This window comes from Trachypithecus francoisi, unplaced genomic scaffold (genome assembly GCF_009764315.1).
Source record: "Trachypithecus francoisi isolate TF-2019V2 unplaced genomic scaffold, Tfra_2.0 Lachesis_group20, whole genome shotgun sequence".
NCBI classification, from domain to species: domain Eukaryota; kingdom Metazoa; phylum Chordata; class Mammalia; order Primates; family Cercopithecidae; genus Trachypithecus; species Trachypithecus francoisi.
The window spans coordinates 1,864,873-3,018,305 of record NW_022681466.1 but is presented as its reverse complement, the minus strand read 5'-3'; the positions used below and the strand labels follow the sequence as shown (position 1 = coordinate 3,018,305).

Below are 1,153,433 nucleotides of genomic sequence, written 5' to 3'. Positions count from 1 at the left end.
CATAATCACCCAAAGTCCTCTTAAAGAGAAATGCATTGAGAACCTGTCAAATAATCCTATCCTTTATAACCGTCCGCCTGCTTCAAGCTAACCCTCTTGATGTTTCCATGCTTAGAAATAGTAATCAAGAAAGCAACAATGTTGCCTATCCCCCTAAATCATTGAAAACCTAATAGGACTATGCCTAGGCACATAAGGTATTACAGAACTAGCCTTTCACAAATGTTATCATGAAAAGTATCCCAGAATTGTGGAAGACTCTTCCGTTTTTATAACCACTGTGCTTTTCTCACATTTTTATGAAGAGTTTTTCTTTGTTCTCTTTTTATTGCACATTTACTAATAAGTCTCTAAGTTCCCAAGTAATGAAATAACAGATTTGTCACTAACTAAAAAAATGTATTCTATCACATCCCGCCGGAAAGCTCAGTATCATTCTTTCTGGTTAGCAGGCCATAGTGAACAGATAAGCCAGAGAACATTAGAAAAATATGGTCATAACCTACTATGTACTTTTCCAAGTCTACACTAGACCATGTGACCTAAAGATAAATATTACAACACCATGGAAAAAAATGCATGGATAGATTTAAGAATAAGGTAAGGTGATTGCATTGTAGAGTAAGTCATTCATTTTGGTTAGTTTGGTCAACAAATGTTTTACAGAGGAGGACAAACCTGAACTGCTTTTGAAAGGTTATTAAATGTGTTAGGTGGATGAAAAAGTTGAGGAGGAAATTTGCAGGTGTAAAGAAGTGAGACTATGAGGATGTGACATTCCATGGTAAAAGTTGGGAACTGAAAGTATTCTACAATAGCTGAAACTCAGGGCACATGGTAAAGAGTTACTTAAGTTAGATTATTATATGGTTTGGCTGTTTCCCCATCCAAATCTCATCTTGAATTGTAGCTCCCATAATTCCCACATGTCATGGGAGGGACCTGGTGGCAGGTAATTGAATCACGGGGGTAGGTTTTTCCCATGCTGTTCTCGTGATAGTGAATAAGTCTCACAAGATCTGATGGTTTTGTAAAGGGGAGTTCCCCTGCACACTGTCTCTTGCCTGCCGCCATGTAAGATGTGCCTTTGCTCCTCCTCTGCCTTCTTCCATGATTGTGAGGCCTCTCTAGCCATGTACAACTGTGAGTCCATTAAACCTCTTTTTCTTTATAAATTACCCAGTCTCCCATATTTCTTCTTAGCAGTATGAAAATGGACTAATACATATGAACATGGGTGTGGGGAATTATAATAGAATAAAGAGACCATGAAGAACATTGGTAACCATCTCAATGCAGTTTGACATTATCCTGTAGATATTAAAGGAGCCACCACAGGGTTTTCTCTAGAGCCATAATATAATAATATTCCAGTGAAATAACACTGTGAAGACCAAGGCATGGAACCACAAGCTCCACATATTTCAATCATCTAAGAATGAGATGACTAGTCTCTGGGTTAGGGAAGTAACCTGGTAATGGAGAAGAACAAAGTGGCATAAGATAAAAATGGAAGTTAAAATAGAGTTTTGAGGCAGATGAAGTATGAGATTTGGAGAGATTAATTCTTTTTCTGGTTTCCATTCCTACAATCTTCTAATAGTTTGTTGTCAGAACAATCATCTTGTTTCCACACCCTTTTTTGGATGAAGCTAACACTTTTTGGAATGTCCTGATGTCATTATCTTGACATGTTAAAATGCCAAATGGATTTCAAAGGCTTGTCCAATGACATTGCTTCCATGACATTTACCTGAACCTTTTGGAATTGCTCTCTCCCTTTGATATACTAGAGATATTCCTTGTATTTGTCTGTTTGTTTTTTGAGATGGAGCCTCGCTCTGTCACCAGGCTGGAGTGCAGTGGCGTGATCTCGGCTCACTGCAACCTCTGCCTCTTGGGTTCAAGCAGTTCTCCTGCCTCAGTCTCCCTAGTAGCTGGGACTACAGGCGTGCACCACCATGCCCAGGTAATTTTTGTATTTTTAGTAGAGATGGGGTTTCACCATGTTGGCCAAGATGGTCTCAATCTCTTGACCTCGTGATTGCTCGCCTTGGCCTCCTAAAGTGCTGGGATTACAGGCGTGAGCCACCATGCCTATTCCTGGTATCTTTATGGCAATGTTTATCACATTCTATTTTGTTTTCCAGGTGTTTCCTGCCCCTGTAAAGAATATGTTCTGCTACTGTCTGTTCTGGCTAAACTATGCCAGAAAGCCAGGATGAAATGAGACCTTATCATCTTTTTTAATGAGTCTTTCACATCCTTGAGTAGAATAAATTGTAATAGAAAATACTTAGGGATTTTATTAATTGAATGAATGCATTCCTGGTAGAATTTACCAACTAGAAAGTTTTAATCAAACAATTCAAAATGTCTGGTTAAAGATAGAAACATAACTTGCTTTATAAAGTAAGATGCACATACTACAACTGTTTATTAGCTTTAATTACAGAGGCCTCAATAGTCACATTAAAAAATAACTGCAATGATGAAAAGAATAACTTCCTCAAAAATTTTCTTTTTATTTATTTTACTATTTTAGCTGTTTTCTACTATTTTAGATTCCAAAGTAAGTACAAAGAAGCAGAGGAAAGAGAAGCCACTTGGCCCATGCTCAAATGTCAAGTTGTCTCAAATGCAAATGAGCATGAACAGAGCCCCTCCTGGCCCCTTGGGAAGCGGGTGGTAGGCTTTGCACCTCCTACACCATCACACAACCCAGTATGTACCCCCAGACCTGGAGCATAACAGAAACGGTGCCAACCTTAATAGAAATTGTACTGTGAGTTAGTCAGTATGAAAAAGAAAATAGAATTTTCTTTACGGGTTGCCATTCTGGACCCTGAAGCACTTTGTATAATGAAAAGAAAACTGAAAAAATAAAAATAAAAAAGGAACAAAGCTGAAAAAACAACAACAAAATACTACTTAATAAATGGTATTGGGAATAAATACTAGGTAGCTTCCAGGCTGAAAACTAGATCACACCAGGCCTCTTAGCCAGAAAGATACCCCAAAATCAAAATTTGAATGTAAGTAGATATGTATCAGTATAGAAAAGAAAACATGGAATCATTTTATATCAATTATTTTTGAGTGGGAAGTCTTTCCTAATATATAAATTTCATAAAATTTAAAATATGAAAAGGTCAACAATTTGATTACATAGAAGTTATAACAACTTCTTATAAAAATACCATAAATAAAGTCCAATGTCAAGTTGAAAATGGGGAAAATATGTTTGTAAAACATGTCAGAGACAAAGGCTTAATTTCTGTAATATAGTCATACTTCCTGTGAATATGTAAAATCTATAAGAAATGTGAAATCAATAAGAAAAGATATTTGCATTTTCTTTTATGTGCATTATCTCTTAATATCCTTTGCCCATTTTCCTGGATTATTTTTCTAATTATTTATCGTACAGCTATGTCTGATATGAGCTTTGGTACATCATTTACGATAGCAAAGAACTGAAAATAATTAAAATATCTATAAATGGGACTGGCTAAATAAATTGTGACACATTCATATAGTAAAATAACTAAAATAAGACTGTAAGAAAATAATTGGGAAAGCTAAATTTTATTGATAACCATGATATATTGTTAAGTGAAGAAAAGTTGCAAAAATGTGTGTGTTTGTGTGTGTGTGTATAGTATGTGCTACATTTGTGTAGAGAAATACCTAGTCATATTTTCATCCAAATGCTTATCTCTGAAAAAGCACAGAATAAAATAGTAACGACTGTTGCTATTGGGCAAAGAAACTGTTGCCACAGGGACTTTTCAGGAAGAAGAGGTTTGGGTGAGGGGACCCATAATCAAACACCTTAGCAATTTTGCAGCTACACATATGAATATGCACCTTAAGTGAAATAGATTAGACCATCAATAACTTTCTATCCAGTTAGGCCAGATTTTACCAACAAAGTTTGTCAAACAGTTACAACATATCCTGTTACTTCAGGAATAAAATTTGATTTTGGAATGAAATCGGATATTTAGAATTAAACATCAGAGAATCTAGAGTGAATTAGAAAGCTGTAATAATTTGGTTTTAATTGAATAGCAAAATATTAAACATATTCAGTAGTCAGGATGTGGTCGAGTAAGTCAAGGGTGAATTCCAGAGTACGTGATTATTGAGGCCATTTTGACTCTAAATAACATGTTATTTATTACAGTACCTGTATATTTTCCATCAAAATGAATGATAACAGAGCTTGGTGATGAAAAAAAGCAATATAAAAGCAATGAGATTGTCCCAGCGGCTTGTTAGAAAAGGTGTCTTATCCAATAATAAACCCAACCAAGGGATAATTTCAAAAGTTTAATCAGATTTACTTTTTATTACTCTGAATAGAGATTTTTTTCAAAGTCATAGTGTTTATCAAGGCCTGATTCTTGGAACCAGTGAAAGAACACAATCAAAGAGGAAGAAATTGGAGAAAGGAACCAATTCTTTCATTTCACAAATATTTATTGAGTGTTTATTCTTTCCAGCCACTGACCTGTGTTCCAGGATTAAATACACACAGAGACCTTGCCTTCATAAAGCTTACAAAAATAATGAATACAGAAGGTAATTTCAGGTACTCTAAGTGCTGTAGTAAAAAAGTGCAGCGAGGTAATTGGGAATGTTGGTGGGAATGGTGGCTACCTTAACAGGATGATTAAGCAAAGGCTCCCTGAGAAAGTAGTATTAGAGCTTAGGCTTGATGTGTTGAGAGAATCAGTTATGTGAAGATCTAGGAAGAATGTTCCAGGCAGAATGCACAGTAAGTTCAAAAGATCTGACGCAAAGAATGGCCATAATCAAAAAATCAAAAAACTAGTAGATGTTGGTGGGGATGTGGTGAGCAGGGAACACTTCTACACTGCTGGTGGGAATGTAAAGTAGTACAGCCAGTATGGAAAACAGTGTGGAGATTCCTTAAAGAACCAAAAGTAGAACTACCATTTGGTCCAGCAGTCCCACTACTGGGTATCTACCCAGAGGAAAAGAAGTCATTGTAGGAAAAAGATACTTGCACATGCATGTTTATAGCAGCACAATTCACAATTGCAAAAATATAGAACCAGCCCAAATCAATGAGCGGATAAACTGTGGGGTGTGTGTGTGTGTATATATTTAGTATTCTATGGTGTGTGTATATATATACATACATGGTATATATATGTGGTTGGTATATATATATGTGGTGTGCATGTGTATATATGGTGTGTGTACATATATACCATGTATATATACCATATATATCATATATACACCATATATGTGTACCATGTATCCATGTATATATATACACACACTATAGAATACTCTATATATACACACACACATACCATGGAATACTATTCAGCCATAAAAAGGCATGAAATGACATTTGTAGCAACCTGAATGGAATTGGAGACCATTATTCTAAGTGAATTAACTCAGGAATGAAAAATCAAACATCGTATGTTCTCACTCATAAGTGGGAGCTAAGCTATGAGGATTCAAAGGCATAAAAATAATACAATGGACTTTGGGGACACGGGGGAAAGGGTGGGAGGAAATTGAGGGATAAAAGACTACAAATTGGGTACAATGTATATTGTTTAGGTGATGGGCTCACCAAAATCTCACAAATCACCAGGAAAGAATGTGCTCGTGTGACCAAACACCACCTGTTCCTCAAAAACCTATGGAAATTAAAAAAAAAAAAAAAAAAAAGAAGATCTGATGCAAGAGTAAACACACCGGTAAGTTCGAGGAACCAGAAGGCGGTCATGCCTGCTGCAGAGTAAGGCAGGATAGACTTGAAGAGAAATGAGGTTGATTGTATATGACTTTTGAGGTCAGGGTAGGGAATTTGGATTTTGTTTTAAATAGTATGGAAGCTTTTGGAGGGTCTTGAACAAGGAAGTGACCTGATATGGTTCTTGTTCTTAAAATCTAATTTTGGCTCTTTGTAGGGAAAGAATTGTAGGTAAGAGTGAAGGCAAAATATAAGTTGGAGTCTTGTGGTAACACAAGAATCTTGAGAATTCTATTGCTGGATGTGATTAGCTGAGTTGGGCTATATTTTGAAGTTTAGAAAATATGTTTCATTAATGGATTTGATATGAGATAAGAAAATAAGAGAGGAATCAACGGTAATGTGCAGACTTTTTACTTGATTAAATTGAGTGGACCATGATCTGCACTATTAATAGGAATGACTGGGGAAAGGGCAGATGTAAAGGGGGAAAAAAGCACACGTTTTGGTCAGGTTAAAGTAAGAAGCTTCCTGGATGCCTCTCACACATTCACGTATTGGTGTTAATTGCACAGAGGGCAGACAATACAGACCTGGGAATGTGAATATAGAAGTCATAAATATACATAGGGAATTTAAGCCACAGGACTGTGTAAAATCACCTAGTGAGGAAAGACATAGAGAAAATAACTGTCGACAAAATTTATGTTGAGAAAGAGAAGGGAACTAAAGAAGAACATTGATGAAACAGAAAATCAGGTGTCATAGAAGTCAAAGGAAAGACTATTCAACTGTATACCAAACCTTTCAGAAGTTGAGTAAAATGAGACAAAGTTGGCCACTAGATTTGGCAACATGAGGCTTATTCTTGACCACAGTAAGAGCTATTTTAGTAGAGTGGTATTGATAACATTTAATTGCAGTTGATTGAGGAAAGTAATAAAGGTGATGGGGTGGAGACAACACAAATATACAAGTTAATGAGTTTACCTCTAAAAGGGAGCAGAGAAATAGGGCTGAGGCTTGAGAAAAGACACCAAATATGACATCCTAAGTCCACTGTGAAAATGTCTTGCAAATTATAGAGTAATTAGAAAATTATATATTTTTAATATACCTTCTTATAGGATGTCTATATAGGTGTGTGTTTGTGAATATGGATATTTCAGTTCATATAGCCTAGGAAGAATAAGAAAGTGCATTTGAAATTCACTGTGATGGGATGACTTTGAGGGGATGTGGCCTGAAGTTCCTACGCCCTTGGAGATTGCTGCTCTAAATTTGGGATGTCTAGCCCCTCTACATGCCCCGTCTGTTTTCTGGGACTTAGAAAACCAGTCATGAACACAGTTGTTCCTTTGTATATTTTGACTTCTTCCCTGACCCCAATTATTTCTTTTCTTTTTGAGACAGAGTCTTGCTCTGTCACCCTGGCTGGAGTGCAGTGGCCTGATCTCAGCTCACCATAACCTCCCATCTCCTGGGATCAAGCGATTCTCGTGCCTCAGCCTCCTGAAGAGCTGGAATTACAGACGTGCAGTCACTATGCCTGGCTAATTTTTGCACTTTAGTAGAGACAGGGTTTCACCATGTTGGCCGGCTGGTTTCGAACTCCTGGCCTCATGTGATCCGCCTGCCTCAGCCTCCCAAAGTGCTGGGATTACAGGCATGAGCCACCACGCTCACCTCCCTGACCCCAATTATAAGACGAGTTATTTTTGATTTTTGTTCCAGTTAAAATAGCTCAGTCTTGGGTAAAAATAGTTTGGGCAAAGGGGTGGGAATGCACCCTGGGAGAAAACCAACTGGTGCATAGAAGGTAAAACTTTTGAATGGTGGTCGTAAAGACGCAGCAGAGTTTAGAGAAAAGATTTTTATCCTATGAATACATATGAAAAATTCAGAAGCAGGGATGTAGGTGAAGAAATCTCTATGAAATGTGTGACTTCTTGGTTACATTTTCCTTATAATATGTCTATAAAATAGGGGAAAATTGACACTAAAGTTGTAGTTTCTATTTATTGCAACCATTTATTAAAGTTGATCATGTCTCTTGTGATTTGTATCACTGCAGCAGTAGGATAGCGAAGAAAGCTCTGGGGCAGTGAACAGGGTCATAGTCTTCTCTTCCTTCCTCTTCCACTGATGCTCAGATCAAGTGAGAATAGTCAACAGAAAGGCCAGTGGTCAGGAGTGAATTTGCATAGTGTGGGGGAGAAAAGTGTGAAAAGAAACATGCTTTGTTGAGGAGCACATACTGTAAGAATGACAGAAGACTGCTTCTGAGATGACCTATCCCTTTTTTTCCCAAAGAGAATCAAGAGAAAGTGGCAATTTCCAAGTGAAATGAAAACTGACATTGAGATTAATTATCAAGACCTCTTATCAGATCAGTGATTAGCATGAGTTAATGAGCAGCAAGGCCAAATGACCTTTGTTCTCTTTGGTGGCATGTTGACTTAGATTTGGGCTCAAGGGCTCTCTGGCTCATCAAACATTTACCATTTACCAGAACAATAGCCATATATGTTCAAAGTCCATAGTGTTGCCTGCACTCAAATTGAACGTGCAAGTAGATGAGCTTTATCCTACTTCCCATTCACAATTGCCAGGGTTTACTTCTAAAGATCTTCCACTTCAGGAAGGACAGCAGAAAACCTACGCTGGGTTCTTCACAGGCAACACTGGAGCACACATTGCACTGTCTTCCTTTTCTTGGTTAAACAAGACCTCTGTTGACACTTGAATTAATCATGATTTTCTCCAGTTGAAAATGTGAGAATCAGACCATTAAGCAGTAGATGGGTGCTGTATTTGCCCAGTACCCTGTGACATGTTCACTATGAAAGGCTAGCACACAACACCTGAAATTCATAACTCCAGAAGCGAGCTTGGATGGACTTCTTGTTTGTGGGATTGTCTGACCACTAAATGATTGATGAGAGGCCTTAGTGGATGAGAGTATTGATTCACTGAAATGTGTAAAATGCACATTTCCTTTTTTTTTTCAATATAAAATGCCAATATATGGTCAGTGTATTTAAGAGGCTGGTAATATGAGTCTTTGTTAGTGTTTCTCTGTGTTTTATTTCCCTTTGCTTTCCTGGAACAACTAACTCTAATGAAACCTGACATCTTAGTGCTACAATGTGTTGACCCTCCTTCTTATTGTGAGTTGAAAATGTGTTAAATCATCTGTCTTAAAGTGTTTAGGGTGTCTTAGGTTTCTCAGAGGTGACCATGGCCCCCAGATTATTTGTTTTCTTATTGAAACTTAGAGCAACCAGATGTGAATGAAGGTGAGCACGATTGGATTCGATACCCGATAGCCAATTTTCGTTGTAGACATTGTGATGCACATCCCAGATCTTGTCTTCACAACTTTCAGAACCAATTTATTTCCCAGCTGGAGTTGACTGCTGATGGATCATGACTGAATTCCCTCTGAGGAATGCTCTCTGAAGATAACTGCCTCGCCCAAGGTCATACCCCAAGGGGAGCCCACATCCAAGAAAACATCAATAGGGAAGAATAAAGACCTGGCTATTCTGGCAGAACTGGGGACAATTCTGAAGGGTCTTCCTGTCCTAGAGTCTTTGAGATAGGCTGATGCCTTTGTTACAGTGCTTGCTGTTCAGCATTTCCTTCTCTTCCTGCTCCTCTCATTCCTTCAAAGATATCCCAAGAACTCCCCAATAAACTTAGTGCATGCACATCTCCACCTCGGAGTCTGGTTCCTGAACAATAGAAGCCAAGTCAATGTTAAAATAGTTAGAAGATGATCAAGCTATTTCTGAAGCCATCTGTCAGAAGTATGGAATATAATTCTAACTGAGAAGCACAACTTTAACAGATCATGGTACGAGTTTCACCTGCCTCCTATTGTAAAGACAGTGGGATGGACAACTTTCTATAAACATCTCTTAAAAACCATGAAAGTTGGAAAGAAGGTGAGAGGAACTAAGATGCTATCAGGATTTCATGAACTTACTCAGATGCAAGTTCTATCATTTGGCACCAACATTTGCTTTTGATAGTTGATAGTAGCAGGATGATGACCCAGGGCAGTGTTTCTCAAACAAGGGACACTTGCTAAAAATTCGGAATCCCAGACCCTCCTTAGGGGTCAGAATCCCTAGGGGAGAGGGTCTGCTGATCTGTATTTAAAATTCATTCTAGGAGGTTCTTATAAACAGGGAAGATTGGAAAAATTAAGACAAAAAGTCTATCCAAGGCAGCTATTGAGAGAAACTTTTTATAGAAATGAAAACAACAAAATCCCTGCATAGAGCCATCTTTTGTTACGAGTCGCCTTAGTCAGTCTCGGAGGCCCAAACAACTACTTCTCCCATATTGGTTACCAAGAAAACCGCACTAATGAAAACAGTCAACAAATTAGATGTGCAGTCTTTCAAAGCACCATTTGTTCATGATGGAAATGAAAGCACCCTGGTGATAGAGCAATAGAATCCCTTTGGATTCTGGAAAAGCAGATTACTTTGTACCTTCCCTTTGTGTCCAGGATTTGGGATAGATACTGATAAAGTAACCTGAGGCTTGGAATCTGAAGATAGGCTTGGAATCTGAAGATAGGCATGGCAAGGTCCTCAGTGTTTCCTGAGGATCCTGTATTTCTTCCAGATGACTGGTATTCTTCCTTACTTTGTTCCCTGTGTTACAAAAGGCGTAGTCAAATACTGGTTAATGTACTATTCACATAGCCACATGCTAAGCTAATTCACTGCTACAGAACACTGTGGTATTTTTATTTGCAACCCATCAGAATAAATTATTTGGATGTTATTTCAATAGTGTTAGGTCAGAAATATCTATTTCCCCATTCCTTTAAACTATAACAATTTTTTTTTTGATTTAACAAGTTGTTTTTCGTTAAAAGCATGAAAATAGACCTTCATGGAATTCCTGTTGGGTTTGCTAGGAAGTTAGCAATTTTAAGCTCAAAAATTAGATTTAGCTACTCCATGTTTCATGAGAATATTGGGACTATCAGCATTTCACCACTTTTAAATGGTGATAACCAAGAAGTCTGCAGAAAATAAGCTTTATTACATCTATGGTAATGAGGCTTGCTGTTCAGAGTCTCCAATAATTCCTTTGGGTGTCCCAAGGAGTCAGAGCCAACACAGGCAAAAGTATGTCTTTTTGACAGTCTAAAGACTTTGCAGACATTGATTTCCTATCCTTTTGACACTCGTATGGGGTTGATGTTTCCTTCATAAATGTACTTGGTTTCCCTCAGGGTCGTTCAGTGGGTTTCTCTGACAAATTTACAGTTCTGGATGGATTTGTGATCACATGATAAAATCTTTGACAAGTTTCTTTTTTTTTTCCCCCTCTTCTTTATGACTTGAAACCATTCTTTGCTAGTTAAAAAGTTTCAGTCCACTTACAAAGGCTTTATGACCAATTAAAGAATTCTCTACCGAAAAACAATTCAAAAGGTATACTACTTATTTTGCATAGGAAAAAACACACGCTGCTCACGTTGTTGCTGAGAACTTCAGATATATACAAAGGACAATTTCACTTAGTATTTGAATATTTGGGCCACTTCAAATAAACGTGTTTTTCCCCTTTGTAAGAGGAGGTCTTTATTTTTTATTTCGTTTTATTATTTATTTATTTTGTAGAGAAAGGTTCTCATCCTGTTGCCCAGGCTAGAGAGCAGTGGCACCATCATAACTCGCTGCGGCCTCAACCCCATGGACTCAAGCGATCCTCTCACCTCAGCCTCCTAGGTAACTGGAACTATAGACATGCACCACCACACCTGACTAATATTTAAATATTTTGTAGTGATGGGATCTCAGTATTTTGCCCAGGTTGGTCTCAAACTCCTGGGCTCAAGCTATCCTCTCATCTTGGCCTCTCAAAGTATTGGGATAACAGGCAAGAGCCACCCTGACTGGCTTGTTTTTATACCTGGGTAAAAATACTTGTTTCACTATAGACTACAGCAACAGACATACCTAAATATAGACATACATGCACATATATCAGCATGAACAATAAGATGACTGAATCAAATTTTGCAATGTATTTCAACCAATACTTACTATCAGCAGATCTTTGGCAGTAGAAAAGAGGGAGACATCATATGACATGATGTTTTCAACATTTCATAACTTCTATTTGAGAAGCCAATAATCTTAGTATTTTAGTTTTAAGGATTCTAACATGACATCGAAATAACTGGTTGAAATGCAACTTTTATTTCCTTTTTGCACTACCAAAACCAAGCAACAACAACAACTAAAACAAAATGTTTAGGTTATTCCCTCTTTTGGATGAATTTTAATGACCTTGTGACTTTATTGAAAGTAGCAGAGATGAGGTAGGTCAAGTTGAAAGAAGTTCCAACTTTTGGAATTTGATTTGGTGACCAATGGGACCCAGTGGAACAAAACTTTCGTGAGGGCAAGACCTTATTTGTGCTAAATGGTGGGAATGCAGTAATTCACAAAACAGCATAAGCATTTAATCAATATTTATTCAATAAAGAAATAATGGAAAATTTAAAAATGAGGTAGATAGGTTTATCTGAAGTTCCTAGATTGAGATTTCAAATGGGTCATGATTTTCCAAGTCTATGCTGTCTAATATGGTAGCCACTAGCTGTATGTGGCTATTGGATTTAAACTAATTTGAATTAAAGTTTATTTATTCACGAGGCACATTTCAAATATTCAATAGCCACAGCCACTAGTGACTATCCTACTGGATAGTGTAGAGATAGAACATTTGCACTATTGCAGAATATTCTATTGGACAGCACTACTCTAAACAGATAAGAAAATGTTAAGTAAAGGAGCAGGAATGGGAGCAGCTGCCCACTATTACAGTTTCACATTTCCAACTGCTTTCCTACACGTCATACTGACTCTGCAGACTTTACATGTTTTAAATCCAAACTCAACCAAAATCTCTCTCAAATCCCTAATTTTGTAATTAGCACCACCATTCTACCAGAAACCAAGGCTCAAAACATACTTGCTGTCCTGTTTATCTTTGTAAAGCTAGATTAAAACCCTTTAGATGTTTTCCCTACACTATCTGTTGGATGGATTCTTTCCTTCCCATTTCTGCTGTATGAACGACTTGGATACTTTGGAACATACTTAATATTTGTAATAAGAGATGACATTTTGACCTAAGAGCAAGTACTCTGATTCCAGTGGGGAAAAAGATAGGCAAAAAAGACAAATTTGTAATCAACCCCATCCTTGTTTGATTTAGCTTGTAAATATTACTGTACATAGCTTTCCATCCATCTTTTGTACAGCTTTATTGAAGAAATAAACTACATGTATTTAATTTGTACATTTTATTCAGTTCCGACACCTGTGAAACCATCAACAATCAAAATATTCAAAGTTTGTATTACTCCTAAACTTACCTTGTGCGGTTTTTTTTTTGTTTTGTTTTTGTTTTTTTGAGATGGAGTTTCACTCGTTGCCCAGACTGGAGTGCAATGGCACGATCTCATCTCACTGCAACCTCCGCCTCCCAGGTTCAAGCGATTCTCCTGCCTCACCCTCCCTAGTAGCTGGGATTACAGGCATGTGCCACCATGCCCAGCTAATATTGTATTTTTAGTAGCGATGGGGTTTCTCCATGTTGGTCAGGCTGGTCTCGAACTCTCGACCTCAGGTGATCCACCCTGCTCAGCCTCCCAAAGTGCTGGGATTACAGGAGTGAGCCACTGCGCCCAGCCCAACCTTGTGATTTTTATACTCATTTCCAATGCAACCACCTATCTACCCACTCATTCCTATCCCCCACTCTCTTTCTGTCACCATAGATGAGTTTGCATTTGTAGAGTTTATACAAATGTTTATATAAAGGGGGAAAATGACACTACTTTATCTTTTTTGGACATGTGCCATTGTTCTAATGTTGTTTAGATAATGTGATCAATACCTTGCAATTTGGTTAAAAAAAAGATGGATATAGGCTGGGCATGGTGACTCATGCCTGTAATTCCAGCATTTTGGGAGGCCTAGGCAAGCAGATCACCTGAGGTCAGGAGTTCGAGACCAGCCTGGCCAACGTGGTGAAACCCCTTCTGTACTGAAAATTCAAAAATCAGCCGGGCACGGTGGTGGGTGCCTGTGATTCCAGCTACTCGGGAGGCTGAAGCAGGAGAATCGCTTGAAACCAAGAGGTGGTGGTTGCAGTGAGCCGAGATCTTGCCACTGCACTCCAGTCTGGGCAACAGAGTGAGACTCTGCCTCAAAAAAAAATTACGGATAGATGTAATTATTCAATGCCCCAACTATAGGATTTGCATAACACTTGAGATATATTACAATATATTTTCCCTCAAATGATAAAATTTCTACATGCTGGGAGATGTTTTTGTATCAAGCCTGTAAGATCAAGAAAAGTCACAAAAATAATAAAGCGTATTGAAGAATATCAAAACCAATAAGACAAATCCTTTCACATTTTTAGTATGCTAATAATCGACAGAGATGTCCAATAGTTAAGCCCATTCATGTATATTATCCTTTGCATTACTATACTTTAATGAAAGCTAAATGTTTCCTTTAAAGATGACATAGAATCAAAAGTTGCAGGGACTTCCTCATTATTAACAAAAATTCATGTTATGTTCAGATGGAAATTCCATGAAGTCAAGGAGAGCCAGGAGAACCTCAGAAAAGAGCTTATCTTCTTTCTTGAGATATTCATTGGCATTTTGGTGTTTTGAGTGAACCAGAGTATTCAGTGAGAGAGCATCATTCACTTTTAATGCATAGCTGATTAATAAGGGGTGCGTATCTAGGCAATTTTAGGTATCTTTGACCCTTGCTCTTGATTGAGACCCTGGCATTGTTTGAACAGTGGGGGACTGTTCACTAAAGGCACTCAGGTGTCTCAGCACCTTAGAATTTCCTGCCAGAAAGCAAGAAAAGCCTTTCTAAATTAGAGCCATTGACACCTGATGTTAAGCTCACTGGGGACCTCTCAGTGTTTAATTTGTGTAAGAATTGCAGGAAGAACTTGTTTTAAAATTGCAGATTCCAGCCAGGCCTGGTGGCTCATGCCTGTCAACGCCACATTTTGGGAGCTCGAGGTGGGCGGATCACTTGAACTCAGGAGTTTGAGACCAGCCTGGGCAAACCCTATCTCTACAAAAAATAATAATAAAAAAGTTTGCTGGGCATGGTGGCACATATCTGTAGTCCCAGCTACTCAGGAGGCTGAGGTGGGAGGATTGCTTGAGCCCCAGGACGTAGAGGCTGCAGTAGGCCATGATCACACTACTGCACTCCAGCCTGGGCCATAGAGACCCTTGTCGTGGTCAATGACTGTCTGGGGCTGGCACGCAAATAGTAAAGGAATTTGCCAAGACAGTAGTGAGTTTAGAAAAGCAGATTTATTTAGAGGAAAGGGGGAGATACATTGCAAGGAAGCAATGGGCAAGACAGCAGAAAGAAGGCTGTCTGCCAAGAGGCAGGGGCTGGAGGGGAATTTTATAAGGTTGTACTGCTTAGGCTGAATGCTTGTAGACAGAATGCTTGGGTGCAGGTGAGTCATTTGCAGTTGATCCCATTTCTTGGAACATTTGTTCCCCTCTACCCCTGTTTCTGTCCCTGCCAGCTAAGTCCATTTTTCAGTTTTCTTTTAACTCCTTAGGACTCCACAACCCTATCTAAAAAAAAAATAAAATAAAATACAGATTCCGGGGTTTAAGCCCTACACATTCTGTTTCTATAGGCCCAGAAAGGAACTGTTGCATCTATATATTTAGTAAGTGCCATACATAAATATGAAAAATGTGCTGTGTTACAAAGATTACACTTGGGAAAGAGAATGGGACGAGCTTAGAATGGAATGATCCCAGAATGTATGTTGGGTGAAAGCTCCTTGAGGAAGGCCTGTGTGTGTGTGTGTGTATGTGTGTGTGTATTTGTGTGCTCAAACATGTCTTTTGTTTGAGAGTTGATATGTGTAGGAAAAGGTGGTGGGCAAGGAATCCTTTGACCTCCAGATATATAGGAAGATGTAGAGAAATTTCTCTGGGGCTCTTCTGGAACTTTGTTTTCTGAATATTTTCTTCTTGGATAGGGAAAAAGAGAAGGCTTACGTAATACTCATGCTCCAAACCCAGTGCTCAAATGGGAAAGTTAGATTGACTTAATAAAAAGAGAGATTTACAAAAGCTGGGGGAAATATACGAAATGTGTGAGTGAGGGCAATTTTGAAATCGGTGTCCCTGGATATGTCCTTAAAATAAAGAAGAGACCCTTCTACCTAGAATGGTTTGGATTAAGGATCCCTGGTGCTATGGAGAGGGGAGGGGGGAATTCAAATATCTTCAGAGATCCTTTCAGCTTTGTCTCCATGACTCTGCAAGAACTATTAGTCTTTGCAGCAGTTAACCATTAGTCGATTTTTTTCCTACGTATTCACCCCAATACTGTCTCCACCATGAAAGTCACTTTTCTCACCGCTAAATGTGTTTAGAAGCTGTTTGGTTTTCACTTCTTCAAAGCAATTTTTAGAACCTTTTTATTCCTTGATTAGTATTCAGTAATGTATAAAAGCTTCGTTATTTGAAATTCTGGTACACCAACTCAAAAAATTACAAGAAAGGGTAGTGTGTATGTGTGTGTGTGTGTGTTTTCACAGGGACTTTAACAGAGTTGATTCATTCTAATTACTTCAATGATATGGACTTTTATTTAGTTCTCTTTTTCTTTTTAAATTTTGTTTTCTATGTGACTGTTTTGGTAAAATTATGTGACTCGTATATGTGGTAGCCTTTGGTTCTTATATGGCAACTTCTAATTACTAAAAGATTAAACAGTTACTTATTACTTCCATATTTCCACTATACCTTATTATACTTTGTGCACAAAGCTTTTAAGGGTGGGAGAAAAACTATGGAATGTTTAGTTTTTCTAGATACTTTTACTTTTTTTTTGGTTTGTAATACAGAATATCATAGTGTTTAACAGTTCAGTCTTTAGAGTATGACACACTTGTTTATAAATCTCAACCCTGACAAACATGCTTATGAAAAGAAACCATGCCACTAGCTAAATGAACTTGGCAACAGTTTAAACTGTCTGTACCCTGATTATCTCACCGCCAAAATGGGAAAAATAATAATACATTCTTCCTGGGGTTGTTATGAGGATTGGATGCATCGTAACAAAGAATGCTGCGTATAGTAAACAGGGTAAAAGTAAAGTGTAGACTATTAATATTATTAGTAACTATATCACCTAGCATTTTTTAGGACAATCATTAACTATTGTTACATTAAGTTTAGTAAAAAATACATCTTTGCAGTTATAATAATTTTATGTGACTATAGTAATTTATTCAGAGCTGTGATAGTTCTTTAACTTTGTGACAAAGTTTTTGTGTATATTTGTCATTCTATTTACTTAGGGAACATATGAAAAATAATTCCTGTTGTTACACAATCTGGAATGTATGAGGTAAAGTCGCCTGTATGAGAAGCAGCTCTATCACAAGTCTAGGCCTTAAATTTACAACTTCTGGCCGTTGTCTCATTAGTATTTAAGACGAAACCAATGATCTCTTCATTTTACAATGTCTCTATTTGCAATACAGAATCTGAGGAAGTAAGTCTCAAGGAAAAATATTGATTCCCCTTTAGCAAACCTGTTGAAATACACTGTTGTAGGCCTTGTTATTTTTTTAAGTGTCTGGATTTTCTTTATGAATTCATTAAAACATATTTTAGCAGCTCCGGTGGCCCAATATCTCATTCCAACATAAACTTACCACTGGAAAGCACATACCATTTGGCTCACCTTTTCATTTCATGGCTAAATAATAATGACAAATTACAGGTGCTAAAGTGATGTTAGATTCCTTAGCATAAAAAGTGATTCGAAGTTCCTGGTATTAATCTTCTGTCCAGAGCTTCTTTATATACATGGCATCTCTCTTCTGATTGGCACTTAATGTCTTATATGCTGGAATTCCATTTCAGCAACCTGAAAATGACACTACATTTCATAATTGGTAGTAACTTTGGCTCATCATTATATCTTAGTTTTAACTCCACTATAAGATATATATATAAAATATATAGTTGTAATATAATATATAGTTGTAATACATATACTATATATAACTATATATATTACTATATATAACTATATATATTACTATATATAACTATATATATTACTATATATAACTATATATAGTTGGGTTTCAAGTGATGTACATTGTGGAGCAAGCTCAACTGTCATTAAGCGAGGATGTCTTTCCTAATTTGTATTTATCTAGATATCTTGATTCTCCCTAAAGTGGATTTTCCCATATCTCATTGTCTGTCATTCAAAGTATGCAAAAAATAGCTGTATGAAACATTCCTGCAGTTTTCATAGAAATTCATTATATTATCCTTATATATTACGACTCTGAGAAAGATGCTTAATTAAGTTCATATAGCTTTCTTGTAGGTTTTCTTTGGGAGTTCCGTGTTTGTGATCATGTCATCAGTGAAGAGTGTGTTGTTGCTTTTTTTCCAATCTGTGTGCTATTTTTTCCCCTGTCTTATTGCATTGGGCAGGAATTGGAATACAATGTTGAATAGAGGTACTTAAAATGGACATATTTGCATTGTTTCTGATTTTAGGTAGAAAGCTGTCAGTCTTTTACCAGTAAGTTTGATATCAACTAAAGATTTTCTGTAGGTGCCCTCATAAAATTGAGAAATATACTATTTATTCCTAATGTACTGAGAGTGTTTATCACAAATGAGTGTTTAATTTTGTCAAATTTATTTTGTGTATCTATTGAGTTGATCATAGGTTTTTTTTCCCCTTTTATTTTACTGACATGGTGAATCATATCCATTGATTTTTGAAAATTCAACCAATTTTACATTGTTGGGATAATAATACCATTTGATGGTGGTATATCATCAAGTTTAAATATTTTTTAATTTAATTTGCTAAAATTTTATTTGGAACTTTTGTTTCTATATTCATGAGTAATATTGATCTACAAATCTTTCTTGCAATGTCTTTTATGGTTTTGCTGACAGTGCAAAATCTGCAAAAAGTGTTGAAGAATGTTGCTTTCTCATTTTTATCCTAAAAAAATGTGCATAGGATTACTTTATTCCTAAATGAAGCAAGAAACAATAACAGTTCTATCCTTTATAGAATTCACCCTAAAGCCATTATGAGTCTAGAATCCTTTTTTGGGGAAGATATGTAATTACAGATTCAGTTTCTTTTATAGACAGAAGATTATTTACATTGTCTGTTTCTTCTTTTGTCAGTTTTGGCCAATTTAATTTTTCAAAGTACTTGTCTGTTACATCTAAGTATTCATATTCGTTAGTATAATTATTATAATTTTTAATTATCTTTTACTGTCTAAAATATATGTAGTGTACTGATGTTCCTTCTCTTATTCCTGATTTTGTTAATATTTAGTGATCAGCTAAGGCATATGTTTATCAGTTTTATTCATGCTTAAAAATTACCTTGCTATGCTTTCATCGAATTTTCTTTCTGATTATTATTTCTGCAATTTATATTTTGTTCTCTTGGGTTTTTTTTTCTTCTTTTTAGATTCTTAAGGTGATGTATGTATCACGAATTTTGGACCTTTCTTCTTTTATAATAGATGCACTTAAAACTACATGTTTCATTCTAAGCATTTCTTTCGCTGTATCTCACGGATATGTATGTTGTGTTTTCATGTTGATTTAATCAGAAATATTTACTATAGCCAGTGATTTTTCTTCATTCATGAGTTACTTAGAAACATGTTCTTTAATTCCTAAATATTTGAATATTTTGCCAAAATATTTCTTTCTTTCTTTTTTTTTTTTTTTTTTTTGAGACGGAGTCTTGCTGTATTGCCCAGGCTGGAGTGCAGTGGTGCCATCTCGGCTCACTGCAAGCTCTGCCTCCCGGGTTCATGCCATTCTCCTGCCTCAGCCTCCCAAGTAGCTGGGACTACAGGCGCCCGCCACCACACCTGGCTAATATTTTTTGTATTTTTAGTGGAGACAGGGTTGCACTGTGTTAGGCAGGATGATCTCGAACTCCTGACCTTGTGATCCGCTCGCCTCGGCCACCCAAAGTGCTGGGATTACAGGTATGAGCCAACACACCCGGCCTTGCAGAAATATTTTTATTTTTCCTAATTTAATTCCAGTTGTAGTTGGGAAATATGCTTTGTTTGATTATAATCTTTGTTTAAACTATTGAGACTTATTTTAGAGCCAAACATATGGTTTATCTTGGTGACTGGTTCGTGTGGACTTGTAGAGTTTATACTCTGTGGATTTGAAATTTATTTCTCTGTAGATATTAATGAAATTTATTGATAATGTTGTTAACCAACTGAATTTCCATCTATTTATCTACCAATTAATGGGAACATTGAAATCTTTGTAACTATAAACTTACCTTTTTCCCCCTTTGCTCCATCAGTTTTGCTTCAGGTGTTTTCATAGTTGAAAGTAAAACCACTGAAAACGCTTTTAGGTGTTTTGTAGTTCTTATAGAAGCTCTAATAGAACATCATCTACAGGAACCCACTGCTTCTAGAATTAGGAAAATGTCTTCCAAATTGGGTGTGTTTGTGAAGGAGTGGGTTCAGAATATGGAAGTAAACAAATCTGTGGAAGAGTCAGGCAAGAAGCAGTCACCCTGAAGGTTTACCTCTACTTTGCAGAAACTACTGGTGTAGAAGAAAGAATGAAGGTCTTAGAATGATGCTGTGTTATGGACAGGGAGGTCTTCAGTAAAATGGACTAGGGGGATCAACAGAAGACATTGACTGCAGGCCCAGACACTGGAGTGATTGAAGAAGGAATATTGGGGCAAAAGACTCATTCTGGATATTGGATCAGTACAATGAGAAAAAGTTGAGAAAAATAAATCACAGATGCCCAGGGCTATTTACTGATAATCCCAGATATCAGGTCAAACTGAGAACTGACTCATGTGGGTAGCAGATGTGATATAATGAAAAGAGCACTCATCTTTGACTGAGGCAATCTTAAGTTCAAATTCCGCTTCTGTGATTGAAAACGTCACACACATATCTTGTGCCTTGTGATCTTAGAATATAAAGTGTGCCTGTTTCCTCATTTTGTAAGTTGAGATAATGTCTATTTCACAGGGTTGTTGGATGTAAGATGTAATAAAATTTAATATACAGAATAATCAGTCTAGTACATAGTAGGTTTTCTATAAGCGTTAGATTTCTTCCTTCCTCCATAAAGCCAGATTGAGGATGAGTATAGAGAAGGAGATGATATGGCTCTGAAGCATTTATGCTGCATTGAGATAAAGAGTTAATAACTGTGTTATTTTTCTCTCAAGAACCTCTAATGCCCAAGAGCTAGAGATCTTGTCCAAAACATTGATCTCTGTTGAAGAAATGCACTCTCTCTGTAGGGAGAGGGTAGCATCATTTTCAGGTGAATACCACCTACTGTGCATGATGGCTTTCTGCCCCATTTGTGACTTATTGAGGAGCACATCTAGAGGCCAATGATTACTGACAGTTTTGCTGTATGTGTTCCTTTGCTTATGACACCACTTTTTGGGGAGTGTGGGATACTCCTAGATCCTCAGAGTGACTTCATGGTTGCTTTTTGTTTTCCTAATTCCTTACTTCCCCCATTTTAGTAGAAATTCTTATTACCTAGGCAAAGTCATAAAAACTCTGTTTATAACCATTGCTTACCATATATCCTGCATTATCTTATAATGCTCTAATTATCAACCTCATGAATGCCATTGCATGCATCCAATACCCATGCTTTGGGTTTATTGCGTTGCAATTCTATGTTCTTGGTCTCCTTATTCATCCTCCTTTGTGGCCCCCATTTCACAACCGTCTGCTTTCTACCAATCAAGAATGACAGCACATTACTTGTAGCCCTGCTTCAACCACCTCCCCTGTCCCAGAACAACTGTGGTTAAATCATCTTTATTTCACGATTTTACTGGCTGCCAAAGATGAAAGCAATCACAACTGATAAATCCTGAAGTGCTTCCATTAACCAATCAGGGGTTGTCACTGCTGTCAACTCTGCCCTGAGAGAGGCCATTTTTGGTAGCTTAGAATTTTTGTGTATATGTCCACTGGGGATAGATATGTTTAGCCAGTTAAAAGGGTTTTCAACTCTGCAGTTAGTTACAGAAACTAGTTCTAGGAGCTTAAAAAACATTCCTTTCTTGTGCCTTTCAAAATAGAAAGCAGGTTTGGTAATTTTCTTGTTGCTCCTTGGTTGTTTTAGAAGGTGATTACACTTACACATCTTAAGCAGAGTGAAGAAGAAACAAGATTTAAATTTTCACACTTGGAGATAATCAAGGAAACCAGGAGAGAATCTGTAGCCACCTGAATGCAGCAAGAAACAATAACGATTGGCAGGGCAGCAATGAGTGACACATGTTGCTGAGTGATTCTCCACCGCTCAATGGCACCAAGTTTGACATTTAAATTGCAGGCAGCCCTGGGTCCATTCCAGGAGCTGGCTGTGGTTGAGTGCAGTTCTGATCACTTGCTTGAGGGGTGCAGTGGGGGTAAAGAGAGAGAGAGAAAAAAAAGAAAAATCAAATTGTTCTCGGAAATCATGTTTAATGTAGAAATCTGGTTAATATTAAAATGCAATCTGCAGTTTTCAAGTACTCTATTCCTCAAGGAAAATATTTCCTGTTCAAGGGGCAGGAGCAGTAAGCTCTCCCTTATTACATCACTTCCTATGTCAGGCCCAACTAGCGTTCAAAATGTATTACCGTATTGATAATGCTAATTTCAAAATGATGCCTTTTTTCCCCCCTTTGGTTAAAGGGTCTGGGCAAAATTCCAATCATATGGATCAATTTAGCCTTAGATGGCGCTGCCCAAACTGCTATTTCATGCACTATATAGAATATAGTTCTACCACATGCTCAGGAATAGTAGTCCATGTCTCCTTTCTACCCATAGCGTAACATTATGTTTCCAAAAGTTTCCCAAGAGAGCACCTACCTCTTGGGTTTTAGAAAAGGGAATGTCATATCTTTGGGAGGGAGGGATACCACATAATTCTCTACACACATGCAGCCTCCAATTTTTGAATTACTAGGGAGTTAGAAATTGATTTCTGGAACTCAACTTTGTGCCATGTTCAAATCAGCCTGGTATTTTCCCTGTGGGCTTGACTTGCTTTCACTGCAACTGCTCTCATCACCAGGAGGACATGTGGATATAACCACTGATATTTATCCCTCTTTTATCCATTTTTTTTTTCTGCAATGCCTTAAAACACTAAAGCTGATGAGTTATTGGAATGAAGTCTTTTCAAATATCTGTCACTCACATAGTTAATAAGCATTCTTACCTTTTTATATCTAAAAGAAAAAAGAAATTAAAAAAAGCCACTAACAAAAGATCAGTGTGAAAGCACCCAATGTTTCAGACCAGAAGAAGGTGGTTTTATTTTTCTTGAGACTCTCCATTCTTTTGGAGTCTCTGCTGGGTATAGCTGATCATACTCACGGTGGGGCAAGAAGTGCTTGATAGATGCCAAGAGAGAAAGCTTACCTCCATTAAGGTACTACTAATTTATCCTTTTTTGTTCTTGAGAATTTCCCCTGAATAGAAAATCTTCTATTTATGTTTACTACATTTTCCCATTAATACAAAGGTACAAAACAAACATTTTCTGATGCTAATAATATGTTTAGAGTCTATGCTTTGCAATAATGGTGGCTGCTACTCAAATGTAATTTAATAATGAGGCTTTATTCAAACCCATTTTCTTTATTTGTTAAATCCTTCATAATGCCCAAAATTTATAATGCAGTTTTGTTGTAATTACACTGAATAACTTGAAATTATAGAATTAGTTACATGCAGCTTCATTTACAGTTGCCCATTAATTCAAACCTGCTAGCTGACACCAGAGATAGCTTGTTGCACGATGCCACAGGAATAATATATTTAGGTTTACTGGGCTATGTTTTTTTTCTATGCTAGCCAATTAGGGAAAATTTAGCTCTTTAGCTAAAGAGGCTTATACTGGTCATTGAGGGCCAACTTGTGCTTATTTGACGTAATGACTACTTTGTTGTCTCAATGTTATGGGCTCCTTACAGTATTGTGGTAGATTAATTGATATAATAGCTACTCCAATATCTCAGTAGTTTAACACAGTAAAGCCTTATTTCTGAATTATGTAACAATCGCATGAAGTTCTGAAGAGTTCTCTGTTCCCCAAAGTAATTCAGGGATCCAGGAACCTTTATCTAGTAGTTCCATTTTTCTTTTTCTTTTTTTTTTTTTTAAAGATTGCAACTGAATCCTCTGCAGTGATTGAAAAAGAAAGGGAGAGATCGAATATGGCAAAGGCATACTTGTTCCTAGTTGCTGTTTCCTGAAGGTGACACATGCTGCTTCTATTTATAGTCTGTTACTGAGTAGTGTTCATACAGAACTGATCAGATGGAAGAGAAGGGATGGAATGTATCCTAGAAACATACGTATGCTGGTAGAAGTTTAACAACTGGGTTTCTAGAGGGGAAAAAAAATCTCTGATTCATGGGATTTGCCATTTTCCCCAGTGTAAATAACTCCCACCATGGTCAAGTTCAAGCTTGTGATGATGTCTTGGAAAAGTAAGACTATTAAATTAGGGCACCAGTGAGAAATCTCTTGAAAAAAGACCAGATAAAAATGGGATATTACTAAATGTGGATGGAATTGGGAAGAGATGTGCACAGCCTGCTGTCACAAGTGAGCAAGGTGCAGATTGAGCACACCACTGCCTAGGACTATGCCAAGGAAGAAGAGGTGAAGCTGAACATTGGTGAGCATGGCCATTTCCATCCACTTACTCAGTGGAAGACATTGTGTAAGATGGGATGAGATGGACACAAGCACGAACCAATGCTGATTGCATTTAAGGAGCTCACTGTACTTGGGAAGACTAGCATAATTATAAAAATAGCTAATATCTAATGCATGGTCACGATTTTCCAGGCACCTTCTCAAGAGATCTGTAACTTAACAACTGTATAATGTAGGTATTCTTTTTATTCTTATTTTATAATATAATGGAGACCCCAAGAGACTTAGTAATTTGCTTGAGGTAAAGCATAATTGATTCTGATTAGGAATCTGTAGTAAGCCTTGTGTAGAAAGAGGTATAAGAGCGAGTCTGTGAAGAAGATTTTAATTGGAGAGTGAAAGAGAGAAGGTGTATGATCGTGTTTGGGTGCTTGGTGTTGGGGGAGGAATTATAAGCTAAGGGAGCAGGACAGTGAATGTAAGTGAGGTGTGAAAATCTATGAGTAACAAAGCTATTCATTTTTGTTGACAACATAACCCTGCTTCTGGGAGAAATTTATCTTGAAAAAATAATTTTAACAAGACTTAAAATCATTTCGTTTTTATACACGAGATATTATAATATTTAAACATATCAGCTCAGCTGGAAAGAAAGCACAGGACCAATAAGAAAAATAGTTTTAAAAATTCTAGGCCCTCTGAATGCTGGTGATAATTATGATGATGAAGATGATGATGATCATTGCTATGGGCCTCATCTAAGCAGAAAAGAACAAGCATGCTTTCACCATGTTGACTAGTTTAACTAACTCATTGTTGAATTGTACTAAGTTAACAAGATAACATTATCTGACTATTTGGAAACATGAAATATTTGTGATAATTGCAAAATCAGAATATTAAATGACAGGTGAATTGTGTACACACATTCAACAGGAGAGGACAGCATCATGCTACAAAAGGAAATAGTAAATTTTGAGGTATGGGATTGTATTTAATATTTTTCTAAACTATTAATATTAGATATAGGGCATATATTCAATTAGAAAGATTGATGATACAGTGTTAGATTTGCAGACTCAATCAATGTGATTGGGGTAATGGGTGAAAGGAGATTAGACAGAGTGAATAAGTATGTAGTACAGTGGAAAAAGCCCCGAGTTTTGTTAACTAAGCAGATTTTAGTTCACACTACAAAGGGTGAAAAGCTATCACTCATTTTTTTTGAAGAGGAGAATAATGTGATATGAACCTTAGAAACAGTGTGATGATGTCTTGGAAGAACAAGACTATTAAATTAAGAGATCAGTGAGAAAGCTCTTAAAGACCAGATAATAAAAGAAGATACAGTTAGAGTAGCATTGGTAGGGCTTAAAGGAGAGATAATGGGTAAATTCTAGAAATGGACAACACTTGGAAGACCTGACTGATTTGGGCGGATCCCAAGGTCAGAAGTTCAAGACCATCCTGGCTAACATGGTGAAACCCCATCTCTAGGAACAGTATAAAAATTAGCCAGACGTGGTGGCAGGCACCTGTAGTCCCAGCTACTTGGGAGGCTGAGGCAGGAGAATCGCTTGAACCTGGGAGGTGGAGGTTGCAGTGAGCTGAGATTGTGCCACTGCATTCCAGCCTGGGCAACAGGGTGAGACTCCTTCTCAAAACAACAACAACAACGAAACAGATTTGAAGGTATAGAGGATACAAAGAAGTTGCAGGAAACTGATGAGTTAAATTTTAGGGCATATTGAGTCAATATGTCGGCAGGCTCTGTGTTTAGAAGCATGTTGTGGAACTGGACACTTAGATCCAAGCTGTAGAGAAACATCACAGTGGGATGAAGATTTGGGGATCATCAGATGAGAGCAGAGTGATAAAGAGTGAGAGAGAAAGTGATGGGCCAGACAGATGCTAGAGAGGAAGGAGAGCAGAGGCCTAAGAGGGGGGACTCAGCAGGGATTGAAGGAAGGGGGTTAAGACAGGAAGCAGAAGGTGTAGACGTGACAGCTGTTTTAATTTTTTTTTTTTTTTTGAGACGGAGTCTCGCTCTGTCGCCGGGACTGGAGTGCAGTGGCCAGATCTCAGCTCACTGCAAGCTCCGCCTCCCGGGTTTACGCCATTCTCCTGCCTCAGCCTCCCGAGTAGCTGGGACTACAGGCGCCCGCCACCTCGCCCGGCTAGTTTTTGTATTTTTTTTTTTAGTAGAGACGGTTTCACCGTATTAGCCAGGATGGTCTCGATCTCCTGACCTCGTGATCCGCCCGTCTTGGCCTCCCAAAGTGCTGGGATTACAGGCTTGAGCCACCGCGCCCGGCCTAATTTTCTTAAATATAGAGAAGACTTTAATATATTGTGGGTTAAGGAAAAGAAGCCAGAGAGATAGGAAAATTGAACATATAAAAAGACAAAAAGTGATTCATTTGGCAAGGTCCATGTCAGAGGAGGCTACAAAGGATGGGAATCAAGAATTGTGGAAAAAGGCTGGGTGCAGTGGCTCATGCCTGTAATTCCAGCACTCTGGGAGGCCGAGGCTGGTGGATTACCAGAGGTCAGGAGTTTGAGAAGACCCTGGCCAACATGTTGAAGCCCCGTCTCTACTAAAAATACAACAACAAAAAAATTAGCTGGGAGTGGTGGCACGTGCCTGTGATACCAGCTACTTGGGAGGCTGAGGCAGGAGAATCGCTTGAACCCAGGAGGTGAAGGTTGTAGTGAGTGGAGATTGTGCCACTGCACTCTAGCCTGGGTGACAGAGCGAGAATCTGTCTCAAAAAAAAAAAAAAAAAGAATTGTGGGAAAAATTCAAATTGTAAAGGAGTGGGGTCCACATTTGTCTTAAGACAGGAGAAAATGAGAAAAACATGGGAAAGACATTTGGGAGAGGTATAGAGGGGAATTGAGAGATATTTGTTATTTTCTCTGTCTTGTGAGGGGAGGCAGATTGGAGATATCAAGTAGCTGGTGTCTGCCAAGGGGCTGGAGATGACAATAGAAGAAAAAAGCTGTTAGAGAGAAAATGCCCAAAATCCTTTTACATGATGATTTTATACAGAGGCAATGCTGTTGGAAGAGAATACAACAGGGGAAAATAAAGGAAAGAGGTGACAAAGGAAGGTGAAAACAACAGAACAAGCGGAGGCAAAGAAAAGGAAGAGATATCTATGGAGAGAAGTGGTAGAGAACCATCAGTACCTATTTCCAGTATTTTTTTACCCATGTTCCAACTTTTGATTATATGTTGCTCTTTATCCCTTAATCCAAAATCTGCCTCATCCGTGTAAGACACTATTGTGTTAAGATGCATAGGTAGTGAATACAGACAACTTTAACACATATTTACCTAGTTTGTATAGCAACTTGTGATTAACCTACTCTGACAGAGCCTGGGAATACTGAAAATATGTCAGGCTATTCTAAATCTATTGAGATAATAACTGGCATCAATTTTATCTGTCCCCAACAAAGGTTTGTTAAAAGCCAGACAATATTCTAGAGCAGAATTTAGCAAATTATGACCTGTGTGCCAAATTCAACTTGCTGCTTGTTAAAAATTTATCAGAGCACAATCATGCTTCTTATTTTTATAAATAAAGTTTTGTCAGAACATAACCATGCTCGTTCATTTACATATCTATGGCTACTTCTGTAGTTGAGTAACCACAACAATACCACATCATCTGTAAACGGTATCATATGGCCTGTAAGGCCTAAAATATTTTTAAGCTGTCCTATACAGAAAAAGATTGCTGAATCCTGTGGAATAAGGTGTGCATCAGTAAACAAAGCAACTACTTACATACTCATGGAATTTCCCCAGTGGGACATTCATTTTCAAATGATGATAGAAAATTTTACATCTGTGTTCTGAGCGATTGCAAATAAAATGTCATACGTTGAAAGGCAGTATCAACCTAATTCCAAACCATCAGGATTGGATGCAGTGGCTGGGTGCAGTGGTTCATGCCTGTAATCCCAGCACTCTGGGAGGCTGAGGCTGGTGGATTACCTGAGGTCAGGTAATCTTCAAAAGATTACCTGGTCAGACTCTTCAAAAGAAACTCTATTTGAAGAGTCAAGACTTACCAACTCCATAGTACTGACAACTATGTTGTTTTCATGTCCTTAGACAGCATCCTTTCTCCCTTGTAAAATTGAAACTGATGAAAGGGTTTTTGGTAGCATGTACCTTTCCAGTGCTGCTAGAGAGAAGATGATAGGATACAAGGTGTTCTTGGTCAGTTCACAAATTCTCAAGAAGTTTCCAAGTGGGTAGATGTGCACTGTTGATTTTTAAATTATACCTTAGCAGAAAGAATGTCAAATAACAGAATTATGGCAACCTCTTGGAAAAGAGGTTGCTAGCTGCCTCATTTCATTAAATGCTGAGAGACAGAGAGGGAGGGAGGGAGGGAGGGAGAGAGAGAGAGAGAGCGAGCGAGCGAGCGAGCGTGCCAGAGAGAGAGAGAAAGGAAAAAATAAAATTCTTTCTCAGAATATTAGGTGCTTCATGGTTTTAATGAAGAACCTGATCTTCTGTTTGAGGCTTAAAAAAAGAAAAACTAGGCGAGACGGTTTTAACCTTGTATTCCTTCGGAATTACACACAAACTTTGCCTGACTTAGACATGTCTAGCCCCAAAGCAGAAGATGATTATTATGTTCTAATACTTGAATTATTGTCTCTATCTATCAAAATCATGTAACTAATTAGCCGCTGAAGCAAGAATCAGTGGATGACATCCCAGTTTGAGGCAAAATAGTGATAAATGTCTGCATCACAGGATCATAGTCATTATATTTTTCTGCTGTAACTGATTCTCTTTATATTCTAACTTCAAAATCAATCACTAAAAAAACTTGTTATTTGTTAACATAATAATAAAAAAAATCATTAGTGACCATCTGCCAAATTGGGTCACAATATTTTCATGTTGTATTTAACTTCTGTATTTACAGTCAAGCAGGATGAGCTTTGGAATGAAAAGGACCCGGCAGAATTTGCAACGAAGGTTATGATGCCAAAGATGGGGCGAATATTTTAGATATATCCTGAGCTGTTTTGAATGAATCCACACTTTGGAGCCCGGCTGATTTACTTCCTGTAGTATATTGACAGCACTGGCAAGTAAACACGTTAACAAACAGATGTCTGGTATCTGTGAATAAGCATAGAGAATAAGAAGGATGCCTGAAGTCTGAATATGGATAAAGGTTCCAAAGCTCAATGTGGATTCTTCAAGCCATAGAAATGCTTGCATTCAAAAGAAAGCCTCTAGGACTAGGTATAAACAAAATGACTTTTAAGCTCCCAGAAGCATTAAGGAACAGTAACAACCAGCATGGCTTCACTAAGCATGAGCAATGTCACACTAAACACATTTTCTTTTTGGCAACTTCCTAGACCTTTGTAACAGGACAATATGACAGACTTAAATGTAATGGCTCTTCATCATGACATTTAATATAATGACATATAACATAGATGATGTTCCAGTTAAAAAGTACTGAAGTTATATGTATCCATATTCATGCAGATACCCAATTAAAATACAAAGTATAAGTTACTAGGTAGCTTTGTATTTCAGTTAAATACTATGTGCATTGAGAATTCAGCTCATAGCTTTTCTTTTCCTCTTCATTCTTTCACATGTGTAAATGTGTATGTTCCTTGCCTTTCTGTACTTTACATAAATGGTAGCTTTTATAAAGCTTTCTGCTAATGGAAAGCCAGGAAAAACTTTGTAAGTTTCTTGACTTATAATACGTAATAAGGAGCTCACAACCAGAGCTTAGCCTTTTTCTTATGGAAACAAACAATAGGGGAAGTTGAAAATGTGATTATACTTTATATTTTATCAATTAATATAATTTATATTATTTTATTTATAATTTCTGAATCTATTGGTGTCAAGAAGGATGAGAAAATGGAAGGATTTAGAGTTAAAAAATCTTAATAACCTTCACAAGATTCTAAGTTTAAGATGCATACTTATGTTAGGTCTACATAGTAATGCTACCTCTGTATAATATAACACATGGACTGCTTATACTAATACTAGACAGTATCCACTTTAGAGATGCAATTTAAGACATCAATGATAGTCTTATAGCAAACAGTCTGAGGTTGTAGGATGGACTATAAAGTGAACTTTATGTACTATTATCTAAACACAGAAGGTTTCATTGTCTGATGGAGAGATTATAGGACTACACAACAACATAACTATTTTCTAAAATTATTTTATCATCTATAAACTTGCACAATTTTTGTTTGTCTGCCATGACTTGTCTTTTCTACACAGCGAGGATGACAATAATTCTATTTTGTATAGATTCGGTTAACATAAAAAATTAGCTAAAGAAATCTGCTGCAAGAAAGAAAGGCATTGTAGAAAAAAAAACACGTTTGTTAAATTACTGGGATATATCATGAAATCTAAGCAACTTCATAATCAGTCTAGAATGTACTTATATTCTTTCTGTTATTACTGCACATGCATTAATTTTATTCAACATAAAACAAATGGGGGAAGACAACTAGATTTTCTTTCCAGATGGTATGAAAACAGCAAGGTCAGACTTGAAGAAAGGCTGTCCCTTTTTACAGAGAACTTAAAATTTATCACCTCTCATTTAGGTTATAAAACTTGTTTTTCATATTTTTCCCTGGATTCTTTGGCTTATGATACATGGGGAGCAAAATGTATGGCTAGAAACTGGTCAGCCCTTTCTCATCTCCTAAGCATTGATGCTTGCCTCTTCCCCTCCTTTTCTCCTAGATTTTTATTGATTTCCTTCTTTTTGGTTTCAGATTAACATGGCAATATGCTGGAATACCAAAATTTACTGGCAGAAGTGGAGAGCAAGCAGCTCATTTTTCAAAGACTTTACAGTCTGTTCTCTGCCTTCACCAACTCCGAGAGTTAGTTCTCATACGACTTCTCAATATTTTCATAATTAGCTGCCCAGAATTTTCATAATTTGTAAACACAGTAAAATGGCTGTCAGACACTTAGTATGGTAAAAGTGGAGGGGGAAGAAAGACCAGCTTCCTTAAACCATTTACATTTGACTTGGGGAGAAAGCTGGGCCTGTGCCCATAGCAGTTAAATGATCAGGCACACGACTCAAAGTGATTTTTCTTGAGGTGTCACTGCCACATACAACCACCATGTGTTCTTTCTTGGCTCAAGCTGGCGTCGCTGATCTTCCAGAACTCCGAAGGCTGTACCCCAGTCCCAGTTTTACATCCACTTTTCTCTGCCAAGGTGAAGGCGGCAAAAACCACACATATTTTTCTTTCTCCCTCAGCAGAGCTGATTGCCTCCCAATGAAGCGTCTTCCACATCAGCGAGCGTTGGTATTTCACCTGGCACAATGGCCAGGATGGATATGGCACAGAGGGGAGGGCACAATGGAAAACAAGTCTTCACCGTAACTCAAGTTGAAGCTGCCAGACGGCTGTACCTTCCCATATTCTGAGGCCAAGCTGCTAGCTGACGCACTGAAATTTCGAGCAAGAAAATGTTGGGGAAAGCTAAGAGTAAGAGTAAAGAAAAATGGAAAAAAAATTATGGAGGGTCAAAAGTATGTTTTTAACTAAGTAAGAAAAAAGCAAGATAGGAGGAATTCTGCGGATAGGCAGAATATAAGATTTATTGATGTTTTTTCAAAATGTAGTTTCAACTCGTTCCACACAAACACCCATACCTACCTACAGTTTAATTTAGATTAGTTATGGTTTCCAACACATTTACTGTTTTGCACTTAGTTTTATTTCTTACATCCTGCTTCTTTTCTCTGAATGATTTTATTTTGCTGAAGAGCCAAATTTAATGACTTTAAAAAAATCTTTGCAGGTATTTATATCTGAACATGTCTTCATTTTTGCCTCCATTCTTGATGACACAATAGTTCTTTTGTTAGGCATATATCTTTTCATTTTTAATATTTTTTCTTCATTGTTCTAATCTTATTGTTTACTATGATACATCTAGCTGAGGTATGTGTTTGTTCTCTTCTTTAGCTACTGTACACATCTAGTCTGAGAATCTGAGGGTTTGTTCGTTTATTTTTCTGATTCTTTTTATTGTTGCTATAAAACTTTCTTCTCTGCTATTCTGTCTCCTCTTTGCTTCTAGGACTTCTCATTTCATTCTCCACATTGTTTAACTTATTTCATATTTTTAATCATCTCTTTATGCTCTCGGTATTACTTCCTAGTTCACTAATAATTTTTTAGACTTGATCAAGACTAAACTTTATCCTGTGTATTTGCTTTTATTTCACCATAGTTCTTTTTATGATTTTGAATTTTTCTGTTTTTATATTTGTGTGTTTTTATTCATATCTGCCTGCTTTTACTTAAAAAAAAAACTCTTCTTTTTTATGAATGTTTTTCACTACTTTCTATGGCTACAGATTCTAAATATAATTTAAAGGAACTTCAGGCTACTCTATTATTTGCCTTCTTGTACAGTGCGAATTCTCTTGATCACGGTTTGTTGATTATCTTTCTTAGTGTGCTTTGAAATTTTAGATTGCAGACATAGTTTAGTTAGTGGATGTTTTTGTTTCTGTCTCTGGATCTTCTCTTTTGAGCCAATAGTTCTGAGAATGACTCCCGCTGCCCACTCAAGGTGGCTCTATTATGTGATATGGGGCCAATGCTGACAGTCGCTGAGTCAGCAGATGATTTGACCCAGATCCTTGTGTATTTCTATGCTTGTCTCTGCTCCTGCTCAAGTCCCCGGGTAGTTTTCTATGAGCTGCAGTCCCAGGAAACAAGCCAGCCCTTTTCCTTGGATGGCAGTGCCATAGAAGCCACTGGCTTTTTTTTTTTTTTTTTTTGGTTTTAAGGAGCAGAGAGTTTAATAGGCAAGAAGGGGCAAGAAGGAAGGGAGAAGGAAGCTCTCCTGTACAGAGACAGATGGAAGGAGGCTCCAAAGCTGAGAGAGGGAAGTCAGAAGCCACTGGCTTTGCATGTTATATCTGGCATCAGTTTTTCCACTTGATAAGAGACCGATATGTCTCTATTAAGCTGTCAATTAAGTCTTGTGTTGAAATCAAACTTCAACACAATAGTGTTATTTTTATTCCCGGAGCTCAGTGGTACTAGTTATTTATTCTCTACTTTCTGTAATGTGTTTCTGTTCTATTTCAAGTTCATAGACGTGTTCATCTAGAAAATAAACAACCCTGTGCTGTTTTGTTTTCCTTTAATATTGTTATCAATCATCGCTGCATGTTTGAAACAGTGCTAGGAAACATGGTCTCTGTGTCATGAGGACTGGAAGTCAGAGCCCATCTTTTTCTTTGTCGTTGTCGTAAACATCTGCCTTGGATTGAGCAATGAAGTCATCCATCTCTTGGTGCAGTTTCAGTTATGTAGTGGGATCAGAAACTGAACTATGACCTTCTTCTTTGACTTTCGCACAGTGATACTGCTCTTTGCCTACAACATTTTGGTTATATGTCAACTGTAGCACTTGCCTGACTGTAATATAAGTTTCTGTGTCTTTGATTGTTTTCTCCATTAGACTCAGCAATTTGAGGCCAGAAGTGTATGTCCCTAGTACCTGGCAGGGCAATCTTGATGAAGTCAGTAAATTAACAAATGGATGAAGAATTAATAAATAAAGGGATAGGAGAGTGAAGGAATGAGATCCTTATCTCATTTTCCTCACTAGTCTTTCTCTATTTTTTTATTTATCTCTGTGTCACCCTTTCCATGATCCAGAGTATTCTAGAGCCTTCTCATTATTCCTCTATGTTTATATGCTAAAAACAGGAGACTAGAATTGGTCATCTGTGCATATTTTTCTCAAATTAATTTATTTGATATTTGCCTTTTCAATTCCCATTCTATATCTTAAATTCTGGGTCTACTTCACTTAAATAATACTGTGTCACTGCATCACATTTATCAAGTTAAACAGCTCTTGCACTTGGATTCTGAATATCTGCCAAGGGTACTATTCTTTTCTCAGCCATGCTCAAAGTATCGGAGCCATCTCAGACACTGAGTCCTATTACATTGTCCTTGCTAATGCTTTTCACAATTACCTATTAAACTAACACAAAACTAAACAATGCTGCTGCTGATAATTAATAATAATAATAATAATAGTCAACAATACATTAACACTAATAATAGGTAAACTTCTGTTAAATGGATCTGTCAAACTTCTTCCATCAAACTTCTTCCTGTGGATCAGGTGATATTTTAAGTGCTTTGTACTTTTTAAAACTCATTTAATCCTCAGAACAGGAGGTGTCATTACTGATAGTACTATTAAGATTCTCATTTTGTAGATGAGTGAAATGAAGCACAGTAGAACCATAGCTTAGTCTTGATTATATCATTTTTACTGCAAGAGGTTTTTAATTGCTCTCACCTGTAATTCTGGAATAGTCTATCCATACAGGAATCCTGGACTTGTTAGGTCAGTGATTTGCGTGGAAACCCTTTAGGTGTAAGGTACCTCTCCATTTCTGGGCTGGAAAAGGTAAATCAACAATTTTTTTTTCAGTTTTGTTTTCAAATTTACGAAATAGCCAACATTCTCCAAAAGAATGAGATCTGGTATATGTTTGTGTAGGTGGAGAAGTTTTGAGGTTTGTCTTGCTCTTAGAAGTTATATCCAGTTTTGTTGACAATATTAGGGTCACACAGGCTTTCTTTAAATTTTGTCCCATTATAATTTCATGCTAAAACAGTGGGTTATTAGGCCCAAGAACTGAGAGATGGCATTTGTTTTGGCCTCCAGTGTAGGCGTTTTGCTGAGTCAAGGTAAAGGTCTGTCAACAAATTAGGTGTTCTTTTTCTTAACACAATCTTTAATTCCCCCTACAGAGAAGGACCCCAAAGTCCTCTTGCATAAAGGATAACATCTATAATAGCTTGAAAGATGGTTGCTTCTCTACATCACCAACAGGTTAGCAGTCCCCCAGAATTTAAAAAACAAAACAAAACTGGGAAGTCAAGAGTTCTCCAGAAGATTTCTGAGACAGTAAGACATAGCATATTAAGTATAGAATTCAGGCCTGGTGTAGTGGCTCATGCCTGTAATCCCAACACTTTGGGAGACCAAGGTAGGAGGATCACTGGAGGCCAAGTGTTTGAGATCAGCCTGAGTGACATAGTGAGATGATGCTATCTTTGTAGAAAAAAAAATTAGCCGGGCATGGTGGTGCATGCCTATATTCACAGCTACTCAGGAGGATGAGGAAGGAGAATCCCTTGAGCCCGGGAGTTTGAGGCCAGCATGTGCTGTGATCACGCCACGCCACTCTAGCCTGGGTGATAGAGTGAGACCTTGTCTCTCTCTCTCTAAAAAAAAAAAAAAAAAAAAGGAAGGAAGAAAGAAAATATATGGAGGTGAGCATAGGCCGTTAGAGCATGATATCTGATTGGCAGGACCAAACGAGACACTATCAACCCCTTCCCAGCCAGAAGATGGATGGTTAATACCTGGGTCTTTTTGAGGGTGAGAAAGATTATTCATCTGGTTGTCTTCTAAATTCAGTGTTTTCTGTCTATATATTATATAGTCTGGCTCTGTGTCCCCACCCAAATCTCACCTTGAATTGTAATTGTAATTATATTATGGGGGTAGTTTCCTCCATACTTTTCTGGTGATGGTGCGTGAGTCTCACGAGGTCTGATGATTTTAAAAGTGGAAGTTTTTCCTTGGCTCGCATTCATTCTCTTTTCTGCTGCCTTGTGAAGAAGGTGACTATTTCCCCTTCTGCCATAATGTTAAGTTTCTGGAGGCCTCCCCAGCCATGCAGAACTGTGAGTCAATTAATCCTCTTTCCTTTGTAATTACCCAGTCTGAGGTAGTATCCTTTTTTTTTCTTTTCTTTTTATTGGACAGAGTCTTACTCTGTTGCCCAGGCTGGAGTGCAGTGGCACACTTTCAGCTCACCTCAACCTCTGCCTCCTGGTTCAACTGATTCTCATGCCTCAGCCTCCCCAAAGTTAGCCTTAGCCTCCCAAAAATTAGCCAGGCATGGTGGTGCATGCCTGTAAGGATTATACCACCATGCCTGGCTAATTTAATCCTTACGGGCATTCACCACCATGCCTGGCTAATGTTTATATTTTTAGTAGAGACAGAGTTTCACCATGTTGGCCAGGCTGGTCTCAACCTCCTGGCTTCATGTGATCCATCTGCTTCAGCCTCCCAAAAATGCTGAGATTACAGGTGTGAGCCACTGCACCCAGCCTCTCAGGTAGTTTTCTTTATAGCAGTGTGAGAATGGACTAATACAATACATAATGGACTAATGCAATATATATTCACTCTGTGTTCCAATACCCATTGACCTATAGAGACCCTAGTCTCTCGGTGTGTAGATGAGAATGTCACTCCTCTGAGCCATGTCATAAAGGAAGCTTAGGACCCACGGGAGACACTACAGCTCTTAATAAAACCTGGCCACTGAGAAATTAGAATCCAGAGGATCAATCCGGGGAACAAGCCTCATATCAGTTGACAAAGATTTCAGCCAGACAAAACTGGCAATAGCTCAGCTCCATCCCTCATAGCCAAGGTGATCTAAAGAAGGTGCTGGTGTCCTTAACAATTTGTCATCCTTAACAGATTCTTACCCATGGCCTGGGTCAAACTTTAGCATGCATCAGCATTATCTACCCGGAGGGCTTGTGGAAGCACAGATTGCTGGGACTCATTTTCTGTTTCTGATTCGGTAGATCTGCAGTGGGCTGACAATATGTATTTCTAACAAATTTCCAAATGCTGCAGATGTCGCTGATCTGAAGGCCCCATTTTGAACACTTGATCTAGGCTACAAATAAGTGTACTTGCATTGTAGGAACTCAAGAAATCTACAACTTCTACCCTATGTGCTTTATCTCTCTTCTTTTTTTTCCCCCTCAGATAACTTTTTTTTTTTTAAACTGATGTTGTCTTACATCTTAAATTTTCCTTCCTTCCGGTCTGTTATTATTATTTTTTTACTTTTTATTTTAGAGTGAGACAGGGTCTTACTCTGTTGTCCAGGCTGGAGTGCAGTGGCAAAATCACAACTCACTGCAACTTCCACCTCCTGGGTTAGAGGGATTTTCCTATCTCAGCCTCCCAAGTAGTTGGGACCACAGGCACATGACACCACATCTGGCTAATTTTTTGTATTTTTGGTAGAGATGGGGTTTCGCCATATTGTCCAGGCTGGTCTTGAACTCCTGGCTTCAAGTGATCCACTTGCCTCAGACATTCAAAGTGCTGGGATTATAGGCGTGAGCCACCGTGCCTGACGCTGGGCTGTTATTTTTAATGCAAGTTTAGTTACCTGATCTTACTCAATATTATCCTCCACATCCAAGCCATAGTGTTTTTATCTAAAAATGCAAATTCAATCATTTCCCTAACTAAAACCTTTCAGGCATGTTCCATGTGCTTAGAATGTATTATAAGGGAAGCCTCCTACCCATCTCTTCAGCTTTCTACTTTGCTTTATCAGCTAGAATGCTCTCATTCACAAGTAATAAAAGTAACTAAATGCATAACACGGCATCCCAACACTCAGTGTGGCTTAAAACAATTTATTATTTAACATTTATTATTGCTCATGAGTCCATGGGTCATCTGGGCAAATCTTCTGGTCATGACTGGACTCACACGTATGTCTGTGGTCAGCTGGTGATTGGGTTGGCAGCTCTGCTGATTTTGGCTTGGCGCTCTCTCATGTTTGGGTGTCAGCTAACCGTAGATGAGTCTAGGATGGCCTCAGCTGAGACAGTTCGGCTCTCTTCCATATGATCTGTCATTATCTACAGGCTGGCCCAGGCTGATAGTCATGACAGTGGCAGGATTCCAGTAGAGGGAACAGAGACACTCAAGGTCTCTTGTGGTCTAGGCTCAGAACCAGCACACCATTAGTTTTGTCATGTTCTATTGGATAAAGCAATTTTTGTAGTTAGAGTGGGCAGACCCTACAAAGCTGCAAGGCAAAGAGTTTGGATCCAGAAACATAATAAATTGGGACCATCAAAGCAATCAACCTGCCATAGTAAACAATATAAAATTTGCTTAAACCCTTCGTGGATTAATTATCTCACATGCTAGGAAGCCAAGATGAAGTGTGGGCTACAGAGTTGTTTGACTAAATGACTCAACAATGTCATCAAGAACATAGGCACTTTCCAAGTTTCCTCTCAGCTATTCTGCTATTGGCTCATCCTTGCGCTGGCTCATTTCAAGGTCTCAAATAGTTATCAGCAATAATTGAACAAATACACTTTAGTGTTCGTATTCAGTAAATTGTTTTATCCGAGAGCTTAGAGAACGCCTCTTCTGTGTTGCATTGGTTCAAATTGGCTTATGCCTCCCCATTTCCAAACCAATCACTTGCTTTGAAATGCAAGTAAGAGACTTCCATACCAAATGTGGCTTAAACAACTGGAGGCCATTCATATCTCACATACAAAGATTAGAGTTGTGACAGTTCTGGGATCAGTTCATCAGGTTAATAATGACATAAGAAAATCCATTTTTTTTGTTACCCTGAGGGTTGATATTCTCCCCACGTCATGCTGCAACTCTAAGTATTATGTCCTTGCTCAACACCCAAATTCTGGAAGAAAGAATATGGGGAAGAGAGTTAGCCTCATGCTTTCTCTCTTTATAATAAGTAGATAATTCTACCTCAAAGGTCCCAAAGCAGATTTCTCTTTATGTCTAATTGGTTGCATTTCTACTCCTGGCCTCAAGGGAAGCTGGAAAAATGAGCATCTGTATCTGTTTTCTCGCTCATGAGAGACAAACTATTTCAGCATGAATGAAAAAACTAAAAGTGGCTATTGTGTGTGCCAAACATTTTGTCACACAAATTTCAGCACACCAAAATACTATCTCTTTAAATAAAGGTCCACACAACACGAATTACTTGGTGTTCATTTACTTGAATTCCTAGGCAACTGAGGGTGTGGACATTTCTCATGCTATTATCAGAGAACAAAGAGGTATTTCTGAAAAGCAGAAAGAGATGGATACGTTCAGGTATTAGTGGTAGATTAAGACATAGATTTTCTTTGGAAAAAGTTTTCAGGTTAACGTTTTTATTCATTGTCTGTGACTGAGTCACAGGTAAATGAGACTAAAACACTTATCCTCTGTGAAGTTAAGTGTCCACTGTGAAGTTAGCCTTAGTTACCATCCTCTTGCAGGTAACCCTTTCATGTGTAGAACTGGTGTGTAGAAGCAACTAATACTCTGTTATATGTGCATCGCACACCAGCCACCCCGTTTCAGTTTGGTAGGATGTGTCCTGTATCTTTGTTCTATCTTTTCTTCTGTCATTCATCACATATCATTGCACTGATTGATGTACAACCCTCTTCTCAGGCTGCCTGTCACTTAGTAAGAATCATAATAAATTCTTTTTAAGTTCTACAAATGACTTGAATGAATGTGTTATCCTTTCCAAGTTTTCCATTGCATCTAAGCAAGCTTGTACTCAACTCAAAGGACCAGATGGTTAAAGGAACAATTTAGTGACACAGAAGTCATCAGATCATTGTCATATAAGAAATATGAAAAATGACACAATAGAGTTTTGGGCAAAGACTTTCTCATGTTACAGAGATTTCCAATTACATAGTGGTTTTAGCCACAGATAGATTCATCAATTCCGAAACAGAACTCTCACTTTCTCCTGGTTGGTGCCTTTAAAAAATGTCGCTAAGGGAAAACATTGAAAACTATTTGTCTAAGAGCATGTTACCAGACACTCTATCTTGCTTATTTTCCCCTAATGGAATATAAATGGTGGGTTATGAATCACCCATCACCATTCACCATCCTAAGCTCAACTATCAAATGCTGGCCTGGAGGAATGAGAGGCATGTGGTGCAGAAAAAGAGGGTATGTCAGAGAAGCCCAGAAACAAAGGGTACCTGAAGGTCAGTCAATGTTTTTTCCTTGTTAGTTAAGCCAGAGCTTCCTCTTTGAGGGGGCTGTGATTTCAGCCTCTTCAGTTGGGAGCTTAGTTGAACAACAGGAATGATTAGTTCATTTCCCAGGCGGAGTTTATTGTTGCAGGAATGGTTTTAATATACACGGGGTTTTGGCTTTGGTTTTTACTTTCAAACTCCAGCAAGTCTTGAGTTGTTTATTGAATCTATGTTGAGAAACAGAACACAGAGATGAAGCTAATAATTGGCAAGAGTTCCAGTCCTGTGTCATTATGGTCATTAATTAGGGTAAGGGTAACGCAGGGAAAGGTTACTGATTTGAAGCCCTTGTGTCCGGATCTTTTTTTCAAGGAGGAGTTATAATGAAGAGTTCAATTTCTTTTTTGTTCATAAACATAGATTGCATTAGAAAACAGAAATGATGTAGACTTAATAGATTTTTTTTTTTTTTTTCTGAGACTGTCTCATTCTTTCATCCAGGCTGGAGTACATTGGCTCAATCTTGGCTCACTGCAAACTCCACCTCCTAGGTTCAAGTGATTCTCCAGTCTCAGCCTCCTGAGTATCTGGGATTTCAGGCATGTGCCACCACACCCAACTGGTTTTTGTATTTTTAAAAGAGATGGTGTTTCACCATGTTGGCCAGGCTGGTCTCAGAGTTCTGACTTCAAGCCATCCACCCGCTTTGGCCTCCCAAAGTGCTGAAATAATAGGTGTGAGCCACTGCGACCCACCTGATATTTTGTTTCACTGGCAGATTTGCCAAATGAGAATAAATGGAGCTTTTTCTTCGTTATTCAACCCCAAACCTCATTGTATCAATCAGTGGAATACTTAGGATAAGAGCATCTTTATTGAAAATTCACAGCAAAATAATTACTAGGCTGCGTATTCCACTCATCTTCTTCGGAAACCAGAGGCTGATGTCATATCTTCCATGGAGCATGGGTCTATTGTATTGGAGAAGGAACAGTTTCCCAGTGCCACGTAGAAGGGCTTGATTCCTTCATAGAATGGGAGAGGGTTCTGGCACTTTGACCACCTTAGGAGCCCTGCATCTTAGAAATTTAGATCGACATTGATGCATTTTTCTTGTTCCCTTTTATATATTTTTTAAACTTATGGAAAATTTCAAAGTTTCCCAGTTCTGATTTGTAATAAGTATGAACATAATGTTAGCTCAGAAATGTTGTCTGATTATTTCTTATTTTCCCTCTAGATGTGTCTGTGGTAATAGGGTGGGATGGTGAATGGGGACAACATAGTTTTTTTTCTTTTTTCTTTTTTTTGTTATACTTTAAGTTCTAGGGTACATATGCACAATGTGTAGCTTTGTTACATATGTATACATGTGCCATTGCAGACTATCACAAGGACAGAACACCAAACACTGCATGTTCTCACTCATAGGTGGGAATTGAACAATAAGCATAGTTTTCTAATCCGATGGCTTGTCCTGGATGAGCAAACATATATTTCTTTTCAGCTTAGTTACTTTTGAAGTGAAATAGTAAAATGGAAGGGAGCTATAGTAGATACTGAAATGTAAAGTAATATAGCATGGACACGAAATAATACAAAATTAAAGTTCTGAAGATCTCTTTTGTTCGTGAGATGACTTCCATGCTTTATGTTTCTTGCAACATATTCAGGTACGCTGTTTTTTTCACTTTGTGTCCAGATGAAAGCAGGGCCTGTAGCACAAATTCTCTCATTCTCCCTTAGAGTCCTTATAAGCAATGGCCTTCATGTTACCCTTTGTAAGACATTTACATGGAAACCTCAGGAGATTTTTTAATTGAAAATCCTAGTGCATGGCAGGGTGTGGTGGTGTTGTCTAAGATGCTATAATGACAATGGTGTGTGTGGGTGTAATAGATGGCAAGATCCCACAGGGCATCTATCTTCAGCCACTTGAAGTGCCAAGATTGCTAACCACACCCTATCTTGGTTTGGAAACTCTTCACAGAACAGGATACTCCCAGACCAAAGCGTAAATGAATCCCCTTCTCTGAATAGAAAAAGTGTACATAGAACCAAGTCCACTCCCATTTCTAGTGTCTGGTCTATTGGGATACAGACGGAAAATTCACACTTTGGTGTGAAGCTTGTTTTTGTTATAGGTGGGATTGGTTAGAGATTAGCATACAAAGAGAGCCGAGGCCTATGTCTGGCAGGGCGTCTGATAAGGCTCTTCATTTTGCAGGATTGCCTGGGAATTACTTCCTTATTTATGTTAGCATTATTGCATCTTTCATCTACATTTTAGATACCATTTTCCAATTTTTGTCATTAAATAATATATATATTTTATATATGCTTTATCTCATTGAGCATTTTAAAAATGTAATTTAAAGTTCGGGAATACATGTGTAGGATGTGCAGATTTGTTGCATAGGTAAAATGTGTGCCATAGTGGTTTGCTGCACCTGTAAACGCATCACTTAGGTATTAAGCCCAGCGTGCATTAGCTATTTATCCTGGTGCTCTCCCTCCCCTCACTTCCCCAGCAAGCCCCAATGTGTGTTATTCCCCTACGTGTGTCCATGTGTTCTCATTGTTCAGCTCCTGCTTATAAGTGAGAACATGCAGTGTTTGATTTTCTGTTCCGGTGTTAGTTTGCTGAGGATAACGGCTTCCAGCTTCATCCATGTCTCTACAAAGGACATGATCTCGTTCCTGTTTATGGCTGCATAGTATTCCGTGGCATATATGTACCACATTTTCTTTATCCAGTCTATCGTTTGATGGACATTTGGGTTGATTCTATGTCTTTGCTAGTGGGAATAGTGCTGCAGTTAACATACATGTGCATGTATCTTTATAACAGAATGATTTATATTCCTTTGGGTATATACCCAGTAATGGGATTGCTGGGTCAAATCGTCTTTCTGGCTCTACGTCTTTAGGAATTTCCACATTGTCTTCCACAATGGTTGAACTAATTTACATTACCACCAACAGTGTAAAAGCATTTCTGTTTCTCCACATCCTCACTAGCATCTGTTGTTTCTTGACTTTTTAATAATCTCCTTTCTGATTGGTGTGAAATGGTATCTCATTGTGGTTTTGATTTGCATTTCTCTAATAATCAGTGATGTTGAGTTTTCTTCATGTGTTTGTTGGCTGCATAAATGTCTTCTTTTGAGAAGTATCTGTTCATGTCCTTTGTTCACTTTTTAATGGGGTTGTTTCTTTTTTTTTCTTGTAAATTTGTTTAAATTCCTTATAGATTCTGGATATTAGACCTTGTCAGATGGTTAGATTGAAAAAAATTTTCTCCCATTCTGTAGGTTGTCTGTTTATTCTGATGATAGTTTATTTTGCTGTGCAGAAGTTCTTTAGTTAGATCCCATTTGTCAATTTTTGCTTTTGTTGGAATTGCTTTTGGTGTTTTATTCATGAAGTCTTTGCCCATGCTTATGTCTTGTATGGTATTGCTTGGATTTTATTCTAGGGTTTTGGTTGTTTTGTATTTCACATTTAACTATTTAATCTATATTGAGTTAATTTTTGTATAAGGTGCAAGGAAGGGGTCCAGTTTCAGTTTTCTGCATATGGCTAGCCAGTTCTCCCAGCACCATTAATTAAATAGGGAATCCTTTCCCCATTACTTGTGTTTGTCAGGTTTGTCAAAGGTCAGATGGTTATAGATGTGTGGTCTTATTTCTGAGATCTCTATTCTGTACCATTGGTCTATGTGTTTGTTTTCGTACCAGTACCATGCTGTTTAGTTTACTGTAAACTTGTAATACAGTTTGAACTCAACTAGCCTGATGCTTCCAGCTTTGTTCTTTTTTAATTGAAAATCCTAGTGCATGGCAGGGTGTGGTGGTGTTGTCTAAGATGCTATAATGACAATGGTGTGTGTGGGTGTAATAGATGGCAAGATCCCACAGGGCATCTATCTTCAGCCACTTGAAGTGCCAAGATTGCTAACCACACCCTATCTTGGTTTGGAAACTCTTCACAGAACAGGATACTCCCAGACCAAAGCGTAAATGAATCCCCTCTCTGAATAGAAAAAGTGTACATAGAACCAAGTCCACTCCCATTTCTAGTGTCTGGTCTATTGGGATACAGACGGAAAATTCACACTTTGGTGTGAAGCTTGTTTTTGTTATAGGTGGGATTGGTTATGATTGTCTTGGATATAAGGACTCTTTTTTGGTTCCATATGAATTTTAAAGTAGTTTTTTCTAATTATATGAAGAATGTCAATGCTCATTTAATGGGAATACCATTTAATCTATAAATTACTTTGGACAGTATGGCCATTTTCACAATATTGATTCTTCCTATCCAAGAGCATGGAATGTTTTTCTATTTGTTTGTAATTTCTCTAGTTTCCTTGAGCAGTAGTTTGTAGTTCTCCTTAAAGAGGTTCCTCACTTCCCTTGTTAGCTGTATTCCTAGGTATTTTATTCTATTTGTAGCAATTATGAATGGGAGTTCATTCATGATTTGGCTCTCTGCTTGTCTGTTGTTGTTGTATAGGAATGCTTGTGATTTTTGCACAATGATTTTGTATCCTGAGACTTTGCTGAAGTTGCTTATCAGCTTAAGAAGCTTTTGGGCTGAGACGATCGGGTTTTCTAGATATAGGATCATGTCATCTGCAAACAGACAGCTTGACTTCCTCCCTTCCTAGTCAAATACTCTTTATTTCTTTCTCTTGTCCGATTGCCCTGGCCAGAACTTCCAATACTAGGTTGAAGTGAAGTGGTGAGAGAGGGCATTCTTGTTTTGTGCCGATTTTCAAGGGGAATGCTTCCAGCCTTTGCCCATTCAGTCTGATACTGGCTACAGGTTTGTCATAAGTGGCTTTTATTATTTTAAGGTATGTTCCATTAATATCCAGTTTATTGAGTTTTTAACATGAAGGATGTTGAATTTTATCAAAGGTCTTTTCTTTGTCTATTGAGATAATCATGTGATTTTCGTTTTTAGTTCTGTTTATGTGATGAATTATATTTATTGATTTATGGATTTTGAACCAGCCTTGTATCCTGGGGTTGAAACCAACTTGATCATGGTGGATAAGAGTTTTCATGTGCTGCTGGATTCAGTTTGCCAGTATTTTATTGAGAATTTTTGCATTGATGTTCATCAGGAATATTGGCCTGAAGTTTTGTTTTTTTTGTATCTCTGCCAGATTTTGATATCAGGATGATACTGGCCTTATAAAATGAGTTAGAAATACGTCCCTCCTTTTAAATTGTTTGGAATAGTTTCGGAAGAAATGGTAACAGCTCCTCTTTGTACCTCTGGTAGAATTCTGCCATAAATTTTTCTGGTTGTGAGCTTTTTTGGTTGATAGAGTACTTATTACTGCCTCCATTTTAAAACTTGTTATTAGTCTGCTCAGGGATTCAGCTTCTTCTGGTTCAATCTTGGGAGGGTGTATGTGTCCAGGAATTTATCTATTTGTTCTAGATTTTCTAGTTTATTTGCATAGATGTGTTCATAGCATTCTCTGATGGTTGTCTGTATTTCTGGGGGGTCAGTGGTAATATCCCCTTTATCATTTATTATTGGTCTATTTGATTCTTCTCTCTTTTCTTCATTAATCTAGCTAGTGGTCTATCAATTTTATTAATTTTTTCAAAAAAACAGCTCCTGGATTCATTGATTTTTTTCAAGTGTTTTTGTGTCTCTATCTCCTTCAGTCCTGCTCTGATTATGGTTATTTCTTGTCTTCTGTTAGCTTTGGGGTTTCTTTGCTCTTGGTTCTCTAGTTATTTTGTTAATAGCTATGATTTTAGCATGTCCGTTTGAGACCTTTCTAGCTTTTCTACGTGGGCATTTAGTGCCATAAATTTCCCTCTTAGCACTACTTCAGCTGTGTCCCAGAGATTCTGGTATGCTATCTTTTTGTTTTCATTGGTTTCAAATAACTTCTTGATTTTTGCCTTAATTTTATTATTTACCCAAGAGTCATTCAGAAGTGGTTGTTAATTTCCATGTAGTTGTGTGGTTTTGAGCAAGTTTCTTAATCTTGAGTTCAACTTTGATTGTGCTGTGATCTGAGACACTGTTACGATTTCAGTTCTTCTGCATTTGCTAAGGTGTGTTTTACTTCCAATTATGTGATCAATTTTAGAGTAAGTGCTATATGACACCAAAAAGAGTGTATATTCTGCTTTTGAGTGAAGAGTTCTGTACATACCTATCAGGTCCACTTGATTCAGAGCGGCATTGAAGTCCTGAATATCCTTGTTAATTTTCTGTCTCAATGATCTATCTAATATTGACTATGGGGTGTTAATGTCTCCTACCATTATTGTATGGGAGTGTAAGTCTCTTTATAGGTCTCTAAGAACTTGTTTCATGAATCTAGTAGCTCCTGTATTGAATGCGTATATATTTAGGATAGTTAGCTCCTCTTGTTGAATTGATTCCTTTACCATTAGGTAATGTCCTTCTTCACCTTTTTTGATCTTCATTGGTTAAAGTCTGTTTTGTCAGAAACTAGGATTGCAACCCCTGCTTTTTTCTGCTTTCCATTTGCCTGGTAAATTTTACTTCATCCCTTTGTATTGAGCCTACATGTGTCTTTGCACATGAGATGGGTCTCTTGAATACAGCACACTGATGGGTCTTGACTCTATCCAGTTTGCCATTCTGTGTCTTTTAATTGGGGGCAGTTAGCCTATTTACAATTAAGGTTAATATTGTTATGTGTGAATTTGATCCTGTCATCATGACCCTACTTAGTTATTTCACAGACTTGATGTAGTTGCTTCATAGTGTCATTGGTCTTTGTACTTCAGTGTGTTTTCGTCATGGCTGATGACAGTTTTTCCTTTTCATGTTTAGAGTTTCCTTCAGGAACTCTTGCAAGTCGGGCCTGGTGGTGACAAATTTCCTCAGCATTTGCTTGTCTGAAAAGGATTTTATTTCTTCTTTGCTTATGAAGCTTAGTTTGGCCAGATATACAATTCTGGGTTGGAAATTCTTTTCTTTAGGAATATTGAATATTGGCCTCCAATCTCTTCTGGTTTATAAGGTTTCCGCCGAGAGGTCAGCTCTTAGTATGATAGCCTTCCATTCGTGGGTGATCTGACCTTTCTCTCTGACTGCCCTTAATGTTTTTTCATTTAATTTGACCTTGGAGAATCTAATGATTATATGTCTTGGGTTGATCTTCTCATGGAGTATCTTACTGGGGTTCTCTGGATTTCCTGAATTTGAATGTTGGCCTCTCTTGTTATGTTGGGGAAGTTCTCCTGGATGATATCTTGAAGTATGTTTTCTAACTTGGTTCTGTTCTCTGTGTCTCTTTCAAGTACCTCAACCTGAAGGTTTGATCTTTTTACATAATCCCGTAGTTCTCAGAGGTTTTGTTTGTTGCTTTTTATTCTTCTTTTCTCTAATCTTATCTGCCTGTCTTATTTCAGCAAGATAGTCTTCAAGTGCTGAAATTATTTCCTCTACTTGGTCTATTCGGTTATTGATACTTGTGAAGTTTTGTGTTGTGTTTCTTAGCTCCATCAGGGCATTTCTGTTCCTCTCTAAACTGTTAATCCTGGTTGACAACTCCTGTAATGTTTTATCATGGTTCTTAACTTCTTTGCATTAGGTTAGAGCATGCTCCTTTAGCTCAGCGAAGTTTATTATGACCTTCAAAGCCCACTTTTGCCAATTCATCCATCTCAGCTTCTGCCTAGTTCTGTGCCCTTGTTGGAGAGGTGTTGTGATTTTTTGGAGGAGAAAAAGTGCTCTGGCTTTTTGAGTTTTCAGTGTTTTTTCATTGATTCTCATCTTCACGAGTTTATCTAGCTTTGATCTTTGAGGCTGCTGACCTTTGGATGGGTTTTTTTTGTGGGGACCTTTTTTGTTGATGCTGTCAAGACAGAGAGAGATTAGTTGGCATAGATGAAAATCTCCAGGAAAATAAGCAATTACCTTCCAGAAGCTAGAGTGACCAAATTGACTCCCTCTCATCCTCCCTTTTCCCTTATTCCCTTAATTAGAAGCCTAGAGTTCAAATCTGGATCTTCATTGATGCTTCTTTTAATTTTACATTAGTTTTATCTGTGCAGAGTATTTCTTTGAAGGAGTCATGACATTCAAAGTTAGTAAACTAAAATCAAGATTACCAGGGTTTCTAGTCTAATGATAGTGTAGCAAGATTGTTCCAGAGCTGGGTTTCTTTGGAAAACTTGATTGGCCAATTAAATTATAGAGATGATGATATTATTATTGAGAAAATAGTATTGTGGGGGGGGGTTGATTTTCTGCTTATACTTTTGTCTTGTTGCAGAAGATAGCTGTTCTGCTCTCCAAGGTATTTCTTCTCAACTTTTTCAGCAGATTGTTTCAATATGTATCTACACATCTCTAATTTATGTTTGATAATATCACTATTTTAAAAAGTTTTTGCTTTAAAAATTATTTCTTAAACTACTACTATAGAAGGTGGAGATTTGTCTTTTCCTTACTCCTTGTCTACAGGAATCTTATCACCTCTTCTTTAGAAGGGAGTAATTTTATCATTGTTATTAGATCAATATTCTTTTCTATATAGTATTATAATTATGAAAACCTTAGTCATGGCTGAGTCCTATAGTATACTATAATCATTTTTCCTTTAAAATTTTTTGTTGTTGATAATTGCTTTATTCATTTTTTGCCTTCTTTGTACTGATTATTAATTCAAGCTGAATCTTTGCTTCAGCTCTGTCTATGTTTCTCACTATGATTATAGACATTTGATAACCTATCAATGTTGCCTTCTGACCTGGTCTTCTGAAACATTCTAACATACTCTAGTCAAGGTTGATTGCTCTCTACCTTAGTTGCACAGCTGCTGCCCTGGGATTTCTCTTAACCATCATCTTGATTTCCTTCATCTTTCCAAGTTGGTTTCCTATTTCTCAGAACCCATGTCTTAATTTTTTCTGCATGAATGCTGTGATAGTATGTATGGGGGAGTAAAGTTTTGACACCTTGTACATCTAAAGATGTCTTGACTGTGCTTTCACAATGAATTGGGAATTTAGCAGGATGTATAATTTTTACATTGGGAATACTTTTTTTCTAACAATGTTGAAGACATTTCTCTACAGTCTTCTGGTATCTACAAGTATTATTGAAAAAATTATCATCATAGATTTCAGAACCTTTCTATAAAATCCATTTTTTTCTACAAAATGATGGAATCTTTTGTTAGTTGCAAGAGTAGATATTTTGCAATGTTGTGTCTCAGAATAGATGCACTTTCATCTGCTGTCCTGTGGACTCTCTGGATATTTTAAAACTATAAAACCTATCTCCTTTTATTTTGGGATGTTGTTTTGAAATTTTCATGTGATTATTTCCTATCTATGATTCCTACTATTTTATTTGTTTTCTATTTCTGATCTCCTCAACTTTATCTATTCTCCATACTTTATATTGAATTTTTCAAAAACTTCTGCTCTTGTATTTTTAATTTCAGAAAACATTTTTTAATTCAACAAAGATACCTTTCCTCTAGCATTCACTTTTTTTTGCATAAATACACTTCTTATCTCTCTGAAAATATTAAATTCTCTTAGTTTAGTCACCTATTTGCTTTGTTTTTATTCACCTTTTTTTTTGCTTGCATATTTTGTCTCTATTTTCAATACCATATTTTTTTCCTTCCAATGCCTGAGACTTGTTTACTGTGATCTTCCTGTATAATAGATCAGATGAAGTTATTTCCTTGTACAAGCCCAAAGACAGTTCTTTAAGTCTTAATTCTTGGTGTAGTCAGATTTCCTGGAAGACAGACTTACAATTTTTTATATGAAGGGTGAACTCCTGGCTTCCAAAGTTCTAGAATCTAAGTGGGTGAAAAAAGTTGGGAAGTACCTCTTTATCAAGGGGCCTTATCTCTCAGTGTGGAGACTTTTATGCTTTGCTCTTTTAGAACATAAATCTCAAGTCTTTTGCTGGGATGGGGGATGGAAGCTTGCTTTGCTGCACATACAGATGTTACTACCCCTCACCAAGGTAATCCTGCAGTGGGGTCGGGGGAGTTCTACTTTTGTCTTAAATAGATTTTCAACTCATCTTTTTTCCCCACCTTTACTTTTAATACCAGAAGTAACTGGCATTGCCAATTTCTAAATTTTTGAAGACATTGTATGGTACATAAAACACCATTTTGACCTCTTGCTCTATCATTTTAGGATTCAGCTCTCTCTGGTATACCAGATCAATGACCACACATTCACATTCATCTGTTTTTCAACTTAAAAGTCTGAACTCTGGTCTTTTCATCTTTTTTTTTTCTTGTGTGTGTATATTTTGGTAATTAAAGAATTTCCTTTATTGCCATTTTATTGATTTGTTTCCAAGAAATAGTAGCACAAAATTGCAGGATACTAATGTTAATATTTATAACTACCTCTAGTGTTAGTTCAAGTCCTCTAGGAAGCAGTTGTCATGATAGAACTAGATGTGCAAGGGATATACTGGGGGAAATGCCTGTAAAGGATAAAGAGGGGAGAGAACAGGAATAGGAGGGAAGAATCTTCAGAAGTGATTCAGTTCTTATGCTTGTGGAAGGAGAGAGAGAAGGAAGGAGATTTGAGTAGGAAGAGCCTCAGGCTACAACATAGCTCTGAAAAAGGCTTGGCCAGCCAGATTGATGGGTAGTCCCAACACAAAGATTATCCATTGTAAGTGTTGCACATTAGGCAGAAATAATGTTCTATCCTCCTAATTGACCAAGGGTAGCTCAGGGAAAGAATGGCCTCGATGTGAATGTTGCAGTAGATCCCAAAGATGCGGCAGATAGAGACTGTCCACAAACTCTCTTTATAGCAGAGTCTCCCTTGAAGTAATATCAAGGTCGTGCGTCTGCACGACCACTACATCTCTACAAAAACATCAACTAAGTATCAACTTTATGCAGAAGAAGTATGAGTTACTGTATTAGTCAATTTGGCTGCTATAATAAAATACCAGAGACTGGATGGCTTATACAAAACAGAAATTTATTTCTTACTGTTCTGGAGGCTAGATGTCTGAGATCAGGGTTGTATGGACAACATCGTTTGGTTCTGGCAAGGGCCCTCTTCCAGGTTTCAGACTGTCGACTTCTGGTTGTTTACACTTAATGAAAAGAGAGTGTGCTGGCTTTCTGGCTTCTTCTTACAAGGGCATGAATTCCACTCTTATTACCTAATTACCTCGCAAAGATCCTACCTTCAAATACCATCACGTTGGGGATTAAATGTCAATTTATGAGTTTTAGGGGGACACAGACATTGAGTCTACAACAGTTACTATTTAATATTTTTGCATAAAAGCAATGCATTATCTTTTCATGAAAAACATACAATGCAGATTAGAAGAATGACATGGAGCACTAGAATTTTCCATGCAAGCTGTTATTGAGCTCTCATTTAATTCCATAACAAAATAGAACATCACTAGCCCATTGGAAAAATCCTGACATTAATAACTCAAAAATACATTATGATTATGTTTTCTTGCTCCTTCTCCTTTGCCAACATTATTTGCTACCTGAACTATCTGCAATAACCTGCCAACAGGTCTTTTTAATTCTTATTCTGCCCAATGACCTTTCATTTACCATCTAGCAGTATGCACTTTTAAAAGTAGAATCAAATCTTGTCGTTTCTTCTAAACATACCCTGCTGCTTTCAAACTGCTCTTTACATGGCCTGCAAACCTCCACATGAGCTGGTAAGTTTCTCTACTACAATTCCAGCCTTTCTGCCTCCTGAGCCTTGTGTTTCTTTGGTCTGGAATACCCTTTCCTTGCTCTTCCCACTGCCATCTCCTTCTCATTCTCTATATTTCAAATACTGTACAAGTTGCATGCATTTGATTTGGGCTGCTTGTAACCCAGGGCAAAACCAAGACCCTGAGTTTTATGAGTGGCCCAGGAAGTTCCTATTACCAATACTCAGATGTCCATCAACAGCTGCCTAACGTGGACAAAGCTGGTGTTTTCTCTCTTGGAAAGGCTGAGAGAAAAAAGAAAAATTAGAGAAGCTCTCCTGTCTTAGGTTCTTTCTGTCAACAGGCTAGTCAAATATCTCCTTTGTAAATGCAGATTTTCATGCAAACTGGTAGAGTGCTAAATATGAGAAGACATTGACATTTGGAGGAATGCCTGAATAAAATGAATTGTTTACATACAGTGTTACTGTATGTTTAATTTTTTATTATAGCTAAGTATGTATCTAGACTGCTTTCAGGCCAGTAACCCGTAATATAGTTCCTTGGGTACAGCAGGTTCTCAATAAATTATCTTGAATGGAACATGTAAACACCAGAAGCACAGGATTTCCATGTAGATAACTATATTTCAATTTTGTGGTACCCAGCCTGTCACAAGTAGTGAGTACAATTTATTTGCATATCCTGTTTTAAAAGTTGAGTACTCATGAATATTTGAGGAATGCTGGCTTGGTGGAAAGTGAAGTGATAGACACAGAAAGTTTATTACTCCCTGCTTCATTCAGTCTTTCCTGTTTTAAAATTAATGTTCTTACCTACAAAAATGGGGAGGGTGAGAGAAAAGCAGTCCTAAAGAGAGGAAAACAAGGAAATTTCCAGTAAATCAGTTACTCCCTTTTCCTATGTTTTTATTTATTTTTTATTTTTATTTTTATTTTTTGGGATGGAGTCTCGCAGTGTTGCCCAGGCTGGAGGCAGGAGGCAACCTCTGCCTCCTGGGTTTACGCCATTCTCCTGCCTCAGTCTCCTGAGTAGCTGGGACTACAGGCGTCTGCCACCCCGCCTAGCTAATTTTTGTAATTTTAGTAGAGATGGTGTTTCACCGTGTTAGCCAGGATGGCCTCGATCTCCTGACCTTGTGATCCGCCTGCCTTGGCCTCCCAAAGTGCTGGGATTACAGGTGTGAGCCACCATGCCCAGCCATTTCTTTGTCATTTTTAAAAAGAGAACAAATAGGAAGATACTTTGTTCCCTATCTTGTACTATATATCATTGATATGGTTTGGCTCTGTGTGCCCACCCAAATCTCATGTTGGAATGTGATTCTGAGTGTTGGAGGTGGGGCCTGGTGGGAGGTGATTGGCTTATGGGGGTGGTTTCTAATGGTTTAGCAGCATCTCCCTGGTGCTGCTTCATTATAAAGTTCTCACAAGATCTGGTTGTTTAAAAGTGTGTAGCATTTTCCCCTTTGCGCGCGCGCTCTCTCTCCTGCTCTGCCATGGTAAGACACGCTCGCTTTCCCTTCACCTTCTGCCATGATTGTAAGTTTCCTGAGGCCTCCCAGCCATACTTCTTATACAGCCTGTGGAATTGTGAGTCAATTAAACCTCTTTTCTTCATAAATTACTCAGGCTCAGGTAGTTCTTTATAGCATTGTGAAAACAAACTAATAGAATCATAGTGAACAAAATATTACATAAATTATGTAATATTAATACTGTGTTGATTGTCTATACAAAGGATTGGCAAATTTCCTGTACAGGGCCAAGTAGTTAAAATTTTAATCTTTGTAGATCATATGGTTGCTGTTGCATCTTCTCCATGTCCTCTTCCTCCTCTTCCTTTTGTTTTTTTTTTTAATAACTCTCTAATATGTAAAGACATCATTAGCTCATGGCTGGGCAGTGATCAGATTTGTCCTGCAGGTGATCCTTGATCCAATAGATCCAATGGATACAATGATCCAACTCAAATTACAGAAGTCAAAATCAGACAGAAGCTGTCATCTGAAATTTTTACAAATGTAGTGTAAAATATTAAACTAAATTTCTGGGAGACTTTATTATTTTAATTATATACAAGGAAAAATTAGAACATGCATTTGCATATGAGCAGAAAAAATAAAACCAGAAATATACAGCAATTCAGATGTAAAAAGCATTTCCTATTTTTGTTGTGCCTTCTCAGTTAGAGTTATAGAAACTGCACTTTTAAATGTATGGCTAGAATTTCTAAATTTCCAGTGAGATTACAGGTGAGAGAAAAATATAATGTTCCACATTATGATGGGAAAGAAGGTTGGGTTGTCCCCCACAGTACGTGGGGAATGTGATTAATGGATTAACTTTCTGCTAATCTGGGTACCATCAGGCTGTGCATACAAATAGCAAAGCCAGTATTCACAAGGGTGTTGCCAGTGGCATGATGATAGATCTGATCTCTAAAATAAAATAAAATAAAAAGTATTTGCTGCTGGGCATGGTGGTTCACACCAGTAATCCCAGTACTTTGGAAGGCCAAGGGGGGTGGATCACTTGAGCCCAGGAGTTCAAGACCAGTCTGGGCAACATGGTGAAACCCCATCTCTATAAAAAAAAAATACAAAAATTAGCTAGATGTGGTGGTGTGTGCCTGTAATTCCAGCTACTCAGGAGGCTGAGGTGGGAGGATCACCTGAGCCCAGGAGGTCAAGACTGCAGTGAGCCATGATGGCACCACTGCATCCAGCCTGAGTGACAGAGTGAGATCTTATCTCAAAAAAAAAAAAATAGTCTTTGCTGATTTTTTATGGTGTAAATACTCAAACTGTGGTCCATTTCAAGCTATTAGTGGTTTAATAATCAGATAGCAAAATTCTTGACTATGTAATAATCAGCTGTAGGAGCTTGTTCTGGGACAATGCTTGTTTTCTATCATCCACTTAAGAAAGAATTTTCCAGGTCTCAGATTGCTTTCTTTGAAAGCTATTTCTTATGATGTCACATTGACTCATGTTCCGTATTTTTAAAGAAACAACACGTAAAACTCCGAGCATTGTTACATTATACAAAAAAGTATTCTATTTCAATGGTAGACTACAGCCCATTGGCTGAATCTGGCACATAGCCTGCTTTAGTACAGTCCATCAGCTAAGAGGATTTTTCACATTTTTAAAGGTTTGTAAAAGAAAGAAGAAGAGGAGGAAGGAGAATATTAAACAGCAACCATATGTGGCCAGCAAAGCCTAAACTATCTGGCCCCTTACAAAAAAAAGCCTGTGTGATCCAGTTCTGCTTTATCATCACCAGAATTTAAAAATAAGATATATTTCAGTCTGCTATAAAAGACATACAGTGTTAAGTAGAAATCCAAAGACAATATTATTTTCTGAAACCAAGGTAAGAGAGGTAGAAACATGAGTGTAATTAACAGTGATGGATGCTCATTGCTTCACTGTAGTAACCTCTTTACTATCTATATGTATCCCATAACATCATGTTGCACACCTTAAATATACACAGTAGAATTTATTTTTAAGAAAGACGTTAACAAAAATAGAGCAGTATAAATACTCAAGTTAGATTGTGTGTTTTTGCGTAAAGATGCTTGCCATTTTCATCCCTAAGAATACAAAGTTAAAATTCTTGCCAGTCTTTGGAATGGCAAAGGCGTGGAGCAACTGCGAGTCTAATTCACAGTTATTTCTTATCACATTAGCATACCCTTAGTATGTGACCCAACAAGTCTATTCCTAGCTACTTCACCAAGAGAAATGAAAACATGAACACAAAATGACTTGTGTAAGAATGTTAACACAGTGTAATTTATGACAGCCCCAAACTGGAAACAACTCATATGTACACGAGAATGACAGTGAGGAAACAAATTGTGGTATATTTAATGGAATACTACTCAGCAATAAAAAGGCCCACTCGCTATTACATGCAACAGTATAGATGAATTTCAAAAGCATACACTGAGCAAAGAAGCCCAATTCAAAAGATCATATACTGTATAATTCCATTTTCAGTAAGAAGACCGAATAGTAAGTATTTTCAGCTTTTCAGGCCATATTGTCTTCGTTTCAACTGCTTAACTGTGTCATTGTAGCTCAAAAACAGCCACAGTCAATATATAAGGAAGGAGTGTGACTGTAACAATCAAACCTTATTTGTGAACATTGAGATTTTTAATTTCATAAGCATTTTATCTAACATAAAATATTCTTTTTGAAACATCATTTAAACATGTAAACATATTTTTATCTTTAGACCTTTACCAAAAAAAGTTGTCGGTCCTAATTTGCAGGTGCTATGTTGTAGATGACACTATACTAATGTAAATGTCATAAAGCAGATAAATAGTTGCCTGACGCAAAGGACGGGGTGGGGTTGATTGCAAAGAGGCACAAGGGTAATCTTGGGAGGGTGATAGAAATGTTTGCTATCTTGATTGTAGTGGTGGATATTTAAGAGTATATATTTGTTGCAACTCACCAACTGCATTTAAAATGAGGCATTTTATTACATGTAAATTATTCCTCAATAAAGTAATAAAGTTAATTTTTCAAAAAAAAGGAAAAGGAAGAAACTGCAAATAGAAGTAGATGTATTTATTTCACTCTTGTTTTCCCCCCAAAACTTTCACTAGCTTGAATGCTATTTCACAAGACAGCAAGCCTATGTTAGGAGGTAACAGAATTTTCTCTGGTGACTAAAGATCAGGGGTTTTTTTTGTTTGTTTTGGTTTTTATTTTTTGGCAACAGGAATAGGGAGACTTGAAAGAAAAGAAAAGCATTAACTGATTATTGAGCTCATTTATTTATTTATTTATTTGTTTATTTATTTATTTTGAGATAGAGTCTCGCTCCTCACCCAGGCTGGAGTGCAGTGGCGCGATTTTGGCTCACTGCAAGCTCCGCCTCCCAGGTTCATGCCATTCTCCTGCCTCAGCCTCCTGAGTAGCTGGGACCACAGGTGTGCGCCACCACACCCGGCTAATTTTTTTGTATTTTTATAGAGACGGGGTTTCACTGTGTTAGCCAGGATGGTCTCCACCTCCTGACCTCGTGATCCCCCCACCTCGGTCTCCCACAGTGCTGGGATTACAGGCTTGAACCACTGCGCCCGGCCGATTATTGAGCTCTTAACTGGTTAGTTGAATCTATAGTATTACGGTCCTATACCAGTATCACAGCTACTATTCCAGTAAGATACACCACATTTAGGATCTTTTAAAGATTAACTTGATTCAGAGCTGCTGATTTTATTATCATTAATATATACTGTACAATCATGGAAATATGCTTAAACATAAAGGAAGCAAAAACAATTTTAAACATATTGACATAAATGATAAGGTTATATAATAATGTCAATAATCAAGCTTAATATCAATTTAATGCAGTATTATACAACATGCTTTACCTGTGTTGTCTAATTCAGTCCTCAAAACATCCTTCTGAGGTTTGATCTCTTTATTGTCTTCATTTTTACATGGGAAAAGTGAGGCTTGTTGAGGTTTACCAGCATGCTTGGACCTGCATAGATGAAAGCCAGCATATCTAACCCTGGAACCTTAGCTTGATAAGACAGAAACAGGATTTTCTTTTCCAGAAGACTTTATTAGAATAACAACAAAAACAATAACAATAAAAGACTAGATATTCTGACTCTAAATCCTCTGGGGATTTTCAAGTATGCGAATATAAGTGTCTTAATTTTCTAAGTCCCATTCCTTAGTATTGCTTTACTTAGTATTTACGTTGCTTATAAGTGTGCAAAAAATATTTGTGAAATGAAAGAATTATTTAGGAATTGTTCCCAGAATGTTTTGGCTTTAATGCCTTATCTAGTGTTTTTTCTCACCATTTAAAACTTCTTTTTTGTTAAGGTGAAATTCACACACACAACATAAAATTAACAATTTTAAAGTGTACAATCCAGTGGCATTTAGTACATTCACACCATTTTGCAACCATCACCTCTATCTAATTCTCTTCCCCTAATTTTTAGAATAAGTATAGACTTTGGAGTCTATATGTTATTTTTGTGTCTTCAAACCCAGGACAAAAATATATATTCAGCTAGAAATGTTTTTGATCACAACTGCTGCCTTATCTTTAGCAGTGTAAAACCACTTTAGATGTTTGAGGTTTCTGGGTCTGGGTACCACCAACATACTCTCCTAGCTGTCGAATGAAGAACACATTGGCAAGTCAAGACAATCTTTTTCAAGATCAGGCATTCTCTGGTTATGCAAGCTGCATTGCTGATACTGGTCCAGTTGCTTTTGCACTCCTGGAGTATGTCATTCCTCTTTGATCACTCACAGTATTTGCTGACTTGATGGGAAATGAGCAAGAGTGTTACAGTCAACCAAAGTATGTCCGGGACTAGGTTACAATTCTTAGAGTTCTCTTCACTGTCCTTAAATAGAAATAGGGACACGGTGATTTGAAAGTGGTTGCATACTTTCAGACGGTTTGGAAGTTGGAAACTGTAGACACCTGGGCTGTTATATTACTCATGGGCTTGTTTTATGACCAGGATTGATGCCAGATGAATGGTGCTTGGGCAGGCTGCAGTGCTGACTCCCAGGTGAGAGTTTATAATGCCATTCTGATAAGGAGAGAGCCATTGGGCAAATTACTACTGGGCTCTGAAAGTTCACCAGAGATTGCTATCAACAGCAGACATCTGTTTACTTTCTTAACTTTGCGTATGAAATTCCCAGATGTGTATGCGTCAAAAATAAGGGGAAAAAATGAGCTACATTTTCTTTTATCAGTTGTCTATGTCATTCTACTTCTTCATAATTTTTTTTTTAACTAGAGTAAGAGTCATCTGTTTGTATTAAACTGCTTTCTCATGATATTTTGGGGAACCTACTGAGAGGGAAAGGAAAAGAAAAATAAGAAAGAAAAAAAAGAAGCAATCTTTCGGATAATCAATCATCAATCAGTCTTCCTCCCAGACCATGCACCTGTTCCTTTCAAGTTCATTTCAGAAGTGAATGAGAAAATGATTTTATTGTATTGTGACCTTCTGTCTAAATTTCCCTTTATGAAGCAGTTGCAGTAGATAATGAGGCTCCAAGAACTGCAAGCACTATAAATACAGTTAAACAGACATATCTGGGAACAATGGTTATTTTTGTGATAGAATAAAATTTCTATGTTTAAATAACACCCCATGAAAACTAATTAATCTTTAAAGTGTTAAAAATGTCCTGAAAAGTATATTGCCTGGTTGCAATACATAAGAAGAAGGCATTCAAATCTGATGTCTGCTAAACTCTGTGATTACTTTTTATTTTTCTGATGTCACTGTTCAGGCTTTTAAAACCAGATATACAATTCAAACAAACTACATAAGCAGATGAATGGTCCAATTTCATTTTTATGGTGTGACTCAGCAGCTGTACTCCATTTAAGGCAGGTTGGATATAATAATAATTCACTCTAATTAACTACTCCTTTCTGATAATGGGTCCTCTTGGCATGATCCCCTGAAGAAAGCTTTGAAGTTGGTTCAAGTTACCAGCAGGAATCATGATAACACATTTTTATGATTCTTAGAAGCTTTTGTCCCAGAGATCTCCAGATAGTTCTCTTTCCATGATTCATATACTTATTGCTGCCTTACGACATATTTCCTGGAAAACTTTTATTCTCAGATGTTTTCCCTATTTGCCTAATGTTTTCTTCTGCTACCCAGAGAGCATCATTCTATGAAATGACACTATAATGAATATAATACATGAACCGCACATACAGAAAAATATCACAAACTATGATGGAAATGACTTTTTCATATTACACCATTTTTGGAATATGTGACTTTCTGAGTTTATATAAATGATCAAGAAACATATATACATCAATGGAGAAAATATCATTTTATGGGCCTACCATTTTTGCCTACTGCTTCAACTACAAGTCTAAATAAAAGGAATTCAGAGAAATGTTTCTCAAAAAAGAAAAATACTGAAGATCAAAATAGTTGTAAGATGGTACAGTGTTCTCCACAGACTTGACCTTAAGCATTCTAGTGGAGTGTCATTTATTTTCCCAAGGATTTGATTGTCATGTCATACTGCTCTTCAGCAATGCCACCCAACGTCAGTTCTGTTAAAGTCCTAAATAGATGCATTCTAAACGACAGCTCAAATAATATTTAATTGTTATTCTCTTGTGTTGTAATTCTATGCCACTGAGGCGGTGGAAGAGTGGTAGCTGTTATCACCAAGTATAGCATTTCATAAAATCTTTGAGCAGACAGAAATAACTTCCTTCAAAAGTATACAGGGATACTTTGATGTAGAACATATTGGTTCTTGCCCTCTGGAAGTCACTCATCACAGGAAAGACAGTTAATGACTTTCCCCAGATACGCATTTCTTCCTGTTTCTGTCATTCTTTAAATACTTGTCTTTTGCCACCAGCTTTTAGTCATTCATTACTGTGCAGATTTGAATGGCTGCAAATTCCAGAGGGAGTAAAATTGAATAATATCTGAACTCATATGGCCAAATATACAGTCAGGGTTTACAAAGTACCCCAGTACCCAGGGTCCTATTTGCTTAAATTGTTTAGGCACCACTTGGAAAGGAACTCACCCAAGAAAAGAGTCCATAGACACAGCATATGGACAGGAGTGGAGTAGGCAGAGTTAGTGGATGTGTATGTATTTTGGTATTGGGAGAAGAGAAGAAATTATCAACTTAACTGAGGCATAAGTTAAATATGTATAAGTTAAATACACTGCACCCATTTTAGCATATACTTTGAGAAGTTTTGAAAATATAAGTCTGTAACCACCTCCACAACTTAAATATAGCACATTTATCAGCCCCAAAATTCTGTCCCTTTGTAGTCAATTTCAATTCCTCAGCCTCTGGCCACAGGCAACCACTGATTAGATTTGAATTTTTTGGAGTTTCATGTAGTTAGAATCTTAGAGTTTATATTCTCTTGTGTGAAGCCAATGTTGTTGTGATTCATCTATGTTGTTGCATAAAAGTAGTATATTCTTTTCATTGCTTATCATAATTTCATTTCATGGACATACCACAATTTCTTTATCCAGTCACCTGTGGATGGACATTTGGGTTTTCTCTCATTTGGGCTATGGCAAATGAAGGTGCTATGAACATTCACAAACATTCAGGTACAACTCTTTTTGTAGATATATGTTTGCATTTATTTTGGTCAAATATCTAGGAGTACCGTGTCTGATGGTAAGTGTATGATTATCTTGTTAGAGTAACTGACAAGCTGTTTTCCTGAGTAGTTGTAATATTTTACGTGCTTACCAGCAGTGTGGAACAGTTGTCCCACATACTTGCTGACTCTTGGGACAGAGAAGCTGTTTAATTTTAGCCATTTTAGTGGCGTTGTAACAATATCTATTTGTAGTCCTAATTTTCATTACCTTGATGAATAAAGATGCTGAGCTTATTTTAATGTCCTTATGGTTATTTATACATCTTCTTTTGTGAAGTGTTGGAACAAAACATTTTTATGTAGGGTTATTTGATCTATTACTGATTTTTAAGTGTTCTTCATATTCTAGAAATAATTCCTACGCCAGATATATTTATTGCCAATATTTTCTTTCAGTGTGTTTGCTATTTCATTCTCTTATCAGTCTCTTCCTCCCAAAGGGCAAATATTGTCTCTATTTTTACGATGAAGTGTAATTTGCCCATTTCTCTTCTATTAGTTGTATTCTTTGTGACTTATCTAAGAAATCTTAACCTATTCCAAGTTTGTAAGGATTTCTCTTGTTTTCTTTTGAAAGTTTCATATATTTTTTTTGGAAGTATACATTTATGATGCATTTCAAGTTAATATTTTAATAGTGGAAGGGAAGAGTCAAGGCTCACTGCTCCATGTGTATAAAAACTTACCCCACACCATTGTACAAAAGACTATCCATTTCTCTATTGGATTGTCTTGGTAGCTTTGTCAAAGTTAACATATATACATACCCACATATATGTGTGGGTATATTTCTGACTCCCCGATACGGTTTGGCACTGTGTCCCCACCCAAATCTCATCTCGAATCGTAATTCCCTTAATCCCCATGTTTCAAGGGCGGGACCTGATGGGAGGTGATTAGATAATGGGGGATGTTTTCCCCATACTGTTCTCATGATAGTGAGTGAGTTCTTACAACAGCTTCTTCTTCCGCCTTCACCCATTTGCTCTCTTTTGCCTGCCACCATGTAAGATGTGCCTTTCCACCATGATTGTAAGTTCCCTGAGGCCTCCCCTGCCATATGGAACTGTGAGTCAATTCACCTCTTTCCTTTATAAATGACCCAGTCTCAGATATGTCTTTATAGCAGTGTGAGAACAGACTAATGTACTTGCCATTCTGTTCCACTAATATATATTTCTATTTTTATGATAATAGCACACTTAAGAGTAAGTCATAATATCAGGTATTACTCTCTTTGAAATTTTTTTCCTTGCTATTCTAGGTTATTTGTATACCCATATGTATTTTCAAGTTAGGTTTTCAATTTAAAAAAATATATAGGCTGCCATTAACTTGGTTGAGGTTGCATTAATTTTATAAATACAATTATAGAAATGTTAACAATATTGGATCTTTTAATCCATGGACATGCTGTAACTCTTCATTTTATTTAGGCATCAGCATTGTTTTGTGATTTCTTTGTGCAATGTTTTGTAGTTTTTAGTGTACAGGTCATGCTCACGTGTTGTTAAATTTATACTTAAACATTTAATTGCAATTGTAATGGTATTTTTAAAATTTTAATTTCTAATGCTTCATTGGTTGCATATAAAAAACAATTTATATTTGCATACATTTTATAAACTTACCTAGTGCGTTTTATCTTATTTTGTAGATTGGAATTTTTAGATAGATGATCATGTCCTCTTTCAAAAAGGGATGTCTAACTTTTCATCCCAATATGTATGCCTTTTACTTTTATTATTTTGTTATTGAACTGAAAAGGATCTGTAGCACAATGCTGAATAGAAATGAAAAGAGTAGATACTATTATCTTGTTCCTAGTCTCAGAAGGAATCATCACCTCTTTTACTATTAAATATAATGTTAGTATTATGTTAGCTTGCTTTTTCATCAAAACCCTTAAGTGACTAGGGAAAATTCCTTCTATTCCTAATTTCTGAAAACATGAATCATGAATAGCTATCAAACTGATTCAAAGGCTAAAGTCACTTGATATCTGAGGACCAGACTCGACTCACATGTCTGGTGGTTGATGCTGGCTCTCAACCAAAAGATATGTGGGTAGCTTTTTCATATCATCTCATAGTTACACATTGGAATCACCTTTTCTAACTAGAGTTGGAAGTTAAGCAGTGTAATTCTACTACATTCTATTAATTAAAAGCAAGTCCTACAATCACTCAGATTCAAAAAAAAAAAAAGCATTTCTTTATGGAGTGTGACAAGGCTTCAAAAGAGCGTATGTCATAAAAGATATTAATGAAACTATATTTGGAACATACAATTGGCCAAAACCAATAAAGCCATCTGGGACTGGAATTTTCTAAGAAGATTTTTACTTACAAATTCAATATCTTTCATTGGCATTAATCACTCAGATTTTCTATCTCTTCGTCAGTCGGTTTTGGTAATTTGTGATTTTCCAGGTATTTTTTAGTTTTATCTGAGTGGTTGAATTTATTATCATGAAGTCGTTTAAAATATTCCCTTATTATTTTACTGTCTATGGCATCTCTAGTGATGTCCCCTCTTTTATTCCTCATCTTGGTAATTTGATAACTTGTTTATTCTCTCTGTTACTCTCTGTCTCTCTCTCTTTCTCATTCTTTCTCCCCATCTCCCTCCCTGTTTTTCTCCTTTTCCTTCCTCCTCTTTGTCTCTAGAGCTTTAAGTCTACCAGTTTACTGCTCTGTAACAAGAATAAAATTTTAGGTTTTATTTATTTTTTTCTATTCTTTGTTCATTTTCTATTTCACTGACTTGCACATTTTTCCTTACTATTTTTTCATTTCTATGTATGTGAAGTTTAATGTGTTCTCTTTAATGTAGATTATTTTTCATAGTGGAGGGTTAGATCATTGATTTTAGATCTTTTCTTTTTTTTTTTTTTTTTTTTTTTTTTTTTTTTTTTGAGGCGGAGTCTCGCTCTGTCGCCCGGACTGGAGTGCAGTGGCCAGATCTCAGCTCACTGCAAGCTCCGCCTCCTGGGTTTCCGCCATTCTCCTGCCTCAGCCTCCCAAGTAGCTGGGACTACAGGCGCCCGCCACCTCGCCCGGCTAGTTTTTTTTTGTATTTTTAGTAGAGATGGGGTTTCACCGTATTAGCCAGGATGGTCTCGATCTCCTGACCTCGTGATCCGCCCGTCTCGGCCTCCCAAAGTGCTGGGATTACAGGCTTGAGCCACCGCGCCCGGCCTGATTTTAGATCTTTTCTAATATAAAACCTTAATGCTATAAAATTTTCTCTAAGCCCTTTTAGCTCTATTCCACAAATTTTGATGTGTATTTTAAAATTTCTTCTCAGTGAAGCATATTTTATAACTTTGCTTTTGATTTATTATTTTATTCATGTTATTCAAAAAGATGCTGCTTAATTTTCTCTTAAGTTTTTGAATATAATTATCATTTCCTTAATAGCTGTTCAAAAGTCCTGCTGATTCCATTTTTGATCTTCTCTACATGAGTCATTTTCTATTAACTTATTTTTCTCTTGATTATGGGCAACATTATCTTCCTGGTCGTTATGATTGCTTTTTGTTTGTTTGTTTACTTTTGCCCTGATGTTTGTTGTATGTCTTTAAAGTGTGTTAATGTTGAGTAGTTAGTGGAGCCTGTTCCATCTGAAGTTTGTTTTTAAGCTTTGTCATGATGGGTAAAGAGTACTATTTATTCTAAGGCAAATTTTGAGTCACTACGAAGGTGTGACTTTCCTGTGATCACCATCTAATGTCCAGGTATTCCATGAGGACTTGACTGCATTCTGGTGAATAATAACTAGGGCATTTTCCAGCCCTGTGTGAACTCTGCTAATTGTTTAGCATATATTTCCCTGGCATTCTGCTTTATGTAACTTGTATTTCCCTGGTACACTGTCTTGCATGGTTTCATAGCATACATGTATGTGCAATTTTGTATTAATAACAGATTCAAATGGACCATATTATGATTTCTGAGAGTTCTTGCTCTATACACCTTTGTCTTAGTCAACTTGGGCTATATAACAAAATACTATAAACAGAAATTTCTCACAGCTCTGAAGGTTGGGAAGTCCAAGGTCAAGGTGCCTTGAGTTGTAGCCTTCTTACTGTGTCTTTACGTGATAAAGAGAGATAGCTCTATCTTCCCCTTCTTATAAGGACACCAATCCCAACATGGAGACCCCACCTTCATGACCTCTTCTAACTCTGGTTACCTCCCAAATGCTCCACTTCCAACATTACACTGGGGTTAAGGCTTCAACATATGAATTTTGAGGGGACACAATTCCATTTGTAAAAACCTCCTTCCTTTTTAATACTCCACCCTGAAAATTACAGCCACCTGAGTCTGGCTGAACCTCAATCTTTACTTAGTGAAACCACCATGCTATGTTTGGGATGGTCCTTGTGATAGGTATATAAACCACTTCCAGTCAGTTCTGGAAGAAATTATGAGACTCACCTCATATATGTCCCCTCTCTTGGGAATCACAGTACTGTGCTACCAGTTTTTCAATGTCTAAAAACTGTTCCCTTGTGTATTGTATTCAGTTTTCTAGCTATTGAAGGCAGTAGGTATCTTAGTTCCGGCTGCTATAACAAACTACCATAGCCTGGGTGTCTTATAAACAACATAAATTTATTCATCATATTTCGGGGGGCTGAAAGGCTGAGATCAGGGTGCCAATGTAGTGAAGGCCCTCTTCTGGATTGCAAACCCTTGGCTTCTCATTGTATCAACATGTAGTAGAAAAAAGGTAAGAAACTTCTCTGGGTTCTCTTTTCATAAGGGCAGTATTCACCTTCATGAGGGCTCCAACCTAATTACTGAGTTACCTCTCCAAGGCTCTACTTCCTAATACCATCATGTTGGGGGTTAGCATTTCAAAATTTAATTTGTGGGGGGCAGAGAAGGGGAACAGACATTCAGTTCGTAATAGGGAATTAAATCTAGTTCTATTTTCTCTATCAGGAGAGTTTTGAATATAGCAGAGTTGCTCAGTCTCCATGCCGTTGACATTGATCTCTAGATATCCCTTATCCCTCTGGGACTTATCTTAAATATCTGCAGAACAGAGAGTAAGACAACAACAACGAGAGCAGGATTGTTAAAATCTCTGTAAGACATGGAGAACTAGAGTTGGTTCTGCTTTGTTTCCTAGGTAGCAGGGTGGAGCACAAGTTGGCATGGAAATTATTTTGCCTACCTTAGCATTGGTGCATGGAACTGAAGAACAATTCCTGGAATGTGGGAGGAGATTTCAGTAGCCAGGCTAGCTTTTATCTGCATGGCAACTTGGGGGTCAGAACCTAGGAGGTCAGAAGCAAAACCAAACCAAAAAAAACCAAAACAAACAATAAAGCAAAACAAACAAAAAAGCCAACTTACTATTCAATAGTCTGGGTAGAAGGTATCAGAAGCAAACCTGTACCAGTACAGAAACTTAAACTCTAGGCATACTTAGAGCTATTCAAGGTCAGGAAAACGATCTTTATTTTATACATGTAGACCTTGTCTGTTAAAGTAGTAGGGAAAAAGGCAGAATCACTTACTCTAATGGCACCCACAGATCTGTGTGATTAATAATCGCAAATAGAAGTGGAAAGAATTCTTCAGGATGACCTTAAAGATTAGTTTTTGAACCCTATGTGATACATAGTCTAGGAGTTCTGAACTAGTACAGAGCTCTTTGGGAAAAACAAAATGCCACTTTTTCAGAAGTTCTATAGGTGGTGTTTTAAACAGAGATACTGTTAACGTTTACACCTCTAGGCTGTGTCTTTGGGGGAATATACAAGACCTATTTGATTCAAAAGTATCTCCAGATACTTTCTTTTCTTTTCCTTTTTTTTTTTTTTTTTTCTTTTTTCTTTTTTTGAGACAGGGTTTCACTCTGATACCCAGCCTGGAATATAGTGGCTCTACCACGGTTCACAGCAGCCTCAACCTCCTGGGCTCAAGTGGTCCTCCCAGCTCAGCCTCCTGAGTAGAAGGGACTACAATCGTGAACCACCAGGCCCAGCTAATTTTTGTATTTTTTGGAGAGATAGAGTTTCCCGATGTTGCCCAGGCTGGTCTTAAACTTCTGAGCTCAAGCAATCCTCCCACCTTGGCCTCCCAAAGTGCTGAGATTACATGCATGAGCCACCACAGTTGGACTTACCAGGTACTTTCTGAAAGGGTTAGAATATGTGGCAGGATCCTAGATGTGTCTATTGTTAAGACCGTTTTGAGAGAATGAGTTTTTAAAATTTCACTATGTATTAGTTTTCTACTGTTGCCGTAACAAATTATCATGACCTTAATGTCTTAAAAACAATTCAAATATATTATCTTAGATTTCTGGAAGTCATAAGTCCTAAAATCAAGGTGTCAGCAGGACTGTAGTTCTTCTGGAGGTTCTAGGGGAAATTTCATTTCTTTGCCTTGTCCAATTTCCAGAAGCCCCCTGCATTCCTTGGCTTGTGGCTTGTTTTCTTACATTACCTTGACCTCTACTTACATCCTCACATCTCCTGCTTTGACTCTCACCCTCCTGCCTTTCCTTTATAAGGACCCTTGTGATCAAAGATAATCTCTCCATATCAAGGTCCCTGATTTCACATCTGCAAAGACTTTCTTTGTTTCTTTTATGTATGTATGTATGTATGTATGTATGTTTTGAGACAAAGTCTCACCCTGTAGCCCACGCTGGAGTTCAGTGGCACAATCTCAGCTCCCTGCCACCTCTGCCTCCCGGGTTCAAGTGATTCACCTGCCTCAGCCTTCCAAGTAGCTGGGATTACAGGTGTGTGCCACCACACCTGGCTAATTTTTGTATTTTTAGTAGAGATAGGGTTTCACCATGTTGGTCAACGTGGTCTCAAACTCCTGGCTTCAGGTGATCTGCCCACCTCTGTCTCCCAAAGTGCTGGGATTATAGGCACGAGTCATTGTGCCCAGTTGCAGATACATCCTTTGATATGTAAGGTAATGTATTCACAGGTTCTGGGGATTGGGACATGCACATATTTGGGGAGCACTTTTTTTTTTTTTTGGCCTACCACACAGGCTGGCGTCTTTTCACAGGATTCTTCACATGCTTTTCCTATTTGAGGAAAGTTATCAACTGAAAGTTTGTATCACATAAAATTCACATGTTGAAATCCTACTCTCACTGTGATGGTATTAGGAGGAAGGGTCTTTGGGAGGTAATTAGGTCATAAGGGTGGAGTCTTCATGAATGGAATTAGTGCCCCAATAAGAGATACTCCAAAGACCCCTCTTGTCCTCTTTCCTCTGTGTGATGACACAATGAGAAGACGGCCATCTGCAACTTGGAAGAGGACACTCAGCAGAAGCTGACCGTGCTGGCACCTTGATCTTAGACTTTCAGCCTCCAGAACTGTGAGAAATTAATTTCTGTTGCTTATAAGAAATACATTTCTGTTGCTGTGGTGTTCTGTGATAGCATCCTGCACTCACTAAGACATGAAATTGGCATTTGAAGGATGCCTTTCTTTGGATGATCAAAAGTCATCTGTTGGCTCAGGCCTGTAATCCCAGCACTTTGGGATGCTGAGGCAGGAGGATCACCTGAGGTCAGGAGTTCGAGACCAGCCTGAACAACATAGCAAAACCCTGTCTCTACTAAAAATACAAAAATTAGTCGGGCATGGTGGCAGGCACGTGCAATCCCAGCTACTCAGGAAGCTGAGGCAGAAGAATCGCTTGAACCCGGGAGGTGGAGGTTGCAGTGAGCCCAGATCACACCTCTGCACTCTCTAGCCTGGGTGACAGAGCTAGACTCTGTCAAAAAAAAAAAAAAAAAAAAAAAAAAAAGAAGAAGTCATCTGTGGTCCTTAAGTGGCATAACAAGAGATGTCACTCTGGGCTTCACTTTTCTAAGATGTTGTTAGTGCTTACAAGCTATATCCTAGGCAGCCTGGAGAATACCTCTTTGGCTGCTAAAACCATCCACATCATGCATCATGCTCTTGTATGTATCCCAACATAAACTATGAGACTGTGGGCCCATAATGTATAATGAGAACACTCAAAACAATACAACGGTCTCCTCAAATACCTAGGGAAGAATTTATCACTGCCTTTCTTGATGCTTACCAATTACATAAAGAGCCTGTGGTTAAAGGGTGAAAAATCTTATATTTTCCTGTGTTTTTGGCCTAGATCATGGGGTGTGTTAGGCGCCTGGTTTTAATGATTATTTTAATGGCATTTTAAGCCACAGGCTTAGATTGCTCCTCTCTCTTGCCAGTTCTTGCTTGTCTTTTATGTCCTACAAGCCCTGTTCTTCAAACCCCACTGGGCAGAGACAGAGCTTTCTCCTGTGAGGTGTGCAGTGCCAAGCAAATCACTGGCCCTCTGTAAATAATAATACTGTTTGGGGCTGTGACAGGAGATGGAAACTGGACATTTTCTGACCCTCAGTTCCAGCGTGTTCTCAGAGCACATTCATTTTGGCATATACTTTGGAAACTGAAAGCTCTCTGAGGGAGTATCAATCACTTTTATGGTGATGTCAGTAACTATATGTATGCGGTCACGTGTATGCACTTTGATTACAACATCCATAACTTCATTTAAAAAATTGCTGAAGGCCTACTATGTGTAAATCATGTTGTTGAGCATAGTGGGGTAAAAGATGATGAAAGTTGCCATAGGTCTGTGGCATGTGTATGTATCATGCATGTGAACAGACATGAACACATATATAAGTGAAATGCATGTACACATGTGTATATAGTAGCTTTTTAAATTAGGTTGATAATTTGATTCTTTTTATTTGAAAGAATACTTTGGAAACCAAACTTAATTTCAACTCAAGAAGTTTCTTTTTACCATTGGCAATACTTATTGAAATAAATGGATGACTTAGGGGCCCTCAAAGGATCCTTAAAGCCACTTGTCTCTCAATTTTTGTTTTACTTTTGACTCTGATGATATCAACATGACTTAATGGTATTTAAGTTCCAGAATCTTTGGCACTGCCAGTGTTTGTTCATCACAGATTTGAGGAATTAGAGAGGATATGGGATAAATTTCTATTCTCTTGTGTATGTGTGCATGCGTGTGTATAGAGAGTGTCCTATTCAGAAGCTTCTGAGCAACAAGGATGTTCTACGTGGTGATGGCAGGTGTGAGTATAGGAGTGACTTTTTTTGGGAGGGGCACGGAGAGCAAGTTTATTTGGTGAATGCTGGTGGTAAATATCATCCAAGAAAGACAACATGGGAAAGGCACTGTGATAAGAGAACCTAGGGAGCCTTCAGGATAGATAGAAAATCTCACCAGGGGGAGACATGGGCTATGGGAGACTGGGAAGGTCCTCAGCCATTCAGCACCGTAAGGATGAGCTGCCCCATGGGCCTGTCACCCCGACAGGATGTGCCTCACAAATGCTTCATTGTCGATACAACCATTGCTGCCCTCATTCCCTGCCACCAGCACCTCTACCTCTTCCTCTGTTATCTTCTCACCCAGTGTGACAAGAACAAGCCAGAATTCAACACCCATGACGGTGCCATTTCCTTCCTTGTCAAATACCTGAAGTCCTTGTATATAATCTTCACAGGTGCCCTGGTCCTTGTTCTTGGCCACCGTCTGCAGTATGGGCGGAAGGTGCTCAAAGTCTAGCACCTTCACGTTCATCTCATTACTCTTGGGATTCCCCAGAACCTTGAGCACCTCAGTGTTGGTGGGTTCTGACCCAGTGCCCTCATCACATCCCCATATTTGTTGTACAGGATCTTGCCATCACCTGTTCGGTCAAACAGCTGGAAGGCCTCCTTGAACTCTGCAGTCTGGTCCTCGGTGAAGTCACACATCATGACTGCTCAGCTCTGTGGGACTTTTCCCTGCAGTAATGGCCAGGAGTGGCTTTTTATAAAGGATATAAACTGACATCTGCTTTTCTACCCTGCCCCAGGCTTTCTTGGTTAGTAGCAAAGGGTGACTTGAGACGTAAGAGGTGAGCTCTGGCTACGTCTGAAGACTCCTAGCCCATAGTTAACTAAATCTCACTTATTTGGGAATAAAGACTATTCAAAAGTTTGAAGAATCCTTCTCTCTTTCCTCTCCACCCCTCCCTGGGGAATGAACCCTGAACCACACTCCTACTCTTACACTAAAATCCCCTTATTAATCCATTTAAAAATTTCTTCATGAGACCTTATTCATTTTCAATGGCTTTGATGTTGCTATAACAATGGATTCAGAAATTGTTTTGGTTAAGGAAATTCGACTCTCTGGAAAGCCCCATTCCTTCCTACCCCCTTTGAAACATGCTTATAATGATTGTGACAATGTATTATGGCAATTAAAAAAGATATATAATTCCCTGTCAAACTTTTTTAAGCTCCTCCTATTTTTAACAATGTGTTGTGGATATTGCTTTCATGTTTTGTCCCTACAGTAGGCATCTGCCCAATGAAGAACACCATAAAAGTATTTTTAAATGATATTTTTATTTATTATTAAAACATTTTTAAGGAGACAAAAAACTTTCTTATACATTTATCACTTCATATTATAACTACTTTTCTTTTTAAATTCCTGTTCATTCTTTTGAATATCTGTGATAGTTGCAAAGATTTAAGAATGGATAACTGAACTTAGCAGACGTATGACAACTTTCTTTGTCATCTGTATTAGCCTGTTTTCATGGTGCTGATAAAGATATACCCAAGACTGGGAAATATACAAAAGAAAGAGGTTTAATTGGACTCACAGTTCCACGTGGCTGGGGAAGCCTCACAATTATGGTGGAAGGTAAGGAGGAGCTAATCCTGTCTTACATGGATGGCAGCAGGCAAAGAAAGAATGAGAGAGATGCACAAGTGGAAACCCCTGATAAAGCCATCAGATCTCATGAGACTTATTCACTACCATGAGAATGATATGGGGGAAACAGCCCCCATGATTCAAACTATCTCCCATCAGGTCCCTCCCACAACATGTGGGAATTATGAGAGTACAATTCAAGATGAGATTCGGGTGGAGACACAGCCAGATCATGTTGTTCCACCCCTGACTCCACCCAAATCTTATGTCCTCACGTTTCAAAACCAATTTTGCCTTCCCAACAGTCCCCCAAAGTCTTAACTCATTTCGGCATTAACCCAAAAGTCCACAATGCAAAGTCTCATCTGAGTCAAGGCACATTCCTTCCACCTATGAGCCTGTAGAATCAAAAGCAAGCTAGTTACTTCATAGATACAGTGGGGGTACAGGTATTGAGTAAATACAGCCATTCCAAATGGGAGAAATTGACCAAAACGAAGGGCTTACCGGGCCCATGCAAGTCCAAAATCCAGCGGGGAAGTCAAATTTTAAAGCTCCAAAATGATCTTCTTTGACTCCAGGTCTCATACCCAGGTCATGCTGATGGAAGAGGCGGGTTTCCATGATCTTGGGCAGCTCCGTTATTGTGGCTTTGCAGGGTACAGCCTCCCTTTCAGCTGCTTTCATGGGCTGGCATTGAGTGCCTGTGGCTTTTCCAGGCAAACAGTGCAAGCTGCCAGTGGATCTACCATTTTGGGGTCTGGAGGACTGTGACCCTCTTCTCAGCTCCACTAGGCAGTGCCCCAGTAGAGACTCTGTGTGGGGACTCAAACCCAAATTTCCCTTCTGCACTGCCCTAGCAGAGGTTCTGCATGAGCACCCTGCCCCTACAGCAAACTTCTGCCTGGGCATCCAGACGTTTCCATATATCTTCTGAAATCTAGGAAAAAGTTCCCAAACCCCAATTCCTGACTTCTGTGCACTCACAGGCTCAATACCATGTGGAAGCTGCCAAGGTTTGGAGCTTGAACGCTCTGAAGCTACAGTCTGAGCTGTACATTGGCCTTTTCCAGCCATAGCTGGAGCAGCTTGGATGTGCGGCACCAAGTCTCTAGGCTGCACATAGCATGGAAACCCTGGGCCCACCCATGAAACCGTTTATTCCTAGGCCTCCGGGCCTGTGATGGGAGCTGTGAAGCCCTCTGACATGCCCTGGAGATATTTTCCTCATTGTCTTGGGGATTAACATTTGGCCCCTCATTACTTATGCAAATTTCTGCAGCTGGCTTGAATTTCTCCTCAGAAAATGAGTTTTTATTTTCTATCACGTTGTCAGGCTGCAAATTTTCCAAACTTTTATGCTCTGTTTCTCTTTTAAAACTGAATGCTTTTAACAGCACCCAGGTCACCTCTTGAATGCCTTGCTTCTTAGAAATTTCTTCTACCAGGTACAGTAAATCATCTCTCTCAAGTTCAAAGTTCCACAAATCTCTAGGGCAGGGACAAAATGCTGCCAGTCTCTGCTAAAACATACCAAGAGTCACCTATGCTCCATTTCCCAACGAGTTCCTCATTTCCATCTGAGACCACCTCAGCCTAGACCTTATTGTCCATATCTCTTTAGACTTTTGTCAAAGCCATTCAACAAGTCTCTAGGAAATTCTAAACTTTCCCACATTTTCCTGTCTTTGTCTGAGCCCTCCAAACTGTTCCAACCTCTGCTGGTTACCCAGTTCCAAAGTCACTTCCACATTTTCGGGTATCTTTTCAGCAACATTCCACTCCTGGTACCAATTTACTATATTAGTCCGTTTTCACACTACTAATAAAAACATACCTGAGACCAGGCAATTTGCAAAAGAAAGAGGTTTACTTGGACTTAACAGTTCCACATGGCTGAGGAAGCCTCACAATCATGGCAGAAAGTAAGAAGGAGCAAGTCCCATCTTACATGGATGGCAGCAGGCAAGGAGAGAGTGAGAGAGATGCAAAAGTGGAAACCCCGATAAAACCATCAGATCTCATGAGACTTATTCACTACCAAGAAAACAGTATGGGAGAAACCGCTCCCATGATTCAAATTATCTCCCACTGGGTCCCTCCCACGACATGTGGGAATTATGGAAGTACAATTCAAGATGAGATTTGGGTGGGGACACAGCCAAACCATATCATCATCATTATTTCTTTTTTCTCTATATCATCTAAGGGGAGCTTCAGACAGGAATTATCATTTAATTAGTTGGGTTTTTGTCTACATTATTCTTGCTTCTCCATTCACATTTGGTTAAATGCGTTTATCATTAGTGCATCTCCTTTTTCTCCTTCTCCTTATTCTTTTTCTCCTTTATCTCCTCCTCTTTCTTCTTCCTCTTCTTCTACTTCTTACTCTTCATAAGTAAGACACTGCCAAGTATTTCCATGAATTATCTTTTGTACCCTTTATCACAGCTCTATTATAGAAGTACTGTCCTATTTTAGAGATGAAAAAATGGAAGCTCTAGAAAGGCAAGATACTTTCTGAAGACCAAAAGCTAGAAGTGGTTAAAACAGGTCAATTTTTTTGCCAGCCCCTGAATTCCTGTTCTATTCTATTCATTCACTCATTCATCATTTTAATTATTCTTTCATTTAGCAAATACACATTTAATACCTAATTATCTTTCAAGTACTATACTGGGTGCTTAGTTAGGTATAAGAAATAAGATGTAATATCTATGCTCAAAGAGGTTTGTATGGGGTGTGTGTGGTGTTTGTGTGTTTGTTGTGGGATGCCAAATGAGCAAATAATTCCACTATTGTATTTCCAATGTGGTTGATATAGTAGAGATAGTTACAAAGTGTCACTTAAGTACTAACGAAGAGTCACTCTGGAGAACCAAGTAAGGATTCACAAGGAGGTAACATTTGATCTGTATTTTGAAGGATAAATTTACATTCACAAATGGAAAAGACAGGAAGAACTTTCAAAGTTATAGAAGATTATCTTTTCTTTTAGGAATAAAAAGAAGTTCAGGTTAGCAGGAACACAGGGATTATAATTATAGGGATTATAATTCCCTATAATCATGGAATTATAGGGATTATAATTCCCTATAATCATGGAATTATAGGGAAATGATTGTAGAAGGTGTTAGGGATAGGATGGGAAAGACAGCATTCAGTTCAGGAAACAATGGAGAGTTAAAGGGGAGGTTTAAGGTCTCCTGAGTTTTTTTTTTTTAAAGAAAGATGTGAATGACATATTTTATAATGGCAACTGTATTTATTCATACATTTAGCCAACAACTATTTATGATGCATTTATTGTTGGCAGACATTTTGGAAAACAATAGATGAACAAATTATAAACAGGAATCAGATATTCAGGAAATACACTCTTGTGGGAAAAATAATACATACTAAAAAGTCTAGAAAATAACATTGTAAGATGATCTGATCTAAATTTTATGAACATGCTGCTGAGACAGGGGACAATGGAAGATATGTATGACAATGAAGAGGAAGAGAAAACAGTGAGCCACCAAGATACTACCTTCCATCACATTAAAAATTACTTTCCTCTAAGAACAAAACTAAACATAAAATTAGTGATTATGAAAGACATGTTTGTATCTCAGTGAAGAAGAATCATGCTTAGAAAAGGTTTATCCAGACTCTGATGATAAATATGACCTATATTCTTTATGCTATAATGACTTGAGGTTCCTGGATGGAATTGACCCAATGAAACTTTCCCTTGAGACAATCAAAGTCTCTTTTAAAAAGACTAGTAAAGATTTATGTCATACATTTCCAGTCCATAGACAATACTCAAAGGCCAACAGGAATCCCATAAATGACGAAGAGAAAGATAAGATGTTGTTAGCCTGAGCTGAGCCTTCTGCTCATGATTGGTGTACTTCACTTGCAAAAGCCTCATAAATGTGGTCCTGCTGGTGCAGTCTTTAAACATAAATATCACAAAGTCTCTTGCTGGGTTTTTGGTGGGGAGCCGGGCTGTCTATTATAATATTCTTAGTCTCTGGGTCCAGTCCTTGACATCAGCTTCCTTAAAAAATAACTCAGTTTTACCGCTTAACTAAAGGTTCTTTACATAGCCTCAAAATACACTGATGCTGCACTTATTTATGCAGAAAAGTTGTTCCCAAACTGGGAACCTTTGATTTTCTGTCATCAAAAAGCCCAGTGTTGGTACAATGATTATAAAAGGCTTCTTAGATCATGTGTGAACAAATAAGTATATGAAGAAAGTAGTAGTGGCCGGGCGCGGTGGCTCAACCCTGTAATCCCAGCACTTTGGGAGGCCGAGACGGGCGGATCACGAGGTCAGGAGATCGAGACCATCCTGGCTAACATGGTGAAACCCCGTCTCTACTAAAAACTACAAAAAACTAGCCAGGCAAGGTGGCAGCGCCTGTAGTCCCAGCTACTCGGGAGGCTGAGGCAGGAGAATGGCGTGAACCTGGGAGGCGGAGCTTGCAGTGAGCTGAGATCCGGCCACAGCACTCCAGCCTGGTGACAGAGCAAGACTCCGTCTCAAAAAAAAAAAAAAAAAAAAAGTAGTAGTAAAGACTTACCTTTTGTTTTTCTATTTTTTTTTTTTTATAAGAGAGAGTTCAATTATGGATAAGTCATAGAAACACTAAACCTTTTCTCTTCACCTCTGCTTCTATTTTTAGAAGGGAGATTTTTAAACTTCCAGAAGATGATGAGGAAATGATGTGTGTATAAGCTGCTATGTCTTTAATGATTAAAGTATTTTGAAAGTTAGGTGAAAAGGCAGTCTCCATGGATGGTTATGTCTGCTTGGGAACAAATAGGTAAAGTTAATCATCTCAAGAGACTTCCAGCACAATGTAAGCACTAGACTTTACTCTTCCTAGTCTTTTTTGTACGTGGGACTTGGTGTCAGACTACACTTAGGTTATAAACAAGAGGGCAATGTTTCTTGCCAACTGGCTTGTTACCCCATGCTTTCCAAATGTTCCATTTTGAACATTATTAAATAATTAAATAATATTAAAAATATTAAATAAATATTGAATAATGTTCCATTTTGAACATTATTAAATGTATTTTTGAGAATAATGGTCATGGAAATGTTACCCATTTAGAATGGAACAGAATAACCTAGAAAGAAAAAGAATGGAAATGTCTCTAAGAAGTAACAGTATATTTTTTCTTACTTCTAAAGAATGGGATCTCACCAATTTTAAAAGAACAAAAAGATATATCCACTAATATAATATATTCTGGATTTCATTTTGAATCTCAATGAAAGCATGTCGATCCAAGTTTCCTTGCAATGTAGTGCTAAATTTATTCACTATTCTAAGAGATGGTGGTGGCACACTACTCTAAACTATGGAAACCATAAGCCTCTACTCTAATATAATTCAATGGTCTCTATTATATACTTAGTAGATAATCAGGGTAATGGAGTGACCCTTAAAATCAGAGGGCTTGGCTGAGTGGCCTTATGCAGTCCGTATTTTCTGTCTACCTCTGTTTCTAATTCTTCAGTCTGAGCATCATAATTTCTGACTTCTCTTGCCATGCAAGCACGCTCTGAAGAACTGAACTGATTTCTCAAATGCACATGCAACGGTGACTATGTGATAAGCTAACATAAGTTATCAGGGTTTTTGTAGCCACTGACAAATGCCAGGAGGATATATTAGACAACTCTCTCAATTACCCAGCTGTCCTCTCATGCCCACATCAGAATAAAAAGAAATATTTTTTGCATGGAAATATTGTTTCCATATTTGTATGGAAGCAGCCAAATCGTATGGTCCTCTGAGTGTTTCATAAAGAAATAATAAAAGACAAGGCAGCCAGTTCACTGCAGGGGACTCCTGAGGGTGGAAGAAGAATTTCAAAAAATTACACACACACACACACACACTTTGAACCATGATTCAGTGAAGAAACTGAAGGTAACACCTTGTAGGTTTATAAAGAATAGAAAAGAAAGCCCAAGGGTTTCAGTATGTACGCAAAAGGATAGGCCAGGGCAATTCTCGTAAGTGTGTTGAGCTTGACTACACAGTTTAAATAATTATCTGAAACAATTAGGTAAATATCAAACGAAAAGCTCAACACATTTTTGCTGCCATCTAGATATTGAAAGAGCCATAATGTCTCTCCCTGTGAACAAAGTGATTATTTTCCTATCTCTATAGGCTTTGCTGCACTCTGTTTTCTGACGTAATTAAACTCTTTTACAGTCTTTGTTAGCTGATTGTAGGCAAGGAGTTTCAGAAAATTTCAACTTGTCACTTCTTAAAGCACTGTTTCTGTTCATATATGATCCATCAGTAGGGGATTAAGAATATGCCAGTAGTTAATATTAGTGATAGGAACTTGAAACAATATTATGTTGGACTTTTCTCATTATATTTTTCTTGTGGTTGTTCATTGTTTATGAATTATAATTCTACAAAGGCAGAAATTAAGTCCTTATTTTCTTTGCCCTAACATAGTCATGGCTCAAAACTGATAAGTTCAGGAATGATTCTAAGTATAAAAAATTAATGAATTAACGTCATCGAGGCCTTTAAAGCTTTGAAAATATCACAAGGGAATTTACTGAATATAAGATGTTGTTCCAAAGAATGCACAGTATAACAGTAGGAAGCTGAAAGTGAAATATTTTAAAAATATGAGAAAGAAAACATCAAGAGTATAGATCAGGAAGAGGTTTGTTGATTGATTGAAAAAGAAGGAAGAAGAAAAGTTCAAGCAAAAGAGTAAATACAATATAATTGGATATCATCCAGGCTTCTATTTCCTGAATTGCTTTAGGAGATACTTGTGTGGTATGTGATATTCGTACCCATCTTCTTTTCTGTCTGTTCTGTCTAAAACGATTTCCATGTACAGTAATTATATTTTGGGATGAGGACAATAGTGAAGGATATGATTTAGACAATTTTCATGAAGTGGAATGAGGTCATTAAATCTGCTCACATTTATTATAGCTTTTTTTTTCTTTCTCAGCATATGATAGGGATTGCACAGCCTTGCCCCTCTTGAATTTAAGCCATGAAATGGGAGTGAATGTTATGTTACACTTCTGCTGAAGTCTTCTTTTTTTTTAAATTTCAACTTTTAGTTTAGATTCAGAGGGTACATGTGCAAGTTTTTTTATATGGATACATGGCATGACACTGACGTCTGGGGTATAATTAAACCCATCACCCGGCCGGGCGCGGTGGCTGACGCCTGTAATCCCAGCACTTTGGGAGGCTGAGACGGGTGGATCACGAGGTCAGGAGATCGAGACCATCCTGGCTAACACGGTGAAACCCCGTCTCTACTAAAAATACAAAAAACTAGCCGGGCGAGGTGGCGGCGCCTGTAGTCCCAGCTACTTGGGAGGCTGAGGCAGGAGAATGGCGTGAACCCGGGAGGCGGAGCTTGCAGTGAGCTAAGATCTGGCCACTGCACTCCAGCCTGGGTGACAGAGCGAGACTCCGTCTCAAAAAAAAAAAAAAAAAAAAAAAACCCATCACCCAGATAGTGAGCATAATACCCAATAGGTAGTTTTTCCACCCTTGTTCTCCTCTCTCCCTCCCCCTTCTTGTAGTCCCCAATGTCTACTCTTCCTAACTTTATATCCATGTGTACCCAGTGGTTAGCCCCTACTTATAAGTAAGAATATTCAGTATTTGGTTTTCTGTTTCTGTGTTAATTCACTTAGGATCATGGCCTCCAGCGGCATTCATGTTGCTGCAAAGGACATGGTTTTGTTCTTTTTTTATGACTGTGTAGTATTCCACGGTATATGGGTACCACATTTTCATTATTTAATCTACCATTGATGGACACCTAGGCTGTTTTCATGTCTTTGCTATTGGGAATGGAGCTGCCATGAGCAAACATGTTCCACAGTTCCTCCCTCTGTCTGGGTAATCTTAGAAGCACAAGTTGAGATGGAGCATTCTTTAATCTACATTTCTGTTTGACTGTAATGTGTAAATCCTCCTGACAGTCATTTTCTTATGTAATATGTAGGATGAGTAAAAAATACATTTTCATTGTATAAAAAAAAATTTTCATCTACTGATTGTTGGAACTGTTCTTGATGATTGAAGAATAATCTGCCTTGTTCTGACTGATACAGGGCATTACATAGGTGATTTCCTGAAGACCTCTGCCCCTGCTAACATGTAAGAGGTTGGTTTGCCTATTTATTTCTGGGATGATTCCAAATTCCCCGGTGGTTCTGATCCGGGGATCAGAAGAAAATATACAATTTACATACCAGCTGAGAAACTCAGGAAAATCATAGAAATCTTTTCATTAATCGAGGAAGAAAGAACATAGGCAGTTCCTCTGAATAGCACACTCTTGCTTTCTTTGTAGTTTCATTGATCTATTGATTTTATGTAATTTGTCCTCCTCCTTGAGTTAGTTTAGGAGGTTCCATAGAGTAACCCTACTCCGGAGCCATCCTTCTGGATCACATTTAAAATAAGAGTGGAGGAAGTGTTTGGATTCAGAGAAACTCAGTTATCTTCAGTATCTTTGACCTCCAGACTGCAACGTGACACACATGTAGTGCTGTCAACAGCAGAAACAATGAGCTCCTTAGCTTATATTGGTACGTTTTCAGCTACTGCCTTCTTTATTTCAGCAACGCCAATATGCAGATTATCCTCTGATAATCTGTCCGTGTATGAAAAACATGTTCAATCTCTGGGAGCTTCTCACATTCTTAGATATTTTCCAAAATAGTTCTTTTCTTTTCTTTTTACTTTGTTTGTTGAACATATCTTTACCAAGGTAATTTTATTCTTTCTCTTAGAAAGCAGAAAATGGTATATGAACAGCTGGGGTTGGGGGTGGGGAGAACGAAAAGCAGAGCATGTTTTTATCTGATGTCATATTGCTTATGAACAAACACAATACCAAGCCTTAATTCCTATAATTGACCGTGGAAAAATGATTAATATTTGTAATATTGTGAGTGGGTAGGAAAAAGAGTGTAAAACACACTATATAAATCATGGAACCAATTAAATACGTGTTGGGGTTGGAGGGAGGGTAAATTCACTAAGAAAAGGTGTTTTCATTATTTTTTCTTTCGTCTCTTTTCAGAATGACACAGTAGGAGTAGATAAGATTGAATCTCTTTATTTTTTGTTTATATTATTAAAATTGCTGGTGCTGAAGTTTCTTTCAGGTTACTTCTCGTTAACTTTTTGAGGGAACACATATTTTTCATGAGTGATAGGCAAAATAACAATTTGTTCACGATGTTGTACACTTCTCAGTGAGATAATATAACAGAAACACCTAACGTGCTTCCTAAATAAAAAATACGTCACTCCTGTATTTCTCAAACTATTAAAAATTGGCTCAGCATTTTTGGGTACCTTCTACAGCGACACATAGAGCTTGAGAGTGTGTGAGAAAATAGCAGAAATCACAACTCCTGCCATAGAAGAACTCATAGTTTCATATAGAAAATTGGGATTCTGCGTCATGAAGGTTAATAAGCTCAACATAGGTTTGATGTTTAGTTTTCTTAGTAAGGTAAGAGAAATCCAAACCTCCAGCTCTACATTTGATAAAGATTTGATAAAGGTGGAACTAGTAATGCCTTTTCTATCTACCTTACATATGCTGTGTAGACAATAAATTATTGTATAACTAAAAATCTCTCTCTCTCTCTCTCTCTCTCTCTCTCTCTCTCTCTCTCTCTATATATATATATATATATATATATATTGTTTTGTTTTTGTTTTTGTTTTTGGAGACTGAATTTTGCTCTTGTCTCCCAGGCTAGAGTGCAGTGGTGCAATCTCGGCTCGCTGCAACCGCGACCTCCGCCTCCGAGGTTAAGCAATTCCCTTGCCTCAGCCTCCGAAGTAGCAGAATTACAGGCGCCTGCCACCACGCCTGGCTAGTTTTTGTATTTTTACTAGAAGTGATGTTTTGCCATATTGGCCAGGCTGGTCTCGAACTCCTGACCTCAGGTGATCCCCACGTTGACCTCTAAAAGTGTCAGGATTACAGGCGTGGGCCACTGTGCCCAGCCTAACAATGTCTTTATATTTTTTAACACATTTAAGATTAATGTGTGGATGATGAGAAATATGTATGACAAAAGAGGAATGTATAGAAACAGTACAGTAAATTCAAAAGCTACCAGAGTGATTCAGAAACCAGGAGCTAAAATGCAATTTTAGGGCTATGTAGCAGGAAGGGAAAGAAACAGACAAATGTTTGAGACACAGTAATTATTCTGTAATTCTGAAGCCTGAACAGAGAAGTTAAAAAGAGAACTAAAATACTGAGTCTAAATGACTACAGGGACTGTCCTGTTATTTACAGTGACCTGATTCAGAAGGAGGTAATTCTGAAGTGGTGTTAGAGACAAAAAGTTGAATGTTAGTCATGTTGGGTTTAGGTGATGGAAACCTGGCCAGGTCGAATATGTTTGTAATGCAGTTGACAACACTGAACAGGAGCTCCGGAGAGAAGCCCCCATGAAATCTTGATTTACAATAATCAATGAGGTTTGTGAGAAAGAAGCCCCCCAATAATAAAATGTCTATAGTTTTAGCATGCAACAGATTTATTAAAGATACATTAGAGACATTAAAAACTGTAAAGAGGCCAGGCGTGGTGGCTCACGCCTGTAATCCCAGCACTTTGGGAGGTCGAGGCGGGTGGATCACAAGGTCAGGAGATCGAGACCATCCTGGAGAACAGGGTGAAACCCCTTCTTTACTAAAAAAAAATACAAAAAATTAGCCAGGCACCGTGACGGGCGCCTATAGACCCAGCTACTGGCAGAGGCAGGAGAATGGCATGAACTCGGGAGGCGGAGCTTGCAGTGAGTGGAGATCTCGCCACTGCCCTCCGGCCTGGGCGACAGCGAGGCTCCGTCTCAAAAAAAAGAAAAACAAACTATAAAGAAATACAGTGAACCAGATGATGGCCACATAATTGAAAGCTTGGAACGAATGGATAATTTTTAGAAAAAAAGCAAAAGTTACACAGCTGGACTCATAAAACATAGCCATGTTTAGATTAACATTAGGAGATTATATTAGCAAAAAAAAAAAAAAAAAAAAAGTATTCAGTATCACCACCCTTCCCTCCAAATGGAACTGAGGCCAGATAGTTTTGCAGGCAGTTTTTACTACATTTTAAAGGATCTGTAACTTATATACCTTTTCCATGGACAATAGAAACAAAAGAAAGCCATATATTTAACAACTGTACAACAAAAGGAAACCTGTGAATTGCACTTCAAGAACATAACAAGGATCTCTGTTAGCAGTTCTTCTGCTCAATATTGAATTAATGGTTCAAAACAAAGTAATACATGTAAAAAAAAGTGATGTAAAGATTATTATGCTTGTCATTATCATTTGATATGATTGTCTCCTAGAAAAATTTCATATACTCCACAAAGTGTTGGAATTTATAAAAATTCAGGAAGATTGCCAGGAGAACACGTAACATACAGAAATCATTAGCATTTCTGTATAGCTGCAATAAACATTGAGAAAACAGATACATAATGTAGAAATATATCTAACAAAATAAGTGCTAAATGAATGGCAAAGTATACCATGTTCATGGATGGAAAGATTCAATACTGTTAAAACATACGGCTTTTCTCCAAATTAGCTAATACATTAATTTTAAGTACAATTAAAATCCAGGTACAGTTTATCATAAAACTTGACAAGCAGTTCCTAGAATTCATATGAAACAACAAAGAGCCAAAAGTAGAGGGATGATTCTGAAAAAAATAGTGGAAGTGGAAGCACACAACAGATATCAAGACAATCTGCCACTACAGTAATTAGGCCTGTTTGATATCTGGACAAGAGTGAAAACAAGTAAGTCAGTGAAATAGAATGGGGGTCCAGAGAAAGATCTGTACATGTATGGCAACTTTATGTGTTACAAAGGTAGTTTAAAATTAGTTGAGAAAAAGATAAATGAGTAAGTGGTATTAGATTCTTTGGTTGTTAATCTGAAAAAATATAGTTAACACAATACTATAATTATAGGTAGATTAAACATTTGTGTGTGTAAAACATAATTTTTAAAAAATCAGAAGAGTATGATCTCAAGTTAGGGAAGGATTTCTTAAGGAAAAAAACACAAACCATAATTGAAAAATATAAGTGTGGCTATTTTAAACATAAAACATAATTTCAAGGAAAACATACCATTAATAAATTAAAAAAATCTATACAATTAGAAGCTATAAATAGCAATGCATTTAGACCCAGAATTTAAAAATAACTACAAGTCCATTAGAAAATGAATAACAACCCAAAAGAAAAGTGAACATGTGAACAAGATATTCACTAAAAGAAAACCTGAAAGTTTTATAAGCTTAATTTTACTAGTAACCAGAGAATTCCAAAATAAAAATAAAAGAAAATTTCTTTTCATATGGTGACTCATGCCTGTAATCCCAGCACTTTGGGAGGCCGAGGCAGGTGGATCACCTAAGGTCAGAAGTTTGAGACTAGCCTGGCCAACATAGTGAAACCATGTCTCTAATCAAAATACAAAAATTAGCTGGGTGTGGTGGTGGGTGCCTGTAATCCCAGCTATTTGGGAGGCTAAGGCAGGAGAATTCCTTGAACCTTGGAGGCAGAGGTTGCAGTGAGCTGAGATCGCGCCATTGCACTCCAGCATGGCTGACAAGAGAGAAACTTCATTAAAAAAAAAAAAAAAAAAAGAGTTCATTCGAATAGTAAAAAGCACAGAACAAAACCTTCTAAATCTCAATAAGGAGGATACTGAACAAATTGTGTAACATTTATAAGACGTCATAGAACGTACAGTGAATGAACTAGAGAGCTACACATATCAACATGGGTTAATCCAAAAACTCATTACAAGGAGTTTTTCAAAAAGCAAAAGGATGGATACATTTCTTTTGGCATCAAAACACAAACAATTTTTTATGTATTTGTCTTCTGGGCTGCTGTCGCAAACTACTACAAATTTAGTGCCTTAAAACAACATAAATTAATCATTTTATTTGTGTAAGTCAGAGGTTGAATTCTTAACCTTAATCTGCTGAATTCCTTTTTTCATGTAAGATAACAAATTAACAGTTTCTAAGGAAGGGAATGTGAACATTTTGGGGGGTTATTTTGCTCTGTATCACACTTTATGTGTTTAATGGACAAATATCTATTGTAGTAAAATTACAGAAACATGCATGCGGATAATTGGTACACAATTTAGAATATTGGTTAACTCTAGATTGAGAAATTAGAGAAAAATTGGATTGAGAAGAAATTCAGGGAAAGATTATTGTTCCTCCATTATTTGCTATTTAAAAAGATGGATTTGAAACTAACTCTAAAAATTCTAGGGTTTCATCAAGTTAAGTGAAGGAGAGGGTAAGAGGAAATAACACTGTATTGTTTTATGATAACATTTATATTTATCAGTATCTTTGAATTTTCATAATAAAATTATTGAAAAGGAAAGAAAGAAAATGGAAGAAAAATTTGTGTGAAGAATCAGCAAAATATTGAATCAGTGAAGTGGATATTGTGATAATTGAAAACGGGTAAAACTAGAATGTTTAGGCCAGACACTTAAACCTCAGTAAAGTAATAGAGGACGTTTTTGGCTGTGAGTGATGAAGAGATGATGATATTAGGGACTTAAAAGAATATGGAAATCAAAGCAATCATCATGAGTGTGTTAAGGAGCAAAATGTTGGGTTAATAAACAGATCCACCAGAGTAGATGGTCAACTACAAGAAAAAGTATCAGGCATTTAAAAACACACAGTTAAGTTTAGAACGGTCACTACAAAGAATGTGATTGAAGACGGTTGGAGGGATAGACAAGAGGAAGTACAGACAAGGATCAACCGAGTGAGGATCACCCACATTGACAGTATACTCCACAGTGTTTTTCTACTTTTCTTAACACTTTTTGGAAGTCTACTATTTTAAAGAGTAGGGGGGAAATGGATTATTTTGGTGGGAATTTGCATGAGAGACAAAGGGATAATGGCTTCTAGAATTACAAGAAAAGCCTCAAATTAGATAACTATGGATTTCAAAATAAGGAAATAGGTAATTTTTTAAAAGGCAGATCTGAAGATGAGAAAAACTAGAATTCAAAAATTAGATGGGCCAGGATGAGCAGATTACAAAGTTACATAATTATACCAGATGTGGAAGAACAGGCTAGTTAAAGGATGATTGCATGAAAATCTGAAAAACTTCAAATTTGTGACCTAACATGAACTTAACATAAATTTTGATGAAATAGACTTGAAAGTTTAGTGAGGTGAATGATAGTGTCCAGGCATCAGCAAAGCATGGTGGGCATGCTAACCTGTGAATGACTGTTCGCACATCTCTCAGTTTCCTAAGACTTACTAAGACTGTATATCTCTCCATCACAAGTCATATGGTTTGGCTCTGTGTTGCCACTCAAATCTCACCTTGAATTGTAATAATCCCCACGGTTCCTGCAAGAAATCACATGGGAGGTAATTGAATTATGTGGGTGGGTGTTTCCTGTGCTGTTCTCGTGATAGTGAATAAGTCTCATGAGATCTGATGGTTTTATAAAGGGGAGTTCCCCTGCATACACTCTCTTGCCTGCCACTGTGTAAGATGTGACTTTGCTCTTCAGTCACCTTCCGCCATGGTTGTGAGGCCTCTCTAGCCATGTGGAACTGTGAGTCAATTAAACCTTTTTCCTTTATAAATTATCCAGTCTTGGATATATCTTAATTAGCAGCAGGAGAACAGACTAACATAACACCCTTTTGGTGCTATTGTCTTTTTGCTTTACCCTGTCCTCATCATGGTTTATTCTGATGATGTACCTCTTATAACCTGTATAGCAAAGCCTTTTTCAAGGAAGAAGGTAATAAAAAATAGTGTTTAGAATTTAAATCAAACTTTTTAGAATTTTACCCATGCTTTTGAAGTGATTTGTAGGATATCACACAGAGGTAGAAACTGGACTAGAATGAAGGTCTAGCCTAGGGTCCTTCTCTAGGACACCCCATTGTCTTTTAAAAAATAAATCAGGTAACAATTGAGTGAAAAGAGGGCTGGAAAGGTAGCTGGGAAGACACTGAGACTGCATTTCATTGGGCTTTTTCATCCTTGGATAAAGCTAGGAATCTCAATGTGATCAGTTTTATATTGTGTTTAGAATGGATATTTCTACACATGGCCAGCAAATGAAGGTACATTTCCTGTTGGTGCTAGAGGGCATTATGGGTGAGAATGACACTATTAACGGATGGTTTATGGCTTCAGAGAAATATTTGGACATCCTGTTTGCTTGATCAGCAGTTAAACTCCAGGTTGCTGTTTTGACCTTGGTTCACCCAGAAGATTATTTCTATAAACTTGAAAACTGAAACCAAGTAAGAACACATACACAAAAGAAGTCCAAAGGAAGAAAGTAAAATCTTTTGTTTATCTCTAGGGCGTGAATGTCTGCCAAAGACTATACTACTGTTCCCTCTCTGGAAACAAGGTGATTTGCATTTCTCCTGGGTTTTAGCTCCTGATTAACTATGTAAATAACTTTATTCAACAATGCCTTATTTTCCCTTTGGTTTTTGACCTTTAGAGCCTGTTACTAGTGCTTTTGGGAATTACTAAAGAATATTAAATAATGGAAGTTCAGAAAATATGTGAAGGTTTAATATGACATTTAGAAAAATGTCATATTAAAATATAAGCAGCTTAAAATAAACATAGTTTTATTAACAATTATGTTTCTAAACTGCTGATAATAATTATCTTACTGCATGATAAATGATATTATGAAAATCTTTGGAGCCTAACTCCCTGCAGCTAACAGCACATAAATATGAATGATAAGAGTTATTAGCAATATATCTCGTCAGATTCGTGTGTTGCAGTTAGATTGGGCTCCAGATCCCCTGCCTGAGGATCTCTAAGACCGATAGGAACCACCACTCTTTGTAGAGAGCTTTATAGCTTATAGAGCCCTTGAACATGCTCTCCTTTTTGTTCGTTTGTTATGCTTTGTTTCTCCAAATACCACTGTTAGTATAAATATTATCCTTGATACTACTCTAATGAGGAAAATAAGGTTAGAAATTTCCCCACAGTAGTTCAAAGCTGGTAAGTGCAGATCTGATCTTGAATCCAATGTTTGGACTACATGTTTAGTGCTTTTCCTTATTAAATCAATGCAGAAGAGTTGATAACCAGTAGTAATTTTATTCCCTGCACTGTTTTTTACCTGGCTTAGCCAAAGCTCTATTTTTCATTCAACAACTGTACCATGCTTCATACATGGAATTGCATGGACATAATAAACCAGGAATTTGCTACTTGCAGCAAAGGCATTAAAATTTTTAGAGATATTCATGGAAGGTTCTAAAAAAGGAAGAAAGCTTCGATTTTTATGTAATTATTCAATTCTAAGAAAGAGCCAAAGAATAGTTTTAGAAGATTACTAGAAACGTAACATTGATTAACATCTGCCAAAAGTTTTCTTTCATGTCAAACAAACCAAACCAAGACAGAATAATAAAAAATAATGTAATAATAAAGCAATAAAACAAAAGTATTAACACACAAGACAAAATAATAACAAATAATGTAATAATGAAGCAAAAAAACAACAGTATTAACACACAAGACAAAATAACTTAAAAAATGGAATAATAAAGCAATAAAACAGTATTAACACACAAGGCAAAATAAAAAAATTAATAATGAAGCAAAAAAAAAAAAAAACCAGTATTAACACACAAGAAAAAGTAATAAAAGGTAATGTAATAATGAAGCAAGAAAAACCCCCAACAGTATTAGCTATCAGAATCGGCCCACCAAAAAAGAAAATAATAAGGTAGCAAAGAGGCTCCTGAGCTTTAGGGTCCCTAGATTCCTTTTACTCCAGCAAAGCTTGGCTAAAATAACACAAATCCTATGGCTTACTAATTTTTCGGACCAATATTTGGGTATAATTTGTGTGCTTTATAGGCCTGGAAAACCCACAAGAGGCCACACATTGCTGACGTAACTGTCTTTGAATTTAACAAAGCCCATTACCGTGTCAGTGAGGAGGAAGGGTGGAAACTCAAGGGGCTACGTTTTCTAGGCACCCAGAGGGGCTTTTCACTGCAGCTACTGAAATAATAAACTCCCTTGATTTTTGGCGCTGACCAGAGTAGTTTTAACAGTTCACTTCTAATCGCAGATAATTATTTTTTTATTATGTCATTTTAGATGCTGTTATTACACATACAGCAAATGTTGCTATGTTACTGAAAACCGTAAACTGCACGTATGATATCAGTCTTAACAAAAATGAAACTGTCTGTAGACTTGGGTTTAAGGGTGAGGGTGTGCGTGTGTGTGTTTATGTTTCAATCTACCAACCGTTCATTTCCAGAATAGACTTTATGATGTCTGGAATTTGAGCTGAACTTTCTGTCCTCTCTCATTTCAATTAAAAGAAATTAAGAGCTTGCCCATTATCTTTCCAGTAAATTTTCGTGGAAATTCTGGAGTAGGGAAATTTCCAGCAACCACATTTCATTTACTTCTCAGAAATAGAGATTAAGTTTCTATAGTCTGAACAGGAAGTAAATACATGTTTCTTTCTTAGAAAAGGCAACTGCTTTTAATTAAAAAGAACAAAAAACAAAGAGAAGCATGCGACAAACTACACTTGGTGACTGCTGGAAGATTTTTATCCTGATAAATGATAATAAGCTTAGTATAACTTCAAGGGGAAAAAAATGAACCATTAGACCAAAAAAAAAAAAAAAAATAGAATTATGCTCTTGCTTAATTAGGATTTGCCATTTAATTTTTTACTTTAATTTTATTTATTGATTTATTTAGAGACAGAATCTTGCTCTGTTGCCCAAGCTGGAGTGCAGTGGTGCCATCTCGGCTCACTGCAACCCCTGCCTCCTGGGTTCAAGCAATTCTTGTTTCTCAGCCTCCTGAGTAGCTGGGATCACAGGTGCACACACACCATGCCTGATTGATTTTTGTATTTTTAGTAGAAACCGGATTTTGCCGTGATGAACAGGCTGATTTCAAATTCCTGTGCTTAACAAATCTTCTGTCCACCTCAGCCTCCCAACATGCTGAGATTTCAGGCATGAAACACTGTGCCTGGCCAATTTTTATCTTGAAATATTTTAATGTCACAGAAAAGATTCAAGAAAAAATTGTATATACATTTTTACTGAAATCCACCAATTGTTAACATTTTACCACAGGTACTTTATCATCCATTCATCTATCTAATTTTTACTTTTTAACCACTTGAGAGTAAGTTACAGAAATCTTGGCCCTTTACTTCTAAATTCCTAAATGTATATTTCCGAGAGTAAGGACTTTCACTTACATAGTTACAGAACAATGGCCAAAATAAGGATTTTTTTTTTTTTTTACCATTGATATTGTTATCTACAAAGCTTATTTACAATCCATCAGTTGTCCCAGTAACATCCTTGTAGTCATTTTTCCTACTTCTTGATCTAATTCAATATTACACATTGCATCTAGTTTCCATTAGACCAAACCTTTGTGACATATGCACATACATGCACACTTCGTTCTTCCATAACATCATGTCATTGTGGCACTAGTATTCACCAAATAAGATCTTGGGGTTCTTCCTATATCCATCTCCCTTTTGTTCTTGGATATACAATAAAATAATAGTAACAGCAAACAAAGGAAGTAAACAAAAGATCTCGAGAAATTTATATAATTATGTCTTTTTACAGTCCTCTTTAAAGGATGACGTTTAAGTATGGGGGATGTTGAATGAAAGGTGTAAAAGGTTATGAATCGTCTTCCCCTAACTCATGATGCGTCTGTAGGTTACACTCTGCAAAAACTTGCACAGGAAGGCACTCGGTGCACAGAATACTTCCAGCACAACAGGAGAACACCTCACCTGGCTGACAGGAGGTCTGTGAGCTATGGGAAGAACCCGACCTTTACCTGAAGGCTTGAAGCCAAAAAGGAAATAGCAAGACATTGAACAAGAGGAAAGGTGAAGTCAGTAGCCAAAGAAATTGTCAAAATAAGCCTCAAACCAAAGGAACTAGATTATTGAAACAAAGGCATAAGCATGTACTGATATGTAGAGGAAGTCACCATAGAGTGTGATTTGTGAGGAAAAAAAGAAACAAAAGTAAAGAACAGGTTCATCTTTAATTTTGTAAACACCCATTGCTGGATATATATAATTAAATTGTGGCAGTGGAGTTATGAGTAATAAGTGAATTTTATGCTCTTATCTTCTTAAAGTTTTACAATAAATATTTCCTTTTACTATTGAAAATCGTTTCATATATACAGAGACAACTAGCTAGCTAGAGACATAGCTATATATTCAAATAAGAACAAAAATCAGTTATCAATTGAGTGATAGAAGCTGGGTCTGAGACAACAGTCCTGTGAATGGCAAAAGCTCAGAAGAGCAAACTAGTTCAGGCTGATTCCTGGGGAGACTCCCAGGGGGACTGGGGTTTTTGAGCTCTTCAACGGACTTGGAAGGAACCGCTGGAGATGCTGTTCATCATATTAGAGAAGTCACTTACATGAACCCCATTTACGTAGTTGTATATGTGTAAATGAGTAACTTGGTTCCTTCATAGTTCCTAATAACTACTTAGGATGTCCATATGTTATTTTTCATACCTTATAGTAGATTTGGGGTCTGGGGGATGGTAAAGATGATAATCTAAAAGTGTTTGCTAGTGTTACTCCACAACACCAAAAATCTCACCTAAATCACACTATCTACATGTAGTGTTCAACTACACAAGTCTTCCTTTTGGATGTATTAGGACACTCCAAACTTATATGTCTGGCTCCGATCTGGGTCTCAGGGAATTTATGGTGTTTTTCTTTGCTGAGTAAAATGTCAATGTTATATGTTTCATCATTGATGGAATCACCATTTTCAGAAGCACAAAATCACAGTGGTAGAAAATGAGCCGCTAAGGGAATTTAAATGTTTGTTTTTTTTTTTTTTTTTTTTGAGACAGAGTCTCGCTCAGTCACCCAGGCTGGAGTGCAGTGACCGGATCTCAGCTCACTGCAAGCTCCGCCTCCCGGGTTTACGCCATTCTCCTGCCTCAGCCTCCCGAGTAGCTGGGACTATAGGCGCCCGCCACCTCGCCCGGCTAATTTTTTGTATTTTTTAGTAGAGACGGGGTTTCACCGTGTTCACCAGGATGGTCTCGATCTCCTGACCTCGTGATCCGCCCGTCTCGGCCTCCCAAAGTGCTGGGATTACAGGCTTGAGCCACCGCGCCTGGCCTGTTTTTTATTTTTTAGCTGGAGTCAGGCTGTGTCCTTAGCTACATTCCTGCCAACACCATCTGCCAAACTACAATGAAATTGCACACATTCCTATGGAGAGTTTCTAGGTGCTTACCCATCTTTGGAAAGTGGGTATACACGTCTCAAATCATTTCTTTCTGAAAGCCAGGTACTGCAGGATATGGGTCTCTTGGTGGCTTTGTTTCTACGTTTGAATTTGAAGTTCTTGGACAACATATTGGTTGAGCATGTTTACAGATGATATTTCGAGGCGACTGTTGATGCATAAATAAAACTTAGAAGTTTATAAGGAGCAACCAACAAATTTGGGGGTGAGATTCTTGTATTCTCTATTTGCTCTCTGCTCTCCACCAAGCCCTTTGCTGATGTGAAGGAAATAAAGCATTGTACACAGAAGACAAGCAATGAAGAGAAGGGAGATTTCTACATTCTGTCCCCAAAGTCCCCCAGACTTGGTGATTGACTGATCCTGCAGTTGTCCTCCTGTGGATCTCATTAGGCTTCTTGTTGGCTGATTGAGGAAGAGAGTCCTAGTTTCAGGATTACTCAGAAGACTCTGAAAAGACTAGCACAAAAATGGGCTGGGAGTAGGTGAGTGGAGGCCACATCCTTACAAGACCTTACAGGATAGTTTGGCTGGAATATGGAAATTTAGGATGCTTCATTTACAGTCAGAAGATCCTAGCAATATAAAATTTCTTCTTATTTCTTATAGCTTCTAGGTCTTGAATATCTAGTATATGCCAGACACAATTCTTTTAACAACCTCTGAAATGTAGTCGTATTCTTGCTTTACATATAAAGAAACTGATGCTCAAATTTAAGTGGCTTGCTCAAAATTATGTAGCTAGTAGACGACAGACACATGCGTTAAAGCCATGTCACTCTGACCACAAATTCCATGTTCTTTTGGGTCAATGAATTGCTATTTTATTCACTACTGATTGTCTTTCATGCTTGCTTGCTCAAAATGAATTTAATATTCTCCATTAATCAAATGATGCCAGCAGTTTACCTGAATGAAAAAGAAGGTAATCTTTGACATCTCTGACTTTCTGTTAAAAATCTCTTCTTCCAGTTTTTGCGACACCATCCTCAAATATTCCAACCCTCTGGCACATCCCATTCTTTTGTGCCATCTTGCTTTCTGAGGCAGATGGAATAAATGCCTGATTTCTCTAATTTCTCTTATTTTTCTTCCTAATCAATGTATCTGCTTTTCCTGTCTCATTCATATACACTGATAATTTAATTTGTGCTGAGGTAAGAATGAGATTATAGAATGTGTTATAGCCCTCACTCCACGCACACAAGATCTGTGTATAAGTGAAGGTTTCCATAGAGATAAAAATCTTAATTCTATGGGATGATTCTCATGGTGGGGATGTGAACCCCGATAGCAGATTGTGGGCATGTTATGGAGTGGCTGTATGTTTCTCTGCTCTGAGTTCATAACACATAATTGTCAGGGTTGACAGAGAGTCAGTCGGTGCATTTCTGATGAATTTCAAGTTAGCTCATTAAAATTTTTTTAAGAAGCTATTAGATACTATTGGAGCCCCAGGACCATTTCCCAAAAAGGGCTCAAAGAAAGCCCCAAGGATGCCCCAAATGGGCTCAAAAGTACGCAAAAATGCCCCAAAAGAGCATTTTCTTGCTCTATCTGCATCAGAAAGTAACATTCTACATATAAATGGAACATGAGCCTCCTAAAGGGACTGAGATTGTGAAGTCTTAAAGCTCGGATGAATATGAGCCTGGTCAAATGTGTTGTCCTCTCTCTCCTCTGCTATGTTGCCAGCTGGTAGGGTTAGTTCAGTTTTACTGTTTAAAGCTTCCTTTTGGGATAATAAATATTTCTAAAATATTGTATCGCTTTAGAGCTCACACTGTGGCAATGTAAATCCATTCCCACCTCTATTATATAGTATGTGATTTTTAGCCCTACAAAAATTCCATTGTGATATTACAGGCCTTATATTGGCTAATAATAGACTATGGTGGTGGTCTGGTGGAAACAACTATGGGTGGGATTTGGAGGACAGAAATGGTCATCTCTTGGGCTGCAGAATTCATGGAAGAGATGGAAGCTGTTGTTCGGTTTCCCCTGGCTGGGGATGCCCATTTTGCTTCATGTATTCTAAGGGGCCACAGACCAAGAGCACAGTTCTTCATTTTTATCTCAGCAGATAATTTGTGTAAGGTAGCACCTCTTGGGAAGGGAAAATCAGGGTAGAGAAAAAGGCCAGAAGCTTATTCATAAAAAAGGCCTGAGAAGGTTGGAAGTTTTTAGGACAAGGCCAAGAAACTCAGAAATCATAGCCTTCAACTTCATGATAATTAAGAATTTACTACCCTTGCATGCATGTGTGTCCTAATAAGCAGTAATGTGCCTGTCTGCAATAATCATTTTATAAATATTTAATGCAGCTTTCTGAAAGCTGCATTACCTGATTTTAAGTGTTACATTTTCTTTGTAAGTGCATATTTTAATTATGTCCGTAAAACATTGATTAATTAAAATTTGCTGCTGTTTTGTGACTTGGGAGCCAGACAGGTTTGTACTAAGGAGCAGTGTCTGAGGTATGCTGTTTTAAGGCAGAGAAACAAACTGGGAGACAGTCAACTAAAGGAATATTGAATTTTCATGAGACTACATGTTTTTGGAATTGAGCATGGCTCATCAGTACAGCTCAGTTGAACTATGTCTGCAATCCTGACCTATCAGAGTGGAGTTACCCTCATTTTAGGAATATAAAAATTTAGGAACAAATCTGAAATATTTAACGTATTGATGATGAAAACTGTATTTTAAAAGTGTTATGGAATGAGTGGATTCCCCCTCAAATTTATTTGTTGGCGCTCTGACCCCCATGTGATAAATTTGGAGGTAGGGCTTTTAGGAGGCAATTAAGATTAAATGAAATAATAAGAGTGGGGCCCTAATCCTATAGAATTGATGTCCTTATAAGAAGAGAACTCTCTATCTCTCTCCCCCATGTGAGATATAATGAGAAGGTAGCTGTCAGCAACCCAAGGAAAGAGCCCTCACCAGACATTGACCCTGCTAGTACCTTCATTTTGGACTTCCCATTCTCCAGAACTGTGAAAAAATAAATGTCTGTTTTTTTAAGTCACCCAGTTTATGGTATTTTGTCATGGCAGCCTGAGCTTATTAAAATAAAGTTACTCAAAGGGGAGGAGCAAAGGTTATTAGAAATAAGACAAAGCTATCTAATTGTAGCAGGGCATCGTGCTAGGGCCTAGGCAATAATAGAATAATGTTAGATTGGAGGAACTAGGACTTGGGAACAAGTTAAATCAGAGTTTGGAAGTTTGTGCAAATGCCAGAAGACAAGAGAATAAATGAAGGGAGGTGAGCTGACAAAGAGGTATGTGGACCTAGTTCTAGAGACACAGGAAGGATTCAAGGATGTAAAGATGATAGAATCACCAAGTAAAGCCTGATAAGTTATAATCCATGAGCCTTTTTAAATCTGTGTTACTCTTACTGTGGGTATGAATGCCCTTAAACCATAGATGCACAGTGTACACAGAAGTTAGCGGATTGTAAAAGGTTTTGGCTCTGACAGAGACAGCCACAGAGATGCTAATGTGGAAATACTTAATGTAGATGATGGGTTGATAGATGCAGCAAATCACCATTGCACACGTATACCTATGTAACAAACCTGCACATTCTGCACATGTACTGCAGAACTTAAAGTATATATAAAAAAAAAAGTCCAAAAAATTGAGGAATGACTCAACGAATGTACAGTGATACATGATATTAAGAATCAGATTGTAAGAATCATATTGATATTTGTTAGGTGATGAAGTATAATCTAAGAAATATCTATAGGATATGAATGTGTCAAGTATAATCAAAATTATTTTTTAAAATGTACACACATACACAAATGATGAAAACACAAAACCCCTAATGAATAAAATAAGTCATTTCTGAATGTTGAGGTTATTCTAATTTTACGTCTTGTGCTTTTAGTGATATTTTTTTCCAGAAAAAATACATCTTACTTTGAAACCACAATTTAAAACTTACTCTATTTTGTAGAAAAGTTGCTAAGGGTGAAGAATGAGTTGGTTGAAGGGCTACCACAGAAAACATGGTCACTTTTGCTACAACTTCCTTAGATTCTTTGGCTCTTTGAGTTCCTAGGTTTACATAATGTTGCAATGGAGGGAGAGGCTAAACAGAAGATTTTAACCATTCCCTATCCCCTCCACACACACAGAAAATTGGGTAATGTGACCCCCTGTGTTTCATTCACTCCTGACTATGCACGAGTAGCACCCAACTGCTTTTTTCCATATTCAAACAAGACAGAGTGAAAAACAGGACAAGGCACTGAAAGCAATCTAACCCCATCGGGCAGCCACAAACATCACCTCTCGTATCCATATTTCTCACAGCACTGATGATATCATGTCATTATTATATCAATCTCAGGAAGGTCCAATTACTTACAAATCTTTAAGAGAGGAGATGGCTTGAGTGCCTTTTGCCTTGTAGCTGTTGTTCTTTGTGTGAGATATAAGATTGTTGGGGTGCGAATGAAGTGGAAGCCTGTGTTAGGAGCTGTTGTGGGGCTGGGCAGAGGGGGGACTGAGTATATCAGAATCTGAAAAATAATTGGCACCAATATGGGATCAAAATGGGTATGCTGTATCCATTGAATGTAGCAACTGACATAAAAATCCTAAAATAAATACCACTGCCTACAATTGGTAAATATATGAAAAGTGGCTTTTATCCTATTCCGTCAATCTCAGTTCTCTAACACAACCTTAGCTCATTTTGAAGGCACTTTTGCTGCATTCTTTGTGTCCAGATAATAGCCTTCCGCCATGAGTTAGTGTAGGCATGCAGTATTCGTCTGTCATATGTAAACGCTGACACTGTCACCAAACCAAGAGCAACATGTCTTATGAGACTTTGTAAACTTGAAATAATGACAGTTGTCAACTCTCACAGGGCTGAGAAACTTAACCTTCTAAGATATAAATCTGAAAAGTTACTGTTTTGCCGATGTGTGATGGAGGCTCATGCTGATCACAGTTTATGAAACAAAATAATAACTTCTTCCTCTTTTAAGCCACAATGAGATGCAGGAAAGTTTTAGTGCTTTTCTTTACCATTTCATGATGGATCCAATTTGAAAGGAATGGAGTCAAACGTGGGGAAACATATGATGCCCTTGTGGAAATGCTGGAAGTAATGACTCAGGAACAAACCAGGTGTGAATGAAACCCACATCTCAGTCTTGGGAAAACTCGTTTTTTTTTACTACCTTGTATTTCTAGGGAGGAACCGAATTGGTTCAAGTGAAACACTAATGGGTTCAGCCCTCAAGTAGCTTGAAAACATAGAATTTCAATGTTGGAGTTCATAATAGGGTTAAGCAAATAATGAGAAGAGACATGTTTCAGTGATGGTCCATGATATTAAGAGACTAAAGTGGCTTTGTTGGTTCCTTTAAAAATTTCCTACAACATGATCGTGGCAGCTAAAGAGCAGATTTTTTTTTTTTAACTCCAATAGATAAATGAGTATTTATCAGGGACTGACATTATCCAAGTCATCTGGATTTAACCTCCAAGTCCTCTGGTACTCTGAAAAATACTCTTAAAGAATGTTTTTCTGTTTCTTTGCTTAACCCTTTTCACCTGCCAAGTGTCCCCTGGAAATTTGAAGACTTGTGCCACAACTCAGTATGTCGAGTTCCACTTCTTTCAATGATGGGTGATCTGGGGCTACTCTTGCTATGGTCAGAAGCAGACTTTTAGCAATGAAGCAATCCATCAAGTGTATAGTTTCTTTTCAAAGTGCATAGAAGATTGAAAAGCAGTTTCAAATCTTGCATATTTGGAACTCATATATGTATCACCTATTAACATGTAGAGGCATTGAAATTGTAATTTAAAATAAGAGTATGTAATGCTGATGAAAATACCTCTTTACTATTGCCTGAAGCTTAGTGTTTGTAACTTATGATCCTGAGGCCAAGATATCCAGGTGAGTGCCTCAATTGAAATATGCTTCACTCACAACCTGGAGCAGGTCCTGTCTTGGATCTGTAGTTCTGTTGAGCTAATCCATGTAGATTGAACTCTTAGATGGTTCAATGGAGTACACAATTGAGACATTGTGCAAACAGTGGAAGATCCGAAAGCACAGAAATCACTTGATCCTCTTCATCAGGGAAGTCAGCCTAGATTTTAAATGTTTTGAAGAGCGTGGGAGGATCATGGCAATCCCACTATTACCTTCTACTCTATATTATGCGACACATGTCAAAACCCTCAGTCTCAGGATCACTCTGGTCTTGTTCTTTTGAAGGAAAGGAAAATAGAAGAGATTTGAATTAAATGATCTCTACCAGACCTTGCAGTTAAAAATTTCTATCTAGTTAACAAGTACTATTAGTGATGAATCACTCTGAATACATTTTGGATTAGGATTTACCCAGAGCATTCTGTTTATTCTGTAAACTTGCATTTGTCTGCTTAAGTCAAGGTCTGCACATCACCAGAAGAATTAGGGTTCCATTTTGGATGTTTTATTAAGCATAACATTAATTGAATCAAATTGAACATGTTCGTCTGTTTAAGAGGGACAATGCTTTTTCTGGACAAATACAGTGGAAATACAAATACTGCTTTGGACTAGAAGGTGAGGGTCTCTGTAATCACGAGTCTTGTGTTAAAAGATATACTTCCCCCATAGCATATTGCATACACAGACACCCATAAGTTCCTAAGAGGAGTGTACCCTAGAAAATAATTGAAACTTTGTAGATGAATATTTTCATAATTATTACATGTAACATGGAAAGGGGGGTTGGATATGTATATGGAAGTGACAAAAATGGAGGTATGTCTTCTTTTAAAGTATTTTGTATTATGGTTCAATTAAAATGAAAATAACAAGAGGAAACCTGACTGTCAAATTTTGAAACAGTTACAGTGAAAAAAATCCATGCATACCAAAAATATAAGAGTACAAGATTTACTTTGCTAAATCATCTTTTTTTCTCTCTTGAATGGTTTCAGGTTTTTTTTTTTTTTAAATATAGTACAGGGACTATATATACAGTAACACCAAGCATTTAACAGCTGTATTTTCCCCCTTTTGCTATCGTAATTATGGTCTCATTAAGATTCCAATAAAAAGGCAAGAAAAACCTTTCTTTAAAAGGAAAACAGAAGTGCTCACAGTGTCTCTCTACCAACATGCTATGCTTTTAAAATATTTGCATTTGAAATTCCTCACTGCAAATATTCTCAAACCAAAGGTAAATATAACACTTAGATTACTCCCAGAAGAACATTCCTTCTGCTGTTAATACCCTGAATTCAAATCTTTTTGCAAGTCTGTATAATTTTACTCTATGTACTTTATCCTGCAGTTTGGCAAGCTGTTAAGTGTTAGGAAACTAGATGCATCAAAAATGAATAGAAAGTGGCATCTCTTGCCTGGGTGAACACTTTTTTGTTTTTGCTTTCCATTTCATAAAACAGCCCATTTACAATAGCAGATTCATGGGGATAGAGTCTTCAGACAAGAATAAAGAGAGGTCTTCTCAAAAGAAAACATCAAGCAAAGATCAATAGATCATTACACTAAGTTATGAAAAAAAGAAGTATTCAACTCTCTTCTATCTTATTTTATATGGTGTCTTCTCTCTTTTGACACATACCACCTTCTCTTCATGGCAATATCCAGTGTTGAGTTATGCCTCAGTGTTTTCAATCTTCCCGCTATGCAATCAGCAGCTCCTCACACTGTGCTATATTTAGAAGCCGTTGTTTCTGATATGGGTTGGCTCTGTGTCCCCACCCAAATCTCATCTTGAACTGGAATCCCACGAGTCGAGGGAGGGACCTGGTGGGAGGTGATTGGATCATGGGGGCAGTTTCCCCCATACTGTTCTCATGATAATGAAGGAGTTCTCACGAGATCTGGTGGTTTAAAAGTGGCAGTTTCCCCTTCACTCTCTCTCTGTCTCTCTTTCCTGCTGCCTTGTGAAGAAGGTACTTGCTTCTCCTTCACCTTCCATGATTGCAAGTTTCCTGTGACCTCCTCAACCATGTGGAACTGTGAGTCTATTAAACTTCTTTCCTTTATAAATTACCCAGTCTCAGGTAGTATCTTTATAGCAGTGTGAAAACAGACTAAGACACTTTCTAATCACAGATTGTTTATGTGTTGACCCGTTATCTGGACTTCTATGTTTCTGTAGGGTTAATACATGAAATTAATCCAAACTAAGGTATTACAGATGTTATTTCAAAACTAGTTTGTGATACCTCCACCAAGAATGTAAAACTAAGGTAATTTAAGGCCTCATTATAGACAGGATACTAAAAAATGTAGAACCTCCATTCTATACTTTCTTAGTGGCTTGATGTGATCCCTATGAACAAGTCCACCCTTGAGGCCTAACCACAGCAAAAAGTTGGATATAAAAAAGGATGTAGCCACAGTGAGGACGTGGCTTGTATTTTCCAGAGAGGTTTCCGCTGCAACAACTGGGAGCAAGACCAAGATGGTGGAAAATTTGAGAGCAAATCAAAGTGAAGAAGTACAGTCAATAAAGCAGATAATTGAGAAAAGTTGCCTCAGAGGACTAGGAGAGAGATAGAGAAGGGGGAAGTTTTTGCTTTGTTTTTTCAATGATGAATTATGTTTTTGAGTTGAATTGTCAAAGAGAAGGGATTGGTAGAGACAGAGAAATGGAAGAGTATAATTAAGGAGAAATAACTGAGTGAGTTTCCAGACCAGGAAAGAGACAAGGGTCAGAATCCACTGAAGAAAGTGGAACAATTTGGTGTGATTTTGTTCTTTGATTCCATGTTTATAGTGCATCAGTATTTTATCTTTGAATATTATATACATTTATTATACACACACATTTGTACAACATATTCCCTGTTGATTTGTTCAGTTCTAATGTTTCTGGTTAGGTGTGAATATTAGTAAAATAATATTTTCATTATTAAAAGTAGGATAGCAGGAGAACACCCCTCCCACAGAGGATGGAAGATATGAGGCAAGGATGGATATGAAGATCAAATGGGTCAGAATGCAGATGTTAAGGAGCTTTTACCTAAGAGACTTCATTTTGTATTTTTTTCTGAAACAAATATCAGTTCATTCATCCTCCAGGAGGAAGAAGTATGATACAGAGAGGGAGGTGGGATAAGAAATTTTCAGAGACTGGTAATGTCTGAACTGATCACTCTTGGGCATGAGAGAGAATGATTTTCCTGGAATATATTCCCATAAGTGGGATTACTGAGTTAAATATACTATTTTTTATGCTTTTTTATAAGCATTGCCAATTTTTCCTTCCAGAAAAGTTTTGCCATTTGTACGGCATCCAACATGAGAATGAGATGGGGTTACCTGAGCCAGCCCCGCCTGGTTTGGCCCCTGTCTTTCTCTACAACTTCCTTTCTTGCAGTTGTTACTCACTGACTCTCCCCCGAGCACGCAGGCCTGCGTAATTCCTCCAACTTTCACCGTCGTTCCTGTCTCATAGCTTAGTTCTTACTTCTCTCGACGAGATGACCAAAGGTCATCCCCTTAGAGGGACATTCCTTGAAGTATCCCACATAACTCTGCCCTACTCCTCAGCCAGGTCACTCTCTAACCCCTTCCTTTGCTTGATTTTCTTTATAGTACTTATCTTTATATGAATTATACTATTTATTTTTAACTTTTTATTTGTTTTGTTTCATCTAGTACGATATATGTTTGAGAAAGATGGAAACTTGGTAATAGTAAACACTGTCTTTTGAACTACCTGAAAAGTACTTGGCAAAAGGTAGACACTGGGCAGTTTTTGGATAATGAATGAATAGAAAATAATTACTTTTCATTTAACCACATTCTGACCAACATTAGATATTCTCATTTAAAATAGTATTGCTACACAGATACTTCAAAATTTTGAACACCATTTGGGAAGACATTTGGGAAACACAGATGTATTAGAAAGAATACTGTCCTGGGGTCAACCACTTTAGTCCTCATTTTTCATCAGTAATTTTTAGGCAAGCCTTTTAACTTTTCTGTGCCCATTACTTTTCTTTTTCCTTTTTCTTTTTTAGACTCAGAGGGTACATTTGATTGTTTGCTCCATGGGTATTACATGCATCACAGTGGGGACTGGGTTTCTAGTGTACCTATCACCCAAATATTGAACATTGTACCCAATAGATAATTTTTCAACCCTCACTTCCCTCTCAACCTCCCCACTTTTGGAGTCTCCGGAAACTATTATCTCTACCTTTATGTCTCTACGTACCCATGGTTTAGCTCCCACTTATAAGTGAGGACATACAGAATTTGATTTGCTGCTTATGAGTTAGTTAACTTAGTGGCATTACTATTATTTATTATTCAATTCATAGTTTAAACGTATTCGGGTTTTTACTTAAACAAGTTATTTGAAGAGGAGCTCTCCAGATCCCTAACATATATGGAAAGTCAGTATTTTACTAATACCATTAATATAATCATATAAAAATTACCGTTATATTGAAAGAGAAGGGGAGAAACTAAAATTGTTTTTAAAAATTATCAGTGAAAAATTTTAAAACTAAAAAGAAAATAAAATGCTATTGCTAATTTCATGAGACATTTGTAATCTCTTTTATAGACTGTATCCTGTTCTTTTCTCATTTACCTATTGTGATCTTGGTAATTTTCTCACTGATTTCTGTGAACTCTCTATATGATAAAGATATTATTCATGACTAACATTTGTTGCGCATTTACTGTAGTTTAATATATTACCATTAATTTTGCTTACATATGAACAAATTTCAGGAGTTAAATCTATGCATATATGTTTTTATTTATTCCATGGTGTTTGATTTAGCAATAAATTTTATTACCTTAGATTTGATCAGTTTTTGCTTTAATTTTTTTCTAGTGTTAAATATTATATTTTTTAATGGCTGACTTTTAATCTTCTTTGAATTTACTTTGATATACGGCATGGAACAGGTATCAAACTAGGTATTTCCCCAAAATAATCAGACCAGTTTCCCCCAAATTTTCATTGAACTGTTTTCTTACTTTCTGATTTTTGCTAGTGTGACTTTGTTTTTATGGATTTCATACCATAGATTAGCATTTTATCTATGAGTATCATATACATTCATTGTATACATACATATGTGTAATCTGTTCTTTGTTGATTTGTTCAATCTAATCTTACTGACTAGCTTTAAATATTAGCACAATTCTATTTTAACTGTTGAAGTATTATAGATGTTTATTTCACATATTTTTAATACATTATTTGAAAACCAACAATTATGCAACTTTTAATATGGCTATTTTTGTTATTCAGAAACTTTGTGTGTCTCATTACATAATAAGTACATTTTAGTTTCAGAATTATAATTATCTACATAAAATTATCACAGGAGACATACCCTTAAGAGTATTCTAGAAACTTCAGAGTTTTTTATTTTCTGTACTGTTACGAATAAAAGATTTTATCCATTCTACTTAATGGTTTTGATAAAGATTTATATAAACTATCCATCTGAGTCACTGAATACTTTAATTCTAATATATTTTCGACAGAACATTTTGGAATTTTAATAAAACCAACTTATTTAAAATAATGATAAAATTCTTTTCTTCTTCTTCATAATATATAAGGCTTGAATTTACATTTCAAGTCTTATTTCATTGTCTGGAACTTCCAAAATAAAGTTAAATGTTACCAGTTGGCTCTTACCTGCATTAGGCATAGTGTTAATTATTGGCTTGTAAGAGTATTTCTTTATCATGTTAAATAGTACCTTGCCACTTTTGTATTGAAGAAGAACAGGTACTTAATCTGATAAAATACCTGGTCATATTTTATTTGGATAATGATGGGGTTTGTGGTAGTTTGTATTTGTCCAATTAATGAGATGTACCATATTGATAAGTTTTATAATATTAAACAATTCTTTCTTTCCTTGGCTATGTTTTTCACTCTTGAACTGGTTATTTTGGCATGATGTCTAAACAAACTGACGATAAACGCAGACGCTCAGTGGTAGGAATTTATGGCAGTGTTGATTCCTTTGACTGCCCGAAGCTGTATGTATATTCAAAGGTAGACAAAAAGCAGAGGTTAAGCAACCAGCTGGTAAATTTGATCAACACTGACAAATAATCTTGGCCATTCAGCTCCAACATCCAGTATTTTTTAAGAGTATGTTTTGGCATAAATTCTTTAGCTAATGACTTTAACTTCCCTTGTGCTGATATACCCATAAGAAACTTGAAAGGAATTCATTCCTTATTCACCACTTTGTTTAGTGGAAGTGAGGTTTGGTATCTTTAAAGGGATAGAAATCTCTAAAATTGCCATGTTACATAAGACATAACCTGCTAGGTAATGGACCATTGATCTACCTGAAAGGATGATTGTAGAGCATTCTATATATGACTAGGGTTCCAAGCAATGTTATAAAGGGAATAATAACTATTATTTCTTTATAATTTTGGAGTATTGGGATGAATTAAATTTAATTAATTAATATTAAATAAATGTTTCTTTCTTTCTTTTTTTTTTTTTTTTCGGGCATGGAGTTTCGTTCTTGTTACCAAGGCTGGAGTGCAATGGCACGATCTTGGCTCACTGCAACCTCTGTCTCCTGGGTTCAAGCGATTCTCCTGCCTCAGCCTCTGGAGTAAGTGGGGTTACAGGTGCCAGCCACAATTTCTGGCCAATTTTTGTATTTTTAGTAGAGATAGGGTTTCGCCATGTTGGCCAGGTTGGTCTTGAACACCTGACCTCACGTGATCCGCCTCCCTCAGCCTCCCAAAGTGCTGCGATTACAGGCATGAGCCACCACACCTGGCCTAAATAAATATTTCTAAAAAGAAAATAAAAATCACCTATAATTCTCAAAGTTAATAACTACTCTTTACATACTTGTTTTTCTTTCCATCTGTTGAGATCATAGTGTGTATAACGTTCTAGTACTTTATGCTTCTTGCTTAACATTTTAGTAGAAATAATAATTGTCCCATGTTTTAAAAATATTTAATTTAACATTTTATGGTAAAGATGGTCCATAATTTGTTTACTTACAGTGGGTGTTAGATACTTAGAGGCTAATAGTATTTTAAATTACCAATAAGCTATGGAGATCACCTTTATACATAAATTGTTGCCCAGTTTGACCATTTCCCTTTGATAGATTGCTAGACATAATAATACAGTTTTAAAGATGATAAACTACCTTAGAAGATGGAAAGAATTAACCCTTAGAGAAACATATACCTTAAGCAAACCATCTGCCCACTCTAAGGCTTCTAGTGTCACTGTTTTATAACCCTATGGTATGTTGCATTAAAGGCAACTGACATGAATACATATTAATAAATTTGCATGCATTTTAACTATATGTATGAGTTAAATAGAGAATGTACATTAGTGAAACGAAAATACGTAGAATATCATCACCATTTTAGGGAGTAATTTTAAATTTTTATTAAGGAGTTATCAATGAGGGTTTGAGCACAAAATTCTCCTCACTTCTTATACATGTTCACACATATACATGTATATGCACACAAACATGCAGACACATGGTAATTACGATACCCTTAGCAAAGCCAAGCCAGACTGTAACTTGAATCTTTGGTTAACTTTCCTAATTTTTCAATATTGGAGCCATTTTCATACATGTATGAAGAACCACAGTTTTTTGTGCTATCCTGGACCCAGATCTTTGTGAAGTCATGTGGTGGTGCCTTAATATTTTTGTCATATATCAGCTTTCTTGCTTGTTCTAACAGTTTATTATAGAGGAGGAAAATAAAAACTTACAAGGAAAGAAAGTTCTCACTGCTCTGAAAGCTGCATTTATGACATTTAACAAGGAGACTGATGAACATTTTTAAATGCTATCAAATTTAAAATTTAAAATGTGGACAGGGTCTGCATCCAACAACAAATAACAAAATTTCATGGACAAACCCTCCTGCCCCACTCAGTGAGAATGAATAGAAAAGCCAGAAATAAAATATCTTACATTCAAAGCAGCAAGGAAAGCAACTGACAGCTGACATCTCAAAAGAAACAAAAGGCATAAACCTATAGAATAGGAAAAAGTGCAGAGAAAAAACTCGCTGTCAACTCTGAATTCTGTATCTAGTTAGAAATACTCTTCAGCATTGAAGATAAAATAATGACACTATTAGGGAAGCAAAAAATGAGGGAATTTTTCTGCAGCAGTCTCACATAAAGTCCCCTTTGCTATAATATACATGAAAATGAGTCATTGCTCTAGATCTATGAAAATAAATTATAGAATATTATGAATAATTTTAAGCTAAAAATTTGAAAATTTACAATAGTAAAACCCCTAGAAAAATGCAACTTACCAGTACTGACATGAGAAGAAACAAAGAAGGAAATAGTCCTTTATGCATTTACAAAAATGAAATCTAGAATTTAAAAAGTCCCACACAAAAAAAATTACAAGTCAGTATTGAATGGCAATTCTACCAAATATTTAAAGAAAAAAATATAATGGAAAAGTAAATATAACAGAAAAACTGATAATTTCCCAATTCTTTTTATGAGGTCAGTATAAGTTTCATACTAAAACATGTCAAGAAAATTACACATTAACCTCCCTTATAAATATATATGCAAGACATTCTAAGAAAAATATTAGCAAATCAATTTTGAAATGTTTCAAAAGACAACATGTTATAACTAAGATGGATTTATTACAGAAATAGAATATTAATTTAATATTTGAAAACCAAACCTATCAAAGTAATCACCCCATTAACAAAAGTAGAAAAATCATGTGATCATTTCACTTGATGTACTCACTTGATACAATTCTATATTCAGTCATAATAATAATTTCTAAAAAATCTTTTAATAACCATAAATAGAAAATAACATCCTTAATATGATAAATGTTACCTAAAATATATCTATAGCAAATGTATTATTTATTATTGAAATATTGAAGTTTTGGGATTGGGAAGGAGACACTATCTCCATTTCTGAAAACATTTTATGCTAAACGTTTTAGCAACTGTCATAGGTCAAAAGTGACAAAAATGTGTAAGAATTGTAAAGGAAGAAATAAAATTGTCAAAACTAATAGACAGTATCATTATAAATACAGAAAATATTTACAATCAATAATTAAATTTAGCAAGGCCATTGTATACAATGTCAGCATAAAACTTTAATTGCATATGCATATATCAACAACAAAGCAAACATTTAAATTTTAAAAGTAGTATCTAAAGTAGTGCTTAAAAACTCATCAAATAGGATTAAGTCTAATGAAATTGAGGAAAGATTATTACACAAAATCCATAAAACACTGAGAACAATTAAAGAAAATCTATTTTTCCATTTGAAACTATATTTCTAGTCAAAATAGTTTTTATTCACAGATATTCTTTTTTTTAATATTTAACTTTTAAGGTCAAGGGAACATGCTCAGGTTTGTTACATAAGTAAACTGGTGTCATGAGGGTTTATTGTGCAGATTATTTCATCACCCAGGTAAGTCCAGTACCCATTAGTTATTTTTCCTTTCCTGATCCACTCCCTCCTCCCACCCTCTACCCTCCAATAGGTCCCAGTGTATGTTGCAACCCTCTATATCCATGTCTTCTCATCATTTAACTCCTGTTTCTAAGTGAGGACATGTGGTATTTGGTGAGAATAAAGTTAAAGAAAATCTAAACACATTAAAGACAATGTGTTCATAATGAAAAGATGTCAGCTTTCCTCAAATGATTGGTAGATTTAATATAATCCCATCAAAAATCCAGTTGGAACTGATAGGACGATTCTAAAATGTATATAAAAGTGAATAAGCTCAAGAAAGACTCTAAAAATCTTGTAACAGTATGGAGCTAGAGATGATGCACTATTGTGCATAAAAACAATCGAAAACTGCAGGATTAAAAGAGTGTGGAATTGATGGAAAGATGAGCCAATTGAGCAGAATAGGAAGTGAGGAGCAGGCCCATACATATGGAGATACTTGATTTGGGGCAAGGTAGCACTGCAGAACAATAGTGATGTTTGGTCAACGGATAATGCATATGGAACTGAAAAAAATACATATCACACCTGTTAAAAGGAATACCTTAGATGAATTAACAGAGCTTAACTGGATAAAGAATGATTTTCAATCAGGCAGCCCCTGAACCAGAATGAGTTCATAGACACTCCACCACAGCCACGTGGTGGAAGAAGACGTTTGGACAGAAAAAGGAAAGCAATGTACAGAATATGGGAAGTGAGATATGGAAACAGCCAGATTGGTTACAGTTTTGTGTTTGCCTTATTTGAACATGGTTTGAGCAGTGGGCTACCTTCGGTTGGCAGACATTCAGTGATTTGGCACAAGAGTGGGTTACAGTCTGTTTACATACCCAGTTAGGTTATAGTTCACGGTGAACTATAGACCAAACTTAAAATACATAAGGAGACAGTTTTAGGCTATGCTTAATTTAACATACCCCACTTTGATTACTGATAAAATAAAACATAGAAAACTATATTATAAGTATGTGGTTGACGGAGATTTCTTTTTTTTTTTTTTGTTTTTGAGACGGAGTCTCGCTCTGTCACCCGGGCTGGAGTGCAGTGGCCGGATCTCAGCTCACTGCAAGCTCCGCCTCCCGGGTTTACGCCATTCTCCTGCCTCAGCCTCCCGAGTAGCTGGGACTACAGGAGCCCACCACCTCGCCGGGCTAGTTTTTTGTATTTTTTAGTAGAGACGGGGTTTCACCGTGTTAGCCAGGATGGTCTCGATCTCCTGACCTCGTGATCCACCCGTCTCGGCCTCCCAAAGTGCTGGGATTACAGGAGATTTCTTTTATAAGAAACAAAAGACTATAAACCATAAATTAAAACACTGATACACTGATAATATTAAAATTAGGAACTTCTATTCATCAAAAATATTTTAGTAAGCCACAGATTGAGAGAAAATATTTGCAAGACAGAAAACATACAAAATATTTGGTTTCATAATGTATAAATAATTTTTAAAAGTCAATGGGAAAAAGATAACACAATATAAACATAGGCAAGATACTTAAGTAGGCATTTCATAAAAGGAGATATCCCAATAGTCAATGAACATATGAATAAGTGTTCAATCTCATTGTTCATCAAAGAAATGCAATCCCTTTGGAAAACTGTCAGTATCTACTGAAATTGAACATGTGTATGCCATATGACTCAATTCCAGGCTTAGGTATATAACCAGCGAAATGCTTACACATGTATAGCAAAGACATGCACAGGAATGTTGATAGCAGCACTATTCATAATGGTTCCAAATTGGAAGCAATCTAAATGTCCATCAGCAGGTGAATGGATAAATACTTGGTGGTATATTCACACAGTGGAATACTACATACTATGTAAGCATTAACAAACTACTTCTAGACAAAAGCTGGTGGATCTCACAAATACAATGTTGAAAGAAAGAAACCAGATAGAAAAAGTATGGACTACATGATCCCATGCAAGCAATGTTTAACAGTAGACAAAACTAACAAATGGGTGGAATTCAGGAAGCTTATCTTATTGGGGAATGGGGGCAAAATAGGGACTTCCAGAGGGCTGGCAATAATCTAATTTATCACTTATAGATATGTTCATTATGTGAGCATTCATCACAGTGTATACTTGCAGTCAGTGCACTCATTAATTATACTTCAACTAAAAATATTTTAATACATTTAGAAACTCTGTCCTAAGTCCTTTGGAGACTACAAAAATATTAGTAGCACACATCTTAGCCTTCAAGGAATTTACAGAGCAGTGAGAGAGAGAAGCAAACATTTGATTAATTATACTCAAGGTCCAAGCTTTGAAGTGAAAGAATAGAAGGAAATACATAATAAAGTCAAAGAGGAGAAAATTAATTCCAAAAAGAAGCTCAGCTTAAGTTTCATGGAAGCAACAGATTTTGAGCTGCATTCAGAAAGACAGGTGGGCTTTTTATAGGTAACAGCAAGAAAATAAGCATTTCTTTTAAAGGAAACAGTATGAATAAATAATAAAGGCACAGACATCCTGAGCATATTTGAGAATGTCAGGTTGTCTATTATCCTCTCAAGATAGGATTCATATTAGCTAGAAAGAGAAAACTAGAAGGTAGTTTGGGGGAGAGTCCATAAAGTGCTGGATGTGACCCTAAGATAATGTACCAGCAACTTTCCAAACAATGAGAAAAATGTGAGCTCTGAGACACAAACCAACTTCAGAAGCCACTGGACTTTCACCCAGGCAAAAATGAAAAATCTTCTGGGTAATGGTTCAGCCTGTGGATTCCAGGACAAGTTTTAACCTGATTCTATTTCTTACTAGCTTTATGGCTTTTTGTGAGTTATTTATCCTCAGTTTCCACCTTTAGAATATCATAAGAGTAAGAGGTGAGCCTTATAGGATTGACAAATTAATGGGAACACTTAGAATCTTAACTGGCACAAGACAAGTACTTAACAAAGTTTAGCTAATGTTGTAATTCTAATTCAGTGATTATTATTACAATTACTGATATTTTCAAAGAAATAATCACTAAGACCCAGCTAGGTTACCAGTTGGAATCTTGGGAAATATATTCCAAACATAGCTTTGGGAGCAATCAGAGAACTTTGATTGGGCGTTGAAATACATACTAGATTTTTGCAAGCAAGTTGTACCTGGGGCATGACTTATGATATTTTTTAACATTTAAAACCACAAATAATATTGTTGAAGTTTAGAAGCAATTTTCTGTTAATATCTAAGTTGCATATTCAAGATTCAACATTAGATTGAGAATTTTTTTCTCAAAATCTTTGAATGACTATATCTTGACTTGGGGACAGCAGAGTACAGAATATTTGGAAGCAGTCTTTTGTTTCTGAGATTTGTGTGATGTTAGGTTGGATTAGAGGTAGTGAAAATGTTATCATCCAACCAGGTTTTTCTTGTCTGCCACCAAGAAAAAGCCAATACACTGAGATAGCAGACGTTGCAGCAGAGAGTTTAGTAATTGCAGAGTGGCCAAGAAAGGAGCATAGGAGATACTTCTCAAATCTACTTCCCTGATAATTTGGAGACTAGGGATTTTGAGGGTGGTTAGGTGGGAAGGAGACTAAGGAATGCGTTCTACTGATTGGTTCGAGTAGGGATGAAGTCATAGGGCTGCCAAAACTGTCTTTGTGCACTGAGTCAGTTCCTGGGTTCGGATCACTGGTCCAAGTGGTATCAGTTGATCCATCAGAAAGCAAAATCTGAAAAATATCTCAAAGACAAGTCTTAGGTTTCACTATAGTGATGTAATCAATGGGGGCAATTAGGGAAGTTACAAATCTTGTGATCAGAGCTACATGATTCCTAAGCAGTAAGCAATTATAGAAAGCAAGCCAGGAAACAATGACTGCTTACTGTTCATCTATGCCTATTTCTTAGCAGAATTCAGGCCCCCATCAAAATTTTAACCTTGTGGCTTTTCGTTAGCTTTACATTGGTGGTTTGGTCCCCAGACAGGGAGGGAGTTAGTTTTGAAAAGAGACTATTATTATCCTTGCTTTAAAATTAAACTATAAACTAAATTCATCAGTTAAATGATAAACTAAATTCTTCCCATAATTAGCTTAGCCTATGCACAAAAGTGAGCAAAGACAGTTAGTTTGTGAGGTTAGAAGCAAAATGGAGTCAGGTATGTTAGATTTCTCACAGTTACAATTTTTTAAAGGCAGTGTCAAAAAGACCAGAGTACTATCAACTGCTGAAAAAAAAAAAAAGCAAAGTGATCATAAATATGTTTATCTACTGAGAAAAGAAATTTTATCTGAGAAAAGGAAGTTCTTTCAATTATCAGGTACAGACAGACATTAAAATGAGACAGCAATCATGTCCTACTCTTCCTTTTAAGTTTCATCTCTTGAAATTGTTTGCTCTTGCCACAGTAACTATAAATTAACCTGATAATTTGACACCCCAGTCACTGTAACACATACTCTATGGCTTAACAAGTATAGCCAATCCCTAATCAATGTTATTTCTGCAAACCTATGAGAATTCCTGACAAACAACTTTGTATCAGCCCACTCCCTGTCCACCTCTTTTGCCTTTACAAATTCACTTGTTACTGCTGCTAATCGGAGTATATATTCAGGGCAATTTCAATCTATGCTCCAGGGTAGCACTCCTCAGGCTGGGCCCAAACAAACTCTCTACTTATGTTAATTTTGCCTCAGCTTCTTCCTTTTAGGTTGACACTACCAATATCTGCTCAGATCCTTGCAACTGGCTGTGTCTCCAAATAACTAGTTGTATTTGTCTGCGTAGACTGTTGTAACAAATTATCACCAACTGGGTCATGTAAACAATGTAAATTTGTTTCTCACAGTTCCAGAGGCTGGGAAGTCCAACGTCAAGTTGCCAGCAAGATAGGTTTTATTATGAGGCCTCTTCTCTTAGCTTGTAGCCAGCTGCCATCTTGCTGTGTGTTCAGAATTTCTCTGAATAAGTAGAAAAGTTGATGATTGGAGGAAGAAGAGAAATAGTGGAACAGTAGAAACAATAGAGGCACAATTTCAGAAAGGATTATTAACCAATTCTCTGATCCTTTATTCTTCCTACCCTTCTTAACAATGGAAACTGGTCAAAGACTTGTTGAGATTTTAGTGAAACTGACAAATATTTTTCTTTATCTCTCTTTCTCTTTCTTTCCTTTCCTTTCCTATATTTTCTTCTTTCTTTCTTCTCTCTCTTCTCTTTCCCCTCCCTCCCTCCCTCCTCCCTCCCTCCTCCTTCCTTCCTTCCTTCCTTCCTTCCTTCCTTCCTTCCTTCCTTCCTTCCTTTTCTTAGTTCATATAGTGATATGGTGGAAAATTTCAATGTAATATTATGGCACTAAAGTAGAATACACAAAATCTTTTTAATCTAGAATTTTTTTAATTTAGAAATTTTTTGTAAGTCAAGAAATTTGGACCAAAGTCATCAGAACAAAATACTTGGATTTGTATGTGTTTTTCAAACATGCAATTGATGTAATGGTAATTTACAGGAAAAAAATAATTCATTGTGCCTTCACTGTCAAGACTCATGTTTTCATCTAGAACATGTTATATTAAAGTGACATTATCATTTTTATTTACATATCAAATTATCCATGAGAAAGAGAAATATGTATTTCAGAGGCTCATGGAATTAAGACTTGAAGAAACTTTTGATTTCTGCTGTGGTACTTTTCTTTAAGAGACAATTCCTCCAAATAAGATATGTGTGATACTTTTACAAAGTGTGGTGTGTTTCTTTGAGCAATAACAGTTTCTGTAAAAGCAGTTTATGTGGTAGAGAAACATTTAGGGAAATAAAATTTAGTCATATTTATTAAGAGGAAAATATTTAGTAGGTGAAAGTTGCTTGCAGACCTTCCAAAATAATCTTTTTAAATAAACATACTTTTGCACACAATGAGTCTCTAGATGGGGCTGTTCAGTGTCTCTGTGGTGGTGCACATACCAAAGGGCTCACAGTCAGAATTTCCTGGGGAAATTATAAACAACAACAATAAAACTCAAAAACATATTCCTTAGGTCCCACCCTCAGGGACTTCATTGGTATTGGTGGTAGCATAGGGGCTTAGATTTTTAGCTTCCCAGGTGATCCTAATGGGTAGACAGGGTCTGGAGCCACTGTACTAATCCAGGAGATAAGTGCCTGTCTCAGGGATGGTAGGTCTGAGAGAGTTACCACAACTTTTCCAAAGTGCCCAACACAGCACCAGAGCTCCTGGGGTTGTGGTCACTTCCATTCTCATTAGATCTGGCCACTTGTAGCTTGTGCTTAGTGATTGGTGCCATCTTGCATTGAGGGAGTCAGGTGAGGGTGAAGAAGGAATGAGCTATTTGAATTAGCCACTCCTTCTGTTTTTCTCTCTTTCATAATGCTGAGAGGTTGGAGGTCTTAGCTATGTCTCTACCTTTTTTTTTTTTTTTTTTTTTTTTTTGAGACAGAGTCTCCCTCTGTCACCTAGGCTGGAGTGCAATGGCACTATCTCAGCTCACTGCAACCTTGGCCGCCAGGGTTCAGGTGATTCTCGTGCCTCAGCCTCCCAAATAGCTGGGATTACAGGCATGCGCCATCACACCCAGCTAATTTTTGTATTTTTTTAGTAGAGATGGGGTTTCAGTATGTTGGCCAGACTGGTCTCAAACTCCTGACCTCAAGTGATCTGCCCGCCTCGGACTCCCAAAATGCTGGGATAACAGGCATGAGCCACCGCGCCCGGCCTCCCCTTTAACTGCAGCCTATTTCCTTCAGGAACGATGGCTTGCTAAAATGCATTAGCTAGAGGGACTGTAGGCACAGTGACAGGTTTGTAGAAAAGTTTCAGAGCCATTGGGTTAGTTATGGGTAATAGAAAATATGAATACTGTCTCAGAAGACAGAAGGTGTCTCTTCACACAGAGGGCTGACATAAGACCTTGGCATCTGCCCCAGGTCCCAAGCTTATAGGGTTGCCTTGCTCTCACAGGATGTGCTTGGATTCTCTTCTGTGCTGCGTGTGACCACCTGTTGGCCTTATTCTTATAAAACTAGTAAAGCCTTCATGGAAACAAACAACAGGGTTCTAAAAAGCAAGAGACCCGGATTAAGAACCCAAGCTCAGAAGTCCTGGTGTTAGCAAAAGCTCTTTCTGACCCTGATAGGATTCCTCATTTGGGGAGGGTTGTCATGGTTTTCCAAAGAGTTTCAGTGTAAAACCCTCCACATGTTTAATTTCATTTTTCAGACAGCTGAGATTTAGTGTTAAGCGAGGGACAATTGGTGTGGCCAAGTCCACAGATAACAAAGCCGAATTGCCCTAGGAAGTCTGCGGCATGATCTGGTTCTTTAGGTGTATAAATCTGACTTTAATTGATTTATAAGGCCTTATTGTCAGCCTTTATTCAGCACAAAGGTCCACTGATGTTCTCCTGTAATTTTCTGCTGTGGAAGGTTGGCCCAACTCAAATACTTTCCATAGAAATATAATTATGTCTTGCAAATAGTTTTCAAAAATCATCCAAAGATTCCACTTGTCTTGCAAAATTTGCAAGGAATAAAATCACATTTATTAATGTCACTGCCACCTGTTTTTTCTCAGTTACTTTCAAATCCTGCCATCCTCACTCCACTCTCACCATGCCGCTCTGCCAAAATTACACCCAAAAAATCTGCCTGCAGAAATGATGTTTTTAGAGAGCTTGATTAACCTAAGTAATAACAACCACAACAACAAACTCTGAGGGAGTAGAAAGAAGGAAATGTTTAATTCATTTAATTTGGTCTGTCTCTTCATTTCCATTAAGTCAATCTTGATTTTTTTTTAGTAGTTGATATTTTGACATGGCTTACCTGCACTGCTTATTTAGGAAAAAGTGGTTACTAAAATTGATACAGATTTTTAAAATATCTCATATCATTGAAAAACTTAAAGTTTACAACAACTAAAATTTTGAGGTATTTGGGGTTTTTGTAGTTTGGGAGCAGGGTAGGGGTTTTATATTATGGATTTCCTGCAAGACTCAGGGGTCTGCAGCAGAGATGGCCAAAAGCCCTATGCATTGTACCTGAAGCCTCTTGTCTAACAAAAATCCTGCAGAAACTGGGTTTTAGATTTAACCCTACTAAAATTAAGTGTGTGGTATTAGGCAACGAACTTCACCTTTTGGAACACAGTTCCTTTTTTAGTGAGGTAAAGTAAAAATACCTATTCCACATAATTGTTGCTTTCTAACAGTTAACTCATTCATCTCCAAAGAACCTTATGAGATAGTTTAGATTTTATAAACTCCGTTTTACAGATGAGGAAACTGGAGTGCAAGGAGATGAAATAAAATTAAATGACCCAACATTATGTGGCAGAGCCAGGATTTAAATCTAAGGTTTCGGTTCTAGAGACCTCAGTACACTTGTAAACAACGTTAGACAATGTTTTTAATATACAGCCAGACTCACACTCATCTCGGTTTACCTCAAGGCTTTATTACCTATTTGTTCCTCTTGTTACACACACACACACACACGAACACACATACATCTCTGATGATAAAAAAATATATATATTGGCTTCAAAGTATATTTGTTTTAAGCTATGTAAATAAGAAAAGTATGTCCTGGCAACTTGTCTTTTCTTTTATATTGCAAATTTAAAAACAAATTAAAGAAATCTAACCAACTATTTAGCTTCCCACTGGTGGGCAGGTTCTGGCTGGCTAGAAGCTTTCTCAACGACTGTGTTTCCCTTCAAGGTGGGTTGGATAGCATGCAGAAGAATCTGAGAGATTTTTCAGCTGGGGTGGTGGTGGTGGTAGCAGGGCAACCACACATTCTTAAAGTGTTGCAAATAAACTTCTGCCTCCTGAGTCATGGGACATACACGGAGGTCCTGACGGACTTCTTTCCTTTGCCACCCTGGGCTGCACACTGCTGTGTGTGGGACTAGTTCTATGTAGACATCTCCATTTCTTGTGTTATCTCTAAGACCTTTAGAGACTGACACATCTCCAAGAATGTACCAAATGGATCTAGACCAGTGATTCTTAACCAAGGATGACTCCCTCCCCTCTCACAGATGTTTAGCCATGTTTGGAGACACTTTTGGTTGTCACAACTGAAGGTTGTGCTGTTAACCATCGTATAATACACTGGACAACTCTTCACAACAAAGGATTATTTAACCCCAAATGTCAACAGTGCCATGATTGAGGATAATGGCAATATTGATCAAGAATACCTACAATTCATTTTTTGAAAGATACTTATTGGGAAAGGACTACTGAATTACCATAAAGACCCCTACAAACATCTCTTAAAATTCACATCTGGGAAATGCAAATAAAAACCACAATGTGATACTACTGCATACATAGCAAAAGTGATAAAATGAAAAGGAAGGGAAATAGTAAGACTTAGCAACCTATGCAGTCAACCAAAATTTCTTTTTCTTTGTTTTTTTTTTTTTGTTTGTTTGTTTTGTTTTCTTTTTGAGATGGGGTTTTGCTCTTGTTCCCCAGACTGGAGTGCAGTGGCGCAATCTTGGCTCACTGCAACCTCCGCCTCCCGGGTTCAAGCAATTTTCTGGTTTCAGCCCCCCAAGTAGTTGGGATTATAGGCATCTGCCACCATGCCTGGGTAATTTTGTATTTTTAGTAGAGATGGGGTTTCACCATGTTGGTCATGCTGGTCTTGAACTCCTGACCTCAGGTGATCCACCTGCATTGACCTCCCAAAATGCTGGGATTACGGGCATGAGCCACCATGCCCAGCCCAACCAGACTTTCATATAAGATGGTAGGATAGTAAGTTGATGAAGCCACTTTGAAAATAATTTAGCAGTTTGTTAGTCAGCTTTGTGTTGCCATAAAGCAATACCTGAGGCTGGGTAATTTACAAAGAAAAGAGGTTTATTTGGCTCATGGTTCTGCATGCTGTATAAATAGCATGGCCCTAGCATCTCCTCAACTTCTGGTGAGGCCTCAGGAAGCTTTGACTCGGGGCAGAAGGTGAAGGGGGAGCAGATGTGTTCCATGGCAAGAAAGGGAGCAAGAGTGAGAGGAGGAGGGTGCCAGACTCTTAAACAACTAGCTCTCATGTAAACTAATAGAGTGAGAACTCACTCATTATTGCAGAGAGGGCACTAAGCCATTCATAACCCAAATACCTTTCAGGAGGTCCCACCTCCAACACTAGGGATCACATTTCAACATGAGATTTTGCGGGGGGACAAACATCCAAACTATATGGGGCAGCGTCTAATAAACCTGAATGTATGCATACCTGTGACCCAGGCATTCTACTCCCAAGTTTATACTCGTCAGAAAGATGCACCACATATTCACTCAAAGCATGCATTAGAATGCAACACTAATTGAAGTTGCCAAGAACTGGAAACAACCTAAATGCCATGTCAGTTGCAGAATGGTTAAATATCACATTGTGGTATATTCACAGAATTCCACACTATAGAGCAATAAGGGAAAAATATCTACAACGCCACACAGTAATATGAATGAATCACACAAAAGCAATGTTCAGTGAAAGAAGGCAGACACAAAAAGATACAGTTTATGATTCTATTCATATAAAGTCCTAACTAGGCACAGCTAACCTATGCTATTAGAAGTCAGCATAGAGAGCATCCTTGGTTGGGCAGTCATGACTGGAAGGAGGCATAAGGAGCACATCTGGAAAGTTGGGAATGTTCAGTTTCTTGGTCCTCTGGTTACACAGGTGTGTTCACTTTGACGTTCATAGCACTGTATACTTTTGATATGTTCACTTTTTTCTGTATGTGTATTATTATTCAATAAAAAATTTTAAATGCACAGCTGGTGTAAAGTAAGACTGGATGTTTCTATTAGATTTTTCCCTCATATTTTAATGTCAGTTTGTCCAATGGCACCTTAAGAAAAGCCCAAAGAATTTAGCACTGAGGAAAGCAAAGGAGGGCGGGAGCTTCATCCTCAGGTGGCAGAGTAAAGCAACAGGCAGGCTGGGGTGCAGAGAGGAGAATTTGCTTGGGAGGAGGCCCCTGAACAAATGAACAATAAATGTCAGGGGCTTAAGAAAGACACACTGGTCAGCCCTGAGTCAAGAGGACTAAGGTGACTGGTGTCTACAGCAGCTTCATGGGGTAGGAGGAAGGATGTTTTAGGCAGCGATTGTCAATGGAACTCTAGTCATGCCATGGTTGGCCTTAGATCTTGTTTCTCTGTGTGTGTGTGTGTGTGTGTCTTTCTCTCTCTCTGGCCAGATAATGCTTTGGATCAAGAATCAATTCTTGTTTGCTTTGTTTTGTTAATATCTAGAAGAGAAGTGGGTGCTGAGTGTCTTCTGGTAGTTTTTTTGTTTGTTTGTTTTGTGCAGCTAGCTGTGTGATGCTGGGAAACTCCTGTACCTTCTCTCTGCTCCAATTTTCTTATTTGTAAAAAGAGAATTCATGTAATATTGTAAAAGATAAAGCACTCTATGTATGATATAATTATACTTATTAGCATTAAGTTCTACTACTACTACTACTACTAACAGCAACTGATTTAATGTGAAATCATGGAATTCCAAACAAAACTTTCCAAAGTTTCCCCTTTACACTGCTCCACTGTAAAACTATTTCTTTCCAGTTCTTTATGCCCAATTCCCTTCATGAACCCCCACTATGGGAGAGCTTCATGGGGAGTTGTTAAGCAATGGGTAGTTCTGGAGGGAGGCACCTTGCTTGGAAGCCAAGAGGTCACATAGCGTCCAGTTTGTAACATCAGTGTTAGTACTGGCCGCTGGATAGAGGTTGTCATTTTAGCCCAAGAGAAAGGTCTCGCTGTTGAAGGCTAGCGTAGGCAAATAACATATTTTAAATGTTGTACAGCATATGGAAATTTCTATGACTGCAAACATTTGGCTTGGTTCTGTGCCTGTTCAACATATTGCACATTTCTAAATTAAGTGTCTTTTAAATGGAATACAGTTAGGATTCATGTCCCCTTTTCCCTGTGGGTGGAGGGCTCGAGATAGCTGTTTCACACTCGCTTTTCCACAGACACATGCATGGATCCAAATCCCAAACTTCAATTTTGTATGCGAAGCCCAGAGGTGAGCTTCTGAATTGGGGTGGTGGGACTTGGGCTGTTTGTCTAATAGTATTTTGGGCTTGTCAAATTCTGCCCCTTCCAGAACCAGAAGGGAGGCAGAGGACTGCAGTCCACAGTTTTTTTCCCCACTCTGCCAATTCTCATTTTGTAAATTTATGAGACTAATCTTCTGGTGGAAAGAACTGAGGATGGGCCAATCATTTTGACATTTCACTGGTGTCTTTATATAAAGGAGCTCCTCCTTAGAGTAAGAAAAAAATGTTAACTTTAATCTAATTTTCTGAACTGTTTATCATTCTTATTTTCTGATTATTAAAAAGTAATGTTTGTTTGGAAAACATGAGAGTTAAAAAGAATAAATCAGAAGATAAAATATTTCCCATAAGGTAATGGATACATGGGAGGTCTTTAGTCTGTCTGCTTTTGGGACATGGTGGAAAATTTTCATTATAAAAATAACCTATACATTTACTATCCAGACTTGATCACTATTAATGCTTTGATGCGATTCCATCAAATCTTTTCTGTATCAGTGTTTAATTTCTTAAAATAACAATGCTGGTACATCTCTCAGCTACTTGTTTCAACTACCTGATAAAACTTGGCAATATTTGAATTGAGCCTTCTGTGGCTTATAAAAAAGAGAATAATCTCAACTTTTCCTGGAGTAGGCTTGAAATCCCAAAATGAAAATAGATGAAAAATGCCTAGAATAATAAAGTATTCCAGTGTTGTAACTATCCTTAAACACCTAGCCCATTGCCTAGTATTCAACAGGAAGTGGAACATAGTATCTGAGCAAAGGTCAGATGTGGCATGGTGTCATTACATCCTTCGACCTCATATATTTGAAGTCGTAGAGTGAATCCACATCCGTCTGAGTTGAGAGGTAGGTTTGCTTCTCTGTCTCAGTAGCTTTTGAACCTGAGTTTACATCACGGTGGTTACCCAGTGATCCTCCCACTGCCCCTTCCATGAATGGAAGACTGAGTGGTTCTCAAGAAGGACCATGTTTCTATCAGGCTGTGTGCATTCCCTGATAGGCCAAGATGCCATCCAGGTCCCAGATCTGCACCACTGAAAAAAATGACAAAGAAAACACGTTAGGCCGGGCGCGGTGGCTCAAGCCTGTAATCCCAGCACTTTGGGAGGCCGAGACGGGCGGATCACGAGGTCAGGAGATCGAGACCATCCTGGCTAACACGGTGAAACCCCGTCTCTATTAAAAATACAAAAAACTAGCCGGGCGAGGTGGCGGGCGCCTGTAGTCCCAGCTACTCCGGAGGCTGAGGCAGGAGAATGGCGTAAACCCGGGAGTCGGAGCTTGCAGTGAGCTGAGATCCGGCCACTGCACTCCAGCCGGGCGAAAGAGCAAGACTCCGTCTCAAAAAAAAAAAAAAAAAAGAAAACACGTTAATCTGGGTTGCTAATGGTACCGCGAGAGGATAACAAAATCCAGTACCTTCCTGTACCTTCTCTCTTGCTCCAATTTTCTTATTTGTAGAAAGAAGACTCATCAAATATTGTAAAGGATAAAGTGCTCTATGTATGATATAATTATACTTATTAACATTAAGTTCTACTACTACTAACAGCAACGGAAAACTGATGGAATGTGAAATCATGGAATCCCAAGCAAAATCTCAAAGTTTCCCCTTTACAGTTCTCCACTGTAAAACTCTTTCTTTCTAGTTCTTTATGACCCATTCTCTTTATGAACCCCCGCTATGGGAGGGCTTTGTGGAGAGTTATTCATCAATGGGTAGTTCTGGAGGGAGATACCTTGCTCCCTCCAGAAAACATTGTCTTATCAGGGCCCTTACTCAAAGACAAGGAAACTGCTGAAGATGAGGAATGGCCCTTTTAGTTGTTAAATATTCTCATAGCATCTTTGACGGTACAGAGCAATGGTATTATTGCTTAATGGGTTAAACAGCAAGGCCACTATATCGGCTGCCTCACTAATAAAGAGACTTGAGACTATTAATAAATACACTTAGGACTTGGAAAATCCCATTTGATCATGAGTGTCACATGGCATACCTCTTCCACAGTTCATTCATGCAATAAGAACATATCTGTCTTGTTCGACATCAAGGTGATGGCAGCTAAAGGAATAAATGGTATTTTGGTTATTAAAGGAATAATGACGTAGGCCTAGGACAGTGTAAAAGAGAAAACTGTCATCTTTGGCATTCCTGCCTTCCTTCAAAGAACACAGGTAGCCGCCCATGTGGTTCTCTTCTCTACCTTCTTCCCATTCAGGCTTCCCCTCACTGAGAAAACTCTTTTATCACTGCCCCATCATCTCAGTTTACTCACAGATCAGCGGGAGGAAGTATGAAGGAGTTATTAAGTTGCCACCCATTTTCCTGCTCTGATAGACTGGGTAAAAAATTCAAGTTCTGCCAGTTTCGAGGTGACCTTAGGTAAGTCACTGGAGCTCATTTTTCTCATCTGTAAGGTGAGGTTAATAGTATAACCTATACCATGGTATCGTTGTAAGGAATGAATTGGCCAATACATATACGGTACTCAAAAATGTCTGGCATGTAGAAAATAATCAGATGGTTATCTCTTAGTAAATTTTCCATTTCCTTAGGAAGGAATCCTTCTTAGGGTTCAGAGCTATGGACTGGGCATTGGTCAGCAGCATCTTACAACGGCTTTATCATACAAACCAGGCATCTCAACCACTTACCCAAATTCTTCAGTTCTATACTAAATGCACCCTCACCAAATCACAAGATATCAAAACTCGGTCAAGCACAGTGGCTCACACCTGTCATCCCAGCACCTTGGGAGGCAGAGGTGGGAGGATAGCTTGAGGCCAGGAGTTTAAGACAAGATATCAAAACTGAAAGGAATCAAGTTAATATTAATATTTTCATTGTTTTCTTTACTTGTGTTCAGGTTTGTTCTTTAGGCATTGAGCTCCTTATCCCAAAAAAATAACTGATGCTAGTATTTTGAGACATCAAAGCAAGCCATTGAAAGACATTTGCCTCGCTAGAGTCCTTACTTAAAAGCAAAGGAACTACTGAAGATGTGGAAATACCCTTTGGGTTGATAAATAAACCAATCCATTTAGAAATTAATTTAGAAATGGGCAATATGTTGAACAGGCACAGAATGAAACCAAATGTTCGCAGTAATAGAATTTTCCATATCTCATACAACATTTAAAATATATTATTTTGCCTACACCAGCCTTTGAGGACTTCTTGAAACATACTCTAGAGGCAGCAATTTCTACTTTTGAATCAGTTAGAAGGAAACAGGACCGACACAATGCAGAGGTGAAGCTCACTTTACTTTAGGCCTTTCAAATTCACAATTTAGAGCATGAATTATTCCTGCAGTCTAAGTTCTAGACATCTAGAGGAAATTCAGAGGTCATAAATATTTATATATATTTGGCCAATACTATGCAGTACTGTATATATGCATATATGCAGTATATATATGATATATATGTATATCGTATATATATTCAATGCTATTCAAATGAAAAAATACCTAACACACACATATACACACACAGTCATACACAGATAAGCTCAACATGTGTGGGTGTCAGTTGTGAATTCAGGTAATTTCTTTCCTGGGAGGAAACAATTCCTGGTTTGTCTGTATGCAACGCCATCTGATGCTTCTCTCCTTGATAGATCCACGGAATGTGGAAAAAATAGCGTTAAGTCTCTGATTCCCTGATTGACTGAGGACAATAATGGAGGAAAACTAATAACCATTTTCCCTTATTTAGAACATAAGCACAGGCATGTGGTGAAAAGATCATCCAATCCTTTCCCTTTCCAGGAAAGTCATAGGGAGATGTGAAAGAGTTGGCACACTCATTGCTATAGAAAAATTTGCCAGGGAGCAGTATATTGATCAAAGTTTTGAGGAGGAGAGGTGCTCAAATATTTACCCAGAGCACTTCACTGAAAGGTGCCCACGGGTTCTTGGAGGTGGCCGCCGGCAGGACTTGGCACCAGCCACATTTCCTCTATTCTAAGGGACCATTCATTCCCGCCTGGTGCTTCCCCATGCCTGCTTTCCTCTCCCTTTCCAGGGCCCCTTAAGATGTTTTATGAACTGTGTGCATGGATATTTTTGTGCCTACAGCAAAAATGTTGTTTTCCTAGAATCACGAATTAGAACAGATACTTCAGGAACCCAGGATCTCAGCCTCAGGGATGCAGCTGCCCAGACCCTGTGCTGGGAAGAGACCAAATGTGATATACAGCATCACATCTGGAGACAGATGCTTCTTTGTGATGGACAGCACCATTCTGTCTTTTTTCATCTAGGCTTTTTCTTTTTGAATATTTTTTCTCATACATATGTATACATGTTAGTGCACATATAAGCACAGGCATGCCATTTTTGCCCCTAATGCTCAGTATGAAATTAGTCAACAACTGTCTTTTTACTTCTGTTTCCTACTCTCACTAGAAAGGTATAATTTCATGAAAACGGATAAATCGGTGCTGTCCTAGTTATACCATAGCATATAATTTGTTACCAAAGCATATATTTTGTATGCTGGGATGGGTCCATTTTTTAAAAGTGTTACAATTGGTACATAAACCAAGCTGATGAGCCCAAGTCTCAAACCTATAGCGATGTTTTCACCACTAAAACCACCAGGTTAATTTGCTCTGATTTTAGAAAAAATCTTCACTACTTCTGTTTTTCTAAGAATTAAAAATAATTTTTAAAATCTTTAGACGTAAATAGGTTTCACTGGTTTCTGCTGCTAATTTACAGTAGGTGAATCCAAACTGATTTAGTTTTACAACTGTAGGCAACTTAAGTTTTGTTGTTTTGAGGGTTCTGTTGTGCAATCGTTTTTTTCATTCATTTATAACTAGATTTTCCTGTATGAGTGGCCTTGTTTGTAGTATGAAGTATATGACATGTTCATGTATTATTTATTCTTCTTTAGGTATATTCTATATTATGTACACAGAGTTATATATATATATATTATTATATATTATTATTATTATTATATATATATTTTTTGAGACGGAGTCTCACTCTGTTATCCAGGCTGGAGTGCAGTGGTATGACCTCGGCTCACTGCAGCCTCCAGCTCCCAGGTTCAAGCAATTCTCCTGCCTCAGCCTCCCTAGTAGCTGGAACTACAGGTGCACACCACCACACCCAGCTAATTTTTGTATTTTTAGCAGAGACTGGTTTCACCATGTTAGCCAGGATGGTCTTGCTCTCCTGACCTTGTGATCTGCCCACCTCAGCCTCCCAAAGCACTGGGATTACAGGCGTGAGTCACCGCATCCAGTCATATATATATATATATATATATATATATATATATAAATATCTTTAAATGCATGTGGCATACAATATCACATAGTTGTATATTGGCATATTTCCTGATTGACTTGAATAGAGTTGTTTATAAAATACGTTTGTTTCTACCTAAACAGTTGAACATCTCAGTGTGTAAAATATATTCTTTCTGGTTACAACTGAATTTTTAAAATTCATTTCAAATCAGCAGAAATTGAGGTAATTACTTTAAAATTATATAATGTAGGTCTCATTCCGTTCTCAGCAAATGTATATGCCCACCCCTGTTGAGGTCCTTATTTGTTTCATATCAAATCTCTTATCACACAACAGGGACAAAAAGCCTTCTAGCATTAGAAAAATGTTTTAAAATCCTCCCTCTTTTTATGAAGCAGACATTTTATCAAAGAAAGTCTTTCATAGACACTTATAACCTTTCTGATTAAATAGAGAAAAGGATGAGGAAATCCTGAGTCTTGCTCACCCTCCTTCCTCCTCCCACCAAGAAAGCCTAGAAATGGCCTTTAGAGGCCACCTGAATTTTGTGGACTGTGGTTTGTGAATTGGGTAAGATATATTTATATTAAAGAAAGGTATTGTTTATCTGAAATGCAAATTCAATTGATGTTCTGTGTTTTAATTTGCTGAATCTGGCTACCTTACTTGCAAACCACTCTTTCATTGAACGAAACTCTCAGTTATACATACAAGGAGATTTTCACATAGAAGTATGGGTAAATATCTTGGACAAGTGACAGCTTCTCTAATTTCAGTTCCCGTACTACTGAAATGGGTTTAATAATCAAGGCCCTATCTCGCTAGCTATTTTAAGAAAGAACTAGGCATTAGCCTAAAAGTTCAATATGCGTAAAGTTATCATGGTGGTTGTTTAACGTCTATTAGAAAACACTAAACTAGTAATAGCATATCAAAGTTCTCCCTAAGCTCCATTGTAGTCCAAAGTGAATGCTTTAGTAAATATTTTTAAAAGATTGAATTTAATTTCTCCACAAATTTCATAAATGAAGGAATACATACATGTATAATAAATGGATAAGCCATATATATATTTCAAAATATGCCATAGGCTAATGAAAGACAGAAAGTAGCTGGGAATTCATGGCAAAGCTATATCAAGAGAGATTTTAGTTGTTTGTTTTTAATGAATATTTGATTTGGGGTTGATAATTCTTTATTAGTTCACATCTTATTGTAACACCTTCAGGATTCCCAAAAGGAGACCATGACAAGGAACACCCTATGTGTGGTGCCATCGCTGATATGAAAGTAGATTCTAAGGCAGAAACTTAAAAGCGGCTTAGCTTTAATGTCACACTTAGGCCCAGAAGGTGCTACTGTTAAGATTAAGGTATAAAGAAGAGAACAAGGGCAAAAGTGGGGTAGAGAACACTATCTTAAGGAACAAAGATTAAAGAACACTTAGAATGGACAAGACAGGTCTCTCACCACCCACAACCCCAGAAGCAATTTCCTTCCTGATAACCCAGTGGCAAATGTAAGAGAACTGAGGCTTCTAGGTTCTACTGAATTAAGGAAGGAAAGACTTAATTCTATTGAGTTTCGAGAGTTTACTCAATAATGCAAACAAAAATAAACCAGTGTCAGTTTGTGTGGTTCAGCAACGCCTAGAATGGCGAGGGGGCCAGTAGTCCCTTGTCACTATTAATTAAGTACATCCTCTAACAACCCCAACTCAAGGCTGTTAATCTTCACACCTTCCTTTGGGGCCCCTGGACAGCTGCTTTGGAAGTCTTAATAAATCTCTGACCAATTTGGGCCATGATCAAATAGCAAAAACAACAGCCAGACATGTAATAAGATATTCTGTGAAGAATGCATGTTCAGTATTATTAGACCAGCTCTGCTGTTAGGTAGGTGATATCATCATTCACATAAAGCTGGTAAAACGGCAACTGGCATTCTGGCATGAAAGGAGAAGTCAAATATTACCTAGACAGAATAACTTGACCTGGTTAGACCATAAAGTTATCACTAAAATCAGGGCAGGAAAAGCCACTGTCTTCCCATGATTCCAACTTAACTTGGATCACCTTTTTAAAAAAGCTCTGATTTAGTGCCAAGTTTAGTAATTCTATGTTGATCCATATTTACTTCCAGTGGGAGAAATGTCATCTCAATAAAGTCAGGGTTTCTCTAACAAGCTTTGCCCTTGAATTATAGTAAACCGTGGATGGGCTTCCGTATTGCCAAGATGATGAGGAATACTGGGGGTTGTCGTTAATCCATGCTGGCATCTGTGCAGATCAAGGTCATTTTAGTTAGTCCTCTGTTGATCACCCACTCAAGTCACTGCTGAGTATCAACCTCCAGGTCGTGAGTCCCCTTCAGTTGTGGTGTCTTTTCCTACTCTTCTGCTCCTCATGGGCGTAAGAAATTCATTCAAGCCATACCTGGTATGAAGGTTAATTTTATATGTCAACTTGAGCCCATCGTGGTGTCCATATATTTGATCAAGTATCATTTCAGGTGTTTCTCTGAGGGTGTTTTTGAGATGAAATTAGCATTTGATTTGGTGGACTTTCAGTAAAACAGGTTGACCTTCGTAATCTGAGGGGGACTCATTCAATCAGCTGAAGGCCTAAATAGAGCAAAAACTGGCCTCCCACAAGCAAGAGGGAATTCTGCCAGCAGACAGCTTTAGGACTTGAAGTGAAACCTCAGCTCTGCTCTGGGCCTGTAGCATGCAGTTGTTCCTTATATCTATGCCAGCTGCCATATTTGGGTTATGCCAGCTGCCATAATCACATGAACCAATCTCTTTTAGAAAATCTCTTTCTATATGTATACACATCCCATTGGTTCTGTTCCTCTGGAGAATCCTAAGACAGCTGGCTAAGAGAAACTCCAAGGGCTAAGAGCTAAGACCTTCTCTTTTCCCACTTCTTGTGCTCTTGGACTCAGAGGCTCCTTCACCAAATCAGGTTGTTTAAGACCCTAGATGTCAAGGCACATTCGTGCTAGTGTTTTTTTTCATCACTGCTGGTAGGGTATGGATTGATAAGGCATGTTGAAGAATAACTTGCTGGCATTTGTTAAAACTGAAAATATCTTGAGCCCAAGACATGTTTACATCCTAAGGAGAGAACTGAAGTGCAAAAAATCAAAAGGGATCATTCACTGAAGACAGGTCACATCATTGAAGCGGAAGTAGCAGTTTTGGTTTCCAGGTAACACACTTACATACAAGGGGATGAAAAACCTCCTTTCATTTTTACATAAAGCAAGGTGTGGCTATAGAGAGCAGTGGACTACACCAGTCCCTCAGGAGCTGCAATACACTACTTACAGCGGAAGTGCAGCAGCAGTCCACAGGAAAGGCAGCAGCACGTGACAGAGAGAAGGGCCCCACTACGGACCAGCATCAGATCCTTCACCCGCATCATCGGATCAGGAACAGGCATGGGGAAAGGATGATCGTGATGGATGCCGTCTGATTTCTGAAGATCAAACTCCTAGAAGTAGTTGAGAAAATGCCACAGGGACAATGTAGGAGATAAAGGTAGAAATCAGGAAAAAATGGATCTGTGTTGTGAAAATGACCCATTTCAAGCCTAAGGCTGCTGTATCCTTGGGAAGCACCAAGCACCCTGGGAAGCATGAATCACCAAAACATGAAGAAAATAAAAACATTCAAATGTAAGCTGGCCTCCTCTCTTGTCCCTAGACTCCTGCATAATGGGCAGACCCTAACTGATATGTTTCTTTCGGACTGGTGTTCCTTGCACTCTGGGGAAATACCGCAATGTTTTAGAAAACAGTAAAGGATTAGAAGATATATTTACCAGGACACTTTAATTCTTCAAAGAGGAAAATGAGGCTTCTAACCTCTGTGAGCACTTGTATTCAAAGAATCCAAGTTTCTATTACCTAGCAGGTTAGTAACAGCATTATGACTAGCCAAGAAGGAAGATGCAAACCACAAGCACAAACACTTTTTCTTTATTTTATTATTTTGCTGACATGTTTTTCCTCCCTGCCAGGAAGCACAGTGACTCCTCTGTAGCAGTAACACGTTTGCTGATTTCTTCCCGGGCAATGAAAACTGAAAACTGAAGACATTTATTCCCATTTTATAACAAAAGAAAAGTCCATTGGAGTCTTAGAATGAATCAAGTGAACCAAGCCTTCACATTGACTCTAGTGACTATTCGATTATGCTGCATCCTTTTCTGTTACGAAATACTCCACGGATGCCCACAACTTATCTAGCATCCATGCCACTCAATATTTGACTTTTCACTTCCTCCCACTAAAAGGGTGGTGGAGTGTATTTCTACATTCCTTGAGGGTGGATCCAGTCATGTTCCTTGCATCGGCAGATAGAAAGAGGTGACGTGACAGGGAACCTCATCCAAGTGGAGCCTTAAATTACCTTGCCTGTTTCTATTCAGTCTCTTCCAGCTCTTCCAATACCCAGGGAAGAACTGCCTTGGCTGCCACTTGCTTCAAGGGCAGAAGATTCACTGCAGCTGAGCACAGCTTTCATCAACTGACCCTAAATAATCCATAGCTGTACAAGGCATCAAAACTTAATCTTATTTTAAGCCACTGGGCTGGTAATTTGTTTCATGGCAATAGCAAAGCAATGTATTCTTAAATGAATTATTATTTATATAGACAAAGTAAACAAGGTACATCATTGCAGAGAATATAGTGTCTCCAAATATTATTAAAATAGATTGTGTGTAAAAACAGTCAATCAGAAAAAAATATATCTATAAATGTGATATTTTGAGAGGGGAGAGAAAAGTGTCAAAACTATTCTCTGGCTTTTAGCCTTCGTCTTTAAAATTTTTTAACAACTTTATTGTGATACAATTTTAATGCAATAAATTCACCTGTTTTATCTGCACCATTTAATAAATTTTAGTATATTAACATATAACCATTACCCCAATCTAATTTTAGAACATATTCAACATCCTAAAAAGAAACCTTATGCCTGTTTATAGACACTCTCTGTCCCTACCCTAGGCAACTACAAATCTGCTTTCTGTCTCTAGCCATTTGCTACTTTGGATATTTCATATAAACAGAATCATAAAATATACATTCTTCTGTGTCTAGTGTTCATCTTTTTATAGGGGTAGAAAATGAAATCCCAACAATATACAGCTATTTGATTTTTTGAAATTTAGCAAACGCTATTTAGGATTATGCATGGAAATTGTCATTTCCAAAAGAAGATGAACTCATGGTTGTTAGAAAAATTTAGCATGGATGAGGGCTCTGTTGCCTTATTTATAACCCACTGAGTGATCTATCACACAAGCAATATAAAACATCAATATATACAAACACGCAATGTATAGAGTTATTCTGAGACGCAGCTCATGTTTGCTAAATAATCTTTATATGAAGGGCCAATTTGTGGCTCCTGTGTGATGGAGAAAACATGGCCTTTAGAATAAAAAATAATCTAAAAACACAAAAATGATGTTTGTACAAAAACACCCTGGTAGTTTCTTCCAAACTCATTCTGAATTTAGCCTTTGCGTCTCATATAGCTTTTATTTGGAGAAGAGGTGCATGGTGTTTGCAATTATGAATACATGGGAAAACCTGTGGAAAAAGTTTCTAGACAAGAATTCAATCAACAAATACAGATGGAATTAAATAACTTCACCTTAATTTAAAAGATGCCATTTGAATCATTTGAAACAATGAGCCGTCTCTGGTCTTATGTCATGTCAATCTGACCTGATTACCAAATACTCAGACAACACATGACAAGCTTACAGCCTTAAAAGTCTGACTGCCCTAAAATAAGTACCCACTTTTCTAGAGAATCCCAAAATATCTTCACAAATATAATTTGTAAGGTTCAGGAAACTTACAAGGTACAACATGTTTTCTAAGAAACACCTAAGCATTTAAATAGTTTCTGCAAATATACCTCAATCAGATAAAACATTAAACTCAGGAGAAAGAAAGAGATTCAAGAGTCACAACAGAAAAATTCGTTATACCATGATAACTTTCATAAATGCATGTGGAAATAGAAGCCTGTATGAAATTAAATGAGAAAAGAATAACTTGTAAAGTTCAGCTAGCGTATTCGAACTCTACTCATTAAATAGCCCTGTTTAATAGTAGCTAAGAGTGGCTCCAGATGGTGTCAAGTATCAAAGGTCCTGGTCCATATGACCCCTGTGATGACAGACCAAGAACTTTGCCTTCATTGCTTTGCATTAGTTAAACATGCTGATGAAAGATGCACCTGGGGCTCTTTGGTCCATCTGCCCCATTATTTCATCTCTGAGTTCCCTGGTTCAAACTCAGGGGGTCTATCTCTGACCAGTGCTCACTTCGGATACCTCAATACTGTATTAATGGAAGTACATGTACCAGCATGTTAACATAATATTTAATATGTAAAGGAATCATTGGCAGAGATTATACATTTATATTTGCAGTAGAATGGTGAGCAAAATAAATTTTTCCTTGCTACAACACATATGGTTCCACTTTCATGGTTCTGTCGGTCTCCCAGGTTAATGACGTCTCACCATATGCCCAAGAGCAAAGAGTGATGGAACTGACATGCTGCTCAAACGGACTGAAACAAGCTGCATCGTGTGTCCTCCGCCATAAAATGCCATTCAAGTGACCCCATAAGCTGACATCTGCCCACATGTTGTACACATTTGGGGCTGAGTTGTCCATTTGTTCCTTTCTGATCTAAATGTAAATATTATACATAAAAACATTTACAAGTACAATTCTCTTTCTTTTTTAGAGGCCAAGGAAAGGCCAGGTTGGCTGGGTACCAGTTGCCGCCTTACTTTTGAGATTGACTTTGTGATTCTTTCAATGTGTCTTGGTAAATTACATGCTTTACTTCAAACCAATTAAGTCCCTGTAATTGACATGAAAACTAGTATGCATTTTTTTTTCTCTCAAGATATAAAACAACTTTTTGAAAACATAATGTAATCCCTGCAAGTTAATAGGGCATTCAATCAGTAATTTTAAATACTGGTTGAGCTCTGTTTTTATTTTATTAAGTCTCTGTACCTTGATAGCTAGTGCTATAGCGCAGGCTACCTGGAATATGATGAAGATAGAGAGGAGTGCAGAGATGTGCAGTTTCTTAAAGTTGGTTACAAAAAAAAATCTGTAGAGCTGATGTCGCTGATGTTCTTTTTATCTTTATTCAAAAGTATATTTCTTCATTGATGACAAGCAAGAGAGTTTTACCAAAAATTCAGTTCAAACACTGCTGCTCATTAGGATATTTTATTTTATGTTTACAAGAAAAATTCCACAGCTGACATTCACAATTTTTGTACTAAACTTAATTTGCATTTATTAGCATCTTTATATGTTAACCTTATTGACACCATATGTTCAAAGAGGAAAATATGATGTTAACTGACACAAAACGAAGATACTGAACAAAAACTGAGAATTCACAAGAAAGATGTGAGTTCCTCCTCCCTTTTAGCAGCTCATGAAACCACTGTGGCTTTTCTGGGGGGAAATGATGCTATGACAAATCCACTCACTGTTTCTCCATGGAAAAAAATATTCATACAACTTCAGAGGAAGATAGCCTGATTGTAATGCTATGCTCTGAGTGCATTCCAATGGATGGATTGATTTGGAATCCACATTCTGTGATAGCTAGTTCAAGTGTAGTCTCTGGTTGTTCACATACAAACCAGTTTAAATAGTCATGGAAGTGATCAGTCAATTCAGCTGAAATTGCTTTACTGTTGAGTGGATAGCTAAACATTGATTAACAAGTAATAAAAGCAACAGAAAACAACAGTTGACTGTTGTTGTGATTGTTTTCCCCCGAGGCATGGTTAGCGAACTCTATGACTTTCTATAGTAATTGGAATAAAATGCAGTCTTTTCCATAACTTAAAAAGTCCTATATAATCTGGGTCCTGACGACTCCTCTGACCCCACTTCTTTCACAGTTCCCCGTGCTCTTTTCTGTAGAGCTGCATCAATTTCCTAAACAAAACCCATTCTAACTCTGGGGTTTGCACACTCTCTGCCTTCTTCCTGGAATGCTCTGCTCTCATACATTTTCAGAGCTTGCTCCCTCGCTCTGTTTGGTCCTCAGTTCAGGTGTCACCTTCTCAAATAGGCGTTCCTCCTCAGCTGCCTGTCCACAACAGCACCCTGATCACCCACTACTCTTTGTGTCCCAAATTTGTTATGTCTTAAACTGTTTTTCATGGAACTTATTATTTTCTGACATTTATTACATCTTGATTTGCATATTTTATTTTCTTTGTTCCCCCACTAAGAAGAAGGCAAAAGGAAGGAGTCATGTTTCGTTCATGATATTATTTGTATTGTATTACATTTGTGGTAGATTTACTTCAGTTTTAACAGCTGGGCTTTTGTACATGTGTTATTTACTTCATGATATGGTTTGACTATATCCCCACCCAAATCTCGTCTTGAATTGAATTATAACTCCCATAGTTCCCAAGTGTTGTAGGAGGAACCCAGTGGGAGGTGCTGGAAGTATGGGTACAGGTCTTTCCTGTGCTTTCTCATGATAGTGAGTCTCATGGGATCTGATGGTTTTAAAAATGGGAGTTTTCGTGCACAAGCTCTCTTCTCTTGTCTGCCTCCATGTGAGATGTGCCTTTCACCTTCTGCCATGATTGTGAGGCCTCCCCAGCCGCGTGGAACTGTAAGTCCAATAAGCCTCATTCTTTTCTAAAGTGTCCAGTCTTGGGTATGTCTTTATCAGTAGTGTGAAAATGAACTAATACACTTTAATAAACAGTATTCATTTGGTATGAGCTAGAATATTCTGTTGCACAAAAGTACCACCTTCTAAAGCATGGCCAATATATGCTCTTTGCATATATTAATATTATACTTTATTTCACTAAATGCATAAGAGATTTAGCTTATACAGCACTGTTATTAGGATATTGCATTTAAAAAACTGTAGTTCATTTCTATTTTTCTTTCTTTTTTTTAGACAGGGTCTCACTCTGTTGCCCAGGCTGGGGTGCAGTGGTGTGATCACAGCTTACTGCAGCCTCAACCTCTCAGGCTCAGGTGATCCTTCCACCTCAGCTTCCCAAGTATCTGGAACCACAGTCACACCATCATGTCCAGCTAGTGGTTTTTTTTTTTTTTTTTTTTGTAGAGATGGAGTTTTGTCATGTTGCCCAGATTGGTTTGAAACTCCTGGGCTCAAGTGGCCTGCCCACCTCAGCCTCCCAACATGCTAGGATTTCAGTGAGCCACTGTGCCTGGTTATAGTTCATTTCTTAATCTGCAAAATGCTTATCAAACATCCAGTGTATGCCATTCATTATACTAGTACTTCAATGCATCTTCAAATGAACTCCTAGAATAGAAACTATTATTACCTGAATTTTACAGAGGAAAAAAAAACAATAAAATGGGAACTGGGATTTGAACCCAAGTCATGGGTACCAGAATCCACACTCTTAACTTCCATACTGTGTGCTTCTTCCTATAATTCAAACTAGGACATGAGAAAAGTGGGAACAAATGGAGGTTACAAAACTGAGAAACGTTTGGATAATGAAGAGCACTGTAAGTCATTCTCCATCTTAGAGTATATCCTAAGAGGAGTGGGCTAGTGGCTTTACTTAGGAAACAGTCATTTTAAAAAAGGCATTGTGGCTACGTTTTGAGAAAATTAGATTAATATAGTAATCTGGGTTACAGATTATTTGAAATTTGACTAAATGAATACTAGCAGAGACTGAGAATATTCAGAAGCTTTTTAGACATAAAATGGCCAGAATTTTGCGAGAAGATATCACGATAATACCTAGGTTCCAGGCTTGGGTGAGTAGATGGAAGAGCACTAGTGTCCAATGGAATGTTCTTTAATGAGAGAAATGCTGTCATTCTGTATTGCTGAATATGGTGCTACTATCCACAGGTTACTACTGAGCACTCAAAATGTGGCTAGTGAGATTGAGAAATGGAATTTTAAATTCTACTTATTTTTAATTGATTTAAACCTTAATAGGCACATGTGGCTGGTGGTTACCATATTGAACATCTTAAGACTAAAGATACTGATGAAGACACATAACTAGTATGTTAGAGTTACTTCATGAAGGAGGTAGAAGGATCAGAGACTGTGTTGAGAAACTGATGCATAGGAATCGTTGTAACCTGTCCAGCATTTGTTCCCCTCCTCTTTTTAACTATCTTAGCCTTTATTTTGGTATCTACACCTCCCTTACACAGCCTGTACATGGTAGGTAGCTTGAATTCTATTCCTGGATCCAGGGCTTTAGATATGTGTCTTAGACCTCTGCTAATCAATGCATAGTAGTCCAACCATGATACATTCCTAGTTCTGAGGTAGAAATGTGACCCAGTTTGCACTGGTAACAATGAAGGCGGCCTTTTCTGGAGTGGTTTGGGAAAGGGCTTTCCACTCTCCTCCCTGGTATCATGGCACACTGTGTGAATCCCAGAGAAAGATGGGATTCGACACCCAGAAGATGCTTCTGTGGAAAGCAGGGAGCAGACAGGGAAAGAAACTCAGTCCGAGGAGACCGTATCAAGTCACTGAATCAATCCAACCGTAAGCCCATCATATTTATGGGCTTTCCTATTTCATAAACCAATAAATCCCTTTATAGTTTAAACCAGCTTGAGTCACCTTTTCTTGCCTGTAATATACAGAGGTTTAGTCCATAGAAAGGATCTGTCTGAATTTACAATTTCAGAGATGCAAAAATTCAGGGAGTTGTGGGTCAATGGAGATAAAAAGACCAAGCATTTGAGAAGCCAGAACGTAAAAGGGATTGTCCTTGCCATTCATGATGATGGTAGGATTTGGGGTACAGTAGAAGCCATGAATTAGGTAACAAATATTTAGAAAAGGAAGGTATTGGCTGGGATATCAGTGAGATAGTAATGAAATGATGGCAGTTGTTGCTGAATGGCATCTAGCTTTTCTGTCTTCCTTTTTTTTTCTTCCTTTCTGCTGTGCTTGTTTTCAAAAGTTATTTAAGATGGCTTAAAAAATATACACAGCCTAGCAATATAAAAAAGTGGAAAGAATAATTTTGAAATGGAATATAAAGCTTGGAAGATAAGATGAAGCCAGGGGTAAGGTCAGGACACAAAATACATTCTAGACCATCCAGTGCATGTGCCAGAGCTAGCTACAAATTTAGCTCTTAGTTTTCTATTCACTTATGATTTCATCTCTCTATTTTCTCTCTGTATATAAAGATTTCACAAGATCAGGTAGCTAGATCAGTTGAGCTCTTCTTTAATTACTAGTTCCTATTATGTGCCCAAGGTCACAGAAGTAGTGCAAAAGTTTGATTTTGGAGACAAGGCTTCAAATTTTCAGCCCTGAAGGCTTCCCACTAGACCACATTGCGTCTTGAACACAGAAAATATTTGTGCTAGACATCCTTTTTCCTGGACTGCAGGGTCACAGGAAAACCAAAGCACTAGTGGAGTATTTTTGTTCGTGACTCTGTACCCTGGTGACTGAGGATGGAAAGGAGTCTGACAGACAGACCAGTCCCCTGAAGGACTCTGTCTGGACAGCCTGACCTAGGAGAGGAAGCATTCCTGCCCAGCAGCTGAGCTCCAGGGAGGCCCGGGCTAAGGCAGCAAATGTTCTACACATCAGGATTAAGGTGGTTTGGCAGAGGCACACAAGGGGAACTGCAACTCGCCAACCCCTGCCAGACCTGGCCACTGTGTGCCCTTGGTGGTTGAAAGATAAACATTGTCTGCATCCTGTCGATGAGCGATCTCTTTGCCCACTGCCTCAGTTCACCTCCCTGCCCCTCCTCAACCTGTCTCAAACTCTAAAACTCTTGTGAAGTCCAATACCCATTTTGTCCAAGAATTCAATATTTAAGTGAGAAAAATATCTCCCTGCAGACTTCCTATTATGTCAAAAATCATAAGCCACCACTTTCCTTCTCATCTATTCATGGACATGCTCTTCCATATGTGAAAGAAAGGAAAGCATCATTGTCAATTCTGAGTTCCCAAGGCGTGTCTGAGATTGTTTTGACGTAGATAAAGAACAAACGTAAGTGCTGCCCTGTTTTCTTCCGGTCACATGAGTCTTCTTTAGGAATTTTTGGGTGGAAAAATGACAGGGATTGAGAGTAGTGACATCCTCCCACATTTTCAGCATATTCTAAAACATCAGTGGGTGATATGGTTTGGCTGTGTCCCCACCCAATCTCATCTTGAATTGTAATCTTCATAATCCCCACATGTTGATGAAAGGACCTAGTAGGAGGTGATTGGATCATGGGGGCAGTTTTCGCCATGTTGTTCTAATGATAGTGAGTGAGCCTCATGAGATCTAATGGTTTTATAAGCATCTGGCATTTCCCCTGCAGTCACTCCTTCCTGCTGCCTTGTGAAGAAGTTGCCTGTTTCACCTTCTGCCATGATTGTAAGTTTCCCAAGGCCTCCTCAGCCATGCCGAACTGTGAGTTAATTAAACCTCCTTTCTTTCCCAGTCTCAGACAGTTCTTTATAGCAGCATCTGAATACAGTGGGATTCCAATCTGTTCAGTGAAAGGTGAAGACTTATCCTGCAGATGGAGGCAAATGTGCTCCTACCACAAACTTTCATGTGACATTTTGAGGAGGAGTCATGAGTCCCTTGAGAAACTCATGCATACATCACCAAAAGGACCATGGACTCTGAACGAAGAATTTCAGTTCTATGTGGCTATTTTGGGTAGCTTGGGCAGTATCAACTAGAAGGTTCTAAGAATGAACTGTTTTTGTGTGTGTGTTTTTTGATTTTTAAATCCAAAACAAAAACAAAAACAAAATAACACTCATCTCTGAACTGTCCAGACCCTGGGTCTATGTCCTGGTGTTATCACTTACAAGCTGAGAGACTTTGGGCCTATCACTTTGCATCAGTTTCCTTGGTGTAAATGGAATAATGGGATACTAATATCTTCACTGCCCATCTTAAAGAATGTGAGGAGCAAATGAGAAATATATAAAATTTTCTGTATAATCTGGAAAGACCAAAATCTGAATAACAGGAGGCAAAATCTGAGTTAATTAATGTGTGAAGTTTATTCATGGCATTCATTTCTTTTTCTTTCCCCTCCCCTCCCCTCCCCTCCCCTCCCCTTCCCTTCCCTTCCCTTCTTTTTCTTTTTTGAGATGGAGTCTCGTTTTATCACTCAGGCTGGAGTGCAATGGCACGATCTCGGCTCACTGCAACCTCCGCCTCCTGGGTTCAAGCAATTCTCCTGCCCCAGCCTCCCAAGTAGCTGGGATTACAGGTGCCCACCACCACGTCCAGCTAATTTTTGTATTTTTAGAAGATATGGGGTTTCACCATATTGGTCGGGTTGGTCTGAAACTCTTGACCTCAGGTGATCTGCCTGCCTCGGCCTCCCAAAGTACTGGGATTACAGGCGTGAGCCTCTGTGCCCAGCCCATGGCATGCGTTTCTTACACTTGCCGCATCCCGTCTTCCTCGAGTTCAGGACCAAATGCTGGTCTCCTGTTTCCTTCTAGCCAGGTCAGCTTCCTGTGCCTGTGCCAAGCTTTGGATCCTCCTTGCCAGTTTCTTCCATCTTTATTGTAGGTGTCCTGAATCTGTTACTATGAAATTGCACTAACAAGAGGCCTTTTGAAGCTCAAAATCATGAAAGGTTTGTTAATGGTGAGATGATGAGGTTAAACATTAACAACTGATTATTTATAAAGGACAAATGTTGGTGTTAGGTGTAGCAATTGAAAATCTTCTATCCCCTCCCTCCTGACCTATGCAAACAAATACACACAATGAAATAAAATGGATCTTCTTGAACTAGGTAAGGCAGCAGATACTTTTTTATTCCTGCTTCAAGTTACTGCTCATAAGTATAGACCTGGTTCACAAACACAAAGCTACCGTCTCCATCACACAGGGACCTTTTATTAAAGACCATTGTTTTATGACTTCCTACAACAACAAAATGCTCCTCCCTCTGTCTTTAAAATGGGTGTTACTCGATGCATTTTTAAAGTAAAATCATAAATGATAGTCATTATTATTATTAAATAGGAATGGCAATGATTTACATGCATGTCTTGAACATAGAGCCCTTCATAACCATTATTCTGCACATCACCATGTTAGATGTGGTAGGGTACAGTGGTAGACCTGATGTGCTTTCGCTCAGTGAAGAGGAGCCAACCCAACCCAAGGAAGAGGCTCCATCCACTTTTGTTGGAGCTGAGGAGTTGTGAACCCCCACAAACCAAGGCCCTTACATTACCAAGGTGAAAACTGCTTCTATTGGGAGTGATTTTTGTGATCCACAAAGCAAGCATGGAAGTGATCAGAGGAATTCTGCGATTTCACATCTAGACAGAATGTGTCCAAGGAAACCATTGCCCTCCTCCAATTAATTTGGGTATGCTTGGCAAATTTCTTCTCCCCTCCCCTCCCTCCCTCCCTCCTCCCTCCCTCCCCCTCCCTCCCTCCCTCCCTCCCTCCCTCCCTCCCTTCCTTCCTTCCTCCTTCCTTCCTTCCTTCCTTCCTTCCTTCCTTCCTTCCCCATCACTGTAAGGACATAAGAAGTTTGTTTTTCTCTGTGACAAAAATCCATAACCTTTAGGGCATTATTTAATGAGTAGGTCTAGTCTATTTTTAGATCCCAACTAACACTCTGTGGCTCAGTTCTTATTTGTATCCTAGGTGAGGAACTAAAGTGCCCATGAAAGGAAAGATATTAAAATGGGCCCGCATTAGGTATACTTAACAATTTGATCTTGCTTGAGAACTCAGCAGCCCTCCCTGATCTGTGTCCTTGAGCACCTACAGACCTCAGCTCTGTTGCAGCAAATGGAGACATGAGGGCAAAGATGTTGCTTTATCAATGTCATCATGGGTTGTGCCTTGCCACTTGTACAGACATTCACTCCTATTCCTCACTGCAGAAAGTGTACTAAATCTTTAACAGCCTGAACTGAAGAATCCAAGGTTTGAGAGCAGAACATTATCACTTTTTTTTCCTCATGCAATAGTAAGGAGAAAAAATATTTTGTGTTGTAAAAGTGGAGAAATCTGAGGATCTCCATTTAAGTGTTTTCCTCTTTTCCTTTGGAGCCCCCATCTCTTCCTCCATGGGCAGCAGTAATGCCACAATGATGGGGCCAAAAATATTTAAAAACATTTTAAAGTTACCACTGAAAGGAGAAAACGGTACATTTACATTCATCTTTCTCCACTTAATGGCATTACCAGAGATGCCTCGTCCCGCTTGAGCCATAAATTGAGACATCACTCAACAGTTGTCCTGGCAAATTTCCCCCAAAAAGGCCACTTATGAAGTGACTAATCACATTGGAGCCTAATTTACTGAACATTTAAGGCCATTCAGGTGGGGGGATTAGAAGACTGTGAACCTGGGGTATGATCCATTATGTCCCCAGACTGAGAACTCATCCTTGCATCCTCTCCAAGGAGACGGGGCCATTTTTCCTCTCCCATCAAACTACAGAAATCACTGCCTAGTTGGGCAAAGCTACCATAGTACTAGCTTTCGGCTAAAACATGTAAAAGCCCTGGTCTTTCTGGTCTGGAATGGACATTAACTTCTCCCTGGGCAGGTTTAGAAAACGCGAAGGTATATTCAAGGTCAGAGAGGAAATGAAGATTATAAGTGTAATGTAATAGTCATTTTCCCCGAATTTGGATAACCTACTGACTTAAATCAGAGAGACCTTAGTTCTAAACTCTACACGAAGCCTCCTCATGTTTCAGAGCTCACCTCCCTCTGCGTACTTTCTGCTGCTGGAAAGGAGCTTCGTTATAGGGAAAGCTATTAACATTCGTGTTCCTCTGGAAGTTTATGGCATAAAGTAATGGGCCTGACCCTCTTTGGAAGAGCGGAGCAGATGGCTGACTGCCTTTCTGGCGAGGTGTGGATGTCACCTCCATCTTCTCATGTATCAAGTAGTAATGCAAGGCTGGCAATCTACTATACATTTGCTATCCTCTTCCACGTGCCAACTTGTTCTCTTTTCTGGTGCTGTTTCTGGTCACATGGCAGCTATGCAGTAACCCAGATCTAATTTTAGAGAGGTAGGTATGCTTATTCAATGTTTATGCACATAGCCGCTTTTTATCCATTGCAAAACTCTTTGCAATACCAATCTTGAACCGGAAAATATCCACTAACCACTCTAGACTTAAAGTGATATAAAATAAGAGAAACTTGAAGGGAACATCACCTAATAGTCATGATTTTCACTTGATATGTACTTGAGATTGAACTTACTGGAGCACTAGAAAATTAATATCACAAGGTGACTCAGCAAATCTATGGCACCATCTCTTTAGTAACGGACTGCTCTTTAATTTCTTGCCCCTGGATATTCAGTTTGAGTTGAGGAAGAGTGCAGCATGTTCTGTGAGTGAATTCCAGTTACAGAGAAGGGAGAAAAGAAGTGGGGGGCAAAGGGGAGGGAACAGCTAATGAGCCAGAGCATCTATGAGTATAAAGTCACGTACTTGAATGTTCTGCTGCCAGGAAGAATTAAAAAATACAGATGCTTTTATGCAGAAGTGACCACATTATGCAAGACAACATAACAAAACTCCTGTGCTCGTATTAAAAGGTTCTTTGAATGTGAAGTTCCTTCAAAATGACTAATGCCAAACAAAGGAAATTCTTAACTGTTTCTAAGGAATTCAATTGGTAGTCAGAGCATCATGGCCCCTGCTTGCCTCCCTCGATTAAAATTCTCAATCCAGTTTTTTTAAAGACATTTCCAAAAACCAAGAAAACTCATCACAAAGTTTTCAACCCTATATGAAATTCAAAAAGAGGACTGTAGTAATGATAAAAGTTAAAGTTTGTATTAAATCCCTGAATATGGGATAGAATCAGACAAACGCATATAGGAGTTAATAGTTGTATTTGTGATGAGCAGTAGGGAGAAAGGAGCATTTAACTCTATCTTAAGCCATTTTATTTTATTCAGCAAAAACAGTTGTGAAGTATGGGATCATGAATAAATTCCCATGAAGCTTAGAATCTAAAAGAAAAGCACAGATGTCCGCCAGAAACTATAAGGTTGACAAAAGAATATTTCTACTGTGAAAGCACAGAAAGGAGAGTGCTTAGAGGATCAATTGTTGACATTTTACTTTGAGCCATGTCCATACATTCAACACAAAACTGATTTATCAAATGTCAGCAAATAAAATGCTTGTTGACTGACTCTATTGAAGGCACTTCTAACAGTCATGCAACTGGTCACTAGGCTGTTCAGATCAGAGCATGGGCTCTTCTTGTTGCTCTGGTTTAAATCTGGGCTTTGCCACTTACTAATTTTATGACCACAGACTATTGATTTTAGGTCTTTCTTCTTCAGTTTTCTCAGCCCTAAAACAGGGATGACAACAGTACCAATCCACAAGGTTGTTCTGATGATTAAGTCAGTTTGTAGATGCAAATTGCTTGGAACAAACAAGTGTTCAGTGTATTAGATATCATCATCAATATTAGCACGTCAACATATGTATAATCAATCATTTTTGCTTTGAATATACAAAAGAACAGCAACAAGAACCAAAACCAACATAAAACTCTGTTGAGATTCTAATGGTTGATTCTGAATATTGTCCACTCTGAGTAAGGTCTTGTGAATACATAAAGATAAAATATGAGTGTTCTGCTTAGTGATAATGAATACAAACAAAATGATGTATGAGCCCCAGGAAGTCAAGAACACATCAATGTTAGATTTGCTCTTGTGTAAAGGATAGACCAGCAGCTGCATTAGGAAAAAGATCTCTTCTCTCCCTTCCATCTTTCTTCCTACGTGTCTCCTCTCTTTGTTCTACTCCCTGCCCCTTCTTTTGTTCTCCTTATCCTCTCAGTGAGGGATTTCAGGACATGCATCCAAGAAGTTATAGTAAGCTTCTATACAGCTTTTTTTTTTTTTTCAAACAAACAAAAAAAATACCATGCAGATTGATAAAAGCTAAGTACAATGTTGATACAGTTTGGATGTTTGTCCCTTTCAAATCTCATGTTGAAATGAAATCCCCAGTGTTGGAGATGGGGCCTAGTGGGAGGTGTTTTGCTCATGGATGCAGAGCTCTCATGAATGACCTGGTGCTGTCCTCACAATTGTCAATGAATTATTGCGAGATCTGGGTGTTTAAATGTATGGCACCTTTCCCTCTTCTCTCTTGCCCCTGCTGTCACCATGTAATGTGCCTGCTCCCCCATCACCTTCCGCCATGATTGTAAGGTTCCTGAAGACTTCACCAGAAGGAGATGCTGGAACCATACTGGTACAGCCTGCAGAATCACGAGTCAATTAAATCTCTTTTCTTTATAAATTACCCATCCTCAGGTACTTCTTTATAGAGATACACAAATGGCCTAACACAGAAAATGTTCGTCTAGGGTGATCATGACAATGGGAGTAGGGTGAAGACAGAGCAGAATTTGTAGTAGAGGTGATGTTTGGACTAAGTCTTAAAAATGAGGACGGATTGAGTCTTTGATGAAAATGGTGCAGAAAAGAGAATTTAAATAGACAACCACCATTGTCAAGTAAGTTGATATCTATTCAAACATCAAACTCTGTTCATGTGTGATAATGCAGCTTCATCTTATCACTCTTGACAAGTAGATAAAGACTTCAATCATTCTAGATAACTAAGATTGAAGAGATGACACAGTGTCAATCTCAAATTTTATTTCAAAGAGGAATAATATGAGAAAATACTCCTTGGGAATGTCAAGGCAAACAGGAATGCGACATATTCCTCTGTTTCCTCTGCCATCAATTCTCAACTTCATCTTTGTGTTTTATCTACATAAAGACTTTTCTTTCATAAAGGGTAATGGTCTCAATTGGAGATTTATAAGCTGGAAAGAGTTAGGTTCCCTCCAAAGCAGACACGAGGAGTTGAAGTATTGAGGGCGGATTGAGTTTAAGTGCTTTTAGTGTTTATTTGAGTAAAATAGGTCCACTTTTCGTGCGTTTACCTAATGGCATTTCAGAGAAGGAGTAGAAAGTTTATAGCAGAGAGAAATCTTACTTATTGAGGGATTTGTGTGACAGGCAGTCACTGAGTCAGACAAAATAAATTAACAAAAATTTAATTAGCTTGTATCGTTCTTGTCAAAACTGACAACTAAAACATGGAGAAAAGATCATGTTTTCTCCAGAGAATGTTTTAATTTTTTTCTTCATCTGAAGAAAAACTTTGCTTCTACAACTATTTATAGAATTTACATGAACTGCTGTTTCCTACATTTCAGGAAGGTCCAAGGGTTAAGTCTCAAATGATCAGGGGACTTTCTTCCCACTCCCCACCCAGGATCTATAGAACTGCTTGTCTACCTCTATATATTTTTAGCTGTCCAGTCTGCTATCTGACCCAGTCTCTCTTTTATGGAGTTTCTGAATAAGAACAGAAGGACTCTCGCCTAAGTCAAGCTGTATTTGCCAAGTCAGTAGTTATCACAACTTTCGCTTTCTTGCTGGTACAGTGGGTCCACCAGATGGTGTAGGCAAAATGATTCCAAGCAAGTCATTACAATCTACCAGCCACTTGACCTGGGGGGCTTTCCCAACCCTTGGGGTCACCCAGGGAAATTGCTGCCTTCCCTGCCCTGTCCCCTATCTCAGGACTGCTACAGTATGAGGAGACCTTAGGGGCGTCTATAGGAACTGGAACTGTGAACGTCCATAGGTGCTGATAGCATCACTGCTTGCCTTATGAAGACCCTCTTTAAAAGCTATGCCTCTCTCACAGACTGAATTTCAGAGACCAAGTTTCTACCTCCAGGAGAACGATCCCAGCAGCAGTAGCAGTGGCATCACAGTCACCCCCAGAAACTGCCCAGCTGCTTCATTGTCTCCACCTGTACCCCTACAGGGAATAGGTTGTGTGTAGCCCAACACCACCGCCCCCTCTGCTCTCCCAGAGATCCTATCTCGACTTCTCCACCAGTCCTTACGTAAAGCACCCTCTTCCCCTCTCTTTGGGGTTCTTTGTTTCCAACAGAGGAATTGATGTAGCTTGGTGAATGGCAGTAGACCTAATTGCAGCAGGGGCAGTTATTTCTTTGCCAAAAGTAATGAGGACATCCTAGATCCTTCAGTGGGATTTAAAAATTGCATTTTCCTCTAAGAAAATTACACATGATAGTTCTTACACCTTTAAGTTATTTATTTATCTTTTGAGGCAGGGTCCCACTTTGTCACCCAGGCTGTAGTGCAGCAGTGCAATCTCAACCCACCACAGCCTTGACCTCCTGGGCTCAGACGATCTTCCAGCGTCAGCCTCAAGAATAGCTGGGACTGTAGGCATGCACCCTCACATCTGGCTAATTTTGTTCTATTTTGTATAGAAACTTGGTTTTGCCATGTTGCCAAGGCTGGTCTCAAACTCCTGGCCTCAAGGGATCCACCCACCTCATCCTCCCAAAGTGCTGGGGTTACAGGCATGAGCCACCACTCCCCAGCATTCTTACACTTTTAATCTTACCATATTAGCAAACATTTGTAACTAGTCTGGAAGTTATTCTTTGAAACAATACATGGATACCTTAAAAGGTTTATTCCCATAGAGACAAACCCATGTTGAGTAAAGCATGCTAAAATAGTTCTCCAGACTCCTAAGTACAGGATGCAGGTGAGGGTGGCTATTTGGCTTAAGAAAAATCACAATAGTAATGATTATCATTTGCTAAGTGCTTGCAGAGTATTAGGCATTTGCTAAGTGTTTTACATACAGCAACCTTTGAAGTTGATTTCTATTATTTTTATTTCACAGCTGTTTCATAGGAACAGGAGCTTAGAGGTATTAAATAGCTTGCCCCCCAAAAACACAGTTAGAAAGTGGTAGAAGTTGAATACTTCTACCTCCTATCCTACCTCCCTCCCAGCTCCTGTTTGAGTTGATGGCATATAATTTCATTTTCATCTAGAGGTGAGACACTTAGAAAGAACCTCATTGGTTAGATTCCCCCATCCTCTACAGGATAAAAATATCACACTCTTTATAATCACTCTATAATCAATGATTCTCTACTGGAGGTGAGACTGTACCCCCATCTCAGTGGTCATCTGGCAATGTCTGGAGGCATTTTTGGTTATTATAAATGTAGCAACAGTGCAACTGGCATCTACCAGATAGAGGCCATATCTGCTGTTAAACATTCTGCAATGCACGGAGCAGCTCCCACAACAAAGAATCATCTGGTACAAATGTCGGCAGTGATGAGATTTTGAAACCTTGGTATAAGTGAAAGTCATACATGGTATTTAAGGCATATTACCTAGAAAACAATTCAGGTTTAAAGTGAATTATTTATTATGCTACTTAGTATACTAGATCCATCATGAATATAAAGCTTATTTTATGTGTGTGTGTGTTTTAAATTCTGTGTATAGCTTGATCCCAACATATCCATTAGTTAGTTTTGCTTTCCTTTTTTTTTTTTTTTTTTTTTTTTTTTGAGACGGAGTCTCGCTCTGCCGCCCAGGCTGGAGTGCAGTGGCCGGGTCTCAGCTCACTGCAAGCTCCGCCTCCTGGGTTCACGCCATTCTCCTGCCTCAGCCTCCCAAGCAGCTGGGACTACAGGCGCCCGCCATGTCGCCCGGCTAGTTTTTTGTATTTTTTAGTAGAGACGGGGTTTCACCGTGTTAGCCAGGATGGTCTCGATCTCCTGACCTCGTGATCCGCCCGTCTCGGCCTCCCAAAGTGCTGGGATTACAGGCTTGAGCCACCGCGCCCGGCCTAGTTTTGCTTTCCAAGAGATACCGTTAACTCTTCGGGGAAGGACCCCGACATTCTATTTGTTTGTGCTCACCATAAGTTTAACAGAATCTTGATCAATAATCAGTAGTTCTGATTAGAAACAAAACTTATTTGTAAGCAGAGGTGAAGCAGCCATGTCATGTGAAATGTCAAGGGGATTTTGAAAACTGTGCCTTTGGCAAACACCCTTGAGCCATAACAAAACATCTGATATGGTTTGGCTGTGTTCCCACTCAAATCTCATTTTGAATTGTAGCTCCCATAATTCCCATGTGTTGTGGGAGGGACCTGAGGGGAGATAATTGAATCATGGGGAGGGTTTCCCCTTATACCGTTCTCGTGGTAGTGAATAAATCTCACAAGATCTGACAGTTTTATAAAGGACATCCCTTTTTGCTTGGTTCTCAGTCTGTCTTGTCTGCCACCATTTAAGATGTGCCTTTCACCTTCCATCGTGACTGTGGAAGTGCAAGTCAATTAAACCTCTTTTTCTTTTTCAGTCTCAGGTATGTCTTGATCAGCAGCATGAGAACGGGCTAATACAGCATCTTACTTACCTAGGTGATGGTAGGCTATAAGGTGGGAAGGGGATAATGTTTTAACAGAATGTCCTAGAGACATCAAAAGTGTTACATACTTCTTAAGGAAGAAATGATCAATTTATACACAGGAGTAATCATCTTCAGCCTAGCAATGCACCTAGAATATGTCATTTCTCTGGCAAAAATGATATATGCTGTCTTTTACTTTCTCTTCTTTCACTGCTTTTTTCTTCTTTCTTCCCTTTATGGAGTAATAGTGAGCACACGTTTACTTAGCAATTAGGACTCCATGGCAAAACTTTCAAAGCTGTGCTGGGCAGAGAGTCAAAACCTACATTTGGGGATGAGGTTTTAGGGCCCACAATGAAAAGCGGTCTGTATAGTTTTCCCCTCTCCCTCACTGGGTGGCTTTAATGCCATTTCTAGAAACAAAAGGATGACTATGAGGGATTAGCTGGAGGAACAGGACTGGGAGAATTTTGCTTCTGGATTTTATTAGAATTTCCATTATTTTTGATCACTCAGCATTCCATTATTTAGAGACACCCCCACCTTGGGTGGTGATTGTATGGAAAACAGTAGCAAATGCCAAATAAACTCAAAACCCTGAGTGTATTTCTAGATGGTGATGGCTGCTTCCAGGATTTTTTTTATTCCATTTTAATCTTCCTTTTCACCTTGGACAAGAGAAGAAAGTGGGTCCTTATATTTTTGTTTTTCTTTGTCAATGGCTTGACTCCCTTACTGACTCGTGTGTTTTATCTGCTGTGTAGATTAGCTGCAGTTGATGTTTAATACAAAATTGTTTTTGTTTATTGAAAAAATCTGACTTTATCATTCAAAAGTAATGTGTTCTTGAAATGCAAACTAAGTCTGAAGTAGGCCTATATGGTCAACCTCTAGACAACATTTCAAAGTGAGTTAAATTTCATTTGGTATTCGTTTTTCATGACTGCTACTTTATTCCAGAGGTCTTTGTTGCCAGCAAGATCTGGAGCTACAAAACAATCATTGAGTTCACATTCCTAATTAATGTGAAGAAATGGCAGTCTAGACTTATCTAAAGATACAGAAGCTAGCAGTAGGACTGAGACTCGATTTCCAGTTCAGAGCTATTGAAGTAGAAAGGTGATGACTAGCTCTTAGGGATGCACTTAAAAATACTCATTTATTAGTTACAAAGTTCTTCTAAGTCTAAGAAACTGTGACTCTAAGAAATGACTTCTGCCCCTTTCTCCTCTGCAAGGTTTATGCATCCTGATTGGTCAGCTCTTAGCTACTGTCATGCAGAAAAACAACAGTTCATAGAAATCCATTTTTTTAAAATCATATGTGCCTGAGCACATCTACTTCATTCACCTACTGCTAACTCCATTTGTATTTTGCAAGAAGAAATAGGGGTAAAGCAATGAACAAAACGGGCAGAAATCCTGGACTTGAGGAGGCTTAGATTTTTAGCTCATTTAAAAAAAGATAAATCCTTAACGCCATCAAATCTGGAGCCCACATGATAGCCTCTATAGTGGGGTAAATTTTAGGCATAGACAGAAAATACAGATTTTTAGGATTGGTATATTAGCTTCCCAGGACCACTAACAGGCACAAACTGGGTGATTTTACCACTAGCTTTGGAACTCCAGGGGCTACCTGGTCCACCCCAGGAGCAGAACAGAGAAGGGGTAACACCATATGGACCTGTTAAGCCGTTATGGAGTGCTATTCCTGAGCCTGAAGAGGTATCAACTATCAAATATATATATATATATATATATATATATGTATATCATTATGTATATATATATATATATCTGCAAACCATTATATGAGTTCTAACACCAAATAGAAAAGGCTTGGTTTTCATTATACCAATCAGAGTAATCAATCTGTGGCAGGTTAACTTTTCATCTCCTGGAGAACTTTCAAAAAGAAGATAAGCAGTATTCATCCCTGGTAGTTCAACTTTCTGAAGGCAAGAACTGAAGTAGACACTCATTAAAAAGAGGGAGGAATAAGGGTGTTTAATTGTATCTGCAATATTCTCTCTTTTTGTAAAGATTGAAAAAATGAATACAGATGAAATGTGACCAAGCTGTCGGCAGTACATGAGCATATGTTGTCATCCACTACATTTTTCTGTATGCTTAAAATAAGTATCAATATAAAAAATAATGGCTGGGAATGGTGGCTCACACCTGTAATCCCAGCACTTTGGGAGGTCGAGGCAGGTGGATCATGAGGTCAGAAGTTCGAGACCAACCTGGCCAGTATGTTGAAACCCATCTCTACTAAAAATACAAAAAATTAGCTGGGCATGGTGACGCACACCTGTAATCCCAGCTACTCGGGAGGCTGAGACAGGAGAATTTTTCAAACCTGGGTGGTGGAGGTTGCAGTGAGCCGAGATTGCACCATTGCACTCTTGCCTGGGGGACAGAGCAAGACTCTGTCTCAAAAGAGAAAAAGTAAATAAATAAATAACGCAACAAAAATAAAATACAGCAAGACTGGGAGCTAAGGAATTAAGCACTTGTGAATGTGACCTATTCTTAGGAATTTAGGCTGTAAGGGAGATGACTAAAGAAGTCTGAGTAGAAAGGACTCAGAATCAGTCAATATTTTCTTTTTTCTTCCCCTCTCCCCCGCCCAGCTTGATTGAGGTATAATTGACAAATAAAAAGTGAGCATATTTACTATGTGAAACATGGTGTTTTGATACATGTATGCATTGTAAAATGATTAACACAACCCTGTTATTGAACCTATCCATCACCTCGTATAGTTTGTGCATAGAATATTTAAGACCTACTGTCTTAACAAATTTCAAATATATAATAGAGTATTGTTAACTTTATTCACCATACTGTATATTAGATCACCAGAACTTGTTTATCTCATAACTGAAAGTTTATACCCTTTGACCAACATCTCATGACTCCTTCCAATTCCTGGCAACGACCATTCAAATTCTACTGCCTGTTTCCCTGAGTTCAACTTTTGCAGATTCCACATGTAAGTCATACAATGTTTGTCTTTCTCTGGCTAATATATTTCCCTTAACATAATGTCTTTGAGGTTTATCCTTGTTGTTGTGCATTGTAGTGTTTCCTTCTTTTTAAAGGCTGAATAATATTTCAAATCTCTGTATAGCTATCTACAGCTATGTATAGATACATATGCCACAATTTAGTCATGTGTTTGCTATTGCAAATAATGTTGTAATGAATGTGGAGCATAGATATCTATTTAGGCTATCAACTTCATTTCCTTCAGATATATATCCAGAAGTGAGATTGCTAAATTATATGGTAGTTCTGTTTTTAATCTTTGGAGGAACCTCCATGCTTTTTTTTTTTCCAAATAGATCTAATTTGGAAAATTAGATCTAAATGGAGAACTAATCATGATCACAACTTTTGAAGAAGAAACCAAGTAAAAATAAAAGCTTAAAAACACAAGATATAGAGAGGAACCAGCATTACAAGAAGGTTCCCAGCATTACAAGAGAGGATAGATCAAACATTTAAAGGAAGAAATTCCCCTGGAAGTGAGGGATGAAACTCCCTATTTGTGTGGGTGAGAATAAAGTAGGAAAGTGACAATAATTTGTATCGATCACATCACATACCCCAAATTTGTTTTTGCTACTTTTACCTCTAAAACCTCTTCATTCAGCCAGGAGCAGTGGGTCATACCTGTAATCTGAGCACTTTGGGAGGCTGAGCTGGGCAGATCGCTTGAGGTCAGGAGTTCGAGACCAGCCTGGTCAACATGGAGAAACCTTGTCTCTACTAAAAATACAAAAATTTGCTGGGCAAGGTGGCACGTGCCTGTAGTCCCAGCCACTTGAGAGGCTGAGGCAGGAGAATCGCTTGAACCCAGGAGGCGGGGGTTGTGGTGATCCGAGATTATGCCCCTGCACTCCAGCCTGGGCAACAGAGTTGAGACTCTGTCTCAAAAAAAATTAATAAAAATATAAATATAAATAAATAAGTACAGAAAAGCTCTTCATAGTAGCATGTGTGTGTAAGTGTGTATGTGAGTGGGTATGTGTGCCCCTGCATTGTTTGGTTCTACATATAATAGCTGACTCCTGTCTAATTGAAGTTTGGATATAAAATGAGGAGATATGACTAGAGAGTATTGGTATTGTTAAATCAAGTTTAGCCTGAATCTGCCTCCTTACATATTTTAAGGTTTGCCCTAAAGGTTTTTCTGTACGTCGTTAACGTAACAAGTGGAGGTGTAAAAAGACCGTAGCCTATGCTTGTGCCCGTCACCAAGTTTTGGCCAATCAACTGTAGCCAACTGTTCGAATCATGTTCAAATAAGGCAAACGCCGAGCTGTAACCAGTCTGGCTGTTTCTGTACTTCACTTCCATATTGTGTACCTTACTTTCTTTCTTTGTTCATAAATCTTCTTCCGCCGCGTGGCTGTGCTGGAGTCCCTGAGCCTGCTCTGGCTCAGAAGGCTGCCTGATTTGCGAATCATTCATTGCTTAATTAAACTTCTTTAAAGTTAATTCAGCTGAAGTTTTCCTTTTATTAGTATATTTTAAAGAACAAATTCGGAGGCTTCTTTTTTTATCTTTTTAAAGATCTTGAAATCACACAAAATAAAAATATGTGACATACCATATATATTACACATTAGGATAAAAGACAAGAAATGTTTCTATTGAGGTTAATGAGGGAAGGGAGAGCAGTACAAAAAGGGAGGGAGTTTGTGTGCACATTGCCATCAACACAGTAATTCATATTACACTGGTTTTCAAGGACAAGTTCAGGAGTCTTGTTCAAAAGCTGCCAGCTACCAAATACTTGGGAGGATATGTGGTCTCAGTCTAGCTGGGTTGAGACAGTTTTTGTACCTTTAGCTTGACATATTTAGTCAAACACTGAGCGTAAAGACCATGTAAAGACTGTAGTTATCTTGAGGATGTGAGAGAGAGAGAGAGAGAGAGAGAGAGAAATTGATTGATTTTCAGGTGGTTGTGGTACAAAGGCAGCTGATAGCCAGCAAAGAAACCACAGATAATGGTTGAGAACATTGGAAATGGGTTTGTTTCCTATTGTCAGGGTGAAAAGTACCAAGGATCCTGGAAAGGTGACCACGTCCAATATCTTGTCTGATATGTAAACTTCTTTGTAATGTTCTTGGTTTAGGCTCCTGCGTTTTTAAGGAGGAGATGGAGGGAATATGTTAGAGAAATGAACGCATGCTTGAAGGTCACTGAGAAATGGACACGTATTTCTTTAATGCTTCAAATTTGATTATAAGGAAATAGATTTTTTTCTATTTTATTTCAAATTTTCTTTGCTACTGAGAATATATTTTATTGATCTATATTTTTATGTCAATATCTTATTTAAAGTAAACCAAATGGCTGGGCTTCAAACATTTTGAAGAATCTGCAGGAAGCCCAAAATTAGTAGGTCACACTGTGTCACATAAACTAGTTGTTTTATCAGGTATTTGAGTTGGAAAATAAAGGAGGAGGAGAAGGGAGAAATTTGTGAGTATAATACACCCACCTCCTACACAATGTGGAAGCCACACATCACACTGTGGAACTCAGTGGAATTCTAATCTCTCTGATAAGTTCTTTATAAATCCTGAGATGCACCAAGGTCTCTTTAATAACAAAAGTATCTCAAAATGCCCCCCAAACCATGTATCTGGATATGTTTCTCAGCTGCTTCTAGTAATTGGTGCAACATAGTTGCCAGTGAGAATCCCAGACTTCTCAAGGCTATTTCTGCAGGAACATAAAGTCCACACAATTCAGAAGTAACTGACCTCAAGAGATTCCAGAACTTGCAGGCAGATGTTGCATTCAAGTGTCTTAACAGTTTCAAATAACTCAAAAGAATAGTTTATTATGTTTACCCAGATATTTGTAAATTCTTGCTGTATTTCCTTCATTGCTGATGTCCCAAACTTCCCCTCTGAGATTTCCAGCTGCTTTTTTGTAGCTTTTCCTCTCAGGGAGTGTAAATGCCAGATACAGTTTGTCCTCATGCTATCTTTTAAGGTGTTTTCCTTAAAAGAACAGGGATCCAAACAAATCAGATTTACTTCACTTGATAAAAATGCCATCTACTGATTATCTCTATCATTATTTTTATTTTTTTCATTCAAATCTCATTTGTTTTTAGATTAAAATAAAGGGAGGCATCATTCTATCTCCAGGAACTATACCCCTGCTTAGCATTTAATAATATTTGATAAATAGATAAGTGCATATAGAATATATAAAATGGTCTTAATTTTTGGTTACAATAAGTAATTAACCCACAATTTATGCTTTTTTTGGCCCCAATCACTTATTTATGGTAATAGTGTCTTTAGTGACTAGACATGTAGAAGAGAATCTTTATCCTACCATTTACTCCTGAGATGGCTCAATTGCTAGATATTAAAAAACAAGCTTTAGGATCCAGTAAACAAGTCAAAGAAAAATTGATTAGTGTTTTTGATAATTGGACAAAGTTTTAGCAACAGTTTTCTTTCTTTGTCCATAAAATAATTCCATTAAAACATGATTATAACATTTACTTAATATTTTACCACGTATATAAAAATTGAGAAAATAATTAAATATTGTGTTGAATATTTGAATAGTTTTATATCATTGGAGTTAACAATTCAAATGTGGCTCTCAAAGTTCTGAATAAAATAAGGATCTGAGAAAGAAACACATTTTTAAACTTAATTGTAGAACTGGCTTATATTTATTTTCAACTGTGTAAGTTTCTCCATGAAGATGAAAACAAAATATTGGCTTTAATTTTCATTGCAAATGGTTACTAGAATGTTATGAGCATTTCAAATTTCAAATTTCACATTTATTTTCCTTTGATTTAAATGATTGATGGCCAGTTGTATATGTCCACTTCAATTTATATGATATGTTATTCAGTATTACAATAGTCTCCAGTTATTCAATCAAACCATAATTTAGCTGTTGCTGTGAAGGTATTTTGTAGATGTAACTGAAGTCCATAATCAGCTGCCTTAAAGTAAGGGAGATTGTTTTAGATTAATCTAGGTAGACCCGATTAAACCAGTTGAATGGTCTTAACTGCAGAGCTGAGATTTCCCAGGAGAATAAGAAAGTTTCCCCATGGACTGAAGCTTCTGTTTTCACCTGACAGCTCCAGCCTGTCCTTCTTTGCTGGCCTGCTCTGCAGATTTCAGATTTGTCTAGCTAGTCTATAATTGTGTAAGCCAATTCTTTGCAATAAGTCCCTTGTTATATACTTCCTACTTGTTCTATTTCTCTAATGAATCCCTGATTGATAACACCCAAAGCTCATAAAGATGTCTTATTGTACCTTCTTGTTAATTTTTAATTAACAATGAGTCTTTTCTTTTAACTCTACATTTTTCTACTCCCAATAGTCAAAGACACACAAGACTTAATTTCTTAAAGGCACTTAGATTAAAAGGAATCCTAGAGTTTATTCTGTAGTAATGTGAATAATTGGTACCTAAAGTATTTATAGTGCAGCCTTGGGTTTTTATCTACTATAACAAGTATATTAGTTATCTATTTCTATATAGCTTATCATTCGAAAACTTAGTCACTTAAAACAACACACGTTTATTATCCCATGGCTCTTACATGTCAGGAATCCAGGCACAAAGTAAATGGGTTCTGTGCTTCAGGGTCTGTCATGGGTTGTAATCCAGTTGTCAGCTGGAATTATGGTCTCATCTCAAGGCTAAACTCAAAAAGAATCCACTTCTGAGGTCACAGTTTGTTGATTCAGTTATTTGTGGGTTGTTGGATTAAAGGCCTTCGGCTTTTTTTGACAGGGTTCTCATTTCTATGCCACGTGGATGTCTCAAACCTGGAAGCTTGTTTCATCAAAGGCAGTGAGAGAGAGAGAGAGAGACAGAGAGAGAGAGAGCCTACATGCTTTTGTAACATCCTATCCTTTTTGCCATATTCTCCTATCCTTTTTGCCATGTTCTCCTATCCTTTTTGCCATATTCTCATTAGGTGCAAGTTACTAGGTCCCTCCCACACTAAAAACGAAAGGAATAGAAAGATTGTGAATATTAGGAGGTGTGGATTATTTGGAACTATCTCAGAAGACTGCTCACTACACTGAGATTTCTAAAAATAAGGCAGCATTCAAATACTTCATATTGTAGGAAGCCCCAAGGTGTGCACGGATGGGAAATAGAGGCCAGCCTCTGAGTGAAAGAATATAGCACTGCCCAGAGGACAAACTTTCAAATTTCCCCCAAGGCTTACATCTTCAGCTTTGATAATAGAAACAAAGACCTTAGGGTGTGACACTGCCCAAGTTTCTCAGCCCCCTCTACATTCCTCTGTCATTCTTAAAGACACGACAATAAAACATGACCCAACATCTGTGGTTGAAGCCAGAGCCAAAAATTTAAATGACCGAACCCACACTAGGCAAGCACTTTAGCAGAGTAAAATAATAGATGAGAGAAGGAAGATCAAGGAGTTGAAAATTTGGATAAATACACAGTAACTCTGACTAATTAATAAAGCCGAGTGGTGTGTGTTGGCTATAGGAAAAGTGTCAGGGTGATGAAGAGGAAGCAAACCAGATGGAGTCTAGATATATTTGCCGCAGGCTCATGTATGTTGCCAAAGCACTGTTTCAAAAGGTGCCAACATCAGAGAATTCCTCAGGGGAAATTCTTGTGCTGGGAAGAAGTCTGTCTTATTGTTTGTGAAAAACGCCTTCATATTTCAGGTCACAACACAGCAGTTCTGATGAAACTGGTTTGCAGAATGTAAGCCTTGTCAACCCACTTCCTTCTTGGAATTATAGAGTCTCAAAGTTACAAGGAAATCTAAATATCATGTGGTTCAACCTCTAAGACAATGCAAGATTCTTTCTACCATGTTAATTAAAGGTCATCTACAACTTTTTTTTTTTTTTATTACACTTTAAGTTCTAGGGTACATGTGCATAACGTGCAGATTTGTTACATATGTATACTTGTGCCATGTTGGTGTGCTGCACCCATCAACTCGTCAGCACCCATTAATTCATCATTTATATCATGTATAACTCCCCAATGCAATCCCTCCCCCCTCCCCGCTCCCCATGATAGGCCCTAGTGTGTGATGTTCCCCTTCCCGAGTGCAAGTGATCTCATTGTTCAGTTCCCACCTATGAGTGAGAACATGTGGTGTTTGGTTTCTCTTCTTGTGATAGTTTGCTAAGAATGATGGTTTCCAGCTGCATCCATGTCCCTACAAAGGACTCAAACTCATCCTTTTTTATGGCTGCATAGTATTCCATGGTGTATATGTGCCACATTTTCTTAATCCAGTCTGTCACAGATGGACATTTGGGTTGATTCCAAGTCTTTGCTATTGTGAATAGTGCCGCAATAAACATACGTGTGCATGTGTCTTTGTAGTAGAATAATTTATAATCCTTTGGGTACATACCCAGTAGTGGGATGGCTGGGTCATATGGTACCTCTAGTTCTAGATCCTTGAGGAATTGCCATACTGTTTTCCATAATGGTTGAACTAGTTTACAATCCCACCAACAGTGTAAAAGTGTTCCTATTTCTCCACATCCTCTCCAACACCTGTTGTTTCCTGATTTTTTAATGATTGCCATTCTAACTGGTGTGAGATGGTATCTCATTGTGGTTTTGATTTGCATTTCTCTGATGGTGAGTGATGATGAGCATTTTTTCATGTGTCTGTTGGCTGTATGAATGTCTTCTTTTGAGAAATGTCTGTTCATATCCTTTGCCCACTTTTTGATGGGGTTGTTTGTTTTTTTCTTGTATATTTGTTTGAGTTCTTTGTAGATTCTGGATATTAGCCCTTTGTCAGATGAGTAGATTGCAAACATTTTCTCCCATTCTGTAGGTTGCCTGTTCACTCTGATGGTAGTTTCTTTTGCTGTGCAGAAGCTCCTTAGTTTAATGAGATCCCATTTGTCAATTTTGGCTTTTGCTGCCGTTGCTTTTGGTGTTTTAGACATGAAGTCCTGGCCCATGCCTATGTCCTGAATGGTACTACCTAGATTTTCTTCTAGGGATTTTATGGTATTAGGTCCAACATTTAAGTCTCTAATCCATCTTGAATTAATTTTCGTATAAGGAGTAAGGAAGGGATCCAGTTTCAGCTTTCTACTTATGGCTAGCCAATTTTCCCAGCACCGTTTATTAAATAGGGAATCCTTTCCCCATTTCTTGTTTCTCTCAGGTTTGTCAAAGATCAGATGGCTGTAGATGTGTGGTATTATTTCTGAGGACTCTGTTCTGTTCCATTGGTCTATATCTCTGTTTTGGTACCAGTACCATGCTGTTTTGGTTACTGTAGCCTTGTAGTCTAGTTTGAAGTCAGGTAGCGTGACGCCTCCAGCTTTGTCCTTTTGACTTAGGATTGTCTTGGCAATGCGGGCTCTTTTTTGGTTCCATATGAACTTTAAAGCCGTTTTTTCCAATTCTGTGAAGAACTCATTGGTAGCTTGATGGGGATGGCATTGAATCTATAAATAACCTTGGGCAGTATGGCCATTTTCACGATATTGATTCTTCCTATCCATGAGCATGGTATGTTCTTCCATTTGTTTGTGTCCTCTTTGATTTCACTGAGCAGTGATTTGTAGTTCTCCTTGAAGAGGTCCTTGACATCACTTGTAAGTTGGATTCCTAGGTATTTGATTCTCTTTGAAGCAATTGTGAATGGAAGTTCATTCCTGATTTGGCTCTCTGCTTGTGTGTTACTGGTGTATAAGAATGCTTGTGATTTTTGCACATTAATTTTGTATCCTGAGACTTTGCTGAAGTTGCTTATCAGCTTAAGGAGATTTTGGGCTGAGACGATGGGGTTTTCTAAATATACAATCATGTCATCTGCAAACAGGGACAATTTGACTTCTTCTTTTCCTAACTGAATACCCTTGATTTCTTTCTCTTGCCTGATTGCCCTAGCCAGAACTTCCAACACTATGTTGAATAGGAGTGGTGAGAGAGGGCCTCCCTGTCTTGTGCCAGTTTTCAAAGGGAATTTTTCCAGTTTTTGCCCATTCAGTATGATATTAGCTGTGGGTTTGTCATAAATAGCTCTTATTATTTTGAGGTACGTTCCATCAATACCGAATTTATTGAGCGTTTTTAGCATGAAGGGCTGTTGAATTTTGTCAAAAGCCTTTTCTGCATCTATTGAGATAATCATGTGGTTCTTGTCTTTGATTCTGTTTATATGCTGGATTACGTTTATTGATTTGCGAATGTTGAACCAGCCTTGCATCCCAGGGATGAAGCCCACTTGATCATGGTGGATAAGTTTCTTGATGTGCTGCTGAATCCGGTTTGCCAGTATTTTATTGAGGATTTTTGCATCGATGTTCATCAGTGATATTGGTCTAAAATTCTCTTTTTTTGTTGTGTCTCTGCCAGGCTTTGGTATCAGGATGATGTTGGCCTCATAAAATGAGTTAGGGAGGATTCCCTTTTTTTCTGTTGATTGGAATAGTTTCAGAAGGAATGGTACCAGCTCCTCCTTGCACCTCTGGTAGAATTCAGCTGTGAATCCATCTGGTCCTGGATTTTTTTTGGTGGGTAGGCTATTAATTGTTGCCTCAATTTCAGAGCCTGCTATTGGTCTATTCAGGGATTCAACTTCTTCCTGGTTTAGTCTTGGGAAAGTGTAAGTGTCCAGGAAATTATCCATTTCTTCTAGATTTTCTAGTTGATTTGCGTAGAGGTGTTTATAGTATTCTCTGATGGTAGTTTGTATTTCTGTAGGGTCGGTGGTGATATCCCCTTTATCATTTTTTATTGCGTCTATTTGATTCCTCTCTCTTTTCTTCTTTATTAGTCTTGCTAGCAGTCTGTCAATTTTGTTGATCTTTTCAAAAAACCAACTCCTGGATTCATTGATTTTTTGGAGGGTTTTTTGTGTCTCTATCTCCTTCAGTTCTGCTCTGATCTTAGTTATTTCTTGCCTTCTGCTAGCTTTTGAATGTGTTTGCTCTTACCTCTCTAGTTCTTTTAATTGTGATATTAGAGTGTCAATTTTAGATCTCTCCTGCTTTCTCTTGTGGGCATTTAGTGCTATAAATTTCCCTCTACACACTGCTTTAAATGTGTCCCAGAGATTCTGGTATGTTGTATCTTTGTTCTCATTGGTTTCAAAGAACATCTTTATTTCTGCTTTCATTTCGTTATGTACCCAGTAGTCATTCAGGAGCAGGTTGTTCAGTTTCCATGTAGTTGAGTGGTTTTGATTGAGTTTCTTAGTCCTGAGTTCTAGTTTGATTGCACTGTGGTCTGAGAGACAGTTTGTTATAATTTCTGTTCTTGTACATTTGCTGAGGAGTGCTTTACTTCCAATTATGTGGTCAATTTTGGAATAAGTGTGATGTGGTGCTGAGAAGAATGTATATTCTGTTGATTTGGGGTGGAGAGTTCTATAGATGTCTATTAGGTCCACTTGGTGCAGAGATGAGTTCAATTCCTGGATATCCTTGTTAACTTTCTGTCTCGTTGATCTGTCTAATGTTGACAGTGGCGTATTGAAGTCTCCCATTATTATTGTATGGGAGTCTAAGTCTCTTTGTAAGTCTCTAAGGACTTGCTTTATGAATCTGGGTGCTCCTGTATTGGGTGCATATATATTTAGGAGAGTTAGCTCTTCCTGTTGAATTGATCCCTTTACCATTATGTAATGGCCTTCTTTGTCTCTTTTGATCTTTGATGGTTTAAAGTCTGTTTTATCAGAGACTAGGATTGCAACCCCTGCTTTTTTTTGTTCTCCATTTGCTTGGTAGATCTTCCTCCATCCCTTTATTTTGAGCCTATGTATGTCTCTGCATGTGAGATGGGTCTCCTGAATACAGCAGACTGATGGGTCTTGACTCTTTATCCAGTTTGCCAGTCTGTGTCTTTTAATTGGAGCATTTAGTCCATTTACATTTAAGGTTAATATTGTTATGTGTGAACTTGATCCTGCCATTATGATATTAACTGGTTATTTTGCTCATTAGTTGATGCAGTTTCTTCCTAGCCTCGATGGTCTTTACATTTTGGCATGTTTTTGCAATGGCTGGTACCGGTTGTTCCTTTCCATGTTTAGGGCTTCCTTCAGGGTCTCTTGTAAGGCAGGCCTGGTGGTGACAAAATCTCTCAGCATTTGCTTATCTGTAAAGGATTTTATTTCTCCTTCACTTATGAAACTTAGTTTGGCTGGATATGAAATTCTGGGTTTAAAATTCTTTTCTTTAAGAATGTTGAATATTGGTCCCCACTGTCTTCTGGCTTGTAGAGTTTCTGCCGAGAGATCTGCTGTTAGTCTGATGGGCTTCCCTTTTCTGGTAACCCGACCTTTCTCTCTGGCTGCCCTTAAGATTTTTTCCTTGATTTCAACTTTGGTGAATCTGGCAATTATGTGTCTTGGAGTTGCTCTTCTGGAGGAGTATCTTTGTGGCGTTCTCTGTATTTCCTGAATTTGAATGTTGGCCTGCCTACTAGATTGGGGAAGTTCTCCTGGATGATATCCTGAAGAGTGTTTTCCAACTTGGTTCCATTTTCCCCCTCACTTTCAGGCACCCCAATCAGATGTAGATTTGGTTTTTTTACATAATCCCATACTTCTTGCAGGCTTTGTTCATTTCTTTTTCTTCTTTTTTCTTTTGGTTTCTCTTCTCGCTTCATTTCATTCATTTGATCCTCAATCGCTGATACTCTTTCTTCCAGTTGATCGAGTCGGTTACTGAAGCTTGTGCATTTGTCACGTATTTCTCGTTTCATGGTTTTCATCTCTGTCATTTCGTTTATGACCTTCTCTGCATTAATTATTCTAGCTGTCAATTCTTCCACTCTTTTTTCAAGATTTTTAGTTTCTTTGTGCTGGGTACGTAATTCCTCCTTTAGCTCTGAGAAGTTTGATAGACTGAAGCCTTCTTCTCTCATCTCGTCAAAGTCATTCTCTGACCAGCTTCGATCCGTTGCTGGCGATGGGCCACGCTCCTTTGCAGGGGGAGATGAGCTCTTATTTTTTGAATTTCCAGCTCTTCTGCCCTGCTTTTTCCCCATCTTTGTGGTTTTATCTGTCTCTGGTCTTTGATGATGGTGACGTACTGATGGGGTTTTGGTATAGGTGTCCTTCCTGTTTGATAGTTTTCCTTCTGACAGTCAGGACCCTCAGCTATAGTTCTGTTGGAGATTGCTTGAGGTCCACTCCAGACCCTGTTTGCCTGGGTCTCAGCAGCTGAGGTTGCAGAAGATAGAATATTGCTGAACAGCGAGTGCACCTGTCTGATTCTTACTTTGGAAGCTTCCTCTCAGGGGTGTACTCCACCCTGTGAGGTGTGGGGTGTCAGACTGCCCCTAGTGGGGGATGTCTCCCAGTTAGGCTACTCAGGGGTCAGGGACCCACTTGAGCAGGCAGTCTGTCCGTTCTCAGATCTCAACCTCTGTGTTGGGAGATCCACTGCTCTCTTCAAAGCTGTCAGACAGAGTCGTTCGCAGCTGCACAGGCCTCTGCTGCTTCCCCTGTTGTTTTTTAGCTGTGCCTTGTCCCCAGAGGTGGAGTCTACAGAGACAGGCAGGTTTCCTTGAGCTGCTGTGAGCTCCACCCAGTTCGAGCTTCCCAGCAGCTTTGTTTACCTACTTAAGCCTCAGCAATGGCGGGCGCCCCTCCCCCAGCCTTGCTGCTGCCTTGTGGTTAGATCGCTGCAGACTGCTGTGTTAGCAATGAGGGAGGTTCCGTGGGCGTGGGACCCTCCCGGCCAGGTGAGGGATATATTCTCCTGGTGTGCTCGTTTGCTTAAAGCGCAGTATTGGGGTGGGAGTTACCCGATTTTCCAGGTGTTGTGTGTCTCAGTTCCTCTGGCTAGGAAAAGGGATTCCCTTCCCCCTTGCGCTTCCCAGGTGAGGCGATTCCTCACCCTGCTTCAGCTCTCGCTGGTCAGGCTGCAGCAGCTGACCAGCACCGATTGTCCGGCACTCCCTAGTGAGATGACCCCAGTACCTCAGTTGAAAATGCAGAAATCACTGGTCTTCTGTGTCGCTCGCGCTGGGAGTTGGAGACTGGAGCTGTTCCTATTCGGCCATCTTGCTCCGCCCCATCTACAGCTTTTTGAGGCCCATAGTGATGGGGATGTCCCTGAGTCATGAGGTCATCTTTTCAATATCAGATCTGTCTAGTTGATGCAATGTTCATTTCATAATGAATTGAAATCAGCCTCTATGTCAGTTCTATTACTTGGTTCTACCTGGTTCTCAGAGGCAACATATAACCAGACTATCCCTTACTTGATGTCATTGATAATCAAATGCCAAAAATAATTTTTATAAAACTTTCAATGTCCCTTTACAACCTGCATGTCTCGCATGATACATTGCATTTTTCCAATGATTATTTATGTGAAATAACTTCCCAAAACTCTCCTTTCTCTCCATATGATGTTCTTTTTAATAAGCTCTAATTTGTTATGGTTTATCTTAAAATAGAAGCACCCGATTTAGAGACATCACTCTTAGCAAATAACTCTTCTTATGAACTGTGAACAATAATAGATGCTTGAACTTTGGCAGTAAATATTATATTATTTGTTCACTTAGATTTCTGAATGATGGAAATTTCTTCTAAACCTTTAAAAATTTTTAAAACAAGGCTGAATTAAGATAATACATTATATATGTTAATTTCTACTATGTGCTGGACTCTCTCCTTGTACTTCATATGTATATCTCCCTTTATGCTTCTTCAAACTCTAGTAAGTAGTTATAATTTGTATCCAACAGATGAGAAAACTGAGGCTCAGAGACTTTAAATAGCTTGCTCAAATGGATACAACTGTTAAACAATAGACCTTGTACTTCCATCTGTCGAATCCAAGCCATGTGCTTTTCTAACAATAAACACAGCCAGGCAACACTCACACTCATAATTTAGAGTCTTAAGGGATCTTAAGGGATTTCAGAAATGATCTGCTCAAACCCTAGTCATCTTATAGATAAAGGGATTTACATTCTTTTTTTTTTTTTTTTTTTTTTTGAGACGGAGTCTTGCTCTGTCGCCTGGGCTGGAGTGCAGTGGCTGGATCTCAGCTCACTGCAAGCTCCGCCTCCCGGGTTCACGCCATTCTCCTGCCTCAGCCTCCGGAGTAGCTGGGACTACAGGCGCCGCCACCTCGCCTGGCTAGTTTTTTGTATTTTTAGTAGAGACGGGGTTTCACCGTGTTAGCCAGGATGGTCTCGATCTCCTGACCTCGTGATCCGCCCGTCTCGGCCTCCCAAAGTGCTAGGATTACAGGCTTGAGCCACCACGCCCGGCCTGGGATTTACATTCTATCTCAAGGCCTAACTTGTCTAATTGGACCTAACTTAATGACAAGGCAAGGGCTGGAAACCAGCTTCTTCCCACAGTGCACTTTCTATCATATTATAATTGTGTAATTGATTAAAATAAAAATATACTTTGCATTTCTCTCTATGTAACTTTCTTTTTTAGGTTTTGGTTCATCATTCTAAGTTACTGGACTTTGTTAAATATCTTAGGGTCAGTTATGGTATTAAATGTCCCTTCTAGATTTGTCTCATCAGCAAATTAAGTAATTATGGCAAACATATAAACATCTATGTATGTATGTATATATGTCTGTATACATGTATGTGTATATATGCATATGCATGTGTGTGCATGTATTTATATGTATTTGCATATATGTGTATGTGTACGCATACACATAATACATTTATTTAGTTAGTCCAAATTAATAATACAGCTGTTGAAAAGACGGAACCAGGAGCAGAGACCCAGGAGAGATTATTAGAAAATTCCTTACGGAAGAATATAAAGTTCTTAATCAGTACTCTTAAGAAATAACGTTTCAATTAGGTTTAACTGCATTTACCCATTAACCAGCTCCAGCAGCCTTTTCTATGAGGCTATCTAAAAAAACAATGGCTAAGACTTTGCCAGAGCCAGTACAGATTATGTAACCTTTGTTTCTTCAGACCACACCAGCTTAGAGATACGGATTGGGTTGCATTTACATAGAAATCATGTATGCCCTCCTACATACTATGCGACCTGTGGTTCTCTACAAAGCCCTATTCAAATCTCCAGCAAATTCTCTTTAATTCTTTCCAGGAATCTGTAGGGGTGACCTCATTGACTTTGGAGGATGAATGATCTTAGCTACTTCAAGTTAGATCACCCTGGGAGGTCCTCCAGTGGCCCAGTCCCTTTGAGGTGTGTGCAGCCCAGGCGTCTGGGACTTGCTAAGCCTCATCACAGCCCAACCTGTATACATGGCCCCATAACTATGGACCCTTCTCCACTTTTTCCTGAAGTTGGTTCAAGGTTGAAAAGCCACCTCTGGGGAACTGTCTACCGAGAGTGCTGAAGCTTCTGCTCAATCAGCCTCTCCAATGCAACAATGTAATCATTGCTTGATACCACCATGCAGCTCAAGGTACTGCTGATGAGCTGGCTGTATACACACACTAAAATTCAACGGTAATCTCTGAGTCTTCCAGTGTGCAACCAGCAAATCACTTGGTCCTCAAGTAAGAAGACTGCACGTTCACCCCCACAGTACTCCACACACAGGTTTCATGATAGCACTGAATTGAGTTTCTTGCATTACTCAAAGACTTTATAAAAAGAGCTCTTTCAAACTACCTCCCAGACTCTCTATAAAAGCACTCAAAGTTCCATATGTAGTAGTGTAACCAGTTAATAAACACTATTTGGAGTTAAAAATTGGCATTCCCATTCATAAGACCTCAATTGTGGATTAAAATCTTCTGTTAAATCAAAGTCTTTGCCAAAGGGTGCCCATGAGCAGAGCTTTCTTTGCCAATGTGCACGCCTAGACAAGTCTGAGTTAGAGCGATGGCCATGGCTTGGGATAAGGTGAAGAGTCTGCAGAATTTACTTTTAAGGTTGTGATGGAGTGTTTTAAGACTTGAACCTGGTATTTTTTACAACTTAATTGATGGAAAGAAAAAAGAAACAATGCTATTTCTTTTCTTCTAATGTTACTTATTTATTTATTTATTTTACTTTTTTTTTTCTATCAGTGGCTTAAATAATTGATACTGGAATTTCAAAGCTTATCCTTCAGTATGGAGAGATCTTTGGGGAGGCTTTTTTTTTTTTTTTTTTTTGAGATAGGGCATCTCACTCTGTTGCCCAGGCTGGAGTATGAGAGGGTTTTTAATCACTCAGATGTGTACATACACAAGCATCTACTCACTAAATCACTGGAGTGATGAAAACATACTTCTTATTGTGATGTTAATTATTTCATTTAACAATGGAAAATAGAGCTTTCATTGGAACAATTTACATATAAATAATTTTTAGGGACCCTCAACGACTTTTTGAAAGGCCTTGGAGATGCTTAGGGTTACATAGGATGGACCCTCAAATCTGTATCCTTTACTTATTAAAGGCATCCAGGAAGGCAGAGAATTTGGTGAGAGTTAAGCTATATTTACTATTTTCAAGATACTACCCAAATAGCAAATCAGTTTAGTCTGGCATTGCAATGACAGAATTGGCTCTCTGTCCCAACTTTCTCTTATACTGGCTGATTTCACCATTAACCACATTTCATGCATTTATAATTAATGTCACATCTACATTCAGAAAAGGTGTGAACGATGTGCAATTTAAAACAGGTATACAATGGAATCCTAACATTAAAAAGCCAATTACTGAAAAGTAATGGAAAACATGGTCATCCCGCAAATAAAGAAATTATTGCTCCTGAGCTGAAATTTTATTACCTTGTCGGATAAAACAAAACCGAAGCATTAAATACCACGTACTAGTTGCCTATCCTATAGCCCTCCAGAAGAGAGACACTGCTTTGTAGCACTAAACCAATGAAGAACATAGGAATCACTACATGGTACAGAAAAACAACGTGTGCAGATGTATACACACAAACATATATGTCAGTAAAAATAATATAACAAGACAATTTTGTACAATCTAAAGCAATGTAGAATAGCAATTAGTTTATTTTTTAATTTTTTTATTTTAAGCAAAGGCTTATGAATTTAGAATATAAAATTAGACATATTCTTAAATTAGGTTTCTAGAAGGAGTTCTAAACCGAGTTTTCTGAACCCCACTCCAGATATACTGAATCAATGCTTTGGGGGCAGAGGATTCAGGAATGAGGTCTACGAAGAGTCTCCAGATGATTCTGACACATCTCTTGAATAAGTAGGCAGTTGGTACCATAGCTTTAGCTTATCACTCTCTTGTTTCAACCCTAAATTTTGACCAGATATGGACAGATAATGACCAAAGACTGCAATCAGGAGACTGAGGGCATATTTAATAATGTTTTGTAAACTTTCCCTACTACACATTCTTCCAATAGTTACCCAATCTATATTGACTAATACATACATTAAATATCTCATTAAGAAGACATTGAAAATAATGTAAATATCAAAGGGACTGAAGCATATTTTGCCTTCTTCCAACCACTACCACCAAAAAACCAAAAATTTTAAAATGCCTTTTATTCAAAGCTTAAGTGTCCTTTCTACCCTCTTCTCTCATTTGAGCAGGCAGGTTCCAATTCTTTAGGAAAGGCAATAGATGCTAAATGTTAGGCTGCTAGCTGGCCTTATGCTCATCAGATCTTTGGTTGATTCATGGTGATTCCTTGAACCAGTTTTAGATTATGGGTATTATGACTTTTTTGCCTCCCCAAAGCTTCCACATTCATCATTCTGAGTGCAACCCAGGTGTCAGCAAGATCAGACAATGTTTGTGGCTTCAGCAAAGGTTAAAGAGAGGCAAAGACTCATAATGGCAATGATGCCAAAGAATGAATCAATAGTCAAATTTAACCCAAGTTCTAGCTTGTTAATACAGTGTATTCAGCTGTACTTTATTCTCCAAGTGATTGTACAGAGTAAGCTCATTGGTCCGAGTGCCCAATACTGCTGCACTGCAGTCCAATTCTAAAATGCATTAATTCAGAAGATAAGTTTTGCTCTTCCAGAAGTCAAGAGGGATTTTTAATTATTTTTGCACCTCTGAATCGCCCAGAATACAAGTAAAATAGGTCCACCAGAGTGCCTTCCAGGCACACTGAAGACTCTGTAATCAGGATACCATTCTATTAGTAGCCCCACCATCAAATTTTAAGATGAGATGCTGGTTCCAAAATAAAGACCAATATTATCTTGCCTTTGGATGATTTAGCTATGAATCACTCTAGTATCTGGGAAGACCTGACTTTGATAAACAGAACTTTATCATATGAATATTTGTCTCTGTGGCTTACAACAGGAAGAGCAACATGTTTCTGATTCCGTTCAATCTAATGTGCCAAACGTTAATTCAGAATTCAGTAAAGTCTGATTTCTATCTAAAGAGGAACTTAGAAAGAACTTTTTTTGTACAGATACTTAAATTAGGAAAACCCTTTGTATATCAGAAACTGGATTCTAAGTTTGGGTACAATAACTAAATCATTAAAAATATCATCCATTCATCAAGTAATACTTATTGAAGATCTGCTGTCACACAGACATAATGCTAGGGACTAAGGATGCTAGAGTGAACAAAAGAAATATAGCCCTGTCTCTACTATAGATTTAATCTAGTAAATGAGACACATATAAGAAACAAGATTAGTAAAATATTTATGAAAATGTTATAAAAAGAGGATGTTAAGATGCTAGGTTAAGATTCCATCAGAGGGGCATCTGAATCAGGCTTGAAAACATATAGAAGATTTAGGTTGAACCCCAGAGTTTTGAGTTGGGGTTACCTTGGTAAGATAGAAGTTGAGAAGGAGGTAGGGAAGATAGAAAGGATGAAGAAGTGGAAAGAGTATTTTCAAATGCTAGAAGGCAAGAGAAATCTGAACACAGAAGAACCTGAAGGAATTAATGCCTGATTGTATTTGGAGGTGAGGGTAAAAGGATATTCACTGATACTGCTGAGTTTCTATCCTGGATAAAAGGTTTGGTACTAAAGTCAGGTCTGATTTTAAACAAATTGAATTTGACATCCCAGTGGAAATGTGTGATTATTCCTTGGTTATATGGACCTTAATCTTGAGAGAAAATAAAGGTTAAAGCTAACGTATAGAAATGGGATTTATAAGCACTGAGGTGATATTTGAAGCATGTTTTTTCATGACACTATGTAGAACAAGAAGAGAAAAAAGCTTAAGAGAAAACTCAGATTAATTTAACATGTAAAAAAATCAGAGGGGCAAAAGGAGCTATAAGAATTTTCTGCTTGCCAGAACTTGAGATTTCTCAACATAAAATGACCTTTTGTGATATGACTAAGGTTATTCAAAATTATTCACAACAGCACAACGTATTTCTCTTCCATTGCCTTTTCATTTAGATTTCCATCTTTCCCTATCTCTTTTTCTCTTCTCTTCTGTTTCTTCACATTCACACTATCTCATTTTGACTTCCTTTCTACTTTTTCCCTCCTTTCTCTTTCCATAGTCTTTTCCTGTATGTTTAGTATTTGTCTCATAACATTAAGATGAAGTTTAAATAGAGCTTGAAATAAACAACTGTGCAGTGTGTCATGTTGTATGGAAATGATTAAAGTAATAGGGTTCAATCATACGCCTCCTTCTATCTCTGGTTTTACAAATTTGTAGCTATTACTTGGAATCTGTTTTCTACTAATGAAGAAATCATAGCTAAAGGGATGAATTAATTAGATTAAATGGAACTAACCATTTTAGTCCTTTTCCAAAGCAAGTTTATTGATGAGATGTCATTTCCAAATTTGTCTGTATTCTGTTTTCTCTTTGTTTTCTTTAGATTTACTCCACATTTTTCTTGATATTTCCCTGTGTGTTAGGAAGTTCACTTTTATGGATTACACAATTCAAGCTCCCATGCCCCTTGCTTCCAGCTAGATTGATCAATTGGAGGCACTGAAAAAATGGGGGAGTAGAGTACAAGTGAGATAGTCACTTCCCCATCTTCCCATCTGCTGGTCACATGTTTGCAATGGCTGTATTTCCAACCTCAGGACATGGTTCCTTTTGCAGCATTTTCTCTCTAGAGCCACAAGCCTCTTTATTTGTGATGTATATATGACCTATTCTCCTTCACATTTACTAGTGGTAGTGGCTCTTTGATCTAACTAGCTATGAGGTGCTTATTATCCCTTTTTGGTTTTCATGAATGCATTATTAATAGTGTCTTCCTTAAACTCTTCTCAGTTACCTCATTTAAACATTCTGTTTGCTTCAGGTACACTAATGAACAGAATCTGTATCAGACTATAGGGTCTTTAGGGGCAAAAATCAGACCGTATATATCTTACCTTTATTTTCCCAGTGCATTAAAAAGGGTTCATAGAAGGTATTTTAAAAGTCATAATGGAAGAATGAATATAGGAATGAATGCTACTTTCCAGGTGAGTTTAGTAAAAATTACATTGAGAAAGAGGCAAAACAGCTTATTAAATAGACCTTGAAATTGTGTGACCTGATTCTAATCTTGACACTACAGACAGAAGAATACAAAGTGTTGGTTATTTCTCCTCTTAAAGAAAATTCAAATAAAACACCACAGATTGCAATAGCACAAAATCTACATATTGAAGTACATATAGAAAAATTAGGTGGAAATGTGTGGCAACTCACGAGGTTACAGTCAAAGGAATGTAAACCACAGGACTCCTTCCTTGAGAAGTCAACTCCCTGGTTTGAGATTAGCTCCTGCGGTTTGGCTGGTTACATGGTAGATGTTTAGCAAGCAATAACAGACATTTCCCTTTCTTCCCCAGGCAATACGGTGCCCAAACCAAAAAAAGCATTGTTCTAGCTACAAAACAAAATAAAACACAACAAAATGCCACAAGCCCACGATGAAGCATGTTGATGCAGTATTTTCCAGTGAGAATTTTAAGGATTAAGCAGGGGCATGGCCAGAATGGTGTTTCCTTTACATGACCTTCTTATTGTACACAAAGGTAAAATGTCAACACACAATGAACTAGTTTACTATAGGAGCTGCGTACATTAGAATAGACTTCTGTGCAGTAGAGGAGATGGAAAGGAGAGCTGTACTGAGGTGCCAAATGAACTAACCTTTTCCATTTGTGTTGTGAGAAAAGCCAGCGAGAGTGCTAAGATCACTCCTGCCTTACTACGTCTAAAGGGAATAGAGAATATACCTGCAAAATATTTCTGTCTTGCTTTGTTTGTCCTTTTACACAAATGATCCCATGGTTTCAGGCTTGTTACCACTACTACTGCCATCACCCAAGTCACTACCAGTGTCACCATCAACATCAACAAATGCCTTCGTGACCACCACTGCAATCAGGAATAATAGTAATGATAAGGCCCCTGGCTATGTTCCATTCATGTTGCTCCATGAAGAAATAGGAATTATAATGGTGACTTCCTTCCTCATATTTCAATCTGTGTATATCAGAACTTTAATCTTTGTATATCAGAAATGTTTAAATACAGGCCACAATGCTCGACTCTCACACTATGTACGAGATGTGCAAGCATTGTGTTCATGATCAGTCATGAACGCTAACTAGTAGCCGTCTATTCTCCTCTAACGCATTGCATGATTTTAAGCTACTTAGGAATCAGGTAAGAAAATAATTACTAAGGCAGCATTTCATCAGTATAAGCAAAAGTCCAGTAATTCAGAAGTGGAATAAAGCATTGCTTCACACACACACACACACACACACACACACACACACCAGGAATCTTAATAACTTTGTAATTCAATCTGCTTCTTTCTTTGAGATTTTATTGAGATATAATTTATATAAAATGAAATTCACCCCCTTCAAGTGTATAACTCTTCCAGTATTATTAATCTACCATCATGAAAACAGTGCCAAAATCTGGTTTTAGAATATTTATTTCCATCCCAACATTTCCCTTATGCCTTTTTTGCAGTCAGTCTCTGCCACCAGCACTAGCCCTGACTAATCACTGATTTCTGTCACCATTGTTATTGCCACGTTTAAATTTTATCTAAACAGAACTACACATTAGACAGCCTTTTCTGTCCAGTTTCTTTTATTTAGCAAAACCCTTTGAGTTCCATCTATAGTGTTGCTTGTATCAGTAGTTTGTTTCTTGTTACTGAATTCTATTCCATTGTATGAATATATGACATCTTGTGTATTCATTCACCAGTTGGTGAATCTTTGCAATCCTTCCAGTTTTGAGCTATTACTATAAATAATGCTTCGATGACCATTACAGACAAAACTTTGTATGAACATAAATGTTCCTTTCTATTGTGTAAGATACCTGAAAGTAAAATCGCTGGATTACATGGTATGCTTTTTATATATATGTATATTTTGAGACAGAGTTTCACCCTTGTTGCCCAGGCTGGAGTGCAGTGGTGCGATCTTGGCTCACTGCAACCTCTACCTCCCAGGTTCAAGTGATTCTCCCGACTCAGCCTCCCAACTAGCTGGAATTACAGGCCCCTGCCACCACGCTCGGCTAATTTTGTATATTTTTAGTAGAGACAGGGTTTCATCATGTTGGCCAGGCTGGTCTTCAACTCTTGTCTTCAGGTGATCCACCCACCTTGGCCTCCCAAAGTGCTGGCATTATAGGTGTGGGCCACCACGGCTAGCCAATATGCTTAAAAACACCAAAAGTTTACAAAATTTCTGTACTGTTTTGCATTTTTCCTAGCAATGGATGAGTGTCTCATTTGAATGGAGTCTTTAAATAATTGACGTTTAATATAATTATTGATATGTTTGAAATTAGGTCTGCCATTTTGCTATTTGTTTTCTGTTTTTGTCAGTTGTTTTACCTCTGTTTCTCCCTTTACTACTTTTTATGTTAAACAGAATTTTTTAGTGTACCATTTTAATTCATCTGTTAAATTTTTACCTATATTGCTTCATGTTGTTATTTTAGTGGTCGCTTTATGGTATGCAGTATGTATCTTTGACTAATGTCAACATGTTTCAAGTTGACACTGAAGTATTTCCAGAACACATAAGAAATCTGCACTGAAATAACACACCCAACCCATGTTTATACTATTGTTTTCATATATCACACCTATAAATTTGAGAAACAAAATAATAGTGTGTTTTAATTTTTCCTTTAAATATTCATATATCTTTTAGAGGAATTAGGAGAAGCAAAAATTGTTGTATATATAAACAGCATAGCATATATATAGATCAATATTGTGTGTGTATATAGATCAATATTTTGTATTCACACACATGTTTACCATTTCTTGTGGATGCAGAATATAATTAGAATTGCTTCATTTCAGTCTGAAGGATTTTCTTTAGTATATGTTGTAGCACAGAGCAACTAGAAACACATTAAATTTTTATTTGGATGTGACTTTATTTTACCTTCATTTCTGATGAGTTGTTTTGTTAGATATGAAATTATTGGTCAGCATTTTTGTTGGATTTTTGGTTTTTTGTCTTTCCACTCTTATAGCAATGTTTTCAGTAATCTATCATTCCTGATGAAAGATCATCCACATAGAATATGTTGGTTTTTTTCTTGCTACTCTCAAAATCTTTCTCTTTTCTTCTAACTTTCATTATAATGCGTCTACTCATAGTTCTTTTGTGTGTTCCTCGTTGGGTTTGTGAAACTTCTTATACATACATGAAGGATAATACATTTTCACCAAATTTGGAAAGATTTTAGTCATTATTTCTTTAACAACTCTTCTTCCCTCTTTCTTCTTCTCTCCTCCTGGCACCCCCACTTAAACATATGTTGTGACACTTGACATTGACCCCACAGATATCTAAGTCTTGTATAGTTTTCTTCAAGTTTTTTGTCTTTCTTTTTCAGACTTGAGCTTTTTTCTTGGTCTATTTTTTCTCATTCACAGATTCTTTCTTCTGCCATCTCAAATACACTGGTTAGCCTATCTAGTTCCTTTTCAACTTCAGTTATTGTACTTTTGAGTTCTAGAATTTCCATTTTTTAAAAAATAATTCTTTCTTTTCTATTGATAATCCCTACTTGTTTACTCATACTTTGGATATTATCTTTTAATTATTTGGATATATTTATAATAGCTGCTTTGAAATCTTTACTAAATACAATATCTGGACTATTAAGCACAAATTTTGATTGATTCTCTTTTTTCCCTTGGTCTAGTAATTTTTGCTTTAAGAGAAGACATTAGGCTAGGCATGGTGGTTCATGCTTGTAATCCCAGCACTTTGGGAGTCTGAAGTGGATGGATCTCTTGAGGCCAGGGGTTTGAGACCAGCCTGGCCAACATGAAGAAACCCCATCTCTACTAAATATAGAAAAATTAGCTGGGCATGGTGGTGCATGCTCATAATCTTAGCTGCTCTGAAGGCTGAGGCATAAGGATTGCTTAAACCTGAGAGGCAGAAGTTGCAGTGAGCCGAGATTGTGCCATTGCACTCCAGTCTGGGTGACAGAGTGAGACCCTGTCTCAATAGATAAATAAATATATAAATAAATAAATAAATAAATAAATAAATAAAAATAAAAGTGGATACTGTAGATAAGGCATTGAAATGACTCTGGATTCTGTTTTTTTTCCTGAGAGGTGTGTTTTTATGTTTTAGTCAGTGATAGACATGTAACTACAAACTGGAAAACTCAGTCTTCCTTGTGGTGTGCAACGACTGAAGTCAATGCTAGTTTTTTGGTTTTGTCTTTTTAAGTGCTTTGTTCTCTAGGAGTCTCCCTGTGTCTGTATACTTCAGTGGTCAGCCAGTATTTTGTGCAGAAGCTATACTCAAACTCCTCCAGCCACTAACGCTTCGCTTTCTGCCACCCAAGCTGCACTGGGGAGTTGAGGAACATCTTCAAAAGTGGAAGAAGTTTACAAGGCTTCTCAGGCTTTTGAGGTTGCCAGGTTCTCTGGTGTCTCCATGTACATATGTAGTTTGCATATGCATATGAATTATATCGGCCTTTCTATGGTTCTCTTGCTTCCAAAATCTCCTCATCAAATTTCTTTTTTCCCAACTTTTATTTTAGGTACAGGGGATACATGGGCAAGTTTGATACATGGGTATATTGTAGCCAGATAGTGAGCATCGTACCCAATAGGTAGTTTTTCAACCCACATCTCTCTGTCTTCCTTCTCCCTCTAATAGTTTGCAGTGTCTGCTTTCCTGTGTTTATGTCCATGTGTGCTCAATGCTTAAGTCCCAATTATAAGTGAGAATATGTAGTATTTGCTTTTCTGTTCCTGTGTTAATTTGCTTAGAATTGTTGCCTCCACCTCCATCCATATTGCTGCGAAAGACATGATCTCATTCTTTGTGTAGCTGTGTAGTATTCCATGATGTAATCACAGTTTCTTTAGCCAGTCTACCATTGATGGTCACCTAGGTTGAATCCGTGTCTTTGCTATTGTGAACAGTGTTCCAATGAACATTTGAGTACATGTGTCTTTTTGGTAGAACAATTTGTTTTCTTTTGGATATATACCCAGAATGGGATTGCTGAGTTAAATAGTAGCTCTGATTTAAGTTATCTGAGAAATTTGCAAACTGCTTTTCACAGTGAAAGACTTTTACAGGCTGAACTAATTTACATTCCCACCGACAGTGTATAAGCATTCCCTTTCCTCTGCAGCCTCATCAGCATCTGTTGTTCTTTTGACTTTTTAGTAATAGCCATTCTGACTGGTATGAGATGGTATCTGATTGTGGTTTTGATCTGCATTTCTCTGATGATTAGTGGTGATGAGCATTTTTTCATGATTGTTGGCCATGTGCACGCTTTCTTTAAAGAGGTGTCCATGTCCTTTGCCCATTTTTTAATGTGGTTGTTTGTTTTTTCCTTGCTCTGACACCTACCCAAAACCAACTTTACCACCTCTGGCCAGTGAAATTTTCATAGAAATACCCTAAGCAAGAAGCTCACAAGTTTATTGTGCTGTGACCTTCCTTCCTTCCTTCTTCCCTTTCTTCCCTCCCTTTCTTGCTCTCTCTCTCTCTTTCTCCCTTTTTTCTTTTCCTTCCTTCCTTTCCTTCTTTCTTTCTTTTTTTTTCATTCTCTTGCTATTTTCTTTTTTCTTCCTTCCTTTCTTTTTTCTACAATACAATAGCAGTTTTCATGTCCTTTGGGTGTTTTCCAGTGTCCTGATATAGTTAATTATTAATAATTTTTTCCAATCTTCTATTGGTTTTCTGCAAAAGGAGGTTGAATGACCTCGTGCAGCTATTAGTAAATGGAGAACCAGCCATTTTGCAATTTTTTGTATGCAACATACTCCATTATCTGTGTTCTTTAGCTGACATCTCTATGACTCAGATACACTACAACAGGAAATACTCACAAATGGACGCAAGTCCAGTGAGTCTTTGATGCTCACATGGTTCTATGGACTAAATTGCCCCCCCCCCCCAATTCATATGTTCAATCCCTGATTGAATGGGACTGTATTTGGACACAAGGCTTTTAGAGGATAATGAAGTTTAAATGTGAGAATAAGGGCAGAATCTTAATCCAATAGGATTCATGTCCTTATGGAAAGAGGCAAAGAGATATTTTTCTCTGTGTCTCTGTTGCACTGCACTGAAAAAAAGCCATGTGAGCACATAGCAAGAAGGTAGCCACCTGCAAGCCAGGAAGAGAGAGCCCTCCATAGAACCTGACTGTGCAGGCAGCGTCATCTCAGACTTCCAGCTTTCAGAATTGTGAAAAAGTAAGTTTCTGTTGTTTAAGCCTATGGTGTGTTATTAATTGCCTGAGCTGACTAATACACATGACATTCTCTTTCAGCTAATTATTGCAGCCCCGTGAGGTTTTAGAAGTTTTCCTCTTCTTTTTAAAAAAAATCTGTTTTCATTAATAAAAATACTTAGATTTGGTGGCCGGGCGCAGTGGCTCGTGTCTGTAATCCCAGCACTTTGGGAGGCCAAGGCGGGTGGATCATGAGGTCAGGGATTTGAGACCAGCCTGGCCAACATAGTGAAACCCCGTCTCTACTAAAAATACAAAAATTAGCCGGGTGTGGTGGTGTGTGCCTGTAATCCCAGTTATTCAGGAGGCTGACGCAAGAGAATTGCTTGAACCTGGGAGGCAGAGGTTGCAGTGAGCTTAGACTGTGCCATTGCACTCCAGCTTGGGCGACAGAGCAAGACTCTGTCTCAAAACAAACAAACAAACACACAAACAAACTTACATTTGGGGAAATAAAGTTAAATAATCATCTAAATACTAATAATTTATCATAGAAGTTAGAGCCCCTGAATTCAGCTGACTTAATGAAACAACTTTATTTCTAGCAAAAATAGACAGACTACTAGCATCTTTTGTACCTACCAAGTCTTAGATCATCTATTATACATCTGGCAATTCCTCTTTCTCTGAGTATCATATATGGCACACTGATCCTGCGTGCTTCCCTGGCAGCAATCTGCCAGGACTGAAGAAATGCTGCCCATTCAAGTGGCCATGCCCTCACACCCATCACCCGCATCACATCGTGCACCCCGCTTACAGCTGATCAGCTTCACTCATTGATATAAAGTATTTCTGGATTGTACTTGCTACCACAGCAAAGCAACTTTTATTTGTGTCCCCAACCTGAACATAGGTCCATCTCAGCTTAAAAATATGAATTTCCACAGGTGTCTTTGTGCATTTTTTTTCTTCTAGTGACAGTTGAAGGGATTGAATTAAGGTGTTAACAATTACATTTATTATACTTATTCCAATTCTTCTCTTCAATATTATACTTTAAGTTCTAGGGTACATGTGCACAACACTATATATACATATATAACAATATACATTGTGCCATGTTGGTTTGCTGCACCCATTAACTTGTCATTTACATTAGGTATATCTCCTTATGCTATCACTCCCCCATCCGCCCACCCCACGACGGGCCCTGAGTGTGATGTTCCCCGCCCTGTGTCCAAGTGTTCTCATGGTTCAATTCCCACCTATGAGTGAGAATATGCATTGTTTGGTTTTCTGTCCTTGCGATAGTTTGCTCAGAATGATGGTTTCCAGCTTCATCCATGTCCCTACAAAGGACATGAACGCATCCTTTTTTATTCAAATTCTTTAGAGAGCTGAAGACTTTGGCTCTCAGTGCCATCCATTTACAACCAAACTTTAAATCTAGAAAAAAGGCAAATGTGGCCAACACAGAGAAGTTAAAAGAATTCCTCCTATTTATAAAGCTTTCTGCTGTCATTTTCACTATAATTTATTTCTCTCTGTGCCTTTTCACTTTAGACCTCCATTACCTGAGATCCATTTAATGATCTCTCTAATTTGGATAAACTTTCCACTATTATTGGAATGATTTTCATGTCCAGTGTTTTTCTCCATCACTGGCACTATGCAATGTGTAACACCAGGATAATCAAGGCACTGACATATCTGTAAGATAAATCAATAATATCCATTTGCAGATCAGTTCTGTTTCATTTCCTGAAGCATTTCATCTTAAAAAGCCTTGGAGCTGAGATTTTTCTCTCTGATGTAGACGATGCTATCTTGTTATTTTCTGCAAATAATACTTAGTACAACTGAAAACCAGCTGAACATCTATATGTCCTCTAATTCTGCCCTGGAGCATCCAAAACCAGAAGATTAACGTATCAGGATAATAATCTCCTGGGTCTTTTTGTCGACGCTGTATTCTCCTTACTTTCCCACAGGATAAGTCTGTTGGTATCTTCACCTCTGAGTTCTTAAGCATGAGTCAAACCTGTGGTGAAATAGTCCCATTGTTACTGTAACTGTAGGCATTGGAGGGAAAGCCTATCTTCAGGGGTTATTTCCAGGTAACAGCTTACTAAGAAGAACTGTCAATTATATATACATGGCTGTATAGTGCCTGACACATGGAAGTCAATAAGTAATTATTCAAACATTTACTGCATAAGTAGACTTTTTATTCACATTCTTGTTTACAACGCTAACAAATTTAAAAAGACTTGAATTGCTAATATTTGGATATTTTTACGATTTTTTAGAGTAAAGACTTTTGTAATTATTAAAAGAACATATCAAATCTGTATGCATTGACCTGTGAAGGTATCTATAATTTACTAGTAAGGGAAAAGTCCAAGGTAAGAAAAAACATGCCCAGTGGTTGGATTTTATTTTAATAAAATAGATTTTTTTTTTTTTTTTTTGAGGCGGAGTCTTGCTCTGTCGCCTGGGCTGGAGTGCAGTGGCTGGATCTCAGCTCACTGCAAGCTCCGCCTCCCGGGTTTACGCCATTCTCCTGCCTCAGCCTCCCAAGTAGGTGGGACTACAGGTGCCTGCCACCTCGCCTGGCTAGTTTTTGTGTTTTTTTTTTTTTGTTGTTGTTGTTGAGACGGAGTTTCGCTCTGTCGCCCAGGCTGGAGTGCAGTGGCCGGATCTCAGCTCACTGCAAGCTCCGCCTCCCGGGTTTACGCCATTCTCCTGCCTCAGCCTCCCGAGTAGCTGGGACTACAAGGCGCCCGCCACCTCGCCCGGCTAGTTTTCTGTATTTTTTAGTAGAGACGGGGTTTCACCGTGTTAGCCAGGGTGGTCCCGATCTCCTGACCTCGTGATCCGCCCGTCTCGGCCTCCCAAAGTGCTGGGATTACAGGCTTGAGCCACCGCACCCGGACTTGTTTTTTTTTTTTTTTTTTTTGAAGAGTATCTTAAACTTGGCCAGGCACAGTTGCTCATGCCTATAATCTTAGCACTTTGGGAGGCAGGCCTCCCAAAGTGCTGGGATTACAGGCTTAAAAAAGAATATCTTAAACTCAGTACATTATGATACATTTATTCAATGAAATGATACTTAAATATAAGACCTTATGATTTATCTGCATGTTAATTTATCATGAAGTGCTTCCTTAGTTCTGTTTTTCCCAGTGCTTTTTATTGTCTCTTACACTGATCTGTCTTTTGACCCCTAAGTATAAATAATTTCCAGAATTCTGCTCTTGAATCTTTTTTAATCTCTATTTCTTTGGTGGACTCCTCTACACGTATAACTTTAACTCTCCCCTGTAAACAGTAGAAAGGGGCAAGCTGTGAGTAGTTGAAAAGGAAATGAAGGCTTTCTACTACAAATAGAATTTTGACTGGGAAGATAGGGAGATGACCATTCCAAGCAGAAAGGAAAGAATAAGAAAATGAATAGTTACAAGAAGGAGCAGGACAATTTGGAGAACAGGTATCATCCTTATGTATGGGCCTTGAGACATGAAAGAAGGTTAACACTGTTCTGCAAGGATTGGAAAACTTAGGTTTATAGACAATTGAAACTCATAGGAGGGTTTTCCAAATGGGAAACAATATGAGTGAGTTCACTTAAAGAAGAGATTCCTATGACAGCATGATCAGGGAAGCTTTGACTGAAGAGACTCAAAAACTGAAAGGAGTTAAAGGAATGGAATGATACAGGTTGGAAGTAGGGAGGTGTTAGGTGGGGTGTAACACCAGGTATGGGAAAAGTTGATGCTCTAGCTCAGCAGTTGGCAAAAGTACAGACCCTTGGACCAAATTTACCTGTTGTCTGTTTTTGTAAATATGGTTTTATTGGAACACTGTGATATTCATTTGTTTACATATTGTCTACGGCTACTTCTATGCTACAATAGCTGAGTTGAGTGCTGGGACAGACACTGTACTGTTCATCAAGCCTAAAGCATTTACTACCTGGAACTTTAGTAAAACATAGAGGATGGGAACAAAGGTGAGCCAGAAATAAACAGGAAGTCTCAGTGCTGTTTGATTGGAAGGTCAGTGGCATCAGAGGACATCATGAAGCTGGAAAGAGTAAGCAGACATTTGGATCTGTGGTTCAAAGTTCCCAGAAAATAGTGGAGATTTTTAAAACCTACATTTATACACCTACATGTATAAGCAATGATGTCGAAACAAGGTCAAACTATGGACCTTTTCTGCATGGTCTAAATGTCCTCAAGGCTTTCCTGATCATCTTCCATGCTCTACTGACAATTTTTAAACTCGGCGCCTGGACAAGTTTGAGAAACGTTGGTTCTCCAGTTTAGGATAACTTAATACCGGAGCCAAGCCTTGAATCTGATGCAATTACTTTGAGCCACCTGAACAAATGGACAGTGAATCTTTGTTCCCTGAAGACATCTCTTCTGAAGAGATTTCAGATCACATTATCAATGTCAAAACAGATTATGGCAATTTATTGTCTTAATACATGAAGGTGTTCGTGAAAACTGTCAATCTCCCAGCCTTGTTCTCAGAAGTTTTAATCAGAGAGCAATATTTTCAGTCCAGTGATTTGTATTATTACCTCCACGTTCATGCTGGAGATCATATCAACATTACAGAGGAAAATTTAATTCCTTGTTTTGGCCATTTCAGCTTTAATAATGTCTAATAAAAGTCATACCTCACTAAGGTGAAATTATATTTTCTCAGTGAGTTGTTAGTTTTGTTTTAAATATATATAAACCTAAGTGATGTGGCAATCGTCGTGATGAAGATAGGAGTTGTATAGGAGAAAATTAAATGGGCATATATGTAATGTGTCCCTTCTAAGGTCCTCTTTAATTTTTGTCACCTGAATATTCAAAAATAGTTGTTTCTATAGGAAATTATTAATATTGGCGTATCATGTTCTCTACAGCTCTATCTAGATGTCTGCTTTCACCTCAAATGCAAACATGTCATTTTTTGGAACATTAATCAGGCACTACAAGAAAAAAAAAACAGATTATTTTGTTGTGGTAGCATTTGAAGAGAAAAAAGAAAATAAATACAAGGAAGAAAAATAATAAGGAGATTTAATCTCCTCCCAAGTAGATTCCCTTTCTAGGGTTCTTTCTGAGCCAGTATGTAAGTCTTGTTTCTTAGCTCTTGGGAAAGAAGAGAACAGATTCAGAAAACCTAAAACTGTAATTTTGGGGATGATTTGATGACTTTCTGAATTTCCATGCGTAGCCTTCTCTTATTAGGAACATATTCTTGTATATTTGAGCATTACTTAAACTATCAAAAAAAAAAAAAAAAAAAAAAAGAGCTCTATCGAACAGGGAAACCATCCCTGACAGGATAATGTGAAATTAAATAAACAGCGTCTAATGAGATCTGTTGTTGCCTGCTCTTTGGTCATGCTTGGGCACGCAGTCTGAAGGCTCGTGTTTCTAAGTGCTATCATAAATCTTTCAGCCTATTTTGCTTCTGAAAATTCTAACTAATATGTTTCTTCTACTGTTGAAGTCTACATCTTCATTTAAAACTCATTTAAATTTCCAGTGTTGAAGTCTTCATTAAATCTTATCTTTGAAAAGATAAGAAAGTTTGCATTGCAACAGATCATTTGTAAAAAGATAAAATCCATTTGCTTAAAAGTGAGACAGTGTTAAGAATGCCATTCTGCCAGAGGAATTAATACTTCAATCTGGTGGGTGCATCCTTCTCTTTCCATTGCTTTTTATGAACATCGTTTTCATCCATGTTACCCTCAGGAATCTCTGTTTCTTGCATTCAGCTCTGTGTTGGGTAAAGGAAAGAATTTCAACACCTGCCTGAGAGTCTAAGTCCATCTGCTTTGATTACAAATTGTTAGTGAAGATGTTATTTTCCAGGTAGCTATTTCTGTAATACGAGAGAAGGGCTCTTATGTAGCAAAAACATAAATGATAATAGCCTGCCTCTATGAATATATCCAATTAACTCTTGCCTCTCTACATATCTATCTCGTACATGTTTTATCATAGCGTTGCGCATTTTGGTTTGCTTCTCTAGGGAGATGTAGGTTATATAAGAAAAACATAGATTAGGGTTTAATAGAGCTGAGGCTGATTCCTGGCTTTGATATTTATTAGATGGATGATACTGATCTTTAGTACTGTAGGAACTTCAAACTCATTCTATCCAAATCTTAACACAGATCTGTTTTTCCTTAGGATCTGTTTCTTCTTTCTTATATTTTATCTCCATTTATGAAGCTGCCAGCCACTCTGATTCAAGTCACAAACCTGAAAATCATGATAGGTTTTTCCTTTCTCCCTCCGCTATGATTTTTCAGCAGTTAAAACTTGCCAGTTTTTCCAGTTGCTGTGTTTCTCTGCAGTGTCCACCTTAGTTTAGACCCTCCTTCAAGGCCCTGTATACTGCCAGGCCTTGAAGGAGGGTCTAAACTAAGGTGGAAGCCTGAAGATCAGACCTATACTGATCTATACTTATAGACCTAGACTGAAGAGCAAGTATCATACAGCTAATAAATATCAAAGCCAGGAATCAGCCTCTGTTCTACTAAACTCTAATCTATGTTCTTATATAACCTACATCTCCCTAGAGAAGCAAATCAAAACGTGCAATGTTATTATAAAACAGACTTATTATAAACAGATCTGTGTTCTCACCGGCTGTTCGATCTGACTCCAGTTTCACCATCAATCCATCCTTCATGACATTACTCTTTGCTCTTGTGACCTCTCTAAAACACCAGGTGACCATGCTGTGTTCTTACATAAACTACTCCATGCCTCTTTGCTGCACACAGAATAAATGGCAAGTTCTCAGCATGGTCCTCGTGTGTCTTTCTAGTATGTGGCTCTGTCTAGCCCTCAGCCCTGCACCAGAGACTCCAGTCACACTCATGTTTCCTGAATGGACTGAGAACTCTCATGCTTACAGGCTTTTTCACACTGCTTCCTCTACTGTGAACAACTCTCCCCTGCAACTTCTTGTGGGAAATAAACAACAAGTGGCCAGGTGTGATCTTTATACCTGTAATCCCAGCACTTTGGAAGGCCAAGGTGGGTGGATCATCTAAGGTCAGGACTTTGAGACCAGCCTGGCCGACGTGGTGAAACTGTGTCTGTATTCAAAAAAAAAAAAATTAGCCAGGCTTGGTGGCATGTGCCTGCAACCCCAACTACTCGGGAAGCTGAGGCAGGAGAATTGCTTGAACCTGGGAGATGGAGGTTGCACTGCCCTCTAGCCTGGGTGACAGAGTGAGACTCCCTTTCAAGAAATAAAATAAAAATAAATAAATAAATAAACAACAAGCACACAAACTAAAATGAACCAAACAACAACAGTAACAAAAACCTTAAATAGTCAGATTTAGCACTGAGTTTTTAGGAAGTGTTACAGATCCTCTCTCCAAAGATGCATGCATGCAACTAGTAAATACTTATCAAGAAAAGTAACTGTCTCCAACTTTTCCCTGAAATCCTTGTCTTGGGCTTAAAGTAGCCATTTTTTTTTTTTTTTTTTTTTTTTTTAAATTTATCTTTGCCCCTGTCTTCTTGTTGCCTAACTTCACTTCTTACTTATTGTTTAGTCCTGAATTTCTCTTATGCACTGCTTCTATCTCAGGTTCTGTTGCAATAAAGTCTGTAATTCAGCTACTATCATTTTAGTTCTGAAAGCAGTCATGTCAATAAACACCATAAATCATTCTACTGTAAAGATACATACACGTGTATGTTTATTGCAATACTATTCACAATAGCAAAGACTTGGAACCAACCCAAATGTCCATCAGTGATAGACTGGATAAAAAAAATGTGGTACATATACACCATGGAATACTATGCAGCCATAAAAAAGATGAGTTCATGTCCTTTGCAGGAACATGGATGAAGCTGGAAACCATCATTCTTAGCAAACTATCACAAGAACAGAAAACCAAACACCGCATGCTCTCACTCATAAATGGGAGTTGAACAATGAGAACACATGGACACAGGGAGGGGAACATCACACACCAGGGCCTGTTGTGGGGTGGGGGGCTAGGGGAGGGATAGCATTAGGAGAAATAACTAACATAGGTGATGGGTTGATGGGTGCAGCAAACCACCACGGCATGTGTATACCTTTGTAGCAAACCTGCACGTTCTGCACCTGTGCCCCAGAACTTAAAGTATGTTTAAAAAACATTTTTAAGTCTTTTAAGTATAGTTTATATCTGTATTTGCCCCATATTTTCATATAGGTGATAATATAATAATATTTAACTTAAATGTCATTGGCTCTGCACTGTAAAAGCACACCCTACCACTTAATTATCTTTTACTGGGGAAAATATGCATTGTACACTTGTTTTGTATAAACATTTTGCAAAACTAATTCCTTTTTATGCACGACAGTATTTGTTTTATGAGGTTTAAATACCGCAGGGTAATTTCTGTATCCTTTCTCATTCAAGCTATGAACATAACACTTACAATCATATGCTACCTCTGTGAGAAAGATGCTACCGATTTACAAGGTACATATGCTTTGAGTCGTTTATACATGGGTGAAGGTGAGTTGTACTAACAATGTATGTTGCTCATATGATGTAATGACAATCCAGTATGTATTCGTGGAGAAGAAATAGAGTGATAGAGTGTGATTATTGAACAGAATGAATCAAATTACTTTGAAAAGGATGCAGTTAGGCTCTTACTCCAAGTAAAACCTAATCCTTGGCCATTATTTTCTGAAACATTACCAAGACATTCTTGGTATATTGCGGTATAATATCGCTTCATTTGTCTTTGATCATTTTCGACCCTAGATAGACAGGGGTAAGATGACACTCACCATAGTACAGAAAGAAAGATGTTAAAATAAGAAAAAAGAACAACAGAGACCGTTGCCTCTTAGACAAGAGTGGGTAACATCTTAGGGGCTGCTACTTACCTCTTACCTCTCCTATTAACTTGATGTGTTTCATAAACTGTGTCAGAGCAGAAATTATTTGACAGTGCAACTATAAGCAACTATTCTAGCAGGCTCTTGAAAACATGGTGCTGCACAATGCTATTTTATGGAGTCAATATTGCCAGACAGATCATGTAAGCCATCACTGCCTACAGATTTCCAGGACATACTGAATTATCTGCATGGAATTGACATAGAACAGTGAGGCACAAATCTAGGAACAGAAACCTCGCTGTCTGTATTAAGTCAACAACTTAATGTTGTCTCTCCCTGGCCTTGCTATACTCTAGAGTGAGATATAATTTAGTACACTGGAAGTTGTGTTGTGACGTAGCAACAAACTACTTGTAAATAAATCTCCACTGTACCTAGGTGTATTAATTAATTTTTTACCTTGAGATTCATGAATGCCACGTTATCTCTAGAATAACAAGACCATGGGTTTATTGTTATTATCACCATCATCATTTAAAATAGCAAGGGCTAGACTATTCGCAGGGCACTACATATTATGCACTGAGTTAAATAATATATAGTTATTACTGGGTTCTCAAATATAATTATAATATGGTTGTCACCAAGTCTCCTGCAACGACACATGTGATAAGAATTCCTTTTGGGCTTGTCAGAGTCACATGTGTGTTGAAGCTTTTCTATTCTTTCCTAGATAAAAGGATGAAACCTATCATTTTGGAAGATGACTGGTCCCCTGGAGAGTCATCCCATCAGTTAAAATGTGTTTTCCTAATTTTCCTAATCTTTGTTACCACCTTGTGTTTCTTTGCACTTTGCTGGTTTATGCATATAAAAGAGCCCAGGGTTCTGAGCTATGTTAAGGAGTGAAACCCATGTCTGTCTGCTTTTAAGGGAAGAGTTCTCTCCCTCCATGGCTTCTGCCCTTTGCCCAGCCTGTGAGGCATTCCATCTGCCTATGTCTGTGAGGAGGCACACAGCCTCTGGGGCTGAACCAGTGAGGTCAAATAATGTTCTCACCATTTAGTGTAATTAACTCCAACCACCCATCTGTTGCAAGCCCCAGTGCAGCCAACACAAGCAAGAGTAGGCCAAGAAGAAATTTCTCCTCATTATTAAGCCTAAATCTAAGCACTTGTCTGTCTGTAAAAACAGAGCGAAGGGAGGAAAACGAAACCAGTGCACGGGGTCTGAGGTTTCAATAAATGTCAGGGAGCGTCAAGTCTGTTTGGATTACAAATTATTGCTGGCTGACAGTCTTACTATTTTACAGCTAGAGATTGCTGTCATGGGGGGGATGTGGTGGGAGGAACCTCTCACATCACAGCCAGAGGGGAACAGAAGTTACCAAATACTATAACAATCATAAAACATTACAAGAGGGACTTCAGCATTTGCTAAGTTCGGTCTTTCCTTAACGAACATTTCAAGAAACAACAGCCTACAACACTCAGCTCTTCCCACAGGGTTTGATGAAGTGCTGGATTTGCCGAAGATTGAGAGCTCATTTCTCCGGTTTACCCATTCTAAGCTCCACTTCGTCCCTTTCTTCTGCTGAGCCACTTTAAACATCTGAGAGTGATAAAGAGGCCTAAATGTTTCAAGGTGAATTAATACCTCACTACATATCCTGGAGAAATACACACCAATAATTTGAGCGGCGGTTAAGACTGTTTTTCAGATGGATTAAATGAGTGGGCAATTACTGATTAAAATAAACCTAATGCCTGAGCATTCCAGCCCTGTCCATGGCTGAACCCAGGTCAGCCGCTTTCTATTGGTAGAAAGACTTTTCGCATTATAAAAAGTGCACATGCTTCTTGGTGCTTTTGCTGAAGCTAATTAACATTTTTCATTCATTTTTTTTTTCCTGGCAAATGCTTATTGAGAGTCTATTATATGCCAAGTATTGTGTTAGGTGCACTGAAAACCAAGAAAATGATGGTCTTCATTCTTCTTGAACTTAGAGTGCGGTTCTTTTCACCAAAGCTGTTCTGGTTTTAAATCATTGAAAAATCCCTCAAGTAATCTTAACACCAAAAAGGGGAAATTGTTCTAAGGTACAGGAGTAGCTATAAATCCAAAAGAAAGAAAAACAGGAGGACCTCACAAAAGCCTGAAAGTTAGTACCAAGAAATAATTAAAAACAAGATTACTTTCTTCGAAGCTCTCCTTGCACTGTCTCTTCTTTCTGTGTCTCTTATAGCTCGGGTTTATTCTTCTCCTCCTCAGCTTTCTAGGATTTCTAGCTTTCTTTTCTTGAGCATGCGTAGAATTAAATAGAATCTTCTCAGGCAAGCTCTCCATTTCAGTGCCCCAGTTGAGCTTCCCATTTCAATGACCAACTCTTTTAAATCCCAACTCAATTTATGGAGGAGAAAAGTGGATTGTTTCTATTTGAATCAGGTGTACGCTCTTAGCACGTAATACTGATTATAGGATTTAAGGTCTGAAATATGTGTCTTAACTCCAAGAAAATGATGTAAACTGAGTTTATTACTATAGCTGATTAATCTAATTCCTGTATCAATACATATTGTCCTTTAAAATACAAAAAGAATAAATTTACAGCTAAAGAATGTTATAAACTGTGTTGTGAAATGTTAAGAAAGAGTCAGCATTTGAAAAAAACTGTAAGAAGGAAAAATACAATTATGCTTTCTGTCCGATTGCCACCTGCATTGTGAGGCAATCGCCTGACAAGAGCATGACTATTTTCTTTTCTTTTTCTTTTTTCTTTTCTTTTTTGAGATGGAGTCTCACTCTGTCATCCAGCCTGGAGAACAGTGGCATGACTTTGGCTCAATGCAACCTCCAGCTCCCAGGTTCAAGCAATTCTCCTGCCTCAGCCTCCTGAGTAGCTGGGACTACAGGCGCCCGCCACCACACCCAGCTACTTTTTGTATTTTTAAGTAGAGACTGGGTTTCACCACGTTGGTCAGGCTTGTCTCTAACTCCTGACTTCAGGTGATCCACCCTCCTCAGCCGTCCAAAGAGCTGGGATTACAGGCATGAGCCGCTGCGCCAGGCCCTCTTTTCTATAATCGATTTAATTTCTCTTAAGGACCTAGGTAATACGCCAGAAACCCAAAATCACCTGCTGAAGCCTGACAACCCAATTCACAGGTGACTTTGAAAGAGAGTAGGGATGTGGATTTCTGCCCGTAAAGTTATCAGTGTTATGTCTATCTGTCCGTATTTTCTGGGAAGGTCATTGACCTAAAGTTCAGATCTACACCATTTCCTGGGCAACGGCCAACAGTATGACCTGACGACAAGCCCCAGACTACATAAGTTTGGGTTCCCCAGAAGTAGAAACTAACTCAAATATTTGAATAAAATTATTTTATTTGGAGAGTGAAAGAAAACATCCATGGGGGAGTACGGAAGCAAGACAAGGAAGGGAAAGCAGCCAAGAAAGAGTGTGCTGCCAAAAGCCAGTAACAAGTGCGGGTACACAGAGATTCATCCTATGGGGAAAACTCCAGGAATCAGAGATTCAGATCAAATTAATAAAACCACATGACTTAGAGTCACTCCCCAAGGAGGGTGAGGTCACCGAGGGAAATCATAGACAAACTCCAGTCACTTATATTAAGAGCTGCTTCTAGGGATTTTTAATTCTCTGCTTCAGTTTGTCATGCTGGCAGCAAAGCAATCTCTAGAGCAAGAAAAACCCTCAAAGAAGTACAGGTGCCCGCAGCTGCAATGAAGTGGTAAGGAAGGTGAGATGTCGATGGAGCACTAAAGTCATCCACTAAAATCCACCTGCTCAGATCTCTGCATGCCCTGTGTTCATTTCATTCTATCCTGTATTGATTTTTCAAGGTGGTGGACAGACTGTTTATTAAATGATTAAATAACACACAACAGGAGGGATAGTGAGAGAAACCATCATCTGCTTCGGTTGATTTCAAGGCAGCCATCAATATTCCTTTTCTTCTCTCCTTTCTACCCATTCTAGACATTCCTCATCCTTGTCCATTTCTGCTGATCTAGGATGTCTGCCAAGTAGAAGGCTCTGACCTTCATCACGGGAGATTGAAAGGTCTGAATCTTTGTTTGCTTTGCCCTTGTCGAGCTGTAACTGCTACAATTGCACATTCTTGCAATTGCAAGAATGCGACACAATCGTTCTGTCTACAGTATGGCCAGGCATGGAATCAGCAAGATACATTGAGTGTCCTGAGTTCTATATATGCTCCTGGTTCCATTTTATAATGTTATTTCTTAATGATAATCAAAGTCAATTACTCCTACCAGTTAGGTGGCAAAATGTGCTTTGGGTGCAAGAAAAAGCCCAAAGCCCATGAAGAGAGGAAAAGCAGGATTTGGCAGTTTGACGTTGACAGCATTCGCTGAAATAATAAGGACACAGGAATGTGAGTGAGCAGGACATTGACCGGTATCTGCTATGCAGGCATAGAGAAACATGTCATGATATTTTGCCAAATGAACAAGTAATGGATCTTAAAGATTGATGACAAGAGTTTTGTGGAAAGATGTGTAGATCGGCTTCTTCACAATTACCCAAAATTTAAAATTATTTTTTCCCATATGAATATTCTTTAGACGATCCCAATAAAGGGGATCTGGCTTAAACATAATGACCTATTTATGGTACTACAGAAAAAGAACTGAAGGAGTAGCTTTGTTGACTGGGGTGATTGACTAGCTGTCAAGGGAAAACATGGATGGAAGAAATGTGGATGGAACTCAAGTCTCCCATGAGGAGTCCCTGAATTCCTGATGGGGGCCACAGAGCCTCAGAGTTGAGAGCACTGGCTCGGGCTTTTCACATCCGAGCCTCACAACATCTAAGTGAGGACAAGGTAGATCATGCAGCTGTTGTGATGGACCCAACACTCCTCGCCTTTAAACCAAGAGAAGTGTGTATGTCAGTATGTCACAGTTCATGAAGGTTTTCAGGTTGTTTAATTACAATACACATTCTCTTTTCTGGAAGAGCAGTCCCTTTTCTTCATTCTACTTCCACTTCTAACCTATCAAAATGCTACTCAACCTTCCAATTCCTAATTAAATTTTGTTCCTCCAAGAAACATTCTACACTCCCTTATTCCCTTTTAAGAAGAGATGACTCTCTTCGCTTAACTTTGTTAAATGGTATTTAATAACGTAACACATACTCACTTTTTATATGTTTTATATAGTCACTTATTTTTATGTGTGTATTACATATTCACTTCTTTAATGGTTGATTTTTCATATACCCTCACTGTAAATTACTTGAGGGTAGAAATGTGCCTTAGACATCATCTTATCAGTCCCATAAAATAATGCACTTAATGAATGCCAAATGTTTGTTGTGTGAATATGACTTTAATAACAATCTTACATAATTCTTGCCTAAAGAACCCTTACATTAAGTCTGGAGTTGATCATTTTTATTCCACAATAGGCTTATGAATCTTACACTAATCATTGTGGAAGGCACAAAGAGCCATGTGTGTGTATGTGTGCGTGTGTGTGTAAAAACACATTGACATCTCATGCCTGTAATCTCAGCACTTTGGGAGGCCGAGGTGGGCAGATCATGAGGTCAGGAGATTGATACCATCCTGGCTAACACAATGAAACCCTGTCTCTACTAAAAATACAAAAAATTAGTCGGGTGTGGTGGAAGGTGCCTATAGTCCCAGCTACTTGGGAGGCTGAGGCAGGAGAATGGCGTGAACCTGGGAGCTGGAGCTTGCAGTGAGCCGAGCTCATGCCACTGCACTCCAGCCTGAGAGACAGAGTGAGACTCTGTCTCAAAAAAAAAAACAAAAAAAAAAACTTGACACTTTATTCAGAGCAATGTTTATATCTGTCTGTTAAAATGAGTGAATTTTTCCATCTCAACTCTTTCATTTGCCAACAGCACTGTCAGAAATTATGGCCACCCATATGACTCATTTCTTAAATCAATATAGTTAGTTTTTGTGCCCACCAGAATTGAGAAATGGCAAACACCAATTTCCTTTTCTTGTTTGTCATGGTACCACTATTCATTCTAGAATGCTGTGCATGTGTGTGTTTTAGTAATGACTCTGTTTTTTCCAGAGAAGTAAGTAAGGTAGTGAAGGCATTTTTTAATTTATCAAGATATGACAGTTAGTACAATAAACTAATTTTCCCAACAATAATACTAGAAAATTAAAATAATAAGAACATTTGGGGATGTATGTATTCATTATCTCATGTATATAATATTTATTTTTAGGGTTCATGAAAATAACAATGCTCAAATTCCAACACTGGCCTTGCCATCATGCAACTGACATCTGGGGGTAGAAATAACCAAATGATCACACAAAGGCGGTATTATGGTGGTCAGAAGCTGTGTCAGACTTACATGGTGTGCTATGATGGGATAAAGCAGGGATCTGGATCCTGGTCAGTCAGATTGTAAAGGATTCTCTGGAAAGAAAGAGTTAGCAGAGGTTGAAGCCGTGTATTTCCCCAAGTGCAATCTCTGGGGCAGCCTCAGCATCACCTGGGACTTGTCATTTGTGAATTCTTAGATCCCATCCCAGACTTACTGAATGACACTGCCTGGGGACTAGGGCTCAGGAATCTGTGCTCTACTAAGCCTCCCAGATGATAATGATGTCTGTGAAAGTTTAGGTAGGAGTTTTTAGGTGATACACCTAGAACACAGCAAATGAGGAGGATGTTGGCAGGAGAGAAGGCTAGGGAGGCAGGTTATATACACAGCATTGTAAAGTGAGTCAGGAATTGGGGTCAACAAAGCCACTAAATATTTTAAAGCAAATGAAATGAAGTAGGTACAGGAGCAGTGATGACTTGACATGAGACTTACCTTTATTTCAAAAGATCATTCTGAGCCGAGTGTGGGGTCTCCTGCCTGTAATCCTCGCACTTTGGGAGGCTGGAGTAGGGGGATCGCTTGAGTTCAGGAGTTTGAAAACAGCTTGAACAACATAGTGAGACCTCATCTCTAAAAAAAATTAGTGGGATGTGGTGGCATGTGCCTGGAGTCCCAGCTACTTGGGAGGTGGGAGGATCACCTGAGCCCAAGAAGTCGAGGCTGCAGTGGGTCGAACTTGTGCCACTGCACTTCAGCCTGGGCTAAGGAGCAAAATCCTGTCTCAAAACAAACAAACAAACAAACAAACAAAAAAAGAAAACAAACAAACAAAAAACATTCTATCTAAAGTATGGACAAGGGGGTTGAAGAGGCAGAAAAGATTGAAATGGGACCTGCTGAGGGTGTCTAGTTGTCCAGGTGAGAAATACTGGTGACTATGCCTAGGAGCAATATAGAAGAAAGTAATGGATTGAAGAGTCATTTAGGGAATAAAATCCAAAAGATTTGATAATTTGGCATTGTGAGAGCATAGCACCTTTAATTATTATAATGTGGCCTGTATCTTCAAATTTATTTTTGAATTTATAGAATTATTTATTTATTTATTTATTTATTTTTAGACAGAATCTTGCCCTGTCATCCAGGCTGGAGTGCAGTGACATGATCTTGGCTCACTGCAACCTCCACTTTCCAGGTTCAAGGAATTCTCCTGCCTCAGCCTCCCGAGTAGCTTGGACTACAGGTGTGCACCACCACACCTGGCTAATTTATGTGTTTTTAGTAGAGATGGGGTTTTGTCCTGTTGGCCAGGCTGGTCTCGAACTCCTGACCTCAAGTGATTCACCCGCCTCAGCCTCCCAAAGTGCTGGCATTATGATGTGAGCCACCACACCCAGCCAGAATATTAACAAGAAGATATGGCTGTCAGGACATTAGTAAATATTGCCCACCAGTCAGGGATAACGACAGTGACAAGAAAGACAATAAGTAGGTTGTCATTGTGACCATTTCTTAACCCCATCAGCAGGTAGGGCTTTTCCCTTAAGATTGAAGGTCATATATTTGCTCAAGAGCTACTCCCAAAATCCAAGACACTAATTTATTTATTTCGTTGGCACCTTCGTGTGCAGCACTCTTGCACAGAAGTGAGATCCTCTAAAGAATGTGACGAACATTCATTTGAAGCTTGCATTGAACCCTCCGAGTATGCTCCTGAGATAAATTTCACAGAACACGACCTTAAATCCAGCTGGTGTCTCTGTAAATCCAAACATCCTGCTACTGAAAAACAAAAACAGAAACGAAAGCCAAAAGACAAAACTTTGTGGAGTGTTTGTTCTAGTCATGGTAGATCAGTTTCCTGAATGCCTACTATATGTAAACCATTAGTAGAGGTGGAAGATGTCATGGTAACTTGGCATGGTTCCTGCCTTCCCGTGGCTTACAGTTTGGTTAAATGATAGTCATGTAAATTGATGAGTACAATAAAAAGCTATGGGGGCTTCTGATTTATCTGTACTGACATTGATTCTCCCTGGAGTTAGGAATTAGTGCTCATGAAGAAGATACTATTATGCTGACTGTTGCAATATGAGTATTTGACAAATGAAGGCAGTGTAGGACATGATTTAAAGACACGAGTTGGGGTTAGCATGGCAAACATTTCTGCAAGACCCAAGCAAAGGTAGTAATGTGAGACATGCTAATTTTTTTTTGTTTTGCATGTGATTTAAATATCTTATTGACGCTCCTCTGGCCTTTATATTTCAGAGCTTGTTTTGTCTCCACAATCACATCAGTTTCGTTTGACAGCTATCATTAGCAATATAGATGGTGATCATTTCTGCTCTATAACGTGTTGGATGATTCCCTTTGCTTTAGCCCAAAAAATACACAAGGAGCACAAGAAAATCAACTCAGTGCACACGTACCATGATCTTGTTGCAGACTCTCTTGCGGTAAAAGGACATGTGGGTTTTATATATTCCTAAACAGCATTTTCTTTGAAAATGCATCCAGGTCTGTTATTCTATTCTGTAGTGTGTCAAATTTTTTGGAATAGAAAACTCGAATGTTCCCCTACCTCTATAGAATGTTCTTTGCTTTATAAACTACCAAAGGAAAAAAAACAAGACAAGGAAGGTGTATGTTGGAATAGAAATAGGTCTGTATGTCTTAACATGCACATAGAGTGGTAAATTTTAAAAGCTATAAGTAACAATTTCATACCAATAATGTCTCAAGAAGGCCTCTCTATTTTCCCCTATGGCAAAGAAAGACAGCCAAGATTCCCTTGTTCAATATCTTGAAATGGGCTCCATTTTGAGCTCATGGTATGTAACTCTAATGCCTGTGGAATATTGCTTAACTTGCCAAGCAATCAGGCATACCAAGTTGATTGCACAGCGTGGAGCATACCTTTCTGGAGGCCTTATCTTGGGAGAGTGACAATTCAGAGTCTGTCTCTGATTCCCTCTTTTTCTTGTAAACTTCTGTTATATCTGAATTTCCTGAAGGTATAAATCCCTTATGTTTCCTGACCTAGAATAGTATTGCATAGACTTTTTACATATTGGAGGAAATTTAAAAAAAATAGTAGAAGCAAATCACTCTGATCCCAGTTTATTTGTGGAACTTCAATAAGAAAGAAGAGAGACAAAGAAAGCGAAACAAGAGAGAAAAGCAGGAGAGAAATGAACATTTATTGAGCAAATACTATGTCATGCACAGTGAAAAGCACCTTACATAAGTCATATCTTTGTATGTATTTATAACTTCTTTATGGAGTTTCTGTCAGTTTTCTAGATGAGTAAGCTCAGAAAAGCTAGACAAGTTAGTCAGTAGAAAGTTAGAATTCAACAATGATTTAAATGCTTTCCTTACTCTGCCACCTCACATCTAAGCATAATCATACCAGCATTCTGATCTGTTTCAAGCACTATATTGTACCAGCAGAAAAGTATTTAACCACTGGGCACGGTAGCTCATTCTTATAATCCCAGCATTTTGGGAGATCAAGATGGATGGGTTGTTTGAGCCCAGGAGTTCAAGATCAGCCTGGGTAATATAGTGAGACCCCGTCTCTACAAAAAATAAAAAATAAAAATAAAAATTAGCTGGGCATGGTGGCATGTATCTGTAGTCCCAGTTTCTTGGGAGTCTGAGGCAGGAGGATTGCTTGAACCTGGGAGGTCGAGACTGCAGTGAGCTATGATTGCTCCAGTGCACTCCAGCCTGGGTGACAGAGTGAGACTGCAAAAAAAAAGGTACAATTAAAAAATAAAAGTATTCAACCGAAATACAAATAACAAGACAAATCAATTGGCATAAAGAAGAAAAGTAGTTTGCTGGTGGACTGAATTCATCACTCCTTAACCAGTGGCTATTGCATTACATACACACATTCGAGGATTGGCAAGACATACCAGAGTTATCTTCTTGGTGCTGACTTCTAGCCTTTCCTCTTTTAGTATCTCTTCCATGGCTGTTCCAGTGCCAAAGTCAATCAGTCAAATTTCTGAAGGATGCCAAGACTTTTCATTCATTCAGCAGCCTTTCAACAGTCTTTATTGATTTTTTTTAGTCAGAGTCCTGGAAGGAAAGAGAACTCATTGCAGATGGTACAAATGAAGAGATTTTAACGAAGGGTCTACTTAATGATATGTAGATAGGGTTACAAGTATAAATCTAGAGAGGATGCAGTGCTTAGAGATTAGGAGCAGCAGGAAGCCATTACACCTCCAGGGTGGAAGGAATTAAAGGAAGAATTGCTTTATTTGAGCCAAGTTAGAGCTGCAACTCCAGAGGAACAAGATACCTGGCAGGAATTGTGGAGGAATGCAGCTACTGCTAGAGATGAATGGAAGCAATGATGCGACAGAGAGGAAATACCACAGCCTCTCTTTCCTCCCTCCCTACATTCACTTCACAGTACCTCCCATTGGCTGAAAGCACCCAGAAGCCATCTGACAAGGGATCCAGTCCAAAGGAGTCTACCTCCCGGGGCACAGAGCAAAGCAGAAGAAGAGTAGAAGATGAATCTGTGGCTGGGTAATCCCAGCACTTTCAGAGGCTGAAGCAGGAGGACCACTTGAGGTCAGGAGTTAGAGGTCAGCCTGGGCAATATAGCAGGACTTCTTCTCTACAATAATAAATAAATAAATAAATAAATAAAATAAATTAGATAGCATGGTGCACACACCTATAGTCCCAGCTACTTGGGAAGCTGAGGCGGTAGGATTGCTTGAGCCCAGGAGTTCGAGGTTGCAGTGAGCTGTTATCATGCCACTGCACTCTAGCCTGAGTGACAGAGTGAGTATTTGTCTTAAAAAAAAAAATGCATCGGGGGAGTTAGGGATAACGAATAACTTGCCCAAGTGCTAACCAGATTCCTGGACCTAATTTAGGCAACGAACAGTGAACACAGAATAGAGCCATGAATACAGTAGATTCAAATTTTGCACCCACAGAGCTTACTTTCTATTGCAAAATAGAGGCAAAACAAAACAGGGATGGAGAATGAGATGTGGGATGTTCCATAGTGATACAAGCTAAGGAAAAATGAAGGAGGCAGGAAAGGGAACTTCAAAATCTATGGAGGGTAGAACTTTAGACAGGGTGACTAGAGGTGTCTCACTTCACTAAAAAGGATTCCCTGAGATGGTGATGTTGCCAGAAAGACCTGATGAAGTGGAGGAAATGCACCATGCAGGCAGTGGGAAGAGGGAGCATGGAGTCCAAAGAAAGCCCAGGCCCAGCATGGTGAGGTGTGGGTAGAGGGGACTGAATGAGGAGTCATGGGCGACAAAGCCAGGAAAATACTCACTCCATAGCATTTGCATCACTCTTATCTAATTGGCATATTCTTTCAACTGGAGAAACTACTACTGCAAACACATGTTCACAAAAGCCTTATATAATGAGATTTTCTACACACACATACACACACACACATATACAGATATACATGCACAAATATATTCAATCCTTAAATAAACAAGGCTTACTCATTATCTATCTATCTATCTGTTTTTATAGTCTGCTATGGAATATAAAATATATCACTCTTATACTTCCATCACATGGCTTCTGGTTTATGTTTTGTCTCTGACCAGATTCTGTACACAGGGATGAAAGACTGACAGCAGAATAAAAAAGAAGCTGAAAGAGTCAAAATGATTCACCCATTACCATCTAGTATGGGTCAGTTTGCTGTGCTAGGCCAATTAATGGACCACCTTCCTGTTTACTGCTTAGTCATTTTGGAATGTGATGTCTGTTCCTTTTACAATCAATTTTTGCTAGTGTAATGAGGGCATGTGATACAGAGTATGGCAACTGATGTATCTGATATTCTTTAAAATTCTCTTTTGAAGGGATTGTGGCTGTTACTGCTTCCCAGAGGAAGCTATGACATCAGAAAGAAATTGATTTCATTTATCTTACACCCTGGACCCTGTAGTTTTTCCTGAACCCCTAAAATATATTTTGTCTGCATGGAATAGCCACCATCACCTTTCACCTATACCATCACCTTTACCTACATATTACACACGCACACACACACTACACATCTATATGTTTACATACATACATGTGTATGTATATCTCTGTATGCATATATATATTTTTTCTTCCATTTATAAATAAATGTCCTTCCCAATACTTTTTCCCTAAGATACTCTTGTTCAGCCATCAAGATTTCACAGTCCAGATATTCCTTTCTCTGTGACAGTTTTCTAGATAAATCTAGGCAGTCTCACCCAGGCTGTTCATCATGACCCCATGCCACTCAGTTCAGACCTGTGTTAAAGAACTATTGATGTTGGCTTGTGGTTTCTCTCTTCACAGGCCAATGATCCCAACTAGACTGTGAGCTCCATATGGCGAAAGACACAGTACACTCGTTTAGGTCCCTGTCTTTACAAAGGGTATGATTCATTTCTGTTGCTTAGAGTGGATTATAAAGGTAGGTAGGTAGGTAGGTAGGTAGGTAGGCAGGTCGGTAGGTCGGTAGGTCGGTAGGTCGGTGGGTCGGTAGGTCAGTCGATAGATAGACAGATAGATAGATAGATAGATAATGAGTAAAGCTTATTTACTTAAGGATTGAATGTATTTGTGCATGTTTACCTGTGTGTGTGTGTGTGTGTGTGTGTGTGTGTCTGCATCTGTAGAAAAATCTCATTATATAAGGCTTTTGTGAACATGAGTTTGCAGTATTGGTATCCCCTACTGAGAGAATATGCCAATTAGATCATAGATGGTGGTGTAAAACTGACTGTAGATTTCAATTTGCTAAAATACTCAAATAACTTACATCTTAAACATAGATACTTTGTTGTTGACTATAACACAGTCACAGAATACTCAGCTTCCCTCTAATCTAATGACCTTGCTGGACTTGTCATCTGGGAGGTCTTTGTGATTTTATCTTATCTGTATTTGAGCATCATAAAGATGAGTAGCTAAAGGGTGGTTAATAAACCCCAGCTGGGCATTTTCAAGGTGAATAAACACACCATTTTTTTTCTACTGTTTTTTCATGTGGAAATGATGAATAAAAGTCACAATTCTTATTTTCATTATAAGTGGAAAAGTAGAAAAAATATCAACTTATGATACTTGAGGCTATTAGAAAGTGTTTTAGAGACACCCTGAAAGTTTCAAATGATTATAACTCCAGTCAAATTTTATGACTGCTTGTAGATTTTCACGATCAAAGAAAAAGCAAACAGAGAATACTTTTTAGGCTGAAAGATATTCAGGACTTTACAATTGTTTTCTTGACCCTCCTTCTATTCTTAGAATGATTAATAGTTTCACAATGTAAAAGCACCCACATTTGGGATTAAGTAACTCAATGAATTTAATTCCTGAATCCATTCTTCATCCACCCAGGCATGTTGCATAATATATTATCTCAGTGATTAAAAATACAATGACCTAGATACAAGAGAAAGTCTTCAAAAATGTTCAGCTACCCATTATATTACATTCCATAAGTTTTAACTCAATGTTTCTTATTTTACTAAAAAGCATAGTAGTACAAGTAATGAAATTTGAAAAGAGGTATAGATTAAGTTTTAGTACTATTGATACTAATATGCTGATTTTAATGATTGTATGTGGTATTACAATAGAATGTTCCTGATTATAGGAAATGCATACCATGTACAAAAGGGGCAATATGTTTATAACTTATTTTCAAATGATTCAGAAAAAATAATATATGTACATATTTATGGGGATATAGGCATTCATATGTATGAATATGTATACAATATATGTATGTGTAAATATGCATATACACATATAAATGTGTTCATAAATATATACATACATGTGCATATATAAGCACACCTGTATATATGCATGTATGAGGCATATGCATATGACATACATATATATAAACATAGGCATATATATGGTATGCATATACAGGTAGTCTAACAGATTATATGTTTATGTACATATGCATGCGTATTATCCCCATTGCTATATCATTAAAACACATTTTGCATTTTTTATGTTTTACATAAGACACAATTGTTATGTCTATTTTGTAAATGTTAAATAAAAAGTTTCACATTTGTGGAATATGAATAACACACAAAAACTCTTTTAAATCTTTTTAAAATTGACAAATATAGTGCATATTGTGTATACCATGATGTTTTGACATATGTGTACGTTGTGGAATGACTATATGAAGCCCATTCACGTAACCACTACTCACATACTTCAGATTTACTTTGTGGTGAGCACACTTAAAATCTACTCTCTTAGCAATTTTAAAGTATACAATACATTGCTATTAATTATAGTCACCATGTTGTACAATAGGTCTCTTAAACTTATCCCTCTGGTCTAACTGAGATTTTGTATCCTTTGACAACCATCTTCCCAGTCCTTCCCACCACCAGCCTCCCAGCCCCTCATAACCACCATTCTATCCTCCTCTGCTTCTGTGAGTTCATGACATTTTTAGTTTTCATATATAAGTTAGATCATGTGGTATCTGTCTTTCTGTGCCTGGCTTTTTTCACTTAACAAAATGCCCTCTGGGCTCATCCATGTTGTCATAAATGACAGGAATTCTTTTTTTTAAGGCTGATTAGTAGTCCACTATGTATATAGCACATTTTCTTTTACACATTCATCTATTGACAGTCATTTAGGTTGGTTCCATATCTTGACCATTGTAAATAATGCTATAACGAACATGGCAATGCAGGTAACTCTCTGACTAAAATGATTTCGTTTTTTAAGTATAGCCAGTAGTGGATTGCTGAATCATATGGTAGCTCTATTTTTAATTTACTGAGAAATCTCCATACTGTTTTCCATAATGGCTGCACTAATTTACATTACCAGCTACAGTGTGCAAGGGTTCTCTTTTCTCCACAGCCTCGCTAACACTTCTTGCTATTTGTCTTTTTCTTAATAGCATGTGTCAGGTGCTATTAAGCTTCTTGCTATTTGTCTTTTTCTTAATAGCACGTGTCAGGTGCATTCTAACACGTGTCAGGAGATATCTCATAGTAGTTTTAATTTGCCTTTCCCTAATGATTCGTGATGTTGAGTATTTTTTTTCATATGCCTGTTGGTTATTTATCTTCTTTTGAAAAATGTCTGTTTAGGTTCTTCATCCAGTTTTTAATTGGGTTGTTTTCTTGAGTTGCTCGAGTTCCTGTGTATATTTTGAACATAAACTTCTTATCAGATGTACAGTTTGCAACTATTTTCTTCCCTTCAATAGGTTGTCTGTTAATTCTGTTGATTGTCCCTTTGGCTGTGCAGAAGCTTTTTAGTTTTGTGTAATTCCATTGTCTGTTTGTGCTTTTGTTGCCTGTGCTTTGGGGGTCCTATCCAAAAACCCATTGCCTAGCCCAGTATCATGAAGCTTCCCCCCTGTTTTCATCTAGTAGTTTTATAGTTTCAGATCTTACATCTAAAGCTTTAATCCATTTTGAGTTTTGTGTGTGGTGTGAGATGAAAACCTAATTTTATTCTTCTGCATGTAGATACCCAATTTCCCAGCACCATTTATTGAAGAGACTCTTCTTTTTCTCATTATGTGTTTTTGGCATCTTCTACCTTTCGTTATTGTGAATAGTACCACTATAAACATTGGTGTACAAGTATTTTTTTGAGAGCCAGCATTCAATTCTTTAGTGTGTATTCCTAGCAGTAAAATTTCTGGGTCTTAGGAAAATGTTAGCTTTTTGAAGAACTGGCAACCTTTTTCCATTCACATTTGATGTTAGGAGCAGGATTCATAAAGTCATAATGCAGATGCAATCTCTGAATTTCAGCAGTTGATTTGTACACTCACATGCATCTTACAAACACCTTGAGCAGGACCTGGGGGGAGTAGACAGAGCTCAGTGAAATCTGTGCCATGCCTTCAAGGAATTCTTATTGCAGTATCAAGAGATTTCAGGCGAAAGGAGAGATCACTTAAGAAAAGTAGAGGCCAGGCACGGCATGGTGGCTCATGCCTGTAATCCTTGCACTTTGTGAGGCCAAGGTAGGTGGACCACTTGAGCTCAGGAGTTGGGGACCAGCCTGGGCAACATGGCAAAACCCCGTGTCTACCAAAAATACAAAATATAGGTTGGGCGTGGTGGCATGCACCTATGGTCCCATCTACTTGGGAGGTTGAAGTGGGAGGATTGCTTGAGTCCAGTAGGTGGAGGTTGTAATGAGCTGAAATCACACCACTCCATTCCGGTCTTGATGACACAGTGAGACCCTGTCTCAAAATAAATAAATAGTTAGTTAATAAAAAGAAAGGTAAAGATAAGGGAATATGGAATTATGTCACTGTTTTTAAAGGACATGATATAGATGAATAAATAAAATTAAGGATCAGAGGTAAAGTATAAGAGTTCTACACATAATCTATGATTCAAAAATATGCTCTACATATTTAAGCAAAGGGCTTCTGGTCTTTATCTCAGTCTTTTTTTTCTGGTTGCTCTACTTCTTTCCAATTTCTAACCTTATGAATGTCTCAGGGTCCATCTCTGAGCCCTGTCTTTATCTACTCACACTCCCTAGAAGTCATTAAATTTCATGACTTTAAATGTGTTGCATACACGGGCAATTCTCTGTTTTTTAATCTCCAACAGGACCTCTTCTCTAAACTCCAGAATTATCTGCCTGCATATAAGACTCTTCCATAGGGTATCCAATTGACACCTAAAATGTAGTATGTCTGATACTGAACACCTAACTTTCCCTCCCAAACCTAGTCCTATCTCTTTCTTCATTACCTTAATAGGTTCACAGTCACCTATCAGAGTTTAGACCAAATATTCTGCCTTTTTCTCAAAGTCCATATTTAATTTGTTAACAAATCTCATTGGCTCTGTCTTCAAAATGTATTTATATTCTACCACATCTCGCTATCTAAACTGACCCCTCCTTTGTTTCAAGCCATCATCATCTCTCACCCAAAATACTGCAATAGCCTCCTAATAGGTCACTCTACTTAGTTATTTTTCTAGGTTTCTGGTCATATATAGTTTTATCAGTGAGGTCTTCCCAAATAACGCTATGTAAAGTAGCACTCCAGCAATCCCTAATTCCATTTCTCACTTTGTTTTCTTCTATAGAACTTTACACCATGAAATAAATTGTATATGGTACTTATTTATATATTTCATCTTCCCCTAAGTTAGAGTGTGAGCTGCAAAAGAGCAGCGACTTTTGTCTGATTTTCATTTTTATTTTTTAACTGGGTGTGTATAGAGGCTAAAATAGTGTTTAGGACATAGTAAAGGCTTATTTTAGGTATTTTTGTATGAACAAATGAATGACAATATATTTGGAATACTTGTACAATCTTCCTTGTGATGAACAATACTTACCTAAGAAATCAGTTATATTACGTCTATTTAAAAATAGTTTAGAGCCTAAAGATACTCGAAAGCCAGGAGACACTTATATATGAAACATTTTCAGAGTAAATATATACTTCCCTAAGAGGTTTGGATTAAAAGGTGCTGACTCAAGTTGATCTGTGGCCTTCAGCACTGAAAGTATAAACCCACTTCTAATCCTCTAGTGAAATATTTCTGGACTTAGTAGCTGCAGATCATGGTTGTAGCTGTGTTTCTGGAATACACCAATGATGTGATCACTGGGCAAGTTGCTTAATCCACTTTGAGCTTAAGCTGTAAATTGGTGATGACAATAATAACAAGGACCTCACAGGATCACAGTGAAGATCAGTCGAGATTATGGTCTTGTTTTATAAAATTCTAAACATTCTTCAGATATAAGGATAAGGTTAAGGACTATGTTTTCAAACAGAGAAAACATATACAAAGTAATAAGCTCAATGCTACATTTGTCTAACCACAGCATATTTCTTTACTATGGAATATATTTAAACTTAGATGGAAGGAATTGTTCTAGCCTGCTTGACAGAATATTTTAAGCCCTGTTAAAATAGGTTGATAATGTATGGTTTTACAAACGTTATTTCTAGGCTGCATAAATGGGCTTGGCTTTCTCAGCTACACGTTAGATCGAGCCTACTCCCCTCCTCCTCACTCATTTGGGATGGATTCTCACTCTTGCCCAGGCTGGAGTACAGTGGAGTGATCTTGGCTCACTGCAACCTCTGTCTCCCAGGTTCAAGGGATTCTCCTGCCTCAGTCTCCTAAATATCTGGATTACAGGCATGCACCATCACGCCCAGCTGATTTTTTTTTTTTTTTTTTGTATTCTTAATGGAGATGGGGTTTCACCATGGTGGCCAGGCTGGTCTTGAACTCCTGACCACAAATGATCCGCCCACCTCAGCCTCCCAAAATGCTGGAATTACAGGCATGAGCCACTGTGCCTGGCCATCTTCCATCATTTTTAAACATTAGTCTGGGAAATGCCCAGCAGGTACCTAAAGTACACACATATAGGACAAAGTGAGTTTTAAGGATGTTGATCGTGATCTAGGTCTCAAATCTGCCTTGGGACTTTGGTTCACTAAAATGGCCATCCCAATTGATCAAGTAAACTTTATTTCCTTCTTCATTATCATAGTCATCACTTACCCAATACTGACTATCATCTTCATGCCAATAACTCAACTCAGAATTTCATATATTATTTTTTATTCTTTATAAAATCTTCATGAGGTCAGTACAGGTGGACCCTGACTTAAGAGTTTTGGACTTGACAATGGTGTGAATGCAATTTGCATCCAGTAGAAACTATACTTTCAGTACCCTACAAACATTCTGTTTTTCACTTTCAGTACAGTATTGAATACATCACATGAGATATTCAACACTTTATTATAAAGTAGGCTTTGTTTTACATGAGGTTGCCCAACTATAGGCTAATTTAAATGTTCTAAGCACATTTAAGCTAGGCTAGGCTAAGCTATGGTGTTTGGTAGTTTAGGCATATTAAATGCACTCTCGACTTGAAATATTTTCAACTTAGATTTATCAGGACAGAACCTCATTGTAAGTTGAAGAGCATCTGTATTATCAACCTCATTTTATGATGTAATACATTAAAACTCAAGGGGGTAAAATAATTTTTAAGAAGAGGTGGCAGAACTAGACTTTAGATTCAAATCTAACTTCAACACTCATGATTTTGTGACCATGTAAGCCTCTTTTATGATACCCACATTTCTTCATTTTGTAGTCACAAGTAGATATGTAGTTCCATAAAGGCAGGTGGGTGGAAGGAGAGAGAAAGAAAAGAATAACAATACAAAGAAATGAACACAACACAAAGATGAGGTCTTGGAAGAGAAGCCATTTCTTCCATTTTTATCACAATACTTTTTCGGGACTAGACCTCCTCTCACCTAGACTTGACCTAATTTCTTTAAGACTTAGACACATGAGTATGGTCATTTTCCCTGGCCTCCTGTGGGTGCAGTTTGGTTGCAGTATTACTTACAAGTCCTCGTTCCTATTGACTCTAGACTGTCTAACAAATATATAATCTAAAAACAAAAAGCCTAAATATTCAATAAATAGATTTGATGGATATACCCTTCCTTGTATTGCTTTCAGACTCTTAGTAAAACCCTAGTGGGCTGTTTGCTCCTTTTACATGTACAGTTCAGCACTCAATTAAAAGAATGTGAAGCCTGTATATATCATGGCCCAGCTTCTAGCTCGCCTCTGGCCTTGCTGGTTCTTATTAATGATTCATTTCTTTTGACAGGAGCAGCAACATTTCAGGACTTCTTGGGTGGAAGAAAGTTGGCAGAGAGAACGTCCACAGTGAGTAGTTAAACATTATATGAATTAATACCCCCCATCAATAGTTTAATGGATGAAATGCATTGATTGCTTTGAGAATTATGCTGAGGTCTACAGTAATAGGCAGAAATGTCTGATTTGACATCTTTTTTTTTTTTTAAATATGTCTGCAACGTAAACTACTACCAATTACACAACAACCCCACCAAAGTGGTGCGGAGTGGTCCCACTACAGTAGTAACATGTTATAAAAGCTCAAGTTTCAGTACAATTAGCTTCTGGCTGCAGTTTATTACCCCATTTGAGATTTAAAACATTTTTTTTTCCATTGCATTCCAACAATGCTTATGTGTCTGGGGCTAACACTTTAAAACAATAATGGAATGGCAAATATCTGTCTGGCTGGAGTTTGCCCGAGAAGAATAGTGTATTAGAGTTTTTTTAATTTTTTAATTCAAGCAAGGTAGAGGGGACAAAACAAAAACAACCTCTTTAGTTACTCAAAGTACCAAGGCTATAATGTTGTACTAAGAAAAAAAAATGCCTTTCTTTGGCATTTTGTAGAAAATTTAAGAAACACTTTGGGGCATACAATCATCTCTGTGTTTGAAAAAGCAGTTCAGTTCATTGTTTAGACCCATGCACCTACTTAATGACCGTTCGCAAGATGTCTGATCTGAGATAGATGATGAATCTCTCCTTGGATTGCCTAGTACTAGACAAAATTGGTAGTCAGGTTTGAGTTTTTAAATTTTTTTGTGGTGATGATGATGACTGTCGAATTTATTGAGAGTCTGTTCTGTGGGCATGTACGATGCTAAAGTTTATGTGCATTATCTTACTGAATTCTCCTAAAACCTGTTGAGTTAGGTACTATTATTTTCCACACTTTATAGATGAGGAAATTGAGGCTTAGAAAGCCTAAGGAATTGAATGGTTGCACAGCTAACAGTAGTGGGTCTTGACTGATGCTTTGGGAATCTACTTATGAGGCTTGAAACACTGTGCAGTGCTCCATGATGATGATGATGATGATGATGATGATGATGATGATGATGAATGGAAAACCCGTGGAATCTTCTTGCTAATATCCTGGATGTTTTGTTAAATAACTCTCTCTTTCCTCCAGAAATCTAAGTCATTTTCTTACATGTCTCAGATGTCTGTTCCCTTCATTTTAATTTCCATTTGAGTCTTTATTTTAATCCTAACCTATCATTTAGTCCTCCTATCCCTCAGACTGTGTAACCTCATACTTCCTCGTGGTTATTAGGAAACTGAGCAGGGCGGGGTGAAGCAGGGAGGTGAAGGTGAATTCTTTCTCAATAAGTGTTCATTGAGACAGTTTACTTAGCAGTCCTCACTTTTAGTGAAGGATGGAGTTCTAGAGATGGAGGCATTGGTGAGACTGGAATCCAAGAGTTTACTTCCCTAGAGTCAATACACAATATTGGTTCTTTGATGCCTTTCTCAGCTCAAGATTTTTAAACTTCTTCCAACATTAGATATTATCAAGTCTAGAGAGCAACCCACACCAGTGTGATGTTTCTCTACCTGAGGCTGCAGTGAAACATAAATTTTGGCATTAGAATGCACTGACATCACTAAAATCACCTTTTTTAAATCCCTTGGAATAAAAAAGATACTTGCTGTGTATTAAAATATTAATATACAGCCTGGGTGCGGTGGCTCATGCCTATAATCTCAGCACTTGGGAAGCCAAGGCGGGAAGATCACGAGGTCAGGAGATCAAGACCACCTGCTAACATGGTGAAACTCTGTCTCTACTAAAAATACGAAAAAAGAAAAAAATTAGCCAGGCATGGTGGCACGCACCTGTAGTCCCAGCTACTCAGGAGGCTAAGACAGGAGAATCGCTTGAACCCAGGAGGCGGAGGTTGCAGTGAGCAAAGACCATACCAGTGCACTCCAGCCTGGGCGACAGAGCAAGACTCTCTCTCAAAAAGAAAAAGGATTATAAATCATGCTGCTGTAAAGACACATGCACACCTATGTTTATTGCGGCACTATTCACAATAGCAAAGACTTGGAATCAACCCAAATGTCCATCTGTGACAGACTGGATTAAGAAAATGTGGCACATATACACCATGGAATACTATGCAGCCATAAAAAAGGACGAGTTTGCGTCCTTTGTAGGGACATGGATGCAGCTGGAAACCATCATTCTTAGCAAACTATCGCAAGAACAGAAAACCAAACACCGCATGTTCTCACTCATAGGTGGGAACTGAACCATGAGATCACTTGCACTCGGGAAGGGGAACATCACACACTGGGGCCTATCATGGGGAGCGGGGAGTGGGGAGAGATTGCATTGGGAGTTATACCTGATATAAATGATGAATTGATGGGTGCTGATGAGTTGATGGGTGCAGCACACCAACATGGCACAAGTATACATATGTAACAAACCTGCACGTTATGCACATGTACCCTAGAACTTAAAGTATAATAAAAAAAGAAAAGAAAAGTATACACACACACACACACACACACACACACACAAATGGCAAAGACAACCTATGCAAAAATCAATCTGGCAGAACCAAGATGTGTCAGCATATAGTGCTTTTGCCACAGGAAAGGGTACGTCTCTCTTTCTTTGTCTCTTATTCTTCTGAGGCTCCTGGCATGTTGGCTTCCCACTCTGGGATGGCTTGAAAAGCAACTTTTCATTTTTCTTCATTTGGGTAGTCATGTCCCGCAGCTAAGGTCATCTTTGGTTCTGTTACTGCAGAGGGAACCCCTTTGCTATATGGGTTTATCACTTCGGATGAGCTGCAATTGTGTCTTCAGCCTGAAATGTCATTCCTCATCTCTTGAGCTTGGAACATGCCTACTTCAGGAGATGTATCCAATGTCACCTCTTCCCTGTAGCTTTCCCTTCTCCCTTCTCTTACCTCAGGTGGAGTTGCTTTCTCACTTGTGCCCCCTAACACTTCATACATCATACTGAACTACAAATACTTCCTCTATGAGACTGTACTCACCTCATGGGACACTCCGGCTTATTCATTTCTTTTCTTTATTCACAGCACACAGTAAAATGTAATGTACATATTGGGTTTATGATCAGTGTTTCTTATCCCGCAATGAGGTTTTATGTCCCTGACTGTGCGCTCTATCCATCTAAAATCCTTACATTTTATAGTATCTATTATATCTACAGAAAGGTAGATATTGACCCAGGAGCCATGATGATTGATTACCTGTCATTGTTCTGCAACTACCTGGGCTTCAATTTTATCATCTGTAAAATCAGAGAAGTGAACTGAATTTCTTCTCTTTTCATATATTCATTAATAATTCAAGATATATTTGCCAAGTATCTGTTTTTTCCCCAAACATTGGACTAGGTAACTTCTTCAGCATGAAACATCACACAGTTTAGTTAAAATACAAAAAAGTTTGCATTTGTGCAGAAAATACAGTTCCTATAACAATGCTCTCTTTATTAGCTGTGCTACTAAAATCACAAGTTGACTCAGTTTCAAATATAACTGGAATTAAGATAACAATATTTAGTTTCTAAATCCCATGCATCCTTCAGACCATACAATTTGTATCAACTAATCCTGAAAAATCAGTTCCTTCAGTGATCACAGGTTAAGATTTCTGCGATCCATGCTGGCATTTGTTTTACCTTCTTAAATCAGTCGGGATACTGATTTAATGTGCATTTTGTAAATTTAAGCAGAAGTAAAAGTCTTTGAACTAAAGGAAATCTATGTCTTTGTTCAACAGATATTTATTAAGTATGTAATATGCCCCTAACATTGTGATATTTGCCCAAGATACAAAAATCAAAATGGGCCTTTTTCAATGAGGGGTTTATAAATTTACAAGGGAAACATGGATGTCAACATACCAGTATTGGAAGGACTCTGATGGAAGAATATTTAAGTACAGTAATAGCTGGCCAGAAGATATGTGCTCTTCTTAGTGTGGGGCTAGGTGAGCATAGGATGTTTGTCAGAAAAATACCAAATAATTAAATTAAAAAATGAAAACCATTAAGGGCTTTCCTGAGTTCCAGTCTTGGTTTTACCCATCAGTAGGTGGCACTTGAGGTGAGTCTCAAAAACACCAGTGTGTGTCACCAGAAAGACAAAACTGGGAGGAGGGAGATGATCCCAAGAAAAGCAAGTAGGATGAGCACTATCAGAAGAATATGTATCTACACAACTACAAATGCTTCATCATGGCTAGAAAGAGACAACCTTAGTCTCAGGGAGACCTGTGGCTGGAGAGTAGACATGGGCAGGAATACCTAGCCTCTTGGCTAAGATGCAAAAATAGCAACTTTACTCTGAATGTAGAGAGAAATCCGGGAGGGTCTTATGCAGTAGAGCAAGATGAGCATGTTTCAGAAATGATGGACAACTTTATGTGTGACCAGAAATATTTGCTAAATCTTGAAATCTAAACTTTAAACTCAGAAATGCTTGTGTTCTCTTCTATAGGCATTTTTGCAAAGTGATTATTTTTTCAGTGAATGGAATTACAAAATCACACATGATTATAGTATAAGAATGAAAAATGGGATGAGCTCTTTCATTATATCAAAATCTGCTTTCCACATCTAGGATTAGGCCCATATTAGATTACTTTTTTTTTTTTTTTTTTTTTTTTGAGACATAGGCTCATTCTGTTGCTCAGGCTGTAGTGCAGGGGCACCATCTTGGCTCACTGCAACTTCTGCCTCCTGAGTTAAAGTGATTCTCCTGCCTCAGCCTCCCAAGTAACTGGGATTACAGGTGCGTCCCACAATGTCCAGCTAAAATTTTTTTGTATTTTTAGTAGAGATGGGGTATCACTATGTTGGCCAGACTGGTCTCGAACTCCAGACCTCGAGTGATCCACCCGCCTGGGCCTCCCAAAGTGCTGGGATTACAGGCATGAGCCACAGTGCCCAGCCATCTACTTTTTACCTGTAGAAGAAAGTGATCCAGTGGTCAGAGATCACCTCTCAGTGAAGGTCCAAGCACATCCTTGGGTTTTTGCTCCTCAGGCTTCCATTTATGATCTTGAAACAAAGAAGAAAATAAAGAATCAAACCATGAAGACTGAGATGGCTTTAGTAAGAAAAATGCATCGAGTGCTGATTTCTGAAATGCAAAACCACAGCTCTCAATCAAACACCTATAGTTATTTGATTAGCCATGATTCAGGGGTTATTGATATATCAATAGTAAATAGGAAACACCTTAATTGAGAGTCATTCGGAACAAATACTCTTTGACTCTACTGATCTTTTATTTATGAGAAGTTGTAGCAGGCAAACAGTTGGAAAACTTTTGAATCATTCTTCAAGAGCAGAGAAAGAAAGAAAGAAAATGTCATCACTGGGGCAATGCAATAACTTCCTAACTATCTGAAATAGTTCCGTGTTCTAGTCTATCCTTGCCATGTTACCTACAGAGCTTATCAATCTGAAGTCACACAAAAGCCAGGCATGGTGGCTCACACCTATCATCCCAGCACTTTGGGAGGCCAAGGCAGGTGGATTGCTTGAGCCCAGGAGTTCCAGACCAGTGTGAACTACATAGAAAAACTCTGTCTCTACAAAAAGTACAAATATTAGACAGATGTGGTGGTATGCACCTGTAGTCCAGCTACTCAGGAGGCTGAGGTGGGAGGATTGCTTGAAGGCTCCAGTGAGCCAGTGCACTCAAGCCTGAGCAATACAGCAAGACTCTGTCTCAAAAAAAAAAGAAAAAAGAAAAAAAATTGAAGTTACACAAATCCCATTTTTAATCTTGGCTGTGCAAATTTCTCATGGAATGAGCCTCTGTTTTGCCATCTATAAAACTGAGATAACAATGCCTATTTTAGGAGAGGGGGAGATATTGTAAGGATTAAATGGACATCCTTAGGTATGGGATCTTGTGCTGTCTAGGTCTGCAACACAGTTAGAGTGAGGCAATGGCACACTGTGGTTAGTGTTTAACTTTTCAACTAAGCTTATTATTTATGGTTCTAAGCTAATTGACCACAATAAGATAGATCCAGGCACAAAAACAATTTTGTTTCTATAAAGCTGAATTGTAATTAAACCTCCACTTGTTGAACATGGAACACTATGAATGTAAATCTTCTCAGAACATCCTGAAGCTCTAATGTTTAAGATTTATACATCATTGCTTGGGGACAATTTGATGGCTTCCAAAGAGGAAAGCTTTTCAGAGGTAGAAGAAAGCACTCCTAACAAAAGTGATCACCTCAGTAGCTGTCAAGGTAAACTGGCTTTGGTTTTGATGGATTACAATGAATATCCCTTGCCCTTTACAAAACAATATGTAATTGTTATTAAGAAACCAACAGGATTAAAAAAAATGGGATGATAATCCACTTGAAACTGGGAAAATCAGTAAGACAAGATTTTGAAAACAGATGACCAGTAATTCTAATTTTTATTACTAGGTCTAGAGTGGTGAACCTGATAAATCATGAACTAGTGCAACAGCTCTGAGTACCTGGACAGATAGCCTCCAGAAGATCCCAGAGAGCAGCAAATGTTAGAGTATCTGGATCCTTCAGTATCTTGTCTTAAGCTATTAACACCAGCAGGGAGCAGAAGCAGAAACACATCATATTAAAGCAGTGTTTCTCAAACATTTTGGTCCCGAAGCCCCCTTACTCTCTAAAAAACCACTGTGACCCAAGGGCTTTTTGTTTATTGGGGTGCTGTCTAGTAAAATATGTATTACATTAGAAATTAAAAGTGAGTTTGTTACATATGTATACTTGTGCCATGTTGGTGTGCTACACCCATCAACTTGTCAGCACCCATCAACTCGTTATGCACATGTACCCTAGAACTTAAAGTATAATAATAATAATAATAAATATGATAACTAAAAAAAAGAAAATATGAAAGCACATTTTTATGTTTATTTTTGACTATCATAAAATCTTCAAATGCAGATATAAGATGTCATCTATTGCCAATTATTGCTTTTTGCTCATTTGTGCATCAATATTAGTTTATGGAATTCTGTTTTTTTGCCAAAAAACAAAAAGGAATTAAAAGTGAGTACTTTAAAAAAATTATTAATACACTTACAACAGAAAGAATAAATATTTACATGTAAGACTAATATATTTTCATGAAAATGACTATTTTTTTTAAAGAGAGAGAGAAAGATGGCATTGTTTTCCACTTTAATGTCTGGTTTAAAAGAAGAAAACTGAATGCTCATGTCTGCTTCTGAAATTTGTCTGTGTCTACAGTTTGTTTCAGTTGAATTATAGAAGGAAAATATGGATGTATAAATATGTGCATTTGTAAAGGGGAGAATAATTTAATAACTCTGTCAGATGATTCTGGATAGTTCTTCTTTGATGTTATACCAAAACTTCCTCAAAGTTAGTATCTTTAAAGTTTAGTTGTGATGTATCAATAGGCTTTTTGTACTCTGGTACATTAAAAATCTATCAGATGAGTCTTTTAGTCTTGCATGATTTTGTAACATCCTGCATCAGTTATTTGAAGAATAATAGTTCACGAAGTCATGTGTATCTTCTGAACATGGACAGGTTTCATTATATTACACAATCACCTCTGTTACTCTTAGCACCAATCATGCCAAAAAAAAAAGTCTTGAAATATTCGGAAACTATGCGCATGGTGACTGAAACAAGGTTTTCAAAATGCTCATATTTGCTTGACAGCTTATATTTCATCATGGACAACAAGTGCTACCAGTTGTTTTCCTTAAAGTGACAGGTTTACTTCATTCATTTTTGAAAAATTGTCTGCCAGATACCCAACTCTGAATAATCATAATTTGTTAGCTTTTCTTTCAAGTAAAAATGATGTTTATATTTAAAAAGTGATTAGTTAAGCTGACAACTCAGAGAATTGTACAGCTGTAATTTTCCCTCTCTGTAGGTAGTCAAAGTACTTTTTTTTTTTTTTTTTTTTTTTGAGACGGAGTCTTGCTCTGTCGCCGGGGCTGGGGTGCAGTGGCCCGATCTCAGCTCACTGCAAGCTCCGCCTCCCGGGTTCCCGCCATTCTCCCGCCTCAGCCTCCCGAGTAGCTGGGACTACAGGCGCCCGCCACCTCGCCCGGCTAGTTTTTTGTAATTTTTTGTAGAGACGGGGTTTCACCGTGTTAGCCAGGATGGTCTCGATCTCAGTCAAAGTACTTTATAAGTGCCTCCCATTTTATCACATAGATTATTTCAAAAGATATGTATGCCAAATCCAGATTTAATAAAATTAATGATTGTTATTACTTCCTTAAAGATTTAAATGAAATTGGCTATCTTTAATGCCACTGACTTGATTCACACTTAAGATGCCAGTATTGTTTTTGTGCCATCAATACAAATGTTAACACAGGGGAAAGGCAAATGCTGTTGGTGTTATCATAAAGAATCATAAAGAATCATTTTGATTTCTCAGACAACTCAAAGTGGCTTAGGCACCATGGACCCCAATTTCAGAACGGCTGTTTTAATTTGCAAAGCCTTTTCACAAAACTGCATTATTTGTTCTTTACATCTGGCCATTTTAACTATGAGGATGGAGCACTAAGGGATATTTCAACACTTAGTGTATGTTAGGAACTTAAAAGTCTTTGTGCTATGAATGGTGTGAACTAGACATACCTAAAATCCAAGTCCTCTGGTGTATGGTCCTGTGTTCCCTCTATTAAGGATTTAATATTTTCTAGATATCAAAGATTTAGTTTTTTCTAGATTTGGATGAACATAGGGAACCAACAGCAATGTTAAGGAGGAGCATCTAACCCTCTAATCTCCGCACTCTGCCACAACTCAACCAATTTGTATGGCAGGGAGTGATATTAATTCCCTTGACTTGTTACACTACAAAACTTTCTGGGGGTGATTTCAATTCAATTGGATTCAATCTACGTAGACTATGTTCTCAGGAATAACCATTTCTTTACTGGAATCTGGCCCAGTCACCTTCCTGTGTGAGCTCAGGCAACTGTCCTGAGAAAGGAGCTCTTTTAACTTTAAGTGAAGAAATGTAACTCATCAAAGAAAACAGGGGTGAAACAACCAACCAGGAGGCAGATCTCTTAGTTCCCAGGAGATGGCTGTTCACATAAAAATAATGCTTGCCAAGCCCGTGGCTGCTTCTGGAGTCCAAGGGCCACAAAATAAATGATCTACTGCTACTTCAACTCAATCAGGACTGTAGAAAATTCAGACTGTGGCAGGGTGGATTAGCGTATCCTTCTTCTATAACACGTGGAAAACTTAAGTTTCCAGAGAGGTGCTTTTGGCACCTTGAAGGAGAGGCAAATTAACTCAGGGGAAAGCTGATAGTGACTAACAATTCCTACAAAAGACTGTATTTAGAAGCAGATCTGGTGAAACCATACTGGTCAGTCAAGAGAGGGACTGGCCCAATGACCTAATTACCACTCAGTGGGAAAACTGAAACCAGCCCTGGAAAATTGTGTCAATAGTATGACCTTTAATGGGCACCATTTTTAAAAGTACCCATGGTGAACCTAAAAATTTTCCCTTTCCTTTTGAGTAACCACATGACTGAGAGCCAGTTTCATTTTGAAAAATAATAATAATAATAAAGTTCTTCAAATTTCAGGAGAATCTCACCAAAAATTCTGGTCTTAAAGGTTAATTAAGTAATTAATGAAATGAGTGATTGTGCTCCTCCTCCTGACCCATAGCTTGGGCCCAGAGGCTGATGAACTTCTCATTAGTTAATTTAATACCAGGTCAGTGAATCCATCCATATTTTCAGGTCAGAGCTTTCTTAGAAGTGATTATTTTTTTCTTTTTGGTATGCTGTGCATCTAAATGCTCTAACAATTGCTGCTGCTCTTGATAGACGCCTTTAAATTTCTTCTTAGCTGCAAAAACATGCTACTGAAAAAGAGTGAGAAATTGCCAAATGGTCTTGCCTCAATTTTAGTGTGTCTCTGTGGTCATAGCTCCAGAGCCACAAAGGGAAATTCATCTAATTAAAGGAGATGTAAATCTGGAAAGCACATGGATTGGCAATGAAAATTAATTAATCCATTTGTTCATTCAATTAACAGTTGTATAATAAATGCCTACTACATCTTACCTACTGTGAGAATAAACTAACAAACAAAATGAGAGATGGCTTCAGCTCTCCAGGAATTTGGGGGCTAGAGTCACTCGATAAATGCTTGTTAATTTGATTTGACTAATTTGCTATATTCCCGGGATGAAGCCTTTGGTAGAAAAGTACAGCTGTCAGGACAAGTGTTCTAAGAAGAGTTTTGATTACTAGTATAATGGCCCAAACCCAGTCATTTAGCTATACATGGAGTAATTGAATATGAAATGTTGCTGAGAAATAAATTATTCAACTGAAATTTCAACTTGGAGTCTTCAAACAGTTTGCTTAGCTTCCCTTCATCTTTTGTTCAAAGCCCTTGTGGAGGCACAGCTTTCATCAAGACTTAAGCTTTCATTCACACAGAGAATGTATAACGTTCTTGCCTCCCTCTCTCCCATGGCTGATTAGAAGATACTAGAGCTTCTCAGACATCCTTACACTCCCTTCCAGCTGCTTGTGTAAAGCCGTATCCTACAGCTGTTCACATTGTTTTCCCTTTCAATTCCACACCATCATTCTGATATATTTCTCTTTCACCGACTATCTTCTTCTCCCACAAGCCCCAGAATCCCTTTTGTTGAAGATATGTTTGTCTGGCCATGAAGGCAATGTGCTTGATTTCAGAGTATATAGTTTGAAGTATAAAGATTCTTTCAGAGTTTTTATCACAGTTCTTATTGTTGTGGTCTGTTTTCACAAGCCAGTGTGGCCTTCTAATTCCTCAGCTATCTGCCTGCAATTGCAACAAACTTTGCTGTTCATCTTTGTGAATTGCAGAGGCCTGGCTAGAGATTCAATTTATACTCCCATCTGCTTACTAGCAGACTGCTGAAAATTTCGCAACACAGCAGATAATTTCTATGAAATTAAGTACCTCTAGGTCTGACTTTTAAATATTTAGTGTCTAAATTTCAAAAGCATTTTAATTGTACCACAACTGTTTTATTCTCCTTCACCGTCTAAAATGACTTACATGTGCTAGATTTTGCCTAGTTGTCTCTCCTGATCAAAGCGAAAAGAAGCTACTTCTTAAATCATATTTTTTTAGGGACTAAGGGAGGGGAGACCTCTTGTAGGTTACACAAATTCTCATGATGGTAGCTCAGAGGTTACTGAAACTCAGTTCCCCTATTGCCCCTTTCCCTTGTAGAAAAGTGAAAATAGTTTCATTGTTCATAAAAACTCTGGGTAATAGTTCTGTTGCCTTTGGGGGAGGCTCACCTGGGCCTGAGGCCATAACATGAGAAGGCAATTCTCAAACTATATCTATATGAGTCAAGACTAATATTACTTGATCAAAAACACTTTTCTCTTCATGTATTACTTGTTCATTTTTACCCCAGATAATCGTTTAACGAGGAATAATAGTAATACAGACAAGAGATCTTTCCTTCTCCCCACACTAGTGAAAGTTACGGTTTCAAGTTTCTTTTAAACATCAAGAACATGTAGCATCAAAAATAATTCTGAGTGGTCAGTGAGATTGAAAAAAAAAAACAGTCTTACTCAGTAGACCTTACATTCCAGCAAAAGGATGTTGACAATAAATATGTAATCAAGTAAATATTAAAAAAATGTCAAATGACAGTTTTTAGGAGAAAATAAAACAAGATAATAGAGTTGAAAGTAAGCAACGAGGCATTTTGATCTTGGTTAGTGAAAATGTTAGCTAGAAAGAGAAGGTGAAGAAATTTCCTTTGAGCAGTACCATCTGACCTAGGAGAGCATTAGATGATGATGAGTGGGCACTAGATGGAGAAAATTTGAAGACAGAAGCTTTCTGGGAAGAAGGATGGTGAACACAAAGTCTTGAAGATGGAAGATAAGTAGCAAGAAAGATGAAATGGTTGAAGAATAGTGAAAACAGTGGAAAGCTTTTAGAAAAAGAGGTGGAAGAATGCAGACCTTCTAGATCATAGAATGGATTTGGGATTTTTCTGGTAATTGCAAAGGAAAACCATTGGTTCTTGAAGCACATATGAAATCCTGTGAAATTTCTTTCTATGCAGTCTTCCAGGTTTTGCTTGTAAATTATCTTTTCTAATTAACTTTCAGAAGTAACTCCAGCTCAGTAATATATCTGCTAGGTATGCTGTTTCTTCTTGGTTCTCAGTGTCTAGCTTAGGTTCTAGGAAGCTGCTGGGCAAGTCTAGGATCCCAACCTACATTCCACTGACTCCATTTTTAATTTTACATAAACTAATTTCAAGTAGCCAAAATGTTTAGCAAGCATACAAGCTTGCCATAGCAGGTACCGTGAGCCTACCTTTTTGTTTCCCATTTCCATTAGCACGAAAAAGAAAAGCTTAGTGAATATTTCTCCTTTCAGAAAGTTGCAGATGAAGTCTAGTAATATCTGACTGTTGCAAAGTTAGTGGTATGTTCTCCTTAAAGTAAATCATGAGGAAGGGAGTTAGAGCACTGCCTCCACCTCGTCCTCTTTCTTTAATTTTTGTTTATGGTAATGAGATTACATCCTATCTCTGAATATCAGTGGCACATGGATTTGATGAAACATTGCTTTATTCACTGTCATGGACATTGCATTTCCTATCTAGAATTCTTTAAGTGGGAAATTATGCTGTTGTTAGTTAGGTTCTCCTGTTTACCATAATTACTGAACATTTATTGAGCACTGAATTCTATGCAGAACACTGTGCTGGGCATTGGGCCAGAAAAGAACATGAGATCACATTCATCTGCAATAGCATTACATTTATAAAATGTAGTTGCGATGTCAAGAATGTAAGAACATGCGCTTCTCGAGAAGAGAAACCAAAAGAAAAAAGAAGAAAAAGAAATGAACAAAGCCTGCAAGAAGTATGGGATTATGTAAAAAGACCAAATCTACGTCTGATTGGGGTGCCTGAAAGTGAGGGGCAAAATGGAACCAAGTTGGAAAACACTCTTCAGGATATCATCCAGGAGAACTTCCCCAACCTAGTAGGGCAGGCCAACATTCAAATTCAGGAAATACAGAGAACGCCACAAAGATACTCCTCCAGAAGAGCAACTCCAAGACACATAATTGCCAGATTCACCAAAGTTGAAATCAAGGAAAAAATCTTAAGGACAGCCAGAGAGAAAGGTCGGGTTACCAGAAAAGGGAAGCCCATCAGATTAACAGCAGATCTCTCGGCAGAAACTCTACAAGCCAGAAGAGAGTGGGGGCCAATATTCAATGTTCTTAAAGAAAAGAATTTTAAACCCAGAATTTCATATCCAGCCAAACTAAGTTTCATAAGTGAAGGAGAAATAAAATCCTTTACAGATAAGCAAATGCTGAGAGATTTTGTCACCACCAGGCCTGCCTTACAAGAGACCCTGAAGGAAGCCCTAAACATGGAAAGGAACAACGGTACCAGCCATTGCAAAAACATGCCAAAATGTAAAGACCATCGAGGCTAGGAAGAAACTGCATCAACTAATGAGCAAAATAACCAGTTAATATCATAATGGCAGGATCAAGTTCACACATAACAATATTAACCTAAATGTAAGTGGACTAAATGCTCCAATTAAAAGACACAGACTGGCAAACTGGATAAAGAATCAAGACCCATCAGTCTGCTGTATTCAGGAGACCCATCTCACATGCAGAGACATACATAGGCTCAAAATAAAGGGATGGAGGAAGATCTACCAAGCAAATGGAGAACAAAAAAAAGCAGGGGTTGCAATCCTAGTCTCTGATAAAGCAGACTTTAAACCATCAAAGATCAAAAGAGACAAAGAAGGCCATTACATAATGGTAAAGGGATCAATTCAACAGGAAGAGCTAACTCTCCTAAATATATATGCACCCAATACAGGAGCACCCAGATTCATAAAGCAAGTCCTTAGAGACTTACAAAGAGACTTAGACTCCCATACAATAATAATGGGAGACTTCAACACTCCACTGTCAACATTAGACAGATCAACGAGACAGAAAGTTCACAAGGATATCCAGGAATTGAACTCATCTCTGCACCAAGCGGACCTAATAGACATCTATAGAACTCTCCACCCCAAATCAACAGAATATACATTCTTCTCAGCACCACATCGCACTTATTCCAAAATTGACCACATAATTGGAAGTAAAGCACTCCTCAGCAAATGTAAAGGAACATAAATTATAACAAACTGTCTCTCAGACCACAGTGCAATCAAACTAGAACTCAGGACTAAGAAACTCAATCAAAACCGCTCAACTACATGAAAACTGAATAACCTGCTCCTGAATGACTACTGGGTACATAACGAAATGAAAGCAGAAATAAAGATGTTCTTTGAAACCAATGAGAACAAAGATACAACATACCAGAATCTCTGGGACACATTTAAAGCAGTGTGTAGAGGGAAATTTATAGCACTAAATGCCCACAAGAGAAAGCAGGAAAGATCTAAAATTGACACTCTAACATCACAATTAAAAGAACTAGAGAGGCAAGAGCAAACACATTCAAAAGCTAGCAGAAGGCAAGAAATAACTAAGATCAGAGCAGAACTGAAGGAGATAGAGACACAAAAAACCCTCCAAAAAATCAATGAATCCAGGAGTTGGTTTTTTGAAAAGATCAACAAAATTGACAGACCGCTAGCAAGACTAATAAAGAAGAAAAGAGAGAGGAATCAAATAGACGCAATAAAAAATGATAAAGAAGATATCACCACCGACCCCACAGAAATACAAACTACCATCAGAGAATACTATAAACACCTCTACGCAAATCAACTAGAAAATCTAGAAGAAATGGATAATTTCCCGGACACTTACACTCTCCCAAGACTAAACCAGGGAGAAGTTGAATCCCTGAATAGACCAACAGCAGGCTCTGAAATTGAGGCAACAATTAATAGCCTACCAACCAAAAAAAGTCCAGGACCAGATGGATTCACAGCTGAATTCTATCAGAGGTACAAGGAGGAGCTGGTACCATTCCTTCTGAAACTATTCCAATCAATAGAAAAAGGGGGAATCCTCCCTAACTCTTTTTATGAGGCCAACATCATCCTGATACCAAAGCCTGGCAGAGACACAACAAAAAAAGAGAATTTTAGACCAATATCCCTGATGAACATCGATGCAAAAATCCTCAATAAAATACTGGCAAACCGGATTCAGCAGCACATCCAGAAGCTTATCCACCATGATCAAGTGGGCTTCATCCCTGGGATGCAAGGCTGGTTCAACATTCGCAAATCAATAAACGTAATCCAGCATATAAACAGAACCAAAGACAAGAACCACATGATTATCTCAATAGATGCAGAAAAGGCTTTGGACAAAATTCAACAGCCCTTCATGCTAAAAACGCTCAATAAATTCGGTATTGATGGAACATACCTCAAAATAATAAGAGCTATTTATGACAAACCCACAGCTAATATCATACTGAATGGGCAAAAACTGGAAAAATTCCCTTTGAAAACTGGCACAAGACAGGGAGGCCCTCTCTCACCACTCCTATTCAACATAGTGTTGGAAGTTCTGGCTTGGGCAATCAGGCAAGAGAAAGAAATCAAGGGTATTCAGTTAGGAAAAGAAGAAGTCAAGTTGTCCCTGTTTGCAGATGACATGACTGTATATTTAGAAAACCCCATCGTCTCAGCCCGAAATCTCCTTAAGCTGATAAGCAACTTCAGCAAAGTCTCAGGATACAAAATTAATGTGCAAAAATCACAAGCATTCTTATACACCAGTAACACACAAGCAGAGAGCCAAATCAGGAATGAACTTCCATTCACAATTGCTTCAAAGAGAATCAAATACCTAGGAATCCAATTTACAAGGGATGTCAAGGACCTCTTCAAGGAGAACTACAAATCACTGCTCAGTGAAATCAAAGAGGACACAAACAAATGGAAGAACATACCATGCTCATGGATAGGAAGAATCAATATCGTGAAAATGGCCATACTGCCCAAGGTTATTTATAGATTCAATGCCATCCCCATCAAGCTACCAATGAGTTTCTTCACAGAATTGGAAAAAACTGCTTTAACGTTCATATGGAACCAAAAAGAGCCCGCATTGCCAAGACAATCCTAAGTCAAAAGGACAAAGCTGGAGGCGTCACGCTACCTGACTTCAAACTAGACTACAAGGCTACAGTAACCAAAACAGCATGGTACTGGTACCAAAACAGAGATATAGACCAATGGAACAGAACAGAGTCCTCAGAAATAATACCACACATCTACAGCCATCTGATCTTTGACAAACCTGAGAAAAACAAGAAATGGGGAAAGGATTCCCTATTTAATAAATGGTGCTGGGAAAATTGGCTAGCCATAAGTAGAAAGCTGAAACTGGATCCTTTCCTTACTCCTTATATGAAGATTAATTTAAGATGGATTAGAGACTTAAATGTTAGACCTAATACCATAAAAACCCTAGAAGAAAATCTAGGTAGTACCACTGAGGACGTAGGCATGGGCAAGGACTTCATGTCTAAAACACCAAAAGCAACGGCAGCAAAAGCCAAAATTGACAAATGGGATCTCATTAAGCTAAAGAGCTTCTGCACAGCAAAAGAAACTACCATCAGAGTGAACAGGCAACCTACAGAATGGGAGAAAATTTTTGCAATCTACTCATCTGACAAAGGGCTAATATCCAGAATCTACAAAGAACTCAAACAAATATACAACAAAAAAACAAACAACCCCATCAAAAAGTGGGCAAAGGATATGAACAGACATTTCTCTAAAGAAGACATTCATACAGCCAACAGACACATGAAAAAATGCTCATCATCACTGGCCATCAGAGAAATGCAAATCAAAACCACAATGAGATACCATCTCACACCAGTTAGAATGGCAATCATTAAAAAGTCAGGAAACAACAGGTGTTGGAGAGGATATGGAGAAACAGGAACACTTTTACACTGTTGGTGGGATTGTAAACTAGGTTAACCATTGTGGAAAACAGTATGGCGATTCCTCAAGGATCTAGAACTAGAGGTACCATATGACCCAGCCATCCCACTACTGGGTATATACCCAAAGGATTATAAATTATTCTACTACAAAGACACATGCACACGTATGTTTATTGCGGCACTATTCACAATAGCAAAGACTTGGAATCAACCCAAATGTCCATCTGTGACAGACTGGATTAAGAAAATGTGGCACATATACACCATGGAATACTATGCAGCCATAAAAAAGGATGAGTTTGCGTCCTTTGTAGGGACATGGATGCAGCTGGAAACCATCATTCTTAGCAAACTATCACCAGAACTGAAAACTACACACCACATGTTCTCACTCATAGGTGGGAACTGAACAATGAGATCACTTGCACTTGGGAAGGGGAACATCACACACCGGGGCCTATCATGGGGAGTGGGAAGGGGGGAGGGATTGCATTGGGGTTATACCTGACATAAATAATGAATTGATGGGTACTGACGAGTTGATGGATGCAGCACACCAACACGGCACAAGTATACATATGTAACAAACCTGCATGTTATGCACATGTACCCTAGAACTTAAAGTATAATAATAAAAAAAAAGATAAAAAAGAACATGTGCTTCTCTTCCCTCAGCTTTCAATTCATTTACCTGTTAATGAGCAAGTGGGTACAAAATGACCAGGCATCTTCTTAGCTTTCTTCCACTATCCTCTCTACCAAGCTCCATTTCCCTACAAGCCAACTCTCAGAAGTCACGAATTACCAAAATAGCACTTTTGTTTGGTTTTTGTTGTTTTAGTATCACCTGAATTCTCCCTCTGTACTCTAAAATTTGCTTTGATAAGAGGTTGGCAGCCCATCCTTTGGTACCATGAGGTCCACCATCAAAACCAGTGTTTAGAATTTGTAGTTCACGTTTGTTACTAAATGTGATAAGCTCTTCAACACAAGACTTCTCAAAAATGTGTTGAATTTACTTTAAGGTTTTTCCACTATATATCTGCCGTTATCTAGTATTTTCTTTATCAATTCGATTCTAATATCCCATATTTAAAAAATTCAATGCCATTTATATTTACCGCTGTAATTTTGAAATGATAGAGCCCATATAGTTTCTTAAATGCAATTTTAAACCCTATCATGAAAGATTAAGAAAAAACAAACAAAACTCCTATTTTGTATTATACTGAACCAGTGGTTCTGAGCCTCAAGTGATTTTTGCCCCTGAGGAGATATTTTGCAACCAGAGACATTGTTGGTTACCACAGCTTGGGGTGGGAGTAAGAGACACCATTGGCAATGAGTGAGTAGAGACTGGTCTGGCTGCTAAGCATCTGAAAGTACAAGGGCAACCTTTACAACATAGAATTATTTGTCTCGGAATGTTGTTAGTGCCCAGGTTGAGAAACCCTGCATTAAACTCATCCCTAGTAATCTCACAGTCAATTTGGTTTTTACTTATTGATAGTTACAAGGCTTTAGTATAGAATATATGTGTATATTTGTCATTGTGCTGAAATACTGAAGTTTTATGAAGCGATTTGTTAAACATTTGATAAAGATTTTAAATATAATACTCTTTTGTGCTTATGCCACTTCAAGTATTCCTGGTTGTTTCCAATATAATTTTGCTAGACTATAAAAATCATGTGTTTACTTCAAGACTGCTGAAGACTGCTAAAAAAATTCATTGCCAAGTTAATAAAGCAGGCTAGTCTAAACATGTTTTGAAGATTTAAAGAAGCTATTGATGTTCTAATGAAAACTAATCACATTCCCATATTCACTGTATATACAAGATTGCCACATTTCCATGGATCATTTTGCATGAGAAAGACACTTTCATTGTTGAGAATAAAGAACCAAATCAAATAGCAAGATCTACAGGATGAACTGCAAAACTTTATAATATCTAAGTTTAAATACTTTTCTAGTTTTATTTGTCATTTGAAGACAAAACAGAACAAACAAACTAACAAGAAATTATTACAACTTTGGTCTGTCTTGGGCTCATTTGTAATTGCTATCATGAGAAAAGAAGGAGGGTAAGAAAAACATGACCAGCTTTAAAGTATTTTACCAGGTATTGTTAATTAGATTGTTTTATATTGCTCTTTTCAGTAAGTAAATAAATTTTGGGCATTAAATACCAGAAAGGATTAAACAGCATAATGTTTATTACATGAATGAGTTTGAGGGTTGGCTTTTCAGAAAGGTTGAGTTACTTTAAAGGGAAAGTTTTTCTTTATATGTAGCCCAATAATAACCAAGGAGACCAGGAGACCAAGAGACCTCTGACCGGGGTGCAAACTTCTTTTTTTTGTTTTGTTTTGTTTTGAGATGGAGTCTCACTCTTGTCACCCAGGCTAGAGTACAATGGAGCTATCTCAGCTCACTGCAACCTCCGCCTCCTGGGTTCCAGCAATTATCCCGCCTCAGCCTCCCGAGTAGCTGGGATTATAGGTGCCCGCCACTATGCCCAGCTAATTTTTTTTTTTCTGTATTTTTAGTAGAGATGGGATTTCACCATATTGGCCAGGCTGGTCTCGAACTCCTGACCTCAAGTGAGTCACCTGCCTCGGCCTCCCAAAGATCTAGGATTACAGGTGTGAGCCACCGTGCCCGGCCATGATTTTGTTGATAATTTCTACCTTGTAGCACATTATGACTTATATCCTACAAGCACCTATTCTGGTCACCATTTTCTCAGACTGTCTAGGTCACCAGAAATAGAGCATAATGATACAGAAACGGTGGCATTCATGACTCAGTATTTACAACAAGCCATTTTCCCTGAGGCTGGTGCCAACCTCCTATGTGGATCTATTTTCCCAATAATTCTCCTTTCCTCAATGTATTGTTTGTGCTTGCTGGACTGGTTTGAAGTGTGAAGGTTAATATCCTGTATGTGTATGTAGAAAGACGTCCACACCACTACCTAGAGGTTGTTAATCATTACAATTGTTATTTTAACATTGAGACTATACTCTATCTCAGAAACTTGAACCTGCACGTGGGAAGCAGGCAACTACTGTTTCAGGACTGGACTATGTGACATTGTATTTCATGCAGTCAGGCCTGTTTCATGTCTGTGATGAAGCTATATGATCAGCTCTTTTAACTCTGCTGTGCAGTCAGTTTCTTCACACACAACATAGGTTTGTGTTACAAATCTTTAACAAATTGGTTACCTGAATTGATTAAGTTCACCTCTAGTCATAAGATGTGTGCATGTTGCCAGCAGAAACAATAGCTTGATCCTGTTTCCTCAATAATTAATGCCAAAAAGTATTTTTAGAAGTCTTGCTATATTTCCAGCTAATCGGGGGGTTGGGGCAGGAGATTCGCTTGAACCTGGGAGGCTGGGGTTGCAGTGAGCCAAGATTGTGCCACTGTACTCCAGCCTGGGCGACACAGCAAGACTGTGTCTGGGAAAAAAAAAAAGAAAAAAGAAAAAAAAAGTTGGTATTAATTTTCTTAGAGTTTTTCTTTTTTTATTTCAGTAATTTTCATCCAAAGAGGTACATACGTATTTTCAGCAAAATGTTATCTCAAATCAATGCCTTACTCTTTTGATACCAAAAGTTATTTCAACATAAATAAATTATTTCACTAAGTTTAACCAACTACCCTGAAGGCAGGAGTGTTGAAGTTGATTAGCAGCTCTCAGTGCTTGGTCAAATATTCTTTGCACATATGATATGTGCATATTCTTTTCAAAACTAATTTATTTTATTTTTAATTTTACTTTAAGTTCTAGGCTACATGTGCAGATCGTGCAGGTTTGTTACATAGGTATATATGTACCATGGTGGTTTGCTGCACCTATCAACTCGTCATCTAGGTTTTAAGCCCAACATACATTAGGTATTTGTCCTAATGCTCTCCTCCCCTTGCCCTCCACCCCCTGAAAGACCCCAGTGTGTGATATTCCCCTTCCTGTGTCCATGTGTTCTCATTGTTCAACTCACACTTATAAGTGAGAACATGCAGTGTTTGATTTTCTGTTCCTGTATTAGTTTGCTGAGAATGATGGCTTATTTCCACTCTGTTTCTGGGAGAAGAGACGTCTTCCCTCCTTCCTTCAGCCCCAATTCTTTAATCCCCTTTAATACTGACTGTTTCCTTGAACCTCATATACAGTCAAGCACCTAGTAGGAAATAATCAGTGTTGAATTTTTATATTCTATTCCAAGGAGAGGAATAAATTAAATAAACTAACTGACTAAATGAATAGAAGAAAGGGAGAGTTTGCTTGCTGACAAAGGTGACATCTTGGTTAAATTATTTTCAGTAGAATTATTAAATGCTTTCCTTAGTAAAATATAATTGCATAACTAAAAAAGTCATTGCCAATTTATAGATAGAGATAAAATCTGGGTAAATGATAATCGATCTTCTACTATAAAAATGTAAGCAGAAAATAATATCTGATATGACATCTCAAGCCCAGAGTACAGAGCTATGTCGCCTTTCCTAATGCCTTTCATGTCTGGAGTCACTCAGAGCCAAGACAGCTTCTCTGAGATACCGACTTGCTGACATATACCTGCAGATCACGCATTAGTAATGGAGGTGGTTAAAATATTTGTAACTGAAAAATTGAAAATTCATTATGTAATACTAAAACAGTATTTCTGAATTTTCCTGAAAGTTTACCACTCATGGTAAGGAAAATTCTAGATGTATGAAAAAAGGAAAGTGCTGGAAGAGAAATTCACCCTGTATCAGTGTGTGTGTGTGTGTTGGGGGGTGGGTGTGTGTGTTCTGCATTTGGGGTATTCTTCAACCACCTCCTTCTATGATACTTCTATCTCAAATTTAACCATAATTGGGCTTATTAACAAAATAATGTGGTAAAATACTTGCATTTTTTTCTTTTTGGTATTGTTTAAGAAAAAGGCACTCTCCAATACATAATAGTAAGGAGTGTTTGATGAATTGTATTAAATGCCACTGAAGATTCAGAGTTTTCCAATAGCAATGGGGTTTGTGGGCATTATACCTGTGGATAGGGTCTTCAGGGAGGCACCATGTAGTATATGGAAAGAGTAATAATAAGCCATCAGTGCTCTTAGAATACATGATCCCTAAAGGGAAGCATAACATTATAATGGTATCACTGAGCTGTGATAGGAGAAAGAAGAATGGAGCAGCTACCCTTTTATTTATTTATTTATTTATTTTATTATTATTATTATTTTTTTTTTTTTTTTTTTGAGATGAGTCTCATTCTGTCACCAGGCTGGAGTGCAGTGGTGTGATCTCGGCTCACTGCAACTTCTGCCTCCTGGGTTCAAGTGATTCTACTGCCTCAGCATCCAGAGTAGCTGGGATTACAGGTGCATGCCACCACGCCCAACTCATTTTTGTATTTTTAGTAGAGAAGAGGTTTCACCGTATTGTCCAGGATAGTCTCAATCTCTTGACCTTGTGATCTGCCCGCCTCAACTTCCCAAAGTGCTGGAGTTACAGGCGTGAGCCACCGCGCCCAGCCTGGTGCAGCCACTTTTTATTGGGAGCACACAGTGTCACAAGCGTTTCAGGTGAGTGCTCAGACCACAGGAAAATTTTCTGTCTCTTGCTTGGGGCCAAGGATATTGTCTGGAAGCTGGATGTCATATACTGCTCTTTCAAATGCTAGCTCTTAAAGTGCAATGACTTATTTGTTGTCTACTTTGCAATATGTATCATAAAACCTGTCTCAGAAGGAGAACTTCGATAGAGAGTGGACAAAAAGAAAGACTGGAGGTAATTGGGCATTAAAAAAGATGGTCAGCCCATTTTGTTCTGTAGCTTACAAAAATACACAAGAACAAACATGAACAGTAGACTCATATTAACCGGAATTCTCAAGTCCTTTATAGGATGGAGGTCTCAAGAGCACATTTTATCATTTACTTAAAAACAATATGAGTTTGGCAAAGCAAACTCAGATGTAAAATTTAAGAATGAGTTTTTCTGGAGCATAAAATTACAATTTTTTTTTGCTGGTAAAAGGATAAAATAAATGTCTATTCCAGCTAATTATTCTCCAACTTGTGATTTTTGTTGTTGTTGTTTGGCATGTAATAAATCCAACTCATTTTATTGTAATGGGCTATAAAACAGTCCCTATATAATACTATAAATCCTGCAAAGATTTGAGCATCTGCACATTTTGTTTTGGCAATATTCACTTAAACTCAAAACTTCTGTAGGCAGTGACCAAAAAATAAATAAATTGGAAAAATGAAAACCATTCAGTTCAACGCCAGTTTTCCCTTGGGATTTAAGCAGTTTTTAATGTGTGGATTTCCAGGTGACGATGAAAACTATAAGGACTTTGGGAAATGGAATAACATATTCCTTAGGCTAGAAAATTATTTCTAGGAAGACTGGAACAGTGAAATTAACTGCTAAACAGGTGATGGCATTATGACACCAATCCATCAGAATAATGTTTTGCCAAATTCTTTCCCGTGCCCTATTTGATCAGATCAGACTGGCAGGGCCCTGTAGAGTGAGCAAGCCCTCCCAGTGTGCCCAGGAAGACAGTTTTTCTGGAAGCAAAATGTCTTAGAAGAACACCTGCTTTTCCCACCCAGAGTCTCTGTTAACTAAGATATGCAAAATGCACTCATGACTTTTAAGATACTAAAATTCCTCTCCTATCTAGAACTAGTTATTTTGGTGTAATATAGTCCAGAAAGAGTTTCTTTGCCTTCCAGATATTCATACCTTGGTCCAAAAGACTCTCTACTCATCTCAGCTCAAGTTAATTTTTTTTTTTATTATACTTTAAGTTCTAGGGTACATGTGCATAACATGCAGGTTTGTTACATATGTATACTTGTGCCATGTTGGTGTGCTGCACCCATCAACTCGTCAGCACCCATCAACTCGTCATTTACATCAGGTATAACGCCCAGTGCAATCCCTCCCCACTCCCTCCTCCCCATGATAGGCCCCGATGTGTGATGTTCCCCTTCCCGAGTGCAAGTGATCTCATTGTTCAGTTCCCACCTATGAGTGAGAACATGCGGTGTTTGGTTTTCTGTTCTTGCAATAGTTTGCTGAGAATGATGGTTTCCAGCTGCATCCATGTTCCTACAAAGGACGCAAACTCATCCTTTTTTATGGCTGCATAGTATTCCATGGTGTATATGTGCCACATTTTCTTAATCCAGTCTGTCACAGATGGACATTTGAGTTGATTCCAAGTCTTTGCTATTGTGAATAGTGCTGCAATAAACATATGTGTGCATGTATCTTTATAGCAGCATGATTCATAATCCTTTGGGTATGTACCCAGTAATGGAATGGCTGGGTCATATGGTACTTCTAGTTCTAGATCCTTGAGGAATCGCCATACTGTTTTCCATGACGGTTGAACTAGTTTACAATCCCACCAACAGTGTAAAAGTGTTCCTGTTTCTCCACATCCTTTCCAGCACCTGTTGTTTCCTGACTTTTTAATGATTGCCATTCTAACTGGTGTGAGATGGCATCTCATTGTGGTTTTAATTTGCATTTCTCTGATGGCGAGTGATGATGAGCATTTTTTCATGTGTCTGTTGGCTGTATGAATGTCTTCTTTTGAGAAATGTCTGTTCATATCCTTTGCCCACTTTTTGATGGGGTTGTTTGTTTTTTTCTTGTAAATTTGTTTGAGTTCTTTGTAGATTCTGGATATTAGCCCTTTGTCAGATGAGTAGATTGCAAAAATTTTCTCCCATTCTGTAGGTTGCCTGTTCACTCTGATGGTAGTTTCTTTTGCTGTGCAGAAGCTCTTTAGTTTAATGAGATCCCATTTGTCAATTTTGGCTTTTGTTGCCATTGCTTTTGGTGTTTTAGACATGAAGTCCTTGCCCATGCCTATGTCCTGAATGGTATTACCTAGGTTTTCTTCTAGAAATACAAACCAAGTTAATGTTTTAACCAGGATATTTGAAAGTACCCTTCATAAGTCACTTTCTGGCTTACGCTTAAGTGGAACAATGTTGTGTGTTATCTAGCGATTCCAACTGACAAAGGGGCTTTTGATGCGATGGATGAAGTGGATAGTCTCACACCTTTCAAAGCCTCTCCTTACTTTGATATAGCAGTACTCTTGGGAAGGGGCAGAGACTGGCAAAGATAATCCCCAGGATAATCACTTTTATTTGAGGTGTAGCATACAATGTTTATTATGTAAGCATATTACATTTGCTTGAAACAAAACCTACTGTCAAGAACCTGGACAACCCCCAGCTCCATGCATCTCACCTGGAAGGGCACACTTGGGGAGGTTACGGAAAGCAAAGTGCAACGTGCTGTTCCTAAGTCAGCTCACTGTTGAGGTATCCGTGCAATCCGGGGTTACAGCATGATCCACTGTGTACCAATTATGCCATTAGTATGCTTCATTTACTATATACACACATCAGAACCGGAGTTTTTCTCAAGGGCAAAATCCAAATCAGGCCGCCAAAGCCACAAATCACGTATGCCTTGCACTAAACACCCACAGAAAAGCAGGGCAGCATACATACATGTGCTTTTGGATATTTATTTATACTGCAAAAGCTAAAACAATGGTGTGGATTGAAAATAGAAGGAGACCAAGGCAGCAAACAAGATCCTACATAGTCATCATTTGGGAAGTAAAATTGGACAGACACAATTAGAAACCAGACATGCAGTCTCACCCATTCACCTAGGAATAGTTAACAAAACTTGAAAGGAATTGGGATTATGTCCTCATGATGTTAGCTTTGAGTTGGAGGTCTTTTTTTCTGGACTATTTTACTCTCTATCTATCTATTATTATTATTATTATTATTATTATTATTTTGACAGAGTCTCCCTCTCACCCAGGTTGGAGTGCAGTGGCACAATTTTGGCTCACTGCAACCTTCATCGCTCACGTCCAACTGATTCTCCTCCCTCAGCCTCCCGAGTAATTGGCATTACATGCATGTGCATCACACCCAGCTAATTTTTCTATATTTTCAGTAGAGACATGGTTTCACCCTGTTGGCGGGGCTGGTCTTGAACTCCTGACCTCAAGTCATCCGCCTGCCTCGGCCTTCCAAAGTGCTGGGATTACAAGTGTGATCCGCACCTGGCCTAACTCTCTTCTTTTTATCAGAGCACCAGTGCCTTTGAATACTCTATCTTACAGTTTTACTCATAAGTCATCAAGTTCTTCAGTTGTGTTAGATTTTAAATGATTGCAATCATAAAGTTATGATGATATCCTGAAGTTATGTTCCTCACACAGATGAAAACCTGCAAGAAAAGGAAAGAGTTTGCTAAAGTGGAGTTTCAAGCGTCAGCTAGTAGGTGAGGCAAGATTTATTTGGTCATGGGGATCTCCAGCACCTGAAAGCAAATCCCTGAGTCAATGTCTAACATGTCAACTTCACATTCTGAGGGTAAAGGTGCTTCATTTGAGGAAGACATGTGGAAGTTCTTCAAAGAGTTTCTCTTTTGTTAATTCAGATGTCCCTTGTTTTCTATTGAGTGAAGAAGGTGACAATGGGTGTGGAGTACAGTTATTTTTAAGATAATTGACAGTGTCTCTAAGATAAATTTAGTTCTGTAAAAGGAAGGTAGATTGTAAGAGGACACATGTAGGATATCGAATCTCTTTTATGCTTCCAATCTTTATTGCCTTATTTGATCACGCTTTTATGAGTGGGTACTCTGGATTCAAATAACATAATTGCCAAGATACAAAATACATTTGGCTTAAAACATTTTAAAATGGCACAAACAGATTGGTACTGGTGTTACTGAAATGTAAGAAGCTCTACAATTTCCCAGTTCTAAGTCATTGACTGACACAATTCAAATTGACTAAGTGAAATTTGTGTGTGTGTGTGTGTTTTCCTACCAGCAACCACTCTGACTTGTGTCTCAAATCATTCCTTATGTGTATTACATATATATGTCTACAGTCAATAAATGACACCTAAATTATTAGAATAGTTAGTATCAGATATGACTAGATAGAATTATGTGATATGCCTCTTTGTAACAAAGCTGTGATTTATTAAAGATTATAGAGTATTGTAACACAAAACTGTGTGCCCTTCTTAAGAATAGCTGGTATTTATTGAGTGCTTACTATATGATAGGCATTGTTCTGAGTGCTTCATATGGATGGTCTCATTTCACCCTTAAAGCAACCACATGCCAGATGTGCAAATATTATCTCCTATTTTATAAATAAGAAAACTAAGGCTGGCCGGGCGCGGTGGCTCAAGCCTGTAATCCCAGCTTTGGAAGGCTGAGATGGGCGGATCACGAGGTCAGGAGATCGAGACCATCCTGGCTAACATGGTGAAACCCTGTTTCTACTAAAAAATTCAAAAAAAAAATAAATAAATAAAACCTAGCCAGGCGAGGTGGCGGGCGCCCATAGTCCCAGCTACTCGGGAGGTTGAGGCAGGAGAATGGCGTGAACCCGGGAGGCAGAACTTGCAGTGAGCCGAGATCGCGCCACTGCACTCCAGCCTGGGCAACAGAGCGAGACTCCGTCTCAAAAAAAAAAAAAAAGAAAAAAGAAAACTAAGGCTTAGAGAGGACATTTCCTCAATTTGGTGTTATATCAGTTTTAGTAAGTATAAATATTCAGCGAGAAACATCTGTCTTTCTAATTGATGTCTGAGTAAAAAGATTAAAGATGCAATTTTAATCTATTTATAAAATGGTAGTATAAAAATTTAATTTATTTCAGCAGATTAGTACACTATTCAAATTTTAAAGTTATAGTTACTAAATAGGGATTTTTTTTAACATTCTTTTTTAGTAGGAAATGAGACAAAACACTGTTCTTATAAATAAAATATCAGATATTTAAATTACTGTTCTGGTTAACCTAGAAATATAGAGGTCAACTTTTAATAATTGAGGAATGGAGCTCAATTTAATGTTTATTGTCTAACTGGAAAATTGTGCAAACAGAAGAAGACGTACACGTAGTAGGCACTTTACAAGTATCAGGTTATAGGGCTAATCGGCTGAAAATTGGGTCCAAATTATTTGCAATTACATTTTGAGCCACTTGGGTCTGGCTGTTACTTTGAACAGGTTAACTTTCCAACAGTACACATGCCCCTGGTCTCTAGCTGAGAACGTAAGAGGAAGAGGGTTATTGCACCCTCTAGGGGTAGCTTGTAGAAAAACCTACCAAAGTGCAACTACCCCAAACAAAAAAATAATGCTCAATCCTAACCCAGCAGATAGGAAAGGAGGGAATGTATGAGCATTGAGAGAAGCCACAGAGTCCTCCTGCCTCTGATGTGTACCTCCACTGGCTCACCCTTGGAACTGTTTCATCATATGTCTTACAGGGACTCTAACTCTATCAAATCCAAAATTAATTTATTATTTAAAGGAAAAGTTTATAGCACACTATTAATTTTTAACTACATGCTGTTTCTCTAGCCTTTCCTTTCCAAAATAGCTGTTTATGGTGGCTGAATTTCTACCTTGGTTGGCAGGATTCATACAGTGAACTCCCTTGATCTGCTTCTGAATACTACGCAATGTCTGCAGCAGCTCCTCAAGTTAATATCACATGCTTCCCTATAAAGAGCTTGACTTACTGAGCATCAGGCTATCTTTTGAAGATAAACCAATTTTTAGGGAGAGAGAAAAGATAGGATAAACTGATGATTGCATCAACATCAATCAACAAAGAGTTATGAGTTGCTGAAAGTGAAGCATAGAGCCAAGTACTGAGAATAAAAACATGTATTTAGGCAAAAACCACAATTACTTTTGCACCCACCTACTATAAGGGAGTTAATACTTACGGCACAGGGTACATGTCAGGCTGTACACTAAGGAAATTCTATTTAGTGCCTTACGTAGTTACTCATTATACCACCTAAGAGGTCGTTTTATTATTTCCATTTTTTAGAGGACATGAAAGCAATTCTGAAAAGACAAACATATTCAGAATCACACAGTCAGTAAATAGAGAAAACATCTTTTTCTCTACTATTTTTCATCTATTTCTCTACTACAAAATCGTTGGTCTTTCTAACTTTTTCTTATACTCTTACTAACTACCGTAACCTCTGTCTTCCAAGAAGGTATAACATAATTTGTAACAGTTGGAGAGAACAAAATCGTATGAAAGAGAAGAGCATTAGTTGATAGCATCACTTAATTAAAGTACAACAAATTTGTGAAAGGATAAACTAGAGCAGGAAGTGGGAGCTCACTGTGTGCTGGGGTGGGTGGGAGGGTCAGGGAAGGTTTCAAGGAAAAGAAAATTTGAATTAACCTTTATGATGGCTGAAAAAATTAAATAGAATAGAGGAAGTAAAGAGATTTCAGAAGAATGAGGACATGAAATAACATGAGCTGTCCGAGCATGGTGGCTCATGGCTATAATCCCAGCACTTTAGGAGGCCAAGGTGGGTGGATCAACTGAGGTCAAGAGTTCGAGACCAGCCCAGCCAGTATTGCAAAACTCTGTCTCCACTAAAAATACAAAAATTAGCCGGGCGTGGTGGTGCACACCTGTAGTCCCAGCTACTCAGTACGCTGAGACACCAGAATCTCAAGCCCAGGAGGCAGAGGTTGCAGTGAGCTGAGATCATGCCACTGCACTCCACCTCTGAGCTACAGAGTAAGAGTCTGTCTTAAAAAAACAAAAAACAAAAAAAAGAAAGAAAGAAAGAACGAACATGATCTAAATAACATGATCTAATCATTAATTATTTTAATGTAACATAATAGATTGATTAATCAGATTGTTGTTCTACCTCTATGCTGTAAAGTAATTTGAAATCTGATTAGAGGGAAAGGGTCAGATGAGACGAAGCAACAAGGAAAGAATTTTGCAGCTTAAGTAACGTTGAAAGACAGCAGCCCAGACAAGGTGCTACAATTTAAAAATTCTGACTAGTTAAATAAAATCATGGGCATTCTGGTGAAATGGAAAAAATTAAGTGTTGGAAGAAAGAGTAACTGAAGCACAAAAATATTTTTGAGTGGGCTTCAGTCAAATTTGGCCCATTACCTGATTTTCCTTAGGAATATGTTTTCTTGAATGTATAATTTAACATTCATTCTCACAATAATTTTTTGCCTCTCTGGAATGACACAACACTTCTAAATTAGGGAAGAACATTTGACAAGGTGCTAGAGGCATGGTGTGTTATGATGACATACAGAACAGGAGGGAGACCCCAGAGTAGTTATGCGCATTAATGGAAGATGTTACACTGGGCTGGTTTAGATCCTGTCAAGGCCAGCGCACACATGTGCTTGGTTTAAAGGGAGCTATAGATGTAGCTCAAAGTTGACCTCTTTCCAATGAGAAAAAATAGAAAAGGTCACTTGAACCTTCTTGCCAAATTGTAGCTGTCCATGCATGCATTAAAAATGATATTGTCAGTTGCTGGAGGCAAACTGTATATGATAGGCTTGGAAAAATAAGTCTAAGAATGGTGCATCATGTACAGCAATATAATCTTTCAAATTTTTTCATGTTTAGAAAATAGGGGTTTGGGTGTGGTGGCACATGCCAGTAATCCCAGCACTTTGGGAGGCCAAGGCGGGTGGATCACGAGGTCAGGAGTTCGAGACCAGCCTGAGCAACGTGGTGAAACCCTGTCTCTACTAGGTGGCACATGCCTGTAATCCCAGCTACACAGGAGGCTGAGACGGGAGAACTGGTTGAACCCGGGAGGTGGAGGTTGCAGTGAGCCTAGATAGTGTCACTGCACTCCAGCCTGAGGGCCAGAGCTAGACTTCATCTCAAAAAAAAAAAAAAAAAAGCAAGCAAGCAATAGGGGGAAAATGGGCTTGATTTAATATCTCTGTAAGTAGACAAGCAAACCCCTTCACTCTAGCTAAGCATTTTTGTTGTTGTTGTTATGCTTAAAGTTCTAGGGTACATGTGTACAACATGCAGATTTGTTACATATGTATACATGTGCCATGTTGGTGTGCTGCACCCATTAACTCGTCATTTACATTAGGTATATCTCCTAATGCTATCCCTTCCGCCTCCCTCCACCCCACGACAGGCCCCGGTGTGTAATGTTCCCTACCCTGTGTCCAAGTGTTCTCATTGTTCAGTTTCCACCTATGAGTGAGAACATGCAGTGTTTGGTTTTCTATCCTTGCGATAGTTTGCTCAGAATGATGGTTTCCAGCTCCATCCATAGCATTTTCTAGTTTCCTTTTAGGAAGAAGAAACCATTCTTTCCACCCACATGACATTAAAGGTAACATAGAGATGGGGCTAATTCTGCAGCATTGTCTAGGGTAGGGACACAATTCTCCAGAGAAGTTGCTTTGACCTTGGAATTTACATATGTATATGTATCTGAAAACTTATATAATTAAATTGTCTCTCTCCATTCTTCTAAACTTAATTTTTCTCCATTCCCAGTCTTGGGGCCTTGAGTCTTTTGGATAAGGTGCTGAATTCTCTCCTTTGTGTTGACCATATTGACATGGCCTCAGAGGAAAGTCAAATTTCGGGCTGCGTACATATGTAAGAATTCACTTTCAACATCTTGATGTGAGCCAGAGGTCTGCCTTACAGTAACAAAGACAAATGCAGAAGGAAATTCAGGCTGACAAATACCAGTCCCACCTGTGTTGCTTAATAAGCAAGACTGCGGCCCGGCCAGCAATCCTCCAGTAACTGTCATTTCTCTGTATCCAATCAGTTGCCTGGGAATTATCCCAATAAAAAGAATACAGTGTGTCATTTATCAGGCAGCCAATTAAAGGGCCTCTACAGCACTAGGATAGCTAGAAGCTAATTCTCACACAGGAGACAAAATGGGCCAAGCCAGTATGGGCCTTAAGGGAATTTAAGAAAGTGAGCTGTGGCTGATTCATAAGGGGACCAGATCTACAAAATATGAGAAGGGGTTGGTAATGTGTCAATATGTTTCCTCTACAAGAATTTCTTGAGAACACCAGAGTGTGAAAAGGAAGCAAACTAATTTGGCTGATCTTACCAAAATGGGACAGTTAGCTTTTGTAGCTATGAGACAATTATTTCATAGAGCATTTCCACTGATTTCTAAGGCCTCATTAGCATTAGAAGCCTTGAAAATATAAAATTACACATAAGTAAATAAATCAAAACGAAGTAAAGACAAAAATTCTGTAAGTTTATTGGGCAATTTGACCTGCTTATTAACTGAGGTAGTCAGCAGAATGAGCAGAGCTGACAAGAACCTTCATTAGCCTCATTTTTGGAAGATAAAAACAATTCTATGTTCTGAAAACACATGACACATATTTCCACCTTCATAATCAGCTTATTGATGAAAGTGGTATAGAATCTTTTTAATCCAAAGCTATTAAACACTTTGTAGTCCCACTGCAATCAGTTAGCTAATCCAAATATGAATTCAGTACCTACAAGTGTCAGAAAATATATATGTAAATATATTTCATGGGTTCTAGGATGTACTTAAGTTTTACATTTTAACATCTGTAAAAATGGAATAAGTCTAACAGTTCACATGGTTCTGAAACATTGTTCAATACATTAATTGTTGCCCTTTAAAAACAGTTTTAGTCCTAAATTAATTAATGATATGTTTTAACAAATCAATGACATCTGAGATTGAATGAAGTTTAGAAATGGGTTTTAAGCAAATTGAGTGAAAAATCTTATCCACCCACCAAAAAAAAAAACAAAACAAAACAAAAAAAACACCCCCACAAAATCTACCTGTATAAAGTGCATTCCCAGAGTAGTCATTCAATATGTGGATATAAATACCGTGCAAATTGAATACACTGAGGCTGGAGAACCAAACAGTGAAGAAACGTAGCCGTGGGCACAAGGAATCAGCAGAACCTTCTCAAAAGAGTTGAATTTTAAAATGGTTAAAAAAGAAAAATGAATCTGTGGAGCTCTGAATTGGTTTTCATGTGATAGTCCTTGAAAGCCAATATAAATAAGAATCAACTTAAAGTGAGTTATTCATTTGCTGGTTATTTTACTCAAACTAGTCTTAACACTGAGTTAAATTTAGTTAAAATCCTTGAGGCTCATCTAAGCTGTCACATGGTATCCGTTGCCTGAGAATTATTTCAAAATAGAAAACAGCCAAATGTTTTAGGAGGTACTTGGTTTAAACATTCAAAACAACTTTACTCCTTGAAATAATTTTTTTTATAAAACAAAATAGTCCAATTAAATCAACATTTTTAGTGGCTACTGTAAGATTTTGCCTTTCAAATATGTCTTACTAGTTAGTGTTCAGTTGAATCATCATGTGCTGGGTGAACACTTACTACATACACTGGAGTTTATTGGATACAAGCTGAGATTTTGACATTTCAGTTCAAGTTCCAAATACAGTGTTTACTAGCTGTGTGACCTCAGAAACTTGATGAACCTCTCTGAGATCTAGTTTCTGTTTCTTTAAAATGGAGATAATAACACTTACCGCATCAGGTTTAGTTTCAAGAAATTAAGATGCTGTTGTGAAGTGTCTAGAAAAGTGCCTGCTACACAATACACTTTCAATAAATGGAAGTTCTAGTAATACTTTTTATTACATCAAACACTTTACTAGAAGACAGCGCTAACAACTCTAATTCAGTTAAAGAAGTGGTTTCTCATTTCTCCTGCCCAGAACATATTAACGCCCAAGCCTTCTTACTCTGTCCTATGACAATGTCTCACGTGACCTGGCAAACCACAGATGGGTTCCAATTTTATTAGCTGTACAGGAAATTTCTGATTGATTTAACCTCCAAAAGACAATACCGTGGAATCAACATGTAACAAATGTCAACTCTTGTTATTGCTGGAACAGGCAAACCCTCCAGATCTCTGTTCTACTCCTGGCTATACTATGCGTCAATGTGGATTTTTTCCTTCCTTTCTTTCTTTTCACTTTCCCATAGCACCTCACTGCACCCAGTTCCCTTTGAGTGATGTTGGGAACAATTTCAGTTTTAGTTCTTCCTGAAAGCAGGTTATTTTGAAACATAAAGAGATAAACACTACCTACCTGCTCTGTTTTGGGTGGCCCAGAGCCAGAAATGATGCAACTGGTATGACACTTCATCAACAGGTTTTTTTGTTTTTAATTTTTTAAAGGATTTTTTCTATTTGCATACTATAGTAATTAGAGATTGTTTTTCCCCCAGAAGCAATTTGTCTAAAATTCTTAAAAGACAGTATGACAGAAAAAGTGAAAACTCTTACCATTTAAAATTATTATATGGTAGAGAACAAGGCAATGTGGTATCAAAACATACTGTGTTTAGAGTTGGGAGTCTTGGTTGCTAGCCTTGGATTTATTGATGAAACCCTGAGCTAATCATCGTATCTCCCCAAGCTTCAAATTCATCTTCAAAAAGATCCCCTCGGGTACATTTTAGTTTTTATTTTCTGTGATTTTACGTCACGTTGAGAAATGGAGATGATGAATGGGAACTTAAGTTAAGAATCTTCTTCAGCAAGGTTATCAACGAGAAGTCAAGCAAACCAAGACATGTATTATTGTTATTTCCCTATAAAGATACTGCTTCTGACTTTGGTAAATAAGATATGTGTTTCAACCTTTTCCATTAGTAGAAATAGACCACCTGGTAAGTACCTGGCTGGAGTTACGGCTGGAAATCGTTTCCTCTCTCACAAGCAAAGTTGTTCTTTTCAGCATGAAACAGAAAACTTGGCCACGTTAATGCTGAATGCCAACTGATTGACCCAAACATTGAGTGAAGAAGGCAAATATAATAAAAAGGAAACAGAAAATGATTGCTTTTAAATACGATTATACAATAATGATAATTAAACACATACACACATAAAACCCTCACCTTTTTTTTGGTTTTGTTTTGTGTTTATAGATTAGCTTTCATTCTTTGGTTATGCCATAGATGTTTATTGAGGGTTGGGGAATAGTTTCAGAAAGGAACTGGAAGAAATTCTAATGGTTAAGACAAAGAGAGCTGTTCTCAAAGAGTTTATGCTCAAGTAGGGGAAACAGGTGTCATGCATAAATAACTAGGGTACCAGGAGAAGAAGAAATTACAAAATGAGATGAAAAAGCTATGTTCATATTGGGACGGGAATTCAAGGAAGGGGACATTACAGAAGTGGTTTTGGAAAAAGCTCCATGGAGAAGGTGCCATTTACAAAGGTTCTTGAAGGATGGGAGAATTTGGACATTAAAAAATGGGGTGGACCAGGGCCGGGTGCAGTAGCTCACAGTCAGACCTGTAATCCCAGCACTTTGGGAGGCCGAGGCAGACGGATCATGACGTCAGGAGTTCGAGACCATCCTGGCCAACATGGTGAAACCCTGTCTCTACTAAAATACAAAAAAATTAGCTGGGCGTGGTGGTGCATGCCTGTAGTCTCAGCTACTCAGGAGGCTGAGGCAGGAGAATCGTTTGAACTTGGGAGGTGGAGGCTGCAGTGAGCCGAGATTGCACCAGTGCACTCCAGCTTGGCAACAGAGCAAGACTCTGTTTCAAAAAAAAAAATGAAGTGGAGTAAACAGTCCATACATTGAGCTTCCATTGAGTTATATGTGTATAAGCAAACCATAAGGCCATGAACGAAGAACCCTGGTAAGGATTGGAGCTGAGAAATTTTAAAGAAGCAGAGTGGGGGAAAAGATTGAAGGATATGTAATTGTTGGACCATTAAGAGGTGGGATGACAGGACAGAGACTTAAACTGGGTTAGGCAATGGGAAATTAAACCTAGGTCAAGCAGACACTTTACAGGTTACTAGCTTGGGTGGCTTCATCTTGCTTGCACTTAGGTCTGAGGTCAAATGCTATCTCCTCAGTGAGACCTTCTCTGGCCACTTGATCTAAAACAGCCACTTACACTCCTCAGTTAGTCTCTTTCCTGTATTACATTGCTCTGTTTCATTCTATTAATAACATATATTACTATCTGGGATTGTCTTGCCTATATGTTAATGTATTTATTTTCTGCAAGCAAGCACCTTCTAGAATGTGAGTTCTAAGAGCAGATGGGCATCATCTACCTTCACCACTTCTGTTATCCAAGACTTGGTATATAGTAGGTGGTCCACAGATCATTGTCAAATAGATGAATGAATGAACTTCAACATGTTTCATGAACATCCTCATCTTATAGGTATCCTCAGCCTGAGATACACACTGTGTGTGTGTGTGTGTGTGTGTGTGTGTGTGTGTTTGCAGTATCTGGTAAAGGGAAAAAATACTTTTAATAAAACTCAGCTACTGCCAGCCTGAATAAGTGGCATCCCCCACTACTGAGAGGATCTCTATATTTACAGCAATGTTTCTTCCAAATGTTGTTGGTGTGTGTGTGTGTGTGTGTGTGTTTTCTTTCCAAGTACAACTAAAACTTCTCGTGTGTTCCAAAACCACATGGAAGAGGAACGTTAAATCTGGGGGTGGGCATGTCTGTGTAATTTCCTTCATTTCTATAAAGTTTTGGTGACTTTATTCTCCCCTAGGCAACAGATTAGCTTAACAATTGCAAACCAGCTTCAGAGGTTTTCCCCTAAGAAAAAAAAAATAAATGATAGCATGTTTGAACAGGTAGGACTTGGTGAAAGTATCTTTGTTTTACATCTTAAAATGTTCACCCAGCATCTATCTATCCACTTTCATTTGGAACTATACAAATCATACATAGAGATAGATAGATAGATAGATAGATAGATAGATAGACAGACAGACAGACAGATAGATAGATTAAACCTCTTTTTTTCAAATTAACACAGAAGCCAGAACCAGAGGACATGGTGCTCCTTTCTGTTCTAATCTCTACCTAGATTGGTGTGAGCGTGTGTGTATGTGTGTTGTGTGTTTTAATACAGATTCCCAAAGGAAGGAGAAAAAAGAAGTGTAATATAAATAAGCAAACAACCAATTGACTTAGCAAATCCTTATTTGGCTGGCCTCTGGTTTTTGAGAACCCCTTTCCTTGTTTTGATTTGAAATGATGCCACCAAAACATATTACAGAAACACTGCGCTTTGCAAAACAGAACAAGCCAAATGAGCCTCCCCAAGTATAAACAGAACTCTTGTTTGGATGAACTGTTTTTGAAAATCCAAATTAAACCAATGGTGGCCTTTTAAAGTACATGCGTGTTTCCCTTAAGTGCTAAAACTGTATTACATTCCTGCAATTATTTTATTCCAAACGTCCCAGTTACGATGTGGTTTTTAAGTTGTCTCGCATAGAAATGATTTTTATACATTCAGGGAACATGATTTTAGAGACACCAGTGATAACAGAAGGTATTTAGGTATTATGTGTTTCACCATTACCAGGGAAAAAATTGGGGCAACACACAGCTTGGCAGAAATCAGTTGGGTGCCACTGTGTGAGTAAAGATGGACAAGTTCCTAGCATCTGTTTGCCAGTAATTAGTCAAGTCTATGTTTTTCCACCCTGAGTACACTTTACCTAAGTGCCTGTATCACGCCTTCCATCACAAATTGTGATGTTCTACTCTTTGCAAATCATTATTAATGATGGCGACATATTTTGAGGTCAGATTCACTGGCCTGAACATTACTTTGTCATTAACCTCTGAGAAGGTAAAGCTATGATTAACAAGGCCAGGCATGAACATTTTCAAAACATCCAATCTGTCTATTCTGGATAGATGCAAAAGGATGATACAGTGTGTTCTTTCCAGCATTTTATCAAATCAGGTTGCGCGTAGAGTCAAAGCAATAGGAAGTTAGTCTATTTTACAGAAGTTCACTGGTACGTCTTATATCTGTTTGTTTACTCCAGACTTGGAAAAAACTTCATTTGCCTTCCACATGTGAGATTGACCCCTAAAATGAAGGGGTGAGCAGGAAACTATCACTTGTCTTCCTTCATGAGCAATGACCCCCACCCTTGTACCCCATCTTCCTTGCCCATACAAGGGCAAAGGTCTTGGCGTAGCTTCCTTAAGCAGACCTTGATGTGTGGAGACCTGCAGAGATGACCAGCGGAGGTTAGATGGTTTTTCTCTGAGGTAAACTTAGTTCCATGCCTCCTGTCTCTCATCCATCAGAAGCTACTTTAATGTTGAGCAGAGTGGTCAGAGCAGAGAGAAACCTAATTTCTGGCTGTCTTGTAGATGACTACTAATGATTGTGCCTAGTTCATGAGTCCCTTTTGTCTTTTAAGGAGAATAGGATATGAAAAGAAATATGAGATGGGACTAAAAGGTAAATAAATCTTGTTATTTTAATAAACATGAGAAGGTATACTACCTCATGGGCATTCTTACCTTTGACTTTGTCCCTTTCAAAGTTTATACAATTTTTCATAAGCCTTTGGACCTCCTTTTTTCAGAATGGCTCTTAGAGCCTGAAGCACATTCCTTAAATGTTTAAATATTTGAGGGCAGATTTGACTTGGCAGCAGTCAATTACCTTTTACAGTTGGGGAATCCCATTTGGATCCCAAAAGGAGTTGCAACTATAAAGTAATGAGACTAATATTTTTATGTGGGTGATGCAGTGTTTCTAAAAGCCCAAGAGTTTTGAAGGTAGATATGAATGTCTATGGTTTATTCAACCAACATCACTGACCTAACACCGAGCTTCCTGACTCTGAGAGCCAAATACGCATCAGAAAGGGACATGCTAGCTATGTTTGGCTATGCAAAGCCTTAGTTATGGTTAGGGATGGGATTCAGCACCCGTTGTGGTGTAGTATCTTCCTGCTATTTCTTTTTTTTTTTAATTATACTTTAAGTTCTAGGGTACATGTGCATAACGTGCAGGTTTGTTACATATGTATACTTGTGCCATGTTGGTGTGCTGCACCCATCAACTCGTCAGCACCCATCAATTAATCATTTATATAAGGTATAAATCCCAATGCAACCCCTCCCCACTTCCCCCTCCCCATGATAGGCCCCGGTGTGTGATGTTCCCCTTCCCGAGTCCAAGTGATCTCATTGTTCAGTTCCCACCTATGAGTGAGAACATGTGGTGTTTGGTTTTCTGTTCTTGTGATAGTTTGCTAAGAATGATGGTTTCCAACTGCATCTATGTCCCTACAAAGGACGCAAACTCATCCTTTTTTATGGCTGCATAGTATTCCATGGTGTATATGTGCCACATTTTCCTAATCCAGTCTGTCACAGATGGACATTTGGGTTGATTCTCAGCAAAGTCTCAGGATACAAAATTAATGTGCAAAAATCACAAGCATTCTTATACACCAGTAACACACAAGCAGAGAGCCAAATCAGGAATGAACTTCCATTCACAATTGCTTCAAAGAGAATCAAATACCTAGGAATCCAACTTACAAGGGATGTCAAGGACCTCTTCAAGGAGAACTACAAACCACTGCTCAGTGAAATCAAAGAGGACACAAACAAATGGAAGAATATACCATGCTCATGGATAGGAAGAATCAATATCGTGAAAATGGCCATACTGCCCAAGGTTATTTATAGATTCAATGCCATCCCCATCAAGCTACCAATGAGTTTCTTCACAGAATTGGAAAAAACTGCTTTAACGTTCATATGGAACCAAAAAAGAGCCCGCATTGCCAAGACAATCCTAAGTCAAAAGGACAAAGCTGGAGGCGTCACGCTACCTGACTTCAAACTAGACTACAAGGCTACAGTAACCAAAACAGCATGGTACTGGTACCAAAACAGAGATATAGACCAATGGAACAGAACAGAGTCCTCAGAAATAATACCACACATCTACAGCCATCTGATCTTTGACAAACCTGAGAGAAACAAGAAATGGGGAAAGGATTCCCTATTTAATAAATGGTGCTGGGAAAATTGGCTAGCCATAAGTAGAAAGCTGAAACTGGATCCCTTCCTTACTCCTTATACGAAGATTAATTCAAGATGGATTAGAGACTTAAATGTTAGACCTAATACCATAAAAACCCTAGAAGAAAACCTAGGTAGTACCATTCAGGACATAGGCATGGGCAAGGACTTCATGTCTAAAACACCAAAAGCAATGGCAACAAAAGCCAGAATTGACAAATGGGATCTCATTAAACTAAAGAGCTTCTGCACAGCAAAAGAAACTACCATCAGAGTGAACAGGCAACCTACAGAATGGGAGAAAATTTTTGCAATCTACTCATCTGACAAAGGGCTAATATCCAGAATCTACAAAGAACTCAAACAAATATACAAGAAAAAAACAACCCCATCAAAAAGTGGGCAAAGGATATGAATAGACATTTCTCAAAAAAGACATTCATACAGCCAACAGACACATGAAAAAATGCTCATCATCACTGGCCATCAGAGAAATGCAAATCAAAACCACAATGAGATACCGTCTCACACCAGTTAGAATGGCAATCATTAAAAAGTCAGGAAACAACAGGTGTTGGAGAGGATGTGGAGAAATAGGAACACTTTTACACTGTTGGTGGGATTGTAAACTAGTTCAACCATTATGGAAAACAGTATGGCAATTCCTCAAGGATCTAGAACTAGAGTACCATATGACCCAGCCATCCCACTACTGGATATATACCCAAAGGATTATAAATCATGCTGCTATAAAGACACATGCACACGTATGTTTATTGCGGCACTATTCACAATAGCAAAGACTTTGAATCTTCCTGCTATTTTTAAAACTTGTCTATATAGTCCGTTTTCACGCTGCAGATAAAGACATACCTGAGACTGGGTCGTTTATAAAGAAAAAGAAATTTAATGGACTCACAGTTCCACATGGCTGGAGAGGCCTCACAATGAAAGGCATATCTTACATAGTAGCACACAAGAGAGAATGACAGCCAAGTGAAAGGGAAAACCTCCTGTAAAATCATCGGATCTCGTGAGACGTACTCACTCCCCCGAGAACAGTATTGGGGAAACTGCTCCCATGATTCAATGATCTCCCACCGGTCCCTCTCACAACACATGGGAATTATGGGAGCTACAATTCAAGATGAGATTGGGATGGAGACTCAGCCAAATCCTATCAGTGTCTATGGGGATAATGACAGGCACGTGGAAAGGAAAACAGAAAATAGAGATGAGAACAAAAAGAAATTGGAGAAAAATAAGACAGAGTTTTGTTAATTTGGTGATGGAAAATGGTGGATAACAGGATCAGAAATAATCTTTTGAGCTTCCCTCAGTAGCATTGCTCCCAAGAAATCCCTTCTGAGATTTGGGGACTGGTTTCTGTGATGGTTAATTTTATGTGTCAACTTGACTGGTCTATAAGGTGCCCAGGTAACTGATCAAACATTATTCTGAGTCTTTCTGTGAAGGTGTTTTTGGACAAGTTTAACAATTAAATTGATAGACTGAGTAAGGCCAATTGTCCTCCCTAAGGTAGGTGGGTCTCATCCAATCAGTGGAAGACCTGAATAGAACAAAAAAGTGGAGCTTTCCCTAAAGAAGAGAGAATTCCTCCTACCTGACTGCCTTCAAGCTGGGTCATTAGTTTTTTCTTGCCTTGGGATTCCAGTTGAAATAATGGCTCTTCCTCAGTCTTGAGCCTTCTGGCCTTTGATCTGGAACTACACCATCAGTTCTCCTGAGTCTCCAGTCTGCTGCCTACAGATCTTAGGACTTGTCAGCTCCTGTAATCACATGAGCAAATTCCCTATAATGAATCTATATATATATATACACATGTATGTAGGTATACATATATATAATACATACACACACACAAACTTCCTTCTGGCTCTGTTTCTCTGGAGAACCCTGACTAATACAGTTTGGGTACTCAACAGTGATCTTGTAGTCTGCGGTTTTGCTGACCTTGCCCTTCATAAATCTTCATCACCATGTTAATGAATCTTGACAGATGAGAAACTCTAAGCCAGAAGGGGGGGTGAGGGGAAGCCAAACACCAGGACTGGCAATAGCTTATTGTGGCTGCATGTCTGTGCCCAAGGATCCCGGGATTAGCACAATCAGCAGGTGGCTGGGGACGGACATCTGAACCGGAAGAATCCTCTCCTTCCTCACTCTCACCCCCTGCACCTCTATTCTGTTGGGGATCATTACAGATTTTTAAACTCTAACTGTGGAAACGAATGCAGCTGCTCTTTGTAATTGTTTGTGAAACTGAGTTAAAGGGAGGTTGTTGTGGCACTGCAGGTGCAATCATTAGATGCATCTATGCTGTGTAATTAACCTCATTTCCATGTGAATGTCCATGGTGTATGCGCTGCTTACAGAACTCACGCCATGATCATTATACTTACAGTCAATCCAATTAGACAAAGGTTCCCACACTTAGAGAAAGATGAGGACAAACTGCAAGGGTAGGCCTCTCTCAAGAAGGTCTCTAGTTAAATGTCTCAAAATAAACAACTGTGGCCTAATTAATTGTATGACAGGCCAAAGGAATACACCAAGGAGCTACTTATGTGCCTGGAGCCCCATCCTAGGAAGCTGCTTAATAGAATTTCCTTTTGTTCACACTTGCAGTGGCTGAGAGATGTGCACAAATGGGGGATGGTCTGGTGGCTATACTTCATCCTCTCTCTCCGGTTGCCCAATGAGATATCCAATGGCTTTATTTTGATGATTTTTTTAAATCCTTTTTTTATGTTCTCAGAACAATTAGGGGGAAAAAAAATCCGTCCATGCTTCTCAGAGAAAGTTACTCGGTCAAGCTAGCAGAGTTTTCCGTAATATTTTAGCAGAGCTACAGCCAGAGGGCGCCATTGAAGGATAGTCTTTTTCCTGGATATCTCAGATTTATTCACTTCCTCTTCCTCTGAAGATCTTTAATGCAGCTGGTTGAACCCCTAATTTCAAACATTTTGTCATAACCTGTACGCTATGTATGTCTGTCCTTTCTCTTTAAGTGATAGTTAGTTCCTTGAAGGTAGAGCTCATACCTTAGAATTCTATTGTGTCCCCCAAAATGCCTTGCACCAAACCAGTAACCCCGGGAGCTCAATAAATGCTTGGAGGATCCACTGATTAAATGATAAGGACCAGTATTTGTCAACTATTCAAAGGAATTGACATAAGTTTTTAATATCACAGAACACATCAGAGACTGTTTGAACCTCAAAAGAGTCAGGCTAAAAATAAAGGAAGTCAGGAAAAAGAGCAAAAAGATAACAGAGTAAACCACAGTCCTTGAAAGAATGAAAGATTATGAGGTTTTTTTTTGTGTATGTGTGTGTGCTGCATATCTGACTAAGGTCAGAAGAGCGAGACCATCCTGGCTAATATGGTGCAACCCTGTCTCTACTAATAAAAAATACAAAAAAAAAAAAAAAAAAAAGCCATGTGTGGTGGCACATGCCTGTAGTCCCAGCTACTCAGAAGGTTGAGGCAGGAGAATCACTTGAACCCATGATGCAGAGGTTGCAGTGAGCCGAGATCACGCCACTGCACTCCAGCCCGGGTGACAAAGTGAGACTCCGTCTCAAAAAAAAAAAAAAAACACTGACTTGTCTAGTCTATAGCATCTATAGCATCCCAGGCTGAAAATCCAAATGCATTCTTCCCTCACCCATTCCACGATCATTTATATGCCAAGTGCTGTGCTAATGGTTGTAAATGTGTTCAAAGTCTAATGAGGAAGGCAGACATGTAAAAAAGTAAATAGGTATTTATAGTATCTGGTAAATGCTATAATTGCAATGGAAACAAAATTGGCACAAAACCAGCCTGGAAGACTTGTATACTCTGTGTGTGTGTGTGTGTGTGTGTGTGTGTGTATTCTAGATATATATATAACATCGCTATATAAAAATGTGTGTGTGTATATATATATGCACAACTTAAGTAAGCACAATTGCCTAGAAATGAGGGTTTACCCTATTGAGAGGAGATGATTCTAAGTAGAATTCTGGTGGTCCAGAGCATTAAAAAATATGTAAAAAACATTTCTGAGATATCTGAAACAAATATGGCAGAAAGGTTAATGTTTATAAAATCTTGGTAGTGAGTAAAATATGATTATTGAATTATTTTCTAGATAATTAAAATATTACATAAGTAGAAATAAATAAACAAATGATAGAAAACAGAGAAAAAGCAACCAAAGAAGGTTTGCGTCAGTCTAGTATTATTTTTTAAAAAAACCTAAAATCAGATCAGCCACGTTTACCCATCTAATATGACAACTGTCAGTTTCCGGCTGACTAAAAGTCTGTAACCTGCCGTTGAACCCTCCCAGTCATTCTGTCTGTGGGAATATTTTTCTGTAAGACAAGCCAGGGCAAGTGTACAGTGATCCCTGTAGAAGAGTTAAGGACTGACTGTAACTTGGGAAAGTTTGAACACTCAATCCGGTCCCTAGTAGATAAGAGCATCATGGCCTATGGTGGCTATTCTTTGTTTCTCTTTCCCTATTCATTGGTCATTATTCTCCTCTCTACTTCATGCCCTAGAAGACAGCCCTTAAAAAAATTTCAACAACTGGATTCCCTTTTCCTCTGGAAAAATATTTTAGGTCAGAAACTCAAGTATCTAATTAAATTTGATAATTCTTGTCAGAGGAAAATTTCACCATCAAGCCTCTAAGATATTCCGCAGCAATACCCATAACTTGGGACTTGAGCCATAGAGAGTGTGAGGTCCAATTACTGAAAGTACTAATTACCTTCATAAAATAAGTGAGGGCTAAGGGATGGCGGTGGCTGAGGGTGGATATAATTTAGTTTCTTTCCATTGGCCCACATAAGACCTAACCTGGGAAAACATCACCTAGGCATCAGGTCTCAGTTGGTCCTAATCGTTCTTTCCTGATCTGTAATTGCTAATTCACTTAAGTAAAAAAAAAAAAAAAAATTCAGTCTCACAGGTGCCAACCTAAGTAAGCCATTGCTTTAGTTGGAGTGGCTAAAAAAATACAATTACATTACATTCAGGAACATTCCACTTTCTTGAAAGAATGTAATTAACATTTGGAAAATGATTTGCTGCTGGATAATCTGAGTCTGGTAGTTCTATAAGAAAACAAAAAAAGGATAATAAGTCGTGTAAGTTTTTAAAGCACAGAAGTGGATCACGTAGAAACCAGGTCTTGATGCCAAAAGTAAAATCAGTGTTAACGGTAACTTTTGCTTCTTGTCATGAAAATATTCTAATGCTTCTTATTGGGATAGGTTGTGAGTACGTTGTGCCTATTCGTCCACCTGATCCAAAGAAACAGCCACTGTTCCAGGGAACAGATTTTCTCAAACAACTTACTGGTGCTCCTTTTGGTGTTTTTATGGTGAAAGGTATTGTGTATCCTTTAGCAAATATTGGTAAAGGTCTGTGTTTTATAACTTTCATCCATTCATAAAATAATTTGGTTTGGAGTAAGATTTAGCAGTAACATACAGTTTCTGGATAATAAAGCCATTTTGGAATTGGCATTCATTGGGAGGAAGCCAATTATTTTAAAATAATGTTTAAACAAGTTTGCTGGCCTTATTTTTAGACTAATATGTTTATGTATGTGTTAAAACTCTGCATCTCCCATTATTATATAAATTGGGTATAAATTATGCACACTCAAATCCTTAAAGGCATTTACCTAGAGAAAAAGAGAGACTTCATTTGAGAAATGGTCGTGTGGACATATAACCACAAGTATGTTGTTTCATTGCTGGTTAATCCATGTGTAAGTTTGTCTAGTCTATGCCTAGACTACCTATTTGTATTTATAGGTAAGAAGCATATACTATTTAAAAACAAGCAAACTTAAAATCAACTTCATAAGTAGTAGGAAAAGCGATAAATTTCTAATTTCTTGTAATTACTTTACTATGTGCAGCCAGACAGTGAAAGCCAGCCTTCCATGGCAAATTCAAGGTGTGGTTGAGGTAGGAATAATTGACTCTTTTGAAGCGCATTTCCTCCTTGTCAAATCTGACACAAATGTTCAAAGCACATGAATGAATTTCTTCATAAAGTATATTTATAGCATTATTTACACAGGGACTTATATAGTGGAGGAACAGGGACAAGAAAACAAAGATAGAAACCTCTATCACCTTTATTCTGCATTGCAGACCAGACACTTACGTCTTCCTATATGTGTTTTTATACATGTGCCATTATTGGGTAAGGTGTGAATACTCACATTGAGTCATTGGACTAAAAGTTGATATCAATAATAACTGAAAAGATAACACATCATCAGACAGTGTCCAATGATCAGACTCATCTAGATATTTACTGCCATGAAGACAGGCCTCAGGAGTCTTGCCCAGATGCTGCTTGTACTTAAGACGGGGTTATGTTCCAATAAGCCCATCGTAAGTTGAAAACATCATAAGCCAAAAATACATCTAATACACCTAACCTACCAAACACCATAGCTCAGCCTAGCTTATCTTAAACCTTCTCAGAATTAGCCTGAAGTTGGGCAAAATAACTAACATAAAGTCTATTTTAGAGTTAAGAGTTGAATATCTCATGTAATCTATTGAATATGATACTGAAAGTGAAAAACAGAACTATTGAAAAGTCGAAAAATCAAAAGTTGAACTCTCATAAATTGGGCACCATCTTCTGTATTTATCTTGAAATTTCTAAGAAGGACTTCAGCAAAATAATGTGAAAGTGTTTTGAATAAAAATGGTGTTTCGATGGTATTTCAAATTTATTTTTCCTGAGGCATGTTGAAGCTAATTCCAGTCAACTTGTGATTTCATTTGCAAGTACTTTAGTATCGTGTGCATCCTGTTCTGGGAGTTTAGTATCATGGCAAGATGCTCGGTATGTAACTGTAATGTACTATTACAGAGAATGGTTTTTAATGCTTAGGGAACATTTGATATTCCAACATGGAAGTTGGAAGAATCTGCTGTTTAGCTACCATCAGGAGAGTCAGGTTTATTTTAAGAGGAAGACTAAACTTTGTAAAGTAAAAAAAAAGGAAAAAGGAAAAAAGGAAAACCTACCTGCATGGGTCGTCAATGACATTTATTATTACATAGACTTGTCAAATGAGAAACACAAATCTAGTATTTTCATATATGTGAACTCCTACTGCTGATTTTGGCTCTACCTTTTTCATTCCTGAGAAGCATGGTGAAGACTATCCCCGGAATTTTTAAATGAAATAATCACAATAGCCAATTGCCTTGTGTTGAAATATATCCAACAAATTATTAATAATTCAGTTGAAATTTCTGAGCACTTTTGATGCAGAAAACTGTACTAAAATCTAAAGTAGAAAAATAAGCCAAATGCTGTTCCTGATGCAAATAATTCATAATATAGTGGTTGTCAGAAGCATATATGGAAATTATTTTTACAATGTAGGCTTAGCTGAGTCATATTACTTATACAGAAACAAGGTGGTAACACACAAGATAGGATTATTGACTCTTCCTGGGAAGGGGAGTCCAGGAACATCTTCCCGGAGAGATGTCACAGTTGATTTCAAATACACAATGCAGAACCTTTCATGTGGTATGGTAATGGAGACTAACTGTTTATTGAATTTTTTTTTTCTGGAGTCATGAAATATATAAGTTACATGTTATAACCAAGTCTATATGCAAGATTTGTCCAGTTCAAAAATTTTAAAAAATTTAAATTATATTTTAGAATTGTTAACGGGTACATAGTAGGTGTATATATTTATGGGGTACATGAAATGTTTTGATACAGGCATGCAATGTGAAATAAGCATTTTTTTTTTTTTTTTTTTTTTTTTTTTGAGACGGAGTCTTGCTCTGTCGCCTGGGCTGGAGTGCAGTGGCCGGATCTCAGCTCACTGCAAGCTCCGCCTCCCGGGTTCACGCCATTCTCCTGCCTCAGCCTCCAGAGTAGCTGGGACTACAGGCGTCCGCCACCTCGCCCGGCTAGTTTTTTGTATTTTTAGTAGAGACGGGGTTTCACCGTGTTAGCCAGGATGGTCTCGATCTCCTGACCTTGTGATCCGCCCGTCTCGGCCTCCCAAAGTGCTGGGATTACAGGCTTGAGCTACCGCGCCCAGCCGAAATAAGCATATTTTAGGATCAATACCTTTGCAAATGGTTCAGTAGAGTTTTCTTAGCATACGTGATTTTAAATAAGGATACAATCAGACATTATTGTTAAAATTGTATAGAGTTTGGGGTAACCAGTCTGGTAGACTAAAAGAAATTTTAGACAGTGTTTTATAAGTACAACCAGAGAAAGTATGACTATTTTGTCAATGAAATATTATCTGTTGATTAATTTGGAAACTCTAGGCCTGGGAGATTATGTATTCTCATTTTGGTATCCAAGACGCATCCGGATAAGCTTGTTTTTCTGTGCATCAGTTGTGCAGCAACACTCTTAGTTATTACATCTCCACAAGAAAGAGCCACAGCTGAACCTCATCATAACCTGTGTTTTGTGTGTCGATTCTTGCATTAGCAACATGACATTTTTTTTTTTGGTGAGGTTTTACCTGCAATGTTAACAAGGTCAATGCGTGTCAAAAGCAGTTATTTTCATTTAAGATTTATTTCCCTATGGATAGTCTTAAGATGTTCAAGTTACTAATGAGGGCATTGAAGTTAAAGCTTAACTACATTTTAAGGAAAAACATAACTACTGGGAGGATAGCCATGATACATATTTTAGTCACATCAACTCTGTTGTAGGAAGGCAGGAGGCAGAACTGTAGGAGTGTATGTGTGTGTGTGAAGGAAGGTACACACAAATGCGTATGTATTAGTGAACACAGAAGCAACGACTGATACTTCACTTTAATCTGTTTGTCTTTGTTCACGTAGAGAGTTGTTGGTTTTGTCTTCTTCTAACCCTAACTTTATTTTGTATAGAGTTATAATTTTACTCTATTTTATTCTGCCTGCTAAGGTTTAATGGTTTAAATCAAACCTGAGCAGACAGATTAAAACAGACAAAACTTATCTGTTTATCTCACTAGACCATACAATCCCCGGGGGACAAAAAAGTCATTTTGTGATATTTATATCTCTTAATATACCCCTTCCTAACTTCACTCTGTGTCCTTTGCACTCTCTTGACGTGAATATTATAAACACTCAAACCATAAACATTGCAAGTAGTGCTTCCCAAACTTTCCATGCACATAAATTGCCAGGCGATCTTAGTAATATGTGGATTTGGATTCCATAGTTCTGCAGTGGGGCCTGTTTCTAACAAGGTCTCAGGTCACATTGATGTGACACGTTCTGTGGATTGACTTTTGAGTAGTGAACCATCTGCCCAACCCTGGGCTCCCCACTTTTAACTAATTTCTAGCACAAAACTGAAATCGTTTCTGAAAAAAAAAGTGTGGTCATTGTTTGGGATAAGGTATGGATTTATTAAGCTTGAGTGTCAATATGACTTAAAATTGATTACACCGGGATTTACATATTAGTATTGTTCCCTTCAAAACAATTATCGATTATTTATTCCAGTGTGAAAACTCTACTTTCGGAATTGTCTGCAAAGACTCAAAGATCAGTACTCACTCGTTCATTTGCTTATATTATGATTCAACAAATATTTACTATGTGTCAAAAAAGTCCTAAGTACCATGCTAGGTATTTAGAGACACACTGATGAATAAGGAAAAGTTGCCCGTAAGTACTCAAGGAGCTCAAAGAAGGAGCAAACAGTAAACAAATAATTATGTTTCAACATAATAAATAAAGATGTGTGTGCCTCAAGGCTATGTTTCCTTAAACCAAATAAAGGCCATTTGAATTTAAAATTGGTGTTGAGTCTGGTAATTCTGACTGAAAATAATTGTGGCTATCAAGCAATGAAACTTTTTTTTGAAAGTCTTATAACTTGGTTCCCAAGTCTAACTCTAGCACACTTAGAGTTGTGCTAGAAATGGCATTGTTTGGAGTACATATATAGTCTCCAAAAATAATTTCTTTGAAGAAATCTGTCTGTGAGTGGCAGCAGGATTGTGGCAGAATAAACTTCATTACTTCTTATTTAAGCATATTTATTTCACAAGCTATGGGTTTGATACCTGTGTGTGTCTGTATACACACGTGCACACACACACACATGAATGAATGAATACCCTATACCAAATTTAATAATATTTAATAGTTCACTCAGTACATTATTGGTTTATAAAAATAAAAGACTAAACTTCATGAATTCTTAACCTATACCTCATACGTTGCTTAAAGGTGGGTAACCATATATTTTATTATCCAAACTAAGACCCTTGGAGAGTGAAAGACAGCACTATTAACAGTTACATCAGGCACAAATGGGGACTATTCTGGGGAAACCAGAATGTAAGATCCTCTGAAAGAAAAGCCCAAAAATACTAAATAAAAACATTCTCTGGTTTGGGTTTGGAGCACCTGCATTTAATAATTTGTTCTTTAATTTGGTAATAATTTTTCAGACTGTGGATACTGCTACCATCTGACTTAAAGGAGATATTTTGAAGGAAAATCCTATAGTTTTGAGAAGCTGGAATACGCCTCTTAAGGATATATCTTTATATATATTTGGTGGTTTAAACAACATATCTGGGAGACTCATTTGATCAGTGGGTTTTTAAAATAGTAATTTGTGAACTGTTTTATGAATGCTGGGCATTATTTTATAATTTACAGCTGCTTTGGCCAGACGTTCTTGAAAAGGGCTGGGGTACAGCTCTTTCGTTAAATCTTGAAAAAATTATATTAAAATACATTGAAAGAAAGGAAAAAGGAATAACTCACTTGAGCTTAATAGATTATTTCTATGCGTATAGAAAGAAAGAAAAAATAATGTCGGGGCCATCTTCCCGAGATACTGAATATACAATAGAAAGAATCCTGTATTTTCCATTGAAGTGGATATTTAATTTTTAAATGACAAGTTGTTTTTCTTTTGGCTCTAATTGCCCTTACCTTTCACAACCTTATATATGATACTCATTTTTCATAAAATTGAATTTCTTTACATATTTGAATTGCCTGTTTGTCTTTTTCTGCTATGATGGGACTATAACACTTTGACAGGTTATTCCTCATTTTTTGAAAAAGTAGCACCCTTACATAGTTACTCTGTTTGAAATAAATTACATTAAATAAAAGGTTAACTAAAAATCACAATACATCATTAACATCAAAAAGACTATTGATTGAATTTCATCTTTTATTTCTAGTTGAAATTTTTCAGTTCCATCTTTTCTGATATTATAATTTTTTAAATACTCAGATTTGGGGGTTTGTCTTAGCCTTTTTTATCTTTCATCTGTTCTTTGGAAATACAGTTTTCTTTAACAAATCCAGATGGTCAATTCCTGTTGCCTTATTTACCTAAAATAGTTCTTTGCTTCCAATTGTTCTCATCTTCAAAACTCTTCACATTTGATTTTTTTAACAGTGGAATTGTATGCAGTATATAACACATTTGTATTTGAAACACAAAATACAGTCATCCAGACTCTCTCCGTAGTATGTAATTATCGTATAGATTGTTCAGAACCTGTATTTCATAGACTGTAGTTTTTTTTTTTTTTTTTTTTTTTTTTTGAGACGGAGTCTCGCTCTGTCACCCAGGCCGGAGTGCAGTGGCCGGATCTCAGCTCACTGCAAGCTCCGCCTCCCAGGTTTACGCCAGTCTCCTGCCTCAGTCTCCCGAGTAGCTGGGACTACAGGCGCCCGCCACCTCGTCCGGCTAGTTTTTTTGTATTTTTTAGTAGAGACGGGGTTTCACCGTGTTCACCAGGATGGTCTCGATCTCCTGACCTCGTGATCCGCCCGTCTCGGCCTCCCAAAGTGCTGGGATTACAGGCTTGAGCCACCGCGCCTGGCCAGACTGTAGTTTTAAAATCAGTTGAACATTTAAAAAAACCTCGAAATGTGTGATTAAAGTCATTTTTTTTAAATTGAGGAAACAGAAAAAGTAACATCCTCGTGTGGCCTATATCTTCAACCCTCAGTTTTGTAGGATTGGAATAGGAAGGGATTTGTAATCAGTAGACTACATTATTTTTTTCATGTAACTAGGAGTATTATAAATCCTCTCAAATATTAACTTTGCTTTGTCTGACCCTTTGGTTTATTTTCAGTATCAGATTTTGATTTAAATTGTTATAGAGCAGTAGATTTTCACAATTTTTCTGCTGGTCTGGCCTTTGTTGAGAGTCTTACACATCATATAAGAATGTGACAGAATGTATTTATGAATAAGGGCATTAGGTATTTGAACTAGAAATACTTTTTTTTACATAAAAAATTATGTTTTAATTTTTAAAATTTTACTTTAAGTTCCAGGATACATGTGTAGAATGTGCAGGTTTCTTACATAGGGATACATGTGCCATGGTGGTTTGCTGCACCTATCAACCCGTCATCTAGGTTTTAAGTCGTGCATGCATTAACTATTTGTCCTAATGCTCTCCTTCCCCTGGCTGCCCACCTCCTGACAGGCCCCAGTGTGTGATATTCCCCTCCCTGTGTCCATGTGTTCTCATTGTTCAACTCCCACTTACGAGTGAGAACATGCAGTGTTTGCTTTTCTGTTCCTGTGTTAATTTGCTGAGAATGATGACTTCCAGCTTAATCCACGTGCCTGCAAAGGACACGATCTCATTTTTTTTATGGCTGCATAGTATTCCATGGTGTATATGTACCACATTTTTTTTATCCCGTCCATTATTGATGGGCATTCTGCACAGCAAAAGAAACTATCATCAAAGTGAACAGGCAACCTACAGAATGGGAGAAAAGTTTTGCAATCTACCCATCTGACCAAGGTCTAATATCCAGAATTTACAAGGAAAAATTTTTAAATGACTATTTTCAATGCAAAGACAGAGGGACAACTCTCAGTATTTTGTTCTTGTTGAGATATGCCTGGAAACCCCTGGGAGAAAAGATACCATGTCAGAGTATAAAAGTTAAACTTATTTATGTTTATTTATTATGTCAACTAAATCATCCAAAGTCAATGCTCAGTGATCCCTCATGGTCTATCCTTGAAAGGTGACTAGTTTTATGTGATTTGACCATTTACCTTGGAAGATGATTTTTTTGGTTAACTAGAACACTATTTTGAAATAGATAGTCTCTTCTGAAACCTCCGAATGTAGCCAGTTTAACAGACATCATGTTTTTCTGGATGCTGCAGAGATCAACAACAACAACAACCACAAAATTACTTGACTGTCATAGGGCAAAATCCTAAAGAAAGCAAGAATTTTTTTTGTCACCTCTCTTTTTCTGACATCGGTTTTCCAAAATCATACCGCTGTCAGATAGCCCAGTACCCTTGGGAAAACATTATTCACAATTTCCTGATCACTGAAACTATTTTTATCTCTTCTTTCTACTTTCAAATACTCATTTCCCCAGTCTTCTTTCCTCAGAGGACTATCCCTGAGTTCAGCCATGTGCTAAATAAGTTTTTCAGTTTTATGTTCTTGGTCAAAATCACTCATAATGCATCATACAGTTTGAAAATATAACCTATTTTTTCTTCCTAGGCTTCCCCGAGTTTTACAGTGATGTTTAGAAGACCACCTTGCAAAACTCTTTATAGTATTTGAATATGAATGAGTAATGTTAATTTTATTGTCATTTTATTATGATCATTTTACTCCTATCTCTGGTCTCTAAATATGTGAATAATCTCTTCCCTCACCATTAATGAAACAATCAAAATAGCCTAAATTTACAAATCCATTCAGTTAGATAACAGAGATACCAAATTGCATAAGCATTTATCTATGTTGCCAAAAAAAAACCTGGATTACTTCTTCAGTCTGTAAAACTCATGTTAGTAAAGGTACATTTGACATATCTGTCGCATGCTATCTTTTATCCAAGGGACTTTATAAACACAGATCTTTATTTTCCCTCCCTCTCTCTCTCTCTCCCTCTCTCCCTTCTTTCTCCCTCTCTCTCTCCCTCCCTCCCTCTCTCCCTCTCTTCCTCTCTCCCTCTCTCCCTCTCTCCCTTCTTTCTCTCTCTCTCTCTTTCTCTCTCTTTCTTTCTTTCCCTTTCTTCCTTTTTCTTTCTTTCTTTCCAGATCACACTCTGTCGCCCAGGTTAGAGTGCAGCGGTATGATTCTGGCTCACTACAGCCTCCACCTCCTGGGCTGAAGCGAACTTTCCATCTTAGCCTCTCAAATAGCTGAGACCACAGGTCTGTGCCACCACGCACAGCTGATTTTTTTTGTATGTTTTTGTAGAGACATGGTTTCACCATGTCATCCGAGCAGATCTCTAACTCCTGGGCTCAAATGATTCGTCCGCCTTGGCCTCCCAAAGTGCTGGGTTTACAGTTGTGAGCCATGACTCCTGGCCACAGATTACCTTCTATGAAGGTAACTTTATTCATTTTACTGATGGATTAGATATGTCTTTATAATAAATTAATTTCTAAAGATTAAATGACATAAACAGGAAATTCATGTGTTTAATGAGAATTATGGAGCCATTGTTTAATTAAGTACTTATTATTTATTACACACTGTGATAGGTGCTTTCTATAGACAGTCTCTTTTGCATCAACTCTAAGCTGTATATATAAAGATAATCATCTTACAAGGAAGAAAACCAAGAAAAAGAGGCCAGGAACACACCATTCATAAATAGAAGTGAATTTCAGGTCCTGAGCTGTCCAGATCCAAATGTCAGAGTTAGCCCATCTGGGTCATTTTTAGAGTACTTAAAAAATATATGTATTTTGTTATATATAATATTACATATAATAGATACATATGTTTATACTGTAAAAAAATAAAAATTATATTCATATAGTATATTAAATGTATTTATAATATATAACATATATAAGAATATATGTAATATCGATATTATATTATATATAATAATATATAATATATGTAATATATGTAGTATTTATATTATATATAATAGATATACATACACACATATACATACACACACATATATATAATTTTCTCTTTATATATTAGGCAAATATTATGCAAAATGAGACTGCCTCTGATTTTATTCTCTTATTTTACCTTTATTTTTCTGCTTTACTCATATCTTATTCTTTTGTTCCTCATCCTCTGTTTCTTTTCTCTATCCCTGTGGCTGACAGTTGCTGACTGCCTGACGTGGCAACCGTATGGCCTGCTGAGCTTCCTATGTATACTTATAGCCGGCAGATTCACCAAATTCACTCTGCATTAGCCACATCTCATTCTCATTCCAGGTATTTTCTTCAAGGCATAAAATAAGAGGGTGCAAATGTATTGTATTCACAAATCTTCACTCTAGCTGAGTGTTCCCTGAGACTTAACTGATTTAACAGTGACTCTGATTTAAGTACACACATACACACACAAGCACTCGCCCATGCACATGCACACACACACCGTGGTCGGGAAACTGGTCTGAATCTTAAACTTGAATTCCCTTTGGGGCTTCTCCATTTGCCCATGGAAAGGGGAATAAAAGGAGAGGCGGGAGGATATCGATAGGGTGGAACACTGTTTAAACACTAACAGTCTTTTATATCCACTATTGATGATCAAATAGAGTAGAGCTGAGCTAGTGCAACTGAGTTTTGATTTCGGAGACAGAAAATGCCCCAGACGACTGAAAGGGAGAAATGGCACCAGAAATTCTTCTTGCCTCAGATGGTATCATGGATACTTCAAGTCATTCTTAATTTTTAATGGGCATGTCAATCACCTGAGGACTTATTAAAATGCAGATATGGCTACAGTAGGTCTGGAGTGGTACCTGAGAATCTGCATTTCTAACAAGCTCCCAGGAGGTGTGGAAGCTGTGGAGCAGCTGAACTAACCCCATGTCCCCACAAATTTATTTTAAGTCTCCCCCTCTCACCTCATGTGTCTTTAGTTTACCCTACAGCCAATAGCAATGTGCTAGTGTTTGGAGATCCAAGGATGACAACACATCATCATGGCCATCAGGTACTTAAACTGTGAAGCTTTGCGTGTATACCGAAGTAATTCCAGCTAAGTTCTATCTGTCGATCTGGAAGGATGGACTTTTGTTGTTTTGTATTTTGTTGTTGTTGTTTTTTCTGCATGTCTCCTCAAATAGAGAAAGAACCACAGAGGGAAAAACAAACAACAAACAATCAAACAAAAAACATCAATTCAGTGGCATTGTAGCCTGAATATTTAGCCTATGCTTGTTCCATAACGATGATCTATTCTCTCCATTTTTTTTTTTTTAATTATACTTTAAGTTCTAGGGTACATGTGCGTAACGTTTATATCATGTATAACTCCCCAATGCAATCCCTCCCTCCTCCCCCCTCCCCCTGATAGGCCCCAGTGTGTGATGTTCCCCTTCCCGAGTCCAAGTGATCTCATTGTTCAGTTCCCACCTATGAGTGAGAACATGCGGTGTTTGGTTTTCTCTTCTTGTGATAGTTTGCTAAGAATGATGGTTTCCAGCTGCATCCATGTCCCTACAAAGGACGCAAACTCATCCTTTTTGATGCTGCTTGCTTTCTGGATTCTATTGCTCTCCTTCCTGGCCCAATTAGATGCCAACATTCTCTCTAAACAAGGATATATGACTTGAAAATTATTCACAATTAACCTAACAAGAATATTTAAAGGAAAAAAAGAGTTGTCATGGTGACCACATGCATCAACAGATATTATTAATTAACAACCTTTTGCAAGGAAACAGAGACTTGGCTTTGGGGTTACGGATACAATGCACCAGTAGCTGTATCTGAGCAAATGATAAAGTACCTGTGATTGTTAATTTTCTGTGTCTATTTGGCTAGACTGTGGTGCCTAGTTGTTTACTCAGACATTGGTTCAGATGTTTCTGTGAAGGTGTCATGCAGATGTGATTAACATTTGCCATCAGTTGACTCAGTAAAGAACATGACCCTTGATAATGTGGCAGAGTCTCATCTAATCATGTGAAGGTTTCAGAGCAAAACTGAGAAATCCTGGAGAAAGCGTTTTGCTTCAAGACTATACCAGAAATCTTGCCTGACTTTCCAGTCTGCCGGCTGCCCTGTGGATTTCAGACTCAAGGCTGCAACATCAAAACTTATCTTAGTTTCTAGCCTGCCAACCTACACTACAGATTTTTGACTTTTCAGTCCCTGCAATTGTGCGAGTCGTTTCTTTAGAAATAAATCTCTTTATATATACAGATACACACACAGAGACACACATGCAAATATATACTGCATACATACTAGTTCTGTTTCTCTAGAGAAGCCTGATTGACATGTTGCTCATCCCTCTTTAACCTCTTAAACTTTTTCTCTCTCCATTCTAATGTGTGAATTGCTTTCCTTAAAATAAGTTGATTGATATAATAACACTGTTTGCTAAGAAATATATGTTAGCATTGTTCTGAAAGTATGATATATTCTGCATGGTTGATGACTGATAGCAAAAAACCTGGAGAAGTCTAAGTCCTTAGGGTATATATATTCAGTAATTTTGGGGAAAAGATGCATGCATAAGAAAAAGTAAAATAATATAAGGAATTAGATAATTAAGTGTTAAAGTGTATAGCCAAGTGTATATTATTGACTATAAGTGCTGTAACTGTTTAATTAGGGAAATTTTGTGGCACAATAGGTAGAAAGATCGACTTGAGCCATAAAAGGAATGGCGATTGTAGGGTTTAGGGCATTTAAAACTCAGGTAATGGTGTGAGTCAACAAATAGAAGCAAAAAGGAGATGATACTGATATAAAGAAAATCCACTCTTATCAGATAAACACACCCTTTCTTTCTTCAGGCAATATACACCCGGATCTCAAGTGTTTGTTACCTGTACAGAGATACTCCTCCATGACTTGGCAGAAAAGAATATTTCATGACAGTTGGGTCTTTTAAGAGAGAGTGTGATTTTAACATTTCACACAAAGGTCAAAATTCAGCAGGTTTTTTACATGGTAACCCAGCACAGAATGATGTGATGGAAATTAACACCTTAAAATATATGCGCGTGCGCGCGCGCGCGTGTGTGTGTGTGTGTGTATGTGTATATATATATATCTCTCACAGCCCCAATTGGACTTTTTAAAACCTCTGCTTCCTGCGACTTATGACTAAGTGTGGGTAATTAAGCCAAGATCACTTTTTCCACTCCACCCATACTTCGTAAAAACCTGTTGTAATTTTTCCTTGATTTATTTGCTCTTTTGTATTTTTCTTTTGCAATTTGCTACAACTAATGATTTCAAATGAAAGACTTTCATATCAGTAGGTGACCCAATGATTTACTGATCCTTTTAACACTGTGAAAAGAGAAGTCCATTACATGCTGGGGGGTGAAAAAGAGAGGGAAGGGGAACTCCTAACAGTGGTGTTCTATATTTATAGCTTTGGGCTTTGGCTCCATATGAGGCTATGGAGGTGTCGGGGGGATGGGTGGAAGGGGGTAAATGATACTCATTTGTAAGTATCAGCAATATTAACCAAGAAAAACAAAAAATTGATTTGTGGAATCCATTAAGATATAATTATGAATAATAACTTGAGAGTTGGCAGGGTGGGACTTTAAAAGGTATATGAGTTTTCAAATGCATTATATTTTGCAATTTCAAAAGCATGTGTTCCAAATGGTAAATGTATGCCCAAATCTGGTCCATGAAATAAAACATTCAAACTAGAAACCTTATTTACTTTGGCTTAGTCTTGGTCTTTCCCTTTTATCTAGAAATGAGTCAATCAATTAGCATTTTCAGGGAGTCTACTATGGGCCCAAGAGGGTGATGAAGAATATGGAAGAAGCAAGGATTATATACATGTTAAAACAAACAAAAACTTTGGGACTTAGTCCAATTGACTGAGTCCCAATTCAGTCAATGCTTCTCTTTCCAATTGCTTCCCCAAATATCTCCTAACTCAAAAACGACTTCTTACCTAGGGTTGCCAGATTCAGCAAATACAAATACAGGACACCTGTATTTATCTGGCAACTAAACCATCCGTGTATTTTTTTGTGATCAACACTTTCCATGGCCCTCTGCTTTAGAAAAGACTGCTATAAAAATATGAGAAAACACCCTGATACCTTTTAAGAATAAAGATAATGTCTGCTTATTATTATAAACACAATACAGGCTTGGAGCTAAAGCGGAGCTTATTCAATACTTTTAATGGTAAAGGTCAAAAGCATGGAGAACACTTACTCTCTTACCTTCCATTTTATTCTTCCCTTTGGCCTTGTTTTTTTATATTAACAGAGATCTTTGCTTTAATACTAATGAGAAGAAAGAGAGATTGTAGGCACAGTCCTGGCATAGCCTTTTGGGGAGCAGTGAAGCTTCTCCTAAGCAAAGCCATTCCCTGGCACATACCACCATGTTGCCTATACAGAAGTCAGCATTTTGGAAGATTAATTGTTATCCAATAGTAAAGAAAGTACCAGGGTCTCTTCCCCTGTGTCTAATTTTTTATGGCAAATAACCCTCAGCTCAACTCACTGGCACTCAGGCCCATGTATGGTTACAATCCCAGACTGTGGCAAAGGCAACTGCTATTTTTTTTTTTTAACAGAAAAGCCCAGAGCACTTATAATATTGGTATTTTAGAGCAATGAGTTAGTGTTCATCCAAAATTTCAGATTTTTGTACTCCTGTAAAGGAAAATCATATTTTTAGGAATCAAAATGTAAGTTCTATTATCTCACAACTTTCATGTCTTTCTCTCCTGCACCTGTATGTGTGTGTGTCGTGTTTGTGTGTGTGTGTGTGTGTGTGTGTGTGTCCCCTCCATTTCTACTTCTGAAAGTTCTGGCCAGCTAGGACCTGCTTAGAGAGTGAAAACATTCACTTGGGTATCACTACCACAGCTGTGGGAAACCCCTGCTGCCAACCCAATATCAAAGTCAGGGCAGTCTAGAGTTTCGCTGAGGTTTGCAAAGCTTTTGGTACATGTAAACCAAAATATGATTTCAGATGGAAATCATGTAATGTGTGGTCATTTGTACCCCCAAAACATGTAAAGCCTGGCAACATGGTTGATGTTTCACTTTCCATTGGATTTGGAGGGGTTCGTAGAGAATGAATTGCAGGTGTGGTGATGATGGGGACCTCAGGTAAGTTGCATTCCCCAGCTGGGGCTTACCAAGCCTTTCTAGTCAAAATAATTTTTGTCATCTGCTTTCTAAGAGCATGGCCATCTGTCATGTAGGTTTTTCCCCATAGGAGAAATCCTCATCTCCCAGAATTTTTCACTTTTTATCTCTTGAATAGCACAGAATTGGCTTTGAGGAATGGCAACTTCCAAGAGACTCTCATGCTGACTTAGCAATACCCAAGTTTTTTTTTTTTTTGGCATGATGTTTGTAGCTACATTGAAAATGTGGAGGAAGAAGAACTGGCCAAAGCTATGCTGGAGAAAACAAAACAAGAAAAAACACAAACAAACAAAAAAGTCAATGTTCCATTTCTGAGAATTGGATAGACCACCTCTATCATCACTCAATAATCAGAGTTGATTCAACATTCTTGAACAGTGATAATAAGGCAATTGTCTTAAGTACTAATGAGCATTTGAATCTAAAGACCTCATCTAGAAATGAGCTTAGGAAATGTTCTCAGTTGCTTAATGGCCACTCAATTCTACGCAACACCCATTAAGTGATGTCAAGGCTCCAAAGAAAAGACTTAATATGAAGCTCATAAATGCCTTCTGGGTTTCTAGACCAGATGAATAGTTGAAGGCACTTGCACCAATCAGGACCACTCCTTCTTCATGACATCTGAGTGTGAAGGTTGTGAACAGTCCACTGTACATTTACGTACCATTTCTTTTTCTTAGTTAGAAATTTTTTTCCATGTAGACTGGGCTGACATCCTTTTATACTCTACTTAAAAAGAAAATGAAATTTCCTAAATATGTATTTTGTTGCTCTGAAACACACCATTTAAGTATTTGCAAAAGCACCTGGAGTGTAATGTCATAGAGGTAGGGGATCTTGATTTCAAATGTCCCAAATCACAGGGTTGAAAACCTTTGTTATAGACTACTTAGGTTAATTTGGGGCGTCGTCCCAGATTATTTTCTGTGTCAGAGGTTTGAGAAATACAAAGACTAAGGGGACTGTTATTGTAAGAGGTGATGGTTTGTGATGGGATCCCAGGCCTGGGTGTGGTTAGAAAACCTTTATTATAGACTACTTAGGTTAATTTGGGGCGTTGTCCCAGATTATTTTCTATGTCAGAGGCTTGAGAAATACAAAGACTAAGGGGACTGTTATTGTAAGAGGTGGTGGTTTGTGATGGGATCCCAGGTCTGGGTGTGGTTTTTCAAGTAGTACCTCCAGACAGCAGCAAGGTGCCAGGCTGGAACTAACATGAGGAGACTGGCAAGGTAGTATAAACAAAGTAGAATACTTCACTGTTTGTGTTTTCAGTGCCTCTTGGCTGCTTTCCTTCTCGCAGTCCCTTCCTTCATAACACACCAGATTCCTGATGGACTCACCAGGAAGACCCTTTAACTTTTCCTGACAGGGACAAGAACCTTATTAGTGAACAGGAAAATAAAGACATTCCTAGAGAAAGAGCAAATGCCTCTTGTGTGGCTGCTATGTTGCGGCCTCTGCCCTAGGTAATTTACATATATAAGTTCATGCAATTTTCCAAAAACATGAGAGGCAGGCATTCAGAAAAGTTAATTAACTGGCTCAAATCAAGGTCACATCGTGGCTGATGGCATTGGGTTTCAAATTTGACTGTGTTTACCAAAATAATTTACCCCTTTACAAAATAATACCAAACTGGATTAACATGGTGTTTCACAAATTCTCATTTAAAGATACTTCACACAAATTTTTCGTGATCCCTAATTCATCGCCTCATTATCCTACCTTTTTTTAAAAGAAATAATTTTGAAGTTGCCAGAGAGGAAAGAAGCAAAGGACTTTCATGAAGTCTTAAGTCCTGAAAATAAAATACTATTGGGTGTTGGGGGAGCATAGATAAAAGTTCTAAAGTTCATATTGGTGATAAGTCCTAACTGAGGATGGAGATAAAAATGATAAAGACCAATTTTGGAATGATCACTATACGTTAGGCATCATCCTATGTTCTCTACATACTTTGACTCATTTAATTTTCACAACAACCCCATGAGGTATCTACTGTTAATTAATTACTTAAGAGAAGTCAGTTCATTTGTCCATGGGAATGTGTGCACATGTGTCTATTTGAAACCACATTTTCACCCTTCACAACTAAGTGCTGAATTGTGCTCTTTACATGTGAGTAATAATGTAGTGTTGCTTAATTTAGCAATGGCTTATGATTTCAGAGACATCTGTATGACCACTTGATCATTTCTGGGTAGTGAGACACTACTATCAAAATCAGCAGAGACTATCATGTACCTTGGCCTTAATGGATGCCAGGCCTTAACTCAGAAAATAGTTGTGGAAGGAAAATGAGTGGTTGGACTTAGAACAAAATGAATCATTCTGGCTTAAACTTTGGCCTGTCCTTTTATTAAATAACATATAATAAATAGAATAATAAATATATAGGTAGTGAGTGCAGGCTGGGCATATGTTCAATTTGTTTTGCTTTTTAATTTCTGTTTTTTAAGACAGAGTTTCACTCTTGTCGCCCAAGCTGGCGTGCAATGGTGTGATCCTGGCTCACTGCAACCTCCGCCTCCCAGGTTCCAGCAATTCTCCTGCCTCAGCCTCCCGAGTAGCCAGGATTACAGGCGTGTGCCACCATGCCAGGCTAATTTTTGTATTTTTAGTAGAGACAAGGTTTCACCATATTTGCCACGCTGGTCTTGAACTCCTGACCTCAGGTGATCGCCCACCTTGGCCTCCCAAAGTGCTGAGATTACTGGCATGAGCCACCGTGCCTGGTCTGCTTTTTAATTTTTATAGGCTGATGTCTCCTTTTACTTGTGAGACAGAGAGGAAGACATTGGAGAAAAAGTGGTCATATACAATTGGGGACACAGGAATGAGTCAATAAAATGTTGGGCAAAATGCTTATTGACAGAATTTTGGTACTTCTTTATATGGAGGAATTAAGAGAACAAAAACAATAAACTCAAAGTATAGAATTTCTAACTAAGAATTGGAAGGCAGAAGAGAATGGAATTTTTCAAGCATCTTCTATGTTATGTGTACTTTAAATATATGCTTGGTCATCTTGTCAATACCTTTACCAGGCTGATATTGTTTAACTCATTTTATAGTCGCAGACATTGAGGATCAAGTTTAAGTAAGCTGTCTAATGTTACATTGCCAGTAAGTGAGAGATATTTCAGATTCAAAAGCATGATCTTCCCGGTTGTAAAACCCGTGATCAGTTTAGCACTCCAGTTATGTTTCAGCAAACATTTTAAAGCATATCTTACATGTAAAACATTACATGTAAAGCATGTCTTTACATGTGTGTAAAGTGCTGCTTTTTGGAGGAAATTGCCTATCACCAGAAAAAAAATTTTAAGTGAGATTGTCGTTCTGTTTGGAAGATTTGAGTACTCATTTGTTGAGTTTGGGGGGTATAAAAAATGGCTTCTGGAGAGAACTTTTAGATCTCCAGGGTTTTGCTTCTGATTAGGAATCTAGTGCTGAGGCTTGACATCACAGTGGCTTAAACAACAGAAGCTTCTTTTTCTCTCTAAAAGAAGCAGTCTAGCAGTAGGTAGACTAGAGATCACATTGTATGGGAGAAGCATCAGAAGCATGGTTTCTCCTGTTTTATCTTTCCGCTCTTTCATCTTTATAGCATAAGGCTTCCTTAGGCTCATTTCACACCTCACACTCCAAGGGAATTGTGGGAGTTCTAGCCATTGGGTCATCCCTCTAGGCAGCAAATAGAAGAAAGTTTGAGAAGGTGGCTATCTTTCCCCCCTTCAGGAGTCTTTCTCAAAAATCCCACATACAAATTTCAAATTACATCTTACCAGCCACTCTTAGCAGTAAGAAAGTTTGCAAATAAAGTCTTCTGGCTGGGTATATTGCCACATGGATTAAATTTGGGGTTCTATTACTTAGAAAGAATGGGATAATGGATATTGGATAAGCTACTTGAAGTATTAACCACAATTAGCTAATCAGGTACTCACTCCCAGTGGCAGGACTTCCAATATAAATTCATTAAAATAACATCCTCATTGCTGTGTGTGGTCTGGGATCATTAACAAATAATTGGATCAGCTGCCCACTCAAGGGAGAAGCCATGGAAGGTAAGGAGAGTGTGTGTTTGAGAGCCGAGCAGTCTGAGGACTGTCGCCATGGATGGGGAAAAGAAGGAATGACTCACAAGTCTTAACAGAGCTTAGTCATTGCCCTTGTGGATCTGTGTAAACCATGTACAAGCCAACCAGGAGACAGACAGCTACGTGAAGCTACATTCTTTACTGGCTTCAAATCGGAGACAGGAGTCCCCACCCAGGCATCGTTTTAGTGCTTGTATAAATTAATGGGATTTAAAAATATTATTTTCTTATGAGCAAACACCTACGTGATCCTAGGACTAGAAGAAACCCAGGGCGATTTTCTAGTAGAAGCAAAAGCTACAGCTATCCACTCCCAGGTAGCTTTTCAAAGTAGGTGTTCAGTCAGTCACCTTCCAGTGTTTGGACTTATTAAACGATTTAAGAGTTTTATCCACCTACCCTTGAGTTAGTTTTAACAACCCCAGAGATTTTTCTGTCTCTCTCTTCCCCGACTCCTACTTCCTTCCAGGGTTTGTGACAGTCTAGCTAGAGGCAGAGGCGTGGCTTGGATTTTCATCCCGCTGCCTCCCTTCCAATCAGCCATGTCATGGTGGAATTTTTATTGGTCATAAATTTTTTTACTGGCTAGATTAATGTGATTGAAAGCATCACACCCAGTAAATAGCGTCTGCTATTTGCTTTAGCAATACCTATGGAAAAGGGCAACTTGGGACCCCGGCACCGTGGAGCTGGTGAAACCATTGGCTGTGCACAGTGCGTTGGAGGCCCCGTTGACTGATGACCAGAAGTTGCTCTTAGAGGGAGGTCTGCCCAGCAAGAGGCTCCATTGGTGCATGCCACTGCCATGTGTAGCCATGATTCACTTCACTGACTATCAAAGCTTTCTACAACTTTGCTTGCTGACTTTTGACCAGAGGTTCCCTTTCAACACGAGGAAAATCTGCCGAGAGAGAGAGAGAGAGAGAGAGGAGAGAGAGAGAGAGAGAGAGAGAGAAAGATAAAGAACATTACGGGGAAATAAATGGCAGCCCTGTTTCTGGCGGTCTCGGTTTTATGGCCCGAGGAGCCTCACTTGGAGGCTGCCCTGGGGTGCTGCCCAGTGAATGTGTATTGTGGCATTTTATGAAGCATGGTTTATATCAGCATGGATTATTATAACAACAACAAGGGGGATATTTAATAAAACCTTGTTTGATGGCAAAGGCTCCCATACAAAACACTTCTCCTAGGCCAAAGAAATGAGTGCAGTGTTTATAGAAGCACTACCCTCAGAAATCTACGTTCACAGAAAACCGTTTTCTGAGACAGGTTTTGAAAGAAGGTGTGGAATCTGCAAGCCTATGGTCCCCATCTGTTTTCTCCCCTCTGACCCTTGGTTGTTTGACTACATGGTCATGACCCTACGTTGAATGGGGTAGATGGTCTGTGAAGATGTTCATGCAGCTTCATCTTCATGCCTCCCAGCAGTGCCTAAAGCCCGCCTGCTCCTTCCTGCCTGGAAGAAATGCCAGAATTTCACTTATTAAAAAAAAAAAAAAAAAAAAAAAAAAAAAACTTATAAAATAGAAACACAAACAGAGAATGAGCCAGATTGCTGAGGGGGATCAAGGAATGAAATACAGACTCAGAAGTTGCATGGAGTCAGAAACCCCAAAAGTTTCCCAAAACCCAACCTGGAACATTTATCTTCCTGACTTTCTTTAGTCTCAGGCCAGTTTTTAACCATTAGATGACTTACAATTATAATGTTGGCAATGCTTAGGTTAGAGGTGGCTGCAGGGAATTCTCTTTTTAAATTCAGTTGCTTGGGTAGGTGGTGTTGGCAAGACTGTCTTGTCTTTTGGTGCCAACTCCGAAGTACCAGAATGCCATTCCTGAGCTGGAGTTCTACGAATCAGTTTGAAGATGCAAACTGGGAAGACAAAGGGAGCCTGAAGAGGGGCTGACGTGGAAAGACTAAAAGAGTGGCGAAGAGAGGAGAGAAAACAGAGGATTCATGAAAGATACAAGAACAAGGAACGGAAAGTTGTTTGCAAAACAGAATGAGGGGCAGAAGGAAATGACAGGAAAATAAGGAGCTAGTCTCTGGAAAATACATCTAAAAACAGAAGACATCTTTTATTTGAAATTATGAAGTTGATTTCATAAGACTTTCTAATAGTTTTGAAATATCTGGCTCGTGTTTACTCCTAGTTCCCTCCTCTTCCATTGTCATGAACCAAATCGTACCTAGCCCAGGTACTTCGAGAGCTCTCAGCTTGTGTTTGTGAACGGGAAGCGCTACACAACAGCAATGAGCATTTCTGGTGTATTGATAGAGGGGAAAAGGCCTTGGTGAACCACAGAAATAGCCTTTTACATGAAACACCATCCAGATCACTACCAGCCAGTGGCTCTAATCTCAGCTGAATGTGCAGTGTTTATTTTTCCAAGAATGGGGCCTTCTATGACTCACAGTACTCAGATGCTACTTACTAATGGGGCCTTGTACAAGTCAAGAATGTGACACATGGCGAGACACGCAGCTTAACAATCACAAACAACAGCACAGTTAATGGGGGGTGAAGCTTCGGTGACATGTGTCACACCAAAGAGCCGACTCGTCATGTTCCCTGAGGCCACAGATGAAGGGTCTCTGGATTGTGTAATAATGATAAAATATTGCCATCTGTTGGCATCCTGTGTAAGCAGGCTCTGACATACATAACATTGATGTTTTTCCAGACTGCCTCTCACATTTCTCCAGGGAGAGGATGTGTGAAAAGCATGGGGGGAAAAGAGCAGAACATGCAGCCTGACCTTATAGGAAGAGAAAAATAACAACATTCTGAAAGTTCAAACTGGGAAGAGAACAGACTACATTGCGTTGGTCCAACCCCTTACCTCTAGTCATGGGAGTAGCTAAACCAACCAAAGGTTGCTGACACTCAACTAATCAGATTACAAGAGTTTGCTTCAGGTATGCTGTCAAATGATCTTAGGGGTATGTATTCCTCCTCATGATGAATTCAGAGAGGTTTTGATCCAGGAGGACCATTATTTATTGTCTGAGTTAAAGGCAGGGATGTTGGGCTATAAAAATCACACATGGTATGGACAAAGCGGCAAACTGTAATAATCTCAAATATCCCCTACTGTACTTATTCATCCTGTCTAATAAATATCCAGAATTCCAGATAAATGTAATAAAATTGCTTTTAGTTTTTTCCTTTGCTAAACTTGTAAAATAGGGATTAAAAGGAAACTGAAAAGCAGTGTGATAATTATGTGATGTGTCAGAAGCCTGAGGAGGCAATTATCAGACCTGACAACATAGAACTTGGGTTACCATATCTATTCAGGGACTGCACAATGCAGTGGATTACAACTGAAATCCCTACATAAAGCTGGGACCCTGGGAGGACAGCAACCTCAGAAGAAGGTGGTGGTGGGGGAACAATTTCCAACACAAAGAATCTTGTTTATATTTGCCAGGGCTCTGGCTGAAAAAAAAAAAAAAAAAAAATGTTGTGATGAAACCACATCAGAAATTGAAAGGATTTTACAAATTCAAAGTTAACATTTATACTATTTTCATATTTCAAGAACTCCAAACAACAGAAAATTTACAGTAAAACTATCAGGGCCAGTGGCCACTGGGATGATATCACTGTGGTGTGTCTCAGAAGTGAGCCCCAAATTGTTCTAGAACAATTTTCCTACAAAGCAACCCCACCAGAAGTCTCAATAAAAAGAGAAAGAAATAAGACAGAAAAAAACAAGAAAGAGGGTTTTAATTTGCATGACAAGTTAATGGGTGCAGCAAACCAATATGGCACATGTATACCTATGTAACAAACCTGCACGTTGTGCACATGTGCCCTAGAACTTAAAGTATAATAAGAAAAAAAGAGGGGGGTAAAAATCTAAGTCCTACTAAAGAATTCTAATGTCTGATGAAACACATTAGGAAAAAAAAGTCCTCCATGAGCCATGTTAAAAAAAAAAAAAGCCTCAGAATTTTCCAGAATCGGATATGTGTTCCTCAGATTCAAAAACCACATCTTCAAAAATGTAACTGAAAATTAATATACATTGGGATACATTGTAGTGAATACAAAACATAAAAGACAAATATAAGTTTTCAAAGCAAAGGGAATGAAAAAAACTATGTCGGCATGAATTATCAAAAGCCACACAACCCAAAGGCAGATGTCAAAAGTACAGATTCATTTAATCTCTCCAGATTTCAGCTGCCTCTTATAGAAACACATTACATTGCTTTCCAGTTGTTCACAAGAAATGTAAAACTGTAATAATGTGTGTGTATATATATATATATATATAAAATACATAAAATCTCAATAACTTGATTCCCTAAATTCCATTTATTTTTTTATTCATGTTTAGTCACTGTGCTATAATAGTTGTCACCATTTTAAATCTCATTCACTACAAAAAGATAAGTAGGAATATGTAAATCCCCACTTAAGTAACAATGAAACAGTTTATACCAAAAGTGAGTGTCAACAACGTATAAATAATAATTCATGGCCATAAAGTATGGTTTTTGTAGTAAGACACAAAAGTAGAAATAATTTTCCTTTGTTTTCTCTGGAAATCCTATTATTGGGCAGATTATATTAACCTAGAAATTCACTTCCTAGAAAAACCAGTTCATTTCACACTATGCTTCCTTTCTTTCCCCTGTTGATCTATGGAGGATCTGAAAACCAGAAATGTAAAGGTGAATCATCAATGACCAATGGAAATAATTTTTTAAATGTCCTTTTAGAATTAGCACATATTGATGTCATTGCACAAGGCCAAAACTTACGTGTACCATGTGACTTATCCTTCAATACGTGGTTCATTATCCTATAGAAAATTTTTACTCCTAAAGATGTGCGTACATTCATCTGGGGCTATAGACTAAAAGATATATTTTATCCATAACTGTATTTTTTCTCTCATAGAACTGTAAAAAAAAAAAAAAAAAAAAAAAACTATGCTTGGCTTCCCTTCCATGTTGAAGAACTATCTCAATCATTCTCTCTTCTTTTGTACTCAATGCATTTATACAGCCTAGATTAGGGGTGGGGGTGGGTAGGATATCATTGTAAATGCATTAGATTCTGGTGAAAAGACAGCCTCAGAGAAGCTACAGTATTCCTAATCTAGTCAGATAATTTGGTGGTTGAGCTCTGATCCAGGTTCTAACTTGAATTTTTTCCCTTAGAGCTTTCTCTTTCCATCAAATAATCATCCCAGTCTTCCTTTCTCTCTTCTGAAATAGCAGAGTAAAATGTGGACTTTACAAACTTAGTGTATCCAAGATTATTTAATTTGGGTATTTTGAGCATGTCACTAATAAAATATAATTTCAAGTTTGATTCATGCATGGGTTGGTTCAATGTGCTCTGCCTCATGGCTAAAGATTGTATCCCCAAAACATCCAGTTAAAAAAATCATGATAATATCAAAGAAAACGGGACAGTTGGATTAGGTATCGAATCTGAGATGTCTTTACATAGCTGACTCTTCTCAACTGTCTAATCTGGACCATTTAATATTATGAAAGCATATCTCATTACTTATGGCCACAGTTCTCTATCTCCATGAAACAAACAAAAAGTTTAGATGGCACAGTTGTGCTGAATTAAGACTAAAATTTCTCACGTGAGCTGTCCTACACAGCAACTGCTTTGTTATAGCTAAGCACATATCTTTCAGTAAAATCAGGAACATACTGGAAATTAAAAGCTGTAAATATCATTTGGCCATTTTGCCCTGTGTTGCAATCAAGAGTTGTTTGGCTTTGTGGTTTTAATTCTGAAATATATTCAGATTTTAGTTTAATGAATGGTTGTGTTTTCAGAATAGCGTCTCCACAACCCATTGTGCCTCAAATGCATATCAATTCATCACTGGCACACCTAGGATCTTTAACATTTAGTGGATTAAAGAAAATGGCAAGTGTTACAGTGTGCCAATAATGTTATAATCAGGGCACATGCCCGCTATCACCTCCGTAAATGGAGGCAGCACTCAAAATGTTTGTTCTGCTACAATTAATCATATGCTTTTCAAATGTCAACATAATTTTCATGGTCTGGTAAAAAGTAGTGTTCATAATAGAGAAAAATAATAGTGTTACCATTAAAAATTGATCTGTCACTGTTCATTTTAAAATAGTTGGTTCTGCCTGAATAAACTGTATGGAATTTTAAAAGTTTCCATCCAATGTATCCCCACATGCCTGCTTGGAAAGAGTACCTGGCTTTCTGCATTCAGACCAAGTGTTGCTATTCTGCAGTGCTATACTTGAATGAAAACATGATGAAGGAAATAGAGTAATTTGATTCTTTCTGAAAGTCAGATCTCAATGTCTGAGTATCTTACACATAGTAGGCTCTCTGACAAGATGTGCCATTTGTTGATATTTAAAGTGTCAGCAACTCTCGATGAAAAATGACAGAAAGCTCCTAAGCTTTCCAGAAATAAGAATCCTGATACAGGGACAATTGCTCTTCTATTCCAGAATACTTTATAAGAGTGGGATGGGAACTCCCCACATGTTCAGGTGCCTTTATTGTAAGCTTTGAGCCAGTTATTTGTTTTATTAAAATAAATACTTTGAAAATTTCTAAAAAAAAAAAAAAAAAAAAAGAATGCTTTCTTTCTTGGTTAAAATGTAAATAATCCAAGGCTAAGCTAGTTTTGTCATAGTAACTTCAAGTTATAATATTGCATGGACTTTGAGATTCATTTAACAAGAAACCAATAATTTGTGATTATTATGATCACATTTCTTTTAGGACTTTTGCAGTTCTACATTGTTAACTAATTAAAGTTAGTATCTACATGAACCCAAAAAGATAGGTCTATACAATCTATTTTACTTTTTACTAAAGACATTGTTACACTATTCAATAGTAGGAACATACTTTTTCCAAATTATGAAAGTTATAAAATCAAAGTTAATAATTTCAAAAGTTAACTTATCTAAATCCATCGCTTATAATAACATTGCAGAAAGTTGCTCATTTTATTTTGTTTTATACTATATAGACTGTTATCTCAAAAGTCTGAATGCCTAAGACTTCAGCAAATCTTCAAACCACCCTGAGCAAAATCACCTGGAAGAGTTAGAAACGGATTCCTGGGCCCCACTCCACACCCAAAGATTCAGCTCCTCCAGGGATGAGCCAGAAATCTGTATTTTAAAATCTCTCCAAAATGATTCTGATGATTAGCTCTGTGTAAGTTATATCATATTGATCAGATCAATTTTTTTGCCAAAATCCTTAACACAGAAGGTTTTGGGATATGAATTATACTTGTATCCCAAATACTGAAAGCTGTCCATCCAATGGGGCTGATCAGTATTATTTATTTAAGTTAAAAATTTATGTGCTTCTCTGACCCAGCAATACTACTTATGAGAATTTATCTTATATGTTTACCCAAATATATACATATTTTAATTACAAATAACCAGAACCCACCCAAAGATACATCTGTTGGGAACTGGCTGAATAAAAGATTGTAACACACATACTCTGGGGCTATAAAAATGAATAAAGAAACGGGATGTACATTCTGTTGTATATATCCAAGATATATTGTTAGATGAGAAACAGAAACATGCAATGTGGAATATATGTTATCATTTGTGTAAGAGAGCCAGGAAATAAAAAGGTGTCTTTGTATTAGCTTCTCCTTGTCTAAAAAGAAGTATAAGGATACACTAGAAACTAATAAATATGGCTTCCTATGGGGTGAGAATGTTGAAGATTTTGGAAAGGTGGATACGGCATGAGTGAGACATTTTGTGTACATATTATTATTTTTAAGTCACAAAATGTGTCTACAACATAATTTTTAAAATATATAAAAATGCAAAATAAAGTTATTTTCATGTTTTATCTTATACTTATAAATTACATGTTTTCTAATCTTGAGGTAATGAGAATGTATAAGTCTAATTTGTTCTTGACAATGCATTCATACAATAAAATAAAATAATGCTAATAAGAGATCCTTCAAGAAGGACATAAAATAAGCCCAATATGTTAGGAGAAGATGTCAAGCCAGGTGGTATAACAGCCTGCCATCAGTCTTGGTGTAAAAGCTAAGTGCTCTCTAAATGTACTGGAATGACTTATTTTATTCACCAGGGTGTATTCTTTGATACTTCCTTGCCAGAAGACTCTTCATCTCAAATCCAATAGTGTGAGGGAGAATATGACAGCCTCAGAACAACTAAGGCATCTTTCTAATGCAAATCTGTCTGAAACCCCAGATTCTGGGGAAATTCTGGAGGTGGGTGGATAACAATTACCAGCTTTGACACACAGCCAGAACACCTGGGAAGGCACACCCAGATCGTCCTTCATTAGTTTCTTTTTATTTGAGGCATATCTTAAGGGTACGTGTGTATGCATACATACACTTGTGTGTCTGTGTGTGTATGTAATAGTGCTATGAAAATCTGGTTAATATCTGGGGTGAGAGCTATTCTTCCGTGGAGTTTTGATACAAGCAAGATAGTCTAGACTTTCATACTAAGATATTTCTTAAATATGACTCCACTCTTACCTAACAAGCCAAAAGAATATTTCTGAGTGTTAGGCATATGGGGATTTCCAGTTACCCACTGGACCTTCATGAAGAACACCATGCTGAAGCTTGTAGAAGGGGAAGGCAAGTGTCCTAAGGCTTCCACCTATGCTAATTTTCCCAAAATACCACCTGCACCTCCAGTAAGCATGGCTCTCTTGCCGTAGGGTTTGGATTCTTTTCCCAAAATAAAAGACACCCAACCCTTCATAGAATTTTTAGTCATTTCATTCCTAACGAGATGATTCATCAGTATAAAATTAGGCAAACATATAGAAAAAAATACTGTTGCAAATATACAGATGCTCATATGTGTTTTTGAGAACCATCCTGGTCATGAACCACTTTTGAATGGCATTGTTACATGCCCTTCTCTTTGTCTGCAGAGCTTGTAGCAGCTGCCAACTTTATAATTCTGGGTTCCTGGAGGAATAGCTGAAATCTAGAAGTAGGGTTATGGGTGAATGTGTGGTACTCTCACCTGGCCCCAGAACTGAATTTCAATCGATGTGATAAAAGTCAAGAATTTGCACAACAGTCATCTCAACTGAAAATCCAATGCAATGATTTGTCCTGACTGGCCTCTGGACGATCTAACATAGAGTCTCGTTAAAGTTCTGTTTACTCAGATTTGAAGTCCTTTCTTACCTAATTCCTTGGAGTTTCGATGTTCATATCATAGCAACACACAGGAAAGCAATTTATATCTAATTATTTTATCCATGTATAATGTATATTATGCCATACAATATTAATCATTTTAACAATAATAACAACAGTAACAAAAACAATCAACCTCAAAGGATGTCATCCTGGAAAAAGCCTTTAGTGCATTTAGTCCAAATTTATTTTTTCTTAGAAGAGGAGACTGCCGTCCAAAAGATGGTGAAACTTGCTGGATTCACTTGTCTAGTTAATGACCGAGAAGTGGTGTCTAGATCACAGGCCTCCTAATTCTAAGTTTAGAGTTATTTCTTCCATCTCATGTCCTTTTCATCACCATTGAGAAACATTCTAATTCCAGGAATTTTTTAAAGTATGTATGTATTTGCACGGAAATTTGAAAATTTCATTTAATCTCTCAGTGATCTTGTTTTATAAGTTGTATGCTTCATGAGTTTTCTTACAATATGCACTCATTTATTAGCACTTACAAAAATACCTTTGAAAATATGTTGGCATTACACCACTCTGTAGCTGTCTGGAAATTTCTTGAAAACAGAAAATACACATTAGGAAGGAAAATGTGAAAGTATAATTGTTCTGGACTCCTAAGCCAAGATTAAGGGTTGTTTTGTTTTGTTTTTGTTTTATGCTATCCCTACTGGTGCCTTCTGTTTCTTCTAACTACTGGCTCTTGATACTCTAGAAACTAAGTCACACATTCTCCTGGGTAATGTTCCTAGGGAGAAATAAGAGCTCTAGAGAAATCTTGTCCCATTGCTTATTCAGTCCAACTCATTTCTAGTTTGATTTTAACTGGGCATATGGTAGGCATTAAAAACTTGTTGAAATGTTCTTCTTTTGTTAGCATGCTCTAAATCAGAGGGACTCCAACCACTAACCTTCTCAGACATGTCCCTCGTTATGGATTATACACAGAAGACAAGTCTGACAATTATTTTCAGCATGTCTCATTTTGGAGATTTTAAAAGACACGAATAGTAAGTTTATTTGCTCTTATTTTTATTTTTGAAAAGAGGGCTTTTCTTTTTTTCAAATTTTATGTGAGTCCCAAACGTATCCAGGCAGGTTTTAAGGAGCTGGATTCCCTTGGTGAATCAGTATGTATTAGATTATTTGAGTCCTCTCATAGTCTGCTTAGGTGGACAACCATTCCGTGTCAAACATAGTCACAGATCTTCTTTTTCTAAAATCAAAGGTATAGAATATTATATGAATGTGAAAGAATGCAGCCTCTGTGTTTAATAAATGTTCAGCAACTTTCCATGCTATGAAACTTTTTTTTTTTTTTGGATGAGTCTTGTTCTTTCACCCAAGCTGGAGTGCAGTGGCACGATCTCAGCTCACTGCAACCTCCACCTACAGGGTCCAAGCGGTTCTCCTGCCTCAGCCTCCCAAGTAGCTGGAACTACAGGCACCTGCCAGCATACCCAGCTAATTTTTGTATTTTCTGCAGAGACAGGGTTTCACAATGTTGGCCAGGCTGGTCTCAAACTCTTGACCTCAACTGATCTGCCTGCCTCGGCTTCCCAAGGTGCTTAGATTACAAGCGTGAGCCCCTGCTCCTGGCCCATGCCACCAAATGATTGAAAACTTCACATTTTTCCTATGCCTGCATCTTCTCATGACTGTGCAGTGTAGCAGTGGAGGAGTGGAGAGGGGTGCAGAGCTCTGAGTGAGTCAGCATGTCTAGGTTCCAATATCTACTCTGTTGTCAATTCACTGGACAATTTTCTGAGCAATGTGTCTCTCAGCATGAATTGATTGAATGAATAAGGATTTCCTTGAACTTCAGCTCCTTTGTCTATAAAAGAACAGAAGATACAAGTGAGTGAAATTCAGCCATTCTGCACAGGGAATAGAGATATCTTAGACGCACCTAGGATGAATATAAGCAGTTTTTTTTTTTTTTTTTTTTGATGCATTCATGAATGGGATGCTTCACTGGCTGACTTTTACTGAGATGAGAGCAACTCCACTCATACTGCGTGTAAATATTGGATTTCTACATAGGATTCCTGCTGACTTATGGTTTTTCTGACAAAGAATTTGGAAATCACTGTGCTTTATGAATTTTAGAGTTTCTCCCAGTTCTAAGATCCTGTGGCTGTGCTAATTATGATGGCAGTTGAAATTAACAATCATTTTATGCATAAGTGCTTTTATTTAAATATGTGATTCAAAAGATCTTCTGTAGGCTACTGTGATGATATTTAACTTCTTCAAAGAGGAATTATATTCATCTCCTTATTTTAATGTTTAACATTTCTACTTCATAGATGAGTCAGACACAAAAGGGAACATATGGTCTTGGTTATTCAAGACCATAGAGTGAGTCGCATGCATCCCAACATTAGGATCAAATGTTCTGATTTCTGATCAAGTTTTGATTCCACTATCTTACCTGGAAATTGAAAAATATGCATGAGTTCAATCTGTTGTTGTGTGAGGGTTGAAGTATTTTTATAACCCTTGTGGAATTCTGAGATGGGAAAAGTTGCTATGGGTCATCTAGTTTAGCTCTGTAACCCATTCAGGAAGTCCCACTACATGTTATTACATGTAGTAATAGTAACTGTTATTAATTAGTAGTAACAGTAACTGTTATTAATTGTTATTAACAGTTCTTCCACATGCATGCCACTTTACTCCAAGATGATCAAAAATATTTCTGGCTCAACAATATAAGAATAGCAAAATAATCCATGGTAAGATTTTGTTCATCAATACTTGACTTAGAAGGATAAAAATTCAATAAAACCTGGCCACATATGGAAATACAACAGCTACATTTTGTGAAATCTCTCAAGGATTTATCAATGAAGTTAAAATACTTGACACATTTGTAGTCAGCTGATTGGCTCAGCTCTTCATGTTTCAACAAGTCTTTCACAGACACGTCAAGAGACATTCTCTTACCATTACATATTAAATCTATTTTCAAAGATCACACCATTGGAAAAGGATGTAAAATTAGGGCGAGTTGAATAGTAACAAAGAAGTACTTACCTAGCTCTGTTTGTCTTAACTATTCCTCCTAATGCTTTTAGGAAATGCCCAGGGAGTATCTCAGGTGAACTAACCATAAGTTTTCCCCACTACTTGTCATGATGTTTCTTCTGTTGCACTTATTTCTCTCTCTGACTCCATCAGTGATGTGTTTGTTACTCTGTACCCTAATTTCCAGTAATGCTGCCACCCAACACTACCCAACAGATATGTCTTCTTATGATTTTCTACTTCAAACATTATCTCTGCTTTAGCTGCCATGAATATTCTGTGATTTAACACAGGGCACATTCACTTAACCGTCAGTTAATCTTTGTTCCATATTAAAGCTACAATACAATGAGGCTTTGATTTTTCGATGTCTTACAGGTATTTTAGCAAACTAGTATTTTCATTTTTTACTACCACTTTATTGAAAATTACTCTTACCCTACATAAATCCATAAAGACCATATGTGAAATTGATCTTTCCCTTTGACTCTGAAATTGACCTTGAAACAAATTTAATGGCCCTAGTTCTCTTTTCTGGAATGTTTTTTCACAAGATTCTTCAGTATCTCTTTGGATTAAGTCTATTCCACATCCCCTACAGAGGTGGTCAAAGTGCAAGGTAAATGTCACATTTTGTTTCTCAAGCCAAGACTCCCAACTACATAAAAAGATTGCATATTTTTTATAAGATTTCCACTGTAAATTTCCACATAAACCCACTAAATATTTTGTCCCCATCTGTAATAACTCCAAGCTGTTTATAGAAGCACAATAATATGCACAGTTACTCATATTTAGAACTATTGAAAGAATGGCTGTAGAAGTAGCACATGACTGTTGTTCCCCAAGGAAAGAACTTAAGATACAACTCTTGCCCAGTTTAATCTTGGTGCCAAGGCACCCAGAGACTGTGTCTTTGAAATATCCCTGCCCTAGTAGTTAAAATAAATTGAGAGGTCTGCCTATTCCAGGAATGGTCCCTAAAATGGCCATTTTTTTTTTTCTTCATGTCCAGTGATTATTTTTTCACAAAGTTGCTTTTAAAAACTGCCTTTTTGCTAACGAAATGCATAATCTATCCAAAAACAAGGCTGTGGCTTAGCAGGTTGTTTTACTCAGCTTTCCAACTGAAAGTAAACAGGATGCTGTGCTTAATTTTCCCTATTTTTCTTCATTTACAGTCATGCCATACTGTCTCCTCCCTCATAGCCCAAGGCTAATTTAGATGGAGCCACATCGATGTGGTAACACCAGGAAAAACTATTCCTCCTCCTTATGTTTAACTCAGAATCCAAAAGAGGAAAGAGTTAAAATAAAGAAACATACTTTCATATACTGGATATTTACCTACTGGATAATATATAGATGATACCAAGAATGGATTTCAGGAAAGTACTTAAGCAGAGAAGAATGTAAGTTATAGAAAAATTCCAATGTGAAAAATCCAGAGTAACTATAAGAAACATGTAAAACACAGATTAAGTCTGAATGCCATTTGATTATTGGTAGTTCAGATTCACAAGAATGAACAACTAGCACAGTCATGAGCTAAATTTCTGTTTGCAGATTTATTACAAAAATTAAGGAATTTCTGACTTGATTGTGATTACTGGTATAGGAATATCTTTGCTGTACCTGATTCTTGGATACTGTTTATGTTAGCAGAAATGCATATTGATAGGATACCAGTGCTTTGCAATAACAAAATCATCGTTTATTTTTAAAGTCTTACAAGTAAGTGGATCAGCAAAAGTATAATTCAATATCCTTTCTTAGTTATATCTCTTAATCAAGTGTGATTTCTATTTGTTTTTAAGATTTCACATGCATATCAACTTCACTGTTGGAGAAAAATTATAAGGACTACTTCTTAAATGGTGCAGTGGGAAAGTGAATCATTGTATTGATATTTCTAGCCCTGAGTATATTTTATAATTCTTATTTGATATGTCTTCTACCTAATATTTAATACAAAACATAAAAAAATCAAGATAACAATATCGATGGAAGGCATGAATTAAACTGTCCAGTGAGGTGTCATAGAGTTGCACATCCTGGTACTGACCACTTTGGAATATGACAACATGAACGCTATCAGCCTCAACTTTAAACTCACCTGCTTATTTTACCTTCAAGGAGTGTCTATAAACCTGTCCCTGGTGTCTTGAAATTTTTTGTAAGGATTGTTGAATGGAGTTGCTCACAAAAACAAAGAGGATTCAGAAATTTTAAATACCTGTCTTAAGAAAAGCCTCTTTGTGTACTAAGACCAAATATTCTATAAAAAAATAAGATTGTCTATGTAGACAGTTGGGCTGTGTACAAGTCCAGCCACATCCAAATGCATTTCTGAAGACCAGAACTTATATGAAGCCTCATTTCACATGTCATTAAGAACATCTGTCAGCAGAAAGAATCATTTCACTTTAAAAGTTTTATGTCCTGAGGGTTACCCAGTGCATTAAGCCCTGGGTGAAAATCGAGTAAGCCGATGATTTGAACCCATTCAAATGAAAAAGAAAAAAAATAAAAAAGCAAAACACGTTGATTTTTTCAACGAGGGATCAAGCTCTGAGCTTTGAGATGGAGTCCCTATCCTAACCTTTTGCACAATACTCCTGTGTGATTGACTAAATCCAGAAAAGCGTCCAGTTTCTTAATGCTTCAGGTATCCAAGCTTGGGTAGATTAACTTTCCATTCATGAAATGTTTCATTCAGGTATTCAGGTATATTGAAGGAAAAATAAATGAAAAGTTAATATGTATTTGCATCAAGTCATTTTACCATCAATAATCTGGACTTGCTGGAAAATTAGAAAGATAAACTGTGAAGTTGTTTATATTCATTGCAAAAATATGTCCTCCATATTTAGCAGCCCTGTTCACATAGTAAAACGAATGTATACCTTTCTGTTTCTTTCACCATAAACAGTACTGAAATCTACTCATCAGGTTTAGATACACAACAGTTAGTTTAACTTAAATATTACCCTTATTTCAGTTGCATCTTTTTAACCTGTGGATACAGAGAGAAATGTGTCCTCTGTGTGTGTGTGTGTGTGTGTATGTGTGTGTTTAATTGCTACCTGCAAGGACCCATTTTCTCTTACAGCTTTTCACATTATTTCCTAATCAGGTTGCTTTTTTGTGCAGTATGTTTCTTGGCTGAACTTTCAACTAGAAGAGAGGCTTCATTCTTATTATTATTCATCTTTACATTAATGTTTTCAAGTAAGTAAATCTTGTAAACATTTATTGCTGTTGCTATTGTTATTCTTTCTCATCAGGGCAAAAATAAAACTTTGAGTTTTGAGGAAAAGGAAGAATGTTGAAGTCCATTAACAAGTATTTAGTTAGCCCTTACCATGTGTAGAAATCTGAATGAAAGGCCGGGCGCGGTGGCTCAAGCCTGTAATCCCAGCACTTTGGGAGGCCAAGACGGGCGGATCACGAGGTCAGGAGATCGAGACCATCCTGGCTAATACGGTGAAACCCCATCTCTACTAAAAACTACAAAAAAAAAAAAAAAAAAACTAGCCGGGCGACGAGGCGGGCGCCTGTAGTCCCAGCTACTTGGGAGGCTGAGGCAGGAGAATGGTGTAAACCCAGGAGGCGGAGCTTGCAGTGAGCTGAGGTCCGGCCACTGCACTCCAGCCTGGGCGACAGAGCCAGACTCCGTCTCAAAAAAAAAAAAAAAAAAAAGAAATCTGAATGAAAACTTCTACGTGGATATGAGAAAAATGGAGAATGCAAGGATCTTCTTAGAGAACAGGAGCCCATTAGAAAATCTAATGAGATTAGAATAAATGTAATATAAAATGATTCTGATCATCCCTTGTTGCATCATTCCAATTGCTTCAATTTAGTTGATTTCACCAGTGCTTGGTTGGGTTGTTGCAAAGCTTTGCTTCAGTGTGCCAGTGTACCATGTTGTTATATATTTGTCCATGAAAGTGCCCAGGAAATGAGTTTGCATTCACAACATTTTGGTGTTGCACAGAATTGCCATCGTAAAAGCCCTGATACCCACTGCTAAGGCAGAAACCTACCCTTGAACTCAAGGCTAACACTTGACTGACTAGAATACGGTGTTAAATTGATGTGAGCAGAGACTTTGCTTCACCAGTGCATACTTGGCTCTTAAAATTTAGTACAGCATATGTCTCCAAAATATTCATAGGCCTTTAAGTTTTAAAGATGAAAGCAAGAACTCAATGATTAGAGACCATTAAATCAAAAGAAAAATAAAGCATTTATATGGAAGACAACAGTTTATTTAAAATGTAAGGTATTTTGTATTCACCTAAAAGAATAAGGAAGCATTACACAACTTCACCCTTTTGCATTTAAGGATGACTGTAACCAGAAGTTCATTCATGTCACCCTCTTACATCAGATGGAAAACAATCATTAGCTAAATTAGTACTCATTTTTCAGTAATTCTCTATTTAATTTTGTTTTCCAAAAGGCTATTGAGCATTATACTAATGAATAGACTTCCAAAAGTGCTCAGTTCAAATGAAATATAAACATTATTGGGATCTCTCAATTTGAATTCAATGAAATGGAAATACTGAAAATCATATTATCTGAGAGTCAGATATGAAATTATCCCCTAAGTCACTAATCTCTTGGTTACAACCTTCTGGCCTTAGGCTTTTTCTGTCTCAGCCAGAATGTAAGAGACAAATCGTTGCTGCATTTGATTCACTAGATTAATCTAGGAATAGCAGCTGACTTCCCTCAAATCCATCATAAAGCACTGGCAAACAATAGTGTATTTCTCAGGTAGTGATTGATGCCAACTCCCTGCCCTTTATTTCTCTTAAGGGTAGTGAAAGCTTTTAGGTTTTAGGTTTTGAATTGCCCATGAAAAGGGCATTGGAAATGTAAACACAAACGGTTTTTGCAGAAGCCCAGTTGGTCCAGGAAGCCTTTAATTTGCTGACACTAGCCTACTGGGGGCTGAACCTGCAGAAAGTAGATATTATCCTTTAAAATGTCATGGGGCAGACTGGCTGACAGTTTTTTGTCAGTCAATCCAATCACCTAAATCACTTCTTTGTATCTGATCCTGGGGGGAAAAAAAAAAAAATAGCAGTAAGGGAATTACAGAGGATGTGGTTATCGTGAGATAATCAACCCCCTGGGGAGATCAGACACACCTGTGTTACCCTAGCTTTTGCCTGGGAGAATGATTAAGGCAGAAAAATTGCACTCTATTTCCTTTACCCCATCACACCTTAATACAGCATTAACCACCAGCCTATAAATACATCTCCTGATAAAATCAGCACACATTGCGCACAGGACTACTGTCCACAAGGAGACGTGGCAAATCACACAGGAAGCTGTAGACAGTTACTATTTCTTCAGCAAGGATTCACAGATAAAAAGTGATTGCAAAAGCAGTGTCTGCTGAGAATGAAGGCCATAGCTGGGTCCTCTGGGATTTACCCTACAAGTTGCACCTGCCCCAACTGGGACAGGTCACCTTAGGGACAGAATCTTCCTCTTCTCAATCCCTGGGTTAGTGCATATAAAATCATTCTGCATAACAGGAAAGACAGGAATTCTCTTTATTTCCTTTGGTTTCAAACCTGCTTTGCCTAGGAGCCTTCGGTCAGGAACAACTTTTCTGCCAGGTGAAATGGAGTGTTTACAGACATGGGAAAAAAATTTAAAACAAGAAATTTTTATATCCCTTCTCTACACTAAATGCATTTCATTGCCCCAGACTTCTCAGGCTATATGCCAGAAATCTCACATATGAAGGGAAACTAGTTAAAACAAAGCCAATCCCGCCCATCTTGATTTCAATGTGGAAAAAATCTTTCCACGTGGGTTAGTTGTAAAATAGAAGTTAAAGAGCCACACCAAGTGAACCTTATGTGTGCAGAGGATTTGGGGGATTCCCACTCATTCCCTTATTACTATGGAGAAGCCAGCATTCTACATATCTGCTTTCGTTGCCAAAGTGAGTTTGCCACTGAGTTGGTCTGTGCTTTACATGCAATAACTGATCCTTGGATGTATGCTTAAGTCTGAAATAGATTTCCACAAAATTGCAAAACAGTTAATGCAATAGAACATAAGGAAATGTGTATCCTTGCATGGATTATGTAATTTCGTGATGATTTTTAAATCATTTTGATATCCAGCCTGACTGAAGATAGAGGTTAAAATGCACATAAGTTGCAGGTGGATTTTAAAATGCAAATATCTTCTGGGAGATGAGTGAGAGAGTCTTAGAAGATGATTCCTGAGGAGTTAAGTCAAAAGACATTTGGGAGAGGATTCCTGGTGGGATAAGAGTAAATTGTTCTTTCAGTTAATGCACTAATTTTCCCCTCAAAATGGTGTGTGAGTCCTGTGATTTCCCCCATATCATCTCCAGCAATAAGTATTACTAGACCTTTTATTTTATTTTTTAGTCTAAGAAGTGTGAAGTGATATCTTATGCTATTTTGTGTCTTTCTAATTATTAGAGTGTGTAAGCCTTTTCTCTTATACTTATTGACCATTCAGCTTTCTTCTTTTGTAAATTACTTATAATATTTTGCCTATTCTTTATTGAATTGCTTGACTTTATTGAGTTTTTTTCAATATTAATAGGCAAATTATCCCAGTAACCTTCATTCAATAACTCACCCTTACTAATTTGTAATCACTAATTTGTAAGGCCACTTTTGCTATATGTTTCATTATATTTATGGATCTGTCCTGGACTCTCAAAACTGTCCCTTCAATGAATTTGTTTGTGTGTATGTAAATTCTTTTGTGAGAGAGTGTGTGTGTGTCTTCACAGAAGAGGCAATTGTTGTTTTTGTTGTTGTGAACACTTATCGCAGGAAGCATTGCCAATACCCAAAGGTGAAGATACCCTCCCCACATGTGTGTTTGTGTGTGGCTTTTGTTGTTGTTGTTGTTGTTGTTTCTTTTCTCTTAATATTTTTGTTGCCACTCACACACAAATGTCACTTTTGAAAGAACAACTATATACTGTGTATTATTATTGTTATTATTGAATATTTTATCTGTACGTTCTATTTGTTCACATCAAGGAACTTCTCTTTGGTTCACACCAGGGTGTTGCCACCAATTTCACATTTTTAAAAAGCTACTACACTTGTATTCCTAGTATAAATCCTATTAAGTGTTTATATATTAATGTGGATTAAGTTTGGTAATTTTTTTAGATCTTCACATTATTTCATAAAAGATAACAATTTATACTTTTAATTTATTTTATTATCCTCATCTGGTTGATATGGAGCTGTACAGGATCATAATGAATCAGTAACTTTTATCTCTTTTGTTCTCTGAAACTGATTTTGAGAGATGATTGTAGCATGATATTGTGTGTATTACTATTTAGATCATCTCAAAGTCATCTGAGCTGTGGAGGATGTTTTACTGAGGGAAGGAGAAGACATTTTTGATAACTGATTAAATTTCACTAATTTTTTTATATTTGTAGGTGTTCCATTTCTTCTCAAGTCAATTTTGGGAAGTCAGATTTTTTTTTCTTAGAAAGGATATGTTTAAGCTAAGATTCAAAATTTCCAGCCAATGCTATGGGCATACTTTCTCATTTTTTTCCAAATTCTCCAGCGGTACTTTGTTCTTTTTTTATACTTACTTTGTTTATATTTTTGCCTTCTATGTTTTTCTAATCAATCTTTATCATAGTTTATTTATCTAGTCAAATGCTCAGCTTTTTGTTTTCTTGATCCTCATGGTTAAGGACTGTAAATTCAAACCAAGCTAACACATTGAAGTCATTTAGAATAATGCCTTGCATAGATTAAGTATGTAATGATTAGAGCTACTATTACTGTTATTATCATTTCTATTTATATTACCAAATTCTTGAATGACACTTTTGTTTTGGGATTTCTTCCTTTTAATTTTATTTAGATATATGTTATTCTTATTTTTTACTTCTTGAGTTTGATGCTTACTTTGTTATTTTTATTCTTCACTCAGTATTAATGTAAGCATTTATATATGTGAATTCTCTTAACTGAATCTTGCAAAATTTCTAATAGCTATTGTTTAAATTTCATTAGTATTCATTTCATTTCATTACTACTTAGGCTTTTCTATGATCTTGAATTTAATTTTTACCTTTAGTTAACACATTTTAGAGATTAAATGTTTTCTCATTTTGTTTTTTCCCTTAATTCTGTTACCATATCATCTTTTACTTTGATGAGAAAGCGTTTTCTGTTGTACTGTCCTATTCCTGTCTTCTTGGAGCTTATTAAAGGTTTATTATGGCTTCTTATATGTCAATTGTGAATGTCACATGGACCCTTGTAAAGACTTACTTTCTTTTTTCTGAATTGAAAGTAAAATACACACAAACACGCACACACACGCACGCACGAACTAGTAGGTCTCCCTTATTCATTTCTTTTAATATTTTTAATTTTAAAAGTTATTTTTGATTTGCCTTTTTGTCAGGGATGTGAAAGATAAATTTAACTCTACTACTATTGGATTTTTGTCTACTTTTTAAATTTCCTATTGTTTTTGCCTTCAGAAATGTGTCATTCTTTTTGTGCACAGATAATTGCATCTATTAGATGTTCATTGTCACAATTTTCATGTTGCCTATATTGCCTTTTTTTTTTTTTTTTTTTTTTTGAGACGGGGTCTTGCTCTGAGAGTGCAGTGGTGCGATCTTGGCTCACTGCAGCCTCCTCCTCCAAGGTTCGAGCAATTCTCGTGCCTCAGCCTCCCGAGTAGCTGGGATTGCAGGTGCCTGCAACTGCGCCTGGCTAATTTTTGTATTTTTAGTAGAGATGAGGCTTCACCATCTTGGCCAGGCTGGTGTCGAACTTCTGACCTCGTGATATACCCGCCTTGACCTCCCAGAGTACTGGGATTACAGGTGTGAGCCACCGCACCCAGCCTATATTGCCTTTTTAAATGCTATCTTTCTGAATTCAACTATTTTATATTAAAGTTAAAATTCTTGTTTCCTTTAATTATTCATTTGTTTACTGTTCCTTGGTCTACTTTTTTTTTTTTTTTTTTTTTTTTTTTGAGACGGAGTCTCGCTGTGTCGCCCAGGCTGGAGTGCAGTGGCGCGATCTCGGCTCACTGCAAGCTCCGCCTCCCGGGTTCCCGCCATTCTCCCGCCTCAGCCTCTGAGTAGCTGGGACTACAGGCGCCCGCCACCGCGCCCGGCTAGTTTTTTGTATTTTTAGTAGAGACGGGGTTTCACCGTGTTAGCCAGGAGGGTCTCGATCTCCTGACCTCGTGATCCGCCCGCCTCGGCCTCCCAAAGTGCTGGGATTACAGGCTTGGTCTACATTTTTATTTTCAGCTACCACCTGCCTACTCGCCCTCTCCTGCCTGTCCTCCACCTCTGTCAATCACTGTTTTGCTGCCACTGTTCCATGGTATAGGAGTAGAGTCTGTATATAGTTCTATAGTACAGAGTTTAGTCTAGTCTGGGAGGTGCTTTTTTACTTTCTTTGCTACATTTTTATACATTATATATACATATTTTATACATTATCTATAAATATATATTTGCCATTACTGGTAATTTCTAAGAGTATTAGCCATAATTCATGTTATGCTTTATATTTTTTGCGCTGCTGCTTCTTTTGTTTCTTCCTTTTACAATATGGTCTCTTTTTCCTAGCTCTGTTGTGTGCTCTGTACACTCTGATTGTGCAAGTTTTACTTGCTATTTTTCATTCTATTTGGTTGGTGTGAAAGTAATGGTAAAAACCACAATTACTTTTGCACAACCTATAGTAGTTTCTTTGCAACCAATATTACTTTGCAATATTACTTTCAATCTCATCTTCTAGAGAGTAGCTATTGACTTAGCAACTAAGAAATTATGATTACCTTTATACTTTATTTTTCCATCCTCTGCTTTATTACCAGAACTTGATTGATTTAATTGTTTTAATAGTTTCATTAGTGTTTGCATTTATACTTATAATTTTTTATGTTATTTTTCCTTAACTACTTTTTTCAAAGTTATGCTTTTAAGAAATTCTTAAGGATTACTCTTACATTTTAGTCTGCATATACAATATTATATTTTTCCCATAAAGACAAGTTTTGTAATCCATATCCTGTCACCAAAAACGATTTTAGCTACCTCCCTTAGACCCTAGGCTTTATGCAGGGACTCCTTAATATGAGGGAGGGGAGCTACATTCTCAATTATACTTTTCTCGGTGTTAGAATTTTAGTTCTTGAATTTATCAACTTTGATGCATTGCATTGTTTTAAATTTATATTCTTTTCTGGACCAGAAGATTTATCTTTCTAACAATGATTTATCATTCTTCTGTTTTGTTTTGTTGCTGTATTTCACAAAGCTTTTATGCATGGTCAGTATGTGTGTATGTGGAGTGCTTTCTTCGTATTCTCTTCTTGTTCTCTTGTCCCTTCTCTTGTGTGTGTGCTTCCAAATGAACTCTGGGGGTAAACAAAAAGCCCTGATTTGTAGCATTTGCTCATTTCCATAGTGTAAATACTCCCATTGTGATCAATTTCAAGCTATGGACATGACATCAACACACTCTCAAAATTCCTGAAAATGTAACAGTCAGCTTTTGCAAGTGCAAGTCACAGTGAACTAGCTTCAACACACCACAGTTAAATTACTGTATCTTTAAAGTTTTGGAAACTCTGATATTGTAATTCAGTGGAACTCTAATAAGATTCGGGAATGTATAGTTTTATATGCATTCTCGTCATTCCGATTTAGGAGACTGTGAACCATGGTATTCTTTGTGAAGTGATATTAGCAAGAAGGTGGGTTGAAAGAGACATTAGTTAACACTAATGAGAAGCACTATTTTCACTTGTTATGGACTGGCACTTTGATTCCTCTTTAAACATCTTCCTTAAAAACCACTAGTTTTATTATCTTAATGAATAACACTACCATCTCTGAGTCGTGTTACTAAAAATGTTGTGTCATCCTTGATTCCTCTGCAACTCCTTTTATTACGAATTCTATACAACGTATGTCCAATTAATCTGCTTCTCTCCATTTCCATTGCAATCGCTCTAATCAAACCATCATTAATGTTTGCCCATATCTGTGCTGTCCAGTACTGTAGCTAGCCATGTGTAGCTGCTGAGCACTTGAAAGATGGCTAGTTTGTATTGTATTATAGGGGCGAATACATACTACATTTCAAAAATTTGGTACCCAAGAAAGAATGTAACATGTATCATTAGTACTTTCATGTATTGATTGTATGTTGAAGTGATAATATTTTGGGTGTTTTGATTTAAATAAAATATATTAATAAAATTAATTTCACCCCTTGTTTTTTACTTTCTAAATTTTGCTATTAAAAATTGAAATTTGCATATATGGATTGCATGATATATTATACTGACCTAAGAAAATTGAAACTAAACCTTTGTAGTAGCTTTCTAAACGGTCTCTTTGGCATCCACTTTTGTCTCTTCCCTCACCACTAGCACTTACCATCTAGTCCCTAAATTACATAAAATATTTTGGCTGGGCGCGGTGGCTCAAGCCTGTAATCCCAGCACTTTGGGAGGCCGAGACGGGCGGATCACGAGGTCAGGAGATCGAGACCATCCTGGCTAACATGGTGAAACCCCGTCTCTACTAAAAAAAAAAATACAAAAAACTAGCCGGGCGACGTGGCGGGCGCCTGTAGTCCCAGCTGCTTGGGAGGCTGAGGCAGGAGAATGGCGTAAACCCAGGAGGCGGAGCTTGCAGTGAGCTGAGAGCCGGCCACTGCACTCCAGCCTGGGCGGCAGAGCAAGACTCCGTCTCAAAAAAAAAAAAAAAAAATCACATAAAATATTTTAAAATTGTGAATCATTTAATGCCACTTCCCTGCTCCAATATATGTCTATTTCATTTAAAATAAAACATAATCTTCTCATCATGGCATACCAATTTATTTAAGATCTAGCCTCTGACTAGCCTTCTGTCTGCATTGCATGGTACATTGCCTGTCTGTTTTCTTTCAGTTCTCATCAATATCACCCCTGCCTCATGTCTTTGCATTTGCGGATTCCTCTATTGAAATACATTCCCTCAGAGCTTATAGGACTCACTCTTCATCATGTTCAACTCAAACATTACTGCTTCTCTTTTTTAGAGTGGGCGTCACTGTGTTATTTTAACTTGCCTTACCATCTTCATAGGAGGCTTAACTAGGATAAAAACATTACCCCTTGGACATATATAGGTTTATTGTAATGAAACTCAGCATTCTGAGCTGCACTGTAAGAATACCAATCATAACAGGAAGTGAAGTTCTTGGTTGGTTGCTTTACATGTGCAGACAAGGGTGATAGTTTTTTTTAATGTGAGAGATTCTCTCTCTCTCTCTCTCTCTCTCTCTCTCTCACACACACACACACACCATGTGACATGCAAGCTCCAGCTTTACCTCCTGTCATGAATCATGAATAAAACCTCCCTGAGGCCTCCCCAGAAGGCAACCAGATGCAGGTGCTATGCTTCCTGTACAGCCTGCAGAACCATGAACGAATTAAACCTCTTTTCTTTAGAAATTACCCAGTCTCATATATTTCTTTATAGCAATACAAGAAGAGCCAAATACAATGACATATATCAATTGACCATTACACGAAACTGGTAATACTACTGCCCTACTTCATTTCAAAAGACAAACACATTGCCCTTGCTTACAGCCTCAAGTCCAAAGGAAATTAGGCTGTAATTAAGAAGAAATCACTGCCAGCATGGTGGCTCATGCCTGTAATTCCTGCACTTTGGGAGGCTGAAGCAGGCAGATATCTTGAGCCTAGAAGTTCGAGACCAACCTAAGCAACATGGCGAAACCCTCATATCTACAAAAATTAGCTAGGTGTGGTGGTGCATCCCTGTAGTCCCAACTACTCAGGAGGCTGAGGTGGGAGGATCATCTGAGTATGGGAGGTCGAGGTTGCAGTGAGCTGTGATGATGTACCACTACACTCCAGCCTGGGTGACAGGGTGAAACTCTGTCTCAAAAAAAAAAAAAAAAAAAAAAAAATCAGACAGTTGTGTCAGAGAGAAAAGTGGCAAGTAAGCTCTGTATCGTCTTTCTCACTGCTGTAAACCTGCAACATAAGTATTATCCTAGATTAATTTTGTTAACTAGACACCAGGAGCTAAACTTGACCCATATATACAACATTTGTAGCCCATTTTTGTGAAGCATATGACTTGCAGAAATGTATATAAGACATATATGTACACTTTAATTATAAAAAAGCAAAATAAACACTTGCCATCCATTGTGCAGCTTATCTTAAACTAAAACTCCCTGTGTGACTCTCCCAGATTCCATCCCCTTCTGTGATAGAATAATGACCCCTCAATGATGTCTGTATTCTAATCCCCAGAACCTCTGAATAGGTTACCTCAGGTGTCAATAGGGACTTTGCAGCTGTGGTTAAGGTAAGAACTTTGAGATGGGGAGATTAAGTTGGATTAACCAAGTGGGATCAAAGTAATCATAAAGATCCTCATATGAGGGTACGGGAGGAATCAGAGTCAGAAAAGAAAGATATGATGAGGAAACCAAAGGTTGGCATCATGAGCCATAAACCGAAAAATGCAGAAGGCCTCTAGAAGCTAGAAGAAAAAAGGAAACAGTTTCTTTCATAATGCCTCCAGAAGAAAGACAGCCCTGCCAGTATCTTGATTTTATCCTTTGAATTCTAGAAGTATAAGAGAATACATTCATGTTGTTTGAAGTCACTAAGTTTGTGGTAATTTATTTAATAGCAGTCATAGGAACCTAATGCACCCTCCATCCTCTGGAAATAACCACTATCCTGACTTTTCGGATAGTCATTCATTTGCTTGCTTATTTGATTTTAAATTCGTACACGTATGCATGTATCTCTAAACAATTTACTGTTCAGTTTGTATACCTGAGTAGCAAGCACAATCCTAGCTGTGTAAGGACAGGGTAATGTTGCTACAAGTTATATGAGATGTCCACAGAGAAAATAAACTGAGCAGTAGCTCTGGTTTCAGTTCCCTGAGAGTTTACAAAATCTCTTTCTGGGTAAATCAGCGGGCAAGTTCATGAGTAAGGCTTGAGTAACCCAAGACTCACCAAGCTGGTACGCCTGGTGCAGCTACAGTATGAGCTTCGTACTAAATATCTGGCAGAAATCTTTTCACTGGGTTAATATGTTCCAGTGTCTACACTTACAAAGGCTTATAGGTTCCACTTATAAGTCACACTTTGAAGTTTTTTTTTTTTTCCTGTATAGTTTCCCTTCCACCTCTCTTTATTCATTTTGACGCCTATCTTCTATGTTAGAGTCTTTTTAAAAAATTATCTGTTGATTTGGGACTTTCTGCTCCATGAAGACTAACCCACCAATTAGAGTCATGCTGTTGGAATTGCGCTTAGGTTTACTGTAGAATAATTTGGGGAGCCATTGGTTTGGGATCGATCCTAAGATAATACTAGTCAGATTTTCAGGAAAACAGTTTCCCAATTTCCTGTCTAAAGATTAATGGTCAGGTCACCTGTCTGTTTGGAGCCACATGGGGAAAGAAGGCTGGGGTGCAGGGTGATTCCTTTTAAGATTCAGGATGCATATGGCTGCTTAATCCCGTTTTCATTCTTTACAGTATTCACGTTCTCATCCTTGTCTGCCATCCCACAATCCACAATCCACAATCCTACTAGCCACAAGACAAATCTATAATATCAAATGTGTAGGGAAGAGCAGTTGCTCAGAATGTGTTACAGTGGACATGTGGGGATCTCTCAATATGTCTCCATCAGCTTCTCAGCCCTTCTGGTGTTAGCCACCCTGCCTTCTCCCCGAGTTGCAGAGACATGAGATACCACAGACTGAGCTTTTTGAAAATCTGTCTTCATTCCAAGCTTGGGATTTTGCTTTCTTGGGTCAGCTAAATCCATTACCACTGGGCCATGCCCTTACCAGCTTCCAAAACATTTCCACTATTGTCCTTCACCAATTTTCTACATCCTCAAGGCTCACATATTTAAAAAAATGCATTATTGTAACTTTAGTGTGATTTTTGAAAAAAAAATAAAGAAATGTGTCTATTTAATCTCCCTTACAAGTATATAGGTATGTGTGTATAATGGAGTCAGCTTTGTTGATATGTAAAATAAATAAGGATATAATGAGAATATTGTAGATCAAAATCCAGATTTGTGGCTTCTCGTAACAGATCGGAAGACTTGCCAACATGAAGCCCGTGATAATAGTTAGTTCTGTTCAGTTGCCAACTGCCTCCTTTAATATGAGCATGAACTTTTTTTTTTTTTTTGGATAGGTATTTTACTTATTTATTTATTTTATTTTACTTTAAGTTTTGGGATACATATGCAGAACATGAAGGTTTTTTAAAAAGGTATAAATGTGCCATGGTGGTTTGCTGCAATCACCAACCCCTCATCTAGGTTTTAAGCCCCACATACATTAGGTATTTGTCCTAATGCTCTCCCTCCCCTTGCCCCCAACCCAACAAGCCCCAGTGTGTGAAGTCCCCCTCCCTGTGTCCATGTGTTCTCATCATTCAACTCCCACTTATGAGTGAGAACAGTGCATGAACTTTTTTTTTTTTTTTTTTGAGATGGAGTTTTACCTTTGTTGCCCAGACTAGGGTGCAATGATGCAATCTTGGCTTCTTGCAACCTCCACCTCTCAGGTTCAAGTGATTCTTCTGCCTCAGCCTCCTGAGCAGCTGGGATTACAGGTGCCCACCACCACGCCTGGCTAATTTTTTGTACTTTTAGTAGAGACATGGTTTCACTATGTTGGCCAGCCTGATCTCAAACTCCTGACCTCAGGTGATCTGCCTGCCTTGATCTCCCACAGTGCTGGGATTACAGGCATGAGCCACTGCACTGGCTGAGCATAGACTTTTTAAACAGTCTCCACCACTCCTTGTTGTCTTACAGTGAGAGCATTTCATTATTTTCCAGTACTTTCTTGACATTTGCAGTGTGAGCAATAACCTTTCATAAATCATGCAAACACACACTATTTCTTAACTTTTATGTCATGAGGAGGATATCCAAATGTGGATATTTTTTGTTCATTTCTCACTTTGTAATATTCTTATTTCCACTTCTCATGACACTTACTACACGTTACCTTGTTTTAAAAACAGTATTATGTCATATTTCTCCTAGTAAGCTAAAAGATCAATAATGGCAGAGCTTATGTTTTGTTAGTATGTTCCCAGAACATACAACTTAGTAGGTACTAAAACATGAACATTGAATGAGTTCATGTATACATAAAATCAATGAGTGTGTTTAATACTCTAGACAAGAGTTCCCTAAAAGATGTTCTTTGGAAGGTAAGTTGTATATAATGTTAATAGTTTTATGTGAAAAAATGGTTCCATGACTGTTACAAATTGGGAAATGTTTAAATGAGCAAAACTAAATGCTTTCTTTACTGCAGAATTGTTTAAGTGTTCATTAATTGACCGATAATATTTTTACATGTCTTCTATTTGATGGTCATTATGCTAGTTGCTTCAATGATAATAATATTTACACTGATTCTGCTATTGTGGACCCTAAAATCTAGCAACATGCCAACAAAAGAGAGGATCAGTGGACTGTTTTCCCTCAAATTTATTTGAACAATAAACTTCTTTTTGGGGAGCATCTTATGGCACTAGTATTTCATGGTACACCCTTTGGGAAACCCGGCTCTAGCCATAAAAATAACTATTTTGATTCAGAAACTAGTTGGGAATTTTTATGTGCAATTAGTTCCAGACCCTGTAGTAAATGGGGACTAATAGATTATAAATAGTACCAGATAGGGTACTCCAAACCCAACTCCATTTAAGAAAAAGTGGTGGAAAAACTACCTCTCCATGGAGATATAAATCAACTCCAAGGGCAACTAATGACTTTGCTTACCATTCGACTTTCCAAGCCAACCTCAGAAGGTAAAACGTATTATAATCAATACAGAATATTGCCCAATAAGGACCCGGACACTTAATGGTGTCAGGCCGCAAGTGGCACACATTTGAAGCTCGTCATGATGATGAAGAATGGTGCCATGCCTTCCCAGTGAGTAGCATATTATAGCAAGACTCATCATGACAGATGTTTTTCACATACCAACCGACCTAAATTACCCAATCCCAAATACCTCAAACTCACAGAGTATATTTTGGAAGAAGGCCAGATTCTATTAATTAACTTTTATCTCTCTCTTGCTCTTTTTTTTTTTTTAACCTTCTCACATACACTTGCTTTTTTGTAATGCAATAAAATTTTCAGTAAACCTCAGGAATCTAATGTTTATTTTAATTAGCAATAAGCTTTTGAACAGGGATACAGACGGAGGTATATTATAGTAGCATATTGGACTCTGTCTCCAAAAGATAAATGCTAAAAACTGTCATCCATGACTTTTATTTGTTTATTTATTTATTTTTATTGTTTTTATACTTTATCCTTATTTTTTATAAATTACAGTCTCAACTTGAGGTTAAAACTGTAGATGCAGGATACTCTGAAAGTTATAGATCCTATTGGTAATTCAACTTAAATATATATATTTTTATTATACTTTAAGTTCTAGAATACATGTGCACAACATGCAGGTTTATTACATATGTATACATGAGCCATGTTGGTGTGCTGCACCCATTAACTCATCATTTACATTAGGTATATCTCCTAATGCTATCACTCCCCCATACCCCCTCCCCACAACAGACCTGGTGTGTGATGTTCCCCTTCCTGTGTCCAAGTGATCTCATTGTTCAATTCCCACCTATGAGTGAGAACATGCGGTATTTGGTTTTCTGTTCTTGCAATAGTTTGCTGAGAATGATGGTTTCCAGCTGCATCCATGTCCCTACAAAGGACACGAACTCATCCTTTTTTACGGCTGCATAGTATTCCATGGTATATATGTGCCATATTTTCTTAATCCAGTCTGTCACTGATGGACATTTAGGTTGATTCCAAGTCTTTGCTATTGTGAATAGTGCCGCAATAAACATATGTTAAATTGAGTAATATTCCTCCCTAAATGTTTGATTATGACCCAAAAGCATGTCAGGGAATCTTCTGATACCTCTACTAAGACTAATAATTTCTAGTACAGTGAGGAAGCGAAAGCAGACACAAAGTGGTAAGTACATCGTTCCTTCCCTAGAGGGACTTGCCTTTTAACTTAAGACAGAGCACAGACACAGCTAAATAATTAACCATAGCAAGTCATAGTCATAAGTTGACATGATAGGGAAAAGAGCAATACAGAAATAGGTTGCTTTGCTTTGCTTTAATTGTTTACTGTGGTATATTCAATTTAGAAAATAGAAAGAATCATTTTTAAAATGGGAACCAAAGAGCTGAGAATAAAAAGAACCCAATAGTTATTGGAGGGATTATAGAAAAAAATAGTGACAGCATTAATAATTAATGGACGTTTACTGAGAGCCTACTATGTGTCAAATAGCTCATCTTCACAGTCTGCTAATCTTGGCAATGGTCCAAAAGTAGTTGTTTTACTTACCATTTTATTAAAGGGCAAAGCTAGACTCCCAAGCTAGTATTTACATAATGTTGCTCAATACCTACTTGCATGGAGAACTTGAATTAAAGCTCAGCTCAGTCTAACCCCAAAAGTCACAGGTCTTTCTACCATGCCAATTCCCTCCTAAGAAATACCCATATTTGAAGCTTTGCCTGTCAAGTTTAAGTGGCACTTTGTTGAAACCCCCAAACCGAGCTGCAAATGTTTTCCACTGAGAGAGCAAGACCGTCTCTTAGTTGATATCTCTAGGTTAGAAAATATATCTGAAAATCATTAGTAAGGTGCTAACATTGGCATGGGAGAACAAAATGTTCCTTGGGACAAAGAAGAAGCTTTAAAAAATATCGAAACATTTGATCATAGTTAGAACATCTCGGTCTCTAAGGAGGATGACTGCCAACCTCTACCCCAGAATTAGGGTTGGATTGCCAAGAAGCCAGCATCTTATTATGACAATGTTATTTTCCTGCATAGCTGTGTGGGCCTCACAGGATCCCATCACCACGTGACAAGTTGCCCGCAGAGACTTGTCTGGGAATCAGTTGCTGGGGGCTCCCAACTGGCCTGGACAGGCTGAACCAGAGAAGCAGATATAGAAGCAATTAAGACACACATACACTCATGCACATGCGCTCTAGCGCATGCAAACACACACACACACACACACACACACACCCCATTGCTACCACCAACCCACTCAAACACCTGTAGCTTCATTTGCAATTAATAAATTAATTAAAATGTTCTCATGGGAAAATGCCTTAGTGAAACCATAGGTTTATTGTAATGAAACTCAGCATCCTGAGCTGCACTGTAAGAATACCAATCATAGCGGGAAGTGAAGTTCTTGGTTGGTTGCTTTACATGTGCAGACAAGGGTGATAGGTTTTTTGAATGTTTTTCCCCTCCCTCTTTGCACTCTTAGTGTTTTGTTTGTTTGTTTTAATTAGAGACTATGGTCTTGCTTTCTGCCCAGGCCGGAGTGCATTATTACAGTCATAGTTCACTGTGGCCTCAAACTCCTGGGCTCAAGAGATCCTCCCACCTCGGCTTCCCAAGCAACTGTGACTGCAGGTGCACACCACCACACCCAGCCAGTTTTGTATTTTTTGTAAAGAGAGAGTCTGACTATGTTGCCCAAGCTAGTCTCAAACTCCTGGGCTCAAGTGATCCTCCCACCTTGGCCTCCCAAAATACTGGGATTACAGAATTGAACCCCACCTGCACCAGCTCCAGTTTGGTTGACTAATATCTGTTGAGAATATGACCCAAACTTAAAGGAGAGGGAAAGTGAGAGAGAGTCTAATAGCAAAAGTTGTATTATTGACATCAGTCCCCATATTATAGCTAGTTTGTTCTTGAAATCAAAGCTAAAGCTAAAGTACACACTAAAAGGCGGGAGTTTCAAGGAATTAAAAATAATACAATAACAAGTATTGGAAACTTTTAATGATGTACATAATTATACTTTTTCATGTAAATTATTATCTGCACAAGCCACCATGATGGAGTCAGAGGGTGGGAAATGGATATAAATATATTTATCTTTAACACCCCTTGGATTAACTGATGTTATTACCAACATATAGTCATACATATTAATCATGATGTATACAATCTTTTAATAAAGATATGATTCAAGACCCCCTTTCCATGTCTCATTGGTGCTACCAGATGTAGTTACTTAATAACCTGAATGTTAGTTCATGTCTCATTGTTTCATTCATTTCTCCATTCATTCACTTATCTACTCATTAATTTATTCATAAATATCCAATTCCTTTCAATTGTCCATAGTCCTAATTAAGGAGTCTCCAACAGGGTTTTCAACCTCTACACCACTGATATTTTAAATGCGATTATTCTTTCTTGTGGTCCAGGGAGAGGGGCCTGTCCTATGCATTGTAGGATGTTTATCAGCATCCCTGGCTATCACTCACTAGATGCCAGTATCATAACCCTGCCCCTCCCTGGTAGTGACACCAAAAAATATGTGTCTAGACATTGTCAAATCACCTTCAGTTGAGAACTACCAGCATTGAAGGCTTTACATGTCTTTCTAAATTCTTGAAGTGTCATGACTCTGTTCTTTCTCCACTATTCTCTAAACCCTGACTCTATCTCTAGAAAAGTAAGTCTTCTATGGCCGGGTGTGGTGGCTCATGCCTGTAACCCCAGCACTTTGGGAGGCCGAGGCAGGTGGATCATGAGGTCAGGAGTTCGAGATCAGCCTGACTAACATGGTGAAATCCTGTCACTACCAAAAATACAAAAATTACCCAGGCGTGGTGAGGCACACCTGTAATCCCAGGCACTGAGGAGCCTAAGGCAGGAGAATTGTTGGAACCCGAGAGGCAGAGGTTGTAGTAAGCCAAGATGGCATCACTGCACTCCAACCTGGGTGACAGAGCAAGACTCCATTTCAAAAAAAAAAGAGAAGAAAAGAAAAGAAAAGCAAGCCTTCTAAGTCTGTGCTCTTCTCATCGCATGTGGAATTAGTCCCCCACTGAGACAATTGACCATTGTTCCTTACAATGGCTGAGGCACAAGTTTCAAACCCATCGTATAACAGCATCAGGGTATGAATTTAGGAAATCTTTTTTATTTATTTATTTATTTTGAGATAGAGTCTCATTCTGTTGCCCAGGCTGGAGTGTGATGGCACAATCTCGGCTCACTGCAAGCTCCGCCTCCTGGGTTCACACCATTCTCCTGTCTAAGCCTCCCAAGTAGCTGGGACTACAGGCGCCTGCCACCACACCCAGCTAATTTTTGTATTTTTAGTAGAGATGGGGTTTCACCATGTTAGCTAGGATGGTCCCAATCTCCTGATCTCGTGATCCACCCACCTCGGCCTCCCAAAGTGCGATGAATCAGCGCTGACTTGCCCTGCATTTCTCAATCCAGCAGGTGCCTGGTGGAGCCACTGCGTCAGGATGCGGTTTGCTGTGTGGTCTCTGCAGTCAGGCCTCCCATCTATTACATTTGACTCAAATGGAGCCCGGATGGGACTCAAGGTCTTAATATTTGAGTCTCTTTACTGTACTGGAAAAATAGGTTCCACAAATAGGGCTGTGAACTCTTTCACTGGGCAATGCTTTCTTTTTCTTAGGGAGTCCAAAATGCCTCAAATCGAAGTGGAGACGTTATCAGCCAAAGATATCCTTAATGTGCCTCTGATATACAGTTTTTTTTGAAATCATAAGTGGTTTTCGTGGAAGTGTAACTTTATTTGAGTAAACAACTGAAAAGTTGGAACCACACAGCATGAAAGGATATTTATTACGAAGGACAACAAAAACCCAAAACCTGTCATCTGATCTCAGAACAGCATTTTGCCCCTTGCGGTAGCAACAATGAATGCTTTGTTGGAAAATGGGTCATTGGTCTCTCTTGATATGACCCTCAAAGATGCCCTCTGAACATATCTAATATTTTGTGTTGTACTATTTGTAGGCTTATAAATTTGTTCACTTAATTTTTCCTATACATCTTCTATTGGCTCTGCTCACGACTTTTACCATTTCTTATTTGCTTCACTGTAACTTATTTTTATTGTCTTACATACTAAGAAATAAAGACTAGAGTGTAAGGAGGGGAAAGTGGAGAAGTATAAGAGTATAAGAATTAATATTATTGCTCTCCAGCTCATGGGAGAAGAGTTAAATGCTTTAGAAACATTATCTCATTTAAATTCAATAATACTTTGGGAAGGGAGATACTATATCAAAATTTTAAGAAAAAGAGGAAACGGAGATCTAAGGAAATTGACTAACTTAGCAAAAAAAAAAAAAAAAAAAAAGAAGTTTTGAGTGATGGAGCTAAGTTTCAAAGTTAACTGATAAAACCCTAATGCTTTGTACCCTGCCATGTTACCTATTAGAAGTGTCTCTGACACATCCTCTCCAATCTTCTTTGCAAGCACATCCCATCAAACCAGATATTGAGGGATTCATATAGGATTTCCAGCTCTCCTGGCAGAGTCTCAGTGAGTCTCTTTCTTTTCTTTTTTCTTTCTTTCCCTCCCTCCCTCCCTTCCTCCGTCTCTCCCTTCCTCCCTCCCTCCCTCTCTCTCTTTCTCTTTCTTTTTTTTTAAATAGGTATTTGCTCTGTTACCCAAGCTAGAGTGCAATAGCCATAGTCCACTGCAGCCTCCACCACCCTGGCTCCAGCAATCCTCCTGCATCAGCCTTCCAAGTAGCTGGGACCCCAAGTGCAGGTCACCACACCCAGCTAATTTTTGTTTTTTTTTTTTTTTTTTTTTTTTTTTGGTAGAGATGGGGTCTCACTATGTTGCTCAGGCTGGTCTCAAACTCTTGGGCTCAAGCGATCCTCCTGCCTTGACCTCTCTCTCAAGCCATTGGGATTACAGGTGGGAACCACTGCCCTTGGCCCTCTCTCTGATTTCTGAGATGAGTCAAGGCCATTTTCCATGCTTGCTTCAAGTCTTGTTCTTGATGTAGACAGGACTTGGGAATGATTTGACAACATTTCCCTTTACTCTTCCAGCCCACTGAGCAACAGCTACACCAGAAGTAGCAGCAAATGGGAGCTTAGATTGCTCAAGGCTTATTAAAGAGCAGGCCTGTGCGAGTGCTATGCCTGCATTTTCCAAACTCACAGTAACCCTATGAGCTCAGTGATCCTCATTATGCAAATTAGGAAGCTGAGGACTAGACAGGAGACTAGCGGGTTTAAGTTACTTGCCTGAGACTGCACAGCAGAGCTACAAGTCAAATCCAAGCTGGTCCCTGACAGCTACACTACCTGGAGAATTGACTCAACATGCTGACGGGGTTGTGCTGCAGATGTATTTTTTCCTTCAACCTGCCTCGGCACTGGATTTAATTTTCAGAAAATCCGAGCACCTGGGCCAAGAAAACAGCCTGAACTCACCACCACTGTTGTTTACTCAAGTCTCATTAAGTGCTGGGGGCAATGATGTGCTGGAGGCAGATCTCCTCAGTTCAGATAAGAGAATGGTTAGAGGGAGAAAGAAGCTGCCAATTCTCCAGGAGAGCCCCAACTTTGGCAGGTGCATCCCTTGGTGTTTATGTGAATTTAGAGGGCCAGGTTTTAATTTGACACTATCTTCAGGAGATCTAATTAGCAAGTCATGGGGTTTCCGTCTGCTGATCCTCCCAGATAGTAGATGTGTATACCATCAACACAAATAAGAAGACAGCAGTAAAGAAACCTTGGGAGGGGACATAAAGGTCCCGGGGCAAGAGTGCTGATTCAACCCAGATGAGTCAGGTGTGCCAGCAGAGGACACACAGACCTGAACTTCCTTCTTCTGCACACGGTCTGGAGACCCAAGACTCAGATCCAGAAAAGAAAACAAATAATATTTGGATATAATTGGTATCATTGGTGCCAGTGGTCAGTTATACTAGAGATCTTGGGGGGGTTGAAATAAAGTATTTTTCTTCAACAGTAACTGCTGATACAAATGTTATTACTCTGCAGTTATCCCATAATGGTTTCGAATATGGCATCTATATTAAAAAGTATGTCAAGTTAGGACAATATAGCATGTTTTATGTCAGGTGGGCCTACATTGGAAACTTAGCTGCCCACCTTCTAGATATGTATATGACTTAAGTCCTGTGAATCTCAATTTCCTCCTCAAAAAATGTGGGATTGAAAGGTGTATTTCTCATTGAAGAGTTATCGTTGTTAAATAACACCTTGTAAGCCAAGCATTTAGCACATAGGAAATATTCATTGACTGCCATATATTATTCATTAAACATTGACTAAGCAACTGCTAATTATAAAAACAGCAGCTATTATTTGCTGTGTATGCATTCCATATCAGACAATATATACACATTATTTTATTCTTCATGTAATTCTTGCGAGATATAGTTGAATAAATGGCTATATTTAAGTCCCTTTTTTCTTTTAAACAGCAGAATCTCAGAGCATTTTAACTTCTAACATTCTAAGGAGAATGTAGGATCTAAGAGGAATTCACATAAATATATCTAAGTAAGACTATTTTATTGACAAAATCATCATTGTCAATCACCACTGACAAAGAACAACAACAAGAACAACAAGAACAAAAACTGAGCTGAATTGGTGGCACATGCCTGTATTCCCAGCTACTTGGGAGGCTGAAGTGGGAAGACCGCTTGAGCCCCAGAGGTCAAGGCTACAGTGAGCCATGATCACGCTGCTGCATCCAGCTTGGGTGACAGATGAGAAGACCCTGTCTGAAACAAAACAAATAAAACAAAAACAAAACTCTCCTTAAATGTCCATCTTTGCAAGGCTTCTCCTATTATAGGCTACTCTATTAATTATGTATTTTGCAATACAATTAGTAGTTTGAAAACATACATTAGCTTTACCTAAATCAATCAATACTAGCTTTTTAGATGTAGAGATAAAAATTACTTGAGCAAATAAGTTTGTTTTTTGTTTTGCTTTTTTTTTTTTTTTTTGGTGAAAATGATGTCCTTGTAAACTAGGCCTTTAGGGATCCCTTTGAAAAATAAGCTTGGTTTGGCTATCACAAATGGACAGCTACCAGACAAACTGAACCAAAACAACCATGTTTGTAGAATCCAAATGGGCATATGTGACCTAATATTTAACTTCCCACAACAACATCCTTCATCAATGGATAAAGGCCAGAGACAGAAATAATTAAAAGAGGTGGAGATTGGCTGGACGCAGTGGCTCACCCCTATAAACCAGCACTTTTGGGAGGCGGGTGGAACACCTGAGGTCAGGAGTTCCAGACCAACCTGTCCAACCTGGCAAAACCCCATCTCTACCAAAAATGCAAAAATTAGCTGGACTTGGTGGCAGGCACCTGTAGTCCCAGCTACTTGGGAGGCTGAGGCAGGAGAATTGCTTGAACCCAGGAGGCAGAGGTTGTAGTGAGCCAAGATTGTGCCACTGTACTCCAGCCTGGGCGACAGAGTGAGCGTCCGTCTCAACAAAAGAAAAAAAAAAAAAAAGACAAAGATTATGTATTGTGCCAAAAAAGGTGATAAATGACTCAAAACATATTTCCCCGAAAAACTCCTCTTGTTGAAGGTTTTGAAAGAAAATGGTTTTCTGAGATATAAGTGGACAATAAATTATTTCTAACGTAATCTTAATATAATGTGGGGTTATAACTATGTTACTAAAATATGTTAAAAGAAGTTGTCGTTGTCTTTAAAAGCTTATTTTTTACATGTAGGCAAATAATAACTTTTTATGTTTTAGAAAATTCATGGTATTATACATTGCTGAAAGCAAGATACTATGCTGGTTGTCACTGTGAAATGAACATTCATCAGATATCAGTGCTTACTTAGAGGAATTTCCCACGTGGCAGGGAAAATAGAACATAGTTTTACAAATCTATTACATATAATAGGAAGTTACAAAACCATAAGAGAAGCTATAAGTAAACTATTTTAGGAATTTACTGAGAGAGATTTCAAAATAAACCACAAGTATGACCTTTAATAGGCTTCTGGGTTTTTTTGTTTGTTTGTTTTGCTTTGCTTTTGTCTGTTTGGTTGGTTGTTTGAGATTTGAGGTTTAGTGAGGTGAGTAAGTAGGGGTGACTTGAAACATATTCAGGAAATATTGACTCTGTCACAGATGTCCATTGAATTAGATGCAGGTTTAAATGCATAGCATAGCCTTCCTAGATCCCCCAAATCAAGGTACAGTGACCTTTTCTCATTCCGGGGGATTCAAATTCTCCTTATGTGCCTTAACTGTTCTTGGATAATGTAAAAAAACATTTATACATCAAAGAAATGGAGATATCAAACTCCAAGCTAGGGAATAAAGTTGAAAGGCAGTTTTAAAGAGGATACGATACTTAGGCCAATGACAAAATCGTTTTACGTAACTGTGTACTAGATAACTGATTCGTATAATGTCCGTACATCTATTTGGTATTTTCGTATCCTAAAAATTGGTGGACAAGTAATAGATTACAGCCTATGGCTCTATAAATAATCCCATGCTCTGTATCTGTGGAAAAGCCTACCTGGTCCGTCTGAACACTCTCAGTGACTTAGAAAATGTTGATTACTAAAGCTTCAACTTGTTTTGGTCCACTGTGGTGATAAACTTATGTTACCCTTAAACTGAATGAAGTTGTATTTCTTTATGAATCCTGCTTGTGTATTTATATACTTCCTTCTGAAGCATTGCAGAATAAATGGCCGTTTGCATGGTCATCATTTAAGCATATTATCTAAAAAACCATTAGAAAACGGGGAAATTGGGTTAGATTTTTCATGTTATTTCACCTCTAAAGTTTTATAAAAGACCGTAAAAACTATCACTTGTGGCTCTAGGTAAGAGAATTGGCACTAAAATAATTAAATCTTGCTTGGAAAACAACAAAGAGACAATTAGCACTGTTAAGTAAGCTCTTTGTAATATTTATTGCAGTAATGATGGCCTTGCACACACACACACACACACACACACACACATGAACTAGTACACAATTCTAAGCCCAAGACTACACAGTGAGCAAAAAAGTTAATTGTAGGCATTACTTGATGCCTAGCTTGAATTTTTTCACTAACCAGCTAACTATTTGGAGTATCAGAACACTGTCTGGAGTACTAATGGCTATATCAAGCTTCTTTGTTTTTCGCCTATAGCTAACCTCAGCTAGAGTTTCATTTCTCTCTCTTGGCTGTGAACTCTCTAATGAATCAAAGCTAGAATGGATTTGCAATTTTCTTTTTTTTTTTTTAAGTATTATTATTTTCATTGGATGCAAAGAGATGTATTTTCTTTTCTTTCAAGAAAATAGATGACATCTGGCCATTTTCTCCCTGTTGAAAAAGCATTTTGCCACAGCTGAGCCATGATCCCACAGTTGTTAAACAGCAGGGATTATCAGGCAGGACAGTATTAAGTGGTATTTAACAGCGAGACCAAAGTTCTCTGTCAAATGCCTGACTTAGGACTCCTTGATTGTTAGCATCCCGGCTCTGAGACCTTTTGCACGGAACCATTTTTCATTCTGACAACAAACTACTGTGGCTATCCCAGGTTGCTTTACTGGAGCTGACAGCCAAGTATTTCTGTGGCAGAAATATTGCCACAGAGTAGAGAGATCAGGGGTGGAAGGGAGACATTTTTATCCCCTTTCACTCCAAGTGCAATGACATTCCAAGCAGTAGGTGTCCCAAGTCAATGACTTGTTAATCTATTCAGTATGATCCCCTGTCTAGTCAAAACAATAGGGGGATGGGGGCAGGGGAGTGTGGACTATCGGCTTCACAATGCAATTGTCTAAAGTGCGTATTACTTTCTCCATCTCTTCTAGGCACATTCTCATTGACATAGGCAGGGGAGGGTGACCACTGAAACTGTCAATTTAAGTACCATTCTCTAAAAGGTTTTTTATTGGGGGGTAAGGGGGAGAGGGAGAAGTGTTTGACAGGTTCCTAAAGTTCAAGGGCAACCGTTTTATGGTCCTAGTAAGACATCGTTTATGGAACTTATGATATGATGGGTGCAAAGGCAGGAAATAAAAGAAAGAACCTAATGAAAGTTTAATCTTCTGGGGAATTTGTTCCCCTCAGAGGCATAAATTGAGTGACCTAAAACTAAATTTCCCTGTCACAGGCTGGCATCGAGTTTATGCACATTTTACAGCTATCCTAGAAAGGAATATATATTTTAAAATAACTATTTCTATTACTAAGTGATTGCCTGCAATTGCTGATGGAGCCTTAGGAGCGCTCACGGTAGATTTATTGGAGAGGTTACTGCTCTTCTGTACAACAAACATAATGGAGGAGTTATATAAGTGTAGTTCCCTGCACAGTTGTCTGGTCCTGATTGTAGCTGTATATATCTATATCTGATTGGCTGAAAAGCTAAAAAAAAAAAAAAAAATCTTTGAGAACTGTCACATCAGGCTGCCCTATCTGGGATCTGGAGTGCTAAATCCGTATCTAACACTGGATGGTGGATGAGACATCATTCACAATCTCTATTACACATGAGGCATAATTCAGACTGGAGGTCATGTGACCAAGCCTGAACTGACTTTTCCAGGTCTCTAGGAATGAAAAGGAGGAGGAAGCAGAGAATATGACTAAGACATGAAGAAGAACCATGTTGGGTAAGAATACGCTATGGTCACCATCTAATGTTCCCAACCAAGGCCGCACATGATGGAGGAAATCTATGTTCATGTGAGGAAGTCCTGGTTTGTTCAGTCTTTTTCTTTTTCTTTTTCTTTTTCTGAGATGGAGTCTCTGTTACCCAGGCTGGAGTGCAGTGGCGTGATCTTGGTTCACTGCAAACACCGCCTCCCGGGTTCAAGCAATTCTCCTACCTCAGCCTCCTGAGTAGCTGGGATTACAGGCGCCCACCACCACACCTGGCTAATTTTTGTATTTTTAGTAGAGACGAGGTTTTGCCATGTTGGCCAGGCTGGTCTCAAACTCCTGACCTCGTCATCTGCCTGCCTCGCCCTACCAAAATGCTGGGATTACAGGCGTGAGCCACCACGCGTGGCCTGTTCAGTCTTTATATAGTGATCTCCATTAAGCCCAGCACACCTGGTCCTTAATCAAAGACAACTTTGGGAAACCTCACATGTCATGAACAGACCCTTTCAAATTCATTAGATCACTTCGGTAATAACTTATGAACACAATGTCTTATACATATACTTTGGTTGGCACAATAAGCATTATATCTGAGATATATAACATATCTGTAGGATGAACATTAATGTTGTGTAATAGAAGCAAACACTCATCTCTGATATATGTAATGGAAATGAAAATAACATGCACATTTAATTGCTGAAAGACTAAGAGCTGCTTTCAAGGTCACACTAGTTGTGCTCACATCAAGATCAAATGGAAAGGGTGTTCTGTATTTAGGGTTTGTTTGTTTTTTTTTCATGTGTTAGGGATTAGTTACACTGCAATGAAGGAAACACTAGAGAAAATGTCTACCAGAATGTTGTGAGTGCTTCTTAAAAAGTAGGCTTTATTCTTTAGAGTAGTTTTAGGTTCATATCAAAATTAAGCAGAAGACACAGAGATTTCCCACCTACCCCCACCCCCAACACATGCACAGCCTCCCCCATTACCAAAATCCTCCTCCACCAGATAGTACATCTGGTACAACTGATAAGCCTACATTGACACATCATTATCACTCAGTCCAGAGTTTACATTAGGACTCATTATTGATGATGTACATTCTATGGGTTTTGACAAATTTATAAAGACATGTATCCACATTATAGTACCTGACAGAGTAGTGTCACCACCATAAAAATCTCTTGTGCTCCACATATTCAACCCTCCCTTTTAAAAACTCAATTTAGGAGCTAGTAGGATGGTAATAAAATATAAGAGAAAAAGTATTTGTGACATTAGCTTCATGATTGAGAACAATAAAAAGGTTATTAAGTAATCCCATGAATGATCTATCACTAGAAGGAAGACTGCAGACCCTGGATTCAAATCCTTGGTTTCCTACTTATTAATAACTTTACCCATTTCTTCTGTTATATAGAATAAGAATAATTACAACCCATTCATTGTAAAGCATTTCAAGCAGTAAATGTGATTATGCCTTTCGGGGATATTGGCAAACAGTAACTGTTAAATACATGTAAGCTCTAACTATAATAGGCACTAACTATTACCTTAGTGATAGCAAAATTAGCAACAGTTAGTTCAGTGTCAAAATCAAGGGAATTACGTTAACACAGGGGAAAAGGACACAACATCTATAATTCATTTTATTTCTACAATACATGCTAAATATTTACTTAAATTGCAAAACTTCTAGCTCATTGTGGAATTGAGCAAGTGTCTTCACTTATTTTTCTTTGCTAATTAAATTAAACATTGTCTCGTCTTCTTGGCATTTGAGGCCCTCTGAATTACAGCTTCTAAACTGGATTATCAGCTTCTCTCACACTTCACTATGTATGCAGAGATGTACTAAATATTCATTTTGGCCAAGTGCCCGTGCTCTAGCCCTACAACCAATATTTGGCCAAATCCAAAATAGAAGCTGAAGTCAAAGAGCACAGCCATAGAAATGACTTTTGAGAAGTGAAGACATACATAAAAATGTACCCAAAAAATCTCATTAATATCATATTTTATCATTAAAAATTATAGTTGTCAAATGCATGTGGGCTACATTATACTGTAGAAAAATTATCTCTCATATTTGCTCCTAGATTTTTTATTTTAAAAATATTTTATATTTTATATATTAAAATGTTATATATTAAAATATATATTTTATATATCACACACACACAGACACACACATATATATAAGTTGGAGTGCAGTGGCTAGATCATAGTTTACTGCAGCCTCAACCTCCTGGGCTCAAGCAATCCTCCCACCTCAGCTTCCTGAGTAGCTGGGATTACAGGTATGAGCCACTGTGTTCAACCTGTTTTTTTTGTTTAATCTACATGTTGGTAATTCTGAACGTATTTTCACGTTCAAATGGTACATTTAAAATCTTGGTCATTTCTTGATAACAGAGAGTGTAATACAAGTCTCTGTTATCAAAAAAATTACCAACATTTTAAATGTGTCTTGAAGGAACTTTGTTCTTCAGGTTTATTACTTATATAAACATCAAAACCCCTTTATCTTCAGTTACTGGCAATCTAAAAGCAATCATTTCTTTTTTTAAAATGTAATTTAATTTAATTTTAACTTCTGGGGTACATGTGCAGGATGTGCAGGTTTGTTACATAGTTAAACATGTGCCATGGTGGTTTGCTGCACCTATCAACCCGTCACCTACATATTAAGCCCCACATGAATTAGCTATTTATGCTGATGGTCTCCATTCCCTCACTCCCCACAATAGACCCCAGTGTGTGTTGTTCCCCTCTCTGTGTCTATGTGTTCTCATTGTTCAGCTCCCACTTATAAGTGAGAACATGTGGTGTTTGGTTTTTTGTTCCTGCATTAGTTTGCTGAGGATAATGGCTTCCGGCTCCATCCATGTCCCTTTAAAGGACATGATCTCATTCCTTTTTATGGCTGCATAGTATTCCATGGTGTATGCGTACCACATTTTCTTTATCCAATCTGATTGATGCGCATTTGGGTTGATTCCATATCTTTACTATTGTGAATAGTACTACAGTGAACATACACATGCGTGTATCTTTATAACAGAATGATTTACATTCCTTTGAATATATACCAAGTAATGGGATTGCTGGGTCAAATGGTAAGCAACCATTTCAATATTTTTTTCACTTAAAAATTGAACCTCTGGCTGGGAGTGGTGGTTCATGCCTGTAATCATAGCACTTTGGGAGGTATGTGGATCATGAGGTCAGGAGTTCCAGACCAGCCTGGCCAATATGGTGAAACCCCACCTCTACTAAAAATACAAAAATTAGCTGGGTGTGGTGGTGCATGCCTGTAATCCCAGCTACTTGGGAGGCTGAGGCAGAAGAATCATTTGAACCCAGGAGGCAGAGGTTGCAGTGAGACGAGATTGTGCCACTGCACTCCGTACTCCATCCTGGGCAACAGAGGGAGACTCCATCTAAAAAATAATAATAATAATAATCTCTGAAGATTTAAAGCTGTATTGAATTGTCTTCTTAAATTATTACTGTAAATCTGTGCTTTTGAAGTTTGAGTAGTTGAAGCAAAATATGTCTAGGTGTCTAGGTATATAATTTTTCTCTAGCACTTTCTTTTTTAACATTCTTTAAATTCTCAACTATTAATATATCTAGATGAAAGAGGATTATCAATATTATTGTAATTTACTTTTTGTTTTGGGGGTTTTGTTTTACTTTTTCTTTCTTTTTTATATTTCATTTTGAAGTTTAGCTTTTCCTGGCATTAAATTTTTAGTGACAAATTGATATCTCTTTTTAGTTCTTATAAGATTTCAAATAATTTTAAATATAACTTAACTTTTTTTTGTTTTTTACATGTTTACGGCCTAAATTTAGTTAATTCACTGTAAATTCATTGCATATTAAAGGAAATTTTATCTGATGTTATGAATGTTAGGATATCAAGCAATTCTAAGTACCTTAGAATTACAATATGATAGAATTCCTATTGTTTTATTTTCTATAATTATTTGATGTATAAAATAGTTGATAACACCATAAGAAAATGATGTTTTACTAAATTTTCTAGTTACGCCTTTTCTTCATATTTGTATTAAATATCAATTTATTATATATATGTTAGTTTTTAACTGGCTGAAGATTTTTAACTGCTTTTGGACATTACATTAATAACTATCACCATAATTAATTAATGTATGATTTATTCATAATAAGTATACATTATACTTTACTTGGTAATTGCATTTCAATATGCACAACATTTAAGATGTTCACTTCCAATTACATCCAGAATGAATTTTGTATTTCAGTGGTTTTCAACCAGGGATGATTTTTTTTTTTACCCCAGAGGGCATTTAGCCATGTTTGAAGACATTTTGGTTGTCGCAATAGGTGGGAGGGGTGCTACTAACATCTAATGAATAGGCGTAAGGGATAGTGAAAAACATCTTAAAATGCACAGCTCAGCCTCTACACAAATGGCAATAGTGTCAAGGTTGAGAAAGAAAATACTGGAATATTACCAACAAATCTGAGTTGTGTAACTTGTTCCTATCACTGACATCAGTGTGATGATTGAATAGAATGTTCGTCTATATTATCCCGTGATCACTGATCAGGCAAGAGTTTGTGAACATCAAAAGAACACTGGAGTAGGCACATGGCATTTTGGGCTTACAAAGCCTATGACCAAAATTGGGTGCATTCTAAACATTATATATTTCCTATGCTTCTACCATGCTGAACTCCTTGTCTTTGCTGACATATACTTTCTGCTATGCTGCATCCTCTACATTGTACGAGTCAGTTCTCCATCTGGAATTTTTCTACCTCTGCAAACCTTCATAGAGACATTTCATCAAACTGCAAGACCATCTTCAATATCTTCTTCCTTAATAATTTTCTTTATATCCAAAAGGTAAATTATTGTTTTCACGTTTAAACTCTCACCTCTTTCTTTGTATGCCTTTATGGTGACTACCTCTACCACCTTGATGCATAGCCACTATATTAATACTAAACTGCTATGCTCTTTTGGCAAAGAAATCTAACACTACAAATTGTTGAAATTTTCTGCAGACCATCACATTGATGAACATTTTTGCATGCAGGATCTCCATGTGTTCCATACTTGTCTAATCCCAAGAATAAGCTTTCTAGGCCTTCCTCTTGAAAATGCTAATTTGGAATGACAAGACTTCATTGCTAAGGTGTCATTATTGTTCATGATGAGGCAGGTTTAGGGAGCATGACTTACAACTCCGAGAGGAAGTTTCTATCATTATCCTTATTTCCAGGCATTTGGAAACAGCACCTTAGGAAGACAGAATAACTTGTGCATAGGCACACATCAATCAACTGGCATTGCTGAGATTAGACCTACAGAGCTTCACTCCAGATCTTATGTTCTTTTTTTTTATTCTTTTTTTTTATTGAGATGGAGTCTTCTCTGTTGGCCAGGCTGGAGTGCAGTGGTGTGATCTCGGCTCACTGCAGCCTCCACCTCCCGGGTTCAAGTGATTCTCCTGCCTCAGCCTCTCAAGTAGCTGAGACCACAGGTGCCCACCACCACACCCAGCTAATTTTTGTATTTTTAGTAGAGATGGGATTTCACCATGTTGGTCAGGCTGGTCTCGAACTCCTGACCTCGTGATCTGCCCGCCTCGGACTCTCAAAGTGCTGGGATTACAGGTGTGAGCCACCTTACCCGACCTGTTTTCTTTTTTCTTTTTTTTTTTTTTTTTAGACAGAGTCTTGCTCTTGTCTCCCAGGTTGAAGCGCAATGGCACAATCTTGGCTCACTGCAACCTCTGTCCCCTGGGTGCAAGTGATTCTCCTGCCTCAGCCTTTTGAGTAGCTGGGATTACAGGCACCCGCCACCATGCCTGGCTAACTTTTGTATTTTCAGTAGAGATGGGGTTTTGCCATGTTGGTGAACTGATCTCGAACTCCTGATCTCGTGATCCACCCACCTCGGTCCCCTAATGTGCTGGGATTACAGGCGTGAGCCACTGCACCCAGCCTGTGTTCTTAACTTATTGGGTTATACTCATGTTTTTGTCTTAGCTGTATAATATTGTATAATGCCCTGTCCGTTACTGGTATCCAGTAAATATCTTTTAGATTGAATTTTGTGTAATGGGATCTAGAAGTCACTCAACAGCTCATGGAAACATGATAACAGGATGGAAGGAAAACAAGAACTGCACCAGCATCAAAAGAAAAACTACACTTATAATGTATGCTATACAAATAACAACAGGTCCAAATTTTACTTGAAAATTTTCCATTGAGAGTATACACCATGGTGGGAACTTACATAAAATTCTGTGAATTGACTTAGATTGTCAACTCTTCATGGCCCAGGATCATATCTTTCTGTAATCATCACCAGTGTACTAGAATTAATATTAACAAAGCAAATGTCAACACTGTGATGTTTATTGTCCTCAGGGACTGAAAATATAGCTCTATGAACAAACACAATAAATAATGTGTGAGGCTTCTATACTGTTAACACCGACACTCACCCACACACACTGGCACATTTACACATTTCTGAAAAATATCTTCAAAACAATAGGGTAAATATAAAACTGCTTCATTGAAAATGTTTCATAAGAATTAAAAGGACATAGAATTTTGTGAAATGTATTATTTTTACTTAAGCGCTTTTTTTCTATTTCTACCCCCCCAGTCTATTACTTTATAAACCAGTTGATACATAAGTAGTTTCTTGGGCGATGATATATTACTTATACATTTACTTTGTAGTAAACATGTATGTGTATGTGTATGTGTGTGATTGTGTATCTAACTACATTGTTGGAGTGATTCCTACAATTTGGAACTGCCGAGGCCAAGTGTATGCAAAAATCTGCATTTTCGAGTAAACTCCCTATGACTAGAGTAAGTTTCCCCAGTACTTGAGAATTTTTCATTTCCTAAACCTGTACAAACATCAGATATCATTATTTGTAAGGATCGATGATGTAATTTATAATGAAATTATTTTCTCAGCTATTAATGTTAAGTATATCATCATCATATAGCCTTATAACTCGTTTGTGCTATTCCATTTTTCTCTGTTCCTTTTATTTTCACTTACCTTGTAATGTTAGTCTCTTTGTGCTGATTTCCGAAGAGTTCATTTATGATTAAAGATGTTAACATTTTGTCTAAAATTGCAAAAAACAAAACAAAACAATAGTCTAGGTAAACATCCATAATCTTGTTGTTATTATTTTTTTCCAAATGTGAGCTTCTAAGCTCCCTTTTGGGAAACTGAGACTGGTTCTCCAGAAAAACAATGCTGTCAATCTGGTGCTGAGTTCTCCTGCTTGTCCATGCCACTCAGGTATGCCACTGCCTAGCTGGGCTATAGGAGGTTAGGAGTTCTATGTACTTTCCCATTTTATGGGAGGATACATTTCAAGTCTTACCAGAAGTGAACTGTATAAGGCAGTCACCATTGTCTTAATCTCTAAAAGAGGATTCCCCACTCTTCTTCTCGCTACCACTTCACCCAACTTTCACTGGCTCATTTGCTCATATAGTTCCCCAACTAGGGCTGCCTATCCTAGACTCATCTCAAACGATGTCCCCTTCCACAGTGTTCAGTGGCTTCTAATGCTCCTGGTTCAATTAGGCTGTTTTACCTGTAACGACACACTCGTTCAAGTTACCTCCAATAATGGAGATTTACCGTAAGTATACGTAGGCATGAAAACACAGGAAAACACAAAAAGCCAGTGATCTCAGCATGGCCCCAAGAAGACACAGGTGTGAGAGATCCATAGTCTCAGGAAGTTCCAGAGACTTCAGTAACATGATTTTGTGGAGCTTCTTGATTGTTTTTTTCCACTACTCTGTGGCATTTCACTCTTCTCTTTTCACACTCAACCAATTTATTCTTTCCTTTATTGCATCCCTCTCTTTTCTACCTACGAGTTTCTGTGCATCCATAGTTTATGCTCCATCTCTACAACAGCTTAAAATTGGTTCCATCCCTAGAGTGAGAAAGATGGGACTCTTCCTGGAGCAGAACACTTTAGAAAACCTCTTCTGGCCTTTCTCTGACCACACCATTCTCCATGAAGCAAGGCATCTGCAGAGTAAAGCAAACATGCTCACCCAGGGTTCGCACTCTGCCATCCCTAGACCACATTCTGAATAACAAGGGTCCCTGGAAGTCCCTCTTCTGATGACCCAGAACCTTCTTCCAGGCCTTCCAGGGAACTACTCAAGGGGCAGCTGTTTGTGAAAATATAGTTAGAGTTTGGCTATGTGAGCTGAGATTTCCATGTGCACAAGTACAAGGTCTCCTTAGTCATATGGGAAAGAGACAGGACAGGAAGAGAAGAGGCAGTTTGTCTCAAGTGAGGAGCAATGTCTACTTTTCCCCACGTAGCATCACTGTGGTAGGAAAGGGCAAGGATTCTTAGAATCTTACATTTTAACCTGGCCTTCCAGGGCTTTGCAAGATATATTTGTCAAATTTGGAAGGTAGATCATATTTTATTACACAGCTTATTGGCTTGATATATAATTTTTCAATATTTAGGTATATGATATTTTAGCTTCTGTTTTTATTCTTACCCCAGACCTGACAAAAATTGGAGGGAATATTACGAACGGGGTTGGGGTGGAGGGGACTTGTTTATAATTTCCCTAAGACCTAGGAACAGAATTTTCCAGTTAATGTTACTGTGATAGCCATTTTATTAGCTAGCCTTGTGATTCTCAACTGATGATAGCACTTCTTCCCACCCAGAAATATTTCAAAATTTGTGAGTGGTTTTGATTGTCGAGATGAGTGGAGAAGGGAACATGGTCTATGGTGGAAAACAGATACCATCTGTCCCATAATGTATGAGATCGTTGCACACAATGAAGTGTTATCTTGTCCCAAATGTCAATAATATGGTAATATAGAAATACTGGGCTAACCAGCAGATCAGCAGATAAGCTGCTGCCAAATATCCATTATCCATTTCTCATCCAATCAAGTGTGACTCCATAGAGATTTCAAAACACTAGTGTTTAGGCTCACCCTTCCTTGGGGGATAATGTATAGGGCTGATATGTGTGATATGTACAATACAGAAAATTGGTACCACGATTAGAGTGCTGCTACAAATGTGGAAGTGACTTTGGAACTGGGTAACAGGCAGAGGTTAGAACAGTTTGGAGGGCTCAAAAGAAGACAGGAAGTTTGGAACTTCTTAGAGACTGGTTGAATGGTTTTGACTAAAATGCTGATAGTGATATGGACAATGAAGTCCAGGCTGAGGTGGTCTCAGATGGAGATGAGAAACTTGTTGGGAGATGGAGTGAGGTCACTCTTGCTATGTTTTAGCAAAGACACTGGAGGCTTTTTTTTGCCTTGCCCTAGAGATCTGTGGAACTTTGAGCTTGAGAGAGATGACTTAGGGCATTTGGCAGAAGACATTTCTAAATAGCAAAGCATTCGAGAGGTAACAGAGCATAAAAGATTAGAACATTTGCAATGCAATGATGCAGTAGAAAAGAAAAACCTATTTTTCTGGGGAAAAATTCAAGCTTGCTGCAGAAATTTGTATAGGTAACAAGGAGCCAAATGCTAATCACCAAGAGGATGTGGAAAATGTCTCCAGGGCAGGTTAGAGACCTTCACAGCAGCCCCTCCCATCACAGGCCCAGAGGCCTAGTAGGGATAAATGGTTTCCCCAGCTAGGTCCAGGGTCCCCTTGCTGTGTGCAGACTCAGGACTTGGTGTCCTGTGTCCCAGCTTCTCCAGCCATGGCTAAAAGGGGCCAAGGTACATCTCACGCCATTGCTTCAAGAGTGCAAACCCCAAGCCTTGGCAGTTTCCACGTGGTGTTGAGCCTGTGGGTACACAGAAGTTAAGAATTTGAGGTCTGGAAACCTCCATCTAGATTTCAGAGGATGTATGAAAATGCCTGGATGTCCACACAGGAGTGTGCTGGAGGGGCAGAACTCTAATGGAGAACCTCTGCTAGGGCAGTGCAGAAGGGAAATGTGAGGTTGGAGCCCCCACACAGGGTCCCCACTTGGGCACTGTTTAGTGGAGCTGTGAGAAGAGGGCCACTATCTCCAGACCCCAGAATGGTAGATCCACCAACAGCTTGCACCATGTGCCTGGAAAAGCCACAGATACTCAACATCAGTCCATGAAAGCAGCCAACATTGAGGGGTGGTGGTTGGAGAGTGACTATAGTCTGCAAAGCCACAGAGATGGAGCTGCCCAAGGTCATGGAAGCCCACCCTTTGCATTAGCATGTCCTGGATGTGAGCCATGGAGTCAAAGGAGATTATGTCAGTGCTTTAATATTTAATGACTGCCTCACTGGATTTTGGGCTTGCACCGGGCTGTAGCTACTTTGTTTTGGCCAATGTCTCTGTTTTGGAACAGGAGCATTTATCCAATGCCTGTGTCCCCATTCTTATCTTGGAAATAACTAACTTGCTTTTGATATTGCAGGCTCTTAGGCAGAAGGAACATGCCTTGTCTCAGATGAGACTTTGGACTTGGACTTTTGAGTTAATGCTGGAATGAGTTTAGACTTCAGGGGACTGTTGGGAAGGCATGATTGTGTTTTAAAATGTGAGGACATTAGATTTGGGAGGGTCCAGGGTGGAATCATATGGTTTGGCTGTGTCACCACCCAAATCTCATCTTGTAGTTTCCATAATCCCCATATGTGGCAGGAGGGACCTAGTGGGAAGTGACTGGATCATGGGAGTGGTTTCCCTGAAGCTGTTCTCATGATAGTGAGTGAGTTCTCATGAGATACGATGGTTTTATAAATACCTGGCATTTCCCCTGCTTGCACTCATTCTCTCTCCTGCCACCCTGTGAAGAGGTGCCGTCCACCATGATTGTAAGTTTCCTGAGGCCTCCCTAGCCATGCAGAACTGTGAGTCAATTAAACCTCTTTTCTTCATAAATTACTTAGTCTCTGACATTTTTTCATAGTGGCATGAGAATGGACTAATACAGGGTAGTTTTCCAAGGAAGGGTCTGTAAATATTTAAGACATATTAGCATAACCACAAGGCTGTCTCTAAATTTAGGCATCAGTCACATTAGGCAGCCTAATCAAGGTTTTCATGTATCTGCTTTCCTGTTTGTAATCTGCAATACTATGATGTCAATTATGTATTGTCTTAGTATCTTAAGGGCACCTAGTTAATGTGTGAAGCACTCTAATCTGCAATGTAAGTCCTAGGAGCTATTAACATGTGAAAAGTACTTATATGAGCGCCCTTTCTGTAGATGGCTTTAAAAAGGCTTCAACTATATAACTAACCTACATAAACATTAGAGGGTTCACTAAGTAGCGTAAAGGATATTACAAAGAAACATTTCATGGGTGAAATGAGTACTGATGACCAAGGGTGTGGACTGGCACTGCTTTTGCTTAAAGAGGGACTATGATTCTTGCAAGTCAAGTGGATCCTGTGGCCCATCACTTAATAAGGAATTTTTCAATCATATTAGAAGGTTGGATGAATTCTTTTACAGAAATACTGTTACCATCTTCCTCAGAGGAACCCTAAAATACTGCACATGTAATAATGCCTAAAGAAAAGAGAATGGGAATACCACAGAGTTTACAAGAACAGGTTGGATGGCAGCATGAGCTCACTTGCTAACAATCAATGATTGGGATGTGTGGAAAAATTTGGTCTGATTACTTTTAAGGTAACAGACCACCTGACCTTAAAGTGCTGGAAGAAGTATCCTATAAGACCCATCGACTCTCAGCCTAGGAATCAACTGACTTCTGCCACAAAGACCAGGAGAAAATTGGTTTATGTTGGTATAAGTTTCTATACTGGTATGAGTTTTTACTGGTAGATGGTAAACTTTTGGATGGCATTAATAGCTTCTTATGTATTTTATTCATTCAGATAACGTTCTTTGAGTATCTACCATGTGCCAGGCATTGTGCTTACTTTTCCCCATTCATTATCTCCTTTAATCCTAAAAGTAATAGAAGTGGATAGTCTTTCTATCTTTTACAGATGAGGAAAATGAGGTTGTGAAGTACAACTAATTTGCCTAAAGCCATACAGTGACAAAGGTAGAATTCAGGAATAAGAATCCATTCATTAGTCTCTTAAAGAACAAAACAAAAATGATGCTTATAACACAGTCTAGTACTGTGTACTTTATATCTAGTTTGCAGATATAGTTGGTGTTTAGTAGTGCCCTAATAAAATTTATTTTATGAATATTGATTTCACATCTGATTCTACAGAAAGACTTGAATGCTTAGTGGGTTCTCAGGGATCACAACAATTCTGCTGCCTCTGTACTTTGGAGGTTGGGGATTTTCATCAGCTGGATAAACATCCAGTCTCGTGTTTTGGGATGTGTTTTTTTTTGTTTGTTTGTTTGTTTGTTTGTTTATTTTGAGACAGGTTCCTGCTACACTGCCCAGGCTGGTTTCAAACTCCTGGGCTCAAACAATCTACCCACCTCATCCTCCCAAAGTGCTGGGATTACAGGCATGAGCCACTGTGCCCAGACCAGTCTAGTAGTGGTTTATAAGCTCAGTGTGGAGGCAGCAGTGTCTTAGAGTCATTCAGAAAAGGGCAAAGGAGAGGTCAGTTGGGCAATGTTCTATGACTACTGCCCCATTACCATTTCAACTTGAATATCTTCACTTAGCTTCTGAAACAATGCAAATGTATACAAGACTCTATTTGGGAGAGGAAATTTGGAGGGTTTGGCATGGTGGCTCACACCTGTAATCCCAGTACTTTGGGAGGCCTAGGTGGGTGGATCACGAGGTCAGGAGATTGAGACTATCCTGGCTAACACAGTGAAACCCTGTCTCTACTACAAATACAGAAAATTAGCTGGGCATGATGGAGGGCGCCTGTAGTCCCAGCTACTCAGGAGGCTGAAGCAGGAGAATCGCTTGAACCTGGAAGGCAGAGGTTTCAGTGAGCTGAGATCAAGCCACTGCACTCCAGCCTGGGCAACAGAGCGAGACTCCGTCTCAAAAAAAAAAAAAAATTGGAAAGCATTAAATCAGATAATTGATAATTTTACCTTTGATCAGAACAATTTGGCGCTGAGTAAGAATTCACTGTCACAAAGATAGTTATCTATTTTGACTGAGTTCAAGACAGAGACAGAGAAAGATAACATTAATTTATTTCACAGATAAAATCCATTTATTATACACATATTTTGCATCTTCACTCAAGAGATCTTTAGAACACCTGCTGGGGCACAAATTTATGCTGCAAGCTGACATAACCCAGTGAAGGAAAGATATAAAAGAAGAAAATAATGACATAAAACTCTCAAGGGCCAAAGGAGAGACTCGTAAGTAGTAGTAGAGATTGGCCGGAAAGTCAACTTATTCAGGAAGTGATTAGCACAGATACTATCATTTTCTTGGGGAAAGCCATACATCTGGCCAGCCAGGGGTCTATAAATCAGCAGTGCAACCAGAGTTGGGAATTCCATTAGCTATTGATTTCAAGGAGGTCAGTATTTTAAGAAATGTAGCTGAAATACACTTGAAAAACAATCCTCTCTGAAGTGTGTGTGTGTGCACATGGAGTCGTGTGTTAAGTAAACGAGCACTGCTACAATCCTGTCACAGCACATGTGGCAGAGAAATCACTCGAGTTGGCTGCTTTTGTCACTAATAGCTGAGCACTTGGTTTTACCTGTGACAAGACTCTTTTGACAGACCTTCTTTTGAACTGATTTCAACTGTTCCACCTCTGCCTGTCAGATAAGTCAGACTGAAAACTTTCATACCCTTCAGGGTGGGGGATCCCTAAATTAAAGAAATATGGGTGTTTTTGCCATTTCCATCCTCCCCACCCACCCCAGGGAAGGTGCTTTATCCACTACCCAGAAAAGACTGAAGCTTCCTGTCTGCTCCACCCCTGTTGATATGTGTATCCAAACTCTGCAGAGGTTTTCAGACTTCTAATTTGTTTAACAGCCTGATTCTAAAATTAAAAATATTTGGATATATCCTAACAGGCTAAAATAGAACCTATCTTTTATTTCCTCTTTTTGAAGAATCTCAATATATTACAGGAGACACAATTTATAATATGGGCTATTTTGGTAATTTGTCAGGTATTGAAATGAGTTCCGTTTGGCTTGGCTTGACTCTGTAAAAATAAGTGGTAATAGCATCTGTAGATTCAAAATGGGGCCTCTTTCTTTGAAATGCCCTTGGCACAGATAAGCTGTTTAGGACACCAAAGTTCAGAGTGAAGTTGACAGAAACCAAAGAGTAGTGAAGCAGTGAAGAAAGGAGTTTGAACAGGAGGAAGAAGAAAGAGGAGACACCAAAAATCCAGTAAGAAATACATATAATTTCCTTGAAAGTTTCTCAAATATTAAAAGGTACTAGTAAAATTCTGCTGGGCAAGTTCTTTACATTGATGTTTGCTAATTGCCCTATTGAAAAAGATTTATTCTCTGAACATTTTGATGTGTCTAATGGTCATTTTATAAGAGCTTATGTCTTGAAATTCAGATAATTAGGAAATTCTTCCAAACAGAAAGCAAGAGTCTGACATGTGGATTTGGATGGAAGTTATTTTGGATTCCAGAAAGTGTTTTCTAGGTCAGAGCTGGCTTGTTTCAGTTAATTTATAAATAGATCATAATATTGAGAAAATGTTCCATTTGACTGTGTCCTCATAGCTTCAGAACTCCCATTTGAAAATTAAAGAATCGTAACGTGATGATTTCACAAACTGATTCTAGTTCTTTAACTACTCCCAAGCTTCCATTTAATGTTTTGATTTCATGTATAGTAGTTCTTAGTCAGCTATTGAAATGCATATATGTATCAAAGCTTATTTGTATATATTGAGTTTAGTGTGTATATTGAAATCAAACAGACCCTTGAGACACACGCACACACGCACACATACATCCCACACACGTGTAAGAACCATGCTTAGAAGGGTTTCAAAGGGGTGTGGATCTCTTATTGGACTGATTTTAATGAGGTACAGATAAACATCTTTAGGTTACATTCCATCCCACTGGATGACTATTAAAGAAATTTGCTATAATTATGATTTTTATGATCTCCAAATATAAAATTCCTGAATAAAAATGATCACTGCCCCTACTGTATTTAGTTCACCTAAATACTTCCCTTTGCCCACTCACATTAGGAGCCCTGGATTGAATTACAAGCCACATGAGCTGACTGATTTGTCTGCATTTATTATTACCTATTACATAAACTGACTACCCTATTTGGGAACAGTCTTTTCTTTCCGAAGAAGAAAATAACTTGATAGAAACTTAGAATCTGGATTCTAAGTTCAGTACTGCTTTGCTTTGACCTCTAATTTATCTGGAAATGTAACCCTGTGTACCTTGCCGATGTAGCGGCCATATTAGGGAAGCCCAATGTGAAATTTTATTTTAAATGGAACATAGTAGTGAAGCTCACATGCACCTAAGCCTGAAGATATGAACTTCAATTTTGGATCCACATCTTATAGCTGTGAACTTGCCAAAATATATGAGTGCATAAATGTTATTAGATATTATTACTTTTAGTATTTTAAGTTACATTTTAGTGTTTTTATATTTCTATTTTTAGGAGACCCTAAACTAATCAGGTACCCAAACTCTTGATTTTAGGATATGTCTATGTGGAAAAAGTAAAGAAATAAACAATTGTCTAGATAACTAGATTAATATAAATTATAGATCTGGGTAATTCAAATCAAAAATCTCAAATAGTCATTTTTTTATTAGCTTATGGAATTTGGAGAAGGGGTTGAATAATCAATGAAGAAACACTTATTGATTGCCAGTCACAAAGACCACACTCTTTATCTACTGGAAGAGATATTGGTAATGGTCAAAACCTAGTAATTGCTTCACTCTCTCAGAGAGAGTCTCTTTGTGAATGCCAGAGAACCAAGCAAGAGTGGCCTCAACTTCTCCACCAATATCTTTCTTCAAACTGAGTGAAAAAGAAAAGCCTTCTAGAACAAAGGACTTGATGCACCACCACCAGACCTGAATTCTTGGTGTCCTTTTTGGTCAGTTCAGCCCAGAAGTGGAAACCACCACAGTAACTGGAGAAATGAGTTTTTCAAACTCTCAGCTGAAAGAAAATCAAGAAGGATAATTCTTGACTCACCATGTGGATCACACTGGGATCCCCATGACTTGTGTGTTTAGGGGAGACATTCAGTATCTAAGGCTTTTCCCTAATCAAAACCCATTCCTGAAACTGACAATGAGAAATAGTAAGTGTTCCATAAATGGTGTGATGATCCAGATATTGGACATCTGGAGGCAAGTTAGACTACTTGTTTTCTGAACAAGGAATATACTCACATTTTGCAGCATTTTGAAAGCATTATTTAACACACAATCTAAGCACAGATGGAACCACTGATACTTCTGGCAGGTAACATACATGTAGAAAATATATTTCTTTGCAACTCCCTTGATTTTTATCGTTGATGCTTAGTGAGCACCTTCTTTAAGGAAAACCTCAGCATACCATTGAGACACTTAAAACTCAGTCTTTGATTGAAAAAAATCTCTTTCTTTTTTCCCGTCTGTTTCTTGAAGGATCCAGAAGTATTTCCAGATAAGACCATCCATATAGCAGCTATAAACCATCTGCAGCACAGTCAGCTTTTAAAAGTGACATGCAGTCATATTCCATAGCTATTACCAGAGTACCCCAACCTCTTTCTCAACATCTCAAACTGTTTTTTCTTTTTTCTTTTTTTCCCCACTAGGCAGCCACATGCTTGGAAAATTCCCAGCATCAGTTGTGTCGGAGTTAAAAATCACCTAACACCCACATAAAGATTTTTTTTTTCTCTTTTATGAATTGGGCCCTAAATCTTTACCTTGATTTAGTGAGAAAATAAAATTGGGCAACAGTCAATGTCTCATTTGTATATATTTGTATGAATTCTGTAACCTGGAGGATATCTCCAATCCGAGGAAATGTAACCATTAACCCATAGCTAAACAGTTTCCAAAAAAGCCTTTTCAAGGAATAGCTTTTAAATGCCCAAGGAGCTCAATCGAACGGCAAAGATATTTGAAATATACACAAACATACAAGTCTTTTAGATAAACACATTTTCAGGGAGCTTTTGATGAAAGTGATAAGTTACATTCTCTACAACTACACACACTGTATTTTATTACCCTTCAGTAGACACTTATCAGCTATGAATGTTGGGTGGTTTAGGCTAGGAATCAACCCTGAGGGAAACAGTGGGAGGACTCTGAGACTCACAGTTCTATAGATCAACATAAACCTGAGACTCAATTTTATTTTCATTTATTAAAAAGGTCTGTGGTCCGCTTCTGCTATTTCAAATCCATTAGCTTCCTGCCCCCTTTAAGAAAAAAAGGAAGGCAACTGCAGATTTTATGGACTGATTGCTGATGGCTATGCTACTGCTGTATTGGTTTTGAGTGGAGAGTCCATTATAGATACATTATCCATAAACCATGTTTCCAGTGGAACCTGTAACTTCCAATCTGACTGGGGAATGAGTGGAGCTGGCTTGGTCAAAAAGAGGTTGGGGAAAGGGTCAGGTCTCCTGGAAGCTAACACCGGGTAGGCACCGGTATAAATTACAAACTTTCTTTCTACTTCCACATAATTATGTCTCAAATGTGCAGCGGTTGGATTTTGTTAACCAGCCACCAGATGAACTTGGAAATCATATCGGCAGTAGATTAGATTGAGAGTTTTCAACCTTTTCTCCTGCCATGTATGTTCAAACAATATATTTGTCTGCCTTTGAAACCCCCCTTCTTCTCACCACACATATTCAGCAGCTGACTGTGCCTATATGTTCTTTCCTAGTCTCCTGTATACTGTGTTTAAACCTTTGTCAACAAAGATGCAAAAACATTTTTAATGGCAATAAAATGAATAAAAATATGGTTTCATATTTTCCCTTTCTTACTCTAAATCTTTTCTTTCCTCCCCAAAAAGTTAAATATCCCCAATGTGATTGCTTGCTTTTCCTATTCAATAACTACTCTCTTTGTGAAAGGAGACAGAAAAGTAATTGGAATAATTAGAACAATACAATTGGCATTCATGTAACAGGAGACCTTCTCTGAGGACTGGTCTCATTTATCTTTGGATTCCAGTTTCCTTCATACTTCACTCTTGGCTCATAGTAGATGACCAATAAATTTGTTAAACTTGGCTAAATTATTTTAAGTGCAATTAATGACATAAAACTAGCCTAATCCATTCTTAAAATGGAAAGATATTTCCTTTCCATTATTAACACAAAGACTATGTTCACTCAGGCAAAGCACAGAGAAGAATTTACTTCTTTTTTAAGATGATTTTAATTCATGTCATCCTTCCCAGTTCTCCACTTACACATTTTCCTCTCCTCAGCCTAAAGCTTCTACTTTGATCTGGGGGTGTGCATCCATGGAACAAACAAAGAATCACAAGATGGGTCCAAAATCTGTTCTTTTGTCTACGTAGCGCAATCCTGATTTAACGGCATGTTTCATCCATTCATCAATTATTCCTGTCCACCTGTCATTTCGGACAATTATTTTCATAATTTTGCTTTCTAGTGGATGAAGACCTGGGTTTAGAGTCTTTTCTTCTATTAACTGTGCTTCTACCTTTGACAAAACACTTGACCTTCCCCCGCTTGCTTTCCTAATCTGCCAATTGCTTTGGAGGTTTTCTATGCATGTCAAATTATATAACATGTTTCCCTAAATCAGATGTTATTTTTAAAACTCTGCGTAGCTGCATTACAATCAGGATCACTCTCTGGGAGTTGCAACTACTTACATGTTTAGTGCTAAAAAGACTTGGAAGAGCATCACACTCCTCTCCACCCCTTTGCACCCCGCCCTGCTGGGAGACTCTACGGTCAGCTTTCCTCATCACAGAGCTGTCAGTCATCAGCCACAGTTGCCCCACCAGAAGCACAGGGTACACTTTGGCAGGTCTGTGAACAGAAGCTGTTAACAAAGATCTGCTGACCCCGTGCTCTTCAAAGATGTTTTAAATTCCATCCTTTGATGCCCTTTGCCCTTTGACAGGATGACATCAGCCCCTCCTCTAAAGTCACTGGGCTGTAATAGAGCAAATGACAGTGGAATTGTTCTACCTTGATGCGGATATGTTTTGAGCTCATGATTTTAAAATTTAGAGGTTACATGAAAACATCAATCTCCTTCCCCACACTGAATTCCCAAAATGTGCTATGTTCCCTGGTCATCTTTTTGACTTATCAAAAAAAAAAAAAAAAAAAAATTCCAATATGGGTTTTCCTGGCATAATCTCTCACAAACTAGTGAAGGTTCAAACAAGAGGGATTCGCTGTAGGAAGTAGTATCTTTTATCTACAACCCACAACTATAATACATAGTAAGTAGCATTAAGAAAACTAGCAAAGAATTTCCAAAATGGGAGGGCCCAGAAACGTTACTGTCTGTCGTCACGTTACCCCTCAATAAGACCACAAAACCAGGCAGTAAAAACTGGGAGCCTGTGGTTCTCTCCTAACCCAGAGACATGAGAAAGCAGATGGAGCTGTTATGTTTTCTTTCTGCTTTTAAGGGAACTCCTCATGAAGTCAGCCTTTCCCCGCTCAGCCCTGGTTCTGACTACTACGCAGTGGCAGTGGTTATCCCTTCCTCTCTAGGTATCGTGTGCTTTGTCACGAACACCATACCCTTAGCTGTGGTTAAATCCTCCTTGCCAATCCCCTTGTGCTCTCCTAAAAGACGAGTCATTTCAGGGTGGGGAATGTGTGCGTGTGAGAGAGAGAGAAAAAGAGTCTTTTCCCATCAGCCAATGCACAGGATGGTCCCATTTAAGCACACATTTCTCATGATAATTTCAGTTTCCAAGACTGTATTTAGCATCACCCATCATCTCTTATTATCTCATTTTAGGGGAGCAGTTCTTGGGAAAATAAAGTGGCAAAGAAGGGTGTTACGTTATCACCATCATTGGAAATAGCATTTGCGAGATCTTAGAATTTCACATTTGGTGCAGGGAGGCTTCTTGCTAGTGGTGGTGTGTCATTAGCTCAGAGTTCATACCGTACCGTGCGAACAAAATCAAAGCCGGCAAAAAATTATAGAGTTGGAAATGACCTTAGACACTTTCTTCCAACCCCTTCATTGTACAGGTAAAGGAATTGTATCTCAGTGAGTTTTAAGGACTTGCTGAAGTCCACCCAGCTGATTAATAGCAGAAAGCAAACAAAACTAGACCTCTTGATTCTCATCTGTTAAGAGCTTCTTCTAATGTACAACCTCAATAATTCTCAGCAAATTGTCTTCAAGGGGATGAGTGATGCCCAGGCTAGTTAACATAATAAGCATTATCTATATTCTGCAGCAGTGTTGGCTTCCTGATGTTTTATAAGCCTAATATAAAAACAAACTTGAATTGTATGTAGATTAATCTTACTGAAGTGAGAAACAGCCTAGATGCGTCTTCAGTGGTAAGAGGACGGCAACTCGGAAATGGAAATTTAACCCACAGACTGGAGAATCTCAGCGCTTTAATTCACAAAGTGGTTCTACTAATTTTTCCATTACTTCTTCTTGTTTGTTTATTGGTTTTCACTGAGGAAACATGGACACGTGTTCTTTGTAGAAAGGGGGAAAATGTGTTATGCAGGAGATTAAAACACAAATATGAAGCCAATGAAAGACCCAGACATGCTAGTTCAGCCTCCCTTTCAGTTCCCTGGCAACTCTGCTGCCATCCCAATTGCTTCGCACATAATTAGCCTTGATATTGGGAGCCCACGTTTGTAGATCCCACTTACCACATTTCCTGTATATTACTAAACATTTCAAACCAAGACAGAGAGAAAGCAGGAGAAAGTGATTTCTACTGGCAAAAAGGCTCACTTTTTTTTTTCTGTCTTGTAAAACAAAAGAGGAAAAATAATGTTAAATTACTCCAATGACGACTTCTTTTCTTGAACTTCCCCTACTCCTTTCTCATCCTATTTTAAGTAAAACCTGATGATGCGAAATACTGCTTGGCTTGTGACTCTGCAGTCCATCAGCTTGCATGGAAATGTTTTCTTATTTTTATTTTTTAAAAAATGGCTACATATTAAAAGTGAACCAGTCTTTGCCAGCTTTGGATAAAAGGCTATTTATTTTCAACCAATTTGATAGCTGCAGTTTTCAGTAATTGAATTTTCTGTGGTCAGAAAAGCAGTAATCTTAGAAACCAAATAAATATTTTTTAATAAAATGGAACACTGAGAAACCCTATAATAATGTCAAAAATGTAGCCACTTATGGATGAATAAATATTTTAAGAAATTTACATTTCACCCAAAGCTTTATGCTTCTAGCTTCCCTGGAGATTTTGAAGAGCGTAACATTTTGCTTTGGGAATGCAACAATGTGAGGCTGAGATGAAATATACATGCCCCATAGAAACCTTTCTGGTTGTTAGGGTCTCACGAGCTGGTTGCCTTATCAATGGCTCTAACAAATAGTCTACACCAAGGTTTCTCTGTCTCAGCACAACTGACATTTTGGCCCAGATACTTCTTTGTGGTGGGGGTTGTCCAGTGCACTGCAGAATGTTTAGCAGCATCTCTGACCTTTACCCACTAGTTATTAATAGGACCATTCATCCACCCAGTTGTGACAACCAAAAATGTATTTAGACATTGCCAAATGTGCCCTGTTCTGACATGTTGTGTTGGTTAAATGTATGTGTCAACTTGATTGGACTAAGGGATGCCCAGATTGCTGGCAAAACATTATTCTCGGTGTGGCTAGGAGAGTGTTTCCAGGAGAGATTAGCATTTGAACTGGAGGAACAGGTAGAAATTTTCCTTCACCAATGTGGGAAGGCATCATTCAATCTGTTGAAGGCCCACTTAAGTAGAACAAGAAGATAGGTCTTCGGACTCCAAGACTGACATCAGCAGCTCCCACATTCATCCCTGGTTTTTGGGGTCTTTAGTTATGGTTTCGGATGCTCCAGAAAATGGGTTTTATATCTCAAAAACTCCTGTAACTAGGGGTTATATCATCAGCTCCTCTGGTTCTGAGGCCTTTGGCTCAGAATGAATTATGCCAGCAGCTTTCTTGGTTTTCCAGTTTGCAGGCAGACAGTATATTGTGAGACTTTTTGGTTTTCATCATCATGTGAGCCAATTCCCACAGATCTCCTGCTATATATCTAGGTATATCCTGTGGGTTCTGTTTCTATGGAGAACCCCAATACAGGTGCGAAATCACCCCTCGTTGAGAACCATTAGTCTAGGGAAGAGATTAACTAAGTTTGATACAGATTTGCATAGATTTTATTAATGTCCAGAATGTTAGTTTCCTTCATCAGTTTCCCATTGAATGACTTGTGTTATTTTGAGTGTAAACAAAAGTCCTTCTTAAGAAGTTCTTCTTATGAAGAACTGTGCAGAAAAACGCAATTTAAATAGATTATAAGCATGATTTGGTTGGGGAAATAAAAATCTAAGTAACAGAGATAGTTAGATTTGTCCTAGGCCCATTCCGGGATTTTTTTCTTCTTTAATCCTCAATTGCCAGATTTCTGCATGGATACATAAATGTGTGTTAATTTTGACTACTTAATGTCTTTTTTTCATATACTATACATGTTTCACCTCAAAGATTTTGACACACTTTTCTATGTGGTCCAAATTGCTTGATGTCAATGAATGAAAAAGAATCAATAGGTATCAGGGTGTTCACATTTCAGCATACAAAAATTTCAGCTACTAGTAGCTAGTAGAAGATACTAGTTAGTTATACTGCTACTAGCTACTAGTAGTACTACCAGCACTACTAGTACTACTAGGTAGTACTTCTAGCTACTACTAGAAGCTAGTAGAAACTACTAATGGATACAATATTAATTTGGGGACCATGTCATAGAAATAGAAGATTGTCATGTTAAAGGCACCCCTTCTCCCCAAGTAGAGAACAATGATTTAACTTAGCAGTTAATCATAAAGATACCAAACACAGAATAACTGGAAAGCATGAATTCAAAAACCGATATATTTGTGTTTATATCAATGTATTTGTAAGGCAATTCCATCTATACCCATTTTACAGATTGGACAGCTGAGACTTAGAATGCCTAGGAAAATGTCTCTTAGATTAAAAAAAAAATTTGGTGACAAAGAACTTGTGGGCCAGACACAGTGGCTCATGCCTCTAATCCCAGCACTTTGGGAGGCCGAGGCAGGGGGATCACCTGAGGTCAGGAGTTTGAGACTAGCCTGACCAACATGATGAAACCCTGTCTCTACTAAAAAAAAATACAAAAATTATCCAGGAGTGGTGGCATGCACCTGTAATCCCAGCTGCTTGGGAAGCTGAGGCAGGAGAATCACTTGAATCCCAGAGATGGAGGTTGTGGAGCCAAGATTGGGCCACTGCACTTCACCCTGGGCGACAGAGTGAGACTCTGTCTCAAAAAAAGAGAAAGAAAAACAAAAGAAAAAAATAACTTATGCCTCTTATTTGCATTATGGGATTGGCTTCTAAAGTAAGGGAAACTAGTCCTTACGTTGTCAAGTTCTAGGAGATTCCTATTAACAGTTATCTTTTGTCCTTGGTAACATTCCAACAACTAGCAATTACAAGTCATTAGACAGGTGGTGAAGTACGTCACAGTTAAGAGTTTAGGCTTTGGAGTCAAATTCTTGGTTCCAAATTCTTCTTCTAATCACTTACGAGTGGTGGCATCGTGGCACATTTTCCTTAAATCCTCATTGACTTGGTTTCCATGTGTGTAAATCGACGCTAGTCATCAAACCCATCGCATATGCTGGTTGAAAATTTCAAGTATTTCATTCACATGGAAAGTGCTTTAAAAACAAAGAGGCGATTTATTTTTACACAAACTCTTAGGAAATACTTGCTTTACTTATTTCACTCTACCAGCTTTAAAGTAAGGATTGCACCTTTAGGAAACTTACTGTGTCGCTGTACATGTAGAAATATGCTAGTCTAGTTCAGGCTGTTTCATGTAGTGTAACCTTGCTTTTTTTGGAAGCATTCAAGCTCTAACCTTGGCTTCACCATAACCTCTGTGACAGACTTTAGGCAATTAGTGACTTTAGACAACTATCTTTATTGCTCTTCTGTGTTTTTAACCTATAAAGTAGGAGTGATTATAACAGATATGTTAAAATTTCTCTGTGCCTTATAATGTATTGAATAACCAGTGGTAGTCAACGTCTTCATGTAAACTGAATAATTTCTTACAATCTTTTGTTATGAAATAAAGAAACTAAAGAAATTTTGACATCAGTTTTCTACATCTGCCAGTTGCTAATCAGGTGTTTTTCTAAACTACAGGCCAGATTTTTTGTAAATGGTTCCCTGAAAAGCTTGTTGGGAAGAAGGAAAGATTATTATGGAGTTAAGAATGGAATAGACGGTCAGAGAAGTTGGTAAAACACAACTTGTTTACCCTGTTTGCAAAATGCCAAAATAATACTCTATATTCATTCAGGTTCATACTGTGATTGAAATTTCACATGAGCAGAGGACAAAGGCTAGCATAGAAAGTTATTAGCTTTGGTTCATAAAGAAAGTTAAAAACTCCCCCCAAAATACATCGAAAGACTGAGAGTCCCCTAGAAACGACTGGGCAACGTTTCTAATGCTGTGAAGTCAGGCCATAGCATTGCTTAGCTACTTTCCAATGTAGTAGAAATGATGCCGATAAGATAACATAGAGATTTAAAAAATAAAAATAAAAAGGCCCAGCATAGGCCAGGATGTGGATTATATCACAGTTATGGTTTTCAACTACGTTTAACAATAAGGTTATTGTCCCTGACTACACACTTGGCTAGATCTATAGGTTAACTGTGACAATGGCTCACCTTGGTGAGTGTTTTTCATCTTTAATGGCATTTACCATGCAATATGCATTTAAAATGCACTGAATACATAAGCATATCATAGACCTAATTTCACAAGTCACAATTTTAAAAGTATAGATTTTTTTCCCCCATCATGGTTACTTCATTGGTGTTTTTCTGGAACTTTCCTGGAGGCAGTGGGCACAGTTTCAGAGTAACTGCTAATGTATACATTTGGTGAGGGGAAGGGGAAGGGAAGGAATAGTCACATTTTTATTAGTGGATCCAGACCTATCCATTGGCCTGGAAATTTCTTTTATCCTTCTGCATACACATTTGTTTTTACTGATTCAATTCATTATTCAATTAAATTAGTCCCAGTTTAATAATAACGACCTCCCTCTAGCCTGTGCCTTTAATGTTAGTGAAAACTAAAACCCAGGTGGTTTTCAACATGACACTTGCTGGAAATCAGTTATGAAATTACCTGTTTATTAATGATGTGTCAGGAGACTGACATGCTAACGGCAGGCACCGGCTGGAGTTGTGCTAATACAGAAATAACAAGACCATATTATGTGCAATATGTATTCTATACAACTATAACTTTCATTCTCTGGGGACACCCTTGAAATCCAGATGTTTTATCTCAAGATTTTAATCCCAGAGAGTGAAGATTTTAAAGCGAAGTCAAGCACACTCGACGTCGCCGTTTGGCCACACTTTCTCACTGGGGAACCCATGTGAGCAAACATTTAGTACCAGATGTGCAAAGGATTAGTGTCGTATCAGTTAATTAGACAGACAGGGAAAAAAGTCACTTCGCAATCACAAAAATGGATTTAAGGCATGACCTTAAAACACATGTTAAAGTCTGGTCCATTGATGAGCGACAATATAAGTTTTCAAGATTTGGTAGTTGTGGAGCAAAATAAGGGCTGACCTAAACTGGGCAAGAAAAGGGTAATTTTTATTTAAAATAAAAAATTTTTACAGGAAGGTTTTACATTTTTATCATGAAAAGGTCTAGCCACAAGACTATAAATAATATACTGCATAGATTCATATAAGCCACTTTTTTTTTTTTGAGCAGACAAAAATGTACCATAAAGTTGATATTAGTAACAGGTAAAATAAACCAACAACCCTGGCAACTTGGGTGGGGAGAGAGTTTTTTTCTTTCTTTCTTTTTTCCCTTAGAATTTTTTGTAAACTAGCACACAGAGCAGATGGAGTGAAGGAATAGCAATGATCTGATGATTCTATATTACTGCAAATAAACCCAACTATGTAACAAGCCACTGAGTAATTTGTACAAAACATACAATATATCTCAATAGCTGCATTTGCATGGACTAACCTGTTGTGCCGTATTTTCCTGTCACCTTAATATAAATATGTTATCTTTCGGAGTCATTGCTCATTCTGGAGGCCAGTCCAACTGGAGAGTGTGTATGTAGCAGCCAGCAACTTTGGAATCTGAATGTGGAAAGTAACCTGAAGCCACAAACGTCTTTAAGTCAAATAACTTCTGGACGCTAAGTATCAGTGCACTAATACAAAATGGCAAGAGAATTAAGAACACATCAGCATGCTTTTACAAAAGGGAGGAAAAATATTACATTTTTTACTCACTTGGACTTCAAATTGCACTCTGGAAATGTCCTTGCACTTAAGAAATCTTCTCCATAGCACAGAATAGACGGCTGAATTCGGAACCGGGAGAGGTGTGGGGGCTGTGGATTTGGCTGGTGTAGATAATCTGTCCAGGTAACTAATGAAGCTTGTTAGCTTTTGTGCTAAGAAAATCAGGCAATGGAGTTACCCATTGCTGATTACCTGGAATTCAATTTCTTAGGAGGTAATGTAGTGGTGAAGGAAGCTTTGGATTTCAGTGCTAATAACACCACCTCTGTCTTCCCTTACCTTCTAGTATGCTTTTGATATCTTCCTTCGGTGCTTCTAAAAAATCTGTGTTTCCTAGGTCAGAGGCATTATCACATTGTACTGTTTACTGATTTCCCCCTCTAAATTGAAGTTTAGTCTTGATTTCTGATGTTTCTGCCTTTGAGCCAAGTGTCGGGCCATTGCTTAATACTGTAGTATGTATTAATTATTGCACATGCTACAAGTTTGTAGTTTACAATTTATTTTCTTGTGCATTTTCTCATATTTACAGCAACCTTTTGAGATAGGTGTAATGTATATTAACAATCCTTATTTTACAGACGGTCATTGAGGCTCAGAGAAGTGATGCCATTTGCTTACCACCGTATGCAGAAAGGAAGAGCAGAAGGATTTGACTGAAACAAAATTGACATCAGGCCTTGTGTTCTTTCCACTGCACTACCTCAGCAAACGACTTGGTGAATAGGAAACAAAAAATCTTAGCTATCAGAGACAGTAGGAGAATGTTAGCTGGTTAGGTGCCACCATAAAAGCAAAACCATAACCTTAGAATTTAAATGTCTAGTTTTGGAAACAATAGGTCCTCTTTTTATAAGAAAATGTTTTGATTTTTAAAGCCAGCTTCTCGTCTCAAAAATACTTTTTCAATTCAGGCCTAATGTAATGGGAACCTCAGGATTGATAAATCCTCAAATAAAGAAAAAAAAATCAAGTTTTCAAAGAGGCAGTAGTGATTTGGAATCTTCGTTGGAGCCTAAGGGATGTATAAAATCTACATGGTTATTTACATACATTTTAAATAATTTCTATCACAAATATAGCCTTGCTCTTTCCCAAATCTTTATTTAATAAGGATTATAATAAAATTAAGTTTATCTTCTCTGCCTTGCTTTTGGTGCCAAGCAACCAAAGTCAGCAATTCATTTTTTAAAAATTCCTTTCCAATAGAAGTCCCAGAAGAAAAATAACATATGACTGTGTGATGCTTATATTCATGGTGATTCAAAAGCAGCAACTCTCAAGTGGAAACAAAATTTAGATAATTATGAGCAGTCTCCAGTTACTCTTTCAGTAAAGGCAAGTGATGTCTTCTGGTGTCCCCTAATTTATAGGAATTTAAAAGCCCACAGAATAAAAGGAAGTGTCCTGGGGTGCTGTCTTCTCTCCGAGTTAATTTCCAAAGGGAGATTCTGCCCCTCCCATACCAGATTTCCAAATCCAAAGGCTGGAAGAGATTATAAAGGTAATTTAGTTCAAGGAGCTCTTAGTGAGCTAGTTCATCTTAGAACCAGTGTGAGGATGATTTCAGGCAAAAGCCGTAAATGAATTCAATGTCCAGTATTCAGCGTCCCATCTAATGGGAGAAGACTTCCTGAATACAGTATCTTCCTTTATTAAATGATTTTCTGTATTTATGGGATGCATGTACCCTTGTGTCTTCTCTATCTTAGATGCCTGAGTAGAACATGATTCAATTAAGCTAATAAAAGAAAAAAACTGGGCCGGGCGCGGTGGCTCAAGCCTGTAATCCCAGCACTTTGGGAGGCCGAGACGGGCGGATCACGAGGTCAGGAGATCGAGACCATCCTGGCTAACACGGTGAAACCCCGTCTCTACTAAAAAAATACAAAAAAACTAGCCCGGCGAGGTGGCGGGCGCCTGTAGTCCCAGCTACTCGGGAGGCTGAGGCAGGAGAATAGCATGAACCCGGGAGGCGGAGCTGGCAGCGAGCTGAGATCTGGCCACTGCACTCCAGCCTGGGCGACAGAGCGAGACTCCGTCTCAAAAAAAAAAAAAGAAAAAAACTGAAAACAACAAACAACATCCCTAAGACTTACTTCTAATTTTTCCACTCTGTCCTTTCCAATATGTCCTGTTGATTTTGAGGAAAAAAAATATCCTAGCTAATATTCATGGCTCTTTTACCATTTGCTTTGATCTGAGCTAAGACCGTTCCAGGCAATATCTACTCTTGAAATTTCTTTCAAACCTGTCTTCTCTTCATCCTGCATTCCAATCCTTAGTGTCCTCTGCCTCGGGACAATTATACTAATTTTGGAATGGGTCATTGTTCTGCCCAAAATCTTTTTTCTAATATATATAAAATATTTATATATCCATGACTGTGTATTTACATTTAACTATTATATTTAAATCAACATATAAATATAAATAGCATAAATTTTTAAATAGCCTGCAGAAGTACAAATTGTTAGCTGTTTCTCAGCATTCTAAAGAATAAATTCCAAAATACTCATTAGGCCATTCAGCACCCCACAATCCACAGCCAGCCTGATCTTCTAGTCTCACTTTCTCTTCTAACACTAACACAAACCTTGCAGGTAATGGTCTGGCAACAAGCAGATGGATCACTTTTTCAACACCATTTTGCATACTTTAAAAAATTATTTTCTTTCATCTAGAACATTTTTTATGCCCTCTTTTCTATGTGTCCAAATCCTTACTTCACTTCCAAGTATGTTTTAAGTATCACCTTTCTCTCTTTTATATTTTCATAGCACTTATGCTTTTATTAAAAGCATTAATCAGATATTGTTACATCTTTTGTGGGGCCCAATGCAAAATGAAAAATGCAAGGCCCTTGTTCAAAAACTGTTAAGAATTTCAAGGTGGTGGCATCAGAGCATGAAACCAAGTATGAGCATGTGGTCCTATCTGGCTGCATAGGTCAGTTGCCCAGAAGATGACCCTGGCAAAAAAATAAAAATAAAAATAGAGAGAACACTTCTGTTTTAACTAACAGAACATCTAACATGGATTGGGTTAAGAGTATTTGTTAGTGAAATTGAACAGTCCAAAATTAGGACTGGATCCAGACACAATTGAGTACAGAATCCTGTCCCAGGCTCTAAGCTTTGTTGCCCTCACAATGGAGCAGGTTGTCCTGTGCTGTTCCCATGATAGTGAATAAGTCTCATGAGATTTGACGGTTTCATGAAGGGGTGTTTCCCTGCATTTCTCTCTTGCCTGCCACCATGTAAGACATGACTTTGCTCATCATTCGCCTTCATCCATGATTGTGAGGCCTCCCCCAGCCACGTGGAACTGTGAGTCCGTTAAACCTGGCTTTCTTTAAAAATTACCCAGTCTTAGGTATTTCTTTATTAGTAGTGTAGAAACAGACTAATACACTCCCTCCCTGTGATACAAAATAGCTACATTAACTGCAGACCTCACAGTCATTTTCACATTGCTCTCTTTTCTATTAATTAACTCATAGATGTGTTTATTTTGATTAGAATGAATTCGCCCCAGAGTGTTTTTTGTTGATTGTTCTACTGAGTATTTGTTTCGCTCACATTTTGGAATATTATTTATCAGCTCATCTTGAATGAACATTTTTTCTTTCTCTCTTATTTTTACATTTTCTGCCCTATTGGTTGTACTTTTCTTTCTTCCTGTATTTCAAGATTCCTAGATTAGTGCCAGGACTTGTACTGTCATCTTCCACCAGTTTATCAATTAGGCTAAGTTTAATGATTTGACTGATAAGTTATAGTATTTCAGTGGCTTAATGCAACAGAAATTCAGCTCTGCTTCCAGCAATAGTCTAATGTAAGTGTGTATCATCAGAAGACAGCCTTCCATACAGGAAATCAGGGCCTCACAATCCTTTCACCTTGTAAATGGTTGCCATCTCTCAGGGTCTCAGAATCTTCTGATGGCAGATGGGAAACAAAGGGAGGAGAAGCACAGCAAGATCCTAATCACCCTGTATTGCAAGGGAGACACATCGCTTTGGTTGACGTTGCATTGGCAAGAACCGGTCTCCTGGCCCCACGAGGATTCAAGAAGAATTGGGAAGTGTATCTTACTAGCTAAGCATCTACTTTTCAGGAATAGTTTCTTTCTTTTTCTTTTTCTTTTTTTCTTTTCTGTTTTTTTCTTTTTTTTTTCCTGAGAGGGAGTCTTGCTCTGTCACCCAGGCTGGAGTTCAGTGGCACAATCATGGCTCACTGAAACCTCCGCCTCCTGGGTTCAAGTGATTCTCCTGCCTCAACCTCCTAAGTAGCTGAGATTACAAGTGCCCGCCACCACACCCAGGTACTTTTTGCATTTTTAGTATAGGTGGGGGTTTCACCATGGTGGTCAGGCTGGTTTTGAATTCCTGACCTCAAATGATCCACCTGCCTTTGCCTCCCAAAATGCTGGGGCGTGAAACAGCCTCGGGAACAGTTTCTTTCCACTTTTTTAAGTCATAGAATTTTAAAGGCTCTTCGACACTGGTAGTAACAACTGCTCTTTCTGCCTTTTATTCAGGGCCAGGGGAGCTTTCACTGATCCCAGATTTCATGCAGTGAGCCTGGCTCCTTACCGTTTACTTCTCTCAGGGGACTGTTGATCTTTGACTTTACAAGATGCAAACTCTAGACCTTTTTCTCTTGAATCTGAACTCCAGTTTAAGTGCATGCTGTGTTCTTACTGATGAGAATTAGGTCTTAACCCTTGTCATTGAAGTCAGGAGAATAAGATTCATTAATTAGCTCAGAGCAATCATGGCCCATCCCTGAAGCTGAAACCAAGATCAATTTCATCCAAACCAGATGGTTTGAGGGTTGAAGGGGTAATGAGGATGATTTTCCCAAGAAACACTGGGGTGAAACAAATGGATGCTGAGCCTCAAAAACAAGCTGATCACTCTTATCATTTGCCTAGGTCTATCTGAATTATCTCTGATTGTTTATGTTCCTCATAAGCTTTCACTATTTAGAAACCATGTCCTGTTCATATTTGGATCCTATAACACCTGGCATTGAGAACTGTAACATAGTAAGTATTCAGTGAAATATTTGTCCAGCTGAATTACAACCATTAAAAAGAGATGATGGAGGCCAGGCACGGTGGCTCACGCCTGTAATCCCAGCACTTTGGAAGGCTGAGGTGGGAGGATCAGAGGTCGGGAGTTTGAGACCATCCTGGCCAACATGGTGAAACCTTGTCTCTACTAAAAATACAAAAATTAGTTGGGTGTGTTGGCACATGCCTGTAATCCCAGCTACCTGGGAGGCTGAGGCAGGACAATGGCTTGAACCTGGGAGGCAGAGGTTGCGGTGAGCTGAGATCATGCCACTACACTCCAGCCTGGTGACGGAGTGAGACGCCATCTCAACGACAACAACAACAAAAAGAGATGATGGAAGTGGGCAGGCTCTACTGCACGTCAGTGTCCATTAGTGCACATAATGCAGTTATGTGTCTTATCTTTTTTACTTTGGAGTGTAAATGATTATTTTCCTCTGTTTTCCCATCCAGGATCATTCTAGGAACATTTTTCCATCTTGAACTTCTCATGTAAGGAACTAAACTCACAATAAAGATTGCCTAACCAAAGGAACTTCTAAGCATGCCTTCATTAGGAAAGACCACACTAGGAGTGGTGGTATTCAGCTGAATAAAGTGGGAAGAAATAAGAGGAGCAGAATTCCTGCCAAAATAGCTATTCATTGTGCAGTGAAGATGGCGTTGGCACTGTGACAGCCTATCAAAAATGTTGTGAGTCCAACCAGAAAATATTTGATTTGGGTTCTGGAGACTCAAACGCCACTGATTAGGATTTGCTCATTGGTGTTTTATCCATCCTCATTGCTATTGAAAACAGTTTGCAATTCATTTGAGGATCCTTTACATATGGCCTGAAGTATATGTGGCATTTAATTGAAAAACCACCAAATAAAGGCTTTTGGGCCATGTAAAGGGACCACATGGTTGCCAACTCTGAGCTATACGCCTTCATGGTTTTACCCTAAGTGAATTTTGATTTATGGAGATTCCTGTTATTGAAAAAATCATTCTTGCCACATTCCCAAAGTAGGCACATCCCGCCTCTGCTGGCTCCATCGGGGGGAGATAAGAGCAGGGATTTCTGGCTCTAATATTTTCTCCATTAACTTACTAATTTAGGAGACAAAACTCACTTCTAAAATTTTATCTCTTATCTGCCAGGAAGAGCAGGAGCTGAGGTAGAAGAGTTTCCTCCCTTGTTTAAAGGAAATCATTGAAGAAGGGAAAGAAGGAAGGAAAGATAGAAGGACGGAAGAAAGGAAGGAAGGAAAGAATTCCTTGATTCTCTGAAATTTATTTACGTTATCAAGTCACATAATGGGGGGAAATATCTGAACAGTACATTTAAAGAATTATCTAAAGGTGTAACTTCGTATCTAAGCACCTGTATTAGAAGGCTCCCCCATTCATCATCCCATCCTGAAACCCATCAAAAATTTTTAGAAAGAAAGAAAAAGACATCTTTCTTCTAAAAGCAAATGTGTTCTACGCTACTGGGTTAAAGATCCCAAGAGACCCCCTTGACTCCATCGATAGGAGCACTTCTGTCACTTAAGCCCCTGAGACAGATGGTAAACATTGGTAGTGCATGTACAAAGGATGACAAAAGACAGTTCCCCATCTCCCCCTCCAAGTGTAGGACTTCAATTTCTTCTTATGGACAAAAACTGTCTGTATCACAGTAAGGAGAGGGAGGAGGGTTGGGGGAGGAGGCTGGAAAAAACTAGCAAAGGGAAAAAAAATTGGAGAGCCAGCCTGGCACCAAAAATATAATTTAGTGTGCAGGTATTTGATTTGATAGAAAACCTGCATTGATTTAAAAAAATAGGTTCTTGACAAGGTCGTAATTCATTGAGAGAGGCCAAGCCTGCAGCTTAAGTTTGACATCCCCCCTCCAACCTAAACCATAACTGGTTTTAGGTGATCCCCTGTGAGGGTAGCGTGTTGCAGCTGGCAAAAAAATAAACACCCCAGAGCCCTGTACTAACAGAATTTTTTTTTCCTTTTTCTTTTCTTTTTTTTTTTTTTTTTTGATTTATGCCACAAGCTAAGGAAAACAGTTACATATTTGTGAGTCCCGGTTTTGTTTGGCCTTTGCAAGCTTGCAAGCACTGGTGTCCTGCTGAGGGAGGGAGACACTGCAAAGGCTATAGCAGGCAGGAATACAGTGGATAGCTCACTGGACAAGGCAGTGAGTAGGGAAGTGAAGGGGGCAGATGGATGATGATAAAGGGAGACATGGTAGCTAAAAGGTTTGATCGGCCAGGCTCCTTTTCCTTTCTTCTCTGCCTCAAAGCCACTTGAATCTTAGGTGAAAGGCAGATTCCTTCAGAGACAGAAACTTGTAAATGATTAGCCCATCCTTATTTTCCCCAAGCAGGATCATTCTTTTCCTAGAGTTTGGTCAATCGGGAGTTTCCCTCCTTTTTTGATTTCCTGCATGGCATGGTCAACTCAAGCTTGGCAAATGCAAATGGGAACAAGTAAGGAGGGCTTACTTTCCTTCATTGCTTTCCTTCTTCGTTGTCTGAGTGGTACAAACTGTGCCAAGTAAAGGCCATGTCATATGAGTGTTCTTCTCAGGCTGATAAATGGCTCACTTGGTCCTCATTTTGCAGAGCAGGGAGTTTAGAAACTGGTATGGTCTGGTTCTGTGATCCACCCAAATCTCACCCTTGAACTGTAGTAATCCCCACATGTTGTGGGAGGGACCTGATAGGATAGAATTGAATCCTGGGGGTGGGTTTTTCCTGTGCTATTCCCACAATAGTAAATAAGTCTCATGAAATCTGATGGTTTTTTAAGGGGTTTCCCCTTTCACTTGGCTCTCATTTTCTCTTGCCTGCCACCATGTAAGACATGCCTTTCACCTTCCACTGTGATTGTGAGGCCTCCCTAGCCATGTGGAATTGTGAATCCGTTAAACATCTCTTTCTTTATAAATTACTCAGGCTTGGATATATCTCTATTAGCAGCATGAAAACGGACTAATACAGAAGCCCAGCAAGGTTAATTAGCTCAGGGTCCCAAGCTGGAGGACCTGAGGACCAGGTCTAAGGGTTAGGTCCTGGTTTGTCCATCTAGTTGACTTTACACTTGAACACATGCCCATCCCACTCCCATTTAAAGAATTAAAGAAACAATTGTTAAATGGAATGAGGTACCCTGGGCTGGATCCTGGGACAGAATGAGGACGTATGTGGAAAAGTGGCAAAATTCAAATAAGGACAGCTTTTTAATCAATAGTAGTATATCAGTGTTGGGTTTTTTAGTACGGACAATTATCAGGAGAATGTAAGATGATAACTACAGAGGAAACTGTGCAAGGGGTACACAAGATAACTCTGTATTATATATTCAATTATTTTTATAAATCTAAAATTATTTTTTAAATATTTGCTTTTTAAAAAAAATAATTACCAAAAAACAAGGCATTTTAGCACTTTTGTTCAAGTTTATATTAGAACACATCCTCCAGATGGACTCCGTGAGGATCATGCAATTTGCTACTTACTCCCAGCAACTGAAATGATCTTTCTTCTCTCAAACAAAAACTGGGAGGTCCAAACAAAAGGATTTTAACACCCCTAAAGAGATCTTCTAGGGGGTGAAGATCTTTCAGGGAGTGGAGGGATACAGGTGGGTGCTCGCTTTATCATTTTATCTTTAGAGAAGAAAATTTACATTTTGTATATGTATCCACATTTACAGATGGGGAAATTAAGAGGCTGAGTGCATATCTTTATTTCTCTTAGGCATAGAAGATTAGTAATGACTAGCCTTGAGTGAATCCTATCTTAACCCCAGTGTTTCTTGAAAAAAACATAAATAAGATCTTTCCCCAGGAGCATGTAGCACAGCTTTTGAGAGTTGACTGCAGTCATGGCTTACCACCCACGTACTTGCCAAAACCTCTAAATTACTTACATTATTACATCATCCTTCTTTGTGTATGTGCTTGTCGCATTGCATAAATATACCCTCTCTAGCTGGCTTCTTTAATCTTTTCTATCCGCAGCATATATCACTAAAAAATGACTTCACAGGAGACAAATTATTCCATAATAATGTGCAGAATCATTTGAATCACATTTGGTCTCCATGACAATATGAAAATATAAATGTCTGCTGCATAGAAATGAATAGAAAACTGTGTTATGGCGGTGTGAAAAAACATGAAGTTAATTCAATACTTCAACCAGATTTTTTTTTTTTACCACTTTGTTCCCATAAGTACATGATGCAACCTTACAGCCTTTTAAAGTACACACATAGACAGGAAAACGGATATTTTTTCCATCCTATTTGTCTCCTTTTCAGACACAACCACTGATTCACCAGTCTCTGGACAGGCAGCAGCAGCAGCAGGGGCGCCTGTGAACCTGAGTATAATAAAATTCTAGTATAACAGTGTGTTGAATGTTTACTTTGGCGATGCTGCCCTCTCAAATCCCCCTTTCAACTAATATTTTAAAATGTGGAAAGACATTAAAATGGAGATAAATTCAAGGCTCTTTCTGAAAGTGAGCGTCTCTTATGCTGAGAATTCTGAACTCTGTCCTGTCTGCTCCATTCAAGTTCTCTTCATTTTCATAATTAGCATGGCATGAAAGTTCAAGCTACCACCTGCCTTTTGGCAACTATCAATTTAACTCTGAAGTAAAAGAGAAAATGGGGGTCAAATACCCTTTTATAACCACTCTTTTTTCGTTGCTGACATTTAAAATTGGTCCTATCGAAAAAACAATGGAATTAACTGGAATTTATCACTGGTCCTTCGTAAAGCGTAATATAATTAAGAGTTTAGGTTCTGGAATCAAGAAGCGATTCAGTGGAATCCCTAGCCAGCACATTACCGGAGCAAATCGATTGCTCCAGTTTCTCCTCTTTCTCTCAGTTTCTTTATGTGTAAAATAGGTCTAGTAGTAGTAGTAATTCAATAGCAGAATTAAATTAGATAATTCATATAAAGCACCTGCCGCAGAGCTCCATAGGCAATATAGGTGCAAATGAGTTTACTGGAAGATGATTACTAATGCTATTGAGATTTGTCCCTTTTTATTCCCTTAAGTCATACCTACCAATCAGTGGAGAATAAAAAAGTGCCTGCTCTCATGGAGTTTTTATTCTAGTGCTGGATGGAGATGGACCAATAAAAAACAAATCCATATATAATTTTTTCAGTTGGTAAGTGCTATAAAGAAAAAATAAACAGAGATAGGGACTACAGGGTAGGAAATGCTGTTTTAGGTAGCATTGCCAGGGAAGAACTTTTTGAGGAGGTGACAGTTGAGTAGAAACCTGGTCAAAGTAAAGGACATCGAGCCAGGTGGATATCTTGCAGGATTATTCTAAGCAGAAGGAACAGAGCATCAAAGCCCATGGTTAGTAGCATGGTTGGTAGGTTTGTGGAACATCAAAGGGTCCTCTGTGGCTGGAGTAGATTAAAAGTTGGGAGAGCTGGAGGCGGAGATAAAGTCAGAGAGTGGCACGTGTAGACCTGGCAAACCCTGGGAATGACTTTGGGCCATATTGAGAATGAAATGGAAGAAGCTATCTGAACGCTTTGAGTAATAAGATCCAAATTACATGAATTTAAATCTAAGGAGGGAGATGACTGGGGTGGGCAGAAGCAGGAAGAACAATGGTAGGACTTTGGCTTCATTCTGGAAGAGAGCTAATCATGGCTGGGTCTAGGGATCAGTAGACGAGTCAGCAAGGAGTGATGTTATTTGGCATTTTCTTTTTTGGGGGAGGAAACAACAGGTTTTGGTTTTGAATCGGATGCTTACTCCCTCTACCTTTCTGAGTTACTTCCTTTTAAGTCCATGTTCAACCTCAGTCAATGAATAATTTGACATTTCTCTGGAACCTGTAGTAGAAAGCACAGCTATGCCCCTTCCAGAATATTGCCCTTACTAGTAGAGGGTAGCAAGGTGTTAGAAATCAGTAAGTGCCAAGGCTGAGTGTCTCCTTTGCCTTTTAGTAACTAAGTGACCTTGGTGAATTAGATGGCAGTAATCATACCAGGTGATATGGTTTGGATGTGTCCCCACCCAAATCTCATCTTGAATTGTGGCTCCCATAATTCCCAAATGTTATAGGAGCAACCCAGTGGGAGATAATTGAATCATGGGGTTGGTTTCTCCCATTCTGTTCTTGTGGTAGTAAGTCTTAAGAGACCTAATGGTTTTATAAGGGGAAACTCCTTTTGCTTGGTTCTCATTCTCTCTTGCTGCTGCCATGTAAGACCTGGCTTTCACCTTCCACCATGATTGTGAGGCCTCCCCAGCCACATGGAACTGTGAGTCCATTAAACCTCTTTTTCTTTATAAATTACTCAGTCTCTGGTATGTGTTTCTCAGCAGCGTGAAAATGGAATAATATACCAGGCAACATCTATTCCACAAAGCATTCATAAGACACTCTGCTAAGCCTGTTATTTCTAATTAACTTGTATTACTATTCCCACAGAGCTTGATGAGGTAGGTACCAAATACATTATCTCCACTTTACAGATGTAGAAACTGAGGTACAGCGAAGTTCTGTGACTGGCCTAATGTTCTACAGATAGTAAGTGGCAGAGTATGATTTGTATGTCACTGTCTGGCACCAGTCTCCACAATCTTAGGAGTATGTTTTACCACCTCTAATCCCATGTGTTTCCCTGAAAAAAGATATAAGGATGGAATGAGGCAATGTATGTAATGGGTTTATTTAATATCGATACTATTGCAGATATCCAATAGAAGTTTGTTCCATTTTCCCTCCCTTCTTTAAAGTACAGTAATCATGTGACCTGTTTCCTTAGTAATAGGTTCTAGGCCAGGCGTGGTGGCTCAAGCCTGTAATCTCAGCACTTTGGGAGGCTGAGAAGGGCGGATCACGAGGTCAGGAGATCGAGACCATCCTGGCTAACACGGTGAAACCCCGTCTCTACTAAAAAATACAAAAAACTATCCGGGCGAGGTGGCGGGCGCCTGTAGTCCCAGCTACTCCGGAGGCTGAGGCAGGAGAATGGCGTGAACCCGGGAGGCGGAGCTTGCAGTGAGCCGAGATCGCGCCACTGCACTCCAGCCTAGGCGACAGAGCGAGACTCCGTCTCAAAAAAAAAGAAATAGGTTCTAAATTTTGGTGGGTCAAGAAGTAGTTTTGACAACTAAGATATGGTCAGAATTCCAAGAGTTGGCATTCCATTTCTCTTTCCTACTAGGGTGATGAGTGCACATTTCTAAGGGTGACTTTCCAGAGATCTGGCAATGACTGAAATGTCAGGAGGTAGATAGGACCCTGAAGTTGCCACCTAGAAGCAGCAATCCCTCACCATAAGAGTCTCAGAGAAGGCACTTTTTAAAATCAAATGTATAACTAATATAAATACACCAAAGAAAAATGGAAATAGTTGTTTATATAAGGGTGATAGAAGAAAAGACCTGGAAAAAAATCTTAAAAGTTGTCCTTGAATTCGGAAAAAGAAAGTAGTGTTACCGTCCTTCCCATAGGTAACCTTCCCTAAAGGAAAGAAGATCTGAATATTTGCAGGAAGTGAGTCCTAAAGGGGATTCATCCCTCTACCCCTGCTTGCTCTTTTCTATAGCACAATTTCCATATTGAAAGAGGACTTCTCCTCATTTCTGTCACTCTGTTGAGAGATCCATCATTGCTGCTTTCCCAAAAAACATAAATACCCAGGTGAGCACTCTAATTCTTTCCATTTTCCTTGAATAAAATATTACCCTTTTTTATTTTGGATTTGAATCTGTTTATTTTTTCTCAAGTGTCTTTCATCATCTGTGAAGGACTCCAAATGCTTCTTGTTCCATTAAACAAAAAAAATTAAATATGGCCCTATCACCCCCTCATCAATCCTTCCTTCTACGTATTCTCATTTGTACAAGAGTTATCTGTCTTCTTGCTAGTATGGCCTCCCCCTACACACAGAGGATGTGAGTTAACAAGGAAAAAGTAATAGTAAAATGAAAGAATAGCTCTTGTTGTGGTTCTTACTTTAAAAAATACAAAAAAACAAAAAACAACCAAGCAACTAAATAAACAAAAACATCTTATCCTTCTTTCTTCATTCCAACACAGCCTCATTGAGCTGCTAGAGTCTTCTATCACTTGACGTTTCTCATCAAGATTACAGGTTTAAAAAAATTTAAACATGAGAGAATAAGATTTACTATTATTAGAAAAATTGAATAGACTACCTTATTAGGTTATGGAGATAAGTTAAGAAAGAAACAGTGAGGTCTTATGAAAGCAGAGCAAAATGAAATTCTGGTGGAAAGCCAGAGGTAATCTGGAGGCTCTTCAGGGAGAGGGATACATTAAAATGCTGGTCATGTTCAGAATTAGTGCCCAGGAAATGTTATCTACTGTTATTTAGCAAGAATTTCCATTTGTCATAGAACATAATTTATAGTTGGTATGTCTTCTAGAGAACTCAATAAACTCAATACATTTAATTAATTTTTCACACTGTAGGTATTGAATGAATATGAGAGTCTACTAAGACTGGACTTGGATGTCCTAGTTTTAGCTGGGTTACATAATTCTTTTTTTAAAGTACTATTTTTTTCCTTTTCTTAGGCATTGTTTTTTTCTTTTTTTAGCCTAGAAGCATCTTATTTTGCTTGTTTACTGTCTGTGCAATTGTTTGTGAAGAAATGGCATTGAAGGACCAAACATGATGATTTAGAAGCAAGATTCTGATTCCCTACTTGGTTGTCTGTTTTTGGTCATTCATGTATCTATACATTAACAGATATTTACTGGCTATTCAAAATGATAAACACATATTTTTTAGCCTAATGGAGTTGACTGTCTAGTAGGGGCTGGGGTAAGGATAATAAACACTTAAATACATAAATAGATGCTTAGTGTACTAATACTATGAAGGTAAGAGTGTGCAGGCACAGTAGGTGTGAAAATTAGGGAAGAATATTCATAGTCTGACTAGGCAGTGCCCCTCCAAGGAGTTGACATTTAAACTTAGAACTAAAAGATGGAAAAATACCAACTGTGCCTAGAGTGAAGAATAGATATATAAGACAAGCACTGAGTCATGAAAAATATATGGCAAATTTTGGAAACTGGAAAGAGAAGAGTGTGACTGGGGCAGAGTAAGCAATGGCAGATCTTTCTGCAAAGATTCAGGAAATAAATAGAGCAGATTAGGTAAGATGGTATATACTAGACAATACACATCATTTGTTTTCCGAAGTGGGACACTTTCGAGAGTGATGGCAAGTGTCAGGACGAACACAAGTTGGCACTATCTCAAGCAAACTAGGAAGTATGACCTTAAAGTATCTTGGATTTTGTTTGAACTGTAATGGGAAATCATGGCTGGATTTTCCATTACTTTCCAAAGGTTATGCTATATATACCCAACCCAAATGTCCATCAGTGATAGACTGGATTGAGGAAATATGGCACATACACACCATGGAATATACTATGCAGCCATAAAAAAGGATTAGTTCATGTCCTTTGTAGGATGAAGCTGGAAACCATCATTCTCAGCAAACTATCGCAAGGACAAAAAACCAAACACCGCATGTTCTTCCTCATAGGTGGGAGTTGAACAATGAGAACACTTGGACACAGGAAGCGGAACATCACACACCGGGGCCTGTCGTGGGCTGGGAGAAGTGGGGAGGGATAGCATTAGGAGATACAACTACTGTAAATGACAAGTTAATGAATGCAGCACACCAACATGCCACATGTATACATATGTAACAAACCTGCACGTTGTGCACATATACCCTAGAACTTAAAGTATAATAAAAAAAATTTTAAAAAAAGAGTGGATGGATAATTTCCGGTGTGTTTTGACAACAGAATACTACCCAGCAATGAGAATGAACAAACTGTAACTACTTGCAAAAATATGAATAAGACTAGTCACAAAAATACTTAATGTTTATAAAGTATAAAGATAAACACAAAAATCATCTGTGCTGCTTCGGGTCTGGAAAAGTGGCTACTTTTAGAGAGAACTACAGCTAGGGTCCTATTAAAATTCTACCTTTTTATCCAGATGTTAGTTGTATGGGTGTATGTGTGAAAATCTTTAGTTGTACACTTATTATGTATGTCCTTTTCTGTATACAGTATTTGCTATAATTAAAAGAAGCAATATGTGCTTCCTACCGTATGGAGAATATAGTAAAAGAGGTTAAGAGTAGAGAGTGTCTCAATTTTTACCCACTTATTATAATTTATTTCTGAGATACACAAGAAACATTTTATTCTGTAACAGGGTTTGTTCACCACAGCACTATTGACATGTGTGCTGGATAATCTGTTGTTGTTGGTGGTGGTGGCGGTTGTGGTGGTGGCAGTAAGTAGGATGTTTAGTAGCATCGCTGGCCTCTGCCCACTAGGTATCAGTGGCATTTCCTGTCCCCAGTCTCAACAACCAAATATGTCTTCTAACATTGCCATATGTCCCCAGAGGGATAAAATTACTCCCATTTGAGAACCACTGAACTGCAGTAATAACAATTTCTGACATTTATTGAGTGCTTACTATGTGCCAGTTTCTCTTCCAAGGGTGTTGCATTTATTCACACATTTGATTTACCAACATCCCTAAGAACTGTGCCTCATTTTCTTTGTTTCCCAGAGGAGGAAACTGAAGTCCAAATATTTTAAGCATATTTTGCAAGATCCTGTAACTAGTTAGTAGATGACAAAGCCAGGATTTATACCCAAACAGACAATTGTATGTTCTTAGCCACGGCATTTTCCTGTCTTTTGCCTCTTCACCTAACACGTGCCCAATGCTATATAGGTCATGCTCAGATTAGAGGGATATGCCAAGACCTTCTGATTTCCATAGTGATGTGTTTTCAAATCTGTTCATTCTTTGAAGTTATACAAAGTTAGGATTCATATTTTTAAAAAGTACTGTGAGAATCAAGCTTCAAAACCAACTATTAGTGTGACTCATGGGTTACAGCTTAATAAAACTTCAAGAGCTCACGGAGACCAATGTGATTATGGGACAAATTATTCCAGTTATTTAAACAGAGGGGAAATATACTTATGTTTTACAGTTGCCTTGAGTTATATATAAAACCAGCTTCTGGACCTTTAACTACAGACAAAGGTAGAACCACTATGAGAGCCTCATGAATAAAGCAGTGCCATCCACGTCGGAAAAGGCACTTCTATAGCCTCCAGATTTGATGAAAAGTCCTCCCTTTGAAGCATAATCTGTCTCAGATTTGTGCTTAAGGGTTTTCTTGTTTTCTGTTGCTAAGTAAATATTATCTGGAGTGCATGATATCGTTTGGATATGTGTTCCCACCCAAATTTCGTGTTGAATTGTAATCCCCGATGTCGGAGGTGGGGCCTGGCAGGAGGTGACTGGATCATGGGCGTGGATTTCTCATGGATGATTTAGCATCATCCCTTTTTGTACTGTCCTTGCAATAGTGAGTGAGTTTTCTTGCGATCTCGTTGTTTAACAGTGTGTGGCACCTCCCCGCTTCCTCTCTCACTTGCTCTTGCTCTGGCTGTGTGACTGTGTCTGCTCTGTCTTCACCTTCCATCAGGATTGTAAGTTTCCTGAGGCCTCCCCAGAAGCTCAGAAGATGCCAGCCTCATGTTTCCTGTAACAGCCTGTGGAACCATGAGCCAATTAAAACTCTTTTCTTCATACATTACCCAGTGTCAGGTATTTCTTTACAGAAATGCAACAATTGACTAACACAGTGCAAGAGAAACAAATATTAAAAACTCTGCATTAAATAAGCAGTATAAATAGAATAATCATGAACAAATATCACTGAATTCTGCTCTCACATTTGTTACAAACTTACTTTTTATGAGAAAGGTGGTTATATATTTCACTTACCATGCCTCGGTTGTCCTGTGTATTCCTGAGAGCTGCAATGCTGCCTCTATTATTGTTTTCTTCCTGTGTGATGGTCTTCTCTATGCAGACAAATTATGTTTGAAATGTTGGTAAGTTAGTTGCTTAGAACTGAAAGGCATACTAAAATAGAAATTTTACTATAAATTGTCTTTAGATTCCCTGACCAGCCACTAAATGCCTCAAAGAAAAAAAAAAAAGAAAAAAATAGAGGAGAAAGAATAAGCATGTCATAAGTTATTGACATTATTTGTTCTAGTAAGACTGCATGTGTAAATGTGCAAATATACATGTACAGTTACATATGTGTGTGAATATATTACACACATCTACACACTACATATATTCTTATTGAAACCAGATCCTGTAATTTAAAATTATGGATGCATGTGAAAAATACCATTTTAAAGCTTTGTTTTTTGTGGTATTTATTGTTGGTAGCATTTTTGGTTTTTCTCCTGGCTGAGGAAGTTGAAATTTACCGTTGAGGAAATACGCATCACTGTTTTTGGAAAAGACACTTTAAGGACTTTTTAAAATATCTCACGGTAAAGAAATATTCTTATTCAGAAGGGAAAGATTGAAAGCAATATGGAGTTAAATTTTTCTCGTAATTATATAAAGTTTGTCTTGCTTGGAGGTGAACATAAACCTCTGCCAAATCTTTCATTTTAAGAATTTGTAATTTTTTCAGTAGGAATTAAGGAAATGGAAATTAGTTTCCTATAAGAAGAGACAAGCTCAAAGATACCTTTTCACTGAGGTGAGCACTTTGGGGGTGAATAGATCAGGAGAGAAGCTGTCAAAGTGTGGACGCCAGATCAACATCATCAAAATCACTTAAGAACTTGTTAGAATTGTGGAATCTCAGGCCTTATTCAAAGAATCACCATTTTCACAAAATGTCCAAAGAGATGTATGCACAGTGACATTTAGAAGGAACCAGCACAAAGGATTTTCTGTGTGGTAGAGATTGGCCTATGGAATTCAACAACAGTCATATCTAGGATCCATTCTCTTTAAGGTTTACCTTTTGTCTTTGATTTGTGCTGCTGAAACAGAATACCACAGACTGAGTAATTTATAAAAGATGGAGACTTATTTCTCACAGTTCTGGAGGCTGTGAACTTCAAAGTCCCAGTGTCTGCATCTAGCAAGGAACCCCTTTTCATATCTTCCCATGATGGAAGATGAAACAGGTATGTGAGAGAGAGCAACAGGAGGGTGTTGAACTCACTCTTTTATGAGGAACCCACTCCTGCAATAAAGGCATAGTCCGTTCATGAGGGCACAGTCTTCATGACCTAATCATCTCTTAAAGGACCCATCTCTCAATACTGTTGCATTGGGGATTAAGTTTCCAACACATGAGCTTTGTAGGATGCATTTAAACCACAGTATTCTTCCCCTGCCTCTCCAAATTTGTGTTTTTCTCACATTCAGAATACATTAATTCCATCCTAATAGCTCCAAAATGTTAACTTGTTTCAGTACCGACTCAAAATTCTGAAGTCCAGAGTCTCATCTAAATCAGACACAGAGGAGACTCAAGGCACAATGTATCCTGAGATAAATTCCTCTCCAGCTGTGAGCCTGTAAGATTAATACGTTACATGCTTTTAAAATATGATGATGAGAGAGGCATAGGATACACATTTCTATTCTTTTTTTTTTTTTTTTTTTTTTTGAGATGGAGTCTCACGGTCGCCCTGGTTGGAGTGCAGTGTTGTGATCTTGCAAGCTCCACCTCCCAGGTTCAAGTGATTCTCCTGCCTCAGTCTCCCAAGTAGATGGGACTACAGGCACCCACCACCATGCCTGGCTAATTTTTTTTGTATTTTTAGTAGAAACGGGGTTTCACCATGTTAGGTAGAATGGTCTCAATCTCCTGACCTTGTGATCCACCCGCCTCAGCCTCCCAACGTGCTGGGATTACAGGTGTGAGTCACTGCCCCCGGCCGACATTTCTATTCTTAAAAGGAGAAATACTCAACAAGAAAGCGATGAATTGTCCCAAGTAAGTCCAAAAATCAACAGAGAAAATAATGTTAAGTCTTAAGGCTGGAGAATCTTCCCCTTTGACTCTATGCTTTGTGTGCTGGGCACACTGGGGTGGCAGCTGTACCCCCAAGGTCTCAATCAGCCCCTCCCCTATGATTTTGATGTGTTCGGTCCATGGAACAGCTCTCAAAGGTTGGAGTCTCATACTTGCAGCCTTCCCAGGTTGGAGTTGCACACTGTTGGTCCTCCTTCTGGGGTCTCAGGAGCCGCCCCATTCCTATGGCTCTCCCAGGCTTTGTCCTAGTGGAGGTTCTTTGTGGTGGCCCTGTTCCTGCAACAAGTCTCTGCCTGAATCACTGGGCTGTCCCGTACATGCTTTTGAAGTTTAGTCTGAGGTTGCCATGGCCCCACAGCTTGTGCACTCCTCATGCCTGCAAAGCCAGCACCATGTGGATGCTGATGACATCGATGTCACCAAGGCTTATCACTTTCACCCTCCAGAGTTGTGGCAGGAGCCACATCTGGGCCTGTTTGAGCAACAGCTGGGGCAGCTGAGGAGTACTGTGCTGGAATGTGGGGAGCAGAGTCACAAACAAGCCCTGGACAAGAGAATGCTGAGGTCCATGGGCACCTCTCTGACACCTTGCCCTCAGGGTCTTAGCTTGCCTTGAAGATCTCTGAAATTCCTTTATGTTTATTTATTTATAGTATTTATGAATAGAGCCTGGCTTCATTCTACCCTTATTAATCCCTTTAGTAAGGTATCACTTAGCAACACCCTTAATATTCTCTCCTGAGCACACTTCTTTAGTTTTTTCATGGCCAAGTTGAGAGTTTCCAAATATTTCTATTTTGTATTCCTTTTAATTATAAATTCTATCTCTAAATCATTTCTGTTTTATCTCTTTTTACTGTAAGTGCTCAGAAGACACCATATTGTACCTTGAATGCTTTACTGCTTAGATATTTCTTATGCCAGATATCCTAATTTATTGCACTTAAATTCTGCTTCGAGAAAGTCCTAGGACTTGAACACAGTTCCACCAAGTTATTTTCAAGTGTATAACAAGACTGGCTTTTACCCCACTTTCCAATATCTTGTTCCTCATTTCCATCTGAGGCCTCATCAGAATGGCCTTTACCATCTATATTTCTGCCAGTATTTGATCATGACCACTTAAGTAATCTCTAAGAAGATTTGGGCTCGCGCTCTCTCTCTCTCTCTCTCTCTCTCTCTCTCCCCCCCCCCCCTCCCTCTCCCTCTCCCTCTCCCTCTCTCTCCCTTTCCTTCTGAGACCTCGCCAGAATTTTCCTTAATACTCTACTTATGGTAATACAGAGCTTTTCAACTTTTTTTTTTTTTTTTTTTTTTTTTGAGACGGAGTACAGTGGCCGGATCTCAGCTCACTGCAAGCTCCGCCTCCCGGGTTTACGCCATTCTCCTGCCTCAGCCTCCCGAGTAGCTGGGACTACAGGCGCCCGCCACCTCACCCGGCTAGTGTTTTGTATTTTTTAGTAGAGATGGGGTTTCACCGTGTTAGCCAGGATGGTCTCGATCTCCTGACCTTGTGATCCGCCCGTCTCGGCCTCCCAAAGTGCTGGGATTACAGGCTTGAGCCACCGGCGCCCGGCCGCTTTTCAACTTCTTACAGCTTCTACCCATTAGCTAATTAGTTCCAAAACTATTTCCACATTTCTAGGAATTTGTTATAGCAAGAGCCCCACTTCTTGATGTCAATTATTTGTATTGGTCTGTTTCATGCTGCTATAACAGAACACCAAAGAATGGCAATTTATAAAGAATTGAAATGTATTTCTTATAGTTATTGAGGCTAGGAAGTCCAAGGCTGAGGAGCCCACATCTGGAGACACCTTCTTGCTGTGTCATTCCATGGCAGAAGGTGGAAGGGCAAGAAAGCTTGTGAGAGAGAAAGGGCGGTGGGGTGGGGGGAGAGAGAGAGAGAGAGAGAGGAAGCAGCCTGAACTCATCCTTTTATCAGGAACCTACTCCTGTGATAACTAACCCACTCCTGCCATAATCCACTCATGAGGGCTGAGCCCTAATTACCTCTTAAAGCTTCCACCTCTCCACATTGTTGCATTGAGGATGCATTTTTCCAACATATAAGCTTTGGGGAACATATTCAAACCACAGCACCTTGTTTGTAAATTTTCTGTGTTCTGTTATTTTTCAGATCTTCATCTCCCTGAGGAATTAAGAGGAAGGCCTCACCCATACTTGAAAAATAACTGCTTCTAGTGAGCCTTGTTAGTTCCTATCCACACATTTTCATTTCTTAACAAGTCTAAGATTCACCTTTGTTCACACCCTCTCAACACAGCCAGCACCTTTTGGGTAATCATAAACCTACCTTGGCTGAAGTGGTGTGTCCTTTTTGGTTAAACCGATGAGGATATATTATTACTTGGCCTTGGCCATTGGTTCAAGGTTGGGTATGTAACTTAAGCCAACCAGTCAGGGCGAGTCTTGGTACTGTTCTTTTGAATGCTGGATCAGACACATTCTTTTTCCTGTTTAACAAGAATGAAGAAACACATTTCTCTATTTAAATTAGAAGATTTTCATGACCATGGGGTCTGGAAGTGGAAATGGAGGGGAGTCAGACTTAGGATGAAGCCAATGTCTGGAAGGCAGAGTAAGGCCATAGAAAAAAGTATGTACTTGGTGATATTTTCTAACTATCAGTTCACGAAGGCTGAAGCCCTCCCTATAGATAAACTTTCTGTTATGGAAGTCAATAAATCCCCTTTGTTATGTAAGCTAGTTTGAGATAAGTTTTCTTTCACCCACAGCATGAGGAGTCTTAGAGATACAATTGTATAGAAAGAGTGGCATTAGCATGATTGAACATCTATGCTTGAAATACTAAGAAACAACTTAAAAAGTACGAACTAGCTGCCTGACTTCAGGGAACTGGCTGGCTAACTCCAGGAGGCTGACAGATTGGTTTGTGTAATGCATATGCATTTCTTAGAAAGACTATTAAGACTATTTTGGAAGGGCAATTTGTAAAAGGCTAACTTCCTGCATTTGAACAGAAAGAAAACCCGAAATTCAGCCAACCAACCTTCCTTCCTTCCTTCCTTCCTTCCTTCCTTCCTTCTTCCTGTTTTCTTTCCTTACTTTTTTTAATCACTAAAAGGATCTGTTGTCTTCAAAGGCTAGAGATAGCTGAAAAAGTTAGCTCATGTAATATGAGTGTTACCTTGACTATGGAGTATTTGGTACATGTAAGGGAATGAATAATATTTAAGTTCATCTCATTCCCCTGATCCCTGTACCCCATTACAAACTCAACAACTCTGAAAAAAAAAAAAAAAAAGGTGTTAGTGAGAATAACTACAGTTTCTACTGCTGCAGTTGTTCCCAAGGCAGTAACTGCTACTCACGGTCTCTTTCCTCCACTACTCTTTCTAGGCTTCCTTCCTCTTCTCTAGCATGTTGGATGATCTGGGTTCTCGCCTGGTAGGGTAACCTAGCTCCTCATCCTGGAGGCCTCTCAGTAACTGAGGTTTTGTGTTTTGTTTAAAGGTAGTTCACTACTTAAACAGTTGAAAACTGGTTATGGGGATACCAAGAAGTATCCCAGTGGCACATATATTCTTCGCTGGCCCTATTGTGCAGCAATGGTTTACTTCCCCATGAGTATGAATTTCTGTACCTGCTGGCTTACTCTCATGAAGATTCCAAAATTTTAGCTTTAATTTTAGCAGAATTCTTACTTTGTTCCCTGCCAGCGGCATCCCCCACTCTGAACTCCAGGACTTCTAGATCATAGAGCCTGAAGTCGCAGGGACAGAAAACACAACACATTCTCCCAATGCATCACTGGTCATGAGTATGAATGAGGACAGTCCTACTTCTTCCCCTGATTCTCAAACTTACATGTGCTACCTATTGGGAACATAGCAGCACCACATATGAACCGTTGGTTTAAGATATATGATGTATACTTCAATCTAAAGGGTAGTTCCCCATCTTCACAGTGTGTCACCTCCAAGTCTGTGCCTGGGCTAAAATTTCGACAGGCTATTCTTTCAAACTAGCAGCTTCTAGATGGTGTGGTATATGGCAGGACCAGTGAATCCCATGGTCATGTGCTCATTGCCATGTTTTATTTGTTGTAAAGCAGGTCTCTTGTCTGATGTGATGTCATGTAGGAATCCATGCTGGTAGATCAGATACTCTATGAGACCTGGAAGAGTGGCGACGGCTGAAGTACTGTGTGCAGAAAATGCAAATTCATAACCACAATATGAGTCAACCCAAACCAAGATGAAATATTGTCCATTCCAAGATGTTACCAAATGGCTGGCTGACATTTGACAGGAAGTGAACTCTAGTAGGGAGTGTGGGCCATAGTCCTAGTCTGTAGTGCTCACAGGTCAGCCCTCCACCAGTAGTAGGCTTGGTGAGAAAAAAATCCTTGCTGTTGAGCCTATGCATAGACTCCATCTAGGACACCACAGATGCTCTGTACACAAGTCCATTGCTTAACGCTGGGATGTCCAAGGGCAGAGGCTAGCTGATATCTACTGGCCGTGTCATTCTGTCAACTCAGTTACTTTTTCCACAGTGGTCTTTGTGCCTCGTCCGACATCCATGTAAAAATGCAAAGATTCTCCCTCTTTGTGTTCATTACCGTTAGATCATCCACATACCTCCTTGCCAGCACTCTGGACTTCAATCTTCCAAACTTTCCAGGTTCTTATCCAACCACCCAAGCCATTTATGACTGCCTTGCCCATGAGACTATGTGTATTCTTATTTCAGGCCTTTTTTTTTTTTTTTTTTTTTTTGAGATAGAGTTTCACTCTTGCCCTGGCTGGAGTGCTGTGGCACAATCTCAGTTCACTGCCAACTGCACTTCCCGCTTCAAGCGATTCTCCTGCCTCAGCTTCCTGAGTAGCTGGGATTACAGGTACCTTCCACCATGCCTGGCTAATTTTTATATTTTTAGTAGAGACGGAGTTTCACCATGTTGGCCAGGCTGGTCTCGAACTCCTGACTGCAAGTGATCCCCGCACTTTGGCCTCCCACAGTACTGGGATTACAGGTGTGAGCCACTGCACCCGGCCATTTCTGGCCATTCTAAAATTCACACAAAGTGAATAACCGAGTGCCCCATTCAAAATTCTGCCCATGGGAAAAGTTTTCCCTTCACCAGTATCCTTCAGGGTCACCTCTAAGTGAGACTATAGTCCATTTTTTTTATTGACATTGACGTACTTAGCCAACTCTTCTGTTATTTGTGTCTGCTGATTTTTTTTTTTTTTTTTTTTTTTTTTTTTTTGAGACGGAGTCTCACTCTGTCGCCAGGGCTGGAGTGCAGTGGCCGGATCTCAGCTCACTGCAAGCTCCGCCTCCCGGGTTCACGCCATTCTCCTGCCTCAGCCTCCCGAGTAGCTGGGACTACAGGCGCCCGCCACCTCGCCCGGCTAGTTTTTTGTATTTTTTTTTTTAGTAGAGACGGGGTTTCACAGTGTTAGCCAGGATGGGTCTGCTGATTTTACTTAAAGAGATTTGCCTTTATATGAGCTTGGTGATATTGATTCTGAGATCTTTGGTAGAATTTCATCTGTGTGGCCTAATTGGATATGCCTAAATTGGGTATGTTTCCTCCAGAGATTAGTTGATTTTGCCGGTATTAGAAAGTCTCCGCTGAACTGCAGTCTCAGCTCATCATCAGAGTTCCAGCTTCAACTTTCTGCTCTCTGTTACCAGAAAAGGGGTCCCAGTAAAGACCCATAAAGAGGGTTCTTGGATTACATGCAAGAAATAATTCAAGGCCAGTCCATAGAGCAAAGTGAAAGCAAGTTCATTAAGAAAGTAAAGGAATAAAGAGAATGGTCCATAGACAGAGCCGCCCCAAGGGGTACTGGTTGCCCATTTTTATGGTTATTTCTTGATCATATGCTAAACAAGGGGTGGAGTATTTATACCTCCCCTGTTTAGACGATATAGGGTAACTTCTGGATGTTGCCTTGGCATTTGTAAACTGTCATGGTGCTGGTAGGAGTGTAGCAGTGAGGATGACCAGAGGTCACTCTCGTGGTTATCTTAGTTTTGGTGGGTTTTGGCTAGCTTCTTTACTGGAACCTGTTTTATCAGCAAGGTGTTTATGATCTGTATCTTATGCTAACTTCCAGTTGTTTCTTGTGACTTAGAATGCCTTAACTTACTGGGAATGCAGCCCAGCAGGCTTAGCCTTATTTCACCCAGAACCTATTCAAGATGGAGTCGCTCTGATTCAAATGCCTCCGAAAACTCTGTAGCTGGTTCAAGCTCAGTGTTCTAATGGCAGTATGAAGCTTGACTTTTGCCTCCAGGGTTACTCCTCTCACCTTCTGTTCTAGATCTAGTGTACACTTTTTGTGAAACTATCAATGTCTCCAAAAGTGAGTCTTATCTAGAGTTTAGGTGTTCTGCAGTGAAAAGATCTACAGAGGGCCGGGCGCGGTGGCTCAAGCCTGTAATCCCAGCATTTTGGGAGGCCGAGACGGGCGGATCACGAGGTCAGGAGATCAAGACCATCCTGGCTAACATGGTGAAACCCCGTCTCTACTAAAAAATACAAAAAACTAGCCGGGCGAGGTGGCGGGCGCCTGTAGTCCCAGCTACTCGGGAGGCTGAGGCAGGAGAATGGCGTAAACCCAGGAGGCGGAGCTTGCAGTGAGCTGAGATCCGGCCACTGCACTCCAGCCTGGGCGGCAGAGCGAGACTCCGTCTCAAAAAAAAAAAAAAAAAAAAAAGAAAAAAAAAGAAAAGATCTACAGAGAACTTCAATTAGCATAACTGCAAAAGGAGTACATTTAAATTTCTAGAGGATAGCCTGGCATGGTGGCTCACACCTGTAATCCCAGCACTTTGGGAAGCCAAGGCAAGCAGATCACCTGAGGTCGGGAGTTCGAGACCAGCCTGACCAACAGGGAGACGCCCTGTCTCTACTAAAAACACAAAATTAGCCAGGCATAGTGGCACATGCCTGTAATCCCAGCTACTCAGGAGGCTGAGGCAGGAGAAATGCTTAAACTTGAAAGGCGGAGGTTGCAGTGAGCCAAGATCACACCATTGCCCTCCAGCCTGGGCAACAAGAGTGAAACTCCGTCTCAAAATAAAAAAAATTCTAGAGGATAATTTTGATTATCACTGAAATAAGGTGTATTTCTAAAAGAACAGCCATCACTAGAGATTTAAGACTAAAAGAAGTCAATGTTTTCTCTGCCATAGTGTAACAGTAGTTCATTTTGTATGCTTTGCATACATTTTCTCATTTAGTCCTCACAAGACTCTTATAAGAGAGGACTTGTGCAGTCTTGTGCAGTCTTCTTATAAGAAGCTGCATTGCTATTTTTTTTAGTAGAGACGGGGTTTCACCATGTTGGCCAGGCTGTTCTCGAACTTCTGACCTCAGGTGATTCACCTGCCTCGGCCTCCCAAAGTTCTGAGATTATAGGCATGAGCCACTGTGCCTGGCCATTTCAGGCCCCTTTAAAATTCACACAAAGTGAATGACCAAGTGCCCCAGTCAAAACTCTGTCCATTACAAGGGCTTTCGCTTCACCACAGTCCTTTAGGGCAACCTCTAAGTGAGGTTATAGCCCATTTTTTACTTTTGTTGAACTGCTGATTCTAGATGAGGAACTGGAAACACAAAGAAATCATGTAGTTGGTCAAATGCCACATGACTAACAAATGGTGGACCTGGGCTTTAAACTTAGGTATCCTGACTTCAGAGTTCAGGCCATCCCTCTCTTCCTCCAACACATACACATGCCGGCTTTCACAGTACTTGGATATGAAGAAAAATGGCATTGGAAAAGACAAGGCCAGAGTCGTCTTAACTGAAGGTGGTATTATTTTATACCATGCATTTAGAACAACTAAATATTTGAACTGCTATAAAAGTTCACTCTGATCATTGATTCATCCATTGCTCCTAGCAATTCCCCAGACCCTCCATTTTAGTATTTCAATTCTTAGGTAAATTTAAACTACATTGAGTGTTAGTTAAGTTACTAAAATCCTAAATGCACTAAATGTGTCCAGTTTCTATCTCCTCTTGTATTCTTACAGCCCTAACTTACCTTTTAATCTGCATTTTAAAATTTAAAGACTGTCCCGACCCGCGGGATGAACAACGCAGACCTGGAGGAGGGGGTGGGAATGGAAAGAGACAAGAGACACAAGAAATGGAGACAAGACAGTGCTCTGATCAAGTCTCGTTTAATGGTGGAAAAGCAACGCCTTATATAGGCTGACAATAGGGGGAAGGGCTAGGAGCAGGCGGGGAATGAAAGACGTCACCGGGCGCATGCTCGGTAGGCTTAGTCTCTCCCGGGCGCGGGAGGTAATTTACCCGCCGGCGGGAAAAGTTCGCGCGCGCGGGAAGGTTTGATGATGAAGAACCAGGAAGTGCGCCATCTTGTCTCCGCAATGTGGAGCTTAAGCAACAGAGGCCACAGCAATATCCGGGCTACACGGCTCCGGACAGGTCCCCCTTTTTTATTATATTATTAAACGACTAGAAGATATTCCCTCGGGAACTGCGCCTGTCTTAGGTTGGAGTGACACATCTCTTCACTGGTACCCGTCATGGGATTAGGCAGTAGCTATGACGGCCCTCCTGTCTTAGGTTAGTGAGGGATGACACTCTCTTACCCGTCATTGGCTGTCCAGTTCAGCGCACAAGGAAGGTGGTTTATAGCAAGTGTAAGTATGGACCACCGTGATCTTCTTGTTCAAGGCGATGATAATGGACCTGTATGGGTTTGGCTTGGATTGCCTCGATTTGTTGCTTAATGAATGTCATGAGCTTATTGAAGATTATAGGTCCTAAAGAAAGTAACAGCAATAAACAAAGCAAAGGCCTAACAAGGGTAAAATATAGGGGAGGAGTCCATGGAAACCAGTCCAAAATGGGTTTTCAATCATTTCTTTCCGTCGTTTTTCCAAATCTTCTTGCAGTCGTTTGATTTTGTCTCTGACGATCCCGGACTTGTTGGCGTAAAAACAACACCTTCCTGTAGAGCTAAGCAGATACCTCCCTGTTCTGCAGTTAGTAAATCTAGGCCTCTTCTATTTTGAAGCACTACTTCTGCCAGAGAGTCTACCTGATCTTGTAGATCTTGTATAGTACTTGAAATGGCCTGTACATCTGAGATCAATTGGCGAGATAATTTGGTGTATTGAGTAACAGAAACCCCTAGGCTAGTAGCCCCAGTCGTTACGGCAGTAGTTATGCCTAATCCTACAAGTAAAGGGATAAATTGTATTGCTCTTTTGGGTCTTCCTAAAAAGTGATCTATGGCTGGAATAGGTATAGGTTCATCTCCAGGAATAATGTCTATATCTGGCAGAAGGGTGGCTAGGACACAAAGTCCCGTCCAGTTTGTGGGCAAGTATGTGTATGCTTTATTATTGCCACATACAAAAACTGAACTATTTGGGGCACACAGGGAATGGGAAGCATTAGAGACAATAGAGCAATTAGTAAATTCAACTATGCCTACATCAATATCATATGAGTCATTACGAAACGGGGAATAGATGCAAGAGGAGTTAGCAAACTCGAAGGGCTGCACTAAAAGGGGGGAATGATGGGGCAGGAAGGATTGGATGTGGAATATGGTCATTACTGGGTATGGCAAGAGGAACAGGATTTCCTGATGGTAAACATAGCCAGCAATCATTGGCTAGATCAGAGTTGGAATTATTGAGTAGACTATGTGTAACGGTGAGGAGGTCAAAAGTCTGTGCATCAATTTTTTCTTTACCACGGGCTTTGGGCAAGGCCAAAGGGTGGTAGTGGAGTTCTGGGAACCTGTCCGGAGCCGTGTAGCCCGGATATTGCTGTGGCCTCTGTTGCTTAAGCTCCACATTGCGGAGACAAGATGGCGCACTTCCTGGTTCTTCATCATCAAACCTTCCCGCGCGCGCGAACTTTTCCCGCCGGCGGGTAAATTACCTCCCGCGCCCGGGAGAGACTAAGCCTACCGAGCATGCGCCCGGTGACGTCTTTCATTCCCCGCCTGCTCCTAGCCCTTCCCCTATTGTCAGCCTATATAAGGCGTTGCTTTTCCACCATTAAACGAGACTTGATCAGAGCACTGTCTTGTCTCCATTTCTTGTGTCTCTTGTCTCTTTCCATTCCCACCCCCTCCTCCAGGGTCTGCGTTGTTCATCCCGCGGGTCGGGACACGTGGCGCCCAACGCCGGGCTTGGATACGAGGGAATTGCGTGAGGAAGAGGGCGCATAGGACGGCCGGCAGCTAAAGTAAAGAGAAATCCCTTCAACCGCCGCGGGAGCCTGCTGCGTCGGAATTAAGGGTAAGTTCCGCGCCCGAAATGGGACAAGAATTAAGCCAGCATCAAATCTACGTAGGACAATTAAAAGAGGCTTTAAAGACACGGGGAGTAAAGGTTAAAAGTGGTGACTTATTTAAGTTTTTTGATTTTGTGAAATATACTTGTCCTTGGTTTCCTCAGGAGGGGACCATTGATGTAAAAAGATGGCGTAGAGTAGGAGACGCCTTTCAAGATTATTATAATACCTTTGGCCCCACGTTGGGCGCCACGTGTCCCGACCCGCGGGATGAACAACGCAGACCTGGAGGAGGGGGTGGAATGGAAAGAGACAAGAGACACAAGAAATGGAGACAAGACAGTGCTCTGATCAAGTCTCGTTTAATGGTGGAAAAGCAACGCCTTATATAGGCTGACAATAGGGGGAAGGGCTAGGAGCAGGCGGGGAATGAAAGACGTCACCGGGCGCATGCTCGGTAGGCTTAGTCTCTCCGGGCGCGGGAGGTAATTTACCCGCCGGCGGAAAAGTTCGCGCGCGCGGGAAGGTTTGATGATGAAGAACCAGGAAGTGCGCCATCTTGTCTCCGCAATGTGGAGCTTAAGCAACAGAGGCCACAGCAATATCCGGGCTACACGGCTCCGGACAAAAGACAGCTGCAAAGAAAAGAAATAAGAAAAAGCATGAGGTGAGAAGAACAATTAATTTAACAAAAAAATGTTTTGGATATGAATACTGCAATACCCAGGATAATGATCATGATAGAATACTATATCCAAAGGAATAATTTTGGATAGTATCCACTCCAAAGAAATAGCACATACAGCTTTGTTGCCTTGCTCTGAAATAATCAGGAAAGCAGTGCTGGGGAATATTCTATTTTCTCTTTACTATGTTGGTATATCATCAGTTTTGTACCCTGTGCCAAAAAAATGTTTTTGGCAATGTTTCACCCTCAATCTATGCCAAAAAAAATCACTGCTGGTGGATAATAATAAAAGAAGGTAGTTGACAGTATAAAGCTCAATATGAAAGAAAAGTTAGGCTGGGTGTGGTGGCTCATGCCTGTAAGCCTAACACTTTGGTAGGCCAATGCAGGCAGATCACTTGAGGCCAAGGGTTCGAGACCATCCTGGCCAACATGATGTGAACCACCCCCACAACACCGTCCCACACTGTCTTTACTGAAAATACAAAAATTAGCCAGGTGTGTTGACGTGCACCTGTTATTTCATTTACTCAGTAGGTTGAGGCATGAGAATTGCTTGAACCCGGGAGGCAGAGATTGCAGTGAGCCGAAACTGTGCCACTATACTCCAGCCTGGGTGACAGTGAGACTTTGTCGAAACGAAAGAGAGAAAGGAGAGAGAGAGAGAGAAGAGAGAGAGAGAAGAGAGAGAGAGAGAGAGGGAGAGAGAAAGAAAGGAAGGAAGGAAGGAAGGAAGGAAGGAAGGAAGGAAGGGAGGAAAGGAAAGGGGGAAGGAAAGAAGGAAAGAAGGAAAGAAGGAAAGAAAAAGAAAGAAGAAAGAAAGAGAAAGAGACAGAGAAAACAAGGAAGGAAGGTAGGAAGGTAGGAAGGAAGGAAGGTAGGAAGGAAGAAAGGTAGGAAGGTAGGAAGGAAGTAAAGAAAAGAAAAGAGAAAAGAGAAAAGGAAAGAAAGAAAAGAGAGAGAAGTTAATAAGAAGCAAAATATATTTTGTATACTTGGCTAAAAGAGCAGAATGTCAAGCCACCGGAAATCTGTAGTGATTTTGGTAATGTCTGTGGTCTGAAGTAAAATTGCTCATGAAGTTTCTACTAAAGGCACAGCTTTCCACCTTCAGCCACAAGAGGATCTGTGCATTGTTTGTATCTCTTCTGTGGGACACTTTTCCTGACACTTTCGATTCCTCGACTGGTATTTGTATTCCACACTGTAAGCTTTCAACATGGTTTTATAGAACCACTGGACAGCTGGGGGCCAGGTGGGTGGAACAACTCAGACAATTGTTAAACCACCATGACTTAACAGCAAAAGAAAGCAAAATGTCTACAAAAGTAACCAGACCTAGACACATGGTAAATACTTTCCAGCAATATGTAAAAAAAAAAAAAAAAGAAAAGAAAAGAAAAAGAAAAAAGAAAGAAAGGAAGGAAGGAAGGAAGGAAGGAAGGAAGGAAGGAAGGAAGGGAGGAAAGGAAAGGGGGAAGGAAAGAAGGAAAGAAGGAAGAAAAAGAAAGAAGAAAGAAGGAAAGAAAAAGAAAGAAGAAAGAAAGAGAAAGAGACAGAGAAAACAAGGAAGGAAGGTAGGAAGGAAGGAAGGAAGGTAGGAAGGAAGAAAGGTAGGAAGGTAGGAAGGAAGTAAAGAAAAGAAAAGAGAAAAGAGAAAAGGAAAGAAAGAAAAGAGAGAGAAGTTAATAAGAAGCAAAATATATTTTGTATACTTGGCTAAAAGAGCAGAATGTCAAGCCACCGGAAATCTGTAGTGATTTTGGTAATGTCTGTGGTCTGAAGTAAAATTGCTCATGAAGTTTCTACTAAAGGCACAGCTTTCCACCTTCAGCCACAAGAGGATCTGTGCATTGTTTGTATCTCTTCTGTGGGACACTTTTCCTGACACTTTCGATTCCTCGACTGGTATTTGTATTCCACACTGTAAGCTTTCAACATGGTTTTATAGAACCACTGGACAGCTGGGGGCCAGGTGGGTGGAACAACTCAGACATTGTTAAACCACCATGACTTAACAGCAAAAGAAAGCAAAATGTCTACAAAAGTAACCAGACCTAGACACATGGTAAATACTTTCCAGCAATATGTAAAAAAAAAAAAAAAAAAAGAAAAAGAAAAAGAAAAAAGAAAGAAAGGAAGGAAAAAAATGAAAGAAAAACTTTTCCAGAAATCAGTAATTTAAGATGACACTACTGCTTTCATGAAGCTTAACTTAGCTTTGAGTTGGAAAGCTGTTGCAATGCGCAAAATGATGGAAAAATAAATATGTTTGAAAATCTCAGCAAGAGTAATTTTAAGCCTTCTCTTGAAATTGTGTGAACTTGGAAGAACACAGAAATACATAGATCTAGAAAACGAAATGAAAGCAGTTATAGAACTGTGCCCTAATTGTCCATGCTGAATAGCACTCATGCACACACACACACACACACGCACATCACTCAGTCACATAAATGGAATAAGCTAAGTATATACAGTGGGGGAAATATATGAACTACTTAACTATGTTTTAGCAATTAAAGGTGTAATACAAAAAACCTTCACGGGGAATTTGATATTTGACTTGTGGTCCTTTAAGCAAAAGTATTTTAAATTTTCTTTCCATTTTCTTTTTTTTTTTTTTAATGTACAGAGAACTGGCTATAAAGGTAGTAGGGTTTTTTGGTCATTGTCTTCTTAAACCACAACGAGCATGACTGAACAAAGAATAAACTTCAAAGTCTTGCTGTTTGGTAGGAAGTGCTTTTGAACAAAAATTATAAACTTTTGTCAATGAAACCTTTGTGAGAAATGATAAGTGCCTTTCTCCCACCTTTTGTCAACGTCATTAAAACTAAAGGAACTTTCTTTACCATACAAAAGAATACCTGCAGTCAGAAGAGTCTTGTCCTAACAAACCTTCCCTTTGCCCCAAGCATTGTCCTGGCACCGAGTTGGGAAGTGATTTTGTAATATATCACAAATAAAGAAACATAGCCATTTACTCCCCCTACCCCATCTTTCCTTTTCTTTTTCTTTTATTTATTTATTTGTTTTTTTTAAATCTGTACAGTCCTGTCCTTTAACAGATCTCCAGGAAATTTCTAAAGCAAGGTATTGTAGCAAATGCGTGACAGTTGGAAAATGAAAATAAGTTTACATAAGACAATTACATTTCTCCAGGGCAGTTCACTGTTTTGTCAGCTGTTTTTCACAGAAGCAGAAAAGGAATCTATCTTCTGGAATTAGGGGTAAAAAGCATCTGCCACCCCTTTCTCCACCTTTTAGATGCCAGTTGGAATACCCACTGAACAAATCAGATTGGTCAGAAAAAGACCAGACTGGTAGCAGAAACATTCTATTTTGTGGTAGACTGTAGTGCTATTTATGTTGCCTCCAAAGTCAGCCTCTCTAGGGCTATATTTGAGGGCTTGAAGAAATAGTTCAGACCAGAGAGGTTTGGCATTAGTCGCCTCATGAAAATATAGACGGATAAGTGTAAGAAAGTTTGGTTAGGTAGCTATCCACTTCAACTAAAATCTTAACTTGATAAATATCTGTAATGAGGGCAAATCATTAATTTGAACTTGAAGCCTGCATAATTATCATTTCTGCTTCATTTCCCCTTATGATAGTTCACCCCTGAACTATTTTTCCTGCAATTACAGGTTGTTTTTGACTCCACTGATGGAAACGAGGTTCTACATTTCACCCTTGACTTGTCAAAACAAAGTCGATGGTATTTTGCAGATTATCAGTAATTTTTTACCTAGGTTTTTAGCCATATATTAGGCAAAGAGTGGCCACAGAACACAAGTCCTATTTTTTGTGCCTTGGTATAAAGGCAGTTTTTAATGCAGGAAATGGGAAGGAGGGCTACTCAGGCCGAAGTGGGCACAGTGACTTATGTTTGGAGTAACTGAAAAACGAGAAGGTAACTTACAAGGTGCAACTTGACAATTGACCACCCTAGTGGGGTGAGTTCTTGTACATATGGGACCATCCCCTTTCCCCTCACACCTACTCAGTTTTAGATAGGCATGAGACACCTATAGCAAAGAAGACCACAGTGAGCTCTTTATGGAAGAATTAGTCCCAGCCCAGATCATTTTGTCTGCTTAAGTTATAGCTACACGGTTTTAATCTTCCGAATGGTGATGACATTGCCACGAAAGGAGACTTTTAAAAAAACCATAATTGCTTTGTTTTTCATTGTTTTTCATCATACTTGCTGCTTTCAAGTTTTATTGAGGGCATTTCACCAAATAAGAACAAAAAGAAGTTGTGGAAATTAATATATTAACCAATAGCAGCTTAATGAATTAGTGTAGCACTGAGTAAGAAATAACTCCAGCTTTGTACACAACAAAATCCAACACTTGTTTACCATGCTAGCTTTGAAAGAATACCAACGATAAGAGAACACTTGGCAAAAATAAGCTTTCCCCCTCTATTTTATAGATATTTATTCCAGGAAAAAGTTCTTGTTGGTGGGGTGTGTGTGTGTGTGTCTGTGTCTGTGTCTGTGTGTGTGTCTGTGTGGCTGTGTGTGTGTGTTTTGAAATAGGCTCTTGCTTTGTCACCCAGGATGGAGTGCAGTAGTACAATCACTGCTCACTGCAGCCTCGACCTACTGGGCTCGAGCAATCCTCCTGCCTCACCCTCTTGAGTAGCTGGGGCTACAGGTAGGCACCACCATGCCTGGCTAATTTATGCATATTTTTTAGAGATAGGAGTCTCTCTATGTTGCCCAGGCTGGTGTTGAACCCCTGAGCTCAAGCAATCCTCCCGCCTTGGTCTCCCAAAGTGCTGGGATTACAGGAACAAGTCACCACACCCAGCCCAGGAGAAAGTTTTAACTTGCAAAATACCTAGGTCTACTTAGAGCAGCCTTAAACTACTTTATTTCAGTAAGTAAAAGTGTCTGAAGAAAGATGTAACCTGGTAACATGAGCTCATCTTCCTCCAGTTGAAAGAATTAAGATGTTCCAAATTCTTAATTCTATTATTAGACTATATGTAGTCCAGGGAGGAGATTTATGGTGCCTGATTTTCTTAATCTCCCATGTTTAGTGAAATACTTAAAAACGCCAAGGCATTTAATCATCGTATATTGACTTAAGCCTCAGAGTGTTCTTCTAAGAGGGCTTTAGTTCAAAAAATCTACCTTAAGCACAGGTCTAGACTGAGTAACATGTTTGGCTGAGAGAATCAAGTTCATGGGTGTCAATCCCTAACTCTGACATTCAAAAGCTTACTTCCTCTCTCCACCCAAAACTTTTCCAAACTGCACTTAGCAAGCAATAGGTACCGGCAAGAGGCATGTTTTCACCTATCAGGATTTTCGAAATTCAATTTAATTGGACCCCACCAAAATCTTTTAATCTAATACTTTATTATTAGATGGCTTTTTTTTTTTTTTTTGAGGCGGAGTCTCGCTCTGTCGCCCGGACTGGAGTGCAGTGGCCGGATCTCAGCTCACTGCAAGCTCCGCCTCCCGGGTTCCCGCCATTCTCCTGCCTCAGCCTCCCGAGTAGCTGGGACTACAGGCGCCCGCCACCTCGCCCGGCTAGTTTTTTGTATTTTTAGTAGAGACGGGGTTTCACCGTGTTACCCAGGATGGTCTCGATCTCCTGACCTCGTGATCTGCCCGTCTCGGCCTCCCAAAGTGCTGGGATTACAGGCTGAGCCACCGTAGATGGCTTTTAATAATGAAATATAAATACTTTGAAAATACTTCCAAAGCTGAAGTAAATTGTTCCTGTAGGAATCTGTCTCGTTTTTGTAAATTACTTGTTAATGATCATTGGAAAAAATTTTAACAAGAGTGGAAATATTGATGGCTTGTATATTTTGTCCGTTCCTAAATCATTCCTTCTCTAAATTATTTACCTGAGACACTCCACTATTGTTTGTTTGCTTCATATTAGTGGTTAAGCTTATGATTTTTGATACCTATGATTTAAATATTATTGGTGATTAAGGCTCCAAGCGAATATGTATGCTTTTCCTGAGTCTAAAGTTCAGAAGTCCTTATTTCCTTAGAGTAACATGTTCATAAGAGTTTAGCCATTACCTAAAATAATCCTCTTATTTTATATGTGAAGAAATAGGTATCCAGAAATAGTAAAGGCTTCCTCAAGGTCAGATATTGGAGAGTGATTCAGTAACAAGAAATGCATCTTTCCTTTCTGCTACCCAGCCAGAAAGATCAGCATGAAAAGGAAGACATTTGCATAGCAGGAGATCAAATTCAGCCTTCCCTGTCTAGAAAGGGCAGTTGGAATGACTAAAGATCAGATGTGTTTTCAGCCTGTTTTGGCATCTGTCCTCTCCAAAATCTATACAACTGAGTACACACTGGGTTTTGCATAGCTGGCTCCTGTTTTCTTGCTAATTTTTTCATCTGTATGCAGACATAATGTAAGAGACCTAATTTCAAATGAAGGCTGACAACAGGCTCCTGGATTCAAACCCGACTTCCGATCAGGTCTATCATTTTCAGAAATAGACAGTAATGTTTTTGCTTGCTCCATTTCCATGTTTACTAGGACACAACATTGTTCCACTTGGTTGCATCAGAAAATATGGGAAGAGTTCTAAAATTGACCCTCCCACATGATCACAGAACTCTGCTCTATCACCAGGGAGTTTACCAGCAAAACAAGCTCAAATAAAGTCTGGGAGGCCACTAGCAACTGCAGAAAAGTGAACCAATTTCCAAATTGAGATGGGAAGGTTTTGATTATGTTTCAATGAATGTATATATGAATATATATGAATACATTAACTGCAATATCATAATTTTTTTTTTTTTTTTTGTATTCCCATGGAAAGTATTGGTTTCAGAAATGCTTGGTGTAAGCAGAAGCATCGCTCACTTCACCTAGTACCATTGAGACACTTGGCAGGGAGGTGGGATTTGTCTTGGCACCCTCCCTCCTCTTTTGGTGCCTCTCCTTCCCCTTCCCAGGCATTTCATTCCTCACCCCATCAGGTTTTAATCTTGCTCTCATTTTTCAACTACTTCCCTTTAGGTGTTTGTGATCATGGCTTAAAGCGTTCTGACTCCCACAGGAATTCATATAGAGGTTTTAGAATTTTAATATGGGGCTTAGAAACCTAAAAAGCCATCACAAAATAAATTGTTTGATGACTCCAGGACCAAGCAATGGGAGGAAATCTATGGGTAGGCAGTCATTAAGCATTTCTGGGTGCCCCCCAGGTCACAGAGATCTGGGCTGTCTGTTAATAAGTTTGGCCCTGGCTTCATATGATGACCTCTAGAATATCTAGGGGCTAGGGGAGCTGTGGATAAGTCTCCTCCAAAAGAATGGATAGGGCGTGGACCAAAAGAGCAGAAATGTACTAAGTTTTGCTTTTTAAAAAATTAATACATACTATTTTACATATCTATGGGGGTACATACAAGTATTTGTTACATGCATAGAGTGTGTTATGATCAAGTCAGGGTATTTGGGGTATCCATCACCGTGTTTATCATTTTTCTTTTTTTCTTTTTTTTTTGAGACAGGGTCTCACTCTGTCAGTGTGATCTTGGCTCACTGCAACCTCCACCTCCTGGCTCAGGCTATCTTCCCACCTCAGCCTCCTGAGTACCTGAAACTACAGGACTGTGCTACTATGGCCCACTAATTTTTGCAATTTTTGTAGAGATGGGATTTTACCATGTTGCCCAGGCTGGTCTCCAACTCCTAAACTCAAGCAGTCCGCCTGCCTGGGCCTCCCAAAGTGCTGGGATTACAGACATAAACCACTGTGCCAGGCCTATTTATCATTTCTATGTGTTGGGACCATTTCAAGTGCTCTCTTTAGCTACTTTATAACACACAAAACATTGTTGCTAACTACAGTCATCCTACTCTGCTGTGGAACATTTGAACTTACACCTCCTATCTAACTGTATGTTTGTAGCCAGTAACCAACCTCTCTTCATCCTCCCTCCCCCCACACACCTTTCCCAGCCTCTGGTATCTATCATTCTTTTCTCTACTTCCACGAGATTGAACAACTTGAATCATTGTTCTCTTGGGAGAAACCTTGGACTGTTAATACATGAAAAAATATAATAGTCGTATCTTTTCCTGCCATAAACTGAAAGAGAAGATTGGAAGTTTGAGATAGCCTCATAAAACAAAAAAACAAAAAAAACACTATAATACATATTCTTTCTCTTGCTCACTCAAAATCTTATTGTACTGTACCATGGGTAACAGAAACTGTGCAAAGCAAATCCGAAGATAAAAGGGAGACCTACTGAACCTCAGTTTCTGGAATTAATCGTATTTTGGAACAAGATGGGTGAATTAGACTTGAAAATTACAAGCTTTTAAAAAATGTATTCTTAATGCTAATTACTGTTTTAAACCTTCCCGAGTTGCTTGCTGCAAAGGCTCATAGGATACATAACATTTTAATCTGGCATGGGAGTTACGGTTCCTCCATTTTTTTTTTCTTATTTTCTAATACTTTGGAAGTAATTTTTTTACATTCCTGAAGTTACATCCCAGTAGTTAGATGAGAAAGCATTTCATGAAGTAACTTGGTTCCACTGAGTTTTAAGTTCTCATCATTTCTCATCATACACTTGGTCTGAAAAGGGGGACAGTTTTGCATTTGAGCAATGGAGGCAATGGTAAAATAATACCCTCTGGTTTGTACAAATGTCGGATGCAAAACCCTGGAAATCTGTGGTGCTTTACTGTATCTGGCCTTAAACTCTACTTGTCATGGAAAGCTCTAATAAGAAATAGAACTCATTTTAAGAATGGGCCATGACCTGAATAATCAAAAGAAACTAACTGGATGTCTTAAATTCTTCAAAAAGGAGATTCTCTCCTTTAACTTTTAATGATCTCACCCTCTTTCCTTCTATTTTATTGCTATAAGTCTCTTGATTTATTAAAAATCCGTGAATGCTTTTAGATGTTATGTAAATAGTAGTTGCAGAAAAGTCATTTCTAACAGAAGAGACATTATTCACTTTCTCAGGGGAAAAATAACAGCCTCTCATTAAACCATGGCATCAAATCTAGACTGTCAATGGGATTATTCAAAACTATACAGTGTTTCTGGTGACTCTTATTTCTATTATTACTGCAACTATTTTTCATTCACATATGAACTGCAATAGTGAAATACTAGTATAATTCTCCATGACAAAAAAAAAAAAAAAAAAAGTCTTGGTGACAACAGTTTTAATGGTATGAGCCTTGTATCAAGGTTCAGTCTTATGAGTAACCAGGTAAGACAGACCTAATTGCCACCTGTCAGATGAGGACATATAGTCCATTAAAATGCCAAAAGAGGTCTTTTTAAACTTTCTAAACTTGGATTCTTATGCTGATATTGGTAAAATATGAAAAAAAAGTCCTTGTAAATAAGTATTTCAGCCTAGGAACATGAATGATCCAAAAGAAAGATATTGATACCTTTTTTTTAAAACCACTACAGTGAAATTCTTAACAGGTTTCTTTGTTTTTTTTTTTTTAAGGTTTATCTGATCAAAGAATTGTGTGAACTTTCCTTCTGATAGGAGTGTTTTCCTTCCTTTCACATTTAAATTTATGTTTGGAGTTTCTTATGCGTCTCACAGTAGAATATATTCAAGATAAAGTAAAAATGAAAACACTTAAAAACGGTGTGAAATCTGTAGTTTCATGTATTCTGAGAATTACACTATCATTATATTTATCTGACAGGGTATTTGATAGCCAAATATCTTTTTTTTTCTTTTTTGAGACAGGATCTTGCTCTGTCACCCAGGCTGGAGTGCAGTGGTACAATCAGAGTTCACTGCAGCCTCAACCTTCCAGTCTTAAGTGATCCTCCTGCTTCAACCAGCTGAGCAGCTGGGACTACAGTTGTGTGCCTCCTCACCCGACTAATATATTTTTAAAAATTTGGTAAAGATGAGGTCTCACTTTGTTTCCCAAGCTGACTTCAAACTCCAGGACTTGAATGATCCTCCCATCTCAGCCTCAAAAAGTGCTGGGATTATAGGCCTGAGCCACCACTCCTGGCCTCAGCTAAATATCTGAAATTCCTTTATGGAGCAGTTGATGTGCCTAGTTTGAGGCTGTGTATGGGATCATTCAGATAGAATCACCTCCTGATACCCACCATATGCATTCAGTTGATATAATTAGAAGTATGCCTATTCCCTCTTCTCATTCTCTATTTCCTGTCTGGGGTGAAGCTTTTGTCCTGAAAGCTTACTTAATTCTTGCTCATCTTTTCTCCCTAGAACTATTCGGGGTGTGTGTGTGTGTGTGTGTGTGTGTGTGTGTGTGTGTATTTCCAAAAAAAGTACCTGGGCTTCTTGCTTCTGGCTAGAGAGTTACCTCCCAGAACCATGATCCTGAATATCACAGAGCTAAATACAAATAGTACTATTAGCCCTAGCGGGAAGACATGTGTGTGAACAATCACTAATAATTGCAGCACTCCTGGTCACAGGACTTGGGTATAACCTCAAAAGTTTTCTTTGACACCACCATGTATCAGACTTGGGATACGGGAGCAGTTTCCATCCTGGTTTACAGACCCCTGATTGCTGTGTCCCATAGTCAGATTCTTGCTCCTGTCATTGCAAATCCAACATGACACCTGTTTGTCACCTCTATGACTTTTGATTGCAGGTCACTGTTTCAGGGAGCAATCTGTCAATATTTACCGGTTCCCAGACCTTCTTATTCCAAATTTACTTTCCTTTCCATATAAAACACCGCTGAGGGCTTTTGTCTACATTAGGCAGAAGTCCCTTCCAGTACACATTGCTTAGATAGTTAATTGATCGCTACTTAAGTATTTTCAGAAATTCAAGTCTACTATCTTGTTGAGTACACGTATTCTTAGCAAGCTACCCAATCATATTGTGAAGGTTAGTTAAGCAAAAGCATGGTTTGGTAGTCACTCAGGTCCCCAGAAACCACCTGAAACTTTGTATAGGACAAAATGTTATTCCCAAGCCTTACTGGTGGACAGGGGTTGCTGGCATGAACACTAACTCTTTAGCATTGCTCATTCCTGGGCCCAGCTGAGTGAAGCACGAGATAGTGGATAATGATGCTGTCATGCATTGAATATTGCTCTATTAGTCTTATGAGGTGCTAACATCCAGGCTATATTTGAAATAGTGATTCTTTTTTTTGAGTCTGAATTTGTTCAATACGCTTTTCTTAGTATTATGTCCTGTTGAAATAATTTTAAACCTAGGCTTCATTCTTTATTATTTATGACTTCATTATATGCTAACGACCATAAAACATCATGGCTAGTGACACTGACTCTGATGCCAGACTACCTTTGCTCACAGTCCAGATCAAAACTTCCTAGCTGTGTGACCTTGGGCAAGTTACTTAACCTCTCTGTCTCCCAGTTCCCTCTTCAATTGTTACAGTAATAGAGTTTTGTGGTTATTAAACATACTCATGCAAATAAGATGCAAAGAATATATTTAATGCTAACACATGGAGGAATTCTTATTATTAGGTATTTATCCCACAATTTAACTTATACATGAAGTTTAATGTGACTTCTCTGAAAGTTAAGTTTATTCTTAATGTGGGAAAATGATAATAATGTCCCACAGCATAAGGTTTGCATTGCTTATTAAATGTAGACCCCTATACTTGGATATTTTTAGTTGACAATCTTTAGATTTTTAAGTAATTCAAAGATAAATTTACCTATTAATATTACCCAGTATAAAATCTTAAATCAGTACCCATCTTATTTGTAGTTCTAACCTGAAAGACTGTTGAATATTTCGTTGAATAAAATTATATGTATTTCACCTGATCTGTACTTTTTATTTTACTGAAGTACGAAATGAAGTTTCTTTCGATGATTTATTCTTTAGGGCCCTTGTTAACTTCTAGTGGTGATCATACTTTTTCTGTCTGTAAACCCTGTGATTACCTGTTTCTGAATTTTACAAAGGACAGACATTCTGATTCTATTATGCATTTGTCAGACGTCATCGAATCTCTTCTGACAAGTGAAAATAGATCTGACTTACCGCTCCTGTTCTTCATGATTACAAACATTTCTGATAACTGTCTTGAAATGGATCACGTCTTTGTATATTACAGAGCATCTTGTTCCATATATTTTGGAAGTCACCTAGGCAAATAGTTATTTTATTTCTATTTTCTACCTTGGATAAGGGCTTCAATGTCTCCTGTAGGCCAAATGGCCTCCTCTTGAGAATTGCTGACATATGTTGTGCTTGTATAGGCATAAACATTTTCTGGAAAAATATACAAAAAACTGTAAGTTATTTCTTCTGTAAAATGGGGAAAGGATATCAACAACTTTTATGCTGGCTGAAGGTTTTACCTAGTGTGTATATTATTTTAATGTACTCATGAATACATTCAAAATATGTGCGTATGTGTATAGACACACACACACACACACACACACACACACACACACATGCTCTCTCAAGTCATTCTGGGCATTAAGTACCCAGAAATTAGTAAGTTTTTCTAGTTGTCCTTGATTATAATTCCTTCCTCATACTTTTTTCCTAATTCTCTTTTTCTTTCTCAGTCTTTTGAAAAAAAAAAAAAAATCAATGCTACCACATTGATTTCTTTCCTTCCCCTGTCCTTGCCATTATTATGACTGGTTACTGCAGGATAAAGATTTCTCTCTTTGTCTGGAACTCTATTGCCTGCCCCTTCCCTCTGTCTCTCTCTGCCGCCAATTATTACTCATTAGTCAGACTGTAAATCTGGGATCATGCCCACATTTTCACAAAACTTTTAAAATGTACCTTTCTAATCTATAGTGCTCGTTCAAATTTGCAGTGCTTCTTGAAGCTCGAGACCTCCTGGAGTTCAACTAAAATGCCATTAAGTTGGACATAGTGGAGCTTTCAGCGGGTGACAGTCAGTAAAATAGCAGCTTCTACTGAAAACAGAACCTGGCAGCTGGGGAATCCCAGAGTAGCAATCCTCATGTCTAAAAATGGTTCTGATATTCCATTTAAAGCATGTATATTTTTATTTAGAAAATATTTATTTAGCTGTCAGAAACACTTCAAGTAATCACTACTCTTTAAAAGGGCTGGAGTCTGGTTACACCCTCAGACATCATCAGAGCTCTCTGGTTTTTCAAAGCTGAGTATAATGAGCTATAGTTGAAGAACCCTTTATAGTTTCCCATGTGGAATTTTCTTGTCACCTACTGTATACACAACAGGAATCTCTAAATCCTTTGCATCTTCTAAGGTTCTATTCTTGATTTGTCGGCACCCCCTTATCTTTCACAGTAAACAGAGACACGCCTTCAACAAGGAAAAGCAGAGAAGATCAAGGGAACTCAGTGACTCAGTTTAATCTCCTTATGTACCCAGACTGAAAGATTTCAGCAACTACCCAGTCAGACATCTCTTAATGGAGGAAATTAGAAAGCCCCGATAAGATAAGGAGGAGGAGGTAGTAACTGATTAGCTGCAAGGATCTCAGGCAGGGACTGACCATGAGAAAAATCAATGGACATTTTGTTTGGTTCTGTTTCTAAAGCAAGTGGCAACCAAGAGAGCATTTGGAATCAAAGCTAAATCAATAGTCTAGGGAAAAAAATCTAGGTCAGGGGGATTCCTAATTGACCAAGCAAACTCAAACCATGACCTAGCTAATCTTTCATTTTATTCTCTGCCTTCTTTCCTGCTCTCTTAACTTTTGACTTCATCTTATAAATTATGTCTTCCAGATATCTGCATCGAATGGGTCTACCTGGAATTACGACACCCACACCCACACATGTGTGCATACACACGGTAACACATGGTAATGTAGATTACTAGGTCCAAAAATACACACACATCTATTTATTTTCCCATCACTTTGGCTCTTGTTTTTCTATTTGAGGATTCATTTTACTTAATGGTTTTTCAGGGGTTGCTAATTGGTGCTTGTGTTGCAAGCACGGAATCCTATTCCGTTATGCTCTCCTGATAGTCACCATTCCTTATCGAGTCTCTTCACCCTCTCCTATAAATCCTCTGTTCTTCCAATAAGTGCATTCACACGTTTACTTTTACCACAATCAGTGCGGGGTTCTACAGTCATACTACGTAATTAAAACATTCACAATCTACTGAAATTTATGAAGAATATTGGACACATAATAATAAAGATGAAAATCCCAGGAGTGCATGGTCACTAGATCACTCAATGATCCTTATCCATAAACTGTGACACTATATCCCCTCAGATTCATCGACTACCTCAAATAACAACATTTCTGAAATCCTTACAACTAGATTGCAATAAGAAAAAAGGGATGATGTTTCTCATTTACATCTTATTATGAGATATGGAAATAAAACATACATGTGACTCTCATGAAAAATGAATTGTAAGGTCTAGGTCTGGGCAGGACTTAGTTTAAAACTTATCTACCCCTCTTTTTTAAAGATCAATCAGATCATTATTTTTCATGTGGGCATGAATTTGCTGAATAATTTTAGCATAATTATTTTGTAATTCTCAGGAAAAAGTTGAACTTAAATAACTCAGTGGAGAAATTTATATTATTTACATTTGCCATTGCATTGCTGAAGGCCTGCTAATATATCACATATTTTGGTGCAATGAACCAGTGTATGTAAAAGCTTCTAAGGAAGAAGCTCTCTAGACATTTGCAAAACTTATTTTCTCTCTGAGACTCTGATCATGCTCAGCTAGAGCTGATTTTAAGTTGATTGATATGAAAAGATGCTCTCTAGCTCCATTCTGAGGTCTCCTCAGAGAACAGTTGAGAAGGTCTGTACTTCTCAGAGTAGGACTAGCTTCTTACAAAGCTTGGAAAACATTTATTTTATGTTTCAGAGAACTACTAAGTTGAATGAAGCTGTTGGTAAAGAAACTGGTCATCTAAACAGTTTAGGTGGTTTATTCCATCTCTATTGGCTACTTTGAAGTATTATATAACCTCTTGGTGATCTGGAAAAGTGATAGAAAGAGAAATGTTGGCTAGCCAATGTTAATTTTTGTTCAAAACAGTGAGTCATATAAACTGGGATTTCCTCTTTGGGCTGTTTATTCTTGGCATATTGTCTGAGTCTCAATAATTTGATGCAATAATTCTTACTTAGAACGTGGAAAATGCCTTCCTGGGTTTCACGGAGACCTCCATTTGTCTTGATGTTTCCTGTTGGAGGGTCTGCATTGGATGCATTTGGAGGAATAAGTAATCTCATTAATGGCTACCTGGTGAGGCTGCTTGGTTTTCTTTTTCTCCCCTTTTTACCACCTCTCCATGACATGTATCAACACATTGGCTCATCTGCTGTTATTCTAAGAAACAGTTTCTCATCTGTGTTTTCTCATACACTGACCATCCAATTCAGAAGAAGTTCAGAGGTGACCTTCAACTAGAAAAGGCATGAGAGAGGAGGGAAAGAGGAGATGCTGTTAAAGGCTACAAAGTTTTAGTGGTTAGACAGGAGGAAGAAGTTTTAGTGATCTATTGCTCAGCATGGTAACCATAGTTAGTAATAATCTATTGTACATGTCAACATTGCTAAAAGAGCAGATTTTAGATGTTATCGCCACAAAAAGCAATAAGAGAGGTCATGGATATCTTAATTTGCTTGATTTTAGATATAATAAAACTTCACATTTTACCCCATAAATATATACAATTGTAATTTGTCAATTTTAAAGAAGAAAAAGCGGCTGGGCATGGTGGCTCAGGCCTGTAATCCCAGCACTTTGGGAGGCCGAGGCAGATGGATCACAAGTTCAGGAGTTTGAGACCAGCCTGGCCAATATGGTGAAACCCCGTCTCCACTAAAAATACAAAAATCAACCTGGCACGGTGAAAGGTGCCTATAGTCCCGGCTGCTCAGGAGGCTGAGGCAGGAGAATCGCTTGAACCCAGGAGGCGGAGGTTGCAGTGAGCTGAGATCACACCACTGCACTCCATTCTGCTTGACAAAGTGAGACTCCATCTCAAAAAAAAAAAAAAGCTCAGTTGCTCACACAACAGGGCCTATAATAATCTCTCATGTAAAGAACAATTCATCATTTCCTTTCCTGCAAGGAACACATGAGATACATGTAAACTATCATGTAAACTATTTTCCTGTGTTTATCCTTTTGTGATTTCAAGGGTGTCCTTGGGTCTTCAGGACTATAATATGCTATATCATCATGCCATCTGCTTATAAGATGAAACTATTTACAAAGTAAGTAACCAATAGGCATCTGGACTGCATATCTCATCTCTGGACAACCCTGTTCCAATAAACCTGGGCAGTTACACAGCATCATGGTTGATAAGATATGGTACAGGTTATGCAGTCAAGCAGACCTTAACTCAAGTCCAGGTTTTGCAACTCACTAATGTATCAATTTGGGCACCTCTCCTGCAACTCATCTGTGAATCTGTTATGAGAATTGAAAGCAATATAAGGCACCTAAGCAAAGGACCTGGCACAGCGAAAGTGGACCACACAGATTTTCAATTACTGTTGTACAGTTAAAAGTCAGTTTGTTGCTGTGGAAGACAGTATGGTGGTTCCTAAAAAGAAAAAAATTAAACATAGAATTACTATATGATCCAGACATTCCACTGCTAAACATATACCCAAAAGAATTGAAGGCAGAGAGTCAAATAGATACTGGGACATCCATGTTTATAGCAGTATTATTCACAATAGTCAAAAGCTGAAATCAACCTAAATGTCTATTGACAATGAACAAATAAACAAAATATGGCTTATACATACAATGGAATTTTATTCAGACTTAAAAAAGGAATAGAATTCTGACACATGCTACACCATGAATGAACCTTGATGTCACTATGCGAAGTTAAATAAGCCAGAGACGAAAGGACAAATGCTGTATGATTCCACTGACATGAGGCGCCTAGAGTAGTCAAATTCATAGAGACATAAAGTAAAATGTTGGTTATCAGGGGCTGAGGGGATGGGGAATGGGGAGCTAGTATTTAATGAGTAGAGTTACTGTTTGAGGTGATGATAAAGTCTGGAGATGCATAGGGGTGCTGATTGCATGTTGTGAATATATTTAATGCCACTGAACTTTATATATAACTGGTTAAAATGATACATTTCATGTTGGACACATTTCTCACAATAAAACTATTTTTTTTCCTTAAAAATCACTTTGTTAGTCATTTGTAGTCAAAAAAGCTTGTTCTTCCAGCTTATAGAGGTCCTCACATATCTCATACTTGTCATGATGATGACCATGATGATGTTATGGATTCTTAGTTCCTTTTAATTTCTATTTTGTAGAACTGTAGAAATATAAAGTTGAGGCAGAGGGGAGGAAGTGTATTAGTCTGTGTGATATTGTGGAATGCATATTTGGTCTTCATTTCCATTTCCTAGCATACAAGTCCTAAAATCCTTGGAATCTCCAAAGTGCTGCCTTTTGTGTGTCTTTGGTCTGATAGGTTCAGAATGGGGCTGGTCACCTGAAAGACCAAAGCAGGATCAGAGCATTGGGACTTTCAGCCCCAACCACAACCCAACCTCCAGAGAAGGGAGAGGGTCTGAAGGTCAAGATGATCACCAGTGGCCAATGGTATAATGAATCATGCCTATGTAATGAAGCCTTCGTAGAAATCTAAGAGGACAGGGTTGGGAAGGCTTCTGGAGAGCTGAATAGGTGGAGGCTGACAGGAAGGTAAAGAAGAATTTATGCACGTGCTGGGGGAGTGGCATACCCCAATCCCAACAGGACAGGAGCTCCTGTACTTGGGATGCTTCCCAGACCTTGCCCCATGTATATCTCTTCATCTGGCTGTTGATTCGTGTCTTTTTTTTTTTTTTTTTTTAGACAGAGTCTCGCGCTGTTGCCCAGGTTGGAGTACAATAGTGTGATCTCGGCTCACTGCAACCTCCACCTCCTGGGTTCTAGTGATTCTCCTGCCTCACCCTTCCGAGTAGCTGGGATTACAGGCCCATGCCGCCATGCCCGGCTATTTTTTTTTTTTTTTTTTTTGTATTTTAGTAGAGACGGGGTTTAATCATGTTGCCCAGGCTGGTATGGAACTCCTGAACTCAGGCAATCCACCCGCCTCGGCCTCCCAAAGTGCTAGCATTACAGGCGTGAGCCACCACACCCAGCCCCATGCGTGTCCTTTAAAATATCCTTCATAATAAACCTGTAAACATGTTAACCTGAGTTCTATGAGCCGCCCTGGCAAATTAATCAACCCAAAGAAGGGTTTGTGGGAACCCCGGTGAAGCCAGTCAGTCAGAAGTTCCAGAGGCCCAGACTTGTGACTGGGCAAGAGGAGGAAAGTGGTCCGGTGAGACTGTGCCCTCATCTTGTGGGATCTGATGCTGTCTTCAGGAAGATGATGTTGGAGCTGAATTGGAAGACACCCAGCTGGTGTCTGCTGCTTGGTGTTCAGGGAAAATCCCCCACACCTTTGATCATAAAAGTGTTCTTCTGTGTCGATCATCGTTGTGGTGGTGAAGCAGTGTTATTGTCTGGAGTAAATACCTGAGGTTCATTGTTTCACGCCAAGGGGATTGAGGATGCCTACACACACAAGAAGTGAGTTTAGGAGCAGAGGTTTAATAGGCAACAGAAAGGGAAAGGAGAACAGCTTTCTCTCTTGCCAGAGAGAGGGGCACCAGAATGAGACTTCCGGCCTGCCAGCAGAGGGCTTTGAGGTTTAGTCAGGTTTGAGGAGGTGGTGTCTGATTTACACAGGGCCCAAAGATTGGCTGGACCAGGTGTGACGTGTATAACCCAAAGGGCAGCTGGCTGCCTCACCCTAATCCTCTTATTAGGCAAGCCAGCCTTCCACTTGGCCGGTGCCATGTTGTCTGCTCCCTACTTTACATGTGGTCGGAAAGGAAAAGGGAAGATGGAGCCACCATTTTGAACATGCCTGGTCTCAGGTAGCCTTATCCTATTGGCACAACTGCCAGCATTCAGTCATGCAAGCTTCCGGCTTGCTTGTGTCTGTCTGCGACTCGATTTTACAGGCTGCTCTTTGTTAGAAAAGAAAATGATTTGGGTAATGCTCTTCATTAAAAGGAAAACCTAACGGAGGACTTCCTTACCTTCACTATCTGCCTAAGTAATTTCTTTTTAACCCCTGTGTCAGTGGTGTGAGAGCAGAGGAAACACACAGTTGGAAAGAGGTTTCCTGAAACAGTCAGCTTAGGCTTCCATAACCAAATACCACAGACAGAATGGACTTAAACAACAAGAATTTATTTTCTCACAGTTTTGGAGGCTGGGTGTCCAAGATCAAGGTGGCAGCAGAGGTGGTTTCCTTTGATTGCCACAGGGAATTATCTGTTCCAAGCCTCTTTCCTTAACCTGCAGATGGCCACACTGTTGCTACCTTTTACAACATGATCGTTTCTTCATGCACACACATCTGGTGTCTCCCCATGTGTCCCACTGTCCTCTTCTTATAAAGACACCAATTCAGATTGGATTAAGAAACGCCCTAATGGCCTTATTTTAATTTAATAATTTTTATTTTTGCCAGGAATTAAACTGTTTATTTGTACAATTCAGATTTTATGAGAACAGCATAGAGACGCCCAGACACATAGATGTATTATAAATAAAATATGTATACGTAAAATGAGCCAGCCCTTTCTTCTTCCTGCCCCATCTCTTCTTGTCTATCCCCAACCCCAATCTAAAACAAGTTGGGCTCCTAGTTGCAGTCCCCTGAGTGCTAAAACAAAATTTCCTGTCTCCAAATACAGTCATATTTTGACATACTAGGAGTTAGGACTTCAACCTCCTGTAGGAATTTTAGGAGAAACCTACTTTAGATCATAACAAGGGGGTGGTAATAAGAATATATGTTTTGTATAATTTGTATTTAAAAAATCAATTTAAGCCAGGTGCATTGGCTCATGCCTGTAATTCCAGCACTTTGGGAGGCCAAGATGGGCAGATCACTGAGGCCAGGAGTTCGAGATAAGACTCGCCAACATGGTGAAACGCTATCTCTACTAAAAATACAAAATTTATCTGGGCATGGTGGTGCATGCCTGTAATCCCAGCCACTCGGGAGGCTGAGGCAGGAGAATCGCTTGAACCTGGGAGGTGGAGGTTGCAGTGAGCTGAAATCGCACCACTGCACTCCAGCCTGGATGACAGAGCAAGACTGCATCTCAAAAATAAATACATAAACAAAAAGTCAATTCAGTTCTTTACAGTGACTTTTATTTTTCAACAAGAATTACTGAGAGTCTACTGTATCCCAGGCATTTTTCTAGGTTCTGGAACCACAGTGATGAACAAGGCAATTATTTAGCAAGAGAGAAACATACAGTCTACCAACGAATAAAAATATACAATTCTATGTAGTGATACATGGTATGAAAACAATTAACAAAAGGCCATGGTACTCGTGGTAGAATGGGGGGAGAGTGACAATTAGATAATGAAATCTAGGAAGAGCTCTCTGAAAAAGTGATGTTTTAGTAGTCATAAAAGAAATGAGGTGGCAGATTTGCCCATATCTAAAAGAAGATTACAGAGTCAAAGAACAGCAAGAGGGAAGTCTCCGAGGAAAGATAAGCTTGACATGCTCAAGGGACGGAAAGAAAGTCAGTGTGAGTGGACCAGTCTGCAAAGAGAAAACTGGTTGGAGATGAGGAGTTAACAGGGGCCAGATCATGTCGAATCTTGAAGGCTATGAGGTAGATTTGCAGTTTATTTGTGGTTTATTCTAAATACAATGTAAGGTATTAGGGGGAATTACAGAGGAGGGACATAATCTGATTTAAATTTTTAATAGATGACATAACTAGACTTTTGAACAAGTATGACTGGTAACAAAATCTACTGTCTTTGTATGTTATTCTCACTCTATTTTATTTTTACTTGTTATTGTTAGATAAGGTCTCACTCTGTCACCCAGGCTGGAGTGCAGTGGCACAATCAGGGCTCAATGCAGCCTCAATCTCCTGGGCTTAAGTGAGTCTCCTGCCTTAGCCTCCCGTATAGCTGGGAACATAGGCATGGGCCACCACACTTGGCTAATTATTTTTTGTTTTATTTTCTATAGAGACAAAGTCTCATTTTGTTGCCCAGGCTGATCTTGAACTCCTGGACTCGAGCAATCCTCCTGTCTCAGCCTCCCAAAGTGTTGATATTCCAGATGTGAGCCACTGCACCAAGCCAATTCCCACCATCTCTTTAAAGCCTAGTCAATGGGAATAGTTTTACCCTCATCCTGGAGGAAAACTCTGGCAGGCCACAGCTTTCCTGCTCACTGGTAATAGACGGTTCTATAATTACCTTAAATTGCAAACAGAGTTTCACTTCAGGAAAGCGTACAGCCCTGTGTAATAATCCAAATCCCGATTTTCACTCAGTGTTCATTTCTACTCTGTCTCCCAGTGCTGGCACCATATGGGAAGCTGAATTGGAAAAGGGGCAAAATTGACTTATCTCCCCTAACCTGCCACCTTCACATAGCTGTGGCAGGTGGATGAGACTTGGTTGGGTAGCTTCGAGTTCTTTGGGTCTTATACAGGGACTTTTTCTCATGAGATACTGTTGTGTTTCCTGTATTTCCTATGATAGAGATGTTTACACTTCTATTCTTGGTAATCTTTGGACATTCTTGCCAGGCTCCTGGGCATCTTGGAAGTCCATATCTGGGTTCTTTCTGCTGAAGGTTTCTTTTTTCCCTGGAGACTCTATTGGACAAGAGGCAAAGACACAAACTCTCTTTCTCTTGGACTCTTGCTTAGAATGAGTGAGGGAGATGCAAAATCCTTGCAGCAAGGTGTTCAGGTTTTCTTTTGAAAAACTACACGTGAGGATTTGTCTCACACTCGCTTTGGTACCTGATGTTAATGTCTCAGCAAAATGGAGACAGAGAGTCTATTTCTTACATATGTCATGTGACTCCAGCCGCTGTGTGAAGACTGTTCAGTATAGGAACAAGAGTGGAAGGAGAAAGACAGGTGGACAGCATTAGCAGTTTGGATGAGACACAGTGACTGCTTGGAAGGAGACGGTGATGAATAGAAATATTTGGGATGTCTTGAGGATAGAGCTGTAAAAACATATATCGACTTGTCTATTGAGAATGGTCAGTGAGAAAGAGAAATGAAAGCTGACTTTGAACTGTTTGACTTAAGTCAGCAAACAGAAAAAATAAATATCATTTTCTGAGAAGCATGAAACTGCGGAATATAGCATCTAGGGTGTGGAAGAGGGTGTGTGATAAAAAGATTTATGAATCAATTGTTCTTGTGTATTTTAAGTTTTAGAGCTGGATTTATGAGTTTAGAGTTCAGGGAAGGTTCAGGACTAGAGCTATAAATTTTGAACTCATCAGCAGATAGATGATTTTTAAATCCATAGGATTGAATGAGATTACTTAGGGAAAAAAGTGTATTTAGCAAAGAGGAGAGATTCTATGGCTGAGTCCTTTGGACTCTGATGTTTAGAGTTGGATAAGACACACTGTAGTGAGGGTCATAGAAGGAGAAGATATGTTCATTGTGTTCAGAGAGATGAATAAAGTTATAAGTGAGAGTGGCATATGGAACCGCCAAAGTCCAGTAAAGAGAAGCCAGGTGATTCATTTTTGGATTTGGCAAGGGGTTGTTGGTGATCTTCATAAGAGTGGTTTCACGGCAGTGTAAAAGCAAATGTGATGGGTGTGGCCTAAAGACAGAGAGAGAAAACAGAACAATGTGTGTTGAGTCAATTGCACATTTTATCATTTTTTTCTTTATTTTTATCCATGCTCCTGATAAAAAATGTTAAATAAGGAAGGTTAAAAAACCAAAACAAAACAAAACAAAAAAAACAAGAAAAAGAACTGTATGGTCTGTTATCTTCCCTCCTAGGTGACAAGAAATAAAGTTTCATTATATTATCAATACTTTTTGCCTTTGTGGTGAAAACAACCAAATGCTAAGAAAGAATTCTGGCAAAATTACTTCGAGTCCTTGCTACAGCAGGACTTCTCTTGTTTTGTGTTTCTTCTCTTAAAACATTAATTAATAGCTCTGTACATCTGCGAGAATGATAAAAATCTGAAGTACTGACAGTACCAAATGCTAGTGAGGATTTGGAGCAATGGAAGCTCTCATTTGTTTCTGCTGGGAATGCAAAATGGTACCACTACTTTGGAAGACAGTTTGGCAGTTTCCTGCAAGACTAAATATACTCTTGTCCTATGAACTGACAGCTGCACTCCTTGGTATTAAGGCAGGTAAGTTGGAAACTTATATCCATATAAAAACCTATGCTCTGATGTTCATAGCAGCTTTATTCATAATTGCCAAAACTTAAAAGCAACTAAGGTGTCTCTCGGTAGGAAGGTGGATAAATCAACTGTGGTACATCGAGCCAATGGAATATTATTCAATGCTGAAAATAAATGAAGTAGCAAGTCATGAAAAGACATGGAAACATTTAAGTACATATTATTAAATGAAAGAATCTAAGGTGAAAGGATACATATTATATGATTCCAACCAGATGACATTCTGGAAAAGGCAAAACTATACAGGCAGTAAAAGATGAGTTGTTGCAAGGGCTGAGAAGACATAGCCGGGTAAACAGGTGGAGCGTGGAAGATGTTGAGGGCAGTGAGGACTATGCTGGTTTGTAATATAATGGTACAATAATGGTGGATACATGTCATTATATGTTTTTCCATATCCAGAGAATGTCTAAATAACACAAAGTGAATTATAATGTAAACTGTGGAATTTGGGGGTTAATAATGCATCAGTGTATTATTAGTACATCTACTCATCAAATGTACCACTCTGATGGAGGTTGTTGATAATAGGGTAGGCTGTGCCTACATGGGGATAAGGGGCAAATGGAAACTCTCTATGCTTACCTTCAATTTTGCTGCGGACCTAAAACTGCTCTAAAAAATGACTATTAAAAATAATTAGTAGTAGGAGCAAATACTCAGATTACTGAAATATAAGCATTCATTCTGGGCTTGCTCAATTTTAGGAGTAAATGACTATATACTGTTCCAGCAGTTTCATTAAAATGGCTCATGTCTTTTTACTTAAATTAGTGATTTAGGCATACATTAATCCTTAGTGCAGAAAACCTCTTTCCTTTTTAAACAAATTTCTCCATCATCCCACACTGACAGATAATCAGAATTAAGTCACAATTATTTTGAGTTGAAATGTTTGCAGTTATTATAAATGATAATGATGCAGAATCTTTTGAAATATAGAAAGTAACTTTAAGTCATAAAACATTAAAAAGAAGACATGATTGTCACTGTAAAATATACCAAACTGGGCAACAATTTGCAAAATCAGAAAAGTGAAATCAGTTTTAGAGTGGTGAGATTTCTTTTTCTTTCTCTGTTCCAAAACAATTTTAATTGTTTTTTTTTTTTTTTGAGTCAGAATCTCGCTCTGCCCCCCAGGCTGGAGTGCAGTGGCGCGATCTCGGCTCACTGCAAGCTCCGCCTCCCGGGTTCACGCCATTCTCCTGCCTCAGCCTCCCGAGTAGCTGGGACTACAGGTGCCCGCCACCTCGCCCGGCTGTGTTTTGTATTTTTAATAGAGTCGGGGTTTCACTGTGTTAGCCGTTTTTATATGATTCTCAGTGCAGCAGACCTCACATGGCATACTTGTTCTTCCTGATATCATTTCTTCTGAGACAATCTGTTTACTAATTGATTTTACTTATTTCTGCGGAACACAGAAGCCATGGCGTACATTTTGTGTTCAGTGACTCAAGAAATGGCTTAATCTGCCAGGCTCGGTGGCTCATGCCTGTAATCCCAGCACTTTGGGAGGTCAAGACTGGTGGATCACGAGGTCAGGAGATCGAGACCATCCTGGCTAACATGGTGAAACTCCGTCTCTACTAAAAATACAAAAACAATTAGCCGCACGTAGTGGCAGGCGCCTGTAGTCCCAGCTACTAGGGAGGCTGAGGCAGGAGAATGGCGTGAACTCGACAGGCGGAGCTTGCAGTGAGCCAAGATCGTGCCACTGCACTCCAGCCTGGGCGACTGAGCGAGACTCTGTCTCAAAAAAAAAAAAAAAAGAAAAGAAAAGAAATGGCTTAATCACTGCATTCACATATTTGGAGTCCATTGCAGGGCTTCCTTTTTCTCTGAGTAAAGACAGGGTGTATATACATATATATTTATATGTCTAATATAAAGATTATTATATATATGCTGAAGTATACTCTATTTTCAGATAGAAAGAGCCATATATGTATATATATAGAGAGAGCATGTGCCATGTATATATATATATGTGTGTGTGTGTGTGGTGTGTGTGTGTGTGTGTGTGTATGGGGGGAGAGAGAGAGAGAAAGATCAATATCTATACAGATATCTGTATATTTCCAAAGTGCGTTGGAGAAATTCACTCTTAAAGGGTGTCTTTGTTTGTGCTGCTATAACAAAATGCCATATACTGGGTAATTTTAAGACAATTAAAATGTATTTCTCAGAGTGCTAGACACTGGGTGGTCCGAGATCAAGGAACTGGCATTTGGTCTCTGGTAAGGGCTCTCTTGCTGTGTTTCACTGGAGAGAATGACGGAGAGCAAGAGGATCAAACCATGTGTGAAGCCTTCCTTCTAAAGGCCTTAATCTTATTTACCAGGGCACTTCCCTTATGACCAGTCACCACCCAAAGACCACACTTCTTGAGACATTTACATTACGGATTAAGTTTCAGCATGAATATTGGAGGGGACACCATCATTCAAACCACAACAAAGGGAGTTAGGGATTATGCGGATGATACCTTCCATTCTTGTTGTGTTATCCGGACTCCTCTAGTACTTATCCATGGCTTCTAGAATTATTTGCTTCTGCTCCCTTCATTTTCTGTGCTCCATCTCTGCGAACAGGCTTTGCTTCCTTCAAACACATCATATGTTTTTTTCCTAAAAGCCTAAATGCTCTTCCTGCTGCCTGAAAGACTCCCTGGCTAGTCATTGCCTTGGCCAACACGTATTCAGTGTTCAATCTCCAGGTGAAAACCAACTTCTTAAGTAAGTTTTCCAAGACCCTATTGTAGTCAATTATCTGTCCTTTTTAATATCCACTTTTAGATTTAAACTCTGTGCAAGCTGGTTTGTGTATTGTTGCATTCCAAGGGCCTTGCACAATGCCTGTCATATAGTAGGTGTTCAATAATATTTATTGAACCAATAGTCAGCGTCAAGCACTCAGAAATACTGCCTAGAGAGGTCACAGCAAGAAAATTGACAGGCCCACCATTGTTTCCCGTTATCTATGCTCAGGATCTTTGCAGCTATACTCAATCACACATGCATTGGAAATTAATTTTCTTAGCACTTACTGTTTGAAATCAAGATCTAAACATATACACTACCTAAGTTCTACTTTTGAAAAGTCATTTTCCAGGTAGAATTTTCTTCACAAATTGACCATTGCTGAGTCTAATAAAAATAATTTATCTATTTTGGAGTTCAGCTTATAAAAGTTTCTGAAATCCAACAGATTTCAGCCATTTCTCGAATACTACAGATGTCTTGCTTTAAAAAAAATTACAACACCATATGTGCCCTGTTCCCCTGAGTATGTTTCAGGGAAGTTTTAGCAGTTAAAGTAGGTTTTTTCTTTCTTTTGAAACCTAGCATGTGGATTTAGTGCTTATTAAAGTGAGAGACTGAGCATGGTGGCTTGATTTAGGATTTGAAAAGGAAGCTGCACTAAAAGCTTCCCTTCAGATCTCTGCCAAGAGCCCTTCCCTGAACAATTCTCATGCTGAAAATTGTTGATATATCCCTTGGATACATTGTTGTCCATCTTTTTGCCATGTGGTCACGGAGGCATATGGAAGCTCAGACCGTCATTATTCCTTTCAAGAAGGCTGTGTTCAAATGCTATGCCAAATAAGAGCCTATTGAAAAGATGGATATGTTTACTATTTGAATCATTCATTCTCTCTTTCCATGACACAAACCTTCTGAAACTACCAAATGCAAGCCTTTAATTTTTAAAAATCCAAATTGTGTGGCAGAGTACACCCAACTATTAAAAACATAAACCCAGTAGCCACAGACATGTCGTTGTGCAAACAAACCTGTGTGTGAAGTCTGACACTGCCTGGCTGCTCCATGTGACTAAGACAATATCCCCCTGAAAATGACCTCAATTAGTCCCTGTTGAGGAAAACATTACTCTAATTGTTTTTCATGACATCAGAATTTATTAGCTAGAGATGAAACATTTTCCCAAACAGTTTAAAAAATATATTCAGAGAGAATGCTAAAAATAATGATGATATTTGATCTTCTGGTACTGTTGGACAAAAATATCCAAGGATGCAATACCAAAACAAGACTCAGGAGAGGACAGACTCTGTGGCTGCAGTGAGGCCCTCGTTCATGGGATGCTTATAGTCCCTGTGTTTGCATGGCTATGAAGGAGGGCTAAAAGGTTTCGCCAAGGACCTAGCACTAGAATTATGACATGCCATCATTCCAAACCAGGTGTTGGCAAACCACGTGCCCACAGGCGAAATCTGGCCCACTGCCAGCGTTTATAAATAAAGTTTTATTAGAACACCACCGCACTACATTGACGAGGTAGGCATTGTCAGTGGCTGCTTTTGCACTACAATGGTTGTTGAGTAGATGAGAGAGAGACTGCTTGGCCTCACAAACCTGAAAATATTTGTTCATGTGCCCCTTTATGGGAACAGTTCATTGACCCTGTTTCTAGACTAAGAATGGCCCTTCTTTCAAATTATGTTCTTGGTTCACTGAGTTCTATTCTCCTTGTTATGAGGTAAAAAGTGGTAGCTCACATGAGGTGGAGTGAAGAAGCTCATTCAAATGTATTAAAGAGGAAAGAGTGGATATGGAGATGGTGGTAGCCACTATAAATGCTGCCAAAAATTGCTACATGGATTATTTTTGACATATATAGGGATCAACAACGAGGCTAAGATAGTTGGTATATACAGTATGGATTGTGGGTAAAAAGAGACATGGTTAAAAAAATGGGTTAGTGAGTCAAGAACATCTGCTGCCCATCCATCCTTATCTGACTCTCCTTCTTTTACCCCATACCATGGCTGTTCACCACCCAATCGAGATTCATCTCTATTACCATGGTAACAAGTTGGGGACACTGCTTTTTAAAGTTATTCTGATTCCCTGGTACATGTAATACAGGCATTTTACCTTTTATAACTTCACCACTTAAGGACTGCCCAAGATTTTAACAGCCTAGGATTCCTTCCTATCTTTTTATGCATGTATGTATGTATTTACCTAAACAGAGTAGTATATTTATGAGTCGAGTTTTACTACATTAGTATATGTTGGACATTCAACAGCTTTAAAATTAATCTCCTATATCATTTATATTCACAAAATGTAGATGGTTTTGCAGGGAAAATTTTAGATAGTAGGGACACTCATTTTTGTGTATATAACCCCAAAACATACTTACCAATGTTTTCAGTATTTTTAATAGGTAGATCAAAGTCTAATTATATGAGACTAATATAAAATGATCAAAGATGGTGAAGAATGAGAGTGCCATTTACTAATCACAGGTAAACTATTTAGCCTTCCTTATTCTCAGCTCCCCTACTTAACTCAGCGTTGTATACCAATAGCAATTTGCTATTCCCTATATGCAAAATATTTGCTGTACACAAATAAATGAGACAATTGATGTAGCATGCTTGGAATAAAGTGAAAGATGTTAACATACTATTATTAGCTGTATTTTATTATAATTATCAGGTCACTTTCACAACTCTAAAGTTCAGCCATATGACAAAAAAGAACCTTAGGATATTTGCCACGTAATTGTGCGTCAGTCTAAATGGAACATTTCCCACCAAAAGTGAAAATAGCTCAGTCTGGCATTTCTCTGGGTTGGGAAGGAAAAAAACAATCATTTGTCAAAGACACTATTTTATGAGGATTTAACTGGGCACAAATTGAATTTGTGGCTTGGCCAGGGAAAGAAATATTTGCAAAACATCTCGAAGATGACAGCGATATCCACATAGACACTGGTAGCAGTTTAAAAATGATAACATTATGCTGCCACATATTTCTGAGAAAATAGTAAGTATTTAAGGGACAGTTTTCCTATTCAATACATTTCTCCTTCACTGAAAATTCTTGAGTCTTTCAGAAGCATGTTACTCTTTCTCAGTGCCATGTCGGAAATTCTTTCTCTACAAAATTAAATGGTATTCAATAGCAGAACTCTGATTTTTTTTTCTGTTTCCAGTTTGAGGCTTGAATGAGCCTCTCAAATACTTCATTCCAATGTCATATCAAGTTTGTCTTTAAAGAGATCTTCCTTGTCGAAAACAGTATACTTAGTAAAGTTCAATAATTAAAATGCAAGTGTATTTTCTTCAACTTATTTCATAAATTATGAGTGTATGAGAAAAAATATAGACTGGAAAAAATATTTCTTGCTATTTCTACTATTAGTGAGATGTGCACAACTGAGGCCAAAATTGAACAAAACCTTGTAATTATTCTAGTCAAGTTCAAATGAAGGTTGCTCAGGGGGAGTGCCATCTAAGTGGATCTTAATTTACCGGAACTGGTTTCCTCAGGCCTTTTGTTCTCATGATATTTAGTGTGTGATCTATTCACAGTGATTGGACAATACAAGATTTTGAAATAATCCATCACACACAGGTGTGCCAAGATGTATTTGAAATGCATAGAACACTTCCTAGAAAAAACAAAAGGTGTTTTGTACAGATGACATCTGACCACATATCAACTTTGATATGCATCCAAGTAGATCCAACAACATTGCCTACTTTCTCCTAAACCTTTGGAGATGAATATTCTTCCTTTTTTAAAGAAGCATAAATAAAAGTGTTTTCCTCATCTTAACAATACCTGCTACAATATGGGTGGACCTCAAACACATTACGCTAAATAAAAAAAAAAAAAAGGCAGATGCAAAAAGCCGCATACAACCCAAGTTTATTTATACAAAATATCCGGAATAGGCAAATCTGTAGAGACACAAAATAGGTTAGTGTTTGCCTGAAGCTGGGGGTAGGAGCAAAAATTGACCAGAAAGGGTTATGAGGAATCATTTTTGTGTGGGCAGGGGGAGAACAATGAAAATGTCCTAAAATTGGACTGTTGTGATGGTTGTGTAATATTCTACGTTTACTAAAAATAAATTGTACTTGGTTTAGGAAAAGGACTTGATATTTACGAAGTACTTACCTGAGCCAGGAACAATACTAAGCACTTTATCTCTTTAATTAAATACCCCAAACAACTATCTTCAACAGGCTCTTTTATCCCTACAAGAAAATGGAGCTCAGAGAGCCATTGTGCCCGTGGTCTCACAGAAAACTGAGAGGCAGAGACAGTATTTCAACTTGGATGTACCTGTGTCCAACGTTGTAGTTTGCATTGAAGACTCAGTTCTATGGTATAGGAAAAAGCAGGTAGCAAACTGGTTTCAGATTTCAGTTTAATATATATTGATTGGCTACTCTATGTTTAGCATTTTAGTACCTTTAGGAGAGAGAAGGTTTAAAAGAAATACATGATGGCTTCTGCCCTCAATGAGTTAGCACTTTGGAAGAATAGAAAACAATTAAAAAGTTCCACAAGACCAGTAAGTGCTGCCAGAGATCAGCGGATAATGGTCATTGTCAGTGGCAGGGGCAGTTAGTAAAGAAGTGACATTTGTAAAGGAGATGCCTAATTTCTGGCACATAAATACAGACTAAAGCTGCCCCATGGAGGAACAGAACCAAATCAAAGCCAGGTCAAAGCCAAATTGAAGGTGGCAGCAAAGTGTGTTGGCACAAGTGAAACCAAAACAGATTTATTAGATAGAATATCTGGTGGTGACTGCGTTGGAAGGAGGGACTGGAGAAATAAAGATCAAGCAGGAATGTATTTCTGAAAAGAGGTAGCAGGGTATTTGACTCCATGAGAACAAACAGTGAAATCATGGATATTTTTCCAATATAGGAAAGGCAAGCTAAATATTTATTGTTTTATATTAATTCATTCCATTTCGTTTTTTTCATACCCTGCCAGAGAGTCCCCTAATTGATAGGAAAACTGAGTCTTAGGAATTATTGTGATTTGCCCAATATCACACACAGCTGAGGCTGAAGACTTTGCCTCTTAGCTCCAAATCTAGGGCACTTTATAGCTAGTGTTGTAAAATCAAAGGGCTCTAGGAGTCAGGCTGGCATTGTAAATGAGAGAAGCTTATTAGATAAAGGGGCAAAAAAAAGTAGTGTAAACATGATGAGACATGGCAACTGATATTTTACCTTATTTTCCAGGAGTAATAGGGAATAGTGGAGACTCTGGTGAGTGCCTCATTTTAAAGGAAAATTGCTAGCAGTTTCCAAAAGGAGAAGCTTTAGATTTTTAATTGTGAAAGCCAAAAAATGTAGGAGTCATTCTTGACTTCTCACTTTTTCTCTCACTCTAAAGCCAAATCCTGGACACTCTCTCTTCAAAAATATAACCAAACTGTGATCGGTTTCTTACAGTACTTTCACTACCTCCAACACATCATCATGTCTTTCACTTAAAATATTGCCATGTCCTCCCAGCTATGCTCCCTAATCTTACTCTTGATTATCAAGAGCTTCTCAGACTTTATTTTGCAGCTTTATCAAAAGGCACCATTAAAAAAGTGAAAATGCCAGCCATAGAATGGGAGGAAATATGTTTCTCCCATAAAATAAAATTATTTATTTTAATGGAACATTTCACAAATTTGCATGTCATCCTTGCACATGAGCCATACTAATCTGTAAGTTAATACTGTATTGTTTCTTTTCTTTTTTTTTTTTAATTATTTCAATAGGTTTTTAGGGAACAGGTAGTATTTGGTTACATAAATAAGTTTCTTATTGGTGATTTCTGAAATTCTGGTGCACCCATCACCAGAAGAGTGTACAGTGTACCCAATTTGTAGTCTTTTAATTCCACCCTTTCCCCCGAGTCCTCAAAATCCAATGTATCGTTCCTATGCCTTTGCATCCTCATAGCCTAGCTCCCACATATGAGTGAGGACATAGGGCTTGATTTTCCATTCCTGAGTTAGTTCACTTAGAGTAACAGTCTCCAATTCCATCTAGGTTGCTGCGAATGACATTATTTCTTTCCTTTTTACGGCTGAGTAGTATTTTATGGCATATACATACACACACACACACACACACACACACAACACATTTTCTTTTTTTTATTATTATACTTTAAGATCTAGGGTACATGTGCACAACGTGCAGGTTTGTTACATAGGTATACATGTAACATATTGGTTTGCTGCACCCATCAACTCGTCGTTTACATTAGGTATTTCTCCTGATGCTATCCCTCCTGCAGCCACCAATAGGCCCCAGTGTGTGATGTTCCCCTCCCTGCGTCTGTGCATTCTCTTTGTTAAACTCCCACTTATGAGTGAGAAAGCAATATACCACATTTTCTTTATTTCATTGTTTGATGGGCATTTGGGCTGGTTCCATATTTTTGCAATTGCACATTGTACTGCTATAAACATGTATGTGCAAGTATCCTTTTTGTATAATGACTTCTTTTCCTCTGGGTAGATACCTAGTTGTGGGATGGCTGAATCAAATGGTAGATCTACTTTTAGATCTTTAAGGACTCTCCATACTGTCTTCCATAGTGGTTGTACTAGTTTATGTTCCCACCAACAGTGTAAAAGTATTCCCTTTTCATGATATCCATGCCAACATCTATTATTTTTTAATTTGTTTATTATGGCTATTCTTGCAGAAGTGAGGTGGTATCGCACTGTGGTTTTGATTTGCGTTTCCCTGATCATTAGTGATGTTGAGCATTTTTCCATATGCTTGTTGGCCATTTGTATATCTTCTTTTGGGAATTGTCTATTCATGTCCTTAGCCCATTTTTTGATGGTGTTGTTTTGTCTTGCTGATTTGTTTGAGTTCTTTGTAGCTTTTGGATATTAGTCCTTTGTCTGATATATAGACTGTGAAAATTTTTTCCCTCTCTGTAGGTTGTCTGTTAATTCTGCTGATTATTTCTTTTGTTGTGCAGAAGCTTTTTTAATTAAGTCCCATCCATTTATCTTTTTGTTGCATTTGCTTTTAGGTTCTTGTTTATGAAGTCTTTGCCTAAGCCAATGTCTAAAAGGTTTTTCTGATGTCATCTTCTAGATTATTTGTGGTTTCAGGTCTTAGACTCAAGTCTTTGATCCATCTTGAGATGATTTTTTATAAGGTGAGAGATAAGAATCCAGTTTCATTCTTCTACATGTGGCTCACCAATTATCCCAGCACTATTTGTTGAATAGGGTGTCCATTCCCTGCTTCTTTTTCATTTGCTTTGTCAAAGATTAGTTGCCTGTAAGTATTTGGCTTTATTTCTGGGTTCTCTCTTCTGTTTCATTGGTCTATGTGCCTATTTTTATACCATACTCTTTTTGGTGACTATGGTCTTATAGTATAGTATGACGTTGGGTAATGTGATGCCTCCAGATTTGTTCTTTATAATTAGTCTTGGCTATGTGGGCTCTTTTTGGTTCCATATGAATATTACGATTGTTTTTTCTAGTTGTGTGAAGAATGATGGTAGTATTTTGATGGGAATTGTATTGAATTTGTATATTGCTTTTGGCAGGGTGGTCATTTTTACAATATTGATTCTAGCTATCCATGAGCATGGGATGTATTTCCATTTGTTTGTGTCATCTATGATTTCTTTCAGGCGTGTTTTGTAGTTTTCCTTGTAGAGGTCTTTCATGTCCTTAGTTAGGTATATTTCCAAGTATTTTATTTTATTTTATTTGCAGCTATTGTGAAAGGGGCTGAATTTTTTTTTTTTTTTTTTTGAGACGGAGTCTCGCTCTGTCGCCCAGGCTGGAGTGCAGTGGCCGGATCTCAGCTCACTGCAAGCTCCGCCTCCGGGTTTACGCCATTCTCTCGCCTCAGCCTCCCGAGTAGCTGGGACTACAGGCGCCCGCCATCTCGCCCGGCTAATTTTTTGTATATTTTAGTAGAGACGGGGTTTCACCGTGTTAGCCAGGATGGTCTCGATCTCCTGACCTCGTGATCCGCCCGTCTCGGCCTCCCAAAGTGCTGGGATTACAGGCTTGAGCCACCGCGCCCGGCCGGGGCTGAATTCTTAATTTGATTCTCAGCTTGGTCACTGTTGATGTATAGCAGAGCTACTGATTTGTGTGCATTAATTTTGTATCTGGAAACTTTGCTGAATTTATTACCAGCTTTAGGAGCTTTATGGATAAGTCTTTAGGATTTTCTGGTATTCAGTTGTATCATCAGCAATCAGAGACAGTTTGACTTCCTCTTTACCAATTTGGATGCCCTTTATTTCTTCCTTTTGTCTGATTGCTCTGGTTAGGACTTCCAGTACTATGTTGAGTAGAGTGGTGAAATGGGCTTCCTTGTCTTGTTCTAGTTCTCAGAGGGTATGCTTTCAACTTTTCCCCATTCAGGATAATGTTGGCTGTGGGTTTGTCATGGATGGCTTTTATTACCTTAATAAATGCTGATTTCACTGAGGGTTTTAATCATAAAGAGATGTTGGATTTTGTCAAATGCTTTTTCTGCATCTATTGAGATGATCATGTGATTTTTTTTGTTTTTAATTCTGTTTATGTGCTCTATCACATTTATTGACTGTATCCCTGCATCCTTGATATGAAACCCACTTGATCATAGTGGATTATCTTTTTGATATGCTATTGGATTTGGTTTGCTAGTATTTTGTTGAGGATTTTTGCATCTATGTTCATCAGGGATATTGGTCTGTCATTTCCTTTTGGTTGCTGTTGTCATGTCTTGCCCTGGTTGTGATATTAGGCTGATACTGGCTTCATAGAATGATTTAAGGGGGAATTCCCTCTTTCTCCATCTTTTGGAATAGTGTCAGTAGGATTGGTCCCAATTCTTCTTTAAATGTCTGATATAATTCAGCTGCGAATCTGTCTGGTCCTGGACTTTCTTTTTGTTGACCTTTTTTTTTTTTTGAGATGGAATTTCGCTTTTGTTGCCCAGGCTGGAGTGCAATGATGTCATCTCGGCTCACTGCAACCTCTGCCTCCTGGGTTCAAGCAATTCTTCTGCCTCAGCCTCCTGGGTAGCTAGGATTACTGGTGCCCACCACCACGTCCAACTAATTTTTTGTATTTTTAGTAGAGACAGAGTTTCACCATGTCGGCTGGGCTGGTCTCAAACTCCTGACTTTAGGTGATCCACCTGCCTCAGCTTCCCAACATGCTGGGATTACAGGTGTGAGCCACCATGCCTGGACTTGTTGGCAGTTTTCAAATTACCATTTCAATCTCACTGCTTGTTATTGGTCTGTTCAGAGATTCTATATCTTTCTGGTTTAATCTAGGAGGGTTGTATATTTCCAGGAATCTATCCATCTCCTCTAGGTTTTCTAGTTTATGCACATAAAGGTGTTCATAGTAGCCTTGAATAATCTTTTGTATTTCTGTGGTATCGGTTATAATATCTCCCATTTCGTTTGATTGAGCTTATTTGGATCTTTTCTCTTGGTTAATCTCACTAATGATCTATCAATTTTATTTATCTTTTCAAAGAACCAGCTTTTTGTTTCATTTATCTTTTGTCATTATTTGTTTGTTTGTTTGTTTCAATTTCATTTAGTTTTGGTCTGATCTTTGTTATTTCTTTTCTTCTGCTGAGTTTGGGTTTGGATTGTTCTTGTTTCTTCAGTTCCGTGAGGTGTGACCTTAGATTGTGTATTTGTGCTCTTTCCAACTTTTTGATGTAGGCATTTAACGTTATGAACTTTCATCTTAGCACTGCTTTTGCTGTATCCCAGAAGTTTTGATAGATTGTGTCACTATTATTGTTCAGTTCAAAGAATTTTTAAATTTCTATCGTGCCTTCATTGTTGACCCAATGATCATTCAGGAGCAGGTTATTTAATTTCCATGTATTTGCATGGTTTTGAGGGTTCCTTTTGGAGTTGATTTCCAATTGTATTCCACAGTAGCCTAAGAGAGTACTTGATATAATTTTGATTTTCTTAAATCTACTGCAACTCGTTTTATGACCTATCGTATGGTCTATTTTGGAGACTCTTCAATGTGCTAATGTAACAGAATGTACATTCCACAGTTGTTGGGTAGAATGTTCTGTAAATGTCTGTTAAGTCCATTTGTTGTAGGGGACAGTTGAAGTCCATTGTTTCTTTGTTGACTTTCTGTTTTGATTACCTGTCCAGTGCTATCACTGGAGTATTAAAGTCCCCCACTAATATTGTGTTGTTGTCTATCTCATTTCCTAGGCTTAGTAGTAATTTTGTATAAATTTGGGAGCTCCAGTGTTGGTGAATAGACATTTAGAATTGTGATATTTTCCTGTTGAACTAGTCTTTTTATCACTATACAGTGTCCCTCTTTGTCTTTTTAAATAGCTATTGCTTTCCAGTTTGTTTTGTCTGATAGAGAATAGCTACTCCTGCTCACTTTTGGTGTCTGTTCACATGGAATATCTTTTTCCACCTCTTCATCTTAAGTTTATGTGTGTCCTTATGTGTTAGATGAGTCTCCTGAAGACAGCAGCAACTTGGTTGGTGGATTCTTCTCCAACCAATGAATTTCTCAGATGCTCTTTGAGCTTCTTGTATTTGGATGTCTAAATTTCTAGCAAGGCCAGGGAAGTTTTCTTCAATTATTCCCTTAAATATGTTTCCCAAATATGTTTTCTACCATTTTATATCTTTTAAGTGGAATATTTAGGCCATTTAAATTCAATGTTAGTATTGGGATGCAAAAGAGTACTATTCTATTCATTGTGTTATTTGTTGCCTGAATATCTTATTTTTAAATTGTGTTATTGTTATATAGGTACTGTGAGTTTTTACTTTAAGGTTCTATTTTGCTGCATGTTGAGGATTTGTTTCAAGATTTAGAGCTCCTTTTATCAGTTCTTGTAGTGCTAGTTGGTAGTAGCAAATTCTCTCAGCATTTGTTTGTCTGGAAAAGACTCTATCCTTCCTTCATTTAAGAAGCTTAGCATTGCTGGATACAAAATTCTTGGCTGATCATTGTTTTGCTGAAGGAGGTTAAAGGTAAGACCCCAATCTCTTCTGGGTTGTAGGGTTTCTGCTGAGAAATCTACTGTTAGTATGATAGGTTTTCCCTTATAGGTTAATTTATGCTTTTGATTCACAGCTCTTAAGATTCTTTCCTTCATCTTGACTTTAGATAATTTGATGACTATATGCTGAGGTGATGATCTTTTGCAATGAATTTCTCAGGTGTTCTTTGAGCTTCTTGTATTTGGATGTCTAGCTCTCCAGCAAGGCTGGGGAAGTTTTTCTCAATTATTCCCTCAAATATGTTTTCCAAACATTTAGATTTCTCTGCTTTCTCAGAAACACCAATTACTCTTAGGTTTGGACATTTAACATAGTCCCAAACTTCTTGAAGTCTTTGTTCACTTTTTTTAAATTCTTTTTTCTTTGTCTTTGTCAAATTGGGTTAATTTGAAAGCCTTGTCTTTGAGCACTGAGGTTCTTTCTTCTGCTTGTTCGATTCTATTGTTGAGACTTTCCAGCGCATTTTACATTTCCTTTAGTATGTCCTTGATTTCCAGAAGTTGTGGTTGTTTTTTATTTATACTACCTATTTCACTGAAACATTTTCCTTTCATATTCTATATCATGTTTTTGGTTTCTTTAAGTTACACTTCATCTTTCTCCAGTGCCTCCTTGATTAGCTTACTAATTGACTTTCTGAATTCTTTTTCTGGCAATCCAGAGATTTCTTCTTAGTTTGGATCCATTGCTGGTGACCTGGTATGATCTTTTGGGGGTGTGGAAGAACCTTGTTTTGTCATATTACCAGAATTGTTTTTCTGGTTCCTTCTCATTTGGGTAGACTATGTTAGAAGGAAGATCTGGGATTTAAGGGCTGCTGTTCAGATTCTTTTATCCTATGGGATGCTCCTTTGATGTGGTGTTCTCCCCCTCCCTGTAGGAATGTGGCTTCTTGAGAGCAGAACTGTAGTAATTGTTTTTGTTCTTCTGGGTCTCGCCACCCATTGGAGCTACCAGGCTCCGTGCTGGTACTGGGGAGTGTCTGCAAAGAGTCTTGTTATGTGATCCATCTTCAGGTCTTTCAGCCATGGATACCAGCACCTCCTCTGGTGGAGGTAGCGGGTGAGTGACGTGGACTCTGTGAGGGTCCTTGGTTGTGTTTCTGTTTAGTATGCTGGTTTTCCGTTGGTTGATCTCCAGCCAGAAGGTGGCGCTTTCAAGAATGCGTCAGCTGTCGACCTACAGGTAGGATGCAAACTTGCCCTATGGCCACGTGGTTAAGTATTCAGGTTTCTTAGGTGGTGGGCAGGGCCATAGAACTCCTTCGTCTTCAGCTATGGGGCGGAGGTGGGGGGAGGTGGATAAAGGTGGAAGAGAAAGACCACCAGGTATGGGCAGACATAAGCATGTCTGAGCTCAGCCTCTCCTTGGGCAGAGCTTGCTGTGGCTGCTGTAGGGGATGGGTTCTCAGTCCAGTGGAGTTGTATTCCCGGGGGGATTATGGCTGCCTCTGCTGAGTCATACAGGTTTCCAGGGAAGCGGGGAAAAACCAGCAGTCACATGCCTCACCCCACTCCCATGCAGCCCTCAGTCCTAAAGGCTGGTCTCACTCCCACCATGCCCCTGCAACAGCACCGAGTCTGTTTCCAGGCAGCCAGTGACCAGGGCTGAGAACTTGCCCCAGATCACAAGCCTACTGTTTGTGAAAGCAGGCAGACTCAGTTTTTCGGTATCTCAGGGAGCCAGCAGCGATGATCCAGTTCTTCAAAGGGTCTGTGGATTGTCTTGGCTTTCCTCATTTTTCCTCTGGCAGTTCTTGGAGCAAAAGTTCACAATGTGAGTCTCCACACATTGCTCTGTCTATCTGAGCAGGAGCTGCAAGCTAGTTCTGCCTGCTATCCACGATCTTCTTCTCTGTATCATTTCAATTTTAGTATATGTGCTGCTGAAGCAAGCATGAAGAAATATTTTTATTATATGAATTCAAAGAAGAAATAGCCAGAATTTATAGATTTAAAAAGCCCCATTACTCAATAATAGTAGAAGATAAACAACCCAATTAAAAATATAGACTGGGCTTGGTGGCTTATGCCTGTAATCCCAGCACTTTGGGAGGCCAAGGCGGGTAGATCACTTGAAGTCAGGAGTTTGAGACCAGCATGGCCAACGTGGAGAAACCCGTCTCTACTAAAAATACAAAAATTAGTCTGGCGTGGTGGTGTGTACCTGTAGTGCCAGCTACTCAGGAGGCTGAGGCAGGAGAATCGCTTGAATCTGGGAGGCAGAGGTTGCTGTGAGCCGAGACTGTGCCACTGCACTCCAGCCTGGGCGACTGAGTGAGACCCTGTCTCAAAAACAACAACAACAACAAAAAACATATATATATATATACACACACACACACACGTATAAGCAAAGGGTTGAACAAATACTTCACACTTAAGACATCTGACAGCCCAAAGCTTATCAAAAGCATTATTAAGAACATGCAAATTAAAACCACACTGAGCTACCACTGCACACCCATCAACATGATAATTTATAACTCAGGAAAAATATTTGCATATGTATTTTCTATTGTTGTGTAACTAATATGACAAAGTATGCACCTGAAAACAATACATTTATTATCTCATCACTTCTGTGTGGCAGGAGTTTGAACATAGTTTAGCTGGCTTTTCTGCTTTCTGATCTCTTACAATGCTAGAGTCAATATTTCAGCCAGGGCTGGAATGTTCTCTGAAAGCTGACATGGAAGAGACCTGCCTCTAAGCTCACATGGTATTTGGCAGAATTGAGTGTCTCTAGGCATGCTGGGTTATAGGCTTCAGTCAAACTTAATTCCTTGCATGTTGACCTCTCCAGCACAGCAGCTTGCTTCATGAAGTATGCAGGCCAACAGGAAAATAGAGCCTACTATCAAGATGTAAGTTATAACTTTGTGTCACCTAAACATGGCGGTAGTGACATCTCATCCCTTTTTCCCACCATTGATTAGAAACAAGTCATAGGTCTCACTGGCACTCAAGGGAAGGGGATTGATTGACCAAGGGTATGAATACAAGGAGGCGAGGATTGTTAGGAATCATCTTAGGAACTGCCTACAGCCACATGGTTTGACAGAGGACTCATATCTAGAATAGTAATGAACTTCTCCATTCCATATAGCTCAATTAACATATAGAAAACAGACTGAGAAGGGATTTCTCAAAGACGATATCTCATAGTCAATAAGCATATGAAGAAGTGTTCTACATCATTAGTCATTAAGGAAATTCAAATGAAAACCACAAAGAGGTTCTACTACACACCCACCATAATGGCTAAATTTAAGCGACTGACAATACTGACTATTGTCAAAGAAGTCGAGTGACTAGATCTCTCCTTGTAGCTCGTGGGAAAGTACAATGACCCAACCACATTGGAAAACACTTCGGCAATTTCTGATAAAGTTAAACACACACCTACCCGTGACCCAGCGGTTCCACTCATAGGTATTTCTTCTCTGAGAGAAATGAATACTGTACTTGTGTTCACACACACACACACACACACACACACACTTGAGTTATTATAACTACAAACTAGAAAATGCCAAATGTCCATCAATAGGAGAATAGGACTTAAAAAGTGGTATATTTATACGAAACACTACACAGCAATTTTTCAGAAGGATGGGCTACTGATAAATACAACAAGAATGAATTTCAAAAACAGTATGCTGAGCAAAAGAAGCCAGAAACAAAATTCAGAGCAAGATATTTTATATATGGTGATGGAAGTCAGAAAAGTTGTTATTTCTGGGAGGGTTTGAGAGAGGGTTTTCGATTCAGAAGGAGCACGTGGAAATTTTCCGGGTGTGATGGAAATAAGTGTTCTCTATAGTCATCTGGGTGGTAGTTGTACAGCTGTATGCATAGGGAAATAGTCACTTAAGAGTTGTACATTTTCCTGTAAGTATATTTTAGCTCAAAGATTAAAACAGATTGGGAAACATACTTTGACGTGCTTTCAAATCACCTGGAGATCTGGTTAAAACGCACATTCTGATGCAGTAGACCTGGAATGGGCTTGAGATTTTGCATTGAGATGCCAGGTGATACGGATGCTTCTGGTATTGCTGGCTCAGTATGCAGCAAGGTCCTGAAATCTATCTCTCACTGTTTACAGTTGCTGCATAGCAAACAACCCAAACTCAGTGGTGTGAAATAATTATTGTATTATGCTAAAGATTTTGTGGGTCAGCGAATTGAACAGGGCACAACAGGGATGATCTATCTTTTCTCTTTGAGGTACCATAGTATCTAAAGCCTAGGCTGGGAAGAGTCAAATGCTGGCACCTGAAGGCTGGGGCTGGGATCACTTGAATGTGTCTTCTTCACTCACCCGGCTGGCACCTGGGCTGGGAGCATGTGAGTGTTAGAACAACTCCCGGGGATGACCACAGGGGGCCTTTCTATGGCCTTAGCTCTTATTTGAAGGCTCGGGGATCTAAACATGAATGCTCTGAAAAAACTTTTAAAGAAAGAGAGAGAGAAGAGAGAGATAAAAGAAAGGGAGGAAGGATGAAAGGAAGGAAAGGAAGGAAGGGAGGAAGAAAGGAAGGAAGGAGGAAAAAGAAAGAAAGAAAAAGAAGGGAAGAATGAAAGGAAGGAAGAAAAGAGAGGAAAGATAGAGAAAGTGAAGAAAGGAGGAAAGGAGAGAAAGAAGAAAGGAAAGAGAGAAAAGAAAAAGACAAGGAAGGACAGAAGGATGGAAAGAAGGAAAGAAGAAGAGAGAGAAAGAAGAAGAGAAGGAAGGAAGGAAAGAGGAAGAGAAGGAAGGAAGGAAAGAGGAAGAGAAGAAGGGGAGAAAAGGAAGGAAGGAAGGAGGGAGGGAGGGGAAGGGAGGGGAAGGGGAAGAGGAAGGGGAAGGGGAAGGGGGTTGCATTGCCTCTTCTGACCTAGCCTTGACAGTCACAGAAAGTCACAATTTTCCCTAGACTTGAGTGAGAGGACACAGATTTTACTTTCCAATGAGAGACATGTCAGGGACACATTGTCGAAAAATACGTGGGATGAGAAACATTTTTATGGCCCTACTTGGAAAATACAATTTTCCACCTCCACAGAGCCTTAACACAAGTCTGATTAAGTTATGTATCTTCTCAAAATCCCGGACTGCCTTCCTATTTCACTCAATAAATCCCCAAACCTTTCCCAAAGCCTGTAAAGATCCAGATGATTGGCCTGGGGCTGCTTCTGTGTCTTTTGCCTGTTCTGATGTCACTCATCAGAGTATTTCCTAAGTACTCAGTGTAAAATAGATGCTCTGTCACTCTGTCATCAGTGCCTCGTGTGTTTTTCCTTTTGTTATTTGTGTGTTTATTGTTTCCCCACTTAGAAGGTAAGTTTCAGGAGAACAGCAGCTTTTTTTCTTGCTTCTTGTTGTATTAGAATGAAGAACCATGCCTGGAATACAATAAGTACTCAATACATTTGTCCAATGAGTGAATGAATGGTGCTATTTTTTGGTATAGCAATCTTAGTTACTTATCTGTTGACTTCTACTTACGATAAATGAGATTAAGATTTCTGCTTCTCCATCCTCCCAACAGACACTTTTCTTCTCTCCCATTCTCTTCATGTATTTGTATAACAATTTATTATTATTGTTATCACATGCTTCTGATGTGTTATTTTCAACTTGAAGGTAGATCAGAATTGACTGCAATGCTTGCTAATTTTCAAAACTGCTGGACTCTACCCAGAGAGTTTTTGATTCAGTAGTTCTGGGGTGAGCCTGAGAATTTTCATTTTAATGAGTTCCCAGGTGATGATGCTGATGACAACCGTTTGTAATGTTAATATAAACACTCAAACCTAATGTAAATACTGACATTGAGACTGAGCTTTTGGCATTTTTGTTTTTGTTGTTTTTGTTCCCTGATTTTCATATTGATTTGTTTTGTTTTGGCCTCTGAGTTTCATCTTGGAAGCTTTCTTCAGAAGACGCTTGGTGATTCCTGGGTGTACATTTATATTAAGGACTGAGGCGCTGGATAACATCTAGAAAAGTGTGTGTGTTTGGTGTTTTTCTGTATAGTGATTGGATGTCATCTTGGATTAAGTTCTCCTAAAGCAAGTGCTAAGAGAGAATTATTATGAAAGTGATCTATTAAGCAAACACCCTTGTGTCATTGTTAAGAGTGGGATTAGCATGGCAGACAAGAGGAAGAAGGCAAGGAAGAGTAAGATTCCAGGCAAAATCCCAACTCCAGTCCAATGCTACAGGGGAACTCTGGGGTAGGATATATGAGCTAGGCTCTCACACACTCTTCAGTCAATCACTGGTTAAGTGTCACCTGAGGAAAAGGATAAGACATCTTTACTTCTGTCTTCGGCATACAGGACAAAGAGGCTCCAGTAGCAAAAGTGCCCTTCAGATAGAGTCCCAGGTGCCAGCTCTTAGAAGCAAAAGCACACAAAGGCTTGGGGACAGGTTCCCTGTTATGATAAAGGGAATCTGAAAGAACTGCAGGTGGCGGGGTTGGTAGAGGGGCACCAACAATGTTGGCTGCAGAGGTGCTGGGGTGTTTTCTTTGGGGAGTTCTATAGGAATTTTGTCTGGGTAACAGTGGGGCTACTGGACAGGGGCACATGTTTTGCAGGTCACACTGCAGACTTCCCTTTAGTCCCACTGTCCTCTATTGTGTCCATAGTCCTAGAGTCTAGAGACTCACTGGTTCAATTTTTCCACCAAATAAATCTTTTATCTCCTGCTGGTATTGCCTGGGTTTAGTGGTTTAAGTCAGAATTCAGCAGTTCAATAACTCAGTGGTTTTGAGGAGATAATAGGAAAACCTCGTCAACTCCGGAGGATATTGAGGGGATGAGAAAAAAACACAACAACTGTTATAGTGAGAGCCCTGGCGTAGATCATCTTTGACTCACGCAGCATGGCTAAAGGCACATGTGTTTAGTGAAACAAGCTTAACAGAAGCTGAGGCTCGAAAGAGGAAATCCTAATCCATGGCTTCATCCAGTTGTGACATGAACCCAGACCTGAACTTTTCCAGACATAGTCACCCTATTTTTTTTTAACCTGAAAATCTATTTCAGGGCCTCAAAAGGTCAACTTTTAGGTGCTAATCATATTTAGAGATTCTACTGTGGTATATGAAGAATAAATCAGGAACTTAATCAATGATAGATATATTATTAGTCTGGCCATGTTAAGGATTGAAAACATGACTATTTCCTACACAGGAAGGTTATTACTCAGATTCTTCTATGAGATGTAGAGCTCTGATTGACTTTGAAGGTTTATTTTCTTAACTTGACATTATTGACTTCTTATATGAAAAAAACCACTTATCCCAATATCTGGAAATTCTACTAGTTGATATTATTATTCCTTAAAATCATTAACATAATTTGTTCATTTAACCAAAGGATCTAATGGGCTTGAATTTGAACAAAAGATATGTATTAGACAGAGAAATCAACATTATTGATATAGCAGTTTGCCATATTGAAAAGTATGAAGATTTGAATCAAAGTTACCAGCTGTAAAATTTGGGCAATTGTGTACAAAATAGAAATAATACCTAGCTTACAATACAGCTGAATGAGACAATATCTGTAAAGCATGACGTACATATAGTGCATAGCATGTTGTAGGTTTTTAACAAGTTTCAGTTCCCTTGTCTCCATTCGCCCCAAATCTATCAGGAGCACTAATCTCTAACCATCTCCATGCTCTGATACAAAGTTCCCAGTGAAAAGCATTATACAAATTATTTGGTAACAGCTCTTTTAGAATTCATCTAGCAAGTTTTCTAGTCTGTACCCAAAAGCCTCAATTAAAAAAGGAACAAAGTATTTAATTACCTCATAGTTCTATAAGACATTATGTATCATTAAATATTATATAATATTCATAGCTGTTTTTATCCTTTTGTGTGATCCCAGCAATTGGGGTAAGTATAGCACAGTCAATACAACTACAATAACACTTAACAGGGTTTAAATAATAACTTCGACATTTTAGGAAATAGTTACTAAAATGAGATAATTTTTCTTTGAAAAATTAGACCGCATTTAATAATGAGGATGTGATCATCCTATTTTGGGGGGAATTTATGAAACAAAATGATGAAATTGCCCTTTTCTGGTTATGTTTGTTGTTTTATGTTGCCTTTCCTCTCTAATAACCTCCATGCTCTACAGCACTGGGAAAGCTAGAGAGAACCAGGCAGCCAGGAGGACGGAACCAACGTCCCACTCTTAGAAATCATCCTCCACATCTGTGAGGACTCAAAGTAAAAGAAAAATGAAAAGTCCAGGATCAACAGCAAGTCGTCACTCAGCAATCTTAGGGAGTTTTCACAGCATGGGAGGGAAGGAAGGGATAGTAGCCAAAATAGCCAATGAGTGATGATGAAGAACAAAGGGAGGGTTAAGGGATTACCGACCTCAAATAGAGAGTTGGTTGAATGAAGACAGGGCACAATTCAGAGGTTAAGGTGTCTGAGAGTAGAACTGCTAGTTGTCTCATGCAGTACTACTTTTTTAAAAATAATATTTTATCTTGATAAAAAAAAGTATGAAAGGTTTTATTGCAAGTTATAAAACAATGCAATAAAAAAAATACAGAACACAACCATCATTGCCACCCCCTATTTTATTTTGTATACTTCTTGCCCTTGTATTTTCTATCAGAGTTCTGGCGGGAAACAGAAGACCTGCTTACGTTAGGAAAAACAAAAATGAAAACATGAGATGGTTTGCTTTCAAAGGAACTCATTGCAAAGGTGGAGCTGAATGTAAGGGATCCAGAAGTGGAAGAGCTGTCACCCAAAGAGATAAGGCGAAGGTTATATGAAGCTAGAAGGAGAGAAAGTCATGTGGAACAGGATGCTTTGTGGGAGCATTAAGCCCTCCAACTTTCAGAGACACAGCCAGTGTAAGACCCTCTCTCACGGGGATAGAATCAGCATTATAAATACCTTGACCTCTCATTTATCTTCCTCCAGTTTTCTATGGGGCCTCTGCGTTGATGGAACCCAGCAGTAAGCCAGAGGACTTGGAAATCTATTAAGGTTATCCTGTGAGTTTCAGGGAGTCTCCAAGACTACCTTTCATTCAAAAACATTGCTGAAAGCAGTCACAGAATGCAGCAAAACTGTAATACGCATGGTTATGGTTTATTACACTAAAGGATGCAGGTCAAAATTAGCAAAGGGAAGAGACACAGAGGCACATGGAACAAAGTTGAGAAGGGGCCTGGGGTTGAGCTTCTAGGTGTCCTCTCCCAGTGGAGTCATGTAGATGGCATTAACTACTTCTAGCAATGATGTGTTACGCTATACAGATAAATTGCCTATGAAGAAAGCCCATTTGAGCTTTGGTGTCCAGAGTTTATATTAAAAGTTGGCCACTGTTATATAGATGACTGCTTTGTGGTTGAACTCAGTTGCTAGTGCCTCCAGACATTGAGCTGTTACTGTAGCCTACCCTATAACACCATTACCATAAACACTCTGGTGTGTCCCTATCACCCCCAGGTAAACGAAGACATTCTTATCAGGGAGGACATTCCAAGTGCTTAGAGATGACCTCCCAAGAGTTAGGAGGAAAGGAATAAATCTTTCTTTGCGCAGAGTTAAATCTTTACTTCACGCACTGACAGAATTCAGTAAGAATGGCTCCCTACCTAAGTTATGGGGCCCAGTGCAAATAAAAAATTACAGCACCTATTCAGAAATTATTACAATTTCAGGAAGGTGACAAAAGAGTGTTAAACCAAGAGTGAGGGCCTTCTGAACATGGGGACATGTGAACAACTGCACAGTTTATGTGCTCAAGGAACCAACCTTGCAGGTCAGCATCTGCTATGGTTTGGATATGTTTTGTTTGGCCCTGCCAAGTCTCATGTTGAAATGTTATCCCCAGTGTCAGAGGTGGGAGCCTGGTGGGAGGTGTATGGCAAATGGAAGCAGATCCCTCATGAATGGCTTGGTGCCATTCTCATGGGAATGAGTAAGTTTTCACTCTTAGTTCCTGCAAGAACTGGTTGTTGAAAAGAGCCGGGCACCTTCTCTCTCTCTCTCTCTCTCTCTCTCTCTCTCCCCCCCCCTCCCCCTCTCTCCCTCTCTTCCTCTCTCTTCCTCTCTTCCTCTCTGTCACCGTGTGATCTGTGCACATGCCTGCTCCCATTCACTTCTGCCATGAGTGGAAGCAGCTTCAGGGCCTCCCCAGAAGCACCATGATTCTTGCACAGACTGCAGAACTGTGAGAAACATACATCTCTTTTCTTTATAAATTACTCAGTTTCCAGTATTCCTTTATAGCAACACAAATAAACTAAGAGAACCTCCATCAGACAAAGACCAGTGAGGATAAGGATGGAAAATTTACATAGGGAGTAGGACAAACGGAAGCTATCTTACTCACCTAAGTGATGCACACACATGGTTTTTGAAATGTTTCCACTATGAAACTTTAAACATATACAAAATATAACAATAGACTTGGTGTGGTGGCTCACGCCTGTAATCCTAGCACTTTGGGAGGCTGAGGCAGGAGGATCACGAGCCCAGGAGTTGGAGGTCATCCTGGACAACGTAGTGAGACCTTTTCTCTACAAAAAAATTTAAAAAATTGTCAAGGCATAGTGGTGCACGCTTGTAGTCCCAGCTACTTGGGAGGCTGAGACGGGAGGATTGCATGAGCCTAGGAATTTGACACTGTAGTGAGCTATCATCATGCCACTTTACTCCAGCCTGGATGACAGAGTAAGACTTTGCTAAAAAAAAAAAAAAAGACTTAAAAAATAGAACAATAGTATACCCAATGTACCCATCATTGAGTTTATAAATTATCAACTCATAGCCAGTCTTTTATTCATCTGTACTTCTACCTACTTGTTCACCTCATATTTCCAAACAAATCTCAGACTCTATATTGTTTTAATCTATAAATGCATGTCTCCAATGTATCTTGTTAAAAGATAACCATTTCAAAAAACATGAACAGTTGTGTTCTGAAACTGAGAAAACAATAAAAATATATGTAGTTTTTAACATAACCATAGATTTTGAGTATTTTTCATGAATTTGAAAACCATCTAAAACCTCATACTTAGGGACTGCTTACTATTTCATTGATTTATTTGTTTGCATTTAAGCCACTTCCTTTAAAACCGTATTTTAAATAATGCTAGGATAACGTCTTTTGATTACATCTAAGGTTACTTCCTTAGCATAGATACCTTGAATGGGAAATTGACTCAAGGGATATTGATACATATTTTAAAATTGCTTTCTGGAGACCTAAAGTTGTTTTTCAATTTAAGAAAAAATTTGGGTTAGTCTCTTTGTGGTTCAATTTATTTGCTAATTGGGCATATCTGCACGCATTTATTTGGTGCTAAGTGCTATAGGGGATTGCACAGGGTGAAGGAATAAGCCCCTGCTTTTGAAACATTTATAATCTATTAAAGTAGACAAACTACATCTACAAATAGCAGTATAGTAAGCAAATATTCTATGAACCTCCAGGAAGAAATAGAAAAATATTCTAGGAATTTCGAGCGATTAAAAAACATTCCAGTTAGAAATATTAACATGGTTGTTGCAAGGATCAAACATACACTATATATCAAAGCAAGCTGACAAAATGAAAATATATTCACATGTGTTAGATCTATTTGGTAAACAGCTACCTGAGTTTAGAATCCTTATCATTTTTATTATCATTATTTTAACTTTCGTCTGTTCAATTACTGGAAAAAAAGTAAAATACTCAAAGGAGCTTGCTGTTTTGCTTCCAAAGGGCAAGCCAGGGACCCAGATAAAAACCATATATGTTCAAGAAACAATAGAAATGGCATAAGGCTATGTGATATGGTTTGGCACTGTGTCCCCGCACAAATCTCAACTCAAATTGTAATCCCAATGTGTCGAGGGAGGGACCTGGTGAGAGGTGGTTAGATTACGGGTGGGCAGTTTCCCCTATGCTGTTCTCATGATAGTGAGTTCTCACAAGATCTGATGGTTTAAAAGTCACACTTACCCCTTCACTCCCTGTCTCCTGCCACTATGTAAGACATGTCTTGTTTTCCTTCACCTTCTGCCATGATTGTAAGTTTCCTGAGGCCTCCCCAGCCATGCAGAACTGTGAGTCAGTCAAACCTCTTTTCTTACTAAATTACCCAGTCTCAGGTAGTATCTTTATAGCAGTGTGCAAATGGACTAATACGCTGTGTCTGTTTGACTGCTCTTATCTACAAATTCAGTCCCAGAAGTTAAACAAACATAAGCAAGCCATTTTCTGTCACGATGACATTATGTGTGTGTTTAACTGAATCACTTCTAACAGTTGTTTGGGCATTTTTACCACCTTTTCAATTGCATGCAAATTGACACTTACGGAAAAATACAGGATAACAGTGATACAAGGCAGGTGAGTTCCCAAATTGGAGCTTAGCTCAGGAGGGTTCTTGGCTTTATCCAGGAAACAATCCAAGGGCAAGTTGGTGGGTGTTAGACAGCAGCTTTGATAGAAGCAGCAGAGCACAGCAGCAGTAGAGGTCCTGCTCCTTGTGGAGCAGGGCTACCCCATAGACAGGGCACCCAGAGTAGCAGCTCAGAGGCAGTACTGTAGTCGTATTTGCACCCACTTTTAATTATGTGCAAATTAAGTAGCAGGTTATCCAGAAATTTCTAAAAAGCAAGTGGTAATTTCTGGGTGTTGCCATGGAAAGGTGTGGCAATTCCTAGGCGTTGCCATGGCAATGGTAAACTGTCATGGTGCTGATGGGCATGTCCTAGGGAGAGGTGCTTTCAGTGCTTCTTCCCTGTTTCAGCCAGCCTTCAATCTTGTCTTGTGTCAAGTCTCACCTCATACCTCAACAGGTTAAGAATAAATTAAAAAGTTCAGCTAGTAAAGTCTTAGGTGCATTTCTGCTCACAGAGAAAAGTTCCAATACATATGACGACTGATGATGTGAAATCTGTCTCATGTCTGATAACATTTCCTGAAGAAAATGTGATTCCCCAGGAATCTTTTAAGAGACCTCAATCACATCCTTTTCCTTACACGTTCTTAAAAGATAATAATCAAATACTTCCCATAGCTAGAGAAAACAGACACAGCTCACAAGATATCATGGAGTTTAACAGTTGTTAATAAATAGTGATGGAGATAAATAATTAAACTTTTTCTTAAAGAAAATGGACAGATCCCTAAAAAGACTGAATTTATTCATTGGGAGGCAATTTTGTATGCCACTGAATGTGGGAAAGGAAACCCTCCAACTGAATCGATCTACCAGTCTCTGGCTTATTGTTTTGTCTTATCCATATTTCTTTTTGTAAAGGAAAAATTCTCTTGATTTTTATATAGTTTTATTAAGATATAATTCATATGCTATATAATCCATCCATTCAAAGCACACAAGTCAATAATTTTTAGTGTATTTGTAGAGCTGTGCAGCCATCCATATTACTTTTATGACCATTATTATCTCCACCTACAGGTTAATGATGTTACTGTTGCCTCCAGGTTTTTTAAAAAAAATGCTTCTTCTAATAAATCAAAAATTATCAGGCAATGTAATACATAGGATTCCCTGGCATGGTGAAAAAGAGGTCACTGGACAGCAGAGCATTTTGACAAAACCATCTTGATATCCTTCAATTTAGTTGTTGTATTGCACTCATTATTGTTAGAGTAGCATTTTATTTTAAAGGATAACATTGCAACATCAAATTTTAACTATTAACCTCTCACAATGACCTGACAAGGGGCCCATTGTAACACTATGATAGCAATCTGTTTACAATAATTTTATTTTTCTGAAATAAACAAAAAAGGCAGCCAAAGCTCTATAGCCTCACTTTCTTGAGGAGCCAACAGCTACGATGAAGCTATTTGTTACTTATATTTGTTTTATTTTGTAATGGAACTTTAATAGAATATGTGAGATAATCTTTGTTACCAGACTTTGCAAGAGTTTATATTTGTAGGATTGTGTTTATTTGTTTCTGGGTTTTTTTTGTTGTTGTTGTTGTTATCTTACTTGCATGAGAGCTTGTATGCTTGTGAGGCTGTATGAGTCCATATGTGTTTTTAAAGAAGTCATTTTAAGAGACTTGGGAAGTGACAGAAGGTTAGTTAATAGAATGAGTCCAGTCAGCATGGAGAAAAGGTGAAAATAGTTTTGGTCTTGACCAGGAATAACAGCTACAATTTAAAAAAATGCAACACTTGAATTTTATCCCCTTGAGAAAGGTATTTTAATCCTTAAACAACATTTTCCTCACATATTAAAAAACAGATCTCCATTTTAAAATATTATCTCTGATTTAACTAAAGTAGAGCATCTTAATGTTTTGATATAAGTATCCAAATTAGTCCTAGGATAATTCTGAAAAATTTTCAAATACATTAATTCTTTATAAATTGCTAATACTTTGATGGTTTATAAATTAAAGTAGATTCACTTCTTAAACTAAACTTGATGGATCCATTATAAAGTTTCCTGTTGCATGACATATATATACACATGCACATATACATACATAATTTATAATATATGTAATTAAAACTCAATTTTATTTTAAAATTTAAAACAAATTTTAAAAAGATATATATATATGTGTGTGTGTGTGTATATATATTTTCCCCCAGTTTTTCTGAAAAAGAGCCTATATGTTTATCTATAAATAACCTAAGTGGAGTTGGAGCATGTGCCAGAATCTCTAAATTCAATATGATGCTTACCAGCATGGTAAACCTGCTTTTATAAAATGGTGCAGGCTTCTTTTTGTTTGTTTGTTTGTTTTGAGACAGAGTCTCGTTTTGTCGCCCAGACTGGAGTGCAGTGGCCGGATTTCAGCTCACTGCAAGCTCCGCCTCCCGGGTTTACACCATTCTCCTGCCTCAGCCTCCTGAGTAGCTGGGACTACAGGTGCCCGCCACCTTGCCCAGCTAGTTTTTTGTATTTTTTACTAGAGATGGGGTTTCACCGTGTTAGCCAGGATGGTCTCGATCTCCTGACCTCGTGATCCGCCCGTCTCGGCCTCCCAAAGTGCTGGGATTACAGGCTTGAGCCACTGCGCCCAGCCAGTGCAGGCTTCTTAAATTCAACACTTCCCGTATTCTGCAAAATGATGTGTTTCTCTTTATTACATATAGCAAATGCATCCCAAATCGGAAGATGTGACTTCAAAGTTTGGATGTTAAAATTAACATTGCACAAGTTGGCCTTATTTGATTTTTTTGCCTCCTCCTTGAAACTACTTCCATGCCAGATCTTTCCTCCTCCCTCACTGTAGTAGATTAATTGCATTAGTGGTTGTAATCCACTGATCCTCTTTGTTTCTGTGTCCTTGTCCAGTTCTGGTCTGGGGCCGGCCGGGTGACTTGCTTTGGTCAATGAGATGATTGGAGTCACATCAAGGCAAGCAGAAGCATGAAATGATGTGAACACGTTTCCTCTGGTGTGCTTGCACTTCCCCCATTGACATAAAAAAAAGTGTTCCAAGCTAGAGGATGAGAGATCTATATGATAGAGCCAGCTTGCCACAGCTGAGGCCATCACAAATCAATCAATAGTCATCTGATCCCCAGAAATGTGAAAGCTCAGTCAAAAATCAGCAGAGGCACCTAGATAACCAAACCAGTCTTGTGAGCAGCAAACACTTATTGCTGTATCCTTCTGAGGTTTTGTGGATGCTAGCGATTGAGCGGTATCATGGCACTAGAACAATACTGACATACTAACCTAAGGCACTCTTTCAAGAAATTGATTGTATTTGCAACTTACACAACTTGGCCAATACTTACCTTTGTGCAATCTGAAACTTTAGAGAAAAGGTCTTTACCTCTCAGATCCTCAATTTCCTCATCTATAAAATAAAATCACTGAACCACATCAGCTTCATGGTTACTTGTACATCTGTATTATTTGATTGATTGATTTTAAAGGTGATGACTTATTTTAAATGTACCTTTAGATGCCTTATGCAAAAGTAAATTTATAGTTCTATATTGCTGGCACATTCCTGAGCTATTTGGGGTATTTTTTTCCACTAAAACTTACTTACATAGAGCCCCCCCACCCCAATGCCCATTGTACACTCTCACCACTATAGACAGAGAGGCAGTATTGGTGGTTAATCTTGCTTCCTCTAGAGTAAAACATCCTTTCTTCATTGCCCAGCTTAGAGCTGTGTAAACCTGGGCAAGTCCCATCAGGTCTCACTGTCTTCATCAGGTAATGCTGGTACTTACCTCAGTGGTTTGCTTTAAAAAAGTGAATGAGCTCATCTGTTTTATTTAATACATGCATTAAGAATTTATAATGGTGCCTGGAACACCTAATATAATTACAATTTAGCTATTGGAATAGTGATCCTTCCAATTCCCCTGGCTTAAAGATTTTGCTTAGGAACTAAAATAGTTTCTTGTCTGAGTAGGAAGTGTGCATTTTTCATAGGACCACATTTACAGGAGCATGATCAAGATTGGAGGCCTGTTTCACCAGGAGTGATACTGTGAGGCATAAATAAATCACACACTATTATTACCCACACTGAGAGCTGCCATAGCAGATTTTAAAAGAGCCACTGTCAAATCTCTCCTATGTCAGAAGGAGGCAGTCTGACATAGTTCAAAGAACAAAGAAAACCAGAAGTTGAAAGATCTAGGTTTTATTTCTAGTTACACATTTACTTCTGTTCAGTTAGATATTGCTACTTACACCCCTTACTGATCTGCAATGGACTCTGATGTGTCTGGACAAGTCACTTAATCTCATTCAATTGCTATTTTATCATCTATAAAAATGAAAATAAGCTGTTGTAAAAGTCCCATTGAGATATTGATAATATGCTTCTCCAGTCTGCCAGCCCTGTGTTTCTTAAACCCAGTGGCCTTGGAAGTATTAGAGACCATTGTAAAAATACAGCTTCCACCAGAGTCGAATTTAGTCTATCTACATTGTAGAGGTAAGTAAACCTGCATTTTTAACAAGATAATTAGAATGTGGTTTATGGACCACACTTTGAGACTCACTTTGCTGCTTCCCTTTTTTGCTATGTGGAAACATGAATGACATCTGCCATTCCTTGTCTGACATGGTAATGTGCCAATCCAAAAAGATGATGACTGAGAAGGCACTTTGAGTACAGCAAAACCCTAGAAACATTCATTACTCTTCTTGTTAAATAAATGCTAAATGCCCCCAAGCTCCCCACGTCATGCAGAATGCTGACTCCATACTTAAGCAATAGGGCTTTAAACGGATGTCTCTAAGCAGAGTTTGTGAGCTGATGAATGGATTCTTATACTGATCTCAGGAGGGTACATGGAAATGAGACTAAAGGTGGCACCAGGCTCTATAAAAGAAAACACTTTTCCTACTGGGTTTGTGTTTGGCCTCCTCTGCATGCCCCATCTCTTTGGATGCTCACAACCACCATGTTATATAAGAACAGTGTCTTGTCCGTGTTTGATTCCAATCTGCTTTCAAATACCTGGGTGCTTTGTATTTCCTTCTGGGAAGGGAAAAATCAAACTAATCAGGAAGCTACTGCTTCGGAGCCTAGGATACTTTCAGAGATTTCTAGGGTGCTACAGGGTTTCAACCTGACGAACACGGGTCAATTTTAATCGCATAGGTTGGGATGAAGCTTGTATGGATAAAATAACACCATACAAATGGTAACGCTAACCCTTCATATAGCTGAGTTGTGGATAATGAAGGCAAGTGAGACACCTGAGGTTCTTGGAGGAGGATGCTTCTAGCCTCTTAATGTTTTTTCCTTTATCTCTGTTTTCTTCTCTTCACCGTTCTTGTTCTCTGTAATTCTCATTTGTGTCGTCAACTTTGTCTTCATGTGGTTACTCTTTCTTTGTTTTCAGCTCTCCTATTATTTCCTTTCTTCTTAGCATTTATTTTTTCTCCAGTAGACCTGCCTCACTCTTCTGTCCATCTCTCACATCCCCTCCGTTCTCCTGCTCACTCCCTCCCCCACCAACTCTCAGAACTCCACACTGATTTTACAACTCCCCTGACAGGTCTGAAGTTTATTGAAGGGTGAGGGAGGGCACGTCCAGCCTCAGGTTGGGGGAGGGGGTGGTGGTTTCCTCCGTGGGGTTCCTCAGTCATCGCGAAAAGGGCAGACAGCTTTCTGGCTCCCGTCTGTCGAATCCCAATCAGAGGTCCGTGTGCTGCTGTGGGTGTCTAAAAGCCACCTTTGGGCATAAAGGATAATAAAAACCTTCAGTCAGACATTCGAGGCAGTGTTCCAAACTGCTAGCTGCCAACTCCCCAGTTAAGAGAGGTCTGGCTCCAAGCCTCTCAAATTAACCCCTTTCCCTCCAGATCTCCACGGAGAGATTTCTGCTGTGATGCCTAGCACTGAAGGAGGGAAAAAAGTGAAAAGTGTGTCGATGAAAGAGAACTTCAGGCAGAATCCAAATTTCAGTGTTGCAACATTTTACTCCGTTTGGACAACGTGTGCTTCACTAAATAAGATGTTGTGAAAGGAGGGTGGTCAACGTGTTTGAAAGAAAAACATTGAAGGGTGGGACGCAGCTTTGCCTGGCTTTTTAACAGCCATGAGCTGCTTGATATTTTTGGCTTGGATATATATATGTATGAGTGTGTGTGTGTGTGTGTGTGTGTGTGTGTGCGCGCGCGTGCACGCGCGCGTGGTTTTTTTCTTTTTAAAAATATGAGGTATTAGGCTCTCTCCCAAAGCATATTCAAGTGAGGCTGCCTCTAAGCCGCATACCTCTATTAGGGAAACTTGTCTTGCAAAAAAGAAAAAATAAATAAATAAAAAGGAAGGAAGGAAGGAAAGGGACTCCCTCCCTCTGACACACTCACCTACATCTTGGTGGCATTGTGGCTTATTGCCCTCTGTCTACCTCTCTATCTAGAAAGTAGGCTATCTACTTAGGCTACTTTCTAGCTCTATCTGCTTTGGAATGCTTATGCCTGGGCCAGTGGATTCACTCCACAGCAGAAACCTTAAACATTAAATTTTAAACCTTAAACATGGATAAGGTCGTCCTTATCCATGAGTTCTGCGTCCCTGGATTCAAGCAACCACGGGTCAAAACTAATTTTAAAAATTGCGCCTCTACTGAACACGTCCAGACATTTTTTTTCTTGTCATTATTCCCTAAACAATACAGTATAACAACTATTTATATAAAATTTACATGGTATTAGGTATTGCAGGTAATCTGGAGATGACTTAAAATATACAGGAGGGTGTGCATAGGTAATATGCAAATATTACTCCATTTTGTATCTAGAGTCACCATGAATTTTAGTATCTATGGGAGGTCCTGGAACCAATCCTTCATCCATACCAAGGGGTGGCTTTATATGGTTAAAAAAAATCTCAGGTCAAAAGAGATAGAATGTGAGACAGAAAGACAGACATATAAGACTCAGAATTCACATAATGTTCCACTGGTGTTGCCATCTGCCTAATGGCCTGAGTTTGAATCTTAGCTCTGCAAGATGTTGGTTCTGCTATTTGATTTCCATTTCTTCACTGGTTAAATGAGGATAATAGAATAGTAGAAACGACCTCACAGGATTGTAACAAAGACTAAATGAGATAAAATGGGAAAATGTTCACCAAGTATCTGATGCAAATTAGTTCTCATAAACAAGTTATTAAATGCCATTTATTATTACTATTATTATTATTATCATGATTAGCACAGTAACTGTTCTCAGGTTCCTCAGAGGCCTATTGCTAGAGAATGGAGGAACAATTTCACTCCTAGACCGTTCCAGGTTGTAGTTTGATAAGCATCCTCTAGCTTAGAAGAAACATTTTAAAGTCCAGTCAATTGCCCACCATCCCTACAGTATTTTGACAGATTCTCTCTAGGTACCAATGTTCAATGAAGAAATTAACTAGTCTTTAAAATTGTTTCTGCTTTCAGGGAATCAATATTCAGGGTGATTACAGAGGAAGCTCTCAATGGAGATTTTGGTACACTTTGAAACAAATTCTTGTCCCAGGTTAAATTTAGACAATCACTACCCATTAATGATCACATAAGGTAGGTTTTAGCTATCAAGAGAAGCACACCTTTGCACAAAAATATGTTTTGATCACCATTCAAGAGAAGATATAGGACTCAGGAATTTAAGTTGAAGATAGGGTAATTTTAAAAGACACCTGTCTATATTGGAATAAATTATTTTAACACAGAATCATCAGAACTACTTTTGCAGCAATATCTTAAAAATTGCCTAAAGAATGGGAATATTCAAGATTTATCTCCTTATAAATCCTTAGCTAATTAAAAATTAATTTTAATTTTAATCTAGTTTGTGACCATTGTACTCGTACTCCCAAATGTCCAAGACCTTTAACCTTTAAACCACAACTGGATTTCCCTCTTTGATGCTGAGGCAATGTCCTTGGGTCTCTTAACTATCCTTTGCCTTCTCAATGCCATCTGTTTTCATAAGAAAGATGATGATTTTACAAAAACATCCACATTTAGGTGTTACCCATCTTAGTTTTCCATGTGTACATTAGCAGGAGTTTTCATAACATCTTATCTTAGACAATGAATTTTAAAAGTGGGAGCGTCTAATATCAAATTGAGAAAGAAATAGATATTTGTTTCAGAGACTTCTAGTTGGTAACACAGAATATTTAACTGGGAATCTTGTGGCTTCTCTTTAAGACTACATTCACCATCCTGCTGTGATGCTTGGTAAATCCAGATGACTAGGTTTTCATCAATGAAGTGTAGCAGAATTCCTTCCCCCAGATGGAATTGTCTCCTCTTTCTTGATGCCTGGAATGTGGATACAGGGGCTGCATCTCTAGCATACAACTTGGGGTTCAGCGACATGCTGAATGTGTTTATATCAACTATCTATTATAGCATAACAAACCTCTCCAAACTTATTCATGTAAAATCGATCTATTTTATGATGTGTGCGGATTCTGGGGGTCAGGAATTCAAATAGAGCACAGTGGGATGGCTTGTCTTTGACCTATAAGCTTTATAACGGCTGGGATTTAAACTGTGAAGTCTTGAATGACTGAGCACTGGAATTACTTGGAGCATTCTTTAATTAAAAGTCCAGTTCACTAAGATGATTTCGAGGCTGGGCTCAGTGAGGACAGTCAACCAGAACATCTACGCATGGGCTGTCCGTGTGCTGAGGCGTCTCACAATGCTACAGATTCTGAGAATAGGTACTTCAAGAAAACCAGGCAAAGCTACACGGCCTTTAGTGACCTAACTTCGGAAGTCACACAGCATTCTGTCTGCTCCACTCTACTTCTTACATGCAAATCACCAAGGCCAGCTCAGATTCAAGAGGACAGATGACTTTTCCCCACCTCTTTATTAGAAATGACCAAAGTTGTATGCAGAAGAGCATGTGGTGTGGGAATCACCTGTGGTAGTCATCACTGGAAACTTCAATGTGCCACCAGGGTGGAACAAAATGACAGGAATGTGGGCCTCCGATAACACTGCAGAGTCGCCACAACTGCTCTAAACTGCCGACTTGCAGTGTGTGTGTGTGTGTGTGGTGTGTGTGTGTGTAACATAAAGACATTGAGAGAGACTTTTATCCTATTTAAACTGTTGTTATTTTTATTTTATGTAATATGTAGGCAAACCAAATGCTAACTAATACAGTGGTCAGCGACCTCAGATTTGACCACATCAATAATCCATGCATGTACAGCACCGGCTCAAGCATCAACTACCAAGGAAATTAATGTAAATTAGCAGGCAAAATTCAACACCAAATCCATTGCAGTCATTAGACTAATAGCCTTTGCTTTTGCTCCACTGATTCCATTTTTTAAAAAATTTCAGATATTTATCTTAGTGGAGAGCAGTAACTTCTCTGCTGAAATGACTTGGTGGTATTTCCCATCCAGGGGTGTTGCTGATGGTGTACCAGCACGTTCTGATCCCATTTTTGGAGCTGGAACAATCTAAACTTGTATAGAGAAAGTCTTCATGGGTTTTTGTTGGCATCGGAGAAGTCTAATTACACACACCCAAATACACAGGAGAGAAATGGAAGGCTTTTCCCCATTGACTTGGAAAAGTTGGTGGTTTTGACCTGCAGTGCTTGAATGAGAGATCCAGGCTAATTATGGGATTTTATGTTTAAACAGTTATTTTTCTACAGAACACTCATAGCACATTTGTAAGTTTAATTTTCTTTTGGATCTGTGCTTTTCATGGACTGTCTGCACAGAATTTTTTCAATTTAAGAAGGCACATCAGCTCTTATTCATCATGGATGGCCTTATGAATGATATGTTTGTGTTCTTAGGTAAAATAAAAAAGATTGTCTGGAATTATTTCAAAAATTATTTTGTAGTTGATTATATCTGTTTTATTCTGTGCCCCTGAAGATAACCAACTTCTTTGTTTGAATCACTTCTACTATTACACCTTCCTTTATAGTTTCATGAGGTCTGGCACCTACTTTATTTTATTAAGTGATATTTTTCTAGCATTTTGCACGGTAAATATAGCTGATACTTAATATAAATAATAAATAATGAGGTCTTGTTATTATTGTTACTGGTCTTCCTTTTTAAACTCAGAGCAGATCTAGTTTACTCTTTTGTTATAGTGAATTTATATAAATTATTTCAGTGTTTTAGCAAAGAGATAAATATCATTGACACACTCTACCTATCAGATCTAGAATAATTCTGACATATTTGGTATTCTGATATATTTTTAATTGATTATTAGACCTGAGGAAGAAGCATCAGAGAATCTCCAACTTCTATTAATATAGGGAATGGAAATTTTAAATATCTTTCCAAACTAGGGTGTGCTATTTTTTTCTAAGTCACAAAGGGGCTCACTCTGCAAGTGGCTGGATTATTGTCCCTGAAATCAACATGGAAACGGGGGGGGGGGAAAAAAACAGAAAAAACTGACAATATGCAGTATGCAATCTCACTTCATCCCTCCTCTCTTCTTGTCTTCTTTTCTCTTCCTTCCCATAACTCCCTTTGCTTACTTTATTTAACCTTTCTTCCTTATATTCTTTTACTTCCCTTCTAGAATTAAGAAAAAGCTTTTATTTTCTTCTTTTTAAAAACATAGCACAAAAGACATTTTCAGAGTAATGAGTGAAGACCATTCAGAAATGTATTGACTAAAAAGTGAAAGTTCTTCCCCACCATGCTCCATTTCCCAATCCCACTCCTCTCTTAGGGGTAACCACTTTTAAGAGCTGGTTGTGCACTTTTCTAGATATCTCCTTTTGCATTTACATAAATATATGTTAGGTGGGAATGGTTTTCGGAAAGGGAAATCAGGAGGGAATTATGGGGATATTCATTGTAAAGAAGGAGGCAGCATCAAGTTGAATTAGTGTAGGTAAGATCAACAAGATTTTTTAAAAGACAGAATTAAAACAAGAGTAGAAAACATCCAGGGAATAGTTTGCATTCTTTTAACTACATACGCTAGGACAGACAAAAGCAAGCAAGGGATTTGACCAAATAGGGTAAAATGCTTGAGAAAACCACCATCTGCATAATCCATTCCCCTTTGATCTAACTTTGAATCTTTCAGTTTACAGTAATCGCATTCTAGTTAGATAAACCACATACAAATGCAGCGAACAGTAACTGGATGAGGGCACAGTCACAGACTCTGGTTATCACATTCCTTTCTTTCTTTCCTCTCATCCTTCTCACAGAAATTTCAACCAGTAAAATTTTGTATTATTAGGGGACGGGGAATCCTACCCCACTCTCCACAGGAAATCCTATTATGTGATAATCCTCCCACTTCTTGCATATTCCTGAGCAGGTTAAAAGGAATTCATGGTCAAAATCAGGAAGAGATCACCAGAGGAGTGTCTGCATTAGAGGACTCCCTTTGCTCATGAACCACAGTGTTCAAATAAAAAATTGTCTGCTCCCATTTTCATAAAATTTAAAATTGGTTACCTCAGAGACCTAGATGGTTTAGAAACATCATTGTTCTAATTCCATGTATTTTGGTAATTTGTGGCAGGAGTCATCAGCTAAAATGAGTAAGGGCATCTCATTCTACTGAAAATGGTCAATTATGTTTTGTTAATGGAAAAATACACCTACACTTTTGTTCACAGACACAAGCTTATGCAGATAAGTAACAGATAACCCGGATCACAATTTCTTTGTCTTCATGAGGTAATGTGTTAGTTTTAATATACCACAACCATGACCTTAATTGTAAATGAAGATAAATATTTATATCTATATGTACATAAATGAGTAGATAAGTATATTTATATAAATAGAGATATAGATAGAGGTAGATGAATTAGATAGAGATAGGTATACAGAGAGATGATTAGATATATGATGGATAAATAGATAGGTAATATAAATGGTCTGTCTACTGGAGAAAGAAATTTTTAAATATACTTCTTCCACACTTGGGATTTTTCCTTTTGATTTTTTAATCTCTCAACATAAATTTTCATCTACAAACTGTTAAAGAAAGGTCCCCATTTTATAGCTTGATACCATGATATCAGCCAGGATATATTTTTAGAAACCTTTATTGAAAAGGTGATTGGGGTCCGGGCACGATGGTCACGCCTGTAATCCCAGCACTTTGGGAGGCCGAGGCAGGCGGATCACGAGGTCAGGAGATCGAGACCATCCTGGCGAACACGGTGAAACCCGTCTCTACTAAAAAATACAAAAAATTAGCCAGGCATGGTTGCAGGTGCCTGTAGCCCCGGCTACTGGGGAGGCTGAGGCAGGAGAATGGCGCGAACCTGAGAGGGGAAGGTTGCAGTGAGCCGAGATCGAGGAGCCACTGCACTCCAGCCTGGGCAACAGAGCGAGGCTCTGTCTTAAAAAAAAAAAAAGAAAGAAAAAAATGTGATTGGGGAAATTATCATTAATCTCCCATAAATGTGCCAGGCACTATGCCTGTATGTGTCGTATGTGCTGTCTATCTGATCCACTTACTATTGGGTGGAAATTATTAATATTCTCTTACCAGAGAGTAAATTTTTATTCTGTGAATTAAATTAACTTGCCCAAGGTCATGGGCTAACAAGTGATAGAACAGGATTTGAAATCAGGACTTTGTGTCACCAATGTTCGTGCCTTTTTTCACACCATGCTTTGAAAGACTCTTAACACAGAATCAAACAAAACAGAATACAATACATCTGAGTGTCCAAAATGCATGATAACTGTGAACCAAAAGCTATGAGATAACCTCAAACTGGGAGGAATCGCCACATTCAAGACAACTTACAATCTGAATTGCATCTCGTTAATTTAAAACACAAACATGATCAAGGATGTCATATGAATATATAAGGAATAACAATGAGATAAATATATTCTGGACGAGGAAATGAGGACACACAAATGGTCAAATGCTGGTTTACACCTACTTTGGATTCCCTCAGCCTAACGTACCTCCTGGGCCCTCATGTCCTCACAAAGTAATAGGCATTCATTATTGTATTTTGAAGGCCAGAGATGATGGAAGGGCACGTCTGGATCTGAGTGGTACATTGTCCCAGTGACACCCATGTGCCACTTTTGATTATCTCAGTCTCATGTGTCTAAGGAATTGTTTTGAAGCACAGATTTCATCCAGAAGATAACAAGCAAGGGCCAGTGCTGGCCTCTATCACTTTATGAAGCGGTGGCTCGCTTGATAATGGACCATCTTGAGTTTGATTCTCATCGGTTCCTGCTTCACTTCTTGCTGCTTTCACTCCACCATCCTAGATTACACCTCCTTAACAAGCATTCAGCTCTTAATATTTGCCTCAGGCTCGATTTTCTGTGGAACCAGGGCCAAGTAGAAGACTCCCTAGAAGAGAGGTTTCCTGATCTATACATTCATAGAATATGAAACAAACTCGTGCAAATTATAGTCGTAAGTGGTCATTTTATAAAGGAGAACATTGAAAAAGTTAAGGCTTTAACATCTTGCGCAAAGTCAAAGGACTTGAACTCCAAATCTCCTTGTTTCCAATTCTAACATATTTATGCCATGTCTGACTGTGTTGCATCAGAATCACTTGGTGGTTTAACTTAATGTAATTTAATTTCCTGTACCTGAATATTACCCCAGGAATCTTGAAACAAAATGGAGTGGGTGGGGGGCCTTAGTCTTTGTTTTTATCAAGAACTCATGTTGATCCCAATAAATAATAATCTTCAGAGACAGTAGTCCAATGAGAAATATATCAAAAGCAAAACAAATAATATAAAGCAATTTTATGAATGAAAATCCCATGTAAAAATATATTTCATTTTGTTGGGTCCCCACTCATGTAAACACTCACAATTTCTCATTACATGTGGCTTATAGAGAAGGGTAGCATTTTCAGTGTAATATAACTCTAGGTTCTTAACTGAATGTGATGCATTATGCTGATGTTCTTTTAAAATGGAAAAAAGTATCTCATGCCAGTTAGAATGGTGATCATTTAAAAAGTCAGGGAACAACAGACGCTGGAGAGGATGTGGAGAAATAGGAATGCTTTTACACTGTTGGTGGGAGTGTAAATTAATTCATTGTGGAAGACAGTGTGGTGATTCCTCAAGGACCTAGAACCAGAAATACCATTTGACCCAGCAATGCCATTACTGGGTATGTACCCAAAGGATTACAAATCATTCTACTATAAAGACAAAAGCACACGTATGTTTATTGCAGCACTCTTCACAATAGCAAAGATTTGGAATCAACCCAAATGCCCATCAGTGATAGACTACTGAATAAGGAAAATGTGGCACATAGACATCGTGGAATACTATGCAGCCATAAAAAGGATGAATTTATGTCCTTTGCAGGGACATGGATGAAGCTGGAAACCATCATTCTCAGCAAACCATCACAAGAACAGAAAACCAAACACTGCATGTTCTCACTCATAAATGGGAGTTGAACAATGAGAACACATGGATACAGGGAGGGGAATATCACACACTGGGACCTGTTGGCAGGTGGGGGCTAGGGGAGGGATAGCATTAGGAGAAATACCTAATGTAGATGATGTGTTGATGGGTGCAGCAACCACAATGGCACATGTATACCCATGTAACAAACCTGCATGATCTGCACATGTACCCCAGAACTTAAAGTATAATCAAAAAAGAAACTGGAAAAAGCAGAACAATTGCACTCAGAAAGCACAGAGTACTTCATAAACTACTGCCAACCTTCATTAAGAATATTCTTTTTTAAAAGATATTGAAATATTGGTATGAAGGATAGTAAGTAAGAATAAATATTTCAGCGGGAGACTACCAGGGATTTAATTATTTATAATCTTGGAGTAGCGTGGTAATAATCCTAGAGTATCAAGAGCAAAGCCAAACTTACATCTATACTATGAATATTTAAGGCTAACAAAGTTGATTTTGATGACCTACTTCTATAGTAGGGACTAGTTATATTGTAATGAACTGTGAAGGTCTGAGATCTTTTTCCTACTCACAAGCTTGTAAGTAGCTTACAAACTACATGCTGGTTGAAAGCATCCAACTCTTGAGTCAGAGATGAAAGATAGTTCATTACTTACAGCAATAATAGTAGCCATAGTACCAGCATTTTTGCACAGGCTCTCTGAGCTCTGATTCCCATACGGCATAATAAAAGAGGGCCAGATAACACCTACACCCAGTGGATCCTTTTGCAGGGGAAGAATTCTGAGCTTAGGGACTCTGAATCTTTTCTAATGAGCAGTAAGCATGTCTGCCTTTTACTTTAGTGGGAGACATTGTCTTTATTATACCAGGTATTACCCATGCCTACCTATTGCTCCAGAGAGAGACATCTTACACTTCAAGGTTGTTTTTTGTACAGACATCCTTGAAAAGATAGTCCAGAACAAAGGGCAGTTAGTGACTCTGCTTGCAAGACATGAAAGAATGTGAGAGACCTATGGGGAATTGTCTCTCAACACACATCCTCTTTGATAACAATATAGTTGCTTTATCATTCCATAAGATGATTCTTTCATCATGCAAATAAGTATTCAAAAGAATACCTTTCAAGACGTGCCACAGTTCTTGCAAGCCCCAGAATGCACTTTAGAAAGTTGCCACTCTTCTAAAGATGGTACTTTGATGGGAGAAAAGGAAGACTTCATTGTTTCCATAGTTATTTTGTTAAGGGTCCATTTTTTTCCTTTCTTCATCTCTCCATAAAATAATGGAAAAAAAGCTGCAATTCTGATACCCTGGACAGTAAAGAGCTTAGCAGACAAAAGCAGTGAAGAATCACAGTGAAGCTGAGTTGTGAAATCAGACAAAACGGCTCAAATTTAATCTCTGATTCTTACGTGGTGTGAGTTACTGAGCTTGTTAATACTCAGGTTCATCAACTTTATTACAAAGGATGACAATACCTACTTTATAGGATTATATGGATAATGTATGGACAATGTTGATTGAAATGCATCACATCTGATGCTTACAGTCAGTAATATTCATGGAAGCATGGAAAGAATTTCATTTCTTCATGGATTGGATTGGAAGTGGCCTCACCAGCGTGTCTTGCATAATACAGATAAAAAAACAGAAATACGGAAAGTTTGAAGGGATTGTGTGATATTGCACTGGGGTAAAAGTCTTTGCCACTGCTTGGGTCTGCTTAGACCACACATATACCTTATTTAGTTTTTCCATGATAAATTATTTTTATAACAAGGACTGTTGTGTGACTTCAATCCATACCTACTATTCATACCAATGTGGGAGAGCAACTCAGGGGAACCAGTGGGGAACGTGTGAGCACAAGCCAGCACAACAGGATGCTAAATCAATCAAAGAGTTAATGGTAGTCAGTTCTAATTAACCAGATTCTAAAGACCTTCTTTAAAAAAAAATATTCAAGTGTAACAGCTTGAAGTTGAAGACTCAAAGCTCTTGAGATATAGGTGCCTCAAGATAAGCTTTGTTTTTACTTGTGTTAAAAATTAAAAGAGAGAGAATTCAATTTTCCCCAAACAGTTGTCATTTTATTTTCTCTACTTTTACCCTTTTACTCTTCACCACCAATATATATGCTCTTAAATGACATTGTGTTTCTTTTTTCTTACGTAATGCTGCAGCTGATTGAGTCTGCGGGCATCTGCAATTCCCGTTCAGGAGGTTTTGTTGCTACTCCCTCACATTAATGTGTTCGTAGGTATGGGTTTGTATCTTTATGTGCCTATCATGGTTTTAGTAGTAGTAGGAAGAAGGGTATGTGTATGTGTGTTGCAACTGTCCACCTCCTGCTAGTTGAGACTTTAGTTACGTAGAGTAGGAGGATTTTTGGCACACTTTCCTCTAAAGAAAACACAGTCTGATTTGAAGAGTGCCTACCTCTTACAAGGCCTCGATTGTGTGAGAATGCCAAAAAAGAAACAAATGCAGTTTAATTGCGTCGGATGCTTAGTGACTAGTTCACAAATCTTTTATTTGTTTTTAGAAGTGCTGCAGTGGCACTAAAATTTGTGTGTGTTCAGGGAGATGCAGACGTAACTTACAGTAGGACTTAGAAGCCAGCATAATTACCTGGGCTCCTGTCAACCTAATAAACTAATAGAGGGCTTAAATAAAATCAGGAAGGGGCAAGGATTTAAGAAACCTAAAGAATGAGACTAGACATTGAGTCCTGTTAAATTTTCTTTATGTATGTATTTGAGAGGCCAGTGGTCCCATGGAATATGAATTATACATTTCAAACTTGAAAATATTTAAACTCTATGTAGGAGTTTAAATATTTGTTTAAGGTTTTGGAGCCAACGTACCACTCTTACATTTAAGTTCAAGGTTTTGGAACCAACGTACCACTCTACGTTTTATTTCAGTCATGTAGGAGGCTCAAGGACATCTCTTCTGCATAAAAAGAAAAGGCTAGAGTTTTCTTACCATGCATAAATGCTGAGAAGAAACGTCTCCTTAGTAGAATGTCCCTGTCCACTTACAGATAACTGTGGGCACACGTGTCATTTGTTTTATTGTCTATAACCCAGGGAAACCTTGGAAAACCCTAAGAAAATTTAATAGCTGTGAATAGCTACCGAAAAGGGTCTTTTAATAATGCAAATAATTTACTTAGTGAGTATATTCACTAAACTAGGAAGCTTAGAACACATTTCCTATCTGATAAAATCAGCCTTTTATACTTGAGATTTTATTTAAAAATTTTAGGATAATACATTTAGAAATATTTAGTGTTGGAACCATGATTCCTGAACTACAGACTGCAAGGAAGGCCTTTGAGAAATGTTTATATTCCAGTAGGAGAAAAGAATGGATCAATTACCAACTATGTAAATGTACGCATGTGTGTAAGCGAATCTAAACATAAACTTCTGATTGTTCTTCTGACTTGCACTTTCCATGTAACTAATAACCAAATTTAGTAAATATGAGTCATTTGTTCTACACAGAATATAATGAGTCTATTTAGAATGAGATTCTTAAAGTCATTTGTATAACTGAGATTGTGACTGTGGTATATTTTTGTCTTTCTCCACTTCCCTTTTTAATAATAGCATCATTGATCCAATCGTTCATTTATTCAATAACATTTAAGTGCTTAGTATATTCCAGGAAATATGCTCTGTGTTGGAAATAAAAATAAGACCAGGATGTAGTCCTTTCCTCAAAAATGTCAATGATTAACAGGAGACTCTGATGTATAAATAAATTAATTAAAACACAATGCTAAAAATGATATAAATAAGTAAATGTTCAATGTTTAACGGAAATTCAGAGACAAGATTTCACTCAACCATGATGGAAATGGGAACTGTTACAATGGAGATGACATTTGGGTTGGATCTTGAGTTACCAGGGCAAGTTTGCCAAAGGAAGAGTGGAGAAAAATGTGTTAGACATATAAAATAGGCAAAGTTCGCTATAAACTCACTTCATTATAAAATGCTCCAGACAGAACCACGTAAGTTGGATTTAAACAACTCCTATTATATAGTTCTGTGGTATAATTTTAGACAGCGGTTTCCTATTTGACGCCTCCCTTCTTTGGCACAGTATACTCTTGAAGCCTACATATTTCTGATTCTGTTGTCCGGCCTGGAGAATTTTGTGTGTGTGTGAAGTTCCTTGAAGATGCATGACCATGCCTTATTTGCTTTGCGTCTCTCATACCCACTACCATACCACCATTATAGCGGGTGATAAGAAATAATATGTCCAGTAAAGACATAAAGGAATCATTGCTATAGCTCTCAAAATCCCACACAGGAGAGGTCTAGGAATGAAAAATGGATTAGAAGTGTGGTTAGGGGAGTTGTCATAGAGCTTTCTGCTTAGCAATCATGCTGATTTTACATAGGCTGTGGCTTTAGGGGACAGGAACTGGTGGAAATCAAATACCCTTCTGTAGCCACACTTTGGCCTTGCCATTGGGATAAGCAAAAGATTTGAGTTAATAAACAGGCATGACTTCCTTTTTATTTTTAAAATATAGAATCTAGAAGTAGAGTCTGTCAAAGCATAAGAGAAATGAGAAGTAATGAAAAGGTTTTCATCAATGCCCAATGAATGAGTGGAAAGCTAAATGCAAAATGGCAAATTGTGAATACTGTCTGGTATCATTTGCTACAAAGCTATCTGAAGCCCTTTGATTAATTCCTTCATTCTATGACTGTGCATGAGACAAATCAAATGTTCTTGTCACCAAGCAGGGCAGAGAGAGGCTGAAACATCTAGCCAATTTAGCCAAACTAAAGTACACTTGAAGTCTAGATTTTGGACAAAGTTGTAAGTGAAAATATCCAGGATAAAAATCATATATAGAAAAGAAGTTTTTCATCTGAATTTCATGTAACATCATAGATCACTAAAGCAAAAGGAATTTTAAAATCTAATTTGCTTTTCACAAGGGATTGGGAAACCTGGCAGGATTTTGGGTTCTTCGAGTGTCTTGAGTTATTTCTTAAATATTTTGGGTTCAATAAAATCCAAAATGCATTTTGCCCTGAGCACTTTTCCCCTTAATTTTGAAACCCATGTGTAATCTAAAGGAAATGTAATCCATATGTTTCTGATTCATTTACACTTAACTCATCAAAATATTTTTCTAGGAGCTATTTGATGTTGAAGAAGCATTTTGAGACTTTTTAATAAGCTTTTTAACTGCTCCCCTACCTTAAAACAGAAGGCCATGTTTTGCCAAGGTGAAATAAGCCCCAATACCAAAATATTTGGGTTCAGTTCCAAACTTTCTGAACCACAGAACTTAGGATAGATTCTCAACATATCCAGTTTTTTCTTCTATCCCATTTTCTGGGGCTGGTTGAGCATGTAAAATTCAGCAGCATTGCTTAAGAGGAAAATGGGACTCCTGTGACTTTACCACAGAATGAAGAGGAAGGATTAAAAGAGTGAGCTAACAAAGTTGTGATGTTAATACAAAAACAAAAACAAAAAAAAGATAAAGGTTAGCTTTCATTGGCCATTGCTTCAGTTATAGGGGTACATGCAGGATTGAGGCAAGCAACCTGTTTCAGTTAGGATCATAGTGAAGATTGCCTAGCTGCCATATTTTTGTTGTCATTGTTTTGGAAGCCAAGTGGAAAATTATCAATGACTTTTTCAAGCGTTCCCCAATATAAACTAAATTTCCGAATGGACTGATCTTTGCCATACACGGGTCCTGTTCTCCAAATTCTCCATCACCATTCTTAGTTGCAATGCTTGTAAATCCGGAGTTTTATAGTTTCACATGCAAAGCTCACCATAATTCTTGCCCGAGGCACTCTCTGTGTTAATGTCCACTGGTCTCCAACGCAACCGTGACTTCAAAACAATCAGACCATGTGCCATTCCTTCAGCAAATGTTAAGTTTTGCTGCATTTGCTCATGACATGTTCACTGTCTTCATTTCCACTGTATACGTATATAGAAGCTTCCTCGGATCACCACAGGCAGAAGCGTTACTTCTTTTGACTTCATTGTTCCTGATCACAGTTTCTCAACTGTGACATGATTGAGCAATTGGTTGCCTCTAGAGGATGGAGGCATTTGATAACGTTGTATGATACGGATTCATTTACATCTGAAGGAGAAAAATATGGGAATGACTTTTCTCACCTCCTGTTCTCTTCTCAGTATCCATTCTTTCTCATGTGTTACTCTCCCAAGGTGAAATTTCCACAGTCTCTAGACACCTTATTTACATCTGCATATAACATATTTGCAGTTGTTTAATACCTCTATATCGCCCCCCTTTTCAGCTTTATTAAGATATAATTGGCAAATTAAAATTGTGTATATTTATAGTATACAATGTGATGTTCTGAGATATATATATGCATATACACATGCATAGATATTTAATCAGAAATGATTAACATATTTATCCCTTCATATGCCTATCTTTTTAGGATAAGAACATTAGAACGTTTAAGATCTCTCTGAACAATTTTTAAGCATATAATGCATTATTTTAAGTATAAGGAATGACACCAGTATCAACAACCACAAGACCACATACATCTGTTCTCCAATAAAACAAACTGAGGCTCCTTGGAGAAATGACTCTTTCTAAGGTGGAGACAAAAAATAAGCCTAAAGCATCTCATCATATCAGAAAACAAGAACTGCTTTCACAGAATGGAAAATAGAGATAAACGCCAGCCAAAGAGCTCCCCATGTCCAAAGCTGGAACAAATTGGGCAACAAAATGAATAACATCATATTGGATTATAACCCAAAGTATGAAATATTCATGATTCCACATTGATATAAATACATGATTGAATAAATAAATAAGTGAGGGAGAATAGACCTTTCTCCCTTGCAGGAGAATTCTAAATAAATCATGTAGATACTCTGCCCTCAAAAAAGTGGAGCATCACACTCCAATTTTTTAATGTGGGCTGAGCATAATGACTTCATACCAAAGAGGGCGAAGGGGAATAACTTTATAGTAAGAAAAATCGAAAGACTCTACAATTAAAACCAGCCGCGCTAATTCCTGTTAACAATGTGTACCCTTAATGTAGTGTAGTGAAAATGATAATTTATCCCTGTGATTGTCCCTCCCCAAACCCAAAACCCCAGTCTTGTCATGAGGCAAACGTCAGAAGGATATTCCACAGAATACCAGGCCGGTATCAAACTGTCAAGGTCATCAAAAATGAGGAAAGTCCAAGACATTGTTACAACCAAGAGGAGCCTAGAGAGTTAGGATGACTAAACGTAATGCGGTGCTATAGGTGGGATCCTAGAAAAGAAAGGAAAAAACCTAAGACAATCAGAATAAAATGTGGAGTTAAGTTAATAATAGTATAACAACATTGGTTCCTTAGTTTTGATCAATGTTCCATGCTAAGGTGAGATGGTAACATTTGCAGAAACCTGGTACGGGGGTCTATGGGAGTTCTCTATGCTGTCTCAGCAACTTTTCTCTAAATCTAAAAGCTGTTACAAAATAAAATTTTAAGGCCGGGCGCGGTGGCTCAAGCCTGTAATCCCAGCCCTTTGGGAGGCCGAGACGGGCGGATCACGAGGTCAGGAGATCGAGACCATCCTGGCTAACATGGTGAAACCCCGTCTCTACTAAAAAATACAAAAAATTAGCCTGGCGAGGTGGCGGGTGCCTGTAGTCCCAGCTACTCGGGAGGCTGAGGCAGGGGAATGGCGTAAACCCGGGAGGCGGAGCTTGCAGTGAGCTGAGATCCGGCCACTGCACTCCAGTCCGGGCGACAGAGCAAGACTCCGCCTCAAAAACAAATAAATAAATAAATAAATAAATAAAATAAAATTAGAATTTATTTTTGAGAGTGAGCAAGCAAGTGAGCGAGTGAAAGACACTGAGAAAGACTGGGTAGTGAAGCACTGAGGTAGGAGGAAAACCAAGAGAAGTAGGTACGATCAGGGAAGAGAGTATTTGGGGATGAGAAAATGATCAAACCTGTCAGGTTCTGTCAAGAGATTTGTTAAGATGAGAAATGATGATTGCCCCCTGGGTTTATCTGAGAAGGGCTTATTTGTCAGGATGATTTCAATTAAAAAAGACAATCATTTACTTTCAACTCTTTTCGAGCAACAAGAGCATTTGAGTGGAGTGTTCAAGAAGTTATTCAGGTCCAAAGGAAGATCTGTAAAATGCAGGGCAACTCAAGGACTGGACATGGAAACTCACCTGGCTTCCTGCTCCCCACATCAGTGTCTGCAGGGCAGGGAATGAGGCCACAGGCTGCTATGGAGTCATATCCTCTGAATCACTCAGGATGAAGCAGGGACTGGTTCAATCACTGTAGCCAGCGTTTCATAAGTAGTTCACATTGGGTCATCTTTTCATTTGTACATTCAGGGGACCAAGGGTCTGTTAAGGAAATCTGGAATAAAGTGTTTAGGGTAATAGTAATGAGAAAAAAATAATCATCACAGGCAGTTATAATCCAATACTGTGTTGCTCATTTCGTTGCCCAATTTGTTCCAGGTTTTGCCACAGGTAGCTCTTTGGCTGGCTCCTATCTTCGCTTCTTAAAAAGCACTTTCTTACTTTGTGATATGACAAAATGCTTTAGGCTCATCTATATTCCCTGTCTCAGCCCTAGAAACAGTCATTTCTCCAAACCCTACTACCTTTGATTGGAGAAAAGATTTAGAAACTAAGATCTGTGTGGTGTGTGTGGTTGTTGATACTGGTGCTATTGCCTCCAGATGCTCTCAGCTAACAGAACAAGGAGATATATGTGTGTATCCTAAGCTATGTACATATATATATACACACACACATGCATATATATATATATATATTTGTATCCATGCATCTGTATCTATATTAAGCTCAAATTAGTTCATACCAAAGTTTCCAACTTGAATCCATTTTTACATGGGTTATTCTATTCATCTCCCTTTGCTTGTCTGTAACCTCCCACTGCAACTGTGAATAACCTGGTTCTCACCATCCATCACTCATTTCTTAATTGTTCGATTTCAGTATACTTGCTTAACAGTTTCAGAATTGCTTCCATGTATTCTTGTGGGAAACAACTTTATCAACTAGAGTACAATACTTATGTACAGTTCCCTTTGCTTTTATTCTTATGGATTCCATTCATTTCTAGATTATTAGACTAGCACCTTTTCCTCAAATCCTTCAGTGAAGTTTTTCCATGTGCTTTTTATTTATTCATGTATTTATTTGATTTTTTATATATTTTTTAAATTTTACTTTAAGTCCAGGGATAGAAGTGCAGAATGTGTAGGTTTGTTACAGAGGTATATACGTGCCATGGTGGTTTGCTGCACTATCAACCTGTCATCTAGGTTTTAAGCCCTGCATGCATTAGCTTTTGTCCTAATGGTCTCTCTCCTCTTGCCCCCCACCTCCTGACTGGTCCTGGTGTGGTATGTATTGTTCTTCTCCCTGGGTTCATGATATATACTTTTTAATGCAGTTTTTTTTTTTTTTTTTGTAACAATCTGCATTTCATCCTGGGATCCATGACCTCTTAAACCCATTTCCAACAACAACAACAAAAAACTGCCAGTGCAGCATTTTGGAGGCAAAGGGGAAATGGGTTAAGTTACTCCTTTTTTTCAATTTACGCACACTAAGGTTGGCTTTTTCTATAATAGAATTCTAAGAGATTTGAAAATTCAGTTGTCATGAATTTACCATTACAGAATTATACAGAATAGTGTCACCATCCTAAGGAACCCCCTGTGCTTAACTTGTCTCATATTCTTTGCCGGATTCTTCTCTTCTATACTCTAAATGTTGAAATGGCCCTAGGCTCATTCCTTGAAGCCCTTCTCTACCTTGTCAATACTCACCTCTTTGGTGACCTAATTTAGACTCAGATCTTAAAATGCTATCTGTATTTTGATGACTACAAATTTTATACATCCAACCCCAATCTTTTCCATGTCTCCTCAAATTCAGTCTTGCATGCCTAATGGGCATTTAAGACTTTGCAGACCTGAAATGAAATTCTTCATATCCACACTCTCATTCCAGGTACCAAATCCATAAGACAATCATTTCTCTTCTTTAATGCCTCAGTAGTCTTCTAATTTGTTTCTGGCATTCACATTTCTCTTCTAAAAACTTTTCTATATAGCAGCCAGTGTTATCTTTATGAAAACATAAATCAATTCCTGTCTTAAATATTCAAGCCATCCAATAGCTTTCATTACACTTAGAACAGAATAAAATACCAAATACTTACCATAACCTTCAGGACTCTGTGATTTGGCCTTTGGTTTCCTCTTCCAGCTCATCTCCCATGACTCCTCTCTTCCCTCAGTATGTCCATGTTAACAGTGTTTACTTTGCTGGTTTTCAAACATACTGAGCATATTCTCATTCTCACTTCAAAACACGTATGCACCTGTTATTCCCTCTCTTTGAACACTCCTTTCCCTAAGTTTTCACATGCCTTTTGCTCTCTCTTTATTAGTTATCAGCACAAATGCACCCTCTTCAATGAGGCTTTTCCTGTAAAAAAAAAAAAAAAAAGTGTGTGTGTGTGTGTGTAGAAAGAGAGAAGAGTGAGGAGAGAGAGAGAGAGAGGCAGAGCCAGAGAGAGACAGTGAGAGTTTACTTACCTGAGTCCTGCATTAGAAGTAAATATTTCAAAGGCAGAGACTTTGTCTCCCTTGTGTCCCAATATGGTTTGGCTGTATCCCCACCCAAATATCATCTTGAATTGTAACTCCCATAATCCTTACGTGTCATGGGAGGGTCCCAGTGGGAGGTAATTGAACCATGGGGGCTGGTTTTTCCCATGCTGTTCTCGTGATAGCAAATAAGTCTCATGAGATCTGATAGTTTTATAAAGGGCAGTTCCCCTGCACACACTGTCTTGCTTGCCACCATGTAAGATGTGCCTTTTCCCTTCCTTCACCTTCCACCATGATCATGAGGTCTCCCCAGCCATGTGAAACTGTGAGCCCATTAAGCCTTCTTTATAAATTACCCTGTGTTTATTAGCAGCATGAGAATGGACTAATACATCCACTGTTGAATTCCCTGCCCTTAGAAACTCAAAGAAAGTTTTTTAACAGTTTAAAAATTGGTTGACATTGATAATTCTTGAGTCAAGTCTAAACTTCTATGCTGCTTCTGAAGACATTGATCAGTAAATTTCACCTGGCTTCCTATGTTTTTTCTTAGTTCTAACATACCTCTTCTTTCATAATCAAGATTTCTTCATACTATCTCCCACTATCTCATTTCTTTGCTCAACAAGAAAAAGGAACTCTCTATCTCTCTCTCCCTCTCTGTTAAGCCCAGATCTATTCTTATATCAGGAATCAGTCCATTCTTCCTTCAGAAATCAGTTTCAGCTTCACAAACCAAGGGCTTTGCTGTTTGGTTAAAGCTGATCCATTGCTTCCCTGTTCTGAATCCTCATAGTAACACAAGTTTGAAGCAATACTCCAACTGTTTGCTTTTATTTTATTTTAACATCTCTTTCTGGTTTTATGGGCATAATTTTTATCTCTCTGACTAAACTATAATATTCTTAACCACAAAGAGAGCTTATAAAAATATTTTTAAATCTCCCATGGTGACTGCCGTGCTTCTGGGCATACAGCAAATGATCAAGAAATACCTTTTGGTTTTAATTCAATTAGCATACAGAGAAAACAATTTAGAAAATAAAATGTAATTCATATCAAATGTTCACGAGCTTCTTAAATAAATTTGTAGCAAAAACTGGTCCAAAGATTAACCCTTTTTACTTCAAAGTTTTCTTTCAACTCAAAGCATAAACAATTTCTGAAGATAGTTATGGGGTATGGTCTTTAAAGATCACGGCACACTGATTATCCTCAGCCTAAGCAACTAAAATGACAATCACATTCAATACTGTCCTGACTACCAACTGTATTCCAGCCATTGTGTTAAGTAGTTTTAAATATATTGTTTCATTTAATCCATGCATCCAATAGATATAATTTTCATTTTTCTTTTAAATAAGAAAATTGAGGATAAGGTAGGACAAGTAAGCTAGCCAAAGGCACACACTGAGGTATAATGGCATTGGAATCATAATTTAGGTTAATCTGATTCCAAAATCTACACTCTTTACCGTTGAGTTCGTTTCCATTTTGTAGCATTGATGATCAAAGGAAAGTAGAAAGTACTCCCTAACTCTTACACACAATTTGATTGAAAGTTGTTGAGTGAAAAATGAAAACAAGTTGAACTCAAGGGTTCTCCCATAAGAATTTCTCATCACTCACTTCGCACAAATACAGCCCTGACATCTTTTATTTTACTTATCTCTTGCTGTTTTGAGATGGAGTTTTCACTCTTATTGCCCAGGCTGGAGTGCAGTGGTATGATCTGGGCTCACCGCAACCTCTGTCTCCCAGGTTCAAGCAGTTCTCCTGCCTCAGCCTCCTGAGCAGCTGGGACTACAGGCACGTGCCACCACACCTGGCTAATTTTTTGTATTTTTAGTAGAGATGGGGTTTCTCCATGTTGGTCAGGCTGGTCTCGATCTCCCAACCTCAGGTGATTTGCCTGCCTCGGCCTCCCAAAGTGCTGAGATTACAGGCATGAGGCACTGCGCCCGCCATTCTCTTGCTATTTTTTAAAAAGGCTTTGATCTACCGTGTATTGATTCTATTTTTTCCTCCATATTCTCACTGCTTCTATTATCACATTCTCAGATTTCTCTTTTTCTTGCCTATGTTATTGGAGTATCCTACTAACTTCCCTGGCCACCTTCAATATCTGTCTACTCAATATACCAACATACCCTATAAAGAATAATCACATAAAAGATACTTTTCAGTAGCACATTTCATTGTTAAAAAAATCTTCAGTGACTTCCACTGATGACTGTTGATAAAACATAATCTGATATTTTCAGATTTCTTTAGGTTTCTGAATTTGTCATCTTTGACTAGAATATTACTGGGATACGTTTATTAGGGTAGTATTCATATTTGATTACTTTTCATTGTGTGGTTCCCCAGAGAAGTTAGTACACTGCCTGCGCTAGCAAATGCTCAGGAAATACCAAATGGACAAGTGTAACACTGAAAATTTAGGATGATTTTTTTCCGACTTAAATAGTACTACCTCCTGTTAAGTAAACTGCAACTCTTCAATTTAGTGATAATATAAACCTGTGGTCCAGTTAGAAAAGAAAGTATGCTAGTCTTAATTTCTGTTTATCTAGAAGGAATCTATTGAGATTCTTGAAAATTCTTCAACTTAATTGCTGATACTTCAGAAAACGGTGAAAATAACACATATAATATTCAATTATTTCATTCATGTTCTTCATACCCTCTCACTCTCTACTTGTGGTCTTCCCACAGTGATAACTACCAGATCTAACTAAGGAGGAAAAATTAACCCTGGAAAGGAAGTTTATTTGATCTTTTTGAAATTCCCAATTTTAAATGTCATTCAAAGGAAAACATATACATTTAAGGGTTTGACATTTCACACAAGAAGATAATTTCACTGACATGTTTATTCATGTAGAGAATGAGGATATTTAATGATGGAACACAGTTCTACTACGATTAGAAGCATTTGGTATTCCATTTAGCCCCAAATAAATTTCAAATTTGAAACACTTCATTTAGCAGGATATTAATCCCTTAAGACTGGAAAGGAGAGCTAGTGTGAGCAAAACTTTACAGAATGGATCAAGTTAAAAACACACATGCACCCATATACACACACGTCTGCAATGCATATGGGAATAGAGACAGCTATGAATGGTTGCAGAAGTCGTCCCCAGCTCTGTGCTTATAAGTTTATCAGTATTGTGGCTACTTATCCACTTGCCTCAAATATAGCAGGACACATTACAGTGAATAATTATTTAATCAAATAATTGCTTTATGCCTCCAACACCACTCCTTTAAAAATCATGCTGGAAAAAAAGGACCAGCAAATATGTAAATTGGAACTGATTAGGAGATTAAGTTTCACTAAAAAAAAAAAATTTAAAAATTGGAATAAAAACAGCCTGCAAATCCCTCTAAGCCAAACCTTGTCTCTGAATTACAACACCAGCGCCTGTCGGCTGTGATAATTTCACTTCATTAAGTTCCAGATATAAATAGAGAGCCTTTTTTTTTCCCCATGCACCACTTTAAATAAGCATGGACTGAAAACACAGGGGTTATTGATCAACTCAGCTGTTTGTTATTGGTCTTTGGTCTTGCTTCATTGTTGCATTAGAAACTCAAACACCTATTTGGTGAAGCCAGGGACAATTCACCTCTGGAACCGTTTTAAAGCTATTGTTTCCATTGCCAAAAAATATTAAAAGAATAAAACTCATCAAGTATGCTACATACTGAAATGCAAAACAGACATGCATGTGCTTTGCATGTGAAGAATGCTGAGATGAGAAATTAAAAAGAGAACTTGATTAAGTACCAGGGTTTCAGGCACTAATATCAGTTCGACTAGCTTATGCAATGAGACCATGTAAAATATCTTATTTTTCTGGGATGTTTCTTTTCTCTGAATCAAAGATTTGCATACTATAGATTTTTCAGGTAATGTATAAACCAAGTTTTTCGAACTAACTCTATTTTTTCTTCCCTCAAAACTTTCAAAGAATGATTTTTTTTTACATGAAATTCCACATGGGATACCACTAATTACAATCTTAAAAATAAAACCTTGGGGAAAAAGGCAAACAAATTCAGAGAACAACAAAAGGTATTTTTTTTAATAGTTTAAGGCTGGGGTTGGCACACTTTTTCTGTAAAGAAAGCAAAATCAAGAATATTATGTTGGTACTTCTATAACCTTTTCGAATGTGACCCTTTGTAAAATGTAAAAGCTATTCGTAGGTTACAAGCCTTATAAAAACAGGTAGTATGCTGAATTTGGCCTGTGGGCTATAGTTTGTCCATCCTGGCTTAAGGTATACAAATATATTGTGCTTTATCATTTTATATATTTATCTCTGGGTTCAAATCTGGTCACTAATTGAGTATGAACATTTAATAGGTTTCAACTTTAACCATTTATCTAAGAAAACTCAGGTTTGAAAACATTTTAAGTCATGAAGGAAAATTACTTTGCAAGGTCTTCACCTAAAGTCAATGGGCATTTGTCCATATAATAAAATAACTTGGCATCATTTGGCACCAACAAATATGATTGGCCAGCTGAGGTTGGCAGCAACCTGAGAGTGAATAACAGAAGGAGGCTGTAGATCAACTCCTAGTAGAAAAGTCTGAGTCTTGGGGTGGAGGTTTGAAAGGTGTTGTTCAGGGCCTGACACAGCTTGTACTTGACTCAAGTCAGTTGGTTCTATAGATCTCTTATTTTATGAGCATCAGTTTAGAAAACAGTTTCAAGGTGTCAACACCCAAAGACAAGATATTTCAGGGAATTATTAGGAAGGATCCATGACTTAATCAGCTCAGGTTTGTATTGGCCAAAGTGGTTATTATGCCCTAGAATTTTATGAATTCAATGAAAATCAACTATAATGCTACTTGTCTTTATATTATATTCCTATAATCACTAATGTTTGGTTAGTTAAGATGGGGGAAAAAACTCTTGGGCAGATTTTTATCCTGATTACGTCTAAACGTTATTAGACAAATGACAATAAAGAATTAACCTTACTCTAAATTACTAACATTCAAAAGATCTTAGAGAAAGTTGCATCAATATTTGAAAACCTAGCTCCCATAAAGCAGCTGCAGAATATATACTTTGAGTGTCTAAAAGAAGAATGACGCTACCAAAGAAACAGGTAGTTCAGAGTTATGGTTCCCTGATTCTGAACCAAGGACCCTGAGGGAGCTATGACAATAACAGCAAGACTTCTGATAATTTATATGTGTTCAAAGCACTGCTCATAGACTAATTGTATGGTACACATTTGCCTGACCATTAACACACACACACACACACACACAGACACACACACACTCTCTCGCACACAAACACACACATTCTTGCTGATGTAATTGTTAGGATGCCATTGATGCCAAATAATTGTCTAATTATAAAAATAATTTGTATTGAGTGCCTACCCTATACCAGGCACTGTTGAACATGTTTTATAGGCACTATGTCATTTAATTATCACAGTATCCTAAGAGGTAAATACTATTTCCAAGGTTTGAGGACAAAGAACAGTCAAGGAGAATAAAGAATGGGATGTGTATCAATGTTCACATGGAATTTCCCACAAAGGAGAAAGTCCTTTTAATGGGCAAGAGAATGTTGGTCTTTTTGGTGGGTTATGTGCATTGCAGAAGGAGTTTAAAAGCTATGGCTCAGCTGGGCGTGGTGGCTCACACCTGTAATCCCAGCACTTTGGGAGGCCAAGGCAGGGGGATCACGAGGTCAGGAGATCGAGACCATCCTGGCTAACACGGTGAAACCCCATCTCTACTAAAAATACAGAAAAAAAAAAAAATTAGCTGGGTGTGGTGGCAGGCACCTGTAGTCCCAGCTACTTGGGAGGCTGAGGCAAGAGAATGGCATGAACCCGGGAAGCGGAACTTGCAGTGAGTGGGGATCGCACCACTGCACTCCAGCCTGGGCAACAGGCAAGACTCTGTCTCAAAAAAAAAAAAAAAAAAAAAGCTGTGGCTCATTTGACTGTAAGAAACTTCCTTCAGCTTTGTAAGCCAGTCTGTAAGTAGCTTACTAATATGGCTTGCCCATGACAGCAGAATGCCTTGTATTCTCTTCTCTGTGAAAATTTCTGTGCCACAGCGATACAACACACACACACAAAATTTTTTATTGGCTTATATATCTTATGTTTTTGAATCTTTTTCCCAGAGGTTAATAATTTCGTTTCTACTGATGGGTTTACATTTTGGATTTGGAAAAATAGTTAATTAGATTTTGGAATTTATTCACTAACTCATGAGCCCCTGGCATCCTCTAGGTCAGTACTGACTGTTAACAATAATGCAGGCCACTCATTTTATGAGGCCAACATCATCCTGATACCAAAGCCTGGCAGAGACACAACAAAAAAAGAGAATTTTAGACCAATATCACTGATGAACATCGATGCAAAAATCCTCCATAAAATACTGGCAAACCGGATTCAGCAGCACATCAAAAAGCTTATCCACCATGATCAAGTGGGCTTCATCCCTGGGATGCAAGGCTGGTTCAACATTCGCAAATCAATAAACGTAATCCAGCATATAAACAGAACCAAAGACAAGAACCACATGATTATCTCAATAGATGCAGAAAAGGCTTTGGACAAAATTCAACAGCCCTTCATGCTAAAAACGCTCAATAAATTTGGTATTGATGGAACGTACCTCAAAATAATAAGAGCTATTTATGACAAACCCACAGCCAATATCATACTGAATGGGCAAAAACTGGAAAAATTCCCTTTGAAAACTGGCACAAGACAGGGATGCCCTCTCTCACCACTCCTATTCAACATAGTGTTGGAAGTTCTGGCTAGGGCAATCAGGCAAGAGAAAGAAATCAAGGGTATTCGTTAGGAAAAGAAGAAGTTAAATTGTCCCTGTTTGCAGATGACATGATTGTATATTTAGAAAACCCCATCGTCTCAGCCCAAAATCTCCTTAAGCTGATAAGCAACTTCAGCAAAGTCTCAGGATACAAAATTAATGTGCAAAAATCACAAGCATTTTTATACACCAGTAACAGACAAGCAGAGAGCCAAATCAGGAATGAACTTCCATTCACAATTGCTTCAAAGAGAATCAAATACCAAGGAATCCAACTTACAAGGGATGTCAAGGACCTCTTCAAGGAGAACTACAAACCACTGCTCAGTGAAATCAAAGAGGACACAAACAAATGGAAGAACATACCATGCTCATGGATAGGAAGAATCAATATCGTGAAAATGGCCATACTGCCCAAGGTTATTTATAGATTCAATGCCATCCCCATCAAGCTACCAATGAGTTTCTTCACAGAATTGGAAAAAACGGCTTTAAAGTTCATATGGAACCAAAAAAGAGCCCGCATTGCCAAGACAATCCTAAGTCAAAAGGACAAAGCTGGAGGCGTCACGCTACCTGACTTCAAACTATACTACAAGGCTACAATAACCAAAACAGCATGGTACTGGTACCAAAACAGAGATATAGACCAATGGAACAAAACAGAGTCCTCAGAAATAATACCACACATCTACAGCCATCTGATCTTTGACAAACCTGAGAGAAACAAGAAATGGGGAAAGGATTCCCTATTTAATAAATGGTGCTGGGAAAATTGGCTAGCCATAAGTAGAAAGCTGAAACTGGATCCTTTCCTTACTCCTTATACAAAGATCAATTCAAGATGGATTAGAGACTTAAATGTTGGACCTAATACCATAAAAACCCTAGAAGAAAATCGAGGTAGTACCATTCAGGACATAGGCATGGGCCAGGACTTCATGTCTAAAACACCAAAAGCAACGGCAGCAAAAGCCAAAATTGACACATGGGATCTCATTAAACTAAAGAGCTTCTGCACAGCAAAAGAAACTACCATCAGAGTGGACAGGCAACCTACAGAATGGGAGAAAATTTTTGCAATCTACTCATCTGACAAAGGGCTAATATCCAGAATCTACAAAGAACTCAAACAAATATACAAGAAAAAAACAAACAACCCCATCAAAAAGTGGGCAAAGGATATGAACAGACATTTCTCAAAAGAAGACATTCATATAGCCAACAGACACATGAAAAAATGCTCATCATCACTGGCCATCAGAGAAATGCAAATCAAAACCACAATGAGATACCGTCTCACACCAGTTAGAATGGCAATCATTAAAAAACCAGGAAACAACAGGTGTTGGAGAGGATATGGAGAAATAGGAACACTTTTACACTGTTGGTGGGATTGTAAACTAGTTCAACCATTATGGAAAACAGTATGGCAATTCCTCAAGGATCTAGAACTAGATGTACCATATGACCCAGCCATCCCACTACTGGGTATATACCCAAAGGATTATAAATTATTCTACTACAAAGACACATGCACACGTATGTTTATTGCGGCACTATTCACAATAGCAAAGACTTGGAATCAACCCAAATGTCCATCAGTGACAGACTGGATTAAGAAAATGTGGCACATATACACCATGGAATACTATGCAGCCATAAAAAAGGATGAGTTTGCATCCTTTGTAGGGACATGGATGCAGCTGGAAACCATCATTCTTAGCAAACTATCACAAGAAGAGAAAACCAAACACCGCATGTTCTCACTCATAGGTGGGAACTGAACCACGAGATCACTTGGACTCGGGAAGGGGAACATCACACACTGGGGCCTATCATGGGGAGGGGGGAGAGGGGAGGGATTGCACTGGGGAGTTATACCTGATATAAATGATGAATTGATGGGTGCTGACGAGTTGATGGGTGTAGCACACCAACATGGCACAAGTATACATATGTAACAAACCTGCACGTTATGCACATGTACCCTAGAACTTAAAGTATAATGAAGAAAAGAAAGAAAAAAAAAAAATGCAGGCCACATGTGATTTCAAATGTTCTAACCAGCCATATTCAAGAATAGAAAAACACGAGTGCAATTCGTTTCAAAACTATGCTTTATTTTATCCCAAATATCATCATTTCAAAATACAATTAATATAAATATTAGTGAGATATTTTACTTTTTTGTGCTGAGTCTTCAAAATATGGTGTGTATTTTACAGTTACAGCACATCTCAATTCAGGTGTTAAATTTCCTTGAAAATACTTGGTCTGTATTTTCATTCCATAAAATGTACTATTGAAAAACACATTCACATACCCAAGCTGTTTTCTCATAACTGAATCAAGTATTAGACATGATATTAAGATTAAATAAAATTTAAAATTCAGTTTATTCATCGTATTGAATGTATTTGAAGTGCTCTATAGCCAGCTAGGGCCAGTGACTACCAAACTGGACACTGCAGCTCTAGATAACCATTTTTATATTTTTTATTCTTTCTTTATTGATTGACACAGTCTCGCTGTGTCACCCAGGCTGGAGTGCAGTGGCATGATCTTGGCTCACTGCAACCTCCACCTTCTGGGTTCAAGCAATTCTCTTGCCTCAGCCTCCCAAGAAGCTGGGACCACAGGTGCCTTCCACCACATCAGGCTAATTTGTTTTTGTATTTTTAGTAGAGATGGGTTTTCACTATGTTGGCCAGGCTGGTCTTGGACTCCTGACTTCGTGATTCGCCCGCCTCGGCCTCCTACAGTACTAGGATTAAAGGCGTGAGCCACCGTGCCCAGCATAGATAACCATTTTAAAACACTGGCTTTGGATCAGAATCACCTGGAAAGCTTGTTGAACATACACTTAGTAAGTAGGAATGAAGAAAGAGCTGACATGAGTTAAGCACTTCTATGCTGGGGACTATTCTAAATGTTTTAGCTTTATTGATTATTAGTATCATCATTTTACAGATAAGAAAAATGAGGCACCAAAGGGTTATGTAATTTGCTCAAGGAGACATCACTAAGAAGTGACAGAGGCCTTTCAAAGCCTGTGGTCTTACTCTACTACATACGATCTCATGCTGTTCTACATGCAGTCTAGAGGTTCTCGTAACTCACAGAAGCACTGATTCACTGTGTCTTGAGTGACACCCTGATATTTGTATTTTCTATATGACCCACAGCTGATTATAGTCTACATTGCCATTCTATGTGACACCACTGTCAGCATTCTTAAAAACTGAGTAAGGGGTAATAAATATCAACTTAATTTAAATATGCCATCCTTCAAAAACTTTTTTTTTTTTAATTATACTTTAAGTTCTGGGTTATACGTGCAGAACATGCAGTTTTGTTACATAGGTATACATGTGTTATGGTGGTTTGCAGCACCCATCAACCCGTCTTTTGTTGAGGATCTAAGCATGGTCGTTCAAAATAAAAATCATTTGTACCTGGTTATATATTTGGAGAAATAATAATGCAGACTCAAGATCTGGTCTTTATTGTTGTATTTGATGAAGTTTCTGATAATTCTCAAAAAGGTTAAATCCTAAAGCAGTTTTAATAACTAATTTCATACTTTTAAGAATCCAGTGCTTCCTGACTATTCTGCAGAAACCATTTAGAAGAAATTGTTACTGAGTTATGCATTGAGAGGATAAGATGAAACAATAAACAATAATTTTTTTAAAAAAAAGGAATTTAAAATGCAGTTTGCCGAGGTGGGTGGATCACGAGGTCAAGAGTTTGAGATCAGCCTGGCCAACATGGTGCAACCCCATCTCGACTAAAAATACAAAAAGTTAGTTGGGTGTGGTGGCAGGTGCCTGTAATCCCAGCTACTCAAGAGGCTGAGAGAGGAGAATCCCTTGAACCCAGGAGGTGGAGGTTGCATTGAGCCAAGACTGTGCCACTACACTCCAGCCTGGGTAATAGAGTGAGATTCTGTCTCAAAAAAAAAAAAAAAAAAAAAAAAAAAATTCTCAATGTGCTGGCCCTGAAAAACTGCTAGATTTGCTTGAAATTGAGGTCTGTGAATTAAGAACACAACTTTCATTTATTCAGCAACAATTGGAAAGTGCATGTGTTTCCATGGAGACAAGTAAGCCATTTCCTTTCCCACATTAGAAGCACAGGCCTTTCTACCAAGTCTGATTTCCGTCCCTTCACCCACGAGTTTGGTAAGGTTGGGAAGTTTGATCCTAGGATCTGGCATGGCTCCAGGCAGAACAATAAAAAAAGACATAAATCCTGGGGAAAAGAGGTTAACACCGGTGGGAGGTGTGAAGGTGGAGAGTTGAAATATGGCTACCACTGCACATCTGCAGAGTACAGAGCATGCTGAAGTAGAAAGAGCACATCTTAAAGAAAATGTGTGTACAACCAATGGCATTCATAGCACACATGTCAACATGTGTGCTGCTACTAAGGGAACATTCTGGGTGTCCCAGTGGCATTCTGGGAATATTGTAGATAATTCCCCATCCTCAATTTTATTATTTCAAGGTGTTATTTACTCAGTTACTCATTAATTGTTTTGTTTATTCCTTTAGCAACCATTTACTAAGGGCATGCTAAGTGCGAGCAATCATGTTAGATTATAGGGTAGAGTAGGAGTGTGAAGAAGATCCAAAATTGTGTGCGACACGAACCTTACTATGAAGTAGAAAGGCAAAATAAGGCATGCCCAGAGAGAACTATCATATGAGATAGATATTTATAAATGCTAGAAGATTTCAGGTAAAATGCTCTGAAAGTGGGTATGGGTTCATATTTTGTTTTGAAATTGATTACAAATAAATCACATGGATAGAAACATTTATTCTATGTTTATTCCATCCCCCCAAAAAACAGTGATTGACTTGTAAAATTAATTGGCACCCAAAGTGGAATTGCCAAGATTGAGTTTCCAGGATACTGAAAATGTGAATTGGGATGATTAACTAGCATTGGGATCATTTGCACTAATTAGCACCCCCAGAATTGGAACCACCAACTGCAGACTCCAGCTTCTTACGCTGCCATGCCAATATATGAACAACCTGTTAGGCACCTGTTTAGGGTTACCATGATTGACTATGCCAGCACAAGGGAAAGGAAGTGGAAAATAGGTTAGATTTTTAGACAAAGATGTATGTGTGTATTATATATATATATATATATATTTGTATTTTTTCCAGATACATTGTTTCTTGAATTAGTTAGAATTTAAAGAATCAACAACCAATTTATTTATTTATTTATTTTTTGAGATGGAGTTTTTCTCTTGTCACCCAGGCTGGAGTGCAATGGCACGCTCTCCTGTCACTGCAACCTCTGCCTCCTGGATTCAAGTGATTCTCCAGCCTCACCCTCCCAAGTAGCCGGGATTACAGGTACCCGCCACCATGCCCAGCTAATTTTTCTTTCTTTCTTTTTTTTTTTTTTTTTGTATTTTTAGTAGAGACTGGGTTTCACCATGTTAGCCAGGCTGGTCTCAAATCCCTGACCTCAGGTGATCCACCCACCTTGGCCTCCCAAAGTGCTGGAATTTCAGGCATGAGCCACTGCACCCAGCCAACAACTGATTTTTAAATGATTACTTCATTTAAGATAGGTTCCTTCAGGTTTCTAGTGTCCCTAGTCCCAGATTTCATCCAATAACATTAAAATCTAAGAAGATAAGCAGTGTCTTTTTTCTTTTCTTTTCTTTTTCTTTTTTCCTTTTTCCCATTCCTTTCCTTTCCCTCCTCTCTTTTGTTCTTTCAGGACTCTTGCTAGTGAGAGGACTTGGAACTTTTGAATAAAGGACTAATGTGAATTAATCCACTAATGGGGAGGAGGATTGCATTTAGTTCTTAATTATAGCATCAAATATTCTAAATCTCCAGATTTAGAAACTTCCAGAATTATTGATAAAAGATAAATTTTATCTGCACCATCACTTATGTTTTCCAACTGAATCAGAGTTACTGCTCAGGGTTAGTGTAGGCCACTTATATTGCACATATGAACCAAGAGATGTTCAAAGCCGCTTAGGGAGCCTTTCGAAAGGGTTATCAAATAGAGCAAAGTTCCTGTACTCACAGCTCTTTGCTTATCTTTTTAGCATACTCATTTTCTAATTTGTTGCTTGTGTGGTGTGTCAGAGATTGAGACTAGGGCTAGTTCATTTTGAGATGTGATCCTAAGATACCTGAAGGAGAGGCAGGGACGAATAAAGGGGAAAGAGAGAAAACTGATTCCTACTGGACCAACTGGAGCTTGATCTCTTGAGGTGGCCCTCCGGGCAGCTGCATAGAATGGGATCAAAACCTAAGCGACAGAAGAGAGGAATGTCTCTGTTGGTTCCCTTCTCCCATTTGTTGAGTTGCCATACGGGGTGTTCACTTGCATATCCTGGTTTTCTGCCTGTGTCACCATGGCTGAGCACATTGCTCAGACATCTCACAGTGCTCAGAGGAGAAATCCTAGAGAAGAAAATGAAGCTTAGTTGATGCAGGTACGAGGACATCTGCAAATAAACTGGCTCCATAAGGCTGGAGTAAAACAGTAGCGAGAGGGCATGAAGCCAAGCATAAGAGGTACTTCAACACCCACAGCTATCTCCATTGGCACAATAAAGATTTTCCAAGGGCCAGGGCAAGTCTCATTCATCTCTGTGTATTTTTCACAATCCTTGCCCAGTGTTTTGCATGTAGGAAGTGTTCAAAATACATTCATTCAATTGAATTGAATTGTTCCTCTGACATTTTGGGGAAATGCTGGGTTTGTTCCTCACTGTGTCTGGTTATGCCTACATGTTATTTTAACATATTTGTCCACACTCATTAATGTATTCATCCATCTGAAACTTACTGAATCTATGGGAAAGGAACAGTTGTTTGCAGATGTCGTGGTACCTGCATCAACTAACCTTGGAACACATTGGGAACACAAAACAATAAGAAAGGGTCTTTATTCTCAAAATTACGTAATTCAGAAAGGCACATACTTAAACAAGTCTTAACCAAAAATAATTAACTAAACTGATACGTGCTACTGAGCATATGAAAACTTGTGTGGGGTTAATGAACAATTGTACATATCAGGTGTCGTTAAGACTGAGCCCTGAAAGCTCAGTAGAGGTTGCTCTAGTTCCGATGCGGATTCAGCATCTGATTCCATATAAAATCATAAACCAGCTCCCTTCTCTCGATTTTATGGGACAAAAATGAAGCTTAGTTTCTAGGAAAGAAATGTAGACCCTGGGATGCCTTTGTGAATATGTATTACTGCTGCAGGATACATTTCTGTAGATTTTTTTTTCAAAGTATGACAGGATTCACTCATGAGATATTAAATGATGTTTCTTTTTGTTGTAGCAGATTTGAAAGGATAAAAAATGTACTATTTTTCCTTTTCCCCATGGGTCTGAATGCTAAGTCTTTATATCCTTGTTTGAATATCTTGACTGACTGCTGGGGATTTTAACAGTTGCTTGTTTCCAATAACAGAAGTGAGCAGGCAACTGGAATACATCCTCAGGCTCAGGACTCTCTTTGGAGCCGAGGATAACTGACTTGGATCCATCTGGGTTGGTCACTGAGAGAGCAGGCACAAGGCTGGTGCTGGAGGTGACTTAGCCCAGGTTGTAGACCCCAAAATGGGGAGGAACAGGATGGCCAGTTATGTAAGTGGCAGAGACATATCTACTGCACTCCTGCTATGCAGCATCTCAAAAAGTGCGAGGATTTCTAATAAAGTTGCCTGTCAAAGCTGGGGTCCCTGAAGACCAAGTACAGTCCACTTTGGATTTCCTTTCTCAAAGATTCCCATGATGGACCCAGATGCTGGTCCTTTGCCGTAGTTTTTCTGCACTATGGATCACTCCAAGACTTTTGTACTACCCTAGGGAGGTAACAGGGCTCCTCTATGGTGACCAATCCCATTTACTCTCTATCCTGTTAAGAGAAGTTTGAAGGAGAGATAATGTCATGTGGAAAAATCAGAAAGGGCTATTTCTGCCACTTGAGGGCTGTAGAGCAAATTCAAGGCTTCTACATTAGAATTGAACCATGAAGTCCATTTTGTTTTTGGCTTTGTTAATCAAAGTTGTGCTTTTCTTCATCATTTTACAGCCAACCCTTGAACAACACTAGTTTGAATTGAACAGGTCAACTTATCCGGGTATTTTTTTTTCCAGTGAATACAGTCGGTCCTCCCTATCCATGGGTTCTGCCTCTGCAACCAACATGGGTGGAAAAATACAGTATTCACTGGATACAAAACCCACAGATATGACTTTTGGTAGAACCAACTGTAGAACTTGAGTATGCAGGGTCCTGGAAACAATTTCCTGAGGATACTGAGGGAGACTGTATTAAGATACGGATTATTTACCATGCATTCTCCTAAAGCAACAGTAATTAGAAGCACCTGGTCATGTTGATTACTCCAGTAAGCAGAGGAAAATAACCAACTCCTCTTCCTAACATCTATTTGCTACTTTCTGTGTGTGGGAAGTCAGAAGGGAAAGAGTCTTACTGTGGACATCATTATCATTTCGTCTTCGTTGTGCCTAGTACGATTCCTTGCATGTAGCACCATTCAAGAGCTGTTTATTAAATGTGGAACGAATCAGTTTATGGAACTAATTGACACTGACAAAAGGAAACATGTTTCATTATCTTTGAGGAAAGAAAACACCAACTTCCCCTGACCATAACTCACAGTCACGTCCTACTTTCCTTCTTCCTGCCTCATGCAAGGTCTATCTTCAGAAAATTAAAGCCTGAATGTGGGTACGTACCCTTTATTTCTAGGAAGAAATAGGTGGAAAAGGTAAAAGGAAAGGAGAAAAAAGAGAAAGAAGAAGAAAATAGACTGAACCAGGAGTGGAGATAGCTTCTGGGAGCTGGCTTTTTCTATCCCAAATGGACTAATAACAACAGGAGCAGTAGCTTCTTTGAACCCTTACTGAGCCAGAATTTGTGTTAAAATCTTTATATTATTAACTCACTAAGCCCTGACAGTAACCCTTTGAGGTGTGTAATATTATTATCCCCATTTGCAGATAAAAACACTGAGCCACAGAGAAGTTGAACACCTCATTCATGACTACACCATTAGAAAGATTTCATACTGGGATCCGTGAAATTAAATATGGCACCATTGTCCATGCTCATAACACCACATTATGCTGTCTCTCTGCAAAGCAGCACTGTCATTCAGTTCATCAGATGCATAGTTTGTGCTGGTCACATTACCTATGCCTATTCTATTTAGTCATACCTATTTTATTTAGTCATCATAACAATGCCTTGAAATAGTTTTATTGTTCCTATTTCAATGATGAGGACGTTGAGGTTCAGAAAAAGGATGTGCGTTCTCTATGATTTTCCCCTCCTGTAAATGGTACATTGGAATTCAAACCAGGCTGTCTTACGTCCAAACCCCTGTTCTTTCTCGGTGCCCCAGTACTTCTTTATGAAAGTACAGCAAAATGCCTTCTAATCTATATCTAACTTGATGGGAAGAACTCAAGATCCCCACTACGGCAGTTCAGCTTGCAGTGTTTTAGCTCAAAGTGAGGAAATCTTCAGGAATTTTCTTTCTGACTGCCTTTCGGTTCTAGATTTCTCAGAAGTAGACTTATCTCCCTCATTGTCTACCATACATCAACAACCACAGTTATCTTGAGTTCATGTAGTCATTCAACTTATTTCCAATATGGGGGGTTAAAATGAATCACTGATAACTTTTATACGCAAGCATTTATATTATGGTCATCTGTTAGAAAAACAAGACAAAATTCTTCTTTAGCCCAAGACTGATTCAGAAGATAGGACTACTGAGTAAAATATTCAGATTTTTAAAAATTTAAGTATTAAACATGTAACTCTACATTCACACATTTACAGATTACCATTGTACTTTAAATGTTCTTCTTAAAAGCAAATGTGATAAATGGTTTAGTTATTATTCCACTTTAGAAATAGGCATCTACAGAAATCACATTTTAATATATTCCAGATTAGACTGCATGCTATATTTGTAATAAGGACTTGTTTCCAACATTAGTTGGCAGATCACGCATATGAACAATTATCCAAATAGCTATTAGGATATGATTGCACTCATTTCCAGGCAAAGCAAGGTTGCCAGAACGAAGCCTGGCTGCTGGTTGGATTTTGGTTTGACTTTTGGAGAAAGCCACAAGAATTTGTCAGTCATCTTGGCTGTAAGGGAGTCTCCCTGTCTTGAGGCTAGTCTCCTTCCTACTTGAAAATGAGGCAAATGTGTTTCTCTTTTGTTTTATTTTTACAGTTTTATATGATCTAAGAAAAAACGAAGGAGAGGAAAGAGAGGAAAAGAGAGGAGGGCTAGTCTTGCACAGGAAAGTAAAATGAAACATCAAGACAGCAAAGAAGTGAAAAGCTTAAAATTCATGGTGTTCTAGGGAAGTGTGGGTACAGTGAACACACCTCCATAGCTATGCATAGAGCGTTTTGTGGATATGCTCCATAGTTATATCTCTGCAGAGAGGTCCACGCTTAGTGGAATTTGTGGAATGGATGCCAAGAAAGAAATGGTGTTTATAGAAATGGAGAATCAAACTTTTTCCTGTTGCCCATTCATTATGCTTGTGCATAGTTTGGCACTTGGGGACCCTGCTAGTTAATCTGGTCCAACACTTTAACCTAAGAACAGTGACTCCCTTAGACGAGGTGAAGAAAAGCTCCCTTTGTGCTAAGGTCTAGGGCTGGTGGAAAGATTATTTAGAAAGCCCATGTGCTGCAAAGGAGTGGGGTGATCCCTCCCACAGCTGCATGATGATGGAGGTTTATGACAGGTCTCAGATTCCACTCATCAACCACTAAAACCACTGTCCCTGCCCCAGCTGGAAAGGTCACTGTTCTTCAGACTTGGGGATAGGGAAGGGCTAAAAGGACAGAGCAAAAAATTTTTTTCTTTTGATTTAAATTTATTGAAGTCCATTTTGCTGATGACCTCTCCAGTGTACTTCTGATAGTTGGAGTCTGGAAAAGCATGTTATCTGAAAGAATCATCTTTAATGAAAAGGAAATACCATACACTCAGAGAGGGGTTTTTTTTTCCTAACGTAAATGAAATAAGGTCATTTTGCTTTGCATAGAATCTAAGGATCTTCAGTAGTCTTCTAGTTGAGACTCTTGCTTCCAGAGATGATTATCAAAGTTAAAATATGTAACATGGTTGATCAATCATAAATTGTGTATTCCATTTGCTATGATTTCTACTAATGCCCTACCTGTCCAGACATTGGAATTTAGTGTGTCAACAGAAGAAAGTCAAACGATCCTCCCAGACCATTCAATAAATGTCAGATGAAAATAACTATAAACTTATATTCTAACTGTATATTTTCGTCTAACATTGAATGCTTACCATATGGTCAAGTACTAACTTTTACAAACAAATGATCCACTTTAGTGCTCACAGTGATACATTTTGGAAAGCAAGATGATCATCTCCCTTATATAGATAGGGAAATAGGGTATCAGAGAGGTTCAATAGCTTGCCTAAGTGCATAAGGAGATTATGGATGATCTGGAAGCAGACTTAGGCAAAAAACACCTAGTTCAGAGTTATATGGGCTTCTCATAGTTTAATAATGTGGAATGATGTGCACTTTGAGGAAAATTGAATATACATTATTCTCTAAGAATCTCAAAGTAATTAGTTTGGATATACATCATAGAAAGCAGCACCATGACTAAATGGAGACTCTCTGGCTTGAAAATTGAAACACCCAATTTTGTTACTCTACTGTAGATGTTGTACCATCTTCCCTCATGACCAGAACATAAGAACATAGGTAAGGATTCCAGAGTGGTTTGAAAAATAGTAATCGCCTCAAAAGGCTTTGTTCGTTTTATGAAGAGGCAGCTAAGGCCAGAGGTTTTCTCTTTTGTTTCCCTGGAAGAATAGGATGAGAGATGTCGAGAGAACAAAATGATTAGAGGAAAATATTAACTTCAAGTTAAAAAAAAAGTCATGTGGTAGATATTCTCCGACTGAAACTATATTGAATTTTTTTCTTTCTTTTACATCTCTTGCTTTCCAAACACCATAAAGTTCCCAGCATTTATATTTTCTTACAAAAATATAAAACCATCTAATAAAATCTTTATAAATAAAGTACTTTGAAGAAAAAGTCGTATAAAATTAGCAAAATTTGGTTTTCATGACAAGCTTATCTTAACAAAAAGAAAATCTTACCCCAAAGCTCCTTTGTGGCAATACAAGTTTAAGACAGAAGACATAATAAATCCCTGAGCCCTAACTCTTTTATAGGATTACATCAAATGTTACCAATCATTACATTTCTCTGGAATCTTTTTATTTTTTTCCCTCAAAATTTTCAACCTTGGCCTGGCATTATCTACATTTTCATTGTCAACTAGAGGAAAGGCATTGTGTTCTGCCTGCGTGATCCCACATTCTTCACTGACATTTGAAAAATCTCATAGTCATAGGAAGCTTATGTGACTCTCAAGGTCAAAGATATGATCAGCTATAAAGAGAATACATCCTCCTGTTTTATATAATTCTTATTAAAATCTGCAATTGCCTGGGGTATAATGATATTCAGCCTGTACTTTCCTTTATTCTTTGTAACTACTGCTGAAATTAAACTTGGAAAATAGAGGGAAAAGATTGATATTGTCAGTCGTTGGGGTTTGCTTTTGACATTCCTCAAATGATGGGATGTATACGGTTATGCAGAAAACAGATTGATTTTTCACAATTTTCCCACAGAGGTAATGGGGAACAGACTGGAGGAAATTCCAAGGTTTCATTGGGGGAACTATTTGCAACACAACTGAAGAAGAAAACAAACCATCTTTTTGTGCAATTTTCCTTTCAATCTCTTTTAAGTAAGAAATTTGCTACCCAATTTGTTTTTATTCCTGTGAGTTTCAGGAATTTGGGAAAATGTTCAGTGTTGTAGAAAGGTTGCAGAAAGCCTACCAGTTGGGTGAATCACAGATAATAATAGTTAAAACAATAGTGATGGAGATGGAATTTGCATAATGATTTTCTTCTAAAGATTGAAGATTTATGTTTTAGAATTTCCTTCCCCCTGCCACAATTTCTCTCTTCTCTGCCTCCCTACATCTCAGCAGAGGCTAATGAATAATATCAATATATTACTGATACTGAAATAGATCCAGAGATATTGGGGTGTATGCCTCATATCACACTGTTGCTGGTGACAATGCGAGAATCCCTTCTATTTCAACTTACACAGGCTTTTATTGGTACTAAAGAATGGAATGCACCCGTTAATTCAATTTCCTATTTCTTTGAAATATCCCCTTCAACTCAGTTGGTTTAGAGCATGGTGCTAATGCAGCCAAGGTTACTGGCTTGGCCTCTAAATGGTATCTTTAACTTTGCATTTACGAAGGCTCATTTTTTTTCTAACTCTAGACAACCAACTTGCCCAATTTCTTTTGCGATCTGGATATAGATTGCTCATAGAAAATCAATTTTCACCACTGAAAAAACAAATTCAAAGAAACAATGTCGCTAAGACAATCGGCCAAAATTAATGAGTCGGCTTCCTTTTTTAAATTAATAAACGTCCTCCTTTTCCCCACTGAGTAGCTCTGTCTGTATCTCTTATTTCTAATACAGCAAGAGAATTGTACCTCATTGCCCCAGATCTCTGGGGTTAAGCCTAGCAGCACCAAGAAATCTCAAGAAAGAGGTAGCTGTAAAGGTACTGTGTAAATGTAGTTCTGGGCTACCCACAATTTCTAGTTTCAGACTGGTGGTCCTCACCATAAGCCATGTAAAGACTGGGAGCTGAGGATTCCAAAGAATATGAACAACAGAACCTGCTTCATGTGTAGACATCACCCCATTACAAATTATGAGTCTCATCTTGAATGCACACTTCCCATTTCAGCATCCTGTCTCTCCAAGTGCGTTGCCTTTTCCCAAGACATGATTGGCCTTTCCACAAGACTGGTACTCCCAGGTATGCTGTCCCATACTCTGAACCAGAAACATACGTGAAAGAAGGTTGGAGTCACAATGACCTATTTACAATGAGCTTGTGCTTAAGTGTACATAGAGAAAGTAGTGTGAATACATTATTGAGAAATCATTGGTCAGTCTATGAGACATCTAGAGAAGGGAGTTAGAAGATGATACTCTGAGTCATATAGACTAATTAGAAAGTGGCCTCCTTTTAAAAAATCTGCTAATTCCTCCACCAACTAATTGTGGAGGTATTGTTGCACTCGTCTCCCCTTAGAACTTCCTGCTTCTGCTTTGGACATACCCTTCTCTTCGTCTTGGCAAAACCTACTTGGATAGCATTTTATCATGGAGCTATACTCAGCCAGCTTTCGTCTTGGCAACTCATTGAAATGCTCAGCTAGCAACTGCGTTTTCCTCCTAAGTGATGCCATTTATGTTGAACTTTCTAGAGAAAACAAAAGATTTTTTAAAAACAATTTATCAATGGATAGAAATTTAGAGTCTCAGCAAACTATCACAAGGACAGAAAACGAAACACTGCATGTTCTCACTCATAGGTGAGAGTTGAACAATGAGAACACAGGGACACAGGGAGAGGAACATCACACACCAGGGCCTGTCGGGAGGTGGGGGACTGGAAAAGGGATAGCATTAGGAGAAATACCTAATATAAATGACGAGTTGATGGACGCAGCAAACCAACATGGCACACATATACCTATATAACAAACCTGCACATTGTGCACATGTACCCCAGAACTTAAAGTATAATAAAACGTAAATTTAAAAAAAGAACTCAGATTAGAAAATATATAGAATATATGTTGAAGGTGGAAGAATCTTTTTGGGGAGGACTTTTTTTTTTTTTTTTTTTTTGAGATAGAGTCTTGCTCTGTCACCAGACTGGAGCACAGTGGCCTGATCTTGGCTCACTACAACTTCTGCCTCCTAAGTTCAAGAGATTCTCGTGCCTCAGCCTCCTGAGTAGCTGCGACTACAGGTACACGCCACCACACCCAGCTAATTTTTGTGGGTTTCACCATGTTAGCTAGGATGGTCTCGATCTCTTGATCTCGTGATCCACCCACCTTGGCCTCCCAAAGTGCTGGGATTACAAGTTTGAGTCACTGCGCCCGGCCAGGAAGGTTGTTAAATTCAGATTACACCAGGTGAAATCAATGTTGTCTCCCACGATTATTCATAAAGCAAGTTCTGTTCACAAACATGCTTGAATTAAATAACTTGTTTTAAGGTTGAGCACTTTTGAGGGAAAAGTAACTGTTGGCTCTGAGGTCCCGAGGTAGACTGCTCTTCACAATATTTGAAGATAGTTTCTGAAGGGGTTTAGATTCAGACCCCCTTCTTCTGCTTAGAAAACTTCCCCAAAATCTTATTCGTGGAGCAGACATGGATTGTCTAGTTTTTCTATTGCTTTGCTGGCAAGTCAGCCAAGTGAGTACATTATTTCATAGTAAAATAAACTTTCCCTTTTTTGTTCCATGGGAAATTACTCAGTGTATAGTACAGACGTGTCACCCTCACATTTCTCTGAGATTTGCTTCCCTTTATAATTGTGGATCCTGCCGTGTTTAACAGTGATCAAAAGTTACAGAAGCCTGGTTTTTATTTCTCTTCTTTTGTTACTTCCTAATCTCCAATTTCATTTATTTCCCTTCTCCCCTTCCCGTCTGACCAAAGCCCACTAACAATAGCGACTTAGAGTTTTACTCACATAGATGCGCCATGAATGGGTTTGCTGGATGAGATACTTACTCTGTTTTATTGGATTTAGTTTTTCATGAAAAATAGAAATGATCATTTATCCAGTTGTAGAAACACACACCCTTTTTTTTGTAGCCTTCAGGAAAACCAAACCACCATTTTGGTATTTTCCCATTTTGAAGGCATGTCAAACTTGCAAGTGACCAGTGTCACAGAAAATTAATTCTAGCAAATCTCTACCCTTGTACTTCACAGTTGCATAGACAGAAAGAAAAAGAGAAACCGAGTTCTTAAAAAACTACCTTGGATGTTTCTTGTAGGTGCTCCGTCATTATTTGCTGTTTTTAATTCTTGTGGTGGTTGAATAAAATGTTTTGCTTTAGATATTTGATTAATATTTCTCCTTTAGCAAACTGCTTTATGCTTAAGATTGTAGATAGATGATGCCATTGACTGTCTCTTTTTTTCCCCCCCGGATGAGCCTCACTCTTGTCCAGTGTGGAGTGCAGTGATGTGATCTGGGCTCACTGCAACCTCTGCCTCCTGGGTTCAAGTGATTCTCCTGCTTCAGCCTCCTGAGTAGCTGGGTTTACAGATGCCCACTATCATGCTCGGCTAATTTTTGTATTTTTAGTAGAGACGGGGTTTCACCATGTTGGCCAGGCTGGTCTTGAATGCCTGACCTCAGGTGATCCGCCCATCTTAGTCTTCCAAAGTGCTGGGATTACAGGCGTGAGCCACTGCGCCTGGCCAACTGTCCCATTTTTAAAGCATGTGATGGTCATATAAAAGAGCAAGTCGATGGTTTGTTAAAAATATTGATAGGTGCACGAAACCACCATGGCACATGTATACCTATGTAACAAACCTGCATGTTCTGCATATGTATCCCAGAACTAAAGTTAAATATATATATACTATATATATTTTATTTATTTATTTATTTATTTATTTTTTTTTTTTTTTTTGAGACGGAGTCTCGCGCTGTCACCCAGGCTGGAGTGCTGTGGCCGGATCTCAGCTCACTGCAAGCTCCGCCTCCCGGGTTCACGCCATTCTCCTGCCTCAGCCTCCCGAGTAGCTGGGACTACAGGCGCCGCCACCTCGCCCGCTAGTTTTTTGTAGTTTTTAGTAGAGACAGGGTTTCACCGTGTTAGTCAGGATGGTCTCGATCTCCTGACCTCGTGATCCGCCCGTCTCGGCCTCCCAAAGTGCTAGGATTACAGGCTTGAGCCACCGCGCCCGGCCTATATATATTTTATATAAATATATTTTTATATATTTGTACATATTTATATATATATATATTTGTATATATACATAAACCTGTTTGGAAAAAGATGAGCCCAGAAATGTTATTAGATCATCCTCAACACCAGGAGTTTTCAAACTTCCTTCATTTCTTATAAGCTGTGGAACCCCTGCCCTTAGGAAGGCAAATACAGCCCAAGTTCCCATCCCAGAACTTTGCTAGCTGTATCTTACTAAATGACTAAGTATCTCTTGTTGCCACTTGGAAAATGGAGAGGATGACAGCAATGCCTATAACACAGGAGTTATATATATATATACACATTTACCCATTAAAAATAATATTAAAACAAACAAAAGCCAAAGCAACAGGTTACTACAGGTTACTAATACCCGGGTGCCCAGCTGGTTTAGATAGCTACAGGCATACACTAATTGAATCGAGTTTTGGGGTCAATGTCCCCACGAAACAGTTAAATTGAATCTATTCTACTAACACAGTAAATGAGCATTACCCTGAAAACCCATCATGCTTATACCTGTTATTAATCATTAGAAGTAGTAGTCAGTTTAACTAAATGCTGCCAACCATGCCCCTCTATGCCAAATCCAAAAGTAATTCCAACTATGTAGCCTAATGATGATGAATGCAAAGTATCACTGTTGCATACGAAATAAGCATATCGTCAACTAGGTTTCACAGTTTGAATACCTGTTGTATGAAATTTCCAGTTGCATCAATGTTTCATTGCAAACACGTGAAAGAGTGGTTCAAAGACAGTGTCTTTCATGTATAACTGGTAGATTTAATTGCATTGATTCACAGATATGAAAGCCCCTTTCTGTATGCTGAATATATGTGCTTAATTAATGCTAAAGAGAGATAACAATCCAACACAGTGCTTATGGAGCATGCTGGACTTTCTAATTAATGTACTAGGACACTCAACAAATTTAAAAACACAGGGCTGGGAACGGTGGTGGCTCACGACTGTAATCCCAGCACTTTGGGAGGCCGAGGCGGGTGGATGACGATGTCAGCAGTTCAAGACCAGCCTGACCAACATGGCGAAAACCCGTCTCTACTAAAAATACAAAAAATTAGCTGGGTGTGGTGGCGGGTAGCTGTAATCCCAGTGACTTGGGAGGCTGAGGCAGGAGAATCACTTGAAACTGGAAGGCGGAGGTTGCAGTGAGCCAAAGTTGTGCCACTGCACTCTAGGCTGGGAAATAAGAGCAAAATTTCATCTCAAAAAAAAAAAAGAAAGTTAAAAACATACAAATGATCTACCACTGGAGGCAAACTTATGAAAAGAAATGTATAAATGTATTGTGGAAGAATGGCTGCATTGGGCCTCCCTCTGTGAAGATTGAGTAATTGGAAAAATATGACAGAACTATACCACAGCAAGAGACAAATCTGTTTGGAAAAAGATGAGCCCAGAAAAGTTACTAGATTGTCCTCAACACCAGGAGTTTTCAAACTTCCTTCATTTCTTACAAGCTGTGGAACCCCTGCCCTTAGGAAGGCAAATACAACCCAAGTTCCCATCCCAGCTCTTTGCTAGCTGTATCTTACTAAATGACTAAGTATCTCTTGTTGCCATTTGTAAAATGAAGAGGATGACAGCAATGCCTATGACACAGGGGTTCTGTGCTATCCAAAGAGATAACATACTTGAATTACTTAGTACGGTGTCATGCACACAGGTGCTCAAGAAATATAAATAACTAGAATTAAAAATAGAACTACACGTGATTCAGGAATCCCACTACCCAGTGTATATTCAAAAGAAATGAAGTCAGTATGTAGAAGAGATATCTGAACCCTCATATTTGTTACAGCAGTATTCACAATAGCCAAGATATGGAATCAATGTGTGTCCATCAACAGATGAATGGGTTTTAAAAAATGTGGTATATACACACAATGGAGTACTATTCAGCCATAAACATGAAGGAAATTCTGTCATTTGTAATAACATGGGTGAACCTGGAGAACATTATGTTAAGTGAAGTAAGCCAGGCACAGAAGAGCCAACACCATGTGATCTCACTCATATGTGGAATCTAAAATAGTTGATGTTATAGAAGGAAAGGGTAGAATGTAAGTGACCAGAGACTGGGGTAGTTGAGAGCGGTGGTTGAGGAAATGTTTGCGAAAAAAATAGGAAATTACAAAATTACGCAGAAAAAAATAAGTTCAAGAGATCTATTGTACAGCATGGTAACTACAGCTAGTGGCAATCAATAGTATTCTTGAAAAATACTAAGAGAACGAATGTTTTGTGTTCTCACTACAAAAGTGGTGACTATCTGAAGTAATATATATATGTTAACTAGTTAGGTTTACCCATTTCACAATGTATGTATACTTCAAAACATCATGTTGTACATGACAAATACATATTTTTTTCTGTCAATAAATAAATATTTGTTAAAGGATTGGGAATAAACAACAATTGTGGATTGTGAACATGACAACAATCCATAAGATTCAGCTAGAATTTATTAAATAATGGTACATTCTCTGTCTTATCTGTAGATAAGATAATAATGTACCATTATTTACCTGAAGAGGCAACATTATTGCCTTCAAAAAAAAAAAAAAAAACCAAGAATACTAAATGTCAAAAGATTATTTATGAAGCTTATCACTGCCTGGCAAGTTTCCATATAGTAGCTAATGAAGACATGAGTAAGTAATTCATTATCCTGCTTGTTAAGTGTGAAATGTTTACCATTTTAATTTGGTTAGTTCTTCCCTTGGTCCAGTGGCTCCGCAAATTAATGAGTTCTGCCACCAGTTGTAACTTGTGTCCACTAATTGAATGAAGGTAAATCATTCATTAAGGTATGAGAAAAAAACAGATGATGAGTTGATATGGCATCCCTTACTGGCTTCAGAAGCTGAATGTTGGCAGTTAATAGAGGAAATTTAAAAAGTGTATAAGATCAACTTTTAGAATGTTCAATTAATTAAAATAATATATTGTAAAGCTCAACATCATTCTTGGCACAGACTGAACACCTAACAAATAGATATCATCACCATCGATATCATCTCTATGGCTATCATTATTCAACTGCACCCCACCAGGAGTTCCAAAATCCAGGAATTCCAAGTTACGTCTATTTTAAAAAACGAATGAAGCCTATTTATATGACACTCACACAAATAGACAAACCATTTCACGACTAGTGTGGCTAAAATCTATTTTAGACAAAATAAACACTGATTTCACGTAGAATTTCAAGTTTTGATAAGATTTAAAAAACGTTTTCTAAGACACCAGTGAACTTCATTATATTTCATTATCTTTCTGAATTTCCACACTGCCTATTTTATAATGAATAAAGTGAGAGGTTGGGGTGGCTTTCCTGAAACAGGATGGAAGAGGTATAGAAAAATGAGGAAATTAATCCAGGTTTGTCAGGTCTGAGGTGTGGTTCGACTCCTGTTCCTCCTGTCTCTGATACTTTGGGGGGATTTCTGAAGAGCCAGAGACGATGGTGTAGTGAGGATCTGAAGAGATAGATGATTGATTGATTGATTGATTGATTGATTGATTGATAGATACATACATACATACATACATACATAGATACATAGGTGAACAGATAGACTGACAATAGGTAGACCAAAAGATAGAGATAAGTAGATAGAAAGATATAGACTTAGATACATTTACAGAATATCTGCAGTATCCATTTTATTTTCCTATTGTAGCTCCAGCTAATGCATGAGACTAGCCTTGACAGGTAGACAAATGAGATAAAACTATCTTAGCACACCAGAAAAGAAAGTTGCTGCTACATTTTGCAATCAGGTGACCCCGAAATATCTCAAAGACCGAGGACCCAGAGAAGAGCGTGATGTTCTCATTCTTACAGCACCTTACATGAAGTTCTTAGTTGGATATGCTTTAAACTAAAACAGGAGTGATGTTCGTGGTTATCTGTATTCACTGTGCACTGAAAGCTGTTAAACAAACTGGGTGAGCTTTCTTGGCTTGAGGTTGGTGTCATTTCTCCAAGTCCAAGCTTTATTTCCAGAGGCTCGTGGTTTTGAATCCCGGTCTGGAGTTGGCATTCCAATTTACCCTCGGCCTGCCACAGCTAGATTGAATTTGCTGTTTCTGGACTCAAGTGCTGAACAAGATCCTGGTGCCTCAGGTAGGGGATGTCTGACTAGAGAGGAAGAAAACTCTGTCTGCAGTCGGCTTTGTTCAGAGCATGGAATCACCCGTTAATATGCGGTGGAACTACAGTGCAGGCATTGAACTCTTGTATGTGACATATTAATGCACGAGTGTTTAATTTCTTCTATGGAAAAGTAAAGTGTATTTCCTTCCATAAGTTTGTCCAAATAGAGCAGATATAAAGTACGAATGGTAAGGTCATAGAATTAGCCCTCCTACATTTCTGACACCTTGGCAATTTACATTGCTCATGGTTTCCAGTAGATTCCTGAAAACACCTTAGTCAATTTTACATAAATGGTGACAGAATAATGATAAATGTAAATTAGGAACAGCATTACAGTCCTTCTAAGGGTAAACATTTAAAAGCTAACTAGTGTATAACAGAGATTTATAAACAATCTGCTCTCAGTGGATTATAAAATATACCATGGGGGAAATAGTGTAGTGAGTGCAGACTGACATATCTCTGCCCCAAATCATTTGCAAAATTAGATTTGAAATCTTTTGGTTCCTCCTTTCTTTGCTGTCTGCCATAACAATGCCTTCATCCCCCGTTTTGCCCAGTCTAACTCAATGAAACTCTACAAGAGTTTCTTGAACTTCTCTCCATGCCCAAACGTTTGTAACATGGGTAGTTACTACAAATCTCGCCACTAGTGTTCAATGTTTTTAGTTCGATTTTATCCAAGATAAGATTCAACTATGCCTCTCCCCATCCTCTCTGCCCACCCTGATGAACTTTGCATAAAGTTGTTTCATGTATTTTGTAGTGTGAATATGAGATATGGAAGCAGGTTTTTGATGGTGTGGAGTAGAGGAGAAGGGTCAGAATGGAAGGAGGGAGTTGAGGGTGGGGAGCAAAGGAGCACACAGTGCCATTTTGCTTATGGCCAGTCATTTTGGGGCTCCATTTGGGAATAAAAAGGACTTAAATTTTCCTCCTAATTGATAGGGACTACTTATTACTTATATCCCTAGCTAATCCTAAACATTACTGATTTAAAAGACAGATAATCATCTCTCCTGTAGTTAATCCAGTTTGTACATTTTCACTGGCTGTAATTGAAATAGAAAAATACTACGTAGGAAGACTATTCATTTGTTCAATATTCTAAATTTTTGTTTTTGTCAGAACTGACTGGGAAGGATTAGAGAAGAGCCATTTAATTAGGCAGAGTTACATTAGTTTGTGTTTAATGTAAAACATCAAACAATCTTTATTTTATCCTTAGAAGAATTTGGTCATTGACTGATAAGGGAAAGTGAAAAATCAAGCATCTGGGGAAAAAATATTTCACAGTCAATACCAATAAATACATTATAATTAGTTTCTCCTTCAGTTTTTAGGAAGTACTAGGGATGTACAAGGGATGCTAAGATTCATGTAATGTGAATACAGTGGGGGAACATTTTTCTTATAATTTATTATTAAATTCACCCGTAGTATAGTTGGCCTCACTCTACAGAAATTGTAGTCATATACATTATAGAAAAGCAAAAGGCAGATAAAATGATTACCTAACCCAAGTTTTATTACCCAGTGGTTCCCATTACTCTCCATTTCTTTATCTATACTTTCTATCTCAGAAATTTTCCCATTCCAGAGTTTTAAACTCTTATTTCTGCATGGAAGACTCTTGGATAAAGTTTATTTCCAACTTCTCTTGAACTTCAGACCTATATTTGCAGCGATGCTCTAGACATTTCAATAAAAAATGTCTTTTGTTTTTCAGCTCATGCTAACCACAAGTCAGCATTTTTGTCCATCATCTAATTGGTAGATTAGACTCAGTTATCAGCACATGTATTTCCTGGGTGAAAAATATCTTAAATTGACAGCATTATGTTATCATTTGAATAGAATTGGTAATTCATTGTAGATTTTTGATACCAGCATTCTGTCAAAATGGACTCATTTATAGGTTTTATTTCAATTCTCACATTTATTCAGCTGACAAATTTTGTTATCTCTTCCAAAAGAAGTAATTTACTTGATTTTTGTCTTCATTACAGCATCAAAACTTCTTATCTAAAGTAGCTTCCAATGTGAACTGCTTTTGTTTCTATTCTTTGGGACATTCAGTTAGCATTTTGTTATGTACCATTTTTATGATGTCTTTTAAACTTAAAAATATAACTTAGAGTTCTATTATCTTAAAATGTGATATCCCTCCACTTTGATTTTAGGAGCTTTTGTGAATTTCGATCAAGCTGAAGACATAGTGTAGCTCAAATGCGTCCTTTCATCTTGAAATCACTGATTTCAGTGAAATTACTTGCTGATTTAGTGTTAATTGAACCAAATGAGGGTTTATTTATTCTTGTTGATATGCTTAACATATTTAGTTGACATTTAAGAACAAATAGGATGCTGAGAAAGAGCCATCTTGAACAATTTGACTAAGAACGAGGTGAAGATGCCAGTCTAATAAAATATGGTGTAAAAAAAAAAAAAAAAAAAGCCATGCTTAGCTACAGACACATGAAATTTCTCTTTCGTCTTCAAGTGACTGTTAGACAGCATGAGATAAACTGAAATTACTTTTGAACATTTTACTCAATATTTTTCTAAGAAATTCATTAACCTGATGTAGTACAGATCTCATTCTGCTTTAGCAGAAATATCTGTGAGATGCTCACATATTACCCTCCACTTCTGTTTTCCATTCACTTCTGTTCTCTGTTCACCTCTGTACCATCTACCTCTGTACCATTTCATTCTGTTCCCCAAAGAAATCAGCTCACTCAGATAGATACTGTCCCATTAATAGCACTGAAAAGAATCTAACAGGAAAAATAGAAAAGAAATCAATTTTTGAAGTTCCTTTTAACCCTACTGTTTTGAGCATTGGTTCTCAAGTTTGCCTAGGATACAAAGATTCATATGTTAATATGTGTTTAAAAATGATTCATTAATGTACCAAAAACAAATATTATTGTAATGGAAGTTTTAATAAAAGTGGAAAAATTGAATGTCTCTCAGAAGGCACAGTTAAATACTGCAGGATTTTCTCCAGAAAGATGCAGCTGTACCCTGCTGTGAATCATAGCTGTGTGAGGCTTATCTGCAGAAAAGCAGAGCCCGTGGTTTTGGTTATTTTAATACACATGTTACCCCCACCTACAATACTTGTTTAAGACTCATAATTCCCACCTTGCCCTACAATTATGTTGTGCAGACTATTCTAAAACAGGAGGCACTGTCATTAAAATATGCACTATGCTTTGGTTCTGCTGAAAATACTAAATGCTTGTGGCAATCTTAGTGACCACATGCTGAGGCTAGTTACAGAAATTCTCATTCTAGGTGACTGTGCTGGCAAATATACTCTCATGAAACACAAGCACAATTTGGAGTTCCATGTATTATCCAAGCAAGGACATCCCATAGGCTCCTCAATGACTAACTTAAAAGTGTGAGATGCCATCTGCTGGAAATTGATAATACGGACTATGATATTCTGCAATAATACTTAGGTTTTGTCTATCAGCCAGACTGAACATTGATGACCTTTGTATTTATCTTCTCCTTCCCCTACTTTAGAAGAATTATGTATACATAGGGTTATTGAACTACTTAGGAAAACTCCCGTTATCTCTTTCTTCTAAACAATCTTCCACTCTAGAATATCAATTTAATGTAATGTTAGTTTTTAGGTTGGGAGAGGCTGACAGAAGAAAGAGTAAATATAAGCCATACCCAGTCTATACTCAATGATAAAATACATCTTGATTTCAGAAGTGTTAAAATAGGAAAATTTTTACCTTCGCATTTCAGAAAATTAGATACTACAATAGTGACGTTCAACTTACATTAATCATGAGCATAACTGATACATTCAGCATTACATCATGTAATGTACATCAAATGTAAACACGCTGAATGTTTGCAATTTGGTCAGTTAAATAGGGATAATATATGCTGGTGTTTGAGAATGTCTTGCTTATACAGCATTTACCACTGTGATGTAGATATTTAGAGAATTTACAAGTGATCAGACATTATAGTCATCATAGGTCTTGAAATGAGTTAGCCATTTCAAGAACGTTCTGTAGCATTAGAATATAGACTGACAAATTCCACATGTGCTTGACAACATAGTAGGTGGTTAATAAATACTGACTGACACATGGGCTCAAAATTAGTTCTGAGCTGATGGGCCTATTGAGCTTACGGGTTGTTGTTGACCGTTTGGGAGTCTGATATTTGTATTGTTTTAGTTCATTTCTTTATTTGAACAAATACATTGATGCTTTGGGGTGTGTTTTGAAATGATGGTATACCTCATTTTGCTTTTTTGATAATTAAAATTATCAGAAATTTCTTTATTTCTTAAAATGTACCAAATTAAAGATAACCTTCCCATGTAGGTTATCTTATTGATCAAAGTACACAGATGGTGCAACATCCAATCGATGGTTAGGTAAGTTCTCATGATTTACCTGAAAACTATAGAGTGAATGTCATTTAGCTCATGTAAAATAATTCTATTCAAATGATAACATAACTTAATGCTGTAATTTTAAGATATTTTTCACCCAGGAAATACATGTACTGATAACTGAGTCTCATCCAACATATGATAATTGGGTCTGTTTTGAGATCTATTTTTAAAAATTTCTATTGACTCTATTTGCAGGCAAATTTGTGAACCAATGCTCAAAACAGTAGGTCTAAAAAGAACTTAAGAAATGGATTTTTTTTTTTTTTTTGTTTTTCACCTTAAAGAATGCTTTTCAGTGTTCTTGTTAGACTAGTCTTTATCTCAGTGGGCTCATTTCTTGGTAAAACAGAAAGAAATGGTACATAAGTGAATAGAAAACAGAGATGAATGAAATATAGAGGTGAATGGTAAAGAGACGGGAAGGATAGTTTGCAAGCATGTTGCAGATATTTTTGCTGAAACAGAATGAAATCTATGTTAGCTTGGGTTATTGAATTTCTTAGAAAAAGATGAGCAAGGACGGGTGCAGTGGCTCACACCTATAATCCTAGCACTTTGGGAGGCCAAGGCAGGAGAATCACCTGAGGTCAGGAGCTCGAGACCAGCCTGACCAACATGGAGAAACCCCATGTCTACTGAAAATACAAAATTAGCCGGGTGTGGTGGCACATGCCTGTGATCCCAGCTACTTGGGAAGCTGAGGCAAGAGAATCACTTGAACCTGGGAGGCGGAGGTTGCAGTGAGCCGAGATCGTGCCATTGCACTCCAGCCTGGGCAACAAGAGCAAAAAAACTCCATCTAAAAGAAAAAGAAAAAGATGAGCAAAATGGTCAAAAGTAATTGCAGTTTATCTCTTCTGTATTATAAAACCTCAAGTCCCCCAAAAGCTGCTTGATTCTAGGTATAAATCACTATATTAAATTGTAGAAATGTACGTGTGTGTGAGTATACACATACTCCTCTTTCTCTATTGCTATATGTGTGTATATGCATATATAATATATGTAATTATATATTCCATTTACCTTTATTCATTTTATAAATTTAATTTTTTAAAAAATTTTCTGGGTACACATTTATTCATTTTTAATATGAGTCACTAGATCTACTTTTCACGTTATACTTGATTTTAGTCTCCTGTATATCACAATAATACATTTAGCACTTTTTTCCTTCTTTCTTTGAGACAGAGTCTCACTCTGTAGCCCAGGCTGGAGTGCACTGGCACGATCTTGGCTCACTGCCACTTCCACCTCCCAGATTCAAGCAATTCTCCTGCTTCAGCCTCTCAAATAGCTGGGATTACAGGTGCCCACCACCACGCCTGGCTAATTTTTCTGTTTTTAGTAGAGACAGGGTTTCACCATATTGGCCAGACTGGTCTCGAACCCCTGACAGCAGATGATCCATCCACCTCGGTCTCCCAAAGTACTGGGGTTGCACGCATGAGCTATCGCCCTGCCCAGCACTTTTTTCAAGACTATTTTTAGAGCAGTTTTAGATTCACCTCAAAAGAAAGAGGAAAGTACAGAGATCTCCCATGTGCTCCCTGCCCCCTAATGTCAACATCTCGCACCAGCATTGTACATTTGTAGAATATTGAAAGTTTAATATTAACTGTAGTAGATTGTTACAATTTATTTGTTATTCTTTCTCATTTTCTTCAAACTAGTAGAAGTGCTAGCTGCTTAAAGTAAATCAGTCTGAGACAAGGAGGCTCTTTAACAGAAGGCACAGAAGAGGAAGCAAAAAATGTTTTTACTATTCCTTCCATTTGCTAGATAACTCAACATCAAACCTTATTCCGTTTTTCAGAAACTGATTCCATAATCTAAATGGCTGGATGAAGGCATGCCTGTGTTCATTGAGGAAGCCATGCTTATATGCAGTTAAATGATTCTCTCACCATTGTGATATAAAGTAGCACTTAATATTCCTTTATAACATTCCCTTATTGCTGTTGGAGTTTGATAAATGGTAGCACTTAGAAATTTGTCTTTCTTGTTTTTCTGTTCTAGTAACCTTAACCGTCTTGGGTCTCAAAGCTAATTCTTCTAGGATGTTTTTCTTCACCTTTATGATAGCTATAAGAGGATGCCAGATTTTTATGTTCCTTAGCCTCCCTGGGTTGTTTCTGTTCCTCAGAAAGGCCTTGATTTGCTACCTTTACCATGTGTGGATGTCCATAGAGAAAAATCATGTGTCTTTATTACATCCCACTGGAAGCTGCCTGAGATTCTATCTCTTACTCTTCACCCAGAGACCGTCTGTCCTGCATGAGCTCACAGGTCTCTTTATTAAGATAACATAAGAGGTGGCACTGACAGTTTTTCTCTTCCCTGTGAGCATGGGTGAAATCAAGACTAAAGACTGACAGCTCTTCTCACTGCTTGTGGTTCAACTTGAAACCACAAGGTTCAGAAGCACATGGTTTCCATTCAGTGTCTTTCTCCAGCTAACGCGAACCATTTGTTCAAGCAACTTTGGTGTCTGTTTGAGAATAAGAGATCTGCCTCGATACTCCCCAGACAGTCAAATAAATTCTCTTGGCTTCAAGACAAATTCAGAAAATTCTGCCCAACAATGGCATGTGGTTCCGTTTTTTCATTTATTTTTGCAACATGTGAAGGAACGACCAATAGCGTCCTTGAAAAATCTGAAAATGCCAATCACAAAAGTGGCAAATTAGAGAACCGTTTATTATGGCAAGTTACTATATTACATTTAGAGAAAATGAGAATAAAGTAATATGTCAAACAGGAAATAGAATTAGAGGCCCTCCAGAAGCAGAATACCTGTGACTGGTATTTTTCCCCCTACTTTTAATTCTCCCATTTAGTTGCATTGAGGGTAAATACTATTCATCGTTTTTTAGGGGCAAGAGGAAATCTGAGAAAACAGTATGTTATTATATATTCACTTCCAAGATGTGTCTCATTAATCTTTTACTGTCATTCTGCTCTTTGAAACAATCTATTTGCTTAATTCAAGGCTTTGTTCTGATAAGCCCAAAACCATGGTCGTTACATTTTTTCCTTGAAACTATTGGGAACGGTAGAAAAGGTGATGGCGTTATAGTTGTATTAAGATGTGAACATTTACTTCCAAGATATTTTACATTCTTTTTCCCTATTGTAGATTTAAAAGTTGACATTTGTAATTAGCTTTTTTGTTGTTGCTAAGCATCATTTTAATCTTTTGACACTAAAAATAGCATGAGAAAATACCCAGGAATCAGTAATGATAGCCAAATGTTTGTATCCAAATATGAGAATTTGGAATCGTTATTCAAAGAGAAACACTCGCGCCACTAAAATATCAACCCGGCAATCTAGATTTTAATCCCAACCACCACTCAATGTAGCTATAGTATGCTATACTTTCACGTTTAGTGTTTAATTCAACTCAGCAAGTGTCTAATAGGTTCTGGTGGGAGACACAAAGGAAGTTGCTGTCTTAGTCCATTTTGTACTGCTATAACAGAATACCACAGACTGGGTAATTTATAAAGACTAGAAACGTATTTGGCTCGTGATTGTTTTCCTACAGGCTGGGAAAACCAAGAGCATGGTGCCAGCTAAGGTCATCCCATGGCGAAGGGCAGAAAGTGAAAGCCAGCATGAGACAGAGGGAGCAGGAGAGAGAGAAAAGAAGGAATGGGGGGGACAAACTTTTTCTTTTATTAGGAGCTCACTCCTGCAATAACTAACCTAGTTCAGAAATGATGGCATTAATCCACTCATGACAGCAGAGTTCTCATGGCCTAATCATTTCTTAAAGGATCCGCCTCCTAATACTGTTACATTGGCAATTAAATTTTAACATGATTTTTGGAGGGGACATTCAAACCATAGAAATATCTTACTCTCTAAAGGCAGCAAATAGCATAAGTATGTAAACAATGATCTATGTTGGAAACATTCTAAGTGTTTCCATTACAAACGTAATGGAAAACTTGAAACACTTTGTCTTCACAGAAGAGGGGACATTTGAGCTGAGACTTGGATGTAAAAGTTCTGGTGAGATAGTAATGGCAAACTTTTTTTTTTTTTTTAAGAATTTATAAAAATGAAGGATGTGTGACTTTCCTAAGACCACATAGGTCATTTGAAAACCTGGGCCAAGATTAATGATAATTAGTGCTATCTGTGTCTTTACTTTCCCCGCAATACTGATACAGTATTAACAAAGCCTGCATCACACTCATACTCCAGAAGCTAGACAGGCATTTGATTTAGAAGGTAAGGCATAGGAGAAATCAATTTAAATTTGGATCAATGTTAACATTAGAGATGTTTAAGAGAAATTATGTCTTTATAGTTATGATTCAGTAAATATTCAACGGCAAATGATTTTCCTTCTTTTCCTTTACTTTTTATTGTGATAAGAACACTCAACATGAGACCTACAGTCTTTATAGATTTTTAAATCTACAATACAGCATTATTAATACTGTATTATAACAATACAGTATTGTAATAACAATACAGTATTGTTATCTATATGCACAATCTGTTGTACAGCAGATCTTTAAAAAAAAAAAAAGCAATTGACAGGCCTGGCATGGTGACTCACGCCTATAGTCCCAATACTTTGGGAGGCCGAGGCAGGTGGATCACCTGAGGTCAGGAGTTCAGAACCAGCCTGGCCAACATGGTGAAACCCCATCTCTACTAAAAATACAAAAATTAGCTGGGCATGGTGGCAGGCACCTGTAATCCCAGCTACTTGGGAGGCTGAGGCAGGAGAGTCACTTGAACCTGGGAGGCAGATGTTGCAGTGAGCCCAGATTGTGCCACGGCACTACAGCCTGGGCGACAAGAGCGAAACTCCATCTCAAGATTAATTAATTAAATAAAAATTAAAAAACAATTGAAAAAATTGCATGATGTTTTAAATTATGTGTACATTGTGGAATGGCTCAGTTGAGCTAATTAACATGCATTACCTCATATTCTTACCATTTTTTGTGGTGAAAACAGCTAAAATCTGCTCTCAGTGATTTTCAAAATACAATGCATTGTTATTAACTATAGTCACCATGTTGTACAACAGACCTCTTAAAATTATTCCTTCTATCTAACTGAAGTGTATTTTTTGATATAGCAGATCATTAGAATTTATTCATCTTACATGACTGTTATATTCATCTTGCATGATTATATATCCCTTGATTAACATTTCTCCATTTCCCTCTGCCCCCAATCTCTGGCAACCACAACTGTCTTCTTTGTTTCAATGAATTTGACTATTTTTGATACCTCTTGTAAGTGGAATCCTGCAGTATTAGTGTTTTCATGACCAGTTTGTTTGACTTAGCGTAATACCCCCAAGCTTCATATTGTTGCCTGTATTAGTCTATTCCCATGCTGCTAAAAAGAACATATTTGAGACTAGGTAATTTGTAAAGAAGTTTAATTGACTCACAGTTTAGCATGGCTGGGAGGCCTCAGGAAACTTACAATCATGGCAGAAGCAGAAGCAAACATCCTTCACATGGCAGCAGGAAGAGGTGCAGAGCGAAGTAGGGGGAAAGCCCCTTATAAAACCATCAAATCTTGTGAGAACTCATTCACTATCACGAGAACAGTATGGAGGTCACTGCCCCCATGATTCAATTACCTCCCACTGGATCTTTCCTGCAACACATGGAGATTACGAGAACTATAGTTCAAGATGAGATCTGGGTGGCAACACAGCCAAACACATCATGCCTTTACAGGATTTTCTTGTTTTTTTTTTTTTTTATTGTTGTTGTTTTAGGCTGAATAATTGCATTGAATGTATTTTCCACATTTTTAAAAAGCCATGAGCATTCAGGCAGTTTCCATAGCTTGGCTATTGTGATAGTGCTGTAATGAACATATGACATTTTAATTATGTGTGCCTGTGTGTGTGTGTGTCTGTGTGTATATATAATGAGAGAGAGAGAGAGTCATGTGTTGATTAATGAGAAACATTCTAAGAAATTTATTGTTAGGTGATTTCATCATTGCATGACCATCATAGAGTGCACTTATTAAACCTAGGTGGTACAGTATGCTGCTTACCAAGGCTATATGGTATAGTCTATTGCTTCTGGACTACAAACCTGTATAGCATGTTATTGTATTGAATACTGTAGGCAACTGTAACACAATGGCAAATAAATATATGTATATCCAAACATAGAAAAGATGGCATTATAGATTTAAATATGACATAAAAGACTTAAAGAATTACTTACTTACCGTGACTAGAGCTTGCCAGACTGAACGTTACTCTGAGGAAGTCAGTGAGTGAGTGGTGAGTGAATATGAAGGCGCAGGACATTACGGTATACTACTGTAGCCTTTATAAACATGGTACACTTAGGCTACACAAAAAGTTGATGGCTACAACGTCACTAAGGGATTGGAATTTTTTAGTTCTATTATAATCTTATGAAACCACCATCGTCTATATGGTCCATCATTGACCAAAACATCATTATTCTGCATATAACTGTATATGTGTGGTGTGGGTGTGTAATTTTCTAAATTTACTAGGCAACTATTATAATATAATTATTATAATTGCTTCACATATACTATGTCATTTAAAGTTCCATTGCAGCTCTATGTGGATTATTTTTCCCATTTTACAGAGGGGAATTTAAGGCCCTGAGCTGCTAAGTAACTTGTTCAAGAACATGCATCAAATAATAGCAAAGCCAGCAGTTGTACTTAGACAGTCTGATGCCTTAACTTCTTCACAACAGCTTGCATTATTTTCCTTATCTATGCGTTAACCAACATATGCCGTGATTAGGGATGGCTGTTAAGCTCGAAAAAAGGAGAAGATGTGAAGAGTGAGATTTGAATCATATAAGTAAATCTCTATAAATTTGACTTTTTGAGGTAAACTGCATTTCCTGAGGTATAATTGATGTTGGACAAGTATTCCTTACTTCTCAGGAACAATACAGCATTTTGTGTCCACGCTCTTTGTGATATAATGTAAATTCATGGTGGTAAATTGGAGCTTCTATATTAGTCAGTCACAACAATTTAGTGACTGAGCTTATAAACCCAATATAGGGTAAGTAATATGCATATAGAGGCTTGTCATTAAGAAAACATTCTTCTATTAGTTGATCTTTGAAGTGTCATGTCTTAAATATATCCATATATCAAAGGGCACAATATACTAAACCAGTTTAAGTTAAAAAAGAAAAAACAAACTTTTCTGCTATGTGTCTCTATCTCCTAGTTAGGAGTAAGTGACCATAAAATCCCCGAAAGTGTGAAACCACAATATATTTCCCTGTTCTATCATTAAAAGCTATTTGCAACATAAGTGGGAATCAGAAGCAGAGGGCTTGGGGGAGGGAGAGTAGCTTTAAGATTATATATAAGGAATTATTTCCCAGCAAGGATTGGTTCTGGGAATTTTGGTTCCTTGTTCTTCAACTGTTATGGGAATCTTGAAGAGACTTCTAATGTTACAACCTCTTAAATTTCTATATAGTACTGTATCATTTATATTAGCAAAATTGAGTTCATAACATCAGAGGCTGATGTCACAAAGTTAATGAAGTGAGTCTGAGACATTGGGAGATGGATATACTGTAGGTACAGTATCAGGAAAACTAACTTGGCAACCTCATAACTAAATGGAAGTACAGATTTAGCTTTTATGTCTGTTGTTTAAGCCCGTTGGCCAGGCATCAAGACTAGCATTGGGCTGAGCTGTTCACCAGAGTTTCCAAAGTGTACTGAGTCAGTCTGCTGTAAATGTAAAATCTTCAAGAGTAGAAGCTTGGAAGTGCAAAACTTTTAGACTGTGCAATGAATTAAGATGGCTAAACTGGGTCTCATTTTAATGAGAAAAAAAGGCAAATAGAGAAACACCTAATTGGGAATAATTTTGTGTGTGTGAAATATGAAGAGGATATGGTGACACGGGGTGTGTTTATGTACACGGCACAGTTTGGAGAAAGAAAAGCTTGTTGAATTCAAAGTTCGGTTTATTTTTGACACAGCTGCTTTGCAATCAGTCATTAATCTAGCGTTTTGCTTAATTATGGTAGAAATGTTTTTAAAGAGATTTAAAATGTAAGCAGAGTCATTAAAAGGTTAGGATGGTAATGGATTTGAATTAAAGGAAGCACTTTTACCTCTTTCAGCAACAACATATATAATCTATGATACGGAAACATACTAGCAAATAAGGGCCAACACCTGAGAACAGTAATTTGCATTAGCCTATACTGCCTAGGATTTTGTTATAAGTATGAAAATGTTTTAAAATACAATTTTAAGCTCAGCTAAAACAATAATTTGAAGACTCATTAAGGAATACTTAATGAATTAAGTATAGATTTCAGTAGCGATTTTACACTGGATACCTCTTATTTATATGAGTATATTTAAGTCATAAAGTAAAGTTGGTATTTTAACTCGTGAAATTACACATAGCCTCACAGGTATCAAGAGACTTAGTGGGTTGGGATTTTATGTTTGGAAGATAATGATATCCATAGTCTAAACTGAAACAATCCACTGGAGAAGAAGAAAGGGGAACGCGTTGCTTGGTGAGAAGTCATACAAAGCCTTCTGGAAATCCACAAGCTGAAGACCGAAGACGGTTGTACAATGGAGAACAATTGAAGGAGGTTCAAAGCAGGGAAAGGGCATTGCAATCAATGTAAGATGGTGATAGAATTTATTTTATAACAATTCATATGATATCTCACATGAAATACACTCTCCTCTGTGTAGACATTGTTCTAAGCACTCTACCTCGTTAACTCATTTAATTTCCTCCAATACCCTAGGGATAAGTATTTATCTCTGTTTAAGAGATGAGCTGACTGAAGAATAGAAGGAATAAGTACTCAGCTAAGTAACAGATGTGAGAACTGAAATCAAGGCACACTACATTACAGATGGAAGACTTCAAGTGCCCAACATCTGGTAAATGTCTAGTTTCGCTGAAACCAAAATATCTTATATAGTCATGATTTTCCTTGTAGATTTTATTTTGCTTAAAATGAAGGACTCACGGGTGGAAGCCTGAGATGTACTTAATTTTTGTCAGCAAGACACACAAATGATGGGAACCTGAAGGAGAGAAGAACAAAACAAAACACAAATGCTATCCACAGCCAAAATAATAAAGAAAAGCATCAATGTAGATATCCAGATAAGACTCCTAGACTTGTTAAAGTGGATAAAACATAAACATTAAAATGCACAGAGGTTCCCATGAACATTTCTGAAAAGCAGTTCAGCTCAGAAGTTGATAAGTTCTTACAAAACACTATATATACCTTTCAGAAGAAAAGCAAAGAGTAAGAGTAAGAAATTCTCTCCAACTAGCTAGAGTCTCTAATAAACCCCCAAATGAAACATCGTGGCCAGGGAAGTTATCATATAATTTATAGTACACCTAGACAAAAATTGAGTCAACCTTTCTTAAGAGGAGGTGTTTGTCAGTTTTCCTTTTTTTTTTTTTTTTTTTTTTTTTTGAGATGGAGTCTCGCTCTGTCGCTCAGGCTGGAGTACAATGGCCGGATCTCAGCTCACTGCAAGCTCGGCCTCCCGGGTTCCCGCCATTCTCCTGCCTCAGCCTCCCAAGTAGCTGGGACAACAGGCGCCCGCCACCTCGCCAGGCTAGTTTTTTGTATTTTTTAGTAGAGATGGGATTTCACCGTGTTAGCCAGGATTGTCTCGGTATCCTGACCTCGTGATCCGCCCGTCTTGGCCTCCCAAAGTGCTGGGATTACAGGCTTGAGCCACCAAGCCCGACCCAGTTTTACATTTTTTAAAGTAGCAAAGTCTTAACTGTGGTAGTAACATGAATTGCCATTAACCCAAGTATTTACAAATATTTACAGAGGATGTATTAAGTTGAAGCTTAACCAAAGAATATTCTGGAATGGCAACAATGTAAGTTTTACTACATAGTTATTTAGACAGACATTAACAATATACTTTGTTTATTGAGATTCTCATATCAGTTCTTTCTGTGAAGCTGGAAATGCTATTTAATCTGCATGGGAAGGTAAATAATCATTTCTCTTCTGGTCTCGTCTACATTCTCCTTTCAGGTTCCCTTTCCTCATCCCCTACCCTTCTCTTACTCCTTACTATTACTCCTGGACCATTTTCTTTTTGATTCAAGGCCTCTGTTATAATTGCAAAATGTTTTTTTTTGTTGTTAATTTTTGAGATGGAGTCTTGCTCTGTCACCCAGGCTGGAGTACAGTGGTGGGAACTTGGCTCACTGCAACCTCTGCCTCCTGAGTTTAAGAGATTCTCCTGCCTCAGCCTCCCAAGTAGCGGGGACTACAGGTGCATCCCACCACGCCTGGCTAATTGTATTTTTAGTAGAGGTGGGGTTCCACCATGTTGACCAGGTTGGTCTCTAACTCCTGACCTCAGGTGATCCACCAGCCTTGGCCTCCCGAAGTGCTGGGATTACAGGCATGAGCCACCGCACCCGGCAAAAAATATTCTTAAAGTTTGCTTGTACACATTCTCAAAGTCTGTTCTTTTAAGTACTCTGCATTTATTAACAGTTTCCCAAGGCAGACTTTCTTGCTAGCTGGCTTTTTGACTCATTATCTGGGAAAGTGCATAAAGTTGTGGATCTACCTTTTTCTTCTCTGTGTCTGGAGCATTCGATCTTATGTCTGTTTTTGATGTTTGGTCTGCTATGGTAATGCCTCAGAATTAAGTTCCCTTTTGTTTGGAGAATTATTTCTTGCTTGGAGAATAAACTGAAAAAAAAAAAAAAATCACCCTGAAAAAAAAAATCCCTCATGAAGTCGATCCGTGACCCTTTCAGTGTAACAGTGCTGAATACTTCTCTCTACTGATGTGTACAATTTTGGAACAGAAAACTTTGAATTTTTTAATGTTAAAATAGTTTTGCTCTCTTTAGAAGAAAGCTTGCTGTAACCTATTGCTGATGATGAGGGAATGAAACAGATTCTTTCATAATGTACTGACAGGCTGTCAATTGCAGGAAAAAAATCCTTTTGGAAAGCCATTTGGCAACATTTGTAAAGACTCTAAAGATGTCCACCTTTCTTGACCCTTTAATGTCACTTCTGGGAATTTACCCTAAGGAAATAATATTAAATACAGAAAAGCTTCATTTAACAAATCAGAGTAATGTTATTTAACATGGCATCCTCACTGAGAAAGAAAACATCATAAGCATTCAATAATGTGAGAATGGTTGAATATAATGTACAATCACAATGAAATATTCTTCTGCTATTACTATTATGATTTAAAAATGTACATTAACACAAAATAGAATTTTGGTATAAAGTTTGGGAGAAGCTAATTACAAATTATATATTTAGTATGATCATCAGTATGTAAAATACACATAGAAAGAAGAGCTACTGTGACATGTGTCATAAATTTAGATGGCTGCTTTTGGGTAATGGAATAAGGGTGATTTCTTGTATTTTATGTTTAGCACCATGTCAATAGCAAGTATATTCCATTTAAATAGGGAGTAAAATAAGCAAGTTCAAGTTTTTAAAAAAGTCTTTCTGAGTAAGACTTTTAAGGCTAACTCCCAAATGGATTTTTTTGTGTGTGTTTTGTTTTTTGTTTTGTTTTCGTGGGGAGAAAGCAAATTGACTAAAAGGATTTTTGAACAGTGGTGATTAGAAAGCAGTAGCTCCATGGGGCAGCTTTATAAAGACTGAGTTGACCTACAGGACTTTGGGGAGAGATGACCTTGAACACCCCAGACAACATTAAACTCCAGGTTACAGCTGACTGGAATCCTGAGGTTTTATTGGCCAAGAGCCAGTCTGCAGCCTGCTCTAACCACCCTAGTATTTTATAACATTGTAAAGACTGTATTGTTTGAAACATTTCAAAATTTTACACACAACCTGGCAGTCATCCAAAGCCATTTCCAATGGGCCAAAACTATCAGCAGCCACCCACCTCCTTGGCCATGGCTGCCTGATTAATGATGTTCCACCAACAGGGTCCTCCATTAGGACATCTATGCTAGGAAGCCCCAGGACAAATATGCTCTTTGAGACTTGTAAATTGTCTATACATTTTGCAGCTGATTTTTTTTTTAAACATAGATGGAACGTTAGAAAGTAGAGGTCTGTTGCGGTATAGCTTGGATTGGCTGAATGCAGCATGCTTTAATTAAATAAAAAAGCAAAGGATGCTCTTTGTCACAGACACTGTTCTTGCTTCAGGATATTTGTTACGGCATATAGCCTTTCTAAGCTACTCAAGTTCCACCTCCTCACCCCTTCCCTTTTTTTTTTTTTTTCCATTCCTCCCTTATCCAGACTTATGGTTTATTTACCTTGTGGGCTAAGAACTGAAGTTTTAAAGAAGCAAACATAATATTAAATATTCTTCATAGATAACTTTCATTTTTGAATGAATAATTTACACATTACTAAGTGTGTGTTAATCCTTTACATCAGAATCTGATTTAGGCAAGTATGTGCCAGTTCTGTTCTAAGTATTTTACGTACTTTAACTCAGGTAATTTTTGCAACAAACCTAGTTTGTTGCAAATAACCTAGTAGTTATTACTGTTATCCTCATTTTTACAGATAAAAAAATGCAGGTGAAGAATGTTACCCAAAGTTATTCCCGTGGTTTATAATCGGTAGAACTAGAAAATGAGCCAGAGTGCAGAGAACATTTATGTGATTAATCGCGACTCTGTTATGCAGCCACTTGTAACTCTCAGTCTCAAATTTTCAAAAGCCTCAAATTTTTCTGACAACCTTCATCGATAGCTGGAATTTTTATGTTCAATATATACTCAATAGGCCTTTACTACTGCATTAAGATAGAAAGTCTAAGATAGAAATCACTCATTGAGAAATTTTCCCCAAATTGTAGTTTAGAGGAGAGAATCTGTCTTCAGACTCTGATACTAGTTTTCTAATCTCTCTGGGGACACAATCGCTTTGTTTGCTTGTTTGTTTTCCTGACTTCGAATATATCTTGTCTTAGTTTCTCAAGTTAGTTTTAGTCTAAATGCTACAGAAACTATCAGCAACACATTTATCACTATCATTCATTACATGCAACTTTGTTTCACTTCTGACAATGTTATTTATTAGGCTGACCTTGTAAAAATGAAGGAGAGCGCTGACTCATTCCCACAGGCTATCTGGAGGGTGGGAAGTAAAATAAGATTTTACCAATGTCCACTAAGACATTCCAGTTTCAATCATCTCCATCAGTGACTTTCTTTCAATTATGTACAGCTTGACTGTGCATTCTTTTAAGACAAATTACAGTGTATGACCAAAAAAAAAAAAAAAAGAGCCACAAGGTTCACAAGGAAGGTGACCTACCACCGTAAAAGGTCCCATATGAGCCCTTTATTTTAACTGATATGCAATTGATATGCAAAAATTCACTTTTTTATTTGTAAAATAGTTAACATAATTCCTGTGGAGACATTGTTTTAAAGGTTAGAAATCATACTTACAGAGTACTTAATGCAGTGTCTGGATAAAAGGTAGTATTTGTGTGTGCAAGTTAGTTTCCTTTATCATCAGCCCTATGAAGATGAGGATACAATGGTATCTCAAGACGTACCAGGTATCCTAAGTGAATACACAGCATTGAGTATGGAACGTGAGTGTTATACTGTCATTAATAATTAAATGAACAACAGTAGAAGTAGGAATAATATACACTCTAGTACCATTGTGTCTGGAATTGGTGGGTTCTTAGTCTCCCTGACTTAAAGAATGAAACTGTGGACCCTCGCGGTGAGTTTTACAGTTTTGTTTTTTTTTTTTTTTTTTTTTTTTAGACGGAGTCTCGCTCTGTCGCCCGGGCTGGAGTGCAGTGGCGCGATCTCGGCTCACTGCAAGCTCCACCTCCCGGGTTTACGCCATTCTCCTGCCTCAGCCTCCTGAGTAGCTGGGACTACAGGCGCCCGCCATCTCGCCCTGCTAGTTTTTTGTATTTTTTAGTAGAGACGGGGTTTTACCGTGTTAGCCAGGATGGTCTCGATCTCCTGATCTCGTGATCCACCCGTCTCGGCCTCCCACAGTGCTGGGATTACAGGCTTGAGCCACCGCGCCCGGCCTACAGTTCTTAAAGATCGTGTGTCCAGAGTTTGTTCCTTCAGACTTTCCGATGTGTCTGGAACTTCTTCCTTTTGGTGGGTTCGTGGTCTCGCTGAGAGGAGTGAAGCTGCAGACCTTCCCCGGTGACTGTTACAACTCATAAAGGCAGCGTGGACCGAAACAGCGAGCAGCAGCAAGATTTATTGCAAAGAGCAAAAGCACGGCAAAGTCAAAGAGAACCACACAAGATTATCCCCTTACACAAGGTTGTCCCCGCTGCCCTGGCTGGTTCCGGCAGCCTGCTTTTATTCCTTTATCTGACCCCACCCACATCCTGCTGATTGGTCCATTTTACAGAGAACTGATTGGTCTATTTTACAGAGAGCTGATTGGTCCGTTTTGACAGAGTGCTGATTGGTGCATTTACAATCCTTGAGCTAGACACAGAGTATTAGATGGAAAAGTTCTCCAAGTCCCCACTAAGTTAGCCAGACACAGAGTTAGCTAGATACAGAGTACCAATTGGTGTATTTACAAACCTTGAGCTAGACACAGAGTACTGATTGGTGTATTTACAAACCTTGAGCTAGACACAGAGTGCTGATTGGTGGATTTACGATCCTCTAGCTAGACATAAAAGTTCTCCAAGTCCCCACCAGATTAGCTAGATAGAGAGTGCTGATAGGTGCACATACAATCCTCTGGCTAGATATAAAAGTTCTCCAAGTCTCCAAGGGGCTCAGGAGCCCAGCTGGCTTCACCGAGCGGATTCTGCACCAGGGCTGCAGGCAGAGCTGCCTGCCAGTCCCGAACCACACCTGCACTCCTCAGCCTTTGGGCTGTGGATGAGACTGGGCACCCCGGAGCAGGGGGCGGCACCCGTGGGAGAGGCTCAGGCTGCATGGGAGCCCACCTCAGGCGGGGGAGCTCACACACAGCAGGCTGCAGGTCCCGAGCCCTGCCCCGCGGGGAGGCAGCTAGGGCCATGGAGAATTTGAGTGTAGCCCGGCCCGGCACTGCTGGGGAACCCTGCGCAAAATCTGCAGCTGCTGGCCCAGGTGCTAAGCCCCTCGCTGGCGGCTCAGTGTGCGGGGCCGCCACCCCTACACCCGCCGGAACTGACACTGGCCGGTGAACACAGCCTTAGTTCCCGCCCGCACCTCTCCCTCCACACCTCCCCACAAGTAGAGGGAAGGGGCTCTGGCCTCAGCCAGCCCAGAGAGGGGCTCCCACGGTGCCATGGCGGGCTGACGGCCTCCTCAAGCACCACCAGAGTGGACTCTGAGGCCGAGGAGGCGCTGAGAGTGAGGGCTGCTGGCACATTGTCACCTCTTACCATTACTTTGAAAAGCTCAGATTTCACAGACCTGAGGGAAACCATGGTACAGCTTGAAAAAACAATTGTGTTACTTCACTTCTTTTTTTTATTTTATGTTTTGTTTTTTTTTTTTTTTTTTTTGAGAAGGAGTCTCGCTTTGTCGCCCAGGCTGGAGTGCAGTGGCCTGATCTCAGTTCACTGCAAGCTCCGCCTCCCGGGTTTACGCCCTTCTCCTGCCTCAGCCTCCCGAGTAGCTCGGACTACAGGCGCCCGCCACCTCGCCGGGCTAGTTTTTGGTATTTTTTGTAGAGACGGGGTTTCACCAGGTTAGCCAGGATGATCTCGATCTCCTGACCTCGTGATCCGCCCGTCTCGACCTCCCGCCCGTCTCAAGATTACAGTCTTGAGCCACCACGCCCGGCCAGGATACTTCTTTTAGAAGGCATTTTGTATTCTGTTTTCCCCTACACTCTTATGCAAGTAAACCATGTTGCTGATGGAGGTGAAATAAAGATTAAGGCCTATAGTCAGAATTTTATTACTGAAGGCTTATACACACTGAAATATAGTAGAGTCTTTTAAGATACTCTGAGTATGAAAGGGATTATCCCAACATCCTTCAAATGTTGATGTGGTACCAGATCTACAGAAACAGGCCAGAATTAATGTTACAAGTGCAGGCATAAGATAGTAACTCTAAACCTCTATTAACAATCCCTCATATTGTTTCAGGGCTACCATTACAGGCCAGTTAAGAAACCAAGCTTCAATTTTGGTGGCTGGTGTGATTTGTAAGTTGTTCTTCCATAGTGATTATTTTGTCAGGTTAAACCTTAGTGCTCTGAAATTTCTGTGCCATCAAGCTTGAATGCGTTTTGATGTGTTTGCTTGTGCTAGATCAGGGATCACCACTCACTACATGAAAATCTTTTTGTTATAGATGGAGCTTGAGCAAGAAGCTTACCCATTTGGTTGGATAAAGAACACTTTGAACATTTGCTTATTACAGCTGTCTCAAAACATGAGGGTGGGAGTTAAGCCCACAATTTTGTTTTAAATTAAGTGCTCCTAAAAACCGTGAGACTAATAGCACCAGCTAAAGCCAGTTATTTTTCTGGCAAGCAATATGTGAGTTTCCCCTCATTGCTAAGCCAGTAAAATTCAGCATTACTGTGGCAATTTTCCTACTGTTCCAGTTACTGAACTGTGTCTATACAGTACCAAAATAGCTAGATGAAAGGTAAAAACTTCAGTTAGTCATTGGGGTGTTGCCAAATAGTAGAACATGCTGTATTAGAAGTTATCAAGATACTTCATTATATTTTCCTCCTGTTACTACTTATCCTGGCATTATGTAAATGCCAATTTAAACCTCAATCCTAAGGACATTTCAGGAACCCATAACATTCAGGGTGAAACAATAGAAAGAACATCAGTTGTCTGTTCAAAAAGAGTAATATCAGTGCAGACCTTTGTTTTATTCCTTTTGTTTTAAACTAAAATTATTTTCTGTTTTGAGTTTGTCAAAAAAATGTATTTTAGATTTTAATTTCTACCTCACACTTTCTTTAAGCAGCCTACCATATAATTATTTATCCATTTTAAGATAGTCAGCTTTCAAAGGATGGAATATGTCCATCAATAATAACAAATGTGTTGAATATTTACTATATTTCAAGCACTATGCTAGATGGCTAGACATATCACAAAATGAGATAATAGTTCCTACTTTCTAGGGATATAGTCCATTGGAGAAAGTGTACTTATACATATGAATAATAGATGAATTTTAAAAACATAATCATATTTTCTAAAATAATAAACAATAATTGCTATTAAATATACCGACAACCTCATGGAATGTGGCAGAAACTCAAAAGACTTTGCGAAGATGTGAGACTGAAGTTGGATTTTATAGGAAACAGGGGACCTTCCAGCCAAAGGGAAGAGTAAGGTGAGGTTGTAGAATGACCATTAATCTTAGTCTGCCAGTTTAGTATTGATAGTCCTGTGGTCCAGGAAACCTTTCAATCCTAGGCAAACTAGGAGTGTTGATCACCCTACTAGGTAGTGAGTAACATGACAAGTTCAAGAAATAATGAACAGGTTAAATTGGAAGACTTTTGTTAGGTGGAAATGGAAGAATAAATTGGAAAGAAGTGGTTCAGGCCATATGTCAAGGACTTTGGCTCTCATATTGAGGCATTTGAAGCTCATTCTACATTCTACAGAGAAAATTGCAAATGATTTTTTATAAGGGTTTCTGAAATCCATGAATAATACTTATTGAGAAGCCAGCTAAATTATAGTATGTTAATGTATTTAATTAATGCATTTATTTCACAAATATTAACTGAGCACCTATTATATACTATTAATTGTTGTAGACATTTGAATGCAGGAGTAAGAAAAAATTTTTGTTTTCATGGTGCATACACTTATGCGGTGGCAATACAACTAACACATGATTATATTAATGCTACCTCAGTATAATATAGCAGAAAAATGAAGTAAGATGAAAAGATAGGAAGTGATGGTCAACAAGGTACTTTAGAATGCATCAAAAAATACCTCTTTGGTAAGGTAGCATTTGAGTAGGGGCTGAATGCAATAGAGGGATGCATATGTGGATAATCACAAGTGTGTTTCAGTTAGAAGGAAGATATGCACAAAGGTCTAAAGATGGGAATATGCTATATGTGTTTGAAAAACACCAAGAGGGGACTGTGTCAACAGAAAAACAAGTGAGGGGAAGAGTGGTAAGCCATTTGGTACTTGTGGTATCCAAATGATTGAGGTCTATAGGCTTTGAGAACTTTAGTTTGATTTTCAGTGAGACGGGGCAGTGAGCAGATTGGAGGCTATTTCATTGTTAGCAATGTGCTGGAAGACGACTCTAGAATAGAAGGTAAGGGAGAATAATATGTTTTAAAGAGAATGTTAGTACAATATATTTGCAAGAAGGAATTAATTTATAAAACAATGAAATAAGACTGTGCTTCCAATGAGAAAACATATTACACTCTCCAATGGTCCACCCATTGGGGGGATGAAAAATTACTTTATTAAAATGAAGAAGCCAAAATGGTTGCCTATTTTGTTAATACCTTAGTAAAATCTTTCCAGTCAGATAAGCTACAAAAATCCATGAACAACAAATTCTTATATGTTTAAAAAGTTAAGCTGAAAATATTAAATTTATTTTGAATCACTAGGTGATTTTTATTTAATATATCATAGTGATAGCCAGTCCATATTGCAGATTTTGTGTGTTTGATTTTTATCTGGGGAGATTTTCAATTAGAACATGAAATAAAATTTTAAAAAGCATAGCTGCATACTGCTACCCCATATCCCATTCCATAAGTATTTTAACATTTAAAGACAATGTAAATATTTACTGCTTATTTTCATATGAGTTCCACAATGTGTTTGAAAAAAATTTTAATTTATATACACAAATTCATCTTGCTTCATCTTTTCATATATATTTATCTACACGATCACAATTCTGCTTGATTCATGCTTTTGCAATACCATCCTTTTCCCTTCATTTGTGGGACCAGTTTATTACATTTTAGACTCACATGGCAGTGCAATTTTAAGGTTACAAATTTAATCATCCATAACTCAAGAAAGTGAAACATAGGATCTGCATAACAGCATTACTTTCTCAACATGTTTTTATTTTTTGTTTTGTTTTTTGTTTCTTGAGACAGCGTCTTGCTCCTGTAGCCCAGACTGGAGTGCAATGGTGTGATCTCAGCTCACTGCAACCTCCACCCACTGCAACCTCCACCTCCCGTGTTCAAGCGATTCTCCTGCCTCAGCCTCCTGAGTAGCTGGGATTACAGGAGTGTGCCACCAAGCCTAGCTAATTTTTGTATTTTTCAGTAGAGACAGGGTTTCACCATGTGGGCCAGGCTGGTCTCGAACTCCTGACCTCTGGTGATCCGCCCACCTAGACCTCCCAAAGTGCTGGGATTTCAGGTGTGAGTCATCACGCTTGGCCTCCCAACATGTTTCATGCCTCATAATAAAGTGTACATTTAGAACACTGCCCAGCAGTCCAAGAATTATACCTAATCAGTGTTGGGTGAGTTAATGCTACTAGCAAGATCTGACCTTTCATATTGTTTGATTTGTTTTTGTTTGCTTTGAATTACATTTTATTTTGAGATAACTGTTGATTCATATACATTTGTAAGAAATAATACAAAGAGATCTCACCTATGCTTTCCCCAGTTTCTCACTGAGGTAATAGTTTGCAAAACCATAGAACCTTGTCACAGGCAGAATATTGATGCTGATACAGTATCAGTAATGATACAGTCAAGATACAGAGCATTTCCATCAATGCAAGCGTCTGTCATGTGACCCTTTTATAACCATTCCCATTTCCCTCCCAGTTTCTCTCCTCCTTCACTCTGGCATCCACAAATTGTTTTCTATTTCTATAATTTAGTTATTTCTAAATGTTACAGAAACATCATTAAAGTACAGTATACAACCTTTGAGATTTTTTTCCACCAAGCATAATTCTCTGGAGATTCTATATTCTTGTATGTATTTATGGTTTGTTCCTGTTTATTTTTGTGTGGCATTCCACAGTATCAATATTCTAGTTTGTTTGACCATTCACCTGGTGAATGCCATCAGACTTGTTTTCAGTTTGGGGCTATTAAGAATAAAACTACTATAAAAATGTACACACAGATCTTTGTGCAAAGTGAGTTTTTATTTCTCTGAGATAGATGCCCAGAAGTACAATTGTTGGGTCTTATGACAGTTGCATGTTTAGTTTTGTGAGAAACTGCCAATCTGTGTTTTAGAGTGGCTGTATCATTTTGCATTCCCACTGGCATGACTGAGAATCTCACATTCTCAGTCATTTGTTGCGCCACATTCTCACTAGCATTTGGCATTGTCAGATTTTTGCATTTTCGCCATTTTAATAGTTGTATAGGTGCATTTCATTATTTTAATTTGCAAATCCTTTCCTAATGAGATGTGACATTGAACAAAATTTAATGTGCTTATTTGCCATCTGTATGTTTTCCTTGGTGAAATTTCATGTGTTTTGCCTAGATATTTCTTAAACAGTTGAAGTTTTGTTTTAATTCTTAATTTTTTTAACTGAGTAAAAATTGTATCTATTTATGATGTACAGCACAATACATGTATGTATACATACATGTATACATTATGGATGGCTGAATAAAGCTTTTGACATATTCGTTACCTCACATACTTTTTTTGTGTGTGTATGGTAAGAACACCTAAAGTCTACCTCTAAGCAATTTTCAAAAATGTTTGTAATACATTATTATTAACTGTAGTCACCATCATGTATAATAGATCTCTTGAGATTATTCCTCCTGGGTAATTGAAATTTTGTGTTCTTTGATCAGCATCTCTCCAATCTCCCATCAGCCTCTGTCAACTACTATTTTACTCCCTGTTTCTATGAGTTCGACATTTTTCTGTTCTGCACATAAGCGAGATCATGAGGTATTTGTCTTTCTGTGCCTGGATTATTTTACTTAACATAGTATCTTCCAGGTTCAAACATGTTGTCAAATGACAGAATTTGTTTTAAACACTGAATAATATTCCATTGTGAATATATACCACCATTTCTTTATCTAGTAGTCCATTGATGGACACTTATTTTGAGTCCATATCGGGCCTATTGTGAATAATGCTGCAATGAGCAAGGGAATAAAGGTATATCTATGGCACACTAATTTTATTTACTTTGATGCATATGCAGTAGTGAGATTGCTGGATTATCTGATAGTCGTATTTTTAACTTTTTCAGGAACTACCATATTGTTTTCCATAATAGCTGCACTAATTTACCTTCCCACCAATAGTATACAAGGGTTCCCTTTTCTCTACATCCTCACCAATATCTGTCATCTTTTGCCTTTTTGGTAATAGCCTTTCTAACTGGTGTGAGGTGATGTCTCATTGCGGTTTTAATCTACATTTCCTTAATGACTAATGATGTTGAGCATTTTAGCTGTTCTTTATATATTCTAGATTCTAGTCCTTTGTCTGACATGGTTTACGAATATTTCCTCCTAGTCTATCATTTGTCTTTTCACCTTTTACAGTGTCTTATGGAACAAAAGTTTTTCATTTTGACAAAATACAATTTATCAATTTTTTTCTTGTAGGGATAATGCTTTTCATGTCAACTCTAAGAACTCTTTGTCTAGTATGATCCATAGATTTTCTTCTGTTTTGTTTTTAAAGTTTTATACCTTTATATTTTATATTTAAATTCATTGCCCATTTTGAGTTAATTTTTGTATAAGGTATGTCACTTAGGTTAAGGCTAATTTTTCTGTGTCCATCTATGAATTTCTTTCTTTCTCTCTTTCTCTTTCTTTTTTTTTTTTTCCTTAGTGGTTTTTTTTTTTTTTAATTTAAGTTCTAGGGTACATGTGCATAACGTGAAGGTTTGTTACATATGTATACTTGTGCCATGTTGGTGTGCTGCACCCATCAACTCGTCAGCACCCATCAACTCGTCATTTACATCAGGTATAACTCCCAATGCAATCCCTCCCCCTTCCCCCTCCCCGTGATAGGCCCCAGTGTGTGATGTTCCCCTTCCCGAGTCCAAGTGATCTCATGGTTCAGTTCCTATGAGTGAGAACATGCGGTGTTTGGTTTTCTCTTCTTGTGATAGTTTGCTAAGAATGATGGTTTCCAGCTGCATCCATGTCCCTACAAAGGACTCAAACTCATCCTTTTTTATGGCTGCATAGTATTCCATGGTGTATATGTGCCACATTTTCTTAATCCAGTCTGTCACTGATGGACATTTGGGTTGATTCCAAGTCTTTGCTATTGTGAATAGTGCCGCAGTGAACATACGTGTGTATGTGTCTTTATAGCAGCATGATTTATAATCCTTTGGGTATGTACCCAGTAGTGGAATGGCTGGGTCATATGGTACATCTAGTTCTAGATCCTTGAGGAATTGCCATACTGTTTTCCATAATGGTTGAACTAGTTTACAATCCCACCAATAGTGTAAAAGTGTTTCTGTTTCTCCACATCCTCTCCAGCACCTGTTGTTTCCTGACTTTTTAATGATTGCCATTCTAACTGGTGTGAGATGGTATCTCATTGTGGTTTTGATTTGCATTTCTCTGATGGCCAGTGACGATGAGCATTTTTTCATGTGTCTGTTGGCTGTATGAATGTCTTCTTTTGAGAAATGTCTGTTCATGTCCTTTGCCCACTTTTTGATGGGGTTGTTTGTTTTTTTCTTGTAAATTTGTTTGAGTTCTTTGTAGGTTCTGGATATCAGCCCTCTGTCAGATGAGTAGATTGCAAACATTTTCTCCCATTCTGTAGGTTGCCTGTTCACTCTGATGGTAGTTTCTTTTGCTGTGCAGAAGCTCTTTAGTTTAATGAGATCCCATTTGACAATTTTTGCTTTTGCTGCCATTGCTTTTGGTGTTTTAGACATGAAGTCCTTGCCCATGCCTATATCCTGAATGGTACTACCTAGGTTTTCTTCTAGGGTTTTTATGGTATTAGGTCCAACATTTAAGTCTCTAATCCATCTTGAATTAATTTTCGTATAAGGAGTAAGGAAAGGATCCAGTTTCAGCTTTCTACTTATGGCTAGCCAATTTTCCCAGCACCATTTATTAAATAGGGAATCCTTTCCCCATTTCTTGTTTCTCTCAGGTTTGTCAAAGATCAGATGGCTGTAGATGTGTGGTATTATTTCTGAGGACTCTGTTCTGTTCCATTGGTCTATATCTCTGTTTTGGTACCAGTACCATGCTGTTTTGGTTACTGTAGCCTTGTAGTATAGTTTGAAGTCAGGTAGCGTGATGCCTCCAGCTTTGTTCTTTTGATTTAGGATTGTCTTGGCAATGCGGGCTCTTTTTTGGTTCCATATGAACTTTAAAGCCGTTTTTTCCAATTCTGTGAAGAAACTCGTTGGTAGCTTGATGGGGATGGCATTGAATCTTTAAATAACCTTGGGCAGTATGGCCATTTTCACGATATTGATTCTTCCTATCCATGAGCATGGTATGTTCTTCCATTTGTTTGTGTCCTGTTTTATTTCACTGAGCAGTGGTTTGTAGTTCTCCTTGAAGAGGTCCTTGACATCCCTTGTAAGTTGGATTCCTAGGTATTTGATTCTCTTTGAAGCAATTGTGAATGGAAGTTCATTCCTGATTTGGCTCTCTGTTTGTCTGTTACTGGTGTATAAGAATGCTTGTGATTTTTGCACATTAATTTTGTATCCTGAGACTTTGCTGAAGTTGCTTATCAGCTTAAGGAGATTTTGGGCTGAGACGATGGGGTTTTCTAAATATACAATCATGTCATCTGCAAACAGGGACAATTTGACTTTTTCTTTTCCTAACTGAATACCCTTTATTTCTTTCTCTTGCCTGCCAGTTCAAGTGAGGAGTATAAATCCTATCTTCTTTAAATTGTTTTATCCTGTTTGGTTATAATCATCCTAGATATTTCCTCTTTCTATATTTAGAACTACGTGAGACAATGTTATAAATTTTACTTCCACAAAGATAGTTTATATATCACAGAAAGAAAAGGAAAGTGTGTTGTATTTACCCATTTTCTTATTGTGTTGTATCTTTTTTACTCATGTCCTAATATTCTTACTTTTATTTTTGTTGTTGTTGTTTTGCTTGAAGAACTCTCTTGACCCATTATTTTAGAGTAGGTACTGGTGACAAGTTCTCTTCATCTTTTTTTGTCTGAGAATGTGTAGATTTCCCCTTCATTCCCAGAGGATATTTTTTTCTGGGCATAAGACTCTGGGTTAACAGCACTTTACTTTAAGCACTTTAGAAATGGTATGCTACTTCCTTCTGGCCTCCTTGGTTTCTGATGAGAAATCCACCATCCTTTCACATTTTTTCTTCTATGGGTAAGAGAAAATTTATCTCTTATTGCTTTTATGATTTTTTTCTGCACCTTTGGTTTTCAGAAGTTTAATTATATCTATACTGGATCTTGTTTTCTGATCCACTTTGAAATTCTCCATCTTATAATTGATGCATTTAAACCATAGATATTCAAAGTGATTGCTAATATAGTTGGATTGACAGCTACCATGTTTGTTACTGTTTTCTAATTGTTGCCCTTCTTTGTTCCCGTTTATGTCTTTTACTCTTTTTCTGCATTTCGTGGTTTGAACTGAACATTTTAATATGACTCCGTTTTCCCTCTTTCCTTAGCATGTCAGTTATTCTTTTTTTTCTTTTCACCTTTTTTAGTGGGTGCCCTAAAGTTTGCAATATACATTTACAACTACTGCTGCATGTATAGTGTGACTATCTTATAATAACAAAAAATTGTAGTTACCCCCCTTATCCCTTGTATCATTGATGTCATTCATATAAATATATGTTTATGAATAGATAAATAGATCTATACATATATTCACAGATACATAAGCATCTGTAATTGAATATATTATTGCTGTTATTATTTTGAACAAAGTATTATTTGCTAGATCAATTAAGAATAAGAAAAATCATTTTTATTTACTTATTTTTTCTTTGATGTTCTTATTTTCTTTGTATAGATCTGTTTCTAGCCAACATAATCTTCTTTCTCTGAAGAACTTCTTGTAAAATTTCTTGCAAAGCAGGTCTACTGGAAACAAATTCTCTCCATTTTTGTTCATCTCAGAAAGACTTTCCTTCTCCTTCACTTAAAAAAATAATTCTATAGAGTACCTAATTCTAAGTTGGTAGTTTCTTTCTCTCAACACTTGAACTATCTAACTCCACTCTCTCTGTACTTGTATGGTTAGTGAGGAAAGGCTGGGTATAATTCCTATCTTGTCCCTCTCTCACTGGGAGGGGCAGGAGTGCCTTGCTATTGCTTTATACATGACCTCCACTGATACCACAGGGTAGAGGATAGACCAATTTTTGCCAGGCAATGATGGAAATCTTGAGTCTTTATTAGGCCTTCTTTTGACCTCCCCAGTGGGAAGTGGGAAGAGAACCTTTCATTACTATTTTTTCAGAGTAGAAGTCCAGGCTCTCCATGTCTTCTCCCCTGACATCAAGAGGAAGGCAAGACTTATGACTGCCTGATGGAGATGAAACTCTTGGTTTCCTACTCAACGTTCTTTGATGTCACCCCAGAAAAAGATCTGGGCTACGTAATTACATCCAGGTTGAAGTTTAGGCTTCCCACCTGTCTTTGCTTGTGAGACTAGGGACAGAGGCATATTATTTTCTGTGGGTTTTTGCTGGAATGTGATAGCTATTGTTGAATTTTTTTTTTTTCCCCCTGGGTAGGTTGCCCCTTTCCTGGACTTTTGGCTAGAGAGAGTGGGCTTTTATTTTGGCCTCTTTTGCCTGTACTCATTGGCATTTCTGGATTGCTAGCTTCTTCAGCCCCAAGTCTGGGACATATGAGACACAGAGAAAAGCAAGGGAACTCACTTCTTTCTGGTTTCTTGGGTCCTAAGTTTCATAGCCAGTTGGCCTTTTTCTCTCTACCTTTCGGACTCTTCTCATGCTTGCATTTTATATATATATATAATATATATATATAATATATAATATATATATATATTAGAACATATTTAGAACATATTTTCTGGTCTCAAATTTAACAATATCTATATAATAACACAATTCAATATTTTTGTTCGTGTATCTCTGGATCCAAAGGGACAAAAGGGATTTCCACTTCTGAGATGGAGTGAATGTACCTTTTCTTTTTCCTTCTAAGCTCAATGAAAAATCCTGCCATATATATATATATATATGGCAGGATTTTATATATATATATATATATTATATATGGCAGGATTATATATATATATATATATATATATGGCAGGATTATATATATATATATAATATATATATATATATGGCAGGATTATATATATATATATATATATATATATATGGCAGGAATATATATATATATATATATGGCAGGAAAAGCCCACTCTCTCTAGCCAAAAGTCCAGGAAAGGGGCAACCTACCCAGGGGGAAAAAATATATATATGGCAGGATTTTTCATTGAGCTTAGAAGGAAAAAGAAAAGGTACATTCACTCCATCTCAGAAGTGGAAATCCCTTTTGTCCCTTTGGATCCAGAGATACACGAACAAAAATACTGAATTGTGTTATTATATAGATATTGTTAAATTTGAGACCAGAAAATATGTTCTAACCTCACATCTCCAAATTTTACATCCTCAAATTCTCAAACCCTGACACCGATCCCAAATTTTTGTACCACAGATACAAATATCTGAGAGACATATTTACCTGGTTGACCCATCACCACCTGAAAGGCATCACGGTTAAATAGGATAAACATCTAAAACTGAGCTGAGTATTTCCTTTCTATCTTCAGATCACAGTGATTTATTTTCTTGATATTTCATTTTCTGTTCTTAGGGCCACTCTTCTACCACACACCCAGGCTCAAAAGTCAGATCTGCTCTTGGTCATGCCTCTTCCACTCACCTCCAGTCTACTTCTATTATATGATCAAATCTCAGTCATACCTCCCTTGAATTTCTCCTTACACTTATGCATGGATTTATATTTGTAGTGCCATCACATTAGTTAAGATTCTTTGTCATCTAAATATTTATGTCACTATCAGGTACCTGTTCTGATTCACTTTACAACATATTAGCCTTTGTAAGTCAAATAGTCAGTGTCCTCCTTATCTCCAAATGTTTGTTTTGATCTTTTCAGGATCATTAAAAAAAAATCTTCTGCAAAGAGAAGAGTTTCTCTGAAACTAGTAGCTATAGGAGAGCACCAGTGTCGACCATAATTCTGAAAGACACAGTCCCAAATGCCATAATTCCAAATGTTGCGATTACAAAAGATTAAAATCTCTAATGTCTAAATTCCCTAATATCTAAAATCTCAAGAATCACAATCTCAAATTGTTAAAATCTCAAATATCAAAATCCTGAAAGCCAAATGATAAGAAAGGGATTATTGAGGTTGTAACTGTATGTAGGAGTGTGACTTCATATTGGTTGCGTCATAGTAGGCAGAACTGTTGCTTTCATATTGTCCTTTTTTGCATTTGGTGGAAAATTCAGATGAGTAAATTGTTCACAATGGCAATGACAATAACATCAGCTTAAAATGTGTCATTTGTCTACACTGACATTCCTTTCAGTTGATCAAAATCCAGGAGCTTTTAATGAATTAAAGCCACATTTGCCTGAAGAAGTCAGCAAAGTCACTGACTGGTTAGAAAATAATTATGTCCACAATAGGATAAAAAGGTGTTAACACAATTTTTGCTGTTTGATTATTTGTACTGTTTCTGCCAAATTTGTGGTCTCTATATGAGTACGTGCGAAATGGATTTCTGCATACCCCAAACTACATAGAACTATGACACAGAAGACAGGAAAATTTAATAGGGAATTATCATGTGGGTATATATTGAATCATAGAAGAATTTCATAAAGAATAGCATCATGTAGAAAATGAATGTGAATATATTCTCCTAGGAAAGCCATGCCCTAAAAGATAAAAAGCAGCTCTTCATTGCAATGCAAGACTTACTAATCATAGTTAATGATTATCAAGGCTGGCCAGCTCTTAGGGACTACCTTCATGAAATTGTTCATAATCTATCCCTGTGATGTGAGTTTACATATGTCAAATTTTATTTTTAGCTATTTTTAGTATTTTTCTTTTTTTCCTTTTATCCCTGCTATTTTAAATCATTGGCATTATTTTGTATAACTTTTATGCTATGTATTTCATCTTTACACCATTTCCAGTACTGGAGATATATGTTTTGTAAAGACTCTTGAGAGTTCTAAATCATTCATTTTTTTTTTTTTTTTTTTTTTTGGCAAATTTGACTTCATAAAAGTGCAGTATGAGAACACTGATTTTGTGTGTAAGCATTGTGCATGTATGCAAAAGCATTGCCATGTGCTAGATAAATGAAGAGATGTGCTTTTTGTACATCTGCATTTGTGAAAAATAAAATTTCTTGAGATCTTGGTTCTTTGGGCACCTGCATATGCCATGATGACCTATCATTTTTAAACTGATCTTGTCAAGAGACTTAGGATGTCTATCATGGTATCTCGGATGATCACAATTATAAAGCTGGGGGCACATAACTAACAACCATAGTGCTATGCATTTATACGTTTTGCTCTGAGTTAATATATAAGACAAAAGAAAATAATTTGCAGTTTTTCTTGACATTTTTTTTCTTTGTTTCCTGTCATTTCTGTCTCTTTAGTACCTTTGAAGTGATAATACTCAACCCAAAAGATTTACAAATATGTTAAACTACATGAAAGGATATTTATCAAATGAATAAAATGCCCTCCCCTTTCCCAAATGCCCATCAATGATAGACTTTATCCCAAATGGATAAAGAAAATGTGGCACATATACACCATGGAATACTATGCAGCCATAAAAAAGAATGAGTTCATGTCCTTTGCAGGGACTTGGATGAAGCTGGAAACCATCATTCTCAGCAAACTAATACAGGAACAGAAAACCAAACACCAAATGTTCTCACTCGTAAGTGGGAGTTGGACAGTGAGAACACATGGACACAGGGAGGGGAACATCACACACCGGGGTCTGTCAGGGAATGGGGGCAAGAGGGGGGATAGCATTAGGAGAAATACCTTATGTAGATAATGGGTTGATGGGTGCAGCAAACAACCATGACACGTGTATACCTGTGTAACAAACCTGCACGTTCTGCACATGTACCCCAGAACTTAAAGTATGACACAAAAAAATAAATCTCCTAATAGAAATGAGGAAGGCAAAATATAAAAATATCTCTTCTTTCATCAGCGAAAAGGGCAAGTATATTTCTGTCCCTCTAAGGCATGAATGGAGCATGAAGTCTGAGATGATATAATCAGTGACAAAGAACATCATCATCCAACTTGCTGGGTTCCAAGTTGTCTCTAGGCAACCACAATATAGCCACATTAATGTATCAATCCAAATATGTAATTTTAGAAGAGCACATAACCTTTAAAGAGAGTAGCAGACAAGGTTTTTGCTCAGCAGTGACTCATCTTAGTAGATGACTTTTTTTTGGATTCAACCAAGGAACTCTGAGTAAGTTTGCTTTGCCACGTCCCAAAGAAACCAGGAGTAATTCTCATTCAGCCTTTGCTGTGAACAGACACTATCGGGTCACCTAAGAAATAGCAATTTGTGGGTTCCTGCTTTATGCAATGATGATCTTGGCTTGCGCAACCCAAATAGAATGTGCCCCAACTCATGAAGTCAAGGCAATGTGGTAAACAGAACCTGTGCCAGCAGGACATCATTTCAGCACCCCCTGGCATATAAAGCATGTTTGGGCAGGGGCATACACATCATAAACTCTATTCTGGTATGGACAACCTGGGAACTCAGTGATGACTATGTCATGGAACCATTAGCTTCATAGAGACAGCCTCTGACGTTACTTTAAGTTAACCACTTACTAAACTCCTGAAAAGTCTCTGGGACAAATTATTTTAAGACATGAGCAATGTTTAAAATCATCTAGAAACAAAGTAGATGCAAGGTTTTAGATGAAGGGGCTAAATAAAGCATTTTTATGATATTGTCATTGTGGCAATGATGGTTGGCTTCTAATACAAGGTCTCCTCCACAGTCCTGTCCACTTCCATAAAATCACTGAACTACGTAAAAATATCCAGAATTCCCTTGCAGGTGTTGACATACTCTTGCAATATTTGGTACCCTGCTACTGAATATTGCTTTGTAACAATTAGACTTTTTTGACCTTATGGTTTTCCCTTAAGGCCCAGATGAAGTATCTTAAAAGTTTCAGAGAAAATGTGAGCTTCTTGCCTCAAGCATGTCCACAGAATATATTTCTATTGAGCACACTCCATTGTGGCTTCTAACAATATAACTAAATGACCAAAACCTGAGCTGTCACACACACACACACATATGTGACACACACACACACAATGTGTGTATGTGTGTGTGTCTGTAACCCTAACACTTTAATCAATGAGCATTTGACCTATCACATTATAAACTTGTTTGCCGTAGTAATAATTTAATGCCTACATTTTGTAGAAAACGTTTCAATTAATATTGAGTGCTTAAGGGCAGGCCCAATGAATGACCTTTAAATGTGTTGTACTTAGTACCATGCCAGACACATAAAAATGCTCAATAAATGCTTGTTTAAATTGGTTTGACACTGTGCTAGGCCCCTAGGAAAACCAGGTGGTTGCAAATTGCTAAGCACCTTAGTTCACAAGATGTAGTTGTACTTGGGGTTTTCTAATACTGGCATAGATTGGATTTAGTTACTAGATACCTTCAGCTCTTTCAGAGTCTGTTTTGCATGATTTCTTGATTTCTTCAGAAAGTTCACAGCCTCAGATAATTTGGCTAAAGGGTAGTATATTTAGGGGACATTAACTTGTTAAAAATCAACCAAATGGCATGGTCTTTCAAACACCGTTGTTTTGAAAAATATTGAGAAATGTGAAGTCAAGCGCAAGTGAAGAGAGAATAGTAGTTTCGCAGAACAATTCATCATTTTTACCCCTACCTTTAGCCCAAAGTCATTGGGCAGACATCTCTATCCAGTCATTCCTATGCGTTGCACATTCTCCTTGCAGTCTAAGAGCTGTTTTTTGAGCCCCCCCAAAAAAGTGGATTGTGGATCTAATGTGTTCACATAGTTACATGCAAGAAATATGAACTTGGACACTCAGACTTTGTACCTTGGTTCTTTTTATGCTTTGATTCTCAGCTTTCTGTCTTTAGAGCAGCTTTTTAAAGATGATATTACATCTCTAGGGCCTAATTCATACTAACATTAGCTCGTGATGGATAAAACAAATGTGAGATCTTATAATAAATAAATAGCACCATTTCATATGAACCAGAACACTAAGAGACCTAAATACAGAATACAATATGCTCAGAAACATGGGACCATAACTGCAGACTTAAAAGATGTGCCACAGTGAGTTCAGGAATATGATTTAGCAAATGCTCCAGACTGAAAGGCATTTAAAATAGAGAACTTTTCTCGCTAAAGCAATTTCTAATTGGTGATTTAGATTTCGAAAGAACACATATGAATTTGTGGGGTCCCATACTGGATCCCACAAAGTAAGTCTGCTAATTAGGTGAAAATATTTTTGCCATACTGACAAACATATGTATTCATGTTTTTATATACAGTAGTAGTAGCTGGTACCTGTGTTTTATTACAGTCTTTAATGGCATTCTACTTCAGAATAAGTAAAATAATGTTGAGATTATGAGATACTTAAATTTTTAACCACTATCATTCACATTTACAAAATGTATTAAAACCTCATTCATCCACAGGATCACAGGGAATGAAAGGAAAATAATAAACTTTCTAAATAGCTGAAGAATATTCTTTTGGTGAATTTTATTTAGATTTCAGGGTACTTTGAATTGAAACCCTAAAATGTACAAAATCCTTTTCTGTCTTCTTAAGATGTGTTCTGGATCACATATATGTGCCTTCATCTTCAGGTGAAGTATCTTTGTAATATTTAGGCCAGTGAGGAAAGAAAGAAAATTCAGTTACCTTGTGTTACAACACAGCATGCTGGTTTCATGTGGGTTTATTATTATTTTATTCATTTAAAGCACACTATCTTGTGTAAAATTGATTTTAATACAAATAGTGCCTACCTTACTGGTTGATGTGAGAGTAAAATAAAAATAGCAACATGCAGTGAACCTGGTATATGCTTAATAAATATTAGCTAATTTAACTGCATATTTGTCACAGGCAGGGTTCCCTGGGAAGTGTCCTAAAGATGGGGTTTAGTGTGCAGCATGGTTTATATATATAAATATATATATGTAGTCTAAAAATATATATACACACATATATATCCTTTAAATATTCACATATGAATATATGAATATATATGAATATATATATATATATATATATATTTTTTTTTTTTTTAGACAGAGTCTTGCTCTGTCACCCAGGCTGGAGTGCAGTGGTGCATCATCTTGGCTCACTGCAACCTCCACCTCCTGGGCTCAAGTGATTCTCCTGCCTTAGCCTGCCAGGTAGCTGGGATTACAGGCGTGTGCCATGCCCAGCTAATTTTTGTATTATTAGTAGAGATGGGGATTCGCCATGTTGGTCGGTCTGGTCTTGAACTCCTGACCTCAAGTGATCCTCAAGTGGTCTCCCAAAAAAGTGCTGGCATTAAAGGCATGGGCCACCACACCTGGCCCAATAACATTTTTAAAAATCCAAATTAATGCAAAAAAATTCCAAGATGAAAAAATATCCAAATTTTAAATACAGACAGACTTTTTGTGTGATGAATCTGTAATGGCAATAGTCATTTCCAAACCACCAGGTATTGAGTCCCCAATGGGAAGGTATATGACAGTTGACAGTGGTGTGCAAATAAATTGAGCAAGGCGGGACTCTATTTACAGTCTTAAGATTTGGGTTCATGTTGTCTATCTTTTTCACTTAGTTTAAAATATGAGAGGCTATTTTGGTAAGTGTATATGGGGGCAGACATTTTTCCTTTTGCTTTAGGCTCCAATGTGGCTACACAGGGTATTGCTGAGAGTCTGAGCCTATGCCAGCAGCATTCTAGCTTCTGAGGCAACACGTTCGTCATTGGAACAAGATCTGGGAAGCCCATTAGCATGTCCTCTACAACTTCCTATAATCTGAAAGATTGACAATATTCAACAGTAAAGTTTTGATGTATAATAAATAATAAATATAATTGTTTCTAGATTTCAAAATTTATCCCATTTAAAAGAGTGACCAAACTTGTTTATCATTTAGCAGTGTCATTTTTTAATATATTTGATATGGCTTGATGTTAGCTTTAGGTGATAAATTAGTTTCGCTTTTAAAAAAGTTGATTGAAGGCCGGGCGCGGTGGCTCAAGCCTGTAATCCCATCACTTTGGGAGGCCGAGACGGGTGGATCACGAGGTCAGGAGATCGAGACCATCCTGGCTAACACGGTGAAACCCCGTCTCCACTAAAAAATACAAAAAACTAGCCAGGCGTGGTGGCGGGCGCCTGTAGTCCCAGCCACTAGGGAGGCTGAGGCGGGAGAATGGCGTGAACCCGGGAGGCGGAGCTTGCAGTGAGCTGAGATCCGGCCACTGCACTCCAGCCTGGGCGACAGAGCGAGACTCCGTCTCAAAAAAACAAACAAAAAAAAAGTTGATTGAATGTATGTTAATCACTTAGTGGTCTCTCAGAATTTCAGTTTTCTGCTTTGTAAAATGAAGAAACTATACTAGGTAATTTTTGAAGTCTTACTCTACAACTTTCAGTTTTAACCATTTTGTTACTTTTTTTTTTTGGACAAGTCTCGCTCTGTTGCCCAGTCTAGAGTGCAATGGTGTGAACATGGGTCATTGCAGCTTCAACTCTTGGGCTCAAGTAATCTTTTCATCTCAGACTGCAGAGTACCTGGGGCTACAGGCACCTACCACCATGCCCGGTTAATATTTTGTTTTATTTTTTGTAGAGACGGGGTCTTGCCGTCTTGCTCAGGATGGTCTTTAACTTCAGGGCTCAAGTGATCCTCCCAGCTCAACCTTGCTACTTACATTTTTGGGGGTATGCAAAGGTCATCCTTCATGAACAGGAATTCTTTTCTGTCATTGTGAACCCAGAGAAGAATTCATAACTGAACTTCATAGAATTGTTTACTACCCAAAATGTCCCCAAACCCTCACACATTATGAATTACTGATGTTTATTTTAGTTCTCTTATGATAGGGTCATCAGGATATCAGCTGTTATTAACTGGTAGAATAATTACTCCTAACTCTAATGATCTTCCCCACTAATCTACCTTATTTTCTTCCAAACTTCTTGAGATTGGTTAATCAGCTTCTTATAATTGCCTAAAGATGTGTTCACTAAAGAGGTGAGAGACTCCGGGAGGGGAAAAAGATTCAAATGAGTTCTGAAACAGTAACTTACTAATATCCTCCCAGAAATATACAGAGTGGAGCAACAAATTAAAGCCCCTAAGAAGAGAAATTAACTGGCTAACAGACCTTTAAAATTTTGTTTAGTCTTTCATTTTGTGTGTGTTTTCTTCAAGTGGATTCTTTGCTAAATGAACATCTATTATCATACACATCGAGAGAATCCAGTATAAAATGAAAATATATAACATTTGAGGGAGGGACTTGGAGGCTCTAATTTGAGTGAAGTATATGAAATCCATTGTGCAAAGAGTCATCTTTACTCCATATTTATTGGATTTGCTTAGGATCATTGAGATGACCTGAGAATTAGCCTCCAGTTTGGTAAAATACACAGGACTCAACTGTCAATTTTATTATAAAAAGCTAAAGTATGAAAATCGGATTAGCAACAATTGGTGACTAATGCCTCTTGCATTACTTGTGTAATCTGTGCTTGTCAGAATTGAATGCCCATCAACAAGAATTGCTGTTTTTAATTTCACTTGTCTCAAAATATCATCCTATAACTATGAATGTGTTGACTCCATTTCTTCCTATTCCCTAATCTGAAGAAGAGGAAAACATGGTTAATTTCACGAGTGGTTTTAGAAGGAAGTGCAAGAGTTGATTGATGAGCAATATTGAGTTTGTTTGTAGGAGAACTTGTCCTACTCATTACCATGCCTGTCTGAGTAGAATGCTTTGCGGAGAGACAGGCAAGCAACAGACACACACACACATACACACACCTATATACGCTCACTTGCATACACACACGTATACAAGGAAAGTGTCACAGGGTAATGTCCACCAAGAAAATCATATTGGGAGCCCACTGTTGTGACTTCATAGTCACATCATATTCTATTGTATGACTGTTCAAAACATGATGTATGGAGTGTGTTTTTTAGCCTTGGGCAATTCACCTTTTCTTTAACTACTCATGTCACATTTGTGCTGTTGCCAATGCTTCTCAGACCTTCCAGATGAGGTAAGAAAATAATTATAATAGATAAAAATGTTTCTGTTTTATAAAAATAATTTATTGTGGGGAAAGTTACAAAATTAAATATATATGTATTTCTTTATCAGTCAAGTACTCATTTCATAGACCAAAGCACTTGGGTAGACATACACGAATGGGGTTATACTTGAACATAGTAATTTTTTTTTCTGTAAGGGAACACTTTAAGCACTGTGGTTTTAAAAAACTAAAGCCTGAGCTAAAAATACCCTACTATATTAATAGGAGTCTATTGACTATACTTAGGAATTCACTGATGTCAAAATAGTTCCCCAAAATGCCACAGTGTGTTGCAAGAGAAAATAATAATTAGAACTCAATGAGCAACATAAGTCCTACATTTAACTGGAAATATATATTATTTATAAATTGGAAAATCTATGTGCAATATATGTTATTTAACATTGGACTCTTTTTAAAAAATAACCAATTCATTTGTTTACTTATTTGTTTTCTGGAAGCATAAAATCAGAATATATATCTCACGTAGCTTGTTTTATCCAAAATGGCCTTTCAATAAAAATATTAAAGTCCTGGCATGATAATTAGTTCAAATTAGTATCATAGTAAGTGAAAATAGGCAAATTTACTCAATTACTACAGACTGATCTTTAATTATTCTGATTACTTCTTGTTACCATCTGAAGTACCCTATTCATTGAAGCAAATTTTACTAAGTTGAAATCATTTAAATCTCATTCATATACATTTAATTTATGCCTGATTCTGAATCAGTTCCTTCCTACTACCCCCAACCCCACCAAAAAAAAAAAAGTTATTAAATAGGGTCATTTTACTTACTTGCTTTTTTATCATTTGGGCAGTAAAATTAAGATAGCAGTTGTACTTTGAACTACTAAAGCCCTTGTCAATAGACTCAATACACATCACAGATATGTGTAGTGTCCTGGACTCACAGTTTTGGAATCTATCAAACAGATGGGATTCCAGTCTGAGTGTTCCTGTCATTTTATGCCAGGGCCCTCAATGATTCTCATCCAATCTGGGTTATCTGAAATGATTTATAATAAAACTGACTATATACATGTAGGCAGAGTTTGGAGACACCATCAAGAGAAATTGCAGTTCCATGGAGCTAGCTGATGTAATAGTTAGAAGTCATTTCTGTAACCAAGAGAAAAATGTTTTATAAAGAGATTCTTCAGATAACATCAGTGGCTATCTGAGTAACTAGCAAGGAGGGAGCTGGTGGGATAAATATTTAAACCCCACTTTCTTCCGTCCTTCAAATCTCTTGTCAAGGTCTCCCATTGGTTGAACCCACTGAAAGCCAGAGGTCGAGGGGACCACTGTTACAATCCTTACAGGTCAGCTTTTCCGGGCACAGAATAGGGGGCCAGGGGCAAAGAGAGAAAGAATATCTGGGAGTGGAGGGAAGCAAAAGCTATCTAGCATATATAATTGTATTTCACTGAATTGTATTAGAAGCTCATCCAGAGATGGGCTGAAATTCTTTTGGAAATACAGAGACTACTCCTTTTGAATCCAGTTTTCACTGAATCACTTTGTACACGTAGTGGGAATGTGGATAATGATGGAAGAGAGAGAGAGAAAATACTCTAGTGGAGGCTTTGTAGCACTTAGAGAGTTTTGAAAAAGTTTCTAATAAATATCATTATTTATTGGAAATGAAATACAAAATTTTACTCTACCAACCAAGAAACATCATCTTTATAAAGTATTTTTACCCAGTAGAGAATGTGCTCTTGACTGCAGCTCCAATAAAGAACTGGCTCAGCTTTCTCTCACCCAGATGTCCTTGAATCACCTTCATCTCTCAGACTAAAAGTTTATTTATGTAAAAGTAGATAATACAGAAATCACCTTCATTTCTTCAGAAACTTTTTGGGGAGTAAGTGAGACAATGAATAAGGCAGCAAGTAATATCCTGCAAATGCTATCCAATTTAATCAAAGTTGGTAGACTAGTGAGTGATTCTTACTAGAAAAATACAAAGAAAAAAACCTTTCTTCCTCAAACCATGGAAGGAAGGTTTGCTCCCATGAATCTTTTTACTTGGTTTGAATTTTTCAAGAAAGACCAACATATAAGCTAAAAACAAGAAAGGTGAAGACAGGCCCTCCTGCCATTACACAGTTTCCAAATTCCCAATTGTAAAATATGATAATAAGTTATTAATCAATCTTTGTTTACCTTAATCAAATAGCTATTCTCTGTGGGGTTTGTTCATACCGTACAGGAAAAATCCTTCAGAACCTCACACATGAAGGTTGCAAGTGCAAATAATGGCCAATATTTGTGGAGTTTTCGTCTTGGCCAGTTAAAAATTTCTCTGGCTTTAAAGAGCGTGAAGTCTTTACAGAAGGTGTCAACAGTGATTTATTATAAGCTGAGTTAATTCTCTCTCAATTTAAAAACCTTGTATACGACATAATCACTTTCTTTCCCCAACATAATCACTTTCTTCCCACCCCGCCACCCCCCCTCCCAACACACACAGAGGGAGCTGCTTATTCTATGATTCTCAAGATAGCTTCATCCAGACACTGGCCATAGTGAAATGTCAACTGTTTTCTTTGGAAATTTTTTTGTTGTGGAGGATGGGACATGGAGTATAATTAGCAAGTATGGTGCTCACCCAAGAAAGCTTCAATATGAGAAAAACTAGGTGTGTGTATGTGTGTGTGTGCATGTGTGTGTGTGTGCTGTGAATGTATTAATATGTTAATAACTCTCTGTGTACCTGTATGAAACAGGAGAGCTTAGCAGCAGCAGAGCAGTGAGAGGCCATACATAAACTCAGCTTTCTGGGATGCTTAGCACTAGTTCGACCTTGACTTTATCGGGTTTTTTGTGTTCTTGCTTCTTCTGGGCTCATAAACTGAATGGAGGGAATCCAAAGAAGGGTCAGAGATGAGCTCAGATAACTTCAAAATTGGAAAGTGAGACCCAAAAAGCAGTATTTAGGGTAGTAACAAAAGTGAGAGAAGAAAGACCTAGCTGGAGGTCATGACATCTTGAACCGCATGAACTTCCTAGACACCAGTGATCTTGTCTCCTCCAGTTCTTCTAGAGATAATTAAATAGAAGTTGAGCATTTAAGACACAGTTGTTATGGCTTAGTTGTTGGTATTGGGGGCAATGAGTACTCCTAAACTTCTTAGGATGGTGATCCTTGTACTACAAAAACTTAATGATTATGCTCTGGACCATTTTAATCTGTAACAAGACAAAAATGACGATTTATCCCAGTCTTCATTCTGCACCACTTAAGTTGCTCAGAATATAACCTGCTTCAACCCAGATATCTATAGGATTCTATATTTATTTAAGGATATCTATGTTTAGAAATAAAAGATATGTTCTCCTCTACATTTCTATAACATTCATTCAATACCAGGCAGTTTTTTCTCTTTCCTTCTGAAAACTTTCTGATTTATATGGACACTAGTTTTTTTCTCAGCATCACCTGACTACTTCACCGCAGAAGGAAATATCAATATGAGAAAAATAACACTTCTGGTATGATAAAGAAAAAACCATTACAAATACTTAAGGCATTTTCAACAACAAAAAAGAAAACCATTGAAGGCTTAGCAAATGATAGAACAAGCGTATCTCTGTCACAAGCCAGTAGTGTTACTGTATATATTGGAATGTTTAAGCAGGGACATGTTTTAAGAGTGCGTTTGAAGCAGGGTTTCTCACTCTCAACACTATTGACTATTTGGGCTGGGTTATTCCATGTTGTTGGGGGAGGGTGTCCTTTGAACTGTGGGATGTTTAGCAGCAGTCTTGACCTCTAATCAGTAGATGATAATAGCCGACCCTCACCCCAGCTACACTCCATGCCTTCAGCTCCCTCTCTAGGTTATGACAACCACAGATGTTTCCGGACATGGCCAAATGCCCTTCATGAGGCAAAACAGCCCTCATTTGAGAACTGATGATCTAAGCAGACAACATTAACTACCCTTATTTTGTGACTAAAATAAAATAGAAAATTTGGCACCCTAGGTCACAATGATATATATATATATTTTTTTTTTTTTGCCTTGAAACCCTTGCATCAGCAGTTGTAATTATTAGTAGTATTTGGTAGGAACAATGAAAAGCCCCCAAGAATCTGGATGTGAGGGAACTAAGAATTTTTTCCTTAGAGAGTTAAACCCTAATATGAATGCACAGATATGCAGAGTCATATAGCTGTTTAATTTCCATCATTCCAGGCAGAAAATCCTTAGCAATTCTCCATTAAATGAGAGCCTGAAAGAAGTTTCTAAATTCAGAAAATTGACTTAAACTATTCCTAGTACATGTTGTTATTGGATATCTATAGAAGTGTCTTGTGTAATAAAACCTATTGGGAGGATCTTTTAAACTTCTTCCCCACTATGCCAATTTCAGGCTGGCAACAAGATTTGCAAAGAAAATTGACTTTAAACAACATACACAAATGCCTTTTCTGCATCTATTGAGGCCATTGTGTGGTTTTGTTTTTTAGTTTTGTTTATGTGATGAATCACATTTATTAATCTGTGTATGTTGAACCAACCTTGCATTCCAGGGATAAAGCCTACTTGGTCATGGTGGATTAGCTTTTTTATGTGCTGCTGGATTAAGTTTGATGGTATTTTGTTGGGAATTTTTTGTATTTATGTTCTTCAAGAATATTGGCCTGAATTTTAATTTTCTTTTTGTTGTTGTTGTGTCTTTGCCATGTTTTGGTGTCAGGATGATGCTGCCCTCGTGTAATTAGTTAGGGAGGAGTCCCTTCTCAATTTGTTGAAATAGTTTCAGTAGGAATGGTACCAGCTCTTCTTCATACATGTGGCAGAATTCAGCTGTGAATCCCTCTGGTCCTGGGCTTTTTTTGGTTGGCAGGTTTTTTTTATTACTGATTCAATTTTGAAGCTTGTTATTGGCCTTTTTAGAGATGGTTCAGTCTTGGGAGATTCTATATGTCCAGTAATTTATCTTTTTCTTCTGGGTTTTTAAACTTTGTGTGCAGAGAGGTGTTCATAATAGTTTCCAATGGTTTTTGTTTTGTTTTGTTTTGTTTTGTTTTCCTGTGGGATCAGTGGTAACGTCTCCTTGTGATTTCTGATTCAGTTTATTTGGATATTTTCTCTTTTTTGCTTTATTCGTCCAGCTAACTACCTATCTTATTTTCAAAAAATCAACTCCTGGATATACTGATTTTTTTTATAGTTTTTCATTGTCTCAATTTACTTTAGCTTTGATTTCGATTATTTCTTGTCTTCTGCTAGTTTTGGGGTTGGTTTGCTCTTGTTTCTCTAGTTCCTCTAGTTCCAGTGTTAGATTGTTAATTTGAGATCTTTCTAACTTTTTGATTTGGACATTTAGTGCTATAAAAGTCCCTCTTATCACTGCTTTGTCTGTATCCCAGAGATTCTGATATTTTTTATCTTTGTTTTCAATGATTTCAAAGAATTTCTTGCTTTATGTCCTAATTTACTTGCCCAATAGTCATTCAGGAGCAGGTTGTTTAACTTCCATGTCATTATACGGATTTGAGTGATTTTCTTAGTATTGATTTCTATTTTTATTGTACTGTGGCCTGGTAGGAATGTAAGTTAGTTCAGCCATTGTGGAAAGCAGTGGTAGTTCCTCAAAGAACTTAAAACAGAATTACCATTCAACCCAGCAGTCCCATTATTGGGTACATACCCAGAGAGGAATGTAAATCATTCTACCATAAAGAGACATGCATGTGTGTGTTCATCACAGCATTATTCGCAATAGGAAAGACACCGAATCAACCTAAATACCCATCAACAGTAGACTGGATAAAGAAAATGTGATGCATATACACCACGGAATACTATGCAGCCATAAAAAAGAATGAGATCATGTTCTTTGCAGCAACATGAATGGAGCTTGAGGCCATAATCTAAAGCAAACTAACACTGGAACAGAAGACCGAATACCACATGTTCTCACTTATAAGTGGGAGCAAAACAACAAAAACACATGGACACAGAGGGGACCAACAGCCATGAGGGCCTACTCGAGGGTGGAGGGTGGGAGAAGAGAGAGGATCAAAAACTACCTATAGAGTACTATGCTTATCACCTGTGTAATCTTTACACCAAACACACAGTTTACCTGTATAACAAACCTGCGTATGTACCCACAAACAGAAAATAAAAGATATTTAAAAAAAATATACAATGTTGAAGCTTAGCATAAACCTGCCTAAACAGGTATATTTTGCCATCTTAATTCCACATCTGATTTCCTTTCATTCTCAGCTTAAATGTCTGCTCTATTAGAAACTGTTTCATCAATAAATTGAAACTTGCTCCTTTCCATGTATTCATCATCTCTAGGAGTGATTCTTTTACTCCAATTCCCTTAATTATGTAATTATGTATCCCAGTGTTGCCACTCATCATTTATTTTCACAGCCTTATTGAGCCATAACCATCATTTCTAATACTGCTTCTACCAGTTTTAAAGTTGATCTCTTACCATGTCTTACCTTTTGATAAATTGTCTCCATTTCCTAATGGCTTGGGTCTGGGAAGTCCAAGTATTCCCCTAGAAATTAGCAACAGTAAATTTTAATCCTAGATTTCCAAAGTAGGGGCAGTCTTTACCACAATGGTGGAATTCAGGGATTAAAACAGAACAAATGGCATTGGATGTTTCTTTTTTCCAAAATAATAAATGTATGATCCAAAATGCATGCAACATTTTTCTCCAAATACATTATATAACTAAACAGAGACCAAAGCCTAACCATTGTGTTCAATAAAAAAAAAATTGCTGTATGTGTGCTCCTGGCATTGCTTCACCAGAAAGAACCATGGCTGAATAAGACAATGTGGACGCTCCTCCTCCTCCTCTGACTTTGCAGCCAGAGACTTCCTACTCATATTTTGTAGTTGCAGAACTTTTCTGTTTAAATCAAAATTAGTTTTGTTACAAATAAGAGAAAGCACTCATTATATCTTAGGCTGAAAAAGAAATGTGGAAACATGCAAGGGTATTTCATATAACCCAAAGACAGGAAGCACCAGAACTGGAAGAAGCCTTCCAAATGGTAGATGCTCCTTCCTTATGCCCAGTTGGGGCTCTGTGCAGGATATTTTCCTTTGGTACTCCAGGTCTACTCTCTCTTCTTCTTTTCACAGCTGTCTGCCCCTGGAGCATAATCTATATGAACGCCGTCACATGGCTTTTGTGTCCTCTGGGTTCGGGTTAGATTCAGCCAGTGGAGAGGCTTGGCAGATTAGTGATGAAGAGGAGAGTGAGAGTGGAGTATTTGGCACCCTTCTGTGGGTTCCTGTCCGTTGATTACTTCCCTTAATCACAGACCTACTTCCCTGACCCACATGTAGTTTCCTATGATGAATTATTAGAATCTTGCATTTCTCATTACAGCTAGCTACTACTCCTTCCACTTATCCTGCTAATTAAGCCCTCCTTAAATTAGCTTTATTTGCCTAGTATGGCATCTGTTTCCTTCTTGGACCCTAATTGATATACTGATAGAAACTCTTCTCTTCATCTCTATCTCTGTGACTACTGACTCTCTCTAACTCTCTCTAACTCTCTCTTTCTCTCTCTCTCTCTCTCTCTGTCTCTGTCTCTGTCTCTCTCTCCCTTTTTCTCATTACCTATCTCCATCACGCTTCTCTATTCTTGTAGATGGGGGAGAAAGAATATCACTTTAACTCCTTTATATCTTCCCGGTTCTTGTGCCAACAGGACTCAACTGTAATAGTGAGTTAAAAAAAAAAACTCACTATTAACATTTAAAAAATTAAAAACATTAAAAAAAAGATTTTTGAAGTATAGCCCATTCCCTTTTTCTAAACTTAAAATGTATTCTCTCATTAATCCCAACAATAAACCACTAATTGTATTATCATGTAAATTCACAGGTGACAGCATTGAGGCATAGAGAAATTGAATAACTTAATTATTCAATAATTAAGTCACATAATGCACATAATGAGAGGAAGAACCTGAATTCTAACCTAGGCAGACATATTTCAGAATATACATTCTTAACTACCATTTTTGGCATTTTGATATTTAACTTGGGCCATCTTGGGTTAAATGGTCAATATTTATTACTCAACTTGACAATGATGGGTTGATGAGTGGGCAAGATACCATGATTTACTTTCCAATGAGTTGGGCCTTTGGGATAAAACTTCCCGAATGGGGTACTAGGCAAAACAATAAAACTGACTAGGCCTGGCACGGTGGCTCACGCCTGTAATCCCAGCACTTTGGGAGTCCGAGGCGGGCAGATCACAAGGTCAGGAGATCGAGACTATCCTGGCTAACACAGTGAAACCCTGTCTCTAATAAAAAAAACTGACTAAAATATTTCTTATATTTCACTAGCCTGGTTATGTCATCCATATGTTTTCATATCCCTTGAAAAAGTTCCCAAAGAAAATGTGTATTCTATATCATTGTTTTTAGTGCCTAGTATGGTGCTTCATATGCAGTAGATGGCCAATAAATATTTGTTGAATGATTAAATAAGTATAAATACAAATATATGCATAATGGTATCTCTCGTATACACATGTCTTTAACCATTTTCTCCCTCTGGTGATGATGGATATATTATGAAAGTTGTATCACAGAATGTAAGGATATTTTATTAATTTCTCCATGTTGGGTAAAATCCAAAGTTCAGTAAAGAAGAAGATGATGTGCAGTTAGGGATTATGGCATTGCCACCCTAAGATTCTTATTTGGGATCAAATCTGGAAGTCATAATAAATGCAAGACTGTACAATTATCAACAAGGTAAGATTTTTCAAAAGTGTTGAAACTGTACAGACTTGCTCTCTCATCTTCCAAGAAAAGATGCTTATATCAACTTAAAATGAGATGAAAATGCCCCATATTAACCTGTATTATAATGAGGACAATACTAACATTTTAGCCACCAGTAATTAACCAAAGATATTGGGGAGGCGCTAGAAATGGGTGCCCATAGTGATGGGAGTAAAAATTGGTGGTGGTGGAGATTATTGTACCATTTAAAAGGCAGGTCCTCTGCACTCCAGGGACCCTGGCTAGAGTAGTGGCCCATGCCAAGTTTTTTAAGTAAAGAAGGCCACATGGTAGTTGAGTGAAATTTGATGTTTTGCTTAGTTGTCTCAGACATGTTTACTTTAGTAAAGGGTTATGGAAAGCTTGAATCAATAAACACTTTCTTTTCAGTCAGCAGACTTGCCATGGACATCAGTAGTCATGCTTAAAATGAAACTGGTATTTCTCCATGAATGGAGCCCTTCCTTGTGTCCGTGGAGAAAATGGAATACCATAGATGCTAAGGATCCAGCTAGAGACTTTGATACTTTTCATTTGATTCCACGTAAGATCTTGAGAAGCTGGTAAATGAGAACACAAAGAATAGGGTTGTTTTCTGGTCTTTACAGTCATTTTCAATAAGAAATAATAACTATATTGTATAAATATTTTATTATTTGTATCCACTAACTTGTTCATGGTATCAAAACAAATGATGATAACTTCTGTAATCTTATAGCCCTAGCTCAAAAAATGGATTTTAGGTCTTTTGTTCTAGTTTTACTTTAATCTTTCCATATAGAAAGCCTTTATAAGTGAACAAATTTAATTCTCCATGATAGCATTGTCTTGCCACGTCTCTAGTAAAAATAATGCAAAAATAGATAAACAAACCAGGAATTGGGAGCCGTAAAATTAGCCATAAAAATAAAAAAAAAAAACAAGATGAAAGAATAAATGTTTTCTGCAAATGCAACTATTAGACAATGAAGATAAATTTGTGAAATGAAATATATTTTTCAAATTTTTCACTTTCATGCTTTCCCAGATCTACCTAATTGATCATGCTGATGGAGTGAAAAATTCATTTATGTAACCTTAATTCTGAATGTCATGTATAAACACATGACAAGCTTGGAATACTCTTGTCTTTTGTGGGCATGACTGGCTGCTGTAATGTATATGCATAACAAAGCCACTGAACAGGAAAGCTGAAAACAGTATGATTTTATGGTGTTTGCAGTTTGTTTTTAAAGAACTTTACTTCTTATTATACCTTTGACATCTAGTCACCGTTATCAGCCTGAGAGCTTGGTTTTCGGCAGACAAAAGCTTTCAGACATCTTCTTGGACCTAGTTCAACTTGACTATAATAAGATGTTTATTTAATTTCTTCCCCTGTTTTGCTTATTGTGTACCCACAACACACAGGTGCAGATTAAGTGCTATAGTTTTCCTCCTTGTTCTTGAAATGGAAGAAAATTATGAGGAAGTACTTAGTTAATTGGAGAAGGCCCAAAAGCTGGCAGGAAAGCAAGACCATGACACCCAGATTATCATTGCTGGTGAAACCAGCCTTGGTGGAATCATCTCATTGGTGCTCCCGAGTTAGACGGCAAAGGCAGTGAAGGCAGAAGAGCCTGGTTATGGACCAGGGATGAATTGGAGGCGTCTGATTCAGGATTTGCAGAAAATCCAACAGCTCTGTTCTATCAATATGAGGAAGAGACCAAGGTGTTGCTGAAGGAAATATCCTAGCCACTTGGAATGATGCTATCAGAAGAAGTAAAAAAAAATCATCCTATACTGCACATTTGAAGTAGGATTTTAAGTATAGTAAAAGTGAATAAGTTGAGAATACATTTACAATTTAGTTTTGTAAGCAAATGGTGTTCTCATGATAATTTTTGTGGTTCTTTTAATATTTAATTTTACTTTGTACATTTATTTTTTCTTAGTATTGGTGACAAATTGTCATAAACAATCAACGTTTTAGTCTGGTCTTTCTTTTTAGTCTTTCCACTGTCTTTTTCTCCATGTCACTTTATGAACAGTGGCTGCAGGTTTGAGAGGCTTGGAAAGTTGGTGATAATAACCTGGCTGAGGGGCTATATATAAAAATAATCCTGGAAAGATGAATGTGCAAAGATGTTTATGACAACCTGATAGTGAAAAATTGGAAATGTTTTAAAATTGAATTGCTGGAGATATGTCAAATAAATCATGGTACAGTTAAATAGAGCAACACTCTGCAGCTATTTAAAACAGTGAGGTAGAGCAACATGCATTGATATGGGAATACACTTAAATCATATTTTAATTTAGCATAGGTTTGAGTATTTTTGAAAAAAAAAATAACCAAAGTGTTTATAGTACCACAACTCCTGGTGGTAAAATTATGAATGACTACAAAACTGGCCACAAATTCTTCCAATGTGTATCCTTCTTTTTTTTTTTTTTTTTTTTTTTGAGACGGAGTCTCGCTCTGCCGCCCAGGCTGGAGTGCAGTGGCCGGGTCTCAGCTCACTGCAAGCTCCGCCTCCTGGGTTTACGCCATTCTCCTGCCTCAGCCTCCCAAGCAGCTGGGACTACAGGCGCCCGCCATGTCGCCCGGCTAGTTTTTTGTATTTTTTTTTTTAGTAGAGACGGGGTTTCACCATGTTAGCCAGGATGGTCTCGATCTCCTGACCTCGTGATCCGCCCGTCTCGGCCTCCCAAAGTGCTGGGATTACAGGCTTGAGCCACCGCGCCCGGCCCCAATGTGTATCCTTCTATCAGATATTGGAATCTATTTCTCTACTCCTTGAATCTGGGTTGCCCATGTGAATGACTTTTCCAATAGACTGTTGGCATCAGAAACACAATCAGAGGCTTGCAAAGGGCTTGTACATTGGAACTTGCCTTCTTGTTTCTCCTGGAAACCCTGCTACTGCCACCATGAGAACGAAGCTGGACAAGACTAATGGATAATGAGACACTTATGGACCAGCCACCTCTAAACTGTCCCCAGAAATGGAGTCACCTAGCTTCATAGCAGTAGAAAAATCTCTCAGGTGATTCCAGCCTAAATTTCTGACCTACGGAAAAGCAAGCTAAATAAATAGTTGCTTTATTTTTTAAGCAATAATTTAAAAATAATTTTTAAAATTATTTTAAGCCATAAAATTTTGGGATGGTGTGTTATGTAGCAAAACTAATGAAATGCCTATATGTGTGCATGTATGTGTGAGTGTTTATGTGCATACATATGTTTCTGAAAGGATATAAACCAAAATGTTAGGAGTATTTTTGCATTATCCTAGGTAGTGAAATTATGGGTAAATTTTACTCTTCTCTATCTGGGCTTTCTTCCCCCCTTCCGTCAATAATCAGAGTTTACCCAGGAGATTGAAAACAAACAAATTTTTTTTTAAAAAAGAAAAAACCGGCCGGGCGCAGTGGCTCAAGCCTGTAATCCCAGCACTTTGGGAGGCGGAGACGGGTGGATCACGAGGTCAGGAAATCGAGACCATCTTGGCTAACACGGTGAAACCCCGTCTCTACTAAAAAATACAAAAAACTAGCCAGGCAAGGTGGCGGGCGCCTGTAGTCCCAGCTACTCGGGAGGCTGAGGCAGGAGAATGGCGTAAACCCAGGAGGCGGAGCTTGCAGTGAGCTGAGATCCGCCGCTGCACTCCAGCCTGGGCGACAGAGCGAGACTCCATCTCAAAAAAAAAAAAAAAAAAAAAAAAAAAGGAAAAAACCTAAAATCGGAACAATTGCCTTAGGAAAAGGAAGAACCAATTGATGAACATTTTTTTTTTTAAGTATTTCCAAAATGCTTTTTCTAGATAGTCTCATTAAATGCTGGCAGATGTTATTGTTTAAAGCATAGTAATGCCAATTAAGTTTCTCTCTATGTCTAGGTCTCTTTGTCTCTTTATCTTCTTTATAACAATGAGAAAAATAAAAAATTAAGATGCCTAACACAAATGACATTTTATAAGTGTCAATGCTCATATTTCTCATGCTTTGATTTTGAGCAATCATTTATTAAACATAAAACAAAAGTGAGAAAGGGTGCAAAAGAAAAACAATTTGATGCCTGATGGGCTTGATATCAGAATGATAACATAGGTGACTGGAGAAGATACTGGAACGTGAGGTGATATGGTTTAAATCTGTGTCCCCACCCAAATCTCATGTTCAATTGTAATCCCCTATGTTAGAGGTGGGGCCTGGTAGAAAGTGATTGTGTCATGGAGGTGGACCCTTCATGAATGGTTTCGCACCATCCCCTCAGTGCTGTTCTTATGATGGTGAGTGAGTGAGTTTTCAGGAGATCTGGTTGTTTGAAAGTGTGAGGCATCCCCACCCCCGTCTCCCCACCCCCCCCCAAAACGTCTTCCTCCTTCCCCGGCCATGTAAGACACCTGCTTTCCCTTCACCTTCTGCCATGTTTGTAAGTTTCCTGGGGGACCCCCCAGAAGCAGAAACCACTATGCTTCCTGTACAGCCTGCAGAAACATTAGCCAATTAATCCTGTTTTCTTTCTAAATTACCCAGTCTCAGGTATTTCTTTCTATTTAGCAGCGTGAGAATAGACGAATACACTAGCCAATGACTTAAGAGGTGAAAGAAATTTTCAGAAGCAGAAGGGACACTTGCCAGATAAGAACTGGGTAGACTTCTTTTGCACTGGGCCTTGAAAATGGATGTAAAGCTTATTACACTCATCACATTTTTTAAGGATGAGAGAGAATAAAGAAACCACAACAGAAACTCCAAGTGGCCTACCAGTGAACCACAAATATCTTCTGAGTGAATAAGTATTCACTTTTATACTTTACATAATCAGACTGTGTTTTTTAAATTCCCTGAAGATTTGCTATCTCGTTCTTCTTGCTAGCTTGATTTGTATCTTGAATGTCCGATTGCTACTTTATAGGCTGGATTATCAGCTCGTTGAGGAATAGTCCCTTCCCAAGGTAATTGTGAACAGATTTCTTCGCTTCTGTCTGAATCCTGTTTTTGTATTATCCATGAGGCTTAATCTTCAATTCATATAGAATATGTAGACTGTTTATTTCAGAGTTTAGGAATGCACACTTACCAGGTGCAGGAGGCTGAGTCAATTGCAAAAAGATTGAGCCTAACAGAGAACATCCAATAATTATTGTGTGGATAAGAGCTGAGAGCAAATCTAGCCTGTGGGGTAGGTTTTTCCAATCCTATTCTTAAATCTCACAGTTAACATTTCTACTTCTTATTTTGGTTATTAGGCCAGTATTTGGGGGTTGGAGCATAGGTTCATTGAGCCAACTACCGTATGCTGTTCTGCTGGGAACATCTTGAAGATTTCATTGCATATACCTCTTATGTCACAGTGTTTGTTTTTCAAACAATTTGACATTTTAAGCCTTCAGCAGCCTGGAAAGTTTGCCTTCCAGATGCAATTTCTCTGAACGCCAATTTCCATGTGGTCAATTTCTGCCCCCCTCTCAAACTGTGGGACAAATCCAGATTCCTAGCTGACCACACTGACTGTCTCTGAAATGCAATTGCCTATCAGGGTTTCACCCAGGGACCGCCAAATACAGTTTTCTACAAACTCACCTAGCCAGGCTGGTGGCGTCTGAAGGCTCAGCCAACAGTGAAACCTCACTTATTTTCTTACTGGTACCAAGTCTTTTTATTCCTCCTAAATGTCATATAGGATCTTTCTTCTTATGCTGGCACATCAGTCTTTTACTTCTTAGTTTATTTCTTTCGAACACGAAAATACTAACTTACTACGAGAAATATCTCCCATGCTGTAGACATTAGGTTTCTGGAATCATATACTTCATGTTATTGTTGTTGTTGTCATTTTCTCATGATTTTCAAAGACATTCTGTTTCTTATACTACTTGCTAATAAGGGAAATTTAATTTAGAACTAGGTGAACAACGAAGTCAAATTTCCTCAGACGCAAAATGGTGATAACACAGTACCTGCTGAAAATATACAGGGAAAGAAAGTAGATTATTGGTTGCTTGGATCTGGAAGTGAGACTATACCTTGATTATAAAGGGCACGCATGATCTTAACCAGGGTGATGAAAATGTTCTGAAACTATATTATGGTGATGGTTGTACATAGTACAGTAAATTTGCTAAAATCATTAAGTTGTACATTTAAAATGGGTAAATGTTTAGGTATATACATTATACCTTAATAAAATCATTTAATAAAGGGAAAGTTGTACCTGCATAAGATACTTTTGATAATTAATCAAAATTGTCTATGGGAAATATCTTCTAGGCTTTAACAAGTACCCCATAATCTTAACCAAAATCATTACTATGTTAATAGTAATAAAAGTCCTAAAAGTACTAATAGTCCATAAAAGTCAACTCATTTTCAAGTTTCCTTTTGCTCTTTGGAAATTATACTTCACACACGCATGCTCACACTTACACATACCTTGACCTGTAGATGTGATTCATTTAGGTGCTCCTGGAGTTTAAGTTGTGCTCAGCTGTCATCTCTGTTACCTGCTTACAGTCTAGTACCAAAAGTCTATTATAATAACTATAATATCACACAGTCTAGCACCAAAAGTCTATTATAATAAATATAATAAAATATAAAATAAATATAATATAATATAATATAACATAATATAATAAAAAGGCTTCAATTTCTTCCTTGTAAACGGTGATAGTTAATATTGTATCAACTGGATTGGACTGAAGGATGCAAAGTATTGTTCCTGGTATGTTTGTGAGGGTGTTGTCAAAAAAGATTAACATTTGAGTCAGTGAACTGGGAAAGGCAGACCCACCCTCATCAATCAGTGTGGGCGCTATCTAATCAGCTGCCAGTGCTGCGAGGATACAAGCAGACAGAGGAGCGTGGAAGGACTAGACTGGCTTAGTCTTCCGGCCTCCATCTTTATCCCATGCTGGATGCTTCCTGCCCTTGAATATTTGACTCTTAAGTTCTTCAACTTGGTCCAAGGGACTCTTGGACCTTCAACCACAGACTGAAGTGTGCATTGTCAGCTTCCCTACTTTTGAGATTTTGGGACTCAGGCTGGCTTCCTTGGCCCTCAGCTTGCAGACAACCTATTGTGGGACCTCATCTTGTGATCGTTGGAGTCAATACTCCTTAATAAGCTCCCCTTTAAATATGCATCTGTCCTATTAGTTCTGTCCCTCTAGAGAACTCTAATACATAAACCAAATCTTATTTCTTCGAGAATTGTGCATGATTTTTGCTAGACTCAATCACCATTTTACCAACATACTGCCAAAAGATGAGTGGCCTCTCCAGGTTATTTTTCTCACACTCAAAGCTTCAAAGATTTTCATAGCTTTAAACTCCACAAATGCAAAACTGGATTTCTCTCCGTTTCATCTATCCCAATGTTTATTAATATTATTTTTCTCCAGAGACCTCAGAATTATCTTTGACTTTTTTCTTGCTCCTGACTTACAGAAAGTCCCACAAACCCATTAAGTTTGCTCTTGAATAACTCTCTGTCTCCCTTTTCACTCCTTCCCCAATCTGTTTTTTTAACATCTTATGTAAAGATTATATTAAGAAGAAAACACTAATTTCATTGCTTTACCAATTTTGTCTATGATATCCTGATTCCACTGCCAGATTAATGCTTCTAAATGACAGATTTTTGTCATCTTTCTTCTTCTCATAAAACTTACTTATTTAGTACTGTACTCAATCTACATTTATTAAAAAATGTTAAATCTAAAAACAAAGTCTGAAAGTCCTCTCTTTCTCTCTCTCTCTCTGTGTGTGTGTGTGTGTGTGTGTGTGTGTGTATGCAAGTATACAATATTTCATCCCTCCCTCAAAATTCAGAGCTCATCGTAGTGAGGTAGAGAACCCAAGAAGTCTGTGATAAAGAAATGCTTTACATGCAGTTTCATGCAGTTTGTTACGGTGTTTTGAATACAGAATAAAAACACCTTCAGAATTTTCCTCTGCAGGACTTTATAGTGAAATATTAGACTAAAAAATATTATCTAGGCCGGGCACGGTGGCTCATGCCTGAAATCTCAGCACTTTGGGAGGCCGAGGTGGGCGGATTACTTGAGGTCAGGAGTTCAAGACCAGCCTGGCCAACATGGTGAAACCCCGTCTCTACTAAAAATATAAAAATTATCCAGATCTGGTGGTAGGTGCCTGTAATCCCAGCTACTTGGGAAGTTGAGGCAAGAGAATCACTTGAACTCAGGAGGTAGAGGTTGCAGTGAGCAGACATCATGCCATTGCACTGTAGCCTGGGCAACAGAGTGAGACTCCATCTCACACCCCCACACAAATTATCTAAATAAGAGACTCTATAGGTCAGGAAAATGATTACTTTGACTTTTCTCTATCCCAAAGTGGAAGAATTTTGGTTCACCTCATTCGGATTTGCCCCTGTCCCTAACAGGTTTGATTCTTTCACCTTTATTCATTTTAGGTGCATATTTTTTGGAAGTTTTACTTCCTTCTCATCTTTTGTGTCCTTGAATCATTTCAGAACATTTCCCTGAGGAGGTGGCTATGATGTTAGAACTTACAAGACTTCAGTGGACGTAAGGTAAGTATTTTTTCAAATGATTGTTCAAAAAAGATTTTTCAAAATGATTGTTCAAAAACGAGCCCAGGTAATCATGCCGGAGTGTGGTAATACAAATACAGAAAATTTGATTTTTCCACCAGAGATCCACTCACTTTTTCTAGGTTGGCTACAAATAACTTAAATTTTAATTAAGTTAAAATGTAAGTGTCTGCTCTACACCCATTCATATTATGAAGGTAGCATCAATTGTGTACATACGTGCAGCCAAGGCCAGGTATTGGCCAGATCACTGATGGAATAAAATGATGTCTCACACTGAAAGCAAGACGTCATTACTACTTAATCTTTCTAGGAAAACAGTGTCACACAAAAACATTTGAATCTATAATTGGCATCTTTAAAGATGCTTGCCATCTGGACCTCACTCGGTTTAATTAGTCATTGCAGGGTGGCGGTTCTCTTGTAAAAACCTTGCACTCCATTAACCTTGACTTTTCACACATTGACATTTCAAGCCCCTTCTTTGCTTTCATATGGCGGAGTGGACACGTTTCCATTTCATAAGAGTCCACCTCAGGGTTCATGAGCCAGACGCTTGTTATTTGGCAAGGCCACTCAGCCCAAGTCTATAAATTGTGGCAGCCAGGAAAGGTTGCAGGCAGCTAAAAATGGCAAGAGAGCAGGAGTCATGGGATTCACCCCACCCTTCCTTTAGAGATTTCCAAATAGCATGGTGAGCAAGGATTGAGAAGGGTAGCCGAGGGAAATAACACATAGAAATGAACCTGAATAAAACCTAAGAGTGATTCATGCACTAAGGCAATTTTACTCAGCTGTGGACAGCTACTCCAAGATGGATCATTTAGAAATTTCTGTAGCTGAGACATTTTAGACTATTATACTATTTATTTATTTACCAATTAACTGAAGTAATGTTAAACTTGGGAATAAGGAAATAAGGTTTCCTATATTTCAGGTCGGTCTGTCACATTCAATATTGTCCTTATCATTTTCGATTCCCTTTGGTGATTGATTATTTTCTGCAGGCAGATGTCAGGACAATAACCATGGTTGTTCAGTAGAATCTCTGTACCTGTTTTACACAGTGTTTTTGTTTGTTTGTTTTAGTTGGAAGCTATGTAGTGGAAATGGCCATAAGATATGGTAAGAATGATGTCAAGGTAGTTACAGAAAGATCAACAGTCTTGCCTTTTGCGGTCCAAGGAGAATCTCTATTTGCAGATTGTAAGGATTCTCTTGGATCTTATTGAAACAAAAAATGTTTTATCTTATACTTACCTTCTAACACTTTATTTCTAACATTATTTCTATGTTTTATTACTACATTTATCATCATGCCTAGTTATTAAAGCAAGTTACGTCTTCTTATAGGACACTGAATCATTTCTTTCTACTTTTCCTTAATTGTTTTATTCCTTTAATAACCATTTATTGTGCTGCACTTGTTACAATAATCAAAGATCAGGAAATTTAAGTTTGAAATTTTAACTCTAGTCACTGAATCCTGTATATGGAGTAACATCAATGGAGACAGTTGCCAGTTAGCAATAGTATGGTAGAAATTATATTTACTAAAGTATGCACAGGATACCTTTTTTGCAGTAGTTCTCCAGTGTGCATGGTTAAACCTATCAGTATCCCTAAAACATAGCTATCATGCTGGGCATAGATGCAGCTCTAGCAATAACATATTAACTAACCAGTTTATTAATTGGCTTTAGCTGTGCTAGCCAGTTGTGATATTTTAGAACTGAAAAACTAAATATACAATGGGCCTCCTCAAATAGGCTCCATGCATTATTTAAATCAAGAGGCTAACTACTGCCATGCACTAATGCAATATGATCACTAAGGCAACATGTTCCGTCTTTATTTTGTGGACATAATGGCCATGCTTGAGTACATTATGAGGTACAAGTACCTGAGGGAGGGTCACCAAGCAGCTAGGGAGAAGCATGTGAGCATTAGGTGGTTTGGAGTATGGACTTCAGTAAAATTGCAATCAAACCCTAAGATTGTTAGAAGGTATTGACACCAAAACCTCTTTACAATTCCTTACAGAATCTGTATATTTTTATAGCAGTGAGCTATGAAGGCACTTTTCTTTCAATTTTATACCAGTTATCCGTTGTCCCAATAATACTACATAGCAAATCATATCAAATCTGTGTGGCAAAAGACGATACGAATTTTCAAAATTGTATGTCTTGGAGTTGGTGGTTTATTTGGGCTGGACTCGCTTGGCTGGATCCCTGGTCTCAGATGGGACTGCTTACATATCTGGCAGTTAAATGACTGTCAGCCAGGGCTAAGATAGCTACTGGGCCTGTTTGCTCAATCTCTTGCAGGATAGCCAGGCGTGTTTTTATGGCAAAGGTAGAGAAAGTAGAAGTGCACATGACCTCTTGTGGCCTGGGCTCAGAACTAGTAAACCATCACTTCTATAGCATTCTATTGACTGAAACTTGTCACAGATTCAGAGTTAGCAAATAGAATCTATCGATGTCACCTACTTAAAGAAAGAAATTGCAAAGTTACATGGCAAAGGGTGTGGGAACAACATGGAGTAAAGAATTGTGGCTGATAAAATAATTACATGTGTTTATTCTTTATCAGAAATACCTTTATCAGAAAATCTTCATTTTCTCCAACTGTAATGTATTAGAATGTTATGCTACAGGTAGGCTTATAAGATGTCAAAAATATAGAATTAGAAAAGTTATTAAAGAAGTATCTATAGAGTTGACATACAATTCTGCTTGTGGAAAGGGGGAATAATGCCTTTTCTTAACTCAATATAATAAATTCTGTGCCACTTCTGGTAGAATATCAATCAATTTTGGGGATGCCTGGTATCATTTCTAAGAAGAATTGGGAACGTATGCTATGTTAGAACCGCGTTCTGGCAGAAGGCTTCTTCTAACCTTGTTGTCCTTTGCTCATTCTCTATTTTTTTCAACATCCTACATTGTTTTACTTAAAGCAAAGTCCTGGTAGTACAAGTAGAGAAACGATCAACCAGTCAGTGGGAAACTGGGCTAGCTTTTTCTATCAGCCAGGAAATATTTTCAGTGATATAGCTGCAATTTAAAAACTTGAACATGATGCATGAGTTAATGATATTCTAAGGCTTTTATACCAAAGACACCACACCCGCTGGAGAAAATACATTTCAAATAAGTGGAGTCTATTGATTATAAACAAATGAACCATTATCTAAGAACTTATCTCACTTAAGTAAGGGCAAATGTTTCCTCAGTGTAATTTGCAAACGCCTTTTTATGAAATATTTTATAAAACAATGAGATTAAAGTAAATTACCTTCACAAGGAGATAAGTAATTGTCCCTGTTTGCCCAGGGCTGAGGGTTTTCAGAAACATGGGACTTTCAGGGCTAAAACTTGAAATGTTTGGGGCAAGCTGATCGTCAGTCACCCTATATTGACAGTATGACTTTAGGAAGAATAGTTCATAATCTCATATTTTGCATGAGTCAAACAAGTTTGATTAAACTGGGTATTACAGATATCTATATATCTTTTGCAAATATAGTAATTTTATTTCATTGTATATGGACAATTCTAAATTATTCTACTTTACTTTGTTATCCAAGGTACAAAGTGCAATAGAGCATCTTTTACTTTTAGGAATATTGACTAAAGGAATAGAAATAAATATTTTTGTAGATAAATAACAGAAATAAGATGTCATTATCTTTAGTAATTAAAAAACTCAATCCAACCCATCTATTTTTGTTTTATTAGATGTCAGATAGGGAAGTTGTGCTGAATAATTTCTAAAATGCTTTTTGCTATGATGTTCTATAACTCTAAGCTTATATTAAAATGTGTTGTCTATTGGGGGAAAGGTACTTAAGAATTCAGACTCACTTTTAAAGAGTTAAACAGCACTACAAAATGTTGCTATTTTAACAGAACATTTTAACCCAACTAAGTGTACTAACTACTGTTATTGTTTGTTTTCTTTCTAGTCTAGAGATTTTTTTTTTCATTTTAATCTGCCAGGAGGGACCTTCAGGATTTGAGCCTTAACATTGTTCCTAAGACTTGAATTTATTTTTTAATTAGGGTTAAAATAAAAATAAATGTTCACTTTCTAGAGCTATGCAAGTTTGGGGGAAAAAAGAAACTTCCTCATCTGAAAAGATTTAATGGTAATCTATGCTGTAAAAGAGCATTTTGAAAAATATAAAACAAAGAGCTTTCAAAGTGGTCAAAGACTAATGTAAAGTGATATATTTCAGACCGGAGAGATGGTGTAACTTACTCCTGTCACTGCTGCCTGTTTATTGTGTTTGTCTGGTTGGCCTGGCAACCAGCTCATGCCATTTCACTCATTTTATAACGTTCCTGTAAATGTTAGGTAGGCCTGGATTTATTATACACTGTCAACACCTAAAATGGAACCCACTGCTTAACGTAGTTTATTTGGCTGGATGCCCCTGCCTCCTTGAAAAAAAATCGTGTGTGTGCCTGCGTGCGTGTGTGTGTGTTAAAAAAAAAAAAAAAATCTGTAGTTCCTCCAAAAGAAATGTAGCCCAGGCAAAATTGAAGTTGGGTGGCATGGGCTGTGTCAAATGAGCCCAGGAGCCGTTGTGTTGTTGGCTGGGAACATCTGACTCACAATATTTGTGTCTTGGGTTTACAGGGACAGAGGACCAAAGCCATGTTTATTGCTGAATTTATCATCCCCAAAGAAACCAGATGGCAATCACTGTTGTCCAGAAAGGCCTCTGAGCCATTGGAGGGTGAATCATAAGACTGTTAGAAGTTGGACAGATTTCTTTTTTTCTTATTAACATGCTAGTTTCTTCTACTTTATGACAAGGCAATTTTGATGGAGGCTCAAGAGATACAGTTCTGGAAAGGCTGCATTTTGGATAGCCTTAATTAACTTTACATAAACTATTGAGATGATAGCTGGAGCATTAAGGCAGAACCGATAGGAAGCATCAATCTGGTTTAGAAATATTAAAGTGAAATGTGGTCCTCAAGCCAAAACCAGTGACGGCCGACTCAGCCCAGCAATAATGAAAATCACAGACAGGTACCTCTGTTGCTTTGCTCTTGGTCAATCACACATTGAATTAGTGTCCTGTTCATTTATTACCCTGCAGGCAGAAGGGGTTGGCTGTTAGCTAGAGTGGACATTTGCTGATAACTCTGTTCAGTACAAGTGAACAAGTCATTGAATTTTATAATCCTTTTGGCTACCTAGGATCAATATGGTCATTCAGTCTATTCCCGTCACTGTACATTTTAAACAGGATGATTGTGTGTCTAAGTCAAATTGAAAGTTTGATGGAAACTGTCACACCCTGTTATTAGGCTTTGCTTGAAGTAATAGTTTTCCAATTTCCTTCCTGGTTGTGCATCTAATCTTTAAACATCAGAACAAATGAAAAAGATTCTAAGGAGAAAAATTACCACAAGCATTCAGGCAATTTGAAACCAAAGCTGTTCCAGGTAATTGTTTATTTTTATTAGTCGAATAATTATTCTGACATTACTCAATTAGTTTGAGATTATAAATCATCTTTTAGAGAATAGCTTAAAGCTGATTATATCAATTGATTAAACTGCATTTTACTCCCATCCCCACATCCAGCTTACATGTTTTATGAATTAAATAGTGAAGGCAAGTTTTTCCTATAAAAGAACATTTTTCCCTCTAATCTTCCAATCTCCAAACCTAATGAACGTGGCATAAACTTTCTGAAGAAAAATTGAAAAATTTGTTGTTTAGAGCTCAAAAGAGTATGTGTGCCCTTTGACTGAAGACAAATAGACTTCAGGGAATTATCTTAAAGAAAAATAATAATGCCCGTATGTCTCATATGTGTGATATATGTATGTATATATTTGTAATATATGAACCTATTTTATTCTACATGTCAAGTGGGTTTTTCAAAGTATTAATTACCTTAAACATATATAGAGAGATTTCTCTTTTTAGTTATTCGTATGATGTGTGATACTAAGTTTTTACTGTAAGTCTTTTAAATTATTGGGATATACCTTGCTTGTTCCTGGTCATTGGTTATTGACATGAGAACATAAATCTTTGGCATTTGTTTTTACTAATGTATCCCTTAACCCAGAATGGTAGCTCACAGTACGTGCTCAATGAGCATTTGTTGAATGTGTGAATATTAAGTAAATTTCTAAGAAATGCCCATTCATGAATGGATAAAATATCATCTTGTATAAAGTGAATTTTCATACAGGTCATACTTCAATCACATACATTTCCATTGTAAAATTCAAAAGTTTCATTTTGCTTTATTTGCCTTTGCAGGGCAAATTTATTAGTGGCCTTGCAGCTGTTTGTTTGTTTGTTTGATTGGTTGTTTGTTTTTGAGACTGAGTCTTGCTCTGTCGCCATGGTGGAGTGCAGTGACGTGATCTTGGCTCACTGCAACCTTTGCCTCCTGGGTTCAAGCGATTCTTAGGCCTCAGCCTCCTGAGTAGCTGGGATTACATTCACACACCACCACCACACCCAGCTAATTTTTTTTTTTGTATTTTTAGTAGAGACGGAGTTTCACCATGTTGGCCAGGATGGTCTTGATCTCCTGACCTTGAGATCCACCCGCCTCAGCCTCCCAAAGTGCTGGGATTACAGGCGTGAGCCACCGCGACCTGCCTTGGCAGTTTCTTTCAAATGCTTGGCCCACCCTCACCTTTAGTCTCAATGCATTGTTCCCCGTCTGACTGGGATACTGTACTTCTGGATAGTCACATAATTAACCCACTTCCTTCATTTCTGCATCTTGTCAAGGAAGCCTCCCTTGACCACACTATTTGAAATTGTAAGTTCTCCCACCCAAACCTCCAGACCTTTTTTACCATCCTCTGATTTTTCCATACAATATATCGCTTTCAAGGGCTTTATTTAATGGACTTACTAGTTGATTGTTTGCTCTGTATCTGATTTTATTTTACTTTTATATTGCCCACATTGAGAACAGTATGTGGTATATCATAGATGCTTAATAAATATTTACTAAACAAATAAGTTTTGGAAAATATACTATAAGCATTGACTGGTACTGTAAAGTATAAGAAAAATGAAAAAGGTCTGTCAACAGAAAACTAATTTAAATATTGGTTCTAATAGTAACGTGACTTTGGACAAATTATTTAAACATTCTCAACCTCGTTTCTCTAATGTCCACAATACAAATAACAATCTTCACTGCATAGAATTATTGTAAGCATGAAGTAAGGTAAATGGATGCCAACTATCCAGTATAATGTCTTGTGCAGAGAAGACACACAATACATACAAATTAATTTTTACTCAACATGTAATAACATTACATTTAATTCCTTTAAAAATGCCATACATGGGGCTGGGCGCGGTGGCTCACTCCTGTAATCCCAGCACTTTGGGAGGCTGAGACAGGTGGATTGCCTGAGCTCAGGAGTTCACAACCAGCCTGGGCAACACAGTAAAACCCCAAATCTTCTAAAATACAAAACAAAACCAAAAAGCTGGGCATGGTGGTGTGCGTCTCTAGTCCCAGCTACTCAGGAGGCTGAGGCAGGAGAATCGCTTGAACCTGGGAGGTGGAGGTTGCAGTGAGCAGAGGTCATACTACTGCACTCCAGCCTGGGCGACAGAGCGAGACTCCATCAAAAAGAAATAATAATAATAAGTCATACTTGGAAGAAAAGCATAGCATGTAGATTAAATAAAAGTTATAAATGGGAATGTACAGTATTCACATAAGACATTTTCATACATGAATATGAGAGAAGTCCCCTACATATCCTGAGAGATCCATGGAATATGACTGATCCCATCGCACATCATTCTTTCAAGTATTTGAGGCTAACTGGCTTGTTTCCTCAACCTTAAACAATCCTGTTACTTCGAATATATTATCCATGTAATTTTCCCTTTAAGTTATTCACCATTCTGGACAAACATTACCTGTTTTATATCCTTCTAAATATCATGGACACCAGGCATCATTTGAATTATCTTGCATGTGCAAAAATTTAAAATCAAACAATCTAGCAAAGTTATAACTCCTTCCTCTTTCCTGCTGGAGATGTAATTTACCCTAAGAACAACAATATTACTGATTCTTTCTGAAGGCTCCTACGATGGCATTGAAAATACGTTCACTTTAAGAAAGAATCTCAGAAGGCTGAGACAGGAGATTCGCTTGAACCTGGGAGGCAGTGAGCCGAGATCATGCCACTGCACTCCAGCCTGGGAGACAGCGATATTCTGTCCCAAAAAACAAACAAACAAAAAAGAATCTCATTACATCCTATCTTATCTGCTGGCCCATTTCATTATGGTTCTTCGTAATTTCTTCAATACACATGATAAAGAAATTTCTGCAGCGCTGCATTCATGATCATCTACGTGATGAGATCAAATCTTAATTCTTGGTGACAAACAGTAAATATATGGGTAGTTTGTTTAGGCTTTATTTTGAAATGACTAAATAGCCTGCGAAAACAAAGTTTAACAGGCTCATAAAAGTATGCCGTCTACATAACTAATGTGGACTTTTTTTATGTTGCCTATTACAGACTCTAAACAGTAACAGTGGAGTCTATCTTTTATTCCACACTGTTGTAAAATGTTCTGGCTGTGACAACATACATACTAAACACACTTTGCAAAGATGTTGCATTTATTTTTGTATTTAAATGAAAGCAATACACTTAAAAATGTAAGATACGGATAAACTTACATGTGAAATGTACTCGAAATAAAATAGGAGTTCTACTTTCATAAAGACATCGCTACTGTATAGGGGAACATTCTTGCACCAAAATTTGCATGTTTCCATTTGCTCTTTAATCAGTCTATACACCGAAAATCTGACAGCACAGTGGCAGGGCCGTGTCAAGGGAGTCGTGACTGCTCCTTTTAAATGACCTCACAATTTGCTCACTGGTTTTGGGTAATTGGAACAATTTGCTTGGAGAAACCTGTGAGGAATCAGATGTTAATTGACTCTGTCTTTCTTAATCAGCCCCTCGAAAAACAGGCCTCATTTTCCTGACCGTTTCTTAAGCTGTGTGCTGGCGTCCTGTGATACAGTCAAAAGAAAACACACAGGCAGTTGCCTTGGTATCAACTGGCCAAATCTGATTATGACTCTAACTCTGAATGGAGAGATTCCAGGCATTAGCAGAGGGATTTTTAAAAAATACTCATAAATGTGAAATGATACTAAAAAAGTGATTCTATGATTTACTTACAAGGCAGTAAAAAGGTAAGACACATTTAAAATCAGGGTTCAAGACATATTCCGATTCCATTACTGTGATCTGGAACCATTCAAATATAATATTCAGCTCAAGTTATTTGAAAGACCCTTCTGTTTGAGTCTTTTAGATCATGCCGTGTATCAGAATTAAGCATGTTTGATATACTTTGTCACTTGACAATAGCTTCCAAATTTCTGCTTTCCCTTTTTGTCCTGCCCCTCTCAAAGCCCAACAAATAGAGTTAAAGACGTTCTACATTGTCTAGAATCTAGTAGGTAGATCGCTTCTTTTAGGCCAATCCTACAGTTAATATTCTTCATTTTTTCCAAACCTATAATGCTACAAACCCAAGAGGTTTGGTGAAAGATGAAGACAGGTGGACAGGGGAAAATATAGAGTAGTTTAAATAATACTGTTTTTTATTCTAAAATAAGTAGATTATTTTGCATATATCAGCCAGTATCCTTTACATAATTTATTTCATGTAATTTTCATCTTTCTCATGTGAGACTGTTACTACTTTATCTTTCCCATGTAAATCCCACTTCGGCTACTCAGTAGATCCAAGTCTCAGGGCAGCTGCCTTAGTCTCTCTGTGTCTCAGGTACTTTTAATTCGTATTATACAGTTAGGTGAATTTACAGATTTCAAGATGTTAAACTACCTTTGCATTACTAGATTAAATCTAGTTTGATGATAGTGTAATCTCTGTTATGCAACATCAGATCCAGATGGCTAGTATGTTCTTTGAATTTTTGCATCCAAGTTCATGAATAAATAAATTTTTCCTTTCTTTTCTCCTTCTTTTGCTCTTCTTATATGGCTTTAACATGGAGATTATATGGGATTGATGGAGTGAGTTGAGATTTAGGCTATTCTTTGGAAGAGTTGAGTAAGTTTGATATAATCTTGTACTTGAAATTTTGAGAAAATTTACAAAACACTGTTTTCTTGGTATTTCCTTTGTGAGAATATTTTAATATGTACCAATTTTAAAGTCTAATTATAAGGCTTTTCCAGATAGTCTCCTTAAGTACTAATGTTTACAAAATTATCCATTTTATCTAATTCTCAAATTTATTGAAAAAGAGTTGCTGGTTGCATCTTCTTTTTAAAATTTCCATTGTATTTATATTTATGCATTATTTCCATTTATAATTATTATTTTTAATTGATCTTGAAGATATACAACAATGTGACAGCCTTGTAAGGACCTGATATCCTCCAATTTACATGCGATCAATTTCCTGTGTTTTATTACCGTCCTTTAAAAGTTACTTATTTTTATAAATGGTAGCATTAGTATTATTGCCTCAAACCAGATACTGTTTGTTTAAATGTAATACCTGTTCACCATTAAAAAAAAAAAAATTGTTTTTACATCTTGAATTTTCTCCTAGAAATATTTTTCTTCTCCTTGAAGTATATTTTTAATTTAGTCTATTAGTGGAAAATTTGTTTTCTTATCTGCAGATATTATTATTTCATCCTTGTTTCTTAAAGATGGATTAACTTAGTAGAGTATTCCAGTCTGATGGGTACTTTCCCAATCAGTTTATTTTGAAGATTCCACTGATTTCTGACCTTTATGGCTGCTTTTAAGAAATCCGCTGTTGGGCTAATTCTTTTACTTTCGTCAGTGAAATGTATTCTCTCTTTGCCAATTGTGCTACAAATTTACGATTGTAAAGTTTTTTTAATTTAGGGAAGCTCATCTATAATTAAGCACAGATTTTACTTTCCTTCTCCATTGATTAGTAAGAAATATGTCATTGTTGAATAACAACAAAGAAACAAACCCCTGTGAAAAAATAATAATTACATGCCTTGTTTAATTTTATATAACTAGATATTAAATATGTATTTATTATAGTGTATATATACACGCATACATATATGTATCTGAACTATTTTTACTATATTTATTTAAAAAAATAAATAGTGGAAATCATAAATAGCTTTAAAATATCTGGTGCTGTGGTAGATGTACTTATTTGGGGGTTTCTGTAGTTTAATATTATGCCCAGAAGAATTTTTAAAAAATTGTCACCCTCATGTAGTGCTGTATGAACAGGCTATTAAAACACTTCTGAGCCACAGCCAAGTTTTGTACTACAGGATTGGGATACTCTGAATAAGTATTTGTGAGCTGGGTGCTGAACTCAATCAAACCTCACTGCTTGCTATGGTTGTCCATGACATTCCTCTGCTGTTTATCCAGCATAGTAACTAGCTGTAGAATTAAGTAAAGAAGGGCATGGAAACTTTGGAGGGAGTTCAAAGAAACAAAATGATGATTAAAGGCTTAGAAAATCAGACCTCTGAGAAAAGCTAAAATGAGCTGGGTTTATACAGCCTGAAGGATGAGTAATTGAAGAGACATTTAATAGTAGTTCTCAAATTGATCAGGAAACTTAATTAATCATGATGGTGACTGACAGTCCCCTGTCCCATGAAGCACAGTCAGGGAATATAGCTTGTGAGTTCAGCACGGGGATATCATTTAACCATAATTAATTGTCTAATGATTTAACATGTTAATTAAATTCAGGGCTAGCTCAGAGACCCCCTTTCTGTAGTTTTATGTGAGCCACCATCCCTCATTCCCAAACAGAATAAACTAGGTTTCTCTCGTACTTTGTGTATCACCATTATAGCAATAGCTGCAGTTCTACAAATACCCCATGAACAATTTAGTGTGGCACATCCTAGAATTTATTTCCTTATCATAAGTGCCTTGCAACCAGAAGATACTTAACAGACTGTTGCTACACTGAGTTGAATGGATTTGGAATTAATCTACGAGTGTTATAACTACTGCACCCCACATGTCATGGGAGACTGATCTACCGTTTGAAGCTGGAGCTTTACAAAGTCTTCATAAAAGAGTTGGCAATTGGTGGGAAGGGAAATTAGTAAGACCACTAAGAAAAACAGTATGGAGATTCCTTAAAGAATTAAAATTAAAACTACCATTCGATCCAGAAATCCCACTACTGGGTATCTACCCAAAGGAAAAGAAGGCATTATATAAAAAAGACCCATGTACACGCATATTCATAGCAGCACAATTCACAATTGCAAAGATATGGAACCCACCTATGTGCCCATGAACCAAGTAGATAAAGAAAATATGGTATATACACACCATGGAATGCTACTCAGCCATCAACAAGAATGAAATAATGTCTTTTGCAGCAACTTGGGTGGAGCTGAGGGTCATTATTCTAAGTGAAGTAACTCAGGAATGAAAAACTAAATATTGTATGTTCTCACTTATAAGTAGGAGCTAAGCTATAAGAATGCAAAGGAATAAGAATGACATATTCCACCTCTGGGACTCAGGGGAAGGGAGAAGGTTGGGAGGGGAATGAGGAATAAAAGATGACATATTGGGTACAGTGTACATTGCTTGCCTAACAGGTGCACTAAATTCTCAGAAATCACCACTCAATAACTTACCCACGTAAACAAAACCACCTGTACCCCCAAAACTATTGAAATGTTTTAAAAAGAGTTGGCATTAAATTGATTCTAAAAAGGATGAAATATGATATTTTCTTAAAATTAATGAATAAAAATTGTTGGACTGGGCACAGTGGCTCATGCCTATAATCTCAGCTCTTGGGAAGCTGATGCGGGCAGATCATCTGAGGTCAGGAGTTTCAGGCCAGCCTGACCAACATGATGAAACCCTGTCTCTACTAAAAACACAAAAAATTAGCCAGGCATGGTGGTGGGCCCCTGTAATCCCAGCTACTCAGGAGGCTGAGGCAGGAGAATCACTTGAACCCTGGAGGCAGAGGTTGCAGTGAGCCAAGATTGCGCCACTGCATGATCCACTCCAGCCTGGGTGAGAGAGTGAGAGTTCATTCAAAAAAAAAGTTAATGGAGGGACAGTAAGAGTGGTCAGAGAGAACAGACTGAAAAGTGGACAGGCCTTCCCGGGGATGACCATGTCCATGGAGGAGTAGTGGAATATGAGACTGGACAGCAGGACATGATTATGAAGAAACAGTTCAGGCTAAGAAGTTCAAATACGATGATTCTCATGAATGTTTCCCCAAGTATGTATGTTATGTAAAATAGTCAATCTGAGAAATGTTAATAATGTTTACATAAATTAAATAAAACAGGTTTTTGTGTTCAACTAATTTGAGACATGGGTGTGTTAAGTAAAATGAACCAGATTTTTCTATTGTGAGATTTCTTCAAGTCATGGTTATGCTAATGAGCATTGTGAATTTCTTAAAGAGGTTAGGACAGGCAGTCATTTCAAAATGTGTTTAATCACATGACCCTTTTGTTGTTGAACTCACCACCAGCTTGTTTCACATGGATAAACGCAAGGCAGAGACACTGAAGATAAATAATAATAATCAAAGTGATGCTTAAAGAAAGTTGATCTACTGGTGGAATGCAGGGCCACTTGGATGGAAAAAGAGTCCAGTTACAAGGATCCTGCAACTGAACATGCATGAAAGGATAATGTGTTTGAATTAGGGTCTTGCAAAGGACAAGCAAGATAGGCTTGGATGGGAAAGAGATATAAAAGGATTGAACAGAGTTAACAAGTGACTGGGTTAAGCTGTAGGAAGCCAAGAGAATGAAAAATAACTTCAAAATTTTGAGCCTGGGTGGCCAGAAGAATGGTGGTACCATTGACAGAAAGAGGGAATCTAGCCAGCGAATACATTTAGTTATGTGTTTGAGGTGATAGCAGGGAATTAACGACAACATTTCACAGACTTACAGGATCATAAAAGACCTCACAAGGCTTCCAGTTCATTTTCCTGTAGGCTAGAAAGCCTTCGGTTAACTTACCTGAAATGGTCACGGACCTTTTATACGTTATTCTCTGAAAAAACAGAGATTGTAAAAATACTGCCTTGGGTAAGTTTTGTCATGTCCTCTAAACTAATACGATTTTCTGCAGTTACTCAAGGCCTTCTGTTTGTTACTTATGGTAATTTCTGCTTTATTCAGGATGAAGAGTTAGTTGTTACTTTTCACATATGAACTTTGGATTGAAACTGGAGGCAGTTATAATTTTTCTCTCTTCTCCCTCTTTCTGGAATCATGGAATTTCTCAGTCCTTTCATAAGTTGTCATTGATAGTTGTAGTGATTAAAAACTGAGTCATACAGAGATCATATTTATCAATAACATAGTAAATACGCTAATAAATGGCAATCTGTTGGAAACCAACACTGAGAATGTAAGTGCTCCTCTTAGTTGAGGAAATTCACACCATTTCATTAAGAGTTTTACAAAAATATATGCCATACCTTTGTCAATGGTGATCTAGAGACTAAAGGTTTCTAGACAGAATAATAACAGTTATCTTTCTCATAAAGTATAGTAATCACAGACATCTAATATACTTAATGATGAGATCTTCTAGACTCACATACATAATATGTGAAATAATTATATAATCAATTCATTTTTTAAAAATATTCTAAGTGTTATTGAACACTAACCACGTGAAATAACAATGATAATAGGATTAAGTAAATTAGATGGTTAAATATTTTATACCTGCCTACAAGGTTTGCTGTTTTAAAGTACGACTTTGAATCATATGTGTCCCCAAATTGACTAGAAAGTTTATTGAAACTGGCCAAATTGAAATCAAACACTTAGCCTCACCAAAGATAACACATAAAGAAAATGCCACAGATAGGACTTAATTCCCTATTTGAATATTCAGTCAGTATTTAAGATTTTGAAATAAATTACCATTGTAAAATTGTATATAGTTTGGAGTTGTTTGAAGAAATTATCTTTTTTTTTTTTTTAACAAAAGGAGGGGACTATCTTAGTAGTTTCCATGATTTCAGGGATAGGATTCATAGCCATCTTGGACCTACACCAAAGGGCACGTCTTGCACTTTGAATCTTTTCTGGTCCTCTCTCTTTTCTTTCCTTTCTATTGCAGAAATGCTGGATCTGCCAAAGGTAACTCAGTTTTATCCGGAACTAGAACCAGTAAAAGAGAGCATTGTTGGATGCAGCTGGAGGAATGCTATCTGATATGTCTGTAGGCACATTAAGCCTTAGAAACCTAAGAAAGCATCATGCTTCAACTTTCCACCTTGTCTCAATAATGGGTGACCCACGTGTTTAACTGGACTTTTTACCTGGTTTCTGGCTTTTATTGCCTTCCACCTTTGGCCTGAGACCTATTCCTGAAACCCCACCTCATCATTCAAGGTTCTGAAACTCTTGATTGATGCCCATCATACTCTTTTCTACCAAGGCAATCTGTGTCCTCTGTCCTTTTTATCAACTCATAGGGATTGTCTTGGTTTAAAACTTTCATATACCAAACTCAAAAAATCAGGTCAGTAACACAACAGGGTGTCTATAGTTAATAATAATTTATTCTATATTTTTAAATAACTAAAAGAATGGATGTGGGATGTTCCTAACACAAAGAAATAATAAATACTTGAGGTGATGGATACTCTAATTTCTCTGATTTGATTATGGCATGTACCCTATAAATATAGAACAATTAGTTATCCATTATAATAAAAAATTTTTAAAAGAGGAAATTCACCCTTCCAAAAGTTGGTCCCTTCCAAAGGGCACTGTGGTGAAGCCTACCATATCCACTCAGATGGACTATGTTCCTTAATTCAATTATCCTGTTGTTAAAGACCCACCATGAGGCTATTAAATATGAAATTCAGCCAAGTTCAATATCAAGTAATTTGTATCACTCCTGTAATCCCAGTACTTTGGGAGGCCAAGGTGGGAGGATCACCTGAGGTCAGGAGTTTGAGACCAGCCTGATCAACATGGTGAAAGCCCATCTCTGCTAAAAATACAACAATTAGCAGTGCGTGATGGCATGTGCCTGTAGTCCCAGCTACTTGGGAGACTGAGACAGGAAAATTGCTTGAACCTGGGAGGTGGAGGTTGTAATGAGCCAAGATGGCGCCACTGCACTCCAGCCTGGGCAGCAGGACGAGGCTCCGTCTAAAGAAAAAAAAAAAAAAAAAAAAACCTGGAAGAGAAAAACTCGTATTCCCAAAACAAAGAAGTGATAAATATGTAATGCAATGGGTACCCCAATTACTTGATTTGATCATTACAATTTGTATGCTGGTATCAAAATATCACATGTACTGTATAAACACATGCAACTATTATGTATTCATAAAAATTTTTAAAATATGTAAAAATTGAGGTTGTTGGGTCTAATGTATATTCTAGATCTTTCCTCATCATAGGAAAAGAGAACACTGGAAGGCTGAATTACATTATAATCTTCAAGAGTTGTACTTCTGTTTTAAGAAATAATATGCCTTAGTGGCAACAAAACATTAGAAAAAAAATATCCTTATACTCTGGCTCTCTGTGGTGTCCAGATTTATAACTTTAGTTCCAAGATTTTGATTTTCTAATCTGGCATTCTTTTATAGTACAAATATCACACAAAGACATTCTGGAGCATGGCAGAAAAGTGAGCGAAGCCAGAAAAACAACACTTCAAAAGGTCTGTGGAGGTAAATGATAGAGAAAACTGAAGTTACAGAGTGCATGTGATTACCAAGAGAGTATTTGGCATTGTGCCATTCTGGAGGCAGAGTGAGAAATGGACCCAGGCAGGTCTGCCCTGCAAAGTCTTGGTGGGACACCTTAACTCTGGGTCCAGATGACAGAGCAGTTCCTTTGAAAGTTAACTGGAAGAAAACCATGCCCTCTTTTCCTTGCAGAAAGATTTTTAGCTCAGCTGTTCTCTACAGTATAAAAATCACCATGTACCGTATGTGCTTACGGGCACACACACACACACTGCGAAGCACACCATGCTATTACACTTAAATCCCCTCTGATGAAACCAGTCCAGTGACACAGAAAATGCTACTAAATTAACTCAATTGAAGAGCAAAACCCATTAAGAACTCAACAGACATAAAATGATGCATTTTTTTCATCACCTTGCTCCATATCACCTCTGTCTCTCCTCATTTTTTTCTCTATGTCTGTAGTTTAAATGAGAATCTTTCTTTCTTTACATAAGGAAGGGGCAAAATAAAAAGTTTTAGGAAGAAGTCAGTTTGTTGGCAGAAACCAACCAACAAGACTTCTGTAATACCAGGACCAGCCTTTGCATAAGCTCTTTCTTGTTCCCAGAAACATGAAAAAGAACAGAAACCTCTGACAGAGTCCAGTCCTGGGTGAATAAATGAAGCCCTTTTCCCAGAAGGTTAGCATAAAGGGTGGCAAGAAGGGAAGAGGAAAGGTTTGCTACTGTGAGAATGTTAGGTTGGGCGATATTTTAAGACTTTGGAAAGTGTGAAGAAAGACTGTTTTTTCCATTTCTTCTCCTTCTCTCTCCTACTCTGTTATTTCTCCTTTCCATTGCTTCAGGTTTGCGGGAACAATATAAACATTTAAAGATACAGATGCTGCAGTCTTGAAAGTTAGTGCTGGGCAGATTTTACGAAATTTATCTAGGGAAAAAAAAGACAAAGATCACCTCACAGACAAAGTTGGACCTGAATATCTGTGGTGAATTTTAATAGAAGTTTCTGATTAATTCGTCTGTGTCACCATATTTGAATTTTTAAGTGTTGACAATGTTCTTCAGTTTTAACTTTCACTAATGGGTAAATTGCAGACAGTAATATGTTACTGGAAAATAGTATGGAAAATTAAGTCTTTTTTTTTTTCAAATTAAATCCTGTTTCTCCATTAGCTCACTTTATTATTTATGAGATGGTTTATCTTTTATGTCTTTTATCATTATTTATCCCTACTTGTCATTGACCACTAACAATCCAAGAGTAAATCATTATATCTCTTTCTACCCACTCCATCCCAAGTTGACCTGTAAGAAAATTCTTATATATACTAAAAGCATACAATATATACTAAAAGCAAACAGACAAAAACTTGGAATCTAGCAGAGAATATTTGGCCAGAAGAGTCATTTTGTGGTGATAAAAGATTCTTTACTTGCTCACAGTTGAGACTTTAATATACTCTCAATTGAATATTTTAACTTTTTTAAAACATATCTTCCTGAAGGTTTTATAATTAAATCTGATGATGAATATATCATTGAACTTAATTCTTTGCCCTTTTTTTTTCCTTTTTTTTTTTATTATACTTTAAGTTCTAGGGTACATGTGCATAACGTGCAGGTTTGTTACATATGTATACTTGTGCCATGTTGGTGTGCTGCACCCATCAACTCGTCAGCACCCATCAAGTCATCATTTATATCATGTATAACTCCCCAATGCAATTCCTCCCCCCTCCCCCCTCCCCATGATAGGCCCCAGTGTGTGATATTCCCCTTCCCGAGTCCAAATTTCCTCATTGTTCAGTTCCCACCTATGAGTGAGAACATGCGGTGTTTGGTTTTCTCTTCTTGTGATAATTCTTTGCCCTTTAACTCCAAGATCAAAGTAATAGGAAGAAAAGGTATTCTAAAGCACTTAAAGGAATTGTATTGATTATTTTTAAACATTGTATTCTCTTTTGTTGTATTTGCTCTTCCAATTTAAACCTCACTGTTACAGTTTGTTTTACATCATGATTTTAAAATTATTATTATTATTAATGTCTGAGGAACTGCTTAGCAGATCTGTAACTGAGACTTGCTTTTAGTAGACACGTGTCCTCGTGGCCTTATTTTGGTATTCATAAATATTACAGCCAGACTTTTAATAGACATTCTAAACGAAAATAGAACTCAACTGCTAAAATTTAATTTTCTGTGTAAAATAAAAGAAGTAGCAAGAGACTAAAACATTGGCTGGGGCTTGGGGTTCATTTGGGGAGCTCCCATAGGCTATATATCACCATGTGTGGCTTTCATTTTCTTAGTGCAAATTGATTTAATGTGCAACATTATTAGATTAATCAAGTCCCTTTGGAAGAAACGATCTCGTCAAAGAGATTTTGTTTTAACTCTGTTCCTCTGCTCCACTCTGACCTTGGCAGTAGTTTTTGATCATTAAGAGAAGAATGGGAAAATAGCTAGGGCTGTAGCCATCAATGTCCCCTATTCTTAGTAAGGAAACAAGTCTCTATCCACCTTTACCCATAAAAAGTTGAAGATTTCCCTGAAAAGCCATATGCTTCATGAGTTCTAGGAATGATTCATTGCTCCCTTTTGTTTTCTAAATTGGATTTCTTTTCTATGTATTCTGTAATAATACACTTGAAAATCTTGCTCATTCTTGCACTCATTAATTTCAACAATCAGTTCCTCTTCAAGTTTAGATACCGAAAAACATCTGTTTATCCAGACAAATTTTTATTTTTACTTTTATAACAGGTGAATAAATCTATATAACCCATCACTCCCTGTTTACATTGAGAGAGAGTAAACCAAGGGCAAATTCTATTTTCATTTCTTGCCAACTATCCCTACAATGTAGTACCTACAAATGCAGCCTTTGGAGCCAGACTTCCTAGGTTCAAAACCCAGCTTCTCCAGTAACTAGCTAAGAGCTCTTAGGCAATTTAGTAAACCCTTCTGTGCCTCAGTTTCCTTGTTTACAAAAGGGGAGTAATATGGCAACTTCATTCGATGGTACGAGGATTAAATAAGTTAATGTATGTACAATACTCAAATGAGCACCCAACAAATGGTAAGACTATTATTATTGTAGAACTTCATTTCATTAACTTTTCATCTTTTTTAATGTTATTTACACATATCTTAATACTATAGGTTGCCTTAAACTTATCTTGAATGGAGATTTGATTGCCTGAATTGATAGAAAATCATAAAGAAAAAAATGAAATAAAAATCACCTATAATCCTACTACGTAGAAATAGGTTTTTAGCTTTTTGTATATATATATTTCTCTTTATCAAATATTTTATTGTAGAATTTAAATTATATTATATATCTTGATTTTTTTCACTTACAGTATATCAACACTTTGCTTTAGTCATTAAATATTCTTCAAAAATATGTTTTTATGGTCTTCAAATTTCTTCATATAAATGTACCATGAATATGTTTAACAAGAAGATATTCACGATAAGTGAATTAATAACAAAAACAAAGTTGCAATTTCCAGTGAGAACATTATGTGGCATAATATTTGTATAAACTGAGTCAAATGAACACTTCTTCAGTATCAGGTTTCCTTTTTTATAATGCTCTACGTGGTTGTGAAAACAAAAATAAGTGCTATCAACTGCCTCTGACTCTCCAAATCATCAGGTTCTCAAGGTTCTGGTCACATATTTTTTCTCCACTCCTGATAGAATTTTATACTGAGCAAACCTTGCTCATAAGAACGGGTACTTGTATGTCCAAAGACAGCACAATGCTGAATTGCTTAAGGCTGAGTTTTCTCTCTGCCATTTAGAGTTTCCAAGAAAATGAAAATTATCATCACTGTAGCTGGCCTGTCTTTTATCTTTCAAAATATAGACTAGCAGTCTTGAAAGTGGTGTTCGTCTCTTCTGCCTATACTGCATTGACCAGAATGCAGTTACAAAGAGACAGGGCTTAGCTGTTGGCCCAAGAGATAACAGAAGTGATGTGATATGCATTTAGCAGAGTCTCTGCGGCAAGAATGAGGCATTTTCTATGCACATGATGTACAATGTAGTCTATTTCCAGGAAGTGGAATTATATCTTTTAAATTTCATTCTCCATTTGAGGAGCAAAAACAGGAACGAGAGAGAAATAAGAACGGGGATATTTCTATGGTGAATTATTTTGTATTTGACGTTTCTGTGGGCTGGCTTTGGTTTCTTTCTTTACATATTTATCTGTTTGGAATTCCGATTTATTTTTAAATTTTACTTCCTGAAAAAGAGTTTTAGGTCACTTTCTCAGAAACAAGATACTAGTGCCTTTTCTGTATGATCCCAAACTTGTAGATTTCCTGGAATTTATATTGAAAATCCTCTACGTTTAGTGTTAGATGAAATACAGGTTGGTCTTATCCAAGCAAATGATTTATCAACTTATTGATGAAGTAAGTATAGAAGCACATTTATTCTTTAAAGGAAATGAAGGAAAGATAATTTCTGAGAATATAATAAATTAAAAGTTGTTCACTCATCAAAGGACATTTATTTAGATGATACTTCTTTATTCTAAAGTTAAGTAAATTAAATAAAGAATTCAGAATAACCTTAAGGTTTATAATTATTAATAGTTTATATGAGAACTCTGCTTCTTACTTTAAAAGGCAATTGTTTCTTGCAGATTGTAGAAGGGATAAAGAAGTCTGTATATAGAATCTATTTTTCTTTATTTTCCTTTTTCCTGGATGATATAGCGTGTAATTCATGATCTAAGGAACAAGTGAAAAGTCTAGCTGTCTGTTTTCTGGTCTCTCGGGTTAAAATCAAGGTCTCTAACTTTGCTTTCATGAAGGGTGGTGTTATGTTTTCTGAGGTGAGGCAGGGGAAGAAGTGGTAGATGGTTAATATTTCAAAAAGGTAGCAATTACCTGATAACAGAAAGCGGCGTGGACTGTGTCTTGTAACCGCTCATTTCAGAGGTGCCAAATCTGCTGCGGACATCATTGTCATTATAGCTTCAGTTGGCTGAGGTCACCTTGGTTCATGTGTTTTATACATTGGTAGCCTTCTCCTTATTACTTGCCAAACAAACCTTTTTATTTTTGCACACGTTTATGTTGATTTTGTGGTTTCTGAAATTGGATTCTGGCTCCTGGAGGCCCAAGTTTCCACAGCAACTGGAGGCCTTATCTGCTACTGGTTTTTGGCAGGCAGACAACCAGGTCTTTCAGTTTACTTTGGAATTTTTTTTTTTTTAACTTTTTCTTCTTCTCTCTTATTTTTCCTACACCCTGTCATTTAAGCATCACATAATTAATTGCGTACATCCTGTGCCACATGCAATTGCCACAGCTTTGAAGTCCCAATAGATCATTTTATAGAGCAGTGGGTGTCATTTTAAAGAAAAAAGAAAAAGAAAAGAAAAGCAAAGGCCTGGCGCCAGGACATGGCTGTGTGGATTTGAACATATCCTTCTCCAGGTATGATAAAGAAACCCGTGCACCTTCTGTTTGTTTTTCTGCATTTCCTTTCCAAACTGGCCTTTTCAATATATAGGAAAGACCTCAGGATTGAGTTTGTTATTTTTCTCTCTGGAGCTAATTCCTTTTCCAAAACCAGCACGAACTGCCTCATTTGGTGCTGAGGTGAGGTTTGCTTTTTTTCTTTCAAATTTGGAAAAAAAAAAAAAATGAAAAAAGGTCTGATTTAGCATCATGTCATTTAGTGGCTGCTAGTGACCCAACAGGAACGGAAAAAACAACAGCCCAACAAGAAAAAAAGCGCCAAACCCCTTATTTAGACACCATTAAAGTTTAACAACAATAAATGACCTCATCATCTTCATCTTCTTAATGTTTTAAAAAATATATGTACAATTATTTTTTCAGTGAAAAGAATAAATTAACACAAACTTTCAGCATCTTTTTGGAAAAGATATACTCTTTGGAAGGCAGAAAATGTATAGGTTTTGAAAAAAACATAGATTTTTTTGTTGGAAGTTTAATTAGCCTTTACTTTACAGATAGAAAAATGTATGGATATATTTTATTGGCAGTTTTGGTGTCTTCTTAAGGGAAAATCACCCTAACAATGCTGCCAGATTCTTTTATTGGTAGACATAAACATTTAATATAACTAGAATGTAATATTCAGTATGTCTACATTTTTGGTTTTGTATCTTCTTTTTTATATTAGCATTTAAAGAATCTTTTCCTCTGTGTAGATTCTGGATTATTAGCCCTTCGTCAGATAGAGAGATTGCAAAAATTTTCTCCCATTCTGTAGGTTGCCTATTCACTCTGATGGTAGTTTCTTTAGCTGTGCAGAAGCTCTTTAGTTTAATTAGATCCCATTTGTTGATTTTGGCTTTCGTTGCCATTGCTTTTGGTGTTTTAGTCATGAAATCTTTGCCCATGCCTATGTCTTGAATGATATTGCCTAGGTTTTCTTCTAGAGTTTTTGTGGTTTTAGGTCTTACATTTTCTATTTCATGGAATAGAAAATTCCATGCTCATAGCATGAGATGCTCACCCTGTATGCTCATAGCATGGGATACTTACCCCCTGTGATCATGGCATAGGATGCTCACCCTCTACGCTCACAGTATGAGATGCTCTCCCCATATGCTCATGGCATGGGATGCTCACCCTGTATTCTCATACCACGGGATGCTCACCCTCTATGCTCATAGCACGGGATCCTCTCTGCATATTCTCATACTGTGGGGTGCTCACCCTCTATGCTTATAGCATGAGATGCTCTCCCCATATGCTCATAGCATGAGATGCTCACCCCATATGCTCATAGCATGGAATGCTCTCCCCGTATGCTCATGGCATGGGATGCTCTCCCCGTATTCTCATAGCATGGCATGCTCACCCTCTATGCTCATAACTTGGGATGCTCACCCCGTATTCTCATAGCATGGGATGCTGTCTCCATATTCTCATAGCATGGGATGCTCTCCCCATGTGCTCATAGCATGGGATGCTCACCTTGTATGCTCATGGCATGTGATGTTCTCCCCGTATGCTCATAGCATGGGATGCTATGCTCTCCCAGTATGCTCATAGCATGGGATGATCTCCCTGCATGCTCATAGTCTATGGTGATTCCATGGGCAGACTCCCTCGCTCCCTTTTTTGAAATTTTGTAAAGACGTTCCTTATCCAAACTTATTTGGCCACTGTCTCATTTCCTCAGGGAATTGCTTCTTTTGTCCAGAGAAAATATAATGAACAGATTATTACTTAACAGTTGACCTTTGGCAAGTTATTAAAATTCTCAGAGCCTCAGTCTTCTTTCTATAAATGGAAAGAAATAACAGATCATACTTCAGAGGGCTCTTAGGAATATTGATTATCTTAATGCTCATAAAGTGTGTAGAGTATTGCCTAGAACATTGTTTGTGATAGTTAAATATTCAGAGGAATACTGATGAAGTTATTGTTAAGAGTTAAATACTTATATTCCCTTAATATACCTCAGACGTCATTACAAATACACTACCTTCCATCTATTGCTGATAACAACCCTAGAGACTAGTATGTTCTATTATTTAATTAGCTATTATTATAATTATATATCAAATTTCTAAAAATCATTTTAATCTAGATAACTGCTTAGTGTTAGAATTCAGTCCTTATGACAAAGCCCAATAGACATAAACATTATAAACACATAACACAAATATCCCATCACCCAATGGATACCTACCAATTTCTAGTTACAGTATAGCATATATCAACTATGTATCCGTCAATTGAAGAGACCCCAGAAAAATGAGGATGCATAAAATAACAATAATCGCTTGCCATCAGATTATCTGTTTTCTAGAGACAGAAAATTATGGAAGAGAAAAGGAGGGTCAGGGAATTATAAAGACAATGGTAACATGGCTTAATAAGTGTTAGAACATAATAGTTGCAGGAAATTATGAGCAATTGGAATCTTTCTGGATCAGGGAAAACTTAAAGGAGAATGGGATACCTAAGCAGAAACCAGAAATGCAAATAAAATTTACCTGGGTCAGAATTGGGGAAGATATTTCAGGTAAAGGAACTAGGATTTCTAAAGCCGCCAATCCCAGATATAAGGGAGTGAAAGAACACTTTGGTTAGTTCAAAAGGCCTAGAACAGAGAGAATAGGAAGGGACTGGCAGTCAGTGAGGCAGCGAGCTGTGTAATGAAGGTTCATTTATCCCAAGCTATAGGGACCCATTTAATCTGTTAAATGAGAGGAAATCATGATCAAGTTTGTATTTTGGAGACTAATCAACGTTGGATGTTTTGAAAGAAGAAAGTTCTAGAGGCATGGAAACAGGCATAAAGGAAAATAATCCAAGAGAGACAAAATAAAGGTAAGAGTCAACTAGGAAAGAGGCTGTGGAGAAAGAGGAGAGAAATGTATAAATGTTAAGAACTATTTGGGAAGTATCATGGTGCTCATTAGAGTTGAGAGAGCAAAGAATCTGATGGTTTAGAGTCTTCATTGAGTCATGCTTATTCTATTGACATTAGGGATGATTTTCAGAATCATATTAGATAATCCATACTAATATCGATTTTATTAAACCAAATATCACCATAAAATATAAAGTAAGAAGCTAGAGAACTATCTATAAAGTAGCACTTCCACTTTATTAATGAGAGAAAAGTAGGAATTCCATTTTGTTAAGAGCTGGGAAGATAATTTGACATTCCATAGTAAGAGGCGTTTTTGATGTGAAAATATGGAAACAACTGTTTTATTCCATTTTCACACTGGTAATTTATAAAAGAAAGAGGTTTAGTTGACTCCCGGTTCCACATGGCTGGGAAGGCCTCAGGAAACTTACAATCATGGTTGAGGGGAAAGTGGGCACCTTTTCACAAGGCGGCAGGAGAGAGAAGAGAAAAGCCCAGGGGAAACTGCTATTTACAAAACCATCAGATCTTATGAGACTCACTCACTGTCATGAGAACATCATAGGGGAAATCACCCCCATGATCCAATCACCTCCCATCATGTCCCTCCCTCAACACCTGGGGATTACAATTCCAGATGAGATTTGGGTGGGGACACAAAGCCAAACCATATCAATAACCTTCCTCAAGCAAATATAGATGTTTGATTTTTAACCAATGTGCAAAACAGTTAACTGCTTTTTACCCTTGTCTTTATTAAATCACTCAGAAGAGGGAAGATCAGGGATGGTGTCAAGTTTTAACATCATGTTTGATACCATAATTTATAAGAGGTTAATGGATTCAAATTTGGGTTATCAAATAATTTTCTATTCAAAATAGGACACTTTGAAGTGGGAATGCATGCTATTAATAGTAACACTAGGGCAATAGATACAGACACAGTAATATATATGATCGTCCTGGTGGGTGTTTTTCATAGTATATAAAGTAAGATAACATTTTTGAGTTGTTCAATATCCATGACGGTTAATTGTATATGTGAACCTGACTAGACCACAGGGTGCCCAGATAGTCTATTAAACATTATTCTGTGTGTGTTTGTGAGGGTATTTCTGGATGAGATTAACATTTGAACTGGCAGACTGAATAAAGCAGATTGTTCTCCAGAGTGTGAGTGTGGCCTCATGCAATCTGCAGAAGACCTGAAAAGCATGAAAGGCTGAGTCAGAAAAAATTCTCTCTCTCTGTCTGGGACTTAAGACTTCTCTTGACTTTGGGCTCAGACTTGCTTTGGAACTGACCTCATTGGCTTTCTTACTTCCTAGGCCTTTGAACTGGGACTGGAACTATCCTATTGGCTCTCCTGGGTCTGGATTTCTCAGTCGCCAGAATCACATGAGTAACTTCTTATAATAAATATCTTTCTATTCATTGTATTGGTTTTGTCTCTCTGAACAACACTGATCAATTCAACATCCTCCCTGGCACCTAATAAGTACTCTCTAAATATTATATGAATCAAAATAGCTGCCACAAAGTATTTGCACCTCTGTTAGATATAATCTTAAGAGTGGAATTACTGGGTTACAGAATAGATGAATGTTTGACACTAAAAGAGGCTGGCAAAAAGTTTTCTGAAATAATCGTAGCATTTTAAATTCTCAGTAGCACTGCTGAGAGTTCTATTTTCTCCATATCCTTGCCATACTTGGCTTTATCTGTCTTATCAATTTTAACGGGTGTATAGTTATGTCTCAGTGTGGTTTTAATTTGCATTTCACTGGTGATGACCACTTTCATATGCTAATTGGTTAGTCCAATAACTTTTATATTACAGTTATCGGCTTTGGAATGAAATAGATTGAAGTAAAATCTCTGCCTTTAACTTTCTCATTTATAAAACAGAAATAGTGCTTGTGTTTATCTCATAGTTTTCTTGTTAGAGTAATTTAGTAAATGTAAAATGTCTAGGACCTAACCCATGGGAACCAGGCAAAATATACTAGCTGTGATTATTATTATTAAACCAAGAACCATGGATAAAATATATTGAACCGGTAGAAATACCATTAAACAAGAACCCTATGGATATAGTTTCTGGAACAGATACTAGTGCCTTGCATTTGTTCTGATTTCTAGAAATAGAGAATAAAACCATGAGCTCTGAAGACATCAGGCAAATACCTCTGGTTTGCTTTTCCAGACTGCTACTTCCTGACTTTTTAACTTTGAGCAAAGTACTTAACCAAATTACTTAACTCTAGTTTCTTTCTATATAAAATGTGAAAAAAGATAGACTCTAGCCCATGAGGTTGTGAGAATTAAATGAGGTCATCCATATAAATCACTTGAAAAAGAGCTTATTTTTGGTAATTTTAGCAAGCATTTTTTATATGCTTACTAAATACATACTAAGCCCCGTGTTAAGAGTCAGGAACATGGTGTTGACCACGGTGGAATCAAATTTATACAGTCGATTACTTCTTAATTTCTCTCTGCCTCTCACTCTCCACCTCCAATCCTATTAGCTACACCTCTAAAATATATACCAAATCCAGCAATTTCCCTCCGTCTTCACTGCTTCATCTTGATCTCAACCATCATTTTATTTCACCAAATGACTAGAGTATCTCAACCATCATTTTTCACTAAATGACTAGAATAACCTGAAAATTTTCCTGTTTTTTTTCCATTTGGGGACCTCAACAGTTCATCCACCTACTTAAAATTCTCCAATGTCTTTCTTTTGCCCTTGGATTAAAAACTCAAACTCTTCACCTTGGCTCAAAAAGACCTCTGGGATCTAGTTCCTTGACTCCTTTTTTCACTTAATCTTATTCTATTTTCTTTTTCTGAAATCATCTTCTTCTACTCTCTTTTATACAAATCATCTTATTCTTTTATCTCCTTTTTAAATCATCTTGTTCTATTCTTTCCTTTTTTGATAATCATATTGGCTTTATTTTGTTCCTCTAATACACTAAACACATTCCAGACTTGGGGATTTCACACTTTCTATTTCCTCTGAATCCTCTTTGAAATTCACACTTGGCTGACCCTTTCACATTAATCATGTCTCAGAAGAGAAACATTGCCTTCTTAGGAAGGGCTTCCACGAATATCTCATGTAAGGTAGTACTCCTCAATCCCTTGCCTCTCCCTTACCTGCTAAAGTTATGGAAAGAGCATAGCTAACACATCTTGGGGTGTGATCTCTTCTCATTTCTGTTACTTTGGCAAAAGCCATTCATATCAAGGAGTAAGTACATGTCAATTACTTGTATTAACCAGATACATTGGTGATTGATTGGGTTGTTTGTGTGTGTGTGTGTGTGTGTGTGTGTGTGTATTACACTTCTACATTTATGGACTTTCCCACCACTAAGTAAGGTCAGTATTACAAGGTATATCAGTGGGATTCGATTTTATTAACTTTGGCATATGGATGGTTAGCATGTGGTCATATGTTTCTCACAAAATGTAACTTATAATCTGAGCATTATAACTAAACATCACACATCCTTGCAATAATTTCTTCCCAGTAACAGTCCATATCCCGTTTCTTTCTCAGAGGGTCTGCTTTCATTTCTGTTTCCACCCAAGTTTCACTTGTCTCTAGCAACACCTCTTTAAAAAAAAAAAAAAAACAACCTGGAAATATGGGGTGTTATCCTGAGGCTGAAATATTCCATATTTTTTCTTTCATGAAACACTGATTGGCAACAATCTGTGATTGTCTCTCTTTTCCAACCTAGCCTTGAGCCAGGATCAAAATCTTCATGAATAATTCACAAATAATTAAATTCTTTAGGTTTTGTTCTTAGTCACAGGAGCGAAGTAATTTTGGTCTCCTTATGGATTGGATTATCCATAAAGGTTATGATTTAAGCAGTCTCTTTTCAAATGTGATTCCTTTGAGTGTGTGGACTGATAGGACTCTGGGCAGAACAGGGTCTTGTTTTCTCTGTAAATAAAAACCTATGAAATTTCAACAAGTCAGCCCTTTTATGCCACACGGAGAGATTGATGACAAACCACGTTATATTTCACCTTAATACAACAAGTCCAAAATCACAAATGCACTTTCTTAAAACACTGATTTACTTTTTATTCAGAGCTTATGAGATGTTAGATGAGAGTCAGTTATCTCCTGAATGAGTTCAACCTTCACGAAGGACAATTATTTTGGTCTAAATTATTGTTTCTTAAAATCTTCCAATAGAACATTTTCAAAATAAACTTCACTAATTTACATTAAGTAAAGCAAAAGTAACATAGACAGTCAATTATCTATCTGTGTATACACCACTACTCACACATATTAATATTAATACAAACATTTGCATTGTGCCTCTTCAGAATCACACATAAAGAAAAACAAAAGCAAAGACAAAGAGTTTAAAATATAAGGGCAGACAAGCAGATAATTACATTACAAAGACAGTATTATTAGCAAATTCATAATATCAGGTTTGAAAAGGATCTATGTTTCTTTTTCTATAGTAGCGTATTAGTTTGTTCTCACACTGCTGTGAGGAAATACCCGACTGGATAATTTTTAAAGGAAAGAGATTTAGTTGACTCATGGTTCTGCAGGGCTGAGGAGACCTCAGGAAACTTACAATCATGGCAGAAAGCAAAGGTGAAGCAGGCACCTTCTTTACAGGGTGGCAGGACAAAGTGAGTACAAGCAGGGGAAATACACATGCCTATAAAACCATCAGATCTCGTGAGACTCACTCACTATCATGAGAACAGCATGGGTGAAACTATTCCCATGATCAAATTACATCCACCTGGTCTCACCCTTGACACATGGGGATTATGGAGGCTACAATTTGAGGTGGGATTTGGGTGGGGAAACAAAGCCAAACCACACCAAGTAGTGTTTTAATTTGTGTTGTCAGACTTAAACAGCTGCCAGTAATGTGTCCTGCTTTAATCAATCACTCATGACCTTATAAAAATGACCTACACTTTTATCAAGTCACTAAGCCTGTACCAAACCTATGTATTCACAGACTCTACCAGTACTTTTACCAATTGACATCTATAATCAAAGTAAACTTTTGAAACTGCTCTCTAGGATAGTTTTATCTTTTCTATGTTTTTGAAATTAAATTATTAATCTTGGAATATTAGTGTATCATGGTTCTGGATAAAATATTTCTGTGAAGAGTTATCTTTACAGTGAATGTAGGCTTTAAGGTACTTCCACACAAAATATGTCCCTCATTGTCCTGCCAAAGTTCTCCAAGTTTCTACTTGTACCATCCTTTTGTGTTCAAGTATCATGTCAAATGATAACAGAAGAGTTCTATTGATGTCCTCGCATGAATGCATTTATCAGATTAGTTAAATCTGAGGAAAGAAGAACACTGAAGAAATTTAATATAGGGTGGAGATGCTCTGATTACAAAGAAAGTGATTCTGCAACTAGAAAATCCACAGGGCCAGGGTTTAGACACAGATGCTGATGTATATGCTATAGACATAGACATATGTGTAGACATAAATGCAGACATTAATGTATGTAAGAGAAGGACTGTGTGTGTGTGTGAGAGAGAGAGAGAGAGACAGAGAGAGACAAAGAGAGTGTGTACATAGGTGTGAGTGTGTGCATTTGTGTGTGCCGGGTGGTGGTAAGAAAATGGCAGAAATTAACGATAGCAATTTCCGCCTAGCAAGGAGACCGAAAAGAATCTACAAAATTAAAAAAATATATCAACATACTTTGCTCTCCTGCCCAGTCTGTAGATGGAGTTCGGCTTTCTTTAGAAACAAACAAATCATAGAATTATTATTGTGATTCCGGGTTGTAACTACGTTGATGGGATTAAAAACATTTTCCTGTGGTCTATCACATTTCTTGATTTCATTCTACATGAATACTTTCTAGAATGTCTTCTGCATTTTTTTAAATGAACTCTAAATTTAATGTAAACGTTTGCCTCGTATTTTCTTAAAATGTACTCTAACATTTTCTATTTGTTGAGAAAAATAATGTTCCACAGAAAACTAAAGGTAAATAAATGTCCAAGAAAATATATTCTATTTCCCATAAAGCTGTTCTTCTCTTATGTGCCCAGGGAATATTAGTAGTGGGGTCACAAAGTTTGGAGCCTCACTGACTGGATTTGAATCCAGGATTCGTCATTTGCTAGTAATGTTAATGTTGGACAAGTGATATTATTTCCACATGCCTCAGTTTTCTTATGTGCTTTAGGGATATAATGGCAATATCTAATTCATAGGAACTGTTTTTATGATAAACTGAGTTAATATTTGTAAATGGCTTGCCATAGTTCCTCCCATACAATGAGGGCTACTTCAGTGTTTGTTAAATAAATCTTAGCATGTTCTAGGCCCTCTGAGCAAGAAAATAGAAATCTGATAATTCTTTCTGGATTTTTCATTCTAAATTATCTACCATATCGAATGCAAGTAGCTGTCACACTTTTCCTTCTCCATTTCACTTCCATTGCTTTAGATCAGGCTTCATTATTTCTCATGTATAGTATTAAAATCATCTTTTTCTTATCTCTTTTTCTTTTCTTTTTTTTTTTGACAGAGTCTCATTCTGTCACCCCAGCTGGAGCTCAGTGGTGCAACTTTGGCTCACTGCAACCTCGGCTCACTGCAACCTCCTACTCCCAGGTTCAAGCCATTCTCCTGCCTCAGCATCCCAAGTAGCTGGGATTACAGGCAAGTGCCACCATGCCTGGCTAATGTTTTTATTTTTAGTAGAGACAGGGTTTTACCATGTTGGCCAGGCTGGCCTCGAACTCCTCACCTCAAGTGATCCACCCTCCCTGGCCTCCAAAATCATCTAATAGGGCTCTCTGTCTCCAACCTCACCCACCTCAATTGTTAGTAGTCCTGCCACCAGCATGCTTTTTCCATAGAGAGACATCTAACCATATAAAGTTGATTCCGTCTTGGCCAATAGCATATCCCTGACTTCTGGCACAGGGCAAGGTATGTGTTAGTAAGCATGCAACACATACTTGCTACACTTACCAAAAGATAAGCTATTTTCTAAGTGATTTATATGGATGATTTCATTTAATTCTCACAATCTCATAGTCTAGATTCTATCATCTTCCACATTTTATATAGAAGAAAAGTAAAGTGATTTGGTTAAGTATTTGCTCAATGTTAAACAGTCAGGAAAGCAAATCAGAGGTGGTTTGCTTCTGACTTCTTCAGAGCTCACACTTTTATTTTCTATTTTTGGAAATAAGAAAAATGCAAGCCATTAGCATATTATTCATTTGACAATGTCTGAAGCCACTTTTGGTTTCCATAGCTTAGTGGGTGCCACTGGGTAGAAGCCAAGGATGCTGCTAAACATCTTTCATGCACGGGACATTTCTAATGGCAAAGAATTATTGGACCCCAAGTGTCAGTGGTTCTTAGGTTGAGAAACCTTCGTCTGTTAAAGTGAATCTCTCAGACACCAATAAACAGTCTCTAAGAAGTCATGTTATGAATGCCATCTCATTATCTGCCATTCAGTGTTTTTCCTGACTCACTTATTTTTTATTTGTGATATGTTGTGAACATCAAGTAACCAACTAAATGTCTAATATCTAGAAAAATCATATTTGGGCTGGGCGTGGTGGCTCACACCTGTAATCACAGCACTTTGGGAGACAGAGGAGAGTGGATCATGAGGTCAGGAGTTCGAGACCAGCCTGGCCAAGATGGTGAAACCCTATCTCTACTAAAACTACAAAAAAATTGGCTGGGCATGGTTGCAGGCACCTGTAATCCCAGCTACTCGGGAGGCTAAGGCAGGAGAATCACTTGAACCTGGGAAGTGGATGTTGCAGTGAGCCAAGGTCGCACCACTGTACTCCAGCCTGGGCGACAGAGCGAGACTCTGTCTCAAGAAAGAAGAAAAAACAGAAAAATTATATTTGACTATTCATGACTTTCAGAAACAAGTCAACTTTTGAATACATTCTCAGAATTCTTTTGTCCAGTGTTCTGATGAATTAAGGAATGGGTTAATATTGTGCCAACCCCAAGTGTATTTCAATCCCCCAAACTGTATTTGTTTTCTTCCTGAAATTGCTTTGCGACTAACATTCTCAGATATTGGAGCCCAAAGTTGTAAACTGAGCATGCTGTTTTTTTAAGTGCATGTAATTGAACATTTTTCAAAAATTGAAATCCTTGATTGCCCAGAGAAGTCTAATCTAGGACCCCACCTGAAGACTGTCTTGTTATTATAGAAGAGCCTTGTAGGAAAGGTAGTGAGATGGAGTTTTTACTCAAACATTCTGTGGAATACTAATGTGAGTCAAAGGAAGGAAAGATCTGCGTTGTGCTTCTTTTTTCTTTCCCCCGAAAAGAAGGGAGACCAAAAGCAATAAAGCAGATGGCATTTCCTATAGGTAGCCTTAAATCATTCAACACAGAGGTCTTCAGGGAGCTACCCGGTTCCTCTTTCCCTTCCAGAATGAGCTTTTTGGTTAAATATTCCTCATCCAATGCTCAGTGTCTTCACCTGGCTCTCCAAGGGTTTTCATACAGGCTTGTCCTGGCATGACAGCATCCCCACTTTGTCAGAAATGGGTCTCGACCCATGCATCACCTTCAAAGACTCTTTCAATGGCTCCCCAGTGGCGGAGGCTGAGGGCTCTGTTTTGCTTGTGATAATGTGCTAATCTCCAAGACCCAACATAAATTCTCTTCTTGCATTGTCATTTGTCAAAGTTGCAATAAGGGGGAAAAAAGGAGTGGGAAGGGAGAGGGAGGAAAGTCATGACAGAAAGAAAACTTAGCCTTAGTTTTGTTTTCCCTCGTGCAGAACTTTCCTCTCCAGTCTTCTTAATCTGTAAAACATCTGATGGTGCAAAGAGGGCACAGAAAACACAAATAAATAAATAATCCTCCATGATTCTTCCTTATGGTTTTGTGTTGGGTCAACATTTTAGACAGTTAGTTAAACATAAGCAGGAATGAAGATAATTTACACAGAAGTCCCAAAATGAATGCTTGAAGCTTTGTGAACTTGCATTCTCCACTCAGCATTTCCTCCAATACTATCAAGCTGAGAGTCACATGGTTGTGTGAGGATACTCCATAAGCAACAGTTCAACAAATCTGATATCACACATATGCCTCTAAGGACTGGTGCTTTCCTTACGATTTGCCTTTTACAAGTTATCCTGGGTTTGCTACTACAAAAATATTTAGGACAATGATGCTAAACAAGGTAGGGTTTTCTCTCATTGGTGTTAAAACTGGAAGAAAAAAAAAAGAACAAATGTGAGATTTTCATGTTGTTGTTGAACAGTTTTATTAAGGCATATTTTATACACCATAAAGTTTAGAAATTTTAAATTTCCGGCCGGGTTCAATGGCTCATACCTGTAATCCCAGCACTTTGGGAGGTCAATGTGGGTGGATCATGAGGTCAGGAGATCAAGACCATCCTGGCTAACATGGTGAAACCGTGTCTCCACTAAAAATACAAAAAAAAAAAAAATAGCCGGGTGTGGTGGCAGGCGCCTGTAGTCCCAGCTACTCGGGAGGCTGAGGCAGGAGAACAACATGAACCTGGGAGATGGAGCTTGCAGTGAGCCGAGATCGTGCCACTGCACTCCAGCCTGGGTGGCACAGCAAGACTCCGTCTCAAAAAGAAAAGAAAAAGAAAAAAAAAAAAAAGAAATTTTAAGTCTCCAGTTCAATGATTTTAGTAAATCTGTAAAATTTTACAAGCATCACTACAGTCTAACTGTACAACATGTCCATCATCCGCATGAGATCCTTGGTGTCCATTTGCACCCACTCCTCTGTTCCACTGCCCTTCCCAGGCAACCACTAACTTACTGTCTCTATAGACAGTAAGTTATAGGTCCACATTTTCTGAATATTTCATAGAAATGGAATCATGCCCTAAATACTCTTTTGTGTCTAGCTTCTTTCACTTAGCATAATGATTTTAAGGCTCATCTATGTTGTTGCATGTATGAAGTAAATAAATGAAGTAAAAAAACACTTCATTCCTTTTCAAATTAACAAATAGTATTTTATCATAATACCTACTATGCTTAGCCATTCATCAGTGGGATAAAGTTGTTTTGCAAAACATATGCAATGGCAGCGTGACAACATGATATTAAATCAGAGAGCTTGTTTAAAGAAAAATAGGTTTAAGCTGCTGAGGCAGAAATTGTTCACTGTAGAAGCCAGCAATCCCTCACCTCAGTTCTTGGCCTGTGGGTGGAGGTTTCTCTGAATATACATTTCCAAGAAACCCAAAATACTTATAGTTTAGTTAGTGCACAGTGAAAACTAAGGACGCTCACAGTCCTAACTCATGGTTGTTGGCACCAAATAGCAGTGATACGACCAAAGTCTGTTTGGCAAATTTTACATGGCAAATGTTCTCTTACTGCCTGTTCAACACTCTTCTGGGAGTTCTAAGAGTATTACATAAATAGAAGAAAGGGATTCCAATCAAATTTGGAGCCAACTAAATAGAACTCAGGAAGTTCTATGCTTAAGACATCATTTTTAGTACACTTAGAAACCAGACAGTTTGTCATTTATTCTAACAACAAATATTATTGTGGTATAAACAGCTTGCTCTAGATTCCCAACGCAGAACTTCTGATGGCATAAAGTGATTATTACAGGGTTGATATTTTTGTTATTAATATTACATTAATATTTATAATAATGAGATACAGGCATCACTGAAAGACAATATACCTTCTCAACTGTACTAGGGTAAGAACCTCTCTTCCCTGGGGTAGTGAGTCTGTGACCACAGGAAGCTGCTTCTGGAAAGATGATTCTATTTCTGTTCCTATATTCATAGAGACAACAGACTAAAAATTAGATTTTTTTAAATTCTTAATCCATGGAGAAGTCCTTTAATGTCCAAACAACATCAGATGTTTTAGTACAGAGAAAAGGATCAAACCCAATTTCATTACATACTGAAAAGGCCAAGAATAGAAATAACCCTGATATCATGGCCCTTGAAATCAATTCTGCTTCTAAGTCTCTGACACTTCTACTATTAATAGCATGTACATTAATTTTCTCTTATGGAAACATTGAGAATTCATGCCTTAATATCTAGAAGTTGCCACTGCAAAGACAGATGTGCCAGGATTATCTGTTTCGTTGCCCAGGCTGAGTGTAGTGATGTGATCTTGGCTCCCTGCAACCTCTGCCTCCCAGGTTCAAGTGATTCTCATCCCTCAGTCTCCAGAGTAGCTGGGATTACAGGCCTGCACCACCATGCCTGGCTAATTTTTGTATTTTTAGTAGAAGCAGGATTTCACCATGTTGGCCAGGCTGATCTCAAACTCCTTGCCTCCAGTGATCTGCCTGCCTTGGCCTCCCAATGTTTTGGGATTACAGGCGTGAGCCACTGTGCCTGGTCATGCCAGGATTATCTTTCACACTGTCTGATACGGAGGTTTATAAAGAGTGGAAAAGTAAAATAAATATTTTCTGTATAATTTAGTCTCTATTCGCTCTTTTAATCCTCACTAGTGTTGCATAATTTTTTTACATAATTTTTTTTGTTGGCCAAATATTTATTCCAGTCTGGTTTAAAAACAACCTTTTTAATCACTGATTGGTTTCAGGCCATTGAGTACACTGTACACCATTGAGTGTACACTGTATGTGTACAGTACACTCAGTGGTGTACAGTGTACCTTTTTTGCTAAGAAAGCATGGGAACCTGCTATTTGCATCTCTTCCTATGTCTTCTACTTAACCATTTTTTTATGCATCATATTACCACGTTGGAAACCCAGTTAGTGAAACACAGTTGAGTTTATACCATTAAATGGATGGTTTTGTAGCTCCTGTTGGCAATGCCGGAGCTTCCAATAAGGATCAAAAGGCAGCATAAAACTTCGAAGTCAGTTAAAGCAGGCAGTCAACGTCTCTCTAGCAGGAACCTTTGTTACATTTTGTCATTCGATATATGGCTGTTATGCACATAAATGTGATATTTAATGTTGGTTAGTTCCTCTCTATTGAGGAAACACAGTTCTATTTTCTAATTCTTAACAACCACGGATGCTTTATCATCAGAGCTGAGCTGAGCACATGGTATCTTAAATCATGGTGTGAAATCGAGCCTCAGCCCTGATGGCTTGCCATGCGTCAGCTTGGCCAGCACAACTCTTCGCCTTTGGCTCATTTTTCAGGGGCCAACGTGCCAATAAGATTTTTACCTCAGGTAATGATTCAAAAGAAAAGCCTAATCATGTTAATGGGATGGGCGACATCTTAGGGGGGAAAATAACAAAATTAAAGTTGATTTTAACGTGCAATGAAAAACAAGCCATGGGGTGTTTCCATGTGAAATCTTGGATGTCATACAACGGATGAAGGGAAAACAACCAAAAGCCAGGGAGGAAAAAGGGAGGAGGGAAGAAGGAAAGTGCTTGAGTCATTCTCGGCCAAGTCTGCTTCTAACTAAAGGTTCATGGAATGGGTTTAGAATTTCATAATGCCGGAACAATCAGCTATACTTGGTGTCAGGGGCTTGAGAAGAAAACCCTTAGAAAGAATCCTTCCTTTTTATTCCTTAGCCTATCTTAAAGGTCAAGTAATCATATCAACAATATTTGAAAAAATAAAGTCACTTCCCTATTATTTTTTTCTGTTGTAATAAATAAATCATTTACTTCGTGGCAAAGAACCTAGAGAGAGAGACAGGACTCCAGTGTTCAGGTCTGCAATGTGATTTTTGTGGTCATTAGAAATGTAACTTTTCTTTAAAAAGGGGGAAAAATGGAAAGAAATAGAAACAGAGAGAGGGAAGAGGAGAAAGGAGAGAAGAGAGTAACAAAGAAAGAGGGTGAGAGAGAAAAGAGAAAGGTAAGAGAATAAATAGACTGGGAAGAAGGAGAACGTGAGGAAGAAAAAGAATAAATAACGTGGAAAAAGAAGCCACCAATCCTGTATCTAGATTTATTAGTTTTCTCTTTCATTTTGATTGCTATAGGGGAAAGTGTGCAAAATTATTTTTCTCTCCTTGGTGTCGAGTACAGAACAAGGTGTCTTCTGTCAAATGACTGATTAGTGAAATGCAGAAGAAAAGAATGCAGAGACAAAATAGAGCGTTTGTTGAACTAATTTTACAATCAATAAATGAATATTTTAGGTTCTTTGGGATCCAACCAATTCAACTTCAGAAAATGGAAGACCTTAGGTTTTAATTCAATTACACTACAAGAAAAATCTCTCTTTGGTGATTTTATTTTACATTTTATTTCTAATTTTAGGATACGATTTTCTGTTGATGAATTGGCATGTCTTACAATGTTTGCTATGGAAAACACTTGGTGGAAATGCAAGGAGATTTGCCTGTTCTTACCATGCCTCCCATAAACTATTCATGGAGGAAAGCTTCTGCTGAATTAACTTCATAATTCATAAACTCCACAACACAGCTGGTAGCCTATGCTTGCTGACAGGCCTCAACTTTTTATCACCCAGAATTCTACATATGTGTTCTTTGGGTCCCCTTTCTCTGGTTCTCATTTTGACCTTTCCCCTAAGTGAGTTTCAATTTTAATTTCCTTAATTCCAACCTGGTTCCATGCAATTAATCGCATTCATAATAAGAGTTCTCTAAATGGACCCCTTAAGTTTGTATCATTGCTATGAGAAAGTGTGCTTTGTTCTTTACCTATGAACTGTGTTCGCTTTGTGTGCAGAGATATAGAAAAAAAAAATCCAGCTACTTCTTTAGAAATCAGCTGTCATCTGTGATAAACCATTGAGAAGCCTTTTATTTTGGCAGACTGAAACAATCATGAATCTACAATGGCTATCCTTTCCTTGCTTTTGGTCTTTCTTGGTATGATTTGCATGGAGACCTTTTGCCTTAGTAGCCCATCTGTTCTTACTGCTTATTCCCCACTGAAGTCAAGCTTAATGAAGAATGGCTCTCCATAGGTTCATAAGTTTGATTTGCATAGCCATTCAGAGTTTGAATATCCATCAGAATTCCTCTGGCCTGGAAATCAGGTTAGAAGTATCAGAAGACTGTGTTCTCATTTCTCATGGGAGAGTTCTCCAAGTCTCTTTCTTTCTCTCTCTCTCTCTCTCTCTCCAGCCCAACTAGAAATAAATTACAAGAAATGTCTCTGATTTCTCCTTTATTTCTTTCATTGGAGTTATCACTCTTGGATGAGACTTGTTGAAACATTTAACTTGATTAACCTGATTATAAATGTGTTAGAGCTTATTAAGTGCTGTCAAATACAGTCAAATATTGACTTTGAGTACCATTTGAGGTCAGTTTTATTCTACTTATTTTGGCCTTACTTTTTTTGGGAAATGCAAACAAAATTAATTTACTTTATCAAAGAAGTCCCTTATGTCTACATAACCAATTATCCTAGAAAAAACCATCAGAAAGGCAAGTCATGATTTTGCTAGGTATTCAAAACCTTGGATAGTGTTCTTCTCTAGCTCTCTTCCTGAAAAATTAAACCAAAAGTATTGTAGAAATTTTGAGGACTGATTTATGAGTTTATAGACACAGAGGCTATGATTTTCCAGAAAAGTCCTTGTCAGATATTATTTGGAACTGCAATAGGTCATTTGAGTTATTTTTTGTTGGTTTGTTTTAGCTTTCTCTTACACTAACTTGAGACTACGGAACTGATTGATGGTATTTAAGAAAAACTAAACAATTCTTAGTTTTTTGTATTAGTGATTAACTTTTTTCCACATGTAATTATAAGACTTAAAGAACCAATAGGAAGTTTATTGTGATTCATCAGGAGTGAAAATTCAGCTTTGCTGTGTTAAAGATTAGCAATTATTTTTAAAAGTAATCATTACATCAATGTATATGTTTTGATTAATAATAATGCTAGGCCAGGTGCTATGGCTTACGCTTGTAATTCCAGCCCTTTGGGAGGTCAAGGTGGGAGAACTGCTTGAGGCCAAGTGATTGAGATGAGCCTGGACAACATCGCAAGACCCCAACTCTACAAAAAATAAAAATAAAAATACCAGCCAGGTGCAATGCTGCATGCTTGTAGTCCTAGCTACTCAGGAGGTTGACATGGGAAGAAGACGAGCCCAGGAGTTGAAGGTTACAGTGAACTATGATTGCCCCACTGCACTCCAGCCTGGCCAACAGAGTAAGACCCTGTCTGAAATAATAATAATAATGCTAAAAGTTAGTTCTGATATTATGATTATATTTAATAAAATTAAGAGTCAGAAAATGATTGAAGTAAATTGTATGAGAATTTTATTATTGTTATTTTTGAGACCGATTTTCGCTCTAGTCACCCAGGTTGGAATGCAGTGGTGTGATCTTGGCTGACTGCAGCCTCCGCCTTCCGGTTCAAGCGATTCTCCCGCCTCAGCCTCTTGAGTAGCTTGGATTATAGGCGCCCGCCACCACACCCAGCTAATTTTTGTATTTTTAAGAGAGACAGGGTTTCACTGTGTTGGCCAGGCTGTTCTTGAACTTGACCTCAGGTGATCCACCCACCTCAACCTCCCAAAGTGCTGGGATTACAGGGGTGAGCCACCGCACCCGGCCAAAAATAGTATTTTAAGTATAAAGAAATAATTCCATTTTCCTGAGCAGATGAACAACAACAAAAACCTGAAAACAAAACAAACACAAAACAAAAAATTTTGTTTTCCAAAACCCCTTCTCACCTTAGTTTCTGTCTTGCCCCTCAAGCCAAATAACGTCACTACAAAATGGTTTTCAAATAAGTTTTTCTTCACGTACTAAAATAGAGACCTGTCCTTTGTCCTTGATTTATGACTCATTTTGAAGGAAGAGTGCCCTAGGATAGCTTGCTTGTTAGAGGTCTAGATGAAAGAAAGTAAATAAGTACACTGAAAATTGCCCTGAGGATATCCTTGTCTGGTTTCAGACAAAAGCACGTATTCTATGTATTTTCTTAAGAGTAATTTACTTAAACAAATTATATAAATGTACTGTATTACATGTTTACATAGTAAATTAAATAATAATACTCAAATTCCCAGATAAGATGTTAATTGCAGCCTCTAAAATATAATGTAAAATAATTATTTTCTCTAATAATTATTATCAAATTATATGGTGCATAATCTATCTCATATAACAGGAAAAGTAAAACTTAAGTATTGCTAAACAACCACCAAAAAGTATCATATCCAAATAGCCCTTATAACTTTGTAACGTAGGAGCAGTTTCATTCTGTTAGAAGATGGTAGTATTTTAAACTGACATAAACGCAAATAATGTTAGGAATTTTGTTTTTTTTAATTTTGTAATCATCTATAAGAAAACTCTTAACGTTTGTTACAGCCCATTAAAAATGTCTTACATTTATAGTCATTAAATGGTTAAATAACACTAATAATACAAAATAAGTAAGCCATAAGGAGCTGAATTTTGGTTTAAAACACCAACTTGAAATAAGAAGATATTTGTAAAAACCAGGGATGTGGCTGGGCGCGGTGGCTCAAGTCTGTAATCCCAGCACTTTGGGAGGCCGAGACGGGCAGATCACAAGGTCAGGAGATCGAGACCATCCTGGCTAACACGGTGAAACCCCGTCTCTACTAAAAAACGTACAAAAAATTAGCTGGGCGTGGTGGCGGGTGCCTGTAGTCCCAGCTACTTGGGAGGCTGAGGCAGGAGAATGGCGTAAACCCGGGAGGCGGAGCTTGCAATGAGCTGAGATCGCGCCACTGCACTCCAGCCCCGGCGACAGAGTGAGACTCCATCTCAAAAAAAAAAAAAAAAAAAAAAACCGGGATGTCCAGTCTTCCCTAGGCCACGTTAGAAGGAGAATTGTTTTGGGCCACACATAAAATATACTAACACTAGCAATAGCTGATGAGAAAAAAGAAAAGAAAAAAGTCACAAAAAAAATCTCATAATGTTTTAAGAAAGTTTACAAATTTGTGTTGTATCACATTCAAAGCTGTCCTGCGTCACATGCTGCCCACGGACTATGAGTTGGACATGCTTTGTATAAACCTAGATACTGGCGACTAATGTTTGTACTGGGTTCTGAAATAATATATCTTAAGCAACTTTGTGGCTGAAGTCCATTAGTTTTGTTGTTGTTGTTGTTGTTGTTGTTTTTTGAGGTGGAGTCTCGCTCTTGTTGCCCAGGCTGGAGTGCAGTTGCACGATCTCGGCTCACCACAACCTCCACCTCCTGGGTTCAAGCAATCCTCCTGCCTCAGCCTCCTGAGTAGCTGGGATGACAGGCATGCACCACCACACCTGGCTAATTTTGTATTTTTAGTAGAGATGGGGTTTCTCCATGTTGGTCAGGCTGGTCTCGAACTCCCAACCTCAGGTGATCTGCCTGCCTCAGCCTCCCAAAGTGCTGGGATTACAGGCGTGAGCCACTGCGCCCGGCCTAGTATTTCTTTGGATGTAATAGTATCGCTTTCCCCGACCTTAAAAGAGACAGCTTAATGTTCCGACGTGGCAATATTTCCTCAATTAAAAGCTTAATTTAATGAAGTCCCCTTAAAAATTAGTTAATTTATAAGGCATATCAGCCTGTGTGTTGATACTTATCATCTAGAGCTACAACTCATATCTAAGACAGCTAATATTATTTTTTTCAAAACTCACTGTTTAATCAATGGATTTCACTCTACATAATAAGTAAAGCATATAATGTGTCAATGTGAAAAAATTTTCCTCTGTCTATGTTGTACATCTCTTTAGCTTTATAAGCACGTGCTACATTCGAACATTTATATGGCCAGCACTGCAGAAGCAAATTAACTGGAAATGTCTAATCGCCTTCTGTCCTGCATAAAATCTGTGAGCTCATTAGGTGTGGGAGATAACTGAGCAACCACACCACATATGGGAAGAAAGGAGCATACACATGCTTTCCACATTCTGACAGTGTGCTGATGAACTGGGAACGGGCCCTAGGAAAAGAGTGAAGACAGAAAAATAGTTCCCCATGGAAGAAGTTAAGAATTTCTCTAATAACAGAATGAGTGAGCAAATCAAGAGAACCACAGCTCTGCTACTGTTTAAGAGACTGTAGATAACAATGTAAACATTTCAGGGAAAGAACTATTTATTTCCTCTGTTATCTTACTGGGTAAAAGTTGTAGTTTGGTGCAGTTAACAGGAGTCCTTTCAAACAGCTGATTTTTTTTTCTTGCATTCTATTCTCTTAATCAGTGAAAGGAATTTACTATATTTTTCTCAGTGAATAAGCTGAATTTAAAAAATGTTAAATAATTCCTGATAAGACCCTTAGAAAATTACAATTCAGGGAAAATGAACTATCTCCTTTCCTGGGAGTATTTTTTTGAGAAGACACTGACAAGCAAATATGAATGTTACTTATTCGAAGGAAGAAAAGGAGCTTTTATCTTTGAGTTATGGATCCCAGGTTTACCTTTGAATTTTATCGAAACTAATAAGCCATAGTGTGCCTAAAACAGACATCATTTTGGTTAATGAATAGTTCCTGAATCTGGGAATTAGTGGACCTTGATTAGAATCCCATTCAACCGCTAACAAGTTAAAAGGCTTTAGATGAGTTACTTACTCTGTTTAAGCATCATTTTAATAACATGAAGAAGAAAACAAATCTCAGAGATGAAGTGTGAGTAATATAAAATAGGAAAGAGAAAGCTATTTTGAAAGGTTAAAATGCTTATATCTATAATCTATGTGCAGAGCATTACAGGTCTCTAAACCTGTAATACTTAGAAATCTAAGACAGTAATCCATAAATGTGTTTATTTTCATCTTTACATATGACAAAGCTTTTCCTCATTTGGGTGAATTTCACTACCATATAATGCAAGGTACCTAAACTTCATGCCATAAATACATGGTATATTGCACAGGAAATTTTACTTTCATTTTTAACTGAAGAATATTAAAATAAAATCCATATACTTATTAGACAGATTCGTAAACCCCAGGATTTCAATATATCTGTTGGCCTAATAGTCAAAATAAGAAAAAAAGCTTGTAATCTATTTATCCCACTGGCCCTATCTAGCCCACTCAATGATTATAGCAGATGTGAATTAAATATAGATATATTTGCAATTAGAGTGAAAGACAACACTGACCATATATGAACACAGACCTGCCAGCTTCGTAAATGTTAATGCCATAATAGTCTCGATTCTGCAGTCACCATTGCTGGAATAACATTCGTTTGCTGTCAGCACTCCCATGTTAAAACAAATTAGCTAGATGATTAATGAATATCAAAATCAACATGTGGATTCTCTGTGCTGAAGTCTTACTCAGTGTGAAATCCACTGGTTTCCAACTTAGTGAGATAATTTCTGGATCAAAATAATGCCCCTATGAGCCTTGGAAGCATGTGGAAAAATGCTTCCAATCAACCATGGAATTGCATGGAATTGCAGGGTAGAGTATACCCCTTTCTTCTAAACAGAGGTGAGCGTTTTGTTGTTGTTCCTGTAATGTTTTTTGGACAAAACAGAAAGGGGTTAGTTCATCAAAAAATAAGCAGATTCAATACAGAGTAAAAAGAAAAAAGTCTGAAGAACAAAAAACTGTAATCTTATAAAATGTTTTTCAAACAAATCATACTATGGGTTTTATGAAGAGCTAAAGGCCAAAGTTCATGGATGCCCCATTACCCCACTTACACTTGCCAAAAAGTCAAGCCTTTTCTTTTTTTCTTTTCTTTTCTTTTTTTTTTTTTTTGAGACAGCGTTTTGCTCTTGTTGCCCAGGCTGGAGTGCAATGGCGTGATCTCAGCTCACTGCAACCTTCGCCTCCCGGGTTCAAGCAACTCTCCTGCCTCAGCCTCCCAAATAGCTGAGATTACAGGTGCATGACACCATACCCAGCTAATTTTGTATTTTTAGTAGAGACAGGATTTCTCCATGTTGTCCAGGCAGGTCTCAAACTCCCGACCTCAGGTGATCCGCCCACCTCAGTCTCCCAAAGTGCTAGGATTACCCATGTGAGCCACCGCGCGCGGCCAAAGCTGAGCCTTTTCAATGTTCTTCTTTGAAACCAATCAGAATCCAGAGGTATAATATAAAAAGGCAAATAAAATTATCTTTGAGATAAGTTTCATAAGCCTATATTATTCACATTTATTAAATAGACATACACACATATATGTATGTGTGCATATACAAAGTTTTATACATATCAAACAATAGTGTATACATAATTATAAAATTATATATAACAATAAAATTATATATAATTATATAAAATTTTGTTTCATATGTATAAACTTTGTATATGTACATATACATATATAACCATGTATATAACTTGTTATATATTATTACATAAACATCTAATAAACATTGTTTTATATATCTGTGTACAGATGCACACACAAAATTGGTTAAGGTTATCCATCAGATTTCTCTACTGTGATTACTGTATTTCCTTTTACAACAAGTAAGTATATTGTGGAAAATAATTTGAGACTATGCAAATATCCTATTTCTCATACTTTTATCTATTATTTTTAACATCTATTAATGATTCTTGCTTGTAACAATTGTTATGTGTGTGCACACTAATGCTGATTTTATATTTCCAATGTTCCTTCTATGTTTATTAATTGGAGTTCAATGGAAATTAAGAGCTTTTCTTTTTCCCTTGGTTATTTATATATTCAATTATTTCTATTAGTTTGAACTTACCAACATTTATTGCATGGGTTATAATCCATCACTATGTATTTTGTTGTTCGTAATGCCCCACATTTGACCATTGGGGGCACCCTCCAGATGGCTCCTGTGTCATTGGACATGACCACTAAAATTCTTTGAAAACCTCTCGGCCGGGCACGGTGGCTCAAGCCTGTAATCCCAGCACTTTGGGAGGCCGAGACGGGCGGATCACGAGGTCAGGAGATCGAGACCATCCTGGCTAACACGGTGAAACCCCGTCTCTACTAAAAACACAAAAAACACTAGCCGGGCGAGATGGCGGGCGCCTGTAGTCCCAGCTACTCGGGAGGCTGAGGCAGGAGAATGGCGTAAACCCGGGAGGCGGAGCTTGCAGTGAGCTGAGACCCGGCCACTGCACTCCAGTCCGGGCAACAGAGCGAGACTCCGCCTCAAAAAAAAAAAAAAAAAAAAAAAAAAAGAAAACCTCTCTATTTACAGCTGAACAAGACATTCCAGGTTCATCTTATACTTTCCCTACCGTACTCCCTGCTCCAAGGAGTCTTGGTCCATTTTACTTGAAAATGATATTTAAAAGTAAAGACTTGGACTTTAGATATTTAAAACCCAAGACCTGGGATTTTGACGTACTCCTTGGTCCTGGGATATGATTGTTTTGAGGCCTTTTTAGTTGGTGGAGCTAGGAAATATGTGTATGTACATGCATGTTTATCTATCTGTCTAGATTTTTAAAATAAATTCATATACCTCTGATTTCAGTCCAACACCACAAGGCTTATTCTTGCCTTCCCAACTTTCCTTACTTATAACTTATTTCTCCAACAGTATGAAACCTGGCTCCCATGTTCCACAACAAACTTACCTACTTATCTGAATCCTACAATACATATAAAATAACTTTACTGTTACTAACTTGTTTACTAACTAGTGTAGAAGATTTGCACAAACTTCTTTTGTCTTTAGCCTTACAGTTCAGGTACTACTTACTGAAGTTAGTTCTGTTCTTCCCACCCCATTCATTGTGGTTATATAATTCATTAGTAATACAGTTATAGGTTCATGTGTTACTGTTTGTATTCCATTTGGGATTCTTCCAAAAAACTATGGTTGATTTTATTTGTTGATTCATTGGGTATGTGTATGCCCAAAAGGCATACTCGGGGGTCGGAGTAAGATGGCCAAATAGGAACAGCTCCAGTCTCCAACTCCCAGCATGAGAGACACAGAAGACCGGTGATTTCTGCATTTTCAACTGAGAATCCACCTCTGGGGACAGGGCACAGCTAAACAACAACAACAACAAAAAAGCAGCAGAAACCTGTGCAGACGCAAACAACTCTGTCTGACAGCTTTGAAGAGAGCAGTGGATCTCCCAACATGGAGGTTGAGATCTGAGAACGGAGAGACTGCCTGCTCAAGTGGGTCCCTGACCCTGAGTAGCCTAACTGGGAGACATCCCCCACTAGGGGCAGTCTGACACCCCACACCTCACAGGGTGGAGTACACTCCTGAGAGGAAGCTTCCAAAGTAAGAATCAGACAGGTACACTCGCTGTTCAGCAATATTCTATCTTCTGCAACCTCTGCTGCTGATACCCAGGCAAACAGGGTCTGGAGTGGACCTCAAGCAATCTCCAACAGACCTACAGCTGAGGGTCCTGACTATTAGAAGGAAAACTATCAAACAGGAAGAACACCTATACCAAAACCCCATCAGTATGTCACCATCATCAAAGACCAGAGGCAGATAAAACCACAAAGATGGGGAAAAAGCAGGGCAGAAAAGCTGGAAATTCAAAAAATAAGAGCGCATCTCCCCCTGCAAAGGAGTGCAGCTCATCGCCAGCAACGGATCAAAGCTAGTCAAAGAATGACTCTGACGAGATGAGAGAAGAAGGCTTCAGTCCATCAAACTTCTCAGAGCTAAAGGAGGAATTACGTACCCAGCGCAAAGAAACTTGAAAAAATCTTGAAAAAAGAGGGGAAGAATTGATAGCTAGACTAATTAATGCAGAGAAGGTCATAAACGAAATGACAGAGATGAAAACCATGACACGAGAAATACGTGACAAATGCACAAGCTTCGGTAACCGACTCGATCAACTGGAAGAAAGAGTATCAGCGATTGAGGATCAAATGAATGAAATGAAGCAAGAAGAGAAACCAAAACAAAAAGAAGAAAAAAAGTGAACAAAGCCTGCAAGAAGTATGGGATTATGTAAAAAGACCAAATCTACATCTGATTGGGGTGCCTGAAAGTGAGGGGGAAAATGGAACCAAGTTGGAAAACAATCTTCAGGATATCATCCAGGAGAACTTCCCCAACCTAGTAGGGCAGGCCAACATTCAAATTCAGGAAATGCAGAGAACACCACAAAGATACTCCTCGAGAAGAGCAACTCCAAGACACATAATTGCCAGATTCACCAAAGTTGAAATGAAGGAAAAAATCTTAAGGGCAGCCAGAGAGAAAGGTCGGGTTACCCACAAAGGGAAGTCCATCAGACTAACAGCAGATCTCTCGGCAGAAACTCTACAAGCCAGAAGAGAGTGGGGGCCAATATTCAACATTCTTAAGGAAAAGAATTTTAAACCCAGAATTTCATATCCAGCCAAACTAAGTTTCATAAGTGAAGGAGAAATAAAATCCTTTACAGATAAGCAAATGCTTATAGATTTTGTCACCACCAGGCCTGCCTTACAAGAGACCCTGAAGGAAGCACTAAACATGGAAAGGAACAACTGGTACCAGCCATTGCAAAAACATGCCAAAATGTAAAGACCATCGAGGCTAGGAAGAAACTGCATCAACTAACAAGCAAAATAACCAGTTATTATCATAATGGCAGGATCAAGTTCACACATAACAATATTAACCTTAAATGTAAATGGACTAAATGCTCCAATTAAAAGACACAGACTGGCAAACTGGATAAAGAGTCAAGACCCAGTCTGCTGTATTCAGGAGACCCATCTCACATGCAGAGACATACATAGGCTCAAAATAAAGGGATGGAGGAAGATCTACCAAGCAAATGGGGAGCAAAAAAAGCAGGGGTTGCAATCCTAGTCTCTGATAAAACAGACTTTAAACCATCAAAGATCAAAAGAGGCAAAGAAGGCCATTACATAATGGTAAAGGGATCAATCAACAGGAAGAGCTAACTCTCCTAAATATATATGCACCCAATACAGGAGCACCCAGATTCATAAAGCAAGTCCTTAGAGACTTACAAAGAGACTTAGACTCCCATACAATAATAATGGGAGACTTCAACACTCCACTGTCAACATTAGACAGATCAACGAGACAGAAAGTTAACAAGGATATCCAGAATTGAACTCATCTCTGCACCAAGCGGACCTAATAGACATCTATAGAACTCTCCACCCCAAGTCAACAGAATATACATTCTTCTCAGCACCACATCGCACTTATTCCAAATTGACCACATAATTGGAAGTAAGCACTCCTTAGCAAATGTAAAAGGACAGAAATTATAACAAACTGTCTCTCAGACCACAGTGCAATCAACTAGAACTCAGGACTAAGAAACTCAATCAAAACTGCTCAACTACATGGAAACTGAAAAACCTGCTCCTGAATGACTACTGGGTACATAACGAAATGAAGGCAGAAATAAAGATGTTCTTTGAAACCAATGAGAACAAAGATACAACATACCAGTATCTCTGGGACACATTTAAAGCAGTGTGTAGAGGGAAATTTATAGCACTAAATGCCCACAAGAGAAAGCTGGAAAGATCTAAAATTGACACGCTAACATCACAATTAAAAGAACTGGAGAAGCAAGAGCAAACACATTCAAAAGCTAGCAGAAGGCAAGAAATAACTAAGATCAGAGAAGAACTGAAGGAGATAGAGTCACAAAAAACCCTCCCAAAAATCAATGAATCCAGGAGTTGGTTTTTTGAAAAAATCAACAAAATTGACAGACCGCTAGCAAGACTAATAAAGAAGAAGAGAGAAGAATCAAATAGACGCAATAAAAAATGATAAGGGGATATCACTACGGACCCCACAGAAGTACAAACTACCATCAGAGAATACTATAAACACCTCTACGCAAATCAACTAGAAAATCTAGAAGAAATGGATAATTCCTGGACACTTACACTCTCCCAAGACTAAACCAGGAAGAAGTTGAATCCCTGAATAGACCAATAGCAGGCTCTGAATTGAGGCAATAATTAATAGCCTACCAACCAAAAGAAGTCCACGACCAGATGGATTCACAGCTGAATTCTACCAGAGGTACAAAGAGGAGCTGGTACCATTCCTTCTGAAACTATTCCAATCAATAGAAAAAGAGGGAATCCTCCCTAACTCATTTTATGAGGCCAACATCATCCTGATACCAAAGCCTGGCAGAGACACAACAACAAAAAAAGAGAATTTAGACCAATATCCCTGATGAACATCGATGCAAAAATCCTCAATAAAATACTGGCAAACCGGATTCAGCAGCACATCAAAAAGCTTATCCACCATGATCAAGTGGGCTTCATCCCTGGGATGCAAGGCTGGTTCAACATTCGCAAATCAATAAACGTAATCCAGCATATAAACAGAACCAAAGACAAGAACCACATGATTATTTCAATAGATGCAGAAAAGGCTTTTGACAAAATTCAACAGCCCTTCATGCTAAAAACGCTCAATAAATTCGGTATTGATGGAACATACCTCAAATAATAAAAGCTATTTATGACAAACCCACAGCCAATATCATACTGAATGGGCAAAAACTGAAAAATTCCCTTTGAAAACTGGCACAAGACAGGGATGCCCTCTCGCACCACTCCTATTCAACATAGTCTTGGAAGTTCTGGCTAGGGCAATCAGGCAAGAGAAAGAAATAAAGGTTATCCAGTTAGGAAAAGAAGAAGTCAAATTGTCCCTGTTTGCAAATGACATGATTGTATATTTAGAAAACCCCATTGTCTCAGCCCAAAATCTCCTTAAGCTGATAAGCAACTTCAGCAAATTCTCAGGATACAAAATTAATGTGCAAAAATTACAAGCATTCTTGTACACCAGTAACAGACAAACAGAGAGCCAAATCAGGAATGAACGTCCATTCACAATTGCTTCAAAGAGAATCAAATACCTAGGAATCCAACTTACAAGGGATGTAAAGGACCTCTTCAAGGAGAACTACAAACCACTGCTCAGTGAAATCAAAGAGGACACAAACAAATGGAAGAACATACCATGCTCATGGATAGGAAGAATCAATATCGTGAAAATGGCCATACTGCCCAAGGTTATTTATAGATTCAGTGCCATCCCCATCAAGCTATCAATGAGTTTCTTCACAGAATTGGAAAATATTGCTTTAAAGTTCATATGGAACCAAAAAAGAGCCCGCATTGCCAAGCCAATCCTAAGTCAAAAGAACAAAGCTGGAGGCATCAAGCTACCTGACTTCAAACTATACTACAAGGCTACAGTAACCAAAACAGCATGGTACTGGTACCAAAACAGAGATATAGACCAATGGAACAGAACAGAGTCCTCAGAAATAATACCACACATCTACAGCCATCTGATCATTGACAAACCTGAGAGAAACAAGAAATGGGGAAAGGATTCCCTATTTAATAAATGGTGCTGGGAAAATTGGCTAGCCATAAGTAGAAAGCTGAAACTGGATCCTTTCCTTACTCCTTATACGAAAATTAATTCAAGATGGATTAGAGACTTAAATGTTAGACCTAATACCATAAAAACCCTAGAAGAAAACCTAGGTAGTACCATTCAGGACATAGGCATGGGCAAGGACTTCATGTCTAAAACACCAAAAGCAATGGCAGCAAAAGCCAAAATGACCAATGGGATCTCATTAAACTAAAGAGCTTCTGCACAGCAAAAGAAACTACCATCAGAGTGAACAGGCAACCTACAGAATAGGAGAAAATTTTTGCAATCTACTCATCTGACAAAGGGCTAATATCCAGAACCTACAAAGAACTCAAACAAATATACAAGAAAAAAACAAACAACCCCATCAAAAAGTCGGCAAAGGATATGAACAGACATTTCTCAAAAGAAGACATTCATACAGCCAACAGACACATGAAAAAATGCTCATCATCACTGGCCATCAGAGAAATGCAAATCAAAACCACAATGAGATACCGTCTCACACCAGTTAGAACGGCAATCATTAAAAAATCAGGAAACAACAGGTGTTGGAGAGGATGTGGAGAAATAGGAACACTTTTACACTGTTGGTGGGATTGTAAACTAGTTCAACCATTATGGAAAACAGTATGGCAATTCCTCAAGGATGTAGAACTAGATGTACCATATGACCCAGCCATCCCACTACTGGGTATATACCCAAAGGATTATAAATCGTGCTGCTATAAAGACACATGCACACATATGTTTATTGCGGCACTATTCACAATAGCAAAGACTTGGAATCAACCCAAATGTCCATCAGTGACAGACTGGATTAAGAAAATGTGTAACATATACACCATGGAATATTATGCAGCCATAAAAAAGGATGAGTTTGCGTCCTTTGTAGGGACATGGATGCAGCTGGAAACCATCATTCTTAGCAAACTATCACAAGAACAGAAAACCAAACACCGCATGTTCTCACTCATAGGTGGGAACTGAACAATGAGATCACTTGGACTCGGGAAGGGGAACGTCATACATCGGGGCCTGTCATGGGGAGGGGGGAGGGGGGAGGGGTTGCATTGGGAGTTATACCTGATATAAATGATGAGTTGATGGGTGCTGATGAGTTGATGGGTGCAGCACACCAACATGGCACAAGTATACATATGTAACAAACCTGCACGTTATGCACATGTACCCTAGAACTTAAAGTATAATTTTTTTAAAAAAGGCATACTCAGAGAAATGTCACTTTTTTGTTATCTCTAATGCCCTCTCCCTAGACCCCAATCTTTCCATGATGTTTAAACTCACCCTCTTTAGGTGATCACATAAGAATGTTAAAATAGTGATTAAAACACTCAAGAAATTAAATGACAAAATGGTGAATATCAGCACAGACTGGAAGTTCTACCCAGAGGAGAAGTCATTATTCAAAAAAGATACTTGCACACACATGTTTATAGCAGCACAATTCACAAATGCAAAGTCATGGAACCAACCCAAATGCCCATCAATCAATGAGTGGATAAAGAAACTGTGATATATATAATCACAGTTTATACATATATATATGATGTACATATATATATATATATGATGGAATACTACTCAGTCATAAAGAGGAGTGAATTAACAGCATTTGCAATGACCTGGATGAGATTGGGGACTATTATTCTAAGTGAAGTAACTCAGAAATGGAAAACCAAACATTATGTGTTCTCACTGATATGTGAGAGCTAAGCTATGAGGATGCAAAGGCATAAGAATGATACAATAGACTTTGGGGACTTGGGGAGAAGAGTGGGAGGGGGTGAGGGAAAAAAGACAACAAATATGATGCAGTATATACTGCTCAGGTGATAGGTGCACCAGGATGTCACAAATCTGCACTCAAGAACTTACTCATGTAAACAAATACCACCTGTACCCCAATAACTTAAGGAAAAATTAAATTAAAAAAGAAGAATTAAATGGGATTATCAAACCAAAAGACAGAAAAACTGAAATTAAGAATTCAAAGGCTGAAGGGTTTTCACTACCGATCAGGTTGTTGAAATTGTGTTACATCATTGTTTCTGCCCAAACAATGATGTTAGATATACTAAAAATTCCTCTTATTTAATGATATTGCAGGTCTGTAGACACAATGAGGTCTAAATGATTGATGTTGCAGATCAGGGCAAGGTCTTTCCGGCTGAGGAATGCCCAGCAGTCGTTTTCACGTGAAGGAGTAGTTGTCCTGTCTGATGGCATGCGTGTGCCCTGCAAAAGCCCCTTGAAGGAAGACCTGGTGGTGCAGCGGAATGCCATCAGATGACAGATTTGTGCTATTAATCCCTTCAGGGGTTGCTTCAGCTGCAGAAAGCCAACTCGCCCAAAGGCATGCTTTTCTTGGGGTGGTCCATATCCAATGACTGAGGCAACTTGGCCCAATGCAGGAAAATTGTGACTGGCCGTTTTATTCTAGGACTCTTTGTGGGGTTGGTTGAGACTATTGGGTCTACATTGTACGCTGACTTCCCTTTCTGCCTAAATCTGCTGTTCCCCTCTCCCTTCCATGGATGTTGGTTTCTAATAAACATTCTATCCATTAGACTCTGTCTCAGAGGTTGTTGCCTGGGGAACTTCACCTGGGGCAGTTAATGCCAGGAGTGTCCAAGAAAGTGAATATTTAAGTCGGGTTTTGGAGCTCAATTGTCTTCCTCCCAGCTGGCAGTGAGGTCCCTATCCTTGGTGATAAGTGGCACATAGCTTGTGGCACAAGGTGACAGTCCAACTGTGAAAACTTTCACTAGTGATGAATGCTGATGGTACAGACGGAAGGGAAAGTCCTAGCTGATGAAACGCATCAGCCAGCCTTTGAAAGGTCCAGAGAAATATTAACTAAAAAGACAATCATTGGGAGGCTGAGGTGGGCAGATCACCTGAGATCAGGAGTTCGAGACCAGTCTGGCCAACATGGCAAAACTCCATATCAACTAAAAATACAAAAAAAAAAAAAAAAAAAAAAAAAAGCCAGGCATAGTAGAGGGCACCTGTTATCCCAGCTACTTGGGAGGCTGAGACAGGAGAATCACTTGGACCTTGGAGGTGGAGGTTGCAATGAGCTGAGATCATGCCACTATACTCCAGCCTGGGCGATAAAAGTGAAACTCCTTCTCAAAAAATAAATAAATAAATAATAAAATAAAAAAATAAAAAGACAGGGAGATTATATGCCTGTTGCTAAATTTTAGAAAAAGATAAGGAAAGACTAAAAGCAGTTAACTGGCAATTGAAAGACCAGTGTAAACATCAGGGTATTTTTTTGTAGAAAGCAAGGAAGCTCTGCAAGGTAGCCTGCAGTGAAAATGCAGAGAAAGCTGAAGATGGGGGCCAGGACTTAATCATCAGAGGAGCAGAGCGCCTGAGGTTAAACTTCCAGCCATATAGGCTTGCAATGCCAAGGTCAGAAGAACGAGACACTGGCACATGGGATGAGATATCTATGTTGAAAACCCTGAACCCTGAAAACCTTAAATATGTACACTTCCCTGAAAGTTCTGGGCCTTCAGAAGGGGCCCATCCTTCCCCATCAAGAACCTCTTCCCCATCAAGATCCCCTTCCCTATCAAGATCCTCTTCTCTATCAAGATCCCCTTCCCTTGTAGACAATCCAAAGGCCTCTCCCTTGTGAGGCAGGGATGTGGCTCAGGATCCGACCCCTCCCTCCTCCCTTGCTATTAGGCCTATCACTAGGGAGAGGTCACAGGATGTCTTAGGCTGAAAATCCAGACAATACAGGGCCTGAAAATGGAGGAAAAGGCCTATACCACAAAGGATTGCCATTCCCAGAGAGTGCATTCTGGCAGGAGCCAGGGGCGCAATGTGTGGGGCTGGATTCTGAGTGTGTGTGCTTGACAAGGGGAGCTCTGAGCATAAGACTGGATAAGGGAGAGTTTATAATTTATTTGCACTCTTCCAAGATACAGAATTTACTACCCTGCAAGAAGCATGGACAAAATGATGGCCTGCACCGCCTCGCTTTCCTCTGCTAACTGAGGGAAAATGCCAGAACCACTGTAGCAGACAGTGGAGGAAGGGCTAAAGAACTCAGGGTGCAGGGCTTGCTGGAGTGGCTATATCATGTAAGGATGAGAAACTCAACAGATAATCATGTTGGATGTAAGATATGGAAGTTCTACTCTTTAATGAGGTCATCAGGAATGCACTGCATCACTAAGGAGCTCAGCAGTGTCCCTTCTCTGCAGACTAGGGCTGGTGGGAAGCCATTATAGAAGGAGGCACGGCTAGCATTGGGGATGATAAGGCTCTAGAAAGATAGCTGCCAGGTCAGAAGCCTGGTGCATGGTACCATAATGAGAGGTAAGGTTGGAGGAGCTGTTCCCGACTGTATATGAAGAAGCAGATTTTAGCAGCTCAAGAGTAGACTCCAGTGAACCTGGAGGTGTGACGTCCAGATTCCTTTTCTAAGAAGCACTGTTGCTCCAGTTGTTGGGAGTGCTGTTAACCCTCTAGAAGTTCCTTCAGCTACAGAGTCACCTTGCCTTTCCCAAAGCAGTCACATTTTATGACTGACTGAGGCAGGAGTATAAAGGTCTGGGCGTTTGTGCGCAATGAAGGAAAAATGTAACAGGCATTTCAGTTTCAGAGCTCTCTGTGTGGCTTGCTGAGGCAGTTGGGCCTATATTGCAGCTCGACTTCTCCTTCTGCCCAGTCCTGCATTCCATCCTCCTGTACTAGGTTGAATGGTCCCTATCCCCCAATCCCCCCAAAAATGTAAGCTCACTTCCTAATCCCTAGAACCTGTGAATGTCAATTTGTTTGGACAAAGGGTCTTTACAAATGTGACAAAGTTAAGAATTTGAGGTGAAATGATCCTGGATTATCTGAGTGGGTCCTAAATCAAATGATATGTTCTTATGAAAGACACACATGGGAGAGACATACAGGGAAAAGAGAGGAGGAGCAGGCCATGTGAAGGCAGAGACTGAAGCAGCAGCCACAGGCCAAGGAATGGTGGCAGCCAGCAGAAGCTGAAAGTGGCAAGGCACAGAGTGTTCCCCAGAGCCTTTGGAGGGAGAGCAGACCTTCCCACACCTTGATTTCTGACTTCTGGCCTCCAGATCCATAAGACAATAAATGTCTGGGGTTTTTTGTTGTTTTTGTTTGTTTGTTTGTTTGTTTTGAGTCAGAGTTTCACTCTTGTTGCCCAGGCTGGAGTGCAGTGGCACCATCTCAACTCACTGCAACCTCCGCCTCCCAGGTTCAAGCAATTCTCCTGCCCTAGCCTCTGAGTAGCTGGGATTACAGGCATGCACCACCACACCTGGCTAATTTTGTATTTTTAGTAGAAATGGGGTTTCTCCATGTTGGTCAGGCTGGTCTCAAACTCCTGACCTCATGTGATCTGCCTGCCTCAGCCTCCCAAAGTGCTGAGATGACAGGCGTGAGCCACCACACCTGGCCCAAATGTTTGTTGTCTTAAGCCACCTGGTTTGCCGTACTTTGCTGCGGCAGTCCCAGGACACTAACACACCTTCCTCCACAGGTATGACCCCAAGGGCACGTTCAATGAACATACCACATACTGGGCTCCATCTTAGAACCTGCTTCCCAAGAACTCGACCTGTGGCATGGGTGAAGCAGTGGCCTGCCACAGTCAAAGAGATTTTTCCACAATGAGAAGACACTTGTTGAAGGTTTACCCTGGGTTGGAATGATAAGACAGAATCTGGAAGTACCAGGGTAGGTAGAATAGTAGCCCCTCAAGGATATGCAGGTTCAAATGCATTAAACTCTTGAATATGTGAGGTTCCCTGGCAAAGGGGAATTTAGGTTGTTGATGGAATTAAGACAACTCATCTGCTGACCTTAAAATGCAGAGATTATTCTAGTTAATCCAATGTAATAACACAGGTCCTTAAAGGTCGAAGAGAGAATTAGACAGCACTAGGGAGATGGCAGTGTGGGGACTCATATTGACATTGTCAGCTCTGAGGAGTAAGGTAGGGGCCATCAGCTAAGGAATACAGCTCTAGAAGTTGGAAAAAGCAAGGAAATGGATTTTCCCTCAGGGTCTCCAGAAACAAGTGCACCTTGCTGACATCTTGATCCCAGTCCAGTAAAATCTTCATCAGGCTTCTGATCTTCCAAAGTCCAAGATAATGAATCAGTGTTGTATGAAGCCATGAAATTTAGGATAACTTGCTACAGCAGCCAGAGGAACTGACTCTGTAAAGCCAGCCCCAAATGTAAGGCTAGACCCTCCAGATTCAATAATTCTTTCCTACTTTTTCTGAGTTAGTGGTGATTAGAGCTATCTCTTTGTCTCACTGTGCCTGTGTCATGGACTGGAGAGGTCAGACATCACCTCCAAAACACTTGAAACTAAAAGATAATTCAAGTTAATTAAATCAGAACCCCAAATACTACCCAGATGACATCCTGAGGAGATCAAAGAGATGAATCCCTGGAGAAACTGGAAAGGAGAAATATATCTTACAGTCTTTAGTAGATTGGTGCAACATTTGCAGAGCCCTGATGGAGGAATAGGCCTGACCTCACTCTCAAGAGAACCAGTTCTGAGCTAGAACTAACCAAAGCGGCTACTGATCCCCTACCCAGCTTAACTCCTAGTGAGATAGAAGAGATCACCCCTTCATTTTAGCTGTTTGACAAAAAACAGATGTACCATTTTGGGGAAAAATGTTATTTGATTTAGTCTCTTCTCTTTTGTCCATAATATATATCATAATATATAAAAAGGATAAGACATATGAAGAAACAGGAAAATGTTATCCATAATTTCGTTTTAAAAAGCATCCATAGAAGCAGACCTACAGATGCAGATGACATAGATTTTGAAATTAGAGACATGACCTTTAATAATCTCTTTTCTTAACTTAGAGAGATATTTAGGAAATAATCTCTTATTTATTTGAAGCTTGTAATTCCCTTGGTTTTTTTTCACCTATCAGATTGACAGAAAGTCCAAAATCTTGACAAGATTGGCAAGATGGTAAGGCAACAGGCATTTTTCATACATTGCTGGTTCAAATATAAAATGCTGTTATCCCATGAAAGAGAATTTGGCAATACTGAGCTAAACTACTAATGCATGTATTTTTTTTTTTTTCACCTATGGATTTCACATTTAAGAACATACCCTGAAGACACATGTTTAACAATGAGAAAAAGTATATGAAAAAGTTATTCATTGCAGTATTGTCATTGTAAAGTATTGTAAACTACCTAAAGTGTAGAATGAAGAAGACTGCTTTTACTAGCTAAGTCTGAGATAATTTAAGCATTAAGGTAGATAAGAAAAATAATAGTTGGTTGAATAAACTATGGTTCATGCATACTATGGGGTACTATTAACTGGTTTAAAAAATGAGAAACATCTCTAAGAACTGAAAGGGAGATGTTTCCAGAATTTATTTTAAAGTGAAAAATGAAAAATAACATCTTTAGTATGCTACCTTTTGTGAAAGAACAGAAAAAAAGAAAATGTATACATATCTATATAATTTTGTCAAAAGAAACAGAAGACTGATAATACAAAAATGAATGAAACTGGTTACTAATTAGGGAAGGAGATGAGAGGGTAGGGTTGCAGGGGAGGGGAGGAAATGATGTTTCTCTGAATACATCTTTCTATACAATTTTGACTTTTAATTGTATGCTTATGCTTTAACATATCCAATAAAATGAAATTACAGGGATGGGGCAAAAACCCCAAACTAAAGGCAAACAGTAACAAATGAACTTAATGGCTTTCAGTGAGTAAAGTAACTTCCCTGAAGAAGTTAAAAATTCTTTTTATTGTGGTAAAATATACATAACAAAACACATCATTGTAACAATTTTAAATCTGTATCTATTCAAAGATTCTCTTTTTTAAGAGACAGGGTCAAGGTGGCTGGCAAGATGGTCAAATAGGAACAGTTTCAGTCTGCAGCTCCCAGTGAGATCACCATAGAAGGCAGGTGATTTCTGCATTTCTAACTGAGGTACCTGGCTCATCTCACTGGGACTGGTCAGACAGTGGGTGCCGCCCATGGAGGGCGAGCCAAAGCAAGGTGGGGTGTCGCCTCACCCGGGAAGTGCAAGGGGTCAGGGAACTCCCTTCCCTACCCAAGATAAGCCATGAGGGACTGTCATGAGGAATGGTGCATTCCGGCCCAGATACTAAACTTTTCCCACAGTCTTTGCAACCCGCAGACTAGGAGATTCCCTTGGGCGCCTACACCACCAGGGCCTTGGGTTTCAAGCACAAAACTGGGCAGCCATTTGGGCAGACACTGAGCTAGCTGCAGGAGTTTTGTTTTTTTTGTTTTTTGTTTTTTTTTCATACCCCAGTGGCACCTGGAATGCCAGGGAGACAGAACCGTTCACTCCCCTGGAAAGGGGGCTTAAGCCAGGGAGCCAAGTGGTCTAGCTCAATGGACACCACCCCCACAGAGCCCAGCAAGCTAAGATTCACTGCCTTGAAATTCTCACTGTCAGCACAGCAGTCTGAAGTCGATCTGGGGCACTCAAGCTTGGTGGCAGGAGGGGCATTCACCATTTCTGAGGCTTTAGTAGGCGGTTTTCCTCTCACAGCGTAAACAAAGCCACTGGGAAGTTTGGACTGGGCAGAAGCCACCACAGCACCATAAAGGCCCCATAACCAGATTGCCTCTCTAGATTCCTCCTCTCTGGGCAGGGCATCTCTGAAAGAAAGGCAGCAGCCCCAGTCAGGGGCTTATAGATAAAATTCCCTTCTCCCTGGGACAGAGCACCTGGGGGAAGGGGTGACTATGGGCACAGCTTCAGCAGACTTAAACATTCCTGCCTGCCGGCTCTGAAGAGAGCAAAGGATCTCCCCGCACAGTGCTTGAGCTCTGCTAAGGGACAGACTGCCTCCTCAAGCGGGGCCCTGACCCGCATGCCTCCTGACTGGGAGATACCCCCCCAGCAGAGGTCAACAGACACCTCATACAGGAAAGCTCCAGCTGGCATGTGGTGGGTGCCTCTCTGGGACAAAGTTTCCAGAGGAACAGGCAGCAATCTTTGCTGTTCTGCAGCCTCTGATGGTGATACCCAGGCAAACAGGGTCTGAAGTGGACCTCTGGCAAACTCCAGCAGATCTGCAGCAGAGGGGCCTGACTGTTAGAAAGAAAACTAACAGAAAGGAATAGCATCAACATCAAGAAAAAGGACGTCCACACAAAAACCCCATCCGAAGGTCACCAGCATCAAAGACCAAAGGTAGATAAATCCCATGAAGATGAGGAGTCTGGGAATTCTAAACAAGCCTGGGCAACAAGGCAAAATCCTGTCTCTACAAAAAAATACAAAACTTAGCCAGGCATGGTGGTGTGCACCTGTAGTCCCAGCTACTTGAGAGGCTGAGGCAGAAGGATTGCTTGAGCCTACAAGGTCGAGGTTATAGTGAGTGGAGATTGTGCCACTGCACTCCAGCCTAGGTGACAGCAAGATCCTGTCTCAAAAAAAAAAAAACAAAAAAGTGACACATACATACAAATGTTAAACTCATTCACACTTACTAACAATGCATGCCATATTGAATGTGTACTTTAGCTGTATCAATGTTATAATATTATGTAACATTACTACGCCTTGTTAAATATCTCCTATTGCTTGTTCTAACAAATTATTTTACACCCAGTATTTTCACTCAATTTAGTCTAAAAAGTGGAGGTAAAACATAATTTCACTTCTTTTAGGCTTGTGTTTATCTGTTATAAAAACCTGGTAAATTAATAGGTAAGAAGCAAACATAGTAAATCATTTTTTTAATTCCTGGATTTGCTTTCCATCTATTTTTATTTTTATTTTTATTTTAGGCTGGACTGCAGTGGCACCATCTTGGCTCACTGCAACCTCCGCCTCCTAGGTTCAAGCAATTCTCCTGCCTCTGCCTCCCAAATAGCTGGGATTACAGGTGTTCACCACCAAGCCCAGCTAATTTTTGTGTTTTTAGTAGAGACTGGGTTTCACCATGTTATTTTTTTTTTTTTTAAATCGGTGCATACTCATTGTAGTAGATAAAACCATTTCATTGCAATATTGCCTTCTTAAATATTGCCCCTGGTAACTACACCCTGGTGCCTATTAGGTGGCAATGATGTTTGGGCTAAAATCTCAATGGTGTCACGAGTGAAATCAAATAAGAAAGACGTGTATTTTCTCTGCTAATGAAATACCCTAAATACTTAGACCCTTTTCATCACAATGTCTCCATTAATAGACAGAAAATATGCATATGTCCGGCTGTTCCTTTACACTTTCTTCTTTATTGTATTTTACTTTTTAAACATCTATCTTTTACTACTTCCTAGATCACATACCTGAATGGAATCAGAGTGAAATTCAACCACAAGTCACTGGCATCTGTAATCAAAATATACCTCTAGAGGTTTCTTGTTTGTTTTTCTATCTGTACACATGTGGTCTAGAGACTTGTGGTATTTAAAAGCATATATGGGTAAAATACCCAGCTCAATAATTTTTGCAAAAGCATCTCTTTATTCCAGAAAATACATTCAACTCTATACATGAGGCAATCTATTGGCATAAATGTTTTGCTTCATCCGTAAACACGTATTGCAAATAAAGAAACACATATTTAAAAAAACATAAAATTCATCCACAATGGTGGACATCCTAGATCGGGCATGATGTTAAGAATCAGTTTTTGTTATTAACTAAATTATGTGAATTCTGAGTCCTCTCTCACTGTCAGAACCCTCGAGTATTAAAGAAAAACAGAAATGTACTTTTTAATGAGGACAACCAGCATTTCCGCAATCATAGCACAGTATAATAGTTTGAATGATAATGCCAGCATATCTCTATCCTAGGGAGAATATAAGATGTAAGCCACTTATTTAAAATACGATAGTGTAATATGATCAACTCCAATATATCTTTTTTGCTAAGGGAAAATAAAGTTCCTGTTAATCTTCTTTCAAGGCATAAAGAATGAAGAGAAAAATAGTCTCCCTAACCACGTTAAATTTTTAAATCATATTTAGTAGGTTCTACTGTATTTGAAATGCCATATTCTCCCTTCCCACACTTCACTTGAAGTTAGGACATAGATTTACAATTTTCAGTGTTTATTAAACTAATACTGGTCAAAGTTAAACATGCTCTTTGTAAAATATAAGTCCCTGGTTCCTTCTGAGTGATTATATAAAGAACTGTTTGGCCTTTGAAGACATTAGCTTCTGTTGTAGCAAAGGTTTTACTTCTCAAGGCCACTAAAATATGGATTGACTGTTCAGTGGATCTTAAGCCAAATTAGTTTTAATTTCTGTTTTATCTTAAAGTGTTCACATCTAGGTTGTTGTATAGGAGCATCCCTTGATAACCCTCCCACCACACACACACACACACACAACCCCACACACACCAGACCTACTATACCTAAGAGGTAGCCACAATCCAATGCTTTTCCTTCCACATTTGGTGTTCAGCTAGGTCCCTGAGACTTTCCTGATTTCCACTACACACCTTCCTTACTTCAGCTTGTTTCTGATTTGGAGACACCACAAAATCTGGGAGAACCTTGTTTATGTATAGGATTTAGTACTATTTTGCTAGCGTTATTTTCCCATCAACCAAGAGATGTTCACTTTGACACATGCCACCCTCCCAATTTAAAGTCCGTAAAATGTTGTTACTGTTGAAATTTGTTTCCTTTAAAATAGTATTTTACTGTAATTTAGGCAAACAACAAATATGCATCCTCCCAAGAGTAACACACCAAAGTTATGCACAGAAGAAAACATGATATTCTCCTCAGACTCTCTGTTCGTTTCACACCCTCTTTTCCTATAGTCTTATGCTACCTGGGCCTTAATTTACACATTTGTCCTTAGGGACTGGTGCTTGAGACTGCCTTTTAATACTTTTTATCTTAATTAATCACATTTTTAAATCAAGAACACCTAAAGTTGCCAAAGAGAAAAGAGAATTTAAAAGGTTATGAGGTCTGCAAAGGCATTAACTAACTTCAGACCTTAGGAGACATAAGATATTTACAGAATATTGCCAAATTCCAATAGAGAAAGTGTTTTTGTTGAAGCGTCTGATCATATAGAAAGGAATGTGTGGGGATTTCAACATTAGCTATAAGTTAAATGAGCAATTAGAATAGTGTTTATCTCCGTTACCCGACTTCGTTAATTCCGGCACAGTACTTTGGCTCTGTGGTTAGGATTTGTGTCTTACCAAAATATAGAGCAGGACTAGATAAACTACAAAACTTTTTTTAACACTAAGACTCTATACTACTATAATTTATTTTCAGCATGGGTGTATATACGACTATACATGCTGCTTACCCAAATGACTAATGACATAGTAAATGCTGATATAATCTGGTTCATTGCCTGGATTTGGAAGTATGATTGGTCTATCACAATATATTAGATATCTAGATTGTACAGTTTATGTGGACATACTCATATAGCTTAGTTTTATTTTAAAGCAGATGTTAGTCAATTCTCAATACTATTGGGAGTAAATGTCTCATCCTAAAGAAGAAGCTGAATTAAATGACAAAGCAGCTTTCTTGATTAGTACTATTCCCACATGACACCTAAGCAACCTCCCCCACTCTATTTGTTTGCACTGGATCCGTCTCTACTAAAGTCAGAAATGCCTGAAACTGTGTGCTTGCTCTTGAATGGTCAGTATTTTTTTTAGGAAAATCTTTTTTCCCATGTATTGTATTTCACTCAGTGACTTGCATGCAATGAGTGTGTTTTGAATGAGAAACTTTCTCAGAATAACTACCATGTTTTTAAATTTCATTAAGTATCATTATTTTAATGTTGAGATAGAAACCCGAGTTTTGAAATATTAGGAACCTACATTAAGGCCATGCAGCCATAGAATGGTTGAGCCAGAATTTGACCTTAAACCTGAGTTTCCTTTGTCTCACTACACTACCTTTAGACACACAGAGGCTGACAGCCTTCTTTGCTCACCAGGTAGAGACTAACAATCAGGTTCTTCAGTCGAACTTACCAGACTAACTCCACTTGGGAGACACCACACACACACACACACACACACACACACACACACACACACACCAAGCAACTTTGTTTATCTTTCAACCCATCTAGAAACACCATATTATAAGTAAAAGAGAGTTATCAAAAGTTACTAAAGATGTGTCTTGCCATAAATCTCTTTGAAATCAAATGTGTTTTTATTGAATTCTGTTTGTGCGCGTTGAACAACATTAGAGCCATTCTTCAAAGCAGTTCGCTTTTTTGGTGTTGGAAAAGTATGTTTTAAAGAAGAAACATTTGGAAGCTTGTATTAAAGCAAAGCAGAGCAAGGCTGGAAATTGAGGGGAAGCAGGTTGCGATGTTGAGGTAGAAAGGTATCCCATATAAGCTCATTTATTTTTTATTTGTTTGAATATTTGTTTATCGCAGAATCTGGAATAATGGGGCTTTGAGGTCGTATGCTAAGGAAATAGAAGGAAATTGGAGTGCATTGTGTCAGGGGCACACATTGCCACCCTCACCAGGAAAGGAAAGAGAATCTGAGAAACCTCAGGACAATTAAACTTTGATTTCCACATCCTTACTGACAATGTGCTACTTACCTGCTATGGGAGTTAAGGCTCTTGTCATATCACTCCTCCTACAGAAAGGGAATGGACCAGATGTCTGCAATTTAATAAGTTTACATAGCTAACTACTTGGTTATTGATGGCTGGTTGGTGCTGTGTCGTTTTGAATAATGAAAAAGCTTGCATTATAAATTCAGGTAAGAAAGAAAGTTTGGATGCATAAGGTAGTAAAAAGAGGTTGAACTTTTTTTTTTTTTGGCATTTATTGAGTTAATTGTGTTTTTTTTCCCCTTAACATACCCTGAATAGTTATATAATATAAAAAGCTCTTTTTCATATCCCTCAGTGTGTGTTGGGACTCCACATATAGAATACCCCCACCCCCCGCAAAAAAAAATTTAGTCGGTGCCAAAATCTACATTTTCATTTGGCGAACTAGTTAAATCTATTCATAATCTGGTGCCTGAATCAAATTTCAGAGCCGACTAGACTGCCTTGGCTCCTGGTTTCTGTTGCTCGACCTGTCTCCGACTGAATTTAGCTATGATGTTACATCTTTAGCTGTAGAAAATTTCTAATAAGGGTGGCCTGTTTTCCTTTGCCACTGAAGGGTTCATACACAAGATTCAGCATTTCCGAGCAGGGGCCCAGTTGGAGCCACCATGAAGCATTCTTTGGAAAGAAACTCCTTGTTTCTTTAACTCTCCCCCCCCACCCTTTTTTTTCCCTCTAAATGTTCACTTTAATGGCTCTAACACTACATAAAACTTATATACTATATAGTGAACAAATTGTGTAGAGAGTGTTGTCAGGAATTATGGGAGAAGGCATGAGGATCCAAGGAATTAGTTGTGAAATTGTGCAGGATTTTTCTGTTTATAACACAGGAAGTGCAGGTGAAGACCAATCAGGAGCGAGTTGGGGTGTCCTGTTATCCAGAACGAGAGTAACTTTTTTTCTCCGGAAAGATTCAGATGGAGAAGGAAAGAGAAGAAAGTAGAGAAGAGGGAGAAGATTGGAACATCAGTTGCCAGAATACAATGCGTTTGGAGACTTAGTTAAAATGAGAAAATAATGAATGGATTGTTGAACATTAGGAGGGTGACTGTAGATCTCAGTTTACTGCAGACAGTCCAAATATAGTATTGTTATCCTGTCTGGTTTATATATTGGAGATAGATCACGTGATCGCCCTACACATTGGTCCTCTAGGAAGTCCATGATAAGTAACTATGTTCATGCATTTTTTATTTGATCATAAGAAATATTGGCAAGTTTTGTTTTTTTTTTTTTCCTCAAAGCAATGGGAAGCTTTGTTATTCCAGGCGAATATCAAACAGAATGTCACATCACTATTTGTTTAAATACTATTGTGGAATTCTGTTACCATCATGTTAGATATAGTTATTAGAAATCAGAAGTCGGCAAGAGAATAAATGTTTTGGTCTTTGTCAGAGTTACTGAACTTGGCCAAAGCAGCTAGCAAAAGCAGCCACAGATAATATGTTAACAAATGGGCATAGCTATGTTGCAATAAAACTGTATTTATGGCAGCGCAGTTGCTCATGCCCATAATTTCAGCACTTTGGGAGGCCAAGGTGGGAGGATTACTTGAGCCCAGGAGTTTGAGACCAGCCTAAGTAACATAGTATGATCTTGTCACTACACAATTAAAAAAAAATTCAGCTGAGCATGGTGGCACAAACGTGTAGTCCCCTCTACTTGGAATGCTGAGGTGGGATGATCACTTGAGCCCAGGGGGTCGAGGCTGCAGTGAGCTATCATTGTGCCACTGCACTTCAGCCTAGGTGATGGAGTGAGATCCTCTCTCTCAAAAAACAAAACAAAACAAAATTTTATTTACAAAAAAGATCAGCCGGGTGCAGTGGCTTACGCCTATTATCCCAGCACTTTGGGAGGCCGAGGCTGGTGGATTACCTGAGGTCGAGAGTTTGAGACCAGCCTGACCAACATGGAGAAACCCATCTCTACTAAAAATACAAAATTAGCCAGGCGTGGTGGCGCATGCCTGTAATCCCAGCTACTCAGGAAGCTGAGGCAGCAAAGTCTCTTGAACCTGGGAGGCGGAGGTTGCAGTGAGCCGAGATCGCACCATTGCACACCAGCCTGGGCAATAAGAGCAAAACTCCATATCAAAAAAAAAAAAAAAAAAAAAAAAAAAGATTTCAGGCCATATTTGGCTTGTGGACTATACATTGCTGACCCTTGATTTAGAAGAACATTTAAGGTCATGAGAATAGGTTAAGGATATACTGATAACTGCAAAAGCAGACTGCAATACAACATGAACTATGTCCTTAGTATGTTTATATGAAAAAAACTAAATAACCCACAGCAGCCTAATATATTAGAAGAGATTGCCCAGGGTTGTGAAATCACTAGTGATTTAGCTATGCCTGTGTGTACCCACATAACTTTCTCAGCTTTCTGGGTGTTTAGCACTGATAGATTTTTACCCTTATACTAAGGATATGAGGAGTGAGCAGAGTAAGGAAAATTACCCCAGGTCATGTTGTCACTGTTGTGTGTTGATTATCTCTACAGCATGTTGTTATACCTAAATGCATAAAAATCAAGGCTCCCAGGTAGAGGGATTCGGGCTCCATCATTAGCCATCTGGGGCCCTGATACTGTAATTTAACTGCTTCTTGTCTCTCTGTCTTCTTCAGTCTTAAGAGGATAATAAAAACAATTTGTTCATGGAGTGTTCATAAAGATTGGGTTGCTCTATGTAAAGTTTCTAGAGTAGTTTCCGACACATATTCAATAAATACAATTACTTTTATAACCTGTACTGGATAAGAGTATCTCATATTCCTTTCACCGAAGGTTTTAGTGGACTCCTGCGTACATTTTGTAAATATTTGGATTTCCCCAAATGATGGCTAATAAAGAGATACCAGCCATGTATTTGTTATTTGTTGATAATATTAGTATTTCAGATTCCCATAAAGTTGGCCTGGTGATAACACTGAAAGAAAAAAAAAAATCAACAGAGACAGAGTAATTGTCTATTGTTTATATAATGACATAAATCTTAAATAGCTAAACTTTGAAGGAAGACATCCATGGAATACTAAATAATACACTCTTAGTATGATTTTAGTTTTAGTGCATACCATGGCTAACTTTTTGTGTTAAAATGAATTGGGCCAAGAGGTGCCCAGATTAAACATCTCCAGGTGTGTCTATGAGGATATTTTCAGATGAGATCAGCTTCTGAATCAGTAGATCCAGTCAAGTAAGATTGCTCTCTTCAATGAAAGTGGACTTCATCCAATCCACTGGGGATCTGAACAGAACAAAAGGCAGAGAAAGGAGGAAGACACTTTGCTTTTTTGTTTGTTCGTTTTTTGTTTGTTTGTTTTCTGCCTTACTGCTTGAGCTAGAACAGCTCATCTCACCTTCATCTGCCCTCAGACTGGGATTCGTACCATGAGCTCCTGCCTTTGGACTTCAGTTGAATTACACCACCAGCTTTCCTAGGTTTCTGGCTTGCAGATGGCAGATTGTGGAACTTCTCTGCTTCCATCATCATGGGAACCAATTCTTCATAATAATCTCTCTCTCTTTCTCTCTCTCTCTGTCTCTTTCTGTCTGTCTGTCTGTCTGTCTCTCTCTGTCTCTCCTCTCCCCTCATTGGTTCTGCTTCTCTGGAGAACTCTGATTAATATAGCACACTTATTTAAAATATTTTCTAAATGCTATTTTATAGCAAACCTATCACCTTCCTAAGGATTGTAGCCTATGTGAGACTTTTTCACTCTGTTTCCATATCTGCAATACCTGGTATCTTACCCTATAAAAAGTTGGAAAGAAGCACAGTTTTTTCCCTGATATAACCACAAATATGTACCAGTAAACCTACGAAGAAATTGCTTTCATATTTTGAGTGATGATTTTTTTTTCCTTCTTACAATTTCTCTACGAATATCGTCAGAGAAAATATGTTAGTACCACAAAAAGTAGAAATAGTAACCATTTTCTACTATATGCAGCAAACAAGAGTGTGACATAGAATACTGGGAGTGAAATAAGTGATAGAAAAGTGAACAGTGGTTAAGAAAAGCAGATTCTCATTACCCAAGGTTAGAATCTCTGCAGTGAGGGTAACCCTTATAGAAGATATTTTTAAACTTTTCTGTTTCAGTATTTTTTTAAAAAAGTCATTGTGTATTTTTCTTGCTCATTTTTTATGGCAAAGCTTTTTTTAGCCTTCTCATGGCATTTCTCACATTTACTCTTTTTTTGTTACAAATTTTTTTTCTTTATAAAATGCCACAACATTGGACTGAATCCTCTGGTCAACCCAAACCCTAAGGGTTATAGTAAAAGGTCATCAATGATTTTTCCTGCCAATAAAATTAAAGTCAATTTTCTATAAATTAGGTATCCTTCCTGCCTTTTCTATTCTCAGTCACATTCCTACTTTCCACATAATTGTCATTTTCTTCCTCTTTAACATCCTCGTTGGAAATATTTTGGGGTTTCTCTTTTTCTAAAATCATCACTGTGATAATAAATATCAGTTTCTTATATTAGATGAAGAGAGCAAGGGTTTGTGTCTGTCTCGCTCATAATTGTTTCTGCTATGCCCATTGTCTAGCACATGGCACGTTATAGATGCTTGATATAGTTTGGATGCTAATCTCATGTTGAAATGTAACCTTCGATGTTGGAGGTGAGCCTAGTGGGAGGTGTTTGGGTCATGGGGATGGATGTTTTATGAATGACTTGGGGCCATCCCCATGGTAATGAGTGAGTTCTTGCTCTAGTAGTTCATTTGAGAGCTGGTTGTTTAAAGGAGCCTGGTACCTCCTTCTCTCTCTTGCTCCCCCTCTCACCATGTGACACACCTGCTCCCCCTTCACCTTCTGCCATGATTGTAAGCTTCCTGAGGCCTCACCAGAAGCCAAGTACATGCCAGCACCATGCTTCTTGCACAGCCTGCATAACTGTGAGCTGAATAAGCCTTTTTTTATTTATGAATTACCCAGCCTCCAGTATTCCCTTATCTGCAAAACAGGCTCATACAGTGCTCAATAAGTATTTATGAAATAGGCTACCCTGACAACCTTTAAAAACTCATTTATTCTGACTTAATAATCATTAGGAAATATTATTTAGGGCAGTAGTGTTGTTGAAACATCCCGGAATGGCCATCAATTACTGTAAGTTTCTCAATTAATTTGACAGTAAGAATTTTATGATGAAAAGCACACAAGCAAACCATAAAAACACATTAAAAAAGAAAAAAAAGAAGCTGACTACACTGTTTTCTAACTAAATGTGGTAGTCTCTTCCCAAGTTTTTTTTGTTTTGTTTTGTTTTAATGAAAAGAATGGCTGGGATACTAGTATAACTATAAAGATGACTGATATTGGGGGTTTACATAATGTTTTCACCTGTCCATTTCTGACTGACAGAAAGAAACATCAAATAAATAATCCACATGTAATGAAACAGAGATACATTATTTTTCTTAAATGTCGTTTTCCAAACTTCTGGTTGTTTCACTGGGATCCTAGGGAAATCCAACAGTTCTAGTAAAATGTGGGCTGAGGAAAAGGAGAGAAGAATATGCATTTATAGTTAGGGCTGCTTTTTAAGTACATCTTCTGTTCCCATTTTAGAAAACGTAATGAAGGGCAGTGGGCCAGGGAATGACACCACATTTTACTATCTCCATGTCCCTCATGGTGCAGGTCCAACATCGCCATTTGACACAGCATTACTTGATTTATTTAATTCTTTTCTGTGTTTAGCACCCTGCCCGTTGTTTGCTATTATTCAAATAGTATTATAGCTATTCATGTAAAAGCCTGTCTCCTCTACCAGAACATCAGCTCTATGAGGGCAGGGATGGTCACTTTCATTTTCTATTCCGGGTACTTAGCAAATTACAACATAAATCTCCTTTGAATAAATTCAGCTGTGTAAATCACATGCAAAATAGGATTTCCACATATTGACGTGATCTGTGAAAGTGTCAGTTTAAACACCTACAGCTATCCTCTCCTATGGCGAGACAAATCCGTGCTCCTTATAGAAGTAGTTGGCACACTGTGTTTTGACATGGTACCCCGTGTCCACGTGAACCTCATCTAGGTTTTAAGGTTTGTGTGTCAGCAGGTGGACCCCTATCACATCCCACACACTACCTCCTGACTTTGTTTCATGGCCAATGTGGTTACAGTGGTCCCAGGAGCAGTCTCACCTGGCTCTCACATCTTGCTCTCCAGGGACCTACTCGGTTTTCTACCAATAGGCCATCTACCTAAATGCCATCTTGGAAATGTGTGTTTACAGAGTTTGGACATAAATTCCTTTGTTGTTTGATGCAGTTCCCAAAGACTCTGGGACTTCTGAGGCCATTTTTCTCACCTGGAGATGTCAACCATTCTACCCCATGAGCAAAGTTGTCTTTGCTGTTTGATTCATGCAGTTGATACAACACAGCCCCAATCTAGAAGACAAGAAAGGCCCATAGTCCAAACTCAATTTTTACTAATTTAAGCACATTTAACCTGGGGAGAAAGCCAAGAGGCTGGATTGGTTGGGGTCATTTATTCTGCCAAGTTTGGGTGGGTTTGCACTAGCTGAGTGTTCAGTGCCAACCCTGATCAGTATGAACTGGCACAGTAAATTAAGCTACCACACCTTTAATGAATTTAATTCCCTTATTTTGACAGAGTTCCCATTTCCAGTGATTCACTTTACATTTTAGACACTTCTCCTATAGGTGTTTGCCAAAGGCCGTTACTGACAGCCAAATACTGAATTAGTTAGAAATTAGAATGAAAAACCATCAAAATCATCATTGCATGTTCTGTAAGCCAGTTTTGAACCTTAGCTATTCGGGGTCGGAAGCACTTAGGGTAAGTTTTGAATACTTGCCCCAGGTCTTTTCCATTTTTCAAGATTCCATTGCATTTTGTAAGATTCAGGATCCAGGGCTTTGGTGAGGGATTGTGAAGAGTATCAGATCAGCACAGACTCAGCACACTAGGCATTTACCAACTACTAAATACCATCATCAAGAGTTTGACTCTACTGAAAGAGAATCAAACAGAGAGTAGTTATTTGGAGAAAGCAGGTTTGCCAGAATTAAAAGGAGGTACATTTATTCTCAGCCATTTGTCTATAATTACAAAATATTTTCATTTTTGAGGATTAATGGGAGTTGAGGAAATTATCTAAGTTTCTCATTGAGTTTATGCAAGAGGGATAGTGATAAGTAATATGATTTCTGTGTATCAGCAGTGCTAAATGTTTTAAAAGCAAGGCGTACACTAACCCTTACAATTTAGTCAAGGTCAAATGCTATTAAGTGTTAGAACTGGGACTGAAGTTTATATTTATCTGGTTCTAAAACCCATGCCCTTAAATGCTACTCCAGAAATCATCACACATTTCATGGTATGGGCCAGTTAGTAAGTCTTTTAGGATTTGTGGGCCTGGTGTTCTGTGGAAAACACACAGTTCTGCAGGTACAGCACATGGCAGCAGCCATAGCTGATTTGTGAGTAAATGAATGTGGTTGTCCAATAAAACTTTATTGGCAAGCACAGGTGTTAAGCCAGAATAGTCTCATGGATCACAGTTTGCTGATCCCTGTTCCATTCTATACTCTAAACTTGATGTTTCTCAAAATGTTTCCTCTTCTTTCAACAATTTCTGGAGTACTAGATCATAGAATATTACATTTCATCAGAGACTCTCTTTTCTCTCCTTTCATTCGTTCATCAAATATTTATTAATTACTGATTAAAAAATATATGTAAATCAATCCCTAAAATTTTCCCTCACTCTCTCATTTTGTGTTTTTTTTTAATTGATTATTTTATCCATCCTTTCTTTCTTGAGAGTAGATCAGACTTTCTGTTATCTGCCCAATGCTGCCAAAATTTCAGATTATCAAAAAACTTCTCTCCTTCTTTCTAATAAAAAAGACAAAAACAAAAAACAGAAAACTCACTTTGAGTTTAAGACATTAGATGACCTTCTTTTGATAAAAAGCAGCCAGTCACCTTCCCTTAGATTTCTTCTCAGGTTGTGTATAATCAGCAGTTTGGGAATCTGTAATGGATTTTCCAGGAGGCAACTCTGATGAAAATGTCAACGTTCTAAACAAAGACAGTTGTCAGAATGTTCTTTCAGAAATCCAGGTTATTCACTGTTTTTGTCATGTTGAGCTTTCAGCTCTTCAATAGTAAGGGGGCATTGCCACCTGGTGGAAAAAAATATTGAGGGGGTTAGATGGTCACCTGGCGAAAACATGGATAAGCACACTCAACATGGAGAATTTTATCCTGGAAACGTCATTTCAGTGTCGAATGATAGGAAAACTGACCTCTTCCATGTTCAGAGCCTAAAACAATTAAATGAAAGAAAACACAGTTAACAATTGCGTTTAAATGGATACAGGTAATCTTTTTCCAGAATAAAATGACTTGAAAGGTTGTATGTTATTTCTAGTTATGAAAACTCCCCTGGAGCCATTTCTTCCTCATTTATAGAATTTTCCACTCTTTTTCTGTAATTTTCAATTACTTCCTTTACATGGGTTTTTTTTATTCCTATTCTCAGTAATGCTCAAGTCATATATATATATTTATCGTCTTAACTTGAACCTAAATTGTCTTTGAGCTACTTTTTAAACTTTTATTGTTTAGTGACCTATATCCACTGCCTCTAAGTTGTATCTGCTTACCTGCTGTCAAGCACTCTAAAATCTCTCCTTTATTTCTCATTATCTTCCTAAATCTGCTCTCCAAAGTGTTAAATTTGATTTACTCACGTGGCTCTCTTCAATCTTTATGCTCATTGACCTCTTCATGACCTCAACGTCATCCTCAAAATTCCTCCTTGGTTTCCAACTGTGTGGTTTCCTAGTTGGACTCTTTCTGCTCACATCGTTCCTTCTGTATTCATTGAATATGATCACTTTCTCTCCTTGCCTGGCTTCTTATCTGTGAGTCCTAAAGCTAAAGATGTTACTATCAGATGTGTCTTGTTCATAGTCTCACTTTCTGAATGTATTCATTGATTCTCATGGCTTCCAATGAGCATCAGATTACACAAATATCTGCTTTCCTAGGCCTGTCCCCAGACTAACTTTTCTGCCATTCCTCTTTTTTCAGAGGTATCCTAAATTCAACAAGCCCTCCCATCAGCTGAAACCCCATCTTACCCAAACTGGGGGGAATATATTTCTTATATAATATTGCTATTTCCCAATTCCTTCATTTAAATAAAGTCACACTTTTCCTACTATTTAATGTTAGAAATCTTAGAGCAATTAAAAAATAGCTTGTGCTTTACTGTTTATATTTATGGGTTCTCTTTGCTTTTTAAATTTTTAATTTTTGTGGGTACATAGTAGGTCTACCTGTTTATGGGGTACATGAGATGTTTTGATACAGGCATGAAATGTGAAATAAGCACATTATGGACAATAGGGTATCCATCCCTTTAAGCATTTATCCTTTGAGTTATAAACAATCTAGTTACACTCAAGATTTTTTAAATGTAGAATTAAGTTATTATTGACTATAGTCACTGTGTCGTGCTATCAAATAGTAGGTCTCTCTGCTTCTTTAGGAGTTTTTATCTTAAGTGTAAACTTCATGAGTAGAAAAGCCTTCCCTCTTTTATTCACCATTGTCCCCTAGCACCCAGCACAGGGCTTGGAATATTATACATTGTTAACAAATATTTGTAGACAAATAAGTGGACACACGTCCTCTAACCTTTCTCTTTTCTATTGCCACTGCCAGCTTCTGTGTCCTGATTCTTTTTGCTTCATCCCAGGATACAGGAACACTCTTTTAGACTGTAGCCCTCTGCTTTGAGCCACATAGGCAGCTCATTAAATACTCAGTTTCTGAGGCCCCATTTCCAGATATGATGATTCACTAGGACTGGAATCTGGATATTAAGCAAGCACAATACTGAATTCATAGTCCTGGATTTTCTCATTCTCTTCTGTCCTGTTTTGTTCTTATAAACTTCTATGCAAACAGTAGCATTCTATTATAGTCAATTTAGACACACATTTTCCTCTTTGGCTTTCATTCTTATTGGTCTTCATTTCTCAAACAACCTGGATGCTTCTCAGGATCAGAATTAGATCTGTTTTCAGATTCCCAGATTTATTTCCTAGCTCCTTAATCTCTTAAGTCATATCTATACTCTGTGGTTTCTGTGAGGATCGAATGAGATAATTTTTTTAACGAAATTGACTTGTAAATGCAAACAGTCACTATGCTTGTCAATTAGGCTGTTGTTTAGGTATTTTGTAACTACAACAATAGCTACCATGTACCTGCAAGATTATAAATTCAGTGGAATAATTCGCTTTCATTCCAGAACTCTCTGATGTAGCATATCCTTTATACCTTTTCTAAAACATTAATTAGTGCTTCTTGGAGCATCACATGTGGTCCAATACCTGAGTATGGAATTTTGTTTGTTGCCTCTAAAAGAATAAATGTGCAGACAAGACTTTGGATAAATAAAGCTGATGAAAGCTAATGTAGGTTTGTTTTTTACAAAACTAATTCCCTATTCATTAGAAGAATGATTGCTGTGTTGAGAAATAGAGCGTTCCTCCCTGTATGAAGTAAGCGTCTTAGAAAGGACATGGATGTTGCACACTAATGTCTTAGATTATGAAGTAGTAAATTCATGGAGATCACATGGCTTTTTCACCACTGTATTCTCTAAGTCTGGCTTATAGAAGAAGCTTGATAAGATAAACATCTATTAGTTGAGAAATCCAGTCTTCAATTACAAAATCTTAATCATATAACAATGTTTCGATGTCTTGCTTTTCATCCTGATTCTTTTCCAGGGCTATCTATCCTCTATTTTTTTCTTAATCACATAATCCTATTGCCAGGTAACAATTTACAGTTGCAAAGTGGAAAGCTAATTATAATGAGCTTAAGCTGGCCACATAACCTTGTTTGGAGGCTTCATTTTATTCTAAACCCTCCAGTGGCTGGAGGTTGCCATGTGACTAAATTTTTACTAATGGAATGTGTTCCAAGTAACTAGAGCTGTGGTCAGCACAAATTGGTGTTCAAATATTGGTTGAATGAATACAGAAACAAGTAGAATGAAAAAAAAAAAAAGTGAAGTGTGCAACTTCTGCCTCTCGAGGCTGTCTTGTTGAGACTTTGATCCAGCTTTGAACATGCAGATGATCACAGGGCAGAGATTTGCAAACTTTTTCTGTAAAAGGTCAAATAGTAAATATTTTAGAGGCGATAAGGTCACTGAGGTGCTCAACTCTGCTGTTGCAGCATCAAAGGAGTCACAGACAATACAGGAACAACTAGGTGTGGCAGTGCTCCAATAAAACTTTATATACAGAAACAGACAGCAGGCTGAATTTGAGCTTTGGGTTTCAGTTTGCCGACACCTGCTCAAGGGGAGAGTGGGGGAATAAAAGATGGAAAAAAGTGGAGTACAGGACAAACCTTATGCAGTCAAGCCATCCCATCAACCTGAACTGCTCAACTCGGAGCAGTGATGTGGAGGAGAAAAAAATATCTTTCTTCTTTAAGTCATTGTATATTGATTTTTTTTGTTATAGCAAAGCTAATTAACCAGTGCATACAGGATACATTAAAATGAAGGGCTAGCTAAATTCATTGTTTATTATGTTTTATAATTATTATTCTGACTATTATTATTTTAAGCCCATAATACCCCTGGGATAAATTGTCTATGATTAAACACTAAAAGTAGCCATTGCAGGGGTAGGGACACTCAAACCCTATATTGTAATATTTGATTAACTCACTTTAATTATTATCACATTCCAATGAATGGGACATTTTAATTCTATTTTGGCAGATGAGACATCAAAGGATGAGATAGTTTCAATATCTTATCTAAGATCATAGAAAGAACCAGAATGTCTTGAGACTAGGATGTTAGCTCAATCCTATCTGATTCCAAAGCCTTTGCTTAACATGAGCTCTACTGTCAGGGTAGCTTTGCTACTATTTTGTTTGGATACATGCATTTCTTAATATTTTCAGGCCTACTGCAGACTTGAAGGGAAATCTGAGTACCTGGTGTTCTTTATGTTCGCTAAACACAAAGTATCTGTAATAATATATAAGCAACCCTTTATTTGCTGTTCATGTCATTTGCACCAGCCTGCTAAAGTGTTCACAAAAAGAGATGGGAAATTGTGAGTGGTGTCTCTGTCCCTGCACTGTCCAGAATGATGGCCCTTGGCCATATGTGGCTATTCAAATCAACTGAAATTATTTTTAAAAACTCAGTTTTGCTCCAAAATTTCAGCTCCTCAGTTGCACTAGTGACATTTAATGTGCTCACTAGCCATCTGTGATGAGTGGACACCACTTTGTACAATGCAGATTGTAGGATGTTGCCTCATTAAAGAACATTCCACTGGACAGCACGGCTTTCTCTTCTTTCACTAGATTTGGCTCTTTTGGTTTCTACGTAAATTTAGGGTCTCAGTACTTGACCTTTGGGGTACCCAGATGGCTATTCCATTGGTAGCATCCAGAAGAAGCTGCCCCTGCCTCCAGTTGCCTTGATTTAGTTCCCCCATGGCCCCTTCCCTTTTTCCTTTTGTGCTCCTCATCCTCATGGCCCTGCCATGTATGTGCTAGAGTTGTCATTCCTTCAGCACTAATTACTTCCCAGCAGGATGGAGCCAGGGTCATCAGTGGTATAAAAGCAGAAAGAAGAAGGAAAAAGAGTCAAGACAATGTGTGGAATCTGCCCTCAGAGTGTGGAATCTGCAAACCAACTGAATGTTCACACTGTCCATATGAACAATCATCTTAAGTTATTATGCTCAGTGAATGTTTGCGTCTCTTTACTATCCCTGCTAGGACCCAGAAGGAAGGGAAAATGTGGAAAACATCCAGTTACCTCAATCTTTCATATTATATGCTTGTATATATGGTTGTCTTCATGTGTGTGTGTGTGTATGTACATGTGTTTTCCTGCCCTATAGAGAATAGGAAAGCCCAGCTTAACAGCAAATACTCATCAGCTACACCTGGTCACCCACATAGTGCTTAATTAGTTACAGTATAGAAAACAAAAAGTGTGGCTTTATGCAATGTTTTTGTTAAGGTTGAGCTCACTTTTATTATGGAAACACAACCTCCAGAGTTTATTAAAGTAAAGCTTATGAGAAAACCAATACTTGTTTGAACAGGCTGAGCAACTGTGATACCCCGGTAGCATCTATCATTGTGAACTGAACTTGATTCTCTGCTCTTGGTTGCTAACAGTGTGAAGAATCCTAAAGGCAATTTGAAATGCTTGGCTCATGTCTAAGATGCAGGGCTCCTCCTTCCAGTGATGTTTCATTAATGAGCCCAGTGGGTTAACCCAGATCAATACATAGGTCCCTACTATCCACCTCTCATCTTCAGGAATAGGCGTTCCAAAGACAAAGACTCATACAGAGATTAGAATTTGTACAGTTGCTTGTCACTGGATTTGTGAGCAGAAAAACACGTTTTGGGAAATCTAGCCCCATATTAGAAATCTTGGGGCCTTTAAAGTCTTCATCACACGGGCAGGGATTTGGAAAAGTCTGCAGCCTCTTATTTATATCAAGAACTGGTCCAAGGTGTGCTTTGTGATTTGAATGTTTAATGAAATAATTGTTATTTGCCTTCCGGGGTGAGAATTTACTTTCTTTGACTCTCCTTTGGAGTTCTTCGGTTTAAGATAAGCTCAAATATTGACAGAACTGGAACTGAGATTAAGGACATGTAAAATACATTTGTGCTATACCAAAGGAAGAAGAGGAAAAACCAAAGCACCTCTCCCACAGTAAATAAGGGCAGCAAAGATCCTTAACAAAATACTGCTGAATTTTACTCGTGTATATGATGAAATGGATTAAGTTTACAGAGGTCTGTAGAACAGTATGGATTCTTCACCTTGACACCCCCAAGAACAAACCACTGTATTAGCAGAACTCCCTTTGTATTCATTTTGACCGTTTTCTTTTTGGTGTGTATCATAATCTGATGCATAATGAAAACCAGCTGTTGTCCCTTGGAGAAAAAGAGGAAAGGCTCAGTCAAATATTCTAAAAGCAGAGTAGGCAGAGAGTCCACAGCCTAGGATGTCACTTATTAAGTCACTTAAAGAAAGTTGGAATTTGATGAGATGGAGGAGAGAAAAAAGTGAATATATTGATACCCTTGTTATCAGAGAATAAATTATCCATGTACACTGTATATTATTTAAGTCTTCTGATTTTTCTCAGTCAAGTGTTGCATGCCTTGTTAGCCGATTTTCAGATTTATTACAGTCTGCCAAAAATAAATCTCATTTGTGATAGAAGCAGGATTCAGGATTCAAATGATGACTAATTATTGACAGGGGTAAATAGAGAATTATATGTTTCCAGTTAATATAAATTAATATGTTTAATGTAAGGGAAGGACAGAGAAAAGGGGAGTTCCTATTTCCTCTCACAAAATATTTACTATTCAGGTCCTCACCAGTTGGTTCTACCAGTCAAATATTTACCATCAAAGTCCTGGAGCAAGGTGAGGCATGTGGCCATTCATAGTGCTATGGGCTAAGCTGGCCAGACTGAAGTCAGATCCCCTAAATTTTAGTCTTTGACATTCTGACTCTCTGTGTTCGTGGAAAAATAGATCACTGAAAAATTTTCTGTCCACCAATGAGTTATTAAGCGGAAATTAAATGTTTTATAAAGGCTCTTGAAAAACTATGCATATATATTTGAGGCCTTCAAAAGTCTATGATAAAAGTATGATGGAATTGTTCATTTGGAATTCTTCTTTCATTTACTTATTAATATCACATTGACATTGCAAAACCTATCTATTCAGTGTCTTCAATACAGCAAAAATGGATAATGCAGCTTTAAACATTGTTCATTTTTAGAATATTTTTACCATTCTCAGTATAAAGGTCACATTCATTTTAGAGTTTAAGGTACACTTTCTCCAACAAGCAAATTGTATAATATACTCTATAAGTTCATGTGGAATCCTAAACCTCCCCCTTAATTCCTTCTAATGGATAGAAGTGGGAGGGGAATGGGAAGAGTAGGAATGTGTAAGATAGCATGGGATGAGCTGGGCGTGGCAGCTACGCCTGTAATCTCAGCACTTTGGGAGGCCGAGGTGGATGGATCGCTTGAGGTCAGGAGTTCATGACCAGCCTGGCCAGCATGGTGAAACCCCATCTTTACTAAAAATGAAAAAAAAAAAAAAAATAGCTGGGTGCAGTGGTACGCACCTGTAGTCCCAGCTACTTGGGAGGCTGAGGCAGGAGAATTGCTTGAACCCTAGAGGTGGAGGTTGCAGTGAGCCAAGATCATGTTACTGCACTCCAGCCTGAGCAACAGAGGGAGATTCCATCTCAAAAAAAAAAAGTTAGCATGGGATGACAATATTAAAAGTGCAGAAAGAGATTCTTCTCTGGCCTTGTACTATTTTCATCCATTTCATTCTACCTCCATTTTCATAATCAATTCACATCTAATTTTTTCACATCTATTGTCTTTCTTTCTATAACTGTCCAAAGTAAGCAAATGTATACTGTTTGTTGCAACAGGATTGACATGTCAGAAATGACTCAGCTTTCAACACTTCCTAAAGATTTGTGACCTGAGTCAACTTCCTAATAAAACTGACCAAAACATCTAACTAGAATCCATCTATTCCTCTGAGGAGTATAAACAAAGCCTTTTTGGAAAGAATATATCAGTTCTGTTACTTCTGTTGGGTAAATGAGAGATTTTTTTTTGTTTTTTGTTTTTTTTCCAGAGCATTTCTCTTCCGTTTTAATGTTTTCAACTGCAGCAATGCGCTAAACAGAGAAAATCCATTCTCAGGACTTTCTGGGATTTGGGTCAAATGTCCCTTGGTTGTGATTCTAATCTTAAGGTTCTTTAAACAAAAGAGCTTTGTCTCAAAACATGGATCAGTTATTTCCTAAATTGGGTGAATAGCTTACCTTAGCTAAGACAGGAAGCCACTTTATTAATGGCATTCAGGACAAATCCACAACATTAAAACATTTGATATTGCACATAAATACAAATGGGAAATAAATCTGGCTGAGAACAAGGAAAATGCCTATGTCCAATCTCTATTAAATTCCTTAAAGTTAGGAAAACTGTTTTTCCTGATGCTCCAGATTTTTATAATGTTCTTTGACTTTTTTTAATTCCTTGCATTGTTTTTATTAAAAACCTGTGTCTTAAATACTCCATGCTCTACTTACTTTTCATTGTGCAATAGCTGTTTGGAGGAATTGTTTTTTTAAAAAAATTCAACAAAAGACATGAATAAAATCATGAAAATATACCTTAGCAATATTTTATAAATTTTGGTTGCTCATACTTCTTGTTACAACGTTGACTTATTTCCACTGGGGATATTGGGCTGGAGAGACTTCAAATATCTCCTTGTTTCAGGAACACTGGGAAGGACTGAAAAATAAACAACATTCCCTCAAAGTTAATCTGCACATTTATCTCTAAGCATTTTCCCATATTCATAGCTTGCTCAGACAAGGAAGCCCAAAATAATATTTTTTTTTAAAAAAACAAGAATTCAGTGAAGAGCAGTCCTCTGGTCTTCCGACCAATGGTGATTCCAATATGGTGCACTGTAGTAATTCCCAAAGTGTGTTTGCAGATCACCTTGTTTGACTTTCTATGCTCTTGTGCACCTTGGAACTCCTGAATCTTCAAGAAAAAGTGGCTAGAGATTCAGTAATTTTACAGGCTCTTCATGTTATTGTCATGCATGCTAAATTTTGAGAACCATTGAACTACATAAAACCATACCAAAACACAATTGCAAGCTAAAAGCATAAAATAAAGCTTAAAGCATAAAATAAGAAAATAATAAACATGACTATTTCAAAGTTAAAAAAGTTGCGTAACCACAGATATCATAAGCAAAGTTAAACCATAATACACAGGCAATAAGAGATTAGTATTCAGTATAAAGACCAACAAGTCAATGAGAAAAATGGCAAATAACTCAGGAGAAAAATTAAGCAAAATATTTGAAAAAGCTTTTCAAAAACTAAATCCAAGTATTTAAAGAATGGGAAAAGATGTTCAGTTTCATTGGTAACTGGGGAAATACAAATCAAATTAAAGTGAAATGCCATTTGTGAAACTGCAAAAATTAGGAAGTGTGCTATTATCACTTGTGATCAGAGAGATAGATAAACAGGAATTTTCGTAAAACTCTTAAGGATATTTTAGAACATTTGCTGGAAAGTTTGTGGTAATAAGTAGCAAAACTAAAAATGTGCATGTCTTATAACCTTGAAAGTCCATTTCTAGGTATATAATTTATTTAAAAATAACAACAAAAAACAAAACTCTGAGCCACGTGCAAAATGATGCATGCCTGAAAATATTCATGATAGCTCTGCTTGCAATTGCCCTAAGTCACAAATGACCTAAAAGTTCATTAAAAGGAACAAGGTAAATTAAATATGGGATTTTAATGTGACAGAATAATGAATAACAACACTCAAAAGAAATGAGCTAGAGCCGTATGTGTCAGGATGGATCATTTTTAAGAACTAAATTGACATCCTAGGCAACATGGTGAAACCCCATCTCTATGAAAAATTTAAAAATTAGCCGGGTGTGGTGTCGTGTGCCTGTAGTCCCAGCTACTGGCAGACTGAAGTGGGAGGATCACTTGAGCCAAAGAGGTCGAGGCTGCAGTTTGCCAAGATTGTGCCAATGCACTCCAGCCTGGGCAACAGAACCAGACCCTGTGTCAAAACAAAACAAAACAAAACACTAAATCGAGTGAAAAAAACAAGCTAAGAAGAAATGAATATTTTCTTATTTATGTAAAAGTTAAAGCACAACATTTGTGGGTACATGCACCCATGCAGACCTGAATAAAGGCACCAAAATGTTAGTCATTTCCATGGAGACAGTAAGGTTGTACATCAAATTCACCATAGCAGTTGCTTCTGGAGAGGGAATGAGAAATGAGACATAGGAGGGTACTTTAATTTTGAAATACTATCAATAATGAAGTAATACTATCATGCATTTATTTGCCAATTACATTATATATAATATTCCATTTAATTTCATAACAAGTCTATGGGGTAATAATATTAACATCCTTTTTTACTTTTTTCAAATGTTTTATTTTTGTATAAGTACACACACAAACACATTTTAAATCTAAAGCTGATTTGGAATACAGCTTTAAATTTTTTATTATTTATGTATATTTCTCTATTTTTGTTTTTATTTTTAACGTATATAAGATTGCCTTACAATGCCGATGCATTTCTTCTATTAAAAACACTACCATCACCTAGGTTTTCTCCTCTGCTTCACCTCATGTACACTATTTCTTACTTACCTTCTCACTCCTACCCCCATTCTCACAAAAAAAAATATTTTTATTCTAGGGAAAGTTCATTTTCATACGTCACATGCCAATTATCTAATGGAACTTAACTCTTTCTAATCTGATTTGGCAATACAGACAAAAATTAAATTCTTTTAATGTTTTAAAAGATACCCAAGGCAATACTATACTATTCCTCTGCAAATCTCCAAAGTTAATAGACACTAATATGCATCTCTACTCTGTGTCTGCTTTTTAGCAGGTCTCTTAAAAAGAAAATACAATAAATTAGGCTTAATTTCCTAAGCCATGTTATCAGGAGTTACCACTTTTCACTTAGGAGGAATTCCTACATCATATTCGCAAAATAATTTATCTGTTTAAATAGATAAACCCTATGTCAGGCTTAGTTGGATTCTATTGGGAATAGGATGATTCAGTTCACACTGCACGACTGGAAAGATCATCACATAAAACATGGTTGGTTAGTTATCATATTGAGTAAGATTTGAGGTTGCATGACTGGCAAGAAAACTCCATTCCTTCTGAACTTTTGAAAGAGAGTCATAGGGCTGCAACTATCTACATTGAACATGTTTCTGAAATACTGATTGGATTGTAGATAGGCTCAAGAAAAAATAAGAATTTGAAGTAATTTTTTAAAAATGTGCCTTTTTGTTGTTGTTTGTTTATTTTTGTTTTTGAGACAGAATTTTGCTCTTGTTGCCCAGGCTGGAGTGCAATGGCACCATCTTGGCCCGCTGCAACCTCTGCCTCTGGAGTTGAAGCGATTCTCCTGCCTCAGCCTCCTGAGTAGCTGGGATTACAAGTGCACACCACCACACCCAGCTAATTTTTCATTTTTAGTAGAGACAGGGTTTCACCAAAAATAATTTCAACCTTTAGATTCAGGGGTACCTATGCAGGTTTGTTACATGAATATATTGTGTGATTCTGCAGTTTAGGATGCAAATGATCCCTCACCCAGGTACTGAGCATAGTATCCCATAACTAGTTTTTCAACCCTTGCTCCCTTCCTTCCCTCTTTGAGTAGTTCTCGGTGTCTACTGTTACCATCTTTATGTCCATAAGTATCCCATGTTTAACTCCCACTTATAATTGAGAATGTACAGTATTTGTTTTTCCACTCCTGCATTACTTTGCTTAAGATAATGACCTCGAACCGCATCCATGTTGCTGCAAAGGAAATGATTTTGTTCTTTTTTATGGTTTGTAGTTTTACATGATGTATATGTACCACACTTTTTTACCCAACTAACTATTGATGGGAGCTTAGGTTGATTCCACATTTTTGCTATTGTAAATAGTGCTGTGACAAACATTCAAATACATGTGTCTTTTTGGTAGAACACTTTCTTTTCTTTTGGATATATACCCAATAATGGAGTTGCTGGATCAAATGGTAGTTCTAAGTTCTTTGAGAAATCTCCAAAATGCTTTCTACAGTGGCTGAACTAATTTACATTCCCACCAACTGTGTATAAGCATTCCTTTTTCTCCATACCTTGCCAATATCTGTTGTTTTTTGACTTTTTATTAATAGCCATTCTGACTGGTATAAGATAACATCTCATTGTGGTTTTGATTTGCATTCTTCTGATCATTAATGACGTTCAGCATTTTTCGTATGTTTTTGGCCATTTGTATGTCTTCTTTTGAGAAGTGTCCATTCATGTCTTTTGCCCACTTTTAAAGGAGTTATTTGCTTTTTGCTTCTTGAATTGTTTACGTTTCTTACAAATTCTGGATATTAGCTCTTTATTGGATGCATAGTTTGTGAATATATTCTCCCATTCTGTAGGTTGTCTGTTTGCTCTTTTGCTAGTTTCTTTTGCTGTGCAGAAGATCTTTAGTTTAATTAGGTCCCACTTGTCAGTTTTTGTTCTTGTTGCCATTGGTTTTGAGGACTTGGTCATAAATTTTTTCCAAGATATCCAGAATGGTGTCTCCTAGGTTTTCTTCTAGGATTCTTGTAGTTTGTGATCTTACATTTAAATATTTCATTCATTTTGAGTTAATTTTTGCATATGGTAAATAGTATGGGTCCAGTTTCATTCTTCTGCACATGGCTAGCCAGCTATCCCAGCAACATTTATTGAATACGGTGTTCTTTTCCCATTGCTTAAAAAATAACCTCCTTTCAATATAGACAAGTATTTTATGCTATATGATAAACTGATTTTGACCTAATTTTTCCCAAACTTCAAAAAGACAATTTTAGTAAATTTCCAAGCAGTGGTGCATAATTACCCTCTCTAATAATAGGAAACAGAAAAGATACGGATGTATCAAGGCTTGCAGCTCCCCATCACTTTGGATTACAGTCAATGCTGGTCTAAGTAAAGAAAGGCAACTGCTTTCTCCAATGCAGAGAAAACCCAGCCAGCTTTTAGTTACCATTTACTGAAATCAGGCATTATGATATACACACACCTGTGCATACACACAAATATTTGTGCATGTATGTATATGTGTATACATACATACCTGTATGCCTGAATATATGTGTATGTGTGTATTCATATTATTTTAATCCTCCCCAGGTATGCTTTTTATCTCTCTTTTTACAGATGAAGAACATGAGGCTCAAAAGTTTGAGTTCACAGATATCACAAAGCTTAGTAAGCAACAAATGAAGAGTTGAAACTGGGTCTGTCTGACTCCATAGCCTATTTTATCCTGTACATTAGATACAGTCATGCATTGTATCACTATCTAAAACATAAAAATGCATGCAAGCCTATGGTCAAGAGAATAAGCAAGAATTGTGAGACAGATTGAGAGAGAGATTTTTAACCTAAACCCCTTATTGAGTATTTCTGCCATGAAAGAAGTAAGTTAATACCTTTTTCAGAAAAATATTGTAAACAGGGCTCTACACATCACTGATTCAATAAAAGCCAAGCTCCGTAATGAATCTGGCCTAGGTTCTTTCTTTCTGCCTCTTCTGAGAGCTCCATTTACTCTTTCAAAACTTTGTTCCAACAGATGAATGCTGATTTTTTATTTCAATTTTTCTCCCATTCAAAATGTCTTTGTTCTTCTTTCAATCTTGTAACCCATTCTTAGAATAAAAATCCTTCCATAAGACAAGAAGACATCAAGACTTCCTCACCTTCACATAATATCTAGTATTTGTATATGTCTTGAGGGCTAATGAAATGCTCTCCAAGAAAGCTCTATTTCTCAACTTACAGAGCCTACTCCGTAACGGCCATTCATCCTTCTTATTCTTTCCTATTAGTTGTTCTTTGCTTTTGAATCTGATCACTGAATCCTATTATGGAAATTACTGACCACTTTGAATGTCTTAATCCCTGAAGGCTGCTCAACCCCTCCCAACATTCAACAGGAAGGAGAAGTGCACAAAGGAAGAAATCCGAGAGCCTCTATATTTCTTCGACTCTCTTTGGAGTACTACAGATGTATCACTTTGCAAGCAAAAATCAAATGTCCCGGGTCCCTATATTAGCTTTGCTAGAGGAGTAGGTGCAGTCCATTCTGTACACCCACATCATATTCTAGCTAATAACAATCCAAATTTGTGTAGTGTTGAAAGAATAATTGGTTTTTCCACGGTGCTGTTTTCCAAATACTTTTTGTTTCTAATGTGAAAAAATACTTATGCAGAGAAGTACCCATAGCTTTGCTGATTTCTCTGCAAACATGAAGCAATTCTTTTAAGGAGGCACTGCCGTACTGTTGCTGTGGATTCAAAACTCAGGTCAGGTGTGTTAAGTTTAACATACTGCCTGAAAGCTGCAGCAGACTGTTGCAGAGTTGATGAAAGATGGTCCAAGTTCCCATAAGAGGCAAATGCACATGGAGAATTAAGTTGCACACAAAATGCAACTGAAGTTGCCTCCATTCACGGGACTCATCAAACCTGTGTGATCCCTATTCTTCATGTATTTATTTTTAACTCTGTGGGGCAGGATTGGCAACATAATTATACTACTTTAAAAATAGAGCTTTTTTAAAAGATACCTGTGGATCAGAACTACAAAACCAACTCTCCATCTCTTCCATGGTTTGGATGATCCCTCTTTATGCTATCTCAATTGCTCTTAGTGTGCCTGCTCCATCTTAGTCTTAATACACCATAGCTGATTGTCTCTATTCCTTCTATCCAACTCCCAGAAAAAAGTTAACCTTACTGTTGTTCTAGCTACTCAGCCTTACCCCACTTTGTCAGTTCTCTGTGCACTTGGGCTATCTCCTGAGCTTTCCTAGGGCCAGATGCCTGTCTTCCCAGTATGACCAGTAGCCAGTCCTGTGCAATTTTTTTTAATCATTATACTTTTAGTTCTGGGGTACATGTGCAGAACATGCAGGTTTGTTACATAGGTATACACATGCCATGGTGGTTTGCTGCACCCATCAAATCAACCCGTCATCTACATTAGGTATTTCTCCTAACACTACCCCTCTCCTACCCCCACCCCCCGACAGGCCCCAGTGTGTGATGTTCGCCTCCCTGTGTCCATGTGTTCTCATTGTTCAACTCCCGAATTGCAGCGCTGTTCACAATAGCAAAGACTTGGAACCAACCCAAATGCCCAGCAATTTTTTAAAATGCAAATTTAAAAGTAAAAGGCCAGTTCCCATGTGTATAAAACATGAAAATATAAAAAAAAAAGAGTTGAATAATGATATAAATGGTTTATGTGCCTGATCACATTCTCTTTTCACCTCTCCCACTTTTTTTACTCCCACTGAATGTGTTCTTAACAATGATTGAAATGTCTAATCGTTCAACTTTTCTTTCCTCTAGGCCTTCTGGCCCTCCTGAGTCTCATGTGGCTGTTCCCAGCTGTGATCCAGTGACAAGTATTTCAAACATGCTATCATATCACCAGAAGTCTTCATTTATTTCATCTCTCCCTCCTTTGATTATCTCATTTCAGTTTACTGACAAAATGAAATCCATCCATTATGAAATATTTTTACATATCTCCTCTCCATCTCAGAATTTGTTTCTTAAACCAACTAGTCTTTTCTAGTTCTTATTTTTTAGTTTATGTTTCTTATTTTAAATATACATATACCTTAATATTTTTTAAAACCAACTTTTAGCTTGGCTGTAATCTCTTTTTTCCTATTGACTACAAGTTATACTCTGTTCGATTACCTCCTATTAGTTTCTACATAACTTTTCACTTCTGCTTTATAATTAATATCTTACAGACTTCTTCTACTAAGTGTATACACATATTCTAATCTAACTAATTCCTCACATCTATTAGAGTTTAAAAAACCCTTCCTGGCCGGGTGCAGTGTCTCACTCCTGTAATCCCAGCACTCTGAGAGGCCGAGGCGGGCAGATCATAAGGTCAAGAGATCGAGATCATCCTGACAAACATGGTGAAACCCGACCTCTACTAAAAACACAAAAATTAGCTGGGTGTGGTGGTAGGCACCTGTAGTCTCAGCTACTCAGGAGGCTGAGGCAGGAGAATCAGTTGAACCCGGGAGGCGGAAGTTGCAGTGAGCTGAGATTGCACCACTGCACTCCAGTCTGGGAGTCTGAGCAACAGAGCGAGACTCAGTCTCAAAAAAAAAAAAAAAAAAAAAGAACAAACAAATAAAAGAAAGTCACATTTCTTTCTTAGCCATTCAGTCGAAGTCATCTATTATCTGCCTCTGACATAAGTTCTCAGAATCCTGTCCCATTAGATCTTACCATATGAGTGCATTTTTGCTATGCTGGAAACTTTGTAATGCTGAACACAATATTCACTTTCTCACTCTGGAAATATGCCGATCTTTCAGCTGGGAAGTCCTTCACCTCCATTTATAAAATTCTCCCCAAGTTTCAATACTCAGATTGATAGCCAGTTCCATTTTTATACTACAGTCATGCACTGAATAATGATGTCTTAGGCAACGATGGGCTGCCTATGTGACAGTGGTACTATAAAATTATACTGTATTTTTACTGTACCTTTTCTTTAGATATGCTAATACTTAAGTTTGTAGCTTAGGAGCAATAGGCTACAACATACAGCCTAGGTGTGTAGTAGGCTGTACCATCTAGATTTGTGTAAGTACATTCTATGATGTTTGCAAAATCATGAAATCACCTAACAATGCATTTCTTAGAATATATGTATATCAGCATCATTGAGGAATGCATGACTATGGTTCTATCTTCAGTGCTAACAAAAATAACCAGGAAACTGAGGACAGCTCAATCATTTTCTCACAATTAGGAAAAATATGGTAGGAATATCAATAAGCCTCAGACCTATTAGGATTTGGAGATAGGTCTATATCAGCAAGATGTTTGAGCGCAGAAATGACAGGCATTTTCATTTTGTGACTAAGGCATTACCTATGTGAAAACCATTTTTCCCCTATGTCAAGTTTTATGAAAGATAGATTTCTTCATCTTCATCTTCCTTCATCTTCAAAAAGATGAAGCTCATTTTTGCTAGTAGACTTCCTGATTCCTCAGGCACTTGATAAAGCCTTTCGTCTCTTTGATTTCAATCAGCTTTCAGTTCTAAGATACTGATATTGTCTTTGTTTCTCTCTACCCACCCAGGTTTTACAGAATTCTGGAAATTAGCCTAAATTGTTAGTAATGTTATAGTCTTCGCACTGCAGTCTCAAAAACTTGACCCCATTGACTGGGTTAATGATATGGTTTGAATGTTTGTCCCCCTCAAATCTCATGTTTCCCCATTGTAATCCCCATTGTTGGAGGCAGGGCCTGGAGCGAGGTGTTTGGGTCATGGGGGCAGATCCCTCATGAATGCCTTGGTGCCCACCTCGTGATCAGGTGTGAGTTCCCACTCTGAGTTTATAGGAGATCTAGTTGTGTAAAAGAGTGTGGCACCTGCCCCAACTCTCTCCTTCTTGCCATATGATACGCCGGATTTCCCTTTGCCTTCCACCATGATTGAAAGCTTCCTAAAGCCTCACCAGAAACAGATGCCTGAATCTTCAGGCTTCATATACAGACTGCAGAGCCATGAGCCAAAATAAACCTTTTTTCTTTAAAAAGTACCCAATCTCAGGTATTCCTTTATGGCAATGCAAGCAGACTAACACAGTTGAATTGTCTCCCAAAATTCACATCCACATGGAACCTCAAATGTGATCTTACTTGGAAATAGGGCCTTGCTGATGTAATTAGTTAAGATGAAGTAATACTAGGCCCTAAATCAGTGGCTGGTATTCTCATAAGAAGGCCATATGAAACGAAGAGAGACCCAGGGAAGAATGTCCTGTGAAGATGGAGGCAGAGATTGGAGTTATGTGTTTATAAAGCCAAGTAACACCAGGGATTGATGTTAACCACCAAAATCTAGGAAAGAGATGTGGTACAGATTCTCTCTGCAGCCACCTTAGTGCTGAACTTCTAGCCTTTGGAACTATATGGAAATAATTTTTTGTTTTTTAATTTAAGCCACCCACTTTGCAGTATTTTGTTACAGCAGCCCTAGAGTACTAATACATCTAATTAATCCATGGCATCAAAGACTTGACACCTAGATTAAATCAGAACACATCTTCTGCAATCTTGTTTGAGTTGTGTGTGTGCGTGTGTGTTTTAAATTCCTGACACATGCCAGAAGGTTGCAGCCTTAAACCTTTGGTAACAGACTGAGGAAAATTCTCTGAGAGCCTGTTTCCTATCCAGCTTCTCTATCTCACTGCAGAGTTCTTATTTCCTATGTCAGAATGACCCTCAAACCATTCCAGGAGAATATTTATCTGAAGCTTTTATGAAATTCAATTTGGGCATCAAAAGCCATCTCTTTTATTGTCAAACCTCTTGATCAAAACACATTTTTCTGCCTGTTGTAACTTCGCAGTGCCCTCTGCCTCCATTATATCATGTTCTGCCTTAAGCTGGAGCTAGTAGCCCAAAAATTTTGCATGTGCCTTCCTGCACCCCCAATAAAAAAGCCTGATTAAACTCTTAAAGGCAAACACCAGCTTTCATTCATATTTGTCTACAACACAATGCCTTCACTAATAAAGTCATTCAATACCCATGTATTTGCAGCCCACATTATAACAGGAACATTTAAAAGTACTTAATAGGTGTTTGGTCAACATGCCTTGGATCAAAATGAATGATATCTAAAGCTTTCCTTTTCTTCATTTTAGCCTGTTGAAAAGTGAGCCTAGACTCACTGTGCTTTAGTTTAGCTACCCTTCTGGTTAAATTATTTGATATCAGATACCACTGACATCCCTCCCTTTTCTTTGAAACAGGAAACAACGCCAAGAATATGTTAATCTAAACCCATGATGCTTCTACATCTCAAAGAACAGAGAGAAACGGAAACTGGAGAGAGGCCAGAAGTGACCAACTCTATTCCCTCATCTCTGTGTTATACTCCCTTTGTCTAATCCGCCCTACCCTATCAGGTGGTTTAAGAATTTTATCCTTTCTCCAGACTAGAAGAGGAAGTGGGGGCCGAAATTAGGTGTATACAAATTGTTGGAAAGCCTTTCTGTGGGTTTGGAGGGCTGAAGTAGAGTATCATTTTTATAAAGCAGCCCAAGCCTTTAATTTGAGCAGGAAGGTTCACACTCATTCTCTGGCATGAGTCCTATCAGGAGGATCACTGAAGCCAAGGCTGTAGAAATAAATAATTAATCTCTCCACACAAGGAGGCTAGTAAACAATATTCAATATGTGAATACTGAGTTCTGCCAAGAGGAAGAAGCATATAAACCAGGCAACTGCTGAACGCATTGCCAAAAGGGAGACTTCCGTATCATTCACTTAAAACCTTCAAAAACTAAATCAGATCCAAGAACAGTCAAACTCCTGCAGAATGACAGTGGTGGAGAAAGTGACCTCCCAGCATTGCAGACTTACATCAGTTGTTCTGATGTTCTGTTATATCAGATTCCTTCCAGAATCTTCTAAATATATCAGACAGTCAGACACAACCCCAGACTCTAATAAAAAACCCTGATGCTGGCCTATAAATCTGCGATTTAGTAAACTTTCTCCATGATTCTGGTGCATGTCCAACATAGAAGAACCACTTGGTACTTCTATGTGACTCGTATTTCTTCCACTATTTGCTAAATGTTGACCTTAGACTAATATTTTAAATCCATGTCCAAGGGTTTCTTTAAGTGGAGATAGTATTACCTTATCATCAATCTATTGTGAGAATTAGATAAAAGGGTGCATACAAAGGACCAAGCAGTGTAGATGCCACACTGTAAGTGCTTAATACGTGTCTCAGCTTATTATTCTGCAAGAGAAGCTAACTGCCTGATAGATCATGTAGATACCAAGTGCCCCTCATGGCACTCTAATCAAAAAACTCTGTTGTTAATTCCTATTGTAAACCTCAATTGCTGCATCAGCCAGCTCTTGAAAGGGATAAACATGATATTATTATTCATATTACTTTTATTTTCTAAATGCTCTTAGAGTGTTTGATCCCCAGGAAGCTATCATCATTAATGATTTCATGAGTGTACTGAGAGTAATGTTTAGGTGTAAAGGAAGTGAAAAGTAAATATGAATGCTTCTTTGCTCTTCAAAGATGAAGGTTCTGAGATCAAAGAGCCTGAGTGATGTGACCACATCCCAAAAGATGGTGCCAAATGCCGCCCTACTGATAAGGCTGCTGAGGGGACCGTGCACCTGTGTTCTTCTCTTAATACTTATTCTGGGTTTCTGTTGACAAGGAACATTTTGAAGTTTCTAAGAATTATTTAATAACCCTAATAGTCATTGTTTCTTTAGTGACTCAAGTCTACACCTGTAATGCTTAGGGGTTTTTTTTTTTTTTTTCTTTTTTAAATCAGGGAACATAATTTTTTTCTTGTAGTCTCCTAAATAACAGATTGTATAATAAAAAAGGAGAAACTTTCTCAACAAGGAAGCTATCTGGACTGCTCTGCTGAACTCTAAGCCACCTCTGCTACTAAAATGATAGTAGCACCTGTTGGGGTCTCTGGAGCAGGGAAACCCAAGCTGTCACAGATCTTGTATTCAGTAACCAAAGGGGATTCTACAACTTTTGTTTTTCTGGCTAGGTGACTTCAGCCCATCAAAGACAAAGCTAAAATAAAATAATCTGAAAGATCACTCTCTCTATTCCTATTTTACAAATAACTTTTATTTTTATGGCAACTTTAGGTTCAAAGCATAATTGAGCAGAAAGTACAGAGAGTTCCCATATATCCCCTGCTCCTACACAGCACAGTCTCCCCCACTATCATTATCACACACCAGAGTGCTACCTTTGTTGCAATTGATGAGCCTACATTGACACATCATCATTAACCCAAAGTTCACGGTTTACATTAGGATTCACTCTTGGTATTGTACGTTCTATGGATTTTCACAAATGCATAATGGCATTTATTTACTATTGTAAATACATTGTTATCTACAATCTAGACACCACTGTCGTGTCACATAGAATAGTTTCACAGCCTTAAACATTCACTGTACCCTGCCCATCCTTTCCTTTTCTCCCCATTAACCTCTGGCAACCACTGATTTTACTGACACCACACTTCGTCTTTTCCAGAATGTAATATAGCTAAAAACATTCAGGATGTGGCCTTTTTGGATTGGCTTCTAGCACTTAGCAGTTATGCATTTAAGGTTCTTTCATGCCTTTTCATAGCTTGATAGCTCATTTCTTTTTGGTACTGAATAATACCTCCATTGTCTGGATGTATCATAGTTTATCCATTCACCTACTACTCTATTCAGTTTTTCTTTCTTTTTCTTCTTCTCCTTTTTTGTTTTGTTTTGTTTTTCTTTTGTAGAAACAGGTTGCCTAATAATGTCAAATGCTGCTCTACTGATAAGACTGCTGAGATCTAGATTGTAGATAACGGTGTATCTACAATAGCATATAAATGTCATCATGCGTTTGTCAAAATCCATAGAATGTACACCACCAGGAGTGAACTCCAATGTAAAAATGTATCACTCTGTTGCCCAGGCTGGAATGCAGTGGCACAACCTTGGCCCCCTGCAACCTCAAACTCCTTGCTCAACTGATCCTCCCACCTCAGCCTCCTGAATAGCTGGAACTACAGGAGCCCCCAGGCCCAGCTAATTGTGTTTTAATTTTTTGTAAAGACAGGGTCTCACCATGTTGCCCAAGCTAGTCTCAAACTCCTGGGCTTAAGCAGTTCTCCTGCCACCGCCTCCCAAAGTGCTTGGGTTACAGGTGTGAACCACCATGCCTGGTCCTCTATTCAGTTTTAATGCTTAAAATTCTCTTCCCTTTTTCCTCCACCTCTAGGTTTACTAAATTTTGCTTTGCCTTATGTGGTAACTGTGAGAGTGCATGAGTTGAAGCTCTTGTGACAGGGAGCATTACTGATTGACAACTATCTTGATCCAACCCTGTGTTTGCATGGAGGTGATGTTGCTGTGAGCTGCCTTCAGCCAATGACTGTGCACAGAAGGGGCAAAGAGACTCATTCCTACCAATAGTAGGGCTCTACAGAGGGTGACTTTTGTGTGAGAACTTCCCAGTGGCTTGGCCAAAACTTCCTTGCAACTGAACTGCGGTAGAGACCCTTCTTGCCCAATTCTTCTTCTATTCTTGTCTCCTTCCACAGATGTCAGACCTGTTTTGAAATTGGAAAGCTCACCGTACATTCATCTGCTTCCTTCTACTATAAAGCTCTTGTACATCTAATCTTATCTTGCTTTATGCTTCCCAGGGCACCTGAACTCACCTAAGTACAATAATGTGGTCTGTCTATACAAAAGAACAAGTACTTTTCAACATCATAGATTCCATAGACTAGTGTTTCAGCAACTTTATTGTATACATTAGTTCCTAGGAGTCCTGTTAAAATACAGAATCTGATTCAATCAGGATGAGGAAAGGCCAGAGATCCCAACAAGCTCCAAAGTGATGTTGATGTTGCTTTTCCTTGCACCACACTTCGAATAACAGGGTCCTAGAAATGTAAAGTTCCTGCATTATAAATGATTCCTTTTGCTCCAGATACTTCAGTTTAAAAGCAATATCCTTAAAGTGTTAGTTTCAAGCACATCTTTTTAATAAACAAGGGAAGGGGAGATATCTAATTGAAGTTATCATCTTGAACACTTTCACACATAATCGAAAACTTTTGCCTAGACAAATTTACTGGGCTTAAGGTAACATACTGTATTTCAAAATATATGGAATAAGTCCTTACCGTAAATAGACACATGTCCTTGGAAAATTTCATCACAGTAGGGATTAAAACAATTTTTCTATCTCCCTTAACACACACACACACACATACATCCACACACACACACACACACACACACACACTAAACCTCCCTTTCTTCCTTTTTTTAAATTATACTTTAAGTTCTGGGATACATATGCAGAACATGCAGGTTTGTTACATAGGTATACACATGTCATGGTGGCTTGCTGCACCCATCAACCTGTCATCTACATTAGGTATTTCTCCTAATGCTATACTTTCCCTAGCCCCCCACCCACTGACAGGCCCCGGTGTGTGATGTTCCCCTCCCTATGTCCATGTGTCTCATTGTTCAACTCCCACTAGGGGTGAGAACATGCTGTGTTTGGTTTTCTGTTCCTGTGTTAGTTTGCTGAGGATGATGGTTTCCAGCTTCATCCATGTCCCTGCAAAGGACATGAACTCATCTGTTTTTATGGCTTCATAGTTTTTCATGGTATATATGTACCACATTTTCTTTATCCAGTCTATAATTGATGGGCATTTGGGTTGGTTTCAAGTCTTTGCTATTATGAACAGTGCTGCAATAAACATACATGTGCATGTGTCTTTATAGTAGAATGATTTATAATCCTTTAGGTATGTACCCAGTAATGGGATTGCTGAATCAAATGGTATCTCTGGATCCTTGAGGAATCACCACAGGGTCTTCCACAATGGTTGAACTAATTTAGACTCCCACTAACAGTGTAAAAGCTTTCCTATTTCTCCACATCCTCTCCAGCATCTATCATTTCCTGACTTTTTGATGATCACCCTTCTAACTGGTGTGAGATGGGATCTCATTGTGGTTTTGCATTTCTCTAATGACCAGTGATGATGAGTTTTTTCCATTTATTTGTTGGCCACATAAATATCTTCTTTTGAGAGGTGTCTGTTCGTATCCTTTGCCCACTTTCTGATGGGTTTGTTTGCTTTTTTCTTGTAAATTTGTTTAAATTCTTTGTAGATTCTGTATACTAGCCCTTTGTCAGATAGATAGATTGCAAAATTTTTCTCCCATCCTGTAGGTTGCCTGTTCACTCTGATGATAGTTTATTTTGCTGTGCAGAAGCTCTTTAGTTTAATTAGATCAATTTTGGCTTTTGTTGCCATTGCTTTTGGAGTTTTAGTCATGAAGTCTTTGCCCATGCCTATGTCTTGAATGGTATTGCCTAGGTTTTCTTCTAGGGTTTTTATGGTTTTAGGTCTTATGTTTAAGTCTTTAATCCATCTTAAGTTAATTTTTGTATAAGGTTTAAGGAAGGGGTCCAGTTTCAGTTTTCTGCGTATGGGTAGCCAGTTTTCCCAACACCATTTATTAAGTAGGGAATCCTTTCCCCATTGCTTGTTTTTGTCAGGTTTGTCAAAGATCAGATGGTTGTAGATGGGTGGTGTTATTTCTAAGGCCTCTGTTCTGTTCCATTGGTCTATATATCTGTTTTGGTACCAGTACCATGCTGTTTTGGTTACTGCAGCCTTGTAGTATAGTTTGAAGTCAGGTAACGTGATGCCTCCAGCTTTGTTCTTTCTGTTTAGGATTGTCTTGGCTATAAGGCTCTTTATTGGTTCCATATGAAATTTAAAGTAGTTTTTTCTAATTTTGTGAAGAAAGTCAATGGTAGCTTGATGAGGATAGCACTGAATCTATAAATTACTTTGGGCAGTATGGCCATTTTCACTATATTGATTCACCCTATCCATGAGCATCGAATGCTTTTCCATTGGTTTGTGTCCTCTCCTATTTCCTTGAGCAGTGGTTTGTAGTTCTCCTTTCTTCCTTTTCTGTGGTCTTTGTATCAGCTTGTTGGAAATGAGACTGTGGAAAGCAATGTCATTTAGAAATAATTAATACATTTGCTCATAATTTCTAAATCCTCACATTAGCTGCGAGAGGGTGGAGCATTTTGTTTCCTATAAGAGCTTTCACAAAGCAACTCATTGCTGTCCTTTGATGAGGGTGTATTTTACAGGCCTTATCTTATAACTATTACCAGGTCTAAATAGTCCAGATTCTAGATTTAAATAGATTTTAAGAAATAGTTGAACTACGCAATATTTTTTCATAAAACTTTTTACATCTTCCTAGTAATTATGAGTGTTTTATTTTCACTGTTTTATGTTTCTATGCTATCAGTGTGGTTACAGTTTGGTTCTATGGTAAATATATAGAAATCCAAATTAACAGAAGGTTCATATGTTTTTCTTTGAATATCATCATTCATGCCACAAACACTATGCCAGAATTTCACCATCACATATATGTTCACATGGCCTATATAACTTTCCTTTTACCATGAATTATTTTATCAGGAAAAAAGTCTCATTTGCTGATCATGTGTAGGGAGATATGTCAACATTTATTAATTTAATTAAGAAATACATGATATTTAAAGATAGCTTTATTTGAAAAAAATCCATAAAATTATATTAAAATATGATATTTTCTCAAAGGAAAATGAATAAAAAGTATTCATCACCAGATGTCTCTAGAAAGTATTTAGTAGTAATAGCAGTACTATCCAATAAATATATAATGTAGCCCACATGTATAACTTTAAATGTCCTTAGAGCCAAATATTTTTCAAAAGTAAAAAAGGAACAAGCAATGTTAACTTTAATAATGTGTTATTTAACCCAACATATAAAAATGTTATCATTTAAACCTGTAATCAATATAAAAATTACTCATCAGTTATTTTACATTCTTATTTCTTATACTACATCTTCAAAGTTGGCTGTGTATCTCAGACTTACAGGATGTCTCATTGTGAATCAGTCACATTTTCAGTGTGTTATTTAACCCAATATATAAAAATATTATCTTTTAAAAATGTAATCAACATAAAAATCACTCATCAGCTATTTTACATTCTTATATTTTTTAATTACATCTTCAAAATCAGCTGTGTATCTGATACTTGCAGGATGTCACATTTTGAGTGCTCAGAAACCACACTTGATTAGTGGCTACTGTATTCAGCAGTGGAAATCTAACAAATGAGATAAGGAAAAGTAAGAAAGCCAGAGGAAAAAAAAAAGCCAAAAATGAGTTAGATCATGATAAAAATTACAGCAATGATAGCAAGACTGTATATGTGTGTGTGTGTGTGTGTGTGTGTGAATATATGGATATAGGACATTTGTGACTATTTTTAAGGCTAGAAGAATAAGAAGGCAAAGAGAACACACTCAACGATATCACAACATTATGCTATAAAATTCAATTATGCTTACATTGGATAAAATATTTTCTATGATTTATTCTTTTTGGAAATAATTTTTCTTCCCTGCCATCATGAACATGGGTTTGTAGATCTAATTGGAAGTGCAATTTAGAACATAACAGCAAGTATTTTTTGAGCATGCACTTTGGGCTTAGCACTAGGTTCGAGTTGTGGGAATTTCCAAAACATCAACATATTTCCTATCCAGTAAGTGTGATGTATTGGAAGGAGTCAGAAAGGGCTAGATTTGAATCCTTATGATCAAATTGCTCCCTTCTCTGAACTTAATTTATTTCCATAAAATTGGTGTAATAATACTTATCTCACAGTGTATGGTATTTATTAAATGAGTACAATGCCTATCTCACAAAATTTACCTTACAGAAACAAGCTGCTTTTTATCTCCATGACTCTATTTGGTAGTAGATTATCATCTACTTTGTGCCAGAAAGATAATGTCTCAAGTACGTCTCAAGCAAGTCAAGACAGCCTTTAATGAAAAGCTTAAATGTGTAAGGTATAATAACAGATCCATAGAAGGTTAGAGAATAAGAATTGAAGACTATCCAAAGGGAAGGGCATTTGAATTTTTTTCATCATCACAAAAATTTAAGGAAGAAAATTGGGGGAAGAAAAGATGAGGTGAAGAAAATTCTAGAGAAGACGATCAAGGCAATAGCTACGCAAGTAGTGGGCATGGTAGGGTAACCAACTAGGATATTTTGCTTAGAACAGAGGAGGTCCCCAGCGTGCAGGACTTTCAGTGCTAAAACCCAGACAGTCATTAGGAAATTGGGATGTTTGGTCACCCTAGCACAAGCTAAAAAGAAGTTCAGTGGGTGCATTGGTAAAGAGAAGGAAGAAGCTCAGCTTGATGGTCGCAGGATTTTCATATTATGAGACAAATAGAAAATAGAGCTAAATGGTAAGATGGGGCAAGGTTTTGATGGGTCTTGAAATACACATAGGGCAATGTGAAAAACACTAGGGTGTATTGGCCAAACAGATTTAACAATTGTGAAAGAAAAAACTGGTCTATGTATCAAGAGAATTGAGTCTTAGTTCTGGTTTTGCCACCAACTGTGATTCCCCCTCAACTTTTACATCTGGGGACTCAATTTTTTTTCACCTGTAAATAAGGAAGTTGGAGCATATGACCACCATAGCCTTGTGTGGTTGGGATCAACTGTGATTCTACTGATGGGAACAAAGATCTAATATTCAGAATCTGTAAGGAACTTGAACAAATTTATGAGCAAAAAACCAAAACCCTATTGAACAGTAGGCAAAGGACATGAACAGACATTTTTCAAAAGAAGACACACATGACCAACAAGTATATAAAACAATTCTTAACATTGCTAGTCATTAGAGAAAAGCAAATTGAAACCACAATGAGAAACTATCTCTCACTAGTCAGAATGGCTATTATTAAAAAGCCAAAAAACAACAGAGGCTGGTGAGGTTGCAAAGAAAACGGAATGCTTATATACTGCAGGTGGGAATGGAAATTACTTCAGCCATTGTGGAAAACAGCTTGGCAATTTCTCAAAGAACTAAAACAGAATTACTATGCTACCTAGCAATCCCATTATTGGGTATGTACCCAAAGGAATATATATCATTCTACCTTAAAGGTACATGCACACACGTATGCTTATCACAGCAGTATTCACAATAGCAAAGACGTGGAGTCAACTCAAATGCCCATCAATGGTAGATTGTGTTAAAAACTATGGTACATATACACCATGGAATACTATGCAGCCATAAAAAATAACAAGATAATGTCCTTTGCAGGAACATAGGTAAAACTGGAGGTCATTATCCTAAGCAAACTAACACAGGAATGGACAATGAAATACTGAATGTTCTCAACTTATAAGTGAGAGTTAAACTTTGAAACATATGGACACAAAGAAGGGAACCATGGCCACTAGGGCCTCCTTGAGGGTGGAGGGTGGGAGGAGGGTGAGGATTGAAAAAGTACATATCCTGTACTATGCTTATGACCTGGGTGACAAAGTAATCTGTACCCCAAACCCCTGTACCATGCAATTTACCTATATAGCAAACCTGCACAGGTACCCCTGAATCTAAAATAAATGTTTTAAAAAGCATCATATTATATACCATAAATATATAGAATTTTTGACAATCGAAAAATAAATAAATAATTTATAAAACAAATAGAAGAAATTAAAATAAAATGAAATAGTTACTTCTAGAACAACAACACAAGGAGTCATTGAAGACTTCGACCATATTGGCGGTCCAAGAAGAAAAGCTGTATATTTAGGTGAGAACACTAGAGTATCATTGGTTTCCCTATCATCTTGGAAGCTTTTTCATACATTTCTCCAGCACCATCACTTGAAAGTCTCCTAGCAATACAGATTGATAACATGTACTCCCATTACTTCCATGAATAGCAGTAGAAAACCGTAGGCAGTGGGTTCCTGAATTCTCTAGGGAAAAGTGTCCAAAATCCAGTTGAACTGAAGTTACTTGTTTATTACTTTCAGAATATTAAGGATATTAAGATATAATTATTTCCAAGAATTCAGAAGAAAGATGGCAGAGAAGAATACATCCATGAGCACTTTCCTTGAAAACACACTTTTATGAGTTACTGCCTCACTAACAGAACCATCGTGCTAGAATTTTGTGCCACTTTCAAAAGGCAGTTTTGACTTCAGAAACTGGAAAGAGAAAGAATGATCAAGGCAGGGGAAATGAGGATGACAACTAGAGATAGACTCTCTCGAGCTAAATAACTCAATTTTTATCTCATCTGAGTTCACTTCCTTGATTTCTATAAATAAAATAGATTATAAGACGTTCAGCTACTATCTCTTAAGAAGCTTATCAGTTGACTTCCTAGATCTCATTGGCAGAAATACTACTCTAAATTTAGCATTTACAAACATTAATTTAGCCAATAAACATTTAGTGCTAGAACTTAATTTCTTGCCAGAATAAATGTATCATTATAAAGTGTCATGGTAAAAAGAGAAAATAATAATAATGCTTTGGAAAGTTCATCAATGAGAGTACTCATGCAAAAGAGTGATTGCTCCTGCTCTCCACGTTTAAGGGAAAAAGAAGAAACATCTTAATTACACTAATGGCTTAATTTTTTTTTTCATGTAATTACAAGTTTAAAGTTTTTCTTTGCTGCTAATTTTGTATGAAACATATTTGTGCTAAATATTGCCTTACCATATACCTAGAGATGTTTATTTACACAGATGCAGGATATTTTAATTCAGGGGGAGGGGGTCATTGAAACCAGAACCCAAAGCCAACTGCTCTTCAATTCCAGTGGTAATTTGTGGCTTTTCTTAGATTTAGTGGATACAAAGGAGCCTTAGACTCTGTTGATCATAACCGATACTGCACTGCTATTTTATATGAAATTGAAAACAATAGAGTTCTTACTCTCATGACCCATTAAGTATTTTAGCTCACTTTAACTGGGTAGAGCAATGGTGGCGAGGAAGAGGTGGAGGGAATCTGGGTGGTATCACACAAGTGAAACCAAATTTCCAGGGACGGGAACTACTTGTCCAGTTTCTTTATCTTAGCTAAGTAAACAAACTTGGGTCTGCGTATAAAATAAAATAAGGTAGTAATAAAATAAATTAGGCAATGAACCAAGTTTAGAATTCATTTTCTTCTTGTTTTATTTCCATGTGAACATCTATGCAGAAATATTTACGTGAAAAAAATTCCGTTGTATATGTAACATATATTCAATGAAGTATATGTAAGTTTCTGCAAAGAGCGACATCCATTACAGATGCTGTTCATGTCACAGATCATTTAAAAAGGATATATTGATCAAGAATAAGGGAATGGGCTCAGAAATGTAAACTTTCAGAATATTTGAAAGTATCATTTGAATGATATCCTAGCGATGAGATCTTTCTTTTTTTTTTTTTTTTTTTTTAAAGCCACAACAGTGTTAATACAAAATAAGGCAGGGAAGAGAAAGCCCCAGAAGAGGTGGGACAAACAAAAAGCACAAAGTAAGAAAGTCTGTTAAAGTCTAAATAAATCAGTCAGTCGATGACATTTAAATGGATTAAGGGCTCCCAGTGAAGAGCAAAACCTGTCAAGATGGTTTATGAGATAAAATCTGTACGTTGTGTATAGGAGCCACATCCAAAACACAAACCCACACAAAGGTTAACAGCATGCCTGGTGCTCTTGACCAAGCACCTGAGTGGGGAGCGGTGACTCCTGGTTCTTGCACCCTGCAGGTCAGCCTCCCTTCCATCAGGACCCCTGCCAGTGGCCAGGAAATAATAGTGGCATGAGGAGCCCTTTGGTTCGTATTTTGAAGCAGAACCTTCACATGTTCCTGCCTGCTGGGGAACTCTGACTGGCTGACTGGGAAGGTCGCACCTAGGTCAGCCAGGACCCATTCGGCTCACCCAGGATGGAATGAGCAGCCTGGAGCCTTCTCTACCCCAACCCCAAACCCTGGAGCTCCTCTGAATTCAAAAAGTTCCTTCAGTTTCTCCCATCAAAGTGACCACATCTCCTCTTCCAAATCACACTGTACAGTTCTTAGAGGAGATGGGCACAGTACCAAAGACCTCAGCTGCATCTAGATTTTTTCCACTAGATCATTGATGCTAGAAGGCATTTCAGTGACCGTGGACAGGTCCTGGAGACCGACACCTAGGCACCTGCTGCTGCAGGAGGAACACAGCTGCAGACCATGGAACTTCTTACCACTAATTACTTAGAATCCACATTCTTAAAACAAGTTTAAACTTCCATGATCCAGCTGCGTCCGGACCACTTAGACCAGGCTCAGTCCTGAATACCCTCATCTGTCTCAGCAGGCAAAGGCCGGGAGGGGGCATCTGTGCCCAGGGTGAAGATGTGCCGAGTGCTGGTGGCACTGGTGAGGGCTCGCACTCTCTTTCCAGCTCTGCTGGTTGAAGACTGCCTGTGACAGTCACTTACAGCCACCATGCTCATTTGTTCATTTGTGCCTGTCAACTAGGGTTTGTGTGGTGGCTGTTTCTGAAGCCAGCAAAGCAAAACCACCTTAATGTGCCACATGGAAGTGTAAGGTGGCCCCCCTCCCATTGAGCCAACAGCCCAGTGACCCCTGCTTAGAAGGGAAAGGATAATGGGAGGATAGGGAGGCAGGACGGGACTGGGCCAGCTGCAGCAGGGGTGGCCACGAGTCCTCTCCTCACAGTCAGTCAGGGCAGGCGCGGTTTCGCTTCGCGATGAGATCTTTCATACATTATCTTCATTCTCCTCCACAACTAGCTGAGTGTTCTGTGAAAATACGAAAGAAATAAACAGAAAAATCTCAAAACAGTGTCAGTTTATATTCTGACTGAAAAGGAACAAGGTAAAAAAGGCCAAGAAAGTAAGTCTTAGGTGAACATATGTGGGGAAAGAAAATTCCCTCTAATTGTAATGACATCTTAATCAAGGACTTGGTTTGATCATTAATATTACATTTTCAATTTAAATTGAGAAATTTTAATTGAAAATTTTAACTATGGAGCACAATTTTCTATGAAATGTTGTCTGAAAGAGCAGTGGCAAGTTTAATTTCATACAAAAGTCTTAAATGTCTATGAATGTTCAGCCGTTTTCTATAGAATCCCTAATAGAGACTTGGGAACTTCTGTGCCTTCTTTCAGATGAGGATTCAGACAGTATGAATATGACAATGTTTTATCAGATTTTGTTTTCAGGCTGATGTAACTGGTATCATATTTTAACTTCCTTTAAAGAAATCATATGTTTTACTCCATGGCTGAAGTATTCAGAAGCTGCATGGCTAATTTTTTGGCTGAAAGAATCACACTCGATTGCATTTATTTTCATCCAATGTACAGAAAACATTTCTTGCCACAGTTCTGTCACTAGCTTTCCCCACTTAGCTAAGAAGGAAAAATAACATATTGTTATAACTGGCATATAGTTGTAGCTTTTTTAGAACTCCAAATATTAATTAGACTTGACTAAAACACAGGAGTTCCTGAAGTGAAAATTTTGTTGGAGTTAAGGCAATAAAAAGTTTAAAGAGTTAATAAACATTAAGATTTAAAATAGCCCAGGAAAAAATTTCTAAAATGCTATAAAATATTTAAAATTATATGTTTAAAACCTATTGCTTAAAATCAGCATGTTGAAGAGTTATCTGCACCCCATTTTCATCATAGCGCTGTTCACGATAGCCAAGATATAGAACCAACCTAAATATCTATCAATAGACAAATGAATAAAGAAAATGTGGTGTATATACATAATGGAATACTATTCAGCCATCAAATTAATGAAATCCTGTCATTCATGGCAACATGGATGAGCATGGAGAACATTATGTAAATGAAATAAGTCAGGCAGAGAAAGACAAATACTGAATGTTCTCACTCATACATGGTAGCTTAAAAAAAGTTATGTTCATAAAATTAGGAAGTAGAATTGTGATTATTACAGGCTGGAAAAAAGAGGGGTGTTGGGGTGTTGTGGGGGTGGAGGGGATATAGAAAGGATGGTTAACAGATACAAAATTACCACTAGACAGGAGAAATAAATTCTAGTGTTCTATAGTGCTATAGAATCACTCTAGTTAACAACAATTTATTGTATCATCTCAAACAGCTAGAAGAGAATTCTGAATGTTCTCAACACAAAGAAAGGATAAATGTTTTAGGTGATAGATACGCTAACCAGTCTTTACACATTGTATACATATATCAAAATATCACTCTGTACCTCCTAAATACGTACAATTATTATGTGTCAATTTAAAAATTAAAGATCCCAGCAACCAAAAAGAGTTAAGTAGTATGATATCACCATGGTAACCAGTGAGCATGAAAAAAAACCTACCTACTTCAACTGTATCCTTTACACATAACTACAGAATGGAGAGTAATCATATTGAGAAAAAAATGGATAAATGATATTTCATATAATTATACAACTGCTTGGGCCAAAGGCAGTATACTACTTGATAATGAAAAATGACATGTATAAAATATTTAAATGTTGGGTATAAAACTCTCTCTAAAATAGAAAATAAAGTCTGATTGTACATTGATAATATTCAGCAACATATAAATGAGCCTGTAATTACATGTTTGTTTCTAAAAGTTCCTCTTAACTGCGTATCAATATTACTGTGTTAGACCCTTTACACTGACAACCGAACACATAATTACTGTGCTGGAAAGGGAAGTCCTAAAATTACTCTTCCATTAACTGATGCCCTAAAGTGATCAAGGGTAGGGATAGACATACAGAATTACTAAAACACATCAAGAGTAATAGCAAAGACATTTAGTGGTAAAATGCAAACTATTCTCTTTAAAATCAGGTAGAGAAAGGAAGTCCATCACAAACACATTTGTTTAATATTTTTAGTATAGTACAAGTACAAGCAGGAAAAATGCAAGGTATACAAATTAGAAAAAGACTACAGAACAATCTTTCACACACATATGTCCAAAAATATAGATGAGAAAATTTACTAGGAGTAATTGAGCTTAGCAGGTTTGCAAGATTTAAGATTCATGTGCAAAACCTAATTGCATTTCTAGCCACTAGAAACAAAGAATGAGAGAGTTATGAAAAACTTACCCTATTTACCTAAAAACCTGTAATTATTCCATCAAAAGACACAGAAAACCTTTAATACTAAATTATAAAACTTTATTGAAAAAAGCTAACTAAAAGGAGAGTGAGGAAAACTTAATATTGTAAAGATTTCAAGTTCCCCCGGATATATATGAGATATTTTCAATCAAAATCTCAACAAGTTTCTTCATAAAATTTGACAATCTGACTCAATGGCATTAAAAAAAATAAAGAGTAACAATAATAACATAATAGGAAAAGGAATAAATGTTTGTCTTGCAAGACATACATTTATTATAAAGCTACATTATTTAAGTGTAAAATTTTTTTACACTACCTTATTTATGTGTAAAGGATACAGTTGAAGTAGGTGGGGCTTTTTTTCATGCTCACGCGTAGCCATGGTGATGTCATACTACTTAACTTTTTGTGGTTGCTCGGATCCTTAATTGTTTTTGAATGACATATAATAATTGTACATATTTAGGAGGTACCGAGTAATATTCTGATATATGTATATAATGTGTAATGATTGATTAGCATATCTATCACCTAAACATTTATCCTTTCTTTGTGTTGAGAACATTCAGAATTCTCTTCTAATTGTTTGAAATGATACAATAAATTATTGTCAACTAGAGTCTTATTAAGTAGGGTTTCAGGAGATGGTTGGTTTATGTCTGCTTTATCCTGTCTCAGAGCGCATAGCCTTTTGCAGTTCTATATTGATGGGGGAAGTTCTATTTGACTTTTTACCTTCCGCAGGCTTTGGGCTTTGACTTCTGACTCAATTCTCACTTCTGACCCTTCTCAATTTGACTTCTGACCCTTCCCTGCCCCCTTGTGGTTGCCAGAGCTAGAGGCCAAGTTTGCCAACATAGGTAAATGCCATCAGCACTGCATTCCAGTGCTTTGTTGATAATTATCTTAGTTCTATCCTCCCTGTGAATTTTGGCACAGTCACTCCTTGATATCTTGACAGCACGGCAATGTGCTGACATATTGTATTAGTCTGTTTTCACGCTGCTAATAAAGACATACCCAAGACTGGGTAATTTATAAAGGAAAGAGGTTTAACTGACTCACAGCTCCACATGGCCGGGGATGGGGGGTGCTCACAATCATGGTGGAAGATAAATGAGGAGCAAAGTCATGTCTTACATGGCAGCAGGCAAGAGGGCATGTGTAGAGGAACTGCCCTTTTATAAAACTATCAGATCTCCTCAGACTTATGCACTATCGTGAGAACAGCACGGGGGAAAAACTCACCCCCATGATTCAACTACCTCCCACCAAGTCCCTCCCACGACATGTGGGGATTGTTACAATTCAAGGTGAGGACACAGAGCCAAACTATATAACGTATGTTTCAGCAATGGAGCAACTAGAGTGAAGAAACAAACCAACTTTATATGGAATCATGATATTTGACAAAGATGACCCGGCCAATGACTGGGAGAAGGAGGAATTAGTCAATAGACAGCACTGAGCAATTGGCTTCCCATATGAAAAATAATGAAATGGTATTTCTATTCTATGCCATATGTAAAATGTTGTAGTAGAAAGATTAAAGATTTAAATGTGGACTTCCATTTCTAGTATTAATAGGCTATGTTGTTGAGACCAAATTACTCCCTGAAAGCAACTAATGACGCAGAAAAACTATTTTAGTTGTCCTTGAAAACAGAACAGCAATGATAAGATAATAAGGAGTAACACTGCCAAAATTAATGGAGAAGCAGGAGCCAAGACAGCTAAGCAAAGCACCAGGACACAGGAACCACTTGTGTCTGATGGCTACTGCATACATTGGCAAACTTAGTCTCTAACTTTGGCAACCACCAGGGGGCAGGGAAAGGATATTAACTGGGTTCGATGTCAAAGCCCAGTAGCCTTCCCACTGCCCCAAGTAGGAAGTCAAATAGGGAAATTTCTCACATCAATATGGAACCTCCCAGGCTTAGTGTGGGTAGCACTAAACAGATGTAAGCCAACCCTTTTCCAACCCCCAGGGAACTGAATAGATCACCTTAGTCAGGAAGAGTGGGGGTGGTTGTTATTGAAAGGAAAAAAAAAAAATCCTGCAAAAATGTTGCCATGGGTTGACTCTCACAGAACTTTGCAATCCAGCTTCTAGATACCAAGGTGGAGAAGGGACTTTACGCTGTGAATTTAGCCTGAAGCTATCTGGGGCTAGAATGTTGCCAGGTGCAGAGCCTGTGCAAATGCAAATCCTTACCCATGTGGTATCTGAGTTCAAATTTTAAAAAAGATTCTTCTCCCATGAGACATTACTTGCATCTACCCAAAAATTAATGTGACAAGTACAAGAATTTAAGGCATCTGTAAAGTGCTTGGTAGCCCATTTAGATGTGCTACCTGGATGCAGTGCACAGCCTGGACAACTTTATACTGCATCCCTAAAGTGAAATCTCTTCCTATTTCTCAGGAATGCCCACATGTTGTGTTTAAAGGACGAAATAAGGTGCTATTTTGAAATTTAAATATAACAATAATTGCGACTAGGTATAAAAACTAAATGTTTCACTTAAAAGTCAAAGACAATCAGGCCAGATTATAAAAATAAATTATGTATTGTTTTCAAGGCATATACTTTGAGTATAAGAACATATAAAGATTTAAAATAAAGGGGGGAAATATGTAAATAAATAACAAAAAAATAGAAATAGACTAAATTGTTTTTATATTAGTAACATTTTTTGTGTTAAAGAGAGTCACTTTACAATGACGATACAAGCTTCAATTTGCCAGGAAAAAAAAATGTAACTAGTTTAAATGATTATGGCTTAAATGACATAGATTTAAGATACAGTAAAACCAAATTAAACATAGATAGCAGTGAAATAGGCATGTCCATAATTGTAGCGGAAAGTTATAGCTTATCTCTTGAGGTAATTGCTATATCATGAAAGCAACGATATCGCTGGCCGCGGTGGCTCAAGCCTGTAATCCCAGCACTTTAGGAGGCCGAGACGGGCGGATCACGAGGTCAGGAGATCGAGACCATCCTGGCTAACACGGTGAAACCCCGTCTCTACTAAAAACTACAAAAAACTAGCCGGGCGAGGTGGCGGGCGCCTGTAGTCCCAGCTACTGGGGAGGCTGAGGCAGGAGAATGGCGTAAACCCGGGAGGCGGAGCTTGCAGTGAGCTGAGATCCGGCCACTGCACTCCAGCCTGGGTGACAGAGCAGAGCGAGACTCCGTCTCAAAAAAAAAGAAAAGAAAAAAGAAAACAACGATATCAGAAAAAACAGGGTAGGTATAACCGATACATAGATATCGGATGGATGGATGGATAGATAGATAGATAGATAGATAGATAGATAGATAGATAACCAGTAAGCAAATCTCACTTGACAAACACACGTAGAATATTGCCATGAACAACTGAAGAATGCATACTATTTTCGAGTACCCAAGAAACAATTGTAAACATTGGCTAAAATATATCACCTCAGAGTTGGTAGGACCGTATTAAAATAACTTCTGTTCATCAAATGACACCATTAAAATAGGGAGCAGTAACTTGCAAAGTGAGAAAATATATTTGTAATACAGAAATTGACAATTGACAAAGGATTTGCATACAGAATATATTTTTTAAAACTATGAATCAATCAGAAAAAGAGAGACGATTGAACAGAAAATGGGTCAAAAGACTTGAATTGACAGCTCACTAAGGAAACTATCAAAATGACCAGTAAACATATGAAAAGATGTTCATTAGGGAAACATGAACCCAAACCACAGGAGCTGAGACTAGCCACCTGAAAGAATAGCTGAAATGAAAAAAATAGAAAGTACCAAGTGTATAGACAAGAATGTGGAGGAAACTGTATTCTCATAGACAATTGATGGGGGTGTAAATTTGTACAACTATTTTGGAAAATGGTTGGGTTTAGCTGATGAAACTGAATGCACACATGTACCACTTCCCTCAAATTTCAGATATTGTTACTCAACAGAAGTGCATACATAAATTTTTAAAAGATATATATTAAAATATTCTTAGCAGCACTATTCTCAATAACCAAAGATTGGAAACTATCAAAATGCAGTTTAATAAACAAATAAATTGTTGTAAATAAGTAAATTCATAAAATGAAATATTTTTATGCGATTAGAATAAGCAATTAGCAATCACTGCACATAACAATATAATGAATTTGAAAACCATAATGAAAGAACTGCAAGAAGACTCAAAACAGTCCATTGGTGTAATTTATTTATAGAAAGCTCAGAAATAGGCAAAACAAAAATAGCCTGTTAAAATACAGGTTATCTTTGTAGGATAGTGGCTGAAAGAAACACAGGTGATTCTAGAATTTATAATGTTCTAGTTTTCATTTGAGTGGTGGTCTCCTGGGTGTACTTAGTTTGAGAAAACACATCAAGCTTTAAACTTGTATTTATTTTTCTGAATGTATATTTTAATATAATACATTTTAAATGCACTATTATTTATAATTGCATCAAAAGTTGGAAGTACTAAGGAATAAATCTAACAAAAGTGTAAAATATCTCTAAGAAAAAAACATAGAATTACTGAGAAATTTAAATAAATAAATAAATGGGACGACAGACAATGTTCATAGAGTGAAACCTTAATATTGTAAAGATTTCAACTCCTCAGTCTGATCTGTAGATTTAATTCAATCCCAATAAAAATCCTAATGATTTTCCCATTGGTAGGCCTTTACAAGTAGATTCTAGAATTCACATAAAAGTACAACAAATGATTAAAAAAAAAAAACTCTAATAAAGAATCAAGTTAGATAACTTTTCTTCCTGTTATCAAGCCTTATTTTGAAGCTATAGTGATTAAGACAATGCAGAATTTGCACAGACAGATATCTGGATAAATGCAAAAATTTGTGATAACTCAGAAATAGACCATATTGTGTACACTCATTGTATGACAGTGGTGGTACTGCTAGTTAGGTTAAAAAGTACACATTTTAAAACATTTTGCATTTTAATTTATCTTAATTAAATATTATTTTATTTTTATTTTTAATTATTGATTCTAGACTTTCCGAAATGTTGCAATATTAGTACTTTTCTAAATAGCGTTCACCCAGATTATCCACACTGAACAAAATAAAGACACAAAAGGATGTGCAGAATAGGACTCTTTTCATATAAAGTCCAAAGACAGATAAAATTAAACTCAATTTCTGAAAGGTAAATGGATAAAACAACAGAGGAAAAAAGAGAAAATGATTTTCATCAAATTCAGGATAGCGGTTACCTCAAAGAGGCTGATTATCATGAAATCAGTATAGCAGTCACCTCAAACAGTTGATGCTATCACAGAAGAGGTACGGGGTGTGGGTGATTTTTTTTTTCTTCGAGTGCAGGTCATATTTTATTTCTTTAATTAGATGATGTGGCTTACTTTACTGCACATATATGTTCAATTCATTTTTTTCATGTAAAACACATTTTACCATAAAATTTTTAAAAACATTTAAACCAGAAAGAGTGGAACTTGAAAAGAAAGGTAACTTTAGTTTTATCAATTCTTTAACGATTTAGTTTTATCTATTACTTTAACAAGTAATTCTTTAATACTGGTAAATTATACTTTATTAAAAATTTCTTTAGCGAATACCATTCTTAAGATTTTACAGCAACCCTTCTGGCCTGAAGTTCTGTAAAGACAGCTATTTCCCGATGGTGATACAGTACCCCGTTGTCATGTTATTTATTCAGAGTTTAATAAACAATTATTTGTTGCTTGGCTAAATAAGTGTCAAAAAATACATAATGCAGTTTTTGGCCTGGAGAAATTTACAAATAAACACAATATTGATTATTAATTCATTAATAAGAAATTAACTAAAGGTAGGACCTAAAGTACAACCACTAAATCTTCACCAGGCCACTCACCAACCTGCTGACTTTTGTACCCAAATACTTTACCCTGTTGACAATGGAGGGGAATTATTTACGCTCCTATCTAAAGTCTAGCCCCTCTAACCTGCGCCGCAAGAGCATTACTCAGCAATTATTTCTTTGGCTACTATATTATCATTTTTTCTTTCAATTAGAGTCATGCTCATCATAAATAAAAAATTTTGTTATTTCTTGCATCCTAAAACAAAAGCCCTATCTATATATCAAAACTCCAGGAAAATATTCATTGTGTTTAATTCTTACCATTTCACGTCTTTTAAAACTCACTTCAACCAGGCTTTTGCACTCAGTCCTTTATAAGAACTTCTCTTATAAAGGTCCACAGGGACTCAATGTTGCTAATATCCATGATTAATGATTAGTCCTCATCTTATTTATCTGTCACCATGCATTTGACCCAGTTGATCACACCTTCATCCTGGAAACACTTGCTTTGTTTGGCTTCCATGATGTCACTCTACCTTGTTTCTTACCTACTTTATTGCCTTCTTATTCTCAGTTTCCTTTGCTACATCTTTTTATCCCCTTCAATGAAGAGATGTCGTTTGTCTGGGGTAATACCTGAGGTTCGTTGTCCCACCGCCGTGTAAGTTTAGTAGGCGAAAGAAGAAGAGCTCTCTGTGCAGAGAGGGGTCCCAGAGAAAACGGGTTGCTGCTTCTGCAGTGAAATGCAGAAGGTTTTATAGGGCACAAAGGATTGGTCGGACCAGGTGTGCTATTTGCATAGCCCATGAAGAAGCTGGCTGCCCCGCCCTAATCTTTTATGATGCAGATAGGTTCTCTTCCTGGCCGGCTCATGTTGCCTACCTCTTTACTGTACACGTGGCGACAAAGAAAAGGAACTAAGCAGCCTCCATGTTAAACATATCTGGCTTCCAGGTAACGCTTTTCTGTTGGCACAGCTGCCGGCATTTCCCCCAAGCACGCTTCCGGCTTCCTTATCTATGTTTGCAGCTCAATTTTTCAGGATGCTCTTTGTTAAAAAAGAAATGATTTGGCCGGGCACGGTGGCTCACGCCTGTAATCCCAGCCTTTTGGGAGGCCGAGGTGGGAGGATTGCCTGAGCTCAGGCGTTCGCGACCAGCCTGGGCAACATGGTGAAACCCCGTCTCTACTGAAAATACAAAATTTAGCCGGGTGTGACTGCAGGCACCTGTAGTCCCAGCTACTCGGGAGGCTGAGGCAGGAGAATTGCTTGAACCCGGGAGGCAGAGGTTGCAGTGAGCCGAGATCAGGCCACTGCACTCCAGCCTGCGCGACAGAGCGAGACTCTGTCTCAAAAACAAAAAAAAAAAAAAAAAAAAAGAAAGAGAAATGATTTGGGGGCTACTTTTTGTTAAAAGGGAAATTCCACCGAGGACTCTCTTACCCTCACTATCTACCTAAATAATATCTTTTTAGCTCCTGTATCATCAATTTCTAAACATTGGATGGGTGTGTCCCAGAATTCATGTTTTGTTTTTTTTTCTACCTACTTACACTCAATGCCTTGGTGATTTCATCCAGTAGCATGGTTTTAAATCACACCTATGTGCTAAGGATGAGCACATTTTTACATTTTCAGCCTAGGATGCTTCACTGAGTCCCAGACCTCTGTTTGGATGTCTAATAAACAGAATTACTGAGACTTCTCCAGTAGTGTCCTACCATCTCACCATCTCAGCCAAAGCAAAACTATATCCTTCAAATACCTTCATGTCTTTCTTAATCCCTCCCTTTCTCTCACACCCCATATCGAATTTGTCAGTATACGCTGTCAACATTTTCTACTCTCTCTAAATAGTACCTATATAATATTTTCTTGGATTATTTCAGTCGACTCTACCTCCAAATTTCTCTCCTTGCTTCTTCTCGTTCTCCCGTAGAGTCTGATCTCAATACTGCAACTGGTAGGATGTTTCTAAAACAGATTACGCCCCTTCTCGTCTCAAAACCCTCAAAATGATGTCACACCTCACTCAGATTAAAAGCCAGTCTTTTGTTTGTTGGTTGGTTTTGCTTTTGTTTTGTTTTGTTTTGGTTTTAAACTTTTATTTTCAGTTCAGGAGTACAAGCGCAGGTTTGTTACGTAGGTCAACTTGTGTCATGAGGGTTTGTTGTACAGAAGCCTAGTAACCCTTAGTTATTTTACCTGATCTTCTTCTTCCTCCCACCCTCCACTCTCCGAAAGGCCCCAGTGTGTGTCACTCTCCTCAGTGTGTCTATGTGTTCTCATCATTTAGCTCCCACTTATAAGTGAGAACATGTGGTATTTGGTTTTATACTTCGGCGTTAGTTTGCTAAGGATAATGAAAAGTCGGTCTTAAACAGTCTATTAAGCATCTATGATCTCGTCTCTGAAGTCTTTTCCCACTTGCTCGCTTTAGTAGAGCCCAAGCAGACATATAACTCTTTGCTGCTTGGAGCATGGACATGACGCCTCCTTAACACCTTTGCACTTCCTCCTCCCTGGCCTGAAAGATTTTTCTCCCAGATTTCTGTGTGGTTCATTCTCTTGTCTCTCTTGTTTAAATATCAGCTTCTCAGTGAAGCAACCTATTGTAAAATTGCAAGTCTCCACTCCCAGTACTCACAATCTTCCATATCCTGATCTATTGTATCACTGAACACTGACCAAGATATAACACACAGTATCATTTACTTATTCACTGTTTGTCTTTCCACCCTTAAATGTATCTGTTATTTTCGCTGATGTTTTCCCAGCTCCTAGAAGAATGTCCAACATGTAGAAGACGCTTAAGATGTAGTTATTTAATGAATTAATTGTATTGCTTTATATAAACTGTAAGTCCTTTAAAAGTTTGGAGATGGAAGAGACAAGTATTAGGCAGAGGAGTTAGAGTTTTGAATGTATACAATTCCTGCTTGCATTTTACATGCCACATGTGGTTGAAATCAAGCAGAAAGAAAAACACCCACATTGGATGGATGAGATGAAAAATAGGCAGAGTTTAGAAGAAACCATCTTCCTTCAGAATAAGATTTATGGTTTCTAGGCAGACCCTCATCACCATTTTGGGGTATAAAATAAGAACTTTTTTTTGACTAAGATTCCAATTCTCCATCAAACTTTTCTTGAAGAATACTTTTCCTTCCTAAGGTCCTCTTGCCATGATAAATCAAAGACTATGAACAGATTAGCTGTGGCTGAGAAACCTAGTTGTCTACCCATATCCGGGACTTTTTTCTTCTACAATAATAACACCTTACCGTTTGACTAGGCACATGGCCCCCTTAAGCAGTAACTATAGCTACATTCTCCCTGGAAACTAGGTGCAATGATGAAGTTCTGGCCAATGGAATATAAGGAAAATTGTGTGTGAGACTCCTAGGACACACCATTAAGGGGTGGGGGCATTCCCTTCTGCTCACTTTTTCAGCGTCATGCTGCCTGGAAATGCAAAGTGGTAGCTGGAGCTTAAGGAGCCATCCTGGACCACAAGGTATTAGTCAATTACGAAAAATGGCAGAGCAACACAATGGAAAATGCTAGGGTCTTGAATAATTGAGAAGCTGCCAAACCAGCCTCAGGCTTTACTTTTGTTTGAGCAAGAAATAAACCTCTGCGTTTAGGCCACTGGTAATTGGGTTCTCTGACATTTGCTGTTATCACTAAAATTGCTATCTGCTTATCGCTAAAATAGAAGGTAGTAACATTATTACTAAAATCTCCAGTTATCCTAAAAATGAAATTCCTTCTCTCGGATGTCATATAATAATATAAAGTCACCAGTAAAACCCAGTTACTAGCAAAGCTGAAAGAACTCTGAACTTGGAGTCCGGGTGGGCTTGGAAACCTCCCACTGTTCCAGCATTAACCCTTAAGTTGATAGATTTTAGAGAGATTGGGGTGGTCCTATGGGCATGACTAGACTGGCTGGGCCAGGCAAGGAGTTTTCAGGGAACTTGGAGAAGGAGCTTTTTGTCAACCAGTCTGGAAAGTTTCAATATCTTAGCAACTCGAATGTCTGCGAAAGTGAGGATCATCTCACTGTCAACTTCCTCTTTTTCTTATAATAATACCACGCAAGTGAAGTGGGAATTCATCTCCTTTGACTTTTATTTATGTGATTTCTGTAGAAGTAATTGCACTCTAGGAACAGGGTGGAATACATGACACTAGGTAAAATCAGTCAGAAAACTCAATTGCTGAATTGACCTCAAGGTCAGTAAATTAAAAAACCAGTAAATATAAAACACTTATTATCACTGCTAAAGAAGCACAATCTATGGCCATTTATATTCAATGTTTTAGTGATATAAGCTTGGGACTGCAGGAGTCATAAGTGGAGCTTGAGAATGAAGCCAATACAGCAGAAAGAATGCCATTCAGTGCTGAGATGCTGAGTGCCACTGACAGCTTCTGAATCCTGAATTCAGCCATATCTGAAACCAGGCACTATCTACGGACTTTTAAATATTCAAGATAATAATTTCTCTCTTTCCTCTTAATCTAGGTTGGGTTGATTTTTTGCAATTTGTAACTGAACCATTCCTACCTGGTGCAAGAATTTTAACCTTCAGATGCATCAGAAAAGAGCATTCTAGATACAGAATAGAATGGGCACAGATGCAGAAATGTGGACCTTATTTTTGTAAAACAAAATAATCTTGTAGATAACTGGTAGTAGTTTGAAGAACAAATTAAGACAGGAAAAATTACAGACAACAAGATAAATAAAAATACTACTGAAATATTTCAGTTGAGTTGATGATGAGGTTCTGAATTAGATAAATGGAAAGTAGAGTCTCCATAAAGGTGAAATAGATGATGGGAACAAGTTTACATTATTAAGGGCATGAAATTTTTATTGGAGCTGGTGTTTAAGCCCAGTGATTTCAGTTTCCCATCTCTCTGCTTTGACTGTTCCACAACAACATCCTCTAACGTAGAGAAATATCTGCCACAGAAGGATATGCTACCTAAATTGTGTGGCCCAATGAAAAATGAACATGTAGGCCTTTTTTATAAAAATGTAAATTTCAACGTGGCAAGAGCAGAACATTAAATAAATCATGGGGCCCTTCTAAGTGCAAGACCCTGTGGATGACACAGGTTGCCTAACCATGATGTGGACCTTGTCCAGAAATGGAATGGATATTGGCAGTTTTTCTTCAGTAAATCTTCTGATACATAAATAAAACTTGTTTTGAAAAATATCCTAAAAGTGTTTCATCGGCATAATAGAGCTGCCTTTCGCTAGTTCAATTATGAGAAAGGAGAAAGGTTGTTTTTTGAAAAACAAAAACAAAACTTGCTTATGAGAAAAGATACAATAATTCTTTATTTTACTCTACCTATGCATTGCAACTGACCACCCTGTATTCAGTCATAAAACCCCTCATATTTAGCTCCTTAAGCTGTCTACACCCAAATCTCCCATTTGGGTTATGCACTAGCATGTTCAAGAATTGAAATTTGGATATTTCTAAAGGTAATTTTAAATAGCTTTAAAATACATATTCACATTACCTATTTCAGAAAAAGAAAACAAGTTTCATATTTAAACATGAGGAGTTTTCATTTAGCTCTTTTTTAATAATATTTTTGGAAATTCTTTGTTAAAGACTAGAAATATTGAAGCTTGTAGAAAGTTTTTATATCTAGAAGGACTAATAAAAGGATTTTAGATACATTTTACCAAAATACACAAATGTCAGCTCCTTTTTCTATACAATTCCATTTCTATGAAAACTATTTGAAAATTATTTCTCTTTTATAAAAGATGAAACTCAATGTTTTATTGCCTAGGCCCATTCCTGTGTTCATTCTGGAGAGTTACAAATGGAGGTTGTGGAATCAGAATGTCTAGGTTCAAATCAACAACTTTGTCACTTACAAATGGAACTGGGTATTCCAATCAATGTTAACTTCCTTATTTTGGGGAAAGGAATAATGATAGAAGTAACCTCTTCAGGGATTTGTGATGGTTATATGGGTGAATAGATAGAGAGCAGTGAAAACAGTGCATTGGAGACCGAAAGCACTGAATACATGCAAAGATTATTATTCTTTGATCCATTCAACAAATAGTGAGTCTAGACTATATTCCATGAACTTGGTTAGTGAAGGGGCACCAGTGTAAACAAGACAGACGTAGCTCCTTCTCAAGTAGAGTGCACAATAGATCTCACAAGGAAGATAATCGAACAGTTATAATACTGTGTGGTAAACTCTTTGAAGGAAGGAGAGTATCATGCTACGAAGCACTCAGCAGAAACACTGAAATCATCTGAGATGGTTATGTTGCCTTGGAAAAGCATGTTAGAAGATTATTCTTTTGAGAAGAATATGCAGCTGAATTTAAATTAATAGTCAGATAAAGGACAGAAATAAAAATATCAAGGCAAAGAAGACTCGCAAATGACATGAAGGAGAGAATAGCACAATCAAAGAACTGGGAGATATTTAATAGTGCATTGCTTATTCTGGGCAGTGGTAATCTAGTGAACTATAGAGATAAGCAAAAGCCACATCGTAACAGCGTGCTACGGGGTTTTATTTCTATCCTAAGGAAGATGTGCAGATGTATCACACACCAAGAATTGGTCACTAAGTCGGTCTGCTACAAAAGCACTTCATACTGCTATGTAGAGAAGAGATGAGAGGGAAATGGAAAGGGGACATTTAAAGTTTAATAGAATAATTTAAAATGTGCTAAATAATTAAAAGATGAAAAAGACAAAGAGAAGAAAATGAGAAAGAAAAAGTGAAGACTGACCAAGAGGGTTCAACCTCTAAGAAGAGTTCAAGAATAAGGGACAAATAAGAGAAGGGAACACAGAATTAAAGACCATGAGTTTCTAGATTAAATGACATCACCTTGTATTCAGCAGACTAATTTAAAGAAAAACAGACCCACATCCATTTGCCTTGTGATAAAATATCAGGACGCTAAAAATTAAAAAAAAAAACTATAAGGTTTTAAAGAAAACATAAGTCACATCCAAAAGGAATTATGAGTGAGATTACTGGAAGTTAGAATACAGTATAAATATGTCTTCAAAATTCTAAAAATAAAATTCAAAACTTATAATCCTAGCCAAGCCATCAGGAGTGTAATAGTAGAACTGAGATATGTTCAGACCTGTCAACTCTCAAAAAAAATTACCAGCCGGGCTTCTTTTTCTAGGAAGCATCTGGTGTCACACTCCCAGGCACTAATTTATAGAGGAGGAATATGTAGGAATTTATGCAATATGGAAGATGTGAAGAGAGCTCCCAGAATGATGGTGAAGAGAAGACTTAGTAAGATGGCTGGTGTAGCAGGCCTAATTAATAACCTATGCAAGTTAAGGCAGAAGAAAAGAGAAAATACACACACACACATGTGCACACACACACACATGCACCCAAGCTCAGAGATTATATTGGAATATTCTGAGAGAATATTTATAGTTATTCTCGGAAAAATCTTTGAAGCTGAATAAGAGTTACATAGAACAAAAGACAAAGAAAAACAAAACATGGACAGTTATCGTCAAGAGAGTATAAACATGTGCAGAACAGGAAGAGGCGTCTCACGCTTGTAATCCCAGCCCTTTGGGAGGTTGAAGCAGGAAGATCTCTTGAGCCCAGGAATCTGAGACCAATCTGGGAAACATAGGGAAATTCTGTATCTCCAGATCATTTAAAAATTAGCTGGGTGTGGTGGTGTATATCTGTGGTCTCAGCTACTCAGGAGGTTGAGGTGGGAGGATCAGTTGGGCCCAGGAGATTGAGGCTGCAGTGAGCCATGTTCACGCCACTACACTCCAGCCTATGTGACAGAATAAGACCCTGTCTCAAAAAAAAAAAAAAAAAAAAAAAAACAGAACAAAGTGTAATCTTAAAGTACTGGGTAGCTTGGCTATCAGCAAATTATGCCTACTTATAAAAAGGTGGGTACTGACTATTCATTTAACCAACAATCTTGGGAACAGGAGGGAAGGAGAGAAAAGACATGCCTGTTGAGGAATGAGTGCCAGAGTTCATTCCTTGTCAGCTCTAGAAGAAAGTGGAAATATAATGCATAAAGTTAAAAAAAGATAGCTATATAAGCGTTTTCTTTAGAAATATAAAGATCAATACCATTAGAAACAGCTAGAGTGGCTGCATTTGTTGAGTAGGAATTAAAGGTGAGGACAAGTGGGGCAAGAAACAGCTGTTTTTCATTATAGTCTTTTAGTACTATTCAACTTTTAAAAACTTTTTATTGTGAATTATAACATACACACAGAAAGCTGCATAAAACACATTTGGACAGTTTAACTATATAATAAATGTCTGTGCAACCGCCACCCAGGTCAAAAAGTAGAACGTTGCCAGCCTCTGAAAGTACCCTCAACCCCCAAACCATCTACTGTCTCTGAGCAAAACCTCCTCCCAACCTTTAAAGCTGATACTAATTTGATTTCTGTAATAATAATTTTTGCATTTATTTATATTTTTATCACTTACGTATGCATCCCTCAATGATATAGGTTAGCTTTTTGTGGTTTTGACTTTGAATTTTTGAGTGTGTATACAGTTTACTTAAATAAAATTAAAAATTTTTAATGCAATATTTTTCTCCTATGGGTACGAGAAGCACCTCCACTATAAAGAATTATTGAGTACACTGGCTTTCCCACATTGATATTTTCATATGAAAAAATGTATTATTACTCATTTCTCCCAGACGCTTGTAAATGTACCTTTACCTTGGAACTGTAAGAAATGACCACAGATCTACACAAGGAGTATTTATATTTCCATAGCATTAATGACCAAGACATGTTTTTAATATTGTATATGTAAAGCTGTGCTAAAATACAGTTTTAACAATAATTTCAATGAGCCATACATCATTAAAAGGAAAAGAAAATTCTATGACTTGAAGAAATAATAATGACGAAGACAGGTCACTTAATAAAAAAAAAAAAAAAAGAATAGCCTGGTATTTTAAAACAGTGGTTTCCTCCTAGAGCAAATATTGGAGTTGACTTTGTCCATTTTAAAGCAGTTCCCATAAATGTCATCCTCTTCACCATAGAAAGTAAATTAGAATGTCGGATATGGAGAAGTGGTAATAAGCATAGATATTCTAACAAACAAATAATAGATAATATCCACAACAATATCAACAGACTTTTCAGGCCATCTTATTCCAATGTATTCATTCCTCATCTTAGTACACTATCCCAGAGCAGAAGTGTGTTATTGATTTAGGTGGGGGAAAAAACACACTCCCAACATCTTGCTCTACCCCGGCTCCTTTTCCTATCTTTTTCTGACTTCCTGAATGCCTCAACTGTGTAAACTGAAAGTTTCTCATTTCAGACTTGGTGGAATCTGCTCACTCCATTTCCAGCTCCACTCCCTATTACCTGCATTGGGCTTCAATGGCTTAGTATTATAAGGTGAACCACTTCATTGCTACCACTTCTCCACCTAGCCCAAATGTGTTCATTGGAACGTATTCTGGACTGTGGAACAAAATGTAACAGGACATAGTCCTGCCATTAGTGGAGGCCAGCGATGTAGAGAAAGAGCCAGCTGGGCTGCGTCGAGGGTGAGTCCTCTTACTGTGGCTAGGGAGGAGCTTTGTCTCGCGGTCAGAGCACAGGCTGGGAGCCATGACTCATGGAGCCAGTTTCTGACTCCCCTCTGACTCACTTCATGACGTTGAACAAGTCCCTCTATCTTTCTGGGTCTCACCGGCCGCATTTTGTCTACTTCTTCTGGTCTCCCTGAGATTGCAGACATTTGTATTTCTTAATGTATTTAAACCCTCCAGGAGAGCCATTTCTGAAGAGATATTGGTTCTGAGACTCAAGGGAGTTATTTGAGTCAGGGTGTGGAAATAAGAGATACTAAGTGACTACTAACCTGTGTGTGTTTGCTAGTTTTTCTTTATTTTTTCTATTTGAGGTCTACCTAATTTACTTCCACCGGTCAGTGCTACTTAAGGCTACTTGGGAACTTTTACGTAACACACATTTTTGATTAAGTTGTGCCTGCAGGCTGGCCGGATACCTCCGTGACCATCTCATTGCCTATCAAATAAGGATCAAGCTGAGATTCAAGGCCTTCCACACTTAGATCCTAATCCACTTTCCCTGTTTTATATCCTCTACTCTTTTATGTGTATTTTATAACCTAGATGAGCTGATCTCTTAGCTATTTTTTCAAATAAATAATATGCCCTGAAAGCAAAGACTTTGTTTTATTTGACTTCATAGTCTGGGATTCAACACAATACCTTGTGGATTGCCATTGGTTAATAGATGTCGAGTAAATGAGGAAACGAATGCACAAGTGAATAAATGGATGGATTCAGTTTCCTCCACCCAAAATGTCTTTAAAATATAAATACTACCTGTGTTTTATGGCCCATCTCAAATGACACATCCTCCACAAAGCCTTCCTTGACTCTCCCGTGGGAAATGGCTTTCCCTCCTTTTTTACACCACTTTTTTACATCTGCTCTGATGACATAATGCCATATATCGAATTTACTTTTGTATATCATAGCACCCATACCAGAGTCCCTTGAAGGGAAATAACAAAATGTTTTTAATGCTGTGCTTTCACCAGTAGCATTTTAATAATTATAGTCATATACTGCGTAATGGTATTGTGGTCAACCACAGATTGTATATATGACAGTGTTTCCATAAGAGAATAATTAAACTGAAAAATCCCTTTTGCCTAGTGACACTGCAGCCATCCTAAGATCCTAGTGTCAATGCATTGTTCATGTATTTGTCGTGATGCTGGTGTAAACAGACCCACTGTGCTGCCAGTCGTGTAAAAGTATAGCACATACAGTTATATGCAATACATCATACTTGATAATGACAATAAGTGACTGTTGTATTAGTCTGTTCTCACGCTGCTAATAAAGACATATGGGAGACTGGCTAATTTATATAGGAAAGAGGTTTAATGGACTCACAGTTCCACATGGCTGGGGAGGCCTCACAATCATGGTGGAAGGCAAAGAGGAGTGAAGTCACGGCTTAACATGGTGGCAGGCAAGAGCACGTGTCCAGGGAAACTCCCCTTTATAAAACCATCAGATCTCATGAGATTTATTCACTATCATGAGAACAGCATGGGAAAGATCCGCCCCCATGATTCAATTACCTTTCACTGGGTCCCTTCCATGACACGTGGGGATTATGGAAACTACAATTCAAGATGAGATTTGTTGGGGGACGGGGGACAGAGCCAAACCATAGCAACTATGTTACTGATTTATGTATTTACTATACTATACTTTCTATTGTTATTACAAGGTATACTCCTTCTACTTATAAACAAATAATATTAACTGTAAAATAGCCTCAGGTAGGTTCTTCTGGATGTATTTCAGAAGAAGGCATTGTTATCATAGATGGCAGCTCCTTGTGTGCTGTTGCCCCTGAAGACCTTCTAGAGGTACAAGATCCAGAGGTAGAAGACAGCGATTATCCTGACCCTTTGTAGGACTAGGTTGATGTGTATGTTTGTGTCTTAGTTTTCAGTTTAAAAAGTTAAAAAATTAAATGGAAAAAAGTTTATAGAATAAGGATATAAAGAAAGAAAATATTTTGGATCACTGTGCAGTATATTTGTGTTTTAAACTAAGGGTTTACAAAAGGGTCAAAAAGTTTTTTAAAAATTTACAAGTTTATAAAGCAAAAAGTTACAGCAAGCTAAAGTTAATTTATTATTGAAGAAAGAAGTTTTTATATAAATTTAGTACAGCCTAAGTGTATAGCACTTATGAAGTCTACAGTAGTGCACAGAAATGCCCTAGGCCTTCAAATTCACTTACCATTCACTCACCAACTCACCCAAGGCAACCTCCAGCCCTGCAAGCTCCATTCATGACAAATACCTTATACAAGTGTACTATTTCTTTATCTCTTTTACCATATTTTTACTGTACCTGTTCTATGTTTAGATATACCAATATGTATCATCGTGTTACAATTACCTGTACTATTCAGTAGAGTAACATGCTGTACAGATTTGTAGCCCAGGAGCCATAAGCTGTACTATATAGCCTAGATGTGTAGTGGGCTGTACCATGTAGATTTATGTAAACACTGATGTTCACACCATAACAAAATTGCCTAACAACACATTTCTCATAACATTTCTCTGTTGTTAGGCAACATATGACTGTATTCTTTGAATCAAGCGTGTGTGTGTGTGTGTGAACACTTACACTTTGAAAGTCCTATACCCCACCCCTTGCTTTTTTGCAATTATTCTTCATCTCTTGATATCAGTTATAATTTGGGAACTCCGAGATGTAAAGTCAAGGGTTTCCACTCTGTCAAAGAAGGAAATAGGCCCAGAGCTCTAGCCTTTAGACATGAGATTTCTCTGGATCCAAAGTTTTGGGATGAAGAAATTTAATTTAAAGGTATTGCTAAAAACACAATGCACTTTTGGCTTCTTATACTGACTGGTGTTTGTTTTCTTGGAAGTCATTAAGAAATTTATGCTTTTTCACTGGTTTTCATTCTTTTGATATATCCATTTGCTATATTTTAGGGCCTAAATTGTCCTAACTAAATTAGTTGTAAAAATCATAGACTCAAAAGAGGCCTTAGAGATTATATACTCCGATCCTTTCATATAACAGAGGAGGGAATTGAGATTCTGGGATAGAATTGACTTGCTCCAAACAATGTAAAGTGAATGAGAAAAACTCAGCTAACGATCTCATTCTTCTGGACAAGAAAGCAAAACAAACCACAAGACTCGTCAGCTGCTTTCTTCCTCCTGATGTGGCCTTGATCTTTGATGTTTTCTTTTCTATTTTCTTAATTTGAGGGATTAAAAATTAGTCTTTTGGTTTTAGCAGTGCTCCTGTGGGGATGTAAAGCCTATGGTCCTAGCGCCTCTCCTATCCATTAGAAAAACACTGTCAGATGGAGTCAGTGAGCACATTCCAGCTCTAGTTGAAAAGTTGGGCAATAAATGAGAAAAGCAACAGTGTGAGTTTTGACTTTCTTGGAAGGCTCATGGTATCTCGGGCCAGATTTGCATCCTTCGTAACTCCACAAGGGAACTCCCAGAAGACATGTATTTTCTTTCCTTGACAAATGTCTCAAATTAAAGAGCAACAAAGGAAAATGGCTGAAGCACCAAGGGTGTGATATTTTAAGAGATTTAATTCGGTCTTTGGCTCTTCTGAGCTAAATAGGTCACAGTTCTCTATTGGGAGAACATTTGCCGATCAATTTGTATAACAGTAGGGCTCCAAGGGCGCTGCTAACGGGGTCATCTATTTATTTGAGGTTTGGTGATGAAATAGATGGATTTTCTCCCCACCCTAATTCATTTTTTTAAAAATGTTTCCACTGTCTTTTATTGTTCCCCATGGTAGATGATCCTCTTAAGGGAAGCTCAGTGGAGAAGGTCAAACTCCTAGCATTGATGTATGTTCACATTAATCATGTCCCGGAAAGATAAAGAATATTGTAGGCAATTCATAGAGCAGAGTGAAGACAATTAAGTGGATCAAATGGCATGCTTATTAGCCCTCAAGTCTATGACATTGGATAAGAGCTTTTTTTTTCTCTCCAAAATAAGGTGCATTAATATTCTTACTCACTACTATAATATACTCTTATTTGAATAGAAGTTACTACATCTAAAATGCTAAAATTCTTTAGAGGCACTGTTTCCACAGACTCTTTTTGTCTACATAAGCAAGAATAGTGATACATTTCATTTAAGCTTACATTATATTTTCATTGCTACTTTTCTGCAAGTGCTGAAACGATGCTGAATCTGAATGCAAACATGTTGTTTTGAATACAAATTCTAATAATTTTAGAAAGGAGTTGAGAGGACTAGTGCAGGGATTTAAAATCTGATGAATGATAATGTGACTGATCTGATATCAAGGGTGACAAGTGAAGTATTTAAAAACGATAAAAGGGTGTCCTTTGCTTCAGGATTTTTTTTTAACTACCAAGGGACTTTACTCATTTGCCTTGATTGATTCAGCATATATAATGAGGGTCCGCTACCTTCTTTGTGCTTTTTTGGTTCAGTGTTTATTTCTAATTCCCAAGTCCATATCATTCTAGTTAAGAGAGGCTCATTAAAATAAGACTATTATTGATCTTTTCATTTTCAGTATTTCTTCTTATAATAAGTACCACTGGTTCAGCTCTCTGCCTCTCACGTATTTACCCACCTTCCAAAATGCCAAAAGTGATGCCAATTAATCAATACACAAAAATAATCATGGCAAATCTTTATAGCATTACATGGCAGACATGAGTAAAAATAATTTTCCAGCATGAACCCCAAAATTCTTAGTTCTATAACCCCATTCTATTGTGAACCTCTTCCTATGATTGGCAAAAATGAAGCCAAGTAATTTGGTGCAAATAATGGAACGTGGGCAGGTCAAAAGTTTGCCCCAAAGCAAAGAAATAATGAGGGAAAGTGCTAGGATTTGAACCCAGACCTTTGATCTCCACAATCTGTTCTCCTAACCATACACCCTGCTGCCTCTCATGAAGAATCAACTTGTTGGTGATAATAGAGTTCAGATACTTCATTACAATTTCCTAAGTATATTAGAAATAATCACTGGATTATTATAAGAAATTTGAAAGATTACATTAGTAACAACAGGATAGTATACTGAACAGAATAGACCCAAAGTATTTCTAAAATTTATTTTTGATAACACTTTTTCACATTTTGGTTGAAAGATGCTTTCTCAAGCTGGAAAAATGCCTAATCATGGACAATTTATAAGCTAGAAAAGGAAAGTCCAATATTACTAACGAGATATAACGTGATACACATGCATAGGATATAGCGACAATATTCCGTAATAACTCTTCATGTGTTATTGTTTTCTCAAGGCAATCATGTATATATCTTTTAATAATTACAAGTCCAATTATTGTTGTTTTCTCAAAAGTAGTCATGTCTATAATGCATGCTTTCTAAGAATCTAGACCATTCTACTTTTAGCAAGAGGGGAATGGAAGAAACAGTAGTTTGGAACATATCCTATGCTATCTTCTATAAAGTGAAAGCTTCAAATATTCTACTATTTTACATGATAATAAATCAATCCAGATTGAGACCAGTATTTGTTATATTTGGAATTAATAATAATAAAACTAAACATTACCTTCTGTAATATTCAGAGTGGAATTTAATGGAAACAAAATGATCCTGTGAAGTTTGATTTTTCTACTTTGTACATTGTCATATTTTTGGAATGGAGATCCCTGTAAGATTACATTACTTGAAAAGTTGAAATAACTGCGTTCAAGTGTAAATCAGACTATTTTTCCTGGAGCCAATATCACCTCTGTGGCCTAGTCTTACCTCTGCAGCCTTTTAAAAAATGCACTCAGGCACAGTCTGCTTAAATTAAAGAAAGTAAAAGGAATATTTTCCTTCTGCCTAAATTTGAAAACAGGCTCACTCACTTGCAGTAAGAAAGAAGGGACATTTACACATTAGTAATGTCCTTCAAAATAGCAGGCAATTGTCAACGTAAAGAAGAAAACTGGAAAAGAAAGTGAGGGGAAGTTGTTTTTACATCAACCGCATTCTTCAGTTTAAACCAAAATACAGTAGAGTTTTTAACCAATGAACAGCTATCTTTCTTCACAATATACGTTACCAATTAAAGAATAAATGTGTTTCTCCGTTTCGGTATTTCATGGGAGTCTTTTAAAAACCAAACATGCATCACTGCCATTGAAGGAAGCCCTAACTCCCTCTGGTGTTCAGCAGTCCCCATGGAACAGAAGGCATTTATTTTGTAATTTACTGAGACACTGCACTCTGCAAAACGGGACCAAAAGACAGATCTCAAGCTGCAGTCACTGCTGAGCTGAAACAACATACCTGAGCTATATTTGGAAATTTCTGTGTAGACAAAACAACGTGCTCTTGGAGGGGAGGGTGTAATGAGGAGTGCAGGAGACATTATCTGGTTTCACAGTCTATCGTGATCAGATCAACCGAATAATTGCCCATTATTTTCTTTGTAGCATAGAGCCCAAGGCTGATGTATTTACTTTCAAAGTGAAATGAAGAATTGAGGATAAGTCAGCTCCCTAACGACTTGGTTCCTCTTCCATCTCCATTCCAACATTTTTTTAACTTCCCAAATTGCAGTAACCTTAATGAGAGAGCTAGGCCTGAGCACAAAATTGAATTTCTTGACTTCATTTGTGATATAATTAGGAGTGGCTCTGTACTCTTTAAGCAAGGCATTACAACGACATACAGCCAATGTGTGTGTGTGTGGTGTGTGTGTGTGTAGGGATGTGAGTATTTGCATTCTGTGTGCACAAGCATCCATGGCAAGGTGGTGGTGGAAGTCAACATCTTAGAATGGGAAACTCTAACAGCCGGAATGATAGCAGCAATAACTTTGGTGTGAAACAAATCATTTTAATGTGTGTCATGTCAGATAAATGTGGTAAATTTTAGATTTTATTTAAAGTAATTTCTGGGACTTCCATCCTGACCATTGCTCAAATGTACTGTTTTTGTTCAGCCCCCCAACTTCCAAAATTCTAGAACAGGTCCCAACTTCAGTAACTTTCACAAAGGGGGCCATCTCCAACCTGGTTTATAGCGTCTTTTATAGCTTCCCCATGCAGTCCGTCTTCCACAATGCCACCTGAGTGTTCTCCTCAAACAGAACTCTGGTCAGGTCTTTCTCCTGCTTGAAAACCCTACAGGGGCATCCTGTCATCCACAGGAAATTCCCAAGGTTCTGTGACCTGGTCTCTACTCACTTTCCCACCTTCACTTTGCTCACTACTTTATGAGGACAAATCACTGGTAAATCGCCCAGATATATACCCTGGTCTGTTCCCTTTTTCATTCCATGTAATGTTTGCCCTCCTCTTCAAGTTCTCTGTAATCCAACACCCTATCAGCACCTCCATTCTTAGCCTTTCCATTGAAACTGAGCTCGTTCTCCAACTCCCGTAGAGAATGTTTTCAGATTCTGGAGCTGTCACTCATCTGTGCTTCCACAGGGCACTATCTGTATTTATCACAGCATCAAACATATTAGATTGAAGTCAACAAATATATATGCCCTGTGTATATATGTATATATAACATATATATACCATGTTTATATTCATATATGTGTATAAACATATATGTTGATTGAAATAAAACATATACAGTATGTGTCTGTACCTATATATTTTATATATGTATATACACTTATATGTAACGTGTAACATATATACAGTACACCATGTTTATATACATATATGTGTAAATGTATTTGTACATATAAATATATACACATATATCTTATGTATATACATATACATATCATTCATATATATATAACATACACACACACACATGTAGCTTATATTTCTGGGAACTTTCCCTGGGACCAGTGGTATATCAAAGGCATGCCATAAATTTTGTAAAGAAATTTCTGTACCACTGACAGCTTCACTAACTCTTTGACACTTGCTGGATAATTCTTCAGCTTAATGAGCCCTCTATGTCAGATGTCCCTGCAGGGACCACTTAACGTTTACTTTTGCTCTAGGCTAAAAACAGTATGTTTGAAGAAAAACAATAACATGACTTTCTCCTTGAAATTTTTATTTGGTTAAATTTTGTAGTTTCCAGACTGTTTTGAATGACTGAAACAGCCACTAAATAAGTGTACATTTTTGTATAAAATTGGGGGTGATTATAACAGATTCTACAGTCACAAGGAACTAGATATGTCAGGCTAAAAGTAGAATAGAAGCTAAGATTCACAGCAGGAAGAACAATTATCAAATTCATGAGTCAGTTCAACTACAGTTGAAATACATGTCTCTTAAGACTATCTTTTCTAGAAAGAAATTGTTATGATTCTGATTCTAATTGACTCTTGAAGGATGATCATTTATTATTTTAAGTAAGACCTTATGCCTTGAAGGTAGTTTAGGATATAAAAATGCTGACTTAGTCTAGTTCCCTGCTGTGAACGGCAAAATTAGTGAAATTCAAACATGAAGTCACCATTTTATCCTAAACACAATAACTTAGATGAAAGCAAAGAGATAAAATTAATCTTGGCAGCATAATAAGAAATAAAACCTTGTTAATGGATTGACTTCCTTTCTCCAGCTGCTGACGTGAACTTCAATAGAGCCTACAATCATATATGTGCATCTTATCTGGAACTTTAGTAGTGAGGTTTATTCAATAAATATTTACTGAATATCTGCTAGACTTTCTTTTAGGTTTTTAGGACATAGATGTGGAAGATGAAAATTAGGACTTCGAGGATTTCATATTAGTGGGAAAGGAAAATGGTGAACTCAATAATTAAAATGCAGTGATATCAATGATAACTTTACAAAATGTAGTATGAAAAAGCAGAATAGAAAAATCAAATTCAGCATAAGAGTACCAGGAAGGTGCTCTGGAAAAGATCCTTGTGCATTTGAATCTAGTTAACTTGTAGAAATGAGTCATGCAGAGAATATGAGAAGAGGTTCCAGAAAGAGACAATGCAAGCCCCAAATGTTGAGAAACCCTTTAGAATATGGCACATTCAAGAAATGTCAGTCATGCAGAGAATATGAAAAGAGGTTCCAGGAAGGGACAAAGTAAGACCAAAATGTTGAGAGACCCCCTTAAAATATGACACATTCAAGAAACGCCAACTCTATAGCTAGAATATTGATGTTTTGTAAGATAAGAGGAGGAGAGGAAGTCATAGAAATAGGCAGATGTTAAATGATAGATGCAATGTTACACCGAGTAGTTTTGACATGATTGTGTCTAGGGAACAACAGAAGTATTGCAAGTGGTAAAAATAACAGGATCATATTTATATTTCATAACAGTAGTTTGGTGTGATAATCGAATTTACATTAGCAAAAAGAGACAATTGCATTATTCTGGAGAAGAAATAATGAGGACAATAAAATATTAATATAGAGAAGGGACTAGATACGAGAGTCATCTAAAAATAGATACACACAGTACTTCTGTGTGTTTGTGGTGTGTGTGTGTGTGTGTTTGCTTGTGTGTGTGTGTAGGGATGTGAGTATTTGCATTGTATGTTCACAGGCATGCATGGTAGGGTGGTGGTGGAAGTCAACATCTTGGAATGAGAAATTCCAACCGTCTGAATGATAACAGCAATGTGTTGGGCATGAAACAAATCATGTTACTGTATTTCATGTCAGATAAATATGGTAAAATTTAGATTTTATTTAAAGTAATTCCTCAGATATCCATCTCAAACATTCCTCAAATGTGTGTGTTTCTCTTCATCCCAATTTCCAACATTCTAGAACAGGTCCCAACATCAGTAACTTCCACAAATGGGACCATCTCCAACCTGGTGTATGGCTTCTTATATAGCTTCCCCCATGCAGTCCATCTTCCACAATGCCATCTGAGTGTTCTCAAACAAAACTCTGGCCATGTCTTTCTTCTGCTTGAAAACCCTACAGGGGCATCCTGGCATCCACAGGAAAAACCCAAGACTCTGTGGCCTGAAAGCCTGATGGTATATGAAGTGGTGATAATGAAGAAGAAATTATCCCAGATTTCTGGCTTAGGAGATTTTCCATATGATAATGCCATTTCCACAAGATTAGGTGTAAAAGGAATCAGATTTAAAGAGGCAGGAGAAGTAAGAGTGACGGAATTGTAGACATTTTGAGGTTTGGTTACTTTGGGGACTTTCAGTTGACCATGTTGATAAAAAGAATAGATACAGTAGCTTAAAGTTTGAGGCAAGAGTGTGGGCATATCAGTACTAGTTGAAGTCATGGATGTGGGAATCACTCCAGAAAGACATGTAGAATAAAACGTTCTGCTTTAACCATGTGAGACAATGGAGAAAAAGTACAAAATTGTCACCTTCGGCAAAGGGCTTGTATTGGTCTGTTCTTACACTGTAAAGATACTACCCAAGACTGGGTAATTTATAAAGGAAAGAGGTTTAATTGGCTCACAGTTCCACATGGCTGGGGAGGCCTCAGGAAACTTAACAATCATGATGAAAGGCAGAGAGGAAGCAAGGCACCTTCTTCACATGGCAGCAGGAGTGAGAAGAGTACAAGCACAGAAAGCTGCCACTTTTAAAACCATCAGATTTCATGAGACTCACTCACTATCATGAGAACAGCATGGGGAAACCACTCCCCATAATCCAATCACCTTCCATCAGATTCCTCCCTTTATACATGGGAATGACAATTCATGATGAGATTTGGGTAGGGACAAAAAGTCTAACCATATCAGGGCTCAAGTGCCAAAGGAAAAACATCATTGACTTAAACAAATAAGTCATTGTTAAATTGAAAATAGTATTTTAACACACTTGTTGTGGATGAACCCAAGATTAAGAGGTTGTATTAGTCCATTCTCATGTTGCTAATAAAGACATACCTGAGACTGGGTAATTTATAAAAGAAAGAGGTTTAACGGACTCACAGTTCTACATGGCTGGGGAGGCCTCAGAATCATGGCGGAAGGTGAAGAAAGAGCAAAGGCACGTCTTACATGGAGGCAGGCCAAGAGAGCATGTGCAGAGAAACTCCCCTTTATAAAACCATCAGATCTTGTGAGACTTACTGACTATCACGAAAACAGCATGGGAAAAACCTGCCCCCATCATTCAATTACCTCCCACTGGGTCCCTCCCATGACACCTGAGTATTATTACAATTCAAGGTGAGATTTGGGTGGGGACACAGAGTAAACCATATCAGAGGTTGAGAAGAAAATTGGAGGTGACAAATTGGCAATGAGTGAGGACAGTCTGTCAGGATGCTTTGATATGAAGAGAATGAGATTAGAAGGTCCACAAGTTTTGATGCTTTGTAATGACATGATTACATGGCAGCAGGATGAGCCTGCAGAAAGACAAAGGATCTATAGACCAGGTCTTGAAGGGACATCATACTTGAAAAGGAGGAGAACTTTACTTTTATCTGATGTAAAGTGTAAAGTGGAGATTCCAATATATTTTAGTTAGAGGTGGATATAATTTGAGGTTGTTCTCATCAGCTGTCTTCTACTTCTTCAGCAAAGTAGGAAGACAAATCATTTGCTAATGTAAGGGTAAATAGTGAGACAAGTGAACTGAAAGAGATGTGGATTATCTGGGGAAATAAATTGCTGAGCAAAGTAGATTGGCTAGTAGCACAACTGAAGCTTCAACCTCCCACCTTATTGTTCAGCCCTCCTCTTGAACGTCCTCCTTTCCCTATTTCTCCCCTTGTGCTTTGTTCCTCCTAGAGGCAAAAAAAAAAAAAAAAAAAAAAAACAAATAGCAAAAAATAAATAACTCCTTCCATTTCCTCATGTAGAACAAATTAGCCTTTCCAAGATGTTGGACCATGGCCAGCACATGCAGTGACCTGCCTAGAGATTTGAAATACATGAAATTATGTCTTTTCCTACTAAGTTCTTAAGCACTTCTTTGGTTCATTTGGATATTGATGAAGGTAAAAGTTATAAATATTTTTTCCAGTTAAATTTATATAAGTAGTCCTTTTAAATAAGATGTTAATCCCTTCCTGATGCTATCATTATTATCTTCTCTTTTATTTTATACAAAAATCCATGGAAACATTATCTAAAATTTATATATGTGAAATACACTTTTAGTTTCAATTCTTAGAAACCATTAAATGGAAATATTTTTACATTGATTTATCATGTCTTAACAGATGAGCAAAGTGAGTTTCAATATCTAAAGCCAATTCCCATTCTGATTTTATTTCTGAACTGATTTATTTTATTATTTATTTATTTTATTTTATTTGGTTAGCGACAAGAGTCTCTCTCTGTCGTCCAGGCTGGAGTGAGTACAGTGGCACGACCATGGCTCACTGCAGCCTGGAACTCCTGGGCACAAATAATCCTCCCACCTCAGCCTCTCAAGTAGCTGGAACTACAGGTACCTGCCACCACACCTGGCTAATTTTATATTTTTTAAAGTAGAGACAAGATGCTGCAACATTGCCCCAGCTGGTCTTGAACTCCTGAACTCAAGCTAGGCTCCTGTGTCAGTCTCCTGAAGTGCTGAGATTTCAAGTATAAGCACTGCACATGACCTAATTTTTTTTTTACTTTATAGATTTTTCTTAAATATATTCTAATTCTGAAAATACAGTGAATTTGTTATTATAATATATCATACTATGTATGTCTACAGTATTTGTATCATAATAAATTTTATTTAGATATTATGGACAATGAAACTAAACCATAAAAGATTGCCTGCAGCCAGGAAGGTGAAGGAGGTGATAAATTGGGGAAAGAGGAGTAGAAGCAATACAGAGACTTTGACTTCAAAACAAAAGGTTTTTATCTTGAAACACATTTAACCTTAAGAACCTGTTCACATTACAAGCCTACTACTAATAATACCTTTTTTTTTTTTTTTTTTTTGACATGGAGTCTTGCTCTGTTGCCCAAGCTGGAGTACAGTGGCACGATCTCAGCTCACTGCAACCTCTGCCTCCCGGATTCAAGCAATTCTCCTGCCTCAGCCTCCCAAGTAGCTAGGATTACAGGTGTGTGCCACCACACCCAGCTAATTTTTTTTTTTTTTTTGTATTTTTAGTTGAGACAGGTTTCACCATGTTAGCCAGGATGATCTCAATCTCCTGACCTCGTGATCCACCCGCCTCGGCCTCCCAAAGTGCTGAAATTACAGGCATGAGCCATTGTGCCCAGGCTGTGAATACCTTTTAAAGTAGATCATTTTGTTTATCTGTGATTTAAGTTTATCTTTCAACGTGTCACTCAGAGCAGGTTATAACTTTATGACAAACTGAAAGTCTATCGTGACTATTTATTTTACTCCTTTTCAAGTGCAAGGCCACCTCAAATATTAAGGCAAAAATAATGTGAAGCTAGACAACACTGTTAATATTGGCTCTTCTTCTTTTGAACTCCTGAGTCAGCTTTTATCAGGATCTCAGGATGGAAATGAAATTCCAAACTCTTCCTTCCTTTTTTCCTCAACTTCCCAAAAGAGAGAAAAAAAATACTCAGACGCCTTTGGTGAATCACTTGCCAGCTCTACCTAGCAAATGTAACTATAGTGTAACATTAACTTTTTTCCTCCGTAAATTACCCTTAAAGTCTGCATACATTTGGTTGGCCATTTACATCCAAGAAACACCTTCTGTAGAACGGTTTGTTTCAGCAAAGCTGCCAAGCTGGAGAAACAGGGGTATTATTCAAAGGCTTCAGGCCTCATGCGCTGTCCTTTCACTACACTAACAGGAAAAAGCACAGCCTTGAAGAGGCAGATAAACAAATTCAGAAGATCCAGAGACAGAGTTCACTGACCACATAGAAGCACTAAAACTTTCAGGAACCAAAAGTATAAGCCAATGAGAAAGTATTGGGAAATAATGGTTAAGGGAATTGGAGATGTATCAAAGCCAATGCATTTTTTTTTTTTTTTCTGTGTTTCACCATCGACATAAGAATTACGAAACCTGGCCTTCAATTATGCCTCTAAATATTTATGTGGCCCTAGCTACGTGGCTTCTTTGTGTTCCATTTTCCTTATTGCTAAAGTGAAGAAATTGTATAAAATGACTTCTAGTTTTTCTTCAATGTTTATTATTTAGAAGACATACATTCTTAAATATAAGGTCAAGCTTATGTTTAAATATGAGTGAAAATGTTTCTAGTGATACATATAAAAGCTACACGCTAAATATTATTTGGGAAGTTTTTTGTTTTTTTTTTTTTTGAGACGGAGTCTCGCTCTGTCACCCAGGCTGGAGTGCAGTGGCCGGATCTCAGCTCACTGCAAGCTCCGCCTCCCGGGTTTACGTCATTCTCCTGCCTCAGCCTCCCGAGTAGCTGGGACTACAGGCGCCCGCCTCGTCGCCCGGCTAGTTTTTTTTGTATTCTTTAGTAGAGACGGCGTTTCACCGTATTAGCCAGGATGGTCTCGATCTCCTGACTTTGTGATCCGCCCGTCTCGGCCTCCCAAAGTGCTGGGATTACAGGCTTGAGCCACCGCGCCCGGCCTATTTGAGAAGTTTCTAAGGATACCTCAGTAGTGTGCATTGGAGGAAGAAAACACCATTTTAAGAAAGTAAAAAAAAAAAATAAATAACAAGGAAGTGCTTCTGATTTTAAGTTAAGCATAAAGAAGGTAAGACTTCATTTAATAAATAAAAAGGAAAACTGTTCAGATTCTTTACTCAGCGTTCTTTTCACTTTATTACTTTCATTACATTTTACTAGTTATAACCTGATTTATAGTTCTACTCAGCTGTTTATTAATACAAGGACTCAGCATTCCTCAGGGACTAGACATATCTTTTGAACCGTTACAATACATCTGACACCCAAATCATCCCACTGGCTGGATAAAATGTAAATTCTAAAATTATACATGGACCACAGCCTGGAGATTTTCAAATTCTTTATCCACAGGTTACCTTTAGTTCTAGATTCTTCCTCCTAGAGGATAGTAAATGCCATTATCAATACTAAATTGTGATTACATTTTCTTCCCATGACACATTAATACTGGTATTATAGTCAATAGGCAATGAATCTAGTACATTGGCATAAATGAGCTTATAGTTTCTATTTTATTTTATTTATTTTATTTTGAGATAAGATCTTGCTCGGTTGCCCAGGCTAGAGTACAGTGGCATAATCATGACTCACTGCAGCCTCAACCTCCCAGGCTCAAGCAATCCTCCCTCTTCAGCCTCCTAAGTAGCTAGGATAACACTCATGCACCACCATGCCTGGCTAATTAAAAAAATTTTTTTTGGCCGGGCGCGGTGGCTCACGCCTGTAATCCCAGCACTTTGGGAGGCCGAGGCGGGCGGATCACAAGGTCAGGAGTTCGAGACCACGGTGAAACCCCGTCTCTACTAAAAATACAAAAAAATTAGCCGGGCACGGTGGCGGGCGCCTGTAGTCCCAGCTACTCAGGAGGCTGAGGCAGGAGAATGGTGTGAACCTGGGAAGCGGAGCTTGCAGTGAGCCGAGATCGCGCCATTGCACTCCAGCCTGGGTGACAGAGCGAAACTCCGTCTCAAAAAAAAAAAAAAATTTTTTTTTTGTAGAGATGGGGTCTCCCTATGTTACCCAAGCTGGTCTCAAACTCCTAGACTCAAAGGATCTTTCTGCCTTGGTCTTCCAAAATGCTGGAATTACAGGCGTAAGCCATGCACCTGGCATAATAGTTTCTTTGTAGAAAACCTACGAAAATCATAAGCTGGTTTCTTACTTAAAACACAGACCTTAAAGAATCAATCAGGTTATATAATTTAAATTTTCTTATTTAATAATAAATGTTCATGAAACAATTCAAAATTTGTTTAGCATGCATAAGAAAACCCAAATTATTCTTCCCATATCCACAGTTAGGAAGTAGAGGCATAAGTAGCCTAAGTATACTGAAAGATCCATTTGTTTTTCTCCTACATAGATGAATAATTGAGATTCTTGGATTCCTCTTTCAACTGTATGATACTTAGTTGGAGATCACATTTCATGGTGTTTCTGCGGAGGCTGTTTCTCTGTGTTTGTGTTTATGTAGATCAGTCTACAGAGGGTATGGATTGTCTTCAACTGCAGGTGATGTGAGTAAAAATGGTCATGATGCCTTCACACCCCATCTACATCATAGAATGAGATTTCCAGCAAGATCTCTGAGTAAATTTCACCCATGATGCCTTGGATGTGGAGTTTTGCAATTGGTCTCATCATTTCTTCCCTTCCAATAACTGCTATATTCCATTTCCATCAGTCTATTCTTCCCATACTGAACAATATGAAAGTTTCTGATGACCTGTCACCTACCCCTAAACAAATAACACCTGTGTGGCCCTCCGAACTCCACTGCCTGTCATCCCAATTGAACATGCAGTCTTGGAGTCGCTTAGAAAAAGTGTTTAGAGGGCAGGGCACAGTAGTTTACGCCTGTAATCTCAGCACTTTGGGAGGCCGAGGCAGGTGAAGCACTTGAGATCAGGAGTTTGAGACCAGCCTGGGCAACATGGTGAAACCCTGTCTCTACTGAAAAAAAAATAAAATAAAATAACTGGTCATGGTGGTGCACACCTGTACTCCCAGCTACTCAGGAGGATGAGGTGAGACGATGGCTTGAACCCAGGAGGCAGAGGTTGCAATGAGGCCAGATCACTCCACTGCACTCCAGCCTGTGTGACAGAACTAGATCTGTCTCAAAAGAAAAAAAGAAAAAATATTTAGAGAAGAGAAAGGGAAAAGGAAAAAAAGCATCAAAGGGATGAAATATAAGGAAGTTTCTCATTCCTCATAGTCTGTTGGCTTTTCCTTACATGTTTGTATAGCAGTGGCTGTGATTAGTCCCTTAAAGCCATAAGTCCATATTCACCGGCATTCCTTCCTGAGCTTTAGGCTAAAATACTGAAAATTGAAACTCCCCATCAATGGGTGGTGTTTGGATTAAATTAGATAAGAAAGATACTGGACAAATTATTCACTGAATCTCTTTCAACATGTATATAAATTCACTATTCTTCACTGTTTTGATTATGTCAGATAATGAAATGGACTTTCAGAGGTTTCTTATCCCACATATTGATGTGTTCTTGCTTTAGCCACAATAAAGAAAGTCCTGAGGCTTGGAAAAGCATGTGGCCCATAAGCAATATTTTCCTTTCTGGAACATGTGACTGTCCTTGGTTCTTGTTTCTTCCCAGAGTCTTTAAGCCTAAAATGAAGAACTCAATCTTGGAGTGAATGATCAGAGCTGTTTTTTAATACCTAATTAAATTAGCACTTGAACACTTAATTGGTTAATTAATATTATTTTAGTAACATGCATTTTATGAGAATTACTTCCGAGAATTATGCTCAATCCCATGTGAAACAATTCTTTAGTTATTAGATCAGTAGATTAGAATGTGAATCTCAAGCTACCTTGATCAGCAAATCACAAAGACGTTTTTTTCCACTACAAAATCATTATGTGTCCTTCACAATCCAGCTTGTGCAAAAATTCTGCAACTATTACTGAATTCTTTTCTTTTTCTTTCCTAAGGGCTGAATATATACCTCTCCAAACAGAATATCTCATGCTGTATTATAACTATTTAATATCTGTCTCCTTCATAGAGCCTATGTAATTCCTTGAAGATAAAATATCGTATCAATCTTGGCATATTCGGAACCTAGTCACATGTCTAGCACTTGGAATTTTTGTCTGAAAAAAAAATATTGGCATACCTCAGATTCCTTTGGGTTTTTCTATACTACATGGTCATTATCATCATCTTCTTCATCAACATCATCAGCTTGATAGTTAAATAAATTTCAGTAATATTTATTAAGCTTTTGTGGTTTGTTATGAGCTTTCTTTAGTGCTTAACTTAGTGTTATTCTGATTCGGGCCTTTTCCATTCTCTTCTTCATCAGACTCTGTGCCCTGGGATTTTGACTTTTGCTGAAGGCATCAACCACACTCCCTTTGTTGGTTGGATTCTTTTGGCTTTAGCCAATGGCAGTCACCAAAAAGGGTCTAAGGGTAGAGACAATACGAGAAAATGTTTTTTCTCCTTCTTCTTCCTGTGTAGGCACCAAGTCTCTCACAGGAGCTTTGTACCTTCATGACTTAACACCCCCACTAGAGTGGTCCCTTTGCATGGTTCCAGTGTCCAGGTCTTCCCTCTGATAGTTGCCTCTGACCCTATTTGATCTCTGTGTCCCTTGGGGCATAATAGCTTTCCATCATTGCTGAGTCTCTCCACACTTTCCTGTCCCTTCTCCCACTTTCCTCACTTTATGTATTTCTTTAAAGGGTCTCCATTTTAAAGTGTGTTGGAAACTATAAACTCTGTTTCCTGACAAGAATCTGATGGATTAAAACTAAATAATAATAAACAAATAAACATGCTGCAAAATATTTATAACAAATTAAAATTGCATAAAATACAAACTATAGGTATATGTGCTATATGTGTGTATTTATTTATGTAACCTTATCAGGAAGATGCTGTTAGATTGAGCATTTTATGGCGAAGAAAATTGATACATAGGAATGTTAAGTAATTTCCATAAAGATGCACAAGTCTATCCTTGGCAAAGTCAGTGGCCAGTATGCTAACCTATGTATATATATTTTTTGACTCCAAGGATTCTCAGTCCCTATCTACTCCCCTATGATAAAGCCCTCTGTTCATTACTGTTATTATTCATACTTTTTAACTACTTTACATTCTGAGTTCTGTCCCCTACCCATTAGCATATGAATCTCCAGGCCAAAAAGAAAAAAGTCATGCTTTTCCAAGACCTTCCACTTCCTGGGCTTAGTAAATTGGACTATCATGAATTACATATTAAGTTGTCTGTTATCAATGGCAATGAACTATTGATGGTTTAAAAAAAAAAAAAAAAAAAGTTTGGTAAGTTTAATTTGCCTCTATGCTAGCCAAGCAGGTCTCACTATAAAGTTGGAGTATTTTTTTTTTCAGCTGCTTTTTCTTGCTCAGTGCACTTGGGTTTGGCATTTATTTTTCCTCTCAGTGGGAACACTCAGAGCTGTGGGTGGCCTCTCTTGAAACCTCCTGTTTAAAATGAAGTTGAGGAGGAAACATGGTGCTTTCTCAACAGAAAAGAGAACATCTGTTCTCTTCCATAGAGAATAAAAATATAATGAGAATGGACCCAGGGAGAGTTCATTTGTCCCCGCCACCTCCCCAACTCACCAAGTCCATTTTTCCCCCAAATCTAATGGTCCCAAAGCAGACAAGGAGGCAGATTATCTACCTTAAATCATATGCTCTTCCTGCCAGGTGGAGATACTCCGACATGGCATCATCAATTATTGGTCAGTGAAATTGTGTTTCTTTACTGTTTGGGATTTCCAAAGGAAATAAAGAACAATTTTATTTAGTTATTTGTCTTTCCACCTATCCTCCCTTCTCTGAGAAGGAAGGTTCCCTCTTCTGTCCAAATTTAATTCTGCTGGCTATGTTTTGCATCACCTCTCCTCAAACCTCTCTTTAATATTTCTCTCCGATCTCGTCATAAGAGCCACCAACATTTTCTTCTTCTAAACATAAAAATACTCTAAATATACCACTAAAATGGAAATATATATATATATATGTCCATAAGTACTCCCATGACACAGTATTTCTCTTCTACAGCAAAGTGTTTTGAATGATGATTATTTACTTCTTCTCTGCAATGACTTAACTCCCGATTCACTTATACCCGACCATCAGCCTGACTCTGGAACCTCCATGCCGCGGCTCTCACAAAATTCTGGAGGGTGCTTTTTGACAAAATATCTAGTGGATGCTTTTCCGTTCTATTGTAACATGACTTTTCTACATGACTTGCCACTCTGAACTTTCTGCTTCTCAAAACTCTATCCTACCTTGAATTCTTTTTTTTTTTTTTTTTTTTTTTTGGCAGAGTCTCACTCTGTCACCCAGACTGGAGTACAGTGGCACAATCTCGGCTGACTGCAACCTCTGCCTCCAGGGCTCAAGCGATTCTCCTGCTTCAGCCTCCCTAGTAGCTGGGATTATAGGCACATGCCACTGCGCCCAGCTAATTTTTGTATTTTTAGTAGAGACGGGGTTTCACCATGTTGCCCAGGATGGTCTTGAACTCCTGACCTCGTAATCTGCCTGCCTTGGCCTCCCAAAGTGCTGGGATTACAGGCATGAGCCACCACACCTGGCCTCTTCTCTTGAATTCTATGACAGCATTGCTTATGGTCATTTTTAAAACCTCTGTGGTCATTCTTAGTCTTTTCCATGAACAGTTCTTCACACTTGTGTGTTAAATGATAATAATCCTCAGTGTTCTCTTGAGCACAGTTAAGTTTCTTGCACTACAGAGTTTTGTGCTCAACAAATTTCTTAACACTTGAGAAGCAGCACAAATTAATACATTAGGACCAATTAGCGCATTAAACATGTTCAAAGCTCATCGCAGCCTGTTTTCCAGAGCAAATTTGCACTGCTTCTCCCACCTTCCTTTCTCAAAAAATGATACAAACCTGTTTCAGCTACACAGAATAGAAACCTGAGGGTCATGCTGAATTCTCCTTTTCCCTTGCCTCCTTATCTAAATTAGCCTTAGCTGATGATGATGTCTATTAAATGTTCTAACATCCATCCCTTGTTATGCCTCTCATGTGTTTCTGCTTTAGTTTCAATTCAAGCTTCCCTTGAATACGTCAAGAGACTTTGCTTTTCCTTTTGGCTTCACTTATGCACTTCTACTCTGTCTTCCAGGTTGTAATTAATGTGGTCTTTCCAAAATTCGCCTACACTGTTGGCATAAACTTGGAATGCATTGAAATAGAGTTCATCATAGTATTTGATCTTTTGCTTCAGCTAACAATGTCACCTTCCACCATGTAGCTTAATAATTCCATGTGTCAAACTACCTGTAGATGGCCTTAAACTACCAAACTACCTTGAAGATGTTTAAGATCTTTTAAGAAATGGTAGAAATGGCTAGAGCTGTAATTGGACCTGAAGTGGGGCAAATCATGAACTCTAAGCCAACTGTATTTAAGATTTGGTTACTGTTAATCATTTTTATCAGGCACATGTAGCACCATCTAATTAAAATTGACAATTAACAAATATATATATTGAAGTAGGGATATTAAATATTTTCAGCCAAAAAAATGTGTTGGCTGAAATAGTACAGCCTACCTATTTAAAAAAAATATGTATATATAGCCATCTCAAGTTACTTCTAAATTCAGGAGAAAGATGTCAATAAATATAGCTAAGTTTACATTCACCAGGTACGTTAATTGTGCAGTGTAGCTTTATTCTCTGTTTTTGCACAGAGTGTAACTGAACCCTGGGTAGCTAGTTGTCAGGTATTTATTGAACACCTGAAAACTTAAATGCTCTCTAGATACCTTGCTCCTTAACTTCCTCTCTGGTGCGAGAAATACTTCCAGGTTGACAAGTAGGTGAAGGTTAAAGGCTGAGCAGAAATATCCCTTTAGGCAGAGAGGAAGTGAATGAGCTAGTCTTCCTTGAAATTCTGGAATAATTAGTGTTTTGTAGTCAGGATAACATATATGGCCAGGAATAGATTAGAGGTCATCTCCTCAGAAGATCTTTATTGCAATCTATCTCCTTTATTAACACCAGCTGCAATTTACTAAATAGCACTTCTATGGACGTCATATACAAATTACTTATTTTCTAAAGACCTCATAAAGAGGAACAATTATTCCTATTTTATCCGTGAATCTCACCTAAGTTAGTTGGTAGAGCAGCTTACAGTTACTTAAGCTAAATCCATTGCTAAAACAAGGTGGAAAGAGTGGATCACCACAAGGAAACATTTCTCTCATCACTTAGGGAGAGGGCTTTGGAGTACAACCTACAGGAAAAGACTAAGTTAAATTTTAGAAGAAATTGATTAGTATAGGGGAATAGAAATAGTATAAGGGAAAAAACGATTCTTAGGTGTTTTTCATTTGATTTTTTAAAAATCACTTACCTCGCATCTAAGTAAGACAAAGATAAATAAAACATAGTCCCTGTTTTTTGCTTGTTTGTTTGTTTTGTTTTGTTTTTAATAACAACTCTCTTCTGGACACAAAACAAACCAAGAACTCCAAAAGAAAAAAAAAAAGGAAAAGATAGTAATGGAATACTGGAGTTCAAAACGGAGTAGATATCATCTGTAGTTGGAGAAATTAGTAAAGTTTCATGGAGAATGTGGAATTTGAAAAACATAATGAAGAATGGGCAAAAAGTTGGAGAGAGATAGAGAAAAACAGACTTCCCAATTACAGGAAAAAAATCTTCTATATGAGAATGATAATGAAGTCAGATCTTGGCAAGTAGGGTTTACAGATCTGGGGTTGGAGGGGAAGGTGGTTTGGGCTTTGAAGCGCTTGACTCAAAAATTTTTATTCACCTTTCAACTGCCTGAGATGACTGGGTCCACAACTGCCTTATGGCATGGGCATCTCCAGCTTAGACCAGTACAAGCATGAGACATGGTCCCTTAGCCCTGTTATTTCCATTTGCAGCAGTCTGCTCTGCAGCTTCCTATTTCACCTGTGGGGTTGATCTGATGCCAGAAGAGCTCAGGGACTCGTGACTTTATATCACACCGAGGCCTCATGGTTGAGTCCTCATTCCAGAAGGGTGGTGGGCAAGCAAATCGTCCTCCTGAAGGCACCATATTTCCTTTGTGGATCTGCATAAAAGTAGACTGCCAGCATGATGCAAAGCACTGTTTTATGCTTTCATATTAGACAGAGGCTGAGTTCAGAGCTCTGGGTCAACCGTCCACCATCAATCCTTAGTCTTGAGTCGTACGTATAAGCCTAGATATCCACTCTCCTCTCCTCTCAGTGTTCTGACGGCAGTAGGACCTCCAATCTATAGCACCCAAGATCAGCAGGGGTGGTAACAAGCATTCTTTATTCTGTGTGTCCCCTGTCACTGGCACCCAGGGTAGGCATGCCTACCTCCATGCATGCCTTATACCATGTGTTAGCATTCAATAAGTGGGCAGCCCCCTCTAAGCACCTAATTAGAAAAGACCCAATTAAATTCATCAGGGTGGCAAGTGGGGTTTACAGGTCTGGGGTTGGAGGGGAAGATGGTTTGTGCTTTGGAATGCTTGCCTTAAAATGTTTAATTCCCCTTTCAACAGCCTGAGAGGACTGGGTCCAGAGCTATCTTATGGCATGGGCATCTCAAACTTAGGCCAGGACTCACGTGGGACCTGGTCCCTGGGCCCTGTTATTTCTGTTTGCAGCTGTCTCCTCTGCCACTTCCTACTTCACCTGTGGGGTTGACCTGATGTCCAAAGAGCCGTCAGGGAAGAACGTGACATGGAACTAGAATTGCCAACTCACCTTGTTCTTACATTAATGGAACAATATCAGTTATAGATATAAGAAATTCCAGTTGAGGAAGCCGAACAGTGCTCATAAAAGATACGGTCACTGAAAATAGGTGTCGGTCTATGTGCCAATCAGCACCTAGAGTCTTGCCCATAGTAATGAGGTGTCAGTGACACTAAGTAGAAGTAAGGATATAGGGTCTAGGAATAAGAGACAATGAGAGATGGAGAGTTCTAGATAAAGGATTCCGTTTCTGGAGGTGGTGAATTCTAGAGCTGCAACATAGAACTAAGCGTGGAACCAAGCCAGGGACACAGCCAGGAAGAAAGACAAGAGTAGAGCTTTCAAAGTTAGAGCCAGAATGGCAACTTGGGTGATTTGATGGTGATTCCTGGCTTATTTGATTATACCTCCTTTAACTTCTAGAGCCTAAAGTCAAAAATTGTTCTAGATGAAAAGATAGGGCTGACTTTACACACAAAGGATGAGTAAGGAAAAAGAAATTTCCTCTACTGTGAAGAGAAGACAGATAAAAAAACAAAATAATGCCTGAGAGAACACATTTAAGTCACCAAAAGTAATTTCAGGAGTCATGTCTGCGTATCACCACACATTTGAGAGTACGCTTATTTAATGCTTAGAGAGGAAGGATGAGTCACATTATAGAACTTTTATATATAGTACTTCCAAGATGTGAATTTGATAGGCAATGGAGAGATTTTTCTTTATAGGAAGAATTAAAAATCACCAGTGACCCCCTTTTGATTCATCTTAGTGTTGGGGTAGATTGGGACAAGAAGAATTGGATATAAAGATTAAATCAAAACTTTTATGTCCAATTGATTTTGACAAATTTTCCAAAATAATTCAAAGGAAAAATGAGAGTTGTCTCTACAAATTGTAACTGAATGAACAATTAGATATTGACAAGAAAATAAAATTACCTTTTGCTTTCTCATTATATACAGTAAGTTAGATGCAGATCATGCTTCAAAGTAAAACGTTGAAACTATAAAGTTTATAAAAGAGAATGTAAGAGAAGTCTATATTATTGAAGTAGGTAAATATTTCTTAGATACAACCTAGAAAGCATTAAGCAATAAAAATTTGATAAATTCGACTTAATCAAAATTAAAAGCATCTGCTTATCAAAAGACACTGTAAAAAAAAGTGAACGGGTTAGCCACAGATGGGAGAAAATATCAGCCACACATACATATGACAAAGGACTTGTATTATTGTATTTGGAATATAAACATGATTCTAATAATGCAACAAAACCACCTGCTTTTTAACAGTAGATGAAGCACTTGAACAGACATTTCAAAAAGGAAAAAATACGAATTCCAATAAGCATAGGTACAAGTGCTTAACTTTATTAGTTACCAAAGAAATGCAAGGTAAAGCCACTAAAGGTATCACTACATGTCCATCTGAATGGCTTAGATAAAAAGTCATACAACACCAAATGTTAGGGAGAATGAGAAGCAACCATAACTTTTTAGTGTTGCTATAAGACTATAAAATGCCACAACCACCATGGAAATCTCTGTGACAGTTTCTCATGAAGTTATACACATCTAGTCTATGGCCCAGCAATTCCATTTATAGGTAATTTACCCACAATAACAGAAAAAATGTCTAACAAAAACTTGTGCAGGAATACTCATAGGAGTTTTTATTTCTATTAGACAAAAACTGAAGACAGTGCAAATGTCCATCAAGAAAATGTTTAAACATGTTGCAGGAGTCTCATAATTAAATAGCACATGGCAATGAAAAAGAAATGGATGTCTAAAATATGCAGTAATATGGATAAATCACACAGACATGATGCTGAGTTAAAGAAGCTTAATACAAATGAGCATATACTGCATGATTTAATTTATATGAAATTCTAGAATAGGCAAAATTAATTTATGGCAAAAGAAATCATAAAAGCTTTTCCCTTTAGAAAGCCAGTATGTGGGATTGGAGGCTAGAGATGATGGGGAAAGAGGTTTCACGAAGATAGCAGTGATGTTCTATTTTCTTAACTGGGATGTGGGTCACATGGGTGTATCATTTTGTCAAAGCTCATTAAGATCTGTATATTTATTTCAGTGCATGTAAATTAAATCTCAATACAACATTCAGGCCAGGCATGGTGGCTCATGCCTATAATCCCATCACTTTGGGAAGCTGAGGCGGGAGGATCGCTTGAGGTCAGGAGTTCAACACCAGCCTGACCCACATGGTAAAGCCCTATCTCTACTAAAAATACAAAATGCCAGGTGTGGTGATGCATGCTTGTAATCCTAGCTACTTGGGAGGCTGAGGTGGGAGAATCGCTTGAACCCGGGAGGTGGAGATTGCAGTGAGCCAAGATCCAGCACTTGCACTACACCCTGGGCAACAGTGCGAGACTGTTTCAAAGAAAAAAAAAAATTCAAAGAGAGCCTATTTAAATTTAAAAATGTAGCAAATTAGAGTAAGATGATTATAAAGCATTTTTCATAAGTTCTATATATTTATATCTATGAACCTTTCACAAATTTCTATTATTATTCATAACACCTACTTTCAACACTTCTTACAACTGATAAAAACACCTCAGGGACATGACAATTGAGAAAAAGCAATTCTTGATAATGTAAGCTTTAAATATCCTCACTGTCTCTCTTCTTTCAATCTTTTCTCCCTTCCAGCTTGATGAGAGGTCTGAACAAAAATCAGTCACCTGCCTTAATTCATCTCTTGGAATGTAAAGATAAATCATAGCCCATACAAAAATAAATAAATCTCAACTCTGTACGGGGCTTTCTATGTTTGTGGCAAGGATTAAATCCTACAGTGTACTCTACTGTTCCCAACCACTTGGCCTAGGCTAAAAATTACTCCAGACTTTTAACACTGTCTTCTCAGGTTGTGAAAAATTGCCACATTTACCAAGCCATTTCATGGACATTTGCTGTGCAGATTTGATGAATAGGGACAGTTCTCTGAATAACTGATACCCATATTTTTATAGCAATCGAATAACTTTAAAAGGAGAGTGTTCCAGAGGAAATATACACACACACACACACATATACGCACATACACAAACACATGCATATACATACATACAAAACAAACAGCAACAACAAAATTCTAAACCCAGAGTTTATGTAAATTGCTCTGAATTATGCAAGTACTAAGGGGAAGTCTTAGATTTAAAAATAACTGTGCTTGAATATAAAACTAATTACCATTCTTAGAGTTACTTTGTTATATTGAATAAATTGAAACAATAAAAATGCATTCATTCACTCAACAAACACTTGTTGAGTGCTTACTGTGTGTTATGAGTACTGTGTTCAGAGTTAAGACAAAAACTAATAATCATGATCCTTGCTTTTGAGGAGCTCCCAGTCTAGTGTGGAGGTAGATGAATAAATATTCAATGTGTTATACTAGAGGCATAAATAAGGTGAAGTGGTGAAAAGACTAATCAATACTCAAGAGATGAACATGCACTTTCTCTAGAAAGATGCTTTTCTTTCTCATTTTTTCAGGGTTATTTTCCACGAGGTGGGAATGTTTTCGATTAACAGGGAAGAACTGCACAGTTGTGTGTTGTTTTAGTGGCTGGAGTATGACATAAAGTGACAACCTTAAGTTCAAAGTGTCTGGCTGTTTACGGGAATCCCACCTCCAGAGAACTGGCATTTGAGTGTGAGATTACTCATCTGTATTAACTCTCTGGATAAACACTTTCTTGTTAAGTGTAACACAGGCTTTACATTTCCTGACAAAAATTGTTCTCAAATTTAAACAGAGTATCTGAACCAGGGTTTATTTTGTAAGACGTATTTAGAAAGAGACAAGTAGCTTCAACACAACCTTTTCTGCTGCCATTCAGGGTTTTGGGGCAAAGCTACAGCCCAGAGGCTTGATCCTGAATCCTCAAACAGAAGAGATCTTACCAGATTCCACCTGTTTTCCATGGTGTTACTGCATTGATGTTTCTGCAACTCCAATGAGCTTAGTTATCTCTGGGTTGACTTGATTTTTCACTTTATTATTGATTCTGAATGCCAGGTCAGGCTTTCCTCTGATTTCGATTTATTTGCAGTTGTAGAGTTTTCTGGAGTAAGAGAATGAGTGCCCAAGGAAGACGTGACTGTAAGAATAAATCTGGGGCACAACAGGGAGAAATGTTAACAAAAATCTAAACTATAATACGCTCAACAGAAGATGGAAGAATTATTTTAGAGGATTACCACATCTAACCACCTGCTTCATCCCATTGCAACTGGCACAAGAGAACTGGCATTTATTCAAATATTTGTTTGCCATATCTCTTTAAGAGTTTAAGGCATATATTTTCTTGTTTTGGTAGATTCACCTATCCATTTGTTAACAGTTGAATCTCTAAGGTACTATGTTGGGTGCTTTTAGAACTATAACCATTGTAAATGTATGTATTTTTCAATATCCCGGCAGCAGAAATTTCTGATGAGATTATAAACAAACAAACAAAAACTTCCTTCAAAAGAAATAAGTACTTACCTACACAGTCATTTTAAGATTGAGCAAACTTCTGTTGTTGAAAACCAGAAGAGGAAAAAAGACACATTTTCATTCCCTTAGACAAGCGAATGATCTTGGGAAAGATTGTCCGTTTTATACTATTGGTGTAATAAGAGAGTTAAATTGTCATTTAAACAATGAGTTTCTTCTAAGAAGTGTGAATATTATTAAATGGCAGAACTTTCGCATCTATAGGGATAAAGAGGAACACATGGTTAATTGCAGCAACACTATCTTCTTGCCAGGCTGGTGTGTTGGCTCTACACAGTTGGCCCTGGGTAAGAAAATGAAATTATGAGTTCCAAAGGGACAAAGCACCGCAGTGGGCTTTTGCTTTCCTTGGGCTTGAAATTGACGATGGGTCCAATCTTATGTAGATCTTGCAGAGGAGAGAGGACCCAGCCTCAAACATGCAGGTTTTCAGAAGAAAACAGGGCCTTGTCTGAGTGTCAAGAGCCATCATGGATTTGTGTTCCTCATGAAACTTTTTACCATGAGATCTTGTATGGAACTCTCCATTTCAGGGTTCAACTTCATGGTACAAATATCTAATTAAAACCAAACCAATCCAACAAACAAGAAATGGAAAAAAAACTTACAACTGCCTTTTGACTCACACCTTGTTTTGGAATATATGTTCTAAGCAAGAACGTCACCCTTTAATGAAGAAGAGAGTTTAGGGAGAGAGATATAGAGATATAGATATCAAGATATAGAGAAGGCCCATGAGTTCTTTTGCCAAACGTCTTAAAGTTGTCAAACCAGCTAAGATTGTCTCTGGAGCAAGAAGTGATCCTTGTGACTCGTGGGACCCCTGAAGTCCTTTTTCTCCATGGGCTGCTCAGACAGCAGACACAGCTCCTACATGAGGACCCTGAGAAGGGAGGAGCGTTTGCTCATAAGCCATGCTCAGGTGGGGGCCCCAATAACAGACATTGCATAGAAGACTGACCACCATGACTGGCCAGTCTTTCAGGACATTTATTACTTTGTGTACTTTCCATGTGATTATTCGTCTTTACCCAGAAACTTAAAAGCCAGCAATGACTAAAAGGTGGCACAGGACTCCACTATTTCAAAATCTATGAACCAGGTTGTTCCAAACATTTCATCAACTTCACTTTTCTTCTCTTGTGTTTCTAGCAGTTAGCAATGGCAAAATCGTGGAAAAGACAAGGCTTACCTCTAATGTGCCCGATTTGCTTGTACTGAGAAACTCGTATTCCTTCTCTTTAGCCTCTCTACTATGTACCCTAATTCTGGATTTCCAGTTGAGCTCACCCTTCCTAAAAAAGCTCAGTGTTTTTGACTTTTCCAAGGTCCCTGCTGCTTACCTCTGAAACCTTAACTCTGAATATTCCATTTCTGTTGATTCTTCTAAACTTCTCTCTGCTGATGATCTGCTAGCTCATACCTTTAATTTGTGAGAGGATTTTTGTTTCCAGTTTTAGGTAGTAATATCTTTTTTAAAGTAAGATTTCTTAGGGAAAAACATAATAACCACACAGTTGCTTAGATAGCTAAAGAACAGACTGGTTAAATCTCAGAGCAGAAGGGAGTTTGAGCAGCAAGTGAAACAGTGAGTCCTTACATGGCATTCAACAATACGAATAAATGGCTAGCCACTAAAACTACACTCTCTCACTCTCATAGTAACTCTCTAAAGTTCAATGATTTCTATTCACTTTTACTTATGCACTCATACATTTAAACCTGGAGAATACAATGCTCCTATATTGTATAATGTTTTGCGATGAACATGATTATTTGTGTAATTTAGTGTAAATAATACTTTTTTCAACAATACAATGTGCAGAATTGTATTATTTACATAATCATAAATATGTGTGCATTAAATTATTTTTTTCAGTTTAGTTTATTTAAGCACAAATAGAAAACAAGTGTTCTTATTGGTAGTATCCTTGTCACACAAAACAAATGCACTCAATTTTTTTTCCTAGAGATCCAGGAAATACCTAATTGTATCTACTCAGTCGTCCACTTTTGGACCCTGTTATTTATCAGCACATTGTAGGTATGTGAGAAAAAAATCAGAAGATCTGAACCCACAGGAGATTGTTGCTTTGCTGACCTCCAAAATACTTAACCTATGCCTCTTTATAGATGAGTTAAGATACAATAGTTAATATTATTTCATGACAGTTACCAAGCCAAGTTGATAGTATGTCTTCCTGCTTGTCCATGAAAGAGGAGATTGTAATTGTACATAGGTCTCCAGAATACAACTGCTCCCACATGTTAGCTAGCACTGAGCACCTGTGACTGATATTTGTGTAGAGGATGGGCTTAGAAAATGGGCCTCAGACTCAGCATTTGTGGCCCCTCTCTAATCAACTTTGCCTTTCCCTGACATATATCTAGGTGGCTTCAACATGCCTGGAAATGAGAAGCTAGAGGATGAGACAGACAAGGTCCCTGATCTTATGCATCCTATAATCTATTCAGGAGAGAGAACAATAAATAAGGACGAAAATTTTTAAATGACTAAAGAAAGAATAAAAAGGAAAGATTTTAGATGACGATAGGTACTTTGTAGCGAGGCACAGAATAGTCAGGATTGTCACAGAAAGGCAACAATATCGACTGTGGATTTGAGGGCCAGCAGAGGCTATTGGGATACAGGGATACATAAGCAGACCCCTGGTTGGCTATGTGGAGTCCTGGACTATCAGTTGTAAGGCTATTTCAGATAGTGGGAGAGGCCAGTGCTGGGTCCATTAGAGGAGATCAGAGTTCAAGAGTGTAAGGAACAAAAAGCCAATATGGAAAGGATGGCGGGGTAGGGACTTGTCATATGAAAGAGACCAGATTACAGATAACTTTCAAAATCAATGTAAGAAATTCAGATTTCATTCTAAGTGGTATGGGAAGGTATCAGTGAGTGCTTAAGGGATGGAAGAAGAAGAGATCATCTTCAGATATAATTGAGTCAGTTAACAAAAGCAAACAAAGAGAAAAGATGAATTATTATAGAAAAAATTCTTACCCTCTTTTCACTTAATGACTGACTATATGACAGAGTGGCCTATTTTAGACCAATCTTCCCCCACTGGTATGCACCCTATGGTGTGGACTCCTTAATTTTATAGTCCATAATTAACTACTTTTTCTTGTCATTGTTATTTTGGCAGCTTCATTGAGGTATACCTGGTATATGGAAAACCATACATATTTAACGTATACAATTTGATTACTTTGGACATGGATACACCGTGAAACCACCACCAAAATCAGGGTGAACATCTGTCACCTCCAAAAGTTTCCTTGTGCCCCTTTGTGATTTTGTTGCTCTGTGTGTGTGTGTGTTTGTGTGTTAAGAAGACCTCACCTGAGATTCCTCCCTTTAACAAACATTTTTTACATGCGCAATATGGTACTGTTAACTTTGGCACCATGTTGCACAGCAGATTTCTAGAATTTACTCATCTTGCATAATTGAATCTTTATACCCATTGAACAATAACTCCCACAATCAACTGGCTTTTAATGGCTTAGTTAAATCACACCTATTGAAGTTATCTATTAAAAATGCCACTCCTGAAAATAAATAGATAATATATTATAGATAGACAGGCAAACAGATGAACTAATGAATCATCCCTGGTTACTTATCGTTATAAAATTTAAATACCTAAGGGCATGACATAAAGATGAATAATGTGAGTTGCCATTTCAGTGAATGGCTCACTTTGTATCTGTTGCTGTGACAATGGTCATAAGAAAATCATAAATGAAAAAATTTAAAGACACATTTAAAGCAGAAACTGAAAGATATGTTGACGATTTCCTCTAGTTTTTTTAAAATTCAACTCTCTATGGGATCTAAAAAATTAGTTTACACCCATTAGGAATACTGTTGTTATTCTAACCTCCCCAAAACACGATATTGGTAAAACATTAAAGCTACAATATTTTCTTTATCTAAATATTATTATGATTAGTAATAATTATCGTTTACACTCATTCAGAAAACCAATTTGATTCTGAGCATGCCTAACTTACATTCCTTTATGCTGTATGTTTCTTCTTTGCCATCAGAAGGAAGGATTGGATCATTTGCTCTCTAAATTTGGATATGAAAAATAATTTGAAAGAAAATATTTTTAAAACTCCGGGGAAACTAGTTTATATCGATAATCATAGATATTTTCCCTGAGTTTGAAATGAAGCAGTGCAGATCTAAGTGTATACATGAAAATCCAAGAATTATTGCTAAGAAAACCTATTATTTCTCTCTCCTTCTGTAGCAATTGGCTAAAAGTAAATATTTGTTTGTTCAGTAATTTATTTAAAATCCACTAAAAAAAGGAACTTGGTTTTTGGAGCAAATTTTTGGTTTATTAAACAAACTTCCATCTGGCCACAAAGTTCTTTGTACCTACTTAAGTACATTTTCTTGAAAGGATGAAAAATATGTTTTGTTTTTAGATATCCTTCCATCTAGGTAAAATTTAATGCAGTCTAAATTCTAAATTGTGAAATTTTTAATGTGGAAAAGGTACTTACATTTTTGTCACAGATGCCACTGCATTAAGTTTTTGGTAAAAACTTTGAGGACACTTTTGTGGTTCCAATGAGGATCAAAGATGCCAGTCTGTCAATCACTCTGCCAATCAAATCTCACGTTTATGCCTGAGAATACAGATCTCTCCACTTCTGATCTCCATGGAGATCCTTAAACCAGTCAGAGAAAATGCTTTTGTCTTAATACTAAAATACTGAAGATTTATGGACTGATAGGCTTAATCCTCCAGAGAGGAGAGAGAGCGCCTCAATCCATCTGAATTATTTAAAACCATGAGTATCTCATGCACATGACAATTGGTTTGAAAAATTTAAATCACAATAGAATGTGTTTGCCTGTAAAGAGATGAATTCAACCACAGATATTTGAGTTGCCTGGGAACAAAAGTCCAGAAAACCCGGGACCCTCCATGGAGAAAAGCTTTACCTGGCACTTTTTAAAAACAGTGCTTCACAAGCTTTCAGGTCCATCTGATGTACTTGAAAATCTAGTTAAGTTATAGATTCTTATTTAGTAAGTTTGGGTTGAGACCTGAGATTTTTGTGTTTTTCAAAAGCTCTCAGGAGATGTTGCTGCTGCTGGTCCATGGATCACACTTTAAACAGCAAGTTTTCAGAATAGCAAATGCACTTCAGCATTGAGGATTTAGGGTAACACTGATCCTCAATAAAAAATAGACATCTTCATCTCTTATGGTAGATTTATTCTTAGTCAGGTAACAAACTTCCACATAGGCATGGTGGCTCACCCACTTTGCTGCGTGGCTCACCCAGCAAAAGTGCTGTAATCCCAGCACTTTTGCAGGCCGAGGCTGGAGGATGGCTTCAGCTCAGCAGTTCAAGACCAGCCTGGGCAATATTGTAAGACCCTATTTGTACAAAAGATTTACAAAGTTAGCTGGATGTGGCGACTTGAGCTTGTAGTCCAAGCTACTCAGGGGGTTAAGGTGGGAGAATCCCTTGAGCCCAGGGGATCGAGGAGGCAATGAGCCATGGACCCACCACTGCACTCCAGTCTGGGTGACAGAGTGAGACCCTGTCTCAAAAACAAAAACAAACGCAACCCCTGGGACGCTCAAGTTACCCATGTAACAAGCCTGCACAGGTACCCCTTGAACCTAAAAAGAAATGTTGGAGGGAACAAAACAAAAATCTTTCCCACGACAGCTCCCACTCAGACTGTAAGAAGCAGGCTAGAGAAAACCACACCTTTATTTCCTAGACTCAGCATCTTGTCACAGTGACCCCATCTGCTAGCTCAGACTCTCTTCTTATGTGTTCCAAGAATCTGGTTTAGAAAGTCATGGCAGGTTCATGAACTATCAACTTACCTATGCACAAGAGTGGAAAAACCAGAGCGGGGCCAGTGTTTCTTCATGGGTCTGGGTACAAAAAGATACCTAATCAGTTAAACGCTAGATGCCTTAAGTTACATTTTTTTCTCAGTTGTAACCAAACTCCATACTTACACGAACAACAACATTTTAATAAGGCAAACTATCACACCAGCCCATCCTTCCAAGGCAATACAGATCTCTCTGTAGAACCTCAACCTGCCCATGAAACTGTGTGCCAGAACTTTGGTTTCACAAAAGTGGAAACGTTTATCAGATTGCCAGGAGAAGATGGGGATTAGGGGTGTGGGGGAGAAGAATGTGGAAATTTCCATAATCAAATCCCGAAGAAGAAAACTAAGGAGGGCCCATTCTCACTCAAATGCTACTCTCCCACTCAGTCCCCTCTCACAAGGGTTTACAAAGGGCCCTCTTTAATTTGTTGTGTATTTAACTCCCAGGCATGAATTCCTATTACAAGAGCCAGCCAAGTATACATCAATGGTTTCTTCTCTATAAATGCACCAAATTGTTAGAATTCTATCATAATTTTTTGTCTCTTCCCCATTTTGCCATAATACTCCCCATCTCATCCACATCTCCTTCCCAAAATCAAGTGATCTCTAAGTCAATGCTTTCAGTCCTGTTTCCCAGAATACCAGTATCCTCAACCGAGCTACTGCTCAGCATTCTCTTCCCATGCTATGTAATGGCTACAAATGGGCTTGTCAGGGTGTCTGTCTCTTGCTGACCTGCTTCCATAGAAATCTGATGGAACTCTGTTGGATGGTCGTGGGGGGAGCAGAAAGACTGATTAAGCCATTGCTTGCATTGATTTAGTAGCCAGCAGCTTGGACTGATGCTTTATCAACTCTTAAATTCAAACCCTGGCTGGAAACTGAGTTATTCATCAAGAAGGATTAGAAAATGCAAAAGGTCTATAAATTTCACAGACTGATTCTTGTTATCTCCAGAGATTTTCCTGTCACTTAAAAATGAGGTCTGGGGTACAATTTGCATCTAAAATGGCCTTGGAAAGAGGCAAAAGGCCAGCACTTCAAACTAATGAATCCTTAGGTTACAGAGAACTGTTCCCAGCCAAATAAAGCAAACCACATTTCTACCAAATTCCAATCGGACCCGACTAGAATCAATGACAAGCTTGCTAGTGGACTTGAGCTTCTTTCTTCCAGGAGGATTGCTATTATTTTTTTTTCACACAATTCACATTCATATTTAAGTAAAAGGAAAAGTAGTGTATTGGAAACAGAAAAACAGAATGTCATTATCAAGAAAACATGGTTTTCTTTTCTTTTCTTTTCTTTTCTTTTTGAGATGGAGTCTCACTCTGTGGCCCAGGCTGGAGTGCAGTGGCACGATCTCGGCTCACTGCAAGCTCCACCTCCCAGGTTCACGCCATTCTCCTGCCTTAGCCTCCTGAGGAGCTGGGACTACAGGCGCCCGCCACCACGCCTGGCTAATTTTTTGTATTTTTAGTAGAGACAGGGTTTCACCGTGTTAGCCAGGATGGTCTCGATCTCCTGACCTCGTGATCTGCCTGTCTCGGCCTCTCAAAGTGCTGGGATTACAGGCCTGAGGCACCATGCCTGGCTGAAAACATGGGTTTTAATGTCAGCTAGGCCACCAAATAGCTCTGTGATGGTAAAGGAGTCATTCCTTCTCTCTGGGCTTTCATTTCGCTATCTATAAAATTAAATCTCCAGGGTTCATTCTGTATGGGCTGCATTTCACTATTTATAAAACTAAATATCCAAGGTTTATTCTGCACTGTTATTGAGCAAGGTCCTTTCCTTACTGTTACAAGGCAGTAACAGTGATTTTACAGAACAAGTAATGGCTAGTGATTTTTCTAATAAATTAGAATGTTCACTCTCCTTCCTACAGGGTAGGATGATAAATATTCTATGTTTTTAATCTCTTAAAAATATATTCTTCTCATTCCCACCACAGATTATGTGATGGTTGTCACGAGTTCACTGCAATTACTGCTTGTGCGTAATGCATCCACTGTGTGTGTGTATACATGGATGTATACATTTCCCAGATGAAGTTCTCTAGGTTGTATTTTTAAGAGAAAACACATGTTCTATTATTTTAAATTATTATTTGGATAAAATTCTATTAGATTCATGCAAAATGTGGGCCTGAATTCTGTATAGCCCAAATGAATACTTCTTTTGCTTAAAGATTCTGATAAGGATGCATTTACGGATAAGAAATATTGTTGCCTAGAGAGATTTTCAATATTTGAACAGATAAAATAAATAACTAAAGCAAATGCTGCATGTGGAATAACCTAATAACATCACAGGGTACAAATCTTACATACACAGCTTCAAGGAATAGAGGGTTGCTCTTTAAATGAACGTCTTATGAGTTATAACATTTGGATTGATTCCATTGACTTAATTTTTATCCCAATTCATGCTTTGTAGGGAAACTTATACTGATATCCAATCTCATCCTATGAAAGCCCAAAGCACTATAGAAAATGTACACATAATGGAGATTGTCACGTGAGGTCATTTGTAGGGCAAGTTATGTCACTGGGCATTTTCCAGTTGCAAAGAAGGGACACATTCAGGATAGAACATGAGTTTTTTAAAAGAGTCAAGAAAGATCAAAGAAGCTTAGTAATATTTTTTGCAACTAAATAGTGATTTGAGACACATTATTGTCTTAATTAATCTGTTCCTACCCAGTACCCCACTCATCATAAAAACCAATGTGCAGAGCAGTGCCCCTTTTTAGACACAGCATGTCAGAGATCTTAAGTCAAAGTAACATATAGTCATTTTTCATTTTTCCAAAGACACCAATTTTGACCTTTTTTTGTCTGACCTGACTCAAATTATCTGCCCCTCTCAACTTTCCTACTAAAAGGACCTGTTTTTGTACGTGATAAATATGACTTATAATCTTACTGAGTGATTGTCATTACTAATTCGCTTTTACAATCTATGTATTTGCTTGTAGAGTGCCATGTTGTTACAGTATTTGCTAAAATCTAGAGTTTTGATACATAGTGTCAGCAAACAACACTATGTCTGAGTAACCAATGGTCAGAGTGTTTGTTGTTGCTGTTTTGGAGAGACACAGATCTTGCTTTGTTGCCCAGGCTGGTCTGGAACTCCTGGCTTGAAGTGATCCTCCCACCTGGGCCTACTAAAGTGTTGGAATTATAGGCATGAACCAACACACCCAGCCAGAGCTTTGCTGAATTCTTATGGCTTGAGTTCACAAGTGGTTCGATTACTCCAACCATGTGTTAAAGATGCTCATTCTCTATCTAGTAAGAAACTTGCAGTAACTATTCTTGCAAAGAAGCAATGTTCCCCTTGTTTTATATTTTGTATACAATGCAGGACTTTCAAATTTTTAAAATAAATATCTAACAATGTCTGGCTCAATAAACTCAGTAAATTTGCCATCCCAATCTACTACATCTACTCTTAACATTAAAATGTTGTATGAAGAGGGTAAACAATCTTTGAATGCAAATAATTATTGAATTATTAAGTTAGACTGAAGCTGTTTGTGTAGAGTAGGCTTGACCTTTTAGTGCTCAAGGTAATGGTCTAATGCATCTTATTTTAGAACCATTTCTCGTATATAGTATGTTTAAAGGTCAGAAAAGGTTAATCTGAGAATGTAGACTGTAGTATTCGGACAAGACTAAAGAAAATTTCAGAGTTGTTTTGGACTGCCGTAGTAACATTCCTGAAACATTTTCATTTTTACTGGAAGACAGAGTAATTCTGGTGATGAAAGTACAGTGCAGATAAGAAGGTAGAGTTAATATCTCACAGTGTTTCCTTAAATTCCAAAATGGAAACATCCACTTGGTCCACCTACCTTCCTGTTATTCTAATATGTTATTCTAAGATAAGACAGTGGTTTGAGGATTGAAAATGTAAAATTCTGCAATTCTTCTTATGGCATTTAGTTTATAATAGTTCCTTTGGAAATAAAGGCTTTCCAGATCTGTAAAATGAAAAATTTGTTTTTACATATTCCAATCTATATTTTATGGCATTTAGTTTATAATAGTTCCTTTGGAAATAAAGGCTTTCCAGATCTGTAAAATGAAAAATTTGTTTTTACATATTCCAATCTATATTTTAAAAACCACAGATGTCCAAAACTCATCTCAGACCCATAATTTTCACCCCTCTAATAGTACCCTAATAGTACTCATCACATGCATTGAAATTTCACGTAGTCTGTGTTTTCTTCAATTTTGGAGAGTTAGCAAGCCTCTTTTCCATGGGTCCCTAACACAATGCACACATTTCTATGGGTTTTTTTTTTTTACTGCATTTCATCATCAGTATTTGTTTTGTGTTCGTGATTTCAACTAGAAGCACATTAATTGGGGTAGGACTCTTTCAGCAAAGATATGCCTATGTATTCATTCAAGGATTTTCTAGACTTCCTTCATCTTCGTTCTGGGAAATATAGGTACTTCAATTATTATCAACAGAGTGTTATCATACCTGTCACATTGTAGCCATTTACCAAGGATTTCTTAAATGAATAAAGGAGAAAAATATATGCATTCCTCACTTGACATAAGTGCTTTGTGGACAGCTGTTGCTCCAGCATGTTCAGTAGAAGGCCTGGGACATGATAGATTATTTTGAATATTTCTTGAATAATGTTGAATAAATGAAGAACAAATTAATAAAGAAACTTTCAAGTCATAAGCCCTATTTTTATCCTGGAAGAATTAGCCTTTCCTGATTTTCATTCTCTTTCTCCTTTTTCTTTTTCATTACCCTTGTTGTCTGGATCGTTTGTGTTGGCTTCATGCTCAGTATCAGCCTCATATTTATCAGCAAACATTCACTGAAGGGTTACCATTTTGTTCAATTAGAGTTTTTCAAATCAAACGTATTGATGTCATTGTCCCTGCTCTACTTTGATATGAAAAGGAAGTGTCTGGTTACCATTGTAAATTCCATTGGGCATTTGATCGCTAACACATAACCCTGAACGTTTTCTCTCTATTTCTCTGCTCTAAAGCAGATCATTAAATTGCTCTCAGGCAGAAAGAACAGGACCAGAACAGCAGGGCACTTTTGTAACAAGACCTTGTAAATTGAAAGCCCTAGATACCTTTCCCACTGTGAGAACCCGCTGAGACTGGTTCCTTTTAACATTGCATTAATAGGCCCTTCAGACCCACTTAATTAAAGACAGTATATCTAGGCAGACTTTCATCGCTTAGAAGGATCATGTGCATGGCAACTCTTAAAAACCAGCACTTATCTTCAAGGTCATTTTATTCTATTGAAACGTACGTCAGTCACATATTTTTGTTAGTTTCCATGTCTTCTGAAAAACATAGTTTCTGTCTTACGTATAGGACCATGGAACTAGAATGGGCTGTATTAAGAAATCAATCATGCCCTTGAATTTATACATGTTTTTCCATAACAAAGTCAGATGTGAGGACCTTCTAGCTGTGATTAACCAAGTCCATTTGTTAAATCCCTGCTGGTTAAAGGAAAGGCTTATAATTGCAAATATCATGGCCATACAGTTACAAACTGGGAGCCTGCTGGGAAATGCAGACCTTCATGTAGAGGTGTCATTAAAACCTCCAAGTCAGTCAAGGTAGTTAATCACTCAATTAGACTCTCATTATCATCTGCCCCGCATCAAAAAGACTTCCCGCAGTCAAGGAGGGGTTGTAACCAGTCACTTTGACAGGTGATCCCCTCCTCAAATACAATGGCTACAATAGCCCTTGGAGGAGTTATCAGCATGATGTGGCCTGTATCTAAGCTGAAACAGACGCCCATGGGAGTTTGGGCAGCCCTAACTGAGGAGATCAAAGGCAGGGAAACAGCTGATCCCAGACTGGCTGGTGTCAGCCTGGTGTTTCCTCTGTCAAAGGCAGATGGAGAATCAACTTATTGATTGCTGGCCTTGGTGTTCATCCTGGAATTAAAGGTCTGGCCTGGGGGAATATTCATGAGGAATGTTTCACTTTGGAGGCCATGGTAGCACAGATATTAACAATCGCAAGCCTTTGCTTTGGGTGAAAGAAAAAAAAAAAACCTGCTCGAGAGAATTGGGGATAAAATAGACATTTTCCCACCACACTGTGGCAGGCAAAGAAGAGAAAAAAAATAGCTATCGGTATAGCCCAGATCTACTGAAATACGTTGAAATACGTTCCAAATACAGAGTTGGTCTTTTGGGATGGAATCATTTACTGGGGAGCACAATAACTAATTGACGATTCCATGGGGCAATCAACATAATAAATGGAATGTTGTTGAATATGTAACCAATGATATTCTCCAAAATATTTAAGCCATGCTGAAATAGGGGTGTGTATATTGTCCTGACGTAATATTTCAACCTTTTTCCTAAAGGGTCAAATATGCCAAAGTTAATTACTTAATGCAAGGAAAGTCTCCAAGGGAAAAGTACAGATGGATTTCAGGATATTCCAAATAGAATTTGTCAAATTGGTCTTCACTTGTTACTAATTTTAGTAAGTCAAGTAAAAACTATCTTCTACTGCTACTCTCTTGAAGATAGATTATCTTAAGGTTCACAGTACATTAGAGTAGAAAGGTGTGATCTTTCCCTTGCCATCACAAGGGTCATGGCCACACTTTTGTAACAAAAGACAGGTTAACAAGAGAGAAACAACACATTTTTTAATCAAGGTTTTATCTGACGGGAGAAACTTCAGAAATGAAGACTCAAAGAACCAAGGGGAAAACAATCCATGTATTTTTATTTTTTAAGTATTGATAATACTTTAGTGTTTAGAATGGCTATTTTCCCTAAATCCTTTTTTTTTTTTTTTTTTTTTTTTTGAGACGGAGTCTCGCTCTGTCGCCCAGGCTGGAGTGCAGTGGCCGGATCTCAGCTCACTGCAAGTTCCGCCTCCCGGGTTTATGCCATTCTCCTGCCTCAGCCTCCCGAGTAGCTGGGACTACAGGCGCCCGCCACCTCACCCGGCTAGTTTTTTGTATTTTTTTTTTAGTACAGACGGGGTTTCACCGTATTAGCCAGGATGGTCTCGATCTCCCGACCTCGTGATCCACCCATCTCGGCCTCCCAAAGTGCTGGGATTACAGGCTTGAGCCACTGCGCCCGGCCCTAAATTCCTTTTTTTAAATTATACTTCAAGTTCTGGGACACATGTGCTTGAATGTGCAGGTTTATTACTGAAGTATACATGTGCCATGGTGATTTGCTGCACCTATCAACCCATCATCCAGGTTTTAAGCCCCACATGCATTAGGTATTTGTCCTAATGCTCTCCCTCCCCTTTCCCCCAACCCCCTGATAGGCCCCAGTGTGTGATGTTCCCTTCCCTGTGTCCATGTGTTCTCATTGTTTACCTCCCACTTATGAGTGAGAACATGCGGTGTTTGGTTTTCTGTTCCTGTGTTAGTTTGCTGAGGATAATGGTTTCCAGCTTCATCCATGTCCCTGCAGAGGACATGAACTCATCCTTTTTTATGGCTACGTAGTATTCCATGGTGTATATGTGCCACATTTTCTTTATCCAGTCTATCATTAATGGGCATTTGGGTTGGTTCCAAGTCTTTGCTCTTGTAAATAGTGCTGCAGTAAATGTACGTGTGCATATATCTTTATAGTAGAATGATTTATAATCCTTTGGGTATATACCCAGTAATGGGATTGCTGGATCAAATGGTATCTTTATGTTTACGTTTGATGCAAAATGGAGAGTCATGTGGAATTGTGATTGGACAAAAATGGAATGATCTAACAGAAATAGACTGAGAGAGAAAAGCAAGCAAGCCCTGTCTGTTCAGATTCCTTATGGCCTTTCTATGTGACCTTCCTTCTCCCAGGTGTAGGGCAGAACCCCTTCTTCAATGATGGTTTCATGACGTACCTTCAGACAAGATAGGTGAGAGAATTTCTTATGGACAACCCTTACAGTGAAAGGCAGCAGAAGGTTAGAGTAATATTTCTAGGTTTTACGGCTGGCTCTGGGGGATAGGGGTTCTGGTTTCTCTGACCTGCCTTGGGGAAGAGGAGTTCTAGGTTTTTGGGCTGGCTTGAGGAAGGGAGGGAAGCAGGAGAAAGAAGGGCAAGAGAAGGTCAGAACCAGATTTTGCTTCTGAGGCCCTTCCAATGTCCTTCAGTTCAAAGTTCTCATCATACCAAAGGCGCCATGCTTTGGGGTATCATTTATTGATCCCTAACTGTACTTATTTATCCATTCAAAAAATGAGTTCTCTGCATGTGCTAAACCCCTGTAGTAATTAAATCACATTATTTCACCATTAATGAAGTTTATAATTTAACTTTTTAAAGATATGCTTATGGAAACAGTTTCTCTGCTTCTTAATGTGAGTCTTTTTCCCATAGAATTTAACTCCATCATGGATTATCTTGATAAACAGGCTCAGTTAGTTGCATTTTACCTTCTCTGCCCGTCTTTAAGATACTGCTTTTTTTCCAAATATTCCTTTAACACTTTCAATTATTTATGCTAAAAAAAGGTTTTTAAGAACATCTGTCAAATCAAGCACTCAAGGGATTCTTTTAGATGTGTGTTTTGTTTTGCAAAATAAAGCCTACCATCAACAAATTTGGGAAATGCTAATTTGTTTTTAATAAACTTTCAATTTTGAAATCTTTAGAGTTACAAAAAGAAAAAAAAAAAAAAAAACGAAAGCTAGCACAGAGTGCCCTTATACCTCACATGCTGTTTCCTCTCTTATTAACATCTCACATTAGTATGGTAAATTTGTCACCGTTAATGAACCAACACTTATAGATTACTATTAACTAAAGTACATCGTTTATTCAGATTTTTCTCACTTCTTACTAAAGTTATTCTTTTGGTACTAGGATTCCATTAAATACATCATACCACATTTAGTTATTATGACTCCTAAGGACCGTCTTGTCTGTGGCAGGTTTTTGGATCTTTTTTGTTTTTGATTACCTTGATAGTTTTGAGTATTACAGACGGTAATTTTGCGGAATGCTGCTTAATTGGTATTTGTTGGAAAGTTTTGTTTGTTTATTTAAATTATTAGACTGGGGTTATGAGTTTTTGGCAGAAAGACAGAGGTAAAGTGTCACTTATATTTCACCATCTCAAGGGTGCATTCTATCAACGTAACTTATCTCTCTGGATGTTAGTTTTGATTACCTGAGTGAGATAGTGTTTATCAGATTTCTCCACCATAAAGTTATTATTTTTTCACCTGTCTGTACTGTTGTCTTTACAGCGAAGTTAATATAGGCACCCTAAACATAAGAAGTGAAGAGTTATGCCCCACTTCCCTGAGGGCAGCATATCTACATAAATTGTTTGAAATCCTTCTGTGTGGGAGATTTGTCTGTTCTCCAGCATTTATTTATGTATAAAATACTTAATTGATATCAGTATGCACTCATGGGTTTTTCTTTTATACTTTATGATACAATCCAACACTATCAACTAGCATGTAGGATTTATAAAAACGTTCCTTCTGCCTTTGGTTTCATGGATTCAACTCATTTCCAAAATTAATTAATGAAGTCAACATTTTTATCCTCCACCTTCTTGAGTAAGGTTGTTTCATACATTTGTAATATAGTCAGGTTGCATTCTGGGATCCTGCAGCTTCCTAAAATAATTTCTTTAAGGATCATTATTTGTGCTGAAAAGGTCTGTGGATTTTCACAAATGTTTAGTGTGCTATGTCCACAATCACAATATTATACAGAATTGTTTCACGACCTTTAAAGTTCGAGTCTCAAAACTGAAGAACTTGGAGTCCAATGTTTGAAGGCAGAAAGCATCCAGCACAGGACAAAGATATATATATATGTATATATGTGTGTGTGTGTGGTGTGTGTGTGTGTAGAGAGAGAGGTCTGTCCTATTAGTGCTGTTCCTCTAGAGAATCTTGACTAATACACAAATAAATTATGTACTTTTCGGTTTTCTTATAATCTCACAGACATGTTATCTTTATTTCTGATAAATAATTGATTTTGAGAGTTACTAAAATTACTTTTTTTCTCTTTGAGGGTGGCAATTTTATTACTTTTCTCTAACAGCTAGTCAGTTAGCTTTCCATTTGTTTATTTTTAAATGACAGATAAAATTGTTTGCATTTATCATGTATAACATTGTTCTGAAGTATATGCATAAATACTTTAAAATTACTTTTATATATCCAGTATCCCATAGCTTCTTTTTATGTGGTAAAATTAATTTTTAATTGATTTAATGTTTTTGCATAATAACATAGGATTTGCATTTAAAGTACAAAGATAAAAACGAAAAATAAAATACGCAAGTCCTGTAATTGAGGAACTTACATTCTTGTTGCAGAGAAAAAATATTTTCAGGTATTGATCAAATAATAGTTTATAATTGTGTTAAATAATTGATAAAGACTGGAAAATGCTTCAGGAATTTTGAAATGTTGTTTAACCAAATAATTCTCTCTTTGAAACGTTCAGACAAAAAGGCAAAGCAGAACCACGTTGGCTATAAAGGGTGGAAAATCGGGGACCTGCAAATTTGCCTTTACCTTCCTTTTTACCTCATTTCCCTTCCACCAACTATGGCCCAAAAGGAGGTTTTAAGGTATATGTAAGTATTTGAGGAGCTAATTCCCAAATCCCTGTCATCTATAGGTATTTGGGGAAGAGGAGATCCATGCAGACTAAAATGTGTTGGAAAGGCTCTATCAGAGTAGTTGAAATTTGTATTTTTACCTTAAGGTTTGAGTAGTATTTGGGTAGATGAGCAGATGAATCCAGAAGTGCTTAGGAGTGAAACTGACAGTATTAGCAAAAGCAGGAAACATGACTTTAGCAAAATATAGTACAAATAGAAGACAATGCAAGATGCCTGGCTGAAGAAGTTTCATGTAGCTATTACTGTGAATGTTGAATTGGAATTAAATTCTGGAGATATTCAAATGTAGTCAGTTTAAAATGGAAGAAATTCTTAAATTATCAAATACAATCTATATTTTAGATTGGATGATCTAGTAGTGATTTGCAGTAGTCATTAAAAATATGAGAGACTGGATATGGTGGCTCATGCCTGTAATACCAGCACTTTGGGAGGCCAAGACAGGAGGATTGCTTGAGCCCAGGAGTTAGACACCCGCCTGAGGAATATAGTGAGACCCCATTTCTACAAAATATTTTTTTAAAAATTAGCTGGGCATGGTGGCAGACACCTACAGTTCTAGCTACATGGGAGGCTGAGGTGGGAGGACTGCTTGAGCCTGGGGAGATCAAGGCTGCAGTAAGCTGTGATCATGCCACTGCACTCTGGCCAGGGCAACAGAGCAAGACTCTGTCTTAAAAAAGACAAAAAAAGAAAAGAAATATAAAAGACTAGATCCCCAAACCCCCTGAGAAGAATGGTTTGTGGATTTCTGTTGAGTTCCTGTCCAGCATTTCTTTCTTAGGGTTTTAACTGTCCAGTATGCCATGTAATCCTGGGATCACTTCAATTTTGTGTCCTTTTCCTGAGGCCTGAATGACCCCCAAAACCAATGTATTAAGAAGCCCTATTCCTCTACTCAGAATAATTTTATTTAAGTTATGGACACATGCCCCATGCTGTTCTCCCCTGGCAATACTCTGACATTAGAGACAACAATCTCTTACTTGTAATAGTGCTGAAAGAATGGGAAGACAAGCTATTGGCCAGCCATGATGAAGAAACTTGGCCAGACGCAGTGACTCATGCCTGTAATCCCAGCACTTCAGGAGGCTCAGGTGGGTGAATCACCTGAGGTCAGGAGTTTGATACCAGCCTCGCCAACATGGTAGAACCCTGTCTCTACTGAAAACACAACCACCACAAAAAATTAGGTGGGCGTGGTGGCGGGCACCTGTAATCTGAGCTACTCGGGAGGCTGAGGCAGAAGAATTGCTTGAACTCGGGAGGCAGAGGTTGCAGTGAGCTAAGATCGCACCATTTCACTCTAGCCTTGGCAACAAGAGTGGAACTCCGTCTCAAGAAAAGAAAAAAGAAACTGTAGTGAGAAGGAATGAGGTTAATAGCCGAGATTAGCCCACAGGTGAAAAGAATAAAGAGAGAAAGAAAACCTTGATGAAATAGTTTGGGTGTTGAGACCCAGCTGAGCCTGAAGTTATTCCATATCAATACTTTTTTTAAAAGCCGGTTTTAATTTTTATTTCTTTAACTAGTCTAAATTGGGTTATGCCACCTTAAATTGGTTTTCTGGGTTTAGGCTGGTAACTGCAATAACAACCTAATAGTTATTTACTCAGCACCAACTCTGACAGCTACTGTAGTAGAAACTGTCAAATAATTTATTCTAAACTTATAATTTTATTTAAACTTTATAACACCCATCATAAAAACTAAATAAGATGTAATGTGTTTTTCTTCATTTATAAAAGAGGACAATAAAATCAGGAGAGCTTGAACAACTCCTCCAAAGTTGCACAACTAGTACCTGGAAATTCAGGGACATGAACCCATATCTGTGTGTAACCAAATTCTGAGTTTTTGAGAGTATGCAGTTTTGCCTCTGGGAAGCAGAAATGAAAGTTGATCTAGGAGACTTTGTCAAGAACAGTGAATAAATGGTGAGCTACAGTGACTGTTGAAATATGAAGAGTAAAAAAAAAAAAGGTTTAGGAATCAAAGAAAATGACATTTACATCAAAGATATTTAGAACACTGAAAATCGAGTTGGATTTTGGAGAACAGGATAGGATCAATTCAGTTTGAAGTACATGGAGTTTCAAGCAATGGTAGAACATTTAAGTGGACGTGGGCATCAGAAAGTAGAGACACAGGAGTGAAGTTCAAATGAACGGGAGAACTAAAGAAGAGCAGACTAATAACCCTGATGTGGGAAAAGCAAACTTGTAATTCCCTGATCCCTTCTTATTGCTAGAGCTGGTGAGAAGGGTGTCTCTGGCCTTCTGTGAGAACCTGGGACAGCCGGTAGCTATTTCTCCAGCTGAATTCAGAATGCCACTCTGCAACTGAAGATAATGAGGCAACACATAAACAGAGTTGATGGATGGAAGAGGAAGATGGTTGTTCAGAAATGCTCGATTAAAAAGAATCCCAGTCCTGTGTTGCAATGTTTATTAAAATGCTGTGGAAACCATTTTAATGCCCAAACCAGCTGAGAAGTCCAGGCAAATTTTAAGTAGCTGAACTCAATGAATAATTATAAGAGTCTTAGGCCTTTCTTCCCTTCCTTTATCCATGCTGGCAAAGTGCTCCAGGGCCACCTTATTCTACAGGTATTTTTTTCCATAAGAAACAAGCGAGGTTTCTTAGCATAATAATTTTAAGAGAAATATTTAGTAACTGGAAATTCAGTTTTTTTAAACTCTTAAAACTCTTATTTTAATATTTACATATTTCTTGTCAAGGTTTTCTAATTTAAGAGCTTAGAATGGAAATTAATAAATGCTAATATTCATCAAATGAATCCATTCACTGGTTCATTTATTCATTCATTCTTTTCTTAACCTTGCATATTTGCATGCTTTATGTAAAGATTTGATTAAAATGTCTAATAATTTATGAAAAATTGTTAATTAACATGGTATATGTTAATATTTAAAGAAAATATAATTAACACATTTTGTTTTCCAATAAGTGAAATAAACAAGTATTTGCTCATAGCACATTCTTACCTCAATTGAAATTGAATCCACTACAATTGTTGAAAGCAATGAAATTATCAACATGTAGGAAAAATGTCTTTACTCCCATAGCCCCAATTCATTACAATTAAAATAAAGGACATTAATAATAGATTCTCAAAATCCAAGATTATCTCCTTTATAGTATTTCAATCCATTTATGTATGCTTCATGCATTACAATCACTAACTTTTTTTTTGCTTTTTTTTTCTTTTTGGTGCGGAAAGATATATCTGTTGTAACTGAATGCAAGGAACTGTAAAGGATATGAATCTGTGAAAAGTCCTTCCCACCCCAGCCATAAAATACTAATTTTTGGTTATGATAAAAAAAGTAAACACTATAAACTCTGTTTTAGTGACATTTAAATAGATCTTAACTGAGTTATTTATTTAAAATATATACAAATGGCATTTCAACTATTCTACAGAAATCAATTCCAGTCACTCATTCACTTTTTCAATTTATAGCTGCCCCTGATTGCTTGGTCTTCTCTCTTTAGTCCTTTTGCAAATGGCTTATTTTGAAAATGGCTTGTTTTGAAAACATCTTCAGTAACTGTTTAATGTACTTCTCTATCCATCTATTCAAAACAAAAGAAAATAGAACAATACCTTGCAAAGTTGGGAAACTTAATAACATTAGCAAACTACCTATCATATACCCTAGAATCTATCATGCAATTGTTAAATATTATCTTTAATAATTATTATTATTGTTAATAACAAGTAATCATACGAATTGAATAAAATGTCTGCACAGTGTCTGTGTATTTATTTGGTCCTGGAATGTAGGAGTCAACATAAGAATCTGGGAGGAATCACTGGAATCGTGTCTGAAAGTATATACAGCAAGGCATAGTGGTTGAGAGCAAAGGTTTCAGATTTCAGCTGCCCTGGTCTAAATGCTGTTTCTTCTGTTTACTGAGCTGGGTAACAGTGGGCAGGCTGATCTTTCTGTACACCATTTTCTTCATCTGTAAAATGGGTGATAATAATACCATCTCTTAAGGACTCTTAGAGGATTAAAGTACTTAATATATGTAAAATCCTTGGAAGAATAGCTGGCAGAGAATGAGTGCTACATCACCATTTTTGAGTACTTTTATATTAATGTGGCATTCTGAAAGTATCAAGTCATCTTCCTAATCATCATTATTTGCTGTTGGCTTATGACATCAGAATATGTAAACCTTTTACCTTTAAAACTCCAGTGGAGTTTGCCACTAGCCATTATTTTTCTTTTCTCTCACTAATGGTAAGAAATACATGCTGAACGCGGTGGCCGTGGGACTGCAGAAGGAGCACGGAGCTTGTTTTAAGCCAGGACTCCCTGCTGGAGTACATAGGAGAGGCCCAGACGGGGGCAGCTGTCGAGGCAGTGATGTATGACAAATGACTTGCTGCTGCAATGGATCATCAGAGGCTGGCTACGCTGGTGACATGTCACAGTCATACATCATCAGAGCAGTGCCTGGCAGGAGCAGCAGCCTGAAAACCACCCTGCCCCATAAATTTTAATACAGCCAAATAAAAAAGCTGTACTTTTCTTTTCTTCTAAATTAAAGATTGACACTCAGGAAAGGAGGGACAGAGGACTCTTTCATATGACCAAGTTGCTTTCCAAGACCCCAGAGGCACTGAGGTCCTCTATTAATATGCACTGTCATCAATGCTCTACAATAAATGAAAACAAAACAAAACAAAACCAAAACCCCAGGTACCTTAGCTTGACTCAACCAGACTGGACCCAGTGTATGACTTCCTGGCACAGTCTGCCCTGTGAGGTAGAGACATCCTATATTAATCTATGGAAAATTGTTAGAAGCAGTGGGTTGCTTTGTTACCAATCAGTCGATCAGAGTGCATTAAAGTTTGCTATCATCTGTAAGGCATGCTGAGCAGTTTAGATCTCAATGGAGGTGGATATAGCTAGTCTACTGAGAAGCTTTGATACGTTTTTACCAAAATGGCAATTTCCTTACTAGGTTTTGTGATACAACCGTGAATAAAGCATTCTAGCAGTTTGCTTTTCAGTTGGGTTTAAGAGGAGATACTAAAAATGAACACAAAATGAGTAAGATATGAATTCCAACTATTGATAAAAAATAAAAATAGGGTGATAAAGAAATAAAAAATGGGGTGATGAGATAGAGATCAGGTGTCCGCTTTAACTAAAGTGGTCAGGAAAGGCATCCCTAAAAAGATTAGTTGTGATTTGAGACCTCAATGATAAGAAGCAAGCAGCCAAGGAAATTTCAGATAATAAAATGCCCCGGGCACAGGAATGGCAAATGCAAAGTCCTGAGACAATAATGGATGTGCCAAATTTAAGTCAGAAGGGAAACACTTTAGCATATGCATAACAAACATGGGAAGAATGAGATAGTAGAGGACAGATGGGTAGACAAGTTTCAGTTCATTGAGTTCCTTGTAAGCCATACTGAGAAGTTTGGATAATCTGATTGTAAACAACTAGAAGGATTTTGTTGTTGTTGTTTTGTTTTTTTGAGACAGAGTCTCACTCTGTCACCCAGACTGGAGTGCAATGGCACTATCTAGGCTCACTGCAACCTCCACCTCCCAGGTTCAAGCGATTCTCCTGCCTCAGCCTCCTGAGTAGCTGAGACTACAGGCGCATGCCACCGTGTCCAGCTAATTTTTGTATTTTTAGTAGAGATGGGGTTTCACTGTGTTGGTCAGGATGATCTCGATCCCTTGACCTCGTGATCCGCCCACCTCGCCCTCACAAAGTGCTGGGATTACAGGCGTGAGCCACCGCGCCCAACCAATTAGAAGGTTTTAAGCAGAGTAAGGATGTGAGAACACGCCCAATTTGGAGAGAAAAAAAATATTCTTGTTGCTATGTGAAGAGAATGTTGAGGTGGGTAGCATTGGAGGCAGGGGAAGCAAGACCAAAGGTGGAGAGACTAGTTAGAAAGCTTAACTAGCGTAACTGGATAAGTCAGAATAATCCAGGTAACAGATGACTGACCTTGTGCTGCAATTTTAGCAGTATGATGACAGAAAGTGTTTGGATTTACAACATATTTTGGAGGCAGAGCCGATGTGACTCATTCATGGAGTAGATGTTTTGCATGATGAAGGGAACAGAACCAGGGAAATGTCTTTAGATTCTACTTCTACATGACACAGTGGTGGTAATATTGTTTACCAAAATGTCTTAAAAACTTTGGAAGAAACTTCTGAGTGAAAATGAATATGTTGCTTTTTGATGGCATTTGGTTGAGATGGAAATTCAGTATCCTAGCGGAATTCTCAAGTAGGCAGTCGGTTAGAGGACTTTTGAGCTCAGGGGACAGGTCTGGAGTTCAAAATTGAGATTCTTTATCCTGAGATTTAGGTAAAGCTATAAAAGAGAGGAAGCCTTGAGGAGGGAGCTCTGGGATATTCTAATATGTTGAGGTTTGGTAAGGGAGAAGGGGCGAATAAAAGAGAGGAAGAAAGGGTGATAAGAAAAGGTAGAAAATCAAGTAAGGTGAGTGTTGGTGTTGAAGAAAACCCAGAGAGCAAAGAGTTTCAGGAAGGAGGGACTGGTCATCTGCTGCTGGGCCACTGACTCTAAAAGGTGGTTTAGAATGAACAGGGAGAATGAACATCATCTTCCAAAGGATGAATTTTGTCAGTAACATTATTATGAGAAGTGTTTACAGTGTGAGGGTAATGAAAGTCCAGTTGGAAAATCTGAGCACAGAAGAGAAGTTGAAGAAGTAGGAATCAGACTAGAGAAAACTCTTGGATAGCCATTTCTAGCAAATGGAATGGAGAAATGGAATAGTAACTGAAGGTAGATGATGGAGTTTATGAAATCTCTTTTAAAGGTGAGTGATATTAAGGCATATTTGAGTACTAATGGTAATGAACCATTAGAAGGTGAGACAGAAGTCAAAGGAGGGAGTTCTAGGAGTGAGGTCCTAACAAGGTATGAAAGAATGGATCCAGAGTGTACATGCTCTTAGATAACAGCAGAGAAAGTTCACAGATTTTAAAGAGAGAGATGCCCCAACATGTGATACAGATGCAGGTAGTTTGGTGGATGTGGCTATAATCAGATAAAGCACTGGATTGGATCTATTTTATTAAATATGAATCAAATTTTCAGCTGAGAATGAGAAAAATTTCAGGAAAGAGACAGTGGAGAAATGTCATCTTTGAGAAGGGCAATTAATTAGATTAAAATGCTAAAATTGTCTGGAAATGTGGGAGGTTTCTCTGGGATTTGTGGTCATGAATTTGTTGTGTGTGTTACTTCAAAGAGCATTCAGATTTTCAGATCCAGGTATTGCGTAAGTGATTGGGTTAATTAGGAATAGATATTGCCAACATTTGACTGAAGCACAGAGGAGCATAGGAATTCAGAGGATATGCAAGGGACTGGTTATAGTACTAGACTATGGAGGATGGTTGATAAAGAAGGAAAGTGAAGACTCAGGTCAAAGGGATTTTATGCATAGAGAAAACATAATGCTTTTGATGGCTTAGAGGCATGGGTGGATCAGTCCATTTCTGGAGTGAGAGAAGCAGAATAAGTGAACTGCCTAGTAGTTGATGAATGGTCAAAGCAGCAGGGTTTGAAATTAAGATTTTAGAATTTGTGTAGTTACTGATGATGAAAAGTCTTGAGTGTAACCATGTGAGTCAATGACCGTTTTAGTGAAATGAGAGATGAAACATTGTAGAATCTAAAGAAGTGAAAGAATTGGTGGGCTGTTGGTGGTACATCTAGATGGATATCAGAGTTGCCAAGAATGATAGTAAACGAAGAGGTGAAAGGAAGACAGTAATTCAGATGCAAAAGATCCACCTGCCAGGTCCTCCTGAATTCAGCGCTCCTTACACCCAGGGCCCAGAAGATTCCACAGGGCTATCTGTTCCACCCCACACTTGGAGAAAGGACCAAAAGGTGCTTCAAAGAAGGGAAATTAGGAGCTGGGGCTCAAGCAGTTCCCTATCTAGGGTATCATAGATGGCACTTCTAAATCATTCTAAAATGTGGAGAGCCTGAGGTCAGGGCTGGGATTATGGGTGCCCACCACTATGCTCGGCTAATTTTTTTTTTTGTATTTTTAGTAGAGATGAGGGTTTCACCATGTTGGCCAGGCTGGTCTTGAACTCCTGACCTTGGGTGATCTGCCTGCTTCGGCCTCCCAAAGTACTGGGATTACAGGTGTGAGCCACTGCGTCTGGCCGACATTTTAATTTTTTTCTTATGAGAGGGATCACAGTAGGTAAACATCTTTCCTTTCCCGTAAAACACTGGCTTAATTCCTAAAGCATCATTTGCAGATTAATTTATTTCATAGATTTTTGAGCCCAATTTGTTTTCGATTGGCAGTATTTCTTTAGGAGAGATCGAGCAGAGAAAGAAAAAGAAACACACGTTTGGGTGAGTAACACAATTAAACACACTGGATCCTTTGATAGGTGAGGAGTAGGATTTGTTCAGAGCCAAATCCCCCTAGAATTTTGAAAACAAAAAGAGAAACGGTCAGGCATTCGAACCTTTTAACTTTAGAGTTGTAATTAATTTAGGACCATTAGCATTATATGCGGAAACAACAAACCCCCCACAGCATCTCAATTCTTCAGTGGAAGCATATCCAAAATAAATACTGCCCCTTGATCCTGTACCATAAAATACATTTCTAAGAAATCCTTGGCACCTTTTCCCTGAATTTCCAACATGGTCTGCTGAAGAAACTCTTCAATGAAACCACACAGGTACTGCTTCAGGAAAAACAACGACCAAAAAAAAATACATGAAAGTACAGCCCCAGAGTGCATTTTCCAGCCAATTATGAGGATGTATTAATTTTTTATATTACCCAAAAGATGTTTGTGATAGCATCCATAGCAAAGGGATTTCTCCCAGAATTTGTAAGTATTTTTCTAATGATACCGCATCCTGATCTCTATTCTTTCTGTCTTTGTGTGTCTCTCCTTACGTTTCTCTCTGTTGCTCTCTACTTCCCTTTCTCTGTCTGTCTCTCCTCCTGTTCAATCAGTGTCTACAGAATTTGGCAACAAGATATTTCTGCAAACCAAGCAACAGATTCACCCACATTTCAGGATTTTAGAGCATTTATCTTAGGGCTGGATTATGATGTCATTTAAGCAAATTATTTAACAACACTGACTCCATTGTTTTTCTTTTAATTTTCTGCAGAGATATGAGTTAGGAAAACATTATTTATGGTAGAAGGAATTATGCAGATACATGGTTAAAAAAAGCATATATTAAGCATATAGATATGTTCCTTTATTTAAACAAAAATGTAAGATGTTTTGATATTGTAATATGGATATGGACATGGAGAATCTGGATATTTGTTAATGATTCGTGGCTCATCGCTCTTACAGCCCTTTCTATACTGTTGGGGGATTTTAAGCCTTAGAAAACAGAATCTCTCTCCCTGACCATCTCCCACTCTCTTTTCACCTGTTTTTTTTTTTCCTCCCCGTGGCAGGAATCTTCCCTTACCTTTTTCTGTCTTGGAGCTGACCATAAAGAAATAATCTGACCCACCCTGTCGGATTGTGGGTCATAAGACCCCCATTTCAGAAGGGGTCCTGCCCATACGCTAGAGGAAAGAACACCGCACGGAGGCCAAGAATTGGAACAGACAGAACTTGCTGGGTTTCCCCACTCAGTCTGTTAGTGTAAGACCATGCTCTTTCTGTCCAATCACATTTCCACACGGTGGTCAATCCTGCCTATCCAATAAAGTCTCCATAAAAGGCCCAAGAGAGCAGGATTTGGGAGCCATGATTGCGCCACTGCACTCCAGCCTGGGCGATAGAGTGAGGTTCCATCTCAATAAAAAAAAAAAAAGAAAAAGAAAATTAAAATGTCAAAGTCGTCTCTATTATGCAAAGTATCTTCACTCATAGAAGGGAAGGAAGGAGTGTCTTGCCTTCTTTATGACTAACCGTGGCACTCTGTATACTCTATGTCCTAAGGACACTGACAGTCATATACCAGACCTCACCTGATATTTTACACAGTCAACTCTCAGCTATTTGCACTAATGGGTAGGGGGAAAAAAGGGGGTAGAGGCACAGGGGAGGGACACCACAGTTAACTCTGTACAGAGAATACTTTTCAAATGGTTCCATTTTATTTTTGGAGTTTTTATTTTAATATGATGGTAGTAATGTGATATGTGGATTTTTTTTTTCAGTTTTTAAAATAATCTAACAATTCATTTAATGAAGTTTATTTATTTATTTATTATTTTCTTTTCTTTTTTTTTTGAGACAGAATCTCTGTCGCCCGAGGAGTGCAGTGCCACTGTCTCGGCTCACTGCAACCTCCATCTTCCAGGTTGAAGCGATTCTCCTGCCTCAGCCTCCTGAGTAGCTGGGACTACAGGCGCGTGCCACCACACCCAGCTAACTTTTTGTGTTTTTAGTAAAGATGGGTCTCACCACGTTAGCCAGGATGGTCTCGATCTCCTGATCTCATGATTCACCCGCCTCAGCCTTCCAAAGTGCTGGGATTATAGGCGTGAACCACCGCGCCCAGCCATGTAACGAAGTTTAATGAAGAAAAGTCACCTTTCTCATTTTGCCTTTACGCTTAGCTCTTCTCTTATTTCTGTAAAAGAAATTATTTATATATCACTTCTGAGAGTGATTATTCCAAACCACCAACCTGAAGAGAAAAGCAGTCTTTTGCAAATGTTGCTGTTTTACACTTTCCCTAGGGCCAGAGATACTTATTTTGGCCTGCGAAAATTTTTCTACTCGCTTGTCTAACCTTAAGTAAATATCCCGTTTGTTTCCACAAACTGCATAATTAGCAGAACCAATGAAACTATTACTATGAATTTAAAAGCAAAATGTCCATGGATAATCTTTTAATTCCAATAATCTGCTCCCAGGTCATTAAGAATTCCTTTATAATTCTTAATTCAGAAGCGGGTCATGCACTTTGTACACACCAGTCTTCAAAACGAAAGCCATAGCACTGTTGGCAAAGGCTAGGGAATGTCTAGAAAAATAAGGAAAGAGATCTAGGAGTTTCCATGTGAGGAGAGATAAATGATCAGCTATATTTCGTCTAGAAAGCAGGAAGACTATGGAGAAGTAATTGATTATTAACTCGAGAGTTGTATGATTAAGTGGTGACTTTTCTCTGTCTTTGGACAGTTATTATATATACTCTAATTTTTCATTCTCCTAGAAAAGACTGCCTCATAGAGTAAAATTGTGGACTGTTTATCTCTGTAACCCTAGGACCTAGCCCAGTGCAATATACCTCTCATAATTATTGGGGATTTGAATAAAACTAAATGAATTAAATATTTATTGGGCTATATGATGACTCCAGGCATACTCTTAAAACTTGAGATTTGCCAATTGACAGGAGAGTGGTGAAAAAAACTCAGAAAATATACTTATATTTATATTTCTCTGCAATTTTATGCTTAATTTAATGATAATAATTATGATTTATTGTATATTTTATCCTACATTCAGCCCATTGCATACTTTATCCCTCAAATCCTTATAAATTAAAGGGAAAAAGATAAGACAAGAGAACATTTATATACATTTAATATGTTAGAAAACTGAAGCTCAGAGAAGTTATGGAAGGCATGCAGTTTCACATAGCTGGGATTTAAATCCAGCTCCGTCAGTTTCCAAAGGCTGGACACTTTCCTTCATATTGTATCATGTTTACATCGATTCTCTTAATTACTTGTCTAAGGATGCTTAGAAGTCTTCTTCATCCCACTATGTTCGTTTGAAATCGTTTTGGGGGTGAAGCTTTGGTTCTGGTTATCTTTGGTAAACAGAATTACAATTTTGATAGTTCCATTAGGTTGGTGCATACATAAGTGCAATTTTTGCCATACTTTTCATCACTGTTCCTATAATTTTAATGTTCTATCTTGTAAATTTTGCAATTTAAATGTGGTAAACTGGCAGGTCACAATGCATATTAAGTAAATGGCAGTTTATCAACAGAGGAGGGTTCTTTAGTTCCCGTAGCAGAAAACAAGTTCTCCTCCAGTCCAAGAATTTCAAATGTTAATCCCACCGTAGGACATGGAGATACTCATCAGTTGTACCCTGTCTTGTGTCTAGGAGCCTTCAAAAACTTTAATTTCCAAAGGACATTCCTCACCTTTGTTAATGTTTCTCCTACAACAAGATTTCGTTTGTAGTGTCTCTTCACGCTGTTGCTTGGGAGCCCATGAGCATCCCACTGTAATGAGAACAAATACAGTTAAGATTGTTTCCCCACTTTAGAAATTGAAAAATGCAGACCCAGGGAGTGTGAGTGGCTTCTCCATTCCTTAAGGAACTGTATGTAGGAATACTATTCCTAGAGATCTTCTAAGCCCTAGTCACAAAAAATTGGAGGAGGATAGATATTTCTTTCCATGTTTTGATGCTTTGTAGGGGATTATAGCCTAAATGATCCATGTTGCTTAAAAATAAATCAACACCAGCATATTGAAAACAAGAGGAGCTGCTCGTGGGGATAAAATGGACAGAATCTTTCTAGAGGACAATTGTGTACTATTCATCAAAAGCCTTACAAATAGTCGCTTGGTCCTGCAATTCACAATCTAGGTTATACATTTTTAGAAATAACAGGAATAGGCCTGGCACGGTGACTCGTGCCTGTAATCCCAGCACTTTGGGAGGCCGAGGCAGGCAGATCACAAGGTCAGGAGAGCGAGACCATCCTGGCCAACATGGTGAAACCCCGTCTCTATTAAAAATATAAAAATTAGCTAGGCGTGGTGGCGTGTGTCTGTAATCCCAGCTACTTGAGAGGCTGAGGCAGGAGAATCACTTGAACCAGGGAGTTGGAGGTTGCAGTGAGCTGAGATCGCGCCACTGCACTCCAGACTGGCGAAAGAGTTAAGACTCCATTTCAAACAAAAAAAGAAAAAAGAGAGAAAGAAATAACAGGAATAATATATACAAGCCTGTCCAGAAAAGCTACAAATCATGCTAAACGAAAATTTGAAATATCAGAAGTATACCTAGTTAACTAAATAATACTCATACCAAAATCCATGTTATAGAGAAAAATATTTTTATGTATGAGAAAATGCTCACAGTATAGAATTAACTTGAAAAGTTTTTTTTGTTGTTGTTTGTTTGTTTTTGAGACAGAATCTCACTCTTTCACCCAGGCTGGAGTGCAGTTGCACAATCTCGGCTCACTGCAACCTCCCAGGTTCAAGGGATTCTCGTGCCTCAACCTCCAAGTAGTTGGGATTACAGGTGTGCACCACCACACCCAGCTAATGTTTATATTTTTTGGTAGAGAAGGTGTTTTGTCATGTTGGCTCAGCTGGTGTGGAACTCCCGAACTCAGGTGATCTGCCCACCTTGGTCTCCCAAAGTGTGGGATTACAACCATGAGCCATAGTGTGCAGCTTCCCCCACTTTTTTTTTTTTTTAACCATTCACAGCAATATTTTAAATTTGGAAATGCACATTTGAAAGCAGCAATACAGAAGCATTCGTGAAAAATACATAATCTCTGAAACTTATGAAAACATTTCTGCTACCAACACATTCTAAATACAAAACTGACTACCATATTTGTTACTTATGTGTAGCGAGAGAAGTTCATTTTTAAAACAGATAAAATTGAGTCTTTACGTGTGAATGGAATGAATAACAATCCTCTTTTTAAAAAATTTCTTAGTCATTTGTAAGCACTAAGCATGCAACAGCTTTAAACAGGAGAGTCTGCAAAGGAACCAGGGTTGTCTAAGGGCATCCAGGTAGGCCAGAGCTGGGGGTACCTTTGGGTCATCATGTCAGGAGCAGAGGCACCTATCTTGTGGATCCTGCTGCCATGGTTCTGACGTCTACCATGCCCAGGTCCATGGCATCCTCCCCTGCCACCACTGTCCTGGGTGGCCAAGGTCTCCAGAATGAATCTCCAGCTGAGACATTATATCAGAACATTATATCATTTGCTGGCTTCTGGAAATGATGATCTATAACCAAATCTTCAGCATGAGCCTTTTCACTCTTTGATTTATGAAGAACCAACTTCTTCCACTGCCCGTCACACCTGCACGTCATTTTCGGGCATGAAATTCTACGTTTGCCCAGTCCTTATGTTGGACAGCCTTCCACTCACTCCAAGTCATCCCTTTTGGAGCCTCTGCCTTTACCTCCTCAGCTTCATTCTCCTCCTTTTCAGTGTCTGCCACCGCGTGTTCTTCACCTTCAGGAGTTTCCTTAGTTATACTTGATTGATGCAAGTCACTGCAATGATAAGATAATTGTTTCTGAATGTAAATGTTGGGGACTCTGTTAATCCATCTTTGACAGTTCCCCAGTTGTGACATCTGCCTCCTACATGACTGTCCTGGTGCTTCAGGCCAGCTGTGTCACTTGCGCTGCTCTTATATCAAACTTATGAGTGCCAGAAGAATGAAATCCATGTTCCTGGCCACTCCACTCCCACTGCTCCCTAGACCTCTTCCAAGACCCCCATGGCCTCCAACAGGAAAGCCAGTAATCAGTCTATCAATGGGAGGTCACAAATCAGCCTATCAACTAAAGCTTCTCCTCCTTCCTTTTCTTCAAGTGACTTTTCAAATCTTCACTCAGGAGGTGATCACCTTTCTGGTCTTTTCTGAATTATTTTTCCATCCCTCTGAAGTTGTTGATCAGGCCTTCTTCTCAGGCATCTTACTCCCTCTCTCTTAAGTGCCAGAGCAGCTGCATCTCTTCTTTCTTCTCAATCATGACAATTCTTGTCAATCATGCCAATGGTAGGGGGCAGTGGGTTCTTGTTGTCTTTTGGGGCTCTTCTTATCTTTTTGAGACAGGGTCTTGCTCTGACGCTCAGGCTGGAGCGCAGTGGCATGGTAATAGCTCACCACAGCCTCAACCTCCTGGACTCAAGGATCCTTCCACCTCAGCTTCCCAAGTAGCTGGGACCACAGGTGTGCATCATCATGCTTGGGTAACTTTTTAAATTTTTGTAGAGAGGGGATCTCTCTTTGCTGCCCAGTCTAGTCTTGAACTCCTGGACTCAAGCAATCCTCCCACCTCGCCCTCTTAAATCATTGGGATTATAGGCTTGCACCACCATGGAAAGGCTTTTCTGTGACATTTTAGGCAGCTATGTCCCTGATGCCTTGGAGTTGGTCTCAGCTGTGGCCTGAGCTGTGCTCTTGGCCCCAGGGCCTCCAACACCGGCCCCCAACAGCTTCTTTCTTCTTGTTCTTTGCTGCCTTCAGCACCTTGAGGAGGTCCAATTCCTGGTCAAGTAACTGGTCCAATTGGTGGGTGACCACGCAGCCAAAGCTTTCCTGTAAGGTCCTAGCCATGATGGGGGCTCTGTGGCATGTTCCTACGGCTATTGTAATAGGCAGCCCTGAAAGCCATTTAAAACAGATGATAGAGTATGATCCATTTTTAAGGACTAGGGAGTATGTGAACGTGATCATGAGACTCATATGCATATGAATATTTCCTACGGCTTTTAGCACTAATTTTTGAAAATGCTATTTTAGGTAATCTTCTCTCAAAGTATATTTAAATCATCTAATTACCTTTTAATCAGAAAAACATTGATAAATGCTCTATTGGGTCTGATTATAGCATTTAGTGACTTTCCTTGTAGAAATGAGAATTAGGTTGAGCAGCAGAAAAGCAGACATAGGAATTACAATGGCATATCTTAGATGTGGGAGTCAGCACTGACGTCAGCACAGATAGTTGGCAATGTTCCAAAACTTGGTGGCCATCTGAATAGTAAACTAGAACTTCCCTCCTTTAGTGCCCTGGCAGCTTCTGTGATTGTCCTCTTTTCTTTTTTCCTCCCCTAAATTCTCAACATTTAGGATTGTGCTTTTAGCAGCATTCCTTCTTATGGCCCTCCCTGTCTTCTTCTTCTTTTTTCTTTTTTTTCCTTTTTCTTTCTTTTTTGAGATGGAATTTTGCTCTTGTCACCCAGGCTGGAGTGCAATGGTGCGATCTTGGCTCACCGCAATCTCAGTCTCCTGGATTCAAGCGATTATCCTGCCCCTGCCTCCTGAGTAGCTGGGATTACAGGCATGTGCCACCACACCTGGCTAATTTTGTTTTTTCAGTAGAGATGGGGTTTCTCCGTGTTGGTCAGGCTGGTCTCGAACTCCCAACCTCAGGTGATCCACCCGCCTTGGCCTCCCAAAGTTCTGGGATTACAGACGTAAGCCACCGCTCCCAGCCGGCTCTCCCTTTCAAGCTCAACATGCACCCTGATGTAGTTCAGATTATCTACTGGACCGCTTGTCCAGCTAAGGCCAAAGACATGGCTGGCCACTGCCACAGCTGTAAGCCTTTCCTGCATTGGAAGAGCCAAAGAGTATAAAAAATCCTATTTGTGAAACTGTGTAAAGTTAGAGAAAGCCTTTATTCACCTGGGTGGTTTTGGATCCCACTCACACGAGGTCACATAGTGCCTTGTCATTACTGTACTACCTCAACTTGAATATTGTAATTTCATGTTCTCTATTCTAGAGCTATGAAGCACAAGAATTACACCACAGCTTCCTATTATCTGTAGTGAGCAAATTGTGTGGGTGGAAAACAGATGGAGTCAGAAAAATAACTTATGGTTTTTTTCCATATGTTCATGTTTTACTTTTTATTAATAAGTGTTCTTGTCTTAAGTCAGCCAGAAAGTACAGCTTGTACTAGGATAATAAAAGCCCAATAGCATCCCAATCATATACACATTATGTTCATGGAACTTGGTCCCTAGTGTTTTTAGGGTGACGAAAAATCCACATATATACACATCAACAGCCCATAATGCAGCTCACACTACAAAAATCCTGCTGTCTGGTAGTGTTTCCCATATTTTCATGTCTTTGTAAGATGCAGAAAGAAAACTAAATAAATAGATAGATAAGAAGATGCCTTCCATGCCACTACATTTAGCCATTCATGACTGTGTCCTCAGGCTTTTCCCGCCATGGGAGGGTCCAGAAAATACAGTAAATAAATAAGCAGAGGGAAATGCCTTCCCATGCCACAACTGCTACTCAACTTACACACTGCAGTGGAAGACTCAATTTCACATCTATCATTATTTTAACTGGCAATTGCTTAGACAGTTTTCCAGTTCTTATGAAAGAACTCAAATTATTTATGATGCTGACTCCCCACAATAGTTAATTTCTTCAAATAGCCCTATGGAAGAATGGAACACAATTTTAGTTTGTGAAGGAGAAAAAAAAAAAAAGAAGTGAGCAGGAAAGACTTCTATTAAATTTATAAAATTGATAAATAAACTGTAGAATCTTGGGATCCTGGTTATGCTTTTCCTCCTAAGTACATTTAGGACACAGACAGATTCAAATGAATAATATTGTTGCCAGAATTCACATATCTTTCCTTTCACTGAAGATGTTAGCAGTAATTCACCTTTACTGATTGACATGACTATGTTAAAGTCAAAGAGAAAGGAATAAAGATTATTCGTGTTCCATGTGGATGAAATTCTTCCATTTTTTTTCCTAAGAAGGATAAAGAAAACAGGTCTTCTCAGAAACTGAGGCCTTCTGCAAACTGTTATCACAATGGTATATGATGTGAAAGCACCACTTTCAAATAGTTTGTTGCTTTTGTAGTGGTAGTAATGACAAACTAAAAACGTTAGAAAAGATATTTTCTCATATTCTGCTCTGCAGCAATTAGCTCAATTAAGCCATAGTGTTGTTTGGCTTATGCTAGCCACATAAATATGCCTGAAACTGCAATTAACCACACGTTCCTGTCTTGTCCATCCTTTTCTTTCCTGCTCTATTTGAAAACTTATACTCTGGTTTAGTTTTTCTTTTCTTTTTTCTTTCTTTTTCTTTTTTTTTTTTTTGAGGCGGAGTCTCGTTCTGTCGCCCAGGCTGGAGTGCAGTGGCGCGATCTCGGCTCACTGCAAGCTCTGCCTCCCAGGTTTATGCCATTCTCCTGCCTCAGCCTCCCGAGTAGCTGGGACTACAGGTGCCCGTCACCACGCCCGGCTAATTTTTTTGTATTTTTTTAGTAGAGATGAGGTTTCACCATGTTAGCCAGGATGGTCTCGATCTCCTGACCTCGTGATCCATCCACCTCGGCCTCCTAAAGTGCTGGGATTACAGGCTTGAGCCACCACGCCCGGCCTGGTTTAGTTTTTCTTGTTGCTCTGTTCAGCAACGGATTTTACCCCTCACTTCACAAAATGTGGAGAACTTTCAGATTTATGCAATGCTATATTGTATTTGGTGGTTGATTTATTTTTTTCTCCTGTTATACTCTGGCTTCCAAAATTTTCAGGCAAAAATCTGTGTGCATCCAAAACTGTGGATACGTAACTCATATTTAAATGAGATTTAAAAAAAAATAGCCTTCACCTTAAACCATTAGTTTTTGTAACAATGGGAACAAGTCAAAGGAAGCTATTTATCTACTTCAAGGTAATATTGAAGTTTCACTAAATTTCTTTCCTTGTCTTCATTTCTCTTTGAACCACGCCAATAAGTATTTAAGATCAACAAGACTCCATTCAGAAGATCTGAAGGCATTTTACTTTTACAATGCAAAACATAATTTTTTTTTTTTTTTTGGAGACAAAGTCTCACTCTGTTGTCCAGGCTTGAGTGCAGTGGCGTGATCTCAGCTCACTGCAACCTCTGCCTCCTGGGGTCAAGCGATTCTCCTGCCTCAGCCTCCAGAGTAGCTGGGATTACAGGTGTGTGTCACCACTCGGGCTAATTTTGTGTTTTTTTTTAGTAGAAAAGGGGTTTCACTCTGTTGGCCAGGCTGGTCTCGAACTCCCGTGCTGGGATTACAGGCTTGAGCCACCACACTTGACCTCGAACTCAAAATTTTAATATGTGATGAGAGAAAGTGGCCTGATCTAAACATGTTTCATGGCTGTTTTTCTTTGTTTGATGGCTTTTGCTCAGCTGGTTTTATAGGCAGTAGTTGTAGGTAGTGGGCATATATGTCAAACATGTAATAGCATATTTAAAGCTAATACTAACAGAGTGTTTGCAAAATTAATTATCTAACTTTTCCCACCCCCATACACTTCCTCATTCATTCTTATCTTCCCAAGAGTTTTGTTTTAGGATCATGGACACAGATAGGAAGAGTCCATTTCTAAGGGTTTTAACTATCTTTACTCACTATAGTATACCCTAGAGGTAGCCTATATAGAGACTCAGTTTTTCCATACATTGGTTTTCAGACTTGAAGTACTAGAGAGAATGCCATTGCAATGTATATATAAAATGCTTATTCCGTAGAGCATCCCCAGTACATCAACAGAAGAAGACTGCTATAACATGATTACGTGTAACAATCACAGTTTACCTGTGTGCCTGTGGTAGCTTTCTTCTTCTCTGTTCTCCCTGACTTCAGCCTCTTCCCATTCCCATGTTGTCCCACATGCTTCTGCCGGAACAAACCTCCTGGTGTCCTGGAGAATCCGATTTGAGCCTTAACTATGTCCGAGCATGTCATTTAAACTGGTGGACAGTTGGGACAAAAAATTTATCTCTAAGTGCGCTTAGGAAGCCTTTTAGAAGAAACTCATATTGAGGGAAATGGAGAATTGAAAAGTAAAGCTTGATCAAATAGTAAAACCTGAATTGTCAGAGAGATGATTCTGAGTTCAGCCAAGAGCCTACAGTTGTTCTACTGGACTTAATGCCTTCATCCAGAAGAGAGCTGTGGAGTTAAAGTTGGAAGAAATATTTTCCTGTAAAAAGCCTGTATACTCGAAGGGCAAAATAACCGTCACTTTGGTATCTGACAAACTGTGGATAACACAAAAGGATTAGGGTTACTTGCCCTCATTTCTCTGCCATTCACAGCAGACTTTGGACCCAAAATATATTTCAGTGTATAGATGGAAACATCTGTAGAGAATAAAGAATACTCTGCAGGAATTTTTCTGGACAGAAGTGCTGTCAGAGATAAGAAGGAGACACTAGTGCCCCGTAGACACTACCTGCGCTGACATTCAGTGAGGCACAGTTTCTATTTAAAAAAAAATATTATGGCTTAACAGTAGGTGAAGGTATTTATGGGGCACATGAGATAATTTGATATAGGAATACAATGCATAATAATCACATGAGGGTAAATGGGGTATCCATCTTTGTGTTACAAACATTCCAATTATACTTGCTTAGTTATTTTTAAATCTATAATAAATTATTATTGACTGTAATCACCGTGCTGTGCTATCAAATACTAGATCTTCTTTATTCTGTCTAACTCTATTTGTGTACCCATTAACTGTTCCCGTTCCCCCCACCTTATAACCCTTCCCAGCCTCTGCTAAACATCATTCTATTCTCTGTCTCCATGAGTTCAGTGGTTTTAATGTTTAGCTCCTATCAATGAGAACATGTGAAGGTTGGCTTTCTTTGCCTGGCTTATTTCACTTAACATAATGTCCTCCAGTTCCATCCATGTTGTTGCAAATGACAGGATCTCATTCTTTTTATGGCTGAATAGTACTCCATTGTGTATATGTACCACATTTTCTTTGTCCATTCATCTGTCAATGGACTCTTAGATTGCTTCCACGTTTTAGCTATTGTGAACAGTGCTGCAATAAACATGGGAGTAATGCACCTGATCTTGCTAGCTCAGCAGGGTCAGGTCTGGCTAGTACTTGGATGGGAGTGAGGGACAGTTTCTAGAAGGAAACTATAGTATCTGCCTGACACCCACCAAGATACTGAGATAGTCTCAGCAAGGCATCCCTGGGTCCCTCCCTGTGGAGGTGGCAATACACAAGAAGCACTTCCTGGTGAATGACCAGAGTTACTAGTGAGCACGTGTGATGATAAACTCCCCAAGACTCTGAAAAAATATGTGAGGAATATGGAGCTCAAGTATTAGGTGAGTGTATTAGTCCATTCTCACACTGCTATAAATAAATACCTAAGACTGGGTAATTTATAAAGAAAATAGCTTACTTGGCTTACAATTCTGTGGGCTACACAGGAAGCATGGCTGGGGAGGCCTCAGGAAACTTACAATCATGTCCAAAGGTCAAGGGGAAGCAGGCACGTCTTCACATGCCCAGAGCAGGAGGAAGAGAAAGCGGGGGTGTTACACACTTTAAAAAACCAGATCTTGTGAGACCTCTATCATGAGAACAGCACTAGGGGGATGGTGCTAAATCATTAGAAACTGCCCCAACTAGCCAATCACCTCCCACCAGGCCCTACCTCCAACAGTGGAGATTATAATTTGACAAGAGATTTAGGTGGGGTCGCAGATCTAGACTGTATCATTGAGTGTAAAGAAAAGGAAATAAGAAAATTTGCATTTAAAAAATTATAAAATGTTTAAATCTTATGGAAAAGCATACCCAATACCCACATAAAAGAGATGCTAAATTTTGGCATATTTGCTTCATGTTCCAATTTTACTGTTTTAGTGTTTATTTTTAAATAAATAAACACTAGAGATATATCTCTTTTCCCTTCTGCTTCCCTGTAGGTAATTACCATCAGGGAGTTGACATATGTGAATCCATAAAGAATATTTAATTATTTTATTTTAAAATTTTGATAATAGTTTACCATACACACTTTTATAACTGTTTTTATATTCACGTTACAAAACATACCTGACCTATTTCTTTCACTTAAAATGTTATACAGTATATCATCATTAGAATTCAAGACACTTAAATGTGTGCTATTGCTGTTGATTTGAGCAAACTCACCCATGCAGATCTATGGTACACTTACCATGCTCAAAATATTCCCAAAACTTCTACTATTGTATATGTATAGAGCCCAAACTTTCAGCCTGGCATTTGGATTTGCTCATAATGCCACCTGCAAGTTTTTATCCATTGTTCCTCTCTTCCCCTGTGGATAGTAGACCAGACCAATGCCACTCAAATGGCCATTCCATGAACTTTTCTTCTGCTGTTTTTTTCTATTTGTATTTTATTTTATTTTGAGACAGAGTCTTGCTCTGTCACCCAGGCTGGAGTGCAGTGGCACAATCATAACTCACTGTAGCCTTGAACTTCCAGGCTCAAGAAATCCTCCTGCCTCAGCCTTCCAAGTAGCTGGGACTATAGACTTGCATCACTGAGCCTGGTTAATTAATTAATTAATTAATTAAAAAAATTTTTTTATTTATTTGTTTATTTACTGGAGATGGAATCTTGCTCTGTCACCTAGGCTGGAGTGCAATGGCACGATCTCGGCTCACTGCAACCTCTGCCTCCCTGGTTCAAGCAATTCTCTGCCTCAGCCTCCTGAATAGCTGGGATTACAGGTGCCTGCCACCATGCCTGGCTAATTTTTGTATTTTTAGTAGAGACGGGGTTTCATCATCTTGGCCAGCCTGGTCTTGAACTCCTGACCTTGTGATCCACCTGCCTCAGCCTCCCAAAGTGCTGGGATTACAGGCGTGAGCCACCGCACCTGGCCAGCTAATTTTCTTTTAACAGAGATAAGGTCTTGCTATGCTGCAAGGCTGTGTTTTTTCTAAAATCCTTCTTTCTGTTGGGGATACCTACTTCTACTCCCCACCCCAAACCAACACCAGTATCCATTTGGTGAATCACAATTCAATACTTGAAGCCCAGATTTTCACATTTTTTTCCCAGTCCCCAGTTGGATTTTATGTTTCTCTCCTCTGTATTTTCATATTGTATCTTTATTAGAAATGTGTTATGCCTGGCCTTATACTTCAGTTATGACACCTGTGAGCCTTCTGAGATTCTAATCTCTGGGTCATCCTTAGATCATTTTACAAAATAAGCATTAAATACATGCTTAATTAAACTGAAAGGGGGCTGTACCCCCAATCTGAAAGTAGCCTTTGTGTTCCTTAAAACTCAGAAGCTGATGACTGAATTATTCATGACATCAGCCATCCTCTCTAAAATAAAGTTGTACAACAATGCCAAGGAAGCCAGCTGAAAAGAGATTTAGTTAAAAACATCACAGGACATTGTTGATGGTAAGAGACAACAAGCTGGAGAGAGCCCATTTTCTATTCCTGAATGAAACTGGTACACACTGGTGTGTGTGTATGCATGCACACACGCACGTTATGATATTCCTTGCTTGGTCAAACACTTCAGTGCGATTATGAGTAATTCACATGGTAACATATGATTTTGCCCTAGATAGAGGTGCTTGAGTCAGAGTCAAACCTTTTTGGAGGAGGGGAAATCTTGGATTGAGAGCGTTACTGACACAGGCACCCATCCTTGTCTCTGCTCCAGATTACAGGAATCTCTGGTAAGAGCCAAAGCCTGTTATACCATTAGAAAGAAAATCACTCGGCTCCCCCAGTCTTTTGCGTCCAATTTATGTCCAATTTGCAGACTTTCAACATTGCAACCTCACAGTTCATAAAATCAAACTCAGCCTGGGCTAAGTCTCCAGGTAATGGATTTAGGATCACGGGAGGTGTTACCTGCAGTTCATGATGGGTAACTTTCTTGTTAACTAAAGTCCCTTTAGCTAAATGAGTTCCAGGTTTTAGTCTCCCCTCTCTTTTTTTTGGCAGGGATTTTTGGGATGGGGGTGGGGCAGGCGTAGAATTTTATTAGGCTGCGCGTGGAGAGCTTTTCATTGAAAAGGCAACAGGAAAAAAAATTGGGATAAGCCAGTCTTTGTATAAACGGAAGGTGGTGAAAGGAAGGCTGTGTGTAGGGGCTAGGGGATCAACCCTCCGGCTCCACTTGGCTACATAGGGACTCCGGGAGACAGCCTGGTGCTCAGAGCGGAGCCTGGGTATTTCCGCAGGTAACTGCAGCTCTGCAGGAAGGGCCCAGGGAGAGAGAAACCGCAGATGCAAGGGGGCTGGGGGGACTTGGTGGGGACACTAGCATCTCTTGTCCACTCTCTCTGTCCCTGTTCTTAGCATCAAATTCACTTTCCTCTGCTTGCCTTCGGGGAGTTCTAATCATTAGCCAATTGTTGAAAGCAGGTCAATTTAATATTCTAGGTGGGTGTCTAAGCATGTGTCTGAATACACATCACACACATAAACATATGTATGTGCACACACTAACGATTTAAGGATCTGTTCCAGAAGCCTAAAGGGAAATATCCCTTCCAAGATTAATGGTTCTTCAACTGTCAGTTTCAGTAGTTGGGTTAATTTGATGTCTATGTTTTTAAAACACTCATTTATGGAGTCACTCCATTTAAAAGGCTAATGAAATGCTATTTAATTTGGGCCTTCTGTCATCCCTTAAGCCAAGATCAGCTACTTCTATATTTTGCTTATTTTAAAAATCATTTCCCTTATAAAAATCACATTGCTGCTTGTATTTCATCTCTTCCCTATGCGTACACATCTCTTAAACTGGTCACATAGCTTCCTGTTCTATATACCTGGTTTTTTCCCCCTACAACCTTCCTGTTGTAGTTGTGTTTTTTGTTTGTTTGTTTGTTTGGGTTTTTTTTTTTTCTGAAGCTATCAAGCGATCATTTTTTCTGAAGCTTCTTGTTATCTTTTCTGATCTCTTATTATATTATCCTTTTAGATAGAGCTCAGACCACTATGTTGGAGAAAGAATGAGTATTTTTACTTAATTTAGTGGTCAGATAATTTATTTATGCTTACACAACTATAGTTCCTCATCTTGGAATTTTCAGAAATGGAGTTAAGTGGTTAGTTCCACCATTGGCCTTTGGTTGGATCTATGGAAACGGCTCCATTGTTACCCACAGTTGTTTGTAAATCATAGATTTTCCTATCATAGAGGGATTGTAGTCATATAGGGCAGAGTTGATATTTTATTCATTGTTTATTTCAAGACTAACAAATGATGGCCTATTATGGCATTATGGTTTTATGGTGTTGCTTCCTGTACTAGAGTTTTATATATATATATATATATATATACACACACACATACACATTCCACACATAAACATGTATGTATACACACACACACACATTCCACACATAAACATATGTATGTATACTCACTAATGATGTAAGGATTCTTAGTCTGTGCACATATATATGTTTAAGGATCTGATATACACACACATATATATCACAATCTTTTTTTTTTAATGGGGAGAGGTTCTTAATGATACTATTCTTGTCTCATGTCTCCTGTCAAAGTTTAATGCAAAAAAAAAAAACCTAACTATTTTTCTATTAATAGTTCAAAATGTCTGCTTAAGCGCATTTAACTTTCTCAATGTTGTAGTAACATTTATCACACAAGTTTGAGAAAGGGCTTTGAGATAATACCCTAGAACATCTTGGAAATATGTGTAACAAAGATTCGGGCACCTCAATTAATCAACATGAATTGAGTCACCTGAGAAAATCATTCAACAAACCAACCACAGAATGACCTTGATGATTGGTTGGAATCTTCTCGTGCTGGTGTTTTGCTTCTCTCTTTTGTGTGGGTGCATGCGAGGGCAGGTCTCTTGCTCTACATTTGGTAGCTGTTCTTTGCTCTCCCTGGCTCATGGCAGGTTCCGTAGGGACTAAGATAGACCTATTAGCTCAATGCCTTGGGTCTGGAAAATAAGCAAGTTTTGTTTCAAAAAGCTACCACCATGGAAGGCCTCAATTTCAATGTCCCAATCTGTAAATTTGATGAAAAGAGAAGCTGAAGAACTTATTGGAAAATTTAAGTCGCCTCTTAGCTATGTGCCCTTTGAAAATTAAACTGCTCACTCAGAACTTGGACTCCAGACTCCTGTTTTTTGGTTTGTGTCAGGCATCTGGAGGGAAGCTTTGAGCCAAATGTGGTGTCCTGGGTGGGAAAGGTGGTTAACCTGAACCCCAAACACCTTTCCCTGCCACATGCTCCTGGGTGTCTTACAGTTTGCCTTTTAAAACCGAGCGTCAGAGAATGTCTACAAGATGAGGTTAGGACAATTATATGGTGGCAGTAGTATCCTATTTTTAAAAAAAGATGGAGAGCCTCTAGGTGTTCAGGGTTTGGCAAACAAACTTAACAAAATATTTTAGATTTGGAAATGCGGAGGACACTCTGTCCCAAGGGTACTTGACTTTTATTTCTGTTAACAAATTTTAACATGAACTTAAAAATTATTGCTTTTAATTCACCAAAGCTATATTTGTTCAGAAATATATTAGAAAAATAAATATTAGAAAAGAGGAAGCAAGATTCTCTGTAGTTGGAGTTAACATGATTATCTTTTTTTTTTTTTTTTTGAGACGGAGTCTCGCTTTGTCGCCCAGGCTGGAGTGCAGTGGCCGGATCTTAGCTCACTGCAAGCTCCGCCTCCCGGGTTCACGCCATTCTCCTGCCTCATCCTCTTGAGTAGCTGGGACTACAGGCGCCCGCCACCTCGCCCGGCTAGTTTTTTGTATTTTTTAGTAGAGACGGGGTTTCACCGTGTTAGCCAGGATGGTCTCGAGCTCCTGACCTTGTGATCTGCCCGCCTCGGCCTCCCAAAGTGCTGGGATTACAGGCTTGAGCCACCGCGCCCGGCCTAACATGATTATCTTAAAATAAAAGAAGCAAGAGAATCATGGAGACATAACTGGAAGTAACAAGTATAAGTAGTTGATGGCTAGCTATAACAACAATATAGAGACATTAATTGTTTTCCTAAAAATCAAGGTTAACCCTGAATTGAATTTGGGATTAGTCATTCACTAGCTGAAGAAATATTCTCAGCCTTTTGGTGTCTATTTCTTCATCTATAAATTGAAGTTAATAATATTTCCCATGTCAAACAATTGTGAAAAGCAATTGAAATCACAAACATAAACCATTCAACAATGCACCTCCATGGACGTGCCTACTAAACATAAACTGTTAGTTTTAAGTATTTAAAAAATAAAATTAAAATTTTCCTATTCAAAACTGCCAATCAAATATTTTTAGAAAAAGCTTTAAAAGATTTATGGGGAAAAAAGGGTGGCACTAATTAAAAAAAAAAACAAAACTATTTTTTACTACAGGATATGAGGTTTACTTCTACTAATGAAATGATATACTATGTTTCTAGATTGTGAGACTCAATATTGTAATGATGTCCATGTATACATGTATATACCAGCCATTGATTGAGTGCTTAGTGTCTACTATGTGTCAGCCACTGTATGATGATTTTATATGTGTTTGTGTGTGTATATGTGTGTGTGTATCTCACTTACTATGCATATCAACTTGAAGAAGGAATTATTTTTCTTATTTCATAAAAGAGGCTATTAGGGCTTAAAGAAGAAAAAGAAACATGACTCCTTACAGCTGGTAATTGGAGAAGTGTGAAATTGGATACAAGTTTATCATTTATTTCTAACCTGAAAGATTAATAGAACTTTGAAATTGCCAAAGTGGTTCAAAGTTAACTGGGAAAAATAAATTGGTGAAAGTAGCCTAGGGTTGTTTGAAAACAGTAACCTAAGTAAAATGGTCTTACCAGATACTAAAATATATAATAAAACCGTGAAAGGGTATCTAACGGGTATAGAATAGAAGAAACAAATAGAAGTGAGAATAAATGATGATTTATTCCTTAGCTAGGTTGTATTCTAAAATCAGAGGCTAAGATAAAGTCTTGAATCCAGATGTCTTCTGGCATGTAGGGAATTATTCCAAAGAGTAAGAGCAGGGAACTTGGAAGATGGGAACAAGAAAAGAGGAAAATCCAATCTTAGGATGTCTTATCTAACTGATAACTCAATGGACAATGGGGGTTTAGTCTCACTAATGATACTCTAAGGAGCCATGTAGCATACATCTTCTGCATTGAGGGATAGAAGAGTGGTGTATTTATTTATGCAAAGTCTCCTGTATGACATTGGTCTGGGATTGCCTTTGATTGAAGGTATTAATTCACTTGCACTTCTAGATTTGTCCTTGTGTCATAGGGGCTGAGTGGTTTCACCAAAAATCCTACAATTGTGCCAGAAAAAGAGCTGGGCTGAAAGGGAGAGATTTCTGTTTTCAGCCAAGACAAGTTGCCATTCCTATCACAGCTGGCTGACTTTTCAGCTCAGAAGATGAGCTGAAAAGATGTTATGTGGCAAGAGTGGTATTTGATAAAGTTATATGGTAGTAGTAAAAGCAGTATTTCAAATTCTGAAAAACTTTGTGTTTTATTTGAATATAAAGTTAGAAATTTGGTTAGAAGAGGAATAAAAAATAATTGAAGTCACATAAAGTTAACTTGCACGTGAAATAATTTAAATGGTTGAAAGTAAAAATACAAAAGGATTATAAGAAATACTGGTGTATAGTTTTTTGTTTGCTCATCTGATTGTTTTAGTTTTAGCTTTAAAATAATCCTTAGGTATAACTAAAATGTATTTAAATAGTGAATCCAAAACAATTTTTTCTATTTTATTTATTTTTTAGAATTATTCTTTAAGTTCTAGGGTACATGTGCGTAATGTGCAGGTTTGTTACATATGTATACTTGTGCCATGTTGGTGTGCTGCACCCATCAACTCGTCAGCACCCATCAACTCATCATTTACATCAGGTATAACTCCCAATGCCATCCCTCCCCCCTCCCCCCTCCCCATAATAGGCCCCAGTGTGTGATGTTCCCCTTCCCGAGTCCAAGTGATCTCATGGTTCAGTTCCCACCTGTGAGTGAGAACATGCAGTGTTTGGTTTTCTGTTCTTGTGATAGTTTGCTGAGAATGATGGTTTCCAGCTGCATCCATGTCCCTACAAAGGACACGAACTCATCCTTTTTTATGGCTGCATAGTATTCCATGGTGTGTATGTGCCACATTTTCTTAATCCAGTCTGTCACTGATGGACATTTGGGTTGATTCCAAGTCTTTGCTATTGTGAATAGTGCCGCAGTAAACATACATGTGCATGGGTCTTTATAGCAGCATGATTTATAATCCTTTGGGTATATACCCAGTAATGGGATGGCTGGGTCAAATGGTATTTCTAGTTCTAGATCCTTGAGGAATCACCACACTGTCTTCCACAATGGTTGAACTAGTTTACAGTTCCACCAATAGTGTAAAAGTGTTCCTGTTTCTCCACATCCTCTCCAGCACCTGTTGTTTCCTGACTTTTTAATGATCACCATTCTAACTGGTATGAGATAGTATCTCATTGTGGTTTTGATTTGCATTTCTCTGATGGCCAGTGATGAGCATTTTTTCATGTGTCTGCTGGCTGCATAAATGTCTTCTTTTGAGAAGTGTCTGTTCATATGCTTCACCCACTTTTTGATGGGGTTGTTTGCTTTTTTCTTGTAAATTTGTTTGAGTTCTTTGTAGGTTCTGGATATTAGCCCTTTGTCAGATGAGTAGATTGCAAAAATTTTCTCCCATTTTGTAAGTTGACTGTTCACTCTGACGGTAGTTTCTTTTGCTGTGCAGAAGCTCTTTAGTTTAATTAGATCCCATTTGTCAATTTTGGCTTTTGATAACATTGCTTTTGGTGTTTTAGACATGAAGTTCTTGCCCATGCCTATGTCCTGAATGGTATTGCCTAGGTTTTCTTCTAGAGTTTTATGGTTTTAGGTCTAACATTTAAGTCTTTAATCCATCTTGAATTAATTTTTGTATAAGGTGTAAGGAAGGGATACAGTTTCAGCTTTCTACATATGGCTAGCCAGTTTTCCTAGCACCATTTATTAAATAGGGAACACTTTCCCCATTTCTTGTTTTTGTCAGGTTTGTCAAAGATCAGATGGTTGTAGATGTGTGGTATTATTTTTGAGGGCTCTGAATCCAAAACAATTTTTACTCTTCAAAAGTTGCTTTCTTTTTCCAACTGAATAGTCTCATTAAGTTAAATAAACATATCTAAATTTTGACTATTTTGTTGCCAAGTGCTCACATAAACTCTCTGTACCAATATACTATCTGTAATATTGTATGTACAAGTAAGTACTTAGTATCTAAAGAGCATATGATCCAAGAGCAGCCTAGACTACTCTCAAATATATATCTTAAATCTAGAATAATTTTTTAAAAAAATCAAAGTCAAGTTTATATTTACAACGTATTAGATTTCTAAATCTATAAGTAAAATATTGTTGCATTTTAAAAGTTCACCCCCTCAGTTTCACCACTATTTGTATTTTTTTTAAATACAGTCATTTGAGACATTTTTTTTCTGACAAAGATGGAGAAACTGTGATTTAGTTGTAAAGCCTACATATGCAAAAACAAATTCTAAAAAGTGGAGAGCTTAGACAATGAATCAGTTATCACCATCACCTCTAATTCCCATATCTAATTATGTGCCACCCGAAGCCCTTTGGTCGATGTTATAAACATATTTGATTAGTTCACCATTTAGCTTTTATAATTTGATGCAATTTATGTTTAGAAGGTGGCTTGATTAGTATAGGTGTAGCATAGATAAACTGGTGATTAAGCACTTTATCATTGAACTATTTACAATATTCTCAACTTAGCAATGAATTTGAAATTTTCTAATTCAGACCTTCAAACTCTTGTCCTTCAACCTCTTGTCCTCCACTACAATCTCATTTTTACAATCAATATAAATTAGAAAAATAAATTCTAGCTTTAAATCTTCTCAAAGACACTTTAAGTTGCAGGCCAAGATCCAAACAAAAGCAATTTTATACTGTATAATTTGGCAGAAGAATGCTATATAAAGAAATGGCCCTACCGATGGGCCAAACACTGAGAAATTCCCTAAATAGCATATGTATGGCAGCTTTTTAAAAATTTTCTTCATGTCTTTCTTCATTCAGCTATGTTCTGTAGCCATGTTTTTCTGAAATGTATTTTATGCTAAATGGGACTGAAGGCCTTTACTTGTGCTCTGTCACTGACTTGCTTTTAATCAACTTGGAGGATGATCAAATAGAAGTGAAGAGTAACCTATCCCAAAACAACTGAAAAATTAGGTGAGAAGAAATGTTGGCCACAAATTGGTGATCCAGGGCAACATAAATCCAAATATACTCGCTTTTTGAATTTTTCAGGTTTCAGACAAAAAGAAAACATGATTTTGGACACAATTTATGATGCTTTTCTTCATGGACCACAAAGGGGGATCTCCTTAGGAAATCATCAACAGCTAGAATTTGTTCTGGCTTGTTTTTCTTTTTCCTTCCACCTTGTCACGGTCTTATAATTTTTTTTTTTTTTTTTTTTTTTTTTTTTTTTTTTTTTTTTTTTTTGCTTGCTACTATGCAAAGACTTGAATGTGCAGTGCTGTCATACTTTCCAGTGAGCTTCAAAGAAACAAAGCAGAATGAAGCTTGTTGTAAACTTTTATTTCCATCTTCTGCTTTATGTAACCTTAGTTTAGTAGCTCCAGTAAAATGTAACCACATTCACCGACACTTAATTTGGGCTAAATGATGAAAGAAAGCCAATAATAGCTTAGAAACAAACAAATTCTGAAAATGCATGTCTGCCTCTATATCAGATGTTGTCAGGTCACAAATTATTGAAATTATAACACATGCTGTATAATATGTAAACACACTATGGTGGTGGTATAACTTCAATGCTCCTTAAATATAATGGACGTATGTGTTTTATTTGTATTAGCATTTATTTATCAACCAACAACTACATGGTTGACAAGTCACTTCAGAATACCCTATATTTGTTTAGTGTTTTACAGCATATAAAATGATTTATAGCAGTTGTTTTATCTGATCCTAATAATTGTCCATGATATGTCATGTTCAAAGCCTGGTAGTGTTAGAGCTATAAATTGATCTTAGCTCCTGTGATTCCTGATCCATAGCATTTCTGGACTATTCAGGTACCAGATATGTTTATGATATATGTAATATACATTGTTGAACTTTACCTATTTAATTGCATGTAGTTGATAACTATTTATTTAAAATAAGAGCCTGGAATTTTAGCAAATTAATGAAATAACTAGCAAGTGCCAAGGACCTACTATACACCAGGATGTGTTATTTCTGTTCCCATTATGTTTTGCTGTGTGACAAACCTTCTACAAACTTAGTGATTTAAAGTGATAACTATTCTATTTATGTACTCATGATTCTGCTATTTGGTCACTATTTTGCAAACATAACTTGTTTGCTTCAATGAGATCAGCTGGAATGGCTTAAGGATATGCTTTAAAAACGGCTTCAACTTTCAACAGTAGGTTGATCCTGACTGTTCCCTGGGACTCAACTGTGTCTGTGGCCCAGTAGCTTTGGTTCATACTTAGGTCTGTCTTGCTTGGTTCTTCTCCCTTAAATCTCTCTGTGTGGCTAGCTTGGGTTTCCTTACAGGATTGGGTTATCAGGAAAGTTGACTTCCAAAATGCCAGAAGAGAAGCTTCTTAAAGCTTAGGCTCCAAACTGGCACAGGGTCACTGCTGCTGCCTTCCCTTGGCTAATGTGATTCAAAGACACCTCCAAATTCAAGGGGAAAGGGCAATACCAGAGTGTGGATAACAGGAGTTGTGTTTTACTTGGGAATATCAACGTATCATATAGAAACTTGTATACAAATGTTCATAGCGGTTTTATCTATAACACACCCAAACTGGAAACTATCCAGATATCCTTCAATGGATGGATTATTATTACTATTGAATATTGTTCAACAATGAAAAGAAATGAGTGCAACACTTTGGATTAACCTTAAGGAAATGAGACTGGTGAAAAAAGTCAATCTCAAAAGGATATATACTGCATAATTCCATTTATATAACATTGTGAAATAACATTTCATAGATATGAAGAACAAATCAGTTGTTTCCTGGGGCTAGCGGATTAAGAATGGAGAGAAGTAGGCATGTCTATACAGGGGTAATGGGAAGAAACCTTGTGATGTTGGCATAGTGGAATATCTTGATTGTGGTAGTGGTTATAGAAGCAACATGCATGATAAAATTGCAAGGAGTTACACTTAGACTCAAGTGCATAAATAATAAAACAAGAATAAGTTCTGTGGATTGTACCATTGTCAATTTCCTAGCTGTTAAATTGTATTCTAGTTAGGCAAGATGTAGACATTGGGGGAGGCTGCGTGAAGGGTGCATAAAACTTCCTTGTACATTTCTGTGACTTCATGAAAATCTTGGTTTTAAATTAAAAGCATATTGGAAGAAGAAAAAGAGGAGGAGGAAGAAGAAAGAAGAAGGAGAAGAACGAGAAGGAGAAGGAGAAAGGAGGAGGAGGAGGAGGAGAAGAGGAAGAAAGAAGAAGAAGAAGAAGAAGAAGAAAGGAGGAGGAGAAGTAACAGAAGGAAGAAGAAGAAGAGGAGGAAGAGAAGGAGAAGGAAAATAAGGAGAAGGAGGAGAAGTAGATAAAGAAGAGAAGGAAAAGGAAGAAGAGGAATAGGAGGAGGAGGAGAAGGAAGAAGACAAAGAAGAAAAGAGGAAGAAAGAATAGGAAGAAAAGAAAAAAAGAGGAGAAGGAGAGAAGAAGATTAAGAGGGAAGACGGAAGAAGGAAGGGAGGAAGAAGAATATCTTTGAGGATAAAAAGAGGAAGGGGATGTGCAGTCAAAGGGCCTTGGCTCAACTCTGAGTACATTTTGTAACGTGTACTTAGAATTTTTGTTTTAATTCAGGTATGGAGAGGTCAACAGATCAGGAGACAGTTGCCATTAAAAATATAGTTTGATTCTCATAGTTCTCACAAGAAGGGACACTCCATACCATGTGCAGCCATTTGGGGAAGCCCCAGGGTCAGTCAGGAGGCAGAAGGAGTAGGGTGAAAGCATGGGCCCGAGCCTTTATTGTGATTTCCATAGGAAGGAAAGCTGAGGCAGGGGAAGCAGCTGAGCAGGCTTAGGATTGGATAGTTAAATAATTTTGGCAGGCCATGGGCTATGGGAGTGGTCACTAGTTATCCAGTACCTGCCTCTGGGGTAATTTATGTCGGAGGGAATGTTGACTTGGTCTGTGAAAGTTTGATAAAGGAGTTGGTTAAATTATAGACTCAACTGGTTTGTATGTATATCAAAGTTGTGCACACAAGCAAGTTGTTTGATATCTCTAGTCTAGCTAGCCCTCTAAGGTGCAGTCCCACCCTGGGTCTGCAAGACTCCAGCATGTCAAAGCAAAGTATTTAAAAAAAAAAAAAAAAAAAAAAAAAAAAACATGATTCATACAGCATGTTACTTTCTAGTGATCAAACCTCCAGATTGTTTTTGACTCTTAAGGCCTCAGTTTATCCCCTTTATAATTTGCATAGTAATTGCACCTATCTCATAAAGTTGTCAAAAGGACTAAATAGGAGATAAGTCACATAAAGCATTTACAACAGTGCCCAGCATTCATTAAGCATTCAAATATGCCAATATTATGCAGTCTTGGATTATTGGTAAAACAACATCTGGTACAATGGTAAGTGAGTTTGGAGGTTTCAATAAATCCTTGCTCGAATGATAGTTTATGTGACTTTTAACACCATGTATAGACTTCCGTTCTCACGAAGCAAAACTCTTTTACTCGATCTCATTTCTATTTGAATGCTACTTATGCTAAACTTCAGGATAAGCTCCAGAAGACAATACATTTTGGTAGTGAAGAAAATCTGAGTACTATTGTAGGTTATAATGTGCATATAAAGCAATTGTTCCAAGATGGCAACTGATTTGGAAATTACCAACATAAAGTGCAATAAAAATACATATTCCAACTGTAACCATTAATGTCCTACAGTTTCTTTCATGGAAAACACTAACCCTAATCTATGCTATATTTTGAGGAAATAGCTGATTTTCAGGTGCAGTAAACTCAGGCTACAAAAAAAAACCTGGCTATAGTCAAACATTTAGCTCATTTTCTTTGCATGAAAATAAATCACACTTTGTCAGCTAGAGAAGGTTAAAAGTCAGTTGGTAAATGGATGGCTTCACCACTGATCTGTGGAACTTCACAGGGACATCCAGCTAACTATAACACCCCTCACCACTTCATAAATTTAAAACAATCCATAAATAACAACTTACTCCAAATTAGATGGAAGAATGACGTTTCAGGAGGTGTGGAGATGAGAAAGATGGGGAGTTCTGTAAAATATGAGAGAGGTCCCATGAGAGATCTCATTAAGTATTGCTTAATTTCAGTCCATGTGACAAGTTGGACACAGGCCTGATAAAAGCCAAAGACTATAAATTGTCTAAGAAAATTAAGATACAAGTGATCCACTTAAGTAATAGTCCAAAGTCAGGTAACTTTATTATAGTACTATATTTTCTGCAATATGGTATGCAATTAATTCTTCCTTAGATAAACACACTGATTAAAATTTCATTAATGCCGACATTTCACAATAAACCTGGATCCAGTGAACCCCTTTCTTGTTGCTTACTTAAGTCCTTATAATTAATTCTAGATTTATGTCATTTACTGGTCAATGTTACAGTCACCTTACTAACTATTTAAGCAATTTGAAAGCTGTCGGAGCTCACAGGAGCCACTGAAGCAGTAGGTGAGAGCCCACAGTTTTAATCTGATCCTTATTTTGAGAAGTTTTATTTTCCCATGCTGTGGCATTTTCTTTTAGCCAAGTAATTAAATGTTATTGTCTTCATTTTATGTACCATAGTAATTCCAAGACTGGATTTCCGTTGGACAGATGTGGCAGCACAGTTTTGTCCAATATACTGCCTAGCAACATTTTTCTCCTTTTTAATTGTTTTCTCAGTTTCATCCCCCAAAGTTATTTTGCCATAATTGATAAATCTAAACTGTGATATTATACAAAGGTCCTAAGAATTATTCACATAATTTGCTTACCCTAATTTGTGTTGTTAGTTTCTTCTTTCAACAGGCATTTGTTGAGTTCCCTGAAAAGATTTCAGGGCCACACGTAGAAGAGGCTTCCAAAATATCTTCCAGAATTCTTAAAGACCTTATATAATTTCCCATCAACCAGGTAATGGGAGATGAGCAGCCAAATTCAAAACCTTACTCCACACCTGACCCTTGTGATGAGGTGGAGTTCTCTTCCAACACTTTTTTGAACATGCAGAACTTTCACCAAATTTAAACATTTGTTTATGTACATAACAGTTTTAAGAACAGCCTTTTAGTAGGACCAAAACAGAACAAAATTTAAAAAAAAAATAGTCAGGTAATTTACATTTTTATCTCACATAGGTAGTGTGTTATTATGAATGAGGTGTTCCCAGAATCAGGTGTCCAGCATGTCCTCACTCTTTAAAACAAGTTGTGGGAGAAAACTATTCAGACTTTAAAAACCAGGGATTTGTATGACATCCAGGATTATAGAATCTTGTAATTAGACAAGGTTCTCTAAGAACACTGTATTAGTCTGTTCTCACGCTGCTAATAAAGACATACCTGAGACTGGGTAATTTACAAGGAAAGAGGTTTGATTGACTCACATTTCAGCATGGCTGGGGAGGCCTCAGGAAACTTACGAACGTGGCAGAAGGGGAAGCAAACACGTCCTTCTTCATATGGCAGCAACAAGGAGAACTGCCAAGAAAAAGGAGGAAGAGCCCCTTATAAAATCATCAGATCTTGTGATAACTCACTCACTATCTTGAGAACAGCATGAGGGTAACCACCCCCATGATTCAATTACCTCCCACCGGGTCCGTCCCATGACACATGGGAATTATGGGAACAACAATTCAAGATGAGACTTGGGTAGGGACACAGCCAAACCATATCAAACATTAAGAAGATAGAAATGACTACTTTCATTTTCAGTTCGTTAGCTTGGACATCAAAGCCTTCCACTATCTGTCGAGAACTAATTTGAACAAAATAAACATTTTTCTCTAGCCAGATCCACAGTTCCCCCACATGCTATGACCTGCATAATTTGTTTGTTTTGCTCCCTGGTCTCAATTATTTTCCCAATTATTCCTTCATTAACCAAAATTTTTATATGTTAGAGACTTAATACAAATCTTTATCATTCTTTTTTCTCTTCTACTTTTTTTAGTTCAAAGCTTTCCTTGATACTCTTCTTCATAGAAGTCTCTTACTAATAGTAGTCATAATAACAATAAAACACTTGATTGTGTGTGACTAAATATGCCTTCTGGTTTTCTTGTACCGATTGGCTTTCAACTACCAGGAGATTGAAACTCATTTTGAAATAAGAACCGGCCGGGTGCAGTGGCTCAAGCCTGTAATCCCAGCACTTTGGGAGGCCGAGATGGGCGGATCACGAGGTCAGGAGATCGAGACCATCCTGGCTAACACGGTGAAACCCCGTCTCTACTTAAAAAAATACAAAAAACTAGCCGGGCGAGGTGGTGGGCACCTGTAGTCCCAGCTACTCGGGAGGCTGAGGCAGGAGAATGGCGTAAACCCGGGAGGCGGAGCTTGCAGTGAGCTGAGATCCGGCCACTGCACTCCAGCCCGGGAGACAGAGCGAGACTCCGTCTCAAAAAAAAAAAAAAAGAAATAAGAACCGTGTCTCATATTGTGATACTTTTTCCCTCAGAATCGTACCAAATACTAGATACAAAGTAGCTTATAAATATGTACTATTGATGTATGCACCCATCTCATTGCCTTTTCCCAGTACAGAACATCCCTTATAGCAGTGCTAAAAGTCAGTTTTAAAAATAAATGTAAATATACTGTAAGAGAATTACACAAACTTTTTTTTTTTATTATACTTTAAGTTCTAGGGTACATGTGCATAATGTGCAGATTTGTTACATATGTATACTTCTGCCATGTTGGTGTGCTGCACCCATCAACTCGTCAGCACCCATCAGCTCGTCATTTACATCAGGTATAACTCCCAATGCCATCCCTCCCCCCTCCCCCCTCCCCATAATAGGCCCCAGTGTGTGATGTTCCCCTTCCCGAGTCCAAGTGATCTCATGGTTCAGTTCCCACCTGTGAGTGAGAACATGCGGTGTTTGGTTTTCTGTTCTTGCGATAGTTTGCTGAGAATGATGGTTTCCAGCTGCATCCATGTCCCTACAAAGGACACAAACTCATCCTTTTTTATGGCTGCATAGTATTCCATGGTGTATATGTGCCACATTTTCTTAATCCAGTCTGTCACTGATGGACATTTGGGTTGATTCCAAGTCTTTGCTATTGTGAATAGTGCCGCAGTAAACATACATGTGCATGGGTCTTTATAGCAGCATGATTTATAATCCTTTGGGTATATACCCAGTAATGGGATGGCTGGGTCATATGGTACTTCTAGTTCTAGATCCTTGAGGAATTGCCATACTGTTTTCCATAATGGTTGAACTAGTTTACAATCCCACCAACAGTGTAAAAGTGTTCCTATTTCTCCATATCCTCTCCAGCACCTGTTGTTTCCTGACTTTTTAATGATTGCCATTCTAACTGGTGTGAGATGGTATCTCATTGTGGTTTTGATTTGCATTTCTCTGATGGCCAGTGATGATGAGCATTTTTTCATGTGTCTGTTGGCTGTATGAATGTCTTCTTTTGAGAAATGTCTGTTCATATCCTTTGCCCACTTTTTGATGGGGTTGTTTGTTTTTTTCTTGTAAATTTGTTTGAGTTCTTTGTAGGTTCTGGATATTAGCCCTTTGTCAGATGAGTAGATTGCAAAAATTTTCTCCTATTCTGTAGGTTGCCTGTTCACTCTGATGGTAGTTTCTTTTGCTGTGCAGAAGCTCTTTAATTAGATCCCATTTGTCAATTTTGGCTTTTGTTGCTGTTGCTTTTGGTGTTTTAGACATGAAGTCCTTGCCCATGCCTATGTCCTGAATGGTATTACCTAGGTTTTCTTCTAGGGTTTTTATGGTATTAGGTCTAACATTTAAGTCTCTAATCCATCTTGAATTAATTTTCGTATAAGGAGTAAGGAAGGGATCCAGTTTCAGCTTTCTACTTATGGCTAGCCAATTTTCCCAGCACCATTTATTAAATAGGGAATCCTTTCCCCATTTCTTGTTTCTCTCAGGTTTGTCAAAGATCAGATGGCTGTAGATGTGTGGTATTATTTCTGGAGACTCTGTTCTGTTCCATTGGTCTATATCTTTGTTTTGGTACCAGTACCATGCTGTTTTGGTTACTGTAGCCTTGTAGTATAGCTTGAAGTCAGGTAGTGTGATGCCTCCAGCTTTGTTCTTTTGACTTAGGATTGTCTTGGCAATGCGGGCTCTTTTATGGTTCTATATGAACTTTAAAGCAGTTTTTTCCAATTCTGTGAAGAAACTCATTGGTAGCTTGATGGGGATGGCATTGAATCTATAAATTACCTTGGGCAGTATGGCCATTTTCATGATATTGATTCTTCCTATCCATGAGCATGGTATGTTCTTCCATTTGTTTGTGTCCTCTTTTATTTCACTGAGCAGTGGTTTGTAGTTCTCCTTGAAGAGGTCCTTTGCATCCCTACACAAACTTTTTTTAAAAAAGATATGCATTTAGCAACATTTACGAATGTTTCCTAGGCATTTGAGAAAACAAAACCAACGGCCAGGTGCAGTGACTCATGCCTTTAATCCCAGCACTTTGGGAGGCTGAGACAGTCAGATCACAAGGTCAGGAGATCGAGACTATCCTGGCTAATACAGTGAAACCGTGTGTCTACTAAAAATACAAAAAAATTAGCCAGGCGTGATGGCGGGTGTCTGTAGTCCCAGTTACTCAGGAGGCTGAGGCAGGAGAATCGCTTGAACCTGGGAGGCAGAGGTTGCAGTGAGCTAAGATCATGCCACTGCACTCCAGCCTGGGCGACAGAGTGAGACTCTGTTTCAAAAAAAAAAGAAAACAAAACAAAAACAAAAGAAAAAGAAAAAAGAAAAAGCCAAAACCAAGAAATATTTGTTTACAGAATCATGGAAAAATCTTGCATCTGTTGTAATATCATCAACAAACTGCATCCACCTTACTTGTCTAGGTTTTCCATTATTCTCCACATCTCGAAATCATTCAATGTTTGAGGACAAATATTTGATGAAGAATATAATCGTTCTGAAATTTCTTAGTTAGATCTGGGGTCAAATCCTAGAGCCTTGCTATTTAAAAGATGTGCCACCTTGATGGTGCCATCTTTGTTAAAGGGCACTCTCAGTGTACCTTAATTGGAGACCATATTGCCTCCCACAGGGAGTAGTGGTGAAGTCTAAATGGAAACAAGGATTTACTTTTCTTCTCCAAGCTTTACCCTTGTATTATGGTACTTTTTGAAGTAGAGAACTTAGGGAGAAACATGAGCACACAAACAACAATGTCTTTTCAACTCATTCATTCCATTCTTAATGCAAAACTTTCATTTCTTTCTCACAGAGCTGTTTTTGTTTTCTTTTGTTTCGTTTTGAGAGGGAGTCTCACTGTGTCACCCAGGCTGGTGTACAGTGGCCCAATCTCAGCCCACTGCAACCTCCGCCTCCCGGGTTCAAGCAATTCGCCAGCCTCCCGAGTAGCTGGGATTACAGGCACACGCCACGACGCCTGGCTAATTTTTGTATTTTTAGTAGAGACGGCGTTTCACCATATTGGCCAGACTGATCATGAACTTCTGATCTCAAGTGATCCTCCTGCCTTGGCCTCCCAAAGTGTTGGGATTACAGGGGTGAGCCACTGAACCTGGCCAGAGTTGTATTTTTATCTTCCTTTCATCTCCTGCGATAGACAGTCTCAGACATATGTGCTTATTTCTTTCTGTCTCCAAATCTTATCTCAAAGATTTTTTTTCTCCTCAATTTCTGCCTCTCAGCACCCATTCCATTCCATCTTTGAGGTTAAGATCATTCTTCCATGATTATTAGGTCTTCTTAAAGTGTTTCCTTTCTCTGAAGAATTTCACTGTCCCTCAGGCTGAGGTTATATGTGTCAGAGGCATTTGAACCAAAGTAACTTCATCTTGAATAGGGGCTGGGTATAATGAGGCTAAGGTCTTAGTCATGAATTCTTTGCCTAGGCCAATGTCCAGAAGCATTTTTCCTAGGTTATCTTCTATAATGTTTATGGCGTCGGGTCTTATACTTAAGTCTTTGACCCATCTTGAGTTGATTTTTTTAAATAAGATGAGAGATAGGGATCCAGTTTCATTCTGCTACATGTGGCTATCCAGTTTCCCCAGCACTGTGTATTAAATAGGGTATCCGTTCCTCAATTTATGTTTTGTATGCTTTTTTGAAGATCCGTTGCTTCTAAATATTTGACTTTATTTCTGGGTTCTTTATTCTGTTTCATTGGTCTATGTGTCTAGTTTTATATCAGTATCATGCTGTTTTGGTAACTGTAGCCTTATAATATAATTTGAAGTCTGGTAATGTGATGCCTCTAGATTTGTTCATTTTTAGAAGTAAATAATGTCTTTTGCAGCAACATGGAGAGAGCTGGAGGTCATTATTCTAAGACATGCAAGAATGAAAAAACAAATACCACATATTCTTACTTATAAGTGGGAGCAAATCTATGGCTATGCAAAGGCATATAGAGTGATGTAATGGGCTTTGGGTCTTCAGGGTAGACGGTCATGAGGGATAAAAAACTGCATGTTGGGTATAATGTACGCTCTGGTGATGGGTGCACTAAAATCTGAGACTTTATCACTATACAATTCATCCATGTAATAAAAAACCACTTGTACTCCAAAAGCTATTGAAATAAAGATAAATATTAATTTTTAAAAATGAGGCTGAAACTACTGGGCAGTGTTCCCAGGAGTTTAGGCATTCTTAATCACAGGATAAGATAGGAGGTCAACAGGCTTGTCTCACAGGATACGGATCACAAAGACCTTGCTGATAAAACAGGGTGTGAGAAAGAAGCCAGCCAAAACCCACCAGAACCAAGATGGCAACAAAAACAACCTCTGGTTGTCCTTGCTACTCATTCTACTCTAATTATAATATATTTGCATGCTAAAAGATACTCCTGCCAGCATCATGACAGTTTACAAATGCCATGGCAATGTCCAGAAGTTACTGTATATAGTCTGAAAAGGGGAGGAGTCCTCAGCTCCTGGAACCCCATACCCTTTTCTCAGAAAACTCATGAATAATCCACCCCTTGTTTAGCGTATAATGAAGAAATAACCGCATTAGACTCAGTCATGCAGCTCATGCCACTGCTCTGTCTGTGGAGTAGCCATCCTTTTATTTCTTTACTTTCTTAATAAACTTGCTTTCACTTGACTCTATAGACTTGGCCCAAATTCTTGCTTGCTTGAGATTCGAGAACCTTTTTTGGGGTCTGGATCAGGACCCTTTTCTGGTAACACACGTTCTATAATAGTTAGAGATGCTCTTTTGTGTATGTTTGACTACTCATTCCACAAGCATATCACTGAACCTTAAAAAAATAAGTGCTTCTGGGGTGAGACTCAGAGGTTTTTATTTTTGTTCTCTTTCTTAAAAAAATGTGTAGTCTTCCAATGTACATAAATTATGTAGGCTAGGAATTCATGATGCAACCAGAGGGAAGTATTTTGTATTCATTATTTATTCTTATCTCACTTTGTTCTAAAAAGGTTTTTAGGTGGCTTCCAAGAGAGTGTATCTGAACCTATAGTACAATAAATTATTTTACAATGAATAGCTTTGCATTGTACACTTACACAATGCCATTATATCATGTTCGTTCTCTTTAACCTCATGACATCCTATGTGTTAAGAGGCTATATGTCATAGGTTAGAAAAAATTGATTTTGCTCTAAAGTAATAAGTTTTCTTTCCTGTACTCCCTCCCCAGTATGCCTCTCATTACTTAGGAAGAACATTTTGCTGTTTCTCTAAGCCAGTATTTTAATCGAAACATCTTCGAGACACTGATCTCCAGTTTAATGAATACACAGAATCTGATTATTTGGGGAGACAAGCAGATTGATGGTGGAGTTGTGGTCACAAAAGGGTAGTGTATCTTAGATGCTTGTCTGCAGTACTCCCCATGTATTCCGTTTTGAATTTCATGTGGATTGAAGGGAGATGATATTTTTAATAGCGAAAACAAATAGAAAATGAAATTCTATAAAGAATGGTCAACTGGTTTACATTTGAACTGGTGTTTCTTTTCAGACTGCTCTGGGATTAAAACAGGTTGATCCACCCTATCATTATGTACAACAGCCAATAACTTCAGAGTTCTCGAAAATAGTGATAATATAAAAATGTATCTACCCAAAATGGAAACTTAGGATTTATTAAGCGGCTTAACTTTGTTGGCATTGATAAATGAGCCTTTCTAAAAAAAGATTTTTTTTTTTTTTTAAACTTGGTTCCTAAGTGAGCCAGCTGCAGATGGCTTTGGGGGTTTTTGCAGTGTCATTATGAGAAACCGTCTGTCTAGCTTTCTTTCAAAATCTCCCAAGCTCTGCCCAGGTGTTGAGATTTAAGGATGTGCCATTCCTTACATCAGCTGCACAGGATGGACTCTCACCCACACTGTCAGCACCTTGTGAACAAGAGAAGGCCCTCTTTGTATACTTCCTCAAGGCACTTCAGTTGGCTATCTCATTCTGTTTCAAATTAACATCAGTGGTAATTTCCGCTGGTTATGCTGTGTAAAAGGAACTCAATATCCTTCAACTGTTCTTTGCTTGCAGGGCACCATGGGAGGCTGTTAAGATATGCAAATTGTGTTGTCTCAATGTACTCTCATGGATACTTTTTTTCTCCTTCTTCTTAGCAAACCGAAAGGAAATGTTAGAGTTTGGCTCTTAATCCTGGAGGGAAAAAGAACAGTGACTGCAGGTTCTCCCTGTGAATCTTCTCTCAGGGACAGATCATTCCATAATGTCGAATGTTGCATTTGGGGAAAGTGCTTTTACATCTTGTGGGAACACATAAAAAAAAATAATAATAAAATTACTAAAGACATCTTTAGACATATTGTGAAATTGTTACTATTGTTTACATATATGCCTATTATTTTGCTAGAAAATGACAATTTTCCAGAACATGAATTTTGCAAATATGATCTTGTAGGGGATAAAAAAAAATCTTTTTCTTACCTATTACAAGGTTTATGGTTGAGACTTCTGCAACGAAAGACAGTTTAAAAAAAGAAAAGCATACACATTTATTTAATAGATAAATGTTATTTTTTAATGATGTGGGAAACTTCATAAGGAAATGAAGATCCCCCCAAATAGATAAACTTGTATAAATATTTTTATGCTTAGGTTTGATGAAGAGTGAAATATGATTGGAGGAGAAAATGACATGATCTAATGGTAATAAACTGGGGGTGGTAGGGAGAGATTTAGTAAGGCCTTTTTATTCAGATTCTTCTCTGTATCTCTGTGTCTTAAGAGATAAATTTCTTTCATCCAGGTATAGAGAGAGTACCCCTGGAATGGGGCTCTTATGACCTGCTTCAGGAGAGAACGGCAAGGGGAAGGTGAAATGGGCTTCCTGTTTCTGTTGTTTTCTCAACTGTCAAGGTGCCATATTTTGGAGTAGCAGGTCCTAAGCCCCATCAATCTTCAAGTAGTTTTAAATCACTGTGGTGAACAATCAAGACTTAACCCTCTGAACTTAATAGTTAAAAATACAATAGGGGTCAAGATTGGCCCAAGTTCAAGGTTTTCATTCTATTGATTATGTGATCTAAGTTACTTAAAATCTCAAAGTTTCAGTTTTCTTATCTCTATACTCAAGAAATTTGATACCTAGTTAGTGATGTTATTATAAGTCTAACATAAGGTAATGTTTCTGTCCCAAGGCCATCATGCATTTGAAGAAGGCTTTTATTGTTGTTACATAATTGCTTTGGGAAAAATAGTTGAATATTCCACATTCTTAGCAGGATTTGATAATATTTAATGACATATTTCTGCATCATGGATCTGATCAATTGCATCTGAATTAATTCCATTAACCTGTCATATATTATCAATAGATTAACTTTTTATATAGTATTTAAGTAAGCACAATAATTACGTGTGTGCTATAGTGATGTTACAGATGTTACAGTAGGTAGCTAGTCAGACATGAGTAGAGCGGGAGAGGGCTCCTACACCACACACATACCAGGAATGTCAGGTGACATCAGGTGATGGTCAGGTGGTTGTTAACTATCTCTCTAAAATACTAATTGGTTGCAGCCAGTTCCAGGGAAAAGCAGTCTCCCAATAGATAGAAAAATCAAAACTGGTGATCAGTAGCTTTCAGGTAAGATCTCAGGAGTTGGGCCAGTGGGCTCAAGCATGAGATTAAGAGGCAAAATGGTGAAGTTTAACTGGTATATGACCTTCTAGGGACGTTCGACCAGTAAGGGAAGAATGCCTTAAGTGAGCATGCGTACAACTCCGGAAAACATACTGTGCCTGCTCCCCTCCCAGGTGCTGGCAGGCCACTGCACATGCAGACAGCCCACACCAAGGGAAGAATCAGGGGAAAATGGACACAGGACCCCTGGAGTATGCAAACGTGGAAAACCCAAAGTCAAATGTCAAATGGTGCACTTGATCTCTCAAGTCACCCATGTGGCCCTCTTCCAAGGGTATTTTACTTCTTTTCATTCCTGCTCTAAAGCTTTTTAATAAATTTTCACTCCTGTTCTAAAACTTGCCTCACTCTCTCCTCTGCCTTATGCCCCTCAGGTGAATTCTTTATTCTGAGGAGGCAAGAGTTGACGTTGCTACAAACCTGTATGGATTTGCCACTGGTAACAGTGATAATGGGAAAAAAATGATACAGATACTATTAAATGGCTTTATTATAAAGGTCCATTTCTAACATGAATACTGCATAATAGATTACTAGGATATACTGTGACTGAGCATTTCTCACAATGGCCCTCATGTGTGTCCCACAACAACCCTCCCTGACCCATCTTGCACTTGGCCTTAGCCTCTAGCTCTTCTTCCTTGCCCCTCTTGATAAAATCTAAATTGCTCCCACACTAGATACTAATGCACAGGAATAATTTCTCCCTCTTCTAAGAAACATCCTTGACCAACTATTCTAGAAACTAGTTGCTGAAAGAAACCACCTGCTGAAGCCCAATAAAGGATTCCTGATAAGGTTTGGCTCTGCATCCCTACCCAAATCTTATCTTGTAGCTCCCATAATTTCCATGTATTGTGGGAGGAACCTGGTGGGAGATGATTGAGTCATGGAGGCAGATCTTTTCTGTGCTGTTCTCATGATAGTGAATAAGTCTCATGACATCTAATGGCTTTAAAATGGGAGTTTACCTGCACAAGCTCTCTCTACACCTGCCACCATCCATGTAAGATGTGACTTGTTCCTCCTTGCCATCTGCCATGATTGTGAGGCCTCTGCAGTCATGTGGAACTGTGAGTCCAATTAAACCTCTTTCGTTTGTAAATTGCCGAAGTTCAGGTATGTCTTTATCAGCAGCATGAAAATGGACTATTACAGTAAATTGGTACCAGGAGTGGGGTGCTGCTGAAAAGATACCTGAAAATGTGGAAGTGACTTTGGAACTGGGTAATAGGCAGAAGTTGGAACCATTTGGAGGGCTCAGAAAAAGACAGGAAAATGTGGGAAAGTTTGGAACTTCCTAGAGACCTGTTGAATAGCTTTGACCAAAAGCCTGATAGCAATATGGACAATAAAGCACAGGCTGAGGTGGTCTCAGATGAAGATGAGGAACTTGTTGGGAACTGGAGCAAAGGTGGCTCCTGCTATGTTTTAGCAAAGAGACTGGCAGCATTTTGCCCCTGCCCTAGAGATTTGTGGAATTCTGAACTTGAGAGAGATGATTTAGGGTGTCTGGAGGAAGAAATTTCTAAGCAGAAAAGCATTCAAGAGGTGAGTTGGGTGCTGTTAAAGCCATTCATTGTGATAAGAGAAGCAGAGCATAAAAGTCTGGAGAATTTGCAACCTGACCAATGCAATAGAAAAGAAAAAACCTGTCTTCTGAGGAGAATTCAAGTTGGCTGCAGAAATTTGCATAAGTAATGAAGAGCTGAATGTTAATACCCAAGACAATGGGGAAAATGTCTCTAGGGCATGTCAGTGGTCTTCACAGCAGCCCCTCCTCTCACAGGCCGGGAGGCTAAGGGAAAAATGGTTTTGTGGGCCAGGCCCAGGGTCCCCATGCTGTGTGAAGCCTAGGGACTTGGTGCTCTGTGTTCTAGCCACTCTAGTTGTGGCTGAAAGGGGCCAATGTAGAGTTTGGGCCATGGCTGCAAAAGGTGCAAGCCTCAAACTTTGGCAGCTTCCATGTGATGTTGAGCCTGCAGGTGAACAGAAGTCAAGAATTGAGGTTTGGGAACCTCTGCCTAGATTTCAGAGGATGTATGAAAATGCCTAGATGCCCAAGCACATGTTTGCTGCAGGGGTGGGTTTCCCTTGGAGAAGCTCTGCTAGAGCAGTGCAGAAGGGGAATGTGGGGTCAGAGTCCCCACCCAGAGTCTCTACTCGAGCCCTGCCTAGTGGAGCTGTGAGAAGAGAGTCACCATTCTCTAGAGCCCAGAATGATAGATCCACCAACAGTTTGCACCATGTGCCTGGAAAAGCCTGACACTCAATGCCAGCTGATGAAAGCAGCCAGGAGGGGGGCTATATGCTGCGAAGGCACAGGGGCAGAGCTGCAAGGCCATGGGAGCATACTTGCATCAGCATGATCTTGATGTGAGACATGGAGTCAAAGGAGACCATTTGGAGCTTTAAGATTTGACTGCCCTACTGGATTTTGGACTTGCATGGGACCTGTAGCCCCTTTGTTTTGGCCAATGTCTCCCATTTGCAATGACTGTATTTACTAAACGCCTGTAACCCCCATTGTATCTAGGAAGTAACTAGCTTGCTTTTGATTTTACAGGCTTATAGGCAGAAGAGATTTGCCTTGTCTCAGATGACACTTGGACTGTGGACTTTTGAGTTAATGCTGAAATGAGTTAAGACTTTGGGGAACTGTTGAGAAGGTGTGATTTGTTTTGAAATGTGAAGCCATGAGGTTTGAGAGGGGCCGGGGCAGAATGATATGGTTTGGCTCTGTGTCCCCACCCAAATCTCATCTTGTAGTTCCCATGTGGGAGGAACCTGGTGGGAGATGATTGAGTCATGGAGGCAGGTCTTTCCTGTGCTGTTCTCATGATAGTGAATAAGTCTCATGACATCTAACGGCTTTAAAATGGGAGTTTGTCTGCACAAGCTCTCCCTTTACCTGCCACTATCCATGTAAGATGTGACTTGCTCCTCCTTGCCTTCTGCCATGATTGTGAGGCCTCTGCGGCCACATGGAAGTGTGAGTCCAATTAAATCCCTTTCAGGCCGGGCTCAGTGGCTCACGCCTGTAATCCCAGCACTTTGGGAGGCCGAGGCGGGTGGATCACAAGGTCAGGAGATCGAGACCATCCTGGCTAACATGGTGAAACCCCATCTCTACTAAAAATACAAAAAAAAAATTAGCCAGGCATGGTGGCGGGCGCCTGTAGTCCCAGCTACTCAGGAGGCTGAGGCAGGAGAATGGCGTGAACCCGGGAGGTGAAGCTTGCAGTGAGCTGAGATGCGCCACTGTACTCCAGCCTGGGCAACAAGCGAGACTCCTTCTCAAGAAAAAAACAAAAACAAAAACAAACAAAAAACAATTAAACCCCTTTCTTTTGTAACTTGCCCAGTCTCAGGCATGTCTTTGTCAGCAGTGTGAAAACGGACTATTACAATTCCAATCTTTTTGTCCAAGTTAGAATGCCCCTTTGCATTTTTCCCAGGCCTTGCGTTTTGAAATACAGGCTATGCTAATGGTGCTTTTGTTGGTTTTCTTCACAGTAGTCAGTAGGTTTTCTTTTTACTTTTCTTTGGTTTTTTTTTTTTTTTTTTTTTTTTTGAGATGGAGTCTTGTTCTGTCTCCCAGGCTGGAGTGCAATGGCATGAGCTCAGCTTACTGCAAACTCTGCCTCCTGGGTTCAAGCAATCCTTCCACCTCAGCCTCCTGAATAGTTGGGATTACAGGCACTTGTCATCATGCCTGGCTAATTTTTGTATTTTTGTAGAGACTGGGACTCACCATGTTGACCAGGCTGGTCTTGAACTCCTGACCTCAGATGATCCACTCGCCTCAGCCTCCCAAAGTGCTGAGAATGCAGGTGTGAGCCACCATGCCTGGCTGTTTTTTTTTTTTTTATAAGTTTGCAAAATACCCTATACAAGAAGGGGAATATCTTATACTTTATCATCTACCATTGTTTTTGAGAGTAATCATCTGCAAGAACAATAACAAATTATAATTAGTGATTTTTTTAAAAAGCAAACTATTTCAGGCAAATATTTATAAATCAGATTGATTTTAGACTTTGGGAGATGACAACTTTACAATTAATTTTTAGAAATCCCTTTAGCAAAATCTCTCAGTTCATTACATGTTTTCCTTGAAAGTAAAATATTTAACCAGTGACACCATTTTTGGATAAAATAAGGTCTGATGTGGAAACAAAATGGGTAAACCAAAGCAACCTAACCTTAATCCTTGGGGATCAGTTTAGGAGAGACTTGGAGATGTTACAAGTCAAAGAAGCTGCAGTCCAGAGCCATCCACTATGGCAGATCATCCAAATGCAGCCAGCCTCCTAATTTTTGTACAGCGTATAAGTTAAGAATGGCTTTTACATTTCTAAACAGTTGGAAGAAACATGAAAAGAAAAAAAATTGTATTTTGTGACATGTGAGTATTATATGAAATTCAAAATTCAGTATCCACAAATAAGTTTAATTGGAACACAGCTGCATCTATTTGTTTATGTAGAGTGACTGCTTTTGCCCTACAATAGCAGAACTCAGTAGTTTTAAAAAGACCATATGGCTCATAAAGCAGAACATATTTACTGTTTGGTCATTTACAGAAAAAAAGAATTGGCTGACTCCAACTACAGACCAATGGAACTTATATATAGCGCCATTCCAGTACTATTTACAAAATTAGTTTTTATTTGTTAGTTTGGTTTGATGATGTAAGAAAGTTCTTGTATTATAGAGTTCAGAAAATAAAAGGAGCATGGGAAAGAATATGCAGTATAATGTTGATATGTAAAATCAAAAATGAGTAAATTACTTACAAAATACACTTGAATGTTAATAGTACCTGACTTAAGATTGAAATTACACACATTCTCCCTCTCTCACAGGCTTTTCTTCTAATACTTATAAACTAGAAAATCAGAGGAAAGGTGATGAAAACATTTTAAAATGCAACTGATTTGTATGACAATCTGTTGAATTCTTTCTACACTTTGGTTCTGGTATTTTGAACAAGAAATGTGCATTTAATAACTATCTTCTGCTAATTAATGCTCTAAAGACCACATCCAATTAACTCTCTCTAAAAACTTATGTAACATGTGTTTTTGTCAAAATAACTCTTCACTTATTAGAATGATTTAATAAAAATCAAATTATAGTCTAGTTCTAGTATATGTTTATATCTCATGAGTAAAGTGAATGCTGAGATGTTACTGTTATTTTGCTTACCTGGGAAAAGCAATGCTAATGAATTAGTTACAAAATGTAAATCCGGATGTGGAAGGTAGTTTACTGCAGTTAAAGAATACATTTTAAGATCATGTGATTTATTTGTGACTGTTTCTTTATGTATGAAGAAAATCCATTTATATAAATATCAATTTTATGGTAAGAATTTTTCATTTTTAATGTTTTTTAAATGGAAAAGGAAAAACAAATGCCTAAATCTTTGCTATAATTCAAGTAAACTCAGAATGGTATAGTTCCAGCAGATGTTTACCTATATAGAAATAAAATACAGAGATATATATGCAGATTAATAAAGATGTGCACATACGTGCATATGTTCAAGGCCAGGTAACTCCACAGATTTATGTATGATGAATTGAAGTTGAAAGAATTCATGTGCCTTATAGATTTGTTTTTCTGATCAAGAGTTGCATTGTCAGTAATTTTGTAAATGGCTATCCAGAGACAACATTTATTACTGGTTACGCTGATGTATTAGGCTATTTTGGTCATTCTTCATTTATAAAGCATTTGTTTGCCTTCATTTTCTTGTGGCAGACTGAGCCAAATAGAAACAGGCTTTGAAATCATTATAAAGCAAAGTATTTTTCCAAGAAAAAATCAGAACTTTAGAAAGCCAAGTAAGAAATGAATGAGTCTAAGAAAAGCTGGTCCTTCTTCCAGAAAAATCTATCAATTATTGTTCTTTTACATCCTCTTTACGATATTGCTGTTTGTTATTGTTGTGTTTATTTGTTTGTTTGTTTGTTGCAATTCAAGAACCCAGTGTCCCGGTTGACAGGAAAATATGCCAAAAAAAAAATGCAATAAATCGTTGTTTGAATGCTCACTCACTGCAGATAACTCAAAAAAAGGTAAACTGTATGAATGAGAGTATCAAATCACATTAGGTCATGCACCTATGTTTTAAGGGAAATCATTAGCTTGTAAAAATAACACACTAAAAGGTTAATTTTGTTTTTCCTTCATCTTATTAGACTAGAGATAAAGCAGGATATGCAGGGGAGAAAAAGTCGTCTTTTCCTCACTCATTACAAAGTTCACGGCTGAGACCCCATAACAAAAGACAGGCTGACGAGAAAAAAATCACACAAATTTATTTCATAGAAATTTTATTTCACGTGGGAGGCTTCAGAAATGAAGACTCAAAGACACAAGGAAAAACTGTACTTTTATGGACAGTTATGCAGAAGTATGATTGGAGGATAAAAGGGTATATGCTAATGAAAACAAACTTTGGGGAGCTTAGCAAGGCCTGATTATTCCCATCCTTCTTGGCATCCCTGTGTGACATTTCTTCCATGGAAGTAGAGATCGGGACATCGAACACATGAGGGTCTTTAGAGTATGACAGTAGGTAGCTTGTCAGACATAAGCAGGATAGAAAAGGCCCCCTCCCCACCAGGAATGTCAGGCGACCCTCAGGTGATGGTCAGGCTATTGTTAAGTTGTCTCTCTAGAATAATAGTTGGTCGCAGCCAGCACCAGGAAAAGGCAATCTCCAAATAGACAGAAACAACTGAAACTGATGGTCAACATCTTCCTGAAAAGATTTCAGGAGTTGGGCAAGTGAGCTCAAGTATATGCACTAAGAGGCAAAATTGCAGAGCTTAACTGGCATATGACCTTCCTCTAAGAGCACGTGACTGGTAAGAGAAAAATGCCTCAAGTGAGCAGGTGCACAATTTCAGTAAATACACTGTGCCTGTGGGCCCTCCCAAGTGCTAGCAGACCACTGTACATGTGGACAGCCCACCCCAAGGGAAGAATTGGGGGAGAAGTAATACAACCCTGGAAGCTTGCCAGCATATAAGACCCCAAGGCAAAGGTCAAACCATGCACTTGGTCCTTCAAGTTGCCCACTTGCCCTCATCTACTTTACTGATTTCATTCCTGCTCTGAACTTTTTAATAAACTTTCACTCTTATTCTAAAACTTGCCTTGGTCTCTCACTCTGCCTTATGCCCCTTGGTCAAATTCTTTCCTCTGAGGAGGCAAGAGCTGAGGTTGCTGCAGACCTGTACAGACTCACTGCTGGTAATGACAGGAGAAGGAAGATGGCCAGATGGACACCTTCCTAGGTTTTTTGGCTGCTTCGGGGAGAAAGGTGGAGGTTAAGTGAGAGTGGCCTTCCTGCTTCTGCTGTTTTCTCAAATACCAAGGTGCCATATTTTGGGGTAGCTTTTCCCACACCTCATCAGATACATGTGACCATATTCATTTTCTGTTTGGAGGACATTCTTTTTCTCTGAACTTGAATAACAACCTCAGAATTTCCAACAATCAACCCAATCAGCCACTACTATCAGTTGAACTCAGCCTGAGAGATGGAAGAGATCCTTGAATTGGAGATGAGCTCCTTAGAGGCCAGGCTTGTGTTGCAACCATCCTTCTATCTGCTGAAGGGGTATTACTAACAATAAGATCTAACACGCAGTGCTTACTATGTATGTACCAGGCACTTTTCAAGGAGCTGTCATTTATAACTTGTTTATGCCTCAACAAAAACCAAATGGGACTGGGAACTATAATGCCTATTTCACAAATGAAATCACAGGCTCCACAAGGAGTGGTAATATGCTCAAGGCATGGCAGTGAAGTGAGACAATGATAATTCAAACCAGAGTAGCTTGGCTCCAGTGCCTGGGGCCACCCACTGCATCACACAGCCTCTCCTGAACATGGTAGCTGTGTCTTAATCATTGAAGGATTCAGCCAACTTTCCTTCCTTCCTTCCTTCCTCACTCCCTCCCCTTCCTTCCTCACTCCCTCCCCTTCCTTTCCTCCCTCCCTCCCCTTCCTTTCCTCCCTCCCTCCGTTCCATTCCTCCCTCCTTCCTTCCTTCCCTCCTTCCTTCCTTCCTTGCTCCCTCCCTCCACCTTCTTCCCTCTTTCTACCTTCTCTTCCTTCCTTTCTTCTTCTCTCCATCTTCTTCCTTCCTTCCATCCCCATCCCTCCTTTTTTTCTTCCTTCCTCTCTCCTTTACTTCCTTTCCTCCTTCCTCTTCCCTTCTTTCCTTCCTTCCTTCCTCCCTCCCTCCTCCTTCCTTCCTTCCTTCTCCCTCCCTCCCTCTCCTTCCTTCCTTCCTCACTCCCTCCCTCCCTCCCTCCCTCCTTCCCTTTTTACCTTCCTTCTTCCCTCCCTCTCTCCCTCCCTTCTTTTCTTCCTTCCTTACTCCCTGATATGGTTTGGCTGTATCTCCACCCAAATCTCACCCTGAATTGTAATAATCTCCATGTGTCAAGGGCAGGGCCAGGTGGAGATAATTAAATCATGGGGGCAGTTTCCCCCATGCTGTTCTTGTGGTAGTCAATAAGTCTCATGAGATCTGATGGTTCTGTAAATAAGAGTTCCCCTGCACAAGCTCCCTTGTCAGCCACTATGTAAGACATGCCTTTGTTCCTCCTTTGCCTTCCACCATGATTGTGAGGCCTCCCCAGCCATGTGGAACTGTGAATCCATTACACCTCTTTTCCTTTATAAATTACCAAGTCTAGGGTATGTCTTTATTAGCAGTAGAAAGAATTAATACCCTCCCACTCTCCACCCTTCCTTCCTTCCTTCCTTCCTTCCTTCCTTCCTTCCTTCCTTCTTTCTTTTCTTCCTTCCTTTCTTGCTTCCCTCATTCCCTCCTTCCTTTTCTCTTTTAATGGAAGAAGGGCATGTTTAAGACAAAGTGCCCAGGATCATAAAAATTATAATGTAGCCCTGGTTGCTGATGGGAGAAAATAACTATTAATCTACCTCCTTTCAGCTTCTCCTAACAAGTCATGTGAGTACCTGAATCTAGCAGGAAAAGCAACCTTTTTGGTCATATTAATAACTGAATCTAAAAAAACCCAGCTTTTTTGGTAAAATAATCTCCTTTATTTAACGCTAAAGATGATTGAAAAACTTTTCATGTTTCTCTGGTTTCTTATTCTGGGAGCAACCCAGAAATTGTGTTTTCTATGAATAGTTATGCTATTAAATAAATGAGAATAACAGATACTAATAGCAACATATGTAACAATGAGTGTTGCAAAATATAACTCTGATTTTGTTCAGGGAAAAAAGTTATTATTTCTTTTCAGCCTTTCATGTGGTTATTTTAAGTAGCTTTTATTGTTAGTAACTTAATTGTTAAAATAAGAACAGTTTTGATTACTTGCAATATAATGTTAAATTCACTGAAATTTAGTGCAAAAATAATGACAACTGCAAAAGATGTAGCTACTAAATCTTGACCTACTAAATCTTTAGCCTTCCAGAAATTCTCATGCATAACATCATTAAGAGTAAGGGCTTTGGAATTTGACAAACTAGAACCTCTATATTTGTGACATCCATTAGCGTAGCCACAAGACACATAGGCTGTTTAAATTTAAATTCGATTAATGAAGACCAAATAAGGTTAGAAATTCAGGTATGCAGTCACACCAGCCACATTTTAAGTGCTCAATACTCACGTCATAGATAGTGGCTTCCATGAGAAAGAGTGGATACAGAACATTTCCATCATCACTGCAAGTCCTATTGGAGTAATATCAGAGGTGAACACACATTTTCTGTGAAGAGCCAGAGAGTAAACATTTTAGGTTTTGTGAGCCATATGGTCTTTCTTTTGAACTACTTAACTCTGCCATTGTAACTTGAAAGCAACCATAGACAAATGTGTAAACAAATTGGGTGTGGCTTTACAAAAATTGGCAGTGACCTGTATTTGGCTCCAAGATGTAGGGTGTCTAAACCACATCATGCAAGCAGGGCACTAAGCACTATATTCGACACACAGTAGACATTCTATACTAATCTTTTTATTGTAAGTTTTAAAAAATAAGACAATAACTATAAAGTCAGAAATAAACTAAAAGTCCAAGTTTTTGTAAATCCAATTGAGTGTGTTCCAGAAACATATCAGTAATTAATTAGACATAATACTCCAATAAACAAGCAAGCAAACAAACCCTGAAATGTATTTATTGGCAAAAAAAAATGTATTTACTAATCCCTCTGTATATTTTAACAATAGTATGTAGGTTATGCATGCAGTTCGCTGAAAAGAGGACAGGAACACACATATTTATTGTTGCACATTTTGATGTACTGACAAATATGTTTTAATGTCATTTTCTGGTTTATGTTTTTTAATTTTTTCTACATATAATCTCTGTTACTTTTATAATCAGATGAAAGAATTAACCAAATAAAAGTAACTGGAGTTTTGGTCTTCTTGCAACTTGTTCCTAATATCAGTAAGGGAACTGCACTGAGTGAGCTCTGTTCTCACTGGAGCATAACATTGTCTAGTTCTATTTAGTCTGTTTCTATATACATATTTTATAAACATCATTGGTATGAGACAAAATAATAATAGTGTGAAGGTGGCCAACCATGAAAATCTTGAATAATTTAGGGATACAGTTTAACGGACTGCTGGATTGTTTATGACGTCAAGATAATCATTTGGAACTTAAAGGAAAACTTCACAGATAAAAATCTCTCTTTTTCTCATTAATATTACCTTCTTTCCATAAATCCAAAGAAAGAGAAATATTTTCCCTATATAGACCATGTTCCATCTTTATCAATAATGGGTAAGCACATTTTATACTGGGGCTTATGCTATGCAAAACCTATGAAACAAAGTTCATGTTCCCTGATAATTTATTATTTGAGAAAATGTCTAGAACATGTTAGTAGGTATAAAAATAGATTCATCCACTATTTGGATTGGGGTTATAAAACAAAACATGCAGGTATGAAATTGCATTTTTTAATTTACATGACAGAGTTTTATTTTTATAAAAACAGATATAAACATATTATGTATGTATACGTGCACACCCATGCACATGCTAAAGATACACAGGAAACATTTAAATGTGTATTAAGTAAATGCACAAATAGTGAATTTGAAATGTACCTAAAAGATAAATAATTCGGTACAAATATTTAGTACACCAGGAAATACAGCATAATCAGAAGTTCTGGAAATACAGAAATCAAACAACATCTGTTTTTTGTTTTCTTTTCTGTTTTTGGAGCTACAGCATGACAAGAAAGATTTAACAATTTTTTTCTACTGAAAATATATGATTTTGTTAATTTTGGTACCCCAATTCCTATAGTTTGAATTGTCAAGAAATTTATCACAAAGACAAGTATTTAAATAAGCGAAATGTCAATATTTTTATAGTCAAAATTCTTAAGTTAGTGTGTATAATTTTTATACTAAAAAAATTCTGTTAGAGTACAGGTCAGGGTGTATAAGAAAGGGAAACCTGTTTCCCTTTTCGGTTGAGAAAACTTCATTTGGGTAATGGTGTGATTTTCCATCTGTGGCGGTTATGCAGGCATTAGCCAAGGAGCCTTATAGGAAAAGACGAGATGTTAAGTTTCACCTCAAGATACATTTACAAGTCCTGTTTGGCAGCATTTTCTCTGAGAACAAGCTATGCTATATATTTCAGAGAAATTGAAACCATATGTTGACACCTAAAAATTTTGAGAAATACCACTGGAGTTTGCAAGAAAACATACAAATATAATCAAATCGTTGTAGAATATGTCTTCTTGGACTAACTATAATACTTTACTTGTTTTTTGAGAAGCTGTGTTAGTGATGTCTTAATGCTATTAGCTGTAAAACACAGTGATCTAGTTGCAACTGACTGTTTGAGTTAATATTAAACCCTTCATCTTATATTTCCAAATTGAAATGAAAAGATTTAATAGTACCTGCTTCAATTTTAGTAATAATTATGTTTCCTTGCTGATACTTGGCATATAAGGCTTTCCTGTCAAAAGACTGGGGTCTTGGAACAAGATTTAGGCCAAAATGAAGCCTCAGTAAGAAAACACTGTTTGGGGCATATGTAGGCTGACAGCTGTTTGATGAACTACTCTACAGCCATTCTGCTTTCTCCAGTACTGAGGTCAATCACTTTTGTCCACAAATATTGAGAAACAACACAGCCAAGGCACTGAATTAAATCTTAAAGGTGGACAGACACCTTTAAGGACAGACACGCGACCCAAGTCGCCTGTCACAATTAAATCTTAATTTAAAGTGAGGTATAGGACAATTCTTCTGCAGCTCCAGGAACCTACCTACTCAGAGATACATATAATAATCAAACATTGTAGAGTATTTCTCCCTTGAATAAAAACACCAATGGCATCCTTGCCATGGTAGGATTTTAGAATTCTATCCACATGGAAAGCATACAAGAGAACCATGGTTATGACTTTTTCTGCATCAATTTGAATTGGAAACTGTGGGACGGGGCCCCAGGAAGGGATGGCCGTTAGCTAGCTGGCTGTGCTCTCAGCTGGCTATCATCGTGCCTACCAGGGATCCCCCTTCTTCGTCTTCACCATTAAGTCCGGTCATCTTCAGTCTCTTTGCTACCAGCGTCACAGCTGAGTGCCCTCAGTTTGCTACACTTCTATGTGAATCTTTTCATTAGTGTTAGTTTAATGGACGATTTGAAATTAAAAATAAGGCAATTTTAAATGCGATTTTCAGAAGTTTCTCTTGCACACATTTACTTTAAATTTTACTTTAGGAACAACCTATTTCTACCTGCAAATCTGGGCCACGTTGCCAATTTTCTGATCTTTGGAAGGTCCTTTAATTATCTAGGGTTCTTCCATGTCTTTTAGTTTTGTGTGTGTGTGTGTGTGTGTGTGTGTGTGTGTTTCTTTGTTGTTGTTGGTAGTGGTGGTGGTGGGGTATGTATGTGGCACAAACTAAATATTTCTATTTCAATTCTTTGGAATGAGAGAACTCCCCCATCTCAACCCTGACTCCCACACCACCACCTAAAGGGCAGTAAAATGTCTTAGTTTCTTCAGTGCAAAGTCATGAAGGGATTGCATTTCATGAAATTTTGTATACTTCTTTTCAATATGCTCATGAGAGAGAAGAGTACTCTCACCATATGGGAGTACACACACATGCACACATAAAGTTTGGACTAATAGTAACTACCTACATTTATTTGAGTAGCTACTATGTACCAGAGAAGTAACTGGGCATCAAATATATCTTATTGAAACCTAACTAAGATCCATGAAAGATGTAATCCTCCTTTGATAGATGAGAACACTGAAAATTAAAAATTTAACTAAATTGCTCACATGTCCAAAGTTAGAAGATGAGGCAGATCTATTTAAACGTGTAACTGACAATGAAGACTACACTGTTAATTGTACTATGTATTACCCAGTTTTTACTTCTCGTAGTCCACAATGGCCTTGTAGATGTAAAAGGCAGTTTTAATACCATAAATAGATAAATTCCACAAAAGTACCAAATGATTTAAGGTGCAGTAGCATAATTTGCAAGAAAGGAAATAAACAAATGCAGATTCCAAATTGCCTTATTGTAAGCGTTCTTTATGCAAAGGATTTCTTGAACTTCTCAAATCTGTGGAACAGAATTATGAAAAATATTTGAGTATATAGGTGCACACTTTTTCTGGGGAGATGATCAATAGCTTTATCAGATTATCTATGTGATTTATGGTGTATGTATATATGTATACATCTTAAAGATCTAGATGGTGCACAGAAATACTCAAACTTTTATCCTAAAGCATTACAGTTCCACTCTCTCTAGAAGTAGGAAGATTCTTCATTCTTAAAGTAACTGCTTCTTCTCCTTCTCTGTGTATATAGACTCCAAATGCTCTTCTGATCCCGCATAATGAAATTTCAAGTCATCTGCTATGTCCTTGGAGGTTTGATATTGGATCTAGCTTTACAAATGTGAAGGAAACCATTTAAGCTAGATCTGTTTTCTTTATTCCTTTTGAGCTTCTTATTTTATAGTATTGAAACAATATTTAATCATTGCCTTTACCCCTCTTAGAGACTTGGAAACTCTGGGCCTCCAGAACCTGACAGTTATTCTTGATCTTTTTGTGTCTGACAATTTTGGTTGCCTTAATAGCACATTCATTAATCACTTGTTTAGTTTCTTTCAATCTTGGGATAAACTCAACTTTCACAGCTACTATTCTAATTTGGCACATGTTCTTGGCTTCTCTACCAGTCTTGAGAAGTTGGGATGACCATCTCTCATTGCAATTTGTGTGCATAAGTTCCCTCTGTCTGTCAGAAGCTAACTCCCTACCCAACTTTTGGAGCTGCCCACTAAGTTAATTTCTCTATAACAAAAACCAATAGCTTCTCAATTAGTTGCAACTCAGAAATTCCTGAAATATCCTAAGACCAGTAATCAAGGTGGCAGTTAACCAATAACGTTTACCTAATTATCCCTAACTCCCTAATTTGTCCAAAGTGATATTTTTACAGGATTGTGGTATTATACTTTTGAAACCCAAATAATTTAATTGTCATTTTAGTAGCAGATTAAATTTCCACCAAATATCAAACCATTCAAGACTCACCGATAAATCAATGCATTTGTCTTGTACTCTGATTTGCCCTACCAACTCATAAGCATGGTATCTTATATTATTGATTCTTGATTAAAAACAACATCAACAAAACTTTATCCAAAGTAAAATTGCATATCACTCTTTTTTTTTCAAACACAGTAAGGTATTTATTTTCCCAATAAATATTGGGTAAATGATTTACCACTCTTTTGTTTAAATTATTAGTAAAATGGGGTCAGTATTGGATTGTTTTGAAAATAATGCTCCCAGCCGGGTGCAGTGGCTCAAGTCTGTAATCCCAGCACTTTGGGAGGCTGAGACAGGTGGATAACCAGAGGTCAGGAGTTTGAGACAAGCCTGGCCAACATGGTGAAAACCCATCTCTACCAAAAATACAAAAATTAGCCAGGCGTGGTGGCGCATGCCTGTAATCCCAGCTACTCAGAAGGCTGAGTCAGGAGAATCGCTTGAACCCGGGAGGTAGAGGTTGCAGTGAGCTGAGATCACGCCACTGCACTCCAGCCTGGGCAACAAGAGCAAAACTCCATCTCAAAAATAATAAAAAAGGAAAGGAAAGTAAAGGAAGAAGACGGGAGGGGAGAGGAGGGAAGGAAAGGAAGCTTCCTAAGGTCAGACATGCATTTGAATTCATGACCCTCCTCTAACAAGTTGAGCAAGGTTAGATAGTTACCCAATTTTTGATGTTCATTTTCCTAATCTACAAAATAAGAATAAAAGTGATAATCCATATCCCAGAGAATTGTTGTGTCTTTAAAATGAGAAAACATAGGCAACACACTTACCATCCTACTTATCATATCATAATGAATTTAGCACATTTTATTTCGTATTACTGTAATTGCTTTTTGCTAAACAAAAGTGGAAACTAAGAACCACAGAAATAGACAAATATCCAAAATCTGTCATACCTAAATAATTTTATTTTATTTTTTTGAGACAGAGTCTCCCTCTGTCACCCAGGCTAGAGTGCAGTGGCACAATCTCAGTTCACTGCAAGCTTTGCCTCCCGCATTCACACCATTCTCCTGCTTCATCCTCCCAAGTAGCTGGGACTACAGGTGCCCACCACCACGCCTGGCTAATTTTTTTGTATTTTTAGCCGAGATGGGGTTTTGCCATGTTAGCTAGGATGGTCTCAATCTCCTGACCTCGTGATCTGCCCGTCTCCGCCTCCCAAAGTGCTGGGATTACAAGTGTGAATGTACCTAAATAATTTAATTTGGACAACAAGAAAACAAACCAAACCAAAATAAAAACTAAGCATTGACCTGGATAATCCAGCAATAATAACTGAAAGGGTTAATAAGTAAAAAGTTAAAATATTATATGTAGATTTTTCTTTCTATAAATAAATACATACATATGCCATGTATCTATAAATATATATGTAGTTCTATCTATATATCCATATAGATCTATAAATACATACATGTATTTCTTCTTTGAGCAATTCAGGTTCTCAATTCTTTGAATTATTTGAGTTATTGTCACTCCAACTTACTCCTAGGTTAAAATCCTTAACCAAACTCCTGGACTTAAAAACATAAAAGAAAATTATAGAGCTGAATATTGAGGTTGCTGAGACTAGAGCATCATTTTCCAGCTCAAACAAAAAAAAAAAAAATGAAAGAATGGATGACATAAGAATTTATCCCCTGCTTGATGCTTGATGCTTGTAGATTCCATTTTCATCTCCCGTGTAAGCAGATAATATATTTGAGATTATGGTATTTTCAATTGCAATGACATAGATTAACCCATTGCCTAACTTCTTCTAAGGAAGTTAAATAATTCAGGGTCAGATCCTAAACTTAATATCTGAAGTTAATAATTACTATGCTCTAGAATTTGCAAGCTCTAGGTCCTGTTATCTTATGATTCCTTTTCTGAGTGGAAGTAGTATCCATATTCAGTAAAGTGAGCTACTGTGCAGTGCCTTTGAAGAAGCTCATAAAACAGTGGGTTTAATTTGTCTGGGAAATAGAGACGAAAATGTGGTGCAGGTCCCTGATGGAAAATGTGGCTCCATTATGCCGTGTTCCCACCAACTATCTTGGAAAATGGGCAATATTAACATAGCTCTCTGGAGTAGGGCCAGAAAGAAACAGTGGATGTTCTCTTGTAAAAACCCTGAAAGCAGCAAGCAATCCATAAACAGTATGCAGACTGAGTCTGAAAATGGACCATTTTACGTTCCCTAATGGAAGGATAGCTTATTTGTTCATGGATTTATAGCAACAATGTGATGTCATCAAGTGATTTACGGCAAGAAACACAGCAAGTGTCAATATACACTGGGGGGTGGAAACATCCTATTCCCACCAAGAAGCTGGTCCCCGTAGGAGGTTGTCTTTGCCTTAGGGTGGGGCGGATGTAGGAAAACCCAGGTTGTTCGTGTTACTGGAAATGGGACGAAGGAGTGAGAGATTTACCGGAGCCATCCATCTTAGGAAAGGACTTGAGGAACATAAAATTAGTCTATTTAGGACATAAAAAGGACAATTACAAACCAGATCATCACTCTAATTCTTAACTCATCCAATGAGCAATGTTTAATGCTCCACGGGAAGGTGGACAGGATACCTACAAAATCCAGGCACACATGTAGCAAATATTCAACGGGAATATTTTCCCATTGAAAAATTGAAAAAATTTCAATGGGAATGGGATACTGGCAGTATGAAATGGTAGTTATGAAGCATGGCTTTATTTTATTTTTAAATTTGTGTACAGTAAAATTTACTATTTTTTTTTTTTTTTTTTTTGAGACGGAGTCTTGCTCTGCCACCCAGGCTGGAGTGCAGTGGCCGGATCTCAGCTCACTGCAAGCTCCGCCTCCCGGGTTTACGCCATTCTCCTGCCTCAGCCTCCCGAGTAGCTGGGACTACAGGCGCCCGCCTCGTCGCCCGGCTAGTTTTTTGTATTTTTAAGTAGAGACAGGGTTTCACCGTATTAGCCAGGATGGTCTCGATCTCCTGACCTCGTGATCCGCCCGTCTCGGCCTCCCAAAGTGCTGGGATTACAGGCTTGAGCCACCGCGCCCGGCCAAATTTACTATTTTTGATAGTTACACAAATTTGACAAAATTTGAAAATTATGTAACTGTCACCACAAACTAAACACATTTCCATGATCTCAAAACTTCTCTAACCTAGTCCCTTTGCAGTTAATCCCTCTCCTCACCCTCAAACCCTTGCAGCCACTGATTGATTCTCTGTTACTTCAGTTTTGCTGTTTCCAGAATGCCATTTAAATATAATCATATAGTGCATTGACCTCTAAGACTACATACTGTATGCATTTGAAATTCATCCATGTCATTACATGCATCAATAGTTCATGTTTTTCATTACTGAGTAATATTCCACTGTATGGATGCACTATGTTCTTGTATCCATTCCCAGTCTGAAGGACATGTGAGTTGTTTCCAGTTCGCGGTGATTTTAGTCCAGCTACTAACACCATTCATTATCCAGGTTTTAGTATGATGATAAAATTTCATTTCTCTTGAATAAATACTTAGGAACAGTGCCAATTCATGTGGTAAGTATATAATTATTTTATAAGCAACAGTCAAACTTTTTTTTTAAGTTGCTGTATGATTTTGCAACCCACCAGCAATGCAGCCAAGTCCCAATTCCTCTGCATCCTCACACACTTGGTATTGCCAGGCGTTCGTGTTGGTTTATTTTTGTTTCTTGCGATTCTGATGTGTATGTAGTAGTATCTCATTGTGGCTTAATTTGCATTTGCTAATGACTAATTCTGTTAGTCATCTTTTCAGGTGCTTATTTGCAATCCAGTACCTTCTTTGAAGTGATTGTTTAAAGCTTTTCCTCACTTTTTAATTGGATTGTCTTCTTTTATTATTGAATTTATGTATATTCTCTATGATGGCTCTATGTGTATCCTAAACACAAAGACCTGAAGGATTTATGATTTACAAATATTTTCTACCAGTCAGTGGCTTGTGCTTTTTTTTCACTTTTAGTTTTATTCAGATAATAGACATTTTAAATTTTGATACCCATTTTACCATTTTTTTTTTCCATTTAATAGAATATGCTTTTGGTATACTATAAGAAATACTTTGCCTGGCCAAAGTTCACAAAGGATTTTTTCCTGTATTTTCTTCAGAAAGTTGTATACTTTTAGGGTTACATTTGGGTCAATGAACCGTTATGTTTTAATTTTTGTTTAAGGGTGAAGTGTGGGCTAATGGTTTCCCAATAGCATTTGCTTATATTGTTGTTATAACGAACAATTACGAGTTAATTTTTGTTTAAGGGTGAGGTGTGGGCTAAGGTTCATTTTAGTACATTTGATGTCCCTACAGCATTTGTTATCATTCCAACATCACTTGTTAAACGTACTATACTTTATGGATTGAACTGGATTTACAATTTTGTCAAAACAATACATTTGTACTTGTTTTTTTGTCAATTTTGTTCTGTTTCATTAATCCATATATCTATTTTTCAAAAATGTGACATTGCTTTGTTTAATGTACCATTATAGAAAGCACTGAAATAAGATTCTATGAGTCTTCCAACTTTGATCTTTTTCAAAATTGCTTTGGCTTTTCTATTTTCTTAACTTTTCATAGAAATTTGAGAATAAGACTAACTAAAATCTACAAAAATAATGTTGAAATTTTGAATCTATATATAACAGAATATGTTATTTGGAGGAGGGTTGATTTTTTAAACAATCATACATCCTCTAATTTAAAAAATATGGTATATATTTCCATTCCACTTAAATATATTTAAGAATATGGTATATATTTCCATTTATTTGGGTCTTTGATGTCTTTCATTGTCTTAGAATTTTCAGCATACTGTCTCGTACATATTGGTTAGATGTATGTTACCCAAGTCATTTTTTTAAATTGTTATTGTAAAAGGTACCTTTAAAAAATTTTCAATTTTGAAATGTTTCTTGCCAGTATATAGAAATATGATTGATTTTTGTACACTTACTGCAACTTTGCGGCACTGCAAAGGCTACTTATTATTTTGACAAGTATCTACAGAATCTTTGGGACTTTTTTGTGTAAACCATATTAGTTGCAAATAGTTTTATTTCTTCATTTCCTATATATGTGTATATATACATTTTTTTTTTTTTTGAGACAATCTCACTCTGTCTTCCAGGCTGGAGTGCGACGGCACAGTCTCGACTCACTGCAACCTCCACCTCCCAGGTTCAAGCAATTCTTGTGCCTCAGCCTCCTGAGTAGCTGGGATTACAGACATGTGCCACCATGCCTGGCTGATTTTTGCATTTTTAGTAGAGATGGTATTTCACCATGTTGCCCAGGCTGGTCTTGAACTCCTGAGCTCAGGCAGTCTGGCCACCTCAGCCCCCCAAAGTGCTGGGATTATAGGCATGAGCCACCGTGCCCAGCCTATATTTCTTTTATTTCATTTTCTTGTGTTATTTCATTGGCTAGGACTTCCAATACAATGATGACTAGGAGTAGAAAGGGGGCACATGCTTTCCTTGTTCCTGATGTTAGAAGGAATACGCACATGCTTTCATAATTAAATACAATGTTAGCTTATTTTTTAAAATTCCTATGTATGCCCTGTATCATGTTTAGGAAGTCCTCTAATATCCCTAGCCTGCTAAGAGTTCTTATGCTAAGTAAATCTTAAGCCCTGTCAAATGCTATTTCTATTTTTCACATCTGTTGAGATGAGTGTTTTTTTCTTTTATTCTGCTAATACGGTGAATTACACTGATTTTTAAAGGTTGAACCATCCTTGGATTCCTGCAGTCTCACTTGATAGCATGCATATATTATATACATTATATGTTTTCTAAATGTTGAATTCAATTTGGGACATTTTATTCAGGATTATTCCATCTAGGTTCATAAGTGATACTGGTGTATGGGTTTTTGCCTTTTAATCCTTTTGTCTAGTTTTGGCATCAAAGTAATGGTAGCCTCATAAAATGAGCTGGGAACTGCTCCCACCTATCCCATTTACTAGAAGATATTGTGTAGTATTTTGAGTTATTTCTTCCTTAAATGTTTGGTAGAATTTGCTAGTGAAACCATTTAGGATGTGGAGGTTTTTTGTTTTTGTTTTTGAAGGATTTTAACAATGGATTTAATTTATTTAATAACTATAATATTATTCTTTGGATAATTTGTTTTTAAATGAGTTTCAGTAGCTAATGTTTTCTTCAAGGATTGATTGTTTTATAAGAAGATTGCAGTTTCCTTTGGATGGTAGGACACAACACAATGACACTAGGCATGTTAGATGAAAGGTATAGCTCTTTGTTACTTACAGCTCCAAATGACAGAAGGCTGCCAGGCAGGGCCACAGGAGGAATTGCTCCCAGGGGCAGGGTAACAGTGAACTGGAGCAGTAGGGTTCAGCTTCGTATGGTACATAGGGCCAAGTTAGCTAGGTTTCCTGGGCTTCCTGTGGGTTGGATAATTTGAATTATTTCATAGGCTCCAGAGCATAGAGAGTGTTCCTAGTTGTTTGTTACCTGGGCCTGGAGTAATAAAAAACAGGTGCACAGTAACCAAAAGTGTTAGTGCCCAATAAGGGAAATGGTTAGAGTGTGGATTTAATCAGCTACTCAAGAGGGGAAATTAACTGTCCCCTAGCCAGGGCCTCAACGTGGGTCAAGTCAGTATTTTTTCAATAACGATTTTACATTGGTCCATTTCATCTGTCAAATTTATATGTTAAAAATCTATTTTTATTTTTAAATTAATTTTTTTAAGAGACAGGGATTTTCTGTATCACCCAGGTTGGAGTGCAATGGTGCCATTATAGCTCACTATGGCCTCTACTCCTGGGCTCAAGTGATCCTCCTGCCTCAGCCTGCCAAGTGAGGACTGTAGGTGCATGCCACCATGCCTGGCTAATTTTTAAAATATTTTGTGAAGACAGTGTCTTTCTATGTTGCCCAGTCTGGCCACAAACTCCTAGCCTCAACGAATCCTTCCTTCTCAGCCTCCCAAAGTGCTGGGATTACAGGTATGAGCCACTGTGCCCAGCTGAGTTGTAAAATGTACAAACATTAAGTCATCTGTGGTATACTCTTATTATCCCTTCAGTGTCTTTTTGAGTTACAAGACTATAGTGCAATCCCATCTTTTATTCTTGATATTTAAATTTGTGTTTCTTCTCTTCTACTTTCTTACCACTCTGGCAAGAATTTTATTAATCTTTTCAAAAATTTAGCTTTTCATTTTATTAATTTTCTCTCTTGCTTTTCTGTCTTAAAATTTAAAAGAAATTATTATTACATTCTTCTGCTTGTGTTTTTTCCAATTTGCTCTTCTCTTTTCTGATTTCTGAGGATGGCAACTTAGATTTTTTAACATTTTTAACATTTTTCTTATTCATGAAGAAGTGGGGGTCAGCTTAGTATGGCACATGGGGCCAGGTTAGCTAGGTTTCCAGGGCTTCTGTGGATTGGATAATTTGAATTATTTCATAGGCTCCAGAGCATAGAGGGTGTTCCTAGTTGTTTGTTATCTGGTCCTGGAGTAATAAAACACAGGTATCATTGATTTTCTTTTAAAACAATTATATTCTAGGTACGTTTGAAAAAAATATTCAGTTTCTACCACATAAAGAGTGAGGCCACATATCAATAATGCTTTATTGAACAGATACCTAGTTATGAGAGGAAGAATGGAAGAGCCCAATTGCAAAAATCAAGGAGAGCACCAAACCAAAAATGGAGTCACATGTGTCAACACTACAGCATCCTAGGGCCTTTCTGGAGGTCTATAGCCCACCCTGAGGAAGAAGGTGTGGCTTTGGACCCACTGGACAGAGTTGATCTGAGATTCCCACATAAGCCAAATATCTGGAAAGAATTTAATCCTTAGGAAATGAAAACAAGCAAAACTCATCCACCAATGCAAATTGGAACAGTAAAAACTTGTCTGGTCCTGAGTTAGGAAAAAGTATTCCATGAGAAATTAAAATTATACCAGTTAATACATTTATGATCCTTTCCCTAAAAAACAGAGCCTATTAATAAAAAAATTTGGTCAACATATATCATTACATAATTACAACTTAAAACAACAATGAAATACCACTATGCACCTACTAGAATAAATGAAATCCAGAAAACTGACAATACTAAAAGTTGCAATAATGTAGAGCATCCGAATGCTCATTGTTGACTGGTGGGAATGCAAAATGGTACAGCCACTTTAACAAAAAGTTTTGACAGTGTCTCAGTCAATTTTTGTGTTGCTATAAAGAAATACCTGAGGCTGGGTAATTTATTAAAAAAAAGACATTCATTTGGCTCACAGTTTTGCAGCCTGTACCAAAAGCATGGTGCCAGCATCTGCTTTTAAGCATCTGGAAGCTTCCATTCATGGCAGAAGGCAAAGGGTAGCTGGTGTTTAGAGACCACATGGTGAGAGAAAAATCAAGAGAGAGAGAGGAGGTGGTGCAAGGCTCTTTTCAACAACCAGTTCTCACAGTGACTGAGAGTGAGAATTCACTCCTGTGCAAATGAAGAATGGCACCAAGCCATTCATGAGGGATCTGCACCCTTCCCAACTCAACACCACACGCCAAGCCCTTCTTTAACACTGGGGATCAAATTTCAACATGAAACATAGTGGGGCCAAGCAAACCATATCTAAACCATAGCAGACAGTTTGAATCCAAAGCTCAATACACTCTTACCTTATGATTCAGCAGTCAGGCTCCTTGGTAGTTACACAAATTAGTTGAAAACATATGTTCACACAAAAACCTGCATATAGATATTTATAGCAGCTTTATTTATAATTATTGCTAACTGGAAACAACCAGGATGAATAAATAAACTGGGGTACATCCACACAATGGAATACTATTCATCAATAAAAAGAAATGAGCTATCAAGCCACCAAGACACATGGAGAAATCTTAAATACGTATTGCTAAATGAAAGAAGTCAGTCTGAGAAGGCTACATAATATACAATTTCAACTCTAGATGTTTCTTGCCTTATGATAGAGTTATATCTCAATAAACCCATCAAAAGTTGAAAATGTTAAGTCAAAAATGCAACTCTTTTTTCTTTTTCTTTTGTTTGAGACAGAGTTTCACTCTGTCACCCAGGCTGCAGTGCCGTGGTGCAATCCTGGCTCACTGCAACCTCCGCCTTCCAGGTTCAAGCAATTCCTGTCACAGCCTCCTGAGTAGCTGGGATTATAGGCACCTGCCACCACACCCAACTAATTTTTGTATTTTTAGTAGAGTTGGGGTTTTATCATTTTGGCCAGGCTGGTCTTGAACTCCTGACCTGAAGTGATCTGCCCATCTTGGCCTCCCAAAGTGCTGGGATTACAGGCGTGAGCCACTGCCCCTGGCCCCACAATGCATTTCATACATCTAACCTACCAAACATCATAGCTTAGTCTAGTCTACCTTAAACAGTCTCAGAATACTTAAATTAGCCTACAATTGGGCAAAATTATCTACCCCAAAGCCTATTTTATAATCAAGTGTTGAATATCTCATGTAATTTATTGAATACACCACACAGTGCAGTATTGGTTGCTTACCCTCATGATTGCATGGCTACCTGGTTGCTGCGGCTCACTGCTGCTGCCCTGCATCACGAGAGAATTATACCATATATCGCTAGCCTGAGAAAAGAACAAAATTCAAATTCTGAAGTATAGTTTCTACTGAATGTGTATCACTTTTGCGTTATTGTAAAGCTGAAAAATGGTAAGTAGACCCATCGTAAGTCAGGAACTGTCTATGTATGACATTTTGGATAGATTAATAAATCTAAAATTAGATTTTGAAAACTAGACACGTGTCTAATTTATTCGGGGTCCAAATAAGAAATTTTTAATAGCATAAATAGAAAACAACTCATTCATTAAGTAATCAATAGATAAATTGTAGTGTACTTACAATGTGGGAAACCATCAATCACCAAAATTGATAAATTAACTAGATCAGGTTTAGTCTTTGAGACTTTTTGGTCATGATGTGAGTTGAAAAAAAAAGACGTCATTTGAGGATATTATGTAGATACTTATACAACAAGAGAAAAAGCAAATTTCCACAAATTTGGGGTTAGTAAAATTCAAAATATAATCATAACAATTGAAAGATTTTTGTTTTTTAGTTTTTTTTGTTTATTTGTTTATAACACAGGTCTACTAATGAAAATAAGAGTTCCTTTTGGGGGATACAATTTTATTAAGTTGGGGTTCAAAGTTAGCATTTCTTATCATCAAATTGTTTGTAAACGTTAAAATGTAAAAATACTTTCTGGGCCTGAAATCTGTACAAAAACTAATGGTGGGTTAAATTTTGACCTGTGGACCACTGTTTGCCAATCTCTGAACCAGATCAATATGTATCAGCATGATATTGAGCGTAAACACATCTTGTCAAAGGAAGCATACATATTGGTGCCATTCATGCAAATTATTTAAAAATCAAAACATAACCATTATTACTTATGGATATGAATACGTAGTAAAGTATAATAACATGGACAGGAAGGACAGATACTAGCTTCAGAATTAGGGCTGAATGCGATTTCTCAGGTTAAACTAATAACTCTAACATTTCTATACCAGAATCCTTTTCTGGGTTTCAGATATTCACTTCAAATGCTGCCTGCTGAGTATACCAACTGGGGTTGGCCACAGGAATTTTGAAAGGAATATGTACAAAAATAAATGAATCATTTACCTCTTCCACCGCTTCCTGCCAAATTTTTCTTATTCCATTTTGCTTATCTTAATAAATACTGCCGATGCCTTCTGAATTTTTGTAATCTGTTTTTTCCTCCCCAAATATTACTGTTATTAATATTTCCTAAATTCAGGTCCTCTTCCTCACCATTCTCTCTCTTGCTGTCTCTTTCTCTCTCTCTTTCTCCTCTCTCCTCTGCCTTCCCTCCTCCATTACTAATACCAAAGAGGCCTCATAATTTTTCTCTATGAAATAAAGTTTTCAAAACTCAAATGTGATCCTATCATGCTATTTCTCAAGCTCTCTGATATCTCCTTCTCCCAAATAGGATAACACACAAATTCCTTGCTGGTCTTAAAAGGCTTTGTAAATTGGTTTTCTTAACTTTTAAAAATAAGATTTCTAACTTTTAATTATTAACTTTTAACACCCCCTCTACACACCCATCCAAACCTCCGACAATTTACATCCCACAGTTGTAGTCTCAAAATTCTTATGATGACAAACCCCTATCAATCATACATTTTTAAATTATTCCTCAATACAATTTCATTTATTCAAAATATAAGCCTATCTGTATATTTATTTATAAGTACATTAATAAATACACTCAAAATAAAAATTTTAAATATAAGCTGAATAAAATATACATATTTTAAAGGCTTATACCTTTAGTATTAACAGCACACACACATACACACACACATACACCCTCTTTTTGTTCTGATCAATGCATTAATATTAGCTAGAATACAAATAATGTAATTTTATATATTTTATATTGTTATCTTAAATCAACACACAACAGTAATACATGTTTATAGGGTACCTAATGATATTTTGATACATAGAATATATCGTGATCAGATAGGGTAGTTAGTATATACATTATCTCAAATATTTATGATTTCTTTGTGTTGGGAACATTTGATATCCTCCTTCTGGCTAACAAACAGTGTTTTTAACGGGACCAAGGTGATGGTGTCTGCTGCCACTTCTAACAAATTATTTGCATTTGTGCACATATCCTCTTTCTCTATCCTGCTAATAAGAAAAGGACTCAGTGCTCCAGACTCAGTGCTCCTATTCAAGTGCAACTCCTTCTGTTCCCATCCCTTCTCCCCTTATCAAGTCATACCGCAAGGAATTGTCCTTTCTCTAGAATGATTCCCCCTCCATTTCTGCTGAATTATTTCCATAAGCATATACACATTCTGTAATATCTGCTCTCCAATAACCAAAACAAAAATATCCCTTGACTCCTGTGTAGACCAATATCTCTACTTTTCTTTACTGAGAAGACTCCTCCAAGGAGTTTTCTGTACATGCTCTCTTTAGTCCCTCCTCTAGCTTGACCACTGCTCCACTGAAGTTGCACTTGCCAAGGTCACCAATGAACCTCATGTTTCTAAATCCATTGACCAATTCTTAGTCCACATGGTATTGACCACCCAGCAGCCCTTGACGTGGTTGGCCATTTTCTCCTCATTGACATGTTTTCTTCACCGGACTTCCTGGAAAACCATTCTCTCAGTTCCTTTCAAACTCACTTTCTGATGCCTTGTCTACTTTGCTGTTTCTGTCTCTTCTCTCAGACCTCTCTAAATGACAAAATATATCAACACCCAATAAGAAATCAAATCTGCACTTTTGTCCTAGTTGATCTCATTCATGCTCATGACTTTCCACCTGAATGTCAATGTACACAGTTACATCTGAAGCCTGGTCCTCTCCACTGGACTCTAGATTATTCTAGAAAAAGGCTGACTCACTTCTTCCACGTCTATGTCTGTCAGGCATCTCATAGTTAACAGCTCCAGACAAAATTCCATATTTCTGACCTTCATGACTTCTTCCTCATTTGTTGCCCTATCTGTAATTAGCAACTTTAATCTTCCATTTGTTCACTCTAAGAGCCACAGAGAGATCCTTGACTTCTTTTTATTTCATAAACCATATCCTATCCATTTATAAATCTTTTTAACTGTACCTTCAAAAAACCTTATGTGTGTTATGTGTCACTGTGGCTAGATTATGGTGTCCAGATGTTTGCTCAAACACCAGGATAGATGTTGCTGTGATAGTACCTTTGTAAAGATGTGATATTTAAATCAGCAGACTTTGAGTAAAGTAGATTGCCCTCCCCAGTGTGAGTGGGTTTCATCCAGTCAGTTGAAGGCCTCAAGAAAAAAGACTGAGGACCACCATAAAGAAGGAATTCTGCCTCCATACGGTATTCAGACTTGAGAATGCACCATCAACTTTTGCAAGACAGTCTATCTGTGGATCCTTTGTAGGAATCATCTTGAGCCATATGTCTATGTGTCTGAAATCTGAACAATGTCCTTTACCATCACTGCTGTTACTCTAGTCCAACTCACCATCACCTCACATGTATTAATGCGATAGCTTGCTATTAGTCTCTCTGCTGTCCCCACAGTATATGTTGATCACACAATACTCAGAGTCATTCACTTTTACAAAGTAAATCAGATTACGTATCTCCTCTGCTCGAAATTCTCTAATCCCTATCACCCCCACCAACATGCAATGGCTTACAAGTTTTTACACGACCTTACTTCACTCTCCTTTGTATCAAGTATCAATCTCTTCCCAGCAGGCTCAACTCCAGCCACACTGACCTCCTTGCATCTCCTTGAAAATATCAAGAACGTTTGTTTCTTAGTCTTCCCTCTGCTTGGAATGCTCTCCTCTGTACTATCTGCATGGATAGTTCCCTCATTTCCTTCGGGTCTCTGCTCTCAAAGCTTCTATTGATAACACACCTTCCTACCCATTGCATTTCCTATTCTCTTTACTCTGCACATCACTGCAACTACCCTGATGTATGCACATTTGTGTATGCCAATTAAATTTTATTTTTCAAGCAAAAATGACAAATGAGATCTAATTAAACTAAACAGCTTCTGCACAGCAAAAGAAAGTATCAACAGAGTAAACAGACAACCTACAGAATGGGAAAAAATTTTGCAAACTATGCATCTGACAAAGGTCAGAATTTCTAAGGAACTTAAACAAATGTACAGGAACAAACAACCCTATTAAAAAGCAGGCAAAGGACATGAACAGACCCTTTTCAAAAGAAGACATACATGTGGCCAACAAGCATATGAAAAAAAGCTTGTCCAGGTGTGTTGCCTCACGCCTCTTATCCCAGCGCTTTGGGAGGCTGAGGTGGGCAGATCACCTGAGGTCAGGAGTTTGAAACCAGCCTGGTCAACATAGCGAAACCCCGTTTCTACTAAAAGTACAAAAATTAAGCGGGTGTGGTGGTGGGTGCCTATAATCTCAGCTGCTCAGTAGGATGAGGCAGGAGAATCACTTGAACCTGGGAGGCGGAGGTTGCAGTGAGCCAAGACTGCACCACTGTACTCCAGAATGGGCAACAAGAGTGAGACTCCATCTCAGAAAAAAAAAAAAAAAGCTTAACATCACTGATTATTAGAGAAATGCAAATCAAAACCATAATGAGATACCATCTAACACCAATCAGAATGACTATTAAAAAATCAAAAAATAACATGCTGGTGAGGTTATGGAGAAAAAGGAATGCTTTTACACTGCTGGTGGGAGTGTAAATTAGTTCAACCATTGTGGAAGACAGTGTCATGATTCCTCAAAGACCTAAAGTCAGAAGCACCATTCAACCCAGCAATCTCATTACTGGGTATATACTCAAAGGAATCTAAATCGTTCTATTATAAAGACACATGGACACACATATTCACTGCAGCAGTATTCACAGTAACAAAGACATGGAATCAACCTCAATGTCCATTTGATGATAGACTGGATAAAGAAAATGTGGCACATATACACCACAGAATACTATGCAGCCATAGAAAAGAATGAGATCATGTTTTCTGCAGGGACATGGATGAGCTAGAGGCCATTATCCTTAGCAAACTAAGGCAGGAACAGAAAACCAGATAGCACATGTTCTCACTTTTCATTTGGAGCTAAATGACACAACACATGGACGTATAGAGGGGAATAACACACTTGGGCCTATCAGAGGGTGGAGGGTAGGAGGAGAGAGAGGATCAGGAAAAATAACTAATGAGTAAGTACTAGGCTTAGTGCCTGGGTGATGAAATAGTAAGTACAACAAACCTCCATAACATGTTTACCTGTAACAAACCTGCACATCCTGCACATGTACCCCTGAACTTAAAAGTAAAAATAAGTAAATTAATTATTTTCTTCCTTAAAGGTGGGGTCTCACTATGTTGCCCAGGCTGGCCTTGAACTCCTGCGCTCAAGCAATTCTCCCACTTCAGCCAATGATTTATTTGCTTCTTGTTTATCTACCACCACCAGAACATAACCTCCACGATCCAGGAACTAATCTATTTTGTTTGATGTATCCTCAGAACCTAGAATGACATACCAACTTATAGAAGAAGCTTGACAGACTATTTTCTTTTTTTACAAATGCATGAGGAGCAAATGAACACATGACTGCATAGATTAGTCCTGATTAGCTTCTTAAGGTTTTTGACATGTAATATGCCTGTGATGGTTATTTTTATGTGTCAACGTGGCTAGACTATGGTGTCCAGATGTTTGGCCAAACACCAGGGTAGATGTTGCTGCGAGAGTGCATTTTATACATGTGATTCATATTTAAATTAACTAGTAGACTTTGAGTGAAATTGAATACTCTCCCTAGTGTGAGTGGGTTTCATCCAATCAGTTGAAAGCCTTAAGAAGCAAGACTGAGGAGCCCCAGAAAGAAGGAATTCTGCCTCTAGACTGTCTTTGAACATGACAAAGCAGGCTCAACTTTTCCCTGGGTCTCCAGTCTGCCCTGTGGATTTCAGACTTGCCAGGCTCCACCATCATGTGAGCCAATTTCTTAAAATCTCTGTCTTTATGTAAGTGATTTGTATGGATGTGTGTGTGTTCGTGCGTGTAACCTACTTGTTCTGTTTCTCTGAGAACCCTAATCAATACAATGCTTGAAGAAAACTTTGTGCTCAGAGTAAAGGCAGTTTGGGCTCTCTCCTTCCTCTTTTGCTGATGCCTATATTCACTAGTAAATATAATAATAGTAGAGGTGATAGCAACTGACCATAGCACGTACTATGTACTGTTGTAAGATGTACTGTTCTAAGGAGCTAACGTATGCTAGCCCATCTGTATTAGTCTGTTCTCACACTGCTAATAAGGACATACCCAGGACTGGGTAATTTATAAAGGAAAGAGATTTAATGGACTCACAGTTCCACATGGCTAGGAAGCCCTCACAATCACGGTGGAAAACAAAGGGGAAGCAAGACACGTCTTACACGGCTGCAGGCAAGAGAGCTTGTGTAGGGGAACTCCCATTTATAAAACTATCAGATCTCATGAAACGTATTCACTACGACAATAAAAGCATGGGGGAATATGCCCCTATGGTTCAATTATCTCCACCTGGCCCTGCCCTGACACGTGGGGATTATTATAATTCAAGGTGAGAATTGGGTGGGGACACAGATAAATCATATCACCATCTAATCTCCACCACAATCCTTGAGAAATATGCCAATGTCTGATTTTTAGACAGGAGGAAACAGAAACTCAGAGATGCGCACTGTTCAAGCATTCCAGCACCACAGTTCATAAGTGGCAAAGGCACGATTCTAGGCAAGACAGTCTATCTGTAGCTTCCTTGGAGGAATAATCTTAAGCCATGTGTCCATTTTATGATGGTTGCATTAGTTAAAAGCAGACAATATAATCTGTAGCTCTGCTGACACAAGCATATTTAATGACAATGCTTTAAGGTTATTTGAAAGACAGTGGATGATAACACTTTTGCACGCAGGAGCCTACGTTCTTTCTTTCCTTAGGACACCATTCAGACTGCATATGATGTGTAACTGACATGTACACATGTTAACCTATAAATTATAACCACAAATGACAGGTAACTTGGGAAGACACTCATATTCATCTCTATATTAAGTATCAGCAAGTTCATTGACTCATTTATAAATAAAATAAAAACATGAATACATACTCTGTTTCTTCCTGCACTGCAACTGATTGTCCTGCTTACCACTGTACTCTACTTGGGAGATACTTGCGTAGACACACTGCTCCTTTTGTTCTCAGATGTGCCAAGTACTGTCTTACCTCCACACCACTCCCCCATAAGCTTTCCCTCCAATAACCTTCCTTTCCTTCTTAACATTACACACCAGTCTGGAAAAATAAAACAAAATGTGAAAATTATAACTCAGTATGTGAGGATTCAGTTCAACAGACCGATTCTAAACAGTTAGCTAAATGTGAAACAGTTTCATGCCATAAAGCGACACTACTGTGGTCTTTTTCTAGATAAACAGTGGTCAGATAATTCCTGCACCTCTCTAGCAGATGCAAATAAATTGGTATAGCTCAAAAGGAAATTCACAGTCTGCTAGGGAAAGCAGATCTTCACATGTTGCAACATCTGTTTGTTTTTCTCTACACTCCTCTTGCAAAAATATATAACCTTTATATCAGAATTAGATTTGAGTCTGGGAATAGATATAATTTTCTTCTAAAGCTTTGTTGAGTTTTATCAGAAAATAGTAGTCAAACTGGATTATTCTGCACCATATAGTTCATCCTCCCCCAAATAGAATAAAACAGAATAAAATAAAACTGGATGACATTGTGAACATTTTAATAAATTTGCTTAAATTACTTTGTAGATCATTTTAAAGGTTATTTCAAAATAAGTGTTACTTCAAGAGACCAGCATAGTTTTTAGTAGTTTTGGCATTGCATTGATGATTAGTTTTAATATTATTTAAATTGTCAAATTAAATTCACTAAACACTGTCTAGTGTAGATGCCTCCCAACAAGAATTTTGTAGAACGCACTAATTGAAATGTATTATCTTCTCCACAGAATCAAATGCTACACAGAATATATGAACAAGAGAGATATATGACAGAATTAAAGCAGTCATATATATTTCTTTATACAATCACAGCTCCACTTGACACCTATTGCCCTTAACCACTTTTTAGAACTGTGTGACTCCAGTGGACTCACATTTTTCCACACCTTTATCTACTCCACAACAGGTGTGAGGGAAAGAGTAGACGACAAGTGTGTACCTTACACCAAACTCATTTTTGGATGTCAAATTTGAGAAGGGGAAAGAGTGTAGAAATGGAGTTTATTCATTAAATTGAAACCACCTTTCGTCTTCCAATTAGAAATACCTTTTACTGTCAATCTCTTCACAGAATTACCTGCTACTACTGCATGTATAGGTTGTAGTTCAAAGAGAAACAACATAGAATAAAATATTAAGCCAACAATAGCACTAACTGAATAGAAATTTTATTTTATTTTTTTGTAAGAAAATACCTACAGGATGCTCAAAGGAGATATCGAAATGTTAATAGGCTTCCCATTTTTCCTGCCCTTAAAGATAAACAGAATCTACCCATGAATCAGATATTCTCATTTTGTTCTCATATTTCACATATGAAAAGTATGTATATATGTATACATACTTTTACTGATATATGTATAGTAATATATATAACATATATCTTGTATACGTGCTTATATATAATACATATTATATACATAACTGATATATAAGCATAACTCAAACAAGTTTAAGTATTTAAGGTTTATAATTGAAGAAATAAACTTTTCCTTTTTTTACCTGTACTATACATGTATATATTTTTAACGTATTTGTACTTTTATTTTTATGTTGTAAATAGTATTGTTTTCTTAACTTGAATTATTTATTTATTTAATTTTTTTCATAAGTTATTGGGGTGCAGGTGGTATTTGGTTACATGAGTAAGTTCTTTAGTGGTGATTTGTGAGATTTTGATGCACCTATCACCCGTGCAGTGTATACTGCACCATATTTGTAGTCTTCTGTTCCTTGCCCTCCTCCCACTCTTCCCCCCAAGTCCCCAAAGTCCATTGCATCATTCTTATGGCTTTGCATCCTCATAGCTTAGCTCTCACATATCAGTGAGAACATACGATGTTTGGTTTTCCATTCCTGAGTTATTTCACTTATAATAGTCTCCAATCTTATCCAGGTCACTGCAAATGCTGTTAATTCATTCCTTTTATGGCTGTGTAGTATTCCATTGTGTGTGTGTGTGTGTGTGTGTGTGTGTGTATCTGTATATATATCTATATATATATCTCACAGTTTCTTTATCCACTCATTGATTAATGGGCATGTGGGCTGGTTCTGGGATATTGCAGTTGTGAATTGTGCTGCTACAAACGTGTGTGCAAGTATCTTTTTCTAATAATGACCTCTTTTCCTCTGGGTAGATACCCAGTAATGGGATTGCTCGATCAAATGGTAGTTCTACTTTTAGTCCTTGAAGGAATCTCCACACTGTTTCCCATAGCGGCTATACTAGTTTACATTCCCACAAACAGTGTAGAAGCGTTCCCTGTTCACTGCATCCACGCCAACATCTACTGTCTTTTGGTTTTGTCGTTGTTGTTGTTGTTTATGGTCATTCTTGCAGGAATGAGGTGATATTGCATTGTGTTTTTGATTTGGATTTCTCTGATCATTAGTGGTGTTGAGCATTTTTTCATATGTTTGTTGTCCATTTGCATTTTTGAGAATTGTCTATTCATGTCCTCAGCCCACTTTTTGATGGGATTGTTGGCTTTTTTCTTACTGATTTGTTTGAATTCGTCATAGATTCTGGATATGAGTCCTTTGTTGCATGTATAGATTGTGAAGATTTTCTCCCACTCTGTGGGTTGTTTGTTTAGTCTGCTGACTGTTCCTTTTGCCATGCAAAAGCTTTTTAGTTTAATTAGGTCCCAGCAATTTATCTTTGTTTTTACTGCATTTGCTTTTGGGTTCTTGGTCATGAAATCCTTCCCTAAGCCAATGTCTAGAAGGGTTTTTCCAATGTTTTCTTCCAGAATTTGTATAGTTTCAGGTCTTAGGTTTAAGTCCTTAATCCATTTTGAGTTGATTTTTGTATAAGGTGAGAGATAAGAATGCGGTTTCATTCTTCTACATGGGTGATGCTGGCTTCATAGAATGAATTAGGGAGGGTTCCTTCTTTCTCTATCTTGTGGAATAGTGTCAAAATGATTGCTAACAATTCTTCTTTGAATGGCTGCTAGAATTTTGCTGTGAATCCATCTGGTCCTGGACATTTTTTTGGTTGGTAATTTTTAAATTAGCATTTCAATCTTGCTGCTTGTTATTGGTCTGTTCAGGGTATCTAATATTTCCTGATTTAAGCTAGGAGGGTTGTATTTTTCCAGGAATTTATCCATCTCTTCTAGAGTTTCTAGTTTATATGCATAAAAGTGTTCACAGTAGCCTGGAATGATCTTTTGTATTTCAGTTGTAATATCTCTGTTTCATTTCTTAGTGAGGTTATTTGGATTTTCTGTCTTCATTTCTTCGTTAATCTTACCAATGGTCTATTGATTTCATTTATCTTTTCAAAGAACCAGCTTTTTGTTTCATTTATCTTTTTTTTTGTTTGTTTGTTTGTTTGTTTCAATTTCATTTAGTTCTGCTCTAATCTTGGTTATTTCCTTTCTTCTGCTGGGTTTGGGTTTGGTTTGTTCTTGCTTCTCTAGTTCCTTGAGGTGTGACCTTAGAGTGTCAGTTTGTGCTCTTTCAATCTTTTTGATGTAGGTATTTAGGGCTATGAACTTTCCTCTTAGCACCGCTTTTGCTGTATCCCAGAGGTTTTGATATGTTGTGTCATTATTGTCATTGAGTTCAGAGAATTTTTTAATTTCCATCTTGATTTTGTTTTTGACCCAATGCTCATTTGGGAGCAGGTTATTTAATTTCCATGTATTTGCATGATTTTGAAGGTTCCTTTTGGAGTTGATTTCCAGCTTTATTCCACTGTGGTCTGAGAGAATGCTTGATATAATTTCAATTTTCTTAAAATTATTGAGGCTCATTTTGTGGACTATCCTATGGTCTATCTTGGAGAAAGTTCCATGTCTTGTTGAATAGAATGTGTATTCTGCGGTTGTTGGATCAAATGTTCTGTATATATCTGTTAAGTTCATTTGTTCCAAGGTATAGTTTCAATCCATTGTTTCTTTGTTGACTTTCTGTCTTGATGACCTGTTTAGTGCTGTCAGTGGAGTACTGAAGTCTCCCACTATTATTGTGTTGCTGCTGTCTATCTCATTTCTTAGGTCTATTAGCAATTATTTTATAAACATGAGAGCTCCAGTGTTAGGTGCATATATGTTTAGGATTGTGATATTTTCCTGTTGGACAAGGTCTTTTAGCATTATATAATGTCCCTCTTTGTCTCTTTTAACTGCTGTTGCTTTAAAGTTTGTTTTGTCTGATATAAGAATAGCTACTCCTGTTCACTTTTGGTGTCCATTTGCGTGAGATTCATTTTTTCTACCACTTTAAGTTTATGTGAGTCCTTATGTGCTAGGTGAGTCTACTGAAGGCAGCAAATGGTTGGTGAGTTCTTATCCATTCTGTGGTTCTGTACATTTCAAGTGGAGCATTTAGGCCATTTACATTCAATGTTAGTATTGAAATGTGAGGTACTGTTGCATTCATCATGCTCTTTGTTTCCTGTGTACTTTTGTTTATTTGGTTTTTTGTTTTTGCCTTTTAACTTGTGTTTTTGTTTTACATGTCCTGTGTGATTTATGCTTTAAAGAGGTTCTGTTTTGATGTGTTTCCAGGATTTGTTTAAAGACTTAGAACTGCTTTTAGCAGTTCTTATAGTGGTGGCTTGGTAATGGTGAATTCTCTCAGCATTTGTTTGTCTGAAAAAGACTGTATCTTTCCTTCATATCTGATGCTTAGTTTTGCTGGATACAAAATTCTTGGCTGATAATTGTCTTGTTTGAGGAGGCAGAAGATAGGGCCCCAATCCCTTCTAGCTTATAGGGTTTCCACTGAGAAATCTGCTGTTAATCTGATAGGTTTTCCTTTATAGCTTACCTGGTGCTTCTGCTTCACAGTTCTTAAGATTCTTTCCTTCATCTTAATTTGGATAACCTGATGACAATGTGCCTAGGTGAAGATTTTTTTGTGATGAATTTCCAGGATGTTCTTTTTCCTTCTTGTATTTGGATATCTAGGTCTCTAGCAAGGCCAGGAAAGTTTTTCTCCATATTTCCCCCAAATATGTTTTCCAAGCTTTTAGAATTCTCTTCTTCCTCAAGAACACTGATTATTCTTAGGTTTGGTTGTTTAACATAATCCCAGACTTCTTGGAGGCTTTGTTCATATTTTTGTGTTATTTTTTCTTTGTCTTTGTTGGATTGGGTTAATTCCAAGACCTTGTTTTTTTATATTACCAGGGTTGGTTTTCTGGTTCCTTCTCATTTGGGTAGGCTCTGTCAGAGGGAAGGTTTAGAGCTGGAGGCTCTTGTTCAGATTCTTTTGTCCCACAGGGGTATCCCCTTGATGTAGTACTCTCCCCCTTTTCCTATGGATGTGGCTTCCTACAAGCAGAACTGCAGTGATTATTGTCTCTCTTCTGGGTCTCGCTACCCAGCAAGTCTACCTGGCCCTAGGCTGGTACCAGGGGTTGTCTGCACAGAGTTCTGCGATGTGAACCATCTATGAGTCTCTCAGCTGTGGACACCAGTGCCTGTTCCAGTGGGGGTGGCTGGGGCTTGGGGATGGGGGTGGGGGGGATGGTGCACAATGGACTCTGTGCGGGTTCTTAGTTTTGGTGGTTTAATGCACTATCTTTGTGCTGGTTGGCCTCCTGCCAGGAGGTGGCGCTTTCCAGAAGGCATCAGCTGTGGTAGCATGAGGAGGAACCGGCAGTGGGTGGGGACCTAGAGCTCCCAAGATTATATGTCCTTTGTCTTCTGCTACCAGGGTGGGTAGGGAAGGACCATCAGGTGGGGGCAGGGCTAGGTGTGTCTGAGCTCAGTTTCTTCCTGGGCACATCATGCTGTGGCTCCTGTGAGGGCTAGGGGTGAGGTTCCCAGGTTACTCGAGTTGTGTACCTAGGAGGATTATGGCTGCGGCTGCTGAGTCATGCAGGTTGTCAGGGAAGTGGGGAAAGTCTGCAGTCACAGGCTTCGCCCAGCTTCCATGCAAACTGAAGGGTCCCCCACACACAGCAGCCCCCCAGACTGTTTCCAGGCGGATAGCGATACAGCCTTGAAAACCTTCCCCAGACTATCCATCTCCCAGGTGCAAAAGAAAAAGGCTTAGTTCTTCCCCCGCCTGTGGAGTCTGCACACCGGATTTGCGTACTCCTAAATCCTCTTCTGGCCAGGAGGCTTCTCACCGGGTTCAAACTGTTACAGAGTTCAGCTAGGGATTTCCTTCTCCCTGTGTAGTTTCACCCCCTGCTCCTCTCCTGCTGGATCCCTGTGGTGCCAGGCAGGAATGGCCTGCGAGGTGACCCTGTCAGTTCCCAGGGTCTTTCTGCTGCTTCCTCTACCCATTGTATTTCATTCGGCTCTCCAGATTGACTCGGCTCCAGGTAAAGTCAGAAACTACTCCTGCAAACAGACCTTCAGCTTCTGCGATGGGGGTGTGTGTTGGGAGAGGAAGGTTTCCCTTTCCCACTTCCGCAGTTGGGGCACTCACAGTTACGGGGTGAATCTCCCGGCTCCTGCAGGAGCACTCTGCTCCCTTCAGAGGGTCTGCGGGTCCTCTTGGGATTGCTGGTTTGTTCTTGCAGTTGATCTGGAACTAAAATTCACAGTACAAGCCCCCTGCCCACTGCTCTGCCCAGAGCTACAATCTAGTCCTGCCTCCTGCCCACCATGATACCCTGCCAGGTCCTCTATACTATATATTTAATCTAAGTTACAAAGACACTAAATGGAGGCAAATGTCTCCAAAAGCCAATATTGTGCAAATTAATAACTAGAAAATATAGTTTTTAAATTTTGTTTGTGTTTATCATGGGATAGTTTTTGCTGGAAGCTTGTGGTGTGGAAGTTCTTACCTCTTGTTTCACTCTAAAATTTGCTGATTTTAGATTTGGATTTCCTTATGCACAAGATCTTAAAATGTTTATTGACTTATTTATGTTTAAGAATTATATATATCATTTTTGCAATATCAGAAATCTGTGTACTTGTGTTATAAAGAAGCTTTAGGGCACACCATACTTCAGATAGAAGCGCTTCTCTATATGGTACCGAAAAGATGGGTACAAAATTAACATCGCAAATGTGTCATAGGAATGCTTGAGTATTTCTAAGCTTAAATATCATGAAGATTTGAAATGATTATTCTTAAATTTGAACGTTTGACACAATCAACACTTTAAATCATTACATATCAACTATGCATTTGAATTCTTTTCCCTCAGTGTCCAAAGCAAAGTACGTAGACATATTTCATTTAGTCTTCAAGTGAGTGCAGGACTCTATGTAAAACCCATAGAAGACTCAAGAAGTACAATGATCAAAAAGATAAAGAGCAGGATTTGAGAGAAAAACAAGAGGGTCTTAATTATTCAGAGAGAAGAAAGACAAAGACAAAAAGAGGAATGAACTATTTTGTTGTTTGCAGTTTCAAAAAAAGGTGATATCTCTATACTGTCTCCATGGGAATGTTAGGTTTGTTACTAGGGAAGATTATGTATGTGTTTGTATGTGTTGATATATGAATGTGTTTGTGTCTGTGGGGCTTGAAGAGTGCAGTCTTTCTTCTGTTGATCATAGAATCCTCCTTGAAATTATGGATATGGACCAATTTACCATTAAAACTTTTCTCTGACCCTTATGGTAAAGAGAAAAGTGTGACATGGAAGGTGCTGTAAAATGTCCTTTGACAGAAGCCTGAGTGAAACATTCAGAACTAGGCTGGCAGGGTAGACTGAAGCTGTCTTCCTGGCCTGGCTCTACTGCTAGAATTTTAAGAGAAAGGCAGTATCCTCATCAGCACCAAGAAAAAGTGAAAATCATATAACATTGTCGTGTTCTGTTTTGTCATTTAATGTAAAATAAAACACCTAAAATTAGAAACCCCTATTTTCCTATGCAGCAATCGTTTATTTGTAGAAAGAAACCTTGACTCTGTTCTAATACATCTGGAAAACTGTAAATCAGGGTGAATGATTGAAACCGTGGCATGGTTGATCCTGCTTCCACAGTGGTGCTCAGTCATCACTGTTCTGGAAAACAATGTGTTCGGCTTTTGATTGTTTTAGGTCTTTTACTTTTATTTCCTGAGAAATAGATGTATTGATATTGAAGCTGGCTAGTTGAATGATCTGTTTCTGGGCCAAAGGAAATGCAAAAGATTAAGTGCTGAAAGGTAGCTGTTGGGAAATTCAGAAAGTGAATTTTGCTTTTCTGTCAGTTGGCTGATACCAAGCTCACTTGATAATAAGAGCTCTTTAGAGGAACATAAATGTCAGTTTTGCGTCAGCTTGTAACCTGAGGAAAAGTGTGAAAGGGTAGCGCAGCCCTTCCCTCAATTTAAACTTTGTAAAGGGGCTTTTGACTGACTCCCCTTGGTCTGTGGTTTCTGGATCTAGTATTCCAGCCCATTGAATGTTTTTTTGTGGGTGTTCAGACCAAAAGAGACTTATCTGTAGACTCACACCCCCACCCTGTGGTTCTGGCCAACCAATGACGCTAGGTCAGAATGAGTCTCTTAATGGTAACATTTAGCCTATTTCAACACACTTCTCTTAAAGCAGCACGTTCAGCTTGTACTTGAACAGGGGCTTTATTACTTAACTTAAATTTTTTTAAGAAAAATAATATTTCTAAATCTGATAACTCATCTAAATTATTCTGGAATTATGGAAAAGTAGAAATAAGTAGTCCTACTTTAAACAACAAAGTTTCATTCATGGGCATCAAATATTAAAACATTTGTTCAAATGAGAACTAATTTACATTTAATTTTGAATTCTTAACTTTTATGTTTTTACTGAGGATACTGATCAAAATAATAAAGATAGAAATTAAAGCTAGTATACTAAAGATATAGTAAACTAAGGTAGTTAAAGGAGGGAAAATAATCTAATTTGTAGAATAATATTGTAAACCTTAAATTCAGTTTTGGTTGATAATTTTGAATCTTCTTTTAGAATCATTTGTTAATTCCAAATATCTTAGCCTATGACTACATTTTAAATTATTGGGCTTCAAATTAAAATGTGTGGCAGTTTAATGTTCTATTATCTTTCATTTAGAAGGAAGTCCTTTGAGAAGCTAACAAATTACACTGTAATTAAATTTTTAGAGCTAATGAATTAATCCCCTTAGCCACCATTTGCTTAGTTTACCTATTGAACTCGGTTATATCACTTTTATTGAGGGAACTAGGAATTTCTCCTCCATTGTTCTGGCTCATATCTGTAAGTAAAGAACCTTATTTTTTCTGATGAAGTCTTAACATTCCCAAAATGATTTCCTATTCCATAAATCTCCCACAGCTCCAAGCCATCAATCACTAAGACCCTTGTCTTATGATAACCACAAGCAAGGTAATATTAATAAAACTGATATTGTAGGGAACAGACTAGAAAGAAAGGCTGATGTGTTCAATAAGAATCTATTATACTCTATACCACAATAGCAACCTTTGTTTTTGTTTGAATTATATTTTAAATCCTTGTGAATACAGGCAAAAGCAAATCCTAAATAAGTAGTAACACATAGTGTTCAATTTCTGCTCCTTTTTCTTTTCTTTCCTTCTGTTACCTTTTGGTCATTTCACTCCTCATTACCACCTTTGATTGAACCTCAACTTATGGAAAGGGGCGGAGAGTGAAGTTCACTAGGCTCTCCTGCTCCTGCTAGTGTAGCCCAGGAAGGAAAAAGTGAAGGGCAGGAAGGTGTAGCAGGGTGACAAGAAGGTTTCAGAGCCTATAGATAGGCAGTATACCTTTGAATGCTTTCTTCCCAATGTGCCTTGATAACGAAGAAATAGGTTATGCTCAGATAAGCACATGCACATAACACCTTTATTTTGAGGGGTAAGTAAAAAGCTTTCATTGTTTATTTGTTACTAATTAATGGTTCATGGGAGAAGTGATCTAGCATTGCCATGGTTTGAATGTGTCCTCTCCAAAATTCAGGTGTTGCCAACTTGAATATTAAGAGGTGGGGCTTTTAAGAGATGATTGGGCCATGAGGGGTCCTCCCTGGTAAATGGGATTAAGATACTTATCAAAAAGGCTTCACCCACCATTTAGTCAGCTTGCCCTTCTGCTCATTCACCACATGAGGACACAGTGCCTCTTCCCTGCAGAGAATGCAGAATCAAAGCAATGCAGCATCAAGGTGCCATCTTGGAAGCAGAGAGCAGCTCTCCTTGTACAACTGGACCTGCTAGAAGTTTGCCCTTGGACTTTCCAGCCCATAGAACTGTGATACATACATTTCTGTTATTTATAAATTACCCAGCCTGTGGCATTTGGTTATGACAGCAAAAGAGGGAGCGAGGCCAGCACCTATAGCATGCCTATATAGAATTCCCATATTTATCATCAAATTTGCATAGGCTTCCCTGTTCCATATCCATGATACTCCCTATTATTCTATGATAAGGAGATTGCCATCATTCCCTAGAGTTCACTTCCCTGGTTACAAACCTTAATATTTAGGTCATCCTTGACACTTCTCTTCCTTTCTCTCCCCTTCTCTCCCCTTGCCCATTCTCTACTATACTGAATCCATAATCAAGACCTACTGGTTTCTACCTTCTAATATCTCTTATAGATATCTACTTCTTCTCCAATCCCTTTCCTTAGGCTAAGCGGGAATCTATCTACCGCGGGACCAACACATCTCCTAGGTCCATTTTACCATCTGGATTGTCAAATCTATGAAAATAAAGACCAAAGTTGTTTTTGATTCCTCTCTGAATCCCCGGAAATTTCCACAGGACCTGGCATGTAGAAAGGGGAAAAAGGTGTCAGTATGCATTGCCAATAATTTTTTTCAAGTAACTAGAGAAGATGATTATAACTTTAACTTTTAAATTTCTTTACCTACTAACAACACACACACACACACATACACACACACACACACACACACATTTTTCTACAGACAAACCATGTGGCATGTAGCTAAGAACTGCTGTAGACAGGTCTTGAGATCACAATCAACATACATTTCTTTAGATCTAATAGAAAATGTCCTTTCCCTCTCACAAGCTTTGCATAAAACTATTAAAGAGCCCTGAAATGACCTGAAACAGGAAGCTTTGGTTCTAGCTACCTGTTTGTAGACTGTATAGTGGATAGTTAATGCCCAGCCCAGTGCCTTAGGATGGTTAATGCCAGTGGAATCTGATAGTATGTTTACCATTTACTAGGTATGCAATCGTAGACAAATCACTTTATCTCTCTGAGATTTGGTTATTTCTATTATAACATTAGAATAAAAATACATAACTACCAAGGTTTTGTGAGGGTTCAAGACGATATTAATGAAGTGCCCACCACAGTGCCAAGTACATAGAGATGACTAATAAATTTTAGTTGGACGTTTCAAATGACAGTCTCTTTAAGTTACAAAATGACTTGTGTTCATCTTTCTGGCAAAAAGAGGTGTTGTGATTATGGGACATTTTTATGCTTCCAAAGGCCATTCACAACTATTCAAGAATCTGCTTAAATATAATGGAGAAATTGTCAGGACAGCTATTATTTCTCTCAATTTTTCTAAAAATAAAGAACTAGAGACCCAAAGAATTGCATGAATTTCACAAGGTCATAGAGTGAGTTAGTAACTAAACTTGGAAATGGGCTTAGCCTTTGGGATTTATTATCTGTTTTTGTCCCCGGTCCCCCAGTAACAAGAGTTTAATTCATTCCAAAGATGCTTGAACTGTGGGTATAAATGTTTCAATGTACCAAGGCTTTCTGGAACTGTCAATGTTAAGCATATTTTAAGATACAATAAATATTCTGCAATTTCACTACCTGCTTAGCCTAGCCTTTCTATTTAAAGCTATATTTGGTCCCACATTCATTTACTCATTAAAAGTTATAGAAACAAAACTATGTATGAGGCACCATGAAGAGATGCAAAGGTGTCCCGCTGTCAAGTGCCCTGCCCTCATTGATTCCTTATAGTCTAAGAACAAATCTGCTAAAATGACCAGCAGCCAACTGAGGGAAAAGACCACCATTAGAGGTTTTCCTTCCAGTAGAATCATCAACCCCCTGGAGACGGGAGATCAGCCTAAAGACACTAAAGACACAGCAATCTACCTTTCAGCAATTACTCAACCCTATTCCAGCAAATCACCAAATGGAGAGAATCTTTTATAAAAGAAAGAAGGAAAAGAAAGGCTAGATAGAAATGAGATCCAGAAAATATTTCTGGGTGGTAGCATGCTGAAGTCCAGATGGAAATTTAGCATTAATTTGGCTAACACTATTTCAGTCACAGCACATTTTCAACTATTTATTTTTGTACTGAGCCTCTCCTAGTAAGGTGGGTATCAAATGGAAATTTTTTTTCTAAGGTGGCATTTCAAATAATAACAATAATAATAAAATCCTGGATCAGGAACACTTTTTCCATTAGATGCACAAGGAAGCAAAGCAGGAAGCTTGAATGGTCCTATATTTTTTGGCTAATTGAATCTGTTCGTGTAAATGACATCTCTCCATTTCTTCCTTTAAAACGTTTGTTTTAAATGATTGGCTCCAACTTGGAGATGCTTGTTTCTTTAGTGTTGATACCCAAAAATGAATGCAGTCCTCTAATTTATACCATGGGGGAAAGGAGAGCTGGAGTATGAGAGGTGGATTTTATCCGAGCCATGGTTACATATAGAAAATTGATTTTCCAACCATACCAAATGATAAAGTCCATCTTTGATATATTCCTGTCTCACTGCTTTCCAGGTCTTAAGGCATCTGATCTCAGGTCAACTCCCCTTGGAGTGTAATTTAGAATACAGTCCCTTCCCTTTAGAGGTTTCATGCCACAGGGCATGGGTATGTTTTCTTTGGCTAGGACAGACCTTATGAAAGAAATTATTCTGCTGCCTAACTGACAGAGTTGGGCATGGGGTACAGAGGAATGGAGCCTCTCCCAGTGGCCCTTTGCCTGGAATTTGTCCTAAAAGCATGAAACTAAGCAGGATTTGTAGCAGACAGATGTGGATAATATATGCACTACCTTTCTATTCTGGTGTCTGTTTGCATGAGAATGATAAACTGCAGGACTTTAAATGTGGCCCTAGGTAATGGTGAAGTTGTGAACTCTTGGAGAGACCTGGTCCCGGATTTGATTGGAAAATCTATTATGGATGGATCTTCTGGCCAAAAAACAAACAAACAAAAACCCTCCAAAAAACAGGCAACAAAAAACTCCCACAGTGCCAGGTCTGCTGGAGCAAGCTTTCTGAAGATAATAAACTAAAGATTTTTAGTAGTCCATGTAAAGTACGTATGTTATAAGCAGACAGCAGTCAAATTTGGTGGCTGGTCGATACCGCTTGCTCTAAAACTACCTAAAAACTGGGGCTACCCAGCAGGTCAATGGTGTTTATTCAAAAACCTTTTATTACCTGGGCCAACATCTTAACCTAGAATTATTGATTGGTCCAAGAGTTTGTTTCTTTGGTTCTTTTTCGTTTGTTTGTTTTGGATGAGTTTCCAGGAACAATTACAGTGAAACTATTGTTGTGTAGTGAAAAGAATCCCTTCTTGGGTCATATGAGTTCTAGTCTGCCTCTGCCATTTTAATTGTAAGCAAATTGTTATCTTACATATAAAGTGAGAGAGATTATTTACATGACTTCCAGCTTACCTTTTTTTTCACTCCAAAACATTATAGCATCAGTGCCACCAGACTTATCACAGTGAGTCAAATGTAAAAGTTAAGTGTCTAACATCAGCAATTTGTACCTCCATTGCCTGAAGTCTAGTGGTTTGTGGGAAATATATATTATTGATTATATTATAAGACATTCATTAATTTTTTTGAAATTTAAATTGGAGGTAAACCCTGGGAATTGGGATGACCTTTTTCTTGCTCTCTCACTAGCACATTTCTTCTAAACCAAGAACTGAACTTCCCATTTGTACACGGCAGCCAGCTTAGGTCTCAGCTTAGAGCAGGAATTGGCAAATAAATCATGACCCTCTGGCCACATATAGCCTGCAACCACCTGTTTTTGTAAGACCGAAAGCTAAGAATGGTCTCCTCCATATATATTTTTCTCTATATTTTTAAATAGGTGAAAAAATATCAAAACAAGAATAATATTGTACAACACGAAAAATACATGAAATTCAGATCTCGGTGTCCTTGAATAAGGTTTTATTGGAGCACAGCCACACTCATTTGTTTACTACTATCTTTGGATGCTTTCATACCACCACAACAGAATTGAGTAGCAGCATCAGAGACAGTGCAGCTTGCAAAGCTGAACATTTTTACTGTCTATCTTATTATTAAAATATTGCCAACCTCTGGCATGGAAGGAGAGTATGAACTGTCAGAAATACATTAGGCAAGAGAGAAAAGAGAAATAATTACTAAGAAGAAAAATGTAAAAGAGGAAAACAATAATGATTACTAAATTGTAATTTCAATAACATTAGCCATATTTGTTTATGTATAATACTACTACCATTTTGAAAATATAGCACATAGACTATTTTATTAGTCCTAGGCCAAAAGAAAGTTATGAAGGAGTAAGATAAGTAAGATATTCTCTATTTTACTGAAAGATAGCAAGGCCCAGAAAAGTTCAATGTGAGCCACACAACTAGTTAGCCCTCAGAGTCAAGACTTTAATTCAGGGCCCTAAAGATTTATTCCAGTAGGCCTGACATATACAACATACAACAGAAGAGGACTGGGGTGAAAGGGAATGGTCATTCTGGGAACACTGAATTAAAGCCTTACTAAAAGACTGAGTTGTCACTCTTCCTACAGAATACACTTAAAACCTCAGGTTGACCATGTCATCCCATATGTTGATTCTATTAAAGGTAACACACACACACACACACACACACACACACACAAATATATGTGTAAAACATTTATGTGATTCTAAAAGATTTACCATTATCCAAAAAATCGTCGACATATAAACCATTTAGTTTAGATAACACTCTGTTTTCAATACCTACACAAATAGTCATTTGGGCTATATTTTTATATTCTGTGTAGTATGAAACAAAAAGGACAATAATGTTCAGATCTCAAGATTTATATCTTCGAACAAATGACCAAATACCAAATTAAAAATTAAAAACTAACTAAATAAGTTCTAGATCTAGCAAACGACAGTAACGCCAAAAACTGTCATTTCTGATCCCTACGTCTTGTGAGAAAGTAGCCAATAAATGCAGCCGTGGTCTCTCCCACCTCAGCAATCACCATCAACCCCAAATCCAGAGCAGCTGATACGATTTAGTGGCACAGGAAGAGACAAACATGTGGGAAAGCAAACCCTGAAAGTCAATTGGATTATAAAGTGGAGACTTTTGTGATAAAGGGGACTTAGTTTTACAGCTTAGTTGAGCACGAGTGGGGAGAAAAAAGAAAGAAGAAAAATCACTCTGGGTCTCTTTGCTTAAGTTATTTTGCAGATTTATTGAAACATGCACGTGGTAGAAAATGACTTCCAGAAGTTAGAATTTTAGCTAAGCCATACTGTGGTGGCTGGCTCTCCTGTGCAAACACAGCCTCATGCTCTGAGCTCTGAGGTAATGTGAGGTAACTGTTTACACTCAGGAGCGCTTGACAATGTTAATTGCAGGATGCCTCTGGCCCAAGCTGGCATGGTACTCCTGGAGCCTCCACTCTGATTAGAAATTTGTGAAATATAACACGTCTTGCCAGGTACAGTCACGTTTGGGTCAAGCCATTTTTACCAAGTAAAAAGAAGTGGGAAAATATAGTGGAAATACACACGTGTGCGTGGGCGCACACACGCACACAAACACACAGAGGAGGTCATAGTAGCCAATGCCGAGTCTACACAAGCCCAGTTGATTAGGTATTTTAACTGATCATGACATTCAAAATGATCAAGCCATTCTTAATGGGAGATGTAGCATTTGGTTGGTTGCTCCTGGCTCTCCATTCTTTCCTGTGGTTAGTGTTTGCTACGGAACATGGAGCCTTGCTTATTGATAATTGGGGACACTTTATTAAATGCCAATGTACTGGCGAGGTGAAGCTGCTCCACTAATTTCTTGGCCTCCTAATTTATAGCCAAAAAGTCAGCAAACAGATCTGAGCTATGCCTACAGGAATCCAAAACAACCGGTGAATATTGTTTGATCCACTTCATGAGTTTGATCGAATTCACAGGTGGCTTAATGCATCTGGGTAGAAATAGCCACAAGCTTAATTCATAGTAAAACAAAACATGATCAATTTAAGTAACCCATTGAGAAAAATACACAGTCAAGCACTTTGTTTGCTGGAAGGTCATGCTAAAGGGAAATCGCTGTTTACAGAATTTCACGCAGCCCTTTTTGGCTCTGTGTGATGCTGGAAATAAGGTCTTCCTCCCCTGGAATGTCTTAGCATTTCATTTAATACTAGTATGTGGGTTAGATACTATCCATGTGTAAGAATTTGGTGCTATTTTTCATTCCCTATTAATTTATAATTTTCTTGAAGTAAGGAATGATGATGCATTTTTGTATTACGTACGGCACAATGTCATCCACGGACTAGTTCCTCTACAAATATGTGATAAAAACAAGTTAAAATAATTAATGATGGATACACAAGTCTCTTATGTTTCTTGGGGCTCTTCTATTGCCAGCAATTCATTCAACTATGCTCACAGTAGAGATATCCTTTGTTATAAGCATGGTCCTTGTCATTTCGGGTATACAAATATAAATGGGACACACTGTCTGCAGATAATTTAGGGGAAAGCTATTATGAGAAGAAACGTTTTTAACAGAATATAGAATAGGGTATATCTTATTAGAGAGGTCCAAACAAAGAAGAGGATTCAAAGAAGAGGTTTTGTCATTTAACTTGTTGATTAATTGCCTCTTCATCTACTAAATATTTATTTTAGTCAATCATGAAAAACATCAATACATGATAATATTTGTTATCACCTATATAGTGTTTTGTGCTGTAAGCTACTTTTAATACATTACAGGTATTAATTCACTAAATCCTCACAACAAATTGGTGAGGTATATATTACTATCATCTCTATTAGACAGATGAAAAAACCTGGGGAACAGAGAGATGTTAAATAACTTGGGCAGTATCACACAGCACCTAATTAGTGGAGCTGGAATTTGATCCCAGGCACTCTGGCTCAAGGGTTTTGTCCTATTAACCAAAATACCAGTGTTGACTTAACCCTTGCTCTTTGGGAGTTTATGATCTAGAACAGGGGATGTAAATATTTCCCATAAAGGGCCAACTAGGAAATATTTTTGGTTTTTTTGGCCAGAGGGTCTCTGTTACCACTCCTAACTCTGCTGTTAAAGTAGGACAGCCTCTCTAGATAGTGTGGAACCAAATGGGCATAGCTGTGTTCTAATAAAACTTTATGTCTAAAAGCAACCAGCTGGTTGAATGGCACCAGCAGGTTGTAGTTTCCTGACCCTATCTAGAAGGAAAGAAGTCTATAAGCAAGCAAACACAGAAGGATTTTACTAGTTGCAATAGGTGTGAGGTTGGGCATGGTCTGAGATAAGGAACAATGGGTCTAGTGACCATGAGAGAAGAGAGAAACTAGGCAGATAGAGTGTTCAGATGAGGTCTCTCAGAAGCAGTGGCCTTTAAATAGGGTTTAATGGTGAGCGCTCCAAGCAAGCAAAAAGGAGCCAAAGAAACACCATTCTGGATGGAGGGAATAATAAGATAAAGGCCACAGAGAAGTTAGAAAAATATTGGTGAGGCATGTTCTAAGAGTAAATTGTGTGAACACAAAAGAGAGTGGTGATGTCTTCCAAAAGGGCCAAGCAAGGTCACAGAAGGCCTTGTATACTGTAGTGAGGATGGATATTCCTAAGGTCTCTGGGAAGACACTGAGGACTCCAAGTCGGGCTCAAAAACAAGGCAAATTGTACATGTTTTTAAAGGGATAAAGTAGACTTTGGACTTAGCCTAGGGGCCTAGATAGAGTTTTAATTTAGCTTATAATTTATATGTATAGCTTATACATATAAATACATTAGCTTATAATTTATATATTTATATAATGTATAGAAAAGCTAAGGCAGGATATAATACTTTCCAAAAATTGAAACATAAAATTATACCTGTTGGTGTACTACACTAAACTCTAAAATTTATCGTGTATAATTCTATTTAACTCACCAACAAGAGGATTGCTAGATGTCAGGTGATGTGCTAAACATTAATGCAAAAATATACATATCTTGAAAAAGAGCTCTGTGTATACTAGAGTTAAATAAGGGCATAGCCAATACAACGTTCATTACTCCCTAAAGGAGTTCAAATCCCAGTTGTGCAGCCTTAGCACATTACTTAAATGCTCTATGCCTCAGACAGAACAGGATGGTAATAAAATATGTGATTTAGAAAGTGAGGATGAGGAAAAAAGATGATACAGACAATATGAAGTTCCTAGACTAAAAAATAAATGTTAGCTACTTTCATGAGGAGACAATATTTCATAATTATCCTTAAGAAAATATTAGGCATGCACTCTATCTACTAATAAGTACACACACACATATAATTTAATAAAACTAAATACAGAGAGCAATTCATTGTTTGCTAAGTGACAAAACACATTCTAAAGATGTTTTAAGCTACAGGATTTCAAAGACGGGAGAAACCAAAGAAAGCTTCTACAGTGAGGATGTTTTGAGCCCCTGCCTCCTCTGCGACCAATGACTGTAAATAGCACTAAGGGGGCCAATGTAGTTTGAGTTTTAAATTTATATTTTGGGCACTATTTGGAACTCAGCTTCTTTCAGACATATCCTAAACTCACCAAGATTTTTTAGGCCAAGAAAGGGAATACGTAACCTAGGATTTGTACATTTGACCATATGCTGGCAGAGCCCATCATAACAGTGTTTAGTATTAGAAAGTAAGGTAATAGAAGACAAGTCATGCCTATGCTACCCAAACCAACGTCAACTATAATTATAACAAAAGAGTCTTAGAATATAAATGTAATATCACATACAATTTTAGGAAGTAAGATATGGGGAAAACGCTTAATATTTAGTAATGGATGGTAAATTCTGTAGCAAAATTAGGTTTCTCATAAAATGCTGTATCAACATTTCATCTTGTACATAAAATTGTAATACCAAACTAGAATGATGTTGCAAACACACCTATATAGATCATTAGAAGAGTAATTTTCTCTCTTGAGAGCTTCATAGCATAGAATAATCTGAAGAACCATAGCATATAGATATATTGAAATAAATTGCAAGAATGCCAAAAAATGAGACCTCAGTGGTATAAAATGAAATAAGAGCGATCAAGTTAAAATTCATTTTGTTTTTAATGTGTACTTTGAGAATGGCACAGATTACAAAATAGAAACTTGAGAGTAATTTTTGTGGAGTATGTGTTTTGAATCCCATGTAATAAATACATAAAGAAAATTGCTGTGAGTTGTGAAAATTATTTTCTTCATTTCAACCAGGAGCTTTGTTCTTTACAATGATAATATGGTGTTAAAAGTTTGATTGCAAAATGGCTGTGCTCTGGGGGCAGCTTCTGTGCTGCTTTTGTGGTTTCTGTTGATACAAATTTGATATTTTACAAATGCAGAATATGAACTATATTCCTAACATGTGTTTCATACACTTATAATACACCAAAATGTAAAACAGCATATGCTTGGGACATTTCTTGGCTGTGTGCTTAATGCACTAGATCTGGAACCCGTTAAATGTTATTATAGAAATAATTGAAACATTTCGCACAGTTTCATGCAGAGAATTTTGCATGTTAAGCTCCTACTCCTTTCTTCAGTTATAGAAGACTTTACATGACTGATACACAAATGTTTCCATTAGAATCAGGAACACAGATATGGTGTTTCTTGTTATGAACCAGTGTTAGGTAAACTTTGGCGGTATTTCAGACTTAATTTTGCCAACAACCACCTATCACTGAATAGATTCATGAAGAGAGGTTTTTCTACAAATGAATTATATTGAAAGTAAAGAGAGACACGATTTCTACTTTCACAATTTAAAAATGGCATCCTTTATTCCTCTTAAATTCGTTTTTCTCCTTCTATTCTTTGCTGAATGTTCTTTGTTTATTCTGGTGTCACATCAGTATTTTCTCGGTGATAAGTTGTAATATTTAATCATTCAGATATAACTCCTGCTTTCCTTTGTTAGGCGGAGTGTCATCAGTTTTTAGTATGATTTCTGGCTTCAATTTAAACAAATTGAAAATTTGTATTTCCTACGGTGAATTCAGAAATGAATGGCCTGATAGAAGGTCTGAAGTGATTCAGTAATAGCTTTAAATTATTATTCATTATTATTACTTTTTGGAGACAGGGTCTCACTCTGTCACCCAGGCTGTAATGTAGTGGCATGATCATGGCTCACCGGAGCTTCAACCTCCCCAGGCTCAGCTGATTCTCCCCACTCACTCCCTCAGCCTCTGGAGTAGCTGGGACTACAGGTGCACGCCAGCATGCCCGGCTAAATTTTATATATTTTTGAAGAGACAGTTTCACCACATTACCCAGGCTGGTCTTGAACTTCTGGGCTCAAGCAACCTGCCTCAGCTTCCCAAAATGCTGGGTTTACAGGCTTGAGCCACCGCACCCTGCCCAATATTAATTTTTTATTTCTGAGAACTGAATGCCACTATTATTTCCAGATCATTTAGAAACCACATAAAATGATCTAGTTTTTCTCACGACAAACAGCACCATTTATTTTACTGAAAACCAGTTGTTACCACTAAAGTACGGCATGAGCCTATATGTACATTTCATTGATAGCAGGCCTCTCCACGTCAGTGGTTCTCCAAAGTGGGGTCCCTAGACCACCATCAATATCATCACTTGGGAACTTCTTAGAAATGCAAACTGACAGGCTCCCCTGGAGACCTACTGAAACGGAAACTGGGGATGAGGCTTGGTAGTCTTTGCCTTAACAGGCTCTCCAGATGATCCAGAAGCATGTTCAAGTTTGAAAAGCACTGCTCTAGAAGGATGGATCCATTTCAACATGCACCGAGATGATGAGTTTCAACATCCTGCTAGAATCCTCTGTCCAATTACAGGGCCTATGACAGGTTGGAGGGAAAACATTTATGTTAAAGTCAAATAGATCTACTAGGATAAAATAGACAAAAGATAACCAATCTCAGATTCTGGGAGAAATATTCTTCTTGCTTTCCCTCGCCCTTGTCTGCGTACCATATTTCCTCTGCCAACATACACTTCCATAAGCACGTGCACGTGCACACACACACACACACACACACACACACAGATTTATCTACCCCTAAAAAAAAAGATAACTTGTCCATCCCCCGCTTTCATTTAAGTAAAGATTTTCCATAAGACAAGTATCTCAAGAAACAGAAATTTCATTTTCCAGCCAATGTGTGAATATTATCTGGGCCTCACAAAATGTTAGAGAGATTTACAAAAGGTGAGGATCTACTTATGACTTTTTTTTTTTTTAAACCATGTTTAAGACCTAAAAGTAGGAATAATGAATTTCCTCAAACTTAAAATTGGCCAAATAATTAATTTGTATATTTAATGTATAGTGGAACTTATGGATTAAAATGATTTGTTTTTATTATTAGGGAGTCTGTAGAATAAGCCATCGCATGAACTCACCTAGAGTTGTCCATATGCCTATCTGACAGTTGTTAAAGGCAGTATCATCCCGTGCCACATGTGGTTAAGAAAGGTGATTCTGAATCTGAGTTTCACCACTTTTTAGTTTTGTGAACGACAGCAAATAACATAGACTGCTTGATTTTCTCTTGTCTCCATTGAAACATGGAAATAATAAGAAAATCTACTTTATAGCATTGGTAGACAAAAATAAACAAGATAGTGTTTACAATGCCTGGCACATTTAATAAACATTAGCTATCACTAAGCTGAATTTTCACTGACCATCTCTCTTGAGATCACATCCTCATTCTTATTTTATTTCCTTGATTAATGTGTCAAAACATTACTTTGGAAACAGCATAAAGTTTCCTTTCCACTGAATTTTCAATAAATTATGAGCTTTCACTGTAATGATATGCATTTACCTTAATTCCTCCCTTTGAAAAAACTCCCTTAACGTTTATATTAATGAGTCTTTTCAGTAGTTATGAGTCTGGACTAGGCTCTTCCAAAGAAGTTTCCTCATAAATTAGCATTAATTGATGTCCAGTTTTTTGGAAAATGTTAGCACACATTATTTATGGCACGTTCTGTTCGTGTGGCGCCTCTTAATGTGAAAAAAAAAAAGTTTTCAAAGGAGGTTCAAATGCTGTTTCCTTTGCTTGCAAAACGGTGAAAGCCACAGGCTTTTCGTATTTGGCAAGCTTTCAGCAATATTTCTAGTTGAAGAGCATGTAAGTGATCTGAAGTCAAGGGCGAATTTGGGATCACTCTCAATGTCGTGGTTTTTTCCACATCCATTTTAAGCCTGCATGAGCTGTGGATGCTGTACCCAAGTGACAAAGACACATCCCTCCAATATTAATAAGAACGCCTTGTATCCAAAATGAAGCAACATTTCAGAAAGGTTGGCATCACTTCTACCAATCCTCGGGTATGAGAAAAACACATCAGCACACAAATATATATTTCGTTTTATTCCTCGTGGTATATCCGTACATGTGTGTAAATGGACCATTTGTACGTTTCTAAGCATCTTAATAGGCTAGAAGAGGGAAGAAAGCAAGAATCCATAAAAATAAAGTTGTAGTTTGATTTCATTCTGTAGAAAAAGTTATGTAATACCATAAGCAGAAATCTTCCTAAAAGTTGGAGGCTTTTTCTCAATGTTAAACATCATAGATGAATGGGTATTGACTAAACGCTGGCACAGGTGTTCCAGAAAGCTGATCCTTAAAGATACATGCAGTGGGTCATTAAGATCTAGCACATAATGAATTCTCAATAATTTGTGTTTGTTATTTTCATTTTTCCCAGTCTTATGTGCTTGGTGATTTTTGTTTTGTGCCATTTTCAATTCTGTGTATTTGCTGATTTTTGGTAACAAAGACTTAAGAAGGCTCTTGCTTACAGATAAATTCATTTTTCATTATAAGAAAATATAGAACTAGTCACTTATCCTAATACAATCAACCACATAAATGTCAATCTGTATTGGATTTTCTTGGGAGAAAACTAAGTTCAGCTGAAAGTATTTCCATAAAAATGTTGATGGATGTGATAAACATAGAATGTTATTTGCATCAAATATAAACCCTGATCAAATGAAAAAGATAGGTCAAAAGACTTTTTTTATTTTTTATTTTAATTAATTAATTTATTTTTGAGACAGAGTCTCGCTCTGTCACCCAGGCTGAAGTGCAGTGGTGCAATCTCAGGTCACTGCAACCTCTGCCTCCCGGGTTCAAGCAATTCTCCTGCCCCAGCCTCCGGAGTAGCTGGGACTACTTGGGAGGCCAAGGCAGGCGGATCATGAGGTCAGGAGTTCGAGACCAGCCTGGCTAATATGGTGAAACCCCGTCTCTACTAAAAATACAAAAGACTATTATTTTTAAAGTAAGTTCCACTGTAAGCCCAATCTTTGAATAATAAATGAGCCTACAAATAATTTTTTTCCTCTAAATAATTTGTATTTTTATTAAGGAGATGACATATACACAGGAAATAAGAGAAAGCTAGAAATGCTGTAGAAAAGACTACATGATTTGCTGCTTTGTTCTATACATAACTATAGAAATTCCAAAGAGATATAAATATTTTTGGCAGTCTACTATTTTTCAGGATTTGAGTCAGAAGAGGGGCTGGTCCCAAAAATACATGACCCTTCCCAGAGTGGGTGCTACCAAAAAGATTATCTCAAAGTCAAGGAGGAAAGATAAACCATATTAACAGTCAGTCAATTACACGAACATAGAAAAAGGAAACAATTTCTGATGTGAAAATAAAGCAATTGTTTAGAAGCTTAGATAAGCCAAACCACCAAAGTGTGGATGGGCTTGAGATAAAAAGCCAATATGAGCCTGGCATGGTGGCTCACGCCAGTAATCCCAGCCCTTTGGGAGGCTGAGGTGAGAGGATTACCTGAGGCCAGGAGTTTGAGACCAGCCTGGCCAACATAGCGAAACCCCGACTCTACTAAAAATACAAAAATTATCCGGGTGTGGTGGCATGCACCTGTAATCCTAGCTACTTGGGAGGCTGAGGCAGGAGAATTACTTGAACCTGGGAGGTGGAGGTTGCAGTGAGCCGAGAACACACCATTGTACTCCAGCCTGGGTGACAGAGCAAGACTCTGTCTGGAAAAAAAAAGAAAAAAGGAAAAGCCAATATGAGAAAAACAGAGGCTGGACTGAGGAACAGACATGGTGAGCTGCAACGTGGAATAGGTCTACCACAGTCTTCCCAGAGCTTAAACAGTCATGTTGAGCCTTGCTGAGAGGATACAGCATTTCTGACATGTTTGTGGAAAAAAAGACTGTTTACAGGTCAGATTTTGTCAGTATCAAAGACTATCGAGGGTAAAAATGGAAAAGTTGCAGGCATAAAGATTTAGATTTGGATAGTGGTTCTGTCTCTGTTTACTATTTTGCAACGGACTGGGAAGCCATGCAGAGTTCTGGACCTTCTATATTCTCATCTATGAGACAGGATGAGTGACACAAACTTTTTGAAATTCTTCTGAGGGTTGGCAGTGATGTATAGTTACCACAAGATCCAACACAAAATATGTGTGTTTTTTTCACATTTTCAAAACCTATTTTTTTTTTTTTTTTTAAAAAGCGGATTTGTTTTATTTTAGATTCAGAGGGTACATGTGCATGTTTCTTACATGGGGATATTGCATACTGGTGGGGATTGGGCTTCTAATGTACCCATTATTCAAATATTGAACACTGCATCCAATAGGTAATAAAAATGTTCTTAGTAAACGATGGTTATTTTTATTATTGTTGTTATTATTATTGGCTCAACTTTCTATCCAGTCTTTAAGTCCTCATGATAACATAAACATCATTTTACATTCTAAGCAGTGCTTGAATAACAAATGTAAAATTTTTTTCTTTTACTCGTAGAAGCCCCCATTCCATCTATTAGAAAAATTTTCTGTTAAATTACAATGTACTTATTCAGGTGACAAATTTTCTGCATTAGTTTAATGATTGGTAAGAAATAAATCTATGGCTGGGCACAGTGACTCATGCCTGTCATTTCAGTACTTTGGGAGGCCGAGGCAGGAGGATCACTTAAGCTCAAGAGTTCAAGGCCAGCCTGGGCTATATAGCGAGACCTTATCTCTACTAAAAAATAAAATAATAATAATTAGCTGGGCATGGTGGTGCACACCTGTAGTCCCAGCTACTCAGCAGGCTGAGGCAGGAGGATTGCTTGAGCCCAAGAGATGGATGCTGCAGTGAGCTATGATCATGCCACTGCACTCTAACCTTGGTGACAGTGAGGCCCTGTCTCAAAACAAACAAACAATAAACAAAAAACAGAAAGAAATAAACCTAAAATCTCTTTTTTGTAGTAGCATGTCCATACTCTGATTATACGTTTATGTCTTTGCTTCTGTTTGGCTCTCTCAGCTACATATCACTGTCATCTCATATGCAGGGAACTAAGTGGTTGCGCGCGCGCTCTCTCTCTCTCTCTGAGAGTTTATTCTTCTATCTGATAGAAGTAGTTTTGAAACAAAGTCTTGGTGTGACTTAACCAACTCAGAATAGATATAAGCAATTACTTTTCTTACCTCTGAATAATATTCTTCTAGTAAAAGATAGCCTAAATCACATTAGCTTTCAGGTGGCCATATTACGGTATTGATGAAGGCATAGTGTCATCGTAAACCTCTTTCTAGGGGCTAATACATCAATGAATCAATTCTTCTACCACCTAAGATACAGCAATCTAGGAGCTAATCCATCCATCAATCAATTCTTCTATTCATTTGAGAATGGTAAGTTTTGCTTTCCACATATTTCCAGGGTGAAAAGGCACTTTATTGAATCTACATAGATTTAAGAAACAGAGATTCCCTCTCCTACTAGGTTGATATAGTCCCAGATTCCCTGACAGTTGATATGTGAGCTGAGTAGTTACATTATTTTGTTTGTTTTTCATTTGGTTCTACCGAGCAGATCTTATTTGCATCATCTAAGCATCCTCCTGAATCTAGAGAACAAAAAATTCACTACTTAATAAGAGAATGTAGAGACAGGCAGACTTAACGTGTTGTTTACATACTTTTGCTTTTAATTTGTTTTCTCCATGTTCCTCTTGCTTTTTATTTTCAGGTTCTATTTTCCCTTTAACCTTTATACCTAGCCAGGTAAGAAACATTTAGTAATTTCAAATTTCAGTAAACTGCATTTCAACAGTAAATAAGCGAAAGTGACCACATTCGTGTCATGTTCTAATAAATATTAGGGTCTGACGTAGATTGGGGTTTTTCCTGACTGCTTTGGGAAGTATTGACGTTCCAGCAATCAGTCTTTGCTAAATTTTTAAACTGATTTTCTAGATGTTCTGCACTCGACATTGAACATGAGAGTCATTGTATTCTCTATTAAATGACACGGTTAAAGCTTGAAGCAGAAATTTTTGACTGTAATCAGGCATAAAGGAAATAGGAAAATTTATACCAATGAATTGTATTCTTCTTCATTATCAAAACAGGTAAAGAATGTTGATAAAACATGCACACCTGATTACTCACAATTTACTCTTCCTATGCTTAAAGATAGATTTTCTGTTAAAATAGAAAGATACAGATCTCTCCTGAAGAGCTTCAGAAAACTTTCATATTAAAAAGACATTCATCTGCTAATGATGAAATATTTTTCTTGCTGTGATTGGTCTATAGAACAATTGCTAAAAGCAATTAGAAGTAAAACATACAAGTAAAAACCAATAGTTATTGTCATCAAGGAGAAAGTATCTATCCTATATATAGTTCAAGGTAATCGTAAGTATTCAATTCATGACACTAACATTTTCAGGACCCAAACTTCTGATCCTTTTAAGAGATTTATTTCCCATGCCCTTTAATAGTCCCATTGCCTGGAATCAAGTTCAACCCACAATGTCTAATCTAACAAAAATGTTAATGTAAAAGAAAAACGAACATTTTCCAAAGTGCTCATAGAAGACAGACTGCAACAATATTTCACTTATATTTATGATTACTTAGAAGTCTGTGCTCTCTTAACAGCCTGCTTCTAAACTTCTGAAAATAGTTTCCTCTGGATTTGATAATTTTCGAAAAATAACTAAACAGTGAAACAGACGAAATTCTGAAAATGAATTAGGTAAAATTCCTCAAGTGTGGGGTTAATTAGAGAAGAAGTCACTCTGGGAATCTGAATCATAAGCTATTTCCAAAGTATGACTTTTTATTACTTTTAGGAATATAATAGGAACAAGCAGCTGAGAGTGTTACCAAGTAGGAACACTGCCAGACGTGCTTAGATAAGGAGATAAAAAGTAGTTGTAAATAAAATGGTGTACTAGCTACATATAGGTACATTTATTTTTAATAATTCTTGAAAAGTTTTAAAATACGAATCAAATATTTTATTCCGTAACATGTTTATTTGTATGATGACACACAATTCAATTCAATCAATTTTCACCTTATTTTCAAGAGAGTGAAAAACAAGTAAGTTTTCACCAAAAATACATCTTTTTTTTTTTTTTTTTTTTAGATGGAGTTTCGCTTTGCCGCCCAGGCTGAGTGCAGTGGTGCGGTCTTGGCTCACTGCAACCTCTGCCTCCCTGGTTCAAGCAGTTATCCTGCCTCCACCTCCAAGTAGCTGGCACTACAGGCATGTGCCACTACGATTGGCTATTTTTTGTTTGTTTAGTTTTTTTTGTATTTTTAGTAGAGACAGGGTATCACCATATAGCCAGGCTAGTCTCTATCTCCTGACCTCAGGTGATCCGCCCTCCTCGGCCTCCCAAAGTGTTGGGATTACAGGCATGAGTCACCACTCCCGGCCCCCAAAATACATTTTTATTCGGAAAAGCAAACTTACCAATAGCAAGATGTGCTGAACATACACGTTTTATTGAAGGGTGAGCAAATGTGAGTAACCTAGGTCTCACTGAAAGAGTTAAAAGCATGAAAAGAAGCATTTAATTGACTTTTGAACTGTGGTCATGTAAGCTGTGATTTAACATAAAATTACTGCCATGTTTCCTGGTGTATCTTCTCCCATTCAGCCTCTTAAATAGAACTCTTTCTTCAGCATTTTGACTTACGTGTGATATTCTGTTGACCAATGTTTCTGAGAGTTGTGGTTAAACTCATAGTCTCTGGAAATTCTAGTAGCACTTTGCACAATCCTGGGTAATGTATTTTCTCTGTTTCCTCATCTGTTAAGTACTAACTCATTTAATCCTCACAACTACGAGAATTTTTTCTCATAGAAAATATTTTCATAGAAAAGAATTCTCAAATTTTCTTAAAGTTGTGAGGATTAAATGAGTTAATACTTCAAAATTCTTAGAACAATGTGTGCCACATATTAAGTCCTAATTATCATTTGCCAGAAGGCAAATAACCTAGAACAAGTACCCTCGTAGTTTTCCATTTATCCAGTGCTCACTATCTGCAAAGTTCTGTGCTCTGCAAATACTTGTATGAGAGATGCAGAGTTTTATACAAACATTTTTATAATTTAAGGTGGGTTTTAATTTAGAAGAGGTGAAATCCTTTCTGCAAATATCTATAAAAAATGACTATGGGCTTTGTGTTTGAACCTGACAGTCAAAGATTATTTAATGCAAGACAAGTTTAAGATCATGGAATTTAGTGGGCAAATCACACATATTCTTTGAGCACGTTCCCACTGTCAGGCACTGAGCTGGTTGGTGGAGGATAAGGTAAAGGTGAAATTTTCTCATCTCAAGTTACACTTAGTAAAGCACACAGACCTATAAGCAAATAATTCTACCACAGTGATAAACTAGCATTAAGATATGCATGAGGAAGAATTGAGTGAATTATTTTGGCAGGGAGGAAATCATTCAGACAAGGATCAGGAGATGAAGAGAGCTGACCATGTCTCCAGGAACAAATCCAAGGCAGTGATGGGCATGCTAGATTGGTGACTCTTGCCTACCGTGACCGGGAGGCATGGAAGTCAGTGTGGTACACTTTGTACACTTTGCACCTGTCAGTAGTCGAACATGGCAGACAGAAAATGAAGGGGTACAGAAGACATGCCTGTAAGCAGACATCTCTGTTCAGAATGATTGTTTGTAATTCATATTTCAAATTACAGTAGATATGAGAAAATTATTGAGAAAGACTGATGGAATAATTATACCTGTAAGGCCAGAAGTAAATACAGAAGGATTCACCATTACTGCACACACACTAGGCACTATCATTTGAATCTGCCTTCTCTGATCTTACTCAAATTCAGGTCTTGCTGCTTCCTCAAAGATCTTGCTTAAAAATAGGAATCCTTACAAATAAAAGTCTTCAAATATTATTCTGTTTTCTGAAGGAAGAGGTCTATGTGATTTTCTTTCAAACCACTTTATTTTTGGCAAGATTTAGAGAAAAGCTCTCCTTTAAAAAATATAAGTTTTCCTTCCTAGAGGCACAATACTCAGACATGAGGAAATATCAGTCAAGAAGACAAAATAAACATGTAATTCATAAGTGCTTTAAGCCAACTAGAATATACTAAATATTGTAGTAAGTCTGAGTTCTCGTGTGCCTGTGTGTAAGAGAGACAGGAAGGAGGAGTGAGGGAGAGAGGGAGAGAAAAAAAAAGGGTGAGAAAGAAAGAGACAAAGAAGAAAAGGAAGAAAAAGAGGGAAGGAGAAAAGGAAGGAAGGAAGGAGAATGCAAGCAAGAAAGAAAGATAGAGAAAAAGGAGAGAGAGAGAAAGAAGAAAGAAAAAAGAAAAGAAAGAAAAAGAAGAAAGAAAAGAGAAAGAAAAAAGAAAGAAAAAGAAGAAAGAAAAAAGAAAGAAAGAAAGAAAGAAAGAAAGAAAGAAAGAAAGAAAGAAAGAAAGAAAGAAGAGAGAAAGAAAAGAGAGAAAATCTACTGAAAGATTTTGGTCTGTGAAGTGGATTATTGGAAATGGTTAGTCCCATTCTCTCCCAGACCATAGCAGGACAGTGTTAGTCAGCCAACAAATCCCTCAGTGGGTTGAGGGTTGGCAGATGATCACTGCTTTAGATTTTGCTCTGTGGTCTGACTCAAATCAAACCTATGTTAGCATGCATGTGTCTAGCCATAATGGAATCTACCATTAGTGCTGGTTCCACCCATAGCAAATGGTATTCAAACATTATCCTCAAATGGAAGACCTGAGATGAGATGGGAAATTGAATAAACTACAAACCCTTCCTTATTCCAGGCAATTCTAAGTTCAACATGACCATTCCCATTAAAATCAGCCTTATTTGTAAGGTAACTAAGTGCTCAGAAATGTCTTTGGGGATACTTGGTATAATGCAGGTAACCAAACTAAACCAAACAAAAACCAAAACCTCTAAAAAGCTATGCCAACAAAACCACAACCTGAATTCATTTATCTCTTTAGAAAGTAGTTCGCTTTCCTCAGAGAAAGGAATTTATTCTAGGGCACAGAATGTATCTTGAATCTGAGCAGACAGTTCTGCCTGGCCGTAAGAGGGATGGAGATTAATGCCAGTGAACTCTGATACATCCCACAGTTAAGAGATCATGCCCTACAGAGATGGGCTGATGATACAATTTCTGTTTTATGAAGAACCCCACTTCATAAAAACAATAGCATGCAGGCAAGCTTAGTGGAAAGAGAACAGATTTTGGAATTGATGAGGCACAGGTTTATTTTTCAGCTCTGTTGTCAGAGCAGTCACCTAATCACATAGACATATTTTATTTTTTTAGAGACAGTGTCTTATTCTGTTGCCCAGAAAGGAGTGCAGTGTTGATATCATAGCTCACTGTAATCTCGAACTCCCAGACTCAAGTGATCCTCCCAGCCCAGGAGTAGCTGAGGTTACAGGTGTGTGCCACCATGTCTGGCTAATTTTTCTATTGTTTCTAGAGATGGGGTCCCACCATGTCACCCAGGCTAGTCTTGAAATCCTAGGCTGAAGCAATCTTCCTGCCTTGGCCTCCCAAAGTGCTAAGATTACAGGTGTGAGTCACCGCATCCTACCCACAAAGACAGATTTCAAAGACAAAACTTACATTAAGTGCCTATTAGAGTACTTGGCACATGGCAAACCCCAAATGCCAGTCATTTTTATACAAATCTAAAAAAAGATACAACATCAAAAATAATGATCCTACATAAACACTATGTAGGAACTGATGCAGCGTAAAGAGAATGGGACTAATATAAAAGGCAAATTTCAATGAATTTCAGGAAATTAGCAAAGGCAAACTCAGAGGCAATAGGCAAAAATGTAAGGACCACCCATTCCCCACTCCTCTGCTTTCCCTAAGAATCTGCAGAATTATTGAGAGGAGATTTGCCCCTGCATGGAAAATGGCTTTCCCCCTAGTTTTATTTAAATGGAAAACAAGGATGACCTCCAAGGACCCGCAGTTAGGTCAGTAAAGTGCTGAGGATGCCTCTGGCACATACTGCTGAATAGGTAAATATGGAGGTTCCTAGCACGTGGTTGGCCACTAATTAGTTGTAATTAGTTATATGACTTTATGTATGTGATGAGGATTTAATTTCTGGAAGCTTCACTTTCCTTATCTGTAAAATGAGGAGAATGAGCAATGTTATCTAAATTCTGATTGTCTTCTGAGAAACAGTAACGTAAGTTTTGTCTTATCGAGGATCAGAAAGTTAATGATGAAGCAAAAACTCACAGAGGTGAACAGGAGCCTGTAGATAGCAGAGTTGAAAATTATGCAGCTCCCAGTCAATTCCAGCACGATGCTAACCCTTGTAATATAGCGAAGTGCTGTTTTCCATTCGTCTATATATCCTTAGGCAATACTTGCTTATTTTAAAAAGCCCATTTTATCTTATACATTCTGTGTGCACATACAAGTACATATCATATTATGTGACCCAGAGGCCTATCTGAATGTATAGAACTTGTTCAGTCGGCAGGAAGAAAAAAATAATAAAAATATTCCCATTTGCTTTGTTTAAAAGATGTAGACATTTTTCTTTTATTTATTTGTTTTAATTCAAGAGAAAACCAGAAAATGTAGCCAGACAGTAGCTGTGTCTTTTGGCAGTAGAAATAATCTAATAAAAGCATCACATTTCAAAGGGGGAGGGGGAGGCCCATCTCAGACATTAGTAATGTCATTCTAACCCCAAATATATTTCATTCTGGGTTTATATTTTTTGGACTCACACAGCTTATGATGATTTTATCCAAAGTTCATGCCACCAGAGTTGGAATTTTTAACACAAACATTTAGACCAGGCAGTGATTGGCAGTTCTGACTGTTAATACCCCGTAGTAGGTCTTCTACCGTGGTGAGAAGTTAAGATTTATTTTGACAAGCTTTCTCTTGGTTTTGTAGCTAGAAGCTTTATAATGGGGTTACCCCATGACTATATATTGGGCATAGGTTATTAGAATTCATAGCAAAATGGTAGACAGCCTTTTCCCATACAACCAGAGCCCGCAGATACTGGAACTTGATATTAATGAAGTTAAATCCAGTTATTACCTTCTTTAATGGGTAGAATCTGGACACTGGATTTGAATTAGAACCAGACAATAAGTGGCCATGAATGTCAGCATCTCAATTTAGGAAGTCTCCTGATTAAAAACAACAACCACAAAAACCGACTTTTTCCTAAGCTCGTTGTCAATTCCTCATCTCCAAAAGAATCATTTGGTAGCTTTTTCACATGTACAAAAAAATTTACATAGAGTTGAATTAAGGCTGCTGAGATTTCTTCAAAAATTGCTAAGTTAGGGCCGGGCATGGTGGCTCATGCCTGTAATCCCAGCATTTTGGGAGGCCGAGGCAGGCGGATCACCTGAGGTCAGGAGTTCAAGACCAGTCTGACCAATATGGTGAAACCCTGTCTCTTAACAAAAATTAGCCGGGCTTAGTGGCACACACCTGTAGTCCCAGCTACTTGTGAGGCTGAGACAGGAGAATCGCTTGAACCTGGGAGGTGGACATTGCAGTGAGCCATGATCACACTGCTGCATTCCAGCCTGGGTGACAGACTGCATCTCAAAGAAAAAAAAAAAATTGCTAAGTGAGGGTAATGTTTCTCAAAGTGAGAGTTTGAAGAGGCTTCATTAGGAGAATAATGGAGATTATATAACAGATTGTTATATATGGCAGGATGAAGAAAAGGGACCATATTGTGATTCTTATAATAAGATTACTCATTTTTTTAACATATCGGGCTCTAGTCTTTAACAGTGTCTCCATGAAAAACACAGTAAAGCTCAGAATATACATGCATTTTAATATTTAATTTAATATTTAATATATTATGTATTTAATACATATTTAATATATATTTAATGTACAGATATTTAACTTAGGGATGACTTTATTGTCATTAGGCAAAAATCAATCTTTACTTCTTAGACATCCATCAAGACTGTGCTGATGACCCTTTGTGGTGTCCAGGGTCTTCTGAGGGATCAGCTAAGTCCGATAGAAGTGCTTGTGAGTGAAGGCTCCTGGGCTGGTCCAAACACTGTGCCTAAATGATGATAAAATGAAGTGTCATTGGTGTTAATTCTATAATTATTGAGTGTTTATTACACAATAGATTGGCATGCTATGCTTCATGAGACTAAGCATGTACTTTTTAAAAAAGGAATTATAAGAGAGATCTCAATGTGTTTAGACAAGGTAATCTTTATAGTTTCAAATAATCCTGAGATGTAGGATTCTGAAGTCTTAATCAAGGAGATTCAATAAAATATAACTTTTATCTGCTTATCAGTAATCAGAATTGAATTGATTTCTTATTGATACAGGAAAAATCAAACAAGAATAATAGTCATTCAACAATTCTTTAAAAAATATGTATCTGTGATGATTAATATTAGGTTTTATCTTGATTGGATTGAAGAATGCCTAGATAGCTGGTAAAGTATTATTTCTGAATGTGTCCGTAAGGGTGTTGCCATTGATATGTGTGTTAGTAGACTGGGAGAGGAAGATCCACCCTCAGTGTGGGTGACCACCATCCCATTGGCTGCCAGCACAGCTAGAACAAAGCAGGCAGAAGAAGGTAGGATAGCTTTGCTTGCTGAGTCTTCTGATTTCCTTCTTTCTCCCATGCTGGGTGCTTCCTTCCATTCCTCCTGCCCTTGGACACCAGAATCCAGGTTCTTTGACCTTTGGACTCTGGGACTTGCATCAGTGGCTTGCTGGGGGCTCTCCACCCTTCAGTCACAGGCTGAAGGCTACACTGTCAGCTTTCCTGACTTGAGGCTTTCAGACTCAGACTGTGCCACTACCAGCTTTCTTCCCCAGCTTGCAGATGGTCTATCATGGGACTTCACCTTGTAATTGTGTGGTGAGCCAATTATCCCTAATAAACATGTATTCAGGAGATAATATATATGCAGTGACCAGAGCTGTACTTTGGGCCCTTTGAGCCAGGGCTGGAGCTGGAGCTGGAGCAGCTAGGATGCAAGGAGCAGTGTCCTGGGGCTGTGCACAGCAGTGGGCCCTGGGCCTGGCCCAAGAAACCATTCTTCCCTCCTAGGCCTCCAGGCCTGTGATGAGTGGGGCTGCTGGGAAGATCTCTGAATTGCCTAAGAGTTCTGTCCCTCTGGAGACCCCTGACTAATATAGCATTGGTCATCTGTTTATGTGCAGACTCTGCCGACTGCTGGGAAAATGTCAACAAATACAGTAGACAATGCCTCTTCCTTTGTGAAATTTATATTCACTTGATGTTTGGTTTGAGGAAACCAAACATCAAGTCAGCAACAAATAAGACAACCACAGATTGTGTAAAACTATAAATGACACAAATAAAATAATTCAATAGAGACCAAATGAGTAAGGCCAGCTAAAGATAAAATAAGAGACAACTTTTCAAAGGAGGGTAAAAACGAGCTACCTATAAGATCTTGGACTTTAGCATTCAGAGTTCAAAGAAATGAAGCAACAAGTGAGGATTCACTTGGAATGAAAATATTTGATCTGTTTGGTCAAGAAAGCAGTGAGAACAGAGACAGAGATTGCTGGGGGAGGAGTGAGGAAATGGAGTGCTACAGATTAGAAAGGCAAGCTGGAGACAGGCCATTCAAACTTTTTAGGCCAATGTAAGACCTTTTTTTTTTTTAATAGTACAATAAAACCTTTGAACATCTTCAAACAGAAAAATGAAATGGTCTGAGTCTCAGTTTTAAAGGTTACTGTGGATGCATTATTTAGAATGGGCCAAAGACAACAAAAATGGAAAACAAGGAGATTCATAAGAGAGCCCCATCTCTATCTGTGTTTAAATGATGGTGGCTTAGACTACAGTGCTACTAGTGCACTAGTAAAGAAAAAAAATGCAGATTTAGTACATATCAAAGAGACAGAATTAAAAGGATTTTCATTAGATGTAAGGGTAAAATTGTGAATTAAATGAATGCTAGTTGCTTAGCTTCATAACACAGAAGTTGACTGCTTGCTCACCTGAAGTCTAATCAGCAGTTGTATTAGTCTGTTCTTGCATTCCTATAAAGAAATACCTGAGACTGTATAATTTATAAAGAAAAGAGGTTCAATTGAATCATGGCTCTTCAGGCTCTACAGGAGGCATCGTGGCTTCTGCTTCTGGGGAGGCCTCAGGAAAATTCAAATCATGGTGGAAGGCAAAGGAGGAGTAAGGATCTCACATGGCAGGAGCAAGAGCAAGAGAGAGAGGGGAGGTGCCACACACGTTTAAACAACAAGATCGCCTGAGAACTCACTCACTATCATAAGAACAGCACCAAAGGGATGGTGCTAAACCATTTATGAGAATCCAGCCCTATGATCCAATCACCTCCCACAAGGCCTCTCCTCCAACATGGGGACTACCATTCAACATGAGATTTGGGAGGTGAAAAATACCCAAACTCTATTATTCCACCCCCACCCCTCCCAAATCTCATGTCTTTCTCACATTTCAAAATAGAATCATGCCTTCCCAATAGTCCCCCAAAGTTTCAACTCCTCCTAGCATTAACTCAAAAGTCCAGAGTCCAAAGTGTCATATGAGATAAGGCAAGTCCCTTCTACCTACAAGCCTATAAAATATAAAACAAGTTAGTTACGTCCAAGGATGCAAGGAGTTAAGTATTGGGTAATTATTTTCACTCCCAAAGGGAGAAATTGGCCAAAAGAAAGACGCTACAGGCCCCAGCCAAGTTCAAAATCCAGCGGGGCAGTCATTAAATCTTAAAGCTCCAAAATAATCTTCTTTAACTTCACATCCCATGTCCAGGGCACACTGGTGTGAGGGGTGGTCTCCCAAGGCCTTGAGCAGCTCTTTCCCTGTGGCTTTGCAGGGTTTGGCTCCCAGAGCTGCTCTCATGGAATGGAGTTGAGTGTCTGTTGATTTTCTAGGCACAGGGTGCAAACTATCAGTGGATCTACATTCTTTATGCTGGAGGACAGTGGCCCTCTTCTCAGCTCCACTACACAGTGCCCTAGTACGGACTCTCTGTGGGGTCTCTGACCCCAATTTTTCCTTCTGTAATACCCTAGTAAAGGCTTTCCATAAGGTCTCCTCACCTATAGCAGGTTTCTGCTTAGACACTCAGGCTTTTCTATATGCTGTGAAATCTAGATGGAGACTCTGAATCCTTAGCTCTTGCACTGTGTGCACCCACAGGCTTAACACCATGTGGAAGCCACCAAGGCTTATGGCTTGCATCCTCTGAAGCACTGGCCTGAGCAATACTTTGGCCCCTTTGAGCCAGGGCTGAAGCTGGAGCTGGAGCAGCTGGGATGCAAGGAACAGTGTCCTGAGGCTGTGCAGAGCAGCAGCGGGGCCCTGGGCCTGGTGCAGAAAGCCATTCTTCCCTCCTAGGCCTCCAGGCTGTGATGAGAGGGGTTGCTGGGAAGATCTCTGAATTGCCTTCAAGGTCCTTTCCCTATTGTTTTGACTATCAGCACTTGGCTCCTTTTTGGATTATGCAAATTTCTCTAGCAAGTAGTTTCTCAGTAGCTTGCTTGAATTCCTTTCTCAAAAAAGCTTTTACTTTCTCTGCCACATGGCCAGGCTACAAATTTTCTAAACTTTTATGCTCTGCTCCCCTTTGGAATATAAGCTCCAACTTCAAGTCATCACTCCTTTGATCTTGCATCTGAGCGTAGGTTTTTAGAAGCAGCCAGGCAACATCTTGAACACTGCAGCTTAGAAATTTGTCCTACCAGCTACCCTAGGTCATCACTCTCAAGTTCAAAACATCACAGATCCCTAGGACATGGACATAATGCAGCCAATTTCTTTGCTAATGAATAACAAAAGTGACATTTGCTCCAGTTCCCAATAAGTTCCTCATTTTCATCTGTGACCTTGTCAGCCCAGACTTCACTGTCACTTGATTTTGGTCACAACCATGTAACTAGTCTCCAAGAAGTTCTAAACATTCCCCCATCTTCCTGTCTTCTCCTGAGCCCTCCATACTCTTCCGAACTCTGCCTGTTACCCAATTCCAAAGTTGTTTCCACATTTTCAGGTGTCTTTATAGCAATGCCCCACTCCTTGGTACCAATTTTCTGTATTAGTTTGTTCTCACATTGCTATAAAGAAATACTTGAGACTGGGTAATTTATGAAGAAAAGTACTTTAACTGGCTCTTGATTCTGCAGGCTGTACAGGAAGCATAGTGGCTCTGGCTTCTGAGGGAGGACTCAGGAAGCTTCCAATCATGGTGCAAGGCAAAGGGAGAATAAGTATCTCACACTGCAGGTGCAGGAGCAGGAGCAGGAGCAAGGGCAAGAGAGAGAAGGTAGGTGCCACACACTTTTAAACCACCAGATCTCCTGAGAACTCACTCAGTCATGAGAGCAGCACCAAGGGGATGGTGCTTAAACCATTCATGATAATCCACCCCCATCATCCAACCACCTCCCACCAACATTAGGGATTACAATTCAGCATAAGATTTGGGTGGGGAAACATCTAAACTACATCAGCAGTGGAGAGGAGTAGGGTTCTAGTTGAGTGGTAGCTTTTTTCCCAGTCATTCATGAGAGAGGGTCTATTATTTTCAAAACATGCTTTACAAAGTTATTTTGTGCATCAGTAGTCAACACCCAGCTGTAAGGTAGAGAAAGAGAACATAAAGAGTGCACACCCCCTTTATAAAAACTTCACCCAAAGTGTTTTGGCCTATATCACTTTTGCTTCCATATCTTTGGTAGAACTAGTCACTTGACCCTACCAAGATGCAAAGAGAGATGAAGAAAGTAGTTTTTGCCTGAACAGTTGTTCTACATAACAACTCTGCACCAGACTACAGAGCCATCTCTGCCACAACAACTGAAGAAACACCCATCACCATCTTCAGAATCATGTATGTGCCTGATTTTAAAAATCACGTTGCAAGTTTTTGATTTAAATTCAGTTTTGCCTGTAAATTTAAGCTGTATAATTTTCAGATTAGAGAAGGCATTTGTGTTAAAGAAGCAAACTCTGAACATTTACTTAGAGAGTGTTCTACGTAGGACTTCAGAATAATAATGTTCAATGCTGAGAATGTTAAGCTGTGCTGTTCTGAGACATAATCCTAAACAAACTAACTTACTCATTTTCTATTGTAATTTCTTACATTGAAATAAATTGTATAAGTCCTAAGCCATCATACTTATTCAATGAGATATTTTTCACCATTTAAGTTGGCAAACTAGACTTCACATTATGCACCAAAATACAAGTATTATTTTTCCAGGATATCGCAATGCTTGATATCATTTGTCTACCATTCCCTCTGTCCATTTCCCACTTAGATGACTTGAAAATTAACAGTGTAATTTCATCTGATTATAATCAGCTAGCCATTGACTAAAAAGTTCTCCTTGGCTATTACATTCAGTATTTCACTTGTACATTGTTGAATATGTGACTAGCAAATAAGCAATAAAAATTGCACTTCTCAAAAGCTAACTAAAGATTTATTCCTTACATCACTAACTTCAAGAGAGATATTATTCTCTAAACTAATTTTCTTCTTGTCCTAGGCTTGAAGTTTCATGTATATCAAGATTACTATAATAAGGCTTTCATTGCAGAAAAACTGAAACATATCTAGTAGTTTTTTATTACTGTCTTTGTCAGACACACTAGATTTTTCTACCAAATCCCAAAGCATTCAAATTTATGCAAATTATTCATTTCCCAAAGAGGAGTTTTGACCTTATTAAGTATTGTTTTCATCTAAAGCTATGATGTAGTCCCAGGGTGTTCTATCAGACTAGTAAGAAGTTTAGAGTTTCTACTTTACTCATTGAAAAGAAACACATATATTTATTCAGTTTTTCAAACCAGCGTGGATTAAAGCTGTGTCACTGATAAGGTTTCGCTGTGTCCCCACCCAAATCTCATCTTGAATTGTAGCTTCCATAATCCCCATGTGTTGTGGGAGGGACCTGGTGGGAGGTAATTGAATCATGGGGGTAGTTTTTCCCATGCTGTTCTCATCATAGTAGATAAGTCTCACGAGATCTGATGGCTTTCTAAAGGGCAGTTCCCCGGCACACGTTCTCTTGCCTGTGCCATGCAAGACATGTCTTTGCTCTTCCTTCTCCTTCCACCAGGATTGTGAGGACTCTCCAGCCATGTGGAACTGTGAGTGCATTAAACCTCTTTTTCTTTATAAATCTCCCAATCTGGAAGATTTCTTCATAGCAGTATGAAAATGACTAATACAGTTATATTTTAAAAAACATTTTTATAACACATAGAAAAAATGTATACACAAATAAGATAAGTTGTGCAAAGTACTTAGCAGAGTTATTGGCACTTAGTGCTCAATCAAATACATCAGTCTTTTATAATAAAAATTATTTGTGTTATTAATCATCATAATAGTCAAATAATGAAAACAGGTATTTGCAATATTACATTTCTTATTGCCTTTATTAAAATGAATAATGAAAAGCTCCATGTTTTAGGTAGACACATCTCCATGGTCACTTGGCTTATGGAAATGATATCACTTTTACATTACACAAAAATGAAATTCAATTAGCCAACTCATCCATATTTCCATAGAGGTAGAATCTTATTTTTATCCTATTGTCCCAAGCCCTTTGTAGATTTAGGTTGAACTTGCATAATACTGACATTAACAATTAAGTGGCTGAGTCTACTAGTAACTAAGTAAACAGAACAATCAACTAGGTACAAAGTTGAAGTATACATAATTTATGAACAATAATCCCAGTGCTTTGGTTTTATATAATTATTGAATCAACATCTATTTATTGAGCATCTGCTGTGCAGGAACTGCTAGAGTATGTGCTTGTGAACAATGGTGAAAAACACAGACCCCATCTAAGATTTCAGGGTCCTAAATAACTTTGTTTTCAAGATGATATTGAAGAAAAAGTCCCTGAAAACTAGGATCAAATATAAGTAAGTCTTAGAGGCAACTACTTCTCCCTCTGTGTCTTTCTGGAGAACAGTAAGTAAAATGTCCCAATTGTGAAGGCTTCATTTTCTGGCTATTGTGTGAGAGTGCTATATTTAGCAAATAAAAATACAGGACATCCAGTTAAATTTGAATTTCAGACGAACAACATTTTTTTGTGGTATATTGCATGTGATATTTGTATTTTATGTGGCAAACCTTTGTGGGGAGGAAAATCCTTTCCAAGCCAGCATGTTGCAACAGTAAACACTATGATGTTTTCCCAAGTTACAATTTAGAAAGAACATTTATATCAATTGTTTTAATGGACGATTTCAAATCTTTACTGGCTAGAATTTTTTTAGCATTAAAATATAAATGTGTTATGAGAGTAGATTTTTTAAGAAATACAATTTTTTAGATGATGAACTTGCTATTATAGCACCCATAGGCATGTTTGTAATAAACTTTCAAGGCATATAAATGATCTAATTTGTGAAAATATGTTTTTGATCTGTTGGGATTTGTTTCAAATATGGCCATTACCTCAATGTAACTGATTGACCACCCAAACCTCATTCATTTCACAGCATGAAATGAAGTGATGATGTTCCCTGGAAAATACAGCATATACTTGAGACAGATTCATGAGCTAGCTATAGATGCCGATCCCCAGAGAGAAATCCATTGCTGGCTTCTGCTCAAAACATGTAGGAATCTGTTTCACATCCTTCAGGGGTGTCCAATCTTTTGGCTTCCCTGGGCCACATGGGAAGAAGAATTGTCTTGGGCCACACATGAAATACACTAACAATAGCTGCTGATGAGCGAAATATATATATATGTATGTATGTGTGTATATATATATGTGTGTGTGTATATATATATGTATGTGTGTGTGTATATATATATGTGTGTGTATATATATATATGTATGTGTGTATATATAGCAAAAAAAATCTCATAATGTTTTAAGAAAGTTTACAAATTTATGTTGGGCTACCCTGGACCCCATGCATCCTGAGGGCTATGGGTTGGACAAGCTTGCTCTACATTATCTGATTGGAATCTTGATGCTTCAGGTGGAATATGTACATAAAGATGACCCCTTTTCCTCCCAATCTACTTTGAAATAATTTTAAGGACATACGAACGTAATAGCTACTATCAATTGCATGTCTACAATGTAGTTAGGGAAGTTAACTAAGCGGAAAAGAACATATAAAGGCATGTAAAACCTCTCATTGTTAATTGTAGCTGCAGATTACCCGATGGAAGGCTTATACCTGACTTCTCAATACCTTTTTTCTAACCTATTCTATTGAAATAGTAAAATAAAACAACAACATAACTTCTAAAAATATTTCAAATAAAAATGTCTTAATTTATTCTATTTTAAAGACAATTTCTCAAAACCTTTAAAATTAAGGTATAGTACATGTAACATAAAATTTACCATGTTAACTTTTTTTTTTTTTTTTTTTTTTGAGATAGAGTCTCCCTCTGTCACCAGGCTGGAGTGCAGTTGCACAATCTTGGCTTCCTGCAACCTCCACTTCTTAAGTTCAAAAGGTTCTCCTGCCTCAGCCTCCTGAGTAGCTGGGACTACAGGTGTGCACCACCACACCTGGCTAATTTTTGTATTTTTAGCAGAGATTGGGTTTCATCATGTTGGCCAGGATGGTCTCAATCTCTTGACCTCATGATCCACCCACCTTAGCCTTCCAAAGTGTTGGGAGTACAATTGTGACTGATGGCACCTGGCTCATGTTAACCATTTTTAAGTGCACATTGGCCTTAAGTACATTCACACTGTTGGGCTACTACGACCACCCTTCATCCACAGGACACTTTCATCCTGCAAAACTGAAACTCTGTGCCTGTTATAGGACAATTCCCTCTTACCTCCTCGTGCTGGCAACCACCATTCTACTTTCTGTCCCTATGAATTTGACTATTTTAAGTACCTAATTTAAGTGGAGTCTGTCCTTTTGCAACTGGCTTTTTTCACTTAGCATAGACCCCTAAAGGTTCATCCATGTTCTAGTTTGTGTCAGAATTAACTTCTTTTTGAAGGCTGAATAATACTCCATTGTATGTATATACCACATTTTGTTTATCCATCCATCTGTTCTGGATACTGAGTACTTGCTTTCAATTCTTTTGGGCATACACCCAGAAGTGGAATTGCTGGATTATATTGGTAATTTCATTATTAATATTTGAAGAACCACCATTCTGGTTTTTATAGTAGCTTCACCGTTTTACATTCCCACCAACAGTCATAAGATTTCTGATATTTCTGCATCCTCTCCAACACTTATTATTTTGTGTTTTATTTTATAGTAGACATCCTAATGGGTGTGAGATGATATCCCATTGTGGTTCTGATTTGCATTTCCTTAGTGATTAGTGATGTTGATCATCTTTTCATGTGCACATTGGCCATTTGTATGTCTTCTTTGGAGAAGTGTTTATGCAAATCCTTTGTCCATTTATTAATTCAGTTATTTGCTGTTGTTGATTTGTAGGGGTTCTTTATATGTTCTGAATATTAATCCCTTATCAGATATATCATCTGTAAATAGTTTTCCCATTCTTTTTTTTTTACTGAGATGGAGTCTCTGTTGCCCAGGCTGGAGTGCAGTAGCGCAATCTCGGCTCACTGCAAGCTCCGCCTCCTGGGTTCATGCCATTCTCCTGCTTCAGCCTCCCAAGTAGCTGGGACTACAGACACCCGTCACCACGCCCGGCTAATTTTTTGTATATTTAGTAGACATGGGATTTCTCTTTTTAGCCAGGATGGTCTCGATCTCCTGACTTCGTGATCCACCCACCTCAGCTTCCCAAAGTGCTGGGATTACAGGCATGAGCCACTGCGCCTGGCCAATAGTTTTCCCATTCTATGTGTTGCCTTTCAATTCTGTTGATTGTATCCTTTAATGCACAGAAGTTTAAAATTTTTATGTAGTCCAGTTCATCTGTTTCCTTCTGTTGTCCATGCTTTTGCTGTCATATCCAAGATATCATTACTAAATCCAATGTATGAAGCTTTTCCCTTTTGTTTCTTCCACAAGTTTTATGCTTTTCAATCTTACATTTAAGTTATGAATTTATTTTGAATTAATTTTTCTATGTAGTATAAAGTCAAAATTTTTAAATCATGAATTTGAATTGACATTTAAAATCATTTAGTTCACAGATGGATTGGATTTAAACATTATTTAGCTTAATACATGAAGTAACAACTAAATTCCTTCTAAAACAATCTTAGAATATTCTTTCGACTCTGGCTATGTCCTACTTTTTCTTCAAAATTCAATTTAAGTATTACCTATTCTGTAAGTATTCCAGGACATCTTCCTCTCCAACAAATACTCATCTCAAGAGGAAATGCCCAAACGCCTCTGAGCTCTTCTAAATTTCCAATCATAATTGTACTGTGTTTTTTAGGCAATTTTATTTTTTAGAGCAGTTTTAGGTTAACAGCAAGATTGAGAGGAGGAAGGTACAGAGATTTCTCATATACCACTGTCCCCTACATGCACGGCTTATATTATCCCCATTATCAACATTCTTCACCAGAGTGGTACATTGGTTACAAATGATGAGCCTAAATTGGCATACCATAATCACTCAAAGTCCACTGTTTAAATTAGGATTCACTATTGGTGTTGTACATTCTATGGATTTGGAAAAATGTATGATAACATGTATCTACCGTTATATTATTGTGCAAGTATTTTCACTGCCCCCCAAATCCTCCTGCTTCACCTGTTCATTACCACCCCCCAACCTCTGGAAACCACTATTCTTTTCACTGTCTCCATAGTTTCTTCTTTTCCAGAATGTCATATAGTCTGAATTATCCAGTATGTAACCTTTTAAGACTTGCTTCCTTCATGTAATAATACATATTTAAGGTTCCTCTATGTCCTTATGGTTTGATAACTCATGTCTTTTTAGTGCTGAATAATATTTAATTGTCCACAGCTTATTTATCTACTTACTTACCGAAGGATATTTTGGTTGCATACACGTTTTGGAAATTAGGAATAAGGCTGCTATAAACACACATGCACAAGTTTTTGTGTGACCATACGTTTTCAACTCCTTTGAGTAAATACCAACAAGCACACTTGTTGGATCATATAGTAAGAGTATGTTTAGTTTTGTAAGAAAGTGCCAAACTGGCAGGGCACAGTAGCTCATGCCTATAATCACAGCACTTTGGAAAGCTGAGGCAAGAGGATTATTTGAACCCAGGAGTTCAAGACTAGCATGGGCAACATAGTGAAATGCCATCTATACTAAAAATAAAAATAAAAATAAAAAAAATAGCCTGCTGTGGTGACATATGCCTGTAGTTACAACTGCTTGGGAGGCCGAGCTGGGAGGATAGCTTGAGCCGAGGAAGTCGAGGCTACAGTGAGCCATAATTATGCCACTGCACTCCAGCCTAGGCAATAGAGTGAGAGCCTGTCTTAAAGAAAGAAGGAAGGAAGGAAGGAAGGAAGGAAGGAAGGAGGGAGGGAGGGAGGGAGGGAAGGAAGGTAAGAAGGAAAGAAGGAAGGAAGGAAGGAAGGAAAGAAGGAAAGAAGGAAGGAAGGAAGGAAGGAAGGAAGGAAGGAAGGAAAGAAGGAACTGTCAAAGTGTTTGCCAAAATGGCTACACAATTTTCATTCCCACCAGCAGTGAATGAGAGCCCCTGGTGCTCCACATGCTCATAAGTATTTAGTGCTGTCAGTGTTAACCATGTTAATAGGTATACAGTGGTATCAAATTGTTGTTTTAATTTTCATTTTCTAATGACATGATGTAGAGCACCTTTTCATATGCTTTTTGGCATCTGTGTAGCTTCTTTGGTGAAATATCTGTTAAAATTTTTGACGAAGTTTTTCATCGGTTTCTTATTGTTGGGTTTTTAGAGTTATTTGTCTACCTTTGTCAGACACGTCTTTTGAAATATTTTCTCCCAGTTTGTGGCTTGTCTTCTCATTCTCTTGACATTATCTTTTGCAAAGGAGGAGTTTTTAATTTTAATGGGGTGCCTCTTATCAATTATTTCTTTCATGGATTCTGCCTTTGGTGTCACATCTAAAATGTCATCGCCATAGCCAAGGTCATCTAGGTTTTCACCTAAGTTATCTTCCAGGAGTTTTATAGTGTTGCATTTTACATTTAGGCCCATGATATGTTTGAGTTAATTTGTGTAAACCGAACAAGATCTGTGTCTAAATTCATTTTTTTAAATGTAGATTTCATATACTATACCTTGAATCCTCTTTGCCTTCCTAAAAATATTAAACCTTTAGGCAAAGATTATATCTTACTTATCTTTATATTCCCCAGTTCAATTCCAGAGGTCACAACCCCCAAAAAATGCATGATGGTGACCTTCTAGCTGCCATACTTATAAAGTGTAAAATTCAATTTTTGACTCAGTTAAATTATTTAAAAAATTTCTTCTCTTTAGTTAACATAGTATTCCTCATTCTCTCTTAGATACCTACACAGATCATATAAAGTTCATCTTCTTTGTAAGACCTTTCCAATTATTTTAACACAACTGTTTTGGTCTTTCCCAGTGTCAGATCTTCAATTCCAAAACAAATGTCTTCAGATACTTTCCAGGCTCTTAATCAACCCTGTAATTCTCTTATGGATTTGTATGTTCAGAGCTGGGGGGAGTAACAAGTTATTTTCCTTGGAATTTTTAACGTTAAAAATACAGAAACAAACATAAAATTCTGAAAAATTCACACAAACTATTTGAAGTCACATATTTAGAAAATTACTTCTGAACCAGGAGAACGAGAATCCATATACAAAAGATGCATCTGCAATTATTTGAATGTTTTAAATGAACCCAACTAATATTTCATAGTTTGTAAATTTTTATTTTAGATATGTGTAGAGCAAAAATCATAACTTTGTCCATATCTCTCAGGTCACTATCACCGTATGTAGGTATGCTACCTTCTTTGAAAATGTACTTTAGTTTTCCCAAGAAATTAGCTCATTTTCATGATAGAAATTGATAAAATATTTGAAACCACCAATGTGGAGTCTCTCTATCCTTCTGTTAATTGCCTAAACCTAATGTATCATAATATCATTCTCCACTTTTCATTTTATCTCTTTTCATAGTCTTACCATGTAACCTTAACATGTATATGTTTGTTTTTCTGTGCTTATTGTGAACAAAATGCCTAAGTAGTTAAAGAATTCCAGTTGAACTAAATTCAGCACTCATCTATTTACAGTTGTTTTTGTTTGCTTTTTAAAATCTTACTGTGTTGGGAGGAAAAAAATACCAACAAGCTCTAAGTTTGCAGTCACAAATGTAGACTTCATCTCAAATTCATGTATGGGTGACATTTGCATGTTGATTTCTTTGCCGCCCTAATGGTTAAATTTCAAAGCACATCTTTCCTTTTATCTTCAGCTGAATGAGACATCAAAATAAGGGCCAGATAAAGGCGGAAGTCCTTTGTCTGAAACTGCCCAGGCCTGGCCAGCTGTGATGAAAACTGTCTGATGTTTCACAGGCTTCTTGTCTGGCCTCAAGCTGGTATTTGCTTCTTTTATTTTGGAGGTTTTAAAGGAATATTGCATTCTAGCACACAGTGTCATCATGGACAATGGAAGGCCTGTTCATGGTGGTATCTGAATATATACACATCAGATTAAATTATTTATTAGATAATAAGCCACTGGTTACACAGGGGATATGTGCCATCTTTTATTATAATCATGGTCATTTCTAAGGTCAAACTAATGTTTGGTTGTATCACAATATCACAGCCTAATGAGAGTGTCTCCTTTACTGATAAATCTAACCTTCATGTTTAATTTTCTAATGTAGGTAATGAGATCAAGTGTTTTGGTTTAGTGTGTTTATTTTTAAATATAAAATCAATTAGTAGTAGCATCTGCAAACAGTATACTATTTGATGATAAGAAAGAAAGGTAGACTAACTGGAGTATGCTAAATTATATTTGGTCAATTTTTAATAAGAAATAATAGTGATTTGCTCTAAGCAGCAAGTAAATTAAGGCAGCTCCCTTAAAAAAAAAATCAAATAAGCCAGTGGTTGGCCATTAAAGTCATAAAGTATTTTCTTTGTTTTTTTTTTTTTTTAACTTCATGTAAATATCTTCTTAATTTGGGGGATAGAATAGATATGCACAGGAGTAAAAGTGTGCTACAGTTATCTGAACTTGTAGCATTATTTATATTATAGTTCAACCTTTTTTTAAGAGAAAAAAGCAATAAGTAGTTCAGAATATTTTGCTTTCTAAAACAGCATAAGGGCAAGTATATATAATACATTATAAATTATCTTGAGTCCAAAATCGTTAAGATAACTTGACAATTGCACATACTGGATCCTTAACTATGTTTTTGGACCTCGCTGCTTGGTGCTCTATTGATGAAATAAGGCTGACTCACTTCCTCAGGCCACACTCTCGTGTTTTTCTCATGCTGAGAAGTCCAGTCTACTTAGTGAGACCTCAAGACCTGGCACTCTGCCTCCAGTCCAACTTCCTGTTCCTTCCAGCCTGTCTAGTCACATACACATCACACACATGTCACGCGGGACTGTCATTTCTTTGCAGAACCTACCCTGTGCTCTTCCACCTCAGCACCTTTGCTCAAAATGTCTTCAGAGATGGAATACTCATCAGCCCCATTTTGTCTGTTACAATCCTGGCTATTCTTTGTATCCAACTCCATTGCCTGGTCCTTCACGAAGTTTGCCACAACCCTGCTTTCTTCTTCTTTATTTTATCATAGACTTGTTTGTGGTTCTTTCATATTATCATAGAATTGTTTGTGGTTCTTTCATAGCAATAATTCACCAACATGGTGAAACCCTGTCCCTACTTAAAAATACAAACATTAGCCAGGCGTGGTGGCGGACGCCTGTAATCCCAGCTCCTCAGGAGGCTGAGGCAGGAGAATCACTTGAACCCGGGAGGCGGAGGTTGTAGTGAGCCGAGATTGCGCCATTGCACTCCAGCCTGGGCAACAAGAGTGAAACTCTGTCAAAAGAAAGAAAGAAAGAGAGAGGAAGGAAGGGAGGGAGGGAGGGAGGGTGAGAGGGAGGGAGGAAGGAAGGAAGGAAATAATGGCATTCGCAGGAACCTGGATGGAGTTGGAGACCATTATTCTAAGTGAAGTAACTCAGGAATGAAAAACCAAACACAGTATGTTCTCTAATTGCTTTTTAATAATAGTCTACTAGGGCTCACTTACACATTTTTCAGGATAACCATAAAAAAGGTTTGTTCTATGGGGCATATTTTGCATATATTTCACAGCAGAATCACTGCAAGCTTCATCCAGTGTCCCTAAAAATACTTTTTACCTACCTTCGCTGAACACTATTCTTTGGTGCATAAACTGAAGTTTATACCATAACGTATGCTTTCAATCAATTAAATATATTTTAATATAGACTCTTCAGATTGAAGGAACATGAAAACAACCTAGGATAATCATCCACCTCCTTCTTCCCAAGTCTTATAAAATGGTTGTCCAACCCATGCTTAAAATACTGGTGCTCACTATATTTAAGGAACAATCTCTTGACCACATGATGTGAAGTTTTGCCTGTTATTCACTGGAAATGGCCTGGCAGAATTGGATTCCTGTCCATTTTTCTACACATAAGATACTGGAATAATCTCCATCGCCATACCAAATGGAGGATGTCTGGGGGAGTGGGATTATTTTTTTTCTTTGAGACAGATCTCGGCTCACTGCAACCTCTACCTCCCGGGTTCAAGTGATTCTCCTGCCTCAGCTTCCCGAGTAGCTAGGATTACAGGCGCCCACTACAACGACCACGCCTGGCTAATTTTTGTATTTTTAAGTAGAGACAGGTTTTCACCACGTCAGTCAGGCTGGTCTTAAACTCTGACCTCAAGTGAGCCACCTGCCTCAGCTTCCCAAAGTGCTGGGATTACAGGTGTGAACCACTGCACCCAGCCTATTTAGTTTCTTTTTATGACTGAGTAGTATTCCATGGTGTGTATGTATATATCATATTTTTTAAATTCACTTGCTGGCTGATGGGCATTTGGGCTGGTTCCATGTTTTTGCAATTGTGAATTGTGCTGCTATAAACATATGTGTGCAAGTGTCTTTTTCATATAATGACTTCTTTTCCTCTGGCTGGATGCCCAGTAGTGTAATTGCTGGATCAAATGGTAAATCTACTTTTAATTCTTTAAGAAATCTTCATATTGCTTTCTATAGTGGTTGTACTGGTTTACAGTTCCACCAGCAGTAAAAAAGCCTTCCCTTTTTACCACATCCATGCCAACATCTATTATTTTTTAATTTTTTTTTGATTATGGCCATTCTTGCCGGAGTAACGTGGTATCTCATTGTAGTTTTGATTTGCATTTTCCTGATAATTAGTGACGTTGAACATTTTTATAAAAGTGGGAACTAACCAATGAAGATGCAAAGGCATTAAGAATGATACAGTGACTCGGGGGAAGGGTGGGAGGGGGTGCGGGATAAAAGACTACACATTGGGTACAGTGTTCACTGCTCAGGTGATGGGTGCACCAAAATCTCAGAAATCTACACTGAAGAACTTATCCATGTAACCAAACACCACCTGTATCCCAAAAACTATTGAAATAAAAAAGAAAAGAAAAGAAAGCACCTAGCACAGTGCCTATCATGTAAGATACCCCCCTTCCAAAAAAAAAAGCAAACAGGCCGGTGTGGTGGCTCATGCCTATAATCCAAGGACTTTGGGAGGCCGAGGTAGGTGGACCATGAGGTCAGGAGATCGAGACCTATTTTAGTAGATATACCATCTCTACTAAAAATACAAAAAATTAGCTGGGCGTGGTGGCGTGCACCTGTAGTCCCAGCTACTCTGGAGGCTGAGGCAGGAGAATCACTTGAACCCAAGAGGCAGAGCTTGCAGTGAGCCAAGATCACGCCACTGCACTCCAGCCTGGGTAACAGAGAGAGACTCTGTTTCAAAAACAAACAAAAAAAAACAGAGAAATTAATTAAAGTTTGAATTTCAGTCTATGAATTATATCTTTTATTTTCTAGTATTGATTTTTGCTAATTAGAATGAGTCCTTATTAAATAAAACAGTTCTCCCAAGGAATACTGTAAATCTTTACCGTGCCTTTTAATCTTTCTCAACAAATAAATTGTATTTCTTTATGGTATTGTTTTTATTTTTACTTGCTAATATTTTTCATAGCAAATGCTTATGGAAATGGGAAGTTAATAAAACAGATGACAGTGAAAGCAAAGGCTATTAGAAAAGCATCTTGATAGTACCTTATTTTGTTTCACTCATTATTAAGAACATAGAATTTTTAAAATTAGGAATATTAAAGAATATTCAATCAAATATCACATTTTAATAAAACATAATTTCTTAGGCTATGTGTTCTACAGAAAAAGAAATGATGAGAGTATAAATTTTATTTTATTATGGACCTTGATTAAAGTCAGAAGTATATTTATATCTGATTAGTTAATATAGTATCTGTCAAGTCCTTGAAACATATTTCTTTAAATAGTAGCTATCTGCTTAGAATTGTATCAATAGTATCCCTTCATAAGTATATTTTATTTCTCCCAAGTCTTCAAATAGTCGATGACACATCATATAAATTTGACTTAAGATCTTGCCTTGCTTTCTTCTCTCCCTCAGCAGAGAATACTGTACATGGCTATGTACATTTTCAAAAAATGGAAGAGATAGAGGTATCGAGGAGGAGGGGCTGCAGGTAAATATTCAAACCCCCAAAATTTAAAGAACTATGACTTGAAAAATTAAATGTGTTTCTAGCTATTAGTAACACCTAAGGGTTACAAGGATATCATAAGCATTGTTTGAAACTAAAATGTGTGCACTTGCTAATTTTTTATGCATCTGCTATATACTGAGTTTACCTAATTTTCCAGCAGCCAATATAGTATGTAACCTACCCATTTCATAAAACTTTTGCTGCATAGTAAATCATCCCCAAATTTAGTGTATTATAGCAACAGCACTTTATAATTTTTCATTATTCCATTTGTTGACACTCTTTTGTTGGCATCCTTCAGGTTGCTCATGATGCTGAGGTCATCTGACAGCTATGCTGGCACTCCACTGTCCAAGATGGTCTTAATCAGCTGTCTGGTTGTACGTGCTACCATTGTGGGTCTCTGGTTGTTCTCTATGTGACCTCTCATCTTCTAATAGACTGAACTGGGATTCTTCACAGCCTTGTGATGTCAGGGTTCCATCAGCTAAATTCTGGACTCTAGAACTCATTACTTTACTTCTACCACATTTATTTATTAAAACAAGTCACCAGACCAGTTTAGACTCAAGGAGTTGGTAAAATAGACTCTACCTCATGATAGGAAAAGGGGTAACGGGTATAAAAAAGTGAGTTATGGTTTACTGAGGATCATTATGATGATTATCTACAGCAGTGCCATCTCTGGCCTCAATGAGTCATACTCTCTCACATGTAAAATGCACTCACTCCTGCTTCTCAAGACCCTTTCAAATATCATCTAATCAACACCAGATTCAGGCTCTGAGTCTGGGATCTCATCAACTAAATAAGGTCCAGATGTGGATTACACGCCCCACACACTCCACCTACAACAATGAGATGGAGACAAGTAACTGCAATAGACAATCCCATTCTGAAAACAGAACCAGGAGGTGCATAGTAAACACTGGTTGATATGGTTGATAACAATTCTCCTTTTCCGAAGTCAGGGAATAGTCTTTGATTAAAGTTGAATTATTCTCCCTGGAATCAATTCTCTAATCTATTATTCTTCTTTATTCTTGGCTCTGTCCTCTCAGCCTGTTTCCTTTATAGAAAGTTGACCGCCCAGAAGCCTCTTCTCATTTTGAACGACCATTTAGTCTAAAACAATATGGCATGCTTAAACTTTGTGGGTTTCCTATGTATGAAATTATGTACCACTCCATTACATAAAACCATGCCAAATTCATCCTATAGCATGCCATTTTAAATTTGGGAGTTGTTGGGAAATAGCCTTGAAACAGAAGCTCCTTTTTCTACCTGAGAGGTTCTAGTGAGCCCCACCTTAAACTTTTCTGAGATTTTCACAAGTGGTATTATGGACATACCCTTGAGCCAATCTTTTCTTAGGCATTTCTTAATTGACAGTATTTTACTGGCTGGAGGGAATACCCTGGGATGTCTATATTTCTTCTAAATTATGCATATAAACCAAAATTATTTTTTAGAGCATTTTTTTTTAATGTCAAAGGAACCAACTGACACTTCATTTAGACTGAAATTCTCCTTGGTAAGATTTCAAGTTCATTAGGTTATTTTCTATCTTTTGCTAATTAATGTAAGATAAAATTATGTTAATTGTTCTGCTGGTGTAGGACACAGGTTGCCTTTTCTGCAGCCTAAGATAACAATTTTCTCAGTGCTTTTCTTGCCCCAGTAGCAGTCTTCCTGCTTCTCTTCCACTCTCCACTTGCCACCTGAGCTAAAAGATAATGCCAAACATTTTAGGTTTTTTAAAGGGAGAAACCCACTGTCAGGTATTAATTTCTGTTTCAGTTACCTTTTGCTGCATAAGAGATCACCTCAAAACTGAGTAACTTAAAACAATACTAATATTTTATTTCTCATGATTCCACTTTAGCAATGTGGGAAGTTCTTCTGCTGGTTCTTCCTGAGATCACTCATGTGGCTTAAGTCTTTTGATGACTACACTCAAGCTGGAGGTTCTGAGATGGTATCAATCAAAGTTTTTGCTACTTCATTTGGCTATGAGCTGGGGCTCCTTGGTTTTTCCATAGTTAACCTTCCATTCTCTATTAGGCTTGGATTAAATTTCACCTTATGGTGGTTTCAGGGTTTTAAGACAGTAAGGGACAAACCTGCAAAATCTGTTGAGATTCCCACAAGACTTCTGCCACATTATAATGGGTAAAGCAAGTCACAAAGCCAGTGCAGGGGATGATAAAATACAACTCAGATACTATGTCACATTACAAAGGTTCTGGGTACATAAAGATGGGATTCCTTAAAGGTCACGACTATAACAATCTGTCACTCTACCTTTCTCCTTCAAAGCACCTCTGAAAGTGTATGAAATTGTGAATACTTTTTTAAAAGACTGCATTTCTAGAGCAGTTTTAGGTTGAGAACAAAACTGAGAAGATGATACAGAGACTCCCCTGCCCTCAAACATGCATACCCTCCCCCATTATTAATATCCATCACCAAAGTGGAACATTGGTTACAGTTGGTGAACCTACAATGACACATCATAATTACCCAAAGTCCATGGTTTACATTAGGGAAAATTTTTTGTGTTGTACATTCTACGAATTTGAATAAATGTATAATGACAAGTATCCATCATTATGGTACCATGCAAAGTATTTTCCCTGCCCTAAAAATCCTTTGTGCTTTGCCTATTTATCACCTCCTCCATCCTAAGCCCTGGCAAACACTGATCTTTTTACTCTCTTCATAGCCTTGTCTTCTTCAGAATGTCATATAGTCCGAATTATCCTGAACGTAGGCTTCTTCCACACAGTAATATGCATTTAAGTTTCCTCCATGTTTATTCATGGATTGATAACTAATTTCTTTATAGCATTGAATTATAATAATATACCATTGCCTGAGTGTACCACAGTTTATTTATCCATTAAGGACCTCTTGGTTGCTTCCAGGTTTTTGGCAATTATAAATGAAGTTGTTGTAAATATTCACGTGCAAATTTTCTTGTGGACATACGGTTACAATAATGTATATGCCAAGGTTATTGGGTAAATACCAAGAGGTGTAATTGCTGGATTATTGGGTAAGTATGTTTGTTTAATTTTCTTAAGAAACTGCCAAACTCTATTCCAAAGTGCCTGCGCCATTTCGCATTGCCATCAGCAATGAATAAGAGTTCCTCTTGCTCCACATCCTTCCCTGCATTTTATATTGTCAGTACTGTAGGTTTGGGGCAATCTAATGGATGTGTAATGGTGTCTTTTTGTTGTTTTAATTTGCATTTTCTTGATGGCATGTGATGTAGAACATCTTTTCATATGCTTTTTTTTTTTTTTTTTTGCCATCTGTATAAAATGAGAGGTGTCTCATTTTCTTGGTGAGGTGTCTGTTAAAACCTTTGGCCCAGTTTTTAATTAATTGAGTCATTTGTTTTTTATTGTTGAGTTGGTAAGAATTCTTTGTATATTTTGAATAGCAGTCCTTCATCAGATGTGTCTTTTGTAGATATTTTTTCCCAGTCTGTGGATTGTCTTCTCCTTCCCTTGACAATTGCCTTTTGCAGAGGAGGAGGTTTTAATTTTAATGAAGTCAAGCTTATCAATTATTTCTTTCATGGGTTGTGTTTTTTGTGTTGTATCTAAAAAGTCATCACCCTATCTAAGGTCATCTAGGCTTTTTCCTATGCTAACCTCTAGGAGTTTTATAGTGTATTTTACATTTACATCTATGATCCATTTTTAGTTTTTTTTTTTTTTTTTTTTTTTTTTTTGAGACAGGTTCCACCTGTCACCCGGGCTGGGGGCTGGAGTGCAGTGGCTTGATCCTGGCTTACTGCAACTTCCACCTCCTGAGCTCAAGCCATCCTCCCACCAATACCTCCCAAGTAGCTGGGACTACGGGTGCACACCATTACTATGCCTGGCTAATTTCTGTATTTTTTGTAGATACGGAATTTTGACATGTTGCCCAGGGTGGTCTCAAACTCCTGAGCTCCAGCAATCTACCTGCCTCACCTCCCAAAGTGCTAAGATTACAGGCGTAAGCCACCACCCCTGGCTTAGTTAACTTTTTGAAGTATTACTTTTTAAAATTAACTGTGATATTCTAGACCAGTGATACAACTGGCCCTGAATTAATTTTGAAAATGAAAATAATTTCCTGATTGATTGACTTCAACATATCATTCACATATGTAGGATTATAGAGTTTTAGGACAGTGAAGGTAATAAGGTGATATCTAGTACAAATGCACTTCTTATTCTTGAATCCTTTCCATCACTTCACTGTGACTCTGTTTGCTCAAATCTATAGGTGTTAACACTCTGCTGCTCTACCAAATTTTCATCTGAGCCCATCTACTACTATAATTCCTCTTGTTCCTCCCCTTCTTCCTCCTCCTACTATGAAACAGCAACCTTTCCTCGTTGCCTTTTATGTGCCAGTTTCTTTTCATGCATTAGCTTTATTCAACAACTTCATAAAATATATATTATGTTTAAACCCAAAGATATGAGATTTAGAAACATTAAGAAGTAGGCTATAAATGTGGGCTTATCTAAACTCAGTCTGAGTTCGCTCCACTTTCCCTAGAGAATATTATAAAAGTCTCTTGGATTATAAAGGAAGAGTATGAGGAAAGCAGTTGACCAGAAAAAATAAATATTTACTAAGCACCTGCAAATGTCAGACAGCGAGATATAGTACTTCAGTATAATGTCCATTTTTGGTCTCAGTTTTCCAACTCACTCATTACCTACTTTTGCCTCCTCCATATGTCAAAATTATAAACTCTTCCTTATGATGCACACATAGTTTTCAATTAATGTTTATTTCTCATCCTTAACCCAGAAAACTCAGCGTTGAATATCTGTATACTGTTTTTTCTCTTCATCATTTTCCCCCTTTCCCCCCACCCCACTGATTATATAAGTGCAGCATGAGGCATTAAGATTTAGGAATTTATGGATATGACATTATATTTGTAATAGTTCTGACCTCTGGGCCTTAGGTTTGTTGTTGTTATTGGTGGTGCGGTTTTAAATCAGTATAGTTAGGTCTGGATCATCTTTTAGTAAAACTTCCAGGAAAGACGCCTTCAGGATCTGGGTTGCTACTTGTGGGACGAGCACTGGCAGCTTCTGCTTGAGTAGGAAAGGAAAAGTGAACAGGTGATCAATGCGGAGGCCGGGGACAAGTCAGCGAACATAAATAACAAAGGAGGAAAGAAGAAGGAATGTAAACTGTCAAGGGGGCATTATTTCTTTTCTTTTTTTGGTCCCTCTTCTCTTTTCTGTTAAAGAAAAGAAAAAATCTTTCCGGCAGCTTTGTAGCACCATCTCAATCTCTTTGCATCTGTTGTTATGCTCACTCAGATTCAGGAAAGTCACACATATCATTTTTCAAAAGGCACAGAAAAGAAAATACTGCGAACTGACAACCCTTTTAGGAAATCCACTTCGGACTTGGAATTTAAGACAAAGTGAAGTGGAGACTTACACAATCCTCCAGTGGATTTTGATTTGAATACTAAGGCTCTTCAACACTGCATTTTCTCTGTAGTTAATCTGGATTTTGATTTGAATACTAAGGCTCTTCAACACTGCACTGCATTTTCTCTGTAATTTGCGTGCATGCGTGTGCGTGCATGTGCACATACACACACACACAGAGAGGAGGAATGGCTCCAAGATCTCTCTATTTAACACTTTGGACCATTGCAGAGACTATTCAGGCAAAGAATACTGGGAAATAACGTGAATTTCATTTTCATCTCCATCTTCATCTAGTGGTTCCTGCTGTGCACATCTTTATCTGATAAGAAGAACAGTCCAGCACCCTGGAAGAAACAGAGTTAGGATCTTCACAGCAGAAACCACCGTATGGAAATTAAAATGAAAGTGGAATTCACATTATTTCCTAATTAGTACTGGAAGCCTGATGTTTCTAGGGAAGTGCGTCTGTTCTCCATTTTACTCTCCATGTGTAAACAACATTTGACATTTTAAAAAACTGAAGAGGAAAGATCTACTTTTGAAATTTTCTCATGAAAATCTACCTTTTCTTCTTGCCCTTCCTAAAAAGAAAGTAACTATATAAAGGAGATACGATAGTAGAAGTTAGAAAAGCCAAAAATCCTTTGCATATTATAATATTTCTATATTTTTGCTAAATTTGGTTTCAGTAAATGAAAACATGGTCATTCTATCCTATTGAGTTGTCTCGAAGAATGAGCAGGTGACCCTCTGAGGCATGCAAAATGGAAACATATTCTACAATGGGAAAAAGAAAACAATATGGACACAGGTATCCTATGGGCTCCCAGGAAGTAACCTGTAGCACAGTCAATTTTCTCTATTTCTGTCTCTGAGGCCTTATATACTCTCTTCTCTGCTTCATTTTGTACACTGGTTTTATTTATCTCCTCAAAAGAGCCTTCCCTCCTCTTAAATGCTGATTGGAGCCTTTGGAAGTTAATTTTAAATTCTCATAAATGAGATTCTGATGGGTCCAACTTGAGCCAGCTTTCTACTCTTGGTCCCCATAGCTGTGGTTATGGGGGAATAGGGCCACATGACCTGATGCCCCTTCAGTGGGAAGGCAGATGGTCAGATGAAGAACTTTGGGCAGATATTTTTCTAAAGGTAAAATAGAGTAGGAAAAAACTATAATTGATGGAGGAAATAACGGATATTTCTGGTGCATTTCATCTTTTTCTAGCTACGCGTTTCATTATCATAGCTTTTGCTGAGTAATAAACAGCTCCAAAACTCATAGCATAAAACTACAATTGTTTATTTTTCCTGTGTCCATGGGTCAGCCAGGGCAGTTTTGCTGTTCTAGGCCAGGCTTGGTCGATCTTGCCTGGACTCATTCATGAAGCTGCTGCTAGTTGGCCAGTTGACTGGGGACTTGCAGGTCTAGGATACCCTCACAGTGGATCCACTCATTTTCTACTCATGTGGCCCCTCATTCTTCAGCAGACTACCTGAGCTTACACTCATGGCAGAAAGCCCAGAAAGCGAGAGTAAAACAAAGCACAGCCTCTTGAGGCCTAGTTTCAGAACTGGCGTGATAATGTTTCAGAGCATTTCATCGGCCAAAGCGTATCTCCAGGCCAGCTCTAATTCGAGCATTTCATTGGTCAAAACATATCCCCAGGCCAACTCTAATTTGAGCATTTCATTGGTCAAACCCATCTCCAGGCCAGCTGTAATTCCAGCTTGGAGAAATAGATTCCACTTCTTCATGGGAGGGGCTGCAAAATGACATCGCAAAGGGTGTTGTGGCTAGAGGGAGGTCATTAATTTGTGTCACCAATGCAATAATCTATTAACACTTGCATCTTTATTTACCTCATCCATTTATCATTAAACCCCAAGCTATTATCTCTTTTTATTTTTCTCTTCTTCTTTCAGAGGGGCCATGTCTTCTCAGATTCTCTCCAGGAAGCTAAAAGTTTTCCAGTTATTTTTCTTTTTTATAATAAATCTTTTTAAGATACATACACCTGCTAATATCTTCAGGATGATGTTTCTTTTATTTTATCCCACAATGTTTACACTTTGTCTTTTTTTATTACTTCTTTAAATATACTTTTTTTGTTCGTTTATAATATTGGTTAAGATTAGAGTATGTATGTATGTATGTATGTATGTATTTGTTTATTTTGAGACAGTTTCTCACCGTTGCCCAGGCTGGAGTGTAGTGGCATAATCTCCGCTCACTGCAACCTCTGCCTCCCAGGTTCAGGCAATTATCTTATTTCGGTCTCATTGAGCAGCCAGGATTACAGGCGCCCAGCACCACGCCCAGCTCATTTTTTGTACTTTTCTTTTTTTTTTGACAGAGTCTCGCTCTGTCGCCCAGGCTGGAGTGCAGTGGCACGATCTCGGCTCACTGCAAGCTCCGCCTCCCGGGTTCACGCCATTCTCCTGCCTCAGCCTCCCAAGTAGCTGGGACTACAGGCGCCCGCCACCGTGCCAGGCTAATTTTTTGTACTTTTAGTAGAGACGGGGTTTCACCGTGTTGAGCAGGCTGGTCTCAAACTCCTGACCTCGTGATTCGCCTGCCTCGGCCTCCCAAAGTGCCGGGATAACGGCCATGCGCCACTGATCCAGGCAAAGAGTAGAGTTGAATTAGCATTAAACTGCCTGTGTTCAAATCATACCTTCACCACTTACTACCTGTGTCACTTTCAGCAAATTACTTTGACTTAAATTCTCTTTGTCTCAGTCTCCTCATCAGTAAGATGGAAATAATAACCGCCTCATCATGTTTTATGAAGGTGAAACGATGATTGACTATAAGCACTAAAAATAGTACCTGTCACATAGTAATTTTCAGTAACTGTTATTATGATTATTGTCATTATTTTATCAATCTTTAAATGAACAAGAATGTTTCAGACTCAGTACTTTGATTGAGTGGATTGGCCTTTGACTTGCCTTTTTTTTTTTTTTTTTTTTTTTAGTGAGCAAACTTCTCAGATCTGCAGAGCTGAAGAACTAGATCGGGGGTCTAAACTCCAGGGCCACAGACTGGTACCAGTCTGTTTTAGGAACCAGGCTGCACAGCAGGAGGTGAGTGGTGGGAAGGTGAGAGGTGGCGAAGCTTCATCTGTATTTACAGCCCTCCCTGTCGCTCACATTACTGCCTGAGCTCTGCCTCCTGTTAGATCAGCAGCCACATTAGAGTCTCATAGGAGCGCAAACCCTATTGTGAACTGCACATGTGAGGAATCTAGGTTGTGCGTTTCTTATGAGAATCTAACGCCTGATGATCTGTCACTGCCTCCCATCACCCACAGATGGGACCATCTACTTGTAAGAAAACAAGCTCAGGGCTCCCACTGATTCTACATTATGGTGAGTTGTATAATTATTTCATTCTGTAGTACAATGTAACAATTATAGAAGTAAAGTGCATAACAAATGTAATGCACTGGAATCATCGCGAAACCATCCGCCCATCCCCGGTTCGTGCAGAAATTGTCTCCCATGAAATTGGTCCCTGGTGCCAAACAGGCTGGGGACTGCCGAGCTAGATACTGTGCAGAGATCCCAGCATCTTTTTATGATCAATTCCCATTCACCTTGGGCTGTCTCTTCTTGGGAGTTTTGTTACTGGGTCTACACTGTCAAGGCTGCAGCATTTCACCTCGAATGCAGGTCTCTCTTGCCCTGGTTCTCTTTTATGCAGATTGCTTTGGGATTTTCAGATACTAGAATATATAGGATGAAGGCATCAAAGAGGAGCAAGGGGGAAGAGCATCACCTACAGAGATCCTTGATCAGAAGCAGGTCCTGCTTCTCTGCCAGGGGAATGTGGATCAGGTTTGGTGGCCTTCTATCATCTCTCATTCTGTCAAGGTTGTTCTATGTCACAAGATGGCATGCATACAGGGCACCAATTGGTTAATACACTCAGCCCTGTCTGACTTCCAATTATTGAAAATTCCTTCCAGATTCAGGCCTTGGGTTGTCTGTCAATCTTAGTTTATGGGGTCATAAATTTACATCTTTTCTGCCCTTACATAGTTCTTTTAGTGAGAGTTCGGGAGAGGCTTTGTCCAAGGCTTCCAGACAGAGGCCATTTTTAAACCAGAAACTTTGTTCACCTAATTGTCAAGTTTATTTGGCTCTTGTTTTTATTCAACCTAAAAATTTGGATGTGAACATTACCCAGGAATAACTCCTTCTTAAGTAAATATAGTATGTTATTGAATAAGAAGCACATAGAATTTTGAACTAAGAATTCTAAGGTTTCCGGAAAACAGGTTCCCCTCTCATGGAGTTTTCTTTTAGGGGTAAGTGACTTGTGACCCCCTAATGAAAACAAACTCTAAGATGTCAGTGGTGATAGTTGGGTATTATTTTTGTTTAAGAATTTTAAATATTGTAGGTATAAGACTCTTGTAGCACAAGTAATATTAAATATTTGCACGTCTCTGAATTATGGTTTTTACCCCCCTTTTTTCAGGGGGAGTTGGGGTTTGATTCAAACAAGAGGTAAAGAAATGTATCTTTCTGGTTGAAAAGAAAAATTCTAAAATGGATATTTTTAACTTGTGCAGTTTTTAGTTTCTAAATCTGTCACTAATACGGGAATCATTTTTGTGTGTGGCTGGCTGTTATTTATGAGAAAGTTGTATTTTATGAAATGTTGATTTTTCGAAATGTTATTTGACAGATTTCTTTGGAATACTGTTTATGCTGACTCTGTACTTATTAAACTACACAGGAAGAGGTAACTTTATAGAAAGAAATACATCTGCAAAAAATGTTCATAAGTTGCTTAGCCCTTAAAGAAATTAGAGCCAAAGTTAATTCTAACATTTGCATTTAAATGAACAATGCAGTATAGATTCTTGCCTATTAAGAAATCTATTTGGTGGTCCTGGCTACCAGTATTTCCTTGTTGCAAACTGATAAACCTGAAAAAATAGATTTATTGAGAGATATATATTTGTTAATTCTGACTCTTAGAAACCTGCTCATTTTCATGTAGACAAACAAATAAGGATGGAATGAGTCCAACCAAATTCAGAGAGCTTTTTAGTCATATTTATCAAATCAACTACATATAAAATTGACTAAAAACAATACCATTACCACCAATGAAACCACGACCACCATCAATGAAAAGTAACCCGATGGTAAAATAAATTTTAACTCTTTATGACTTGGTTCAACATTATAAAAACTCCCTGACGCAGGCAGCTTAATAGAACTCTATCTATCTCTGCAACATAATTGGACAGGATCTAAGAGTTTTGTTTTCTTAAAGGCTATACTTGCGTACATTTACTGGTAATGAAAATGATTAAAGTAGTTTTGGAGTTTGGAAAAGCCCACTTATTTATTTATTCATCCCATGAATATTTTTCTGGGTGAGAACTATGCTCCCTAGACTGTACTCTGGGAGCATCTTCAGTCAGTTCTCTATTACCTGGGGTTAATTTGCTACTATTATTTCTCGCTTCAACAGAAAAATTGTTAATCCATCTTTATGTACATTCAAAGTTTCTGTTCTTCTCAGATAGAATTGTCTTTGTCTCTCTCTCCTTTATAATAATTATTTAAAGTTTGTCTCATACGAAATTTCACTCTCATTAATTACCTTTACTACATTGCTACATAAATTATTTATTATTGCTTAGTGTTATCACATTTTCCAGGAATTGTCCTAATTTCCACGAATTACAGCATAGTTTTGAAAGTTTATTTTAGATTATATTTTGCCATGGAAAACTTTTTTGACAGTATTCATATTTTCTGTAAAAAATGCATTTACATAGTTTGGAAACCATATGTGTATTTCTGGGAACAATAAGGGAGATAGATATCTGAGATTGGAATGTGTTGGGAAATCTATACCGTGTACTCACATAATTATGGGGTTTGGTCAAAGAGACCGACTGGCCAAAAAGCTTTTAAACCTTCATATTATTTGTGTTGGTTACTGTTTGGAATCTGGTGAGAGAGGCTACAACTCCTGGAAGAACTAATTTTCAATGTGGAGTTTATCTTAGAACAAAAAGTACATTTTTATGGGTAATTCTTGAGCTGTAGAAATGTTTCAAACTCTTGCCCTTCCTATTTTTACTCATCTAATCAAATAGTTTTTGGGCACTTACCATGTTCTATGTAATTTGCTGGGTACTGGAGATTTGATGATGGAGAAAATGGAGAAAACAGATATCCCTTCCCTAAAGAAGGCACTAACTTACCACGTGTCATTAAAATTCTTTGGTCTTGAATTTCTTTGTAGAAAAAATGGAAGAAAAAAAAATCTCTGAATTCCATACTTATCATGAAATTATGTCTAAAAGTAGGTAGTTTTAGAATAATTTATTGGAAGTGAGAAAGACAAGTTGTAGAAGATAATGTTTGGAACTTAACGATTTCCATCAGAAATAACACATATGTTAAAAAGTATATATAATTCTAACAGACTTAAAAGAGTACCATAAATCTAAAAAAAAACCCACAACATATAAATAATATATCAGAAATTCAATAAAACAGAAAAATGCTACATCAAATATCACTTGGATAATAGACAAGATCAACCATAGATTGTTTCTGAGTCTCTTTTTTATTTCTAGCAATAGCAATCCCTCTCCATTCTGTTGACACTTGTAAGGATTACCTGAAAGCAAACAGACAGATAAAGTTTGTGGCTAGCTTTCTCCGCTCTTTCTTTTCGTCCCTCGTTTGATTTTTTAATTCTATCCCAAACATGTAATTTTTCAAATACTATATTTTAATCATTGTTATTTAAATGGTCATTTTGAAACTAATATCTCTTAAACAATTTTAATGCCTTTCTTACCTTTGTTCATATTCTTATCTAAACTCCAGAAACCATTAGCTATATTAGCTATATGATAGAAGACAACACCACCTTTATGGAGAAAATGATTTCAAGGTCTTAGCTCAACCAAATGCTGTCTACATATAGAATTTCTGACCAGCATTTTAATCAACAGATAATTATATTAACATATATGATCAGATGCATATACATTTCATCACAAAAATAAGAAATGCAACTTAACCTGATACATGATATTTTTACATATACACATGCATACACACATACAACAAAAACTTGCTGTGACTGACTCCTTTCTTGGGGCTTTGGGGTCTGTCACTTACATTGCTATGACTAAACCTTTAAATCAAGGTGGGGTGTCATTTTGGTGGTCAATGGCTGTGTGAAACTAAGTTTCTATACCTTAACAAATGGAGGCAATATATAATAACACAATGGAACAATGATTTTGTCCCATTTTTCTCAAAAAATAAAATGGTCTCATTTGGAAAGGATGAAAAAGAAAATGTAATTTAAAATTACATGGACCATGATATTCTACATGCATTGTGCTACAGAAAAGCAATACTACTTAGATGAATTAATATGATTTTCTTTGAGTCTCTCACTTTTTTTCATTTGTGTTTGTGGGATTTGGATGGCTGTCCCTGATATAAATTAGCTTTTTGTCTCCATTCCTCTAGGACATTTCACTTTCTTTACAACCAAACTTGAAGCAAGTAGGATAAAGTATATGTCATACAATATGCAATGACTTAACTGATTAGTGAGGTGATCTTTCCTAGTCCTGTGCCAATATATATTCAGAATAATAAATCCTATGTAACATCATGCATCACAAGCTTTATTTTGGTTTTCTGTGGTAAAACCAAGCATTTATACAGTAGAAAGATGGTTGAGAGAGTGTTTTTCTGTTACCATATTTTATCATCAACCTTTTCATCTCTATTAGAGTTGATAATATGGGATTCATATTTAACTGGGATATATAGATTATCAGTTCATCTATGTTGCTCAGACTGGTCTCAAACAAGAAATCCATCTGCCTCAACCTCCCAAAGGGCTGAGATTAGGGGCATGAACCACCACACCTGGCCAAAATTAATGATTTTAATCTTCTTTCTGTCAAGCACAAATCGAAGTTGTTAATTATAAGTCAAATTGGCCAATTTAAATCAATCTTTCCCTTCCTTCCCTCCTTCCTTCCCTCCTCCTTCCCTCTTTCTTTCTTTCCATTTTCTACTCTCTAGAATAAAAATAATCACGGACTAGGCAAGAGGTCAAGAAGGAAGATAAGGGCTTAGATGTTTAGGAAACTATATTTTAAGACCTTTCAATTAGTTAAAAATTGATTATCTTTCTACTTTTCTAGTGAATACTAAATTTCTCATAAATGCAAGACCTCTTAAAATATAAACAACAAAATCAAAGATAAAAATCTGTAGGGCTTAGCTCTAATTTTCTAAAAATTAATTTTTATTATTTTTCATCTTACAAATATGTGCTCTGCTAGATGCTTTAGATTTTAATATAATTTTGTAATTTCCCATATACTCGGTTCCAAATAGTTCCAATGTATAGGTCTGTGTAGCTAATTGCCTTTCTTGATTCCCTTTCAGATTTTCAAACAGTGTTTACAATTAATCATATTTTTCTTGTTACTTGTTTGTTCCACTTTTTTGCTTTTAATGTCCCTTCCTTAGATGTCTTAGCCAAGAAGTGTATCACATTGACACCAACTTAACTCATGACTGCAGGCTGGCTTTCCAATCCATTAGTGCCCTCCACAAGTCAAGTGTTGGACTGCAGGAAATGAAGAAGTAGAGCTTTGGTTTACATATGTTGACGTGAACAGCTCAGTTGCACCCGTTATGAGAGTAACTACTCAGCTCATGATGAGTGAATAGGTCATCCAACAAGAAACAGAAAACACAGAAATGGACCTTCTTTGGGAGCAGGGTAGCAAGGTGCTGACAGCTTAATGAATGACTTGTCTGTTATGACAGTAGGACCCCTAGCAATGCCAAGAGCAAATATTTGAAAGAATATGCAATGCAGGAAATGTATGTATGTTCTATATATAGGACCCATAGATTGCCTGTATCACTAACAGATGGGCAGCATTTGAGAAATCTTATTTTATAATGTGCAACATCACTCCTGTCAGATACACTTTGAGATTTGCGGATTAATGGGGCATGGCACTCAGAGTAAAATGGGAATTCCATTGTATGTACTGAGGGACTGGGGGTTTTAGGGATAGATGAGCTCAACAGAGAATACTGTCCGTATTTTTTACAGGTATAACTCTGATTTCATTTATAATTTAATAATAAACAGCTGCAGACACCATGTCAGATGAAATAGGTAAGTAGATAATTTTGTGATGTGTCTTTGGATAACATTAAATAGTGAAACCATGGCTAAAGGAGCCAAGTGATTCGATGGATGAGGAGTTCACTTTTTCTTTCTAAACCAAGAAATCCACCAACATCAATTTTGAAGGGCAATAAAATTAGTTAGCTTGCAAAAAATGATATTATTTATAAATGGACTCACTTTGGAGCTAAGACTCAGATAATTTTAATTAAATCAACTGAAATAGGTGACTGAGAGATGGTTCTTTTAATTTACTTTTATTTTGAGACAGAATTTCCCTTTGTTGCCCAGGCTGGAGTACAGTGGCGAGATCTCGGCTTACTGCAACGTCCGCTTCCTGGGTTCAAGTGATTCTCCTATCTCAGCCTCCCCAGTAGCTGGAACTATAGGTGCGTGCCCCTAAATTTTTTGTATTTTTAGTAGAGGCAGGGTTTCACTGTGTTTGCCAGGATGGTCTCGATCTCCTCACCTCGTAATCTGCCTGCCTTGGCCTCCCAAAGTGCCGGGATTAACAGCAGTGAGCCACTGCGTCTGGCTGAGAGATGGTTCTTGAATAGATCCTGACACTCACTCTTATTCAATCTGGTATGGGCTCTTGTAAATACATGTGTTAACCATAGTAAATAAGCATGGAGACAAAATTAGGCCCACCATCTATTAGAGATTAATGACCATTTTGGAGTCTTGTGGTTAACAAACGTATGGAGACTAGAATCTGACATATTTCTTATTACAGACGTCAAGAAGAAGATGGGTAACCGGTAAATACTTGAAACCCCCAGTTATTCATCGAAATTTCATGAGTGCTAACTCATTAGCCAGATCCTATCATAGACAAGCCTCTCTCTCTCCTCATCACTGTGTTCATCCCCACTCATTATTCATTAGTTTTAATGGCAGGTGGCTCAGTACCAGGTGCTTTGCTGCATGTCCTAGTGAACAGCATATTGCCTTCAGAAATGCTCTGTGTCAAAATTCTTTTCCTTTAGAAAAAATATATGGATTACTGTTCTTAGCTTTCCATTCATTCTCTAGCAACTCTGTTAACATCATGGACTTCTCAGAGCATGGCTGAGGAGGCATTTCTTCCAGCCACACAACAATTCCACAGAAATAAAGAAGGGCTCAAGCTAGTAAGATCTCACGTGAAGCTGGTACAATATGAGTTTGTCACAGATGTTAGGTCGCTTTCTCTGTGCAGTCAGGTCTCAACATCTGGTGCAAACTACTTGGCAGAGGCAACAGAATGATATCTGGCTTTCAAATCATCAGGGCACAATCATTTGGCCTTACGAAGTGATCTAATTAGATAAGAGATCTCAACACTATTGAAACATGGTTACTATGATGTTTGCAGTACAATGTTTGCAATACAATAGGTCTTTACAGTTCAGGCTAAATGGCCTCACTTCACCTACAGGGTTATCTTTTAGTTGTTTTTTCGACATATGCCTTAAGTAAACTATCACAAAACTGACCACATAAATAAGCATAAAATAAATTTTATGTAAAAATTTTGTTCTTCCTTTCTCACTGTGAGCCTTAACTCTCTACAGGAAATAGCTCTGCCACAGCATTATCTCAGAGCCCCGCAATGGAGCCATCCCTGACTCTTCACATTGTCCCTGTGGGTTTACCTGGTCAGTCCCTGGGCATTGTCAATTATTTATGAATAGTGCCTCTCATTTCTATTCTCTCTGGTTTCATTCCAGGTCAGGTCTTCATAATCAGGGGCTTAATCAACATTACATATGGTATATTTATTTAAACATTCTTGAAGACTCTTGCTAGAGAGCATCATGGTACAAGTCTCTTATTTGCAATTCAGCTGAATGAAGACTTAAGCCATATGTCTAGATAGATAAACACTATGGCAAGTGAGAGTCTGAGATGATAGGGCTCTCCCATGATGAAAGGGTTTGTTGGCTCTCAAAAGATGTCAGCAGCACAGAGCTGGAAATAGAGGTGTCATGTTAGAGACAGTGGTTCTCCCACAGTGTCCCCTGTAATAATAGTTGTAAATTATTCTCTTATTTTTGCCTCCCTTGGGTTGAGCCTGAAAAAATTATAAATCTATGAACACAGTCAAATGACAGGCAATAGATTTTGCAACACTTATGGGAGGGAAAGAGCTAATTTTCTTAATTTAAAAAACTCATACAAGTCACTGAAATGAAATCATCCAGTAGAAATATGGCCAAGGCACAGGAACAGATGGCTCCCATGGATTTAAAGATAAATTGAACTCAAAGAGGAACATGTCCCAAATCAAAATTAAAACGATAAATTTTTATTTTCTTATAAATTAGTAAGGATCAGAAAGTGTAGTGTTAGAAGGTGTAGAACTATACTCACGTGTTGCAGAGAGTATAAACCTTTAGGAGGTACAATTTGTCAAAAGTTATAAAAATTTCAATAGACATATTTTGGTAAAGAATTCCACTTGGCTATAGATTAGATGTGCATGGTAATATATGTACGAGAATGTATATGTATTATTGCTTATGAGTTTAAGAAACAACCTGAACATCCAGCATTAGGGGATTTATCAATAAATAATGGTAACACCATTGAATGAAATAGTATGCAGTTACAGCTGTCCAAAAGAATAAGGAGGCTCTGTACATACCAAGACAAACTGACTTCCACGATAAGGTAAAAAATGCAAAATAGAGAATAGTGTGTATAAGATTCACGTTGCATTAAAAAGGAAAGTTATTACCGATTTTAGCATATGCCCATATTAGCCAATGGATGTTTACACAAAAACTTGGTAATAGTGTGACTACATCTTGGGTGCAGAAGCAAGGGGCCAGAAGTCATTGGCAGAAAGAATATATAATTTTCACTGAATACTTATTTGTTGTCTTTAAAATTTTCACTTTTGCATGTATTCATGTAACCTTTCAAAAATTGAAAGATACATGTACGATGCATATTTTTAAAATTTTGTATATTAATATAGTGCATATTTATTATAAATTTATATGATAATATGCAATTATTAAAATACATATAAAATAAAACACTCTCTCTCAGCCTTTCCCATGGTGTCATTTGAAGGTATCACAAAGTGTCTGATTCATGCTGGAAATAACGTGATACAGGGAAGAGAATCAGAAGCATGTGGAAATACCTTTCAGCTACAGTAGCTCTTAAGAGAACAGAATTCAATCGGCAGGACAAAGACCAGAAATTCAGTCACATGGTGGTGGAGATGACAAGCAGTAACCTGATAAAGTTACAAATGTGATGGCTTCATTTAAGCATTCTCAGAAACCGTAGTTGGAGAAAAATTTGTGAAAGTCTTTTCATGTTTTGCAGTTAAGCTAGATGAAGACTGAAATCATTGTTCACAATGAATGCTTGTATGCCCCGTTTTGTAAACATCACTGGAAATAAATAAGTACTCTCCTAAAAGCAGGAGGTGTGGGCATGCTAAAATGAGGCTGGCTCAACAGAGGCCAACCAAAAATTTGGAGGGAATGGGGCTGGTGTGTTCCAGACAACAAGTCACATGTCACCCAGTTTATCTAAGTGTATGGTGCCCTCTGAGTTTGTGCCCCCTTATGTATGTTAAATTCTGTCTAATGATGCAGTCATATTGTTTTTCAGAATTCAAAATATCTTTATGTTTCTGTAAGGGTCTGTGCTTGACACAGGTCCTTGCCTGTTGAAATGACCATTTTAAAATTCCCTTTTCTACAGTGCTCAGTACTAAGAAAAATTTGGAGAAACTGTACTGGCATACAATTTATCTACGTACAATTCACCTAAAGTTTAGGAAGAAAGGAATCCGATCAAAAAGAGTTGCCATCAGATCCTAATGACCAATAACTGGGCAATTTCCTATTCTCTCAAATCTGGTTGGTAGGAAATTTATATCTAAGAGCAAATTAGTCTCTAACTGGTAGAAACTTAAGTTATAGGAAATGATGTATCTTCTTGGTAAGAGGGGAATTTCTGCACTTGCTGTATTCTGCTGCTTGCCTCTAAAAATCATGATGGTAAAGAGATAGACGTTTTGATTCTCACTTGTTTTTATTTTTTGCTATTGATTTTGATTTCTTCCTTCCTTCTTCCCTCCAGCTCTTTTGCTATTAAGAAAGAGGATTTAACCACAGATCTATTTATCCTGTTCTGTTAGTTTTCTACTTTGACCCAGTGAGCATTATCATCTTGCTTCATTATAAAAAGGGAACAAGAGAACTTTGAAAAAAGAAGGGCCAACCTCCCATAAATACCACTGTTTTTCATGAAGGCTGTGTCCACTGGATGGCTAGCAAGAGTCAATTGAGCAAGTTTCTCTGTAATGAGAACATAGATGTCTAACTATCCCAGCTGCTTGGGAGGCGGAGGTTGCAGTGAGCTGAGATTGGGCCACTGCACTCCAGACGGGGCAACAGAGTGCAACTCCATCTCAAAAACAAAAAACACAAAAAAACTTCGTGTAATGTTTTAGGACGCACTTTCCTGACCTTAGACTTAAAAGTATCATTGCAGAAAGCAAATCATTTTCCTCTCTTTTCAGAATTCTGCTCCAATTCCTAGTCTCAAAATTAGTTTATACCAAACGCAGATGACAATTTGAATCTCCACAGCATCTGGGAATTCAGCCGAACAACTTCCATGGCTACCGATTTGAGTCATGAGCCGGACGCACTCTGCTTTTGGTTATTTCTGCTCTCCTTTAGCTGTTTACTTATTCTCATGTGCATAATCCCTTCCAGCAGGCTCCATTTCTATCCCACTCACCCTGGCTGCTGCACCTTCTAACCATTACACTGCACCCTTAGAAACCTCATTCCATCATCTACAATTGCCCTGCATCTTCAAAATTCTAAAGAAAGAGTGCCCTACTTTTTACATTTCCCATTTATTTATTTATTTCCATAGAGAAAAGATCTCACTTTGTTGACCAGGCTTGTCTTGTACTCCTAGCCCCAAGTGATCCTCTTACTTTGACCTCCCCAAGTGCTGGGATTACAGGCACGAGCCACTATGCCCAGTTTCCACTCCTTAACTTACATAATAGTAGCAACATCTCTTCTCTTTTATTGTCCTTTTTTGTGAAGGCTACTCATTCTTTCAGGCCTCACACGCCATGGGACTGAGAAACACTATGGCAAATGTCCTAGCCCTCACTACCTTCTTCAGCCCATCTGCTATTGGCTTTCCCTCCTGTCCTCCGCACCAACTCCTCCAAACTTCCACCACCTTCCTTGAGAAAACTCCACCCCTTTCTCTCACCAGGTATCCTGCCCTTTGCTCAGTCACCTCTTCAGCTTCCTGCCCGACTAATCACCAGAATGAATTGCTCTGTGCCCCTCCTCCTCCCTCTTGGAAGAAGTCAGTTCCTTTCTGCAAAATTAGGCTGATCCATCCACATTTGCTTTCCGTTCCATTCCTTTCTGAATCAGAAAAAAACTCAGAAACTGGGTTTCTTTAGTAGAGTGTCTCATTCCTGCATGCTTTCTCTCCTTCCTTAGCCTTTTGGCCTCTATTAGCTTAAAAACAAAAACAAAACACCAAAATAATGAAACCAAGTTCTTGCCTCTACCTCTTTACGATTTCAGTCCCTGATTGAGCTAAAAATCTAGCATTGTCACTGGATTCTTGTGCTTCTTTATCCACATCATTATTTTTCCAGTTCTATAAACCAGTGCTTTTTAAAGTTCAAAGGGCTTTTGATGTAGTTGGAGATTTTGCTGGAAAGCAGATCCTGATTTGCTTGGTCTGAAGTGTGGCCGTGTTTCTGCATTGCTAAGACGTTCCCAAGCACTGCAGCCACTACTACTCTGCATATCACCCTTGCGGTGGGGATAAAAGAAAGATAGATGCCTCCAAAATACATCATAAGATGTTGAGAGCAATTTTCAAAAGAATAACACACATATATTTTTCATAAGTTATATCCAATTACATTGAGAGAATGTTTTAATCCTAATACGGATAAAGCAATCACCATAATTTTCCTGACAACTTACTAGGTGCTATGGCATTTCATTTATCTAGATGAACAAAGTGGGCTTTAAAGAGGTTAAACAGTGGATCAAACTAACAAAAAATAAACATGGTTTGCATAACTATTTGTTATAGTAATAAGAATCCATGTCTTAAAATATTTTAAATTTATACTCCAGCTCCCCTTTTATTTGTTACCTTCCTCCCCTATTTCCCTTGAATAATGTAACTTGGTTTTAGAAATTAACTCTTTTGTTTTTAAAGAGAACAAATTATTTTCAGTTTCTCTAAAAAATAGAAAGACAGTAAACAAAGATTTTAACTAGACAAGATGCTAATAAATTAAAATATAATCACATTCTGAGGTCAGATTGATGAGGTTGGAATTATGACTTTACCTCCTAATGTGTGATCAAATTACTTAACTTCTCTGTGCCTCAATTTTCGCATAAAATGTAAAGCAGTGATAAAACCTTCTCATAGACTGTGAGGAAATGAAGTTAAACCTCTAAAACACTTATAAAATTAACACATGGCAAGTGATTAATGCATGTGTGCAGTTATTATTATAAAATTAACACATGGCAAGTGATTAATGCATGTGTGCAGTTATTATTATTACTATTATTATTATTATTAAGGCATTTTAAAAACTCTGCTCCTGGGATGGTGTCTGCGATTACCCTACTGGGACAGAAAAGTAAGATTTAGCCAAATGATCCATCATCTGGGTTTGTTAGTTTTGTCTGCAGACTGAGTCTGAATAAATCCCTTGGTACTTGAAATTCTACAGACCAATTTCTCCCCCCTCTCTAATCCTCTCCAAGAAGATAGAGCAGTTAATGAATTAGCTTGATCTATCTCCTAAGCTGTACTGTCATCAGCAAATTACCCCAAAGAATATTATAAATGGATGTTACAAATTAGAAATCATGTCCTTAAATTACTTCCTTCCTCCCTCTATTCTCTTATTTCAAAACCTTGCAAATCTACTACCAATCAACTTTGCTCCGTTGGACAAAATGTAATCAGGCATTTCTTATTTAGAATTGTGCATGAAAAGCTCTGTAGTAGGATTTGTAGATTTGTTTGCTAAGATTATCCAATGATTTCAACTGTAACAATTATTTTTTTTTTAAAAGAAACACCTGATTATACTGCCATCAGAGGATTATCATAGGATTAGAATCACTGATACTTTGGATCTCTGTGATTCTTACTGATTTCACTTATGATTTGCCTGAGTTGATATAATTGGCAGATTCACATTTCTTTTTCTACTTAACTGCTAAAGGGGATTCATATATGCCCCAAATCATTTTTTATACTTACAAAGATATAAAGGTCATAGTGTCTATTAGCAAAGATGGAAGATGATTTCCTTATACTGACAGATATGAAACAAGATTGCATTTTCTTTTGACAAATTTTAAAACTTATAAAACTGGGGTTGCCCTTGAAATTAATGAAATAAAAGACTTCACTTTTTTCTATTAAGTGAGCCTCAGGAAGTTACATGTCTTGCCTAATATCACAGAGGGGCAGTTAGGGCAGAAACAGTAGATCAATGTTTGTTTTATATGGTTACATTGCTTCTGAATGAACGCCAACATTTAATTTGACTTCATTTTAGCTATCATTCACAATTTGGGATAAAATCAACATAGCAAAGAAATACATAATTACTGCTGTCATTTAATTTTGATGAAAATGTGGTTTGCATTATTGTTTTGTCAGGGGGCATTTTGTTTACAGCTTTCTTAATTCACTTAGGACTGCCTATACAAATGTCTGCACAAGAAATATTTACACACAGCTATTGCTGCCGTGCTATGGCCTATGTTTGTTCAGATTCCAAATGTTTTCATCTGTGTAAGTTTCCTTTGGATGAAACTGTGGAAAATGGAGGCTAAGTCTATTAAAGATGGCAGAACACATTCACAGGCAGCTACTGTCTTCCAGAAGTCCCAGTATAATAATTAAAGGGAATAGAGGAGAAAACAAAAAAAACCCCATAAGAATAAAGAGAATGGGTCAGCAGACAATAGAGATAGAATGTCAGGGCACAAAAGTAAGATAGAGTAGTGATAAATGACTTAGCAAGATAAAAAAAGCTGAATTTTAGTTTGCTACTGGGAAAAGCTATGAAGTAATCTCATGTTCATTGCAGAACTTCTCCTCAAATCTGAAACTGGAAACAAAAAAATTCTGGAGAAGAGGGTAAAGGAAATATTATCACAGGGGAATTGGTCGACCGTTTGAAAAGGAAGAAATAGTTTGTTAACCAGATCCTCTTGCTAGTACGCACAGCCTAGAGATTGTGGAGCCAGTATTTCAGCTGAATATTAGAGATGCATTCACTGGAGAGAGTAAACCAAATGGCCTCTAGCCTAGGAAACAACAGGAAAAGCTAATAGTTAGCAATGAGAGCATCTTGTGGAAAACAGGCATTAATTACATGTTTGTGACATGAATGTTTAGATTCCCAGATTTCTACTCTACTTCCAGAATTCTGGCAACATCAGTCAGATTCAGCTACATAGCAAATGACCCAAAATGTAGTTGGTTAGAACAGTCATCGTATTTTACTTATGAGTCTGTGGGTCAGCTGGGCAGTTCTTTCGAGAAAACATGTAGAATGTATGCAAGACAAATGTGGTGTTATTTTAAATTTTCAGAAAGCAAAGATGTCTTCTGTGAATTAAAAATATGGTTAGTGAAAACTTCAATAGACAACAAAATTGAAGAAAGCAACCAGAACATAGAAAATACAAGTGCTGAATAATAGAAGAATGAAGTAAATAACGTTATAACAATAATCTATAGTTCCAGATGCTAGATAGTGGGAATTTCAGAATGAAAAATAATGAAACAGAGAATGTTAGCATTTCGATGAAGACATAGACTGAGGCCAGTAAACCTTTTCTGTAAAGGACCAGATACTAAATATATTAGGGTTTATGAGACATATTTCATCTGTTGTATATTCTTTGTTTAGTGGTTTGCTTGTCTTTACAATCCTTTAAAAAGGTAAAACTGTTTTTAGATTACCGGCTATAAACAAATACGTTACCGACTAGATTTGGCCCTGATTGGGCAGTAATTTGACAACTGCTGGTATAGAGAATTACACAAGCTTTTCTCCTGCCAAACAACAACAACAACAACAACAACAACACTATAAACTACAGGTGTCTTCTCTCTGTACATGCACAGAAATGAGAAGGAACTAAATATCACTGGAAACTCTCTTCCAGGATAAGCAAAGATCAAAAGCTGCTCACCCACGTGAAGCCATTGTCCAAGAACTGGGTAAATACTGCTAGACTACTGGGCCTGACAAAGGCAAAGGATGTCTGCTAGATCAAGGAGAGAACAATAGATATTTCAACAGCCATGCAGACTGCCATGACCTGCTAGAACTTTGGAAGCCTTGAAATCAAAGCCACTTCTCTTTACCCACTAAATCTCAGCCATGGAACTTTTGTGCATTATGGTGTATATGGAGAGCAAGCCTAGAGTCGGACTGGAAAGATGTACAGATATTTCCATCTTATCCTGTAAGACCATGAGAAACAGATTTTTAAAAAACAGTGAAAAGATGCTGCCTGACATTGACTGAGACGTTGCAGTCTCAGTCAGACATTGCTACTACTGGCAAGGCATTAAATAACTAGCACTAGTATATTAAAGAAAATAGAGAAAAAATATATACAAAATGAAGGAAAGGATGGCTGGAAATGTCCAATAGAGAAAAGAAATTCATTTATAAAAAAGATCAAGTGAAAACTCTAGAACTGAAAAATAAAATCCTTAAATGAAACATTACAGAATAAACTTAACAGACAACATATAGCATAAGAAGGACCAGTGAACTTAAAAATGGGTAAGTAGAAAATGATCAAAGGTGAAAACAGGGAGAAAATGTATTCAGAATAAAAAATAAACAAAAAACAAAAATACCAGAACCAAGTGGGAGAGACATATAGGATAATAATAAACAGTATAACACGCATATAATTGAAGATCCAGAGGGAGCAGACAGAAAAAGAAGAGACAGCTATTTTTTAATGTTATTTTATGTGTATAGATGTATGGGATACAAGTATAATTCTGTGGCATGGATATATTGTATCTTGGTGAAGTCAGAGCTATTAGTGTATCCATCACTGGTTAAATTGGCTTTGGTAAAGAATTTCCCAACACTCTTTAAACTCTTCATCCCAAAGATCCAAGAAGCTCAATGAATTCTGAACATAGCACAAAACAACATCTAGGCACGTCATTGTGAAATGTCTGAAAAACAATCTTAAAAGAAGGAGAAAACAAGCACATTGCATTCAAGGATCAAGCCATAAAGTGGACTATTTTGCTCTATAAAGGACACTAGGAAAGCAAAAAGATAATGGAATAACAACTTTAAGTGGCCGAAAGAATACAAAAAGCAAAACATCCTACAACTCTAGAAAAAAAATTCCTCAAAAATGGTGATAAAATGAGGCTATCTGAAGACATTTCGAAATGGAAAGAGAAACAGTATGCCAGACAAGATTCTACATTATTTTAAGGAAGCTATTCATTAGAAGTTCTAAATGTACAGTTTTAAAAGAATATTTGTTTTAAAAAACAGTTTTAAAAGAAGAAGAAATTCAAGGAATAGTGAATCTAATATAGTGTGATAAAATAACATCTTTAAAAAAGGAAGTAGAAACAAATCTGAATGGTTGATTTAGAAGTAGCCACTTTTGTGATGTTAAATGCTTATTCTTGTGAAAAACTGTATATTTTACTCATTGTACTAAATCAACATGGTGAAACCCCATCTCTACTAAAAATACAAAAATTAGCCAGGCGTGGTGGTGGGCACCTATAATCCCAGCTACTCGGGAGGCTAAGACAGGAGAATCACTTGAACCAAGGAGTTAGTGGTTGCAGTGAGCCAGGATCATGCCACTGCACTCCAGCCTGGCGACAGAAAGTCCTCATTAGATTGTGAACCTCCTTGAACACTCATTTTCCTATTTACATACTAAATGGAGACAAGCGAGCAAGTATTTTGACCATTTTGTATTCAAATTGACCTTATTCAAGTTTGGAATATCAAACTCAGATATCCCAAAATATCTGAGTTACTTAGGTACACTTGTATTCTAAGGTTAGAATTAGCCAGCTAATTGCCTCTTCATCATAACAGAGCAAGCCAAACTCCAGCCTCAATCTTGACATAGTGTTTCTTGGCAGTCCCTTTCCAATCCATCACTGGCTGCGTGGACTTCTTTAAGACACCTAAGTATTTTCCATTCTTTAGAATCTGTACTTGGACTCCTTACATGAAAGAATGTCCAAAGGAAGACAATTGTATTTCTGAACTCCAGAAGTAGTTCAGGAGAACCATTGCTAAAGTCAGTTCTTATTCTACCATGATGGTTTTTTCAGTATAGGAGACACTGGTTTGGTATCCAGAAGATGGTAAACAATACTTGATCTTTCTCAGTTTAGAGAAGTATTGTCAATTCACAACCACTCATAAAAGTTATACGTAACATGAGTTCTATGTAATGGGCTGTTCATCTCCAATGAGCGCTTGTACTTAGATGTACTTAGATGTACTGGCCTAGCTTTTGCTATGGTTTATATGAATTCTTATAAGAAATCAAAGGACTGGAGGTCATTTCCTTCTTGTAGCTTATGAAAGAACAGTTGGTTTTGCAGGAGATAAACCCAACATCTCTATACCTCTACTCACTCCTCTTCATGTTCTCGTCAAACCCCAACCTCATGTGATGACATAGACATCATCTACCAAAGATGCCCACACCTGCTCTCCAGTAGACAAAAACCATGCTCTATCTGGGCAGTCCTCGGCTACAAGCTTGTCTTATCTTCACACACCACCATCCTGACCCTGTGAGACAAGGACTATCAACAGTGCTGGGCACTGGTAAAGCCAGCATTCCCCTCTTGACTGATAACAGGGAGATGCATGAATTGGTCTTTTCAGCCAATCTCATGGTGTCCAGCCAGAGCTTATCTTCAGTTTTAAGGAAGGAAAAGCTGAAGTTGGCTAAAAGCTTTTCTTTATTCTCTCTTGCCTTGATATTCTATAAGTCACCAGGGGAGCTAAATATTGCAAAATCCTGTCATGAAAGAGCAGGCTGATAAACTGAAAAATAAAAACAGATGTGGAGCAAAGAAGGCTTATGGACATTTGTTTCTTGCTTTAGACTGATTCAAGTGCTGGGAATCTTTATTCCTACTCCCACTAAGAAAAAATCTAATATTTCCTCTGCTTCTGACTATCACAATCCTTGGATAATTCACATCTTTGGATAATCACCTCCCCCACATTGAAGTCAAAATAAGGTGATGGGAAAATACAAAATAAAAATAATAAGTGACATTTATTGCATGTGTATGTGCCAAACACTCTGCAGACAATATTTCATTTAAACAGGGAGAAAGCTCATATTCTAAGGCCTGATGGCCTGGAGTCAAATTCTAGCATTAGTGCTTACTAGCTGAGTAACCTGGAGCAAGTTACTCGAGTTGTTTTTGTCTCAGTTTCCTTACCTGTGCAAGGAGAATAACAATACTTTTACCACCCTTTTAAGGGTCTTGAATGGATTAAAAGAGTTAATATTTAAAATATTAAATATTAAATATTAATAATTTATATTTAATATTAATATTATAAATAATGTTATAATATTAATATTTATAATATTAAATATTAAAAATTGCTAAAAACAGTATCTGCCTATTGTAAACTCTCCATATGAATAGACTGTTCATCTTATTATATGCAATGAAATAGGTAGTGTTATCAATCCTCATATTTTGTATGAAGAACTAAATCTCAGCGAGGTTAGGTCACATGGGAATTATTATGCATTACTGGAATCACAGCCCTCATCTGTTGGATTCCACAGCCCCAAATACTTAACCATGATGCCATACAGAACTTTCAAGGCAAAGTCAAAATGGAGATGCCAACCTATGAACACCACTGTGATTTCTACATGTTGGGCAAATATATAATTCAGCCCCTAGTCTTGATATTTTACCTTCACAGATTTGAATATGAATTCTACAGATTTCCCCTCAGATTTCTATTTGCTACATGAAGGCATAACTGCTATTAGGACCCTAGGATCTGAGGAATCAAAATGATGTCAGGGCCAGGTCTGGTGGCTTACACCTGTAATCTCAGCACACTGGGAAGCCGAGGTGGGTGGATCGCCTGAGTCAGGAGTTCGAGACCAACCTGGCCAACATAATGAAACCCCCGTCTCTACTAAAACTACAAAAGCTAGCCAGGCATGGTGGCATACACCTGTAATCTCAGCTACTTGGAAGGCTAAGGCAGGAGAATTGTTGAAACCAGGGGTGTAGAGCTTGCAGTGAGCTGAGATCCCACCACTGTACTCCAGCCTGGGAGACAGAGCGAGACACCATCTGAAAAAAAAAAATGCCATCAGTTTTGCAAAGGCACTAATATCTAAGTACCCTAAGAATGGAGCATTGATCTCATCCCATGGAAGGACCAACTAGAAAAGGTGGATACTACATCATTATCACCCTGCTTCTCCTGAGATTTATCATATTGAATTTTATTGGCTACAAGTTACAGAAGACCCAACTCATAACAATGTATTGATAATAAAGTGTTCACTATCTCACATGTCAAGAATTTGTAAGAGCAGATGTTTCCAGAGTTCGGGTGATTCAGTAACACAAGGATGTTATTTTCATACTTTCCCCTCATCACATGTAGCTTATTTCCTCTTATCTCCAGCCTTGTCTTCATATGTGGCATGACGGCTATAACATCAGCTTGATTTTTTTTTTTTTTTAAACAGGGCCTTGCTCTATTTCTCAGACTGGAGTACAGTGACGTGATCACAGCTCACTCCAACCTTGAATTCCTGGGCTCAAGCCATCCTCCCGCCTCAGCCTCCCAAGCAGTTAGGATTACAGGCATGCACAACCACACTCAGCTAATTTTTAAAATTTTTGTAGATACAAGGGTCTCATTCTGTTGCCCAGGCTGGTCTTGAACTCCTGAGTTCAAGTGATCCTCCTGCCTCAGTCTCCCAAAGTGCTGAGATTACAGGTGTGAGCCATTGCACCCAGCCTGAGCTCAATTTTTAACTGAGCTCATGATCCCCCCTTAAAACCAGCTTAGATGTAGGACTAATTTCTTACCACTGCTATATGAAAGTGGAATGTGCACTTTTCAGAAGGGTCTTTTCTTTCTACTTTCCTCCTTACTGCTTTTTCTACCCTTGAGGGATGGCAGAATAGAAATCAGGAAACAGCCCACATTCATCATGACAGGATCTACTATGTCAACACTAAATTGCTTATTATTATATGAAAGAAAGTGACATTTTAATCTCATTTAAGCAACGGCTACTTGGATTCTCTTCCATTTGAATCTCAGTCAATATTCCACTGATAGTATCTCTGCTCGTTTCCCCAATAATCCACAGTCAGTATTGCAATTAGAATAATGACTTAAGGCCGGGTGTGGTGGCTCATGCCTGTAATTCCAGCACTTTGGGAGGCCGAGGCAGACGGATCACAAGGTCAGGAGTTTGAGACCAGCCTGGCCAATATGGTAAAACCCCATCTCTATTAAAAATACAAAAAAAATTTAGCCGGGCATGGTGGCACACGCCTGTAATCCCAGCTACTCAGGAGGCTGAGGCAGGAGAATTGCCTGGACCCGGGAGGGGGAGGTTGTGGTGAGCCAAGATCACGCCACTGCACTCCAGCCTGGGCAACAGAGGAAGACTCCATTTCAAAAAAAAAAAAAAGGCTTAAGTAGAAATCAATTAATTCCACTGTTCAATGGCTGCCACCATTTTGACTGCACTTAGAATCCATAATCTGTCCCCTGCTTACTTTCTATACATGTCCTACCAACCCCTTGACTGTTACTGCATCTTGTCAATCCTGACCTTCTTTCTGTTCTCCAGGAAAGAAAGCAAAAAGAAAAGGGAAGAAAAGGGAACGGGAGGAGAGGGGAGGAGAGGGGAGGAGAGGGGAAGAGAGGGGAAGGGAGGGGAAGGGAGGGGAAGGGAGGGGAAGGGAGGGGAAGAGAGGGGAGGGGAGGAAGGGGAGGGGAGGGGAAGAGAAGGGAAGGGAGGGGAAGAGAAGGGAGGGAGGGGAAGAGAAGGGAAGGGAGGGGAAGGGAGGGGAAGGGAGGGGAAGGGAGGGGAATGGAGGGGAAGAGAGGGGAATGGAGGGGAAGGGAAGGGAAGGGAAGGGAAGGGAAGGGAGAAGAGAAGAGAAAAAAGAAAAGAAAAAAAAGAAAAGAAAAGCAATATCATCCCCACTCTAGGAGTTTATGCTTCTTATTCTTTCCCTCCGTCCTGTTTTCCCAAAAAGCTTTATATAATCATCTTCCTAATTCAGAACTGACCTCAGTCACCGGCTTCTCAATGAGATCTTTCTTATTTCTTGACCACCCTTTCTCAATCACCCCTCATCATTACTCATAACACTGCTTTATTGCCTCACGGCTCTTAACTGTACCTGAAAGTTTCTTTTCTAGTTATTTGTTATATTATATGTCTTCAACCATTAGAGTGTAAGCTCCAGGAAAACTAGGAGCTCATATACCTAGACATATCTGTCTTGTAAAAGCACAGCTCGAAGAAGTTTATATTTTGTCTAGCTCTTAGTTTAATTTTCTGGATTTATTTTCATGCCATTTCATAAGCATTCAGATTGCTGGAGGGTGTCTGTTAGCTGGAGTCTTATTACATAAATGATTTTGTGTTCCACCTCTATATGTGATGAAGATTTCAAATAGACCATTCTTAAGTTACTCTCGTAATAAAAAACTAAGAGAATTTTTAAATAAAACCATAAAGCAACTTAGAAGGACTGGGGGGGATAAGGAGATAATTGGGAGAATAAACATCCAAAATGATGTCTAATTTGGTTGAAAATAACCAGGATCTACTGCATGACGCTGGGAAAAGATTACTGAAGCTCTTGACTCCTGGCCTGATTTGCAGTCTGACCTTAGGACGTCTGTTACAATTCTCTTAAGTTGGATGGACACTTCCTAATAAATGCATTGAGAATCTTTAGATACAACAATTTCAAGTCAAGCTTGGAAGCCTTTTCTCTATGTTTTTAGTTCTCTTTAAAAATTAAAAACAGCTCTGCCTGCACTTGTCCTGTTTCAGTATAGAAATATTCCCAGCAAGTGCTTGCATGAAACAAAATAATCATTTGGAACATGACAATTGAAAAAATGAACTGTGTCTTTTAGCTGCTTGATGACAATCCAATTGTACTGATTTTAAAAAATTAACTTTCTTATTAAATCAGTTTAAAACAATGCATTTTTAAAATGTACTCTTTCCTTATAGATTTCGCATCTTTTTTTTTTTTTTTTTTTTCTTTTGGTCCATGTACTATGGACTTGGCAAGATGGAGCTATAGTTTCTGTATTTGGATGATGAACAGATAAAGAGGTGTTCCATATAGAAAGCAATGTTTGTTTTTGGAAATGTTACATACTTGCATTCAGTCTCATAATTATATAGATGTTTTCTGCCAGCTTTCTAATGTTTCAAGCCTATTTTTACTTATTATTTTTCTCTAAGCAGACTTAACCTTAGAAACTGAATAATGACATCCTTCCTAGAAGAAAAAAAGTTTCCTCAAATTACTTCAGAGGACTTCCGTTGATGTTTTATTTTCAATAAACCTTGAGGCAAATAGCCACTTTTGAACTTTGCACTTTGCCCTCTGAGTTTCACAACCTGGAGAAAGATCAATACCAGAGTCAAAAGTGTCAGCAAAAATGAAAATGATATGCACAAATTGTTATTTATACAAGTCCCCTGATTTTGTTTACTGAGTTTAATATAAACTATGCCTTTTGATTAAAAGCAAATGTTCAAGTTCTCTGTAGGGACCTGCTGTTCTAGATGATTATATCTTGTAAAGAAAACTGCAAAGGGCAAGAATTAACATAGAAAAGCAGATGGCTAGCAGGAATTCCTTTGGTATTAAATATACTAAATCACAGAAGATAATGACTGAGCCATGCGGCTATGTGTGGCAGAAAAGGGGAGAGAATAATTACAACAGACATAATGCTCTATTTCTTAAGGCCTTCTGACATATATATTATTCAAAACTGTTGGCATAGTGTGCCAAAATTAATACAAATTATCATCTTTTTGCATTAGCTACTTTAAGTCTTGAAATTCACCACAAAATAAGACAATCAAATACGCACACAAATATGTTATCTTTAGTGCTGTTGACACTTTAGTTCTTAGAGAAATAATAAAATAAAAAGAAAAAAAGAAAAAAGTTAAATGATGTTTTTCATTTTCCATAGAATGTAATGAATCAGCTTAAAATATTTTATGGGATATTTCATTAACTGAGAAAACTATCATTGTATGCAGATACGTGAGAAAACCAAGTTACTAAAACTGCATATCCGAGGTGATTCATCATTTGTAAAATCTTCAAATTTTATATAGATTTAAAATATACAAATAAGCCTGGAAGAAAAGATACAAAATTAATGAGCTTTTTCTGGAGTTGGGCTTATATTTCTTATTTTCCTTATTATACATTTTTATTTTTTAAATGTTTCATCAAAATGTAAGCACTATTTTTGCAATTAAGAGGTAATTATTAAAATGGGTGCTATGCTGTTGATATTTATTTTTAGGCACAAAAAGGAAATGCTATTGAACTTATTAAGATTTTACATCTTTTATAGAATCTGACGAGGCAAATGACAATGAATTCCCTACTCTTTTGCTACTTTTTGGGGTTTCCCACTACTAAGATAGCAAACCTTAACTACTTAAAACAAAAGTATTAATAAACGTCTATGATAGATTGTCGTTTTTAAAAAGATTTAGCTTAAATGTTTTTGAATGATACATAATATACATTTATTTTTGGCTTTAGATAGTGATAGGAATTTTAGGAGTTTATCATTCTTGTCCTCAAGGAGTTTATAATCTTGCTGGGGAAAACAGACCTGCTATATGAAGTATTTACAGAATAATTAATGAACAATTTGTGTGGTCCTAACCAATTGTGCGGTGAGGTTCCTGAGTTTATTCCTCTTCTCATAGGAAGTTAATATATAAGATAATGGCAGATATTTTGTGGAATTAATTAAGAAGAACAAATATAGTAAAGCCACAATCAAATTTATTGATGTTGTGTTTAGTGTAGCTCAAATTAATTTCTCTAAAATATGAGAAGTGAAATATGTGCATCTTCTATTTAATTTTAGCTCTCAGGGAATACAAATAAAAATATCCTGATTCTATCATTCAACAAATGATTAAGATATTTCAATGTAGATAAAATGTTAAATCAAATAAGGATTATAGCTCAGATGAGAGCCCTTTCAAACAACCTATTGTTGAATGTTTGGTGACTTGTATCCATCAGAGGAATGCTGTGGCCCATGAGTGTCTGTCCTTTGTAAGTGAATCTTCTGTATCATGCCCTCAAGTCTTATGGTGATATATTACCTCTGTAGGAGTTCTAACTTAAAAACAAAATGACGCAAACAAACAAAAACACCAAATCATTTATCAACAGGGAGACAAAATTAAAATTAGTGGCGGGAAAAAAGGCTCAATATCTGTAAGTAATTAAATATCACATTCGTTCTTTGGAATTTAGCAGCCAAGAGATCATGTTTCACTCCATTAATTTGTTCTTTTACTGCTCACTGTAGGAAACAAAGAATGAAAACCAATTTCCAGATTTCCATCTTAATTAATCCATAATAGCCTGACCAGTAAAATAATCTTCCATTATCAAATTTCAGCCAAAGATGGCAACTTTTCCTGGTAAGGGTGCCAAGAAGAAATATTTCAAAATAAAACAATAAACAATACAATGTAACTTGCACCTGGAATTGAAAAAAAAAAAACAACTATGGATTGACCAGCTGTGTAGAGTATAGCAAAGAATAATTGCCTTATAACAATTTTATCATAAGATATCCTCCATGTTACTCTGCATAGGATTTCAAAGGGAATGATAGTACTTATATTTAGCACCCATTATAAATTAAATAGGTGTCTTAATCTTTGCTTAGTTGTCACATTTTACTCTGATTTTACATATATATGTATATATATGGAGATATATATGTATATATGGAGGTTTTATGTATATACTTTACATATATATTTATATATTTTACATACATATATGGAGATTTTACATATATACACACACATATATACACATATATACGTGTGTGTGTGTGTGTGTGTATATGTGGTGATCTGGCTGCCCAATATCTTAATAACAAGAAACAACAAAAAACTTAGTTTAATGCTTCTGTTTTTACACACACATTATATACACACATTATATATGTGTATATGTACATATATACACACATATGTGTGTGTATACACATATATATGTGTGTGTGTATACATATATGGTGATTTGGCTGCCCAATATCTTAATAACAAGAAACAACAAAAAGCTTAGTTTAATGCTTCTGTTTTTACACACACACATATATACATATATATACACATATATATGTGTGTGTGGGTGTATATATGGTGATTTGGCTACCCAGTATCTTAATAACAAGAAACAACAAAAACCTGTTTAATGCTTCTGTTTTCCTACGTATAAACAATGTGTGATTATAAACATGCACGGAAGGCAATAATGCCCCTTTAACATGACCTTTAATTTACCTTTGCTTATACAGAAGTCATTTCCTACACCAAACAATAAGTCAGCTGCAATACTGAATGTACAGCTGAAAATTCATTTCATTTATTTTAAATGAAATGGGCAACTGGGGATTCCCAAGAGTGATATTAATGGGTCACTTAAACATTAGGTGGCCTGGCTGCTTAGAAAAAGCGTTTCAGCATGGCTTCTTTTGTGAATGCCTCATTTTTATAAACCATAATCTATTGTTCCTTTCCTTCAAGAAACTGGACAAAAATATCTATCATAGCTTAAAGAGATTTTCATATTTTATGTGCTTTTGTTTACCGTTTGTCCAGGGTCACCATGAGTCTTAGAGTAAGAGAACAAAACAGAATGCCGGAAATAAACCTTATGCAAAGAAGCTCAAAGGAAGGGCCCTGGAGTGCATACTGCACGGTACCGGTGAGCACTTCATTTTCCAGTATTGCTTTGCCTCTTACTAGTAAAGAAAGTTGCTTATAAAATAAACCACACACACTGACGGAACTCACAATTGGAACATTTAAATGATTATTTGCTTCTCTTCCTACCAGCTTGTAAAACATTATTTTCTTATTCTTCCTTAAATGGCCTGTGCTAATTACATACCATGACCCTTGCCCTCCAAGTGCCTTCATTTATGGCAGTGCATTCCTTTTCAGGGCAACACATTGGCCTGGTTTATAGGATGCTGCTACCAGGCCTTCCCTCCTGACTTCTACTTCCCTAGGTCGTAAGTCTAATTCACCACATACAACCCAGCAAAATAATCCACTTTTTCAGCAGAGGTAGATAACTCAATTGCATCCTGAGAAATAAGACAAAATAATATGACTAATCATATGTGACTAAAATAATGCAGAATAATGCATCCCTCTTTGGAATATCAACCATATCAATATAGAAATACTTTGGTGATTTGTTTCTTTCCTAAAAGAGAGAAAATAAAAATAAAAATTCAGCCTAGGAATTTATAATTGAATTACCATTGTGGAGCCATTTCTACAGGGATTATAGAAATAACATTTGAGTTGACTTCTTAAACAGTCTGCAGATTGGAAGTTTATAAACTGTTTTGAAACTTACAATCTCAGTTTTGCGTGATTCTAAACTGGCAATGACATCAGAGGATGGAAGTGAGATTCCACGTTAATCTAAGTGTATTGGGGTAAAAGGTTGTTGAGATGATGTCGTACCTATCTTTCATTTACCTCAGACATAATACAAGATTGAAACTCTTTCAGCTGTATATTTGTTAAATTGTTGTCAGCACAGCTTGGTTTTCAGGATCTGAATATTGAATGGATTGAGACAAACTGACCAAACAGAGATTGCTATTAAAACATAACTATAAAATTGAATCATTCAGAAACAAACTAAACATTTCTATGCACAGGGCCATATTATTTTAACCATTATTGCTAGCCCTCAAAGTTCTGGTAAATTTATCACAATTATTTATTGATTTCAAATGAAACTGTTTTAGGAAGTTGAACTATTCAGTTAATTATATAAGGCTCTTAATACATTTCCTATAGCTAGACGTATCTATAGTATGAACATAAATGAAACTTTCTGTCAATTGTTAAATGAAATAATTGTACTTTTCATACAACTTTGACTGAGTAAGAAATATACAACAAAAGAGGAAGGTGTTTTTGGCATGCCATTATATCTATACATACCTAACATCATGTAAAACTACATAATGTGTTGTCATTCTAATTCAATTTCTATTACAACTAGTACTTTTACTTAGAAAACTAGGATGCCTGAATTTCTGTCAAGTTAAATTTATTCAATCAAAGTGTTTTGTTTAAGCAGCAATATAATTAACTTAAAAGTATTTTCATTTAAGTATGTTAAAAATCTAAACAAATAAGCATATATAATTCATTTATGAGTATCACTCTAACTTCATTAAATAGTATATATTACATATAAAATGTTATGTATATTATAACTATTATACAAAAATATTTACATATGAAATTTACAACAATGTGATTTGCAAGCGTATTTTCCACTTGGGCATTATATACACGTTAAATGTCTTCCCTGTGATATATGACTTTATGTTGATATGGTGTTTTCATCAGTAACATTTTAACATGTGATGACTTTATAGCACAGGTAGAGGAATCTTTGCTGGCCATTTCCTTGAGGATAGTATAGTAAGGGTGACAAGTGTTAAAATTCTGAGATACTTTTTCTTATGATGGCTTGGGGTCCCTCTCCCCACCCACGTACCAGTGATGTGGGCTCTCAGAAAAGAGGCCATTTACTTGCCCTGTTGTTAGCGCATCTGGAGGCCTTGTCAAAACAATCTAATTTTACTCTGTAACTTTTTGACATTGGTATTTATTGCACCTGTCTTTGGGCATGATTTATGACCTGTCTGGTGAATATTTCTCCCCATGTTGGAGTTTACAATATGAGATAAGTGAAGCATTTAAAGGCCTGTGTGTGCGTCAAAATGGGAAATGGACATTTTGCACGCACAGCTCACCGCCTTTCCTCTTTCCTCAACCTCATCGTCACCTCAAAAATGGCCACTGTGATACACCTTTCACTCAGTTCTTCAGAGAAAGAAGGAAGACAAAGATTATGTAAGACTACATTTTCCATAATCTATTTTGCAGGGGAATTATGCGTCAGTAAATTCTAATGGGTGGCAAGGCAATTCACCATGGGGGAGACAGCCAATGGAAAACACGTGTTTGTTGTAAGGAGAGCCCAGTGACCTTTTGTCTTTGTAATCGTATCCTGGCTGGGACTCATCAGTGTTTCTATATGTCACCAGAAAACACACTCACCATTGGCAAAATTGCACATATTTTTTAAGCAGCCATTTTAATTGCATTGCTTAACTGGGCTGTAATCAAGAAAACGTTCTTTCCTTGAGTCATCCCCTCTGGGTCTTGGTATTAGGTTATGATTGTTTAGCAATTCTTCTTAATCTCATAAAGGACTTGCCTCAGATATGGTATTTTTTTTCTATGTTCTCATAAGAAAATGTTTTAAGTCCCTCAATTTCTGCTCTCCGAAGTTCAAAAGAATATGATCTACTTTAGGAAACTTCTCTAATTACTAATAAATTGTAATATTTCTGAAGAAAAAGTTTGAGATATGTGACTAGAATCTGTTTCTGTGTCTCCTTCTTCAGGCGTGCAAACTCTTTCCATGTAACACAACAGAAACTAAATTATCTTAAAATAACACGAAATACGATTTATGTGTTTGTACAATTATACATTTTTTACTTCAAATTAAGTAAAACAGATTAAAATTTAATGTGTTTTAATCATACTTTAAAAGAAAGCATAGATTGCCCTGTCCTAAGCACTTTTATTTTTTTCCACCATCATCCTACCTAGAATGAAGACCCAAGCTCAACCTCTCCAGAACTTTCTTTACTGGCTATATACTTTCTTTTATTTGAGTAACAAAAAATCTGTTAAAATGTTGTATATACTTAATTTAAAGTTATTAATATGTTCACTTCCAAGGTGTCCCTAAGAGCTCACGATTATTTATTATATCACTATGTTATTTAAGTGCAGTCATAATTGGCACCAGCTTCTGTAAGTTACCTTTATTTTGATCAGATAGCACATATACACTTAAACATTTATTAATTTAAATGTGTTTCAAAAACTCATTACAGAAGCCTTCAAATCATAAGTGAGTTGAACTTTATTCACTCAATTTGATTTGAAAATTGAGAACTCTGACACAGGTTTAAATAGAAAATCCAATTTTCTGTATACTGGTAATTCAGACAAAAAAATTATACCATCAAAAGAGAAGATAATTAATTATTGCTTTCTATGATAACTCCTTAAAGCTGCAGCAGTAGGGGGTGCATAAGCAATAGTTCTTGCAGCAAGGAATCCTGTAGTCTATGCCCTTCATGTCTTTACTATCCATCTCTCAACAATGCCCCAAGTTTCTTAACGTTTTTACCCAGAAATGATAATCTAACTCTTTAATCATTTTTGTTGTATTTCTCTCAATCCTCTCAAAATTCTCCATATCATTCTGTTGTGGTGGTGGTAGTAGTTGGACCCCAAAGTGGATAAACCTGCCAGGGTTGAGCATAGATAGACAATTACCTCAAGGTTCCTATGTACAACACTTACATATATATCAATAACTTGGTAGTTTATACAGTGTTAATCTGTCTTACAGACTCATTCAGTGTGACACCCCAATTTTCTTCTGGACACTTAAACATTAAGACTAGTCCCTACCATCTTCTTGTGGTGCAACTATATTTTACTCCTGTGAAAAGTTCTGCAGCATTTTCCTTTTTAGAAGATGAAGGACTTTGTTTCTTGGCAAATGCAAATGCAAATGAGGAAAAGACACTATATTTGTCAACTACAATACGTTAATCACTGCAGTGAAATATATACTAGCCATTTTACTGTCAGCTCTTGCCATTTCTTGTTAGTCCATCTGCAATCCAGAAAACATAAGAAGTCCCTCTCCGTGCAGTGATACAATTTCCTTCTTGAACGTACTCATCTTTAACAAGTTGGACTCTGCCAATGTGTTGCCAAGCCAGTGACATCAGCACTGGCAGGACATAAAATTGAGATTAGAAGTGGCCCCATGACATCACCCTCTTGTTCCTATCGAACAGATGGTTTCTGTATATTGTGCAATTTTAGATCATTATTCATGGTTTGGGTCAGTATAATTCAGGAAGCCAAAAAACTGCCAAGAAAAATTGACCTGGAACCAGTTCAAAGACTTAAAATGATTTTATTGATTAGATGACTGAGTTTTCATTTTCCAGAAGAACATCATGAATCATCAATATATGATAATACCTGAGTCATTTTGCATGCAGCGCGATGCTTGGAACTTCAAAACAAGATCATCTCTGAAGGGTTAACCTTAAAGAATTGTGATAATAAGATAGCTGAGGGACTTTGTTGGGTACAAATGAACATGGGCCAGAACTGTTGACTAAGGCAAGTGGTTTGTTTGAACTGGATGGTTATTTATTTTCACCTTATACTTGTGGACTTCACATCCTCCTCACAGCTCAGTTCAGAGACAGTAAAGAGGTATGTTTTAAACAAGCCAGACAGGAAGCTATTTTGTAAGGCCTTGTTCAGGCATTATACCAAAATAAGAAGATAAAGCACGATTTGGCTGGCTGAGAACTTGGAGAATAAAATCATGTTCAAAACAAAACAAAACAAAACCTAAATGTGTTCAGAGAAAGCTTTACAAGAGACCATAAGTATCATCTATTCTTTCTTTAAAAAACTGGAAGAAATATTAGTAATAACACATTTCACTTAGAGTAAATATTAGGTATTTTTTAAATATATATCTCATTATATTCCTTAGATTATCACTGCCATCAGGCATTGTGAATTTATTCCTAAACATATTCATGCTATGCCCAAACCTCTACCCATCTATGCCTCCCTTCCATCCTGCTGCCTAGGTGCTGTTCCACGTCTTTGAACATGTTACTATCTGACTTAACATTAGTAAGACTGTTGTTGCCACCCACTTAATTGAGTATAAATTTATGCATTAAGAAAATCAGGTGTTGGCCAGGCATGGTGGCTCACGCCTGTAATCCCCGCACTTTGGGAGGCTGAGGTGGGTGGATCACAAGGTCAGGAGATCGAGACCATCCTGGCTAACAAGATGGAACCCCATCTCCACTAAAAATACAAAAAAATTAGTCAGGTGTGGTGGCGGGCACCTGTAGCCCCAGCTACTCAGGAGGCTGAAGCAGGAGAATGGTGTGAACCTAGGAGGAGGCGGAGCTTGCAGTGAGCCGAGATTGCGCCACTGCACTCCAGCCTAGGCAACAGAGCAAGACTCCGTTTCAAAAAAAAAAAAAAAAGAAATCAGGTCTTTTGTTATTTCTGTGTGGATTTCTCCTTCCATCCTGTGATGGTGTATGCCTGGCAAAGTTATGCACAATTTTCACAACCCTGTTTAACGAGCCTATGTTAGGATAATTCACTCTTGACATCACAAGCAATGCAGCTTTATTAGAAGACTGTAAGTGATTAAACTCTCTGGATAGGGGCTTACTCCTTGTCTTTGTTCCTAAAGTTTAAAATTTATAACTGGGTATAAAAGATGAGATCTTCCTACTATCACAGGATAAACCCTATTGAGATTTAGGCTTCATGGTTTATATAACTGAGTTAACATGTTGCTGTGTTTCATGTTCTATCATGATTTGCATAGTTACGTTCCTCCCCTCACTCCCTATGGTCAGAGCAGGGTTTTGTAATGACAGAAGCATTACAAGCAAGAGGAGGTGCTGGAGAGGTGGGAGTAGAGAAATAATTGGTATCCACTTTGGAGCTGTGTGACTGCCAAGATTTTATTTTCTACATTAGATTTTTAAATACACCGTAATCATCTTCACATTTTGGGTGCCCACTATAGTGCTTGGCACATATTCACGACCTAGTAAATGTTTGTGAAAAGAATGCTGAACTGGCATTTTCATGTTGTATTTAAGTGGGAAGGTTCTGGCTTTAGTCTGAACAGGCTGATACGTTTACAACTTCTGTGACACAAGGTATATCAGTCCATTCTCACACTGCTATACAGATGCTACCTGAGACTGAGTAATCTGTAAACAAAAGAGGTTTAATTAACTCACAGTTCCACATAGCTGGGGAGTCCTCAGGAAACTCACAATCATGGTGGAAAGCAAAGGGGAAGAAAAGTACGTCTCATATGGCAGCAGGAGAGAAAGAGAGAAGGAGCCAAGGGGTAGTGCCACACTTTAAAACCATCAGTTCTTGTGAGAATTCCCTCACTCTCACGAGAGCAGAATGAGGGAAACTGCTCCCATGATCGAATCACCTCCCACCACATCTCTCCCTGCACACATGGGAATTGCAATTAGAGATGAGGTTTGGGAGGGGGCACAAGGTAAAATCATCTTTTTTCACCCCGGCCCCTCCCAAATATCATGTTCTTCTACATTTCAAAACAAAATCATGCCTTCACAACAGTCCCCCAAAGTCTAAACTCATTCCAGCATTAACCCAAAGACCAAATCCAAAGTCTCATCTGAGACAAGGCAAGTCCCTTCTGCCTAGGATCCTGTAAAATCAAAAGCAAGTTAGTTACTTCCAAGATACAATGGGGGTACAGGTGTTGGGTAAATGTTCCCATTCCAAATGGGAGAAATTGGCCAAAACAAAGGGGTCATGGACCTCAGGCAAGTCCAAAACCTAGCAGGGCATTTCTTAAAGCTCCAAAATCATCTCCTTTGACTCCATGTCTCACATCCGGGGCACACTGATGCAAAGAGTGTGCTCTCATGGCCTTGGGCAGCTCTGCCTCTGTGACTCTGCAGGACTCAGGCCCTGAAGCTGCTTTCACAGGCTGACATTGAATGCCTGTGGCTTTTTCAGGTGCATGGTATAAGCTGTTTGTGTATCCACCTTTCTGGGGACTAGAGAGCAGTGGCCTTCTTCTCACAACTGAGTGTGGGGCCTCCAACCCCAATTTCCCTTCCACACTGCCCTAGCAGAGGTGCTCCATGAGGGCTATGCCCCTTCAGCAGACTTCTGCCTGGACATCTAGGCATTTCCATGTATCCTCTGAAATCTGAGGAGAGATTCCCAAAGCTTAACTCTTGTCTTCTGTACACCTACAGGCCTAACACCACATGTAAGACACCAAGGCTTGGGGCTTGCACCCTCTGAAGCAATGGCCAAGTTGCACCTTGGCCCCCTTTAGCCATGGCTTTAGCTGGAATGGCTGGGACACAGGACACCAACTCTGGAGGCTGCACAGGGCAGTGGGGCCATGGGAGAACAAAACCATTTTTTTTCTCCTAAGCCTACAGGCCTCTGATGGGAGGGGCTGCCATGAAGATCTCTGACACGCCTTGGAGACATTTTCCCCATTGTCTTGGCCATTAACATTTGGCTCCTTGTTACTTATGCAAATTTCTGCATAATTTGATGGCTTGATTTCCTCCCCAGAAAATAGGTTTTTATTTTCTACCACATGGTTAGGCTGCAAATTTTCAAAACCTTTATGCTCTGCTTTCCTTTTAAACGTAAGTTTCAACATCAAACCGTCTCTTTGTGAACACATATAACTGAATGCTTTCAGAATAAGCCAGGTAACCCCTTGAATGCTTTTCTGCTTAGAAATTTCTTCTGCCAGATACCCTAAATCATCTCTCTCAAGTTCAAACTTCCACATATCTCTAGGGAAGCGGTAAGTGACCTTTGATCCACTTCCCAGTAAATTTCTCATCTCCAACTGAGACCACCTCAACCTGGACTTCATTATTCATATCACTATCAGCATTTTGGTCAAAACCATTCAACAGGTCTCTAGGAAGTTCCAAACTTTCCAGCATCTTCCTGTCTTCTTCTGAGCCTTCCAAACTGTTTGAACCTCTGCCTGTTACCCAGTTCCAATGCTGCTTACACATTTTCAAGTGTCTTTATAGCAATGCCCCAAACTCTGAATGATACGGTTTGGCTTTGTATCTCCATGCAAATCTCCTCTAGAATTGGAATCCTCACATGTTGAGTGAGGGACCTGGTGGGAGGCGATTGGATCATGGGGGTGGTGGTCCCCATGCTGTTTTCATGATAGTGAGGGAATTCTCACGAGTTCTGATGATTTTAAACTGTGGCACTTCTCCTTTCCTCCTTTTCTCCCTCCTGCAGCCATGTAAGATGTGCCTTTCTTTTCCTTTGTCTTCCACCATGATTGTAAGCTTACAGAGGCCTCCCCAGCCATGCCAAACTGTGAGTCAATGAAAGCTCTTTTGTTTACAAATTACTTAGTCTCAGGTGGTATCTTTATAGCAGTGTAAGAAAGGACTAATACACATGGCAAGTCACTTATGCTAGCTAAACGTCGGGCTCCTCATCTGCAAATTGAAAGAGTGTAGTATAATGAGTCACATTGACTGCCTACATGTTGATCATAAGTCTGAGATCATTCTTGGTACTTTATGCATATTAACTTACCTGATGTCTGTATAAGTCCTAAGGTGTAAGTGCTATCTTTTAAATCTACATTTACATATAAAACACGGAGGCTCAAGCAGGTGAAATGACTTGCCCGAGCTCAAGAGCTGAGGGGCAAACCCAGGCAGTATGCTTACAAAGATGGCATGTATGGCCACTATGCCACATCACCCAGTTGTAAGGTTTCAATGCAATGTAGATGTAAGTCACATGACACATAATCCCTCAAAAATACAAGTTCTTATTGTTGCTGAATTCCATCATCTACAATTGAAGATGTGAGACAAAATTCTCCCTAGACCCTGACTAGTTGCACCATTCTATATAAAACCTGTGATGATTACATTGTTATAGTAGCAGTGACACGGGAAATAAAAGATTTGGTGCAGTGATGGAGTCATCATTGAAGCTATTTTCCTTCCAGTTTCTCACAAAGCTTATGCTATGAATAAATCATATGGTCTCTTTAAAAGTATTGATTGAGGCCAGGCACGGTGGCTCACGCCTGTAATCCCAGCACTTTGGGAGGCCGAGGTGGGTGGATCACCAGGTCAGGAGTTCAAGACCAGCCTGGCCAAGATGGTGAAACCTCATCTCTACTAAAAATACAAAAATTAGCTAGACGTGGTGGCAGGCACCTGTAATCCCAGCTACTCGGGAGGCTGAGGCAGAGAACTGCTTGAACCAGGGAGGCAGAGGTTGCAATGAGCTGAGATGGTGCCACTGCTCTCCAGCCTGGGCAACAGAGTGAGACTCCATCTCAGTAAAAAAAAAAAAAAAGATATTGATTGAAATGCTATGATTCTATTTATTACATATACATATGTGTGTGTGTATATATATATACATGTATATATGTATATACAAATACACAAATATATACACGTATATATGTGTATCTGCAACTAACTTATGTAATATACCTATTTTGAATATGCCTATAATAAGATAACAGTGAGCTAACAAGTAAGAAGGAAATTCTATGCAACTCAAGCTTAATCATCCTATGTAAACCTTTCAGTTTTTGTATCATGTTATATTTTAAATCTCATTTCCAGGTCCTATTAGATAGAATATCTGGTGGTTATAGGAACCACTGAAAGCAAGAATACAGTTTGCTGTAGGAATGGTGAAGTATATCTTACATTACTTACATAAAGAGAGCTTCAATCATAGGTAGTAATAGGTTCAGAAATATCCGATTTTTTTGTTGCAACATGACACATCACCTTGTTTAACTCTAATGTACTCCAGCTATAATACACTGGCAACATTCTCTCGCCAAGCAATCAAACAATTTACCACTTCAGTTCATCACTTACACACTTGCCTCCTCTCCCTACCTCCCACCTATCCAACCCCATGATGTAAGCAATAACAACATTACATTGAATTATGCTTCAGAATGAAATCAGTATAAAAAGAAGAAAAATTTTTTAAATGGTAGTGCTGATTGGGGAGAAGAGGACATAGGAATTCAAGTAGCTTCTTTGGGTATTCTTTTTCCAAAGGCTGTCTTTGCTCTGAGGGGAATTGAACATATGCTTATGATGCAATTTGATTTTTTCCCCAGTTACGGCAGGTAGGACAGTGTCTGGGCATGCCTCATCCCTCAGCCCTATTTCTCTGAACATTACCAGTACTACAGATAGTGTTAGAAGCGGTACTAAGAAATTTGTTTCCTGGAATTTTCTGTTTGTCTGTCTGGAATAGAGGTCTTATCTATTTATATATGCCTTTGCCCCTTCTTTATTATAATAATTATTATTATTTTTGAGACAGAGTGTCACCCTGTCACCCAGGCTGAAGTGCAGTGATGTGATCACGGCTCACTGCAGCCTCAAACTCCTGGACTCAAGCAGTCCTCCCACCTTAGCGTCCCAAGTAGCTGGGACTGCAAGAATGTGCCACCACATTAGGCTAAATTTTTTATTTTTTTTGTAGAGACTGGGATCTCGCTGTGTTGCCCAGGCTAGTCTCAAACTCCTGGGCTCAGCTTAGCCAACATGATAAAACCCCTTCTCTACTAAAAATACAAAAATTAGCCAGGCATGGTGGCACACACCTGTAATCCCAGCTACTCCAGAGGCTGAGGCAGGAGAATCTCTTGAACCAGGGAGGCAGAGGCTGCAGTGAGCCATGATTCCACCACTGTTCTCCAGCCTGAGCAACAGAGCAAGACCCTGTCTCAAAAACAAAACAAAACAAAACCCTCCTGAGCTCAAGAGATCCTCCTGCCTTGGCCTTCCAAGGTGTTCAGGTTACAGGCATGAGCCACTGTGCCTGGCTGACTCGCTCCCGCTTCTTTAAAACACTATTTTCAGGATTGCATTTACATATATATAGGAATACTGCTCCTCCAGGATGAGTCCTTAGGGACTTGATCCTTGTCTTTGTATCTACTCTGGACCATTCCTAAACTTGTGTAACTAAGTAAACACTGTTTCAAAATGTCCTTATTTCCTAGGCACATGGCATGTCCTTTTCAGTCTTCAAAAAAGGTGTCAGGCACTCCATGAACACTGACTGATCTTTCTCCTTTGTTTCTGCAGAAACAGAAATCAAATCAGGTAGCATGCTGTAGTAGGACTGGAAAAATGAAACATAACTCGTGGCTGGTAACTTGGTTTGATGTACAAACAGATGAGGAAAGAAAGAGAAACATTAAAAAAAGGTTTATCTGTGAATGACTGTTTTAGAATTCTTTACTAAAGATGATCTAAAGATGTAAAATTCTATGCTTGAGGGAGATGGCTGTGTTTATATATTACATTCACCCTGAGTACTGACTGATAAGCTGTTGTAGATCTGACTTGCCATTAAACCTCACATTTTGAATCTGGAAAAAAAGGCTAAATGGAGGAGTGTTCTATGTCACATCTCCCGTAGATCAATGAATAAATAAATATAAACTATAATACTTTCCTTCCAGGAGCCTAAAAAGGCCTTTTACATTTTACATTCTCAAAAAGCCTTTTTAAGAGTCACATGTCTGTAGGATTCAAGGTTTCATTTGCATGGTCAAAGTAGACAAATATTTCATTACAAGGGGAGCTTCTCAAAGATATTCTCTATTTTCTCCTGTTTTCCAATTCATGCTAAAGTTATAAAGAAACCTGAAAAACAAAAGAAAACCAAACAGAACAACAACAAAACCCTCCTCTCTTCCTTCATCGCTACCAACTGCAGCCAAAACAGTGCAGTGAGGAAAATACCTGCAGCCTCTAGGAGCTTTGATAGAATCAAGACCCGTGAGATGTGCCAGGCCTTTTTCCTTTCTCCCAGATGGGGTCGTTTGCGACTTTCACATTTGGCTTTTAATGGACAAGCAAGAAAGCCTGCCAGTAAAGCAGCGAAGCAAACTAAGAAAACAAACAAACAAAAGCAATCACGTCCTAGACACGGAGGCCAATGACAGGTATGATTGATCAGGTGACCAGCTGGAAGCTGTCACCACCAGGTTGAGAGAAACAGGCAGAGTTTGGCATGTTTCACGGGCCAGAGATTATCATGGGCTCTTAGGTAGTCCGTGTTCTTCGGCAAACAAAGAAATGGAAAGAATGGAGTTTGCTTTGCCTGGGCCACATATCTCATAAGCAATACTTATCACATGATCCACCTGGTATAAAGGATACTGGAAACTAAACATATCCTGTTTCCTCTTGGAAATGCTTACTAGAGAAATCCATACTGTGCACCACTGTCAGTATTTTTGTGTTCAGAGACAGGCTGGATACTTTTTCCTTGCTAAAATAAGTATACATGTTGGCATGTGATAACTTCAGCAGCCATGCAATCCACTGGGAAGCAATCTCAAGTTTAAATGCTTAAATTCTAATTGTGGTGTAATTTCCTTGTTGCTTAATTGAGGAAAACAGAAGCCCTATGAACTCGATAGTATTGTCTTGAAATAAGTGGAATAATACCACATAAACTTGATTTCAAGATGTCATGGATTATAAGACTCACCGAAAGTTTTTGAAGAAATAACACCTTTTTGCACATTAAGTAAACATATTGATTTTAAAATTAATCTCATTCTTTAAAAAATATTAAAATGTGAATAAAAGGTACACATTGCAAGATCTACATGAAAATATTTGATAAACCACAAAGTGCTAGACACATGAAAGATATTACCAACAATTCAGTCTTAATGTGAACATGTTAATAATATGGAATTATTAGTATCCTTCTTGCTGTAGACCGTCGCCTTCAATAACACAATGTCTTCACACACACAAACAGAAACACATCATAAACAGCATAAACTTAAGATCTTAGTGGTCTTCAACTCATGTATACTAAAAATGAAAATAATAGAAAATAAACCTTTTACAAATTTTACTTCATCAGAATGCAAGTAAATATCAGTGTAACAAACATACCCTGAAAACCTCAACCTGATTCCATTTCAACCCAGCACACATTTGGTGAGTAAACTATTGATCAAACTCATCCTATAATATTTGGTCCTGGTTTTTGTTAAGCACCCAAGTTGTATTTACAAATACAGTATTTGTTTTCAAAGAATTAGGATCAAACAGAAGATAATCAAATGACACCGTATGACTGACTAAGAGACAGATCATCAATATCTCTTCAGTATGGCCAAATTCTGGTATCTTGCCAAAATATTTTGGTAAAATACTGGGAAATAAAGCTATGTGCCTACATTAGTGGTTCCCAAACTTGGCTCATCCCAAGGATCACCTGAAACAGATAAAACATATTTGGGGTTTCTTGTCTACCCTTGGAGACTCTGAAGCACTATGTCCCAGTGGGGTCCCAGGATTTTCAATGTTTATCAGGTGATTCAAGTGAGAGCTGGAGACTGTTGTAGTAACAATTCACATTAACCTTCCAGACTCATTAGTAATGTAACAATATGGAAAAATATTCCTTTGCAGGAGCATATATTTTTTCTTTAATGTTGGAGAAATATTTGCTACATCACTTGGCAAGGGTGGGAGAAATGCTCATGGGAAATTTTTGAGGAAAAAAAGATGGTCCTGGGCTACATTCTAAGTTTATTCTTGCTGGGTAGAGTACATAAACTCACAGCAAGAGATAAATTATTATGGACAAAAGAGGAAATTTTTTAAAGGTTGCAAATAGGAAGAAAATAGGAGTAAAAGGAAAATGTTCTTAGTTTAGTGCCCTATATGTACATATCTGCTAAATTTAGTAATGATTGTTGTTGTTAGTATTATTACCCCTAACATCATATGTAGATAACAAAAGTCAGTAACATATTAGGGTCTAAAGATGTCCTCAAAGGGATTGATCTAATTCTAGCAAAGTTCAAGGATCCTTAAACTCAGTGGCCACTGACCATGCACATGTACCATAAAGAAAGAATAAAACAAAAGCATTTCTTTAAACAATCTACTGGAACAGCCAAATGTCTTTGTCGATTTAAAGTTGCATCAAAACCGTCCAGTATACCCCAAAACAATGATGAATCTTTGGAAATGCAAGCAGACATTCCAAAAGAAATGATTTCATACTTGAATTGTCTTCAGGAAGCTAGAGTTAATGGTAATTTAATAATGCTTTCTTAAATGTCAAGGGATATAATAATTTACCCCCTTTGAATATTGCTACTTTCCTTTCTGTTTTTCCCCAGTGATTGATATTCCACTTTGAACTATTTAATTATATTTAAAAATAAGTTTTACATGCAATTTTAAAACTTCTATTTCATAAATTGCTAACTAGATTTTAGGTTCTAAAAACTGTAAAATAGTGTATTAAAAATGTAGTCTTTGTAGAGTCAAGAATAATAATAAAAAGAAAACACACTTTTACTAACCATTAACCAGGGGAAAGAAGTTCTTTTGGGAAAAGGAGTGTTACTGTAAAAGATCATGCCGCCTGTGACTTTTGTAGTTCACAAATTTCAGGTAACTGGCGCTCTGCAGTACATGAGTGAAAAAAAAATACTTGTTTTTAAGACAAGGTATGGAGCAAAATATTGTCAAAATAGTGTTTTTCAAGGTGTATTTATTTTTATTTTTAATGAAACAAAATTACTGCCAGCTGTGCAGTGTTCTCACTCTACCCATTACATTTTAACGAATCTTACAATAAGATGATTAATTCTACACTCTTGTAGACTTTTGGCTGAATGTTGTTGATTAAGCAATTACTTTAATCCACTTCTGTTTGTTTTTATGCAAGCCCAATGATGAAGGTAATTTTTCCCCCTGTGGAATAATCTCACTAGAATTATTAGGCACGTGTGAAAGGAGTTTTACACATGTTTCCAAGGGCTTCAGTTGCTATTATTAACCAATTTTAAGCTGCAAATTGCAATCAACCTGTTTTATTCCAGCTGATAAAGTTCACAACATCAACTTGTTTAATTTCTGATCTTAGGCACTGACATTATGCAACGGCGTTAAAATAATATCATAGTATTTTGGCATGGAATGACAACGTAAAAACACAATAGAAATTGATCAACTATTTGACTTAGGCAGCAAAACATGCACTTTTTTGTTTTCAAAAATGATTAAAATGTAGGGAATAATACAAATAAAGGTTTTAGAAATGTAGTAGAAAATGTTAGAAATGTAGTAGAAAATGTTAGAAGTAGGATTATGGTTTAGAGTAGTTAGATCAGTGTGGGTGTTGGTTGGGGACCCCTGTGGGTTTGCAGAATTAGCAAGATATTTATTGTGGATCTGATAGGACAGGCAACAGGAGAGGTCTCTACCTGACATGGAGAGACACTGGAAGGTTTGGGTTATAAGAAATTTAATAGTGGAGATAACTGCTTCCGCATTTCTTGTGATGGCAAATGGTAGCACATGCAAGAATCAGAATAGAGGTAACACAAATGATTGGATTATTTGATACTTATTTTGCCTACCTTTTTTCTTCTTTTACTATAGAAGACCAAGGATGTGAATAGTTTTTTATTTCGTGTAACTTGTTGTATTGGGCTGCATTATGCAAAAGAACCAATATTCAATCATTTTTAATTAACTAAAATGACAATTTATATGGTTAAAAGTAATAACTATAAAGTAATTCTGTCATACAGGCATATTGCCTTCTTCCTTGGTTCTTCTTTTGTTGTTGCTGTTACAAGATAAAATGTATCAGCTTTTGAGAGTTCCTTGATTTTCCTTTCCCCTCTTCTGACTACAGAGGACTCTGTCTTGAATCACTACTTGCTCTCGAGAAAGTTCAGGGCTTCTGTGATAGAGAATAAGGAGAGAAATGGGAGCGAAAGAAGAGAAAAAACAAAAACACCTCTCTGAATGTGAAACACAGATGTTTTATTTTAGTGAAGTTGAAGAGAAAAGTGAAGCTGAGGAGAAAATTGCACAAAACACAGCTGCATTGTGCAAGAAAAAGTGTTTGTTGAAAGAAAAATAAATTTGATATTAGGTAGTTTTGCTGAGGATTATATATTCATTTTATTTCTTTAAAAAATACAGGTGAAGAATTTGTATTATACTAGCTTCAAAGCATGCACTCACTAAATTTGAAAGACATTTAATTATATATGCATGACATTATTCTTTTCTCCTTCTGTCTATAAAACTTTTATTTTAGTTTGTCTAAATTTAAGGGGTACAAGTGCGATTTTGTTACATGGAAATATTGCACAGAGATGAAGTCTGAGTCTTTTGTGTATTCATCACCCAGATAATATATATCAAATAATCTTATATAATTTAAAATAATGTAAAATTAAATTTTGCGTTGTATTATTCATATCCTATACACATGCTATTGCATGAAATATACATTTAAAAATACAATATAGGGCTTAAAACTCACAGGCATGCCTAGTCCTAATTATGGACCTACCTGCAACATTTGCTCTAAAATACATGTTATTTGACCCTCCTGTTTCTGGCAATAGCTTCTTATATTTCATTTGAATTAAGAAAATTTCTGTTGATAAATTTCTTACATGCAAATCATTACATCCCATCACCTTAGCAAATTGTTTGTCTATTAGACTTTACTATAAGAGTTGGGAGAGTCTTTAAATTATATTATATGAATACATAATTATTGGGAGAGTCCTTAAATTATATTAATACATAATAATAGCTATCCATTTAATAATTTATTCAATAAATACTTATTGGCCAGGTATAGGGGCTCATGCCTGTAATCCCAGCACTTTGGAAGGTCAAGGTGGGCAGATCACGAGGTCAGGAGTTTGAAACCAGCCTGTCCAACACGGTGAAACCCCATCTCTGCTAAAAGTACAAAAATTTGCTAGGCATGGTAGCAGGCACCTATAATCCCAGATACTCAGGAGGCTGAGGCAGGAGAATTGCTTGAACCCAGGAGGCAGAGGTTGCAGTGAGCCGAGATTGCATCACTGCATTCCAGCCTGCGTGACACAGCAAGACTCAGTCTCAGATAAATAAATAAATAAATAAATAAATAAATATTTATCATTTACTCTATCCTTAGCACTGTAACACGAGCTAAGAATTTTCCTACATATAGGAGAAAGGACAGTCCCTGCTTTTAGTGAGTTTAAATGACTTTCTTCTGGGTTGAATAGGGTGAGGTCTTCAATATGCCTCACAGAGAAAAACAAGAATGCATAGTTACTAGCCACTGCGAAATGGCATGAAGTGGATTTTCCTGTGACATACAATATCCAGAATACAGAAAGAATGGTATGGGCACAAGAAGGAAGATTTTCTTTCCACTGTACCTTAACAAAAATTGAGCAGTTTAAAACATTTTCATTGTCCTTTTCTATTGGGACTGCATTGGTGTGTCAGGCTGAATAAGAATTAGTCCTTTATTTTTCAATGAAAGTAATGAACATTCATTCTCCGCAAACTAAATGGTTATATGCATAGGCACAGAATATGGTTAAGCCCAAATCAGCTTTTCTGTTACCTCCCATTCTTTTGAGAATGAATAGAGGAGAGAGGGAAGTGGTGGGTTGCTCATCCCCATGACTGGCAGGATGGAGCAGCACATATCCCGGCAGAGGAAGAGTCATATGTTTAGAAAGATGGTTCCCGTTTCCTCTTGACAGACAAGGACCTGACTTCTGTGAGTGGGTTTCAGCAACTGCAACAGCAGCACTTTATGGCCATAGCATATGCCTTGCGTTTTCACTTAGGGCTGTCTTAGAAATTCAGACATTGGGACCTTTTTCTTTGAAGACCTCCTGAACACAGTTCTCACTCTTTCTGGCTCCACAAACTAATAACATCAATGATAAGGAAATATTTAAAAGTGTGTTTCCCAAAGCACTTAATGGTGGCTGGACACTGCGGAACACTTTAAAAACCACACCAGGAACCTTTCATGTCTTATGTACAGTTTAAACATAGTGTGGGCATTGAAGTTTTAAATTCAGAAATAGTGTATCATATAGCTACACTCCAGAGTTCTGTAGACTTCAAGTATCCTACTGGATAAACTGGTTACCAGAAAAAGAAAATTCCCCTACAGAATGTCTTTGGTTACATTGTTTCTACAGCCTAAAATGAGCATTGCAGCAGGGTCCACTTTTCAAGCCCATTTGTTATTGTATTAATTACAACAAATTGATTATAGAAGATAGAATTTGAATAAATTACAGCTTTAACATAAAAAGAAATGTATTAGATTTATTTAAAAGTTACTGAGGAAACTCAATAATCTAAGCAAGCATTGAACATCAAGCCAAAATAAAGAGAAGCATTCAGCTGTTGCACCTCAGAAAAAAAAACATAGGTCGAAGTGCTTAAGTACTGTCAAAATACTCACTGTTCATCTCTAAGTATCCGCTGTGTTGACCTTTCTCCCTAGACTAACTTTCTCTCTCTGGTAGACATGTTAACCAAGAGGTCCTCAGTTTTATGTGTTATAAAGAAGTTTCTTATCTCCAAGTTCCAAAGTTCCACTGAAGTGACTCATCAAGTCAACTGGAGTCAGATTGTACCTTATGTCAGATAATTATGATCAGTGCTAGAGTCACCCAAAACATGAAAAGTCAGTCAGTAGAACCTCTAAGGACAAAATGAGTAAAGAAACACTGTCAGCAGAAGGATTTGTTGTTGCCTGTGTCGGGGAGAAGATAATCTAGGCACTGAGAACAACCTCCCATTGGCTAGACCCAACTGGAAGCCAGGAGTTAAGAGAAAAGAGTGTGTTGTATACTGTCTGATATAATACCTTGTGGTAGAGATTAGGAAAGAGAAGATAAAAGGCCTGGGGTAAAGGAAGGCAGAGTAATTAGTTCCCATAGTCAATACGATATATATGTGAGATGGTTTGACTGTGTCCCCACCCAAATCTCATCTTGAATTGTAACTCCCATAATTTCTATGTGTTGTGGAAAGGAGCTGGTGAGAGATAATTGAATCATGGGGGCAGTTTCTCCCATACTGTTCTCATGGTAGTGAATAAGTCTCATGAGATCTGATGGTTTTATAAAGGGAAACCCCTTTCGCTTGGTTCTCATTTTCCCTCTTGTCTGCTGCCATGTAAGATGTGCCTTTCGCCTTCTGCCATGATTGTGAGGCCTCCCCAGCCATGTGGAACTGAGTCCATTAAACCTCCTTTACCTCCCAAATTACCCAGTCTCAGGTATGTCTTTATCAGCAGCGTGAAAATGGACTAATACAATACAGGAGACTTTTACCTATTAGACTAGAATTTGTTACCAATTGTTACCTGGCCCCTTTCTGGCCCTGTGATAGAGAGAATTACAAATGGAAAAAGACTCAAGGAGTTTCTTTTTTTTCTAGTTAAAATTTATTCTAGTTGAGCAAGGAGGAGTATTTTGAATGCCAGGTGCTATTAATGTCAGTGTTGGTATCTTTTATACCTGCTATTAATTTTAGTTTCCTCCACATTTCTGTGGTTGTACACCAGTGACTTTTAGGTTAGTGTTTTGTCTCAAGGAAGCAATACTAGTGGATGACCTGCTTGTTCCCTCCTATTGTTACCAACCTAGACTTTGAAAATATAGCATTTAACTCCATAGTGATTATTTTACTTAATCCAGTAGGAGTCATATTTTCATCCTTTGCATTCTTAGAAAGGAAAGGTGAATTCCTTAAAGAATTAGGAAGAGAATACTATTCCCTTCCTGCACATAATTCAAAGGGCTTGCTGAATCATTGCAGTAATATTAGAATCTGTGAAAACCCCACTGGACATGAGAAGGTGTTGAATGGATAGGAAAGGAGAAATGGACTTGAAAGGTTTCTTCCCATCTGGTGATTCCCCCAATGACCAAGCTAAAAGAGGACCGGGAAGAGAAAAGGCTCAAGTAATATTATGAGAGTCGTGTTTTCCACTCATGTTCAGGAAACCATTGAGACAAAAGACACCCAGCAGCAGCCACATGGCTCGGGGACTTGGAAAAACATGCTGCTTCCTCTGTTGTTTCCTCACAATATTCGTGCCCTTTCTCAATTTGTTTTTGTAAGGAAATAATTAAAGATACAGATTTTTTTAAAAAGACTGACCAGTCTCTCTTTAAATGTTTTAAAAAAAACTCTTTTTCAATGAAATTATTTCAATTCTTTCTGTTTTCTTCTTCAGACAAAAAATATATATATATCAGTTTTCTTTATCTGGACACTAAAGAGAAGATTGGTTTACATTTCCTTAGAGGAAAATATCCAAGGAAACTTTTGCCAGCTTAATGCGTTAGTCTGAGATTTTTATGTCATGTAGTTATGAGGTGTAAGGCTACTTTAAATCAAAGTACTTTTTCTTATGCCTCTCTTGAGCTATATGAAAATACATGAATTTCATACTTCATATTTCTTATCTTCTAATCAGTTTTTTGGTCAACTGCTACTGTTAATTGAGTAAGTGCTAAGAGTATTGAAAAGTAATATAATCTACATTGCAAGTTTATTAGAACTTCATTCTTTCTGTGATTCCGTAGATCTCTGCATACATAACTCTTTTTTCATTAGAAACTATTAATAGAATATGAAGCGGCATCTCTTCAATAAAGTCACCAAAGATAAAAACCTTACTAAAAGCTTAGTAGGCATTGAGTATACTAGACTATTATATGTAGTACATATTCATGCAGTTTTAGGCAAGAAAAATAAAATTCTACAGATTTCATTGAGAGATAAGATTTTGTATCAGATTGAAAAACATAAAGGTTTCACATGTTCTATATTTATTCCATCTAACTGCTGATCTCAAAGAATAGTAAAAACTCTAAGGTTTCTAACATAGAGGGAATTTTCGTTTGGTTTTCTTTGCCTCATACACAAAAATTTATCTTTCATCATTGTAATATATATTGATCCATCATTTTAGAAAGTAACATGAAAATGCATCTTCTTTAGTCTTTTGTCTGTTTATTTTTGCTTTCTGACGAGAAATCTGCAGTCTCTCAAATAGCTGCTTTCTTATATGTAATTTGTCATCTAATTCCCCTCAACCACCCTTTAGCTACTTTTAATTTTTTTTCTTTGTTTTTGGTTGTCAGCAGTTTGGTTATGATTTCCCTGGGTATAGATTTTTAAAGTACATCTTATTTGGGGTTCACTCAACTTCTTCATTCTGTAAACTTTATTTTACCAAGTTTGCAAAACTATCAGCCATTAATTCTTTAGTTATTTTTGTACTATATTCTTTCTCCTTTCTTTTTTAACTTTGGTGTCATAAATACTAGACTCTTAGAATTGTCTCACAGGTACCCAAGGCTGTCTTTTTTTTTTCAAAATATTTTTCTTTCTGTTTCTCAGACTGGATAATTTTTATTGATGTATTTCACTGACTCTTTTCACGATTAACTCCATTTTGCTATTAATTTTAAAATTTCAGTTATTTACTTTTAGATTCTAATGTCTCTGTTTTTCACATCTTCTATGTCTTTGCTGAGACCATCTTTCCATTCATTTTAAGAGTATTTTCTCTACTTCCTGGAGCATGGTTATAATAGTTGCTTTAAATTATTTTTCTAATGATTTCAACATTGGTGTTATCTGTTTTTTTTCCTCAAAGTTATTGAGATTTTCCTGCTTCTTTATATGTCAAGTAATAGTGGATTGTATCCTTAAAAATGTTAATATCGTGGTAGGAAATTTTGAATCTTTTAAAAACTCTACCGATTGTTTTAGCAAACAATCAGCTCAAACAATCAGTTGGGTTCACATCATGAGCTGTAACCTATCCTTCAATATCGGTTCAGTTTCTGAAACCTCTACAGGACTCTTCAGTTGTTTCCCACGTGTGTACCAACTAGGAAGAAATCTGAGTCTTTTTAGTATTATCTCCACATTCTTGAGATTTTATTAATGCTTTTCAGTTATTTTTCCATATTTTAGCTCTGATTGATCTCCATTGATGTACCTTTCAGTTCACTGACTCTTTACTCTGTCATTTTAATTTTGTCATCGAGTCTATCCAGTGAATATTTAATTTTGATTATGTTGGTTTGACTTGCAGCACTAAACATTGAGATGCTGATATGGTTTGGATGTTTCGTCCCCTCCAAGTCTCATGTTGAAATGTGACCTCCAATGTTGGAGGTGGGATTAGTGGGAAGTGTTTGGATCATGGGGGCGGATCCCTCCTGAATGGCTTGGTGTTGTCCTTGTGGTAATGAGTGAGTTCTCATTCTATGAGTTCACATGAGATCTAGCCGTTTAGAAGAGCCTGGCACCTCTTCCCTCTCTCTCTCTTGCTCCCTCACTCATCATGTGACATGCTGGCTCCCTGTTATTTTCCAGTATGGTTGGAAGCTTCCTGAGGCCTCATCAGAAGCAGATGCTGGTGCCATGCTTCATGGACAGCCTGTAGAACTCTGAGCTGAATAAACCTGTTTTCTTTACAAATTACCCAGCCTCTGGTATTTCTTCATAGCAATGCAAATGGACAAATACAGCTTAAAAATATGACAATCGGAAAGTGGAAGGCAAACAGTACAAAACTTTAGGGACTCATATTCTGGGTGAAGTTTAAGGGTCCAAGTGTCTGAGTATATCAAAATATCCCCTCAAAGGTAAAGGAAAGTTTTCTGAAGTTTTACTGCCTACCACTCAAAAAGATGGGTACTATATAGTGGAACAGTTTGGAGTGGGATAAAAGAGCAACATACAACACACTTGAGTACACTAATCCAAAATACTTATCTCATTGACCTCCAAATACCATTTCTGGTCATTTGTTTCCTGGGATCACTCCCCATATAAATTTCTGTATCAATCAGCACCCAGATGAGAAGTAGAAATTGCACATGTTATTTAAACAGAGAAAATAAAGAATTGGATATTAACTGTTGAAGAACAGAAATGACACAGAGAAAACACTAAGAAATCATGGGTGTACTAACAGCAGTAAGGAGTTGCCACCTCTATGACTAGGAGAACATTAGATGTGTTCCCACTTAACACTTGAGGAATGGGACCTGGAGACCTCTGAGGATGGGTTGCTATTCTGCTGGTCAAGATGCCACTAAACTTAGATTAGTGAGTTCAGTGCCTTTGTGGGACTGACCTGAGACCTTATGGGAGGAGGAGCTGGACAGTTAATGAGAAGGAGACACATTGAAGCTGATCTGGAAGTGCCGGAAGACTGAAAACTGGATTCAACTTCTGCTAGTGGAATGGTTGCAGGAGCAAAGCCAGGGTGAAGCTGACAGGTAGAGAAAACAGAGAAAAAGCTAACAGGATGCTAGTATAAAAAGGCAAGTCTCTTTTCATCTTCCAATCTTCTAGTCCACGTGTATTGACAGAGCCTTTTAAGAAGCCAGCTGCAGAGAAGGAAAGTGGGTGGCAGAGATCTATCTTTCCATCGCCAAATGAAGTAGAGAATTATAGACCTGGGTGAAAGGCATTAGCCCAGTAAATGGCACACTGTGTCATGACTATTCATGACAGCTTATACGTGAACAATTAACTTTGTTTCATAATTGGCGTGATGGTTCACAGCTGTAATCCCAGCACTTTGGGAGGCTGAGGTGGGTAGATCTCCTGAGGTCAGAAGCTTGAGACCAGCCTGGCTAACATGGTGAAACCCCGTCTCTACTAAAAATACAAAAATTAGCTGGGCATGATGGCAGGTACGTGTAATCCCAGCTACTCTGGAGGCTGAGGCAGGAGAATTGCTTGAGCCTGGGAGGCGGAGGTTGCAGTAAGCCAAGATCGTGTCATTGTACTCCAGTCTGGGCAACAAGAGCGAAACTCAGTCTCAATAATAATAATAATAATAATAAAATAATAATAATAATAATAATATTGTGTGTGTCCAACTGAAGATTTAATTTTAAAATTAACACATTTAGGAAAATTTTAAAAAGCCAGTAAAATAAGAAAAAAACTGGCTGTTTTTAATTGTCATTTGCCTCTCAAGTATTAGGTTGCTGAATTTAGTGTAACTGCACGTTTGGGAGCTAAATTTTGGATTGAGTACAATTGTAGCAGGAAATTAATATTGATCAAAGTAATTTTCCCAGAAAGATGAAGAGTGTTTTTCCTGTGGTGCCATGTATTCCCTGGCAGGGTGCTACGTGCTACATGGGTGCAAAATCAAGGACTTATGGTGACAGATATGAATCTCAGTGTGAAGGCTTGCCTACTCATGAGATACAGTGTATTATATTTTACTCCAGCACCAACAAATATACACTGAAAATATACATCTAGGAAGATGACCTAGATTTTGAGTCTTACCTGAAAAGCACCTGGTAGACCAAGCCCATCTCATTGTTAAGGTAAAACACAACTAGAGGCTATGAATTTTGTAGTTTTATTTATCCATTAATTGTTCTGATCCTCACCTTGTTCAACTGTAATGTATGTATCTTCAAACTCGATATTTTGAATGTCAAGGGTTACCCCATCTTATGTCATCACTTTCATGTAATTCCTAAACTATTACATATGTTTTTTCTTTGTTTTTAGGTATCCTTCTTTATTAATAACAGACTTGGTTTTTGAGAGTTCCAAATTCAGTGCATTTTCTTGAAACTTTAGAGGTAGTTACATATATCTCTAAATTAGACATGACCATTCCTCACTAACAGTATGAATAGTGGAGCCAGAACTTGGCTATTATGCCTCCAGATCAGAACTATAACCATTTTTCCCCTAATATATGATAAGTGTCCATTTCTAAGGGCTCTTCTACTTCCTCTGGCTTATTGCCTTGGTGTTGCCATCAATGTTACTTTTCCATTGACAACAGAGCTTTTGCAGAATAAGGAAGAGAATACTTTATTTCTCTCTTTTGGATGAGGTCAAAGATGCCCTGGATTAGTGTTGCCAGGCCTCTGCACAGCATAAAGGCACCACTCTTTCATTTCAATCACGTATAACTGATTCTCCCAGTATGCATATGTTCCTGCAGGGTGTCAACAACATGGGGGAACGTCAATGTCTTCACATGCCATACAATCCCTCCACTGCTCAAAAAGACTCACTTATTCCATATGGCTAAAACTTAAAACAAAACCACTTGAGATTTTCCTAGAAATTGCATTAAATTGGGAAATTATTTGCATACACTTCTGTTGTTTGTGCAGCCTAGGAATACACTGCTTTATTGTTTGCGGCTGGCCGGTAGGCTACACCCTCGTAGGCTGCCTTGTTAGAACTACATTAGGAAGGAAATCAACAGATTCCCTCTGGTTGGGTTTATGCAACGGGAGAGACAGCAAGAAATTAAAGACTCAGAGAAAGGGGAAGTCAGTGCATTTATTCCTTTGACTCCATCACCCTTTGGTCACACCATTGGGTTGGCTCCCTTACTCTACTGAAAGCCATAGCAGCGGTGGGTCTCTCCGTGTGGATGCCTTCTCTATATTCTAGTAACCACTCCTAGGTGTAAGTAGCAACAGTACTCTCTGCAATTCAATGTTATGGAGTATACAATCACACTTTGGTTGCCTTGGTTCTTCGCCCAGCAGCCATAAACCACACACAAGCTTAAAGCCTTCCACGGACTTCCATTAAACTTGGAATAACATACACACCACAAACCATGTCCACAAAGTACAACCAGATTGGACTCATCCACCTTTCCAGACTCTCACTGCCACCATTTAAAGGCCTCATCCTTAAAACCCGGCAAAATCTGCTCCTGATTATATCTCCAACATCTCATCTCACTTTCCATCTTGGTTTCTATTTTCCAATGATTTTGTTTTTCTGCCATTTTCTTAAACACACTGAAACTTTTCTTAATGAAGCATCCTTGCTCTTACTACTTCCTAGAATGCTCTTCTCTGTTTCTTTCCAAATTAGCTCATTCTCATCCTTCAGGTCTCTGCCCAGTAATCATTGCTGCTGAAGATCTTTCTGAACATCTTAAGTTGACCACCCCAATTACTTTTGGTTATATCATCATCTTATTTCATTTATGACATTACATAACAACCATAATCATTTTTCACTTATTTAGTGATGGTCTTCTCTAATGAGAATATAAGCTTCATTCATGCAATAATCTTGCTATTGGGGTTGACCATTGTAGTCTCACAAAACAAACCTCGACTAATAGATGGCACTCAATACCTGTTTCTTGAGTGAAATTCGAGTATAATGTACTTTGCAATGAAAAGCATATATCTCTCTTCAGTGAAAGTATTTGTTAGGCAGAAATCATTACTGATTCTCTTCTACTTGAATTTTTCCATAACCACGGTGTTCCCTAAGGTCTGTTACTTACAGCTACACTTACTGTTCCTGCTTCCAGCTCCAGATGCTGATTTGGGGGTGAGGATGGTGATACAGTTTCACTGTATCCTCGCCCAAATCTCATCTTGAATTGTAACTCCCATAATTCCCATTGTGGTGTGAGGAAACTGGTGGGAGATAATTAAATCATGGCAGCAGTTTCCCCCATACTGTTCTCATGGTAGTGAATAAGTCTCATGAGATATAATGGTTTTATAAGGGGTAACCCCTTTGGCTTGGCTCTGACTCGTATCTTGTCTGCCACCAATTGAGACGTGCTTTTCACCTTCTGCCATGATTGTGAGGCCATGTGGAACTGTAGGTCCATTAAACCTCTTTCTTTCTTTTTTTTTTAATGTAATATGCTATTGTTTTATTACTTGAGTAAATGTCGAATTGACATTAACTTAAGGAAACAGACCACTGTAGGTTTTTCTAAGTATCTTGCAGTAAACCTCTTTCTTTTATAAATTTCCCAGTCTTGGGTATCTTTATCAGCAGTGTGAAAACAGACTAACACAGGTGGGAAGTGGGCAAGCAGAGACTACTGTGGAGTTCTTCTGGGATTTTTTCCAGGTTGTTCCTTTACAGGTAAAGAATTAAACATTGCAGAAATCCCTTGATGTATCAAGTATAAATATAGTTCCCTCTCTTAGCTTAGAACCCTGAAGACATTATTTTTTCTATTTTTCTGTTCTATTGGTTTCATCTATGGGTATCTGAAAGGGTTTATAGGCCTCTCTGCTGAAGTTATAACCCCATAATTCATCTGGAATATGAACACTGGCCACTCAATAGTTGTTTACTCAATAGTTGTTTGCAAAATTCAAATGGACAGAAATTGGTATTCTTACTTAAAACTTAACCCGGATATTTTCTGTGGCACATGCTTTTGGAAGGTTTTGTTTGACAGTTTTTTAGGGTATTTGTATTAGTCAGTGTTCTCCAGAGGGACAGAACTCATAGGATATATGTATATATGGAAGGGAGTTTATTAAGGAGAATTAACTCACATTATCACAAGGCAAAGTCCCACGATAGCCTGTCTGCAAGCTGAGGAAGAAAGAAGCCAGTAGTGGCTCAGTCTGAGTCCAAAAGCCTCAAAAGTAGGAAACTGACAGTGCAGCCTTCAGTCTATAGGCCAAGAGCCCCTGGCAAACCACTGGTGTAAGTTCAAGAGTCCAAAGACTGAAGAACCCGGAGTCTGATGTCCAAGCGCAGAAAGCATTCAGCACAGGAGAAAGATGAAAGCCAGGAGTCTCCGCAAACCAGCTTATCTCGCCTTCTTGTACCTGCTTTGTTCTAGCCCTGCTGGCAGCCCATTGGATGGTGCCCACTCACACTGAAGGTGAGTCTCCCTCTCCCAGTCTACTGACTCAAATGTTAATCCACACCCTCACAGATACACCCAGGAACAATACTTTACCAGCCATCTAGGCCTCCTTCAATCCAATCAAGTTGACACCTAATAGTAACATCACAGTATTCTATATCACTAGAGAAACATCAAACTAACTCTTAGCACTAGCTCCTAATCTATGAGCAATTTTGAGTTTAAGCATCAGAAAGCATCAAGATGATATTTAAGTCTCTAATTTTAATTTTAAAACATTTTATGTTTTAAAAAACTTAAGTGTTTAACTTGTTCAGACTGTAGGGATCCACAACTGCACTGGTGTATTCTCAGGGGATGGGCAAAGTGGCGGGGGATATGATACCTATTATTAAAGAGTAGCTTGCTCCCATGACTATTGTGTTCTTTTCCTTTTATTTGTCCCTGTGATATTTCACACAAATTAACAATTTTCTGATTGTTCAGAAAGAATTCACTTGTCAGTATTTCAGTTATTTATGATAATCTATATATTCTTGTGAAGCAATATTTAGTATACTTATCCATGTTGAAGCAAGAAATGAATTTATATTTAACATCTTTATGAAAATGAAAGCATTGTCTGTAATGAAGTATTTGTACATAATTGTATGTAAAATATTTGTATGTACTATTATATATAAAGCATTTATACATCATTATATGTGTGTGTAAATGTATATTATGTATAAAGCATTTATACATAATTATAGGTGTGTGTAAATGTATATGCATACACATATCTATTATTGTCAAGATCAAGTTAGTTCTTAGCTAAGTCTGTGTTTAACTTTCCCAGCAGGCCTCCACAATAATAAAATTGTCAAGCCATTTTTCATTAACAATTACTGACTCCAGCTATAAATCCCTAAACTGGTCAATAACCTATAACCCAGCACCTTTTGAAATGGAATGTGGGATATTTATGCTCCCCCTGAGAACAGCTTTTATACAAAGTCCCAAACAGCAGTGTGTGCTGACCAGGACCACCGTTCTTGAGCAATAACACAAACACAATAGCAATAGCATCGGTGTCTTCGCTTTTGTCTTCCCTCCCATGCCTGTAATGTCTGAGACCACTTTTCTTGGAAGGCTTGAATTGCACCCAACTTAACATATTAGGTGCTAGCTTAGCACACGTAGCACTAAACCACACCACAGCTCATTAACCTTTAGACTATAAAACAAGAAAAAAAAAACTTGCAGAAACGTCAGTTTAACTTTCCATGTCAATAACAGGGTTTAGGGTTAACAAAGAAAGAAAACACAAAACCTGAGACTGTGTGGTCATTATTATTAAGAATCATTCATTTCATAATTAGTTTTTAAGTCATAAAGTAAAGCGTCTGAGGAAAATTAGCTTCTAATCATATATTTTATTTAAAATTCACTATGTCATGTTTTTCAAAAATATATTAGTCTAACTTAAATACAGTGTAAAGTTGAGTAATCCCTTTACAATATACTGGAGTTTTTTTCAAAAATATTGAGCACATATAAGACCTTTTTCCTAATATATTCTCCCACCATTAAACAAATATTTATTAAGCGTTATGTGCCAGGCACAGCTTAAAAATCACTGAAATACAGTGGAGAATAAAGCAGACACAAGCTGCTGTCCTCAGGGCGCTTACATGCATTTTAGTGTTTTGTATCACCCTCTAATATATGCTTATATGTGTCTTTCCCTTCATGATGAAGGTAAATTTCACAATGGTCGAAGTCCAAAACACGTGATTCCCATTCTGGTTTGTTTGACATATCCCTCCTTTCAAAGAAAAAAATCATTTTGTACATTAAAAATTAAAGTATTTTGATTGTCCTAGAAACATGAAGATAAGCAGTGAAGATTGAGGTATCTAAATGCTTCTCCCTAAGTGTACTCTATCATGTGCTACACTGTCCCCAAGACGCAGGTCAGAGACAGGAGGAGATATGTGCTCTAGAAAAATAAGTGTGTCAGCTCAGTAGCTCCAGACAGCAGTATATTGGAGGCCTTAACTAGTAGCAGAGTGCGGGGACGGGATGCTTCTTGGCGGTTCAAACTTTGCTACATTTTTCGGGATTCCTGAAAATATAATAAGCTGTCAGAAAACTGTGGCTTGTCACAGTGACTTAGATTATGTGTGTGTGCATATATGTATATATGTATGCATATGTGTGTATCCATATATATTCATATGTACACACATATGCATACACATGGATACATATGCATGTATACACAAATATACATAATCTAAGTCACTGTGACAAGTCAGTGTTTATATATATAAGTCAGCATGCATATTAACACAATTGATTATTACACAAACTAGGGGTAAAAGGACTCAATCCCCTACACAGTCAAAAACCTGCATGTAACTTTTGACTCTCTAAAAGCTTGACGACTAGTAGCCTACTGTGAACTGCAAGCCTTACTGATCATATAAACAATCAATTAACACATTTTATATGTTATATGCTATATTCTTACATGAAGTAAGTTAGAGAAAAGAAAATGTTACTAAAAAACTCTAAGAAAGAGAAAATATGTTTATTATTCATTAAGCGGAAGTGGATGATCATAAAAGTCTTTGTCTTCATTTTCTTCATGTTGAGAAGGATGAGAAAGAAAAGAGGAGAGGTTGGTCTTGTTGTCTTAGGGGAGGCAGAGGCAGAAGAAAATCTGTGTATAAGTGAACCCACGCAGTTCAAACCCATGTTATTTAAGGGTCACCTGTATATACATCTCTCTCTCTCTGTATATACACATACACATATGTACACATGTATATAGAGAGAGTGTGTGTGTGTGTGTGTGTGTAGAGAGAGAGAGACAGAGAGAGAGATAGCACTTAACTACACATCAGGCACTGTGTTCGTTGCCAAAGTTATTAAAAAAATAAAAGGGCCGGGCGCGGTGGCTCATGCCTGTAATCCCAGCACTTTGGGAGGCCGAGACGGGCGGATCACGAGGTCAGGAGATCGAGACGATCCCGGCCAACACGGTGAAGCCCTGTCTCTACTAAAAATAGAAAAATTAGCTGGGCATAGTGGTGGGCACCTGTAGTCCCAGCTACTCGGGAGGCTGAGGCAGGAGAATCGCTTGAACCCAGGATGCGGAGGTTGTAGTGAGTCAAGATTGCACCACCGCACTCCAGCCTGGTGCCAAAGTGAGACTATCTCAAAAAAATAAAAATAAATAAAAATAAAATTAAAAAAAATAAAAATTAAAGAAGACAAGTCTCACAACTCTCACTCTAGTTGGGGAAGTGAGAGTTATGGGTTAGGGTCTTGTGTTTATTATTATGATAGGCTTAGACACATGGTTAGCTAAGGGAAGTCTTCTAAGAAAATAAAGCACCTGATGTAAATTAATTTTTTGGCACCTACCATGTGCTAGGAGCCTGAATGAAATTTTAGTCTAATGTGCTTTGCAGTGGAAGGCATATATTTTTGTTCAACAAAGGTGTTGGGAATTCAATAACAAATAACATGCACATGGTTCTTGCCTGAAGGAGACAAAAGTATAGTGAGGAGATGAGAGACTTTTAATTACAGAAAATTATACCTACATCTCAACCATGGAGAGGCAGGCTTGGCCAAGGGCAGCATAGGTAGGGAAATCCTGGCCCAGGGGAGAATTGAGCAAAGACTAAAGAAAGGATAGAAATGGCAAGATTGTACAGATTGAGCATAAATAATTTGGTGTTGCTTACATGTAAACAAAAGCAAAGAATGGAGAGATTTCCTGTATTCTTGAGAATTATTCTGTCATACAGGTGAGAGAAGCAGACTGAGAGTCAGAGGATCTGAGCTCTAGTTCCAGAAGAAAGATCTTGGGGAAGTCATTGCAGGGTAATAATCTAGGCATTTCAGAATCATTTGGGGAGAGAATAATAGTTTTAAAATAAGGGTGGAGTATGCATGACTCCAAGATCATCCCCTGCCCTTCATTCCTGTCTCAATTGAAGCTTTTCAGTCACCTACCTGACACGACAAAATAAGTTATACACATGAAGACATTGATTGCAACATTACTTGGAAATAAATTAGAATCAATCTTGTTTGCAAACGTAGGATAATTCAAAAGCCAGGTAATGTAATTAAGCAACAGAATAGTGCTTTTACTTAATGATATTTTATGTGAGCACTAATGGAATAATAATTAACAGCTTTAGTGATAGGAAAATGCGTACATAATTTATGTGAGAAAGCAAAATTAACAACTGTATATAGGCCGGGCGCAGCGGCTTATGCCTATAATCCCAGCACTTTGGGAGGCGAGGCAGAGGTGGGTGGATCACCTGAGGCCAGGAGACCAAGACCAGCCTGATCAACATGATGAAACCCTGTCTCTACTAAAAATACAAAATTAGCTGACCATGGTGACACATGCCTGTAAACCCAGCTACTTGGGAGGATGAGACAGGAGAATCGCTTGAACCTGAGAGGCGGAGGTTGCAGTGAGCCGAGATTGTGCCATTGAACACCAGTCTGGGCAACAAGAGCATAGCTCCATCTCAAAAACAAAACAAAACAAAACAACCGTACAAAGATACTATGATTGCACTTCAGTAAAGACTATAAATGTAATTAATAGAAATACTTCAGAAACTAGTTCTTAATAATACTAAAAAAATCACATAAATGATTTTTAATAAAAAATCTATAGAAAGGATGCATTAGTTTGAAAACTAGTAAATAAAGAAAAGCATCAAACATTTATCTTGACACTTCTGTATAAAGTATACTTGGGGTAGCTAATAGTTGACATATTTTTATGTAGGAGTATTCCCACTAATTAAAGAAATAAGATCAGAAAGTCAAATCAGTCACTTGTGTACCTTGAAGGAGTTTGAGAAGTATATCAGGTAAAGGACTTTCAGTTGTGAGGAACAGAACCAACAGTGGTTTTCTTGAGCAAAGATAAAACAAGTAGGAGATTAGAGGTTGAAATAATCGATGGAAAGTTGGAAAACCAGGCTTCGAAAATAACCCAGGCTACTTCAGACATCCAAGAAGCAGGAAGTCATTCAACTAACTTCTAGGAGTCACATTCTGGCCAGGATTCTGAGGCTCTGGGACCCTGCCACTGCTGCTTCTGCTTCTGCATATGAATTTTAACCTCTCTCCATCTATGTCATACCTGTTCAAGATTCAAATCCTGGACATAAGTATCTAAATTTTTGAGCCTAGAGGTCATGTGCACATACGTTTCTCTAGGAGAGTGGTTAAAACAAGGGAGGCTCTTGTACTTCCTGATTCTGTAAAATGGAGAAGGCAATGCCTTATGCCAATACCAAAAAGCTAACACACATTCACTGTAAAATTTGTTAATCAAAAAGCAATAAATAATAGAAGACAACAGAAGAAAACAGAAGAAATTCCATGCCTGCTATGTACAGGATACAAGACATCTCGTATGTATCATCATTTAATCCTCACATATCCAAACTCTTCATGAAAGATACTCTTGTTACCTTTCACATAATCTCACAATTCAGGAGAATAAGTCAGATTGCTCATGTGAAATTAGTAAGGCCAAGGTTTAAATCTAAGTCTTTATAACCATGAAATTCAGCTGCTGTGTGAATCCAGAAAGAAGAAATTATATGCAATTGATGGATTGACTCAACGGATGACATTTACTTCAAACCTTGAAAGTTGAGCAAAAGTTTTGACATCTACCAATAGGGAAGGAGAATATCAGAGAGAGGGAACAACATGAGCAAGGATAGAAGAAGGAGTAAAGTTTGGAAGTCTTGGGAAAGTTTTGGGAAAAATATTGAGAACACAGATTGAGGTTAAGACTAAGTTTTAGAAACCTTTGAAGGGTAGTCTAAGAAAAGAATTTGGTCTTGACTCTGAGTATTTCTGGGAACCACTAGGTAATCTTGGACAGCATGGGTAATACTATTAGAACTATGCTTCAGGAACACTAATTTGACAAAATTTTTATGAAATTACCAGTCGATATACATTAATCTTATTAAAAGGATGTGGCTGGTGCTTTCCACTCTTTATTCAAAGACACAAAACAGTGTACCTTATATGTTTTGTACTGATATAATCTTGAAGGAAAACTCTTCCCGTGGATAACTTTAATATAAATAGCCACCTTTCAACTCGTATTAAGGTAAAAAAATCACACATATAGCAATATTTGCTTGTTGAACAGCTAACATTTTATTTAAATTGAAAATGGTAGTTGAACATATAAAAATTTCTAAGGATGCTTCATGTTCAATGTAGACCTAATATTTTATTTAGAGAATAAGGAATGAAACCAAGGAAGATAGAATGATGTTAAAGACATCAAATTATAAATTAGTGGCAAAGCTAAAATAAAAGTCTAATTTAGCACTCTGGACACTCAATTCCAATTATGTCTTATTTTACCACACAACTGCTGTCTTCTTTCCTGGCTGCTCTGGGACAAAAACAATCTCATAGAAATTGCTGCATAGAAATTGCAAACATTCTTTTATAATTTAAGAATAGCCTCTTATATTCCTTTTGCATTTTATTTATCCAAATTCTGTAAAAATTGAGAAGGACATCATCTTAAAAACATCTAACCTAATCTGACTCCAAAAACTGTATCTTGAAACCTGGCTTCTAGGTTGTAAAATTATCAACAGATCAGCAAACTGGCCATTTAGATATCTAATTCCAATGACAGATGAAAAATCATAGGAAATTACATGATTTTTATCTTTCTACATAGAAATAGCAAAGGAAGATTTATTACTAAACCGCCTAGTTTCTTAACCAAAAAAAAAAAAAAAAAAACTTAAAATACATGTCGAGGGAGCATTTTAGGTTTTTAAATAGAAATTATCAATATGATCTGTCATCATTATTTACTACATGTGCTGCCCATTTATTTTTCTTTGAAAACAAAAGAAATTTAATCTTCCTTATTTTTCTTGACTTAGCTAACTATATGGCATAGTATTTTGAAAGGGTTAAATAATTTCCTTCTCTTCTGCACATTTATTTTTTTCTTTTTGTGTGTGAGGTTCCCCACTAACCATAGCTCTGTCCAAAAGGAAATTAAAATGAAATACATAAGGCATGCTGGGACTTCACACTTCAGAGACTTACAAAGCAATATGGCCTGGTTAAATTGATTGTCACTTTAACTGCCCACATCTACTCTTCAGGAAGGGGGCTTACGGTTTTACTGTTCTTAACGGGACCATATCCCTTTTCCAATAACTTAATTTAGGTTGTGCTGAAATTCCTATTAAAATCAGAGTCATTAATATTTCATTAAAAATACCCATGATGTCAGAAGCAGTCATTCCGAGCCTGCCAAGTTTCAAAGAAAACTACTCTTTCTTTGTTGGGTTGTGCTAACATCCTGATATCTAAACTCACATTTACATTTTTTCATCCACCTGAATAAAATACAAAAATGAAAGAAGGAATGTATCAAATGACTCCCATTGTCTGGTGCCTTCTGTGTTTTGATGTCTTCAGATAATACCATTAGCTCTTGACAATATGATCTTAAAACTTGACTTCAAGGATGTCAAATTATCAACAGATCAGCAGGCTGACCATTTAGATATCTTACTTTTGCACCACAAAATTAGAGCACTTGACAAATGGATATGGGGTTTCTCTGTGTCAAGTGTACTGAAGGATTTTATTTGAACAAAAGTCCTCTAGCCAGAGCCACCTTAAAATCACAGAGCTGTCACATGAATGCATATATAAAATCCCAGTCATAACTAAAATGCATCATCCTGGACTTAGACAATTACTTGTAGATATTCCTTATTCTTTGCTATCTGATTTAGAGAAAAGTTGTTACAAAGTCTGGTTCAAAGCTTTGATTTTTAGTGTTTGCTTTTAGAGAGAAGATGCCTGCCCAAATACCCAGATAAAATGTGATGGATCTCTTACTCAACTGAGTTAACACTCATTCCTAAACCTGACTCATTCTCTTGGTCTTCCAGCCCAGATCCTCTTCATTGTATCACACTCTACATCTTCACCTGCCCTATGACTTCTAAATGTTTACATTTTCTTTTCCTTTCTTTTTTTTTTGAGACAGAGTCTCGCTCTGTCGCCCAGACTGGAGTGCAGTGGCCGGATCTCAGCTCACTGCAAGCTCCGCCTCCCGGGTTTACGCCATTCTCCTGCCTCAGTCTCCCGAGTAGCTGGGACTACAGGCGCCCGCCACCTCGCCCTGCTAGTTTTTTGTATTTTTTTTTTTTAGTAGAGAAGGGGTTTCACCGTGTTAGCCAGGATGGTCTCAATCTCCTGACCTCGTGAGCCGCCCGTCTCGGCCTCCCAAAGTGGTGGGATTACAGGCTTGAGCCACCGCGCCTGGCCAATGTTTACATTTTCAACATGATGACTTTCTCTATGAAGTTCTGTATAAGCAGTTCTCTGTTGTAGAATATCTTTTCTTTTCCACCCCTTCTAGGAAGTATTTATAGCCCACACATGCTTTAGGAATCAGCTAAGATGCTACTTCTTCAGCTGGGAACTCTACTCAATGATCTCATGGCCTATAGCTTTCCCCCCACAATAGCCGGTGACTACTGTTAGACCAGGGATTTTCTATGGCTCGTTTGCAACCATCTCCTTAGCACTTACCATGGTGCCTGGCATACACTAGCTCCTCCTCATGGTGTGTTGTTCTTGATAAACCTAACATAAGAGATTCAGAAAATAAAACATATGGATTGCTTCCAATATGAAGAAACGGATGAGACACATAGCTCTCTGGAAAAGTCTACAGAATGGCCAAAATTTTACCACAAACAGAAATGCACAAAGCATATTCTAGGGTGGCAAGTAAGTGACTTTCCAGAATTGCAGCAATGAAAGATAAGACTTCTAGAAATGTAAGTAAGGCTTAAGTACGAATTTTAGGTGCAATATAAAAAAAAAATGCCTCTCCTTTCCGGGTTCCTATTCATTGTTTTAATGAACCTAAATATGATTTGCGACTTATTCCCTTGATATTCCTTTTAGTTAAGAACAATTGGTGGAGGACAACATAATGTACAGACTCCTCAAATTAGAGCACTACCTTACCTGAATAGAAATCATTCATACAGCCAACTGGGGAATGTTGCCCAAACCCGGTGGTACAGGCACTGCCATTTTCTTTCTCACCTTTTCCCCTTCAGTGCCCAAGAAAATCACTTCCTTTCATTCTCAGAGAAAATGTAAGAAACTGAAAATCTACATGCCCTCAAATATTCCAGAAAGTTCATTTTTAAATTTCATTCAGAAATTTTCCATTGCACAGAAGGAACGAGCGATCGAAAAGAAGTTCCGCCTGAAGAAGGCATTTTTTAACTTAAAATTGAGATTTCCCACTATGTTTCTCAATTAAGAATGAATTGAATTTTATGCTAAAAGGTTCGTATTATTTAAGTAATAAATAATGATGTCTAAAAAAGTAATTAATACAAATAATTTTTTTTTTTTTTTTTTTTTTTTTTTTTTTTTTGAGACGGAGTCTCGCTCTGTCGCCCAGGCTGGAGTGCTGTGGCCAGATCTCAGCTCACTGCAAGCTCCGCCTCCCGGATTCACGCCATTCTCCTGTCTCAGCCTCCCGGGTAGCTGGGACTACAGGCGCCGCCACGTCGCCCGGCTAGTTTTTTGTAGTTTTTAGTAGAGACGGGGTTTCACCGTGTTAGCCAGGATGGTCTCGATCTCCTGACCTCGTGATCCGCCCGTCTCGGCCTCCCAAAGTGCTGGGATTACAGGCTTGAGCCACCGCGCCCGGCCCTAATACAAATAATTTTTAAAAATCAATCAAAATGTTTCTTTGGCACACGAAGGATCAGTCTCTGGATACATGTATCCAAAAAGAGAAAGCATTCTGATTCAGGCTCAATTCAAAACATGGAATGAAGAATGTACTTATAAGAAGAAAATGAAATTATTAGCCAGTTGAATCCTAAAGGAAGAAAGGAGAAAATAGAAAGGAATTAGTCCATAGGCTTTTCTGGTCCAAGCAATGACTCAAAATTAGATGTGATAACTATGTGTAACCATTTGAATTATAGAAGCATTACAGAAGAATAAAAAACATGTTAAAATAGAAGAGATTATGTGATCATTAATAAAATAAGAAATGTGGTCTGAATAAAAGGAGGAAGCACTCTGAGATGAGTTGTCTTGGTTCTTCTATTTTATAAGTAAAAGTTAGATAAAACCACATTTTTATAGTATTTAGATACTTATTTGAGCAAGTAGATATACAGGATTATCTAAACCTGCCAAATTGATGTCCCAGTCAAGCATCTCTTTATTTCTAAAATGGTAGGGCAATAACAAAAAGGACGGCCTAATCTTGTCTCTCTCTTTCTCTCTCTTTTTTTTGTTTTTGTTTGAAAAGAGGAAGTGCTCAGAAGTTCACAAGAGACAAAGCAGCCATAAACTCTCAGTTTGATCTCCAGGCCAAAGACATGTAGATAAATTCAGATTCAGCTAGGGCAGGATTAACACAAGACATGATTGAATCGGAGCAAAGACAGCCAGTCCAGACTCCCCTGCCTGATTTCTGGCACTCAATCCATTTTGATTGTACCTTAGCCAGGGCCTGAAATGCATTGAACATCTGCTTAACTATATTCTGTATTGTAGTAAAATCAAAAAGAGGTGCAGTGGGGGCAGTGCTCGCATTCAGTAGTTTTCCTGCTTAGATCACTCATTGGATATGCTGATAAAGAAAGAAAGAAATCATAGAGGAAGAGAAGAAAAGAGAAGAGAAAAAAATCAGATGCATAAAACATATTTAAAAGCACCGTTTGGCTAGAATGACTCAGAACGCATGAAAACTATGCTAACTACAAAATCTTCATTTTAATACTTCTAGATTAAAATCTGTTTCACCTGGTAATTGTATTTGACAGTTAGATTGTTCTTTTCTCACAAGTGCTAAGTATCAATATAGTTCAGTCCAGGAGTAGGCAAACTTTTTCTGCAAAGGGGATGATGATATTTTAGGATGTCCAGGCCAGACAGTCTCTTTCACAATGATACTACTTTGCTTGTATAGGGCAAAAACAACTACAGATAACATGTTTTTTTAAAAAAAATGGTGTGATTGTGTTTCAATAAAACTTTATTTAACAATGGCCAGACCAATTTGACATGCATGTAGTCATCTGCCAACCCTGGTTTAGGTAATTGCCTTTATCATGCATTATTTAGAAACTCGGAATCTGCAAGCCTTTGACATACAAGGAGGAAAGCAAAGTAACATTTTTTTTTGCATATTGACAAAGATCCAAACTTTACAATTTTCAGATCAAATCTCAAAAAAATTGAGTGGCATACACGTGGTGAAAGAGCTAGTAAATGTTTAAAGCAGGATTCTAGCATGATTTGTCAAACTCCAAAATCTGTACTTTTATAAGTTCATCCTGCTACTGTCTTCAAGTAATTGGTCAAAATTTGATAGGCAAATCAGAAAGTAATTAAGGATGCTTACTTTAAAAAGATGTGTTTTCTAAAATTCCCATGCCCCTCCAGACATGTGCTTAAGAAAATACATGTTTGGGAAATAATCAGGACCCAGAACTGTTCACAAAATTTAGTTCAAATGCTCTATTTTTAGTGAAAAATTTTATTTGCACATAAGATTATGCATAAATATTTTTCTTTACTCTTTCATGAAATATATTTTCCAGTTGATACCTTGCCCTTTTTTATGGTATTTTTTGAAACATGAAAAAATATGTAAAATTGAAACATTTTAAATTATTTCTATTATGATTTATGTTTCTCCTTTTGCTTTTGTGGAAAAGGAGGAAATACTGGAAAGACCACTCTGAAGACCAGATAAATATTCACCAATAGTTTATTCTAATTTTAAAAATTACCTTATGATTTTGACAGTCTGAAATTTATCTTGATACCTGATTTCAAAGAGGAGTAAAACTAATTTTTTTCTATAAGTCATTAATTGTGACTGTTTATTGAATAAAACAGTCCCTTTTCAAAGGGCTTGAAAGGGCTTATTTTTATTACATATTATTTATACCTTTATTAAATACTAAAGTTCTGTAGACCTAGTGTGATGGTTAATATTGAGTGTCAACTTGATTGGATCGAAGGATACAAAGTATTGGGTGCGTCTGTGATGGTGTTGTCAAAGGAGATTAATATTTGAGTCAGTGGGATGGGAGAGGCAGACTCACCCTTAACCTGGGTGGGCACCCTGCCAGCACAGCTAGAATATAAGCAGGCAGAAAAATGTGAAAAGAGAGACTGGTCTAGCCTCCCAGCCTACATCTTTCTCCTGTGCTGGATGCCTCCTGCTCTTGAACATCAGATTCCAAGTTCTTCAGTTTTGGAACTCGGACTGGCTCTCCTTGCTCCTCAGCCTGCAGACCGCCTTTGGTAGGACCTTGTGATCATGTGAGTTAATACGTAATAAACTCATATATATATATATATATTCCATTAGTTCTGTCCAGCTAGAGAACCCTGGCTAATACAAATTTTGGTACCAGGAGTGGTTCTAGAGGAAAAGAATATTAAGGATGAAGTTCTTTCACTGATTTTGGGGTTTCTGGAGTTGGCTCCTTAATATGATTAGACCCAAAAATGCTAAGGACTCTACTTCTAATAGTATCGAGAACACTGACAGTCCTTGGCATGACCTGTTTAGAGAGTTATGCAAAATAAATGCATTTGACACTCCTGACTCATCGCTCGTGAGAGCCAAGGAGTCCAGTGATTCTGTATATAATACCTTTGACCATATGTGGAGAACCAAGGAACATAATGAAGCTGGTTGGTTGCCCATAAGTTCAGTGGACAAAGTGATGAAAGAAAATGATGAACTCAGAGATTCTATCTCCCAGCTTCAGAAGCAGATACTGAGCTTCAAATCTGCTAAGATTGCCCCAAGTGAGTCTTATTTCCTGTAGAGAAAGAGCTGAAATTGTGGAAAAACAAACATAAGCTCTTATCATGAAAGTGGCTGACCTGCAAGGAGAAGTGCGTGCACAGCCTCGCCAGGTGTCTACTGTTAAAGTGAGGGCATTGATTGGAAAAGAATGGGACCCTGAAACTTGGAATGGGGATGTGTGGGAGGATGCTGATGAAGCTGAGGACACTGAGTTTGTAAACTCGGATGAACCTTTTTTGCCAGAAGAAACAGTTTCCCCATTCCCCATTAGTGGCAACATCCCCTCCCCTACCCATGCTGCCATCTTTCCGCCTTTGTCTGAGGAGATAAACCCTGAGCTTCCTGAGGCAACAGTGGTGGCCTCCCATGAGGCAGTTGCCAGGCAAGACAACGTTGATTCTCCTCAGGAGTCACCCCCAACACTCCTGTTTGCTTCTAGACCTATAATTAGACTAAAGTCCTGGTGGGCCCATAGAGATGGGACTGAGAGTGTGACCCATGGGGAGATGCACTACACTTGAAAAAAACTGCTTGAGTTTTCTAATTTATATAAACAGGAATCTGGAGAACAGGCATGGGAATAGATATCAAGGGGGTGGGATAATGGTGGAAGGAACATAGAGTTGGATCAGGCTGAATTTATTGATTTGGGCCCACTAAGTAGGGACTCTGTATTTAATGTTGCAGCTTGGGGAGCTAAAAAAGGTTCTAATAGTTTGTTTGGTTAGCTGAAATATGGATTAAAAGTTCGCCCACTGTGAGTGAGGTAGAAATGCCTGATCTCCCTTGGCTTAATGTAGAGGAAGGGATCCAAAGGCTTAGGGAGATTGGAATGGTGGAGTGGATTAGCCACTTTAGACCTACTCATCCCAGCTGGGAGGGTCCAGAAGATATACCCTTGACCAATGCCTTGCAAAATAGATTTGTGAGGGCAGCACCTGCATCTTTGAAGAGCCCTGTCATTGCTCTTCTTTGTATGTCAGATCTAACAGTGGGAACTACAGTCACTCAACTACAAAATTTAAAAACAATGGGAATAATTGGATGCCAAGGTGGCAGAGGCCAAGTGACAGCACCCAAACATCAAAGGCAAGCTGGGCATAGCTAGCGTAATGGACAGCAGAGGCAAAGCGGCAATCAGAATAGTCTGACTCATGTAGAGCTGTGGTATTGGCTAATTAATCACTGTTTTCCTAGAAGTGAAATTGATAGGAAGCCTACAGCATTCCTACTTAATTTATATAAATAAAAAACTTAGAAGTTGAAAGGACAAAAGACTAATTTGAATTATAAAAACAGAGAATCATGTCCCCTCAATCAATTTCCAGACTTGAGACAATTTACAGACCCAGAAGCCCTCTAATTTAGGGAGGACACCACTACATTACTGATAATTTATGCAGTGAATCTTTATGGAGCAAGGCCCTGCCATCTTCTGCAGATAACCACTGGAACAGCACTTGGCCCATTACTGGGCTTTGGTGGAAACTGAACATTTGACTATGGGTCATGAAGTCACCATGTGACCTGCACTGCCTATCATGAACTGAGTGCTTTCTGACCCATCTAGCCATTAAGTGGGTTGTGCACAGCAGCATTCCATCATCAAATGGAAGTGGTATATACATGAGGCTCAAGCAGGTCCTGAAGGCACGAGTAAGTTACATGAGGAAGTGTCTCAAATGCCCATGGTCTCCACTCTTGCCACCCTGCCTCCTCTCCCCCATCCTACACTGATGGCCTCAGGGGAGCTCCCTATGATCAGCTGACAGAGGACGAGAAGACTAGGGCCTGATTCACAGATGGTTCTGCACGAAATGCATACATCACCCAAAAGTAGATAGCTACAGCACTACAGCCCCTTTCTAGGACATTCTTGAAGGACAGCAGTGAAGGGAAATCTCCCCAGTGGGCAGAAATTTGAGCAGTACACCTGGTTGTACACTTTGCATGGAAGAAGAAATGGCCAGATGTGCAATTATAAATTCATTCATGGGCTGTAGCCAATGGGTTTGGCTGGATGGTCAGGACTTGGAAGAAGCATGATTGGAAAATTAGTGACAAAGAAATTTGGGGAAGAGGTATGTGGATGGACCTCTCTGAGTGGTCAAAAAATGTGAAATCCCATGTGAGTGCTCACCAACAGGTGGCCTCAGCAGAGGAGGATTTTAATAATCAAAGAGATGGGATGACTTGTTTTGTGGACACCACTCAGTCTCTTTCCCAAGCCACCCCTGTCATCACCCAATGGGCCCATGAATCAAGTGCTATGGTGGCAGGGATGGAGGTTACACACGTGCTCAGCAACATGGACTTCCACTCACCAAGACTGACCTGGCTACAGCCACTGCTGAGTGCCCAATTTGCCAGCAGCAGAGACCAACACTGAGCCCTTGATATGGCACCATTCCTCAGGGTGATCTGCTAGCTACCTGGTGGCCGATTGATTATATTGGACTTCTACCAACATGGAAAGAGCAGAGGTTTGTCCTCACTGGAATAGACACTGACTCCAGATATGGGTTTTCCTATCCTGCACGCAGTGCTTCTGCCAAGCCTACCATCTGTGAACTCATGGAATGCCTATTCACCATCACGGTATTACATACAGCATTGCCTCTGACCAAGGAACTCACTTTGTGGCTAAAGAAGTGCAGCACTGGGCTCGTGCTTATGAAATTCACTGGCCTTACCATGTTCTCCATCATCCTGAAGCAGCTGGATTGATAGATGGTGGAACGACCTTTTGAAGTCACAATTACAACCCAACTAGGTGACAATACTTTGGAGGGCTGGGACAAAGTTCTCCAGAAGGCCATGTATGCTCTGACTCAGCATCTAATGTATGGTACTATTTCTTCCATAGCCAGGATTCACAGGTCTAGAAATCAAGGGGTGGAAGTGGCACTACTCACCATCACCCCAGTGATCCACTAGCAAAATTTTTGCTTCCTGTTCCTGTGACATTACCTTCTGCTGGCCTAAAGGTGTTAGTTCCGGAGGGAGGAACACTGACACCAGGAGACACAACAACGATGCCAATAAACTGGAATTTATGATTGCCACCTGGACACTTTGCGCTCCTCCTACCTTGAAGTCAACAGGCTAAGAAGGGAGGTACAGTGTTGGCTGGAGTGATTGACCAAGACTGTCAAGATGAAATCGATCTACTACTCCACAATGGAGGTAGGAAAAGTATGCATGGAATCCATTAGGGCGTCCCTTAGTATTACCATATCCTATGATTAAGGTCAATGGGAAACTATAATAGTCCAATCCAGGCAGGACTACAAATTACCCAGATCCTTCAAGAATAAAGGTTTGGGTCACACAACCAGGAAAAAAAAAAAATCCATGACCTGCTGAGGTGCTTGCTGAAGGCAAAGGGAATACAGAATGGGTGGTAGAAGAAGGTAGTCATCAATACCACCTATGACCACATGACCAGCTGCAGAAATGAGGACTGTAATTGTCATGAGTATTTCCTCCTTCTTTTGGTAAACATGTTTGTGCATGTACACACTTTCACTAAGAAAATATCTTCATTTTATTTCCTTTCTCCTTTATCATGTGACATAAAGTTTATTGACTTCACATCAGCATTTAAGTATTGTTAACTTTATGTACTAATATTTGGGTTGGGGATTGGTGCCTTTCTTGTTGTAGGAAGGATAGTTGTATTATGTTAGGCATAATTATGACCTTATTATTTTCTTCATTTGAAGATTATGTATGATCTCAGGAGATGTGTATGGGTTCAAGTTAACAAGGGGTAGACTTGTGATGGTTAATACTGAGTGTCAACTTAATTGGATTGAAGGATACAAAGTATTCATTCTGGGTGTGTCCGTAAGGGTGTTCCCAAAGGAGATGAACATTTGAGTCAGTGGGCTGGAAAAGGCAGATCCACCCTTAATCTGTGTGGACACCATCTAATCAGCTGCCAGTTCAGCCAGAATATAAAGTAGGCAGAAAAACGAGAAAAGCCTAGACTGGTTTAGCCTCCCAGCCTACATGTTTCTCCCATGCTGGATGCTTCCTGCCCTCAAACACTGGACTCCAAGTTCTTCAGTTTTGGAACTCAGACTGGCTCTCCTTGCTCTTCAGCCTGCAGATGGCCTATTGTGGGACCTTGTGATCATGTGAGCTAATACTCAATAAACTCCCCTTTATATAGATCTATACCTATCTCTATCTCTATCTATCTATCTATCTATCTATCTATCTATCTATCTATCTTCCATTAGTTCTACCCCTCTAGAGAACCCTGACTAAAACACCTAGCTTGGAAACTGAGAAATTTATTTTTAATTTCACTAATATGTTATTTCTTCTATAGCATCAAACTTCTACTTACTGCAACTCTATAATACTTAAACATTCCTTTATCCCTCAAACCTCACTAACTCTTCTCCCCTGTTTGTTATCCAAACCTCATTTTATATTTTATTTATATTGCTTACTTTTTGTAATTACTTCAACCTAGACACAGATCAAATGCTTCCTGACAGAACGACAAGTTGAAGCATGAGTATTAAGATGTTATATGTTAGTTGACTGAAAGGAAAATAAAAAGAGATGGACAAGTGCTCTGAGTATGTGGGAAGTCCCAGGAGGTTGCTGGTCTTCAGCTGTGATGCATCATGCACTGAGGTCTACTCTTGTGGAACCAGCCACCATCTCTTCCCATTTAGATCAGTCTTCACCTTTCTTGCCTTAGAGGTAAGGAGGTCTTGTGGTTTTAAATATTTCACTTAGAGGGGCTCCACAATTGTTTTTTTCCAATTACATGTATTTGTTTCCTCCCAAAGAATTAGAATTAGGAGATTACACATTGGTCTGCTTGAGACTATTATTTTGCAAGAGGGTGACGAGGTTAGCATGAGAAGGCTAAACTAGACTGCTTCTTCTAACTCTAGCCAATGTGCTTTTATATTGTTGATGGTTCTCCACCAAGAGGAATATATTAGTCCTTTTTCACACTGCTAGTAAAGGCATACCCAAGACTGGACAATTTACAAAAGAAAGAGGTTTATTGGACTTACAGTTCCATGTGGCTGGGGAGGACTCACAATCTGGTGGGATGTGAAAGGCATGTCCCACATGGTGGCAGACAAGAGAAGAAGGCTTGTGCAGGGAAAATACCATATTTGAAATCATCAGATCTCCTGATACTCACTCACTATCAGGAGAACAGGCCAGGAAAAATCCAACGCCATAATTCAGTCACCTCCCACTGGCTCCCTCACACAACATGTGAGAATTCAAGATGAGATTTGAGTGGGGACACAGCCAAACCATATGAAAGAAGAAAGGCTCAAAGAACATTCCAAATGACTGCAAATACCTCCACTGGTGACCTCACTAATTTAAAGGAATAGCAACAAACATTTTAAGATATCGTTCTCCACCTTTACTACTTTGCTCTCTTCTGCTCTTTCTTGTAGGGAGCCAATTGTGGACTTCTTGCTAATTCTTTCAATTGGGTGCAATTCGTTCTACACTTATTTATGTTTGGTTAAGGGCCCTTAACTTGTTTTATTGACTGTACTAATTGACTGTACTTGCCATTGACTGTACAAATACATTGTTGCTATATTTACTTCATAAATCTCATTTTATTTTTGATGAGGAGGTTTTAAAAATTTAAACTCCCATGTTGTCTCATTTCTTGCAAGTTTCTGGATTGCATTTTTTTACTTATATGAGGAGTGTATTTTTTAACTTATACTTTTAATTGACTTATACTTTTAATGAGGAGTTTTATCCTATTTGTATTTATTGTCATCACTAATAAATTTACTGTTTGGATATCAAGTTTCATCATTCCTATCTTATGTTTCTGTCTATTTTCTTTTTATTTTTTAGTATGAGTTATAATTTGTTTGCCTTGAATATTTAACAAGTACGATTTTTAATTACACAAATGGTCACCTTTTATTTTGTTGAAAAAAGCACAGCTGAACTTAATTTTTTCTGTTTACCAGTGTCAATGATAAAGTAATATTTATTTATTCCTCCCTATTTAAAATGAGGAAAGTAGCACATTTTTATTTCTTCTTTAAATTTCAGTCACCCAGTTTCAGGGATATCACCCAGCAATTTAGAATCTCTTTATATGATTAATATTGTATGTGTCTGCTTTTATAAGAATTAGTTGCATTTTGTTTTATAATTACACTTATAATGCTTGTTTTTCCATAACTAGTTTAAATAGTTTTTGTGCTTTCCACCTATAATGCTTTCTAGAAACTGCCCACTTTTGAAGTCTTTATTGTGATGCAGTTAGCTAAAGGATATCTTCAATTTGTGCTTTCAGAGAAAGTATAGGAGCCGGTCTTGTCATTACATTCATATTTGAATTGTACTTTGTTTGATAATAGGTGTCTTTTGAAATAACCTATTTCTTTCAAATCTTGAATTATTGTGTTTAATGCTGAGGAGAAGGCATTGAAAAGAGCCTGAATTTTTGTTACTATTAGTAGCAAATTTTGCTTTATTTACATTGTTTACTTGACATTTTTGGATTCTTATTCTTTTGAGATGCAGTTGTATATATTAGTCTATTTTGATTAATTTTGCCTGATGTATAGCCTACCTATATATTCTTCTGATTTGGGTCTTTTACTCAGGATTATATCTTACTCTATTTTTATTATTGCTTCTGCTCCATATTTTCCAGTCTCATTTTCTGGAATTCCAGTATTCCATATACTCCTCTCTACTTTCTATCGCTACTACTTAACATATCTTAGTTAAGACATTCTAAATTGGATTTTTTTGTTAGAGCAACCCAACCTAATATGAATAGATATGATATACATTTTCAGTACCACTTCAGCAGCACAAAGCGTAAGACAAGTTGGCGTTTTCAACAGTGGCAGTTTATCTCTTCTTGCTTGGGGAAAATGCCTTACTGGGGACAGCTATCAATGGTCCCTGTTCCGTTTTGCTTGCCTTCACTCCCAGTACACAGTATGTCTGTCTCTGATATTCTTTTTGGTGCTGCTGTCTGAAATATCAGTGACAGGGTCTGCCTGATCAAGAAAAAAGTTCATTGTCTTTCAGACTTTCTGCCTGGCATATTTCTCTCACAGATTCTTCCAAATACGTTTCTCATCTGGGACACAAAGGAAAACTCATTTGGAGCACTTGATCTCAATCCCAAGCCCTATTTTGGCCATAAGTCTCCACTACGCTCTGTCTGAGTTGGGCATGTTAGAAGGATTTTACCACAATTTTTTCCAAATTAATCTTGTCTAAACTATTTTATCAGAAGAAAGATTTCGTAATTTAGGGTCTTCCCTTAATCTCATCATATCTTTATCCAGTTTTCATGGGAAAGTTTTAGCATGCAGATAGTATTTCGTATTCTCTCTCTCTCTCTCTCTTTTTTTTTTTTTGATGGATTCTCTGTCGCCCAGGCTGGAGTGCAGTAGCACAGACTTGGCTCACTGCAACCTCCGCCTGCTGGGTTCAGGCAATTCTCCTGCCTCAGCCTCCTGAGTAGCTAAAACTATAGGCATGTGCTACCACACCTGGATAATTTTTGTATTTTCAGTAGAGATGGGGTTTTACCACCTTGGCCTTGCTGGTCTTAAACTTCTGACCTGCAGTGATCAGACAGCCTCTGCCTCCCAAAGTGCTGGGATTTCAGGCATGAGCCACTGCGCCTGGCCAAAGAAAGTAAACTTAAAAGGCCCCGGTAAGATATGAATTCTATCTCTTACAATAAAGCAAAGCAGAGAGAGTAAGATAATTTCCCTGGACATTTCAAATGTTCAAATCTAAGTTTTGAACCTGGCCTTATTGAGGCATCTGTGTTCACATTACTGACTTTTTAAAAACACTGTTTTAAGAAATTTATTTCAATTGACAAGGAAAAATTACATATACAGTACTTACGGTATACAGCATGATGCGATGTTACATGTACACCTTGCAGAATGGCTATGTGGCTATGTCAAGCCATTTAACATATGCCTTACTTCAAATATGTATCGTTTTCTTTTTTAATGAGAAGACTTTAAATGTACTCTCTTAGCAATTTTCGAATATTAAATATATTACTATTAACTGTGGTCACTATGATGTACAATTGATCTCTTGAGCTTATGCCTCATATCTAATGGAAATACTATGTTCTTTGAATTCACATATCCCCAGTCCCCAGACCACCTCGCCAGCCTCTGGTAAACACAATTTTGCTCTCTGTTTCTGTGACTTACTGAAAACTCTTGAACCTTAGTACTAATGAGCAATCATTGGTTTTCAATTAACAGTGGGGTCTCAGAAAAAAAAAAGAGAGAGAGATGTTAGTTATAAATAAATGTGTTTTGTTGTTTGTTTTTTGTTTTTAGCTTTTTTGAGACACAGTCTTGTTCTGTCACTCAAGCTGGAGTGTAGTGGTGTGATCTTGGCTCACAGCAACCTCTGCCTCCCAGGTTCAAGCAATTCTCCCACCTCAGCCTCTGGAGGAGCTGGGATTACAGGCACGCAACACCACGCCCAGCTACTTTTGTGTATTTTTAGTAGAGACAGTGTTTCATCATGTTGGTCTGGCTAATCTCCAACTCCTGACCTCAAGTGACCCATCCACTTCGGCCTCCCAAAGTGCTGGGATTACAGGCATGAGCCACCGCCCAGCCTAAAGTGTCCTTTTTTGTTAAAAAAAAAAAAAAAAAAAAAAAACTGTCTACTAAAAATGTAAAATCACACATGTGGCTTTCACTTGTGACACGTTTGATTTTCATACGACCAGCACTATGTAGAAAACTAGCAAAGCGAGGGCGGAGCAAGATGGCCGAATAGGAACAACTCCAGTCTCCAACTCCTGGCGCGAGCGACACAGAAGACCGGTGATTTCTGCATTTTCAACTGAGGTACTGGGGTCATCTCACTGGGGAGTGCTGGACAATTGGTGCTGGTCAGCTGCTGCAGCCCGACCAGCGAGAGCTGAAGCAGGGCGAGGCATTGCCTCACCTGGGAAGCGCAAGGGGGAAGGGAATCCCTTTTCCTAGCCAGGCGAACTGAGACACACACCACCTGGAAAATCGGGTAATTCCCACCCCAACACTGAGCTTTAAGCAAACGGGCACACCAGGAGATTATACCCACACATGGCCGGGAGGGTCCCACGGCCACGGAGCCTCCCTCATTGCTAACACAGCAGTCTGCGATCTAACCGCAAGGCAGCAGCGAGGCTGGGGGAGGGGCGCCCACCATTGCTGAGGCTTAAGTAGGTAAACAAAGCCGCTGGGAAGCTCGAACTGGGTGGAGCTCACAGCAGCTCAAGGAAACCTGCCTGTCTCTGTAGACTCCACCTCTGGGGACAGGGCACAGTTAAGAAACAACAGGGGAAGCAGCAGAGGCCTGTGCAGCCGCGAACGACTCTGACAGCTTTGAAGAGAGCAGTGCATCTCCCAACACGGAGGTTGAGATCTGAGAACGGACAGACTGCCTGCTCAAGTGGGTCCCTGACCCCTGAGTAGCCTAACTGGGAGACATCCCCCACTAGGGGCAGTCTGACACCCCACACCTCACAGGGTGGAGTACACCCCTGAGAGGAAGTTTCCAAAGAAAGAATCAGACAGGTACACTCGCTGTTCAGCAATATTCTATCTTCTGCAACCTCTGCTGCTGATACCCAGGCAAACAGGGTCTGGAGTGGACCTCAAGCAATCTCCAACAGACCTACAGCTGAGGGTCCTGATTATTAGAAGGAAAACTATCAAACAGGAAGAACACCTATACCAAAACCCCATCAGTACGTCACCATCATCAAAGACCAGAGGCAGATGAAACCACAAAGATGGGGAAGAAGCAGGGCAGAAAAGCTGGAAATTCAAAAAATAAGAGCGCATCTCCCCCTGCAAAGGAGCGCAGCTCATCGCCAGCAACGGATCAAAGCTGGTCAGAGAATGACTTTGACGAGATGACAGAAGAAGGCTTCAGTCCATCAAGCTTCTCAGAGCTAAAGGAGGAATTACGTACCCAGCGCAAAGAAACTAAAAATCTTGAAAAAAGAGGGGAAGAATTGATAGCTAGAATAATTAATGCAGAGAAGGTCATAAATGAAATGACAGAGATGAAAACCATGAGACGAGAAATACGTGACAAATCCACAAGCTTCAGTAACCGACTCGATCAACTGGAAGAAAGAGTATCAGCGATTGAGGATCAAATGAATGAAATGAAGCAAGAAGAGAACCAAAACAAAAGAAGAAAAAGAAATGAACAAAGCCTGCAAGAAGTATGGGATTATGTAAAAAGACCAAATCTACGTCTGATTGGGGTGCCTGAAAGTGAGGGGGAAAATGGAACCAAGTTGGAAAACACTCTTCAGGATATCATCCAGGAGAACTTCCCCAACCTAGTAGGGCAGGCCAACATTCAAATTCAGAAATACAGAGAACACCACAAAGATACTCCTCGAGAAGAGCAACTCCAAGACACATAATTGCCAGATTCACCAAAGTTGAAATGAAGGAAAAAATCTTAAGGGCAGCCAGAAAGAAAGGTCGGGTTACCCACAAAGGGAAGTCCATCAGACTAACAGCAGATCTCTCGGCAGAAACTCTACAAGCCAGAAGAGAGTGGGGGCCAATATTGAACGTTCTTAAAGAAAAGAATTTTAAACCCAGAATTTCATATCCAGCCAAACTAAGTTTCATAAGTGAAGGAGAAATAAAATCCTTTACAGATAAGCAAATGCTTAGAGATTTTGTCACCACCAGGCCTGCCTTACAAGAGACCCTGAAGGAAGCCCTAAACAAGGAAAGGAACAACCGGTACCAGCCATTGCAAAAACATGCCAAAATGTAAAGACCATCGAGGCTAGGAAGAAACTGCATCAACTAACGAGCAAAATAACCAGTTAATATCATAATGGCAGGATCAAGTTCACACATAACAATATTAACCTTAAATGTTAATGGACTAAATGCTCCAATTAAAAGACACAGACTGGCAAACTGGATAAAGAGTCAAGACCCATCAGTCTGCTGTATTCAGGAGACCCATCTCACATGCAGAGACATACATAGGCTCAAATAAGGGATGGAGGAAGATCTACCAAGCAAATGGAGAACAAAAAAAAGCAGGGGTTGCCATCCTAGTCTCTGATAAAATAGACTTTAAACCATCAAAGATCAAAAGAGATAAAGAAGGCCATTACATAATGGTAAAGGGATCAATTCAACAGGAAGAGCTAACTCTCCTAAATATATATGCACCCAATACAGGAGCACCCAGATTCATAAGCAAGTCCTTAGAGACTTACAAAGAGACTTAGACTCCCATACAATAATAATGGGAGACTTCAACACTCCACTGTCAACATTAGACAGATTAACGAGACAGAAAGTTAACAAGGATATCCAGGAATTGAACTCATCTCTGCACCAAGCGGACCTAATAGACATCTATAGAACTCTCCACTCCAAATCAACAGAATATACATTCTTCTCAGCACCACATCGCACTTATTCCAAAATTGACCACATAATTGGAAGTAAAGCACTCCTCAGCAAATGTACAAGAACAGAAATTATAACAAACTGTCTGTCAGACCACAGTGCAATCAAACTAGAACTCAGGACTAAGAAACTAAATCAAAACCACTCAACTACATGGAAACTGAACAACCTGCTCCTGAATGACTACTGGGTACATAACAAAATGAAGGCAGAAATAAAGATGTTCTTGGAAACCAATGAGAACAAAGATACAACATACCAGAATCTCTGGACACATTAAAGCAGTGTGTAAGGGAAATTTATAGCACTAAATGCCCACAAGAGAAAGCAGGAAAGATCTAAAATTGACACTCTAACATCACAATTAAAAGAACTGGAGAAGCAAGAGCAAACACATTCAAAAGCTAGCAGAAGGCAAGAAATAACTAAGATCAGAGCAGAACTGAAGGAGATAGAGACACAAAAAACCCTCCAAAAAATCAATGAATCCAGGAGTTGGTTTTTTGAAAAGATAACAAAATTGACAGACCGCTAGCTAGACTAATAAGAAGAAAAGAGAGAGGAATCAAATAGACGCAATAAAAATGATAAAGGGGATATCACCACCGACCCCACAGAAATACAAACAACCATCAGAGAATACTATAAATGCCTCTACGCAAATCAACTAGAAAATCTAGAAGAAATGGATAATTTCCTGGACACTTACACTCTCCCAAGACTAAACCAGGAAGAAGTTGAATCCCTGAATAGACCAATAGCAGGCTCTGAAATTGAGGCAACAATTAATAGCCTACCCACGAAAAAAGTCCAGGACCAGATGGATTCACAGCTGAATTCTACCAGAGGTACAAGGAGGAGCTGGTACCATTCCTTCTGAAACTATTTCAATCAATAGAAAAAGAGGGAATCCTCCCTAACTCATTTTATGAGGCCAACATCATCCTGATACCAAAGCCTGGCAGAGACACACACACAAAAAAAGAGAATTTTAGACCAATATCCCTGATGAACATCGATGCAAAAATCCTCAATAAAATACTGGCAAACCGGATTCAGCAGCACATCAAAAAGCTTATCCACCATGATCAAGTGGGCTTCATCCCTGGGATGCAAGGCTGGTTCAACATTCACAAATCAATAAACATAATCCAGCATATAAACAGAACCAAAGACAAGAACCACATGATTATCTCAATAGATGGAGAAAAGGCTTTTGACAAAATTCAACAGCCCTTCATGCTAAAACGCTCAATAAATTCGGTATTGATGGAACATACCTCAAAATAATAAGAGCTATTTATGACAAACCCACAGCCAATATCATACTGAATGGGCAAAAACTGGAAAAATTCCCTTTGAAAACTGGCACAAGACAGGGATGCCCTCTCTCACCACTCCTATTCAACATAGTCTTGGAAGTTCTGGCTAGGGCAATCAGGCAAGAGAAAGAAATAAAAGTATCCAGTTAGGAAAAGAAGAAGTCAAATTGTCCCTGTTTGCAGATGACATGATTGTATATTTAGAAAACCCCATTGTCTCAGCCCAAAATCTCCTTAAGCTGATAAGCAACTTCAGCAAAGTCTCAGGATACAAAATCAATGTGCAAAAATCACAAGCATTCTTATACACCAGTAACAGACAAACAGAGAGCCAAATCATGAATGAACTTCCATTCACAATTGCTTCAAAGAGAATAAAATACCTAGGAATCCAATTTACAAGGGATGTAAAGGACCTCTTCAAGAGAACTACAAACCACTGCTCAGTGAAATCAAAGAGGACACAAACAAATGGAAGAACATACCATGCTCATGGATAGGAAGAATCAATATCGTGAAAATGGCCATACTGCCCAAGGTTATTTATAGATTCAATGCCATCCCCATCTAGCTACCAATGAATTTCTTCACAGAATTGGAAAAAATTGCTTTAAAGTTCATATGGAACCAAAAAAGAGCCCGCATTGCCAAGACAATCCTAAGTCAAAAGAACAAAGCTGGAGGCATCACTCTACCTGACTTCAAACTATACTACAAGGCTACAGTAACCAAAACAGCATGGTACTGGTACCACAACAGAGATATAGACCAATGGAACAGAACAGAGTCCTCAGAAATAATACCACACATCTACAGCCATCTGATCTTTGACAAACCTGAGAGAAACAAGAAATGGGGAAAGGATTCCCTATTTAATAAATGGTGCTGGGAAAATTGGCTAGCCATAAGTAGAAAGCTGAAACTGGATCCTTTCCTTACTCCTTATATGAAGATTAATTCAAGATGGATTAGAGACTTAAATGTTAGACCTAATACCATAAAAACCCTAGAAGAAAACCTAGGTAGTACCATTCAGGACATAGGCATGGGCAAGGACTTCATGTCTAAAACACCAAAAGCAATGGCAGCAAAAGCCAGAATTGACAAATGGGATATGATTAAACTAAAGAGCTTCTGCACAGCAAAAGAAACTACCATCAGAGTGAACAGGCAACCTACAGAATGGGAGAAAATTTTTGCAATCTACTCATCTGACAAAGGGCTAATATTCAGAATCTACAAAGAACTCAAACAAAAACATTTCTCAAAAGAAGACATTCATACAGCCAACAGACACATGAAAAAATGCTCATCATCACTCGCCATCAGAGAAATGCAAATCAAAACCACAATGAGATACCATCTCACACCAGTTAGAATGACAATCATTAAAAAGTCAGGCAACAACAGGTGCTGGAGAGGATGTGGAGAAATAGGAACACTTTTACACTGTTGGTGGGATTGTAAACTAGTTCAACCATTATGGAAAACAGTATGGCGATTCCTCAAGGATCTAGAACTAGATGTACCATATGACCCAGCCATCCCACTACTGGGTATATACCCAAAGGATTATAAATCACGCTGCTATAAAGACACATGCACACGCATGTTTATTGTGGCACTATTCACAATAGCAAAGACTTGGAATCAACCCAAATGTCCATCTGTGACAGACTGGATTAAGAAAATGTGGCACATATACACCATGGAATACTATGCAGCCATAAAAAAGGATGAGTTTGCGTCCTTTGTAGGGACATGGATGCAGCTGGAAACCATCATTCTCAGCAAACTATCGCAAGAACAGAAAACCAAACACCGCATGTTCTCACTCATAGGTGGGAACTGAACAATGAGATCACTTGGACTCGGGAAGGGGAACATCACACATCGGGGCCTACCATGGGGAGGGGGGAGGGGGGAGGGAATGCATTGGGAGTTGTACCTGATATAAATGATGAATTGAGGGGTGCTGACGAGTTGATGGGTTCAGCACACCAGCATGGCACAAGTATCATATGTAACAAACCCGCACGTTATGCACATGTACCCTAGAACTTAAAGTATAATAAAAAAAAAAATTAAAAAAAAAAAAGAAAACTAGCAAAGCCACTGGTGTGTCTAGGACAGACTGAGAGAAAGGAAGAAAGGCCAGAGAGCACAACGGAGGGCTGACCATAGTCCAGATGGAGAAGTGGCCTGTCGACTGTTGCAAAGATGTCAGCTTTCATTCTGAGTGAACTGCACATCCAAACCATTACCGAGTCTGAAGCAGAGAACATTTGTGCCGACATCATATTTAAAAGGGTCTCTGTGTTTGGTGTTTTGTGCCTGAACACCAATGAGGCAAAGGTAAAGTCAGGAAAATGAGTTCGAAGGCTATTTTATTAATTGAGTCAAGAGATGATGATAACTATGATTGGAACAATCAGTAAGAGAAAACATCTTCTGGAAATCACAACAAATATAAAACGGATGAAAGATAAGAGGAAAAAATCATGAAAGTAGGAATAATTCTAGGAGGTTCAGAGAGGGGATAAAATAAATAATAAGGCCAGGCGCAGTGGCTCAAGCCTGTAATCCCAGCACTTGGGGAGGCCGAGACGGTTGGATCACGAGGTCAGGAGATCGAGACCATCCTAGCTAACACGGTGAAACCCCGTCTCTACTTAAAAAAAAATGCAAAAAAAAAAACTAGGCGGGTGAGGTGGCGGGCGCCTGTAGTCCCAGCTACTCGGGAGGCTGAGGTAGGAGAATGGCGTGAACCCGGGAGGCGGAGCTTGCAGTGAGCTGAGATCCGGCCACTGTGCTCCAGCCTGGGCGGCAGAGCGAGACTCCATCTCAAAATAAATAAATACGACAATAATGATGGACAATTTCCCAAACCTGAAAATGGGTCTTCAGTTTGGAACAGCCACTAACTAAAAAAGCGATCATCTATAAGATGCACTGTTTCATAATTCAGACATTCAAAAAATAAAATGGATATACTAAAAACATATGGAGGAGGAATAAAACAGATCACCTACTAACAATCTGAAATTAAACTTCTCAGTGGAAACTTCGAATACTAAGAATATGAAATTAAACTTCTCAGTGGAAACTTTGAATACTAGTAGAATATTGAGTACTAGTAGAGTATCTCAAGCACAGAAGAAAGCCCAAGGAGAATAATTTTGCCCAAGGAGTCCACGGCAGCTAGTGCAAAGAAGGGGGAAAGCTTAGTGTGTACTAAGGGATGGGGGTGAAATTAACAGCATGCTAGGATCTGTGCTTTCAATATTAGAAAAACTTAGTGACAGGAGCTTGATGGGATTTTTAGAACAAAGGTATAAAGATATTCAAGCAAATATAAAATCAGTAAGTGAGGAAATTTGAAAAGTAGCACGTAAGCAGTGAATGATAACATAAACACTAGTGGTAACAGATTAAATCCCCAGATTGTGATAATATTATATGATACAGTGGGAGAAGGGAACATATGAGTATACAACAAAGTTAAACCCTTCTTCTCCTATTACAGGAATTTTATAGATAATGTCGGAAATTGATAAATACGTATGAATACAAATTTATCCAAAATATAAGCACATTACTATTTCCTAAATATATTTAAAAATATAAACAGGCCGGGCGCGGTGGCTTACACCTGTAATCCATGCACTTTGGGAGGCTGAGGCTGGTGGATGACGAGGTCAGGAGTTCGAGACCAGCCTGGCCAACATGGCAAAACCCCGCCCGTACTAAAATTACAAAAATTAGCCAGGTGCAGTGGCAGGCGCCTATAATCCCAGCTGCTCAGGAGGCTGAGGCAGGAGAATTGCTTGAATCCTGGAGGTGGAGGTTGCAGTGAGCCAAGATCACGCCACTGCACTCCCATTTGGGTGACAGAGCAAGACTTCACCTTGAAATATATATATGTAAATATATGTATATAGCCCTATAAGCATATATGCAAATATATGTAAATATATACACACAAACATAGCTAAATAGATGAAGGTAAACAGCAAAAAATATAGAAAAGATTTGTCTCTCAGAAGCAGGATTAGGTATTCAGAAAGAATAGTATTTTTCTTAGAAACATTTGTCAATTTTGTCAATTTTGTGAGATGGATTAGATTACCGGTGTCAGTTATTCACTCCTTTGTAACAACTTCATTCTCACATAACTGTAGAGCCCCCCCCATGTACAGAGAAATGTTCGTGACACTGCTACAGGACTTGGATGTACACCCATGTAATTTTCTTTAGCCAGTGGAATGGTAGGGGGCATGAGACACACACAGAGGCTTTAAACATATTTTTGGTATTTTATTTGCCTACTTGTGCTTCTCCGATTCACCAAGAAGAGAACAGAATGCTACTGGCCCAAGGAGAATGTAGAAACCTGTGGTGCCAACTTGAACCCAACTTTACCATGTAGTGAAGCCCAGCTTCTTCCAGTCAAGTCCGAGGAGCCATAGTTGGTCAACCCATGAGTAAGAAAATCGTGGCATTTGCCATAAGCCAAGAAAAATATGGTGATGTAAGACACTGAGAACTTTGAAGTTGATTAATCCAAATTAACTAATACTCTACCTTTATGATACATACACCATGAGAATATTCATCAAAACAAATTTTATGCTAATTAAAAATAATAATAACAAAAAAGGAATCGGTGGGAACGTCAGGATTCCACACACTAGAACTTCATCTGCTCAAATAAAGTAGTCATATAGCTATCTGTTTATTTCATTCTGACAACATTAAAACCTGTTCTCAGCCAGGCGTGATGGCACATGGGCACATAAGCCTAAGGTTTTGGGAGGCTGAGGTGGGAGGATTGCTTGAGGCCAGGAGTTTGAGACCAGCCTGGGCAACATGGTAAGACCCTGTCTCCACAAAAGATTAAAAAATCAGTTGGGCATGGTGGCTCACACCTGTGGTCCCAGCTACTTGGGAGGCTGAGGCAGGAGGATCATTTCAGCCCAGGAGGTCGAGGCTGCAGTGAGCCATAATTGAGCCACTGCACTTCAGGCTGGGCAACAGAGCCAGACCCTGTGTCAAACAAACAAACAAACAAAAAGTAAAAGAAAAGAAAATTTTAAAAAGGAATAGAAAAAAATCTATTCTCTTCCCAGGAATAGCATGGGTGACTCAGCGTGAGCAATCTGCTGGGTCACTGTTATCCAAAAAACCTGGAAATTATACAGATTATAAACATTCTTTGTTTGGATCTGTGACCTTCTTTTTCAGAAGGCTGCTCTCTATTTCTGGCCCTGCAGCAACTTCACCCTCAAGGCTTTTCCAACCAGTTTCCTTGTTCTGGGAGTGCTGCTATCTGCTTCCATCTGGTGTTCTCCCATCCCACTGTTGAAAGGGAAATCAGTTCCATTAGTTTAGAGCAGTGCAATATCACAGAGTGGAAGAGGCCAGGGAGAGATTCATGGGCACAGATCATGGGGGGATTGAGTGGGTTTTGAAGGGAAGATAAGCATGGGATGCATAAAACAGAGTACACAGGGGTCTCCTTTCTACCTTAGGAAATAGAAAATTACTTTTAAGATCCCCAAAGGGAAATCAATGGCTTTCTCCCCCATGGTGAAACTTTCTTGTCTTAACAGGAACGACATAAATAACACTTTTATTATAAGGAAGAATCGGCCTCTTATTAAGACTCATAAATCAACAGTTATTTTATTTTCACAACATGACTCCCAAATGTAATTTTAATGTGAAACATATTTTAAATGGCATGTGGGTATACATAATTTATATTTGTTTACATATATGGTACTGAGATATCTACTTTTATGTTTGAATACATATTGTGTTATTTGGGAGAATACATTATTTTGCTATATATAAAAAGCTAGATATAGTGGAAAAATACGGGGCTTTAAATGTATGAGAGTGTTGAGAAGCATTAGAGGCAGAGAGGACTGGGGTCAAATTCTAGCTGCATCTTTTATACATTGCGATCGTGTTTGTTTTTTCCCCACTGTAAACCTGGTGTCATCACAGTGTCTGGCACAGAATATGTGTTCAATATGTATTCGTTTGATAGTGAGTAATAGATGAGATACCTGAAGTTTGAAGCGGGTAAGTGACTTCTCTGAGTTCAATCTGTGGCACACACAGGATAGAACCCAGTCTGCTTGTCTCCTCATTGAGTCGTCTTTTAATCAGACTTAGTCACTTGTATTTTAGCTTATACCTTTTGTGTCTAATCATTGAAACCAAGTTTAAATTGAAATAAAGAAATTATGGGAATTTAATTAAATGTCCCTAGAATATTTCTTAAGTCAACCCCAGCCCTGGGAAAAATAAGAAAACAGGTGTGTCCCTGCAACATCTAGCGACAAGGTGTGCATGCCTCCAGGGAATTTTTTCTTCCAGGGTTTTCTGCTTTTCTCTATAAAGTGTGACAGCATCATCCTATCATCTCACAACAGAATACCTTTCTCTTCATGAAGTAAATTATCACGGATAATACCTCGACTGTTGATACCGGTGATGGTTAATTTGTGTCAGCTTGTGTCAGCACGCTTACTTCTCATGGTTCCAATGCCTGGCTTACTCTTAGTGGGGAGTTTTAAGTGATCATGAGAAATGTAGGGATCTTGATCAGACAAGGTCGTATCTCTGTGGGACTTCCAGGAATTAGGCTATGAACTATGAAGTCCGGGCAAGGTCATCAACAACAGCAGCATTGCCTGTGGGTTTCTGGCACTCCTATTGATGATGTTGGTGACAATAGTCTTTGAGACAACCAACACGAGAAGTCTGAAGCCTTTTAGTTGAGAATTTGATGATGATATGGTTTGGCTGTGTGTCCCACTCAAATCTCATCTCCTATTGTAATTCCCATTCTCCCCCTCTGTCAGGGGAGAGACCTCGTGGGAGCTGAATGCATCATGGGGCTGGTGTCTTCCATGCTGTTCTAGTGACAGTGAGTTCTCACGAGATCTAATGGTTTTAAAAGCATTTGTCATTTCCACTGCTTGCACTTCTCTCTCACTTGCTGCCATGTAAGACGTGCCTGCTTCCCCTTCCACCACAATTGTAAGTTTCCCCAGGTCTCCCCAGACATTCAAAAGTGTGAGTCAATTAAACCTCTCTTCCTTATAAATGACCCAGTCTTCAGTGTCTCTTTATAGCTGTGTGAAAACAGACAAATACACATGGCATGGGGTTCAAAGAGAGTACAGAAGCAGTTGCAAAATAGAACCTCAGTGGGGTAGAAGAGCTCCTAAGTTATTGTTGAATTAGCTCAGAGGCCATGCACACAACTACTTGGCTCAGAGTGCAAAGCTTCCAAGGTATGACAGGTCCCATACAAAGTTATTCAGTAGGCTTCCATCAGCTCCAAATTATATTTTTATGTGTCCACAGGACACAGAAACATACCTGCAAATGGAATTATTAGAAAAAGGCTTGATTTTCCTAGAGTAAGTGTGCAAATTTAACTCAATAACTGTATTAACTAGGCCATAGGGATATGCAGAGAAAAATTTTCCATAGCTAAATATGTTAACTCTAAGCCCTAGTCAGCCATCACACAAATATGTAAACAGATATAAGAAGAAACTTGAGAAAGTGCAAAATGTGAATTTAATGAAAGTCCATCTTTTCCCAAAACCCAAAGGAAAATTACTTTGTTATTTATTTATTCTTACTTTACTTTTTTCTTCTAAAATGTATTTGAAGCTGCAAAAGGTGAGGATTAAGATAATGAAAGCCATCTTTCATTTATACTTGTTTTGCTGCCTATATATAATAAATTAAGTGAGTCCACAGTAGGTATGTTTTTAGTTTACCATAAAACAATAGTGATCAGACTGGTAATATTTATTAAAACATTGAAATAGTTATTATAACTAAAGCATGCTTAAAAATATAAACCTTTGGGGTAATATTTTGAACATTTTATATATTCTCACTAATGGCTTCCACCTCACAGAAGCAGAAGCAGTCTGAAAACCTCTCACTTATGCCAAGTCAACATTTAAAGGCAAGTGGGTAGCTCTTATCTAAGACGTGTCAAATGGAATCTGTGGCCACATGACAAAAATGAAGTAAATGTTAACAATGACAACAGAAAACTTAAAATGTTTTTTGGCAAATGTTCTCACTGCTTCAACAATATCTTCAGTAGTAAATTAATGCTTGTTAAGATGGATGGTTCTAAATACTGAAAATGATTGTGCTAGTTATTCCGTGATCCTGTGATTTTAAACACTGTGTGGGTGAAGTGGTGAAGAGTGATAGTTAATAGGTTTATCTTTAAGCATCGAGGGCATATTTTAATTACTGTATTATCATGAGAATACATTTCTCTATAATCAGTTTCCTGGGGTTTGTCACCTAGAAAACATACACTTGTGAGGGTAAAGCAGCCAACTGGTCAAAGATTTTATTTTATAGGAAATCATCAATTGACATATTTTACAGATATAGTTCATGAGATATTATATTTTATCCTTTAATTTCATATCCTTTCTGAAAGAAAATTACTAAAGCATAATACTTTTTAGTGTTTTATAAACTATATCATCACATCAGTATAATATGTTATGTTACATTTTTGATAGCAGAATGGGATTTTCTTAAAATTTACCAATACACTTATTCCTAAATTCCTAAGTTCTTATATATTCTGTAATGGAACAGGGCCTAGATAAAGAAGTTGGTATATGTACTATGTGGTTTTTTTTTTTTTTTTTTTGCTCTTACTTAATGTTTTCTTATTAACCTGTTTTCATAGATTACTTTTATTTAATTATGTTTAGATAAGAGATAACATCCAAGAATTGATGCAGAAAAAAAATCATTTCTTGTAATAAGAGTCTGAGCAAAGTATCTTTGGAAATGAACTCCAATATAATCTAGGTTGGGAGAGTAAGGAAACTTACAGATCGGAAATCAAGATTGTCAGCAAATTTATATCAACATGATTCTCACAGAGTCATTTATAGAATTTCATGGCACTCCCTTTGGATGGTTGCCTGAAACATAAATCTGGGTTCCAGATGAGTAATTAGCATAGAAATGTGGGCCTAGACATTTTAGAAAAGTATCCTTCCCGAAAAGTCAGCTTTCAGAGGGCAAAAAATCCCACCTGAAAGAAGTTATAGGTGAACCCTGAATGAAGACTAGGGGGAAAGAGGTGCTGTCAGTAACAGTCTGCCTGTTTCAAGTGTTGCATTTGTAGGACTCAATAGGAAAGTACCCGATATCCAGCTGGAGAATAAGGCTAGGCATATGGCTCCATGGCCACTCCTCTGCTTGTGTAGTAGGACCATGAACAAGATGGCCATATGGGACTAGTCCTAAGCCAAACAGTATGGGCTCCCTTTCATTAAACCTAATGGAGAGGACTTCATCATTGAATGCCCAAATTATAGGCAGCAGAGGCCTATGAAGAGCTCTTGATGATGCTACGCTCTAGAAGAGACCAGCCAGCTACTTGGTGGAAGACTGATTCTATTAGACTCCTTCTACACTGCTGTGGGGCTGTGATCCATTTTTATCAGAATGGGCTGGATGTTGGCTTTCCTTCTCTGCCCACAGTGCCTCTGCCAGCACCATTACCCAAGGGCTTAAAGAATACTTGATGGAATATTAATGGAAGGGAAAGCACTAATTAGGGCAGCAACTCAAACAATTGAGAAGTTGGGGAAAGTCCTACTTACAAGAAAAACACAAGCCAGTGGTTGTTTCTGTGCACCATTGATGCACTGGAGAAGAACAATGAAAGGCTATTCATAACTAATCACTAATTTAACACTAATTGCAAAATCAGAGAAAGAGATGTTTAGCTTCTGAGTAACGCAATTACCATAGACATATTTAAGAATTGGCCATATCTCTGGGTGCGGTGGCTCACGCCTGTAATCCCAGCACTTCGGGAGGCCAAGGCGGGCAGATCACGAGGTCAGGAGATCGAGACCATCCTGACTCACATGGTGAAACCCTGTCTCTACTAAAAATACAAAGAAAGCCGGGCATGGTGGCGGGCGCCTGTAGTCCCAGCTACTCAGGAGGCTGAGGCAGGAGAATGGTGTGAACCTGGGAGGTGGAGCTTGCAGTGAGCCCAGATCGTACCACTGCACTCCAGCCTGGGTGATGAGCGAGACTCTATAAAAAAATAAAAAAATAAAAATAAAATTTAAAAATTGGCCAAATTTACACCTCGGTGCCTTGGCCGGTAGGGGAGACCTTATGTAAGTTCCTAGAACTACACTTAACTGCTGCTTGCCAAGGTAGTACACCAAGAGCAACATTTGATTTTTGTTTTTGCCCTAGGACACAGAAAACTGGAAGGTGTCCCTCATTTTAACAATAAAAAAATTCAAGATAATAAAAATCAAAATCATGAATTTTCTTCCTTCCTTCCTTCCCTCCCTCCCTTTCCTTCTTTCTTTCTTTCTTTCTTTCTGTCTTTTCCTTCCTTCCTCCCTCCCTCCCTCCCATCCTCCTTCCTTCCCTCCTTCCCTCCCTCCCTCCTCCTTCCTTCCTTCCTTCCTTCCCTCCCTCCCTCCTTCCTTCCTTCTCCTTCTTTCCTTCCCAACTTCCCACCTTCCTGCCTTCTTGTCCTCCCACCTTCCCTCCTTCTTTTGTCAGAGTCTCACTCTGTCACAAACTGGAGCGCAATGGCATGATCTTAGCTCACTGCAACCTCCACCTCCCAGGTTCAAGCAATTCTCCTGCCTCGGCCTCCCAAATAGCTGGGATTACAGGTGCACGCCACCATGTCTGGCTAATTCATGTATTTTTAGTAGAGACAGGGTTTCACTGTGTTGGCCAGGCTGGCTCGAACGCCTGACCTCAAGTGAACTGTCCGCCTCGGCCTCCCAAAGTGCTGGGGTTATAGCATGAGTCACTGTGCCTGGGAATTTTCTTGAAGGCAACAGAGGAGAGAAAAGATCCAAGGACAAATAGGTAGGAGCTTGGGAGCTTGAAATAATCATTAAAAAATACACATCTTCTAAGGGAAGGCAGGGCAAATGAATGAGCACACCTGTGGCAGAGCACAAGAAGTGACAGACACTACACACATGAGTAAGAAGCTTGGGTACTATTTTAACTAATTGCTAAAGATTGCGTGAGGGCCAGTGTAACACTATAGAATCCTTGAAAGTCCTAGACAACTCCGAGGGGAGTTGACATCCACTTGCAGTCTCTTTGCCAAGGATATCCAGCCAGAATTCATGAGAAATACTGGTGGCAAGGAGGAGACCAGAGAGAGGTTCTCACTGTGGTGTCAGCACGGAGGGAGAAATCTTCTGGGAGAAAGACACCCAGGCAACAGGGAACTCCCCCACCTCCCTTTTTTTTAATGTATTTTGTTTTATTTTAAGTTCCACGATACCTGTGCAGGACACACAGGCTTGTTACATACGTAAATGTGTGCCATGATGGTTTGCTGCACCTATCAACCCATCACTTAGGTATTAAGCCTCATATGCATTAGCTATTTATCCTGATGCTCTCCCTACCCTCGCTCCCCACAACAGGCCCCAGTGTGTGTTGCTTTCCTCCCTGTGTCCATGTGTTCTCATTGTTCAGCTCCCACTTATAAGTGAGAACATGTGGTGCTTGGTTTTCTGTTCCTGTGTTAGTTTGCCAAGGTTAATGGGTTCTAGATCCATCCATGTTCCTATGAGGGACATAATCTCATTCCTTTTTATGGCTGCATAGTATTCCATGGTGTATATGTATCACATTATAAAACTTCTCTCTCAATTAGCACCTTTCCTTTGGCCACTGGGGGAGGTATAGTAAATCTTGTCATACTCCCACCTCCAAAGCACATGTAGAACTCATTTTTGCGTTGTTTCCTTTTTGGGGGAGTGGGAGGGGAGGAAAGATAAAAGAAAAACTCTCCTCCACCTTAGGAGTGGGGGATAGGAAAAGAAGGAAACATTTTTTTTTTTTTTTTTTTTTTTTTGAGACGGAGTCTCGCTCTGTCGCCCAGGCGGGAGTGCAGTGGCCGGATCTCAGCTCACTGCAAGCTCCGCCTCCCTGGTTTACGCCATTCTCTCGCCTCAGCCTCCCGAGTAGCTGGGACTACAGGCGCCCGCCATCTCGCCCGGCTAATTTTTTGTATTTTTTTAGTAGAGACGGGGTTTCACCGTGTTAGCCAGGATGGTCTCGATCTCCTGACCTCGTGATCCGCCCGTCTCGGCCTCCCAAAGTGCTGGGATTACAGGCTTGAGCCACCGCGCCCAGCCAAAGGAAACATTTTATAACCCAGGATCTTATACAAATACCTTCAGAATTCTGAGACTGTTGAAGCAGGGTCAGGAAATGATCTCCCACAAAAATCCTCCATAGAGATAAGGCAGACTTTAGGAGCCACGAAGAGAAAAAGAGGGTTCCTAGGAAGGACTCATTCCTGGTGCTTGAGTTCACAGAGCCTAACTAAGACCAAGAAAACAGAGCAAGTGCCTCTGCCCCTATCACTAGAAATGTCAAGCAGTGTTGGAGGAGGGACAAGATTGTGACTCAGGTACACCAGTCTGGCTGACAGCCTTGGGCGGGGCATGAACATTGAGGAAAATCCCTCTAAACATACTATTACAAAAACAGGGCATTTTTAGAGGATCTGAAGCTTTTGGTGTTCAAATGAGTGCAATTTGACTCACGGGGACATTTTGACAATATTTGGAGATCCTTTTAATTGGCACACCTGGGAATGGGAAAGTGTCACTGGTATGGAGTGGATAGAGGCCAGGGATACTGCAGAACCTTCTATAGTACACAGAACTACCATGACCACTGCCACCATCGTCACCAACAAAGAATTCTCCAGACAAAAATATCAGTGACCCCAAGGTTCTAAAACTCTGAAATAAGATAACCACGGTAACACTAAAACTCAAACCTAGCCATACTCCTGATTCAATTGACTCCTACTTTCTCCTCCTTAATAAGTATAGCCTGGTAAGCAAGTAAACAAGGAGCAAGCAGTTCCAGGTTTAAATATTGTGTAAATATTGCATAAACCAGACAATATATACTATTATGTTCTATGCCAATTGTGTGACATTTAATTAAAAATTATGAGACACACACACACACACACACACACACACACTCACTTTAGAAAATGGCATTGTAAAAGACAAAACAATCAACAGACCCAGAAAGAAAATTGACACAGATGGTTGAACAGCTAGAGAAATATTTTAAAATATGTATGATTAATAGAATTATGCTACTATATTATAAAAAGCTAGACACAAATGCATGAAAAGATGGGAATTTCAGCAGAGAGAGGCAAGCTTTAAGAAAGAATACATTGAAGAAGCTAAAATGAAAAACAAACAAAAAATAACAATATAAGAGAGGAAGAATTCTTCAGGCATATTCGCTAGTAAACTTGACACATCCTGGGAAAGAATACATGAATTTGAAGATAGGTAAATAGAAATAACACACACACACACACACAAAACAGAAAGTAAAAAGAATGGGGAAAAGTACACAGATCATTTAAGAGCAATGGTACAATATCAAATGACCCAACCTACGTGTAATTGAAGTTCCTTCAGAAGAGAGAGAAGAGGGAAAATTTAAAGAGATAACACCCAATAATTATTTTTAAAAGAATGAATTAAAATACAGAGATGATGAAATTACATAAGCAAATAGCAAGATCCAACTATATACTATCTACAAAAAAACCATTAGAAATGTAAAACCTTAGGGTGACTAAAGTAAAAGAACCACATCATAAACGAACAACACAAAAGTTGGAATTACTATATTCATCTCAGATGAATTAGGCTGGATACCAGAAATAATGAGGGACATTACAAAATGATAACAAGGTTAGTTCACCCAAAGATATAATTTAAATATGTATGCACCTTAAAACAGGACATCAAAATACATTGAACAAGAATGGATAAAGCAGGAGAAAGAGACAAACCCACAAGTATGATTAGAAACTTCAACATTTCTCTCTATTTAATAATAAAGTAGTCAGATAACCTATGAAATCATAGCTGACCTGAATCAGACTGTCACCCAACTCGGCTTAATTGATAAGAGAATACTGCCCAACAACACAGAACACATTCAAGCACATACGGCGAATTCACCATGACAGGTCATATTTTTTGTCATTAAACAAACTCAACAATTTAAAACTGTTGAAACTATGCAAAGTATGTTTTCTATCCAAAATGGAATTGAGCTAAAAATCAGTAACAGAAAGATATCTGGGAAATCTTTAATGTTTGGAAATTGAGTAACATTGCATCTGATGAACTGACAGGTCAAAATCAAATGACACGTGAATATTTAGTTGAATGAAAATTAAAATGAACATCAAGCATTTCCGGGATGCAGCTAAAACAAAGCTCACTCCACTTTTGTGATGGTCCGGGTGCACTCTGGCAGCCCCTCATCTCAGTAGAACTGCCTGCCTTCTCCTTTCTGTCCTTCTGTTTCTCGGGCACCATCTGAGAGGCCTGTGGCAACTGCTCAGAGATTCTTACAGATGAGAAACTTGAAGGTGAAAGGAAACAAGTTCCATAGAGCAACTCATGGGTATTGGAGGCACAAAAGATCAGATTCCAACCCTTAAGAAACACTATCAAAGAAGAGTCTACTCATTGTTTCAGAAGGTCCCAAGCAAGATTGATACACAACTGCCCTGGAAATGGCAAGATCAATAGCTTGTGTCAGGATTGGTAGTCCTTCTTTTTCTATCACACTATTCTCATGCTTCTACTCTCATCAACTGCAATCAATTCCCAAAATAAACCTACAAGCAATGCAGCCCCTCAGGCTGGCGTTTCTTGAGAGAACTCAGGATAAGAAAAGATTACAATTTCTTTCCTTTGACTACTCCTTTCACATATTGCTATTTGTTACGATTACAGATAATGTGGTGGGGCATCATTATATATATGTGTGTGTGTGTGTGTGGTGTGTGTACACACCTATACATACCTCCCCACACACAAATACACACACACACATCTTTGTCACACATACATGTATATGTATTAGATTCATTGGATTAGCGTGTTAGGTAAAAGCATTCATGAATTTCCTATTTTGACAAATAATGCAAATTTTAACAGTTGTAACTGTTTATATTCTCACCAAAGTTCTGAGTGGCTTGCTATTTAATGTTCTGCCCTCTCTTTTCAATTTCATTTTAGATTCCTTGAGAGCAAAGACTAAGTTCACTATGTTATATCCCCCACAGTACCATAGTATCTGTTGGGAATACATTCACAGACTGAAAGGTTATATAGAAGTAAATACTTTTTCTACAGAGGAGAGAACAGGTAGGATGCAAAAGTCAAACATTTCAACATTTAGGGGTCCTATCAAAACAGAGCAGGCCAATCAGTGGAGGTTCACACTCCAGGTAATTGGCCTAACTTTTACAAACTTTCCTTGCCTCTAATATTCATTTAATTGAAATACGCATTCACTAATTATGAACATAGCAAATTATGGAAAATAACAAAATGATTTTGGAATTATGTATTTTCTTATGAGGTAGCCTCATAGTTAATCATCCAGATTTTTCAAAAGAATTTATTATGGGAATTTAGTAATACAGTAGTAGTATTTTCACAATATACTTGATGGGTGGGTAATTCTCTAAGAAAAATAAAAGTCATAAATATTAAAATTTATAAAGGCTCAATTGCTCCAAACTTTTCTGTTGCAGAAAAGTAGTTAAAATCTTAGCTGCTGCTGACTTTCCCCTGGGGACAAAATTTTTACTGGAAAGGTGGTTGTACTATGGAAACATTTACCAGCTGCAGGTATAATACTGTGTCTGTTGTCAGACTCACAATTTCATTGGTTTATTTCTGGAGGATTATTTAGATGGCTGTGGTCTTATATCCAGGCCCCGAGGAAAGAAAAAAAAGACAGAAAAAAAAAAAAAAAAAAGAAAGAAAAAGGAGCCTATGAGGTGTGCCTTCTCACTACAGAATAATGATTTGTTATGTGTTTGTCTGAGTTAAATATAGCAGCCAGTCATCTTGCACAGTTCTATATTATACTCTGCTCACCAAAAAAAAAAAAAAAAAAAAATTGTTTGGATAGTAGACGTAGTCTCAATAAAAACCATAGCTCATTTCTCCATTTATTTAAGGTAGATTTGCAGGGCTTATGATGATATAAATTTTACCAATTAATCAATAAGAATTGAAATTTGTTTGACTCACTAAGGCCATCATCTTTTATTCAAATTTGTTATTATTTTAACAACGGTGATTTTGAACGTGACTTTCCTAATGGCAGCAGCAATTTTTAGGAGGGGGAGGTGGCTGACTGTTCACTTCCCTGGGTTATGAATCAACTGGGGGGGTTGAGGGCAAAAACTAATTAGGGATTACAAAACCCTCCTTCGTTATATTAAATGGCTCACTGAAAACAAATAACCTCACCTGCATTAATTTCATGAGTTCGAAGATTAAAGAAATTGAATTGAATTCCTTACAAGTGATTTTCAGTTCCCAAGCTGAGATCAACATAGTGTTCAAAAGCAGCTTATGTCTCAAGGAAAGTCTGGGACTTCAATTTATGCTGCCTTTTCTAGTTGCACCAGGCATTTGCTAGACCCAACGTCTTTATGATTTGATTAAAACTAAGGTGTTCTTATTAGTAGTATTATTATTATACTTTAAGTTCTAGGGTACATGTGCACAACGTGCAGGTTTGTTACATAGGTATACATGTCCCATGTTGGTTTGCTGCACCCATCAACTCTTCATTTACCTTCAGTATTTCTCCTAATGCTATCCCTCCCCCAGCCCCCCACCCCCGACATGCCCCAGTGTGTGATGTTCCCCACCCTGTGTCCAAGTGATCTCATTGTTCAATTCCCACCTGTGAGTGAGAACATGCGGTGTTTGGTTTTCTATCCTTGTGATAGTTTGCTGAGAATGATGGTTTCCAGCTGCATCCATGTCCCTGCAAAGGACATGAACTCACCTTTTTTTATACTTGCATAGTATTCCATGGTGTATATGTGCCACAGTTTCTTAATCCAATTTACCATTGATGGACATTTGGGTTGGCTCCAAGTCTTTGCTATTGTGAACAGTGCCACAATAAACATACATGTGCATGTGTCCTTATAGCAGCATGATTTATAATCCTTTGGGTATATACCCAGTAATAGGATTGCTCCTAGTCATTGTGATCATACAAAGCTTGAAATCAAGAGAACCAGATCCTGATGTATACTGATTGCTGTAAAATAGCTGATAAGTTAAAACTTTGGCAGCAGGACCAAAAGCCTTGTTTGAATTTTGTAATAAGACTGTAGTGTGTCATTATAATGTTTCATCCCTCTACTTAAATCGTTGCTATAGTTTTCAAAAAAAGATAAAGTATGATGGATATATTTTACAATTGTCCTTAGATATTATACATTTTATTAGTCTTACAAATTGAGCACAGAACATATTTGTGTTTACCACCATACCTGTAATATTAATAGGGAAAAATGATCACTTTGTTTTGTGTATTTGACCTATTTGTAAAGGTCCAATAAAGCTTTCAATAGGTCACCTTTATTTCTGTTTTTAAAGTAGTTATGAATTTTTGTTGATTATTAGAAAATATACTATCATCTTTATTACACAAAAGAAGATAATAAAAATAAACTTAAATCATTTATGACTCTACCATTTCAAGACCACTGCTATATATAAGATTATATGAATATGTACACACATGTACTTATCTTTTGCAAAATGTATTTCACTTTGATGTAAAAATTGATTTTACCTTCTATTGATTTTACATACAAATACAGATATTGGCTTAACTCTCTTAATTTTATATCAAGAGCATGTCATCTTTAATGTTCTCAAAAGTGATTTAATCATTTACTTAATTTTAAGATCTCTTCTATGCACTTTTTCTCTTTTACTTTTCTGAAAAGTAATGGGCATAAGATAATAGATTTTAGTAATATTCAGACCTAGGCCAACATTTAATGTTTGCTGTTATTATTTGCATCCTATAATTTTAAAATAAAAGTCGTCCAATTAATTTCTATGATCTCAGCATTCAACGTTAATACACGTTACATCAAATAATACTATTAGTTTTTCTCACTGGTATGTAAGTCAGCAGGGCAGTGGGAACATTTGATGATTCGATTACACTGGTGAGCGTCAACTGTAATTTTTGAGTCTTTGAAAAATCATCCTGCAAGTATTGCCCTTCAACAAAATTTAATTTGGCATTGGTCTTGTCCAAGCATTTTGCTAGTATTCCCACTACTTTCGAAGTTATCCATCTTTTTATTTCTGCTTACACACACTGATTACTGTGAGCTGTCTCTGTCCATAGCAAGGTCAGTTGCTCTTTGTAGATATGGAATTACATGCCACACATTTTAAACAAAGAGTGTTTAAAGACCTAGATCCTAAATGTGTTTACTTACCAACTCTGTAAATAAAAAATAGATATTCTATTCTATAATTAATGTTATTGACTCTGAGCTTTCTATCCCCCAATGAAGTTATAGGAAAAATTCTTTGAAAATGAATAGAATGGCCGCACGTGTTGTTATATTTCTCTGCTTAGCTATATGTGATTTTCAGGGGCTGATATCATCAGTTATGGATGTAACTATTTTTAAAATGTTCAATAGTTTTTTTTTTTTTTTTTGGAGACAGAATCTGGCTCTGCCGCCCAGGCTGGAGTGCAGTGGTCGGATCTCAGCTCACTGCAAGCTCCGCCTCCCGCGTTCATGCCATTCTCTTGCCTCATCCTCTCCAGTAGCTGGGACTACAGGCGCCCACCACCTCGCCCTGCTAGTTTTTTGTATTTTTTAGTAGAGACGGGGTTTCACCGTGTTAGCCAAGATGGTCTCGATCTCCTGACCTCGTGATCCGCCCGTCTCGGCCTCCCAAAGTGCTGGGATTACAGGCTTGAGCCACTGCGCCCAGCCAATAATTCTTTGTCATAGTCATTTTATGTTATAGAAATGATTATGGACATGCATGGATTTACTGGTTAGAATGTTCAACATAAAATTTTTTATGAAATTTAAATATTCAAATAAAAAACAAATTACATCTCCAATAATATTAGAGAAATTACATTTATGGTTTTGTGAAATTTAGTAAATGAATCCTAATAAAAGGAAAGATTTCATGAGACAGTAATGAAAAGAGGGTGAAAAACAGAATGTACATTGTGGTCCAACTTTATAAAAATAAAAATGAACATGCATATAAATGTCCAAAGGTCTGTCATTCTTTCATTTGTTTTCTGTCTGCATTTTAATATTATACAAGCATAATGCATAACCATTGTAATAAATACAAACATTGGTGTTATTTTCTTTAATGTACAATGAATCAGAAATTCAACATAATATTGCCAAATAAGCTTGGTTTTCTCCATTAGCTCATTGTATGGATTCTGGCATTGTCAACGATAACATTTATATAACCCTTGAGATCTGTCTTTCAATCTTTTACAAATGTGACAGGAATAACAGAAGTTCAGTATTAGTTTATTACATGGATAAAGAACAATAGAGTTCAGTATTGAAAGCTTTCTTCCTTTGTATGACATGCAGAATACTGCCCCCCCTCCATGTGCACATCAGAATTCCCAGAACCTGTGAATGTGCTACCTTATGTGGCAGAAAGAATTTTGCAGATGTTATTAAGTTAATGGTGTTGAGATGGGGAGATTATCCTGGATTATCTGGGTGGGCCCAGTGGAATCACAGGCATCCTTCAAATGTGTTGGGGTAAGCGGGTCAGGACAGAGTTGGAGAAGGAGATGTGATATATGTGGTGACGGAAGCAGAGGTCGGAGTGAGGAGATTGCTGGATGGAGGCCATAAACTAAGGCATGCGGGCAGTCTCCAGACGATAAAGGAAGGAAGGAAATGGATTCTCCCCTGGAGCCTCTAAAAGAAATGTAACTCTAGGCGGGGCGCGGTGGCTCAAGCCTGTAATCCCAGCACTTTGGGAGGCCGAGACGGGCGGATCACGAGGTCAGGAGATCGAGACCATCCTGGCTAACACGGTGAAACCCCGTCTCTACTAAAAATACAAAAAAACTAGCCGGGCGAGGTGGCGGGCGCCTGTAGTCCCAGCTACTCGGAGGCTGAGGCAGGAGAATGGCGTAAACCCGGGAGGCGGAGCTTGCAGTGAGCTGAGATCCGGCCACTGCGCTCCAGTCCGGGCGACAGAGCGAGACTCCGCCTCCAAAAAAAAAAAAAAAAAAAAAAAAAAAAAAAAAAAAGAAATGTAACTCTGCCAACTCCTTGATTTTAGGACTTTTGACCTGCACAAGTGTAAGACAATACATCAGTGTTGATTTAGGCCACTAAGTTTGTGGTACTTTGTTAGCGCAGCAACAAGAAACTAATACGCTTTGGAAGTCAGAACCTGCTTCTGAATTCCTTGGCCGTTTCACCATAGAATCTGTTTAAAAGAAAAAACCGAACACTCATTACATTTAACAGAGTTTAACTGAGCGAAGAACAATTCATGATTCTGGCAGCCTCCTCTCGCTCCTCCTGCAACCAGAATAGGTTCAGGACAATGTCAGCTGCTGCACACTCGGAGAGGACTTGCAGACGGGAAAAGGAAAGTGACGCACAGAAAAGGAAATGAGGTCCAGAAACAGCCGTGGTCGTTACACCTCAGCGTTTGCCTCATTTGCACATGGTTTGAAGAGCTGGTCACCTGTGAGTGGTTGAAGGACGGCTGCTGGGATTGGCTGAGACGTGACTTCTCGTTAACAAGAGTAGGCTATAGTCTGTTTACACGCTCAGTTAGGTTACAGCTCACTATGTATGAGAAACACTTAGGCCCAACTTAAAATATGTACAGGGGCAGCTCTAGGTTAATTTTAATTTAACAAATCGTATCAGACATGCAGAAAGACCTTGTCTGAGCTTTTTTCTCTTTAACTCTGCAAGGATGGCTTCAGATATTTTCCCAAAAATAAGCACTCACCATCACCATCTGGCTCATTTATACATGTATACACACACACACACACACACACACACACACACACACACACACAGATTTTATATATATATTGCAAATCTTTGTTAGCATTTGAAGCTTTTATATATTTTACATATAACATATATTTATATAACATATTTATATGTATATACTTATATATAAAATCACATATTCATATGGTTATATATACATATAAAATCATATATACTTATATATGTATATATTATATGTATATATAATATTTATACATACATATACAAAATATATATAAGAGCTAACAAAGAAGACTGACAACCACATGTACAAACCAGAGCCAGGGAGATGTTCCATTCCCAGAAGGAATGTGAATAAGGGAGCACCCAGCAAGGCAGCTCTCAGCCAGGGATTCCCCGCTTTCAATCAGCTGTGTGCCAGCAGTTTAAAGCAACTACTGTAAGAGCAGGCGAAAATGTGGTTATAAGCTGTGTGATGACAGTTGCCCATACTTTATGAAGAGAGCAGTGCCCTGAACATACATCTGCTACATACTAGATGACTGTTGCTTTGTAAATTGCTACAGTAGAATTAGGCATCACTTCTTCACGCGCCACAATACACCTCGGGATACCTCTTGTGTTTCTCTTTAAGATTTAATCACGAAACCATTTGTTCAATGAAGAAATCTTGGAAAACAACAAAATGCTTATGGCAAAAATAAATGGCCTGTCATGCTAACTATTAAAATTTCACATGCTGTCTCTTTCTGTCTCGTTTTTTTCTATTTATGTATGTAAATACATGAAGAAACAAAATTACCTCTGATAATGGCATCACACTATGTTACCTACTATTCTGAGTTCTATTACGATTATTCAGTCATTAAATATTATCCAACTCTGGTCTTCCAACTTTGGCATGTATCAGAATCACCTGGAAGCCTTGTGAAAACACATATTATGGGGTCGCAGACTTCGAGCTCTGTAGGTCTAGGCTACGGCTCCTAGAATTTACACTGAGTTCTTAGGTGATGTGGTTGTTGCTAGTCCGGAGACCCCACTTGGAGAATCACTCCTCTAGACAGGAGATTATTAGCTGACATAGAAAAATATTTTATATTTCTGTTATCTCTATTTACTATTTCCAATTAATATTTATATTGTTATAATTTGCCTACTCAGCATGTTTGGAGGATCCCAGGATTATATACTATGTTTGGTTGGTATGGAAAAATGGTCCTCATTCAGAAAATTCAAAAACAAAACACTTTGCTTCAACTAAAGGGCATTCCAGTTAATCAAGGCCTGTAAATAATTGAGATAATTTGGTTCAAAGCTCCAACTACCTTCGCCATGTATAAACTGAAATTCTATGCATGATGGTAATTGTTTTTCAAGGAATCCCATTTAAGTAAAAAGAGGTTGAAGTTCCTAACATGTGTTTTCCAGGTAGTTTTTTAAACAGGTCTCTCTTTTTTATTTTAACTGAAATTTTTTTCTAATGTGGATCAACCGAAAGTACTGACTGGAAGCCTCAGAATGCAGAAAACCCAACCTGTTCTGGTTGCACAATCCAAATGTAAACAGCCTTCCTTGTCATTTGTTGGCATAGTGTTTGGGACACCAAGTTATTTCACTTTATTGAAATTTCTCTCATGAAAAATGCATGGAATAGCCTTCACACTTCTGCCAAAACCTCATGTATTTACCTCACTTGGGGGCGGTGAAGGTTTATGTGTAAACATATAGAAAGCCTTTGTAGTATCTGAGGCAAGCATACAATGATACTCCTACTGCCCATAAGAAAAAGTATAACATAGATAAACTTTGCACTGGCACCCTCTTTCTCCTAAAATCTTTTCAGAACATTCCTGCCTTTCCTGTGCTGTCTCTACTCATAGCATATCCCTAGGCTGGGCCTACCCAATGTGACAAGGCGTTATTTAGTTGGCTTCAACTTGGACAGAAGAAATTGAGACTTTATGGTTCTGCGTAAACCAGCAGCCTCTTATCTAAATCCAAAACATAGAACAAAGTATTCAGAAATGTTTCTTCTATAAATTGTGAGCTTGATAGCAGCTCATATAAAATCATACATATTAAATCGTATTTGATTACTGACTTACAAAACAATCACCTTTACTGAATAAAACATTATGTGAATTTAAAACTAAAATATGAGATTCACAGCATAGAAAATATGATAAAGGAATGTAGTGCTTGTGAAACTTTTCAGCCATCATCATTTAATTGAAGGGAGTAAAAATGGGCAGTGATAGTTCTTTGGCCTCAACACAAAGGAAAACACAAAATGCCTACTAGCTAGTTGACCTTTAAGAAAAACAAAGGATTTACATACATATTTTTAAAATGTAATTAACATATATTTCAAATTAATCATCTAAACTAGCTATCCAATCTGATTGCTGTCTATATACCATTGAAATTGACAAGTCTCAAATGAGTTTATTCTGTAGCTTCTTGTAATACACAATTGAGAAGTGTCACCATGCAAACGTTTTAGAGTACCAGCTTTGGATTCAGACAGATCTAGATCCTAATCCCGTTGCTTCCACTGTATTCCAGAGTGTTCTTTGCATACCATCTAGGATCACTGTGTGGTTTTCATGTGGGTCAGTTCCCGTTGCTATAATCCCAACAGACAGCATCTGTGTCTCTTTGCCTAAAGACTCCCCATGCTATATCAGCCCTTCTCAGAGTCACTTGGAAATGTGTCAAAAATAAAAATTCTTGAGTCCCACCCCAGATCTACTGAATGTGAAACTATTTTAACAAGCCTTCCAGGTGATTCTGATTTGCTGAAGTTTAAGACCCACTGGACCACACACTTTGGGGACACAGAGAGCCCTTCATGGGGGCCTGGGATTTCATGCACTCCTTTGTCTCCCCTGCCAGCTCCTCACCAATGATGCTCAGGTAGGGAGGAATAAAGAGCCCAGTCCTCTTGTCCCTTACTGGGACAATGTTAATGGGTGAACCACACAGTTTTGAGAACTTCCCTATAGGGTGATGCTTTGGGGGAGTTTGCTAAATACATGCCTCTTACTTGGCATTTGTTGGCATAGTGTTTGTTGGCATAGAGAACACCTTCTTTTCTTCTCTGTCTCACTTCCCCGATTTTCCACTGGTAGTTCTTGGGGAATAGTCTTTTAAAAGCAAACAAATCAACTTTTATAGGAATCCTTTGCTTCTTGGGAATTCAACTGTGAAGGATGAAGAGAAGAGAAGAGAAGAGAAGAGAAGAGAAGAGAAGAGAAGAGAAGAAGGGAGGGAGGGAGGGAGAGAGAGAGAAAGAGAGAGAGAGAGAGAGAGAGAGAGAGAGAGAGAAAGAAAGAGAGAGAGAGAATCTGGTGCCAGTTCCTGACACAGAGCTCCTTAAACTCTTGTAATCTGCGTACTAGAGATTCCAGGAACATCTTTCTTTCTAACATTCAGCCTTTGACCTTGATTCCTGACACAGAGCTTCTAAATTCCTTGGAATTTTCTGAGTGATAGGATCATCTTTTGTTCTAATTAGGTGCCTCTTGGTGGGCTCCTGAATAGCTCCTGGATGTGGGCTGGTCACCAGAAATATCAAGCCATGATCAGAATCTGTGCAACTTTCAGCTCTACCGCAACCTCATCTTCAGAAAGGGGAGAGGAGCTACAATTAAAATAATAATCCATCTTGCCTATATGATGAAACCTTCATGAAAATCTCTAAAGCACAGAGTTACAAGATCCTCTGGGTTGGGGAACACATCCATGTGCTGGGAGGCTGGCACATTCCAGCTCCACAGGGACAGAAACTTCTGCACTGGGTGTCATGACAGACCCCTATCAACTCCAGTAGGAATGCCACCAGGTTCAAGAGGCTGAATAAGAGACCCAGAGCAGGCTGGGTGCGGTGGTTCATGCCTATAATCCCAGTACTTTGGGAGGCCAAGGTGGGTGGATCACCTGAGGTCAGGAGTTCGAGATCAGCCCGGTCAACAAGGTGAAACTCCATCTCTACCAAAAATACAAAAATTAGTCCAGCACCTGTAATCCCAACTACTCGGGAGGCTGAGGCATAAGAATTGCTTGAACCCAGGAAGCAAAGGCAAAGGTTTCAGTGAGCTGAGATTGCACCACTGCACTCTAGCCTGTGGGATAGAGCAAGACTGTTTCAAAAAAAAAAAAAAAAAAAAAAAAAAAAAAAAAAAAAAAAAACCAGAGCCAGCAAACAAGACATAGTGTTTATTGAGAGGAACTTACATACAGGGAGGTCCAGTGCCAGCAGGCAGTAGAAGGGAACCACCACTGCTAGTGACGCTCATCATCACTAGCCATCAGAGAAATGCAAATCAAAACCACAATGAGATACCATCTCACACCAGTTAGAATGGCAATCATTAAAAAGTCAGGAAACAACAGGTGCTGGAGAGGATGTGAAGTAGGAACACTTTTACACTGTTGGTGGGACTGTAAACTAGTTCCACCATTGTGGAAGACAGTGTGGCGATTCCTCAAGGATCTAGAACTAGAAATACCATTTGACCCAGCCATCCCATTACTGGATGTATACCCAAAGGATTATAAATCATGCTGCTATAAAGACACATGCACACGTATGTTCACTGCGGCACTATTCACAATAGCAAAGACTTGGAACCAACCCAAATGTCCATCAATGGCAGACTGGATTAAGACAATGTGGCTCATATACACCATGGAATACTACGCGGCCATAAAAAAGGATGAGTTCATGTCCTTTGCAGGGACATGGATGCAGTTGGAAACCATCATTCTCAGCAAACTATTGCAAGAACAGAAAACCAAACACCGCATGTTCTCACTCATAGGTGGGAATTGAACAATGAGAACACCTGGACATAGGAAGGAGAACATCACACACTGGGGCCTGTTGTGGGGTGTGGGGAGGGGGGAATGATAGCATTAGGAGATATACCTAATATAAATGACAAGTTAGTGGGTGTAGCACACCGACATGGCACATGTATACATATGTAACAAAACTGCATGTTGTGCATGTGTGCCCTAGAACATAAAGTATAATTTTAAAAAAAAAGAAGACACATATATGCAAGCCAATAAACATGGAAAAAAAAAAAAAAACAAAAACAAAAACCCAGAGCCAGCAAACAAGACATAGAGTTTATTGAGAGGAACTTACATACAAGGAGGTCCAGTGCCATCAGGCAGTAGAAGGGAACCACCACCGCTTGTTAAAACCATGCAGTTTATATAACAATCTCTACCTGGCAGCCTTCATTTAACTCCAAACAAAGGGTCTCAATTTCCTGTATGATCCATGTTCCACAGGATGGGCTGAGGGTTCAGATGCTCCTCATAGATAAGAAATAAATCTCCAGGTTTGCTGCTCCTGGATTCCATAGCTTGGAACTCCAAACACATATTCAAGTGCATCTGCCATATAGGGTCATTCTCAGAGTAAGCTTAAGTTACCACTGTCAGATGCATCTGCCACACAGGGATCCTTCTGAACCTCTCCCTGTGTACTTCCACCTGGCTGTTCATCTGTTACCATACCCTTTATAATAAACCAGCAAGCACAATTAAGTGTTTCTCTGAGTTCTGTGAGTCAGACTAGCAAATTCTGAACCTGAAGAGAGGGTTATGGAAACTCACTATTTATATCCAGTTGTTCAGAAATATGCGAGGCCTGGCACGTGAAGTAGAGGACAATCTTAAAGTGAGACTGAGCCCTTCACTTTGTAGAATTCAACACTAACTCCAAGTAGATAATGTCAGAATTGAGTTGATTGCAAGACACTCAGCTGGTGTCTGGACAAGTGGAGAATTAGCTGGTGTAGAAAAACACACACACACACACAATAACAACTAAATACATTTCCTTCTTATGGGCTATCTCCCTCAAATTATTTAACTTTTGGTCCCTTGGTGTCTTTATCTGAGACAATATCTACCTCAAATAGTACTTGTATACCAAATAAGATAGGGTTGTCCTTGGGGCAAGGTTAGCATTCATTGATGTCTTCTCCTCACCCTTTCCTCATCTCCCATCTCATATCCTCTCCTTTCCATTCATTGGTGCTATGATTATTATTGTCATCATTATCATCATTACCATCATGATTATATTTATAAATAGAACTTTGGAATTAAGATTGATTAATTCAATTTATGTTAAGAACTATTTTATTATAACAACAAAAAAACTGTTTAGATGTGCACAGAAATAAAGCCACTACTGAAATCTAGCACACCACTGAGAAAGAAAATCGAAAAAGACCATCCTGACATTTGAAAGTTGGCATAATACCCTTCCTGGGCCATGCCATTATATCTAGCTTAACTGATCTCACAAAATACAAGACTTAGACAAGGTTACCCAGAGTCTTTGACAAAAGAGATAAAACAAATCTACTCTATAATTTTGCCTAAGAATCAATTAAAAAATAAAAGAAAATCACAGTGCCACCTACAAAACACCAAACATCTCTCTCTCTTCTAAATGATAGGCTGCTACTTTACCAGCTATAGCTTTATCTTTGTTTTAATCCCCTCTTTGTATGGTTAAGGTTCTTTAAGATAGTCATAAAATTGTCCTGCTTTCTGGAAGCATTAAACTTAGAGCAAACTCATTTCTTAGACCCTCTCCCAAATTACCCAACCCAAGTGTAAATTCTGTATCACGTTCTCTCTAAAACCCTCTTTCGAAGACATCCTCAGATCCCCACGGTGCATGTTCTCCCTTTTTGCAACCAAAAGTAAATCTAACTAATTTAACTACAGCTGTGCTTCTGGTGGTCTTTGTCTGGAAGGCACTGGCATCACTCAAAAGAAGACGTAAAGAAGTAGTGCTTTGTTTTCACGGAGACAAATTTATAAGCAAACATAAGGAAGGTCGTAGGGCTTTCAGTTTTGAATTGTTTGTCCTTGTTTGTTTGCTGTGACAGTAGTCTTATTTGTTGTTTAACTTCTTTCTTCTGGACTAGCTATAGATTGTATATTTAGTATTATTTGTTTTAATTTTAAATGAGATACAGATAAATTTTAAACGATATAATGATATTGAAATATACTAATAATGTTATTAAGACAACACTGCCTCCTTTTCTCCTCTTCAGTAAAAAATGAAAACAATAGAAAATATGACTCCAATTCCTAGAAAATTAGAATCTATATGACATGACAAATATATATGCACTATAGATAATACAAATATGCATATGCTTGTTTCAAAATGAATGAGGCAGACAAGTCCTACAGGAAATCAGAAAAGGACAAATACATTGTGAAGATTTATGACCATAAGCATGTAATGCTGAAATTAAATCCTTAGGAATAATGATCCTACAGGGAGATACTAGGGGAACAGAAATCAGGAGAGACTGTTGACTACATTGCTTTGTAAGTGCAACTAGGGAGACCATTTGGAAGGTCATCTCTGAGTCTTTGTTGAAAATTGAGATCATTCAATGTCTCATCAGTTTTGCAAATTGAAGGTACATCAAACTGAGAGCAGATACTTGGGGTTTCATGTATATAGCACAATTTTAAAGATGAACCCCCAAGGTTCCCATCTCCTGTTATTCAACCAAATACTAACCTAAGCCAGGTACTGCTATGAAGAAGTTTGTAAATGTAATTAAGGTTACTGATCAGCTGATTTGAAAGTAGGGTGATAATTATAGGTTATCTGAGTGCCCAATAGTAGTATGAGTCCCCTTTAAAGCAGAAAAGTCACTCGGAGAGATGTGGAAGGGAGATCAGGAGTATGATAAGCATTTGACAGAACCCTCATTACTAAAGGGGGTCTGCTTAGAGAACATGAAAAGAAAGACCAGCCCCTGCTGACAGTCAGCAAGGAAATGGGCACTGCAATCCTATCATTGCAAGAAACTAAATTTGATCAATGACCTGGATGAGCTTGGAAAAACATTCTTCCCAAAGCACCTGCATCAGAACCCTGGCAACTGACACCTTGATTGTGTCCTTGTGAAATCTGGAACAGAGAAGCCTGCTGAGCCAACCCAGACTTCTGAATGGCAGATCTGGGAGATGATTTTTTTAAGCTGTTAAGTCTGTGGTGATGTGTAACAGCAGCAATAGAAAACTAGTCATAGGCATGTATATGTATATATATATATATAAAGTATTATTTTTCCTTTCCTCCTTTTCACATAGAAAAAAGACTTTTTTAAAAAGATAGCAACTGAACTCTTCCACCACATCCAACTCAAATACATCCACCTCCAATACTATATCCTCTTCCACCACTACCACCATCATCAAAGATTCCTCCATAATTACTAATATGTCATCAATATCTCCACCCCCAGTAACCATATCACCATTACTTCCCCCACTACCATCTCTACCACCATCATCTCTACCTCTAATGGCACCATTATGACTTAGACCACCATCTGTTTTATACACAACCTCACAATCCTCTCCCTTCTTTGCACTCTCACTGCCATTTTCACAATCACTACCACCACCTCCATCTCCCCTTTCAGCATCAGTACCCCTATCACCATCATTTCCATTGTCACCTCCAATCACCACTGCAACAGCTCCATCACTGCCATTTCTAGCCTCATTATTCATCAGCAAAGAAACTAGAAGGAACAGCTGTGTTCCCCAACTCACATGCACTTCCACATGACTCCTAAAGTTACTTTACAGTTTGCAAGTTGCTATTTCCTTAATTAAAAGAGAACCTAAGTATCAACAAGTTTTATCACTTACATTCATTTTGCGTTTTAAATATCAGGAAAATAGAGAAAAGACAAGACTTGGAATATGACTCCCATAAATGAAATCACTTCACTTCTGAAAATTATGAAGACTATGGAGATACTGACCTCCACTAGATAATTTAAATTCTCCTACACACCGTAGCTCAGCTGTACATTAACTGGAAAAGCTAAGCAAGCTGAATGTAGGATTTTATATGCTAAATTCCAGGAACCATTTTATGAGTGACTGTGGCAAAAATCCATCTATTTACCTATAATATTTCTTTGCCAATTTATGGGCCATTCTCATCCAAGTTCAATTTAAATTATAAAATTCAGTATTTATATGTTCTAGGTAAGAAAAGATCATATGTAATAGATAAATGCAAATATGATATTGCGGATCCATGCCATCTAAGCCTCTTTTATCTACAGCATGGAGGATACTTAGGATGAGATGCTTTTTGCCCAATTGTCCTGGAAACCAAATGTGAGCATTTATAATATTGTTGGCAAGGTTCACGGTGTACTTGGTGGTCATGGAAATAAATGATGTTAACTGGGCTGAGCTGGGATGATGCCCATGGTTTTATTCTCATAAACACAATGCGCTAACCAACTGGTGCTCATTCAAAGCCAACTGTGGAGGGAAGACTTCTCCAAATTTCCTTCACCCACCATGACAGCCTTGGCTGCAGATCTGCCTTCATGCTTGGTTAAGTTGGGGTAAGGTTAGCCAAGTCAGTGTCTCATCAGTGACCTTAACATTATAGCTTACTCTGCCCATGGCGCTCATCCCCGGTAAAACATTCAGAGACTTTTTTGGTCACTTACACACTGTTGGTCTACTCCTTATGAGGTAGTGTCTCCAAGGTCAGAATTCAACACATATTAACTCAAAGGTACATCAGGTGGAATCCACATTGAGAAATCATCATCTCGGTTACTAAATCCCTTCTGAAGGATTAATTATGCTTTCCTTAGAGACAAGGCAGGAGTATACACTTTGTCACAGTCACTGGTCCTTATACTATTTTTAACAAACATAAACTACTGCACTAGCTTTTGAAATGACTAAACTTTATTTTAATAAAAACACATCAAATGTTTTTCGTAAATTTTTTTCTTCATCCTATGCACAGCTTAAAGAATTCCAACCACACTACCAGCCTTTGGTTAAACAAAGTAGATTATTATGAACGCAAATATTTGATATGTTAAATGTGAGTTAAATTAGATTCACTTTTAATGACTCTACACTCACGAAGAAGCTTATACTTATAAGAAAATAACCTTTAAAAATGTCCTTGACTCTCTAGGGGAAATGGGATCATTTGCCCATAAATACACACAACATCCCTGTTTAAAAATAAATATCCTAAATATTGCCTGCCACAACTCAAATCCTATCATTAGCAAGAAATTCTTATAAAGAGGCATTTCATTAAATTAATACATGTGAGACAGCATTAGGCATGTACTATACTTTAGGGAAGAAAAAATACATAAATAAGTGAGTGGAAGGGATGTTTTGCATCACATGTTGTATACTCCAACATTTTCCCCAATATGAAAATAACTCTGACCACTTGGCTGATGAAAAACTGGACCTTAGCAAATATTGCTAGACCCTGAACAGTCGTGTTCAACACATGGGTGGCAAAACCAGAAAACAACCAGTGTCTGCTTAAGTTTTAAAGAAAAGTGGTATATTGACTAAATCAGAAAAATAATTTAAAAGAAAATGAAACTTTAAATAATAAGTAAATGTAATTGAGCAAGGAAAGAGGTAATTTACTATAAATAGGATATTGAGCATTTTGAATAAAAAGAAAAACATTATTGGGTATCAATAAACTACTTATCTGAGTTTTCATTTGTAAGTATTTATTAGCTACCTTGACCACTTTGAGAGAGACAGTGAAGGAGAGAGGGAAAGAGATGGAACTCATATTATTTTACAACCCAATATCGGAAGTGATATACCATCACTTCTGCCATATATGGGTCAAAGAGACCAACTCTTGTACAATGTGGCAGAAATAAACAGGTTGTGAATATCAGGAGGTGGAGATCATTGGAAACCATCTTGAAGGCTGGCCACTTGGATTCATGTCTTTTTTATTCATTTACTGTTATTTGTGGAGTTTTGGGAGGAAGAAAACATGAATGAATGGGTTCAATTCATCATATATAACCATAATATATGGTAGATTTTTAAAGCAAGACATGAGGAAGACATGGGAGTTAGTTCATCAGTGGGAGAAAATTGCCACAACAAATGATTTTTAGATTTGGGCCCATCTCCACAAGGGAAAAAATAAAAAACTTTGAAATACCAAGCAGACAAAAACATAACCAAATTTATTCCACATCAATTGAATTACTCATAGAAAATTTGACAGTTATCCACATACTACCTGCTATTCTAAAACCCTGACTAACGCAGATGAAATTTTACCTACAATTTCTATTAAAGGAATGCTAGACATTTAAACCAAATTTTCTGGGACTAACTGTTTTCTGCATTTTTTACTTTTTATGTTGTTAAGAAGAAAGCTTTGGCCAAAGGCAATGTTTCTGGAATGAGAACATGATATACAGATGGTTTTCTCAATGGTATAAAGACAATATGTTCTTAATAATGTAAAAATTACAAATTGATCGGTTAAGTGAGCCTTTGTAAAGGTAGAGACTAAAGATAATAGGAGGTATAATATTTGATGAAGCCCATTTGTAACCATTTTACTTTTAGCAATGGGATGAGTGACTAATGTAATAAGAACAAAACATACACTAAGATTTTATATAATCTTATGATAATGACAAATGTTATACTACAAAACTATCGACCCTTTCACTGTTGATTTTTATGCATCACAATTCTTTTGGGTTAATAGCTCAAATCACATTGAATTTGCACTTCTAGCAGGCAAAATATCTAAAATAGTGTTTTGTTTTAATATCTTACTGTGAATAGAAAGGTTAATTTTATGAAAAAGCTAGCAAATCAATCTAACTTTTAATGAAACTGATTTATAAGGTCATCATCTGAAAATCTGTATCATTTGCAATATTGACAAGCATTATTACCACATGATGCTCTCAGGGTCTTTGGAAGCTGAAAATTCTGATGTAATCGTATTTGGTGTATTTCCACCAGAAAAGTTATTATTGTACTGCTGTTCTCAATAAATTCGCAATCCATTCACTAGCTCTCCATTTTATAGATACATAGATATGATTTATGCACACATGGATATTATATCAAAAGACATATGTGAAGCAGATATAGACATGGTCACAGACTTGTCTGGGTATAGAGAGGATACTTTGAAACAATAAATAATGCATTTCTTCCAGGTAATTTTTAGTGGTCCTTAGCTATTTGTGATTCACTAATATGACTTTAATAGCTTCAAAACAAGAGTCAAATTCTTCCTAGAATGAAGAAATGCTTGCAAAATTTTACATTTCAAACAATATCATATAATATTAGCAGTGTCAATAAGCTAAAGATGCTGTTGACTTTCAAGAGTATTGATCCTGAGAAAAAAAAACTTTTAACTTTTCTATATAAATCAAGAGCAAAAGCTAGCATTGTTCTTATGTAGAAAACTACATGACAAAGTTTCCTCCAAATGAAATTTCTGACTGAGGAGAATCTAGGAAGATATGCTTATTTTCTCTGCAATCATTCTCTGAAAAGTGTCCCACTACCCTTGGCATCCTTGGGCTGAGAGACACATTGAAATTCTGTGATTTAAAACAGAGGAATCCAAGGCTTTGCATCCTAGCATGTTTACGAAGAGACCTACTCTAGAAAAAAGTTTATATCCCATTGTAAATGGAATAATGGAGACCTAGGGGAATACGGCCAAGAGAACCTCATAGCTAAGATTTCCAAGCTTCGAGGATTGAGGACATGGCGTATAGTCTGATTACCAGAGGTTGTAGCAAACTAAGTAGATAACTAGCCCATAGCAAAGAGAACCAGATGGCATTACCTCTGATGGGCATCAGCTGTCAGTGGTTTAATTTTTTCAAGACTCAACTTGCTCATTTGTAATATGGGTTCATTAATAAATACTTGATAAACTTGTGAAAAAAATACAAAATTACATAAAATAACACTTCTCAATGACTTATACATTGGTTATCATTTGAAATGAACTCAATAAACAATTCTCCCTTTTCATTTCTGCATGCAGGTAGCGCTTTGCTACTGACTTTTGTGGCCTTTCACTTTCTAATAGATTCATCAGAATAATTGAGAAGTCAAAATCCTGAGTGGCAGACCTCAAAACTTAAGAAGTAGAACCTACACTGTCCATCATCCCAAAATAATGTCATACACATTAGTCCCATCAACACACTAAGCACACTACTTTCATTATAACTAAATTCCTTCTAAGTATGAAGCTACAACATCTCATATATAGATATATTTGAAATGGAGTCTTGCTCTGTTGCCCAGGCTGGAGTGCAGTGGCACAATCTTGGCTCACTGCAACCTCCACCTCCCAGGTTCAAGTGATTCTCCTGCCTCAGCTTCCTGAGTAGCTGGAATTACAAGCACACATGACCATGCCTGGCTAATTTTTGCATTTTTAGTAGAGATGGGGTTTCACCATGTTGCCCAAGCTGGTCTTGAATTCCTGACCTCAAGTGATCCGCCTGCCTCTGCCTCCCAAAGTGCTGGGATTACAGGCATGAGCCACCGCACCAGGCCACATCTCTTTATTTGTTTTAAATTTAATCCTCAATGAAAACCTGCCAAAGGCAAATTAGTTGTGTAGATATTTGCAAATCTGTAGTAATAGATCACGAGGGGGTAATAACTCTTTTAGGCAGATTTCTGAAGGAAGTGATGATGTACTCAAAAGGGTTAAGTGAGGAGAGATTAAAGATGCAGGCCCTCATGAATGAGATTCATATCCTTATAAAAGGGACCTCAGAGAGCTTTCTCAGCTTCTTTCCTCCACGTGAAGATGCAAGGAGAATTGGCAGTCTGCACACGAGAAGGCCCTCACCAGAATCTGACCTTGCCATCACCCTGATTTTGAACTTCCAGTCTCCAGAACTGCAAGAAATAAATTTTGAAGTCACCTAGTCTATGATACCATATAATAATAGTCACAACTGATTAAGAGCAGGCATCAGTTTTTAGGGGTGTGGGTAGAGTGAAAGGAGCCATCAGGGATGGTGAAATGCCCATGGATGAACACCACTTAGGCATGTGTGATGGTTAATACTGAGTGTCAACTTGATTAGATGAAGGATGCAAAGTATTGATCGTGGGTGTGTCTGTGAGGGTGTCACCAAAGGAGATTAACATTTGGGTCAGTGGGCTGGGAAAGGCAGACCGACCCTTAATCTGGGTGGGCACCATCTAATCAACTGCCAGAGACGCCAGAACATAAAGCAAGCAGAAGAAGGTGAAAAGACTAGACTGGCTTAGCCTCCTAGCCTACATCTTTCTGCCATGCTGGATGCTTCCTGACCTCAAACATCAGACTCCAAGTTCTTCAGCTTTGGGAGTGGCTTCCTTGCTCCTCCACTTGCAAATAGCCTATTATGGGACCTTCTGATTGTGTGAATTAATACTCCTTAATAAACTCATATATATCTCCATCTTATTAATTCTGTCCCTCTAGAGAATCCTGACTAACACAGCACCCCTGAGCAAAAGGGCAAAGCAAGAGAAAGGCATTACTTGCTCCAAGTGAGAGCTGTAGCCATGGCAGAGGAGCTGCCTTTAGGAGCTGTGGCCATAGGTAGAGGGACATAGATACTGCCAATACTGCAGCCCATTGGTGACATACTGGGGACATAGAACCCTTCTCTCCTGCTTTCTCTTCTCCTCTCAGTGCTTCCCTTCATCAGACCCATTGGGAAGCTCAAGCACCAGGAAGCCCAAGTAAGACAATACTGCCAGCTTAGTCTCCAGGTGCAGAAGGAAAAAAAAGGGCAGAGAAGAGAATCCATAACCAGTCCAAGAACCAGCTTGTCTCTATTTTAAGAGTAGGAGCAACTGAGACATAGAATAGCTCATTCACAAAAGCAGGAATAGATGATTCATTTAATAATTTCTAGGACATGGCTGTATCCACGCTGACTGGGATGTGCTAGTTGGCATTTTATTTTGTGGTCTTTTAATGGATGGGTGTATCTCTGATTTGTATAAATTCCTTTGGTCTGGGTGGTCAGTGAAACATCTAACCAAAACTCATCATATTTGTTTCTGGAAAACTGACAGATTTTTAGGTTGTGTTCGTTGAGGCAAAGATTCTGAATTTTTTGCTTGATTTGCAAGTGTGTCTTCAAAGACCCAAACTGTTAATGGAATCACCTGCTCTATTCTCTGTCCCACAAATACTATTTGATTAAAATTTAAGAATTAATGAAAGCATCATACTTGAATACAAACATTTATCAGAATGTATATTTTTATATTCATTCACCTTTATGTTTTGATAGCCTTATATGTGGCAAATTTATCATCATCAGAAAAAATCTTAAATCGATTTCATGTTGATGTAAACTAGATTTAAAGAATATAGGTTGCACCTATTTGCACAGCATAGTATCTTATTGATGCTTGAACAGTTTTATTGCCCAAATAGGTGAGGGAAATAATTATTAATTGAAGCAGATAACCTAAATTTCTTTTTCTTCAGCATAGTGCCCTGAATGATGCAATGTAGTCAACACCTCTCAGTACACTTTCTTTGTTTTTTAAAAAAGGTCAAACTTGGGGTACACAAGTTATATAAAGACAGTGATTAGAGAGTGGAAGGCAATTATGCTTAGATATGTTTGCTCATTATAGACATGATACAGGGTCTGCTTTAACGGCTATTACAGACACGGCTGGCAATGTTTTAATAGATCATGCCACATTATATCAAATATTTATACTTTGGGAAATACGATTTGAACCATACAAAGTTTTAACATTTGTAGTAACACAAATGGCTACACAACAAAGTGCCAATATAATTATATCATTCTTCGAGAATTTTCTTAGCTGTTTAGTAGCTAAAGTATTTGAACATTAAGCTATGTAGTGGTATGGAGTAGCAAAAGTCCGGGATTCTGGAACGTTCATTTTATGTTTTTTAAATCTTAATTAATGTATAATAATTATATATATATATATTTATGGAGTACAGAGTGTTATTTTGATACATATATATAATGTAAAATAACCAAAATAACCAAATCAGGGTAGTCACCTTAAATATCATTTATTTGTGTCTGGAGAATTCAAAATTCTTTCTTCTAGCTATTTGAAAACAAACAATAAATTATTGTTAACTATCTTCACCCTATGGTGCTATAGAACATTAGAACTTACTCCTCCCATCTAGCTGTAATTTTGTTTCTCGTAATCAGCCTCTCTTTATCCTCCTCTCTCCTGTGCACTTCCAAGCCCCTAATAGCCACAGTTTACTCCCTACTTCTATGAGATCAACTTTTATACCTCCTACATATGAGTGATAACATGTGTTATTTATCTTTCTGTGCCTGACTTATTTTCCTTAAAATAAAGTCCCCCAGGCTCATTTATGTTGCTGAAAATGATAGGATTTCATTTGCTTTTATAGCTAAATAGTATTGCATTGTGCATACATACTGCATTTTCTTTATCCATCCATCTGTTGATGGACACTTCAGCCAATTCTATATTTTGGCTATTGTGAATAGTACCGCAATAAACATGGGGGTGCTCTTTAGTATACTGACTTCCATTCTTTTGGATAAATACCTAGCGATATAGTGATTTTAGCTCCTTTGGATGAATACCAAATGATTCTACTTTTAGTTTTTGAGAAACTTCCATACCGTTCATTAAAATGTCTGTAATAATTTACACTCTCAATAACGGTGTTTAAGAGTTCCCTTTTTTCTGCATCCGTGCCAGCATCTGTTATTTTTTTTTTCTTTTTGACAATAGTCATAATAGTTATTTTAACTGGGGTGAGTCGATATCTCCTTGTGGTTTTGATTTTCATTTCCCTGATGATGAATGATGTTGAACATCTTTCATATACTTGTTGGCCATTTGCATGTCTTCTTTTGAGAAAAGTCTATTCAGATCCTTTGTCTATTTTTTAATCAGATTGTTGTTATTGTTTTCTGTTGTGTTGAGTTCCTTGTATATTCCTACATTGATATTTGTGTATTTTGTGGAATAGTCACTTCTTCCAATTTTATGGAGTAGCTCTTTAAGGGAAGACTTTCTCCTATAGACATGTCCTATAGTGTCTGCTGGGTAGGGTGCTTTGGGTTTGCTTCTGGGTGGATGTAGTACTCAGTCTCCTCATGATTTCTTCATCTGTAATCGATGTTTGCAGCGTCTGCTAGTGCCTCAGTGGCCTAGGCTGCAGTCATTTGAAGAGGCTGTGGTGAGGCTTTGTTGGGGGTCAGGGAAGGAGTGCCACAGGTGCATGGAGGCTCCATTCCTAGCAAGGGTGGAAATGTTGGTGGCAGCAGGCCTTATTTGGCTAGACCCTGGAGCCCCGAAGCCAGAACATGGGCACACAGCTGCTTCAGCACTGAAGGGATCAAGATCACTAACAGTGGTGGTATGCCCTAGGCATGCCAGTCTTTGGGACACTGTGCGGCACACATGAGTGTGATGGGGTTTTGTTCTGGAGTGAACAGGGTTGACCCGGGTCCAGGAAGGCCAGTCTTATGGCCCCTGGAGAGTGCCAGCCAGCCTTACTGCTAGACGAAGTGAAATTCTCAGCATTGGTGACTGGGCCTGGGAAGGTAGCTTTCAGGTTAAGGGGGCATGCACATGAACTGCCTCTGGCCTAGGGGCAGAATACCTGCTGTGTGAGACTGCCTGTGCCCAAAATGCAATGTGCTGTGTGGGCACAAGAGAAGGGGACATGGCTGCACAGCTGGGTCCAGCTGGTGTTGTGACATTTTAGCCCTCTGTGAGGTGGGAGGTCCCTAGGGTCCCAGGAGTGTGGAGATGCAGAGGCTACTGAGCCCCAGGGTAGAATGCAGTCTGATGGCAGCTTCATTCTCAAAATTGTGACATGCTATATGGCAGCCTGAGTCCTGGGGGTTGGGGAAAACCGATTCCTCTCTGGATCAATGCAGTCATGTGGTCTCCAGGCAGTTCCTCTACTGAGCTCAGGGGCTGCAGGGGCTGTGGGCTGTCTTGCAGCTAGGATTACAGGAGTTTGTAGTGAGAGTGCGTACTTCCACAGATCACCTCTTACCTTTTCCTGCAATGAGAAATTCTTCCCAGCTCTGAGCTGATCCCCACCAGATGCCTTGCTTCCCTCTCTATGCTGCCATCCTGAGTCGCTGGGCCTCAGAAGGTCTGTGTTACTTTGCTAAACTCCAGTTTTGTTCCTTAGACTATTCCACATGTGGTGATCTGGTTGTTGTTTTTGTCTTTCTTCATAGAAGAGGCCAGTGCTGGGTGCCTCTAGTCAGCCATGTTCATTACGTCCTTTCTAGAAAACACCCTGATACCTTGTGCCTGTTCTTCCAAGTGGCTGACATTGTGCCTGTGCTTCCAAGGTGGCTGAAGCTTGTGCCTGGGCTTCCAAGATGGCTGACGTGCCTGGGCTTCCGAGGTGGCTGACGTTGTGCCTGGGCTTCCAAGGTGGCTGACGTTGTGCCTGGGCTTCCAAGGTGGCTGCCATTGGCCTGGGCTTCCGAGATGGCTGACGTGCCTGGGCTTCCGAGGTGGCTGACGTTGTGCCTGGGCTTCCGAGATGGCTGACGTGCCTGGGCTTCCGAGATGGCTGACGTTGTGCCTGGGCTTCCAAGGTGGCTGACGTTGTGCTGGGCTTCCAAGGTGGCTGCCATTGCCTGGGCTTCCGAGATGGCTGACGTGCCTGGGCTTCCGAGGTGGCTGACGTTGTGCCTGGGCTTCCGAGATGGCTGACGTGCCTGGGCTTCCAAGATGGCTGACGTGCCTGGGCTTCCGAGGTGGCTGATGCTGTGCCTGGGCTTCCGAGGTGGCTGACTTCTAACTGAGTGCAGTGGAGACCCAGTTGTGCTTGACAGAACAGATCGCGGTGCTGCGGAAACTCAGAACACAGCTGGACGGATCCCCATTTTTAAAATGTTGCTTTTGAAGTTCCTTGGTCTATTTTAAGTCTTAGACAATAGAGCACTAATTCGTGTCCACAGCTAGGGAAAAAGCACCCCAAATACTCATGTTATGTCACCTTTCAGCACCACAATTGAAATAGTGAAAGACGATGCTTCCAGGAACCACGTATAGGTCTCTACTACTGATTTTTCTCTAATTTCAACCTAATTTCACATATTTTTGTGGTATAACTCAACACTGATTCAATACTAAAATATATTATCTAAGATAGTCTTTAAAAATATTTGAATTCCACTGGGATTTGTTTAAAACCCTACACAAATAATTACCTCTTACTAAAAACACTGAGTTTGGCAAGTGAAATTTTGTAATAAGGTGAAGATTCAATAAAATCTTGTCTCAAACTAATGGGCTCTGGCAACTTTTATTTTTATTTTTTCTGTAAATTCTGTCTATGGCACTACTGCTATTAGGCCAAATAGATGTCCTCTGCAATAATGGTCGTAATGGTACAATGACAGATGACAAGCCATGGGGACCAGACTACTGTCTGGAAAGGCGCATGAAATTTTAACTCTGTCTCCCTTTGTCTACCAAGGCCTCAATAGTCTTGACTTTCCTTCTTTCTTCTTCTTCTTCTTTTTTTTTTTTTTTAACATAGGCCATAATCGTCTAGGTCTGGGGTTGGCAAACTTTCTGCAAAGAGCCAGACAGTAAATATTTTTGGCTTTTTATGCCAGACAGTCTCTGTCACATGTACTCAATTTTGCTGTTGTAGCATGAAAGTCACAATAGACAATACATATATGAACGAGTCTAGCTGTTTTCAAATAAAACTTTATAAAAACAGGCAGACAGCCAATATGGCAACCATTTATATTTTGCCAACGTGTGGTCTAAGTCATCCTTATCTAAAGTGTCAAGAATATAGAAAAAGAGCTAAAACCTCTCTTAGCTGTCTTTGAAAACTAAAGGAAGTAGATTATGACCATCTATAGGTGTATGAGCTATTAGAAAGAAGCCTAAAACATTGTTCCTTTTTAGGCAACTGCCTAACAGAAGAAAGTTTCTGCATATAATTACTTGTGATACTTCAATAACTCACCGTAATCTGACACATTTTAAATGTCCTAGTTTCTGGTACATGCATCATAATCTTTCCCTCTGATACTGTCAGTTTCCAGAATTTTTGAATCCAGTCCCAAATCTCAATCTTGCTTCCATCACATCAAAACCTGAATATATTTCAATTTGGGAATTATTTAGAATTTGATATTTCCCCTTCATGGAAATAAGTGACAGACTGCAACAAAGCAATGTTTTTGTTGTTTTAACTTTAGAAATAACTCCTGTACTAGGTTTACTGTTTTCTGAAATGCCTGTCTTCCATGAATTTGGAAAGAGAATGTAAATTTAACATCCCAGGCCAGCTAAAGGTGACTTTTATGATCATGTGCTATGTGTTTACTGTCTCTGAAACTTACTGTTCTTATCTGTGAGATGGAAATAATAAATTATTTTTAAAATGTGTAAGTGAATTTTACATGTAAGGTGCTTAGAAAAAGTTCTTTCCATGCAGTATGCTGAGTAAATGGTTGCTAACGTATTTAATTAGCTAGAAAAAGATTGGCATATCATTGAGTGATATGTGACATAACCCTAATTTGTCTTTAGACATTTTAAAAGTAAAAATTGTATGGTATCCTCCCCTTAGAGAATCTCATTGGGTAAGATCTCTTATCAATACCAATTATGAGCAAAATTAGAGACACAAATTAGATATAAGACTTTTAACTTCTGAATTCTTGGTGTTTAGGTTGTTCATAATAGTTACCTTATTCGTGATGATATTGGTTATACATTTTATTGAGAAAGATGTCCTAAGACTTTCACGTCAATTAACCCACAAAGTCACCTGGAGTAAGACTTTGCATATTGTGGCAGAAGCACTCTCATAGTAAACAGTAATTTACCTATATGAACACTGCCAGAAGCCCCTTCCTAGGACCCCCCACTCCATACCACAGAAACAAAGAGTCAGGTGATTTAGGTGTGTTTCTCAGGATTTTGTGTGAATCACTACTTATCCTATTCACTGGGTGGACGAGGGACATCGACAGTTTGGATTAAAGACTTCGCCATGGCTGTCTGCACCACGAAGTGTCCTATTCACAAATTTGACAAGGAATTTCCTCAAGGGTTACTGGTTGTTTTGTCCTAATGCATTGCAGTTTACCTTTTTTGGCATTTATATTTTGTAGGTAATTTTGAGCTGGAGAGTCTTGAAACCATTTGACTTGTGGAAGAAAATTGCTTGGAGCACTATGAAAATATCATTGAGACCATGTGGTTTTTAAACTCTTTTGCACTGTACTCTGCTTCTCAATTATTTCCAGCTGTGTCTAGCCACTAAGCGTACCTTTACAGCTTGACTGTTTTTTTTATAGCTGTGGAGTACCATTTTCTGTTTAGTTGTTTAAGTGAATGTCAAATGTCAGGTAGCTGTGGAAGATTCAGCTCTGTTCCAAGATATAACCATTCTTTCTCCTGGCACTTAATACTTGTCTGCTTTTCCTGATTTTGTATTTTTGACAAGAGTAGGAAGTGAAAATAGGATGAAGTCTCATTAATTTATACTCCATTCATTTACTCTTTGTAAATATAGATGCAGATAAAATTTCACTTATATCATCTACGAAAAAGACTTAGAAATGAAAATCCATAGTTAAATAAGGATATCAATCTCCTGTTGGAATCATAACTTTTTAAAGTCATTAACAGCATGCATCCATTTGCCTATTAGTCATGTAATGAATGGATTTTCTGCCTTAGTTAAGATAAATTTGTTAATCAGTAACTTGCATTGTTTCGTGTTCTATTTTTCTTAAAACTATTCTAAAACTTAGACATCTAACCTGTTTCAAAGTGCTTCATAACCCTTCCCCTCTACGTTGCAATTTTGATAAAGATAACTGTCTTTACTATACAAATCAAATGTATAAGTATCAAGAATATAGCATGGTTGCCTATTCTGAGGGGTGATATTGAAGATATTTAATGACTGTTAGAGCATGAGTAACAACCAATCAGAAACAGATGCCCTGTCCAATCAGAATGGACACCAGCCACCTCAACAGGTGCTTACCAGCTGCCAGTCGGCCTTGCCTGCTCCCTAGGGAGGTCTGCAGCTGCTTTCAGACCAAAAAGATTAGAAAGGAATAGAAAATATGTAATAAAGTACCTTCTCTATGACCCAGTTTTGTCCACATCTCTTTCTACCGTTTTAACTCCTATTTTGACTACTGTTATGAGGGCATTGTCATGAAACTAAGACTCTTAATTAACTTCCTAATTATACAGAAAATCTGAGCCATAAACTGATGCTGTGTAATGTTCTAAGGGAAAGAGATGTTCTCTATTCCCAACACTGAACAAGTTTAGATACTCAGTGGCAACATGGGAGGGATTTTATATTAGCTTCACCTGGAAGGTGACTTCATCACTGCTTAAAGTTGGTTTCAAAAGCTACACAAATGTATAAAAACTAAAATTAATAAAAACTAAAATTTAGTAATGCATTCCAAGAAAACAATAGATCCTTTTACTATTTTCTATCTTTCTGCTCCTTCCATCCTAGTGAAAATAAGAGGCTGATCCATTTTTAAAAAATTCCCCAAGTACATGAGTACAGACACACACAGTATTTATTTTTATACACATATGAGTGAAGCCTACACATAATTCTGTATGTTATTTCTCTAAATTTAGCTTAAATTCTAGCAGAAAATTCTATATGGTGCAGAAAATAACATTCATCCCTGATGATAAATTTAGTAACCAAGAGTTGGCAGAATATTAATAGATGCAAGAGGTCATTGCTCTCTTGCAACCACTAAAGACATGTTCTCTGTTATAAACATTTGAACAAGGTTTAAATTTGGTAGATTATTTATAAAATGAGAGTTTTTCAGCCATTTCCCTCCAATATCCTAGGATAATGGTCATCCTTTTCATCTCTGTATCCTTAGAGATGTATAATGTGCTACAAGCATGCCTCTTAAAGACAGTATTTGCTGAGACAGCATAAGCAAAACTCCTTTGTAGTTAGGTGTTACACATGCCTGTACATTCCACAAGTCAGAGTGAAATGATCCATTCACTAATCCTTTTGCTTATTCATTCTACAACATTTTATTGAGTGTCACTCGGTGCCAGAGGACTCTGATGCTACTTTGATAAATGCAATCTCACCTCTGTCTCCTGGAAGTGCATTCTCTAAAGGCAGAGGAAAAACAAGTGTAAATAAAAATCTACCTAAGTGGAAATATATGCTATGATTGCAAAAGAACAGGATGCTATTTGAGTAGAAAGAAATAGAAGCTAAGTGTTTTAGGGTAGAGGAGAAGACAGTAGTTGTCCCTGAGGGTTCCTGAGGAGGTTTTGCTGAGGCAGCAAAAAAAAAAAAAAAAAATAGCAAAGTCATTAAGTATTGAGAGCCTGTCATGTAACTCAATTTGACATAATATAATTTAGTCCTCTATTATGCCTTTAAAATTAAAATAAAGCTTCAAGCTTCTCCAGAGTGGACATATATATAAATAAGAATAGAATTATTTTTACAAAAAAAATAGCTTAGAGTCTAGGAATACACTATTTCTTTATACCAGGGAACAGCTGATTGGGGTTTAACTCAAAGAGCCTCTTGAACTTCAGTCAGGAAGGCAGGACTGGAGCAAACTTGTGAAGTCAGTGGACTATGTCCTTGGTATTGGTATCCTCCAATATCCTCTTTCAGCTTCTTTCTCCCTCCTGGGTCTGCCCCTAATGTTGTCAAGGTCTCAATTATAACCTATCATCTTAGTTTTGCATATAAAAATGCAAATTTAATCTATCAAAATCGTTTTTCCTTTATATGTAATTTACATGAAACTATGCTCTAGTGAAAGCTTAGTGGTTCCATTTCAAGATTTTCCTAAGAATCTGATGACATGGGAATTACTTTTAACCTGCAATTTTAGGTGCTAAAAGCTTGGCTTGTGAGGAAAGATGTAAGTTAATTAATTATGAGAGTTTATATATAAGTGTACGCATGTGTGCACATATATACATACACACATATGTATGTGTAGTTTGAATAACAATATGATATACAATGTAGATATGTAGTATATAACACGCCCATATATATGACTGTAATACAAGATTGCTGTTTAATTATAACACTAAAAATTTACATCATGCAAAATAATTTGAAAGTGATTGTGTTTTTTTATATAGAACAAGTCCACTTATTCCATTTTATTTCAGAGCTCCCAACTGTTTAAAAGAAAATTAATCACAGCAAAAATTTCTGTCAAGTGCTCCAAAGGGGCCTCTAATTCTTTTTTCTTTTGGTTATGCTGCACAATTTCAACTGGCACTTTTTAGAAAATGGGTGGAGCGGAAACTTTGAACTCAGTGGAAGACAGATACAAAATGTCTCAAACACTCTAATTGTTTTTCTGAGAAATTTAGTAATTATAGAGAAGTCTGTTTATTTTAGTGGCTTCTTATCACCACATGCAACTCACTTTATGACATTTTCTCAAGGGACCTCCATGACATCATAGAGCAGCTCCAGTGCTTTCTGATACTTTAAAATTCTATCACAGCCCATTTACAGTATGGCATAGAATTGTGGGATGCATAGAGCAGTCTCCACATAGCTCCCTTACACACATTCAAATACATATATATGTCTATTTATGTAGATGTATATACTATGTAATATTTCAAAATATATCATACAAAATATAAAAACAAAACATTACATACAGATACATAATTTGCAATGTGAGGAAGGGCGGAGGGGGGCAGTGAAGGTTGTGCTTGATTTAAATCACTGTAGTATCTGGAGAGCCTGAGAGGTCACTTCTCCAGAGCAGCTGGTCTAAATAAGGAACTTGCCCAGACAAATGGCATAGGCCATGTACTCTTCCCCTTGCGTGGCAATGTCTTGGCATGTAACCAGTCTATCTAGTGAATGCATGAATAGTGAAGGAATGATTGAATAAAGAAGTACCTAAATACATAAGTCAATGATTGCTGGAGTAAATGTTGATCTCTTAGATGATGGAGAGCAGGGAAGCTGTACAAACAGTACCAGAGTCTTAGGAACTGCCATGCTTGAGAATTTCTCTAAATAATAGTTTGTCATATTTCTCTGAAGGTGGCTCTAGTTTTACGAATTGTTTCTAATGTCCAAAGTTTTATCCCAAGAGAATGTTATATCCAATGATGATGGACTTTTAGCACTGGGCCCGATGGATTAGAGGTACTTAGAAGGACTGGGAAAAGAGGAACATTCTTTTGCATTTAAATTATATGACATATCTGGACATTTTCTCCACAATCTTGAAAGAATAACTCTAGACTCCCTTTAAGTAGATGAAAACTACTCTGTGAAAAAAAAGAAATCAATTCCCTTTATACCAGGAATGTCAGGTTCCCTAGGGCTCTTCATTGGCTTTTACCTGTATACACGCATGCCAATATGTACATTTCATAAGGAGGTAACAGACACATCCAGAAGCAACCGAGGCTGAGTGTTGGGCTGAGAGGTCATTTTAGGTTGCAGCTTGGGAACTCTGACCCCAGGCACAGTGTATAGCACCGCACTGGTGATTTTCTCATTTCCACTGAAAGCACTGGTCTGCTTGCGACGGGAATATCAAGTGTTACTATGGGTTGCTGCAGCTGCGAGCCATTATTTCCAGTGGCAGTGGAAATCCATTGAAAGATCTCCTGGGAGATTGTGCAAAATGCTGTGGTGGGTTTAATATTAACCCTTGCCACCGCTGTAGCTAAGACTTCCGGCAAAGACCAAATTTTACTGGTCAGCTGCTGCCAAGTTTTAGAAAAAAACAGACTTCATCACATGCAAGCTCGATTTTGAGATGGAAAACAAGTGCCTTCTAATGCAACACTAGGCCCCTTGGAAGCCTTTTGTCTGCATTTGACAGTTTCACACCCCACAATGTCTGTTTCATAGAGGTCTAGAAAGCTTTCTAGGAGAGGAAAGCCTGTAATGAGGAATGCAGCGCAACTCAGACAAACCAAATGCGTTTTTCTTTATAGTCCAATACGTGCCTTAAAAATAGGGGGGAAGAAAACCTATATTACATTACCAGATACACTAATATTTTATTTCTACAGCTATTTTTTGGCCCTTACTTAATTTGAAACTTCTCTATTATTTTGTTTCCTTTATTATTTAGGGAAATTCGCATTCTTATTTCCTGCTCACTTTTTTTTTTCTCTTTACAGTGAACATTTATAAGAGGACGATAAAGTCCTGAAAAACACACCATCATGACAAATACAGGAAGTACTCTGCTCGTGACTCTTCACAAAACTAAATAACTAAATCACTCGCGATGCTTTTATTGTAGGTCTAAGAATTTGTATGTCAGTTATGTATTTCCATTTTGATATAATTTCTCCGATTAACTAGCTGCTCTTAATTGGTAGACACAGTCACATCAGCAGAAAATTGGGCTTAAACCAGGGTTTCTCAACTTGTGTATTATGACATTTTCGACTGGACAATTCTTTGTCACGGGGTGGGCCTGTGGGGCAGGCTTTTCTGTCCATTGTAAGATGATTCCAACATCTTTTGCCTCTACTCACTAGATGCCAGCAGCACTTCTCCCGCCAGGTATGACAGCCAAAAATGTCTCCAGATAGTGCCAACTATCATCTAGGAGCAAAATCTTCCCAGGTTAAGAACGACTGGTTTAGAAGGAAGTTAGAGTACAAAATTCTTTTTAAAAAAAAAGTCTGGAGGCGAGGCACGGTGGCTCATGCCTGTAATTCCAGCACTTTGGGAGGCCAAAGTGGACGGATCATGAGGTCAGGAGATCGAGACCATCCTGGCTAACACAGTGAAACCCTGTCTCTACTAAAAATACAAAAAATGAGCCGGGTGTGGTGGCAGGCACTTGTAGTCCCAGCTACTCCAGAGGCTGAGGCAGGAGAATGGTGTGAACCCAGGAGGCTGAGCTTGCAGTGAGCTGAGATCATGCCACTGCACTCCAGCCTGGGCAACAGAGCGAGACTCCATCTCTAAATAAATAAATAAATAAATAAATAATCTGTAAGCCATGTCCTTATGTGCTAGGATATTTTATGCACATGATCTAAATACCTATTCTCAAAGCCTTAATGGTTCTGACTCCTACTCAGCCTTCACTTTCCTTTTGTTCTCCATTTGGTAGACTTCAAAGAGGACCATCCTGAGCCCTTTTCCTTACCTACTAACTATTGAAATCCTCAGGTGGTTCCCAGCTTGGCTTTTCATTTTCACTTAGAATTAAAGCCTTCAACACTATGACTGAGCTCACAGCCGCAGGCTAACTATGATATCTCAGACTGGCACTCCCTGTTGCACGTGGCTATCCAGGGAAGTGCCAGGTGGGAGCAGATGGACAGCATCAGCTACCTAGGAGTCACCAGTAAGTTGCAGCACCTTCCTCATGCAGCAATAGCAGAAAGAAGACATTACAAGCATCTGGTACACCCCAGCATAACAGCCGCAACAGAGCTAGTCCTTGTCATTCTCAAGGATGAGAAGAATATTCTCATGCATTTTGATTTTAAAGAAAACTCACCTTTGTTTTATTTTACCATTTGTCTGTAAACATAGCTTGCCCTTTAAGCCAAAGTAACTTCTACCAACTAGTACTGTTTCCACCCAGCTTTGGATTTAGATTGCTCTGGGAATCGAGTTCCTCAAAACTGCTTTCTAAAAGATCCTGTATTCCCACAAGAACATGACATTGTAAAACAGCAATTTCAGCTGAAAGTTAACAAGGTTTTAAGGTAGTTAAAAATCTGTGAAAGCCTGACTCCCAGTGTGAAATACAAAACCTGTGAAATTCAAATGTGCAGGAGCGCTTTCATTTACTCACAGCTATGATTAAGGCTGAAAATGCTTCTTTGTTTAAAAATAATCCACAGGCCAGAGTGTAAAGAAATGTAGGATTCTTAAATTTACTATTTATTTTTTCTTTGGCTAATTATGAGCTGAAAATAGTTCAATGTATATATAGTTAGGTGTTTTCATTTGTATACACTTTCTATATGCTTCCTTTGTATTCCCCCCTCTCTCTATATATATACACACACACGCACACATACACATGTGTGTATACATATATTATACTTATATACAATATACTTACAGATTAAGCATGATGTATGCAGTTACTTAGACACAGATATGAAGGGTTTAGTAGCTTAAAATAACATGTGATGTTGCAGTGGAATGAACACTAAGGCATGCATCTGCAAAGAGGATTCAGTTCTCAGCATGCTGTATTATGGTGATCTAATAACTACTAACGTTAATCAATATTTCAGCCAATTCTAAGTTTTCACACATATAATATTAGGATACTAATATTCTGATTTTCCTCTACCTACTCCAAAAATATGGAAGGCCTTTAAAAACTGCAAGGTCTATAAATATGTAGAATAGATATTTATATAGCTACCTAAACTAAATATTTTCCCAAAAAATGGTTAGGACAATTACTCTATGCAATCAATTCTGTATTCATTCTGTACTTGGTGTCAAATATATAGTTAACTTATAAGCCATGCCAAAGTTCTTATATCAATATGATAAAATAAATCAGTATACAGCTTATTGAAAACTAGAATTTATGGGAGTGTGGCAAGAACTTCTTCCACTCACAAGAAGACGTTTCGTTAATATTAGCTTCCCCGAACTTTGTGAGATTTTTAAATATTTTGTACCTAGCTTTCAAATTTAGTTACTAAATGTATGATTTTTAATAATATAATGAAATATTGAATTTATATTTTATGTTTTGTACAGTAGCAGAAAAAGTATCTAAAAATATTTTGGGGCATATGAATATTGAAAAATGGCATTCATTCTAAAGTCTGTCTCACCCTAACAAAAGGACCAAGAGGGTTTCACTGTAAGCAAAAGCATGCACATGTGATAATCACAGGAGTCTCAAACTCTACCTTCCTTTCTTTATGGTATTAAAATATAGTCATTAAAATATGTATCTCATCCCTTAGAATATACAGTCAATATTCTTCCTTCCCTTTTAAGACTTCTAAATTGTAGTTACTAGCTGTTTACTCAGATTAGTGAACGGACCTAATTTCAAAGACAGAGCTTTTAAGTCAAAAGACTCAATTGATACCATGAAACACTTTTGACTTTAGAATTAATTTTCAATTTCTAGGCTACTATATTTTCAGATGTATTATTTATCTACAAGGAAAAAATAAATGAATTATGATAAATCTATATGATATAATAGTTCGTACCCATTTAAAATCATATAGTGATAACCTAAAGATGGGAAAGTCTACAAAGCATAATATTTGGTAGAAATAAGAAAATTATACAATTCTATAGCTGGTATAATCCAACATTACATATGTGTAAATATACAGATATATGAAATATATATTAATATGCAAAAATGTATCTCAACATATGTGAGGTGTATGTTATAATAAATGTATATTGATGTTAAATAAATATTCTTATACCGATGTAAAAAAGAAGGGAAAAATATTACCATTCTGACAGCAGTCTGGTAGAAGTATGGGTCATTAAATGTTGTTTATATTGGTTATCTGTGTTTTCTAAATGTTCTACAATCTTATTTATTATTTTTCAATCAGAAAATAATATATTAAATAAAATATTAAAATCTTAAAATACATAAGGAAGAAACCAATTTCATTAGAATATAAAAAATTCAGATTTTAGGTGTTAATTCTAGCACTAATTCAAACGTGACGATAATATATATTTCTGCCTCCAAATGCCTTTTGAAGAAGTAAAGTACAAACTCAGTTAAAAAAATAAAAAGAACACAAGAGTTGTGACAAAAAAAGAGAATAAGACAATGTATTGAAAGGTTTCTTAAAATCGGACTTTTTAGCTACATTTTTCCAAAGAGTCAAATTTAGCTTAATTTTGAAATCAGTATCCAAGTCATAACAAAAAGGTTTCACTTTTAACTCTAACGGATGTATTTTATTCAAAGTGCAAGAACTTTAAAAAATATGAGGAATGAGACCCACACAAACATGATTTCTATTTCTTTTCAGATGATCTAAAAACATTCAATCTTTATGTAAACCTCACTGGCAAAAATAATTAGAGCTTTGCTGTCATTTAAAATTGTTGAAAATATTACAGAAGAAAATACAAACTGTCATTAAGAGAAAAATATTTTACAAAACAGTCCAAAGACTGACTTTGAGTTATAGAGATAATGAACATAAATTGTCTAATTTGAAAGGCTTCTGTTTACTAACTAGCTTTTTGTTTAAGTGTAATTTTTATAGGATTAATGATTAAGGGTTAAGTCACAGGCTCTATAGGAATATTGCCTTTACTGGTCTCTGATTTTTTTTTTTTTTTAATTCTTAATGAATCCAAAAAGGGGAGTGGGAGAGGTGGGGCCACACATGGTGTCAATACACTTTAATTAAGTGCAATAATTCCCCCTTTCCTGAGGTAGCTGTGTTAAGACGGATTTCTCTTCAGAGATTTACATTCTGGGCATCTATTTTTTCAGCACAGCCATCAAATTCGTCTGTGGAATTCCACTGCCCCCTGCTGGAATCCTGTAAAAGTTCAGATGGCTTTCCATCTTCAAAATCAGAAATTTGGGGGTTCAGCTTCGTAATTTTGATGTTTTCAGCTTTTAACAGAACCCTTTCAAAGATAAAAGGTTTGAAAAATTTCAAAGTTAAGGAAAGATTGCTTAAATTTACAACACACAAACGTCACTCAGAAACATTTCTTTACATGTTGAAAATAAGCTTAGATTTTTATAACCATCTCATTATGTGTAAATACTATTAAAAAAAAACTCCACAACTTTTGCCTGCTAAGACAGAATGAAGAAAAATGTCTTTGAAGTACAACAATGCCATTTTTCCTCTCTGTCAGGCACCAAACAGAAAATACAATAATTTAAGAAAACTAATTACATCATTATATTATTGTATTTTTATTTTTAGCTAAATATCATAGACTAAATTCCTTTGAAAATTAAGGTGCATTAAAATCTGCAATTCGTTTTATGAGTGGCATTCACTGAATTAAATTTTCCAGCATTGACTCTTGTTTCAGCGGGAAACTTAGGAGATGGATGCCTTTGATCTGCAGAGCAGATGGTGATCTGCACGCTTCTAGCAGAAATCCTCCACAAATATACAATAAGAAGTGACCTGGAAAAGTCACTTCATGGAGGAGTAAAGAAGTGGCCAGAGGTGGACTCAGAAGTGCCCAAAGCTATCTGGCTGGAGGCATTGTTACTGATTGGGTATCAGTTTTTAATTCATTGGATACTGCTTTTCAACTAAAATTTAAAAATCTCTCCTCCCTTTTCAACATCTGGTTTAGCAATTCCTTGAGAGACAAAACAGCCCTTTCTCTCTCATCCCATCTATTAAAATGTACCTAGGTCCTGAGACAGAAACGAATGACTATGTCAGAGCTGAATACTTCTATTCCAGTATTCTGCTAGAAATAAGTCCTAATGCCCTAAAATCAAAATATTACAGTAGGACAATCTTCGACAGTGCAATTGATGGAAAATTAGCTTGGTTTCCTGTTATATCCCACAAAGTAATTTGTTACATCAAAATGTATAAAATATTATAATCAGTTCAATGCATTTATTTAAAGAACAAAATAACAATTTAAGTCCTTGTATCTTATCCTTTCATGGCCACTAAATATTTTAATTCACAGTACACTATTTTAAACATTTTCTTTAAAGCATTTTGAAACAATATTTACCATACTGAATATGCAAGAAGACCTGAGCTTGGTTGTATTCATACTAATTAAATGTTGCAATATAGGGATAAACATTTATAGTCACACATGTATTTTAACTACAAATAAATTTTTAATAACTTAGTCATTATATGCCTTTTTTATCAGTGCAAATTTTCCTAACATAAGCAAAGCTCTTTTAATATTATGAAATCTTAGTCTGGAGAACTAATTTTACATCTACTTTTTTGGTTCCCACATTTAAGTGAAATATAACAAAGCCGAAAACACAATTGAGAATTTTTATTTTACAAATATAGATTTGTCTGTAAGTTGTTAGATATCTGCCATATGATCAATGTTCACTCGTGTCTCTCATTTACCAAGGCTAACATATTTGCAGCTCCACAGAAGTGTAGCTGGCATATCATATACAAGTACCATCATTGTTAGAAGAGAGAGATATCAATGTCTTTCTGGTGAAACCCCGTCTCTACTAAAAAATACAAAAAACTAGCCAGGGGAGGTGGCAGGCGCCTGTAGTCCCAGCTACTCGGGAGGCTGAGGCAGGAGAATGGCGTAAACTCAGGAGGCGGAACTTGCAGTGAGCTGAGATCCGGCCACTGCACTCCAGCCTGGGCGGCAGAGCGAGACTCCGTCTCAAAAATAATAATAATAATAATAATAATAAAATAAAGGCTAGGCCAGGCGCAGTGGTTTAAGTCTGTAATCCTAGTACTTTGGGAGACTGAAGCAGGGAGATTGCTTGAGCCCAGGAGTTTGAGACCAGCCTGGGCAAAAAGGCAAAACCTCTTCTCTACTAAAATTACCAACATTAGCCAGGCATGGTGGTGCATGCCAGTAGTCTCAGCTACCAGGGAGGCTGAGGTGGGAGAATTGCCTGAGCCCAGGAAGTTGAACTGCAGTGAGCCAGTATTACACCATCACACGCCAGTCTAGGTAACAGGAGTTAGATCTTGTCTGAAAGAGAACAAAAGAGACTAACATCCAAGTTGTAAAGTGTAAGGTAGATTACTGTGTATCTCCACAAACATATGTCTTGCATGTATGGGTAATGGTGTCAAAATATGGGTTGAGTCGATGTCAATAATCTTCCATACGTTGTAAAAATGTATAACACTGTGTATAATTTAAAATAAAGTTTTATTATTAGAGGGAATCGTATTCTAAAGATAAGCATATTGGCTTAAATACAAAAGTGTTATTGTTGAAAACTGTGTGAGATCAGAATTCATGAATATTCTAAGTATCATTTTACACAGATCCCAAAGTTTATCTAAATTGTCTTCATTTAAAATCAAACTTGCTTCCATTGTAGGTAAAAGTATATTTAGTGACTGCTAGAAGACAGAGTAGAAGGAAATGCATCACTAAAAGGTTTCAAGACCTACAGTTAAATAGAGAAGAAAAATATTTCTTTAATTTAGAAGTTATCTTTGGGCAATGGGCTTTTGCATATATAATACAGAGTTTCTCTTACAGCTGTATAGTCAAGACTTACAGGGCTGGAGAGAAACAGAGATGGTTGTATTCCTAACTTCTCACTACCTTCTAGAGCTATGCTTCATGTAACAATTCATCCACAGAAAATTTCAATCAAGCTTCACCTGAGGGAACAAGAATAGAATGAGTTTTACCTTCTCCCCTCACTCATTCTCCTATCTTAGGGATTTTTCTTAACATTACCTTATCATTACAAACCCTGCCCTATGCGCTAAAAACACTTGAAAATAAACTCATCCACTGCACTGTTTATCTATTCCTTTTAGCAATTATAAGACATAGAAATACAGAGTGGCACCAATTCCTGCAAGAACTGTGAAGTTTCTGTTGAAATATCCTGAAACATCCATGCAGGAAGGCTGTGCTGCCTCTAGGCATGATGGGAGTTCTTTACTTCTTGCCTTCTTTACATGTTCTTAGTCTCAAGCACACATACAGTCTGAGTGTCACTACTACATTTGGCCCGTCTAGGTCCATACTGTTTCCTATATAAATCTTAATCAAAATAGATAACGAAAAAAACAGCACTATAAATACTCTACCTTCATTTCAGGCAAGATAGGCTATGAATTTTCCAAAGGAATTTAATGAAATGAAAAATTAAGAGTCTATTATAGTCCATTAGGCCTTTTACAGACACTGTTTCATGTAATTCTTGTCAAGAGTTCTCTAAGTCATTATTATTTTCATTTTGCTCATGAGGGAACCGAGGTTCTGATGGGGGAAATAATTTGCCAAGGATTAGATAGTAGTTGAAGGTAAAGGACAGATGCAATTTTAAGACCTAGACTTTTTTTTTTTTTAACTGCAATCTTCTTACTCCATTATCCTCTATCTTCCAACTTTCCCACAAAAATCTCTTACCCCCTCCCTCTCCATCAAAAGACCCTATAAGTATTTTAACAAGCAAGATTTTAGACCTTTCAGAGAACATTCTGGAACATTCCTAATATATTCCTTAAGAAATACAGATTTAGAAGGAAAAGAATGAGTAGGATGTCCAAGAATTAATTTCTGTCCAGCCAGCTCAAACACAGTATCTTCCAACTGTACGTTTTCACTCAGCAGTCGATATTGGCACCAACGTCTCCGAGTTATAAAGAAGTTATCCTGGGTTTTGCTGTCTTCCCTGCCCCATGGCAAGTCTACTCTTCAGCTTCAAAGCTCTTTACAAGTCATCACACTCACCTGTGTTGCTCTGGCATCCTTGGAAATCTTAACATTGCTCGGAATCGTTGGTAGGTACTGCGTGTAAAGGAATTATATTTACCACCCCATGTTTTTATGAGCTACATGTGGTGAGCTCATGACTCTCTTTGCTAGCTTCTACTAGAGGCCTTGGTGCGGTGGGGCTGGGAACACAGAAGTCTGGTGGAGGGGGCCATCTTGAACCCGTTGATTTAAAAACAACCCTTTAGCTTCCTGTTTCTCATGTGCTTGTATCATAAGCTTTTAATTCTTCTCTGAGGGATACCATTAATTCTCAGTTTATGTCAAGAACAAAGATGACTTAAGTATTTGGTTGGTGCAGAAATAATTGCAGTAATGGCAAAAACCGCAATTACTTTTGCACCAACTTAATAAATGATGAAGTGTCTTTCCCCAACCGTTAACTACTTTCCTCAATTCTTTGATAACATTGTCCTGACTCTGATTTTCCACAAGTCACAAGTCCCTGATTTACACCCTCATGACACACACTATTTCAATAATTAAAATGAAATGCTATGTCATTTTAATTACCCCCATTAACAGACTATGATTTGTAAACTTCAAAGTGATGTTTAAATTGGCTGCTATTAGAAGAGGCAGGCAACTTTGTTTGTGGAGGCTTATTTCAAACAACAAATCTACTAAAATTTGCAAAAGTTGAGTATAATTACTACTGGTATTTGTACCTCTCTCTTGCTTTACAGAATATATCAAGGACCATTTAAATATATTTTATTTTTAACTTAAGAAAGTTTTCTCAAACTATATAATATCTTTTTGCTTGATAATATCTGAAAAGTGCTAATAATTTAACAAAACATTGTGCAATGTACAAAGCCTTTACTATAATAGGATTACTTTTCTTTAAGTTTCATTCTTTGTCATGCAAGGGATTCACAGTTACCATCTGCAATGTGCAACAGCCCTACTTTATAGTCATATTGCTTAACATATCTATGCATGCTATAAATCCACATCAAATAAAAATAAAACTGAAGGTAAAATGCATTATTCAGCATGATAATTGAGAAAAAAATAGTTTATTCTCATTTTTCTACAAACTTTCGTGAAGCACATATGTGTATTGCTAATAGACTTTTCCAGGAAACTGTATTATATTTTATGCCTGGTATTACTGAATCCCAGTCCAGTTGTCCAGTTCTCAGGCTTACAGACTCCATCCTTTGATCAAGAGATGTCATAAATATATATCTCTGGTCACAAGTAGGACCAAAATATTTGTGGAGAGAAGAGCAGAATAATCTATTAATCATAGGAAAGATTATTACTAGTTTAAAAAAGGCTCTCCTACTGTATTGACAATTTATATTACATGTTTTAACACTGGTAGCTGAGTAGTTCCATATTTGTGGACAAGGTACAGCATATTACATTAAATACGAAACATTGAGATGCTTTTGTGAACTCTCGGGGAAATTAGCAAAACTCTCAGTTAACAGGAGCAGTATGCTTAATAAAAGGTAGCTAACTTGTTTCCTAAAATTACTTTAGTGTTTACAAGAGAGATTTTTAAAATAAAAGGATCTTATTTTCTAAATGGTTTCCATGGCTTTGTTTTGTTTGTTTTGTATTTTCTTGGCACATGGCTTAAATTATCTGAGACTAGAGGAAATGAAGATGGTAACAATCCAATAATTCCTCTTCAATGAACAGCATTTAAAATTCAGTAACCATCTACGTTTAATTTCTTCCTCGTTAGAACCAGGGAAGTAGTGAGATGGGGAAAGGGGGTTGATGTAAGAACATTGCAGCTCATTCTTAAACATCGTGGTATTTTTCTTGAAACAGAAGGTAGTAATCAATGAGAAGTTATTCAATGTGGTTCAGCTCATATAATACTTTCCTGGTGTTAGTCTAACCACTATTGCTTTGCACCTTTTTTTTTCTTTTTTTTTTTTTTAAACCTTAGTAGACTCTTTAAGGTCACATCTGTTAGGGCACATAATGGTTTTTAATCACACTTTTCTAAATGACTAGAACACAAGTATGTGAGCGGAGCAGCACTTAAACCGAAGCCTGATCCCTGTTGTAGGATATTTGGGTGGTGATTTTCAGGAGGATTGAATGCAAAATGGCAGAGACCTCTGCTGAACCCATGCCAGTTGATATACAGCTGAACAATCAAATGCAAGCAAACCCCCACTCTGAGTAAGTCTCCTTTCCCAAAGGAGGATCATGGAGAACAGCTTCAATTTTAAGGAAGCCATGAAGGCTAGAATAATATATTATCTTTACAGACCCTTGTCTTCAATTCCAAACACCTCTAATGCACCTTAAATCCACATCAGATCAGTTTCAACCAAATTATAATAAGTATTCACAGTACAGTGCCTTTTCCCCCAAATTTGAATTAGGTGCTAAAAACAAATTTTTCTTCTTTTTCAACTTATATTTAACTTGAGTCATTGATGATGTGCTACTGACTTTTGCTATATAGCTTGGAACAAAATCATATACTATAGTCCATATCTAAGTATACTTCCAGTAGTTCCTCATATTCTAGGGATATAGACAAAAAGAACTGATACTTATTTAGAATTCTATTTTATTCAATAAATTACACTATTCTAGACAGTAACGAAATAGCAGCTACAAACAATAAGGATCTTGTTGTCATGAAGCTTCTAATCTATATCTTAGAATATATATATTTCATCTTCAAATCATTGGATTTGAAAATGAAAACAAACTACATAATTTCAAATAGTGATAAATCTGATTAGGCAATTAAAACAGAGTGATGTAAAAGAGAATGACTGAAGGAAGCTGCTTATGTTTATCTTCAGGAAAGATATCTTGAAGACATGACATTTGCATTGAGACCCGAATGATAACAAAATGTCAACTTCGAGAAGATTTGAGGGCAAATATAAGAATACAATTTTATGGCACAAACAAGCATGTTAGAGAAACAATATGAAAAGGCCAGTGTGGCTGGACCATAATGAATGAAAAAAAGGGCATTTCTACGTGAACTCCAGTTTGCATAAGGCCTTGGAGACCAGAGTGAGTTTGTCACAAGGACAGTCAACATGGTTGAACAGCGCTCTACTATCCAACATGTTTAATTGTAGTAATAGTTTCGTTTTAATTAAAGACAAGCTGAGATCACCACAGGCAATTCTGTTATTAGGTGCTAATATACTACATACCTAAATTAGGCAGATTACATTATTTTAAAGAGTCATATTAATATATTTTTCATTCATGAAACATCATCTAGTTGCAATAGCAATCTTAAAAATGTGATACCACTAGTTTATTAATTCAATTATATTTAAGCAACATTGACAGCATGTTATGAGGGAAAATAAATGAAAGGAATAGTATCTTTCCTTAAAGGGCTTATAGTAAACACATTAAAGCCATTGGGCATTAGAATGAAAATTCATTCATTCTAATGAATCTATTTTACATTCAATAGAATGTAAAACTTGCTCTGATCTTTTCTTCCTTAAAGTTTAGTCCTTTGAGCTACGGAATGGACAAATGACTAAAATGTGTAGCTCTGAGAAGAAAACACTGGTTTTCCATATGTCCATAGCAATTACAGCCAAGAATATCAATAAGTTAACCTGGCCGTATGCTATGGTTTGAATATTTGTACTCACCAAAACTCATGTTGAAATGTAAGCCCCAATGTGGCATTATTGAGAGGTGGGGCCTTAAGAGGTAATTAGGTCATAAGGGCTCTGGATTAATGGGTTATAGACTAATGGGTTAACTTCTGTGCATTAAAGGATACAATCAACAGAATTGAAAGGCAACACATAGAATGGGAAAACTATTGGCCAGGCACGGTGGCTCATGCCTGTAATCCCAGCACTCTGGGAAACCGAGGCGGGTGGATCACGAAGTCAGGAGATTGAGACCATCCTGGCTAAAAAAGAGAAATCCCATCTCTACTCAATATACAAAAAATTAGCCAGGTGTGGTGGCGGACGCCTGTAGTCCCAGCTACTCGGGAGGCTGAGGCAGGAGAATGGCGTGAACCCGGGAGGTGGCGGAGGTTGCAGTGAGCCAAGATCGCACCACTGCAATCCAACCTGGGCGACAGAGTGATACTCCATCTCAAAAAAAAAAAAAAAAAAAAAATTGAAAACCTTTATTATAATTGGGTGCCAATTGGAAGCACTGATATTTTATTGATGACCTATTATCTGAAAGGAAAGTAGTGTTCTGTGCAAAAGTAATTCTAAGAAAAAGATGTTTTATATCCTTAAGAGTTTTACAAGAGAAGAAAGTCAAGTTAGCCATTAGAAAACTGTATTATAAATGCTCTTAGTAAGATAAGAGCTCATGAGACCACATAACGCATTTGAGGCTCATGACGTGAAAAGATCAAGGAGATCAAGCTATGAAAAGCTTTGGTGGTAGAAGATGAGAAGAATAATTCTCTTTGGAGAGCATCAAATGGAGCTTTAGGCAAGAGAACTTGGAATCACGCAGGCACTCTTGATAAGGATGGGTGAACATGGACAGGAAAAGGAAATTTCAGGCGGAGGAAACAGCAGAAGCAAATTTATTAGCATTATCTAGATATATTTTTCCCTTTTTTACTTATCAAAGAATCTGGTAGGAAAACTTGTGATAATGTTCTATTCAGCCCAATGCAAATATTCAAAGTCAATCATTCTTCAGGATTATATATTTTTCCACGTGGATAAGCTTTTCCCACAGTACCAAGATGTATCACTGCAGAAAGATTCTCTTTCCACCATTTGTCTCACTGTTCATTTCACTATAAACAGGAGAAATAAAGAAGATGAAGCATAAATAGATCAATTTTCTTGATTCCTAGTTGATAGCTTGACACGGTGGGAGTTTTGATCATTAATTATAAAGTAACATGATGGATATTCCAATCATGAAAAAGACTAAAGGGCCTAAATAATTATTTTAAAAACAAACAAATATTTTAAAGAAACAGACACAAAATTTTGAGAGTAGTTTTATTCCCATAAGGTAGCAAGCTATCTAGCCAAAAAATGCTGCAACTCTTATTATAGTCAACTCACTTTTGAAGACTTAACTCTTTTTAGTAATTCTGTGAATATTAGCAAAGCTTTATTTCTAGTTTTAAAACTTTTCATCTAACTAGTTTTCATGTCACAATAATTCAATTGATATGAAATATGAACAATAATTCTGATGGTTTTCTCTAAACCCACTGCAAAATTCCTTGCTTTGAGGGGCGTCTTCTACAACCAGCAGACAACAATCTGGCTTTAATTGCTAATTCATCTCTACATTGGAAACTTTGCAATTTTTTCTTTAATTTTCCAGCTGAAAAATTGCTAATAAAAGAAATAAATGGGCCGGGTGCGGTGCTCACACTGTAATCCCAGCACTTTGGGAGGCCGAGGAGGACGGATCACGAGGTAAGGAGTTTGGGACCAGTCTGGCCAACATAGTGAAACCCTGTCTCTACTAAAAATACAAAAAATTAGCTGGATGTGGTGGTGTGCTCCTGAATCCCAGCTACTCAGGAGGCTGAGGCAGGAGAATTGCGTGAACCTGGGAGGTGGAGGTTGCAGTGAGCCGAGATTGCGCCAGTGTACTCCAGCCTGGCAATAGCTCCATCTCAAAAAAACAAACAAACACAAAACAAAACAAAACAAAAAAAACATGGTTTTTTTTTGGGGGGGTGGGGAGGGAAGGTCATATTATGTGGATGAAGAAAGCAGAGAGAAAGGTCACAGTGCTTCTTAAGCAGGAAATCAAAGGTAGTCAACTTGAATGAGAGCTGCTTAAAGTGGAGACAAGTGATAAACCGGTTACGTTAGGAGATGCACTGGTAGCTAGATTAATTTCCAGGATCCTATGGGTGCATTTTTCAATTGATATCCTTTAAATAACCTTTAATTTTTTGTGTTAAAATCTCTATTATAACAGGGAAAATTGAGGAAGACACTTATTAAAAAGAGGCAGCAGCACATGTGGTATTATTTCTACAGCCATTCACTGTGTTGATATAAAGTAATACATTTGAGTCAAACATCATCTGTGTGAGTAGTTAAAGTGAAAACTGATCTGACTTTGCACTGTGGCCCAACTGGCTGTCCAATTAGCAAAATGATTAGCCAGGTTAATATCAACAGACCCATTTCTGTGTCCATTTGACAGTTATATTGCTACACAGATTTCAGCCTTTCCCTTAGGGTCTGGCCATGATCCATATATATATATCCTTATGGATATGTATGGATATACCCCTAATGAAGCACCAGTCATCGGCGTAGGAAACATGCTCGTGCCTCTGAGAGAAATCCAATGACAAAAATACTTCAACGGTTTTCCAAAACTTGAAAGACTTTTCTTTAGAAACATCTCTAGTTAATACAGCCCACCTCCAAATTATCCTCTAGAAGAGTTTGTAATAGAAGAGTTGGTTGTCTAACAAATGGCTTTGAACTTAGAATGTGTCTTTGGCCTGCAGTTATATGAATAAGAATAGTTTAATTAAAAGCCATTTAATACTGTTATTTGCATATTACCTCCATTTAAAACTCTTAACTCCTGTAAATGTATTTTTTTTTTATTTTTTTATTTTTTTGAGACAGAGTCTCGCTCTGTCATCCAGGCTGGAGTGCAATGGCGCTATCTCGGCTCACTCCAAGCTTGGCCTCCTGGGTTCATGCCATTCTCCTGTCTCAGCCTCCCGAGTAGCTGGGAATACAGGCGCCCGTCACCACGCCCCACTGTTTTGTATTTTTTTTTTTTTTTCTTTTTGGTATTTTTAGAAGAGATGGGGTTTCACCATGTTAGCCAGAATGGTCTCGATCTCCTGACCTCGTGATCTGCCTGTCTCTGCCTCCCAAAGCCCTGGGATTACAGGCGTGAATCACTGTGCCCAGCCTGTAAATGTTTTTTTTTTTTTTTTTTTTTTTTTTTTTTTGAGACGGAGTCTCGCTCTGTCACCCAGGCTGGAGTGCAGTGGCCGGATCTCAGCTCACTGCAAGCTCCGCCTCCCGGGTTTATGCCATTCTCCCGCCTCAGCCTCCCGAGTAGCTGGGACTACAGACACCCGCCGCCACGCCCGGCTAGTTTTTTGTATTTTTTTAGTAGAGACGAGGTTTCACCATGCTAGCCAGGATGGTCTCAATCTCCTGACCTCGTGATCCGCCCGTCTCGGCCTCCCAAAGTGCTGGGATTACAGGCTTGAGCCACCGCGCCTGGCCTGTAAATGTATTTTTTAAATAAATGCTTGTAAATTGTTTTCCTATTGATACAATTGCCAAATGTGGATTTCTTGACAAGAGTGTTGTCTTGATATTCTGGACATTTTCCAGACAATCTATGTGATGGGCATAGAGACCACAAAGCTGGATAAAATACATCTTTATTTTGATCTTTTGAATTTCACCAAAGAAAGTAGAATTAACAGCTTTATGTGAGACAAAAAATAAGATTCCTAAATCTTATTAATACTACAGCAGACTTTCTTAACCTGAGACTTAGGATGGAGTCAAGGAGCTATGGAATGCTCCCTAAAAGTGCATGCCACATTTGTGTATGTTATAATGTGCATGTCTTTGGGCCAAGAGATCATTAGTTTTCAAGTTCTCAAAAGGGTCTGTGGCTTACAGAAGTCTAATAACCCTGCTTTGAAGGGCTTATTAGATAGAATTCAAATCCCCAAGGAGAAGGTGCTGGAATCTCCCATTTGGCCCTGCTCTTCCTCTGTCTTTTCCCCACACTGCCTCTGAGTCAGAGAAGCTGGCCTGTAGGATGACATCACTTGGCTTCCATTAGGATTCCTGTCAATGGAGAACAATAGTGGAATATTAGAGCAAAAGGGGAAGGTCCATCTGATATGTACTCCTCTGGCTCCATCCATATGGGGTTAACACATGGCTGTGACGTTCCCTTGAGGATCACAGGTCATACTGGGCAACGCGGTTATCACAGCTGTCTGTCTCCCTTACACATTCAGATCTAGGGATTTTAACAAAACCCGGCCGGGCGTGGTGGCTCAAGCCTGTAATCCCAGCACTTTGGGAGGCCAAGACAGGCGGATCAGGAGGTCAGGAGATCGAGACCATCCTGGCTAACACAGTGAAACCCCGTCTCTACTAAAAAAAAAAAAAAAAAAAAAAACTACAAAAAACTAGCCGGACGTGGTGGTGGGCACCTGTAGTCCCAGCTACTCGGGAGGCTGAGGCAGGAGAACGGCATAAACCCGGGAGGCGGAGCTTGCAGTGAGCTGAGATCACACCATTGCACTCCAGCCTGGGTGACAGAGTGAGACTCCGTCTCAAAAAAAAAAAAAAAAACCCTACTGTTACTAGTCCCAAAGTATTACTTTTCTTTTTCTGCCTTCCCCGACACTCTGCTCACACCTTTGTAAACAGTCACAGTGAATGATCCATCTCTTTCTTTCCACCATCTCAATTGATAAGCAGGTGAACTCATTATAAGCAACATCCCCTTTCTTTTGATGAAATGGATGGGATGTGTAAAGAGAAAAGTTCTGTGATAGGTAAAAAGGATTATCATATTAGAGCAACAGACAATAATTATCACTTTAGGTGGCACCTGAAAGTAGATTGTAATGGGCAGAATCATTATTCAAATTAAAAGGTGGGGGAAGCATAGATTAATTTTCTCATGGTACAGAAGACATAAGTGAAATGATATACTAATAAGGCAAAAATGATATTAACCTCAAATAATACAGCAAAGACCTTGGACATCTTACAAAGTGGCATTGACTTCACCCAGTTTTACAACAATGGATTTAAGTTATTGAATAATAATTATTAATGGAAAATGTATGTGACAATAAAGCCATTGAGCAGTCCCATTTTAACCAATATATGTAGGTGTGTGTTTATATGTGTGTACATATATATAATATATATAAGTATATCTTTGCAAACATATATAAATATATGAATGCATAATTTAAAAGAGCAATCCCCAACCTTTTTGGTCCCATAGGCTGGTTTCTTGGAAGACAATTTTTCCATGGGGTTGCGGGATGGTTTCTGGATGAAACTGTTCCATCTCAAATCATTAGGCACTAGTTAGAGTCTCACAGGGTGTGTGCAACCTAGATCCCTCACATGTGCAGTTCACAGTAGGGTTTGTGCTCCTGTGAGAATCTAATGCCACCGCTGATCTGACTGACAGGAGGTGGAGCTCAAGCAGTAATGCTTGCCTGCCTGCCACTCACCTCCTGCATGCTACCAGGTTCCTAATAGGCCACAGACCTCTACCAGTCCGTGGCCTGGAGGCTGGGGATCTCTGATATAGAAGATAAATGTTTCTTAATGCACAAAAAATAATTACTACATCTGAAGTTTAATTTTATAACACTTTTGTGTATATATGTGCTCATTTTATATTTAGCGGCATTCTTGTCAAGAGTACAGAACTTACTGGAGTACTTCAAAACCATATTTTACACTTTCTTTGAACTAAAAGCTTTTTATTAGGAATCTTTACTCAGGTTTTTTTTTTTTTTTTGAGACAGAGTTTCACTTTGTCCCCCAGGTTACAGTGCAGTGATCTTGGCTCACTGCAACCTCCACTTCTCGGGCTCAGATGATTCTCATGCCTCAGCCTCCTGAGTAGCTGGTCCAGCAGGCCCGCACCACTGCCCCTGGCCAATTTTTATATATATTTTGTTTAGATAAAGAGTTTTTCTATATTGCCCCGGCTGGTCTTGAACTCCTGAGCTCAAGTGATCCTCCCACCTCGGCCTCCCAAAGTGCTAGAATTACAGGCATGACCCACCGCTACTGACCCTTTACTCTGTTTTTTTTTTTTTTTTTCTTTTTTTTTTGAGACGGAGTCTCGTTCAGTTGCCCAGGCTGGAGTGTAGTGGCGCCCTCTCGGCTCACTGCAAACTCCACCTCCTGGGTTCACGCCATTCTCCTGCCTCAGCCTCCCAAATAGTTGGGACTACAGGCACCCGCCACTACGCCTGACTAATATTTTTGTATTTTTAAGGTTCAGGTTCTGGGATGTATACAAATGAATAGCAATGTTCCAACCTGTTTATTCTTTCAGTAGTCCTGCATTGAGCTTGACAAATTAAATAGATATTTAAAATAAACACCTATGCAAAGTCATTTATTACATGGTCTCTAAGGAGAGCTTAAATAATAAAGATTTGAGTAGGTTTGACAATTACTTTGGAAAAGTGATATTGTTCAATGAATTTAATGTTATAGATTACTCCAGCCTTTTTGCCGCATCAAAATGAATGTAATAGGTTACATTTTTTCTAAAACTTTCTCAGGATGGAGATATATTAAACTACTTTGGTATCTGTACAATATATCAGTTGGCATTTATTTCTAGAATTATTTTACATTCTTTATTTCTAGAATTACCTTACCTTAAGAGGTAGATAATGTAAAATGGTCTCACAATTGGTAAAACATGGTTACAGCTGGCCTACCCAATGGCTTTATTGTAACATACATTTTTCCAGTTTTGTTTATCATATATTTTACATAAGGAACACCACATATAGGTAAACTAAATTACTTTTGTCCTTTGAACTAAAACCATTGCTTTCGTGTGTCGCATTTAGATATAATGAGAATGTACATTAACAGCATTTTTTTCTGACTATACACTTGAGTGTTGTGTTTGGCAAAATTTTTTTCCAAATATATTTAAACTCAACCTAACTAAATACCATTCACACTTTTTAAGCAATGGAAATGACAAAAACTGTGGTTTGTTTTAATCAAAACCATTCCAATACAAATCCCATCTGTAGCATACTAGATACCAGTTGTTCACTGATTTTCTTTTATTCATGATCTATGTGCAAATGCATGGGCTCACAGCAAATCAGATATGTTATTAGATGCATCCAAGTCCTTTTCAAATAATGTATTTCCCTAAAGTTGTTTCATTTGGGCCGTGTCAACAGAGATCACTCCATATGTCTTAGTTTGCAAAGACAGGGATTGAAATGTACTCTTAGCCAATGCCTAGAATAGGAATAGCCGATAACTCACAGCCTGGGTTTTATTGAAAAAGCAAAATGATGTATTTCATTGTTAGGTAACAAAAATCTATATTGTTTAAAATGTCTGTAATCTGAGTTCTTCCCCACCACCCCCCAACGTGACATTGACTGAAATCTCTCTATAAAGAGAATTGGGCTATTGCTTCTAGTTCAAATGCATACCCCTTCATTTCCTCTAATTTCATACAATGTAAATAAATACTCTGTAGTGTTCAGAGGCTACTGGAAAACTCTGAATGCCTATCATGTGTTCTAAATAAGGCCCTCTTGAATAAAGAATTACCTTTGAGCTAAGAAAAGTAATAGTTGCTAAGCAGAAAGGTCAACAAGAGCAAGTGGGCTTTTTCCTGTATTTGTCTGTGAGAATAAACATATGGAAGAAAATGTCCTTCTATAAAAGAATTCAAACAAAGCAAAAGTCTTCAGAAAATAGATTGCCATGGAAAGTTTATTTAAACTTAAGACTCCCGCATGGAATTAGCCATGTTAGACTGCATTGAATTGAATGAATAATTCCATTCCAATATGGTTCACTTTCTTTTAATTTCTGTGAGTAATGTTTGGAATATTTGTGCCCAGCAGTATGAGACATTTCAACATCAGCAAATTGGAGCACAAGAAATAAGACCCTGAAGAAATGAGCCCACAACTTTAGTGCTAGTCAGAAATGTTCAGAAACTCTTAAAGGATGTAAATGTAACTCAAAACAATGCTGAAAGCAAAGTATAATATCTGAGGTTTTATATTATAAATATGCATATAAATATATATGTTATATATATTTATGTATATAACCTAAAATATATGTATATTTTTAAAAACTAGATTACAAATGTACAGCATTCATTAGAATCTTATAAATTTTATATTTTAAAATTGATTTCTGTAGAAAACATTTGATATAATTGTTATAGTGTTTCACAGAACACAAAAAGCAAAATGGAATAGGAAGATTATTAGGTTGGGAGTATCTAGGTTTGTAACTCCAGACAATTAGAACTACTGTCTTTCCCGACAAAGTGCACCTTTCTCTTCCTTCTATTGTTCTATCCTGAATAATCTGCATTAATTCTTTGTTTCTCACATATGATATACTCCTTTGCAAGTTTTGACCAACCTCTATAACAGGGTGATGTAGAAAAATAGGGCTTTCTGGGTTTCAGGCAAACAGGTCCTGACGAATGATTTCTCAATTTACTCATGAAAAATTAATCATAATTTAGAAATGTTAAAAACTTTTAGTAGTATTAAAAATTAAAATGGAAAGTTTACATTGTTAGAATCTGGAGTGATTTTCATCTATCTTTAAAGAGTTGGATTAAAAAAAAAATGAGGACAGACTGACATTATGCCTAATGCAAAACCTGAAAAAGGAAAACAGTTCACTCTTTCCCCTTCATTTTCTCAAAAGTGGCCCTGACTTAAAGACCAAGATCGGGGCTAGCTAGAAAACAGGGTAGCTATCACTCAATTATCTGGCCACCAGGGTTCTAGTGAAAAAGAAGGGTGAAGACTAATAAGAATACATATAAAAGGTCCAGTCACCACAAGTAAGAGTGGGTTTCTCCTGCCATATATTAAAACATATGGTTAAACTATATTAATTAAAATAGTATGGTACTCAAGCAAGAATATATGGACAAATCAATCATGCAGAAGAGATATCTGAAAAATAAGCTGTATGGATGTATCAATTTCGTTCTGTTTTTAAAGGTGGAGTAACAAAATCTATAGGGAAGGAAATGATTAACCAATAGTTGTATGGGACTTCGATAATTTTGAACAGCATACTGTCAGAGCATCACCACAAACCACACATCAAAATAAATTCCACATTGATTCAACAATAAAAAGGGGCCCAAAAATAATTCAAAGAGGCTGGGCTTAGTGGCTCACTCCTTTAATCCCAGCACTTTGGGAGGCCGAGACAGGTGGATCACCTGAGGTCAGGAGTTCGAGACCAGTTTGGCCAACACGGTGAAACCTTGTCGCTACTAAAAATACAAAAATTAGCTGGGCATGTTGGCGTGCACCTGTAGTCCCAGCTACTCAGGAGGCTGAAGCAGGAGAATCACTTGAACCCAGAAGGCGGAGGTTGCAGTGAGCCGAGACTGCACCACTGCTCTCCAATCTGGGTGACAGGGTGAGACTCCATCTCAAAAAAAAAAAAAAAAAAAAGGAAAAGAAAAGAAAAGAAAAGAAAAAAACTTGAAGAAAATATTTACTTGTTGTATAGAATTAGGAACGATTATCTCAGCATTAAAAACAAAGGAAAATATACCACTGGTGAAGAGAATGCACACGGGAAAGTTAAGTGAAGAATTATAAAGCTATCTTATTTTAAATGGTAAGTCAAACTATAAACTCTGGGAAAATATACAGTCCATAAAGTTTGCTAATAAGTAAACAAGGAAAACTTACACCCAGAAGACATAAAATGGGGAAAACACATAAATAGGTAATTCACAGATAAAACATTCACATTTGGAAAAAATTTTCTCAAAAAGACTTTTAAAAATGCTCTTTGAGGAACTAATGCCAGCTAAATATTAATACACAATACATTTTCAACAATAAGTTGACAAATATTGAAAATGAATTAGGCATTCTCATATAATATTAAAAAATTGAAAATTTAAATTTAGGATACCATTCTGCAAGTAATTGGATAATATATATCAGTCAGACTTAAAGTTGACCTATTAACCCTATTTCTAAAAACCTATCCTAAGAAAACAGAGATTGACCAAATACTTATGTAAAAAGATGTTATTGTGCATCTTTATTTACAACAGCAATATAGTAGAAACAAAAATTCAAAATAAAACTGGTTAAATAAATTTTAAAAGACATTCAGTCAAAAATTTTGCAACTATTATAATGTCAAATTTAAAACATATTTAAATGTAAAGATTTGGCTAAGGGTTACTTTTTTCTAATTTATATTAAGAATTTGGCATTTTGAACACAGGCTATTTTTTTTAAGCTATGCACATTTCACATCCTCCATCCTCTCCTCCCTTGTACTTAGACTTATTATGACAGGTGGAATGTCAGGTTTACAAAGCTAAATTCTTGTCTTGTTTATTTTGCTGTTATTTTTTGTTTTGTTCTTTCTTGTTCCCTTCCCTGCCTCCACAATACACACATACACACAAAACAAACAAAACCAAACAAACCAACAGAAAAAAAAACACGTACAATGTTTTAACTTCAGCACAGAGGCTGCGGTAGGCACACAATATCCAGCGAATGAATGAAGAGATGGAGTAAATAATACAGGCAACACTTTGAACTGCAGGTTGGTGCAAATGTAATTGTAGTTTTTGCCATTACTGATAATATCAGACGATTTTGTTTTGCAAAAGCTTAATCTGTTGAGCGCTTGCATTTGACAACTAAAAAGAAAAACCTCTTCCTAGAAAAAATGCTTTTTAAGAAATTCATTATGGGGTTTTACATGTGTGTTTCTGTTTGTTTATAAAATTGTGGTATTTAATGGAATGTATTTTCCCTTTTTTGTCGATAGAGTTTTATCATTTTTATGTCAAAGACAGAAACACACCAAAAGCATGCTGTTCCTGTATTTTCTCTGCCTTCAGCACCTCATTTTTAAAAATAAGACCGCAACACAGTTTATGTGTTCCACCTAATTCTAAAATATTTAAAAGGACGTAGTGGCATCTTGTTGCAGATGTTTGTCTTGTGCAAATCCTGGCAGAGGATAATTAAAGATTCTTAATAAAATATTTGTCAGCCATATGTGGAGAATGATTTTTGACCTTAAAAAAGCAGACAAACAAACGAAAAGGTCACCTATGTATACAGTTGCCCATATTAAATTAGTCAAAAGATCCCTAATGTGGGTGCTTATTTCAGTCCAAAGAATATAACTCCACTATAGATGTGAATTTTGTAAGATATTTTAGAGAAAACCAGTATAATGTAAAATGTTACTTCTTCCTGCTAAGATTTGGAGATCTAATAATAGAACTCAAACCTGGGTATGTACTGAAATAATGAAAAGACTGATGAATGAAAGCATGCAATAATAAAAGTGCATGAAGGTGGGGAGGTAGCCTACAGGAGGGAGCGAAACCTAACGAAGCACATAGGAAAGTCTCCTACCACCATATATGTTCAAGCTGTCTTACTTCTGAATGAGCGCTGATTCCCAAACATTCCAAGGAGATAGGTTGTTGAAGGAGTGGAATGGCTTATTCCAGACAAAAGGAAGATTGTGAGTTGTGAAGACTAGTAGGTATTAATTAGCATGGTGTCTTTTTTTTGTTTTTTGCATTTTTTCCTTCTTTTTAAATGTATAAGTTCAGGGGCACAAGTGCAGGTTTGTTGTATAGGTAAATTTAGCCATGGAGTTTCGTTGTGCAGATTATTTTGTCACCCAGGTATTAAGCCTCGTACCCATTAGTTATTTTTCCTGATCCTCTCCCTCCTCCCATCCTCCACCCTCCACCCTCCCAAAGGCCCCAGTATGTGTCGTTCCCCTCTATAAGTCCACGTGTTCTCATCATTTAGCTCCCACTTATAAGTGAGAACATATGGTATTTGGTTTTCTGTTCCTTTGTTAGTTTGCTAAGGATGATGACCTCCAGCTCCATTCATGTCCCTGCAAAGCACATGATCCTGTTCTTTTTTATGGCTGCATAGTATTCCATTATATCTATCCATCTATCTATCTATCTATCTATCTATCTATCTATCTATATCTGTCTATCTATCTATCTATCTATCTATCTGTCATATTTTCTTTATCCAGTCTTCTAATATGGAACCCAAAAGGAGCATGGTATCTTTAAGCAACTACAAGCAGTTTGTTGTCATGGGATCATGGTTTGTGTAGGGAGTACAGGGAAGATAAATGATTGATAGAATTGGAAACCACCAAAGGCACTGTTCATAATGCTAAGAGCTTATATTGAACTTTATTCTTCATAGGTCATAGGGATTTATTGCAGGGTTTTAAGCTGAGGATTGACATAATCAGAGCTGAGCAGTTTTAAGATGATGATGGTGAACCTGTTTTCAGGCGTGCTACCTGAGTCAGGGGTGCCAGTTAGGAGACAGTAGTCTGTGGGAACACAAATGAAATCAAGGTAGTAGACATCTCTAAAGGACAGTAGGAGATGTTCTTAAGAAATTTACTAGTCCTTCCTTTAAATCCATCACACATTTTAGGACTTGCATATTATTCAAATACAGTTTTATACAATGAAACAGTTTCTATTCATAAAGAATTTGACTACATCCTTACTACATTTAAAATTTCAGAACTCCTCGGATTGAATAAAAAAGTCAATATTGTTTAATAACTTTTTTAAAAAATTAAAAATGACATTAGCATTTATATAAAGCATCATAGTTTCCAGGTAGCATGTTCCTTGGATAGGGAGTGAATTAAAATTAGTGTTTCTTGTGAGCATGCATCTTTTGAAGCATCTCTGGGCTTCTAGTTTTAAAAGTAAAATAATTTGGACTACTGTTTATCATGGTTGTATTCTGGAGGAGATTTTTGCCTTTCTTATTAGGGTTTATCTAAATCTACATCATGGATTATTCTCTTCTTCCATCTTATGTGATTTGGCTATTAGTGTAAAACCAAGCTCAATGTAGGTTACCTTATGTCCACTCTTGATTTTGTTAATTGGTTTAGACACCAGAGAGATTTCCAATAGCCTGAGGTATTTAAAATTTACTAATTCAGAGTTGGAAATCAGAGCTTTCAATAAATTAATCATTTCCCAATTTGAGTGTTAAGTCCTTACACAAGTCCCGGGAAAGAGAATAAGACACTGAAATAATTTCGGTAGCATAAATTCAGCCCAACAGTATTTCTAACTTATCGGAACCAGGCAGAATCTGTATGTGGTTTGGATGGGCTACAAGAGTCAGTCTTCTCTAATCCTGTTTCTGTCCTAGAGTATGGACCATGCAGAACTCTAAAGATAGAAATAGAGGAGACATTTAACATGAGCCAGTTGCTTTTGATGCTTAGAAAAGAGGTTTGGGTGCTTCAGAAACTGCACACATTTCACTTTAGAGATCTGCATGGTAATTGGATACACATTGAAAAGTATTTAGACTTTTGATAAAATACACAGTTGTCTGAACTTTTGCCCAGAACCAGAAACCAAATAGGATGTACGCCTTCGTTTGGCGAGTTCACTTATGCATTTCTGAATTTGAACATTCCCCTCTACTAATGAAACATTAAGAACTTGTGGTTAACTCGAGATGAAAATTTGGAGTGGCTACCGTTTGGATAAAATTATTTTCTTATGTTTTCATACAATCGCTTAATGAGCTGTATCCCACGAGGTCACACTGGAGACCCACAACAGTTAAACCTAAATAGCCAATGGAAGCCTGTCTTTCTATCAAGAACATTAGTTTTTAAAGCTTTGTTTGCTCTACCCTCTCTCCTGCTGCTCCCCACAACTTGTCAGGAATAGGACGTTTGGCTCCATGTTTAAAACCAGACATGGAAAGTTGTTTTGGTTTTCCTTAATAAAGTCTTCACAAATTTGATTTTTAACTTATAGAAGAGAGTTTTCCATTAAGCCTTCCTTTTTTATTTCCATTTAAGGCAGGCAGCAAAGTCGGCTGTAGAGAAGTCTGTAATGAAAAACAAAGATTCTCTAGTTTCCCACTTGCTCAAATATATGTTATGCTTCTTGAATACTGAGTTTTACATTTTTTCTTGATGCATTATACTTGGTAAAATATAATGCAATTAGGAGTCCTGGCATGATGTTGGAGTGTGGAGTCAGTTACCTGAGAGTGAAAATGGCAGGGACATTATATGGGATGCTAGGTGCCTACTAATGTATATGATTATGTTGGTTTTGCACATGAAAGTGAAACGTCATAGATTCTTGCCCAGGCTGGAATGCAGTGGCATAATCATAGCTCACTGCAGCCTCAAACTCCTAGGCTCAAGCGATCTTCCCACCTTAGTCTCCTGAGTAGCTAGGACCACAGGCACATGCCACCATGCTTGAGCAATTTTTATTTTTTATTTTTTTTGTAGAGACAGGATCTCTCTCTGTTGCCTAGGCTGGTCTCAAACTCCTGGCCTCAAGCTATCCTCCAACCTCAGCCTCCCAAAGTGCTGTAACTACAGGCATTACCCACCATGCTCAGACAATATGGAACAATTATAATGAACAGTGTCTATAATTTAGTGGAAAGCACTGGATTTGGGTTCGGGAAAAACTGGACGCCTCTGTTAGCTGCAGCTTCTGATGTTCTTTCCTAAGGTTAAATTATTTTAATACATCATTTTATTTAATCATCAATAAATCTCTTCTGTAGTACTTTGGATCTCCACTTTATAAATAAGATAATTGAGGTTTAGTGTAGTTAAGTAATTTTCTGCAGACCCCAGAGCCTGCAGGTGCAGAGACTGGTTCATTAAGTGTCATTTCAAAGTCCTTGCTCTTTGTGACCACAGAACTGGCATGAGAATGGGAAACTCCTGCTGCCACTAGCCAGTGATGCACACTCCGTTAATTTGTTTAAAAGTTCTAATCATTCTCTTTGTTATATGCAAATTAGCAGCAATACTCTCTGTTGCACAGCATATTAGGTATATTAAGCGAGATGACATGAAAGTACTTAGCAGCATGTTACCTATCGTATCTTGGAAGTCAGTAAATATTCGTTTAGTTTGGAGAAATACATATCTATGACTTCAAAAGATAAAAAATTGCTGAAGGAAGACAATAATTTGTATAGACTGCCTAGATAATTAATGGTGTGACAAGAAGTAAAGGTTTATTTGGACCAGAGAATCCGGGAAATAAGAAAAACACACGTTCTTTGCTTTCATTTGGACCCAAGAAAGTATTACGGTACAGTGAAGACAGAAAAAAATGGACAACTGCTTTTCACAATATTAATTGACTTACTGAATTAGAAGGTGTCTTTCCACATGTAAAATGGACAATGTCAGGCTTGAAAATATATTAGTAGCTCAGGAATTCAACAACCAGACGAACAAAATTAGAAATCCCCATTAATTTACTCTTTGCAGACTGGAGAGTATATTAAAAAATACCCAAAGTAGAATTTCATCATGAATTTATGGTGTTTTTCTTTGCTGTACAGTTTGGCTCTTTCTGAAAGCTGCAAATGTGAACACAGGTTATAATGGAGCTTAGAAGAAGATGAGGAAGAAGAAGAGGAGGAGCAGGAGGAGGAGAAGAAAAATGATTGCTGCAGGATACTATACCATTGTAAAAGTAGATCATTTTTATGACCAAATGGGGAAAATGGGGTCCAATAATAAACTATTATACAAAGAAGTTTAAACATTTAAAAAATAACTATATAAATTGCTATTCATATGGAAAGAATGAGTTTTTGTTCAGAATAATTCTTATATTTACTGGAGGAAGGAGGAATGTGTGTGTGTGCGCGCGTGCATGCATATATGTATAATGCATATATATGGTTTTTATATATTAATTATCATTAATTTTTAAGAATAGAAAAGAACACCTTTCTTTTTTTTAATTTTTACTTTTGAGATGGAGTTTCACTCTTGTTGCCCAGGCTGGAGTGCAATGACGCAATCTCAGCTCACTGCAACCTCCGCCTCCCAGGTCCGAGTGAGTCTCCTGCCTCAGCCTCCTGAGTGGCTGAGATTACAGGCGCATGCTATCATGCCCAGCTAATTTTTGTATTTTTAGTAGGGACAGGGTTTCACCATGTTGGCCAGGCTGGTCTTTAACTCCTGACCCCAGGTGATCCGCCCACCTCGACCTCCCAAAGTGTTGGGATTACAGACGTGAGCCACCGCACCTGGCCTAGAAAGGAACGCCTTTCTAAATAATTTTACTATTGATCTAATCTATTACTTCTATTTGCTATTTTGCCTTGATAAGTTATACTTAGGTTTCTCCCATTTTGCATCCAAGACAATATTGCCTGCTAGACAAAACTATAGATGCTTTCTGTAGCCTATCTCTAGATCTCTCACATCCTTGACATGTTTAGCTTTAAAATATATTGCACTAGTTTCCTAAAACTTTAAAATAAATATCTTTTTGTTACTAACTTGTTTTGATGTGCAGTCTAACAGTTAAAACATCACTTAAAAATATAGGTCATTTCACACCATCCTTTCAAATATAGAGGGAAGTTCCTTTCAGTCGCTCCTAGAAATACCTTTTAGTCCAGATTATATGAAGTAAGTTATTGTTTATTGCTGTAAAATAATTATGGGAGGGGAAATTGAGCCCCCACAAGGGGAGCATATGAGATTAGTAACACTACCCTACCATGAAAAGCATGGCAACCCAAGACCAAGGCTAGCGGGGGGTGGGGTGGGAGCATAAGTGGGCATCCAGCTAAATAAAAGTGTTGAGGATGATTCTGCAAACTACACAGGCTGTGAAATTCAGCCCAAACTCTGGAGAAGTGGAGACCCAGGCAAGTTCTAGTCAAGCAGGGAGAGAGAAGCCAGGTTCAGGCTGCCACGCTCTGCCATTTTTCATCCTGCATCTATGTTATAAGTGACTCTGTGTCCACAGATGTTCATTATTGTCTCCTGGGGCTACAGGACTCCAGGTAGCTTTGGATCTAATATGTGCCATTGCCAAGGTAATTCCGAGATTGAAAGTCATTTTGCATATAGATGCAGATTTAGGTTATGTAAGGTCTGAAGTTTCTACAATTCTGAGGACTCTCCTTAAGAAATGTTTTAAAAACTACAAATGCAAAAATAGATGTGAATGCTTATGTATACTTAGAATGAGAAAGAAGTCACACCTTATCAATTTTGAAAGACTCATTGACAAAAAATTTTAAATTGATTTTAGCTTGATTTTAAATATGACTCAGTAAAGAAACAGCAATTTATTACCTGAGTTGTAAGCAACAGGGTAAAGACATTGTTTCATGAAAATTAAAGTACAGGAGTCTCCTTCACAGGCAGATATTTGCTTTGCAAGGTATCTACTGTGAGACCTAGAGAAATTTATGTAAAAGTCTGTAATTGGTGCAGAGATGCTATTTTCCAATAATGCTTGTGATTATGAAAGCAACTGAGGTCTGCAGCAAAACTATGCCATTTGTAACTTAAACTGTGAAGATTCAATTTCTCTTTTCATATATAATTTGAAAAACTTAAATTTTACTCCCTTCTTGACCTGACAATAAGCTACCAGGCAGAAAAACATAATTCTAACACCATTTAGGTAGTTAGGTAGTTGTATTACATCACGGCTTTTACAAACAAATGAGACTAAATAAACTCAGATGTTCTATTTTCTTTGTGTATAACCATTGCTAAAATTGCTGTGTAATATATGCTAGACATTCAATACTCCGAGTGACTGAAATTTTAAAAACATTTTAAAGTAAACCAAAATTGGTACTTTGGAAACATTTTGTAATGTATCTTAAGATGTACACGTGCAAATTTTATGGACTTCATTAAACCTTAAGTGGATATGACAGATGTCTATTGAACATAATTCAGCATATTTATATTCTTTAATCAGGGGCCTCTGAGTCTGTAAAAAATAATTATTTAGTATTAGATTTAAGGATCCAAAACATTATATATTTCACTGGTTTCATTCCACTAAGAGTAATAATTAAGTTCTCTGATAGATCTGCTCAACTTAATATTGTTTTATCAATTATTACTTCATTTAACATAAATGTAAGACTGATTTTAAACGGAAACATCTTGATACATTTTAATTCTTAGTGTCATTCTTCAGAAAGCTCCTCCTTGCCCAAATATTCCTAAAATACATTTTTCATGGGAGGAGAGAAAGGTGGAGAATCTATACCTAGTGTTGTCTAACTCTACAAGTGCTTTTTTTCCCCTTTAAAGAATAATAAATCCAAACAGCCTTCTGTTTCCTGTCATTGTTATAACGTGAAATGTAAACAAAAAATCTTGATCTTATCTATAATATCTCATTAATCCTAATTCGATTTTTTTATTTTAAAATTATGACAAGCTTCAAGGATTCAATAAATTCACTTTCATGTCTTCTGATAAAATATGTGTTCCAGGCCGGGCGCGGTGGCTCACGCCTGTAATCCCAGCACTTTGGGAGGCCGAGGCTGGTGGATCACGAGGTCAGGAGATCGAGACCATCCTGGCTAACACGGTGAAACCCCGTCTCTACTAAAAACACAAAAAAATCAGCTGGGCGAGGTGGCGGGCGCCTGTAGTCCCAGCTACTCGGGAGGCTGAGGCAGGAGAATGGCATGAACCCGGGAGGCGGAGCTTGCAGTGAGCTGAGCTCACACCACTGCACTCCAGCCTGGGCGACAGAGCAAGACTCCATCTCAAAAAAAAAAAAAAATGTGTTCAGGTTTTGGTGGTAGATACGCTTTCTAGAACAGCAGAAGTAACTGTAGATTCTAGCATAAACAACCAAATAAACATTCATTTACATCAGGTGGGTTTCAAAATGTGTTGCTGCCACAGGCAGACTCAGTAATTTTTTTGAGTTTCATAAAATCTTAGACATCGAAAGATACAAAGGGAGAAAAACTGGCTATGTGTCACCTGGAGGTGACTTTCTTTCTTGTATGTAAAATTGTTTACCAAAGAAAAGCAATGGTTATTTAAATTTCAAAGTGTTTTTATTACTGTTGTTTATTTTTTAAAAACCGTTTTAGTTTGAAATGATTTTACAGGTACAGCGAAGTTGCAAAGATAGTGGAGTTCCCATACACCCTTAACGTACACCCCATAATGTTCCCATATACCCCGTAATGTTATCATTTTGTACTGCCGTCTCTTTCTTGTCAAAACTAAGAAAGCAACACTGATACATTACTATTAACTAAACCTCAAACTTGATTCAAATTTCACCACCGTTTCCATTAACATCCTTTTTCTGCTCTAGGATACAATTCAGAATACCACACAGCATTTCGTTGTCGTATCTCCATAGTCTCCTTTGGTCTATGACAGTTTCTCAGTCTTTCTTTGTTTCATGACCTTGACATTCTTGCAAAATGAATACAACGCATAAAGGCTAGATGAAAGTCCTGAAGTCAGGTAGGGCCCTCCTGAGGAACAGTTCATGGCAATGCTAAATGTACAATGTGCTCAGGTGATTTTGGAAGATATCTGTAACCTAAACATTAGGTAGCTTGAGGAAGGTTTGAATAAGTTTTTACACCTAATTTCTTATCGTAGGTGCTTCTAGGATTTGTAGCTAAGCTAGGAAATCTTGAACCTTTCACAGTGGTCGGGAGTTGCAGATTTTCCATTGTTTTAATGCTGAAAGTGCTGAATGCAAATAGAAAAGTATAATGAACACATCTGAAAATTGAAAGTATATAATTTGAGGCTGCACTGCTTTCAAAACTTTAGAAGTCTACGCCTGCCAAGAAAAGAAGTGGTAGCATTACACTTCTACTTCTAAAGAGAAGAGAAGTCAATACCTATAAGACATATGTCTTTATTTACTCAAACATAAATCCAATGGTTCAGGAACTTGTGCAAGTAAATCGGATTCCATTTGTATGTTTTTCCTGACACATAAATCTAGCTGCATGCAGAATGGCATGAATAATGCAGGAACTGAGCTCCCAGAGTGGATAATCTTTCACTGGAAAGCTGGGACTGATGGCTTACCTTACAGAAATGGGCTTGGCACCATGGAGATAAATGCAAGAACACACATAAGCAATCTATGCGTATCTATTTTTCTCCTGTTGGATTTTTATATTCTGAGACACATGAAAGTAGTGGCATGCCAGTGTTGTTTCCTTATTTACCTTATTTAATGCATTAAATAATAATAATAATAATAAACATTGGTCACTGTCATTATGATTACTGATTTATTTATTTATTTATTTTTGAGACGGAGTCCCCTCTGTCGCCGAGTGCAGTGGCGCGATCTCGGCTCACTGCAAACTTCGCCTCCCGGGTTCACGCCATTCTCCTGCCTCCGCCTCCCGAGTAGCTGGGACTACAGGCGCCCACCACCATGTCCGGCTAATTTTTTGTATTTTTAGTAGAGATGGGGCTTCACTGTGTTAGCCAGGAAGGTCTCTATCTCCTGACCTCGTGATCCGCCTGCCTCGGTCTCCCAAAGTGATGAGATTACAGGCATGAGCCACCGCGCCCGACCTGATCACTGATTCTTTTATGCTGATTGCACTACTCACAGCAACCCTGTATACTATTGTTACTATCATGTTAAGATGAAGAAGATGAAGGACTGGGGATTTTCATAATTAAAGATCATGCCCTTGGGCGAGGGCAGAGTCAAATCTGGTCTGTCTCACTCCACAGGCATAAACATTACTGAATACAATTCCTATTTTGAACTCAAGATGGTCTTTGATGGCTTATGGTAGTAAGATAAAGCAAGCTGACAGAGGCAAAAGGAAGAAATAAAAATAAGTTAGGACAAGACCCTGAGTATAAAAAGAACAAATCCTGTGCTCAGACTGCAAAGCTAAGTTAAAGCACACTATAGGATTATTTTCTCAGCAGTAGAAAGAGCAAGTCTACATAAACTAATATTCAGATCCCATTTATCACTTATGTGTCTGAACAGTTCAGGGAAAAAAATAAATCCTGAAACCATAACTGAGGTTACAAAGGCCTTTATTCATTGATTAAAAGTCTATCAACAAGATGGTATCGAAATCTTTCAAAAATCTTAATAAGACAAGGATGTCCTCCCTTCCCACTTTTATTTAATGTTTTATTATAGGTTCTAGCCAAGGCAATTGGCCAAGGAAAAGAAAGATAATGTATTCTGATTATTTGGGACGAAGCAAAACTATCTCTAATTTACAGATAACAGGATTTTGTATCTAGGTAATTCTAAGGAACGTACACACACAAATAAGATCTTAAAATAAGTGCCACAGCTGATTTAACAGATGACCAAAATCAAGATTTTTATCAGGGAAGGGTGTTTCTGGAATTTGGAGTTCCTAATGTCTTTTCTTGGCTGCTCTTGAACTTCTCAGAAAATTTTCACTTTAAACATAGTTGCAGTGTTATTTCTAATGTCAACTGGCAGCATGGATGATTTCATAGTTGCTATTGGAAACCATTCCCAGAGTGGCTGATTACTTTCTACAATGGAAAACCATTTCTTTGTGCTCATTCTGATCTTTTATCCATACTTTTTTCCCAACGTGTTCAGTAAATAGGGCAAACTTGAGATGTTAAAACCGTCAGCATTGAAACTCTACTCACTTTCATTGGCTCCTTTAACCAATTAAACCTCCCAGTCAAATGAAATAGCAAGAGTTATTTTTTCCCTTTTATTTCTAATCCTACGTAGTTATGAAAAAGTTTCTCAAAATCTCATTCTGGGACTCTACCAAAGATGTATGTGTTCAAGCCAATCACATAGTAGCGGAACATGAGGAAGCATATTTTTAATAAAAAATAATAGCAAGTTTCATCAGAAGGTATTGAATATTTTCCAAATAGAGTCAGTTACTGATGGAAAGGAGCTAAAATTATAAAGCAGCTGAAGGAGCTTGGAACCGTGGATTTGGAATGGATTCTGAGATTTAGGAGATCCAAAATTGTAAGTGTGTTAAGATTGTCAAAGTGTATGCGTTTATATTCACAAAGATGCTAAGAGCCCGGAACACACCAGGGAAGTGTGAGCTAATTACACCAAATTGGAAGTTACCAGCATGTCAATGGTGATTGAATCCTTTGGAATGAATGGGATACTAAACATATTATAAAGTGATAAAAGAAGAGAGCACATGTCATAATCTTGAGGAATACCTAACTTTAAAGTGTGCAAAGGAAACAAGAAGTCAGAAAATCAGTAGAAAAATATATTAATGGCAAAAAACGCAATTACTTTTGCACCAGTGTAACAGAAATGTTGCATCCTAACATTTAGGAAAAATGTGGTTCAACAGAAGATCCACAATGTCATATGCTCCTAGGAGATCAAATAAGAGAAGGGATGCTGCATTTAATGGTCTTTTGAATTGGTGACAATTCGCAAATTAAAAGGTCATGGGTCTCCCCTTTCTGAGATCCAAGTGTTATTTTTAAATAAACATTGAGATTGCTCCAAGACTCTGCTTAATCTCCAGAATTTTGCACAACTTTATTCTGACAATGTGTGCCATTGCTTTTGTTGCTCTTATAGAGAAGTTTTGAAGGTGCTCAGTCTGCTTCTTCACTGATGTCTCACCTATATTTTGTGTCGCTATCCTCATTTGTTTATCCATCTTTTTTAGATGACTGCACTTAATCTGCCATTTATCTGCAATGTGCAGCTGTAATCATGGCAGCACCGTTTCCATCAATCCCTTTCCCTGTGTTATATATGTTCTTCACTACTTCTCTTATTTATTACTTAGATAAGTGGTGACCAAAGAAAGGTGTGCATATTTTAGGATATGCTCAAAATGATCTTGCAGTCACAAAAAAGGAAGACATTCTGTGAAAGTTATTTTATCTTTTTGTTTCATTTGTATGTGTTTTATCATATAAGTGTCTATGCCTTCTTATCCTATAGTAATTACTGTTATTTACAGAAAATAACCAAAGTTCTTTGCTTGGTAATTTTTAAATAATTTAAATATGATTCTTTCGTATGTATCAAGCTTTTCCAGCCCAGTGGTTTAAAAATATTGTTTAAATGTATACCCAAATAAGTTAACTCCGTATTTCTGTTCAACATTTCATACTTCAAACCATACATTTTATGTAAAAAAAAAAAAAAAACTCCAGAATTTTTTTTTCTCAAATAATCTACCTTAGCTAGGTTTGTATCAGGAGAAGTAAATGACAAAAATATAGTTGCTGACCAATGTACATGTTTTAAACAGGTAACTAATGGTGAGGTAAATGTGTGAGGACTTTGCTTTCCCCAAAATGTCACACACACACAAAGAAAACCTAAAGTAGAAATTTTTAAGTTTGCCATTTTGAAATTGGTGTACTGCAATTTTATTTTGAGGTCATTAAATTTTATTTAATCTTCAGAAAAAAAACAGTATCATTTTGTGAAATGTGGTAATGACTTTAGTGCATAGCACATTTGATGTTCATGGCACCATCTTGATGTGTCACTGTATTACTGTAAAATGGCTTTGATTTTATTTCAGTGACTTCAAAATGATAACTTGTCTCTAAAGGAACATTTGCTCCCTCAGAATCTTTGTTATTATGCCAACTAGACTGTTATTTCTGCTCTTCCTTGCAAAGAACTATAAGATAAAGGCCTAATTAATACATTCAAAATTGGGAAAATCGAGGAGTTCTTTGCTTATAATCTCTTTGTATGAGTAGAAACGTACAGAGAAAAATCTATTTTAATATTTCAATATCTGGTTGGTTATCAGTATAGACTTAGACAAATTAGTACAGCAAGGGTATAAAATAAGTATGCTCGAAACATAGAATGATGTCACACGAAAAAGTGAATTCTCTTTATAGAGTTTAAAAGGTAATTAAAAGGTTATTTTTTTGAGGCTTTAGTAACATTTCATCTAATGTGAAGTCAATGTGCTCCAGGTCATATGCAGGCCAGCCTAGAATGAAGTCACAGAAATGAAAGTGAAGATGGAGTGGGAGATTAATTTAATTAGGATTTCTTAAGATAATATTTAATTTCATGAAGGATTTTAAGGCTGTAGGATTGTTTCCTCACATCACAAGCAACATGGAAAATGCACATTTTCAGATTCTTCCCAGCCACCAGGATTGTCTGGAATTCACAACCTCCAAAAGACACAATTAATGCCAGTTATAATAAGAATCCCAGAATATTAGTGGCATGCAAATGGATCTGATTAATAACATAATGTAAGGTGGTGCTTCTATAAGTACCTAATCCAATGATTTTTGAAAGATCCTGTCCTTGATCTCATTTTTTCCCCCTGGAAAATGGTGATTTGGTGCTGAACTGCATTTGATAAGAAATTAATGCCTAAAGTATACAAGAAAAGAAGTGTGGGTCTTGGTGTGTGGCATGTGAAAACTTTGAGGAAGAAAAATAAGGATCAGGGAACCAATCTCTGAAACAGTATAGGTCACAAGTGCGCATTTAAGTAGGATTTATTTATAACCTTGAAATATTGAATAAGGAAAAGTCCTTGGGGGTGATAGTTTTGCAACTCTTTAGCTTATTGCTTGGGATTTTGAGATTTTTCACTTAGATGGGTATACACATTTGGAAATGCAATGTCACATTTTTAATGAAATGCAAGGTCACTCCCTCACACTTGGGAGTGAGCATGATATTCTAGAAAGAAAGAAAAAAAACCCCTGCATTTAGATGCCAAGCACCTTATAAAACTCTTAGAATTTATTATGGTTCCACTTTTACAGATGGGGAAACTGAGACTCAGACTAGGCTCTGTGCCTGTTATACCACTATAAGTGGTGGAAACAGAATTCAAATCTCCATCAACCTTTAAGCCTATACATCAGATTACCTCTCTTCTCTGAATTAAAGACTAGACATCAAAATTCCAAATGGTAACCCATTTGAGTGGGTGCCTTTTTACTCTGCCTTGACATCTTGCTGCTGTATATTCAGAAAGTGAGGAGAATGGTAATGCATATTGCCTTTAGCTAGAGGACCATGTCACGTTTTCTCCATTTCCCCCCCCAAACCAATCCTCTCCCATTCTCTGTCCTGTCCTGTATCCTGAGATGCTTGTGCCCTAGTGATGCATCATCAAACTTCGTTACCTCCTGGCTTCTGATTTGGTTCGACTAATAGGAGAATAGGAAGAGAATAACCTGAGCATTTCTTCTCTGTTCCATCTCAACTTCAGTACTTTGTTTGTGACTGTGATTATGTTTCCCAAAATTTTCTATGCTGTTGGGAGGCCCCTCTTTCTTCCCTCTTTCCCTGTCACTAGATCCTGATGAATAATCTCCCCCTGTTCTCCCTGAGGCCTGGAAGTGGTAACACATCCCAGTGCTGCTGGTCCCTGGAAGTTTCGCCATCCCTGATCAGCTACCTGATCCTTGACCACTCCGTAAATAGTCCTTCATGAAATTCTTTTCAATATACCCATTGCGTGCACCTAGTCTTTCCTTTTGGAATCCTGAGTATTATATGACTATTAGAAGATTAAACATTTCTTGGGCTGGGTACGGTGGCTCGTATCTGTAGTTCCAGCACTTTGGGAGGCTAAGATGGGCGGATCACTTGAGGCCGGGAGTTCCAGACCAGCCTGGTCAACATGGTGAAAACCCCCATCTGTACTAAAAATACAAAAAGAAAAAAAAAAAAAATTAGCTAGGTGTGGTGATGCACTCCAGTAATCCCAGCTAACTAAGAGGCTGAGATAGGAGAATCTCTTGAGCCTGGGAGGCCTGGGAGGCGGAGGTTGTGGTGAGAATAGATTGCACCACTGCCCTCCAGCCTGGGAGACAGAGTGAGACTCCATCTCAAGGAAAAAAAAAAAAAAAAAAACCTCTGCAAATAGAGGCTGTTCAATGTTCCCTTCTTTTAGTTATTGATTAGGCTAGTAATACAAACAGATTCCAAAGATGCTCAGAATCTTTTTTCTCTTTTTCTACTGTACAGCAGGAAAAAATTATATTTATTATTTTCTCAACTCTTCCAGTGACCTATCCTCTTCTCTGACAATATCTATCAATTGGCAATTTTTTTACATGTAATTTGAGTATACATGAATCTACCACTTGTTAAAGCAAGCTAAATATGACCTGAGAAGGACTGAGTTCTTCTATATTTGAGTCCGCCCCTGTGGAGGAACCGTAACCTAACTTAATAGGTAGACAAGACTGAAAATCTAACTTAGCAGTATTCATCTGTAACAATAGCTGAGTCTTGGCCGATCCCAGCAGCCACACTTCAACCATTCATAGGTAGACAAGATTGAAAACTGTAACTTAGGAGTATGCATCTGTAACAATATCTGAGTCTTGGCCAGTTGCAGCAGCCACACTTTAACCATTCATATACTGTGTTCAAATCAGGCAAACACCAACCCATAATCACTCCAGTTGTTTCTGTACCTCACCTCCAATTTCTGTACATCACCTCCTTCTTTTGTCTATAAATTTGTTCTGACCACAAGGCATCCCTGAAGTCTCTCTGAACCTACTGTGATTCTGGAGGCTGCCTGATTTGTGGATTTTTTTTTTTCTGTTGATTAAATCCTGTTAATGTGTCTAAAATTTTATTTTAACATCCTGTAAACCTCTTCATCAAAAAGAATTTTAGAAAAGAGTATGAAAGTTCCTTCAAGCCTCTGCCATATTTGATAAGCAAACTCATAATATGGATGGAGCCCCTAAGCCTTCTGAGTTAGGCTGTCATGTTGTCATTACCAGAAGGGCACATCACAGTTGTCATCTTTCTTGAACCGGGCCGGGCGCGGTGGCTCAAGCCTGTAATCCCAGCACTTTGGGAGGCCGAGACGGGCGGATCACAAGGTCAGGAGATCGAGACCATCCTGGCGAACACGGTGAAACCCCGTTTCTACTAAAAAAATACAAAAAACTAGCCGGGCGAGGTGGCGGGCGCCTGTAGTCCCAGCCACTCGGGAGGCTGAGGCAGGAGAATGGCGTAAACCCGGGAGGCGGAGCTTGCAGTGAGCTGAGATCCGGCCACTGCACTCCAGCCTGGGCGACAGAGCGAGACTCCGTCTCAAAAAAAAAAAAAAAAAAAAAAAAAAGAAATTTCAGGGGCAGGTTTACTTGTTAAGCACTCACTCTTTAAAAGACATTTCCCCTGTGATTTCTGTTATCCTGTAGTCTTTTGGTTTTCTTACCTCTTTGGCCATCCATTCCCATTACTTTGTGGATCATCATCTTGCACCTGTTCTTTATGTCTTGAAGTAGCTCAGGTCTCTGGCTTTGAAAATTCTGAAAATCATCCACAGAGGATGCAGCATAATCTTTGTATGTACATTCTAGCCCTTTTACTTGGACTCCAGACCTGTTATTTCAAAATATTTTGACTATTTGACATCTGCATTTAAACTTGTCTCTGGTATCTATAACTCAATTTATGTAAAACTGAACTCATACTCTTCCTTATTCTACCTAAGAAAAAAATAAATAAGAAAAAAATGAAAAAAAAATAAAACAACCACCATTACAGCAACAACTCAATGAAATATTTCATAACATGTTGAGGACCTTGGATTTTTGCTGGCAGGAGACAGTGTACAATGGACAGATCCTATGCAGGAGGAATGGGAAGGATCTTCATATTTACATTTTGAAGTGATTACTTTGCTGATTTTCAATAGTTTTGAAAAAAAGATGACTGTTGGCAGAGAGGCCATCTATGTTTTACATGTTTGAGGTAAAACACAATGAAGATGTGAAGAGAGGTATTAAAACAGGGACAGAGAGGAGTGCATGAATTTGAGAGATATTTCAAAGATAAATCAATAGAACTTGATAACTGACTAGATTTAAGGACTAAGGAAGAGATACCCTTTTATCACCTAGGAAAAGGATGTTGTGACCAGGTGAAATAGAGAATACAAAATAAGTAAGTCTAAAAATAAAGGGGGAAAATAGGTGTTTTTCTCTTTCTCTCTCCTTCCTTTCCTCTGTCTTTCTTACTTCTTATTTCTTTTCTTCCTTTTTTCTATTTATTTTTAATTTTTTCTTTTTTTTAATGTTTGAAATACCTGTACGAAATGCTAAGAAAGTAGCTGAAATTTCCAGTATATTAGTCTGGATGTCAGAGAAAAGATGATCTCAGCTCAAAAAGCAGATGCAGGAGTAATGGGTATATAGAGGACAGTGGAATTATGCCATAATTAGCTCACAAAGGGAAGGAAACTGTGCCAAGTGGGAAAAACAGCAGCCGAAGACAGAACTCTGAGGACTACAGCACTCACAGAGTGGTTAATGAAGAAAACGCTGTAAAGCCTGAGATTCAGGTAACTTAAGCATCTGTTCCACACCTTGTACATAATTATGGGAAAAGCAACAGAGAGAGCATGAATTTAGATTCTCACACAAGTTCTCTTTCCACTGAACACTAATTTGTCCTCATTCTGTTTTAACAGAATGTAGGTTAAATTGTAGCATAGGGGACTTCAGAAATGTCAGCTATGTCTACACTAATATTTTACCATCATTTATCAAGTACCTAATGGATAATTCAGTTTCCACACTGTAAGAAACTACTCTAAAACTTAGCCACTTGGGATAATAATATGGATTGATTTTCACAAATGTGTAGGGCAGTTGGGGATTTCTTCAACTGTAAGCTGGTTTGGCTGAAGCTAGATAGTTTCACTAGCACTCTGGTGATTGGTTCAAGACCAACTAAGGTGATGAGAAGACTAGGCTACGTGTCTTTCATCCTCTGCCAGGTTAGCCAAGACCCACTCACATGGTAGTGGTCAGAGTTTCTGGGCCCCAGCATGCAAGCACATTGCAAGTCTGCGCTTGCATCAAGTTTGCTGTCATCCCATTAGCTAAAACCAGAGTTAGACTGGGAGGGACCAAACCATGTGTGTAGGCAGAGAGAGAAGCATCATGTCAGACACTTTTGCTATCTACCACAGGTATCCAGATTTGCAATTACTGCCCATCTTTGACAGACTGGATGAAGAAAGTGTGGCACATATACACCATGGAATACTATACAGCCATTAAAAAGAATGAGTTCACGTCCTTTACAGGGACATGGATGAAGCTGGAAACCATCATTCTCAGCAAACTAACACAGGAACAGAAAACCAAAAACCACATGTTCTCACTCATAAGTGGGAGTCGAACAATGAGAACACATGGACACAGGGAGGGGAACATCACATACTGGGGCCTGTTGGGGGGTGGGGGACAAGGAGAGGGAGAGCATTAGGACAAATACGTAATGCATGCAGGGCTTAAAACCTAGATGATGGGTTGATGGGTGCAGCAAACCACCATGGCACATGTATCCCTGTGTAACAAACCTGCAGGTTCTACACATGTATCCCAGAACTTAAAGTAAAATTAAAACTACAAAAACAAAACCACACCATTTATGTGACTCTTTCAGGCCTGACTAGAGGTTTTGTCTTTCCATGTGAGTCTCTGAACCTTCACTAACATACATCATGCTGCTCAAAGTTTCAAAGGAAAGGTGAGGTATTTACCTTTTCTAATTAAAGCATATCTTACCAACATGGAAATATTAGACTTTGGAATCTGAAACCTTTTTATAACAGAAAAAACAATTTTTTGTTTCTTTTTTATCAACTTTTATTTTAGATTTGGGGTTACATGTGAAGGTCTGTTAAGTGGGTATACTGTGTGATGCTGAGGTTTGGGGTACGAATGACACCATCAGCCAGGTTCTGACCATAGGACCCAACAGCTAGTTTTTCAGCCACATTTTCTTTTAAGAAGAAATAGTCTAAACTATTAAGAATGGTCTATTTTATAAAAAGATAAATTCTTGGCATTTGAAATTCATAACAAGTTTAGGAAATTTGCAATCAGTCTCTGTAGTTTTCAAAGAGGTCTGAGCAGAGTTAATATTTAATAAATGTAAAAAGAAGTAATTCTTCCTGAATCGTCTAATTCGGAATGCCCACACGGGGACGGACTGTACAAAATGTCTCCAGTACTGAAAATCCCCTATATTTTATTTTACCTACAAGTGGTGACAAACATCTTGAAAACAAATATCTTTCAAGGAAATCTGATGAAACAAAAAGTATTTTGTTCCAAATGTAAGGAATAAATCTTGTAAATTTTAAGTGGTTTCCTGAACAAGAAGTGTATGGAAAACGCCAAAAACACTTTTTTTTTTTTTTTTCCCTAGGCATTTCTTCAAGAGCAGAATTTCAAGGACTTAAAAAGGTTTTGTTTTTGTTTTGTTTTACTTCTTAAACGACTAGCTCCAATATTATTTATGGTAGATATTTAGAGGTTTTTAAAGGTGTTTTGCAGATGCATTATGCTGGCCTCACTGGCTATGCTTACAGATGTACCACATGCTGAAGGATGTTATTCAATTATTTATACACATAAAAAATCGCTCTAAATTTGTGAAAATATTTCTGTCTTTCAGAAATACCTTTAGTCTCCAGTAAGTCTTGTGGTGAACATCAGGATTACTGAGTGTTCTGAAGAAATAACCACAGTTATTACATGAAAAAAGAAAGAACAATTCTAAAAATCCATAAATTGTAATTAGCATGTGCCACAATTATGCAAAAGATGGTTTTCATCTATTTTGAATGAATAGTTGAATCTTAAGCACCCCTTTACTGTGAGGTGCCTACCTTGCTGGCAAATGCCTAGGTTTAAACGCTAGATTCAACATTTCCAGTAGAGTAGCTTTAGCCTTATCTGTTACATTTTTTGAGATTCTGTCTCTTAATCCAATAGGGATATCTAAGCAATAAGCATTTCTAATACTTCTAATTGTTTTCTAAATTTTCATTTCAAATACCAAAGTTAAATTATTTTATTAAAATGGTTTGTTTTTGTTTTGAGACAGAGTCTCACTCTGTCACCCAGGCTAGAGTACAGTGGCGCAATATTGGCTCAGTGCAACCTCTGCCTCTCAAGTTCAAGCGATTCTCGTGCCTCAGCCTCCTGAGTAGCTGGGATTATAGGTGTGTGCCACCACATTCAGCTTATCTAAGTGTTTTCGGAAAGGAAGTCAGTTTGCTCTATCTATATTCATATGCAATTTCAAATTACATATGAAAATATGTGCAGAAAGTGGATATCCAAGTGGAACCACTGTAGACATCACACATTTCAGGTGGACAAAAATCCAGGAAAAAGACATACAGCATCACTTTTTTTGTGATAATGCCTGTAACGGAAAGATCAAACGTTACATACATAGCTTGTTTAGTCTTGAGACTAATATTATAAACCAATTAACTGTCAATCAAAGGAGTTTTAATGAATAGACATACAAATTAGATGCTCTGCTGTAGACATTCTTACAACATCAGTAGTTTATAAATGGATCAAGAAATGCCAAGGCAGTCGAATCACAAGGTCAAGAGATCGAGACCATCCTGGCCAACATGACGAAACTCTGTCTCTACTAAAAATACAAAAATTAGCTGGGCATGGTGGTGCGTGCTTGTAATCCCAGCTACTCAGGAGGCTGAGGCAGGAGAATTGCTTGAACCTGAGAGGGAGAGGTTGCAGTGAGCAGAGGTAGTGCCACTGCACTCCAGCCTGGCGACAGAGCAAGACTCCGTCTCAAAAACAAAAACAAAAAGAAAAAGAAAAAAATGCATGTCCACGTCTCTTCCTTGTTACTACATGGTGCCATTTACTCTCTCCACAAAATTGCCAGCCACCTCCTAATTCATCTTTCCCTTTCCCTCTAGCCCAAATTAATGCAGTCATTGGTTCTCCACAGTACAATTAGAACCATTTTTGTTTTTTTACAGCTAAATTGGATCTTGTCAATTAGTAGTTGAGTTTCTTCCACGTCTTTTTATTGCTCTAAGAAGAAAAACAGTTAATAAATCATTAGCTCCTTGTGTGGTCTAATCCATACTAAACTCCTAATCTCTACACTGTGGTGAGGCTACAGTCCTCAGCTCTAGCCAGAGATTCCTTAATTTAGATTGCAGCTGTGCCAGTTACTAGATTTGAGTTGACCCTTGTGTAAATTTATTAACCTCGCTGAACCTGGGTATTCATAAACGGGGCAAGCATCTACCTCACTAGAGGACAAAATGAAGCTGTGCATTTAAAACATTTCCACCAAAGCTATGTGCTCTGTGAATATAACATCTCCCACTATCAAACCTCACCATCTGCTTTTTAGCCCCTCTACCCTTTGCCCAGTGTCTAAGGAATACTGTGTGCCCTCCTGGCACAGAAACTCTGTGTGTGCTGTTTTTTTCTGGGGAAGCTCTTCCCTTCCCTTCTGAACTCTTGTTGCATCTGTAGCACCCAGCCCAAGCATTTCTTCCCCACAGAAGCTTTGACCCCTGACTCCCCCTGCACTTTATTTCCCTTATCAGAACGGCAGTTGAACAGTCATTGGTTTCATCATCTGAATAATGTCTGGCTCTCCTGAGACACTGTGGGCTCCTTGAAAGCAAGGATTGAATTTGGTCACCTTTGCATCTCCAGTACCCAGCACTGTGCTTAAAAATGTGTGTTGAATAAATAAATCCATGAGTTAATTAAATGAAATCAAACAAGGACAATACTAAATGAATATGTTAACACAAACTTTAGCTTAGCATGCTCCAATGAATTCAGCAGATCGAAATGAAATGTGAATGCTATTTGCATGTCTTTTCCTCCTGTCCATCACATAAAAAGGATGATAGTGATCATGACAATGATGATGGTCATACCCAGCTCTCAAACACGCCTAGTGTATACAAAGCACTAAATGCATTCTCCATATATTAACTTATTTCATATTAGATAACAGCTAAACAAATTTCAAGTTTCTTGATTGTTAATTTTATACCACTGAATTATAACCCATTTCAAAATATTAACAAATTGATTTTAGCGTACTATTATTTTGAACATGTCGACTTGTCCAGAAGTCTTGGAGAGAAAGTCTTGGGAAAAAATCATAATGCTAAGGTAAGAACTCAGAGTTCTGGGGCAGAGAATATGTACGTACTCAGGTCAGAGAATAAAATACACAAAACAATTCAGTGGGTCTTCACTATGAATAAGCTATTAATAAATGTCTAACGCTACCATTAGAATTATATCCTTAGAATTTTAGATATGAAGAATAATAAAGTATTCCTTAATTATATATATACATAAGTGTGTGTATATATATATATTTTTTATATATATCTGTGTGTGTGTGTGTGTGTGTGTGTGTGTGTATTGCATATTCACTCTATGGCAAAGTCTTTACAAACATTTATTGTATTATTCAATCCTCAAAACATCCTTACAGACTTTTTACCATCTAATTATACAAGAGGATACATGTAGTATCAGCAAGATTTCATAACTAGCCCCAGGTCACCCATCTTGTAAAGTGATGTTTGAACTGAGTTTTCTCTGACTCTGCAACCCATGGTGTTCAAACTATACATCCGACTCCACTAAGCTGGAAGAATGGAAATTGCTGGGATATGGAAACAGTTCGTTATTTTCCTTCGCTCTTTTCAAATCAGTCAATCTCAGATTAAGTTGTGTTATCTCTGCTGAGCTGCTGACTGGGAGTCCTAACAGTTCTACTCTTTCACAGCTGTGTGAGCAGAGATACATCTCTCAGACTAGATTATTTCCAAGTCTCTATTATCTTGAAAGAGATAGGTTAGAACATATTTATTATATTTGATAAATATATAAATTATATTTGAGGTATAAGTAGATACATATTTTGACACTCAACAGCATAATTCAGTTTATGGAGAGGACAAGACAACAGAAAAAGAAAAACCTCATGAGCAAACGCAAATAACCTTCAAATCCAAACTAAATATGGTTGGGGGACTCAATAATGATCACTGCACTGACCAAAAGGCAATCCTTAATTTTGCAAAAATATTTGCAGTGTAAATTTTTGGTCAGTTGGAGACTGGCTGCATTTTTCAAAAGCCACAAAATCATAACCATAGGAGTATTTTAAATGTCTATGATAACTACTTAGTGGTTCAGAAACTAAAACTTTTTAATTCAGACTTCCAAGGAAAATGGTTTGTTCTAAGTTTAAAAAAAATCACAGAAGGTAAGCAATACAGGATTTTTTTTTCAAATCTATTTACAAAAAGAAAAAATATATAAGAAATATGCATTAAAGCTTTTTAATTTATAATTTATTTTAAACTAATATTTTCCCTTTTCTCAGTAACATACTATTAAGCTGTAGAGTGGGATAGTGCTGAGGCAGATATTTACATAATTTAATGTGCTACATGAATTGATTGGTAGAGAGAAAACTCTCTGCCATTTTTATTATTCAAATAATTTGGACAAAGTATCTCTGATCAAATTGCCTAACTGAATTAGGATGTCTATTTCCAACTTGCAAGATAATTTTGAAATCTGCATTTCCAACTTGGCACAAGTATTTCAAAGAAAGTCCTCCCTTCCATGATCATTGTATTCCTCATCTCATTGAACAGTTTACTCTACAAATTTATTCTTCACTAAGCACAAATGAGAGACACCGCTTTGAAGACAAAGGGAAAAAATCATAATGAAATTAACAGATCAGAAAGCTAAGTCTTGTTTACAGCGAAATCTCAGTAGTTTGGAATGGAATGGAGGTAACTCTCCAACTTTAGAAAGTTTTACTTACACTTGAAAGTATAAAATAATCTTCCACCACCATAAAATGCTTGCTGAGGAGGTAATTTAAACGTTTAAAACAAAATGCCTGACACTTTATTTATTTATCAACAAATTAAATAAAGGATAAGAACATCCTGACTTTCCTCCAATTTCTCCACACTTGAAAGATCCTGAGACTAAGTGGTGAGTATAATTTAGCTCCCATCCTTTGTTGTAAAGGCAGTCATTTAAGCCATGAGACGTATTTGTTAGTTCTAAACATAAAACATAACACATTGGCTTGTTTGAGATTCTGTGGTAATCATCCAACTAGTGCCACTTAGAATCACGCTCGGCTTTGAAGCCAAGAAGAGAAAAAAACACCAAAATAAGAACTGAATATAAAAGATGGGTTTGGAGCCAAGTCATCAAGAATAAATGTGAAGAAGTTATCCGAGGGCTACATGCAAACCTATAAACACTGTACATGTGCACAGTCTTATGTTCCTTGGGTTAAATAAAATAATAAACAAATGTTGGTAAAAAAGTTTCAGGTCTTGGGTTGGCAACTAAGAGAAAGATTAAAGTGAAGAAACAACAACAAAAAGAATACTAAGATTTGTACAACACAACCTTTAGTTTAAAATGCTGCCTGGCTAGAAAAGAACATGCAGCCTATTCTAATTTACCACCACACACTTCAGAAAACAGTTAAAGCAACACAAGAAAACAGAAAAAATGACAATGCGTATCATTTAAAAATTAAGACTGACAGCAACACTAACACAAGGAACTAAGACGGTTTTTCATAAAATTCAAAATCTGTTGCGTAGAGAATTATAGGCAAGTCTAATAAAACAGACCAAATCCTCAGACATCAAAAAACAGAAGCAAACTCTTTTTCTCCTCTGTATATTGCCTCCTTGGTTCTGGTATCTTCCATTTATGATTAATAGTTACACTAACATTTTCCCATAATTGTTGATGTAGAGATATCATTGCTGAAAACGTTGTCATTTCAAACATAATAAAGTGCTGTCAAAAAGATATTTCTCTTAAGTTTGTTATTAACACTTGGAGTAGAAATTTAAGGGTTTGGCAAATAGTTTTGCAATAGAGAAGATCTGTAAGTCACTGTAGTAACTGGCTGCCAAGTATTTGCTGAAGACCTACAGAAACATAGACCTGAATATACCTAGCAAGTTCTCCAGTCCTGCCATACCTAATGGTACTCAGTGAAATGATAATAGACAATAAATAAATAAATAAATAAAGGTAATAGTCCATTCTGAATTAGATTGCCTTTGATATTGGCTGAAATGTGTTAAAAGATTAGTAGACAAGTTCTGAGACCACCACATACAACACGGCCTCCTACCTCTGCCAGGTGGGCAGGAAAATTGTTACAGGCTTTAAGGGATTGATATTTGCAGCAGAGTGGAAGTAATCTGATTGCATCATCAGAAAAGCATTTGAACATTCCCAGTTTCTGCCCCTTTACCCCTCTGAAAAATAATAACACTAATAAATAAAAATAACAAGGTAAAGAAACGGGAAACTTGCGGCGGCGGTGGGAAAATGAGAAACTCGATGTCCCATTGGAGTTGTCAGTATGAATGAGCTGGACCAAGAAGAATAATCCAGTTATAAAAAGGAAAGGAAACTACAACCAAACAACACTTTGAGCAAGTGAGTTCACACACACACACACAAAGAATATATTTCACAGGAAGTACAACAGAGAGGTAAGAGAGACCTTCAGAGAATTAGAAGGAGCTGTTCCTTGCATAAAGAAATGCAATAGAAATTTCAAGCCTAGAGAAGAAAAACTGGTTCCATGCCCATCTAATTTATGTAGGCAAAACTGTATCTTGACAGCAAATATGACTTCTGGAAAATAGAGTTAATTAGACTTTAGATTTTATCGTAGACAAACTGAAAAATTTTTTCTACTTACCTCCTTCTCTTTCCCACCGCCCATTTTGACTGCATCTTTTCAATAAGTTTCTTTCTTTCCCTCTGCTTCTCTCTTCTTCATTCATGGGTCTCCTAATAGAAAATGTAGATAATTTAGTGATCTTCACTATGTATTGCCTGGAAACCACCCACCTAAATTCATTATTCCTCTAACCCATTTAATTTCCTTCCAGTTCTATGTGTCTATGTTTAGCTTATAATCTTCCAATTATCATTCAATTTCCTGGTACTTTGATACTAAGAAGAGAGTGCTCTGCATATTAGACATAAAAATAGGGTCACTGGAATATCTACCCTTCATAAATTCAAATGTTGACCTTTACCTACCCAACTATGTTTCTGTAAACTCACCTGGAAATTTTTATCACTCAAATCACTCAGGACACAAAATCCTGCCCTTGACTGTAGTCAACTGTATTGAGAGTAGATCTATTTTAACCCAGTGCCCCGGATATTATGGTCCTTGATACTCAGGTTCTCCCTTGATGAGCAAACACAGTTTCTGCACTTATTTCAGGTGTCTCTCCCTGTACTATACACTGCTGAAGAGAGTGTTTGGCATTTGCTCTCTATATGAAGTACCACAGCTTCAACTGACAGGTAGCCTTAGCTTCTCTGCTCAGTTACAGCCCAATGCATATACCTGGTTCCCCTTCTCCACTTGAGCAGAGGAGCCAGTGTCTTTTGAATTTGAAACAATCTTATGTGAATTTCATTTCAGAGAATTATGTCCTTATGGTACCTAGGGATAAGCTTAGACTGTCTCCTGAGGTAAACATCTTTTTTTTTTTTTTTTTTTTTTTTTGAGACAGAGTCTCGCTCTGTCACCCTGGCTGGAATGCAGTGGCACGATCTCAGCTCACTGCAGCTTCTGCCTCCTGGGTAACTGGGTTAACAAGTGATTCTTGTGCCTCAGCCTCCCGAGTAACTGGGATTATGGGCACCCGCCACCGCGTCCAGCTAAATTTTGTCCTCCACATGGTGGCAGGAAGGAAAAGTGCCTAGCAAAAGGGGGAAAAGCCCCTTATAAAACCATCAGATCTTGTGAGAACTCACTCATAACAACAGTAGCATGGGGGTAACCACCCCCATGATTCCAATTACCTCCCGCCAGGTCCCTCCCACAACACACGGGGATTATGGGAGCTACAATTCAAGATGAGATTTGGGAGGGGACACAGCCAAAATATCTCAGGAGCTCAAACAGCTCAGTAGGAAAATACTCTGGCGAACATATGGCAAACAGACATGTGAAAAGGTGCTCAACATCATTGATCATTAGAGAAATAAAAGCAAATCAAAACTGCAATCAGATATCATCTTACTCCCATTAAAATGGCTTACATCTAAAGGACAGGCAACAACAAAGGCTGGCAAGGATGTGGAAAAAAAGTAACCCTCATACAATGTAGGCTGGAATGTAAATTAGTACAATCACTATGGAGAACAGTTTGGAAGTTCCTCAAAACAACAACAACAACAACAAAAAACACACACACACAAACTAAACTAGAGCTCCATATGATCCAGCAATCGTACTGCTGGGTACATACCCAAAAGAAATCAGTACATCAAAGAGATATCTGCACTTCTACATTTGTTGCAGCACTGTTCACCATACCTAAGGTTTGGAAGCAACCTCTGTGTTCGTCAACAGATGAATGGATAAAGAAAATGTGGTACATAGACATAATGGAGTATTATTCAGCCATAAAAATGAATGAGATCCTGTCATTTGCAATAACATGCATGAAGGTGGAGATCATTGTGTTAAGTGAAATAAACCAGGCACAGAAAGATAAACATTCCATGTTCTTATTAATTTGTGAGATCTAAAAATCAAAACAATGGAACGCATAAACACAGGTAGAAGGATGGTTCCCAGAGGCTGGGAAGCGTAGTGCGGTGTTGGGGGAAGGTAGGGATAGTGAATGGGTCCAAAAATAAAAAAGAAATAAGACTTACTATTTGATAGCACAGCAGGATAACTATAGTCAATAATAATTGCCCATTTTAGAGTAACTTAAAGAGTGTAACTGAATTATTTGTAACACAAAGGATAGATGCATAAGGGAATGGATATTCCATTTCTGTGAAGTGATTATTATGCACTGCAGACCTGTATCAAAACATCTCATGTGCCCCTTAAATATATAATCTACTGTGTACCAACAAAAATTCAAACTTTAAAAAAAATTAAAGACCCTTAGAAACTTAATATGAACTTCCTTTTTGGATTACAGTATTTGGGGAACTACGCTCTGTACCACTTTTCTGCTACAAATGCTTACTCCATTAATTGGTTCATACTTAGCCTAAGGAATTTGACTGTATGTTTTACAAAGTATTTTTTAATTTCTGAGACACCTATCTGACCATCTGAAGTCAATGGACCATCCAGTTTGACCTTACCAATTACATCTATGTTGGAAGCATCTCCACAGTGGAATTTATACTGTTTATTTCAATGGTCTACATTTCTTAACAAACACAGCAGGTTCACACTGATTGTGATTAGAACAAGAATCTAAATGTTCCTGGTTCTTTTGTACAACTTGCTCGGAGAGTTGATTAAGAATTATAATTGTTAAGAATTATTTCAGATTGTGACCCCAAATTAAAGCTGGTAATTTTAAATAGAGATGTTTTCCATATTAGAATACATATTGAAGAAATTGCTCTTTTCTTTCTCAAAGTCAGTGTTGTTTTCCCAATTTTTCTTACATTAAGTTACTTAACTGGCAATAAGAAAAATCTAGAATAAAACAATTATCGTGCTCTAATCTTCTTGAGAAATGATAATTATTATATCTAATCAAGATGATTCACATTACTATGGATACTTGAAGTTATGGGATACAGAATATGCTTGTTTTCCTGGAGATGAAGTACATTATTAACATTCTGGTTGAAGTTCTTTGCATGAACTAAGCAGTTATCCCCAAAGACATTGTATTTATGAACTCACTTTATATTAAAATATCATGTACATATTTATCTATTTTGTCCATATTAAAGATGGACATGTAATTTCCTTAGCCCAGAATTTTTTATGAAGCTGTTGGGACATTTCATAGAAAACTGACTTGACATCTCAGAATTACATTATTCTAAAAGAAGTCCTCCTTGATGTTACTCTCAATGATTTAGGCAGTGCATTAATATCATAGTGTCTCTTAATATTATGTCATAGCTATATAAAGCAATACGTGATTGAACAAGGGGTTCTTCATCTGAATTTCGATGAGCTATTGCTGTTGCCTTCACATTGATCTGCCACATGACCATAAGCTCCCTTTGCGATTTACTTTGCCATTCTTTTTCTCCATGTAGCCTTTTCTCAAACCGAGAAAAACTATTTGCCACTGTCTGCATACAACCCACATTGTTTTACCTTCATGCCTTTGCTTGGTTTTCCTGCCTACGTAAAATACCTTTGTTCACTAATCCAAAATTCACTAAGCTCTGCAATGTACTAAACAGTGTTTCAGCTTGAGAACAAAGCAGAAGGAAGATGCTCAAGGTCCCCATTCTTAAGGAGTTTTTCTTCTGGTAAAGGAGACACACAATAATCAAATAGACAAATACACACTGTCATTTCAGATAGAGAGAATGCAATGAAGACAATAAAGAACAGGAATAAAGCAGATGAAAACAAAGCAGAGGAGATGAGAATTTCTGGTCTAGAATGACTTTGTCAGGAATGGCTGCTCTGAAAGAGTGAGAATTATGCAGATGGCTAAGTTGTAAAGGAGGGCTAAGTAGGTATAGTAAGTCAGCGTTCTCTAAAGGGACCAAACCAATAAGACATATGTATATATGGGGTCAGTTTATGAGGAGAATTGACTCACACAGTCACAAGGTGAAGTCTCACCATAGGCTGTCTGCAAGCTGAGGGGCCAGGAAGCCAGAGTCCCCAAAACTCAAGAGTAGGGGAGCTGACAGTGCAGCTTCAGTCTGTGGCCGAAGGCCCAAGAGCCCCTGGCAAATCACTGGTGTAAGTGCAAGAATCCAAAGGCTGAAGAACTTGGAGTTCGATGTTTGAGGGCAGGAAGCATCCAGCATGGGAGAAAGATGAAGACCGGAAGACTCAGCAGGTCTGCTCTTTCTACCTTCTTCTGCCTGCTTTATTCTTAGCCATACTGGCAGCTGATTAGATGGTGCCCATCCAGATTGAGGGTGGGTCTGCTTCTCCCAGTTCACTGACTCAAATGTTAATCTCCTTTGGCTACACCTTCACAAGCACATCCAGGAACAATACTTTGCATCCTTCAATCCAATCAAGTTGACACTCAATGTTAACAATCACAGCAGGGTAAGGACTGAGACTGAGGAGGGAAGAGCTTGCTAGGCAGAAAGCGAAACATGTATAAAGCTTGTAAGACACGAACAAACTTGATACGGTGGATAACCAGTCAGAAGGTCAGTGTAGCTGTACCCACAGTTAAGGAGAGAAAGAGTCAAGGGAAATATTTGTGTATAAAATCTTGAAGGCCACACTAAGGAATTTTCTTTTTATTGCAAGTATAAACGAAAAGCTTTAGCAAGAGACTTAAGCAATCTGATTAACATTCTTAAAAGACCATGTTTATTGCTGTGTACAGAATAGAATGGTTGGGGGATATATTAAAATACGGTAAGAGTCTAGACAGAGATGATGGTGGTGTGAATTTAGGATGACAGCCAGAGTTAGTAAGAGGTGACTAGATTTAAGCTAGGCTTTGGGGATAGAGCCCATGCGGCTTGTTGTTGTATTACATGTGGGAATTACAAAAATAGACTTGACAAGAATTATGTTGATTGTTTTGCCTGAGTAAACAGATTAATAAGTTCCCATAACTGCCAGAGGAGGAGTATATTTTGTGGATGGGAACCACGGTTCCAGGTTGTGAATGCTTATGAGAGATCAATTAGCCATTACCTCAGTATAAGTAATTATATATCTATATTCACAAATACCTACATGGAACTCCTCTCTCTCCTCTCTCTCTCCCCTCTCTCTCCCCCCGCACCTCCCTCTTTTTTTCTGTCATCCATTTCTACTTCCTACTAAATTGTTTATTTGTATATATGTCTTATTAATCTGTATTAGAAAGTATTCATTAACTTCAAGTCTTCAATAAATGAAAGTCAGCCAATGTATGAAGAAGATTAAGAGAAAAAAATGATGGATTCATCTAAAAACACAAAGATATTTGATATGACTGGCTCTCAGGAAGACCTAGAATCACGTCATTGAAGTCCATGATTTCTTTAACTAAAATTCCCTTTGTGCATTTGCTTCATTGTTCTTTATTAGAAGACCAGAAGATTCTTGTCTGGTTTTTAAATACTATTTCTACTGCAAATGCGGAAGATGTTTGCTCACAGCTGCCAAACGCGCGTATTCAAAATGTCCTCAACAACAGATTCAGAAAATGAATCTATTTCTGTTTCAATTATAAATTCTTAGAGATAGAATTATTTTGCTTTGGTTTTCATCAATTGCTCATCCCTGGCCCAAATAACACTGTAAACACTTTATTGTTGGAGATATGTTTGCTGGAACTGTGTAAATCCTCTAAAGTTTAGAGAGTATGCCGTGGGTAATTTTTTACGGGACGGAACAAATTAAAGAATAAACTAATGATCAAATGAATGAATGGATGGATGAATGAATGGTTTCAAGGCATATATGATATAATTGGGGAGAAACATGGGAAATTCACTACACTAAAAGGCAACAGAGTAAAATTTTAAATCCTTAATTATGTTGAAAGGTCCACTTACAGTAGAAAGTAGAAGTTTGGTAGAGACGATTACTTCTACCACAATACCAGATTAACAAACAGTCATACTTTTCTTTGAAATCATCCAAGAGCAGTGGATGCAAAGGAGCCTGAAATCACTAAATTACAAAAAAGGATGAGAAGTCCGTCATATCCGAGCAAAAAGCAGGGGCTTCTTTTGTACTTGGAGCAATATTTTAGTCTTAGCATGAGTAGCAGAGGGAGAGGCAGGCCTGACAATCAGAAAATAGTCCATGAGACCATGAGAAACCAGCTGAAATTTAAGAACTGTATGGGTTGACATGATGGATTAGAATTTAAAAGATCTCCAAAAGCAAACATAAATCTCTCATCTGACAATTATCTCTCATGAGGATTTTGCTGAGTACATATCAATGGAAAGAGTGAGAGAGTAGAGAAAAACAGTCTCACATAGTGCCTGAGCCCGGGCACTGCAGAGTTGAATAAACTAAACTAAAACTCAGGCTGCAACTCAGCTCTCTGCCAGCTCAGATCTTGGTAGGATCAAAATGCTCAACCCCCTTTGCTACAATACAGGGTGTTATAGACTGAGAGGAAGGAGAAATATAGATCTCTTTAATTGCAATTTAAACTTTACACTAGTTAAACGACCCAGTGCTAGTCTAGCTCTACTCATGGTGAAATCAAAATGATCCATCCCTCACCCTAGCTGCCTGAAAGGGAAAAGGTATGGAAACTCTGGAAGCAAGAAAACAAAACGTGTTGTCTAGTTTAGTCTATTCTATTTTTTTGTTCAAAATGTCCTGCATATAAGCAGAAATCAAAAGATGCAAAAAGACAGGTTAAACTGACCCAAAAATGAAAACAAAAAACAAAAAGCAGCAAATACAGGCAGATACAAAGATGAAATGGATGTTTTTATTAATAGACAGGACTTAAGCAAATCTAAATATGTCAAGTAACTAAGAGACAAATAATTTATCGAATGGTAAAAGCCCTAAAAAATGACTGAATTGAAATTCTAGAAGAAAAAATGTAATATCTGAAATTAAAAATTTATCGAATGATTTTAAATAGTAAACTTGAAGACAATTTAATACATATTACTCACATTGAAACTTTGAGACAAAGAAAAAATAGCTAAACAGAGCATCACAGACATGTTAGGAACAGGTCAAATAATCTGAACACTTAAGTGGTGTCCCTGAAGCAAGAGAACATGGGCAAGGAAGTATTTGAAGACATACTTGTGAAGATTTTCCTATACATAGTGATTGAAATCACACCTCTCAGAAGCTCAGGGAATCCCAAACACAATAAATACAGAAACAAAACCAACAAATAAAAACCTGGCATTCCTACATGTAGCAGAGTCAAATGCAGAAAATCAGAGATAAGAAAAATATTTTGAAAGAAATCTGGGAAAAGTAGACACATTACATTTAGGAAATAACAATAAGAGAGATAACTGATGTCTTATAAACCCAAAGTATTTGCAATCTAATTTTATATTTGATTAGCTAATACAAAAGTGCCATCGCTTTTTTTTTTTTTTTTTTTTTGAGACAGAGTTTTGCTCTTGTTGCCCAGGCTGAAGTGCAATGGCGTGATCTCTACTCACCGCAACCTCCCAGGTTCAAGTGATTCTCCTGCCTCTGCCTCCCGAGTAGCGGAGTTTACAGGCACACACCACCACACCCAGCCAATTTTTTTGTATTTTTAGTAGACATGGGGTTTCACCATGTTGTCTAGGCTGCTCTCGAAATCCTGACTTTAGGTGATCCACCGGCCTCAGCCTCCCAAAATGGTGGGATTACAGACATGAGCCACCGTGCCTGGTCTCATTGCATTTTTAACTGTATTTATTTATAAAAAGTAATAGAGACATAGCCCAAATTAGATGAAATTATATCTTGGGAATCTGTCTCACTTTTTCCCCCATTATCTCCCTCCCACCAAAACATACAAAATGGGTTCAATATATGCAGATGCTTATTAAAGAGAGATGATATTTAGTTCATATTACAATAAGTTCAGGACACTGGTGGCAGAGAGAAAAAAAAACCTCCAATGCCTTAGTTATGCTTTCAATGTAGTCACTAATTTAAGCTTTTACTTGAAAGATATTGTTTTAATTTTTCCATTGAAGAAAGATGGAAATATTAGAAAATAATGAAACTTCAGGTGGAGAAACTGTAGAACTTAGATCAATGGCTATAGGTTTTAGCATTTTGATGGTGTTTCTGATGTTTTGACATTAATGTTATTTTTTTCAGGGGACAGTGTTAACCATGCTATGAATGCTAGCATATTTCATAAGGTGGAAATCTTGAGTTCTATGCTTTTTTTGTATAGTGTTTTTGAAAATAATAATAACAAGTGACACTGTTTATTCTCAGACTATTACCTTCTAGGAGTAGAAAGTAAAACAATGAATTCTCATTTTGATTTTACTTTTTCATATAAATATGCAAAATTGGGCATTCTTTACTCCGAGAGGACAGAAGTAAGTTTATTGTTTTATCAATGATGTATTGGAAGCATTATGTGTTTTGATGGTATAAGCTCTATTTGTGAAGCATGTGGTTTTTAAATCCCTAATATAATAAATTTGGTTATAATCTGTGTTTTAACAGATGATGAAGTATTCTACTTTTTCTTTTCTTTAAACAAGACTATTCCTCTAGAGTTGTTTGCTATTTCAGATATACTCTATCTAATTATTATATTAACTTTGCACAGTACTTCAACTGGATCAAGAATTAAATAGACCATTTCATTTAGAAATTTGTTAAATTTTTAATGTTCATGATCAAAATCAAATGTATAAATATGTAATTAAATAATTTAAGAAGACTCAATACCATGCTCCCAACCACAATCAAGCTTGTCCAGTGTTTTGTAGACTGAATTACATTATATTTATATATATGTAATTCACTATATATTATGACTAATTTTTATGTCTCAAACTTTACCCTTCTTCAATTATCTAGGTTATGAAAACTAAAACCAGCACTGTCACCAGAACAAAATAACTATTAGAGGGCCTAGAGAGAAATATATTAAAAAACAAACAAAAATAAAGTAAAACATATGAACAGTTATGGATATGGGGAAATACAAACAGAAAAAAAAAGTAAAATAAAGGACAAAGCTCACAGGAAAGAAAAATGTCAAATCAGCTTTTACATCTAGTGGTTGATCACAAATATGGCTATGAGAATCCCACCAATCAAAACAAAGACTTAAATAGGGTCATAGTGTCCATTATTTAAAAATAAACTTCTAAGAGGAGTACAGATATTGGAACAACAAAATTAGGAAGAAATACTGCAGAACGGCCCTAAGAAAGGAGCCACTGCTGTATAGTCACAGATGATACACTACAGTAAATCACTGTATAGTGGACCCTGTCTTTCCCATACAACAGAGGGCTGTATTTTTCTAATATTCCTCAGAAAAGCACAGAAGTGTACATTCAATGCTCAGCTCAGTAAAAGCAATTCTATGAGGAGCCAAAATTATTGGGTGGAAGAATATAGACGTCCCCTAGACTAACATAATTCAAAGATAAAATATTGGGCCGAGAGCAGTGGCTCATGCCTGTAATGCCAGCACTTTGGGAGGCCAAGGCGGTCGAATCATGAGGTCAAGAGATGGAGACCATCCTGGCCAACATGGTGAAACTCCGTCTCTACTAAAAACACAGAAATTCGCTGGGAGTGGTGGCACATGCCTGTAGTCCCAGCTACTTGGGAGGCTGACGCAGGAGAATCGCCTGAACCTGGGAGGTGGAGGCTGTAGTGAGCGAAGATTGTGCCACTGCACTCCAGCCTGGCGACAGAGTGAGGCTCCATCTCAAAAAAAAAAAAAAGAGAGAGAGAGATAAAATTTTAAATACTTGGTGAAATTGAAGTAGTCCATGCATTATAGGTTATCATCAATAGACTCATATTTGTTTTTATCAATAGTATTATTTTTAATTGACCATTTGACAAAACACTCTTGAATGAGATATTTTCCGGCTGGAATATGAAAGAGGGGAAACTTTATTCCCAAATAAAGGCAAATACATATTCTTTGACTATCAAATTAGTTGATGATAGAGTTAATAACAACTTATAAAATAAAGTGCTTATAGGTGTCAGGATTAGATAGTAAACTATGCTGAAAAATAAAGAAATGCTGACTCTCAGTGGGTCAGCACAGTAAGAATTTCTTTCGATGCCAATCTGGATGCTTTCCTAGTGGATTTCTTCCAAGACCATGTTCCTACAGGGCCAGATGGAAGTCTTGGCTTTCATGGACACTATGGAAGAGGAAGAGGAGTCTGAAAGATTCTGAAGAATGATTTTTACATGTTGCCCAATGGGATTAACATCACTTCTGTCCACATTTTACCTGCTAGGAAAATTGTTCTAACAAAAATACAAGGAAGGTTGGGAGGCTCAGAAATGTAGTCTTCCAGTGGGTTCTGGGAGAGGAAACAGTGTTGGGAACATAAAGTGTTTTATTTATTGTTGTTCTTAACCTGAAAATGTGCCTGAATAGATTTTTAACTCACTTTAAAAAAAAACTAAGACGACTTCTATGCATAGATGATGTTGATGAACAAGTCCCCAAAGATCCACATTAACAGGTTTCTATAACGATGGCTACATATTCCCTAAAGAGGTTTTTTAAACATAACAGAAAAGAGATGAAACATTGCCTCAGTAACCCCTCCAAAAATAGAATATGTAATTTGTCTAGAATATTTAGGTAATAAGTCAATAATCTTAATGTGTAACTGAAAATAAAACACACTGTTATAAACTTCAGTTTGGCTTTATTCATAAATTGAGATACAAAGATGTCTTAATGTAAGTTTTGTACTTCTAATCACTCTTATAAAGCTTATAACAGTAACCAAAACAGCTATTAAATAATGTCAACATTATGTTAGAAGATTCTGATCTGCCCATTTTTCCAAGCAGTTTATTGCAGAATAGTGTTTAAAATAAGAGCAGAGATTTCAAAATAACTATTGTTAATGTTCTGGTAGGGAATCGTGCCTCTTCTGATTCTGTAAAGAATAAAAACTCTTGCATCCAAATAATGAATAATATGAAATTTCCAGGAAGCACCAATGATAACTGATTTATCAAAAGTGAGGAGTATTCATTACTCCAATGGCTCAACATTTCATGAGATTATTGTGACCACAGAGCTCACTCTTGACCATAGATAAAATTGCCGTCTCATGTTACTGTATGTATGTATGTACATATTTAATCTTTGTGTTTGGTCATGAAGGTTATTGTAGAAAACCTGCAAACACTTAAGAAAGACAATCTGACAAATATTCCCACAATCGCACAGCATTCAGAGGCAACTGTGGAGTTTTGTTTTATCTGATAATTTATTCATAGTTTATATCTTGATGATAGATATTATTGCTGGCTCCTAAATATTGGCTAAACATTTTGACACAAATTTCCTACTTCATTTATATAATTATGGAAATCTTACTCCTGCGTAAAAAACACCATATAATTGTATTATAATTTCCTTAACCATTCTCCTAATATTGGACATGTAGATATTAGGATATTTTACTATATTTATTAAGATAGTATTCATCATGGTAGTCTTATGAGAGCTCCCAGAAGAAAAGTCCTGGCTCCAAATGTATGAGCATTTTCAAAGTTTGGAGTACGTATTGCCAACTTGTATTCTATTCATGTTTCTCCAACTTCCCTCTGGAATTCTTAGGGGTTTTTTTTTTGTTCTTAAAAAGTGTACAGGCCGGGCGCGGTGGCTCAAGCCTGTAATCCCAGCACTTTGGGAGGCCGAGACGGGTGGATCACGAGGTCAGGAGATCGAGACCATCCTGGCTAACCCGGTGAAATCCCGTCTCTACTAAAAAAAATACAAAGATCTAGCCAGGCGAGGTGGCGGGCGCCTGTAGTCCCAGCTACTCGGGAGGCTGAGGCAGGAGAATGGAGTAAACCCGGGAGGCGGAGCTTGCAGTGAGCTGAGATCCGGCCACTGCACTCCAGCCCAGGCGACAGAGCGAGACTCCGTCTCAAAAAAAAAAAAGTGTACAAATCTTAAACTAGTTAACATATCTTCTCTGTCCTTTAGGTGTAGAACTTGTCATTCTCTATAGTTTATGACATAGCTTTGTATATGATCTAATTTATGCTTCATAAACATGCTTTGCAAGATTAGGATGATATTATTTCCAGTTTCACAAGGGAAGGAAGAGGGATGTTAAATTTCTTGCTTCTGGTTCTAAAACTAATAAGTATCACAGTCAGAATTTGGATCTCTAGCTCCTGCCTCCTACCCCAAGGCTTTTTCAATTACGATAGGACTACAAGGTACAGTGATTCATGGGAATTCATACTGTTTACCTTTTATAATAAAATGCAGCAACACTGGTCCTCACTTTCAAAAGGGAAAGCAACAATTATGTCAGACATGATTTAAATGTAATAACAACTGCTTAACTTGCAAGGCAGTAAGAACATGTGGTACCCTTTGATGGAGACTTTCTGTTTTTAAAAGTTAAACTACATCAGCTTTTTCTCAGCACTGTATCTGTGATTCCTGAGGAAAACTTAGAATCAAAAATGCTTTTAAAAAAATCAAGTACTTTTTTTGTTTCATGTTTTGTAGATTTTCTTTGAATTATGAAAAGAAAATCCTTCTAACGTATGCATAAGCAAAACCGGCTTTTGTCACTAGCACCCTGTAGAAACCAAAGATGAACATTAAATTACTCTGAGCACATGGCTACTTGCCAGTAATTATTCAATATGAGGTTTAACCAAGTTTATCTAGAATACGAGGTCCATGTATACACAGCTAAAGGGAAAGACATGGTTAAAGTAATTATTTGGCATATTCCCACAGTATAGACAGTCAGTCTGGCTCATTCAGAGTAAAGAATAATGACCCAGCACATTTCTTTTGCCATTTGGCAAATCACCTCAATGTGCCTCAACAGATGAACATTAAATCTACAAGATGCCAAAAGAGAAAGAAAACATACCTTCCTTGGGTATTGGAAAGTCTGCAGAAAGCACAGCCTACGGGAAGGATGCTCTAGAAGAGAATGGGCCAGAATTGGGGAAATTGCCTTAACATTCTGTGATCCTTTCTGGGGCTTGTGAATTAATATTCTAGAGCCTCTTCATCATACCTCTCTTAAGGCTCCATCAATTCTTCCCATGAAGCTTCTGGTCTTTTCTTAAATGTCTTTTTCTCTAGGTAATGAAGATCTGACTTCTCTACAGACAGTATTGTCCCTTTATCCAAAACCCCCAGTGGATGCCTGAAACCGCAGATAATACCGAACTTTATATACAGAGAGTCCCTAACTCATGATGGTTCAACTTAATGATTTTTCCACTTTACGATGGTGCAAAAGCATTCTGTTTTTCTTTACAATATTCAATGATTCGTGAGATAGTCAACATTTTATTATAAAGTATGCTTTGCACTAGAAGATTTTACCTAACTAAGCTAATGTAAGTGTTCTGAGCACATTTAAGGTAGGCGAGATGGATCTATGATGTCTGGTAGTTTAGGTGTATTAAATGCATTTTTACTTAACAATAATTTCAGTGTATAATGGATTTATCTTGACATCGCCCCATCATAAGTCAAGGAGCATCTGTATACATGTTTATTTTGATCTGATAACCAAGACACTGTTAAGTGACTAACTTGAAGATGACCCATACAACATGGATATGTGGGACAAAGGAATGATTCACATCCTGAGCAGGATGGACCGGTGTGGCATGAGAGTTCATCACACTCTTTAGAATGGCACACAATTTAAAACATGCGAATTGCTTATTACTGGAATTTTCGATGTAATGTTTTTTGACTATGGTTGATCACAAGAAACTGAAACCATTGAAAGCAAAATTGAAGACGAGGGGTGGGATACTATAATTCCAGAGCTATAACTTATCTGATGACTAATTAAATACACTGTATAATCCCATCTTGAAATTTTCTTCTGTGCTGGGCATGAGAAGAAGAGACTGATTGAGAAGCACCAGGCTTGTTTACTGTTGACAACAATAATACATATCTCAGTACCCTCTGCAGATTATCAATACCCTTTTTAGTTTGTTTTCCCCTTTGCTCCAATTTCCTTGAGATTATTTTTAAGTGAAGCAACATTGACTTACCATAGTATAAATGTCACTTCTATGGACAAGAGTGTTATTCATTCTAAATATAAGAATTTTCTTAAGTTCAGGGGTACATAAACAGATTTGTTATATGGGTAATCTTGTGTCATGGGAGTTTATTGTACAGATTACTTCATCACCTAGGTATTAAACCTAGTACCCAATAGTTATTTTTCCTGATGCTCTCCTTCCTCCCACCCTCCACTCTCTGATAAGACCCAGTGTGTACTGTTCCATTCCTAAAACCAAAACAGAAATGATGGCTATTCTTTTTCTTGCTTAACTGACAGATATTTCTGAAAGATTCCATTAGATTTTCCTTTGACTGTTTATTTTGGTACAGCAGATTGATCAACGGGATGGATTCTAGAGGCAATTTCTCCAGGCTCATATATTTCCTTCACTGTTTATTAACTATATGACTTATCTTTCTTGGCCTTAATTTTCTTATTTTCATAAGAGAGATAATGGTTTCTGCCATGTAGGAGTTCTGTGAATAATATATAAGATGATTTATACAAAAGCTTAATACTGAGCCAGATGCATGGAAATGTGTTAATACATATTTATGATTAGAAGTAGTAGCATGTCAAAGATACACACTCGCTAGACTTAGATTTATAGTGGGATCTTAGGCAAATAACTATTTCATGTTACTTGTTCTACTTTTCCTTGTCTATAACTTAGAAAGGTAGTCCTGACCCTATAGTTAGTTAGGTGTTATGAGGAATGAGTCAATTCATATAAAGTATTATTATAACATTTTGTGGCTCATGCATGGCAAGTGCTCAAAAAATTAACTACTACAAATATTATTTATCCATCCATGCTAAAAGAATTTTCCAAGACAAATGGAAAACAAGATGAAAAAGCCTAAAACTCTACATTAAAAGGGGCATATTTAATTGTGAGTTATTTATAATACTGCTACATTTGAATATATATAAAAATAAAATTTAAATATCGAAACACAGAAAAAATTATCAGCAACGTAGTGTCAATGTCTCCCAGGGGGTGAAATGTAAAAGACCGTAGATGATTATCGGCCTCAATCTCTGCATTCTGCTTCTAGAAGCTGATTTCAGGCTTGAGTTATAAAAAGCATTTAGAAACACTTCAAGGTCCACTTTTCTAATTTCCATTGAGTGTCTATTTACCTAAATTTTAAAGAAAGGCTACTATACACAAAGTCATTTTTAAAAAATAGTGAGTTTGATTTTTTTATCACAGTGTACTTTTTGGCTCCTGACTGTACCCAGGCTGATATGCATATCTTTTGAGATTCAAATGAGGATTAGAACACAATTCCTTTTGAGGACAGGTTCCTAATATTGTTTCTAGCCCCTACCTGGAATCAGGGGTTGGGACACACTTTTTGCTTTCCCAATCCTTATTCAATTTTTGGATCCTGGTTCTACTGTCTTGGTTCAGTGTGTAGATGGGCGCCACCTTGGTATATGGCCAAATATTAAGTTCGTGTTTCTTATCTCCAAGTCCACCTTTCAATATTCTGCCCTATGATATTGTACAGACCACATTTCTCCTTTACCATCTGCCTCTCTGCTACATATAATACGGTAGATGACACTAAGCGGAGATTGGAAAGCCTGGAGACTCATGCAGTCTGTTTGCTCCCTGTTGTCAAAAGTCCCACTCCCATAACAGGTCTTCACACCAACAGCAGCATGTGTTCACAGTTCCCAGCTTCATCTAGCTTGATGGGTCTAGTTTCCACCTTCATTTAGAACTCCAGGCCGGGCACAGTGGCTCACACCTGTAATCCCAGCCCTTTGGGAGTTTGAGAGCAGCCTGGCCAACATGGTAAAACCCCGCCTCTACTAAAAATACACACACACACACACACACACGCACACACAAATTAGCCAGGCTTGGGGGCACACGCCTGTAATCCCAGCTACTTGGGAGGCTGAGGCAGGAGAATGCTTGAGCCCAGGAGATGGAGGTTGCAGTGAGCTGAGATCATGCCACTGCACTCCGGCCTGGCTAACAGAGTGAGACTCTGTCTCAAAAAAACAAAATAAAACAAAACAAAAAAACAACTCCCAGAACCTGCTCAGAAGTTTCCCTTAGAGGTAGTATCCACCAGAGAGGACCCTTTCTCAGAAGTTTCAGTAGAGTTTTCAGTTTCAGGAGCTCTCTCCTATGAATTCCAGAGGTATGGAGTTGAGACACGTCCTCTTCTTGTGTAGGTCCCAGCTGCCCAGTCTTCTCCTCCAAACTTCTAGTACTTGAAAATATTCAACAACTTCTTCCCTTTCTTCCTGCATCTTGACCAAGATGGCCTTCACATTCGTCTCACCTTCACTAAACTTTAGACAAATTACATCGTGACCGTATGCTTCTGACCTCTCCTTTCTTAGAGTATTTACTGTAAAATACCAGCAATGGTAAATTCTTTCTCTGCCCCTTTTACAACCCAGAAATGTCTTTCTCAAAGACCTGGGAGCCACGCCCTTTGAAACCTAATCATTAAGGAAGACAAATGTATCTTTTTCCCATTCTTTGCAGGAGGGTAGGAGGCTAACCTGAACAAACAACAATCAGCAAACACAGATGCTCTAATGACTTGCCCAACTTCCCCTTCCAGCCACATTGCCACTAGTTTATCCCAGAAATTAAAAACCCTCCTGTTTCTGCAGAAACAAAAAGGGGAGGGTTGAATTCAGTCCTGTTCTGAAGTCTCTCTCCTTTATTGCTATAACTCGAATAGGCCGGGCGCGGTGGCTCAAGCCTGTAATCCCAGCACTTTGGGAGGCCGAGACGGGTGGATCACGAGGTCAGGAGATCGAGACCATCCTGGCTAACATGGTGAAACCCCGTCTCTACTAAAAAAAATACAAAAAATTAGCCGGGCGATGTGGCGGGCGCCTGTAGTCCCAGCTACTCGGGAGGCTGAGGCGAGAGAATGGCATAAACCCGGGAGGCGGAGCTTGCAGTGAGCTGAGATCCGGCCACTGCACTCCAGCCTGGGCGACAGAGCGAGACTCCGTCTCAAAAAAAAAAAAAAAAAAACTCGAATAAAGTCTGTCTTGTCCATCTTAACAAGTTTTAGTGCAATTTCACTTTGACAATCTTTTCTGACAGTATTATCTCAGTGTTTCCCCTTTGCCTTTTTTATCCTCCAATACCTGAATAATTGATTCTTTGTATTACATCCTGTTAAAAAACAAAAACAAACAAACAAATATTCCTGTCTGGAACCTGCCTGATACAGTTAGCCTTCCTTTTTTAGCTGTCAACAGGTGGAGGACTCATCATTTATCACTAATTTCTAAAAAAAAAAAAAAAAAAATGGACTCCCCCTCCCCACAAAAATTAAATCACATAAAACTAAACTGGTAATAAAAGGTTGTTTTATATGATAAGCTTTAAAAACACTGGGTGGGTAGAAATGTTTGTATCATGCTGATGCCAAGAACATAAAACTGAAGAGTATTAGTGATACAGTCTGGCTCTGTGTCCCCACCCAAATCTCATGATGAATTGTGATCCCAAGTGTTGGAGGTGGGGCCTGGTGGGAGGTGATTGGATCATGGGGGTGGTTTCTAATGGTTTAGCACCATCACCCTAATGCTGTCTGTCTCATGATAGAGTTCTCATGAGATGTGGTTGTTTTATTCCTATTTCAAAGTCTTTAAACTTTTTTCATTAAATATTTTGTTTACTAAACTAAAATGACTTATGCATACAAACATTTCTGAACTTCCATAGTACTTTCAATTAGTATCACATAGTTTACCACTTGTTTGGACACTCCTAATTATATTAGTGATTCTTGCATATATCTTGCCTCACACACTATGTTGCAATTCCTCATTTTAAAATTGCCTCCTATTCACTCCACTGGTGAGGAAAGGATTTCTCTATAGTGTTATGGGAATGGCAAAATACTAATACTTCACACTGGAAAAGTCAGATCAACAGCAGTGGATTAGTCACATATACTCACAGACCAGGGGAGAGGGACACCATGCCACACAGGGTCACATGGAGCCTGCACTCAGGAAAAGAGCTCCTTCCTTCTCTTTCTTCCTCCAGCTCCCACCACGTAAGATGTGTGGCTTCCCCTTTGCCTTCTGCCATGATCATATATTTCCTGAGGCCTTCCCAGCCATGCTGCCTCTACATCCTGTAAAACTGTGAGTCAATTAAACTTCTTTTCTTTATAAATTACCCTGCCTCAGGTATGTCTTCATAGCAGTGTGAGAAAAGACTAATACAACTAGTTATGTGCTTCAAAGTCCCTTGCTCATTTCAATAAACTTGACCTTCAGGTTCCAATGGGGATAATTGGCTTGCTTTTCCCCTCCTTTCAGGACAACAGAATACACAAATATTTTCTGATGCAGCACAAGTCAGCTCTTGGATTTGTTCTGCTCTTGCCTTTCTGTCTCCATCTGACACCTCTTTTCTCACCTAAATGACTAACCACGGCATTTGCTTAAAGAAAACCAGAGTCCCAAAGGGAAATTTTAAGAAGACAAACCCGGCCAGGCACGGTGGCTCACGCCTGTAATCCCAGCACTTTGGGAGGCCAAAGCAGGCAGATCACAAGGTAAGGAGTTCGAGACCAACCTGGCCAACATGGTGAAACCCCATCTTTACTGAAAAAGTACAAAAATTAGCTGGGTATGGTGGCAGGCACCTGTAATCCTGTGTCCGGAATTGGTTCCTTTTGGTGAGTTCTTGGTCTCACAAACTTCAAGAATGAAGCCGCGGACCCTTGCGGTGAGCATTACAGTTCTTAAAGATGGTGTGCCCAGAGTTTGTTCCTTCAAATGTTCAGCTGTGTCCAGAGTTTCTTCCTTCCAGAGGGTTCCTGGTCTTGCTTGACTTCAAGAGTGAAGCTGCAGACCTTCACAGTGAGTGTTGCCCCTCTTAAAGGTGGCATATCCGGAGTTATTCCTCTGGGTGGGTTAGTGGTCTCCCTGACTTTAGGAGTGAAGCTGCAGACCTTCATGGTAAGTGTTACAGCTCATAAAGGTAGTGTGGACCCAAATAGCGAGCAGAAGCAAGATTTACTGTGAAGAGTGAAGGAACAAAGATTCCACATATGGAAGGGAACCCAAGCAGGTTGCCACTGCTGGCTTGGGTGGCCTGCTTTATTCCCTTATTTGGCCCCACCCACATCCTGCTGATTGGTCCATTTTACAGAGTGCTGATTGGTCCATTTTACAGAGTGCTGATTGGTCCATTTTTACAGAGGGCTGATTGGTGCATTTACAAACCTTTAGCTAGACACAGAGTGCTGATTGGTGCATTTAATGATCCTTTAGCTAGACAGAAAAGTTAACCAAGTCCCCACCTCATTAGGTAGACACAGAGCACTGATTGGTGTGTTTACAAACCTTTAGCTAGACACAGAGCGCTGATTGGTGCATTTACAATCCTTTAGCTAGACAGAAAAGTTCTCCAAGTCCCCGCCCCATCCAGAAGCCCAGCCGGCTTCACCTCTCAATCCCAGCTACTCCGGAGGCTGAGGTGGTAGAATTGCTTGAACCCAGGAGGCAGAGGTTGCAGTCAGCCGAGATGGCGCCACTGCACTCCTGCCTGGATTGCCTGGATGACACAGCTCCCTCTCCAAAAAAAAAAAAAAAAAAAGACAAACCCCATACAAATAAAGTCTTGTCAGTAAGCAGGCAATTCACAGAAATGTTTGATTTGTTGTGTAGTCACTATCAATACCCTCCAGCTGTTTTCTAAAGGAATGATGAACCAACTATTGTGGTTTTAAGCCAAGTGGTGGAGAGGAAGTTCTAATGCTATAAAAAGAAAATCGATCACAATGTTTCCAAATTTTGCTTCAGTTGTACTTTAGACCAGTTGATACAAAGCAGAAAGTAAAATGTTAAAAATCCTGTAAGCTCCCCACTCCGTTTTTTTGGTAACGCAATTTATGTTTCCTCTTAGCTCCTCTAACTCTGCTGTGATTTGAAACCTTTCTAATTGACTTCTTAGAATCACCGTGGTGCAATTTAAAGGCAACATTTTGCAGTTAAATAAAAGAAAGAGGAATTGAAAGGGGTGTATTTATAACCTTGGTCATTGGTATCCTAGGAGTGTTTCTGTTTTAATAATTAATTAGCTTATCAGTTCAGAAATGTTAAAATGACTTTTGGAATCCTGTGCTCTGAGGCTGTTGGCACCATGCATATTTCCTGACTGGTTTCCTTGACTTTCCGTTGAATTTTTTTCTCCTTGAAACTAAAATCATTTAATGAAATCTGACACTTCAAGGCCACCGACTGATCTTCTGAGCAGAAGGTATGCAAAGGTGGCCAACTTCATTAAATTATAGCCCCTGTCCAGGTTAGGAGACATCATTTTAAGGCAGACAAAGTGCAATGCAGCCAGGAATGCTAAGAGACATAACTAATAACATGGAAAAAAAAGAATAATGTGAAAAAATCTGAAGGGAAAATAAGTTCAACACACAGAAAAGCGAAGATCAGGAGGTGGGGGAAGGAAAAGGCACACGTGCAATTTTTTTCCCACTTATTCTATTTCCTTTATGTTCCCTAGTTCAGGGCCGCTGGTAGAAGATTGATACATTTATTAATTCTCCATGCAGAAAGACAAACAGTGGACTCAGTCCATTGGGATTGCAATGTCTGGCCCCAGGTGTCCCTGTGGAATCTTCCAAAGTTGCCTAATGGTCTTTGACCAACACAGACCCATTTAAGAAATACAGTATCCATTTTCTAAAATCTCACTCAGACTCATATATAAAATAAAATCATCCTGTCACAATGCACTGGCTTTCTCTCCAGTTCTTCCTTTTATTTCTCTTAGTTAATTTAAAACACAGGACTGGGAAAAGAAAAGGAAGAAAAAACAATTTAAAGGATGTTCAAGGTAGTCTTTGTAATATGATTTTTTCCCATTCAAATTGCAAGAATGTAGTCAAATACACCATTTATTTCTGTATAGAGTGATAATTTTGCTTTCTCTTTTAGAAACTGTTTGAGCAAATATTCATACAGATATTTTCACTTATTTTACCTGTTTTTTAAACTTAAGACCTGACTAAGGGCACCGCAAATTATGGAATCTATTTTATTAGGGTTAAAATTGACATCATAAAAGTGTGGAAATTTTGGTTTACCTGTTTAATATTTTCGGGGGAGTAGAGTCTTGCTGTCTTTCATTTTTAGAACTCATCTTGGATATTAGATGCTTATTAGTTTTAATAAATTTCCATATATTAGATGAAGTATAAATGAAATATTAGTCACATAGCAGGTATTTTTCTATAGTTCCTAGTACAATTCTAATAAAGAGAAACAAGAAAAAAATTTCAGATGCTCACAAGTTACTCTGATTTTAGTTTAAGTCTTGAAAACAGGTAAATTTAGTTCAATTATTTGAGATACCTTTATGTAAAATTCTGAAAGTTTGTCAGCATAAGATGAGAATAACTGTTATGTCTGTGTTACAGAGCACCTAGATTTTGTGAAGGATAATCTATTAGGATATTATTAGAAATTAAAAAATCATCTTTTGAGATCAATTTATATGTGAACCCTAAAAAAATAAACATGCTTTTAGTTTGCATTTTGGATGATGAATTGGAAAGGTTGTTATTTTACTAATGTGTTCTGTTATGTCTGTTTATGTTATTGAGATGAGATAGCATACATACAGTATCCAACTCTGTTTTAAAAGGATAAAATATATCATTTCAAGTAATAAGGTCCATTTATCTAAACTTTATATTTGTTTGGGATGGTTCCTGAAATAGACCATGAAACCAACTTTCTTATAAGATTTGAAAAAACAATCATAATTGAACGTAGACTATCTAACAAATTTTTAGTTAACTACATTAAATATAAAATTAGAAGACTATAATTTTATGTTAAATTTATTTTCCCTTTTTCATTTTGTAAGACCCATATTTTGGTAAAGAATGATATATTTGGTGGATAGATGAAATATCGTATTTGTATATATATGTACCCAAGCCTATTATAAAGTAAAATATAACTACATTATATATATATATGCATATGTAGTTTTATATATTTGTATAGTTATATTTGTTAAATATAAAATAAATATTCACAAAAAGACTTTGTGAGGTTATCCACCCTAAAATACAGCTTGTTGAGAGAGCACTGTACTGGTTGTAAGCCCTTAGATTTTGAGGATAATTGTTTAAAAAGTAAATATGTACAATTTTTAAAAAAGTTTTAATTCCTACCTCACTCCATATGCCAAATAGTTAAATTCAAATAGAAATCATTTAATGAAATAAAAGCAAATACAAGTGATGTTGTAAAATAAACTCTAAGTGAAAATTTCTATTTAAGAACGTCATTAAACCAAATAATAAAAACAGAAGTTTAAATTCATCATTCTAACTGAATTAAAACTTAAATTTGTATACAAAAAAATACAAGAAAATTTGGTAATGAGGACTTTGATGCTGAGCAGGTGTTCCAACCTCACTGCGACCACAACATAAGAGTCACTTAACCATTCCCCACCCTGAACTCCCAGACATATTCAAGGAAAAGGTGTTCTGCCAGCTAGAGGATTTTCTCTATTGTAATAAACAGCATCAAACATACCAAAGTCTTCAGAAAACTGGAAGAATTCAGGGAGGAAGATAGTAACAGTGAACAAATCAAAGACTGAGGCCAGAAAGAGATTAATATTTGTCCAACCTCAACTCTAACAATGATCAACTCCATCACAATAATATATGAACATATATTATCTCTGTTTCTCATGTAATCATTCATAAATATCTCCAAGACATTTAATAGATAGCTTTGTGTAGGTAACATAGAAGGATGGACATTGGAGACATAGCCCAGCACCTCCTGAGTGATAGGAGTTTAATGTATTTTAGTGACCAGCTGACCCTTGCCTTAGGTTTCTGATTTGCATTAAACTAACAGAGAGTAATTTTAGGTATAAATAGTATCAAAGAGACAATGGGGAACATGTAAGGAAAGAACTAGACAAAATCCTGAATCAGCCAAGATGTAGTAACTCAGCTTTTGGCAAAGGGAACAAGACAGATGTGATGGAGTTTTGAAAAATGGTACAGAGTTTCACAGCAGGTCGACATGATTGTGTAGGTTGAGGAGTGTGGCCTTGGCTTCCCTCAGCCTCATTATGTTTACCTGCCTGAAGGAGCAAGTGATAAGTGATCCATAAGATAAAGTAGCATTGTATTTGAAACATCAGGATCTTAGAAATACTACGTTCAAACTCTCTTTGTATGTAGAATCCAGTACCAGGGCATCAAGGGTTGGCATGGATTTAGGCCACTCAGGTTGGTATGGATATCTACCAGAGTAAAAATGGCAACTTTCTAGGTCAGGTAAACCAATCTATAGTCTATCAAAACCTCATCAGGCAAGAAAGAATCAAGATGGATCATGGGCTCATAAAGTCAAGAAGAAAACGAACGGGAGCTCTCAATTTGGCAAAGTCCCCATCCTTAACAGAAAGCTTTTCTCTGGAAGCATAAAACAAGACAGAGTTGTTTGTTGTATGGAACTCAGTGTCTCAAAGAACTTTCCCTAGGCATAGCAAAACCAGGTTAATTAATTAAACAACCATTTGTTGGCACCTGCTATGCATGGTAGATTAGTGCTGACATAGTTACACTCTTGGCTGAGAGAAAGTGTTGCTACTAAATTAAGAATAAAGACTGTGTGAACTGTTTCCGTTTTATTTCAATTTGCAACTGAAATTTTATCTTTATTTTTAAACTATACTTTAAGTTCTGCAATACATGTGCAGAACATGCAGGTTTGTTAAATAGGTATACATGTGCCATGGTGGTTTGCCACACCCATCAACCTGTCATCTAGGTTTCAAGCCCTGCATGCATTAGGTATTTGTCCTAAAGCTCTCCCACGGGGAGGGAAACATCACACACCGAGGCAACTGAATGCTTTTACTGGGCATGTATTTTCTGCAAATTTTTAGGGCAGCACCAGGCATATATCCCTAGACCTTTCCCTCAAACCTCAGACTACTTTTCCAGAATATTGGTTAGACTACTACTCACCCCAAATATCAAATCATCTCTCCTTCATTATGCCTGGTAAAGCAGCACTGATGTTTGTGTTTCAGAATTTGTATATCCAAAACTCTTATGATAATCTGAAAAAAAAACCGTGTGCATTACACACACACACATGCATGCGCGCACATACACTTTTTTCTGTCAGTTTCTCACTTCACATTTTTGCACACAAGCCTCATTTTAGATAATGCAGTACATGTTTATTTAGGTCTACCGTATTCAAGGCACCATCTCATCCTTGGATATAACAGCTTGAGGATTCCTCTTTGATCTAAAGCCTCTTCTCCGCTAAGTTTAACGCAGAAATTTAACCTGTACCAGGTTCCTTGGTATTGGAAACCACGTGATAATTTCTGAATCAAAACGCATTGACAATTTTTGGATCCGTCATCATCATCATCACTCACCCGCTCTGTTCATTCTTCTAATGCTTCACTGGTCCTCAGCTATTCTTCTTTCTAGTCTTTCCATAAGCTTCCTATTTCTTCTGACCAGACAGCTCCTTCCCCAGACAAAGCAGGCACTCTCTCTCATATCCTTCAAGTCCACGTGTTAAAGTTACTTTCAAAGTAAGGTCTTCATAATCACCTTGTTTAAAAGTGTAAAAAATCTCTTCCCTTAAACTTTTTTATCTTCGTTGAGTGTTTTTATCCATATCAATTAACATATTGCAACATGCTCTACAATTTGGTTATTTTATTTTTTTCTTTACTGGAATGTAAGCTGCACAAAGGCAGGTATTTTTGTCTTTTATTGTACAACGACGTGTTTCAGTACTTAGAAGTATATATGACCTCGTGGCAATTCAATAAGTGTTTGTAGAATAATGAATAAACCATCATCAGCCATATCTCAGAAACTATCTTATAGCCTTAATATGAGTTGAAACAATTTTCTTGAGTTTCGATAATAAAAATAAAAAGTATTGAAATTCCCCACTCTGAACACTATTTTTATTGGGGGTAGGAGTTGGCATCAGGCTTAAATCTACATTTTAAAAGAATAAATTACTTTTGGAAATGAGCTTCTCTGAAATGTGTAATGGATGTATGGAAGAAAAGTCATAATGCAACTGCAGAATTATCCAAGTAATAGAAAAATAACTGGAGGGATATTATCTTGACATTTTAAAACGTGAAGATCTAGCAAAGGAATAAAGATAACAATTTAAAAAGTTGATAATGATGGCCATTTTTAATTTCCAAAAGTGTGGAGGAGCATAAGTCAAGAAGGATACCATTAGCTAAAACACTTGCCCTGTGTGCCGACTCAAGCATGCTAATAGAAGTTTCCATGTTTTAGAACTTGGCAGGGAAATCCTTATAAAAATAAAAGTGATCCACTGTAAGTTTACTGCAACTGGAGCCTCTATAAGTTATGTTCTTGTCTCTAAGCCAGATCGGGGTGGCAATGAAAATATTTGGAGGTAGTCCTGGCACATAACTTTTGACATTTAGGTAAAATTCACTTGGAAAAGAGTCATTTTAGGTTAACCTGAATCTGAAGGCTCATTATATTAGAGACATAAGCATTCATTTTTGCAGCTCTATGTTTGGTCTTCAAGCCAAATGTAGATGTGACTGTGGTCCTAGACGAAGAGTCACAGAATATGTTTAACCGTCATGCCTAGAATAATGCTCACCTTTTGCTGCTCTAAAGACCTAAATTCAAATATATCAGTCTATATAGATAGGTTATATATTACAATATATAGGAGATATATATATATTCTTTTTTTTAATCAAAGGACTCCAATTCATTTTACCTTAAAAATGTGAAGTTGTGTGTGTGTGTGTGTGTGTGTGTGTGTGTGTATCTTTCTGTATATTCATTTTGCTGGAGTAGACTTTTGTCCTTGTATTCTTTCCAAATTGGGAACATCCCAGTCAGAGGGTGTGCAGGGCAGAGTCAACGATAGCTGAATCTTTCTGGCAGCTAAGTAAATGTCTTTGCCCTAGCCAGTTAAATTTCCCTACTGAAGGCTTTGCACATTTGTTCATTCTCTCAGGAAGCAGTTTCAGGCAGAGCTTTTTCCCAGTGGCTACAATGTAATTAAGACCTTATAGCTGATGATGGTATCAGGGGCAATGGCACCAACCAAGCTGGCAAATGTCATGGGATGATGATCTGGGGGAGTTGTCCAAATCGTCTCAACACATGTCATGGCATTGGTGATGCAGGCATACCTCAGAGATATTGTGGGTTCAGGCCCAGACCACCTCAATAAAGTAAATATCCCAACAAACAAGTCACACAATTTTTTTGGTTTCCCGGTACATCTATAAGTTATGTTTGTACTACACCATAACCTATAAAGTGTGCAATGGCATTATGTCTAAACAATGTACATAATTTGGTTAAAAATATTTCATTGCTAAAAATGCTAATAATCTTCAAAGCTATTATTATTGACTCATAATCTTTTTCTGGTGGACGTCATGCCTCATTGTTGATGGTTGTTGATTGATGAGAGTAGGGGTTGCTGAAACTTTGCATGGCTGTGGCAATTTCTTAAAATAAGGCGACAATGTAGTTTACTGAATTGATTAACTATTCCTTTCCGAAATGCATGTTTGATAGCATTTTACCCACAGTAGAACTTATTTCAAAGTTGGAATCAATCCTCTCAAACCTTGCCACAGCTTTATTAACTAAGAAGTTTATGTAATATTTTAAATTCTTTTTTGTCATTTCCATAATGCTCACAGGAGTGGATTCCATCTCAAAAAACTCTCTGTTCGTTCATAAGAAGCAACTCCTATCCATTACAATTTCCTCATGAGATTGCAGAAATTCAGCCACATCTTCAGCCTCCACTTCTAATTCTAGTTCTCTTGCTAGTTCCATCATATCTGCAGTTACTTCCTCCACTGATGTCTCGAACTCCTCAGAGTCATCCATGAGGGTTGGAATCAACTTCTTCAAAGCTCCTGCTAATGTTGATATTTTGTCCTCCTCCCATGAATCACAAATGTTCTCAATGGTATCTAGAATGGTAAAGCCTTTCCAGAAGATTTTCAATTTACTTTGGTCAGGTCCATCAGAGGAATACGGCATCTATAGCCTTATGAAATTTATTTTTAAGTAGCAAGACTTGAAAGTCAAATATACCCTTTGACATTAGGCTTCAGAGTGAATATTGTGCTAGCAGAAATAAAAACATTCATCTCCTTGTACATCAGCAGCAGACCTCTTAAGTGACCAGGTACATGGTCAAGAAGCAATATTTTGAAAGAAATCTTTTTCTTGTTTTTCCAGAGCAGTAGCTCCCAACAATGGGCTTAAAATATTCAGTAAGCCATGATGCAAACAGATACGCTGTCCTCCAGCCTTCGTGATTCCATTTATGAGCACAGGCAAAGTAAATTTAGACCCTTGGATTTGGTAAATGGGTACTGGCTTCAACTTAAAGGTCACAAGCTGTGCTTACCCCTAATAAAAGACTCACGCTGTCTATCGAAGCTTTGAAGCCAGGTATTGACTTCTCATCTCTAGCTGTGAAAGTCCTCGATGGTATCTTCTTCCAATATTAGGCTGTTTTATCTACTTGGAAAATTTGTTTTTTAGTGTGCCCACTTCCATCAACTTCTTAGCTAGATTTTCTGAATAACTTACTGCACCTTCTACATAAGTACCTGCTGCTTCACCTTGCACTTTTATGTTGTAGAAACAGTTTCTTAAACTTTATGAACCAACACTTGCCAGTTTCAAACTTTTCTTCTGCAGCTTCTTCACCTCTTTAGGCCTTCATAGAACTGAATAGAGTTAGGGCCATGCTCTGAATTAGGCTTTCAATTTAGGGGATGTGGTAGCTGGTTTTATCTGCTACCCAGACCACTCAAACTTTCTCCATATCAGCAATAAAGCTGTTTCACTTCCTTATCAATTATGTGTTCACTGGAGTAGCATTTTAAAATTTCCTTTGAGAATATTTTCTTCGCTTTCACAAATTTTCAAACTGGTGCAGGAGGTCCAGTTTTTGGCCTATCTCAGCTTCTGACATGCCTTCCTCCCTGAGTTTAATCATTTCTAGCTTTTGATTTAAAGTGAAAGACAAGCGACTCTTCCTTTCACTTGAACACTTACAGGCCATTGTAGAGTTATTAATTGGCCAAATTTCAATATTGTTTTATTTCTGGAAATAGGGAGGCCCAAAGAGAATGAGAAAAATGCAGAAACAGGCAGTGAGTGGAGCAGTTAGAACACATACAACATTGGTCAATTAAGGTCACTGTCTTACATGGGTAGGGTTTGCAGCACCTCAAAACAATGACTATAACAACATCAAACATCACTGATCACAGATTACCATAATGGATATAATCATAATAAAAAAGCTCAAGCAATTTACAGATTCAATGCTATTCCTATCAAACTACCAATGCTATTCTTCACAGAGCTAGAAAAAAAAAATTATCTTAAAATTCAAATAGAACCAAAGAAGAGCCTGAACAGCCAAGGCAATCCTAAGCAAAAGGAACAAATCTAGGAGGAATTGCATTACCCAACTTCAAACTATACTACGGGGCTACAGTAACTGAAACAATATGGTACTGGTACAAAACAGACACATAGACCAATGGAACAGAATAGAGAGCCCAAAAAAAGTCCACACTTACTACAACCATATGATTTTCAACAAAGGTGACAAAAACAAGCAATGAGGGAAGGGGCCTCTATTCAATAATTGGTGCTGGGATAACTAGATAGCCATATGCAAAAGATTGAAACTGGACCCCTTCCTTACACATGCACAAAAATGAACTCGAGATGGATTAAAGACTTAAATGTAAAACTCAAAACTATGAAAATCCTAGAAGAAAGCCTAGGCAATATCATTCTGGACACAGGAACTGATGAAGACTTCATGATGAAGACACCAAAAGCAATTGTAACAAAAGCAAAAATCAATAAATGATATATAATTAAACTTAAGAGCTTCTGTACAGCAAAAGAAGCTGCCAACAGAGTAAACAGACAACCTACAGAATGGGAGAAAATATTTGCAAACCATGCATCTGAAAAAGATTGAATATCCAGCATCTACAGCAAACTTAAACAAATTACAAAAGAAAACCAACCCTGTTAAAAACTGGGCAAAGGACATGAACAGACACTTCTCAAAAGAAGACATACATGTGACCAACAAGCATAGGAATAAAAGGACACTATCACTGATCATTAGAGAAATGCAAAACAAAACCACAATGAGATACCATCTCACACCAGTCAGAACGGCTACTATTAAAAGGTCAAAAAATAACAGATGCTGGCCAGCTTGTGGAGAAAAGAGAACACTTACACACTGTTGGTGGGAGCATAAACTAGTTCAACTATTGTGGAAAGCAGTATGGTGATTCCTCAAAGAACTGAAAGCAGAACTACCATTTGACCCAGCAATTCAATTACTGGGTATATACCCAGAGTAATATAAAGCATTCTACCATAAAGACACATGCATGAGAATGTTCATTGCAGCACTATTCAGAGTAGCAAAGACATAGAATCAACCCAAATGCCCATCAGTGGTAGACTGGATAAAGAAAATGCAGTACATACACACTATGGAATACTACACAGTCAGAAAAAAAAATAAGATCATGTCCTTTGCAGGAACATGGGTGGAGCTGGAGGCCATCATCCTTAGCAAACCCACACAGCAACATAAAACCAAATGCCACATGTTCTCACTGATAAGTGTGGGCTAAATGATAAGGACTAATAAACACAAAGAAGGAAACCACAGACACTGGGGCCTACTTAAGGGTGGAGGTTAAGAGGAGGGAGAGGAACAGAAAAATAACTATGGGGTACTAGGCTTACTACTTGGGTGATGAAATAATCTGCACAGCAAACTCCGGTGACATGAGTTCACCTATTTAACAAACCTGCATGTGCACTCCTGAACCTAAAAGTTTTTTTAAAAAGGAAAAAAGCTCTAAATAGGAATGATCAAAATGTGACTCAGAGGCACAAAGTGAGCACATGGTATTGGAAAAATGGTGCTGACAGACTTGCTCAACAAAGGATTGCCACAAACCTTCAATATGTGAAAACACAGTACCGGTGAGGAACACATGTAATTGACTTCCCTCTATCTCTGCCTGAACCTTATTCTACCATCTTTCTGTCAATGATGAGAACTACCTAAAATCCTTGCAATAACTGTATCGTCCACCTTAGTCAAATATGAATTTTGTTGCTTGTAAGCAAATATTCAGATAAGTGCAATACAATATGAATGTATTTTTCTCTGTACTTAATATGGATAAAGCTGTTTATATGGCTTCTGTTGTGAAAATAATTTTATTATATATGTTAAATTATATCTATTATGTTATATAATTTAATATGTTATATATTATTTTATACATAATAAAATAATATACACAATTTTGTACAACTTTATTGTATTTTCTCTCTGAAGACATTCCCATTTTGCATGTTCTTTGAATGATTATTTGTACATTTTCCTAAAGTGTCATAAGCACATTAACTTGCCCTGTTCTATTTTAGTGGTTTCATTGTTCATCATTATTTCTCTTCCAGCATGTCTTTTTCATCTTGGTTTATTTTTCAACCAGTGGAGTACTTTTTTCAGGAAGGGTAATTTGGGTTTAGTTTGATCCCTTGCATTTCTGAAAATGTCTTATATTTTCTTTACACCTAAGCAATAGTTTAAATAAACAGAAAATTATTGAGTCTCTTTCTTTAAACCTTACATTTCTTTATATTATACTTCATTATTTCCTGAAATTTAGTTCTGGGAGGAGAAATCTCACGTCCAACTACTTTTTGTTTTCATTTGTATTTTTCTTTGACATCCTTATGTGTAGGTTTTTAGATTTTTTTTCCCATTAATCTGTGAAATTTTTAAAAAGAATATGATGTTTGTATTCTGTGTTCTGTAGCTTTTCATTGTCATTTCTTGGCATTAGCTGTGATTTTTTAAGGATCACATTCATTGTCACTCTGGAGACTATTTTTCTTCTGCTGTTTTGTGTGTTGCTTTTGTTTTGCATGCTACGTATTTTCCCCTCAGCAATTTCTTTTTGTTTTGTTTTTGAGACGGAGTCGCTCCATCGCCCAGGCTGGAGTGCAGTGGTGCGATGTCCGCTCACTGCAACCTCCACTTCCTAGGTTCAAGCAATTCTCCTGCCTCAGCCACCCAAGGAGCTGGGATTACAGGTGCCCGCCACCATACCCAGCTAATTTTTTTTTCTTGTATTTTTAGTAGAGACGGGGGTTTCACCATGTTGGCCAGCCTGATCTCGAACTCCTGACCTCAGGTGATGCACCCACCTTGGCTTCCCTAAGTGCTGGGATTGCAGGTGTGAGGCACCGCGCCCGGCCTGCAATTTCTATTACATGTGTACTGGATCTCTTTCGTCTGTTCTTGTCTCTGACTTTTATCTTTATTCTGTAGCACTCATTTCTTCATTCATTCTTCAAATTCTGAGAGAAGTTCTTCAGCTTCTCTTTGCCTCACATCTCTGCAGAGTCTAATGCTCTCTAACTTCTTTATATTTTGATTGAGTTATCATTTTCCTTTTCAGTAGCCTTCCATCTCAATATTTCTTTTCATGACTACTATCTCTAGTTTAGTAGGCACAGTATCATTTTGAGTTTTTGTGAAAGGTGAATTCACCATTTTATAAAATTTGATCTTATACCCCAAACAGTCCTTTTCTTTGAAACTGAAATATACTTTCAGTTTCATGTAAATGGTTGTTCAATATTGGGCAATGAGATGATGTCAGAAACTATTTAGAATCTTTTTCCAAAATGTTGGTTCAGATAAAGGAGGAGAAAGGAAACATTAATATTCAGCCTAGCTTTATTTTGTCAAATTGCAAGTCTGACAGCCTGAAGGAATCTGGAGGGAACAAGACAGGAGACTTGAAGTAAGCTGCCTTTTGGTGTCAAAAGGATCTGTTTTCATTAATATGCAGGCAACCTGCAATGAGCTGTGGAAGGGCACACCTTCTCTAATTTGCTTCTCATTAGGGGTCTGGTATGACAGATCCTTCAAATCGCTTTAGGCACATCTGTGGAAGTGAAGTTTGAGGCCTGAGTGAAGAGGCACGGCCAGAAAGCCTTTGGCTCCCTGAAGATTTGAAACAAAAATGTCTAATGCAAAAATTTAAGTTGTGAATTAAACATAAAATATCACATGAATTATATCCTTAATTTAGTAGCCAGGACTTTGAGCAATAGGGCAAATGTATTAGCACTCACCAATCTATTATTTTTATGCATTTAAAAATCTACATAAGGCCGGGCATAGTGGCTCACGCCTGTAATCCCAGCACTTTGGGAGGCCGAGGTAGGCAGATTACCTAAGGTCAGGAGTTCGAGACCAGCCTGGCCAACGTGGCGAAACCCGTCTCTACTAAAAACACAAAAAAATTAGCCGGGCTTGGTGATGCAAGCCTGTAATCCCAGCTACTTGGGAGGCTGAGGCAGGAGAATCACTTGAACCTGGGAGGCGGAGGCTGCAGTGAACGGAGATCACACTATTGTACTTCAGCCTGGGCAACAAGAGCAAAACTCTGTTTCAAAAAAAAAAAAAAAAAAAACTTCAGAAGATATTTTGAAGTATGCATAAAATGAGACTATTATTTATTATTTCAATTCTGCTTAACCCTGTTTTATTTTACAAACAGCTATATATAAATTATTATTCTGATGGCTTAAGCCTAAATAAAGGTGTTTCCCACTCCTTCACTTATTTGGCAGATATAGTTGCTGTTGGAAAGTTGCAGAATAGACCATAATCTTAAAGAGCAAGTGAAGGTGAAGTCTTTAGAACTGAGCGTTTTGAATCAGAGCTTTATATCATGCACTCCCAGAAAAGTGTGATTGCCTGGAGAGTCAAACCTTTTAATTAGTAGACTGATCAGATGAAGCAAAGATGGGGATTTTTACTTTCAGAAAAAGTGGACAGACACTATAGCAAAGTCAAGAGCTTGACGTTTTCAACATACTACGAAACATGGGGAAAAAGCATCTCCATCATCTGACATAATTTGTAGTTGGCGCTGCAAGGAAATGAATATTCTGACAACAGCCCATCATTCTGTATTTCAACACTGTGGAACGTTGTTCAAGAATCATGAAATATCTACCAAAGAGAAACGAAACTATAAGGGGTTGGGAAGAGACTTAAGAAAGAGATCACCACTGCTCTGGTTTTTAGATATCTGCATCATGAGTTGTTTGGTCTGGAGTTTGTAAAGGTGAATGTAAGTGACATTGATAAGCTTCCAGGAAGAGCCACAACTGTCCCTCACTTGCTTATTTCATTACTCAGAGCCATACTAGACTGCTGATGACCTAGATAGACCCATGAATGGAGCATCACACCAACTGTGGGAGCATAAGACAAAATGTTCAACAAATGAATGATGCTAAAGAGAGCTCTGAGTCTATAATCTTGCTTATGCATTTTCTGTTACTATTCTAGAGCATAGTATTTTTCCTGTTACTGATAACAAAGGTAAGAGTGTGTTGTGATAGTGAGATATTTGAATGACTTGCTTTTAGATTTAGGTGAAGATGAAACAACATGATCCTGGGGGTTCTAAGGGCAAAATTGGGGTGCATAAAGCCTCCTGCTTCTTTAATTCCAGAAGCAGGAACTATAAGGGGTCTCCAAGTCTATTGTGTCATGGACGATGTCTCTAAAAAGTCAACACAATCACTCAGTTTTTTACCTTTGCAAATTATAAGCAACTCCTGATTTTGTTTTTAAAGAAATGCTATTTTTTAATGGCTGTTGACAAAAAGAAATTTTGTGTCGTCCCTAAGTAAAGATTTTATTAATAAAAAAGACAAAATATGATGATGAGTTTTAGAGTTAATATTAAATTTACTGAAGACACAAAATAAACAAACCAAAAGATTCGTTTCCATTAAGACCAGCTTAGCCTCATAAACAAACTTTTCAGGTTAACCTTATACAAACTTTTTGTGAATAAAACTTAATCATTTTCAGGAGGCTCTATGATCAATGCTTCATCAAGTTGAAAATTTTAAATTTCCTTAGGCAATCAAGCTATGTATAATTTAATTCCTCTAAATTTATCAAACACACTTACATATGTAACACATTCACTTTTCTGTTGCATCAAAAAAGCAAAACTAAAGAGCAAAACTCTCCAAAATATTTAACAACTTAATAATCAAAATGCATACATATGATGAAACCCAAGTCGGTTTGAACCTCACAATAAAGATTAAATACTTAGCCAAGTTCTCTTAAAATCTCCGTTCTTACGGAGTCCTCAGCCATAACTAGGTTGCATACAAAATAATAAACTCCCTAAGAAAAGATACTACTGGTACATAAAAAAAAAAATAACAACCCACACAGTGTTAGACATAGCAAGTGTTTAAAATGTCTATGAATTGAAAGTCTTGATTTTACTTATAAGAAAACAGAAAAATACCTAACTTCACAACACATAAGCATTTTTAGCCAATTGTCTTCTACCATTTTAAAAAATGTAATTTTCCAACCTAAGTGAATGAAGTTCACCATGAGTCAAAAATTCTAGTGAATTCAAGGATAAACTGTGATTTTGCAATATACAGCATTACTATACCTTAAAAAGAAACATGTTAGTATGAAAGTGTTTTCATATAGTTTTGAAATATGTTTTGTAAATATAACTCAATCTGATTTCCTTGCAAATAAATCACTTTAATAAAAAAGAGTATAGTAACTGAATTTACTACGAAACAACTAATTTTCACACTGCAAGGGATCAAGGGCTTTTCTGTACTTTGTTAAGCCTGAATTAGTTAGAATGTCAGGAACGACAACACTTTTAGAAATACCAAGTCTCTAGTTTTGCCTAAAGTTTGCTAGGTTAGGTTAGTTTCCAAACATCGCATTCCCACTGTCTCAGCAACTGTGGCTTTTTTCTTGTTCCTCACCCTGAACTGGGGAATTAGTGTGGATATTTTCCCCATAATCCCTGTAACTATCTCTTATTTGTGAACCAATTGAAAAATCAACTTCTGTAAATAGATGTTTACATATGTTCTAACTTATTAATAAATAGAAGAAATAAAATGAATCCATAAAAGATTCTAGTGCAACGGTCAGTTACTCAATTATTTATTTTAAATTGGAATGCCAAGGCTACTCTATTACATTATCTTAAAAGTCATCTTTTCTTTAAACATTATAAAACCTGTGAATACCAGTACAGGCTGTTCTACAAAATGGATTAGCATCACTGGTGCAGTTTAGTTTGCATATATATAGATCTGCTCAGCATTTTCAGAATTAAGAAACTGATCATTTATACAAATGTTTATATCATTTTTAAAATGTTAGATTCCATCTCACTAGGCTGAAGTCTTTCCTGACAGGATATTTTTGACTAGAATGCGGACTTGCAAGGTAATTATTCACCCGGCCTTTGCGGGAAACTTAAGGTCATTACTGCATCACTATGAAGATCCAGACTTGAAGTGCATGTCCTCTAGATGTGTTGCTCTTATGACACAAAATCCCAGAATGTAAGTTACAACACTAACCTACTTCCTTTTTAATTCAAATCTGTGCGAGTTATTTATTTACTTTTGGAATGCTACTCATCTAATATTTACTGCCTGATTCTATCCAAACACTTTTCAGAGTATTCTCGGCATGTGGCTCCCAGCTCGTCAATAGTGAAATGTGATTCAGTTTAGATTTTGCCTATATTGCTTGTCTTTCTCTGGCTTTGTGAGTCTCACTAATGACATTTAACAGTCTCCCAAATCACCACCAATGTTTTATATATCTTATAAAGGTAATCAAAATTAACTGCTTTCAAAATAGGACTTACAGGAAACTATCCATAGGATATGTGCTATAAATGAATGGTTAGCCACGAATCCCAAAGCAACAGAATCCAGTGTGCAGCTTTTAGCTATTTAGAATTCTTTTTACTTAAATTACTTGTATGGAAAACGATGTTTCATCCAACCCCCAAACCACCAAACCACAGGTGTTTAAGTAAGTCTTGAACTTCTATTATTTTTCTATTCAAATAGATTCTTTGGAGTACCAAGCAAATACTAGGGAAAACATATAACACCAATATTTAGGAGGTACATTGTAGAGTTGGCAGCTCTTCTCACCTCTTTTCCCCTCTCCAGGGTATACACACATAAATCACTTTAATTTTTTTTTCTGAGAATTTATATGCTAAATTTTCTGCATCTCGAAAATGTTGAACCATTTATTAACACAAGGCATATTTGCATCTTTGGTCCTTCCACCTATATGCTCCCCGCTGAAATATTCTAATTATAAAATAATGTAGCCAGAACATTTTCATTATTGTTTCTCCATCATCTCTGGCACTATTCTCAGGGTTTGTAGTAAGGGTTTTTCATACAACTATTCTCTCCTTTATACCTAACAATAGTAGTCTTGAGTTCAAGTTGACAATCAAATTCATGAGACACACAATAGTCTTCACCTAACACCAAGTTTACTTGGTGTTGAGAAAGAATAAAGACTGGCAAAAATAGAGCTCATACAGAGAAAGCAATGCAGTGGTCCTGGAACTTCCAGGCACCATTGCCATCATCACGTCACCCTTCATGGAAGACATGTATGACTGGAGAGACCATACAGGCAGGCATGGATCACCTTTGTTCAGGGAAGCCATAAGTTCTAGGTCCCATCAACATTCATACCTTTTAAACCAGTGGTCTCCAACCTTTTTGGACCAGGGACCAGTTTCATGGAAGACAATTTTTCCACAGACTGGGATAGGGGAAGGGTTTCAGGATGACTCAAGGGCATTACATATATTGTGTACTCTATTTATATTATTACATCATAATATATAATGAAATAATATCTACCTCACCATCACGTAGAATCAGTGGGAGCCCTAAGCTTGTTTTCCTACAACTAGATGGTCCAATCTGGGGGTGATGGGAGACACTGACAGATCATCAAGCCTTAGATTCTCATAAGGAGCATACAACCCAGATCCCTCTCATGCACAGTTCACAATTGGGTTTGTGCTCCCATGAGAATCTAATGCCACTGCTGATTTGACAGGAGGTGGAGCTCAGGCAGTAATGCCAGCAATGGTGAGTGGCTGCAAATAGATGAAGCTGTACTCCCTCACCCATCAATCACCTCTTGCTGTATGGCCTGGTTACTAACAGGTCATGAACTAGTATCAGTCCATGGCCCAGGGGTTGGGGATCCCTGTTTTAAACCACACAGCTCCCTCAGCCTCAGGGGTACATAACTAGTGGTCATTCTGTGACACAGCTGCATCTCATCAATATCCGTTTTTCCTTACTTGATAAACAACCCTGACAATGAAGTAGAAGATTTTGGTCTGGAACATAGTGATCTCAACTCCTTAATCTTGGAAACCTGAGTCAATGTGACCAGGAAGATTTAGTCAAGGCATCTAGCTATACATCCCTTTTTTCAAGAAACATTCTTTAAAGGACTTCATCCTGATCTTTTTAAAATTGATAGTTTGTAGATTAATCTTACTTGCCTTCTATCTCTCTTTGACAGTCTTTTCCCTTTCATCTCCTAAGTACCACTGGTATCCATAGTTCTATTTATTTTTTAATCTCTTCAATTTCCTTATTTTAAATCCCAGTTTCTAAGAGTTATAGGCACATGGAATTTTTTTTTTTTTTTTTTTTTTTTTTGAGGCAGGGTCTCACTCTTTCACCCAGGCTGGAGTGACATGACATAATCCTGACTCACTGCACCCTCTGCCTCCCAGGCTCAAATGATCCTCCTGCCTCAGCCTCCCAAGTAGTGGGACCACCAATGTGTGCCACCACACCTGGCTGATTTTTGCATTTTTTTTTTTTTTTTTTTTTGTAGAGATGGGGTTTTGCCACGTAGCCCAGGCTGGTCTCCAAATCTTGAGCTCAAGCGATCCTCTTGTGTTGGTCTCCCAAAGTGCTGGGATTATAGGTGTGAGCCACCGTGCCTGGCTGGCATATGGATTTTTTTTATGAAGGAGCCTCAAGAGGAAGTTTTTATCAGTCATTTGTTTTTGTTCCTAAATTTTGCTCCTACATTTCTAACTCACATGGAGGCTTAGGTTACTTCTCAGGGTTCTTTGTCTCTTTGTTTCCCTTTCCAGTGGGAGCACCCAGGTCTGCAAGTACTACTGCATTTCCAACTAGCCCAGGAAGCGTTAAGCTGCTCTACATGAAATTTCCCTACTGCTTCATTGCCCAGGTTTCTTCTCAGTTGACTCACCACTCCAGGTATTCAGAAGTGTATAAATGAATGTTGACCACTGGACACCACTCATCCAAATACAGTAAAGGTACCTGACATACATCCCTGGGAATATCTCAGTCTCATTTAGTTGGCCTAGTTGTTTCAGCAATCGAGTGCATACATATGTCCCATCCAAATTAGACCATGTAAACCATTCACACAGGTTTCTCTCATTCTTGGGCTGGGTCAGGCTAACCATAGTGCTGCTTGCTGAAGGCAGTCCCGGGATAAATGATGTTTCTCTTGCCTATGGGAAGGATAAGTGCCTCCAACACAAGGCGAAGCTCGAAGTAGAAATACGCAGACACAGGACAGGCAGGGTGAATATGTTCTCTAAACTTTCACTATTCCACGAGAAGTTTGCTTAGGCAGGATATGTCTAGCCTCATCATGGGTCATTGATATGTAAATGTAGTTACTAAATTCCTGCCTCCTTGCATATGTCTAGAGGATTTAGAAAGAAACAAGCATTATCCAGCGTATTTCTGAGGGCTCAAGTTTCCTTTTTCAGGTATGCTAGCAGGGCAAACATGATGTTTTTGCAGGCCGAATTTTGGGGGAAATTGCATATCAAAGACCTCATACCCCTCCCTGGTGATCCAGCTCAGCTCATTGCTGGGCTGCATACAGATGAGCCCTCTAGGTCACCCAGGAAACCAGCTAGGTTGTTTTTCCTCAATAATCCCCTAAAGTGTCCATTGTGGAAAATGTGCTGTCCTCTTCAGGAATCTGACCATCATCATAAAGTCCCACCAACCCTTGTCCCTGGCACGTGCTGCTTTCTATATATCCTGGCAGCCAAACCCAATATAATTTAATCTGTATGCTCTGTGAGCAAATGGAGAGGCTCTCAATTGCTCTCCAGAAACTGTACTGGTTGTTGAACAATTTAGTACATTAAACGTTGTATTTTTAGGATGAGGCAAACAGGTGGCAAATTATTTTTTCATCTAATGAGGATTTGGTCTTTTCAAATTATATCTCCCGGTATGTAACATTTGAAAAGCAGCCACCCAGAATTTGCCAGTTAAAAAAATTAGGTATCTCTATATCAATCGGCTAATACTTCATGGAACACTAGAACAGACCTTAGTATTATTCCCCTGCCTTTTCCCCACTCATGCATTCCATAACTTTTTATATTTATTAAAATATCCTATGCAATACATTTGCTAGGAAATTATATTTTCAGTCTAATTTCTTTCATATGTAGTCCATCTTAAGGCTTACAAGTTGCTTTTACATGAATTATAATTTTGTGTCTTCCTCAACTACCCTACGAGTCAATGCAAGGCAACTATTGCTTTTACTTTACCAGAGAGAAAACTAATATTTTAAAGTGACAGACCTGGGAACTAGAACTCAGTAGTGAAAAATAATAATACTGGAATAGAAGATTCTTACATAGTGTATCTAGTGAAACATTAGACATTACATTGCTTCCTACTGAACAGAAAACTGTAAAAGATAAATAACTATAATTTCAAAAATTTTAAAAAGAAACATCAGTGATGAAAAGACTTCCAGCAAATATGAGTGGATGGCACACACACACACACACAAAAAAACCCAGACCTGACCTCAGAAACAGGAAAAAAGAAAGGAAATTGTGCAGCACGGTAAGGTTTACTCTATGCTGCATTTTCGTTATGCCATTGTTTAATTTTTTTAGTCAAAGTCATTCATCTTCCAGGAGATCAAATAAGCTGGGTGGTAAAAAAAAAACAGAGGGAAGCAAGGGAACAGCGTTATGGGGTAGAGGGTGGTGGGGAGTTCGGTCATTCAGGCCGGTGAGATTCGTTGCTTCAATCTCACCACAATGATCAAGGAAAAATATTGCTTTTTATACGAAGTGAAAATCAGAAACGTGGGCTTCCTCTTACCAGCACTGCGCACTGGGGATTCTGTGTAAGAAAACCAATTTTCCTTTACTCGAAGATCCATATCGGTTTCAAAGCCATTTATTTTTCTTTTCCTCTCAATATAACAGGTAGTACGGATGGGGTGAATGACCAATATAATATCTATTTCTAGAAGCATGAATGTGTAGCTACTTCTGGAATAGCAGATTACAAAAAGGAGTCAGAAGTAACAGATATAAAATTTATTTTACTTCACCCTACTCATACATACGAATGCTTCTGTATACTATTAAAATTACTGCAAAGTTCTGTTATAACTAAGGTAAATTTCCCATCTGAAGACTACAAATGACATTCATTATTGTTAAGAGTATGAACACATTTTTCTTCTCTTCCATATTAGAAATGGGGCAGGGTTTTCAGATAAGGTAGATTATTTCCTTAACAGTACCTCCACTCCTTCAGCAATATCATAAAAAGGTATTCTTTTTGGGGGGTGCAGATTAACTGAGGCCTTTTTCCTGGTATGCTTATGTCAATGAATTGGTTTCCTGACCCACTTTATACATCCAAACACAATTTGAAGAAGTTCGGGCAGAGGTACAGGAGATATGGAGTCTCTTGCCTCCCAGAGGCTAATTTACATGGAAAAGCCTATTTAAACCAGAAAGAATGAAGACATTTTTAATTGGCAAGTTATAATACCTTATTATGAAAGTGAAAATCCTATATATGATGCAGGATTTTATAATGCAATGCATCTTGTGAGTACTTTCAACATCTGACCAGCTCTAAGAAACTGTCTTAACAAATGTTGCTCAACTAGACAGGGATAAAAGCTGGTTTCAAAATGGGAAGGGTATTTAAATGGAGACTAATTTTTTTCAGTGTCAATAAAAATGTGGATTTATGACTTGAGTTTTATGTTGCTTCCCTAAATAATTGTGGAAATTCTGGTAATGAATATTTGGACATTGACAAAAGCTCTATTATGATGAAACAGAAAGTAATTTATTACAAGTTCCACCCAATTAAAACATTCAAGTGTCTGAAACTATAAGCCTGTTATTCATATTGTTGCTGTTGTTTATCCCAATTGGAAAGACTGAAACAAGTAAAATTTCTTTAATTAAGAGTCACTGATTAGATCCCTTATGCAAGACTTTTCTCAGCAAATGAGATAAAATTCTCTCAGCCACTAATGTTTAATCTACACTACTCATTCCAATTCTGAGACTGCCATTGACGTCAGTAGAAATCCTTGATACGAAATAAAAATATGTAAAAACGAAGAAGTATAAAAGGACTCTGTATATTCCATGTTTATAGTACGTTACAGATGTATGTACAGGGCTCTTTGCAAATTGGTCTACTTAAATAAAATGTGTGCTTTCGCTTGTACAAATACAGTTTACTTATAAGATGAATTAAGTACCATTAAGGAAAAAAAAAAAAACCTTTCAGTAACTATAAGTACCTTGAATTTTCCTTCTTTTCAGAGTATCATCTCTAACCCTGGAAACATTTTTTCATGAAGTTGCATCCAAATATTTGTTTAAAAGTGGCTCACAGTTTCCACCTAATGACACAGTAAAGTATTGGCACTGAGAAGTCCTTATTTAAATGAGACACTAGAACATGGCTCAGTGTTACTGACACATTATTTTTAGAGAGGAAATTTTCTACCTTAAAAAGTACTTAAAATAGTAGATAATTTATTTTTGTTAGGATCAGAGAGAACTATATATTTGAGAAAAATTATACTTCTAGAAAGTTGTTTAACTGAAGGAATAACATGAGAGATATATGCAAAATTTTAACGTGATGGTAACTTGGCACTGTGGAAAATTAAAACCTGCATTTATTTTCAAAAGTTTAGGGACGTCTTATAATGTCAAATGTGTTCAAACTTAACGGTTAAGATTTTTCTAGAATCGTAATGAACCTTTTTAAATCCATCTTCATTCCAATTGTAAGTTAAGAAGTCTCCTTTGCTATGTATACTAGTTATTCAACCTCTCTGATTCTCACTACCCTTAACTATAAAAATGAGGATATCATAATATACCTCAGAGGGTCACTGTGATGATTAGATGGGTAAAGCACACAGCCAGGTCAATTTGTTTATATAGAGTATGCATGCATTAATTAACTATGTCTAGTCATATTTTCAGACCTGAGCACATAGCGTATTTTCACATCTCTCAAAGAATGTCAAATGTTGGTATGCTCTTTGACAACATATTTTAAATATCATTTCGTCTCCATAATCTGAATTTTTCCAGGAAAAGCCTTTTTTTTCAATAAAATGCCCAGATCATTGTCTCCATTTCTGATTAGTAAAATACCCTTAGTTTAAGCAAAAGCCAGTGTCCATAGAGTAAAGCTAACAAAAAATGTTGGTAGCTAACCTATTTCACATGTGGCAACCACAATTACATTTCATACTGGAGTTTGTTTGCTTTATTTTTGCCTGCCCTGAATGGATTCCACGGTAGCTGGGAACTTGCAAAATTATTGCCAGTTATAACTAGAGGAAAAAATATATTGAGTTTAACTTCATTACAGCTACAGCGCTTGTATCAACAGGGCCTGGCATAAAATGGGAAAGCTGCCGAAATTCATCAAGTGACGTTACTGTTTAGAATAGGTGGTGGGGACCGTTGCTGCTCCTGGTTCCAGGTCTTCTACTGACCCTGCTTCTGTGGTCTTCTGTCTCAGCAGGCTGTCAAGTCAGAGACTGAGTGCCTGAGCAGGCAGGGACCATGAAGGAGAGGAATCTGACACACCAAGGTTGGAGCCAGCCAGTCTGAGGAAGTCAGAGATGGCAGGAAGAAATGGTAAATATGTACATCTAGGCAGGCTGGCAAGATCCACGGTGAAACAAGTTAACAAAAGAGTATTAGTGACCAAATGTAAACACTGATTCTAGTTCAGAACCTTTAATTTATACATGTGTTTATTCCTTAAGTATTTATTGAGTGCCTGATATTCATAAGGCACTCAATTTATGGTATCGATGTAGACTAAGGCAGGGTTCCTCAGCTTCAGTGTTATTGATCCTTTGAGCCAGGTAATTCTTTGTTGGGAGAGGTGAAGGCCTTTTCTGTGCATGGACAGATGCATAGCAAGCATCCCTAGCCATTACTCCCTATATGTCGATAACAAGACCACTCCCCAGTTGTGTCAACTAAAAAATGTCTCTAGATATTGTCAAACATCCCGTGGGGGGCAAACTCTTCCCCCACTGGAAGTCACTGGACTGGAGGGACCAAAAATAACATCCTTACACTGGAGTCTTCAGGAGCCTAGAAGAGCTTTACTTTTAGAGCTCTGGTTGCTGAAGCTGGTATGCCATCCTGGGCCCACATTATATCCAGAAAGTTGTCTGAGAAAAACAGGAGAATCCTTTTCCTCTGGGATCCTTAATAGTGACTCATAAAAATTTCACCAGATAAGCAGGTATACAATGCAGAGCTTCTCCTTCTCTCAAGCTAATCTTGCATTAACTATATTTCTTAATGCCATCATTATATTGTTCACTCGAAATAATTGGAGATCATGTAATGCTGAACTTCGGGATATTGACTTTGTATGAAACTGGGCTTTCAGAGAGGTGAAAAATCACTTGAGTAATTGGAAACGAAAAGTGTAGAAAAAGAATCTAATTTAAGATAAATAGTGTGATCAAATTCGCTGTGATAAGGGAGACTGACTAAAGAGAAATGCACATGTTGGAGAATAATGAGAAATAACTTTGGAAATAGAAGCTTGGTGAATCCCAAGAAATTGAGCATGCAAGTTAATCAAAACACCTCCGCAGCAGTTTGTCCTCTTGATCTTGACACAGAAAATCCCTGAAGGAAACACTTAATTCAGGACATTGACTCCTTGAATTGAAGCTCAACCAGCTTTTAAATCTCCAGACATAATCTCCAAGCAGTTCAGTCAAAACCACTATCACCATGCTGGAGGGTCTGATGTCATTTCCATCATGGAGGAGAAACCTGAGCCTGACTGCACTGGACTTTCTGATCAGTTCACATAAGAGGCCCCGGTTCAAGGCTAACCATATCTGACATGTAAAGTAAATACAGTTTGCAGCCTGTTTGTTGCAACAAGCAGGACTGCAAGCTGAGAAGAGTCCATGCGCTGGGATCATGTGAGCACAATTCTCCATTATGATTAATGAGGAAGTTGAATTGCTGTGCCGCCACTCTGAGAATAGTGGCTGTCAAAAGAATTCAACACAAAAAGCTGTAAAACAGAACATTAAAACAAGCACTGGGCTGAAATGTACCTCCAGGGGCAGGGAAGGGGCGGGTGGTGAGGTGAGTTAATTTGTTTTTATTTGTAGGTCTCATTCCAAAAGGTGATGTTTGGTTTTACCTCCTGAACTGGTGCTGGAGAAGAGACATGGCCCATGAAACAGCGGTGGACTTTTCCAAGCAGAACTAGAAGACATTTGTCAGAGTTCCAGACATTCGCAACAACTCCCCAGATTCCCTAAGCTTGTTGTTATTAAAAGTAGGTTTAAGGCTGATGAAAGCTCCCAGGTCAGTAGCCTCTGAAAATTGTAGTTTAACAGCAGGGAAGATACAGCAACTACACCCTCCAGTACAAAGATAACCCCCCTTTCTTCCAGGCGTGGCCCCCTGCTGAGCCCTAGGCTTTTGGCAAGGGATTTCAACCTTGATTTGCTGGATCCTAGGGGAAGAGAAAGTTATTCCAACTTCATGACACATTCATGCTAGACCTTTATTTCTATAAAACGGCCACTGCTTGTCAGTGACCCTTAAGGTGTCTAATGAGGAACAGGAAAATGAGGAGCAGGAGTTCGCATATGTGGAGAAATACACAAAACAGAAGCTGTGAGTTGATGCAACTGCTAATATATATATAACATAACACAGTGCTTCCAATAAGACTAAGAGGTCCTTCCTCATCTTAAATGCTCACAACTTCCCATCAGGCTAAAATCGTCCAAGAGCTTCTTCCTTGTATAGTCTTTTTTATTAGTACATTGTAGTTCTTTAGAAAATTACTGATACATTTCACCTTTTCTCAAAAATAATGTATTATTTTTACCAATAATGGCTTTAGAGCTATACAATAACTTGTTAGCCAATTGTAGTTCTTTAGAAAATTACTGATAAATATCACCTTTTCCCAAAAATAATTTATTATTTTTACCAAAAATGACTTTAGAGCTATACAATCACAAAGGGTGTTGTTTGCATTTCTTTGCTCTTCCCCAAACTGAACACTTAGGCGTCAATATGATTTTCTGATTTTTAAAGTTTCCTCTTTTTAGTGTTTTCATTTGAAGTGTTTTTCTTTAGTTTTAATAATCTGTGCCTAACAACTTATGTGCTGAGTAAATACTCTGTCCATGTTACTTGACTCCTGATGCACACTAGGATATATTTCAAAAATCCTTACCATTTTTTTTAGAAGGCTATGGTTTATATTATTTATATTAATTGGTTCATTCGTTATTAATTGAATGACTAATGATGGATTGCAGCCACAGGAGAATTGTTTTGGACCTAAATTCTAGAAGTCCCCAACATAGTAATGATTCATAATCTATTTTACTAACACTTGAACTCTTCCTGTCTATCCTGTGCTCCAATATGCTCAAAGACACTCCACTCCCAGCACACACACACACACATACACACACACACACAAACACACACAAAGCCACCTGAGTTATCACTGCTGTTGCTGGCGTTCCCTTCTTCACACCTTCTTAGAGCACGGCAATGTGAAATAACACATATTTGACCACTGGGGCAACATTTGTCTTGCTGGTGTGAAGAGTGGAAGGGGAGAAGTTATAAAAAAATATGATGTTTGTGGACATCAGGACAAAAATTAGTTGGGCGTGGTGGTGTGTGCCTGTGGTGTCAGCTGCTCAGGAGGCTGAGCCCCAGAGGTCCAGGCTGCAGTGAACTGCGATGGCACTATTACACTCCAGCACCTGGGTGACAGAGCAAAACCATGTCTCAAAAAAGAAAACAAAAAGAGTAGAGAAGATATTTTGTAAGTGAGAGCTACTTAAGAGAAATAATTTCCAGGAACTATTCCTCAAAAAATGCTAGCCTTCTCCAAAATATTTCTAAACAGAGTGTGTTTTGTTTTTCATCTAACTTTTGGCGAACACCTTAGAGAAGGTTCTCCATGTAGATGTAGGCCCATGTTTGAATTAGCACAACTTTAAAAATACAGTATCTTCTAAGACTTTCACTTTAGTGAGAACAAGTTAAATCAATTCTCTGAATAATAACACGAAATCAACTTGGAGGATTGGACTTTTGATGAGAGAGAAATACAGGTAATGTTCCTGAAATTGAGTAAACATAGAAACCAGAGTACATTTATGGTAGAAGACTAATCACTTTTGTACTCCACAGCCACTCTAGCAAAGATGAGTGTGAGAAGAAGAGTAAATTGGTTCCTTTAAAGCCCTTTGAATCCTTAGTTTATTGTAAACTCAATTGCTTCTTGGATTTAGTCCTTCAGCATTATCTGTGATGCACTTAATTAAAGGCCATAGACTGGAAAGGAAACCACGTAAAACCAAGAAACCACTGCTCAGCCTAGAAACAAGTTCGCTACTATGTACGTAAGAGTAAGACGAATCAAACTGCATTGAAAATATCATGCGTGTTCTGACATGCTCAAAATTCTAATTTCATTAGCGCAAGGGAAATGTCAGCCAAGTTGAGCTGCAAAGACATTGATATCCAGAGATTTGGTTCATTTTTCTCTAATTACTAATGTTTTTAAAATACATTAACAGGTTCATTTCCTCAAGAGATTCAAGATTTAACTACCTCTGGCCATTTATCTATATGAGTCCCTGTACCAGAATGTAGGTAGCCATCCTTTTATTGTTATTGTTTTAATCCATTGTAAGTGATTTTAACAAAAACACAAAAGAAAATTTACTTTTTACACTTATGTAAAATTTTCAGAGAAATACATGAGCATTACAATATGTTCTGAATTCCTTCGGTTTATTTCCTGCCACTTCCCACAATTAGGTTCTATGAAAGGAATGACTTACATGCTAGTTAGGAAAATTTGTTTGATTTATTTATGATGATTAATACTTTATTTTTATTTACTTGTCTCTGATTTTAACAATGTGGGTCTCTCAGGTCAATGCTATCACAATAATCTATCAGAAAAGTTGAAGTCTCCTGGGTTTAAACAAATTGTGTGTTACTTTTTTGCTAGGTTTTTTCTTTTGTGTTGAGTTCTCCAATTCATAAGTACAATACTCTGTCAGGAAACAGGAACTTTCCTTGTTATGAAATGACTCAGTAAAGATTGCAAGAGTCCCAAAATCTGAGTTCTTATAAAAACTCTTAAATAACCTATTATTTAGTGTTATGCAGATAATAACAAAATATAATAAGCATATATTGGCAGTTCAAGACTCTTTAACTAGGACGGCATATATTCAGTTGAGGAAGATGAATCTTGTGCAAAAGAATGAACATTATTGATGACGGAGCTGGAATAATTTTATGTGCACTAAACACACATTAAGAGAAAGGGAGCAGGATGCATTGTTATTCACCCAAATGCCTCTGAATGCAAATAATTAAAGTCATATTTCTGAAAATGCACCTTGCCCCAACGAATCTATACTTTCTTGGAAAAGAAGGCAAAATCAAGTGAATGCTATATGAGAAAAACCTTGAGGTAGAGTTATTCTGGCCACTGGGTAAGGAGGAATGAATTCATTTGTACCATTTAAGTGTGAGGAAAAGGATTGCAAAATCTCAGTGGCCTGGGTGGGCTCAATGTGTCTGGTATCCATTAAGATCCAAAATTTACTCGAACCTACAGATTAATTCTCCTGCAGGAACTGAGGCAAACCAATAGCAGCTGAAAGTTAATCAAGCACTGATCTCTTCCAATCCTTCTAATCACAGCCAGCTGTGATTTCAAACCTTTGCACTGAGGTTCCCTGGGGCAGTTATCCACAAGCCCTGGAGTGAGCACCCTCAACTTTTGAAGGGCAAGAAAGAAGTTAATAAAATAAAACTTAATGCCTCCAATCAAGGAACTGAAGAATAGGATCGGGATGGTCTACAGCTTTTTCTGTATTAATCTCTTCCCTCTCTTCCAGCTGCCTATCCCTGGAAGGCATATAGTTTCTTCCAAATGTTTGCTGGGAATCCTTTATTTACAAGGCTAATACAATTGTGGACAGTTGGTTATTCACTGGGGCTTCTCCAGTTGTCTCAGGAGAAGGGGTTATTTATAGTACCTAAAGAAATTCTCCTAATTTTTATTGATATGATCATGGAATTCTTGAGTTTGTGTAATAAATGCCATCCAAATGAAGATGAACATTCTTATCTTAGGCTTAAAGAAATCAAAATGTATTCTGAGCACAACTGTCTGAGCCCAACCAGTTAGTAAGCTTTAATTAAACACTAACAAAGCCATACAATTTGCAAAGATGCTTACTGTAAAGTTGGTGGTTTTGTGATTTTACTTTTAGTTTATTGATGCTATAAGCACACAATATTGTGACAGATAAAATTCTGTAATTATCTAGCTCTGCTTATTGTCTCTTCCTATCCACAAGGCCTACTACCTATATATACTTCCTTCATTCAGAGCCAGTTCTCTTCCCTGGGACAGATCTTTCCTACTATTTAGCTAAAAACCCTGAGCCTTCTCTCGCTGCTGACAAAATCCTGAAACTACTTGTATATCTTCTTTTCCAAGTATCTGTAACACCTCTGGACACCTTTTATCTCTTTCCTGGTTACCCATTGTCACCTCTGGACACCTTTTATCTCTCTCCTGGTTACCCATTGTCACCTCTGGACACCTTTTATTTCTCCCCTGGTTACCCATTGTTACCTCTGGACATCTTTTATCTCTCTCCTGTTTACCCATTGTCACTTTTGGCACACTTTTGGGTTAGGACCCTAAATATATATATAGCACTTATTGTCTATTGCCTTCAGCTTTAGATAACATGTTTTGTCTGTTAGATTTCCTTCGATCATTAAAAATAAATTTATCTCCCCAGAATCAGCTATATTTAATTGTTTGGATTTATTTCCAGTTCTGGCTTTCCTAATATGCCCCATTTTCTCACGTTTAACAAGCATTTACAGCCATGTTCTAAGAAATGACATGCTCCCACGCTAAGTCTTCTCAAACAATTCTGGTCCACAGTGACCCTAACAACATAACATAGCAGAATTCACTAGAGCATCATGCAAGTAGACAGTGAGGCCTCTATATCTTCTAATGCAATTGAGGATTAAACTATAAAATGAAGTCATAATGGATAAACTGAATTCTAACCTACCCAATGATAAAAAGAGAATGGATATAAGACTATTGATTATGTAAACATATCTGATTGTCTGTGAGTGATACTTCAGGCACATATGTGTAACGCTTGTCTTGAATTCACCCACCTATAATTCTAACAATCAAAGGAATATACAAAAGATTGAGAGAAGCCCAGTATCTGATTTAGAAATAAGGGAATGCTACCATTTATGTATAAACTTCTCAAAAAATTACATCAGATACAAATAAAGCACAGAGAAATGAACCCGTCATTCACTTCATGGATGGAAGCTGATGAAACTGAAATTACATGGGAGATATGACTCCAGCAGAACCACATCAAAATCTATCTCAAAACTGCAAAATTTGTGGGGGCCATGGCAGGATGTGGGACCATTGGTCAGCCACAAATTGAGATCCTTGCCAATATCTTGGAGAGTTCTCCAGCACAGAGAATTGAGAGGAAAGGCAAGATCCCACAGAAAAGCTCCCTCCTGCTTTTTATTTGATACAGACAGAAATGGTAGGGAATGCAAAGGCTTGGCTGCACCTGTTCTTAATCAAAAAGCCAGACCTGACAGATAATGAGGGCACTGCCCGAAGAAACTTTGATCACCACAACAAATGCAAGAAACCTACATAATCTCCCAATACTTGACAAGTAGAGGTATACGCGGATGGGTAGAGCAAAAGTAATCAAATACGTAGAAAAAGAGCAGTTTAAAACAGCAGTTTCAAGTCCACATGACGGATTGAACACATGTATTTACTTGCTTTTCTTCCCCAAATCCTATTGTAATGACAAAGCTATTTAAAAATAGTGAATCCCTGGCAGTAGGAAGAATAAAGGGTACTGTCAGTGATTCAAAAATGGGAAAATTTTCTGAAAGCACAGACATGTGGTCTAAGTTAGATAGATAAACTAGAGCAAAAGTGAAACCTGAAGCTGAGTCGATGCTCCTTTCTTCCACACTCTAGACGGGCCGGTTGTGAGGTTCAATGGGGTTAGCACAGAGACGACCCGGCCATGACGCTGGGAGTCTCCGCGTTCACGGAAGAGCAGCAACACGGGCTTCCTTTCTCCCCTCCAGGAATAGATGAGTCAGGTGCCTGCTGCTGCCGTTCCCAGGTGAAACCGTGAAACCTGCTCTCTAAATTAAGCAGAGGAATTTTGGGGAGTGGCCTGTTGTGTAGACTCAAGCCTCGAAGAAGCAGCAGAAATGAAGATAGTTCTCTGTTTCCTAATAGAGCAATTGGAAAAAAAAAAAAAGGAGAAAGGTAAAAACAGACAACAACATGCCATCCAGAAGTAAGTTACATTAAAGAAGCCTAACGTCAAGTATATTATCTAATGTCAATTTACCTATTGCAGCTGTAACAAATCACCTCAAATTCAGCTGCTTAAAACAACACAAATGTATTCTCTTACTGGTCTCAAGTCAGAAATCTGAAATGGGTTGCAATGGGCTAAAATGGAGGCCTCAGCAGAGTGGTCCATCCAGAGGCTCAAGGGCAGATTCTGTTCCCTGCCTTTTCTGTTTCCCTGGCGGCTGAATACATTCCTTGGCTCATGGCCCCTTCCTCCATCTTCAAAGCCATAATACAGCATCTGCAAATCTCTCTGACTCTAGCCTTTCAGTCTCTCTCTCTGATTTATGAGGACTCTTATGATCACACTGGGCCCCTCCCAGATTATCCAGGATAATCCGCTCTCAAGATCTTTAACTTAATCAGATATTCCAAGTCCTTGTTGCCATTTAAGTTAATCAGAATTTCCAAGTTCTTTTGCAATTGCCATTTAGGTAATCCACTGTCGGATCCTGGGGTTCAGGTCCAGCCCACGCTGCAGTCCAAGGGGAGTGGGTGGATGAGCAGAAAGAACACTCCGGGAGGCCATAGGCAGGTGAATATAGTTTATTCAATAGCAGTTTTCATCAACAGCTTTCTCACTAACAGCTTACTCTGTTTGCCCCATCTAGGGTGCTTGAGCCAGCCACCCTCACACACAGCTGCGTGGCCGGCTCTCCCTTGCTCAGGATCAACAGCTTAACTTCTCTGGGCACAAGCAAATGGAGCTGTGTCCTGGCTCCCTCCTGTCTGTCTGCATAGACGGAGAGCTTTGGCGCTCTCTTTCTCTGGACACCCTTGCACCCACCATGTTAAGCCATGTTGAGGTCAGCCGAGCCCCAAGAGCCATGTAGGTTGTGCACAGCATCAACGGGGCAGTTACCCCTTTTACAGACAATAGTGACTCCAAGCCAAGTATGAACTTACACAAACAGGTTATATAACAAGAGGAGGTGTGTGCCAGTGCACCAAACTCACTGACTCATGCAGGCCTGGACATCCACCTTAGCCTACTCCTTGACCAAAGCACATCCAAATACCTTACACTCCACCCCGCAGGCCGAGGGAGACATAGGTTTTGGATACACAGGTTTGACACACATTAGCCTGACACGCAGGCTTTGGGCACACAGGCTGGATATACATGCACAGGTTTGACACAGTAGCTTGACACATAAGCTTTGGGCACAGAGGCCCATTACATACATAAGCCTGGATAAACTGCCCAGCTATTGGTGCAGATTACCACAGGTGTCACCCTTTTGGTGGTTATTATTCACACTGCCCTGATTTGAGCTCATTAGCTACTCTGTTTACACCTGGCTTCAAACCATATGGTGTTAGTACTAGGTTTAACACCATGTGGGCTGCGACCACAGTCCAGGCAGCAGAAGCACCCTGGCTAGACCTATCTGTATACCATACCCCATTAGGAACAGGGGTATGCACATCCTAACGGTGAGGGCTCAGGGTCTAGGGGTGCCTCAGGCTCCATGGCCTTATCTTGAATTAGGACTACAGATCCCAAGACTTCTTGTAATTCTGCTGCTAAGGGACTTGTACTCAGTGTACTCCGCTGCTGTAAGTAGGCACCGCGTTTTGCTAAAGTGGGTGTCTGTGCCATCCCTGTCCAGGGGGTTGTTACCCATGAACGTACCCATCCCTCTACTACTAACTGCTTCTTTCTTAAGGAACACCAGAGCTCAGCTCCTTTCCACAGCTGGGACTAACAACAGCCTAGTGGCACCCCCAAGTGCTCCATGCATGGCTATAGGCCCTAGCCCAAACTATCTGTGGTTACATGCACATCAAGTTTAAATGGGCACCCCTGGTTAACTACCCATAGGGATTGTGCCTGCTAAAAAGCCTGCTTGACTACCAGGAAAGACTGTTTCAGCTGCGTCTTCCCAATCCCAGGCAAGAGGGGCGTTGCCGCTTCTAAACCTGCAAATTGTTTCCGGGTCTTCATGGACTGTCCAGTTCCATTGCCCAGGAGTCCATTAAGTTCGTGATAGACGGCACAGCTGCCAAGCCGTGCAAAACATCCATCCCCAGAATCTCCTCAGGCATGGGAGACACATACACAGTGCATAAGTGGAGAGCCAAGTGGCCGATGCCAAGGTGCAAAGACACCGGTTTCACTTTCACTGACCAGCTTTCATAGCCATTAATAAATGCAGCTCTGCCTGGAAACTTATCTGGGTTCAGAGACCAGTGGATTGCCGAGCGCACATGTGGCACTGGCCATCCAGTACCCCGCAAGCCAGGCACAACAGTGGCTCTAAGCCAAGTATGAACTTACACAAACAAATTATATAACAAGTGGAGGTGTGCACAGGTGTGCGCCAAACTCGCTGATTCATGCAGGCGCCTAGATATGCGCCTCGGCCTATGCCTTGACCAAAGTACATCCATGTACCTTACACCCACACATCCCAAAGGCGAGGACATGACCATCTGTGAACACTGATAGCCATTGTTCTACCCATTTGACAGTTTCGAAATTGCCTTAGTTCTCTCTGTTCATACAATATAAATGGAAATATGATTGTTGCTAAAACCCACAGTTATTGGGGTAACCAAGATCTGAACAGCATCAAAAGGAACCCAAATAAGTTGCCTATGCAGACATCATAGCTCATCATTCCCCTATGATTAGTTAACAATTGAAAAGAAAAAATATTAATCATATGTTGTAAGATAAATTCATTAATGTAATTAGGGCCTACTGTATGCCTGGAACAGGGGATAGAAGGAGAAACAGAAATACAAATTCTCAGCATCATGAATTTTGTATTCTGTTACAGTACGTAAAGAAAACTAATTGATTAATTCATTTACTTCTTCAGCAAATCTTTATTGAATATCTTTGATGTGCCAAGAGCTGTCCTAGCCAGCAGTATTGTAACAGGGAGCAAAAGAAAGTCCCTGCCCTCATAAATTTATGTTCTGGAATGAAGGGACAGACATACAGTCTAACATAGATGTATGTTACGTGTAATATGTTTTATGTATTTCTAGATACACACACATATATTTTAGTATATTAGGTGGTAATCATGGTTATAAAGAGAAATCAATTAGCATCATAGATGTTTTGAAGATTATCATATAATTTATTAGTCCAATTTATTAAATTATGAGACTAATAGATGATATGAATTATTATGGCATGATAATGGGCATAATCTGAGACTACCCTGGGCAGATTGGAAAGTATGGGAATTCCAGATAAGTGTGCATGTGTTTGCATTTATGTGTGTTTATGTGTGTGCTTAGGAACGTAGCAGAAGTGTTTTTGAACAATGGTCTGACGGAACAGAAGGAGACAGCAACACATAAGTTAAATAAGGAAGGAAAGAAAATTTAGATAATTGGTAGCACTACAAGCAGTCTTAAAACAGGCTGCTTGTAGTGCTACCTGTACTACAAGTGCTTGTAGTATTTGTAGTGCTAAAACAAGAGATTGAGGGCTACTTTAAATCAAGGTCAGGAAAAGTCTTAGTAAAAAGGTGACATTTATGTTGGATCTGAGTGACAGGGAGAAACCATCCATGAAAATATCAGGGAAAAAACTTCCATGAGCTTCCTCTTCTAGTTATGGCTGGTAAACTCCCATTGGACTAACGGTCCTACAGATAACAACTATAAACTCTAGACAAAATACAAGAAACAATTCCCTGAAGGCATTGGAAAGCAACGGAAACAAGGAAGAATTAAGTTGAGGTTGACCCTAGAAGGAAGGAAATGATACTGAAAGTGATTTTTATATTCACTGCTTCCAGCCTGAGGGCATGTATCATTCTTGATCATGGCTATGGGGGTGATGGCTAAAACTTCTACAGAAAACCCATAATGATTCTTGTTTCAAGATCCAGAGGACAGAGCTGGAGCGTTTTATAAGAATTACAAGCTCCAAATGTAAAGTAAATATGCCATGATTTAGAGCAACAGGTGGAATTTACTTGTTCTTAGTGTTTGGGATCTGGTTCCTTTCCTTCTTCTTTCTTCGTTGTAGAGAATACAGAAACTCTAGATAAAGATCACAGTTCCCAAATTCCCTGCAATTATATATGATCATATTGCTTCTTTCTTTCTAACTTTTAAGTTAAAAAAGTTAACTTTTTACATAGGTAATAGATACCTTATTTACAACAAAATAGTTTTGTTACATATGTAGACATGTGTCATGTGTGTTTGTTGGACAAATTATTTCATGATCCAGGTATTAACCCTAGTATCTATTAGTTTTTTGATCCTCTCCCTCCTCCCATCCTCTACCCTTTCATAGGCCTCAGTGTATGTTGTTTCCCTCTATGCGTCCATGTGTTCTCATCATTTGGCTCACACTCATCAGTGAGAACATGTTGTATTTGGTCTTCTGTTCCTGCCTCAGTTTGTTAAGGATAATGACCTCCAGCTCCATCCATGTCCCTGCAAAGGACATTGATCTCATTCTTTTCTGTGGCCGTATAGTATTCCATGTTGTGTATACACCAAATTTTCTTTATCTACTCTACCATTGATAGGCATTTAGGTTGATTCCATGTTTTTGCTATTGTAAATAGTGCTGCAGTGAACATATGTGTGCATGTGTCTTAATCATACAACAATGTATATTCCTTCGGGTATATACCCAGTAAGGGAATTGCTAGGTCAAAGGTATTTCTGTCTTTAGGTTTTTAAGGAATCATCACACTGTCTTCCGCAATGGTTGAACTAATTTAAATCCCCACCAACAGGGTATAAGTGTTCCTTTTTCTCCACAATCTCACCAACATCTGTTATTTTTTTGACTCTTTAATGATAGTAATTCTGACTGGTATGAGATGGTATCTCATTGTGGTTTTGACTTGAATTACTCTAATAATTAGTGATGTTTAGCTTTTTTTCATATGATTGTTAGTCACACATACTACTTATTTCTAATTAATGGGATGTGAGTAGAAGTAGTATGACAATGTCAAAAAGTATCCTTGAAGGGTTAAGAGTCATGTACGCTTCCCAACCTCTGGTTCTGTCCTCATGGCTAAAAAATGAATATGAAATTGAGCATAAATTCATCTACCTATCTCTGGATTTTGCTTATGTAAGCCTCTAAAACCTTTACAAACACATATAGCATATACAAAATGTTTGCTCTTTGGAGATGCTATGTTTGTCTGTACTATGCTACGTTGAATGTATGTAGCATGGTGGAAATCTCATAATAAGATATCTCTATTATGTGATCATTTTCCTGGAACTGCAGAATAGGAACGTAAAATTTGTTACTGTATATTATTTCGTTTAATAGTCAAGGTTTTCTGGATATTGTACAATGAAATAAAAATACAGGAATAAATAGTAGATTGGTATGTCAGTAAAATTGCCACTATCATCTATAAGCCATGATTTCAGAGATATCCCTGTTTATCAGAGTAGCTTCATAGTCTCCATGGGAGAGCTCAGTAATAATCTGAATTTATAAACATTAAATTTAAAAAATAAATATGTTAATAAGATACTCCTTTGCTTGTTTCATCTAGTAGGACTTCTAGTTAAGATTTTGTGTAAATTATGTTTTCCTATGAAGAATTTAAACATCATGGAGGTAACATAGAATAAGTCTTAAACTAAAATGTATCCAATTTTTACCTGATCAAAAACAGGTTTAATATAGAACAAATTTAAAAGATTAACTTTTTAAGAGAAAAGATTTTGTTCTTCAACATTGCAATATTCATATATGTTTATATATTAAACTTAAAAATGTGGCTTCTTTTAAACATGTTGATTATGCCAAATGGATAAAGTACAGGGTAGTTGTATTACATTACTTGTAACGAGTATAAAAGGAGTCATTTGAATGATTTAGTTAACCTACTAAATATGCAATCTCTGTGCAAATTTTTCTAAGAAGTTGCCAAAACCTAGTTATGTCATTTAAGGCATTCTATAATTATCTCCCAGATTCCCTTTCAGATAGCCTCTGGCTACATGCTACACAATGACTGTTTCCATTTTGTACAAATGGTTATTAATAAAAACTAAATCATCTTTTTCTCCACACATCAAAATCTCAAAGAAATCAGGGTTATCCATAGTGAATCATCCTTTCATACCCATGATGGTAACAAAGTCCTTTTAAATTGTTGTCAGCTAGCTGCCTTTTTAAGTAAAGGGAAGTTAAAGCACATTATCCTAAATTATTTCCTCTTGGAAATGCTACAGCTTTATATTTGATATCACTTAAATCAATTAGGCACATGTAAGCATATTCCATTTTTTAATTTTTTTCTTCAGACAGAATCTCGCTCTGTCACCCAGGCTGGAGTGCAGTGGCACAATCTCAGCTCACAACCACTGCCTCCCAGGTTCAAGCAATTCTCCTGCCTCAGCCTCCCAAGTAACTGGGATTTCAGGAACCCGCCACCATGCCCAGCTAGTTTTTGTGTTTTTAGGAGAGATGGGGTTTCATCATGTTGGCCATGCTGGTCTCAAACTCTTGACCTCAGGTGATCCACCCACCTAGGTCTCCTAAAGTGCTGGGATTACAGATGTGAACCACCACTCCTGGCCGACTGTAAGCATAGTCTTTTGAAGAACCTAAAGTCATAGCGAGGCTATACATTTTATTTCTCTCATGAATGCTCTGTCTGACATTGAAGTTGAGAAGGAAATGACAGTGTTTCCAGTGTAACTATTCACTCTTAGTCAACCCAGTTTCTTAATGTGTTGTTGCTTCCTTCTGACTTGGTCAATGCTGACTTTTCTCTCATCAGATATTCCCTGAGGACTAAATAAAAAGAATGGCATGGGATTAATATTAACGAATTAATTAAGCCTCAGGTCTTGAAAGTCCTTAAAATTGTGATGGGAATGTGATCACATCTCAGTGACTTTGAGAATGAAAAAAAAGCGCAGAGCTTGCCAAGCTCCACTAAAATATAGAAAAAGGAAGCATTTGTGCTTCTCTAGTTCTTTGTAGCCAGCGTGCTTTGTAGTTCTGCTCCAAAGAAGAACGTCTTTAATCTACGAGGATTTAACCCTCTGATTCTGTCCACTGGAAAAAAATTCCCTGTTTCTGTTCATTTATCAGGTTCTGCCAGCCTGATCATTCTTTTAACACGTTAAAAATAAAGGCTACAGAATAAGCAGAATAAAGACCTAATAATCAGTTGAAATTATTATTTTAAGAATGTATCAGATGTTGTTGTATTTGACTAGCATCCACTTGTAATGAACATGCAATGACAATTTTGAATGTCAAACATTCTAGTTTGAAAATTCCAGTCACGTCTCTAACAGATTATTCTGATTATTCATACCAAGAGAGGTAAAACTGGGTAAAATCAAGTAATGTGATGTTGCGAAGATAAGCAAGGAAGACATGTCTTAATTAACAGCCAGATTCTAAATCTGTTTTTTTTGTTGTTGTTTTTTGTTTTTTTTCTCCAGATCTGCTTTCTTGGTATGTTATTATTGTGCTTTGGTACTTTAGAGAAAAGAAAAAAAAGTTTTCTTAAAAATTTGAAGACCTAGATAACAAAATATAAAATGTCTTTTTATTTTTCTCACCCTCAAGGTATTTTAGCCTCGTATATGAATTCATCTCTAAGGTCAAATGGCTCATAATGTGTTTTACTGAAATAAATACTGTTTGATTCCTTATAGGGCATGTGCACACCCAAAAATGTCTAACAAAGCATTCTTGAATAACCTCTAGTGGGTATCAGCTAAATACATTATGATCACAGTTATTTGGAATATGGGAAAAATAATTTAAAATAAAAAATGGCCAATGTGTGCCTTACAGGTAGGCAACGGGATGCAATTGTAAAGCGTTGGTGAGAAATGGAAAACCTTTGAAGCTAAGTGGAAGCTGATGATGACTCTTTATCTTATAAACACATTGTATTTATTAAGCCCCCATGGCTTTCTGAAGCATAACTAAAAGAGAATTATAGCTGGATTTTAAGAATTCGATCCTACCAAAGTAACTTCTATTCTACGCCAGATGCAGTGAGTTTAGGTGATGATATTCTCTCATGGATAAACGGAGCTCATAAGCAATTCAGACCTGTCCACAGGGCTGATAGAACTAAATATGTTCTTAAATTGAAGAAACATCCCAGTTAGAGTATAAGATGCATGTTTTACGTGAGTAGGCTACATTCCAGCATTGCCTAAACATGCCTTTATTTAAAAAAAAAAAAAAAAAAACATTCTTTTCCTTCAGAATGAAAAAGTCTGCTTCCATTTATTTCAGGCGACTGCAAGACAATGAAGCAGAAGGAAAAATTTAACACTGGCACGGCAGTGTCTTGGAGCTAATCGTTTTTCACCAAACACACACATGTAGCAGCGAAACATCCTTAAAATGTAAAACATCTTGGTTTTTTAATAACCCCTTGTGGTATGTTTTTACTTTAGCAATAATTGTATTTTCTTTTTTGCACATTTTATTTAACAACATTGCAGTGCCAGATAATCGGTTCCATGTGTTCAGGGCACTAGCAAAGTGCCTAACGGAGAAACAATTAACTTTATTGGGCTCCTGTTATTGGCAGACACAGCCTTACACCCTTACTTGTTCATGGTGCTGAGCTACATATGAGCTGCAAAGATTTTGGTGTCCTAAGTAATCATGCAGCAACCTGAATTTAGAGCCAAGTTGTCATTAAAAAAAAAAAATCATGATCATGAACTAGAAACAGAAGTTAAAGTCCATGACAAGATCAGAAGATAAAGTTCACTTAAGTAACAAAAAGTGCAATGATTAGTCCAGGGCCCAGAGCCAGCGGTTGATGAGCAAGCTTGGACTTTTGCTAAAGAAGAACATGCAGTATGATTTGAAGCAAATATGAGCACTGTGACCGTAATGCAAGCATAGCTCTTTTAGTAATAGGCACTGAAACAATGGTTAAATGCAGTTAAGTGCAAGGAGCAACATAGTTAGGTTTTATCAAACATTAACACTTGTACTGGAGAGTCCATAAAATTCTAATTGGCCTCTTCTGTGGAAAGCAGCCCCAAGAGGTTCTTTATGTACAAAGCAGCTCTGACTCATGCCATGAGTGCTATGAGAAAATAAACCCTGCTAGCATAGCTGCCATTCATTTGTCCAGGGAATGATGCTCAAGCCACAGAAAGGATAAATAGGTCAGGCATGTTGGTAGCACAACCACCTCTGCAATGACACAGCCTAAAACTCAGCATTGCATTGGACAAATGGACCTGAACAAATTCTCTTTTATGAAAAGCGAGCATGGCAAGTATACCTGGGGAGGGAATATCATTTGGGCTCAGACAATATCCTAAATAAATCTGAGATATGAGTCTGTTGCTTCATGAAGCACATGATCTCTCCCAGGCTGAGAAGGGCACCTGGAGTGCATGTTACCCTACCTTTGTTGTGTGCCCTTATTTTTTTAAAAATCTCTCAATATAGGAGATAAGCTGGAAAGTTCTCTTTTCTTTCAGAATTTACTTAATACACATTATGTCTGCAAGGCATTCATCTGAGCCTCCGCAGAGAAAAAAACTGTCAATGAATGGAACCATAAGATGGGACTGTAGAGTCCAAAGGAGGGAAATGTTTGGAGAAAGTTTTATTCACTCCAATATGTTTTGCTCTGCTGATTCCTTCACAGTTGGGAGCAGCACAAAATTCAAAGCAACTTTGGGGAATTTAGACAGCTAAAAGAATATTGGCAGGTAAAGGAGGAAGAAAGAGGTGGTGAAGACATATTATATTTTTATCCTGCATTGTTCCTCTTGAGCACTACTAGTGGGCAGATAATATATTTCACGATTAAAACACAAGAATTACCCTTTTATTGTTAGAAATGACACTTGTAACCTATACTACTGTTTCTGGAAGTGCGACCCCACTGAACTCGAATATGCTTGGAGATGATCCAAAGATTGTTGCTGCTAATGCTGAAATTAACAGTCTTTCCAAAGCTAAGAAAAATAATTCACAGGTAAAATTATTTTAGTTTTAGAGTTTTTCATGAGTTAACCTTGAATAGTCTGTACCTGTCATGTATGTCTGAGTCACAATTGTTGAAATCAGACTTGTGATATGATTACACGTGTAGTTTCATTTTATGTTTTTTATTTTTAGGATATTGATATTCCATGATACTCTACATATGAGATTTCCAAGTTGTGGTCAACACGAGAATACGAGGCTCCGACTATCCTTCAAGAGAGGGTCTGCTGACAGGATTATAGGAGGCCAGTGGCCTCCAGCTGCCTCATCTTGGGAATGTAAGCCATACTCCCTCTGTCCCTAAGCACAATGTGGCTACTAGTGTACACAGTGAGGGTGCCAGAGCTGAGCCATTCTTTTTAAATGCAGGACTCCACTTACAGGCCATTTTTTCTCTGGGGATCCTCATTAGCCTGGCTGAGATTTTCTCAGAGCTACATAAGCTTTCCCACCATACCCTTCTTCCTTCCCTCTCTCCTTTCACAGATGTCAGACCTGTGTCTGCCAACTTCCAGTCTCTCTTCATTTTCTCCATCAAAGGTGTTTCTCCAATAAATCTTTTTCATATCTAATTTCATCTTGACATCTTTTTTTATAGAGGTATTAAATCAATACTCTGATACTCAGGTATTCTTTCTCAATTTTAAGAATTACCTATCTGTAGTGTAAGTTTCAAAAAAAAGGATGAGGCCAGGCATGGTGGCTCACGCCAATCCCAGCACTGTGGGAGGCCCAGGTGGGTGGATTTCTTGAGCTCAGGAAATAGAGAACAGCCTGTACAACATGGTGAAACCCTGTTTCTACAAAAAATACAAAAAATTAGGCGAGTGTGGTGGAGTGCGCCTGTGGGTCCTGGCTACTTGGGAGGCTGGGGTAGAAGGATCACTTGAGCCTGGGAGGTGGAGGTTGCAGTGAGCTGAGATTGCTCCACCGCACTGCAGCCTGAGCAACAGTGTCAGGCTCTGTCTAATAAAATAAAAGTAAAAATGACATTATTCTATACTATTGAATAAGCTATTACTTGAAGAAAATTGGAAAAATACCTAATGTCACAAATAACTTCAGATGGACTGGTACAGACTAGTTACAGCAAGAAAACACTTTAAAAGAAATATAGGGATATATATATTTATATGTGTATATATTTATATTTATATATATTTTTTTTTTCAGAGTCACAGGGCTGGAAAATACATTATAGAGGAATCCAGAGTGCCTAAGTGTGTAATTTAAATAACATTCTCTATCATACCAAAATAAGATGTAGCTTTCATACCTCAGCAGTCTCCTGTAAGTAACTGATCCTCATTTCTATGAGATAGTCTATCAAGGAAAATAATAAAATGCTTTATATGTTATCTATGTTTACCAACATCCTCATAGTTACACAGTAGTTACACATGAAATATGCTCATATCCCTAGACATAGCATGGCTTATAAACAAGTTCAGCTTAAACTGTCTGCTATGAATCTTTACTATGACACAGAGTTACCCAAATAGTTACATCATCATGTTCAGAAATTTTTCTAAGTTATTAGGGTTGGTCCTGGCTCATAATTTAGCATTCTCTTTCTTCAACCACTAATACCATTTTTCTCTGAAAGTGGATCTCATTAAGCATAACCCTCTTCTCAAACTACTTCACCCTCTATCTGGAGAAACGATCTTACTTAGACTCCTGTGATTCTTTAAACAGATGAAACATGCACTAAATCTGTCTCAAAATGAAGTGCCTAAACTAATTAAGCTAAAAATATTCTTAAATTCTCTTGGTCTTCTCTTCCAACCACCCGGAAGACATTGGGGTTTCTAGCAGCCCCAGGAAAACAAGAATCTTTTCTTATCCTCAGGGTGATGTGAGAAGGGAAATTGATTTCATATTATATTTAGCACTTCATTGATTCTGTCTCCCCCGTTGAGAGACCCTGTTAGGACTAAACAAAAGACATCACTTTTATGAACTGCCTATAACTCTATGTCTTTGTTGGATTATGGAAAAGTCTGCCAGTGTGGAAAGCTCGAATTCAGAGTGCTCAGTGAGGCTTGCCCAATGGAGGCCAACTCAGTAAATCATATCTGACAGCCTTTTGTTAAAGAACTTTCTCAGTGCTCACTGTGTCCCCCTGTACTGGCCCCAGTAGCTCGCCCCCACACCATACCCACAGTTATTGGAACTTGTGTTGGTATTTACTCAGGATGATTTCATGGTCCTTGCCAGCACTGACTTACCTAATACTGATGAGCCTAGCTATAGGCCCCAGTCTTTGCAAATAATTTAAAGAAGCCTCAGAAGTCTTTTTGTTGGATTTGTTCTACAGTGATGACACTTGCAATTTTCTTTTGGCCTCTTGCTGATAAGAGTTCAATCATAAATGAAAGAAGATAAAACTCAAATATGACTGTTTTCCACACATTATTTCCATTACCTTTTGATAGTAATAAAATGATGCAAAAATAATGCATGTCCTTGTAAAGACTCAGAAACCATGTCACCATGGCCACTTTTATACATCTCAATAGATAAGATTGTCAGTGACTCCAGTTAAGGTGCTACCAACTGTACTTAAGTAGGTTATAAAGTGAAAACTATTTCCTTGAATTTTTTTTTTTTTTTTTACAGCCATTAAGATAGTGACTTTACCTCTACCTGGATATGTGAGGAAATGTGGTCACCCTAAAATTTCTACCCATCTCTCAGTCCCACCTCTCACCCTTGATGTCTGTTTGTAGAGGAAAATAGATCCCTGTATTTGTCTTTTATTGTTTGTTTGTTTTTTAGTTTTTTTGGAGATGGAGTTTTGCTCTTGTTGCCCGGGCTGTAGTGCAGTGGTGCAATCTTGGCTCACTGCAACCTCTGCCTCCCGGGTTCAAGCGATTCTCTTGCCTCAACCTCCCAAGTAGCTGGGATCACAGGCACCTGCCACCATGCCCAGCTAATTTTTTGTATATTTAGTAGAGACGGGGTTTCACCATGTTGGCCAGGCAGGCCAGGCTGGTCTCGAACTCCTGAACTCAGATGACCCACCCGCCTCAGCCTTCCAAAGTGCTGGGATTACAGGCATGAGCCACCACGCCCAGCCTGCTTGTATTTGTCATATTGCCATTTCATTTTACATATCAGCAATACTATCCTTGTAGTATGTGAACAGCTGTGCCCACTGTCTATACCTTTTCATACAAGTCATATCCACCCAGCTTTATGTTAAAGAGCTGCTTTAATCTTTTTGTTTGTTTGTTTGTTTGTTTTAGACGGAGTTTTGCCCTGTCGCCCAGGCTGCAATCTTAATATGTACGTAATTTTAGCATCACCAGAGCCATCATAAATGACCAATATTCTCAGATTTTATATACATACAACTGTAAAATAGTTTAACTTGTCTTTTTCTAAAAGAGCCATTTCAGAAAAAGTATTGTTAAAGAATGGAAATTGTAAACCCTGTGATCAAAGACCAACGTAGAGAAGATACTCGAGGCAGGTTTTCCAAAACATTTTGCTCTTGTTGAAAAAAAAAAAAATCAATATAGATGAAAGTTAGATGGTAATATTGTAAGCTGGTTAGTTCTTAGGTGGACAGGAGAGCTATGGACACGCTCCATGAGCATGGTTTCCTGTGCCCCTAACTCTCTGTCTATACCCAAATTCTTAATGCTATAGTTTGTCTCTCCTTTTAGCTTTTTACCATAATAAAAATTTTAACAATAAAATTGCACAGGGCTAGGCACGGTGGCTCACATCTATAATCCCAGCACTTTGGGGGGTCAAGGCAGGCAGATCATGAGGTCAGGAGATCGAGACCATCCTTGCTAACACAGTGAAACCTCGTCTCTACTAAAAATACAAAAAATTAGCCAGGCATGATGGCAAGCGCCTGTAGTCCCAGCTACTCAGGAGACTGAGACAAGAGAATCACTTGAACCCGGGAGGCAGAGGTTGCAGTGAGCCGAGATCGTGCCACTGCACTCCAGCCTGGGCGATAGAGCGAGACTCTGTCTGAGGACCAAAAAAAAAAAAAAAAGAATATATTGCACAGAAGCCAAAAACATACATAATGGATTTAATTAATGCCAGTCAGCCAGGAGTGAATCATAGAATCTCTCTTTGAATTTCAGGAGTTCTGCATAAAAGGCTACTAAGGTGTTGTTCCCATGGGGGAAGCACGTGGATCACTGAGAAAATTACCTTTATAATTTGGACTGAGAAATACTGAGTATTTTAGGCTTTTTTTTTTTTCTTAAATTATCCAGTCTTTCTCTCTCCATTAATTTAATAATATGAGAGGTATTTATTTTCTTTGCCACTTCTAACAGTAATTGCACATCAAGGACTGAATTAAGACCGTTTCTGTAGAATCAAAATTACCACCAAGTATCAGGTCCCTAAATGCTCTGCTGCCCCAAATAAAAGCTTTAGAATCCAAATGGAAAAGGTAAAATTCTGATTTTGCACTTAGCCATTATAACATTGGGAAAGCCACTTAACCTGTTTAAGCTTCATGGGGCTGAGGAATCAAACCTGTCACCCTAACTAACCAGGTTGTTACTGAAATGAATGAGAAAATCTACAGGGAAGGAATTTGTTATATGTCATGTAAATATCACATTATATTTATAGAAAATACATTTTGTATTGTTCAAATACTAAATAATCTCAAATCTTTTGTTTTTAAACTATCATCACTCCTTCTCCATCTCTAGAAGTGCTTTGCAGTTTTAATAATCAGGAAGAGAATAACAACTTAAAATAGTGTGCATTATTTTAAAAATAAAGTATGTTGAATGGTTTTTAAAGCAGACCATGAACCAATCTTCCCTGCAGCCAGTTTTTGTAAATATGGCTTTATTGGACGGAAGCTACACCTATTCATTTACATATTGTCTACGGCTGCTTCCAAACTCCATGGACAGAACTCAGTCATGGCAACAGAGACCATATGGCCTGCAAAGCCAAAAATATTTACTGTCTGGCCCTTTACAGAAAATTTTGACCAACTCTTGGATTAATAGCACAAAAAGGGAACAAAGCAGTTTCATTTAAAAATCCCCTTTTCATCTGTTAAATATTTTGTAGATTCATACTTTAAAAATCTTGCTAAAGCTATTGAGAGTTGGTGAGAAAATGCATGATGTTACACACACACAAAATGTGGGTTTGCCTGAAAATGTGCACCTTGTCTGACTGCAAATTTGGTTACATTCAATGGCTTAAATATTCTGACACTGAGCCAGAAGGATTCCATGGTGATACTGAAAGCAGTGCCTGCCTCACAAATGAAACCAATTGCAGCTGTCAGCCACTGTCACTTTGGCTTAATTATTAAAATAAAGACAATTGGTTTTGAGCACACAGAACATTGGAGATTTGAAGATAATTGTTATGAAATAATTCTGCCTAGAAAACTAGTAACAGTACATGATTTTTATTGTGTGCCTGTCAGTGCAAAAATCTGACTGTCAAGCCCACTTTAAATATGGACACAAATAATAGGAGGTTGGCCTGTGCCTTTGAATTGGTAAACTGAAAAAAGACACACACACACACACACACACACACCTGCAGAGGAGCAGGCAAATAACCTTTAAGTGCAGTACAGAAACACTATTTCTTTAAGTGAAAAACTCAATATAAAAAAAGAGATTTTGTAGGGGTAGAATTCTGTACAGTTATTTCAACGTTGGGAGAGTATCCATCGTTGACTTTTTTTTTTTCTGTTTTTTTTTTTTTTTTCTCACCACAGATGTTCATCTGCATCCCATCTGATCTGAATATTCGGCTTTCTTGGCACACATCTCTTTATCTCCACTGTGTGTTCTTCCTCTGGGCCAAACTCCAGCGTCACAGATGTGCAGAGAGAGAAAGGAAAGAGAATATTAGGGATGGAAAGGCTGAGCTCAAATTAATCAACAGGTCCTTATGAGTACTGTTTATTTCCCTAAATTCCCACCTGCGCTGTTACAATCTAATAGCCAGACAAATCTGGCAACAAATCGCCAATCCGTGAAAGGATTTTTAGAAACTTATACCTTACGGAAGTAAGCCTTATAAAAATTGAGCCCAGGATAAATCATCCATAAATCCTTTATGTATTTACTTATTTTGCATAAAAATGGGGTACCTAATTCAAAATTTAGTGTTCCTTGCAGTAAATTTGAAAATCTGATACAAACAATAGAATCGTACTTTTAATGCCACTTCTTGAATTTAACACTGGATAGTATCAAAGAATCATTTTCCATTATTCTGTTCTGGTGAATGAAAGGCTCTAGGCAGTGGCTATTTAGTCAACATTCATAAATTTTCACTTTTCTAATCTCTCATCCAACCAGTGAAAATTTCCAAGTAGCTCTTTTTTTTGTTTGTTTAAAGAGATATCTGAATTTTCTCAATGCACACATTTGTGCTACACACGATTATACATTAGTCTTGTTATGTTTTATCATGTCTGCTTTTTTATCTCCTACAATAAGACTTAGCAATTTTTCCTTCTGTAAAGGGTGAAATATGATCTCTGTTGAAACTCAATTTGCAATCGTAGGACCATAGTAGTCATAGATAATATATAAATGTATAGACGTGGCTGTGTTCCAATAAAACTTTACAATGCAGTCAGTGAGCTGGACTGAGCCCCACAGGTCATTGTTTGATGAACAGTGCTGTACTAGATTCTATGTTTTTGAGGACAGTTTATTTTCCTGGAAACTATTCCCATCAAGTAATACTTTCCTTCAGCCTGAAGAACTTTTTCCAGCATCCTTATAATGCTGATGACCATTCTCTCAGCTTTTGTGTGACTGGCATTGCCTTCGCATCTCCATCATTTGTGAAGGATATTTTCACTGAGTACAGAAGTCCAGGTCAACGGCTGTTTGTCTTCTGCTATTTCACATTTGTTGTTTGATTGTTTTCTAGCATCCATTACTACTGATAAGAAGTCAACTGTTTTTATATAATCGTTCCCCGAATTGTCATCTGTTTTGCTTTGTTTTTGCCTTTGGCACATGATAAAATGTTTCATCTTAGCTTTTTATGATAGCAGCATGATTTTGATATGCCTAGATATAGGTTTTTTTTTAAAATTTATTCTTACTGACATTTATTGAGCTCCTTGGATATGAAAGGTGATTTTTTTTTTTTTTGCTTTTACAAGAGTAGGAATTTCTTCAAAAAAATGCTTTCTGTACCTTCATTTTTTCCTTCCTAACACACAGTTGCGTGTGTGTTAGATCACTTCACATTTTTGCATAGGTCACTGAGGCTCTGTTAATTTTATTTATTTTTCTTTTTAATTGCTTTTTAAAGTTATGTATATTTTAATAATTGTAACAAATAATAATTGTATATATTTATGTGCCACACTGTGATCTTTTGACACACACACACACAGTGGAATAATTAAACCAAGCGAATTAACATATGCAGCACCAAACATATTCATGTTTTTTGTGGTGAGAACCTTAAAAATCTACTCTCAGCAATTTTTTAATACGTTACATTGTTACTAACTATATTCGCCAGTTTCAGTTAGACAAAAGGAGTAAGTTCTCCTAATTTTCTTTCAATCTTTTTCTCTCTATTTTTTTAGAATATATATCTTGTGTTGATCTGTTTTTAAGTTGACTAACCTTTTTTTGTAATCAATGTCTAAACTGCGCTTAAACCCAGTAAGTGATTTTTTTTGTTTTGTTTTGTTTTGTTTTAGATATTGGACTCTTCAGTTCTGTAATTTCAGTTTAGTTTTTTAGTTTTAATTTCTCTATTGAGATTTTTCATCTGTTCACTCACTGTTACTTTTTTTTTTCCTTTAGGCCCTTGAAATTTAAATGGCTCTATCAGTTAATTACAACATCTGGAATATTGCATGATCTATTTGTATTGATTGTTTTTTTAAAAAGTCACATTTTCACTGTTTTTTTTTTTTTTTTTTTTTTTTTCCGCATGCCTAGTAATTTGTATCTTATTCTGGACATTATAGTGATGTGTTATAAGACATCTGGATTGTGCCAACTTGCTTTCTTGACAACATGTTCAATTATGGGCAGATCCTCCTGTCATTGTGAAGCTTGATTTTATTATTTTTTATGACATAATGATTTCAATTTTGAGTTGATACTTAGGATGTGGCCTTTATTTTAGAATGTAATCTTTATTAATATGTTATTAATTTTCTTGGATCTCACTTGAATATATTAGTTTATTAGAGAGGTTTCTCTGCTCTTCCTAGACCAAAATTCTATCATCCACACTTAAAAGGCTTTTGGTATCATGATTCTGCCATCATCTCTGTAAGAAAAAACTTCTGCTGTCTCAGTTGTTTATCCTATGCCTGTACAACTTCTCTCAGTCAAGACCCCATGGTAACTTCTCATGCAGACTTCTGGGTACTTTACTCTATGTAGCCCCTATTTTCTGGGATCCTGCTCAGCAAATTTCAGCTGTTTTAGTGGCCTGGAACTCATATTTGCCTTAGCAGCTCAAAGGTATTGCTTCACTACTTGAGCTCTGATTTGATCTGCCTTGAGGTATGAACATATCCCCAGGCAGAAAGCCAGGGAATATGTTTACCTTATCTTAAGAATTGGAGGCTGGGTGTGGTGGCACACACCTGTAATCCCTGAACTTTGGGAGGCCAAGGGGGGGCGGATCACCTGAGGTCAGGAGATCGAGACCAGCCTAGCCAATATGGCGAAATCCCGTCTCTACTAAAAATACAAAAATGAGCTGGGCATGGTGGCACACATCTGTAGTCCAAGCTACTTGGGAGGCTGAGGTAGGAGAATTGCTTGAACCCGGTAGGTAGAGGTGAAGTGAGCCAAGGTTGCGTCACTGCACTCCAGCCTGGGCGACAGAGCAAGACCCTGCCTCAAAAAAAAAAAAAAATTGTAGACTTGAATTTCCTATTATCCAATGCCTGAAAACCATTGGTTTCTATATTTTGCCACTTTTTAATAGTTTTTTACTCTGGACAGACAAATCATGAACAAAAAATTAAAGGAGGATCTAGTATCAAATTGTGAATTAACATTCATCTAAAGACAGATGAAATATAAAGAATGCATCTACGTCTAAAAAGTGGTAAGAAATTTAAATGAGAAAATCTAAATTAAAAAAAATTGTGATGAAGTGAGAAAGCTCACTAGTAGTTAAAAAACAGACAAAAAAAGACATACATGCAGTCACCAAGCATACGAAATAAAGTTCAGTATCACTGATCATTAGAGGAATGCAAATCAAAACCACAGTGAGATACCATCTCATGCCAGTCAGAATAACTATTATTAAAAAGTAAAAAAAAACACATGTTGGTGAGGTTGTGGAGAAAAGAGAATGCTTATACACTGTTACCTGGAGTGCAAATTAGTTCAACCATTGTGGAAAGCAGTATGGTGATTCCTCAAACTGCCAAAAGCAGAACTAACATTCAACCCAGCAATCCCATTACTGGGTATAAACCCAGAGGAATCTAAATCATTATACCATAAAAACACATACATGTGTATGTTCACTGCAGCACTATTCATAATAGCAAAAACATGGAATCAATTCAAATGCCCATCAATCACAGATTGTATAAATAAAATGTGGTACATATACACCATGAAATACTATGCAGCCATAAAAAAGAATGAAATCATGTCTTTTACAAGAACATTGATGGAACTGGTGGCTATTATCCTTAGCAAACTAATGCAGGAACAGAAAATCAAATACTGCATGTTCTCACTTATAAGTGGAAACTAAATGATGGGAACTCACGAACACAGAGAAGGAAACAACACACACTGGGGTCTACTTAAGGGTGAAGGACAGGAGGATGGAGAAGAGCAGAAAAAGTAACTGGTGTGTACTAGGCTTAATACCTGGGGGATGAAATAATCTATACAACAAATCTCTATGACATGAGTTTACCTACATAAAAAAACTTCACAGATACCCCTGAATCAAAAGTAAAAGTTTAACAACAACAAAATACCCTCACACTTTTAGTCTTTTCAAATAGCTTGCTGAGTGTTTATGAGCAAGTTGAGTAATGAGAACATAAGGTTTTGCATCTGTATTTGCAAAATGATTATCATATGCCTATCCTGTCTGCTACATAGGCTTTTAGATATGACGTAGCATAGTTTTTACATGGATAGCTAGACTTATAATCTCACTACTACAAGATCTTGGACAAGTTATCTATCCTCTCTGATCCTCATTTTTTTCTATAATTGGGATAATAGTAATTGCCTTATGATATTAAATATTAAAATAAATAATTTTTTGATAATTCCTTTATCATAATTGGTACATGGTAAACACTCAAGAAATGTTAACTATTTTATCAATATACTATAAAAAGTATCATAAATATAAATAATTATATTAGTAAAGTTGTGATTGTAGTAAATGACCATGTATAAGTAAATAATGCCATAAGAAATTGAATGTTATTAATATTACATTGTATAATCATAAGACTATTTTCTTATATTTGAAACGACAAATGAAAGTAAACATTTTGAAAATTTATTCTTCTTTATCAGGTGTGGTGGCTTATGCCTGTAATCCCAGAGCTTTGGGAGACCCAGGTGGGTGGATCTCTTGAGTACAGGAGTTCAAGACCAACCTAGGCAACGTGGTGAAACCCTATCTCTTAAAAAGAAAATACAAAACAAATTAGCTGGCCATAGTGGTATGTGCCTGTGGTCCCAGGTACTCGGGAGGCTGAGGTGGTAGGATGGCTTCAGTCTGGGAGGCGGAGGTTGCAGTGAGTCAAGACTGCACCAGTGCACTGCAGCCTGGGTGACACAGTGAGACACTGTCTCAAAAAAACAAAACATAAAACAAACAAACATTTATTCTGCTTTGATTCTGGCTATCTACATATATAATTAGACCCTAACCTATCAAAAAGAATTTTGATACTACTTATCCAATAATGGGAGTTCTTAGAAAAGTATCTGTAAGACAGGCAAAGCAAAGAGGGAGGAAATCACAGGGTACCAAGTAAAATAATCACAAACAATAAGTAGGTAATAACCAAAAAAAAAAAAAAAAAAAAGAAAGAAATGTTTTATTAACATACTTAAATTTTTAAATATTGTTTTCTTATATTTTATTACTTCTTAAAGAGTTTTTTTGTGTTTATTATTTTTTGGCTCTAGTGATAAGGCTTCAGCTTAAACTATTCTCTAGATTTCTTATGGAAACATAGAAATTAAGAAAAAAAATAAAAACATTTGGGATCCATTATTGTGCCCTATTCGTCCATTTGAAGTGTGATGCCTCTCCAGTTGTCATGTTGTTATTCTAATCATTTCCTGTGCTTATTCTCTCAACTCTCCTTCTCTTTCTCTCTCACCCTTTAAAAAAATAATCCTCAATACTAATTAAGGCAGAACTTTATCACTGAGAATTTCTGAATTACAAGAAAATGCTGAATTTTACAAGATGAGGGAAAAGTTTGACGTTGCATAAACAAGCAAAAAAAAAAAAAGCTAACTCACATAACAGAATTTGTATGAATACATTCTGATGATCTCTTTTTGTATGGGTTTTGAATTTTGGTTTTGCATTATTGAAAACAATCTTAAGCAGAAGATAGTAATAATAGTGCTAAATAGCTGTTCACTGAAACAGTATCTATATAATAAACTTTTGAGGATTAAATGCTATAAGTAAAAGGAAACTAAAATCTGTGAGAATGCCGAGTTACACGTTGTAAAAGCCAAATAGAATTTAGAACTCATAGGATTCATATAAATTTCATTGTAGACCTCCTAGTTCACAGAAGGGTCAACCTAAAGATCTTGCCAACTGTAGAATAACACTTTAAGACTATGGGAGACCCGGCCGGGCGCGGTGGCTCAAGCCTGTAATCCCAGCACTTTGGGAGGCCGAGACGGGTGGATCACGAGGTCAGGAGATCGAGACCATCCTGGCTAACACGGTGAAACCCCGTCTCTACTAAAAAAATACAAAAAATTAGCCGGGCGAGATGGCGGGCGCCTGTAGTCCCAGCTACTTGGGAGGCTGAGGCGAGAGAATGGCGTAAACCCGGGAGGCGGAGCTTGCAGTGAGCTGAGATCCGGCCACTGCACTCCAGCCTGGGCGACAGAGCGAGACTCCGTCTCAAAAAAAAAAAAAAAGACTATGGGAGACCCTAGTAATAGGACTGAAGGAAAAGCTATGGAGTGGCAGTTCCTTGGGCTTCAGTAATCTATCTAAACTTGAAGACTTTAAAATAAAATGAAACTTGAAGACTTTAAAATAAAATGAAGTGCTTTTTATTTTTGAGAGCCATGGTTGCTTTGTTTATAGTCATTTTTTTAAAAGTCTCATTAACTTTGTTGTTTTTTGTAGGCAACATCTTTGTTTTGTCAGAGATCCAATGCAATAAGAAGCACTATCTAAGTTTCCAGAAAGTGTGAGCACACACCTTGTACTGATTTAGGGTTGAACTGTATACTCTTTTAAGTTTTAATTACGAGTTTAAGACAAAGACTGAAATCGACATTTTGCATTTTCAGCAAGACGGTAAGAACTGCAAATACTTTATGCTACACTCATTAAATTGTGGCCACTTGGATGAATTAAATAAGAGTAGCAATAATATTTTAATGTTAAATTAAATATTTGAAATGTTAAGACTAACATTTTAATATTATTTTGATTTTAAATAAAAATATTTAATGTCAAAATATATTTAATACTAGTATATTTAACATTGACATCATATTGTAAAACCACTAACAATGAAAATTTCTAAATGATATTGCGAAATGGGCATTAGCAAATAGCAAAGTCTTCTGATTCCAAACCTGCTTTCTTCTCCCATTTGTCTGTATTCAGCAGTCACTATTTTCTTTGTAGCATATACAACATCTAGCATAGAAGTATATACAAGGTGTTAGTAAACATGTGTTGATTGATGCATTTCCTTTGATAGAGATAGAAAATGCTTGAAACATATGTTTGATTAACAAATACTTATTAAAAACTTGTTATTCAGCAGATTTCAACAACAAAAATAAATTGTTAAGCTCTGTGTGTAGCTGAAGAGATGGACAAGAAAGAAAATTATAATGCATATAAAATGTGTTTTGATATAAAGGCAAATATAAGGGTGCCTTGGTACTGTAAAATGAAAATTCGGTTTAGGGATGGGGTGCATATGTAAAGGTGAACCAGTGTGTTCCAGGGACAAGTCAGTTTGCTGATGTTTAAGGTGCAAGTGGATGAATGGAGGATATGAAACCAGCAGAGAATTTGATTATAAAGTATTAGTGAGCTTTGTTAATACACACATACTTACAGAAATACATACCTGCAACAAAAATAAAATGCACCAAAATGTTAATAAAGACCATCACTGGATGTCAGAATTGGGGGTGGTTTTTAATTTTACAAATGTTAAATGTTTAAAAATGTTTTATAAACATTTTACAGTGCTTATATTTGTGAAAAACGATGTAGATTATTTAAAATCAGGAACTGGTGAGACAAAGTAAGTACAAGATTAACAACAAAAACAAAACAAAAATATGTGGAAGGTACCAGCCAAGCTTCAAAACTAAAGTGTTTAGAGGAAAGAAAGAAAGAAAGAGAGAGAGAAGAGAAGAAAGAAAGAAGAAAGAAAGAAGAGAGAGAGAGAGAGAAGAGAAAGAAAGAAAGAAAGAAAGAAAGAAAGAAAGAAGAAAGAAAGAGAGGGAGAGAGAGAGAGAGGAAGGAAGGGAGGGAGGGAGGGAGAGAGGGAAGGAAAGAAAGAAAAGAAGGAAAGAAAGAAAAGAAAGAAAGAAAAACAGACACAGATGGAGATTGGTGTATATTAGCCCAAAATATTCTGCTTTGAGATAAGGCTTATTTTAAGCTGATGGTAATTTAGGAATAGCAAATACAGAAAAAGCTCTCTGACCTCCAGCTTTCTGTCTAAAAGTGGGACATAAATTTTCCTTTGTAAACATAACACAAATTTCCATTTGTAAAGATGTCTTTCTTTTTTGTATCAGAAAGAGGAGGACAGCTCTGTCAGTGGAGATTCCTCTCATCAATGGAGAAAGCACTTGAGTCTATAAAACACATCTTACTAAATAACCCTTATATTCCATTAGTTTTCCTCATACTTACATTTCCACAATTTATATTCCCTAGAGGTTCGGTGCCTTCCCTTCTTTTGTATAGTTACTTCTCCACACAATTTATCATCCTTTGTTAAGATGGTATATGAGCCCCAAATTCTAACCATTTCCTTTTGACACATTTCTATGTGAATACCTGTACATACATATGTAATTAAATATGTTTTTTTTTCCTTGCTAATCTATCTTTTGTGAGTTTACCTCACAGGTCTTCAACTACTAGATCTAACGAGCTAAAAGTATAAGGATAGTTATCTACTAAATTGCAAAAACATAACAAAAGGAGGGTAAATATGCATATGCCCATTTTTTCAATTAGGCTTGTTGGTGTATCTGGAAATCTAACACAAAAGTCTGTGATGCAGAATCTTGGTAAGAAATTCGCATTCCCATGTAAATAGAAAGGCAGAACAATATTTTGTCACAAAGTCAAAGTTAAGCTGGGGTATCAAGGGATAACTTCATGATGACAAAACTATAATATATGTGAAATAATAGGCACATAAATCTTGTGGTCTGATGTTGAAATCTAACATATAACGAACCTAAAACCTAGAAAATATTAATAAGGGCATTTAGAGGGTTGAAAAATATCAAGCAATTGAAAAGAAAAATTTAAAGTAAGTTTCCAGAGATGAGAGAGGAGGGAAAATATTAAGCAGCACCTACAAATATACCAGGTATTGAAAAGAGTAAGACCGGAAGAAAGTTATTTTGTAGGACAGAAAGTATTATTAGAAAATGATAGACATAAGAGATTTATCAGGTCATCTGAGAAAATAAGAAAGTGATGAAGGTTTGAATCTCATAAATGAAATTTTTGAAGATAACATTAATAAATATCAAAGCCAATATCAACAAACATCAAAGGACTATATAATATCAATTGTAGAAAATATAATCAAGTGGGTTACTGGATAAGCTGTACTAATTCTATTACACAGAAATTTCCAAGATATTTATTACTGTGGAATTTACCCACCATGTCTATGAAAAGCAGAGAGGGACACAATCAGCATTCAAATAGAAACCACTGAGTCATATTTAAAATCCATAAAACCTTTTATATGAAAAGTCAGACTCTGATTCACATCTAATGTCCAATTTTTAAGCTATCCATTTGCATTGAGTGCTATTATTTCTTTATTGCTAGGTATGACCATTAGTAAAATGCACTTACCTATAATGTGATAAAAACTATGAAAGCTGTCATAGCAATCATGTTTGAAAATTAGTTCTAGCCCATTTGATGAAAACTTCCATTACCGTAATAAACAAAGAAATAGGTTAAAATTCCTAACTATGGAGGCATATGAGGGAAATGTGGGATGTTTCCTGTTATAGATTAAAATAAGTTCTCTTTTTGTACTCAAAAAGAGATTGCTAAGGTTAAGGTGCATATATCTGGGGATTATTTCATTCCAGGTCTCTGATGCAATGAACGATTTATTTTAATAACAATAATAATTATATCCAATGTTTACTGTAGACTCACTGTGGTCAGGCATTAATCTAAGCTTTCTAAGTAAGTGTGATCAGTTAGTGTGTATGTCTTTCAGTTCTCACAATAATTAAAAGGGGTACATGCTATGATTTTCATGGTTTTAAAGGGCAAAACAAAAAAAAATCAAATAACTTTAAATTGAGAAAGTTAGCTGAGTTGAAACTCAAACCCAATCAACACCTAAATTCATGGTTTTCATCATACATCATACCTCCTCCTCACATATTAGGAAATTTGTAATACTAAAAAAAGTAGAAATAGCCTCTCCAGGAAACAGAGTTGGAAATAATTGACCAATACAAACAATTCTATCATTCAGCCTAATACAAACTGCTCAGGATAAAGACTTATATAGAAGCACTGTGTTAGAGAGGTCACAAATCAGATGAAAGAAGACTGGTTTTACCCTGTAGTCAGTAGAATGAGGTTCTGTAATCCAATGTGCAATGGGCCAGTTATACATGTCCTTACAAATTTAAGCAGTGCACACATGCCATATGTGTGTGCATTTGTGTGTGTGCATGTGTGTGTGTGTATATGTGTATGCAGGGCAAGGGTCTTCTTTTTTTTTCTCTTTCTTTTCTTCTTTATTTTCTCCAGGCAAGAGTTTGATGTCAAGCCTGTTCACAAAGTTCAGCTTTGGGGTCGTGAGAATTTTGCTGCAAACAACTGACAGTTTTATGTTCCTGAGACTCACAAAGCTTTCATCCTCTTCCTGGTCTTTCTTTACCGTCATGTCATGTCTCTCAACCTCTTCTTCTTGACCTGCCTCAACTATTGTTTAGAATCATATAGGGGAGTCTGGACACAGAAAGCTAGAAATTCACCTTATTACCTGAATTTTATTGCTGGAACACATTTGACAATATTTCAGTCAATTTTTCCTGCAATGGGATCTATTCAGGCAATCAGATAATGGTCTCCTTTTGAACAAGCTGGATCTCTGGAGATAAATATAAGTATTAGAGAGAGATGGCTCTATTGAGGTTTTTCTACAATCAAACAAAAGAAAGTAATGAGAAGGGGATGACTTAGTAGTCTTAAATATGATTCCCTGTTTTGTGTCAGACTTACTTCACATACAAATCAGTAAATTGTGATTTCAATTGATAACTTCAAAAATAACGAAGAAATGCTCATGGAAAAAATGGTCTCTGTAAGACAGAGATCTAGAAGGAAGTCTTTCTTAACTAAAGGTCAGGCCACAATTTCCGGCACTGGGTATATTGTACTCTCAGGCAATTCATGACTTCAAGACACTAACTAGCTTTCAGGAGTAAAAACAAACAAACAAGAAACTGAATAGACAATCTTCAACATACATACAAACTTTTTTGGATTTGTTTTTACACTAGCTGTTTGAAACCTGGAACACATTTTTCCCATGAAAACAATAATATAAATTGTGGCTAGGTTCTTAAGGTAGTTGAAAAGAAGGCTATTTAACCAATAATGTCTTTGAAATAGAGCACAAATGGCATTAACCCTAGATCCAGTTTGTGGTTACAAGTGAGGATGGGGAACCACTAAATGAAAGAATATGGGAAAAGAAAGTTTTCCCATTTTGATACGCAGTACTGAATCATATATAGATATAGCAAAATAGCATTTGTTGATGGCTTTTTGTCTTTGTGTTTTGAAGTTTGAAAAAATAAGAAAATTTAGTATCACCATAAAATTAGAAACCAGCAATAAGCGCCATTATATATTGGTAAACGGATAAAGAAGCCAGTTGTAAACAAAATACATGGTATAAATTGTTTGCCTCTCCCTCTCTCTTTCTCACTATTTGCATATAAAAAATTTTGGAAAGATGAAACAAATTTTATTTAACTTTTTATTTGTAAAAGTTAAATTCTGTTAAAATAGTTGTTTGGGATATCAATGATGATTTTCTGGGTATGAAGTCTTCAAATTGTATGTGCTTAGACAGAGTATCTGTTATTTAAGCCTTTCAATAGGTATTCCCAAATAGCTCTCTAGGAAAGTGATTGTAAGTTGCATTCTCACCAGAAGGTCATAGAAGTAGATGCGTAAAAATTTTGTAATAGGTTTGTTTGTTTTCAGGACTATTTTCCTTTCCATCCCTTCGCCACTTTGGCTGCATTTTTTGTCTCCTACCTAAAAGGACCTGGTGCATTCTAGATTCTCAAAGCTTCTCTTCTACCCCCCACTGTGGGGTATTACACCATTACTCTATTACACCATTACTATGACTCTATTACACCATTACTCAGAAATTGCCCCTTATTCAAAACTCCCACCGGATTTCCAAAACTTGCATCTCATTCTCTGTAAAAATTCCCCGATGAAGGGCATTCACAGAGCTAAGATTTTTTTTTAGGCATTTGTCTACATTTTGAGGTTTAAATATTTTCTACAGTCTGTTTTATCCATAATTCCATGTATACTAAAAGTACCATTTTAAAGGAACAGCTGAAGGAATGGATGAAAAACTACATGGCGGCTGGAATTGGTGAATTATACTGAGATAATAGTTTTCAATAGCTTTAAGATATTTGTGTGTTTTGTTGAGATCACCCATTTCTAAGACATAATGAAGGATGTGATCAATGACTTATGTAAAGGAGTTTCATTCCAGATTGTTTAAAATATCAGATAAAACTAGACACAAACGCCAATTATAACGCATTTATGCGAAGGAATAAACACTTCTAATCATACCACATATGAAGGATGCTAATGGCATACAGAATGATAAGGATACAGAATTAAGTAAAAACTACAATATAAGAGTTCAAAGTCTCACGAATTTGTTATAATTAAATGTATAAATAGATCCACCAAACAGATCCATAGATAAATTTATCCTGATTAGTAGTCATTTTGGATGTCGACTATAAATAGCAATTTTGGTTCTCTATTTCAAATTGCTTCACAAAGATTTCCTGTATCTCTCATAATTCAGGCTATGAAATACAATTTAATAAGATTTTATAGTTGGCCGGGCACGGTGGCTCAAGCCTGTAATCCCAGCACTTTGGGAGGCCGAGACGGGTGGATCACGAGGTCAGGAGATCGAGACCATCCTGGTCTACACGGTGAAACCCCATCTCTACTAAAAATACAAAAAACTAGCCGGGCGAGGTGGCGGGCGCCTGTAGTCCCAGCTACTCGGGAGGCTGAGGCAGGAGAATGGTGTAAACCCGGGAGGCGGAGCTTGCAGTGAGCTGAGATCTGGCCACTGCACTCCAGTCCGGGCGACAGAGCAAGACTCCACCTCAAAAAAAAAAAAAAAAAAAAAAAAAAGATTTTATAGTTGATAATAAACTCTCCCAAGCCTGTCTCTAAGAATCTTTGTGTAGTGGATGAAAACTTGCTATAAAACAAAAATTCAAGTAGTATGAGTGGATCTTTTTTGCCTTTGCTATTTTTCATCCCTGAATGGGGCAGGTGCTTATTTTTTGTTTGTTTGTTTGTTTATTATTATTTTCCTCCCCTCTATTGCATAGAATAAAAATAAATAAATAAAGACACACAAGCTCCTTGTCATTGCTATGCTGGGCAACAGGCATTTCAACTGGGGTTTATGAGGTAATAAATTATTGTTCCCTGTCCTGGCAAGTTACTTTTTTGAAAGGCCACATCCGGTCCTTGGGGCACCAGCTTTTATTATGCATTTCATATTGAACCAAAGGTCAAATTAACTGACCTTATCTATGTGAAAAATCAGCTGGTTGCCTAGAGAAATAAAATCTTTTACAGAGACTTTCGGGACAAGAAAAAAAAAAACAAAAAACACAGGAAATCTCAATCCCATGGCAGCTGCAACCTCCAATTAGAAAAAGAGAAAATTTGGAGGAATTTAATTTTTGAATGATGAGTTAGAATCAATAACAATTACATTTTCTCTAAGGAATGGTAGAGCCAATGAGATCCCACATATCATCTGCATCTTCACACATATTTTACATATCACAAATTTGAGGGAGGGCAGAAGAGAAGAACCATTCATTTGGTGGACTCTGAGGCCTCATGTGGCAACTCATTTTATGGGAATAAGTAAACCATCCAGGTTCTGAAAGAAATCATTCTTGACCTAAAAGAGTCAAAGTGAGGGCAAATCTCCACCTCCCCCAACCCAAATGCAAAATAGATACTCTGTGCCTTCTGAAATATAGTGACTTAATAGAATAGAAACAGAGGCGAATTCACTTTTCTAAAACTTCTATACCTCCACTTCCTCATCCGGTAAATGGGATAATAATTCTTGAATCTCATCATTATATGTATGAATCAAATCAGACAATATAGAAAAAATCTTAGCACTTAAGTTCTGGCAATAAGCAATGAAAATGTTACTTAAAAGAAGAGGTAAAATAATTATTACTGGTTTCACTCAGAACCACAAAATATTATTTTGCTTTACCTGTACTATAGCAAAATAAATACATTTTTCTCTACCTGCAATAGGCAAAAATAAATAACTAAATAAATAAGCTCATGTCACATTTCTTAATTTATTGCTTTATTTCTCTTCTTTTCAGTTATGCCCACAAACATAGCCCTTGACATATTTAATGTGAAAAATGATTTAGAATGGTGAGGGTAGGTATTTTGACACCACTGACAATTTGTGACTCTAATATGTGAATCTGATTCAAATATGTAAACTTAGCATGTGTCTGAAGAAATTGTGAGATGGGGGACATTGATTAGGCTTCCTTGAAAAAATTCTGCTAGATACCCCATACCAATCCTTGTGTCTCTTATTTTAATGACTGGGCAAAACTCATGACTCTTCTCTCTGAAAAAAAAAAATTATTTTAAATTAATCATTTGTAAACAAAGAGGACAAATCAGATTTGATGAATGAGATTTTTATGCTGCATCAAAGCCCATGTCAGGTGGAGGCCTGCTGTATCATCTAGTATGGAAAAGATTAAGTCACACAACACACATCTGCTTGGTGAAACGCTGAAAAAGTTAATGGCTGTGAAAAAGAGTTTGAACCCCTAGCTGAGGTCAGAAACGGGGTGATTTAGTGACTTCAGTAAACAGACTTTCAATGGGGGTAAAATGAAGTTTGGTTTCATTTGCCCAGTACATATAGAACATTAATAAAATTATTGGTGTTCAAAGATAAGTTCAAAGCCACTTAGAAAGTGAACTATCTGTAAAAATCAGTCAATTGTTATATTAAATAAATCCATAATTAATAACTTCATCTTTTAATCTTATCAAACCCAGGATGTAATTTTAGAAATGGAGAGCTAAAGATGAAATTACTCAGCCAACTTAGAAAAAAACATAGAAGAGAAAGATGACCCTTTACGCCCGAACACTGAGCACACAAAGGTTGAACCAAACACTCTGAAACTAACAGAGCTGACTTCATGCCTTTTCTAAATTCATATGGAAGGGAATGTGATCTTCCTATGCCAATTCATATGCAAAGTTGATGTAACTTTACGAAACTATGGCAAAGAATATGCTCTTTTAAATTCTTAGTTTTTGTTTTTCAGGTGGGATTTGAGGTTCAGGACAAAGAAAGTCAAATCAAAAGAAGAAAATGACAGAAGTCAGTAAAAAAAATCAAAAGAGTAATTTTGGAACTGAGGATTTGGTGAAGAGCAGGATTAAGTAAAACTAGATGCCTCTGAAAAGAAGGATTTTCTATGATTTCAAAGATGTAATGATAAAAATTCTGTCTACTTGGTAGAAAGGACTGATAACATATCTCTAGAAATGCATGTATGGATGAAGACATAGACATACTCTTTAAGGAGAGGCTTTGCTGGATCTTGAGCCCTAAGGTAGATCTGTTGGCTTACTATATTTACGGGAGCAATCTCACCCAGTAACAGTGGCTGCTATTTCAAAGGCATTTGTATTTCCTTATGAGTCTTGGAGAAGGAGCAAGCATGGTGTCTTTGGGGGTGCAAAAAGACCAACTTGGGGATCTGGAGCGGATCAGATTTCCTCGGCCTCCGTGTCTCCACGTTTCCTGGTGGAAAGCAGGAACGTGCGTGAGCTGCTTTGACTCCAAGTACCCCAGGAACCGTCAGTGAACCTGAAAGCCCCCACATCTGGCTACGGCTTACTCTTGTTTGCTTTAAGTTCTGCACACAGACGACCACCCTGACTGTGAATTCAGGGATGGCCCAGCCTTCTTTATGCACGGCCAGCGAGGTGCAGAGTCTGAAGGCTCACCTGGTCTGAGGGTGAGGTCCACCACATTTTCAACTTGCCTTTGTTTTTGTTAGTATTACTCCTTTTGAAAGGGATTTCTGCAGGGGAAAGCATACATTCATCATCATCGCTCCTTGGCCTATTCCTTCTCCATTATGTATAAACTATGTCCCAGCAAAGAAATGGTCAGTGCTTTACAGCAATACCCCAGACACACAACACTGAAGAACAGAAATTTCTGATTTAGATACCTCCAATAACAATTAACTTCCAAGGAGCTTCATTTAGCTTTATGATGGTTCAGATTTTTTTTTTTTTGTTCCAAAAAAAAATTTTCTATCTAGGAGTATAAATTGAATAGAAAAACAGATTTCCAAAGAATCTTAGACAGTGATTAAGTACAGTATACTGCACTTAAAAACCAATATATGAGCATGAGATAAACACACACTGTAGAAAAGAACAGTGACCTGAATGATCGGGTAGTTAATAGTTAGAATAATGAGTCACTCTTGAGTTTTTCAGAAACTGATTCGTGTTTTTTTGTTGTTGTGGATGTTATTGTTGTCCTAGAAAGCCATCAGTTTGTGTTGTTTGTTTTTGTTTTAATAGCAAATAAACAGAACTGAGAAAAAAGTAATTAAGTCCTTAAAAAAAATAAGACAATGAAATGTCTACCATTTTTTTCCTTTTCTTTACAAAAATATTTTCTATGAAAACCCTGAAATTCCAAGGACATAGCATCAAAACTACTAGTGAAAGGTGAAAGTTTTACTTATTATTTTGCCTATCCTAAAACAAACTTGACATATTTCTAAACACAAGTGACAGAATATTTTACATATTAAAATATAATAAATATGTATGTATAATATATAACAATATGTATATAATACATGTAATATGTAAACATACAATACTTACATATGTGTGTGTGTATATATATATATACACACGCCTTATGCCTTTAAGTACAATATTGAAAAACCAACAAAATTTTCTGTTGAATAAAGGAAAAGAGAACAAAAATAGAACAACCAAATCACCAACCGCGTTTTACACTTTCTTCCTTCATATTCAAAATATGTATTAGATAACAAAAGTTGGAAAAAAATATGGGTTATGTTGAGGACTCACAGTACTACTGTGTCTTTAGCCACATATTCAGCACCTCAGTCCTCTCCCTGCTGAATAGTTCAGAAGGGCCGTGCCTCTTCTCTTTTGTTGCCCTGGTAGATCCAGGGAAGTCCACCTCACTGCCTTCTACCTAAAGGGTCCTGGCTGGCAGAATTCTTCCAGAGTTTGATTTCCTTATCTTTCTGGATCATAAGTGTCTGGAGGTCATACTCCAGGTGTCCTTTGATGAAAAATGCTGTTTTGTAATTGTCCAAAGGCTGGCAAGAATTTTTAACAATTGCATATGTTCGTTATTATTAGAAAATTGGTAAGGAGAGGCAAAGTTCTTCTGAGCAGAAAGGACTAATTCAGAGTGCCCTGAATTCCTGGTAAAGAGCTCTCTCCACACCTAAGCGTCAAAGCACTAGAGGTCTTCATCTATTAGATGTGAGCCCTGGAAAAATGCCACTTATTGGAATTTTTGTTCCAAATAACCAGAATTAAGATTAAATGGATAAGTATGGACATAAGAAAAGAAATCATGAAGCAGAATGTTGTAGTTGATCACTGATGAGGAAATCAAATGAATCTGTTTAAGATTTGTATCATCACTGTGTCTGTGGTCATCAGTCAACATGGAAAACATTACTCCAAAGTTGTCTACATTTTAATTGCAGAGAATATGTGTACCAATAAGTAAAAACATGTAGACCCTATTCTTAGAAGTAAGTAGGGTTGCCTGTTATTATAATCTTTTAGTAATAAAAGTTTTAGTTTTAGAATGATACTTTCTAAAATATTGATGGTAGGCCTTCTCTATTTAAAAGATTATTTATGATTACTCCTTTTTGGTCTAATTTCCCAGGCCTCAAAAGTCTTTTTAACTGAAAAGCAGGCAAAGATGCACTTTACACCGGACACATATTTAAAAATTGGTATAACTCAGAAAATGGACAAAGGCAAATCATTATGTGTTTATTTCAGTAGCCTGATGCGCATCTTACAGAATGTGGTATGTGAAAGTAACTCATCAAATTGTGACTGAATCACTAGATTTCACCTTATATTAAATAGTGTCTAATATAATATTTTTGAAAAAATTCTGGTTCTTCTCATACCTGTATCAATCTTTATTGAAAAAGTTTATACAGAATGTTGAGAATATGATTGACATAAAATTAGATATAACAAATGCCTAATTATTCAAATTAATGAAAGAAACTGATGGATTAGAAACTACAAGTCAAGCCTCATTTTTAGATAGAAATACACTGCAATGCCATTTTTATTTTTATAATTTGCCTTCCTAATTAGATACTGCATTGGGTGACACAAGAAAGTGCTTTTATTTCCTGAATGGTAGAAATGTCATCAAAAAGGCAGCAGGGAGAATGCAGACTGGGCCGTCAAATGGTAGCATTCAGTCTAAATGGTTCTCCTGTACTTAGAATATCACCCATACGGAAAGCACTGACAGCATCATACTGATCAGTTCAGCTTTCCATGCCTTGGTAGTTTCAGACATTGCATGCTACACTTCTGTCTGGGCTAAGATAAATGTCCGTTAATTCTCCAGATGTTGCTATCTGTTCAACTTTCATCCATGTGCACTTATATCCACGTCTGGAAATGTTTAAATAAATGGTAAAAAATTTTTTCACTTTCTTTCTGGATATCTCAGTATCTTGGAGTCCTGTCCACAGCCAATTTATATCCTTCTTGATTTTCATCAAAATACTGGGAATTCTTCCTCTTATTGTATATAATAACATCATATCATAACATTAAAAACCGTTTTCAAAGGGTAGTTTTTAAATCTCCCAATGAAGAACTGATTTTAACTGATGTGCTGATACTTCCACCTGGTGGCTGAAGTGGAGAATACATCCATCTCATGTTGGGAACTAAAGACAATTAATTACTCATTGGTGTTCTATAATTCAGCGACTTTAGCATTTTCCATGTGCTACCCGCAGTAAACAAAATATGATGAGTAAAGCCTCATTTTTGATGTAGTAATAATATAATTAATTTAGAAATCACTTCAGTGTACTTACTGAAAAATATAATTATTACTTTTATTGTTTTTAATAAGCATTTTATTTTTAGAATAATTTTACATTTACAGAAAAGTTGCAGAAATAAAACAGAGTTCACGTATAAGTATAATCCAGCTTCCACTTATGCTAATTGCTTACATGACTGTGGAACATTTGTCAAAGCTAAAAGAACTTGACTTTAGTTACGTTACTATTAAATATTTCTATGGACTACTTTCAGACCTCATTTGTATTTCACTAGTTTTTCCACCAGTTTTCCATGTTTCTGTTCCAGGATCCAGTCCAAGTTAGCATATTTGCACTTTATATAATGTCTTCTTAATCTCTTCTGGTTCATTTTTTTTCAATGTGCCAGATGTTCATACCTTTCCACAATTATTATTTTGATAGTAATAGAACAATAACATGATCAACAAGAAAGTGAATACACTATGAGTAGTTATGAGACAATTAATCATTATATTCTTATGTGGTGATTTTCAAGGTTTGAAGTATTTTAAGAATATTGGGGAAATGACAATGTTTGAGAATATAGACTAAAACTATGCTGAGTTCATTTAAAACTATAAATCTAGGAAAAAAATTGTCTTTGTTTCTTTCTGGTTGACCTTTGGGCATCTCTAACATGGAGCTGTCATTCAAAGGCTGGAATGAGTCAAGTGCTAAGTGACCAAACTGCTACTTAAAGAAAAAGGTGAATGGGAGGAAGAAGGAAACAAGTATTACATGTAAGGAGATTAAACGACAGGCTGACATGTTAAAAAAAAAAAAAAAAAAATATATATATATATATATATACACACACACACATACATATCAACATCATTTCAGTGTCCAAATGTAGGCCTGTATTTAGGGGGACTCAGTCTCTTTAGCCCACAGTGACTTATACCTTTCCAGGTATTCAGAGTCTACACCATTTGTTTGACAAATTATGATTTCTCACCTAGTGAGAAGACATTGTTACTTTTATATTTAATTCACAAAAACTAAGTTGTCCAACCCACCCTTTTGTAATTACTTGTAAATAAGAATAATGCCTCTTAATTTTACCCTGTTATATGCTTAGCATAAATATACACAGAAAGACAAAATTATTTCACTCATTCATTAATTTCATCATTCATCCCACAAATAGTTAACATATACCACGTGGAAGGCATTGCTCCACTTGCCAGGCATGTAGAAAGAAAAATACAACAGCCCTGATCTCATGAAGCTTCACAGATTCTGAGTTAAAAATAAAAACCTTTTGATTGAACATGAAAGAAAACACCTGTCTACACCATTATCTTTCTCCTTTTTAAATGCATTTGTTCTGTCACTACTTTTCATGAGAAAGTCCAAGAGTAGTTTAAAAAACTGTTTTATGATCAAACAGATAAACTGGAAATATTCAGATGTAAGACTAAATAAACTGACTACTTCTAATTATATCACATAACTTGATTTTTGAGTTACACAAGATGTGTAAAAGAGATTCTTCTGTCAGAAAAGTAGAACCATTTGGTAACCAGCACTTGCATTTTTAGGAAAAAAAAAAAGATGGAAATGCCAAGAAAATTATTACTAAGTGTTTTGGATAAAATTAAGATTGCCTAGTAATTTAGTTTATGATAAAGGAGATATTTAAATAAGTGAAGACAGGATGAACTCATCAATACATATGGATGAAAAAAATTCCTTTCTTTCAGAAAAGAAGTAACAGAATTTTTTTAAACCACAAAACCTACATAAAAACAAGTTTTTGATCAACAAAATAGTGTTGAGGGGAGAGGACACCACTTGACATCTAGAAAAAAATCTGAATTTATTGCTTAAATAAGGGAGAACTATTGTTTTTTCGGCACCATCCCCCTGATTGCAAAGCAAGAAGCTTATTTTGCATGAGGATTTGGAAGAGGAAGAGCTCAGGGATTGGCTGACCTTCAAAGTCAGGAGTTGGTTGACCTCAGCAGTGGAAATGTGCTTATTCAGGTAAGCTATTTGTTGTTTTTTTCAGAAACAGGGTCTTGCTCTGTTGCCCAGATGGAGTGCAGTGATGGGATCAAAGCTCACTGAAGCCGCAACCTCCTGGGCTCAAGAGATCCTCCTGCCTCAGCCTCCCAAGTAGCTGGGACTACAGGTGTGAGGCACTACACCCTGCTCAGGTAAGTTTATTGTTTGGCCAGCTTTCAGAAATGTGTTCATGGAGTAAGGCTTTTGCTTACTGTCTGACTATGAAAAATAGGTGACTTCTGTGATTGACTGATTTTCAGAAACATGACCACTGACTATAATGCTCATCAGCCTTGAAACAGATTCTATAAATAACATAACTAAGAATGGGGAAAAGATCTTAATACATACTTAACCAAAAAAGAGATACACAATAGCAGATAAGCCTCAGAGGGGAAAAAGACACTCAACGCTGTTAGTCATTAGAGAAGTGCACACTAAAACTGCAATGAGATATCACTACACACGCATTACACTGGCTACAATGGAAAAGGCAGATCATAATAAATAATGGAAAGGACATGGAGAAACTGGAACCCTCATAAAATGTTGGTCAGAATGTAAAATGCTACAATTGCTTTGGAAAACAATTTAGCAGCTTATTAAACAGTTAAACATATGCCTTTCATATGATCCAGCCATTCTGCTTCTAGATACTTAACAGAGAAAACTGAAAGCATGTTTATACCCAGGTCCATACACAAATGTTCACAGCAGGTTCGCTTGTAATGGCAAAATGCGGAAACAACACAACCGTTCAAAACAAGTCTGGGTAAAAAAAGTTTGTGCTATAGCTATAAGATGAAATACTACTAAACAATGAAAAGGAATGAGCTATTGATACAGCCAACAAGATAGATAACTCTCAGTAGTTTAGCTGTGCTTAGTAAAAGACATAAAAGGGTGCATATTGCATGCTTCTATTTATATAAGTTTCTAGAAATGCAAACCAACTTTCAGTGACAGAAAAAGATTGACACTTATCTGTAGACAGGTGTGGAGGGTGGTGGAGGAGATGACAAAGAAGCCTGAGAAAGCTTTTGCAGTGATAGAGACGTTTCTCTTCTTGATTGTGATGATGGTTTTACAGGTAGATATCTATTTGAAAACTTATCGAATTGTGCATAATAAATATGTGCACTTTATGTTAATTAGACATCAATAGAGATGCTAAAATTATGACCTCAATTTGATCATTACTCATTGTATTCATGTATCAAAATATCACATGTATGCCATAAATATGTACAAGTACTAGATATCATTAAAAAACTATAGATGAATATATTTATAAGAATATATTGGCCAGGCATGGTGACTCACACGTGTAATCCCAGCATTTTGGGAACCTGAGGAGGGCAGATAGATCACCTGTGGTCGGGAGTTCAAGACCAGCCTGACCAACATGAAAAAACCCGCCTCTATTAAAATTACAAAATTAGTGGGGCGTGGCGGTGCATGCCTGTAATCCCAGCTACTCAGGAGGCTGAGGCAGGAGAATCGCTTGAACCCAGGAGGCGGAGGTTGCGGTGAGCCAAGATCATGCCATTGTATTCAAGCCTGAGCACTATGAAGGAAACTCTGCCTAAAAAAACTACATATATATATATAATATATTATATATGTTTTTTATATATATAATATATATAGCATATATATTATATATTATATATAAAATATATATTATATATATATAGAGAGAGAGAGAGGCAAGTAAGGACTTCCTAAGAAAGAACCAAAATGCCAAAGACATAAACTAAAAGTATCCTGATTATAAAGTTTTTAAAGTTTAAGTCAGATTTGGATACAGAAAGAAAAAAGAGAAAAAACACTGTAAACAATATTGGCATGGAAAAATTAAAATTGGAGAAAATATTTGCAAAACATTTAATAGACAAACGACAGGTATCATGAATATACAACATGCTCTTATAAATTAGTATAATGGTAAACAATAATAGAAAATGGGAGCAGGATATGTCAGAGGAATTCTGACTAGCCAATAGCATATGGAAAGATATTCAACATCAGTGGGAACATCACATAAGACAATATATGTCTATTGGACCATTTGAAAATTTCCCAGTTACTTGCTTGTCTTCTTCCAAATAGAATCTAAGGGCAAGGTGTCTTGCTCTTGGTAACATTTAATCCCCACTATTTAGCCCCATGTCTGAGAAATAGAGATTTAAAAATGATTTATTCAATGAAAACCCCTCCTCCCTCTGTCTTTTATGACATAGCCTCTCTTTTCTTTATTTTTTGGCTCTCTTCAGGATCTTGTGTTTCCTCTTCCCCCCTTTTCAAAATCTGTGAAAAAGATTCTATAATACATATTATATAATAAGATATATATATGCAGTATGTACACACTGGGCTTCACACTGTTCCCAGTGCAGCAAAAGTTCTTCCTCTTAGCCATTCATTTTTCCCCCTACCCGATTAACTCTCATTCTTACTTCATTCTTTGTATTAAATGCCACTTTGTCATGGCGGTCACGTTTGACTTTTCCAATCTTCAATATCAGGGCAAATCCCTTTGTTTAAGGACAGTCTACTCCTTTTCATTACGTTCCTCACATTTGTATCACTTCCCTTGTGAAATGCAACTTTCATGTTATAACATCGTCAAAAATATTCATTAACAGAGCATAATTGCTGTAAAAACCTGACCCTAGTGAAGAAACAAAGAATAAAACAGGTGTGCCAAAGAATAGAAACCCCTCCCTTTTAGTTCATAGATTTTTGAAAAGGGGAAGAGGAAGAAAAGATCCTGAAGAGAGGCAGGGATATCTGCCATGTCTACTCTGATATCCCAGCACCTAGCAGGATACTTGGCAAATGAGTGGTAAGTACATTAGGAATTGAAATGAAATTTTCACTACTTATCTCAACCATCATATTCCCTCCTTCCACTTCTTCTACCACTCTACTCCCCCCCGTTTTACTCGGCCTGGCTAATTTCTACCACCCTTTTAATACTCAGCTGTAGTGTTTTCTCTTTTTGTAAGTCTCTCTCAATGGACCACTCTGAGCTAGGTGGTTCAGCAAAGGATTTCTAGAACATCTCTCAGTCATGGCTCTGATATTGTAATAGCATTCATCATCAGTTCTACCTCAAGGACAGACAATATATTCTTATTAAGCCATGTGCCTCCAGGACCTGACACAGTGCCTATACATGGAAAGCACTCAATAAAAGGTGGAAATAATCAATTAACAAGTTTCTTCTTAGGAAAATAAAATTGTGTCAATTTATTTGCAAAACAAAATCATCAAAGTTGTTGAATAATGTATATGCTGATAGAAATCTCTCCTCTCTCTTTCTCTCTGTGTGTGTTTTAAAATTAATTTGTTTTATTTGCCATGAACCCATGGCATTAGAATAAAATTCATTACACTTGAAAATATAATGTAGCTATGCTACCACAAGATGGCAGGGGAGTATCATTCTTGCCATGTGCATGTATATTATATAATAGGCATTATATATATATATATGCAGTATATACACACATGTATGTATGTATTATATTTCATGTTTTTTCCCTGAATAATCAGTACCTATTAGTGTAGAATAAATTACTAATACATGAATCCTGTTCTAAGTAAATTATATAGAGGAAAATTCTAGCTAACCTTTTTACTCTGCTTTGACTAAAATTCAAGGTATAATGGCTTTCCCAACTCTTTGTTTTCTTTCCTAGAACTCTAGTGGGTACAAATTGATGCATGGCTGCTATGGGCCAGGAATCAGTTCCATAGACAGTTAGTATCTATGGTTTTTCAAGGGGAAACTGAAGCTAAGAAATGTTAACTATCTCACCTAAAATCACTTGATATAATTTTGAGTTTAGAATTTAAACCCAGGTCTTTATATAATTTAACTTCAAAACTACCATTATTTCTGCTAGGCCATTCTGCCTCCATAGCTCTCCTCTCTCTCTCTCTCTCTCTCTCTCTCTGTGTGTGTGTGTGTGTGTGTGTGGTGTGTGTGTGTGCACATGTGTGTATGTTCTCTTCCACAGTCCTATCTTTTTACTATTGTCTGTTTTTGAAAGGTAAAATTACGATCCAACCAAAAGATTTTTCCTCAATCAAAACTTTGAAATGGACTTGTGCTCTCTGTCCCAATCCCAACCCTTTTGCATTCAGTAGTCTCATCAAGATGGGCCAAGCTAGGGAATATTCTGTGTCTTTCTCAGAGCTACAGGAGGTCAGGGGTAATGATGATGCCTAAGCTGAAGTCAAGAGATCTGACGTCAAATAACTTGAGATCAGCAAAGCTGAGAAAGATACCACTTTTAAAAGCGATTCTACTTGGACATGGTGAAGTTGGGAAGAATTCTCTTACAAATAAATATATGACTAACAAATTTGATATCCAAGGATTTTGTACAATAGGAATGGGATTTTAAAACAAAGATTTAGAGATGAATGGCTTGTTTTAACTGTAGCAGATTTTGGACGCAGTCAGCAGTCATTTAGAAACTCAGGGGCACCATTTTCCAGGGATTCTGAATTTTGCCTTCTTATTTTTGGATTAGATGACTCTCAAAGTCTCCATAACATGGATAAATGAAAGAATTTATATATTAGACAGATAGCAAAGAGCTCGAATCTTTACTTTTGTGATTCTGAGGAATAAGATTGACATATATGAATTTTAAGAGTCTGTAGAAGCAGCACAATCTGGTACAGAGACAATGACAAATGTCTTTACTTGAAACAATTAAAAAGAGCTTTCACTAATGCAGTGCCAACATTTTAGAATGCAGTTGGAAAAGTCTTGTAATTAAGGATAAGTCAGATATCTCAATACAAGCGGACTCAGTCTATCTTTGTTGAAAGCTGAAGTTTAGCTCATCTTGCAGTCAGTGGTTAAAACAATTGTCAGGGCCTCTTAACCAGCTCAAACATACACACAGAGTAAGTACAGGGATGCATCAGAAAATTAATGTTTGCAGCAATGTATTATCTACTAATAAAATTAAACTAATGAATAATGTTGCTTCATCAGTGGTTGGGAGAAGAGAAATAGCCACTCACTGAGAAATGTATTTACTCAATAATGGAAAATTGCATTTTATAGATTTTAATGGATATCTAATAACGTTACTTTTATTAAATATGTAAATTGCAGATTTAATAATGCATAAGATAAATAGGACATTAATTATAATCAAAATAGTGTTGAATATTCTAGAAGTTATAGTTGTTTTTCTTAGAAAAATAGTAATGTTCAATATTAAAATTTTAATCTTAAAGAGAAAAAAACACCCTTTAATTGGGTCTCAAATCCCCTGAACCCTACCATGATGTAATGCTTTCCCAGGAGCAGATTACGCCATATTCTCCCATCTGTATGGAGGGAAGCAAACAGATCGTTTTAAAAGCAACATGAACTTACCTGTTCCACACAGAATAATAGCACAACGTATGAACTTGAGCCTCCAACTGTCCACACTGGGCCAGACCCATTCAAGTTGTGCTGTAAAGGTGAAGAGGTACAAGGTGAACTACCACACTCCATCGATTCTCCAAAACCGGGTGAGATGGAACATGTGTCACCGGTAGTTTAATTTTCCCACTTTCCTGATGGCTGTGCAGCTGTTAGCAGGCTGACTGTGGCTCTACCTAACCTCCTGTTAGAAGAGGGCACCTTAGGAGAAACCTCAAGGAAGGCACAGAAGAATGGAGGTTGGTTGTGTGGAGATGGAAAGTTCACTGAATCCCTGCAGTATTAGAACATTTATGGCTTACACGGTGCATCCTGACATGTACTGCAGGATGTGATGTTCAAATAAATTAGGCACAACTTTTAAAACTGAAATTCACTGTAAAGAAAAGGACAGGCTGAGCGAGGTGGCTCATGCCTGTAATCCCAATAGTTAGGTAGGCCAAGGCAGGAGGATTGCTTGAGCCCAGGAGTTTGAGACCACCCTGGGCAACATGGTAAAACCCCATCTCTATAAAATATAAAAATAAATAGCCAGGCATGGTGGCATTTACCTGTGATATCAGCTACTTTGGAGGTTGAGGTGAGAGGATTGCTTGAGCCCGGAAGGTCGAGGCTGCAGTAAGCTATGATTGTGTCTTTGTACTCCAGTCTGGGCAACAAGCAAGATCATGTTGCTATCCACACACACAAAGAAGAAAAAGTATGAATAGGAAAGAGATGCTAATCGTTTTCAGAAGCAGGAATCCTCTGCATTGAGTTATTAATTTTAATGACCTCTGTTTAGTGCCACTAGCTAATGGGCCTCTTCCAAAACCTGAGGGTTTTGCTGTGGTTGTTGCTTAAATAATATAATACTCTTGAAAGAATAAAACAATGAAACAATGTTTTCCTTCAGATCATTAGCATTGGAGTGAATAAATAAAACAAGGCAAAACAAAATCTTAAATATCTTCTGATGATGTCTTTTAAACTGTCATTTGTCTGGGATTAATAAAAGTAACTACTCATTAATAGTAATGAAAACATTGTTTCTGGGAAAACAGCACATCTAATTTGTAGGCATTTTAGGCTTGAAGGTGAACATGGTCTTTGGCAAAAGGATCATTTAGAGAATTCTTCATCATGATTACAGTAATGAAATTATTAATACAAATAAAATGATTAAACAGTTGATGGTTTTCTCACGAAATAACAGAACAGCTGGGATTGACCTGGTAAGATTTTAGGCAACACTGGTCACTAATGACTTTCAGTTTTCGTATTAATAGCCCCAAGAATGATCTGGAAGGAGGAAACTTCTTACAAATCCATGTTTTCTAATTAAGTCCACTACATACACACACAATAGCTTGTTGACTTGTTTTCCTACTCCAATATTATTCAGAACTGCATGTTCTAAGCTATACCAGTCTTTTTATGCAAAACCATCATTTAGCATTATCCCCATTTGTGCTCAAAACCACTAGCCTTGTGAAGACATCTTTCCAAAGGTGAAAACTTAATTAATTCACAGAATGACTACAGACACAGTCCTGTTCTCATGCTAAATTTTTGGTCCCCACTTTCTCCTGCCTTCCCCTTGTCATCTGTTTCTGATTTCTAATACAGTCTTCACTAAGATCAGTATATTTTCACGCTCTGAATTTTTGAGTTTCTTGGAATTTCTTTTTTTCCTGATCCACAAGAGCAATATTTCAGTTAAAGTCTTAATAGGTGTGTGCTTTTTAGCTGACCTCCAAATTTTCTTAAGAAAAGGCAGAGAAATGTTGGACTTCTTTCAAATTATTTTTTTCAGATAATCGCTATATAATGTATTATGCATAATTTTACATAACTTTGCTAGACACTACAGTAAGAATAAAAACAAAACCCTCAGTTCTATCTTGTGTTCTGCATTACTACAATTAATGGAGGTGTTTTCAATTTAAGAATTTTAAAAATTCTTAAAAAGGATGGGTATTTTCTAGTCATATCCAAGTACTTTCTAAAAACAGTAAAGATTGGAACATTTTTCAAGGAGTCTGAGAAGACTGGTTCTCACACTGAGAGGACAGTAAATTTAGCCAGCCTATAGGGGGAAATGAATTGCAGTGTTTTAGGGAACTCAGAGTCCTGTAGAACATTCCCTGAAAGCCTTATTTCTGTTTAGAAAAGCTGTATTTCTTACTTTCCATCAGACTCTTTCAGGTATGTTTATCATCGTAAAGTCAATCACCAAACAAAGTGATTTTTACGGAAAAGAAGAGAAGCTTTAAAGTGAGACTTAACTGTGAATGCTCTGCCCTCTTATTTGACAACACGGTGCACTGGGGTCTGACTTTCATCCAAGGAAACCTTAAGGGAAAAATATAAAGTTACAGAAGCTGCTTTGGCTGGTGGAACAGGGGTGAGTTGCTTGTTTATTTCAGGAGTAACTGTACTTCCCTTCCATGGTAGGCCAAGGACTATGTCACTGTTTTTCTAGGACCCAGTGCAGACTTCTGTTGCAGAGAAAACTAGCCCAGAGCTATTGAAGTCCTGCCCAAAAGGACTATCAGGAAGAGGAAAATGGGACTCCAATATCTGAGAGGTGAGATGTGCTATGAAGTGAGCCACCCAAGGGCCAGGCTTTTGGAAGGGAAACATCTGAAGAGGAGGCAGGGCACACGCCTAGAATTTGAGTTGGAGGGCCCAAGTTGAATCTCCTCCAGTGAACCTAGGAAAGCACCCATGTTAGACATTGTTCATGCATTGTATCAGATCCGCTAAACCTCTTTGTTCTCTGATTTTGGCCACAGCTTCAGTGATGAGCTGTGCATGGGCCCCAAATGACTTTCTGCAGGTGCATCGTGGCACCACCATACATCAAGCCCATCCAGCATTCCTGTCGCCCATGCCTGGGCTTTTCTGTGACATGGCAGAAAATTATTTTGTGATCATTCTTGTTCATCCTGGAACTCTAAGAGAGCTAATGTCTCATGGGATGAAACTTTGGATAAATGTGCATAGAAACCAACACACAAAAGCTTCTCCTTCCTCTGCTGAAGGACTGATCCTAAAGCTCATGCCACTCAGCTTTCCAGAACATCCCACAGGAGTGAACATCCAGTCATCCTGACACTGACCATCTTGAAACATCCTTATTTTGAACCTGCCTTGTTTCACTACCCCGTCCCTCACTTTCGGGGTTACAGTTCCCAATAAATTATGCAGGTTCTACATTCTGAGAACCCAGCTAAAACAGAATCCTTTGAGATTAAGAGAAGTCTGAGCTGGCACAAAACTCATCCAAACAAGAAACTTCTCATCCCCATTCCCATATTTCTTGCTCCACACCCCACTTCTCAATTACTAACCACTCCCATTCAAACTAATAACTGGAGGAAGACTCAAGCAGGAGAGAGGAAGTGCTGTGTCACTGTTGGCAATGGTGTGGCCAATTTCAACAGCCCAGCTAGGGAAGGGAAGAAGATTTAACATTAGGTCAATCCAGACATGTGTATGTTACAGACACCTGGACATTTCGGCTTCCAAGTTGAATCTGAGTTGTTACCTAAAGTGATTGGAGAAACTGTTTGATACTTCCAAGCAGGCAGAAACTCAAGGGCTCACCCGACTTTCCATCTAGAGTCATGGGAAAGCCACACCACTGAATAGATTTTGAAAGGGAGGTTGGGAAGAGAACTCAAGTTCCATGTGTTTATAACTCATTGACCATGCTTTCTCAACACATAAGTTACTTGACATGGGATGAGTTACTTGGTTTCTTAAGGTTTTAAGTATCCAGCTTTAAAAATGCATTACACACACCTTGCCTCATTAGAATCGTAATGAATAAGATCATTTAGGTAAGCACAGCAAAGCACCATGAGCATTCAATCACTGTTAGCATCCTTCCTTCCCCAAACTTGCATCCCATTATTCATTGATCTAATGAGTAACACTGAAGAATTGTTAGAAAGGTCAGTTTATTAGCTTAAAAAAAAGTAAATAGAAGTTAATGCTTAGAAATGAGCTGATGTTGACAGACTGGATTAAGAAAATGTGGCACATATACACCATGGAATACTATGCAGCCATAAAAAAGGATGAGTTTGTGTCCTTTGTAGGGACATGGATGCAGCTGGAAACCATCATTCTCAGCAAACTATCGCAAGAACAGAAAACCAAACACCGCATGTTCTCACTCACAGGTGGGAATTGAACAATGAGATCACTTGGACTCGGGAAGGGGAACATCACACACTGGGGCCTATTATGGGGAGGGGGGAGGGGGAAGGGATGGCATTGGGAGTTATACCTGAGGTAAATGACGAATTGATGGGTGCTGATGAGTTGATGGGTGCAGCACACCAACATGGCACAAGTATACATATGTAACAAACCTGCACACTGTGCACATGTACCCTAGAACTTAAAGCATAATAATAATAATAATAATAAAAGAAATGAGCTGATGTTGAGAGGCATTTATCTCTGATTATTAGACAAATAACTTAATATTTCTCATGTCCAGTTTTGTGGACTGGCAACCTGTGCTCAGTCCTCAGAAGGACCCTGTGCCTGGTCTAATGCTCTCCAGTTACTGTCTTGAAATTCTTAATAATGTAATCTTTCAACTTGTGTTTTGTAAGTGAGGACCCACGGCACAATGGTGCCTATGTGTGAGCAGAGGAGATACTCACACTTTGAATGTTCCCTGTAGTTCCATACTTTCCCATAGCATCTACAACGCTGCATAACACAAAATTCTAGTAGCCTCACCACACCTGAGAGTCTAGGAAGACTCAAGAGTACAGGTGAGCATGTACCATTCCCAAGGGAGTGAGCAGGGACTCTGACATCCCTAGAGTTCACATATTCCATTCAAACCAGAAGTTGCATTCCAGTGGAGAAATAAGACAATAGCCTTCTGGGAAACAGAGAGGAGCAAGGAACCTATGATAGCCATTCCTACTCCTGGTACTTCCTTCCATGCGCCAGCCAACCACTTAGGCTGAAAATGAAGACAACATTGGAATATAGGAGCAGCCATGGTCTCTTTACCTTTAAGTCCTTCTTTATTCACCAGTAAACTGAAGATAGAGAGGGTTGATGGGATGTGTGCGTTTCTAGAAGTAAAATAGAAACAGAAGAGGTGGTTTTCGGTAGCGTTTCCTTCTGATAAGAAGGAAATGGGTAGGCGTGTACGACCCACAAAATAGAAAGTGGATGGTGTCAGTCTTTCTGCGTAACCAACAAAATGCATTTACATTTGTATTAAAAACTGGCATTTCACAACATAAAGATGAATAGGGACATGAACACTAATAATTACGTTTTAAATTTTTCTTTGCTTAGAATTACACTACATCAATAACATGAAGCAAATAAAGACACCATGACAATTTCAGAGAATTCATGGAGAGAGAGAAAGAAAAAAGTTTCTGTTAATACTTTTCATAACATCTTTTTCTGCTTTCTGAAACAGAGGTCCTTATTTTTGTTCTCTACTGGGTCCCTGGTGTTTGTTCTCTTATCTATACAATGAAATATTTGTACAAGAATGCCTCTTAGGGTCCCCCATTCTATGCGGCGTTTCCACTAGAAAAATTGGCTTCCCCTCTGAATGACCACAACCCACCAAAAGCAAGCAGCCTCTCTGTTGAGATGGCCAACAGATGGCGCCTTTGTGCTGAGAAAAAGGGACCCCTTCTTTGGGAAGTAGTAGCCTGGCTCCTGGGAGCACAGTTTGGTCAGAGGAGACCAAACTGCATTTTAAGCTTCCATTTGCTTCGTTGGCTGGGTGCCTTTATGCAGAACAAACCGCACAGCATTACATGGCAGTTTTGGTTCCATCCGTTCAAATATTTTCCTCTTACTATTGGCAACTTCGACTTTACCTTTTTAATTTCGACCCCTATTCTATGAATCCGGGTTCAAAGAATTGCTGCTATAAACACGTGTTTTGTTTCTGTGCTAAAAAGAGAACAGAGCCAGGTGGAAACGATGCTTCTTGCATTGGCATCTGAGTTTTGCCAATTCTAGCTAGTCCAAGGGGTAGCTGGATGAAAGGTTATTAACTTTTGGGGAAACAGTAGGAATTACACGAAAACATAACCCAGCTGACTTTTATTCTTTGCTGTTGGTGGTTTTTTTTTGTTGTTTGGTTCAAAATAAAAATAAAAAAAATACTTCTTTGGAAGTATGTTTGAAACAGAAGGACTCTTTCAATGATAGCAGTTAAATATGTATCAGTGCGTTTCAAGGGAAGGAAGAAACAAAAGATTGGGTCTCTTGATTTCATTAAAAATTCACTACGTTCGCTTCCAGAGCACGTCTGTTGACTAATTAGATGCTCTCGATTCTAAACTATTATCTTCTGCCCTGGTACCTTGCTCTCCCCAGGGAAGTTTAATTTAAGTATATTGCTGGTCTTTGCTTCCCTCCCACACTGTTGTGAAGTGTTGTTATGAGACAGCTGAACAGCTGCTGTGCCTTTCCCCAGAAGTGGCTGCATTCCAATAGTGGGCAAAGTGAGTTATGTAAAGACAGTTTTTCAGGGTTTCCTAGGAAACTAGTGATGGTGGTCCAGTTTGGATTTGACATGGAAACAAGAAGATTAAGTCTAACTTTGGAGGGGGTGGGGGTGGTGAGGGGCAGAAAGCTCTGGAGGCTACTTCCACACTAGTTTGCTGCATTTTTATTTTGAAAGTATATAAGAACTTTGGCTTAGGAGGGCTGCGATAGTCCAAACAATAAAATAGCAGCCCTGGACTGAAGTTCATGACCTCACCCACGTCTTCACAGTGACCTAAACTGAGTCCATTAGAAATGAGGGAGAAATTAAATCCAGCGTGTGTCCCCTACTGAATTTATAAAACCAACCAGAATAGAGGTTTTAGCTACCATTTGATTATTCAAATATATAAAATGCCAAATTGGGCTAATTCAGCCCTAATGTTCTTGTAATTTACTCATTCCATTTAACTACAATATAGAGAGAACTAACTTTGTATTTAGTACTGTGTTAGATTTTGAGAGAACAGAGAGATTCTAATGAGAATACACCTTCTTAGAGCCCAAGGATTAGGCAAAGAAAGAAGAGAAACTGAAACCATAGTGTAATATAGTAAACAGCTCAGGAGTGTATGGGAACCAGTCAGAAACTCTTTCTAATGAGGTTTCCCTGATTCTCACTGGATATTTCTGACACATCAACTATAGCATGACACTTGCTAAATGCCAGAGAAGGCCGGGCGCGGTGGCTCATGCCTATAATCCCAACACTTTGGGAGGTTGAGGTGGGCGGATCACGAGGTCAGGAGATCAAGACCATCCTGGCTGTCATGGTGAAACCTCATCTCTACTAAAAATACAAAAAAATTAGCTGGGTTTGGTGGCGCATGCCTGTAGTCCCAGTTACTCAGGAGGCTGAGGCAGGAGAGTCTCTTGAACCCTGGAGGTGGAGGTTGCAGTGAGCTGAGATTGCACCACTGCACCCCAGCCTGGGCAACAGAACGAGACTCTCCATCTCAAAAAAAAAAAAAAAGAAAAGAAAAAAAAAGGCCAGAGAAAAGTCATTTAGAGTTGGTTCTAAAAATAACTATCTACATGATACCAGACAACAACAAAAAAAGTCAAACAACCAGTTGCTTTGCTACACTATGCCAAATAATTCAGGGTCCAAAATATATTTTGCTGAAGTGGCTCACTGCAGATGGAATGGACTGGAAGTTTTAGAAGTGCGAACATAACTAATAAGGCAGTCATGACTTTTTTAAGAACCTTCTGTCTAAAGAAATGAATACTACCTGGAAACACTGATGATAAAAAAGAAGGTTCAAATAACTTCAGAAATGCACAAAAATTACATTTTTCCAAAGGTATAAAAATTTATGATTTATTGTCATTATCAATATTATATTCCAATTTGCTTCAGAACACTTTTTATTACACTGAAGAGAAGAATTTATTTTGGCACCTGCCTCCAGTGACTGACAATCTGCTTTTATAAATAATTCATTTCTTCTTTTTCAATATTTTAATAATTAAAATACAAACAAACCTTTATATTTCTTGTTCGATTGGATTTGTTATTTTTCACTCCACAAACAAAGAAGTAGACATTTCTAAAACAGAATTAATATTTGGCCCAGCAATCCCATTACTGTGTATTTACCCAAAGGAATATGCCATAAAGACACATGCATGCATATGTTCATTGCAATAGCATAGACATGGAATCAACCTAAATGCCCATCAGTGGAAGACTGGGTAAAAAATGTGGTACATATACACTATAGAAAACTATGCCACCATCAAAAGAAATGAGATAATGTCTTTTGCAGAAACACGGATGGAGCTGGAGGCCATTAGCAAACTAACACCGGAACAGAAAACCAAACACTGAATGTTCTCACTTATAAGTGGGAGCCAAATGAAGAGAACACATGAACACAAACAGGGGAACAGCAGACACTAGGGCCTACTTGAGGGTGGAGGGTGAGATAAGAGAGACAGAAAATAACCACCGGGTACTAGGTTTAGTACTGGGGTGACTAAATAATCCAAAATAATCTATACAACAAACCCCCATGACAGTTTACCTGTATAACAAACCTGCACACGTATGCCTGAACCCAAAACAAAAGTTAAAAATAAATAAGTACTTTTTTTTTTTTTTTTTTGAGACGGAGTCTCACTCTGTCACCCAGGCTGGAGTGCAGTGGCACAATCTCACTTGCCACTGCAAGTGGCTCACTGCAAGCTCCGCCTCCTGAGTTCACGCCATTCTCCTGCCTCAGCCTCCCGAGTAGCTGGGACTACAGGTGCCCGCCACCACACCTGGCTAAGGTTTTTCTTTCTTTCTTTCTTTCTTTTTTTTTGTATTTTTAGTAGATATGGGGTTTCACTGTGTTAGCCAGGATGGTCTCAATCTCCTGACCACGTGATCCACCCGCCTCGGCCTCCCAAAGTGCTGGGATTATAGGCATGAGCCACTGCGCCTGGCCCCAGAAATTTCTTTTTAATGGATCTTGAAATAGAAGAATTAGGATTTAGTGGCTTTGACTGATAGATTTAGTAAACATAGTATTTTTCCTATGATCCTATGTCTTCATTTTTGGTAGAAATAGACAAAAAGTAGTTACCATTTGAATTTACCACATTAGAGTGTAATGTGAATCATATCTCCTTTGTTATTACTAAGAATTGATCAGGGTCATTTGTTTCCTCCTTTTATTTTCCTCTTCCTGCTTTCAAAATGCACAATAATTCTTTAGGTGTTGTCTAGGTCTTCATATATAATTTAGCCAGAGTTGAGTAACTCTATGAGGATGTTCTGGCTTTCCCAACAAAGGTCTCCAGAACTCTCTTCTCCATTATATATTTCTTTTGGCAAATGCTCGTGGCCTAATTCCAAAGATTCTAACTATTGCACTTGGGAGATCACATTCTTATAGGTTATCCCTTTTCAAAGCAGGCTAGGGGATGTGTGGCTTCTGGTTTGTAAATATGTACTGTTAGTTCTGCTCATTTTGAAAATATGAATTTTTTTCCAGTGTAATTGGTACATTATCATCCATTTGAGGATAACATAAATTTTGCATTTGTTTACATGCGTTGTCATCCATGAGAAGCAGTAGGTAAACACAGAAAACTGCACTCAGCTGAAGGGAGCCACCTAGAAGTTACACAAAGCACACAAATGGACACACCTCACGAGGACCACAAGCCATACCCGTCTACATTTGGCGTTACAGCTTTCTGTCTGGTTTCAGAGGATGCTCCCTCCCTCACTTCACAGTAACTCAGAGCTTTCCACAAGCAAACTCCAGGTGCCATATTGAATGTGATATGTGTTTCTTAACCACTTAACATGGATAAAATTGTGATACCATTTTTGTTTTAATTTCAGCTTTTATCTTAGATACAGGGTATGCTGCCATCTTTATTATATTTCTATCTTTTCAAAAAATGTGTCACTGATTATGAGTGTTGTGTGCCTAAGCCGATTTATCCAAAGCTCTGTGGTTTTAATTGCATGACATTACACAGAGCAGCGATTCTTAGGAACATATATGTTGCATTATGGCAGAAATGACTGTATATGCAAGCTGACTAGCCAGGAGTGGGGCAAGGGGTGTGTAATAAATAGTAGGAAAGAGTGGGACTAAGACACTCACTGACCTTTTGTCATATAATGTTAAACATGTAGGTACTGGTGATAGGCTAATAAGCATGCTGTCCTAAGCCTTTTACATGCATTACCAAGTCAATCATCATGGCCAACTTATTAAATGGGCATTGCTGTGTGGGGAGAATGCTTTCTGCCTGCTTTTGAAATTATTGTTCATGTGAAAGATAATGCCTGAGTAGAACACCTCCAGCTTCTCACCACTCGAGGTGCTGGCTGCTCATGCTCCTGAGCCCTGAGATGTTCACTCCGTCTCTTCCCACTCATTCTTCCCTCTCCCTCCAACCTCCATCTGGTGTGTTCTGTTGGACTAGACGACTCTCATCAGCTCTCCCAGGGACCCACATCCAGTCCCTGGGAAGCATTTGTGCTTCTTTGTTCTTGGAAATAACTGGAAAAGCAGGGCAATCCCCATAGAGAAGGATCTCTATAGACCATTCAGAAGATCTCTCACGCTCCAGGATTCTTGGGCACAAGGAGGATTTCAGTCGGCTGTGCCCCTCACCCATGGGAGTAGCCTCTCCAAATTACACTTTGGAAACCACTGGAAGGATTAAGGTGAGGTGGATGGGCCGACCTCTCATGTCTGAGATGGAATCAGATGAGACTCATACGGTATTCTCCAAAGAATGCACTGTCATAAAATTTATTTCTCCTTATTCTCTGGATTCTTTTATATTCTCAAAATAGGCTAAGAGAATTTATTGTGGTGAAACAGGTTTGATGTGTCCATTGGAAATCTGCACATGGTGATTTGTGACCTCCTGATATATTCTATCTCTCAGTCTTTTTAGATCAGAGAATATATGGAGAATGAGGGTATCAATTCCCACACACCCCCAGAGACTCGAGCAGAAATACTGAGCAATAAAGGAAACGAGAATAATCAGAGAAGCTGAAGATCTCCATGAAGAGGTTTTTGATGTGGGTAAGAAATATGGTTTGGGGCCATGAGTTTAGTGTGTGGGAAGAACATTCTTATCTTGGTGCTTTGTAAAGGCGTATTCTAGCCCAGGCAGATTTTTTCCCTTGAGCCTTGGCTCTTAGCTGCTGTGGACAGGCCATAAGGCTTCAATCAGTTGTGCTAAATGTTTGGTGCTGCTTATTGTGGCTTTTTCCAGAGGGAAGTAGCCATTTTCATAATATCAGGGGTATTTGCATGAGTAGCTTCAAGTGAATGGTGCTCAGGCTTTAAATGTCTCTGCCAATGAGGCTTAACCTCTACGCAAGGCCCTGACCTTGAGCAGAGGAGGGCTTCTGAAGATGTGTAGGCAACTTAGGCCTCAGGCAGGGCATGCAAACAATGTTACAGCTTCTGTGTAGTTATGGCAGCCTTATAAGGACCTCAGCAAATGCTGGCCACATAGATGGCAAAGATTCAGGCTGTGTTTGGATCTCAGCAGTCACCAACTTGCATTATCCACTGCAGAAAGCCTCAATGGCAAGTTCTTGTAGCTTACCCTAGAAGTACCGCTTGAACAGCATAAAATCTGTCACAAGAAAAACAAACATTTTGTGCACTGGCCTTTTAGAGGCAAGAGGGTTGAGCCACATTTTTTGGTGCCAGACTGAGTTCTATGTGCATTAATAAGATTCAGTCTTTAAAGTGTAGATACTGTAGATCAGACAAAAAAGAAATCGAGAAAGAACAAAGATTGCACTCCTGTGGTTGGGCTACAGACTCCATAACCACCTCCTCACTTGTGGTCTTATGGTGGCTCTGACTGGGGTGAAAATTTTCCCTAGAAGACTGGTGTCTTGGACATAAGTAATTCAAAAACAGGAGGTAGGGGAAAGGGTCACATTGATAAATGCAGAGGCTGACTCAATTTGGAACTTGGGTGGCAAGAACATGAGACTCAAGGTGTAAGCATAAATGAACAGATTTTGAAAATATGGATATAAAAGAAAAAATAACACAAAAAACGATCTTGGAGCTGGGACGGCACCATTGCAAAAATGTTAACTCGCCAAGAAAGCAATGATGTCTGAGAGAACAAGGAGTGATACCAAATGCACAGTTCCAAGGGAACCATCTGCAAGGAGCTTCCTCCCAACCGAGCAAGGTTACAGATTGCAGATTCTGAGCAACTGGTATGAACTGAGAGGCACTCAGCTAAAGATAAACCCAAGGCGTTCTTCCTTTGCTCAGATCATATTGGATATCTTCTCCAGCTTTTGGCAAGACCAAGTGCTAGGTTCTAGGAATATAATATTTCTCAGAGTAAGTCTCTTGTTTTCTAAATATGTTGGTGATAATCATGTGGCTTTACTTCTATGGGACTCTTTAAAAAGAAAATCATGGGCACCAGAGTCTTGTTGTCGAACTAATTTAACTTTCAAAGCCCTGAAGAAAATTGAACCGATTCCTGAGAAAACAGCCCAGGTTGCATCTGCTGAAGGAACACTAGCTCTATATTGGCATCCCATGCCCTTTAGTTAAGTACGAGAAGACAAAGAATCAGTTTTGACATTGTGGAAGACAGTGGGGTGATTCCTCAAAGACCTAAACACAGAAATACCATTTGACCCAGCAATCCCAATACTGGGTATACACCCAAAGGAATATAAGTCATTCTTTTACAAAGACACAAGCACGTGTATGTTCGTTGCAGGACTATTTACAATAGCAAAGACATAGAATCTACCAAAATGCCCACGAATGACAGACCGGATAAAGAAAATGTGGTACACATACACCATGGAATACAATGCAGTCATAAAAAGAAATGAGATCACATCATTTGTAAGGACATGGATTGAGATGGAGGCCATTATCCTTAGCAAACTAACACAGGAACAAAATACCAAATACCACATGTTTTCACTTATAAGTGGGAGCTAAATGATGAGAACACATAGACACACAGTGGGTAACAATACACACTAGGATCTATCAGAGGGTGGAGGGTGAGAGGAGGGAGAGGATCAGGGAAAATAGTCATGAGTACTAGGCCTAGTACCTGGGTGATGAAATAATCTGTACAATAAACACCCATGACACAATTTTACTTATGCAACAAACCTGCACTTATACACCTGAACTTAAAATAAAGGTTGAAAAAAAGCAGGGTTGGATCCATTTTATTATATATGGATATAAACAAATACATATATATACACGTACAGTCATGCAATGCTTAATGATGGGGATACATTCTGCGAAATGCATCCTAAGGTGATTTTGTTGTTGTGCGAACATCATAGAGTGTACTTACACAAACCTAGATGGTAGAGGCTGCTATACACTGAGGTTGTATGGTATAGCCTGTTGCTTCTAGGCTACAAACCTGTGTATGACTGCAGGGAATACTGTCGGTAATTGTAACACAATTTGTGTATCGGTAATTATTTGTGTATCTAAATATAGAAAAGGTACAGTAAAAATACTGCATGAAAAATGAAAGATAGTACGCCTGTAGAGCACACTGGTATACCACGAATGGAACTTATAGGACTGGAAGTTGCTCTGGGTGAGTCTATGAGTGAGTGATACTGAATGAATGTGAAGGTCTAGGAGATTACTGTACACTACTTTAGACTTTATAAACACTGTACACTTAGGATACACTACATGTATTTAAAATATTTTTCTTCAACAATAAATTAACCTTAGCTTACTGTAACACTTTTACTTTATCAACTTTCTCATGTTTTTTAACTTTTTGACTTTTTTGTAATAACGCTTAGTTTAAAACACACATTGTAGAGCGGTACATATTTTTTTCTTTATGCACTTATTCTATATGCTATCTTCCCTTTTATTTTATTTTTTACTATTAAAACTTTTTTGTTAAAGACTAAAACACAAGCACACACATTAGCCTGAGACAACACACAGTCATGATCATCAATATCACTGTTTTTCTTCTTCAGGTCTTGTCCCGCTGCCTTCAGGGCCAGTAACATGCATGAAACTGTCATTTTCTATGATAACAATGCCTTCTTCTGGAATGCCTCCTACAAGGACCTGCCTGAGGCTGTTTTACAGTTGACATATTTTTTGTAAGTAGGAGTATACTTTAAAATAACCATAGAAATATAACATAGTAAATACATAAACCAGTAACACAGTAATTTATTATAACAGTCTAGTATTATGTACTATACATAGTTGCCTGTGCTAGACTTTTGTAAGACTGGCAGAGCAATAGTTGTGTTTATACCAGCATCACCACAAACATTTGAGTAATGTATTGTGTATGACTACAAAGGCTAAGAAGTCAGCAGGCTATAGGAATTTTTCAGCTCCATTATAATCTTATGGGACTACTTTCATACATGTGGTCCATCCTTGACTGAAACATCATTATGTGGCACATGACCATATATACATAATCTTTCATTTGCAAAATTATCTGTAATTTGCAAATAAAAAAGAATTTGATGGGGGGTTCTTTTGGACTGTTATACACAAGAAACAAACTTTAACAAGGGAAATGCTATTTGAATGAACTTCTTTCTGGAATCTCTAGTTGGGGGAAATTTTATTATTGACTCATGAGGTTTTCATTCAAACTTTTTGCAGGCCCTAGTAGGCTACATTGAATAATATGGCTGGACATAGTTCGAGGTTAAGAAAGAGATCAGAGTATGAATTTTCAGCTTTGGGTAAAATGCCACCTCAGAGTCCATTTATTTAACATTTTATTGTGACTCATTCCAGAGTCTTCTGAGAACAAAATGTACAATAGCCACTTGTAGGTCTAGAAGACAACCCAGTGGAGGTATGGCTGGTATTGGAAAAGTACAAGAACCTGGACACAAAGCTGTTGTAAAAAAAAAAATGCTGCTCTCCTTCCCTGAGTGGGTGGCGCTTATTGACTGACAGTAAGTGCAATGTCTAGACACAAAGCGTTAAGACCTCAGAAACCTGGGGGAAAATTATGGGGGAATAGTTCTTTCCAGCCCCTAAAGTTTCCCCCGATATAAACACTTCTGTCTTTTTCTAACCCTTAATCACTATTCTACCAGAAGTAATAAGATGATTCATTGAACTACTAAGTTTGAGGACAATAATTTGGGTGTACTGACTTCGGCTCTTCCTTTTTTCTTTTATTTACTTCTTCTCCCCCTCTCCCCTCAAAGTCAGTAGGTGACGTACCTCCCTGCCCCATGTGTAACCTTTGTGGTCTTTGCATTTCAGGTCCGGTCTGGCATGTGCAGGTGGTTAAATGTCTCAGTCTGATATTTACCTGGTAGGTTTATTTGGCTCAGACACTGAGCTACATCATCTCACTTAGTCGTTATCATGAATCAAGGTGAAAATTTTGACTCCATCTGCTACTTTTTTTGTATTTTCTCAATTTTTTTAGAACATGGATGGGAAAGAAGGATGCTATTTATTAAACCTATTGAATTCCTAGAAAACTGACATGAATCCCAGTTTGCAGATGGAAAGATTGAGTCTTTAAGTATGAATGACCAACCAAGTTCACATCATTAGCAAAGGAAAGGAGCCCATATTTGAAGCCACCTGTCTGGTTCTGTAACCCAGCCTCACAGCCACCTTGCTGTTTTTTTGTTCTTTTCTTGTTTCTGGGTTGAACACATACTTTATTTCCTCATTAATGAAATCAGGTTCTTTCTTTCAACTAGTTAAGTACTTATTTGGTAACAAAAGGTCTTAGAATGAGTAGAAGGTCTGAGAATCCATTGCCCTTCTAAGCTAATGTGAACTCAAACAGAGATTGAGAAATGGAAAAAGGGAACAGGAAGAAAAGGCAAAAGAAGAAACTTGGGAGCTGGAGAAGAGGACATTTGGGAGGATGGGGTTATTGCAAATGTCTGTTTATGCTTCTAACTCCACATGGTGAGGAAATGATCATGAAAAATGACAACAATTTCTCTTCAAGTAACTAGCGTGGTAAAAGTGGAAAAAAATAAGGGGCTTGGTTAAGCATTATGTATGTCATTAATTACCACACACACACACACAAATATATATGTACATATATATATAGAGAGAGAGAGAGAGAGTAAGTTTGAGCACAATAATTAGGATGTACTGACTTCAGTTCTTCCTTTTTTCTTTTATTACTTCTTCTCCTCCTCTCCCCCTCAAAAAGTCAGTAGGTGACGTACCTCCCTGCCCCATGTGTAACCTTTGTGGTCTTTGCATTTCAGGTCCGGTCTGGCATGTGCAGGTGATATATATGTACATATATATATACACACACACACATATATATGTACACATACACATAATTTATATACATATATATATATACACACACACACACAGGGTCTCACACTGCCACCCAGACTGGAGTGCAGTGGCGCAATCTCTGCTCACTTCAGCCTCCACTTCCTGGGTTCAAGTGATTCTCGTGCCTCAACCTCCTGAGTAGCTGGGACTACAGGCATGCCCCATCATGCCTGGCTAATTTTTGTATTTTTTGGTACAGATGGGGTGTCACCCTGTTATCCAGGCTGGTTTTGAACGCCTGACCTCAAGTGATCCTCCTGCCTTGGCCTCCCAAAGTGCTGGGATTACAGGCATGAGTCACCATGCCCAGTCCATTTATATTTATTTGTAGTGATGGATTAAAAAATGATATAAGACATCTTTGTCTCTGACATAGTTTTTAAAGAACATTTCTTTATGGTCTATATTCACCTTCATGCATTGAATGAGCTAAGGAAAAATGTTCAAACTGAATGCAAGACTGGCCTAAGTCAGAGAATGGGAAAAACCTTTTCAGCCTCATGGAGCTGCTGATGCCAGATAGCTCATTAGAAGTCAATCAACTAGAAACCACCAAAAATTGAGTAAAGATTTTTTTTTTTTCATTCCTCAACACAGAAGAATGGTTTAAGCAGTTAGAAAGAAGGGCCAAGAAGCATCCTTTCAAAATAACTGGTATTGTTAAGTATTCCTGCTGTCTTAGGATTGACAGTAAAGGGGAAAAGAAGTACAGAATTACAGAATCCATGCAGCAACTTAGAAAGGTTTGCAGAAGACAGGAATGACAGAGTGGAATTGCCCCGTATAAAATATCCAGCTCATTCCGTGTATGCTTACTTCATAAAGTTCTAGAACTCTCTGGTTTAAATATATGAAGGTTTGGGTTTTTAAGGAACACTGAAGAGACTACAAGAAGATATTTGATGATGCTCTATTTTAAAATTTTTCAAGAGTTTCTGAATGTCCACATTCAATAAGTGATGAGACTGTTCAAAGAAGCATAACAAAAACAAACAAGTAATAATATCCATCCCAATGCTTGTTTCTACAGTGTACTGAAAAACAGAAGATTTGGTTAAAATCTTCTTAAACTGGCTTCTTTAGCATATTATATGTCATCTGTTAACCAAGCCAATTTAAGATGCTTTTGACTAAATTTTGTTTATTTGATAGTGTGTATACACACAAGCCTTTCAAAACCTTTATATATACATATATCAATGTACTATATATAGTGTATATGTAGGTACATATATACTAATGTATTAGTATATATAGCATACTAATATATACTAATATATAAGTAATAATTATATAAGATATATTTATATAGAGTTTATGTATGACATATATACTAATATACATACTGATATATTAGTATATATATAACATGATATATTATATATCTTATATATAATGTATTACATATTATATACATATGTAATGTGTATATATATTATATACACATGTATATACATATATACATTATATACATATATGTATGATGTATACATAATGTATAACATATTATATAATATGATATATAATATATCATATATTGTATTATATATAATATATAATATGCTATATACTAATATATCAGTATATATATTAGTATATATGTCTTACATAAACTCTATATAAATATATGTATACTAAGATATATGTATACTGATACATATATAGGTGTACATATACACACATAGATACTTATATATATACACACATACATATATATACATACATATATAAGTTTTAAAAGGTTTTGTGTATATATGTAGGCTTTGTTCCATCTCCAGAAAGTGACCTACCTTCATATCTGGCAGATCTCTTTTGTACTATAGAACAATTCTGACATGAATTGTTTGTGTTTTGATTTATTCGAGCTTCTCACAGGGAAAATGTTTTAAAAATACATTTCATTTTTTAATTACTGATTGTGTACAACATACACTATTTGAGTGGCAGGTACACTTAAAGTCCAGACTTCACCACTCTACAATTCATCCATGTAACCAAAAATCCACTTGTACTCCTAAGGCGATTGAAATAAAATTTAAACAAATACACAATTAAAAAGTACATTTCCTTTTTGCTTGCTGCTACCATGTCATTTGGCTGCTTGTGCTATGAGAGCACATAGCCAGTTTAATGTCTAAGAATTTGCTGGCCCTGGCTCCAAGGAAGGGGAGGTCTCTGAGAGTAAGTCAAGTCTCACTTTGTTGGCTTGTTGTCTCTTGTTCTCACAGGGACACTCCACCAATGTTTTGTTCCTCTTTTCCTATAACCTAGGAAAAGAAGTTTCCTTGATGAATATAGTTTTGCATCCCCTTTTTCCAGCTCAGTCTTACATAGGAAGAAAATATTCTTGTCTAATAGCGCCAACACTCTTGCAGGAACAAAATAGTCTTTCGGATAACTTGATTTAGCCAGCATGGTAAGCGTGACGATGTTAATGAAATAATAAATGATAGGCTGTAATACCATACTTACCAGTTTCTAATCTGACTCATCCTCCTATTAGCCATGAAATCCTAGGTAAGGTCGTGTTAACCTCTCCACGCCTTATTTTTCCCATTTTAACAACCTTAATAACAATGGTATGTACTAATTGGGTTGATGTGAAGATTAAGTGAGAAGGCAGCTTGGGGAGTGCTTAGAATAAAGTATATATTCACTAAGTGTTAGCTATTTTTGCTAAAAAAATTAGTTTGCAACATGCACTATAGAGAAAAAAAATCAGACTTCTTCAATACAACTTGTATTTTAAAAGTAAACATTTGAGTGAATGAAGGCATTTTATTTATTTGGATATTTTGAAAGAGGTATAAAGTGATGAATTTGGGGTCACTTTCTGTATTGTTCATCCATGTTGAGTGATACATAAATGGCTGCTCTGCTCCTGACAGCTCAAGGCAATTCCATACTCCTTTGTTAGGCCAACCTGGCTCTTGTCCCAGCACCTAGTGCTGATCAGCCAGCTGACTGAGGCACACAGAAGATCCCAGTCACAGAAATAAAATAGGTTTTGAGACAGTGTCCCATTGAGGAGCACATTATCATTCATCTATTCATTTCAAAACAGAGTGCTTTACTTTCCCTTCATAATGACAACAACAAAAAAGACAAAGCACAACAAAGTATTGTTCTCAGTTGTTGATTTGTTATTTTTTAATAAATCAAGAATTATTTGTTAGGCTATCCTTGCAAAAGAGGAGTAAACATCAAAATTTATTGTAATATTTTGCAGGCTCAAGAAGAATAAAATATAAAATGGGATCACAATAGGAAAGCACATAAATACAGTGATTTGGAAGTTAAGGGAACAAAAAGTCTGAGTTTTTAAAATGAAATCATTTTAAAATGTCCACCTTGCTAGTGTAGTTACCGTTGGGTTATCAACTGCATTAATTAACTCAACTCAGGGATTGTACCATCTTGTTATGTATTAATTTTAACTGTTCTGGCTCTATTTTTTGTCAAGCATCCTGCTTTACATTGGGTATAACTTTCATAAACAATAAATAAGTAAGAACATTAGAACTTAAGCTGAAACTCTTATTTTTTATGGTCCCAATGGCCAATGGGTTTCTTCAAAAGTTAGTATGAGGTTCACATCATGAGTTAAATGAGTTTCAGGTACTGATGGAAGGATCATGTTTCAGTGACCGATCTGAATCCAATGAAATGGCTTGTAACAAAAGGTAGTCTATGGAATATTGTGGGTAGGAAGATTTAACATAATAGAGAGATTTGCTTATATGCATAAAGGCCTTCTAGGGTAATGGAAACAACAGGACAAGCATGCCAAAAGAAGCAAGATGTTGAAACAAACAACAAAAACACCAGCATGTGGAATAAAAAAATATACATTCTAATACCACCTTTTTCTTCTTACTAGGGATTAATGATCAAGGGTTGAGTCTTTTCTATAATTAACCTCATTTTTCTCCACTGTAAAGGAAACAGAGAATATCTCAAGTATTAATTGAAGGACCATAATTGCAAAAATGTTAAAGTACACTTTAAAACGAGACACTTTCATACAGTAAAGCATGTGACAGGGTGGAAAAAACATAGTGTTGAGAGCAAGATGAATTTGACTTCATGTTCAAGCCCACTACTTATTTACTGAATGACCTTTCTAGACTTTCGCTCATCAGCAAAATGGAGATGTTTGGAGGTTTGCTGTAAGGCTTAAAAGGCATATGAAGCTCCCAACACAGGATTTATACCCATTAGATGCCCAGTAAATGTTAGTCTCCATTCTTTTATGCCCTTATTACATAAGAAGATCAAGAAAACTATGGATTAAAGATTTGCTTAGTCATACCCTTCTCCTCAGAAATACCTTGCATATTTTCCCTGACCTCAGGAGAAGGGTGACAAAGAATTGGAAGACTCAGAAAGAAGTCTGGTATGAAAGAAATGAAAGATACATTGTGTTATTGTAGTTAATAAAGAAGCAATTTAAAAGTTATCTATCTGCAAATCATCTTCCAGTTCATGCACACTGACTGGCTTGGGGTAAGGCTACTCAATGTTAGAGTTTGTAAATGCTTTTGCAAGTAGATAACAGAGATTTTTAATTAGGATATTAAGTAGTCACAAAAGACGAAAGAAATTATGACAGTCACTGAATTATTGCTTCCATGATTTTAATTTGATTTCTATATTCTCTTTCACAGATATTAAAAAGGCTAATTTCACCAGATTTCTTTAGCAGGTTAAACTGTTAAAAATTTAGAATTATTGTACTTCAGGTAAATGAGGTTTTGGTATATTAAGTTTAAACTCTTTTGTATATATATAAAATGCAATTGCCACTTGCAAATTTAAAAGCCTACTTTTTTTGTCATGATTTATTTTTTATTCCTCTTCACTAAGTGGTTTTTTGGGGCTTTCATTTAACTTATGCTTAAAGAGTTAGAAATAAAATATTTGTTTCTGCAAAAATAAGAGATAGTTAAAAGGGACACGTGTCTACATTGAAGTTTAACTGTTATTTAAGATATGCACATTCAATGATGTATTTGCTTCTTATATAGATATTCTTAAACTTTATAGAATTAGAAATTATATTTTTATATAAATTTTAAAGGAAAGCATGGGTTTGGTAAATCTCCAGATTATCACAAGTTAATAAACTCTAACTCAATAAAGCTTTTCAAAAATACTCATCTACAAAAGACAGACCTTTTCCCAAGTGCATTAATAGCTTCAAAAACTGTCAAATGTTTGCCAAGAAAGAGGTCTCATGGTCCAATGTATTTGGGAAATATGTCACTAAAAAAGATGAATAAATGTATTCCGTAGAACTTACAAGAACCTTTAATCTGCTAACATATACTTTGATTTCCTAAGTAAACCCTAAGATTCCTAAGATCTAGTGTGTGGTGTTTCCCAAATGTATATGACCATGAAAGTCAATTGGAGCATTCTATGGAGTTAGAAATCAACAGAACATGTCTTGGAAAAGGTTATTCTGGGCCTTTAACTCAAGCATTATCAACACATCATAAATATGCAATTACTTTGGATTTATTCTAAATAATTAGAACAGCATTCATGATAATCTAGGAAATGATAATTTTAAATTAATCTCAAAAAGTAACAGGTAAAATCAGTTCAGGTCAGCTGCACTGAACATTTCTCCAAGGAAAAAAGTCATGCCCCTTTACATCAGAATTATCTAAGACACTAAGAAAAAAATCAATGTAATTTTCCACATTAAAGTATAAAGAAAAAAGTATAAATATATGAATAGATCTAGAGAAAGCATTTGATAAAATTTAGCACCCACTCATACAAAAAGAAGTAGAAATAGAAGAAAACTTTCATAAGTAAATTATATGTGATAAAACAGGTCAATTTTAAGAGAGACCTACCCCAATCTTGGTGCTTGATATATTCTATAGGTCAAAATAACTATACGTCATTTTGCAAAATAATTGAATGAATTTGTATATTAAATATAAGCAACATTTTTTCATGAATTATTTTAGTATAGAAATAGTTTTAGAGAAAAAATATAAATGTTAAATTTTGCTTTGACTGTTTTGGATTTTTGTCACCGTTATTTTGTGTTGATTTGGGTAGCTGCTAGGAAAAATCTAGAATACTGTATTCATGGATAAACTCTTAATTAAAAAATTATGTTCAGCCACGTTGAACGCCAAGTTCCTTTTTAATTTTCATTTTTCCAAGTACAATATGAGACAGACCTACAATGTACAACGCAAAGGCTGAGCTGCTTTGTTTCAAGTGGGAAAATAGAACCAACCTGGATTACCTCTTGAGAATCCCTGCAGGAGTGATGCTTAAGAATCTTCTGCAAGTCACAAGGTTATAGCTAACAAAGTTTGAGAACTATTTATGCAGAGAAAGTTTTAGAACATGGGAATGGGAGGAGGGAGCTAAAGAGAGGATTGCTTGGCTCGGAGAGTCTTCATTTCCTTAATGGAATAATAATATGTGCTTTAGCCCCTTGGGGATAATGGGAATGAGCAAATTTGTGATTATAAAATACCCTGCAGTTTGAGAGTATTTTGTTTTCAAAGCCTTGTTGGAAAATATAGTACTTAAAAGTTGAATCACTTGAGATACTTTATTTCTTTTCAAGATGTATGTGGGGGGAATGTGATAGAAGGAATATTAAAAATGTGCAAATGAGAAAAGAGAGAAATTTTAAACTAGGACTCTATTTGCTTAAACACAAAACTGCTTCTGTTGCTTTGAAGACAGAAATTAAGCTTGAAAATCAGAACGCGACAGTGTTACCATAGGTGGGGTGCAGACAGAAAAATGGCAGGGGTTTGGATTTTCGATTGGGGTTGAAATGGAATGTATATGCAAATTAACTGAGTTATAAAAATATATTTATATCCGAAACAAACATTTTGAAAGGATAAGGGGGAAACTCATCAGACATATCCAACCACTGTAATTTAACGTTTTTAAAAGAAAATAAGGATTCATTTAGAACTTTCAAAATTGCTTTCCGTTATGACTACACTTACTTTCACATTACAATCCAAAATAATTCATTTTTAAATACATTGAAATTATGTATTAGAGTTTTCCCATCTTCATTTTAAAAGATAAAAAATTGCAAAATAAAACCATGCTATTGGAAAGCAAATACACATATATGCACACACGCATGCACACACACGCACGCACACACACACACAATGGGAGCAAGGTAACTAATGTGAGACAGTAATAAAGTGGGGTGGAAAAATAAGTGATAAGCACTAGGAAATAATTATTAAGCTTCAGTGATTATTGATGAACAATAGCAGAGGGAACCAAATGAACTACAAGTTTATCAAAAGACCTAAGGAACCGAGCAATGCTTTATTGTCCTGAAGGGCATTCACTTCAGTCATTTCTATCTGTGGGGATTTTCAGTTAACTTCCTGCAAGTTGAAGCTGATGTTCTCGCTAAAAAAAAGTGACATTTCTTGAGAAATACATTTTATGCCTTTTTTTTGTTGGAGGCAATTGTTCTTAGATATTGCATTAGAAGTATGCACGGTGGCTCAAGCCTGTAATCCCAGCACTTTGGGAGGCCGAGACGGGCGGATCACGAGGTCAGGAGATCGAGACCATCCTGGCGAACACGGTGAAACCCCGTCTCTACTAAAAAATACAAAAAACTAGCCGGGCGAGGTGGTGGGCGCCTGTAGTCCCAGCTACTCGGGAGGCTGAGGCAGGAGAACGGCATAAACCCGGGAGGCGGAGCTTGTAGTGAGCTGAGATCCGGCCACTGCACTCCAGCCTGGACGACAGAGCGAGACTCCGTCTCAAAAAAAAAAAAAAAAAAAAAAAAGAAGTACATATGTTGCCTGTATTAATATTCTTAATTCAAAGAATTAAAATAAGAAAACATTTAAAAATAAGAAAACATTTTACTTACACCTGAAAAATTTAAAGACAGAGTGAGCTCTAAGTTTGGTTTGATCCAAAGTTTACTAGGATTCTAAGTCCATTTCACTACCGTTTTTCTGAAGTTTGGCTCAAGATGGCTACTAGCAGCAGTGGTGCCATCTGCAGGTTTCCTCATGTGACTAAACAGTGAAGCAGAGAGTACTGTTATTCCAGGGACACTGCAAAGTATTCAAGGGCATAGAGGAAATGCATGTGTTTTTGTTTTTTCTTAGTGCGTTTTTCCAGATAATGTGAAGATGTGCTGTTCTATGATTTACAGTACAATAAAGAAAGCTCAGGCATTTAACCAGTGGGAACAAGTCTATTACTACTCACGAAAAGAAGAAACAAAAAAAAAGTTCCTCCAACATGACAGAAGGGATTAAGATATGCATATTCAAGACTAAGAGGCCAACTTACCAAGAATTTCCAAAATTGTTCATTGTGATCCAGTTTCACTGATTCACATGAGAATATGCTATTATCAGAAGACCTTGATCATGCATAGCATTAAAGTTTTGGATAAGAAAGGAAATACTATAAAACAGCAGGTTAAATTATATTTTATTTTTGATGATATACTATTTGATACTTAAAAGAAGATACGCAGAATATATGTATGTTATTAGCAAAATTCAACAAACATTTACACTGGGGTCCATCAGAGGGTAGAGGAGGGAGGAGGCAGAGGATCAGGAAAAATAACTTATATGTACTGGGCTTAATACCTGGGTACTGAAATAATCTGTACAACAAACCACCATGATACAAGTGTATCTATGTAACAAAACCACACTTGAACCCTTGAACTTAAAGTAAAATTTACAAAACCAAAACCCTAAGTTTGTTTACAGGGACTTCTAGTGCCCCCCAAAGCCTCTGGGACCTCCCTGACCTCCCCCTCTGCTCTCTCATTCCCTCACTAAAACTTTGCCTTTCCTCACACACGTCAGACGTAGCTGCATCGTATGGTACCCACTAGCTATGAAAGGCAATTTTCCCAGATAGTCTCAAGGCTTTCTCTCTTACCTCCTTCTAGACTTTACTTAACCGTTCCCAAGTAAGCTTGCCCTGACCAACTTCTTTAACATGGAACCATGCCTAGCCACCTAATTCTAGCACTTTACAATATCTTTTTTTAAACGTGGCTCTGTCTTTCTTCCTTTTTTTTTTTTTTTTTTTTGAGACGGAGTCTCGCTCTGTCGTCCAGGCTGGAGTGCAGTGGCCGGATCTCAGCTCACTGCAAGCTCCGCCTCCCGGGTTCACGCCATTCTCCTGCCTCAGCCTCCCGAGTAGCTGGGACTACAGGTGCCCGCCACCTCGCCCGGCTAGTTTTTGTATTTTTAGTAGAGATGGGGTTTCACCGTGTTAGCCAGGATGGTCTCGATCTCCTGACCTCGTGATCCGCCGGTCTCGGCCCCCCAAAGTGCTGGGATTACAGGCTTGAGCCACCGCGCCCGGCCTCTTCCTTTTATGTCTATAGCACTATTTTCCTAAAGTAACATATAATTATCTTTTTATTGTATATATTTTTGCTTGTCTGACACTGCCAATTAAAATGTGTACTTCAAAAAAGGCTCTCACACCTAGCAGCTATATAGGGTATGCCCGCAGAGACCAATGGACGATTTCCTTTTCTGTGAATCAATAAAAGAATATTAATCAAGTTGCCTTAAAATTGGCCAGTCAGTCATGAGGGGTCACCACCATAAATCCTGGGGTGATTTAATTGAATTGTGATATTTACTGAATTCTTTTAACATATTGAAGCACACGGGGAATATTTACTAAATTGTAAAATAACAATCCCTTATGTTTTTTTTTTTATTCTGAAGAAAACTGTGATTAATAATTTTATCATCATTTCATATTCTGATAATAACTTCTTCTTATTCCTACTTTGGTAATGTTAACAAGAACATATTTAGAGTACCAGGTAAGAACCAAGCATTGACAGATTTTTAATTTTTATTTTTTGAGACAGGGTCTCACTCTGTCACCCAGGCTGGTGTGCAGTGGTGTGATGTCAACCTCCTGGACTTAGGCAATCCTCTCGCCTCAGCCCTCCAAGTAGTGGCAACTACAGGTGCATGCCACCACAGTCAGCTAATTTTTCTTTCTTTCTTTCTTTTTTTTTTTTTGTAGAGACAGCGTCTCACTATGTTGTTCAGGCTGGTCTCAAATTCCTGAGCTCAAATGATCCACCTGCCTCAGCTCCCAAAGTGCTGTGATTACAGGCATGATCCACCACACCTGGCTGGGAGAGATTTTAGTTAACCAGGAAGCAAAGGCTGGAACTTTCAGTCACTCAGTGCAAGATCTGAACCCAGACCTCAAGCTGGGACAGAGCAGTGTTTATGTTCATATCCTAAGCTATTGACTATTCCAGAGGCTTCAGTAGAAAGAGACTGAATTGTAACTGAAGAGAACCATTCATCGGAAGTTCTCTGTGTGCTGTGGAGAACACCAGTCCATATACACTAAATAAGGGGAGTCTACCTGGATAGTGTCCTTGAGGTGTGAGTGGTGCTGAAGAGGGTAGTGGTTAGACTTGTAGGGTGGAAATTGATCAAAGCCATCTGATTATGGACTGGAGGTCTTTTGAACGCTCCTGTTGGGAGATTTGGATGTCCCCACTGGAAAAAAGCTTTAGAATGAACTAGATCCTGAAACAGTAGAGTCTGGTTTAGTTGTAACAAACGCATGCACTAATATGTGAAGTTAGGAGAGATGCTGAAAAGGACTCTTATGATTACTAAGTCCTGACTGTAGCCAGAGGCTTATGTTTGATGCACACAACCTTAGAAAAACATTGCCTTTCCTGACCTAAGCCACCTTAGTAAGGATACCAATGCCAATCTCTGAGTTATTTATTCCCTTCAATTGAAGATGAGTTTTGTCTCTTAAAATTATTTGGAAAGAGATATAAGAATCTCAGATTCATCATCAAGTTGAGAAAGGGTCAGATGTAATAACAAAAAAGGGCGGTGTATAAACATAAAACTGGGAGCTTACTCCACTTCTAAATCAGCCTTTTAAAATTGCAGACAGTAAATTATCATAGTGGAATGGCTCTGAGGCATCTCTGATTTTAATCATGTGCTTCTCTTCTGCTTGGATGTGCCTTCTTCAAAATGCCAGCCAGACCCAAGATTCTAGTTCTTAAGGATGTAAGGCAGGGAAGGGTTGTTGAGACTGCCCCCTGCCACGTGGCAGGCAGGAGTGCCCCAATTCCAATAGTTTCAATTTGGTTTAGCTTCTAAGTCTTATGTTTAGACTTAATTTTGCTTGTAATTAAAATTAAACAAACAACAATGACCTTTGCCTCAGACACAGCCACCCTTTTCTTTAGCAGGTAAGGACGTTGCTCATGAGTTCAAAGCAGGAGTAGCATACCGATAGGGTTGCCTCCACCATTCACCTTTTCAGCATATAAAAAGACCTGAAATGGCTCAGATGTGAAGAGAAGTGAATTTAAGAACTAAATGGGCCTTCCACTTGGTCAAAAAATGTCATAAGTACCAATGGAGGACAAGAATGTCAGTAGCTTGAAGAAGGGGTGAAGCCAATAGCATTGGAAATTCCTTAAGGTACTGCAACTTTTATCGACCTGAAAAACTGATGTCCCACAGGAGCAAGCAGTCTTGGTTTGCAAAGGCTCTTCTGGATTAGGAGTCAGAGAGATTCATATAAGCTTTAAGTCTAATAATTAAAGGAGTACAATGTGGTGTTGTTATGAAAATAACAATCTTATTTGTATGTTACAAATGGGAGACATCGTTGCACCAAATGCTATGCTTTGACTGACTGGCACATCCATACCAATTATCCAGGCAATAGAGACATAGCACTGAAGTCTACGAAAATACTACATGTCTTTTTTATTTGCTTGGTTCCTTACTGATGTTTTGTAGCTCTGTTACATCACAGTTTTATTTTCTTCTTGTTTTATGACTGCAATTTTCTGAGAGCAATGGGTTTAAAAACAGTAGATACCCTTAGTTAAATTTGGATTCTTAGGATTTATTTAATTTTCTACTTTCTTCAACTGAGGACACAAATCCCCTTTGCTCAATGATGTCTTGACACAAAGATGTCTGAACCATGCAGAACAATCCTTTATTTTGCTTGTTTGATTGACAACTTTATTTTGTTTGTTGGTTTTGCTTTCCAATTTATCTGGTCCTTAGCAAAAGGTGTCCATTGTTAACCAAAAATAAGATCACTGGATACAATTCTCAATGATAAAACCTCCAAAATGGGACTGTTAGATATTTAGTAGGCCTCCATTCCATAAGATGCAATAGTGTTAGGCAAGCTAATTGAAAGGGAAATCACGAGGAAGGAATTATATAACCTTATCAAAATTTATCCTAGAATCTTGTTCTTCAGAGGCCTCATTGTCTAATTCAGGAGTTCCCAAACCCTAGGCCACAGACCAGTGCTGCGCCGCACAAGACAATCCTAAGTCAAAAGAACAAAGCTGGAAGCATTACACTACCTGACTTCAAACTATACTACAAGGCTACAGTAACCAAAACAGCATGGTACTGGTGCCAAAACAGAGATATAGACCAATGGAACAGAACAGAGCCCTCAGAAATAATACCACACATCTATAACCATCTGATCTTTGACAAACCTGACAAAAACAAGAAATGGGGAAAGGATTCCCTATTTAATAAATGGTGCTGGGAAAACTGGCTAGCCATAAGTAGAAAGCTGAAACTGGATCCCTTCCCTATACCTTATACAAAAATTAATTCAAGATGGATTAGAGACTTAAATGTTAGACCTAAAACCATAAAAATCCTAGAAGAAAACCTAGGCAATACCATTCAGGACATAGGCATGGGCAAGGACTTCATGTCTAAATCACCAAAAGCAACTGCAACAAAAGCCAAAATTGATAAATGGGATCTAATTAAACTAAAGAGCTTCTGCACAGCAAAAGAAACTACCATCAGAGTGAACAGGCAATCTACAGAATGGGAGAAAATTTTTGCAATCTACTCATCTGACAAAGTGCTAACATCCAGAACCTACAAAGAACTCAAACAAATTTACAAGATAAAAACAACCCCATCAAAAAGTGGGCAAAGGAAATGAACAGACACTTCTCAAAAGAAGACATTTATACAGCCAACAGACACATGAAAAAATGCTCATCATCACTAGCCATCAGAGAAATGCAAATCAAAACCACAATGAGATACCATCTCACACCAGTTAGAATGACAATCACTAAAAAGTCAGGAAACAACAGGTGCTGGAGAAGCTGTGGAGAAGTAGGAACACTTTTACACTGTTGGTGGGGCTGTAAACTAGTTGAACCATTGTGGAAGACAGTGTGGCGATTCCTCAAGGATCTAGAACTAGAAATACCATTTGACCCAGCCATCCCATTACTGGGTATATACCCAAAGGATTATAAATCATGTTGCTATAAAGACACATGCACACGTATGTTTATTACGGCACTATTCACAATAGCAAAGACTTGGAGTCAACCCAAATGTCCATCAATGACAGACTGGATTAAGAAAATGTGGCACACACACACCATGGAATACTATGCAGCCACAAAAAAGGATGAGTTCATGTCCTTTGTAGGGACATGGATGCAGCTGGAAACCATCATTCTCAGCAAACTATCGCAAGAACAGAAAACCAAACACCGCATGTTCTCACTCATAGGTGGGAACTGAACCATGAGATCACTTGGACACAGGAAGGGGAACATCACACCCCAGGGCCTGTTGTGGGGTGGGGGGAGGTGGGAGGGGGCAGTGAAAACATTAGGAGATATACCTAATGTAAATGACGAGTTAATGGGTGCAGCACACCAACATGGCACATGTATACATATGTAACAAACCTGCATGTTGTGCACATGTACCCTAGAACATAAAGTATAATAAAAAATAATAATTATTTTATATATTATATATAATAAATAAATGTATATAAATAAATATATATTTATTTATTTATGGGGTAAATGAGATGTTTTGATACAGGGCTGCAATGTGAAATAAGCACATCATGGAGAATGGGATATCCATCCCCTCAAGCATTTATCCTTTCAGTTACAATCCAATCACATTCTTTATTTTAAAATATAAAATTTAAAATTATTATTGACTTTGAGTCATAGATGAGGGTGAAATGATTTTAACTTTGAGGATTAGGTGAGCAAAGAGACAAATAATCAAATGATTGCTAAAGATTCCATTCCCCTTTTTAAACTCCTTTCTACTTGTTTTCTCAGTCTTTCTTGTACATGCAAGCTCATTCTTTATGCTATTTCTGTCTTAAGTAGGAAAACCTTTGGCCTCTTCTACCTTGTAAAAGAAAATATTAGTCCTCATGCTGTGACTCTCTAGAGTTGCCATTCATTTTATTTGACACCCCAATTTCTCAAACATGTGTTTGCCCTAATTGCCTTCATTTCCATGTGTCAGAACCCTGGCTCCATAGCAAGGTTTCCGCCCCCTTTACTTTACCAAAATGATATTAATAAGGTTGACTGTGGCATACAAACTATCAAATACAGTGTCATTTTTTTCAGGGCTTTTTGATCGTTCAATATTTGTATGTAACTTCTTGGAACTATTTTCTTCAGTTCCAACAATGCACTGTTTTATGTCCTTGGAACCTGGCCATTTCTGTTTTATTTTTTTCCCCTCCTTCCAAATTCTAAGGTTCAACTTGACAAAATCTTTCCTTCATTAAAACTAAATGTATCATGGAATTATCCATCATCTCAATATCCATAATTCTTTATTGAAATTACTCCTAAATATGATTTTCTCATACAGTGGGAATGAGGACTTCCTTGATTTCATTTTCCTTAATCCATTACTTCACATTGAATTAATCATCAAGTTCTGATGATTTTTTTCTATATACTGTTTCTCATAGCTTTTCCTTATTTTTCACTATTAGCATTTGTTCCAGTTTGTTTTATTATATCATAGAGCAATAAAACTTCTAACTTTCACGTTCCACATATGCTGACATTTTGATCATGTTAGAATCATTACTGATTTCTATAGTTACTAAAATTCCTTCTCATCTAGTCAGATTTCCTTATAATGCAAAGTAAACTGTTTGTTATTCAATAAATAATTATTTATTGAGTGTATATTAAATGTCCTACCTGAGCATAATGGTAACATAATAATAATTACAAACCTAACTTTGGATATAGAAACTAAGACATAATCCCTCAGCATGTAAATACAGATGTCTAGTGACTCATTATGGCACTTATTATTGGTGCAATTACAACAATTATCTTTTGATGGTTTCACATTGGGTATGATCCAACATCTTATGGGAACAATTTTAAAAGGTGGTTTCCAGGAATAGCATGAGGAAGAAGCCATGGATTTATGAAGTTCTCTGGTTAGACAAGCTTTGCCCAGTCATCATCTCCTAGGTAGTTTTCCTTTTATAAATAATCTTAGTTTCAAGTAGAAAGAAATGTGCTTTTCTCTATCTTGCCATAGACAACAATTGCCTCTGTCTTTCCAAAATAGATATCATTTCCTCTGCATTTTATATTAACTATCTGAAATTAAACAAAAGTTATATGTTTAATGTTCTTGTATATAACAGCAAAAGAGAAATGAGTTTCTTTTTTAATGTATTATTTAATATGAGTAAATCTTGATTTATGAGGATTGTTAGAGAAAAAAATGCACATTATATCCAATAGCTCAAACTACCCTTAGTAGACCCTATAAATAATTACTTCTCATGTGAAATGTATTTATTTCAGCTGTGCATAATTACTACTCTTAAATTTAAAAATAATATACCAGAAATTTGTTTTCACCCACAGAAAAAGGAACGCATACTAGCAAAAAATGCTCTTTTAATGTAGAATTCATAAAAATTGGCGTGTGTATAGTGGATTTCCTAAATACCAATCAAACTTATCAGTAATTATTTAAGAAGTATAATGAAGTCTGGATTTTGTATTGTTTTGAAAAGAGTTGGTTGACAATAACAAAGTGTATTGTTATGCCAGGCAATGCTTTAAGATGAAGTCAGCAAACTGTTTTTCTGTAAAAGGCCAGCTAATAAATATTTCTGGTTTTGTGAGTTACCCAGTCAATTGCAACTACTCAAATATAGTTGCCTTTTTAATAGCAAAGCAGCCATATTTAATAGGTAAGCAAATGGATATGGTTGTGTTCCAATAAAACTTTATTTATAAAAATAGGTGGTGAACAGGATTTGGCCTATGGACCGTATCTGTGAGCCCTCAGCAAAGTACTTTATTTCTAGAATTTTGTTTAATGTAATTGCCTTAACACCTGCCTATGGTAGAAACTATTCACTTATCTCATTCTTAAATTAATTTTATGATTAATAAACAGTAGAATTTTAATATTTAAGAAACACAGATATGTTAAGTGATATTCAACTCTGCAGGTGTTATTATCTTAATTTTACATATACAGAAATCGAGGCTCAGAAGCAGATAATTTGCCCAAATTGCACGGCTGATAAGGGGCAGAGAGCCAGGATTCACATTCTGACTTATAGTAGAAGCAACAACAAACACAATACTAGATAAAGAGCTGGGTGTTCAAGATTGTAAGTCAACACATAAACAGAATGAGAAATGAGGTAGAACTTATAAGAAATTCACAGGATCAGGAAACTTGGTAAGAGGGCACGTATCTAATGGAACAAAAACAGACTTGGAGATTCCCAGAGCCAACTTACAATATCGTAGTAATTTTTTATTTAGGTTCATTTACATAAACCAGAACAGTCAGAGAATTACTCCCCAAAGTATCCTCTTTCCTATTTTTAGTGCATAACTGAATGCTTTGCAGCGTAAACAAGGAAATATTTACTTCTTCTCCCACCCCCAGCTACTGCAATTAGGTCATACTAGTAATCGGGTTCTCTGAAAGTGTCTCCATAAATAGAATAAAATGGAAAGTTGAGGCGCTATCTGCTCTAGAACCCTGAACAAGTCTTTTAATCCCTTTGTGACCTCAGAAATAAAAAAAAAAGTGGTTTGAGATAAATCATCCTAGAGAGGCTGTTTGGCTTAAAATATTTCCGATTATATATTTTTAAGGCAGTAAACTTAGATCTACCTCACATTTAAAAGTGTGTTGGAATATTTCAAATAAAAGAGTTTTTAAATGTCATCATTTAATATTTCATACTATTTCACTATTAAGCCTTAAGAAAATATGAAGATAATATAACAGGTTCAGCCACTTTTTTCTCCGAATAATGCTAACCCCCTCTTACATTCCCCACCTCATTCTGAGACTCCAATTACAGGTTATTTAACACATTATAAGTATGTTCTATATGTCTCTTACGTGCTTTTCTATTTTTTTCTCTTTCTCTGTGCTTCAGTTTGTATATTTTACATTGATCCAGTTCAGAACTCTTGTCATCTGTGTCTAACCCATTGTTAACCTATCAATTGAGTTCTTAAGTTCATAGGTCACATTTTTGTTTCTAGACTGTTGTTCTAAATCTATTTATAGATTCTAATTTTCCACTGAAATTCCTCATTTTTAAGTCAATAGTTTTCCTTTGTTTTTTTTTTCTTTTGTATATTAATCTCAAGTATCTTAAGTTCTTATCTGCTAACCTGAAAATCAGAATCTGTTTGTATTTTTGTTTGTTTCTTTGTGATATTGGCATATGCTTCTATTGCACAAGTAGAATAATTATTATTGTATGCTATTTATTTACTATAAAAAATGCAAGCATTAGATAATGTAACTTTCACCAGAAAAGGTTTGGAAATTGATCACCTTAAACCAGTCGGGGCCTGAGCATGGGTAAGGTTGGCTGCAATCCTTAGGACTCAGTCTCCTTGTGGCTTACCCTTCATCCTTAACACTTGGCCCTTTGAGGATTTTGGTTGAGAGTTTGGGGAATGTGTCCGTATCTCCAGCACACCAAGACGGTAGGAGTTTTACTATGTTTTCCAAAATCTTTTGCTTTAGTCTCTTGCTACCGGAAGCTTCCGAATATGAGGCATGTCTTTGGGAGAAAACCAACTCTGTGTTTTAGACCCCATTAAGTCTCTGATTTTGTGGCTTTGTGACTCTATCTTTGCACAACTACTAAAACCTCTACTGACATTTTTTTTTTTTTTTTTTTTGAGATAGGGTCTCGCTCTGTCACCCAGACTAGAGTGCAGTGGTGCAATCTTGGCTCACTGCAACCTCTGTCTCCCGGGTTCAAGGGATTCTCTTGCCTCAGCCTCCAGAGTAGCTGGGATTACAGGCACGTGCCACCACGCCTGGATAATTTTTGTATTTTTAGTAGAGACAGGGTTTCACCATGTTGGTAAGGCTGGTCTCGAACTCCTGACCTCGTGATCTGCCCACCTCAGCCTCCCAAAGTGCTGGGATTACAGGTGTGAACCACTGCGCCCGGCCTCTACTGACTTCTTATCCCCCAGGAAATGTCTAATGCCTGGGTAAAGCCAGTATTCTCCACTTATGCCAATTCTGAATGGGCAAATGCAACCTGGAAAAGGCCAGTGCACATCCTCATTCACCTTTGAACAGCTCTATGCTCTCTGGAGTTTCAGTCACTTTAATCCTCATTATTTCTTCTGTCCTGTAATTCCTTTAGAAATACGACTTTTGTAATTTATTCAGCTATTCTTATTGTTACAGTAGAAGCCCTGGTCTACTTAGAAGCAGAAGTAAAGTTTTTTAATCTGATAAAGGTTATTTTCAAAATTCTACAAGTATACATCATGCTAATGCTACAGTTTCAAAGACTTACATCCTGAGATCAAAAACTAGAGTGGGATGTCATTTATCACCACAGCTCTTCAGTATTATATTGAAGGACTTTGAAAGTGTAATCAAGCAATACATGCAAACAAACACTAAAATATATAAGAACTGGGTAGCAAAAAAAGTCATTATTTTCAGAAGACTTAATAGTGTACAGAGAAAATTCAAAGAATCTACAGGTATTACTCAAACTAATAAATGAATTTTGAAACCAACAATTAGAAAATAAAATGCCAAGAAGAGAGATAGAATTGATCACAGATAGCTTGGCAATCTCTCTTGAGAGATGTAGAAGAGCTGTGTACAGAAAACTACACAGTCCTCAGAGAAATTAAAGATCTAAGTAATGTAAACGAATCATGCTTATTCCTAGGTTAGAAGATTCGATGTTGTAAAGATGTATCATATTCAAACTTATCTACACATTTAATACAATACCAATCAAAGTTCTGGGAGGGGTTTGTTTGCATTTGTTTGTAGAAACTGACAAGCTGATTCTAAAACTTACAGAGAAGTGCAAAGGGCCAAGAACTTAATAGAGAATCCTGAGGAAGAAGAAAGTTGGAGGATTCATCCTGCAGGAGAGCAAGACATATTAAGACTTAATACAGTGTTGTATTAGCGGAAGAAAAGAAAAAATAGACCAATGGAACAGATTAGAAAATCCAGAAACAGATGCATACATATAGAATCAACTTATTTACAGCAAGGTATCATACTAGGGAAGGTGCAGTAAGGGAAATGTAGCCTTTTCAATATATTGCACCGGATCACTTAGAAATTTATGTTCTACATTTATGTAGATTAATGAACACGAAAATGTTTCCACCTTACAGTTTAGAAATGCTAAAAAAATTCTATAATATAAATAAATTATGATACTGGAGTTGTACAAGTGTTTCTTAAATAGAAGAGGGAAAGCACTAACTACAAAAGAGAGAAATGTGAGATTAGACTTTTAAACTTAAGTTCTTCTCTTAATTAAAACTCAATATTAAAAGTAAACATGGAAGCCACAGGTTGGGAATATGCATCTATATATAAATACTATAAAATGTATGATATATCGGTAATAGAGACATACTTCTTATACATTATTTCATTTAAGAATATAAAAAACTCATTTTTTTAAGAAAAAGTGAAAATATTGAGTGAGCACTTCACTAAAAATGAATAGAAACCACATAAAAAGATGCCAATACACTTACAAAAGATGTACATTATTAGTTGTTAGGAAAATAAAAAGTCAATTTTAATTAAGCCACAACAGCAAAAATCAAAAATAAGTGACAATGTGTAATATTGTCAAGATAGTGTAGTGACTATAATTTTCATATACTGCTGGTGGAATTTAAAAACTAGTACAGCCAGTTTGGGAAAATTGATAGTCTAATGAATTTGAACATGTTCATACTCTAAGATTCACAGGTTCTATTTACACATATAACACACTTGTGCTGTAAATGATGTCTAAAAATATTTGTAGCAAATTATTCATAATATCATGAAACTGAAAACAATGCAAGTGTTCATCTATAGTAAAATGAATAAATTGTGACGTATTCATACAATAGAATATCATACAGGGATGAGAATTCTATGGTAACGTTACATGTAACATGGATGAATCTCACAGACATGATTTTGGGAAAAAGAAGCCAGATACAAAAATGTATGTACTATAATATTTATATAAATGTCAAATAAAAGGGCAAACTAATCTCTGATGATAGAAGTCAAAATAATAGTCACTTTAGTAAGGGAGAGGGTGAGAAGGAAGGACTCTGGAGTACTGCTAATAATCTCTACTTTGATTTTAGTGGTTAAAGAATTTGTTCATCTCGTAAAATGTATCAAGGTTGTAATTTAAGATCTGTTCATTTTATTTATGTGTCATAATTGAATAACAAAGGTTTACTAAAAGATGAGCTAGAAAGAGAATGAGTTGTATCCCTGTCACAGACTCAGTGTGTAGTGAAGTAGAATTAATGGACTCAGCCCTCGTTGTGACATTAACAGAAGTGACTCAGATTCACCTGAATACAATCAACTCAAGAACAGGTATGTACAAAAGGAAGCACATGAATTATTACCAAAATGTTACCTGACAGCACTCAACTACGTGATACCTTTCTTTCTTTGTTCCTTTTTCAATAAACGCAGGCAGAATATGTAACATAAAAGTTGATTTACTTGTAAATACATGAAATGTATAGGCATTGGTTAAACAAAGGATTAAATAGATAAGGGAAAATATGAGAAAAGACTGAGTCATTTTCTTAAACATGTGATTGAGTGTTCCATGTTTGTGTGAGAGAAAAACAAAACAGAAAAGGGAGAGAAACAGATCACTCAACTATTTTTTTCAGTGATACATATTCATCAAAGACAACTATATGAATATATGAATATAAATTATTAAATTCTGCAATACAGATGTTTTTATTGGGCACAAGTAGACTATATCTTTAAATTAATGCAGATCAAATAAGTGATGGCCCATGAAATTAGCAGAACTCTTTATATTCTTTTCTTTCTATGAAATCAAGTGATCGTGTAAGTTTGCCATTACTCTATTCACTGGGTGTCGAAATAATGAAAATTCACTCATTCTAAAATGCTAGTGTATTTGGTTTGTTTTTAATATTATATTATTATATTCATAATATTTTCTTTAGTCAAAACAGACATGTGAAATTTTTTTAGTGCACTTCTCATCACTTTGACTAAAAATAATTAATTTTAAAGTGATGACTATAACATTCTAGAAGATCAAGCTTTTCTGGAACTGCACATTCCAAAATTCATATTCATTAGATACAAATGAAGTCATACTCATCCTTCTCTTTTTGTCTAATTAATGGTTAAGTAATGGATTTTAAATGAGCATAATTAGATGCAAACTTCTTACTGTTCTTATAAAGTCTTTATTCCAATTTAGCTATCAAATACCTGTTTAATAATTTTTCATTTTGTCTTTGCGTAGAGTATATTGCTCAAATTTTGGAAGAGCCTTCTAGCTTTTCAAATAACACTGATGCATCCAGGAAGACCTGGTAAGACCCAATATGTAAACATCTTTTAAAATATATTATTTAGTGTTCTTTTGTAAAATATCCGACAGCCTTTGCTCCCGACCTACTGTGTGAACTCTGTATCAGAAACTTAACGGAGATTCAAGTGGAGACATGAAAAAGTGGACTTTATGGACGGACGAGGTGGCTCAGGCCTGTAATCCCAGCACTTTGGGAGGCCAAGGTGGGTGGATCACTGGAGGTCAGGAGTTCGAGACCAGCCTGATCAACATTGTGAAACCCCGGTCTCTATTTAAAAAAACAAAAATTAGCCAGGCGTAGTGGCAGACACCTGTAGTCCCAGCTACTTGGGAGGCGGAGACAAGAGAATTGCTTGAATCCTGGAGGTGAAGGTTGCACTGAGCCAAGATCATGCCACTACACTCTGGGCTGGCTGACAAGACCGAGACTCCCTCTCAAAAAAACAAACAAACAAAAAAAACTGGACTTTACAATTTGCTTGCTATGATAATACTAGCTAACATACATTTCTTATTTTTGTGCCTGGCACTGTTCTAAACATTCTACATATGTTCATTTATTTATTTCTTGCAATAACACATAAGAAACCTACATTTTATAGATGAAAAATGGTGGCATAATTACATAATTATTTACAGGCTCTAGATATTATGTGCTATATAGTGTGATTATACAACTACGATACGCCAAGAGAAAATTAGAAAGTGGGCCAGGCGCAGTGGCTCACGCTCGTAATCCCAGCACTTTGGGAGGCCAAGGCAGGAGGATCATGAGGTCAAGAGATTGAGACCATCCTGGCCAACATCGTGAAACCCCGTCTTTACTAAAAATACATGGCTGGTGCATGCCTGTAATCCCAGCTACTTGGGAGGCTGAGGCAGGAGAATTGCTTGAACCTAGGAGTTGGAGGTTGTAGTAAGCTGAGAGATCACGCCACTGCCCTCCAGCCTGGCTGACAAGAGGGAAAGAAACTCCATCTCAAAAAAAAAAAAAACAGTAAGAAAACAAAATTAGAAAGCAATATAAGAATATATATATAAAAAAAGTCTAACTTCTTTTTATAACTTCTAGTAATATGGAAAGAAAAAGTAATATTGAATACTCTGTTTCATTTAACAATTTATACTTTTAGAGTGTTCACCCAACTATTTGATAAAAGCAGAGGATAATATTTATTAAAAATAAATACCTGTACAGATTACTACAATAAATGAGACTTCTTCCAAAAAACTGATTACGGAAAGCAACTTCATTTTATTGGAAAACAAGTATTTTGAACAGATTTTATAACCTGAAAATGATTCTATCAGGACACGAGCAGTCTCCTGCATTATAGTTCTGCTTTAGAATTTTATATTAAAATCCTTTTAAAAATTTAGCCATATTACAAACTGCAGTACAATCCACCTTCCATATCCAAAGCTTCCACATTCATGGATTCAACCAACCATGGATCAAAATTAGCAAAATAATAAAAATAAACAACGGCTGGGTGTGGTGGCTCACACCTGTAATCCTAGCACTGAGGCTGAGGCAGGTGGATCATGAGGTCAAGAAATGGGGACCATCCTGGCTAACACAGTGAAACCCCATCTCTACTAAAAAAACAAAAAATTAGCCAGGCGTGGTGGCAGACGCCTGTAATCCCAGCTACTTGGGAGGTTGAGGCATGAGAATCGCTTGAACCCAGGAGGTGGAGGTTGCAGTGAGCTGAGATCGCACCACTGTACTCCAGCCTGGGTGACAGAGCGAGACTACATCTCAAAGAATAATAATAATAATTAAAATAAAATAAAATAAAATAAAAATAAAAAATACAATAATAATAAATTAAAAATCAATACATCATAACAACTATTTACAGATTAGGTACTATAGGTAATCTAGAAATAATTTAATTTAAAGTATACAGGAGAATGTGCATAGGTTATATGCAAATATTATGTCACTCTACATGAGACTTAAGTAATCTTAAATTTTGTCATCCACAGGGGGTCCTGGAACCAGTCCCCCAAGGACGCCAAGGAATAACCATACTTTATGCCTAAGCTACAAAATAAATGCTTACACACACACACACACGTTTTAATGTGGAGATGTGTGTGTGTGTGCGTTTTTCCCACAAAAAGAGCTATGAAAAACCAGATTCTTAAACTGAAGTCTATAATCTTGAAACACAAAAAAGGTAATTCATGAAATTATGTTAATTATTGGATTAGATGCATTACATGGGAAGTAGAAAATGACATTTTTCGACAGAAACATTTTGTCTTCTTCCTCTGTGAAGGGAGTTAACACAGTGTTGGGAGACACGCCATGAATCTCTCCTGCTTTTTTGTGTTTTGGGGCCATGGCCGTTCTCAGGATTGTACCTGCAGTGAACAACCTTGAGAGATGAGGCACTGTCTCTCCACACCTCGCACCTCCAAAGTGCAGGCTTGCTTACTTCTTGCTTTAAAAGTACAGCAATGTTTTGTAGTTTTCCTTGCAATGACCTTTCACCCCCTTGGATAGCTGTATTCCTAGGTATTTTGTTACTTTTGTAACTAATATAAATGGGATTGTGATATTGAATTGATTTGACTCTCAGCTTCAACATTATTGATGTATAAAAATGCTACTGATTTTTTTAACATTGATATGGTATCCTGAAACTTTAGAAGGCATTTATCAGTTCTAGAAGCCTTTTGGCAGAGTCTTTAGGGTTTTCTATTATCAGCAGAGAGATAGTTCGACTTCTCTTTTTGTTGGATGACTTTTATTTCTTTCTCTCACCTGATTGCTCTGGCTAGGACCTCCAGTACCATATGCTTATGTAACAAACGCGCACCAGTATCCACCAAATCTAAAATAAAGTACAGGTTTTCAAGATCCCTATATTATTGTAGCTTACATTCCAGCAAGAGAGGCACAAGATAAACATACAAAAATAACTACACGAACCCAAGCACACATTAATTTTCAAACAGTGATTGATATATTCTATAAAAACAACAGAGCGTAATTCAATAGAAACAAAGCAAAACCATATCGAAGCAGTGGATTATGTGTTTACTTTCCATATGGGCATGGAAGGGAAAATAAAGAAGGTCAAGAAAGCATGGCTTGGTCCTGGCAGGGTGACTCACACCTGTAATACCAGCACTTTGGGAGGCCAAGGCAGGCAGATCACATGAGGCCAGGAGTTCAAGACCAACCTGGTCAATGTGGTGAAACCCTGCCTCTACCAAAAGTATAAAAATTAGCCATGTGTAGTGGTACATGTCTGTAATCCCAGCTACAGTGGTTAGTGGGGATTGAGACCATAGATAAGGTCACAGTGGAAAGCTGTTCTAATTAGAGACTGAATGAGGAGAAAGAATGAGTCATAGTTTTCTAGACAGGGGTGCAGTGAGCATAAGAGTCCTAAGTGGTAGAATGAGACTCATGGGTTGGAAGAAAAAAAAAAAAAACACAGACCTGAGTGGCTTGAGCCATAACAGCAAAGCATGATGTGGGAACAGAAGGCATAGATTAGGTCACATAGAACCGGATGGATGATGAAGGCATTGAATTTAATTCTAAATGTAGAGGAAGGCCATTGGAAGACCACGCAAGGTGTTTAACAAGATTTGATTTTACATTTCACAGAAGATAACTAGTCAGTCTCTGAATGTACTTTTTTTTGTCTTCTCTTCTACCTTTCATCCATAAGGTAAAAAATGAATGAATATATCTTTTTAAATTCAGTTAATTCAGAATCACTCCTTTTCAAGATGTCAACAAAATAAAATAATTCAAGAAATAAAATAAGTCAACAGAAAGGGCAAGATAAACTGTTGTAAGTTAGTAAAGTTCTGTTTTTTATTCCACTTCCTGCCAAAAATGAGAGAGATAAAAACATTTCGGCTTCACAGAGTTCTGAGCATGATCATGTTATGTCTTAGCTAAATGGAACATGAACATCTGAAAAACAGTTAAGTCACAAAAGCATCCACCATGTCTTTAAAAAAAAAAACGTGGCTGGGCACAGCGGCTCATGCCTGTAATCTCAGCACATTGGGAGGTCGAGACTAGCGGATCACGAGGTCAGGAGGTCGAGACCATCTGGGCTAACACAGTGAAACCCTGTCTCTCCTAAAAATACAAAAAATTAGCTGGGCGTGGTGGCGGGTGCCTGTAGTCCCAGCTACTTGGGAGGCTGAGGCAGGAGAATGGCTTGAACCCAGGAGGTGAAGCTTTCAGTGAGCCAAGATCACACCACTGCACTCCAGCCTGGGCAACAGAGCAAGACTCCATCTCAAAAAAAAAAAAAAAAATACTTAATGAAAACCGTTCATCAAATCTAACCTTATTGCTCTGAAAAACAAATCAGCATATTACAATCTAATCAATACAAGATGACTATCCCTATTTTTTCCTTTTCAAAAAGGAAAGACATGTCTATAGGATTCTCAGTTTTTTGAAAAAATGAGAAATTATCTAATTGTCACTCTTAATAAGGTAGAAATAATTTGGGCTTAATATGACAACTAGAATCCCTTACCATACTTACCCTGGTATAATTAATATGCACTGTATAACTGTATCAAAATATCTCATGTACCCCATAAAAATTTAAAAGAAAACTAGAAATCTTGACTTTGATTTAATAAACTGCTTCTTGACATTTGTGCAAAACAAAATAGAACAACATCATCATAATAAAGTTGGAAGGACAAAATAACTGGGTTATAGGCTCATTATGGGATATGTTCATGAATGAAATTAATGTCCATTTTTTTCCTGGAGGTTTAGATTTACAATTTGGAAGAAATAGGTTGTGCTTTGTGGCCTCTGGCATTCCATAATTCAAAGTTTGAAAAGAAATATGACTTTAGGGCAGGTAAGAAAGTAGCAGGCCATTTTGGTAGGGAAGTAATGGAAAATTTACCTTTCCCTTGGGGAGCACTATTCTGCATATAAACACCTACCCACTAACACACAAGATCCAGTTAAACTTTTTAAGATCCAGTTAAACCAGTGTGGGAGCATTATTGTTTAAGGGTCCTATTTTATCTGAAAACTTTTACTCTTACTCTTCAGTTCCCATCCTAAAGTAAGCCCAGCCATAGTTCTTGGTCCACAGAGTTACTATGGGGGTGCAAACAATGTAACTCAATAATGCTCAATAATGTGCTTTTTTATTTTCTTTTTTTAACCTGGACTTTAATGTCTAAATAACATAAAGATTCTGAGTTTAGAATAACCACGATCCCCAGTGATCTCTGCCTTCTGGTATCTGTGCCTTGTTTAATCACTTCACCTCACTGTACCTGGTAACTCATTTCTAATGAATAGAATATGAATAGAATACTACAAAAGTGATGGGATGTCATGTCCAAGTGTAAGTTATAAAATGACTGTGGCTTCTGTCCTGTCACTTCCTCTCATTTGCTGCCTCTGAAGACCCTCTAGCCGAGGAAGCTATCTGTCATGTTGTGTGCTCTGTATGGTAGCCAGTGGGGGTGAGTTTGCAAGTTGATCCTTCCCTGGTCAAGCATTGAGATGACTGCAGCCTTGGTTGGCAATCTCATTGCAACTTTATGAGAGACTCAGAGCTAGAGATAACCAACAAAGTCATATCTATAGAAGCTATGAAGTAATAAATAACTTATTTCAGGTCACTAAAACTGGGAGTAATTTGGTACACAGTAAAACAAATGCAGTCTTTTAAAATATTGTTGTTAAAGCATTTTCATTAAGAATTTGCTATATAAATAAAAATAAGTGCCTATGTATTCATGGAGTCCTAAAATTCCATGAAATTTACCCATTCATTCTTACCCCTTTTGCTCTATTTACTTTCATTAGTCATGGGTTTATTTTGTACTGTAATATTTATTTGGGAGTACAATTTGATGGTACAATTAAATCCCCTAATTTTTGACAACATTCTGCTTTTAATAAATGTTCAATACAAAGTACTCCTCACATGCTTTCTGAATCCGAATACAGTTATTTAAAATAAATAACAATATACCAACAAATTATGTTACCTACTACCAGCATAAATGTAAATTATAAAAAGAAAAACAACTCGATTTCCTAATGCCTCCTGTTTATCCAGTCACTGCTCAACAATTCAGAAATAATAATATAATGATTTTGTTCTTGCTTTATAATCTGGAGAAACAGTAATGCCCACTCGATTGCAATCAAGTAATAGAAACTTGAACTTGGGAATGGCTATCATGCCTTCTTGTTTATTATTGTCTCTACTTTTCATTTTTGGATGATGGATTGGTTCAAGAAATGCATATTTTGTGATAAAAGCCAGACTTCTCCCTGGGTTGTGTTCCTTTCTGACTACTGCTTTCAAATACAATTCTGTGCTATATTAAATCCAATGAACAAACTTATTTTTCTAAAGCTTGTAAGGCTAAACTTGCTCCTAAACACAACAGGTTCAAGTGCACTATTTTACATATATTTTATCTAAGAACTACATGTGAAAATAATATTTAGTATCAATAAGATATTGATAGTGACAGGAGGCAGCCAATTGCCTAGGTAGATAGGGGTGGGTACCCAGTGAAACCTCACCTCCAAGCTGAAGACCATTCAAAGCCTGAAAGCCAAAATACAAGTTAAATCCTCAGACTTGATTGAGAACTTGTCTTCCTGTTTGGTGTGCTCTCCTCTGATTGATGCCGACCCTCCACCTCTTTTACATATGCTTTCCTCTGATTGATGCCCACCCTTCACCTATTTCACATATACCTTCCCTTTCCTAATCGGTTTTCTACACTGTTCTGCCCACATTTGAGTGATGCATTTTACTTTAACCTTTTTTGCATACTCACAAACCAATCAGCACGCACTCCCCATACTGTGCCTATAAAGACCCTGGACTCAGTCGGTAGAGGATAAGATGACCTGACTTCAGGGAAGAGACAATCTGACTTTGGGGAAAATGACCTGTCCTTCCCATCCCCTCTCCAGCTCCCCTCTCCACTGAGGGCTGTTTTCATTGCTCAATAAAACTCTCTACCTTCACCATCCTTCAACCATCTGTGGGACCTCATTCTTCCTGGACACTGGACAAGAGCTTGGGACCCACCGAGTGTGGGTACCCAGAAGGGCTGTCACACCAGCCTTTTGCCCTTGCCCACAGAGGGGAGCTGCCCCACACGATGAGGCAAGGGGCCAATTAAGCTGCTAACACACTGCCATCCGCAAACAGTGGAACTAAAGGAACACTGTAACACCCCCTCTGGGGCTTCAGGGTTGCAGGCACCCTCAGCTGGATGCCACCGCATTCCCCTTGAGGTGACACACCTGGTCTGGCCACAGGCCCTGCATGGAGCTCATTTCTGTGTAGGTGCTGGAGTGGCCTGCTGAATTCCACACCGGCTCACTCACATGCTCCTTCCTGCAAGGGGTTGAGTGCCAGGGGACGAGTATAAACGGCATCCCTGCAGTGAGTCTGGCAAAGGGCCCAAGAAAAATCCTGCATCAATGTTACTATATATTTTTCTAAAAGTCAAAGGCCATAGGAAAGCCAAGTAAGCCTTCTAGGATTAATCATCAGGAAAATCAAGTCACCTAAACGTTTACATTTAAATTATCTCCACCACACTCCCTTCTACCTCATGGCCAATGATGAACTGTGAATTTTTAAGATTATATAAATCAGTGTTTTTTCTAGAAAAAAAAAGTTTCAAGTTTCAAGGCTTCCAACTGCTCTTCCCTCCAAAACTCTAATTAAATAGATCAAAAATAGACAAAAAGAAAAGTTTATGAAGGTGAAAATGGTAGGGCTGGCTTCTAAGCTTACATTTTAAATTCTTGATACGGGAATATATATTTATAGCCAGATTTTTTTCCAATTGTCTTTGATTTCCATTGCAATTCACAGTAAAAGTAATATCAAAATAATTTCCATAATATTTTATTTGCTTTTGGCATGAGATTAAAACACAGAGATCAAACGTTCCCAAAACAAAATTTGATCCTGATAATAAATAACTAAAATATAATTTATATGTAAAACAAAATTTACTCAATAATCTTGCAGTAAAATATAAGAACCTACTTTAATCACTTTTAGCTGAATACACAGGTTCATCTCTAAGAGTGCAGGGTGAAGAGGAGATGATGTAAGTGTCAAATGAGAAGTTTTGAGATCTAAAAGTAGATCGTTGAAGAAGGTTACATGATCCCTTGTGCAGATTTCAATCTGCATTAAATATGTTAAATGTAAAAAAAGGGGTGCTGTTTTGGTTTCAAGTGGCAGATAGGATATATGCTACACATTTCAAAATAAGGAAGGAGATATTCGTGATAACTGTCTGTATCACTAAGATCCACTAAAGAAGTTTGGAGAAAGAAACCACAGCACAGGATGAATTTAAGAAGGCAAAGATGCTAAAAGAAGACAGGAGGAATGAGGCCCAGGACCAATGAAAGAATATAAAGCTATTAAAGAGTTTGGGGTAAGTGTTAGGCATTGTCATTGCCTTGGAGATGGTGGGTGTAGGGAGATTCCCACCTAATGGGAGCTAGTGCTCTCAGTAGAGGGACACAGCCAACACAGGGAACAAAGAAAAAAGAGAGAGAGAGAAGATATCAATGGCCGTTTTCTCTCTCACCCCTTGCTCCTTGTACTCTCAACAGAGGTTCCCATTGTGTAACCAACTGGAACCCAAAGAGTAAGGGATGTTGTAGATCTTCGGGGTCAGCCGGGTGATGCCCAGAGGCGAATCAAAAAAAGTAGTAGATCCAGAGAGAAAAAGAAAAGAAATCCAACAAAGTGACCTGACTTGAAGCATTGGTAGGAGAAGCATCAATACCAGTGAAATGCCTAGCAGAGTGTATGGTAAAAAGTAAAGGCTCAATTACTGATACTCATAATATTATTGGTTATCATTATTCTTTTGTGAAAACAAAAGAGATTTAAAAAATGGAAAAAGAAAAAATAAGAGGAGGAGGAAGGGGGAACTTTTCAAATTCACTGTGTTACATATTTTTGACTAAGTGTTGGTAAAATCATGAGGCCACAAAATGCATTTAAATCTGTTCAGTCCTTTTATGTACTGAATATTAATTAACTTAATGACTTTCTTAATATCATGAAGGGGAGTTTCTTCTTCTCTAATGCCACAAAGAACAGTTTGTTATCTTGACTCTTCTTGACTAATTGCCAGCTATAGCATTTTGAAATGAGAAGAAAAATCTTTCTATGTGAACTAAGGTATCTATTTTTAAATAACCACCATTTTAAATGGATTTCATTAGGACAAGTCCTAAATATAAGTTTTCTTAAATAACTTTTAATGACAAATATGTTTTGCTTCTACTAATTCAAATAGAAATAAACATTTTAAAATATCTTTCACAATTTTTGAACAATTAAATGGATGTTTCAGTATGCATAAGCAAGAATACATTTCATAAGTGAACAATATAGCTCAGAATTATAGTTCATAATAATCACTTTATGTAAACTTGGAAACAAGAAACAAAATATGTGCCAGAAAAGCATAGGATTAAAACCCCACACTTGTGAAATATATTTGATTTCAGAACCAGAAACTTTACATGTGAGAGAAATATTTGAGAAACTTTTGTCTTAATACTTTTGACACTTCAACACCTTATGTTGACAAAATGACTATTATATAGTGTTACAAAAAAGTTCTCTAAAATGAAATAATTGGTATGTGAAAATTAGGAAATATTCCAATCCCTAATGTTTCTGTTATTTCCTTCATATAGAGAAAGCCTGCATGTTAAATTTTTCAAGACCTACTATCTTACTAAAGTTTTGTTTGAATGGAAAAAACGTTCTCTTGGCACTTGCTAAATTCATTCTTTGTGTCCAACTGTAATATCTCAAGACACACACTTATCTGCTTCTGATAGTTGGTGAACATGCAGAGTTCTTGGCTCTGGGGATTAACACCTGTGTATCTACTGATTTAATCAGTGATTTCTTGTGCTGATCATTAGAGTACTGACAACAAGACTCATCCTTATATCAATGTTTATTTAGAATGGCATCATGGCAATGCTGAACTCTCACCATAAGTTATTGGGAGAGAGAGAGAAAAAGGAACCAGGGGCAAGGGAGAGAGGGAGGAAAAGATTATAAAGGACATCTAAATGGAATAAGGTTTATTGGCTCTTCTCTTTGCTTGGTTTTTGATACTGTTTTTTCCTCTGACTCTTAAATGACACTCATGACCAATCTGTTTTCTGATCAATTTTTAAATGGAATCAGTGTTTATGAAAACGAAGTGCTTTGATCTGAAAAACGTCCTCTATACAGCTGATGGTGTTTTAACACCAAGGCATTAATCTATGCTGGGGCCTCTAAAGGTACCAACAGTTAATCTTATATGTGTTGGGATACTTGCTCTTATTCTTCCAGACTTAACATTCTTTTATTACAGAGTCAATAGAAGGAAGAGAAAAAATTCTCAGTATAGATGCACATTAAAGGATTTACTGACTCTATTCCTGGATTATGGTTCTGATACTGACTCTGGGACTTCATCTCAAATTGTGCTTTTCCTATGTCTTCTATCCCAAAATACATAGATGTGCAAACACATTTTGTTGTTGCTGGTGAGGTGGTTGTATTGGATGGTAGTAAAGAATAATTTTGGCATTAGGGAAAAATATTTCTGTCTATTGTGAGGTGACTCTTTAAGTAGAGTTCTTGATAGCTTGTTATATACACCTCTAAGAGGCATCCTTACAAGCCCAAGTCTGGATGGAAACTCAAGATGATGATTGTATTAGTCAGTTTTTGCGTTGCTATAAATACATACCTGAGACTGAAACATGTATGAAGAAAAGAGTTTTAATTGGGTCATAATTCTGCAGGGTGTACAGGAAGTATAGTGGCCTCTGCTTCTGGGGAGGTCTCAGGAAGCTTCCAATCATGGTGGAAGGCAAAGGGAAGCAGGCACATCTTACGTGGCTGGAGCAGGAGGAACAGAGAGAAGGGAAAGATGCCACACACTTTTAAGCAACCAGATCTCATGAGAACTCTATTACGAAAACAGCACCAAAGGAATGGTGCTAAACTATTCATGAACGATCCACCCCCAGGATCCAGTCACCTACTATTAGGCCCCAGCTCCAACATTGAGGATTACAACTTAACATGATATTTGGGTGGGGACACAGATCCAAACCATATCAATGGTCAGTAGGGTCACTATGAAATATTTGTCCATCGTATTAGTCCTCACACTGCTAATAAAGACATAGTCAAGACTGGGTAATTTACAGAGGAAAGAGGTTTAATTGACTCTCAGTTCCACATGGCTGGGGAGGCCTCACAATCATGGTAGAAGAGCAAGAGACATCTTACATGGCGGCAGGCACGAGAGAGAGCACGTGCAGGGGAACTCCTCCTTTAGATTTCATGAGATCTAAAACCATCATATCTCATGAGACTTATTTGCTATCACAAGAAAAGCATGGGAAAGACCCACCCCATGATTCAATTACCTCCCACTGGAACTCTCCCATGACACGTGGAAATTGTGGGAACTAAATTCAAGATGAGATTTGGGTGGGGACGCAGCCAAACCATAGTATCCATTCACCCCTCTTTAGACCCGTGATTGTATTTGGAGGTGCATTGTATATTCTAGATGAGCAGAAGCACATTCAATGTGTTTTAACTGATTGGTTGATTGACTGTTTCTTTCTTTTTGCAAAAAGCAATTAGGCTCTTTGGAAATTTAAAGTTAAGCTAGAAATAAAACCTTACTTGTTAAATCTTACAGTCTCATGGGACAAAGAACATATCAATAAATATATAGCTAGCACACACCTATTATGAATCTTAGAAAAAAGGCAGGTACTAAATTAATAAATGTAAATAAATAATGACAATATACATGTTAAAATGAAAGTATGTATATGCTAGTGGGAGTGATATAGATAGGAGTGAGGAGTGGATGCTTTGATGGGGGAAGAGAAAAGCTCAGAATTTAACAAAAAAGTTCTAAACTAATCTATGGAGGATACAACATTTGCTGGTTGCTAAATTGAGGTAGCTTTTTCAACAGAAGGCATAACATATGCAAGCATGGAAACTCATGATGTGTCTGAAGAACTGCAAATAGGCTAGTATGTCTTATCCGGAGGACACAATAGAGAGTGGCTGTAGACAAGATTCAAGAGGCACTCAAGTACCGAATGATGGAAAGACTGGTTTGTTATCTTATTTGAGCTTTAGCAGAAGAAGAAGAGTAACTGTGAAAGGAATCAAAGGAAAACAATGGAATTTTCAGCTTTAAATTTGGAATGATCACTCTGAGAGAATGTGGACCAATGATATGTTAGATAGATCTTTTTTCTCTTTACCATTCGTGGAGTCAAAAGAATAAAGTACAAGGCTATGATGGCTGAAAACCCCCTGTCAACAGGCTCACATAGCTCCTCTCATGTTACACATGGGAAAACTGAGACTTACCAAGGCTGCATATGTTTATGTCATAAACGGGAGAATCAGACCTCTCTGATTCCAAAGTCTGAATGTGTTTTTTACTAAACCACAGTGCTTCCCTAATGTGACCGTTTCGTCCTTAGAATCACCCTCCCTCTTTGAACTCTCTTATGCTGTTTATTTTGTTCTACCTCGAATTACTTAAAACTGTTGCCTTCTTTTAAGACACATATTTTGAGAGAAAAGGCTATGCATTGTCCATCTTTTAAAATTATTGGTGTTTTAGCACATTTTCTTATACTAATAGGTGCTTGACACACCTATTAAATAAATATAGAAATAAATTTAAGTAAATATAAATGTCATCAAACATGAGCTGAGCAATTCGGCCCTCTCTCATTTGTGTTAGTAAAAATGTCATTAGGTAGAAAGGGATAGGGTTAAAAGCCTTCTATTGTTTAAAAGATCAATAATAAAAGCTTTCTTGCTTTCAGGCCACAGATTCCTCAGATGGTACAAACACTTCAGTGGTCAAAGTGTCAGGGTGTTAGAGAATCCATCCTCCATTTAAATTCATTAATTCTTTATCAGTTTCTTAAATTCAAGATAACAAAGCAATTTTCTTTCTTCAAACTTATCATGGAGGTAATTACTGTCAGGTGTCTTGAAGAGATAATGTGGGTTAGTATCACAACTGATTATTCAAATTCTGGAAAGACACTCTTGGCAGTAACTTCACATTCCATTTAGTATAAGAAAATGCAAGACAATTTATAACCTTTCTTACATAAGCCAATTAACAAAAAACTATTATTCTTTACCATATGTACTTTGGACGATAACGATTCACAAGAGATGCATTTATTCATTTATTCCTTTAGCACATGCTTGTTGGGTGCCTATCCTGTGGTAGGCTCTGCTAAGTGAACAGAAATATACTTACTCGTTGCCTTAATCGAGCTTATATTATGGGAGAAGTTCAGTGTAGTGCAGGAAGAGGTGTGCCTAAGATGGTAAGAAATATTAAAAACTTCAAAACTATAATAAGCACAAATCAACAGGCCATAGGGCCCTAAATGAGAGTGTCCTTGGCTGGTTAGCAAGAAAGTTATTTGAAAGATTAGCCAACTCACCTGTACCTCAGCAAGAGTTGCTGGTGCACTTTGAAAATGAAGAGCATACCATTGTTACGGGGAGGGTCTTTGTTCTTAGAGCTCCCAAGATGTGGTGGGCTGCTCCCAAGATGGCAGCAAGCCTTTTGTTCTCTGACCTGGGGTTCTTGGCCTCACGGATTCCAAGGAATGGAACCTTGGGCCATGTGGTGAGTGTTGTAGCTCTATTAGAAACTGTGGGTCACGGAAGAGAACCAGGGAACGCAGCAACTAGTGTTCAGCTCCATTAGGACGAACCCGGACACTTAGCCCTGCAGGAACAATGGCGAGCCTCTAACCCAACCAAGAGCGGCAATGGGCGCCTCGCTGGATCAGAAGCACAGCAGACACCCTGCCGGATCCGGAGGGGTGGATGTCAGCGGCGGGTCTGTGACTGCAGCAAACAGCAGTGGTGGACGGCAAACGAAAGCCCAGCTCGAGTCATAACAAACACGGACCAGAAGAGTGTGCAGTTGCAAGATATAATACAGTGAAAACAGAGCTCCCATGCAAGGGAGGGGACCCAAAGGGGGTTGCCGCTTCCTGCTCGAATGCCTGGGTTTATATCCGGATCATTGTCCCTCCCCTTGTGCTCTCAGGCGATATATGATTTGACTATTTCTTTACCTCCTGTTTTTAGCCTAATTTGTATTCTAGTGAGCCCTCTTTACTACCTGATTGGTTGGGTGTGAGCTGAGTTACAAGCCCCGTGTTTAAAGGTGGGTGCGGTCACACTTCACAGCTAGGCTTAGGAATTCTTAGTTGGCCTAGGAAATCCAGCTAGTCCTGTCTCTCACCATGGAAACTGACCATTGAAGATGGTGGAGTACAGCAGGCTCCAAAACCCAGTGAAATGAAATCAAAGGTTAAAGATAGGAAGGAAGAAGGTACACCAACACACCTGCAGAAAAGTGAGCAACCAACCATAATCTTGTAAAAAAAAGAGAGGTTGAAAAAAGAAATTAAAAGGTCTGGTACTTTTTACAATAGCTTTAAAAACTCCAGAAACAGTCCAGAAAAGAGAAAAATGTTAAAATTGTTATTTAGAGTTTTATTTCTGGGGAAGGAGAATACATGAGGGATGGAAGGGGGTTGCATATTCGTTCGTTTTCATGCTGCTTATAACAACATACCCGAGACCGGGAAGAAAAAGGTTTAATTGGACTTACAGTTCCACGTGGCTGAGGAGGCCTCAGAATCATGGCAGGAGGCAAAAGACACTTCTTACGTGGTGACAGCAAGAGAAAATGATGAAGATGCAAAAGCGGAAACCCCTGATACAACCGTCAGATCTCACGAGACTTATTCACTACCACGAGAACAGTATGGGAGAAACCGCCCCCATGAATCAAATTATCTCCCACAGGGTGCTTCCCACAACATGTGGAAATTATGGGAGTACAATTCAAGATGAGATTTGGGTGGGGACACAGCCAAACCTTATCAGGCAGATAGGCACCTTGTGGAAAACCAAGAAGAATCATCAGAGTAGATCCACCCACTTCTATAACAAGGCCACCCTGGAATTTGGCTGTCCTGCCAGGGGTGAAAAAACCCGTGGTGGAAGTGGACGGAATGCACTCTTCACTGCTTGGAATGGGCACTGGCACAGGATGTTCAGACCCCAGAAGAAAGACAAGAATAAATGTCCATGAGCAAAGAACTCAAAGTGCTTTCAGAGGCTCTCTGGCTACACTCACCATTATTTCTTCAGAGAACAGAATGGAGATAAGAAATCAACTTCCAAGACACTAGTAAAGTGCAAGATGCAAGTCCAGACTGGGAAAGACCAACCAAAACTTGAGTGTACCAGGGCAGAAACAAGGTGGTTCTGCAAAGAGAATCTTGTTCAATGTGAACAACTATATAAAAAGGAAAGTTCTGATACACATGCAAACATCATACACACACATGAATAAACACAAGACATACAACACATACACATAAAAATTATGTTTAAAAATGACCAAAATCTTGAAGAAAATGTAACCCCTGGCACATGGTAGAGAAATAGTTCCCCTATGAATACTTTAAATGATTAAAAAAACTTAATGAAAATTCAATAAAACACATTCCAAAACACTAGACTACTTAAAAATCATTTCACAAACCATAAAATATTTGAAAAGACCAGCAATTATTAAAATATAACAAATACATTAATAATATGTAGAAACCAGAATAAGAGAGCCAAAACCTTCATTAATGTCATGATGTTGAAACCTGAGATAATGGCAATAAAGAAAAAAATGGTGATTCTCACAACTACAGAGATGATAGCTTCAGAAGATAAAAATAGTATGGTCTAAGAATCCTTGGCATCCTTAATATAAAGTATCCAACAAATGTGGCAGAACTATTCTGAAGATAATATAGGCAATTGTTTCTGGAACCAAGGAGAAACTGAATTCACACATTTTCTTCTGTGTTAGAAAAAGAAAAAGCATAAAATAATTGGCACTAAAGCATATTCTGGTTAAGTTTTTGAACATCAATGATAAAGAAAGACTAGTTTAAGTATCAGTAAAAATAGAGCAAGTCACCCACAAGGGATAAATATCATGCTAGCTTTGGACTCCCCTGCAACTTTCAGTGCCAGAGAAATTAGATTACTGTCTATAAAATTCAGAAGAGAACCAAATTTGACCAAGAATATATTCTAACCAAGCAAAATTTTATCCAGTAAAGAAGGCAAAATGAAATATTAGCTCTTCCAAATTTAATATATATTTAAAATATATAAACTTATTGATGTTTACATCCAGCCATCCAAGAGATCAAGACAAAGAAGTTAAAAGCAGAGAATAAATGATAAAAATACTGCTAGTAAGCACTAATTTCATTTGAATATAGAAGATTAAACAACGGCATCATTTTAGCTCAAGAATAAAGTGCAAAATGATAAACTATGATGAATTAAAAATAATTACAGCAATTAGAATGGGAGAGAAAGGGGAGAGGGGGAAGTCCTGCATATTACCTATTTTCTTCTAGAATAAAATCAACTGGTAATACTTAAAACATGATAGATAGATGGATGGATGGATGGATAGATAGATAGATAGATAGATAGATAGACATGAAGCTATAATGATTTAGATATTTCAGTAGGCAGAATTCTAAGAGAGTCTCTAATATACTCACCCTGTAATGTTAATGTATAATATCCTGTATAACTCCTTTTTTTGAGTTGGATATGATGAGATGTCACTCCAGTGATTAGATGATGTTACGTAGAAAAGGTGAAGACGTTTTGAAGATGTAGTTTCTTTTCTCCTTTAAATTGTTTATGTCTGAATTTGTGTCTTCTTCACACTACTAACAATAAAATTATATTCATTATTGTAGTTGTTAGTAGTGGTTATGGTGATCAAGTTTGAGCCAAAGTCAGTCACTTTTTAGAATTCTTATGCTTTCTGTGTATTTTCACAACCAAGCAACAAATACACTGATAGAAGTGTAAAATACACATTTGAAGATTAGGATATCCTTTAGTATTCATTGACCTGGAGACACATAGGTGAGCATGAGGATCTTAGGGCCTTCCGGAAGTGGTATCACTGAGATTCCAATTTTGACTTCCTAAGTATTTTTAGTTAGGAGAATCTAGAGGGATAGCCTCAACTTAGCTGCTGGTAGAAAAAAGAAGAAGAAATGATACCAAGGTACTTAATGAA

General features: G+C 37.8%; 2 long non-coding RNA genes and 1 pseudogene across 5 annotated transcripts; 1 reads left to right on the top strand and 2 right to left on the bottom strand.

Moving 5' to 3' along the window:
- Positions 1-70,702: 70,702 nt before the first annotated feature.
- On the bottom strand, positions 70,703-71,237 carry LOC117066464 (annotated as a pseudogene).
- Positions 71,238-205,483: 134,246 nt separating this feature from the next.
- On the top strand, positions 205,484-821,128 carry LOC117066608. Its single transcript, XR_004430401.1, has 3 exons — positions 205,484-205,532; positions 526,812-526,871; positions 821,095-821,128. It is a non-coding gene; the product is annotated as an uncharacterized LOC117066608 (long non-coding RNA).
- Positions 790,396-1,103,205, bottom strand: LOC117066607. Of its 4 annotated transcripts, none has more exons than XR_004430399.1 (6): positions 1,103,065-1,103,205; positions 1,097,989-1,098,069; positions 1,071,360-1,071,454; positions 1,055,242-1,055,503; positions 1,004,783-1,004,874; positions 790,396-790,947 (listed from the first exon to the last, which is right to left on the bottom strand). It is a non-coding gene; the product is annotated as an uncharacterized LOC117066607 (long non-coding RNA). The 4 variants fall into 4 exon arrangements; XR_004430398.1 differs by lacking the exons at positions 1,097,989-1,098,069; positions 1,103,065-1,103,205 and adding exons at positions 1,078,431-1,078,494; positions 1,082,087-1,082,447; XR_004430397.1 differs by lacking the exons at positions 1,097,989-1,098,069; positions 1,103,065-1,103,205 and having other exon boundaries at positions 1,071,360-1,074,264.
- Between the last annotated feature and the right edge of the window lie 50,228 nt (positions 1,103,206-1,153,433).